Source organism: Bufo gargarizans, chromosome 4, assembly GCF_014858855.1.
Source record: "Bufo gargarizans isolate SCDJY-AF-19 chromosome 4, ASM1485885v1, whole genome shotgun sequence".
In the NCBI taxonomy this organism is placed as follows: domain Eukaryota; kingdom Metazoa; phylum Chordata; class Amphibia; order Anura; family Bufonidae; genus Bufo; species Bufo gargarizans.
This window is the reverse complement of record NC_058083.1, coordinates 344,734,272-345,887,704: the sequence shown is the minus strand read 5'-3', so window position 1 is coordinate 345,887,704 and position 1,153,433 is coordinate 344,734,272. Positions and strand designations below refer to the sequence as shown.

The 1,153,433-nt window shown below is 42.7% G+C and overlaps 2 protein-coding genes and 1 long non-coding RNA gene across 3 annotated transcripts; 2 read left to right on the top strand and 1 right to left on the bottom strand.

Moving 5' to 3' along the window:
* Positions 1 to 234,730: 234,730 nt before the first annotated feature.
* PACRG (parkin coregulated) lies at positions 234,731 to 772,659 on the bottom strand. The gene is made up of 5 exons (XM_044292455.1): positions 772,457 to 772,659; positions 618,895 to 619,029; positions 432,682 to 432,853; positions 414,255 to 414,404; positions 234,731 to 235,215 (listed from the first exon to the last, which is right to left on the bottom strand). Exons 1-5 carry the CDS (start codon positions 772,568 to 772,570, stop codon positions 235,055 to 235,057), a joined length of 732 nt encoding a protein of 243 aa, XP_044148390.1. The 5' UTR covers positions 772,571 to 772,659; the 3' UTR covers positions 234,731 to 235,054.
* LOC122936303 lies at positions 573,915 to 590,260 on the top strand. The gene is made up of 3 exons (XR_006388906.1): positions 573,915 to 574,023; positions 574,793 to 574,943; positions 590,024 to 590,260. It is a non-coding gene; the product is annotated as an uncharacterized LOC122936303 (long non-coding RNA).
* Positions 772,660 to 1,051,163: 278,504 nt separating the features above from the next.
* Positions 1,051,164 to 1,055,058, top strand: LOC122935427. The gene is made up of 2 exons (XM_044291194.1): positions 1,051,164 to 1,052,012; positions 1,055,013 to 1,055,058. The coding sequence occupies exons 1-2, from the start codon at positions 1,051,219 to 1,051,221 to the stop codon at positions 1,055,056 to 1,055,058; spliced, it is 840 nt and encodes a 279-aa protein (XP_044147129.1). The 5' UTR covers positions 1,051,164 to 1,051,218.
* The last annotated feature ends 98,375 nt before the right edge of the window (positions 1,055,059 to 1,153,433 follow it).

The following is a 1,153,433-nucleotide window of genomic DNA, read 5'->3' as shown; positions in this document are numbered from 1 at the left end:
TCTGCCCCCCTTCCACAGCGCTTTGGGGGAGAGCCAACTCAGTGCCGAGGTTTCCTTAACCAGGTGGGCATTTATTTCGAGTTGCTGCCACATGCCTTTCCTACTGAGAGATCAAAGGTGGGCTTCTTGATCTCGCTGCTCTCGGACAAGGCCTTGGCCTGGGCCAGCCCTTTATGGGAGAACAACAATCCGGTGGTTGCCGAGTTTTCCGGTTTTGTTGCTTCTCTTCGGAAGGTATTCGATGTGCCGGCTCGTGCTGCCTCTGCTGCGAAGCTCCTTATGTCCATCAGACAGGGTTCACGATCCGTAGCTGAATACGCCATTGAGTTTCGTACCCTGGCAGCAGAGGTGGGCTGGAATAATGAGGCTCTGGTCGCTGCTTTCTCTCATGGTCTCTCGGATGCCTTGAAGGATGAGGTTGCAGCTAAGGACCTACCAGTGGAGCTCGAGTCCCTTATTTCTTTCCTGATTTTGATTGACACCAGACTCAGGGAGAGACCTTCCTTTAAGGAGAGCCTGCGGAGGTCTTCTAACAGATTGGCGCCTACGTTTGCTGTCCCACCCGTGCCTCCCTCTCCTCCCACGCCTCCTGGGGATGACTTGTCTGGGGGTGAACCCATGCAGCTGGGGTTTGCTCGCCTGTCCGAGGGGGAGAGGGTACTCCGGAGACGCGAGGGCCGATGCATGTACTGTGGTCTCGGTGGGCATTTTCGGTTGGCATGCCCGAACCGTCCGGGAAACGCTCGCACCTGAGATCCTGTCGGGGGCAGATCTTGGGTGGAGTCTCCTCGTCCCCGGTTTCCCGTGTTGACAAACCACTGATTACTGTTGTCCTCTCCTGGGTCGGGGGCTCGGTGACGACCCAGGCGTTGGTGGACTCTGGTGCTGGTGGTTGGTTCATTGATAGTGTGTTCGCTGCCGCCAATTCCATTCCTCTGCAGCCTCGAGGTTCCCCACTGGCTCTTGAGGCGATAGACGGCAGACCCCTTCTGCCGCCACACGTGACTCAGGAGACCCTTCCAGTGGGGATGGCCATTGGTGCCGTTCACAGAGAGTCGGTCTGTCTCCAGGTTATTTCGTCTCCACACTACTCGGTGGTCTTGGGGTACCCCTGGCTCCAGAAGCATAATCCGACTTTCGATTGGAGATCGGCCGAGATCCTCTCGTGGTCACCGCAGTGTGGGGCTAGTTGCATCCATGGGCCTGTCAAGTTCCTGTGTACTTCCTCGGACTCTCTGTTGCCTCCTGAATATGAGGAGTACCGGGATGTATTCGATAAGGTGCGTGCGGTTGCCCTACCTCCGCACCGCCCATACGATTGTGCCATAGAGTTACAATCTGGTGCCGTTCCTCCCCGTGGCAAAGTCTATCCACTGTCGGTAGCGGAGAATGAGGCCATGGAGGAGTACGTGAGGGAGGCGCTTTCACGCGGACACATTCGCAAATCCTCGTCCCCGGCAGGGGCTGGATTTTTCTTTGTGAAAAAGAGGGGCGGTGAGTTGAGGCCTTGCATCGATTACAGGGGTCTCAATCGCATCACGATCAAGAACGCTTACCCGATACCCTTGATTTCCGAGCTGTTCGATCGCCTCAAAGGGGCCACGGTCTTTACCAAACTCGACCTGAGGGCGGCATATAACCTGGTAAGGATCAAGGCGGGCGATGAGTGGAAGACCGCGTTTAACACCAGGACCGGTCATTATGAATCCTTGGTTATGCCCTTTGGGTTGTGCAATGCGCCCGCAGTCTTCCAGGAATTCATCAACGATGTTTTCCGTGACCTGTTGCAGCAGTGTGTGGTGGTCTATTTGGATGACATCTTGGTATATTCTGAATCCATGGAGGCCCACATTCTGGATGTCAGACGAGTGTTGCAACGGTTACGAGAGAACAAGCTGTTCGGTAAGCTTGAGAAATGCGAATTTCACCGATCCCAGGTAACCTTCTTAGGTTACATCATTTCCGCTGAGGGGTTCTCCATGGATCCTGAGAAGGTTTCGGCTGTCTTACAGTGGCCCCAGCCCAGTGGTCTTCGTGCCCTGCAGCGCTTTTTGGGCTTCGCCAATTATTATCGGAAGTTCATCAGGGACTTTTCCATGCTAGCCAAGCCTCTCACGGATCTGACCAGGAAGGGCAGTAATCCCCAGGTCTGGCCGCTCGAGGCCATCCGAGCTTTTGAGGCTCTAAAGTCCGCCTTTGTGTCGGCTCCGATTCTGTCGCATCCCAACCCTGGGTTGCCTTTTGTCCTCGAGGTGGACGCGTCTGAGACGGGAGTAGGCGCCCTTCTGTCTCAGCGTAGAACACCAGAGGGTCCTCTGCTTCCTTGTGGGTTTTACTCCCGGAAACTGTCTTCCGCGGAGTGCAACTATCAGATTGGTGACAGGGAGTTATTGGCCATCGTGCAGGCCCTTAAAGAATGGAGGCACTTGCTCGAGGGCTCGGTGGTTCCGGTTCTCATCCTGACGGACCACAAGAATCTGACCTACCTCTCTGAGGCCAAGAGATTGACACCACGTCAGGCCAGATGGGCTCTGTTCTTGTCACGTTTTAATTACGTGGTCTCCTACCTACCCGGTTCCAAGAACATCAGAGCGGATGCCTTATCACGGCAGTACTCCGAGCTGTCCGGGGAGGAGTCGATTCCGACTTCGGTCATACCTCCGAATCAGATCCTGGCCGCTATTCGCACCAGCCTGACCTCTCCCCTGGGTGAGCAGATTTTGGCGGCTCAATCTGGTGCTCCCTCTGGGAGACCCAACGGCAGATGTTTTGTGCCTGAGGAGTTGCGCACTCGGTTGTTGCGAACCTACCATAACTCCAAGGCCGCGGGGCATCCTGGAAAGAATCAGCTGTCCTGGGCTGTTTCACGTCTGTTCTGGTGGCCTTCTCTACGTTCCGACATCGCCGCATATGTAGCGGCATGCTCCGTTTGTGCCCAGAGTAAGTCCCCTCGGCACCTTCCGTTGGGCCTTTTGCAACCCATAGCCACCGGGGAGCGTCCATGGTCACACCTGGGGATGGATTTCATTGTGGACCTCCCTGCATCCCGAGGCCATACGGTCATTCTCATGATTGTGGATCGGTTTTCCAAAATGTGCCACTGTGTTCCTCTCAAGAAGTTACCCTCTGCACAAGAGTTGGCCTCGATTTTTGCCAGGGAGGTCTTCCGGTTGCACGGTTTGCCCAAGGAGATTGTGTCGGATCGGCGGAGTCAGTTTGTGTCCAGGTTCTGGCGCGCCTTTTGCTCCCAGTTGGGGATTCATCTCTCTTTCTCCTCGGCCTACCACCCTCAGTCCAATGGGGCCGCAGAACGATCCAATCAGGCCTTGGAGCAATTCCTTCGTTGCTATGTCTCCGATCACCAAGACAATTGGGTTGACCTCCTGCCTTGGGCTGAGTTTGCCAGGAACACGGCGGTGAACTCTTCCTCTGGGACGTCTCCCTTCATGGCCAATTATGGGTTCCAACCTGCCGTGTTACCGGAGGTATTCTCTCCCCAGGATATTCCGGCTGTGGAGGATCACCTTTCCGTCCTACGTGCTTCTTGGGTACAGATCCAGAGGTCCCTTGAGGTCTCTGCGCAGCGCCAGAGACTCCAGGCTGATCGCAGACGAGCGCCCGCTCCTTCCTACCAGGTCGGAGACCGCGTATGGTTGTCCACCCGCAACCTCAACCTTCGTGTGCCCACTCCCAAGCTGGCGCCTCGCTTTGTTGGTCCCTTCCGAGTGCTTCGCAGGGTAAACCCGGTAGCCTATGCCCTTGCGCTTCCTCCTGGCATGCAGATCTTCAACGTGTTTCATGTCTCCCTGTTGAAGCCACTGGTGTGTAATCGTTTCACTTCCTCGGTTCCTCGGCCTCGTCCGGTCCATGTGGGCAATCGTGAGGAGTATGAGGTGAGCATCCTGGACTCACGCCTGGTCCGCGGTCGGTTGCAGTTTTTGGTCCATTGGCGTGGTTATGGTCCAGAGGAGCGTTCCTGGGTTCCCTCCGCAGATGTCCATGCTCCTGCCTTGCTCCGAGCCTTCCACGCACGCTTCCCTCAGAAACCGTTCTTTACTCCGCGGAGGAGGGGCCCTTGAGGGGGAGGTACTGTCATGGTCTTACCTTCTTGCTGTTCTCCTTCGTTTGACATGTGCTGGCGGCCATCTTGGTTTCTGGGTTTCTTGTAGCCTCCCACCCTGCGGCTTCTCCTTCCCACTGGGAGGAGCTGGATGCCTAGCTCATATATATAGGAGGTCTGTGGCTTCAGTTCCTTGCTTGGTCCTCCTGTGTTCACATGCTTCTAAGACTGCTGCTGCTTCTGGTTCCTGATCCTGGCTTCGTCTGACTACCCTGCTGGTTCCTGATCCAGGCTTCGTCTGACTACCCTGCTGGTTCCTGATCCTGGCTTCGTCTGACTACCCTTCTGGTTCCTGACCTCTGGCTTCGCAAGACCCTGCTTCGGTTTAGCCATCCGTTTGGACTTTTGCCTTACAGCTTGATTTTCAATAAAGCCTTCTTATTTCCACTTATCTCTTGTTGTACGTCTGGTTCATGGTTCCATGACAGTATCTCCTGGTGGCTTGTTAGTTATTCAGCATGCTGGGGATACAGCAGTATCGTTCACTGTCAGCGCTGGCCATGCTGATCAGTGTGAAAATACCAGGGATATCTACACATATATTTAGTGTACAATGTTCAGGAATATTCTGTAAAATATATGAGGGAGAAGTGAAGGTATCAGCTGGGAGCTCAGTTGTTTTCACGGTCAGTACTGCACTGAACTGCACATTTATGGGCAAGTTTTCTCTTATAAATATACAACCTCACTACTTAAAATATATTAGAAAAATGTTCTCTATCACTGTCCCTACACATTAGAAGACGAAAGAAAATGGCAGTTACACTTTAAGATGTAACATTTGTCTCCAAAATGTCAGTGAAATGTGGTACAGAATTCTATCACATAGAAAGCCAACCAATAGGTACTATAAAGTTAGATAAACATGACTAGTCTGCGCTAGTGCTTTGATAAATCTGAGGAACCTGAGGAAGATGTGATGCCCACATCAAAGCCTTATTATCGTCAATAAATCAGTTTACACAAAACTCAAGCAACGCCATCTTTTTTTCTCCTACTCTGATCCCTGGTACCACGCTTCAGGTTCAGCTGCACACACTGCACATACTACATGTGTGGTGAGCATTGTGCCTGAATTGCACAAAGACCTAAGGTGAGTGTGTTTTGGGCTCTCCCACCCCCTCAGTGTGGTCGCAGTTTATGTGTTATACAGGTGAAACTCGAAAAATTGGAATATCGTGCAAAGTTCATTTATTTCAGTAATGCAACTTAAAAGGTGAAACTAATATACAGTCCTGATCAAAAGTTTAAGACCACTTGAAAAATGGCAAAAAATCATATTTTGCATGGCTGGATCTTAACAAGGTTCCAAGTAGATCTTCAACATGCAACAAGAAGAAATGAGAGTGAAACAAAACATTTTTTGAGCATTCAATTTAATGAAAACGAATAAACGAATATACTGAAACAGGCTGTTTTTCAACTGATCAAAAGTTTAGGACCACATGCCTTTAAAAGGCCAAATCTGTGCAAAGATGTGGATTCTCTGTCAGGTAGTCACATGTTGTGATGGCAAAGGCAAAAAAACTCTCCCTTTTTGAACGTGGTCGGGTTGTTGAACTGCATATGCAGGGTTTCTCACAGAGCGCCATCGCTGCTGAGGTGGGACGCAGTAAGACAGTCATTTGGAATTTCTTAAATGATCCTGAGGGTTACGGAACAAAAAACTCATGTGGAAGACCCAAATTAGCTGGAGGATCCAATTGGCTATCCGCCAAGACACTGGACGATCCTCAACCCAAATTAAGGCCCTCACTGGTACTGACTGCAGCCCCATAGCCATCAGACGGCATCTGAGACTGAAGGGCTTCAAAAACAAAAAACGTCTTCAAAGACCTTGTAGAAGGTGGAAGAAAGTTTTATTCTCTGATGAGAAAAAATTTAACCTTGATGGTCCTGATGGTTTCCAACGTTACTGATCCCACCTGAGATGTTTTCTACAGGACAACACTACAATACACAATGCCCGCAGGACAAGGGACTTCTTCCAGGAGAATAACATCACTCTTTTGGCCCATCCTGCGTGTTCCCCTTTTCTAAATCCAATTGAGAACCTTTGGGGATGGATGGCAAGGTTAGTTTACAAAAATGGACAACAGTTCCAGACAGTAGATGGCCTTCATGCGGCCGTCTTCACCACTTGGAGAAATGTTCCCACTCACCTCATGGAAACGCTTGCATCAAGCATGCCGAAACAAATTTTTGAAGTGATAAACAATAATGGTGGAGCTACTCATTACTGAGTTTGGAAGTTGGATTTCTGTTTGGGAGGGGGATTAGGTTTTTTTTGGAGGTGTGGTCCTAAAACTTTGATCAGCTCAAAAAACAGCCTGTTTCAATTTAATTGTTGTTTTCATTATATTGAATGCTCAAAAAATGTTTTGTCTCACTCCCATTTCTTCTTGTTGCATGTTGAAGCTCTACTTGGAACCTTGTTAAGATCCAGCCATGCTAAATATGATTTTTTTGCCATTTTTCAAGTGGTCTTAAACTTTTGATCAGGACTATATAAGATAGACTCATTACATGCAAAGTGAGATATTTCAAGCCTTTATTTGAAATAATTTGGATGATTATGGCTTACAGCTTATGAAAAACCCAAAGTCACAATCTCAGGTTCCCTTTGCTGAGGGGGGTTTGGATTAATTAGTGTGACACTTTGAGCCTAGAATATTGAAATTTTTGCATGATATAACATTTTTGGGAGTTTCACCTGTATGTTAAATCTGGTGCATCTTTAGACTCCCTGCCTGTGTTTATGACATCTACATTTTAGATATGCCCAACTGTTTTGAATGGAATTCAGCACCCAAAGATACCCATGTGGTGACACTGTCAGACTGACATTCTTTGAATCTACAATAACTGAAGCCTCCATGTACATTTACTTCTGAAAGCTGAAAATGTGGAATGGATAAACTATTAAAACATTTCTCTACTCGTAACCACTTATGAAAATTAATATTAGACCTCTTAGGCATTAAAATAATATTAGCATATTTCCACTTCACCTCCACACTTGCATGATGCCTGTAAGTGTTGGGCAAATCGAAGTATCCTAAGTGGACTTTGATCTGAATTTCAGGAAAAATTTGATTCGCCACAAAGTCGAATTTCCTCGTGGCAACGAATCAATTTTTCCTAAAATTGTGGCTGAAAGTGAAAAAAAATTATACTCACCTCGTCCACTTGTTTATGGAGAGGCCGTCCGCTTCTTGATTGAAGAAAACCTAGCAAAGGACCTGCAGCGAGCACGATTACCATACCACGTGATCACACTGGTAGCATGCAATTACATTTTTACTGACGATATCACCCCTGATTAACTCCTGAGCAGCTAAAGTGAATCACAGATGCGACAATCAGCATTGAACATGGCACCTGAGGCGTTAAATGACAGTGGCGGCATGGTTGTCTCTCCCGCAATTGCACCGCTCCAAACAATGGAAAATGATTCTTGACAAAGTCATTCTTAACTAATCAAATTTTTGTCAAAATTCTAATCAAGTTTTTCAATACTTCGCTCATCTGTAATGCCAGTGCTCACCTTTTAGATGTTCTGAAAATAAAAGGTACAAATATAAATGTTCTAAATATTATAATTGTGTGATAATTCTTATTGATCATCAAAGTTCTCATGACACTGAGTTATTAGCCCTTTCATTTGTAAGTCAATTAGCATCAGAATAAAAATTCCATGTTGTGCAACTATAGCTGGGTAGCCATGAGCTTCTCAGACCTAGTTCAGATCATTTCTTGTCATACAAAATTAAATATGTATGATCTGAGGAGTCACAGTATTGAAGGGAGCAACACAGGCAATTTATGTTTAATGGAAATATATGAACAATAGGAGACTTTAAACATTTCAGCCTTTAGTTGATTACAACTGCTACTCTGCAGTGCAAGGGATAATCTATTGCCACACAGAATATGGAAAATGCCTTGCTTAACGACTGACTGTAACCACCATCCTATAAATCATATTGAATGATTGCTTGAATAATTCAGCTTGCTGAGTGTCTTGTTTGTAATTGATATTGCTATTGCACTTTGCAGACATGGGTCCTTCTAAGAAGATAAGACAAGGCAGGACAAGAAAACTCTTTTTATGCTCCTGGGCAATGTTTCACACAATTCTGTAATTACATTAAATGCTATTTGTAATGAAAAGAAGAGAATCATTTCTGTGGATTCTTTCCATGACCTTGAGATTGCATGTATCTTCAAAGTCCATTTTAAAATTAAATATGGAATTCTATTAGGATCCCAAATAAAAGTGCTGCATATAATTTGAGAGATCTGGATACAAATTTATAGGTTTGTATTGTGAAGAATTATAATCCCATGAACCAATCACCCTTATTTGGCATTTGGTTTCCTGAGAATTAAAAAGAACTGTCTGAGCAAGTGAGCTCTATTGACAAAGTCATTAAAGTGATGGAAAGCATTTTATGAGGGGCATCTCTCCTCTAAGCTTATCGACAAGTCAGATAACAGCCATACAGTGTACGGGGAGGAAAAAGAAAGGGGAACTGAGCATACAACAAGACAGGAAGCTGAGAATCTGCATAGATCTATACATCAAGGTTATGACAAGAGAGAAGATTTAAGGGCGGCAGTAGACGTGACATAACAGGAAGCATCACCTTCAGTTACAAATTCCCTGCCTACAAGATCCCAAGCTACATTGTGTGGCCATCTTATTCTTATCCAGATTATAGCACATATACTAGATGTGCAGCTCTAGTGTTACTTACAAAAATGCCCCAAGTGTTGTGATTCTTGTTTTAACCAAACTCATAGATATAAAATGAAATCCTGTACGATGTTACACATTCAATCCTTGTCTTCAGTATCAGATAGAGTGGGGATCAGCAACTTTGAGCACGGTGAAGCTACAACTCCCAGCAGGACACTTAGCTGGCTTTGTAACTGCCATAGAAGTTGTAGTGGCAGTTGTAGTTTCAGAACAGCTGAAGTGTCGGGGGTTGCTGATCCCTGAGATGGTGAATAGGGTTAGGGCCCTATTACTTGGGAAAATAGAGCAGACAGTATTCGGGAATTAGGGAGTTCATTCACAATTGTTGCCTTCTCGATTGCTGCATACAGTTCCATTGCTGAGAGTACTAGTATATATGGGATGATATACTGCCAGCAAACAATTCCTGGCAGCCACATGAAAGATGCAATCAGCAGGCTAATGCGCGTGCATCCCTTATAATTGGTCAATCCTCAATGTAAAGGGGATAATATTAGTATCTATGAAGTGCATTACCAATCGACTATGAATAGCAATTTCCATCAATGGGCTAATAAATAGAAAGATGGATAAAATATAAAGTTGTGTAGACTGAGCACAGCCATATGAGCATTAGACCCTAGTAAGCGATTTGAGAATTAACCCCAAAAGTCATAGACCCTTTTAGCAATTGATGTGTGTCTGTCAGTGAACAGAAACATTCTTGTTTACATTCAGAGGCTTAATGCCAGACTCTTGCTTAATGCCTAAAGCAGCCTTGGCTTCACTACCCATATACCCATTCTGCAGAGTGATGCACAAATGAGTGTCAATGAGCAACAGTAAGAACTTGACAAGTAACTGAAGATCAACACAATTATTCTGTAAGATCCTGTTTATCTCTTTTGTTGATGGTTTTAACCAATTGTAACTTGGAATTTGGGGCTTAATGAAAGTCACCAGTTTCAGGTTCTGTTTCCTTATTTTTTAATCATGCAAAAATGATAAGTATTGAAAAACATTTATAGTCTTAAAGTCTTCTACACCCCTTTGCAGACATATACAATGTATCCGAATAAAACCTTATTCAATTGTCCATGTCTATTTTCTGTCCCTGAAAAAACATTCCTTTTGTCATCTGTGACGATACCCATTTTGTGTTTGTTTTTGTTTTTGTTATGTGTCTGCTTCAGTTTTTCATGTGTGTGTGGGAAAATAGAAGGTGGCCTATTTTGGCCCATCTTTTTTTGTATACTGTCTTCTAGCAACAGTCCATGATCAATGGATAAAAATTGAGATCAGTGTACTGTCTATGGTTTTCACTGACCCACAGACTTGAATTCTATTTGGTCCTGGAAATAAACCAAAACATTACAGAGAAAAAAGGATCAGCATACCCTGGGTTCATATAATGTCCATGGACAAAACAGACAACACACATCTGTGATTCACTGACAAGGTAATAAAGCCTAATGCCTCATGCACACAACCGTTGTGAGTTTTGTGGTCGTCCGTGTGCGTTCCACAATTTGCGGAAAGGCATGGACAGCCATTGATATAACTGCCTATTTTTGTCCGCAAAACGGACAAGAATAGGACAGGTTATATTTTTGCGGACCACGTAACAGAGCAACGGATGCAGACAGCACATGGAGTGCTATCCACATCTTTTGCGGTCCCATTGACGTGAATGGGTCCGCATCGAAGCCGCAAAGACTGCGGCTTGGATGCGGACCAAAACAACGGTTGTGTGCATGAGGCCTAAATTGGAGTTCTAAGGGCTTACCAGACAAGTATTGTAAAACTTGCCCATGTTTGACTTCTCAAAATTAAACATTTTACTTATGTGTGAAATCAGGATTGTCTACAACTATGTTCAGTTTGATCATTTTTTTCCATCCATATGATATCAGTATATCATTTGTTTAGCATATCATAAAAAGATAAAAAAAAATGAAAGTATGTTCATTTTCTATTAACCAGTCATGAAAAAGGGACTGCACTCGGATAGCGCCGTTGCGCTGTTTTTTTTTTTTTCATGGACCCATTGACTTGAATGGGAGAAAAATAGGACCAAAACAATGTATGCCACAATTGTTTTTCCGGTCTGTGATTAAAATCAGACATGTGGATTGGCCTACAGTGCACTTGGACGGCACGTTAAAATTGCTTGTATGAATGAGCCCTTAATATAGAGTCCAATAGAGCATTGTGAAGTGTCTACAAAGGATCACCCAGACCCCCAGGTCTGTATGTGTTTTGAGCCTGTGGATATGAACTAGAAGATTTCTGTTCAATGACAGAAGTGATCTGGAATTCTAACACAAAGAATGAATATACAACTAGGCCTGAACAGAAGTTAAAGTTGTAAATGTGGCTTTAGATTGATGAATGTAAGAAAAAATAAACTGTACCAGGAGTTTTGGTGGAATAGACAAAAACCTGAAGGAAGCAATGAGGCAAATTTATGAAAACGATCTAAAAGAAAAATTATCTTTGTTGCTGACAGCAACCAATCACAGGATGATATTTATTTTCAAGATCCCTCTGACACATTAACCCCTTAGTGACCATCCTGTTTTGGGGCTTTATGACCAGGAGATTATTTTATTTTTTTATTATTTTTTTAGCATCACATTTCCAAGAACTGATACTTATTTTCTTTTTCTGTCTATGTAGTGATAGGGCTTGATTTTTGCGGGATATGTTGTAGTTTTTAATGGTGCCATTTTGGGGTACACATAACTTACTGATTAACTATTATTAACTCTTTCTGAGAGGGAGATGGGAAAATTTTTATGTTATAAATTTTGCAGCGTAACTATGTTGGTTTAGAAAAACACAATGGGCCAGATTTATAATTATCTCAGGCCAGAATAATGGAGTGAAAAAGTCCCCCAAAAAGTCCCAAAAGCTAAAACTGCACTATGCTCGCCAGTTTTCTGAAAGTGGGGGTGTTTTCTTATGTAAATGAATCTCTAGACAGGTTTACTATTGGGACTATTTCACTCCAGTGAGAACCATGCTTATCTTATGAGACTTTTTAATAGAACATGTGACTTTTTCATAAAAACTTGCAACTTTTGTAAAGCTGCTTACTGACGGATAAACTGCTACCGTCAAACCACATGTATTACAGTCTTAAAGGGCCGATCATAAATCTGACTTGGCTAAAACTGACTTTAGCCATATGTGAAAGTGGAGTGAGCTGTCAGAGTAATGATAAATCTGGCCCAATAACTTTATTCTCTAGGTCAGTACGATTACATTGATGCCAAATACATATAAAGGGGTCATTTACATACAGATATAAGCCACTTTTTGGGGTATATCAGTCGCAAATTGCAGCACAAAGGTTATTTGTAGAGATGAGCAAATTTCTCAAAAATTTTATTTGACCGGTTTGCCGAATTTTTAGAAAAAAATCAGTTCAAACTGAATTTATTTGTGGCGAATTATGTTACAAAATGGCTATTTCCTGACTGCAGAGAGCCTTTATAGTGGTGTAGAACACTGTGCTTTGCAGTAACATGCATAGGGAGTCTGCTGTGGTAGTGAAACAATACTGTGAGTCAGTATGACATGCAGATGACAGTCTTTGCTCTTATAATCACTGCACACTTCAATTATTTGAGCAGTTTCGGGGCCAAAACTGACCAAATAACTCAAGTATGAACTCAGCTGTACAAGTCGTTGTTAGTGTCAAGAAGAAGCGCACTCCTTTTACACCGTCATCAGCTGATTCCACATAGATGTCTACAGAACCTGTTCGATTAAACGATTATACAAGTAGAGCCCCCCCCCCCCGACAGAGTGGAGAGGGTGTCAGCAGTAAGTTTGTGTTAACATCACTGATTATTTTGCCCTTCCTCTGATCCGTCAGAGCAATAACCCCCCCAAAAAACGAATCCTGTCTGTGGAGCATCCACCTTCACTCGGTCAACATTTGCTCAGTAATCCATCAGTATTGCTAAAGCCAAAAAAAACTAGGAGTGGATCCAAAACAGAGATGACACGTGAATGGAATATTTGCAAGTCTTCTGTGTTTTGTGCCCACTCCTGCTTTTGGCTACCAAATCATAAGCCAAATCATAAGCCATGATGCAAAATAAGGACCATGTCATGCAGGCCTTACAGTTGTTCAATGTGGGGTGGCAGGGTACTGTCCAATTATGCCACCACCTTCTGGTTCAGGTCCTGTTCCAGATCTAGCTGCTGCTGCTGCTGGTAAGTAGTTTCTTCACTAGGCATGTGAAGAAAGCTGCTCATCAGTGACTTTAGACTCAAGTTGCTGCTGATGGAGCTGGAACTGCTCCTACCCCCCACACCCTGCCAAAGCAGCTATGGCAAAGGAATGTGAGATCAGTGGGTACCCCGGATGAGACCTGCTAGAGGATGCATGATGGCACAGATAGGCAGCAGCCAACTGACTACATAGGATTCTCTATAGTAGTTCAGTTTGTCCTCCCTCTTAGCAGGTGTAAAAAAAAAAAGGCCCCCATTTTGGACCAGTAGCGAGGGTCCAACAAGGTGGAGAGCCAGAAGTCATTCCTCTGCCAAATGGTAAAAATTTGTCTGTCACTACGCAAGCAAGTGAGCTGGCATTGGGCCATTTGTGCAAGTGACTCGGAGGGACTCCCTGCCTCCATCTCCACTGCATACTGCAACAGTGTGTCTGGGTCCTCTGCCTCGTTTTTCTCATCACCCTGTAGCTCCTCTGGCTTCTCCTGCTCCTCCTCTCCTGTTACTTGTGTAGAAAAAAAATACATTTTGCTACACAGATTGACCAGCATCTGTTCCAGGACATGAAGCAGTGGAAAGACGTTGTTCATCCCGTAGTCCTGGCAACTGACAAATAACGTGGCCTCCTTAAAGGGCCTGAGCAAACAGCAGGTGTCATGCATGAGCTGCCACTGGATGACATTGAAGTTACACAGGGGAGTACTCCTGTCCGCTTGGATCATCAAGAATTAGTTTATGGACTTTCTCTGTTCGCACTGTATAGTCAGTCGAACATATGGAGGGTGGAATTCCAAAGAGTGGAAACGTCACATATCAGCCTATGTTGGGGGTTGCTGTTTTTCTCCTGCAGCTCAAGGAGGATTTGCTTTGCGGTGTACCAGTGGCTGAAGCGCATGCAAAGTTTCCTGGCCATTTTTAGGATGTCTTGCAGATGGGTTGAAAACTTTAGGAACTGCTTGACAACCAGATTGAACATGTGTGCCATGAAGGGCAGCCCTCCTTGATGCAGCACCGACACCCTGTTCTTCCCATTTTCGGTCACCATGTTTCAATTTTGAGTTGTTGTGTAGAAAGCCAGGATTCGATTTCTTGATGAAGGACATGGAGCAGTTCCTCCCCTGTGTGACTCCGTTCGCACAGGCAAACGAGGTGAAGAACAGTGTGACACCGCTGTGCCCTGCACATGTGGTATGCTGGAGGGGCACTGTGAATTGTCCCTGAAGTGGAAGCTGAGGACAAGGTGGAGGATGAGGAGGCAGAGGCGGACATTGTCGCAGTACCAACGGCTTGAGAACGTGGAGGCCGAAGCAGCATCACCTGGCCAAGTAGATGATATGGCTTTGCAGGAACCATATAAACCCAGCGGGCTGTAAAGGACATGTATTGTCCCTCATCATTGTTAAAGCACCATGTTGGCTCTACCGTGCACTTTGGCAGACACCGACAGGCTCAAGGACTGGCCTACCTTCTGTTCTACATATGTGTGCAGGGCTGGTACTGCCTTTTTGGCAAATAAATGATGGCTTGGGATTCTCCACCTTGGCTCGGCACAAGGCATCAGTTCTCTGAAAGGTGCAGAGACCACCACTTGGAAAAGAAGGGACTGCAGCACCAGCAACTTGGCCAGGAGCACATTTAGCTTCTGCGCCGTTGGATGAGTGCACGCATACTGTTGGCTCTTAGCAATCGCTTCAGTGATCGATTGCTGGCAGAATGACTGATGAGGAGTAGGAGGAGGAGCAGGAGCATCAGGACCAGCAGATGATGGGAAGGACAGAGAGCTCCCTTTGGCTGACGTGGTGGAGCCATGACTGCCTGAAATCGGCTGCGTCCCACTAGGTAGTGCAGCGGTTGCTGCAGCAGGCTAGACCACCACATCAGAACCACTGTTCTCCCAGGTCACTTTATGATGATGCGGCATATGTTGATGGGATGTCAACATTGGCACCCTGGCCACGCTTCACCTTCTGCCCACAGATTTTACAAATGGTAATGTTCACCTCCTCAGACGGCTTAACAAAAAACTGACACTCCGCCAAGTAGGTGATTTTACCCCCAACACTCCGCACTGACTGACTGCTACTGCTGCTGCTTCCGTGAACCCGTGCACCATTACTCATTACTTTCCAGGCAGGTAGGCTCCTTTGAAGCGGGTGGTCTACCCCGGGCACTGTTGCCACCCTGCTGACTCCCAGCCACGCTAGTGACTTGCTGGCTCTGCCGCTGCCTCAAGGGCAAGCTACCACACTTTTCTCCCGATGATGAAGCCCCTAATTAACCCGGCACCCAAGTGCGATCAGCTACATTATCATCATTGAGTACTGTCTGCACGTTACTGATGTCCTCATCGGTCACTAGGTCAGGATCACTCACAACACCAGCTCCCACTCCACTTTCCTCATCACTATTTGCCCGCCTACCGGAGGAAGCGACGGGTGTCTCCTCCACATCTTGGCTGGCCAGTAGCTGCTGACTTTCCTCTAGTAGCTCGTCCTCACTGTATAGTGGAGCTGACCCCACAGCATATAATACATCTCTGGCTGAGAGAAAAGAAAAGGACAGAGGCATGTTGAGGACAGGGGAGGGCACACGGCCTGCTTCCGGGCCATGCCAACTAAGCCAATACACGCAAAAAAGTGCTTTAGAACATATCACTGCACCGCTGAAAGGCAAATAGGTCTTTTTTTTTCCACTTATACACGTCACGAAAGGCTTTAGAACATATACAGTGCCTTGCAAAAGTGTTCACCCCCCTAACTTTTCTCATGATTTGGTACCTCACAACCTGGAGTTAACATTCATTGTTTGAGGATTGGCATCATTTCATTTACAGAACATGCCCACAACTTTGAAGATTTTTTTTAATTTTTTTTATTGTGAAGCAAACAACAAATAGAACAAAATAGAAAAATAATTCTCAGTTCTTAACATCAGCTTGAGTGATTATTATTATTATTTATTATTAAAGCGCCATTCATTCCAAAGCGATGTACATATGAGAAGAGGTATACATACATAATACAGGCAATTGCACTAATCATAAACAAGACGAGTTACAAACTGGTACAGAAGGAGAGAGGGCCCTACCCGTGAGGGCTTACAATCTACATGGTATGGGAGAAGGACACAGTAGGTGCGGGTGAAGTTGGTGATGGCAGTATAGAGGCAGCAGGGTCACTGGTTGTAGGCTTGTCTGAAGAGGTGGGTTTTCAGGTTTCTTTTGAGGGATTCCACTGTAGGTGAGAAGTCTGATATGTTGGGGTAGCGAGTTCCAGAGTATGGGGGATATACAGGAGAAATCTTGGAGGCGATTGTGGGAAGAGGTGATAGGAGGAGAGAAGGAGGTCTTGTGAGGATCGGAGAGTGCATGTGGGGATGTATCGGGAAAGTAGCTCAGAGATGTAGGGAAGGGACAGGTTATGGACAGCCTTGTATGTATTTGTTAGTACTTTGAAGTGAATTTGCTTGGCAATGGGGAGTAGTGATGAGCGGCAGGGACAATATTCGAATTCGCGATATTTCGTGAATATTTGGGCGAATATTCGCCATATATTCGAGAATTCGCGAATTCATGATCTCCAGGCATTATTTTCTTGATTGCGAAAATTTGCATAAAATTTGCATACAATTTTTTCTCGCATAAAAATTCGCATGAACTGGTATTTTCACAAACATCGAATATTCGCAATTACGAATATATTTTGCGAAATTTGAAATATTCGCGAATTCTCGAAGTGCCGATATTCGCGATTAAACTTTGCAATTCGAATATTCGTGATCAACACTAATGGGGAGACAGTGAAGGGATTGGCAGAGGGGAGAGGCAGAGGAGTAATAGGGTGAGAGGTGGATTAGTCAGGCAGGAGAGTTGAGGATAGATTGGAGGGTGTGAGAGTGCTAGATAAAAGGCCACAGAGGAGAGTATTGCAGTAGTCTAGGCAGGAGATGATTAGGGCATGTACAAGCATTTTCGCAGATTCAAAGTTAAGGAAAGCACGGATGCGGGAGATGTTTTTGAGTTGGAGGCGGCAGGTGGTGGAAAGGGCTTGGATGTGCGGTTGGAAGGAAAGGGCAGAATCCAAGGTCACTCCAAGGCAGTGGACTTGGTTGACCGGGGATAGTGTGCAGCCATTAATCGTGATAGATAGGTCTGTTGGGGGGGTTGAGCAAGATGGGGGAAAGATGATAAATTCTGTTTTATCCATGTTGAGTTTTAGAAAGCAAAAGGCGAAGAAGGATGACATAGAAGATAGACATTTTGGGATTCTTGATAGTAAGGTGGTGATGTCTGGACCAGAGAGGTAGATTTGTGTGTCATCAGTATAAGAGTGATAATGAAAGCCATGGGACTCTATGAGCTGTCCCAGGCCAAAAGTGTAGATAGAGAAGAGCAGGGATACTAGGACAGAGCCTTGCGGGACACCAACAGAGAGGGAATGAGACGAGGAAGTAGTGCGCAAGTGGGAGATGCTAAACGTACAGTCTGTGAGGTATGATGTGATCCAGGAGAGGGCCAGGTCAGTAATGCCAAGAGATGAGAGAGTTTGCAACAGAAGGGAGTGATCAACAGTGTCGAAGGAAGAGGACAGGTCAAGGAGAACAGAGGACAGAGTATTTTTTCTTCATTTTGGCTGTTAGTAGGTCATTGGTGACTTTGTTAAGGGCAGTCTCAGTCGAGTGGTGGGGTCGGAAGCCAGATTGTAGGCGGTCAAAGAGGGAGCAGGAGGAGAGGTGAGAGGACAGTTCTGAATGGACATGTTGTTCAAGTAGTTTTGAGGCATATGTAAGAAGTGATATGGGGCGATAACTGGACAAAGAAGATGAGTCAAGTGAAGGCTTTTTGAGGATGGGTGTAATGGTAGCATGTTTAAAAGCAGAGGGGAAGACACCAGAGGTTAGTGATGGGTTGAAGAGATGAGTTTGGGCTGGGATAAACATTGTGGTGAGGTTAGGGATGAGGTGGGATGGGATTGGGTCAAGTGCACAGGTGGTCAGATGAGATCTAGAGAGTAGAGTGGAGAGTTTTTCTTCCTTAATGGTGGAGAAGCGGGTTTTGGGAGAAGAGGACCGAGCCGTTGTGTAGGGGGTCAGTGGGGACTGTGTAATGAGGCTTTCTCTGATGTTGACTATCTTTTGTTTGAAGTATTTGGCAAAGTCCTCAGTTGAGATGAGAGGAGAGGATGGGGGCACTGGGGGACGGAGAAGGGAGTTAAAAGTGTTAAAAAGTTGTTTAGGGCTGTGAGCCAGGGAAGATATGAGAGATGAGAAGTAGGCCTGTTTTGCAGTGTGAGTGAGGATTTGAATATGATGAGGGATTGCTTGTATGCGGTGAAATAATCTTTAGAATGGGATTTCTTCCATCGCCGCTCAGCAGCCCTGGAAGCTTGTCTGAGTTTCTTGGTCAGGTTGGTGTGCCAGGGTTGTCTGTTGATTTTTCAGGTTTTGTTGTGTGTGAGGGGGGCAACAGTAACCAGAACTGTATTTATTGTAGTGTTATATAGGGTGGTGGCAGCATCTGGGTCTTGGAGGGAACAGATGGTAGAAAGTGGGAGAAGAGAGTCACTCTTGCATTTGATCGACATACTCTATCACACTTTTATGTGGTGTGGGTTGTTATTCCCACGCCTCTTTGGCTATGTCCAATAACCCATGCGGATGTCGGCCATATAGAAGTTAGAAGGGCGAGAACCCCATAGAGGCCTGGGGCACCTCTTGCACTGCGAACATGAGATAGAGCAGTAGCAGATCCCAATCCCTTCCATCTTTAGACACCACCCGCTTTAACATGTTTTTCAAAGTTTGATTAAACCTTTCTACCAGGCCGTCCATTTGCGGGTGATATACGGACGTCCGCAACTGTTTGATCTGTAGTAGTTTACTGAGTTCCCTCATGACTTTTGACTTAAAAAGGGTTCCCTGGTTTTTCAGAATTTCTTTAAGTAGGCCCACTCGGGAAAACATCTCCACTAACTCTTGGCTATGAGTCTGGCGGAGGTATGTTGCAGCTGTACCGCCTCCGGGTATCGAGTGGCATGGTCCAGGACTACCAAGATGTGTTGGTGCCCTCTAGCAGACTTCGGTACTGGGGAGATCTATGAGATCCATAGCTATCCGCTCAAATAGAACCTCAATATTCGGGAGAGGGACCAAGGGACTATGGAAATATGGCTGGGGGCTGGTTATCTGGCAGGTTGGGCAAGATTTGCAATACTCTTCCACCTCTCTGAACACACTGGGCCAGTAAAACCACTGTAGAATCTGGTTCTGCGTTTTCTGCTGGCCCAGGTGTCCCCCTAAAACATGTTGGTGGGCTAATTCTAACACAAGCTTGCGATATGCCTTGGGCACCAACAACTGTTCAATATGCTCACCCCATAGATTTACCCGATACAGCATCTCCTGTTGAACTACAAAACGGGGCACATAGACTGAGTTGTTGTGGCTCACCTTCAACTACTACCACATTTTCCCAGACTCGAGATAGAGTCAGGTCCTGGTGCTATGCTGTACCAAAATTATCTCCAGAGACGTTGAGGTCTGCCAACTCCGGACCCGGCAGCAAGTCCTCCACGTCTCCCACCATCACACTTAACGGGGTTGTCTCCTCCTCCTCTTTCACCGAATTGGCAGTCACCCCTACCACTGGCCCTTTGGTCTCAGGTTCCCAGGGTTCTGGTCTCCCCCCTGAGCCGGGCCACTCTGCTAGGGTTATTCCTGTCTCATGTGTATTGGTGACTCTCGCTTCAGACCACAGTGATGGGAAAACGGGGAAATTCTCTCCCAATTATTAGTTCATACTGTAATTTTGTGGCAACGGCCACCTCATGAGTCCACCTGTCGGCCACCATTGACAGAGAGACCAGGGAGGTGGGATAGTCCTTTAAGTCTCCATGAATGCACACCAAGCTGACTTTTGTGGCCTGTATACTCGTCGGGCCACACCAGGGCAGCTCTTACCAGGCACACCAGGCTCCCTGAATCCAGCAATGCCACCGCCAGAGTGTCCCCCCACTTTCACCTGGCACAGGTGGCAATTGTCTATAGTCTCGGAGGTAACTGTGGCACACAGCTTCCTGGCATACAGTGAGTGGCGGTAGCTACAGTCGGTATCCATGGGTTTACCCTGATGGGGACAGTCAGTCCTTATGTGTCCAGGCTCCTGACACTGCCAGCAGACCACCGGGGCTGGGTTTGCAGGGGGTACGTCCCGGGCGGATTTTGCTGGCACCAGCTAGCGGGTTTGGGGGGGAGATTTCCGGGGTTTGTCGGGTCCCCTCCCAAAAGAACACCCCTGTAGTTTTCAGGTGGCCTCGTAGCACTCTACCAGGTCGACCATCTCTAAGGCATTACCAGGAGACACCTGGCCGATCCAGTGCTGGAGAGGGAACGGCAAAGCACTCAGACGGTCTAGCATAGCAGTGGGAGTTAAGATGTCAGGCTGCAGCCATTATTGCAACTGGTGTAGCAGGTCATAATATTGTGATCTGGCAGGTACAGCCAGGTTAAATTCCCACTGATCCACCCGCTGGGCCCGGACAAATACATTCACTCCCTGTCACGAGGGTGTCAAGAACCATGCCTGACTCCGTTATACCCGGGGTCAGGAAGTCGCAGCGGTTGGCTGCGCGCTCTATGTAGTAAGATAGGGCTGTTTCTTTATGGTAGCTTTCTCGGTTTGCTTTGCAACCCTTTTTGGCTCATTCAGGGATCCGTAGCTCCTTCTCCTCAGCTGTTCCTTGTCCAGCACTCCCAACCTCCTTATATTCCCCTCTCATACTTCTCTGGTTGCCAGATATAGAGCTTCCTGCCTGGACTTCTATACTGACCCACTGGAGCTGTGTTGCTGCGTTCCCTGGTTGTTGTTCCAGAACGTTACCCTCCGGATCCCTGTTGGGCCTTTGTGGTCTGCTGTTGTCGCCCACCTGGGATTATATGTTTGTCTGTATTGTCTGTCCTCTCCTTGGGGTTTTCTTTTTAGTGTCAGTGGTGCGGACTAGTGATCCCACCGCCCCGTTCACTACCTAGGGCTCATCTTAGGGAAAGCCAGGGTTTAGGCATGTGATCGGCGTACGGGTGAGGAACCCATCTAGGGACGTCAGGGCAGTCAGGTGCCAGCCGCAAGGTGAGTCAGGGGTCACCATCTTTCCCTCTCCCTTGGGCAGGGCCTTCCCTTTTCCCTCCCTTTGCGTGACGCCGGTCATTACACTCCCAGTCTTGACAGGATCTCACCTTTTACGGTCTGTTAGTCCACCCCTTGATCATCGGGTAGATCGAACAACACTTGCTGGGGTCCAGACGCCAGGAACGGAGCGACGAGCCACTGGTCTCGGGGTAACCTCTCCCTCACAGCCACCTTTTCAAATACCGCCAGCCACAGAATCAAAAGTGCTCTGCTGTCAGGTGAATGTCTAATGCCTAATTTATTGGGCCTGTACTGAACAACAGTTACTTAATTATCCTATGACCGTCTAATGTACCTCCAGCCACAGAATTCAAAGTTCTTTGCTGTCAGGTGAACGCCCATTGCCTAATTTTTGGGGCCTGTACTGGCCAACAGTTACGTATTTATCCTTTGACTGTCTAATACAACTCAAGCCACAGAATCCAAAGTTCTTTGCTGTCAGGTGAATGCCTATTGCCTAATTTTGGGGCTTATACTGGCCGACAGTTACATATTTATCCTGTGACCGCCTAATGTACCTCCAGCCACAGAATCCAAAGTTCTTTGATTGTCACGAGAATGCCGATTGCCTAATTTTTTAGGCCTGTACTTGCTGACAGTTACATTTTTAAACTGTGACCGCCTAATGTACCTCCAGCCACAAAATCCAAAGTTCTATACTGTCAGGTGAATGCCTATTGCCTAATTTTTGGAGCTTGTACTGGCTGACAGTTACATACATATCCTGTGACAACCTAATGTACCTCCAGCCACAGAATCAAAAGTTCTTTGCTATCAGGTGAATGCTTATTGCCTAATTTTGGGGCTTATACTGGCCGACAGTTACATTTTATTCTGTGACCTCCTAATGTACCTCCAGCCATAGAATCCAAAGATCTTTGCTATCGGATGAATGCCTGTTGCTTATTTTTGGGGCCTGTACTGACCTACAGTTACATTTTTATCGTGTGACCGCCTAATGTACCTCCAGCAACAGAATCCAAAGTTCTTTGCTGTCAAGTGAATGCCTGCAGCGTCCCACTACACTTGTGGGTACTGCAACGTTGTTGTATTGTACTTTTTATGCCTTATATAGCCTGTCTTAAACTGCAATACATTTTGGTGCATAATCCCTGCTAACAGGTGTATTAGAATGCATTTACATTGAGCTTACCGCTAGGGGGAGATAATACCTTCCATATATACAGTCCCGATCAAAAGTTTAAGACCACTTGAAAAATGGCAAAAAATCACATTTAGCATGGCTGGATCTTAACAAAGTTCCAAGTAGAGCTTCAACATGCAACAGGAAGAAATGGGAGTGAGACAAAACATTTTTTGAGCATTCAATTTAATGAAAACAACGAATAAACTGAAACAAGCTGTTTTTCAACTGATCAAAATTTTAGAACCACATGCCTTTAAAAGGCCAAATCTGTGCAAAGATGTGGATTCATTGTCATTTTCCTTCAGATAGTCACACGTTGTGATGGCAAAAGCAAAAAAACTCTCCCTTTTTGAACGTGGTCGGGTTGTTGAACTGCATAAGCAGGGTCTCTCACAGCGCGCCATCGCTGCTGAGGTGGGACGCAGAATTTAAGAATTTCTTAAATGATCCTGAGGGTTATGGAACAAAAAAGTCAAGTGGAAGACCCCCAAAAAATTCACCAGCACTGAGATCCAATTGGCTGTCCGTCAAGCCACTGGACGATCCTCTACCCAAATTAAGGCCCTTACTGGTGCTGACTGCAGCCCCATAACCATCAGACGGCATCTGAGACTGAAGGGCTTCAAAAACGTCTTCGGAGACCTCATCTCCTTGAACGCCACAGAACTGCTCGTTTGGACTTTGCAAGAGAGCACCAAACATGGGACATTCAAAGGTGGAAGAAGGTTTTATTCTCTGATGAGAAAAAATTTAACCTTGATGGTCCTAATGGTTTCCAACGTTACTGGCATGACAAGCAGATCCCACCTGATATGTTTTCTATGCGCCACAGTGGAGGGGGCGCCATAATGGTCTGGGGTGCTTTTTCCTGAGGGCCCTCGTCTGTGTGGTAATGACTGGGTTTTTCAACACGACAACGCTACAATACACAATGCCCGCAGGACAAGGGACTTCTTCCTGGAGAATAACATTACTCTTTTGGCCCATCCTGTGTGTTCCCCTAAACTAAATCCAATTGAGAACCTTTGGATGGACAACAGTTCCAGACAGTAGATGGCCTTCATGCGGCCATCTTCACCACTTGAAGAAATGTTCCCACTCACCTCATGGAAACGCTTGCATCAAGCATGCCAAAACAAATTTTTGAAGTGATCAACAATAACGGCAGAGCTACTCATTACTGAGTTTATGTTTGGAAGTTGGATTTCTGTTTTGGGGGGGTTTAGGGGTTTAGTGTTTTTTTGGAGGTGTGGTCGTAAACTTTTGATCAGCTGAAAAACAACCTGTTTCAGTTTATTTGTTGTTTTCATTAAATTTAATGCTCAAAAAATATTTAGTCTCACTCCCATTTCTTCTTGTTGCATGTTGAAGCTCTACTTGGAACCTTGTTAAGATCCAGCCATGCTAAATATGATTTTTTGCCATTTTTCAAGTGGTCTTAAACTTTTGATCAGGACTGTATAGTTAAGCTCAGGCCTAGCTAGTGCAGACAACTTCCTGTTGAGTCCAGAGTTGCAGTTGAACACAGCCTAACAGTGTATGCAGTCTGTTATCTTAATCCCTCAGCCATATTTCAGTCAAGAGCTGAAGTGCTTTATCTACTCGGAAAAGAGACCCCCAAAGGGTTATGGACACATCTTATTAGTGCCTTAGGACCTTTGGACTCCACCGTGAAGGATTTACCAGCCTTTGGTAACTTCACCAGCCTGAACCAGGATCACCAGGACCATTCCTGAAGTCCTCTATCAGTGAGGCTAAAATTTCGATTGTTCAAAGTGCCGCCTACCACTCCTGTAACGGTCCGGGGAGGCTGTATGTAAATTGTGGAATTGCCCCTTCAGCTGTGGAATCATGTTGAAGAGACGCCGCGGACTTGTGTGTGACATACTCTCGCGCATCGCGTGATTTGGTGCAGACAGGAGGAAAGGAGAATTGAGATTTGCCAACCAGTCTCTACGGGGAGGCAAAAGCAAGTACAAGCCCCGATTTAAGTTCTCAGCCTGTAAAGAACTTATTATTAATCATGAATTATTTAATCAACTAAAATCTTACTCTGCAATAACCTCCGGCCTGCACCGGGTGATCGCTTCTTAAAGGGCCATACACCCGCAACGGTTTTCCATAGCAACCCTATTTAAAAAGTGTATAAAGTCAAATTTAGCCTGCAGGAGGAATCCGTGCAGGAGGAAGCCGTGCAGCCTGACCTCAGCGGATCCCTTGCAGCAGTTGCAGCTGGCCCCAGTACACTGCCAGCCACTGCAGCACCCAGCATGATGCCACTAACCATGCCCTACTACTTTGGGGCCCCTTTGTTCCCTCGATACTCTGGGGAAACTCACACCTTAAGAGACTTTAAAGAGAAAATGTGTGCCTTGTTCAGATTGTACCCTGTCTCCACAGAGCAGTAAATGGAAATACTTCTAGCCCAATTAGAATTAGCCGCACTCCGGGAGGTGAAGTCCTGGCCTAGCTCTGAAAGAAGAACCCTGGGACAGATCTTTGAGAGACTCTACACCACCTTTGAACCCAAGACCATGTCAGAAGTCAAAATGAGGTTCTTCAGCACTAAACAACAAACCGGTGAGTCACTCAGAGATTTTGCATTGTCATTACAAGAAGCCATTAGAGCTGTGGTTCAGGTAGACCCCCTTGAGGCCGAGAATCAAGACAAAACTTTAAAGGAACAATTCATTGAAGGTGTTAACACTGACAATCTAAAAAGCCAGTTGAGAATGTTATCTGCACAAAACCTAAGTGTCACATTCCTAGACTTTAAAGAGCTAGCCATTAGTATTCTGGGAAGGAGTCTGCAGCCAGAGCCTACAAAAATTGCTGAAGCTCCTGTCCATATGTCTGCTACACCTTCTAAATGTTGTCCGGTAGCCAGTCAGGCAGCTCAAACTCCTGTCCCTGATGCCGTAGCAGCCTTGACAGAAAAAGTTAACTTTTTGACATAAAGCCTGGAGAAGGTATGTCAGAAATTAGAACAGTGGCCTTTACTATTGGAAGATGAGAGACCTGTACGAAAATAACTTTTCCCTCCTGACTAAAAAGATATACGGTATATCCCAGAAGTCCTGGCGGGCGCCCAAATGACGGCTCCCACGCCTGCAGGCGACCAATTTGCATCTACTGTCATAAGATAGGACATACAAAGACAATGTGCTGGTGGTTAAAAGAGAAACCATCGAGGCTGAGGACCGCCCCTCGGGAGGTAAACCAATAGGTCCACAAGATCCCAATTGGATGCCCAGATATGTAGGATCCCATCCAGAAGTAGCAATCCGAATTAACGGAATCCATTTTGTAGCCCTACTGGACACCGGATCTCAGGTCACTACCATCCTACGGCCTGCATTTTATAAATACTGGGACCAGAGCCAACTTACACAACCACCAGAATCCTTACAGCAAGCAACGGGAAACCCGTACCCATACATGGTTATTGGGAACCAACTCTGCAAGTAGGAGAAATCACCCTACCTAGACAAGGTTTTATTGTTGTACAAGATGGAGACAAAGGTGGCTCTGCAGTGATCCTAGGAATGAATGTCCTTAGGAATTGTTACACTGAGATGCTTGAGGCATTACACCAATCTATGCCTACTGCTTCGCCTGCCTCCAAAAGGGGCATACAACAGAACATCCATGTGCTAAGCACACAACAGAAATTCGCCAATGAGAAAGAAGAAATCTGCTGTCTCTGCATGCAAGGTAACCAGCCTGTGATTCTCAAGCCAAATACAGAAACACTCTTATGGTGCCGTGCCACCCTGGGAATTCAAGGTCAAGACTACAAGCCATGGTAGAACCCTTAGCACTAGATGACCATCCTCTAGTCAGAGCTGCATGAAGCTTAGTGACTGTTTCCCAAGGAAAAGTGCCTGTCCGTCTCATAAACTTGAATAATCACAATGTTACCCTCCATAAACATTATCCTGTTGCTCAGTTATTGCAAGTCTCTTTCCAGGATATTATCAGGGTGCCTACAACTAAAATAGAACAATCTGCGCAGAGCTCCAGTACTCCAGAACATGCTTTGCCTGCATCGTGGTGGGAAGACCTTAACATGGGAGACATCTCTACGCCTAAAAACCAAATTGAAGGAGTTTTGAACATCGTGAAGAAACATCATCAAGCCTTCACTAAGCACTCTACAGATTATGGGGAAGTCCGTGGAATCAAACACACTATCCTTACCGGTTCTCACCCCCCAATAAAAGAAAGCTACCGGTCTATACCACCAACAATGTACCAATCTGTAAAACAAATGATCCGAGAGATGACGGATTCCAATATTATCCAAGACAGCCATAGTCCATGGGCTGCACCCTTAGTTCTTGTCCGGAAAAAGGATGGCAACATCAGGTTCTGTGTGGACTGCAGAAAACGTAATCAAATCACCCACAAGGATGCCTATCCTTTACCCAGAATTGGATAATCCCTGACAGCACTGGGATCATCAGCCTATTTATCTACTCTTGATCTGACCAGTGGATACTGACAAGTACCCATGGCTCCTAAAAACCGCGAGAAAACAGCTTTTACCACCCCCATGGGCCTATTCAAATTTAATTTGAATGCCTTTTGGACTTTGTAATGTACCAGGAATGTTTCAACGACTAATGGAAAGCTGTTTAGGCCATAGAAACTTTGAGACTGTCCTACTCTACCTGGACGATGTAATCTCCTACGATGACCACTTGAAACACCTTGCAGAAGTCTTCCAAGTCCTCATTAAACATGTACTTAAGATCAAACCATCTAAGTGCTACCTGCTGAAGCCAGAAGTAAAGTACCTGGGACATGTGGTCAGTGGAGAAGGTGTTAAACCAGATCCGGAAAAGTTAGCTGCAGTCCGGAATTGGCCTACTCCTACCACAGTAAAAGAGGTGAGAAGTTTCCTTTGTTTTGCAGGATACTACAGATTCTTCACTTCGTCCAGATTGCTGAGCCAATTCAGGAACTCCTAAGAGGACACCCAAAGAAGTATCAGAAGATGCAGATACCTGTGGAGTGGAATGAAGACAGGGAAATTGCCTTCCAGATCTTGAAAAATAAGCTGACCGAACCACCTATCTTGGGATATCCAGATTACCAACAGCCCTTCCATCTCTACACTGATGCCAGCCAGAAAGGCCTGGGAGATGTTCTGTCTCAAGTGCAAGAAGGTAAAGAGAGAGTAATTGCTTATGCAAGCAGATCCCTGTAACGAGTTGAAAGGAATGATCGGAATTACAGCTCTTTCAAGTTAGAGTTCCTAACACTTGTGTGGGCTGTCACCAAAAAATTTAAGGACTACCTTGCAGCAACTCCCTTCATAGCTTTCACCGATAAAAACGCACTGGCGCATCTCAATACGGCCAAGCTGGGTGCCTTAGAACAAAGATGGGGAGATGAGTTGATGCCTTGCTAACTACAACTTCACTGTAAAATACAGAACGGGCAAATCCAACGAGAATGCAGATCACTTATCTCGTCTGCCTACCAAAGAAGATCCTACTGCACACGTAGATGTCTGGGAAGAAGTGGAGATGCCTAATTTCCACAAAAATTTCTCCCAACAAAGCATCCTCTCCATAAAAAATAAGATTCTTAAACCCCCATCTACAGAACAATCCAGAATCTCAAATTGAAAAGGAGAGATGGATCAAACTTCAGTCAGAAAGTAGAGTAATCGGAGAACTACATGACTTCCTCACCAGTGGAAGAACACCTCAGGGAATCCGCAGAAGAAATGCAGACCCAGAACTGTTGAAGCTGTGGAGACACTGAAAACAACTCTTTCTGCAGAATGGCCTACTATTGAGAAGAAGCCTGGATCCAGTTACCTATGAGAGGGTATACCAAATCCTAATCCCCCATTGGGATGCAAGCATTATTCTTGAGATGTACCAGGACAAATCAGGACACTTTGGCATGCAGAAGACAGAAGCTACCGTCCGTAGACGATTCTATTGGATAGGAATGCGAGGAGACATTGAGAAGTGGTGTCGAGAGTGTTCCGCCTATGCTATTGGATGAGGTGAAAAGCATGACCAAAAAGTACCTTTACATTCTATTGTAAGCCAAAAACCATTGGAGATCGTTGCAATTCACCATGTGAAGCTGTAACCAAGTCGCTCAGGTTACACATACGCTATGACCATCATTGACCGCTACACCAAATTAGTTGTGGCAGTTCCTGTTAAAGACTTGACCTCTAAAACAACAGCAGATGCTTTTTGGAAACATTTCCTGTTACCATACGGATGTCCAGAGAAAATCCTTACAGATCAAGGATCTGCCTTTGAGTCACAACTAGAGTTGAGTGGACACCTAGATGTTCTGAATCGACGGGTTTTGCCGAACTTCGGAAAAAAGTTCGAGTTCGAGACCCGAACTTGACCCCGAACCCCGAACTTTTGAGCACTAAAATGGCTGTAAAAATGTAATGGAAAGGGCTAGAGGGCTGCAAATTGCTTCAAAATGTGGTTAAGAGCATGGCAAGTGCTCTGTAAACAAATGTGGATAGGGAAATGACTTAAAATAACATAAAATACGTAAAAGTAAAAAATATTAATCTTGATCTAGGAGGACCAGGTCCATATGGAGTAGAAGGTTGAGGAGGCAGTGGATGTTACAGTGTAGGTGGAAGCAGCAGTGGAGGAGTAGGAGGTAGCCTACACTGCTTTTTGGTTTTAAATTTTATTTTTAAAATTAGGGTACACCCAAAAACATTGGGAAACCTGTGATAACCCCCTCAAGTCATGCTAAACACACCAGGCCAGCACCTCCAAGGCATAAAGGGCAAGCTCAGGCCATGTGCCCAATTTGGAGACCCAGAAGTTGCAGGGGCTGACCCCTGTCAGTCAGTTCGTGTAGGCGTGTGCACACTTACTGCCCCACCATGTCGCACGTCCCTGTGATGTTCACTATCCAGTTTGATATCTGCTATCAACTTTCGATGTTCTTTTATGCGCCTACCATGGTGATCACTGGTGGCGGGGGAATCAGCGTTCCAGGCCAGAGAGGGAGCGTGAGAAAGAGAAACCACATCCAAGGGAGGATTCATTTTTTCAAATTTAAAATTATAGAGTTGAAATATGGGAGAAATTATTAAAGTATAAAAGTGTGCCAACTTTTCAAAGTTTAAGCATTGAACTAAAGGATATGGTGCGCATTAATTACTGAATAATTTATAAAATTTTATTCCCTATCACCTATGCATAGCAGGTGTTTATTCACATCTAAAATTGTATAATGTCAACCCAAGAATGTAACAGAAAAATTATTGAAATTTATTAAGCTGTCAACTAGGTAGAGGAGGGGTATATTACACCCAAAAATTGGTAAATTTCACAAAAAAATGTAACTGACAATCTTTTTTTTTCTCCAGTCTACTAGGTATAGGAGTGGTACATCACACCCAAAAATTGGTGAAATTCACCAGAATATATAACTGACAATTTTTTTTTTTTTGACCTGTCTAATATATGGCAGAGGTACTATACACCCCAAAATTTGTTTATTTCGGCAGAAAATGTAATTGACAATTTTTTATTTTTTTTTACCGGTCCACTAGGTATAGCAGTGGTACTATACACACCCAAATTGGTGAATTTCACCCTAAAATGTAAATGACAATTTATTTATTTTTAACCGGCCTACTAGGTATAGCAGTGGTACTATGCACCCAAAAATGGGTTGATTTCACCCAAAAAAGTAAATTACAATTTTTATTTTTTTCTGCTCTACTAGGTATAGCAGTGGTACTATACACCCAAAAATTGGTGAATTTCACCCGAAAATGTAAATGACAATTTATTTATTTTTTGAACCGGTCTACTAGGTATAGCAGTGGTACTATAAACCCAAAAATTGGTGAATTTCACCCGAAAATGTTAATGAGAATAATATTTTTTTTTTTAACGGCCTACTAGGTATAGCAGTGGTACTAAACACCCAAAAATTGGTTAATTTCACCAGAAAATGTAAATGACAAAGTAGTGAAATGATATAAAATAAAACACATACAAAAAAAAAAAAAATGGATTTATGAGGTGGAGTTCCATAGGGAGTAGGAGTTTAAGGAGGCGGTGGACGTAGGGGAGTAGGTGGAAGCGGCGGTGGAGGAGGACGAGATAGCCAACACAGGTTTTTGGTTTTATTTTAATTTTGTAAAATTAAGGTACACTCCAAAAGACTGTGAAATATCCAAAATACAAACATGAGCAATTGCGCTGTCGTATAACAATGGCTGCTTAGTAATAATGTCTATTCTACACAAGGAACGGACAAGTCCTGAGGGATCCATGCCTGGTTCATTTTAATGAACATGAGCTTGTCCACATTGTCTGTGCTGACGCCCCCTGCCGTGCTAAACACACGTTCAGATAATACACTGGCTGCAGGGCAGGCCAGCACCTCCAAGGCTTAAAGGGCAAGCTCAGGCCATGTGCCCAATTTGGAGACCAAGAAGTTGAAGGGGGCATACCTGTCATTCAGTACGTGTAGACGTGTGCACACATACTGCTCCATCATGTTGGTGAAATGCTACCTCCTGCTAAGTCGTTCCATATCAGCTGGTGGTGCTGGTTGTTGTGGCGTTCCGAAAAAAAGTTTTTCCACATTTCTGCCATGCTAACCCTGCCTTCTGAGGTGCTGGCGGTGCCCCAGCTGTGTTGGCGACCTCTTCCTTGTCCTCTGCCTTCGCCTTCTGCTTCCACTGTGCCCCCACTGTCAGGTGGGAATGCCACCAGCAGCGCGTCTACCAGGGAGCGCTTGTACTCACACATCTTACGATCATGCTCCAAAGACGGAATTAAGGACGGTACGTTGTCCTTTTAACTGGGATCCGGCAGCGTGGCCACCCAGTAATCAGCACAAGTTGGAATGTGGGCAACTCGGAGGTCGTTGCGGAGACACTGCAGCATGTAATCGCATATGTGTGCCAGGCTGCCCAGAGGCAACGAAAAGCTGTCCTCTGTGGGAGGTGTATCGTCTGTGTCCTCTGTATCTCCCCATCCACGCACCAGTGATGGCCATGAGCTGGTCTGGGTGCCACCCTGCTGTGAACATGGTTCCTCCTCCTGCATCTCCTCCTCCTCATCCTCTAGAACTGTGCCCTGGCTGGACAATTATGTACCTTGGGTTTGTGGATGCAGGAACCCACCCTCAGAGCCACTTGGGACTGGCCAGAAAGACTATAAAATGATCCCTCTTCCTCCTCCTCCTGTGCCGCATCCTCTTCCATCATCGCCAGGAGCGTTTTTTCAAGGAGGGATAGAAGTGGGATAGTAATGCTGAGAACAGCATTATCGGCACTGGAGATGTTGGTGGAGTACTCAAAACAGCGCAATAAGAAACACAGGTCTCGCATGGAGGCCCAGTCATTGGTGGTGAAGTGGTGCTGTTCCGCAGAGCGACTCACCCGTGCATGCTGCGGCTGAAACTCCACTATTGCCTGCTGCTGCTCGCACATTCTGGCCAGCAGGTGCAAGGTGGAGTTCCACCTTGTGGGCACGTCGCATATGAAGTGGTGAGCGGGAAGACCGAAGTTACGCTGCAGCGCTGACAGGCAAGCAGCAGGGTGAGAACGCCGAAAGCGCGCACAGACGGCCCGCACTTTATACAGCAGCTCTGACATATCGGGGTAATTTTTAAGGAATCTCTGCACCACCAAATTCAGCACACGCGCCAGGCAAGGGATGTGCGTCAAACCGGTTAGTCCCAGAGCTGCTACAAGATTTCGCCCATTATCGCACACCACCAAGCCGGGCTTCAGGCTGACTGGCACAAACCACTCATCAGTCTGTTGTTCAAGGCCCGTCCACAGCTCCTGCGCGGTGTGGGGTTTGTCCCCCAAACAGATTAGTTTTAAAACTGCCTGCTGTCGTTTACCCCTGGCTGTGCTGAAGTTGGTGGTGAAGGTGTTACGCTGACCGGATGAGGAGCTGGTAGAGGATGAGAAAGCAGAGTAGGAGGAGGAAGCAACAGGAGGCAAACTGAAGCACCCTGCAATCCTCGGTGGTGGAAGGACATGCGCCAAACTGCTATCCGCCTCATGCCCAGCCTCTACTGCATTTATCGAGTGTGCTGTTATTGAGATATAATGGCCCTGACTGTGCTTACTGGTCCACGTATCCGTAGACAGGTGGACCTTGCCACAGATGGCGTTGTGCAGTGCACACCTGATTTTGTCCCCTACTTGGTTGTGAAGGGAAGGGATGGCTCGCCTTGAAAAGTAGTGGCAGCTGGGCACGACATACTGTGGGACAGCCACCGCCATAAGACCGCTAAAACTATTCGACTCTACCAGACAGAATGACAGCATTTCAAAGGCTAGTAATTTAGAAATGCTGGCATTCAGGGCTAGGGATCCCAGGTGGGTAGGGGGGTACTTCCTCTTTCTCTCCAGCATTTGGGATATGGAGAGCTGAACGCTTCCATGGGACATTGTGGAGATGCTTGGTGACCCAGGTGTTGGTGTTGCTGACAGATCCTCTGTGGAGTGGCAGGTGGCACTGTCACTCCAGAGGTGGATGAAGAGACCACGACTGCAGCAGAAGAGGAAGCAGGAGGAGCCAGAGACCCTTCTTGGTTTTTGAGGTGTCTACTCCATTGCAGCTCGTGCTTTGCACTTAAATGCCTTGTCATGCAGGTTGTGCTCAGGTTGAGAACGTTTATGCCTCGCTTCAGGCTCTGATTGCACAGCGTGCAAACCACTCGTGTCTTGTCGTCCGCTCATTGTCTTAAGAACTGCCACGCCAGGAAACTCCTTGGAGCTAGCTTTGGTGTGCTCGGTCCCTTTCTGCGGTGGGCAGTAGCAGGCGTACTGTTTAGGGGCCGGCCGCTCCACTTTTGCACCCTGCTCCCTCTTCTGCTGTGCTGGTGGCTCTGTGCGACCACCACCTCTTCCTCTGAGCTACATAGGTCACTCATATGACCTTGATTCCATGTGGTGTCGAGGACCTCATCATCCTCCACATCATCTTCCACCCAGTCTTCACCCCTTCCCTCCTTGTCTGTCTGAACACTGCAGAAAGCCATAGCAGTTGGCCCCTGTGTTTCGTCATCATCCGATACATGCTGCGGTGGTCCTCCCATGTACTCATCTTGAAACATATGTGGTTGGGCATCGGTGCACTCAATCTCTTCCACTTCTGGGGCACAGCTATGTGGATGGCCCTTGGAAACCCTTCTAGCAGAGTCATCAAAAATCAGAAGAGACTGCTGCATGACTTGGGGCTTAGACTGCTAGGCTGATTTGCAAAGGGGTGAGGTGAAAGACTGATGGACATTGTCTGTAGGTGAAGGAACTGGAGGCACTGTCAGCCACCCAATCTACTATTGCCTGTTCTTGTTCTGGCCACACCATTCGTAGAGCCGCATTAGGCCCAACCAAATAACGCTGAAGGTTCTGTCGCCTACTCGCACCTGAGGTAGGTCACTTGTGCTTGTAGCTGGCACAGATCGACCACGTCCTCTCCCTGCAACAGGAGCTCCACCAGCAGCACGACGACCGGGGCCACGTCCCTTATTTGATGCTCTCCTCATATTTTATATTTTTTTTAGGATCTTGCCCTAAATGGGTGTTTAATTAATAGTAGAATAGTATCTACTGTGTATCAACACCACGATCCATTGGCGCTATATTATTATAGCTATACACACCCAAATCGCAGAGCGAAAACCGCCCGGTATGGAGCTGCCCTTACTAACTACAAGTAAATACCCAAAACTAGACTCAGAACAGAATGTAATATAGAATCAATTTTTTTTTATCTGACATACACTTGTATAAAACATACAAATCCATATATATTAGCAGCATTTAATCACACAGGATTGATATCCACAGATCTGTCACATTATAATACATATAACTAGCAGTAAATCTCTCAGGCTGTGAGAAAAAATAGTAAATCACAGCCCACAGTCAGTATATAAAGTGCATAGTGCCACAAAGTACAGATAGCATATAGGAGATAAGTGCAATAAAGATATATACAGACCAAGACAGTCCTGGATCTCAACACGTGAACACTAGCAACCTAACCACCACAGCATGATCCGCCACATGGCATCAAAGCACCCTAATAGGTGGGCCGAACGTCTGGGTCCACAATCAGTATCTGCGGGTCACACCACTGCCTCCTCTTTCCCTGTGTTACGTGCTGACCAATCCCTTGTCCAAGACGCAGGCCCGTATTCCTCCCGCCCTGCACCTGGACTTTCGCAAGCACCATCAGCTAGCACATACACTTCTGTGTACCAGCACAGCATACAGATGTCCATACCCCAGGCCTTTGAATGAAAGCGCAAATACCCAGCCACCCAGCCACATCCATAGCACTAAATGCGTACCTTTTCAAATTGCTGGCCCTGAAAATGTGGGACGCTATATTTCCCTGACGGCACACTGGGTGAACCTTGTGGAGGCCGGGAGAAAGTCGTACCCTGGGAGGGCACAGGTGCTACCGACGCCAAGGATTGCGGGCCCTATTTCCATCAGGATTTTCCACCACCACCTACATTAGTGGCTGCAACCCCCGCTTCTTCTCATCCACCTCCTCCTCCACCTCAGTCAGTAGCTGGAAGCAGTGTAGCACTGCAGTGGGGAAGCGGCAACAGGCCGTTCTGAAACTAATTTGCTTAGGTGACAAACAGCACACCGCTACAGAGCTGTGGCAGCTCACCGACTGTTGTGCGACGTCAGCACGCGCTTGAACTCCACATTCCACATATTGACCATACTTTGTGAGCAGCAGAGGGCAGTAGTTGAATACCAGCTGCAACATGGTCGTCACCTTTCCAGTCAGCTTCCGCTCTTCAAAAGCGATGAGTGGGCATGGATGTCTGACCTCTGTGAGGTTTTAAGCAAGTTTGAGGAATCAACACAGATGGTGTGCGGCAATGCCGCTATTATCAGCGTAACCATTCCACTTCTGTGTCTACTGAAACGCTCGCTGCTCACAATGAAGGCGGATGCTTTGCATGTGGAAGAGGTGGAAATGGGGCAAGGAAGCACACAGGGTTATAGCCAGACCACCCGCAGTTGGTCTTCTCATCGCGAATTGGATGATGAGGAGGAGGAGGAGCAAGATGAGGTTGCCTCCGCTATAGAGGGTAGTTCCCATAGCAGGTTTATTCCATCTGTTCAGAGCGGATGGGCCGAAGAGGAGAAAGAGGATGAGGAGATTGAGAGTCATCCTCCTGATGAGGACAGTGAAGTCTTGTCTGTTGGGACTCTGGCACATATGGCTGACTTTATGTTTTGCTGCCTTTTCCGTGATCCTCTCGTTATATGCATTTTGGCCAACACTGATTACTGGGTGTTCACATTTCTCGACCCCCGCTACAAAGACAACTTCTCATCTCTCATTCCTGTGGTGGAGAGGGCTAGCAAAAGGGTGCAATACCAGAAGGTCCTTGTGGGAAAAATGCTTGAAAAATTTCCAGCTGACAACACTGGCGACAGAGTACATAGTTCCTTGGGTAACCGAGGAGGGGAGATGAGGGGAACACACAGCAGTACCAACAGAGGCAGGGCAACACTCTCCAAGGCCTGGGACAGTTTCATGACACCCCGCCAGCACCCTCCCCCTGATGCGCTGCCTACTGTCACAAGGAGGGAACATTTTTGGAAGATGGTGAAGGAGTACGTAGCAGACTGATCCCTCTATTCCTTACAACTATTAAGTGTCCAAGCTGGACACGTGGCATGAACTGACGCTCTACACCTTAGAGGTGCTGGCCTGCCCTGCTGCCATCGATTTGTCAGAGCGGGTATTTAGTGCTGCTGAGGGCATATGTCACCGCCAGATATCTGAGAAGCTCTGACAGACGTTCTTTTGTTTTGCTTTCGTTTTGTCATCTTGTTTGCCTCTCTCAGCTGTCATCTAGTTGCACTGATTGCATCCCTTTAAATCCCCTCCCATACTTCATCACTTTGCGGTTTATACAACTTCCTGGATTGTGCTCATGCTGGATGCTGCAACTGATGCTTCTACAGATAAGTCTGTTCCTTTATTTTATTTTCCTGTTGGCTTCATCCTAGGTGACCCTGACCCCCTCCGTATTAAGTGTAGGGAGCCAGTGGTCGTGTCCCCTCACTATTATAGGGTGTTCAGGTGTCGAGGCACGAGGGCATGCAATTATCTATCATAGAGATCTTTGCATGGGCTAAGAAGTCAGGGAGAGCGCTAGGGCTTTTACAGGGCTCACCCTTATGTTCCTTAGTTTGGGATCAAGTCAGTCGGATCTTCATTTGTTGTCTTCTAGTTTTCTGCAACACCATCCGTGACAGCATAATAACTGATAAGCGCATATATCTTAAGTGTCCTAATGTTTTAGAAGGTCAGCTCAGCAGCAAGCTCTCAACCATAATTCCATAATTTTTTCGATGGTCAGCTCAGAAGCAGGCCCTCGCCCATAATGTTTTAGATTATCAGCTCAGCAGCAGGCCCTCATCCATAATGTTTTAGATGGTCAGCTCGGCAGCAGGCCCTCTCCCATAATGTTTTAGATGGTCAGATCAGCAGCAGGCCCTCGCCCCTAATGTGTTAGAGGGTCACCAGCAGGGCCTTGCTCCTAATGTTTTTGGGGGTCACCAGCAGGCCATCAATCATCATTTTCAAGGGTGTGTATGATGCCCTTCTTTATGTGTAATAAAGTGTGTATTCGAGTGCCAGTTCCTTGGAATTTTTGCCAGCCCTTTCACTCAGTGCATAAGCTTTATGAGTGTAGGAGTCCCACTACCTGAACTATTGTACCACAATGTTAATGAGGCTCTCCTTTATGTGATATACAGGTTGTATCGGAGTGCCTCTTCCTTGTAATTTTTAGCAGCACTTGCACTTTATATACAAGTAAATATACAGGAAAGAATGTTTCTTAACAATATTTCCTCTAAAATTGTTTTTATCTTCAGTTTTGTGCGTATTATTGTCAGTTTGTAAAATTAGTGTACTACTCGGACAACATCGTTCCCAGCAGCGAGCTGGGAGTCCAAGATGCATCCAGACATCCTCCCCATGCTGAATGCTATTCCCGAACCATTTCAGTGGTGTTTCCATCAATTTATGACCTTTTCATGTCAACTAGACAACCTCCCCTCTTCAGAGCAGGGGGTGCCTGTTTTAATGCTCGGGTTCTCCCATTGACTTCCATTGTGCTCTACGAGGTGCTCTACTGGCATTTCTTCTTTTTGCTTTTTAGGCCCCTAAACAAATAAGGTCCCTTAGTGACTGCCGTAAAAAGGCATATGGGTAGTCATTTAGGGGTTATTGATGTGCGGTGAGCAACAATGCAGCTTTTAGACAGTTTTATAAACCTGCATTTGCTACAGTTTTTGTGGTGTTTTTTTTTTCTCTGTCAGTGACTTTATGAGCTTCCCCCCCCCCCCCCCCGTAGTGAAAGAGATGGAAGAACACCCAAAAATACATCAGCGCTAGAGCATGCTGCTTTTTTTTTTAAAAGGCAGGAAGACAAAACATGGGGCTAGTATTTTCACTGCAAAAATCACAGGTGCAAAAGATGCCACTAAAAAATGCAACCAAACCCCTATGTGTGAAAGCTGCCTTAATTTATAGGAAAATATTTTTGCTTTTTTGACACCCTAATTAACCCGAGAACATTTCCCTCATATAGATACAGTTTCCTCTTTTTATCCTGAAATAGTACTTTGCTGTACAGAGCGCCATCACAGATTAGCTACAAAGACAAAGCAATAGATATTATATGCCTGGGGTATTGATTCTTTGTTTAGTTTATTGAAATATTGGTCCATAATAAATCCTTTTGTAATTGAGGAATTTTCTGAACATGGCTGTTTTCTGCAACATGGTGTGATTCTTCATTTAATACAAAACCTGTGGATCATTTCAATGACTCCAATTTCTCAACACAATTCTAGGCAGTTCAAGACACTAAGTAAAATATCTTATCTCAGAAAAAGAAAATTGGTTGACATTCATCATAGACAAATTTATAGTTGGCAATCTCTCTTGCTCAAGGGCTCATGCACACGACCGCATGTATTTTGTGGTCTGCAAAAAACAGATCCGCAATAAATACGAATGATGTCCGTGTGCATTCCGTATTTTGCGGAATGGAACAGCTGGCCATAATAGAACAGTACTATCCTTGTCCGTAATGCGGACAAAAATAGGAGATGTTCTATTTTTTTTGCAGAACGGTAATATGGGCATACAGAAATGGAATGCATACGGAATAACTTTCGTTTTTGGGCGGACCCATTGAAATTGATGGTTCCTCATACGGTCCTCAAAAAAACAACTAAACGGACACAGAAAGAAAATACGTTTGTTTGCATGAGCCCTAATGAAAGAATGATTCCAACACATATTTCTAAATGTATATTTATTAGAGATACTTCTTTTCATGCCCATTTTTTTTATTATTTAATTTGACTGATTGTATTCTACACAAATCAAATATGCTTTAATTAGCCTGAAAATTAGCAAATTATGCTATCAGATCTCCCAGGACTGTGAATGTTTTATATCTTTTCATTAACTCTTTTTTATTTTTTTTAAAAATTGGTCTCCCCCTTCCCTCCACATTTTAAAATGCATCATGTAGATTTTTACCTATGGAACTGGCTGAACTGTTGCATGTGTGTTTGGCAGCTGAAGCTATCTGTGTTGGTCCCATGTTCCTATGTGCCTGCCTTGCTGAGAAAAATAAGGTTTTACTATATGCAAATGACCCTCTATGAACGGGGGTTTTGCTGTTACTCATAGAGGCTCCACTTTCTCTGCAACTGCCATGCCCTCTGTATACCATTGACCTAAACCCAATCTTACAGGGAAAAGGGAGTAGGAAATTTACAAGAACAGTCAAATTGTAAATACCAAACCCTGCTCCCAGTCCTGTGAAAGATGAGAGAGTATTAAGGGAAAAATGCCCATGTCTGATTTAAATAAACATCAGCTGCATATAACACTAAGACTATGTTAGATCTATTCACTGGCCTCAGACAAAGGTGTGTAAATATCCTGATGGTTCCATGCCTGATTCATTTTGACAAAAGTGATGTTTTGTACACTGGTGGGGGACAACTTTGTCTATTTGGCTGTGACAACACCACCTGCCATGCTAAAAACCCTCTCTGAGATGACACTGGAGGCTGGACAATATAGTACAAAGAGAACAAACTGGGCCAATTCCAGCCATTGTTCTGAAACAGTGAGACAATTTATACAGACAGCTGTCTAGAGGTACTACTACTATTGCATAATGACAAGACCATTTTACAAACATCTACCCTGGTAAAAAGTAAAATTGATGGCATACAAAAGATTTCAATTTTTAAAACGAATTACATTTTGGTGAAACTGCTCTACTATGCACACCTGGCCAAAAGTCCAATGGATAGGATTGGGAAAAAAACAGGGTCTGATGGCATAAAGAAGAATTACTTTTAAGAGAATAATTACATTTCGAGGAAGGCACTCAACTGTCTTATATTTACCGAAACTAAGTGATAGGGCAGCAACTGCTACGCTAGCAACTTGGCCAGGTGGGAGATCAGCTTGCACACAAGCTAATTACTGGTTCCAAATAGCTTTCTCATGGCTACACATTCCATTATGGATGTCTCATGATACAGCGGGGGACAAAAAGGATGAGGAGAAGTCTGAGGAGGAAAAGAAGTAGCTGATCACAAGGGCACTGTACTGCTTGGGGATGCAAATTGGTTGCCACAAAGAAGACAGGGAGAAGGAGGACAGACTTCTTCCATCTTTTTTCCCACAGGATCCAATGATAGAGGCCTGGTACCAATGTTGGTGTTTGCATGACCAAAGTTTATTTTAATCCTGCAGATCTTGGAAATGGCTGTGGTTTTGTGTGCTGGCCTTGTGGAGAAAAAATGCTATATGGGAGATACTCGCACAAAGCTAGACACACCCAAGCTTGGCATAGGACTGGCACATTTTGAGCCTGAGCCCACAGTATCAGTGGCTAGAGATAGCCTTGCGGTTTGCCCGCCGGTCGTTTCGCGGCGAACTTTGCTTGTTCACAGTTTGCCGAACGGGCGAACATATGGCGATGTCCACCGGCGCCATATTCTTTTACATTGTGAAGAACTTTGACCCATGACACATCCATCAGGTGGTACAGGACAGCCAATTGAGACGTTTCAGCACATGGACACACCCCCTACATTATAAATAAACCCGATCTGGCCGCCATTTTACATTCAGTCTTTTGCCGTGTAGGGAGAGGTTGCTGTGTGGAGCAGGGACAGACTGTTAGAGACACCAAACGCTAGCTAATAGGGAAACAAAAGTTCTTTTAAGGACTGGTATAGGTGTGGTATCGATAGGTGTGACTTAATGAGTGTGTGATATACTTATAATATACTTTCGAACATAGAAAGTATATTATAGTGAATTTGTATTGTGCAGCAGTTGTGTGCATTTCTGCAGCGATACTGCCACTATACAGAAGGGCAAACGCTCTTGGAACAAATAATTTTCGCTGGTTGATCTACCAGTTGCTATACCCCCCCCCCCCCCCCCGCCCCCCCAAAAAAAAAAAAAAATGATTGAGGCAGGGATGTGATATACCAATAATATATTTTCTATATAGTACATTTGGGTAGTGCAGCATTTGTTTGCAGTTCTGCTCCGTTACTGGAGCCACACAGAGGGACAAACGCTATTAGAACAAATCATTTCAACTGGTGTGATATACCAGTTGCCCCCCAAAAAAACTTATTGAGGCAGGGGTTTGATATACCTATAATATACTTTCTATATAGTGCATTTAAGTAGTACAGCGTTTGTGTGTGGTTCTGATGCTTTAACGCAGCTACACAGAGCGACAAACGCTATTGGAACAAATCATTTCAACTGGTGTGATATATCAGTTGCCCCCAAAAAAACTGATTGAGGCAGGGGTGTAATATACCAATAATATACTTTCTATATAGTGCATTTAGGTAGTGCAGCATTTGTTTGCGGTTCTGCTGTGTTACTGCAGCTGCACAAAATGACAAACGCTTTTGGAACTAATAATTTCAACTAGTGTGATATACCAGTTGCCCCCCCCCCCCAAAAAAAAAACTGATTGAGGCAGGGGTGTAATATACTTTATATATAGTGCATTTGGGTAGTGCAGCATTTGTGTGCGCTTCTGCTCCGTTACCGCAGCTACACAGAGTGGCAAACGATATTGGGACAATTTAATTCTAATAATGTGATATACCAGTTGCCCCCCAAGAAAGTGATTGAGGCAGGGGTGTGATATGCCTTCTTCCTCAAATTCTGCTCTTCTATAGGGACTTTGTCGCAGGGTCATTTTGAAAATGACAAGCAGAGGAAGAGGCAGGCCATTCCGCAGGGGTGGTAGGGCTCGGGCAGATGCACCAGGCCGGAGCCTAAGTGAGAAGTTGTAGAAGGTGCGTGAGATTACGTCAAAGGACGCACCAGAGTTGGTTGAGTGGCTCACTCAGCCTTCTGCTTCTGCACCCTCCTCATCCTCTCTTTCTGCACCCTCTTCACTCTCTGCTGTGTGCACCCCTAAAGACACCACCACCATATCCCCTCCGCTCAAGTCAGAGGAATTATTTTCCCATCCATTTCAAGACATTACCGATGCGCAGCCATTCTTGGCATCAGTTCAGGAAGAGGAGTTATCAACGGCCGCCACCTAGCAGTCTGACGAGAGTACCCAGATCAGCCCAAGAAGGGTGGTCCCCGCTGTTGCTGCCTACTCCCAGATCTAATGCCAGTGGTGGTGAAGGTGACGATGATGACGTGTCGATGGACGTCACGTGGGTGCCCACAAGAGAGGAAGAGGAGGGAAGTTCAGAGGGAGTGACGGAGCAGCAGATAGGGAGGAGAAGGAGGAGAAGCAGGCCGAACTTACAGTGCACAGAATTCAAAAAGCAGACTGCTAATGTATCTGGAACGAACCATCCACCATGAACGGTCACATTTGGCGCTCCTAGGACGCTGTCACATGGCTCTGCAGTGTGGGCTTTTTTTTAACATGTCTGCTGCTGACAATAGTGTTGCCATCTGCAGCCTGTGCTGTCAGCGCATAAGTCGTGGTAAGCCAAACACTCACCTAGGGACGACTGCCTTAATAAGGCACCTGGCCTCCCATTACCGAGCCCAGTGGGAGCAACACCATCAGAACCCACAAAGCCACACTACCGGCACTCCACATCCTGCCTCTTCTCATCTCTGCTCCCATTTGACCTCCACTCCACCTTACACTGTGCCGTCGTCGGGTTATCTGGCAAAAGGCAGCCTTCCGTAGCCAAAAATGTTCAAGCGTAAAAAGATGATGAGGCCGGATAACCCTCTTGCCCAACGGCTGACTGCCGGCTTCTCAGAACTGCTAACCCCCAAACTACTGCCATATAAACTGGTGGACTCAAAGGCCTTTAGAAAATTTGTGGCCATTGGCACACCGCAATGGAAGGTACCCGGAAATAAATATTTCTCTCGGAAGGGCATCCCGGAGCTATATGGCCACGTTCAGCGGCAAGTGAATGTATTTCTGGCACACAGTGTCTGTGCCAAAATAGATCAGACACAGTTACATGGTCTAGCCAACACGGGCAGGGAAGGTACATAACTTTTACTGTCCAATGGGTGAATCTTCTGACGGCCGTAAAGCATGCAACCCGTGGCACCCGTGTGGATTTGGTGTTACCGCCACGGATTGCATGCAGGCCTGCCTCTTCTCCTCCTTCTACTCCATCCTCCGTCTCTTCCTCGGCTGACTCCTACATTTCCACTGCTACCGCCTCTTCCGCTGCACCCCCCAAGTTCCTCAGAACGTGTTCGAAGTGCAAGTTGAGACGTTGCAATGCTGTGCTGCGACTGTTGTGCCTGGAAGCCAAGAGCCACACCGATCCTGCACTCCTTTCAGCTCTGAGGTCACAGGCTGATCAGTGGCTAACCCCGCTCAATTTGACAGTTGGTAAAGTGATGTGCAACAACGGTGCCAATCTGCTGAGCGCACTGAAACAGGGCAAAATTACACACGTGCATTGCACACTTCCTGAACTTAGTCATGGAGCGATTCGTTGCCAAATACCCCAGGGTCTTGGACGTCTTCCGGCAGGCCAGGAAAATCTCTGTCCATTTTAGAAGATCTTACACGGTCATGGCTTGCCTTGCTGACGTTCAGCAGCGACACCACCTGCCTGTTAGATGTCTGATTTGTGACTGCCCGACGCGCTGGAACTCCACCTTGTATATTCTTGATAATCTGCTCCAGCAGAAACCTGCAGTTAACGACTACATATACAAACTATGCTGCAGGACAGGTTCTGGGGACATTAGTTTTTTTCTCACCGCGCCAGTGGCTGCTCATGTGCGATGCATGCCGACTTCTGCGGCCATTTGATGAGATCACCAAACTGGTTAGTCTCAGCCAGGGTGCTATTAGTGACATTGTACCTCACGCCTTCTTTCTGGAGCGTGCATTGTGTTGTGTCATTGATCAAGCCGTCGAAGAGCAGGAGCAGGAAGATGAGGAAGTCACAATGCTGGATGAATTCCCAGGGGGGGCTACTCCGAGACAAGTCAACAGGAGTCTGAAGAGGAGTCAGAGGAGGATGGTGCCAGGTCAGAGGAAGAGGAGGAGGAGCAAGAAGAGCATGCTTCAAACTTTTCTGGCATCCCTGGTGTTGTCCGTGGCTGGGGGGAGGAGACCGAGGACGACATTATCCTGGACGATGAGCAGGAGCCAGGCCACTCCACCACCTCCAGTTGAGTGCAAATGGGGGCCTTCATGCTCCAGTGTTTTAAAAAAAATTATAGTCATTGACTGTCTAATATACCTCCGGCCACATAATCACTTGATCTTTTATGTACGGTAAATGCATAATTTTTGGGGCCTGTAATCTAACTTGCCAACAGTAAAATTTTTATACAATGACCGCCTAATGTACCTTCAGCCACATTATAAATTGTACTTTTCTGTACGGTGAATGCACAATGCATATTTTTTGGGGCCTGTAGTCTATTGGCCTGCTGTAAAATTGATATCCAATGACTGTGTAATCTACCTCCAACCACATACTTACTTGTTCTTTTCTGTACGGCGAATGATTAATTGTTGCGGCCTCGGAGGACTTCAACACCAGGGACGACCACTTGTTATCGAATTTCAACTATTATCATTAGGGTTTTTTTTCAAGAGGGGGAATTTTGTTAGCCATGTTTTTAATCCAATTTTATATTTTTAGTTCTTTTAACTATACTGGCCTGCAGTAAAATTGATGTCCATTGACCGTGTAATTTACCTCCGGCCATATAATAAATTGATCTTTTCTGTCCTGTGAATGCCTAATGTTTGGGGCCTGTAGTCCAGTGGCCTACAGCAAAATTTTTATCCATTGACCGCATAATGTACATCGAGCGACATAATCAGAATTTCTTTTATGTCAGTTGAATGCCTAATTTTTGGGGACGGTACTCCCGTGGCCCAAAATAAAAGTTTTCTAGGCACCAGCAGGGCACATTTCTGAGAATTTCCCTTTAAGACGAATAAAAATAGCCCATGATTGAAAAACATATTTTTTGGGGGGAATTTTCGCCATTGATCCCCCTCTGGTCACTGTCCATGTTGTGGAACGATTTGTGCATTTCTTGTATTTGGTGGCTGCAAATATGACCTGAAGGTTTTTCAGAATTCACCAATTGCCATTAAATTTAATGGGGCCCGCCGCGAACTAGTGGATCGCAAACATTTGATTGCGTTCACACGATCGCTTTCGCGAACCATCCCGGCCGATGTTCCATCACTATCAGTGGCATCATCAGTTCCCAAGCTGATAACGAAAGAAGAATATCTGGGCTTGCCAGCTATCTAGCAGGTATTGGCTGTACATTGCCTCCCCTCTTTATTGCCACTGCAACGACCAACTTTTTTCTATGATGTCTTCTCTTCCTCCTCAGCACCCTGATCTGCCTCTCAAGTGCTCTCTAATACATAATTATTGTCATAGTAATCACCATACCTGACACTTTTATCAGACTGTGATATGTTATCTTGGCCTCTTTGGCCACATTCCCAATTTCCTACTCTATATTTTCCCCGACTCCCACTGACTCTACCACTGCCCCTACTGCCACCACTAGAGATGAGCGAATTAACAAAAAAAAAATTGATTTGGACGGTTCACAAATTTTGGGGAAATATTTGCTTTGATCCAAATTTATTTGCAGCGAATCGCGTTAAAAAACAGCTACTTCCAGGCTGCAGAGAGCCTTTATAGGGGTGTAGAACACTGCCTTGCAGAAACATGCAAAGGGAGTCTGCTGTGGTAGTGAAACAATACTGTGAGTCAGTTTGTCGCTCTTAGAATCACTGCATACTTCACTTATTTGGGCAGTCACGTGGCCAACACTGACCAAATAACATAAGTATCCACTCAGCCTTACAGGTCGATGTTAGCGTCAAGAAGAAGCACACTCCTTTTACACCATCACCAGCTGATTCCACATAGATGCCTACAGAACCTGTTCTATTAAACACGTATACAAATAGAGCCCCCCCCCCCGGACAGAGGAGTGGAGATGGTGTCAGCAGTAAGTTTGTGTTGACATCACCACTGATTGTTTTGCCCTTCCTCTGATCCGTCAGAACAATAACCCCCAAAAAACGGATCCTGTCTGTGGAGCATACGCCTTTACTCGGTCAGCATTTGCTCAATAATCCATCAGTATTGCTAATGCCAAAATAAAACAGGAGTGGAAGTAAAACAGATGACAAGTGAATGGAATATTTGCATGTCTTCTGTGTTTTGTACCCACTCCTGCTTTTGGCTACCAAATCATAAGCCAATTCTGATGGGACCACACAGGCCATACAGCTACTATACAGACAGGATCCATTGTGCGTCTCATTTTTCCTTCCTTCTGACAGATCAGAAGAAAGGTCAAATAAATCATTATGTCAACCAGGCCAAAAGGCAAAATAGTGGCCCAGTCATGAAGTAGGGAGGGTGGAAACAGCATGAGAAGTCCACAGAGTGGCCCTATGACATAGTGGTAAGGTGAAAGCAGCATAAGGAGGCCACAGAATGGCACAATAACAGAGTCTGAAGGTGGCGGCAGCATCAGGAGGCCACAGAGTGGCACAATGACCGAGTCTGGAGGTGGTGACAGTAACAGCATCAAGAGAATACCACAGAGTGGCAAGGTGACATAGTGTGGAGATGGAAGCAGCATGAAGAGACCACAGAGTGGTAAATTGACATAGTTTGGAGGTGGCGGCAGCATCTGGAGCCGACAGAGTGGCAAGGTGAAATAGTGTGGAGATGGCAGAAGCAGCAGCATGGGGAGACCACAGAGTGGCAAGGTGACATAATGTGGAGATGGCAGTAGCAGCAGCATGAGGAGACCACAGTGTGGCAAGGTGACATAATGTGGCAGCAGCAGCATCCGAAGACCACAGAGTGGCAAGGTGACATAGTGTGGAGATGGCAGTAGAAGCAGCAGCAGCATCAGGATACCACATAGTGGCAAGATGAAATATTGTGTATGCAGCTGGCAGTAGCAACCAGTGGCATAGTTTGGGGGGGCAGTGGGGGCCATTTCCTGGGCCTATGGCTCCCGTCCTCTCCGTTCTGGGGGCTGAAGGGAGGAGGAATGATCCTTGTACTGGAAACTGTATGTTTGAGGGGTCTGAAGAGAAGGGGGTGATATTATTTACATGGGACTGTATGCTGGAGGAGATGAAGGCAGTAGGGGTGATATTATTTTACATGGGACTATATGCTGGAGGGGCTGAAGGCAGGAAGAGTGATGCATTTTACATGGGACCGTTTGCAAGAAGGGCTGGAAGGCAGTGGGAGTGATGTATCTTACATGGGATTGTATGCTGGAGGGGCTGAGTGCAGGAGGCAAAGAGAGGGAGGGTGATATTATTTACATGGAACTGTATGCTGGAGGGGCTGAAGGAAGGGGAGTGATTTATGATTTATCTTACATAGGACTGTATGCTGGAGGGGCTGAAGGCATGCGACGAAGAGAGGGAGGATGATATTTTTTACATGGGACTGTATGCTGGAGGGGATAAAGGCAGGTGGAGTTTTGTATTTTACATGGGACTGTATGTTGGAGGGGCTGAAGGCAGGAAGTAATATATGTTACATGGGACTATATGCTGGAGGAACTGAAGGCAGGGGGAGTGATATATTTTACATGGGACTGTATTCTGGAGGGGCTGAAGATAGGAGAAGGTTGTATCTTACATAGGACTATTTGCTGGAGGGGCTGAAGGCAGGGGGAGTGATGTATTTTACATGGGACTGTATGCTGGAGGGGTTAAAGGGGGCCATAATTATTACTATAATACAGAGGGGGCCATTATATTATTATTATTAATAATAATAATAATACAGAGGGGGCAATTATAATAATAACAATACAGAGGGGCCATTATATATTATAATTATACAGAAGGCATTATACTTATGGGCACTATTGAGGTCTGTTATCTGATGATAGTAAGTGAGGAATCTAAAACCTTTTCTGTGAAACTCTGCAGAGACGAGACACGGCTGAAAGAAGGTATCATGGCGGTCTTATCTCCGAATGAAGACGCTGAGGAAAATTTACATCACGAGATGTCACTGGATATAACAGGTATGGTGCTGTAGTCTCCTGTATATTTCATAACAATGTATGTTATGTCCATCCAAATATCTGTTTGGGGGGGATATAGAATATGGCCCACACTGCCGAAGCCTGGCACCACTGTATGTGTTCTGAACTCTAGGGCCTCACACTCATCTACTACATTATCTGTAACACAACTGTGTCATCTGTTGCTACATCATCTGTTGCTACATTGGGGGAACTCAATACTTGGCTTGACCCAGGTGCTGCCAACCCATGCTACGCCACTGGTAGCAGCAGTAGAAGCATCAGGAAGATACTAAAGAGTGGCAAGGTGACATAGTGTGGAGATGGCAATAGCAGCAGCAGCATCAGGAGACCACATAGTAGCAAGATGACATGATGTGTAGATGGTAGTAGCAGCAGCAGCATCAGGAGGATACCACAGAGTGGCAAGGTGACATAGTGTGAAGATGGCAGCAGCATGAGGAGACCACAGAGCGGCAAGGTGACATAGTGTGGAGATGGCAGTAGCAGCAGCAGCATGAGGAGACCACAGAGTGGCAACGTGACATAATGTGGAGATGGCAGTAGCATGAGGAGATCGCAGAGTGGCAAGGTGACATAGCTTGGAGGTGGCGGCAGCATCAGGAGGCCACAGAGTGGCAAGGTGATATAGTTTGGAGATGGCAGAAGCAGCTGCATCAGGAGACCACAAAGTTACCCGGTAACAGAGTGGGGCGGTGGGTGGCAATACCAGTACTCGCTGACGAAGGTGGGTGAAATAAGGAGCACTTAGCATCAGATGGGTGGCATCAGGTGTTTCAGCATCAGAGTAGTAGCTGAGGCAGGTAGCCAAAAGAAAACGGTCTCTTTTTATCAAAGTATTGGTGTGGCACCATGGATGATTTAGTCTGATGCATCAGGAATTGGTGGTTGGAAATCCTGGCTGATCCACGCCTGATTCATCTTGACAAAGGTCAGTCTCTCCACTTTTGTGGTGGACAGACGAGTTCTCCTTGGGGAAACTATGGCCTCCACCGCACTAAAAACCGGCTCTGATGCCACACTACTGGCTGGGCAGGACAGCTTTTCCAGGGAAAACTCTGCTAGTTGCTGCCACAAATCCAGTTTGGATACCCAGTAGTCCAGTGGATCATCAATGTTAGGTGGCAGGGTGCTGTCCAAGTATGCCATCACCTGCTGGTTCAGGTCCTGCTCCAGGTCTAGCTTCTGCTGGTGAGTAGTTTCTTCACTAGGCGGGTGAAAAAAGCTACTCATCACCGACTGTAGACTCAGGCTGCTGCTGATGGAGCTGGTTCTGCTCCTACCACCCCACCCCTCCCCAGCAGCCATGGTAGTGGAACGTGAGCGCAGAGGCCCCCCCAGGTCAGACCTGCGATAGGATGGACGATGGCACAGATAGGTAGCGGCTAATGATTACATAGGATGTCTCTGTGGTAGTTGAGTTTGTCCCCCCTCTCAGTGGGTGTAAAAAAGGCCCCCATTCTGGATCGGTAGCGAGGGTCCAACAAGGTGGAGAGCCAGAAGTCATCCCTCTGCCGAATGGTGACAATTCAGCTGTCACCACGCAAGCGAGCATGCATCGGGCCATTTATACAAGTGACTCAGGAGGACTCCATGCCTCCATCTCCACTGCACACTGCCACGGTGTGTCCAGGTCCTCTGTCTCATCTTCTTCATCACCCTGTAGCTCCTTTGGCTGCTCCTGCTCCTCCTTTCCTGTCAGCTGAGAAGAAAAACCACCCATTTCGCTAAACATTGCCTGTGCTCCAATGTCCTCCTCCCCTTCCTCCTCCTCTTCCAGTTCATCCCCCACAGGGCTCATGTGGCCGTGAGATCGAGACGCCATGTCTTCTGGCCTCTGACCAGCCATAGTTACCAGCATCTGTTCCAGGACAAGAAGCAGTGGAATGATGTTGTTCATTCTGTAGTCCTGGCGACTGACAAATAAAGTGGCCTCCTCAAAGGGCCTGAGCAAATGTTGGGGATACCATTCTGCAGCTGCAGCTCAATGAGGGTGTGCTTTGCTGTATATGAGTGGCTGAAGTGTATGCAGAGTTTCCTGGCCATTTTTAGGATGTCTTGCACATGGGTGGAAAAATTCAGGAACCGCTTGACAACCAGATTGAACACGCGTGACATGCAGGATGAATGGCTCATCCTTCTTTGACGCAGCCCCGACACCATGTTCTTCCCATTGTCGGTCAGCATGGTTCCTATTTGCAGTTCATCCCCTGTGTGACTCCGTCTGCCAAGGGTAACCAGGTGTAGAACAGCGTAAAACCGCAGAGCCCTGCACATGTGATATGCTGGAGGGGCACTGTGACTTGTCCCTGCAGTGGAGGCTGAGGACATGGTGGAGGATGAGTAGGCAGAGGCAGACATTGTCGCAGGACCAAGGACGTAACAACATGGGGGCGGAAGTGGCGTGACCTGGCCAAGTTGCTGGTGTGGCTCTGCAGGAACCACATTCACCCAGTGGGCCGTAAAGGATATGTACTGGCTCACCTTCTGTTCGACATATTTGTGCAGGGCTGGTACTGCCTTTTTCGCAAAGAAATGACGGCTTGGGGCGCTCTACCTCGACTCGGCACAAGCCATGAGTTCTCTGAAAGATGCAGAGTCCACCACTTGGAAAGGCGGAATGACTAGCAAGGAGTAGAAGCAGGAGCATCTGGACCAGAAGAAGATGGGAATGAGAGACAGCTCCGTTCGGCTGAGGTGGTGAAGCCTTGACTGGCTGAATCCGGGTGTGTGCCACTGGGTGATGTAGCGGTAGCTGCGGCAGGAGAGACCACCACATCGGAGCCACTGTTCTCCCAGGCCACTGCATGGAGACGCTGCATATGTTGACGCAGGGCCATAGTGCCAACATTGGCACCCTGGCCATGCTTCACCTTCTGCCTACATATTCTACACGTGGCCACGTTAACCTCCTCTGGCAGCTTAATAAAAAAAACTGCCAACCAAGAGTCCGCACTGACAAACTGCTACTGCCGCTGCCTCTGTGAACCCCTGCACCACTACTTCCTAAGCAGGTAGGCTGCTGCGAAGCAGGTGATCTACCCCAGGCACGTTTGGCTCCTGACCTGCAACTGCTGCTACCCTGCTGACTCCCAACCATGCTACAATGAAGCTGGCTCAGCCGCTGCCTCACAGGCAAGCTGCCACCCTCTTCTCCTGATGATGATGAAGCCCCTTCTGCACCCGGCTCCCAAGTGCGATCGGCTTCTTAATCATCATCATCAAGTAGTGTCTGCACGTCACTGATGTCCTCCTCAATGGTCTCTGGGTCAGGAGCACTCGCAACACAATCTCCTGTGCCATTCTCCTCACCACTATATGCCCACCTAGCGGAGGAAGCAGCGGATGTCTCCTCCAGATCTTGTCTGAGCAGTTGATGTTGACTGTCCTCTAGCAGCTCATCCTCACTGTATAGTGGAACAGAGCCCACAGCATACAATACTTCTGTGCCTGAGGGAACAGCAAAGGACAGAGGCAGGTTTTGGACAGGTGAGGGCACAGGGCCTGCTCCCGGGCCATTCCAACTAAGGGTTGTGTCTGACAAACCCACCGACTGTTAGCTGGGGGTGTCTGATGTCACTTGGGATGATGTGGATGACTGAGTTAGCCAATCAAGAACTGCTGGGTTGCTGGTCAAGATACGACAGCTAGATGGCAACGGAAGCTAAGGCCTCTCACTGTGAATCCTGCTGCCACGCCCCCTTACTCTGCCGCAACCTCTGCTTGAGCCAGAAACATTCAGGCCTCTGCCACTCCTCTGTGCATGTCCTGGCACTTCTCTGCCTGACATAGTTGTAGCGGAACTACACAAATTAAACGGAAATTACAATATATGTTTCTTTTTGTACTAAAATAGTCCACTAAACGCTTTCACCACAATTAACTGCAGAAATGCACTGAGAATATAATTTTCTTGTTGTACTCAAATACGACCCTATATGCTTTGACCAGAAAAAACTCAAACAGTGAAGTGCCTATATATTTTTCTAGTAGTACTGAAATACCCCCTATATGCTTTAACCAGAAATACAAACCGGATTCCAAAAAAGTTGGGACACTAAACAAATTGTGAATAAAAACTAAATGCAATGATGTGGAGATGGCAAATGTCAATATTTTATTTGTAATAGAACGTAATGACAGATCAAACGTTTAATTTGAGTAAATGTATCATTTTAAAAGAAAAATACATTGATTCAAATTTTCACGGTGTCAACAAATCCCCAAAAAGTTGAGACAAGTAGCAATAAGAGGCTGGTAAAAGTAAATTTGAGCATAACGAAGAGCTGGAAGACCAATTAACACTAATTAGGTCAATTGGCAACATGATTAGGTATAAAAAGAGCTTCTCAGAGTGGCAGTGTCTCTCAGAAGCCAAGATGGGTAGCGGATCACCAATTCCCACAATGTTGCGCAGAAAGATAGTGGCGCAATATCAGAAAGGTGTTACCCAGCGAAAAATTGCAAAGACTTTGCATCTATCATCATCAACTGTGCATAACATCATCCGAAGATTCAGAGAATCTGGAACAATCTCTGTGCGTAAGGGTCAAGGCCGTAAAACCATACTGGATGCCCGTGATCTCCGGGCCCTTAAACGATACTGCACCACAAACAGGAATGCTACTGTAAAGGAAATCACAGAATGGGCTCAGGAATACTTCCAGAAACCGTTGTCAGTGAACACAATCCACCGTGCCATCCGCCGTTGCCAGCTGAAACTCTACAGTGCAAAGAAGAAGCCATTTCTAAGCAAGATCCACAAGCTCAGGCGTTTTCACTGGGCCAGGGATCATTTAAAATGGAGTGTGGCAAAATGGAAGAATGTTCTGTGGTCAGACGAGTCACGATTCGAAGTTCTTTTTGGAAATCTGGGACGCCATGTCATCCGGACCAAAGAGGACAAGGACAACCCAAGTTGTTATCAATGCTCAGTTCAGAAGCCTGCATCTCTGATGATATGGGGTTGCATGAGTGCGTGTGGCATGGGCAGCTTGCATGTCTGGAAAGGCAGCATCAATGCAGAAAAATATATTCAGGTTCTAGAACAACATATGCTCCCATCCAGACGTCATCTCTTTCAGGGAAAACCCTGCATTTTTCAACAAGATAATGCCAAACCACATTCTGCATCAATCACAACATCATGGCTGCGTAGGAGAAGGATCTGGGTACTGAAATGGCCAGTCTGCAGTCCAGATCTTTCACCTATAGAGAACATTTGGCGCATCATAAAGAGGAAGGTGCAACAAAGAAGGCCCAAGATGATTGAACAGTTAGAGGCCTGTATTAGACAAGAATGGGAGAGCATTCCTATTTCTAAACTTGAGAAAGTGGTCTCCTCGGTCCCCAGACGTCTGTTGAGTGTTGTAAGAAGAAGGGGAGATGCCACACAGTGGTGAAAATGGCCTTGTCCAAACTTTTTGGGGATTTGTTGACACCATGAAATTCTGATTCAACATATTTTTCCCTTAAAATGGTACATTTTCTCAGTTTAAACTTTTGTTCCGTGATTTATGTTCTATTCTGAATAAAATATTAGAAGTTGGCACCTCCACATCATTGCATTCAGTTTTTATTCACGATTTGTATAGTGTCCCAACTTTTTTGGAATCCGGTTTGTATTTGTTTAATGAAATACGCCCCTAGACGCTTTCACCAGAAATAACTGCAACAGTGCAGTGCGTATATAATTTTCTTGTTGTGCTGAAATACTTCCCTATACGCTTTCAACAGAAATAACTGCAGAAGTAAACTGAGAATATATTTTTCTTGTTGTACTGAACTACACCCCAAATAATCATTCCCTGCTCTTGTAAATCACTTTCCTATTAATGTCCCTAGCGCCTTCTGAAGTGAATTGAGAGAATATTTTTCTTGTAGTACTGATATAAGATTCTAAAGATAGTAAGATATAAGCCAGTAAAGGCTTTTCAACATAACACTTGTAGCCCAATAACAAAAAGCTGGAATGACAGAGCTGTCTAATGGCTATTTGAATCCCCAAATAATCGTTCCATACACTTGTCAATCGCTTTCCTATCAATGTAACTAGCGCCTCTCCCTGTACTAAGATGCTCTCAAATGATTCCTCCCTATCCTTTCCTTGCACTTATTTTTTTTAAAAATCTGTCTTTTTTTTTTTCCACAATGAGGTTTTTACAATTGCTGTCCCTAGCACCTTCACCCGTCTGTCCCTGCACTCTGAACACTGGAAAATGTCTGACTCTAAGATGGCCGCCATATTTATAGGGCTGAGACATCACAGGGCTGGCTGGCTGCTGATTGGCTGCATGCAGGCATGTCAATCTGGGTGATCCCACCTTTCCAGAGTTCCTTGCCCCATGTCCTCACACGTGCAGCTGCCATTTTAGGAAAATTGTGATTCGTTACCATGAAGCGCAAGGAAATTCGCATTCATTGCGAATCAAATTATTCCTGAAATTCGGATCGAATTCCACTTTGTCATCTCTGATTCGCTCATCTCTAGCCACCACCATGGCTACAAGTGACACTATTACCACCAAAACCAATAAAGCTATGCCTCCACCTGAAACTCCTCCTCATTACAGTCCAAATCCTGATGCTTCTCGCACAAGTCATCAACAAAAAAAACTCTTGAGTATCTTCCATAGCACGTGGAAAAAAAATGTCCCACTAAGAGGGAGCAGTGAAGAAGAGGTGATGCAACTGAAATGCTTCTCTGGATTTGCAAGAAAGAGGAGGAATTCTGGTTCCAAGCTATGGTGTCAGACTCAGAGGTGACATCCACATGGTCCTGCTGTGAGAGGATGAGTGATTCATTTAGTTAAGTGATGAGCGGCATAGGCAATATTTGTTTTTGCGATATTTCGCAAAATTTTCGCATATTTTTCGCAATACATTTTCGAATTCTAGAATTCGTGATCTCCGGTCATTATTTTCGCAATTGCGCAAATTGGCACTAATCATGCGCATATCTTTTGCGCAATACATGCAACTTAAAATTGTATCAGGTCCCAGTAGATATTACTGATTGGTGCACTAAGTATTGCTGTGACATCACAGCACTATGTCTGTAGCATGTATGTGTGGAGAGCAGAGAAACAGTAATTCCTATCACACTACCTAACACCCTGCACTGGAACCTATCAGCTACACTATATCACTATCTAACCTACACCGACTAACTCCCACTGTCTGTATTATATATAAGCTAACTATCTAATGTAATTGGAAAAAGAATAGGATCCGGATGAAAGCACAGAGCACAGCAATGTCACTGCTCTCTCTCTCTCTCTCTCAGAACTGCAAAAATAAAACTGCAGAAAATGGTAAAGGGGGTAGGCAACTTTCCTATTGGCTGCTAGGGATGTTGCTAAGCTCTGACAAAGATATTACAGCCTTCTTATTGGCCCACAAGCTGAGGAGGATGCTGATGGAAAAAAAAATCTAGAATATTTGCGATGGATTTATGGATCTATAGCACTATATTCTACTGTACATCTTTGCCAATTCTTGAAGTGGCGAAATTCGCGATACAAAATTTGCGATTAGAATATTCACGATCAACACTAATCCAGTTTACAGTCTCATACTATTTGTCTTCAATAATAATGTTGAGCCAATCAGAAGCCAGGGAGAACTGTTGCCTACTACTAGCCAAATGGCTGGTGCTGCTACTGCTGTTTGCACTACTACCCACTTTCTGAATCTTGATAACTAGGCATGGGTCTTTCATTTTCCATTCTTCCCTTTACCAGGTATTTAGCAGTAATATAGAATGCATTCAATAACACTAGAATAATAAGTAGTGTTGAGCAACAGGGACAATATTAGATTTTGCGATATTTCGTGAATATATGGTAGAATATTCGTCATATGTTCGCGAAGTCACGAATTCGCTATCTTCGTACACTAAATTTCACTTAATGCGCATGCGCAAGTGGCGTGGCCTAATTCCGAAACTGTTTTCGAACTACCCGAAGATTGAGAAGATTGGAATAGATGGTGGGAAGCAATTTTCACGACAGTGAGGAAGAACTAATTATCACTGTAAGAAATTTGACATTACAGCAGTGTATTTGATAACATTTCAGATGCATGTCAGAACAATCACTTTATATGCAGATAGAGTGTTATAAAATATTAGTGATTGTGAAAATCGCCACTTATGATCCAATTTTTTTTCCGCAATACATATTCTTCACTTTTTAGCAGGTCTAAGTAGATATTACTTATTGGTGCACTAAGTATTGTTCTGACATCACAGCATGTATGTATGGTGTAGCAATGTGAACATTGAAGTGTTTTCCCCAGGCTCCGGTCCGGGACTTAGGGCATGCTCATGTCCAGGGATCCTATTTAATCCTGCTACTTGTTCTTGGGTGTGTCTCACTCTGGAGAGTGTGCAGACAGAGGCCTGGTGAGTCTCTCAGTGTGGTCTCAGATAAGCCAGGCTGAGGGGCCACGAGGCTATGCAATAGCCTGGACTTTGGGGGACTTGCACACAGAAGGCTGGAGTGGCTCTGTGTGGTCTGAGCCAGAAGGGCTGAAAGACCACGATTCCCCAAGAGACACTGGTGTGGGAGCAGCCTGGAGGCTGCTGGAGGTTGGCCTGGGAAAGCCGCATCTCATCACAGGTGTGAACTGTGCTACGCTTTAGGTGAGTCAGGGAAACCTATGTGTTTAGTTAGGGCCCAGACGGGCAAGGTATTTTATTTTGGCTTTGTGTGTTTTTGCTTTATGCCGTGTGCCACAATAAAGCACAGTTTGGCCCCTAAATCCTGGTTTCTGTGAAGAAGTGTGTGTTTGCAACCCCTGGAAAAGAGCTAATCCCCTACAATGGACAGCAGAGAAATATCTCTCACATGCACATTGCACATCCATTTTCCTGCCGCACACTATATACCACACACAAACACAGTCTATAGATTAGAGTTTGTATCCTGTTGGTCAGGACTCAGGACAAGCTTTCTTTGTCTTAACGTCAGTATTTGCTGGCTCATTTAGAGTTACCCAGGATGCACCACAGGGAGGCGAACGAGCTGTACACCCCATACCGTACCGTCCCTTCACTAGACAGGTATACATCTCTGTTCAGTTGGGCAATATCCGATTGCTCAGACCCCACACACATACAATAGCAATACAATCCGATCTTATAAAAGTAACATAAAATCGAATATTTCCTGTACCAAGACTTAAATAATTTTTTATGTTTTGTTGAGGACATTATTTTCAATACTTGTATAAAAATAAAATGTGATTATATGCTTGCATCTTTATCCTGCAGCTCATGTTGGAGCGGGGCTATGACCGCACACGGGTCCACGCAGAGAAGCAGGTCAAAAAATTTAAGGTCAATCACCCTCGGGTGGCCTTATTGAAAAAATTGACCGATTTTAAGCGTCGGTACTTGGATCGGATCAAAGAGATCTGTGACAGAAAATGCCCAGGTACAATGCTTACATTATTTTTGTATCTCTCTCTAACACTCTGTAATGTATATATACAGTTATGAAAATAATTATTTCATCCCTTTACAAATGATTACTTATTAACTGGTTTGGCATGTAGCAAATCAGCCGGTAACATCATACAAATGTACAATGTAACCAGCTGATTTTGTGCATTTTACACACACAGAAATAGATATACAGTGGATGTAAAAAGTCTACACACAGTCAGGTTTCTGGGATGTAAAGAAATAAGACAAAAATAAATCATTTCAGAACTTTTTCCACTTTGAATGTGACCTATAAACGGTACAACTCAATTGAAATACAAACTGAAGTGTGCACACCCTCTTATAACTGGGGTTGTAGCTGTGTTCAGAATTAAGCAATCACATTCAAAATCATGTTAACTAGGAGTCAGCATACACCTGACATCATTTGAAGTTCTGATTAACCCCAAATAAAGTTCAGCTGCTTTAGTTGGTCTTTTCAGAAAAGTTTTTAGTCGCATCCCACAGCAAACGCCATAGTCCACAGAGAGCTTCCAAAGCATCAGTGGCATCTCATTGTTAAAAGGTATCAGTCAGGAGAAGGGTACAAAAGAATTTCCAAGGCATTAGATATGCCATGGAACACAGTAAAGACAGTCATCATCAAGTGGAGAAAATATGGCACAACAGTGACATTACCATGAACTGGACGTCCCTCCAAAATTAATGAAAAGATGAGAAGAAAACTGGTCTGGGAGGCTACCAAGAGGCCTACAGCAACATCAAAGGAGCTGCAGGAATATCTGGCAAGTACTGGCTGTGTGGTACATGTGACAACTAGAGTTGAGCGGACACCTGGATGTTCGGGTTCGAGAAGTTCGACCAAACTTCCCGGAAATGTTCGGCTTCGGGATCCGAACCCGACCCAAACTTCGTCCCGAACCCGAACCCAATTGAAGTCAATGGGGACCCAAACTTTTTGGCACTAAAAAGGCTGTAAAACAGCCCAGGAAAGAGCTAGAAGGCTGCAAAAGGCAGCAACATGTAGGTAAATCCCCTGCAAACAAATGTGGATAGGGAAATGAATAAAAGTAAAAATAAAATAAATAAAAATTAACCAATATCAATTGGAGAGAGGTCCCATAGCAGAGAATCTGGCTTCACGTCACCCACCACTGTAACAGTCCATTGTCAGATATTTAGGACCAGGCACCCAGGCAGAGGAGAGAGGTCCGTAACAGAGAATCTGGCTTCATGTCAGCAGAGAATCAGTCTGCATGTCATAGCAGAGAATCAGGCTTCACGTCACCCACCACTGTAACAGTCCATTGTCATATATTTAGACCCAGGCAGAGGAGAGAGGTCCCGTAACAGAGAATCTGGCTTCATGTCAGCAGAGAATCAGTCTGCATGTCATAGCAGAGAATCAGGCTTTACGTCAGCCACCACTGTAACAGTCCAGTGTCATATATTTAGGCCCGGCACCCAGGCAGAGGAGAGAGGTCCCGTAACAGAGAATCTGGCTTCATGTCAGCAGAGAATCAGTCTGCATGTCATAGCAGAGAATCAGGCTTCACGTCACCCACCACTGTAACAGTCCATTGTGATATATTTTTTTATTTTTGTTCATGGTGATGCGGGCGGATCCGTTCTGAACGGATCTAAGCGTTTGAATTATAGGTGCGGATCCGTCTGTGCAGATACCAGACGGATCCACTCCGAACGCAAGTGTGAAAGTAGCCATCGTGATTTAATTTACCTGTATGTAAGGTTCTTTTCCTTTTTTTTTTTTTTTTTTTTTTTTTTTTTCCTTTTTGCTGGTGTTTGCCCTTGATTAAAAAGGGTTTTCTTCTGTGTCATGTGCATGGGAACGCCCCCTTGGGTCTCCACCTCCCAGGTGATACCTATCAGCCTGGGGTTAGTATGTGCTACTTAAGAGGGAGCTCCCATTTCATAAACACCTTTGTCATGAGGAAGGACCCATATTTCTCTGAGGTCTGAAACGCGTTGACTGCTATTTGTACACCTGTATGGATTTTAAACTTGCTGGATTAAAGTTTTTCATTTTTTCACCGGAGAGAGCTGGATTTTCTTATTTTTCTTATTGTCATATATTTAGGCCCAGGCACCCAGGCAGAGGAGAGAGGTCCCGTAACAGAGAATCTGGCTTCATGTCAGCAGAGAATCAGTCTGCATGTCATAGCAGAGAATCAGGCTTCACGTCACCCAACATTGGAACAGTCCATTGTCATATATTTAGGCCCCGGCACCCAGACAGAGGAGAGGTTCATTCAACTTTGGGTAGCCTCGCAATATAATGGTAAAATGAAAATAAAAATAGGATTGAATGAGGAAGTGCCCTGGAGTACAATAATATATGGTTAAGAGGAGGTAGTTAATGTCTAATCTGCACAAGGGATGGACAGGTCCTGTGGGATCCATGCCTGGTTCATTTTTATGAACGTCAGCTTGTCCACATTGGCTGTAGACAGGCGGCTGCGTTTGTCTGTAATGACGCCCCCTGCCGTGCTGAATACACGTTCAGACAAAACGCTGGCCGCCGGGCAGGCCAGCACCTCCAAGGCATAAAAGGCTAGCTCTGGCCACGTGGACAATTTAGAGACCCAGAAGTTGAATGGGGCCGAACCATCAGTCAGTACGTGGAGGGGTGTGCACACGTACTGTTCCACCATGTTAGTGAAATGTTGCCTCCTGCTAACCCGTTGCGTATCAGGTGGTGGTGCAGTTAGCTGTGGCGTGTTGACAAAACTTTTCCACATCCCTGCCATGCTAACCCTGCCCTCAGAGGAGCTGGCCGTGACACAGCTGCCTTGGTTACCTCTTGCTCCTCCTCTGCCTTGGCCTTGGGCTTCCACTTGTTCCCCTGTGACATTTGGGAATGCTCTCAGTAGCGCGTCTACCAACGTGCGCTTGTACTCGCGCATCTTCCTATCACGCTCCAGTGCAGGAAGTAAGGTGGGCACATTGTCTTTGTACCGTGGATCCAGCAGGGTGGCAACCCAGTAGTCCGCACACGTTAAAATGTGGGCAACTCTGCTGTCGTTGCGCAGGCACTGCAGCATGTAGTCGCTCATGTGTGCCAGGCTGCCCAGGGGTAAGGACGAGCTGTCCTCTGTGGGAGGCGTATCGTCATCGTCCTGCATTTCCCCCCAGCCACGCACCAGTGATGGGCCCGAGCTGCGTTGGGTGCCACCCCGCTGTGACCATGCTTCATCCTCATCCTCCTCCACCTCCTCCTCATCTTCGTCCTCCTCGTCCTTCAGTAGTGGGCCCTGGCTGGCCACATTTGTACCTGGCCTCTGCTGTTGCAAAAAACCTCCCTCTGAGTCACTTCGAAGAGACTGGCCTGAAAGTGCTAAAAATGACCCCTCTTCCTCCTCCTCCTCCTCCTCCTGGGCCACCTCCTCTTCCATCATCGCCCTAAGTGTTTTCTCAAGGAGACATAGAAGTGGTATTGTAACGCTGATATCGGCGTCATCGCCACTGGCCATGTTGGTGGAGTACTCGAAACAGCGCAACAGGGCACACAGGTCTCGCATGGAGGCCAAGTCATTGGTGGTGAAGTGGTGCTGTTCCGCAGTGCGACTGACCCGTGCGTGCTGCAGCTGAAGCTCCACTATGGCATGCTGCTGCTCGCAAAGTCTGTCCAGCATGTGCAAGGTGGAGTTCCACCTGGTGGGCACGTCGCATATGAGGCGGTGAGCGGGAAGGCCGATGTTACGCTGCAGCGCAGACAGGCGAGCAGCGGCAGGATGTGAACGCCGGAAGCGCGAACAGACGGCCCGCCCTTTATGCAGCAGCTCTGACATGTCGGGGTAGTTGTGAATGAACTTCTGCACCACCAAATTCAGCACATGCGCCAAGCAAGGGATGTGCGTCAAACCGGCTAGTCCCAGAGCTGCAACGAGATTTCACCCATTATCGCACACCACCAGGCCGGGCTTGAGGCTCACCGGCAGCAACCACTCGTCGGTCTGTTGTTCTATACCCCGCCACAACTCCTGTGCGGTGTGGGGCCTGTCCCCCAAACATATGAGTTTCAGAATGGCCTGCTGTGCTGAAGTTGGTGGTGAAGGTGTGTGTGGCTGACTGGATGAGCAGGTGGAAGAAGAGGAGGAGGAAGCTGAGTAGGAGGAGGTGGCAACAGGAGGCAAAGAATGTTGCCCTGCGATCCTTGGCGGCGGAAGGACGTGCGCCAAACAGCTCTCCGCCTGGGGCCCAGCTACCACTACATTTACCCAGTGTGCAGTTAGGGAGATATAGCGTCCCTGGCCGTGCTTACTGGTCCACGTATCTGTGGTTAGGTGGACCTTGCCACAGATGGCGTTGCGCAGTGTACACTTGATTTTATCGGATACTTGGTTGTGCAGGGAAGGCACGGCTCTCTTGGAGAAGTAGTGCCGGCTAGGAAGAACATACTGTGGGACAGCAACCGACATGAGCTGTTTGAAGCTGTCTGTGTCCACCAGCCTAAATGACAGCATTTCATAGGCCAGTAGTTTAGAAATGCTGGCATTCAGGGCCAGGGATCGAGGGTGGCTAGGTGGGAATTTACGCTTTCTCTCAAATGTTTGTGAGATGGAGAGCTGCAAACCACTCGGGTCTTGTCGTCAGCACATTGCTTGAAGAAGTGCCATGCCAGGGAACTCCTTGAAGCTGCCTTTGGGGTGCTCGGTCCCAGATGGCGGCGGTCAGTAGCAGGCGGAGTCTCTTGGCGGCGGGTGTTCTGCTTTTGCCCACTGCTCCCTCTTTTGCTACGCTGTTGGCTCGGTCTCACCACTGCCTCTTCCTCCGAACTGTGAAAGTCAGTGGCACGACCTTCATTCCATGTGGGGTCTAGGACCTCATCGTCCCCTGCATCGTCTTCCACCCAGTCTTGATCCCTGACCTCCTGTTCTGTCTGCACACTGCAGAAAGACGCAGCAGTTGGCACCTGTGTTTTGTCATCATCAGAGACATGCTGAGGTGGTATTCCCATGTCCTCATCATCAGGAAACATAAGTGGTTGTGCATCAGTGCATTCTATGTCTTCCACCGCTGGGGAAGGGCTGGGTGGATGCCCTTGGGAAACCCTGCCAGCAGAGTCTTCAAACAGCATAAGAGACTGCTGCATAACTTGAGGCTCAGACAGTTTCCCTGGTATGCATGGGGGTGATGTGACAGACTGATGGGCTTGGTTTTCAGGTGCCATCTGTGCACTTTCTGCAGAAGACTGGGTGGGAGATAATGTGAACGTGCTGGATCCACTGTCGGCCACCCAATTGACTAATGCCTGTACCTGCTCAGGCCTTACCATCCTTAGAACGGCATTGGTCCCCACCAAATATCGCTGTAAATTATGGCGGCTACTGGGACCTGAGGTAGTTGGTACACTAGGACGTGTGGCTGTGGCAGAACGGCCACGTCCTCTCCCAGCACCAGAAGGTCCACTAACACCACCGCGACCATGTCCGCGTGCGCGTCCCTTACTAGATGTTTTCCTCATTGTTACCATTCACCACAATAAGAAAAATATTATTTGGCCCAATGTATTGAATTCAAATTCAGGCCTTTTTTTGCAGACACCTAACACTATCTGGCTATCTATTTAGGTACCGTATTACACTAATACAGGCACAGCAGTAACGACAAATTTGGCTGAATATAAATTTGAGGCCTATTATTTAGGCGCTGGGTGACAGGTATAGGTTTACTGACAGAATGAGACTTGGAAATGCACAGTAGCATGTGAGTGAAGTTATTCAGAATGACCCTATGTGCACCTTGAATCTTATATACCCTTTTAGGGATAGATTTAAAATAGCTCTGATACAGCAGAAACCACTAAATTAGGAAATTGCTAAATTGGGAATTGTATTTCTTTTTTTTTTTTTTTTTTTTTTATTCGTTTATTGGAGAATGTGCTGACATTACATTCTAAGGTAAATAACACATTACAGAAAAAGAAAAAGTTACTTTCTTCACAAATACAATGCGGGTATGACAGTACAATGCTGGTATGACATTATCATCATTGATCCAAAGCAACACTTTTATCATGTTCATTACTTGATGATTCCGTAAGGACCAGGTTTGTAAGAGAAATAAGAGAGAATGTATCAAATCTCCTCTCCCGTTACTTCTTTTTGCAGGAGACATAAGGCATTTACAGAATTAGAAATTCCTAAAAACTGACCAAAGTGACCAAGTGTTTTTAAAATCTCTATTTCTATCGTTTTCCCATGACGCTAATTCCTCAAATCTGTATATTTGGTCAATCTTGGCTATCCACTGAGTTAAGGAGGGAGTTTAGGGGTTAGTAATAGGGGTGTGTATTCCTAACAGGGCTAGGAGTGGCGATGAGGGAACTTTAGAATGGCATATCTTGTTACGTTCCTCGAATATTTTTGACCACCATTCTTTGATTAGAGGGCAAGTCCACCAAATGTGGAGAAAAGAACCTTTATCTTTACAACACCTCCAGCATATATCATTGTTGTCTGCCCTATATCTTCTGGTCACGTCTGGGGTTTTATACCATCTTGTGAGGATTTTGTAAGCGTTTTCCTGTATCCTTATACATCTTGACACTTTATGGGGCCTTATTAAGATTTTGGATATTGTTTCTTTAGGGAAGGCTGAATCTAAATCTTTTTCCCATTGTCTTATGAATGCAGGTTTAGGCATAGTGGTAGGGGTAGATAGTTTTTTATAGATCAATGAGATCAGTTTTGGCCTCGTGTTTGAGTTTGTTAATAAGTCTTCCAACCATTTTAACGGTCTATTTAGAGAGCTCCATGTGATGTTTTTGGATGTAAATGAACGTATGAAAGATACTAAGGGAGGTAGAAATTTACATTCTGGAAATACTTTAGATAAAAGTTTAGGTTCCAATAGGGTCCCACTGTCATCGAATAGGGATATAATTGGGTGTGTTGAGTTCCTCACTGACGGAGGGAGGCTATTGATAAGTGCTGTGGGAGCGAATATGAGTATATCTCTAGTTTGAAGCAATGGGGATGGTAGGGTTAGGGTTTTTGTTCATGTATTTGGGTATAACGTTTCCTACCAAAAGACCTCTAAACATGAGCTCAATTTGCGATTGTTCTAGATTGACCCAAAGTTCCTTTGTTGGTTCTTTAAGCCATCCTACTACTCTGGCAAGTAAAACTGCTTTATTATACAATTCAGGGTTAGGCATTCCTATTCCACCATAGGCTTTTGGCTTGCTCAGAGTCTGTAGAGCTATCCTAGCTTTTTTCCAGCCCAAATAAATGATCTGATCATTTGGTTCAGCTTATTGTAAAACGTGTTAGGTACCAGGATTGGTAGTACCTGTTGAAGATATGTTACCTTTGGAATTATTAGGGACGTAACTAAGTTTTTTCTGCCAAACCAGGATAAGATATGTTTACCAAGGGAGGCTAGCTGTTCTTTCAATGAGTTCAATAATGGGGTGTAGTTTAGATTGAATAACGCACTTGGGTCTGAGCTGATCCTAATACCTAGGTAAGTGATATGTGGGGTATCCCAGTTGAAGGGGGACTCAGCTTTAAGTTTCTGGATGAGTGAATTAGGGAAACCTACATTTAGTATATGGGACTTACTAATGTTAATTTTAAAATGTGAGAAAAGGCCAAATTGTTCTAATATACAGTATACATGTGGTAAGGCTATTTTAGGGTTGGTGATCATAATGAGTAGATCATCGGCGAAAGCCGCGGTTTTGTGTTCGAAACCGCCCAATCGTACTCCTTGGATCTCCCTCTCTCTCCTAATAGCTTGCAACAGAGTTTCCATAACTAAGACGAATAGTAGGGGAGAGAGGGGGCATCCTTGCCTCGTCCCATTACTGATTGCAAGGGGGCTGGAGATGGATTTATTCACAATGACCGATGCCGATGCGTTGGAGTAAAGTGAAAAAACTGCCTTAATGAATGGGTCTGGGATACCAAAGGTGTCTAGAACCTTCTTCATATAATCCCAATTGACTCTGTCAAATGCCTTCTCAGCATCTGTGCTGAGAAGGATCATTGGACGGTTATTCCTTTTTGCGATGTATAAGCAGTTGAGGACTCTAGAAGTGTTTTGTTTGCCCTCTCTGCCCTTTACAAAGCCTATCTGATCTTTTTGGATCAATGCAGGGAGCAACCTCGAAAGACGCGTCGCCATCATTTTTGCCAGAATTTTAAGATCTAAGTTTAGCAGGGATATTGGGCGATAATTTGCACAGTTTGAGCTGTCTTTTCCCTCTTTAGGGATCAAGGATATGTGAGCCCTGGTCATGTCTACAGACATTGGGATACCCAGTAGCAAGCTGTTGCAGATGTTTAGTAAGTGGGGGCCTAGTATGTTTGACAGTGATCTATAATATGGGGCTGAGAAACCATCTGGGCCTGGACATTTGCCCCTGGGGAGTTGTTTAATGGTGTCTTCCAACTCTTTCAGGGTGAAGTTTTTTTTTAATGACGACGCTTGTTCCTCAGAAAGAGTAGGAAGAGATAGTGAGTCTAAGAAAGCAGTCATATTATCAGGTGTAGAGATTCCCATTTGCGTAGCAGGCTCAGATTTTTTCAGGTTATATAACGCGTGGTAGAATTCTCTAAATTTTGTAGCTATAGATGAAGTGGAAAAGGCTATATTTCCATCCGCTGATTTAATTCTGTTAATATAGTTATGTGACTGCTCTTGAAGCTCTATCACCATGAGCATAGTATCTGAATTGGGCTTGTAGATAGTATTTAGCTGAGGTCAAGTTTAGTAAGTTTTTTTAAGGCTTCACGTGTATCAGTTAGATCTTTATAGTGGGTTTTTAACAGGGATTGTTTGTGCAGGGATTCTAAGTGTTGAATCTTTGATAGTAAGTTATCTATCTGAATTTTCCTAGCTTTTTTAATCCTAGCACCCATGGCAATCAAGTGACCTCTCATGTATGCTTTGTGAGCATCCCAGAGCACTTGCTGAGAGGATACTGAGCCTTTGTTCAGAGAAAAAAATTCTTCCAGTGTTTTTTGAGTAAGTGATAAATGATCTCCGGGTGAGACCAACTGTTCATTTAGTCGCCATCTGAAATGTCGAGGTTCAGAGGTGGGTAGCTCAAGAGTAAAGAATACAGGTGCATGGTCTGACAGATGCATCAAGCCAATACTAGCCAGGCTGCTAAATTGAAGGTATTCTTTGGATAAGAATAAATTGTCTATTCTGTGGTAAGATCCATGTACTGGTGAATAGAAGGAAAAGTCCCTGACTTTTGGATTTAAGAGTCTCCATACATCACAAACGAACCAGCTTTGTAGATATTTTTTGAGATATCTGCAAGCCTTGCTCGAAATGGCTGATATTTCAGAGGTGGAATCTATTTCTGGTTCAAGCGCCATATTGAAATCTCCTCCCAGGATCACTATCCCCTCCCTATGTGACTCCAACCTAGCAAGGGATTCTGTAATCTAAGCAACCTCCCAGTATTGGGGGCATACATATTAACAAAAGTATAAAACTGATTAGCAATGGATCCTTTAAGCATAATATATCTTCCGTCAGTATCCTGGATATGGTTTATGTAAGAGAAAGGGAGGTCTTTTCTTATACCTATGCTTACGCCCTTAGAGGCCGAGGATCCCGCTCCACAATGATACCAGTTAGGAAATAGAGAGTGAGTAAGATTAGGGTACTTGTTGAATTTAAAGTGAGTTTCTTGGAGAAATATGATCGAGCATTTCTCCTTTTTCAAATAAGAGAAGATCTGGCTACGCTTAGATGGGGAGTTAAAACCCTTCACATTGAAGGATGCCACGCGGATGCTAGTCATACCTCAATGTAAGGGGTAAGGTTAGATAGTATAGCGTTGACAAAGAGCAGAATGAAATATTGTAACAAGGTACCGTAAAGCGCTCGGCCTCCCCGGGCGAAGCATCAGGGCATCCCTTAGGTCCATATTTGAGTTGTAGATCATGACTATATGTCAAAATACCTGCGAGTATGACATCAATGAGTGAAGAAAGTGAGAACATTAAATAAAACACAACAGGAAAAAGAACGACGTGATCTTTAGTAAGGTATAGCATAAAGGCTCTACAAGTTAGTTAAGGGGGAAAATTCAAAATTCCTAGACCTATCCCTTTGGGGCCTAACTTATACCAGACCTTAATTTGGTCTCAAGCCATTATTAATTGCTCCCATAGCTCCACGACCAAATCTGACAGTATATGCGTACTTATAAAGATACGCGCATAAGTGGTTCTAATAATAATAAGGATATAAGAACAAACAGTGTAAAGCGATTAACAGATTCTTAGCTAAATAATCTGATGCAATACATGATGATCCATGCGGGAGGTTCCCCAGACCCGACATCTCTAAAAGATCGCATTCAGAAGTGTGAGTTAGCTTGAGTCATAATACAGTCGCATGACTATGCCGACACAGCCTGAGGACCTCCCGCATAGACACCGCAAACCCAATGTAATGTATAACATACGAATATCTCCTCTCACTTTGCGAATGACAGGGGGTTGAGTATTATAATAATGTCAAGAGCCTGAGATAAGTCACTTCGTTTGCGATAAGGGAAGTAGCTGCAGATTTCGCGAATCTTTCATTCCAGAGATCTTATGCGCTAATAATGAAGAAAACAAAGAAAACAATATTCCTTCCCATGCGCCATTAGCCAGCTTCCTTCCTCGCAAACAGATGCGTGCCCCCGACCCTTGCGATTATGCATTGTTTCTAATCAGGCAATTAGGGTGGAAATCAAACGTAGGCTATGCATCTATATATCGGGAAGAAGCGAAGTATTATAAGAGATAGATTCAGTGAAAAGTCATATTTATCTGCTATGCCGATACTCCAGCTGGTCAGTCTTCCGATAGTGGGAGTCTTCTTGGGGTAGAAATGTTCCCTCTCCTTGTTCTTTGCGGCTTTGGGGTACGAGGAATCTCCCAGGGCAATATGTTCGGAAGTTCAGGGAGGGCTGTCATCCCCTGAAACGGATCCCAATTTTCAATCGGTAGTGGTTAGATCTCCAATTGTTGGTAAATCTTCTCCAGGTCTTTGAATGAGGAAACGAAGAGGCGTCGTCCCTCATGGGGAAAAAGAGATGCCAAACGGGAACGACCATCTATACAGGATCTTGTGAGCTCGCAGCCAGTCGGTAAGTGGTTTTAAAGCTTTGCGTTTTTTCAGCGTCGATTGTGCTAAGTCCTGAAAGACGGTGATATCGTTGCCTTCCCAGTTTAAGGATGGATTATTCCTGGCACTTAATAGGATTGCTTCTTTGACAGGGAAATAAAGAAACTTGCAAATAATGTCACAAGGAGGCTCATTAGGTTGCGGTTTAGGCCTCAGGGCCCTATGCGCTCTCTCGATGGTAACCTCGTGAGCTGTGTCTGGACCCAGGAGCTGTAGACAGACCTGCATCACTGTTTCTGGTATATCGCTTGGGGCAACCGATTCAGGTATTCCTCAAAATCTGAGGTTATTTCTTCGCCCCCTGTTCTCCTGGTCCTCTATGGCCGTGTGCAGCATATTTATATGCGCATGAAGATCCGCCATATTCGAAGACATTTCCTTTTGATGAGTAGTAAGCTTGAATTGATTTTCCTCAAGCGATTCTACTCTAGCGCCTATGTGCCGTATATCGCTTCTAATCGCTGCCATTTCAGAACTCAGGGGTTCAAGGGCTTCAGCCAGTGTCTCCTTTAGAAAGTTCTGAGATATAGGCCTCGTATCAGGGTTTAGGGGAATCGTCCCTACCTCCCTCGGCACCAGGAGGAGCTTGTTGTTTGTGGCCGGAGGATCTCGGCGTTCCGGGCGCCATCTTAAGTTCTTTAGCCACGTATGCAGCTGCAGCCTTTTTGATGAATTTCTCCATATCTCCTGCTTGTATTGTCGATTTGTTAGGTTCGGTAGAGTCAGTGGGCTTCTGTCCACCGATTTTGACCATTTTGCCGTTCTGGTTAGCTGATAATAAGGTGCTATAAGGGATATCTGGTCACAGAGCAGCGCTTCACACAGCCATCCACATTCAGCGCTGGCCTTGGGAATTGTATTTCAACCCAGAACAAAAACTGTGCTTTGACGGACTCTAAATAACTTGACCAGCCACAGCAGTAACGACAGATTTAGCTGGATATAAATTTGAGGCCTATTATTTAGGCGCTGGATGACAGGTATAGGTTTACTGACAGAATTAGACTTGGAAATGCACAGTAGCGTGTGTGTGAAGTTATTCAGAATGACCCTATGTGCACCTTGAATCTTATATACCCTTTTAGGGATAGATTTAAAATAGCTCTGATACAGCAGAAACCACTAAATTAGGAAATTGCTAAATTGGGAATTGTATTTCAACCCAGAACAAAAACTGTGCTTTGACGGACACTAAATAACTTGACCAGCCACAGCAGTAACGACAGATTTAGCTGGATATAAATTTGAGGCCTATTATTTAGGCGATGGGTGACAGGTATAGGTTTACTGACAGAATTAGACTTGGAAATGCACAGTAGCGTGTGTGTGAAGTTATTCAGAATGACCCTATGTGCACCTTGAATCTTATATACCCTTTTAGGGATAGATTTAAAATAGCTCTGATACAGCAGAAACCACTAAATTAGGAAATTGCTAAATTGGGAATTGTATTTCAACCCAGAACAAAAACTGTGCTTTGACGGACACTAAATAACTTGACCAGCCACAGCAGTAACGACAGATTTAGCTGGATATAAATTTGAGGCCTATTATTTAGGCGCTGGGTGACAGGTATAGGTTTACTGACAGAATTAGACTTGGAAATGCACAGTAGCGTGTGTGTGAAGTTATTCAGAATGACCCTATGTGCACCTTGAATCTTTGAATCTTATATACCCCTTTAGGGATAGATTTAAAATAGCTCTGATACAGCAGAAACCACTAAATTAGGAAATTGCTAAATTGGGAATTGTATTTCAACCCAGAACAAAAACTGTGCTTTGACGGACACTAAATAACTTGACCAGCCACAGCAGTAACGACAGATTTAGCTGAATATAAATTTGAGGCCTATTATTTAGGCGCTGGGTGACAGGTATAGGTTTACTGACAGAATTAGACTGGGATATGGCCAAAAAATAACCACACTATTGATGGTTAAATGCACTTGGTGTGACAGCTTGACCAACCACACTATTGAGGGTTAAATGCACTTGGTGACAGGCTCAGCTTGCCCCTGATGTAGTATATGGCCAAAAAATAACCAGACTATTGATGATTAAATGCAGTTGGTGTGACAGCTTGACCCTGATGTAGGATTTAGCCAAAAAACAACCACACCATTGAGGTTAAATGCACTTGGTGACAGCTTGACCCTGATGTAGTATATGGCCAAAAAATAACCAGACTATTGATGGTTAAATGCACTTGGTGTGACAGCTTTACCCTGATGTAGGATTTAGCCAAAAAAACAACCACACCATTGAGGGTTAAATGCACTTGGTGACAGCTTGCCCCTGATGTAGTATATGGCCAAAAAAATAACCAGACTATTGATAGTTAAATGCACTTGGTGTGACAGCTTGACCCTGATGTAGGATTTAGCCAAAAAACAACCACACCATTGAGGGTTAAATGCACTTGGTGACAGCTTTCCCCTGATGTAGTATATGGCCAAAAAATAACCAGACTATTGATGGTTAAATGCACTTGGTGTGACAGCTTGACCCTGATGTAGGATTTAGCCAAAAAACAACCACAATATTGAGGGTTAAATGCGCTTGGTGGCAGCTTGTGCTAGCGCACCACAAGACACAAAATGGCCGCCGATCACCCCAGAAAAAAGTGACTGAAAAACGCTCTAGGCAGCCTAAAAACAGTGAGCAATTCAATAGCAGCAGTTCAATCATCCACAGCTGCAGATCGATCTCTGAATGAAGTATTTTGGAGGAGTTAATCACTGCCTAATCTCGCCCTAACGTCGCAGCTGCAACCTCTCCCTATGCTGATCAGAGCAGAGTGATGGGCGGCACTATGTGACTCCAGATTAAATAGAGGCTGGGTCACATGCTGCACTGGCCAATCACAGCCACGCCAATAGTAGGCATGGCTGTGACGGCCTCTTGGGGCAAGTAGTATGACGCTTGTTGATTGGCTGCTTTGCAGCCTTTCAAAAAGTGCCAAGAAAGCGACGAACACCGAACCCGAACCCAGACTTTTACGAAAATGTTCGGGTCCGTGTCACGGACACCCCGGAATTCGGTACGAACCCGAACTATACAGTTCAGGTTCGCTCATCCCTAGTGACAACAAACTCCCATATTCTTCATATGTCTGGGCTATGGGGTAGAGTGGCAAGACAAAATCCTTTTCTTACGAAGAAAAACATTCAAGCCAGACTACATTTTGCAAAAACACATCTGAATTCTCCCAAAAGCATATGGGAAAAAGTGTTATGGTCTGATTAAACCAAGGTTAAACTTTTTGGCCATAATTCCAAAAAAAATGTTTGGCGCAAAAACAACACTGCACATCGCCAGAAGACCACCATACCCACAGTGAAACATGGTGGTGGCAGCATCATGCTTTGGGGCCGTTTTTCTTCAGCTGGAACAGGGGCCTTAGTTAAGCTAGAGGGAATTATGAACAGTTCCAAATACCAGTCAATATTGGCACAAAACCTTCAGGCTTCTGCTAGAAAGCTGAACATGAAGAGGAACTTCATCTTTCAGCATGACAACAACCCAAAGCATACATCCAAATCAACAAAGGAATGGCTTCACCAGAAGAAGATTACAGTTTTGGAATGGCCCAGGCAGAGCCCAAACCTGAATCCGATTGAAAATCTGTGGGGTGATCTGAAGAAGGTTGTGCACAGGAGATGCCCTCGCAATCTGACAGATTTGGAGTGTTTTTGCAAAGAAGAGTGGGCAAATCTTACCAAGTTAAAATTTGCCAAGCTGATAGACTCATACCCCAAAAGACTGAGTGCTGTAATAAAATCAAAAGGTGCTTCAACAAAGTATTTATTAGTTTAAGGGTGGGCACACTTATGCAACCATATTATTTTATTTTAATATTTTTTCTTCCCTCTACCTAAAATATTTCAGTTTGTTTTTTAATTGAGTTGTACAGTTTATAGGTCACATTAAAGGTTGAAAAAGTTCTGAAATTATTTATCTTTGTCTCATTTTTTTACATCACAGAAATCTGACATTTTAACAGGGGTGTGTAGACTTTTTATATTACAGGGGTTCCACTTCCCTCATTCCGTCGTAGGTCGTCGACGGATGAGATGGAGGTGGTAGTGGTGTCCAGCGAGGAGGAGGAGGCAGACCAGGCCGGACCCTCCCAGCAAGAGCCTGAGGCACCAACAACACCACCTGATGTGGGTGAGGAGGTGGAGGTTGCAGAGTCTGGTCCCTCCCAGAAGACAGATTCCACATACCCATCTCCTGATGAGGAGGAGAAGGTTGTCACCAGCCCCCTCCAGGAGGGTAAATATGTTCACACAGCAATATCATTCAGTATCCATGGAAAAAAATTGCTGCATGGAAAAAAAAATTGCTGCATGGAAAAAAATTAAGGAAATGGCAGACCTCCATGAAGTGTTGAAAAAGTTGCCTTAGAGGCCTGTTTGTAAATAAATATTGTTCTCCATATGTGGTGTGGTTACGTTTTTTAGTATTGTTAAGTTTTCATGTAATTTAACCCCTTCTACCCCGAGCCAGTTTTCACCTTCCTGTCCAGGCCATTTTTTGCAAATCTGACATGTGTCACTTATATGGTAATAACTTTGGAACGCTTTTATTTATTCAAGCTATTCTGAGATTGTTTTCTCGTGACACATTGTATTTCATGATAGTCATAAATTTGAGTCAATATATTTTGCCTTTATTTATGGAAAAAAATCCCAGATTTACCAAAAATTTTGAAAAATGTGCTTTTAAAACAGAAAGTGATACCTCATAAAATATTTATTACTTAGTATTGCCCATATGTCTACTTTATGTTTGCATCATTTTGTAAATGTCATTTATTTTTTGGGGACATTAGAAGGCTTAGTATTTTAGAAGTGATTCTAAAAATGTTTAAGAAAATTTCCAAAACCCACTTTTTAAGGACCAGTTCAGGTCTGAAGTCACTTTGTGTGGCTTACATAATAGAAACTCCCATAAATAATCCCATTGCAGAAACTACACCCCTTAAGTTACTCAAAACTTATTTTACAAACGTTGTTAACCCTTTAGGTATTCCACAAGAATTAATGGAAATCGGAGAGGAAATTTCTAAATTTAACTTTTTTGCCAGATTGTCTATTTTAATCAATTTTTGTCTTCAGCACATCGAGGGTTAACAGCCAAACAAAACACAACATTTATTACCCTGATTCTTAGGTTTACAGAAACACCCCACATGTGGTCGTAAATTGCTGTAAGAGCGCACGGCAGGGCGCAGAAGGAAAGGACTGCAGCATGGTTTTTGGAAGGCAGATTTTGCTGGACTGGTTTTTAGACACCATGTCCCATTTGAAGCCCCCCTGATGCACCCCTACAAGTGACACCATTTTGGAAATTAGGGGATAAGTGAAGGTTTTATTGCTACTATTTTGGGGGACATATGTTTTTTAATCGCTCTATATTAAGTTTTTTGTGAGACATGTTTTGGCACTGTTTTTATTTTTTATACAACGTTCATCTGACAGGTTACATCATGCGCTATTTTTATTGAGCAGGTTGTTACGAACGCAGGATATCAAATATGTCTATTTTCTTTGTTTCAGTTTTACATAATAAAGCATAACAAAAAAAATGTTTATGTGTCTCCATTTTCTGAACGCCATATTTTTTTATTTTTCTGCCAATCGTCTTGTGCAGGGGCTCATTTTTTTGTTCACGTTTTTTATTGGTACCATTTTTGGGTACATATAATTTTTGATCATTCATTATTACACTTTATAAGGCAAGGTGACCAAAAAATTGTTTTTTTTGGCACAGTTTTTATTTATTTATTTTTATAGCGTTTATCTGAGGGGTTAGGTTACATGCTATTTTAATATCAGCCCACCGGTGCCCACCCGATCACTGCGACGTAATAGTGTGTCAAAATGCAGGAACGCACCTGCCGCCATGACATACTATTACGTCATATGTCGGGAAAGGGTTAAACCAATAAGGTTGCAGTAAGGACCCTTTAGTCCTGGGTAAATCTTATCAGGATCAGTACAGGCAGCAGCAGGTAAATGGTAACGTGGTAGTATAAGGCCTACACATAGCTCGGCCAAACAAATCAGGACAGACACCAGCAGATAAATGGTAATCGTGTAGTATAAGGCCCTACACATAGCTGGGCCAAACTCAGTCAGAACAGACAGAAACCGGTTCTTTGTTTGTAGGATGAATATGTTCCCACGAATGGATGCCCGCCAGACCGGGGCAACCCCAAAAATAAACTTATACACCCCTAACAGCAGCATGTTCTTTGCTGGCAGCAGGAAAATGTTTCCATGCATACAAATTTCAATTTATTCCTTCGACAATTTTTATTTGAAAGCATTTTTCAGATTGTAAAACCACAATTAAAAAAAAAAAATATATATATAATATATATATATATATATATATCCAGTGGATATAAAAAGTCTACACACCCCTGTTAAAATGTCAGGTTTCTGGGATGTAAAAAAATGAGACAAAGATAGTAAAAAAATGAGACAAAGATAAATCATTTCAGAACTTTTTCAACCTTTAATGTGACCTATAAACTGTACAACTCAATTGAAGAAGAAGAAAAAATAAAATAATATGGTTGCATAAGTGTGCACACCCTTAAACTAATAAATACTTTGTTGAAGCACCTTTTGATTTTATTATAGCACTCAGTCTTTTGGGGTATGAGTCTATCAGCATGGCACATTCTGACTTGGCAAGATTTGCCCACTCTTCTTTGCAAAAACACTCCAAATCTGTCAGATTGCGAGGGCATCTCCTGTGCACAACCTTCTTCAGATTACCCCACAGATTTTCAATCAGATTCAGGTCTGGGCTCTGCCTGGGCCATTCCAAAACTGTAATCTTCTTCTGGTGAAGCCATTCCTTTGTTGATTTGGATGTATGCTTTGGGTTGTTGTCATGCTGAAAGATGAAGTTCCTCTTCATGTTCAGCTTTCTAGCAGAAGCCTGAAGTTTTTGTGCCAATATTGTCTGGTATTTGGAACTGTTCATAATTCCCTCTAGCTTAACTAAGGCCCCTGTTCCAGCTGAAGAAAAACAGCCCCAAAGCATGATGCTGCCACCACCATGTTTCACTGTGGGTATGGTGTTGTTTTGGTGATGTACAGTGTTGTTTTTGCACCAAACATATCTTTTGGAATTATGGCCAAAAAGTTAACCTTGGCTTCATAAGACCATAACACCTTTTCCCACATGCTTTTAGGAGAATTACAGATGTGTTTTTGCAAAATGTAGCTTGGCTTGGATGTTTTTCTTCATAAGAAAAGGATTTCGTCTTGCCACTCTACCCCATAGCCCAGACATATGAAGAATACGGGAGATTGTTGTCACATGTACCACACAGCCAGTACTTGCCAGATATTCCTGCAGCTCCTTTAATGTTGCTGTAGGCCTCTTGGTAGCCTCCCAGACCAGTTTTCTTATCGTCTTTTCATCAATTTTGGAGGGACGTCCAGTTCATGGTAATGTCACTGTTGTGCCATATTTTCTCCTCGTGATGATGACTGTCTTCAATGTGCTCCATGGTATATCTAATGCCTTGGAAATTCTTTTGTACCCCTATCCTGACTGATACCTTTTAACAATAAAATCCCTCTGATGTTTTTGAAGCTCTCCGTGGACCATGGCTTTTGCTGTGGGATGTGACTAAGAAAATTTCAGGAAAGACCAACTAGAGCAGCTGAACTTTATCTGGGGTTAATCAGAGGCACTTTAAATGATGGCAGGTGTATGCTGACTCCTATTTAACATGATTTTGAATGTGATTGCTTATTTCTGAACACAGCTACATCCCAATTTATAAGCTACATCCCACTTATGCAACCACATTATTTTAGTTTCTTTTTTGTTTTCTTCTCTCCGCCTAAAAGATTTCAGTTTGTTTTTCAATTGAGTTGTACAGTTTATAGGTCACATTAAAGGTGGAAAAAGTTCTGAAATGATTTATCTTTGTCTCATTTTTTTTACATCACAGAAACCTGACATTTTAACAGGGGTGTGTAGACTTTTTATATCCACTGTACATGCATACATAGTGCTGTGATGTCACAAGCTCACAACATTACTTAATGCACCAATCACTAATCAGACCTGTTAAAATGTGCAGTTGCGCGTATTGCGCCAAAATATTTGCATCATTAGTACTGATTTCGCAATCGCGAATATATTGGAGCACTCTATATGCATATAAAGCTATTTTAATGTTCTGTCATTCCAACCATTTTCTCCAGTCTGAGGAAACTTCCAGCTAATGTAGCTTTAGTGACTTACGCCTGTATTTCATGCGCATTAGGCCTCATGCACACGACAGTTTTTTTTCACGGCCCGCAAAAACGGGGTCCGTGGGTCCGTGATCCGTGACCGTTTTTTCGTCCGTGGGTCTTCCTTGATTTTTGGAGGATCCACGGACATGAAAAAAAAGTCGTTTTGGTGTCCGCCTGGCCGTGCGGAGCCAAACGGATCCGTCCTGAATTACAATGCAAGTCAATGGGGACGGATCCGTTTGATGTTGACACAATATGGTGCCATTTCAAACGGATCCGTCCCCATTGACTTTCAATGTAAAGTCTGGAGTTCTGTTATACCATCGGATTGGAGTTTTCTCCAATCCGATGGTATATTTTAACTTGTAGCGTCCCCATCACCATGGGAACGCCTCTATGTTAGAATATACTGTCGGATATGAGCTACATCGTGAAACTCATTTCCGACAGTATATTCTAACACAGAGGCGTTCCCATGGTGATGGAGACGCTTCAGGTTAGAATATACAAAAAAACTGTGTACATGACTGTCCCCTGCTGCCTGGCAGGTGCTGCCAGGCAGCAGGGGGCAGACCCCCCCCCCCTGTTTTTAACTCATTGGTGGCCAGTGGGCCCCCCCTCCCCTGTTGTTAACTCATTGGTGGCCAGTGTGCGCACCCCCCTCCCTCCCTCCCTCTATTGTAATAATAGCATTGGGGCCAGTGTGCGCGCCCCCCCAACCCCCCCCCTCCCTCCCTCTATTGTAATAATAGCATTGGCGCCAGTGTGCGCGCCCCCCCCAACCCCCCCCCTCCCTCCCTCTATTGTAATAATAGCATTGGGGCCAGTGTGCCCCCCCCCCCCCCCCCGATCATCGGTGGCAGCGGAGTAGAAGATTCATACTTACCTGGCTGCTGGCTGCTGCGATCTCTGTGTCCGGCCGGGAGCTCCTCCTACTGGTAAGTGACAGGTCTGTGCGGCGCATTGCTGTCACTTACCAGTAGGAGGAGCTCCCGGCCGGACGCAGACATCGCAGCAGCCAGCAGCCAGGTAAGTATGAAAATCTTCTACTCCGCTGCCACCGATGATCGGGGGGGGGGGGGGTGTGTGCGCACACTGGCCCCAATGCTATTATTACAATAGAGGGAGGGAGGGGGGGGGTTGGGGGGGTGCGCACACTGGCCCCAATGTATTAAAACAATAGAGGGAGGGAGGGGGGGTTGGGGGGGGCGCGCGCACACTGGCCCCAATGTATTAAAACAATAGAGGGAGGGAGGGAGGGGGGTGCGCACTCTGGCCACCAACGAGTTAACAACAGGGGAGGGGGGGCCGCACAATGATATTCAAACTGGGGAGGGGGGGGGTCTGCCCCCTGCTGCCTGGCAGCCCTGATCTCTTACAGGGGGATATGATAGTACAATTAACCCCTTCAGGTGCCGCACCTGATGGGGTTAATTGTACTATCATATCCCCCTGTAAGAGATCGGGTGCTGCCAGGCAGCAGGGGGCAGTCTTGTACACAGTTTGTAGTGTATTCTAACTAGAAGCGTCCCATCACCATGGGAACGCCTCTGTGTTAGAATATACTGTCGGATCTGAGTTTTCACGAAGTGAAAACTCAGCTCTGAAAAAGCTTTTATGCAGACGGATCTTCGGATCCGTCTGTATGAAACTAAAACCTACGGCCACGGATCACGGACACGGATGCCAATCTTGTGTGCATCCGTGTTCTTTCACGGACCCATTGACTTGAATGGGTCCGTGAACCGTTGGCCGTGAAAAAAATAGGACAGGTCATATTTTTTTCACGGCCAGGAAACACGGCTCACGGATGCGGCTGCCAAACGGTGCATTTTCCGATTTTTCCACGGACCCATTGAAAGTCAATGGGTCCGTGAAAAAAAACGGAAAACGGCACAACGGCCACGGATGCACACAACGGTCGTGTGCATGAGGCCTTATGCAAATATTACATTGCCGATTTTTTGCGATCAAGAAAATAATCTCTAATTCGCAAATTCGCAAATATATGACGAATATTCTACCAAATAGTCATGAAATAGTGCGAATTTGAATATTGCCCCTGCCACTCATCACTAGTGATGTACACTGAGATACACTTTCCCTGCAGGCCGGGAGATAGATGAATTATAAAGCGCTTCATGATAAATTAATTTGAATCGATTCATATTTTGGGGAAAAAATTCGGCAATGCATCCGAATTGAATTTTTAAAAACTTTACTCCTTTTTAATCATGATGTTTAATTACATTTGCCAGGTAACATAGTACCATAGTAACATAGTACATAAGGCCAAAAAAAGACATTTGTCCATCCAGTTCGGCCTGTCATCCTGCAAGTTGAACCAGAGGTAGGCAAAAAAAAACTGTGAGTTAGAAGCCAATTTTCCTCACTTTAGGGGAATACAAAATTCCTTCCCGACTCCAATCAGGCAATCAGAATAACTCCCTGGATCAACAATCCCTCTCTAGTAGCTATAGCTTTCAATATTATTACACTCTAGAAATACATCCAAGCCCCTCTTGAATTCCTTTATTGTACTCACCATCACCACCTCCTCAGGCAGAGAGTTCCATAGTCTCACTGCTCTTACTGTAAAGAATCCTCTTCTATGTTTGTGTACAAACCTTCTTTCCTCCAGACGCAAATGATGTCCCCTCGTCACAGTCACAGTCCTGGGGGATAAATAGATGACGGGATAGATCTCTGTACTGACCCCTGATATATTTATGCATAGTAATTAGATCTCCCCTCAGTCGGGTTATTTATGACTTTTTTTAGGTATTTGTTTGTGTATGGTACTTGATGGTACCTCTATTTGGATGAACTGCATGCTTTCATGGAATTCCACTTATTTTATTTTTTGAGTATTTTTTATTTTTATAGACTGAATTTACAGTTCTATATACTCAGATAAACACATTAGCAACATGCAGTCAAGAAGATTTGAGAACTGTTTCTTCCTAATCTTCTCAGAAATTTCTTTTGATTTTGGTATATCAAAGCAGTGCCCTGATTTTGTAAAATTTCCAATAAACATTCATACACTTCTGTCAACCAGCCATTCTCACAAAATACAGTTACTGACGGCACCATTAAACATTTTACCATATGTCAAGCAATTCTTGAAGAGGAAAGAAAAATGTAATACTGTCATAAGTATTGAAAAGTTTTCATATTTTACTTCTAAAAGTTTTATGATGCATTGCAAAAGCTTAGAAATAAATAAAATGTTCTTCCTAGCATTCTTTAAAGGAACTTTCAAGAAAAAAAATGTAGAAACATTGTTTGTTACCTACCAAATAGCAAATCACATGTTACGTTTTTCGACCGAAAAAAGAAAAAGAAAAAACCTATCCAGGATTATGATTGATGGTACTAGTGCCACTAGGCTGTTATCTCAGCAGGAGGTACAAAGATTGAATAGGCATTGTACACAAAAGTCATTGTATTCTGCCATTTTAAGCTTGAAAACTGAACAAGAGGAAAATCTGATAAACAGCAGACACAATATGAATTGTTGCTTAGACAAAATGTGAGAGCAGCAAATGAGAAACAATGGTTGCTTACTGTTTACTTCAAATGAAACATGAGGACATGAATCACAGAAAATGTATTGTTTCAAAAATGTTTCAGTAATAATAAATGTGTGTTGATAAGATCGACGTAGAAATCAATAAGACACCCATGATCCCGATTCCCCACTCGCCAGTTTCCAATGAGAAAATTAGCCTGTCTTGTGTAAGGCCAGTTTCTGACATTATGCCATCAATGCAAATTATTACAGTTGAGGTTGGGCAGAGATACACATCATCATAAATCATAATAATTCTGTGAGGTCCAGTCAAAAGAGCAGAGTTGACTATGGGAATTCACTCTACCACACAAAGCATTTCACTTGGTGAACACTCTCACCTGAAACTGTCCAAAAAGCAGTCTACTGAGAGATCAAGGCAGTTAGGCTAGGTCTACACAACGACATTTGTCACGCGACATTTTGCTGCACTAATGTCGCGCGACAATTTTTATAATGGCAGCAGTCGCAGAAAATCCATTTGAGGTGCAGTGCTACACCATAGACTGCTAATATAAAAATTGTTGCACTACAAATGTTGCAGTGTAGTTGTGCCCTATGTGTCGTGCGACTTATTGTCGCGTGACAAATGTCATCGTGTAGACCTAGCCTTAGGATACGTCTACACGTCGACATTTGTCGCACGACAAGAAGTCGTGCGACAGATAGGGCACAACTACACTGCAACATTTGTTGCGCAACATTTTGCTGCACTAATGTCGCGCGACAATTTTTCTAATGGCAGTCTATGGTGTCGCACTGCAACATGCAACATGCTGCGACATCTAAAGGACCTGTGGTGACATCAGATCACATGATCCAATCACATGGTCTATCACCGTGGTGATGGACTATGTGATTGGAGCATGTGATTTGACATCACCACATGTCATAGCCGGTAGTTCATCATTAAAGAAGTAAAAAAGAGACCAAGAACTACGCGATCAAGAGAAGGTGAGTTAATAATTATTATTATTTTTTAACCCTCAATTGACCACCTACTATCCATATTGTATTCAGAATGCTATTATTTTCCGTTATAACCATGTTATAAGGGAAAATAATACAATCTACACTACAACTAACCCAAACCTGAACTTCGGGTCTGGGTACCACAGTCGGTTTTTTGTCACACGCGTGCAAAACACATTGCACCGTGGTGATGGACTATGTGATTGGAGCATGTGATTTGACATCACCACAGGTCAAAGCCGGTAGTTCATCATTAAAGAAGTAAAGAAGAGACCGAGAACTATGCGATCAAGAGGAGAAGGTGAGTTAATTTTTTAAATTTTTTTAACCCTCAATTGACCACCTACTATCCATTCTGCATTCAGAATGCTATTATTTTCCCTTATAACCATGTTATAAGGGAAAATAATACAATCTACACTACAACTAACCCAAACCTGAACTTCGGGTCTGGGTACCACAGTCGGTTTTTTATCACGCGCGTGCAAAACATTTTGCACCCGCGCAATAAAAACTGAACATCGGAACGCAATCGCAGTCAAAATTGACTGCAATTGCGTACCTAATCGTGCAGTTTTGCCGCAATACACCGTCACGCATCCGGACCTACTCCTGCTTTTGCCTTCCAAATCATGATCAAATCCTGATGCAAAATACTGACCGAGTTTTAACACGTATATACTTTGTATTAGATATTGCCATACACCAAGAACATACACTTTAGATTATAAACACCAAAAAATGCTTAGTTATAAATAAAAAAATATATCAAAACACAACAAATAAAATATTTTATTAATACATAAAAACTATTTATCATGTACATAATAAAATTACTTTACACAACAATCCAAATGCGCATAATATAAAAAGCGTCCACGGAAAATATTATGCTAATATAATTAGATTATTCTGTTATGATTGTCTAGTATATATAATGTATAATATAATAGTAGGTATATGGCTACCTAAAAATATGAAAAATACAACAAAACGACAAGTGATAATAGTGCAAAAATAAAGTGCTAGTGTTAGAATTAATGCAAAGCAAGTAGTATTAGACAGACACTAAAGGGGAAGCTGTAAAGCACAAATTAAGGCCTCATGCACACGAATGTATATTCTTTAAGTGTCTGTTCTGTTATTTTTGGGGACCGTATACGGAACCATTCATTTCAATGGGTCCACAAAAAAAATGGAAGCTAGGCTACATGCACATGACCGTTGTGTGTTTTGTGGCCCCATTGAAGTGCATGGGTCCGCATCCAAGCCGCAAAAACTGCGGCTCGGATGCAGACCAAAACAATGTTAGTGTGCATGAGGCCTTATTCAGTGTGCTGTTTCCGCATGTCCGTATTTCCGTTCCCTAAAAAAAATAGAACATGTCCTATTATTGTCCGCATTACGGACTAGGATAGTACTGTTCTATCAGAGGCCAGCTGCACTGTTCCGCAAAATACGGAGTGCACACGGACGTCATCAGTATTTTTTGCAGACCGCAAAATACATACGGTCGTGTGCATGAGGCCTAAAGTGCATACAGTCAATAAAATGTTAAATATATCTACAAGGCTGAGACATATCATTTGTTCCTGTAGACGTTAGGACCTCAACACGTTTTTCTCATGCTTCATAAGCAGGTAGTAATTAATAAAATATTTAAATTTATTTGTCTGTAAAATTTAATTTATGAGTTTGCTCATTATCAGATGGTAGTCAGCAGGCTGCTGTGTTGTCATTCTACCAATCAGTGTGTATATGTTACCAGGGATGCTTTGCATGTGCACAGGTGGGTATCATCTATCACAATCACTTTTAAAGATTTTTATGTATATAATTTTCTTACCTTAAATTACTGAAATTGCTTAATATACCGCAGCTGCACTTCCCAAATAATGATGGCTTACAAGTTAATTCATTCAATCAAGGGCTGAGTATATAAATGTCAGTTTTTTATGCTATTCATTTAAGATTAGAGATGTTTGCATTCTTTCTTCATATTCTGTTTATTCCAGTTTGCAATGGTGCTGAATACGACCGGTCAGAACTTAGTACTGTTTTGTTTTACTTTAAATGTGTCAATACAACCATAATCCAATACATGGCATCCTTTTCTGCTAGCCACCATACACAGATTTTTAATTTGTCAAAATGAATTTGGTTTCTCTTTCCAAGGCCAGTAAGCAAACAAAGAGTATATCATAAAATATACCAAAATATTATGTGTAATATATAGAGGTATTAGTACATTATGTGCAAGATATTAATTAATTAAGCTGTAAAAAAAAAGTTATAAGAAAAGTTGAAAATTATTTAGCTTAACCCCTTCCCAACCTTTGACGTACTGTTACGTCATGGGAACCACTGAGTTCCCACAATTTGATGTAATAGTACGTCATAGTGATTGCATGGGCACCGGAGCCTCACCCCTGCTGTATCCGCCGGCATCGCTGTAAAAGCCGATGCCAGCGGATTAACCCCTTCTATGCCGCGGTCCACGCTGACCGCGACATAGAAGAGGTTTGTGCCAGGTGAACGATCGCATCGAGTCCCCGCACTGCTGTGGCAGGGACCCAGTGCGACACAAGGCAGCCCGATGTCGTGCAGAGGCTGCCCAATGCCTTGCACGGCATTGGGAACTGCCTTCTACGGGAGCCGAGGAGATCCTGCCTGCTATTATTGTGCTAAAGTGAAATACATTAAAAAAATATACATATTAGATATCGCCACATCAGTAACAAACAGCTCTATAAAAATATTACATGACCTAACCACTCAGGTGAACACCGTAAAAAAAAAAAAAAGTGTAAAAAATTAATAAATTTTTGTCACATTACATAGTACATAAGACCGAAAAAAGACATTTGTCCATCCAGTTCGGCCTGTCATCCTTCATCACAAAAATTGCAACAGCAAGTGATCAAAAAGGCGTATGATCCGCAAAATAATACCAATCAGACCGTTACCTCATCCCTCAAAAAATTAGACCTTAGCTAAGAGAATTGGTTAAAAAATAAAAAAAAGCTATGGCTCTCAGACTATAGAGACACTAAAATATTTTTTGCTTAAAAACTGCTATTATTATGCTAAAGTGAAAAAAAAAGTATACATATTAGGTATCTCCATGTCCGTAACAAACAGCTCTATAAAAATGTCACATGACCTAACCACTCAGATGAACACTGTAAAAATAAAAAATAAAAAAATGGTGAAAAAAAAAGACATTTTTGTCACATTACATCACAAAAATTGCAACAGTAAGTGATCAAAAAGGCGGATGCCCCCCAAAATAGTACTAATCAGACCGTCACCTCATTCCGCAAAAAATGAGACCCTACCTGAGAGAATCGGTCAAAAAATAAAAAAAGCTATCGGTCTCAGACTATGAGACACTAAAATATCATTATTTTGGTTTTAAAAATGCTATTATTGTGTAAAACTTAAATAAATAAGAAAAAGTAGACATATTAGGCATTGCCACGTGCATAACGATCTGCTCTATAAAAAATTCACATGACCTAATCCCTCTGGTAAATGCTTTAAAAATAAAAACGGTGCCAAAACATCAATTTTTTTGTTAACTTGCCTCACAAAAAATTTAATTATAGAGCAATAAAAAATTATATATATTCTAAAATAATACCAACAAAACTGTCACATTATCCCATAGTTTCCAAAATGTGGTCACTTTTTTTAGTTTCTACTGTAGGGGTGCATCAGGGGGCCTTCAAATGGGACATGGCATCTAAAAACCAGTTCAGCTAAATTTGCCTTCCAAAAACCATATGGCGTTCCTTTCCTTCTGCGCCCTGCCGTGTGCCTGTACAGCACATGTGGGGTGTTTCTGTAAACCACAGAATCAGGGTAATAAATATTAAGTTTTATTTGGCTGTTAACGCTTGCTTTGCTAATGGAAAAAATGGATTAAAATGTAAAATCTGCCAAAAAGGTGAAATTCTGAAATTTCATCTCCATTTTCCATCAATTCTTGTGGAACACCTAAAGGGTTAAATCAGTTTTGTATACCTTGAGGGGTACACACGCAAATCGCAAATCGAGTAAACGCCCGGTATTGTTGCTGTCCAAACTAACTACAAGTAATTACCCAAAACTAGACTCAGAACAGCATAAATTATAGAAATACAAAATCTTTTATTGGACATACACTTGTATAAAACATAGACATCCGTACACATAAGCAGCATTAAATCACACAGGATGATCTCCACAGGTCTGTCACATTATATTACATGTAGCTTTGCAATGAGAATTCCCAAGTTATGAGGAAAGATAACAATCACAGCCCTCAGTCAAAATATATAAAGTGCATAGTGCATCAGCTAAAAAATGACATAGGGGAAAAAATAGGCAGTTAAGGTAAATACAGACCAAACAGTCCTGGATCCAAACACGTGTTTCGCGGTCGCTTTCTCTGGAATGAGACCTATAATTTTCAAACTACTATCAGTTAGGAATAAGGAGGAAATACTACGCAGGTCAAGGAAGAAAGGGAAATTAGAATATTTAGGTGCAATAGTAATGTTATTTCCTGACTACGCAAAAGAAACGGTGAAGGAAAGAAGTAGTTTTATTGATGTGAAAAAAACATTACGCTCAAATAATGTGAAATATTCGATGATGTTCCTGGCTAAATTGAAGATAGAATGGGAAAGTAAGAACTGGGTTTTTGACACAGTGGAGGCGGCTGAAGTATGGATCAAAGAAAACATACGGAGTTGAGGGGTGATTGGGGTTGCGGGTTGGCTGGGAGGAGGAATGCTTAGAGAACCAGGATGGAAATAGCCTGGCTCATGCAGAAGGGAATGGGGTTGGGAAGGGTAGATACTATGTGGTGTTTTTTTTTTTTCTCGCCTTTCTCTCTCACTCCCCTCCGGGCCTCCAGTCTTCAGTAGACCTTGGGAAAAGAATAAAATATAAAATAGGCCTGTATGAGAATTGTCTCTTGGAATATCAGGGGTTTGAGTATGGTGCAAAGAAAGTGGCGGTGTTTGACGCAATACATAGAACCCTACCTGCCATAGTCTGTTTACAAGAAACACATTTGACAGGTGAGGCGACAAATGGGCTGTTTAGACCGTGGATACAGCACTCCTTCCATTCAGTTTATTCATCATATGCTAGAGGAGTGAGTGTACTGTTTCATCGTGATATTGAGATAAAAATAGGGAAAACAGCTAGGAGGGCCGCTATATCTTGATTCACTATCTATTGCAAGGGAGACCATGGATAATAGCTAATGTTTATATACCGCCACCTTTTAAAACAGAGGTCCTACTGAAAATCCACGATTTTGTGCTTAAGGCAGGGGACAAACCACTTTTAGTCACGGGTGATTTTAACAATGTTATGGATAGTAAAATGGATAGATGTAGGGGGGGTAATGTTCAAAACTTCAGCACGGGATCTAAATTAAAAAATATCACGAAGGAAATGGGTTGGATTGATATTTGGAGAGTAATGCACATTAAACTAAAAAATTCATGTTTTTCAAAGACCCATAGGAGTTTATCACGGATTGAGACAATAACCAAGTTATTATAAGCAATTATAAACAACAAAAAGGAAAATAAAAGGGATGCACATAAATTTAGGGTGGATAAATATAATGGGAATACACGATAGGATCTCAAAAGAGATAGTGGAGTTTTTTGTTATGAATGAAGGTTCAGCAGCAACTAATATTGTATGGGAGGCTGCAAAGGCCTATATTAGAGGGATTTTTGTAAAATATACAACAATATATAAGAAAGGGATAAGAAAAAAATAATGGACTTAGAACAAGAGGCGAGAAAATATGAAAAAAAAATATATTGAAAATCCCATAGATAGAAATTATGAAGACTGGATAGAGAAAGTTTCCAAATTGGAAGATGAGCGGCTCCGATTGGCGGAACAAGAAAAATAAAATTATGCAAGGGATAACTATATATATATATATATATATATATGCTCATATACCGTGTAAAAAATTTGTGGCATTGGTAGAGACTCAGGAAAAAAATAAAAATTATATCCATAGTTTACTAGATAAATCAGGACATAAAATTACTGAACAAATTGCTAAAATAGAACTGCTTAAAGAGTACTTTGAAGATATATATATATATATATATTTTTATATATATATATATATATATATATATATATATATATATTTATATATATATATATTTAGGATAAAAAAGAATGCGGGGCAAATACAACAGTTTTTGGAGGAAATAAATATTACTAGGCTAACAATAGACCAACAAGAAAAGTTGGAAGCATCTTTAAAGGTTTTGGAAGTAGAAAAAATACTATCCAGGATTGCAAAGAATAAGACCTCAGGAATAGATGGCATCCCGTTCGAGGTTTACGCTCAATATAAAGAAATATTAATACCGAAACTATTGACAATGTGGGATGATTCGATGAAGACAGGAAAACTGCCAGACTCACTGAGAGAAGCCCTAATCACACTAATTTTAAAACTAGGTAAAGACTCAACCCTGCCGGACTCCTAACGCCCTATTTCATTAATCAACACTTATAATAAAATACTGGCTGTGATTCTGGCAGCTAGACTTAGATTCTGGGCTTGTTCATGAGGATCAGACGGGATTTATGTCAGGCAAAACTACAACTGATAATATTATACGTTATTTTGTGAACACCCAGCTTGAACCCACAAACTGTGGTGAACAATTGATTGTTACTATAGATGCCTCAAAGGCATTTGATACAATATAATGGCCTTTTCTGATTAGAACATTAAAGAAGATGGGTTTTGGTACGGAAATCACAGCAAAAGTGATATTAAATGGGGAATATTCCGATAACATACATATAGGTAGGGGGGTTAGACAGGGATGCCCACTTTCCCCGTTACTCTTTGCTATAGCTATGGAGCCGTTAGCTGATATTATTAGGCAAGATGAAGAAATAGTAGGGTTCAGGTTTGGTGAGCACGATGAAAAAATTGCTTTATGTGCAGATGACATTAGGCTGTTTGTAGGTTCACATAGATCACTTACGAAAAATTTTCAGGTATTTGACCAATATGGCAAACACGCGGGCTAAATATAAATTGGTCTAAATTGGCCTGCTTCCCGATTGATCCTTTGAACAATTTTATACCAGGACCATTGGAAATTAAGAGAATTGACGAACCCGTTAAATATCTGGCATTTAAATAACTCCAAATCCCAATGGATATGTTTAACTGAATGTGATCCCTAAATTACAAGATATTAGGAAAATAATTGAGGTATGGAAAAGACTATATGTCTCGATGGCAGGTCGTATATCTTTGGTAAAAATGTGCCTATTACCTTCCCTGAACTATATTCTATGGAATTCACCAGTAACAATCCCCCCCAAAATATTCAAAATAATAGCCAGCCTCTTAATGGATCTGATATGGCGAGGTAAAAACCAAGGATAAAATCAGAAATATTGTGCATTCATGAGAAGGAGGGTGGATTATCAGTTCCAGACCGGGAACTTTATTTTATGTCGGGGCATATAAAAAACATTATAACGTGGAGTAACACGCAAAGATACAAGGCCATGATCGAAGGGATAAATGATAGGTTAGAGATCTGTACTTCTATCTTTCAATTAATAGAAGCTGGTATTCTGACACAAGGTCGTAAGATATTGTTATTTTACCACCTCAGCCCCCCTAGCTTAAACACCCTTAATGACCAGACCACTTTTTACAATTCTGCACTACACAACTTTCACGGTTTATTGCTCGGTCATGGAACTTACCACCCAAATGAATTTTACCTCCTTTTCTTCTCACTAATAGAGATTTAATTTGGTGGTATTTCATTGCTGCTGCCATTTTAACTTTTTTTGTTATTAATGGAAATTAACCAATTTTTTTTTTAAATGACATTTTTCACTTTCAGTTGTAATTTTTATTTTTTTTTTAAAAACCCTACATTTCCATATAATTTTTTTTCTAAATTTATTGTTCTACATGTCTTTGATAAAAAATATGTTTGTGTAAAAAAAATGGTTTGGGTAAAAGTTACAGCGTTTACAAACTATGGTACAAAAATGTGAATTTTCGCTTTTTGAAGCAGCTCTGACTTTCTGAGCACCTGTCATGTTTCCTGAGGTTCTACAATGCCCAGACAGTAGAAAAACCCCACAAATGACTCCATTTCAAGTAGACACCCTAAGGTATTCGCTGATGGGCATAGTGAGTTCATGGAAGTTTTTATTTTTTGTCACAAGTTAGTGGAAAATTATGATTTATTTTTTTTCCTTACAAAGTCTCATATTCCACTAACTTGTGACAAAAAATAAAAACTTCCATGAACTCACTATGCCCATCACGAAATACCTTGGGGTGTCTTCTTTCCAAAATGGGGCCCTAATGTGTGAGTAGTAGTTTGAAATCAAAATGATTTAAAAAAATGCCCTGTGAAATCCTAAAGGTGCTCTTTGGAATGTGGGCCCGTTTGCCCAACTAGGCTGCAAAAAAGTGTCACACATGTGGTATCGCCATACTCAGGAGAAGTCGGGCAATGTGTTTTGGGGTGTCTTTTTACACATGCCCATGCTGGGTGAGATAAATATCTCTGTCAAATGACAACTTTGTATAAAAAAATGGGTAAAGTTGTCTTTTAGAGAGATATTTCTCTCACCCAGCATGGGTATATGTAAAAAGACACCTCAAAACACATTGCCCAACTTCTCCTGAGTATGGCGATACCACATGTGTGACACTTTTTTGCAGCCTAGGTGGGCAAAGGGGCCCACATTCCAAAGAGCACCTTTAGGATTTCACAGGGCATTTTTTACACATTTTGATTTCAAACTACTTCTCACGCATTAGGGGCCCTAAAATGCCAGGGCAGTATAAATACCCCACAAGTGACACCATTTTGGAAATAAGACACCCCAAGGTATTTCGTGATGGGCATAGTGAGTTCATGGAAGTTTTTATTTTTTGTCACAAGTTAGTGGAATATGGGACTTTGTGAGAAAAAGAAATCATAATTTTCCGCTAACTTGTGACAAAAAAATAAAAAATTCTAGGTACTCGCCATGCTCCTCACGGAATACCTTGGGGTGTCTTCTTTCCAAAATGGGGTCACTTGTGGGGTAGTTATACTGCCCTGGCATTTTAGGGGCCCTAATGCGTGAGAGGTAGTTTGAAATCCAAATGTGTTAAAAATGCCCTGTGAAATCCTAAAGGTGCTCTTCAGAATGTGGGCCCCTTTGCCCACCTAGGCTGCAAAAAAGTGACACACATGTGGTATCGCCATACTCAGGAGAAGTTGGGCAATGTGTTTTGGGGTGTATTTTTACATATACCCATGCTGGGTGAGAGAAATATCTCTCTAAAAGTCAACTTTTCCCATTTTTTTTATACAAAGTTGTCATTATAGAGAGATATTTCTCTCACCCAGCATGGGTATATGTAAAAATACACCCCAAAACACATTGCCCAACTTCTCCTGAGTACAGCGATACCACATGTATGACACTTTTTTGCAGACAAGATGCGCAAAGGGGCCCAAATTCCTTTTAGGAGGGCATTTTTAGACATTAGGATCCCAGACTTCTTCTCAAGCTTTAGGGCCCCTAAAATGCCAGGGCAGTATAAATACCCCACATGTGACCCCATTTTGGAAAGAAGACACCCCAAGGTATTCAATGAGGGGCATGGCGAGTTCATAGACTTTTTTTTTTTTTTGGCACAAGTTAGTGGAATTGGATTTTTTCGTTTTTTTCCCCACAAAGTCTCCCTTTCCGCTAACTTGGGACAAAAAGTTCAATCTTTCATGGACTCAATATGCCCCTCAGCAAATACCTTGGGGTGTCTTATTTCCGAAATGGGGTCACATGTGGATTATTTATACTGTCCTGGCATTTTAGGGGCCCTAAAGTGTGAGAAGTCTGGAATATAAATGTCTAAAACTTTTTACGCATTTGGATTCCGTGAGGGGTATGGTGAGTTCATGTGAGATTTTATTTTTTGTCACAAGTTAGTGGAATATGAGACTTTGTAAGAAAAAAATAAAAAATATCAATTTCCGCTAACTTGTGCCAAAAAAATGTCTGAATGGAGCCTTACAGGGGGGTGATCAATGACAGGGGGGTGATCAGGAAGTCTATATGGGGTGCTCACCATCCTGTCATTGATCACCCCCCCTGTAAGACTCCATTCAGACATCCGTATGTGTTTTGCGGATCCGATCCATGGATCCGTAAAGCATATATGGACGTCTGAATGGAGCATTACAGGGGGGTGATCAATGAAAGTGGGGTGATCAATGACAGGGGGGTGATCAGGGAATCTATATGGGGTGATCACCCCCCTGTCATTGATCACCCTCCTGTAAGGCTCCATTCAGACGTCCGTATGTGTTTTGCGGATCCGATCCATGGATCTGTGGATCCGTAAAACACATACGGACGTCTGAATGGAGCCTTACAGGGGGGTGATCAATGACAGGGGGTGATCAATGACAGGGGGGTGATCAGGGAGTCTATATGGGGTGATCATCACCCTGTCATTGATCACCCCCCCTGTAAGGCTCCATTCAGACGTCTGTATGTGTTTTGAGGATCCGATCCATGGATCCGTGGATCCGTAGAACACATACGAACGTCTGAATGGAGCCTTACAGGGGGGTGATCAGGGAGTCTATATGGGGTTATCACCCCCTGTCATTGATAACCCCCCTGTAAGGCTCCATTCAGACGTCTGTATGTGTTTTGCGGATCTGATCCATGGATCCGTAAAACACATACGGACGTCTGAATGGAGCCTTACAGGGGGGTGATCAATGACAGGGGGTGATCAATGACAGGGGGGGATGATCAAGGAGTCTATATGGTGTGATCATCCCCCTGTAATCGATCACCCCCCTCCAAGGCTCCATTCAGACGTCCGTATGTGTTTTGAGGCTCCGCGGATCCATGGATCGGATCCGCAAAACACATACGGACATCTGAATGGAGCCTTACAGGGGGGTGATCAATGACAGGGTGGTGATCAGGGAGTCTATATGGGGTGATAACCCCCCTGTAAGGCTCCATTCAGATGTCCGTATGTGTTTTGCGGATCCACGGATCCATGGATCCACAAACCACGGACACAGCGGATCCGCAAAACACATACGGACATCTAAATGGAGCCTTCCAGGGGGGTAATCAATGGCAGGGGGGTGATCAGGGAGTCTATATGGGGTGATCACCCCCCTGTCATTGATCACACCCCTGTAAGGCTCCATTCAGACGTCCGTATGTGTTTTGCGGATCCGCGGATCCGCAAACTACGGACACCGCGGATCCGCAAAACACATACGGACATCTGAATGGAGCCTTCCAAGGGGGTAATCAATGACAGGGGGGTGATCAGGGAGTCTATATGGGATGATCAGGGGGTTAATAAGGGGTTAATAAGTGACAGGAGGGGTGTAGTGTAGTGATGTTTGGTGCTACTTTACAGAGCTGCCTGTGTCCTCTGGTGGTCGATCCAAGTAAAAGGGACCACCAGAGGACCAGGTAGCAGGTATATTAGACGCTGTTATCAAAACAGCGTCTAATATACCTTTTAGGGGTAAAAAAAAATCGCATCTACAGCCTGCCAGCGAACGATCGCCGCTGGCAGGCTGTGGATCCACTCGCTTACCTGCAGTTCCTGTGAACGCACGTGCCTGTGTGCGCGCAATCACAGGAAATCTCGCGTCTCGGGAGATGACGCGCAGGCGCGTCCAGGAGGGATTACAGGGCCGCCGCAAAGACGCATCCCTGCGTGCGGCGGTCCTGTAGTGGCTAAGCTGATGGACAGGGTCTGGAGGCAGGTAAGAGCACTTTGGAATCAGACTGGACTCCATGTTGACACCATTTTGTGGGAAAACACCCATAACTTAACTTTATTGAACAGAAAATTTGGTGGAAACATGGAGTCTATAAATTAGGCCAGGTATGGAGACAGGGAGATGTAATACTGTATGAAGATCTTAAAAAGGAGTATGGACTTGGTAATATGGACATGAGGTTTTATTATTTACAATTAAAATATGCACTACGAGCATCGCTAGGAAAAGTTATACAAATCGATACTCTTCCACAGTCGTTAATATTTCTAAATTGACACCAGGGGGAAAATTAGTATCTAAAATATATGAATGCTTATTACAGCAAAAAACTAAGAAGAGAGCAGGTATTAGTTTAATGCATAAATGGCGAGATGTTATAAACCCTCAGCGAGAAGAGTTTTGGGATCTGGCTATACAAGAAAAAAATAGGATTTCAAAGAATTTTTCATATCGGATTGCCCAATTTAATATACTATATTGCCTGTACTATTCCCCTAGGATACTAATGAAGTGTTACAAGCCTAAAATCTTTAGCTGCCTAAGGCTACCTTCACACTTGCGTTCAGAGCGGATCCGTCTGGTGTCTGCACAGACGGATCCGCTCCTATAATGCAGACGATGGGATCCATTCAGAACGGATCCGTATGCATTATAGTTTAGAAAACATTCTAAGTGTGAAAGTTGCTCAGACGGATCCGTCCAGACTTTACATTGAAAGTCAATGGGGGGCGGATCCGTTTGAAAATGGAGCCATATTGTGTCAACTTCAAACGGATCCGTCCCCATTGACTTACATTGTAAGTCTGGACGGATCTGTTTGCCTCCGCACGGTGTCCGTCTGCTGAGCGGAGCGGAGGACAAACGGTGCCAGACTGATGCATTCTGAGTGGATCCGCATCCACTCAGAATGCATTAGGGCAGTATGGATGCGTTCGGAGCCGCTTGTGAGAGCCTTCAAACGGAACTCACAAGCGGAGCCCCGAACGCTAGTGTGAAAGTAGTATAAAATGTGGGGAAGTCGGGGTGGACGATGTCCATATACTCTGGTTATGCATAAAAACTAAAGAGTTCTAGGCAAAGGTACAGTCGTGGCCAAAAGTTTTGAGAATTACATAAATATTGAAAATTGGAAAAGTTGTTGCTTAAGTTTTTATAATCGCAATTTGCATATTTTCCAGAATGTTAAGAAGAGTGATTAGATGAATTGCATTGTCTTTCTTTGCCATGAAAATTAACTTAATCCCTAAAAAAACTTTCCACTGCATTTCATTGCTGTCATTAAAGGACCTGCTGAGATAATTTCAGTAATCGTCTTGTTAACTCAGGTGAGAATGTTGACGAGCACAAGGCTGGAGATCATTATGTCAGGCTGATTGGGTTAAAATGGTAGACTTGACCTGTTAAAAGGAGGGTGATACTTGAAATCATTGTTCTTCCATTGTTAACCATGGTGACCTGCAAAGAAACGTGTGCAGCCATCATTGCGTTGCATAAAAATGGCTTCACAGGCAAGGATATTGTGGCTACTAAAATTGCACCTCAATTAACAATTTATAGGATCATCAAGAACTTCAAGGAAAGAGGTTCAATTCTTGTTAAGAAGGCTTCAGGGCATCCAAGAAAGTCCAGCAAGTGCCAGGACCGTCTCCTAAAGAGGATTCAGCTGCGGGATCGGAGTGCCACCAGTGCAGAGCTTGCTCAGGAATGGCAGCAGGCAGGTGTGAGCACATCTGCACGCACAGTGAGGCGAAGTCCCGAGAAGAAAAGGTGAGCGCTACCATCAGTCCTGTGTCATGCCAACAGTAAAGCATCCTGAGACCATTCATGTGTGGGGTTCCTTCTCATCCAAGGGAGTGGGCTCACTCACAATTTTGCCCAAAAACACAGCCATGAATAAAGAATGGTACCAAAACACCCTCCAACAGCAACTTCTTCCAACAATCCAACAACAGTTTGGTGAAGAACAATGCATTTTCCAGCACGATGGAGCAAGTGATAACTAAGTGGCTCGGGGACCAAAACGTCGACATTTGGGTCCATGGCCTGGAAACTCCCCAGATCTTAATCCCATTGAGAACTTATGGTCAATCCTCAAGAGGCGGGTGGACAAACAAAAACCCACTAATTCTGACAAACTCCAAGAAGTGATTATGAAAGAATAGGTTGCTATCAGTCAGGAATTGGCCCAGAAGTTGATTGAGAGCATGCCCAGTCGAATTGCAGAGGTAATTATATTTCACTACATCACAGAAACAACTGAAACAAAGATCTAAAAGCAGTTTAGCAGCAAACGTTGTGAAAACTAACATCTGTGTCATTCTCAAAACTTTTGGCCACGACTGTAGTATACAAACTTCTGTTTCAAGCAAGGAAATGTATTGTTTGACATTGGGGAGGTAGTACTGTACCCACGGTCAGGGAATGGGAGAGGCTCACCCAGGGGCGTAACTAGAGGTGACTGGGCCCCACAGCAAATTTTTGTATGCCCCCCCCCCCCGCGCCCCGTATAAACCCCGCTCCTTTGGCTAGTCACGATCTAGACCAGACTAGGCTGCCATGCCATCCTTTTCATATTATATATATTATATACATACACACACACCCTATCTGTCATGTAGTGTCATTCTATCATACCATGGGGGCCATGTTAAAGTCTTAGGCCCCTTTCACACGGGCGAGTTTTCCACGAGGGTGCAATGCGTGATGTGAACGCATTGCACCCACACTGAATCCGGACCCATTCACTTCAATGGGGCTGTGTACATGATCAGTGATTTTCACGCATGACTTGTGGTACTTTCCTGGCAGGAAAAGTACCTTTGGTGACGTCACCGCGCTCACAACGTGGTGAGCGTGGTGACGTCGGAGCAGGTCCTGCTGAATGAAGATAGAAATCTTCTATCTTCATTCAGCAGGACCTGCGCCGATGTCACCATGCTCACCACCAGGTTGCTAGGAGATATTGTTTGTAAACTTTTTTAGTTTTTTATCACGTGCATGAAAAACGCATCAAAACGCATTGCACCTGCGCAGAAAAAACTGAACGCAATCTTAGACAAAACTGAACTTGCTTGAAAAATGGTGCGAGTTTCACTGAATGCACCCTGAACGCATCTGGAGCCAACCCGTATCATTTGTGTGAAAGGGGCCAGCCATTCCCGTATTGATGACCGCATATGCGGATCAGCAATAAATGGGCACCCTTCCGTGTGCATTCCGCATCACGGATGCGGACCCATTCACTTCAATGGGTCCGCAAATCCAGAGATGCAGAAGGGTGTGAAACGGATTTACGGAACGGAACACTACGTAAGCACTACGCAGGGCTTCCGTGGGGTTCCATTCCGCACTTCTGTTCCACCAAAAGATAGAACATGTCCTTTTTGCAGAATTGTGCTTTCCTGGGTAATATACCCGGAGAGGTGAACATGACATCACACTACACTGTATGTACAGTATGACCCCTGCTGTAGGATAGGCGCCCATTCTATGTATTGCTGCAGGGCTGACACCGACTGTAGTCTGTCCCCATGGTCTGAGCCCCTGGTAACCAGTGGAGTAGCTAGAAATGACTGGGCCCCACAGCAAATTTTTAAACGGGCAGGCAGGCGTCATACAGTGGCATTTGATTCTTTAACATACATGTGTTTTTACTGGACTATGACGTACACAATACAAAAATGCAGTACTCCACGTTCTTGTATCCTGCACAATCCGGTAAAAAAAAAATGATTTTTTTTTTTTTTCTTTTTTTTTTTTTACAATGAAACTCTATGGTGAACGGATGTCACTGTCATGGCATCAGTATGAGGCATCCGAATATGTTTTTTTGTATACGTTAAACGGATGGGAAAAACGTGATGTGAACCCAGCCTTAAAGGGGTTGTCCAGGTTCAGAGCTGAACCCGGACATGTCTCCATTTTCACCCCGGCAGCCCCCCTGACATGAGCATCGGAGCAGTTCATGCTCCGATGCTCTCCTTTGCCCTGCGCTAAATGGCGCAGGGCAAAGGCATTTTTTGGAGATCTGGTGACGTACCGGGGCTCTCCATGGGGCTGTCAGGAACCCCGGTGACGTCACCGGCGCTGATGGGCAGGACTTAGCTCTGCCCTAGCCAGTAAAACGTCTAGGGCAGAGCGAAAGCCCGCCCCTTCAGAGCCGGTGACGTCACCGAACACACTGCCTGGCGGAAACAAAAGAGCCCGTGCCCTGCGCGATTTAGCGCAGAGCAAAGGAGTGCATCGGAGCATAAGATGCTCCGATGCTAGCCTCAGGGGGGCTGTCTGGGTGAAAATAAGGGTATGTCCGGGTTCAGCTCTGAACCCGGACAACCCCTTTAAATGTTATACAAAAATGTGATGTGAACTAGTGGTGCATTGTACAGTTGTGGAAAAAACCATACTCGCCTGCTCCACGCCGCTCTGTGATCTTCCAGTCCCCATTCTGGCCTCATACTGGTGTCCCCAAGCTGCACATGGGCGCCCAGAGGAGTGTGGCATCAGATGGATAGGGGGCCTAGAGGGCAGGGCATCAGATAAGAGGGGGCCCACAGGACAGGACTGGGGGGGGCTTCTGAAAGGACAGCAGATGATCATAAGCCTGGAATGTATGGGCTCCTGATAGTGACACAGCATCTTCTTTCTGCAGCACTTCCTGTCACTATTCAGTCTCCCCTCTCCCTCCTGTTACTGCCGACTACAGAGCAGTCTCTGTAGCAGAAGCTGGGCTGTACTAATAGTTAGGAGAGGGAGGGGAGACAGGATCTCCCTGTAGCACACTGTACTGAGCCCTGGCTGCACTATTAAGCAGCCAGGCTCCTCTATTAATGGTCCGTGCTGATGGGCGGGGCTTAGCTCCCTGCTCTGCTGGAGGACATTCTAAGCAGCAGTGAAGTGAGTGTAGAGGGGGTGTGGCCAGTCTGTTTACTACTGCTTCGGGCCCCTTGTCAGCCTGGGCCCCGAAGCAGCTGCTTCCCTCCTGGTAGGTACGCCACTGGGCTCACCAGAACTTCACTTGCCATAGAGGAATTTTACCTGGCAAATATTAAGAAAAAACATAGATTTATTAAAACATGGCAGAAATGGTTAATAAAAGCGATTTTCCTTTGAGATGACGGTATGGGGTCTGCTGGAGCTGTGGGGGAGTTGGGGAGAGAGAAAATGATTTTTTTTAATTTTTTTTGGGTGGGGGTATATAAAATGTTATTGAAATTATAATATTATGAAACTAAAAGATTGCTATAATTATTTTTATTATGGAAAAGAAAACAAAGAATTATTTATAAAAAAAAATCAAAAATAAGTTATCACCACATAATAATCATCACAAGTGACGCGTGTCAGATTTGCAAAAAATGGCCTGGGAAGGAAGGTGAAAACAGGCCCGGGGTTGAAGGGGTTAATCCAAGATGCCCAATGCAAGCAGCTTTCATTGTGTCCCAAATTCCTTACCCCAGATGTTATCATTTTATTAAGGGCTGGCTCTACCCCAAAAATTAAATAATGAAATAAATCTCCAATATGACTATGTAGTATACAGGGAGTGCAGAATTATTAGGCAAATGAGTATTTTGACCACATCATCCTCTTTATGCATGTTGTCTTACTCCAAGCTGTATAGGCTCGAAAGCCTACTACCAATTAAGCATATTAGGTGATGTGCATCTCTGTAATGAGAAGGGGTGTGGTCTAATGACATCAACACCCTATATCAGGTGTGCATAATTATTAGGCAACTTCCTTTCCTTTGGCAAAATGGGTCAAAAGAAGGACTTGACAGGCTCAGAAAAGTCAAAAATAGTGAGATATCTTGCAGAGGGATGCAGCACTCTTAAAATTGCAAAGCTTCTGAAGCGTGATCATCGAACAATCAAGCGTTTCAAAATAGTCAACAGGGTCGCAAGAAGCGTGTGGAAAAACCAAGGCGCAAAATAACTGCCCATGAACTGAGAAAAGTCAAGCGTGCAGCTGCCAAGATGCCACTTGCCACCAGTTTGGCCATATTTCAGAGCTGCAACATCACTGGAGTGCCCAAAAGCACAAGGTGTGCAATACTCAGAGACATGGCCAAGGTAAGAAAGGCTGAAAGACGACCACCACTGAACAAGACACACAAGCTGAAACGTCAAGACTGGGCCAAGAAATATCTCAAGACTGATTTTTCAAAGGTTTTATGGACTGATGAAATGAGAGTGAGTCATGATGGGCTAGATGGATGGGCCCGTGGCTGGATTGGTAAAGGGCAGAGAGCTCCAGTCCGACTCAGACGCCAGCAAGGTGGAGGTGGAGTACTGGTTTGGGCTGGTATCATGAAAGATGAGCTTGTGGGGCCTTTTCGGGTTGAGGATGGAGTCAAGCTCAACTCCCAGTCCTACTGCCAGTCCTACTGCCAGTTTCTGGAAGACACCTTCTTCAAGCAGTGGTACAGGAAGAAGTCTGCATCCTTCAAGAAAAACATAATTTTCATGCAGGACAATGCTCCATCACACGCGTCCAAGTACTCCACAGCGTGGACATGGCCTCCTTGTTCACCTGATCTGAACCCCATTGAGAACCTGTGGTCCATCATCAAATGTGAGATTTACAAGGAGGGAAAACAGTACACCTCTCTGAACAGTGTCTGGGAGGCTGTGGTTGCTGCTGCACGCAATGTTGATGGTGAACAGATCAAAACACTGACAGAATCCATGGATGGCAGGCTTTTGAGTGTCCTTGCAAAGAAAGGTGGCTATATTGGTCACTGATTTGTTTTTGTTTTGTTTTTGAATGTCAGAAATGTATATTTGTGAATGTTGAGATGTTATATTGGTTTCACTGGTAAAAATAAATATTTGAAATGGGTATATATTTGTTTTTTGTTAAGTTGCCTAATAATTATGCACAGTAATAGTCACCTGCACACACAGATATCCCCCTAAAATAGCTAAAACTAAAAACAAACTAAAAACTACTTCCAAAAATATTCAGCTTTGATATTAATGAGTTTTTTGGGTTCATTGAGAACATGGTTGTTGTTCAATAATAAAATTAATCCTCAAAAATACAACTTGCCTAATAATTCTGCACTCCCTGTATATCCAGTCAGATGATATCAGCTCTTGTGTAGTGTATGAATTGTGGTTAAAAAAGCGGCTGCATATGACAACTGTCATGTGGCAAGCATTCTATAATACCTACTAATGACCCCCCCTACCATACAACTTGATAGTATAATTTAGTATGTGAGTAAATTTAAATCTCTAAGGGCTGTTTCACACGAGCGAGTCCATTGCGGGGATCACGCTCCGTGTGTGAGTGTGATCCACTGCTCTAAATTTGCAGGAGCGCACAGATTTATCATGATTTAAAATGCTATGTGCCTCTGCTTGACCTTATTTCTACAGAATCATACTGACAGCTTTATGTCACTATGATTCTGTGGGAAAAAAAGGCAATGCAGAGACACATAGCATTATAAATCATGATAATACTGTGCGCTCCTGCAAGTCCAGAGCGGAGGATCACACTCACACACAGGAGCGTGTCATGGAAAGGGCTAGAGGGCTGCAAATGTCATAAAAATGTGGTTAAGAGCATGGCAAGTGCTCTGCAAACAAATGTGGATAAGGAAATGACTTAAAATAACAAAATACATAAAAATAAAAAATAATAATCTTGATATAGAAGGACCAGGTCCATATGGAGTAGGAGGTTGAGGAGGTGGTGGATGTGGCAGTGTAGGTGGAAGCGGTGATGGAGGAGGTAGCCTACACTGCTTTTTGGTTTAAAATGTATTTTAATTTTTTTTAAATTAGGGTACACCCTAAAACATTGGGAAATATAACCTGTGATAACCCCCTCCAGTCGTGCTAAACACACGTTCAGACAATACACTAGCTGCAGGGCAGGCCAGCACCTCCAAGGCGTAAAGGGCAAGCTCAGGCCATGTGCCCATGTCAGTTAGTTCGTGTAGGCGTGTGCATACTTACTGCCCCACCATGTCACACGTCCCCGTGATGTTCACGATCCAATTTGATATCTGCTCTATCAACTTTCGATGTTCTTTTATGCGCCTACCATGGTAATCACGGGTGGCAGGGAATCAGGGTTCCAGGCAGGAAAGGGAGCGTGAGAAAAAGAGACCAAATTTAAGGGAGATACATTTATTTTAAAAAATTGTGATAGAGCAGAAATGTTGGAAAAGTTATTGAGGCGCAAATGTGGGACAAATTACAGGAGCCCAAATGTGGGCCAAAAGAGTCAAGCGGAATTGTGGGAAAAGCTATTGAGGCGCAAATGTTGGCCAAAAGAGTATAGCGGAAATGTGGGACAAAGTATTGAAGCTTAAATGTGGTACAACTTGTTTAAGTTTAAGCATTGAGTCAAAGCAGGTGGCGCTCATCAATTAAAGAAGCATTTCAGAAATTGGTAGAGCAGGGTCACCCAAAAATGTAAAAAAAAAATTATTGAAATTTATTAAGCTGTCAACTGGCTAGAGGAGGGGTATATTACACCCAAAAATTGGTGAATTTGACCATAAAATGTAACTGACAAATGTTATTTTTATTTTTTTACTGGTCTAAGGCTGAGTTCACACGAGCGTGACAGATTTGGTCCGGATGCGTTCAGGGTGCGTTCAGTTAAACTCGCACCATTTTGCAAGCAAGTTCAGTCAGTTTTGGCTGCAATTGCGTTTAGTTGTTCAGTTTTTTCCGCGCGGGTTCAATGCGTTTTGATGCATTTTTCACGCGCGTGATAAAAAACTGAAGGTTTACAAACAACATCTCCTAGCAACCATCAGTGTAAAACGCATTGCATCCGCACTTGCTTGCAGATGCAATGCGTTATTAACGCAGCCCCATTCACTTCTATGGAGCCAGGGCTGCGTGAAAAACGCAGAATATAGAACATGCTGCGATTTTAAAGCATTGCCGAAGTGATGCATGAAAAAAAATGCTCATGTGCACAGCCCCATTGAAATGAATGGGTCAGGATTCAGTGCAGGTGCAATGCGTTCACCTACTGCATTGCACCCGCGCAGAAATCTCGCCCGTGTGAACGCAGCCTAATAGGTATAGCAGTGGTACATCACACCAAAAAATTGCTGAATTTCAGCAGAAAATGTAACTGACATTTTTTTTTTTTTGGGGGGGGGGGGGGGGGGTTAACCAGCCTATAGCAGTTGTACTATACACCCAAAAATTGGTGAATTTCTCCCGAAAATGTAACTGACATATTTCTTTTTTTAACCGGCCTACCAGGTATAGCAATGGTACATCAATCCCAAAAATTGGGGAATTTCACCATAAAATGTAACAATTTTTTGTATTGTTTAACCTGCCCACTATGCCCACTAGGTATAGCAGTGGTACTATACAGCCAAAAATTTGTTATTTTCACCCGAAAATGTAAATGACAATTTTTTTTTAATGGCCTACTAGGTATAGCAGTGGTACTATACACCCAAAAATTGGTTATTTTCACCCGAAAATGTAAATGACATTTTTTTTTTTATAACCAGCCTACTAGGTATAGCAGTGGTACTTTACACCCGAAAATGTGTGCATTTCACCCAAAAATGTAAATGACAAATAAGTGAAATGATATAAAATAAAACATGTACAAAAATAAATATAATAATTGATTTATGAGGTGGAGTTCAAAATGGAGTAGGAGTTTGAGGAGGCGGTGGACGTAGCAGTGTAGGTGGAAGTGGCGGTGGAGGAGGATGAGATAGCCAACACAGGATTTTGGTTTTAATTTAATTTAAGAGTGTGAATATCCAAAATACCAACATGAGAAATTGCGCTGCAGTATAACAATGGCTGGTTAGTGCCGGTATACATGTCTATTCTGGACAAGGTACGGACAAGTCTTGAGGGATCCATGCCTGGTTCATTTTAATGAACGTGAGCTTGTCCACATTGGCTGTGGACAGGCGGCTGTGCTTGTCTGTGATGGTGCCCCCTGTCATGCTAAACACATGTTCAGATAATACACTGGCTGCAGGGCAGGCCAGCACCTCCAAGGCCTAAAGGGCAAGCTCAGGCTATGTGCCCAATTTGGAGACCCAGAAGTTGAAGGGGGCAGACCCGTCATTCAGTACATGTAGGCATGTGCACACATACTGCTCCACAATGTTGGTGAAATGCTGCCTCCTGCTAAGACGTCCCATATCATATCAGCTGGTGGTGCTGGTTGTTGTGGCATGCTGACAAAGCTTTCCACATTTTGGCCATGCTAACCCTGCCTTCTGAGGTGTTGGCGGTGCCCCAGCTGCATTGGCGACCTCTTACTCGTCCTCTGCCTTCGCCTTTTGCTTCCACTGTGCCCCTGCTGTCAGGTGGGAATGCCACCAGCAGCGCGTCTACCAGCGTGCGCTTGTACTCGCGCATCTTACGATCACGCTCCAGTGACGGAATTAAGGACGGTACGTTGTCCTTGTAACGGGGATCCAGCAGCATGGGCACCCAGTAATCAGCACAAGTTGGAATGTGGGCAACTCGGTGGTCGTTGCGGCGACATTGCAGCATGTAATTGCTCATGTGTGCCAGGCTGCCCAGAGGCAGTGACAAGCTGTCCTCTGTGGGAGGTGTATCGTCTGTGTCCTCTGTATCCTCCCATCCACGCACCAGTGATGGTCATGAGCTGGTCTGGGTGCCACCCTGCTGTGAACATGGTTCCTCCTCCTCCATTTCCTCCTTTTCATCCCCTACCTCCTCATCCTCGAGAACTGTGCCCTGGCTGGACAATTGTGTACCTTGGGTTTGTGGGTGCAGGAACCCACCCTCGGAGCCACTTGTGAATGACTGGCCGGAAACCCTATGAAATGATCCCTCTTCCTTCTCCTCCTCCTGTGCCACATCCTCTTCCTTCATCGCCAGGAGCGTTTTTTCAAGGAGGCATAGAAGTGGGATAGTAACGCTGAGAACGGCGTTATCGGCACTGGCCATGTTGGTGGAGTACTCAAAACAGCGCAACAAGGAACACAGGTCTCACATGGAGGCCCAGTCATTGGTGGTGAAGTGGTGCTGTTCGGCCGAGCGACTCACCCGTGCATGCTGCGGCTGAAACTCCACTATAGCCTGCTGCTGCTCGCACAGTCTGGCCAGCATGTACAAGGGGGAGTTCCACCTTGTGGGCACGTCGCATATGAGGCGGTGAGCGGGAAGGCTGAAGTTACGCTGCAGCGCTGACAGGCGAGCTGCAGCAGGGTGATAATGCCAAAAGCACGCACAGACGGCCTGCACTTTATGCAGCAGCTCTGACATATCATGGTAATTTTTAAGAAATCTCTGCACCACCAAATTCAGCACATGCGCCAGGCAAGGGATGTGCGTCAAACCGGCTAGTCCCAGTGCTGCTACAAGATTTCACCCATTATCGCACACCACCAGGCCGGGCTTGAGGCTGACCGGCATAACCACTCATTGGTCTGTTGTTCAAGGCCCGTCCACAGCTCCTGCGTGGTGTGGGGTTTGTCCCCCAAACAGATAAGTTTGAAAACTGCCTACTGTCGTATACCCCTAGCTGGTCTGAAGTTGGTGGTGAAGGTGTTACACTGACCGGATGAGGAGCTGGTAAAGGACGAGAAAGCAGAGTAGGAGGAGGAAGCAACAGGAGGCAATCTGAAGCGCCCTGCAATCCTTGGTGGTGGAAAGACATGCGCCAAACTGCTATCAACCTCAAGCCTAGCTGCCACTGCATTTACCCAGTGTGCTGTTATGGAGGTATAACGTCCCTGACCGGGCTTACTGGTTTACGTATCCATAGTCAGGTGCACCTTGCCACAAATGGCGTTGCGCAGGGCACACCTGATTTTGTCCCCTACTTGGTTGTGCGGGGAAGGGATGACTCGCCTGGAAAAATAGTGGCAGCTGGGCACGACATACTGTGGGACAGCCACCGCCAAAAGGCCTTTAAAACTATCCGTCTACACCAGACGGAATGACAGCATTTCTGATTGTACAACATGCAAAACACTTGTGTCTTGTCGTCAGCACATTGTCTGAAGAACTGCCACACCAGGGAAATCCTTGGAGCTGGCTTTAGTGTGCTCGGTCCCTTACTGTGGTGGGAAGTAGGAAACATACTGTCTAGAGGACGGCTGCTCCACTTTTGCACCCTGCTCCCTCTTCTGCTGTGCTGGTGGCTCTGTGCGACCACCGCCTCTTCCTCCGAACTACATAGGTCACTTGCATGACCTTGATTCCATGTGGGGTCGAGGACCTCATTGTCCTCCACATCGTCTTCCACCCAATCTTCAACCCTGCCTTCCTTGTCGGTCTGCACACTTTCGAAAACCCCAGCAGTTGGCATCTGTGTTTCGTCATCACCCAAGACGTGCTGCAATGGTCCTCCCATGTACTCATCTTGAAAAATAAGTGGTTGGGCATTGGTGCACTCAATCTCTTCCACTTCTGGGGCAGGGCTAGGTGGATGGAACTGGGAAACCCTGCTAACAGAGTCATCAAAAACCAAAAGAGACTGCTGCATGACTTGGGGCTCAGACTGCTTGGCTCATTTGCAAGGGGGTGAAGTGAAAGACTGATGGACATCATCTGCAGGTGCCAACTGAGGTCTTTCAGCAGGAGACTGGGTGGGAGACAATGGGATGGAACTAGATCCACTGTCAGCAACCCAATCTACTCACCATTTGTAGAGCTGCATTAGGCCCGACCAAATTCCGCTGCAGGTTTTGTCGCCTACTCACACCTGAGGAAGGTGTTTCACTTGTGCGTGTAGCTGGCACAGATCGACCACATCCTCTCCCTGCAACAGGAGCTGCACCAGCAGCACTACGACCTGGGCCACATCCTTTATTTGACACTCTCCTTATATTTTTCGAATTTAGGATCTTGCCCTAAATGGGTGTTTAATTAATAGTAGAATAGAACGACAGTATGTAAAGGGTGTATCTCACATGGCCTGAACCAGACTATGCCTCAATTAAAGATTTCTTTGTCCAAAATGGCTGTATTTCAAAGGCCTGAATCAAACCACTGTATGTAGAGGGTGTATCTCACAGGGCCAGTAGCAGTGTAAGCCTAAATTAAATATTTATTTGACTAAAATGTCTGTATTTCAAATTCCTGAATCAAACCCCTGTATGTAGAGGGTGTATATCACAGGGCCTGAACCAGTGTAGGCCTAAATTAAATATTTCTTTGCACAAAATGGTTGTATTTAAAATGGCTGTATTTAAAATGCCTGTATCAAACCCCTGTATGTAGAGGGTGTATCTCTTACGGTCTGAACCAGTGTAGGCCTGAATTAAATATTTATTTGCACAAAATGGCTGTATTTTTTATTTATTTTTTCAAAATTAGAAATCTACAGTATGCCAATTCAATATCAAAAGAAATATGATACAGCATAATTTCACCATGTGTTAAATCTCCTTCTTATCTTTACCCTCCCGTCCCTCCCACTATCCCCATTTCCCCCTTTTTTCCACGGAGCCACTGTCATGGCACTAAATGTTCTCACTTCCAATTGCCCCATATCAGGCTGCTTTTTTCCCCACTGTTTGGGCAAGACTATGTTCATATTCCTTTACCATATTCATATACTCCGTCCATTCCTGGAGATTTGGATATTTCGTGGAACCCTAATGTTTAACTATTATTATTTTGGCCACTCGGTTTTATTTTTATCTATCTCTGGAAGAGTACCCAAGATCACATATTCAATACATGCTTCATATTTCATGAGGGAGCTGTTCTGCAGTTTCCGGAATATTTTGAACCAGTAATCCTTTATGCCCGTGCATTCCCACAGTAGATGTTTATTATCTCCTCTATCTTTATTGCATTTATGGTCAGGGCTAGGACAACGTCGGCGCACGCAGAGACACCTGCCCTGAACATAGTGGCTGAATTGTGCCGGGAGCCACGGCGCGGGTACACCAGTGAAAAAGGGGGCATACCTGAAGGGAGTTTAGAGAAAAAGGGCGGGAGGGAGGGGCGTGAGGCTCGGGCGCCTGGCTGAGCGGCAGGTAGGGGAATAAGTAGCCAGACGCCCCTCCCACAAATGCAGGCTGTTAACAGCCTTATTATTTATGGTCAGGGCTAGGACAACGTCGGCGCACGCAGAGACACCTGCCCTGAACATAGTGGCTGAATTGTGCCGGGAGCCACGGCGCGGGTACACCAGTGAAAAAGGGGGCAAAAACATCAGTTAGGTACAACACTTTTGCAAACTACAAAGCCAGTGATCGAAAGGCACGAGATATCTCTACTCGAGGATTGGGTATATACCTAGAGAAGCAGGAGGGCCGCCACCACCCCATGGACCGGATGACATGAGCTGGCACCCGATGCCGAAAAGCAGCGGAGTCTGCCCCTAGCGACATGAGTGGCCCGAATTTACCTTGGGGTCATAGCCTAGACCCTGGGCGAGGGCACGGACGAAAGATATAAACTGTGGGTGCTGAGAAGCTTGCCTGCGTGTGGCAGGAGCGGGCTATCTGGTGATGAACCTCGGATGAGGGCTAGCAGTTGATGCAGCACCTGAACTGGGCACCAATCGTTCAGCGTGGGATAGAATTTACCTCAGAAGGGGGTCCCGTCTGAATGGTATTGGTGGAAGGTAGCAGGGGAGTGTAACGGCCCTGGTTCCATAACAGATGCTGCTTCAGAGGATGGTTATGGCGATTTGAACCCGCCAGAACCTCACTGGGCCGGAGGAATCCATAAAAGGTGAGATACATGGCCGCTTTCAAAATCAGGTTAGTGAAGGGCCCAAAAAGGATTACCGCTGACCACCTGGGCGATCCGGGAACGCTGACCACCTGGGCGAACCAGGGACGCTGACCACCTGGGCGATCCAGGGACGCTGACCACCTGGGCGATCCAGGGACGCTGACCACCTGGGCGATCCAGGGACGCTGACCACCTGGGCGATCCAGGGACGCTGACCACCTGGGCGATCCACGGACGCTGACCACCTGGGCGAACCAGGGACGCTGACCACCTGGGCGATCCAGGGACGCTGACCACCTGGGCGATCCACGGACGCTGACCACCTGGGCGATCCAGGACGCTGACCACCTGGGCGATCCAGGGACGCTGACCACCTGGGCGATCCACGGACGCTGACCACCTGGGCGATCCACGGACGCTGACCACCTGGGCGATCCAGGGACGCTGACCACCTGGGCGATCCAGGGACGCTGACCACCTGGGCGAACCAGGGACGCTGACCACCTGGGCGATCCAGGGACGCTGACCACCTGGGCGATCCAGGGACGCTGACCACCTGGGCGATCCAGGGACGCTGACCACCTGGGCGATCCAGGGACGCTGACCACCTGGGCGATCCAGGGACGCTGACCACCTGGGCGATCCAGGGACGCTGACCACCTGGGCGATCCAGGGACGCTGACAACCTGGGCGATCCAGGGACACTGACAACCTGGGCGATCCAGGGACACCGACAACCTGGGCGATCCAGGGACACCGACAACCTGGGCGATCCAGAGACACTGACATTTAAACGAAGACAGAACCTGGGCGATCCAGGGACCCTGACAACCTGGGCGATCCGGGGACCCTGACAACCCGGGCGATCCAGGGACGCTGACAACCTGGGCGACCCAGAGAAGCTGACAACCTGGGCGATCCAGGGACCCTGACAACCTGGGCGACACAGAGAAGCTGACAACCTGGGCGATCCAGGGACCCTGACAACCTGGGCGACACAGAGAAGCTGACAACCTGGGCGATCCAGGGACCCTGACAACCTGGGCGATCCAGGGACCCTGACAACCTGGGCGATCCAGGGACCCTGACAACCCGGGCGATCCAGGGACCCTGACAACCCGGGCGATCCAGGGACACTGACAACCCGGGCGATCCAGGGACACTGACAACCCGGGCGATCCAGGGACACCGACAACCTGGGCGATCCAGAGACACTGACATGTAAACAAAGACAGAACCTGGGCGATCCAGGGACGCTGACAACCCGGGCGATCCAGGGACCCTGACAAGCTGAGCGATCCAGGAAAAACTGACAACCTGGGCGATCCAGGGAACCTGACAACCCGGCGAACCAGGGACCCCGACAACCTGGGTGATCCAGGAACATTGACAACCTGGGCGATCCAGGAAAAACTGACAACCTGGGTGATCCGGGAGGGACTGAGATCCCGGGGGGCCAGGGGACCCCGGCCATACGTAAAGACCAGGAGACAGAAGCAGATTTGAACCAGAAAACGATAAACCACTGATTTCTGAGACCGTAAAGTGAAAAACACGTAAATCGCTAATACTGGTATTGTGATGCAAGGCAGATAAACTTGAAATTAAACGTACAGAGCCCCAACTAATTTGGCAGGGGACCCAAAACTGCGCCCCCCCCCTGACAGCGGGAGGGCAACCTGCATCCCCAAAACCAGAATTAATAGATATGCCAAGATAGCATGGTTATAAGTGAAATCAACCTGTGACACCCTTTTTTAATTTTTTTATTTATTTATTTTTTTTTCTTTAACACAATAGGCTCTCACGCCGAGCCGGCATGTGACCGGCAGTTCCCTGACTAGAATGCCGCTCCCCCAACCCCGCCGCCCGCACTCGTGCGAGCGCAACATGCTGGGGGAAGCGGCAATCAAGCGTGCACCAGCCGGGGGCAGGGAACCAGGTCGGGTGCGAGACGCAGCTAGCACGGAGCCAGCTGAGCCCCGATCACCCGTCAGGCTGGCGTGCTGCGATCCGGATGTCGGCGGAGCGCGAGGCCAATAAAGGTGAGTAAAATGCCCATCGGACCAACAACCTACCTGGTAGGACACGAATGGATTTGGAAGCACGGCTCCAAAACCCCAAATGCTAAAGTTGGAGCTAATGAAAGGAAAATGACCCTGAGTAGAACCGAAGTTTGCCGCCCTGCCTTGCTAATCAACTATAAACTGACTTACCTGAGAGCGCCTCGGAATTGCTCGGCCGAAAACGTAGACAACGTACAACTAAAAACCAATCTAAAGGGAAGAACAACACAACGTCAGAATTAAAAGAATATATACAAACCCCCTGAAGAACCGGGAGACACAGACAACCTGGGCGATCCAGGGATATTGACAACCTGGGCGATCCAGGGACATTGACAACCTGGGCGATCCAGGGACATTGACAACCTGGGCGATCCAGGGACATTGACAACCTGGGCGATCCAGGGACATTGACAACCTGGGCGATCCAGGGACATTGACAACCTGGGCGATCCAGGGACATTGACAACCTGGGCGATCCAGGGACATTGACAACCTGGGCGATCCAGGGACATTGACAACCTGGGCGATCCAGGGATATTGACAACCTGGGCGATCCAGGGACATTGACAACCTGGGCGATCCAGGGACACTGACAACCTGGGCGGTCCAGGGACACTGACAACCTGGGCGATCCAGGGACACTGACATTTAAACGAAGACAGAACCTGGGCGGTCCAGGGACGCTGACCACCTGGGCGATCCAGGGGCGCTGACAACCTGGGCGATCCAGGGGCGCTGACAACCTGGGCGATCCAGGAACACTGACAACCTGGGCGATCCAGGAACACTGACAACCTGGGCGATCCAGGAACACTGACAACCTGGGCGATCCAGGAACACTGACAACCTGGGCGATCCAGGAACACTGACAACCTGGGCGATCCAGGAACACTGACAACCTGGGCGATCCAGGAACACTGACAACCTGGGCGATCCAGGAACACTGACAACCTGGGCGATCCAGGAACATTGACAACCTGGGCGAACCAGGAACACTGGCAACCTGGGTGACCCGGGGGCCCTGAGCCCCCGGGAGGGCCAGGGGACCCTGGCCATACAAAACCCGGAGACAGGAGCAGGACTGAACTAGGACACAAGACCCCTGCTTCCTGAAACAGTAAGGTGTAGACCGCAGATTCTAATTTGACGATGCAAGGCAGATAAAATAAAGAAAACTACGCCCCCTCCTGAAAAAGTGGGGAGGGCTGCCTGCATCCCCAAACCAGAACCCAACTATACCTCAAGGCCCTTGAAATAGCCTTCCCCACAGATGACCCCCAAAAGCGGATGTCATAATGACCAGCGGCAGCAGATTGCTGTCCCATGTATGTAGTGTATCATATAGGGAGACATGGTGACCAACTGCAGCGGATTGTCCTGACACTTGTATACAGTGTATTATATTGTGATGTCATGGTGATCAGCTGCAGCTGATTGTCCTGTCCCCCATATACAGTTTGACCTGAGAATCCTGGCGCTGAAATGCCACCTGTGCGCTGGACACTCATGCAGAGCCGGAATGTAACCGGCAGTTTACTAAACCGGGATGCCGCTCCCCCAGCCCTGACGCCCGCACCCGTGCGAGCGCATCACGCTGGGGGAGAGCGGCAACCAAGACAGCACCACCGGGGGCGAGAGACCGGTCGGGAGGGAGACGCAGCTAGGACGGAGCCAGCTGCGCCTCCATTACCTGTGCGTTGCGAAGGACGCCGGCGGCACGTGAGCGCGAACCCGGAAGTGCGTATCGGCCGGAAGAGGAGGGAGCTCGAATCGCAAGTAATGCGTGAGGCTCGGGCGCCTGGCTGAGCGGCAGGTAGGGGAATAAGTAGCCAGACGCCCCTCCCACAAATGCAGGCTGTTAACAGCCTTATTATTTGTAACAATTCTGTTCTCTGTCTTTATATATAGTGTGTAATAGTGCTGGTGTGTAATATAGACGGTGTATAATTTTCAAGAGGATCCATGTATGGGCAGGGGAGACCGTAGACCTTTTTGATGTTTCTATAAACAATGTCCCACGGGATCGGTTCCACATTCTGCAGGTCTTTTTCCCATTTTACCTCACCTCTAAATGTGATCAATTTTATGTAGTCATATTTTAACTTTGCGTAAATATGAGATATAGCGGGAGTGTTGTGTCATAACAGAAATCTAGAAAAGTGTTCCGTGCAATAATTAAGCAATTCTTATTTTCAGTGTAGTGTATGGCGTGTCGTAACTGTTCATATCGAAATTTATCAATGAATCTTAATGTAGTATCTACAAGGATTTCGGTTAATGGCTTAACCTGTCCTCTATCAAAAACCTGTGAAATTAAGTGTATCCCCTGTTTTTCCCAATATTCAATATCCACTAATTGCATAACTGAACGTTCCCCCACAGAGGGGTAAACTGCACCGCTTGAGATATTCCGACCATGAGCCTAACTTGTTTCCAAATGTGCCGAAGCATTCTACTAAACAGGTTTATTATTGTTTTCTTCTCAATGATACCTGTTTCAAGGATATAAAAGAGATCCTCCCAGGGTCTACAGTGCTCCCTAAAACTTAGTCGAATACAATTATTCCTTCGGCTTCTCACACACCATCTCAATTGTGCGGCTACATAGTATCCCTTTAAAAAAGGGACAGAGATTCCTCCCTTTTCTTAGTACAAGTATTGTATTTTGATTCTGACCCGTTTGCACTCCCATATTAATTCATTGAAAAGGGTCTCCAATTTATTGAAAAACATATCTTCAATAGTTATTGGACTTGCGTTTAATACATATAATAACATTGGTAGAAGTGTCATTTTTATAAGGGCTATTCGGTTGATTTGTGACAGGGGAAGTTTTAACCGTGTTCAGATTTTTTCCTTTACTTTATCTATTATTGGAGTATATTCAGTTTCGTATAATAATATTCTAATTTAGTCCCTATGTGGATGCCCAGATATAATAAAGAGTCTGATGGGGCCAGTGTACTAACCCGAGAGTTACAACCCGATGGAACTGGACGTCTTAATGGAAGAAATTTTGATTTTCAACAATTTATTTCGTATCCGGATAGGCGTCCAAAGTCGTCCACGCTTTTCATAACCCTAGGCAGATCCAAATACCCCCTCCCTAGAAAAAGCAGAATATCGTCTGCGTATAGGCTTATTTTGTCAACTTCTCCCTCGCACCCAAAACCCTGTATTTCCTCATCTGCTCTGATTTTACATGCCATTGGCTCCAGGAACAACGAAAAGAACAAAGGGGAGAGGGGGCATCCCTGACGTATTCCCCGATTCAAAGGAAACGGGGAGGAATATTCTCCATTAATCCAGACTCTGGATACTGGATTTTGATACAGAATGCGAACCCATCTGGAGAAGTATTCATCTATTTTCACCCGTGTCAGCACTCTCCAGAGGAAGGACCACTCCACCCTGTTGAAAGCTTTGGCCGCGTCCAAAGACAGGATGGAGCAGTCCTCCCCATCTGTATATTCAAAAACGCCCTCCTTACATTATCCTGTATGTTCCTTTTGGGAACGAACCCGGTTTGGTCCGCGTGGACAACTTTGTAAATGACTGTTTTTAATCAGTTGGCTAACAATTTAGCAACAATTTTATAATCTGTGTTCAACAGAGAGATGGGGCGGTACGAGGTTACCAACGACGGGTCCTTCTCCATTTTGGGGATTAATGTGATGATTGCTCCTCCATGAGGGAGGCAGAGAACCCAGTTACCAGGATTGGTTTAGTACTTCCACATTTGGGGAAGGATAATTCCCTCATGTTTACGGTATATTTCAAATGGAAAACCTTCCAGCCCTGGAGACATATTGCCCTTAATGGATTTTAGCGTGGTTTGTAACTCGATCAGTTGTATCGGTCTATTCAACCATTCAATATCTTGTTTGTCAAACTCCGGGATCTTAATGTTGTCTAGGTATTGATCTATTTTTCCTCCCTGATCTATAGGCCCTGCCTGGTATAGCATGGAAAAATATTGAGTGAATTCCCCTAAGATGTCATCAGGGTCTCATAGAATGTTTCCTGGCCCTGTCCTAATTCCCATAATATTATTACTCCCTCTTTAATTTTTTATTATTGTGGATAACAATTTACTTGGTTTACCAGATTCACTGAAGGTCTTCTGCCCCAGGAAGAACATTTTATTCTGCGCTTTTTTATATAGGTAATATATATCCTGCAATATCTGGTCAAGCGTCCCTTCTATTTCTTTTTGAGTTTTTGAGTTTGGGCAAAGGAATTCTTCTGTTTCCTAATTTGGTATGAATATATACCTCGGAGGTATGCCTTGAGCGAATCCCATACCATGTGAATATGTGTTGAATTAATGTTATCACTCCAAAAGGACTGTATTTCTACATTGATCTTATCCATAGCCTTCATCAAGGTCATCCAGTGGGGGTTAAGTTTAAAAATCCTATTTTTGTTTGTTTTTTTGAAGCTATCGATTAATACCATGACCGGAGCGTGGTCGGAAATACCGTGACTTTCATAATTCATTTTTTTAATCCTGTTGATGAGCCCGGGGCTGGCGAGGGACAGATCAACTCGCGACATGGACCTGTATGTGTTGCTGCAGCAGGAAAATACTTGCTTATTTCCATAGAGAGATCGCCATATATCAACCAGTGCCATTTCGTTGCACATTCTGAATAGTAATGTATTTGAACTGGCGTTTTGTTCATAGTTGGTTATGGTGGATATCCTGTCTATTTTTAAGAGTTAAAATCGCCCATCACCAGCACCAGGCACTCCTCTCGTGTTGAAATATAATCCAGCAGTTTACGTAGCATTGCTGTGAAAGGGGGTTGAATATATATGAAAGCGATAATACTCCTTTGTCCCTGCCAACGACAGTGGAGGAAAATATATCGACCCTCTTGATCAATTAATTGTTCTATTGGGTCACAGTCTACCTGTCTATGCACATAAACGCCAATTCCACGAGAATATGTGGAATAACAAGAGTGGTATTCGTGAGAGGCCCATCTCCGTCCGCCGTGCGCTGCCACTTTTTCACCTGATAGGTGTGTTTCTAACAGGGCAACTATAGCCGGTAGATGTCTAGAGACTAAGTCAAACACAGCACACCTCTTAATTTTATCCGCAAAACTGCGAATATTCCATGTCAATATTCTTGCCATTTTTTTTTTTTTTCATGACAGCACACGGCGGAGGGACAGGGGCACACCCAGCAGTACACCATCAATACCTCGACAGTCCCCCGCGGAAAAAACCCCTCCCTACCACCCCCTCTACCCCTACTCCCATACTGACCTGCGAGTCGCTGAATGTGACTAATAGGTCTCTAACTATAGGGTATCCCCCCCGCCGTCGACCCCCCCAGCTCCCCCCTATAATAGTGCAAATAAATTATTTAATGCACTTAAAGTCCATCCAATCTGCTGCTTCACTTGGGTTGGAGAAGAATTGAACCGTTTCTTTATAGATAACCATTTTCTTTATAGATAACCATTTTTGGATGAAGCTCGTAGGATCGTCTCGTTCTGCTCCTTCCGGAAAGCCCATTAATTTTAGATTATTTCTCCGGGATCTGTCCTCCAAATCCGCCATTTTTTCTTTAAGTGCCTTGTCACTTTCGACTGCTTCAATCCTTTTTTTTTATCTGATTTATTTCTTTTTGCAATTCTGTAGTTAACATTTCGGACTCTTTTATACGTTTCCTCATTTTGTTTAGGTCATCTCGAATTACTGAGATGTCAGTCTGCACTGCTGCCACCGTTATTGTCACAGTGCTTAAAGATTAATTTGTTGTTTTAACTGCCTCCAGTATGCCCGCTAATTTGAGGTCAATATTGCTCATCTGATTGTCTGCCTCTAATGCCCTATTTTCTCCTGCCCTGTTTAACAGATTTTCAGTTTCATCACAGTCCTCCATTTGCGGTAGCTGTTTCTGATTGCTCCTCGTCTTACTTAATGGAGGTGGGGATTTAAGATATTTATCTAACTGCGTCAAGGTGTTCCGTACTGTAGCAACTTTTGGCAAGGATGTTCCCACCGACTTTCTGTTTTGAGGTTTGGGCGCCTTTTTTTTTTTTTTCCTCTCCCACCCCCCCTTTCCTCCTGTTGCGAGGTTACAGTCCAGCTTTATATCACTCAGACCCCAATATTTCTTAACAAACAGTCATTATATCGCAGACAAATATAGCAGGGGTGTCTTACGTATCTTTGGTCTCCTGGTTTCCTGGATTGCGAATATCTTCGGGGTGGAATACTCCCGGTCTCTTCAGCGTTGCTCAGTGGCCGTCGCTTGTTCACCGGGTGCCAGATGGTCACTGGTTACCAAGGTGTAACATTACGCCCTCCTGGAGGAGCGGGTAAGGTCAGTCTTGATACAGTTTTCACAGACTCCTCCTGTCCACACGGACACAGATAGGCAACAAGCTGAGAGAGCCTTTCCACTGCCCCAGTGAAACAGAGCGTTCTCAGCCCGGGAAGCCTGCCACCAGTTTCTTGTTTGATATAAGCCTGGTCCGCTAAAGGTATTATATAGGGTAAGAAACCAACCCGCGGTAGCATATAACTAGGCCGAAACACGGATGTGTGGAATCATGATCGAGATACAAGCCAGCACAAGATTAAATTATATATTTAATTACCTTAAGGGATCACTAAATAACACTATACACTCAAAGAATATATACAATGGTCTGAGGTTACGAATACAGATAGCATGGTACAAATAGGATTAAACAGAGCAAAAGTCAGTTTACCAGGTATAGGAGTCCTTTGGGTGGTGATGAGTTCTTTGCTGTAGTCACATGGAGGGCAGTGATGTCAGCAGGTTGCAGTCTCTCTAAACACATCGCATGATGTGATCCTCCTTCCGGCCTATGGGAGGGGTCCATCACCCCTTTGCTGGGCTGGCACAGCCACAAAACCGATTAGGGCTCATGACTCCAGACCAGAATGTCGCAGGGAGGTGGTTTTGGCACCAATAGATACTCCTGGGTTCTGGCTACCAGTAGAGTCAAAGCATGGTACCGTTATTTGGCCTCCCTGGTATCCCACCACCAAGCTATGAACACGGGCCTGTTCATCGTGACCACAGGGACACAAATATGCATTTGGTTTGTGCCTGTGATGGCTGGGAGATTCATAATTCCATGCTGTCTGCTAAATTTGATTGAACTGGGGAATAGCCTAGACCCCTGCAGATAGGTTTTTCCTGTTCTATTAGCTGGGTTCCTGGTTGGCTGAATGGAGGTGAGAAATTGTAAACAAAGGTGGACTACCAGATCTCTCTGCCATCTGGCTGGCTTTGAAGCAGGTTTATTAATTATACTCACATTTGCAAGTAAAATTTGCACATCAATAAAACAATCACAGCTGAGTATTCCTGCCTGACCTTTGTTTCGCTCCAAAGCTTCATCAGGGGTGTAACCTCAAACTTGATCATAGGACTTTAAATACCCAACCCTACACCTCCCCTTACCTCCCCTACATCCTAAATCACATTTATCAAACCCTAATAATATAACAACATTATTTTCTCTTAGAACACTTTCAAATTCTATATCCAACAGACCCATCACTGATCTTCTTTCTTTTTCCTTACTTCCATCAACCACTTCATACTATACCTATACTATAACAGTGGGCTGGCCTGAGTTTAAAACTCCATCCAGTACTCCGAAGCACCAAACTATTGCACAAAGCAAGGTTTCAGGTCAAATTCCACATTCAAGCCATGCGGTTGGATCGTGCCCAATTCATAGATCCATCTCACTTCACGCCGGTTTATCCTAGCTACACTGACTCCTCCCTGCCAATTCCCCTTCACCAGTTCTATTCCCATACAGACCAGTCCCTTTGGATTTTTTTGGTGTGCGGTTTTAAAATGTAATGACACCCCATGTGTTTCAAGCCCTTTCCTTACATTCCTTATATGTTCCTGCACTCTGACTTTTAACTTTCTAATTGTGCGCCATACATACTGGAGGCTACACGGGCACTCCAGCATGTAGACCACCCCCGAGCAGGACATTTCTCCTACAATTCCAAAATTATTATCCTTCTTGTTGTAGTGCACTGTAGCCACCTGCCTTCTTTTTTCCTATTTTTGCAGGGAAGACAAAACCCACACCATGAAAATTTATTCTTCCCTTTCTTTTCACTAACCATAGGGATGACACAATGTATTAGTTTATTGCGGAGATTGGGGGCTTTTCTAAAAATTACATCTGGACGGTCTGGAATTTTATCGCCCAAGACCGGGTCGTTCTTAAGCACCGCCCAATTTTTTCTAATTGCACCTTTTATAAGACCAGCCGGTGCAGAATATTGTATTATGAAGGTATATCTATAATCCTTATTTTTCTTAACCCCTTCATCTTTTTATCTTCTTCTACACTTTGACTACAATCACGTAGCTCCCCCTTTTGGCACCCTTTTTCAATAAATCTGTCTTGTATAATCCGGCTTTGTTCCCTAAAGACAGTAACAGCCATGCAGTTCCCATATATTCTTTTTATTTGGCCTTTTGGGACTTTCATAAACCATGGCAACTTTTGGTGTCTACAAATCCATTCACATCTGTATCTTTAAAGAATGTTTTAGTTTTAAAGCACCCTTCCTCTATATATATCGTCTCTTTACTAATACTACTTGTAAATTTTGAGTTCCAATCGTTTCCATTCAATTCCCTAATCAACTCTTCCAAACCCTCTTTTTCACCTTCCCACACTAAAAGGCAGTCATCGATATACAGTCAGGTCCTTAAATATTGGGACATCGACACAATTCTAACATTTTTGGCTCTATACACCACCACAATGGACTTGAAATGAAACTAATAAGATGTGCTTTAACTGCAGACTGTCAGCTTTAATTTGAGGGCATTTACATCCAAATCAGGTGAACGGTGTAGGAATTACAACAGTTTGCATATGTGCCTCCCACTTGTTAAGGGACCAAAAGTAATGGGACAAGTGACTTCTCAGCTGTTCCATTGCCAGGTGTGTGTTATTTCTTCATTATCTCAATTACAATGAGCTGATAAAAGGTCCAGAGTTCATTTCAAGTGTGCTATTAGCATTTGGAATCTGTTGCTGTCAACTCTCAAGATGAGATCCAAAGAGCTGTCACTATCAGTGAAGCAAGCCATCATTAGGCTGAAAAAACTAAACAAACCCATCAGAGAGATAGCAAATACATTAGGCGTGGGCAAAACAACAGTGTGGAACATTCTTAAAAAGAAGGAACACACCGGTGAGCTCAGCAACACCAAAAGACCTGGAAGACCACGGAAAACAACTGTGGTGGATGACCAAATAATTATTTCCCTGGTGAAGAAAACACCCTTCACAACAGTTGGCCAGATCAAGAACACTCTCCAGGAGGTAGGTGTATGTGTGTCAAAGTCAACAACCAAGAGAAGACTTCACCAGAGTGAATACAGAGGGTTCACCACAAGATGTAAACCATTGGTGAGCCTCAAAAACAGGAAGGCCAGATTCGAGTCTGCCAAACGACATATAAAAAATCCTTCACAGTTATGGAACAACATCATATGGACAGATGAGACCAAGATCAACTTGTACCAGAGTGATGGGAAGAGAAGAGTATGGAGAAGGAAAGGAACTGCTCATGATCCTAAGCATACCACCTCATCAGTGATGCATGGTGGTGGTAATGTCATGGCGTGGGCATGTATGGCTGCCAATGGAACTGGTTCTCTTGTATTTATTTATTATGTGACTGATAACAAAAGCAGCAGGATGAATTCTGAAGTGTTTCGGGCAATATTATCTGCTCATATTCACCCAAATGCTTTAGAACTCATTGGACGGCGCTTCACAGTGCAGATGGACAATGACCCAAAGCATACTGCAAAAGCAACAAAAGAGATTTTAAGGGAAAGAAGTGGAATGTTATGCAATGGCCAAGTCAATCACCTGACCTGAATCCGATTGAGCGTGCATTTCACTTGATGAAGACAAAACTGAAGGGAAAATGCCACAAGAACAAGCAAGAACTGAAGTTGCATTAGAGGCCTGGCAGAGCATCACCAGGGATGAAACCCAGCGTCTGGTGATGTCTATGTGTTCCAGACTTCAGGCTGCAATTGACTGCAAAGGATTTGCAACCAAGTATTAAAAAGGGAACGTTTTATTTATGATTATTATTCTGTCCCTTTACTTTTGGTCCCTTATAAGTGGGAGGCACATATATGCAAACTGTTGTTATTCCTACACCTGATTTGGATGTAAATACCCTCAAATTAAATCTGACAGTCTGCAGTTAAAGCACATCTTGTTTGTTTCCATTCAAATCCATTGTGGTGGTGTATAGAGCCAAAAATGTTAAAATTGTGTTGGTGTCCCAATATTTATAGACCTGATTGTATCTCCTCCAAGTTTTTAATGTGCCGGACTGAATTTTTTTCAGAAAGGAGTGGGTTGATTTTTTTCTTCTCCCAGGATGACATGAATAGGTTGGCGAAACTGGGGGGCGAATTTCACCCCCATCGCCGTCCCGACTCTCTGGAAAAAGTAATAATTCTTGAACCAAAAGTAATTATGGCTCAAACTAAAATCAACCAATCATCAACCAACCAATCAATCAATCAATAATAAAATATCCTTGTATTTTCGACATATTTAGATCCTCATCTAACTGATTTTTTATTTCCCTTAAACCTAACTTCCTGGGGATAATGGTATATAACAAAGTAACGTCTACAGTCGCCAGCCATATATCTTTTCCACACGTTCTCCACATGATGCAGCGGACCTCTCCTTCAAGTCTGTGCTGGCCTGTAGCTGAATATCGGAGCAGAGCCAGCAACATGCATTACTTCCTGAGCAGAAGGAGCAGCAAAAGAAAGAGGCAATTGCAGGACAGAGGTTGTTCCTTGGCCATGCCAATTAAGTGTGTCAGATGAACCCACCAATTCCTAAGGATGATGAAGAGTGAGTCAACCATTCCAGTACAGCTAGATGGTTGGCCAAAACATGACTACTGGATGACATTGTCAGCTCTGGCCTGTTGCTGCAGCTGCTGCCACTACCATCCGTTCTTCTACTGTTACTTGTGCAAGTCACAACAATAGAAAATCACAGTCTGCTTAAACTAATAACACACACAGAATTAAATGTTACCATGTTGTTATTGAACACACCATGTAAACATTCACAGTGCCGGTGGAAAAAGTATGTGAACCCCTAGACTAATGACATCTCCAAGAGCTAATTGGAGTGAGGTGTCAGCCAACTGGAGTCCAATCAATGAGATGAGATTGGAGGTGTTGGTTACAGCTGTCCTGCCCTATAAAAAAAAATACACACACCAGTTCTGGGTTTGCTTTTCACAAGAAGCATTGCCTGATGTGAATGATGCCTCACAAAAAAGAGCTCTCAGAAGACCTACGATTAAGAATTGTTGACTTGCATAAAGCTGGAAAGGGTTATAAAAGTATCTCCAAAAGCCTTGCTGTTAATCAGTCCACGGTAAGACAAATTGTCTATAAATGGAGAAAGTTCAGCACTGCTGCTACTCTCGCTAGGGGTGGCCATCCTGTAAAGATGACTGCAAGAGAACAGCGCAGACTGCTGAGTGAGGTGAAGAAGAATCCTAGAGTGTCAGCTAAACACTTACAAAAGTCTCTGGCATATGCTAACATCCCTGTTAGCGAATCTACGATACGTAAAACACTAAATAAGAATGGATTTCATGGGAGGATACCACAGAGGAAGCCACTGCTGTCCAAAAAAAACATTGCTGCACGTTTACAGTTTTCACAAGAGCACCTGGATGTTCCACAGCAGTACTGGCAAAATATTCTGTGGACAGATGAAACCAAAGTTGAGTTGTTTGGAAGAAACACACAACACTATGTGTGGCGAAAAAGAGGCACAGCACACCAACATCAAAACCTCATCCCAACCGTGAAGTATGGTGGTGGGGGCAAAATGGTTTGAGGCTGCTTTGCTACGTCAGGGCCTGGACGTATTGCTATCATCGAAGGAAAAATGAATTCCCAAGTTTATGAAGACATTTTGCAGGAAAACAGAAAAGCTCAACAGAAGATGGGTGTTGCAATAGGACAACGACCCAAAGCATAGAAATAAATCTACAACAGAATGGCTTAAACAGAAGAAAATACGCATTCTGGAGTGGCCCAGTCAGAGTCCTGACCTCAACCCGATTGAGATCATGTGGCATGACCTCAAGAAAGCGATTCACACCAGACATCCCAAGAATATTGCAGAACTGAAACAGTTCTGTAAAGAGGAATGGTGAAGAATTACTCCTGACCGTTGTGCACGTCTGATCTGCAACTACAGGAAACGTTTGGTTGAAGTTATTGCTGCCAAAGGAGGTTCAACCAGTTATTAAATCCAAGGGTTCACATACTTTTTCCACCTGCACTGTGAGTGTTTACATAGTGTGTTCAATAAAAACATGGTAACATTTAATTATTTGTGTGTTATTAGTTTAAGCAGACTGTGATTGTCTATTGTAGTGACTTAGATGAAGATCAGATCATATTTTATGACCAATTTGTGCAGAAATCCTTATCATTCCAAAGGGTTCACATACTTTTTCTTGCAACTGTATTATACTGGCGGTTGAGACTAAGTCTGATGCACAGTCATTCTATGTATAACAGAACAGATTAAGTATAAATGGTGCAGTTTATGAACTATATAAACATGCCTACAGTATTATTGCATCACCTTTTGACAATAAGTCTGAAGCACAGTACGCCTATGTGTAGGTGAACAGATTCATTATTAATGGCGCAGCAGATTAACTAGGTACATGCGACTATGTTAGATCGTCTGTTGAGACTAAGTCTGATGCACAGTAAGTCTATGTATAACAGAGCAGAATGAATGGCACCACAGAGGAAAAGGATGCACAGAGCAATTACACAGAGCACTTCTCCCTGCAGTTTTTCTATGCTCTCCCTACAGTTTCGGAAAACTCTCTCTACACAGTCCCTGCACTGTCCTTGCCCTGTCCCTTTTCAGTATTCTATAATTAAAAGATTGCTAAAACACTGTTCCAAGCACTTGCCACATCTTTCCCTATGCTCAGATCACAGTAAAATGACTGGGTTGGATTATACTTTTTATAGGGCTGTGACATCACAGCGGATGGCTAATCTGCTGATTAGCTGGCTGCACAGTATTGTGAATCATATTGTGTTACCGGGCTTCTTACTTCCACTTTTCAACACGTGTAGCCACCATTTTATGGAAAAAAAATATTCTTTACCTTGAAGCGTGAGGAAATTCGGATTTGTGGAGAATCAAAGTTTTCCTGAAATTCATATCAAGTTCAGTTCAATTCACTCCTAGTCACTCAACACTAATTATTACACTCCAGTAATGCATCCAGGCCCCTCGTGAACTCTTTCAGTGAGTTCACCATCACCACCTCCTCAGGCAGAGCGTTCCATAGTCTCACTGCTCACCCGCAGATCTGATATTGATGACCTATCCTAAGGATAGGTCATCAATATCGGAAACTGAACAATCCCTTTAAGGACAAAGAACAGTCATTTGCTGACAACAAGGCTTGCATCTTAGACACAGAGGAAGACTGGTGTAAAATGATACTTATGTGAAATTAGAGAAACCGAGCTTGAATAGAGGTGGAAGAATGCGACATCTATTGGCTGCTGCTTACAATGCTGCTCTAACACCTCTCCAAAGACAGTTAAATCTTACCTTATAGCGTCAGTGATCCATATTGCAATCAACATCTTATCTTTATGAGATCTCATGTTGATTATTATAAACAGGTTATGCTGAATGAAGCATAATTCACTAGTATTTAATGTTGTATATTTCTTGTACAAGTCGTTCTAATTGAGAAAGTCAGGCGAATACCGATATGTTTTAAAGAAAAAATACCAAAGTCCAATTGATCTGAAGTTTTACTACTGATATATACATTGGTTCCTAAGCCAAATAGTAGCATATATTGTAAATGATAAGATATCCTAGAAGGAAAATAGAAAAATATTTTTGGGTGGGCACAGCTGAAACTATCATTTCAGAATGAATCAAATTCTTTCCCAAAAGTTTTAGATTTTGGCGAATATGACTCTTTTGGGATTTGTTTTGCACTAATCACTCAAAATAACAGGCACCATTTTACAGACCTGAAGACAGAGAAGAAGGATTTACATGACCTTGTGGCTTGTGGGTCACTGAGGATTTAGAGCAGGCATTCTCAAACTCCGGCCCTCCAGCTGTTGTAAAACTACAACTCCCATATTGCCCTGCTGTAAGCTGATACCTGTAGGCTGTTCGGGCATGCTGCGAGTTGTAATTTTGCAACAGCTGGAGGGTCGCAGTTTGAGGATGCCTGATTTAGAGGATGGGTGATAGCCAAATCAGCCCAAGCAGGAAATGCTGCTGCTTTGTGAGAATACACAGAGAGATAGGAAATCAACCAGAGAATGAGCGACAGTAAAACACAGAATACAGATAGATTGTGGATTAGGGTCTTACATTAATTTGTAAATCATCAATCTTCATTACATCGTTTAGAAATCTTCTTCAATTATATTAGTTCTTGTGCTCACAGTGTGCCAGTGAATTCTGAAACAGACATCATGCACTTGACATCATTCATTGTTTTGCAAATACCTAATAGCGTCACCAAAATTGACATATTGTTCTATATCAAGCATTTATTCAGCAGCATTATACTTCGGTCTGCATCCCAATTAAACATGTTTTTCAAATACATTGGAACTTAAATTTAAATCCAGGCATTATATCAATAATCACATACATGATTTTATGATAATTTTACATATATCTAATTGTGATAGTGCCATACAATTTATATATTGTTCGACATCAAACTTAGGCAACAATATCAGTAACAAGCAACAATACAGTGTGCTTTTAGTAGATAAACAATATGACTTCTAAATATTTTGCTTCATAATAATAGGCATAAAAGCCAGAACAAGCTCAGTGGTGCCTCGCTTAAAAATAAAATGTCTGATAAAAGACAGAGTGGCAATGGACACAGTATGTGTGTCATCCTAAACACAGTACAAAATGCAGTCATCCATTTATAAATCCACACAAGGAGCTCCACTCAATTCAATCATGCAAACTTCAACAATAAAATAGATACTGCTGTTTAGTAATGAGTGTCATGCTGCTTAGCATGAGTAAAGGCTCGGAGTCTCCCGAAACATTCCATGGCAGGGAGGACGCCAAGAAGATGTTGGGCTCAGCATCCTTCATATGTTGGAATTTACCCATGTAACCAGTGATTTTGTATGACATTTTTGTATGAAAGGACTTAAAGATGTTTATGAGTATGATATAATGACTCACAAAAGAGCAATATCAATTTTATTGCTGAAGTCTGCATGATTAAATTGCTGAAATGTAAGAATGTGGGTGACTGTAATTTTAAAAAGCAGAAAATATCCAAATAGTGCAGTGTGTTTTTAAACAGGAAGTTTGCTACTATTAGCTACAGTGTGTTTACCCACAGTGATACATGTCACTGTCACTTTGACATTACTAATGCTCTCCTGGTATTAAAAACCTTGAAAGGGTTTGGATACAGTCCTAGAAGCCTGACTTTTCAAGACAATCGGGGCACTTTTGATTTAAACTGATTTAAAATTTGCTCATCTCTACTTGTGGTTGAGCAGAAAAAGTTAGAATTGTATTATAGGTATGTAGTCTGAGCTGGAGAATTGTTTGGAAGTGTGAGATATCTATGGGTTTCCATTTTGAGAACATAAAACAATGGCTTGTCAAAAATTACAGTGTTTAAAAGCTATGACTTCCTCATAACATGTTGTTCCTCATTTTCTTGGTACATATCACTAACAATCAAGAAAAACATTTTGAACCATAACATAAGATTGTTTTGACTAGATCCAGATTGCTGAAATAATTCAGAGAATTTTTATGGAAATTGCCCATATTGCACAACTATTTACCAGTACATACTGTATGTAACATTATGAAATATTATTATGTGATATGTCTATTCCATAATAAATGAAAATCTGCATACAAGAAAAGTGATATTTCAGGCCAATTAATGGCTATTCTCGAGCCATACCAATCCACCATTTAAATATCTTCTGGTGTGCTCAAATTTGGTTTCAAACACACCTATTGACAAATCGCTGAATACAGTGGCCTAAATGGGAGGAAATGCTCAGAACCCTAAATACTGTAGCGTATTTATAACCGGGGGAGCAACACCTCCACATGTGATCCTCTGCAAACTGCACTTCCCAGCAAATAATGCTTACAATGAAGGATGCCGACAGCGGAACACATGTGCAACAAAAAAATCCTACACAAGATGGAATAATGTGTGGATTAGACTATGAGAATAAATAAATTACTGCAAAGGTGCACTACAATATATGCAAATGCGAATACAAGCTTCCACAAACCCCCAAAGTAAGATCACAAATACAATGGGAGGAGGGAGGAGGCTGTGAGCCCCACCTATAACAGGTTAGTGTGACACAGGTGCACCAGAATGTTACCAAAGATTAAAAAAAATGACACATTCCATACATATAGAGACAAATCACTGAATATGTATGGAATGTGCCATTTTTTATCTTTGGTAACATTCTGGAGCACCTGAAAAGCCTGTGTCACACTAGCCTGTTACAGGTGGGGCTCACAGCCTCCTCCCTCATCCTATTGTATTTGTTATCTTACTTTGGAGGTTTGTGGAAGCTTGGCTTTGAGTGGGACCTTAGCACCTATCACACAGTGTTCACACACTATAGGTAGGTTTAGCGGTAGGTCCAATGGCAACTGAGATACCTTGACGGGATGTGCGGGCTCCGATATGTTCTTGAATGGAATATATTGGCTAAAGTCTCATTTTAACATCTAGCGTGAGGGTTCAGCCTTTATTTTCATTTGCATATATTGCAGTGCACCTTTGCAGTTATTTATTTTGTTAAACATACATACTTTTAAATATACAACTAGATTTACAATTGAAACAAGGAGAAACACATTATACAAAATAAAGAACATTACTACAGTAATTTGCTGGTATAAGTAATAATCAGACATAGAGTAGGTTCGCAACAGTTTGGATGGCATTCACATAACATGACCAAACCTTTTATTTGCTGGCGTCTTTCCAAGAAATAGAAAGCATAAAATGGAGTTTGTGAAGATGGAGCAAATCACAGTCCCACCAGATATACTGCCTGGGAAAATAGGATAACTATCTAACCTTCTATGTGAATTGTCATGTGATGTGATATTTATGTCACACCCAGAAGTGTATACCATCACCCATGAATGTGTATAGTACAGCACATACATGGCATTAAGCAACCTAAGACGCATAAACTTAAATTTTACGGACAGCATATGCATCCAAGAGGGCCACTGCTAGGCAACAGTCAATTACATATATATTGAAAACTAGTGTAGGCTAAACGGCGCACTACATAATTATTAGTGTTGAGCGTGAATATTCGCAAAGTGAATTTTTATAGTGAATATTGGAACTTCACGATTTCGCAAATATTTAGAATATAGCGCTATATATTCGTAATGACGAATATTTTTATTTTTATTTTTTTTACACAGTACACATTACAATGATGTGTACTGTGTAAATTTTTTTTATCATCCCTCCCTACTTCTAGATTGTGGTCCAAAGTCCTAAGGCTCCAATTTACTTACAGTGACGAGTCAGTGAGAGGAGCTCGAATATTCGTAACGTGAATATTCTTGCGATGTGAATATCGCCACTTCGAGAGGATACTGATTCCTCCTTTCTTTTAGCTTGTGGGCTAATGAGAAGGATGCAAATATAGTTGTCAGAGGTTAGCAACTTCTCTAGCAACCAATAGGAAAGTTGCCCACCTCTTACTGTATAAGATTCTTTCCCTGCAGACATTTTGTGCAGTTTCATGTGCTGTTGGATGTGAGAGGAGCTGAATACTGTGCAGTGCTTTTTTAAAAGCAAATCATATATTTGATTGAGAGTGATAGATATGGTAGGTTAGAGTAGCAGATTCTAATGTAGGGTATAGTGATAGTTAGGTAAAATATATAATCTGTTTAGTTAGTGTGAGTTAGTATAGGTTAGTGACTAGTGAAGCAGTGTTTAGGTGAGGTGTAGTATAGTGTAGGTTTTAGTTGTGTTTTAGTCTAGTGGCGGGCAATAAAAAATAAATAAAAGTGTTCGTTTCTTGTTGTTTAGTTGCTGTAGTGTCTGTGTCAGTGTCTGCGTATTTTGTTAGTTAAAAAAAAAGCCTTTTACTGTTATTGTGTTATTGATTTTATTGTATTTTATTTTATTTTTGCCCCAGAGTCCCCATCCCAATAAAGTTTTTCCCAAATTCCCTTATCCTTTATTTTGTTTTTTCTACATAAAAACAAAGTATTATGAGTACTTCACGTGGGCGTTCAGACATGGGACCGCTCCTCTACCCACAGAGGGGCATGCACAGGTGTCAGGGGCATCCACTTCATTCGTGATTTCTTTGTGGGTGGTAGCCACCCCATTTCTAGTCAGGACACTGAGGCAGTAGTGGCTCTCATGGCACAAGCTAGTGCCACGGAGTCATTTGCCCCGGGTCCAAGCAGCAGCAGCACTCTATCTCCTGTAGGACCAACCCCCAGCCACCAAGAATTGCAGTTCAGTCCTCATGCGCAGAACCTTTTGGAAGGGATGGAGGAGGAGGGGTACTGCCTGTCATTACCCCAGTGACATCCCTTTCAACAGGTGTGGGTGGTATCAGCCACTAACTCCGCACCTAGTCAGATACAGGAGTCAGCGAGGGGACAGCGGATCAAGGTCAGGGGCTCCACATCTGCTTGGTTGGCCCTGGGTCTGACATATTGGGGGACAAAGAGGAAGGTGACCAAGAATGGGTGCCACCTCCCTTGTCAGACATCAGCAGCACTGATCCTTATTAGGAAGGTAGGCACCAGAGGCAAATAGTGCAACAGGTTGCCAGGGAGGCCAGCATCAGTGGCTCCACTGATTATGGCAGCAGGAGGAGGCAGCAGCATCAGCCAGCTCAACCTGTGCACACCGAGTCCAAACATGCGAAAGTCAGCACCACCCCATCTGACAGGAGGTCGGTGTATAAGTAGCCTGTTTGGGCTTACTTTACCCTGACAGCAGACGATGTGACAATTGCCATCTGTCAGCTCTGCCATGCCAGGGTGAGGATGTCTGTGGCTCGGCTGGGTACCAATGCACTTACCCAGCACCTGAAAGTCAACCACTGGCGGGACCAGATGCAGGGTGGTCGTAGCAGCAGCGCCACCAGCAGTGCACAGGGGATAGCAGCTCCTGCCAGTGTACTGCAGCCACCACAACCCCTTCCAATTATGCATTCCCACTCTCCCTCTCCTAGAGGTACTGGTACCGGCAGCCATACCGCTGCCTCCACTGCACTCTGCTCTATGTCCTCCACTGTCGTCCGGCGCCAGCCGTCGGTTGCCGACACTTTTGAACGTACTGCGCCCTATGCCCCCGATGCATGCGTTCACTTAATGGGCTCCTAGCAAGGGTTATAACCCAACATCTGATGCCATTTAATCTTGTGGATAGCAATCCATTCTGGCAGATGTTGGAGCAGGCCCAATCCAGATGGTGTGTCCCCAGACACCATTTTTTTGCCAGGACCGGCGTCCCTGCCCTACACAAGCACAATGTGCACAACGTATCCCTGTCACTGGATCATGGGTGCACCTGACAATTGATGCTTGGACCAGCAGACATGGGCAGGGACGATACATCATTTTTACAGCCCATTGGGTGACTGGCCACACTACAGGCTGAGGTCCAGAAGTGGCTGACACCCTGCAGGCTAGAGGCATGAAAGGAGCAACCTCCTCGCCTCCCTTCATGCTGGCAGTCTTACACATGTGTTCTGCATGGAACATGTCTTCAACCTTGTGGTACAAAAAGTCCTACGCACATTCCCAGGGTTGAGTGACATTGTGCAAAGGGTGCGGAAGATTGCCAGTGACTTCCGACACTCCTAAACTGCCACCAAGTCCCTGTCCAAACTGCAGCATGAAAACAGCCTGCCCCTCACAGGCTGATTGTGGACAGCATGACGTGGTAGAACTCCACCCTCCAGATTCTGGAGAGGTTGTGGCAACAGCGACGGGCGGCGATGGAATACCTGCTTGATCTAGGCAAGCCAGGGCCATCACACCCACTTTCCTACATCACTAATGCGGAGTGAGGGCAGATACAGCAGGTCTGCTACACTTAGGCCCCATTTCAGCAGACAACCAATATGGTCAGCAGGGAGCATGTCGGCCTCAATGACGTGCTTCCTATAGTGTTCCTGCTGGACAGGACACTAGATCGCCTGCTCGAGGCTGTGGAGAGTGCCTTGGTGGAGCAAGAAGAGGCAACAATGCTTCATCAAGACCAGGCCCAGGATGAGGAGGAGGAATTTGTTGCCTAGTTTGAGGAAGTCCAGGAATCTGGGCCTGGTCAGGAGGGAGAGCCAGTGCTGGGGGCACTGTTAGTCCGGGGGTGGGGCAGCTCCCACCAGAAGCAGCAGCCACAGCAGCAGGAGGTCATGGTCCCAGGCAGCCATGAAGAGTCACAGCAGGCTGCCCTCTTCCCCATGGCTGCCCACATGCTGTGATGCTTCAGGAGGGACCCCTGGATCATGAAAACTAAGGAGAGGGATGATTATTGGTTGGCCACCCCTTTAGACCCTTGCTGCAAGGGGAAACTGGAGAAGTTCATCCCAGGCAAACCCTCAGCCTCATGCTCCAGTTCTCCCTGCCCCTCTCACCCAGTAGGTGGCTGGCCGCAGCAGCACCAGCCGAGCAGGTGACCTTATGGGTGAGATGAGGTTGTTCTACCAGTCTGCGTGACCAAGTAGCAGCAGTCACCACCAGCGGCTGGCCCGCATGGTGGCAGACTACATAGGATCAATTGCTGCTTCCGACAGCATGAGCACCGACGACCCCATGGAGTACTCGGTTGCCAGGCTGGACACCTGCCGTGAGCTCGCTCAGTATGCGCTGGAGTTACTGTCTTGCCCCCCCTCCAGCATACTGTCTGAGCGGACATTTAACGCGGCAGGTGGGGTGGTCACCGACAAGCGGACCCGTCTGTCCACTGACTCCATGGACAGACTGACATTTATCAAAATTAACCAGTCCTGGATCGGCAGAGACTTCTTGGCCCCAGCTTTCGGTTCAGCGCGCCTGAAGGGTCTCTTGTCCATCCCTCCCCTAGTCTCTCCCTCCAAAACTGCATTGTTGTTGTTTTTTTTACTTTTTTAATGTATTAATTGATGCATATAATAATTTATTTATTTAATGAAGATTTTTTTATGTATTTATGATTTAATGTATTTATATAATTCTATATTTATTTTGTTTAAACATGTATTTCTAGATTGATTTATTGATTTATAAAAACATTTATATATGTATTTTTTTATTTTAATATTTTTTTAATCATTTATAATGTATTCATTTATTTAAATAGAACATTTGTAATATATTTATTTATTTATTGTCATATTTCTGTATTGATCAATTTATATAATCATGTATATGTAGATTCATTTAATTATTTATTGAATGGTTGTTTTTTAAATGTATTTATTTATGTATTGATTTATATCTACATCGATTAATTTATTTATATCTTGTATTTTGAATTTTCTTGGTATGGTGGGGACCCATTCCTGGGAACACATTCTTGCTGCAAACTTAGAACCTGCTTCTGTCAGAGGTGTCTTAGTTTAATTTCAGTGTTGCCCTGGTATGGTGGGGGTCCATTCCTGGTAACATATTCCTGCTGCAAACTTAGAACCTGCTGCTGTCAGAGGTATCTTAGTTTATTTTCAGTGTTGCCCTGGTATGGTGGGGACCCATTCCTGGGAACACATTCCTGCTGCAAACTTAGAACCTGCTGCTGTCTGTTTGTGCTGAGTTAGGCCGAGCTATTTGTATGCCTTAGACTCGACCATTACCATGTTGCTGATGCTGCTGTTGCCTGTCCTGAATCTGATCATGCTCAGTTATGTGTATGCCTTAAAACTCCAAATTTAACTTTACCTGCTGCTGCTGTTTGTCCTGATCTTGATGAGTTGTGTGTTGGCCTTATCCTACAGCGTTACCATTTCCCTGCTGCTGTCCGTTATGCTGCTGCTCAGTTAGGCTCATCTATGTGTATGCTTTACACTACATAGTGCCCAGTTACATGCTGCTGTCAGTTCTTTTCATTCTCAGTTAGGCCCATCTATGTGTATGACTTACACTACAGCGTTACCATTTACATGATATTGTCAGTTCTTTTCATGCTCAGTTAGGCCCATCTATGTTTATGATTTACACTACAGCTCTATGATTTACATGCTGTTGTCAGTTCTTTTCATGTACAGTTAGGCCCATCTATTTCATGTACAGTTAGGCCCATCTATGTGTATGCCAGCTTTACCATTTACCTCATGCAGTGTGTCCTGCTAATGCTGAATTTAGTTGAGCTAGGTGTAGGCCTTATAATATACCCTTACCCAATTATATGCTACTGCAGTGTGTCCTGAAACTGCTGAGTACAACCAGCATGGACCACTTATTTGCCCTTGGACTTTATCAACCATCGATTATTAGAATTCTCATAAACTGGTGTGCATGCTCCATTTTTGGGAACACATTGTTTATCATATATTGTCAAGCTTTATATACATATAAAGATTAGTTTAAATTAAATAAAATCATGCGGTGTTACGCTTCATTCGCTAAAAAAAGTGTTTTTTTTCCAAGTATTTCTTTTTATGTTATATATATATGTTGAACTGTTGACTTCTCCACATGGTTGGGTGTGACTGGCATTATACTCATCTGTGTGGAAATCCTGTTTTGCGAATGGAGCGCTATTGCCACATGTATATATCTAAATATACATTTTTATTTAATGTTACTTCTTGACAATAATGTATTAATTTACACATGCAATTTTTATAGAATCAATGCTTTTCAATTTACAATAGAAACTGTGGTATACATGATATTAATGTAGCCATGTTACCATTTTTGGAGGTAGTCTACTGATTTCCATGGTTGCTATTATGTGACTGCATAAACAGGATGCGCTTGTGGCTCAGCTTGCATTCAATTTCGGGTGCAAACACGTGATCTGTTATCATGTGAACGCCCTGTCTATAGACACTCGCGGCCTGTGTGTGTTCCTCCGTTGATTCGATCACATGATTGCATCACATTTTTCTTTATGTAATGCTAAAGCAATGCGTCAAGATCCACAGTTAACCAAACAGGACACTATATTGGGTCCATGCTGGTTAGTTCTTGGCCCGCTTCATTATGTTTTTAATCGGTACACCTGATATTTTAATGCCAAAATTACTTTTTGACATATAATTTTAATATGGAATTTTGATGAATTAAGGAGATAATATGAGATCATTTACTTTAATGGAAGTTAATAATCAAATCAGAGTATGGATATATATATATTATTTTTTTTATTATAATTTTTTATGAATCAAACACATGAAATCTAATTCAATGATTAATATTTTAGATAAAATAATCACCTGAGTTTGTATTTGTACTTGGCACCATTAACTTTTGTCACGGCTTGAGAAAGGTCCCATTGTGTAGACTGAAACGTCGCTTTTGGTTTAATAAACACACATTTTCTTGAGGCTGTGCCTTGTCTTGTGTTTATATAAAAAAAAAAAAATATATATATATATATATTTATATATATATTTATATTAAAAGATATGTATGTATATCTATGTATGTATATATATATATATATATATATATATATACACAAACCGGATTCCAAAAAAGTTGGGACACTAAACAAATTGTGAATAAAAACTGAATGCAATGATGTGGAGATGGCAAATGTCAATATTTTATTTGTAATAGAATGTAGATGACAGATCAAACGTTTAATCCGAGTAAATGTATCATTTTAAAGGAAAAATACGTTGATTCAAATTTTCACGGTGTCAACAAATCCCAAAAAAGTTGGGACAAGTAGCAATAAGAGGCTGGAAAAGGTAAATTTGAGCATAACGAAGAGCTGGAAGACCAATTAACACTAATTAGGTCAATTGGCAACATGATTGGGTATGAAAAGAGCTTCTCAGAGTGTCAGTTTCTCTCAGAAGCCAAGATGGGTAGAGGATCACCAATTCCCACAATGTTGCGCAGAAAGATAGTGGCGCAATATCAGAAAGGTGTTACCCAGCGAAAAATTGCAAAGACTTTGCATCTATCATCATCAACTGTGCATAACATCATCCGAAGATTCAGAGAATCTGGAACAATCTCTGTGCGTAAGGGTCAAGGCCGTAAAACCATACTGGATGCCCGTAATCTCCGGGCCCTTAAACGACACTGCACCACAAACAGGAATGCTACTGTTAAGGAAATCACAGAATGGGCTCAGGAATACTTGCAGAAACCAATGTCAGTGAACACAATCCATCGTGCCATCCGCCGTTGTCAGCTGAAACTCTACAGTGCAAAGAAGAAGCCATTTCTAAGCAAGAGCCACAAGCTCAGGCGTTTTCACTGGGCCAGGGATCATTTAAAATGGAGTGTGGCAAAATGGAAGACTGTTCTGTGGTCAGACGAGTCACGATTCAAAGTTATTTTTGGAAATCTGGGACGCCATGTCATCTGGACCAAAGAGGACAAGGACAACCCAAGTTGTTATCAACGCTCAGTTCAGAAGCCTGCATCTCTGATGGTATGGGGTTGCATGAGTGCGTGTGGCATGGGCAGCTTGCATGTCTGGAAAGGCAGCATCAATGCAGAAAAATATATTCAGGTTCTAGAACAACATATGCTCCCATCCAGACGTCATCTCTTTCAGGGAAGACCCTGCATTTTTCAACAAGATAATGCCAGACCACATTCTGCATCAATCACAACATCATGGCTGCGTAGGAGAAGGATCCGGGTACTGAAATGGCCAGTCTGCAGTCCAGATCTTTCACCTATAGAGAACATTTGGCGCATCATAAAGAGGAAGGTGCAACAAAGAAGGCCCAAGGCGATTGAACAGTTAGAGGCCTGTATTAGACAAGAATGAGAGAGCATTCCTATTTCTAAACTTGAGAAACTGGTCTCCTTGGTCCCCAGACGTCTGTTGAGTGTTGTAAGAAGAAGGGGAGGTGCCACACAGTGGCGAAAATGGGCTTGTCCCAACTTTTTGGGGATTTGTTGACACCATGAAATTCTGATTCAACATATTTTTCCCTCCACAGAAGTTGGCACCTCCACATCATTGCATTCAGTTTTAATTCACGATTTGTATAGTGTCCCAACTTTTTGGGAATCCGGTTTGTATATTATTTTTTAATAATTTCTTGTGGGCTTTACAATCCCAAAAATCCTTTAAAGACAAAATTATCAAAGGAATACATTACAATATGTATGCATGGGAACACATTCCTGCTGCCAATAAAGAACATGCTGCTGTCAGAGGTGTATAAGTATATTTTTGGTGTTGCTCCGGTATGTTGGGGGCCCATTCCTGGGAACATATTCCTGCTGCAAACAAAGAACCTCCTGCTGTCTGAGCTGTATAAGTTTATTTTTGGTATTGCACCGGTCTGGTGTGGGCACATTGCTAGGAACACATTCCTGCTGTAAAAAAAGATCCTGCTGCTGTCTGTTCCTGCAGCATTAGGCCGAGCTATGTGTCGTCCTCACACTCGACCATTACCGTGTACCTGCTGCTGCCTGTCCTGATCATGTGCATGTGTAGGCCTTATACTCCACTACCTGAGTTACCATCACTTGCTGGTGTCTGTCTGTCCTGATCCTGATGAGTTTGCCCTGGACAAAAGGAGCCTTACTGTAACCTTATCAATTAAAATTACACAAAAACATAACAATATGATAAAAATTAAATCACACGTTTTAACTTTGAAAACTATGGGCCAGATTTATCATTAGCTCAGGTCAGCATAATGGAGTGAAAAAGTCCCCCAAAAATGCGCAAATGCTAAAACTGCGCACAAATTTGCGACTTTTTTCTGCTCTGCACTATGCTCTCCAGTTTTCTGAAAATGGGCGTGTTTTATTATGTAAATGAATCTCTAGACAGATTTACTATTGGGACTATTTAAAAAGTCACAAAAAAGTCGAAATTTCACTCCAGTGAGGACCATGCTTGTCTTATGAGACTTTTTAATAGAACAGGCGACTTTTTTATTAAAACGTGCAACTTTTTCGTAAAGATGTGCGACTTTTGTAAAGCTGCTTACTGACGGATAAACTGCTACCGTCAAACCACATTTATTACAGTCTTAAAGGGCCGATCATACATCTGACTTGGCTAAAACTGACTTTTGCCATATGTGAAAGTGGAGTGAGCTGTCAGAGTAATGATAACTCTGGCCCTATGTATTTACAAATTAAACAAACTTATATAACTAAGGCATTTGTTTGAGTTGATGATCACGGTCCATCAACTCCTGCATCTCATTTTTGTGATGCTCCTCCAGCTGCTTCAACTTGTGCAAGAAGGTCATCCGCAGCTCCTGCATCTTGTGCTGTTGATGCTCCCTGAAGTCATTCACAGCTTTCTGGTGTTCCTTCTCGAGCTGTGCAATTATTTTTTTTTATTTAATGATTACTGTTTGGATAAAAATAAAAAGTAAATTACTTTCAATTCAGTTGAAGAGCCAATTAGTGCATTGTGCAGAGTATTTTTTAAAGCACTGAAGATTTACATCTCAATTCATTAGTTGATTAATGATATTTATGATGATTATATAGTTTGTTAGTTAATTATAGTTCTGTAGAGTATAATGTTATAAAGTTGGTTAGCTATTACTAGTTCAGTACAGTATAATGTTATGTAGTTGATAAGTTAATGGTTTTTATGTAGATTACAGAGTTAGTGTCCAATGTTCTTGTTTTCTATTACTGTAGTGCGTGTTGACACTTCATTGTTGAACCTTTTAATGTTTATGTACATGTTATGGATGCATAATTATTGTCCAGCTGCTGGGAAGGTCCGGCCAGTTCTGCATCCACCTCCACTACTTTGCCAACTTCAGGTGGGGAACCACAGGCTGGAAGGGTCCGGCCTCCTTTGCCTCCTCCGTGGAGACCTCCACTACCTCCATATCCTCGGTGGAGGTCCTGCGGCAGACCGAGGGAAGGGGAACACCTGTAATCACACAATTTTCAGAATTTAGACAAACAACTCAAAACTCATAACAACTTAAAATATCCTGAAATTACAATATGTAGTGATCTGCATGGGATAAGGATTATCCCAATGGTGGCTTATGCTCGATTTGGTAGTAAATTAACCTCCAAAACCAGTGGAAAATATACAATCCGCGTAAGTTAATTGGTAGGATGAAGTAGCAGAGGATTGGTTAGAAAGTAGTACTATAGTGTACTGTTGCTGGATTATTGAAGCTTAGGGAACCCCAGCAACTATTAAGACATTGGATAAGGGGTTATTGGGTGGTGGTATGGTGGTTATTTAATTGCAGTGGCTGCCAGCTTTATAATTTCTGCCAAGCGGGATTTTGAAGATCTGCTTCCCACCCGCTCTCCCTGTTGATTTTGTTACCACGGTTACTTTATTAATAGGAGGGGTAAAGTCACTTGAGAATATTTTGCAAACTGACTAGATGTTTCTATGGTATTTTTCAAAGCTTAGGGCTGGTTTATTTAGTGGTTAATAATATGTCTTACGGAATGTATTCTTTTGTTAAATTATTCTTTAGTAACGTTGGCTATGGTCTAATTTAACCAAATTTAACTATTTGTATTATGTGTCCAGGTTTCTGATTGTATTATTGGTTTATGAGCTTAAATTACTGGGGTGTGTGCATATCTATATAATCTATAATCCCATGCTAATTAAGTGGGGGATGTATCTAATGTAATGATGGGCAGGGCCTTTTACTGGTATACAGAATGATGATTGCAGTTTATGTATATACGGTATACACACACACACGTATATATATCTATGTGTGTGTGAAACATACTGTGAAAGACTGCCTACTACCCCAACTGGGTACCTCCATCAGAAAACAGCTTAGCCTCTGCTGGAGCCTGAATTCCAGTGTCCTCAGCCCAAACTGGCCTAATAATTTGACGTACCCAATATATGAGGACAGAACGCAGAAAAACTCCTCAATCATCAGGAAACACCAATGTTAAAAAGTAAATCAAGAACTCCCTTTATTTAAGACCAACTCGGTATATATACAGTTTAAGACGTCAAACAACATAACTCAATCAAACATGAAAAGCATGCAAACCGACATCACGTCCCCAGTATCTTGATGAAACAATAGGGAGAGAGTGTACCATAGGGTGATCTAATCCTATACACCAGCTACTTATAGAGTCATCTATCTTTATCCCATCACTAACACAATAAAATAATTGGACAAATAAGCTAACACATTCATTGGGAGTCTCAGTGCAGAGTTAGCACTTGTTGTGCTGCTGCATTTAAACCATGCAACATGAGTACAGACCAAAAGTTTGGACACACCTTCTCATTCAAAGAGTTTTCTTTATTTTCATGATTATGAATATTGTAGATTCACACTGAAGGCATCAAAACTATGAATTAACACATGTGGAATTATATACATAACACAAAATTGTGAAACAACTGAAAATATGTCATATTCTAGGTTCTTCAAAGTAGCCACCTTTTGCTTTGATTACTGCTTTGCACACTCTTGGCATTCTCTTGATGAGCTTCAAGAGGTAGTCACCTGGATTGGTCTTCCAACAGTCTTGAAGGAGTTCCCAGAGATGCTTAGCACTTGTTGGCCCTTTTGCCTTGACTCTGCGGTCCAGCTTACCCCAAACCATCTCGATTGGGCTCAGGTCCGGTGACTGTGGAGGCCAGGTCATCTGGCGCAGCACCCCATCACTCTCCTTCATGGTCAAATAGCCCTTACACAGCCTGGAGGTGTGTTTGGGGTCATTGTCCTGTTGAAAAATAAATGATGGTCCAACTAAACGCAAACCGGATGGAATAGCATGCCGCTGCAAGATGCTGTGGTAGCCATGCTGGTTCAGTATGCCTTTAATTTTGAATAAATCCCCAACAGTGTCACCAGCAAAGCATCCCCACACCATCACACCTCCTCCATGCTTCACGGTGGGAACCAGGTATGTAGAGTCCATCCGTTCAACTTTTTTGCGTCGCACAAAGACACGGTGGTTGGGACCAAAGATCTCAAATTTGGACTCATCAGACCAAAGCACAGATTTCCACTGGTCTAATGTCCATTCCTTGTGTTCTTTAGCCCAAACAAGTCTCTTCTGCTTGTTGCCTGTCCTTAGCAGTGGTTTCCTAGAAGATATTCTACCATGAAGGCCTGATTCACACAGTCTCCTCTTAACAGTTGTTCTAGAGATGTGTCTGCTGCTAGAACTCTGTGTGGCATTGACCTGGTCTCTAACTGAGCTGCTGTTAACCTGCGATTTCTTAGGCTGGTGACTCAGATGAATTTATCCTCCGCAGCAGAGGTGACTCTTGGTCTTCCTTTCCTGGGGTGGTCCGCATGTGAACCAGTTTCTTTGTAGTGCTTGATGGTTTTTGTGATTGCACTTGGGGACACTTTAAAAGTTTTCCCAATTTTTTGGACTGACTGACCTTCATTTTTTAAAGTAATGATGGCCACTCATTTTTCTTTACTTAGCTGCTTTTTTCTTGCCATAATACAAATTCTAACAGTCTATTCAGTAGGACTATCAGCTGTGTATCCACCTGACTTCTCCACAACGCAACTGATGGTCCCAACCCCATTTATAAGGCAAGAAATCCCACTTATTAAACCTGACAGGGCACACCTGTGAAGTGAAAACCATTTCAGGTGACTACCTCTTGAAGCTCATCAAGAGAATGCCAAGAGTGTGCAAAGCAGTAATCAAAGCAAAAGGTGGCTACTTTGAAGAACCTAGAATATGACATATTTTCAGTTGTTTCACACTTTTGTGTTATGTATATAATTCCATATGTGTTAATTCATAGTTTTGATGCCTTCAGTGTGAATCTACAATTTTCATAGTTATGAAAATAAAGAAAACTCTTTGAATGAGAAGGTGTGTCCAAACTTTTGGTCTGTACTGTATATATATATATATATATATATATATATATATATATATATATATACTGTATATATACACTCACAGCGAGGTAGAGATATAAAATGAAATTGGCTAATTTTCTACGTGTCACACCAGGTACTAAGTAATCATTTGTGAAGGAATGAAATACTTATTTGCATAACTGTATATATGAGGCCAGCCAGTAGTGCAGGGGCAACGCATGAGGTGCACAGTGGACCAATGAGGGGCTAAATAACACACAGTTCATCAGTTTACTCACGGCTAGCAGAAAGCCTCCCTGGGCTGGCAGCACAGTGTTGAGGTGGACAGCACAAAATACTCCGGGGCACGCTCTGTGGTAGGGAAGCATCAGCCAAGGTGGTGGTTGAGGTGCCCTTGATGTTAGGGGTGCTTAGGGTGCTTGTTGCAGCTGAGTCCCTTGATGGTATTTGTCGTGACGCCAGTACCGTTAATGGTGGTACAACCAATAGTAGTAATAATGAGGTAGACAGTGGTAAGATACAACTCACAACTTTTACTGATGTTGGTTCCAGTTGCAGTAGGTACATCAATCAAAATGCAGTCTTTTGTTAGCAGTAGAGTTAATCTGTGACTCCACTGTTTATAGGCTTTCTTGGCTGGATTTAGCTTAGCCAGAAATTTCTGTATCAGTTTAATTTGGTGAGGTTGCCAGAGGCTAGGAGGCTATGGTATCCTTTACCTGAATATCCAAAGGTCTTTAATGCCTGGTTGATGGCTTTTATCCTTTGGCTGTTAATCCTTTCCTTCCTTTGTCCCTTTCTGGACTAGACTTTAACTGAGTAGAAGAGCTAGATCTGCTCTCTCTCAAACTCAGCAGAATCACTTGAAATCAATGAACCATTCTGTCTAATCTCCATGGACTAACTAGGCCTGACCTAGGTATTTATACAACCTAATTGCTATCCCCATCTAGTAGTGGGATGTATTTATTACACCAGACCAGCCTATGAACAGGGATTCAACAGGTGTTGCAGTGCAAAATAACATACAATATGAAACGGCAGTTTTAAAGCTATTTTGGAGTTCCCACGTGTTCCTGAGTGGGACGCTGCATATATATATTACATAGTGTTTGCGATAGATACAAAAGTAATGAAGGCATTGTACCTGGGCAGTTTTGGTCCCAGATCTCTTTGAGCCATATTCCTCTTCTTAAGATCTGACCATTTTTTTAGTATGGCCATCTTTGGGTGCCTGATCTCGATTTTTCTTTCAGCTCGGAACGGAGTACTTTCACTATGGCCTGCTTTTCAGCTTGGACCCGGGTGCGGTCATAGCCCCACACCAACATGCGCTGAAGGATAAATATGCAAGCATATAATCCCAATTTTTGGGAATACAAGTATTGTAAATAATGTTCTCAGCAAAACAGTAAAAAGTATTTAAGTTTTTGCAAGAGTAAATATTAGATTTACAGTTACCGTTATAAAACCGGATTGTATTGAGATTGTATGTGTGTGGGGTCTGAGCAATCGGATATTGGCCTTCTGAGCAGAGATGTACCTGTCTAGTGAAGTGACGGTACTGTATGGGGTGTACAGCTGGTTCACCTCCCCCTGGTGCACCCTGGGTAACTATAAATGAACCAGCAAATACTGGCGGTAAGACAAAGAAAGCTTCTCCCGAGTCCTGACCAACAGGATACAAACTATAATGTATGAACTGTGTGTGTGTAAGGGGGGGTATATACTGTGCGGCAGGAAAATGGATGTGTAATGTGCATGTGAGAGACATTTCTCTGCTGTCCATACATACATGCTACTGACAAATTGCTGTGATGTCACAACAATACTTAGCGCACCAATCATTAATATCTGCTTAGACATGATAAAAAGTCAGGTTATATGTATCACGAAAAAAAAATGTGGATAAGTGCCTATTTTCGCAATCACAAATATTTTATAACACTCTATCTGCATATAAAGCGATTGGTCTGACATGCATGTGAAATGTAATCAAATACACTGGTGTAATGTGAAATTACTTACAGTGATCATGAATTCTTCCTCACTGTCTTAAAAGTTGCTTCCAACCAACTTTTCCTATAGCCACAAACTTCATATAGTTGAAACCAGTTGCTAAACCAGACCACGCCGTTTTTGGGCAAGCGCATTATAAGAATTTCAGTTTACGATTTTACTCATTTCAAAAAACAGCGAACGAATATAGCGAATTCGCGAATTCGCGAATATATGACAAATGTTCGAACATGTATATCGCGAAATCGAATATTGCCCCTGCCGCCCATCACTAATAATTATGTGTAATTCACAGAAGTAGTCCCCGTAAATATTATAACAGCACCATACATAATTACATAAATAATAGAACTGCCATCCTAAAAGAAACCCCATAAACTGATCATTCACATATGTTGTCCTCCAAAGAATATAACTATGGTAATTGATTTTTATTCTTTCTCCTCTAATTCAAATAGATATTAAGCCCTTTTTTGTGACTCTCAATGGATGCATCATGCAGTGGTCGATACACAAAATAAGATAGAAAGGGCTTGTGTTGATTAATACATGACTTTTCTGATTGTTTACTTACATACTGTATTCCACACTGATATATTAGCAGATATCCAACAAAGTCTGAATTACAAGTGTAAATTTCTAATCAAATAGCGAATCCCTGACCTGAGTGTACAAATGTTCCAGGGGTTACATTAATAGTCAGCTTTCACTAGGCTACTGAATTTATAATTAGTGATGAGTGTCAGGTTCCATATTGGAATTTGCGATGTTGCACGAATATTCACTAGAATATTCATTTCATATTTGCGAATATTCGTATTCGAGATTATATTTGCAATTGCGATTAATCTAAAATGTAAAAATCAAAGTTGATCAAAAAAGAATATATAACAGTAAATATAGTACTATATATTAGTTTTAAGAATATTCGTCATATTCTAAAACAAGAATATATAGCAATATAGCGAATATTCGAGAAAATGCAAACAGAGCAATTTAGCTAAGCTAATATAGTGCCAAAATGTTTTTTTAATAGTGTACATTTTTTCCAAATCTGAGGTTCAGAAGAGAAAAAAAATAAGACTATAAAAAATATTATAGCACTATATTAGCTAAATTGCTCTATATTTGTATTTAGCAAATATTCTCTATACTGCTATATATTCTTGTTTTAGAATATGACGAATATTCTAAAAAACAAATATATAGTAATATAGCGAATATATTTGTTATTTAGAATATTCACCTTTTTTTCCCCAATCTGTACAGTTGTTAGCATACTCCTCCCCGACAAGCGTTCCTGTCACCATGGGAATGCCTGTGGGTTAGAATATACTATTGGATCTGAGTTTTCCCTGCAATCGTGAAAACTCAGATCTGAAGGTATATTCTAACCCACAGGTGTTCCCATGGTGACGGAGACGCTTGTCGGGGAGGAATATGCGAACAACTGTACAGATTGGGGGGAAAAAAGGTGAATATTCTAAATAACGAATATATATTTTCTATATTGCTATATATTAGTTTTTTGGAATATTCGTAAAAAAAAATTCCACATGAAACATGATTCCTTCCTGCTTAAGTTGCTTATGTTTTCAGATGTAAAAAAATTATGAATATTCGATATAGCGAATATATAGCACTATATTCTAAATATTCGCAATTTCTCGAAGTTGCGATATTCGCAAAAAAATGCATTAGGCCGAATGCACACGGCCGTGTTTCACGGCCGTGAGCGGTCTGTGGAACTACGGGCTGGATACCTGCTGAGAGCAGGCGCGCACAGCGTCATTGGTTGCTATGACGCCGTGCACTTCCTGCTGCCGCCGCAGTACAGTAATACACTGGTATAGATCATACCAGTGCTATACTGTACTGCGGCGGCAGAAGGAAGCGCACGGCGTCATAGCAACCAATGACGCCGTGCGCTCCTGTTCTCAGCAGGAATCCAGCCCGTGGTTCCACAGTTCGCTCACGGCCGTGAAATACGGCCGTGTGCATTCGGCCTTATTCGAATATTCGCGCTCAACACTATCTATAATGTTGCAAAGTGTCCTAAAATCCTAAATGGAGGCAGTTCGAAATCAAGCTTCCCTTATAAAAAAACGCTTAATCCTTATCAAGCATTAGCATAATATACACCCCATCTCATTACTATATATGTTATTTGCTGATGCTACAGGTATTCTCTCACTAGGTTGGTGTCTTTTGCCAAGTATTTTCACTTGAATTGGAGACATAAAACAGGACACTCCAATATGCCATACATAGCCTCTTTTACAGTCCCTGTAGAACACATGAACAGGATTTTTTTTACAAATACTAGCCTCTCCACTAAATGATTTGATCAGATTTTTTGAATTTATACATTCCAATTAAGGAAATATAGCCAAAATGTAGTAACTTTCTTAGATATGTTTTTATACAGATGGATAGAAAGATATGTCAGATATTTTATAACCAAACCATTTTTTTTTTTTCCATAAAGTTAGTTGGAACTGAACTTCTATAATAAGGAAGCTGAATAGACACTGGACAATTCTTGTTGCAGAGTACAATGAAGCTATGAAAGATATTTTAGAGAATAGACTATATTTAATAGAAAATGTTGAACTTACTTTGTGTAACATTGTAAGACATTTGGCCTTTGCCTTACGCAAAGTTGTTAGGCTTTAGAGCATCCAAGTTGAAGGCAGCTTTAAGATGAATAGGAAGCTTCAACCAATTAGCTTAGTTAGATGGAGCAGTTTCAGAAGAATGGGACAAGTATGAAACTTCCAGCAGATGATTTCAAAAATATGTAATTTGACTTTTTGGGGTAACTTTCTTGTAAGTGCAAAGCAGGTAATGCTATTTCATATATATATATATATATATATATATATATATATATGCACCACATGAATATAATAAGTCAAATGTTCATGTAAAAGCATGTGTCCCAGCTAAAGGGAATTGAAGTTAGTTTGAATTATGAAACTCTGCCGGCATCAGGACTTAAAGGGATATTCCCATCACAATGATCACTGTTAAATATGTTAATGTTTTTGTAAATACATTTAATTACCCAATTCCCACCCTTTTTGTGAAAATAAGTCCCCTCTTACCTGATCGTTGTCTTTCGTCTCCCCTGGTTACGGCCACCTCTCCTGTCGAATACCGCCGGGCCGCGCTTGCACAAAAGACCAACTTTTTCTCCGAGCTGGGCTACGCAATGTCCTGAACGCGTGCGCCGCCGCGCATGTGCCATGATTACTTTTTCTGGCCAGTATGGTACAGAACCGCAAAATCGCACGCCGACTCTGTACTATACAGGCCAGGAGTAAGTCACGTGCGTGTTCAGGACATTTCGTGGCCCGGCCGGGAGAAAATCTTCAGTCTTCTGCGCAAGCGAGGCACGGCCGGGAGAAGAATCTAGGAAGTGAAGGTCGCGCTCAACAAGGGTAAGTATAAAAAGTGAAGATGGGAATACCCCTTTAAGTCCATGGAAGTTATTTCTTTAATGCATGTATAACTGAGGTAAAAAAAAATGTAGTACACTGAGTGGAAGCCAGTAGAAATTGAAGTCTTGATGTAGACTGACCAGGCCATGTTAAATTAGACTGTCCACCATAGATAGTACTTCAGTGGTTAGCACTGTTCCTTTGGAGTGCTGAGGTCCAGGGTTTGGGTGGGCAACATCTGCATGGAGTTTATATGCTCTCATGGGTTCTCTGGTTTCCTTCCAAAGATCGTAAAAGGCTTCCTATGACATGTACCATTGACAGTGTGCGTGCAAAATGGAATTTAGGTTATGAGATTCATTGGGGTCAGGGGCTGATGAGAATAGTGGCACTCTATGCTATGTCAGCGCTATATATCTTAACCCCTTCAGGACACAGACATTTTTCACCCTCAGGACCCAGCCTAATTTTTGCAAATCTGACATGTGTCACTTTATGTGGTAGTAACTTTAAACGCTTTTACTTATCCAGGCCATTCTGAGACTGTTTTCTTGTTGTCACGGATCAGCGGATGTGAATCCACTGTGCCACTGACTCTGGAAGGGAGTAACTAAGCAACTACCTGGATTTCGCTAGAGACTCAGATGGCAAGGATAGGCTTGACCGTCCGTAATTGCCAGTGTCTACTCCAGAGAATAAATCAGTCAGTGGCAGCTGGTCCAGGCAGATCATAAGGTACCTGCGAAGGTATTGACGTTACAGACATGGTTAGACAGGCAGGGTCGTTACCAGGAGCAACAAGACAGGAACCGGAGGAAGAGGCAGAGACATAGTCAGAACAAGCAATTGGTCAGGGCAGGAGGCACAGGAGCAAGGCCAGACAATTCGGGTCAGCAACAGGAGAGGCGATGCAAGCAGGCCGGGATCAGACAAAAAACAAAGTCCATGAACAAAGTATGAAGTCAGGAACATGAGTGGTAAGCAAGCTCTTTAGCACAAGATTAGGACCTTGACTCTGAGGTGTCTGGGTAAAGGGTTGAGCCACTTAAATACCTGCAGGAGATCCAGGGTAGGTTAACAAGATCACATGACATGACTCAGCTCCGCCCAGGGAGTGAAGCGTACTGCCACTAGTGTTGAGCGCGAATATTCGAATAACAAATTTTTTATCGAATATCGCAACTTCAAGAATTTGCTAATATTTTGAATATAGTGCTATATATTCACTATATCGAATATTCATGAATTTTAAACATCTAAAAACATGATTCCTCACTGCTTCTTGAAACAAATTAAGCTGGAATGAATCATTTTTTCATATAAAAATGTTTTTTATTAATATTCTAAATAACGAATATATTCACTATATTGCTATAACTTTGTTTTTTAGAATATTTGTCATATTCTAAAACAAGAATATATAGCAATTTAGCGAATATTCGTAAAATACTAACATTGAGCAATTTAGCTAATATAGTGCTATAATCTTTTTTTTAAGAGTCTTAATTTTTTTTAAATCTGAAGTTCAGAAGAGAAAAAAGTTACAATTATTATACAAAGAAGATTATACCACTATATTAGCTAAATTGATCGATTCTACATTATTTTTTCGAATATTCGCTATATTGCAAGATGCAGGGTGGAATCAATCTTGTTATTTGAATTCCCGATTTTTACCCAATAATCAGGAATGTTATGAATGATCGCGTGAGGACGCGATCTTATGAGTGATGTAATCGTGTCATGTGACATGTGCCCTGGTTTCAGTTTTGCATTGCTTCCAGTGGAGTTTGGAGTTATTTCAGAATTAAAATCGGTAAATTCGGGCGAATTCGATTTAAAAAAGAAGAAGAAGTTATTTTCACTGTAAGTAATATTGTATTACAGCACTGTATTTTATTTCATATTGCATGCATGGCAGAACAATATTTAGCAACATTTGATCTACGTCTAAATTATTTACAAACCGGATTCCAAAAAAGTTGGGATACTATACAAATCGTGAATAAAAACTGAATACAATGATGTGGAGGTGCCAACTTCAATTTTTTTATTCAGAATAGAACATAAATCACGGAACAAAAGTTTAAACTGAGAAAATGTACAATTTTAAGGGAAAAATATGTTGAATCAGAATTTCATGGTGTCAACAAAGCCCCAAAAAGTTGGGACAAGGCCATTTTCACCACTGTGTGGCATCTCCCCTTCTTCTTACAACACTCAACAGACGTCTGGGGACCGAGGAGACCATTTTCTCAAGTTTAGAAATAGGAATGCTCTCCCATTCTTGTCTAATACAGGCCTCAACTGTTCAATCGTCTTGGGCCTTCTTTGTTGCACCTTCCTCTTTATGATGCGCCAAATGTTCTCTATAGGTGAAAGATCTGGACTGCAGACTGGCCATTTCAGTACCCGGATCCTTCTCCTACGCAGCCATGATGTTGTGATTGATGCAGAATGCAGGGTCTTCCCTGAAAGAGATGACGTCTGGATGGGAGCATATGTTGTTCTAGAACCTGAATATATTTTTCTGCATTGATGCTGCCTTTCCAGACATGCAAGCTGCCCATGCCACACGCACTCATGCAACCCCATACCATCAGAGATGCAGGCTTCTGAACTGAGTGTTGATAACAACTTGGGTTGTCCTTGTCCTCTTTGGTCCGGATGACATGGCGTCCCAGATTTCCAAAAAGAACTTCGAATCGTGACTCGTCTGACCACAGAACAGTCTTCCATTTTGCCACACTCCATTTTAAATGATCCCTGGCCCAGTGAAAATGCCTGAGCTTGTGGATCTTGCTTAGAAATGGCTTCTTCTTTGCACTGTAGAGTTTCAGCTGACAACGGCGGATGGCACGGTGGATTGTGTTCACTGACAATGGTTTCTGGAAGTATTCCTGAGCCCATTCTGTGATTTCCTTTACAGTAGCATTCCTGTTTGTGGTGCAGTGTCGTTTAAGGGCCCGGAGATCACGGGCATCCAGTATGGTTTTACGGCCTTGACCCTTACGCACAGAGATTGTTCCAGATTCTCTGAATCTTCGGATGATGTTATGCACAGTTGATGATGATAGATGCAAAGTCTTTGCAATTTTTCACTGGGTAACACCTTTCTGATATTGCTCCACTATCTTTCTGCACAACATTGTGGGAATTGGTGATCCTCTACCCATCTTGGCTTCTGAGAGACACTGCCACTCTGATAAGCTCTTTTTATACCCAATCATGTTGCCAACTGACCTAATTAGTGTTAATTGGTCTTCCAGCTCTTCGTTATGCTCAAATTTACTTTTTCCAGCCTCTTATTGCTACTTGTCCCAACTTTTTTGGGGATTTGTTGACACCGTGAAAATTTGAATCAACGTATTTTTCCTTTAAAATGATACATTTACTCGGATTAAACGTTTGATCTGTCATCTACGTTCTATTACAAATAAAATATTGACATTTGCCATCTCCACATCATTGCATTCAGTTTTTATTCACAATTTGTTTAGTGTCCCAACTTTTTGGGAATCCGGTTTGTATATGTAGATTTAGTGTTGCTAAATATTCGTGTATGCGAATAAGAACTTTTTATTTTTTTCCTCCGCCACCCGCCTTACCCCCAATAGTAGATACTACTGATTGGTGTACTGAGTATTCTTAGTATTCTTGTTACTTCACAGCACTATGTCAGTAGCATGTATGTATGGACAACAGATAAATATCTATCACATGAACATAGCATGTCCGTTTTCCTGCCATGCAATATATACCACACACTATATACCATACACATAATATATATAGATTTAAATTTATGTCCATGAGCTTTTTTTGTCAGACCAAAAGTATTTGCTGGTTCATTTAGCGTTACCCAGGGTGCACCACAGGGAGGCGAACCAGCTGTACACCCAATACCGTACCAACACTTAACTAGACAGGTACATCACAGCTTAGCTGGCCAATATCTGATTGCTCAGACCTCACATACATATTATCTCAATACAATCCGATCTTATATCGGTAACTTTAAATATAATATTTCCCCTTTAAAGACGTAACTACTTTTTGCCTTTTTTTGTGGATATTTCTTTGCATTTGGCCATAAAAATCAGACAGGACCCGGGCGTTCTTGGATTTGGGATTGCATGGGATCGCGATCGGATGTCCTTATATGCAGGCGATATTGTGTTCTTTATGCAACAGACTAATACTACCCTGCCAAGAGTTATGGAGATTGTAGATTCGTACTCCAGGTTTTCGGGCAACTGGTCCAAAAACTCTCCTTCCTATAGATAAGTCACAATGGTCAGGGGAGAACCCATCTCTGGACCTTGGGGTCGAGGATTCCATGAAGTACTTGGGGATAACTATCTAGCTAATATTCAGGACTATGTCCAGCTTAACCACCTCAGCTCCCCTAGCTTAAACCCACTTAATTACCAGAGCACTTTTAAAAATTCTGCACTATACTACTTTCACGGTTTATTGCTCGGTCATACAACTTACCACCCAAGATAAAGCATATAAATTGTATTTATAAAGCATATAAATTGCATGTAAATTGTAATCGCACATCCTCATTCCTATGCTTCTGATATGACAACTGTTTGCAATTTGGATCATTTCTTTTGATAAAACATGGCTATACAGCACTAGTATCAATCATTTGCTGTGCACAATTAAGAGGCATTAGTATACAGTTTGATCAAAGAGCATAGGCCCACTTACCGCGACACGGTTGCCTCTTGTTAAGTGGGGAACTACCATTAGCGTGGCGCCGTGCGGCGACCACCGCGCCTCCACACCGCTCCAGCACTAATGGACAAAAAACTAATGGACAAAAAACACCAATAAAGGAAACAAGGAATCAGCTCACAAGTTATAATATTTCATAAAAGGCGTAAAATAAATAATAAATTAATATATAGCAGCGTGATCCTCGTAAAAATAATGAATACCAGGTGTAGCAGCAATATTATCGATAAAAGCAGCAAAACAAATTCAGGTTCGTAACACAGTCCTATTTAGCAGCAGCAGATAAGGCACAAAGTCTGTCTCTCCTGTATATCGCACACTATCTTGGAACAGCAACACTTGATCAGATACTGATAGGCACAGTAAAAGCCGAACTGATGTACAGCGGCGTCCCGCTGTATACCTAACTTAGCGGCGTCCCGCTAAAGGTAAGTATGCAAGTTTGTACTAGTCACACCGACCTCAGTGTCGGAACGGTCTTACCCGAAAAATGCGACCACGGCCGTCCTGCAGACTTCAGTAGAGTGTTCTCTTTGTCTCCAGCAGGCTGTATGTTTGCCGCTTGGTGGATCTCTGCATATGAGCCCGCCGGTTTGGCTCTGGACTCAATATAGTATTGCCTTCCACGCGGATCTTTAAACAAATACTCAGCACCGGTCTTTCTCCTTATTTGTGTAGTGCACTACCTTTCGAGAGATGGGGGTCTGACCAGACGCGTTTCGGGGTTGGAGTGTCCCTTTTTTCAGTGGTAATCTCGGACCCCCCCCATAAGCCTCTTTTATATGGTCATGGTGTTGGAAGCAAAACCCGGCATGAATTCCGAACCGCAAATGATCTCAATGTTTCTATTTTTCGTATATGTGTCACTTTCCACCTTTTAATGTATCAAGTGTCGGACACAGTGTTTCATTGCTTGCAGACTTTTCCACTATGTGTCTATCCATACAGTCTTAGATTCCTGTGCGATATTTCCCTTACTATGTAAAACGCAGCTTGGGTTACTGCGGTATCTGTGCGTTTATGCTGCTAATTACCGACCTGAATCACTAAAATCGAAACAACTATATATTCAAAGTCCAAATATAAAAAATCAACAAATTAAACATTGTCTTATGTTGAAGGCTGCTTGCAGCCTGTAATTGTGGGAGGAGCGTGCTCACCCTTTATAAACCCCCTCCTACAAGCAGGAGGGCGCCCGTTGTTGCATTCTTTGTCGTTTGGCTTCAGCAACTCAGCGCCTGACGTCACTTCCAGTCGCGTCTCCCGTCGGTGTGTTCTCCACGCTGCCCCTAAGTGCTCCCAGCCGTGTTCCCTGTCGTGAGTATTGCCGCTCTGCGGCTGGCCGGACGCGCCGCCACCGGCACCTCGTATTTCTGGGTGGCAGCGCTGCTGCCCTCGAACCCCCACTCTGCCCGGCCGCCGCTGCGCCCCGGTCTGTATCCAGTGCGGGGCCTCCCCTCTCCCGCCCCCGCTCCGGGTTACCAGTGGCGGGGGAGGGGGGTCGGGTTGACGGCTCACAGCTATTCTGAGCGGGGTTCTCCCTGCGGAGGTGTCCCTGGCTGTAGGGGCAGAGGCATTCAGGTGGTGCCTCCTAGCCCCTCCCCCCGCCACTGGTAGAATAAATAAAATTGCTCATCGTGCCACGTTCCCAGTGCGGGGGTCCGGGACGGCCGGCTTCCGGGTGCCGGCCTGCTGCCATTAACCCCCGCACTGCTGTGTAAAAAATAAAAATAAAATTTCAAATGCTTGTCCTGGCTTGGCATGCTTCTGTCAACCCCTGCAGGGAAGGAGAGGTAGAATGGAGCACTTCCATGATCTCCCTGGCAGCTGGCCATCTCCTAGTCAACCCCTGAGAAAAAATAAAATAAAAATGAGTTAAAATTTATAGTAAAGGGGGGGAAATAGGTTGCGATGCCAGGCTGGGCAACCTTCAGCCACGCCGGTGCAGTATGCGGTCTCGCCCCTCGGGTGTTCAGGGGCAGTCGTTCGCTGAGATCAGGGGTTCGGTACCTGGACCTCACCAGTGCGGCTGCCCTTGGGTCGCCCGGGGGGGCAGGAAGTCGACTCCAGGACAGGTCTCCCTGTTCGCTCTGGCATATGCCTCCCTGACATTGACTGTAATTTTTTCTTAGCCACTGTTGACAGCAGCGCCATTTCCTGTGGTACCTCTCCTGTATAACGTTTCTGCATCCCAAATATCAGTGACATTGACTGTAACAGGTAATGGCGTTGCTTTCAACAGCGGCTAAGAAAAAAATAAAGTCAATGTCACTGATATTTGGGATGTGGAAATGTTATACAGGAGATGTAGCGCAGGTAATGTCTCTGCCAGCAGTGTCTATGGAAAAAGTACACTGGATGTCACAAATATTTTTAGGATGCGCAAGCATTATACAGGAGATATGGGGCAGATAATGTCGCTGTCCACAGCGTCTATTGAAAATGTACACTGGATGTCACAGGATATTTTTAGTATGCGCAAACGTTATACAGGAGATGTAGCGCAGGTAATGTAACTGTCTGCAGCGGACACCGTCTACGGAAAAAGTATACTGGATGTCACAGATATTTTTAGGCTACACACACGTTACACAGGCGATGTAGCGCAGATAATGTTGCTGTCTGCAGCGGCCAAACATCTGCAAGCTATTTAGCGCAGGTTGTGCTAAAAAATATTACTGCCAGATACAACAATAGGCCTTAAAAAAACTTTGGGGTCTCTAACAATTGCACGCAATTTAGCGCAGGTTGCGCTAATAATATAAATTGCTACCAGATACAACAATAGTCCTTAATAGGACTTTTGGGTCTCTACAATTGCACCAATTTAGCGCAGGTTGCGCTAAAAATATATATTGCTGCCAGATACAACAATAGACCTTAAAAAAACGTTTGGGTCTCTAACAATTGCACGCAATTTAGCGCAGGTTGCGCTAATAATATAAATTACTGCCAGATACAACAATAGTCCTTAAAAGGACTTTTGGGTCTCTAACACCAACCCTTCCTAACAAAAAAATAAAATTCTATTCACTACACTATCTGTCCCTTCTACAGCACAGCTCTCTCTGACTAACATTGAGCTGAACCGGCCAGCCATGTAATGCCGTAGCCATGTTGGTTTGTGGCATTACAGTGAGTGGCAGTACTTACCGGCACGTTTATTGGCAGCGAAGCAGTGCGGCTAGGAGACTCAAGTATCTCGCTCGAGCACATGCGTATTCAGCCGAACACCGCAATGTGCAGAGCATCGTGAGGCTCAAGCCAAATTTGTGTTCGGCCGAGCAAGCTCACTCCACACTAGCCCACACCAGAACCTGTCTCTTTCTTTTTCTGCTTCTTCTGCTTGGGAAGTATTGTATGCTGTCAGCTCCGCTCCGCTTTTCAGCAAAGATGAGCTTATTCAAGACAATTAGCAGCTAAGTTTGGAGGAGAAATCAGCTACTTCCTCCCGTAGATGGACAAATAGCGACGATATGAGTCAAGTGAGAGCAGGCGAGCGGTCAGGCATGCAGCCATGAGACTGGTGAGGATGATATCAGTGATTTGCAGACAGTAGTGGATGATGATGTAGCCAATCTCACGTGGGAGCAGGGTGAAGAAGGGGCTTCATCATCATTATGGCGTGAGAGTAGCAGCTTGTGTGTGACGTAATAGCTGAGCCATCAGGGTACAAGTGTGGCCGTGAGTCAGCAGGGTGGCAGCAACAGGAGATGTGGAGCCAAACATGCCCAGGGTAAACAGTCTGCTATTCAGGAGCCTAACTGTCCAGAAACAACTATCCGTGCATGGGTTCATAGAGGCAGTGCAGGCAGTGAGCATGGATTGGTGGGAATAAAATGCGATACTCGCCGTGTGGGAATTTATCAATAAGTCACTGGCTGTCTATGTGGCCGTGTGTAGAAACTGTTGGAAGAAGGTGAAGAGTGGCAGAATTAGCTTATGATTTGGTAGCCAAAATCAGGAGGGTACAAAACACAGAAAACATGCAAATATTACCTTCACGTGCCATCTCTGTTTTAGATCCACTCCTGTTTTTTGGGGATGAGCGAATCGACTTCAGATACTTTATCCAAAGTCGATTTGCATAAAACTTCATTAGAATTCTGTACAGAGTGAGCGGAAAATGGACTTTTAAAATTTCCCTTCATGACAAAGTGTGATAAAATGAAAAAAACATAGGCTAGAATAATCGCCGGTAATCAAATGATTATTGTAAATACTCATAACTGTAAAAAAAAAAACATAAGGATCCAGGGAATGATCTGTGACAAAATTAGCTTTGATCCAAATACAGTACAGACCAAAAGTTTGGACACACCTTCTCATTCAAAGAGTTTTCTTTATTTTCAAGACTATGAAAATTGTAGATTCACACTGAAGGCATCAAAACTATTAATTAACACATGTGGAATTATATACATAACAAAAAAGTGTGAAACAACTGAAAATATGTCATATTCTAGGTTCTTCAAAGTAGCCACCTTTTGCTTTAATTACTGCTTTGCACACTCTTGGCATTCTCTTGATGAGCTTCAAGAGGTAGTGACCTGAAATGGTCTTCCAACAGTCTTGAAGGAGTTCCCAGAGATGCTTAGCACTTGTTGGCCCTTTTGCCTTGACTCTGCGGTCCAGCTCACCCCAAACCATCTCGATTGGGTTCAGGTCCGGTGACTGTGGAGGCCAGGTCATCTGGCGCAGCACCCCATCACTCTCCTTCATGGTCAAATAACCCTTACACAGCCTGGAGGTGTGTTTGGGGTCATTGTCCTGTTGAAAAATAAACAATGGTCCAACTAAACGCAAACCGGATGGAATAGCATGCCGCTTCAAGATGCTGTAGTAGCCATGCTGGTTCAGTTTGCCTTCAATTTTGAATAAATCCCCAAGAGTGTCCCCAGCAAAGCACCCCCACACCATCACACCTCCTCCTCCATGCTTCACGGTGGGAACCAGGCATGTAGAGTCCATCCGTTCACCTTTTCTGCGTCACACAAAGACACGGTGGTTGGAACCAAAGATCTCAAATTTGGACTTATCAGACCAAAGCACAGATTTCCACTGGTCTAATGTCCATTCCTTGTGTTCTTTAGCCCAAACAAGTCTCTTCTGCTTGTTGCCTGTCCTTAGCAGTGGTTTCCTAGCAGATATTCTACCATAAAGGCCTGATTCACACAGTCTCCTCTTAACAGTTGTTCTAGAGATGTGTCTGCTGCTAGAACTCTGTGTGGCATTGACCTGGTCTCTAATCTTAGCTGCTGTTAACCTGCGATTTCTGAGTCTGGTGACTCGGATGAACTTATCCTTCGCAGCAGAGGTGACTCTTGGTCTTCCTTTCCTGGGGTGGTCCGCATGTGAGCCAGTTTCTTTGTAGCGCTTGATGGTTTTTGTGACTGCACTTGGGGACACTTTCAAAGTTTTCCCAATTTTTCGGACTGACTGACCTTAATTTCTTAAAGTAATGATGGCCACTAGTTTTTCTTTACTTAGCTGCTTTTTTCTTGCCATAATACAAATTCTAACAGTCTATTCAGTAGGACTATCAGCTGTGTATCCACCTGACTTCTCCACAACGCAACTGATGGTCCCAACCCCATTTATAAGGCAAGAAATCCCACTTATTAAACCTGACAGGGCACACCTGTGAAGTGAAAACCATTTCAGGTGACTACCTCTTGAAGCTTATCAAGAGAATGCCAAGAGTGTGCAAAGCAGTAATCAAAGCAAAAGGTGGCTACTAGAGTTGAGCGAACACCTGGATGTTCGGGTTCGAGAAGTTCGGCCGAACTCCCGGAAATGTTCGTGTTTGGGATCCGAACCCGACCCGAACTTCGTCCCGAACCCGAACCCCATTGAAGTCAATGGGGACCCGAACTTTTCGGCACTAAAAAGGCTGTAAAACAGCCCAAGAAAGGGCTAGAGGGCTGCAAAAGGCAGCAACGTGTAGGTAAATCCCCTGCAAACAAATGTGGATAGGGAAATGAATAAAAATAAAAATAAAATAAATAAAAATTAACCAATATCAATTGGAGAGAGGTCCCATAGCAAAGAATCTGCCTTCACGTCACCCACCACTGGAACAGTCCATTGTCATATATTTAGGCCCCGGCACCCAGGCAGAGGAGAGAGGTCCCATAACAGAGAATCTGGCTTCATGTCAGCAGAGAATCAGTCTTCATGTCATAGCAGAGAATCATGCTTTACGTCACCCAACACTGGAACAGTCCATTGTCAGATATTTAGGCCCAGGCACCCAGGCAGAGGAGAGAGGTCCCATGACAGAGAATCTGGCTTCATGTCAGCAGAGAATCAGTCTTCATGTCATAGCAGAGAATCAGGCTTCACGTCACCCACCACTGTAACAGTCCATTGTCATATATTTAGGCCCTGGCACCCAGGCAGAGGAGAGAGGTCCCATAACAGTGAATCTGGCTTCATGTCAGCAGAGAATCAGTCTTTATTTCATAGCAGAGAATCATGCTTCACGTCACCCACCACTGTAACAGTCCATTGTCATATATTTAGGCCCCGGCACCCAGGCAGAGGAGAGAGGTCCCGTAACAGAGAATATGGCTTCATGTCAGCAGAGAATCAGTCTTCATGTCATAGCAGAGAATCATGCTTCACGTCACCCAACACTGGAACAGTCCATTGTCAGACATTTAGCCCAGGCACCCAGGCAGAGGAGAGAGGTCCCATAACAGAGAATCTGGCTTCATGTCAGCAGAGAATCAGTCTTCATGTCATAGCAGAGAATCAGGCTTCACATCACCCACCACTGTAACAGTCCATTGTCATATATTTAGGCCCCGGCACCCAGGCAGAGGAGAGAGGTCCCATAACAGAGAATCTGGCTTCATGTCAGCAGAGAATCAGTCTTCATGTCATAGCAGAGAATCTGGCTTCACGTCACCCACCACTGGAACAGTCCATTGTCAGATATTTAGGCCCCGGCACCCAGGCAAAGGAGAGAGGTCCCGTAACAGAGAATATGGCTTCATGTCAGCAGAGAATCAGTCTTCATGTCATAGCAGAGAATCATGCTTCACGTCACCCAACACTGGAACAGTCCATTGTCAGACATTTAGCTCAGGCACCCAGGCAGAGGAGAGAGGTCCCATAACAGAGACTCTGGCTTAATGTCAGCAGAGAATCAGTCTTCATGTCATAGCAGAGAATCATGCTTCACGTCACCCAACACTGGAACAGTCCATATTCAGATATTTAGGCCCAGGCACCCAGGCAGAGGAGAGAGATCCCGTAACAGAGAATCTGGCTTCATGTCAGCAGAGAATCAGTCTTCATGTCATAGCAGAGAATCATGCTTCACGTCACCCAACACTGGAACGGTCCATTGTCAGATATTTAGGCCCAGGCACCCAGACAGAGGAGAGGTTCATTCAACTTTGGGTTGCCCCGCAATATAATGGTAAAATGAAAATAAAAATAGGATTGAATGAGGAAGTGCCCTGGAGTACAATAATATATGGTTAAGGGGAGGTAGTTAATGTCTAATCTGCACAAGGGATGGACAGGTCCTGTGGGATCCATGCCTGGTTCATTTTTATGAACGTCAGCTTGTCCACATTGGCTGTAGACAGGCGGCTGCATTTGTCTGTAATGACGCCCCCTGCCGTGCTGAATACACGTTCAGACAAAACGCTGGCCGCCGGGCAGGCCAGCACCTCCAAGTCATAAAAGGCTAGCTCTAGCCACGTGGACAATTTAGAGACCCAGAAGTTGAATGGGGCCAAACCATCAGTCAGTACGTGGAGGGGTGTGCACACGTACTGTTCCACCATGTTAGTGAAATGTTGCCTCCTGCTAACACGTTGCGTATCAGGTGGTGGTGCAGTTAGCTGTGGCGTGCTGACAAAACTTTTCCACATCTCTGCCATGCTAACCCTGCCCTCAGAGGAGCTGGCCGTGACACAGCTGCCTTGGCGACCTCTTGCTCCTCCTCTGCCTTTGCCTTGGGCTTCCACTTGTTCCCCTGTGACATTTGGGAATGCTCTCAATAGCGCGTCTACCAACGTGCGCTTGTACTCGCGCATCTTCCTATCACGCTCCAGCGCAGGAAGTAAGGTGGGCACATTGTCTTTGTACCGTGGATCCAGCAGGGTGGCAACCCAGTAGTCCGCACACGTTAAAATGTGGGCAACTCTGCTGTCATTGCGCAGGCACTGCTGCATGTAGTCGCTCATGTGTGCCAGGCTGCCCAGAGGTAAGAACAAGCTGTCCTCTGTGGGAGGCGTAACGTCATCGTCCTACGTTTCCCCCCAGCCACGCACCAGTGATGGCCCCGAGCTGCATTGGGTGCCACCCCGCTGTGACCATGCTTCATCCTCATCCTCGTCCTCCAGTAGTGGGCCCTGGCTGGCCACATTTGTACCAGGCCTCTGCTGTTGCAAAAAAACTCCCTCTGAGTCACTTCGAAGAGACTGGCCTGAAAGTGCTAAAAATGACCCCTCTTCCTCCTCCTCCTCCTCCTCCTCCTGGGCCACCTCCTCTTCCATCATTGCCCTAAGTGTTTTCTCAAGGAGACATAGAAGTGGTATTGTAACGCTGATATCGGCGTCATTGCCACTGGCCATGTTGGTGGAGTACTCGAAACAGCGCAACAGGGCACACAGGTCTCGCATGGAGGCCCAGTCATTGGTGGTGAAGTGGTGCTGTTCCGCAGTGCAACTGACCCGTGCGTGGTGCAGCTGAAACTCCACTATGGCCTGCTGCTGCTCGCACAGTCTGTCCAGCATGTGCAAGGTGGAGTTCCACCTGGTGGGCACGTCGCATATGAGGCGGTGAGCGAGAAGGCCGAAGTTACGCTGTAGCGCAGACAGGCGAGCAGCGGCAGTATGTGAACGCCGGAAGCGCGAACAGACGGCCCGCACTTTATGCAGCAGCTCTGACATGTCGGGGTAGTTGGGAACTTCTGCACCACCAAATTCAGCACATGCTCCAAGCAAGGGATGTGCGTCAAACCGGCTAGTCCCAGAGCTGCAACGAGATTTCGCCCATTATCGCACACCACCAAGCCGGGCTTGAGGCTCACCGGCAGCAACCACTCGTCGGTCTGTTGTTCTATACCCCGCCACAACTCTTGTGCGGTGTGGGGCCTGTCCCTCAAACATATGAGTTTCAGAATGGCCTTCTGACGTTTACCCTGGGCTGTGCTGAAGTTGGTGGTGAAGGTGTGTGGCTGACTGGATGAGCAGGTGGAAGAAGAGGAGGAGGAAGCCGAATAGGAAGAGGAGGCAACAGGAGGCAAAGAATGTTGCCCTGCGATCCTTGGCGGCGGAAGGACGTGCGCCAAACAGCTCTCTGCCTGGGGCCCAGCCGCCACTACATTTACCCAGCGTGCAGTTAGGGAGATATAGCGTCCCTGGCCGTGCTTACTGGTCCACGTATCTGTGGTTAGGTGGACCTTGCCACAGATGGCGTTGCGCAGTGTACACTTGATTTTATCGGAGACTTGGTTGTGCAGGGAAGGCACGGCTCTCTTGGAGAAGTAGTGGCGGCTGGGAACAACATACTGTGGGACAGCAAGCGACATGAGCTGTTTGAAGCTGTCTGTGTCCACCAGCCTAAATGACAGCATTTCATAGGCCAGTAGTTTAGAAATGCTGGCATTCAGGGCCAGGGATCGAGGGTGGCTAGGTGGGAATTTACGCTTTCTCTCAAATGTTTGTGAGATGGAGAGCTGAACGCTGCCGTGTGACATGGTTGAGATGCTTGGTGACGGAGGTGGTGGTGTTGGTGGTACATCCTCTGTTTGCTGGGCGGCAGGTGCCAACGTTCCTCCAGAGGCAGAGGAAGAGGCCGAGGCGGCAGCAGCAGAAGAGGCTGAGGCGGCAGCAGCAGAAGAGGTAGCAGGGAGAGCCTGAGTGACTTCCTTGTTTTTAAGGTGTTTACTCCACTGCAGTTCATGCTTTGCATGCAGGTGCCTGGTCATGCAGGTTGTGCTAAGGTTCAGAACGTTAATGCCTCGCTTCAGGCTCTGATGGCACAGCGTGCAAACCACTCGGGTCTTGTTGTCAGCACATTGTTTAAAGAAGTGCCATGCCAGGGAACTCCTTGAAGCTGCCTTTGGGGTGCTCGGTCCCAGATGGCGGCGGTCAGTAGCAGGCGGAGTCTCTTGGCGGCGGGTGTTCTGCTTTTGCCCACTGCTCCCTCTTTTGCTACGCTGTTGGCTCGGTCTCACCACTGCCTCTTCCTCCGAACTGTGAAAGTCAGTGGCATGATCTTCATTCCATGTGGGGTCTAGGACCTCATCGTCCCCTGCATCGTCTTCCACCCAGTCTTGATCCCTGACCTCCTGTTCAGTCTGCACACTGCAGAAAGACGCAGCAGTTGGCACCTGTGTTTCGTCGTCATCAGAGACGTGCTGAGGTTTTATTCCCATGTCCTCATCATCAGGAAACATAAGTGGTTGTGCGCCAGTGCATTCTATGTCTTCCACCGCTGGGGAAGGGCTAGGTGGATGCACTTGGGAAACCCTGCCAGCAGAGTCTTCAAACAGCATAAGAGACTGCTGCATAACTTGAGGCTGAGACAGTTTCCCTGGTATGCATGGGGGTGATGTGACAGACTGATGGGCTTGGTTTTCAGGCACCATCTGTGCGCTTTCTGCAGAAGACTGGGTGGGAGATAATGTGAACGTGCTGGATCCACTGTCGGCCACCCAATTGACTAATGCCTGTACCTGCTCAGGCCTTACCATCATTAGAACGGCATTGGGCCCCACCAAATATCGCTGTAAATTCTGGCGGCTACTGGAACCTGAGGTAGTTGGTACACTAGGACGTGTGGCTGTGGCAAAACGGCCACGTCCGCTCCCAGCACCAGAGGGTCCACTAACACCACCACGACCATGTCCGCGTCCCTTACTAGATGTTTTCCTCATTGTTACCGTTCACCACAATAACAAAAATATTATTTGGCCCAATGTATTGAATTCAAATTCAGGCCTTTTTTTACAGACACCTAACACTATCTGGCTGTCTATTTAGGTACCGTATTACACTAATACAGGCACAGCAGTAACGACAGATTTAGCTGAATATAAATTGTAGGCCTAGTATTTAGGCGCTGGATGACAGGTATACGTTTACGGACAGAATTAGACTTGGAAATGCACAGTAGCGTGTGAAGTTATTGTGGATGACCCTATCAGCACCTTGAATCTAATATACCCTTTTATGGATAGATTTAAAGTAGGCCTGATACAGCAGAAACCACTAATTTAGAGAATTGCTAAGTTGGGAATTGTATTTCAACCCAGAACAAAAACTGTGCTTTGACGGACACAAAATAACTTGACCAGCTACAGCAATAACCACAGATTTAGCTGAATATAAATTTGAGGCCTATTATTTAGGCGCTGGGTGACAGGTATACGTTTACGGACAGAATTAGACTTGGAAATGCACGGTAGCGTGTGAAGTTATTGTGGATGACCCTATCAGCACCTTGAATCTAATATACCCTTTTATGGATAGATTTAAAGTAGGCCTGATACAGCAGAAACCACTAATTTAGGGAATTGTTAAGTTGTGAATTGTATTTCAACCCAGAACAAAAATATATCCTTTGCCAGACAGCAGACAGTATTACAATTGGCTGGCCACAGCTGAAACACCAGATTTAGGGTACTTCTATTTTGGCAATTGTATTTCACCCCTCAATAAAATATCAAGCACAGCCAAGCCCCTGATGTAGGATATAGCAAAAAAATAACCACACTATTGATGGTTAAATGGACTTGGTGGCAGCTTGCCCCTGATGTAGGATATAGCCAAAAAATAACCACAATATTGATGGTTAAATGGACTTGGTGGCAGCTTGCCCCTGATGTAGGATATAGCCAAAAAATAACCACACTATTGATGGTTAAATGGACTTGGTGGCAGCTTGCCCCTGATGTAGGATATAGCCAAAAAATAACCACACTATTGATGGTTAAATGGACTAGGTGGCAGCTTGTGCTGGCGCACCACAAGACACAAAATGGCCGCCGATCACCCCAGAAAAAAGTGACTGAAAAATGCTCTAAAAACAGTGAGCAATTGAATAGCAGCAGTTCAATGATCCACAGCTGTAGATCGATCACTGACTTAAGTGTTTTGGAGGAGTAAATCACTGCCTAATCTCGTCCTAACAGTCGCAGCTGCAACCTCTCCCTACACTGATCAGAGCAGAGTGACGTGCGGCGCTACGTGGCTCCAGCTTAAATAGAGGCTGGGTCACATGCTGCACTGGCCAATCACAGCCATGCCAATAGTAGGCATGGCTGTGACGGCCTCTTGGGGCAAATAGTATGACGCTTGTTGATTGGCTGCTTTGCAGCCTTTCAAAAAGCGCCAAGAAAACGACGAACACCGAAAACGGACTTTTACGAAAATGTTCAGGTTCGGGTCCGTGTCACGGACACCCCAAAATTCGGTACGAACCCGAACTATACAGTTCGGGTTCGTTCATCCCTAGTTAAGAGGAGACTGTGTGAATCAGGCCTTCATGGTAGAATATCTGCTAGGAAACCACTGCTAAGGATAGGCAACAAGCAGAAGAGACTTGTTTGGGCTAAAGAACACAAGGAATGGACATTAGACCAGTGGAAATCTGTGCTTTGGTCTGATGAGTCCAAATTTGAGATCTTTGGTTCCAACCACCGTGTCTTTGTGCGATGCAGAAAAGTTGAACGGATGGACTCTACATGCCTGGTTCCCACCGTGAAGCATGGAGGAGGAGGTGTGATGGTGTGGGGTTGATTTGCTGGTGACACTGTTGGGGATTTATTCAAAATTGAAGGCATACTGCAGCGACATGCTGTTCCATCCGGTTTGTGTTTAGTTGGACCATCATTTATTTTTCAACAGGACAGTGACCCCAAACACACCTCCAAGCTGTGTAAGGGCTTTTTGACCATGAAGGAGAGTGATGGGGTGCTGCGCCAGATGACCTGGCCTCCACAGTCACCGGACCTCACCCAATCGAGATGGTTTGGGGTGAGCTGGACCGCAGAGTGAAGGAAAAAGGGCCAACAAGTGCTAAGCATCTCTGGGAACTCCTTCAAGACTGTTGGAAGACCATTTCAGGTCACTACCTCTTGAAGCTCATCAAGAGAATGCCAAGAGTGTGCAAAGCAGTAATCAAAGCAAAAGGTGGCTACTTTGAAGAACCTAGAATATGATATATTTTCATTTGTTTCACACTTTTTTGTTATGTATATAATTCACATGTGTTAATTCATAGTTTTGATGCCTTCAGTGTGAATCTACAATTTTCATACTCATGAAAATAAAGAAAACTCTTTGAATGAGAACGTGTGTCCAAACTTTTGGTCTGTACTGTATGTAGAGCGAGTTCTTTATCGGTGTCACTCATCTTCATGCTGTCTAGTTATTTGCTAGCAGCAGATTGTGATTAGACAGCATGATCTGTTGCCAGCAGATCATGATCTTTCAGCATGCTGAAAGATCATGATTGCCCAATGAACGAGACGTTTGATCGTTCATCGGGTAATCATGGCAGTATTAGACTGCCAGATAAGTGCTAATGAGCATTACGCGCTTATTAGCAATCATCTGGCAGAAAATATGCCAGTGTAATACAGGTACAGGCTTTACTGTATCTTGCAGTGGAACCAGTCCAATTTTCCCTCATGTACTGTTACAGTTAGATTGTACAAGACTCTGTCCAACTATACAATAAATGTACTTTTAGTGGATAGCCCCTATTTCTGAAAAGTTTCTGGCAGGATTTGAACTCACAACCTTCTACGTTACAGCCAAGAATGTTAACTACTACACTATAACCACTACACTGGATCGGCAGTTACAAAAAAAAAAATTAAATATGAGACTTCTGCTGTATGGGAATACTTACTAGTAGTATGTATTTATACAGTGGTATGCGAAAGTTTGGGCAACCTTGTTAATCGTCATGATTTTCCTGTATAAATCGTTGGTTGTTACGATAAAAAATGTCAGTTAAATATATCATATAGGAGACACACACAGTGATATTTGAGAAGTGAAATGAAGTTTATTGGATTTACAGAAAGTGTGCTATAATTGTTTAAACAAAATTAGGCAGGTGCATAAATTTGGGCACCACAAAAAAGAAATGAAATCAATATTTAGTAGATCCTCCTTTTGCAGAAATTACAGCCTCTAAACGCTTCCTGTAGGTTCCAATGAGAGTCTGGATTCTGGTTGAAGGTATTTTGGACCATTCCTCTTTACAAAACATCTTTAGTTCATTCAGGTTTGATGGCTTCCAAGCATGGACAGCTCTCTTTAAGTCACACCACAGATTTTCAATTATATTCAGGTCTGGGGACTGAGATGACCATTCCAGAACGTTGTACTTGTTCCTCTGCATAAATGCCTTTAGTGGATTTTGAGCAGTGTTTAGGGTCGTTATCTTGTTGAAAGATCCAGCCCCGGCGCAGCTTCAGCTTTGTCACTGATTCCTGGACATTGGTCTCCAGAATCTGTTGATACTGAGTGGAATCCATGCGTCCCTCAACTTTGACAAGATTCCTAATCCCTGCACTGGCCACACAGCCCCACAGCATGATGGAACCACCACCATATTTTACTGTAGGTAGCAGGTGTTTTTCTTGGAATGCTGTGTTCTTTTTCCTCCATGCATAACGCCCCTTGTTATGGCCAAATAACTCAATTTTAGTTTCATCAGTCCACAGCACCTTATTCCAAAATGAAGCTGGCTTGTCCAAATGTGCTTTAGCCTACCTCAAGCGGCATTTTTTGTGCTGTGGGCAGAGAAAAGGCTTCCTCTGCATCACTCTCGCATACAGCATCTCCTTGTGTAAAGTGCGCTGAATGGTTGAACGATGCACAGTGACTCCATCTGCAGCAAGATGATGTTGTAGGTCTTTGGTGCTGGTCTGTGGGTTGACTCTGACTGTTCTCACCATTCGTCGCTTCTGTCTAGCCAAGATTTTTCTTGGTCTGCCACTTCGAGCCTTAACTTGAACTGAGCCTGTGGTCTTCCATTTCCTCAATATGTTCCTAACTGTTGAAACAGACAGCGGAAATCTCTGAGACAGCTTTCTGTATCCTTCCCCTAAACCAGGGATGTCAAACTCGTGGCCCTCCAGCTGTTGCAAAACTACAACTCCCATCATGCCTGGGCATACTACAGCTATCTGGGAATGATGGGAGTTGTAGTTTTGCAACATCTGGAGGGCCATGAGTTTGACATCCATGCCCTAAACCATGATGGTGAACAATCTTTGTCTTCAGGTCATTTGAGAGTTGTTTTGAGACCCCCATGTTGCTACTCTTCAGAGAAAATTAAAAGAGGAGGGAAACTTACAATTGACCCCTTAAATACTCTTTCTTATAATTGGATTCACCTGTGTATGTAGGTCAGGGGTCACAGAGCTTACCAAGACAATTTGAGTGCCAATAATTAGTTCTAAAGGTTTTGGAATCAATAAAATGACAACAGTGCCCAAATTTATGCACCTGCCTAATTTTGTTTAAAGAGGACCTTTCACTCGTATACAAACTAAAAAACTAACTCTATCTGTGGGCAGAGCCGTGCCCAGGGGTCCCCCTGCACTTACTAGTATGCCTGGGCGCCGCTCCGTTCGCCCGGTATAGGCTCCGGTGTCTCAGCTCCGTCTGTTGTACTGGACTGATTTTTTTTGTAGGAGGCGTGTCCCAGTCTATGAGCTGTGCGCTGCGATTGGCCAGTGCTGCAGCAAGGGACACGCCTCCTACAAAAAAAATCAGTCCAGTACAACAGACGGAGCTGAGACACCGGAGCCTATACCGGGCGAACGGAGCGGCGCCCAGGCATACTAGTAAGTGCAGGGGGACCCCTGGGCGCCGCTCTGCCCACAGATAGAGTTAGTTTTTAGTTTGTATACGAGTGAAAGGTCCTCTTTAAACAATTATAGCACACTTTCTGTAAATCCAATAAACTTTATTTCACTTCTCAAATATCACTGTGTGTGTCTCCTATATGATATATTTAACTGACATTTTTTATCGTAACAACCAACGATTTATACAGGAAAATCATGACGATTAACAAGGTTGCCCAAACTTTCGCATCCCACTGTATACATATATATATATATATATATATATATATATATGTATAATACAAAAAAGGGCAGCACTCCAAAGTAAAAAAGGGTATTGTTTATTCACCCAAGTGGTAAAGCGACGTTTCAGCTTAACAATAGAGTACATATAGTGTGACCAATCAAACTCATAATTACATATTATTATCACATAATTAATACAAAATTACAAAAAATTACATCAAATGTGAATAAAAGTGCATAAGGGGCAATGAACATGGTCCTTGCATAAAAACTTACAATCACCGGATCAATAATTAAAATGATGTCCAAATACATAAAATTCATATTGTGGATGTATAATAAAGGGCCAGGTGCAAATCATCTAGTAATCATGAATCACATGTGATTAATGAAGTGCCATGTGCAATTAATATGATATGCTAAATCAAAGAGGGGGGAGGATGGGCTAAAGTACACTAACCAGGTATGGAGCGACATCATGCATAATATCTGCTAAGTTCGGCCTATCGAGATCACGACCGCACATGCCCGGGTTGTGTTCAGTGCCTATAATGCGTCATTACGCTAGACTGCAAATAGAGCATGCGCATAGATGCCTGACAGACCCATTGGCCATATTGGAAAAGGCAAATAACTAGCGCATGCCCAAAACATCCTAAGACCAATCAAATTGCCATCTGCTAGTCGGCTACATGTACATAGACTTATAAAGGGGCACTAAGAGTCATACAAAGGCCAAATGACATCGCAGACCAAAAGGATAAGCGGACCTATGCTAACCAGAGCGCATCCACTTATCCACTAAGCCAGGGATCATATAGATGTCCCCACGTCAATGGGGCATCCATAATTATTCCCCCGTAACGTCCTACAGGTCAATATAAGCACTCGAGGGATCTCCTCTCAATATTAAACAAAGGCAATACGTAAAAAAATAATATCACTTGGTCCAGGAGATAGTAACATAACCCAGGTATAAAAAAACTTTAGAACATTGTTGTTGCATAAACATCTGGCAAGTGTCTCCAACATCCGTATTCATCCCATCCATCTCCAGCACATCATCTGTAAAGAGAAATATCAATTAGTAAAGATTACAAAAATATAATCATTTGTCCAAAATAAACTACCTAACAAACAGATACAAAGAGAATAGATCCCCAAGGGACAAAGGGCAAGCTAGCCTCTCACAATAAATTCCCAAATTTGTAATCAACATTAAGGCCAGAAGGTTTCAGTGAATTGAGCTTATGTATCCAGAATAACTCCCTTTTTTTTTAACATATTCACTCTATTGCCTCTTCTTCTGGTCATAGGAACATGATCTATGATGTAACACTTTAGGTCATGTTTTCAGTATGTTTAAAATAAAAAAAAAAAATGCTTGGAAACAGGTATATCAATAAGTTTTTTTAAGTATCAAATAACTATGATTATTAAGGCGTGTTTTCATGTCGGTAGAAGTCTCAACCACATACAATAATTTACATGGGCATGAAAGTACATAATTAACAAGTAGAATCACACGTGAGATGAAAACGTATGTGATAAAGAACCCCCGAAACGGGGTGAGTAAAACATTTTCCTTTCCTTATGTAACGACAATTTATACAGTTTAAGCAAAACATCCTAGGCCAGCTTGTGTCAATGTAGTTTGTTTAATAGTTTTCATAGGCCCAATATCCACCTTGACCAATTGGTCACGCAGACTTTTTGACCTACGATATGAAAGCAAGGGGGGAGATTTGAACTCAGAAACATTCCTGTAACAACCACCTAATATGTTGCAATGACGTCTGATGACTTTGCTGATCTCAGTACTCAATTCGGAAAAAGTGGAGATAAAAGTAATCCTGGACATTTTGGACCTGTTACTGACCAGAGTGCTTTGTCTGTCTAATTTGTAAACCATGTTCTTATGTGATTGTAATAATTTTTCTGGATAGCCACGTTGTGTGAATTTATCCACCATTACATTCAAAGTAGTGTCCTAATATTGAGCCTCTGTGTTGGAGTATACCAATGTGAATTGTAGTGTACTATCAACACTATTCAAAAAACCATGGAAATCCAGTAACTCAGTCTCTGTCCCCGTCCAAAGGAGGAAGATGTCGTCTATGTATCTCCACAACCTCAGAACATGTGTGTAGTGGTGGAATACACAGATGACATCGTCCTCAAAACATTGCATGAAAATATTGGCATAAGTTGGGGCCACATTTGACCCCATGGCCATGCCCCGCTTTCGTATACAATATGTATCCTGAAACAAAACGTAATTATGCATCAAGATATCATCCAGAAGGGATATAACGAAGTTTACAGCCTATGGAGAAAAAGAGGACATTGCCAACATGCGAGACTGATCTGATAGGGAGACAATTATTTTGGCCTCCTTTGGCCTCCATGTGACTTCTTTGTACACCTCTATTTACCATCATAAGGGCATCAACCTGTTTCAATTTGCATAAAAAATCAGAAGTGTCTCGTATGTACGAACTGCCACCAATAGCAAAGCTGCGCAAAAACGTCCTGGGGGGTCAATCAAAGATTTGTGAATTTCAAGTAACACATATATTACCAGAGTAACAGGATGTGTGACCATGAGATGATGAGCAAGATCAGAATCAATAGTTCCAGCCGCTAATGCCTCAGACAAAATGCATGTGATAACCTTAGCAATGTCAAACTTGGGATCAGTTTGTATAGGACAGTAGAAATCAGGATCATTGAGTTGTCTCAATATTTCTGCAACATATTTCTGAGTATCCTTAGCTACTAATGCCCACCCTTATTGGCTGGTTTAACTGTGAGATTACAGTCTTTTTTCACTTGAAAAAGTGCCTCAATTTTTGCCGAGGTGAGATTAGGATATTTGTAACTGGTTTCAGAATATGTGGATTTAAGTACGTCTACTGTATGTCAGATATAACAGCGGCGATAAAAGTACCAATAGCCGGTTGATGCAATACAGGATTAAAGCTACTCTTGACGGACAGGTTAAACATCCCCAGGGAGAATTCACTCAACTGGGGGTGATCAACCCAAGTTTTGTCACTAAACCAGACTTTTAATTTGATTAAATAAAAAAAAGAAGTTAAATCAATATCAACAGCAAACCAATTGGTATTTGGAAACGGACAAAAAGATAAACCTTTACTTAGGACACTCACTTGTTGGTCAGTTAATTCTTTAGATGAAATATTAATAACATCTTTTCTTGGATGTTTGAGCTTTGCCCACCGGTGGTCGGACTTTCCACCTTCTTCGTTGTTTATGGCGGCCCCGTCTGGTTCGGCATCGTCTCATTTCTGTGCAATCTTAATGTCCCGTAAAAAAGAGTTCTCATCAGATGGGAACTTTTGTACATTCCTTTTCTTTCTCCTGGTTTCCTTGATATTCAGATTAGATACATCATCAGATTGCCATGTATAGATAGTACCTTTTTTGTAGTCATCCAAGTCTCTGTTCCACTTGATTAATTTCCCTCCTCAGATTCCAATTGAAACTTGTGTAATTGGGTTGTTTGAACTTGGTACACACCTATAGCGACCGGCTCAAAATAAGTATGTGTGCTACGCCAACATACTAGATTAGCAACACCAATAAACAAGCATAGCACAGCTAATAATGAATATACTTTATTTCAACAATAGACTAGATAAAAATACAAATACATACAATGCAGCAGCGGATAAAAAAACACACAGGATATGTAGAGAATCATAGTCTGGATAACATGATAGAAAATGTAATAAATGGATAGGTCACAAAAGGTACAAAAATCAATGTAGGTGACAGATACCCAAACAGGTATTAAGTTAAAAAAGTCCTGACCCCAGACCCATAAAACAATACACTGTGCCAAGTACATATAAATATATGAAGTGCAACGTGCAAAATATAAAGAAATGGCAGTGTAAATAGACAAAGTAATAAATAAATAATTACATAAATACCAGAGTGATAGTCAGCAGTCGCGATGCACATTTCGCGTATAGCTTCCTCAAGGGGTGTATGTGTAATATGCTAACAGGGTACCTTTTATATATGCCAAAATAAATTAAATAACTAACAGCTGGGGAAAGAGGTATGTTTGGCCACACATAAAGGCGGTGCGCGTGCGTTCCACAGTGGAACGCATTGAGTCACTTCCTCTTCAGATAAAAACAAAAGGAGCCCAATATTATAGATGAAATCGATTATATAAATACATGATGTATTCAATCTAGAAGGAAGAGCGAGCAGGTATAAAAATCGCTACAATGCATACACAACAGAAAGAAAGGCAGTGAGAGTTGAGTGTTGCATTCTGAAGTGGAACGCATGGAGCCGGTCATGTGACCAATGGAACGCACACGCAGGAGACCCGGAAGTCGCAACTCTACAACCTCCGCTCAAGCAATACAGTTACAACGAACCTCACATAAGTCCACTTACAATGAATATAATTGATTAATGAGCTTAAATAGGTAGAAAAGCCCAAAGCTTGAGTAGATAAATAAATAAATAGCAGTCCAAATTCATAACAATGTATATAAATGAAAAATACAAGATAACAATAATAAGATAAAAATAATACGTGACAACAAATAATGTAAAAGAATTGTGTACATCGTCAAAAGGAGGGGGAATAGGTGTTAATAAAAATAAATATGATAATAAATATATATATATATATATACAGTATATACAGTATATATATATATATATATATATATATATATATATAAATGTGAAAATAAGTGAATAAAAAGTGTATGAAAAACTGTAAAAAAGTGTATAAAAAAATATATACATGAATAAATCTATATATATATATATATATATATATACACATAAAAAAATACATGTACATATATGTGTAAAATGAAGGCAATATACATGTGAGAGAAAAAAATATATTTTATTTTTTTCAATTGTTAAACACTTTTTGATCCTTCTATGTGTAGGTTCATCCTAATTCCAATGACAAGGAACTAGCTCTTGAAATTGGGGATCCAATCAAATAAAATGTGTGCCACACCTAACAGATAATGAAAAAACAACATTTAATTCAAACTAAAAATCAAGACGTACATAGAACCATAAATACAGGCAAAATTGCCTGCATATTCATCATACCCCCAGTATGATCAAAACCTGAAAGCAAAAATATACACAAGAACAGCACATCAATATCAACAAGAATAGTATATATAAAAGTTGTAAAGCATATATCAAAATGGTATGGCGGAAAAACAATTATAAAAATGGAGCAAAGCTTAAACCCTCATTTACGCCATAGGGAGTAACAGTATTCAACTCAAAGATCCATTTGGCTTCACGTTGGGCCAGGAGTAGCGTTGAGCGAACCCGAACTGTAAAGTTTGGGTTCTTACCATACTTTAGGATTTTTGGACCCCGGACCCAAACCCGAACATTTCAGTATAAGTTCGGGTTCGGTGTTTGTCGATTTCTTGGTGCTTTTTGAAAGGCAATCAGCAAGCGTTTAACTCTGTACCCTTAGAAGCCATCACAGCCATGCCTACTAATGGCATGGCTGTGATTGGCAAGTGCAGCATGTGACCCAGTCTCTATATAAGCTTGAGTCACGTAGCGCTGCACGTCACTCTGCTGTTAGTAGTGTAGGGAGAGGAGGCTGCTGGTGATTTTAGGGAGAGAATAGGAGAGAATCTTTGTTCAGAACTGGAATCTAACTCAGCGATCTACATACATTTAGTTGTGTTAGGTGCAGGGTACAATCTTTTCACCCTGCCCTGAATTTTTTTTTTTACTTTTATCCGTCTGTTAGGTGGGCGTCGGCGGCCATTTTATGCAAGCTCAGTGCACCAGCAAGCACTGCATCAGAGCTTTTGTGACATTGAAATCCAAGCTTGAAATACTGCACTAATAATCTGGTTTTAAAAAATCAACCTTTTTTGGCAATATACAACATCTGATGCATTTGCAGGATTAGTCAGTGTTCAATTTAAGTTAGAAATACAGCTATAGTTTTCTGGGTTTTTAAAAACACCTTTTTTGGCAAAATCCACTATTTTACACATCTGCACGTGTGAAATTCAAGTTTAATATATACAGTTTTCATATTCTGTTACTAAAAAAACTCACTTTTTTGCCAATATACAACATCTGGATTAGTCAGTGTGCAATTTAAGCTAGAAATACAGCCATCATTTTCTGGGTTTTTAAAAACACCCTTTTTTTTTTTACCAAAATCCACTATTTTACAGATCTGCACGTGTGAAATTCAATTTTAATATATACAGCTTTCATATTCTGTTACAAAAAAACACACTTTTTTGGCAATATACAACATCTGGATTAGCCAGTGTGCAATTTAAGCTACAAATACAGCCATCATTTTCTGGGTTTTTAAAAACACATTTTTTTGGCGCAATCCACTATTTTACAGCCCTTGCAGCAACAGCACCTTGTGAAATTCAAGGGTGATATACAGCTTTCATATTCAGTTAGTAATAAAACTTTTTTTGGGGCAATATCCAACATCTGGATTAGTCAGTGTGCAATTTAAGCTAGAAATACAGCCACACTTTCTGGGTTTTTAAAAACACACTTTTTTTGCCCAAATACCCAATTTTACAGCCCTTGCTGCATCTGTCAGTGTGAAATTCAAGGGTTATATACTGCTGTCATATTTAGTTATTAAACAAACACCCGTTTTGTGCACAAATCTTAAATTGCGACCTAGTCTGGATCAGGGCGTGTGAGATACAGCCTTTACATACTGTGGTTCTATTCAGTTATTTGAAATACAGCCATTTTGGGCACAAATCTTTTATTGCGGCCTAGTGTGGATCAGTGCGTGTGAGATACAGCCTTTACATACTGTGGTTCTATTCAGTTATTTGAAATACAGCCATTTTTGGAGCAAATCTTTTATTGCGACCTAGTGTGGATCAGGATGTGTGAGATACACCCTTTATATACTGTTGCTATATTCTTCCATTAATAAAATACCCTTCTTTAGGCAAAAAAACCTGAATTTTCTGGCCTTGCAGCATCAGCACGTGTGAAATTCAAGGGTTATATACTGCTGTCATATTCAGTTATTAAACAAACACCCTTTTTGGGCACAAATCTTTAATTGCGGCCTAGTCTGGATAAGGGTGTGTGAGATACAGCCTTAACATAGTGTGGCTCTATTCAGTTATTAAATAAAAACCCATTTTGGGCACAAATCTTTAATTGCGGCCTAGTGTGGATCAGGGCGTGTGAGATACACCCTGTATACTGTTGTTATATTCTTCTATTAATAAAACACCCTTTTTTGGGCAAAATACACAATTTTTTTGGCCTTGCAGCAACAGCACGTGTGAAATTCAAGGGTTATATACTGCTGTCATATTCAGTTATTAAATAAACACCCATTTTGGGCACAAATCCTTAATTGCGGCCGAGTCTGGATAAGGGCGTGTGAGATGCAGCCTTTACATAGTGTAGTTCTATTCAGTTATTAAACAAACACCCATTTTGGGCACAAATCATTAATTGCGGCCTAGTCTGGATCAGGGTGTGTAAGATACACACTTCACATACTGTGGTTCTATTTTGCTATTAATTAAACATTTAGGGCAAGATCCTAAATTTGAGAAATATGAGGATAGCATCAAATAAGGGACGTGGCACAGGTCGTAGTGCTGCTGCTGGATCTTGCTCCTGTTGCAGGGAGAGGACGTAGTCGATCTGTGCCAGCTACACGCACAAGTGAAACCCCTTTCTCTGGTGCGAGTAGATGACAGAACCTGCAGCGGTATTTGGTCGGGCCTAAAATCTCTACGAATGGTGAGGCCTGAACAAGTACAGGCAATAGTAGATTATGTTGCTGACAGTGCCTCCAGTTCCTTCACATTGTCTCCCACCCAGTCTTCTTCTGAAAGATCAGAGTTGGCACCTGTAGCCGATGTCCATCAGTCTTTCACCTCACCCCCTTGCAAATCAGCCAAGCAGTCTGAGCCCCAAGTCATGCAGCAGTCTCTTCTGCTTTTTGATGACTCTGTTAGCAGGGTTTCCCAGGGCCATCCACCTATCCCTGCCCCAGAAGTGGAAGAGATTGAGTGCACCGATTCCCAACCACTTATGTTTCAAGATGAGTACATGGGAGGGCCATCGCAGCACATCTCGGATGATGACGAAACACAGGTGTTAACTGCTGGGGCTTTCGAAAGTGTGCAGACCGACAAGGAGGGCAGGGGTGAAGACTGGGTGGCAGATGATGTGGAGGACAATGAGGTCCTCGACCCAAAATGGAATCAAAGTCATGCGAGTGACCTACGTAGTTCGGAGGAAGAGGCGGTGGTCGCACAGAGCCAACAGCACAGCAGAAGAGGGAGCAGGGTGCAAAAGCGGAGTGGCCATCCTCTAGACAGTACACCTGCTACTGCCCACCATAGCAAGGGACCCAGCACACCAAAGCCATCTACAAGGAGATCCCTGGCATGGCAGTTCTTCAGACAATGTGCTGACGACAAGACACGAGTGGTTTGCACGCTATGCAATCAGAGCCTGAAGCGAGGCATAAACGTTCTCAACCCGAGCACAACCTGCATGACCAGGCATTTAAGTACTAAGCACCTCAAAAACCAAGAAAGGTCTCTGGCTCCTCCTGCTTCCTCTTCTGCTGCAGTCTCGGCGTCTTCATCCACCTCTGGAGTGACAGTGGATCTGCCAGCAACACCACCACCTGGGTCACCAAGCATGTCCACAATGTCCCACCGAAGCGTTCAGCTCTCCATCTCCCAAACACTGGAGAGGAAGTACCACCCTACCCACCCGCGATCCCTAGCCCTGAATGCCAGCAATTAAAAATGACTGGCCTTTGAAATGCTGTCATTCCGTCTGGTGGAGATGGATAGTTTTAAAGGCCTTATGGCGGTGGCTGTCCCACAGTACGTCGTGCCAAGCCACCACTACTTTTCCCGGTGAGCCATCCCTTCCCTGCACAACCAAGTAGGGGAAAAAATCAGGTGTGCACTGCGCAACACCATCTGTGGCAAGGTGCACCTCACTACAGATACGTGGGCCAGTAAGCACGGTCAGGGACGTTATATCTCCATAACAGCACACTGGGTAAATGCAGTGGCAGCTGGGTCTGAGGCAGTTAGCAGTTTGGCGCATGTCCTTCCACCACCGAGGATTGCAGGGCGCTTCAGTTTGCCTCCTGTTGCTTCCTCCTCCTACTCCGCTTCCTCATTTTCTACCGGCTCCTAATCCAGTCAGCATAACACCTTCACCACCAACTTCAGCACAGCCAGAGGTACATGACAGCAGGCAGTTTCAAAACTTATCTGTTTGGGGGACAAACCCCACACCGCGCTGGGACTAGCCGGTTTGACACAAATCCCTTTCCTGGTGCATGTGCTGAATTTGGTGGTGCAGAGATTCCTTAAAAATGACCCTGATACATCAGAGCTGCTGCATAAAGTGCGGGCCGTCTGTGCGCGTTTTCGGCGTTCTCACCCTGCTGCTACTTCAGCCTTCCCACTCACCGCTTCATATGTGACATGCACACAAGGTGGAACTCTACCTTGTACATGCTGGCCAGACTGTGCTAGCAGCAGCAGGTGATAGTGGAGTTTCAGCTGCAGCATGCATGGGTGAGTCGCTCTGCGGAACAGCACCACTTCACCACCAATGACTGGGCCTCCATGAGAGACTAGTGCTTCTTGTTGCGCTGTTTCGAGTACTCCACCAACATGGCCAGTGTCGATAACACTGTTCTCAGCATAACTATCCTACTTCTATGCCTCCTTGAAAAAACGCTGCTGGTGATGATGGAAGAGGATGTGGCACAGGAGGAGGAGGAGGAGGAAGAGGGATCATTTCATAGTGTTTCCAGCCAGTCATTCACAAGTGGCTCTGAGGGTGGGTTCCTGCACCCACAAACGCCAGGTACACATTAGTCCAGCCAGGGCATAGTTCTGGAGGATAACGAGGTAGAGGATGAGGAGATTGAGGAGGACAAACCATGTTCACAGCAGTGTGGCACCCAGACCAGCTCATGGCCATCACTGGTGCGTGGCTGGGGGGATACAGAGGACACAGTCAATACACCTCCCACAGAGGACAGCTTTTCGTTGCCTCTGGGCAGCCTGGCACACATTGCCCAAATTCTAACTTGTGCTGATTACTAGGTGGCCACGCTGCTGGATCCCCGGATCCAGCAGCGTGGCCAAGGACAAAGTACCATCCTTAATTCCCTCACTGGAGCGTGATCGTAAGATGCGCGAGTACAAGCGCACGCTGGTAGACGCGCTGCTGGTGGCATTCACACCTGACAGGGGGTGCACAGTGGAAGCACAATGCAAAGGCAGTGGAAGAGGAAGAGGTCGCTAATGCAGCTGGGGCACTGCCAGCACCTCAGAAGGCAGGGTTAGCATGGCCGAAATGTGTAAAAGCTTTGTCAGCACGCCACAACAACCAGTAGCACCAGCTGATATGTAACGTCTTAGCAGGAGGCAGCATTTTACCAACATGGTTGAGCAGTATGTGTGCACAAGCCTACACGTACTGAATGACGGGTCTGCCCCCTTCAACTTCTGGGTCTCCAAATTGGGAACATTGCCTGAGCTTGCCCTTTACGCCTTGGAGGTGCTGGCCTGCCTTGCAGCCAGTGTATTATCTGAACGTGTGTTTAGCACGGCAGGGGGCGTTATCACAGACAAGTGCAGCCGCCTGTCCACAGCCAATGTGGACAAGCTCACGTTCATTAAAATGAACCAGGCATGGATCCCACAGGACTTGTCCATACCTTCTGCAGAATATACATGTATACCAGCCTTAACCAGCCATTGTTATACTGCAGCGCAATTGCTTATTCTTGTATTTTTTATATTTTACACTCTTTTGGAGTGTACCCTAATAAAAAAATAAAAATAAAATATAAACCAAAAACCAGTGTTGGCTACCTCGTCCTCCTCCACGGCCGCTTCCACCTACACCACTACGTCCACCGCCTGCTCATACTCCTACTCCATATGGACCTCCACCTCATAAATCAATTTTTCTTTTTTTTGTACGCATTTTTTTTATTTTATGTCATTTCATTAATTTGTCAGTTACATTTTCGGGTGAAATTCACTAATTTTTGGGTGTGATGTACCACTGCTATACCTAGTAGACAGGTAAAAAAAAAAAATTTAAAAAATTGTCAGTTACATTTTTGGTTCAAATTCAACAATTTTTTCGGTGTGATGTACCACAGCTATACCTAGTAGACAGGTAAAAAATAAAAAATAAATTGTGTTACATTTTTGGGTGAAATTCACAAATTTTGGGGTGTAATATACCCCTCCTCTACTTAGTTGAAAGCTTAATAAATTTGAATCATTTTTCTTTTACATTTTTGGGTGAAAATAAAAAAAATATTCTGTCATAGACTCCTGCTCTAGCAAGTAGACAGGTTAATAAATTTCTGTAATTTTTCTGTTACATTCTTGGGTTGACACTTTACAATTTTGGACGTGAATAAACCCCTGCTCTGCATAGGTGACAGGGAATAACATTTTAGAAATTCTTCTTTAATTGATGTACGCTACCTCCTTTCATTCAATGCTTAAACTTCAACAAGTTGTCCCACATTTGTGCTTCAATAATTTGTCCCACATTTCCGCTTTACTAATTTTTCCCACATTTGCCCATCAGTAATTTGTCCCACATTTGCGCTTCAGTAGTTTGTCCCACATTTGCACCTCAATAACTTTTCCCACATTAGATCTTCAGTAATTTGTCCCACATTTGCGCCTCAATAACTTTTCCCACATTTGCGCTTCGGCAATTTGTCCCACATTTGCACCTCAATAACTTTTCTCACATTTGCGCCTCAGTAATTTGTACAACATTTGCGCCTCAATAACTTTTCCCACACTTGCGCTTCAGTAATTTGTCCCACATTTGCGCCTCGATAACTTTTCCCATATTTCCACTCGATCCCAATTTTTTTTATACATTTATCTGCCTTGGATGTGTTCTCTCTTTCTCACGCTCCCTCTCTGGCATGGAACACTGATTCGCTGATAACCGTGATCAACATGGTAGGCTCAGAAAAGAACATCAAAAGTTGATAGAGAAGATATCCAAATGGATGGTGGATGTCACTGGGGCACCTCTGCATAGGTGACAGGAACATAAATTTTAAAAAATCGTCTGTTACATTGTCAGGTGACATTTATTTAAATTTTGCCGGATAGAAATCCCTACTCTGCATAGTTGACAGGGAAAAAAAATTTAAGAAATTCTTCATTTATTGATGCGCACCACATCCTTTCATTCAATGCTTAAACTTTAAAAAGTTGTCCCACATTTGCGCTTTAATACTTTGTCCCATATTTCCGCTCTATCATTTTTAATTTGAAACAATGAATCCTCCCTTGGATGTGGTCTCTCTATCTCACGCTCCCTCTCTGGCGTGGAACCCTGATTCGCCAATAAACGTGATCAACATAGTAGACTCAGAAAAGAACATCGAAAGTTGATAAAGAAGATATCCAAATGGATGGTGGACGTCATAGGAACGTGCGATCAGGCAGAATTTAGCTAGAGTCGACAAAGCGGCAGCAGGGCCTCTCCTGGCTAACGTTTACAAAACAAAAATAACAGAGTGACATTCCCTATAATTTTTTTTATTAATTATTACAATAACAGGGCATCTTAAGAGTCCTGTATTGTTATTTATCGTCACTACCTCCCTGAGTCGGGAGTGGGTAATTGCCGCGTGCCCCCTCCATAACTTGGAAGCTTATTCTTCAATACTTTGTCCCACATTTCAGCTCGATTACATTTAATTTCATCCATTGACATCCCTTGCATGTGGTATCCTTCTCTCTGGCTCCCTCTCCGGCCTGGAACCCTGATTCCCCGCCACCCATGATCACCATGGTAGGCGCATAAAAGAGCATCGAAAGTTGATAGAGCAGATATCAAATTGGATCGTGAACATCACGGGGACATGCAACATGGTGGTGCAGTAAGTGTGCACACGCCTACACGAACTGACTGACAGGGGTCAGCCCCTGAATCTTCTGGATCTCCAAATTGGGCACATGGCCTGAGCTTGCCCTTTAACCCTTGGAGGTGCTGCCCTGCAGTCAGTGTATTGTCTGAACGTGAGTTTAGCACGACTGGCGGGGGTTATCACAGGTTATATTTCCCAATGTTTTGGGATGTACCCTAATTTAAAAAAATAAAAATAAATTTAAAACCAAAAAGCAGTGTAGGCTACCTCCTCCACCGCCGCTTCCACATCCACCACCACATCCACCGCCACATCCATGGGGGTTCTGTTCAGTTTGATAGGAGTTATGTATTTTTGTGTAGTTTTGCTGTTGTGAATAGAGGTATTTTCTGTTGGCTTGCCACACCCAGTTAAGCTAATTATCTCACACAGCCTATCTCTGTAAACACTGGTTTTGGGCAGAAAAGCCATGCTTCCTTTGTTCACAAAGGACTTTTACTAACTTTTGAACCCTTGGTCTAATTCGTGCCTTTTTTGGATATGTTAAATGTTTATGTTTACTGTAATGGTTGGGACATTGTATATTTGAATAGTGATGTGTCTGTCCTATTGTCTCCACGTGTGTATTGCCGATTTCCCTTTGTCCTGAGAGATAATTGAATTACCCTTTGGTTGTCTCCAGGACAGAAGACATTGTGTATTCTCCTGTCTGTGATAATTACATCAACCCATTGTGTAAGGAAATTGTATCACAGGCAGAGGGGAGTATTTTGTGTGGGAGTATCTTACTGTATTGTACGTGTTTATTGGTCGTTTTTACAAAACCCTGTGGGTGGTACTAATGTGTAACAATGTTATATAAGAACAATAAACACACAGCTCTGGCTGTCCACTGCTTTACCCTCAACATGGAGCTTGGTCTCGTTCTTGGGGGGATTTACTGTATGCTGTTAGAGACTGATTGCTAGGAGTGTAAGCCGCTTGGGTGCGTTTCCTATTCGTCTGCTAGCAGTTATTTGTGAGGTTCCGTTCGGGAGTTTGGTGCATTCCCTTCTATGCCGTTACAGTTATCAATTCCCTCCCCTGATGCCAACAAAAATCCTGTCTATCCCTCTTACCTTTAAAAGGGAACCATCGCATGCATGGTGGACCTTAAAGTGATGTGGAATCGTCTTAAGGCAGGTGTGATCATCTTTATCCAGAGCAGCCTGTATACCCAAGACATGTCCCTTAGTGCAGCGTTTAAGTTCACGTAATGTAAAGCCCACATATTGAAGACCACAGTTCCCTTTTGAAGGTGTGGTACGCATTTTATTAAATTAGATCCCCAATTTCAAGATATTTCCTTGTCATTGCAATTGGGATGAGCCTACACATAGAAGAATCAAAGGGAGAGTCAAGAATCTACTTGAATGTTTAACAATAGAATAATAAAATAACTTTTATATTATTTTTCACAACACTTTTCTCACGTGTATACTGTCTTCATTTTACACATATATGTATATGTATTTTTATATGTATATATACATATATATATATATATATATATATATATTTATTCATGTATGTACAGGTCCTTCTAAAAAAATTAGCATATTGTGATAAAGTTCATTATTTTCTGTAATGTACTGATAAACATTAGACTTTCATATATTTTAGATTCATTACACACCAACTGAAGTAGTTCAAGCCTTTTATTGTTTTAATATTGATGATTTTGGCATACAGCTCATGAAAACCCAAATTTCCTATCTCAAAAAATTAGCATATTTCATCCGACCAATAAAAGAAAAGTGTTTTTAAAACAAAAAAAGTTTCCGAATGACATGCAAAATTTGCTTTCATCCGAAAAAAGCACTTTGGACCACTGAGCAACAGTCCAGTGCTGCTTCTCTGTAGCCCAGGTCAGGCGCTTCTGCCACTGTTTCTGGTTCAAAAGTGGCTTGACCTGGGGAATGCAGCACCTGTAGCCCATTTCCTGCACACGCCTGTACACGGTGGCTCTGGATGTTTCTACTCCAGACTCAGTCCACTGCTTCCGCAGGTCCCCCAAGGTCTGGAATCGGTCCTTCTCCACAATCTTCCTCAGGGTCCGGTCACCTCTTCTTGTTGTGCAGCGTTTTCTGCCACACTTTTTCCTTCCCACAGACTTCCCACTGAGGTGCCTTGATACAGCACTCTGGGAACAGCCTATTCGTTCAGAAATTTCTTTCTGTGTCTTACCCTCTTGCTTGAGGGTCCTAATGATGGCCTTCTGGATACCAGTCAGGTCGGCAGTCTTACTCATGATTGCGGTTTTGAGTAATGAACCAGGCTGGGAGTTTTTAAAAGCCTCAGGAATCTTTTGCAGGTGTTTAGAGTTAATTAGTTGATTCAGATGATTAGGTTAATAGCTCGTTTAGAGAACCTTTTCATGATATGCTAATTTTTTTAGATAGGAATTTTGGGTTTTCATGAGCTGTATGCCAAAATCATCAATATTAAAACAATAAAAGGCTTGAACTACTTCAGTTGGTGTGTAATGAATCTAAAATATATGAAAGTATAATGTTTATCAGTACATTACAGAAAATATTGAACTTTATCACAATATGCTAATTTTTAGAGAAGGACCTGTATATTTTTTATACACTTGCATTTTAACATATATATATATTTTTTTTTTTATTTGCATACACTTTTTATTCACTTATTTTCACTTTTTTATATTTTATTTTATTTTTTAATATTTATTATATTTATTTTTATTAACACCTCCTTTTGACAATGTATACAATGTTTTTGCATTATATGTTGTCACCCTCTTTCTCTTTTTTATTTGGTGTTATCTTGTATTTGTCATTTATATGCATTTTTGTGAATTTGGATTGCTTTTTATTTATTTATCTACTCAAGCTTTGGGCTTTCCTATCTATTTAAGCTCATTAATCAATTATATTCATTGCTGTTAGTTACCCTGCACTTTACACATACACCCCTTGAGGAAGCTATACGCGAAACGAGCGTCGGCGCTGCTGACTATCACTCTGGTATTTATGTAATTATTTATTTATTACTTTGTCTATTTACACTGCCATTTATTTATATTTTGCACGTTGCACTTTATATATTTATATGTACTTGGCACAGTGTATTGTTTTATGGGTCTGAGGTCAGAACTCTTTTTACTTTATACCAGTTTGGGTATTTGTCACCTACATTGAATTTTGTACCTTTTGTGACCCATCCATTTATTACATTTTCTATCATGTTATCCAGACTGTGATTCTCTACATATCCTGTGTGTTTTTTTATCCGCTGCTGCATTGTATGTATTTGTATTTTTATCTAGTCTATTGTTGAAATAAAGTAAATTCATTATTAGTTGTGCTATGCTGTTTATTGGTGTTGCTAATCTAGTATGTTGGCGTAGCACACATAGTTATTTTGATGAGCGGCATGGGTCATATTCGAATTCGCATATTTTGCTAATATTTTGTAGAATATTCGTCGAATATTCACAAATTCGAATATTCGTTATATTCTATGATTTTTTTTACTCGAAAAATCGGCAAGGTAATGATGGTGTAATATGAGAATTTTCGTAAAGCAAATTTTAGTCATGCAAATTTTATTGCATATTTTTCAACTTACAACTATTACACAAAGAAGATTATAGCACTATATCGGCTAAATTGCTCTATATTCGTTTTTTTTCAAATATTCGCTATATTGCTATATATTCTTGTTTTAGAATATTACGAATATTCGAAAAAACAAAGTTATATCAATATAGTGAATATTCGGGGAAAAAAACGAATATAGAGCAATTTAGCTAATATAGAGCTCTAATCTTCTTTGTCTAATAGTTGTAAATTTTTTCAGATTGGAAAAAAATTACAACTATAAAAAAAACAAAGATTATCGCACTATATTAGCTAAATTGCTCTATATTTTTTTTGGGGGGGAATATTCGCTATATTGCTATAACTTTGTTTTTTCGAATATTCATAATATTCTAAAACAAGAATATATAGCAATATAGCGAATATTCGTAAAAAAAATGGATAAAGAGCAATCTAGCTAATATAGTGCTATAATCTTTTTTTTTCTCATTTTTTTGAACTTCAGATGAGAAAAAAATACAACTATTAGGCAAATATTCGATACATTGCTATATATTTGTCATGCCCGTCTCTGACTATGTGCGGAGGTCGGCCAGAATAGCAGCACGTGTTTAATTTTTGTTTTGGAGTCGTGCTGGATCCGCCTCCCATCAGGTGCACTGGGTGGGGTCATTAGTTTAAATGGCTCTCAATACCAGTGCTCTGAGCGGGTTATAGAAATCAGTCTGGCCTAGGAAGCAAGCAAGAAAGGAAGGTTTTCTGTCCCAGCTCTGATAAGATAAGTGTAGTTTCTGTTTTTGTTGTTTGCTGTCTTAGTTGTGTTTGTGTCATCTCTCCCTTCCAGGTTCTGTACGAGCAGGCTGCTCCTATTTCCCCTTTTCACCATCTCAGGGAATTTAGGGTGTATTAGCCCAGGCACGAGGACACAGCATTCCTACCACCAAGGTCTGCCTGTGGGCTGAGCAGTGCAGGGAGATAAGTCAGGGATTAGCTAGGAGGTGACCCTTCCCCTGCTTCTCACTCAGAGCCTGGATGTTGGTTTTTCTGTGTTCTGAGTGCTTGTCCGCCGTGACAATATTCTTGTTTTAGAATATTACAAATATTCGAAAAAATGAAGTAATAGCAATATAGCGAATATTTGAAAAAAAATAAATAATCTTCTTTGTCTAATAGTTATAAGTTTAAAAATTCGCAATAAAAATTTGCATTACGAAAATTCGCAAACAACACTACTCCTAAAGTCAAATATACTGAAGCCTTCTCATTGGCCCACAAACTAGAAGCAGGGAGGGAGCAATTTTTAATTCAGGCAGTGATAACACACAGAATATGGACCAACATGAGAACACACTTGATGCCAAGATGTCATAGACGAGGCGGCAAATCATAATGAGGTGGTTATTATGGGGGACTTCAACTACCCAGATATAGACTGGGAAACTGAAACTTGCATATCTCATAAAGGAAACAGGTTCTTGGCAATAACCAAAGACAATTACCTCTCCCAACTGGTTCAGGACCCGACTAGAGGGACGGCCATACTGGACTTAGTATTAACCAATAGGCCTGACAGAACAACAGACGTGCAGGTTGGGGGACACCTGGGAAATAGTGACCACAAAGTAATAACCTTCCAATTATCATTCAAAAGAGCGTTTCTACAGGGAGGAACAAAAATACCAAACTTCAAAAAAGCTAAATTTAGCCAACTAAGAGAGATAGCCTAACTAAATGGGATAAAGTCCTCACAAATACAAAATACAGCCACAAAATGGGATATCTTTAAAAGCATCCTAAAATCTCATTGTCAGAGGTACATACCGTATGGGAATAAAAGGTTAAGGAACAAAAAGAAACCAATGTGGATAAACAGAACTGTAAAGAAAGCAATAAATGACAAAAAGAAAGCATATAAAACACTAAAACAGGAAGGCAGCACGGAAGCACTGAAAAACTATAAGGAAAAAAATAGAACATGTAAAAAACAAATAAAAGCGGCCAAACTAGAGACCGAGAGATTAATTGCCAAAGAGAGTAAAACTAACCCTAAAATATTCTTCAATTATATAAATGTTAAAAAGTATAAATCTGAAGGTGTCGGCCCGTTAAAGAGTAATGAGGGGGGAGTCGCAGAGAGCAACGAGGAGAAAGCAAAGCTGTTAATTTTTTTTTTCTCCAATGTATTCACTGAGGAAAAGAAACTGTCAGATGACATGCCGAATGTTGAAATAAATCCCCCATTAAAAGTGTCCTGTCTGACCCAGGAAGAAGTGCAACAGCGACTTAAAAAGATTAAAATAGACAAATCGCCAGGACCGGGTGGCATACACCCCCGCATCCTAAGGGAATTAAGTAATGTCATAGCCAGACCTTTATTTCTGATATTTGCAGATTCTATATTGACAGGGAATGTCCCACAGGATTGGCGCATGGCAAATGTGGTGCCAATATTCAAAAAGGGTCCAAAAACAGAGCCTGGAAACTATAGGCCGGTAAGTTTAACATCTGTTGTAGGTAAACTGTTTGAAGGTTTTCTGAGAGATGCTATGTTAGAGCATCTTAATGGAAATAAGCAATTAACGCCATATCAGCATGGCTTCGTTAGGGATCGATCATGTCAAACAAATTGAATCAGTTTCTATGAGGAGGTAAGTTCTAGACTTGACAGCGGCGAATCAATGGATGTCGTGTATCTGGACTTCTCCAAAGCATTTGACACTGTACCACATAAAAGGTTATTATATAAAATGAGAATGCTCAGACTGGGAGAAAACGTCTGTAAGTGTAACTGGCTCAATGATAGAAAACAGAGGGTGGTTATTAATGGTACATACTCAGATTGGGTCACTGTCACTAGTGGAGTACCGGAGGGGTCAGTATTGGGCCCTATTCTCTTCAATATATTTATTAATGATCTTGTAGAAGGCTTGCATAGTAAAATATAAATTTTCGCAGATGACACTAAACTGTGTAAAGTAAATAACACTGATGAGGACAGTATACTACTATAGAGCGATCTGGATAGATTGGAGGCTTGGGCAGATAAGTGGCAGATGAGGTTTAACACTGACAAATGTAAAGTTATGCACATGGGAAGGAATAATGCAAGTCACCCGTACTTATTAAATGGTAAAACACTTGGTAACACTGACATGGAAAAATATCTAGGAATTTTAATAAACAGCAAACTAAGCTGCAAAAACCAGCGTCAGGCAGCTGCTGCCAAGGCCAATAAGATAATGGGTTGCATCAAAAGGGGCATAGATGCCCGTGATGAGAACATAGTCCTACCACTTTACAAATCATTAGTCAGACCACACATGGAGTACTGTGTACAGTTCTGGGCTCCTGTGAACAAAGCAGACATAGCAGAGCTGGAGAGGGTCCAGAGGAGGGCAACTAAAGTAATAACTGGAATGGAGCAACTACAGTACCCTGAAAGATTATCAAAATTAGGGTTATTCACTTTAGAAAAAAGACGACTGAGAGGAGATCTAATTAATATGTATAAATATATCAGGGGTTAGTACAGAGATCTATCCCATCATCTATTCATTCCCAGGACAGTGACTGTGACGAGGGGACATCCTCTGCGTCTGGAGGAAAGAAGGTTTGTACACAAACATAGAAGAGGATTCTTTACGGTAAGAGCAGTGAGACTATGGAACTCTCTGACTGAGGAGGTGGTGATGGTGAGTACAATAAAGGAATTCAAGAGGGGCCTGGATGTATTTCTGGAGTGTAATAATATTACAGGCTATAGCTACTAGAGAGAGATCGTTGATCCAGGGATTTATTCTGATTGCCTGATTGGAGTCGGGAACGAATTTTTATTCCCCTAAAGTGAGGAAAATTGGCTTCTACCTCACAGGGTTTTTTTGCCTTCCTCTGGATCAACTTGCAGGATGACAGGCCGAACTGGATGGACAAATGTCTTTTTTCGGCCTTATGTACTATGTTACTATGTTAAAAACCTTTCACATAAACGGTTGCGTATTTGGTGGAATAAGACCTCTATGGAACAGCACATATCCAAAAATTTGATCCCCCCATGGTCTACGGGTACAAGTCTTTCCCTCTTATGGACTTGATGTTGATCAGCTATATATGAAAGTGGTATAGATAGTACCTTTTTTGTAGTCATATATATATAGTGGATAAAAAATGTGACGTTTCTGTGATGTAAAAAAATTAGACAAAGATAAATCATTTCAGAACTTTTTCCACCTTTAATGTGACCTATAAACTGTACAACTCAATTGAAAAACAAACTGAAATCTTTTAGGTAGAGGAAAGAAAAAATATAAAAAAAATAATAATATGGTTGCATAAGTGTGCACACCTTTAAACTAATACTTTGAGTGCTGTAATAAAATCAAAAGTTGCTTTAATAGTCTTTTTGGGTATGAGTCTATCATGGCACATTTTGACTTGGCAAGATTTTTCCACTCTTCTTTGCAAAAACACTCCAAATCTGTCAGATTGCGAGGGCATCTCCTTTGCACAGCCCTCTTCAGATCAACCCACAGATTTTCAATCAGATTCAGGTATGGGCTCTGGCTGGGCCATTCCAAAACTTAAATCTTCTTCTGGTGAAGCCATTCATTTGTTGATTTGGATGTATGCTTTGGGTCGTTGTCATGCTGAAAAATGAAGTTCCTCTTCATGTTCAGCTTTCTAGCAGAAGCCTGAAGGTTTTGTGCCAATATTGACTGGTATTTGGAACTGTTCATAATTCACTCTAGCTAAACTAAGGCCCCAGTTCCAGCTGAAGAAAAACAGCCCCAAATCATGATGCTGCCACCACCATGCTTCACTGTGGGTATGGTGTTCTTTTGGTGATGTGAAGCATTGTTTTTGCGCCAAACATGTCTTTTCGAATTATGGCCAAAAAGTTCAACCTTGGCTTCATCAGACCATAACACCTTTTCCCACATGCTTTTGGGAGACTTCAGATGTGTTTTTGTAAAATGTAGCCTGGCTTGGATGTTTTTCTTCGTAAGAAAAGGCTTTCGTCTTGCCACTTTACACCATAGCCCAGACATATGAAGAATACGGGCAATTGTTGTCACATGTACCACACAGCCAGAATTTGCCAGATATTCCTGCAGCTTCTTTAATATTGCTGTAGGCCTCTTGGTAGCCTCCCAGACCTGTTTTCTTCTCGTCTTCTCATCAATTTTGGAGGGACGTCCAGTTCTTGGTAATGTCACTGTTGTGCCATATTTTCTCCACTTCATGATGACTGTATTCACTGTGTTCCATGGTATATCTAATGCCTTGGAAATTCTTTTGTACCCTTCTCCTGACTGATACCTTTTAATAATGAGATCCCTTTGATGCTTTGGAAGCTCTCTGTGGACCATGGCTTTTGCTGTGGGATGCAACTAAGAAAATTTCAGGAAAGACCAACTTTATTTTGGGGATTTTGAATGTGATTGCTTAATTCTGAACAAAGCTACATCCCCATTTATAAGAGGGTGTGCACACTTATGCAGCCACATTATTTTAGTTTTCTTCCCTCCGCCAAAAAGATTTCAGATTTGTTTTTAAATTGAGTGGTACAGTTTACAGGTCACATTCAATTTTACTCTTTTTTTTTTTACTTTACAGAAACCTGACATTTTAAGAAACGGGTGTGTAGACTTTTTATATCCACTATATATACAGTACAGTACAATTTGGACACACCTTCTTATTCAAAGAGTTTTCTTTATTTTCATGACTATGAAAATTGTAGATTCACACTGAAGGCATCAAAACTATGAATTAACACATGTGGCATTATATACATAACAAAAAAGTGTGAAACAACTGAAAATATGTCATATTCTAGATTCTTCAAACCTGGCGTGTCTATAGTGTAGTGGATTAGATTCTTGGTTGTAATGTAGAAGGTTGTGAGTTCAAATCCCACCAGAAACTTAAAAATAAATAAAGGCTAAATTAGATTTTAATGCACTCGGTGTCCCCAAGCACTGACTCCATATATGGACATAGATATATATGGAGTCTGAGCAGGGACTCCTAAGCTGAACTAGAGTCTTAACACCCTCCTTTCTTCAGAGCAGGGGGTACCTGGTTTAATGCTCTGGTTCTCCCATTGACTTCCATTGTGCTCGGGTGCTCTGTAGAGCACCCAAGCATCAGGAAGTGTTCTACTTGAGCACACGAGCACTTTAGTGCTGAATCAACACTAACTATGACTAACATGTAATAACAGCAACGTTTCAGCTCACTCCATGGAGCCTTTGTCAAGCCTTAATACATAGTGCAACATCAAGTGCTTATAAAGCATATGTAATTAGCAAAGTGATTACATGATTATACATCAATATCCATAAAAACTGTGTTAAAACAATATACAAAAAAAGTGCATAATTTTATCTCAATAGAAACAGACCATAAGTCATAAAGTGCTATGTGCCAATTCATATGTTTACAGTGCATAGCATACAAAATCTTTCATTAAACAATATCACATCTCAGGTGTGCATGATCGTGTTGATTAAAACCGACCAGTGTTTCCTGACGATGGATAAGACCAGTGTTTCCTGACGATGGATTTGACCTGTGGACTGTTGATGTTATAGTCAGTGATGAATGAAATCCAGGGCATCGCACTCTTGGGCCTCCTTGGATCTCCATTCATCATTCTAGTTTTAGTTTTACAGATACTGTCAGAAATCAAACTCTTGGGTTATCCTCTAGTCTGGAATTTGGTAGCCATCTCTGTTAATCTAAGATCCCTTACAGGGCCTGTATCCACTCTCCTAGCTACCCGCAACATTTGGCTAAGAGGAAGGGACTTAATCATAGGTCATGGGTGGTGACTATCGAACCGTAAAAGGGTATTTTTATCCGTAGGTTTCACGTATAGATCAGTGACCAACTTGTGTCCCCTAATAGAAACTTCTGTGTCAAGAAACTGTATCTTATCTTTTGAGTGCACCAAAGTAAACTTGACGCTAGGATCAATGTCATTCAAGAATGAGTGGAAAGCCATGAGGTCCTCTGTGGCGCCCACCCATACCAAAAAAATGTCATCTATATAGCGCCACCACCCCAGCACATGGCTGAAGTGGCGGCACCCATAGACAAAAGACTCCTCAAGGTGGGTCATGTATATATTTGCATAAGTGGGTGCCACATTGGACCCCACCGCAGTACCCTCAGCTGGACATAGTACTCATCTTGGAATAAAAAATAATTCCTAGATAGAATGAATCTCAGAAATGTGAGCAGAAATTCCTTACACTCCTCTGTATAATCAGTACACGGTAAACATTGTTGGACAGCCAGGAGGCCCAACTCATGCTCAATTGACGTGTATAAACTACACACGTCAAAGGAAGGCAGAGTAACGCCTCCAGGTACCCTCAAGTCCTTGATTTTGGACAAAAAATCACTAGTGTCCCTTATATAGGACCGCAAATGGACGCAAGATCCTATACAAGAAGACAGCTGAATTGCAAAATAAAGAACCCCTGCCAGACACAATAGACTGGCCGGGGGGGGGGGGGGCAACAGGTTTTTATGTATTTTGGGGAGGGCATATAATACAGGCGTTGTTGGTTTATCACAAAATAGATAGGTAAACAATTTCTCATCTATGATGCCGCCTGACCTGGCTTGCATCAACAAGTCTCTGAGTTCTTTCAGCAGTCCAAACTTAGGATCATTTTGTACTCGCTGATAAACATTTACATCTGCCAGCTGCGACTTAATTTCCTGCACGTAGTAATCTATGTCCATGACCACAACTCCACCACCCTTGTCAGCAGACTTGATGGCGAGGCTGTGGTCCGAAGCCAGATCACTAACGGCCCGCATATACTCAGTAGTCATATTAGCATGTTCCATAGGTCTCAATGTCACATCATGTCTCAATTTCTCAATATCTCTTCCTACCGCTAAAGTTAAAGCTTCAATAGCAGGATGATGTATTACAGGGTTAAAATCACTTTTAAGAAATAATCCAGTACCATGCAAGCTTAATTCACTCAATCCCCTTGTCTCAATCAAAGGTCTGTCCTGTTGCCCAGCAGCCCACACTTTCAACTTGATCATACGAAAAAACCTTTGGGGGTCCAATTCTACGTTGAACCAATTTGTTTTAGCGACAGGGCAAAAGGACAAACCTTTATTCAATACATCTATCTGGGTATCAGTGAGTCTAACTGAAGAGATATTTACCACTGTATTTTCTTTTTCTGTAGAGCACCCGAGCATCTGGAAGTGTTCTACTCGAGCACACAAGCACTTTGGTGCTCAATCAACACTATGACTTCTGATTGTTTTTCTTGATAAATAATGTGTTAAAAATAAAATATCTAGTAAAAGATGGAGTTACAATGGACAGGGTAATGTAGATCAAGACACCTATGCCAAGTCATCTGACAGGGACATGTGTGTGGCTGTAGTGCAAGCAGCAGCATCCAGCCAGTAGTAGCAGATCATGGTTGTCCTTCATCTTCGGTAGTCATCGCCTCATTATTTTGGAGGTAGCAGATAACATTTTTGATTAGATTACTTATTAACTCAATCACAGCAGGGTGATGACATTACCTCTGACTCTGACACCATGACTTTGAGCCAGTTTTCATCACATTTCTCCTGCTTCCACTCCATAACGGTAAATTTTATGTGCAATAGAAGCATTTCTATTTTGCCATCTCTGTACTCACTAACACATCCTAGTGAGGCACCTTCTTTTCTCCTAAGGGACAACAACCAGATAGTGTTCCCGTTGATGAGTAGTATGAGAATAGTCAGAGTTTAAAATGTCATGAGGAGGTTCAGGTGGAGGAGCACATGGTAACTGAATATATAGCTGTGTTGGTGGTGATATAATAATTGCATTTACAGTATTTGGTGGTAATAAGGGTACTGGTAGCCACGGTGGAAATATAGAGGTAGAAATCATGAGTGAGAAAAAGCCCATGATCCATCAGTCTGAAAAAAGTTGAAGAGATAATGACAGTAATAATTGTTTGTTGGACAGGATTCTGGTGAAAAGGTGATGATGACATCAGAGGAAGAAGTTGCTGGTGACAATGAAGAAATACGACCTAAACAGCAAAAAAAATAAAAATAAACTGCTAGGGCCAGATGTGCCTTTTCTGTGGCCAGCTTGGGAGCATGTGATACCACTGCTGTTGTTGGAGTAGGGTAAACAAAAAAAAAACAACAATGTTGCAGACTGACAAAACTATCACAGTGTTTTGTCAGTCTGCAGAAAATAAGACATGGTAGTTTACGCACAAATGTAGGAATTACTCTCCTACAGCACATGATGTGGCATCATATGTTCACATGGCATTTTTAATAGTATTATTGTTGTCATCATCACTAGTGTTGAGCGAATAGAAGTATCCAAAGTGGACCGAATTTAGGGAAAAATTTGATTCATGATAAATGATGAAATGGATAAAAAAAAACGAAAAAATACTCACCTCTAGAGGTGGGCAGATCAATTTGTTTCCCAACATCATTTTAATGCTGTCTCCATAGAGCATTAAAATGTTTACGCTGCGCAGAGGCACAATTCATTAAGTCCGAAGTCTCCCAAGACCTCAGACTTAACAAATTTTGCTTATGCACAGCGCATACATTTTAATGCATTATGGAGACGGGTCTCTGTACAGCATTAAAACAAAGTTGGGAATGAATCGTGGATCTATAGCGTGATTCGCTTACCCCTACTCACCTCATCCACTTGCTCGCAGAGAAGCCTCCCGCTCCCATTTTGATGGAAGAAAACCACCAAAGGACACGCAGAAGCATGTCCCCAAATTAGGGATCACTCTAGGGATATGCAGAGGCCCCAACAGTCAGATATATCCCCTATCTTGTGGATAGGGGAACGGTTCTTGTAATAGGAGATTCCCTTTAAGGGAATATTCACATACAACAGATTGATTGCAGAAAAGTCTAACTGCAAATAATTTCCAAACTGAAATGGGCTGTTTCTAGAGTATGTGTATAGATTTCTGCAAGCCCCTTTTAGATGAATGGGAATGGAGCCTGGATCCTCTGTACTCCACAGCTGAGTAGAGATGTCCCGAACTATTTGCCGGCGTACAGTTCCCGGCAAACATCGCTTGTTCGCGTCCACCACGGCGGGTGAACATATGCGATGTTTGGTCCACCCCCTATTTGTCATCATTGAGCAAACTTTGACCCTGTACCTCACAGTCAGCAGACACATTCCAGCCAATCAGCAGCATACCCTCCCACCTCCTAGCGAAAAGCAAGGACAGCATCCATCTTAGATTCATTCGGAAGCTGCAGTGTTAGTGAGAGCAGGGACAGTGCAGCTGCTGCTGATTTAATAGGGAAATCGATAGCTAGGCCAGTGTATTCAGTGTCCACTCCAGTCCTGAAAGACTCAACTGATCTGCTGTAAGGACAGCGTCCTGACAGCAACCCAAAAAAACCTTTTTAGGGCTAGTACATCAGTCTGCTTATTTTTTTTCTTCCTGTTATCTAATTGCAGTTGCCTGCCAGCATGTGTGTCAGGCCTACAGCGTGTACTGTGCCCACTACTGCCAGTGCCCAGTGCCACCACTCATATCTGGTGTCACAGTAGCTTGCATAAAAAAAATAAAAAAAAACGTTTTTCACTATAATATAATTGCAGTTGCCTGCAAGCGTGTGTGTCAGGCCTACAGCGTGTACTATGCCCACTACTGCCAGTGCCCATTTGCACCACTCATATCTGGTATCACAGTAGCTTGCATTTAAAAAAATAAAAACACTTTTTTCACTGTAATATAATTGCAATTGCCTGCAAGCGTGTGTGTCAGGCCCACAGCGTATATTGTGCCCACTACTGCCAGTGCCTAGTGCCACCACTCATATCTGGTGTCACAGTAGCTTGCACGCATTGTACAACTAATCGGAAAAAAAATGACAGACAGAGGCAGGCCACCCTGCAGGGGCCGTCGTGGTCGTGCTATGATTTCCTTTTGCCCTAGAATAATGCCCAGTGTTCAAAGGCCACGTACCCTGAACTCGAAAAGTTCTGAGGACATAGTTGACTGGCTAACACAGGACAGCCAATCTTCTACAGCTTCCACTCGAAACCTTGACGCACCATACTCCTCCAGCTCAGCTTCGGGCACCTCTCAAGTTACCACTCGCCCGCCTGCCGCCACCACCAACACTAGCACCACAGCTGCTTCACTTGATATGTCAGAGGAGTTATTTACACATCAGTTGGAAGAAATGAGTGATGTGCAACCATTATTGCCAGAGAATGTAGATAACAGGCATATGTCTCAGTCAGGCAGCATTACACACATGGACGTACGGTGTGATGACAGCACGCCAATCAACACATGCTGTTGCCACCACCAGAATGCCGTCATTGCAAAGCTCAGTAGTGTGGCATTTTTGGGGCGTGTCTGCCTCTGATAACAGCGATGCCATTTGCAACCTGTGCCAAATGAAACTGAGTCGTGGGAAGTCCAACACCCACCTAGGTACAACTGCTTTGCGAAGTCACATGATCTCACATCACAAACGCCTATGGGATCAACACATGATGACGAGTACAAGCAGCACACAAACTCAAAGCCACCATCCTCCTCCTGGTCCAGCATCTTCAGCCACGTCAACTACTGCTGTCCTCCTTGCCCCCTCTCAACCACACGCCACTCCGCCTCTCGCCTTGAGCAGTTCCTGCTCATCTGCCCACAGTCAGGTGTCTGTCAAGGAAATGTTTGAGCGTAATAAGCTAATGTCACAGAGTCACCCCCTTGCCCGGTTGTCGGAACTCTTAGCCCGCCAGCTTTTACCATACAAGCTGGTGGAGTCTGAGGCCTTCAAAAAATTTGTAGCTATTGGGACACCACAGTGGAAGGTACCCGGCCGAAATCTATTTTCACAAAAGGCAATCCCCAACCTGTACTCCATTGTGGAAAAGGAAGTCATGGTATGTCTGGCACACAATGTTGGGGCAAGGGTCCATCTGACCTCTGATACCTGGTATGCAAAGCATGGTCAGGGCAGGTATATCATGTACACTCCGCATTGGGTAAACCTGCTGACGGCTGCCAAGCATGGAATGCGTGGCTCTGCAGAGGAGTTGGTGACACCGCCACGACTTGCGGGCAGGCCTGCTGTCACCTCCTCTACTCATCCTACTCCATCTTCTTCGCTAAACTCCTCAGCTGACTCCTCTTCTGCTGCTGCGTCTTGCTCCACATCAACTGCACCCCCCAGCTCCCCAGGGGCTATTCCACATCCGGGATACGACAGTGTCACGCTGTCTTTGGGTTGACTTGCCTGAAAGCAGAGAGTCACACCGGACCAGCACTCCTGTCCGCCCTGAACGCACAGGTGGATCAGTGGCTGATTCCGCACCAACTGGAGATTGGCAAAGTGGTGTGTGACAACAGAAGCAATTTGTTGGCGGCATTAAATTAGGGCAAGTTGACACATGTGCCGTGCATGGCACATGTGTTGAATCTAATCGTACAACGCTTCGTGCATAAGTACCCAGGCTTACAGGACGTCCTCAAGCAGGCCAGGAAGGTGTGCGGCCATTTCAGGCTTTCCTACATGGCCATGGCGCACTTTTCAGATATTCAGTGGCGAAACAACATGCTACAACAAGCCGGACACGTTGGAATTCAACACTCCTAATGTTCGACCGCCTGTTCCAACAAGAAAAAGCTGTCAACGAGTATTTGTATGACCGGGCTAGGACAGCCTCTGCAGAGCTAGATATATTTTTGCCACGTTACTGGACGCTCATGCGCAATGCCTGTAGGCTCATGCGTCCTTTTGAGGAGGTGACAAACCTAGTCAGTCGCACCGAAGGCACCATCAGCGACATCATCCCATTTGTTTTCTTCCTGGAGCGTGCCCTGCGAAGAGTGCTGGATCAGGCCGTAGATGAGCGTGAAGAGGAAGAGTTGTGGTCACCATCACCAGCAGAAACAGCCTTATCAGCATCGCTTGCTGGACCTGCGGCAACGCTGGAAGAGGAGTCTGAGGAAGAGGAGTCAGAGGAGGAATGTGGCTTTGAGGAGGAGGAAGACCAATCACAGCAGGCAGCCAGGGTGCTCGTTGTCACCTATCTGGTACCCTTGGTGTTGTACGTGGCTGGGGGGAAGAACAGACCTTCAGTGAGATCAGTGAGGACGAGGAACGGGACATGAGTAGCTCGGCATCCAACCTTGTGCAAATGGGGTCTTTCATGCTGTCTTGCGTGTTGAGGGACCCTCGTATAAAAAGGCTGAAGGAGAACGACCTGTACTGGGTGGCCACGCTATTAGACCCCGGTTATAACCAGAAAGTGGCTGAAATGTTACCGAATTACCGGTTATCGGAAAGGATGCAGCAGTTCCAAAACAAGTTAAAAAGTATGCTTTACACAGCGTATAAGGGTGATGTCACAACGGGAATGTAACAGGGGAAGTGGTGAAAGCAATCATCCTCCTACCACGACCACGCCGGCAAGGACAGGACGCTTTACAGACGTGTTGTTGATGGAGGACATGCAGAGCTTTTTAAGTCCTACGCATCGCCACAGCCCTTCGGGGTCCACCCTCAGAGAACGACTCGACCGACAGGTAGAGACTACCTCACCTTAACTGCAGATATCGACACTCTGAGGAGCGATGAACCCCTTGACTACTGGGTGTGCAGGCTTGACCTGTGGCCTGAGCTATCCCAATTTGCGATAGAACTTCTGGTCTGCCCCGCTTCAAGTGTCCTGTCAAAAAGGACCTTCAGTGCAGCAGGAGGTATTGTCACTGAGAAGAGAAGTCGCCTAGGTCAAAAAAGTCTAGATTACCTCATCTTTATTAAGATGAATGAGGCATGGATCCCGAAGGGACTGACAGTGGGCGATACATTTGACTAAAAAAGGCCTGATGAGATGAGATGCCTTGGGCTAAAAAATGGTCCACACGCTGCTGTATTTTATCTCTGCATGCCGGATGACTTGTGTGACTTCTCCGCCACCAACTAGGGTTCAAGCCGCAATGTTTTAGTGCGCTTTCTGCCTGGAAAACATCAATTTTTCCAGCCGCTGCTACAGTGAAGCTACAATGAAGCAATCACCTCTATGAGTGTGTTGGCAATGCCAATGTTGGCACACCCCAGGTGATAAGGTCGTTGCTTCATTGTGAACAGACCAAAAGCGATTGGCTGGATAATTTTGCATAGAAAAAACATACATTTTCTTTGTAATCATCTAAGGTGACCATTAAAGCCTACTAGGAAAGCAATGGTCACTTCATTGTTTTCTGGGTCACTTAACTGTCACTGAACTACTTCAGCACGACCATAGGCTTTGAAAAACCGCCATCGCCTGCAATCTCCCAAACATGCGCACAAGCACAGTCCTCACTACACCAAGATTGACACATAGAGGAATAAAATGTATGTCATGAGTGTGTCAACTATTGACAACTCTTTGCGGTTGTCTAAAATCTAATCGATACACATCCCCTGATAGGGGACGTAACAGGGATTAAACTGATAAGACTAGTACTACTTAACACACCACTCATATAGGGTGGCACAGTACATTGCACGGCGCTGCGCACGCACAGTGCCCCAAATTGGAAGTAGGAGGACCAACCAAGCATCTTTTTCCATCTCCTGGTTCCTAAAATCTATTCCATAGACCGGCCCCTGATAGGGGACGTAACAGGGATTAAACTGATATGAATAGTACTAATTAACATACTACTCATATAGGGTAGCACAGTACACTGCACAACACACACGCAGTGCCCCAAATTGGAAGTAGGAGGACCAACCAAGCATCTTTTTCCATCTCCCGGTTCCTAAAATCTAATCCATACACCGTCCCCTGATAGGGGACTTAACAGGGATTAGACTGATAGGAATAATTCTACTTAACATACCACTCATATTGGGATTGCACAGTACATTGCACGGCGCACACGCAGTGCCCCAAATTGGAAGTAAGAGGACCGACCAAGCATCTTCTTCCTTCTCCCGGTTCCTAAAATCTATTCCATACATCGGCCCCTGATAGGGGACGTAACAGGGATTAGACTGATAGGAATAGTACTACTTGGGATTGCATATTAGGATTGCACAGTACATTGCACGGCGCACACACAGTGCCCCAAATTGGAAGTAAGAGGACCGACCAAGCATCTTTTTCCATCTCCCGGTTCCTAAATTCTATTCCATACACCGCCCCCTGATAGGGGACAAAACAGAGATTAAACTGGTAAGAACAGATTTTTTTTTATTTTAAAAAAAGAGGACAGCCTCTGCGGAGCTGGGTATTTTTTGGCCGCGTTACTGACTGCTCATGCACATGGCTGAGTGGAGGAAGAGACCTTCAATTACATCAGTGAGGACAAGGAATGGGACATGGCTAGCTTGGTATCCAACCTTGTGCAAATGGGGAGTTTGCGGTTGTGCAAATGGACTGTTTGCGGTTGTTTGCGGTGCGTTAAACGGGGAGTTTGGTCTGTCATAGTTTGGTCTGTCACTGTGAAGTGAGCGTAACCTTTACACTACCTGATCGATACAACATCATGCCTGATGTTTTAAAGCACGTTATTCCAAACAATTTAGGAATGTTAGGTGATTTATGCCCTTTATGGATTAAAACCCGACTCTGTGTCAACTACGTAATTTTCCATGGGAGTTTTGCCATGGATCCCCCTCCGGCATGCTACAGTCCAGGTGTTAGTCCCCTTGAAACAACTTTTACATCACTATTGTGGCCAGAAAGAGTCCCTGTGGGTTTTAAAATTCGCCTGCCTATTGAAGTCTATGGCGGTTCGCCCGGTTCGCCTGTTCGCGAACATTTGTGGAAATTTGCGTTCGCCATTCGCGAATGGAAAATATTATGTTTGCGACATCTCTACAGCTGAGGAGATATATCAAACTGCCTAAAAAATAAAACTGCCTTTGTTGCCCACAGCAACCAATCAGAGCATATTTTTCATTTTTATCAGCTTTTAACAAATTAAATTTGTGCTGTTATAAGTTGCTGTGGGAAACACAGACATTTTATCTTTTAGACAGTTTCACAAATCTGCCCTGGAGTGTCTCCATATAAATAATTTGTGTTGGGCGTGAATATTCAAATTGCGAATATTAATTGCGAATATCGCCACTTTGAGAATTTTTTTAGAAGATTTCGAAAATAGTACTATATATTAGTGTTCTCGAATATTCTAGATTTTCTTTTTTCATCGAAACCCATGATCCCTCCCTGCTTCTTGCTTGTGGGACAATGAGAAGGCTGCAATGTCTTTGTCTGAGATTAGGAATATCCCTTGCAACCAATAGGAAAGTTGCCTACCCCTTACTATATAAGAACCTGTGAGAACCTGAGCGAGCGAGAGCATTGTCATTGCTGTGCTCTGTGCTTCACCGTTTAATTACATTACATAGTTAGTTAGTTAGCTTATATATATAATACAGATAGTTAGTGGAAGGTAGTGTAGGTTAGATCGTGATATAGTGTAGCTGATATGTTCCAGTGCAGGGTGTTGGGTAGTGTGATAGGTTCTGCTTTCCATACATACATAGTGCTGTGATATACATACATTGTGCTGTGATGTCACAAGTTCACAACAATACTTAGTGCACCATTCAGTAATATGTAGTCATACCTGCTAAAATGTGAAGTTGCATGTATTGCACAAAAATAGGCGCATCTTTAATTGCCGATTTGCACAATCGTGAATATATTGGAGCACTCTATCTGTATATAAAGCTATTGTAATGTTCTGCTGTGCCAACCATTTTCTCCAGTCTCAAGAAACTTCTAGCAGCTTGAAAAATGTAGCAACAGTGACCCACGCCTGTATTGCGCGCACATTTGTACAACACATTGTACATTTTCACCTATACAGCACCTCGAGAGATTTTGGCAGGTTCAAATTCAGGTTCAGGATTTAAGTGAATTACGTAATGGATTCCGTTCTCATGGAATCCATAATGCAATCCACTTCCGACTTGCCAAACGGAATGCCTTTAGAGACATTCCGTTTTGCATGCCGTCATAATACAAGTGTATGGCCCTGCAGAAGAGAACCCTCGGGGCTTGCCGTACACTTGTATTTTGCGGCATGATGGCATTAAATTACCTCATGGATTCCTATGAGAATGGAATCCATTACGTAATTCACTTAAACCTCGAACCTGAACTTGCCTTTTGGCAGGTACCATACAATCTAGTACTATCTAGTACCATACAAGTAAAAGCATACTGACATTTTAACTAAACAACATGAACATTCATTTCTAATCCCATTTTGCATACCTGATTGTCATTTTGTATGCCACTATCTAAACCTTTCTTAATAATTGATGTCATTAACTTTACCTTTATGTGTATTATAATTTCACAGTTTGAATTTATGAATACATCATAAGTTTAAACTTAGCAGAAGACAAATATATTCTGTCACCGGAACCTCACAATAGAAGGGTTTACTTTTATGAATGAATAAAACAAATGTTAGGGAAATTTTCAAGAGAAATATTAATGTATGCAGTCTACTCAGTGGAAGATTACACATATTAGTTATTCATCGCAAGAAAGGATATGTGAATGTAAAAAAAATTCTAATATCCTGGAAACATTTAATAAAATAGGATAATGGCATTTTACAACAGAAGAAACCCACTTTTAATAAGTTACCTGTCTATCAAATTAACAGATGAGAGTCGTATTGGCTTTGTGATTAATAATAATGTACAGTATGAATAAATGATAACAAGTATAGCAGTATGATGATGCCGGGATCACGAAAACACTCATCCTCCTTATATCATTAAAATGCTATTTTCCCTGCCTGGCATAATTTGTTGGATTTTATATCATCAAAGAAGAACGTGATGAATCATGGGAGAGAAAATAAGTCAAGAGGCTGTCTGCAATGCAGCTACTTCTGCTGCATTATTTTAGTAGGATTATATTTATTAATAGTATTCCTGGGCATTTAATCTTTGTCATGTGCATTTTATTTCACCATTCACACAAAAATTAATTCACTGGCTCCACTACTTTTTTCCCCCCTTATGTTCTTCCATATTATGAAACTGCTCAATTTCCTACTAATCTGTATCTATGAAAATTGGTAGGGCTAAAATGTTACTTAGAATGCAAATAATGCACAGATCATTTCTGAAATAAAACTGCATAATGGCTTTCTGTATTCTCTGGTATCTGCATAGGGCTTCATGCATACACAGAGCCACATCACGGAGCTATGATTTTAGTGGAGAAACCTTCATTAAAGGATAACTGTCATATTTTAACTAATTCAATTTTCACATATGTAGTTACTACTGAGGTGATAATCCATCATCACTAATTTTTTTCCACACATACCCCATATTTAAGAAGATTCCGTCGATAGCAACCATTCTTAACCAGACTTTATTCTGCCTCTCCTCTCAAGTTGGCCACCGATGCCCTCACCCTGAGGCTAAGCCCGCCTTCCCTCACTATCCAGAATGCATTGTGCTAATCTCGGGAAAGCGCTGCCTCAACTCAACCAATCGGAGTTGTCCACACTTCAACACGCCCTCTTCCTCCTGAGAGCTCGTACATTTTAGCAAGTGGCAGTATTGCTGGGTGTCATTTCAGCCTGGATACATAAAAAGATCTCCCTCCCTCTGTTATGAGGAATCTGGATGCTGCCACAGCAGCACAACGCCGGGAGGGGAAGGGGGACGGGGGAGCTTCCATACAGCGGACCGTCGCAAGGTAGGGGTTAAACGGCAGGCATCCACTGATGTCAGCCGTTACAGTAGATTGTCAGCTGTATGTTACAGCAGACAATCTACTAAACCGCTTGGCCATCCTGTTCAATTGCGGGGCAGAGGAGGGGTGGGGGGATGGACTGCCTCCTTGTCTGAAATAACAATTTTCTCTGGCTCGGCCATCCTGAAGGGGAAATCGGGGCATAGAAACACAGCAGCGCGGCCCGATCTCCTCAACACTCACTGAGGGGATCGGAGTCGCACTGTCGAACGTCAGTGCAGGGGTTTATGTTTCTGTATATTTCCTTTTTTTACACTAGTGGCTGGGTACCTGGTGTAATGCTTAGTAGAATGTGATTTATGGGTAGGTCTGGGTGGGTAGGTCAAGATACTGGTTGTGGATAGTTGATTTATCTTGTGAGATCCTGTCCTTAGCCTTCTGTGTGATCTTACCTAAAGTAAATACCCTAAACCACATGGACATTAACAGTGGGAAGACCACAAAGGATGTGTCACAGGTGAAGTGGTCCTTTATTTCAAACTTCCTCTATGTCTGTGGTAGATAAATCAGCTTCCCGTCTGCACATTATTAAATTGGTAACAAGACAGAGGAGAAACGACCATAGTTTTGTGACCCCTGATAGTGGTTTGGACCAGTGTATGGGAAAGATCTATAGTGTCTGTATAGATGAAGTATTATCTGATTGCATCCCTGTCTGTGAGGAAATGACTAATGGTAGTTTACACTGAAGAAGTGCTAGTGACTGAGAATGGATCTAATGATATTACTCTTTGTCGTGTATGTGGTAATGTGAGGAATGCAAAAGTTTTGTTTGTCCGTCTTGTTCTAGAGTAAGTAGCTCTAAAGGTGGCCATACACATAAAATTAAAGTCATCCGGAATGGCATATTTTGATGACTTCGAAAAACGAGCGCAAACTAGCGTTTAAGATTGCCAACTGCAGAGTCTTGTCTGCAAAAAATACAATCTGCTGTGCTGGAAAACTTCGGGCGTTCATCGACAGAATCTGCATGCTGATGGCATATGTGCTGAATTCAGCAACTCACTTGCCATTGTGCTCAAGCACCAGGGAGTCTGTTTTCATAAAAAAAACAGACTCGCTGGCCAGGCAGTTTAGTTGGTTTGATTGTTGAACAATCCCATGGTCGATAATTATCTAAAATGTATGGCCAGCTTAAGTGAGTCATGAGAAAGATCTTTTGTGCTGATGTAAAATGCAGGTTACATTGAAAAATAGCCAGAACCTTCATAGATACATCCTGGAAATGGATTTCAAGATTAAAGAGAGAATTTAATGGCTGGGACTCCCTTCAAAGGTGTCTGTAGTTCCTCACAAAAATATATCTGGATTGATTTACCATACCTTAATATACACAAAATATTGATTATTGGAACTTGCAATGTATTAGAGTTCCATGCAACCCTTGAATTGTATGGAGCCATGATTTGGATGTATGATTTCTATAGGGCACTACATGTTTGTATGCTTCAATTTCACACAGTGGTATACAGAAGGTCCTGCTGTCAGATGCCTTTGTATATTTAAAGGATAACTGTCGTAATTATTATTATTATTATTTACAGGTCCTTCTAAAAAAATTAGCATATTGTGATAAAGTTCATTATTTTCTGTAATGTACTGATAAACATTAGACTTTCATATATCTTAGATTCATTACACACCAACTGAAGTAGTTCAAGCCTTTTATTGTTTTAATATTGATGATTTTGGCATACAGCTCATGAAAACCCCAAATTCCTATCTAAAAAAATTAGCATATCATGAAAAGGTTCTCTAAACGAGCTATTAACCTAATCATCTGAATCAACTAATTAACTCTAAACACCTGCAAAAGATTCCTGAGGCTTTTAAAAACTCCCAGCCTGGTTCATTACTCAAAACCGCAATCATGGGTAAGACTGCCGACCTGACTGCTGTCCAGAAGGCCATCATTGACACCTTCAAGCAAGAGGGTAAGACACAGAAAGAAATTTCTGAATGAATAGGCTGTTCCCAGAGTGCTGTATCAAGGCACCTCAGTGGGAAGTCTGTGGGAAGGAAAAAGTGTGGCAGAAAACGCTGCACAACGAGAAGAGGTGACCGGACCCTGAGGAAGATTGTGGAGAAGGACCGATTCCAGACCTTGGGGGACCTGCGGAAGCAGTGGACTGAGTCTGGAGTAGAAACATCCAGAGCCACCGTGTACAGGCGTGTGCAGGAAATGGGCTACAGGTGCCGCATTCCCCAGGTCAAGCCACTTTTGAACCAGAAACTGTGGCAGAAGCGCCTGACCTGGGCTACAGAGAAGCAGCACTGGACTGTTGCATGTCATTCGGAAATCAAGGTGCCAGAGTCTGTAGGAAGACTGGGGAGAGGGAAATGCCAAAATGCCTGAAGTCCAGTGTCAAGTACCCACAGTCAGTGATGGTCTGGGGTGCCATGTCAGCTGCTGGTGTTGGTCCACTGTGTTTTATCAAGGGCAGGGTCAATGCAGCTAGCTATCAGGAGATTTTGGAGCACTTTATGCTTCCATCTGCTGAAAACCTTTATGGAGATGAAGATTTAATTTTTCAGCACGACCTGGCACCTGCTCACAGTGCCAAAACCACTGGTAAATGGTTTACTGACCATGGTATTACTGTGCTCAATTGGCCTGCCAACTCTCCTGACCTGAACCCCATAGAGAATCTGTGGGATATTGGGAAGAGAAAGTTGAGAGACGCAAGACCCAACACTCTGGATGAGCTTAAGGCCGCTATCGAAGCATCCTGGGCCTCCATAACACCTCAGCAGTGCCACAGGCTGATTGCCTCCATGCCACGCCGCATTGAAGCAGTCATTTCTGCAAAAGGATTCCCGACCAAGTATTGAGTGCATAACTGAACATAATTATTTGAAGGTTGACTTTTTTTGTATTAAAAACACTTTTATTTTATTGGTCGGATGAAATATGCTAATTTTTTGAGATAGGAAATTTGGGTTTTCATGAGCTGTATGCCAAAATCATCAATATTAAAACAATAAAAGGCTTGAACTACTTCAGTTGGTGTGTAATGAATCTAAAATATATGAAAGTCTAATGTTTATCAGTACATTACAGAAAATAATGAACTTTATCACAATATTCTAATTTTTTGAGAATGACCTGTATAATTTGATTTGTCTCATTACATTTACATTAGTGCCCTAGTTTATACTTTCGGCTAGGTATTAAATTACCATGTGATTCCTGCATGTTCGGTCCTCCCTCTAGCATTTTAGCTTTGCCGCTAAAAGAGCGTTGATTTGAGCAGGCACCTTGTTCCGATCACCGCCCGCCGGTACGTCATGTGTCCTTTAGGACTCGGAAAACATGCCGTAACGGTACGTCATGTGTCCGTAAGGGGTTAACCATCACAATAAATTTGGAAAAACTCTCCCAAAAATGTCACCTTTTTTATTGTAGATTTCTAATGTGTGTCTGCAGTAAATATTGTTGACACACAAGTTAGGGCGGTCACTATTGCATTTTTAACTTAATGACCTAATGAATTTTAGCCTTAAGGACCAATAACATTCCCCATTTGTGTTCTAGCAGTTATAACTGTATAATTTTTTCCTCTATTTTTTATTTTTTTTGCAGGATTAGTTGTAGGTTTTTTTAGGAACCATTTTGAGGTATATCTAGTATTTTAAATAACTTTTATTATTTAATTTTTAGGGGGAAAGATAAAAAAACTGCAATTTTAACATGAATTTGTGGAATTTATTTACGGTGTTCACTGTGTGATAAAAATGACATAATTTTAGGATGTGGGTCAGTACAGTAATGTTAATGCCATATTTCTATACATATTTACTATTTTTTTTTCTCTCCTCCTGCAGCCTGTCAGCTCTGCTCACTCTCCTCCTCCAGACTGATGGGGGGAGAGGGGCGCTGCTTTAGCTGTTCTAATCCCTGGTTTGTATCAGCTAGAGATATTATTATGTTGTTGGAAAGCTGGCATTTCAAGCTTCCAGAAACTACCAGAATGACAGCAATATGTTTAGTATATGGGAATATATCACTGTTAGAAATAGGGATGCAGTATTTTTTACCACACAGTGAACACCGTAAATAAATTCCACAAATTCATGTTAAAATTGCAGTTTTTTTTATCTTTCCCCCTAAAAATTAAATAATAAAAGTTATTTAAAATACTAGATATACCTCAAAATGGTTCCTAAAAAAACCTACAACTAATCCTGCAAAAAAAAAAATAGAAGAAAAAATTATACAGTTATAACTGCTAGAACACAAAGGGGGAATGTTATTGGTCCTTAAGGCTAAAATTCATTAGGTCATTAAGTTAAAAATGCAATAGTGACCGCCCTAACTTGTGTGTCAACAATATTTACTGCAGACACACATTAGAAATCTACAATAAAAAAGGTGACATTTTTGGGAGAGTTTTTCCAAATTTATTGTGATGGTTAACCCCTTACGGACACATGACGTACCGTTACGGCATGTTTTCCGAGTCCTAAAGGACACATGACGTACCGGCGGGCGGTGATCGGAACAAGGTGCCTGCTCAAATCATTGAGCAGGCACCTTGGCTAAATGCGCAGGGGGGTCCTGTCAATTCAGACCTGCGGTTTGCGGCTTTTTATGGTGCGGGCGGTGGCGGCAGCAGTGCCATCGGGTCCCCATGGGGCTGTGGGGTGGACCCAATGGCCGGGGGGGGGTGCTGCTTTAGCTGCTCTAATCCCTGGTTTGTATCAGCTAGAGACATTATTATGTTGTTGGAAAGCTGGCATTTCAAGCTTCCAGAAACTACCAGAATGACAGCAATATGTTTAGTATATGGGAATATATCACTGTTAGAAATAGGGATGCAGTGAATATAGGTGAAAGTTAAAGTAAAGGCAGGTTTTACAAGTGATTATCCCCGACTTGATATCTTACAGTGATATCTCCACTAATGCTGTTATTTTGGTCTTGATTGAAAGCCTGTAATGCCAGCTTTTAAGCAAGACCAGTTGCATGTTGCTTCTACCATTCAGGAGATAGCAGCATCTAAAGCAGCCCTCTCTCCTCCACTTCTGCTGAGCTTAGCTTTTCCCACATCCCGAGCTGAGCTCGGGCGAAACAAGCTTTATGTCTAGAAGAAGAGGTAGATTTACTGTAGTGGAGCCACTGCTGATTAATTCGCAAATGTAAGTAGTTCGGTCAATATACCTTGATTTAAATCCATTACTTAAATAAGTCTGTTTTCCTAGTGATTTAAACACAGCCTCACGGGGTATTTTAACTCACTGATTACTTTGTTCACTGTAAGCCAAGTAAAAATAATTTTCACTGCAATCAAGTCTAAAATTCTATAGATTTCTACTAATTCATGTCCAGTGCAAAACTGCTACTCTAAACTGCATGTGATCCTCACAAAATGTAATCAGATTAGAATTATTTAGAATTTCTATGCTACTTTATAGTGTGAAAGTCTTATGTAGAAAAAAAATTCCACTATAATTTTTGTTATTTTTTTCCCCAAAAAAGTACCATCAGAGATATAAGAAAGACATTTCAGCTGAGTCAAATGTTTGATATCAATGTGGACAGGACTAGAAGTAGATATCTAGAATAATGACACAAAGACACTTGACCCATCATGATGTTTACAGAGTGTAAAATGATATAAACATAAATTGCCATGAGCTTTATGCTTATATTACACAGGCCAATTGAGCAAGCAACTGTCGGGAAGGTAGCGTTCACTCCCGGAAATTGCTTGCTAGCTAGCCGAGGAGAACGCTTTTATTACATGCAGAGATCTCGGCTATGCCATCGCTCATCCCCATACTGTGTAGGTGTCGCTATTAGACAGCATAATCTGGCCCCGGCAAGGGCTGATTATTAAGCATGCTTAAAAATCTGAATTGCCCGAAGAATTAACATTTGATCTTTTATCGGGCAATAGGCGGCTGTATTACACTGCAAGATGATTGCTAACGAAAGTTGATAAAAAAAATTGGCCAGTGTAATATAGCCCTTGGAAGGTAGGAAGTGAAAGAGGATGGGTCCACCAAACAAAGCAAGGTTGAATACATCAATCGGTAGAGATATGTGTGGGGCCCTAAACAGGTGATTGTGTATAGGAAATCCAGTGTGACCAAATGCTTTGGAATTTGTCTTGCTTCTATTCCCTTTCTGAATTTTAGCATGTATCTTTGAAAACGAGTTGTAACTTATTTTTTGCCATTCAAATATGTAAATAAGTTTTGGGCCTTTTTGTGCTATCTAGGATTTTTTATTTTATTTAACTTTTGCATTATTATTTTTTTATACCTAGAAAACTATTTTAAAAAAAGGGGCAAAATAGTATATTTTATCCATTTTTGTTTTCACTTTTTTGGTTAAGAGCACAACATACTAAAATATTTTTAAATGATGTCCCCCATCCATAACAGTCATTTTGATATGGGATGTATGTGTCACTACCAGAGCTTTGAGACGTTCTCACAGCTCTGTTTCTCCACCCCTGTGATGATGTCACTACTAGAGCTTGGAGGAGTTCCCTCTGCCCTGTTTCTCCACCCCTGTGATGAGGTCTTTACTTTCGGTTTCCTTCCTCCCAGCTGCCCCTCCTGTGTTTGATTTCGCTGCCTTTAAATCACCCCTCCTCCTTTGTAGAGGTGCGGATTATACTTTTAATTTGAGCTGTATCTCTCGCTTGAGTATCTTCACCTGTGTGATATCCTTTCACTGGATCTGTGTTCTGCTGAAGCAAGTACTTCGGATATTGTCTGCTGACTTTGGATCTGTTTTCTCTGCAGCTGCAGCTCCATCAGTTAAGTGTTCAGACATTGTGTGTTTCTGTTCTTTGCTGACTGGATCCGAGGCGACCCCGGTTCCGTCCATATACTGAGCAGGGCACCGGTGGCCGTGCCCCTTCCACTATTGTAGGGGTTTCAGTGGTCATCAGCCTTAGGTACGCGGGCATGTCTCGATCCACCATATGGATCCGGACATGTGCTTAGCAGCTTAGGGAGAGCTTTTAGGGTCTGACAGGGGTCACCCTTTATCCTCCCTAGTTTGGGTACGGTCAGTTGCTATTCACTGTGTAGGCTCTTGTTGCTCACTTACAGCCATGACAGTATGGGTTATGGTCACCGCAGCTGAGGTTAGAAGCTGCAGTGTGGTATGTAGTGGAGTTTATAAATATTATATATATATATATATATAAAAATAAATGGTAGAAAAGAAGGCAGCACTCCAGTAGATAACTTCAGGGCGCATGCGTGTACCGAAACACCGCCCATATGATTTTGACAGATACTATCGTAGTATATGAGCGCCGCAGCAAATAGCAGAAAGAGCTGGTCCAAACATCAGGGGCCGGGATGGGATATCTGTATTTGCATGATGATACGGTTACCACACCGTCATCATCAAGCAATCCAGAATCACAGCATATCCGCTCCAGAATCCTCATAGCAGTGTGGCGGAATCTGTATACATAAACCACCACCATCTGCCAGAGGAACATGGAAAAAACTGCATCAGGGCTCAAAATGTATCAATATGATCAATGTAATATACACATATCCTTGTGTGCTGCTTTCCTTTTTTCTATTTTTCTATATTCTTGGACCCAGGGAAGCCAAGCACCTACAACATGAATCCTACTACTGGATGTATTCACTCAGATGTTTTTTCCTATACGCTTGAAGACGAGGAGAGAATATTGCATGATTCGGTGAGAGACATTACCTTTCTGTCTACTTTTACTGCCACTGACATTAAAAGGAAATTTGAAAATGAAACCAAACGTCTAATCAGTTTGGAACTACATCTTGCAACCTTAAGCGAATACCACATCGCACATCGGATCCCCAGAGGGATGCGTTCCCACCTGAGACCTGATCTGTTTATCAATAATGTCGAGTTTTGTGCCAGATTTGTTCAAATTTCAAATAAGTATGCATTTGATATCATTCTACTAAATGTTGAATATTTACAAAAAGAAAAAGCAGCAGTAGAAGTCACTCTTGCTGAATTGACGGATAAATTGAAAAGCGTACTGTCCAGTGAGGAGTTTGATGCCTATGTGTCTAATAATACGGTACATTTTGACAAATTTAAGGCAGATTTACAAAGCAAGAAACGCCGCAAATGGATGCGTGATGTTGATGATTATGCCACAGGCTTCATATACAACTGGCAGGGTGACCAAAGACGAAATCGCAGGACTCCAGGCGAGAAACATGGATCCAGGTCCCCTTCTACCACCAAGAAACCCCAGGGATATAACAGCCGGGATAACACCACTGCTACACAACTGGACTCTAACTCTGCTACGCCATCGACATCTTTTTTAGGGGGCACCCCCGGGCCAGCAGGACCCGCCGAGGGGGGAGGAGACAACACAAACAAAGGAAAAGGGAAAAATGTACAGTCCCATCAGGGCAGGACTTTAAGGCGCAAGATATAGTGGTAAATATCTCCTCAACATCTTTGAATACTACACAGTTATCTGTTTTGAATAAAGGCTTGTCATATTGTCCTGTTAACACAACTAGATGGTTTGATCTAGAAATTGATCTGCAGAGATTTCTGCGCAATATTAAACTAAAAGTGTGGTTTGCAGAACAAGTTGACAGACCCATAACTGAAAATGTAAGTATCAGTGAGCTGACCTTAAAAAATCTTGATCTCTATGTTAAAAGTGATTTCACCCCGGCTGTTGATCATCCTGCTATTGAGGCTTTTGGTCTCGCGGTCAAACGCGACATTGCAAGCCTCAAGCAGGAGTCATCCCAGCAACCATTTAAATTTGCTAATATGACTAAAGCTGAGATTGCGGCACTTAGTGATCTGGCTTCGGACCGCAACCTCACCATCAAGTCCGCTGACAAAGGTGGTGGGGTTGTGGTCATGGACACCAGATCCTATGTAGCTGAAATTAGACAGCAGCTTTCAGATACCAAAGTATATGAAAAGATCTATAATGATCCTAAATTTGCACTCTTGAGAGAGCTCAAGGAAATACTAATTGATGCCAGAGATAATGATATCATTGATGAAAAGATTTTTACCTACCTGTACTGTGACAAACCTGCCACACCGATTTTGTATACCCTACCCAAAATACACAAATCCTTGACTTCACCCCCTGGGCGCCCTATCGTCGCGGGGATGGACTCATTGTTTTGATGGGACTGATGGGACTGCCATTTTTCTTGATAGGATTTTGTGTCCTTTTGCTAAATCTGCCAAATCATATGTCCAAGACACAAGTGATTTTTTAATTAAAATTGACGGTCTGTGTATTCCAAAAGGGGCATTATTGGCGTCTTTTGACGTGGTAAGCCTTTATACCTCTATTGAGCATAAACTGGGCCTACAGGCTATTGAACAGGTTTTACACAAAACCGATTATAGTACCAGTTGCCAACGTTTCTTGATTTCTCTGCTGAGGTTCATCCTGACTAGGAATTATTTCCTATTTCAGGATGACTTCTTTTTACAGTTACGTGGGACCGCGATGGGGTCCAACGTGGCGCCGACTTATGCAAATCTTTACATGTCACATCTTGAGGAGTCTTTCATCTATGTGAGCCACCACTTCAGCCATGTACTGGGGTGGTGGCGTTACATTGATGATATTTTCCTGGTTTGGGTCGGTGCCACGGAGGACCTCATCGCGTTCCACAATTTCTTGAATTCAATTGACCCTAGTGTCAAATTCACATTGGTGCATTCAATGACCTCTTTGCAATTTTTGGACACCCAAGTCAGCATTCACAATGATAAACTAGTGACGGATCTATATGTGAAACCGACAGACAAAAATACGTTATTACGTTACGATAGTCATCATCCTAAACCTATGATTAGGTCCCTTCCTTTTAGTCAGCTTTTGAGGGTCAAAAAAATTGTCCAAGATCCTGCTATAATAGATAAAAGATTGCAGGAAATGGGGTCCAAATTCCAGACACGTGGGTACCCCAAGAAATTGATCCATGATCAGATCAATAGGGTCAAACCACTCACCACAGATGCCATCAGAGGTGGATTAAATAATCACAAATGCTCCCAGGCCCGAATCCCTTTTGTTTCAGAATTCAGTACAAATAGTGGCAAGATTGCCGCTATAATTAAAAAGCATTGGCGAATTCTCACCAGCAATTTTGATAAAGTGCAAGAGTTCAAGCTACCACCCCTATGTTCCTATCGACGCAGTCCCAATTTAGGTGATAGATTAGTCAGATCAGATATTGGTTCCAACAGGGAGACATGTGAAAGTTATTTTGGTTCTACCCGTAAAGGGTGTTATCCTTGCTATAACTGCATCAATTGTAAATTGATGCAGAAAGGTGACTCTTTTGTGCATCCCACTTCAGGGCAGAGGTTCAAGATCAGACAGTACCTAACATGTGATTCTTCTTATGTTGTTTATTTACTGACGTGCCCATGTGGCCTCCTATATGTCGGGGAGACCACATGGGACGTCAAGACTCGTCTCAATCAACACAGATTTTCCATTAGAAAACAAAAAATGGATCTCCCTGTATCCAAACATTTCACCGAAGCCAAACATACACAGAATGATCTGCGTTTTAGGATTTTGGAGCAAATATCTCTCTCCAGGCGAGGTGGTGATCGAGTTAAACTTTTAAAAAAACGTGAGCTCTATTGGATCTACACACTTGGTACCCTCAAGCCACATGGCCTAAATGTAGAGTTTAGGATTGTCTAATCATGTTTCGTGCTGTTTTCTCCATTTGTCGGATAACGTATGGGGAGAATTATATGTGCTATACATTAACTAAAAATATTTTCTTCTTGTTCCTTTTCTTTGTAGGATATGATTCTGAAATACAACATACGAATGTTCACACCTGGCGATGACTGTAGGATTCTTGTTGGCGACCTTTCTCTACTTGTTCATTTCTTTTTACTTTATGGTATCTACAATCGATATTCTGGAGCGGTTGCTGTCAGATATGTGGTGCAGCCCCAGCCCCTTTTGGGACTTGGGCTGCACTGCGCTGACAGTTGCTGCCCTATTATATAAATATTATTATAATATTATGTTTTATACCAATTTGTATTAAATCAATTATTTGCACTATATATAGATGTAATTTGGCACATGTTACTCAGCTGGAAAAAGGCTCCATAGTGAGAGCCGAAACGTCGCTGAGCTGATGAGTGAATAAATCGTCCACTTTTCACTATCTACTGGAGTGCTGCCTTCTTTTCTACCATTTATCTACTTTTGGGATCTTGGTCACAGGTCTCGTTGGTGGATTTTTTGCACCCACACATATCCTTGTGTGCTGCTTTCCTTTTTTCTATTTTTTATATATATATATATATATATATATATATATACAGTCAGGTCCATAAATATTGGGACATCAATACAGTTCTAACATTTTTGGCTCTATGCACCACCACAGTGGATTTGAAATGAAACGGACAAGATGTGCTTTAACTGCAAACTGTCAGCTTTAATTAGTGGGTATTTACTTCCAAATCAGGTGAACGGTGTAGGAATTACAACAGTTTGCATATGTGCCTCTCACTTGTTAAGGGACCAATTAGAGTAGATTAGAGTTTGCCAGACAACATCTAAAAAAGCCTTCACAGTTCTGGAACAACATCCTATGGACGGATGAGACCAAGATCAACTTGCACCAGAGTGATGGGAAGAGAAGAGTATGGAGAAGGAAAGGAACTGCTCATGATCCTAAGCATACCACCTCATCAGTGAAGCATGGTGGTGGTAGTGTCATGGCGTGGGCATATATGGCTGCCAATGGAACTGGTTCTCTTGTATTTATTGATGATGTGACTGCTGACAAAAGCAGCAGGATGAATTCTGAAGTGTTTCGGACAATATTATCTGCTCATATTCAGCAAATGCTTCAGAACTCATATATATACAGTCAGGTCCATAAATATTGGGACATCAATACAGTTCTAACATTTTTGGCTCTATGCACCACCACAGTGGATTTGAAATGAAACGGACAAGATGTGCTTTAACTGCAAATTGTCAGCTTTAATTAGTGGGTATTTACTTCCAAATCAGGTGAACGGTGTAGGAATTACAACAGTTTGCATATGTGCCTCTCACTTGTTAAGGGACCAAAAGTAATGGGAAAATTGGCTTCTCAGCTGTTCCATGGCCAGGTGTGTGTTATTCCCTCATTATCCCAATTGAAATGAGCAGATAAAAGGTCCAGAGTTCATTTCAAGTGTGCTATTTGCATTTGGAATCTGTTGCTGTCAACTCTCAAGATGAGATCCAAAGAGCTGTCACTATCAGTGAAGCAAGCCATCATTAGGCTGAAAAAAACAAAACAAACCCATCATAGAGATAGCAAAAACATTAGGCGTGGCCAAAACAACTGTTTGGAACATTCTTAAAAAGAAGGAACGCATCGGTGAGCTCAACAACACCAAAATAACCGGAAGACCACAGAAAACAACTGTGGTGGGTGACCGAAGAATTATTTCCCTGGTGAAGAAAACACCCTTCACAACAGTTAGCCAGATCAAGAATACTCTCCAGGAGGTAGGTGTATGTGTGTCAAAGTCAACAATCAAGAGAAGACTTTACCAGAGTGAATACAGAGGGTTCACCACAAGATGTAAACCATTGTTGAGCCTCAAAAACAGGAAGGCCAGATTAGAGTTTGCCAGACGACATCTAAAAAAGCCTTCACAGTTCTGGAACAACATCCTATGGACGGATGAGACCAAGATCAACTTGCACCAGAGTGATGGGAAGAGAAGAGTATGGAGAAGGAAAGGAACTGCTCATGATCCTAAGCATACCACCTCATCAGTGAAGCATGGTGGTGGTAGTGTCATGGCATGGGCATATATGGCTGCCAATGGAACTGGTTCTCTTGTATTTATTGATGATGTGACTGCTGACAAAAGCAGCAGGATGAATTCTGAAGTGTTTCGGACAATATTATCTGCTCATATTCAGCAAATGCTTCAGAACTCATTGGATGGCACCTCACAGTGCAGATGGACAATGACCCAAAGAATACTGCAAAAGCAACCAAAGAGTTTTTTAAGGGAAAGAAATGGAATGTTATGCAATGGCCAAGTCAATCACTTGACCTGAATCCAATTGAGCATTTATTTCACTTGCTGAAGACAAAACTGAAGGGAAAATGCCCCAAGAACAAGCAGGAACTGAAGATAGTTGCAGTAGAGGCCTGGCAGAGCATCAACAGGGATGAAACTCAATGTCTGGTCATGTCTATGCGTTCCAGACTTCAGGCTGTAATTGACTGCAAAGGAGTTGCAACCAAGTATTAAAAAGTGAAAGTTTGATTTATGATTATTATTCTGTCCCATTAATTTTGGTTCCTAAACAAGTGGGAGGCACATATGCAAACTGTTGTAATTCCTACACTGTTCACCTGATTTGGATGTAAATACCCTCAACTTAAAGCTGACAGTCTGCAGTTAAAGCACATCTTGTTCGTTTAATTTCAAATCCATTGTGGTGGTGCATAGAGCCAAAAATGTTAGAATTGTGTTGATGTCCCAATATTTATGGACCTGGCTGTATATATATATAAATATATATATATACAGTATAAACAATTTTCACATTTTGTACCCTCCTCACAATAAGGTTATACAAGACCTTGGTGGACATTCAATGCTACATTTCCTTTTATTGCTGATTTCTCCTGCAACTGTAAAGACCCAGCAGCTCGCACCTAGTGACACCTGCTGAGCACATCACCGCTGGATCAAAGCAGGAAGCAGCATTAGTATACAGCTGCAATATCTGCAAGGACATTTAGAGACATCCATGCAGAGATAAGTGCCAACTGCCTGGATGTTTGTAGTTAATGGGCAGTTGGCAAGCGGTTAATGAGGGCGTCACAGAGTTTCTTGGGGATGTTATGCCCCATCAAGGAAAATATAATTTACCATGTCCTAGTCCATAGCCTATTAATTCTCAAATTTTGTATATTTAGGCAACACTTTATATTATTTTGTTTCAAAAAGTTCTGTATCTAAACCTAGACGCAATTACTATTTCTGCTAAGAACTTTTTGGACTTTTTCTGTCTAAAATAATGGATCTCTGATGGAAATGGCTCAAACGGAAGAAAAAATGTGTATAACTGATGCTCACCATCCATTTTTTTTCTTTATTTTTTCTGTTCTTCTGGTGAGGCGAACTCAGCCTTTCTAGTAAAGTTTTTCGTTTCTACCACTGGAAACCGAACAATTAAGCATTATTCACATGTCCATGTTCGTTTTAAATCAATGAAATAAACATTTTGTGTTTTATACATGAATATGGCCATGAAGAGTAAATTTTTGGGCCTGGTGTCCATATTGTGTCCTCTGTGTTGCATCCAACAGTGGTCTGTGAAAACCACTGACAGAACACAGATGCCATTTGTGTTCTGTTAGCAGTGTTTACTGACCCAAAAACTTCAATGGGCGTGTTTGGTCTGTAACACTGACCAAAATAGTGCATGCGTCCTTTGTCTTCACACTGACCCATGGAAAAATATTCATGTGTGAATAAGCACATTAAGATCAATGGATAAGTGTGCTGTCCACTGAGAACACGGACCACACACATCCATGACTCACTGACATGTGAACAGGCCTTTACAGTAGACCCTCTTGTTATTTGAATTTTTCTATAAAACATTTATATGCTTATGTGATGAATACTCCCTCTAAATATCTCTTCTCAAGTTTCAAAGATCACTCAACCACATGGTTCCTACGGGAGGGGGCGACAGCTTGAAGCAAAGTATATGCAATTGCTTAGATTTCCAACAATAAAAAAAAAAATGGAGTTAAGAGTTGCTTCATGAAGGGTTGTACCAACTGATTAGACTAAATGTGAAGAAAAAATATATTATTTATAGCGTTCAACTGGGGTTATAAGTTTTAATTTTTTTGTCGAAATGCTGCCAGTGTTTTGGTGTGTAGAGGAGGTATTTTTATTTGTACCCATGTCATGTAAAGAAATTGCCAGGGCTGCACTTTATATATAGGGAAATATTTTCAGTAGTATTAGAAGCATCATTGCACACAGTAAATAATGTCTAATGGCTGTGAGTAAAAGTAAAAATTAAGGGGAAAAAAAATCCTGCATAAACAGTATGTGGTAGTGACTGTGAGCTTACATGGTTAGGCTGGGTTCACATCATGTTTTTTGGCTTATGTTTAACATATATATTAGGGAAAACAAGGATGCAAAAGTGTAGTACACTAAAAAGTATAAAGTATACTTTTTTTTACAATGGAACTCTACGGCAGCGGATTTCAATGTATGGAATCTGTAGGAAGCATCCATTTAGCATACATGTTTTTTATATGTATTAAATGTAAAACAAAAATGTGATGTGAACTCAGCCTTATCTGGACTTAAGAACAGAAGTGGGTGATGGGTACGATTAGTAATATTCAAAAAAGTGCATTCTACCCTGTGAGAGGAGAAATCTCGTGCGGGTATCCAATTTGTCTTTAAGCTTGCACCTAGCCTGTAGAGTGTTGCGCGAACCAATTGCACATGATAATGTTTGTGGATCTGTTCCAGTTCAGAAATATCCTTCAAAATCTGGGATATTTCTAAAGCCCTCTCCTTCTTACGCCGAGCCCCATGTCTGATGAATTCCCCTCTTATCACATTATCACACACTTGTGAGCGGCCCATACCATGAGGGAGGAGGCATTATCAACCAGGTTTTCCTCAAAATAATGAGAAAGAGCCGAGTTAATATCTTGCACAACTTCCAGATCCTGGAGTAGCGACTCATTAAGACGCCACCGCCAGAACTTGGGCGAGGGAAGAGGGGATTTCAAAGAGACATGCAGCATGGCGTGGTCCGAGAAAGTGATTGGGTCAATTGAGGAAGAGGCAATGAGAGGGACTGCCACGTGTCTAAGCAGAAAATAGTCCAATCTGGAGTAAACTTCCCTAGGGTTGGAATAAAATGTGAAATCCCTAGCTTCCGGATTAATCACTCGCCAAACATCCAACAGCTGATGAGAATGAAGGCTCCTAATGTGACAAATGTAAGAGTAGGGTAGGTGAGAAGAGCCCTTAGAAACATCTACCAGTGGGTCCAGGGCAACATTAAGATCCCCACCGACCAGAAGTGTGCCTTCCGCAAAACTATCCAATTTTGACAAAATTCTAGTTAGGGCTCTCAATTGTTTCGTATTGGGTAAGTACACGTTGGCCAGAGTGTATACCTGGTCCCCTAGCTTGCCCTTAACAAACAAAAATCTGCCAGTATCATCAGAGCTAGAATCCAGAAACTCCCAGAGGGCGGATCTAGCGATGAGGATACTCACACCTCTCGATTTAGAATCACTATAGCAGCTGTGATAGGCGTCAGGATAACGGGGAGATCTAAATTTCGGCATAGTATCTCTGCGGAAGTGAGTCTCCTGAATGAAGGCAATCTGTACCTTTTTACTCCACAAGAGCTGGAGAATGGAGGAACGTTTCTCTGGAGTATTCAACCCATTGGCGTTAATGGACGCAAAAGTGATCTCCGACATGGTCTGGACCTGTTGGAAACAAAAGGCAGAGGAAGGGGAGTAGAGAGGGAGGTGGAGGGAAAGGGAAACAAACACAAGGGTGGGTAGACAACACTAAGGATTAGAAAAACAAGTGCAAATACGCCTGAAGGGCGAAGTATCGGAGCTAGCTAATCCAGTTCAGATGAAAACCAATTTAAACAAACAAACAGTGGAGAAGCAATCCACTATGCGACTCTTGGTAAACCCAAAACGAGCCAACCAAGACTCACGGACCTAGTGGGGATGAAGAAGAGCACTCAATAAGGCTGCCCATTCCCCTGGCCCAGGGATTAAGGCAACAACAATACAAAGTAAGGGAGGAGGTACAGAGGACAGGCCACCGCCCATGAGATACGGGAAAAACTCAGCAGAAGCGCCTAGGCAGCACCCTGTCCCCTACACCGCCCCCCAAACTGGCACAATATCAGGTATTGTGGGTCAAAGAGTAGGAGTTGTGGTCAACTCTTAGAATCTGGAGCTTTTCATACTGAGGACAGTCCCCTATCCAGGAGAGTGTGGAACTGGTGGACGGGCTTGACGAGGATCATTATTCAGACGTGAGGGAGATACCCTGCTGGAGAAGAAAAAACTGGAACTTCCAGCCAGTCCGGTAGGGAGATGAGTGGACAGTCCAGGAACCGACTAAGCTCACCCGCCTGATCCAGAGAGTGTAATGCAAACGTAGATCCGTTCTTACGGATTATTAAGTGAAAAGGGTGGCACCAGGCCTAAGTGGCCCCAGCATTTGTGACAATTTGCAGGAGGGGTTTGAGAGTACGTCTCATAAGCAAGGTTCTCCTGGACACGTCAGGGAGGATTTGGATCTGACATTCGCTGAATGAGATAGGACCTTGTCTCCATGCTCTTTGCAAAAGTTCCTCTTTTTCTCTGAAGAAGTGAACTCTGCATAAGACGTCACGAGGAGCAGAAGTCTCTGAACGTCTAGGGCCAAGAACCCTATGCACCCTATCCAGCTCAATTTCAGAATCTTCAGATCTGTCAAGGAGAGAATTAAATATTGCGGACACCGCCTTCCTTAAATCTGCAGACGGGACCTCCTCAGGGATCCCACGGATTTTAATGTTATTAAGCCTGCCCGTTTTCTTGGTCATCCATCTGTAGTAACAGGTGTCTGTTTAAGATCTGCTGCAATGAGACCATCTTCTCCGTCTGACCATGGTGTTCAGGCCAGTAGCATTCAAATCGTTGCTATTTATCTCAGTTACAAGGGCCAAGGGTCCGGGAGCTCTGAACAGTGCATGTTCACGGCTGCATGCTCAGGCCAAGCCCCCTTACCCAGCCATTGTTATACTACAGCACAATTGCTCATTGTTGTATTTTTTATATTTCCCACTCTTTTGGGGTGTACCCTAATTTAAAAATAATAATAAAAAAATTAAAACCAATAACAAGTGTTGGATACCTCGTTCTCCTCCACCGCCACTTCCACCTACACTGCTACGTCCACCGCCTCCTCAAGCTCCTACTCCATATGGACCTCCTCCTCATACATCAAGATTTTTTATTTTTTTTTACATATTTTATTTTGTCATTTCAATAAAATGTTTGTTACATTTTCAGGTGAAATTCACAAATTTTTGGCTATGATATACCCCTGCTCTACCTAGTAGACAGGTAAACAAATTTCACTAATTTGTCTGTTAAATTTTCAGGTGACATTCATAAATTTTTGGCTGTGATATACCCCTGCTCTATCTAGTAGACAGGTAAACAAATTTCACTAATTTGTCTGTTACATTTTCGGTTGAAATTCACCAATTTTTGGCTGTGATATACCCCTGCTCTACCTAGTAGACAGGTTAATAAATTTCACTAATTTTTCTGTTACATTCTTGGGTGACAATTTTAAATTTTTGACATGAATAAACCCCTGCTCTGCATAGGTGACAGGGACCGAAATTTTTTAAAATCATCTGTTCCATTGGTGGGTGACATTAACCCATTTCTGGCGATGAAAAGCCCCTGCTCTGAATAGGTGACAGTGACTTAAATTTCTAAAATTCATCTTTCATTGACCCTTTCATTCGATCCTTCTGCTTTAATAACTTGTCCTACATTTCCACTCGATCACATTGCAGCCATTGACCTCCCTTGGATGTGGTCTCCCTTTCTCACGCTCCCTCTCCAGCATGGAACCCTGATTCACCACTAACCGTGATCAACATGGTAGGCACAGAAAAGAACATCGAAAGTTGATAGAGAAGATATCCAATTGGATCATGGACGTCACGGGGACGTGCGATCAGGCAGAAGTTATCTAGAGTTAACAAAGCGGCAGCAGGGCCTCTCCTGTCTAACGTTTACAAATCCAAAATACCCCAGTGACATTCCCTATATTTTTTTAATAATCATTCCAATAACAGAGCATCTTAAGAGTCCTGTATTGTTATTTATCATTAATGCCTCCCCGAGTCAGAAGTGGGTAATTGCCGCGCGCCCCCTCCTTAACTTGGAAGCTTCGGCTTCAATAATTTGTCCGACATTTTAGCTTGATCACATTGCAGCCATTGGATGTGGTCCCTTGGATGTGGTCTCCCTTTCTCACGCTCCCACTCCAGCGTGGACCCCTGATTCACCGCAAACTGTGATCAACATGGTAGGCGCAGAAAAAACATTGAAAGTTGAAAGCGCAGATATCCAATTGGATCATGGACATCACGATGACGTGCGACATGGTGGAGCAGTATGTGTGCACACACCTACACGTACTGACTGATGGGTCTGCCCCCTTCAACTTCTGGGTCTACAAATTGGGCACATGGCCTGATCTTGCCCTTTACACCTTGGAGGTGCTGGCCTGCCCTGCAGCCAGTGTATTGTCTGAACATTTGTTTAGCACGGCTGGAGGGGGTTATAACAGATTATATTTCCAAAAGTTTTGGGGTGTACCCTAAAAAAAAAAAAGCAGTGTAGGCTACCTCCTCATCCTCCACCGCTTCTACCTACACTGCCACATCCACCTACACCGCCACATCCACCGCCTCCTCAACCTCCTACTCCATATGGACCTCGTCCTCCAAGATCAAGATTTTTATTTATTTTTTACGTATTTTATGTTTTTTAAATCATTTCCCTTTCCACATTTGTTTGCAGAGCACTTAACATGTTCTTAAACACATTTTGCTGCCATTTGCAGCCCTGTAGCCCTTTCCATGACGTTTTACAGCCATTTTAGTGCTCAAAAGTTCAGGTACCCATTGACTTCAGTGGGGTTCGGGTTCGGTGTCAAGTTCGGGTCCCAAACTCTAACTTTTTTGTGAAGTTCGGCCAAATCCATCGAACCCGAACATCCAGGTGTCCTCTCAACTCTAGTTACAAGGTTATTAACAATTTGAACCAACTGTAAAAGAAAAATTATTGTATATGGTAAAGCAGGATATATAGTGCATAAGATCCTTTAACGTTTGATCATGTGTTCAATGATTCATCATTTCCCCTCTCTTACAGATATAAATTGTGGGACCCTAGTATCACCTGAAGCATCCTGATAGTATCCTTTATATCTCCCAAGCCCAGAGCATTCATAAATATCCCCTCATAATCATTTAATATTGATGATTCTGGTTAATAATCAATGAATAATCATTCAACTTTGGTGATTCTGGTATGTAGTTCTACAGATTTAACAATCATTTAATAATAATCATCTAAAAATCATCTAAATTTGGGGATTGATCCAGTGCTACTCAATATGCCTGTCTTTCTAGTAGTTCTCACCACATCTGGCGCTGCATTTTTGTTAATCGCTTCTTTGCCTCCTTTCCCAGTAACCCTAGTTACTGTTTCCCCGTTGAGAAGCGCTTCAACCCTGGCTCTTACCAGAGAAAGGCTCAACACGCTCTGTAAGCTGTTGCGTACGCGCAACACCCTCTCCTCGCTCCACGTGGTGCATCCCTCATCTGTGATGAGGCACCTTTCTTAGAGCGCATATCTCCTGGAAAATTTACTTATCGCGGCATCAGGTAATCCAACATTCCATCATCTTCTATTTTTATCCTATAGTCTGCATCTATTTATGTTCTTGATAGATTAATTAAGAATTCCACCACCATCCACAAGATTATTGTGTCATGGAACCATGAACCAGACGTACAACAAGAGATAAGTGGAAATAAGAAGGCTTTATTGAAAATCAAGCTGTAAGCAAAAGTCCAAACGGATGGCTAAACCGAAGCAGGGTCTTGCGTAGACAGAGGTCAGGAACCAGAAGGGTAGTCAGACGAAGCCTGGATCAGGAACCAGCAGGGTAGTCAGACGAAGCCAGGATCAGGAACCAACGGGGTAGTCAGACGAGGCCAGGATCAGGAACCAGAAGCAGCAGCAGTCTTAGAAGCATGTGAACACAGGAGGACCAAGCAAGGAACTGAAGCCACAGACCTCCTATATATATGAGCTAGGCATCCAGCTCCTCCCAGTGGAAGGAGAAGCCGCAGGGTGGGAGGCTACAAGAAACCCAGAAACCAAAATGGCCGCCAGCACATGTCAAACGAAGGAGAACAGTAAGAAGGTAAGACCATGACAGTACCTCCCCCTCAAGGGCCCCTCCTCCGCGGAGTAAGGAACGGTTTCTGAGGGAAGCGTGCGTGGAAGGCTCGGAGCAAAGCAGGAGCATGGACATCTGCGGAGGGAACCCAGGAACGCTCCTCTGGACCATAACCACGCCAATGGACCAAAAACTGCAACCGACCGCGGACCAGGCGTGAGTCCAGGATATTGCTCACCTCATATTCCTCACGATTGCCCACTTGGACCGGACGGGGCCGAGGAACCGAGGAAGTGAAACGATCACACACCAATGGCTTCAACAGGGAGACATGAAACACGTTGGAGATCCGCATGCCAGGAGGAAGCGCAAGGGCATAGGCTACCGGGTTTACCCTGCGAAGCACTCGGAAGGGACCAACAAAGCGAGGCGCCAGCTTGGGAGTGGGCACTCGAAGGTTGAGGTTGCGGGTGGACAACCATACACGGTCTCCGACCTGGTAGGAAGGAGCGGGCGCTCGTCTGCGATCAGCCTGGAGTCTCTGGCGCTGCGCAGAGACCTCAAGGGACCTCTGGATCTGTACCCAAGAAGCACGTAGGACGGAAAGGTGATCCTCCACAGCCGGAATATCCTGGGGAGAGAATACCTCCGGTAACACGGCAGGTTGGAACCCATAATTGGCTATGAAGGGAGATGTCCCAGAGGAAGAGTTCACCGCCGTGTTCCTGGCAAACTCAGCCCAAGGCAGGAGGTCAACCCAATTGTCTTGGTGATCGGAGACATAGCAACGAAGGAATTGCTCCAAGGCCTGATTGGATCGTTCTGCGGCCCCATTGGACTGAGGGTGGTAGGCCGAGGAGAAAGAGAGATGAATCCCCAACTGGGAGCAAAAGGCGCGCCAGAACCTGGACACAAACTGACTCCCCCGATCCGACACAATCTCCTTGGGCAAACCGTGCAACCGGAAGACCTCCCTGGCGAAAATCGTGGCCAACTCTTGTGCAGAGGGTAACTTCTTCAGAGGAACACAGTGGCACATTTTGGAAAACCGATCCACAATCATGAGAATGACCGTATGGCCTCGGGATGCAGGGAGGTCCACAATGAAATCCATCCCCAGGTGTGACCATGGGCGCTCCCCGGTGGCTATGGGTTGCAAAAGGCCCAACGGAAGGTGCCGAGGGGACTTACTCTGGGCACAAACGGAGCATGCCGCTACATATGCGGCGATGTCGGAACGTAGAGAATGCCACCAGAACAGACGTTAAACAGCCCAGGACAGCTGATTCTTTCCAGGATGCCCCGCGGCCTTGGAGTTATGGTAGGTTCGCAACAACCGAGTGCGCAACTCCTCAGGCACAAAACACCTGCCGTTGGGTCTCCCAGAGGGAGCACCAGATTGAGCCGCCAAAATCTGCTCACCCAGGGGAGAGGTCAGGCTGGTGCGAATGGCGGCCAGGATCTGATTCGGAGGTATGACCGAAGTCGGAATCGACTCCTCCCCGGACAGCTCGGAGTACTGCCGTGATAAGGCATCCGCTCTGATGTTCTTGGAACCGGGTAGGTAGGAGACCACGTAATTAAAACGTGACAAGAACAGAGCCCATCTGGCCTGACGTGGTGTCAATCTCTTGGCCTCAGAAAGGTAGGTCAGATTCTTGTGGTCCGTCAGGATGAGAACCGGAACCACCGAACCCTCGAGCAAGTGCCTCCATTCTTTAAGGGCCTGCACGATGGCCAATAACTCCCTGTCACCAATCTGATAGTTGCACTCCGCGGAAGACAGTTTCCGGGAGTAAAACCCACAAGGAAGCAGAGGACCCTCTGGTGTTCTACGCTGAGACAGAAGGGCGCCTACTCCCGTCTCAGACGCGTCCACCTCGAGGACAAAGGGCAACCCAGGGTTGGGATGCGACAGAATCGGAGCCGACACAAAGGCGGACTTTAGAGCCTCAAAAGCTCGGATGGCCTCGAGCGGCCAGACCTGGAAATTACTGCCCTTCCTGGTCAGATCCGTGAGAGGCTTGGCTAGCATGGAAAAGTCCCTGATGAACTTCCGATAATAATTGGCGAAGCCCAAAAAGCGCTGCAGGGCACGGAGACCACTGGGCTGGGGCCACTGTAAGACAGCCGAAACCTTCTCAGGATCCATGGAGAACCCCTCAGCGGAAATGATGTAACCTAAGAAGGTTACCTGGGATCGGTGAAATTCGCATTTCTCAAGCTTACCGAACAGCCTGTTCTCTCGTAACCGTTGCAACACTCGTCTGACATCCATAATGTGGGCCTCCATGGATTCAGAATATACCAAGATGTCATCCAAATAGACCACCACACACTGCTGCAACAGGTCACGGAAAACATCGTTGATGAATTCCTGGAAGACTGCGGGCGCATTGCACAACCCAAAGGGCATAACCAAGGATTCATAATGACCGGTCCTGGTGTTAAACGCGGTCTTCCACTCATCGCCCGCCTTGATCCTTACCAGGTTATATGCCGCCCTCAGGTCCAGTTTGGTAAAGACCGTGGCCCCTTTGAGGCGATCGAACAGCTCGGAAATCAAGGGTATCGGGTAAGCGTTCTTGATCGTGATGCGATTGAGACCCCTGTAATCGATGCAAGGCCTCAACTCACCGCCCTTCTTTTTCACAAAGAAAAATCCAGCCCCTGCCGGGGACGAGGATTTGCGAATGTGTCCGCATGAAAGCGCCTCCCTCAGGTACTCCTCCATGGCCTCATTCTCCGCTACCGACAGTGGATAGACTTTGCCACGAGGAGGAACGGCACCAGATTGTAACTCTATGGCACAATCGTATGGGCGGTGCGGAGGTAGGGCAACCGCGCGCACCTTATCGAATACATCCCGGTACTCTTCGTATTCAGGAGGCAACAGAGAGTCCGAGGAAGTACACAGCAACTTGACAGGCCCATGGATGCAACTAGCCCCACACTGCGGTGACCACGAGAGGATCTCGGCCGATCTCAAATCGAAATTCGGATTATGCTTCTGGAGCCAGGGGTACCCCAAGACCACCGAGTAGTGTGGAGACGAAATCACCTGGAGACAGACCGACTCTCTGTGAACGGCACCAATGGCTATCCCCACTGGAAGGGTCTCATGAGTCACGTGTGGCGGCAGAAGGGGTCTGCCGTCTATCGCCTCAAGAGCCAGTGGGGAACCTCGAGGCTGCAGAGGAATGGAATTGGCGGCAGCGAACACACTATCAATGAACAAACCACCAGCACCAGAGTCCACCAACGCCTGGGTCGTCATCGAGCCCCCGACCCAGGAGAGGACAACAGTGATCAGTGGTTTGTCAACACGGGAAACCGGGGACGAGGAGACTCCACCCAAGATCTGCCCCCGACAGGATCTCAGGTGCGAGCGTTTCCCGGACGGTTCGGACATGCCAACCGAAAATGCCCACCGAGACCACAGTACATGCATCGGCCCTCGCGTCTCCGGAGTACCCTCTCCCCCTCGGACAGGCGAGCAAACCCCAGCTGCATGGGTTCACCCCCAGACAAGTCATCCCCAGGAGGCGTGGGAGGAGAGGGAGGCACGGGTGGGACAGCAAACGTAGGCGCCAATCTGTTAGAAGACCTCCGCAGGCTCTCCTTAAAGGAAGGTCTCTCCCTGAGTCTGGTGTCAATCAAAATCAGGAAAGAAATAAGAGACTCGAGCTCCACTGGTAGGTCCTTAGCTGCAACCTCATCCTTCAAGGCATCCGAGAGACCATGAGAGAAAGCAGCGACCAGAGCCTCATTATTCCAGCCCACCTCTGCTGCCAGGGTACGAAACTCAATGGCGTATTCAGCTACGGATCGTGAACCCTGTCTGATGGACATAAGGAGCTTCGCAGCAGAGGCAGCACGAGCCGGCACATCGAATACCTTCCGAAGAGAAGCAACAAAACCGGAAAACTCGGCAACCACCGGATTGTTGTTCTCCCATAAAGGGCTGGCCCAGGCCAAGGCCTTGTCCGAGAGCAGCGAGATCAAGAAGCCCACCTTTGATCTCTCAGTAGGAAAGGCATGTGGCAGCAACTCGAAATAAATGCCCACCTGGTTAAGGAAACCTCGGCACTGAGTTGGCTCTCCCCCAAAGCGCTGTGGAAGGGGGGCAGAACCGATCATACCCCGAGACAACGCAGGCGCAGCAACAGGTGTCGGGGTAGACTCTGGCGCAACAACCGGAGCGGCAGTAGGAGCGGGCCCAGGAGCGACAACCGACCCATCGGCAACGGAAGCGAAATGAGCCGTGCGTTCAAGCAGGGTTTGCAACGCCACAGCGAACCGACCCAACAGGTGATCCTGCTGATCAAGTCTGGCAACCAGCGTAGGTAGCGAGGATGGCCCTGTACCGTCAGAATTCATGGCTTGGTCCTAATGTCATGGAACCATGAACCAGACGTACAACAAGAGATAAGTGGAAATAAGAAGGCTTTATTGAAAATCAAGCTGTAAGCAAAAGTCCAAACGGATGGCTAAACCGAAGCAGGGTCTTGCGTAGACAGAGGTCAGGAACCAGAAGGGTAGTCAGACGAAGCCTGGATCAGGAACCAGCAGGGTAGTCAGACGAAGCCAGGATCAGGAACCAACGGGGTAGTCAGACGAGGCCAGGATCAGGAACCAGAAGCAGCAGCAGCAGTCTTAGAAGCATGTGAACACAGGAGGACCAAGCAAGGAACTGAAGCCACAGACCTCCTATATATATGAGCTAGGCATCCAGCTCCTCCCAGTGGGAAGGAGAAGCCGCAGGGTGGGAGGCTACAAGAAACCCAGAAACCAAGATGGCCGCCAGCACATGTCAAACGAAGGAGAACAGTAAGAAGGTAAGACCATGACATATTGTTACTTATTACTGTATATAATATATATTTTTATGTACTCTGTATTGCCTATTAGACTATAATTCTCAAGGTATGCGTTGTTCCTTATAGAAGATGCGATCTTGAAATTAATACAGGCTATACCATCAATGAGTTTTTTTTCCTTATCACTAGTGTTGATCGAGGACCATAGTGCTCGGGTGCTTGGGGGCTCGGGCCGAACACATTGGGATGTTCGGGTGCTCAACCTAGCACCCGAGTATAATGAAAGTCAATGGGAGAACCCAGATATTAAACCAGGCACCCCCTGCTCTGAAGAGGGGAGGGTGCCTGGTTCATAGAAAAATGTCAGAAATTGATGGAAACACCACCAAAATGGTTTGAGAAAAGCATGGAAAGGATGTCTGGATGCATCTGGACTCCCAGGTTGCTGCTGGGAACAATGTTGTCCGATTAGTACGCCTCTTTTACAGACAATAATACGCACAAAAACATTCTTTCCTATATATTTACTTGTATATGAAATGTAAGTTCAGCCAAAAATGTTGTTGATTTCCAGAACTGATGCCATGATTAAGAGGAACAGCCGGTGGCATCCGTATTGCACCACTAGAGGTGAAATTCGTAGACCGGCGCAAGACGAACCATGGTAAAATCATTTGCCAACAATGTTTACATTAATCAACAACGAAGGTCAGAGGTTCGAAGACGATCTGGCAGGCGATCTGGCGGTGTTATTCCTATGACCTGCCGAGCAGCTTCCAGGAAACCAAAGTCTTTGGGTTCCGGGGGGAGTATGGTTGCAAAGCTGAAACTTAAACAAATTGATGGAAGGGCGCCACCAGGAGTGGAGCCTGTGGCTTAATTTGACTCAAAACGGAAAACCTCACCCGGCCCGGACACGGAAAGGATTGATAGCTCTTTCTCGATTCTGTGGGTGGTGGTGTATGGCCGTTCAGAGTTGGTGGAGCGATTTGTCTGGTTAATTCCGATAACCAACGAGACTCCTCTGTCCTAATTAGTTACGTGACCCCCAGCGGTGAGGATTGTGTTGACCAGACTCTTTTGGGAGAGTGCCTGCTGCTTAGCTGACCATCGAAAAAATTATGATTGAGGGCCTGCAGGTGAGCTGACCATTGCAAACATTATGGGTGAGGGCTTGCTGCCGCTTTGTTGACTCTAGATAACTTCTGCCTGATCGCACGTCCCCGTGATGTCAATGATCCATTTGGATGTCTTCCCTATCAACTTTCGATGTTCTTTTATGCACCTAACATGGTGACCACGGGTAACGGGGAATCAGTGATCGATTCCGGAGAGGGAGCCTGAGAAACAGCTACCACATCCAAGGAAGGCAAGCGGGGGGTGCGCAAATTTCCCACTCCCGCCACTCTCGACTGTCAGAAGCTGACACAGTTTATTGAAAAAATGATATTATGTCACAGAAACATTTTAGAAGTACACACCTTCCACAGCAGATGTGGGCCTGGTCAGTCAGGTCACTGTCAGAAATAAACACCGTCAATTGAAAAATTACATTTTATGTCACAGAAACATTTTAGAAGTACACACCTTCCACAGCAGATGTGGGGCTGGTCAGGGCACTGTCAGAAGCGCACACCGTCTATTGAAAAATGAAATTTTATGTCACAGAATTTCTTTTTGAAGCGCACACATTACAAAGCAGATGTGGGTCTGGTCAGGTCACTGTCAGAGGAGGACACAGGCTATTGAAATATTTTATTCTATGTCACAGTAAAATTTTAGAAGCGCACATGTTACACAGCAGATGTGGCACTGGTAAGGTCACTGTCAGAAGCAGACACCGTCTACGGAAAACGTGCATTGTATGTCACTGATATTTTAGGGATGCTCACACTTTAAACAGGAGATGTGGCGCGGAAAATTTAACTGTCCGCAGCGGACACCATCTACGGAAAAAGTGTACTGGATGTCACTGATATTTTAGGGATACGCACACTTTAAACAGGAGATGTGGCGCAAATAATTTAACTGTCTGCAGCGGCCTAGTACACGGTATTTTGCGCAGGATGTGCTAAAAATATATATTTTATATATATATATATATATATATATATATATATATAAATCTTTCTATTACACTCCCTACACTGTCTGTCCCTTCCTATGCAAAGCTCTCCCTAACACTGAGCAATTTAGTGCAGGTTGCCCTACAAACATATACAGGTGAAACTCGAAAAATATGAATATCGTGCAAAAGTCCATTTATTTCAGTAATGCAAATTAAACGGAATTGCATTAATGCAGCTTAAAATTAGAATTTTGTGAAAAGGTTCAATATTCTAGGCTCAAAGTGTTACACTCCAGTCAGCTAATTAATCCATTCCCCCTGAGCAAACGGTACCTCAAAATTGTGACTTTGGGGTTTCATACGCTGTAAGCCATAATCATCCAAATTATAACAAATAAAGGCTTGAAATATCTCGCTTTGCATGTAATGAGTCTATCTCATATATTAGTTTCACCTTTTAAATTGGATTACTGAAATAAATGAACTTTGCACGATATTCTAATTTTTTCGAGTTTCACCTGTATTGCTGCTGTCACACACAATAGTCCATACAAGGACTTTTGGGTCTCTGAAATGTATTTGTACAGAAATAATATTCAATTACACTCCCTACACTGTCTGTCCCTTTCTATGCTAAGCTCTCCATGACTTCGAATGAGCCAAACACACGTCATCGGGTGCTATATTGTCCAGTGCACATCTTGCATGATGTATGCAGTCCTGGAACAGCCGTTCAAGGGTGTATATCTTTGTTCAAGATGTTAGCAAATTACCCATTTGGAATCGCAAATCGAGTCTCTAAATGGGCAACACTGAGAGGCATTGACAATTTCCAAAAGAGTTTGCTTCTCAAAGAGCAAGCACTCTTTGGGGTAGATAAGGGGGGAGGGTGACAGAGAGGAGGCTGAGGAAAGTGAGGTAGCTAGCTGGGTAACACACTTTCTTTGTAAATCTGGAGTGCTGCTGGCTGTTTTTCCAGTTCATTGGACCTAGGTGCTGGTCCACATTGGCCGGACGTGCATCCCTCGTTCATACAGTGTGCTGCTTCCTCATTTTCTCAAGGCTAGCTGGGTAACAGTTAGAAAGCGGGGTAGAGGGAAGAGTGCCAGGGAGGCTAGCCCTGATCTGACACACCCCAACAAGTTTGCGCGTTTGGCAGATGAGGGGGATGTCAGTCCAGGGACATCACTGCTGCAGCCGGACACTTCATCTGCCAGTCAGGGGAATGTCAGCTCCAGTAAGCAGGGAACCAGGAGAGCAGGGCAGGCCAGGCAGGTCAAAAGCTTAGGGCAACGACCTCAAAGGAAGTATTTTCTGAAATACTGCCTGTAACACGGGCCACACAAGAAAGGCAGCAGGAGATTAGGGAGATTAACAAGTGGCTCAAGAACTGGTTTAGGAAGGAGGGTTTTGGGTTCCTGGAGAACTGGGCCGACTTCTCTATCGGCTACAGGCTCTATCGTAGAGACGGTCTGCAACTCAATGGGGAAGGGGCAGCTGTGTTGGGGAGAAAGATGGCTAGAAGGTTGGAGGAGTGTTTAAACTAGGGACTGGGGGGAAGGGAAATTACATAGGAGGGGGAGAAAGTGCAGATAGAGGCTGGGGGCAAGGTAGTGGGACTGAGGCAGGAATGGAAGGAGGGACAGTTCAGAAGGAAAAGTGAAGGGTAAAAAATATATATAAACCTCTCGAATGTATGTATACTTATGCCAGTAGCCTGGCTAATAAAACTGGGGAGCTGGAATTAGTGATGTGTGAGGAGAACTATGACATAGTGGGAATAACTGAGACATGGCTGGATGATAGCTGACTGGGCAGTTAATGTACAAGGTTACAGTCTGTTTAGAACGGAATGTCAAAACCGGAGAGGGGGAGGGGTTTGCCTTTATGTAAAGTCTTGTCTAAAGCCCACACTCTGTGAAGATATAAGTGAGGGACATGAACTGTGGGTAAAGATACGTGGAGCTAAAAACAATAATAAATTACTAATATAAACCACCTAATATACCACAGAAAATCTACTACTAAACGAGATAGACAAGGCGGCAAGTCATAATGAGGTGGTTATTATGGGGGACTTCAAGTACCGAGATATAGACTGGGAAACTGAAACTTGTATATCTCATAAAGGAAACAGGTTCTTGGCTATAACCAAAGACAATTACCTCTCCCAACTGTTTCAGGATCCAACTAGAGTGATGGCCATACTGGACTTAGTATTAACCAATAGGCCTAACAGAACAACAGATGTGCAGGTTGGGGAACACTTGGGAAATAGTGACTATAAAGTGATAACCTTCCAATTATCTTTCAAAAGAGCATTTCTACAGGGAGGAACAAAAATACCAAACTTCAAAAAGATAAATTTAACCAACTAAAAGAGGCCATAGGCCTAACTAACTGGGACAAAGTCCTCAAAAATAAAAATACAGCCAGAAAATGGGATATCTTTAAAAGCATCCTAAAATCTCATTGTGAGCAGTACATATCGTATGGGAATAAAAGGTTAAGGAACAAAAAGAAACCAATGTGGATAAATAAAACTGTAAAGCCTATTCATTCAGAAATTTCTTTCTGTGTCTTACCCTCTTGCTTGAGGGTGTCAATGATGGCCTTCTGGACAGCAGTCAGGTCGGCAGTCTTACCCATGATTGCGGTTTTGAGTAATGAACCAGGCTGGGAGTTTTTAAAAGCCTCAGGAATCTTTTGCAGGTGTTTAGAGTTAATTAGTTGATTCAGATGATTAGGTTAATAGCTCATTTAGAGAACCTTTTCATGATATGCTAATTTTTTGAGATAGGAATTTTGGGTTTTCATGAGCTGTATGCCAAAATCATCAATATTAAAACAATAAAAGGCTTGAACTACTTCAGTTGGTGTGTAATGAATCTAAGATATATGAAAGTCTAATGTTTATCAGTATATTACAGAAAATAATGAACTTTATCACAATATGCTAATTTTTTGAGAAGGACCTGTATATATATATATATATATATATATATATATAATCAGCCCACTGTGACACCATCTCACCCACCCAAACTCTTGATTAAGACTACTATACAGATGTCTGGTATAGGCATGTCAATTATCTTATGTTGTTAGTTATACACTGTTTAGTATACCACGATCATGGTGTTTTCATATGAACTTATGTTATTTTTATTTGATTATTTGCTGTAGCTTGATAAAGGCCCTGCGAGACCAAAACGTCACACTTGCTTTATACAGCTGCATTTTCCAATAAAGACTCACAAGTTTGCATTGTTTACATTGCTGGGGCTTCTATATGTTTCTACGTTTGTTGTGGGAACCCGACTCCTAGCACAAGAAATCGGAGTGCCACAGAGTTTTTTTCTATATATTTATGGAATATAATAATATTACAGGTTATAGTTGCTAGATTTCTGGAAAGGTTGTTGATCCAGGGAGTTATTCTGATTGATTGGAGTTAGGAAGAGTTTTTCTCCCTATAATGAGGAAAATTGGCTTATGCCTCACAGGGATTTTTTGCCTTCCTCTGGATTAACTTGCAGGATCATAGGCTGAACTGGATTGACGAATGGCTTTTTTCAGCCTTATAAACTCTGTTACTATAAATATGTTAATCATTGGCAACATTTTGAACTTCTAAATCCACACCTATAAGGCCATGTAAGAGCCAGTGCTCAGTGCACAAGCACTTCAATTATTCAATGTTTGCAGAGTGCTGTTGCATTGTGTTTGTTTTTCTTTTTACATTTTTGTTGTGACAGGCACCTGTGCATTTATTTCATGTTACAGGATGTGCTAACTTTTTGTTTTGTTTTTGCAGTAGGCATTGGCTGCCCATATTTTGGTTGTGTACTCCTAACTAACCCATCTTTCCCATGGGATGTTTTTAATTAGTGCAGTTTATAGCTAGTGCATGTGCTCCCTGAATTCATTGGAGACCTGTTGGCACAAGGAAAGGAGTCATTATAGAGTAGGGTCTCATCTAAAGAGGTCACCTTGCCGTGGTAGATGGGTACAAATGATTTTGATCAAAATATATTTGCTAAGTACCTCATATTCATTTATATGGTGAATATAGAATTAGTTCATGTATTCTGTGTTTACTTTAATGCTCCTAATAAACTCCTTGCTGTTTTTTTTCAACATTACATTGTGTGCAATCCCTCTCTCTATGCAGTATATAATGCGATGTGATTGTGTCTCTTGACTGTAAGCATTACAGGGACCTGTACCAAGTCACAGTATGCCATTGAATAGAATTATCATTCTTGGTCCACCAACTAATACAGGTGGCTTTAGAGTTGGTTCACACAGTTTTTGGAGGATGTTTTGATACAGATTTTATTGCAGGATTTTCAGCCAAAGCAAAAAGTGTATTCAAAATGTATCAAAAATATATTTCTCTTTCCTGATGGATCAAGTTCTGGCTTCTGCAGGCAAATCTGCCTCCAAACCTCCAAAAAACTCAGTATGAACCTACTTTTACAATAGCCTGTGGGCTGATAATAAGCAGGTAAGATGTTTGAAAATAAAATCACCCATTACTGTTCTGATGCAAGCCCTTTATTAACCATCCATGATTACTGATAGATTGTCAGGAAATCCATGGGGATTTTGTAAGCAGATATATTATAACAGACACATACATAGGCAGACTGCACATGTAATGCCGATGCAGCTGTTATTTAAATAGAAACCCTTCAATGACCTGCATGAGAATGTTAGTATTTGCTGTCTATAATGCCTAACAATGTATATAATAAATTAAGTGATTTACTATATAACAGGACAGTATATACCGCACAGCTGCAGAGAAGTCACAGCTGAACTGCCAGTTTTTTTCCATGACAAACACCTATTAAGCAGTCAGAGCAAACCCTCATTAAAACCTCTGACATCACCCTTCAGGGCAACAGAACACAGAACAGCAATTTCTGAATTGCATATGAAAATTATAGTTTTATTGTCTGTACAAGTGAAGTCTTAACTCTGACTCTCATTTCAGTCAGCTCGGCCATAAAGAGGGTATTCTTTCATGGTACAAGACTGCACAGTACGCCATTGTAATGTATGAAACAGTCAGTGTTTATGTATTCCATAGCCTGGTACACAATAGTACGAACAGTCAAATGGCCCAGAAGATCTCATTTAAGCAGCTGTGAAGACAGAGAGTCATAAATAACAGCAAAAATTTAACAAATGGGTGTACAGTTTCAGAAGCACAGAGAAGGCATTCCTGACAGCTTACTTATTCCATTTTATTCTAATTTAGCAAACAGGATTCGTAGGTAGGGACCATGTATTTTATATTGATGAAAGCATCTTCTCCTCCGTGACGTTCAAAGGCTTCTAGTGTTTCTTGAATCAAGTCTCCGATGTTTTCCCGTTTTTGCTGGCTGTAGTCAATGCCATCTCCGGAGTTAACTGCATGAAGAAGAGATCACTGTTAGTTCACAGTCTTTTTTTTATTTCACTTGTTTGCGACACTTCTAGTTTTATCCATCAACAGTAAAATATTAAAATACTTCATTACAAGAAATCATTTTTGCATAATAAACAGTAGTCTGCAAAGCTGGTTATAGCAAAGTACAAGAAAATGTATTTGCACTTTTATATAAAGAATATCTAACAGAACATAATTTACCAAATACTTGTCTGTTACAAAATAGGATAGCAGTATAATAAATGGCACATGGAAGCTAAGGACCCGGTACGCATGTGGCATCTGGGCACACAATCTTCTGGCTACAGCTCTGATGGAACGCCATGGTGCCTTCATTTGAGTAGTGGAAGGGTGATCTGGCCCAGAATCTTCCAAGATTAACTTCAAATAATAAATAAATAGTAATATTAAATTCTAACTAACCTTCCAACTAAGGTGCCAGTCATTTCCTTGTTTTGTACCATCTGGAACCAGTTTATTTAATATATTACAGTAATTTAGCTTTATTATGGCAATCAATCCTTTTGGACATAATATCATGTTGGTAGTAACTAACAGGGCTTTAGGAGAATTTGCATTTTCCTTTCTTGTACTAAACACTGATCATTAAATGGCAAGAAGTAATCTCAGGCCCTTGAGTCACCAGTGGTGTAACTATAAATGACTGGGCCGCACAGCATTTTTTTTTTAACGGGCCCCCGACTCTCAAAGTACTTCTTTTCAACCCCCTCCTCCTCTACATCCCCCACTGTTGCATCTAGTCAAGAACGCTCTCTCAGACCAGGCAGGCAGCCGCTCTATCCATTTTTTACAGTTTCACGGTACATCAAATAATTTTATAATACTGTTGAGGGGGGGGGGGGGGGGGGGGGGGCTAGCAATTAAATATTTCATTCCTCATCCTGGGTGAGCCCCTTCTGAGTACGGGCCCCAAAGAAGCCGCTTTGCCTGCTTTCCCTATAGCTATGCCCCTGTAGATCACAATGTAGTATCAATAACATGACATGCATAATTTACAGTACTTGTCTCCTTAAAGGAGCAAAAACAATTGTTAGTTCCCCTTAGGCTTCAGGACTCTGATGATAATGTAAGATCTGCATTCCCTTTAGTGTTGACCCTGCCTGTGAGGTAATGGAAGGGAGGCAGAAATCCCTTGGATTCCTGCTATAGGGGACAATTTCAATAATAACATATTAAAAAACTGATAGTGTAAAGTAGCAATGATTGAGGTAGAACTTTATATTTAGCAGATAAACAGTACATAAAAAATAAAATACATGGTTATTACATAGAACCCCAGTAATTATCTTCTTGAAATAGATTCCCTAATACAGTATCTCCGTGTTCCCAAATGCTATTAAAATCGTATATAAGTTTTAAAAGAAAAATTCATTTTTGTTCATCGAGTAAGTTAACGGGTATTAAAAGGTCTTCCATAAATCTGAGTTATGTAGGGAATTTATAGACTTAATATACAATGGACATTTCTATTCTCTTTAATTTACTTCACATTGTTGAGCAAAAAATTGCAAAGGGAATAGAAGATAAAAGTTGAAGAATAAAAAGTTTATGAGTGTAAACTATTGATTTACTATAACAAGTGACTCTTGTCAGTACTGTCTACAGGACACAGTCTACATAATTTACAAGACCTATTCATTATTTAAAGTGCTTTAGCAAAGTTTTTCAAAGTGACTTACAACGAAAAAGGGCAACCAAAGGATCAATACTAATCATATAGAGAAAGGAACTCATGAGCTATAAAGGCATATTTAATTTGCATTTACAGGATCAAAACAGTTTATTTAGGGCTTGTTCACGCGAATGTAAGGGCTCTGTGCCCGTGCTGTGGACCGCAAATGCATGGGCACCGACCGTAGGCCAGCAGCATGTGGATCGCGGACCCATTCACTTGAATGGAATCCGCGATCAGTCCATTCCACAAAATGATAGAGCAAGTTCTATCTTTTTGCTGTGCGGAGGCACGAAACGGAAACCCACGGACACCTCTGTAGTGATTCCGTGGGGTTCCGTTTAGTTCCGCATCTTTGGTTTTGTGGACCCATTCAAGTTAATGGGTCCGTATCCGTGATGCAGAATGCACACGGTCGGTGGCCTGTGTATTGAGGACCTGCCACATGTGGACCGCAATATGGCAACGGAGGGGCAACGGCCATGTGAATGAGCCCTTATTATATAGCTTAGATATCCAGAGATCATGCTTGCAGATATAGACTAATTACCCATTTGTCATGTATGACTACAAAACTATGTCAAAAGTTACTGTTTTTTAATCTATGCATTGCTTATACAGCATGGCACTAACCACATTTAGTGATTACTTAAACACACAATGTAGTTCAGGGGAAAGAAAAGAATACCGCGATAGGAGCCGCACATCTAAAAAAGTATCAAATTTATTTAAAGCAAAAGACACAACAAAGAATGGGTTAAAAACATTGTATACAATGAATCCGGGCCATGTGAACTAATCATATACACATGCCCCCCCGACTCACCACAAATGCATGAACATTCCCCCACATGTACAAATGAACAACAGATTAAAGTGCATGTAATCCATCAACAATAAAATAATGGAGAGCTATAATACTTATCATTTAGAATAGCATAGTGGGGGGGGGTGGTCAGGAAACAAGTCCAACGCGTATCGCCAGGCTCTGCTGGCTTCCTCAGGGGTGCCTGACGATACATGTTGGGCTTGTTTCCTGAGCACCATGCATACCCCAACTATGCTATTCTAAATGATAAGTATTATAGCCCGGATTCATTGTATACAATGTTTTTAACCCATTCTTTGTTGTGTCTGTTGCTTTAAATAAATTTGATACTTTTTTAGATGTGCGGCTCCTATCTCGGTATTCTTTTCTTTCCCCTGAACTACATTGTGTATTTTATACCGTGTGCCTGCACTCTTGCTTTAATTCTGATGTGCCCCCGCTCTCTGAATTACATACTTAAACACACCACACATGACACATATACACCACATATACTTGTTAACAGTCTTTTCCAAGGAACTTCTACAGCTAGTTTCACATATGCGGTAGATTCTGCAAGCTATTACGGCAGAGAAAAGCATGCTGGAGCTCTCTAGATCCAGCATTTCCGTACAATACTAGAATGCCTGTTGGCTGCATTACCTATAATGGGGTTCGGCGGAGATCTAGACACTACCCAAGCAAATTTGCAGAGAATTGGCCAGACAAAAACCTCGTAGAGTAGCGTTATCCGTCCCGCTGATTCTCAGCATATTTGCCGGGTAGCAGCCGGATCTCTGCTGGACCCCATTACAGTCAATGGGGGCCGACCGGCATTCCAGTACCATCTGGCAATGCTGGATCCAGAGAGTTCCGTCATGCTGTTCTCTGCTGGTACATCCTGCCAGATATCTTACCGCATATGTGAAATTAGACTTAGGCAAAAAAATGTTGTTGGGGTTTAAATATATACACTGGGAAGAATTACAGACTAATCATTTTGTTTTTAATCTCTGGGGGGAAGCCACACAGGCATGTAACACACTGTGAGAAAATGTTGCCTTGTTTAGGATTCAAACTCAGGACCCCAATGCCACAAGACAACAGTACTAATCCTCTTCACTGCCTCCATGAGGGAATTTATGAAGCAGTCTGTATGCCAGATTGCTAGAATAAAAGTAACAGATAGAAAAAAATTGGCAACTTTTGGGGATTTTACACTGCTCTTGTCACAAAAAAAATTGCATAAAACCTGGAGTAACTATTCTATACAAAACTGATATTTATAAAGATGCATCCATTTTATGAAATGCCCCGCAATGTTTGCCAATAGTCGAATTTGGAGAAAGTTACAGCAACAAAAAATCTAAAGCAAAACTGACTTCAACAAATTCTATTGTGATAAATCTCTCCCCATATGTATAGACCTAAGAAGCCATGTACCTTCCTATAATTCATATCTACAGTACACTTTACAAATAAAAAAATCTTTGCAACCCCAATTCCCCAAAAGTTTGAATACTGTGTAAAATGTAAATACATGTAAATAAAAACACAATGCAAAAATTAGCAAATCTCATAGACCCACATTTTATTCACCATAGTACACATAACAGATCTGTAAAGTGAGACATTTTACAATTTCATTAAAAAAATAACTCATTTAGGCTACTTTCACACTAGCATTTTTACTGGATCCGGCAGGTTTCAGTCAAAACGCTTCCGTTACTGATAATACAACCTTCTGCATCCGTTAAGAACGGATCCAATTGTATTATCTTTAACATTGCCAAGAAAGTCAATGGAGAACGGATCCGTTTTCTATTGTGGCAGAGAAAACAGATCCTTCCCCACTGACTTGCATTATGGGGACATGCTGGATCTGTCTTGCTCCGCATCCCAGGACAGAAAGCAAACTACAACATGTTGCAGTTTGCTCTCTGGTATGGGAACACAACTAAACGGAACAGAATGCATTTTGGAGCATTCCGTTCTGTTCAGTTTTGTCCCCATTGACAATGAATAGGGACAAAACTGAAGCATTTTTTTTGGTATTGAGCCCCTACGACGGATCTCAATACCGGAAAACTAAAACACTAGTGTGAAAGTAGACTTAGAGATTAGCAGCAATGCAGCTAAAAAGCTTGGGAGTCGGAACAGGTGCAACAAAAGGCTGGATAAGTAAGTGGTCCAAAAAACTGCTGTAGGATCTACTTGCAACTGCAATGCATTTGGAAAGTCTTCAGATTTCAGATTTATTAAATGGAAAAACTATAATTTCTCATGGACATCTTGATAATCTGAGATATTTCTACACCTTGATTGGAACGCCCTGTGGTAAGTTCAGTTAAATGGACATGAATTTGAGAGACATACCCCTATCTGTATATGGTCTCACAGCTGACAATGCATATCAGAGCAAAAACCAAGTCATGAGAAGATAAGAACTGCCTGTGGAGCTCAGAAACATGATTGTGTGGCGGTACAGATAAAATAAATTGTTCTGCTCTGCACTGAAAGTTCCCGAGAGCACATTGGCATCCATTATTCTTAAGTGGAAAAAGTTTAGAACAACCAGGATTCTTCCTAGAGCTGGCTGCTCCTCCAAATAAAATAACAGAGGGAAAGGAAAAGGGCCTTGGTAAGATAGGTAACTAAGAACCAATGGTCACTCTAGCTAAGCTTCAAAGATCCTGTGTGCAGATGGGAGAAACTTCCAGAAGGACCTAACTATATATACAGATAACTATAAATACGGATATATATACAGCACAGACCAAAAGTTTGGACACACCTTCTCATTCAAAGAGTTTTCTTTATTTTCATGACTATGAAAACTGTAGATTCACACTGAAGGCATCAAAACTATGAATTAACACATGTGGAATTATATACATAACAAAACAGTGTGAAACAACTGAAAATATGTCATATTCTAGGTTCTTCAAAGTAGCCACCTTTTGCTTTGATTACTGCTTTGCACACTCTTGGCATTCTCTTGATGAGCTTCAAGAGGTAGTCACCTGAAATGGTCTTCCAACAGTCTTGAAGGTGTTCCCAGAGATGCTTAGCACTTGTTGGCCCTTTTGCCTTCACTCTGCGGTCCAGCTCACCCCAAACCATCTTGATTGGGTTCAGGTCCGGTGACTGTGGAGGCCAGGTCATCTGGCGCAGCACCCCATCACTCTCCTTCATGGTCAAATAGCACCCCCACACCATCACACCTCCTCCTCCATGCTTCACGGTGGGAACCAGGCATGTAGAGTCCATCCGTTCACTTTTTCAGCGTTTGAACTCATCAGACCAAAGCACAGATTTCCACTGGTCTAATGTCCATTCCTTGTGTTCTTTAGCCCAAACAAGTCTCTTCTGCTTGTTGCCTGTCCTTAGCAGTGGTTTCCTAGCAGATATTCTACCATGAAGGCCTGATTCACACAGTCTCCTCTTAACAGTAGTTCTAGAGATGTGTCTGCTGCTAGAACTCTGTGTGGCATTGACCTGGTCTCTAATCTGAGCTGCTGTTAACCTGCGATTTCTGAGGCTGGTGACTCGGATGAACTTATCCTCTGCAGCAGAGGTGACTCTTGGTCTTCCTTTCCTGGGGCGGTCTGCATGTAAGCCAGTTTCTTTGTAGAGCTTGATGGTTTTTGTGACTGCACTTGGGGACACTTTCAGAGTTTTCCCAATTTTTCGGACTGACTGACCTTCATTTCTTAAAGTAATGATGGCCACTAATTTTTCTTTACTTAGCTGCTTTTTTCTTGCCATAATACAAATTCTAACAGTCTATTCAGTAGGACTATCAGCTGTGTATCCACCGGACTTCTCCACAACACAACTGATGGTCCCAACCCTATTTATAAGGCAAGAAATCCTACTTATTAAACCTGACGGGGCACACCTATGAAGTGAAAACCATTTCAGGTGACTACCTCTTGAAGCTCATCAAGAGAATGCCAAGAGTGTGCAAAGCAGTAATCAAAGCAAAAAGGGGCTACTTTGAAGAACCTAGAATATGACATATTTTCAGTTGTTTCACGCTTTTTTGTTATGTATATAATTCCACATTTGTTAATTCATAGTTTTGATGCCTTCAGTGTGAATCTACAATTTTCATAGTCATGAAAATAAAGAAAACTCTTTGAATAAGAAGATGTGTCCAAACTTTTGGTCTGTACTGTATATATATATATGTATATATTCTGGTAAACAATATACAAGCAACCTTAAAACACTATCGAAGAAAATTTAATTCACACGCAGTAAATTACTATTCTATTTGCCGCAGCAGGTAGTCTGTATTTTTAGCCCTAGCAGTTAGCTTAATGAAGGGTATGTTCAATCTCCCACGCTACTTCTTCTACTTCTTAGCCAAATCTGTCCACTGCCAATGCTAATTTTTATTTCCCTACAATTCCTTATAATCACATTGCTGAGATTTCTTAACAAAGTAGGTTGGATAGCAGCTTTTGTTAGAACATGTTAACACATCACAATGACAGGATAATTCTCCACTGGCAGACACGAATAAAAAGGTTTTCATTAGGAAATGAGTAATATCAGCATTTTACAGTGAAGGTCATCACCCTTAAATATATTCAGCATTCATCAGCCCATTAAAATACTATACTGGCTGAAAGAACACACACATACAATTTTACCGATCAGCCACAACATTGAAACCAACCGGTCAAGCAAATAACACTAATTATCTTGTTACAATGGTGCCTATCAAGAATGGAGTATATTAGGCAGCAAGTGAATAGTCAGTTCCTTGAAGTTGATGTGTTGGGGGTAGGTAAAATGGAAAAGCGTAAGGATCTAAGCTACTTGAACAAAAATATGCTGTCTAGATTGAAATGATGAGAACGCTACAAAAATGTTAGTCTTGTGAAGTGTTCCAACTGTTCTGTGGTTAGTACTTCTCAAAACTGGTCCTGGGAAGAGCTACTGTAGTACAAATTGTGAAAAATGTTTCTTCATGGCTCTGACAAAAACATGTCAGACGATACAGTACATTGCAGCTTAGTATTAGACTGGTCATGCCCATATTGACCTTTTCTACCACTGAAAGCACTACAATATCAGATGAGCATCAAAATTGGACCATAGAGTTATGGAACAAAGTAGCCTTTTACATCATGTGGAGAATGTAGATGGCGACAGGATGCATTATAGAATGAAGGAAAATTGATGCTGGCACTGTGATGCTATGGGCAAATTCCTTCTGGGAAAACTTTAATACTGCTATTCATATAAACATTTATTTTGACTTGCATCACCTATCTAATCTTGCTGCAGACCACGTTCAGCTCGTCATGGCAATGGTATTTTCACCATAATGCAAAAATTGCTCCGGAATGGTTTCAGGAATATGACACATATAGCCTCTGATCATTCTATAGAGGCCCCACCTCACAATTTAACAGGATTTTATGTCTTGGTGCAAATACCACAGGACACTCTCAAAAAGGGGACCTACATAACATTAGGCCGATGGTCTTAATGCCATGATTTATCATATATTCTGAACTGTATAGTAGATCATATATACTATTATTTTGTATAAGTGGCTATTTAGCCTTTACTAAACAATGGTTTACCCTTGAGATAAGCTATATCTATCTGAAAGTTTACACAACCCTTTTAAAAGGAATGTGTCATTAGAAAATGACATTGTAGAAATCAAGTATTTTTTAAATAATTTTTGGTGATGTTTTTTTTATTTGCCATGTCCCTGTATATTTAAAGGGATTCTGTCACCTCCCCTAACCCAAAATCGGATTTTAAAGCAGTCATGCAGCACAGCTTACCTTGAATAGGCTGTGCTCTTCTATCTTGTAATCCGTCCAGTAGTTTATGTGAAAATCTACTTTTATTGTTATGCAAATTAGCCCTGAAGGTGCCCAGAGGGGCGTTTTGTTCCCCTTAGTGAGCCCAGTAACACCCTTCTTACAGTGCCCAGCCCGCCTTCCTTGCGACTGTCTAACCGCCCCCAGCCTCCCACAGCCTCTCATCCCTCTCCTCCTCCTCCCTCACGGCCGAACGAACTCTCGCACAGGAGCAGTACCCACTGAGGGCTGCGCCAGTGCGATCTGCAGGAGACTGAGGGCAGGAGCTTCATCCTCGTCACTGGGCATGCGCCGAGCCCAGTGACGTCCGATGCTCGCTCTTCCCTGCTGACTGAATGATTCCTGTAGGTTCCAATGAGAGTCTGGATTCTGGTTGAAGGTATTTTGGACCATTCCTCTTTACAAAACATCTTTAGTTCATTCAGGTTTGATGTCTTCCAAGCATGGACATCTCTCTTTAAGTCACACCACAGATTTTCAATTATATTCAGGTCTGGGGACTGAGATGGCCAATCCAGAACGTTGTACTTGTTCCTCTACATAAATGCCTTAGTGGATTTTGAGCAGTGTTTACGGTCGTTGTCTTGTTGAAAGATCCAGCCCCGGCGCAGCTTCAGCTTTGTCACTGATTCCTGGACATTGGTCTCCAGAATCTGCTGATACTGAGTGGAATCCATGCGTCCCTCAACTTTGACAAGATTCCCAGTCCCTGCACTGGCCACACAGCCCCACAGCATGATGGAACAACCACCATATTTTACTGTAGGTAGCAGGTGTTTTTCTTGGAATGCTCTGTTCTTTTTCCTCCATGCATAACGCCGCTTGTTATGGCCAAATAACTCAATTTTAGTTTTATCAGTCCACAGCACCTTATTCCAAAATGAAGCTGGCTTGTCCAAATGTGCTTTAGCCCACCTCAAGCGGCACTTTTTGTGCTGTGGGCGGAGAAAAGGCTTCCTCTGCATCACTCTCGCATACAGCATCTCCTTGTGTAAAGTGCACCGAATGGTTGAACGATGCACAGTGACTCCATCTGCAGCAAGATGATGTTGTAGGTCTTTTGTGCTGGTCTGTGGGTTAACTCTGACTGTTCTCACCATTCGTTGCTTCTGTCTATTCAAGATTTTTCTTGGTCTGCCACTTCGAGCCTTAACTTGAACTGAGCCTGTGGTCTTCTATTTCCTCAATATGTTCCTAACTGTGGAAACAGACAGCTGAAATCTCTGAGACAGCTTTCTGTATCCTTCCCCTAAACCATGATGGTGAACAATCTTTGTCTTCTGGTCATTTGAGAGTTGTTTTGAGATCCCCATGTTGCTACTCTTCAGAGAAACTTAAAAGAGGAGGGAAACTTACAAATGATCCCCTTAAATACTCTTTCTCATAATTGGATTCACCTGTGTATGTAGGTCAGGGGTCACTGAGCTTACCAAGCCAATTTGAGTTCTAATAATTAGTTCTAAAGGTTTGGAATCAATAAAATGACAACAGTGCCCAAATTTATGCACCTGCCTAATTTTTTTTAAACAATTATAGCACACTTTCTGTAAATCCAATAAACTTCATTTCACTTCTCCAATATCACTGTGTGTGTCTCCTATATGATATATTTAACTGACATTTTTTATTGTAACAACCAATGATTTATACAGGAAAATCATGACAATTAATAAGGTTGCCCAAACTTTCGCATCCCACTGTGATACACCTACAGCCACTAATATACCTCCAGCCACATAATTACAGCCGCATTTACATAAATGCTTAATGTTTGGGACCTCAGTTGAAATTCAATAACACGTGGTCGTAACAGGTGTTGAATTCCTCCGAGGTCCCAAACATTAGGCATTCACCGGACAGAAAAGAACAAGTCATTATGTGGCTGAAAGTATATTAGAAGGTCATTCGATATCAATTTTACTGCAAGCCAGTGTAGTACAGGTCCCAAACATCAGACATTCACCGTACAGAAAAGAACAATTGATAATGTGGGAGGAGGTATATTAGGCGGTCACCGTATAACAATTTTACTGTTGGCCAGTTAGATTACAGGCCCCAAAAATTATGCATTCACCGTACATAAATGATCAAGTGATTATGTGGCTGGAGGTATATTAGACGGTCAATGGATATCAATTTTACTGCAGGCTAGTGGAGTACTGGCCCCAAACATTAGGAATTCACCGGACAGAAAAGAAAAAGTAATTATGTGGCTCGAGATATATTAGACGGTCATTGGATATCAATTTTACTGCAGGCCATTGCAAATAGATGTCAAATACATATGTTTAAAAGAACAAAAAATATTAAATTAGATTAAAAACATGGCTAACGAAATCCCCCCTCCTGAAAAAAAACTAATGATAATTGTTGAAATTCGATAAAACGTGGTTGCAACAGGTGTTGAATTCCTCCATTATCATTTGAGTTTTTTTCAAGAGGGGTGATTTCATTAGCCATGTCTTTAATCCAATTTCTATATTGTTTTGTTCTTTTAAACGTATTTGACATCTATTTGTACTGGCCACATTTATGTACAGTGAATGCGTAATTTTTGGGGCCTGTAATCTAACTGGCGAACAGTAAAATTGTTATACGGTGACCGCCTAATGTACCTCCAGCCACATTATCAATTGTTCTTTTCTGTACAGTGACTGAATAATTTTTGGGGCCTGTAGTCCACTGGCCTTCTGTAAAATTGATATCCAATGACTGTCTAATATACCACCAGCCACATAATTACTTGTTCTTTTCTGGCCGGGAAATGCCTAATGTTTGGGGCCTGTAATCCAGTGGCCTACATTAAAATTTGTATCTATTGACCGCATAATGTACCTAGAGCCACATAATCACAATTTATTTTATGTCAGGTGAATGCCTATTTTTTAAGGACCGTACTCCCGTGGCCTAAAATAAAATCTTTCTAGGCTCCAGTAGGGCACATTTCTGAGAATTTCCCTTTAAGACGCATAAAAATGGCACCTGAATAAAATACATATTTTGGGGGGAATGTTTGCCATTGATTCCCCATGTCACTGTGCATGTTGTGCGACGATTTGTGCATTTCTTGTAAGTATTTGGTGGCTGCAAATATGACTTGAAGGTTTTTCAGGTTCGCCTTCCAATGTTCGTGAACATTTGATCGCGTTTGCGTTTGTGAATCGTCCCGGCCAGTTTGTTCATCACTGGTGGCCAGTGTGAAAACAGCATGCTTTTAGATATTTTAAAAAAATGATACTGTCATGAAAAATGAACACAAAAACATAAAAATGCAATTTAAACAATAGGTCATTTACAGGTGACACATTCACTTTACAGATTAGACCATTTTTGTTGCACACAACATTGAGATTTTTTGTCTTGCCATTACAGAACTTTTTTTTACTTCTGTCTAGCTATCTTTTAATCATGTCTATACAGTATATAATCATACATGCTGTCAGGAAAAGGTGGTTACTGGGGTATGTACTATACAAAGGGCAGTCCGTACACTAGTCTGCCTAAGCTATGGAGAATACTAAGATGGGGAGAGGTGGTGTAGCAATCAAACTGAGGTAAAATAGAATACTATATGTTGCTTATACTTTTTAGTACTATAATAATTTCTGCCTCCTCTTAGCATTATGCGTCTATATGCTTGTTGAACTAAGACTATTTCTCCTTAACCTGTCATATGCTCCTGCATAAAGATACAGGGGGTCATTTATTATACTGAAATAAGCCCACATTAGTCTAAAATTTTGTGCATTTTCTAGTCCTGTTTTAGGCGTAGAAAATGGTCTAAATGTAAGATAGCAAAGAAGCTGTCCTACATTTTGCACTGGCACTGGATGCGCCAAAGTTTTATGGATGCACCGCCAGCTATAGGCCTTTATTACGACTGGCGTCTAAAACTCCGGTCTTAAAGTATAACTGTCGTATTTATTTATTTATTTTTTGGGAGTATTGGATTGTGGTGATTAATGTCTCCCTGGTGGCCCTATTTCAACTTTTCACTGTGTATTCAATAACCCTTAATTTCACAGTTTTGTTCTCTGTACTGCCTACTTTTACCTGTGCTTAAAATAAGGTTGCTAGGCATGGTCCATCTCTCTGTAGAAGGACGGAGGACGCAGAAGCACGCAGCGTGCAAGGTCAGATTACAGACAGCCAGGGACTGTGTGTAAATGATTAAAGCCAGGTCCTCCCCCGCAGCTGATAACAGTGCCTGGGCTGTGTGGACTTCTCCCTGTCCCTGCGCTTGGCAGATGCTCCCTCACTCAGCAGAGCTGGAGGATGCAGAGTGGAACCAGCGCACACCAGGGAAGGGAGATCTGCCATCTGCTCAGTGTGTAAATGAAAGCAACATGTGGTAAGAGGACCCCTTTGTGCTGCAGAAGATTAACCCTTTAGGGGGGAGGGCTCTGGTTACTGACACTATTAGGGGCTATTGTTACTGGCTAGTGAGGGCAGGTGGGATTAGCCTCAGGGAGAGGGCAGTGGCGGCCATCTTAACTGAATAGTGAAATTGCAGTTTTATGCAGACTGGTTGCTAAGGGCTGAATCTTATTAAATATGGGGTGAGTCAGTCTAATAGTAACGGATTCTGGAATATCATGTTATTAGTAACTACATATATGAAAATTGAAATTAGGGTCTAAGTGTGACAGTTATCCTTTAATAAATGTGTCCCATAATTCTCTAATAAGAATGTGCATGGTCTCGTGTTTTACATTCATTGCTGTATAAAATACTGCCGTGTCCTGGACACACATAATGCTATGGCCAGCTTCATAATGTAACTTAACATTTCTAAATCATCCAATAAATTTGCTTGACAGATAAAAGAATGGAAAACCTAGACTACAATAGAAGGTACATTCTATACAGAAGCAATTTCGTAGGACTATTATTATGGATTTTCTCAAGGCTCTATCAAACATCTATCCACTAAAAATCCACCTTTTCCCTGACTTCAAGTATAAAATGATCTCTCATATGTGATTTGACTAAAATGGTCAGCTTCACACCAAAGTCACCTGCCAAGTACAATAACTGCTTATTCCTGCTCTCTACTGAAATTAGAAAATAGTTCAGCTCAAAGTGAGATAATTAGGGGTGAATGCAGTGAAAGAGAACAATGGCTGTCTCTACAAGAAAGATGAATCACATTGATTTGTTCAGAACACCTAATGTTAAGTATGCAGTCATCATCTGTGCTTTGAAGCAAATTGATACTGATACATAAGGTTTTCCTGAGACATCCCTCTAGCTGTAACTTTATATCGGTGCTCAGTGTGGAGACTGGACTCTCAAATGCAAAAATCTGCCTTCTATGCTATACAGACATTGATCACAAAGGAACATGATTCCAGTGGTGCCTCATTGCAGTGGTATCAATTAATGAAGAGGAAATTGTGAATGCATTCATTTTACATAAGCTATAGAGCAAGCAGATGTAGCAGCCAGTATGTCCCTATCAGGGCTTCATTCCATAAGCTGTATGTTCTGTTACTGACTGAATCATGTTTGATTACATTCCAGATACAGAAAGGTTTCTATGCAATGGACAGATCCGCTTTATAGTATACCTGCCCTCTGAAAGTGGTTACATTACTTATCCAGAAATAATGAGCTGCTTTTGAATGCTGAACACCTTTAATAGTAGAAAAGCAGTGAGATATATTTTTTTAATGTAACAAGACATCTTTCTTGCCTTACATGAAAGGCTTACATTGGGTCTCTATGTTATATTAAGGTGCACGTGTTGCCGCCTGAATCAGAAGCAGCCGTTGTGTTATGTGGGAAATATTTTTAGAATAAAGTGTATGAATTCATGGAAAACCAGGAATGAACTCATAAAGCCATGTACCAAATTAAAGCTGATGTCCAGTTATATACCAGGATATCATTGCAAAGTATAAGATGCAATGTATAGTACATGGTCACGCCAAATTGGTAAAATCACAAACCTTTTACACAGGGATGTGACATTTCTTTTTATGGAGTGCCATAAGGAAGGGTGGTTTCTGTACAGGTTCTTCACACCCAATATAGTAACAGTTTCCGGACAAAATAGGGTCCCTTTTATCTAAGAACCCACAAAGAATAAAGCCTCATTCACACGTTCTTGTCCGTGCTCAAATCCATGAGCAGGTGGTCAGTGAGGCATCCATAAAGCTGTCCGCGAAGGACCCTAGTTGGGTCAGTGTGTCCGTTTTTTGCTGTCCGTGTTGCATCCATGTTTCACGGACACTGAACAGCTGAAAAATAATTTTCAAAGCATCTCTTATTAATGATCCGTGAAAGACGGGCCCATAGACTATAATGGACGTGATGGATCCGTGAACATGGACAAACTAGAGCATGCATCCGTGCTCAAAACACAAATCCACAGACCGTGCTAAAACACAGATGTGTGAATACACATATTAAAATGAATGGGGACGTGTGCTGTTCGTGGAGAACATGTACAGCACACGTCCGTGAAACACTGATGTTTGAATGATGCTTAACTCATGGAAAGTATGTCCTTAGCTATGAGGGCAGTTCATTTTTGACAGCAGTATAAGCATACACCTATTAAGAGTCTACATATTTGTATAGACACCATGATCTGCAAACTATGATTTTTTTTAACCTGTCAAAAGATTTGGACTGCCCGATGAACGAAAGTTTGCACGCTCATCTGGTAATTGGTGGCAGCATTGACTGCCAGATGATAGTAAACAAGTGTTACTATGAACATTCGTTAGTGATCATCTACTGAAAAATCGGCAGCAGTAATACACTTTTAGGGCAAATAGCCTACAATAGGTGGGATCCACGAGTTTCATTTTATTTATGAACATAGAAAACACACTGCACAATTGAAGGTACCGCATTAAAAACTGATGTTAATTTCTTGCATTTAAAAAAAAAAAAAGCATGAATTTTAATAGGGATCAAAGCACAGCCAATAAAAACTTAAAGGCCTCATCAAATACCTTCCCCAAACTACTGTACCCAAGCTGCTGTGTCTAGAATAGAAGAAAATCTTATTTATACAGCAACAGTTTTTATGATATGCAGATGAGATGATTTTAATTATCTAGTGACTCATGATACAGTTCCAATATGAACTGAAGAAACCAAACCAAGTAACCAAAAAAAGTAGCATGCAACTCAACCACAAGAACATACAATGTTTTCTTGATGATTTAATAAATATACTGCCAGTCCTAAGAAATCTTATTTTAGTCTAAAATCTTAGTCTAAAAACACATCTAGTAAAATAAATCAATGTACAGTTCATCCCTTATAAATGAAAAGCATAAGAGCTGCATAAAATGTCTCAACAAGACCTGTACTATTTAGTAAAATGATTCTGGGCCCTTTGAAGACATTAATAATCCCAGACTGAAGGTTTCCATAATGTATGCTACATAAATCTATTTATAATATAACAATAACACGAATAAACAAAGAGGAGAAAAATTTTGTGGAGTGGAGATTTTTTTAGGTCAAAATAAACACATTTATGAGATAGAACTGCTGTCCTGAGAATAACCTATGCTTAAATATTTGGGACCAATAAAAATAACAGATTCCTAACATTTTGTAATAATCAATATTGCTTCTCAAGGGGGTTGCTTTATCACCAACAACCCTTTAACCCAGGCATGTCCAAACTGCGGCCCTCCAGCTGTTGCAAAACTACAACTCCCAGCTTGCAGTAATCAGCTGATCACCATGTCTTTGGCTCTAAAGATCCTCCATTAAACAGATGGTTGTGCCAAGGGATTATGAGATGGGCAGCATATTTTCCCTGCAATGGCTGCTGCAAGAGTAATGTAGTATTACATCCCATCTATTCAGATGGTTGGCTAGGTCAAGTCAGGGAGTCACTGCTAGCTCTGCTCCTTGTCTCATAGAGGAAGTCCCGAGCAAGGGACCCTCAATGAAATAATAATAGGGATGCTGGAATCTGCAGTTCCCATGACTTCCTTCCATGCAAGAAGTACACTAAGGCCCCTTGCAGACCAGCGTGTCCGGATTGGGTCCGGGTGCATCCTGGGTGCATTGCGGCAAACCCCCGCGAGTAGGCACGCAATTGCAGTCAGTTTTGACTGCAATTGCGTTCCGGTGTTCAGTGTTTATCGCTGAAGTTCAGGTTTGGGTTCGGTGATGTGTAGATGTAATTATTTTCTCTTATAACATGGTTATAAGGGAAAATAATAGCATTCTTTAATACATAATGCTTTGTACAAGGTCAATTGAGGGTTAAAAAATAAAAAAAAATTAACTCACCCTCTAATTGATGGCGTAGCTGCCGGTCTCCTGTTCTTTCTTCAGGAACTGTCAAAGGACCTGTGGTGACGTCACTGAGCTCATCACATGGTCCAATTACATTGTCCATCACCACAGTGATGGGCCATGTGATTGGACCATGTGATGTGACGTCACCACAGGTTCTTTAGCCGGCAGCTTATGATTAAAGAAGTAAGAAGAGATCGGCAACTGAGTGATCAAGAGGAGGAGGTGAGTTAGTTTTTTTTTTTTTTAACCCTCAATTGACCTTCTACTAAGCATTCTGTATTAAAGAATGCTATTATTTTCCCTTATAGCCATGTTATAAGGAAAAATAATACAGTGAATAGACTGTCATCTTAGCAACCATGCGTGAAAATACAGAATGCCTGCGGATGCTTGCGATTGTCACGCAGCCCCATTCACTTCTATGGGGCCTGCGTTGCATGGAAAACACACAATATAGAGCATGCTGCGAATTTCAAGCAACGCACAAGTGATGTGTGAAAATCACCAGCTCATGTGCACAGCCTCATAGAAATGAATGGGTCCGGATTCAGTGCGGGTGCAATGCGTTCACCTCACGCATTGCACCCGCACGGAAAACTCACCCGTGTGAAAGGGGCCTAAGTGACATTTCCTCATTTGCCTGGCAACAGCACACTATTTGAATTGCTTACTACTATAAAAATGGTTGTTACATCCCACTCAATGCTCTACGTAAAAGACAGGAGGCTTCAGAGGCTTCACTGAAAAAATTAGCCATCATTATGGTAGACTCCAGCATCACACCTTGAAGCTTCCGGTTACCATACTTAAGATGGCAGGCTGCATTCCTGTGGTTCTGCTTAGAACAGTTTATTTGTTGTATAGTAAACTCAGGGCAATGCAACTAAAACTCTATAGGGAAAGATTTATCAAAACTGGTCAAAAGGAATACTGCCTTAGTTGCCCCTAGCATCCAATCAGATTGATCCTTTTACTTTCCAAAGGGGCTCTTAGAAATTGAAAGTGAAATCTGATTGGTTGTCATGGGCAACTAAGCCAACTTCCTTTGCACCAGTTTTGATAAATCTCCCTCTGTCAAAACTAGTGTAAAGGAAAACTGGCTTAGTTGCCCATAGCATCCAATCAGATTGATCCTTTCACTTTCCAAAGGAGCTCTTAGAAATTGAGAGTGGAATCTGATTGGTTGTCATGGGCAACTAAGCCAACTTCCTTTGCACCAGTTTTGATAAATCTCCCTCTGTCAAAACTGGTGTAAAGGAAAACTGGCTTAGTTGTCTATAGCAACCAATCAGATTCCACCTTTCATTTTGCAGAGCTCCTCTGGTGGAATCTCATTGGTTGTCCTTTACACCAGATACAGTTCAGCTCTTTGAGTACTAGCACAGTCCCATTTCCTGTAGTCAGTACATCAATAGAGAAGAGAGGCTGAGAATGAGACATAAATATATCCACTGGTTAAAAATTACTGTGTCATGTCCCTATAAACTACTGCAAGACACAATGCTATTTGCAGAAACATTTCTGAAAACCCCTGTCAGATGTCACCGTGACGGAGGAACACATGGACAAGTTTTACGAATGATGCAAGTCAAGTACAAATACACTTGTGATTTGCTTCTGAAACAAATACATTGAAATGAAGCCAGTGTGACAGCTGTTATCGCTAGTTTCCATTCCCTGGAAATTCTAGCCAGGATCAAACAGAATCCTTGCCTACTTCACATTTTTTATTGAAGTCCTAATATGAAAACAAAGGCATTGTGTGCGTGTGTTTCTCCCTGACAAAAAACAGCAGATGATATATTAAATTGTTGTAAAAGGGATTGATATTTTTATCTGAGTTGCTGAGCAGTTTTATTGCTGTAATAATAAGGTAAAACTTTCAAAATTGCTTGTGTAGCAAAGAAGGATCAATAATGAAACAAAGTGGGGCTGAATAATGTTACACGCTGAAGCCCTGCTGGTTGTGCCACAAATAAGCGAAGCGTCTGTGCCTTCAGATACATACAATAAAGTGTGTACACCGCCTGGGCATTGTGCATCTAACCATGCACCAGTAATGGAACAGGAAGCACTACATTTCATGTGGAGCAAGTACAAGATTATATTTGGATACATATTATAACCACCTAAATTTATTACATCTTCTAACATATCTTTAAAGATACTGGACCACAGAAGAGGGAAAATGCAGGAGCTACACAGAATAAAAATAGACCACTTCTCAAATTCTCTAGATGGCGCTGGGAAAAACATTTGGATGGTTTCTTCTAGTAATATATAAACTAGGGCTACATACATTTTTTGGAGCAGGTCAAAGTAAAATCATGGCATGACTGCCCACATCCTCAGTGTTTCCATAATAGAAACAAGTTTGCAGTAAATCATAGGCCCAGTCCCCAAAAATCAGACCAGGTATGACTTTTTGTGATGGTTGGAGGGTCACCATGACCATTTTTGCATAGGAAAACATTGAGGGCATAGTAACAGAAACCCATGTGCATTCACCTAGAAGTGTAAAAGATGTGCATGAGTATGTATGGTCATGTGTGTGGTGTGTTTGTGTCTTATGTATAATTTCATCAAATCCTAATTTGATCTGAACACATATACAGCAATATTTATACAATATAGTTATGTGGTAGCTTTATGAAAGTATTATTTACTGCTGATCAGCAGACTAGGGTACATTCATACAACTGTATGTGTTTTGCGGTCCGCAAATTGCAGATACGCAAAACCGTTCCGCATTTTAGGTTTGTATCTGTTCCACAAAATTGTGGACTGGGCGGACCTATAAATACGGTCATGTGACTGTACCCATTTCATCTGAGGACACTTGTTTAACAGTCATAAATGAGTCTAGATGGGTTAATATTGTAAAAGATGTGTAAAAAAAACTTCACACAAAAATGTATATACTCCTAGATGGAGCCGCTTGCCAGACCTGAACAAAAACAATTTATGCATAATCTGCCTTTTTTTCCATGTATAATAAAAATACACAATCATGATTCCCAGAAAAGTCACAAAGGCTTACTAAGCAGCCACAGTATAACATTTCAATACTGGAGGTTTCTAACAGTTTTCTGAAATTAAAATGAAAATATTTTACATTGCCACATTCTATTTTATGTCAGCTGCTATTATAACAAATTATTACAGTTTCACCAAACACATTAATATTAGTATAATGACTAATGAACAGATTTCTAATCATGCTTCTCCCCAGTTTGTAAAGAAGACCATGCCAGCAGAGCAGCACTGACTGTCACAGGGAGTATTTCATATTACAGTATCTAAAAAACCATCATGTGTAACTCCTTGGTTAAGTTGGTTTCAGAGAAGCACAAAAAGTCAAAAGTTATGGTGCACTTATGGCATGCGCCATCATTTGTGAACTTTTAATGCTACTTTTGGGAAGTAAACACCTTAAGGACCCTTTCACACAAGCGAGTATTCCTCACGGGTGCAATGTACGATGCGAATACATTGCGCCCGCACAGAATCCGGACCAATTCATTTGAATGGGGCCGTGTACATGAGCATTGGTTTTCACGCATCACTTGTGAGTTGCGTGAAAATCTCAGCATGTTTTGTGATTTTCATGCAACACTGGCCCTATACAAGTGAATGAGGCTGCGTGAAAACCCCATTGCATCCGCAAGCAAATGCGGATGCAATGTGTTTTTCACGGATAGTTGCTAAGAGATGTTGCTTGTAAACATTCAGTATCACACGAGCGCAAAACGCATTAAATCGCATTGCACCCGCGTGATAAAATCGGAACCATGGTGACCGACAACGGGAAGAACATGATGTCAGCACTGCATCAATCTGGTTGTCAATCGGTTCCTGAAGTCTTCCACCCATTTGCAAGACATCCTAAAAATGGCCAGGAAACTTTGCATGCACTTCAGCCACTCTTCCACTGCAAAGCACACCCTCCTTGAGCTGCAGCGGCAGAATGGCATCCCCCAACATAGGTTGATATGCGACATTTTCACCCGGAATTCCACCCTCCATTTGTTGGACCGACTATACAAATAGAAAAATGCCATAAATGATTTCTTGATGATCCAAGCGGACAGCCAGTGGCAGCTAATGCGTGACACCTGCCGTTTGCTCAGCCCTTTGAGGAGGCCACGTTATTTTTCAGTTGCCAGGACTACGGGATGAACGTCATTCCACTGCTTCATGTCCTGGAACAGTTGTAGTTATATCTGGCTGGTCAGGGGAATGGAGATGTGGTGCCTAGATCTCACAGCCACATGAGCACTGTGAGGGCTGAACTGGAGGAGGAGGAGCACATTGAAGCACAAGCAATGTGTAGCGAAATGGGTGGTTTTTATACACAGGTGACAGGAGAGGCGGAGCATGAGCAGCCAGAACAGCTACAGGGCGATGAGGAAGACGAGGCAGAGGAGCCAGACACACCATGGCAGTATGCAGTGGAGATGGAGGCAGGGAGTTCCTCCGAGTCACTTGCACAAATGGCCCGATGCATGCTCACTTGCTTGCGTAGTGACAGCCGACTTGTCACCATTTGGCAGAGAGATGACTTCTGGCTCTCCACCTTGTTGGACCCTTGCTACCGGTCCAAAATGGGGGCCTGTTTTTTTCAAAACTGTTGAAAGGTAGGACAAACTGAACTGCTATAGGGGCATCCTATGCAGTCAGTTGGCCGCAACCTGTTGGCGCCATCATCCATCCTCTCGCTGGTCTGACCGGGGTGGCCCCTCTGCGCCTCACGTTCCTCTGCCATGGCTGCTATGGCAGGGTGAAGGGATAGGAGCAGTTCCAGCTCCATCAGCAGCAGCTTGAGTCTAGAGTCGCTGATGAGCAGCTTTCTTCACCCGCCTAGTGGAGAAACTACTCACCAGCAGCAGCAGGTTGACCTGGAGCAGGACCTGAACCAGCAGGTGGTGGCATACTTGGACAGCATGTGGCCACCCCACATTGAAGATCTGCTGGACTACTTGGCAGCCAAACTGGATTTGTGGCCGAAACTGGCAGAGTTTGTCCTGGAAAAGCTGTCCTACCCGGCCAGTAGTGTGGCATCAGAGTGGGTGTTTAGTGCAGCGGGGGCCATAGTTACCACAAGAAGAACTCGCCAATCCACCCAAAATGTGGAGAGACTGACCTTTGTCAAGATGAATCAGCGTGGATCAGACAGGATTTCCACCCACCAATGTCTGATGCATCAGACTAGATCATCCACGGCCCCAGACCAACACTTCGACAAAAGAGACCGGTTTCTTCTGGCTACCTGCCTCAGTTAATATTCTGATGCTGCCACCCGCCTGATGTCACACATCTGATGCCAAGTGCTCCTTCTTTCACCCACCATCTTCAGCTGGTACTGGTATTGCCACCCACCTCCACACTCTTTTACGAGGTCACTCTGTGGTCTCCTGATGCTGCTGCCACATCCACACTATGTCACCTTGCCACTCTGTGGTATCCTGATGCTGCTGCCACCTCTACACTATGTCACCTTGCCACTTTGTGGTCTCTTGATACTGCTTCAACATCAACACTATGTCACCTTGACACTCTGTGGCCTCCTGATGCTGCTGCCACCTCCACACTCTAATTGTGCTACTCTGTGGCCTACTCCTGATGCTGAAGCCACCTCCACACTGTCACTGGGCCACTCTGTGGTCTCCTCATGCTGCTTCCACCTGTCATATGGCCACTTTGTGGACTTCTCATGCTGTTCCCACCATCCCCACTTCATGACTGGGCCACTATTTTGCCTTTTGGCCTGGCTGGCATCATAATTTATTTGAGCCTTCTTCTGATTTTTCAGAAGGAAGGAAAAATGAGATGCACACTGGATCCTGTCTATGTAACAGCTGTAAGGTCTGCATGACATGGTCCCTATTTTGCATCAGAATTTGCTTATGATTTGGTAGCCAAAAGCAGGAGTGGATACAAAACACAGAAGAAATGCAAATATTCCATTCACGTGTTATCTCTGTTTTGGAACCACTCCTGTTTTTTTTTAATCTTTAGTAGTGATGAGCAGCATAGGCAATATTAATTTTAACAATATTTTGCGATTTTTTTTTTGCATAACATTCGCAATAAATTTGCGCATTTTAGAATTTATGATCTCCAGTGATTATTTCTGCGATTGCGCGAATCGGCACTAATGATGTGCGTATTTGTTGCGCAATACATGCAACTTCACATTTTATCAGGTCTGAGTAGATATTACTGATTGGTGCACTAAGTATTGTTATGACATCACAGCACTATGTCTGTAGCATGTATGTGTGGAGAGCAGAGAAACAGTAATTCCTATCACACTACCTAACACCCTGCACTGGAACATCAGCTACACTATATCACAATCTAACCTACACGGACTAACTCCCACTAACCATCTGTATTATATTTATATATGAGCTAACTAACTATCTAATGTAATTGGATAAGGAATAGGATCCAGATGAAAGCACAGAGCACAGCAATGACACTGCTCTCTCTCTCATTCTCAGAACTGCAAAAAAACTGCAGAAAATAGCTGCTGGAGAGTTTCTTATATAGTAAATGGGAAGGCAATTTTCCTAGGGGTTGCTAGGGATGTTGCTAAGCTCTGACAAAGATATTGCAGCCTTCTCATTTGCCTACAAGCAAGAATGGAGGTTACTGATGAAAAAAAAATCTAGAATATTCGCGATTAAGAATGTATAGCACTATATTCTACATCTTTGCATACATCTTTGCGAATTGTCGAAGTGCCGATATTCGCGATTCATGATTAAAGGATTTGCGATCAACACTAATCTTTAGCAATACTGATGGATTACTGACTGAGTGAAGGCGGATGCTCAACAGATAGGATCCGTTATTTGTGGGTTACTGTTCTGACAGATCAGAAGAAGGGCAAAATAATCAGTGACGTCAACACAAACTTACTGCTGACACCCTCTCCACTCTGTTGGGGGGGGGGGGCTCTACTTGTATAAGTGTTTAATAGAGCAGGTTCTGGAGACATCTATATGGAAGCAGCTGACGACGGCTAAAAGGAGTGTGCTTCTTTTTTATGCTAACATCGACCTGTAAGGCTGAGTTCATACTTGAGTTAATACTTGGTCAGTTTTGGCCCCGTGACTGCCCAAATAAGTGAAGTGTGTAGTGATTCTACGGACTCACAGTATTATTTCACTACCACAGCAAACTCCCTATGCGTGTTACTGCAAGGCACAGTGTTCTACACCACTATAAAGGCTCTCTGCAGCCAGGAAATAGATGTTTTAATGCGTTTTGGCACAAATAAATTTGGATTGAACCAAATTTTTTCAAAAAATTCTGCAAATCGGCTGAATCGAATTTTTGAGAAATTTGTTCGTCTCTATTTGTCACTGTGTACTGATTTTGGTGAAAGTTTCTGCAGTTCATATGTATGGGATATATCCATAGATCTTAATCCATACATCCAATGCTTATGGAAACATGCCTATAAAAACAATATTCACTCACCAAACTAGCCCCTAATGTCAGCACACAGTACAACTGGGGCAGTCTATATTTACAATGGTTTGTGACATGGTAATCCATTGGATATCAATACCGACAGTGCTGGTTAAATGACATATCAGCTACACTTTTTCAGAGGACAAAAATGTGGAAACATTGTACATTTCTAATGCTATGAGCTTCATGTTTTATAATTCCTGCCTGTTATGCAAGTTTCAAATAGCATCTCACTAAACATACTTGTAAAATGTCCAATATTTGTTCTGTCTTTTTCCCATCAGTACCTTTTGTTAGCCGAAAGAGAAGGGTCACTTCTCCAATCAGAATATTTAATAGGAACATGAAGTTGCATGCGATAGGAATGCTTTCGAAACCACAGATGAAAGAACAGAAATGGCTGATGGCTTGTGTAAGTCTCTAGAGACAGGCTTTGTGAATGCAGAGACCCCAGACTGAACACTTGTGCTCATGAAGGTTAAAGTACTGGCAGCACTGGAAACATAAGTCCTCTATTTATCTAGGAGCCAGGTATAGTGCAGACAGCTGCAATCTGAGCCATGCCTCAAACAAGATATCTCTATAACCTTAGTTCTGACCTCTGATGCGCAGAGATCCCCATTCAGTGTAAATCGTCAATCTAATGATCTGATTAAAGGATATTTTATATATATATATATATATATATATATATATATTAGCAGAAGGACCCGGCTTTGCACGGGTATATTTCATCTATTTTCATTTAATTGCATGTGTTGTTAAAAGATATCAACAGTATCTACTATAACAGTGAAATACAGTGAAATATATAGTACCCCACCCCTTTAACAGTGATCTCCACCGCGGCTGCCCCTTTATTAGTGACTTCCACAGTGCCCTGTCTCATTAACAGTGATTTCCACAATAACCTGCCCCCTTAACAGTGACCTCCACAAAACTTCATTCTCCTAAAATGTGACCTCCACAACACTCTGCCTTAACAGTGACCTCTACAGCACCCTGCGCCTTAACACTGACATCCATAGCAGACCGTCCCCCTAACAGTGACCTCCACCATTCCCTGCCCCCTTAACAGTGACATCTACAGCTCCCGCCCCTTTAACAGTGACCTCCACAGCATCCCACCACTTAACAGTGACCTCCACAGCAGCCTGCCCCTTTAACAGTGACCTCCACAGCAGCCTGCCCCTTTAACAGTGACCTCTACAGCATCCCACCCCTTTAACAGTGACCTCCACAGTGGTTGCCCCTTTATTAGTGACCTCCACAGTACCCCATCTCCTTAACAGTGATTTCCACAACACCCTGTCCCCTTAACAGTGGCCTCTACAGCAATCTTCCCCTTAACACTGACCTCCATAGCAACCGTCCCCTTAACTGTGAACTCCACAGAAGCCTGCCACTAGGGTGCCCAGAGGTCCCATTTTAGGCAGGAAAGTCCGGCTCCAGCTTTTAGACTCCATGTCCTCCGTCTAGCACAGGGCCTGGATGGAAACAGGGATGTCCTTTTGAACAGCTCATTCTCAGATAGCTGCACTGTGCTGTCTGGGCGTGAGCTGCAGGGAGAAAGTCACCGTCCCTCCCACCCCTGCAGCTGACAGAAGTTGATTTTTACCTTCACTTTTTCAATCCCAGTTGGCTGCTAAGTGGGAGGGAGTGTGGCCTAACCGAGTCATGGGCATGGTTTTGCATGACCTGGGGGCGGTGTTTTAAGTCAGTCTTTTGCCCCCTTAACTGTGACCTCCATAGCACTCTGTTCCCTTAACAGTGTCATCCACAGCACCCTGCCCCTTTAAAGCTGACCTACAGCAGTGAAGAAAACTGGCTGGGTTGTTATGGAAACCTGGTGTAAAACTGTGTGTATGTGGAGAATAAGGGCCTGCAAGCTTCTATTGGCTAATGCATTTTTGGGGAATATCTCAGGAACGGTACGTGCTAGAGAGCCGAGACCAGGTCTAAATCCTTCCCGGACACCTCATGTACCTGTGTGCCAAATTCAGTTATTGTAAATGTGACTGTGCTGATTCCTTTAGCAGACCTAAATACACATAGATACACCCAGTTTATATATATACATATATATATATATATATATATTCTGTAGATATATATATATAAAAATAAAATAAAAAAAGCAGCACACATTAAATGCGGGTGCAATTCCTTATGGGGGCCTGTGACCAAGGTCCCAAATGTATAGAGAAGAAAAAAGGCAGCAACGAGAGCTGAAACATTGCTGCTAGATGGGTGAATAAACCATCCACTTTTTTCATCACTAATCTCGAGTGCTGCCTTTTTGCTTCTCTCTCTCTCTCTCTCTCTCTCTCTCTCTCTCTCTCTCTCTATATATATATATATATATATATATACAGTATTTAGGCACAGAGTCTTTTCATACACTTTCTGATACCCAACTTTATTGGGAGTGTACATATACATGTGTGTCTCCATGAGAAGTATGCTGTTTGCATAGTATAGACAGTGATTGCTCAAGTTAAAGGGAATGTGTCATCAGAAAATAACCTATTGTTTAAATCACGTTTTTATGTTTAACATACAAACCGGATTCCCAAAAAGTTGGGACACTATACAAATTGTGAATAAATACTGAATGCAATGATGTGGAGGTGCCAACTTCTAATATTTTATTCAGAATAGAACATAAATCACGGAACAAAAGTTTAAACTGAGAAAATGTACCATTTTAAGGGAAAAATATGTTGAATCAGAATATCATGTTGTCAACAAATCCCCAAAAAGTTGGGACAAGGCCATTTTTACCACTGCGTGGCATCTCCCCTGATTCTTACAACACTCAACAGACGTCTGGGGACCAAGGAGACCAGTTTCTCAAGTTTAGAAATAGGAATGCTCTCCCATTCTTGTCTAATACAGGCCTCTAACTGTTCAATCGTCTTGGGCCTTCTTTGTTGCACCTTCCTCTTTATGATGCGGCAAATGTTCTCTATAGGTGAAAGATCTGGACTGCAGACTGGCCATTTCAGTACCCGGATCCTTCTCCTACGCAGCCATGATGTTGTGATTGATGCAGAATGTGGTCTGGCATTATCTTGTTGAAAAATGCAGGGTCTTCCCTGAAAGAGATGATGTCTGGATGGGAGCATATGTTGTTCTAGAACCTGAATATATTTTTCTGCATTGATGGTGCCTTTCCAGACATGCAAGCTGCCCATGCCACACGCACCCATGCAACCCCATACCATCAGAGATGCAGACTTCTGAACTGAGCGTTGATAACAACTTGGGTTGTCCTTGTCCTCTTTGGTCCGGATGACATGGAGTCCCAGATTTCCAAAAAGAACTTCGAATCGTTACTCGTCTGACCACAGAACAGTCTTCCATTTTGCCACATCCATTTTAAATGATCCCTGGCCCAGTGAAAACGCCTGAGCTTGTGGATCTTGCTTAGAAATGGCTTCTTCTTTGCACTGTAGAGTTTAAGATGGCAACAGCGAATGGCATGGTGGATTGTGTTCACTGACAATGGTTTCTGGAAGTATTCCTGAGCCCATTCTGTGATTTCCTTTACAGTAGCATTCCTGTTTGTGGTGCAGTGTCCTTTAAGGGCCCGGAGATCACAGGCATCCAGTATGGTTTTACGGCCTTGACCCTTATGCACAGAGATTGTTCCAGATTCTCTGAATCTTCGGATGATGTTATGCACAGTTGATGATGATAGATGCAAAGTCTTTGCAATTTTTCGCTGGGTAACACCTTTCTGATATTGCTCCACTATCTTTCTGCGCAACATTGTGGGAATTGGTAATCCTCTACCCATCTCGGCTTCTGAGAGACACTGCCACTCTGAGAAGCTCTTTTTATACCCAATCATGTTGCCAATTGACCTAATTAGTGTTAATTGGTCTTTCAGCTCTTCGTTATGCTCAAATTTACTTTTTACAGCCTCTTATTGCTACTTGTCCCAACTTTTTTGGTATTTGTTGACACAGTGAAATTTTGAATCAATGTATTTTTCCTTTAAAATGATACATTTACTCGGATTAAACGTTTGATCTGTCATCTACGTTCTATTACAAATAAAATATTAGAAGTTGGCACCTCCACATCATTGCATTCAGTTTTTATTCACGATTTGTATAGTGTCCCAACTTTTTTGGAATCCGGTTTGTATTATTTAAGAATTTTTGGTGATTTTATTTTAAATTTTCAATGTCAATATCTATATTTAAACACACCATAAATTCCTGCAGTTTTTGTACTGGTCACTAAGTCTAATAATATGCGCCACTTCATATTTTATTCTAATCCTGCCTGTAATTATATAATCTCTATGTATAGATAAGACAGAATCCACCATTCACAATAGGCAATTTTCAGTGCTTAGCTATTCCTTCCTTCTACAATTACCTCTGCACAAGTCACAGATCATGCCCAGAAAACTCTCCCTTAGAAGTCAATGAGGTCCCCTCCTTAATATTGTGTCTATGGCCATTGGGGCTGTTACGCAATTTTTTAAAATTATTTCTAAATGCTGAAAAATAAGACAAGAAGGCAGCTCCCATAGGCATGTTCAGTGAATAAAATTAAAAAAATCTGTAATCAGCAAATAACAGATTAGAAAACAAACTAGATGTGTTACTATCTGGTTTCAACTGGCAGATAAAAATTTTGGTGACACAAGTACTTTAAAGAGTGAAGGAGATGAACAACTGGTAGATACTTATCTAGGGCAAACAAAGGATTTCACCAGCAAGAATCCAACCAGTCTGAAGCCTGTTTTCCCTGATTAGAGACAGCTTGTCCCACAGCCATTAAAATCTCAGTGGCATTAAATTGCTGAGATCTGCTAGCAAAAATCTTAGAACAGTGTCTAACAAGTAGTAAGGCTGAAGCTCAGCCTGCGTTTGTGGGAGGGGTGGAGGAGGCCTATTTAGTGCCACCTCACGCTCCCATCATGGACGCCGCGCTCTCACCCCTCCCACCCTTCCCCTTTCTTCACCTTTCTCACCATCAGGCATGCCCCTCATTTAGCTCGCACCCGGCCATGGCTTCCCGCACACCCCAGCCATCTGTAGCAGACAGCCTGTCATCCCTTCCCCCCCCCCCCCTGTCCTCAGCCACGGTCTCTCACCGTAGCCAGGACCACAATTACATTTAGAAAACAGTGTCATAGTTTGTTGACAGGTGCAAACTACTGAGATATATATATATATATATATATATATATATACACACACATACACATTGGACATAAAAAGTTTACACACCCCTGTTAAAATGTCAGGTTTCTGTGCTGTAAAAAAAATTGAGACAAAGATAACTTTCTCCACCTTTAATGTGACCTATAAACTGTACCACTCTTTTGAAAAACAAACTGAAATCTTTTAGGTGGAGGGAAAAAAACAAAAAAAATAAACTAAAATAATGTGGTTGCATAAGTGTGCACACTTATAACTGGGGATGTAGCTGTGTTCAAAATTAAGCAATCACATTCAAAATCATGTTAAATAGGAGGCAGCATACACCTGCCATCATTTAAAGTGCCTCTGATTAACCCCAAATAAAGTTCAGCTGCTCTAGTTGGTCTTTCCTGAAATTTTCTTAGTCGCATCCCACAGCAAAAGCCATGGTCCACAGAAAGCTTCCAAAGCATCAGAAGGATCTCATTGTTAAAAGGTATCAGTCAGGAGAAGGGTACAAAAGAATTTCCAAGGCATTAGATATATCATGGAGCACAGTGAGGACAGTCATCAAGTGGAGAAAATATGGCACAACAGTGACATTACCACGAACTGGACGTCCCTCTAAAATTGATGAAGAGACGAGAAGAAAACTGGTCTTGGAGGCTACAAAGAGGCCTACAGCAACATTAAAGGAGCTGCAGGAATATCTGGCAAGTACTGGATGTGTGGTACATGTGACAACAATCTCCGGTATTCTTCATATGTCTGGGCTATGGGGGTAGAGTGGCAAGACGAAAGCCTTTTCTTATGAAGAAAAATATCCAAGCCAAGCTACATAAAAACGTGATTTAAACAATAGGTTATTTTCTGATGACATTCCCTTTAACTTGCAGCATGGTTAATTGAAGACATTATATTAGCATAATGTAACAACTGCCTTTCCCACAAATATAGTTTTCTATTACTTTTGTGCAAGCAATGGAAGTTAAGAATGCAGCGTCTAATAAATCTGATATTTATATATCCATGGTCTTGTGATGTTTTTCTCTATAAAAGCAGAAATATTTTCCTACACTGACTGCTTTTTTTAAAGAGGACCTGTGACCTCTCCTGACATGTCTGACATGTTTTAGTTACTACTTGCATTCCCCATGTAATAACAATTCTGGACCATCTATTCGTATAAGGCCTCATGCACAAATTGCGGATCTGCAAAACACTGATGCCACCCAAAGCGCAAAATGGACAAGAATAGGAAATGTTCTATATTTAAATTTTTTTTGCGGGGCGATGGAATGGAGCAACGGTTGCTGACAGCACATGGAGTGCTGTCCGCATCTTTTGCAGCCCCACTGAAATGAATGGGTCCACAACCGAGCCGCAAGATAGGAGTCTCAGATGTGGACCCAAATAACATTCGTGTGCAATGAGGCCTTCTTTGTGTTGACTTTGTGGACTCCAAGGATGTATGTTGTGAATGAAACATACAGAAAAAGCTTGAAAGGCAAAGAATGAAAAGTTGAACTGGTTCTGATTGCATTCAGAAAAACATTGGCACTTCCATTCCACCAGGTATTCCAACAGAAGTAATTATGAGGACCTATCTTAGACCTTTTAAAGCACTTTTACATATCCACATTCAATTGTAAACTTTATTTTCCTTGCATACACAGGATATACTGTATCAATAAGATCTGATAAAGGTTAATACTGTATTATATTGACTGATATTCTGTCCGATAATCCCTAACGAACATTTGCATGAACACTTATTAACTATCATCTTGCAGTGTAATACTGCCACAATTGCCCGTTGAACGAGCCGGGCAATTCAGATTTTTAAGCATGCTTAAAATTCAGCGCTTGCCGGGGAAGATCATGCTGTCTATTAGTGATTGGCAAACCACTAGACAATATGTGGACAAACGATGGCATCAAGATCATTCTGCCCCATGTTGCAGAGGAGATCACTGCATGTAATAGCAGTGGTCTCCTTCACTAGCTAGCAAGCGATTGCCGGGGGGGGGGGACACTTCTCCCAACAATCGCTTGCTGATCTGCCTGTCTAATACAGGTTTCACTTGTAAAACCCTTAAAAAGACAATTTAGGGGTTAAAGAGACCGGCTTTAAACTTAGCTCATAATGGGGTGTGGTCTGCTAGACCTTTGGGGCCCTGTTGCATTTAGTACCGATTAATTCATCTATTGGGCCCAACAGAGGATTCTGTGATACTCAAGTGTGCAAGTCAGTGAAGGAACACAATTCTCCTAGCCTGGGCAAGCAAGGCTTATCAAGACAAAGATAAGCTTAAATGCTACACACTTGGCGTTAGAAGGTGCGAATGCAATATAAGGGCTAGTCATCACACTGAAATGCCAAACATTTTTTTCCACAAAAGTTGATACTTATAAATCATTAAAGATAGTTATGGAATTCTATCATATTTGCCATAGTTGTGTAATGGTACTTTTGAGAATTGGCAGACAACAGGCCCTTCTCTCATACTTCTGAGTGTTCTCAACATGGAAGTCTTTGGAATTTTAGATTCAAATATGGTTACATAACTTGACAGATTATAAACTGCATTATTGATAATGGTTTAATACTTTTTAGAAAGAACTTGCAGTTTACACACCTAGCAAGTTAACTGTATCACCATTAGAGGAGATTAGCCCAGCCTGTATTACATTTAGCGATCCTAATGGCGATTGTCGTGAAGGAAACGTCCCTTCCCAGCAATTGCCTGCTTGCTAGCAGAGGAGACTGCTGCTATTACATGCAGCAATCTTTTTCACAGTATGGGGAGGAGCGATCGTTATACCATTGCTCGTCCCATGCAGTCTAGTTGTTTGTTGGCAGCAGATCGTGATTAGACGGCACGTTCTGCTGCCAGGAAATGAGTGCTTGCTTGTTTATCAAGTAATCGTGACAGTATTAAGCCTCATGCACATGTCTGAGCGCACTGCGTCATTGGTTGACGCCGTGCGCTTCCTGCTGCAGTACAGTAATACACTGGTATGATCTATACCAGTGCATTACTGTACTGCGATGGCAGCAGGAAGCGCACGGCATCATAGCAACCAATGACGCTGTGCGTTCCTGCACTCAGTAGTAATCCAGGCCAATATCACATAGTCCGTGTTCCACGGACATGTGCATGAGGCTTTAGACGAACACTTGTTAGCAATCATCTGGCAGACAATCTGCCAGTGTAATACAGCACTTAACGTAACGTTAAGCAGCACAGCCATATTTTGATAGTTCAGAAATTGTCAAATAAGACATTTTTTATGATGAATAAATAAATTATCTTTCAGTGCTTTTAAACGCATAGAAGAAAAAGGCAATGAACCGCAAGTGTTTGTCACAGCATTTTTTTCAAGCATTTTTGCAGTCCAATTTTGAATTTTGAAAACAATGCCACAAACAAAATCACTGTGCATGTAGGCTTTTCGATCATCACCTAGACAAAAAAAAGCTGTTAAGATGCCAACAAAATGCCAGGAAAACAATGTTTGCCAATCCTATAATTCAACCTCTTTTCAGAGCATTTTTTTTATAAAATGCTCAACCTCACCTTTAGCAAACAATTGGTTACAAATCCATTTTAACTTTGCAGATTTTAAGAAATCACTAGCAATCTTCTCTAAGCAATCAAATTGATCACTGAGTTAGGCCTCATGCACACGTCCGTTGCCGGCCGTGGCCCATATTGCGGCCCGCAAACAGCGGATCCACAACATGCGGTCATCGGCAGTGTGCTGACCGCAGCACGCATGCGGACCCATTTACTTGAATGGGTCTTAAATCCGGAGCTGCTGTGCAGAACGGAGGCACGGAATCACTATTAGAGTAGTGAGAGTGCTTCCGTGGTGTTTCTGTCCGTGCCTCCGCATTGCAAAAAAAAAATAGAACTTGTTCTAATTTTTTTGCAGTGCAAATGGATCACAGATCCATTCAAGTTGAATGGGTCTGGGTCTGTAAGAGCAGCCGCACAATGCACAGATTGGCCGAAAAACGGCCGTGTGCAAGAGGCCTTAATGGTAGCACTCATCATCTGCATAAGACTAAATGATCCGCACTTTAAATGGTTAATATACAGAATTAGTCAGTGTTTTAACTAATAGAGAGCACAGTATAGCTGTAGTTAAGGTGGTGTGCCTACAATATAGACCCCAAAATCCTGAGTCAAAGCAATACAATTGACATCACAGCACTCCCAAAGGTAGAGTTAAATAAAGTAACTTTTATTCGCTCAGCATGATTTTTTAGACTTTCTACTGGGACTTTTATTTTACCCTACCTCGAGACTGAGGCGAGATTTCTGAAGTATCCAGATCCAACAATACACAATGGAAAACAGAAAGAACAGGGGGGAGGGGGAGCAGATTTTTCCCTTCCTCTTTATGAATTTATATGATACTGATTAAAAGTAAAACAGTGTACATTTTGAATTAAATTTTTTCTTAAAATGTGCTACATTTATTATCGTGGCTGATTGTAGATAATAATTTGGCATATCTTTATACGAACTTTAAACAATATGACTTAGTTTACTTGAAAAAATACCGGGTATCGTCACATTTTTAGCACACAATGTTGCATCTAAGCCATTCCCCTTTTCCCTCAAGGACTTACACCCTTGTCTAACACGGTTAATAAATGTGGTGCAAAGCAGCTACTTTTACACCAGTTATTGGCACATTTTGAATCTTAAATCTACTCAAATATCTCTATAGTTTCCACAACTAGTTCCAATTGACTGTTTATCCATCCCTTAGAAACACACACTTTACATTGGTTGTGTCATGAGAGGGTAGGGATAAATGCACACCCCAATCTCCAACCCACCACTGTCCCTACCTACTTGGATGATCCACCCTAATCAACGGCATCCAACTGGATGGTGGTCCCTAACCAGCCAAGTGCACAGGACCTGGGATAATAGTAAGACACTACCAAGACAGCTTCAGGAAAAATTATGAGAACCAATGCCAAACTAGAAACAATCAAAATACAACACCAAAAGCAAGACAAACACAAAATCAAAGCCAAGCCGTAGTCAGATACCAGGAGGCTAGAATAGGGACAGATTTAAAAGTCAAAAGTGAAGGTACAAGCAAGGGTCAGAGGTGAAAAAGCTTGCAAGTTAGTGAGTGTGGCAAGAGTACCAATCAAAAGCGTCTACAACCAAAAGTCGCACATTTCAATATGCCCCCAGTAGTAACATGAAGGCATGCACAGAATTTGATTGGCCCAGCCTATCACGTGTCCCCTTAGTGATGCCAGAACACACACATGACACCAGTGCCATGCCTAATTGGCCTGGCATCCCTGCACACTGCCACTCCCAACAGTAATGCCTCCAGAACAGGTCTCCCTGACTAAAGCGCAACGCAGTGGACACCATTGAATATACCTGTCGTGGGAAAGGCACAGGACTCTACATAACTTCGGCGGATCCACTGCAGCTTCTAAATGTAAGACAGCTTCCTTTCTGTGTTACATTTAGACCATTTTCTATTCCTCCAACAGGTGTAGAAAATGGCAAATGAGACCCACCCATATAATAAATCACCTCCATAGGTCAGTCCACTATGAAGATATATTAAGAAATGTATCAGTTCAGAAGTTTGGACCTATTTAGATAAAAAAAATATATATACAAAAAACATTGTCCAGGGTAAGTATTCATCTTAGAGTAATGGTTTCAACATTACCCTGATATCATAGAACAATTAGAAGTGAATATACATAATTAAGACATGTTCCAAGAAAAAGACAGGCCTTATGGTTTGACAGACAGCTTCTTACTTTCTAGCATACTGCTATGAGGTGAGTGGGAGAATTGGCAAGTGGATATAGTAAAAATCAGAGAAAGGGGCTCCATTTCATAGAAAATATCTCAGCACAAGCTGTGTAAACTTTCCTTAGTTTAACAAATACTCAGAAGAAGATGAACACTTGCCTTTTTCTGTTTAAAAACTCAAAATTATAATTATTTGCTCTTCAGCTTCTGGGAGATTAAACAAACACTTTCTGGATCTCAGGGACTGTACATAGAACAGTACAGAGCAGCAAACGTTTCTAAGGGTAAAATAGCATCTGCATTCCCAACGATTATATGGAATATGGACAAAAGTCTAGTTTAGTGTAACAAAGCATATTATGTATTCATTACAAGGAGCTCACATAATGGGATGAAACCAATCGTCAACCTGAAAGCATTTACACAAGGTGATGCATTACTAACGCCTGCACCAGACAAATAATCATTCGTTTTCTCAGCACTAACCCTGGTTTATTACAGAGGTGCATGCTGCGACCATTGTGGATTTCACACTACCTTAATCTGTCTATAATCAATTGCTATGAGTATCATAATACATCTGCCATCATTTACTTTGGATTAAGTTGTTCTTTCTGCTAGAAATATCACACTTTGGTCTAAACACGTGAAAGAAATGTTCTTTTTTACAGTTTATGTAGCATGTGTTCTACTTAGCAAAGTAATTAATGTGCAATATTATGGTTTAATATGCAATTTAGCAGCCTATGATGTGACATTTAGCTTCTTCTGCAAGTACTGAAATAATTATAATTGTGGTTATATAAATTAAATAATAGTTACAAATCAGACTTCTTAAGGTTCTCATACTTTGGAAAAGTGCAGAGAAAGGGCTTAGTGGGATGGGACGGGGCCAGTCTCAATCCAGTGCTGTGAGATTACCGTAAGACTGATGTATGGATATGCCAGTATTGATAAATGTCCCTCAATAGTTCTCTGAATGCCACCAGCAACAAAATCTGTGAACATTTCCATTCTTATTTCCATGGTTTACATTCAATGTGCCACCAAGATATTTTTTTATTTATTAAACCAGATATTGACATATTTTTTTCATTGGTTTTTATTTTTTTATTGTATTTTTATTTTATTTAATCAGTATTTTACTTTTGGTAGATAATTAGAACAGACATATTGCCTAAGCTTCTTCTCTGCGATGTGAAATGTGCATTCTAGCAGCCACGTGTAACATAGGAAACTGGTATCTGGAGACAACGCCTTGGTTTATGCGGGAGAGTGTCCTGGACATGCTCTGTGACCTGTGTAGAGGACATCATGCCGAGATGCTGCTATATTTTCCTTTATATCATTTATTTGTACACATACAGCACGTATATACTACACATGTCTCTGGACACAAACATGACACATTTTAAAAGAACTAAATGGAAGTTTTAAATGGGAAAACACTGAAGTATAAGGGACAAATACCAGACTGTACAGGTCTACACAGACAACGGCAGCTCTCTGCAAGTATATGCGGATCCTTGCTCAACAAATGCCCATCATGTAGCACTGCTACCAGTCTCTAACAATTCCCTAGTTGTCAGCAATGACAGTCAGTCGCTCAGTTCACTACAATCTGACAATAGTAAGCCGCCATGAAAATAACAGAGGATCCCTTCATCTATAGGACCCCCTGCATATACTACATGTCCGACCCTGCAAGTCTATGAATGTCTACCAGAGTAGAAGAAACCTAAATATATGAATAAATCCGTTGACATACATAGGTCTTGCTTCTAGACATAATGAAAGCCGTGCTGTGATTGGCTGCAGCTGGCAACAAGGCCATTTTTTCCTGTTTGGTATCTATCTCTTTTGTATTTATCTATCTCAGAATTTTTTTAGCTATCTTTTATTGACCCATGTTTGAATCCACAATATTCTGCCTACATACACAGAACTTTCTCTTTTACTGTATCTTCTTATTTTCATAGAATTCTCGTAAATATTTAGAAGACGTCCTGAGACAGTTTCTAAAGGTTAGTACATAGCTGATAATATTTCACTCTAAAGGATACAGTTTTATGAATGTTAGACACAGAATCATATTTCATGTGGATATTATGGTGAGTGGAAAGCAGTGGGTGTCTAAAGATTACAGTCCACAATACCTCTTTCCATGCACATTTTTAGATTAATGTAAAAAGAAAAATGTCCAGGGTCCTCCTGTGATCTACACTGGCTCTATTCACAGGTGCAACGTGAGGCTCCTGAAATACTGAATAAAATCATTGGCACATGTAGGTACAGTAAGCAATGTGCATGAGGCCCTTATCCCAGCACATATAGTCTAGAAGTAATCCCATTAATATAAAATCATACTTAATACTAAATAATCTCTGTATTATGAATACACAGGAGTCAGGAATGTATGATTTCATTATCATCATTTGCATTCATTGATGATCATATTTTATGCAGTAATTAGCTGTCAGAAATAAGTCACTCAAATTGCCTTATGGGTCAACCACAGTGAAATGTTTCTGTACAAATACTGCAGATTTGCTTATCTAATGATAAACCATCAACAGTATGATGATGCCTGGCTTTGATCTGCAAACTGAAAAAATCTGACAACATGTCCATTAATGGTAATACTATACATATTTATATCATTACATGTAGATCATTTTAATTAAAAAAAATCTGTCAAACATACATAGATATAATTAGATAATTAGAAATCTGACAACGTTCTAATTTCTGTGCTGGGTGATTATAAGATTAGTGGAATATCCAGTCTGGCACATAGCCATATAATGCAAAGAGCCATATGATGGCTGCCATAAAGGTCTGTGGTGTCTCCACTTTCATAAAAACCTGAATGTCCTGCCATTTTCCATCAAACTTTGTAAGTTTTGAGGTATTCTGCTTATAAAATCCTTGTTGGCAAAATTGCCACACGTATCTGCTGTAGTTTTCAGAAAAAATAAAAATCAGTTTGATTACCAAATATGTGTCCTAGGCATATACACTGCTGTGATGAAGTAGCTTCCCATAAGGTATACTGCATTTAAAGGGGTTGTCCCACAAAAAAATATTCTACAGTTTTCAAACCAGTACCTGGATCTGAATACTTGTGTATACAAATAATTGTGTATAGCCACTGAGTTATTCAAGAAAATGTAACTGTATAGCGCCATCTGCTGTTTGCTCTTCTTATTTCTTTGTCCTGCTCACTGAGATGGCCGCACATGCTCAGTTTAATCTTTCAACAGCCTCCTGAGTTGTGATAGAGAGAGTATGCACACGCTCCCTTATCTGCAGCAGAAAAGACACTCCCCTGGAGCTGCTAGCTTGATATAAATCTATCATAGCAATGAATGGGGAGCTCTCTGGACCCATGGGAGCTACAAGGCTGGTTCTAGCTTTGTTAGAAAAAAATTGTCATTTACTATATGATGCCCAATTTTCATGTTTTACATTAATCATGGGATAACCCTTTTAAAAGAGACCGATCAGAAAAAAATCTTTCATGATGAATAGCCATCTAAATGAGCTCTGTCCATAATAATATCCCTCATGCAGCTTTACCACGAGAAATTGCAGAATGTTTGTATATATTTATCACCTCACTTTGTCCCTCTATAAAATTTATCGTAAGTCTATAGACTGACCACTATAGTAAAGCCCAAGTTCAGTGAAGCGATAGTGAAGCCCATCTATGTGGTAATGTTTAAACTGTATCCAAATATGGATGAAGTTATGGCTTAGGCTGGGTTCACATAATGTGTATGCCCTTTGCTTAACATACAGTATATGTAGTGAAAAATTGATGCAAAAGTGTAGTACACCATACGTTTCCATCTTGCAAAACCCAGCAAAAAAAAAAAATGTATACGATAACGTATACTTTAAAAAATATATATATATATATACAATTAAACTCCATGGTCCTGGATGCCACTGTAAGGCTGGAGGCATCTGTTTAAACTGAAACATTTCTTGTTGTACATTAAATGTAAGACAAAAAACATGATGTAAACCTAGACAAAAAGCAAAGGTTCATGTTCTTTTTATGTCTAGATATGTCCTGTGCTGTGTTCACAACTTTTAGGTTGTGGTCAAATTTCCAACATTCCCTGCTTGGACAGGACCCTAAAGGATATATACACCTTCGGACGCAATTTTTGTTTTTATGATTGCATACCATTTCTTAATTGGCCTTTATTAAAAATATTAAGCTGTTTTGTCACAGAGGGTTAGCTGTTTTTCTGTGTGACTTTTAATTTGTGCCGGTCATCTAATAAATCTTATCTCTAAACTACTGAGCGGTCATAAACACTTATTTAATCCACATTCTTATCAGTAAGATGAAAAACTGAGCTATAATATAGTCAGAAAGCAGAGATAAGGACTCCATCTGCTCCTGGTCTGATGGAAAAGAAAATCCAAAGGGTGCTACTAGTGCATCTCAGCCCTATACAAAAAAGGAGGCCTTATTTATTTTATTTTTTATAAAGGCCAATTTATATATTATTCAAAATGAGTACAATGTAATAAAAAAAATGCCCCCAAAGGTCTACATAGCCTTTAAAGACTATATGCATTCTGAAAGCTACTACACATACAATGTCTGTTGGCAGTGATCTGTTGACTACCTTTTACATAGTTCTTTATAATGACCCTTTAACTTACAGTGCAAAAGGGTTCTTCCTGACAAAGAGAATTATAATACAAGCTGTGATGCCACTTTGTGTACAGGTCTTTTAAGGTTATATAGGTTTATAATGCAAATTGTTTCACCAGACTGGAGTTTTCACAAGTTCTGGCAAAAGTTTTAAGATGCACTGGAGATTTGACTTTTGGTAAATATATGAGATCATTAGGTGAACTGATTCTCCAATTGTGTTATACAGTATGGTTAAGCATGTCAATTGGCAAAAAATGCTAATTAATTCTGTAATTTTTTATTCATTGTAATGATGTCCTTTGTCTAAACTTAAAATGATCATTACAGTCACGGAAGGACCATATCAGAGCATCTGTCTCAGCTCAACTATTTAGTATCCAATTGCAATTATATAATCTTCTTTGTAAAAGTTCATCTTATCCAGGAGAATGAGAATATGCCAGGGAGCAATAGATGGAATTAATTTTGCAGATTTTATAGTTGCGTAGTTTAATGAGTGTAATATGAAAATGAGCTTAGAACAAATTTAGAATCACTTTTTTGTGTACAGTCACAGGCCTTGTTTGAGCTCTGGAAATGTAAAAAATGCTTTCTGATGACCAGAATGTGTCTCATAAGCTCAAAGGCATGCCTAAGAAGTTTTATCATTATATTTACATAAGATTAAAAAAAATGGAAATGAAATGCAAAATCCAATTAACAATTTAATGGCATTAGAATGAAAATGTCACTAATTTCTCTGATGGCACTTTTTGTGCTGTCTAGAAGCACGATTTTCCCTTACTAACGTACATTCCAAATACTTAAAAAAGCATAAAAATGCAATATATGACTGTTTATTCTCCAAGTAGCAAATGCACTCCAGCCTTTATATCTGAATGGCTGTTTTTATCTTTTTTATTATGCCTGTCCTTGAGTTATATGCACAACCTCAAGCTGAACATTTTGAGTCAAACAATACAAGACTATATTTCCATCGGCCAATTACAAAAAGAAGCAATAATCATGTTAGCACCTTTCATACTGCTGTAATAAAATTAAACATAATAAAACACAACATGTAATTGCTTGTATAATAAACCTTTCACAACAAATTATTCACACAAATGTCACATTTGACCTTTTTACCTCAATAGATGCATTGCTGAAGAAATTGGAATATTGCAATACAACTGCAGTGCATTTTGCAATATTAATTATTTATGAAATCTGTAGAGATGGTTGCGTAACCCATTTAAATTGCAGAAATAATGCTTGGGTACTGCAGAATATGGTATTATTTCATATTTCTCATTGGACCTGTACAAAGCAATGTACTTAACCAGTGACAACACCCTACTTGGCAAATTTCCTACAAATCATTGATGGCCATAAAATATGTGTTTCCACCCTGAAACACCAGATTCACTTTATTGATACATGTTCTAATATTATGCCCCACTCTGGATTTCCCTGATGGATGCACCGCTGAGACCAATGATTGACTATGGCATTCACATGTAGACATGACAGCATAGCTGCAATCATGTACACAAAGCACAGCATGGGAGAAATGGTCTACTAGATAGTAAAACCAGCATTACCTTTCTCAGCATTTTCCAATTTTCATTTGCTGAAGCCGGACAACCTGGTTAAAGTTTAACAAAATTGTTGAATTATAGGTTTATCTATGACCAGTTTAAGACTGCCGTAACATAAAGCTGTAGATATCCTCTCAAGGAGCACAAGTCTGATTAGGGTAGGAATAGTCCTTCAGAGAAAGCTGTGAAGGGCTCATGATCTGACAAACTTCACAATAAATGAAAAGCATCCAAAATAGGAATCAACTAAATATAAAAGTAGAGGGCAACCGCACACAAAGCTTTTTAAGTGAATATACACACTAAACATTTCTAGGGCCCCAGTAAGGGAGTGGCCACGACCACCAATTCTAATGAGATGAACTGGTCACAACAATAGCTTGTTCATTTTCTAAAACATGATTATACATGATCATAATTTCAGGTTAAAACATGACATTACCACCGTTCAAGGTGATCCTGGTTCTTTTTTTCTTTTTGTGTGACTTTATGGGCTTTTATAATGCTAATGGATTTGTTGAATGCTCTGGCGGACCTTGCAGTGGAAGTCAGATCAGGGGGTTAAGTACACAGGATGTTAAGGTTTATTAAGTTCCAATAGATACACACAGATACAACACATATTTTCACTGGTGGTTTTCATCTTCATGAGAACAATTTAGCGATGCAGCTGCGCTAAACCTCATGTTAAGCAAAGAATGGCAAAAAAGATAACTAATCTTTCAGTGGATTACAATGGCTTTATGTCACGAGATAACCAAGATAACACTGTGCCATGTGTTATCAGAGTCAAGTTTAGCTTGGCTACATCTTTATGTGCACAGGGACCTATAGTGTCGGACTTCATAAACGAGTGTCCCTGCATCTCTTTGGGAGGAAGAGTATGGCTGGAGGGACACTTTAAAAATTACTTAGGACAGCCACATGGTCAGGTTTCCTGATGCAGTTTTGGAAGCCAACATCAGGAGTGGATCATAAAAGGACACGGAGTATAAAGGACAGATATGACTTTTTATTCACTCCTGGTTTTGGCTTCTGAAACTGCATGCAAAAACCGGACATTGTGAAAATATTCTTAGGGAAGAGGTTTTATTCCAATTCTGCTTTTGGAATACAGAACAAATTCATCTGCTTTGTTCTGTAAGAGCAGCTTTTACATCACATTTTATACCGAGTGCTGTTGTCCCACTCAGCATAAGCCTTATTCGTTATCAGAATTATTCCATTAAGTTTGTCTATACACTGGTGCAATGTAGGACGCAGATCACTGTTAAATCAACAATCCTATCTATTTGTTGGAAAGCTGCTAAATACATAAGGGCAAAACATCACTGAAACTTGCCAGATTATATTACGGCATTTCTTTTTTGAATCTGTCCTCTTCCTCTCTGAATTCTGACTCACAGCATGGCTGACTTTATTTCTAGTGATTAACTCGCCCTGCTGTGAGTCTTACTGAAATACAGTTGGCAGCTACTGAAATATATTTCAGAGTCTGATAACTATCCCTTATAAAAGAAAGCTACTGTCAACATGTACTAAAAGATTTCAACTTACAGCATAGCACTGGTGGTCTAGAATTTAGAGGACCTGTTTATTTCCCTGGAAAGGAAGCTGTTCCAATATTAATGCTTAAGAAGCTTGCAGATAAATACCTTGTTGTCTATTTTAACAGTATGTGACATGTCTGTGCGACTTCAGGTCATATGTATTCTAGACCATTGGAAATAAGGTCATTTAGAGTTTTACTACAGCCATGCGCAGGTTGAACGGATAGTTACTTGGAGATGAAATTTTTGAAGGGGGTCAAGGAAACAGTTACCGTCACACAATTCACTGAGAAAAACAATCAGTGTGCAATTCCAAGCATAAAGAAAACATAAAAATCTATTTAACATTTTTCTTTCTTTAAAATATATCATGGCATTCATCTCCTATGGTATGTGCTGCATGCTGTGAAATAACTGCACAGGTCGAGCCAGAGTACAGCTCTTTCTCCATGACTCCCTCACTAAGTACATGCACTTTGATGTAAGGCTTCTATAAGTTTACATTGTACATTTGGATCACATGATTATGTTTGCTGAAAAGATTAAACACTTGCCAACCATGTTGACAATATACATCTGGGCTCTCCGCACATATCGTTTTAAAACAACCTTGCAGAGATCGCAGCTGCGCACTAATTGTGAATCTGCGGGAGCAGGTAGCCCACTGTCGGTCATAGGAGGGCTCACCATAGAGGAGGCAGGGACAGTTTTTCATTGTCCCTGCCTTCCCCATTGCTCTATACATAGCGCTGAATGAGTGCTGTGTATAGGGATCAGGAAGCAGCAATGCCACTTCCTGCCCTGTCCCAGCAGTCATGTGACCGCCAGAAGTCTGCACGAGTTCCTGGCTCTTAGCAGACCCAGGTCAGCACTGCAACAAGGATGTACAGCTCTGTACAACATCTCTGATGACTGTATTCATACTGTCACTGGGGCAAATATATCAGTCACAGTTACAGGAGAAATCAGCAATAATCATGTTTAAAAAAAATATATGTATACATTTACTGCATGACCTTATGTGTGTGTGTGGGGGGGCTGTACATAGGATATAATATTTTTAGAAAAAATAATGTGTTACATTTTAAATGACATGAAAAATGACATGAAAATAAAGCCCCAGGTATCACCGAAGAAGAAAATGAGCAAACATTATTTACATAACCAAATAGACAAAAGGTTATGGCTTGTATGCAAGTTATGCATGTACTAAAAAAAAATGAAAATGTGCCTGGTCAGGTAGGGGATTATACTGGCTAAAGGTGTTGTCTAGTGAATTACAAAGTTTCATCAATGCCTTTGCAATTGAAAGTGAGTGCACTTACTAATAATAGTTTCTGTATCATAAGCGCCCTGATGTCCTATTATACTTCTGGTTTCATTTGTGATTTTAATGATGCACCTGAAAAGGTCTGGCTGTATGGCTCAGTGAAATAAACTAAACAGGCTCCCTTCTCTATCTCCACATCATTGTTAATGGAGAAGAGGAGAAGAGTGATGGCCTAGCTACTGCATCAAGTCAAACATACTGCCGACACAGAGAGAAGGCAAACTCCTTTCCTGTGCCATAACTGAACCAGAAGAACTGTGTGATTGGCATTAGAAGCAGGACATTAGGTCAACTATGGTACAGAAATGTGTGTTCAATTTCAAAGGCATTAAAACCACTCCTTTACCCAATTGTCCATCTTTGCTTCCCTTTTCCAAATATCAGTAACTGGTAAAAAGTAGACAGAAGTAAGATATGTAGCCAAATTTTAAGGGAACCTGTTACCACGGAAATGCTAACTAATCTGCAGGCAGCGTGTTATAGAGCAGGAGGAGCTGAGAAGATTTATATCTAGATTTATGGGAAAATATTCAGTATAACTTGTATTTCATTTAAGTTCCTATTCATTCTGAGCTTTAATTTCAAGGGAGCAGCCCTATCAGTGATTGACAGCTCTCTCTGTAGAGCGGGAAGTCATAGAGGGAAGACTATAACTCACTCATAGGACCGCCTCCTTGACTTCAAAGCCCAGAATGAGAGGCAATTTAAATATATGAAATAAGTTATACTGAATATGCTGCCGTCAGCTAAGACACTATGTTCAACCTGACAGGTTTTCTTTAAATTAATGGGCAAAATCCAAACATAGTGGGGCGACCAGAGTTGTCCTTTTGAGTTACGCCTATTAATATTTTGTTATCTTGGTCTCCATATGTATACAAGATGCTGAATGATCACTAATAACAGTTACTAACATGCTTATAATGAATTTCTCAAGGGTTGTTAAACTGGAAAACCAAAAATAAATGATAAAGATGATTAGTAATAAGTCACAGCGGTGTCACAGCAGTCCTGAGGGTTCTGTTGTATTGCTATTATTTTCATGTATTTTGTTATTTAAAGGAAACGTGTCATGAACTTTATGATTCCCATACTAACGGCAGTATAAAGTAGAGACAGGTAAGTTGATTTCAGCGGTCTGTCATTTATAAGCTAAAAGTAAGTGGTTGCCGAGAACCAACATCACAATCATTGCGCTAGAACCTACTTGAGAAACCTAGGCGCGGTGCTCCTGCTCAGACATGTCCTCCACAGTAGGATATGTTGGCTAATCTCTCAATTTTACATCAGTATGAGGGTTAGTAAGACCAGAGTGCACCTGTCTTTGTTATTCTTATATTATTAATAATCTTAATTAAGTCAGCATAAAGTTGATGACAGGTTTCCTTTAAGTATTAGTACAGTATGTAAAGACGAGTCTGATAATAACAGGTAAAATGGAGGTTATGACTACTGAGGTACATAGGTCTTTCAGTAAAAGGATTAAAGTACAGGGGTGGATGCAGTACTTCCCATAGCTTCCACTTCAGCCAGGGTGCTCTTTCATGGCCATTTGCACAATAGAAATTCTGTAAAATACAGAAATGTTCTATAAAGGTGAACACTTAACCAGATTCCATGTGACTGAATGGCATATAGGAAAGGGAAGTAATGCTGTTTCATTTGAACTGGAACATTTAAAGTGTTTTTGTATTGAACAGCAGCCATGGTTTCCCTCCAAGAGGAACAAAAAGGCTTCTACCTGCCATTACTACCTTCCTTTTTCACTTGAAGTTAGCATGACAAAAGTCCTCATCATTTTCATTTTCTGAAAGATTCTTTTATCTGCGGGATACATTTCTATCAGACAGTAGTCACAGCGATAAGAATAGCTCTTTTTATATGTTGTGGTGCACAAATATTAAAGGGATCATTTTTAGAACATAAAACTATACAGTAATTGTATTATAATTATAAAAGTAATAAAATACAGTACATTTTTGCATGCACAATACAATTGTGGTGCAGCTACTGCAGTCTGAGATTGAATTCAGTACTGAAAAGTATATACACTTGCTTCCTACTTTCTAAGGTCTATGAAAATAAAATAAATCATTTACGGATTTGTCTGGTTTAGAAAACCTACCTGGTCCACCTTAATAATATATGTATGTGACATGAGTGCAATGTGGTATACACTTTTAAGTGTAAAAGTAGACCAGGGGGTCGCCTGGAATGGGTTGCACTTTTTTGTGACTTTTCCAAAAGTTGCGCATAAAAATTGAGCCATAATCCAAGTCTAATCTCACCTTTAAACTCGTAACCCCTTTGCGACCTCCACCATAAATTTTTTGGTGGAATTTGCATCTTTAAACATGACCCCCACTCGTGAATGCAACAGGCACCATAGCCACTGGGTTTCTGCTGTTTCAAACAGCAAAGATCCGTGGCATATGCATGCAAACATTTCAAATGTTACCACGGCATCTGGTTTTCACACTGTTGTCATCAGAATTCATCAGCAGTACAGCCTCAGCCTTTAATTGTATAATTTAAAATATCCTATTCCAGCCTAAAAGTGAGATATTACATTTTTTATGGAGACTTTTGTACACTTCTGTTAGATCTGCATGTTATACTGGCCATGCACAGTAGATCAATGTAGGCCAAACCCAATTATTTTGGTGGGATCAGTTGACCATCTAATGTGTATGCAGGCCTCCTGTCTTTCTTCTGATGGCAGACGGTGGAGATATGGATCATCAGTTAGATATAAACACAACTGTCCAATACTTTTACTCTCAGACAGATAAGCCACTGATAGAGGAGTATGGAAGTGTCTTTGTCCACTCTCTGTTCTAAGGATACGTGCATGCGCAGCCAACAGCTCTAATGTGTATGGGGAGGTCAGGAGAGTTGGCTGTTGGCCAAATGAGCATCCATGTGTGGCCGGACTTAGTGTCAACGCATTCATGGTCAGCCACTCGGTTTTAAAAATATAATTATTTTTTTCTCTCTTTTTGAAGATTAGGATTGATACACTAGTTGGGTGTATATACAGTGGATATAAAATGTCTACACACCGCTGTTAAAATGTCAGGTTTCTGTGATATAAAAAAAAACTCAATTGAAAAACAAACTGAAATCTTTTAGGTAGAGGGAATAAAAAATATAAAAATAAAATAATATGGCTGCATAAAGTATGCACACCCTTAAACGAATACTTTGTTGAAGCACCTTTTGATTTTATTACAGCACTCAGTCTTTTGGGGTATTAGTCTATCAGCATGGCACATTTTCACTTGGCAAGATTTGCCAACTCTTCTTTGCAAAAACACTCCAAATTTGTCAGATTGCGAGAGCATCTCCTGTGCACAGCCCTCTTCAGATCACCCCACAGATTTTCAATCGGATTCTGGTCTGGGCTCTGGCTGGGCCATTCTAAAACTTTAATCTTCTTCTAGTGAAGCCATTCCTTTCTTGATTTGGATGTATGCTTTGGTTCGTTGTCACGCTCAAAGATTAAGTTCCTCTTCATGTTCAATTTTCTAGCAGAAGCTTGAAGGTTTTGTGCCAATATTGACTGGTATTTGGAACGCTTCATAATTCACTTTAGCTTAACAAAGGCCCCAGTTCCAGCTGAAGAAAAACAAAGCTGCCACCACAATGCTTCACTGTGGGTTTGGTGTTCTTTTGGTGATGTGCAGTGTTGTTTTTGCACCAAACATATCTTTTAGAATTATGGCCAAAAAGTTCAACCTTAGTGTCATCAGACCAAAACACCTTTTCCCACATGCTTTTGCGAGACTTCAGATGTGTTTTTGCAAGATGTAGCCTGGCTTGGATGTTTTTCTTCGTAAGAAAAGGCTTTTGTCTTGCCACTCTACCCCATAGCCCAGACATATAAAGAATAAGGGAGATTGTTATCACATGTACCACACAGCCAGTACTTGCCATATATTCCTGCAGCTCCTTTAATGTTGCTGTAGGCCTCTTGGTAGCCTCCCAGACCAGTTTTCTTCTCGTCTTTTCATCAATTTTGGAGAGACTTCACTGTTGTGCCATATTTTCTCCACTTGATGATGCCTGTCTTCACTGTGTTCCATGGTATATCTAATGCCTTGGAAATTATTTTGTACCCTTCTCCTGACTGATACCTTTTAACAATGAGATCCCTCTGATGCTTTGGAAGCTCTCTGTGGACCATGGCTTTTGCTGTAGGATGCAACTAAGAAAATTTCTGGAAAGACCAACTAGAGCAGCTGAACTTTATTCGGGGTTAATCAGAGGCACTTTAAATGGTGGCAGGTGTATACTGACTTCTATAACATGATTTTGAATGTGATTGCCTAATTCTGAACACAGCTACATCCCCAGTTAAGAGGGAGGGCACACTTAAGCGACCACATTATTTATATTTTTTTTAGTTCTCTTCCCTCCGCCTAAAAGATTTCAGTTTGTTTTTCAATTGAGTTGTACAGTTTATAGGTCACATTAAAAGGTGGAAAAAGTTCTGAAATGATTTATCTTTGTCTATTTTTTTTACATCACAGAAACCTGACATTTTACAGGGGTGTGTAGACTTTTTATATCCACTGTACATTCAGTACCTGTGCATGGAGCTTCCCAAGAAAAAACAATTAACCATTTAGAGGAAACATTCACCTTTTTGGCATAGAGTACGAAAACTATTATGTTTCTCTTTTGATGAAGTCTGGTGATTACAAATCCAGGCCTGCAATTATCTGTGTTCCCAATTATCTGCATAAGACAATTACACTCTAATGAATAGAATGGAAAACTACACCGAACAGAACTGTTGGATTCAGCAATTCAGCTGCAAACAGAACTGTAGAACTTAAGTTCTAGGCAAGCACTGATTTATTCAATTGCCATTTACTGACATTAATATTCAAAGATATGTTTATGACCATTCTGACACATTTTTAGGAATACATATAACACTTTTTCTGTAGAAATATCAAGCCTGGAATATGCAAGCTAGAAAAAAGGTCACAGCAGGAAACAATACATTTCAAGGAGTTGTCTGCTTTAGAAAGACCTTGTCTATTACATCATTTATTGGGACAAAAAACACCTCTGACCTCTCACGCATTCACGCATATCCATTGCAGGAAAGGTGATTATTTCTAATTCTTCTCCCATCCTCCCTTTACAACAGCTGACTGTTGAGGGCCCAAAAATAGTTCTCATGGTGTCTGTGACATTTTAAGAAGTTTCCTACTGTGAAATGATGTATAAGTAACCTAATGTGTTTACATCAGTTGTTAGGCCACTCTCACTAATTGATATGAATCATAGGAGTGGTTGTGCTCATAAAACACATACTTTATGTAATCACAATGTTGTCATCTTGGAATATTTGTTAGATGATGTATTACAGAATGTTCAACATGTAAATATATGCTATCATTTAATTTGTCAGTGAAGGTTCTCATTTATCCAGGTGATGGTATATCTGTAAAGAATAAATCAAGGCAACTGGACGTACTGTAGATTTCTTGAAAACGTTTCACTCGTTTTTCCAATGAGCTTTCTCAATTCTGAGTGATTGTACAAGAATTCTCTGGGAATAAATATGTAACTGAATCAACATCTGGTAATTATACCCAGCATAGGGTCAAAGGTGTTGATTCTATTATCCTAATTGGAGTCAGTAGGTGCTAAAGACTTCCCAGAAAAAGGTGTCAAGACAAGCTTGGCTTCTCCATTTTTACGTAGATGGGCTCCTTCACACCTCGTTTGTACCAATCGGCCTCCTTATCCAAAACACGTACTTGACTGTCTTCAAAGGTGTGACCTGTTTCTTTTAGATGTAAGTACACGGCTGAATCTTGACCAGTGGTTTTGGCTCTTCTATGATGAGCCATACTCTGATGTAGTAGTAGTTTTGTTTCGCCGATATACAGTTCTGAGCATTCCTCATTGCACTGGACTGCGGACACAATGTTGTCCATCTTGTGTTTAGGCGTTGGGTCTTTTGGGTGAACCAGTTGTTGCCTCAGTGTGTTGCTGGGTTTAAAGCAGACAGGGATGTGATGTTTATTAAAAATCCTTTTGAGTTTCTCAGACACCCCAGCTACATATGAGATAACCATTTTCTTGCGTCTGTCATGGAATCAACACCTTTGACCTTATGCTGGGTATAATGACCTCTGACCCCATGCTGGGTATAATTATCAGATGTTGATTCAGTTACATATTTATTCCCAGAGAATTCTTGTACAGTCACTCAGAATTGAGAAAGCTTGTTGGAAGAACGAGTGAAACGTTCTCAAGAAATCTACAGTACGTCCAGTTGCCTTGATTTATTCTTTACAGATATATCATTTCATATGCGTGAGTCATTGCTAAATTCTATCTTGTAATGATTTAAAGACCGACATATTAACTTCTTTAGCCTACTCATTAATACAGAATTATATATATTTTAATTTATTTTATTGGGTTTCCATACCTACAGTATCATGCATACAGCCTGTTTTAAGTATCATTTGAATATAAAGCTAATCAAATAGACATCATATTGAGCACACACCCCCTATTACATGACAGCAGTTAAATTGTGAATATTTACTATCATAAAGGAACATACAATACCACAAAATTATACCTGATTAATAGGTAATTTGTTGTTTCCCGACCCGCACTATTGGAAAATGAGGCTAAAGTTTCTCTTAATATTCTCATGCACAATTTGGCCATAAAGGCTATAGACACCTTTGAAGACAATTTCTATTAAATAGCACATTCTGTTCATTTTGGGCTACAAATCATTTTTTCAATTGGTCTTTACTGAAAATGTTCAGCTCTTTTCTTTGTACAGATGTCACTCTGTTCGAAAGTAAACGTGGTTTGAGCAGCTCTCACCTGCCTGGAATTCCAACTCTGAGGCACAGTGCTTTTTGGATTACCACGAAGACAGGCTGGACAACTTCCTCTTTTTTTGCAGATGTCACTCTGTGTATTTACATGGTGGCAGGCTTTCTGTTCACATTGAGTCCCGTCAGAAAAAAGCCCTGATGGCTCATATGCAGCCTTTTTCTCTGAATTCCTAACAGCTCATAAACACTCATTATAACTCAACTTTTAACAAATTGAGGTGTCCATAGCCTTTAAGTAGACATTTCAAAAGTGCATTAAAGAGCAAAAGAAGCGGGTACCAAGTGGGCACAGTATGAACTACATTATGAGAAGCTGCAAAATGCTTCTAAGTGAGTAGGTCCTTATTTATTGCTTGTGGTCGGTCAGCATTAACAAAAGAACCAACGAGAGACATGGCAGAACTCAGTGACACTGCACCAACTATTCCACTACTCTTTTAAATAGGTGGTAGCATTGTGCATGACCCACTTCAAAGTAGTCGAACACACTGGATAGCTGTCTTTCAGCTAACGGCTATCCTTTCCTCACTTTCTGTCACTGACAGATATTTCTAGTATTAATTCAATACTGAGGACCTATCCTCATGATAGGCCATCAGTAACTGATCGGTGGGGGTCTGACAGCTGGGACCTCCACCTATCAGCTAATTGAGAACGCACCAGTGCTCGCATTAGTGTTATGGTCTTTTCTCAGCTTAGGCCAGTGATGACACGTTCATAAGTCATGTGGCCTAGGTTTGGATACTAAGCACAGCTGCTAAACAATGTAGGGCTCTGAGCTTGGTATGCTGCAAGAAGGCCACAGCTCTCACAGGAGCCCCGATGCCTTCTCAAACAGCTGATCAGGTGTCGGACCCCCACGGCCAGATACTGGTGACCTAGCTAGAGGATAGGTCATCAGTATTAAAGTCTTGAAAAACCCTTTTAACTCCCCCTCCCCACTCCAATATCTAACATCAGAGGAAAGTCTTGAGGAACCCACCCACCCATATTAACTAGATAACCGGCTATTCCTGCAAAAATTGACAGATTCAGACAGGTTTAAATGTATATAGCTAGGCTTAAATGAAATCATATTGCACTGCAGTACCAAGCACATCTCTTATACAATGTACAGTGCTGTGGTTGGCATACTATGAAGAGTCTACAGTCCTCGTCCAGTTGTTCTGACAATATTTTTAGGTTATCCTGGACAACCCCCAATGGTTTTCGAAAACATCTATGGTGTCATAGATACAAAGAGGTATTGTGGGCACTCTGCACTTTCAAATAAATTCATGACAAGAAATTATCATATGGATGTTGTCCAGGCATGAATAAATATATTGCTGGCAGAGCTATGTTGTAGGTAGTATACGTTCCTATAAGTCCAGAAGTCATTAGAAACGTGGATAATGAGTCCACAGATCAGCATACAATTAAAAAATCCTTTGGTATGATAGTTATCTGCATACCAAAGAAAATGTAAAGAAATAACCCAGCTACAATAATAGCTTATATCCTATATGCTATAAAAATAATTACTACTCTACAGCAAATTGAAAGATTCGAGAAGTTGGCATCATTTTAGATCTAATTCTGTTTTTTATTGGAGCTGTTTAAAATTATCAATACCCTGCACCTTCCAACTATTACCAGCTCATCATTGAAGGTCCCCATACATATTACTATATATATATTGTCATATGAAGCAGCCAAAAATCTTGGGTTTGGCCAACAATCCGATATGTATTGGGAACTCCTGACTCTCCCCCAACAAACGATACTGCACTTCATGAAGCCAGGCTCTTATAGCTGCTAGAAAGAGTAAGGTAGTGGGGTTCTAAGGAGACAAACAGACACGAGTGCTTGAAATTCTAAACACAATTTCCTCCATGAAGAAAACAAGATTTTTCAGCTTTTTCCAAATTTCTGGTTTCATAGTCTTTTTGTTTTTTTTTACAGTTTTGTTATGTGGCTATATGTTACTTTACAGTCTACAGTTTATTATGAAGTGCACTAAAGACAATCAATACTATGGGTATGCCTGTAAACATTTTACAAAAAGCTAAACAAGTGGCAAAAACATGGATACATTGTAAAAAAAAAAACATCCCCTCAAAAAATTGTGAAGGAAGCCTAAACCTCAATTATTGTGTAATGTATTATTTTCTACTTTGGATAGAAATGTGATCACATTAAATAATCCATCAAGCCCTTCCGACTGGATATCTGCATGGGACTGATTATCCTTGATTTCAGTATTTGCTGTAAGGTCTTGTTTTTCTGCTTTGCTGTGTACAGTTGACCTTGCCTGTTAGACTTTTTTAAACATGTATCAGCATTTGAACTGAACACATGGCCGGTAAAAGAATCAGTAAAAGTACATAAATATACATTTATTTGCCATGACTTTGAAAGCTTTCCCTTCTCAGACTAAATATAAATCAAGTGTGCAGACAATTTTAAAGACATTTGGGGTCATTTATTAAGATCAGCGTTATAGACGCTGGTCTTAATAACCTTGCGCAAGTACTTGATGCGCCTAAATTATGTAGAAGTGCTGGCCTCTACATAACTTAGGTGCATCCACCGCTGGCCCAACTCTATGCCAGCTCCCAAGCTGGCCTAGATTTAGATACATTTCTACGCCTAAAACAGGCAAAGAAAATGTTAAATGAGACGGGCTTTCCGGCCACCCCCTGACCTTTTTTTTTTTATAACTGGCGTACGTGGCCTGGATGGGGAAGAAGTCGCAGATTCGGCCATAAATACCCTTTGTGACTGAATCTGCGACAGATATACGCCAAAAGTTGGACTATATTCATAAATGTCCCCCATTATTTTTTTTAAAAAAAAGCTATTAAAAATACTATTCTGAATTCAGTAGCAATTTGCACTTCACGATTAATTTGAATGTTGGATCTGAATTAATTTCAGCAGAAACTAAAGCTTTCCCCAAATGTTGGCAGGCATCCATACTGTAAGAAGCAATTACAAAAGAAAAAGATTTAAAGTAACTGAAGATTGAATAGGTTACTAAATGCAAATCCAAGACCGCATTTTGCCACTACATTAACAGTCATGAGATACACTGGGTACCATTAAAGCTGTTAATAAATAAAGAAAAAGGGCTAAGTTGCAGTTTCTCATAGGGACATTTGTCATGATTAACTTCCCCATCTTTCAAGAGTCACAACTTTTATACTTTTACATTCAAAAAGACGTATGATGGTTTACCATGGTTACCATATCCTGTACTGTAAAACAGAAAAATATTCTTGTGAATTGAAATATTCTTGTGTTGGTAAGGTTTCCAGTGTCAAGGCATGGGGGAAATTCGGCTTAGACAGGCTGTGTCAGCTATTCAGTGCGACATCCCTTAAAGATTTCTCTACACTACAACAGGAATTCGGTCTGCCCAAGTCCCTCTTCTATGTATATTTGCAAGTAAGACATGCAATACAAGTGCAGGAGCGACGGGAGAAATTGTTGCCTGCTCAGAAGAATCAGATTCTAGACCTCACTGCTACTGGTGGCGGCTCGGGGGGAGTGATATCGCTGCATTACCTTTGCCTAATGGATGCCTTGCATAAAAGGAACCCGCTACAGCTGTTCGAGAAGTGGGAAACGGATGTACCAGGATTGAAGGAGGACCAATGGGAAAAGGTGCTGGCTGACTTTCCTGATATAGCGGTTAGTGAGGCTCATAGAGTTTCGCAGCTATTACTGCTTCACAGGGTATATAGAACCCCGAAAATGCTATGTAGGATCGGGTTTCGTGCTGACGACACATGCCCAAGGTGTGGTGCTACCTCTGCTGACTTGATACACTTGATGTGGAACTGCCCCCGCCTACGTAGGTATTGGGATGAGGTGGTAGACCTCATCATGAAAGTCTATAAGATTAATATTGAACGTTCTCCTGTGTCGTGTATATTAGGCTATGTTGGGGAAGGGTCAGGATCTAGGGAGGTCAAGCTGGCTGTTCAGCGTATATTATATCAGGCTAGGAAAAGGATAGCGGCTCGCTGGATAGATCCGGATCCGCCGGAGTTAAGCGAATTGATAAAATCGACACATACCTTGGTGCAACTAGAGAGTTATGTTTATCAGAAGAGGGGTAATAACAAGAAGTTTAATAAAATTTGGTATACCTGGATTGACCATTTCCATCTTACTGTTTAGGACAGTGGCATGGGGAAGGCAATGAAAGTGAGAGGTGTAACGTATGTGACATGAACATGGGTATAATGCAAGATACAAAGTAGTAAATGTATGTGATGATCTGCTTGTGGTTTTGAATGTACAATGAATCACACTCTACAATATGCTGTGGACTTTTTAGATGCTGGACTGCACCTGGACTTTGGGGTGGGGGAGGGTGGGTGGGGGGGGTGGGGGACGGGTTTATGTGTGTTGTCACTTTTGTTTACATGCAAAAAATGGAAAACTTGATCTTAACTGATCTTCAATAAAAAGATTTGATCAAAAAAAAAGAAATATTCTTGTGAATTCAGCTATGGCGTTTGGAGTATTATTTTTACGGTGTTCACTGTGCACCAAAAATGACATGACAAGTTTATTCTACAGGCCGGAACAATTAGGCTGATAACAAAGGTATACAGATTTTATTATGTATTACTAATCACTAATTACTATATCACCACATCCTAAGAACCTCCAATGTTGTTACATATATGCCTGCAAAGCTATTTGGGGCCTTATTTTTCAGGACAAGCTGTAGCTTTTATTGGTACCATTTTGGGGTATATATGACTTTTGAATCACTTTCTATTAAATTATTTGGGGGTGAGTTTAACAAAAAAAGCCAACATACAGCATTCACCATGTATGATACATACTTTTATGATAGTAGATTGATAATGATAATATACCGTACAATACATGACCAATTAAATAGTCTATTATGGCATATGAATTTCATAGAAGCACATTCATTCCCTACTGAAGTACCCCCTCTCTTAGTCAGAGCAGGGGGCAACTAACAGAGTAGCTCATGTTCTGGCAGATCGGGCCCACTAAAGTACTACAGGGTCAACCATTCATGCACATACTGTATTTTCTGCACTGGTGGTTACTAAACCTGCTTCTCACTTTCTAATATACTACACTGGAAATCCAGTAAACTAGATATTGATGAACATTGAAATCAATCTAATTCCTGAACGTTTGAAAATCCTCCTGAGATTTACATAGGATAAAGCAAGTAACCATAGAGTCCCAAATCTGCAAAAACCACCTGCAGCTGGGAGCTCAGCCAATGAAAATGTGTTGATAGATTCCATAAGACCCGCTAGGCCCGCTACTGGTAATTATGTCCTCGATGCTCAGCTTTCTCAACTTGATAAATTAACACCTTACTGGCACATATAGCAGCATGTATTCTGGCATATTCATTTTATTTATCTGCCCTACTCTGTACATATCCAAAGCTAAGCACAACTATTAGACTCTGCACAATGGGTTTTCTAGGAATTTCACTTGTGGTTGTACCAACATAAGTGAGCCTAGTCATCCCCGTGTGTTATCTTGTATTTGCTTTAATAATTACTTCAAATCACAATTTTCTAGGTAGAAAAAGATGCATTTAAAAAATAAGCATTTGCTATTTAACCATACCATTTAATCTACCTTAATAGGCTGTGTCGTTTCTCTGTTTGGTTTATAACATTTCATTTTTGTATTACTAGCAAGATCATTAAAATATAACACTTTCTATAGCCTCAAAATTTTGGCATTGATGTAGATTGCATGTGAAAGTGACTTTGAAAAATAAAAACTCCAAATGCATACTGTAATTATGGAAGCGCAAATTAATAATCCAAATTATTCATTCCATTGTGTGAAGACACAGTGAAATCTGTTCAGCATAAAACCTAATAACAGAAGATATAAAAATGCCTAAATGCGATATACTCTCAGTTTACCATAGGGTAAAAGCACATCTGACAATATCACCAAGCCTTTGTGACCTGACAAGAAAACATTCCTATCAAATAGCTAATTTTGTTTGGATAGAAAGCAGGTGGCTTTCTGAGATATCTCATTTTATATTTGATATAGATAAGGGAATCAAATGAATGAAAAGCGGTTAAGCAGCGGTCATAGGTGGTTATGGATAAAATGTGTGGAGATTCAGTAAAAAAAGGAAGAAGGTGATGGATTTACAAAACCAAGATCACCGCTCAAGGACAAGGCATAAGCTAATGTACAGTAAATTTACACAGTATTCTTACAGGGCAGGAAGCTTTAGCAGAAAAAAGGTGATGATGGTTTAATGGTTCCAGAAACGTGTAATTCTAATGGTGGATTTTCAATGCCCGATTTTCGGGAAGATCATTGGGAGCAAATGATCATGTGAATGCTCGTCCACGATAAACAGCACATGGAAATGTACTGCACATCACCTGATGAACAAGCAAAACATTAATTCATTCGACCTTTCATGCGGACATCTCAATCATCATTTCTGGATAGCAGATCCTGCTGTGTAAACAGCCATCTTCTGCCCAGAAGCAATACACTTGTATGAGGACCATATGGTGGTGGTGATCACTGCAAGTAAATGCAGCCCTTGACCTCCACTGAGTAACAGTCAGTTTTTGGGAAGGAACATCGGCGATAACTGTCTGCTCGTTGGCGTAGTATAAAAGCGCCTTAACATGTTCTGGTTTGGGTGGCCCTTTACGGTTTCAGTTATGAAAATGGCTGCTATACTGGAAAGCACTTTTTTATCTTTAGGACACCTAAGAAAGAGGATACCCCCTAGGCTACACTTTCTTATCTGTAAAGAAGTCTCTTTTTCTTTCTTACAGCCATAATTTTTGTACTATAGCATGTACCGCTATTCCTGTGCAGATTGCATCATGTACAAAAGTCATTCTGAAACTATAAATTGAATTACTCTAAAGGGTTTATCCGGGAATATATATCAATGATCTTTGCTCAGAATAGGTAATCAATATGAGATCTGTGGAGGTCCGACACCCAGGACCCCTGACAATCATTGTTAGAAATGGCAGGGCCCTCTGTGAGTGCTGCGGCCTCTAAATAAGCCAGTGACATCACTGTACATCTGTTACATGGCCCAATGCAACTCAGCCCCATTTAAGTTGATGGGGATGAGCTGCAACACCAAGCACAGCCGTTATATGATGTACAGCTGTGATGTGCTTGGAAAGCTATTGGGAGCCAGAAGTGCTCACCAGTTCATTGAAACAGCTGATCAGCGAGGGTGCCGGGACTGGGAGCCCTCACAATGTGATAATGATGGCCTATCCGGAAGATTATCATCATCTTTTCCACCATTTGTCATGACATAAGGAGAGGTGGTACCCGTCTGCAGGTGGTGTCAAACTGGAAAAACAGCTGATCACCGAGGGTGCCGGGACTGGTAGCCCTCACAATGTGATAATGATGGCCTATCCGGAGGATTATCATCATCTTTTCCACCATTTGTCATGACATAAGGAGAGGTGGTACCCGTCTGCAGGTGGTATCAAACTGGAAAAACAGCTGATCACCGAGGGTGCCGGGACTGGTAGCCCTCACAATGTGATAATGATGGCCTATCCGGAGGATTATCATCATCTTTTCCACCATTTGTCATGACATATGGAGAGGTGGTACCCGTCTGCAGGTGGTGTCAAAACTGGATGTTTTCAGTGAGTGAGTGCAGCAGAGCATCACAGGCCGCGAGGAGAAGGAACGGGGAGCCAGTGCCAGGAAGTTTCCCATTACAGGTCTGCCAAGTGGGGTGCAAAAACATTCTTGCACAATCCCTTTAAGAAACTTACTATATACTCAATTTTTGGTACAGTGAAAACTATAGGCAGCACAATGACTTTGCTGCCCTGTAGCACCATGATTTAGAGTCTGAATTAGGGTTATTCAGTACAGAGATATAGCCCATCATCTATTTATCCCTAGGATTGTGACTGTGACGAGGGGACATCCTCTGCGTCTAGAGGAAAGAAGGTTTGTACACAAACATAGAAGAGGATTCTTTACGGTAAGAGCAGTGAGACTATGGAACTCTCTGCCTGAGGAGGTGGTGATGGTGAGTACAATAAAGGAATTCAAGAGGGGCCTGGATGTATTTCTGGAGTGTAATAATATTACAGGCTGTAGCTACTAGAGAGAGGTCGTTGATCCAGGGAGTTATTCTGATTGCCTGATTAGGGGAATAAAAAATTCCTTCCAGACTCCAAAGTGAGGAAAATTGGCTTCTACAGGGTTTTTTATTTTTGCCTTCCTCTGGATCAACTTGCAGGATGACAGGCCGAACTGGATGGACAAATGTCTTTTTTCGGCCTTATGTACTATGTTACTATGTATGCATGGTATGTTCTTCCACTGTTTGTGTGGTTTTCCTTCACACATAATTTGTCACCCTATGAAAGTTACCTTGTATGTCTGTCTGTTTGACATAGGGACAATCAATTTAAAGTCTGTTCAGAAAAGTGACTGATGTGAGGGTTGTAATGCTCTGTGGAATATGTTAGGGTTATATTAGCAACTGGAAAGACATAGACATGTTTTAGACACAACCAAACCATTACTGTTCAGTGGAAATGTGGAAAATGTAAAATGTTATGGTCAACATGTTTACATCAGGGGCAGTCTTCTCAAAAAGGAGGTCTGTTTAAGAGGTTTTATTCTATTTAGTCTGTGTAATTTCCACTCTAAGAACTCTCAGCAGGCACCATATGTCTTATATGCGGCATACATATATGGTATGTCCATCTAATTCAGTAAAAAGAATTCAATCAATTTCAATTTGTCTTCATACAGAAATGGAATAAGTGTATGAGAGCATCTCAGATATTTATGACATACAGAAACAATATAAAAAAATGACTAGTGACACAAATTAACAGGGAGTACACCATACACGAGAACATAATTGCTTTCCTTTATAAAGTATTGTAGATTCCTGGGACTCATCTGCAATCATAGATTAACTAGAAAAACTGAACGGACTTTGTTACCAGGGGCTACATTTCATATTTATCAAGGAGCTGCTGGAGTGTGAAGGTCTAATGAATTTATGATTTTGAAATGATATTATAATGTATATTAAATTAGACAGTATACAAAAGGTGTGTACTACATAGATACTTGATGAAAATCCATTTTCTTTTATACAAAGGCAAAAATGTAACTTTCGACTTTTCTTTCTTCACAAACAAAACAGGACGTGCGCAACTGCATTTGCAATTTTAAGATATATTACATTCCCCACACTGGGTACTTTTATCAATATTATATCAAATGAAAATTAAAAAAAGACAATAATCAATAATTAAGGGGAGCACCAGAGGAGGTGGACGCTTGAGTCATTGCCATGATGCAAAAGTGACTGTCAGCTGAAGTTAATAGCCGCAAAGTGCTGTAGGGCATGGATGTCAAACTCATGGCCCTCCAGATGTTGCAAAACTACAACTCCCATCATTCCCTGATAGCTGTAGTATGCCCAGGCATGATGGGAGTTGTAGTTTTGCAACAGCTGGAGGGCCACAAGTTTGACATTCCTGCTGTAGGGTGACCTTTCAACAATAAGCAAGCAACTGACAATCGCTTTGTAATGGCGGCTACTAGCCTGAACACACATTTTTTGGGCCGTGCTGCTGTCACGTGCCAATTTCTCGCTAGCTGCCACAACTAGTACCACTCTAGGTTACAACCTGGTTTTTCTCTGCAGTTGTGGAAGACAAAATCAGGAGTGGTTCATAAAAAGAGAGAAAGTATTAAAGGGATTGTCTGAGTGTTTAAAAATGATGACCTATACTCAGGATAGACCATCAGTATCTGATTGATGGGGATCCAACTCCCAGCACCTCCGTCAATCAGCTGTTTGAAGAGGCCTCTTCCTAGGCCAGTGATGTCACATTCATTGGTTACGTGGCCTAGGCACAGCTTCAAGTGAATGGGTCTGAGCTACAATACCAAGCACAGCTCCGATCCATGGACTGATATGTGCTAGTTAGGGTGCATTCAAGCGACCGTATGGATAGGCCCACATTCATTGCTGTACGCATCCGTTGTTCCATCCTGCAACCCAACAAAAAAATATAGAGCATGTGTTATGCGGACAAGAATAGGCATTTTCCATGTAGTGCTGGCCCTAGACAAGGGAGATCCAGTGTATGCTCGTTTTCCACAAGCGTAATACTCAACTACATCATAATCCACCTCTAATATGGCTGCATGTCTCAACCAGAGTGCAGATTATTTTGGGTGATTAGACCCACTGTTAGTTTGGTGTTTATTGGTGATGAGTTTTCAAAAATGTTATTTGGCTACTTTGCCGAACTTCAACAAGAAATTTGACTCATTACGGATTACGTTGTAACTAATCACATTCCATTGTATGGAGCGGGCCCAATGATTGGGAATGGCGATAACGCCTCCACCTGTCATTTAACTCCTCAGGAGCCGTGTTCAAAACTAATCGACCCATCTGAGACTCACATTCAGCCTATCATGGCGTCAAAACTATACATACTCACCTCATCCATCTGATCGTGGAGAGGCCATGACAGCCATCTTAATTAAAGAAAACACACCAATACTCATGTGCGCTGATGGAATGATGTCAACATGTCATCACAATGGATGGCTCTGTGACGTCACACATCAGCGTATGCAAGAATTGGCGCATTTTCTTCAATTAAGGGTCCATTCACACGTCTGCAATTCTGTTCCGCATTTTGCGGAATGGAATTGCGGACCCATTCATTTCTATGGGGCCGCACAATGTGATGTACGAATCAGGAAATGCAGACCCGCACTTCCGGGTCCGCAATTCCAATCCCCCAAAAAATAGAACATGTCCTATTCTTGTCTGCAATTGCGGACAAGATTAGGCATTTTCTATTAAGTACCGGCGATGTGCGGTCCGCAAAATGCAGAACGCACATTGCCGTTGTCAGTGTTTTGTGGATCCGCAAAACACACACGGATTTGTGAATGGACCCTAAGTTGACCAGTCCGCGATCAAACAGATGAGGGGAGTATTTTTTTTTTAAGGAAAAATTGTTTCGTTCCGATGAAGCTCCATAAAATTCGGGTTTTGTGGAAATTTCTTCGTTAACTTCAATATGCTCAACACTAGTGTTTATGCCTGTAATATTACTGCAAAATGCTTGTGTAAAACTTGCCTGAATATATTTTCTTCGTACAACGATTCAAGAAAACTGAATTTTGTTATTGTCACTGCTCTCTACTATCTATGTGATAAACAAGCTGACTCATGGACCAATGGACTACGGCACATGAACCGGGTAGACCAATAGGGTCAGATGAGAAGATTATTTCAGCAATTTTTCTTTAAATTGATGCATTATAAATTGTAATGCATGCTTGGGTCTATTCGTTATCCAATGGTTTAACTGACAAGAAAAGCTTGTGAAGATTAATCACTTCATCAGAGGAATAGCCTGTCAATATCCCTTGCCGGCATAGCACAAATGCAAAGCGGAAAGCATTCAATGAAGTTATTAATGTAATACAGAAGACACCATTAGTACATCTATATCTGAGTAAAGTAGTGTGGCACAAAGCATACACACATAGCAAAGCCCTCTTTTTTTCTTGATCCTCATTATTTATAATAACTAGAAATTAAATGCAACTGATTTTACTATAACAATGCATACAATGCCTTTATTATACCATGAAAGCAGCCTTCATGTGCCTGCTTGTGTTAATCTAGAATACATTATCCATATTTCAACAATTTGTTATCATATGGAAACATAAAATAATGAGTTTCTATGATATAATATTGTGCCATTTGTAGCTGTATCTCTTCTGTAAGGATGCACACTGACATAATACCAGCTCAACAGCTGGAGGCACAATGAGATAATGCTTAAGGTCATAAGAAGCTATGTTTAGTACACTCTCAAGTAGGCAATTACACCTGATTTAAAGACAATGGCATTATTATTGTACTAATGAATAAATAATAGCAAACAGACACAGATCTACAACCCGGTGGGTGAATTGTATAGGACATACTCATTCCGTATTCTTATTTATATCTCAGTGCTCTTATCTCAACTTAATGTAAATTCTGAAATAGTGTTAAGCGCGAATATTTGAATCGCGAATTTTAATTGTGAATATCGCCACTTCAAGAATTTGCAAATATTTAGAATATAGTGCTATATATTCGTATTCGCAAATAGTGTTGAATATTATACTTGCAAATTTATCTCGAATATATTACATTGCTGATTTTTGCAATAAAAGTAAACAATGACTGGAGATCAGAAATTCATAAATTTGCCAATTTATGGTGAATATTTGGCCAAAAATTAGCAAAATATTGCGCATTTGAATATTGCCTATGCCGCTCATCACTATTCAGGAACACTCCCACAATTAACATCAAGCTTTAGAAGCCAGGTACAGGCGATGCACCCTTGAAACCATCTGAATATACTCACCTAGTTCCGAGGTCCTTCTTTGGGGAGAGCGCCGTTGGATTAGTCCTGTTTTTCGTCACTCTTTTCTGCCTGTACAATGGCCAGCGGTTTCGCGGCAGAGCTGACAAGAGAACCGAGGCTGCTACCCCTGGACAACACTTGCTGTGCGGTGAAGAAAACACAGCCTGCTCAGCCTAACACAACAGTTAGGCCTCTTTCAGACGGGCGAGATTTCCACGCGGGTGCAATGCGTGAGGTGAATGCATTGCACCTGCACTGAATCCAAACCCATTCACTTCTCTGGGGCTGTGGACATGAGCTGTGATTTTCACGCATCACTTGTGCGTTGCGTGAAAATCGCAGCATGCTCTACTTTGTGCGTTTTTCACAAAACGCAGGCCCTATAGAAATGAATGGGGCGGCATGAAAATTGCAAGCATCCGCAAGGAAGTGTGGATGCGGTGCGATTTTCACGCATGGTTGCTAGGAGACGATCGGGATGGGGACCCGATCATTTTATTATTTTCCCTTATAACATGGTTATAAGGGAAAATAATAGCATTCTTAATACAGAATACTTATTAAAATAGGGCTGGAGGGGTTAAAAAATAAAATAAAAATGATTTAACTCACCTTAATCCACTTGTTCGCGCAGCCGGCTTCTCTTCTTTCTTCTTCTTTGCTGTGCAGGAGGAAAATGACCTGTGGTGACATCACTGCACTCATCACATAGTCCGTCACATGATCCATCACCACGGTGATGGATCGTGTGATGGACCATGTGATGAGCGTAGTGATGTCATCAAAGGTCCTTTACCCAGGTCCTGAAGAAAGAAGAGAAGCTGGGCTGCGTGAACAAGTGGATTAAGGTGAGTTAAATTATTTAAATTTTTTTTTTTTTTTTTCGGAATCGGAATTGCAGACCCGGAAGTGCGGGTCTGCAATTCCGGATCCGGGCCGCACATCGTGCAGCCCTATAGAAATGAATGGGTCCATAATTCCGTTACGCAAAATGCGGAACAGAATTGCGGATGTGTGAATGGAGCCTTACACAGGCCAATTTTCGAGAACGAACGTTCATAGGAAGGCCCATTCCAGATAATGTTCAGGCCATGTAAATGTGGAAGGGAATAGCAGTGGCTGAACAAGCATTTGGCTGCCAGCTATCTAATGTACATTGCCGACCTTAGCCAAATCATAGCTACATATGGTTATATAAAAAATTGCTTATCTTTCCCATTTAGTACTGTATTCTAGTGTAACTATGGGAGTAGCACACAAGATGGAGAAACGTGGAGAAAAGGGGAAAGAAGGTCAATCCCTAGATACTGCTATGTAGCTCCTATGACTGGGTGACTAAAAATGTTCACCATAGTTTCCAAAATGGCTGTAACTTCCTGTTACTACAAAATGAAGAGCAGCTCTGAAGCACAAGTTGCTTAACTACTAAAAGAAAAGAAGCATTTTATCAGCATACACTCTCTGGTGGAGATCCTTGAGAATTACTGTAGATATAAAGGGGGTAATTTATTATCCAGAAATACGCCTATATTAGGCATATTAATTGTACAGATTGCATCGCAAATAACCTTTGTGCCGCAATCTGCGACTTTTCCCCGCTCACACTATAGTCTAAAAAGGTGGGCGTGGCCTGGGCAGTGAAGGGGTCGGGCTGGAAGGCCTGTCTCATTCATCATTTTCTATATCTCTTTTAAGCGTTGAAAATAGTCTAAATGCAAGCCGGTAAGTAAGCTTCCTTATATTAAGAAGCGGCAGAGGATACGCCAAAGTTATGGAGAGGCTAGCGTCTCTTCATAACTTCAGCAGATCCAGGGGATATAGGGGTTAATAAAACCAGCGTCTTAAAGGGAACCTGTCACCGGGAATTTATGTATAGCGCTGAGGACATGGGTTGCTAGATGGCCGCTAGCACATTCGCAATACCCATAGCTCTGTGTGCTTTTATTGTGTAAAAAAAAACGATTTGATACATATGCAAATTACCTGAGATGAGTCCAGTACGTGAGATGAGTCAGGGACAGGACTCATCTCAGGATAATCTGCATATGTATAATATTTGTTTTTTTGACACAATAAAAGCACACAGAGCTATGGGGACTGGATATTGCGGATGTGCTAGCGGCCATCTAGCAACCCATGTCCTCAGCTCTATACATCAAATCCCGGTGACAGGTTCCCTTTAAACACCGGTCTTAATAAATGACCCAAAAAGTATCTATAAAATAGCGTTCTTGACGGTCCTATTAATATTTGCATAAATATGAAGGCATCTTTTAGTATTCAGTCTGATTTGCTATTACATGTTTATGGGAGCAGATAGAAAGCTGAAGTCAATGTGCTAAGTAAGAGGGACCATGCCAAAGACCCGAGAAGCACCCATGTTGTGAAGCTCTGGTCTGTGTTACATGCATTTTTCCTATGGCCCACACTCTAATGGTAAGGTACATTGTATCCCAGCTTTGGAATGAAATGCGTGCTGGTTTCTTTTTTTACATGTTGAAATTTTGATCTATATTATTCATTGACATAATCCGTTACCATGACAACATCTGCTGTGTGAATGGCAACAGCAATTTTAATTTTGCTTTAAGTCTGACAAAACAAAGACATAAGGAAGGGTCGCATATAGAGATGAGCGAATTTCAGATTTTGAAATTCATTCACGCTTCGTTTGGTGGTAAAAGCAGAATTGCGTTATGGATTCCGTTACCACGGAGCATAACGCAATTCTATGACGGAATGCACAATAGAATACCTTTAGAGGCATTCCGTTATTCATTCCGTCATAATAGAAGTCTATGGGCTGCAAAATGAATCCGTCCCGTTTCCGTTATGCAGGGGAGTCCTCTCCGTTTGGCAGCCCATAGACTTCTATTATGATGGAATATTTAGTATTTGTACTGAAACTACAGTAAATTGCAATGCTGAAACCCTATCACACACAATGGTAATGCACTGTATATCATTTCTAAAGGAACACTCATATTAAGGTATTATATGCTTGCCATATGACCGCCAGGAGGCAGGCCCTTATACATTTGTATAATTACTTATTATGACTGAATATTCAGGTCAGGGGGAGTCGGGTGCTGCTGTATACATGTATATTGGGCTATGTTCATAGGAATGCTCTTCCCTGTTTTTTGTAAAGGCTTGTCAGGGACACTCATCAGCTGCTATTGACATGCCAACAATAGCCCTCAAAGTGCCATTGGCTGTAGTTGTCACAGAGGGTTATCGGGAAGAATTTCCACTATAGCAGGAGGCCTCCTTATATAGTAAGCTGATCGCAGGCTGGGGCTGATATGGATTATGTGTGACTTCTGGAACTATTTGTAGCTGATAACCGTGTAACTGAAGATCCCAGTAAGAGCTACACAGAATCACAACGAGAGGACTATGCAGTCAGCTCCACATGAGAAATTTTAAGGGAAACTTCTTCGTCTGTTGAGTAATGAATAGATTCCTTTTATGTATAATAAAAAAAAAATCAGTCTCTCTATATAAAATATTTCCATACAAGTGGATCCAATAATATAGAATAATATGCAATTACATTATATCAGCTCTGTAAAAACCTTGGCTTGGGAAGAGAGGTGCAGCAGAAAGGTCCTTGGCCCCTAGCGTATATGCAACTCAGTCTATATGAGAACAGCGCCCCCTAAGGAGTCTACAAACAATATCAGAAATAACTACATTTCTATAGCAAGAAATGTGTAGGTCTCCCTTAAGCAATGATGACATCTCAGATTTGCTATCAATGTATGAGGTGCACTGATACATGCATAGGTTTTCTAAAACTCCTGTATCATAAATCGTATCAGGAATTGCAACAGCGCTCCATTTAACTGACAGCCGCGGGTTGGGAGCAGCACTGTTTCAATAGAAAAGCCAATGCATCATTCTAGGAACTGGTGTGGCCCTGTGGTCCCTTCATTCCAGTTCCATCATGACTAGAGACTTCATCTCTCACACACTGATTGCAAATTTGCCAACCGCAAAAACAGCTATGGCCGTGTACAGGAGCCCTTATCCAAACAATTCTGAGACAGTTTTTTTCATGACACATCGTACTTCTTGTTAGTGGTAAATGGAAGTCGATATGTTTTACCTGTATGTAGAAAAATCCAAACTTTACAAAAAAAAATAAAAAATTTGCTATTTTCTAAATTTGAATTTCTCTGCTTTTAAGATGGGTACGGATACCTCATAAAATAGTTATCAGTCATCATTCCCCATATGTCAACTTCATTTTGACTACACTAAAGATGACCTAGCGGCTCTACAGAACCAATTTGACCAATCATCAGGACTGTTAGAATTACTAAAAGCAGAAATCCTGCATTTTACCATACATCCTAGGCTCCAAACAGACCAGGGATCAGTATATCTCCGGTGAGACTGATTGGAATACTTTAGTTCCGATTACATTAGGTTTGTGTGATGTACACAGAGGCACACACATCTTTCCTATTTGTCATACTGAGGGAACAGTTGGGAAAGAATCATTTATTTCAAGGAAAGCACAAATGTGAGTGAGTGAGTATGTGAGGAGTAAATAATGCCCTTTTTGTTGTAATCCATTTGTTTACGAAATTCTAAATATATTAAAGCCAACCGAGACAGATATGCAGTACATAAAAACCCTGAAATGACTACAATGTATGACTAGATAGATATTTACTTATTTATAGAAGTGCCTCGATCAGAGAGAAGTTGGCTATTGGAATCCTTGAGGTCCCAGCACTAGAACACCCTCATGTAGTTAAAGAGGACCTTTCAACACTCCTGACATGTCTGTTTTAATAGCTTCATGCATTCCCCACATACTAACAATTCTGGAGCATCTATTCTTATGGCTCTATGGTGTGCCATTCCTTTAGTATTTCTACTAGAAGTTATGAATAATTGCTAGCTGTCTGCAGTAAGGGTACAGAGGGGAGGTAACAAGCTGGGGGGGGGGGTGTATCTGCACTGTCTGAAAATGGCAGCACTGATTGGATAGAGTCAGTCTGTGCAGGTACATACCCCAACTAGTTACCTCCCCTCTGTACCCTTACTGCAGGCTAACAGCAATTCATCCATAACTTCTAGTAGAAATAATACAGGAATGGCACAACATACAGACATAATAGATGCTCCAGAATTGTTACTACATGGGAAATGCATGAAGCTATTAAAACAGGCATGTCAGGAGTGATGAAAGGTCCTCTTTAACAATTATGCGGTGCTATACAAAAGCTTCTGTTTTTTGGATAGTTGGTAAAAGCTTTGTGCATGGAACCTGTATGGAGGCACACAGAGCTCTTGTACTTCCGCTTTCCAAAGACATATAGGGGGAGATTTATCAAAAATGGTGCAAAGGAAAACTGGCTTAGTTGTCTATAGCAACCAATCAGATTCCACCTGTTATTTTCCAAAGGAGCTCTGAAAAATAAAAGGTGGAATCTGATTGGTTTCTATGGACAACTAAGCCAGTTCTACTGTACACCAGTTTTCACAAATCTCCCCCTCTGTGTCACAATGAATGGTGCCTCCATCATCAGGAATATTTACCCCTAGAATACTTCTATAAAGTATTTTTATTTTCGTAATGTGTAGCAGCAGTGATACTGACCATTTTTGTAATGTAGCTTAATTACTGAAATCTTTAATTTCTATTAGAAAAATAGTTCTAAAGTGGCCCATTATGTGTTGTTGAGAGAGGCAGTGAGGGCAGCGTGTCTCCACAGTAAAGGGGTTGTGTCACTTCAGCAAATAGCATTTATTATGTGGAGAAAGTTAATACCAGCCACTTTTGTATTGCGATTGTCCATATTTCCTCCATTGCCTGCTTGTTTCCATGGTTACGACTACCCCATATACACACTATAATAAAAAAGGACCGGCCTATGTGCACTACTACTGTCCTGGCCACCAGAGAGGCACTTTTTCTTATAGTGTTCAAGCACGGCCACCACTGATGGGTGGTCGTAACCATGGAAACAGGCTGTGTATAATGTGATGGAAAAATAAATCCAGCCAGCAAAGGAAGTCCCTCAAGTCCCTTGTATTAACTTTGTCTACATAATAAATGCCATTTGCTGAAGTGAGACAACCACTTTAAGTAAACAGAAGACAGGGAGCATTGCTAATGCACAAAATGTGCCACTATTTTTATAATATAAATGTACAATTTTAGTAATTAAAGTATACTACAAAAATGGTCAGTATCACTGCCCCTACATATTACAAAAAAAAGAATGAGGTACACTTTAATACGTCATCTAATGGAACAAAATATGACTCATACAGAATCTCACAGGAAAACCAAAGACAACTCAAAGTATGGTTGAACCCTCTAAGACTGCTATGGTGGCCATATTACATTTCCATGTAATTCAGAGGCTGAATGGAGCCATAGTAAGGTAGCATGCATGAGCCCCGTTATTCCAAATTAAGAAATACTGTTTGGTTCTCATCCCTAGTTTCCTCATTACAGAAGCTGTTGATAATAATGTTTTGTAATCAGGAACAAGGTGAGTTTCACACAAGCGTATTTGGTCTGGAAAATACGGTGCGTGTAACAGACGCATTTTTTAGACTGATGGCAGCTTACCAAAGTGATCTGTGAGTCCACTGTTCTGTACTCATAACACAATTTGGGCTGGAACTCACAGAATGACAGATCACTATGAAGCAGAGAGCTCAGGTCAATTGTAATCGGTTGGAAAATGCAGCCATCACACAGACCGATTTTCCAGACCAAACACGATTGGGTGAAACTGCCCTTATTCTTCACACTGCCAGATTTTCACTGTCCCAGACACACTCCAAATTGATTCAGCAATGTCCAGATAACAGATGCCATAAATCAGAATGTTGTCTAATGTACAGCTACACATTAAAATATCAAGTCCTTTGAATTCATATTTCCGATGCCTGAAGCTAGTATAACTACTCCGCATTACCCCATCATTTTCACTACACACATTTGTCCTTCATGGGTGTCAACCTACTCACGATAAATGCACACACTTATAATGCCACCTATGAGGACAACATCACTGGACCTTATTTTGCCTGTCCATCAGTCTAAACAGAACAGTACAGGATCTTCTACTGATATAAATAGTGAATTCTTCTGTAAGCATGAAGGATAACAGTGGGGATATTTGCTCTCCATTGTCAAAACACATCTCCTGCCTACATATTGATCAGGTTATAACAATAGCTCCCTATTCTTCTATGTATGTCATAACAATCACTAAACTCCTTTTAAATGCTCCACTGTGACCTACATATTACCATGATGTAACAGCAAGGCTCATACTAAGCTGTTCTTACTTCTGGACCACAAATGGTGTCTATCTGGTGTCAAATATCTTAGCTTACAGCATCTTACCTTCAAAAGTGCACATTCTTCTGCTACTTTCCCTGTGTACCAGACCTTGCCTATTAAATGGATTTGACCCTTCGCTGCCTGACCTTACCTCTGCGTGTTCCTTGTAATGACCTTTGGACTGTTTACTGGATTTAAAAAAAAGTCTGATATGCCTGAGCTCGGCTTGTTTCCTGACTACAGCTTTGCCTGGGTTCACAGTGCTCTGCATTAGTGTCTCTCGACCTCTATGGGTTAGCAGCTACCTAACAGAGTCTGCTGGTTCCACTGCTGTGGAGTTAAGGTCCCTGTATCGGGGTGAAAAATGCTATTAGGGGTAGCCCCAAGCCAAATCCATTCAGTAGCACAGTAGATACACATCCAATTCCATTACAGAATCTATTACAATATTTAAATGAATTACCTTTAACACTACAAAAGTAGTAATGCTCCCCAGGTAAGCCCCAACAGTAAAATGTCTCTTTCGTTCCTTCATAGTTACAGTGCTCCTCAAAAAGGCCCCTAAAGAGTTAAAGTGCCCCTGCGGTTCACCTTGAAGACACATAGGTGAACAGTGGCAGGTCGTTAGCTTAAAGAGCCTTGGCCATAATGACACCACAGATAATGTTTGAAAAGATACATAATGCTGCAGTATGTAACGTAAGATGTACAGTATGTCTAAATGACTACAGAATTTCAAACATGCTTTACCATATCAGAACGTTTCAGGAAAAAAGCTAAAACTGTGGAAATGATGTCATTTTACCCTAAGCCTAACTGTTGCAGATAATAAGACATTCATGTTACTTGCAGACCCTTTCTAATGTATCTGAGCACAAAATTGTATTTTCCTGCACATATACTTCTACAGTAGTTGTGCAAGAACAAAATGCTTTTTATAAGAACTGGTTGTGAATCAAAATTTTTATATGCATTTTAAATGAGCAGAAGTCAAGAAAGTTGCTTTATAAACAGCAAAGTTACATTAAAAAACAATGCATTTCATCACAGGCCGAAGTTCATCTCTTACCAATATATCAGGCCATCTAACAAAATAAATTAAATGCCAGAAAGAGAGGTGCATAAATGTGTTATTCCAGAAGAGGGGACATTTTGTGGTGGACATTCAACCATCTGTAATTTGTGGTCCTCAAAAGGTTAAATAAAAACGTAAAGTACAAATACTTTTTCTGCCATTGACTTACTGACTAAGGTAAGTTTCTAAGGTAGACTTTAAATGTAGAGATTGCAATGGAAGTTTGTGGAAAATAAAGAAATGATATTAAAGGATTTTGGAGAAAATGTTCTCAATAGGATTGATAGACAATAAAACCTTATATGTCTTCTATATGGGAGAGCATCAACTGAGAAGTGGGACTCTACGTCAGTTTATTATCTCCCTAACCCTGTCAGGAGAGTAGTATATGTATCATGTAATGGTTTTTCCCAGTCAAGAAATCCTGGGTGGCAGTCATGTATTAAAGCTTGCCTCTGGGTCTTCTCAATTCACTAGACTTCAGATAAGAAATGATGAATGAGGGCAGAATGAGAACAGTAATCAGTAGCTGCTGAAACACACGCTAGCAATAACCAGCTACACCGTGCCCGGTACAACGAAAACAATATCATTTTATGTGGGAAAAGCCGACCACTGTCCTCTCTCTGTCCCTAGTTTACCTAAGGAATAAATATTCACAGTTATACAGCAATGCAGGAGGCATGTGCGATCTATAAAAATACATTGTCCAAGACTCTGCAGAAAACATATTAGAAAAGTCCAAAACATTATAGCATATAATCTAGGTTTTATCATATACACACTATTGCTAATCAGACTGAATGAGAATATAACCTAAATTATACAGTGTTGAATGTGAAAAGGGAAAATGATACACATTAAAGTCCTGCTCTTTACAGTATTTCGAACAGTACCGGAGAGCTGCGCTGAGGCAGAGACACTGCAAAATGTAAGGGTGAGGGTCATACTTAAAATAAGGAAGAGATACTGCTGAGATACTGCTGCAGCTGAATCCCCTATGTTAACCGTCTCTTGTCTCGAATTTACTGTCTCATACAAGAATTGTGTTTTTTTGGCAACTCAAGAAGTGTCAAGATGTTATATGCGTGTAAATGGGATCTACAGACTACTTAAAGGCGAGTAAGATGCCACATTCCCTTCTAAGCTATAATAAAAAGTTATGGTAAATAATACAAGGGCAATTTAGGGCAATTTACTATAGGGACATGTTCCGGATGGGGGCGTCCTTGTCAGGGCGGGTGCTCCATATTTAGGCCTATAGGGCTATTGTAGTCCCCCCTGCAGGGCAAAACAGGGACAGACTAGTTCCCTAATTTCATGCTTTATATTTAAAGGTACCCACACCGGACACCCACTCGCACAAAGACCAAAAGAAAGACTGGACCCACTACTGGAATAATAGCTTAATTTATCTGGATGGAGTAGGACAATTGGGTTCTATACTTTGCAGTTCTGGTTAGGTACCGCCATGCATCCATGTGTACCAATGTGTACCTGGACTGTTTATCTTTATTATCAATTAGGGAATTTATTTAGTGTTTTTTACAATTTCTCTTTATCTTAAATATCTACATTAAAAGTTATGTTTTAAATTTGGTAATGATTCAAATGGGCTGTTACCTGAGAATACCCTGCATTCCAAGACCCAGAACATAAAAAAAATTCAGACAACATAACCATGTGATTAAAATATGATAGATTCCTCTCTAGAGAGATGATATTTTTTTCTCTCCTCCTAACGGCTGTTAGCGCCCTACTGCCCCCTCTCCTCCTCCAGGCTGGCTGTTATCCAGCTAAATGATGGGGGCTGTTTAAGCCTTCATATGGCAGAATATGTAGAAGAGGTAGATAAAGCCCTGATCTTGTTTGAAAGCTGGCAATCTATTATTTAAAAAAAGATGACATCATTATGTCGTCTACATTGGGGGATATAGGGGGTCATTTATTAAGACCAGCGTTTGAGATGTCGGTCTTATTAACCCCTATGGTGGATCCGCCAAAGTTATGAAGAGGTGCAGGCCTCTACATAACTTTGGCGCATGCAGTGCCAGTCTAAATGTAAGGCCGCTTCTGAGCTTCTCTGCTGCCCCGCCAGGGCCATGCAAACTATTTTAGACCTGGTATCAGCGAGGAAAAGTTGTGGAGCAAATATCTGCCTAATATAGGCATATTTCTGGATAATAAATGACCCACTTAGCCTTTAGAAATCGAGGCAGGAGTGAAAACAGCTGAAACATGCTTTCACTTTCAGCTGCTGTCACTCCCAACCCGATTTGTAAAGGCTTTATCTCCCGATGTAGTAGATATGATTCTGGTCATGTTTTAAAGCCTAGTCAAAACTGTGATGATCGTGGGGGTGTAGGATCCCTTGTGATCAGTGTAATAAGTGGTGGACTAATAATAGCAAAGTAAAATGATAGTATAGATAGGCCATCTTTAAATCTGATTTCTATACACACATAATAGTATATGTACAAAAAATTATTAGACGTCATTTAGACCCGTTGTATTTTTGTTAACTCCAGATCTTCAAATGTAAGTCCATCTTTCACAGTAGTAAAATACTCAGGTTTCTTCTTCAAAGTGATTTTGCTGACAATATTTATAGTAACAAAATTTCCCCTTAGAAAATATGATTAACAGTAGGGTTTTTTCTTCCAAAGATATATATCAAGGATTAGTTTCTTAGAATACAAGATTGCAGTTGGCATCATGAGCCCATATTCAGCAGTACTTTCACAGCTTCCTAACAGTTCTTTCTTTATGAAAATAAATCTTCAGGCAATAAATTTCTCTGTGTCACACCATGCTCCTATTGCTATGGAAATACAACGAAGTTGGTAGATTGTCACAGATGAAAGAGCCTTACAGTTCATTGTATGCAGTTTTAAAAAAAAATCACATTAGGTTTTATAATAATATAAAGTGAGAATTATATTTTTCCAATTAGTTTTCAGAGTTTACACTTAAGTATTTGGTTATGTGCTTGCTTGCACATTCCAAATTTCAAAAGAATTTAGCTAACATGAAACCCTACAAAACGTAATTAATTTTAAGGTTACATACATGGAGCTGTATATTTTCTTCCTGTCAATCATCCAGCGTATAATCTTTATCTTATATATTGTTACATGGCCAATGACTAAGGCTAATATTACACAAGCAGATCATGCAGGCGATTGTCAGGAGGGCAGCCTTCCTTCCCGGCAATCACCTGCTCATTAGTGGAGGAGACCAGTGTTACTACATGCAGTGATCTCCTCCTCGTTATGGGAAGGAGCGATCGCTATGCCATCAATCACCCCATACTAACCCACTGTTTGCCAGCAGCAGATCATCATTAGACAGCACAATCTGCCATCAGCAAACAAGTATTTTTTATTAAAATTGCCAGATAAACCAGCTCATGCTCGTTCATCGAGTTAACAGCAGCCAGATGATAGCTAAAGAGCGTTCATGCAAACACTTGTTAGCGATGATCTGAAAAGTTGTAAAATGATAGTACAGATAACAGGATTTGACTGGATTTGGATTGTGGAGACTGTGCTTACAATGCAGTCAATGTTCATTAATAAGATCTTTCTAGTTTGCTGCACATGGCAAGTACAAATACAATATTTCCTCTAACGGTTACATTCAAGGAAACACTAAGGCACAGTCACAGATACGCAGCAATGCTAGAGGAAACGTCAGAGGACTGAAGCAGCTCTAGAGAAGTCCAGTGGCCAAAGATAGTAAATGAGGGCAGATAGATAGGTGAGGTAGACACCTTTTCTAGAAAGACTAAGCTACAATGGAAATGCAGAAACTAGTACCAGATACATGAATACAGTATGCTCCATAAATACACAATGTAAAAAAATAAACCAGGTCACATTTACAGATTTAAGTAGATGTGAGTAGGTATGAAGTAGATAAGCAGGTATGAGGATAATGGGCAGATTTACTATGGCATCACAAATGCACTCAGATTGAGTCAGAATTCTGAAGCATATGTCTTATGCCACATTTGTTAAAAGCTTTATCCACCACTTCTGAAGAGAGATTCAACACTGTGCACCAAAATTGGTGCACCACTGTTCAGAATAAAATTCTGGTGCCAAGTAGGTCAACAAATAAAAAGGTATAAACTTAGGTGCACCACATTTACCAAGCAGTATCAGCCACCGTGATAAACCTGGCGCATTTGGGGTCCTTTTACAGTAGTATTTGTTCATCCCCACACAGAGGAGATGAGAACTGTATGCAGCTTAAGGCTACTTTCACACTGGCGTTTTGATTTCCGTTTGTGAGATCCGTTTTAGGGCTCTCACAAACGGTTCAAAACGGATCAGTTCAGCCACAATGCATTCTGAATGGATAAGAATCCGCTCAGAATGCATCAGTTTGGCTCCGTTCCGCCTCCATTGCGCTCTGGATGCGGATACCAAAACGCTGCTGATCCGTCCTGACTTACAATGTAAGTCAATGGGGCCGGATCCGTTTTCACTGACACAATATGGTGCAGTTGAAAACGGATCCGTCCCCCATTGACTTTCAATGTAAGTCAGGAAGGATCCGTTTTGACTTTGTTCTTCATAATGCAAACAGATTCGTTCTGAACGGATACCATCGTTTGCGTTATAGGTGCAGATCCGTCTGTGCAGATACAAGATGGATCCGCACCTAACACCTTAATGAGTGGGAAATGATCGTGACTGCACAATTTCTTCCCAATCATTTTCTTGGGCAAAGATCCCCATAAAATGAAGTGAAGGGAAACTACAGAACAACCGTTGATTTGCTATTGCAATTATTAAAAATTTAGTTATTTGGGGGAAATGTGGGGTATTTTCAGGCTGCTGGTTGATTGACAGGTGACCATACTGGCAGGGGCAGACTGGGAACTTAAAGTGGCCCTGGAAAAAATACTAAAAGTGGCTCTGTTTTGTAGTTGGGTCCAAATTCATGGAAGGCAGAGCCAGCAATACCATATTGTGGTACATTATACCACCCCAACAGAGCCAAATATCTTAGTCCATCACAAAATACTTCCCCAGCAGCACAAAATACATCCCCAAAAACTTCCACTGGCCGGCCATGAGGAAGGCTCAGGCGGCCCACTGTGCATCAGCCCACCAGGAAATTTCTCTGTAAGGTCTATGGCCAATCCACCCCTGCACACTGGATAACCATGCTCTGTTGGACATTGGAGTCACACACTGTACTCAGCTATCTCACCCCTGCGCTGTGCAGGGATAAATAGCTTCTGGTCTCAATCTGCAATTTTATAATTTAGTCAGGATAGTGTTTTATGAAAATAAAAGGTAATTAAATCAGAGTTACAGAATCCAACAGTATAAAAAAACTAAACAAGAGGCAGAGCCAACGTGGAAAATAGAAGATGTGGACACACTGTCCTACTGAAAGGATTTGACCTGGGTCTACTCTTGAGGGAGTTGTCAAGGTGGTCCCCTGTTTTTCATCCCTTCACCCTCATATGAGGATCTGGACTTCTCAACTTTGCTGAAGGGTCCACCAGGCCACTACCTAAAGCAGAAGTCTACATTCAGAGGTTGTTGACACAGGTGGGTCAAAAGACAACAGTGCATTGCACTAAGGGGACAAGCGAAAGTGAGGTCGGGGAGCAAGCCAAGGTCAAGACAGGCAACATTTGTGGTAAAATAGGCAACAGGTCAGGTTAAGCAGCATAGAACCACTATGAAACTCAGGCAGAGGCACAGGAAGTCAGAACACACAAAAGCAGCACACCTTCGCATGGAATAGGCAAGCTAGGATACTTTTGCTGAGGCACTCAGGTCTTATATGCACCCAAAGGAATGCTGTCATAGGCTGGTGGCAGATTATTTTGTGCACACACTGGCCCTTTAAGATCCAGAAAGAACTTGTGTGCCTTATGGAGTACTCCGATGTCCATCAATGCCAGAAAAAGGGGAAAATAAAGAAAATAAATGAGCCCTCACCAGTGTGAATGGAATCCAGAGCCAATTATATGATACTGTATTTTATTCTGTTCATATTCATTTACTGAAATCTTTCTTTACTATCATTGCAGCTTAAGATTTAGTTGTCGCTGCATTTTCTGGGAATTATAAAACTAATGTCAACATAATGATTAATACACAAGTCCAGTATCTTTCCTCAATGTCAAAAGGAGATTCATTTTATGATTACCACTCCCTCTGTAAGAAGAATGATAGCCTAGGTTTATGGCTATATTTAAATGCGGATAAATGAAAGCTTTTCAACACACAAGTGACTGTGATCTAACATTTCTCATTTTCAGTTACTGCACACAGGCCATATATCTCTCTCCTGGTGTATCTGTAGACCTTACTATATCTCTTACATGACAATATCATAGAAACGCTGCATATTTTCAGCCTGATGAACAGCGAGGCGGTGCGTCATATTGTCAGCTGCATACACAAAATGTGACACTGATGCTTTGTAAAATAATCTATTTTCTTAAGAGCTTTTTTCTCTCTGGCTCAGCACTTTCATGTACACCAGTGCTGGTCTTCACAGGTAATATCATGTGCCATGGTTACCTTTCACAGGCATATTTGATAATGCAATAGAGCAAACAATAATGTATATATCTATCTGTACAAACGTTTTAGGTGTAGAAAAAGGCTGCAAAGTAAGACTGCTTTCAAAAAATAGAAGTGTTAATAGTTTATTTTTTTATCAATTAACAAAATGCAAAATGACCGAACTAAAAATAAAATAAAATCAATATTTGGTGTGACCACCCTTTGTCTTCAAAACAGCATCAGTTCTTCTAGGTACTCGTGTACACTGTTTTTGAAGGTACTCGGCAGGGCGTTTGTTTCAAACATCCTGGAGAACTAACCACAGATCTTCTCTGGATGTAGGCTTTCTCAAATCCTTTTGTTTCTTCATGTAATCTCAGACAGGGTTCTGTGGGGGCCATACCTTCACTTCCAGGGCTCCTTGTTCTGCTTTACACTGACGATAGTTCTTAATGGATGTATGTTTGGGGTCATTGTCCTGCTGCAAAATGAATTTGGAGCCAATCAAATGCCTCCTTCATGATATGGCATGATGGATAAGTATCTGCCTGTATTTCTCAGCCAAATCTTCAACTCTATCTGCAAAAATGCAGCCAAAACCTTGCAAGAAACCTCCACCGTGCTTTATTGTTGCCTGCAGACACTGATTATTTTACCACTCTCCAGGCCTTTGGCGAACAAACTTCTTTCTGTCACAGTCAACTTTGACTCGGTCTAGAGCACCTGCTGCATGCAACTTCCCATGTTTTCATGTATACTTGCATAGTTCAGTGGAAACAAGGTCAAGTGACCCAACGATGCACAAAAACATGTGGCTGGGGCTTTGTACACTTACAGACAGATATGTAATATTGGTTAAGGGAACTTTCTTTATCAAAACTGTCCAATGTAGGCATGCATACGTTTTTTTTTTGTCTCTACAAATCCAACAGCAAAAAAATGTGGAGACGTATTTTTCCCTAGAAGAATAGTTCCATACAAGCTGGAGGCGATGGAGCCTGTACAGCAGGACACAGATGACAATACCAGGTAGTCATCATAGGCTCTGTGTACACAGCTCTGCCATGTGCATGAGTATGGATCATGATATATGACATGCAATTTGGAATCACTTATGCTATGAAATATGATCAGTTCCACTATAAAACGAATACAATATTTTTATTAGCATAAACAGCGTGCTTAAAGAAGTGTGATTTGCGCGAAACGCATCCCCCCGAGGGCACCATGGAGATCTTTTAATCATGCAAATAAAAGTTGTTTTATCCTAAATTCCAAGGCTTTGGATCCATTGAAAATTTGTCACTGAAGTCTTTCATGACCCCAGGTCCGGTGATTCACCCATGCTGCCTTTTTCTTTACACTACGGGAGTGTCTGGATCAAACTTAGGGTGAGCTGTGCAAAACTTATTTTTTTCTTGACAAACTACTATAACTGATATCCTGATTGGAATCAAATCCAAGTCTATGGCAGGGCAAGATGGCATTGCAAAACGCTGTGCCACCATGCCTCACCATAACATTTCCATACTCCTGCCTCCCTTTACAGGATTTCTTAAGAGGCAGCGAGTAAAAAAGAATTGAAAAATGTTTGGAATATTTGATGAATGCTCTAAAAAGTGTATACCAATAGGCAGTGGCAGTGATTTGGTTTTGTACAGTGAAATCTATACATGTATATAATATTACTAAAATTAGACTTCACTGCAACTCTTTCTGTATCTCTAATATTTGTTTGTGAAATGGCGACTTTTCATTAACATACATAAATCACTGTAGCCCGCATGCGGCATATGGAGGGAAAACGGTATCAGGAAAAACAAACTGTTCACATGAAACAAAAGATCTATCGGTTGCTAAGCAACAGGTAAAACGCCTCGATTAAAGAAATTGGTGTGTGGGATGAGCAATCTAACTTTTCGATATATGTGGTGCTAGACTACTGGATTGAAGCCTTTACTTTGTGAACATAGTTATGTAGAGGACCTGAGGCTTTTTTCACAGAACTTTGTTAACTCCAGCATCTCAAGTTGCTTATTTGCTATAAAATAAGATAAGTTGTAAAGGAGAGCCATTCAGATACAGAACCTCTTTCGTCTGTAAGAGGTTAATATCTTGGAATATATCAATCAATCTACAAGTACACTTGGAAACTCCTTGTTGCTGGCCATGATATTTGTAGCGTGCTTGGAAAGCATTCAGGCGCTTATAAAAATGTAACACTTATATGAACAGCCCTGAGCTCATAGGCTTGACATTTGAAGCTCAAGGTTATTCCGTGGCTTGTTTGGTTGTGGCCCAAGAGCTATTAAAACATTTCCTTCCCATGACAATCTATTGCAATACAAAGCTTTAGAAATGCCTTTGTGAGTCACTTGGTAGTAAATAATTAGCATACCTGGGGCCAGGACAGCTTCTTAGGTGGTTTTTAAGATGTTCCAAAATTTTATCTGAACCTCACAAGCAATAACTAACAGATATAATCCTAGGGGTATATCTTCAATCAGGCACTTGTAATATATGCAAATGATATGTGAAACATGCAAATATTGTTAAGCTGTCTTCTTTAACCTTGTGTTCAAAAATCTTGCTGTTTTTGTGACGCTGTTGTAGTCATTTCTGCAGTTTTTTACTAAACAGATAAAATAATGTCAAACAATTTAACTAAATTTGGTAAATGTTTAAATGTGTCGCCTTAAAACAATGTCACAAATATTAAATAAAAGCAGTAAAATATCCGCGTGTGTGGTGTATCAGACGGATGTGCCCTTGGGAACTTTAATGGTTACTAGAATATTCTTAACCTATTTTTCACACAAAGCACTTTGAGTGAAATCACAAAATGCACTTGTTCAATGGATTTTTCATTTCCTTTTCTCATTGAAATGCAGGTTTCAGAAGCTATGTTAAAACAGACAACCTAATGAATTAAGCTGTAGTTTAAATCATACTTCTCATTGCCGGACTGCTTTACAGTTAAAGTGTGTCAACATCACTCGAGTGCTCAGCTAACTATATGATGAGCATGTTGCTTGTAAAGTAATCCTACCGCCTAAATTCTAGAAATATCGCTATTAAAACAAAATGGAGATTATTGCCTTGCTATATTGAAAATTTACTACTGATATGACTTTGTTGTCTAGTAAGAAACCTACCATATGCAAATCAGTTCTGCTCTCTCTCTTTCTGCCATCACTCTATGATCAATGTGAGTTCAACCTCTGGGCCCCACACCAGACCTCAGAATGAAGGGGTCCCAGCACTATTTTAAGGCTGCAGGTGGCCAGGAGTGACTATTCGAGAAAAAACTGTGAAGGAAAGACAACAGCAGACCAGTCACTTTTCAAATGATTGGGGTCACAGACATCAAAACCCCATAGATCATAAATAGATGGTAACCATGGCATATCCTACTGAAGCCATCTCTTTACAAAATGGACATAACCCTATAAAAGAGTAACATTACTTGTATAATTACACTCAATAACACACATCCTCCATAGTGCCACACAGGGGGTGGGCACAATTCAGTGAGAGGTTATTTAGTTGGTGTCATTGTACCCACTAGTATAGATATTAGAGTATCATACTGCTGTCCTTAAATGTATTCACTCTTCCCTATGGCCAGCACCTATGTTCTTAATGCACCATCTTCCTATCTATGGACCACAGTGCACAAAAGAACTACGGGTGACTACACAAGTCTTCTACTGCATACATAGACAGCGGGGTCACTTATACAGAAGTCATTGACAACTGGAGAGGAGTTTAATGATACCTGCACACTAGGTATTTCATTAATTAATGAACCAGCAGGATGATAGCTAAACCTTTGGTGCCATGTAGCAGGATACTCTTAAGTCATTTTTATAGTTCTCAAACATCCTGATCACCTAATATCGGTTTTAAAAAATCACACAATATATTTTGCATGTTGCTGGCGTAATGCATTCTCATTTTATAGATACATAATAAAAAAGAAATACACAAGGTTACGTTCCTCATTTGGTAGAATGCCAGGTATACATATATTTATTTTATAACACGGCCTCTGTGTATCTTTCCAGCAAGACAGTGACAGGAGTGGGTGAAAACAGCAGCACGTTCTCTATTCCCACTCTTTCAACTATGCTCCTCCAGCAAATAAAATCACGACATGAAGCCCTAAAAACAAACAGTGTTTCTGTTTAGCTGCCTCCATGTGGGCTGTGTATGTAAAGATGCAGACAAGAAATGCCATTGTTTCTTCGCTCACCACTTTAGGACACTTTGGATTTTTTGCATTCAAATTAATTCATGTAATGTTTCATGTATTCGGTTTTATTACCATTACTAGATTTATGAATAAGCATATAATAAGCTATTAACAAAGCTGTATGTATGGCAGAAATGGATTCCGCGTAGATGTACTGTGACACAGTAAAGGGAGTTGTGTGGGGAGGCAGGTATTTTCCTCCAGTGTGTTGTCAAAACCTGGAACGGCACATGTGTCCAGTCCGGTGTTTGACCCCACCTGTCCTCTAATCAGTGCAGCAGCACACTGGACTGATTAGAGGACAGGTGGGGTCAAACACCGGACTGGACTCACGTGCCGTTCCAGGTTTTGACAACATCTAGCTGGGTTCAGCAGAAAGGATCTATGTATCGGGATCTGAGGCTTGTGCTGGGCTTGGAGATCTGAGACCAGTGTGAGGGGAAACAGGCCGCTTAAAGTCTGGTCATGGACTCTTTGAGGCAGAACTGCCAGTTGGGTATAAACTAACACCAAAACTAAAAGGGGACTTTTTGTGTTGAATGTGACTTTTTGTTTATGAACTTGCCGAGAGTGTGAATAAACACTGAACTGTTTGATTTAAGAACTGGTTGGTGCCTCTATACTGCGTCCTCTTATCCTGACTACCAGAGCGAATCCCCACAGTACCTATGGTCTGCCGTTGTTCACAGATTACTGTATTCTTATTGTCTAGAAACAGGACACGGTACTGCCTTGCACCTTTATGTATTCACACTGTCCATCAGGACTTCTATCATCTATAGCCACTCTAGTCATTGGCTAATTTTGGTCCCAATGCACAGTTTAGTTGATTTGTTTCTTGCTTTGGTTCATATAACCGTCACAGCAATAGGAGCAATAGAGGCAGATTTTGACATAGAGCTGGATATTGACTGCCAGACCCTTCTTTTCCCAGGGAGATAAGTTGCTGCCATAGCTTTGTCCCCTCTCTTCATTCACAACACAAGCATGTTTGGCCAAGCCTAGTTATCATGTGTATAGGGGGGTTGGGAGAAATCACTGCCTGTCAACAGTTAACTCTTGCGTCTGGCCAGCATAATAGTGCTGTATCTGATTAGAAGGAAGAGTTGATTGAAGCCTTATCAATCTTTAAATAATGAAAGAATGGAATATAAAAAGGTCATAGAACTCATGCACATTGAGGCTTCCAATTTTTGCATCCACAAAATAATGAATCAATGGTAAAGAGATGTGTGTGCATCCCATTTTTATCCATTCCTATGAACAGAAATGGCTATTCTGATCTGCAGAAATGGACCAGTATAGAACAGAAAGAGAATTAAGGATCAGGCACACAGATCTATGAAAAAACAAAAACAAATGTGTGAATAGTCCCATAGACTTATACAGTGGAGCGTGCTATCCATTTAAAAAAAGAATAGCACACTGAAGAAAAATATGCGCTTACATGAAAAACAATTTAGTTGCTATAAACAGATACACGGCCTCCCCCATTGTGGGATAGTAGCCTCATCTCAGTAGATATCACATCTTAACTAAAGATGCAATAAGACCCAAACTAAATGTTTGATCATTTGTTCTTCAGCTATTGTGGGATAGTAGCCTCATCTCAGTAGATATCAAATCTTAACTAAAGATGCAATAAGACCCAAACTAAATGTTTGATCATTTGTTCTTCAGCTATTCAAATCAAATTGTTTCAATGCACAAAATTTTCCATAGTCATTTTGTTATCCCATTCATGATGTCATATGATGGCACCATGGACATCTCTGAAGAGATAACAACGTTACAACGATTGATGCTGATTTGTGGATTATAGGAAGAACACATATCTTACTACAAATGTCTTTAGAAGTCTTTATTGATCTTTATGTTTCCAAATTGGCTCCTGTCAATGCACTTTTATTAAAAGACATGTCCCAATGGCAAAGAAATGCGATAGCATCAACACAACAGAGGGATTACATTATTAAAACAAGATGCACAGAAAATACCTATGGTGATGTTAAAAGATAATATCTCTTCCTCACCCAAACCACTCACATATAGTAATTATCTGTAATGAATGATGTGAATATATAAGGGGAAAATGACCTTGCCACCTTCAATATTGCCTTCCTTTTAATAATGGTTTATATAGGACACTAATAGTTTTTTATCTGGTACATTTGTGGTCCACTTTGGGTGACCTCTTTTTTGGCACATGGCAGTCGGGGCCCTATTACCTATTTTACATTGGATTATAGGATCTTCAAATTATGTCTCTGTCTGTCTAAAAGTCAATTTAAAAAGGACTGTCAAAAAGTGGACCAATACTTTAATATAAATATGAAAACATAAGAAATTGTATTTGTTGATTTTAACCCTTCTAATATCTGCCCTTTTCCTCCTGTCATATAAGGCAACATTTCAAATATGTCCAGACCAACTCATGATTACTGTCAGATCTAACACCCCAGTACGGCAAATCTGAGAATTGCCAGATCGACAGCCCAAATATGAGTATATTTATTTCTGCAATTTTGACCAAATACCAATGGAAAAAGGTCAGCATCAAGAATTTAGTGAATACAATATTTGATAACAGATGTTAATTCAGATGCAAAATGCATTGGTTTCATAAACTACTTAGTTTCTGTTGACCCAATAAAGTTTCTGGTGACCCAACAACCCAGTATCCACCTTCCTAGAGCAGTGGGTGCTGTCCACATACAGGAGACCCAGTGCCCTGTGTGACCACAAAGAGAAGTGACCTGTCTTAGATTTACATTGGTTAATTATCTACAGCACAACTTCAGACATAGCTACTTTGCACCAGTTCATAGCTAGTTTATTCCTGACCCAGGAGAATGAAAACGAGATGGCAGCAGCCGCTTCCTGTTGATTCAGTGCAAGATGTCAAATTACTAGTGGCCCAACAATCAGTATTCACTTCCTCAATACCCAGTCAAGATATGCTTGTCAGAAAATACATTGAGGGATATCCATGTGCCAGTCTGATCTCACTGCACTGGAGAGAGATGTGCCTAATTTCTTAAGAGGCAGATGTCTCTTAGGCCCCATTCACACGACCGTATTCTTGGTCTGCATCCGATACTCATTCTTTGCAGATAGGATGCAGACCCATTCATTTCGATGGGTCGGATAAAAATGCAGACAGCACACCTTGTGCTGTTCGCATCTGTATGTCCGTATATTACAATTGGATAACATTTGTGATTTGGCTGTTTAGTTATATGTGTCAAATCCTAAACTTTGCTATGTCTTCCAGGCTGTGCACTGTGGTTGGCATCTTTGCTAAGAGCACTTGGGGAAAAAGTTCAATAATTATTTGAGACAGATGGGTTCAAGCTAAATACTTGAAGGAGCGAACTGAGCAAAGCACCTGTGATTGCTTAACATATCCGGGGAGAGCTTGAAGTGCAGTACAAGCTTTTAATCAGCTGAGTGTCAGTCCACATTGGCCCAAGCTAACTGTACGAGAACAGGCAGATCTGTCAATGCAGCGCCAGTCAATATCTAATAAAACCTGTAACTATTACAGAGACATACCTACCAAAGGGCTGTAGGGTAATAATGTATCTGATATATACAGACCAAGAGGAGAAAGGGTACAGATATAGTCATACATGTTACAGGAGAAGTTGGAGGTTGTCTCCATCTCTGTTTGGAACACGTTAAAGGGGTTTAGTAAATGCATGATAACAGGCCGAACTGGATGGACAAATGTCTTTTTTCTGCCTTATGTACTATGTTACTATGTTACTATGAGGTAATGGCATAAAATGCTCAAACTGCTGATTCAGCGTCACCGCTCCGGTACTCCCTGCTGACTTTCGCTTACCTGGCTGCAGTAATGATGTGTTCGTTTACCCAAGTGCCAAGCGTGTCATGGCTGCAGCCAGTTAAACAAAGGCAAGCAGGGTGCACTAGAGGCCAGTGCTGGTGGGTATAGGTTCTTTTGTTATACACGCATATACATTTAATGCAGTCAGATTTCTGTATTTTGCATATGCTTAATCCAGACAGCACTACACCAGTGCCACAGTCATCATCATCATGGCACACATTTTTTGATGCACAGCTACCGGACCACACCAGGTTTTAGTGTTGACAGGGCAGTAACATTTTCATTTCCATGAACAGCATGATGCTTTTCACTGTTAACACTGGACTGGAGTGAATGAAGATGTTACAGAAGCCTGATTAAAATCTACAATTAATAGGAAGACACTGAACATTTTGGGTGGAGTTTCAGTATGTTTGGATGTGTAAATTTCATCTTCAGTATAACTTACGGTAATATGCCTTGTGAATTACTGGATCATAAAAAGTGAAATCAATCCAAAGATACAAAAACACATTAAAGATATATATGTTTAACGCATTGGAGGAATATATTTTTCATATTGTGCTAAAGCAAGGCAATGAAGAGTTCATCCTAAATGGTATCCAATCAAAGGCAATGAATACTAACAGTGATTGAATGTTGCAAACTGCGGACCTGACAGTTATCCTGTACAGTGGGAACTGCAATACATTAGCTGGAAAACTTATCAGAAAGAAAAGCTATCCGCCATTGACTGCCAGAGTCGTGATAACAAGGATGTTACCTTTGGGTGCAGTTTGTAGAGCAGGAAGGCAAAGTAAAGTCAGAATAATTTCTTCCTTAATAAAAAAAAAGGTCTATTTTACTAAGATGAAAATGGGCGACCGGAGAGAATAGTTCTATGTGAATTAAAGGTGAACTCTTTACATTAACTGTTGTTTCCCTGGGGTAACAGAAAAACCTTAAAAAGAGCGCTGGAGAAGAAACTCAATTGTCTTTATATGTGATTGGAGTTACTGCTGAAAATGTCAATCCATATTACTGATTTAGTCAGGTTTAGAGCTCTTTATTGCCTCTGCTATGGTGCCATATATTGATAAAAATCATAGCGACAAGCAAAAATGGAATTGTAACACAAAGCATTCTTATATACGATGGGTGGAAACGTGAATATCAGCTCCTGTGATGCATTATTTGGCCAGGGAATAGATCAAAGCAGAAGGAGATACAATGTAGTGGCTTGACTTTCTAGACAGCTTCTTATCAAACTCACCTCTACCTTGTCTGCAGTTAAGACCTCCTGCATTGACTGTAAGTGGGTAGGCTCTGAAGAAAGCAGCTGATAAAGCCGGCCATGGAATGTAAGTGATAAGAAGTAATCTTCTATGTGGCTAATGTACTGCAAGGCTGGCTATACATAAGATAGCAGTACCCAATCCCAATACACATTCATACAACTATTCATTCCAAGAGCAAAACCATTAGCTACATCCTGATGCTTATCCCCATTCACATTAGATGGTTAACCATTTCCACTGAAATTAGCGAGTTCAATATTATGTACATTGAGTTTGTATATTCCCTTCAAGTTTAAGTGGCTTTCCACCAAGTATTCCCCCCCCCCAAAAAAAATTTATTGACGTTGAACGGCTTTATATGACTTAGTAAGAGTGTCTTAGATTTAAAATGTGATTGTGGTCAAGGAGTTATGTCACATGTGACAATCTCTGTACAACACCGCGGAATATGTTGGCACTTTACGCACAACATTAACTAAATAAATTACAATACCATGGGGATTGATTTGTGGCTGGATTGGATAATCCAACTTTATTTAAGGAGTGATGTGGAGAAAAACTATTATAACAAATCGGTGTGACTACATAAACACCCATTTTCTAAAATCAAATTAATTGACCCCTCATTCACTATTGCTATATTCCAACCTCTCTCAATGCACATCATCTTGCATTTTATAACACAGTGCTTTTATGTGTTAAGATCTGACAGTTTCTAAGTTAGTAATAGTGTCATTATGAACTATTATAGTTGTGTGCCGCTCTATGATAACATTTAGAAGAAATCTTGCCTTAGATCTTATAGTCAAGCTGTGCAGAGCTTGGATTTCCTGGTCTCTGCAAATAAAAGTATCTTCCATTAAGATAAGTGACTGGAAATTGTGCAATGTTTCATCAGAGGGTGACACCTAATTAAAGCACAGAAGAGAGACGTCAAACCTAGCATGACACATTTTAGTAAATATCGTCTTAAATCTAGAACACTCCTTAGGGAAGACTAATGTGACATATGTGAGATTTTCACACTATCATATAACAAGCAGAAGAGGATTCTTAATGTAGCTGTAATCTTCCTTTTCAGATAAGCCATGTGATTCCTATAAAACAACTTTATTTTGAACAAAAACTAAAGGTAGGAATAGAAGTCAAGATGGAAGATGGAGACAGATGTATCGCTACTGTTAGCTCTGCAATGTATTTTTGTAACTGAAGTAGCAATGTTTTGTCTCTTGGAAACCTGAACACACTGTACTTTCAGATGTCTATTGAATTTCTGTTTCTCTACTTGCTGTGTATGTATGCTTCTGTAAGTTTTACTTTTTTCCTAGGGTATATACATACTGGCAGATAGCCATGAGTGCCCTAAGCTGTCTTCATGTGGGTTCACAGTGGATCAGTGATTTGTACAGTCAATTTAAGTACTAGTACATACAAACACTTTCCTAAATATCTGATCCAGTAAAAATAACAGGGAGACAATGCTGCCTTAAGCATTTGAAAAAGGTACTGCCATTATGGTATAGGGCAAAGAATGGATTTTTACACAGATCCAGTTGCATTCACAAAACTATGGATGTACCTTGAATAAATATTGTATGTCTACTGCTTAAATAGAAACTAAAGCTAGAAAATAAGAAGTGTTATCAATGCTTCATTTATGTTCTGCCCCCTAACACATACTATAAAGGCTGAAAAACTAAGCCCTATCTTTGTAAAGAACTCAAGAGGCCCCATTTATAGAATGTACAGAGGCAGTATGTCCACCACAATAATCTATAAAGCTCACGCTATACACCTCCATATATACATGTAGAGGTATAGGCATGCTTTTTTGAGGTATCATAGGCAGAGGGCAGAACTATAGACAGCTTTGTGTTTCATACAGGCTCCATGCACATCATTCTGTACATGACTCCTTAAAGGGAAGGGATCTGCTCGACTCTCCGAGTAGAATTGAGTGTACAGACTTTTTTTTAATGTATATGGGTCTGTGCACTAAACACATGGCTCTGAGGACAGCCAAATAGACCAAATAAAAAATCAAAGCTGAAGGAGAACAGTGCTCAGCTTCCTCAGCTTCCTCTTCCCCATCATTTTAGTGACGGTAGGAGACTCACCACCTAGAGCCCCAAAGATCAAAACCTCAGAAATTGCACTCTTTAAAATTTAGCTAAATAATAATCCCCCTTAAGAATGGAAAAAGTGGTAAAATGTTTTATATCATTACATCATCAGTTTCTGAAAAGCCCCAAATGAAGCAGGAGCGAACCCAGGTCGGGCTTTATCATATGTTCTATGTGATGTTCACGATTACGATTTTGTAAGTATAATAAAGAAGCGTGAACTATTTTACATGCGGGTCTGTGCTATGTTGATACTTTCTTTGAAGGTGTGAGAAGCATACCCACTACCGCTTGTTGGTTCAGAGACTAAGAAGCTGCGAAGGAGGAAGGATAAGGAGGAGATTTGAAGAAGCAGCATAAAAAGAACCAGTGGAGTGAGCTGTTCAAAAGGATATCCCTGTGTCCGTCCAGGCCCTGCGCCGGACAGAGGACATGGACTCTGAAAGCCGGACTGTCCAGCCTAAAACCTGACCTCTGGCTACCATAGGGGCAGGCTGCTGTGGAAGTCACAGTTAAGGGGACGGTCCGATAGGGAGGTCAGTGTTAAGGTACAGATTTCTGTAGAAGCCACTGTTAAGGAGGTGGGTGCTGTGGAAATCACTGTTAAGGAGATGGGGTACTGTGGAGGTCACTAATAAAGGGGCGACCGCTGTGTAGGTCACTGTTAAAGGGGCGGTATGCTGTGGAGGTCACTGTTAAAGGGTTGAGCTGTCACGCCCATGTTCATGGTCATGACTCCTTGGGAGCCGCATGCAGTTGCCCGCGGTCTGGGTGTTGTGTCAACCGCAGCTGGGGGCACTTAGTTGTTTGCCTCAAGTGCGGTTGCTGCGGACAACAGATATGTGTGCGGTAGCCTTTGGTTATGTGTGTGTGTTTCTATGCACTTCCTATGTCTGGTGTGCACAGGGTTTATGTATGTGTGCACTGTGACACTTCCCTTCGCCTGTGGCTGACAGTGGCAACGTGTTGTAATGTTTACATGTGTTGGCAGTGTCTCGGCCTTCTGGTCGGCTCCCAGGACACAGTTGCCATGCATGTCGTTGTCGCTGGTAACAGCTGCAGTGTGATAGTTGTTTGTGCACTTCCCCTTTTAGTGGCTTCACTACCCTGTTTGGTTATGGAAGGGTTAACTCCCTTCCCACAGTGTGTCTGTGTGGGTGTGGCCACTTTAGGCTATAAAGCCTCTGTGGAGACCTGTAGCTGAGGGGTTCTTCAGCCATGGTTTGCTGGAGACATCCTCCCTGGTTATTCACCATCTCTCCAGTGAGGGCCACCCTTGTGGTCATAAATGTTGTTATGTGATGTTAAGTTTATGTTTATGTGGTGTCTGTTATTATTGCAGCTATGGTTCTGGCTTCCTGTGTGTTTATGTGCGCTGTGTCCTTTTATGTCTGTTAGTGGACTTCAGCACTTGTGTCCAGGGATCCAGTCAGTGTGTCTGTGGCAGGTAGGTGTGGAAGTCTTTCACTCTCCTGCCATATACATAGTCTGTTTATGTTTATATTTCCTTGCAGCTTAGCCAGTGAGACTCCCGTTCCTCCGTATCCAGGAGGAACAGGTCGTCTTACCCTGCTCCTAGGTAAGGGTCACCCTGAGGGCTAGTAGGGACTTCAAGGTTCCGGAGTATGAGCCCTCCCACCATCTGGGTCGGCTCATACAGCTAGGATTCAGGGTCAGATTAGGGACGTTATAGGAGGTGACCTGCTCCGTGATCCTGTGCTCCTGGCCAAGTGGCGACTAACATCTGCTGGCATCGCACGGCTCAGGGTTTCCCCCATCCTCAGCCGTGACATGAGCGCTGTGGAGGTTTCTGTTAAGGGGACAGGGAATGCTATGGAGATCAGTGTTAAGGGGCGGGTGCTGTAGAGGTCACAGTTAAGGGGGCGGGGTGTTGTGGAGGTCACATTTTAAGGGAATGGAGCTCTGTGGAGGCCATTGTTAAGAGGGTGGGTTATTGTGAAAATCACTGTTAATGAGACGGGGCACTGTGGAGGTCGCTGATAAAGGGGTGGCCACTGTGGAGGTTACTGTAAAAGGGAAGGGCGCTGTGGATGTTACTGTTAAGGGGATAGGCCGCTGTGGTGGTCACTGTTAAAGGGACAGGGTACTGTAGATGTCACTGTTATAGTGGATACTGTCAATATCTTTTAATGATACACACAAACAATAAATTAAATTGATGAAATATACCAGTGCGAAGCCGGGTCCTTCTGCTAATTATTACATAAGCTTGGGTCCCTGTGATAGATATACTAGAAAGCAGGTGTTCACATTTGCCAAACATTTATTCCCTTATTTTTTGTAACTAAAAACTATAAAGAAGTATGTCTGTCACTTTTCAGAGTTACCTTTTATCAATATGTCAGATAGATTAGTGGAAAAAATAATATTGTTTGGTAAAGGGAAAATTCATTGATGAGACCCAACAAAGTTAGGTTTCACATCAAAATGTGTGATGACCTGATAGTAATATACAGTAATAAAAGAAAGTAGCAGTATGGTCAAGAAATCTGACGTAAAATATGTACCTTGAATTCATATGATAAAAAATGCAAACATAGAAATCAAAGGGTTCCATAGAAAGGTCAGAATTGACATGTTACTATAACCTCGAAACAGCAGTCTGCAAATAATTATCTTTTTCCTTATGGAAAAGATTCAGTTTTTGGCTTATGTTCCAAGTCATGTTTAAAGAGTCTAACATTACACTAAAGGGTTGCCAAGAGCCAGCTTTTGTCCACCTAAATAAGAGCTTATTTACATTCAATATAACATACTGGAAAACTTAAAGAGAACTACACTGAAACACAGAAGCAAGCAGTTGCTGCCTAAAGGAGTTTGAAGAAACCAGGAACTTATTTTCATATGACCAGTCATCTGTCACTGGCACTACAGTTCTAGCTCCCTTCTCACCTTCTGGCCCCTTTTTTGTTAGATGCCATCTACATGCACCTTACTATGGCTGGCCAGTCGATGGCCTCAACAGTGGCAGTGGTCATGTGCCTGCACACAGCACTACTGAGGCTACTGATTGGCCAGCAGTGGTGACGTATGTGTGGACAGCACATCACACTCTTGATCTAGTGTGGACTAGAAGCAGAGAATAACTGTGGACAAAGCTGTGTAGTCCTGACACTGTGGACAAAGCTGTGCAGTCCTGGCCCTGTGGACAAAGCTGTGTAGTCCTGGCACAGTGAACAAAGCTGTGCAGTCCCGGCACTGTGAACAAAGCTGTGCAGTCCCAGCACTGTGGACAAAGCTGTGCAGTCCTGGCACTGTGAACAAAGCTGTGCAGTCCTGGCACTGTGGACAAAGCTGTGCAGTCCTGGCACTGTAGACAAAGCTGTGCAGTCCTGGCACTGTAGACAAAGCTGTGCAGTCCTGGCACTGTGGACAAAGCTGTGCATTCCTGGCACTGTAAACAAAGCTGTGCAGTCCTGGCACTGTAAACAAAGCTGTGCAGTCCTAGCACTGTGGACAAAGCTGTGCAGTCCTGGCACTGTGAACAAAGCTGTGCAGTCCTGGCACTGTGGACAAAGCTGTGCAGTCCTAGCACTGTGGACAAAGCTGTGCAGTCCTGGCACTGTGAACAAAGCTGTGCAGTCCTGGCACTGTGGACAAAGCTGTGCAGTCCTAGCACTGTGGACAAAGCTGTGCAGTACTGGCACTGTGAACAAAGCTGTGCAGTCCTGGCACTGTGGACAAAGCTGTGCAGTCCTGGCACTGTGGACAAAGCTGTGCAGTCCTGGCAATGTGGACACAGCAGTGCAGTCCTGGCACAGTGGACATAGCTGTGCAGTCCTGGCACAGTGGACATAGCTGTGCAGTCCTGGCACTGTGGACAAAGCTGTGCAGTCCTGGCACTGTGGACAAAGCTACATCGGAGCTACTTTGACACAGCTGATTGGCACCAGTGTTGGGTGTTGGATCCTTAGGGTGCATTCACATAACTATTTAGCTTTTCGTTCTTCTGATCTGTCAGAAGAAGAGAGAGAAAAAAACGGATCCTGTTGCATCAGTTGTCATCCATTTGAGTAATTTCCGTCTGAGATCAGTTTTTTTTTTTTTACGATCTCAGACGCAAATTGCTCAAACGATTGACAACTGATGCAACAGGATCCGTTTTTTTACTGGATCCTGTTTTTTTTTCTCTCTCTCTCCTTCTAACGGATCAGAAGAACAGAAAGCATGCACCTACTGATAACATATTCATAGACTATCCTGAGGATAGCCCATCGATCTTAAAATACTGGACAAAGCCTTTTAAACAGTAAGACATTTGATTGGATACTACCATAACTATGGCACATTTGGCTTGAGAGTAAAGCACTTCCATTCCAGTCGAGTTTGAATTTTAACACAGAGTAATATCATTTAGCTATAGTATATATTTGTCATGCTCTATAAGCTTGGACTTATGTAGTAGACATTTCACAGTCACTCCAGAGTGTGTGCAAAGTTCTCCAATGTAGCAAGCTGGAGTTCATTTTTTCTATTTTCAATAACTTTTGAATGCTGCATATAATCATACATAATTCGTAGTTTCCCATTACTTTTCGTGCTGTCACCGAACAAAGGGTGGTGGAGTTTAATCTTCCCTCGAACATATCTATAAAATACGATAAACAATTCCCTTCCTTCATAAGTGTGGAGAAAAGTCTTTGAAATGCCTCAGAATAAAAAGGCTCATTGTGATCCATGCCTACTGTTTTGTGAAGTACAAATAAAGGATTTACAGACAATAAAAAACGGAGAGTAGCAAGTGGGTTAATTATGACAACAAAGAAACTGTGCGGGTACACGATATAGAAAGGAACAAATAGGGAGAGTCGACAAGCCCATTAAGTAGTCAGTCATCACTGCGCCGCCGAGGTACATTTTCTGGAAGCTGATATATAAATTTAAAGGGCGCCCACCCACATTTATTGTCCCTTCTTTTCATGTTTTGATTGCAGAATGCAAATTCATATTCCATTTCTCTGCATATGTCACAAAGACACATGAAGCAAAGGAAAGCTGCATTGCTCCAGGCAGCGCAATAACTAAATATACTAAAAGTAGCAATTAAGTTTAATCATTATGACTTTCAAATGGTTATACACTGCAGTACATTAATGTGAAGAATGTCAATTTTAACTAAATGTATAAAAAGGAAACACTTCACATTTTTAGTTTGCAATTTATATAACCAATGCATTCAGACTTTATAGACAAATGCTAGCATATGCTGTAAATAAAAGCAAAAATTAAAGAGATATTATTTATTATATAGCTAGTCATTCACTGATGTCAGGAGGTTGCCTATAGCCAGTTTCATATGACTATAATTTGGCCGCATTTTGGTTCTAGTACTATGCCATACTATGTGTTGACCCTATGTGTAGACTCAATAAAATGTATCTGTATAATGCCACCTGCTGTTTGTTCTTTTCCTTATTTCCAGATCCACCTCAGTACCATCACTGACATGGACGCACATGCTAAATTCCATCCTTTACCGTCCACCCACCATATCTACTCTTAGTAGCTGTGACAGTTACAGGGAGTGAACTGCAGCAGAAGGGACACACACCCTTAGATTTTGTCATGTTCTATATGATGTTTGATTTTCATGTTTCTATAGTAATCTCATTTAACATTTTCTACACCTACTTTAGGCGTAGAAAATGGTCCAAATGTAAGAAAGCTCGGAAGCTGTCTTACATTAGGAACTGGCGCAGGATCCACCGGTTATGTAGAAGCCTGCTTCTCTTCATAACTTCGTTGGAACCACGGATAGCTTAGGGGTTTAGACGCATTTTACACACCGGTCTTAATAAATGTGCCCCAAAGGGCTTGCAGATTCAAATTGAACCAGGACACCAGAAGACTGGTGTCTATATGATTCCCACCAAGGAAATTGTGGGTTTCCATTGGGTATTCTATACTCTTCCGGAATATTTACAACTGTTTCCCAAGTATTTATATACAAACACACACACAACAAAAGCACATGTGCAGCTACCTTCATAGCACAGAGGGTTGACTTGATCTGAATTATACAGTAATGACAACTGAGCACAAAAGTCTAAATATTCTATAATACACAGAATGGGCACATATAGCTCACAGATCTATGGCATGGTTGTCACACAATATGTCAGCCTTCTTTAAACTGAAAACGCAGTGGAGTTATGCTTGTCTAATTATAAGCCATGATCAGCAGCATGGAAATAGTGGATCATTGGATCTGTCAGGACCTAATTATACAGGGAAACTGTCAATCATGGATGAATATTGCTCCAGGAGCTAGAGTGTCCTTCTAGCGAAATTTATGCAAAATTCATCAGTAAGTTGTATAATCAGAGAACCATATGCCATGCTGAGCTCTGCTAGCTATATTTGTCATAAAAATGACTCTGTTTTCAAAGGTGATTTCCCTTATATTTCACAAATATGAGATTATCATTCACAGATGCTTCTGTATATGATCTAGCATGCATTAGATAAATTACCTTGTAAATTACGGCACAATGCAATGCCTTTTCAGAAAACAAAGCAAACACGCATACACATTCAGACACTACTCTTGCCTGTTCTTTTTTCTTCTCCCTAGACATATTTGGGTTCATTATTACCCCTTCATATCAAGCAATTTCCTTGAGTTGTCCTCTTGTATAAAGTATTATAATTATTCAGCCACTTATGAGATCTAGACTTTAGATGGTAACTGATAATAAAGCCATTGCATTAGGCTACATGCACACGACCGTATGTGTTTTGAGGTCCGCAAATTGTGTACCCACAAAAAAAAACGGATAACATCCGTATGACATGCGTTTTTTTTTTTTGCGGATCCGTTGTAACAATGCCTAAGGGTACTTTCACACCAATGTTTTTCTTTTCTGACACTGAGTTCCGTCCTAGGGGCTCAATACCGGAAAAGAACTGATCAGTTATATCCCCATGCATTGTGAATGGAGAGAAATCTGTTTAGGATGCATCAGGATGTCTTCAGTTCAGGCTTTTTGACTTTTCAGGATGGAGATAATACTGCAGCATGCTGCGGTTTTATCTCAGTCCACAATTCCGTAATACTTGATGGAATGCCGGATCCAGCATTAATTTACATTGAAATGTATTAGTGCCAGATCCAGCATTAAAAATACCGCAATGCCGGATCTGTGCTTCCGGTCTGTGCATGCACAGACCTTTAAAAATGTGGAAAAAAAAATAGAAACGGATACGTTTGTCTGTATGACAAATGGACAGACGGATCCGTTCTTGCAATGCATTTGTGAGATGGATCCGCACCCGGATCCGTCTACAAATGCTGTCCGTTTGCAAGCAGATTGCCGGATTGCTGGAGACCAGTGGGAATCATGACAAGTAACCTCTATTCATTTCAAAAACTGATTACAGGTCCTATTTAAGAACCACCCCTTGATAGCTACTAAAATAAATGGAAATAAAAAAAAAAATCATGCGAAAGTCATACAGACAGCCAAGGCAGTTACAATGGGGTCTAGTCTGAAAAAAGACTTAAAGGAGTTCTGTAGTGATGATCGACCATCATAAAAGTATGATCAACGCGATACAAGCTGAAATGGTAGGCACAGCAGCCGATATGGATGATCTGCCGTTCCTGTGTAAACAATAAGGGATTATGGCAGTTGCTGAAGAGGTTTTTCCATTTTTCTAACAGGTACTATTTCAGGAGGTCAGAGCACACCCTTTATAAATTGATGGCCTATCTTAATTAACAACAAGCCATCAATGTTTAAAGGAGTTTCAAGAGTCTTTCATATACTGATGACCTATCTTCTGGACAGGTCATCAATACCTGTCGGTGAGCGTCCGTCACTTAGGACACCCGCCGCTCAGCTGTTTGAGAAGGCAGCTGTAGTGAATGGGGCTGAACTGTGATATCAGGCACAGCTGCTATATAATGGACGTAGAGTTGCACCGGGTATCGAAATATCAATCGATACCCAATCAATACTTTTAGACATGGATTGATACGATACCGGGTTTTACTATTTAACGATACTAGGCTGCGCTGCTGCTGTTAGAGAACATGGCACGTGCCGCTCTCAGAGCACACTATGTTCTCTTCAGCAGCACAGTTGAGAAAAAAATAATAAACGTGATTTGCCATTTTTTTTTTATCACCTTGTCCCCCAAAAAATTAAGATAGGACTGTTCTATTATGGGCCAGACGTTCCATAAAATGTTTAATGTACGCTGCTTTTTTGGTGTTAATTTTTTTTGTGCGGTATTGAATGGTATCTAGTATCACAATGCTTTTTATGGTATTGAAATTGAATCAAAATGGACGAAGCTGTCCTTGGTGAGCTGAAGGAAGGCACCTGTACTACTGCGAAAGCCAGTGCCTTCTCAAACAAATGGCTGGGGTCCCGGGTGTCAAACTCCCACCCATCAGATACTGATGTCCAATCCAGTCTCAGATGACTGATTAAAGTGTTTAAGTTCTGGACAATCCCTTTAAAGTTGCATTACATAGAACCGCCTTTCTGGGGAGGGGGGTGTGAAGCTAGAGGTGTCTCCCTCTTTAATTTTGCTTTGTAGAACCACTTCCTTTAACTTGACTACTAGTCAGTAGATTTGATTCCTAGGATTCAGTGTATTCAACATATTTTTCTCAATACATATATACTGGTGCATATTCATCATTGGTTAAGTATCTGTAAGCCATGGAATGATGCAAATTAAAGTGAAAAGCAAGCTTATCTACATTGGATTCTAGACTCCCTCCTACCATCCAATTAAAAATAAATATGGTTGGTTACACACAAAACAAAGCACAGCAGAGGCATCCATGTTTAATAGGAAAATCAAATTTCACACACTGATGATATTGCTGTTTTAAGCATGAATAGGTCAGATAACTGGGCAGAACAGGCCAGAGAGCTGACATTCTTAGAACCGTCATTTTCAGATTTAATTTCAGGAAAGAAAACAATCTTCTAATGCACTTGAAGGCAATAATTGGGAGTTGTTTGGCAAGTTGCTGTTATGATTAGAGTGATCCTCTGTACTGAACAGCCTGGCAAGGTGGAAACTTGCGGATAATCATTATGGTAAGGCTGACTGAGAGCACATTGTGGAATGGAACCTCGTTTTATCAATGCAAGTGCAAGTTATATTTTGGGCTTTCAAGCATCTAAAAAGTTCATAAACAGAAATAACAAATCATGTCACAGTAAGAGGCCATGCCTGAATATATCCCTTGCAAATCCACATGATCCCACATGAGCCCTCCATCCAAGCCATTAATGTAATTACTTGCCAGCTACTTGGGCAATATAATGTATCATTTTATTAGTAATGCTATAAGCAGCCCAGAACTATCACAAAGCTATATTTTTAGCATAATATAGAAATTATTGTTTCTCTTGACCAAGTTTGAAATTGTAACCAAGGATCTAACATTGCTTTTGTGTGATTGTTATATATTTTATGTAGCTGTAGGACCTATAAGATTATCAACCTTTATAATTCTGATTCACATATGAACTACAAAACTGCCATTTATATAAAAGGAAGCATCGGCAAAGGAAGCAGGAGCCCTGCTCAACAATGCATTCAAAGTCGGTGGTACAGTGAAAACCCTTGTGGGCACCATGATGCTGACATTAGTATTAGTCCTACAGTACATGTTCCATACACAGATAGTTCACAAATGGCAGAAATAAATATTAAAAGGAGAATGGTTCTGAGAGAAATGACCCATATTTACTATTGAGGCTGTGCCTACATTCTGGTGTAATGTGTGCCAAAATGTGACACATTTTTGGTACATCTTATTTTTTGACATATCTGTCAAGCAAGTAAATAAAAAAAGAATAATCCACTGTTTCTTGCCTACCAAGGGGATATGGCTTAATGGGCAAATGTGGCTTCATGGGAAAGGGGCAAAGCTTAGGATGTGATATTTAAGACAAAATGGCACAACGTAAGACATCAAATAGGTGGCATAAAGTTAGAAAAAATGTCTAGCCATTCACCGAATTTATCATCCAATGTAATAAATCTGGTGCATCTTTCTACTGCCTGTCCAAGACGACACGGTCTACATTTTAGAAACGATTACATCTGCCTCAGTCTTTTCTCTCTTTTTTGAGGGTTCATATTGGAGGAAATTCTATTCACATGAGCTGAATGGTGGGATTTTTTTGCTATTCATAAATTGCATGTTTACCAGCTGCAATGTAAAAGGTAGGAAAATAGTCCCTTGAAGGCATGTTCAAGTGATCACATACTGTATATACTAAATCAAGTGTTTTATAACAGCTTCATGTTTCTTGATGTTTGTCAGACTCTTCAGACAGACAATGTGTCAGACTCTTTCAGAAGAGGTAATTAAGGTTAATCGCAAAACTTGACTAAACTATCATACCAGATGGCATAAAATTTATGGAAATCAGTGTTGAAAATGTACGCCAAGCTTTACTTTACTAGGAGAGAGAGTAGAAGGCAAGCTGTAGGTGATATATACCATCTCTAGGGAAATTAGACACATCCTAACTTTGCTTTTTCAGAACTTCTGATCCAAACTGCTGATTTTTTATTTTTTTTATCTGGCAGTTTCTCTGTAGATATGCGACAGTCCTCTGGACTAATGCCAAAATGTTTTAAAAAGAATATTCCTGCAAACGATGGGAGGAAAATTAAATCTGTGGTAAATGATTTAGAGAATGAAACACAGACAATAAACCGTGGTAGAGGAGTAGCTGAATATCCACACATTTTTGTCTGTGTCAGGCTATTCTATATCAAATATTAAACCACTATTGCATGACGCCATAAATAGTAATATACATTTACTGTCATCATTACAATCTGTCAAACCCAAAAGCTACCGAGTATGATCAGACTGCAATATTCATGAAGAAAGGGTAACTGGTATAATAAAAATAAGCCGAATTCTTTGAAGTAAATGCATGCACCAAAGAAGTTTCATTCAACTGTATAGTTCACACATCTACTTGAGCTGGATGTGGATAGCAGCCATAATCAGGCCAGCTCTACTTAGAAATCTCAAAACGACCACAAATTGCTTTTCCTTTCTGCCAAAAAAAACCCTCATCATATAAACTACTTCAGAACTTGGATAACAACTGCAAGATATTTGATACCAAAATATAAAAGGAAAACATCAATGTATGTTTACTTCCTCATTGAGTTTGGGATAAAATGGAATAGGTGTCGTATAAAATGTAGGATAGGGGGATATAGATAACAAATTTTTTACAGCTCTATATATGGGAAAATTATTTCGGGGGTCATTTATTAAGACCTGCATTTTAGATGCAAGTTTTAATAGACCCCTGCGCTGGATACACCAGGCTTCTGAGCTGTCTTACATTTAGACCATTTTCTACACCTAAAACAGGCATTTAGTTAGACCTGGAGTGAGCGGGGAAAAACCTTTGCACTACAATCTGTAAATGACCCCCTTAATTTGTTTCATGTTCTGTATACTCTATATGTTATTGTCTTACGGTGGGATCTGAGTATACGTAAACTGCATTACAATTCTGTAAAATTATATTTTTTTATATTTTAACCTTGAAGCAGAATACAGTATGCTATAACCCACCCTGAAATGTTATACTAATCTAAAAAGCAAAAAAGGAAACAAACTTGGTCTTGTTTATCAAAGGACTAAAATACCGCAATTAGAGTTGATAGTGTTATCTCGCACGAATCCTACTTATTCTATTACAATTGAATATATTGTTCTCATAAAAGTCGTAGCCTAGGAGAAAGGCTAATATTCAGAGTGGTTTACTAGCCCCTTTTATTACAAGAATAGCATATTCTACATTAACTGCATTGATCCACATTTCCTTTCAAACGCTAAAAAAGCAAGAAATTCTGTTAAGTATTGGTCACTAGAGTTCATCTCTCGGGCAGTGCTATTAAAATTCGTACAGTGCACAAATTATTCCAAATTGCCGTAGGCATCCTAAGACTGTTCGAATTGATTTCTTCTTAAAATCAATTAATAAAATGGGTTGTAATATAAGTTATTGCCCGTGGACATTAGGAGACCTTTCACTGAATGCTGTTCAATTTCAGAACCTTTACTGGGAAACTGAATGGCTTTTATTGACACTACACTTAAAATAATGTTGTTAAACTAATTAAAACTACTTTGTATAAAATACTGTACATATAGTACCTGTCTAGACCTCCTTGAATATACACTGAACAAAAATATAAACGCAGCACTTTCAGTTTTTCTCCCATTTTGCATGAGCTGAACTGTACATACACAAAAGAGCCATTACTGTCAAATATTGTTCACAAATCTGTCTAAATCTGTGTTAGTGAGCACTTCTCCTTTGCCGAGATAATCCATCCCACCTCACAGGTGTGGCATATCAAGGTGCTGATTAGACAGCATGAATATTGCACAGGTGTGCCTTAGACTGCCCACAATAAATGGCTACTGTGCACAGTTTTGCCTTACTGGGGGGAGTCACAAAACCAGTCAGTATCTGGTGTGGCCACCATTTGCCTCACGCAGTCCAACACATCAAGTTGTTGATTGTGGCCTGTGGAATGTTGATCCACTCCTCTTCAATAGCTGTGCAAAGTTGCAGAATATTGGCAGGAACTGGAACATGCTGCCATATACGCCGATCCCGATCATCCCAAGCATGCTCAATGGGGGACATGTCCTGTGAGTATGCTGACCATGCAAGAACTGGAATTTTTTCAGCTTCCAGGAATTGTGTACAGATCCTTGCAATATGGCGTTTCGGCGTACCTAAATCTACATAAAAATACAATACAATAATGTGCAAATTTCATAGACTCGTTTCATGAAATAAAATAACTAGAAGTTGGCAGCAGCAACACATCTAAAAAAGTTGAGACAGGTCAACAAAAAGCTGAAAATGTATATGGTACTAATAAAAAGAACAGCTAGAGGAGCAATTTGTTATTAAAGGGGTTCTGTAGTGTGTTTAAACTGATGATCTATCCTCTGGATAGATCATCATCATCTGATCGGCGGGGGCCGACACCCGGGACCCCCGCCGATCAGCTGTTTGAGAAGGCAGCAGCGCTGGCATTAACGTTGCGGCCTTCTCTGGTTACCGCAGGCCCAGTGACGTCATGGCTAGTATCAATGACCTGGGGGGGCTAAGCTCTGTTCACTTGAATGAGCAGCTAGAATCCTATATCACACAAGAATGGAACAACATTGCTCTCCCAAAACTCCAGCAATGGGTCGCCTCATTTCTCAGATTTTTATAGACTGTTGTTAAAAAAAGAGTGGATTCTACACAATAGTAGACATGGCCCTGCCCAAATTATTTTGAGATTCTTTGCTGCCATCAAGTTCTAAATGAGTATTTTTTTTCCCCTGAAATAGTAAATTGTCTCACTTTCAACAAGATACGTGAAATATGGCTACAGCTGAACAAAATTCCGGGTACTTTGTAAAACCATATATTATTGAACTTCACATTCCGTGATAGCTGGCCAGTCACCCATAACTTAATGGGTGAAAGGTCAGCGCCAGGAGTCCTAGAAACTTCTTATTTTACGCCCAGTGCACAATACGTACCCAGCACTATTCTGACATCCTTACAAAACATCACATTAATATTTTCCAGGATATTTCCCAATGCTTTCAGAAACAAAAATGTGTAGGTACTGAACCTCTTTTTTTACGGTCTTGACATTTAACGTTGATATAATACAGAGTTCTAAACTATGTTTAATCATTGAAAGACACTAGAAACTGTAGTAATTATGCTAATTTTCTTTTTATTGCACCTTATCTTAACAAGCTTAGTATGCCAGATGAGTTGTACTGGCATTTTAGACCTTCTGATCTCCAGTCTAATGCCAATCTAATATTCATAGACTCTGCCTTGGTTTATGCTTTTCTGCAGTGTATTATGCAGCTGTTGACTAAATATGATGAACAAATAGTTAGACATGTGTGTAAGCATCTGAATGAGCTGAACAGCTTTCATTAATATTTCATGTTAAAGAGAAAACACTAACTGGATCAGCAAGTTTAGTTTTCTGTAATAAGGGACTGGAAGAGAGCGGCTCCCTTGTGCTTGGAAGATTTAACAAGCTTTAGAATTCATCTTATTAATGACACCATTTAATTTCCTTGAAAAGAATACAAAGTAAGAAAACTGGAACACAAATAAATATATCTGGTTGTAAATGCTAATAAAAAGCAAAGGGGCACACCATGGAACAACCTTTGTATTTTTCAATGGTAAAAAGAGCACCCTTTGAAATATGCTTAAAGAGACTATTCAAAATTAGAGAACCACTGCTGCATTCTTATAAACAAAATGCTCCACCTGCCCACAGGTTATGCGTGGCATTGCATCTCGGCCTGGCTTAATGGAAGCTTACTTTAACCACCTGTGGACCACCCATAGACCCTAAGCAGTAGGCGCTCCGCCTTTAACTCTGTAGCTGTTTCCTTGCATAGATGTTAATCGTGCAGCTGCAAGAATGGGGAGCTCGTTGGCAGTGACTGCTGAGCTCCCCATAGACAAGGCAGGGACTTTTTATTATCATACCTGCCCTTCCCATTAATGTATACACAACAAGGAGTGCTGTGTCTACAGGTCTGGCAGCGGCAATGCCAGTCCCTCCCATCTTAGCAACTGTGTGAATACATGGGGCTGGGCAACTACATAGACTGCTGGATCTTAGCAAACCCAGATGAGTTCAGAAGTGCATGTCATGAGGCTGTATTCCCCTTCAACTGGGGCTAATATGTCAGCCCGATTACATGAGAAATCAGTAATACAAAAAAGTCCAATGCTAATCACCACTTCCATTATGCAAGCGGTCATCAGGATGCGGAAGGCACAAGGAGCCGTGAGGGAAGTACTGCGCAGTACTCACTCTCCCTGGTCTTCTTCCGTGCCCTGCTCTGCACTGTGTCCTGATGGTGTACAGCGCCAGGACATAGTTGACATAGACACGCAGTATGATCCAGGGGTGGATTGGCCATATACTTTACAGGGAATTTTCCCAGTGGGCAAATGCCCAGGGAGTCACCTGAGCCCTCCTCATAGCTGCTATCCAGGTAAGTAATTATCTGTCACTCCCAGAGTTAATTAATACTGGGTGTGTCAAGTAATTATGTACCTGGCAGGTGACCACAGGTGTCCTCTTGATTCCTGATTTCAACTGTATTACCATCCTGAGGCAATTGGAGTATGAGGACAGAACGTAGCAGCTGGCGCTGGCCACCAGATAAGGGCAGCTTCTGAGGAGGTATTTTGTGCTACTGGGACATTATTTTGTGCTGTGCTATGGTTTTTCATGCTGCTGGGTTAGTTTATTGTGTTGCACTGAGGTATTTGGCTGTGCTAGGGCGGTATTTTGAGCCGCAATATGGTATTGCTGGCCTCACCTACTTCTGTCAATTTGGACCTGTCTACAACATGGGGCCACTTTAAGTTTCCAGTCCGCTCCTGCTATGACCTGGTGCTGTGCCACGTCAGAATACAGAGCAGCGCAGGCTCGAAGAAGACCAGGGAGCTGTGAGTCACAGCACTGTCCGGAGCAAGCTAGTTTTATTTTTACATCTGATCTGAGGTCTTATGGGGGGGTCCGATCTCCGGCAGATAGGGTCTGTTCTGAGGCTGATGGGGTCTGTTCTGAAGCTGATGGTGTCTGAAATGAGGCTTATTAAAGTCTGATCTGAGGTTAATGGGGGATGATCTAGGGCTGATGGGCTCTGATCTGAGGTTGATGGAGTTTGGAGGTCTGACTTTTGGGGTCTGATGAGGAATGGGGGCCTTATTGGGGGTCTGATATGAGGTCTGATGAAAAATATTTTTATTATTATTTTCCTCTGCCAGATCCAGGTGCATCTTATAGTACAAAAAATACAGTTATCCATTTTACACTAAAAAAATGCACCATTAGGAGTTGTTTGAATCGAATGAAACTTTCTATGTGCGAATGTAAAGATGGTCTATGTAAATGATTACAATATTAGAGTGAAAGGATAAGTTTATTGGGGAAAACTGTCAATTCAAAGGAAGCGCTAATACCTTGTTGGACTGCCTTTAGCCTGGATAAAAAATAAGATATGGTTGGACATGGCAGTATACAGGTTCTCTATAGTATCCTGCAGCACATTTATCCCCAGATATTGCAGTTGGCGTCCAAGCTGGTCCCATAAATGCCCAATTTACAATAAATCTGGTGACCCAGCAGGCCAAAGAAGTGCTGCAATATAGCAAATACATTCTTGGGAAACTGATGGCTCTGTGAGTGAGCATTATCCTACTGAAAAATGCCACTTGGAAGCCCTACCATGAGAGGCAACACATGTGGCCGCAGGATGTCCTGCACATATGGCTACTAGGAGCTGTTAGTGCTCCTGGTATCGCTACCAGGGGTGACCAACTGTTATATCTGATGGCTCCCCAGATCATCACACCAGCAGTTGGGGCAGTTTATCACTCTACAGGAAAGGCAGGGCTGAAGTGCCGACAATGAAGCCTCCATGCTTGATCATCATTGGATCCCAAACAGAACCTGGATTTGTCGTGGAAGACAATACAGTTCTAGTTCGTAGCATTCCAGGTTACTTTTCCCACAACATCACTGTAAACAAGGGTGACTGTGGCTGGCTGTCAATGGCAGGACACGAAATGGGCTTAATGACAGTAAATTTCCTTCCACTAATCTCCTGAAAATTGTCCCGGTAGAGACTCGTATAATGAAAGTGCTACTTGTGTCTGGATGGTGACCAACAAAACTGTGGGAGTTACTCATACTTTTTGGCAGTTTGATCCACTCTACTGGTGGTCTGTCTGGGTCACCTGGGGGCTTTTCGCTGTGTGTGAATGTCGTCCCTTAACCGTTGCTGAATGAAGCCTCACCCAGACAAGCCTTTAGGCAATAAAGCTATTGTAATGTTTTGCAGTGCCAACCATTTTCTCCAGTCTCAGAAAACTTATACCAGCTTGAAAAATGTAGCCAAAATAACCCACGCCTGTATTTTGCGTTATGAATTAGCATTACTTCTTTTTTACATTGCCGATTTTTCGCATTCAGTAAAATAATATTGAATTCTCGACATTCGCGAATATATGATGAATATTCTACAAAATATTTGTGAAATATCACAAATTCGAATATAGCCCCTGCCGCTCATCACTATTGATCAGAAACAAACGTTCACACAGCCAATAATCAGTCTCGGTTAAACCGCCTTAAAGCATTGGACCTGTAGCTATAGAAACTGCAATTTTTTTATGCTTTCCTCATGACAGAGTTCATTAAAGGGGTTTGCCTATCTTGGACGTTGATGGCACTTCACTTGTAGAAGATCAAGCCGATCATACATTTTCGCTGTGCCAGCAATTCCAAATATCAGCATTAATATATAGTAGAAAAGTTTGTAGCCAGCTCACCTTTCGATCCTGTGTGACGGTGCATGGGGCGGACTCAAGCCAGTCCAAGGTAAGTACACAAGTAGAAAAAGGCTCCGGCACCAAAAGGACGCAGTGAAAATCCCGGTCTTTATTTTTGTCACCACAGTATAGGTACAACCAGCAACAGTGACACTGTAACCCACTTGTCCCCACGAGCTACGCGTTTCGAACAGTGTTGTTCTTAGTCATGATCTCATGATCGAAACGCGTAGATCGTGGGGACAAGTGGGTTACAGTGTTACTGTTGCTGGTTGTACCTATACTGTGGTGACAAAAATAAAGACCGGGATTTTCACTACGTCCTTTTGGTGCCGGAGCCTTTTTCTACTTGTGTATCAGCATTAATAGTACAGTAATTATACCTCTTGAGACATATTCTATATATAGAATACAGTACCATATATATAAGGTACCAAAACTTCTTGGGTCAGAACAGGCTAGATGGCAGGCAATTCATCAAAACAACTATCCTGCTAGTCCAATGATGCACACCTCTCAAAGTATGTAAACTGGGCAAAATGTCTTCGGGTGTATCGTACAGGCATGTCTACCAGTCAGCAATCTCTCTCCAAGAAGTACACTACACCAAAATAGCCTTAAAATAGGGGCAAATGGAGAGCATGACCACCTCTCTGTTCACCACTATGGTACTGCTGGAAATAACCAAGCCAGTGCTCAGCTATTTGGGGAACCTTCATAGCAGAAAATTGAGAATGGATGTGAATGCACAGCTGCTCTCTACTAACTTCAGTGGACACATGCTAGAGATTGGAGTGGGACCCACAACTATCTGACATTGACGGCTTGTCCTAGCGATATACTATCAACGTTCAAGATAGGTAAACCCCTTTAATGAACTCTGTCATGAGGAAAGCATAAAAAAATTGCAGTTTCTATAGCTACAGGTCCAATGCTTTAAGGCGGTTTAACAGAGACTGATGATTGGCTGTGTGAACGTTTGTTTCTGATCAATAGTGATGAGCGGCAGGGGCTATATTCGAATTTGTGATATTTTACAAATATTTTGTAGAATATTCGTCATATATTCGCGAATGTCGAGAATTCAATATTATTTTACTGAATGCAAAAAATCGGCAATGTAAAAAAGAAGTAATGCTAATTCATAATGCAAAATACAGGCGTGGGTCATTTTGGCTACATTTTTCAAGCTGGTATAAGTTTTCTGAGACTGGAGAAAATGGTTCGGCACGGCAGAACATTACAATAGCTTTATTGCCTAAAGGCTTGTCTGGGTGAGGCTTCATTCACACAAGCATATTTTCAGTCCCTGTCCAATCTGCACACGTGTACCCAAATTATAAACATGTCCTATTCTTGTCCGGTGCAGGGTGTACATGTACTGCATCCATATTTTGCCGATTCGCAAATTGTGGACTGCAAGACGGATACAGTCATGTGAATGTACACTGAGACTGCCGGCACAAGAATCGGCCAAACAGCAGCATCTGCATGTGGCTCACTGCTAATTGTGGGACCACACTTGTACTTTCCAGGCTGGGCATTTGTCTTAGGGTCCATTCACATGTCTGTGTGTGTTTTGCGGATCCACAAAACACGGACTTCAGCGATGTGTGTTCCACATTTTGTGGACCGCACATGGCCGGCACTTAATAGAACATGTCTAATCTTGTCCGCAATTGCGGACAAGAAAAGGACATGTTCTATTTTATTCGGGAATGGAATTGTGGACCCGGAAATGCGGATCCGCAATTCCAGATCTGGGCAGCACATCGTGCGGCCCCAAAGAAATGAATGGGTTCGCAATTCCGTTCCGCAAAATGTGGAACAGAATTGTGGACGTGTGAATGGACCCTTAAAAATAGTACATACAGGCGCAGCCTGACAATTTAGCAGTCAGCCACATCATGTACAGACAGCCTACATCAACCCCATGTCAGAATGAAGCCAGCCTTGTTATCAGATGATTGCCCTAGACCAGCTTATATACCTTCTGCTGCTATCACTTGTGGAAGATCAAGCCGATCATACATTTTCGCCGTGCCAGCAATTCCAAATATCAGCATTAATAGTACAGTAATTATACCTCTTGAGATATATTCTATATATAGAATACAGTACCATATATATATACGGTACCAAAATAACACATAATTTACATTGATTATTACTCTTCACACATTCCAGCTGCATCCATTATGTAAGTAGTTTTCTGTCACACATACATACTCATGAATATCGCTCACAATCTGTGTATCAGAAAACAACTCTTAGCTGCAATTGTATCTGTAATTGCTACAATATGGTTTTCGTGGTCCAGAAAGGCAGCTAATGGGATGTTTTGCATTGTTCGGTGGGAGAAATGTTGAGCTCCGTCGGCTCTGGATAATGAGCAGGATATCGGCAGCCTTTAAACGCTATTATTTTTAAAGAACGCTGATCTTTCCATGAGGCAACTTTGAAATATCTTGAACCAACACAGCTAAAAACATATAATACAGTCGTAGGAGGAATAATATAATAAAACATATAATGAATAAAAGCCTAAATGACACATGGAGTAGAGTTTACAATGTAGCAATGATGTTCCTTTTTTCGCATAATTATAAATGGATTTTTTCGACATATGGCTTTCATAAAACATAGTTATCTTTCTGCACGAATACAAGTAAAATAACAAATTTACATCTGGTACATGTACACTAAAGGCACAATTCTTCATTCTCCAGTAATTATTTCTCCAGCCAAGTGCCTTATGCAACAATACTATGATCTAATATTGTATATTATAGTGAAACGAGGATGCATATAGCCTACTGAAATGTAGATCAGTGACCCATGATATCGTTTTCACCAGCCTGGGAGCCAATAGCTAAATGGTGTGTAGAAGATGCAGAAAGATCACAGTCAGTCAATAGGCAATTTCATGCTATAGACTCATCATGTTATAGATTCATTTGCTTTTGGGTGGTTTATAATGCATTTATTTAGGGTTAAAGGGCATTCTCACATCAGGCCATATCAACATAATAGTGGGGGTTCCCATGCTTTGGATCTGCAACTTCCTTCTGGCAACAAAGCAGCCCATACCACCACTGGGGATGGTCCCAGCAAAGTCAGCTCTAACGATAAAAGGGTAGGCTGCATTTAGATATCAGTTCACCAAATAGTTTAGCTTCACTTCTGCATACAAAAAATGAGTATGTCTACATAATCATGACATGAGTAGATCACCCTGCCAGCAAGTCCAAATTATGGGGGTCATTTACTATCTATATTAGGTGTATCTAATCTAGAGCAGATTGTGGCACAAGTGGGCATGGGCGGGTAAGAGGATAAAGAGGTCTTTGTGAACAATTTGCCACATCAAGGAAATCATGAGGCAGGGCTGTATTACACTAACAGATAATCGAACCGATTTCTGACCAATGATTGGTCGCATGGCCATGTACACACACAGATTTTTTGTTTTACACACCAAATGTTGGTTTCATTGGACAGAAATTGGTCAGATTATCTGTAATACAGCAGCTCTGTTCACATCTGGTTTGTTGTTCTTTTCTGTCACAGGACCAGATAAGTAAAAATTAGAGCAATGCCACCACAAAAAGGACATCAATGGCACACAGCAGATATCATGGACTATACGGTGGTCCATCAGGGTTCAAACATGGTGTGTATTATGTTATCGGACAAAATAGTCTTTCACAAGGAACTATTTTATCCGGCATTTCTTACAGAATCTGTAAAGAAGGCTCCTAACGTAGATATAACGGCCAAAATGAAAGGTGGGCTTTGATTGGTTGCTATGGAAAACTAAGCCAGTTCTACTTTACACCAGTTTGATAAATGACCCCCTGAGTGTCTACACATGGCACTGAATTTCTTCTGCCTAATTTTTTATGTTAAAGACAAAATTTCGAAAATTAATTTTAGAGATGCCATTAGTTTTCTGGAACCAAACCATCATTAAGCACAGTTATGACAAAACATTTACTTTAAACCATATTTCTCATGTTAATGTACACTTTAAGCAAATATGAGAGTGGAATACTACAACTCTGGCATAATGGTTTCTATTTAACATACCGGAGATATCCTCTTAGGCTTGTGGTCCACCACAAAATACTCTAATAAATGAAATAGCCAGCCCAAGTCTCAAGAGAAATGCTGAGAAGTATTTCTAGGATTGAAATGTTCTTGATCATTATAAAAGACATTGTGGTGCTGTATGAGAGCAAAGTTGCATCTCATATGCTTGAACTGCATATTCCTCTAACTTGTACAATAAACTGGCATTATCATAAGGCTTCAAGTAAAATACTTGAGTGAGTAGGTATTATAGATGAAACGTGATGTTTTCTGCCCACTGTGTTCCATGTAATTAACCCACACAGCCTGTGACAATGCGCTAAACAGCCATTCTGTAAACATAAATTGTGTCATTGTGAAGGCACAGAACTGACACTGTCTGCACATTTTATACGGCGGGGTTCCTAATCAGAACCCTCTTTTCACAAGAAAATGTATAAATTCCATCTGCATTGTTTCTATCATAATTGAAATGTTTTAGTATAATGTGCCGCAGAAAAGTCTCTTAAGGCCTCATGCACATGTGTCCTATAGACCTTTTTTGTAGACAGCACCCTCAACCTATTCTTTGCTATGGGTCCATAGAAACATCTGTAATTTTTGTAGATCTGTGTGGCTGTTCTGCAAATTATAGACAAGAACAGCCCTTTCTATTAATGGGCATGAGAAAAATACAGCATGCACACAAGGTATTTAGAATTTTGCAGACCGACATGAGCATGAAGCATAAAACCCTAAAACTGATGAAGGAGTATTCTGATTATGTAAAGATATCCCCTAATAATAGATAATCCCCTCCATTAATTTCTGGGGGGGGGGGGGGGCTCTACAGGGTACAAGGTCCCAATTGTCATGATTGATGGGGATCTCAGTGGTATGACCCTCAGCAATATAATAGTTATCCCCTAACCTGTGGATCAAGCTAGCTTTATGTAACCAGAATACTCCTTCAATTCAAATGCAGAGAGCCTCCATAGAATTTCAGCTAAATTCTTTTTGGACCAACTCAGAATTGTGAATGAGCCACAATGTCCAGTGACCATCAAATCACTTACATACATTGGATTACAGATTTCATAGAGGCAAGCAATATATGTAGAGGGATTGCCAATTGCTTAGCACTACAATAATGGGTGACATGATGAGACCTTACAGCCCAGAAATTTCATAATGCTTAAAAATACTTGAAATGTACAGAAAACAGTGAATAACCAAACCAGTAGATGGCTATGCAAGAGCAATAAATGGTCCCCTTGGTTCTATAGGTTACAAGGTTTCCTAGGGTTCCTTGAAACCTTTTCAGAGGTATACCAGGAGATAGCAAGACTTACCACTGTTACCACTTACAATATATTTGATATATAGAATAGAAAAACCCATTGAAATCTGCACAAAAAATCCACACGTAATTAGCAATATGTGCAAATTCTATTATGGTAAGAATGGCAAACTGATTCTAACCTGCTCAAAGATGATTGGCAAAACAGTTAAAACATATGAGCCAGAATATGGTCCTACATAAGAATTATAAGCTGCTTTCCCTACACAAAAACTTCTTAAGGTAGTAATGGCAGAAGGGGTTCATTGGAAGCAGAAACATTTAGCAAAGGTCCGTTATAGTATTAGCTTGATTTGTTGTGAAAGATGCCCTTGTAGAGCTCTCTCTTCCCTTCCTCATAACAAAACTGGAGCACTTTTATTAGCGTTAGTCCTCTAGTCCTGATGTTCAGTAGTAACACAACTTGATCCTTGAAAGTGCCGATTCTGTGTCCTGATGTCCAGTGATCTATTACCTAGTCCACCCCAAGTATTCACTGCTACGTAAACCTTCCCATTTTTACATTATTATCCGAAACTACAAGAACAGGAAAACAGAGGTATGGTCACCATTGGTAGTCAATCCATTTTCTAATACATTTGAGAGTATTTTCTTTAGGAAGTTTATTTTAGTTCACTGAAATGCGGGGCCATAGGAAACATATGCAATGGTAAGTTTGACATTTGACTCCGATAAACATGTAAGTAAGGATGGATACCTTTATTCTCTGGCCCCCTATGAAAATGCAGAAAACTTGCACACATGTTATGTGTATCTCGGAATGCTACTAGCGAGGTTTAATTTATGGTGGTGAACTGGAAATTTGAAATTTCAGCATCATCTGAATGCTGTTAGGTGTAAAGAATGTACAGTATGTAATATGTATATGAAAGAAACAATAGGTCTTTCCATACACGAAGCAGTGTTAGCAGTTGTCTATAACAATTAGGCACTTCAATATTTACCAGACACATAGGAGATATTCCTCTAAGAACCTTGCAATCAACAAACATTCAATTAGACAAAGGTTTGTATTACCATAAGCGCTGTAATTTCAATCAATATAATCACCATGATTATAAAACCAGCCAGTCATAAGCAAATGAAATATCTTCTAAAAGCCGATGGTAGGCGTTTTTTATGCAATTTGAACAATACATCTGTGCTATACTAAATATTGCAGGTACATTTTGTTCTCTTTTTTAAGATCACGATGAGATAATAACAAAACTGGCAGAAATGCTACACACGTCCAATAAATTCTACTGATCATGGATTCATCTATAGAAAAAAAGTTTCATTTGTACATTCATCTATAAAAAGGTTTACAATTGTTCTTTTAGGTATTACAGTATTGTGATATTATTATGCGATATTGTGCCCTGATATCTATTTTTGCAGGATATAATAAAGTGGATTGGAAACTATCACCATTAGGGGTTATTTTATATATTACAGTGGAAAGTATGGCCATCAGAGATTATACAATTGTTTCATTGTGATTGAATCCTGGATTATTGGACGTATATGTCCACTGATCTGTCTCAAACATATTTGTACGTGTGCTATTTTTTTGCTGGGCAAGTTATTGTCACTGGGATTTGCATTGTACAATTACCATATGTTCCCATAGGAATACATGAAAATATAATGCAAGTAGTGTTGCACAGGGTAAATTTGGGGCGAGATGTTATCAGGTATTCAATGGTTAAAAAATGATACATATTCTGGACTAAACATTTATGTGAGCAGGTAATGCCGAGATGCATATTCAGCACGGTACAGCTCACCACCTACGGTACCTCTCTGTTAATGCACTGTTCATTCCCTCTAATAGCCAGTCAGCAATACCATTCACTTCCAGCCTTTTATCTAGCTACCAATGCAGTTTATTTCTAGGAGATTAATAGCAGAAAGAGAGAATGCATCTGGAGTTTATAAGAGGCTGAAATAATAACTCCAGTGAAGAGGTTAGTGAAATATCTTCTTCAGGATGTTATATTGCAATCTTCCAAGTGAATTACATATTGTATGGATAGCAAAAGAATAGTATGTATTTCTATGTAAATGTCTCCCCTTTCAAGAGTGCAATGTGTTGGCAACAATGTTATTACTTGAGTTCAATTTGAAGACAATAATTGGATGCTAAAGCACCAGCCTGCCGAGACCTTTCTGTGAGAGCTAGTGATGAGGGTTTACAATAAATTTCGGAAATGTAGCTCACAATGAGCTGTTATAAAATGTGAAATGACCACAGTAAAATATTAGAAGTGACACATTTAACTCACAAAGAGATGTATTTTTAGATGTTGCAGCTGTGTGACAAATGTATCAAAGGCTTACACTGGGCCAGGTATCTTCAAAGAAAAAGCTGAAGATCAACAGACACTAAAGGAGGGGACTAAACACATCTTCATGCATTGGAATGAAGAAAAACACTACTTTGCTGGACAAATGCTGCCATTCCTAAGCTGCACCTGTTTTCATTCTATCAGGCCATGAAGAATCATTAAAATTAATTCTCCAAGGCTATCCATATAGTCCACCCATTCAAACACTATTATACTATTATCCTGAAAATGATCTGTGACAAATGAATTTAGCAGGAAAAATACTAATGGAAATAAGGAAAGTGCTATTAAAAATAAAGGCTGCATCACTCCTGATAGCATTTCATTCCATACTGCTTCAATGTCACCATTTATCTACTTAAAAAAGCCTAGACAGTAAATGCGGCTCTACATCCTTCTATCCCCTCCTGCATCGTCTCTGCATTTGTGTCATTCTATTGTGGAATTCAACCTCAAAACCAAAATGAATTCCTGCTGTAATGGGGCCAGAAGATAAAATTGCCACAGTGCAGGATTTTAAATTGAGTTATACAATAAGCTAAGAACGATGAATCAATAAGACATTAAATTATTAGAATCTCAAAGGGAATAATGGCAGAAATGCGGTGTGGCTGATTAAATTCTCTAAGCAAACTACTCCAGCTTCGCATTTCAAAAGCACAGCCCCAACGAAATCAGTCCCTGGGCTGTCATACCGATTATCTTTGTTTGTCTTCATTTTACACAGCTATTCATTTACACAAACTCTGCTGTTCTTGCCTATTGAAGCTATGCAGCACCCATCACTGGTCTGTAAAATATTCATATCCTGAAACAATAATGCCACAAATGAGAAAACATACAATTACTGCAGCACATGACACCACTGCCATTAACAGAACAGTGTCTATGTATTGCCAGAGTAAAATAAAGAAAACGCAACACATTTCACTAAGCTTCACCCCCCCCCCCCCCTCTAAGTACATTTCATTATACCGTCATAAAACCAAAGGAGAGGCCATTATAAATACAGACACACACGGTGATGTAACACTTAACAACCAATTCCATTGTAGATGGCATTTTAATGCAGTCTGCAAAATTAAAATGAACAGGAATTGGTATGAATTGCTAGGCTGCCATTGTATGATATAAGCTATGAATTTACCACTAGGTATTTTATGCTACAAAAGAAGGTGTTCCAACCCTCACCAAATGAATGGCAAAGGATTTTTTCCCCCCAAAATTTTTTGTCAGTCTTATAGATGTGAAAAGAGCATAATACCGACATGTACACTACTGCTCAACTCAGAGAGGACTCAAGGACCTCCCAGAGGATAGTACCCCAGTCCTCCAACATTTATCACCTATCCTAAAGCTAGGTGATAAATCAACAGGATAGTGCCCACACCAAAACGTTCAGGTGACTTAGATCAGGGCCGCCATCAGAGTAGTACAGACAGTACTGCAGTCACAGGCCCCAAAGCCTGGAGGACCCAGGTCCAGCTACTTTGCGTCTGTCAGACGTACTAGTCTTCACTTTGGTGCAGTGAACACTAATGAAGCTGTATGGCTCCTCCGTTAAATATGGGTTAGGGTAGGACCCTTGCTCACCACACATACATTTAATAAAGAAATTATTTTAACGGTATCTGTTGAGCATTGATACCTTCTACATTGCGGGTAGCAAGTATAACACTATACTACAGAACCTCACTGTTACAGGATTTTCTGAGCCTTAAAAGTTACTAAACAGTATTACTGTTTTCCTCACAGGCATACTATTAAAGAAATAGTATTACTGTTATGGTTTACGGTAAAAGAAAAGCTGGAATGTAAAAGTTAATAATAATAAAAAAAAATAAGGGAGCAAAAACAATTGCAATAAATGTGTTTTTGTAACATACTTACTATTAAACATGACAACTAACAGTATTGGGTATTCCTGTAATCATAATAGCCTGAATAATATAGAGAACACGTTATTTATGGTGAGTGATAAACAGTGGAAATAAAATGGCACAATTGCTTTCTTCCTTCATTTAAGCCATAATAAAAGTTGATGAGAATGAATGAAAATCATACTTATGTCTTTGGAAAAATGGTCTGACGACCATTCAATGGATCTGAATGTGAGAATGCCTGGTGGGGAAAATAAGGTTTTCCTGTGTGGGGCCCTGAGATTTCTGATGGCAGTTCTGACATAGATATTAATTGGTTCTGATGGATTTGATCCTCGTGAACCATTTATTTGTAGGGAATCCATACTACATTTCCCTTCCAGTGGCCACTACCCAGGGAACAGGCATCCTACAGAGATCTTGACGTTACATAGCTCAGCGGATTTTACTTTTATCTCATTACTAAACAAGTTCATATTGAATTCCAGTGCCATAAATAAGCCAGTCAATTGTTTCTTCAGTCTGAAGTTTTAAATGTACAAACGTCATTTGTTTTACTAAGGAAATAAGTTATTCAAACTTAAGTCATTGATATACTGAGAACAGATGGCATGCAATGTGGGATGTAGGTACATTATATTCTATCAAGTCTGCAAGGTGATTTTTTTCAGTTGATTTGTCCGTGGTTACTCGTCTCTTAATATGTTCATGCCTCATAAGAAGACACTTAGGCTGGGTTCACACTTGAGCGTTGCGCAAACGCGCGTTTTACGTGCGTTTTTGACGCGCATTTTTATGCGCGTTTTTGTAATAGTAAACGCGCGTTTGACGCGCGTTTGTGTGATTCACTACAGTGTCCTATGGCCACAAACGCCCCAAAAGTCGCTCATGTACTTTTTGGAGCGTCGGGCATTTTACAGCGCGATCGTACGCGCTGTAAAACGCCCAAGTGTGAACCATTCCCATAGGGAATCATTGGTTTCTCCTTGTTGAGCGTTTTACAGCGCGTAGGAACGCGCTGTAAAACGCTCAGGTGTGAACCCAGCCTTAAGGATTCGGAGACTGATCAAGTAGCACAATAAATGTGATAAAGCTAAAATGAGCGCGCTGATTCCAAATATGAACTTGGAATTTGCCTGACACGTCTAGATTTTAACTCAATAAGAACTCTGGGATTTTCCATTTTTGCGTTTTCGTTTTTACTCCCCGCCTTCCCATAGTCCTAACTTTTTTAGTTATCCATTAACATAGCCTTTTGAGGGCAATTTAAAGCGTGTGCAACTTTTTGATCACTTTTTATAAAAATTAATTATTGGGTAGTTGAAATGACAAAAAATGGGAAATTGTCAGTTTTTATTTTTTTTCCCGTTACGCCATTTGCCGTATTCCATTGATATTGTTAAATTTTAATAGTATGGGCATTTTTACACGCGGCGATGCCCATGATGTTTATTTTTTCATTGTTTAAGTATTTTTATTTTAAGGAAAGGGGGTTGATTTGAACTTTTATTTTTTTATATTTGCAAAACCATTTTTTTTTTACTTTTTTTAAGTCACCTTGGGTGACAATAACTGGCAATTATTAGATTGCCTATTGTGTTCATTGATCTCTATATAGACACTATTGAACACTTAATTTGCACTATACCAATACCATGTTGCCACCTAGTGGTCTGTATTGGTATATTCATCTAATAGGCACCGAAGCCTGCTTGAGGTTTCAGCCTATTAGATTAATGTAACAGGTACCCTGATGTCAGGCGGGGAACACTGTTAACGGAGCGGAAGTGCACGACTTCCACTTCTGGACTGCGCAGATGCCGTGGTCACATTTGTCCACGGCATCTGAAAGGGAAAAGATATGCGATCAGCCTTATGGCTGATCGCATACATGTGTCGTATATGTAAAAAAAAACCGCAGCACTCGCTTGTCTTCAATTATGCAGGATTTATTCACCAACAAAAATGCAACGTTCCGATCGTCATGGTTGCTTGACCATGACAGTCAAAATGTCGCATTTTTTTGGGTGAATAAATCCTGAATAATTGAAGACAAGCGAGTGCTGCGTTTTTTTTTTTTTTTTTTACATATACGACACATTTAAGGGGAATCTTCAGACAGGCTCCCAACACGGCTGGCGCCACCATAAGAAAGGTTTCATTTTTTTGTTGTGCTGCTATAAACATTTTTTCTGTGATCGCATACATGTGCCGCAGGTCTCTGCTATTTAAAATAGCAGAAACCCAGGGGCTATGGCACCCACTGCACGTACAAGCTAGTAGCAGACAAAAAGGTTTTTGTTGTTGTGTAGTTTTATAATTGTTCTTTACTGGTAAATACGGTATACACTATGTCTTCTCTTCATGAAAAACTTGTCTGATAAATTACATAAACTGTGAAGCCACAGTCCACCTGAAGGTCATTAACCTGCATACAAGATCTGTATGAAGAGACACATTATTAAGAATAATATCAATTTATCATATTACCTACAAGACAAGTCCTAAAATAAATATAGGATTGCATAACATCCACTTAAAAAACATTAAAGAGGGATTCACATGTAGGTTTTTGCTGGTGTTTTTCTGTACTCTTATGCTTTTAGTGACATTTTTAGCATTTGCACTTTTTGGTGGTATAAATGCCAGCTGCAGATGTTAGCTGAAGGTCTATGGGAAATAAGAAATGCAGAATACACAAACATTTCTTGCTACTGGCATTTTTGTTAATTAGGCATTTTTTATGTCTTTCTGTCTTCTTTTCAAATAAGCAGCATGCTGTAGCTCTTGGTGTTCAGTTCAGGCATTTTTACATCACCCTAGGAAAAAAAATGCCATGAAGCGAATGGGCAAATACACTGTGCAAAACATGTTGGGGCAGTGGGACAATGGACCAACCTCCAGTGGTCAGTATTTAATTTTTCCCATTTTTTTTTATAGGTACTGTAATACTGTAATACTGTAATTGTTCAATGACACTCAAAAAAAATATGCACAATAAAGTGCATATTTTTTTTGAGTGTCATTGAACAATTACAGTATTGCGGACTTTTAACCTCTCAGATGCCATAGTTAATTGCAACCAGGGCATCTGAGAGCACTTCACTCCCTGGGGCCAAAAATCTCCCTGCTCTAAGACTCAGGTAGCCATTTAGTTACTGTGGCAGCCTCGGAACTTCTAAATGCCCAGAGGGGCCTGCCATAGTGAAGTTCCAATGGAGCCTAGGGCTCCAAAGGAACACAGTGAATCTCTTCTAAGCTGCAATGTTAAATCATTGCCGTCTATGGGAGAAGCGATCAGACAATGGCATTTTACCATCCCATAGGGGACTTAAAAAAATTACAAAAAAGAAAAAAAAGCTTTCATCCCCCCTTTGCCCACATTAAATGTAAACATTTTAAAATAAACATAACTAACATTGATGCATCCCATTTATCCTGCACAATGAACAGTGTAATGAGAAAAAAAAACTAAATGGCCACCTCTCTAAAATTGAATAAAAATGATCAAAAGTGATACACACTCCAAAATGGTTTCAAACGGAATAACTACATATCGTCCCACAAAAACTAGCCACATAGCTCTGCAGACGTAAATATACAAATGTTATAGGGATCTGAATATTGTGATGCAAATAAAAAAAAATCAAAAGTTTTATTTAAATTTTTTTAAGTATTAAAATGGAAGAAAAGCTATCAAGATTTGGTATTGCTTTAATCGTACCTACCCAGAAAATGAACTTATGTTGGTTTTACTGTATTGAGTATGATGTGAAAACTAAAGCCAAAAACATGTGGTGGAATTGTGCTTTTTTCCCAATTCTACCAAATTTTGAATATTTTTCCAGCTTCCCACTATATCATATCCAACATTGTGTTAAAAGTGCAACTTGTCCTGTACAGTTGACTGAATAAAATTTTAATGTAAAATTACCATTTCATTACAAAGAAGCAATACAAATACTAAAGCTTTATGCACACGTCCGTAGAACACGGACCGTGAGATACCAGTCTGGATTCCTGCTGAGTGCAGGAGTGCACGGCGTCATTGGTTGCTATGACGCCGTGCGCTTCGTGCTGACGCTGCTGTACAGTAATACACTCGTATACATAATACGAGTGTATTACTGTACAACAGCAGGCGCATGGCATCATAGCAACCAATGACACCGTGCGTTCCTGCACTCAGCAGGAATCCAGGCCGGTATCCACGGATGCGTGCATGAGGCTTAAAGGATTTATAGTGTTCAAAATGTATTCACATTTCTTGATACATTGTCTCATCCCTCACCAATAACAAACTATGTCAGCTATTTGGCCCAAAATACCAACCCTGTTCAAGGAGAGCCTAGTTCTGAGACAATGTTTTATTTTCACAATGAAGACCAATGTGTCATGACCTACATAGCTTCCAGTCATTCCTATGGATATGTATATACGTGCCACCTGTGTTTTACTATAACATGATTTAGGCGTTTCGAACAAATGTGGCTGTCACTCAAAATATTCAGTATATAAACAAATCAATAAAGCTGAAAACCACAGATTGCACTGTGATCACCTGCTTCAAACAATACTAATTAAGGTTCTTGTACGTGAATTAATCAATTCTGATGTCAGGTCACCCTTATGAAGAGGGTATTGGCTATGTGAGCTGCCTGTGCACAGAATACAATATTCTTCAGAAATCCAGTTCAATATTATGCTGGATATTGCCTTCACATCTGTAAATATTAAATACGATACAGTTTTTATTCAAAGTATTATGGACTTTTAAATGGTCAGTGAGTTTTAGTAAAACTTTTTATGTCATAGAGCCATATCACAAGTTATGCTACAATGAGGAGAGAGGAGTGTGCAGATTGTGCTTTCTGTCCTCCATGAAAGAGATGAGCTCAACAGAAGTCTATGGGTCCATCTCGATTCCGTCCTCTGCAGAGAGCACAATATGTGTGTGCTTCTTTCTCCTCATTCTAGAGATTGTGGGGGTCTCAACAATCAAATCCCACTGAGCAAAACTTTGACATATCAAAAGGTTTACCAAAAGTAAGTAACCATTTGAGCCTCATGCATGCAAGCTTATGAGCATGGCTCCAACAAGCATCTAAGTAATAAAACACTCATAGACATCTATAATTTCCTACTATACCCTTCAAAGGGGTTATCCCACCTTCTGTTTTGCGCACCATGGCTGCTCTCGTCTTGAAAATACTGCTCATTCATATGTAAGCGTGCGCTCTTGTTTCATTCCATTGTAAACTATAGTGATGCCGGGAGTGACAGAGGCACACGATACAGATAACCTGCGTATGCGCAGACTTTACAGCAGAAGAAATGACAGGACGAACCGGTGAGACTGTGTATGCGTGGATATGTACAATCCAGTACATAGAATCATGGGACATAATTCATAATATTATATACACATATTAGAGACTTTTTATCACAAATATGGTGGCCTACAGCTGCATTAGTCCTAAAGGTGCCTATGTCAACCGAATTGTCTCTCCCATACACATATATTGTTCACTTGGCCGTGTGTGTATGTGTTTTTAAGAAAGCCACGGCCAGACACCTCTGGAATCAGTTTATCTCCTCCAACAGATAATGCGTTGGAGTGTCTGCCAGTCCGGGAGTGTCTGCCAGTCCGGCTGAAAACTTTTTTTTTTCTGGCCGACAATAGTTTTGTGTGTATGAGGTCTTTTAGATTGGCCAGTTGGATGTGATTTGGGCCCTTTGATGTGATGTGGGCTATAGATGCTTAAAGTTGGTTTGGATAAGAAATACATAATATAGTAATCGGATGTCTGTTAAAAAAAACTAACAATCATTTTTTATGATTCATATTGCATGAACTGATCAAAGAGGTAACTTTTTTTACAGTATACTTAAAACATACATTTGTAAAAGGTATACCAAAAAATGGGAGATTGCTTGTATGACTAAGTACAGTTCTCCTCTGTCTTGGCAGAAGGAAAGTCAAAGCTATAAAAAGTTGAAATGCAAGCTGTCTACATCAGGTATCAAGAACTAATATTTTGTCACCATGAAAAATGACCTTTGCAGATACTGTTAAACTGGATGCTAACTTCCTCTGATCTTGAGGGCGTTAAATACGCCCCCTAAGGGTCAAAAGGGATTTCTACAACATCAAGGTCAAAACATACCAAATGAAATAAAACAATAACGAAAATACCAACATTCCCTTTTCATTGTGAGAAACAGTAAGAACTGTGCTAGTTTCTAGCTGCTTTATTTATGAAAGCTACAAATGATTATAAAAATCCAGGCATGTCAAAGGATGTAGAGGAATTATTTTGGACAGTATTCTGCTTGATTGAACTGGAAATACTATAAAATAAAATCACAATAATAAAATAATACAACTGCAATAAATATTTATGGAGTAATTTTGTTTATTCAATTACATGGTCCATGTATTATTCCTTCTACAAAGCATTTACTGTTATTCCAGAGAAGCAAAACCAAAAGATCATTGTTACTGTTACTGAATTGCTTTTCTATAGATGGTATGTGGTATCTATGATATGCTTGGCCTGCAACAGTTATTAAAAGATATGCACTTGTTACACACCACCAATGAGAGCACCCATGAAAATCTACAGAACAGAACATGTATATAACTTCCCTACACGGATTTGAAACAAATCTGACATAAAACAGAAATATGAGAAACTGGTCTATTAATCTTTTATATAATGACAAGAATGATTGTTATGCTAAGGCCTCAGTACAGCTCATAGTTGTCCATGTTTCTTGTCATCCACATACAGATTTTCACCATCAGAAAGGCTCAGAAAATATCTTACGAACGTATTCGTGAAAAAAAACACATGTAAACTGCAACTCAATGATCCAGCCATCTCTTAATATACCATACAGTAAAAGTCCAATAATCTACTGTGTGGGACAAAGGTAATACAACAATTAGTCTTTTCTCATCTAATCACAATTAAGTAATTACTTTTGTGATTCAAAAACTGCACAACATAATCCTCAGTTCATCTCCAGTAGTGATGGACGAAAATTTTTGATTTTAGGCCACGGAAGTAAAGGCCCTAAAAATTAGGCATTCACCTGGCATAAAGAAAATTGTGATTATGTGGCTCGAGGTACATTATGCGGTCAATGGATACAAATTTTACTGTAGCCCACTGGAGTACATGCCCGAAACATTAGGCATTCACCGTACAGAAAAGAACAAGTGATTATGTGGCTGGAGGTACATTAGGCTGTCACCGTATAACAATTTTACCGTTGACCAGTTAGATTACATGCCCAAAAATATATGCATTTACCGTACAGAAAGTTAGTAGTTAACGGCACGTTGCTCCAAGCCTATCAAGCATATAAAAGGTAGAGTTCCAGCGCTTCGGGCTGTCACAAATAAGATGTCTGACGGGCAGGTGGTGTCACCTCTGAATGTCAGCAAGGCATGGCCATGTAAGATCTTCTAAAATGGGCAGAGACTTTCCTGGCCTTCCGCAAGATGTCCTTGACCCCAGGGTATTTGGCAATGAATCACTGCATGACTTAGTTCAGGACGTGTGCCATGCACGGCACATGTGTCATTTTGCCCTGTTTCAGCGCGCTCAGCAGATTGGCACCGTTGTCGCACACCACTTTACGAACTGTCAAATTAAGCGGGGTTAGCCACTGATCAGCCTGTGACCGCAGAGCTAAAATCAGTGCAGGACTGGTGTGGCTCTTGGCTTTCAGGCACAAGAGCCGCAGCATGGCAACATCTCACCTGGCACGTCAAATAGGTTCTGGGGAGCTTGAGGGGGTGCAGCGGAAGAGCGGTAGCAGTGGAAAAGAAGGAATCAGTCGAGGAGGAGACGGAAGTTGGAGTAGGAGGAGAAGAAGAGGCAGGCATGCATGCAATCCGTGGCGGTGCCAGGGGTTGCATGCTTGACAGAAGGTTCACCCAGTGGGCAGTAAAAGTTATGTACCGTCCCTTATGGTGTTTTCTAGACCACGTGTCTGTGGTCAGATGCTTCTTGGCACCGACACTGTGCCAGAGATGCATTCACTTGCCGCTGAACATGGCCATATAGCTCTGAGATGCCCTTCTAGGAGAAATATTTCCTTCTAGGGACCTTCTATTGCAGTGTGCCAATGGCAACAAATTTTCTAAAGACCTACGAGTCCACCAGTTTATATGGCAGTAGTTGGCGGGCTAGCAGTTTCGACAAGCCAGTGGTCAGTCATTGGGCAAGAGGGTTATCCGGCATCATCAACTTTTTACGTTCGAACATTTGGACCATGGAAGCCTGCCTTTTGCCAGATGAACGTGATGACAGCACGGTGGAAGGTGGAGTGGAGGACAAATGGGAAGAGAGAGGAGAAGGATAATAGGCAGGACGTGGAGATCCGGGAGTGTGGCTTTGTGGGTTCTGACGATGTTGCTCCCACTGGGCTCGGTGATGGGAGGCCAGGTGCCTTCTTAAGGCGGTCGTCCCTAGGTGAGTGTTGGGCTTACCGCGACTTATGCGTTGACAGCACAGGCTGCAGATAGCAACACTATTATCAGCAGCTGACACATTTAAAAAAAAAAACACACTGCGGAGCCATCTGTCGGTGTCCTGGGAGCGCCCGATGTGACCGTGCATGTTGGATGGCTCACTCCGGATACATTTGCAGTCTGCTTTTTGCCTCCTGTGCACTGCAAGTTCTGCATGCTTCTCCTCCTTCTCCTCCCTATCTGCTGTTCTGTCTCTCCCTCTGAACTCCCCTCCTCTCCCTCTCTTGTGGGCACCCACGTCACATCATCGTCACCTTCACCACCACTGGCATTAGAGATCTCAGAGTAGGCAGCAACTCAGACCGCTGGGTGGAGGCCATTGCTACCTCCTCATCCTGATCTGATGCCAAGAATGGCTGCACATTGGTAAGGTCTAGGAATAGATGGGAAAATAAGTCCTCTGACTCGAGTGGAAGAGCTATGGTGGTGGTGGTGGTGTCTTTGGGGGTGCACACAGCAGAGAGTGAGAAGGGTACAGAAGCGGGAGCCACTCAACCAACTCTGGTTCGTCCTTTGACGTAATTGCACGCACCTTCTCCAACTTCCCACTTAGGCTCTGGCCTAGTGCACCTGCCTGACCCCTACCACCCCTGTGAAATGGCCTGCTTCTTCCTCTGCCTGTCATTTTCAAAATGACCCTGTGACACAGTCCCTATAGAAGAGAAGTGTTTGTGGAAGCAGGTGTATCGCAGGCCTCAATCAATATTTGTTGTAAGCAAGTATATCAATCCCCTCTATCAGTATTCTGTGGAAACAGATATATAGAACCCCTTAATGAGTATTTGCTGGAAGCCGGTATATCAAACCCCTTAATCAGTATTTGGTGGAAGCCGGTGTATTGCAGGCCTCAATCAATATTTGGTGGAAGCCGGTATATCAATCCCCTATATCAGTATTTTGTGGAAACAGGTATATAAAACTCATTAATGAGTATTTGCTGGAAGCTGGTATAGCAAACCCCTTAATCAATCTTTGGTGGAAGCTGGTGTATCGCAGGCCTCAATCAATATTTGGTGGAAGCTGGTATACCAATCCCCTCTATCAGTATTTTGTGGAAACAGGTATATAGAACTTTTTATTGAGTATTTGCTAGAAGCCAGTATATCAAATGCCTTAATCAATATTTGTGGAAGCCGGTATATCAATCCCCTCTCTCAGTATTTTTCGGAAACAGGTATATAGAACCCCTTAATGACTATTTGCTGGAAGCTGGTATGTCAAACCCCTTAATCAATATTTGGTGGAAGCCGGTGTATCGCAGGCCTAAATCTATATTTGGTGATCAATCCCTTCTATCAGTATTTTGTGGAAACAGGTATAAAGAACTCCTTAATGAGTATTTGTTGGAAGCTGGTATATCAATATACTTTCTATGTAAGAAGATATATTATAGGTATATCACACCCCTCAATCATTTTATTTTTGGGGGGGGGGGGGGGCAACAGGTATATCACACCAGTTACAATTAGTTGTTCCAATAGCGTTTGTCCTTCTATCTAGCTGCGGTATCGCAGCAGAACCGCACACAACTGCTGCACGATACAAATGCACTATAATTGACTTTCTATGTTAGAAAGTATATTATAAGTATATTATATTATATAGTATATTATAAGCATATTAATATAGTATATTATAAGTATATCACACCCTTCGGTATGTCACACCTATGGATAGCACACCTATACGAGTACTTAAAAGGACGTTTAATTGATTAACCTAGCGTTCAGTGTCCCTAACAGTCTGACCCTGCTCCACACAGCAACTTCTCCCTACACTGGCAAAAAAAAACTGAATGTAAAATTGCTGCCAGATCGGGTTTATTCATAGGGTAGGGGGTGTGCTGTCATGGCTGTCCTGTCCCACCTGATGATGTGTCATGGGTCAAAGTTCGATACAATGCAGAAGAATATGGCACCGGCAGACATCGCCATATGTTCACACGAACAAGCAAAGTTTGCCGCAAAACGACTACCAGGCGAACCGCAAGGCCATCTCTAATCTCTAGGCCAAGTCCACATTCCAAAGCCGGAGCTTGACAATTCTAGACAACTTCCTGCACTACAGATGAGTATGGCACTTTTTTGACGGTGGCGAGGCCACCTAGATTTATCTAAAATGTATGTAATTTGTGGTGACAGTATAGTACCAGTTAATGTCTACTAAAGGTTAACTCCAAACAAAATCATCTACAGATCTATTAAAGTTATTTTTTTTAAAGTGTTCATAGTGGGCATGTACCAGTTAATTTTCACAAACATTAAAATAAATATCTATAAATAGATATTAACCCTTTCCTGCTGCAGTCATTTTCTGCTTTCACATTTTAGAATTTTATTCCCTGCCTTCCATGAGTCATATGATGTTTTAGGAAGGTGGAAAACAATTATTAATGGGGTGAATCTGATTGTGCCACTGTCATATGTAATATGTTTTTAGGAAAATTTATTTGCAGTAAAATGACACATTATTATTCTGCAGGTCAGTACGATTACAGTGACACCAAATGTATATATAGTTTATGTGTTATTTGCATTGCCATATTCTGCCACTTATAACTTCTTTATAGTTCTACTTTAGTTTTGTGTATGGAGTTGGGTTAGTGCTTTTTGTGGTGTAAGCTGTAGGTTTTTATTGATGCCATTTTAGGGTATGTATCACTTTTCATTCAAATTTTGTTTTGGAGGCAAGGCAACCAAAAAACTATGAGTTGGCCATTTAAATTTTTCCCCCATTACGGTATTCAATGTACCAAATACATACTTTTATATTATCTATTTTTATATGGGGAAACTAGGGATAATTAGAATTTTTTAGTCATTTGTTTGTTTGTTTTAATAATGTTTTTAATACTTTAAAATGTTTAAATGGGTTCTCCACAATCATTAGATTGCTTATACCATAGACTGAAACAGTTTCCTGTTAAATGAGTTGGCCACTTTCTGGATACCTGTGACAGATGTATATGTAAAATGACTATATGACAATTGTTAATATAGCATTTGTTGATATTTTGTGCAATTTGCTATATTTTAAAAGCTATGCCCCTTTGTTAGGCACTAAACTTCCAACAGTGCAAGTACAGATGGTAGGTGAAGAGGATTTGAGGAGACATCACATGGAGGTAATTTTGCTGATCATATGAGCTTCCATCAGCAGCTACTTTATGGACGAGACCACTGGGTGGACAGCACAAAAGACCTGGTAAACAAAGAAGCATAACTTATGAAATATAGAAGATGGCGCATTTCAAGGCTATATCAGTAAGTGCCATGTATTCATCTCACAAACACATTGGTTAACAGTAACCAGAAAGTAGCCACCCCTTTAAAGGGCTTCTGTAATCAGAAACATCTGTAAAAAAAAACTGACTTTAGACATGTGTTAATGTCCACCGATGCTACCAGTCCTTTTCCCTTCTTTCTATGTGCCTCTGTTTTGAAGTTTTATTTTATGCAAATGTGCCTATAGGAGCAATGGGGGTGTTCCCACTACTTCTAGGTGTTCCATTCTCCCTCCTCAAAGTTTATTTTTCACAAAAACAGAGGCACATGGAAAGAAGGGGCAAAGACTGTTAACTATAACTGACATTAGCATATGTCTAAAGTCAGCCAGTTTAATAACCATGTTCCTGATGACAGTCCTGATGACAAACACTTTAAGCCCTCCTGGCTCCTGTAATCTTGTGGCGGAGAGGCTTTTCCATCACTTGAAGGAGCCTGCTCCCAGTAAATAACCTTTCAGATGCTGAGGTCATAATTGATTGTGGCATCCGAGGGGTTAAATGGCACCCACTCAGGCACGCGTTTAAAGATTCATCATCTGCTGCACATGTATGGCAGATGTAAGGAAGTACTGACAGTAAATAACCAGAAGATGTTATCCAAGACAGTACTGTCCAAAAGTAAATAACCAGAAGATGTTATCCAAGACAGTACTGTCCAATAGTGATGAGCGGCAGGGGCAATATTCGAATTCGCCATATTTTGCGAATATTTGGGCGAATATTCACCATATATTTGAGAATTCGCAAATTCGTGATCTCCAGGCATTATTTTCTTGATTGCGAAAATTTGCATAAAAAAAATTGCATAAAAAAATCGCATAAAAAAATCGCATACACTGTTATTTAGGAAAAAACGAATATTTGCGATTACGAATATATTTTGCGATATTCTAAATAGAATTCTCGAAATGCCAAAATTCGCGATTAAAATTCGCAATTCGAATATTCGTGATCAACACTGTTGTCCAAAAGTAAATAACCAGACTCAGTACTTACTTCCTATTAGTCTACTTGTCCATCTCCAGTTAAACAGAGGGGTTGCTTCAAACAATGGCATAGTGTTCTAAATTTCCAGTTCCACTATATACAGTATACCCAGTCATTTCTGCTGATATTTGATGTGACAGAGGTTCCATTAAGAGCTACCACCCCAGGTCCTGTCAAGATGTGGCTGTCAGTTTCTCCATTTCTGTTCATAGGAACAGTAAAAGAAAATAACTGTGCATGCTGTGCTATTTTTTCTGCCACTAAAGGGGTTCTGCCAAGTGTCTAAGTTATCACCACAGGTCCCATCCACCCATCTTGCCACGCACTGCTGTACCATTCATTCTCTATAGGAGCGCCAGTGATAGCCAAGTAGTGTATTCGGCTATCTCCGGCACTGCCACAACCCCTTTAATGAGGGAATCTGTATGCAGATTTAAACCCCTAGCCTTAAGAGGGCTTACTCCAAAGTGTACTAATTCATCAACTTTACTTTCAAAAGTACTTTTTTCTTTCAGTGTCATAACTAGTGAATAGAGATTCTGAAGAGGTCTACTAGCTGTTATAAAATGCAAGGAATGTGTTAAAGCACTATAGTTACTTTCCATTGAAACTTTCAAGAGGTTGTCACTTCAGCTCGGAAATGCCAGTATTTTACAGCTAAGAAAATATAGGCATTCTTTTGAACAATCTCAGATTGTATTTGAGTGATGGCATGTCAACTGCAATGACAGGTAAAATTACATTCCCTTTGCTACTGTATGAGTAGCGGGGCAAATAGGACAGACAGGTGAAATGCGCTTTTTTCAGGTTTTTTGGTGAGTAATCATACTTTTCCACTTACGATTTTACTTTTAACTTTGCCTTCTTATGACCTGCCAGTGACTTTCCAGCAGAAGTAAGTGTGTGCACACAGCATAAGGACTTTCAGTTCTAGGCAAGCATTGTTCTTTATTTCTTAAGGTTGTTTTTCTAATAGTATATAATTTAAAATGAACAACTGCAATCACTGAGAAGCAGAAACCTAAATCAATGGCAGTAATCACATGTAATAATGTGGAATGTATTTCATTGTCATTACTATGACATTTTATGTGGCAAGGAAATATGTCTCTCCTATACTCGTACAAACTCATATGCAATGTTAATTGTGTTTTTCTACCTGTATAAATAAGTATTTGGCTTGCTGTAAATCTTACACATATAATATAGTCAAGAGAATAGCAAGCATGCCTATTTTACAATAAACTGTCAATGGCAAATGGAGCCTGCAAACCACTGTAAGAGATGATGCAAGTTAATTTACCATTAATGATAGCTACCCATACAAACTGGACTCCTCACTCTGAGTGACTGGGCACCAACTTGGCAAATGAGGTTCAATATGGACAAATGTAAAGTTATGCATCTTGGTAGTAATAATCTCTGTGCTTCATATGTCCTAGGTGATGTAGCACTGGGAGCGTCACTTATGGAGAAGGATTTGGGTGTCCTTGTGGATGGTAGATTCAATTATAGTATACAATGTCAATCAGCTCCTTCTAAGGCCACCAGGCTATTGTCATGCATTAAACGAGGCATGGACTCGTGGGGCAGGGATGTAATACTACCACTTTACGTAGAGCTGGTGCGGCCTCATCTGGAATACGCAGTCCAGTTTGGGGCACCAGCAGGGGCGTAGCGTGGGGGGGGCCGGAGGGGCCGTTGCCCCAGGCGCCAAATTGCAGGGGGCGCCAGGCAGCCGAAATTTCAATGAGGGCTACGGGAGCCTATGGCTCCCGTCCCCTCCGTTATGCCCCATAGGCTTCAGGCCTAGTGGCGTAGAGCGATGCAGGACTCGGTCACGATAACCTCACTGTGACCTCCTGCGTCGGGTCTTGCGAGATGACGCGATGACGCGGCGCAGGAAGGCACAGTGAGGCGTTCGTGACCGCCTGCGGCGGGAACAAGCAGGGATGGAGATGGGTAAGTATTTTTTTTTTATGTTACCTTACCAAATTGCAGTGCAGAGGCTCTGGGGGCAGTATGGGGGGTGGGAGAGGAGAGGACTGGAGCAGAAAGGCTATGGCATTGGCATAGTAATAAGAGGGGGACATTATATTAATAACAAAGAGGGGGCCAGTACATTAATAACAAAGAGGGGGCCATTATATTAGCAAAGAGGGGGCCAGTACATTAATAACAAAGAGGGGGACATTACATTAGCAAAGAGGGGGCCAGTACATTATTAATAAAAAGGGGGGCATTATATTAATAATAAAGAGGGGGCCAGTACATTACTATTAATGTAATGACCCCCTCTTCATTATTAATGTAATGACCCCCTCTTTGTTATTAATGTAATGAGCCCCTCTTCATTATTAATGTAATGACCCCCTCTTTGTTATTAATGTAATGGCCCCCTCTTTGTTATTAATATAATGGCCCCTCTTAATTATTAATATAATGGCCCCTCTTTATTAATAATATAATGGCCCCCCTCTTTATTATTAATGTAATGGCCCCCTCTTTATTATTAATATAATGACCCCCTCTTTGTTATTAATGTAATGACCCCCTCTTTATTATTAATATAATGACCCCCTCTTTGTTATTAATGTAAGGGCCCCTCTTTGCTAATATAATGGCCCCCTCTTTATTATTAATGCAATGGCCCCTCTTTTTATTAATGTAATGGCCCCCTCGTTGTTAGTAATATAATGGCCCCCTCTTTATTATTAATGTAATGGCCCCTCTTTATTATTAATGTAATGGCCCCCTCTTTGCTAATATAATGGCCCCCTCTTTATTATTAATGTAATGGCCCCTCTTTATTATTAATGTAATGGCCCCCTCTTTGCTAATATAATGGCCCCCTCTTTATTAATGTAATGGCCCCTCTTTATTATTAATGTACTGGCCCCCTCTTTGTTATTAAAGAGGGGGCCAGTACATTAATAATAAAGAGGGGGCCATTATAATATACTGGGGGAATAATATTATGGGGAATGAAAGCTATCTGCCTGGCTCTAGCTCAGTATTGGGGGGCAGCAGGATGACAGTGTTGAGACACCAGGAAGGAGAGCATGATAGTAAAGTGAGGAACCTAAATTTTTTTCGGTGAAACTCTGCAGAGACGAGAAGCGGCTGAAAGAAGTTATCATGGCGGTCTTATCTCTGAATGAAGACGTCGAGGAGAGTCTACATCACAGGAGACGTCACTGGATGTAACAGGTATGGTGCAGTATTCTACTGTAATAATAATGTCCATCCACATATCTGTTTCATGGTAGGGTTGAGGGAGAAGATTGAGAATTTGGCCCATACTGCCGCATTCTGGCCCCAGACTTCAGGTCACACTGTGTGTGTTCTGAATTCTGGGGCCTCACACCCATCTACTACATTATCTGTACTCAGAGAGTTATCTCTGTGTTATCTGAGGTGTTACATAGGACTGCTAGTGATCTACTATAGTATCTGTTAAAAGTGGCGTGCCTGGGGTAGGCGCGGGGGGGGGGGGGGCGCAATTTTTGGCTTGCCCCGGGTGCTGGCAACCCACGCTACGCCACTGGGCACCAGTACATAGAAAGGATGCACTGCCACCTTGCCACTCTGTGGTATCCTCCTGCTGCTACTGCTGCTGCCATATACACATTATGTCACCTTGCCACTCTGTGGTATCCTCTTACTGCTACTGCCATATCCACATTATGCCACCTTGCCAATCTGTGGTATCCTCCTGCTGCTGCCATATACACATTATGTCACCTTGCCACTCTGTGGTATCCTCCTGCCGCTACTGCCATATCCACATTATGCCACCTTGCCACTCTGTGGTATCCTCCTGCTGCTACTACTGCTGCCATATTCACATTATGTCACCTTGTCACTCTGTGGTATCCTCCTGCTGCTACTGCCATATCCACATTATGTCACCTTGCCACTCTGTAGTCTGATACTGTAGCTGCCATATCCACATTATGTCACCTTGTCACTCTGTGGTCTGATTATGCAGCTGCCATATCCACATTATGTCACCTTTTCACTCTGTGGTATCCTCCTGCTGCTACTGCAATATCCACATTATGTCACCTTGTCACTCTGTGGGATCCTCCTGCTGCTACTGCAATATCCACATTATGTCATCTTGCCACTCTGTTGTCTGATGATATAGCTGCCATAGCCACATTATGTCACCTTGCCACTCTGTGGTCTGATGATGCTGCTGCCATATCCACATTATGTCACCTTGCCACTATGTGGTCTCCTGATGCTGATGCTGCCGCCATCTCCACATTATGTAATCTTGTCACTCTGTGGTATCCTCCTACTGCTACTGCCATATCCACAGTATGTCACCTTGTCACTCTGTGATATCCTCCTGCTGCTACTGCTGCTGCCATATCCACATTATGTCACCTTGCCACTCTGTGGTATCCTCCTGCTGCTACTGCCATATGCACATTATGTCACCTTGCCACTCTGTGGTATCCTCCTGCTGCTACTGCCATATCCACATTATGCCACCTTGCCACTCTGTGGTATCCTCCTGCTGCTACTGCTGCTGCCATATCCACATTATGTCACCTTGTCACTCTGTGGTATCCTCCTGCTGCTACTGCCATAGCCACATTATGTCACCTTGCCACTCTGTGGTATCCTCCTGCTGCTACTGCCATATCCACATTATGTCACCTTGCCACTCCATAGTCTGATGATACAGCTGCCATATCCACATTATGTCACCTTGCCACTCTGTGGTCTGATGATGCAGCTGCCATATCCACATTATGTCACCTTGCCACTCTGTGGTCTGATGATGCTGCTGCCATATCCACATTATGTCACCTTGCCACTCTGTGGTCTGATGATGCTGCTACCATATCCACATTATGTCACCTTGCCACTCTGTGGTCTCCTGATGCTGATGCTGCTGCTGCCGTCATCTCCACATTATGTCATCTTGCCACTCTGTGGTATCCTCCTACTCCCATATTCACAGTATGTCACCTTGTCACTCTGTGGTATCCTCCTGAAGCTACTGCTGCTGCCATATCCACATTATGTCACCTTGCCACTCTATGGTATCCTCCTGCTGCTACTGATGCTGCTGCCATATCCACATTATGTCATCTTGCCACTCTGTGGTCTCCTGATACTGCTGCTACTGCCATCTCCACACTATGTCACCTTGCCAATCTGTGGTATCTTGCTGCTGCCGCTGTCATCTCCACACTATGTCACCTTTCCACTACTATGACATAGGTCCACTCTGTGGACTTCTCATGTTGTTCCCACCCTCCCCACTTCATGACTGGTCCACTATTTTGGCTTTCGGCCTGGCTGACATCATCATTTATTTGACATTTCTTCTGATCTGTCAGAAGAAAGGAAAAATTAGACGCACAATGGATCCTGTCTGTGTAGCAGCTGTAAGGCCTGTATGGTCCCATCAGAATTGGCTTATGATTTGGTAGCCAAAAGCAGGAGTGGGTACAAAACACAGAAGACATGCAAATATTCCATTCACGTGTCATCTCTGTTTTAGATCCACTGCTGTTTTTTTGGCATTAGCAATACTGATGGATTATTGACCAAATGCTGACCGAGTGAAGGTGGATGCTCCACAGACAGGATGCGTTTTTTGTGGGTTATTGTTCTGACAGATAAGAGGAAGGGCAAATGAATCAGTGACGTCAACACAAACTTAATGCTGACACCCTCTCCACTTTTTCAGGGGGGATCTACTTGTATAAGCATTTAATAGAACAGGTTCTGTAGACATGAGGGTGTAAAAGGACTGCGCTTCTTGACGCTAACATCGAATTGTAAGGCTGTGTTGATTTGGTCATTTTTGGCCCCCTAACTGCCCAAATAAGTGACGTGTGCAGTGATTCTAAGAGTGACGCCTGTCATCTGCATGTCATACTGACTCACAGTATTATTTCACTACCAAAGCAGACTCCCTATGCGTGTTACTGCAAGGCACAGTGTTCTACACCACTATAAAGGCAGTGAATTTATTCGGATTGAAGCAAATTTTTCCCAAAAAATCTGGTGAAGCTGCAAAATTAAATTTTTGAAAAATTTGTACATCTCTAATAATCAGTATCTGATTGTTGGAGATCTGACAACAGGTCAGCTGTTTGAGAAAGCTCCTGTGAGTGCCATGGCCTGCTCTGTGTTTAATAAGCACAGTGCTGTAAATTGCATGGCGGCTGTGCTTGTATCATGCTCCACCCCCTTCATTTTTATGGGGATGAGCTGGGCCTAAGCCACATGACCTATGAATCTGCCCTCACTAGCCTACAGAAAGCTGAGAGAAGGCCGTGGCACTACTACGAGTGCAGCTGTCTTCTCGAACAGGGTGTTGGACCCCCACCGATCAGATACTGATAACCTATCCAGAGGATAGGTCATCAGTATTAAAGTCTCGGAAAAAACATTTAAGTAGTTTCAAGAAGGTGAATATGCTCATAATTACTGTACATTAAGGAATGATAAAGGAGTATAATTTAAATATTCTTTGGTTTTCCATGTTGTCTTGCTTGTGGATTATTTAATTATGGATTCCTGGTGCATTGTCCTCATAGGTCCTGACTTTCTTGAACATTGTGTATTCTTCCAGTTAAAAGTACTGAAATCTGTGATGGATCAATACAATACTAAGATATATAGAACAGCACCAAATCACTGTAAAGAGTATTAATGTATGTACGCCAGAGATGGATGGCCCTCTCTTTGGAACTGATATGGCCTCTGCACTTTGATTGACAAGGCCAGGCAGTGCAAACATGGTCACACCTTGCCCTAACTTCCCCTAAAGGCAATCAAAGTGCAGACAGCACGGCAGTTGCAGAAAATACAGAGCCTCTAGGTGTAACGACAATGCCTCCATTGCTCCTAGAGTCTCATTTGCATACAATAAAACATTTTCCTCAGTAATGTGGACACATATGAACATGTGACCATTACAGATGCCTTCAGCTGCCAAGCACACATGCAACAGATCAGCCAGTTTAATAGGTAAAAATCTACTGACAGAAGCCCTTTTCTTCAAAAAAAACTTTTGTGGAAGTGTATCGTCCAACAAACAAAGGAGTTTTCTGAGGATCTTGCGCAGTTGATTCAAAACCATATCTGAAGAGTATGGATTACCCCAATCCATAGTCAGACAGAATAGTCAGACAGATAGTGTAGAAATAGAGGAAATGTAATACCATTATTACCCTCCCCAGGAGTGGTTGACCAACAAAGCTCACACCAAGAACAAGGTGTGCAATAGCCCATGAGGTCACAAGGGAAGCCTAGGTAACTGGATAAAAATGTTCTGCATGGAAGGATTGCAAGGAAAGAGCTGCTGCTCTCCAAAATGAACATTGCGGTTTATCTTCAGTTTGCTTAAGATCACCTGGACAAGCCAGAAGACTATTAAATCAATGTTTTGTGGATGGAAGAGACCAAAATTGAACTTTTTGGTTTATATGAGAAGTGTTATATTTGAAGAAAGATAAACACTGTATTCCAGTATAAAAATCTCATCTCATCTGTGAAACACTAGTGGTAGTTTTATCATGGTTTAGGCCTGTTATGCTGCGTGATTGATGGAACAGTGAATTCTAAATCATACCAGCAAATTCTAAAGGGAAATGTCAGGACATCTTTCCATGAGCTGAATCTCAAGATAACATGAGATGTGCAGCAAGACAATTACCCTAAACACAAGGCATTGGAGTTGAAATTGTTTATTTTTACGGAGGAATGGGCTAAAATTCATCCAAGTCAGACATGTTTAGTTGCAGTTATTGCCGCACAAGGGAGTCACACCAGATACTGAAAGCTACTTTTATAACTTAAACAAGTAAACAATCTGAAATAGTTGTAAATCAAATTTATGCAGAAATGTAGAAAATTCTAAAGTTTCACAAACTTTCAAGTGCCATGGTATATAAATTACTTAAAAGTAAATATGTGCCTGTGGATAGCTTTGTGATTTTTTTTTGTATGGAGAATGCCCAAAGGGGAGGAATGTGTATGTTTAGTTATATGTTCACATACTGAGAGGCCTGTGCTTTCTGATATCTTCTCTTATGGGTATATATAAATTTGTGCGTGTGTGTACAGCAAAATAAAAATCTAAACTGTACAATAACAAATGCAACTTAAATGTGAAAATCGTGCGCTTCATATGAACTGTTTCTAGAGATCTGCTAATACAATTTGTACCTTATCAATGTGTCACTTTATGTTGAGCAAAATGCAATAGCTGTAAATGAATGTGACTATTCTGATTACAAGTATTTTTACTCTTGAATTTATTTGCTCTTTATTATACATTTTTTACACCAGGAAATAAATATTGAAATTAGTGACAAGAAATAATGTTACAGTGTGAAAATAAACTGTTAATTGTATTGTGTGAAGACCCTCGGATTTGAGATGATATCTGACATAAAGCAAAGACTATAGATGTGTTTTTTTAGTTGTTATAACAAGGTAAAGCTCCATGTGCCCTATAAACAATTTACACCATTTGACAGTTAAGGCTACTTTCACACTAGCGTTTTTTGCGGATCCGTCATGGATCTGCAAAAACACTTCCGTTACAATCATGCAACCGCATGCATCCGTCATGGACGGATCCGGTTGTATTATGTCTTGTATAGCCAGGATGGATCCGTCATGAACACCAATGAAAGTCAATGGGAGACTGATCCGTTTTCTATTGTGTCAATAAAAACGGATCCGTCCCCATTGACTTACATTGTGTGTCAGGACAGATCCGTCTTACTCCACACCACATCGTGGACAGAAGAACGCTGCTTGCAGCGTTATTCTGTCCGAGATGGGAGCACATCCAAACAGAATGGAATGCATTTTGGTGCATTCCGTTTAGTTCAGTTTTGTCCCCATTGACAATGAATGGGGACAAAATTGAAGCGTTTTCATCCGCTATTGAGATCCTACGACGGTTCATATAATTTTGGGGGTTTTCCTAAATTTTAGTCTATAAATTCACGGTTGGTAATTGTCCCTTCTATTTTAAATATACTTTTTCCTCACGTTTATAAATTTTGTTCTCTTCACTTTCTCTATATCTCGTCCGAACCCTTTGAACCTTGAGATCCCCCTACCTTCCCTCCCTTTTTCTTATTTCTTCATTTGATAAATGCTAGGAAATTGGTCTCTGGAATAGGTGCCTTATTCTCTGGGCCTTTGCGGCCCATGGCAAAGTGTCATGCCTTCTTCTTGAATCAGCCAGCTGAGTGCATCGAGGCCCTAAGGGTAAGACTGTGTGTACACAAGACTATACATCATCATCATCATCATTATGAACTCATAATAGGGAGAGACTTCCCAGGCTTCCCGGCACTGTGGCCTGCTATGAGAGTGATTGATACCCATGAGACAGGGGTAACCCTAGCAGAGTGGCCCGGCTCAAGGGGGATACCAGAACCCTGGGAACCTGAGACTGAAGGACCAGCGGTAGGGGTGACCGCCACTTTGGTGGAAGAGGGGGAGACAATCCTGCCAAGTGTGATGGTGGGAGACGTGGAGGACTTGCTGCCGGGTCCTGAATTGGCAGACCTCAATGTCTCTGGGGATAATTTTGGTACCGACCAACGTCGGGACCCAACCTTATCCCGTGCCTGGGAAAATGTGTTAATAGTAGATGGTGAACCGCAACAAACTGGGGCAGAGTCAGTGTTTCCCCATTTTGTGGTTCATCAGGATATGTTGTATTGGGTAAACCAACTAAGGGGTGAGCCTATTGAACAGTTGGTGGTCCCCAAGGCTTATCGCAAGCTTGTGTTAGATCTAGCCCACTAACACGTTCTCGGGGGTCACCTGGGGCTGCAGAAAACTCAGGATCGTATTCTACAGCGGTTTTACTGACCAACCATATTCAAAGAAGTGAAAGAGTTTTGTAAGCCACATTTCCGTAGTCCCCTAGTACCTCTCCCGATAATCGAAGTACCATTTGACCAAATAGCTATGGACCTCATGGGCCCAGTACTGAAGTCCGCCAGAGGGCATCAACACATCTTAGTTATTCTAGACTACTCAGTACCTGGAGGCGGTGCCACTGCAACATTCCTCAGCCAAACTTAGCTAAGGAGTCAATGGAGATGTTTTCCCGAGTGGGACTACCTATAGAGCTTCTGACTGACCAAGGGACCCCTTTTATGTCCAAGGTGATGAGAGAACTCTGTAAGTTGCTGCACATAAAACAACCACGGAAGTCCGTTTACCATCCGCAAACAGTCTGGTAGAACAGTTTAATCAAACATTAAAAAATATGTTGAAAAAGGTAGTGTCTAAAGATGGGAAGGACTGGGACTTCTTCTGCCTTATCTCCTGTTTGCAGTGTGAGAGGTACCCCAGGCCTCTACTGGGTTCTCGTCCTTCAAACTTCTATATGGCAGACACCCTTGCGGTCTCTTGGATGTGGCCAAAGAGGCGTGGGAACAACAATGGACTCCACATAAAAGTGAGTGGGCCAGTCCTATAGTATTGATACCCAAGCCGGACAAGATGTTGCGGTTTTGTAACAACTTTTTTGAAAGCTTAACAAGGTTTCCAAGTTCGATGCGTATCCCATGCCCAGGGTGGATGAGCTCATCGAGAAGTTAGGACAATTCCAGTATTTTTCTATTTTGGACCTCACGAAAGGGTACTGGCAGGTGCCCTTAACAGAGGCTGCCAACGAGAAAACTGCCTTTATCACGCCTGAGGGGCTGTATCAATATAAGGTCTTACCCTTTGGTCTGAATGGTGCCCCCGCCACTTTTCAGTGACTAATGGACATTGTGCTACATCCACATCGTCGGTACGCCTTGGTTTACCTGGGCGATATTGTCATCCACAGTACTGACTGGGAAATTCACCTAGCCAAAGTGCAGGCTGCAGTGGACTCCCTTCGGAAAGCTGGCCTAACCGCTAACCCAAAAAAATTTGCGATAGGGTTAGAAGAGACTAAGTACCTGGGGTAGGTCATTGGGCATGGAGTCATCAAACCCCAAGTGAAAAAAATAGTGGCGATATGGAATTAGCGCCGACCTGTCACCACTAGGCAAATAAAGTAATTCCTGGGAATGGTGGGCTACTACATGAGGTTTGTTCCCCACTTTGCTACTCTAGCCACGCCCTTGACAGGACTCTTGAAGGAACACAAGTCAATGATGGTTCGCTGGGATGATCGGGCAGAAGAGGCTTTCTTCACTTTGAAGTCGGCCCTGTGAGGGTCTCCGGGCACTATAATCTCTACACTATTATTTATTGCGGAGAAAATTTTGCCTGGTGACTGACCACTCCCCACTCAAGTGGATGAGCCAGGCTGAAGACAGAAAAGCCACCCGATTTTTTTTCTCTACCTACAAAACTTTAAGTTTTCAGTGGAACACAGGGCAGGCTGGTTACAGGGAAACATGGATGCTCTGTCCCGGGTACACTGCGTTTCGTGTGTTCACCCCCCCCCCCAGTGTTGAACAAAGGGGGGGTATGTGACACAGTGAGAGGTTTGGTCTGGGAAAACAGGTATTTTCCTCCCAGCATGTGCTGGGCTGATTTACCGGACCGGATTTTAAGTGCCGGTCCGGGTTTTGGCAGCACCTGGCTGTCCTTAAATAGGAAGCTGGGCTCAGAAGCGAGGTCCCTGTGTTGGAATCTGGGAGCCTTGTGTCTGTATGAAGGTTTGCTATCTACCTGTTTGGCGTGAAAACAGGTTGGTGCTACTTATGCTCAAGGACTCTTTGAGGCAGAATTGCCGCATGGTGTGAATTACCACCAACACCGCAAGGTGACTTTTTGCTTGTTTATGACTGCTTGTTTTGTCACTTGCCTAAAGTGTGAATAAAACACTGAACTGTTTGATTCAAAGAACTTTGACCTCTATACTGCGTCTGCTAATCCTGTCTACCAGAGCGAAACCTCACACCCCTCACAGTAGTTATGCCTACACTGTGTCCCTTCACAGTAGTTATGCCTTCATTGCGCCCCTTCACAGTAGTTATTCCCACATTGTGCCCCCTTCAGAGTAGCTATTCCCTCATTTTGCCCCCTCACAGTAAACATGCCCTCTCTGTGCCCCCATAACAGTTGTTATGCCCCTTCACAGTATTTATGTGCTCTGTGCCTCTTCACAGTAGTTATACCCTCATTGTGCGCCCCTCACAGTAGTTATACACTCATTGTGCCCCCTCACAGTAGTTATGCCCTCTCTGTGTCCCCATAACAGATGTTATACCTCTTCACAGTTATAATGCCCTCTCTGTTGTGCCCCCTTTCACAGTACACATTGTGCCCCCTCAGTGTTAATAAAAAAATAAAAAACAGTAAACACTTATCTTGACCTGTTTCTGACAGGCTGATTGCCGGGCCTGCACGTTTATCCTACACAGTCCGGGCTGAATGGGCAAGCAGGGATTAGACATCTCCCTTCTTTACCATTCAGTGCGTCAGTCTGGAGGAGAGAAGGAGAGTGGGGAGCAGAGCAGTCACTAAGTGAAAGGACCATTAGCTCCCTGGCACTCTGCTTTGATGGAAGCGATCATTGCATCCAGCACCCCCTTGACAGCTCGCAATCAGGGCGGAATGTACAGTCTCCCACCCGGCACGCCACTGCATGCTACATAAGCTTTAAGAGATCTCTTTGTATTTTATTAACCCTTAAATGCTGCAACGCTAATATTGGTGTTACTGTATAGCCTAGCCCGAATGGATGGTGGTAAAAGCTACAAGCAGGATCCTACTCATGCATATAATTTAAAGGGAACCTGTTATCAACTTTATGCAGCCTATATGAACAGCAGGACAAAGTAGAGACAGGTGAGTTGATTTCAGCGGTCTGTCATTTATAAGTTAAAAGTAAGTGGTTGCTGAGAACCAACATCACAATCATTGCAGACTGGGCCCGGAAAAGAGTCACGGCCACCTGAGAAGAGTCATGGTTATTCATACATTCTTTCTCTCTCTGACCACCTGCTGATGACTGACAGTCTTCTACCTAGTTTTCTCCCTTTCTCTCTAGGAGAGAACTGCTAATCATCAGCAGATGGGTGACAGTGCAGGAGATTAGGAATAACCATGACTCTTCTCAAGTAGATTTGACTCTTTGCAAGGTCTGTGCTGCAATAATTATGATGCTGGTTCTCAACAACCACTTACTTTTAGCTCATGAGCGACACACCGCTGAAATCAGCATTTCTGTCACTATTTTATGCTGCCCACAGTGAGGTCAGTATAAAGTTGATGACAGGTTCCCTTTAAGGGACTCTTGGGCTGTAATACATGAGCACAATACATAACTGATAAGAGAGAACGTGTTTTATAAAAGTTATATATTAAAGGTGCATTAGTGCTTCATCATACTGCACCTAATCAGGCTCCTCATCAACTCCATGACCCGGATGTTTTGCTGTAAACACCTAGAAAGCACTTATACCACACACCCGTATTTCAATCGTGTTTATATGGTTTACTTTTTATGCGTTTATCTCGCATGTGCACTGATTTTTCAAGCAATACAGGTGAATGGGACAGTTACAGACATTTCTAGTTACCATAAAAAAAGATTAGCACTTGCTAAACATATGTTTCCATATTGTAAGAATTTAGACATTCAAAACAAGCTATAACTAAGAAGCCACATCCCTTTTACAAGCCAAATTTGAGATTTCATTAAAAGGTTCTATCTTTTGGGTAATGGAGGTACAGATGTGGAAAGCACACTGATCACCCGTGTGCTTTCTGCATCCATATGTCTGTTCTGCAAAACGATGTCCTATACCTAATAACATGTCCTATACTTGGCCGCAAAACGCAGACCACAGACCCACTGAAGTCAATGGGTCTGCAAAAAAAACTGATGCAACACCGACGGTATCCGCATTTTTCGGAATCTGCAATTTCTGGACCGCAACATACATACAGTCATGTGTATAAAGCTACATACACACGAACGTTGTTTATTTCAGTGTCCGTTCCGTTTTTTTTTGCGGATAGGATGCAGACCAATTCATTTCAATGGGTCCACAAAAAATGCGGACAGCACACCGCATCAGTATGTCCATTCTGTAGCCCCGCAAAAAAATTGAACATGTCCTATTCTTGTCCGTTTTAGGCATTGTTACACTAGATCCGGAAAAAAAAAAAAAAAAAAAAGATGGCATACAGATGCAATTTGAAGACCGCAAAACACATATGGTCGTGTGTATGTAGCCTAAGCCTCAGCTAAATAAGGTACCCTCTGTTACGATTTTACAGCAGTTTATAAGTTATAGTAACGCAAGTCCTATTAAATCTACTGAATGAAATAAGAAATTTAGAGTGAAGAAAATTTGAACCGAGATCCAAGCCTTTTGATTATAAGGGGAGAGAACAGAATAACAGTATTTGGTGGCTTTTGTTACAGCTCTGAAAGATAGAAAGACATAATAAGACAATTCTGGGTAATACTGAATTTTTCATTTAATTACATTACACTGTTAGGGAGCTGGGAACAGATTGATGCTGGCAGGCGCAGTACTACATACACAGACCAAGATTAACTGCATTTTACTAGCAGAAAGCAGGTAGATTGTTTCTCTCTATATAGATATTTTAAATTGGATCCGTAAAAGCTTCATAATGTAGTACTTTCTCAATGAAGTATTGATTTCTCTATATACAGGCAAAACTATTTGCAATTAAAAGCAACCTCTCTCTTTAGGTCATAAATCAAATTCTTCCTAGAACTATGCTAGACCCCAAATCACCATCTGTATACAAGCTAATTTCTGCTAACAATGCAATATCTGTTTGTGATGCGTAATATTATCAACAACATAGCATAAGGCAAAATAAAAGGAAGAGCTACAGGCAGCTGATCCAGTCCATAAAGCAGCTTGTCTTGAGGATACCAGAGCTCAGGAATTTGGTTGATTGATTTTGGGTGACATTATACAATATCTTTAAGGAGATGCTACTGTAAATTTAACTTGCTTTCTTTGCAGGACACATTGGAGTTGAGAGCACATAGGAGCATCTAAAAGTGCCCATATACCTTCCATAGCTTTAGTATGACAGCTATTCTTGCTGATAGACCCCCCCCCCCTATCAGCTATTCTTGCTGATAGACCCGACCCCCCCCCCCCCAGCCAAATATTGTATGTAGGGAGATGGGAGTAAATAAGAAGTTGCTAGACTCTGACTTATCTTCCTTGAAAACAGAAGGATCAAGATCAGCACTGAAATTCAAAATGTCCGTTCCTTCTATCCTGCAACATTATTTGTTGGCGGAGAGTTGTCAGGTCTTGTCGAGATCAGCCGGTTTGGACAACTTTACTCCTACATTATAACTTCTGTATATGTATTGGCACCTTAATTCCAGACATGAAAACTGACATCCTGCCCCACCCATTATGCAAAAGCAACACAGAGAAAGAGCCTTTTGACATAAAAGTCTTATAATATACCGGTACTGACTGTACCCTATGATTAGACTGCTTAAAGCATCTGAATGTTCTAGAAGATATGATTTAAATAGAATTCTCACGCTGACTTCTTCTGCACAAAAGGCCATGGCCAAAGCCTTATTGGTGACATTTCTAGCACTTGAGCAATCAAGATACCTTTTTCTGAAGGTCAGAAAAGCTTTTCAAACACCTGCACAGTGGGAATTCATCAAACTATCTGTGGCAATTGGGCACATAATCAGGCCCATTACTGTGATTAGTATGCATTTATCAAGGTTCTACTGTGCTTCTCCAATCAGAAGGAGCAAGACTTTCCTGCTGTCCTTGAAAGAATATAACCTTCATGTGCTAGTCCATATGTCTACATGGGAAAATAGCACATTTGAGAGTATTAACGTATTTCTTAAACTACGGTAACTTGTTCTTCAGCTTCTAAATCATGCTCAAACAGCCAAAAAAAGAAATGTTAAATTATATTTTGTCACATAGACAGACATTATGTTTTAAGCCTGGTTATATCAATGGTCAGCAGCAGTAAGCTGGATTTTGATATAAGATGTGATGGTGATTTTTGATAATATCCACCAACTATAATGTCTATGGAGCTTGGAGGACCCTTGCTGAGCTTCCTGCTATCACTCTATACCCCCAGAGACAAGTGGCCAGCAACCACATACAGTATATCCTCTATTGAAATCTATTTATGCTAATGAGGATAGTAGGATCAATAACAAACAGCCTACATTTATTGCTGAGAAATATGGATATGTTCTGACACACAATGTTATGTACTTTATATTGCTCCAAAAAGAATTCAGCTGTGACAGGAATATGACTTCCCAGATTTCACACTCTCATTTATCACGCCTAGTATATTGGCTTTGCTACTAAGTGGTCAGACAGGGACTTTGTACATTGCATGACTTATTGCATAGTCATGTGGAGAAAAACCCAAAAGGTTAAAAGGGAGAAAATGTAGGCATTGAATGGCTCAATGGATTGCGCTGGGATACTGAGCAGCTTTGCTCTAGGCTCAGATCTAGCTCAGGTTAGTAGTAACTGAAAATCAATGCTATTTGAAAGCTTTCAGTTTTACTTTTGCTTCCAATGGCCCCCGTTACAAATCATCATGTAAGGGTTTTACAAAATGTATAGTTCATAGTCGGGCTGAATAAAAGCAGCACAAACATGAATGAACGCTAGATGGCTGGGTTGTGAGGAACAAGCAGAAACTTCTCAACCAGGATAAGATAAAACATTTGAGAACATAACCGATTGTATGTACTACTGATGCTATTTGCTCTGTGCTATGATAAATTCCATCATTTGCCAGTGTGCCTATATTTTAAAGAGCATAGATAATCAAAATATGTTTTTTTAGGTATTTGAACAAGGGCTGGACCATATAACCTGAATAAATGTAAGTGACTTCAAGATTACTAAAAAAATGTATGAAAATATATTGTCTGAATAAAATGATGGACATATATATGTTGAGCACATCCTTATGTAGGCCTTATGTCACCCTGTGGTGTTGCACACTAATCCTAACAGTGGTATTAGGCTGGTTAGTTGCCCTGAAAAGGGCAACCACTGGCCATACCACTCGCAGACCTATCCCTAGTCCTAGTCCTACTATTCATTCCCTCTCATAAAGCTCCTCATGTTTCACCAGCAATCATCAGTCTGAGCAGCAGAGTAACTGGATGGAAGGAGAGACAGCAATGAGCCTACAACCAGCCGTGGCTCTTTTATGCAGCAAGCCATGCCTTGCTCTGTGAGCTGGGCATACATTTCCAATCAGAATGTACAGGGTGGGCACACCCCCCCCCCCCTACTGTGCTGACATCAACATCCAAAACCATCCACAGACAAGTTATAGTGGAGACCTTTCAGCATGCCTCCAGACTGGGGATGAATATGGATATGTTTCATATAATTCAATATGCAAAGCGGCACCTCCAAGACAGAACCATCTCACTAGTACCATCTAAATTTATTAAGAGTTGCAATTCCTACACCAGTATTAATTTAAAAAAATGGTCCCTGTTATGTGTAAAAAATCAAAACGAGGATTGCTAAAAATGTATCTCAGCTTCTGATTCTAAATAAACAGAAAGAACTGCTGATCTATAACTCTCGTCAGCATTAGCATCACAATGCTGTCATGGGTGCAGGGCCAATAGTGTGTGTTTGTGGGGGGCACATCTCTCCTGGCAAGTGAAGCTGACTGAACAATTCTATGGAAAAATATTGATGTGTCCAAATGTCACCTGTCCAGCCCTAGTTCAGACCCAACATTTTACAATGACATAAGACAAATATTCATTACTGTAGATTAGTTCCTTCTAATAACTATGTTTAATTACAATTCTCGTTCATTTCTGCATATCAAGCAAGATTTTCACCCAAAGTGTAAACATGGCAATATGCGAGAAAATCGAAACGTGGGTAATTGTTTCTCACATAGTGTGATTGTCACCTTTGAATTAGCATCGTAGCAACTGAAGATAAACTGTAATTTTTTGCATACTAAAGCTATAATCAAGTGATAATTGATCAAGAAACTAATTTAAAGGTGACAACCAATATGGTGGCACTTACTGTGCTTATCACTCTTGCTGTCACAGCATAACAGAAAAATCTTATTGTATAGTTACAGTGGACAAAAATTTGTCCTGAAACAGAAATTCACAGCTTTGATGATTGTATTGTAACCGGAAAGAGCTGTGCACCTCTGTGCTTACCACAGGACCAGGACAGAAGGCAATGAAGGTTCCTACTGAACTACTACAAGCAGAGAACTGTTAGGAATTGATAAAGCATTGAATATGAAAAGACCGCATAACTTAATTTTATGAGAAGAATACGCATTTACTGGAACTATAATAACCTTTTAAGTCATCTACTTTTAATTTTATTGGATTGTCAGCCTTCTCCATTTATTATCTTCCTCACTAGTGGTGCACAAGCTTGTACTTTAAATTCATTCTCTTCCAGCTGTAACCTAGAACCACCGAAAGCAAAAATCACAATACACTGTCAAACAATATAAAAAATTTAATGAACCGTTATTAATCAAAAAAATACCTATAAAATATAAATCAATATTCAGGGACAGGTACTGATCCATGCAAAAGGGTGCTACCGCATGTATTACAACAAGACTGCATTTCATTTCCTCCTATCAGGGCCAAAGAAGTAACTTCAATAAGAATAGTATAATAAGTTAACCTAAAAAAAAGTATGATATATAGACCAAACTGTGCCACCTTTAGGGGGGGTCAACACTTGCAGGGTTTTTGTTACAAGCCCTGTTTCTATTGGTTGACCAACTATAACCTATCATAGTTTTTAGGATAACATAGTTTATATGACTGAAACAAGACATCCATCCATTCAGTTCATCCCGTCACTCTACAGAGTGAATCCAGAGGAAGACATAGAAACATAGAAACATAGAATGTGTCGGCAGATAAGAACCATTTGGCCCATCTAGTCTGCCCAATATATCTGAATCCTATGAATAGTCCCTGGCCCTATCTTATATGAAGGATTGCCTTATGCCTATCCCATGCATGCTTAAACTCCTTCACTGTATTTGCCGCTACCACTTCTGCAGGAAGGCTATTCCATGCATCCACTACTCTCTCAGTAAAGTAATACTTCCTTATATTACTTTTAAACCTTTGCCCCACTAATTTAAAACTGTGCCCTCTTGTGGTAGTTTTTCTTCTTTTAAATATGCTCTCCTCCTTTACCGAGTTGATTCCCTTTATGTATTTAAAAGTTTCCATCATATCCCCTCGGTCTCTTCTTTCTTCCAAGCTATACATATTAAGGTCTTTTAACCTTTCCTGGTAAGTTTTATCCTGCAATCCATGTACTAGTTTAGTAGCTCTTCTCTGAACTCTCTCTAGAGTATCTATATCCTTCTGGAGATATGGCCTCCAGTACTGCGCACAATACTCCAAGTGAGGTCTCACCAGTGTTCTGTACAGCGGCATAAGCACTTCACTATTTCTACTGCTTATACCTCTCCCTATACATCCAAGCATTCTGCTGGCATTTCGTGCTGCTCTATTGCATTGTCTTCCCACCTTTAAGTCTTCTGAAATAATTACTCCTAAATCCCTTTCTTCAGATACTGAGGTCAGGACTGTGTCAAATATTCTATATTCTGCCCTTGGGTTTTTACGCCCCAGGTGCATTATCTTGCACTTATCCACATTAAATTTCAGTTGCCAGAGTTCTGACCATTCTTCTAGTTTTCCTAAATCCTTTTCCATTTGGTGTATCCCTCCAGGAACATCAACCCTGTTACATATCTTTGTGTCATCAGCAAAAAGACAAACCTTACCATCGAGGCCTTTTGCAATATCACTTATGAAGATATTAAACAAAATTGGTCCCAGTACAGATCCCTGTGGAATCCCACTGGTAACATGACCTTGTTTTGAATGTTCTCCATTGACTACAACCCTCTGTTGTCTGACGAAAAAAAACCTCATGAGGTAGAAGCCAATTTTCTTCCTCTGAGGGAAAAAGTTAATTTCCAACTCTAATCAAGCAATCAATATAACTCCTTGGCACAACAATCCTTCTCCAAAACTCTAATAGCTATAACCTGTAATATTATTATACTCATGAAATACATCCAGACCCATCTGGAACACTTTTAAGTGCATTCACCATAACAACCTAATCTGGCAGAGAGTTTTCTAGACTCACTGCTCTTACAGTAAAGACTCCTGTTCTATGTTGATGCAGAAGCCTAGGCCTAGAAAATGTTATGATCCTAATATAAATACTTTAAATATTTCATGTTATGTTTTACCTAACAAGCAGTCAGTGTAAACCTACAGTATAGTATATGCAGTTCTGCAAGGATAACACCGTAGCTTCTATAATATTTCAGTATCAGTGAAACTTGATCAAAATTGGCTTTGTATTGCAAAACCATATAGAAAACAATGTTTAGATCATTTGGGAGCTATTTATTTTTTAGCAACTACCTTAAATGTCACAAAATCAATTAAAGTCGACAAACATGATGTTTAGCAAAGCATACTTGAAAACATATGTCTTCTAAAATGGAACATCTTTATTTTTGATTGCAAGTATGAAGTGTTGGGAAATAAAAAAAAACGTTCCATTTCAAACAGTGTATTTTACAGTGGCTCCTGTATGTGTCTGCCTGGAATGGTGTGTGTGGTATCACGTCTATGGATACCTGTGATTTATAATGTTTATTTCAGGGACATTTCACACAACGTGTCCTGTAACGGGTTACCGAGGAAGCTGATATCCTTTCATTAACAAGTAAATCTCCTTTACACACAAATACATATCGCTTCCTTATTACATGATAAAATTAAAAGAAGAAAGAAAACGTAGATCATTATCTAAGGCACTGATGCCTAACTAGTGGCCTTCCAGTACTTTTCATCTTTACATGAAAGAGAAATAGCACAAATGTAAAAAGTCAGCTCTGGTATCACAGATAGAAGGAGTAAGCAATGCAGAAGGAATAAAATGGGACTAAGACTTCTAATCTGCATGAGCCGTCATGTGAAAACTAATTATTGCGATGTTGTGATCATTTAGTAAGCCGAATTACTGAAAAGCAATATTTAAACTGCAATTAATACAAGATTATCCTAACCTCCACTGGCTTCTACTTTACGTTCAGTCAAGTTTACCTTCTTTCAATATATTTAACAATGCATTATCAATGTGCATTGCTGTATCGAAAATGTATTGTGTGCAATTGTGTCATATTTATGAATGTACCCATCTTTTTTTCTTCTGGCCTGAGTGCTACTCTTCCATGGACTCTCATGGACTGTTTCTGAGCTGGGGGGTAACCTGAAAGCTTAATGAGCAACAAACACGTTTCTTCTGTCAAAGTTTTTGGGATTTGGTGGAAAATAGGGGTTGAGGCATTCACTCAATATTTCACTCTTCTCTCGTTCTTCACACTTACCGTATATGCAAAAGGCTCAGTGGCAGCGCCATGGTCCTCAACAGACTGGAATCTACTAGTACTTTGGAGCACTCAGGGTACAATAGTACTACAGGGAGTGCAGAATTATTAGGCAAGTTGTATTTTTGAGGATTAATTTTATTATTGAACAACAACCATGTTCTCAATGAACCCAAAAAACTCATTAATATCAAAGCTGAATATTTTTGAAAGTAGTTTTTAGTTTGTTTTTAGTTTTAACTATTTTAGGGGGATATCTGTGTGTGCAGGTGACTATTACTGTACATAATTATTAGGCAACTTAACAAAAAACAAATATATACCCATTTCAATTATTTATTTTTACCAGTGAAACCAATATAACATCTCAACATTCACAAATATACATTTCTGACATTCAAAAACAAAACAAAAACAAATCAGTGACCAATATAGCCACCTTTCTTTGCAAGGACACTCAAAAGCCTGCCATCCATGGATTCTGTCAGTGTTTTGATCTGTTCACCATCAACATTGCGTGCAGCAGCAACCACAGCCTCCCAGACACTGTTCAGAGAGGTGTACTGTTTTCCCTCCTGGTAAATCTCACATTTGATGATGGACCACAGGTTCTCAATGGGGTTCAGATCAGTTGAACAAGGAGGCCATGTCATTAGATTTTCTTCTTTTATACCCTTTCTTGCCAGCCACGCTGTGGAGTACGTGTGATGGAGCATTGTCCTGCATGAAAATCATGTTTTTCTTGAAGGATGCAGACTTCTTCCTGTACCACTGCTTGAAGAAGGTGTCTTCCAGAAACTGGCAGTAGGACTGGGAGTTGAGCTTGACTCCATCCTCAACCCGAAAAGGCCCCACAAGCTCATCTTTGATGATACCAGCCCAAACCAGTACTCCACCTCCACCTTGCTGGCGTCTGAGTCGGACTGGAGCTCTCTGCCCTTTACCAATCCAGCCACGGGCCCATCCATCTGGCCCATCAAGACTCACTCTCATTTCATCAGTCCATAAAACCTTAGAAAAATCAGTCTTGAGATATTTCTTGGCCCAGTCTTGACGTTTCAGCTTGTGTGTCTTGTTCAGTGGTGGTCGTCTTTCAGCCTTTCTTACCTTGGCCATGTCTCTGAGTATTGCACACCTTGTGCTTTTGGGCACTCCAGTGATGTTGCAGCTCTGAAATATGGCCAAACTGGTGGCAAGTGGCATCTTGGCAGCTGCACGCTTGACTTTTCTCAGTTCATGGGCAGTTATTTTGCGCCTTGGTTTTTCCACACGCTTCTTGCGACCCTGTTGACTATTTTGAATGAAACGCTTGATTGTTCGATGATCACGCTTCAGAAGCTTTGCAATTTTAAGAGTGCTGCATCCCTCTGCAAGATATCTCACTATTTTTGCCTTTTCTGAGCCTGTCAAGTCCTTCTTTTGACCCATTTTGCCAAAGGAAAGGAAGTTGCCTAATAATTATGCACACCTGATATAGGGTGTTGATGTCATTAGACCACACCCCTTCTCATTACAGAGATGCACATCACCTAATATGCTTAATTGGTAGTAGGCTTTCGAGCCTATACAGCTTGGAGTAAGACAACATGCATAAAGAGGATGATGAGGTCAAAATACTCATTTGCCTAATAATTCTGCACTCCCTCTAGTAAATGTACCATACTGTATAAACCCATGTAAACAATGAATGCATAGCAATCTTGATAGGCTTTCAAAATCTTCCGAAAAGATAAAAATTGAGAGTGCACTGTAGTTGTTACGTAGTAATTGCTACCTGGAGGATGATGACAAAAGTATGTTGAGGACTCTCAGATATATATCCTCCTCCTACATAATAGTTTAGGTTAGCCATTAAACTACTCTGACTTTCTTGCTCAGCGAGAGTTGTCAACCTTCAACCACACAAACTAAGTTAAGTATCTTTCCTCATGCACCAATATCATACTGTGCCTAGCACAAGTTTATGGGTCTCAGTAGAAAGGAAATGTCTGACCTTCAAATAATTATTAGTGTCCGACCTTCAAATTATTATTAGCGTAGGATCCCGTCTGCACACATAATAATGATATACTATTTTTAATGAACTACTGTATCACTGTGTTTGGCATGCCAGTCAATAACATGTGGAAAAGAGTTCACTTCAGCACTTAGTTATTCCTCTGTGAACACAGAAAAGCAGGTGAGACTATCACAGTAGCGGTGAATAATTAGCATTGTAATTAGAGGCTTGGGAGGGTCATTAAGTACACAGTTTCCTTGAGTCTAAGACTGAAATTCCTATGTGACTTTAATAATCTCACATTTACAAACACTTATATTATCCAAAGGGGATAAGTTAATAGTGTTTAAATACAGGACTTACAAAGGACAGTCCTAACCCCTCAGGCTTGTACAAGTTACTGGTAAGACATAAGTGCAAAAGGATACTAAAAATAATACAGTGCTATCATACAGGATTATACTAACTAAATGATTAAACATCTCACACAAGGCTTGTTTTAGCTACCTCTAAGCTTAATGAGTTGTCTCACCTAGGATATGCCACCAATGTCAGATCAGTGCATGTCCCACCTCTAGGACCAACATCTATCTCTAGAACGGACCACCTAAAGTGAATAAGAGCACACTGCACATGTGTGACCACTCTTCATTTATTTCTATAGGAGTTCCAAAATAGCCGAGCACTGGCTATTTCTGGGACTCCCATAGAAGTGAATGGAGAAGTGACCACACTTGCGTCCATTAATTTCTATGGTATTTCCGAAAACAGCTGAGCATGCTTAGGCTAATTTCACACTGGCATTTTGGTTTCCGTTTGTGAGATCCGTTCAGGTCCAAAACGGCTCAGTTTTGCCCTTAATGCATTCTGAATGGATAAGGATCCGCTCAGAATGCATCAGTTTGGCTCCGTCTGCCTCCATTCCGCTTGTTGCAACGTTTTGGTGTCCATCTGACAAAACTGAGCCAAACGTTTTCACTGACAATATGGCACAATAGAAAACGGATCCGTCCCCCATTGACTTTCAATGGTGTTCAAGACGGATCCGTTTGGCTATGTTAAAGATAATACAAATGGATCCGTTCTGAACGGATGCATGCGGTTGTATTATCTGAACGGATGCGTTTGTGCAGATCCATGACGGATCCGCACCAAACGCGAGTGTGAAAGTAGCCTTACTTGGCTATTTTTTAAAACTGTCACTTTCCAATTATTTAAGGCTACTTTCACACTTGTGTTTGGATCTGCACAAACGCATCCGTTCAGATAATACAACCGCATGCATCAGTTTAGAACGGATACATTTGTATTAACTTTAACATAGCCAAAACGGATCCGTCTTGAACACCACTGAAAGTCAATGGGGGACGGATCCATTTTCTATTATGTCAGTGAAAACAGATCCATCCCCATTGACTTATATTGTGTGTAAGTTTCGTCACTAGTGGCTCAGTTTCAAGCAGCGTTTTGGTGTCTGCCTCCAAAGCGGAATTGAGACGGAACGGAGGCAAATGGAGGCAAACTGATGCATTCTGAGCGGATCCTTTTCCATTCAGAATGCATTAGGGCAAAACTAATTCATTTTGGACCGCTTGTGAGAGCCCTGAACGGATCTTACAAACGGAAACCAAAACGCCAGTGTGAAAGTAGCCTAATGTACTGACATAGCACAGTTTTGCCTAACCTTGTATATATGTGCAACCCTTTATTGTAATATTGCATGTGATGATAATGGGATGACTGTTGAAAAGTGATCTGAGAACAGGAAATCAGTCATCCCACTGTGAGGCTTAAAAGGCCAAAGTCAAACCTGCCATATTTAAGAATTATTATTATTAAATATAGAGTGTCCTGAAATTAGAAAAAAATATCACCAACTTTAAATAAATACGTTTAACATACAGTAAATACTCGATTTAAACAATTTGGTTGCTCTTGTTTTTAATGCTGACTATATATTTTATGCTCCTGGTCACTAAACTCAGTCAGCCTATATTTCTTTTCAACTGAGCACTGCCTTCAATCTAGTGTCAGTGGAAGCGTTTCTGGCTATGAGCAGCGGCTCTCACTTTATTTGTGCCCTTCTAGTCAAAATGCAGAATAATCAGAAACAATTTGAGTTTTGCGGATTTACTGAAGTATTAAGAACAGGTTGTCCAGTATTCAAGAGAACTGGTCAATGGCAACTTTGAATACTTCAGCAAAATTATTTGTATATGCAGCTGCAAAAGAAAAATGTTCAGACAGATCAATCAGAAAGGTTATTCCACTGATCCAGTTTAATGATTATTGTGGTCAAGTAAATAAACACTGTTTATGGCCTTAATAACGGCGAAAGAGAACATTTCATTCTATCTATAGTATTCTGACCTATTTCTCAGTCTCTCAGAAATATTTCACACTTTACACTACTTTTTAGGCCAAGAACACATCTACAGGGAGATTTATCTTAGACCAACGTTTTACACTGGTCTATGATATCCCCGAGCTGGCAGAGGTGGCACCTAATGTATGAGAAGGCACACATCTCATCATAACTTAGGCACATCCTCTGGCAGTCCTTGTGCCTAAAGAGAAATCTACGGTAGATTGGAGCTGGCGTAGATTTCAGTCTTCTTTTATGCCAAAAAACTGGTGTAAAAAGGAGATAAATATGCTATACCTATTCACCCTGTGCCCTCCCCAGGAGAGTGGCAAAGGCAGCATAGAAAGGCCACTTGGACCTAAATTTAGGCACAATGGCATTTAAAAAGTTACAAAATCAAAGTCTGGGATTTTTTTTATGGCAGAAAATAGTTGTGAGGGGAATGATGAATTCCTCCCTAGGCTTTAGTTGCAAATTACGCTGTTTCCATAACTTGGGGAGTCAAACAAACAATGCAGCCCGCTGTGCTATGTGGTTCCTGTAACTCCCATCTGTAGAAATCTTAGCACAGCAAGCTCAGCATTATCAAAATCCTGGTCACCTTTTCAGGGGCCACTTCAACAGGCAGCTCTGGAAATAGGTGTGGGCACCAGAGGTGGGACCCGCATCTATCAAACCATTTATAACCGTATGCCATAAGTGCCTGAGATGAGAATACCCCTTTGATGAAATAGGGGTCTGTAAAATGGAAGGCTTCTCTTGGGAATTTTGCTAAGTATGTTGCAACAGTACTAGTGATGGGCAAGCATGCTCTGCCGAACACTAATTTTACTCGAGCATCACAGTGTTCAGCCGAACACCGCGTGCTTGAGCGCAATGGTCAAGTCTCATCCCTGCACGTTTGCTGGCTGCGTAGCAGCCAATAAATGTGCGCAGAGGTACTGGCACTCACTGTAATGTTGTAGCCATGTTGGCTACTGGCATTACAGTGATTGGCTGGCCGAAACGTCTCATCAGGAGCTATACAGCCCCCGGTGACACGTGTTCGGCTCAGTCTTAGGCCTCATGCACACACATGTTTTTTCACTGTCAGTGATTTGGCTTCAGTGGTCCGTGTCCGATTTTGCTTAAGTTGTGTTTCCTTGTGTCTTCCTTTTTTTTGTCTGACAGGGGAAAAAAAGGAAGATTAATGAAAAGTGTAATTTTATTGTACCAAGGTCTTGTAGAAAAAAACGGACACGGACGCGGATGACATACCAGTTGTGCATCAGTTTTTTTTGACGGAACCATTGACTTGAATGGGTCCGTGCTCCGTTTTCCACTGACAAGAATAGGACAGGTTATATTTGTTTGACAGACTGGAATCACAGATCACGGATGCGGAGAAAAAACTGAAAACTATCAGTTTTTTTTCACAGCTCCATAGAAATTAATGGGACCTCCGCTAAACTGTGAAAAATTACAGAATGGACGCGGATGCAAACAACGGTCGTGTGCATGAGGCCTAAGTCAGGGAGAGCTGTGCTGAAGAAGGGACAGATAGTGTAGGGAGTGAAATAGCAATACCTATTTCAGTGGAAGCCGACCATGTGCCTTCCGCAATTTGCGGAACGGAACGGGCTGCCCATTGTAGAAATGCCTATTCTTGTCCGTAAAATGGACAAGAATAGGACTTGCTATATTTTTTTTGCGGGGCCATGGAACGGAGCAAAGGATGCGAACAGCACACGGAGTGCTGTCCGCATATTTTGCAGCCCTATTGAAGTGAATAGGTCCGCACCCAAGCTGCAAAAACTGCGGCTCAGATGCGGACACGAAAAACGGTTGTGTGCATGAGGCCTAAATATCAGTGACATTAATTCAGTGTCATTTTTTATTAGCCGCTGGTGATAGCGACATTACTTGCGCTATACTTTCTGTATAACGTTTGTGCATCCTAAATATCAAAGACATTCATTCAGTGTAATTTGTTATTAGCCGGTGGTGACAGCGAAATTACTTGCGCTATACCTCCTCTTTAACACATGCGCATCCTAAATGACAGTGACATTCTGAGAACTTCTTTTGCACATACACTTAATACACAAAACCTGCGCTACTGTACGTGTGACAAACTTGCAAGCATACAGTGGATATAAAAAGTCTACACACCCTGTTAAAAAGTCAGGTTTCTGTGATGTAAAAAAATGAGACAAGATAAATCATTTCAGAACTTTTTCCACCTTTAATGTGACCTATAAACTGTACAAGGGAAGAAAAAATGTAAACATACAATAATATGGTTGCATAAGTGTGCACACCCTTAAACTAGTACTTTGTTGAAGCACCTTTTGGTTTAATTACAGCACTCAGTCTTTTTGGGTATGAGTCTATCAGCATGGCATATTTTCACTTGGCAAGATTTGCCCACTCTTCTTTGCAAAAACACTCCAAATCTGTCAGATTGCGAGGGCATCTCCTGTGCACAGCCCTCTTCAGATCACCCCACAGATTTTCAATCGGATTCAGGTTTGGGCTCTGGCTGGGCCATTCCAAAACTTTAATCTTCTTCTGGTGAAGCCATTCCTTTGTTGATTTGGATGTATGCTTTGGGTTGTTGTCATGCTGAAAGATGAAGTTCCTCTTCATGTTCAGCTTTCTAGCAGAAACCTGAATGTTCTGTGCCAATATTGACTGTTATTTGGAATTGTTCATAATTCCCTCTAGCTTAACTAAGGCCCAAGTTCCAGCTGAAGAAAAACAGCCCCAAAGCATGATGCTGCCACCACCATGCTTCACTGTGGGTATGGTGTTCTTTTGCTGATGTGCAGTGTTGTTTTTGCGCCAAACATATCTTTTGGAATTATGGCCAAAATTTTCAACCTTGGTTTCATCAGACCATAACCCCTTTTCCCACATGCTTTTGGGAGACTTCAGATGTGTTTTTGCAAAATGTAGCCTGGCTTGGATGTTTTTCTTCATAAGAAAGGCTTTCGTCTTGCCACTCTACCCCAAAGCCCAGACATATTAAGAATTACGGGCGATTGCTGTCACATGTACCACACAGCCAGTACTTGACAGATATTCCTGCAGCTCCTATAATGTTGCAGTAGGCCTCTTTGTAGCCTCCCAGACCAGTTTTCTTCTCGTCTTTTCATCAATTTTGGAGGGACATCCAGTTCTTGGTAATGTCACTGTTGTGCCATATTTTCTGCACTTGATGATGCCTGTCTTCACTGTGTTCCATGGTATATCTAATGCCCTGGAATTTCTTTTGTACCCTTCTCCTGACTGATACCTTTTAACAATGAGATCTCTCTGATGCTTTGGAAGCTTTCTGTGGACCATGGCTTTTGCTATGGGATGCAACTAAGAAAATTTCAGGAAAGACCAACTAGAGCAGCTGAAATTTATTTGGGGTTAATCAGAGTCACTTTAAATGATGGCAGGTGTATGCTGACTCCTATTTAACATGATTTTGAATGTGATTGCTTAATTCTGAACACAGCTACATCCCCAGTTATAAGTGTGCACACTTATGCAACCACATTATTTTTATTTATTTTTTTCTTCCCTCCACCTAAAAGATTTTAGTTTGTTTTTCAATTGAGTTGTACAGTTTGTAGGTCACATTAAAGGCAGAAAATGTTCTGAGATGATTTATCTTTGTCTCATTTTTTTACAGCATAGAAACCTGACATTTTAAAAGGGTTGTGTAGACTTTTTATACCCACTGTATATACCATTTAATATGCGCAAGGCGAGCAGTAAGGGATGGGATAGTGTTGCAACCTATTGCCTTACTAACAGCAAGAAAACTCCAGATCAACTGGGCACGGTGAAACTGTGTCTGCTGCCAGAGCACAAGAAACACCATCCACGATACCTAGCTTCATGTCCCAGTTTGCAGGGCGGCTTAGGACACCACTCTCAAAGTCAGACCAGTGCGACTAGGTGGTCAGTTGGATTGCAGCAGATAATGCTTACAGTCAGTTAAGCACCAACCTGTCTTCCACAAAGTCCAGTCTCAGTAGCTCAGGAGTCTGGTCAACAGAATCCTCACCCTGATACTCCTTCCTCCCACAATGGAAATATTGTGACCTGATTCCCAAACTCTTGAGCATCAACAGTCACAAGAAGATGATGGTGGGGAACAGCAATTAGTGTTTCACGAGGGAGATGATAATGAGACAGAGTTGTCAATAAGTCGACCGCAATTAGTGTCTCAAGAGGTTCATGATGAGGATTAAACACAGTTGTCAATAACTGAGGTTGTTGCTAGGTCAACAAGTCAGGAGGATAACCAGAGTGAGGAAGTGGAAAAGGAGGTTGTGGACGATTAAGTCACTGACCCAACCTGGAAAGGTGGCAAGCCAAGCGAGGACAGCAGTACAGACGGGGGAGGGATCCACAGCACCGTAACAAGCTGGAAGAGGCAGTGGAGTGGCAAAAGGGAGAAGGCACACCAAACAAGCCAACAACTATTCCCCGAAGCACCCGCTTGTCGCAATCTCCCTTGCCAAGGGGTAGGTGTTCCGCAGTCTGGCGCTTTTTTGAGGACGATAAAATAATTGCCATTTGCAACCTGTGTCGTAGCAAAATGAGCAGCGGCGTGAACACTAGCAACCTCACCACCACGAGCATGATCCGCCATGTGGCATCAAAGCACCCTAATAGGTTGGCCGTACAACTGGGTCCACAATCAGTGTTGCGGGTCACACCACTGCCTCCTCTTCCCCTGCGTTACATGCTGGCCAATCCCCTGTCCAAGACGCATGCCCAGATGCCTCCCGCCATGCACCTGAACCTTCGCTAGCACCATCAGCTAGCATATCCACCTCTGTGTCCCAGCACAGCGTACAGATGTCTATACCCCAGGCCTTTGAACGAAAGCGCAAATACCCATCCACCCAGCCACAAGCCATAACACTAAATGTGTACCTTTCCAAATGGCTGGCCCTGGAAATGTTGCCATTTAGGCTTGTGGACACTAAGGCTTTCCGCAGCCTGATGGCGGTGGCCGTCCCGCGTTACTCTGTCTCCAGCCGCCAATATTTTTCACGGTGTGCAGTTTACACCAGCATGTGTCCCATAACATCACCCGTGCCCTGACCAACACAGTTATTGGGAAGGTCCACTTAACGACTGACAAATGAACAAATGCTTTTGGCCAGGGACGCTACATTTACCTGACAGCACACTGGGTGAACGTTGTGGAGGCTGGGAGCGAGTCATACCCTGGGATGGCACAGGTGCTACCGATGCCAAGGATTGCGGGCCCTACTTCCATCAGGGTTTCCTCCACCACCTATGTTAGTGGCTGCAACTCCTCCTCTGCTTCCACCTCTGAATTATCATCTTGCAGCGCCAGTCAGACATCAGTAAGTAGCTGGAAGCAATGTAGCACTGCAGTGGCGCAACGGCAACAGGCCATGCTTAAACTGATCTGCTTAGGTGACAACCAGCACACCGCCGCAGAGCTATGGCAGGGGATAAGGAACCAGACTGAGTTGTACCTAGAACCAGGCATGGTTGTGTCTGATAATGGTCGTAACTTGGTGGCAGCTTTACACACATACCATGCCTAGCCCACGTGTTCAAACTAGTGAGTCAGCGGTTTCTCAAAACCTACCCCAATTTGCCTGAGCTACTGGTGAAGGTGCGCCGCGTGTGTGCCCATTTCCGTTAGTCTTCAACATCTTTAGCCAGTCTGTCAATGCTGCAGCAGCGCTTGCATTTGCCAGCTCAACGACTGTTGTGCGACGTGAGCATGCGCTGGAACTTGATGTTCCACATGTTGGCCAGGTTTTGTGAGCAGCAGAGAACAGTAGTGAGTGGAATATCAGCTGCAACATGGTGTTCGCCTTTCCAGTCAGCTTCCGCTCTTCACAAGCGACGAGTGCAAGCAGCGATTTGGTGTCCGCCTCGAAAGCGGAATGGAGATGGAACGGAGGCAAACTGATGCATTCTGAGTGGATCCTTTTCCATTCAGAATGCATTAGGGCCAAACTGATCAGTTTTAGACCGCTTGTGAGAGCTCTGAATGGATCTCAAACGGAAAGCCAAAACGCCAGTGTGAAAGTAGCCTTAGAGGGTCACCAGAAGGCCCTCACCCATAATGTTTTAGATGGTCACCAGCAGGCCCTCGCCGATAACGTTTTTGAGGGTCACCAGCAGGCCCTTGCCCATAATGTTTTAGGGGGTCACCAGCAGGCCGTCACCCATAATGTTTTTAAAGGGTCACCAGCATGCCCTAATGTTTTAGATGGTCAGATCAGCAGCAAGGACTCGCCCCTAATGTTTTAGATGGTCAGCTCAGCAGCAGACCCTCACTCCTAATGTTTTAGATGGTCAGATCAGCAGGCCCTTGCTCCAATAGTTTTTGAGGGTCACCAGCAGGCCATCAATCATAATTTTTCAAGGGTGTGTAGGATCCCCTTCTTTATGTGTAATAAAGGGTGTATTGGAGTGCCGATTCCTTGTAATTTTTGACAGCCCTTTCACTTGATGCATAGGCATTATGAGTATAGAAGTCCCACTACCTGAACAATTGTACCACAATGTGAATAAGGTCCTCCTTTATGTGATATACAGGTTGTATCGGAGTGCCTCTTCCTTGTAATTTCTGGCAGCACTTGCACGTTATATACAAGTAAATATACAGGATTTAAATCGATTTTATCTTTGGTTTTGTCTGTATTATTGTCAGTCTGTAAAAGTGGCGTACTACTCGGACAACATCGTTCCCAGCAGCGATCTGTGGTTAGAGAATACTTGCGGTCAACCACATATGGTTACCACATGCATAATCATGCATTTAGGGTACATTTTTTGTCCATGATTGTTGATGGACTGTTTGAACTGTTGTGATTTTTTTTGGTTCTTCAACATCCTGATTAACTTCAAATATTAAGATGCGATAAAATGGGTTTGGCTACGCAACTGTATACCCTATGTGGTCAATAGCCACAAGCAGCAGGACACATTTAAATATGGTCAACCAAACATAAATCAGGTGCAATCATCACAACTTTGAAAATGCCAAGTCTATCTCAGAAAACCTTTCCATTGACTTCTAAGGGTATATTCACACGCAGTTAGTGTTGCAGAGATTTCTGTTACTGTCCCATATCATATAGGGCTTGCAGTAATCCATGTGATCGCCTTCAGAACAAACCCTTTCAGAGGAATGCAACTGATTTGTTGTTTTTTCAGTCGCAGTGATTTCTGTAAGAAATCTGCTGCATGTGAACATACATACTCACATACAGCATCCAACCGAGCATGCCACAATCTTTTTTTCTGTGGTATGAAACTGGAGGCACAAGGTGGGTACACTAGAGCGCCATAGAAGTCTATATGTGCAGTACTGTATACCAACCCATAATCTGGCACCCACAGAGTCTCTGACAAGTCCTTGCATATTTGCTATGCACATATGCATAGAGTGATTGGTTACTAAGGTGAAATCTAAATGTATATTTCTCCATGATTACAGACCGGCAATAAATGTTTGAACAGCTCATTGTGACATTTTTGCTAGCAACAGGAATACCTGTTACTGAATGTCTGACACCCTCACCTTTAAATCTGCTCTGTTTCACCAGGATGCGGCATATTAGCGAGCAATAGATTAGCGGTACTGAGATCTATCATAATGAGGTAAAATTAAACATTCATAGATACATGCAAGGTTACATTTACATTTCTCAGATTTCGGAAAAATATATTATATTTAATCCTCCATAATGACAGTTCTACTAAAATAATGAAAAACATCAGTAAGAACAAATCTTTAGCCACAGGAGATATTCTGATAAGCTTCTGTTAAGAAAGGAAAAAGAAAATCTCCTGGAAACATGGAAAATCTCTGTAGTTGATACTTTCTTTAGTTCTCTTCTAGTTGAAAAACATGTCAGAATCCTTTGCATTTTATCCAATCTTGCTTTGGGTCTCAAGCCTGTGTAATGAACACCACTTAGAAATGCTTTATGCTTTCTACAAGCGAATGTCACTAGATATATGAGCAACACAAGACAATTGCCAAATGTGCTGCTAAAATTAATATGGGTGCCATTTACCATTCCATTTACAATAAAGATGCTCTCATTTGCTTTTCCCTTCCAGAATACAAAGACTAATAGGTTCAGTATTAGCAGGGATTTAGATTTGACAGGTCAAAACAGTCGGTGGCTTCCATCCAAGCCCCAGCACTATCTTGCATAAATAGCACTTTTTGCCATTGTTTCAACGATAAAACCCATTCATTGTCAATACTTAGAACACGCTGATTTCCTTCGAGATAATTATACATGCTGTTCAAATTACACATTACAGCTTAACCCCTTAATCGCTGCCAGCCTTATCACCCAATCTCACTGCGGCACTGTTCACACCAAAATAACTATAATTTTCTTGTAAGAAACCAATACTAAATTACGTGTGCTGCTTTTCTTGGCAGATCTTGCCATATACAAAGAAATCCACTGCTTACAGATATTTAGTGACACATTGCAAAAACGATTTGCAGAGACCAACAAAAAGGAAAAGAAAAAAGAGATGTGATCATCCCAATGGAATCTCAGTCTTTCTCTAGAAATTTCTTTCACACCCCACTGCGGAAACACGGCACCCTTCTCTGAGCAATTAGAGAGGATGTTCAACCTCTTCATACTTAGAAATCTGCAATTCACTTTTAAATTTCCTGCAGCTGTCACTTGATGCCGCAGAGAGACCCTGGGAAGCAACAGACTCATTCTCCTCCAGGGATACTGAAAGCCTGGGACGCTATAGACAAATCACATGATAATGGTTTTCCATTTCTATATATAAATGTGCAGAACAATTTAGAATACATAAAATATAATAATGGTGGTTGACTGCTTATTTTATATATCAGATATGGAGCATTTATTGAATCTGTTTTACTCATTGCCTGGCACACTTGACATTCAAACAGTCGTGTTTTAAGTTGCTAGTTAGGGTGGGTTCACACTAGCGTTAAAGAATCCGTTATGGCTTTCCGTTATAACAGGGTTAAAACGGAACATAACAAAATCCATAGGATGGAATGCAAAACGGTAGCCTTTAAGAGGCATTTCGTTTTGCTCCGTCCAAATAGAAGTCTATGAGAAAACATAACAGATCCATCTGGGTCCCGTTATGCAAGACGGAAAACTAAATCCTGTCGAAAGGACTTCTTTCTTGCATAACGGGAACCAGACAGATCCGTTTTGATTCCCATATACTTCTATTAGGACGGAGAGCAAACAGAATGCCTTTTAAAGGCGTCCGTTTTGCATTCCGTCATAATGCAAGTCCTTCCGTCTTATGGATTCAGTTACATAACAGACTCCATAACGCTAGTGTGAATCCACCCTTATTTGTGTTTTTCTTAAATATAAATAAATCACAGAATAGAAATTTATATAATCTATAAAGTAGTAACACTGCATTACTTGTACCTAGCCTGAGATAAATTAGCCTGTATTATACTCAAAATGTGTGTGCTTCAGTTAAGTAGAAACAGACTACAAGCTTGACAGTTTAGTTGAACTTAAAGGGGTATTCCCATCTTGATACTTCATCCTTACCTGCAGCCAGCTATGCTGTTCACTTCCTGGTTTCTTGCTTCTAAGGCTAGGCGGGCTTAGGCAGTTTGAGTGAAGGCCGGACACGCCTCCTTATGACATCACACTGAGAACTCAGTCCTTGCGTGCTGGTTCATGTGAAGAGTATGAGTCATCAGTCTGGCAGCCTGCAGTGTCTGTGAGGCCCCTCCCCCTGCTGGGGAATCATGCTCAGAGAGCCATGGGAAGGGAGCAAAGACAGTAACATGTGGCTGTCCTGTAGTCTAATACAGTTTTACACACAAACCCCATTCTGAGCAGCAAAACGATAATTCACTACTATACATCAGCCCAAAAGCATGTCAGCTAGTAGCCAAATGATCTGTGCTTTTGCCTACCCTAAAATATTACCATCCCCCACCAACCAGCACTGATGCAGATTTGTTTCCATTACAGCTCTACTACAGTTATGTATACACCTAATACTTTCACACTAAATCAGTTATATCCCCATGCATTTTAAATGGAGAGCAATCCGTTCAGGATGTTTCAGGGTGTCTTCAGTTCAGTCTTTTTGACTGATCAGGACAGAACTGCAGCATGCTACGGTTTTATCTCCGGCCCAAAAAAACTGAAGACTTGCCTGAATGCCGGATTCAGCATTTTTCCCCATAGGAATGTATTAGTGCCGGATACGGCATTCAAAATACAGAAAATAACACTTGCAGCGTTATTCTGTCCGCGATGGGGACACAACTAAACAGAATTGAATGAATTCTGTTCACTTTGTTTCGTTCAGTTTTGTCCCCAGTGACAATGACAATGAATGGGGACAAAACAGAAGTGTTTTCCCCCCGCTATTGAGATCCTATGACGGATCTCAATAGCGGAAAGGGAAAGCGCAGATGTGAAAGTAGCCTTACTTGTGCATCGTGCAGCCAAAGCTGCTGTTTCCTTTGTGCTCAGACTGGATGCATGTTTTTCCACTCAGATGTGTTAGGGTGGGTTCATATCAACGTTACAAATTCAGTTATTGTTTTCCATTATAACATGGTTATAATGAAAAATAACTGAATTTGTAAGATGGAATTCAAAACGGAAACCTCTAAAGGTTTCCGTTTTGAATTCTGTCTTACAAATTCCATTATTTTACGTTCTAACCATGTTACAACAGATAACAATAAACAAATTCGTAACGTTGATGTGAACCCGCCCTTATTGAGTCTTCCTGTTCAGATGCATATGCAATACATGCGGCTGAGCAGGAAGACTCGAGAACACATCCAGTGGCATGACAGATGAGTAAGTACTAATCAAACTATCTTTCCTACACAGCACAGAAGGATTGGATTTTATTTTTACGAAATGCCTAGAGAACCCCTTTCATGATTAATACATTCGATTACGCAGGCATTAAATCAGCAAAGAAATGTGGCAGAAATCAGTAGAGAAACCTGCAGAATTATGACGGCAGCTCTGCACTATAATACATCTATTATGTATCAAGACAAACACTTGTAATACACTTCACTCTCACAAGGGACTCAAAGCGCAGGGATGGCTGAAGAGCGCTATGATCAATTTCATAGGAAGCCAATTTATCACTAAGTATATTTTTGCACTGAAGAAAGAAATTGGAGTACGCAGAGGAAACCCACACACTGGGAAGATGTACAAACTCCATGCCATTGTTGTTACTTGAACCCAAGACCCCAGTGCTAACCACTGAGCCACTGTGCTACCCTAAAGGCCATCCACGCAACTTCTGTGGAGCCATCATGGATCCAGCACAGCCTTCCTTTTTATTACTGTTATGAGGCACACCTTTCTAACAATACTTCAAAAAAATAAATTCAAGTAACATAAATACATCTGTCAATTCTGAGGATAAACAGATTATCTGGTTTTATCAGAGGGATTTTATATGTACTGGGTAAATATTCTTTTAAACTAAATCTGCAAGATTCCTCTACCATAAGACCACCAATTGTGCTCCGAACCTCAGAATGGCCATTTAGCTGCAACCTGAACCCCTGAACATATTGTTTGATGCAGCCCAGTATTGTGCTGTGCATAGAGATCATTCGCAATCGCCTTGTGCCCCCAAACAGCTCATTAAAATATTGTATTTGTGCACGCACAAAAAATCTGAACACACACAAAGACAACACGGGGCAATGGAAGGAAGAGATAATGGATGTCGGCACTAAAAATAGAAAATGTCAATCATCGAATGAGATAGCTGTTGGTTGCTGCTATAGTAGGAAGCTAACTGGAGCATACTTTGCCTCACAATATCCAATACATTATAATGAATGCATTGAATAATAATCACATTGTATTCACATACAATTTCTCAGGCCACTGCTATACACATAAATGGAAACCCAAGGTAATAATGTAGTAATTGAATATAAGCATTGCAATGTGCATTTTCAAATTTATGGTAGAAATACACAAAAATATTTAAGAAATAAACTATTGTGTGGATTTTACATAAAAGTATTGAGTGTGATTGAGACCCTTACCAACCATAAATGTAATGTGCATTACAAATGTTGCCTAATTTAGGATAAAAAATAAAAATATATATATATATATATTTTTTTTTTCTTTCTTCAAGTACTGTACCTATTAGAGCGTGGCTACAAAGAACATTGGGTACACAGTGTCCCCATGCAGTGGGCACAATGTAATACTCCATTTTACCTGATGTAATGCTGTAGGGGAGCAGAACCCTTTCTCCAGGGTTTCTGATTACAATACACGGGGCTTCTTGTAACCAGCTTATTTTACGAGTGGCTTTTATCAAAACTGCTCTGTAACATATTTCTACGATTTGAACTTTCAGCATTTACAGAAAAAGTATATGCTACATGTTTTAATAAAGAAAGTCAATGGCCGACCTTTGCCATTGCATTCTATAAAGTTGCCCTTTTTCTCTGCATACAGTTTAGGGGAGGAAGTGTTTTTCTATATATAACCACAACAAATAGAAACTGTATGATTATAAATGTGAGATTAATAAAGTTTGGCTTCATACTGTATATTCTGGTTGAAGCATGTTGTCTTCCATTATCCACATCATCCTTCCCTATAAATATGGCCGTGTCAGACATTACTAAAAACAAAATGTGTGAGCCTGGCTAACATTGCGCATTGTTTTAATTAGGTTAATTGAGCATGGTTCCCACAGAATTCAACAGATAAAGGCCCATTCCCACTTACATCTGAGGAGCAGCCGGTTACTGGGTTTCATTTGTTCCCGATAATCGGCCAGAATACTGGGCCGTGTAAATCCAGCTTAAGTCTTTACAAAACTCCAGTCATGTAGAAGCATGACTGAGATAAAGAAAACACTAAATAAACTCAAAAACGTAATTGGTTTCATTGAATATAGTTCTATACAGTGTTATTTTTCCTATAAAATAATACATCACATGTCCTTTGTGAATCCTATCTTAGGCTTCCTTCGCATTTTTATTTTTTTGGCCTATAAATAAATAATAAAAAATGCCATGAAGACATAAGCCTGTGATCATTTATCATAATTTACACCAGTTTTCTGCCATAAATGATGATTGAAATCTAAGCCTTGCAAAATGAAAATTGTGCAAGGCACACCATGTGTGAAAAAATTAGAGGCAAAAAACCCTAGGCCCAATGGTAGCTGTTCACCAGATTTCCACTTGATTGTAAGTATATTACTGGAAGCCAAGCAGATGAAAGTAAATAAATGGGACCAACCTATGTTGAAAATGTGGATCCCCAAAAACATTATGAGGGAGTTGCCAGCCACCATGAAGGTAGCAACGGCACCTTTCAGATATTAAGGGTGAATCCCCATTGAGCAGGTTTGTTGTAAGAATTCTGCAACCTATGCATCTGAACAGGGCTTGAAGAATTCCATGCCTCCAAAACATCCCCATTCAAATGAATGTTACAGATTTCTGCAACAAAATCTGTTGTGTATGAATATACCCTTTAAATAATACTTTGTAGACATATAGGGGGCCATTTACTAAGCTGAAATACGCCTAAATTAGGCATATATTTTAGGTGCATATGGTGGCACAACGCTTAGCCAGCTCTAAAATTGTGGGCGTGACGAGGAAGGGGATAGGCCAACAGAAAATGGTCTAAATGTAAAACAGCTCGGAAGCCGTCTTACATTTAGAACTGCCGCTGGAAGCGCCAAAGTTATGGAGAGGCCTGCACCTCTATAACTTCAGTGGATACTTCGCCAGCTATGGGGCTTTATTAAGACTGGTATCTAAAACGCCAGTCCTAATACAGTCATGTGAAAAAATTAGGACACCCTTTGAAAGCATGTGGTTTTTTGTAACATTTTTAATAAAAGGTTATTTCATCTCCGTTTCAACAATACAGAGAGATTAAAGTAATCCAACTAAACAAAGAAAACTGAAGAAAAGTCTTTTCAAGATCTTCTGTAAATGTCATTCTACAAAAATGCCTATTCTAACTGAGGAAAAAGATAGGACACCCTCACATGTATTCCCTCTTAAATTGGCTCAGATCTCACACAGGTATATCACACCAGGTGCACATAATTAGTAGATCGTTACTCTGCATGTTGAATGAGGCTTGCCCTATTTAAACCTCAGACATTTAGTTTGGTGTGCTCCTGACTGTTGAAGTGAGAGTGAGCACCATGGTGAGAGCAAAAGAGCTGTCAGAGGACTTCAGAAAAAAGATTGTAGCAGCCTATGAGTCTGGGAAGGGATTTAAAAAGATCTCAAAAGATTTTGAAATCAGCCATTCCACTGTCCGGAAGATAGTCTACAAGTGGAGGGCTTTCAAAACAACTGCCAACATGCCCAGGACTGGTCGCCCCAGCAAGTTCACCCCAAGAGCAGACCGCAAGATGCTAAAAGAGGTCTCCAAAAACCCTAAAGTGTCATCTCGAGAACTACAGCAGGCTCTGGCTACTGTTGATGTAGAAGTACATGCCTCTACAATCAGAAAGAGACTGTACAAGTTTAACTTGCATGGGAGGTGTGCAAGGAGGAAACCTTTGCTTTCCAAGAGAAACATCGAGGCCAGACTGACATTTGCCAGAGATAAAGTTGACAAAGACCAGGACTTCTGGAATAATGTTCTTTGGACAGATGAGTCCAAAATTGAATTATTTGGACACAACAGCAGAGGACATGTTTGGCGTAAACCAAACACAGCATTCCAAGAAAAGAACCTTATACCAACTGTGAAGCATGGAGGTGGAAGTGTCATGGTTTGGGGCTGCTTTGCTGCAGCAGGACCTGGTCAGCTCACCATCATAGAATCCACGATGAATTCTACTGTGTATCAGAAGGTGCTTGAAGAACATGTGAGACCATCAGTTAGAAAATTAAAGCTGAAGCGGAACTGGACCATGCAACATGACAATGACCCAAAACATACTAGTAAATCAACCAAAGATTGGCTGAAAAAGAAGAAATGGAGAGTCCTGGAATGGCCAAGTCAAAGTCCAGATTTGAATCCCATTGAGATGCTGTGGGGTGACTTGAAAAGGGCTGTACATGCAAGAAACCCCTCAAACATCTCACAGCTGAAAAAGTTCTGCATTGAGGAGTGGGGTAAAATTTCCTCAGACCGATGTCGAAGACTGGTAGATGGCTACAAGAACCGTCTCACTGCAGTTATTTCAGCCAAAGGAGGTAACACTCGCTATTAGGGGCAAGGGTGTCCTATCTTTTTCCTCAGTTAGAATAGGCATTTTTGTAGAATGACATTTACAGAAGATCTTGAAAAGACTTTTCTTCAGTTTTCTTTGTTTAGTTGGATTACTTTAATCTCTCTGTATTGTTGAAACGGAGATGAAATAACATTTTATTAAAAATGTTACAAAAAACCACATGCTTTCAAAGGGTGTCCTAATTTTTTCACATGACTGTAAATGTGCCCAATAGTACATTTCGTAGAAGTAAATAACCTTTTAAAACTGAGTTACCAAATGATCCATAACCACTCACCACAATAATACTGTACAGAAAGTATTATGCATCATGTTCTGTATACATACAACATTGGATTGAATATTGTATACATATACGATTAGAGATCAGTGAAAACATTCTAAACAAATTGGCTTAGTAACAAGTTTCCCAAGAACTTTTTTTCCAGCAAGTCCAAAGTTTGGGGTATTTGGGGCATACAAATTGTGCAAAATAGCATCCACTATTTTACATATCTGAATACAGAGTGGATGATAAGAGGAAGAAGGAGAACCACGTGACCCCATCCCAGTGGGCTTGACCAAAATGCCTTGCAAGCAGGCTCAACCAGTCATAAGGACTATAGCTGTGATATCAGTGGAAGGGTCATTAGCACTATAAAATATCCCATCCAGAGCACACAGGGAACACTGTATGTCAAGATCATTACTAATGATGTCTTGGTGTTAAATAGCTTGAAAGTAGTTGGACACAGCCCTAGGAAACGTCATACACAACTGTTCAGGGCAATTGGGGCACTTTCGATTCAAGTCAAATTTATTTGCACAGAATCGGAGCTAAAACAAAGTTCAGGAAATTTGCTCATCTCTACTTGCTAATATAAAATTATACAATTATCATAGCACAATACAAATACCAAGAACTTTGTCAGCAGCAGGGACATACAAGAGATTTATCTTGTCAAAAGATAGTTTGATATTTGGATGGTGCTTACTGAATCATCATCATTAGATCTGTTTTTTTTTTTTTTTCCTTCATTACCTGCAAGATTAGGCTGCTGGTTGTAATTATGTACACAGGAGATGAATATTGCGGCCTATCTTACACAAACACATCAATAACAACATTATCAAGAAATCTCTAGGCCTTTGTTGATCATTAAAAATGCCAAGATCACAGAATGTACAAGAGCTAGAATTCCAAATCCCTCTTTTTTATCTGTGCTAAAATGAAGTTTAGTAGTTAAGAACACTTAATGAGGCAATTCCATAACTGACAATTTGCTTGCAAGCAAGTACAGAAAGCAGCATTGTAAAATGCTAATTTTAATGAAATAAAATATACAGCATAAAAAGTGTAAAGTGCTACAGAGCCCTCTCGTGAACGGTTCAATGAGCTCATCGTTAGATGGCATTTGCAATCAGAAATGCAGCCAGTGCTATTACCATCGAAACTACTATTACTAACCTTCTTATGCTCACATTCACTCACTCTTCTTTTATCCTAAATCTAAATCAAACATTTATGAAAAGTGGACACGGCTCCGTGGGAAGTTGACGCTAGATATTGAAACACAAAGCATGGATGAAGTGGATAGAAAGTTCCTTCCCATGCAAAGTTTCATAGAAATGAAAGATTATGATTTTCTTATTATACAGCAATGGTCCATGCTTGTTAACCTTTACTCATTAAAGAGGACCTTTCACTAGTATACAAACTAAAAACTAACTCTATCAGTGGGCAGAGCGGCGCCCAGGGGTCCCCCTGCACTTACTAGTATGCCTGGGCGCCGCTCCGTTCGCCCGGTATAGGCTCTGGTTTCTCAGCTCCGTCTGTTGTATTGGACTGATTTTTTGTAGGAGGCGTGTCCCTACGCTATGAGCTGTGCGCTGCGATTGGCCAGTGCTGCAGCAAGGGACACGCCTCCTACAAAAAATCTGTCCAGTACAACAGACGGAGCTGAGACACCGGAGCCTATACCGGGCGAACAGAGCGGCGCCCAGGCATACTGTAAGTGCAGAGGGACCCCTGGGCGCCGCTCTGCCCACTGATAGAGTTAGTTTTTAGTTTGTATACTAGTGAAAGGTCCTCTTTAAGAAGTACTCCCACTCCTTGCAAAGTGGCATCATTCACTTTTAGCTCTTCTAGTTTCTTAGACTTCAATAGAACTGTGCTCTTTGAAGTATGGATTTTTCTATTAAATTGATATTTTTGATCCAGAAGACTGAGGCCTCATTCAATCAGCTATTGTACCTTGACATCTTTGTTGTCAAGATCTGCCATGCTGTACAATATACATATACAAACATAATTATCTAAGGGATATGAAGTAAACATGAGGGTAAGATATGGATGTGTACAAAAGGAAGGCGAGAGGCAGACGTGGTGTGCAAGCAATGGAAATGCAGCATTAAGTAAGCAACAGAGACATAATATTAGCAAAACACGTGCAAGAGGGTGCACGGAGGGGAATAGATAGCAGAATAGAAATGATCCACGACTTGAACATCTGGATACTTGTAAATGATGACACATATTCAGCAATCAAAGCGACTTCCACAGTGCATTACAAATGATGCACTGTGTTACAATCAAAAGGGTTTTAGGTTTTAGAGTGCCTGCATTTCTCCAAGTTTATTTTTTCTTTAATTTTCTCTCTCAGACAAAATAAGGGCAGATAAGAGTCTACACCAGATACAGAGGCGGTGGATCAGCTGTATCCTTTCATCTCTCTGCAATATCCCGCATGCATATATATATATCAATGCAACAGAAAATAGATATTTCACGCTGGTTATATGATGGTAGCAGACAGATTTTAAGGGTGATCTCAATCAGGCAGAAGGAAGCCATTGCCTAGTTTATAGTGCTACAGTTTATCCTATACAAATACTGTTTACAAAGTGACTCAGTTTACTACAGCAAGAAAGTGGTAGACTATTCATTGCTTTGCTGCGTTTTTCAAAAATCTGACCTCAGACTATCAATGAGGCTCATTGGATCCCAGAACATCTGCTGTGTGGACAGGAAGTCAGTTTATTTTATTCCTTTGAGAGCATCAATGCCAATCTCATAGGAACCATTTAGAGAAACTGACTTCCTGTCCACATGGCAGACACTGTAAGATCCACCAAGTCTCATCAGGATTTGCATAATCTATGTGCCGAAAGTAACAGAGGCTGAAAAGACATAAAAATAACTTATGTGTAAGTTTGTAAAAAAAAAACAGTAATATACAATGCTGCACTGACATTTTCTGCATAAATTGGACCTAAAACTACAACTGATTTTTACACAACATAAATAAACCAAATCAAACAAGTGAGTCAAAAATATTAGATGTGGTCATTTTTATTGAGGAAAATGTTCTAATAGCACATGTCTGTGAGTGGCAAAAGTATGCGAACCTTTGCTTTCAATATACACTACGTGTGGAATTATTAGGCAAATGAGTATTTTGACCACATCATCCTCTTTATGCATGTTGTCTTACTCCAAGCTGTATAGGCTCGAAAGCTTACTACCAATTAAGCATATTAGGTGATGTGCATCTCTGTAATGAGAAGGGGTGTGGTCTAATGACATCAACACCCTATATCAGGTGTGCATAATTATTAGGCAACTTCTTTTCCTTTGGCAAAATGGGTCAAAAGAAGGACTTGACAGGCTCAGAAAAGTCAAAAATAGTGAGATATCTTGCAGAGGGATGCAGCACTCTTTAAATTGCAAAGCTTCTGAAGCGTGATCATCGAACAATCAAGCGTTTCATTCAAAATAGTCAACAGGGTCGCAAGAAGCGTGTGGAAAAACCAAGGCGCAAAATAACTGCCCATGAACTGAGAAAAGTCAAGCGTGCAGCTGCCAAGATGCCACTTGCCACCAGTTTGGCCATATTTCAGAGCTGCAACATCACTGGAGTGCCCAAAAGCACAAGGTGTGCAATACTCAGAGACATGGCCAAGGTAAGAAAGGCTGAAAGACGACCACCACTGAACAAGACACACAAGCTGAAACGTCAAGACTGGGCCAAGAAATATCTCAAGACTGATTTTTCTAAGGTTTTATGGACTGATGAAATGAGAGTGAGTCTTGATGGGCCAGATGGCTGGATTGGTAAAGGGCAGAGAGCTCCAGTCCGACTCAGACGCCAGCAAGGTGGAGGTGGAGTACTGGTTTGGGCTGGTATCATCAAAGATGAGCTTGTGGGGCCTTTTTGGGTTGAGGATGGAGACAAGCTCAACTCCCAGTCCTACTGCCAGTTTCTGGAAGACACCTTCTTCAAGCAGTGGTACAGGAAGAAGTCTGCAAGGTAAGAAAAACATGATTTTCATGCAGGACAATGCTCCATCACACGCGTCCAAGTACTCCACAACGTGGCTGGCAAGAAAGGGTATAAAAGAAGAAAATCTAATGACATGGCCTCCTTGTTCACCTGATCTGAACCCCATTGAGAACCTGTGGTCCATCATCAAATGTGAGATTTACAAGGAGGGAAAACAGTACACCTCTCTGAACAGTGTCTGGGAGGCTGTGGTTGCTGCTGCACGCAATGTTGATGGTGAACAGATCAAAACACTGACAGAATCCATGGATGGCAGGCTTTTGAGTGTCCTTGCAAAGAAAGGAGGCTATATTGGTCACTGATTTGTTTTTGTTTTGTTTTTGAATGTCAGAAATGTATATTTGTGAATGTTGAGATGTTATATTGGTTTCACTGGTAAAAATAAATAATTGAAATGGGTATATATTTGTTTTTTGTTAAGTTGCCTAATAATTATGTACAGTAATAGTCACCTGCACACACAGATATCCCCCTAAAATAGCTAAAACTAAAAACAAACTAAAAACTACTTCCAAAAATATTCAGCTTTGATATTAATGAGTTTTTTGGGTTCATTGAGAACATGGTTGTTGTTCAATAATAAAATTAATCCTCAAAAATACAACTTGCCTAATAATTCTGCACTCCCTGTATAGTGTGACCCTCGTGTGCAGCAATAACTGCAAGTAAATGTTTCCTGTAATATATTGATTGGTTCTGCACATCGGATTGGAGGAATTTTAGCCAATTCCTCCATGCAAAACAGCTTCAACTCTGCCTTGTTGGTGGATTTCATCCCATGAAGTGCCCACGTCAGGTCCTTCCACAAAACTTCTAATGGATTAAGGTCAGCGCTTTGACTCTTATATTTACCTTCATTCTTCTTAGGCAGAGTGGCTTGTGTGCTTAGGGTGATTATCTTCATGGCATTCAGAATTCATTATTTCATCAATGATGGCAAGCTGCCCTGGCCCAGATGCATCAAAACATACCCAAACCATGATATTACCCCCATTATTTTTTACAGATGATATTTTTTTATGCTGGGAGGCACAGTTTTTCTTGCTCCAAACATAACGTTTAACATTTTAACCAAAAAGTTCTATTTTGGTTTCATCTGTCCACAAAACATTTTTCCAATAGCAGCTTTCACCTTGCTATCCTGCAACATATACCATTGTTGTTCAGTGTCCTCCTAATGGTGTGCAAAACGTCTTTAGTAGCTTAGAGGTTAGCTTCGGTTCCTTTGTGACCTTACTAATACATACCTTGCTCTTGTCATGATCTTTTTTGGTCGACTACTTCTGAGGAGGACAATAGTGGTCTTGAATTTCCTTTATTTGTACACTATCTGTCTGACTATGGATTGGTGGAGTCCAAACTTTTCAGAGATGGTTTTGTAAGCTTTTCCAGCCTATTCAGCATCAATGACTTTTCTTCTGAGGTCCTCAGAAATCAATCAGACTTTGATTGATCCCTGTTCTTTAAACAAAACAGGTTGCTTAGTCACATCTGATTGTCATCAGAATAAATGCGAACACCTGCCTCTAATTTAACCTTCACCTTATCTGCTAATCCTAAAGGTTCACAAACTTCTGCCACACACAGACATGTGATATTGGATCATGTTTTCGAAAAGAGAAACATCAACGCTGAAGCCAACAGTTGGCTGAAGAGGATCTAGTAACTATGCCTATGCTGAGAAGGAAGAAAACAAACCCTGGACCAGAAGATGGAGATGCCGGAGCCAGCGTGGAGGACAAAAGAAATGCAAAGCAGTTAAGTATGATCCTTTCAGTAGCAGAGACAGGCTGCCGGGACCTGATGGAAAATGATGTATTCCTGGACAAGCCCTTGAAGCCAACAGTCAAGATGCCAATATGCCATTACTTAGAGGAGATTATTAGAGAAGATGCTTGTAGATCCAATGGAGAAAAAGATAAGATTAGCAGCTGTTGCTTTTTACTGCCACTTATGTCAGGGGACACTGGACATTTAGTAAGTGTCTGGCAGCCTCCAAATATTACATTAAATCAGACAAAGGCCATCTTTGATATCTAAATGAAGGAAAACACCAACATTTCTTTCTCAAGACTGAATTAATAGTATTTTACTTGTAAGTAAACATTGAACCCACTTTACAATGGTGTTATTGAATTTTAAACATATAGCGCTGCATTTTTAAAATATCACTACAAATTGTGTCATTTATAATTTCCTATTGGATGTCTTATTTAAGCAAAATGAGTGAAGATGTTACAGAAGGAAACATGTTAATATTTCACATTCAGGCATTAAGCGTACTTTGTATTGAGAACATTTTTATACTTTCAACAGGGAGACAGATCGGTGGAGTATAATATAAGACATTACCTCCCATTATACATGTAGTACATCACAGAGAAGAAAGTGAACAGTTAAATTAGCAGTAATTGATTCTATCAGAAGTTCTGGAGAAAGAATCCATGGTGACTGTGCGCTAAATAGAATGTGGAATACCGAGCTGTTAATACAGTTAAAGTAACAAGTTTTCTTTGTTACAGAAATGAAGAACTGCCATTATCACTTAGGTCTGCCTATGAATCCAGTGAACCAGTAACAATGGCTGTCAATTGGAATTTGGTTGTTTCAAGAGCCCATCCAAATTATAAGCTCATGTTTATAGCACATGAACTGACAACAAAGGGCACTCGTCTCATCAAAAGTTGTCTACGGAACCTAAAATGTAATTATTAACAATGCTTCTGTACTTTGTGTAATAAGCTGTACGTGAGATGTGTCATAAATTAAGAAATACATTTATTACATCCCTGAATGGGAAATTAGATCCCCAAATGGATTTGGAATTAGCTGTGAAAATATATTATCTAGGCACTATATACTCCACGATTCCCTTTAGGCTACTTTCACACTGGTGTTTTGGCTTTCCGTTTGTGAGATCCGTCATGGCCTCTCGCAAGCGGTCCAAAACGGATCAGTTTGGCCCTAATGCATTCTGAATGGGAAAAGATCCGCTCAGGATGCATCAGTTTGCCTCCGTTCCGTCTCCAATCCGCTTTGGAGGCAGACACCAAAACACTGCTTGCAGCGTTTTGGGCTCCGTCTGACGTAACTGAGCCAAACTGATCCATGACGGATCTGCACCAAACACGAGTGTGAAAGTAGCCTTACTCCAAAATAAACTGAATCAATTTGTAAGATTTCTGTGAATAAAATATTGATGACCTATACTCAGGATAGATAATCAAAATGAAATCAATGCTCATCGATTGGTTGTTCGAAGAAGCCGTGGCACTCTCGCGAGCACTGCAGTCTCTTCCTAGGCCAGTGACATCATGTTCATTGGTCACAAGCGATTATGTATAGCTCATTCCCATTCAAGTGACTGGCCACTGCTGCAAAACCACACACAGCCATTACACAATGTACAGTGTTGTGCATGGTATGCTCTGAGGAGGCTACGGCCTCACAAGAGCGCTGCAGCCTCTTCAAACAACTGATTAGCATGGGTATCAGGAGTCCGATCCCCACCCATGAGATATTGATAACCTATCTTAAGGATAGACAAAGTTAGTCAGCACATCTTGTAAGATGGTGCACATCGCCATTGCTGAAACTACAAAAGCAAATGCAACATCAATATTGTACTCCTGGAAAATCCCTTTAAGGTTTTGAAAAAAAAAAACTACTTATGAGAGACGTTTTTGTTCTTTCTTTACTTTATCCCACTTTTCTGGGAGCAGAAAATATGAAATTAAATTCAGACCTACCATTTATATTCTTGAAGATGTTGAGAATTGGGAGAATCTGACGGTAGTAGGGCACAAGAGCTTCACCAACCATTTCAGCAGAGACAACCAAGTGCTGGAGCACTTTAAGGGTGGTGCAGATTACTTGCCGGTTACGAATATTCAAAGCATCTAAAACAAAATGACATGTTTATATTACAAATGTACCTGCTCATATAATACTTACTGTGAATCCATGTGCAAGCAAAATAGATATATTTAATCACCAATATGAGATGCTCACACGTTGAAATATATCTTGTAGAACAGTCAATGGGATACTTCAACGTCAATTATGAAAACAAAAAGCCTCAAAGGGAGTTTTACAGGTTCATTAATAGACCATCAATATCTGTGGGGTCTGACTCCCAGTACCCCCGGCAAGCAGCTGAAGGGACCGCTGAGCTTGTGTGACCACTGTGAACTGTTCAGTGTTTGTCTACATGCATGCCGCACACATGTCCCATTCACTTGTATGAGACGAAGATGCAATACCCTTCACCACCATACTAAGTAGAGGGTGTGCAGGTAGATGGACCAATGTAAGCAATGAATCGGCAGCAGTGCTTGGACAAATGCGGTGGCCTCTTCACACAGCTGATCAGTGGGGATGCACAGTTAGGGCTGTATTACCCTTACATGACGATTGTCAGGAAGGAATAGTTCCTTCCCGAAAATCACCTACTAGTCAGTGAAGGAGACCACTGCATTTACATGCAGCGATCTCCTCCACAGTATGCGAAAGAGAGATCATTAATGCCATCTCTCATCCCCATACAGAATTATTATTTGCCAGCAGCAGAGCGTCATTAGACGGTAAGATCTGCTGCAAACAAATGATTTTTGTAACTATATAATAGATGCAATTACCTGTTTGCTTGTTCAGCGGGTAATCAATGGCATTTTTTCCTACAAATGCTTGTTAACGATGATCTGGACGACCCTCAGCTAGTGCAATACAGATCTTAAACCCCTACATATATTATAGTGATGGCCTTGTCCTGAGGATATGTGATCGATATTCTGATCCCAGAAAACCCCTTCGGTACAAAATGGGGCACAGTTAGAAGATGGACCATGCAACTGGTCACATTTCTAAAATACTCCTGAAATATAATCCATTTAATAATCTAAGATTTTTTTTATTGCCATGTAGTTTTCTGCGAGTTATATACCGTATTTAATGACACATTTTTTTATTTTTCACAAAACCAAGTATATTTATAAAGATAAATCCAAGCATAAGCACCACTAACAATACTCTGTATCTTCTCCCCATTTCATCAGGTCACTTAAACCTGTCTCAGTTATTCAAGGGATCTTCAGCTGTGCTAGACCACCAACTCTGTATAATCTACATTTCTGCTACATCTCCAGATCTTCTATGTCACCTACTGAGCTACACCATTCTTCAGCATCAGCTACCCAGCTCTGCTTAGCAGAACCACCTCACTAGCTCAGAACATAAATCTGTTCCATCCATTATGTGCAACTACTAGGAAGTAGGATATAAGGTGGCAGTGGACTCCTTTATCTACTGGGCCTTGGGACAGCTGCATAGGTTATATAATTGTAACATCACCAGCCCATGTCTTTCGCCGCCCTGCTAATTCTATTAAAACATTATTTATTTTACAACTACTACTCTCATTTGAGCCTCCACTACCACTCCCCTCCTCCCTTTGCTCTGTGTGCAGCTGCACGACCACTTCTAATTACTAAGCAGATTCTGCTACAACACTGAGCTACTGACCTCATTTCCTCGACAGAGCTTTAGGTTCCTTGATGTCTGGTTAACTAGTGAAGGTATGCCATTCTGTCTGTCTGCCTGTGTACAGAACTCCTGCTTGTTTATTGACTCTGATACTCAACTGTCTACCCAAACCTCGGATTCGTTTCTCGGATACGCAGGAACTCTGCCTGCCCAGACCTCGGCCTGTGTTGCAGTAATGATTTTCTTCTAGTCAATGAGAACATTGATAAGGCATTTGAGCTACAACTATGGCTATGGATGCACTTTATACTATTTATTATTGTTATTATTCAATCTAATGTTTGACCCAGTTCACATTAAGCCACACCAGCTAAGAAATTTGTGTTATCTGTACAATTCATTTAAGAAAACATTGGCCCAGATTTACTAATGTATCTTCACCAAAAATCTGTTTAACAGTGGTGCAAAATGGCACAAATTGGCGCATTTAGGGTTTCTACACATTTCCATGACATGCGCAAAAGGGTGGAGCTTAGCAGAAAGTAGGCGGGGCTTTCAAAACTGGACAGAGCCTAATGGGGGCAGTGCAAATCTGGCTTACAAAAACTGTCTGAAAAGTGTCCATCCGTGCACCAGATTCATCATCCAGCCTGAGCCCATGTGATAAATGTGGTGCAGGTCTAGACAGCCGGTCTACGCTTATGCCATCTTTCCAATTAGTAAACCTGCGCCATTCTTTTTTTACAGGATCTTCTAACTCTTTCTAAATACAGCAGAAAGAAGCCAATAAAACCATGTCGATCAGTTCCTGGATGGGCACAGATTAATCCACTGACTTATCAAATATTTTGGACAGCAAAAATGGCACTGCAGACTGTTACAGCAGTCACAATTAACAGAACCCCTAATGGACTGGCCTGGACTGGATTAATGCCAATGAGAAAAGAGTCTTAGTGAAGCTTTAAAAAACTGCATCATTTTCCTTTGAAAGCTTCTACAATGCAGACGACTGCTTTTCCTTCTCTCTGTTCATAAACAGAAGGAAGATAACCAGGCAAAGCACTGCTTCTACAATCCACAATCATAGGATTAGTCATGTCTATACCACTGAAAGAGACAAGAGAACTATACCGTACAGTAATGCCCACAATGTCCATTTTCATAGGATATTTTATTAATACAAATTGTTTTACAAAGAAACACAAAAGAGACAGCAGATTAGATGCTGCAGTAAATGAATGATGCATTATGTTAAGCATCTTGCTTTAAATTGTACAAAGTCATGAATTAATTATAGGTAATACTGTATAATTAAAGAGCTAACTGCACAATGAAGAACATGCACATCCATCATTCATTTCTATCCGTGCGGTCCCCTCAACGCTGTGAAAGTAATTCTGGTCAAGTTTTGTGGTTTCAGCTAACAATGAAGCTTTTCTTGTTAAAAAATTATAAAAAAAAAATAATCTAAAATCCTTTGTGATGTTTAACTTACCCTCTAATATCAGATATCAACATGTAATTGACTACTAGACTATAATAAATTTGGATCTTGGATGCTAAGGGGGTAATTTACTAGCCTGAAATACGCCTAAATTGTATTTTCCGGCGTATAAGACTACTGGGCGTATAATGCGACCCCCAACTTTTCCATTTAAAATATAGGGTTTGGGCTATACTCGCCGTATAAGACTACCCCTGCCTGCCCAGCCCTCCCTATCTCCAAGATGATCTTCTTCAGTCCTGGGAACTGACCATGACAGCCAGGGCTTCAGTAGTGTCCTGGCTGCCATGGTAACCTATCTTTTTCTTTTCACATTCCCAGTTTCCCACATAGTAACTACTAGGGGCTGTGAAAAGATGGTGGATCCATTGCCATGGGGGATCTGTGGATGGCACTGTTATGGAGGGAATATGTGGATGGCACTGTTATGGGGAGGGGGATCAGTTGATGGCACTGTTATGGGGAGGGGGATCTGTGGATGACACTGCTATGGGGGATCTATTGATGACACTATATAGCATCTTATGCTATATGTGTCATTCACAGATCTCCCCCAATACAACAGGCCCCGTCGCTCACAACAGTATAATATCTAAAGACCTATTCCTTAACCAGCAGTAACTTGAACTTTAAATTAGCGGTTTGATCTTTAGTACCTTACAATAAAGCTCCGGTAACAGTCAGAGCAGGCGGCAGCGTAACGTCACTCACTCACGTGACGCGCCTGCTCCGCCTGCTTCATTCATAAAGTGGGCAGAGCAGGCGCGTCACATAAGTGAGTGACGTTACACCGCCACCCGATCTGCCTGTAACCGAAGCTTCATTGTAAGGTAATAAAGATCACAGTGCTAATTTAAAGTTCAAGTTACTGCTGGTTAATGAATATTCTTTAGATATTATACTGCTGTGAGTGGCTGATACATCGCTGCGCTATATTCTAACCCCCAGGCAAGTGCCCCCGTTACCATGGGAACGCCTGGGGGTTAGAATATACCATCAGATATAAGACGACTTTTGAAAATAATTTCTAGTGTTAGAAAGTCGTCTTATACACTTGAAAATATGGTAGGTGTATATCAGGCGCAGATGGTTAGTTGCAACGCTATCTGCGACTTCGCCCCGCTCACGCCAGTTCTAAAATTGTGGACGGGGAAGGGGATGGGCCAGGAGACGTAGAAAATGGTCTAAATGTAAGACAGCTCGGAAGCTGTCTTACATTTAGAACTGGCGCTGGCTGCACCGAAGTTACGAAGAGGCCGGCACTTCTTCATAACTTCAGCGGATCCACCACCAGCGCAGGGCCTTTATTAAGACCGGTGTCTAAAACCTCGGTCTTAATAAACGTGCCCCTAAATATATACTAATCTTTCTATAACTGCATGACAAAGCATATAAAATCTACTCTTTAACATAAAGCATTAAGGGTAAGGTAGCAGGTGTGGTTCCACTGAGTTGCTGAATGTATCTGGCTACTTCAAAGGGCATTATCTAAATGGCCTACTCAGCTTTCACCCTTTCACCTCTGTACAGTGATCTGGTCTTCGCTGCAGGGGAACCACCAGGCCGCCACTGCTCCATGATAGTTGATCCAGGCTGGTAAGAGATACTGGTATGAAACACCATGGGGACAGGCAAAATTGTAGTCAGTAGACAAGCTTAAGTTACAAAGCTTATTCAGTCTTGTAAAAAGACCAAAGGTCAGAGGTGGTGGCACAAAACATCAGACTGCACTTAACACACCCTTGCAGGCACTACGTAAGCTAAGAGCCTTTTACCTCAGGCACTCTCCCATAGGGGAAGGTGTCTTAAACACCCAATGAAGGCTAGCCATTGGCTGGGGACTGTTTAGTATACGTGTGTTGGACCTTTTAGAGCCAAACAGAGTATGCACCCAAAGGGCAAGGAGAAGTACAGGCAGGAAGTGAGAAGGCTGTGTAGTGCAAGTAAGAGACAAACAGTGCTAACAGTGCTCCCACTGCCATGCTTTATGGGCACAGACTGCTGGAAGCACAGGGCGGCAGGACAGGTGAGCATTTAGGCATCCGTGCCTACAGAAAATGGGGAGATACTGGTGGCAGAATTACAGTCAGTATGCTTTATCACAATCCACTGCTTGCCTTGTGTGTGCAATTCAGGGCCTTTGGCAGCCACTAGGGCATGTTGCTAAAAGTCGTTCCTTTAAATCTTAGAAAACCTTTTTAAAATAATGATGACCGGATAGTTCATCAGTATCTGATCGGTGGGGGCTCAACCCCCATGGACCCCCTCCGATTAGCTGTTTGAGAAGGCACTGGCGCTCCTGTGAGCACTGCGGTCTTTACTGTGTATACCAAGCACAGTGCCGTAAAGTGTACAGCGGCTGTGCTTCCTATCGCAGTTCGGCCCCATTCAGTTCTATGGGGCTGAGCTGTGCCTAGGCCATGTGACTGATGAACGCATCTTCACTAGGCCTAAGGAAAACTGCGAGAAGACCAAAGGCGCTACTGTGAGTGTTGCTGCCTTCTCGAACAGCTGATTCTCGGCGTCCTGCATGTTAGACTCCACGATCAGATATCCAGAGGATAGGTCATCTGTATTTAACTCTCAGAAAACCCCTTTAACTGTCAATGAACTCTTGATCCTGTTTAGTTTTTCCCAAATTACAAATTGGGTTAAAATTTGAAAACAAACAAAGAAATACAAGTCTTCTGCAAGGTTCTTGAGCATATGAATAATACTGAAAACAGACTGATGCAGCAGAAATATTGGAAGCTATAGAGTTATCCAGTATACTGTATCAATACTTGACAGTTTAAAGAGCATTCATTGAATGGAAATAAGCTTTAATGGCTGCCACCTTAAGGGTGCGCTCAAATGGTGTGGTACAGCCTCACCATCCGCATGCAGATTACCAGTACCGCTATATGCCAATGTGAACTGATGCTTGTTATTTGAAAGAACAGAAGGTAGAGGTTGTGGCCCGGACATTAGCGGTAATCTGCATGCAGAGCCTACAACTGTTCTGCATTGTAAATGGTCACCCTTATTCTACTTTTAATTGCTTCGTAAAGAATGTTGGAGCAGCATCTTACAGGAACAGGGAAAATAATGTGCCTCACGTATATGCATTTCGTACATAGCTATAGAAGAATAGCTTTCAGGATAATGTTTGAATTGTGATCTATGAAGCACCACCTTTTCTTATATTGTGTGGATGGAACTATGACTGAGATCTGTACTTGTTATTGGAACATTCCAGCACATTTAAATTTAGTATATCTTTGCTATCTCTTGCTCAATGACCATTTTCTCCCAGTAGCAAAGGACTTAAATAAATCTTAGTGGATTTAAGCCAGGGTTAAAATGTCATATGTTGGTACACAGCCCTTAACCCTTACTCATGTGGGTCAGTTATAAAAGCACTGATTATGCTTTTTACGCTTTCATTTTTTCCTTTTTCATTGCTACACAGCAATGTATTTCAGGCCCCTGAGGCACTGTAGGGAATTAAGCTGGACTCTGCTGGGAATTGTAAAAAGGCCTTTATTAGTCAAAGCCTTCAATGTACTAAAAGATGGATTGCAATCCTGATGTTCTAAAACGCCGCCTTGTGTGACTGTTATTTATTCCCACAGTTTCTGCTGACACCTCACTAGCCCCCAAGAAGGCAGGCTATTCTTCCTTCACATTGGCTCTGTTATTAGTGTATTCAATGAAAAAAGTATAAAGAAATCACAGTTACTTATTTTGGACACTGTGACAACAGGAAGTCAACCTGTGAAGGAACGGATAGAGCTTGTCTGTTTTCTAATGGCTAAATTCTGCAAAGTTAACAATTCTTTTTTTTTTTTTTTTTTTTACAGCGTTAGCATTTATTGCACTGACTGACTCGTTCACAATGCACTCCATTACTTGTATTCAACAAGTCATCTTCAAGTGCCAAGTTCAGATCTTAAATCAGAAGACAGAACCTAGAGGCTTAGTGGAGATGATAATGAAGGTGATTAAAATATTCAACATGTACGGTTTATTTTTAGTTGAGTTTAGTTCTGAGTTGTGTGGATGGAATGTCTTCATAATATGTACAAATGAATTTCCTTCCAAAAATGTAAAAAATACTGTTTCTATTCACATGAACATCTACAATTTCAGTGAAACCAAGAGGTGCTAAACGACAATGATTAAATCATCACTGAAATAAATCTGTTTGGTAGGAAGCCATGTTTTCTGGTTGAAGTAGTCTTTACTATGGCAAGGAGAGTTCTTCTTAATAAAAATAAATAAATAAACAAAATTCTTCTGGAAAATGCAGTGGAGAAAAAAAATAAAGGTGGGATTTATGTTCCATATGTGTCAATCTTCTGGTATAAAAAAAAGTTACAAACCCAGGATTTTTTACTTCAAACAGTGTGGATCATGGGCTAGGTCTTCAGCCCTGGCATATTTATTATCACCTTCACTGGTTTTCAGGCATAAATGATGACACAACAGCTATGATCTGGAGTAGAGTTCAATCTAGGCACAAGAACTGCTGGAGAATGTGTTTAATTATCATAAATTAAGTGGATCCACTGGTGGTGCAGGGCATTTCGAGACCCCTGTAGCAAATGTTGGTCTTGATAACTCCCGCCCAAAGAGCTTTGATATAATTGATTTTCATGGCTACTAACACAGGAAATAGACCAAAAGTTACCCATATTGCCCAGGATAAGATTATTACAGCCACCAGCCTCAGATATCACCTATTAACATCTCTTTGGAAAGATTAACATAGCAATCAGGGTTGCCAACCATTCAGTCCATAAAAATAGGTGACTTTTTTCCTGTGTCCATGAAAAAAAAATAGATGCGGCCATGATTTTTGAGGCTGATGTACTATTTTGGTGGTAGTTATCAGCATTTTACAGCTCACAGTAAAAACTGATAATGAGTTCTGATCAGTATACTGAACTATAGACTTGCATTACTCAATCTTTATCATTCATTATGGTTTTCCAATGTGTCCATAAAAAATGTTGTATGTCCATGATTTGGGGATAAGTTGGCCAGAAAAAAAGAAAAATTCTGCTTGGCAACCCTGATACCTAGGCCATTATTTCCATCTCTGGTCATCCAAACATGTTTTCAATGTGCTGTATACTATACGTCAATGTCAACTCTCATTGCGTTCAAGGGGAGACTCATTTTCCACCAATATGTGCCCTCCAAGCGGGCGAGGTATGGCGTGAAGCTATACAAAATTTGTGAGAGTACCTCAGGGTACACTTACAAGTTTCATGTATACGAGGGGCGAGATTCCTGGATTCAACCCCCAGAATGTCCCCCCATTCTGGGTGTTACCGGGAAACTTGTGTGGGACCTTATGTACCCACTGCTAGATAAGGGTTACCACCTTTACGTGGATAACTTTTATACTAGTATCCCCTTGTTCCAGTCCCTTGCCGCCAGATCCACGTCCGCTTGTGGGACCGTGCGGAAAAATCAACGCGGCCTCCCTGCCCTCCCCCTCCATGTACCTATCCCCAGGGGTGAGACCCATGCCCTTACCACTGGAAACCTGTTGCTGGTCAGGTATAAGGACAAGAGGGATGTCCTTGTACTGTCCACAAACCATGGTAACGGCATCACCCCTGTCCCTGTGCGAGGTACCGCGGCAACAGTCCTCAAGCCCGATTGTATTGTCAACTACAATCGGTATATGGGAGGAGTTGATCTCTCTGATCAAGTCCTCAAGCCATATAATGCCATGCGCAAAACCCGGGCATGGTACAAAAAAGTTGCGGTCTACTTGGTGCAAGTTGCCATGTACAACTGTTTTGTGCTGTCCCGGAGTGCTGGCAACACAGGGACATTCCTTCAGTTCTATGAGGCAGTCCTCAAGGCCCTGATCTTTTCAGACCGGGAAAGAGCAGGCCGGAGTACCTCAGGAACTGTAGGCGCCCGGATCGTCCATGGCCAACACTTTCCAGGTGCGGTCCCCTGTACTGGAAAGAAGGGACGAACCCAAAAAAGGTGCAGAGTGTGTCACAGGAGGGGGATACAGAAGGACACCACTACTCAATGTGACGCATGCCCCGATCATCCGGGCCTCTGCATTATTGGTTGCTTCAGGGAGTACCACACTTCCATGGAGTACAAAATTTATATCCCAATTTAGCATTGACATCGGATAAAAAAACCTGGTTCTCAGACTTGAGACACCCAAAAAAACGAAAATAATTTATTAAAAGTATACAAATTAGGTATCTCAGCGTCGGTAAGAATCTCCTCTATAAAAATACCCCATGACCTAACCCCCCAGATGAACACGGTCCCAAAAAAAAAAGGTGGACCTTACATGTACAAATAATAGCAAGCGATCAAAAAGTCATATAGCCCCCCAAAATAGTGCCAATAAAACCATCCTCTCATCCCACAAAAAATGAGCCCCCACATAAGATAATCGGATAAAAAAATAAAAATGACTCTTAGACTTTAGAGATACAAAAAAAAATGTTTTGTATCGAAAAGGATAATATAGTCTAAAACCGAAATAATTGTAGACTTATTAGGTATCGCCGCGTCCGTAAGAATATCCTCTATAAAAATACCCCATGACCCAACCCCCCCAGATTAACACGGTCCAAAAAAAAGGTGCAAAAAAATATTTTTTTGTCACCTTACATAACAATTTTTTTTTTATAGCAAGCGATCAAAAAGTCATATAGCCCCCAAAATAGTGCCAATAAAACTGTCCGCTCATCCCACAAAAAATTAGCCCCCACATAAGATAATCGGATAAAAAAAAAATAATAATGACACTTAGACTTTAGAGATACAAAAAAAAGTTTTGTATCAAAAAGGATAATATACAGGTCCTTCTCAAAAAATTAGCATATTGTGATAAAGTTCATTATTTTCTGTAATGTACTGATAAACATTAGACTTTCATATATTTTAGATTCATTACACACCAACTGAAGTAGTTCAAGCCTTTTACTGTTTTAATATTGATGATTTTGGCATACAGCTCATGAAAACCCAAATTTCCTATCTAAAAAAATTAGCATATTTCATCCGACCAATAAAAGAAAAGTGTTTTTAATACAAAAAAAGTCAACCTTCAAATAATTATGTTCAGTTCTGCACTCAATACTTGGTTGGGAATCCTTTTGCAGAAATGACTGCTTCAATGCGGCGTGGCATGGAGGCAATCAGCCTGTGGCACTGCTGAGGTGTTATGGAGGCCCAGGATGCTTCGATAGCACCCTTAAGCTCATCCAGAGTGTTGGGTCTTGCGTCTCTCAACTTTCTCTTCCCAATATCCCACAGATTCTCTATGGGGTTCAGGTCAGGAGAGTTGGCAGGCCAATTGAGCACAGTAATACCATGGTCAGTAAACCATTTACCAGTGGTTTTGGCACTGTGAGCAGGTGCCAGGTCGTGCTGAAAAATGAAATCTTCATCTCCATATAAAGCTTTTCAGCAGATGGAAGCATGAAGTGCTCCAAAATCTCCTGATAGCTAGCTGCATTGACCCTGCCCTTGATAAAACACAGTGGACCAACACCAGCAGCTGACATGGCACCCCAGACCATCACTGACTGTGGGTACTTGACACTGGACTTCAGGCATTTTGGCATTTCCCTCTCCCCAGTCTTCCTCCAGACTCTGGCACCTTGATTTCCGAATGACATGCAACAGTCCAGTGCTGCTTCTCTGTAGCCCAGGTCAGGCGCTTCTGCCGCTGTTTCTGGTTCAAAAGTGGCTTGACCTGGGGAATGCGGCACCTGTAGCCCATTTCCTGCACACGCCTGTACACGGCGGCTCTGGATGTTTCTACTCCAGACTCAGTCCACTGCTTCCGCAGGTCCCCCAAGGTCTGGAATCGGTCCTTCTCCACAATCTCCTCAGGGTCCGGTCACCTCTTCCCACTGAGGTGCCTTGATACAGCACTCTGGGAACAGCCTATTCCTTCAGAAATTTATTTCTGTGTCTTACCCTCTTGCTTGAGGGTGTCAATGATGGCCTTCTGGACAGCAGTAAGGTCGGCAGTCTTACCCATGATTAAGGTTTCGAGTAATGAACCAGGCTGGGAGTTTTTAAAAGCCTCAGGAATCTTTTGCAGGTGTTTAGAGTTAATTAGTTGATTCAGATGATTAGGTTAATAGCTAGTTTAGAGAACCTTTTCATGATATGCAAATTTTTTGAGATAGGAATTTGGGGTTTTCATGAGCTGTATGCCAAAATCATCAATATTAAAACAATAAAAGGCTTGAACTACTTCAGTTGGTGTGTAATGAATCTAAAATATATGAAAGTCTAATGTTTATCAGTACATTACAGAAAATAATGAACTTTATCACAATATGCTAATTTTTTTAGAAGGACCTGTAGTCTAAAACCGAAATAATTGTAAAAAAAAAAAAAAAAGACTTATTAGGTATCGCCGCGTCCGTAAGAATCTCCTTTATAAAAATATCCCATGACCTAACCCCCCAGATAACACGGTCAAAAAAAAAACTAAAAACTGTGCCAAAACGGCTATTTTTGGTTCTTTTCCATTTCAATCCGTTTTTTCCGGTAACAAAACAAGGGTTAACAACCAAACAAAAGTTAATATTTATTACCCTGATACTGCAGTTTACAGAAATGCCACATTTGTGGTCGTAAACTGCTGTATCAGTAAAAGGGAGGTCGCAAAAGGAAAGGACCAACATGGTTTCTGGAAGGCCGATTTTGATGGCCTTTTTTATTGACACCATGCCCCTTTTGAAGCCCCCCTGATGCCCCCTAGAGTAAAAACTCCTAAAAAAAATACACCCCTAAAGGTATTCAAAACTGATTATACAAACTTTATTAACCCTTTAGGTGTTCCTCAACAGTTAATGGCAAATGGAGATGAAATTTCAGAATTTCATTTTTTGTTAACCTTGCCTCACAAAAATGTAATATAGAGCAACCAAAAATCATATGTACCCTAAAAATAGTCCCCAAAAAAATGCCACCATATCTCGTAGTTTCCAAAATGGGGTCATTTTTAGGGAGTTTCTACTCCAGGGGTGCATCAGGGGGGTTGAAACAGGACATGGTGTAAAAAAAAACGGTCCATAAAAATCAGCCCTCCAAAAACCACACGGCGCTCCGTTCCCTCTACGCCCCGCCGTGTGGCCGTACAGTAGTGTACGACCACATATGGGGTGTTTCTGTAAACGGCAGAGTCAGGGCAATAAAGATACAGTCTTGTTTGGCTGTTAACCCTTGCTTTGTTAGTGGAAAAAATGGGTTAAAAGAAAATTGGGCAAAAAAATTAAATTCTCAAATTTCATCCCCATTTGCCAATAACTCTTTTGCAACACCTAAAGGGTGCAAAAAAATTTACTTTTTGGACCCAATTTTAGCAGTGTCATGAAGTACAATATGTGACGAAAAAACATTCTCAGAACGGCCTGGGTAAGTCGAAGCGTTTTAACGTTTTCAGCACTTAAAGTGACACTGGTCAGATTTGCAAAAAATGGCCTGGTCCTTAAGGTGAAATAAGGCTGTGTCCCTAAGGGGTTAAACCGTCTAAAAAAAACAATGTATCTGAACTACTATGAAGGGGGCACTAAGGGGGCATTATCCTGTGTGGAGAAAACAAGGAAAAATAACTACTGTGTGGAGAGGATGGGGTGGGATTGGAGAGTGTATAGATAAACATTAAGCAGAGTTAGAGGCCCACTTAACGTTAAAAGAAATTGCAGTGGCATGCATAACTGCTGATAATGTCCCTCCTTGGGCTTTTTAAAAGGTGAGAGGTATGACTATCTAAATACTACATTAACTGTACTCAGAGTTATCCCTGTGCTATCTGTGGTGTTACATAGGACTGCATGTACATCTACCACATTATATGTACTCAGAGAGTTATCACTGTGTTATATGTGGTATTATATGGGACTTCAGGTCGCATCTACTACATTATCTGTATTTAAGGAGTTATCACTGTTATCTGTGGAGTTACATAGGACTGCAGGTAACATCTACTACATTTCCTGTACTCAGAGAGTTATCACTGTGTTATCTGTCGTGTTATATAGGACAGCTGGTTAGACTTTTATGGCATATCCACAGGAGTCCGATAAATGCAGGTCCCACCACGGGTTCCATTCATCTACAGAAGTAAATGGAGAGAGACACACGTGTGGAATCACCTCTCCATACACTGAAGTAGGTATATCAAACTTTCTTCTTGAGATAGAGTACACATCTACAGGACATTCATGGTATAGCCACAGAAAGGTGAAAGATGGATTTACCCCTTTAAATGATGGTTGTACAGTATTGTAGGTTTCCCACATGGTTGCTACATGGGAATGTATCCTTATTAACAGACTGTCCACCTGTCACAATGCATCACCAAGCCACTGAACTGCTCAAAAGACTTAGAGGGAACATTGCCTACCAACATAAATTTTTTTGGTGTGGCTTTATTTTTTCAAATTGCAGCAATGTTGTGGATGTGGCATGTTTTCATACATTTTACCATTTACTTCTCTATCAGGGTGCGACCACGTGCTTAGGATTCCTGATGCAGATATGGAAGCAAAAATCAGGAATCATAAAAGGAAAGTACGTATAAAGGACAGATATGACTTCTCTTTTTTGAACTCATTCCTGGTTTTGGCTTCCAAAACTGCATGTACAAATCTGACCATGTGGTGAAACCCTTAGAAAAAGTCTGAAAAAAAAAAAAAACACAATCCCAAAGACTGTTGGGGTCATTTATCAAACTAGTGTAAAGTAGAACTGGCTTAGTTACCCATAGAAACCAATCAGATTCCACCTTTCATTTTCCCAAGGAGTTGTCAAAAATGAAAGGTGGAATCTGGTTGCTATGGGCAACTAAGCCAGTTCTACTTTACACCAGTTTGAAAAATGACCCCATGTGTGCATAAAATGCACGAATTTCAAGTTTTGTACAATCAATAAAAACATCAAGAAAATTATGTCATATGCCTGCCACCTTATTATGCAACGCTGTCGAGATATATCTAACCTGGACTAATAAACAGGTCATTTTATTCTGAGCCCAGCTTGAGACCTTAAAGGGGTTATCCCACCTTCTCTTTTCCATGCCGTGGCTCATCATTCGCTAAACTGCCCAGTCAGGGGGTGTTTAGATTTCTTATGACTGATAGCAGGTTCAGTTGTGTCAAAAACTACACAATTAAGCAGACATCAAAAGATGGGATAACCCCTTTAAGAATGATCCTCATCTTTGAAGGGGTCTCTGCTTTACAGAACAGAATCAATTACAAGCTCTGCATTTCCATTCTTTCCCTTAAGACCCAGCATTACTTACTTGTTACTGTTTCTGTGTTTCCTGCACCACTACTAATGAATTGATTCTACATTACAATTACTTCTACTTGTCTCTTTTTGCATATATTATCTACTGATGTTGATGGACTTCTCTCCTAAGCAGAGCCCTCTCATTGGAATGCCTTCTCATGTGAACGATGTCAATAGTATCTTGTATTTAGCGGTATGTATCATGCACCAATAATTTATCATTAGAACCGATTAATAAATGCTCTAAAGTTAACCCCTTCTCACCTATCCTTTATAAATTAACAGGTTGTTGCATTCATAGTACTGGACACTTTGGCACTGTCCTGATACTGTGTCAATTAACTAAACTAATCAGTTCCCCGCTGCTAAAAGTTTTTTAATACTGCGCTAATATTGAGCGCTAAGTTCACAAATGCAAAAACTACCACTTCTGAACTTAGGAGTTTGCAACATAACTGGGATTTTCTGAGCAATAAGAGAAGGCCTGTAAAGAGGACGATCTGCCCCTCATCTGCACACCTGTCTATACAGATTTCTAGTAATAGTAAAGTATCCATATCTGTATGTAAGGACAGCAGAAAACATATAGATAATGTGTTTCCTGTGTCTGTCCCTAAAGTAAAAAACAGTAAAGTATAAAGTAAATACAGTAAAATGTAAAGCAAATAAAAAAAACATAAAATGAATACTTCCAAAAAATAAATGAAGATAAAAAAATTTAACCACCCTTAAAAAGCGTACACCATGTTAAACCTACATGCCAACATGTGTGGTATGAAGGCATTTAGCATGGATATCAGTTACTCAGACATCAAAGAGGACCTGTCACCTCTCCTCAGGTCCTGAGTCAGTTTTAGTTATTATTGGCATTCCCCATGTAATACTAATTCTGGATCATTTCTTCTAATGAGTCCATGTTATGCCATTCTTGTATTATTCCTGCTAGAAGTTTACAAATAAATTGCCAGCAGTAAAGGTACTGCTGGGTGTTACCAGTGGCGGGTGTTCTGACTCTGTCCAATCAGCCCTGCCAGTGTCAGACTGCACAGGGACACACCGCCAACTGATAATATCCATCTGTACCTTTACTGCAAGCTGCTGACATTCCATTCATAAACTTCTAGTAAAAATAGCAAAGGAATGGCAAAACATAGATCGATAAGAATGGATACTTCAGGTGTGTTATTACATGGGGGATGCAAGTAGTTACCAAAACAGCCATGTGTAGAGAGATGATGGGTCATCTTTAATACATTCAATTTCCTATCATTCACTGCAATAATTACCCCTTGCCACTAATATCTGTCTGTACTACCCAGACCATATCTACTTCTACGCATTTACGGATGATTCCATCTCCCGTCAGAGGCTACATGTCAGTATTAGTAACTACTTGCATTCCCTTGAAGTGGCCGTACACACGAGACAGAAGCTGGTTGATGGCCAAACAGCAGCTGAACAAACGACCATCTGGTGAATGATGTGTTTGCAAACACAGATATGCACATTTAGTCCATGTAGGTAGTGAAGCTGGTGGCCATACACTTTATACTTTTGTCGGCCAAACCCAAACTAATGTGTATGGGGAGCTCCCAACTCTACCCCGACACATGATTTCGGGAGAGACAAGGATCGGTAAAATTAATATTTTTGTTCTCTGGGGATATAAGCCACCACCAGAAATGTCTGGCAGCAGCTTTCTCCCCTCTCCCCATAAGGCTACTTTCACACTTGCGGCAGAGTGATCTGGCAAGCAATTCGGTATTTTAAATGCCGGATCCGGCACTAATACATTTCTATGGAAAAATCCGGAATTGAGGCAAGTCTTCAGTTTTTTTGGCCGGAGATAAAACTGTAGCATGCTGCGGTTTTCTCTTTTGCCTGATCAGTCAAAATGACTGAACTGAAGACATCCTGATGTATCCTGAACGGATTACTCTCCATTCAGAATGCATGGGGATAAAACTGATCAGTTATTTTCCAGCATTGAGCCCTTTTGATGGAACTGTGCTGCAAAAGAAAAACGCTAGTGTGAAAGTATTCTAACATACAGACTTGGCAGAACGTGTATGTGTATGGGGAATCTGGTAGAGAGTCGGACAAGATAGTTGCCGGCAGAACGATCATTTGGCCATCAGCTATTGAATGAGCGTGCCCTGCTTTACAGTTGTTAAACTGGCCGTACATGTTCAATAAAACCGGGCGATGGACAAAAGATCTTTCTGGGAATGTTCTTTCAAAGAAAGATATATCATTTGTGAGCTATCTTTCTTTGAATGATCATGGGTTGCTAAATTTCAACTGACGATCATTCATTTTTATTGAAATCGTCCATTTTCAACAACTTTAGATTAGTGTAAATGGCCGCCATCACTCTGTTATTCTGTTCCTTCATTACTCCCTCTAGATGTGAATGTCTGCAATAGTTCAATTGGGTGCTAGCAGTTAGGGGCATGTCCCTGCACAGTCTGCCACCAGCAGCACTTACTGCATAGTGGTAGACTGTGCAGGGACACATCCTCAACTGGTAACACCTAGTTTGGACCTTTATTCATAACCATCTGGTAGGATTAATAGAGGAATGGCACAACATTGAGTCTTAACAATACCTGCTTGCGAAATGTGATTGCATGAGGAATGCAAGTAGTTACTGAAAAAGACATTGCAGGAGAGGTGACAGGTCCTCTTTAAGGGTGTCTAAGGTTTGTGTCATAGGTTAAACAATATACACATATTTGGTCTAGATCTTCACGACAGAGCTAGAGGATTCATTTTATGGGTAAATATTATTCCTTGACTTAAAATATAATATGAAAAAATTATAATCTTGCTTTTTTGCTTCTGACCAACCATTTTCCCTAAATAAGACCAAAATATTAAGTGGTATCATTGTCAATTTTACATAATAAGAAAGACCTGTTGTCCTGCAATACAAAAGGTGAAATTTTTCTTTGGGCATGAAGTCCTAAAATACCTTCCGCCTTAGGAAATGCATATGCTATAATAGGGTGGACCTATACTACACAAGGCGCACGCAGTGTGTGCTGAAATACCTTTACAGAAAATCTAGTAGAGATTTTCTATCATTTTTAATACAAGTAGATCCTGGAAAAACACATGCCACATAGTGCATACAAACTAACACAAATGTATAGGGATTACTCAAGCTATGGTTTCATTAGGCAAACCCCAGACCTACTTTTTTATCCAAATTTAATTGAATTTAACATTCAACTTAATCCTCCAGAGGCATGAGCCATCTTCTGAGTGTGCAGACAGTATATACTGTAAGTGCAGATCCTTTAATGCCAGGTGCATTTTCTGTAAGATCAGCACCCTTTTATAGAGTCTAATTTTGTTTTCCTGTTTTAAATTGAAGTTTTATGTTTTTTAATAAATCCTTTAGTAAGAAGAGCTCAACTCCATTTCTGATCATTTAGAAAGCCTCGTATCACTCCCAGGTTTATGACTTAATGGAGACCTAGGGAAATCCATTACATTACCAATTGCAATAAAATGAGAAGTTGTTAATAATTGTGGCTGCATTTAGAAACACGAGATATAACACAATATCATTGCACAGTCAAATCTTTATAAAGGATAGTTCCATAGATACAATGCTCAAAACTGAAGGTTTGAAGAAATATCCAGGACATTCAGTGCCAACAATGTCATCACACCACAGTGATGGCCATCAAAAACGTAGCATTTCATTAACCAAAGAGAAGCAGAAGGTTCACAAAGATCCTGCAGTCTTCTTACAGTAAAGTAGAATTTTTTTTTTTTAAGATTATGGTAATCTCCTGTGTCTACTAATGTTCATGACTTTTAGTCATAGCAGAGTAACTATATTTCAGGTACTGAATAAAATTAGAAAATGACACAATATCTATACTCACTTTTTATGGGTATAATGAGCTGTGGAATGACAGGAAGAATCTTCGGTCCTCCATGTTCTAGCATGTCATGGACCCCTTGGCGTGCAAAAAACTCGTAGGGATGTGCCATTTCACAAAGCCCATCAAAGAACAGAGGCAGGTAGTGATGATAATCCAATTTCTCAATCTCCACCTAAAGCAAGTAAAGATAAATCAAAAGTATAAAATGTAAATGACATGACTAACATTCAACAGAGCAGATGGAGAAAACAGTAGCTTAACAAAAGAGTTTCCTCCTCTTAAGGCCTCATGCACACGACCGTAGTTTCTAGCCGCATTTTTGCAAGTCAGAGGAGGATTAATTCATGTTGAGACGCCAGCCTCTACGTAACTTTGTTAGATCCACCGCTGCTTCTCAATCTACATCAGCATCCTGGTTGGCGTAGATTTAGACCATTTTCTATCCCACACACACTTTTTTTAGACCTGGCGTAAGCGAGGAAAAGTCAATTTGTGCAAGAAATACGCCAATATAGACATATTTCTGTTATTAAATAACCCCCTATGAGTCTATGAAGACCACAGACAGAACACTAATGACATTCATGGCCGATCCATATTTTATGGATCACTGCCAGGAGATGCTTGAGAAATACCATTTTCCGCCTAGGTGTACATATGGAAACATATGGAGGGCCAAGAACAGACACAAGGACCATAAAATGGACTGTTCAAGGAGATTATCACAGATGACACACTACTTTTTCAAAGATGTTGTCAGGGATGTGTGAACAAGGCCAACATGGCCCCCATACATGAAATACTGTACATGTGAATGACAATATCTGCTGTGTGCATGAGGCCTAAATAGTACAATCACATTTTGTAGATTACATACGATTACAAACGCTTTGCCATCATGGTGCCCAATGTGCTCATTATACTAAACAGATGTTTAATTTCAAAATGGTACAACCATAACTGGACTCACTATAGAGCCCGTGCATACATGCATCCGTACATGACAAAGAAATGTAAGTGTAGATACAATCAGAGGCTCGTCATACGGGGTATTAACTGAAACAATAAAACCTATCTTATAGTCGTGGCTGTAAAAGCATAGTTCTTGTTTCTTCCCATGGTCGTTTCTGCATTGCGTATTTTGCCACTAGCACATTATTTGTAGGACACCACAAACAGAAATAATGAATAATGTTTGTTTTAATTAGCCATATGTTAATAGTTTACTGTAAGGGCGCAGAACCTGTTTTATGATCTGGAAAAAAAATCATTTCTGCCAAAAAAATATCTGAAATGTACTTCTGGTAAATTGGTGTATTCATAGCATTGGTATGGCAATCAGGCCCACACATCATATATGTAATTGTAGCTCTACTTGAAATGGCTTTTCTTTATCTCAATTAAATAGTGAAATGTAATAAATAGAATCAGACCCATTAATATATTTGTTAGAAAGGTATTGGTACGAGTTACTCTGGCTCTTTTCTTGTAAAATAGCATACACTCTGTGTGTCAGTAGACTTAGTGCCATATGTCTAGAAAGCTTTTCTTTCATCCAGGTCATGGTTTACTAGGGTAGTGGCCAGTTAACTAGACCTTATGCAATTGTCCATTATGAGATCACTCAAATAAAGGGTTTCTCAAATTAAATTTTAATATTGGTGATTGATGGACTGTGCAGTGGTTTAATACTAACCTATCCTCTGGATAGTCCATCTATATCAAACTGGTGGGGGTCCGACTCCCGCTACCCCTACCGATAAGAAGGGGTAGAAAGGGGTAGAAATTATCTGTGTCGTTAGAGTTAACAGAGATAAAGTGACATGCTGACAACTCACCTTAACCTAGTGATTGTATATGGTAACAAAACAGAAAATCACTGTTCATTGTTGGCCAAGTATAATTTGGGCCCACCACAACTTTCCATACCAGCCAAGAACTGTATTTTTTGCTTTATAAGCATATTTTTTCCCTAAAAGTGAGGGGAAAATGGCAGTGCATCTTATAAAACGAACACTAAAGAGCACTTCTATTATGGCTGACTAGAATGCAGAGGGTGCTGGGAGTGGGGAGTGCAGCACTGCCTGTACTCACCACTCCCTGGTCTTCCACTGGGCCCACGCTGAGCTGCACTGCCTGCGTACAGCGTCAGAAGGTAGTACATGCGCTATGATCTGACACTATGTGATGTCAGAACAGTGCAGCCCAGCTCAAGAGAAGAGCGGTGAATGCAGGAGACACCACCAGACCTGCAGAGTGGTGGTGGAGCAGGAGAGGTTAGTTTATTTATTTTCATCTCTGATGGGGGTCTGATCTGAGGTCTAATGAGGGTCTGATAAGGGGATCTGACATGTAGGTCTGATATGAGGGTCTGATCTGAAGTCTGGTAAAGATTTGGGGGCTAATTTGGGGGTCTGGTAAAGATTGGGTCTTATCTGACGTCTGATAAAAGATTTTTAATTTATTTTTTTCCTCCTCTAAAACCTAGGTGCATCTCATCAGGTGCATCTTGTAAAGCCCAAAATATGGTACATGCCCTCTTTTAAACGCAAGTCCACCATTATGACTGCACACATGGCGATACAGTATCAATAACCAGTGCAGCACGCATGACTACAGCTGATGTGTGCTGTGCATTTACATCCGGCTATGCTATTACATATGTTCTTAAATACTCATCACTTCGTGCCTTGGCGCTTTTGATGATAGCGCAAGGTTAGAAAAGTCGGGGACTGACTGTTGACTGAGCATACAGGTGTACTGAGCAGGATGAGAACAGAAAGCCACTTCCAGACACGTCTGGCAGGGACTTATCTCCCTGAGATGGAGTTGGTATTCAACTGCCTGATCCTTATGTCCTGCAACATCTGGAAAAGTGAGGAGAGTCATATCTATAAGATGGTTGTCTAATCCCAGTTCAGCCAACATTTATCTGCTGTGTATGACCAGCTTTATTGTACAAAAACCTGTCATCACCAATGGTCATTGCATACAAATATCATATACTATACTATTTCCTATGTATACAGTATATGCACGTGCTGCCGATAAACCACAGGAGAAAGCAGCCCTACAAGTACAAAAGGAATGTGTTCACTATTTATTGGAAAGGACGGGCACAGAGCGACTCGTTTACTGCCAATTCAATATAAGATGCTAAGTGTGACTTCACCCTCTCAACTCCGTTCATTTTAGCCTGAATTACTCACTTTATATAGGACTTTTTCAATTAAGAAATTGATCATTTGGCTCTGTTTCAAGGTCTTACTTCTCAGCTATTTCAATTTCTGTAATAAGTATTCCTATAACGTGACCTTTCAAGGTTATATAAGCAGCTCATTTAATTAACTACTTTTGTGCTGGAGGGAGGAAGGGATAGATGAGAGCATAATCCATAGCAAAGGGCAAAACATTTCTGTCCTTTAAATGAAATCAAAGCCATGTTTTTCTTATGTGATTTGCTTCCCCGTATATACAGTTTCTAACGTTTATCTCATTTGTGGGGAATGAATTCCCCTCATAATAAGACATACCGTACAATAGCAATCTCATCAGTTTAGCGCTGCCCATCTTCTAATTTTCTTGTGGTGTATAATATCTAAGGTGCAGACATTTGCAACAAAATTTCTCCTGCTTTACAGCTGAAAATGAACCAATTCAAAGCCGAACTGCTAAAGTATGTTCACACAGTGTATTATTGCTTTAGATTTCAAAGCATTATCCATGCCGAAATAGGCAAAAAAAATAAAAAATCCTAACATAACTGATCATTCATATAAATGGGATTTGAAAAACGGGTTGCTGGAAGAAGAATGTACATGCACATGGCGTGTGTGTTTATATGTGGTCAGCCCCTCTGCCTAAATCCTCAGGCAGATCCACAGCATGTAGACTGGAAAACCACGGCTAACCCCAGACTTTAGCAGCAGATTCCACTGACATGTATTTAGTCCACGTGGACATATCCTTAACATGCCCAAGTCAGGATTTTACTAGCCATTTGGCCATTGTATATGCACTTATATAAAAGTTTTTTTCCAGGAATTAAGAAAATGAAAATACGTAAATTTTACTTTATTATAAATACATTACCAAATGCCTTTCATTAGTTATAATGGCTTGTTTGGTCTATTAGTACACACAGAACCTGTCCTAATCCCACAGGAGGACAAGGTACTTCACAACACTAAGCTAATGATCTGCCGCATCCTCATCCACCGCCAGCACAGGGTCTAAAACACCGGTTTTAATGAATTACCCCCAAAGTATGGTATATTTGAAAATGGGCCGGCAAAATGTATTTTTCATCCTGCATAACATGTGATTTTAAGGGTATACGACACAATATTTCATTGCACACGAAACTAGATATTCATTGAATTTGCACAGACACAGTATAATAGTGTTATATGACGGTTTTACACCTTTAAATAGATGTTGGCTGTTCCCAGAAAGGCTTTTACTCAACCACCACTTGAGTTGTAGGCGGTTAGTGATATCATTTGATGGCTTATGTTAATTAAACACTCTTCTGAAAAGAAATCTATTCAGCAGAGCATTGCATTTTATTTTTTGCTAGCAGGCCTGTTTTGTTCAGTAATGGATAGACAGAATGGTCATGGTTTATATTGTTTCAGTGTAGATTTCTTTTTTACTAATTAAGAATCCTTAGAGGGAGAAAATAATAGAGGTTTATGGTAAGGAAATATATGATCTGTAACAAGAAATGGTGGTTACCCATACTAGGCGCTGGTAGAACAATAATCTACTAAGCACTAAAAGCAAATGATCACCTATATGGGATTTTTATTCCACTATAATGAAAAAACATTATAAACATATTTAGCTGTATTCCAACATTACCTGTGATTACACTCAAATAGGATGTTAAGTAAAATCATGCCATTGTGTCCCCTGCAGACATGTATTCCCGTGGATAAGGGCTACTCACACAGACGTATTCCTGCCACTTCATATCCATATTACTCGCATATGTCATGCAGCAACTGCGGGTTTAACTGACCCTAACTCTCAGCATCAAAAATCCCTATGATGCTATGAGTTCGGTTCAGTTAAAGGGGGGCTTACCAGGAGTAAAGGACCCTTTAAACAGGCTGAGAATCCTAAAGATAATCACTAGTTAGCGATTATCTGGCAGTGTAAATGTACCGCTGATTACCCGATAACCAAGCGAAACACTCGTTCATCGGGTAATCTGATCATTTGTGGTCACACAAAAATTGTCATCTGATGGAAGCAGATCGTGCTGTGTAAACATGATCAAATGTTAACAAACAATGAGTCCGTATTGGAAGAGCCATAGCATTAGTGATCGCTCCTCACCATACTCTGGAGGAGATCGGTGCATGTAAATACAGAGGTCTCCTCCACTAGCGAGCAACAGATTGTCGTGAAGAAAAGCTGATGACTAAAGGTCCCTTTACACGGGACGACAGAGGAGCAGATTATGGGGAAGGTATCACTACTTCCCAACATTCTGCTGATCGCTGGTGCTTAATAAAACTTTATCTCAACGACCTACCACATGGCTATTTGGTATTTATTAACATATCTTGGCCAAACCTGTGCCACTAAGACAACCTTGTACCTTATGCTTTCCTATTAAAGTCTAGGGGTTCTTGTGAGTTTGCATTGGTTGATTTACTTAGTGTACTGTATAAATGTGGTACAAATTTAGCCTTGCCTGGTCCCATTGTCAGATCTACCAGGAATCACCTAGCAAGAACTAAAATTGTTTTGTATTGTATCCTAATCAAAACACACTATTCCTTTAAAAAAGTGGACATCTAAAATTTCCTGAATGTCTATTTTTGGTTAGATATTATAAAGAACTGCCATACTACAGCAAACACATAGGAACAGCGTTACAACATGCAATTGCCTGGTAACAATAGGGTGTTTATTTGCTTTGCTGATTGAGGGAATATTAAAACAGAAACATCCCTAATTTAATGGATGGTTAAATAGAGAGCAGTGATAGGAAGCAGCGGCACATGCCAGATCCATACTAATTAAAGTGTCCAGTAGACAAGGCTGATAAATGTGGAATGCACTCAGGAACTGTCTGTACAAGGTAAATAACAGACTCTTATCTCGGCACCAGTCAGATGGTTTCCTCTATGTAGAATCCGTCAGAAATCACTTCTGCAGCTTACAAGGTGTCAGTCACACATTCATGTATGAATAAAGGAAAAGACTGGAGTAAAAGCGCCAAACTTATCAAACAATGTGGTGACACACCTTTACAGAGAACACTGTAGTCTTTACACATTTCTACTGGAGTGAGATTGCGCCATTTATTCTGATGAATCTGGAGTGCACCTACTGGCCTAGCTCAACATGTCCACTTTCCTGGCGAGAGCGGCTTCACGTTGCCAATCAATACGGCTGAATACAGTACATTGGGGGGAAATATTTCTTAGTTATTTTACTTACTTATATAGCGCCATGAAGCCCCTGTTCTGCCATAAAAAGTCAAAGCTAAATATCATCAAATTTCTGGCAGGAAATACAGATCTGCATTCTGTCCTATTTCTTCCTCATAATACTGTAATCAATGGGATAACTAAAAACATTTGAAAATGAATACAGCAGGTACTTAGTCTAAGGAAACTGAATATTAAAGGGTTTTCCCATCTGGATAACCCATTTCCATATGTTCTATCAGGGTACAGGGACGTCTTTAAGGACATCATGTCACATTAATTATATTAATATTATAATATTTATTTTATGGCATCTAAACATTGTAATCTGTGAATGTCATAGCATATCAGTACTGCTTTACTCATCAGATGAGCCCAGCATAGTTAAATGGACATAAATTACATGTAATGTATCAAAATTACTGGAGGGATCCCATACTTGCCAGTCCCATTTATTAGTGTCATCCTAGTGACATATTATTAGGGGGCTGCACTATTGTTTTCCTGATGAAAGATAATGGAGACATTTATCAAACAGAAAGAGTTGACCCAAAGGCAAAAACACTTATGAAAGTTTTACACCCGTATATCACCACAGCAAAATTAAGAAGGGAATGTTTTATTAGCTCCATTTATCTAGAATACACTCTAAATGCAGCGTAAAATTTTAATAAACCCTGTGGCCAAATGCAAAACAATCTTAACTTGAATTCCTGTCTTTATATACTGTACTATTGTATGTATGAATATTGCATGATGCAGCCAATTCCTTAGCATTTTACCTCCATGATAAGGCTCCATAAATGAAACACGTCTTTGCCCTATGTCATCAAACAATGTAGCGTTCTTAGTATTCTGCATGTACAGCACTAGCTTAGCGCAACCCTACTGAATAGCATAAATCAGTTAAGTAGTAACATTGTTTCCAAGTAGATTTAGGACACTAAATGACACATTTAAAAAATGTCTTTGCACTATACGGTATGTTAAATTATATTAATGGTGCAGTAAGCTAACATCCTGCTTCTGACTAAGGCTACTTTCACACTGGTGTTTTGGCTTTCCGTTTGTGAGATCCGTTCAGGGATCTCACAAGCGGTCCAAAACGGATCAGTTTTGCCCTAATGCATTCTGAATGGAAAAGAATCCGCTCAGAATGCATCAGTTTGCCTTCAATTAGTCTCCATTCCGCTCTGGAGGCGAACACCAAAATGGTGCCTGCAGCGTTTTACTGTCCGTTTGACGAAACTGAGCCAAACTGATGTAAGTCAATGGGGATGTTTTGTCTGTCAATGGAGTTCATGATGGATCCATCTTGGCTATGTTACAGATAATACAAACGGATCCATTTATGACAGATGCATGCGGTTGTATTATTGTAACAGATCCGTTTTTGCAGATCCATGACGGATCCACCCAAAATGCGAGTGTGAAAGTAGCCTAATATGATTATTTATAGTTCTCATAAAGAGGTCTACAGAATTTTTAAGTCCCAATGGCATATGGCACCCAATAGAGCATCATGAGGAAAGCAGAGTCCCTCCAACATCATAGTACCCTGACTTTTATGAGAATGAAACATGTTGAACCCTCTGTCTTTGGTGGATGCTGAAATCAGAGAATTCTTCAAAAGGCGTCAAGATGGATTTATACCCTTAGCACACTTTCACACTTGAGGCAGAGTGAGCTGGCAAGCAGTTCCATCGCAATCTGCATGCAAACAGACAGCATTTGTAGACGGATCCGAATGCGGATCCGTCTTACATATACATTGCAAGAATGGATCAGTCTCTCCGTATGTCATCCGGAGAAACGGATCAGTTATATATTTTTTTCACATTTTCACATCCGGAAGGATGGATCCTGCATTGCGGTATTTTTTATGCCAGATCCGGCACTAATACATTCCTTCGTGACAATCAGCTGCTTGTTCAGTGGAGGAGACTGCTGTATATATATGGAGTGATCCCCTCCACAGTATGAGGACGAGCGGCCGCTATTGTCCCCATACAGCTGCATGATTTGCTGTCCAGAAACAATAATTTATGTGCCTTCACAAACAGCAGAATCACCCGATGAACAAGCGTTACGTTTGTATCCGATATATAGTATCCATATAGCACTCAGAAATGTCTTGTGTGAGAGTTGCTTACAAGATCAGGTGTATGTAGTCAAGTGGTCATCAATGAGTTACAGACTGCGGTATATGATGTGATTGGACATCACTCAACAAAGGAGGACTCCCTGCTCCTCGTGCAATAGACAAGATACCACAGCCCTGTGCCGTGGCCCTTGGCTCATTGTTGATTGGCCAGTAGGTGGAACTAAGGGACTAGCTCACTCCACCTGGAGAACAGAAGAGAATGATGCTACAGTCATGCTGATGGCCCACATGGACAGTCATCTCCTTAACTGCCTATTATAACTAGTAAACCTACAGACTTGCACATTAATAAATGTATTTAAGTAATGTAACCCAATTATAAATTCAACTCCTAAAATGAAATGGTATAGAACATTAGAAACCCAGAAAACAGACAATCTATATTACATTTCCAAAATATTAAAACCAATTAAATGGGCAGGTGAAAAACACACAAGAAAGCAAATGTCAAGGACTCAAAAGTACACAATATATATATAGGATCGCTGAAGTACAGAGCATAAGGCATCAGCCAGATTAACATCTACCAGCACACCAGCTTTGTATAAAGCAATCAATGTAACAAGTCTAACAGTTAGGCCTCTTGCACACAAACTTTTTTTTTCCGTTTAGATTCAGTTTTTTGCGTCCTGTATACGGAACTATTCATTTCAATGGATCCGCAATAAAATGGAAGGTACTCTGCATGCCTTCCATTTCCGTATTTCCGTTCAAAGATAGAACATGTCCTATTATTGTCCGCATAACGAACAAGGATAGTACTGTTCTATCAGGGGCCAGCTGTTCCGTTCCGCAAAAAACAGAATGCACACGGATGTCATCCGTATTTTTTGCGGATCCGTTTTTGCAGACTGCAAAATACTGAAAAAGCCATACGGTCATGGGCAGGAGGCCTTAGTATACTTGGTGTTCACATGGGCCAACAAGACATCTGTACCCCTAATTGGTACGGTTTTCTTGCTGCTTGGTATCCATACTCAAGCCTCTTTCACACAGTCAATATTCGGCCAGTGATTTACATCAGTGATTGTGAGCCAAAACCAGGTATGGGTCAAAAGCACAGAACAGAGGCAAATCTTTCCATTATACCTGATCCATTCCTGGATCACAATCACCGATGGAAGACATGTGAATTAGGCCTTAGGCTGCCAGTAAACAATGCGGCTCACCACTAATTGCCAAACCGCACCTATACTTGCCAAATTTGATACAAATAGCATGTACAGGTGTTGGTCAGGTGTGCAGGCAGCTTTAGAAACTCTCATGAAATGGATCTAAAAGCAGCATAAAATCATTAAGAACAAGTCCTACAGTACCCTTCACAGTAACTGAATTATTTACAGTACCCAGTACCAAGTTATAAAAGTAACATTGTGTCTGTGGCATCAGTCAAAGAAAGAAATATGAAACAGATAACTATACACAGATTTACAGAATGACAGGTGGTGAGTGGTGACTAATAAAAGTGCCCTTAAGCTTTCCAAAAATCTATGATCAACTACTGTGTACTGTGTCTGTAAGTCACTTCTAAAATTACTCATGACATCTTACTGATATTTGACCTACAAATCTGAAAAAAGATTTCAAGCCTTGGAGAAATTGCTTCACACAAACAGAAAAACAAAATGCTTTAACTTCTGTCTATCTATCCATCTCTCTATCCATCCATATCTACCAATCTCATATCTATCTATCTTTCCTCAGGCAGCACACACAAAGGGTTAATGTCTTGCTTCTCCCATCTAAGGCCCCATGCACACGGCCGTTGTTCACAGCCGTGTGCGGGCCGTGGAACCGCGGCCTGGATCCCTCCTGAGAGCAGGAGCGCACGGCGTCACTGGTTGCTATGACGCCGTGCGCTCCCTGCTGCCGGCACAGTACAGTAATACACTGGTACGATCTATACCAGTGTATTACTGTACTGTGCCGGCAGCAGGGGGCGCACGGCGTCATAGCAACCAGTGACGCCGTGCGCTCCTGCTCTCAGGAGGGATCCAGGCCGCGGTTCCACGGCCCGCACACGGCTGTGAACAACGGCCGTGTGCATGGGGCCTAAGACAGAAGATAAATCATTAGTAAATCAGAATAATTAACCCCCCTATAAAAGAGTGCACACCCACTAGGTAGATGTGTTTTTCCCCTCTGTCTAGGACAGGCATGTCCAAACTGTGGCCCTCCAGCTGTTGCAAAACTACAACTCCCAGCATGCCATAATCGCTGTAAGCTATCCAGGCATGCTGGGAGTTGTAGTTTTGCAACAGCTGGAGGACCGCAGTTTGGACATGCCTGGTCTAGGACAATGAAGCTCACACATACAGAGGCTCCTGCTGCTGTGAAGGCCAGTATGGTTGCTAAGCCTAATATTATAGAGCTGGAAGTGGTTTCCAGAGTATCATATATCATATGAGGGGCTGGAAGTGGTTTCCAGAGTTATATGCAGGTTATAGAGCTGGAGGTGTGCTCCAGAATTACCGGCATGATATGACTGAACTGGAAGTGGTTTCCAGAGTTATATGCAGGTTATAGAGCTGGAGGTGTGCTCCAGAATTACCGGCATGACATGACTGAACTGGAAATGGTTTCCAGAGTTATATGCATGTTATAGAGCTGGAGGTGTGCTCCAGAATTACCGGCATGACATGACTGAACTGGAAGTGGTTTCCAGAGTTATATGCAGGTTATAGAGTTGGAGATGTGCTCCAGAATTACCGGCATGACATTACTGAACTGGAAGCGGTTTCCAGAGTTTATTTTCCCCATCGGGTGTTCCATGGGATGATTGAGCTAAAATTTATCCTAGCATCACATGTTTCTGGTAAGTTTTTCATATTCAGCAGGTGTTCCCTGCAAACTACTAATGTATGTTTCAGGGCATGTCCCTGTGAGAAGTGCTGGTTCGGCGGTTACAAGCACTATTACACAAGGCACAGAGTTATCTCATGCAATTTTGTGACAGTCATTTTAGCTCAGCTACATCTGTAGCTCTGCACAGGTGCAAGATTTTACTGCAGCAGCGGAATCACAGAAGCTTTAAGGATCCTGTGTCCTGGAATGGCTCCTATGTAGCTTGTATGTATGTGTGAGCGAAATTAATATGTTATAATTTCAGAACTCTGCAAAGAATCCCATAAAGCCATAAATATTAGTATGTGTGGACAATGTAGGAGATGTCTGCACCAACTGTGGACAATGTAGGAGATGTCTGCACCAACTGTGGACAATGTAGGAGATGTCTGCACCAACTGTGGACAATGTAGGAGATGTCTGCACCAACTGTGCAGGGCCGGTGCAAGGATTTTTGCCAAGACAAGCGAAGCTACATTTTGGCGCCCCCCCACGCTTCTCCTCTCTGTGGTCCTGGTATCTTCTCTCTGCTTCAGACAATGGCTGGTTTGAGGACCCTATTTTTCGCCCTCTGAGACACACCTAGGTTTTAGAGGAGGATAATAAGAAAAAAATATTTTCCATTACACCTCAGGTCAGACCAGCAATCGGACCCCCAATGTTAATCAGACCTCAGCTCACTTCCCCAATCAGACCCCCAATGTTAATCAGACCTCAGATCAGAACCCCATGTCAGACATCATCCCCCAGCCATCAGCCCCCAATGTCAGCCATCAGACCCCCATGTCACATTTCTCCCCCTCCATGTCACATTTTTCCGCCCTCCCCCAGGGTGCGCCCTAAGGCGGCCGCTTGGTCTGCCTTATGGTAGCACCGGCCCTGCAACTGTGGACCATGTAGGAGATGTCTGCACCAACTGTGGACCATGTAGGAGATGTCTGCACCAACTGTGGACAATGTAAGGGCTCATGCACACGACCGTATACCCTCCGAGACATATGGTCCGTGTGCAGGCCATATGTCCCGGAGCGGCATCCATCATGGTTACTAATATCATATGAGTGCAGGACAATAGTCTCGCGGGCGGCCCTATGTGTATAGTAACCTATGATGCTGCGTACTCCCGTGCACACGATGTATGCTGCTCAAGGGCATATGGCCCCGCTCATGCCCCGCTCATGGACCATATGTCTCGGAGGGCATACAGTCATGTATATGAACCCTAAGAGATGTCTTCACCAACTGTGGACAATGTAAGAGATGTCTTCACCAACTGTGGACAATGTAAGAGATGTCTGCACTAACTGTGGACAATGTAGGAGATGTCTGCACCAACTATGGAGTTACAGCACATTCAACTCGGTCTACTTAGTCACTTGGGCAGAGAAAAGAGATTAAAAAAAGGCATTGGATCAAATATGCAGGGCCACTACATGGTCTTCTCCATGCATCTTGACAAAACATTACAAGGTGGATGTATCTGGGGCTTGCAATTCAGCCTTTGACAAACAAATGCTCATTAAGGCTGCAATTTCAAACCCACTCCCCCATTGTTAAATACTGCTTTTCAGATCTTTTTGTGTGTGCTGCCTGAAGGACGATAAGGGAAGTCTAAATTTGCTTACCGAAATGTACCTTTCCTGTCCATAGACAGCATATACAGGTCCTTCTCAAAAAATTAGCATATTGTGATAAAGTTCATTATTTTCTGTAATGTACTGATAAACATTAGACTTTCAAATATTTTAGATTCATTACACACCAACTGAAGTAGTTCAAGCCTTTTATTGTTTTAATATTGATGATTTTGGCATACAGCTCATGAAAACCCAAATTTCCTATCTCAAAAAATTAGCATATTTCATCCGACCAATAAAAGAAAAGTGTTTTTAATACAAAAAAAGTCAACCTTCAAATAATTATGTTCAGTTATGCACTCAATACTTGGTCGTGAATCCTTTTGCAGAAATGACTGCTTCAATGCGGCGTGGCATGGAGGCAATCAGCCTGTGGCACTGCTGAGGGGTTATGGAGGCCCAGGATGCTTCGATAGCGGCCTTAAGCTCATCCAGAGTGTTGGGTCTTGCGTCTCTCAACTTTCTCTTCCCAATATCCCACAGATTCTCTATGGGGTTCAGGTCAGGAGAGTTGGCAGGCCAATTGAGCACAGTAATACCATGGTCCGTAAACCATTTACCAGTGGTTTTGGCACTGTGAGCAGGTGCCAGGTCGTGCTGAAAAATGAAATCTTCATCTCCACATTTTCAGCAGATGGAAGCATGAAGTGCTCCAAAATCTCCTGATAGCTAGCTGCATTGACCCTGCCCTTGATAAAACACAGTGGACCAACACCAGCAGTTGACATGGCACCCCAGACCATCACTGACTGTGGGTACTTGACACTGGACTTCAGGCATTTTGGCATTTCCCTCTCCCCAGTCTTCCTCCAGACTCTGGCACCTTGATTTCCGAATGACATGCAACAGTCCAGTGCTGCTTCTCTGTAGCCCAGGTCAGGCGCTTCTGCCGCTGTTTCTGGTTCAAAAGTGGCTTGACCTGGGGAATGCGGCACCTGTAGCCCATTTCCTGCACACGCCTGTACACGGTGGCTCTGGATGTTTCTACTCCAGACTCAGTCCACTGCTTCCGCAGGTCCCCCAAGGTCTGGAATCGGTCCTTCTCCACAATCTTCCTCAGGGTCCGGTCACCTCTTCTCGTTGTGCAGCGTTTTCTGCCACACTTTTTCCTTCCCACAGACTTCCCACTGAGGTGCCTTGATAAAGCACTCTGGGAACAGCCTATTCGTTCAGAAATTTATTTCTGTGTCTTACCCTCTTGCTTGAGGGTGTCAATGATGGCCTTCTGGACAGCAGTCAGGTCGGCAGTCTTACCCATGATTGCGGTTTTGAGTAATGAACCAGGCTGGGAGTTTTTAAAAGCCTCAGGAATCTTTTGCAGGTGTTTAGAGTTAATTAGTTGATTCAGATGATTAGGTTAATAGCTCGTTTAGAGAACCTTTTCATGATATGCTAATTTTTTTAGATAGGAATTTTGGGTTTTCATGAGCTGTATGCCAAAATCATCAATATTAAAACAATAAAAGGCTTGAACTACTTCAGTTGGTGTGTAATGAATCTAAAATATATGAAAGTCTAATGTTTATCAGTACATTACAGAAAATAATGAACTTTATCACAATATGCTAATTTTTTGAGAAGGACCTGTACATGCCTCCCTGAAAAAGGCATTGCTTGGAAAAAACACACCTGCCTAGTGGGTGTGCACTCCTTCATGGGGGGGGGGGGGGTTAATTAGTCTGATTTACTAATAATTTATCTTCTGTCCTAGAAGGGAGGAGCAAGACATTAACCCTATTGTGTGTGCTGCCTTTGGACTCAAGGAAAGAAATTTTGTCTCTCTCATATCTATATATCTATCTCATATCTCGCTACTATCTATCTAATATCTATCTGTCTACTGTCTATCTATATCATATCTATCTATTCACTTACCTATCTATCTACCTATCCATCCCAATGTAAACATGTATACTCACTTTCTAGAACAAAGGATACTCTGACCATAAAGACAAGGTCAACTGAATGCTGACATGGAAGACTGCGATCTTTATGTGCAAGCTGTGTTTATTAACAAAAAGCAGCTTAATTAATCCAGGGAACAGCTGCTCTAAAGGTTTGGCAGGAAACACTTATTGCCTCCGGTTAGCAGCGTTCCCTTGACTGGTGGTAACTGGGAGTATTGCATAATTTGCTGCTCTTCTCTAACCCTTAAGGCAGTAACAGAAGGTAAGTGACCTATGAGCATTCATACACTAATGGGAAAAATGAGAAAACTTTAACTATGTAGTTTAGAAAGACCTTCATCACTGCAATGAACCAGAACTATGCTAGCACAAGGTATAGGAAAACGGTAACTATTGTGTAATTGTATCTGTCCCATGGTACTCACACACAACATATGTTCATGTCCATGAGGATTTCCCTAAAAAATATAAAATGTGTATATATATCATGTCTTCACAAGATCTCCTCTACTGTATTCAGTATCAGGCCTGCATGGCATTTAAACATGTTCCCTGCTTTTCTGTCAGTGAAAGGGTCAATATCATGGGTTACAGTAAGTCATTTGCTGAATGAATGTCTGCCTTATAATGAGAAGCAATTTAAATGAGTGACATTTGGCAGATCTCCAAGGATTATGTTAGCTTAGGCTCAAGTTAGTATTACTCTATTATTATCGCTTATTTATAAGGCAGCGACATATTGGACACAACTGTAAGAAGTATGTCAATTATTAAACAAATTGTTACAATAAGTCCCCGTCCCATTGAGAAAATTGTACAACTACGAATACACTAGTAATGAGGGAGAAAAGACAGTCTGTTTTTAAGATTATATAACAGTTTAATGAAGGGTATTAAAGTACGGAACACAGATGTTAAGTAATTGATAATCTGTTCGGCTGTAAACACCGGATGGGATTAGATACAATCATGTGGCACAAGGATGTCAGCCGTCAAGGAAAAATATCTATGCATAGCCAATTATTTTCTAAGCTATGAAAATGAGCCACTCTTTAATTGGCTGTATTCGAGAGGTTCTGTACAAAAATCCAAACATACAATGACTATATAGTAAAATGGTATGTAAGCACCAGTAGCTCAGTAACACACTGTTTACTAAAGTGTGGATGTAAATTTGGATACACTATGGATATAATGCAATATGTGATCCACTTTGATTGCACGTGGAATGACACATATAATGATAATACAGAGCATACCTTGCAAAGCAGAAACCTATTCACTTATGTGGTTTGCATAGGATAATGCTAGAGCAACATACTTACCCGTTACAGCAGATGCTGGAAGTGGTTTCCGTCAGCGGCTATGCATAGTTGTGTCCATCTTATATTCAGGAACACATTCTGCATCGCCAAATGTTACTTATTCCAGACATGAATTTCAATTTTCTGTTTTACTTTTGCCATTGTCCTGGGTAACCCTTTAGGTAACCCCACAGAAAGAAACTGTTGGACATTGTTAGGTATAGAGGACTAGTGTACATTCTTCTGTGAATGCCAAATTAACTCTGCCCAGGAACGAGTAAGACGTATGGTAAGTTGCCCATGGTTGTGAAAGGTACTCTTGCTTGTGATCAGTTAACTGTGCGCAGAGGTAAAAAAATAACCTTACTAACAGAGAAAGTCTCCTTTTGACCATATGTATTTGTATATATAGTAAAATGAATTATCTGTGTGCCAGTACAAGGGGCAGACTAGGAACTGGAAAAAACTAAAAGTGGCCCTATGTTGTAGACAGATCCAAACTGAAAAGACAAGGCAAGTAATACCATGCTGTGGAACGAAATACCGCCTCAGCAGAGCCAAAATCACAATGCATCACAAAATACCTCCTCGGAAGCTGACCCACTTGAAGTAACCAGCACCAGCTGCCACATTCTGTCTCAGGATGGCAATACAGTTGAATTTAGGAATCAGAAGGGCATTTGAGGCCACCAGCCAGGTACATAAGCATTTGACATTTCCAGTGTTAATTAAAACTGGGAGCGTGAGATCATTTACCTGGCTGACAACCATGACAGCGCCCCTGGGGATAAGCCCATATAGAAGTTTCCCTGTAGGGTCTATGGCCAGTCCTCACCTGGCCAGTACCTATTGTTTCTCAAATTAACACAACAGTTAGATGAAACCAGGCTACATTGGACATGATGTATTGCAAGGGGTCCAAATGTCCATCTACGATCATATCCAGTAGGCAATTACAATATATCACATGCTTCTATTTATCCCACTCCGTTAACTCTTGCACAACCAATACTCAGTATGACTTCAGGTGAAGTAATTTACTCGATCTTCTCATAATCTTCTCCTGGATGTCTACCACAATGACAGCTGCCTAAGCATATGTTTTTATTTATTTTTGGGTATCATCCGGTGTTACACCACTTCTGTATCAAACCATGCAAACTACTTTTTGCTGGAACATGGAGGTCTAAAAACTGACTAGCAAAACAGTTGAGTATTTCTTTAAATGAGGGCTCAAGCACACAGCTTTAGTTTCGGTCCACCTCTGATCCGCAACTTTTGTCAATCAGACGCAGTCCCGTTCATCTCATTGGGACCGCAAAAATGCTGACAGCACACCTGTCTGCGGTAGGCATCTGTAACTCCATTCCATGGCCCTGCAGGAAAATAGAACATGTCCTATTCTTGTTTGTTTTGTGGACAAAGATAGGACATTTGTGCAGGAGTATAAAAGAAAATGTCGGCCTGCACTCGTATGCTGGTATCAGTGTTCTGCAGATCCGCAATTTGAGGACCGCAAAACACTTACGGCCGTGTGCATGAGCCTCCACTATCACTCAATAATAATCACAATATCATGTAGGGCACTACTCTAGTGTCACATGGGAACTAGAGCTGGGGTAATCTGCTCGAAACTGTTTGTAAGAAAACACATATACTAAGATAATGCAAAAACATACTAAAAGTGCTGAGGTTGACAGGTGGAAAGTATGTTACTAGACAATGAATACTCAACTGGCAAATCACAGATGCCAGCTGTCTGGACGAGAGGGCAGTGAGTTCACTTTTAACCAAGGCACATGGTGAACAGTGTAAATTAAACATGCTAAATCAGTCACAAAGTTGCTGTTTCTTCCAATAAAAGTTTGAAAAAGTTAATCAACATTATATGTATTTCAAAATGGCTCTGTTAAAAATATGACTTATCCTTTAAAAAATAAGCCCACGTACAGCTAAACTGATAGAAAAATAAAAAAGTTATAGCTATTAGAATGTAGAAACAAAAAGCACATCTCATGGAAAATTAGATAATATTGTTTATTAAAAGTAGCAAAACAAAAAAAAGTATGCATATTTCATTTTGGATCTTTAGCTTACGTCAGACCTAGGTAAGAGGACCTTTTACAAAAAGTTAGTACACCTGCACTAGACTATGCAATTTGTACTAATTTGTGATTTGTGTGAGCAATGGGGATGCATTTTGCATTTAGGGCTGTGAGGCATGGCTATGGGTTGGGCACCTATCTTTAAAACTAGGCCCACTATAGCATAAGGAAAGGATGGTTACATCTGTATGTGGCTATAACGCCGCTACTCTTTCCTACTGATCCAACACTGGTCATGGTGTGAAAAGTGTTGATCAGAATACCAATTATCAGAGCTATTACATTCTCAATATTTCTTGTTTATTTGGGTAAAACCATTCTGACCATCAAAGTACCAGCATGTATAGTAAGTAAGGCTTCATTTATAACTAAATGAAAAAAGTTTCTATATAGTAAGAGGTCATACTTTAACTTAAAAATCTGATATGAAATAATAAGTGGGGTACACACGTATATTTAAATTTCTGTGTAGAAATAAAATGGACCCTATTTTCAAGCAAATCCGAATTTACGTGATAATGGCCAGAGATTATCTCCTCAGTTTGCAATTAGCTTCCCTGCCGATTCAGTGAATGTGTTTTTGTTCAGCTTTTGCAATGTTCTGCATGTACATGATGAGACAACTAAGGTATAATTGTGTTGGGCATCACAGATCAAAAAAGCCATTAAGCTTCATATTTCATCTATAAAACACCTTAATTTACATTTAAACTTTAATCTCTTATCATTTCCATTCAGCTGAGCGATGAAATGGTCAGCTTTAGTGTAAAAGGTTCAAAGGGAGAATGCAAATGACAAAAACTAAGAAAATGTAAGAAAAAAAAAGAAATGATATGGCTTTTTATAATTTGTATGTATCTATAACCCCTTCCTAACAATGCTAACTTTACCCCAAATATCTAATCCAAAATGATGTATTTTTCAGTCCGCAGAGCTGCATTATGTCCTGCTTTAATCTGGCCACTTGCACTTTTTCTTTGGAGGCATATTGAGATTTCTAGAACTAGTAATCATAGGAGATGGATGGTGTGCATGACTTGTCACTTCCTTGATGGGCCCCACCTCCTTTCATAACTAAAAACATTCACACAAATCCATTCTTTACATAAACTTCTAACTCCGCTGATTATATGCAAAAAGCCTCCGAGGACCTTACTAGAGCTAGGGACCTCAAGTCTTCTCAGGAAACCCTACCGATACAGTTTCTAATTATTATTTCCATTCCCTGCCAGGAAAAGGCACCTGTCAGTGACAGCACATCATATACATCAAACTACAATGTTTCCCATGTTTTCTATACAGTTTTGTAATAAATATATCATGAACTGTAGGAAAATAGCTGCTGTCCGCATACATCATAAAGCATGTATATAAACACTGCACATCTCCATCATAAGTTATGATGACATTTCACAAGATATTATTTTTTGCATGTTTAGTTTTATTTTCACTGTATCTGCAGCAAAAAATATAAAACCATATAAAATTGTAAATTAATTTATCAATGGCTAGCCATATACCTGTGCTTTAGATGTTCTGCCAATTGCTAGCTCTTCTGACCTGTCATGCACATGCCTGCTCCTGTTCAGTCTGAGCATGCTGGTTGGCCGGTCTCCCAGAAATCAGTGGGTTGGCCAACATTAATCTGTTTATGGCTATGATAAAAAAAAATGCAGGAAAATTATTTAAAAAAATGACACATTTCTAAAAATGTGTTGAAGATGTTAAGACCACTGGAATGCTCAATACATGAGATGTAAGTCAGCATCTATTAAAACTACTTACCTGCTATTTCTATTTCTCACTGCCCTTTAGGTGAGCTGCATTTGGACAAAGTTGTGATCTGTGCCCACTGGGAGTCTGAGGTAGTCTGAAGAACACCTTTATTTCATCATTGGTGCAGGATGTTCACTCTCTCCCCCTTCCCAAGCTCAGAAGGAATCAATGTATGGTCAGATGATTTCAATGACAGCAAGGTCAGAATCATCATAAAGCACTTCAAAACCACTAGTGAAAGAAGATGGTCATCAGGTGATTGCTGCACACGTACTAAGTAAGGGGGAATCTGAGGAATCTCATTTATGTGGGGATATTGCCCTGGGTATGGCAAGACATTCGCTTTTGTGACAATAAGCAAAAAAAAAGCAATTCTGCCATAGTTTTTTTTTTTTTTTTTACACTTTTCACCATGTAGGATATATAACATGAGAATTGTATAGGGCAGGTCATTATGGACACGCCAATACCAAATATGCAGAGATGTGGAACTACTTAGACTCTGCGGCTGCTTATTGACTGCAGCATCTAAAGGATTATGGTCCAGATTGGTGTTTGTGCTGATCTGGCTCAATAGAGTAGGAGCTAATTTATCATACGAGAGCCAAGCTCCTGCTCTCATGCACAGGTTTAGGCCTCCGATGCATAGGTTTAGACCGTCATAAAAAGGGCTGGCCTAGAATAAAGCCCATTAATGACTGCCATAGAAACATCTGTGGCCATTATCAGTTTGAGGCACATTTTGTTTTACTATTCTTACAGCTTGTAAAGTTACATTTTATTTCTTCCAACTTTTCATGTTGCTTAGAATTCAGTCATGACAAACTATATTAGGTAACATATTGCTAGATGACAAATGACTTCTACTCAAGATGGGACAGAGTGTAGATTGATCATCCTATTTGAAAAACATGCTTATGTTTCAAGGTGAACAGATCAATGTATGACCTCTTTAATCAATGTAGCCCTACAGAAAATCTACTGTGACCTACTGCTAGCTATTCACATTTATATTTACAGAGCTAGAGATAGATAGATAAATAGATAGATAGATAGATAGATGAGGACACTTAAGAGCACATTTATTTTTCCTTCAAGGAGTGCCATACAGGTAAATACACAATTACAAAGTAATTATTAGACAGATCCAGTGAACCATATACCAAAGAATGGAGTCTTGGCATCAAAACAGAATAATGCCTATTTATATAATCCATATCTAAAACCACTATTTATATAATCCATATCTAAAACCACTATTTATATAATCCATATGTAAAACCACTGGCCCTACCACAATGGGACCACACAGAAACATTACTATTTCAACAGAATAATTAACATTCTGATTTCTTTAAAATATCTTTCATTGCCAATAATTGCCAACATTGTATTTTACTTCTTTATTAGTATTATATGAATATTGTATGATTAGGTTGCACTGGCTATGACATTTCAGACATCACAGTGATCAAATGCAAAATAAAACATGCTTTAAAAATAAAATAAAAATTAAAAGCAGCAATCTTTCACATTTTTATTTTTCACGGCGAACAAGGGTTTGAAAGTTATTTCCTCATGTCAGTACGTAAAAGACAAAGTTTTTTTTAACATAAGTATCGACTTGAAGTAGGCCAGTGGTTGGAATATAGAGAAGTGATCATCAATGAAAAGTTGCTTGCTCTTGACCTCTTCACTTTGATTATGATAGGAAGCTTTGTGAAAAGATTCCGCAAGGCTCAAAACTGCTTAAGATGATCAAGAAACATATAAAAATTTGAAAGAGGCAGGTGGCTTTTTGATATAAAGCCTTGCAGCTGCTGGCATGGCACATAGGTCAACATTATGACTAAGTCCCAGTGAAGTCTCTCTCCTTGGATTTGTATTGAATTACATTATTTCCACCTTTTAAGAATCACATTTTATTAACCATTTTCTATATCAAATGGTCACCTTCAGTCTTACTTATTAATCTTACTGGCCCTGTTTATTGTTTGGTGGAAGCTACACATGAGATACCAGTTACTAGAATTACATTTAGGGCTTGTGATACTTAACATTGTGGATATGACTTTCACATATTTTTATGCATTAATGTAACATTAAAGTAACATATTATAATATTTGTGGACAGCTAAAATGTTTGTGTATCTATATTTTCAAGGGGTTGTCCAAGTTAATTCTGAAAATTCCCCAAACCCTCTAAATGTCAAGGCATGATTAGCCTCTACTCTCTTTACTCTGCTGTTTCCAGCTCCACATTCCTGCTTCAATCATTGACTTCAGCAGTATATTAGTGTTGGGGCCGAATATTAATCGCAAATATCGGCACTTCAAGAATTCGCGAATATTTAGAACATAGTGATATATAATCGTAATTTCGAATATTCTAGATTTTTTTCTTATCAGTAACCTCCCTTCTTGCTTGTGGGCCAATGAGAAGGCTGCAATGTCTTTGTCTGAGCTTAGCAGCATCCCTAGCAACCAATAGGAAAGTTGCCTACCCCTTACTATACAGGGAGTGCAGAATTATTAGGCAAATGAGTATTTTGACCACATCATCCTCTTTATGCATGTTGTCTTACTCCAAGCTGTATAGGCTCGAAAGCCTACTACCAATTAAGTATATTAGGTGATGTGCATCTCTGCAATGAGAAGGGGTGTGGTCTAATGACATCAACACCCTATATCAGGTGTGCATAATTATTAGGCAACTTCCTTTCCTTTGGTAAAATGGGTCAAAAGAAGGACTTGACAGGCTCAGAAAAGTCAAAAATAGTGAGATATCTTGCAGAGGGATGCAGCACTCTTAAAATTGCAAAGCTTCTGAAGCGTGATCATCGAACAATCAAGCGTTTCATTCAAAATAGTCAACAGGGTCGCAAGAAGCGTGTAGAAAAACCAAGGCGCAAAATAACTGCCCATGAACTGAGAAAAGTCAAGCGTGCAGCTGCCAAGATGCCACTTGCCACCAGTTTGGCCATATTTCAGAGCTGCAACATCACTGGAGTGCCCAAAAGCACAAGGTGTGCAATACTCAGAGACATGGCCAAGGTAAGAAAGGCTGAAAGACGACCACCACTGAACAAGACACACAAGCTGAAACGTCAAGACTGGGCCAAGAAATATCTCAAGACTGATTTTTCTAAGGTTTTATGGACTGATGAAATGAGAGTGAGTCTTGATGGGCCCGATGGATGGGCCCGTGGCTGGATTGGTAAAGGGCAGAGAGCTCCAGTCCGATTCAGACACCAGCAAGGTGGAGGTAGAGTACTGGTTTGGGCTGGTATCATCAAAGATGAGCTTGTGGGGCCTTTTTGGGTTGAGGATAGAGTCAAGCTCAACTCCCAGTCCTACTGCCAGTTTCTGGAAGACACCTTCTTCAAGCAGTGGTACAGGAAGAAGTCTGCATCCTTCAAGAAAAACATGATTTTCATGCAGGGCAATGCTCCATCACACGCGTCCAAGTACTCCACAGCGTGGCTGGCAAGAAAGGGTATAAAAGAAAAAAATCTAATGACATGGCCTCCTTGTTCACCTGATCTGAACCCCATTGAGAACCTGTGGTCCATCATCAAATGTGAGATTTACAAGGAGGGAAAACAGTCCACCTCTCTGAACAGTGTCTGGGAGGCTGTGGTTGCTGCTGCACGCAATGTTGATGGTGAACAGATCAAAACACTGACAGAATCCATGGATGGCAGGCTTTTGAGTGTCCTTGCAAAGAAAGGTGGCTATATTGGTCACTGATTTGTTTTTGTTTTGTTTTTGAATGTCAGAAATGTATATTTGTGAATGTTGAGATGTTATATTGGTTTCACTGGCAAAAATAAATAATTGAAATGGGTATATATTTGTTTTTTGTTAAGTTGCCTAATAATTATGCACAGTAATAGTCACCTGCACACACAGATATCCCCCTAAAATAGCTAAAACTAAAAACAAACTAAAAACTACTTCCAAAAATATTCAGCTTTGATATTAATGAGTTTTTTGGGTTCATTGAGAACATGGTTGTTGTTCAATAATAAAATTAATCCTCAAAAATACAACTTGCCTAATAATTCTGCACTTCCCTGTACTAAGAACCTCCCCAGCAGCCATTTTCTACAGTGACTGCCGGAAAACCTCTTCTTCCGCTTCGCAGGGAGACAGCAGTGTCATTGCTGTGCTCTGTGCTTTCCACACTACATTAGATAGATAGTTAGCTTATATATATAATACAGATAGCTAGTGGGAGATAGACAGTGTAGGTTATATCCTGATATAGTGTAGCTGTTGCAGTGCAGTGTGTTAGGTAGTGTGATAGGTTCTGCTGTCCATACATACATGAAGGACCTGCTAAAATGTGAAGTTTCACGTATTGAGCCAAAATATTTACACCATTAGTGCCGATTAGTGCAATTGCGCGAATATATTGGAGCATTCTAACTGCATATAAAGCCATTTTTTATGTTCTGCCATGCCATTTTATCCAGTCTCAGGAAACTTCTAGCAGCTTGGAAAATGTAGCAAAAATGACCCAAGCCTGTATTTCGCTCACATTTCGCAAATATTACATTATTTTCTTGATTGGGAAAAATCGTAATCTCAAATTCACAAATATGATGAATATTCACCCAAATATTCGTGAAATATCGCAAATTCGAATATAGCCCTATATCACTACAGTATATACGGTACAAGACCGCTGAAGCCAACTCTTGCTGTATATTTCTACATAACTGCAGCAGCCTTGTATACAAACACCTGGAAACGTCTGGAAGCAGCAAGGCAGTAACAGGAGAGTACAGGCTAATTATTGCATACTTAGACATGTTTGTGAATGTTTTAATTAACCTGGGAACATACAGTGCAAGCTATATGGACCATATATAGTAGTTACAAATAATTTTATATATTTATTTAACACTCCAAATTATAAAGCCATTTAAAAGACCCCAAATGACTCTTAAGCTGCCAAATCTTGCTTTTCCACAATATACAATCATTGTTTTTCATGACTCAATAGCTTGGTAACACTTTAATTTATCTGCTAAAACCTTGCTAGAAATAGCTTTGCTCTTGGCCTTACTAACATTTGTATCTCCCAAGGTACATTTTGACTTGTAAAAATGCTGCACCAACCTACTAAGACAATCTGTGCTTTAACTACTGAATTACTCTCCTACCCGCTATTTCATGTAGTAAAGCTTTAACAGTAAGAAAGAGAGATAACTAAAAAAAAAACATCAAACAGATTTTTATGTGGTTCTATAATATGTATAAGCTTTGGCTCTTTTAATTCAGGAGATAACCACTCTTAGATCAGAACCAATCTACCTGTATACATATAGGCAAAATGTCCGATTCCACAGATATCCTCCTCCCCCACTGGGTCCTGTAGAATATTAAAAAATCACACCGATAGTGAAGCACTGCCATCATTGCTCACATGCACTACTGATGCTATACTCACAAGCGGCACGTGGAAATGCGTGGAAGTATTGTCACCAATGTGTATATAAAAGTTTTCAATTGCACTCACAAACGCCCGTGGTAATATAGGCAAATACAACAGCCTTGAGCTCCTGTTGCATTTTATCCATTTTGCCTATATCACCACTGGCATTTGTGAGTACAATTAAAAACTTTTTCTGTACACATCGGTGACAGCACTTCACTATTAGCATTTTTTGGGTAGAACTGCCTATGGGAGAGAGAGGACAGGAGGAGTCCGAGGCGATTATATTTGTCTGATGTGCCCGCATTTCCATGTTTGCCTACATCAGTAGTGCATGTGAGCAATGATGGCAGTGCTTCACTATCGGTGTGATTTTTCATATTCTACAGGACCCAGTGGGGGAGGAGGACTCTGTGGAATCCGAAATTTGGCCTATATGTATGGAGGTGGATGGTTCTGATCTAAGAGTGGTTATCTCCTGAATACATATGAATCATATAAAACACATTGAATTGACTGTGAATTAAGCCCATTTCACTCTTGGGATCTGTGGCGGTAAACGATCCAGGCAACATATTGGAGATTTAATTTTTTTATTGTACTTTGGCTTTTTAAGGTGACCCTAAACCATAACTTTAATGAAGAATTTTCTCATTTCATCACAATACACTTTAAATACGTAACCTCATTACTTCCATTATGAAATCAAGAATTTGTGCTAACAAATAGGCCACTCATATAAATTTTCTACAGAAATTATATAACACTGTACAATAATTTATATTATTGTATTTTATATAAAAAGTACTAAACCTGTCCCCTCCTTATATCTCTGACCTGCTTTCTTGATAGACCCCCACATGTCATTTCTGATCCTTACAGGACCTCCTCCTCTGTTCATCATACAATCGACTACAAGATTTCTCATGTGCCTCTCCCCTACTCTGGAACTCACTACCCCAACACATCAGACTCTCCCCCAACATCCAAACTTTCTAAAGTAACCTGAAAACCCACCTTTTCCGGAAAGCCTACCACAGCTAAACAGAATGATTACATCCTATACCATCGTTCAAGTTTGAAACTAATGTAAAGCAAACAATAATATACTCATTAGCTGTAGAATAAAAATGCCAGGCTCCCTGACGGAAACCTGACAGACCACACTGGCTACAACGCAGTCCATTGGGCTTCTAATTCATCATTTGACTTTTCAGGTATTTTTGCTGCATTGCTCCTACAATGGAGCAGAACAACATACATTTTTGTGCAGATATGAACAGAGCCTAAAATGAATAGTGAAAAAAAAAACAGATGGCCATACACATGCTTATCATGGTCAGGATAATAGGACTAAGCAGGTTTTGAAATTTTCTTTTTAGTTAGATTATGAATGAAATTCTATGAAAATGGCCCCAGTGTGTGTTCGTGATAGGGAATTTATACTGTAATCCCGATTGGGAACAGGGATCAATGTAAACGATGACAATATCAGTGCAAATATTGGTGGTATAAAACTGGCCTATATCAATAAATCATTTTGTGAATAACCTTTTTAAGTCTATTAGTTTCAATAAGATACTTTAATATCTGTTGAAGGGTTGATCATTTTAAATCCTGATTTCCCTTCATCCTTAGAAAATATGGTCTTACTCCTCACAGAAGACAGAATAATCATAATTGCATCAATTTAATGGGATGCAGTACCAGATGATTCTGAAAAGTTTCCATTGTTCCAGCGATTAGTCCCGGATAAATGCTTATTACAAGCCATGATATGGAATATTGTCCTTTTGATTTTATATGGTGGTTAATAGTTATGTGTACCATATTCAAATTGTTACATTAAGTAACACTCAGGAAGATGTTAAATTGACAAACAGATCTCAAGGGCCGAATTATGCATAGTTTTCCCCATGATGATTTACTGTTTTCTGATAGCAATCTACTGATGGGAGGGGGGGGGGGGGCACGACAACCTGTTTACACAGAAAATATACACGGACAACCCACTTGGCAACAGACTTTTTTATTTATTAAGCTGCTCAACCATCACATATGGGTGGGGGGTCTCTGCTAAACGCAAAACTTCCTTCTCAGCCTTAGGGCTCATGCACATGACCGTATGTATTTTGCAGTCCGCAAAAAATACAGATGACGTCCATGTGCATTCCGTATTGTTTGCGGAACGGGACAGTTGACCCCTAATAGAACAGTACTATCCTTGTCCGTTATGCAGACACTAATAGGACATATTCTATTTTTTGGGCAGAATGAACATACGGACATTCGGATACGGAATGCACACGGAGTACTTCCTTTTTTATGCAGACCTATTGAAATGGATGGTTCTGCATATAGTCCGCAAAAATAACAGAACGGACACTGGAAAGAAAATACATTTGTGTACATGAGCCCTCAGGGAAAGATCACATGTTCCTGCTGCCGAATATGACTAGGACCACATGATTGTACCATGTGGCCCTTGACCACTGTGGGCAGGTGGGTTTATTGGCTGTGTAGCAAATGGATTGTGTGGTCTTACCCTAATAATAAAATTGCTGTGGATCAGGACATCCCTCTCAGCCGATCGGGCAATTGGAAAGTCCTGTTTAGAATATACCTTATGCAGCACATATTAGATCGTCAGGGGTCCAACACCCAGTACCACTGCCGATCAGTTGTTTGTGGTCCTGTGCGCATTGTGGCTTACCAAGCATAGCGCCATCCATTGGATTGCGGCTGTGCTTGATATTGCAGCTCAACTCCATTCACTTGAATGGTACTGACCCGCGCCTAAGTGATATGACCTATGCCATCAATATAAAAATCTCAGTCACTGTATCCAGCATATATGTGGGCTTTTACTACACGCAGCATTTATTTTTTTGTCCAGCCGATATGCCGGAAAGCAGCCGAATCGCTGCCAGATCCCATTATAGTGAATGAAATAATAATTTCATGTATAACCATTCTTGTATACGACTTATCAAACCTGAAATGCATCACAGTCGAACTGGAAACAAAAACTTTACATCTACCTCCAGCTTTAGACATTTATGTTTGAAGATCACCAGAGCTCATGTCTGTACAAGACAAGTCCCATCTATTCTCACTTAACCTTTAAGATCAATAGCACCTTTACACACTTCTTAAGATCTTCCTCGCAGATTCCAATACCAAGTGGCACTTATAAAAACATTGCTTTCTTATCTGTGCGATGCTTAGAAAATGACATCCCAGATACCAGTTTTAAATTAGGAAACACAGGAAAAAAAACAAGATCACTACAGGTCATTTGACCACTTTGTAGTCCACTGACTCAGGAAGAGAATAAAAGGTAGACTGCCTGGTTTGCAGCAATCAAGAAATTTAACTTGATAATACAATTTAGCTTGAAGAATCCACAGAATCCACATACAGCATATTAGTACAGTCAACAATGGCAACAGAAACATTTTGCAAAAGGTTTTTGCATTCATTGCTTGATGTTCTATAAGTATAATCTTCAATATTTAATATTATCACTATAAATTGGATTCAATCAGAATTCCTGTACTACAGTATAAAAATAACCAGTATCTGACACTACTGCTAGTTCTCATAGACTAGGTGGATCTTCTGTCTAAATGTCACTCTGCTCAGTATGATTAGGACTTTATGAAATATATGTTTAATGAAATACTCTAAGGTTGGCGTCACTTCAGCATTGTTCTTTACATTGTTCCACTTCACCATAGAAGCAGGAAAATCTAAATACTGGAAGTGTTGGACCCAGTACATAACTGAAATCAATGGTGGTCAGACCCCATTGACTAGCATGGGCTCTATCAGGTTTACAACACAAGCACAAAATAGATTATCATTATCCCATATTTTTTTTTTTTATAGAATCTGCAATGGAGGTAATGCAGATGTGAACATGTGAGCTGTAGATGTTTGACTCAATGACGCATGGCAGTTTTCGGCTGGACTCCCACAATGTAAAGGCATGGTGTAGGATGATTTAATATGCTGAAGGTAAAGTCCTAATTACTGTATAGTACCTACTATATGTGTGTCTTTTACTGCAGATTTGCCTTCTTTGTTCAGGAAGATTATCGGGAACAAATATTCCAGCGAACGCTTATTCCCGATTATCCGCCTGTTCAAATGTGCCGCCGATTACCCAATGAACAAGTAAATCTCTCATTCCTCTCATGACCCGGTCTTTCGTGCAGACACACCAATTTTATCTGAGTAGCAGATCGTGTTGTCTAAACAGCCACCTGCTGCCCAGAAACAATAGCGAACCCTCATACTCATATGGTGGAGGAGATCACTGCATGGAAATGCAGTGGTCTCCTTCACTGAACGAGTAGCCGACTGTTGGGAAGGAACGCTTCCTTCCCGACAAATGGCTGTAACATTGTATAGTATGAACTCACGATTACACTGATAATGGTCTTCAGTGGGCATCTTTATCTAGGCTGTCATATTGTTAGCCCAATTCTACAATCTGATAACATTTTCCTCTCACAGCAGCAGTAAACTGACAATTGATTACCTACATATGAGTTTTATCTCTCTGTGCTGACTGCTACAGAAACCAGACACAAATTCCCCAAAAAAAATAATTCTATGAATATTTTATTAATAAATACATCTTTCTGACATCAGTGTCTCTTAGAGAGGTAATGCTGATGTGAAGCAGCGCAAAGAATAGCTTCTTACTTCGACTACAACAATGGGAACACTATACCTGAAATTCTTATTTTGCAACTAAACAGATTGGAATTATTATCTGCAGTAACTAAACTATAAAATGTGTAACAAATAGCTTAGTGGTAAAAAGCGAAAAAGTCAATATTTTAGTATTAGAATTGATTAATGTAGTGAAAAAGGCTATTTTTAGTGAGCATAAAACGATACAAATACATGAAAGCTGGATTAATGCTTATTATGGTAAAGATATGCATCAGTATTCTTTGTCTCTCAACATAAAAACGTCTATTTAACCCCTTAAGGACTGGGCTCATTTTCACCTTAAAGGGAGTCTGTCACCACTATATGACCATATATAGCACTTACATGGCGCTGTAGCACACCTATACAGGATTGTAATGGTACCTTTGTTATTTTCTTTAGACATCCATTCATATGCAAATGAGCACTCACAAGTGCCCAGGTGCGGTGTTCAGTGTGTGGGTGCCAAGGCTGCTCTGCATTTTTAACGGTTACTTAAATTCAACTAGTACGCCGGCGAAGCAGTGCGCAGGTGCGGGATCTCGGCTGGACCTAGGGTTCTCTGGGCAAAGGAAGAGGCTGGGGGAGGAGTAACTGTTTAAAAGGAAGAGCAGCCTGGGTGGGCACCTACACACTGAAGACCGCCCCTGGACACTTGCCAGTGCTAATTTGCATATGAAATAAACGTTGTTTTTCCTGCTTCTGGATGTCTAAAGAAAATAAAGGTACCATTAGAATCCTGTATAGGTGTGCTACAGCGCCATGTAAGCGCTGTATATGGTCATATAGTGGTGACAGACTCCCTTTAAGGACCAGGCCATTTTTTGCAAATCTGACCAGTGTCACTTTATGTGTGAATCACTTTAAAATGCTTTTACTTATCCAGGCCATTCTGAGAACGTGTTTTCGTCACATATTGTACTTCATGACACTGGTAAAATGGAGTAAAAAAAATAAATCATTTTTCTAAAAAAATACCAAATCTACCCAAAATTTTGAAAAATTAGCAAATGTCCAAGTTTCAATTTCTCTACTTCTATAATACATAGTAATACCTAAAAAAAAATAGTTATTAATTTACATTCCCCATATGTCTACTTCAGGTTTGGATCATTTTGTGAATCCCATTTTATTTTTTGGGGGACGTTACAAGGCTTAGAAGTTTAGAAGCAAATCTTGAAACTTTTCAGAAATTTTCAAAAACCCACTTTTTCAGGACCAGTTCAGGTCTGAAGTCACTTTGTCAGGCTTACATTATAGAAACCACCCAAAAATGACCCCATTTTACAAACTACATCCCTCAAGGTATTCAAAACTGATTTTACAAACTAGAATTAATAGAAAATAAAGATAACATTTCAAAATTTAACTTTTTGGGCAGATTTTCCATTTTAATATTTTTTTTCCAGTTACAAAGCAAGGGTTAACAGCCAAACAAAACTCAATATTTATGGCCCTGATTCTGTAGTTTACAGAAACACCCCATATGTGGTCGTAAACTGCTGTATGGGCACGCGGCAGGGCGCAGAAGGAAAGGAATGCCATACGGTTTTTGGAAGGCAGATTTTGCTGGACTGTTTTTTTTTACACCATGTCCCATTTGAAGCCCCCCTGATGCACCTCTAGAGTAGAAACTCCATAAAAGTGACCCCATTTTAGAAACTACAGGATAGGGTGGCAGTTTTGTTGGTATTATTTTAGGGTACATATGATTTTTGGTTGCTCTATATTATACTTTTTGTGAGGCAAGGTAAAGGAAATAGTTAAGAAGAAGTGAATGGGCACTCTTATAAGTGGAATCACATAGACTCAATATGTAGTGGGTCACTAAAATGTATTTATTAAATGGGTGTAAGTATAAAATATAAATAAATAAAATATATATGTATATAAAATGTCTGAACAGATATATTCAAAAAATATATATAGAGCCAAATAGTAGCAGCACTGCGGTTATTCTGTAAAATATGCTATATAGCCACTGAGGAAGAAGACAGCAGAGTCTTCGAAACGCGTCTGGCGTATTCAATATATTTGATCTGGCACCACTATAACCGGCAATTAGACATTCAACATCGCTCTCCTAGTCGATGTTAAAGAAAGCGCTTTCAAGTAAATAAAAGTCCAAAAATTACGGCAGTGATCAGCGTGCTACAGGAAGTAGCAGGAAGCTAGCTCAGCTCCATCACCTGTGCAGTCACCGTCGCAGACATGAGGGATGCCAAAGACACACAGGGAGCCTCACTACAAGCAGACTCTGGGACCGCTAAAGAAGAGCTATGAAATAAAGCAGAGCTCCGTCTACCAGTCATAACAGACTGCATCTGCTATACAGATCATGTATTCATGCTAAATGAGGTACTATCGAAGCCTTCTATTAGAGATCACAAAAGATAAAAGTCAGAGGTAAGCTTACCCTATACTCACTCCCCGTGGGACGCCACAAATAGGACATCATCTACATACATGTGAGTACTGGAATAACTCTCTGCAACCGCACTTTGTATGACTGAACTTTTTGATTATATTGTGAACTCAAGTTCCAGATTGCAACACTATATATGAATATCAATCAGCAACTATAAGTTACATTTTCCAGAGAAACTACTTTGACAGTATACTACTATTGCGGAGTTCCTTCCTACAATTGGCAGTACGTCCACATCGTCACTTTGACTATTATTTTCTCCATTAGCACCTTCGCACTTTAGAGAATATATAATTTTTATAATGGCAGTCTATGGTGTCGCAATGGAACATGCGACATGCTGCGACTGCGACCTGACAGTCGCAGAAAATCCATTCGAGATCGATTTTTCTGCGACTGTCACGTCGCAGTTGCAGCATGTTGCAGTGCGACACCATAGACTGCCATTATAAAAATTGTCGCGCGACATTGGTGCAACAAAATGTTGCGCGACAACTGTTGCGCCCTATCTGTCGCGCGACTTTTTGACGCGCGACAAATGTCGTTGTGTAGACCTAGCCTAAGTGGTTGTTCTACAAGCCTACTAGCTGATACCCATATTTTACTGAATAACCACAGTGCTGCTACCATTTGGCTCTATATATATTTTTGAATATATCTGTTCGGACATTTTATATACATATATATTTTATTTATTTGTATTTCTATTTTATACTTACACCCATTTAATAATTACATTTTAGTGACCCACTACATATTGAGTCTATGTGATTCCACTTATAAGAGTGCCCATTCACTTCTTCTTAACTATTTGATTTGCTGAACAGAGTGCGACATCAGTTTGGAGCACCTTGCCATCGCCAACCAGAGGGAGAGCCGCCCTAGACATCCTTCAAGGTAACGGAAATAGCTGTTTTGACACCGTTTTTATTTTTGTTAGTTACAACATTCATCTGACAGATTAGATCATGTGGTATTTTTATAGAGCAGGTTGTCACAGACGCGAAAATACGAAATATTATATTTTGTGGTGTGCGTATAACTTTTTGATCGCTTGCTATTACACTTTTTGTGATTGTAAGGTGACAAAACTGGCTTTCTTTTACACTGTTTTTATTTTAATTTTTTTATGGTATTCACCTGAGGGGTTAGGTCATGTGATATTTTTATAGAGTAGGCAATTATGGATGCAGCGATACCTAATATGTATAGTTTTTATTTATTAATGTAAGTTTTACACAAAGATTTCATTAGTGTCTCTATAGTCTGAGAGCCATCGTTTTTTCAGTTTTTCGGCAATTATCTTGGGTAGGGTATGATTTTTGCGGGATGAGATGACGGTTTGATTGGCACTATATTGCTATTACACACTTTGTGATGTAAGGTGACAAAAAATTGCTTTTTTTAACATTGTTTTTATTTTTTATGGCATTTACCATGGTATTTACCTGAGGGGTTAGGTCATGTGATATTTTGATAGAGCAGGTTATTACGGACGCGGTGATACCTAATATGTATACTTTTTTATTTATGTAAATTTTACACTAATATATTTTTTAAACAAAAAAAATAAATCATGTTTTAGTGTCTCCATATTCTGAGAGCCATAGTTTTTTCAGTTTTTGGGCGATTATCTTATGTAGGATTTCATTTTTTGCAGGATGAGATGACGGTTTAATTGGTACAATTTTGGGGTGCATATGACTTGTTCATCACTTGCTATTACACTTTTTGTGATGTAAGGTGAAAAAAAAAATAGCTTTTTTAACACAGTTTTTTTTACGGACATAGCGATACCTAATATATATATATATATATACACACACACATTTATTTATTTTTTACATTTAACACAATAAAAGCATTTTTAAAACAAAAAAAAATCATGTTTTAGTGTCTCCATAGTCTGAGAGCCATAGTTTATTTTTTATTTTTTGGGCGATTGTCCTATGTAGGGGCACATTTTTTGCGGGGTGAGGTGACAGTTAGATTGGTACTATTTTTGGGGGCATATGCCTTTTTGATTGCTTGGTGTTGCACTTTTAGTGATGTAAGTTGACAAAAATGGCCTTTTTTAAACAGTTTTTATTTTTTATGGTGTCTATCGGACGGGGTGGATCATGTGATATATTTATAAAGCCGTTCGTTACAAATGCGGCAATACCTAATATGTACATTTTTTTTTTTCTTTTTTGGGGGGGAGAAATCAGGGGAAAGGGCCCTGTTTTTTTTACTTGAAACTTAAAAAAAAGTGTTTTGAATAAAAAAAATATATATTTTTTCTTATTTTTTTTTACTTTATTTCTACACTAACGGGTTGCCTAGGAGACCCAGCCTGAGGCTGGATCTCCTCGGCTCCTGTAGAAGGCAGGTGCAAATGCCGTGCAGGGCATTGGGCAGCCTCTGCACAGCATTTGGCTGCCTTGTCATGCAACGGGTCCCCGCCACAGCAGGGCGCGGACTCGATGCGATCACTCACTCGCTGCAAACCACTTCTATGTCGGGGTCAGTGCGGACCGCGGCATAGAAGGGGTTAATCCGCCGGCATCGCTGTAAACGGCAATGCCGGCAGATACAGCAGGGGCCCGGCTACTAGGGAATGCCGGACCCCTGCAATGATCGGGCGCGCACCACCATTCCGGTGCCCGCCCGATTATCCCGCCATGCATGTACGACAGAATGCATTCTGCCAATGCATCCACTGCCGTACATGTATGGGGTTCTGCATTAAGGGGTTAATTAAAAAATCCAAAAAGACACAAAATAAACCTCAGCAATAGCGTTACGCAAGAGAGGACAGATCTGTTTTGCAGCCCATAGACTTCTATCATGACGGAATGAATAATGGGATGCCTCTAAAGACATTTCGTTATGCTTTCCATCATAGAATTGCGTTATTGTCCGTGGTAACGGAATTAATAATGCAATTCTGCTTTTTACCGCCAAACGAAGCGTGAACGAATTTCAAAATATGAAATTCGATCATCTCTAGTCAATAGCCATCTAATGTATATGGCCAGCCTAAAAGACAATGGAGGACAAGTGCAAACAAGCAAATAACTCCAGGTTGTGACAGATAATACCTATAAGTACCAGAAATTAATATGAGGCTCCAGTAAATAGACATGTCGAAAAATCTTAGTTTGAGACAAATCTCATATTTTCTTCTGAAAATAGGGTACAAAGTGCATTAAAGCTACAGCAGGTTTCAATAGAGTGCTTGACTAGGAAGAGGGACCTAATCATTTTAGGCATAAAATTACCCAACACTGCTACTTCTCCCTACTCTAGTGATACATGCGACCCATCTCATTTTTCCTGACATGGTAAATCATGTTATTTGGATTCTGTCTATCAGTGCTTCTGGGTCTGACACAGGTCCCAGGCCCTCTGCTTGGCTTCATCATGTTAAACCAGATCAGCCATATATCATCCCCATCTCATCACCTGGTGTGTTTAAACAGTATGTGTCCAAAATCAAGTTTTCTTCATTCTAGGCTGATGGACCTGACATTTCCATGTTCCTCAATACACATCTTCTTGAGATAATAAAGGGTAAAAATCTGGACCCCTGCACAAGAGACTTTACAAATAAAGAAACAAACAAAAATGCTAACAAAACCAAGGGACTAGAATACTAGCAATAACTTCAGTTAAGGGCCCTTTACACGGGCCAAGACTCTTAAAGACAATGAACGCTCGTTATCGATTATCTGGCAGTGTAGATGTACCGCCGATTACCCTAATCCTATAGTTTGTGCCGACACAAAAATTGTTTGCCAGCAGCTGATTGTACAGTGTAAACAGGATCTGCAGTCAGCAAACGACGAGTCAGTATGGGGAAGAGCGATGGCATTAGTGATCACTTCTCTCCATCTCTGGAGGAGAACGCTGCTTTTAATTGCAGTAGTCTCCTCCATCAGTGAGGAGCGGATTGTCAGGAAGGAACGATACCTTCCCCATAAGCTGCTATGTCGTCCTGTGTAGAGTGACCTTTACATCTATCTGAATTTCCAAATTTAGCTGTAGGCTATAAAGGGCATTACGGGGGTTTTCCCAAAAACAGAACCACACCTGTCCATGGGTTGTGTTGGTATTGCTGCTTAGCTCCATGAACGTGAATGAGGCTGAGCTGCAATACTCCACACAAGCTGTGCATAGGAGTCACACTGATTGTGGAAGAAAGCAGCCATATTTTTATAATTCCAGACAATCCCTTTAAATCCACTGATATGAGTCATTTGATGTGGCTAGATACAATAATGGAAAGAATGACAACAATAGGACATGTCAGCACTTAAATGGTATTATTCCAGCTTTTCATGCATAAATAATGATGTATTTAAATCTATGTATATATAATGCTGAGAGTCTTTCTAAGAACAAAGAAAAACTCGGAAGTAAAGTAATGGCCTTCATTAGTAAATGAGATGACTGTACTCATGTTTTATTGTTAAGTAATAAGTTAAGTATACTATTTCGTACTGCTGCAGTCAAGAGTAATAAGAAAATCTATCTGCTGCGTGTCTAAATATAATGGAGTTATCAAAGAGAAACCTTTCTTAATTGTCAGAACAGAACAACTTCAAAAGACATCCCGAAGCATCTAGTAATATAATTCCGACAAGCTTCTTATCTATGTCGAGTTGTCGAATTAAACTATCTTGTCAAGAATTCTAGTATCCACCATTATAAATCAAAGAGCTGACATACTTCTGATCATTGAGCTGTTACCGTTAACAACACCATAACAGGTACAAGACGGATCACGCACAGCACCTACCTCTTTATTATCTGTCAGCCGCTGCATGTATATCGGTTAACAGTGGATCCTGTCATTAAAACGTAACCCTTCGACGAATGGAGGATTCTGTGCACGCATCTCAACATAACATCTCAACGTAACTGCTATTATCATGAAAGTATATGAACATGGATATATTACAGAGCTAAATTGTAGAAGTTCTTAATACTGCAATAGGCCCATAATGTACAGTACTTAAAGGGTATGTACACCTTCTGGGGCACTTTTTTAGAACTGTAATTTGGGCTTAAAATCATTTGAATTGGTCTTTAATAAAAAAAAATTGAATTGTACTTTTTACTTTCACTTTGTGCCGCTCATCTAATAAACCTCATCTCTAAACTACTGAGAGGTCAACACTTATTTAAGCCACATTCTAATCAGCAAAATAAGAATTGAGCCATAATGAGTTTTTATAAGGTCAAAGAAAAGGAACCATTAGCTGAGCTGCCTGATTGAACAGGGTGAAAATTCAGATCCTGCTACTAGAGAAACTTAAGCCTGCACAGAGACAGGGGTTCAATATTTTTAATAAAGACCAAATAAAATAAAAATAATATCAAAAGGAGTACAAAGGAATCATATAAAAAAATGCCCCAAAAGTTTACATAGCCTTTAACTGTCCCTCCAATTTCAAGCAGGAGCTCACAAACATAGTCTGAAAAGGAATCCTCAGAAAATAAAGCAGAATAATGATCCAACATATTTTATATTATCAAAGGCAATGCTATAAGGGAAGCATATGAAGCCTCACACAGTCATCATATTGCAGTACTTACAAGCCCATATTATGGATGTGCAGCCCCAGAGTCCGTGCACATGGCTGGTTTCATGAGTCTTAACTGATCATGGACAAATTTGTCTGTTCCGCCATAATATACCCAATATGTAAAGGCTGATCTTTTACATAACTGGTCATGGCAGTACATACATGTAGTAACCTTTATACGAGATTTTACTAGATGAGAAAAAGGGGTTGTTTTGATTCTACGAGAAAGACCTAGTTGATCGAAACGCGTCAGTAGATAATACTATAGGAAATAACCGGATACATACAAACCCTTCACCAAGCAAAAAAATAATAAATAAATGTCTATTTACGGCAAACCTGTCAGATGATTTCCGGTGCCTTGAGAGAAGCACATGAAAGAGCGAGAGTAGCTGAGCTCTGTGATATATAGATTTATATGATCTGGAGAAGGATCTTTGAGTAAAAAGCAGAGTTAGGCTGCCGCCACAGTACTTTTTTTTTTTCTCATAGAGATGTTTATGGAAAAATGCCTGCAAAAAACACTCACGCCCAGAGGATACTGCAATAAAAAAAAACAAGGGGTAAAAAGAAAGTGTTTAAATAATTCAACAAAAAAAGGGCAGTGTTTGTAGGTTGTTTTTTTCTATTGGCCAACATGTAACATCTGGCCACTGTGTTTTTTCCTCCTAAAAAAAAATAAAAATGCAGTGTTTATGAAGAAAAAATAACTAGTGTTAAACCACTCTAAATCCTGATAAGACTCCAGGGTTTATTACAAGGAAATATTTATACGTCTTATTTGCCCTTGTGCGGTGCAGTTACCGTATTTTTCGCCCCATAAGATGCATTCCCCCTCCAAAAGTGGGGGGGAAATGCCCCTGCGTCTTATGGGGCGAATACTAATGAAGAGCTTCCATTATGGAAGCTCTTCATTAGTAACGGAGGACCGGGAAGCAATAAAGGCTCTGTACTCACCCACTGACATATGGGGGCTGACAGATGGCTGAAGGTTGGGAGCTTGATCTGAGGCATTGGGTGGTCTGATCTGAGGTCTGATTGACATTGGGGGTCTGATTGGCGCTGTAAGCTGAGGTATGATAAACTTTGAGGTCTGATTGCTGATCTGACCTGAGGTGCAATGGAAAAAAAAAAATTCTTATTGTTCTCCTCTAAAATCTAGGTGCATCTTATAGGGCGAAAAATACAGTATATGTTTCTAAAGGATTTTTTGGCTTGTATTAGTGGGAAAAAATGGCTTATTAGCCGTTGTGTAGTGAAGTGAGAAAATTACATCCTTTTTTGGCGTGTAATAGTGGCAAAAAAATATATATGATTTTACTTTCAGCAGTGCAGTTATATGTTCTAAAGCCTTTTGAGGCATGTATAAGTGGAAAAGAATAAGGCCCTATTTGCCGTTCAGCGGTGCAGTTATATTTTCTAAAGCCCTTTTTGGCGTGTATTAGTGGTAAAAAATAAATATATTATTTGCTGTTCAGCGGTGCAGTCATATGTTCTAAAGCCCTTTTTGGCGTGTATTAGTGGCAAAAAAATATATATTATTTGCCGTTTAGCGGAGCAGTTATAAGTGGAAAAAAGTAAGGGCCTATTTTCCATTCAGCGGTGCAAGTATATGTTCTAAAGCCCTTTTTTGGTGTGTATTATTGGCAAAACAATATATAATAATATATATTATTTGCCGTTCAGCGGTGCAGTTATATGTTCTAAAGCCCTTTTTGGCGTATATTAGTGGCACAAAAAAAGTATTTGCCGTTGTGTGGTCAAGTGAGAAAATAACAGCCCTTTTTGCCATGTATTAGTGGCAAAAAATATATATATTATTTGCCAATCAGCGGTGCAGTTATATGTTCTAAAGGTATTTTTGGCGTGTATTAGCAGCAAAAAAATATATATTATTTGCCGTTCAGAGGTGCAGTTATATGTTCTAAAGCCCTTTTTGGCATGTATTAGTGGCAAAAGAAAAAACATTATTTGACGTTCTGCGGTGCAGTTATATGTTCTAAAGCCTTTTGTGGCGTGTATAAGTGGAAAAAACAAAGAGCCTATTTGCCATTCAGCAGTTCAGTTATATGTTCTAAATCCTTCTTTGGCGTGTATTAGTGGGGAAAAAAAGGCTTATTAGCCTATTGTGTAGTAAAGTGAGAAACTTACAGACTTTCTTGGGGTGTTTTGATTTCCTTTTTATTTATTTGATCTAAAAGTATGTCAGACAGAGAAGTGCCAGACCCTGCACAGGGAAGTGGCAGAGGCCTAAATGTTTCAGGCGCAGGCACAGGTGGCAGCACAGTAAGAGGGAGTGGCAGCAGGAGTCGCAGAGAGAGGCCTGAGCTACCAGTGTCATCTAGCGGTTGTGTCTTGACCAACAACCCAGCGGTTCTTGAATGGTTGACTCGGTCATCAGACATCAGACATTCCCAGCCAAGAGTCGGTGGGTTTGTCAGACACAATCCTTAGTTGGCATGAACCGGGAGCAGGCCCTGTGCCATCACCTGTTCTCAACCTGCCTCTGTCCTTTTCTGTTCCCTTAGCCAGAGAAGTATTATATGCTGTGGGCTCAGCTCCACTATAAGTAAAGGACGAGCTACTAGAGGAGATTCAGCAGCTACTAGAGAGCCAAAATGTGGAGGAGACATCCACCACTTCCTCTGATAGGCAGGCAAGTAGTAATGAGGAAAGAGGCTCCACCACCTCAGCTGAAGGGCGCTGTCTTTCGTTCCCATTATCTGCTAGTCCTGATGCTCCTGCTTCTCCTCCTACTTCTCGTCAGTCATTCCATCAGCAATTAATCACCGAAGTGATTGCCAAGAGACAACAGTATGTGTGCACTCATCCAACGGCACAGAACCTGAATGTGCTCTTTGCCAAGTTGCTGGTGCTGCAGTCTCTCACTTTCCAAGTGGTGGACTCTGCATCTTTTACAGAACTGATGGCTTGTGCCGAGCTGAGGTGGAGAGTCCCAAGCCGTCATTTATTTGCCAGAAAGACAGTACCAGCAATGCATATGTATGTAGAATAGAAGATGGGCCAGTCCTTGAGCTTGTCGCTGTCTGCCAAAGTGCATGGCAGCGCCAATGTGTGGAGCTGTAACTACGGTCAGGGACAATACATGTCCTTTACAGCCCACTGGATGAATGTGGTTCCTGCACAGCCACACCAGCAACTTAGCCAGGTGAAACCGCCTCTGCCTCCTCATCCTCCATAGTGTCCTCAGCCTTCACTGCAGGCACAATTCACAGTGCCCCTCCAGCATACCACATGTGCAGGGCATGGCGGTGTCACTCTGTTCTACACCTCGTTTGTGCAGGCGAACAGAGTCACACAGGGGAGGAACTGTTCCATGTCCTTCATCAAGAAATTAAATCCTAGCTTTCTCCACGACAACGGGAAAAACATGGTGTCAGCACTGCGTCAAGGAGGGCTGAGCCATGCTCCCTGCATGGCACACATGTTTAATCTGGTTGTCAAGTGGTTCCTGAAGTCTTCCACCCATCTGCAAGACATCCTAAAAATGGCCAGGAAACTTTGCATGCACTTCAGCCACTGGTACACCGCAAAGCACACCCTCCTTGAGCTGCAGCGGCAGAACGGCATCCCCAACATAGGCTTATATGCGACTTTCCACCCGTTGGAATTTCACCCTCCATAAATGAACTAAATGAACAGAGAAAGACTATAAATGATTTATTGATGATCCAAGTGGACAGGAGTACTCCGCTGTGTAACTTCGATGTTGGCCAGTGGCAGCTCATGCGTGACAGATCTCACGGCTACATGAGCCCTATGGGGGCTAAACTGGAGGAGGAGGAGGACATTGGAGCACAAATAATGTGCAGCGAAATGAGTGGTTTTTCTACACACATGACAGGAGGATCAGGATCAACCAGAGGAGCTACAGGGCGATGAGGAAGACGAGGCAGATGACCCATACACACCGTGGCAGTATGCAGTGGAGATGACGACAGGGAGTACCTCCCATTTACTTGCACAAATGGCCCGATGCATGATTACTTGCTTGCGTAGTGACAGCCGAATTGTCACCATTCGGCAGTGGGATGACTTCTGGCTCTCCACCTTGTTGGACCCTTTCTACTGGTCCAAAATGGGTGCCTTTTTTACACCCACTGAGAGGGAGGACAAACTGAACTACTATAGAGACACCCTAGTAAAGAAACTACTCACCAGCAGCAGGTAGACCTGGAGCAGGACCTGAACCAGCAGGTGGTGGCATACTTGGACAACACCCTGCCACCCATCATTGAAGATCCGCTGGACTACTGGGCAGCCAAACTGGATTTGGGGCCACAAATGGCAGAGTTTGTCCTGGAAAAGCTGTCCTGCCTGGCCAGTAGTATGGCACCACAGCGGGTGTTTAGTGCAGTGAGGGCCATAGTTACCCAAAAAAAAAAAAAAATCGCCTGTCCACCCAAAATGTGGAGAGACTGACCTTTGTCAAGATTAATCAGGCATGGATCAGCCAGGATTTCCACCCACTAATGCATCAGATTAGATGGTCCATGTTGCCACTTGCCACACCAACACTTTGACAAGAGACCTGTTTCTTCTGGCTACCTACGTCAGCTACTATTCTGATGCTGCCACCCGCCTGATGCCACACATCTGATGCCAAGTGCTCCTTCTTTCACCCAAAATCTTCATCTGGTACTGGTAGTGCCACCCACCTCCCCACTCTGTCACCTTGCCACTCTGTGGTCTCCTGATCCCGCTGCCACCTACATACTATGTCACCTTACCACTCTATGGTCTCCTGATGCTGCTGCCACCTCCACACTATGTTACCTTGCCACTCTGTGGTCTCCTGATGTGTATTACACCTCCACACAATGTCACCTTGCCACTCTGTGGTCTATTTATGCTGTTGCCACCTCAACACTATGTCACCTTGCCACTCTCTGGTCTCCTGATGCGTATAACACCTCCACATTATGCCGGGGCGAGCTGGGTTGGGGGGCAGGGAGGCAATTGCCCCCCAGGCCGCCCTAAAAAACGGCCTGGGGCCGCACCGCCAATCACCACAGGCGGCACGGCCCTGGATGTAATTGTGGCGGGCAGTAGGAGATGAGCGCTTCCATTGTGGAAGTGTTAATCTCCATATTCATCTGTATCGCCGTCCTCAGGACAGCAATACAGATGCCTGTGCTGTGGCAGGGGAGGGAGAGGCGTGTCCCTCCCCTGTTCTTCTGATAGGCCACAGGCACTGATGCCTGTAGCCTATCAGAGGCCGGCTCAGGCAGCGCGATGATGTCATTATCATTGCGCCGCCTGAGTCGGGCAGCACACAGCAGGGACACAGGCCGGAAGAGGCCTGCATCACTGCTGATGGAGGTAAGTATTAGTGTATGGCTATGGGGGAGCTGGCACTATGGCTATGGGGGAGCTGGCACTTCTTACTGGCACATTATGGGGGGGGGCACCATGGGGGAGAGGAGCACTATGGGGGTATCTGGGGGCTCTAAAGTTCTTTTTTTAATTATTGGCACATTATTGGGGGCACTATAGGGGAAAGCGGCACTATGGGGCATCTGGTGTTACTATATGGGCATTATTTGGGGGCACTATGGGGAAGTGGGGGCTCTAAAGGGGCCTTTTGTATCGGCACATTATGGGGGGCCTATGGCATTTGGTGGCACTAAGGGGGCATTTTTTACTGGCACATTATGGGAAGCACTATAGGGGAGAGCGGCACTATGGGGCATTATTTGGGGGCACTATGGGGGAGTGGAGCACTATTGAGGCATATGGTGGCAATAAGAAGGGGCATTTTTGACTGGCACATTGTGGGGGAGAGGAGCACTATAGGGGCATCTGCTGGGGGTACTAAGAAGGGGCATTTTTTTACTGGCATATTATGGGGGACACTATGGGGAAGGGGGAGAGGAGCACTATGAGGGCATTTACTGGGGCACTATATAGGGGTATTTTATACTGGCATACATTATGGGGACATTAGCTCAACTGCGGCATATACTGTCATATTATAGGGAGAATTAGTACTACTAGGGGGTATTATGGGGCGCTTTACTACTACTGGGGGGCTATGAGGAACATGATTACTAGGGCACAATATAGAGCTTGCTGCGATTTTCACGCAACGCACAAGTGATGCGTGAAAATCACCGCTCACGTGTACAGCCCCATTGGAGTGAATGGGTCCGTATTCAGTGCGGGTGCAATGCGTCCACGCACCTCTCGCCCATGTGAAAGGGGCTCAACTATTCATAAAAACATCCTAGTAGATTTACATTTCTATACTGTAACATTGGCAGAGAGATTTCATTCTTTCTTATGTGAAGGCATGCTTTTTTTCCAATGTCAAACAGACACATGGGACACAGTCAGTTATGGATGGTCATTTTTTCCTCCTTTTCATCAATCCAATTGTGACTGGGATCATTTAATTTGCTTTACCAGATGGGCATCTAAATGTCCTAACATGCTACCATTTCAAACCATATGGTCACATCTGCTAATCACTAGGAATGTTTAGCTACAGATCCTATCACTTACTTTGCAGAAATTTTATTTCTTTCCAAGTTCATTTCAGTTCGAGGAAATTCTACTGCAGAATATTTGCAATAATTTCAATGATCAAAAAAATATAAAATGCTTTACTCTCTGTACTAAAAATGCCATAATCACTAAATGATTATGATAGTAACACACGGTTTTGCAAGTGTTAGACAAGTGTCCTGGCAGACTGCAGGTCTACTAACCTAAACTCACTGCATCATATAGGGCTGGGACACTTATCCCTAAAGTGCCTGTTACTGTACTAAAAGTGAGTATTCTTTAGGCTTGTATATGACTGTTTGGTATACCATAACAGTACTGGCAAAAGACAGAGCTTATCATGCAGAAATCAAGCCCTCACACATAAAATAATAGTTTTATAAGTAGAGATGAGCGAAAGCTTAGAAAATTTTTATTTGCCAGCTTCGCCCAACTTAGACAAGAAATTAAATTTGTAACAAATGAATTTGTCAAGAATCGCTTTCCATTGTATGGAGTTGGTGCAATGACGGGGAACAGTAATCGTGCCACCCCTGTCATTTAACCCCTAAGATGCCGCGTTCAACACTGACCGCAGCATCTGTGACTCACATTCAGCCTTTCAGGGGTTAAAATCTGATTAATCACAAAGTCACATTTCACCGTGCTTCGTGGTAACAAATCAAATTTTTTTTAAATGTTGTCGGATAAAAAAAAATGGTACTCACCTCATCAACTTGCTTGCAGAGAGGCCCTCTGTTCCCATTTTGATTAAATAAACCCGTGGTGATGTCTTTACGCATGCAGCAGGTTCTTTGGCAGGTTTTATTCAATCAAAACAGGAGTGGATGGCCTCTCTGCAAGTAAGTGAATGAGTTGAGTACCATTTTTTTTTTATCAGACACCATTTAAAAAATATAATGGATTCGTTACCACGAATCATGATAAAATTTGGCTTCGTGATGAATCAAATTTTTCCTGACATTTGAATCGAAATCCACTTCGGATATTTTTATTCATTCAACACTAGTTATAAGTCTTAGAATATGGAGACACAGAACAAGCAAATGATTTAAAATTAAAAAAAAATATATGAATTTGATGTAAAATTTGTAAACTATGAAAAACTATATACAGTAAATGTGGTATTGTTATATCAACCTTAACCTTAAAGTTACTATGCTATTTTTTCCGGCACAGTGAACCCCATAAGAAATGCCACCTTGCCTCCAAAAATTAAATAAAAAGTGATCAAAATGTCATATGCACCCCCTAACACCATTGGAAATTACAGCATCCCACATAACAAAAAAAAGCTTTCACACAGCCTCTAGCAACAGAAAACAAAAAAAACAAAGTTATAGCTTCTAGAATATGGTCACAAAAATAAATTTTTTGCAAGATGGTGTAAAAAACAAACAAACAAAAAAATTAATAAAAAGAATATATATATTGTGGGGATTCGCTCTGGTAGGCAGGGTAAGCGGACGCAGTACAGAGGCAAGAACACGGTAGTAAAGCAAAAGTCAGTGTTTATTCACACAACAAGGGAAAAAAATAACACAAACACTTGGCAGAGTCCTGGTGTTAATTCACACCACAGAAATTCCCCATGTTATTTCACATGGCCAAAGTCCACAGAACTCAAAACGAACACGTCACCTGAATATCCACAGCAGGCTTTTAGGGTGCCTGGCTTCCAGCTGGTGGCTCTCATGCAGCTCCCCAAGACACAGAGCCTTCACAGCACCACTTTTACTTGGAGGAACATACCACACCCAGCTGAGCTGCTGGCTGGGTTTTTAAACCCCAGCCCAAAACCTGGCCTGGACGTGGGGAACAGCCACCCACCCTGCTCTTTGGCTGCTCCCAATAAGAACCGGCCCGGATCGGCTTTTCAGCCACACTAAGAATAAACAGTGTCAGCGACCACTAGGCTGCGGCTGACACATAAAATAACCGGTTCTTATCTCACCGAGGCCAGGAACCTCGGTGACACGTACCTTCCGTCAATGACGGACCCTTGCACCTTCCTACATACCTCCCCCCTTTGTTCAACCCTGAGGGGGTGAACACACGCCAGACAGTGTACTCGGGACAGGGCATCCGCGTTTCCCTGTAACCGGCCTGCCCTGTGTTATACTGTGAATTTAAAGTTTTGCAGCGATAAGAACCACCTGGTGACCCGAGCATTCCGCTCCTTGGCCTGGCTCATCCACTTGAGAGGGGAGTGATCGGTCACCAGACGGAATTTCCTCCCCAACAGATAATAGCGGAGAGACTCGAGTGCCCACTTGATGGCCAGGCACTCTCTCTCCACTATACTGTATCCGGGTCTCCGCTGGAGTGAGCTTACGGCTGAGGAAGACAACGGGATGCTCCTCCCCGTTGACTTCCTGAGACAGTACCGCACCGAGGCCTACTTCGGAGGCATCAGTCTGGACCACAAATTCCCTCTTGAAGTCGGGCGTCACCAAAACTGGGGACCCACACAGGGCCGACTTCAAAGCGGAGAAAGCCTCTTCCGCCTGGTCATTCCAGCGGACTATCACGGACTTCCGTCCCTTTAAAAGCCCTGTCAATGGAGCCGCTAAAGTGGCAAAATGGGGAACGAACCTCATGTAATAGCCCACCATTCCCAGGAATGACCTTACTTGTCTAGAGGTGGTAGGTCGGGGCCAATTCCGTATCGCCTCTATTTTGTTCACTTGGGGTTTAATGACTCCACGTCCAATGACATACCCAAGGTATTTAGTCTCCTCTAACCCTATTGCACATTTCTTTGGGTTAGCTGTTAGTCCCGCCTTTCTAAGGGAGTCCACTACAGCCTGTACTTTAGGTAGGTGACTTTCCCAGTCAGTGCTATGGACAACGATATCGTCCAGGTACGCCGAAGCGTATCGACGATGTGGACGGAGTATAATATCCATTAGCCTTTGAAACGTGGCGGGAGCGCCATGTAGACCAAAGGGTAGTACCTTGTACTGATAAAGCCCCTCTGGCGTGACAAAAGCCGTTTTTTCTTTGGCAGCCTCTGTCAAGGGTACCTGCCAGTACCCTTTGGTGAGGTCTAATACAGAAAAATACCGGGCTTGGCCCAACTTTTCAATAAGCTCATCCACTCGGGGCATGGGATACGCGTCAAATTTGGACACCTCATTAAGTTTGCGGAAGTCATTACAGAACCTCAACGTCCCATCTGGCTTGGGTATTAATACTATCGGACTGGCCCACTCACTTTTAGACTCCTCGATGACATCCAGCCGCAACATAAGTTGCACTTCCTCCGAGATGGCTTTTCGCCGAGCCTCGGGTACTCGGTATGCTTTTAACCGGACTTTTGCCTGAGGCTCGGTGACAATGTCATGTTGGATTACGGAAGTGCGTCCAGGGAGGTCTGAGAACACATCCGTGTTCCGACTAACTAACTCCCTGGTTTCCTGAGCCTGTTTAGAGGAGAGGCTGTCAGCAATTTTTATTGTGGCAACCGCTTCCCTTGCATCAGACTTAGGAGCCGGAACCTCTTGTCCAAGAAAGCCCGGTCGCGGGCTGTCTTCCGTACAGGTTTCCCTATCCTTCCAAGGTTTTAGCAAATTAACATGGTAAACCTGCTCCGGCTTTCGCCTCCCCGGCTGGTGTACTTTGTAATTTACCTCTCCTATTTTTTCACGTACCTTTTAGGGCCCCTGCCACCTGGCTAGGAACTTACTGTCCACTGTCGGCACCAGAACCAAAACCCGATCACCCGGGTTAAAGTTCCGGACCCGAGCCTGTCGATTATAGATCCGACTCTGGGCTCGCTGAGCGGCCTCCATATGTTCCCTGACAAGAGACAAAACGGTCTCTATCCGCTGTTGCATCTTGGTAACATATTCCAGGACGCTTTTATGCGGAGTGGGTTGTTCTTCCCATGCCTCTTTGGCTACGTCCAACAAGCCACGAGGATGTCTGCCATATAGCAATTCGAAGGGCGAGAACCCAGTAGAGGCCTGGGGCACCTCTCCCACTGCAAACATGAGATAAGGCAGAAGAAGGTCCCAATCCTTTCCATCTTTGGTCACCACCCTTTTTAACATGGTTTTTAGAGTTTTATTAAACCTTTTCACTAGTCCATCCGTTTGTGGATGGTACACAGACGTCCGTAACTGTTTTATACGCAGCAACTTGCAGAGTTCCCTCATGACCTTGGACATAAAAGGGGTCCCCTGGTCAGTCAGGACCTCTTTAGGTAGCCCCACTCGGGAGAACATCTCCATTAGCTCTTTGGCTATAAGTTTTGCAGAAGTATGTCGCAGTGGCACTGCCTCCGGGTACCGAGTAGCGTAATCAAGGACAACCAAGATGTGTTGGTGTCCCCTGGCGGACTTTGGTACAGGACCTACTAGGTCCATAGCGATTCGCTCAAACGGTACCTCAATGATCGGGAGGGGTACCAAGGGACTGCGAAAAAGGTGCTGGGGGCTAGTTGCCTGGCAGGTCGGGCAAGACTTACAGAACTCATCCACCTCTTTAAACACACTGGGCCAGTAAAACCGTTGTAGTATCCGGTCCTGTGTTTTCTGCATTCCCAGATGACCCCCAAGAACATGCTGGTGTGCTAACTCTAACACGAGTTTGCGATAAGCCTGAGGCACCACCAACTGTTCAATGGACTCACCTCGCAGCTGATTTACCCGATACAACATATCCTGCTGGACCACAAAACGGGGGAACACCGACTCTGCCCCTGGTTGTTGTGGTTCACCATCTATTATTAGCACATTATTAGCACATTTTCCCACATTTTCACATTTTACTAGGGAAGTCTCTCCCTAGTATAAGTTCATAGTGGAGATGGGTTGCAACAGCCACCTCGTGGATCCATCTGCCGGAAACCGTAGACAGAGTCACTATAGCAGTAGGATAGTCTTTTAAGTCCCCATGGATACACATGACTCCAACTTTACGGCCGGTGTACTCAGCGGAGCGTACCAGGGAAGCCCTTACCAGGGTCACCAGACTTCCTGAGTCCAACAGAGCCTCCGCTGGAGTGTCTCCCACCTCAACCTGGCACAGGTGGTTCAGAGACTCCGAAGCACCCACTACACACAGTTTCCCTGCATATAATGAATGACGGAAGCCACAGTTCGTGTCCATGGGTTCCCCCTGACGTGGACAGTCCGCTCGAACATGACCTGGCTCCCGACACCGCCAGCAGATTATTGGAGCGGGGTCCACAGGGGTTATATCCCGGGCAGGTTTGATGGGCATCGGTTGTTGGGTCCGGGGTGGAGAGTTACGGGACCTGACTGCCCCCCTCCCAACAGAACCCCCCTGTAAGTTCCGGGTGGCCTCATAGCGCTCCACCAGGTCAACCATCTCCAGCGCATTCCCTGGGGAGACCTGGCCAATCCATTGCTGGAGAGGGGGTGGCAGAGCCCTCCAGAACCTGTCTGCTAATAACCGGTCCAACATAGCAGTGGGGCTCAACACGTCAGGTTGTAGCCACTTTTGTAACAGGTTAAGCAAGTCATAATACTGGGGTCTCACGGGCTCCGCCGGGTTGAACCCCCACTGATGCACCCGCTGGGCCCGGACCAGTACATTCACCCCCAGTCTTGCCAAGATCTCCCCCTTTACCTTTGGGTAGTCGGCTGCTTGATCGTCAGGCAAGTCAAAAAACACCCGCTGGGACTCTGACGTCAGAAACGGAGCGACGATCTCAGCCCACTGGTCTTGGGGCAGCTTTTCCCTGGTGGCCACTTTTTCATACATCGCCAGGTAGGTCTCGACGTCGTCTGCAGGGGTCATTTTAGGGATCGCTGCACGTATTGCTTTCCGGGCATCATGTAAGCTTGGGGTTGCTCCTGCTGACTGTAATGCCATTACATGTTGTAGCAGCAACTGGTTGGTCTCCTGCTGCTGCTTATTAGCCTCGCGTTGCTGCAGGTTAGCTTCCACGAGGGCCTTCATAACAGCCTCCATTTTGTCTCTTGACACCGGTTTAAATCTAGCCGGTTTGATAAATGACATACAACCGTGAGAGAAAAAAAAAAATCGGCGTTCCCGCCAGCCTCACTGCGCTTGCCCGCATCCTCCACCAATTGTGGGGATTCGCTCTGGTAGGCAGGGTAAGCGGACGCAGTACAGAGGCAAGAACACGGTAGTAAAGCAAAAGTCAGTGTTTATTCACACAACAAGGGAAAAAAATAACACAAACACTTGGCAGAGTCCTGGTGTTAATTCACACCACAGAAATTCCCCATGTTATTTCACATGGCCAAAGTCCACAGAACTCAAAACTAACACGTCACCTGAATATCCACAGCAGGCTTTTAGGGCGCCTGGCTTCCAGCTGGTGGCTCTCATGCAGCTCCCCAAGACACAGAGCCTTCACAGCACCACTTTCACTTGGAGGAACATACCACACCCAGCTGAGCTGCTGGCTGGGTTTTTAAACCCCAGCCCAAAACCTGGCCTGGACGTGGGGAACAGCCACCCACCCTGCTCTTTGGCTGCTCCCAATAAGAACCGGCCCGGATCGGCTTTTCAGCCACACTAAGAATAAACAGTGTCAGCGACCACTGGCTGCGGCTGACACATAAAATACCCGGGTCTTATCTCACCGAGGCCAGGAACCTCGGTGACACGTACCTTCCGTCAATGACGGACCCTTGCACCTTCCTACAATATATATATATATATATATATATATATATATAAACTATATGAATTTGATATAGTTATAATAATTTCAACCTGCAGAATAAAGGTAACAGGTTGAACAGGTGAACCTTATAAAAAAACAAAAACAAAAAAAAAACCCTATCACAGCTCCCTTGATAGAAAAATAAATGTTATGGCGTATAGAATATGGTGACACAAAGAAAAAAAAAAGAGAAAAACGTGATTTTGTGGCGTAAGAGTGGTAAAACATCAAAATATCATTTATGCTGCATTGTAAACCTCAAAAATTAAAATAAAAAATAGACAGAATTACTATTTTTGGCAACCTTGTTTGAAAAGTCTAACAAAGTCATATGTAACCTCAAAATGATACCAACAAAAACTACAGCTTTTAAATAAAAAGCCCCCATACAGCTCAGTCTACAAAACATCTTAAAAAAGAATTTCAGCCAAATTGAACAGAAAAAAACACTGAACATTGAACATAAAAAAATAAAAATTAGCTATGTAAAACAAAATATTTCACAGTTCAATTCAAATACAATCTACATGAATTCCTTGAGGGATCTACATGAATTCCTTGAGGGATGTCATTTCCAAAATTTGGTCTTTTGGGGATGTTTCTTATGCAGAGACTTTGAGTTACCAGAACATAACTAAAATGCCCCATAAAACTGTAGGTGATTGTGACAAAGACATCTGTAATATCAAATATACCACATACCACATACCACATTTCTAAAAACTGGAGAATCAGGGTAATAAATACTTATTTCTCTTAAAACGCCTGCTGCATTAAAAAACTTGAAAATGTCACAATGTATGACAAGGTCTACATTCAATTACATGTAAGACCAATGTCTCAAAGATAAAAAATGATGACAAGTGCTCTATAAATCTGCCCAAAAGTAAGTAGAGACCTTAGAACATACCAACAGAAAAAAGGGGCAAGGTTGACATAGTGAATGAATATAGGAATATAGGGAGTCATTTACTAATCTGAAATACGTCTAAAATACGCAGGTACGGATGGCGGCACAACGGTTAGTTGCGCCACTATCAGACTGTTTCTTATTCTTGCAAGGTCTAAAATTGTGGCTGTCATGTTAGGCGTAGAAAATGGTCTAAATGTAAAACAGCCATAAATTGTCTTACATTTAGAACTGGTGCTGGATGCGCCGAAGTTATGGAGATGCTTGCGCTTCTTCATAACTTTGGTGGATCCTCAACCAGCGTAGGGCCTTAAAGGGGTATTCGCATCTGAGACAAGGGGGGCATATAGCTAGGATATGCCCCATTGTCTGATAGGTGCGGGTCCCACCTTTGGGACCCGCACCTACAACGAGAATGGAGCGGGGAAAGCTGTGGCTGGAGGACCCTGGATTTCCCGGTGTCCATCCACCACCAAGCACTGGTCCCCGCTGCTCCCATAGAAGTGAATGGGAGTGCACCGTGCACAATCTGCCCCTGCTCCAATTAATTTCTATAGGGCAGGCGGAAATAGCTGAGCCAGCGCTCGACTATTTTTGACAGCCCCATAAAAATGAATGGAGGATGGCTGCGCATTTGCAGTGCCCCCTCCGTTCATTCCCCCGCTCTGTTATCATTGTAGGTGCAGGTCCCAGAGGTGGGACCCACACCTATCAGACATTGGGGGCATATCCTAGTGATATGCCCCCAATTGTCTAAGATGGCAAAACCCCTTTAATTATTAATAAATGTGCCCCATAGTTTGATATGCAGTAATTGCAAGCCATTGTAAAGCTAATTTATGCAGTTAATATATATTGTGTGTGTATATATATATATATATATATATATATATATACACAGGTGAAACTCGAAAACTTAAAAGGTGAAACTAATATATGTGATAGACTCATTACATGCAAAGCGAGATATTTCAGGCCTTTGTTATCATTTGGATGATTATGGTTTATATCTTATGAAACCCCAAAGTCACAATTTTGAGGTACCATTTGTTCAGGGGGTATGGGTTAATTAGCTGACTGGAGTGTGACACTTTGAGCCTAGAATATTGAACCTTTTCACAAAATTCTAATTTTAAGCTGCATTAATGCAATTCCTTTTAATTTGCATTACTGAAATAAATGGACTTTTGCACGATATTCAAATTTTTCGAGTTTCACGTGTGTATGTGTGTGTGTATATATATATATATATATATATGTATGTGTATATATATATATATATATATGTGTGTATGTATATATATGTGTATATATATATATATATATATATATATATATATTTGTGTGCGTGTTTGAGTCAGCAGACTCTTTCCTTCCTTAAGACTAAGCTAAATACACCTTTATTCCAGATGAGCAGTCACAGGTAATTTAAGAAATAAAATAAAATGTTTTTTCTTCAGACCTGACATTAGACAGCCACTTGACAATCAACCTTCACCTCAGTATGTGCCTTTGGGTTCAACCCATAGTACCTGATATATTGCTCACATATTTTATCCCTCCAGTGCTGTGATAGTTTGCAGCAAATAAAATTGAAATAAATTCTTGGTTAGATAGTGTTGCTATGTTAAATTATAGCCTGTGCAGTCAATTTACCTTTCCGCAAGATAAAATGGTTGTTGGCAATTTCACCAATGGGCTAGGCAACGAGACGTATCACACTATATACTTTTATTACTGATACAATGACATTATTGAAGCTGTAAACAATGCAGTTGCTTGTGGTATCTTGGACACTAGTAATTTTATTCCATTTAAGAAACTGTAAACTATACTGGAGTGAGAACTGTTAGCTTAGGCTTCATATTTTTTATTAGAAATGTATTTAGCATGTCTCGTAACCGCTACCCGACCGCCTAACGCAGGATTGCGTCCTGCGGGCGGCCGGGTTATTCCTCTTTGACACGCCGGCGCGTCATCTCGCGAGACGTAACATTTCCTGTGAACGCGCGCTCACACGATCCGAAGTTAAATGCTGGCAGGCTGTAGATGCGATTTTTCTTTTTTTAATCCTTGAAAGGAATATCAGACGCTGTTTTGTTAACAGCGTCTGATATATCCTGCTACCTGGTCCTCTGGTGGTCCCTTTTGCTTGGATCGACCACCAGAGGACACAGGCAGCTCTGTAATAAGTAGCACCAAGCACCACACTACATTACACCCCCCTGTCACTTATTAACCCCTTATTAACCTCTGATCACCCCCCTGTCATTGATCACCCCCCTGTAAGGCTCCATTCAGACGTCCGCATGTGTTTTGCGGATCCGATCCATGTATCCGTGGATCCGTAAAAATCATACGGACATCCGAATGGAGCCTTACAGGGGGGTGATCAATGACAGGGGGGCGATCAATGACAGGGGGGCGATCAATGACAGGGGTGATCAGGGAATCTATATGGGTGATCACCCGCCTGTCATTGATCACCCCCCTGTAAGGCTCCATTCAGATGTCCGTATGTGTTTTGCGGATCCAGAACTATATAGAAAATGCCTTTTCTTGTCCGCAATTGCGGACAAGAATAGGACATGTTCTATAGGCTCTACAAAAAACGCTGTATTCGCCCGATCAGGCCTGATCTTGTGCGCACACTTGCGTTCAGTCCGCCCCACTGCAGTGATAGATTATTTTTTTTCTGATCACTGCAAAAACACAGCAAAATTGCTGCGGCGCTATAAAGATCACTTTTGAGGGGCATGGCGAGTTCATAGAAGATTTTTTTTTTGGCACAAGTTAGCGGAATTTTGTTTTTTCTTACAAAGTCTCATATTCCACTAACTTGTGACAAAAAATTAAAATGAACTCACCATACCCCTCACGGAATCCAAATGCGTAAAATTTTTTTGACATTTATATTCCAGACTTCTTCTCACGCTTTAGGGCCCCTAAAATGCCAGGGCAGTATAAATACCCCATAAGTGACCCCATTTTGGAAAGTAGACACCCCAAGGTATTCCGTGGGGGTATGGTGAGTTCATGTAAAAAAAAAAAAATGTTGTCACAAGTTAGTGGAATATGAGACTTTGTAAGAAAAAAATATATATAATTTTCCGCTAACTTGTGACAAAAAATAAAAACTTCCATGAACTCAGTATGCCTATCAGCGAATACCTTAGGTGTCTACTTTCCGAAATGGGGTCATTTGTGAGATGTTTCTACTGTCTGGGCATTGTAGAACCTCAGGAAACATGACAGGTGCTCAGAAAGTCAAAGTGCGTAAATTCACATTTTTGCACCAAAGTTTGTAAACCCTATAACTTATCCAAACCAATAAATATACACTTATTGCATTTCTTTTTTTATCAAAGACATGTAGAACAATAAATTTAGAGAAAATTTATATAGAAATGTAGTTTTAATTGGAAAATTTTACAGAAATTGAAAAATTTTACAGAAATTGAAAAATTTTACAGAAATTGAAAAATTTTGTTTTTTTGCAAACATTTCGGTAAATTTTGATTAATAACAAAAAAAGTAAAAATGTCAGCAGCAATGAAATACCACCAAATGAAAGATCTATTAGTGAGAAGAAAAGGAGGTAAAATTCATTTGGGTGGTAAGTTGTATGACCGAGCAAAAAGACGTGAAAGTAGTGTAGTGCAGAATTGTAAAAAGTGGTCTGGTCATTAAGGGGGTTTAAGCTAGGGGAGCTGAGCTGGTTAAAGCCTGGACCCAGTTGACCACTATGACGAAGTACATTGAATATTTTATGTACAGATAAAACTTAGCAAATATATATATTGAACTACCTGTGATCTTTAGCCATGACTGACAGCATCTTAGTCTTTGGTGGGCCCCTCATTCTCAGTAGGCCCAAGTTGGACAAACCATAGCTCCCTCCCCCCTTTGTAAGTGCAGGCTTTATCTCTAATTGCCAATATTCCCTCAGCTACAGGCAGAAGGCCAGATACTATTCATATCTCCCATACATAGCATACACAGAGAAGAGTTTTTGCTCCCCTATCCCTCTGTAGCACATTTTCAGATGCAGCAGCAGCAGCAGCATGGAGAACATTATACAGCAGTACTGAGAAATGTAGTTCTGAATCCAGCACTGAGTTAAGACTTATATGCTGTAGCAACAGTGTGTCTTTCTGCCTCTGTCCCTCTCCTTGTTGCACTATTGATTTAAAAATTAAGACAGTTACTCATTGAAATAAAAATAAAAAATTTCACCTAAAGCCCTGTCATGATTTAATGGTCAGCCAAACAATGAGCTATTTCTTATGACTTCACCACATATATACAAACGTGGCCTGTGCTCAGTCAATTTCTCTCACATGTACCGTATTTTTCGCCCCTTAAAACAGACTTTTCCCCCCCAAAGTGGGGAAAATGCCCCTGCGTCTTATGGAGTGAAAACTAATGAATCATCTCCATTATGGAAGCGCTTCATTAGTACCCGGAGGACCGGGAAGCGGTGAATGCTCTGTACTCACCGCTTCCCGGTTCTCGGCTCGGCTATCGGCTTTGCAAAGCTGCACACAGCGTGAGGGAGCTCTGCTATACACCGCAGACAGGAGGATGAAGAGGATTGCGATGGTGAGGAGCGGTGGAGTCCAGGAGCAGGAGAGGTAAGTGACTTTTGTTATTTTATTTGGGCTGATAGCTGACATAGGGGTTGATATTTGGGGCTGATGGCTGACATATAGGGGCTGATGGCTGACATATGGGGTCTGATAGATGGCTGACATATGGGGTCTGATAGATGGCTGACATATGGGGTCTGATAGATGACTGAAGGTTGGGGGGGTTGATCTGAGGCATTGGGGGACTGATCTGAGGTCTGATTGACATTTGGGGTCTGATCTGAGGTCTGACTGACATTGGGGATCTGATTGGGACTGTAAGCTGAGGTCTGATTAACTTTGGGGGTCTGATTGCTGGTCTGACCTGAGGTGTAATGTAAAATATTTTTCTCTTCTTGTTTGCCTCTAAAAACTAGGTGCGTCTTATGGGCCAGTGCATCTTATAGGGCGAAAAATACGATATATAGCCAGCTTGGAGTCGAACAGTCTTAATCTTTCTTTAAATGAAAAAAGGGAAGTAAGATTTAAAAGACTGAAACTTAATTGGTAAGCTAAATACAATTTTGGAAATAAAACTGTGTCAAATTAGTTTCACAATGATTCTTTCACAATCCCATGTAATATTGAACTATAGTAATACAGGAAAAAGGTAAGAAAGAATTTTAATGATATTTTTGGAAGGCTAGCCCTCGGATGGGTCATTTCAAGCTGATGGTATGTTAGCCTACCTGTCAGTGAAAACTAAATTTGAAGGTTATCCAAGCCTAAAAGTTCTTTAAAGTCACATAGGTAGTTGAACATGAAAATCATACCTGCTACAATAAAAATGAGTATTTAAATATGAGTGTGATTTCCCCAAGGACTCACTGAAATATATAAAAAAGTGTAATTTTGGAAGCTAATTTGTACAATCCCCCAAAAAAGAAAGAAATATATAATTGCATACCACATGTATTATATATAAGTGCATATATACACACATCCAGAGTGTCTTCCAAAATAAATAAAAAAACAACATGTTTTCCCCCATCAGTCTGCACTAAGTACCACAGAATTGTAGCAATTTTGAATATGTCTTACAAAAAATTATTTTACATGGACATATGTTTTCAAACCCTTTTGGTGTGACACTTAAAACGTATCTCTCTCTTGATCATCATTGAGATGTTTCTATAACCTGATTAGAGTCCACCTGTGGTAAATTCAGTTGATTGGACATGATCTGGAAATATACACCAACGTCAATATAAGGTCTCAGAGCTGACAATACATATTAGAACAAAAGCCAAGCCACAAGGAGGAAAGAACTCCCTGTAGAGTTCATAGACTGGATTATATGGAAGCACAGATCTAGAGAAATGTACAAAAAAATTCTGCTACACTGAAAGCTCCCAAAAACCTATTTAAAGGGCTTCTGTCACTCCACTAAAGTGATTTTTTTTTTTTGGGCTAGTGAAATTAGTTATATTGCGATATATGACAATATAATTGTGTTACTTACTTTGATCCAGCAGTTTCTGCAAAAAACGAAGTTTTATCATATGTAAATTCGGTCTCTAACAGCAAGTAGGACGGCTACTTGCTGCTAGCTGCTGCAGAAATCCGCCCCCTCGTCGTGTTGATTGACAGGGCCAGCCGGGATCTCCTCCTCCGGCCAGCCCTGTCGGCATTTCAAAAATCGCGCGCCTCTGTTGATTCGGCGCAGGCGCTCTGAGATGAGGAGGCTCGTCTCCTCAGAACTCCCTCAGTTCGCCTGCGCCGATGACATCACCGAATAGAAGACGTCATCGGCGCAGGCGCACTGAGGGAGTGCTGAGGAGACGAGCCTCCTCATCTCAGAGCGCCTGCGCCGAATCAACAGAGGCGCGCGATTTTTGAAATGCCGACAGGGCTGGCCGGAGGAGGAGATCCCGGCTGGCCCTGTCAATCAACACGACGAGGGGGCGGATTTCTGCAGCAGCTAGCAGCAAGTAGCCGCCCTACTTGCTGTTAGAGACCGAATTTACATATGATAAAACTTTGTTTTTTGCAGAAACTGCTGGATCAAAGTAAGTAACACAATTATATTGTCATATATCGCAATATAACTAATTTCACTAGCACAAAATAAAATATCACTTTAGTGGGGTGACAGAAGCCCTTTAATTCTTATATTGAATGGTGGGGCTTAGTAAGAGAGGTGACTAATAACCCAATGGGCACTCTGAGCTCCAAAGATCATGTGTGCCATTTTCCAGAAGGTCAACCATCACTACAGAACTCAATCAATCAGGGCTTTATGGCAGAGAGGCAAGAAAGAAGCCTCTTCTCAGTATAAGACACTTGAAAGCTCTTTTGGAGTTTGCAAAACTCTCAGACTGAGGCACGAGAACTTTTAGGCCTCAGTTTTAAGCATCATGTCTGAAGGAAACCAGGCACTACCCATAAACTGCCCAATACCATCCCTACAGTGAAGCATGCTGGTGGCAGCTGTGGGGGTGTTTTTCAGTGGCTGGGACAGGGAAACTGGTCATTGTTGAGGGAAATAATAGAATATAATAAAATTCTGAAATACATTTAATCCAGGATGTTCTGGACCATAGAGTGAGCACCTTTCAACAAGACAATGACCCTAAGGACACAGCCAATCGAACATTTCTGGAGACCTAAAAATGGTTCCCCATCTCACAGATCATTAGAGAATCTGCAAAGAAGAATGGCAGAAAATCCTCAAATCCAGACATGCAAACATTCTGGCATCATACCAAAGTAGACAAGAGGTGATAATCGCTGCCAAAAGTGCTTCAACTGAGTACTAAGTACAGTGTCTGAATACTTTAGTTATCCATGGGATCTTTGAGAAGTCCCAGGTCTTCAAAGAGAAGGGCAGATTTTTTAGAAATCCTTGCCACGGGGGCATCTACCTTAGGAGTTTTATCCCAGGTGGCCGAGTCCTCTTCTCCAAATGGATATTTCCTTCTGAAAATTTTAGAGGCGGATTGCCTCTTTTCAGGGTCTTTCCATTCGTTTTGGATTAAGGTTTTAATATTAGCGTGGACCGGAAAAACACGTTTTTTCATGTCCCCTAGAGCTGCGAACATCTGATCTTGTACAGATAGTGGCTCTTTCGCTTCTTCCAGGTTAATTGTAGCTCTGATATTTTTTAGCAAGACTTCTGTCTCTTCTACCGAACACATGGGTCGACCATAGGTGTCTACCGAAATATCAGAGTCTGGACCCGATGAAATTTCTCCTTCATCCAAGTCGGAAACCTGCTCCACAACGGAGGCGTTAGAGGTAGAGGGTCTGGGCTGTATGGTAGATAGCTTTGCTTCTACTGCTGACCCAACTTCTTCTTTAATGATATTTCTCAGAGTCTCCACCAAGGAAGGGGTTTCTTCTGAGACTACTTTGTCACAGCATTTTTGGCATAAAGATTTTTTATGAGAGCCAGACAGCGTTCTTTTGCACATAACACATTTTCTTCTGATGGATGGCTCCTTTTTAGAAGATTCTCTTCCCTAGGAGACACAATGGCAAGAATAGTTTTATCTATCTCTCTTTCCTTGCTTTTTAGGAACCACCACCAGAAGAAAACCCAGTGCAAATAAATACGGGTGCATGGACACACAAAACACCTCTCAAACATTTGAGTAGGGAGGAGGCTTACCGGGCTAGAAGGCCTGGAGGAATCTGTGGGCTTTATGGGGGGGTTATCTTCGGCTTGCATCGTCGCTGTTCAGGTAGGCAGAGAAGCACTTTAACTGCAGGCCTCTGGTTAGAACGCCGACGATTGCCTCTACTTCCGCCTTAAACATGAAGCTCCGCCCCTCCTCTGCGTCACGCCGGCCCCTTCTGATGACGCGATCCCCACATCATAGAGGCCCGCGTTATAGGAGGAATATGGGGGCGTGCCCCGGCCCAGGCACGCCCCCTCAAGCCGCACAGAGACGCCGGTTCTCACAGAACGCGGAAAGAACAGCCCGGGGTGACCAGCGCAGCTGGCGTTTCACCAAGGGGAGGAAGGACCAAGATACCCGGTCCCGCGACCCTCTCCCCTGCGATGGCCCTCCGGCGGCGCCGGGACAACAAACCTAAAGGCCACGCGGATCTGCTGGTGCTCGAGATCCCGACCTTCTGAGGGACAGGAAACAACTGGCAAGGTAAGAGGGAGGGGGCCCTTTATTGGCTGGGCTCGAAAGCGGTTTCCTGTCCCTGAAGAAGGCGGGGTAATCCTCCACGTAGTGCCGTTGTGGAGGCGTCAGGAAAATGCTGATTTCAGCTAAAAGTAAGTGGTTGCCAATAATCAGCATCATAATCATTGCAGCCCGGGCCTAAAAAAGTCAAATCTACTTTAGAAGAGTCATGGTTATTCCTAATCTCCCGCTCTCCCCGCTCATCTGCTGATGATTGGCAGTTGTCTCCTAGAGAGAAAGGGAGAAAACTAGGTAGAAGACTGTCAGTCATCAGCAGGTGGACAGGAGAGCAGGAATTCATGAATAACCATGACTCTTCTCAGGTGGCCATCACTCTTTTCAAGGCCCAGGCTGCAACGATTATGATGCTGATTCTCGGCAACCACTTACTTTTAGCTGATGTGTGATAAACTGCTGAAATCAGCATTTCTGTCAGTACTTTATACTGCCCTCAGTAAGGTCAGTATAAGGCCTTATGCACACGGACGTTGTTTTGGTCCGCATCCGAGCTGCAGTTTTTGTGGCTCGGATGCGGACCCATTCACTTCAATGGGGCCGCAAAAGATGCGGACAGCACTCCGTGTGCTGTTCGCATCCTTTGCTCCATTCCGTAGCCCCGCAAAAAAATTAATAACATGTCCTATTCTTGTCTGTTTTGCGGACAAGAATTGGTATTTCTACAATGGGCCACCCGTTCCGTTCTGCAAATTGCGGAAGGCACTTGGGCGACTTCTGTCTTTTGCGGATCCGCGGTTTGCGGACCACAAAAAATGGAACAGTTGTGCGCATGAGGCCTAAAATTGATGACATGTTCCCTTTAAGGACAGAACTGAAAGTGAGAAAATGGTTGAATTACATATTGCATGTCACATTAATTACTGACACCCATGCTTAATTATTTTACGGGTAGGTAAGCTGTAACCGAGGCAGTATTGCATTTAGAGAATTACGGCAAAACAGGATTTTTTGTGTGTGTGTCTTTAGAGATAAAATGTGACAATTCAACTAATGTGCTTTGTAGCAAAGCTTTTTCTATCTCAGTAGGAAGCAAGTAAGTACCGAAAAGCTATAATATGAGTTCATCAAGTAATATAACCCTGATCTGCAGGGATCATGTTCTTTAGTGGTGTGATGCAATTTGGTCAGTATGTTAGTTCAGTTTCAGTCTTCTCCTAAACAAAGGCCATCAATCATGTCTAACCGTGGAATTATTCCTCCAGCTCAAACCTGTAGTGCACACTGGAGACCATGCTGATACTATCAAACTCATTTCACTTAGGACTTCAGGCTACCTCCCCAAAGAGAAGACGCGCACGTTATCTCTCATGCCACCCAGTTTTTCTTGTTGCTTGAATGGATAGAAAAAAAATGATAGTTACATTTTTTAACAAGTAGTGGAAAAGACATTGTCTCATTTTGAATTGCAGAGATAACACAGGATACATCAAGTGTGTGGTATTGGATCTTTCAAACTTTCAATATGAGGGAAACCAAATGTCACAGCACTAAATAAGTAGCATAATTGGTCTCTGGAGAATGGAAAAGTGGCCCCTGTAACAATTGATTTGTGTGATGAGGTTGAACATCCCTCTGGGAATTGCAATTCCTTCTCCTATGCAAGGACTGAAGGCACAATATATATGGGTTTCTGCAGAGCACACTACACGGACATATATTCGAAGGCTGGTCAGTACAGCAATACTTTCTCATTCATTTATTATTTCCCATATGGCAAGTTCAATACCTTTATTCTGAGCATTTTAATTAGTAAACTAAAATATATCAAATATATGGACTTAGAGCAGGGATGGGCAAACTGCGGCTCTCTACAACTCCCAGTATGCCCAGTCTGCCTACACAGCTATCAGCCTACAGCAGGGCATGATGGGATTTGTAGTCTTACAACAGCTGGAGAGCCGCAGTTTGCCCTTCACTGACCTAGAGGCAGATATCAGGTTCATCCATCTATGTGACATTCGTAAGGCCGCATTCACATGATCGTATTTTTGCTCTGCATCTGATCTGCTTTTTTTTTTTTTACAGATCGGATACAGACCTATTTATTTCAAAGAGGCCACAAAAAATAAAGAATATGTCCGTTTTGCAGACAAGAATAGGCATCGTTACAATGGGTCTGCAAAATAAACAGATGCCATCCACATTTTTTGCGAATCCGCAAAATACATATGATCGTGCGAGTGCACCCTAATTCTGATGCTCTCTCATGTGGTAAGACCTGTTATACATTTTTATTGTATAGCCGCAGTTATTTCTGTATAGCACGACATGCTCTTTGCCCTTTGCCAATTTCTCTGTACACCTTGCAGAAGTGGACACACATGCTCAGTTCCATCCTTCAACTGGCACAAGCCATATCTTCTGTTAGAAGCTGTCAGGACACGCATCCCCCTGTAAAAGGGCATGCCCCTGAGCTGCCAGGCGGAGAAAAATTTTGCAATGCAATCGGAGCAACTACTATGGAGATGTCTGGTACAGAGTTGGTTCTAGATTTGTCAGAAAGAGATCGTCATGTACTATATGAAGAACCCCTTTCATCTAACAACTAAAGCTTTTTACCTTGATAGTATAATCAATACAAGGCTATTAGACAGTTCCTATTCCACAGACATACATTGTTTCTTAGACACCATCAACAGGTCCATGGACAGAATACAGGCTACTGGAAATTAGATCGGGTGACTTATTTTAGATAAATAGTAAGTTGGATTTCAAATAAAAAACAAACAAAAAACAAAGTAAATATTGTGAGCTTCAACCCATCTCCAAAAGGTTACTCAAAGTGCTGACAGTCCTTGCTATAACATTTTGTGACTGTCTTATTTGAATATTATAAGCACCTCTCAATTTATAATGTTTTCCACCTCATATAGTGTAATAAAATAGACTGGAAAGTTTCCAAGTCTTATGTTAGGGCTACTTGCAGTTTAATTACAACACTGACAGGTTCTCATTAAGCAGAATACATCTAGGGGCACGTTTTAAACCTTCACTCATTTTAATGCATAACAAAACTAGTCACAGGAAGTGAAACTTATCCCCTCATGAAGAAGCACGTTACACATATGGATTCCAAATTTATCAAGGAGGGCAAGAAGGTAAATTCTACCAAATCCAATGCAGAGATAAGGGTCATAAACAACTATATAAAGAATGTGTGCTACTGTATGAAGGCAGCCTACTCATGAGATCCCTCTCAGGCCTAGAGCTAACTCTCCCGATCCCCCATACACATGCATGCTCAGCCCAGCCACCTTTTTTGGGTGGCTTATCTCCCTGAGAACAAGATGTTTGGGCATACTAAAATCCAGTTCCCATACACAATCAATGGTCAGCCAATACTACCAAAATGAACAGGTGTGGCCAACATATATTTAACATGTATGGCCAATTTAATAAGGCTCCTCATGTTACTTGTGTATCGGCCAACAGCTTTCAGCTATACATTTCCAAAGAGCCCATTATATGAGGCAACTAGCCAGTGCTTGTTACGCATTTCTGAAGGCCAATCATTGTTCATGGCGTTCAAATGTGGAATAATAGTAAACTAACAAACAAATGACCAATTATTTAAAAGTTCTCAAAAATAACAGGTACAACTCACATACATTTTCCTTTTATAAATCAGTAATCATTTTACTTAAAAGGAATCGGTCACCACCCAAAACCATCCCAAGCCGCCAGCAGTACCTGCGTTTAGCGAGCAGCATGTTTCTGATGAAGGCAGATGCAGGTAAAGTACTCAAAACGTTGTTTTATCCCCTGCCCGGAACACCTCTCCACACATGCTTGAAGTCAAGGAGGCAGCGGCCTCCTTTCATCAAGTCACGGTAACCCCGCCCCCTTCGCTTCCCCATCGCTGTGACTGACAGCGCTTATGCAGAGAGTTCGGCAAAGCCAGTCAAACTGCCAGCTCTCAGTCACAGCGAAGGGGCAGGAAAGGGGGCCACTGCATGTGTGGAGAGGTGTGCCTGGTAGGGGATAAAACTAAAAGTTTTCACTACTTTTGCTGCATCTGCCTTCAGGAAGAAAGGCATCATCAGAAACACGCTGCTCACTACACGCAGGTACTGCTGGCGGCTTGGGATGGTTTGGGGAGGTGAAAGGTTCCCTTTAAGCAGACAAATGGTATCAAAGTGATGATATTTATCATAGGTATTTGGGCGGTGTATGCTGAATGATTTTCACTTAATACATTCCAATCATAGCTTACTGCAACAGTAACTGATGTTCACACCTATTACTATTTCTAAGAATAGCTGACACATGTATAAAATCATTAACCCCTAAAAGACTGGGCAGTCCGCAATGCACGGGCACGACAGTAGGGCAGCCGCATGTGGATTGCGGACCCATTCACTTGAATAGGGTCCACAATCCGCATCCGACGGTCCGCACTGCAAAAAAGTAGTGCATGCACTACTTTTTTTGCGTAACGGAAGTACAGAACGGAACCCCACAGAAGCACTCCGTAGGGCTTTCGTTCCTTGGTTCCGTACCGCATCTACGGATTTGCGGACCCATTCAAGTGAATGAGTTCGCATCTGTGATGCAGAATACACACGGACGGTGCCCCGTGTATTGCGGACCCGTCGTATGCCACGGTCGTGGGCATCAGCCCTTATTCTGCAGGTCAGTAAGAATACAGCGATACTAAATTTGTATCATTTTGTTTTATTACTTTAAAAAAATAAAAGCTTTGAAAAAATAAAAGCTTTGAAAAAAATCTAAATTATCTTTGAATCACCATATTCTGACTGTCATACATTTTTATATCTCTATCTACAGAGCAAAAATGGCACATCCAGAGGTAGCAAAAGTAACAAAAATATTTATTCACCATACGTAAAACAACATTTTAATCCAATCTTTCTCAAGCAAATGGAATGACAAAATGGTGCTCACATATAGGGGCATATATATACACCCACAAACCAATCAATCAACAAATTCAATAAATGTAAAACAGTGTAAAAAACATAGAAGATCAACAAATGTACATACACAACTTTAGTATAAAAGTCTAATAAATGCAGTGAAGATATACATAAAGTGAATCTATAATAGAAAAATTTTCAAACACCCTAATACGGACAAAATTGCTAAAGTGTCATAATTGTCTAATCACATACATCTGTGGGAACCCATGTGAACATAATTAAAATCAATAACTGGCGAGAGGGGCAAGTTGTAGGTACTAACCAGCATGAGAACATCGCGTCTCTCTGAGCGTCTTCAGTGTGAACTGCGCATGTAAAAAAACAGTGTTGAGTTACCCAATGTGACGTAACCACCCGACGTCAGCTGGCTCCGATCACATGACTCACTAGACACTTTCAAAGCACACCACCAAAGGTCCTTGCAGCAAGAGTTAAAAAACTAACATGCAGCAAAAGATCCTGGAGGTTCACCAATCCATGTGACTCCTTTTCACTTTACTCCTTCCCAGCCTCTTCCTTTGCCCGCCCTCCAAGTCCGGACCTATCGATGAGGCAAGAGACTTGGAGGATGGGCAAAGGCAGAGACTGGGGAGGAGTAAAGTGAAAAGAAGGCAGAGCAGCCTGGGCACCTACACACTGAACTCCTCCCCTGGGCACTTGCGAGCGCTCATTTGCATATGAAAACTAAGTTTTTCCTGCTGGTGCAAGTCCAAAGACAAAGGTACCTGTTACAATCCTGTATCAGGTGTGCTACAGAGCCATGTAAGCACTGTATATGACCATATGGAGGTGACAGACTTCCTTTAATGGTACTGATCCAATTCCAAATGTGAATAGATACCAACATACAGATCTTAAAATGAGATCTAAAAAATACCCGAGACAGGAAATAAGCCGAATAGCAACATTTAAAAAGTATGTGGAGGGAGACTTAAGGAAAATAAAAGACCATAGGATAGCAAACAATCTTACGAGAAAAGAAATAGAAGCTATACAAGAATTACAATCAAAAAATGAAATTACAATACACCCAGCTGACAAGGGAGGTGCAATAGTGATCCTCAATACTGAGGATTATATACAGGAATGTAGGAGACAGTTAAATGATGAACAAACATACGCTCAATTAAAACAAGACCCTACGGAAATGTATTACAAACAACTTATTCAGTATTGCACAAAAGGAACTACATTAGGAATCCTTTGGAGCAAGAGTCAAAATACATTAAAGACACACAAAAAGGATACCAGTGCTATACTGAATTCCTAAAATACAGAAAGACATAAGGAAGCCACCAGGTAGGCCGATAGTAGCTGGGATTAATTCTATAACCTCAAATTTATCGTGCTTAATGGACAAAATATTACAACCAGTGGTAAAAAATATACCCTCATAGATCAATGGTACTGAACAGTGAGGGTCAAAAAGACCAAAGGAAAAGAAAAGTAAAAAGGAATACCGTATTTTTCGCCCTTTAAGATGCACTGGCCCATAAGACGCACCTAGGTTTTTGAGGAGGAAAATAAGAAAAAAAATTATTTTTAACCAAAAGGTGTGCTTTTGGTGGGTTTGAACTATTGGCGGTCTGTGCATGACACTATTATGGGGGATCTGTGGATGATGCCCTGTTATGGGGTGGGGGATTTGTGGATGGCTCTGTTATGTGGGGGATCTGTGGATGGCACTGTTATGGGGGGAGCTGTGGATGGCATTATGATGGGGGGGTCTGTGGATGGCATTATGATGGTGGGGGATCTGTGGATGGCATTATGATGGGGGGGATCTGTGGATGGCACTGTTATGGGGTGGTGGATCTGTGGATGACACTGTTATATGTGTCATCCACAGATCCCCCATAACAGTCCCATCCACAGATCCCCCCATCATAATGCCATCCACAGACCCCCCCCCCCCCATCATTATCCCATTCACAGATTCCTAGGGAGGGGCTTTAGTAGGCGGGGAGAGCGGTGGGGCCGTGCAGGCACTGTACTCTGGCCCCCCAGCTCAGTATGTACTGTATTATACGTAGTGTTAATCATCAGATCTAAACTGAATAATGATGTGCTCCCCCTGCTCCCCATGTACGTACCGGTACACATATGTCATGCTCCTGTAGTAAGCACTAGTAGTTAGCAGGCAGGCGTGAGGTCACGTGCCTGCTCCGCCTCCTTTATTCATAAAGTAGGTGGAGCAGGCACGTGACTTCCGTGAGTTACGGCCCTGCCTGCTAGCTGCTAGTGCTTACTACAGGAGTGTGACATGTGTACCAGTAAGTACATGGGGAGCAGGGGGAGCGCATCATTATTCAGTTTAGATCTGATGATTAACACTACGTATAATACAGTACATACTGAGCTGGGGGGCCAGAGTACAGTGCTGCAGCATCGCAGACTGCGATGTAAATTGCCAGTATTCACCCCATAAGATGCAGGGGCACTTTTCCCCTACTTTTGGGGAGGAAAAAGTGCGTCTTATGGGGCAAAAAATACGGTATACAGCTATAAGGACGATCTGAGAGAACAAGAGTGCAAGATTCCTTATTTCCAGCTGAAACATATACTGTTTGATTCCACATTAAAGACACGCTCCCATTCAGAGTCACGTGATAGTCAGGTGACCGATCACCAGGGATATTGCAGACCACGTGGGACGCCACAGGTCCTGCAACAACATACCCTGGACAGTCTAAGTATCGCGGTGAGAACCTCGCTATATGTGCGATTTCATTTCACACAGGATGACCGAATAAACAGGACATCCATACCCACTGAGTAAACCACAACTGACCACGAGGGGTAAGAGACAATTTATATCACTAGATAATATCGATATCCACCACGATCCGTATGTTTATTGGAACGTTACATAACAAAAGTACCGCGATTCATATGCCAATTGGAACTTTGCATAGCAGAAACACCACCATATCCTAAGGCGATTTTTGCTACTTATGAAATCACAATCCAAATGTGAAAGTTCAAGGATACAACCAAAAAATTAGAAATCTATTTTTTTATTTCTATTGTCGTACTTATGACCTTTTATTGTTTATTATTGTTTTTGTTGATTTTTACACAAATCTGTGACAATAAATCATTTTAATACTATATACATGTGTGGCCAAATTTAGAGTGCCCCCCATCCAGTTTAAACACTTTACCTTCAGTCTCACTCTAGCACAGGGGGTGCTAAGGGGTGCGCAGCTATCCATCAGGAGGACTGGTGAGCCACTAACACTTAGTTTTTTGTATTGTATTATATTTGCAATGAATGTGGCCTGACAACTGGACATTAATTCTGTGTGCGGCCCATATATCCGGCCGAGTTTGAGACCCCTGTAGTAGATGGCCAATCACAGCATGCTGTCCATACAAGTGTCCTATCCATGAAATGCCTATCACCAGAGCTACAGATCCAAATTTTCTTCTGCCTTTTATGTTCAATGTGGTTTCAAGTCACAATGGCCCTACTGTATGCTTAAAATATTGTCTTACAGCCATTTTAACTCAAGTGTCGTCTGTATTTTTGTTCTTAAAATGAATAAGTAATAGAGCAGGTAAAATAAGTAAACCAGGCAAATGCCTTTTCTGCATATATTTCCATAGTGTTAAGAGTAAACTTTTCCCAGCTCTTAGGGATTATTTGATTAATAATTAATTTTGTATTCATTTAACAATATGCATAGTAATAAGCTCATTTGTTATTTATGTGGATGTCATATGAATGTGCAGAGGTGTTAAGATGCAATTTAGTATTTAGAAGTTGATATAAAAAAGTAATCTATTCCATGAAGAATGTCAGAGAGCTACTCTCTAATCCTGGAAGATGATGGCACTGCCCATAATATTAGTGATAACAATTATAATTATGTTTATTATACAAGAAACAAGAAAGCATTATCAGTTTTTTGCTATCACGCTGCATTTTAAAAGAATAATAAACCTATTTCTATACAAACCTATTTTAATATCATTTATAATCTGCTCCTTTTGCACCAATGCAGAGTGCAATGAAGAAAACATTTGTAGCCAGTGATATATAGAAAATTGTTCCGCATGAAATCTCTAATGATACACGCATTATGAACAACAAAGCTCTTGCTTCCCAGGGAAAATTCACTGCATTTTTGTGATCATTGGTTTGCAAATCCTATTAATGCTTGCTGCATTACACAAAAAATATAGATACAAAAAGTAGATTGAACATGTTTGGTTTACTTGACAGCATTTTAGTAAAAGCTCTATCATTAAAACTTATAGAATGATGACATTTATATGCTGCAGTTATAAAATAATATAATGTCACAAATACTAAACCATAAAAGTTTCTATCCATACTAGTGAACACACCACCCTAGGTATCAGGTGAAAACTCACTTAGTAGCTGTGATGGAACTGGGCGTCTCCCACTTTTCAAAAAGTTGGGCTCATTCACATGAGAATAAGGGCTCCGGGTCCGCATTGCGTCCCGCAAACCGCAGGTCCACAATATACGGGCACTAGCTGTGGATGCGGAACCTTTCAATTCAATCCGAAATCAAGGTTTTTCACAAGATATGGCAAAAGATAGGACATGTCCTATGTTTTGTGGAGGAGGCATGGAACGGAAGCCCATGGAAACACTCCACAGCTCTTCCATGGGCTTTTAGGTACATGCTTGTGCACTGCAAAACATACAACATGTCCTATCTTTCACCATATACTGCGGATCACAGACCCATTCAAGTCAATGGGTCCACATCCACAGCATGGAATGCACACAGCCAGTGCTGTTTGCAGTCCGCGGCATGGGCATGGAACCCTTACAGTCGAGTGAATGAGCCCTTATATGGGGTATTCCGGTAATTTAAAGTTATGCCTACAAAAAATGAGATAACTAGCAGATTGTGGGGGTCCCACCATTGGCATCCATGCAGTAGAGAAGGGTTAATTGCTATTTGAGCTCTTCTGACCCAAGAAGGAGCTATAAGTACTGGTTCTGGTTCTGAGAAAGCAGGCTCCTGCTCTACAGCTAGGTGGGAGAAATCTCTGATCCCAGCTTTCAACCCTTTGATTGCCACTGTCTATGACTTTGGCATAATCAAAGGGGACTCCGTCCTTTGATCAGGTAACTAGATTTTCTTCCGGTGACCTTTTTGGACACTAGAGAACTAGCCCTGAAAACAAAGGATGTCAGGGCTGTCTGTTCAGTAATCTTGTTTCGCTGTTAGGGCAGGTGTATGCTAATACAAGTATAACATATTTAAAATAGTAATTCCTTAAAGGAATTTTTAAAAATTTAATAATTTAATAAAAACACCATTATTTAGTATCAAATCCATTTCAATGTGCATATGTGACTTAAGGTTTTAACATGAATAATATAAAAAAAATGGCAAACGGCTGCTAAAAAGCAGAGAGGAAAAAAATGCCGTTCATTAAAGTCGATTCAGGACTGGTTATTAAATTATTAACTTTTCTCATGAACAAAGTTAGCCCTTTAAGTGTCCCCCTCCTGACCTACATATCTATTTTGGCCAAAGGAAATATCATAAAAATCTCTGTATGAAATCGGAGGCATAGTGAGGTTCAGCAGGGCCCCTATATGGTGTGTATGTGTGTCAAATTATACCTCTGTACAACTCTGGTGGTAAGGGGCCACAGTAAAGTCATGTGCATGGGTCCTAAGTCTAATAGGTGTTAGCAACTCAGGTCTGTGGGAACCTATAATAGCAGTAGGTAATGTTAGCTACTTCATGAAGAGTTTGGTTTTAAAGATCAGCTGTACTTCAAATAAAACACATAAAATATAGTTTTACAATTCAGTTGTATAAACTGCACCTGTTGGCAGGATCAACCCTATTTAATCAGGCATACTGGCTGGTAGGGTTGCTCCTGTTGATAAAAATGATAAGTCTTGTGAAAATCAGTTGTGCCGTTTCTGAGAAAGAAGACCTTTATTCTTTATACACCAAATAGAAAAGGATTTAGGAAAACTAGAGGAATGGTCAAAAATCTGGCAACTAAAATTTTATTTTGCTAAGTGCAAGATAATGCACCTGGGGCGTAAAAACCCAAGAGCAGAATAAACAATCAGTGATACAGTCCTAACCTCAGTATCTGAGGAAAGGGATTTAGGGATCATTATTTCAGAAGACTTAGAGGTAGGCAGACAATGTCATAGAGCAGCAGGAAATGCTAGCAGAATGCTTGGGTGTATAGGGAGAGGCATTACCAGTAGAAAGAGGGAGGTGCTCATGCCGCTCTACAGAGCACTAGTGAGACCTCATTTGGAGTATTGTGCTCAGTACTGGAGACCATAGCTCCAGAATGATATTGATACTTTGGAGAGAGTTCAGAGAAGAGCTACTAAACTGGTACATGGATTGCAGGATAAAACTTACCAGGAAAGATTAAAGGACCTTAACATGTATAGCTTGGAAGAAAGACGAGACAGAGGGGATATGATAGAAACTTTTAAAGGTTTAAAAGTAATATCAGGAAGTATTACTTTACTGAGAGAGTAGTGGGTGCATGGAATAGCCTTCCTGCAGAAGTGGTAGCTGCAAATACAGTGAAGGAGTTTAAGCATGCATGGGATAGGCATAAGGCCATCCTTCATATAAGATAGGGCCGGGGGCTATCCATAGTATTCAGTATATTGGGCAGACTAGATGGGCCAAATGGTTCTTATCTGCCGACACATTCTATGTTTCTATGTTTATGCAAATTAGGGCTTCAGTGCACCAAGGGGTGGGGCCTACATCATTTGCATAGATAATTAAAAGGTTTTTTTTTCTTGGTAACACAGCAACTGATTTTCTCAAGACAGGTATTTATTTTAATGAGCAGAATCAACCCTAACAAGCATTATGCCCAGTTTATTAGGAATCCTGCTGACAAATTCTCTTTAACTTAGAAAATACTATAAACTGTATAAAAAGGCTGATTTTTTTAATTGAATGCAACTTAAAGGGGATTTCATGCTCCAATGCTTTCCTTTGCCCTGCGCTAAATTGCGCTAATAGGGACTGCTAAGAGGAGGCTTCCGCCCAGATGCGAGCCCGGTGACATCACTAGCACTGATGGGCAGGCTTTAGCCTGTAAAACGGCTAGGGCAGTGTTAAAGCCGGCCCATCAGAGCCGGTGACATCACCGGGAACACTGATTGGTACACTGCTAGGAGGAGGCTTCCACCAAAGTAAACAAAAAAGCCCTTGCCCTGCGCAAGTGCAGGGCAAGGGAGAGCATTGGAGCATATTCCGATGCTCATATCAGAGGGGCCGGAGGGGTGAACATGAGGATATTTAAAGCACGTTAGGGCCCCCCCTACTTCTGTACTGTTTCCTGTGCACTGTATTAGCCCATTTAAGTTGTGCACCTTTGGAAGGGGGTATTGGCAAAAGAGCAGACCTGTGAAAGGATGGATACTTGCCTGCTTCCTAGCGTTAACTCCTGGCATCTTTGCTCCCAAGCCTTGGCTGCTCTGCTGGGCTTTGCTGCATTATGCGACCATTTGTCATGACACAAGGGGAGCAGGTCACCACTGCGGCCAGCAAATGGTCAAAGCTTACATCCAGGGAGTCAGCCAAGATGCCAGCACCAGGAAGCAGGTAAGTATACGACCCATCTCAGGTCCCTCCCCCCACCCCTAAAATACACAACCCCTTTAATGCGCTTTATTCCAACCTAGAATACATGGACATTTGTAAGGAATTATATGGCCCTATATAAATCAATACACAATAATACAATGCAATTAGTAGAGCATAAGTGGTAGATTTATCAAAACTGGTGTAAAGTAGAACTGGCTTAGTTGCCTGTATCAACCAATCTGATTCCACCTTTCATTTTTCAGAGCTCCTTAAGGAAATGAAAGGTGTAATCTGATTGATTGCTATGAGCAAATAACTCAGTTTTCCTGTACACCAATTTGATAAATCTCCCCTATAGTACCTATAGAGCATAGCCTTAGCGTCCTGAAATAGTAATGACTTGAGGCAATCAAAGAGTTAAACAGTCAAAACGGGAGGCTTCTCCAACTTCAACTGTTATATCCAGAGGCCAGCTGTTAATCACTGCACCAGTCTTGATATCCTCTGCACTGCTGGAGAATGCGCCTCGTCATAAATTACCATCATTACCCTACTGTAGCCAGAAAACTGGCGAAAATGAAGATTAATTGGGCCACACCCTCTTCCCCACCCTTGCTATGCCCCCTTTCAGAAAAGTGGCGACTTTTTAGCGCCACTTTTCAGGAGCAAAGATGATGATAAATCTTAGATAGTAGGAATAGCTCACTCCTATGTGACAGGGACCAGGTACTGTAGTCCAAATAGCTGTATCACCCGTACAGAAAAAAAATATTGAAAATAGAAAAATAATGTGGACTGGCACTCTGTATGTGTGGATATAAAATCAAAAGTATATGCAATATCAAGTGATCACATTCATTTTATATTGAAAACTAAAAATAAAACACAATATAAAATCCCAGTAAAATCACATTGAATCACGTAAAAAACTATATATAACAGATTGTAAAACCTACTAATAACCAATAAGTGGGGGTTTATAATTTGAATCAGTCAAATCACGAAGAAATGCCGGTAAGGTGCTCCCAAGGGCAGTAGAGTCTAGCCCGTATTTATATTGTTCCTCTATTCCAAATAAGGTGCACTTAATTTAGATGGACAAATGTTATTATGTTAATAGCCCTTCTCAGCAGAGAGATCTTCAGTGGGAGTCAGTAGTCCTGTTTTGTTTGGTATTGCTACTGAATGTCCGAACCCGATTGTTGCAGATAACAAATGGAGTGCTGATTTGCAATATATGGAACCCTCTACGGGTCTTCCATTCTCCTTAGTCGGTAATGGTATGGTGTATCCGGAGTTACGGCCTTACACACATGATGATAAATCTCCCCTAAGTTCAATACTGTGGCATAGCTGTATCCCACCCATTAACTTCTCAAATACAAGAAATGCCAATATATTCAGAGCAGAGTACTCACAAGCCATATTTTAATTAAACATTTCCCATTTGTTTCCTTAAAATCCCGTTCAATGATATTATGTGAGAAGTCTGCTACTTCTTATAGCTAGCTGGAGCATTGCGTTTTTGGGGTTTAAGCTATACGAATATGTTATGTGTATCCTATCACTCTCAGCTAATAAAATATTTACTTTTTAATTTTCTACTTCATTTTTTCTGGTACGAGTTGTGTGAGAGCTGTCAAATTTATAGCGGGTCAAAGCAAGGACTGATTTTCTGAAATGTACTACAGGAAATACTGTTTTATTTCCATGCTACTTAGCTTTGGTAATGATGCAGAAAGCCAATCTTATTTGCATGAAAATTCTTGCAATAGAAGAGCAACGTTATCTAGTAAAAAGTTTTTATTTATTTTTTCCTGACAAGAACAAGGCAGCAAAATAGACAGACTCCTCATTAATGTACTGTCATGTGCAGACGAGCCATCACAATAGGTGACAATAACAGCATTGCTTCTAATAACAACCTTGAATGATATGCCACGATATACTCGAGATTTCTGTACTTTTCTAAAATTCATGGTTAGAAAGGTGTTTGCAAATCTTCTCTTGTTTTTGCTAAAAAGTGCAGCGTTGTCAACAGATTCTAACAAGTTAATAATAAAGCCATACACCATACAAACAACACAACGCTCCACAATGGAGCCTCCCTAAAGAATAAAAACTAGCTTATTATCAGATTTGATACTATCATTGTTGAAGAGGTTCTTGATGACTTCTTACAGTAGCCTGGCAGTGTCTTACCACTAACATTTTCTTCATGCTTTTTCCCCCTATAGAGAAGGTGTTGCAAAAATGTCTGAAATAAAACGCCAAATCTGCAGTATGCTGCATTTTTCAAAAAAAGGCCAGAAAGACACCTAATTAACAAAACAACACTAAAATAAAAAAAACCTTGTGTGTCCTGCAGCTAACAAAAAAAAAACAAGGGCAAAAAACACAACAAAAAATGCAAAAGTGCAGAAAAACGTCAGCAAATACCTGCGTGTGAATCTTAAAGGGGATATAAGCTCTCTTTCACTCATTTACCATGTAGGAGTCAAACATGGAAGCATTTCCGTACTCCAATGCTCCCCTTGCTTTGGCTGCACCCTGCAGGGCAAAGTCTGTTGTGAGCCGGTGGCGTACCGGGCTTCACATCAGTATGAGGCCTAGCAGGGAGGCAGGTGACATCATCGGCAAAAAGCGGCAGTGTATAGCGCTGTTCTGGGCAGTTTAGAGGCTGAACCTGGACAACCCCATTTAAAGAATTTTTGGGTTGGACTGGTTACACCAGGTCTTTATGCATTTAACATGTATGACATCCATGGTACATATTAATAAAGAATGGATAGACCATCAAGCCAAAAGCACATTTAAATAGAGGACAGCCCCATTGCAGATAGCCTGTATAATAAACATACGTCTCTATATGTCTTTCTCCAAGAGACATTCCTAGCTTTGGTTTATTAAAAAAAGGTACGGCTAGTTCCTGAATTGCTCCTGCTTGGGAGTGACTCCATTGATACTATTAGATTAGGAAACTGCAATCTATAAATTAATAAAAATAAACCTAATACAAATTTTGGCCACTTTACATCTTTAGTTTGTGTTTTGTTTTTATGAAACAGATCAAGCACAAGGGCAGCAACTTGGCCAATGTATATACAACCTACATTTTGGCAGATAAAGAACATAGTGGGATGCACTTACATGTAATGTAGAGTATGTGATAATGTAATAAAGTAGTATTATTGGTGTCAACATATTCACCATAAGCCACACATAATATCAATGAAATAATATATTTATGGAAATGTTCTATTGTCATATGGTAAAGGAATATATTTCTTATAATAGTCTTAAAGGGAACCTGTCACCGGGATTTGATGTATAGAGCTGAGGACATGGGTTACTAGATGGCCGCTAGCACATCCGCAATAGCCAGTCCCCATAGCTCTATGTGCTTTTATTGTGTAAAAAAACCGATTTTATACATATGCAGATTACCTGAGATGAGTCCTGTATGTGAGATGAGTCAGGGACAGGACTCATCTCAGGATAATCTGCATATGTATAATATTCGTTTTTTTGACACAATAAAAGCACACAGAGCTATGGGGACTGGGTATTGCGGAATCGGATGTGCTAGTGGCCATCTAGCAACCCATGTCCTCAGCTCTATACACAAAATCCCGGTGACAGGTTCCCTTTAAAATGAAAAATGTACAAGCAATAAGCGTTATATACTATAGTGCTTATTCAATAGTCATATTATCTGTAATCTACTAATGCTTGAAAGAATGAACTAAAATAAACGTTTCCATTTCTCCTTGATGATCCAGCACTGTTGAATATTTCTAACAAGTTCTGAATTGTAACAAAGAAAGTGACAATAAAATCCATTTTCTGCAAATGTATATACAGATCAACGAGAGCACTGAACTGAAAATTGCAATAGTCTATGGCATTTACATGAGAAATCTAATAACTTTAGCTGCCTACAAAATGTTATTCTTGATATTGCCAATAGGTTGAGAATGGAATAGGACAGGGCATGGCTGCTACGATTTTCAATGCTTTTGAAAGCTTCTTTGAAGCTAAAAGAAAAAAAACCCTCTCAACATTGTCAAAGAAAAGAAAAAAATCTTAAGAACATTTGAAATACCAAACAAGTCTATTTTTGCCATCTTACATAACAAATGTGAAGCTTTAATAGAAACGGTGCATTTTGAATGCAAATGTTGTACTAACTCTGGTAACATTTATACAAGGAGTTAAAGAAATGTTAATGATTGGCTACTATAGATTAGCACATAGTTGTATGAATTGCTCATAAAGAGGACCTTTCAGATCTCCTGGCATTTTTTTTAGCAAATGCCTGTATTCCCCTTAACATCACAATGTTTTGCCATTTGTTTGTTATTCTTCCTGGAAATGAATAAGTTGACAATTGGGTGTTACCCAACCCCTTGTCAAATCCCTACACGCTTTAACACTGTCCACTCTGCTGAGAATGATGGATACATACGTTTACCCTAGAAGGTATGGCAACATCCAATTGTCAGTTTATTCATACATTTCTTTGAGGAATCGCACAAAGCAGAGTTCTGAGAAAAGATGCACCAGAATTGGTATTTCATGGCAAAATGCAAGTATTTCCTTAAACAGACATCAGAATGGCTTATGGTCACCATTGAAGTACCACAGGGGTCAGAATTGGGCCCATTTATTTTATATGCTTATCAATGACCTTGTAGAGGGCTTATAGGACAGAATTAAAGGGGTTTTCTGGGAGTAAGATATGAATAACCTATCTTCAGGATAGGTCATCAATATCTGATCAGTGGTGGTCAAACTCCAGCATTGAAGTAAATGGGCCCGAGCTGCCATACCCAGCACAAACACAATACAATGTCCAGCCATTCTGAGACTGGAGTGCCACAGCCTCTTCAAAGAACTGATAGGCGGAGGTGGTGGGAGTCAGACCCCCCAACAATCTGATATTGATGACCTATCCTGAGGATATGTCATCAATATTGTGCTCCCAGAAAACCCCTTTAAATATATGCAGATGATACTAAGCTCTGCAAGGCAGTCAACGCAGAGGATAATATAATATTAGAGATAGGTCTATGGAAGCTCACATGGAGAATTCCCAAATGAAGTTTCATGGAATAAATGTAAAGTTATTTACTTGGGCTAAGGAAACTAAATTTACAATTATTCAATATATAGTACAACACTGGAAAAACTAGCACTATCCCTAAGCAGCACAGTACTGCTGGGTTACATGATATTTGGGGAAATATCACTGCAGAGGCCAGTCATTGGCTGCAGTGGCACGTGTGGCCTCATCTATGACGATGCTGACTGGGTCCAAGAGTGCAGTGCAGGCAGCCAAGGCGCATGCAATCTATGTTTCTCTCCACTGGCTGCGGGTGGGATTTAAAAATAAAAATAAAATAATTTAGGACAAGCCCTTACAGCAGCTGGCATATGCAATACTTCTATTAGGCATTTTTAGTTACTTAGATGCTGTTGACTATTGGTGTTTTCAGCTGTAATGTTGTTTTACCCAGGAAAAGCTTTTTGAAATGGATGCTTTAACATTTTACTCTCATTATACCAACCATGAGTTACATCATATTTACAGCCAACTCCCTTTCAGGGATGTATTCAGAACTCTGTTGGGTAATAACTGTAACGACACTGAACTAGAAGGAGTGGTGGAAAACATGAGGCCAATTCTAAGAAGAAGTTATTAAAATTGTGAATTAATTTTTTTATGAGAATAGGCTACAAAACATGCTGTATCTCACGATATGGAGATTTTTTTTTTAGCTATAAGAATTAGCCCCATCACAAAAGAGACAAATAGTAGAATACTACATCACTACGATGTTTGTTTGTTTGTTTTTTTGTGTGGCATCCATCGCTTCATGTACACCATGATAAATATTAGATTTCTTTTCCTTGCAAGAATTTTGCTTATGAAGCATCTTTTTTTTCTCTTTTAGAACTTTTCTATAAGAACCTAAGCTTGTAGTTCTGAACCCCACTATGGAAAATAACCGGCTGCAGACTCTGGAAAATAGTTTTCTTGACTTGTACAATCCTGCTGATTATAGAGAAACTGTTGCAATGCTTCGGCACCTAAGTAAAATACGGTTCTAATACATTAGGCTTCTAATGGACCATTCACTAGAAAGACACTGCTCTCCGTCCCTTTTACAAGGCAAACATTTTTGAGTTTCATGGAAGCAATCAAATGTCAGCTTTTACCAGTTAAATGTTGGCATATAAATAGAAGTGATGCTGATTTATTTTACTGAGGAGATAGAAAAATCCCAAATATAAAGTCTCTAGGTGACTGCGTTACCCTGCTTTTCAGAGGCAATATGGAAGCTGTCGTCTAGTGACAGCTGGCATTACTTGCTGTTTCTGGAGATAGGCGTACCTTATGTAGGGTGATACGTATTATACCAGTATAAGGGTCTTTTTGTCTATTGAATACTATTTTATAAATCTGTTATTGTAAAGTGATCCCATTCCCACTGAAGCTACATTGTGACAGTGGAGACTGTGGACAATAGCCTGCCTCAAGTGATAACAGGACACATAGATATACAATTGTTTGTATACTTCTTATTTGCACAAAACACATGTAGAAGAACAGTAGCTCCAGTTTTACAATTACTTAAAGCAGCATAACTAGGAAAGCACTGGAATGTGTTATCCTGAAAAACATGCTATATATTTCTGTAGAAAGCAAAATACATTTTAATGAAACCATGACTATATGTGGCATTTCCTTATAAAGCCCGCATACAAATCATGCTATAGCCGCTTTACTAACTGGGAGCTTTGAAAATGAATAATTTGTCCAGTTCATCAGAAGCATACTCAAAAGCTAATGGTATACATCACATACATGCCATAAAGCATAATATGCCTCCTTCTCTCTGCATTCTAAAAATAAGGGAAAAGAGGAGATAAACATGCAGAAAATAAGGAAATACTTCAGTTTTCTGAACAACGAATAGGTCAAGGCCCCCATACACAATTACATAATGTCGGCCAAACCTGCTGAGAATGGTGGGTCTGGCCGACAGTTTAATGTGTATGGGAAGCTGCTGACTCTCCCCTGGCAGATAATGTTTTCCTGGGAGATAAGCTGCCACCAGAAGCAGTGTTCCCTCTAAGCCTTGGCAGCTGCTGAGCGGGGTCGGCTCAGAGCTGGGCACAGCGCCATCAAAGGTGGGCGCTAGGAAAACCTAAGATAAGTGTCACATCAAAGAGCATACAGTGTAACCTCTGCACCATGCCGTACAATACAGTGTAACCGCTGCACCATGCCGTACAATATATAGTATAGTTCGTACACAGTGCCGTACAATATACAGTATAGTTCATGCACCATGCTGTACAATATACAATATAACCCCAAAACCATGCAATATGATGTACATTATAATCCCTACACCATGCTGTACGATGTACGTTATAATCCCTACACCATGCTGTACGATGTACGTTATAATCCATACACCATGCCGTACAATATACAGTATAGTTCATGAAGAAAAGAGAGAAAATCCAGCTCTTGATAGCAGGGAATACTTTATTCACAGCGGTATTAAAACTTCCACATATGCAGGGCAGTCAAATCTATGCATTTCGGACATTTACATGCTGGTCCTTAATCATGATAATGAACAGTATAGTTCATACACCGTGCTGCACAATATAATCCATACACCATGACGTATAATATACATTATAATTCATACACCATGCCGTACAATATACACAATAATCCCCCAGTGTAGGTGGTATACTGTATATTGTACGGCATGGTATCTGAACTATACTGTATATTGTACGGCATAGTGTATGAGCTATACTGTATATTGTACGGCATAGTGTATGAACTATACTGTATATTGTACGGCACGGTGTATGAACTATACTGTATATTGTACGGCATGGTACAGGGATTATAATGTACAGTATACTGTACAGCAAATGACAATATAACCCCTGTGCCATGCTGTACAATAAACAGTATAACCCCTACACCAGGGATGTCAAACTCGTGGCCCTCCAGTTGTTGCAAAACTACAACTCCCATCATGCCTGGGCATACTACAGCTATCAGGGAATGATGGGAGTTGTAGTTTTGCAACATCTGGAGGGCCATGAGTTTGACATCCATGCCCTACACGGTGTCCCTACACTGCACCTCTCTGTATATATTTCATTATTTTGCCCCTCTCTCCATCTCTGTATATATTCCATGATAATGAAGGATTTGCTGCCAGTGGGCCTGCCCTCATATGGCCGGCGTGGGCTCCCTTTTCTGAATTCAAGTGCGGCGTGCCCCCCCCCCCCCCCCCCCTCCCTATGAAGCCGGTGTGTGTGCATACATAAATAAAAATACCTACTCTGCTCCACTCATCTGTCAGAACAATCCCGTCATACCCTCTCCGGCGCCGCGCCATTCAGTCATCCCGCCATTCAGTCATCCCGCGTGATCCTGCGAGACCTGTGACCTCAGTGCCGAGTCTCGCACTGTCACAGCTGGTGGCGCAGGCGCAGGCGCAGCACCGGAGAGGGTATGGGTTACTTAATGTGCGCACTGGGCCGGTAGCGCAGCCGGCCAATCGCACTGTAGGCGTTATAAAAATAAATTGCACAGACAGGCCCCGAGCCCCTTACATAAAGTCCGGGCAGCAGCAGTGAGCGGGCCAGCAGAGGTGCTGAGCGGAGGCATAAAGGAAGCTGCGCGGCCGCGCGCCCGCGCAGCTTACAGGGAACACTGACCAGAAGTGTCTACCAGTGGCTTTCTCCCCCCCCCCCCCCCCCCCTTTTTAATCCACATACAAGTTCAGGGGAGCCAAACATGTAGGGGATCCAGGAGGGAGTATGGAGATATAGTTCCAGCTAAATGACCATTAAGCCAACAACTAAGCCTATAATGTGTGGTAGCATTTAATATGAATGACCGATCATTGATTCTTGGCTTGGCCAAGCGTAAATGCATTCTCTATGGAGAGGGCGGTAAGCCAATGTCAGATACCTTTGGGATCAGACATGTTGAAATCCAACAACCAATCGTTCTCCTGTGACAGTTGGGAGACTCCGATACATTAGATGGTCAAATTTGGTAGGTTTGCCTGACATACATCTAATGTGCAGGAGCAGCATTTAGGCTGGGTGTATAGTCTGCTATTCTTCTTGCAATTTGATTTTATGCTTGCATCTAGTAGCTATATGTAGTGACTGTTTAATTCATCATGATAACTGCTATTGTAAGTGACATCATTTGACATGCCATATTGAGGTGATCATAGGGTGGAAACATAGGAAGGAATATCCGATGCAATCATTACAACCAAACTGCAAGCTAAATCTTCACAGAATTGTAGGAAGTAATTCCCTCTACATTTCAATGTGCTGTTGTCAGCAGTGCCTTTAACAAACATGATTGGAGCAGACTGTATGTAAAACATAAAGTGACAACAGTGCATTTGAAATGATGGTACATAGAGTCCATTGTATAGAAATACCAGCATTCTGTGTTATAATGTTGATGTCATATATACCTTAAAGGATAACTGTCATATTTTCATTAACAAAAATAATTATAATTTTTTAGCATATATTATTGCTGCATCAGCATTATGCATAACTTTAGTTTCTTCACATGCCACTGTTTTCATTGAGTTTTCCTCTTAGTTATGGCTGTTTTGAATCCTACATTATGAGGATCTTCTCAAGATGCTCTGCCAGTTCTCTGAGGCCAAAACTGCTTTCCCTCAGGTCACATACACACTTGCTGTAGTCAGCAGCATCCTGCCAGCCAATCAGATTGGATTACTGAGAGACACACCTCTGACTCGGAAGCCCAATGCAGCCATGCAGTGGGAAGGACCTCCCCTCCATCTTCCTGTCCTGTTAGCTGGAGAGGGACAAGCCATAGCAACTGTCCTTTAAGGGAGCAGTGGAAACGGACAGGGGACATTAATGAAAGCTGTTATTATAAGGTAATTACAGATCTTTTGGCAATCATTGACATACATGCCTAGCTCTAATAAACTAGCAAATAAAATACAAATATGACAGTTTTCCTTTAAATCATTACTCTCCTGTAAATTCCACAATGAACATGCTTGGCAGCACATACTGCCAAAGAAAGAGGATTTTATGTCCTGAATAAAAGATGTGATGACCTAACAAATGAGTATTTACTACTTTTGTATGGTGATTGGCTGCACCTTTATATGGGGCAATTGTCAGAAACTAGCATTCATACCATCACTCATCCCCAATAATTGCCCTGATCCTCAGCCCATGTAAATATCCTTAAATGGGCTGTCTAGGCTTCAAACAATTTTGGCCAGCCCTCAATCCTGATGTACCTGTTGAGGAAAGCATACTTACCTGCTCCCTGCTGCTTGGTTCTAGGAGAAACCAGAGTGTGCGCTTGCAGTATAGCCGCATCCTTCTCTCTGCTCACCAAGCACAGCAATGAACATTGTATAGCGGTTGTGCTTGGTATCGCAGTTCAGCCCCATTCACTTCAATGGGGCTGAGCTGCTCCTAGAATATATGACCAATTGACGTGACATCACATCACCTAGGCAAAGCTGTGAGAAGGCCATAGTGCTACTGCGAGGGCCAGTGTCTGGTCAAACAGCTGATCAGCAGCACAATCATAGGTATCAGACCCCCACTAATCAGATACTGATGACCTGTACGGAGGATAGGTCTTCAGTTAAAAATCTAGGAAAACTCTTTCATTGTAATCCCAGGATCTGTGCTGAAAATTATGAAGCTCGTTGGAAGAACGAGTGAAACGTTTTCAAGAAATCTACAGTACGTCCAGTTGCCTTGATTTATTCTTTACAGATATGTGCTGAAAATGCACACAAGAGGGTTCCCTATCTACTGAAGTTGGCTTTGGAGTCATAAGGATTATATACGTCCCTAATATTAATCCATGCAAATACACTGGAAAAACAAAATATTGTACATACGCTTCACAATAGAAAATTATGCACGAATAATGTTTTTGCTTATTCAGAAGTGTCTTCATTTTCAAATGGCAATTGCAAATTAAATGCATCCTTGTGGAGGGGTGATATCTCCATATTATCCGTATTATATGAAAAATGCTCTGGATTGTCTCAAATAAGAGGATTACAGCTTATTTAGTTCAGAAAGAACACAGACCTGTACTTCTACAATGTAAAATAATGCCATACTTGGAATTTTTACAATACATCCTTACAATTCCCTACAGAATGCGACTCAGTGGATAAATTGGCATGTGTTCTATTAAGTGTCGTTCATGTTTTTTGTAAGTCACTATTTGCTGACTAGTTCCCCCGTGGTTCAATATCACTTGTTCCTAAGAATGCCTATAGTCTGTTGTATTGGTGCAGCATCTGCCTTGTCTCTACTCATTATGAGTGCTTTGGGCAGCCGATGGAATGCTAAAATACAACCAACAGATGTACGTGGAGAGCTACAGTAAATTCATAATAAGAGGATAAAAGAAGCTGCCGTGTTCTTAAGCCTGCATGCATCATGCCTGCAAGTACTAAATCACAAAGCTGCAAAGACTTTACCATTTTACTGAGGTTTGGAGGCTCTCTTCCCAGTACTGTCATGTACTAATGAGGGATGGCATCTTAGAATAAAAGTATCAATATCTTGGCACATAAAATATTTCTTCACGGTACACTTTTAAGATATGATAGTCTATTTAAGATTAGTGACTTTAAGAAAGGTTACAGAGCTTTACTAACAAAAAAAGAAAAATGTACATTACAAACAACTTCAGTACCCTGAATTTGTCTAACTTGTGCAGAACTCTAACAATAAAGCTTAGGCATTAAAGCTACCTTCTTCTCTTCCCATAAGAAAACAATGGCAATTAAAAAATAATCATTTAAAGCACCTTCAAGACTTTTCAGATGTTATTCATAAGTAATGTAAGAAATCCAAATCCAGAGGATACAAGCGCGGTACTGTTACATGTTCCTTGAGGCTGCTATTTAATACTTAGGCAAAATGAAAATCTATAGAATGGAAAGACTTACATAACGTTTATCTATGATTAAGCATCATATACTCTCATAAAACATAAAATTATCTTGAAACGTCCAGCTTGACAAGTCTAATTCCATTATCATAATCCAAGTAACATTTTCTATTGAATGTATTATAGAAAGCAGATGGCTGAAAAATAACTTGCAAGTAATATATAACTATTTTTAAATAACATTTCTTATAAGTGACAAGGTAACAAACGTTACAGAACTTCTTTTTTTAACTCCCCCTAGTTGCTTAGCAACTCCTGATGAAAAGTGCTTATTAACCACTGGGATGCTAGAACAGAATTGAGAAATACTGGCTATAACCGGCAAGCCTTTCTGAACTGCTGTCTCTTATATACTCCAAGAAACTTAAAGGGGTTCTGCACTTTGTTTAAACTGATGATCTATCCTCTGGACTAGTATCACTGGCCTTGGCGCGGCTAAGCTCTGTTCACTTGAATGGAGCTTAACCCCGCCCAGGCCAGTTGATACAAGTTGTGACGTCACTCGGCCAGCGGTAAACAGTGAGAAGGCCGCGGCGCTGCTGGAGTGCCGCTGCCTTCTCAAACAGCTGATCGGTGGGGGTCCCGGGTGTCGGGCCCCGTCCGATCAGAAGGTGATGTTCTATCCAGAGGATAGATCATCAGTTTAAACAAAGCGCAAAACCCCTTTAATATGTCTTTCCTTACTCAGGGTGCTTCTTCATATGGTAACAGGGCTTATGATTGGAAGAACTTAAGAACTTCAGGGAAGTGTGAGAACCAACTATGACTCAAGTTTAAAAACTAACTTAAACCTAACTTTTTAGAGAAACCCCCCCCAGAAAACGAGCACTAAACGCTTATGGGAAGTAACAAAGTGTGAGTTTTGGTGCAAAAAAGAAGCCCCAATGCAAAAATATACAAGGGATCTCGCCATTACATTAGTATTAGAGCTACTTTAGTTGCATATTTATAAAACTTACAAATCTTTTTTTCATCTGTTTTCTCCAGGCTTTAGGGAGAATTTATAAAAACTTGAAGTTTTGGCATAAAAAAGTTGAATATTTTGGTGTATGCCATTGTTTGCAAACAACTCTTTTTTACTCACATATCTGCTCATCTGGAGGACTTTCTTCCCTTTCTTGGATGGGCAGCAGCTCACCAAATACCAGCATCTCCTAGGATGCACTGAAATTCACTTTTTTAAAGGGGATTTACAAGATTTCCATGTTGATGACCTATCCTCAGATCCATGGGAATCTGACACCTGGAACCCCAGCCAATCAGCTGTTTGAGGAGGCTGGTGTACTATGGTGAGCACTGCAGCTTCCTTGAAAATTGTCATGCATAACATGATCCCTTGGATAGTGGCCAGGCTCAGTTTTACAACTCAGCCTCATTCATTTGAATGGGATTGAATTGTGCCTAGGCCATGTGACTGATGAACATGATGTCACTGGCCTAGGAAGAGGCAGCTGTGCCCACCAGAGTGCCAAATCTTCTTTAAACAGCTGACTGACAGTGGTTCCGGGTGTCAGAGCCCAGCCAATCACGTCAATAGAAAATAGTCCCTCTCATATGTCTTCAAGATACATATGATATGCAATGCACACCACTGTCTCCACTGTTTAGAGAGATATACAGCTCTACATTTCTATGAATCTAGATGCAGAGATGAAACGTGTCTGGGCCGTTTCACCTACTTCTCTATGAGATCACTATTCCAGAACTGAGCGCAGTGAAATGGAGCAGAGACGCTACTGAGCATGTTAGTCTACCACTAAATGCAGGAGAACCCAAAGGACAGACAGATGCTTCGTGACCAGAGAGGAAAATATAATGTACATAAAAAGCAAACAATATTTGATTTGCTTACTGGAGCTCCCTAAGCCATATGTTGCATTTTTTTTCTTGCAATTTTTTTATTTAGGAAACACAATTACAGAAACATTACATAATTAGTCAATAACATAGTTCATGTCCCCCTTTCTTTTTTCTTTCTTTCTCCCATTCCCAACCATGTACCCAAACCCACCCTCCCTCAGTATGTGATGCGTCTCAAAAATAGGAAGAATTACAAAACGAAGATTGAGAAAAATACCCTCAGATTTTGAACAATAAAATTCTGAATTGATCCCCAATAGATTTTTAAATCTGAGCAGGACCATAGCATATGCAGGAAATCAGCCGAATGTGAATCACATGGTGGACAATTCGAGGTTTCTCTTAAACCACATTTATTTGGCCAACTCGGGATAATATACACTCTGTGTAAAATATTAAATTACACCAAAGTGTGATACTAATCTAAAACAGGCAAATATATTTCCCCATTACTGTGACAAAACCATAGGACAGCCTGATTAAATAGTGCTTTAACTAATTATTTATCAAATTGGGAGATCTTGCCCTTCTGGCCTCAGCTCCCTATCACAGTATTTAGTAGTGAAGTAGTATCAATCTCCAACAATGGAGCGTCTTTTATACTAAAAAGTGCTGAACGTATTTGAAAGCATCTAAACCAACTTAAATTACCTAAGTTCCCCAATTGTGCTAGATCAGAAAAGGAAAGTACCTCTCCATTTCTCACAACTTGTGAAATATACTTATTACTATTCTATATTACTATTATCACCGAGTAGTTGACCAACATCCTGTAAGAAAAAATTGGGCCAGAGAGTGGTGCACAAAAGAGATCCCTTTAACCCCACCCATCTTCTAATAGTGGTCCAAGATCTAGAGAATAACCTTCCAGTCACTCTATATTCTTGTTCAGCCTTAATTAAACACCCAGATGCCAACAAGGTGAAAATATTATCAAATGGGGATCGTTCCACCAGGGTCTTACACAAAGCACTTTTCTCCCATTCACAAAAAAACAATAACTGCCCGGCTATCAAATAGCCCTTGAAATAGGGAAGATTCAGCCCTCCCTGTTCCAACGGCTTATAAAAATAGTCCAATTTTAACCTCACTCGTTTCCTTCCCCCACAAAACGTTAATAAGCCTCTCAATAAGTTAAAAAAACAAAACAAAAAAAGCTTACTCATCTTAACCTGGGGAATTCTATCAGCTGTAGTTAAAGGTAAATGATGTCATATGATAATGTTTTATCTCAGTTTACTTATCACTGGAATTAGAATAAGTTGGGTAAAATCTTCAATCCTAGAGGATATTATCATACCAAGATACTCAAATGAATCAACTACCTTTAACATCGAAAAGGGCCCGTCACTTAAATATTCAAAATTATCCAATAACATAAGGGAGGTCTTTGACCAGTTAACATCACAACCAGAGACTTCACCAAAGGAATTAACTTTACAAATAATTCTTGGCAGGGTTATAGTAGTACGATTTATAAATAAATGAAAAAAGAACATTGTCCGCATATAGAGAAATCTCATCCTCTAGTCAAACCACAAAACCCTCAATCCTAGAATACTGCCTAACACTTAGTGCCAGGGGCTCAATATAGATGCCAAAGAGTAGCGGAGAAAGTGGACAACCTTGACAAGTGCCTCTAGTTAACGTAAAGCTTGGAGCTGCTGAGACTACCATTAAGATTAAGCTTAGCAATAGGGAAGTTGTACAAGAGCCCAACCATACTTACAAACTTACCGAATCCCATCCTTTCCTAGACCCTCCATAGAAATTCCCACTCCACCCTGCCGAACGCCTTAGAGGCATTCAAAGACAGCATGAAACTGGAAACACCTCCAGGTGACTGTATATTCACAAAAGAGTTGATGAAGATTATGTTGAGTGCCTTGGAATAAGCCAGTTATAACTATAGAAAGCCTAGTGGCCAGCATCCTTGCAAAACGTTTAACATCTGTGTTTAAAAGTGAAATCGGTCTATATGACCCCATGTCTAGGGGATCTTTCCCCATTTTCAGTATTAATACAATTATCGCTTCTGTCATTGAGTGAGGTAGAATACCATCATCCAGTGAGTCACCAATTACCTTCAGAAGACATGGGAAAATAGCCTCCCCATTTTTGGGATAAAACTCATATGGAAAGCCTTTTGAACCGGGGGAAAAAGTCTCCTGCACAAACTTTTAATACGACCTCCAACTCCTGAGTTGTAAATTCAGCTTCAAGGGACTCCCTTCGTGCAGGAGTAAGAACCGGAAAAAATGAGTCCAAATACGAGTCCATAATTTCATCCGAGATATTATTATTATTAGCATTATATATTTCCTCAAAATGTTCCCTTTATTTTCTCTTGATTATTATTTATTTTTGGTCCTGATTTGATATCACACTAGACAAAAATATTCCCATTTTCCCGGCCGACCAGCTTCAGAGAATTGTTTTTGTCCCCTGAAAAAGAGTCTCTGCTGGGTCTTATCAAGGAGAAATTCAGACTTGTGTTTTGCATCGTCCTTCTGATTCATCCCACATAGGGCAGCTGTTTTAAGAGCCCTCGCTTTAATCCCATAACTCATTCTTAAATTGGGGATATTACTAATATAAAGTCCCCTAACAAAGGCCTTAAAGGCATCCCAGAGCAGCTGGGTTTTAACAGATTTATAATTAACCTCCCAAAAATGCACCATTTCTTGTTTCAACTGCCCATGGCTGTCTGTTATAGATAGCCAATAGGGATTTAATCTAATTAGCGGAACTACCCCCTGTCTATCCCCAAGCATACAAAGCTCAAGGAATACTGGGACATGATCCGAGAGCGACCTGGCTTCATATTTCATTTGTTTAATATATCTCAAATATTTTCAAATTACTAAAGCCATGTCGATCCTGGACATTGAGTTTCCCGATTTAGACACACATGAGTAGACTCTTTTATCCCCATCCTAAAAAACTCCAAACCTCTACAAAACCAGACTTTTCACAGAATCTTGTCAAATGAGATCCCTGGTTAAGTGTAGAAGAGTTTCTATTCATGGAAGTCTGGTCTATTTTGGGATTGATCACACAATTAAAATCCCCATTGACTAAGTTAAGACAATCTGTTGTTCCATGAATATTAATTAAAAAAAGGGGGGGATATAAATAAATGCTAGAACACATGAGATACCAAAAAGTTTCCCATAAAGAAAAACAAATCTCCCCTGCTTGTGGATAGAGGAAACCTCGCAGACAAAGTCAATCTTTTTATGGATAAGCACCGTCACTCCTCTTGAGTGGCTGGCGAAAGTTGAATGGAATTCCTGCGAGACCCATCCTCTGTCGACCCGCATCACAACCTCTTCAGTAAAAGGGTTCTCCAACAAGCAGACAACCGCTGGTAGATGTCTCTGGGAAGTGTTAAATCAAACACCGCCTGTCTTTTGAGCTTATCCTCAAGTACTCATACATTCCAAGTAAGAATTCTTACAGACATATTATCTACTAAACCCCCCTTAAAGCCCTAACCCCCCCCCCATTATCCTTCCTAAGACACACTGCAACCCTCCAAATATCCCCCAATCCATCCCCCCCTTTCCCCATGATCCACCACTAACAAAGAGCAGACCTCTCTACTCGGACCACCCCCCCCCCCCACTAGGCCCGCCTCCACAAAAAAGAGAAAATATGTTGCTTGGGTTATATAGTGATCATAGCCATAGAGATTGGGGTTCATTACAAAGGAGACTCTGACACAAAATGTAGCAGTAAAGTTCTGTTCACACTATCATTATGGTTTGGCTTGAGTGCCGTCAGGATTTCTGTATATCTTACAGCAGGAGACAGCAGTATTAGGATGCCTTTACATGCGGCATATTTTGATGCAATAATCTCTGCGACTAAAAATCTGTTCTATTCATCTGAATGAGGCATCCAGAAATCCATGTGCTTGCCGCCAAAACAACCCCAAATGTAAACAATTCTCTGTTGCCGAAATTTCTGCAACAAAATCTGCAGCATGTGCTTCCGCCTAGCAGTGTGTTCAGTGACTGTTTTACAGGCTAGGGCAGCGCTAAAGCCCGCCCATCAGAGCCGGTGACGTCCCTGGGCTCACTGCTGGGCAGAAGCCTCCACCTGGCAGTCCAAAGGAGAGCCCAGCTAATCACCGGAACTCCACAAAATGAATTTGCCCTGTGCGATGCAGCCCAGGGCAAAGGAGAGCATCAGAGCATGAACTGCTCCAATGCTCTTGTCAGGGAGGCTGGCTGGGTGAAATTCCAGGTATGTCCGGGTTCAACCCGAACAACCCCTTTAACTCCACACAGCGCGAGTCAGTTTAAGGGGTTGTAGATATAGAATATGTGAGTTTTGAGGCAGAGAGACGAGAAAAATTAATTTTGTCATTTTTACTCTGTTGCATTTCTAGTTAGACCCACAAAAACATCACTTGTCCGGAGGATGCTATAAACTATGCATAGTATGAAGCTCTTCCATATTTTAAAGCCAGGTGGAGACTTTGTACAAATAAATATTACCATAGGTTTGGTACTGTCCTAATATTTGCTTGCTAGTATTTTCAAAACTGAAATACATAAAGTACTTCAGAGTCCACTCTAAATAAAGCAACAGAGTTTCAAACTTAAGTCTACAAAGACTGCATGAGATTAGTTTGAAACTTTACAGCCGTAGCGCTGAAGTGGTTTGTAGATCACTTCACAGTCTCATGTGAAGATGAAAGCAACAAGAAAATCCAAACATGTACTTTGCAATGGACTGAATGGCAGGGACTGAATCTGCTTTCTGCTATGCTTCCAAAATAGTATCTAGGAACACAATCTCTTTGCAGGAACATATCAATTTTTAGTACAATTAAAATATTAACTAGAAAAATATTAATGGGGTTGTTTATTAAGACTGGCGTTTTAGACGCAGGCATTAATACCCCTCGCACTTGCTGGCATAGATTTAGATCATTTTCTATGGCTAAAACAGGCGTAGAAAATGATAAATGAGATGGGCTGGCCTGCCACTTTCACTGTCCACAACACTCCCCCTTTTTTAGACCTGGCGTGAGAGGGGAAAAGTGGCAGATTCAGCCATGAATCCCCTTTGTGACCGAATCTGCGACAGATATACGCAAAAATTGGCATTAATCCGATATTAACTGACCCCCAAAGTTACTAAAATTGCTCATGTACTAAAGCTCCAAAAAAAAAAAAATTAGAACACTTTGACATGAACAATTGGTTTTGTAATTTTGATGGGCACTCCCTTTTTAAAGGAAGAGAAATATATGTAAAAAAAAAAAAAAGTGCAGATTTACTATTTCAAATAAAGAAGACTTCTGGAGCACATGCCATAAAACACCTTAATCAGGGTTTTAGACACTTTCTCTGCCTTGTTCATGAAGGAGGCATACACTACCTTAGTGAAAGATGGGTGTGGCTTAGCATGAAATGAGCCAACATTTTGCCATCATTTTGATATAAAATTCTGATGCAAAGTAAGTCGACTAATATGTGGTAGCTAGCCTGATGAAAGGTCCTCTTTAAGACCACATAAAAACCAAACCAGTACTTACTTTTAAGGCAAGTTACAAAAGATTGTAAAGCAGCTGCAATTTTAACATCTGTATATTAGGTCATTATAAAAACATACAAATTGGTTCAGGTGTACAGTAGAAGGTACAATTCATTCAGACAGCATGCAGTCCATTTTACTATTTTCATATTTTTATTTTTATATTCTGGCCTCGTGCTCAAATGAGAAAAAAAATATATATATCACCATTTTCACCATCACTATGCATTTAATACCCCATAATGAGAAAGTGAAATCAGAACCAAAAACTTCAATCCTGGTTTCATCAGACCAAAGATTCTTGTTTTTCACAGTTTTATAGTCCTTTAGATGCAAACTCCAGGTGGACTTGTATGTGTCTTTTACTGGAGAGGCTTCATTCTAGCCACTTTACCATAAAGCCGAGATTAGAGGAATGTTGCTGTGATTGTTGACCTTCTTGAAGTTTCTCCCATCTGCACACAGGATCTTTGGATCTCAGCCAGAGTGACCATTGGGTTCTTGGTCACCTCTCTTATCGAAGCCTGTCTCCTCTGATTACTTACCGTATTTTTCGCCGTATAAGACGCACTTCCCCCCCCCCCCAAAAGTGGGGGGAAATAGCAGTGCGTCTTATACGGCGAATGCTGCTGATTTTGCCTTGTTTTCAATGATACACCCGCCGGGATGCCGCAAGGCGGGTGTATCAGCTGTGAGGGAGGAGGGGCATCTGCTTTTATAATGACAGCGGTGCCCGTGCAGTGACTATTCTACTACACGGGCCCCGCTCACTGTATAATCGTATCTCTAATAGTTAATGGTTACCGTATGTATATAATCGCATAAGGAGCGCTGTGTATTACCGGTACTTACAACTACAAGCGCTCGCTGAGAGGAGGGAGGAGGCAGGCTGGCAGGACGGGCGCTGGCAGTGTGAGTCATACGTCACGCGCCTGCGCCACTCACTTTATGAATGAAGCAGGCGGCGTGGGCGCATGACGTATGACTCACGCTGCCAGCGCCTGTCCTCCCGGCCTGCCTCCTCCCTCCTCTTGGCGCTTGTTATTGTAAGTACCGGTAATACACCACGCTCCTTATGCGATTATATACATACGGTAACCATTAACTATTAGATACGATTATACAGTGAGCGGCCCCGAGCCCGTGTATTGAGGGTCATTCACTATAGGGACACTTATGGAGGGGATCTGTGGATGACACATAGCATAAGATGCTATATATATGTGTCATCCACAGATCCCCCCCATAACTGTCATACACAGATCCCCTATAAGAGCCACCCACAGATCCCCCATAAGTGTCACCCACAGATCCCCCATAAGTGTCACCCACAGATCCCCCATAAGTGTCACCCACAGATCCCCCATAAGTGTCACCCACAGATCCCCCATAAGTGTCACCCACAGATCCCCCATAACAGTGCGTCACCCACAGATCCCCCATAACAGTGCGTCACCCACAGATCCCCCATAACAGTGCGCCATCCACAGATCACCCATAACAGTGCCATCCACAGACCACAATTAGTTCAAAACCCACCAAAAGCACACCTTTTGGTTCAAAATATTTTTTTTCTTATTTTCCTCCTCAAAAACCTAGGTGCGTCTTATGGGCCGGTGCGTCTTATAGGGCGAAAAATACGGTAGTTTGGTGGGGAAGCCATCTCTAGGAAGAGTCCTTGTATGTTCCAAACTTCTTCCAGTTAAGAATTATGGATGCCATTGTGCTCTTGGAAACTTTCAGTGCAGCATAAATATTTAGCACCCTTCTCCAGATCTGTGCCTCTGCACAATCCAGTCTCTGAGCTCTACAGACAGTTTACTTCTCCCCATGGCTTGTTTATTGCTCTGATGATATGCATTGTCAGCTGTGGGACTTTATGTAGGCAGTGGTGTGTCTTTCAAAATCACGTCCAATGAACTGAATTTACCACAAGTGGACTCCAATCAAGGTATAGAAACAACTCAAAGATGATCCCAGAGAGAAATGGGAGGCTCCTAGAGCTAAATTTCAAGTGACAGAGCAAATGGTCTACATACTTATGTCCATGCAAACTTTTAGTGTTTCACATGTAATACATTTGTAACAATTTTGATTTAATGGAGGTGCTCTGCAGTTACCTTCCAAGCAAGTGGATGGATGTACTGCTGGGTATAGGATCAGAAAGCATTAGAGAGGTCAAACCGCTCCCGACTCAATGATTTGCCAGAACATAAGTTGACAATACCCCTTTAGGATACATACTGTACACAAAGGACATAAAATGCTGCATAATATCTACCGCAAAATCTGCTACAAAATCTAAAATGCAAAGAAATGGGTAGTTTTCGAGATTGTCTTATTATGTAACAAAAATACTTTGGAAAGTGAATAAACCAAAAGTAAACTGAAGCCAGGAGTTTTTGACATGAGTATTTTTAACCCCTTCCCGACCTAAGTGACTTACCGGCCATGCCTTAGTACTACACCGCGCTGATCGGGCGGGTACAGGAGCTGCGCCCGACTGACCAGCTACAGGGGACCAGTTTTTCCCGTTAGCCGGACCCCTCCTGTAAGTGCCGGCATCGAAAAACACAGATGCCGGCGCATTAACCCTCAGCGCTGACCGTGGCATGTGTGGGGTGTGCGGAGGGAGCTCCCTCCCCTTTCTCATCGGGTCCCCGCACTGCTGTGATAGGGACGGGATGGAAGCCCAATGCTTTCCACAGGCATCAAGGCTGTCTTCCATGTAAGCCTGGGAAATCCAGCACCCTGGATCTCACGGGCAGGAAGGCTGTAAGTGTATTACAGTGTGCAATACACTTACAGCCAATGCATTATAATAGAGAAGTATTGTAATGCATTGTACAGGGAATCAGACTCCAAAAAGTTGTGGGGTAAAAAAAAAGTAAAAAAAGGTAAAATAAAGTTTTGCCTAATAAAAAAAATAATCCAAGTAAAAAAAAGTTTTTTCCCCATAATTAAAGTAATAAAAAAAAAGGAAAAGTATACATATTAGGCTACTTTCACACTAGCGTTCGGGTTTCCGTTCGTGAGCTCCGTTTGAAGGGGCTCACGAGCGGACCCGAACGCAGCCGTCCAGCCCTGATGCAGTCTGAATGGAGGCGGATCCGCTCAGACTGCATCAGTCTGGTGGCGTTCAGCCTCCGCTCCGCTCGCCTCCGCACGGACAGGCGGACAGCTGAACGCTGCTTGCAGCGTTCGGGTTTCCGCCTGGCCGTTCGGAGGCGTGCGGATCCGTGCGGATCCGTCCAGACTTTCAATGTAAGTCAATGGGGACGGATCCGTTTGAAGATGCCACAATGTGGCTCAATCTTCAAGCGGATCCGTCCCCCATTGACTTTACATTGAAAGTCTGGACGGATCCGTACTAGGCTATTTTCACACTTAGCTTTTTTTTGCTAAAATAATGCAGACGGATCCGTACTGAACGGAGCCTCCGTCTGCATTATTATGATCGGATCCGTTCAGAACGGATCCGATCGAACGCTAGCCGAACGCTAGTGTGAAAGTAGCCTTAGGTATTGCTGCATCTGTATCGACCAAATCTATAAAAAATATCACATGATCCACCCTGTCAGGTGAATGCAGTAAAAAACAAAACAAAAAAAAAGATGCTAAAAACAGCCATTTTTGGTCACCTTCCCTCACAAAAAGTGCAATACCAAGCGATCAAAAAGGTGTATTGATGCCAAAATGGTGCCAAAGTGTTATCTCATCCCGCAAAAAATGAGATCCTACCTAAGACAATCGCCAGAAAAAATATATATATATGGCTCTCAAAAAATGGCAACACAAAAACCATTTTTTTTTGTTCTAAAATGCATTAACTGTGTAAAACTTAACAAAAATAAAAACATATTAGGTATTGTCCCATCCCTAACAACGTGCTCTATAAAAATATCACATGAGATGCCCCTTTAGGTTAATGCTGTAATTGTTTTTATAAAATACTATGAAAAACAGCCATTTTTTGTCACCTTGTCTCACAAAAAGTGAAATACCAAATGGTACCAATGAAAAGGTCACCTTATCCCGCAAAAATTGAGCCCCCACATAAGACAATCACTCAAAAACTAAAAACCAACGGCGCCCATAAACAAATCCCTCAAAATCTGTTCTGCAAAAGCCATATGGCACTCCTTCCATTCTGAGTCCTGCCATGAGCTTCAACAGCAGTCTACTACCACATATCGGGTGTTGCCGTATTCAGGAGAAAATGGGTAACAAATTATGGGGTTCTTTTTCTCCTGTTATACCATGTGAAAATGAAAAATTGTTTTCAAATTCTGCAAAACGCTTAGGGGGTCAAAGTGCTCAGTACCCACCTTAATTTATTCTTTGAAGGATGTAGTTTCCAAAATCGGGTCACTTTTTGAGGGTTTCCACTGTAGGGGTACGTCAGGGTCTCTTTAAATAAAAAATGGTGCCTAAAAACTAGTCTAGCAAAATATGTCTCCAAAATCAATATGGAGCTTTTTTCCTTCAGACCACTGCCACGTGCCCATAGAGCAGTTTACCACCACATATGGGGTATTTATGTAAACAGCAAAATCAGAGTAATGTATATTGAGGTTTAGTTTGCTGTTGACCCTTGCTGTGTTGCAAGAAAAAATCTGCATAAAAAATGAAATTTTGAAATTTGGACTCCATTTTCCATTAATTCTTGTGGAACACCTAAAGGGTTAACAATGTTTGTTAACATCAGTTTTTAATAATTTAAGAGTTGTAGTTTCTAAGATGGGGTCATTTATGGGTGGTTTCCCATTATATAAGCACCTCAAAATCACTTTATAACTAAATTGATGATTAAAAAATGGTTTGGGAAATTTGGTTGAAAATTTGAAAAATGACTTTCTCTAAGCCTTCTAACGTCCATGAAATGACATTAAAAAAATTATGCCAACAAAAAGCAGATATATGGGAAATGATGACTGAAAACAATTTATTAGGCATTACTGCCTGTCTTAAAAGTAGAGAAATGAAAATTTAGAAAAATGTTAATTTTTCAAAATTTTTGGTAAAGATAAAAATAGATTGACTCAAATTTGCTACTATTATGAAGTACAATGTGTCACAGAACGATCTCAGAATGTCTTAAATAAGTACAAGTGCGCCAAAGTTATTGCCACATAAAATGACACATGTCCGATTTGCAAAAAATGGCCTGGGCAGGAAGGTGAAAAATGGCCCGGGGTAGAAAGAGTTAAGAGTATATGATAAATAATACATGTTCGAGTTTTATTTGTCACATGCTCAGTGTTAGACAATGGCAGTGAAATGTTTCCCTACTTTTTTCCCTGGGTTTGTAAAAAAGTATGCGATAAATTTGTTTATCATCCTCCCTGCTCTTGTTCTGACCTGGCACACCTTTGCAGGTTTCTAGCAGCTAGAACCTATTGCTCAGGCACCTTTCCATTTGGGAGAATTACTTATATAACCTGGGGTGAACAGCCATAGGCTGGGGAAGATGAGGGCGTGCAAGCTGAATCTTTAAGAGCCTGGTAGGGACAGAACAGGTCACTCAGGCCATCAGGAATGAAAAGACACAATCTGGCAGCTGTTCCCACCAGGATAAGGAGGAAGACAGTGGCAGGCATCAGCCATCAAAGACTGGACAAAACATACAAGAGTCAACACAGCAGGGTAAGTAACCAGTAAGGCGCAGGGGCTCAGCCACCAGTACAAAAATGTTTCATTGCAGTAGAAGGCTTCAGATTCATCCAAATATAAATATGTGATATACATAAGCAGAGAATGTATAATTTCTGCTAATCATATTTATAATGTATTACAGACAAAATAACAGACTATTGCAACAGGTACAGAAATATGTATAATCCTCATGAGGGTATGTATTGAAAGCTACAAATACTTAAGACGCTGCAAATTGGCAAGCCATTTTCATTGATTTGCATCCACAATAGTTGTTGCTAAGTGGGTCTACACTTTTTTACAAAGGAAAACGAAGATCTAGGCTTTGGCAAGGGAAGTAAAGCGAGCTCTAATCTTACCATTAGGGAAAAAAATTCAATCGCTTGACAACGGAACAAAATGGATCAGCGTATTAGCAACTGAGTGCTTAAAAACCTTGGAGCTTGGAGGCTGTAATCCCATTTCTTTTAAAATTAAATAAATACCACAGCAGAAAAAAGCAAAGGCATGCAAATCCCCAGCTAAAAGTGATTGGCTGTAAAACATTTCACTTCTGCTTCTGCCGTTTCATTTACTACTTCATTTATTTGATCTTTTCATTGCAGAAAATACAGTTTCATCAGGCAACTTTTAGACATTATCTACTTTTTATTCCCGTGTATTAACCAATGGTTTTGTTTTAATGGAAAACGAAAGATAAATTCAAATCAGGCTGCTCCAAAAAGTACTCTGTGAATATTTTTGACAATGGAGGCCTATGAACAAGGTCAAGGGCCACTATATGTGAAATAGATGAGCTGGCAGTGTAACAGAACAGTTCAGCAGTTTAAAGGGTTGGATAGCTGAAAGGTGACTAGCTGTAGGTTACCATCATGCATCCACATAGAAAGGTTTCAAAGAGCATGGTTTGATTTAGTGTGCCTGCCAAAGGGCCATGATACACATTACTGTGTTTAAGCCAAAAGCACTGAGAATGGCAGATTCGGACGATAGTCTAATGTGTGGGGAGTTACTGACTCTCTCCCTATTGCTCTCCCGGGTAAGGTATCTGGCAGTGGCTTTCTCCGTTCCCCTACTGAATACACATTCATGTTTGGCTAAACTGAACATGGATGTGTATAGGAAAATCAAAAGAGATAGCTGTCAGCCGACCGCTATTGAATGTGTATAGTAGCCTCAAGGAGAACAAGCGCCTTAGGTTATGAAACCTAAGGCGGCCCAAAGTGTGGCCCAAACAAAAAATATATATCCCCAATCCCAATGGTGTCTTCCTCCTCCAGCTCATTTAGCTTCCTTCTCATTATATGCAGCGTGAACCTCCTATGGTCCCTGCTGTATGTGGTCTACAAACCGAAGAACTTGAGAAATAAGTTATGATTAACATAGGCCACACAATCCATGGAAAAATTGCCATGCAGTTCTCTACTGCATGGTCAAAACCAAAGAACAATTGATTCACCTGAATATACTCAAACTGCAGCTAAAACTGCATCAAAATGGCATCTGTGAAGGCACTCATATTTTCTTTTTACTTTTGCATGTGGTATTTTTTTAAACCCTGTCAAATGCTAATTTCCCATTGTATTTAATGAAACCTTTCTTGTGTTGTATTAATATTAATACTTACAACTTTTTGTATACTAGTCATGCTATTTGTGCTTTACAGTATTTTCAGAAGAAAGATTTAAATTCAGCAAAATGTTGCAGTCCAACAGCAAAGTATTTCATTTCCTTTTTCAAAATTGATATGAAAAATAACACATCAGAACCTTTAGGGAAAGGGATGTATTGTTCTTGTGTCATTCTATTATGAGCAGTTCTATATAAAATACATTATGGTTTATGTCAGACCAATAAAAGGAATTACATCCTCCAAGGTGTCCAATTTTGTACGAAAGGATTGCATCAACTTAGAATCTGGGCTATGCGCCTCCAGATTTAATAAATACACTCCTACACTTGCAATTCTTAATAGTAGACTTTATGTTGTTCTCACACTAATGCACAGAAATTCTTTCTATATGATCTTGTATTATTACCTTGTACTTTCATGGCACCACAGTATTTATGGTTTTATTATTTATGGCTATAGTAAGCAGAATATATCTCTTAGTGGTTATTAAAAGGTTACATATTGGTACATAAAGTAACAGTGTTTATCAATATCCAATGGTAATTTTGGAAAAAGCAGGAAAGCATCATCAAAAAAATGTAGAACAAAGATAAGGAGGGGGACAACATTACAAAGAACCTGGCCCAAGTAAAAAGCAAAAAAATGTCAGCAATCCCACAAAGTAAATGAACAATTAGTTGTATTTCATTCACTTAAGTGGCAGCGATGTTTCAGCTTAGCATTAGAGCATTTCTCAAGCAGTGATAATAGTAATTAGAGATGAGCAAATTTTTTACAAATTAAATTCGGACGGTTCGCCGAATTTCTCAGAAAAATTTGCTTCAATCCGAAATTATTTGCGGTGAATCGCATTAAAAAACAGCTATTTCCAGGCTGCTGAGAGCATTTATAGTGGTGTAGAACACTGTGCCTTGTAGTAACATGCATTAGGGAGCCTGTCTTGGTAGTGAAATGGTACTGTGAGTCTGTATGACATGCAGAAATTCACTTATTATTGCAGTCACGGGGGCAAAACCGACCACATAACTAAAGTATAAACTCAGCCTTACAGGTCGATGTTGGTGCAAAGAAGAAGCACACTCCTTTTACATAGAGGTTATCAGAACGTCTTCTATTAAATGCGCATACAAGTAGAGCCCCTGGACAGAGTCCCTGATTAATTTGCCCTTCCTCTGATCTGTCAGAACAATAACCCACAAAAGACGGATTCTATCTGTGGAGCATACACCTTCACTTGGTCAGCATTTGCTCAATAATCCATCAGTATTGCTAATGCCCAAAAAAAAAAACAGGAGTGGATGTAAATCAGATGACACGTGAATGGAATATTTGAATGTCTTCTGTGTTTTCTACCCACTCCTGCTTTTGGCTACCAAATCATAAGCCAATTCTGATGGGACAATATAGGCCTTACAGCTGCTACATAGACAGGATCCATTGTGCGTCTCATTTGTCTTTCCTTCTGACAGATCACAAGAAAGGTCAAATAAATCATTACGTCAGCCAGGCCGAAAGGCAAAATAGTGGCCCAGTCATGAAGTGGGGAGGGTGGGAACAGCATGAGAAGTCCACAGAGTGGACCTATGACATAGTGGTGAGGTGGAAGCAACATGATGAGACCACATAGTGGCCCAATTACAGGGTCTGGATTTGGCAGCAGTATGAGGAGGCCACCGAGTAGCACAATGACAGACACTGGAGTTGGCAGCAGTATGAGAAGGACACAGAGTGGCACAATGAAAGACACTGGAATTGGCAGCAGTATGAGGAGGCCACCGAGTGGCATAATGACAGAGTCTAGAGGTGGCAGCATCAGGAGAAAGCCACTGAGTGGCATATTGACAGAGTCTGGAGGTGGCGGATGCAGCAGCAGCATCATGGGAAGGCCACCGAATGGCAAAATGACAGAGTCTGTAGATGGCAGCAGTATGATGAGGCCACGAGTCTGGAGGTGGTGGCAGCATCAGGAGGTTGTCATTATCTATATGTACTTTTTGTATATTTATTGTTTCATAATATATATTTTCCTCACACTGTCAGACGTCATACAACGTCATTCGGTCCATACAGAAAAAGGAGTTTTTCAGTCACCCATCATTTTTTACGAAAAAAAATAACACTTTGAAATAGTGGCATAATGACAGAGCCTGTAGATGGCAGCAGCAGGAGGAGACCACAGAGTGGAAAGGTGACATAATGTGGATATGGCAGTAGCAGCAGCAGCATCAGGAGACCACTTAGTGGCAAGGTGACATAGTGTGGATGTGGTGGCAGCAGCATGAGGAGGCTACAGAGTGGCAAGGTGACATAATGTGGATATGGCAGTAGCAGAAGCAACAGCATCAGGAGACCACAAAGTGACCCAGTAACAGAGGGGAGCAGTGGGTGGCAATACCAGTTCCCCATTGATGAAGGTAGGTGCAAGAAGGAGCACTTGCATCAGGTGGGTTGCAGCATCAGAGTAGTAGCTGAGGCAGGAAGTCAGAAGAAACTGGTCTCTTTTACCAAAGTGTTGGTGTGGCACCATGGATGATCGAGTCTGATGCATCAAGAATGGGTGGATAAAAATCCTGGCTGATCCACGCCTGATTAATCTTGACAAACGTCAGTCTCTCCACATTTTGGATATGTGGATATACAAGTTCTCCTTAGGGTAACTATGGCCCCCGCTGCACTAAACATCCGCTCTGATGCCACACTATGGGCCTGGCAGGATAGCTTTTCCAGGGCAAAAACTGTGGGTTGCGGCCACAAATCCAGTTTGGCTGCCCAGTAGTCAAGCGGGTCTTCAATGTGGGGTTGCCAGGTGCTGTCCAGGTATGCCAACACCTGCTGGTTCAGGTCCTGCTCCAGGTCTACCTGCTGCTGGTGAGTAGCTTCTTCATTATGTGGGTGAAGAGAGCTACTCATCAGCGACGGTAGAATCAGGCTGCTGCTGATGCAGATCTGACCAGGGGGCCCTCTGCGCTCACGTTCCACTGCCATGGCTGCTGGTACTGCTCCTGCCACCCCACCCCTCCCCGGCAGCCATGGCAGTGGAACGTGAGCGCAGAGGGCCCCCTGGTCAGATCTGCAAGAGGATGGACGATGGCGCAGATAGGCAGCGGACAACTGACTTTTACCACATTTAACTGCAGCGCTGAACGCTGCATGAAATTTGTTTTTCCACCTAAATAATTCACAAAAGATTTTACCACATATAAGTGTAGCGGTTAACGCTGAATACAATTTTTTTTAAGTCACAAAAGATTTTACCGGATATACAGTACAGACCAAAAGTTTGGACACACCTTCTCATTCAAAGAGTTTTCTTTATTTTCATGACTATGAAAATTGTAGATTCACACTGAAGGCATCAAAACTATGAATTAACACGTGGAATTATATACATAACAAAAAAGTGTGAAACAACTGAATATATGTCATATTCTAGGTTCTTCAAAGTAGCCACCTTTTGCTTTGATTACTGCTTTGCACACTCTTGGCATTCTCTTGATGAGCTTCAAGAGGTAGTCACCTGAAATGGTTTTCACTTCACAGGTGTGCCCTGTCAGGTTTAATAAGTGGGATTTCTTGCCTTATAAATGGGGTTGGGACCATCAGTTGCGTTGTGGAGACGTTGGGTGGATACACAGCTGATAGTCCTACTGAATAGAGAGATAATATATAGCTACTAGAGAGGGGTCCGTTGATTCAGGGAGTTATTCTAATTGCCTGATTGGAGTCAGGACGGAATTTTTTATTCCCATAAAGTGGGGAATACCACCTCTTCCGCTGCACCCCAAGCTCCACAGAACCTATTCGACGTGCCAGGTGAGATGTTGCTGCGGCTGTTGTGCCTGGAAGCCAAGAGCCACACCGGTCCTGCACTGCTTTCAGATCTGTGATCACAGGCTGATCAGTGGCTAACCCCGCTCAATTTGACAGTTGGTAAAGTGGTGTGCGACAACGGTGACAATCTGCTAAGCACGCTTAACCAGGGCAAAATTACACATGTGCCGTGCATGGCACACATCCTGAACTTAGTCGTGCAGCAATTCGTTGCCAAATACCTCGGGGTCCAGGACGTCTTGCGGCAGGCCAGGAAAATCTCTGGCCATTTTAGAAGTTCTTCCACAGCCATGGCTTGCCTTGCTGATGTTCAGAAGTCTGATTTGTGACAGCCTGAAGCGCTGGAACTCCACCTTGTATATGCTTGATAGGCTGCTCCAGCAGAAACATGTCGTTAATGACTACCTGTATGAACTTATGAACTCTGCAGCAGGAGAGGTTTTGGGGAGCTTGGTTTCTTTTCACCACGCCAGTGGCGTCGCGCATGCAGACTTCTACGGCCATTTGATGAGATCACCAAACTGGTCAGTTGCAGCCAGGGCACCATCAGTGACATCGTACCTTATGCCTTCTTTCTGGAGCGTTCATTGCGTTGTGTCATTGATCAAGCAGTCGAGGAGCAAGAGCTGGAAGATGAGGAAGTCGCAATGCTGAATGAATTCCCAGGGGGGGGGGGAGGGGGGGGGCTACTCCATCTGAGACAAGTCAGCAGGAGTCTGGAAAGGAGAGGAGAAGGAGGAGGATTGTGGCTGTGGGGAGGAGGAGGAGCAAGAAGAGCAGGCTTTGAAGGGGAATTTAAACTTTTTGGAGACTTTTTGGCTGGGGGAGGAGACCGAGGACGACATTCTCCTGGGCGATTAGCAGGAGCCAGGGCAATCCACTGCTTCCAATTTAGTGCAAATGGGGGACTTCATGCTCCAGTGTTTGAAGAGGGGGCCACCATATAAAAAACATGAAGGGTAAGGACCAGTACTGGCTGGCAACGTACTTAGACTGTCGGTACAAACACAAAATAGCGAACACGTTACCAGCTTCACAGAGGGTTGGTAGAATACAGTATTTCCAGGCCCCGCTGCGAGAGATGCTGCATTCTGCTGTTTCAGGCGCTGGCAGAGGAATTTCCACCCACAGCGAAACACGACAGTGTGGACTACCTCACATTTCTGAAAATGAATGAGGCATGGATCTCAGAGGAATTCAACACCTGTGACAACCACGTGCAATTGAATTTCCTCATGCCAGCCCACACATATTCGCCACCACCCAGAACAAAGAATGGTCCTTGTATTATGTATATACAGTGGCATAAATGGCCTTTTCCATCAGGTGAATGCCTAATTTTTGGGGCCTCTACTCCAGTGGCCTACAGTAAAATTTTTATCCCGTGACCGCATAATGTACCTCCAGACACATAATCACTAGTTCTTTTCTGTCAGTTGAATGCTTAATTTTTGGGGACTGTACTGGCCTACAGTAAAATTTGTATCCAGTGACAGTATAATATATTTCCAGCCACATAATTACTTGTTTTTTTCTGTCCGGTGAATGCCTAATGTTTGTTACCTGTAAAAGTGTTATCCACTGACCGCCTAATATATCTCCAGCCACAAAATGCAGGTGAATGCATAATTTTTGGGGCCCATACTCCCGTGCCCTAAAATAAAATTTTCTAGGCTCCAGCAGGGCACATTTTTGAGAGTTTTTGAGACGCATAAAAATGGCCTCTGATTAAAATACATATTTTTTTGTGGGAATTTTCGCCATTGATCCCTCTCACTGTCACTGTCCATGTTGTGGGACTATTTGTGCACTTCTAGTAAGTATTTGGTGGCTGCAAATATGACCGGAAGGTTTTTCAAGTTCGCCTGCCATTAAAGTGAATGAGGCCCCCCGGTTCACAAAACTTTCCGGCCTATGTTCATCCAGCACTACAAATAAGTTTATCTTGGTCTCATCAGACCACAGGACGTGGTTCCAGTAATCCATGTCCATAGTCAGCTTGTCTTCAGGAAACGATTTGCGGGCTCTCTTGTGCATCTTTTTTTAGAAGAGGCTTCCTTCTGGGACGACAGTCATGCAGACCAATTTGATGTGGTGTGCAGCATAGGGTCTAAGCACTGACAGGCTGACCCCCCCCCCCCCCCCTTTACCTCTGCAGCAATGCTGGCAGCACTCATACGTCTATTATCAACCTCTGGATATGAAGCTGAGCATGTACACTCAGCTTCCTTAGTCGAACATTTTTGTTCATTGGGTAGTGTTTTTGTCTTTGTAGCTTCTTTTCAAAACTGCAGCATGATTTACCATGTAGCGTTTTCACACCATCTCTATAGAGGAAAACGTCCTTAAAAAATGCTAATGGACAAACATATTGTTTGAAAAAAACACCATAAAACACAACAAAGAATGTTGGTAGCCCAGAAAACACGTGTGTTTATGGACCGTAATAGAAAACAAAAATAAGGGTTAAGTATTATTTATATATTTCATTGATATAAAACACATATACAATATGAAAAGGGCACATTATCAGGAAATGTTGTGTATGTTTCTATGTTGTACACACTCCAAAGGAAGACATCTTATGATTTATAACTATTAATATCCTGACTGATGCAGTAATCAATGGAAAGTTAGAAAGCATTAGGCGGGAAAGTGCAAGTAATTCATAAAGGAACTAAATAGGTGCCAAGCAAACGATTTTTGAGAATAAGAGAGGCCTTTGATCTCTCTGTAACACTCCAATTGTGATTGATTTAATTGATAAATAGTCCCACCATCTTCAGTCAGGTCAGAAACGTATTGTTGAACACTTGGAAAAAACTTGATATTAACATTACATGATTGAAATCCCTGACATATTTTCAATTGTAAGCAAAGGGCAGAAAGGGTGTTATTCATTAATTCTGAGTGCTGATAAAAAAATAAATTACATGCAAACTGTCACTGAACAGATCATGGTGCAATAGAAAAGTCATTTAAATATACAGGTAAAAATATAAAGGTTATAGAAAAGTAATTTAATATACAGGTAAAAATATACAGGTAAAAATATAAAGGTTATAGAAAAGTAATTTAATATACAGGTAAAAATATAAAGGTTAAAATTTGATATAAGGGGGGGGGGGGGCGGAGCCGGCGCCGAGTGTGGATGGCTGTGTGAAGCGTCGCTCCGCTAACTAGATATCCTTCAAAGCCTCCTATCATTTGCTAACCAGACCGAAAATGGTCAAGATCGGTGGACAAAAGAACACAGAACAACCCGGTCCTACCAAAGTGCTGACTCAGCCTGGAGAAATGGACAAATTCATCAAGAAAGCTGCCGCCTCATATGTGGCAAGGGAAACTAAGATGGCGCCCGGCACACCAAGAGCGGCTGGCTGCAAACAACAGGCCCCGCCATGCGCTGATGGAGGCAGGGAATCTTCTCCCTGCCCAGACGCCCTCCCAATCTCCAGGAGCTTTCTTAAAGATTCTCTGGCTGAGGCTCTTGAACCTCTTAGCTCCGAACTGGCGGCTATAAGAAGTGATATTCGCCACATTGGATCCAGAGTAGAAACCCTGGAAGAAAACCAGCAGAAGATGGTGGCGCATCAGAACGAGGTGTCTGCGAACCTGGCTGAACATCAAACTCACATTATTTCGCTTTACACAGCGCTGGAGGATCAGGAAAACAGGGGACGAAGGAATAACCTCAGGTTCAGAGGTATCCCTGAATTGGTGGGCTCGAGCGATATATCTGAAGCAGTGATGCAAATCTGCCTTCAATTATTGGGTCCCGATACAGCGCATGAGGTCATAATCGAAAGAGCGCATAGGGCTTTAAGACCCAAGCCGCCTCCGAATGAACCTCCACGAGATATTATATGCAGATTTCTACACTTTCCAGCCAAAGAAGCGATTCTCTCTAGCGCCAGGAACAGTCCGGAGATAATATGGGAAGGCAATGAAATCTCGATCTATCAAGATCTAGCTCAAACTACACTTCGCAAACGCAGAGCGCTTAAGCCACTCACTGACTGGTTGCGATCACAGAAGATATTATACCGATGGTCCTTCCCCTTCGGTCTCTCCTTCTCCCATGACGGCCGTCGCATGTTTGTCTCCTCACCTAAGGACCTGGAAAAGATCTACGCGCAGCTTCAAATTCGGCCGTTACCAATTGAAAACTGGGAAGTGCTCCAAAATACTATCTCTTTGCCGGACCTTCCACCCTTCATCCCTTGGGAACCTCCACGTATCCCAAAACCGCAGAGGGGTAGAAGAATGTCTGCTTCCACTCCAAGAAGACTCCCCCTGAGCGACGACTGAACCCAGTCTTCTCCTGATAAGTATAAGTATATATTCGCAGCACTGTCGTGGCGGTAATCGCAAGTAATCATCATTATACGAAGATGTTGTTATTTGTTTGCTTCTAACATCTTTGGAGATAGCTGCACTGTTAACTCTTTGCGGCTCAAGTTGAGTTAAGTTAGTTCGCATGCCCCAAGGGTTGGATTAAAGTCAATCGTTGCGAGAGGCGCCTTGAGCTAGGGGAATAACGAAGTCCACATTACTCAGGTTATCTACGTTGTGATTCGCTAAGGACAACATTTATAATTGGTATAAATTCGCGGGACTGCACGAGAATCTTTATGCCAGTGACTGTTGCAATATGCGAACGCTCGTATTTGGTTCTTAGATTACGCTTTGTCAGCTGATCGCGTAAATGTGTCTTTGTAACTTAGGGCCACTCCCCCCTGACTCGAAATGTGGAAATTATAAACGCTTCACTGTTTCCTGATATATTTCCAGTTAACTGCTCAGATATACCCTCATAACTTTAACGCAATTCGCATGATGTAAGAGTATCGTAATTTTAGTATACACTACATTTTGCGAATGTTTTTCATCCGAATGTTCAAGTTGAAGATTGTTCTTGTTCGCCTGAATATTCCCTCACATGTTGGGCCCAATTCGCAGACTCCGAGACTTGGGAACTGCGCTTTTGGCTTTTAACTTGCGATCATATCTTGCGATCATAAATTGTTATTTCTCCATATGCGAACCTTGGTCTGGTTCCACTTTGCTCTAGGGAAGGATATAGTGAGATAAATGTTTCTCTCTCCCCCTCAGATGATGAGTGTGTTATTACTCTTTCATAACATGTTTAATGCATCTTACTGTGTTCTCTCCACAGTTGTTTGCTATTTACTTTCTTATTCCTTTGTTGTTTTTGTTTCTCAACCAGGTACCTTTCTTTGTGTACAGGACACACACTTTTTTCCAAGACTCGTGGGCCATACTGATGCTGCACTCCTGGAGGTTGAATGCTCCACATTTCTAACAATACCAGGTCTCATATTCGCCACATTGAGCACGTCTGCAGTACATCCCTTCACTTTGAGGCATGGATGATCTTCGTATCGCATCCTTCAACGTGAAGGGATTCAACTCTCCCTCTAAACTGAGTCAAATCTTCTCACACTTGAAAAAATAAAAATGTTCAGTCTTATTCCTTCAAGAGACCCACTTCAAATTTGACAAATACCCGAACCTTAAGAATTCCTTGTATTCAGACTGGTATCACTGTGGCTCAGGATCTTCATCCTCCAGGGGTGTAAGCATAGGGTTTAGGAAAAACACTCCATTTACTTATATGTACCATACCCAAGACCAGGAAGGTAGATACCTACTGCTCAAGGGTTCCTTAGCTAACCAGATCTACACCTTTATTAATATATATGCCCCCAACGCTGGCCAGGCTGCATGGCTTGTAGGGGTACTATCCTTGTTAGAACCTTTTAGAGAGGGTGTGGTAGTTGTTGGAGGGGACCTCAACCTGACACTTGAACCTCACATTGATTCCACTTCTAAAAATCCGCCGTTAGCTACCAAAATGCTTAGGCGCCTCAAGAAAACCCTACACAATTGGTCTCTCTGTGACGCTTGGAGGCTTTTTAACCCCAATGAAAGAGATTATTCCTTTTTTTCCCATGTTCATGGATCTTATCATAGATTAGACTATTTGTTCATATCAAAGGAACATCTTCAGCATTGCAGCCAGGCCAGCATTGGCACTATGCATTTATCCGATCATGCCCCTATCTTTTTGACACTGTCCACCCCTAACAAAGACCCGCGCCCGTTCAGATGGAGACTCAATGAGCAATTAATTGCCCTGGGTGACCCCTTATCCCAGACGCAGATAGCGTTGAAGGAATACTTTACTCTCAACAATAACTCAGTGAGTTCCTGCCAGGTTCTATGGGATGCCCATAAGGCATTCATAAGAGGTCATTTCATCTCAATGGGAGCAAGAGCCAAAAGAGAAAGACAAGCCCGAGTAGATGCCTTACTTAGTAAAATCCATGAGCTGGAAACGCTCCATAAACAATCACTGCTTGAGTCTCACCTTATTGAACTGACAGCTGCAAGGGAAGCCTTAAAAAAGATTCTAAACTCTATCTCAGCCAAATATTATCTACAGGCACGTTTTAAATATTATGCTCATGGTGATAGAGCTTCTAAGTTCATGATGCAGCGGATCAAACAGAGAAAGGCTCACAATTTTATTCACCAGATTAAAACCACTACTGGTAAACTAGTCTACACAACATCCGAAATAGCTGCTCAATTTAAGGAATTTTACCAATCTCTATATAATCTACTAAAAGTATCCGGATAATGATGTGCAATACCCTTTCCCACCTAACGATTTAATATTATCCTTTTTACAATCTTTGTCATTACCATCATTAGCCAAGGAACAGGCCTAACGGTTACAAACCCCTTTCACTCTCCAAGAAATAAAAGAAACTATCATGCAGCTTCCAGGAGGAAAATGTCCCGGCCCTGACGGACTCCCTGCTTCATACTATAAATCGCTTTCTGACATTTTAAGCCCCTTTCTACTAGATGTATGTAATAGTGCCGTAAATGGATCTAATATGACTACAGACATGACGAAAGCTCACATTTCTTTAATTCACAAGGAAGGGAAAGATAGTTCAGACTGTGCCAGTTATCGCCCCATCTCTTTGCTAAACTTAGACCTAAAAATACTGGCTAAGTTATTGGCCTCCCGTTTATCCTCCCTCCTTCCCTCCCTAATCCAAAAGGATCAAGTAGGCTTCGTAAAGGGTAGGGAGGGTAAGGATAACACGGCTAGAGTCTTAAACTGCATTTTTCAGGCAAAAAGACTTAAACGCCCTCTGATCCTTCTCAGCACTGATGCTGAGAAGGCATTCGATAGGGTGGATTGGGATTTTATGTGTAAAGTCTTATCAACTTTTGGGATTCCTGAAAAGTTCTTGAATGCAATTTTCTCCCTGTACTCGAATGCATCTGCCTCGGTAGTCGTAAACAACTCACTTTCCTCTCCCTTTAACATACATAACGGGACTAGACAGGGTTGCCCCCTTTCCCCTCTCTTATTTGTTCTAGTAATGGAATCACTACTACAGGCCATCAGGAATGAGGAGGGGATTCAAGGGATTAGAGCTGGATGTCACAACCACAAAGTCGCAGCTTTTGCTGACGACCTGCTTATTATGTTCACGAACCCGACCGTAGCTTTCCCACATATTGAACGTATACTTGGACTTTTTGGTAGACTCTCTAATTTTAAAATAAACGCTACAAAATCACATGTCCTTAATGTTGGCTTTGCCTTATCCATGGTTAATAAACTTAGGTTGAAATCTCCATTTAATTGGGACCACCCGCATATCACTTATTTGGGAGTTAAAATAGGCCCTGATCCGGACACATTATTCCGCCTAAACTATGTTCCGCTTTTGAATTCAATACAAGATCAACTGTCCTCCCTTAACAATCTTCTCCTATCCTGGTTTGGCAGGAAAAATTTAGTGACTTCACTCATTATTCCCAGAATGACTTATCTCCAACAAGTCTTACCAATCCCAGTGCCCAAATCATTCTATGTCTCACTCAATCGGATGATTAGGACATTTATTTGGGCTGGCAAGAAAGCTCGAATATCTTTTTCAACTTTGAAGAAGCCCAAACCCTCTGGTGGGATAGCTCTACCTGACCCTGAATTATATAACAACGCAGTCCTCCTTGCTAGGTTTGTAGGATGGATTAAGGGTATTTTGAAGGAACCTTGGGTCGATCTTGAACAGACACAATATGGCACTCCTTTTAGAGGGCTTCTGATAAGTAGGGAAATTCCCCTACAAAGGGCCACAAACAATAACCCTATAGTCAAATCCACATTAAGGGCTTGGGATTGGTTCCAAACATCTACTCATGCGATCCCATTACCGTCCCCTCTGGTTCAATTAAGAGATATAGTGGGATTAGCACCTAAAGCTTTGTTGGATAGTCTCCCAAAATCCATAAGAGACTCTGATCAGTTGGTGTTCTCGTTGCTAGATGATAACAGTAAACTAACGAGCCTAGATTCTATCACTAGACTTTTCCCAGATTGCAAATTTCCCATTCCTTTATTTTCCTTCCTACAATCCTTTATTAACAAGTTCATTAATAAAAGCTCTTTACAGCGCCCACTCACATGGTTTGAGAACCTTTTAAATAAGCCTAATCCACAACCTAAACTGATTTCTCTGATTTATAAAAACCTAAATTCTCCTAAGCCAATAGTAAAGCCGGCATTCATTGGTATGTGGGAAAGAGACCTTGACTCCTCGTTCACCCAGGCAACGATTTCCAGACTACTTATTAGACCTCATAAAGCTTCGAGATGTGTTCGCATCCAGAATGCCTATAAAATTTTAACTAGGTGGTACAAAACACCAGATATTACCTGTAGATTTAACCCTACGCTCTCAGACGGGTGCTGGAGGTGTGGAATAGAAAAAGGCACTTTCTTCCACATATGGTGGTCCTGTCCCAAAATTAAAGTATTTGGTGGGGAGCTATATTTGAACAATGCAACAGGATCTGCAATCTGTCCATCCCCGTTTCCCCAGATCTAGCCCTTCTAGGGACACACATATCAAATAGTAGGACCTCCATTCCTCCCCTGTTCAGTCACTTACTGGATGCGGCCCGTCTTCTGATACCGTGCTATTGGCTTTCAACAGAAACACCACCCATCCCTAGGTGGCTTGCCAAGGTTGATCAAATTTTTAGATTTGAGGAACTGGCATCTTGGGAAAACAGAAGTATACTTGCCTACAAGAAATGTTGGTCACAATGGTTGTCTTTTAGGAAATACGATTAATTATCCCCCCCACATTAGGACTCTGCCTTTATGATACTAGCTGATATATGCTTTTATATGCTTGTCTTGATCTAGTATAGCATTAAGTTAGATATACAAGCTTTGCAATGTTAACCTATTGAATGCTCTAATTTACTGTGTCACGGACTCAAAGACTTTGGCTGAACTTGCATATGTCCCCAACCTTGAGGAAAATCTCAGTTTCCTGTAACACTAATTGTACCTGATTGTACTTGATTTTGATTTGTCCATGTTTTACCTTTGAAAAAGTCTGTACTTTTTGGAAATTCTTTTAATAAAGAGTTCATCAACGAAAAAAAAAAAAAAAAAATTGATATAAGGTAAATATACAGAAGGGAAACTTATTTTTTAATCATTTTTGATTATGTTATTTTACATTTTTCATGACAATATTTATATTTAAACAAAAATAATAAAATCCTGCAGTTTTCACAGTGGCCACTAAGCCTAAGGGCTGTTTCACACGAGCGGATGTCACGCACGGCATCCGCTCGTGCGAAATAGCCCTAATAGTCGCCACTTCTTGGTCTGTACAGATCACTTTATCGCAGTTACCTGCTTATCTATACACAGAGGTGATATCATTACAGGCAGGATTAGAATGGCAGATCAGACAGGATCCACCATTCACAATAGGTGATTGTCAAAGCTTATCTATTCTTTCCTGGTACAATGACCTCTGTACAGGTCACAGATCATGCCCAGAAAACTCTCCCATAGAAGTCAGTTAGGGTCCCTCCTGACCATTTTGTCTGTAGCCCATGGGGCTGCCGTAAAGCAATTATTATTTTTTTATGCTGTGTAAATGCTGTGAACAGCTCAGGCAAGATGGTCATCCCCTTATTCATGTTCAGAAAATAAAATAAAAAAATCTACAATAAGAAAATAAAAAAAACATAAAGCAGATGTGCTACTATCTGATTTTAACTGCAGATACATTTTTGGGTGACACATTTCCTTTAAAGGGACATTTCCACCTGAGACATTGATGGCATATTGCTAGGATATATTTTATTATTAATGTCAGATAGGAGCAGGTCCAAGAGGTGTGACCCGCACCTATCTACAGAACGGTGCCCTCGAAGTAAAGGAGATACTCATGCACGGCCACCATCTGTTCACTGCCGTAGGAGTTCTGAAAATTTCCAACAGTCCCATAACGGTTACTAGAGAGATGGCTGTTAACAGGTGCCATTGTCACAAGATAAATAATTGGCATGCACTTCACTTGTTTTTTATGCTGATCAGGGTAGATAGATACACATAGTGCATACATTAATACTGGGTAGAGTCATACTTTACATACTAGCACCTATATTAAGGTTCCTAAGAAAATGCATAGATATGCACCAAAAAGTATAAGGTATAAATGAGACTAAAAATACATAATGTATGCACTTGACCAGTCATCAGCCACACGGTCTTGTTGCTGCATGATTGAGCTTGCTCTTTAAAATAAGTGTCTATTAAAAAGCCATCCAGCCTTTTTCTGTATGAGACACCTGTTTCAGTCTGCTGCATATGCCAGGTGGAGGTCACACTTGAGCGATTACTAGGAAGAGTGGGCAGCCCGAGGAGTGCAGAATCACAAGTGACACACCGCCGAGCCTGGAAAGCTCTGCCACTAATCCCGCATATCCATGCAAATGCTGTACAAGGGATGAGCTAATGTTATCTGTAAAGACCAGCAAAAGGTTTCAAGCTATAGAAAATTATTGCTTCCTTCAAGTATCGCTAAGACGGTAACAAGGTAGCTTGGCAACTTTGATTTGTAAATCATGTTAAAAGAATGAAACAAACTTCTTAAAGTCTTCACTGCCTTCCAGTGAAAAGGCAAGTCCGGCTTTTTCTAGAACTTCTGGATGCATGGACACAACGGTGGATGCGTGGAGAACATGTTCTGACGGTTCCATAGATACTCTAGGATCATTCTTTAAAACACACAAAGACCCAATATCTGCTGCTGTCTATAGTAAATACTAACTGGCTGCGTCTAAGCCGGAAGATGGGGGAATTTATCAGGGCCTGTACTGCAGAATTCTGGCATCAAAAAGTCGCTCACTCCAGTTTTAAAAAGTGAATGGAAAAGTGGCCTTCCGTGCTAACGGAATTTATAACTGAATTCCTCCACTGCCCGAACGCAAAGACCGAACCAGAACCTGAAACCGTTGGTTCGCTCATCCCTAGGAGAGTCTGTTTTTCTGTGCGCGGAACAAAACTAAACATAACAGACTAAAGCAAAATTGACTACTGCCCTCATGAAAAATCCCCCCTATATATAGTTTATAAAAATATCCATTAAATGACGTGATAAGAATGGTCATTTAGGAAACCAAACAATAAGCTATGTGGGGGTAATTTACCATTCATTTGCAACAGAATTTGGGCATTAAAAAGTCACAAATTTAGGTTTCAGCCATTTCTGTGCAAACATATGATACTTGCTATTTTATGCTGCTGTCGCCACTTTTGATACGTGGGTGGGATGGTGGGCAGGGTTAGCTATGTCACGCAGTTACATTCCAGATTTAGCAAAAAAAGTCACAATCTCACTGCAGGAGAGGCATAAAAAATGGAGCGACAATTCGACACAAAGGTGCAGGTTTAGAGACACGGGAAATGTAACAAATAATGTGTGACATTTGATACATTTGGCAGAAAGTACGTCAGTGCAGACTGAAGAAAAACTGACATCAAACATTCCCTCCTGATAAGTTTCCCCTGTGAGGCCACAGTCACCCAAAAATCCAACGTGTGGATCTCTTCCACCAGGTTCTCCACGTGCTGCCTGGAGAAGTTGTTAACATACAATTACCACTGCAATCAGTGTCACTTTCACACATTAGCAAGTTGTCATACTAACAGGGCGATGACCTTGTAACAGTACCCTCCGAAATCACAGTGTCACTGCGGGGTTATACTGGCTCCAGTGTCTAAAACAGGACCCTGAATCTATCTATGTATTATCTATATCTATCTATGTATATCTAGCTATCTATGTCTATTTATCTATCATCTATATCTATATCTATGTATCTATATATATATTATCTATCTATGTATTATCTATCTATCTATATATATATATATCTAGCTATCTATGTATATAAATATATATATATATATATATATATATCTTATCTATGTCTATTTATCTATCATCTATATATCTATATATATATTATCTATCTATCTATGTATTATCTATCTATCTATCTATGTATATAAATATATATATATATATATATCTTATCTATGTCTATTTATCTATCATCTATATATATATATTATCTATCTATGTATTATCTATCTATCTATATATATCTATCTAGCTATCTATGTATATAAATATATATATATATATCTTATCTATGTCTATTTATCTATCATCTATATATCTATATATATATATATATATATATATATATATGTATCTATATCTATATATCTATTATCTATCAGTATCTATCCATCAGCATCTATCAATCAGCATCTATCAATCTATCTATCTATCGGCGGCCTGGGCATGTGTACAGCTAGTAGAGATCAGGTACAGCAGCCAAAGCTTATCTAATCTGATCCAAACAGCTGCTTTTTTGGGACTGACAAGCAAGAGGGGGGGGGGGGGGGCATATTTCAGACAAGAAGCAAGCTCTGTCCTCACCACAGCTCCGTGTGTATCCATGTGTGTACCATCTACATTGCATAGCCATTTGAGGAAGACTTAAATCCTGCACCTGGACCTCGGAATGCCCACAAAACTGCTAAAGAATGGGCAATTTAACTCCCAACCATCCTATTTTTCTTAGGACTGTCCTGCAAAATAGGTTTGCTACCCAGCAGTAGCAGTACTATACACGTGTGAATGTGCTATACGGTAGTGCTATTTGTTTGTACAATATTATATTTACTGTATCACTATAATATATACTGTGTATAAAGAAAAAAAAAACACAATGCAACAGCACTCTGCAAACCAAATAAAGCACAATAATGCCATAGTAATATTCTGGTGCCAATGCTACACCAATTTTGAAAATGTGAGATTCTTGGCAAATACATTTTGTACAAAATTATTTGGGCCTGTCTGCCACACTTAAAGGCGATCTCTGTAAGACAGGAACACCAAATGCTACCTGTTATGCGCCATAACGGCCACCATAAAATTCAGGGAGTGCAGGTTACACATGCATGCTGGGTCCACTCTGTTTTTTATCATTTTGGTGCCAAAATGGCCTCCATTAAATGTAGGGGATGCAGGTACCAACATGCATGCTGAGCCCACTCTATACCTCTCCTGGTGCCAGTCGGCTTCCAATGAATGCAACAAGAGTCCACTCTATACCTCTCCTGGTGCCAAAAGGCTTCAAATGAGTGCAGGGAGAGCAGGCTACAGCTTTAGGCCTCTTTCACACAAATGTGTGCGCTCCGTGGCCGTATTGCGGACCACATTTGCGGATCCACAATACACGGGTGCCGTTCCATGGGCATTCCGCATCATTAATGCAGACCCGTTAACTTTAATGGGTCCTCAAATCCGGAGATGCGGAATGGTACGGAACGGAACCCTACGGAAGCACTACGGAGTGCTTCCGTGGGGTTTCGTCCCGTACTTTCTTTCTGCAAAAAGATAGAACATGTCCTATCTTTTTGCGGAAAGGGCAGATCACGGACCCATTACAGTGAATGGGTCCGCGATCCGCTGTGGCTGCCCCACGGTGGATGTTCGTGCATTGTGGCCCGCAGCATGGCCACGGGGCGCACACGTTTGTGTGCAAGAGGCCTTATGCTTACACAAATTAAAATCAGCCTATGGGGCAGACAAGTTGGTCAGGAGTGCACGACTGAGGTGTCAGCCACACCTCCAGTACAAACTGCAAAGAAAAAGGGGGTCAGTCAGCACATCCCAATGCGCAGGGGCACGCTGCCATGGCTAGAAACACAAAGGAAAAAAAACACAATGCAACAGCACTCACCAGGAGAGCTATAGAGTGGGCTCAGCATGCATGTTGGTACCTGCATCCCCTAAATTTAATGGAGGCTATTTTGGCACCAAAAAGGATAAATAGCAGAGTGGCCCAGCATGCATGTGGAACCTGTACTTCCTGAAATGTATTTGCCAAAAATCTAAAATTTGCTAAATAGGTAGCATTGGCACCAGAATATTCTGTATTACTATGGCATTATTGTGCTTTATTTGGTTTGCAGAGTGCTGTTGCATTGTGTTTCTAGCATGGCAGCGCGCACCTGTGCATTGGGATGTGCTGACTAACCCCCTGTTTCTTTGCATTTTGTACTGGAGTTGTGGCTGGCTCCCTTTAGTCTTGCACCCCTGACCAGCCTATATATATATATATATATATATATATATATTAATTAGCTTCCAGCTCCAGAGCACGGGTAAGGATTAGGAACACACATTTCTATGAATGCCCATTCCTGATCATTGCCTGCTGGGTACTTATATTTACCGTATATGTTGTCAGCACATCCTTTCTTACACAGCTGCTGGTGCGTCACAATGTGTCACATTAAAGATGTGATCACCTGATAAGGAGTTTGCTCATTCATTGGGTGATTGGCAGCACCATTACATGAACCAATTATCAGGAACAAGCTTTCATACAAATAAGGCTTGAAAAAGGCTCTTGTATGAGCTGAAACGTTGCCATCCACATGGGTGAATAAACACCACTATCTTTTACCTGGAGTGCTGTCCGTTTTCATCGTTATATATATATATATATATATATATATATATATATATATAAAATGCAAAGAAAGGGCAGCAGCACTACTGGCTAATGAAGCCGGGTGCAAAATCCTCTGACCTAAGGCTGTTCGGTCAATATGGTTGTGGGTATCGCCATAACCAGCTTCACCCTTACCTACTGTGTCCTTCTCTTATACCATGTAGATTGTAAGCCCTCACGGGCAGGGCCCTCTTTCCTTCTGTACCAGTTTCTAACTCATCTTGTTCATGCTTAGTGCAATTGTCTGTATTATGCATGTATACCCCTTTTCATATGTACAGCGCTATGGAATGAATGACTGATGATTGCTTGATCCTTGGCCAGACTAAAAGGCCCATACATTTTCACTCATACCCATTACCTATCTATATAATCATAAATTACAATGGAATGTGCCAATTCATTGCAATATCACTATGAACCTCTTTCAGCAGAAGCAACAGAAACAGATCACTTCCATCATTATGAAAAGGACTACTCCTTTACAAGGAAATCGAAGCGGGTGAGCCTCACCCAGGAATGCAATGTTTTGTGAGTCATTTTCATGAGTGGCATTTGTGGATGGACCTGTTTAGGGGCTAGTGATTGTCTTGGAAATGTGATTTGCTCCTTTTGACGACACTAAGGCTTCTTTCACACGGGCGTCGCGTGTGAGGGCCGGATAGGATGCGGGTGCGTCGCTGGAAAATCGTGCGATTTTGCCTGCGAGTGGGGTGAGTTTTGTATGTGATTGTGTTGCGTTCTTCAGTTTTTTTCCGCACGAGTGCAATGCATTTTGCACGCGCGTGAGAAAAAACTGAATGTGGTACTCAGACCCAAACCCGGACTTCTTCAATGAAGTTCGGGTTTGGATTAGGTATTCTGTAGATTTTAATATTTTCCATTATAACATGGTTATAAGGGAAATTAATATCATTCTTAATACAGAATGAAAGTAAATTAGGGATGGAGGGGTAAAAAAAGAAAAATTTAATTAAACTCGCCTCATCCACTTGTTCGCACAGCCTGGCTTGTCTTCTTTCTTCTTCTTTGAGGACCTGGGAGAAAAGGACCTTTGGTGACGTCACTACACTCATCACATGGTCCGTCACATGGCCCATCATATGGTCCATCGCCAGTGACATCACCAAAGGTCCCTTTCCCCCCAGGTCATCAAAGAAGAAGAAAGAAGGTGAGCCGGGCAGCGCGAACAAGTGGATGAGGTGAGTTTAATTTAATTTTTATATTTTTAACCCCTCCATCCCTAATTTACTTAGCAGTATGTATTAAGAATGATATTATTTTCCCTTATAACCACGTTATAAGGGAAAATATTAAAATCTACAGAATACCTAACCCAAACCCAAACTTCAGTGAAGAAGTCCAGGTTTGGGTCTGGGTACCACATTCAGTTTTTTCTCACGCGCGTGTAAAATGCATTGCACTCGCGCAGAAAAAGCTGAAGAATGTAATGCAATCGCATACAAAACTCACCCCACTTGCAGGCTAAAATCGCATGATTTTCAAGCGACGCCCATGTGAAAGAGGCCTAAGGCTGCATTTTTTATGGGCTCATGAGTGGTAGTTACTGTGGTGGCCAATCTGTATTGGAGCATTTTTTGGCTGGTACTGTTACAAGTTGCACATACACTGACAGATGATCCTTTACACGCTTTCATGGGGCAGTAAAGGTTCACTTATGTGAAAGGCCTTTGTAAGCCTCTGAACGATCAGTGTTTTAAAAAGTCATTAGAAAAGAGCAAAGAGTAGTTTCATTGTTACCTAGTGATGGCTCTTTTAAGTCTTTGTAATCTGGGTTTCATTATAGGAGCAATGATGACACTGCACATATTATAGGGGTTGTCTGGGCTTTTTCTATTAATGACCTATTCTCAGTATAGGTCATCAATTTCAGATTGGCGGGGGTCTGAAACCCGACACCTCTGCCGATCAGCTGTATAAGAAGGCAGCGCGCGCACCTCGCTCTTCATGTGCGCTGCTGTATGTCCATGGGACTGCAGCAGCGGACAGGAAGAGAGATGGGAGACAGCACGTGCACACTGATCTCCTCATACAGCTGATCAGCAGGGGTGATAGACCACCACCTATCTGATATTGATGATCTATCCTGAGGATACATCATCAATAGAAAAAGCCCAGACAACCCCTATAATACGAAACCATTTTGACTACAGTCAGAAAAAGTGTCACACTGAGGGACCATAACCCCATGAATGTATATGAGCAGAATACATAAAACTCTTTTCTTTTACGTACATTGTCTCATTTACTTAGTATCACCCATACATTATCCATGAATGTATCTTTCATTTATTCTTATTGCCTGAACTGCAGTAATATTCGTAGTCCACAGTTGGTGGGAAGGTGTGAGATGACGTCATGCTAGATGCAAACTCATGAGATTGTCCATAGCATTTACTGAAATATCAATAAATTCAGAACTAGCTGTTCTACTTCTGGTTCGAGACACAATTATGCGTGGAATATTTTAATGCTGAAGCAGAGATCTTTAGAATGAGAGTAAATGAGAGACACAATTAACACAACAATACCGGGCACTTTGCATCACGGTTGGAAGAACGCTGGCGAGATTTACAGGAATACAGTATAACAATGCTAAGACCTAGCCAGTGTAAATATGATTGAATGGCTGTAACAGGATCATATGTACTGTTTACACTTTCATTACGGAGCCATTATGTAAGAAAATGCCCATAATTAATTGCCTCTTATTCATTGCCATAGATAAATGGTTTGATAGGATAATTGATAAGCCCATAGTATTTTCATTAAGAAAATTGATCGCAACTGGGGAAGATATACTAGAAGCTGTTCATGTATACTTCTTCTTCATTCCTGGCAGTCAAGACAAAAGTAATGAGGGAGACTGTGTATTCTTCCCAACTTGCTTGGAAGGCAGGTAGTTCTGTAGAGCATCTGGTGCAACGTTCAGTCAGAAGGGCAACAGAATAATCAAGAGGGAGACAAGGAAGGGTGGAAACACACATTGCAGAATATTTTGTTTTGTTTTCTTAATTCTTTTCAAAGGTATTGGCTCTTAGGCTGATCAATAGTTATAAAACCAGAAAGCAGAAGTGGGCTATGGGTGGGACCCCCATGACCCAACTAATTTACCAAATATGCACACCGCAGAACTGGCAACCATTATACCATATATTTATCCCAGATCCCTTGCTGTAGCTTTCTTCTGGTGCACAGAACTCGTCACAATGTTTCCGATTTATTAACACTTAATAATTCTGGTGCATAACAGTCTACTATACTATTCAAGTATACTGATGTACAATGAGCATCTGGGAAAGCTACTGAAAAGCTTATGTTGTACCCGATAAATGGATGCATTATATCCTATGGATGACAGAGGCCACTATTAGGCATCTTTCATAGCCTTAATTTAAAGGGTTTCTACCACTTAGGAGTCACATATTTGGCTGTCAGACACTAGCGATCCGCTAGTGTCTGCTCTGGCCAACCATCCTAATATAATTGCTTTTGGGACGGTGGTTTGGCTAAAAAAACTACTTTTATTAATATGCTAATGAGCCTCTAGGTGCTATGGGGGCGTCATTAGCACCTAGAGGCTCCGTCTACCTTCAGAAACTGCCGCCGCCGAGCGCGTCCCTCCAGCCCGCCCATCTCCTCCTGAATGCGATCCTCGTATGTATTCTGCGCATGCGCAGTGAATGTCTGACCGCTTCCTTGCTCAGACATCTCCACTGCGCCTGCGCGATGACGCCATAGTGCTCCGAGGAACAGGCGCAGTGGAGATGTCTGAGCAGGGAAGCTGTCAGACATTTACTGCGCATGCGCAGAATACATACGAGGATCGCATTCAGGAGGAGATGGGCGGGCTGGAGGGACGCGCTGGGGGCGGCAGTTTCTGAAGGTAGACGGAGCCTCTAGGTGCTAATGACGCCCCCATAGCACCTAGAGGCTCATTAGCATATTAATAAAAGTAGTTTTTTTAGCCAAACCACCGTCCCAAAAGCAATTATATTAGGATGGTTGGCCAGAGCAGACACTAGCGGATCGCTAGTGTCTGACAGCCAAATATGTGACGCCTAAGTGGTAGAAACCCTTTAAAGGGATATTCTAGTTTTAGGATATTAATGACCCATCTACAGTATCAGATCGTTGGCCAGACACCGGCACCCCTGCCGATCAGTTGTTTGAAAGGGCAGTTCTGCGAGTGCTGCGTCCTCTGTACTGTTTACCTGCACGACGTCTACTTTGTAGTGTAATTAACACCTTTCATTCCATTCACTTGAATGGGAGAGGAAGATGTAATTACCCTGCACCACAGGATGGCAGAAGGCATAAGGCTAAACACTGAAGAGGATGCGGCAGCCCAGTCCTTTCAAACAGATGATTGGCGGGGTACCATTTGTCAGACCCCAACCAATCTGATACTGATAAATAGTGTTGAGCGAATCGAGCTTCAGATCCAAGATCTGAGAATTCAGTGATAACAAATTTCACTTAGCCAGTGCCCATATATTTGAATGCTGTACGGAGACGGATCTCCATACAGCATTCAAAATAAGTTTTGAACGAATCAACTTCAACTTTTTTATCTGAAGCTCACTTCGTTTAACACTACTGATGACCTATCCAGAGAAAAGACCATCCATGTCATGAAACTGTGCAACCCCTTAAAGCCCTGTCCCTGAATAAGCCCCGCCCACTCGTCTGGTTTCCAGCCAAGATGGCACAGATCAGCAGTAGATGTTGTTACAGTTTATTTCAGGTTTATGCAGAAAATGCTACAGACTGACAAGTAACAGGGGCTATATTATCTACAGTTTACTTATATCATTTATTCATAGGATTAGTGCTCCTTTAAAGAGGACATATCACTATGAAATGCAATGTTATAGAGCAGGAGGAGCAGAGCAGATTGATGTATAGTTTTATGGGGAAAGAATCAGTAAAATGTGTCATTTATAAATTTAACAATTTTTTCTTTCTGATTTCATTGTCTCTGGGAAGTGTTATCATAGTTCAAAGCTTTTAAAATGTTATTTAATTATAAAAAAAAAAAAAAAACATCCCAAATTTGATCCAGATATGTATAATGAAGCTGGAAATACCACAATATCTGTCATTTCCTAGAAGTTTCGGTCCAACAGGTAATATCTGTGGTATAGTACTGCCTGGCTGAAGAATGCTGGATCATACGACTGTTTTCTATAATAAAACATTTTTGAACTATTATAACTGACTGACAAGTCCTTCACTAGCACCAATGTCCACAAAAGCGCAGACCCCATTTTGTGGAAACATTGGGAGGAATATCAGTGATTGACAACTATCTCTACATACACACTAAGGCCTGTACTAGACCAGTAGACGAGAATGACGAATATCGGGAGAGAGGTGTTCCTTCCCAACAATTACCTGTTCATCAATGGAGGAGACAACTGATATTACATGCAGCAATGTCCTCCACAGTATGGGGAGGAGCGATCGTTACTGCCATCGCTCGTCCACTTACAGAATCATTATTTGCCGACAGTAGAGCGTGATTAGACAGCACAATCTGTTGCCAGCAAACAACAATTTTTCAGCCTGCTTAAAAATTGTGATTGCCCAAAGAGCGAATGTTTGCTCGTTCATCGGGTAATCGGCGGCATACTACACTGCCAGATCATCGCTAATGAGCGTTACTATGAACACTCAGTAGGGAGTTAATCTGGAAGACTATCTGACTGTCTAATACAGCCCTTACACAGAGAATGGTATCAATCACTGATAACACCTCCCCTGTGTACAACTATCAGTGCCTGACAGCTATCTATGTATACACACTTACACAGAGAATGCTATCAATCACTGATAACACCTACCCTGGGGAACAACAATCAGTGACTGTCAGCTATCTATGCATACATACTTACACAGAGAATGCTATCAATCACTGATAACACCTCCCCATGTACAGCTATCAGTGCCTGACAGCTATCTATGTATACATACTTACACAGAGAATGCTATCAATCACTGATAACACCTCCCCATGTACAGCTATCAGTGCCTGACAGCTATCTATGTATACACACTGAATGTCATCAATCACTGATAACACCTCCCCATGTACAGCTATCAGCGACTGTCAGCTATCTATGTATACACACTGAATGTCATCAATCACTGATAACACCTCCATGTGTACAACTGAAGTCAGAAAAAGCTGAGATATAAATGTATACATTTCAAATTTCCCATGAAAGAATATATTAATCTGCTCAGCTCTTCCTGCTCTATAACATGCTGCCTGCAGATAGCACTACATTTTGTGGTGACAGGTCCTCTTTAACAACAGACATCTCTCTGCTGAATATGGAAAAAACTGTGCACAGAAAATGCCTTATAAAGAAATCCAGTACTGGCAGAAATTTCAGATTTGCTCCCCGTGATTACAGACACAATTGTCTAGGCAGAGCTTGTGATAAAAGAGCTCGACCAGTAAAATCCGGGGCCAGCTGTTCCAATATTTTGACCAGCGACTGACCAGCCACATTAGAATATAATTCACATCTGACATTTTGTGCTTTGTTGTTTCAGGGCTGAAACATAATCCTCAGAACATGTGTTCATTTCCTGCACAATCTAATAGGACACATTAACTAAAGGTAGCACGTTCGAAGACACTCCATCACACATAGGTCTAAGACTAAGGCAGCTGTGCTTGTGAACAGCTGTTCCTATGACTGGCTGCACCTGCCACATATGTGCTAACAGATAAAGAAAATGATTCAGCAGAGGTTAGCACCTTCCGTCTTAGAGATTCGAGGCTGCATTTGTCACAGTTCAATCATCACTATATCTACTTTCAAAACTGCCACACAGCAGTTGTGCCTCTAATAAAATGGTCTACACATGAAGGGAACTGAAAAGCAACATTTTTTTGATTTCAAGCAAATCCTTATATAAACAAATAAAATGGGAAATGGAGTCCTTCTGGTCCCACGAGATGGATAGATTATGGAACAACTACAAGAGGAGGACTGCCCGCCCAAACCCACAGATCAGTCAAAAGGGCATTAAACAGAGATTCAACAAAAACCACCAACAATAGCACTGAAGAATCCGGAAAGATCCACAGCAAGGATGGAAATATTCATAGGACCACAATAAGCTTTATGGAAGAGTGGCAACAAAAAAGCCATTGCTTAAAGAAATACATAAGAAAACATCAAACTGCATGTGGCAGGCTTCCCAAACACATGGATCAGACTAAGGCCTCTTGCACACGAACGTTGTGTACCTGTGGCCGCATACAGGGGGTTCCGCAATACACAGGCACTGGCCCGTGTGTACTCCACATCACAGATGCGGACCCAATCACTTGAATGGGTCCACAATCACGGAGATGCGGAACGTAAGCACGGATCGGAACCCCATGGAAGCACTACGGAGTGCTTCCGTGATGTTTTCTGTCCGTGCCTCCACACCGCATAAAAAAGAACTTGTTCTATTTTTTTTGCGGTGTGGATGGATCACGGACCCATTCAAGTTGAATGGGTCTCGAGCCGTCCCAGCCACTGCATGGATGTTGCCCGCTGGCACCACCACTGTATTGGCTTAAGGAGCAGACCCGTAAGTGCCGCTACGATCTCTTGTATTGACTGTAGCATCATGCTGTGGGGATGTTTTCATCAGCAGGGACTGCAAACTGGTCAGGATTGAAGGAAAGATGGATGGCAGTAAATACAGGGCAATTCTTAAGGAAAACCTGTTTCCATGTACCAGAGATACATTCCCACAGGACAATGACCCTGAAAATACTGCTAAAGCTACACTGGTCAAAGCCCAGGCCTCAATCCAATTGTGAATCTGTGGCATAATGCAACCCATCTAACTTGGAGGAGTTGGAGCCATGTTGAGTGGAAGCTAATAGAGACATACCCCAGAAGACTTATATCTGTAATTGCAGGAAAAGATGGCTTTCTAAAGTTTTGACTTTCAGGGGGGTGAATATTTATGCACAATGAATTTATAAAATCAATTTTGCAGGTTGCAAAACCAGGTAAAAGACAAAGGGTGAGATTTATCAAACTGCTGTAAAGTAGAGCAGGCGTAGTTGCCCATAGCAACCAATCAGATTCCACCTTTAATTTTCTAATGGAGCTGGATGAAAAATGAAAGGTGGAATCTGGTTGGTTGCTATGGGCAACTAATCCAGTTCTACTTTACAGCAGTTTGATAAATCTCCCCCAAAGTGAATATTTTTGCAAGTCAGGAGAACAGGGAGAATATAGCACATGTACTATACATCCCTGTGATTAGGGTCTCCTAAAAAACTAAACATATTGCAACTATTAAGGTGGATTTATACGTTGCAAAAATTGGGCAGATCATCTGGAATGAACATTCCTGCGAACGCTCATTCCCAACAATCTGCCAGTGTAAAGGTGCAGCAGATCACTGGATGAAGTAGCAAAATGCTCGTTCATTGGATGAATGATCGTTTCTGGGCAGCAGATCGTGCGGTCTAAACAGCGATCTTCTGCCCAGAAACAATGCAGCTGTATGAGGACGAGCAATTGCATTAGCAATCTTGCGTTCTCATACTGTGGAGGAGATCACTGCATGTAAATACAGCGGTCTTCTTTACTGAATGAGCAACCGACTCTTGGGAAGAAACACTGCCTTCCCAACAATCTGCTGCTCATCGGCCTTTACATGTCTCCCCTTGCATCCCTTGGTATGGACGGACCATTCCTGTTTAGGACCTACAACAGTGGGGGAGATTTAATAATGCGGTCTAAAAATAGGCAAGGTGAATGGAATTTATCACAGTGGCTCAGGCTGGAAAAATAATTACACTTGTCTACGGTTGTACCTTATACCACATTTTTTTATATCTTAGACCTCGTCGCTTTTCGGTAAGCCATGCCCCCTCAACAGTGAACTATTCTTTTGTCAATATTTGATGTGACATTCTAGGCAATCACGTAAGTGACGGGCCAGTGGTTTTTTAGCTCCACAGCTGGCACAGTGTTGGATGTGCTATATGTGTATCATAAGTGCACACATCAATGATTAGGTCGGAGAAGTTAAATGATGTGCATATGTCAGTATTCTGCCTTTGGCTGAGCTTATATTTCTGTGTCACTTGATTAGACAAGTTCTGCGCCTGCATTTCTCTCATTCTTCACACACTGGCATGGTGAAATGTAAAGCGGCTGCAATGTGAAATGGTCATGGTATGGAGTGACGCGCCAATCGTAATTAAACATGCCTGATTGTCATCGAGCTGATATATCCTGAGGGTGACCTTTTATGCTAGAAGGAGCTGCCGTGACGCAGGGGTTGATAGACGGGTTTCTTGTCTCCTCACTTCCTACATGCTTTCAGAAATTCCTGGAAAACCAGGACTGGCTGATCTTCATCCCATCCCAGATATTTGCAAGCTATGTCTTTAGGTTGGTATACAGTGATTAATCAGAGCCGTCAGAGAGCTCCATTGTTTGTAGTGACTATAATCACACCTCCATTGGCCGGCCAGCGCTGTTTCATGCTAGAACAACAATCTGATTGAGCGCTGCTGTACGTCTTCCATTCCTCATTGTAATTAGCCATCATCATACCCTTCCTGGGTGCATGAGAATGTTCAGACGGCTGATTCACAACCCCAACCTATTTGAATATGAATCTTCCCAGTAAGTAGCAATAAAATAGGGGAAACAAAGCCGTTTCTCTAGGGAATTTTGTAAAGCATTCTTACTAATTCTTCCTCTTCAAAATGTTCCTCTTTCAGTATCTGGGATTTGTTTGCTAAAACAAGGGTTGCTTAATGAATACAATGGTTTATTATTTCTCTTAAGTGACACAGCAGGGCCCAAGTAATACAGACCCAGCTCTTTCAGAGCGCGCCAAGAACATAAGAAACAAAGGAGCAGCAGTTCCATACAACAAATAGACCTCTCGGCTTGGTCTCCGGTTTGAACAGTCCACAGAGCAAGACCTCGACTCTGCTATTCTAGATTTCCTAGCCCGTATTTTTCCCTCTGTATTCTTCTTCTCAATGACTCATACACAGGGCTGAGACTGGGCTGTCATGGAAAAGCACATAGCAACAGCAGAAAGCCGGCTGGAGGAGGGGAGCTTTGACTTTGTGCATTCATAGTGAGCCACCTAATGGTGACAGCGTTCTCTCCGTCTCGCATGTAACAAGCAATGCTTTTAAGCTCATTTCCTTACAGCACTGCAAAATATACTAATGGCAGTCAAAGTATAGGTAGTAGCCTCTTATTTGGATCGAAGTAACGCATTGCAGAGTAAAAACGCATCAGAATGCGATATATAGTACATTCCTGAGGACATCATTACAATCAGTTTTTTTATATTTTTATGCCATACAGGTTTTACATTAATCTTATGAAATTGAAAGGGAAATGTAAAGAGAAACTGCTTTTTGTAAGTCTGGTCTGATCCTTCCTCTTAAAACTATTGAGGTGAACAGAATAGAAATGTGCGATTGTCCAAAAGGAAAACGAGGAATCGATTCTCCAGATCCCAGAAATGCATTTTACCATTCTGCTACATGTAACATTATTATGATGTATGCTATTTATACAATTAAGGGCTCATGCACACGACCATATGGCTTTTTCAGTGTTTTGCGGGCCTTTTTTAACAGATCCGTTTATCTGCTTTTTTGTTTTAGTTGTGTTTCTGGTTCTGTTCCGTTTTTCTGTTCCATTTTTTCGCATGGCATATACAGTATACAGTAACTACATAGAAAAAAAATGGGCTGGGCATAAAATGTCCAATAGATCATTCCGCAAAAACGGAACGGATATGGAAGACATACAGAGTACATTCTGTCATTCTGTATGTGTTTTTTTTTTTTTTGCGGACCCATTGACTTGAATGGTGCTACAGAACATGATTTGCAGGCAATAGGATATGTTCTATCTTTGAACAGAAATACGGAAACAGAATGCACACAGAGACACCAGTTTTTTTTTTTTTTGACCCATTGGTTCAGTATAAGCAACGCATACTGACCTAAAAAAACGGCCAGTATACTGAACGCAAAAAATGTTTGTGTGCATGAGCCCAAACTCTTTTATAGGGGAATTTTAAAGGAGAATTCTGTGTAAATCTTAGTATCTTCTCATCTGAAATGATATATGTTGTTACCGGCAGGGATTTATGACATTTATTACACTTATATAGTAGACACCACTGACAACCAGAAAGACAAATTCTACAATGCACTTGCTTCTGGGCACAGAAATGACACAGGACATGCTATTATGTGGAGCGGTCATCTCCTGGTAGAGTGGAACAGCAACGTGAATGATGTCTTCATATGGATCTGGGATAACCATTATATGTGCATACGGTGTAGACCATTAAAGATAATTAATATACACATAATGATATAAATGCAGTGTATCATGACGTGTTATGACAAAGTACTATGGCATCTCGATCTCTTTGATTGTGAGGTTCTCAGGGATTCGTGGACTTGTGAGCTCACTCCCCCTCCAGCCCTGAAAAGCGAGTGCTATGTAGGAGATTTGCATGCATCCTGATTATTCGATATGACAAAGGCGCTTTTCTGATATACAGTATGTTATGTTTTATACTTGACAAACCAAGTAACAGAACACAAAGGGAGTGATGATTGAGATGCCAGACCATAGGTAGGAATATGGAGGAATGATGAGCTACATAGGAAACAGTTTGGAGCGTTAAAGGATCACCTACCACTCCCAGGTGGTGAAAGAATACCCGATTATACATATTTTCTCTTTTTTTGCTTTGTGGATACAAAAAAAAAGGAAAGTGAAGTACTCTTAAAAATAACTCTGTACTAGTCTCGGGGAAAAAAGCAAAAAGCAATGATTTCTGTGTATGGAACCTGTATGGCAGCACACCGAGTCTCCATGAGACACCGGTAGGCACTCTGTGTGATGCTGAATAGTGCCTCTATGATCCATAATATGATCATGTGGATAATGCTCATCTTACATCAGGACCGATCCTAGGGTCACAGGCGCCTGGGTGCAGAAATATTTCTGGCGCCCCCACATGGGCATGGTTATCTTACTAACTCCTCCCCTTTACAATGTTTCTATGGCAACAACTTTAGCCCCACGAATCGGCGGCTCGGCTTAAAAAAAAAAAAGGTCAAAAAAAAAAAAAGTCAAAAAAAAAGTCAAAAAAAAAGTCCCGGCGGCTCGCTCGGCCAGGGTCGGACTGGGGATAAAAACCAGCCCTGGAAAAAGTTGCATACCAGCCCCACAGCATTGCGTCATTATTTACTTGTTTATAATAGGAGAAAGCATTCATTTTAAAACACGTGTGTAAACACGAATATGAACTTTGCCCCACGATAGCTCTTTTGTAGAACCCCCATAAAAACTTACAGTTACTTGACTTGGCCCTTGGGGATCTCGGACGCCACTTCAACACTTTGGCCGGGGGCTCGGCGGAGCTGATGTTGTGCTTTAACCTAATGAGAAAGATTTCATAATAAGGATTTGGAGAAGGGGCAGAGGGATAGCAGAGCAGGGAGAGGCTGGTGCTGCTACTAGGGGGTCATACCATGGGGGAGTAATAAAGCCCACCATAATGCCCCCCCAGTAGTAATAATTCTCCTTATAATATTCAAAACATTTGTAATGCCCCCAGTTGAGCTAATGTTCCCATAATGTGCCAATATAAAATACCCCTTCTCAGTGCCCCCGTAGATGACCCCCATAGTGCCCCCCCCTTCCCCATAGTACCCACCATAATGTGTCCCAGTATAAAATGCCCCTATACAGAGCCCCCATATAAAATATCTTCTTTTTTAGCCTCAGTAGATGCCCCTATAGTGCCCCCCAATTATCTGCAGTAAGATGTGCCCCCATAGATGCCCCCAATCATGTGCCAGTAATAAGAGCCCCCCCACCATCATGTGCCAGTAGCCAGAGCCCCCCCATATCATGTCAGTAGCCAGAGCCCCCCCATATCATGTGTCAGTAGCCAGAGCCCCCCATATCATGTGCCAGTAGCCAGAGTGCCCCCAATCATGTGCCAGAAATAAGAGCCCCCCCACCATCATGTGCCAGTAGCCAGAGCCCCCCATATCATATGCCAGTAGCCAGAGCCCCCCCCATATCATGTGCCAGTAGCCCCCCTTATCATGTGCCAGCCCAGTAGTCCCCCCTTATCATGTGCCAGCCCAGTAGTCCCCCCTTATCATGTGCCAGCCCAGTAGCCCCCTTATCATGTGCCAGCCCAGCCCAGTAGTCCCCCCTTATGTGCCAGCCCAGTAGCCCCCCTTATGTGCCAGCTCAGTAGCCCCCCTTATCATGTGCCAGCCCAGTATTGTACCTATATAAAAAAAAAAAATAATAATAATACACTTATACTTACCTCCAGCAATGCGATGCGATGCAGGCCGCCTCTTCCGTCTGTGTCCCTCGCTATACGGCTCAGGCGACGCGATGACATCATCGCGCCGCCTGCACCGGCCTGAGCTCTGATAGGCTGCCAGCACTAAGCCGGCAGCCTATCAGAGGAACAGGAGGGGACACACCTCTCCCTCCTCTGCCGCAGCACAGGCATCTGTATTGCCGTCCTGAGGACGGCAATACAGATGACTATGGAGATGAGCGCTTCCGCAATGGAGGCGCTCATCTCCTGCTCTGCCCTGCCGCCGGCCGCGGCCGCCCCCACTTGTCACCAGGGCCGCGGCCTTGCGGCACTCAGGCTTGCCGGCCCACCGGGAAATTTCCCGCTATCCCGGCAGGCCAGTCCGGCCCTGCGCTCGGCGCCTTTCGGGTGACAGCGCTGGGGTGCGGGGCACCCACTGCACCCCGTGTAGGATCGGCCCTGTCTTACATTTCCTTTTAAGATCTCAATTTACTTATTAAGAAATTCCTTTTAAGGCCACACTACATGGGCGCCGTTCCGTGGGCATTCCGCATCACGGATGTGGACCCATTCACTTGAATGGGTCCGCAAATCCGGAGATGCGGAATGGTGCAGAAGGGAACCACGGAACGGAACCCTACGGAAGCACTACGGAGGGCTTCCGTGGGGTTTCATCCCAAACTTCCGTTCCGCAAAAAGACAGAACATGTCCTATTTTTTTGCGCAACGGCCGGATCGCGGACTCATTCAAGTGAATGGATCCGCGATACGCTGCGGCTGCCCCATGGACTGTGCTCGCGCATTGCGGTCCGCATTTTGCGGCCCGCAGCACGACCCCGGGCCGCACATGCCAGTATGAAAGAGGCCTAAGGGTGCAGCCACATGGTCAGGTTTCCTGATGCGATTTGGGCAGCCAACATCCAGAGTGAATCATAAAAAGAGAAAACAGATAATACTTCTGTTTTTTAATTCACTCTTGGTTTTGGCTTCCAAAACTGCTTTTATGACCATATATAACCCCATTTATGACCTCAGTTTACAACTCATTTGATAAAAGGTTTGCAATATATGTTGGCCCTATATAAGTAACACGAATAATGTTAAGTGAGTAAATAATACAAAAATTTCAACTTTAAAGGTGCTGGATGATAAATGCACAGCTGTCTTAAATTTGGGCAATAAATGTGGAAAAATTAGGCCTTTTTCTTTCTGTTTGCCAAATTTTATATTACAATAAGAGTTGAGGGCTTATACACACACCAGAAGTACAGAACCTGAATGGCAATGCACATTAGTCCCGGCATTGATCGCACGCACGGGAGCACACAGCATCATAGATTACAATGATGCTGCACACGTTGGGCAGCCTGCGGAGCTATTGCCCTGCACACATATGACCTTGTGACTGCAGGACAATAGCCCCGCGGGCGGCCCGACGTCCACAGCATCATTGTAATTTATGATGCTATGTGCTGCACACGATCAATGCCCCTCCGGGACATATGGCCGGCTCACGGAGCGTATGTCTCTGAGGGCATTTCTGTATTTTATTGTACGATCATCTTTCAAAGCGTTTTACAGACATTGTCAATACTAATTGTTCCAATAGGAGCTTACAATCTAGACTCTATCAGTATGTCTTTGAAGTGTGGATGAAACCCACACAAACATGGGGAAAACATACAAACTCCATGCAGATGATGCCCTTGGTTGGATCAGGCGCTAGTGCTCACCATTAGAGCCCAATGGAACGTGCCTTTACCGGTGGATCTGTACAGAATCTGACAAAAATAAAATAAAAATCTCCATATACCTCTGTATAAAGGATCCATGCACTTCCAGGGGAGCCCTAATATAGCTCCATGCAAAACCAAGCCACAATCCAGCCATGAGCCCGGGGTTTTAGGATTATCGAAGTATTGCGCTCATTTAAGAAGCACTAACCAGATGGCGTTGCACCGCTGCATGTCGATGCTGGTGTCTGATACGGGCAGCTATGCCTAGGGTTGGATGCAATTCCGTAACAATTTATCTGTTAAACTAAATGCTGTCACATTTGAGAAATTACCATTTCCGGTCATATCGGCAATAGTAGTGGCGAAATGTTTTCTTTGAAATGATATTTACAATACGTATATATAAAATATGGTGGTGCTCGTTCAGGGAATGTGGGTATATACTGTGCATGTAAATACGTTCTAGTGCACTCTAAAATGACTTCATTATATTAATGGTTCTATTTTATTGCAGTTACGAGAAAGCCAGGATTTTATTTTAATGCATTAGCAAGATGAAGAGCACACATTTGCTTAAAACTTCTAACTATTAAGAAAAGTTATGACAAAGGCACATTGAATATAAACTTTTGTCTTTGTAGCACATGTGAAAAATTTGGAATAACCATTTTCTTTCAAAGCTTTTCAGACACTAGGCTACACAAAGGCCATACCTGCATTTACAGCAAGGTCAGGCCTATTAATGCATTCAGGTTTACTTTAAAGGGACTCTGTCACCACATACCTGGTGATGAATCCTTCTTACATGGCAGCTGCACCCTGGTCAGAAGATTCGTATAGTCTTTGTTTAGTGTTCATTGGTGGCCCTATTGTGTAGAAAACATATTTTTTTACTTTATGCTAATTATCCCCAGGGTGCAACAAGGGTGGTGCCCCTGCACCCGAGGTTCCACTCATCTTCACTGCTGGCCACACCCCCACCACTTTTACACCCAAGACCAGGTAGTGATGACATACTTAAGCCTGGCCCTGAAGTCTCCCAGGAGTGCCTTCAGTGCATGCGCTGATTGGAATCGCCAGTTGCTGCACCCCTGTACAGAGCTTGCACTGAACGCGCTCCCGGAAGACTTCATGGCCAGGAACGAGTATGTCTTTACTGCTTGGTCCTGTCAGTCAAAGTGGGGAGAGCATGACTAACAGCGAAGAGGAGAGGAGCCTCGGGTGCAATGAGGTGCAACGGCACCACCTTCATTGCACCCAAGAGGTAATCAGCATATAATAAAAGGCTCGCTTTCTCCACAATGGGGCCACCGATGGACAAATAACAAAGACCATTAGAATCTTCTGCCCAGCGTTCATCCAATATGTAAAGCCTGTATTACACTGCACAATTTTTCTGTCAGATAATCGCTAACGAACGTTCACATGAACGCTCGTTAGCAATCAAGTGCAGGCCCATATTTTAACTCAATTTTTAATAAAATGAATTTACATTCAGCTGCATGTACAATTCTTCCTCATTCAGAGCTGAAATCCCCCAGCATTCTTGGCTAGTTCAGTTAAACTTGCACCTTTTTTCAATGTATCAAGTTCAACCTTTATACAACATTAATTGTTAATTATCACCCGCCTTGCCATTTATCATTAGATACACATCTAGCCCTTTCTAAGCGCTGACATAATATTTGCCATTACTACCTCTTGATGTCTACATCACCTTAACGCCACGCGTAAAGTATGTCTCCGAGCCTTTGTTTAGTCTTTGGAATAAATAAATCCAGTTCTTTGTATTGAGCACACGCGAATCCATACAGCACATGGAGATACGATTAGCTCTAAGGCATCTCTTTTATAAATGCCTGCAGTGTGTGTTCTAGTGATTAACATTCAAGAAATATTGGGGAGAATTTATCACAATATCTGAAGCCAGTTTTGTTTGAATCTGCATTGACGTGCTTTGCACCAAATTTATCAAATTCTGCACCCTGTTTGTTAAATTTGGCACATCTTAAAACTTTAAACACTTGTCTAGAAATACTACTCGCTGAGCTAGAATGACTATAAAACTCTTTGCAACAAGTGAGTGGTGTAAGAATGTAAAATGTCAGAATTTGTTGTGCAAATGAGCCCAAAAAGTCTGAAAAGCCCAATTGTGCCACCTATTGACGCCAGAAGTGAGTGCAGGGAGTGCCAAGCTCCCCCCATGGTAGTTACACCATGCACTGTACAGCAATTTGACGCATGAAAAAAAAAATACCTGTCCAACCGCACTGAATTTAATTTCTAACTGCAAAGAGTCACATCCCTATCATTAGACTATAGCAACTAGTCATAAATGTCAATGATGTGAAAAACCCCATGACGGTCCAATACTGTAGGTGGCTGGGACATTAAGCAGTTCATTATTCCCTGGTAAACTAAGGTCATGTAGCACCCTCCAGATGAACAAAAATTGGTATTAAATATAATTTCCTCATGTACTAGGATTTGAAGATCATTTATAGAGATATAACTATAAAGACCCCAAAGAGGTAATAAACAGGTAATAAATTACTTGAAAATGCATATATTATAAACATAGAAGACATACATGGATCAGAATGAATGCGACACAAGCAACAGCTCCTCTTGGGTATTTACATGATGGTGAGGCCAAACACCATAGCAGAGAAAATCAATCAGCCACTTCTAATGAAGCCAGCAGGACAAGACAACGAACCGGAACTGAATAGCTGCAGCAGCCAACCAATAATATATCTATCAATCAGCTTTTATGGTGATATTCATAAAGGTCAGCCGTGCAATAAAACTGATCTATAATAGGATGCAAGTAAATGTTACGACTTCTTTCTTCCCACTGACTACCATGTCACCATTGTTGCTATGTTAGTACTCATTCCAAGGACTATACCCTATAGGACACTACAAAGTCACAGGAATTTTCAACCCACTTGGGTCTTGCTTAAGCCTTATATCCTACAGAAACTATGGGGGAATATGCCCCCCACACCTGTTTTTAGCGTTGAAAATCCACGGGGGTTTACGACTTTGACAATCATTTGTATTGCGCTTTTCTCACACGGACTCAAAGGACAGTAGTGTGGCTGGGGAGACCCCCTGGGAGGATCATTCGCATATTTTTAGAGTGTGGGAGCAAATCCGACACCGACACAGGGGAAACATACAAACTCCATGCAGATATCATCCTTGTTTGGATTTGAATCCAGGACACCAGCACTGCGAGGTAGCAGTGCAAGCCACCCTGCGACTTTACTAGCCACAACTGACATTTTATGCCATCATCTCCAATTTTACTAAAAGTCGGGGTGGTGACGGCAAAGTGTGGGGAGGCCATTGGCCTCAGCTCATTTACCATTATTTACACCAGAAAATACCATAAATAATTACTTAAATCTATGATAGCTCCAAGTTGCCGTATATATTTCATTCCGGCACACGGGAACCATGTAAGGCTACGTTCACACTGGCGTTTCTGGGTCCGCTTGTGAGATCCGTTTCAGGGCTCCCACAAGCGGCCCAAAACGGATCAGTTCAGCCCCAATGCATTCTGAATGGATAAGGTTCCGTTCAGAATCCATCAATTTGGCTGCGTTTGGTCTCCGTTGCCCTTTTGAGGCGGACACTAAAACGCAGAAAAAAAAAAAAAAACGTTTTGGTGTCCTCCCTGACGATGCGGAACCAAACGTATCCATCCTGACTTACAATGTATTGCCATATAGGATAAATATTTTTTTATATTTTAATAGTACAGATGTTTTTTTTCTCTCTGATTCAAGTCCTCTTCCATTCAGTCATTCCACAAAACATATCCGTATGGTTTCCGTATGCGATCTGAATTGTACTCACCAAACACATAGCAATATTGAGCTGGGCATAGCATTTCTACAGTATGTGGATGAAATATGGATGCCATACGATTGTGTTTCGTGTGCATTCTGTATTTTTTGCAGACCCATTGACTTGAATGGGGCCTCGGAGTGTGATTTGCGGACAATAATAGGACATGCACTACTTTTTTGTGGAATGGAAATACGGAAACGGAATGCACACAGAGTACATTCCATTGTTTTTGGAGACCCATTGAAGTGAATGTTTCTGCATACGGTCCACAGAAAAAAACAAAGGAACAGAAGCAGAAAGAAAATAAGTTTGTATGCATGAGCCCTAATTCTTTTCTGCTTTCTGCAGGTTATACTTTTTCTTGCTTTTTTAAGGGCTGTGTCCCTTTAAGAGTAGCCCACCAAATTATGATCATGGAAACTCATTTAAGAAAGACAACACACTATCTAAACATCACACAATACAATAGTCTAGTAATATAGTAGCTAAGGCACAAAAAGAATAAAGAAAACAACCTACCATCACACTGCAGTCTGATATCCTACAAATGATATACAGCTCAGCAACAGTAGAATATTATTCTGTTTGAAACATTATTAAAATTAATAATAATGACAGACAGAAAGACTGGTCTTCTAACAGTATGAGATATTCTGATACCAAGGTTCACAAAATAATGAGACCTATTTCAGCATGAACCTTGTACTATCAGAAGAGCAGTAAGTATCCCAGTTATTGGTGCGGTTTTCATAGGCATAGTTTTAGTAAATAATTTCTGAATAAATCAACAGAAGCAAAACAGAGGGAATTATATGAAATACAGACCTCGTTGTCTAATAAATCTCCTCACAGAGAGGATTTTCACATTCCATCTGTAGAGAAGTGTCCACCCTTACCTTTCCTCATGTCCTGATACGTCTCATGAGATACTGAGATGTTTAAAACATAGAGATATTCTGTCACAAGGTATCTACCTGCAACCACCATGGTAGTGATGTGGCTTGTGGCCAGTCAATGGCTTTTCTAGTATGTTGTGATATTTTATTGAATTAATTTCAAGGGAAAGTGCAATCCTTAATAGGATTAGAGGTGAGATAAGCGTGGACATATCTGTATATTACAAAGACAGCCATTTTACTTGAATGCCCACATGTAATACTGCATCTCCCATAGCCGCTACTGGATAAACGAATTGCCGATTTCAACTTCCTTGACAAAATAAGCTATTTACTAGGAGTCTTAGGAGTTGTAAGGTCTTACATTAAGGGCTCATGCCCACGAACGTAAGGGTTCAGTGCCAGTGCAGCAGTCTGCAATGCACGGGCACCGACCGTGGGGCAGCCGCATGCGGATCGCACACCCATTCACTTGAATGATGTCCACGATCCACATCCAACGGTCCACACCGCAAAAATGTAGTGCATGCACTACTTTTTTGCGGTGCAGAGGCACGGCCATTAACACCACGGAAGCACTCGGAGGCACAGACCCGAATGCCCAGGGAAGTGCTTCATAGTGCTTCCGATCTGTGCCTCCGTTCTGTAAAAGATACAATATGTCCTATTTTCGTCCATATCTTGCGGATCTCGGACCCATCCAAGTGAGTGAGTCTACATCCATGATACGTTGTGCATGCGGCTGATGCCCTTTCACTGCAGACCCACCATGGCACTGAGCCCTTCTGTTCATGTGAAAGGGAGGTAAAGGTAACAAAAAAAAAAAAAAAACGGAAAGGACCAGATCAGTGTTGAAATTGCGTCAGCAGGTAATCCGTGCAGGTAAGTAGTTGTCCTTTGTTTACTGAGTTAAATATTGATAGCCTATCCTCAGGAAAGGTCATCAATATCCGATTGGTGGTGACACCTCTTTAAAGGGACACTACCATAAAATATGTTACTACATATTAACAGCCTGTATGTGAATCCTCTACATCAGGTGGATGGTTTCTGGATATGACTTTTTGAAGTCACTATGTATTCTACTTCCTGCCCTGCCTCTTTAACTTCCTCCTTTGCTTGAACTGTTCGCTTGGCAAACAGCCTTGTTTGACTTCCCCCTCAGACCATTCACAGCAGTCAGGGTGGGAAGGGGGTCAATGGTCTATCGGACCATCATGTTTTACACTGATAAGCGCAAGGTTCTTCTGTGGGCACCTGTCTCTACACCTATATACGAGTTTTAGCTCTATGTGATGATTGCTACAAAGAGACAACATTTTATACTTCATTTTTTATGACACAGTACAGCTAAAAGAAAAAAGAAAATCAGCCCAAAACTCTATAAAAAAAAAACCTCTGAAACTTGAGAAGTGTCACTGTTAGATTAAACAATACCAACAATCGATACCTCTTTCAAAATAAATGAAGCATAGAACCTGAACAGTTACAACAATTTCAATTTGATGTAATTTATTATAATGTCTTGTTTCGGCCATTGCACAGTAATGATTCATCTGCAGCTATGTTACACTTCTTCCGGTATTCAGTAACAGCAGCTCAAGAGGATACGGACATGTAAAAAATAAAAATGGAGTCATTTTTAGACCATTAAAGCAGCAAACGACCATTCTAATTCCAGCTTTTGCGCGTAGATGGTGCAGGCTAATAATTGTCCTTGACCTTCATTATGCACCTGTGCTTTTTATGTACAGACATAACTTAAGTCACAGGCAATTATCTACCAATAAAGCCCTCAACCATTGCAGCTATTAAACCCTGTCTGAGCATTAATATGTTCTCTCTCAGTAACTTCTGTGTCACATAAGCTTATTTATAAAACTGGCTTATTGCATTACCTCATAAGCTATTTCTAATCATGGCAGGTTGTTTCTATGCACAGCAATCTTAAAATATTGGAGCAGCAGCTTGTGCTCTGATGTGTTTTAGACTAATGAAACAGATGTCTGCGGTATTCTTTATCCACAAAACAAATAAAGTAGTCTGTGTCGCCCCTCGCAGTTGTCCACTCATAGATAATTCTTTCCAATTCATTGGTGCTGTCTTCAAATGGTTCATTTTACAAGGACAAAGCACTTTGAAGGGTCCAGGTAACTATTTTAACACTTGCAATTTTCAGTTTTTGTTTTTAAGTCCCTGCCTTCCCAGAGCCAAAACTTTTTTATTTTTACGTTCACATAGCGTTATGAGGGCTTATTTTTTGTGGGACAAGTTGTACTTTCTATTGGCACTATTTAATATTACATATGATGTAGTGGGGATCGGGAAACTAATTCCAAATGGGAAAAATCCTGTCACAGTTTTATGGGTTGCTTTAGGAGGTTCCCTATGCAGTAAAATTGACCTTTTACCTTCATCCCTCAGGTTGGTACAATTACAACGATATCGCAATTGTATCGTTTTTCTCGCATTTTAATACTGGGGGGAAAAAATGGAAAAAAAATGCTAAAAAGATTAATGTATAACTTTTTTGCAGCGATGTGTACAGAGCTGTATAAGGGCTCAGTTTTTTATACCATTTTGACTTTTTGATCACCTTTTATTATTATTTTTTTTTGGGGGGGGAGTTGAAGTGACAAAAAGTGGCAAATTGGCAATTTGTTTTCCATTGGGCTATTCGCCGTATGGAATAAATATTATAGTAAGGATGTTTTTGCATGAGGTGAGGCATATGATGTGTATTTTTGTATTGGTTATTAATTTTTATTTTGCAGAAAGGAGGGTGATTTAAACTCTTATAAAATTGTTTTACTTTTTTAAATATATATATATATAGCCATTAGACTTGAGCGTATCGACCTTTGGATCATAGAAGTCTATTCGTTCAAAAACTTTGATGCTAATGCTTTTTCTGTACAGAATTAAAATGTCACGCAAGACTTCGGTGAATTACTACTGTATTCATAGCTGCCTATTTAAAGACAATTTAAAATAGGAATCCATAGTAGGCTTTGGTACTGGCTGCTACCTCGGGACCAAAGCCCATTTCGGAACCCTCAGCAGAGATCAGGTAAGATCTAACACTGCAGGCTCAGTACTTGTATATTACAATTCAGACCAGCAGGTGGCAGCAATGGATTGTTATACAGCTATTTCTGTATGATAGACGGTATTAAGAGTTTCTTTAACAAAGAAATATGGTCTTATTGCCTATAGCAACCAATTCAAGTTAAATAACAAATTATGCCATTGGTATCTGCCTGTTAAACCCTATGCAAACAAGTTTTTTTGGTCCATGTTCCAGATGGTGAACACCAATAAGTTTTCAAATGAACCATACACAAGTGCCATTCGTATGTGATCCGATTTTATCACAGACTTGTTCACTTAAATTAGTGATTCTTCTGGTAAAACTGAAACAGGATAGAACATAAGAAAAGACAAGCAAAGCTTTCAGAAACTCAATTCAGCTGCTTTGTCAAGTTTTATCAAGAAATGTGATTCATTACAAATTACTTTGTAAAAAATTGCATTATATTGTATGGAGTGGAGTCACAATTAGCCTATGGGTAGGTTAATCAGAGGTACAAAAAAACAAAAAAACATATATATATATATATATATATATATATATATATACACACACACACACACACACTCAGCTCATCGATTTGATCGCGGAGAGGTCGTCGTGGACATCTTGATTGAAGAAAACGCATCAATTGTGGCGTGTGCTGACTTCACTGTGTCATTATGCCAGGCAGGTGCGGTGACGTCATCACTGACGACGTGCATGCCCAGTGTGATGATGTAGTGACGTCACACGTTAGCACATGCAAGAACTGGAGCGCTTTCTTAAATCAAAATGAGTGCTCTTCTCACTCAAATGGATGAGACGAGTATGTTTTTTTACCGCCATTTCAGGAAAAATGTATTCGTTACCACGAAGCACCAGGAAATTCAGCTTTGCGGCGAATAAAATTTTTCCTGAAATATGGATCAACTTCCACTTTGATAATGATTAGTTTGCCCATGTGAATATACCCCCAGAATTTAATGGCTCACTGTTCATCTGGCTGATGGCAGTTCTAAACTTGGAAAGCACAAGGACAGAACCATTGCTTTTGTGGAAAAAACTTAAACTAAACTTAAACTTTTGCAATAAAAACAATATTATTTTTTAAAATAGATTGCCAAAAATATATTTTATATTGCTGAATCAGAATGACCATAGAATAAACTTTTTTATACTGTAAAAATGTATACTTTTTCTTCATTTTATTCTCCCCAAAAAGTTATAAAACTGAATCTATAAGTTATCTGTAAATGTATTTATTTTACTCACTTATATAGCGCTGACATATTCCGCAGCGCTTTACAGATATAAGCATCACTCTGTTACCAATGGGGCTCACAATCTAAGATCCCTATCACTAGGTCTTTGGAGTGTGGGGGGAACCCATGCAAACACAGGGAGAACATACAAACTCCATGCATACTGTATGTTGTCTTTGGTCAGATTCAAACACAGGATCCCAGAGCTGCAAGGCAACAGTACTAACCACTGAGCCACCGTGCTGCCCAATACATCAAAATATCACCAATATAAATCATAAACTCTCCTTCTAAAAACAAGGATAAATCAATGGAATAATTAAAAAGGTAAGGCTTTTGGAATGTGGCAACACGTAAATTACTTTTTTGCATAAAATTATCAAGTTCTGCTTCAGTGCTAAAATACTGTACTAAACCATAAAAACCTTGGCATTGCCATATTCATACATCTTGAAAAAAGTTAAACTTTTAACAGCACACGGGGGGGGGGGGGGGGGGAATACATGGTGAAATGTATGTTTCTTTGCATACATGATATTATTCACAAAATGGTGGCAAAAAAGCCATCATAAAGCAACATATTCTGTTGTATGCCAGTAAATGCTCCCCGTGTACTACCTCAGATGCGAACAGCTTCTAATGCATTGATCCAAATTTACCACGCTAAGCAATTCTCATTTTTGAAACTCACCTATGGATAACTCTCCTCTGTTGGACTAGCTTGCTGAACATTACCTACTACCTGGAGTAAATCTGTTATGTATCACCATACCAGTATATAAAGTGGTGTCCAGGATTTTTACATTGATGGCTGATCCTCAGGATCTGTTATTCCCTTGTTTCTCCGCTGTTGGAACCAGTAGAAGAAACTGGCTACTGCAGCGCTACTCACGTCCGCTTCAATGGCAGCATCGCTGCAATCACCTGCTCCCTCCACTACACAATGCATTAAAACATTGTCAAAAATTCTTTACAAATATATTAAACATAAAAAGTGATTTAACCGCAGGCCATTTTCTGATGACACATTCCCTTTAAGAGTTTACCTGTCTGCACTGATCGGGTATTTTCATTTTCCTGGTTATTTTGCTTTAGTATATTGTAATAAACTTTGATTTATCTATGTATTATGCTTAGAATGTTTTCAACATAAGACAGGAACCATATCATGGGAATCACATTGGTTTATTTCTCTTAATGCTACTAGGTACTGCTTTCGAACATGAGTCCCACAAGATTAATGTACTGTATAATCACTGCATGCATCCCCTGTAATAATCCACTGTACTTCATAAGTTTATTATTACTCATTTGCCAAAGTTTTACTGTTTATTTGGTTTTGACAATTAAACACTATCCCAATGGATTTGTCTCTAATTTCTGATAACAGATTAGTAACTACAATATAAATGTAGCCATAAAGTTTGACCAGTTACTTCACAACTATAATAACACAGTGTGTGAGACACATTACAGGGCTAGTTATTCATGGAATCCATCATTCCCAGATTGCCCTGTTACCATGACTCCCAAATTGCATTTTTAACTATGCTTTTATACTATTTTAAAGTTTATTTAATACAAATTATTTTACTAACTTCTATGCTTAAAAGTGCTATAAGTGGAGAGGTAATCAAATGCTACATTAGGATACATCAAGATAGCTAGCAAAATGAGGAAAAAATGCTCATCTTGTGTTCCATAAAAACTATGGGGCACATTTATTAAGACCAGCGTTGGGACTCCTCCTATACTCTCTCTTACCACCACTTTTCCTCTGTATATTGGCCTTTAGCCTCAATATGTATATAATCAATTGTTTATATATATCCATATTGAATACTTCATTTATCACAAAGGGTTCAGATACCTTATTATAGATGTGCTATCATTTTCCTATAGAAACTCCAAGCTGCTGAAGAAGGTCCCTATGGACTGAAACGTCCGTCTCATATATGGATAGTGGTTACGCAGCATTCAATTTCCTATAAACTGAATCATGAACTACTTATTGTGAAAAATCACTAAATAAAATTACCTTTAAATTACTAAGTATATTCCATGTGCCACATATTTATACTATTGTTGGATGACCGTTCTTTGCTGGCACCGGGAAGAGTAAAACAGTGGTTTGGGACTCCATTCTCTAATATACTTTTTTAGACCTGGCGTGAACAGGGAATAAGTAGTAAATGCTGTTACACCATGCTGTGTGACAGAATCCGAGCCAGATATATACGCCACAAAAGTGGGGTATATCTGGTCATAAATGACCCTCTTTATTTTTTTTTATAGAAAACTGTAAGTCAATAACAGCAATGCAATTGCAAATGCAATTTTGTCATGTAGTGGGAAGGTATAAACGGCTTGAGAACACGCACACATAAAGCCATATGTACACACTGCATTCAGAAAGTCTTTGGATCCTTTCCCTTTTTTCACATTTTGCTACATATATTGTGTTCTGATGCTAAACTTTTTAAAAATTCCAGTTTTCCCAAGTCAATCTGCACTCAGTACCCCATAATGAGAAAGCAAAAAACAGTATTTTAGATTTTATTTTTGAAAATTTCTTACTGATAAAAAAACTAAAACATATTCAGACCCTTTGCTATGAAGCTTGAAATTAAGCTATGTGGGCCACCCATGTCTTTTGATCATTGTTGGGATGTTTCTATACCTTGACTGGAGTCCACCTGTGGTAAATCTAGTTGACTGGACATGATTTGGAAAGACTCCCCCTACCCCTGTCTATATAAAGGTCTCACAGCTGATAATGCATATAATCAGAGCAAAAACCATGCAATGAGGAGAAAATAACTGGAAAGGATTGTTGGAGGTACAGATCTGAGGACAGGTGCAAAACAGTTCTGCTAGAGCACAGTGGTCTCCATAATTCTTATGGCTTAAGTAATAGAGGATAAAGTGTCTTGGTAAGAGAGGTGACCAAGAACATTAAATGCCCAGGTTTTTTATTTTTCATGATTTGGTGTGACAGGTTTAGTGTTTATACCCAGTTTAGGCGTTTCCATTTACTAAGCACAGTAAAGCGGCTTCTTTTACAATGTATCTCCCGCTATACATTTGCCATATGCAGCGAGAAAGCTCCTTGTGCAAAAGTTAAATGTACTCAAAGGCTCTCAATACTAGAGGTCTAGTGGCTTTTACGGTATGCCATAGTGCAACAGACTGTGCTATTTCCTGCAGAGATATCCTGTAAAAACATGTAGCACATCGTCTTTTAACATGCGGCCCTATGGGTAATGGATGCCTCTCAGCGGCATCCATTAAACATATTTCCTCGGACGGACACTTCAGAACGTAATAAGGTCACAATTGTGATGAATCGCTATTTCTTAACTTTATTGAAATCTGGCTGCTCTGATATTAAGAACATTATCCCAAATCAGCATTTATTATACTACTTCATAATCAATAATACATTTTAAGCAAGGCTATTCCTGTGGTTTTTACAAATCTCTACAATGAAAGCAACATTATTATTTAAAGTAAGTCTGGACAGAAACTTTTCAATCTGTCACTAAGCAACAAGTAGGCTATATACTAAGAAAAATAGCCAAAAGATGTTCTGTAAATTACATCGGTTATTGTTTGCTTTCATGACTGTGTTTCTAAGTATTGGGCCTTGAGGAGTAGCCCATGGCTTCAAACAGAGCTCAGTGTTTAGAATACAGATTTTTCTGAAAGACCTGAAAATAGTTTTAGAACATACTGTAACTATGATTTGTTCATGTTAAACTGCTTCCTTGCTGTAGAAGTCTGACACAGATTAATATAAGAACATTTACAGATGTCAACAGAAATTTTTCATACTTAAATGGCCCACTTAGAGACCTTCAACTGTGCATTAGCTCTTGGTACACAAAGGCCTTCTACAGCAGCCCTAATACAGCACAAAGGCAATTTATTTTAACTATCTAGAGAATAAAAGAAAAGGCTTCAACTTTCTAAATGTAATTTTTTTGTACAAAAACAAAGCAGAAACACATATTTCACATTATCATAAATATAACATAATTATGCACATTGACAGAACTGTTGAGTGCTGAGCACCCAGGCAACTTGGAGCTTTATGTCATATATTAAGGCTAAAGATTCCTTCTTTAGATTATTTCCTAATCTTACATTTCTTAGATAAATTTAGATTAGTTAGGTGGAAGCATTTTTCTGTACATTATATCAGAATATCACCAATTATAATCGTAAGTATTATGTTATTGTTATGATTGGTGTTGTAAAAACACAGTATAATGGTTTCACCTAGTTTCTTAGGTGAAGCTATAGCAACGCAAACACCCCCAAGCAATGCAGAACGCTAAGCACAACACCCCAGATTTCTGACAAAAATTATTTATTAAATAGAAAAGTTAATCGTAAAAAAAGATTATAATAAAATAATTCACCCTCAGCCCCAACTGGATAGGTGCTTCCTAAAAATACAGATGACGCAAAAAATACAGATGACGCCCATATGCATTCCATATTTTGCGGAACGGAACAGCTGGCCCTTAATAGAACAGTCCTAACCTTGTCCGTGATGAGGACAATAATAGGTAGGACATGTTCTATTGTTTTGTGGAGTGGACACACGGACATAAGGAAACAGAATGCACACGGAGTAACTTTCGTGTTTTCACTTGAAATGGCGACTTTGCAAAAAAAAAAAAAAGAGTCTGGCTTAGTGAAAGAGGGAATGGCCTAAACGATAGTTTGATCCAAAACTATCCAGTCTAAAGTTACGTTGTCTATAATTTAGACAAGATTAGTAAGTCTGCCCAAATATAGGCAACCCTACAGTGATACAAGTACACTTCTACATAGCAATTTATTAGGCCCCTTTCACACGTCCGCAATTTCATTCCGCATTTTGCGGAACGGAATTGCAGACCCATTCATTTCTATGGGGCCGCACGATGTGCGGCCTGGCTCCGGAAATGCGGACCTGCACTTCCAGGTCCACATTTCCGTTCCCGAAAAAAATAGAACATGTCCTATTCTTGCCCGCAATTGCGGACAAGAATAGGCATATTCTATTAGTGCCGGCGATGTGCGGTCCACAAAATGCGAAACGCACATTGCCGTGTCCGTGTTTTTCGGATCCGCAAAACACGTTACGGACGTGTGAATGGAGCCTTAGAGTTCATCTGTTGATACATGGAACCTAAGCCGAGAAGCGTATTTAAATAGTGCATTATAACTAATGTATTTGGTTCTTTTTAACCTTCTATGTTCCTTGGCAAGTACTACATCTATAGAACAGAACATAAATGTGTATTTCATATTAACTTGCAGCTTAAATTTGTAAATATTCTGTATACATTACAAAGAAGTTCATACAGACTCACACTGCAGCTTTCTAGTGCAATTATTCATGGTTTAATTCATTAAAAAAAAAAATTAAATAACCCGCCCTACCACAATTCATAAATTAATTGCCATCCTTAGCGATTAATAACATAATTTACTGATTCATCACTGTAGCAGTTCCTTCATCTGCAAGTCTATTGTATTTATTTAATAAAAAACATCATTTCAAAGGGGTCTGATTTAGGAAACAGACTTTCAAATATCCTGGAAGAACATTAGTCTGCCAAATGGAGTTTGGCTTCAAATAAAGTCTCCAGGTCCTTGCTATAGCAATGTTTCCTAATCATTGCCTCTTAACCCTCTATATACAGCACCCCAGATACTACTGTAAACCACTGGCACCAGGGATGTCATGGCACTACTAAAACTTGTTGCTTATGTACTTAGATTGTCCATAGAAAAAGCAGCACACTTCAATAATGGGTGAAATCTAGTGATGAGCGAGCACCAAAGTATTTGGGTGTTGGGCCAGAACATATTGCTATATTTGTGTGCTCGGCTGAGCACCCGAGTAGAATGTAAGTCAATGTAAGTTAATATACCATCAGATCTGAGTTTTCTCCAATCCGATGGTATATTTTAACTTGACGCGTCCCCATCACCATGGGAACGCCTCTATGTTAGAATATACCATCAGATTTGAGTTAGATCGTGAAAACTCAGATCCGACAGTATATTCTAACACAGAGGCGTTCCCATAGTGATGGGGACGCTTCAAGTTAGAATATACTGAGAACTGTGGACATAACGGCTCTCTGCTGCCTGGCAGCACCTGATCTCTTACAGGGGGCTGTGATCCGCAAAATTAACCCCTCCGGTGCCGAACCTGTGGGGTTAATTGTGCGGATCACAGCCCTCTGTAAGAGATCAGGTGCTGCCAGGCAGCAGGGGGCCAGACCCCCCCTCCCTCCTCAGTATTAAAATCATTGGTGGCCACTGCGGCCCCCCTCCCTCCCTCCCCAGTATTAAAATCATTGGTGGCCAGTGCGCCCCCCCTTATTAAAATCATTGGTGGCTAGTGCGGCCACCCCACCCCCTATTAAAATCATAGGTGGCTAGTGCGGTCCCCCCACCCACCCCCTATTAAAATCATTGGTGTCCAGTGCAGCCTCCCCTCTCCTCCCACCCCTAATTAAAATCATTGGTCGCAGTGGCCACAGGTTAACAAACCCCCTCCCCCCCATCATTGGTGGCAGCAGAGCGGCAGTTCCGATCGGAGTCCCAGTTTAATCGCTGGGGCTCCAATCGGTAAACCATGGCAGCCAGGACGCTACTGCAGTCCTGACTGCCATGGTTACTTAGCACTTTTAGCAGCATTATACTTACATGAGCTGTCTGTGGCCGGCGCTCCTCCTACTGGTAAGTGAAAGGTCTGTGCAGCGCATTGCTTATAGCACAGACCTGTCACTTACCAGTAGGAGGAGCGCCGGCCGGCCACAGACAGCGCATGTAAGTATAATGCTGCTAAAAGTGCTAAGTAACCATGGCAGCTAGGACTGTAGTAGCTTCCTGGCTGCCATAGTAACCATGGTGCGGCACCTGAGGGGTTAATTGTGCGGATCACAGCCCCCTCGGTACTGCCAGGCAGCAGGGGGCAGTTATGTACACAGTTCTCAGTATATTCTAACTTGAAGCGTCCCCATCACTATGATCGTGTAAACTCAGATCTGAAAGAGCTAATACTATTATTTTCCATTATAACCATGGAAAATAATAAAGTGAAGTTCGGGTCCCTATTGACTTCAATGGGGTTCAGATTCGAGTCCAAGTTCAGGTCCCGAACCCAAACTTTTTTTTTAAGTTCGGCCAAACTCCCCAAACATCTAGGTGGTTACTCAACTCTAGTCTTAGACTCCTATTATGCACAACATACAATAGACAACCACACAAAGGCTATATGCCAAAAGCCAGGTATGCACCCAATCTATCCATGAGACAGATGACAGTTAGCCTTGTATACTATGAGATATTTTAAACCAGCTCTCATCTGAGTGAGAACCAGTAAACCTCAAAGTTTTTTGCACCTGTTGGATGGCTTGGGTGGACCTGCACACCTAAATCAATATCATTAGGGCGACATAAAGTTTTCGATTGTCCTAACATTCAATAACCTTTCTATACAGTTTTGTCATGTAAAAACTAATTTGCATACACATGGGCTTATGGGAAAGACATGCAAATTAGCAGAATCTGCCTTGTTTTTCAGCTGTCATAAGACTATGAAAAACAATAGATGGCGCTATGGAACTGTGAACAGCGCCCTCTATTGGTTTTACAGTCTTATGACAAGTTTAATATTCTTGTCAGAAGACTATGAAACCAATAAAGGGTGCTGTTCATAACTCAATAGCGCCCTCTATTGGTTTCATAGTCTTCTGACAAGAATATTAGACTGATTCTTATGACAAGTGGAAAATTTGCGATTAGAATATTCGCGATTAGAATATTCGTGATCTGCACTAGGATGATATCTGACACTGGGAAAGCTGAGTAATAACTCGCGATCTAGACTGAGTTATTACACAGCTTTTCCAGTGTCAGATATTATCAATGACATAATTGTTACATAATATTCACTATATATTAGTTTTTTAGAATATTTGTAATATTAAAAAAAATGAATATATATCAATATAGAGAATATTATGTAATAATTATGTAGTAAGTCAGTGATAATATCTGACACTGGAAAAGCTGGGTAATAACTCAGTGTAGATTGCGAGTTATTACCCAACTTTCCCAGTGTCAGATATCATCCTAGTGTAAATTGAGAATATTTTCCATGCAAAAGGGTACATTAATAAGCTTGTCATAAGAATCAGTCTAATATTCTTGTCAGAAGACTATGAAACCAATAGAGGGCGTTATTGAGTTATGAACAGCGCCCTCTATTGGTTTCATAGTCTTCTGACAAGAATATTAGACTTTTCAAAAGACTGTAAAACCAATAGAGGGCGCTGTTCATTACTCCATAGCGCCATCTATTGGTTTTCATAGTCTTATGACAGCTGAAAAATAAGGCAGATTCTGCTCATTTGCATGTCTTTCCCATAAGCCCATGTTTATGCATGACAAAATTGTATAGAATGGTTATTGAATATTATGTTAGGACAATCAGAAAACTTTTTGTCGCCCTAACGATATTGGATCTAGGTGTGCAGGTCCACCCAAGCCATCCAACAGATGCAAAATAACTGTGGTTTACTGAGTTCTCAGTCAAATGAGAGCTGGTTTGGAATATCTCATAGTGTACAAAGCTGCCATTGTAAGGTATGCTGGCTGTTATCTGTCTCATGGATAGATGGATGACTTGTACATACCTGGCTTTTGGCATATTGCCTTTTTGTGGTTGTCTGTTGTGCATAATAGGAATCTAAGATGCATCCAGCTATCCTCCTAATGCTGTTGCCAAACCATTTTGATGGGGTTTCCATCAATTTCTAATCTTTTTTTATGAACCAAGCACCCTTTTGTCTTCTGAGCAGGGGGTGCCTGGTTGTCTCTTATTGACTTCCATTGTATTAAATTGTATTCAAGCACCCAAATTATTCGGCCGAGCACTCAGATCTGCCAAGCATAGCAATGCTCGAGCCGAACAGGTATTATTCGGCCGAGCATGCTTGCTCATCACTAGTGAAATCCCTCTTCTGGATCCACAACCAAAATCTAAAAATTACAAAAGTTGAGGAAAAAAAGAGACAGCACTCTAGCATGAGTGTATAAAAATACATCCACTTTTTTCTATGTTGAATAGGAGTGCTGCCTCTTTTTTATTATATAAATAAACGAAGTCCAAGGCAGCACCAACCGTAATGCTAATCTGGAGTGCCAGCGGTACAGACGTAACCAGTCGTCCACACATAGCAAAAAAAAGGATAACTGCAGCACATCCAATGTGGTGAAAGAAAAAAGTGGTCTTTTATTTACCCATGTCACGGGTGAATAAAAGACAATTATTTTCCTTTCACCACATCTGATGTGCTGCAGTTTCTTTTTTTGATTATATATATATATATATATATATATATATATACATACATACATACACACACACAAACTTTTTTCTCAATATTCACCAACTAGTTACTTCATGTTAAATGGATCAGAACCTGGGAACAAAGTAGTAGTGGTCTAATCCGGCTGGGTACACACTGTGGGGACACACATACTTTATATACATGTCTAGTGGTAGGTTAATGGCTGAAAAGTAAGTAATCATACTGTAAACAGCAGAGAATAAGCATTTCATATATGCTGTAATTCATAACCCTCAGCCGCTACCCTATCGTTCTCGGAGCTTGCTAATTACTGCTCGTTACTACAGTGGAAGCACATTGTTTTCATCATTATTATGCTAGATGTAAACAAAGTTTCCTGCACAATCTCTTAATGGGCAAAGTGCAAAAAAAAAAGATGCAAAGGAGTGTACAGTTCATGGTCATTACTTGTTCCATTTCCTTGGTGTTGTCTTAATTCGATAATTAGAGAAGAAAACAAAAGCAGGTTCAGTTTATGAGCCATGGTGTTTTGACTCTGATCAATAGCGGATTATAATAGGGGCGTTTGGGTCGGCAGCCCCGGGCTGAACATCAATGAGGGGTCCATTGGCAACCCCAAATGCCCCAGCACCATTATATATTGATATTTTCATTTGTCACTAACAGCAGGCCATGCCTTGAGTGGAAGAAGCAAGGGATAGGAAAGTAAGGAGGGACTCTCATAACTGCAACGCCTCCTCCAATCAGGTAGCAGCTGAGTGCCCGCCCCTCTCTGATGTCCTAATAGAAGTTTGTATCCTAGCGCTAGCTGGGGTTGCCATTCCTTTGGCAGTAAACGGCCTGCCCTGTAATTACTTCTACCGGGAATAATAATTGCCGGTATTTACCCACATGCCTACTCTCCTCCTGGGTCCTCCTATGTTTCCCTTTACTAGTTTGCTCACTGGCAGTGCCAGACACAATCTTTTGCTGCGTTCCTAGGCCGGGTGGGTGAGTGGTCAGAAGGAAGCGGCAGAAGCAGGACAGAGGTGAGAGTTGATGACAGAACGGGCTGTTTGCTGCATCAGGGAAACAGAATTTGCAGCTGACAGGCTCAGAGAAAGATAGTAGCATTGGCTCGGCTCCTCTAGTGAAGATATATTTTTATATGGGACCAGAGGAATGTGAGGTGCTGTTAGATACAGTGCACACTCCAGCTAGCCTTCCTCAAAGGCAAAGGAATGGGGCTTGGTGAAAAAAAAAAAGCTTCTGCTGTGGATCTGGGGGACCACAGGGACCACAAATAACAGTGTTAACAAACCTGCTGCAGTGATAAACCCTATAGGTTCTGATCTGCTTTATATCTATCCAAAAATAAATTTAACTTAAAAGGGCAACTAACCTTTTATTTTACCCACAGACTACCAGTGCCTTAAATGTATAGCGCTGGTTGTCTATTTAAATATGGAACCTGCAAGCGAACACAGCAGGCACCATAGCTTCCGGGTTTCTGCTATTTCAAACAACAGAGGACCGGGGATAAAGTCTGTGATTGGCGTACTATATGTAATGTGGGGTGTTGTAGTATATACTGTAGACTGTGGGGTGTTGTACACTATACACTTTGAGGGGCTCAGGGTGGTATACTATTTGTGTAGTATATATTTAACAGAGAAAAAAAAAGTATGGGGTGAAACGCGAAAGGGGACATGGTTGGGGCAAATTGAGGAAGGGGGCCCAAGATGAGTAAACAACCTCAGGCATATAATACACTTAATCCGCCTCTGACTTTGATGTAACTCTACATTTCTGTCACATCAGCATATGGCAACACTCACACTCACACAAGGTACTTTGCTTTCTCTTGTTGGTCTACCTTCCCTACTGCAAGGCTATGGTAACATCTGCGTTCAGAGCCTCCTTTGAACACATATCATATGGGTATACCATCAATGTTTAACATTGGAATAGCCTTTTAAATCGTGTACGCTGTCAAGTGGGACATCAATGGCTTAAACATGCTTTCCCATGCCCTGGATGACCAGTTGTGCTTCACTGGACCACTTTTGTTAGGTTCTAACCATGCATACCGGGAAAACCGTACAAGGAGGGTTTCCAACCGTTGGTAAATTACTGGACAGTCTAATAGCAGGGCACTTTTTTCCAGTGTTCATTAAAAGATCTGACATGCTCATAATACATTTTGAAGCTGGAGAAGACAGTATGGATTATTGTGAAAGCAACTCTAACTAGAAGATACAAATATTTTGCATGATAACAATTTTAAACGTAGGCACTTCAAAAAGCTTTCTGCGACTTATTAATTTTGAGATTCTGTGCATCATTCAAGTACCCACTTAAAATAAACCTCCAGCGAAGTCTAACCTTTTTGAGTACATCAAAGTATAAAGACATACCGTAAATATTTCAACTGCATTACAAAGATACCACCTTTTAACTCTCTGATGCGTTCCTTTGAGCCTCTTTTGTGGCTTAAACACTTTCTTCTTTAGTGACTAGGGAACTGAAGATACCAAATAACCTGAAGGACAGGTCTGTCAGTAAAAGACCAAATCTAACAACTGTTGACTGGCAGCATATAACATATATGTCACTACAGGAAGAAGTAAGCTAAGTCAGTCATGCACCTTAAGAATCTGCATGTGACAAGCAAAGCCTATAATGGCCAATAGGTGCTATATTCAAACAGGCAGTTTTTATGAGGTGGGGCCCAATTTGTCACAAACATATAAAATTGCTGCTGAATTCTCATACTTCTGTAAGACAGTGCAATGAATATTAGGAAAAACTGCTATGTTGGTTCCACTTGTGAGTGAGAATCTACCACTCAACTGCCATCAATTAATCTGATATGATCTGTTGAAGATGCCAAATCAGCGTTGTAACACATAATGAATACAATTTCACTGGCTTTGACAATTAATGCTCTTCTATTGTTGCTACTGGTTTACAATATTGTGTTGGTGGGCTAGTGCACTGCCTATCCTAAAGCTGCAGCATTTGAGCTCACATTAGCCTTGTGACAGCTCATCCTCCCTATTATATTATGCATTCCCTATTAGATTCCATATCAGTAAAGGGATTACTGCATTATGTGGTGCTGTGCGATTTTCAATACTATGACTGGTGTAAGATGTGCCAAGAGGTGTGTAAAGCCATCATGCATAGTACCAGTAGACCGTACCTGCTAGGGACTGTAGTAGTCATTGCCCTGGTAGACTGCCACAGTAACATCATGAAGCTTCTCCTAAAGTCAACACTTTGAGAAGATCACCCCCTTAACAGATTTCCTGAGACCGATTTTCAGTTCCATCATATATTATAAATACGGGATATCTTCTTTCAGAAAACTGCACTCCTTACAAGTCCACTTTTTAATGCAAATTTCCGGTGGTTGTACTAAAGAGGTTTCAACTTTCAAGTATTTCTATTTCTATTTTTGGATCTTTTTCTAGTGCAGGCATTTTCGTATATGATCATAAAACCATTCTATGTACAGTTTTCATGAAATCAGATTTACCATTTAATTATAGATGTAGTACATGAGAAGATCTAAACATTATATATGCCATATACACAGTAGTCCTGTACATTAAGAAAATGCTTGTTTACCGATGAGCTCCATTTTGCTCCTTGTTTAAATCAGTAGTGGAAGTATAGAAGAAGCTACACTGAAAGGGTTAATCACTTTTTTTTTTTTAAATGAGACAGAAGACATTGAACCTGCAAAGAATAATAACGACCCAGCTCTGCTCTGCAAAGCCCCTGCATAAAGTATATTTGCTCTGCTGATTATTACACTTGCATAAGAATTTCGAATGGAACCGTTAGTTTGCTGCAGAGGAAAGGAACGCTCTAGTCTTACTTTTAGAACTATGTGCCGGTACTTTTTGCATGGATCATACTGTATTCCCTATAAAAAGTAAAAAAATAATAATACTTTTCAATCACCTGTTAGTCAATGAAATGTATACGAAGGTGTACTGTATAAGGAGGTGTACTGTAACTGACATTTCTTATTATTTCTGAAGTTCTGCCATGGAAAATGGGTGTTTTCTGCTGCATTAAAAATGCCATGAATAACCTCCCATGGACTTCACTTAAAAAAACTAAACCATGTGGACTAGGTGGCATTTTTTTTCCACCATTGATTTCAAATCTGCTTGAGAAGTGGCATGTTACTTTTTTCAACCCACACATTTTAGCCACATGAACCTTGCCTAAGAGTTTTAAAGATTGGCAAAAGATGGTAGGATAGTGTCAACTCTCCAATTTTATGTTAATTGTAATATTTTATGGTTTGCAGCTTTATTTATATATATATATATATATATATAAAACATTTTTATCATTAACTATGTTTCACATTAATTTAACATTCTAAAACATGATTTTTACTTTTTTCTTCTCTTTTTACTATACTTCAAAGACATATACAGAAGCACAGAGTATGGTTGATCAGATTGGGCACTTGCAATGTATTTGAAGATCAAACGAGAAGGCAAAACAAGAACAGTACTGGAAGGCAAGAAGAAAATTTTTAGACGCAGGAAACAAAGCAAGGAGTCATACCAGAAGCCAGAAATGACAATATAAAAAATAAGAGGGCACAATGAGTGTTTCTAGAGTTTTTGCTGCATGGGTTGAAAAATAAAATGTTACCCTAGCCCTCATCCTCTCTTTCTGCAAATTGGAGATGGGGAAAGTGCAAGACGAATGGTGTCAGCAACACTTTGGCAGCTTGATAGGACTAGATATTGCTGGAATCAGAATCCTAGGCGGGAAAACAGATGAGGTAGCTTCATGCCCAGATGCAGCAAGTATAAGAGATGTGTGTAGAAGACTATCCTGTGTCCAGGGTCATGCACATCAATGCCTACAGCAGAAGGTGGCAGTGGTATAGTAACACGGAACATCCAGAATTAGATGCAATGCACTATGTGACCATGCTGCAGTCACAAGCAGACTACATGAGAATCAAAACCAAGAAGCAGAAGATGTTGACTGCAAAACCTATGGTAAGTAAACAGCATGATTATGTGATAATCAGTGCTAATGTCATCCTTCTATTTCATTGCCCTTATCAATAGTGACAGTCCTTGATAGTCGCATCAGATTGGATGTTGCTTTGTGCAATTCTTGCAGCTAACATTTTCTTGCTGGGAATATACAGTTGCAAGAAAAAGTATGTGAACCCTTTGGAATGATATGGATTTCTGCACAAATTGGTCATAAAATGTGATCTGATCTTCATCTAAGTCAAAACAATAGACAATCACAGTCTGCTTAAACTAATAACACACAAATAATTAAATGTTACCAGGTCTTTATTGAACACACCATGTAAACATTCACAGTGCAAGAGGAAAAAGTATGTGAACCCTTGGATTTAATAACTGATTGAACCTCCGTTGGCAGCAATAACTTCAACCAAACGTTTCCTATAGTTGCAGATCAGACGTGCACAACGGTCAGGAGTAATTCTTGACCATTCCTCTTTACAGAACTGTTTCAGTTCAGCAATATTCTTGGGATGTCTGGTGTGAATCGCTTTCTTGAGGTCATGCCACAGCATCTCAGTTGTGTTGAGGTCGGGACTCTGACTGGGCTACTCCAGAAGGCGTATTTTCTTTTGTTTAAGCCATTCTTTTGTTGATTTACTTCTATGCTTTGGGTTGTTGTCCTGTTGGCACACCCATCTTCTGTTGAGTTTCAGCAGGTGGACAGATGGCCTTAAGCTCTCCTGCAAAATGTTTTGATAAACTTGGGAATTCATTTTTCCTTCGATGATAGCAATCCGTCCAGGCCCTGACGCAGTAAAGCAGCCCCAAACCATGATGCCCCCACCACCATACTTCACAGTTGGGATGAGGTTTTGATGTTGGTGTGCTGTGCCTCTTTCTCCACACAGTGTTGTGTGTTTCTTCCAAACAACTCAACTTTGGTTTCATCTGTCTACAGGATATTTTGCCAGTACTGCTGTGAAACATCCAGGTGCTCTTGTGCAAACTGTAAACGTGCAGCAATGTTTTTTTTGGACAGCAGTGGCTTCCTCTTTGGTATCCTCCAATGAAATCCATTCTTGTTTAGTGTTTTACGTATCGTAGATTCGCTAACAGGGATGTTAGCATATGCCAGAGACTTTTGTAAGTCTTTAGCTGACACTCTAGGATTCTTCTTCACCTCATTGAGCAGTCTGTGCTGTGTACTTGCAGTCATCTTTACAGAACGGCCACTCCTAGGGAGAGTAGCAGCAGTGCTGAACTTTCTCCATTTATACACTATTTGTTTTACCGTGGACTAATGAACAGCAAGGCTTCTGGAGATACTTTGTAACCCTTTCAAGCTTTATGCAAGTCAACAATTCTTAATCGTAGGTCTTCTGAGAGCTCTTTTGTGCAAGGCATCATTTACATCAGGCAATGCTTCTTTTGAAAAGCAAACCCAGAACTGGTGTGTGTTTTTTATAGGGCAGGGCAGCTGTAACCAACACCTCCAATCTCATCTCATTGATTGGACTCCAGTTGGCTGACACCTCACTCCAAGTAGCGTCATTAGTCTAGGGGTTCACATACTTTTTCCACTTGCACTGTGAATGTTTACATGGTGTGTTCAATAAAAACATGGTGAGATTTAATTATTTGTGTGTTATTAGTTTAAGCAGACTGTGATTGTCTATTGTTGTGACTTAGATGAAGATCAGATCACATTTTATGACCAATTTGTGCAGAAATCCATATCATTCCAAAGGGCTCACATATTTTTTATTTCAACTTTAGGTAGAGGAGAGGGACTGCAGCATTCTGCGCTGACAGTAAGTGTACTGTTACTGTACAATTACTGTCATCTCTAAGTGCAGGCAGTCCCGATCCCCACTATTTTCCCTGAGAAGCGCAGGGAAAGGAAAGGAAGCTAAACTATCAGAACTGCCATCAGTTAGCAACAGTAGCAAGTCAGGGATGGACACAGCATTTAGGGTAGCAAGGACTGGGGTAGTAACACAGGCATCTTCAGTGCCAAGAAGAACCCTAAAGACAGACTCTCCTTAGATTTGCGAATGGCATGCAACATTTTGTGCAACATTTACCAGTTTTGCACATTATAAGTACTTTCTGAAACAAACCAACTTCTCACTCCATTTCTGACAGAGACTTGGGAAGCCAAAAGTAGCAACATTTTGCACACTGTCATGTGCACCAATACATGCAATAATTTAATGTCCCAAAACTGGCATAACAGCCTTCATAAATGTTCCCACAGTATTTAACTAATAAAGTATATTACAAAAATGTTTAACACCAACGTGGCTACACAATATTATAAACAAACTAAAACCACAGTTACACTTTAACATCTACCCCAGGTTTTAAAGCCCGTTCTCCTATTCTGCTACAGTTTATTTTAGTAACTCTAAGTCCTTTTGTGTCAGCTGAGGTCAGATCTTATTGAAGTATTTTTATTTCCCCCTTGCTTCTAAACGTATCTTTTTTTCCCTTTTATGACTCTACAAGGCTTTGTTCAGTTTATATTTTTAGTACAGCATCTGTGTGACTTTCTTTTACCATGCAATATAACTATTACAGTCGCGTTGACTCCTGTTCTTTCTCTGTGGCCATTAATGTGACAGATTTGTTACAACACCTACTGCAGCAATTCATTTCATATCACAATACACAAATCAGTTTAGTGTCTTCACTGGTTTACGTTTGAGAAGTCATTTCCTACTTTTTGTTCTCAGTAGTTGACTCCAATTCACTACTGTACTTTGTAAATAGAAAAATGCCATGCTTGACCTTCATTGCAAAAAATCAGTACTATCTACAAAACTAAATCATCTGCTGCAGCGCTTAGTGAACTATATCATTAACAAACTGTGGAAATTGATTGAAAAGATGCACATAAGATTCTTAAATAGGATACATAAAAATGATGCTGTCTTTGGTGTTGTTATACAGTATGCCAATGATTTTATTTTCTCAAACTAAAGGATTTGTAGTCCACTCTAACAAATATTTTTAGTAATCATGTATCTCTGCAATAAGAAAACATTATTTATATAATTTTGTATGTATGCAAGGGCTTGTCTTATGCTAAGTCCAGGGGAGCAGCTCCACAAACAATTAGTGATCCGTTGCCATTGCTGGGAAAGCTGTTTTGACAATCACTACAAGAGAAATGATGAAGTATTGCATGCTGACTACTCAACTGAATGGCCAACCATTTGACACAGGAACTGACTTGGTCTGCCAGAGCTGCCCCCTCTATGATAACATTCAACATGAATGAACAATTTTACAGGTGAGACAAGCTATGTTGGGTGCTTATCACAAATCTGTTCTTCCACCAATGCAATAACCGGACCTAACTAACAGAGAAGGGTAGGTGCAGGGGCGTGACTACTGAATAGAGAAAAACGTGGCCGGCAGAGCAATCCCTGCCAAACATTAGAGCAAAGAATACTGGGTTTGGTTACCATGACGACGAGAACGTGGGAAGTGCTGACATAATACGTGTTTGGGGTACTCTGGACAGAAAAACAAAAAGGTAAATATAACAAAGGAGCTTGCGCTATCCTGCACAGAAGAGTTTTCTTTACTATAAGAACAGTGAGACTTCTGCAACAGGATGTTGTGATGTCAATTACTAAAAAAATAAATAAATATATATATATATATATATATATATATATATCTGGATGCCTCACATGAAGGAACATTACACTAGATTGCTGAAAAGTTGATGTCCCAGGGATTTATTACTGACATATGTGTTGTAGTCAGAATGTATTTTTCTTTCCCTACGATCACCTAACAAAATCATATGCATCTTATTTTAGAATATCCTATGACACCTAAACAAAAACAGAAACATAACCAATCTGCCAACATGAAATAGTAAATTACTTAGGACAATAAAAAAGAAAATGGTACAATACTGCAAAATATATAAGAGCTTTAAAGACTGGACACCTCTGTAATGGAAAACATTTTTTTTTTTTTAACATTTGTTAGGGGTTACTTGGAGTCAAAACCAAGTTTCAGACTTATCATGGGAATGTCCCTCTCTGTAAGACTGCATTCACATACTGTAGTGTTTTAGTACTGAGCAGGGATTTCCATTGGAGGTATATATCTGAATATTCAAAAATTTTATTCAACCATGTATTGTGGTGGGTATTTTAAATTTAATGGATCAAATGAAGTTCAAATGATTCATCCCAGCATATTTGCCAGCTAGGATAGTGTAGCAGAGATACCAGAAAAAAAAGGAAAAAGCTGGTTGAACAGAGTGCAAAGCATAATCCTTGGAACTCCGTTTGACCCATTAAAGTCCATATATATGTTTCAATAACTTTTTGGGGTATTCAGGCATATACCCCTGACAGAAAACCATGTGGAAGGCTAGAACATTAATTCAGCTTAATATATTATGTAAGCTCTGTAAAACAAGGATTCTGTTGCCTTCACTAGCTCTCACACACAAACATAGCTTTATTCCTTTACAGTCACAGACCCTGATGCTGGAAAGTGTGTAATACTCAATGTAGAGTTTACAGGGAGTGCAGAATTATTAGGCAAGTTGTATTTTTGAGGATTAATTTTATTATTGAACAACAACCATGTTCTCAATGAACCCAAAAAACTCATTAATATCAAAGCTGAATATTTTTGGAAGTAGTTTTTAGTTTGTTTTTAGTTTTAGCTATTTTAGGGGGATATCTGTGTGTGCAGGTGGCTATTACTGTACATAATTATTAGGCAACTTAACAAAAAACAAATATATACCCATTTCAATTATTTATTTTTACCAGTGAAACCAATATAACATCTCAACATTCACAAATATACATTTCTGACATTCAAAAACAAAACAAAAACAAATCAGTGACCAATATAGCCACCTTTCTTTGCAAGGACACTCAAAAGCCTGCCATCCATGGATTCTGTCAGTGTTTTGATCTGTTCACCATCAACATTGCGTGCAGCAGCAACCACAGCCTCCCAGACACTGTTCAGAGAGGTGTACTGTTTTCCCTCCTTGTAAATCTCACATTTGATGATGGACCACAGGTTCTCAATGGGGTTCAGATCAGGTGAACAAGGAGGCCATGTCATTAGATTTTCTTCTTTTATACCCTTTCTTGCCAGCCACGTTGTGGAGTACTTGGACGCGTGTGATGGAGCATTGTCCTGCATGAAAATCATGTTTTTCTTACCTTGCAGACTTCTTCCTGTACCACTGCTTGAAGAAGGTGTCTTCCAGAAACTGGCAGTAGGACTGGGAGTTGAGCTTGACTCCATCCTCAACCCAAAAAGGCCCCACAAGCTCATCTTTGATGATACCAGCCCAAACCAGTACTCCACCTCCACCTTGCTGGCGTCTGAGTCGGACTGGAGCTCTCTGCCCTTTACCAATCCAGCCATCTGGCCCATCAAGACTCACTCTCATTTCATCAGTCCATAAAACCTTAGAAAAATCAGTCTTGAGATATTTCTTGGCCAGTCTTGACATTTCAGCTTGTGTGTCTTGTTCAGTGGTGGTCGTCTTTCAGCCTTTCTTACCTTGGCCATGTCTCTGAGTATTGCACACCTTGTGCTTTTGGGCACTCCAGTGATGTTGCAGCTCTGAAATATGGCCAAACTGGTGGCAAGTGGCATCTTGGCAGCTGCACGCTTGAATTTTCTCAGTTCATGGGCAGTTATTTTGCGCCTTAGTTTTTCCACACGCTTCTTGCGACCCTGTTGACTATTTTGAATGAAACGCTTGATTGTTCGATGATCACGCTTCAGAAGCTTTGCAATTTTAAGAGTGCTGCATCCCTCTGCAAGATATCTCACTATTTTTGACTTTTCTGAGCCTGTCAAGTCCTTCTTTTGACCCATTTTGCCAAAGGAAAGGAAGTTGCCTAATAATTATGTACACCTGATATAGGGTGTTGATGTCATTAGACCACACCCCTTCTCATTACAGAGATGCACATCACCTAATATGCTTAATTGGTAGTAGGCTTTCGAGCCTATACAGCTTGGAGTAGGACAACATGCATAAAGAGGATGATATGGTCAAAATACTCATTTGCCTAATAATTCTGCACGTAGTGTATGTGGGTGCTCTAGTTTCATTTACAATCACACGCAACCTCTGTGATGTTTCCCTCCTCTACCTGCAAACTGGATGCTTTCCAACCTTTCCACACATTGATCTGCCATGTCCAACATCCTGACCGTCTTTGACATTGGCAATGCAGAGAGAGTAATAAAACAAGGGGCAATGTGTAGTTGGATCTATAGTATGTCAGAAGCAACGGTACATCAACCAGATCAGGGATGTTCAACCTGCAGCCATCCAGCTGTTGCAAAACTAAAACTCCCAGCATGTCCTACTAGCTGTAGGCTGTCCACGCATGCTTGGAGTTGTAGTTTTGCAACAGCTGGAAGGCCACAAAATGTGCATCCCTGAACTAAATGAATACATTACAAAGACTGAACAGCAACAAAATGGTACCCCTTTTTTTAATAAAGACTATTTAGTAAGATGTTTAAATTTGTACTTAGGAAGTAAATAACACAAATAACAATTTAGATAATGATGGGTGAGTCAAACAGAAGAATTGTGTAGTAAGTGGTCAAAATTAAAACTTAATGTTTAATTAGAAATTTTAGAAAATAGGTCCCATGATAATAGATAACAATATGCATTAACATAAACAAGAAGCAACGCGGCGGGTTGCCAAACAGAAGGTAATAGTGCACAAAACCAAGTCATACACTAAAAGAGATGCTCGGCGGCACCAGAATAATAACCAGTTGGTCCTACCGCTCAGATGAGATGCTCCTAGATCGACAATTGTCCGGCCGGTGTTGATAGATATGCACAGAGTTTTTTAGATCAGGCTATCCCCTATCCATTGAGAAACGGGTCGAGGACTCGGGACCAGCAGGCCCCCAGGTAATTAATTTGTCTCAGAGAACATTAAACAGCATTGAGATGGCCGTCCTTAGCAAGGGTTTATCTTTTGTTCCAACACGCCGGTTTGACGCCTTTACCTGGACAAAGGATTTACATCTGTTCATAAGGAAACTTAGGTGGCGCAAATTTTTTAGACACAAGGATGAGCGGCAGTGTCAGGAATTGGGGATTCCCTTGAATATTTTATCTGATGTCAGGCTGCTGTACAGTTTGGAGGAATCAGATGGAGGTTCATCTGGTCTGGGTCCTTTTACGACCCTTAAGAATAAAAGTACCAGGATGCCCCCCTCTAGTGATATATCATGCTTGGACATTTTTCTCCAACTTGTGACAGCAGACCTCAAACAAATTACATCTCTCCCCTCTTGCAATAACTGCACTAGGGAAGAATGGGAAGCCATTACCTCACTTAAAAATGATTCCACGATCACCGTTAAACCCTCAGACAAAGGGGGCAATATGGTGATCCTGGACACGGCCGAGTATAGGGTCATGTGTGAATAGATCCTCCGGGACAAAAAAAGCTATGAAGTCTTGTCATATAATCCAACAGACTCATATTTAGTTGAACTTTTGGATATCTTGCAGGATGCTAAAACCAAGAAACTAATTTCCGCGGAAGAACTGGACTTTCTGTATCCCAAACACCCGGTAATCGCCACCTTTTATAGCCTACCAAAGGTGCATAAGGGGACAACCCCCCTCAAAGGTAGGCCAATTGTTTCGGGTGTTGGCTGTATTAGCCAAAATCTGGGCATATACATTGATAAAGTCCTTATGCCTTTCGTGGTGTCCCTGCCATCCTATGTCAGGGACACCATGGACCTGCTTAAGAGACTTGACGGCGTAAGCATCGAACCACAGGCTATTCTGGGTAGCATCGATGTTGAGGCTTTGTACTCTTCTATCCCCCATCCATTCGGTCTCAAGGCAGTCGGATATTATCTGAGTATGAGGGGCTGCCAGTTTTCTCAGCACAACATCTTTGTCCTGAGACTCCTTGAGTATCTGTTGATGCACAACTTTTTCTATTTTGACCCAAGACTCTACCACCAGCTCAGGGGCACGGCGATGGGTTGTTCCTGTGCGCCAGCGTATGCCAACCTGCTCCTGGGCTGATGGGAGTCTACCTACGTGTTCTCTGAGGAGATGTCGTCGACTACCGGGCCCATAGGACTGTGGGCCCGTTACATCAACAACGTCTTCCTCATCTGGAATGATTCAAAATCATCTTTCACCGACTTTGTCGACAAACTGAATTGTAACGACATAGGTCTGAGGTTCACGCACGAATCTGATCCAGTTAGCCTCCCTTTTCTCGATGTTTCTATATGTAGGAAGGGCAGTGATGAACTTTCTACAACTATCTTTAGAAAGCCCACCTCCACCAATTCGGTCCTTCACTGGAGCAGTAGCCACCCTATCCCCCTGAAGAGGGGTATTCCGTGTGGTCAATACCTGCGCCTTAGGCGCAACTGCTCCGAGGGACCTGATTTTAAGAAAAGGGCCAACGATCTAAGGACTAGATTTCTCAACAGGGGGTACCCTGATAATGTACTCAGGCAGGCCTACCACAGGGCGGCCGACACGGTTCGTTCGGACCTCCTGGTGCCTAGGGTAAGATTGCCTCAGGACCAGAAGATCCGATTACTAGGCACCTTTGATGGTTGTGCCGACAGGATACGAGGGATCCTCAATAAGCACTGGCCCATCTTGATGATGGATCCTGATATCAAGGAAGCCGTACATGACTACCCCCAAATAACGTTCAGAAGGGGTAGCAATCTGAAGGATCTTCTCATGCACAGCCACTTTACACCAGTTCCTAGGCAGGGCACTTGGCTCGACCGTAGGCCCATGGGCTGTTTTAGGTGTAGTGGCTGTGTAGCCTGTGGCCTCATCCAACAGGGTAAAACCTTCTTCAGCTCCAATCTGTCAAAAACGTTCCCCATAAGGGATTTTATCAATTGCAAGACGCAGGGCGTTATTTATAAGATCACCTGCGACTGCGGTTTGGAATATGTGGGGAAAACGAAACGTGAGCTGCGCAGGCGCCTTGGCGATATTGCCAATAACAGGAACACAACAGTGTCGAGGCATGTTCATGATCATCATCAGGGGAATCCAAATTGCCTTAAGGCAATGGGAATTGAGAAAGTTGTGCACTCGACCCGTGGTGGAGACTGGGACCCTGTGTTACTCCAGAGAGAATCCCGCTGGATTTACACACTAGGCACAGTCTCACCCACGGGTCTTAATGAACAGCTCAACTATAGCTGCTTTATTTAGCCCATTGGTGGCTTGTTCACTGTTTGTGTCTCTTTTTACATTTATAATTGTATTCATTATTTATGTTTATTACCTCCCCCCCCTGCCTCCCTGCCCTTCCTTTCGTTACCATCCTCCCTTTTGCCCTTCATATGTGTCCATATAATGCCAACATAGTCTTGATTCTTATATTATTTTATCTTTGTGCCATTAAATACCATGCTTATATCGAGCACAGCTACATATCTGGAGCTGCGCGGTCCGACAGTGCCTGGGAATAGCGTCCCGTTTGCTTGGCAACCGTCGCGTGATCTTGCGTGTATCAGCGAGATAGGACGCAATGACGTCATCTTTGTCATTCACGTCCGCTTCCCTGCCTTCCTCCTTCTATGCGATGTACCGCTCTGCGCATGCGCGGGTGTACACCGCTCGCTCCGAATGAGGTAGGTGTGTCCTAGCCAAGCCTCATTCTGAGGCTGGCTCTCTTTTTAAAAGGCAGCGATTTCCATGTGCTACCTAGGCTACATCAGCCCATGCGTCTCAGTCAGTTATTAGGAGAGGGGCTCTATATCTTGACCCCCCTCTTCCCTCATAGATAATCCGCCCACGTTGATCCATATCTGGATCGTGGGGAAATTTTGTCTCTGTGCAGAGCGCACATTTGACATTATTGTCAGTACACCCTGCACAGGTTCAGCCCAAGCACCCGTGTTTCCCCTGATGAGCTTGTTACTCATCTCCTCTAGCGAAACATGCATGTAGGGATCAGGTAAGCGAGGGCTTTCTAGGGCGCACAAATTCCAGGGTGAGGTTCCTGTAGGTGACTGGTGACGGGTCACCGTTATCCGGTCACAGAGGCCATTGTAGGGCTCTAGGGCATTACTAGGGCCAGCCAGTACTACAAACCACCCTGCGTTACGCAATTGCCGCTAGCAACGGTGTGCATATCTATCAACACCGGCCGGACAATTGTCGATCTAGGAGCATCTCATCTGAGCGGTAGGACCAACCGGTTATTATTCTGGTGCCGCCGAGCATCTCTTTTAGTGTATGACTTGGTTTTGTGCACTATTACCTTCTGTTTGGCAACCCGCCGCATTGCTTCTTGTTTATGTTAATGCATTATTGTTATCTATTATCATGGGACCTATTTTCAAAAATTTCTAATTGAACGTTAAGTTTTAATTTTGACCACTTACTACACAATTCTTAGGAAGTAAATAAACAAAAATGAAATCCGTAAAAAGCTTCCATAGCCTTTAAACTATCAATACAAGAATACTACAGAAAAGCTTCTTCAAACTCTTGCTTGATATATTAAAGGGTTATTTGTAATGCACTTAAAACTTCGAGAAAGCTATAATCATAGTAAAGACAAAAGGCTTTATTCAATGAATCATAAACTGAATACGGCTTGAAAAGCTGGAGATAAAGCAACTGTTTTATGTCTTGCTTTTAAAACCAGTGTTCACTAAAGCATATTTCTTCATTTACCACAGGTTTCATTTTTAGCTTCCAGTTGAAGATTTATAATGGACATTTTATATGATTGGTTCAATTAGCTAATTATTATTATTAATACATCTATAATTTATCATTTCATTTTCCAGCATGTCCAAAACCCAAAAGTGCACAGGAATAGCTGAAGATATGGTCACACTGTCATTGAACGCCCCATTAGTTATTACTTCAGATTCAATGAAAGGAATAACAAAGGTATACATGCCAAAAGGGCTTTGCTGGAATCCATGGCAGGAATGATTTGGTACAGATTTGTAACTTCCAGCAGATTTAAACAATGCCTACATAATCATGTATTGGCCAAGAGAGTCTGGACCTCCATCCAATCCAAAACAATGTCTATACCCATAGATTATTGATTGGTTATGGCGGTCACTTACCAAAACCCAGCAAGTTACCACTGAACTTAAAAAAATAAAATAAAAATAGTAGCAGGTGAACAGGACCAGTGCCAATAGAGAAACTAGTGAGAATAACAATTTGTAGGCCATTTTAAGGCTTGCCTGAAATTTTTTATGATCTCAAACAACCCTTTAATGCTGAAGGGACAGTTTTCTGAACATTTTGGTCTTGCATACATGGTTGCCCTATATAAAAGTAATGAGCCATCAGGGTTTCCATAGTGTTGTATAATATTGGAATATACATTACATTTAACTCCTCTCAGGACACAGACAGTTTTCACCTTCAGCACCCAGCCTAATTTTGCAAATCTGAGGTATCACTAACAATGCTTTTACTCATCCAAGTGATTCTGAGAATGTTTTTTCATGACACATTGTACTTCATGTTAATGGTTAATTTGGGTTGATATGTTTTACTGTTGACAATTCTTGGCATCATTTTGTAAATGTCAGTTTATTTTTCTGATGTTAGAAGGCTTAGAATTTTAGAAGCAATTTCCATTCACAGAATGGAAATTGCCTATAAATTACCCCCTTTTAGAAACTAGAGCCCTTATATTATTCAAAACTGAATGTGAATTAAAGAAAAATAGAAGTGAAATATAAAGAATGTATTTTGTTTTGCAGGATTTCCATTTAAATCAGCTTTTCCCTATAACACAGCAAGTCTTAACAGCAAAACAAACTTCAATATTGATTACCTTGATTCTGCAGTTTATAGAAATATCCCATATGTGGTCATACACTGCTGTATGGGCACATGGCAGGGCTTAGAAGGGAAGGAATGCAACATTGCATCTGAAGATACCCTGCGGTACCTATACATTGCAAACCCCCAAAAAGTGACCCCATTTTGGAAACTACACCTCTCAGGGAATTTCTGAGGGGTGTATTGAGCACTTTGACCCAACAGTCATGTCATAAAGTTTAGAAACTGTTGGCTGTGGAAATTAAAAAATATTATTTTTTTTACAATAAAAAGTTGGTTTAGCCCGACATTTAAAATATTTACAAGGAGTAATAGGAGAAATAGCACTCCACAGTTTATTACCTATTTTCTCCTGTGTATAGCAAGATCCCATACGTCGTCATAAATTGCTATATGGGCACATCACAGAACTCAGAAGTGAAGGAGCGCAATTTGGCTTTTGGAGACCAAATTTCGCACTGTGTTATTTTGGTGACTAACATGCCTGACGACAAATTTTTTATGGGAGGAGGTGCAATTTAATTTCTACCATTATAAGATTGCTTAATATGTTTTTGGGGGGGCTGGGTGACAAAAAAAAAGTCTGTTTTGGCATCGTTTCAGGCATTCACCTGATGGAGTAGATTAGGTGATACTTCTATAGAACCATTATGGATGCATCAATACCAATTATTTTACATTTCTTTCAGTGTTACACAATAAAAGCATTTTTTTAAGAAATCAGATTTTTGTCTCTCCATTTTCTGAAAGCCATTTTTTTCTTGTGTGAAGGCTCTTTTTTGGGCGAGTTGATGTTTTTACTGGCAGCATCTCAGAGTATATACAGCTTTCTGATCTAGTGATTATGATTATTATTATTTTTGGCATTCAACTGATGTGTAAATCTTGTATTCGGTATCACTAGATATAGTGCTAGCAAATATGTGTATTTTTTTTTTAGTAAATGGCTAGTAAATAGTAAGCAGATTGATGGGGAGAAAGAGGCATTTTTTGTTCTTGTAAATTTTTATTTTTATAAAGCATTTCCTGCAGCAAAGTGAACATAAGCACTCCAATTCCTTCAAGTCCCATTTGAAAATGTAGAATGAACTGTAGCAGATATTTTATATTTTCAATTTGATTTGGTTTGCTACCTAACATACAGTTTATTACTTTGTAGTTCTCAAGTAATATTGGGGGGGGGGGGGGTGGGAGAGGGTGGAGGGAAGCACTAAAGTAATAGAAACAAGCATCAAACATTCATGAAATTACTAATTGGGCCTGGACAGAGCATTCACCTTCAGGGCAGCCTGAGAAAACTCATCAGTGCCCTGTTTGTGATGTTGAGCAGAACTTTATGTCAAGCAGCAACCGGCACTTTTAAGACTGATGTTTCAGCTTACAGTTAAAAGATTAAAGTGTAACAAGGTCTGACACTTTTAGATGGCAACCTTTGTAGCCCAGCAAAGAAACCTTATTCTGCCTGAAACAAATTGATAACAATATAATTTGAGTTTTGTTGCTCTACATCCCACCCTTAACCCCTGCATTGTAAAAGGAGAAAGCGGTCAACAATAGATTTTTAACTCAATACTGTGTTTTCCTGGTTGTCAATCTAGCAAGTTTTGAAGCTTACAGCATCGCTAGTTTTCCCTCGGGTCCATAGTAATGTGAATTGTCTTTATCCAAGTGCCTAACAAATCACTGTCATATAACGGCAGTCGACCTTTCTTTTCAATCTATGCACTTTTCAGGAGTTATAAATCAGTTGACTTTCAAGCTCGATGAGATGGCATATGCCCTGGTTTGAAGAACAGATGGAAGCTTGGGGGAAAATAGTTTCTGCAGGCCTGCTACAAGCCGCACTTCTCCATAAAAGTGAACCATTCGCACTAATTTCCCACATAAATTATACAGGCATGGTACGTCAGGCCATTCAGCAGAAAATCTTTCATCTAGCTTTCTGAGGTCATTTAACAAATTTAAATTAAAGTTATTTCTAATACATGACTGCATTCTCATTCTGTATGTTACCAAGAGTTTGCAATTTACATCAAATAAAAAAGACGTCTCTAATTGTGTCTGAATCCCCCCCAAAAAGGAAAGCAATAAATTACATGCTACACTATTCAAGATTTCTAAAAATTTGCGATAAGCCCTGGCTATTAATTGATGACAGGGAAATTTGCAATTCTATTGTGTGAGCTCCATAGGGCAGGAGATGGTAAGCTTCTCGCTGTCTTTGTCAGTTTTTTATTACAATAGCATAGAAATATAGCTGTATATACATATGGGCATATTAAGCTGTAAACGCAGAAGGGATTTGCTTAGTTCTGGTTAATACAGGAACATATAAGGCGAATAACGGTTTATATTCTAAATCAGATGTGACAATGCGTCTTGCCAGCTCGACTTTCCAGATGTGAAAGGTAGAAGAATAGTCCGTCTATTACGCACAAGGAGGACTCAGGAGACAGAAGTGCATTTAAACTGACGTCCTGCCAGTTCTATCTCCACAGGTTGCATAAAACCATAAACACAACACCTAGCCTTGTCCAGGCTCTAACTAAACATTTGGTCCCTCTCTAGGACATGGCTAAGCTAACCTCAGTCCAACCAACTAAACACACAGTCTGAACAGCAACCTGTGATACTTGTGGTTTCCTTACACAAGCCCTTCAGTGCCTCTCAGAGAGACGTGGCTTCTCCCTCTCCCAAAGCGGCGAGCAAGTGCACTGCCAGCCTGGTTATCTAGCATCTCGCCAGGTGCACCTCATCAGGACCCAGGCTTAGGTTTTAACCCTTTCCTAAACAGCTTTCCTCAGCATATAGGGCTGAAACAATTACTCGATTGAATCGAGTAATTCGACACAAAAAAATCCTTGATACAGATTCGTTTGTGTCATGTGACCACGATTGCTATTACTTACCGCTCCGTGGTCACCTGCCGACCGGCACCGCGCTGCGCTGGATCCTGACACATCGTCAGGTCATAGTGCACGTAAGTGAACACTATGACCCGATGCTGTGTGACGTCAGGATTCATCTGCACCTGTTCTGTGTTTAGAGCCGCACCTCATTTGCGCTCAAAATCACTGATGGAAATCACTGACCAAACACTGACTGTGTGAACTAGGCCTTGGGTGACAAGCTTGCTGATACAATGGTGACTGTGTTCAGGTTCCATAAGCCCAAAACTCAGATAATCCAGCATTATCTAATATGAAATAACTAAAAGGTACAAAAAAAATTTCAAAACCAGGAGCATCAAATTGGACAGAGCCATTTAGGTGATTTCACACATATAGCATTTTTTTAACTGCACTGTTCATTTGGAACAGTTTTTTTAGCCAAAGCCTAGAGTGAATTAAGCAGAAGGAACATACAGGATATACAGGAGGTCACTTATTATAATGAAATACGCCTTAGTTGTGCTGCTATCTGCAACTTTGCCCCACTCACACCAGGTCTAAAATTGTGGGCGTGGGCGGGTAAGGGGGTCTAAAACGCTGGTTTTAATAAATGTGCCCCACAGTATATATATATATATATATATACATCCTGGCTTTGGATTAAAAATGCATCAAAAACTGCAGTGTAGTTTTTCCAAAAATGGTAGTGCTTTAAACCACCCTTTAGGAATTACTGTCACTTTCTTTTTCAATCAGATGTATCTCCTTAGGCCTCATGCCCACAACCGTTCTGTTTTTTGCGTTACGCAAAACACGGAAGCCGCCCGTGTGCCTTCTGCAATTTGAAGAACAGAATAGGCGGCCCAGAAATGCCTATTCTTGTCCACAAAACGGACAAGAATAGGACATGTTATATTTTTTGGCGGAACTACGTAACGGAGCAATGGATGCGGACAGCACACAGAGTGCTGTCCGCATCTTTTGAGGCCCCATTGAAGTGAATGGCTCTGCACCCGAGCCGCAAAAACTACGTCTCGGATGCGGACCAGAACAACGGTCGTGTGCATGAGGCCTTAGGCCTCTTTTACATGGGCGAGATTTCCGCGCAGGTGCAATGCGTGAGGTGAACGCATTGCACCCGCACTAAATCCAGACCCATTCATTTCTATGGGGCTGTGCACATGAGCAGTGATTTTCACGCATCACTTGTGCGTTGCATAAAAATCGCAGCATGCTCTATTTTGTGCGTTTTTCACGCAACGCAGGCCCCATAGAAGTGAATGGGGCTGCGTGAAAATCACATAGCATCCGCAAGCAAGTGCGGATGCGGTGCGATTTTCACGCATGGTTGCTAGGAGATGATCGGGATGGGGACCCGATCATTATTATTTTCCCTTATAACATGGTTATAAGGGAAAATAATAGCATTCTTAATACAGAATGCTTATTAAAATAGGGCTGGAGGGGTTAAAAAATAAATAAATAATTAACTCACCTTAATCCACTTGTTCGCGCAGCCCGGCTTTTATTCTTTCTTCTTCTTTCCTGTCCAGGAGGAAAAGGACCTGTGGTGACGGCACTGTGCTTATCACATGGTCCGTCACATGATCCATCACCATGGTGATGGACCATGTGACGGACCATGTGATGAGCGCAGTGACGTCACCACAGGTCATTTTCCTCAAAGAAGAAGAAGGAAGAAGAGAAGCCAGGCTGCGCTAACAAGTGGATTAAGGTGAGTTAAAGAGGACCTTTCACCTGAAAATGAAAGTTAAACTAAAGATATAGCCTTACTTACATGCCCCCGGTATTGCTTATTCAGTCATTAATTTTTCAATCACTGCCCCCGTTTATCTGCGCTCCCACCCGGAATATTTGCCGCCTTGTATGCTAATGAGTCATTCAGCTCAACTGGACGGCCTTAAAAAGTTCTCCTGGGTCATTCTTCTCCCTGGCACGGAGCGCATCTAATCAGCGTGCTGCGCTCTTAGCCAGGGAGAAGATGCTCCAGTTCTCGCGGGATTCGCGAGAATTGGAGTGATTTCATCCATGCGGAGCCGGCGCCATCTCGCGAGAACTGGAGCATCTTCTCCCTGGCTAAGAGCGGAGCACGCTGATTGGATGCACTCCGTGCCAGGGAGAAGAATGACACGCCCGGGAGAACTTTTGAAGGCCCGCCCAGTTGAGCCGAATGACTCATTAGCATACAAGGCTGCAAATATTCCGGGTGGGAGCACGGATAAACGGGGGCAGTGATTGAAAAATTAATGACTGAATAAGCAATACCGGGGGCATGTAAGTAAGGCTATATCTTTAGTTTAACTTTCATTTTCAGGTGAAAGGTCCTCTTTAAATTATTATATATTTTTTAATCCCTTCAGCCCTATTGTACTAAGCATTCTGTATTAAGAATATATTATTTTCACTTATAACCATGTTATAAGGGAAAACAATAAAATCTACACAACACCTAACCCAAACCCGAAATTCTGTGAAGAAATTCGGGTTTGGGTACCAAACATGCCGATTTTTCTCACGCAGGTGCAAAACACATTAAAATGTTTTGCGCTCACGCAGAAAAATTGCGCATTTTCCTGCAACGCACCCGCATCTTATCAGGCACAAAATCCATTAATCCCGTGTGAAAGAGGCCTTACAATGAGCATTCCATTAATCCAGAATATCTCATCTCTTGTCCTGTGTACACACTCATGTGGAGACATATTAGATTTATTTTAGGAGCCTCCTTTGCTGCCTAATTCTTCATTTTTGAAGCGTCACACTGTGCTTTCCGTTCCTGTTCAAGCCATTGATATATCAAGGGAAATATGCTTCGAAGCAATTATGGAAAATACAACTTGGTTTGTTATGAGGGGGAAAAAAACTGCTGCATAATCATCGCTTCAACTTTGCTGGAGGGGTTTAGATTACATCCAACGCTTCTGTGTAAAACACTTTTCATTACTCACTGCTATATCCCTCCATGTAGGTTGCTTAATGAACTCCTAGAGCCTTGCTTGAGAGGTTTCTTACAAAATGTAGTACCTTAGGCATGTGTAAAGAATCCATCCTCATTGAAAACCTCACTATCTGCAATATTCTTTAAACGCTTCCCTTCAGCAGAAAGGAGTTCGAGAAGAGCACTAGTGCATCCTATCCGGCCATGCCATACGCCGTATCTTGGTCTACACTCATTTGTGATGCACAGCATACTGGTGTTTTTTCAGTCCTTTATATAAGCAGATGGAAGCTTAAGGAGTCGCTAATTTTGAAACATTTATAAATTTTAGCAATTTTGCAATTGATGAAGGCATTAACAAAACATGTAAAGGATGATAATGATTGAATGCTCAGCCGGTTCTGCGCTTACAGGTTTAATCAGCCTCTCAGCACAGCAAATAGCGTAATTACATGCAATATATGTGCTCACACGAAGATATAAAATTAGATCCACTGTGCTCGGAAGCGTTGCATCCGGAAATTTAATGCCATGCTACTGACGCAAGACTAGAACTTGTAATTCTATCCACCATTCTGTTCTGCATGGCGTCACTGATAACCTGGATAGTGCTGTGAAAATGCTTGGGAAAAATGTTGTATATTTGGTACTGCACAAATAAATAGCGAATTAATAACAGCAATTAGACGGCCAGGCTATAAATTACAGCCCTTTCTTGTGCAGCTGAATATTATAGTCATTTAATGCACTGCAAACAGCAAGTCTGTTATAGCTTAGTACCAAATCAGTAGTTAGTGTACAGGTATAAGTGTTTCTGCTCAGTCTACCGCCTGCATTGTAAGGCCTCCTGCACACGAACACGTGCGTCCCGTGGCAGTGCTGCGGCCCGCAAATTGTGGGCCGCAATGCACGAACACCGACCGTGGGATAGGGCAGCGGATCGCAGGCCCATTCACTTTAATGGGTTCGTGATCCGCCCGTTTCGCAAAAAGATAGGACATGTTCTATATTTTCTTTATGCGGAATGGAAGTATGCGACGAAACCCCATGGAAACACTCTGTAGTGCTTCCGTAGGGTTCCGTTCCATGCTTTCGTTCCGCACCATTCTGCATTTCCGGATTTGCGGACCCATTCAAGTCAATGCATAATGCACACGGAACGGTGCCCGTGTATTGTGTATCCGCATATGCGGCTCCGCAATACGGCAACGGGACACCTATGGTCATGTGCAATAGGCCTATGTCTTATATCAATGAATATCTATAGCAGTGATTTTCAGCCTGTGGCTCCCATGTTGTTGCAATACTACAACTCCCACCATGTCACAGCAGGGTAGATATCGATAGCATTCTGAAACAGCTGGCCACTTGTCTACATAGTATGTCTGGACAGATTGTTATTACAGACTAAATTGTAATTCATTACATTGACAAATTGCAGATACATTTCTTAATAGGCAGAGAAAATAAAATACTCATGTGATGACAATAGTGGCACATGTATATTGGGGAAGATCTCATTATAAGAGATTGCTTAAAGGGGTTGTCTGGTGGTCTCACTTCAGCAAGTGGCATTTGTCATGTAGAGAAAGTTAATACAAGCCACTTACTAATGTATTGTGATTGTCCATATTGCTTCCTTTACTGTCGGGATTCATTTTGCCATCACATGATACACTGCTCGTTTCCATGGTTACAGACCACCCTACAATCCATCAGCGTTGGCCGCGCTTGCACACTCTGGTGGCTGGGACCGTTTGAGCGCACATAGGCTGGGACTATTTCTAATAGTGTGCTAGCCCGCCCACTGCTGCTGGATTGCAGGGTGGTTGTAACCATGGAAACGAGCAGGGTATAATGTGATGAAAAAAATGAATCCAGCCAGCAAAAGAAGCAATAATGCCAATCACAATACATTAGTAGGTGCCTTGTATTAACTTTCCCTACATAATAAATGCCATTTCCTGAAGTGACACAACCCCTTTACATATGATGACTAAGCAAGTATCACAAATACCTAACACTTCTGGTTGACAGACATCTGGCCTCTACAGACATTTATATAGCCATAATAAGGACATTTAAAGACCTTGTCCCATGAAGACAAGTTATCCACAAGGTAGGGGATAAGTGTCTGGTCAATGAGGGTCTAACTGATGTAGCCCCCAACAATCACAAGAACGGGGGGCCCATGCTCCCCAATTGAATTGAGCGGCAGACACGCATGCATGTCTGCCGCTCCATTCTGCTCTCAGGCAACCCAAAGACCTGAAAGAAGCAGCAGCACTCATGTGTGACCACCACTCCATTCAAGCACGGGAAATTCTTGTAAATCTGAGCAGTGGGGGCCCCAGCAGTCAGACTCCTTCCAATCATAAATGTATCTCCTATCCTGTGGGAAGGGGATAAGCTGTAGTCAACATTACACAACACCTTTAACCCTTAGGATACGGCGCTGGAAGCAGGGTCTGAAATCCCAGCGACGTAGAGCTACGGCGTCGTGTACACCCGGTCCCTGAGCGAAATCACTCGGTAACCGGGTATGATGGCTTCTCTGTAAGGCAGGCAGCCATGTTTCCTAGGGGCACAGGGAGGTATTTACGCCCCCCTGCAGCCCTCGCTGCTATTGGCTGGATTCCGCAGACACGCACATCGCAGCTCCGGGGGGGGGGGGGGGGGGGTGGTCATGTGGAGGTGATCGGTGCTGAACAAGTCAGCACCTGTCTCCTCCTAGGTCAGGCAGGGGACACCAGTGTTTTGGGTCTCCTGCCAGCACTGCTATTGGCTGGAACAACGCTCCAGCCGATGGCAGTACTATAGCTGCACAGGAAGACGCAGAACTTCCCTGCATGGCGCCATTCTAGCTGGTGACTGCGTGCAGAGAGGTTCTGTGTCTTCCTGTGCTGATGTTGGCTTGCTGGGAATTGTGGTGCACCACCACTGTGATTTAACCCTTTTCTGCTGAAAGAAGAAGAAAAGAACAAAAGAAGAAGAACATCTGAAATAGCTGCACTGATTTTTTTTTTTTATTGCAGCTGTTCCAGATCCCTCCGCCCCGGTCACTTCCGGACGTGCCCCCACCCACCCCCCTGTCCTTTTTTTACTGACGCCATTTGGTTTGTGCACTTTTCTTGGTCTTTTAATTTTTATTTTTTCTGTGTGTGAGCTGTGACCACCAAGTGCTGCTCAGTGCGTACCTGCCTGATCAGCACCTGAGGATTATTTGTGCAGATTTTTTTGCCAATTTTCACACTAGCGTTTTTCTTGTACGGCACTGAGTTCCGTCAAAAGGGCTCAATGCTGGAAAAGAACTGATCAGGTACATCCCCATGCATTCTGAATGGAGAACAATCCATTCAGGATGCATCAGGTCTTCTGTTCAGTCATGCTACGTTTTTTATAAACTGAAGACTTGCCTGAATGCTGGATCTGGCATTTTTTTCCATAAGAATGTATTAGTGCCAAAATACCGGAATGCCGGATCCGTCCTTCCGGTCTGCGCATGCACAGACCCAAAAAAAGGTGAAAATAATACATGCTGGATCCGTTTTGGCAGATGACACCGGAAAGACGGATCCGGCATTTCAATGCATTTTTCTGACTGATCAGGCATTTTTAAGACTAATCAGGATCCTGATCAGTCTTACAAATGCCATCAGTTGGCATCCGGCGACGGATCCGGCAGGCCTTTCCGGCGACGGAACTGCTTGCCGGATCACTCTGCCGCAAGTGTGAAAGTAGCCTTAGTATGAGTTTAGGTTTTTGCACGAACGCACCATCTGAGTACATGCATTTTGTAACCACTGAGCACCGATCAGTAGTTAATGTCCATTACTGATTGCGTCTGCTCAGTTTGCATTGCAAGTTTCTTTTTTTTTGCAGAAAATATGCTGCATAAGGGCTTAGTTAAAAAGAAAAACTAAGATTACTCCGCATTGCAGTGCGAATGTCTTGTACCACACTCCAATTTACAGTAATACCATGGCCCGTAATTAATTCCAATCAATACTGACGTTTTTTCATTACAACGATAATGCACAGTGCCCACCCCAGAATGACCCCGCATTTGACCGTCTGTTCAAAATTAGGCCCGTCCTTGACCACTTCAACGAAAAGTTTTCAGCAGGGTACACCCCAGAACAAAATGTCTGCGTAGACAAATCCCTATTACTTTTCAAAGGGATGGTAAGATTCCGCCAGTACCTGCCCAGCAAGCGGGCAAGTTATGGCATAAAACTGTATAAATTTTGTGAGAGTAGCTCTGGGTACAATTACAAGTTCTGGGTGCATGAAGGGAGCGACCTGCTGTGTGTCAATACAACAGGCTACAAGTACATATGGGGTGTCTGCTGTGAAAAATGTGGGTGCAAAGCAACTTTTTCTGGAAACACCTGTTGGGTCAAAGTGCTCATTACACACCTTGAAATATTCCTTGAGGGGTGTAGTTTCCAGAATGGGGTACATTTTGGAGGGTTTCCACTGTAGGGCCACCTCAGGGTGTCTTCATATGCAACATAGTTCCCAATTACCATTCCAGATAAATCCGCTCTCCAAAAGCCATATGGTGCTCCTTCCACTCTGAAGCCTGCTGTGCGCCAATACATCAGTTATTGAGCACACATGGGGTGTTTCTGTAAACTCCAGATTCAGGGTAATAGATTTTGGGTTTTGTTTGGCTGTTAACTCTTGATGTGTTGCAGATTTTTTTTATTAACATTTAAAATCGGACATTTTCATTTCATTCTCATGGGGCACCTGTCACCTGGATTTTAGGTATTGAGCTGAGGACATGGGCTAGCACATCCGCAATATCCATTACCCAGAGCTCTCTGTGCTTTTATTGGGTCAAAAAAACTTTTTTATATATATGTAAATGAGGCTACTAACGTTTCCGGTGCCCACCCACGCCCACTGTGATGGAGCACAGCACCTCCCCACATCCTCCGAAACTCCTCCTTGCTCCCAGACGTCACAAAGCTAGAGCGCTGTAATCTTGCCATGCGCAAGCTAGCGCATGCGCAGTGTTGTCATAGTGTTCCTTCCCTGTGCTGGCATCAGCGCATTGCGAGATTACGGCGCTCTAGCTTTGTGACGTTGGGGAGCAAAGAGGAGATTTGGAGAATGCGGGGTGGTGCTGGACTCCATCACAGTGGGCATGGCTGGGCTCAGAATCAGAGAACCCTGGACTCATCTCTCAAGCATGGAGGAGACAGGACTCATCTAAGGTTCATTTACATATCTATAAAATCGTTTTTTTTTTTACACAATAAAAGCACACAGAGCTATGGGGACTGGATATTGAAGATGTGCTAGCGGCAATCTAGCAGCCCATGTCCTCAGCTCTATACCCAAAATCCAGGTGACAGGTTCCCTTTAGGCCTAGTTCACATAAACGTATGTCTTTTATCGTTTTTTGCGGTCTGTTTTTTTACGGATCCGTTGTTCCGTTTTTGAGTTCCGTTGTGTTTTTGTTTCCTTTCTGTTTTTCCGTTCCATTTTTCCATATGCCATGTACAGTATACAGTAATTACATAGATAAAATTGGGCTGGGCATAACATTTTCAATAGATGGTTCAGCAAAAACGGAACGGATACGGAAGACATACGGATGAATTTCCGTATGCGTTCTGTTTTTTTGCGGACCCATTGACTAGAATGGAGCCACAAACATAGGACATGTTCTATCTTTCAACGGAACGGAAAAACTGAAATACGGAAACGGAATGCTTACGGAACACATTCAGCTTTTAATGCGGAACCATTGAAATGAATGGTTCCGTATACGGAACACAAAAATACGGCCCGTACACTCGCAAAGAAAACGTTCGTGTGAACTAGGCCTTAACATCAGTTTTGAATAGCTTGAAGGGTGTAGTTTATAAAATGGGGTGATTGATAGGTGTTTTCTAATATGTAAACACCAGATAGTGACTTCATAACTGAACTGTCATTTTCAAAATGATCCAAACATGAAGTAGACATATGGGAAATGTAAAGTAATAACTATATTTGGACTTATTACTATCTATTATAAACGTAGAGAAATTGAAATTGGTAAATTTGCTAATTTTCAAAAAAGCGTTTTAAAGTTATTACCACATAAAGTGAAACATGTCAGATTTCCCGAAACTTGGGATTTAAGGTGAAAAGTGGCTCGGTAGTGAAGGGGTTAAACCCAGGAATGCTTGCAAAATACAAAGGCCTGCCACAAAACACTAAATTTTGGACAGGGTATGCATAAGCCCTGCCCCTGCTCACAAGATCGGAACTGTTGGCAAGTATGAACATACAGACGTGGACAAAATTGTTGGTACCCTTTGGTCAATGAAAGAAAAAGTCACAATGGTCACAGAAATAACTTTAATCTGACAAAAGTAATAATAAATTAAAATTCTATAAATGTTAACCAATGAAAGTCAGACATTGTTTTTCAACCATGCTTCAACAGAATTATGTAAAAAAATAAACTCATGAAACAGGCATGGACAAAAATGATGGTACCCCTAACTTAATATTTTGTTGCGCAACCTTTTGAGGCAATCACTGCAATCAAACGCTTCCTGTAACTGTCAATGAGACATCTGCACCTCTCAGCAGGTATTTTGGCCCACTCCTCATGAGCAAACTGCTCCAGTTGTGTCCGGTTTGAAGGGTGCCTTTTCCAGACTGCATGTTTCAGCTCCTTCCAAAGATGCTCAATAGGATTGAGGTCAGGGCTCATAGAAGGCCACTTTAGAATAGTCCAATTTTTTCCTCTTAGCCATTCTTGGGTGTTTTTAGCGGTGTGTTTTGGGTCATTGTCCTGTTGCAAGACCCATGACCTGCGACTGAGACCAAGCTTTCTGACACTGGCTAGTACATTTCTCTCTAGAATTCCTTGATAGTCTTGAGATTTCATTGTACCCTGCACAGATTCAAGACACCCTGTGCCAGACGCAGCAAAGCAGCCCCAGAACATAACAGAGCCTCCTCCATGTTTCACAGTAGGGACAGTGTTCTTTTCTTGATATGCTTCATTTTTTCGTCTGTGAACATACAGCTGATGTGCCTTGGCAAAAACTTCGATTTTTGTCTCATCTGTCCACAGGACATTCTCCCAGAAGCTTTGTGGCTTGTCAACATGTAGTTTGGCATATTCCAGTCTTGCTTTTTTATGATTCGTTTTCAACAATGGTGTCCTCCTTGGTCGTCTCCCATGTAGTCCACTTTGGCTCAAACAACGACGGATGGTGCGATCTGACACTGATGTTCCTTGAGCATGAAGTTCACCTTGAATCTCTTTAGAAGTCTTTCTAGGCTCTTTTGTTACCATTCGGATTATCCGTCTCTTAGATTTGTCATCAATTTTCCTCCTGCGGCCACGTCCAGGGAGGTTGGCTACAGTCCCATGGATCTTAAACTTATGAATAATATGTGCAACTGTACTCACAGGAACATCTAGTTGCTTGGAGATGGTCTTATAGCCTTTACCTTTAACATGCTTGTCTATAATTTTCTTTCTGATCTCTTGAGACAGCTCTTTCCTTTGCTTCCTCTGGTCCATGTCGAGTGTGGTACACACCATATCACCAAACAACACAGTGATTACCTGGAGCCATATATATAGGCCCAATGGCTGATTACAAGGTTGTAGACACCTGTGATGCTAATTAGTGGACACACCTTGAATTAACATGTCCCTTTGGTCACATTATGTTCTGTGTTTTCTAGGGGTACCATCATTTTTGTCCATGCCTGTTTCATGAGTTTATTTTTTTACATAATTCTGTTGAAGCATGGTTGAAAAACAATGTCTGACTTTCATTGGTTAACATTTATAGAATTTTAATTTATTATTACTTTTGTCAGATTAAAGTTATTTCTGTGACCATTGTGACTTTTTCTTTCATTGACCAAAGGGTACCAACAATTTTGTCCACGTCTGTATATTACAAAACTAAACAGCACAGAATATTAAACCTAAAATAGGCAAAAAGGTAAAAGGGTAAAAGGTGGAAATCCACTCAGCACTGGTACGAATGTCTATAAAATTGTGATCAGATTAATATCCACTTAAATGAATTGATCTGACTGAAACCTGTCTCATCTGCAGGGATACTCACCCGAGGTGTTGATACAACCTGCCAATCACTTTTATAGGAGTTATAGGGAATAAGGCTAAGGTAAGAAAATGGGGAAACCAACGTTTTACTGTATGTAGGCCCCTCCAGGACCCTCCTTCGTAATTGAGAGCAGAGCGCCACTAACAAACACATATTACATGTACATCCATTCAGGTGAAAGACCCAGTGCTGTCATGTAATACTGTTTTTGCCCACCAAAAGCCACTGCAAGAGCAAGATATAGCTGGATCTGGTGTTTGCTGAAGCTGCTGCACATCCCTGGCATTCAGATAGTTAGGTACAGCTGAATGAAAAAGTGGAACATGGATGGTATATGCCAGTAAATCTGGATTTCGCTGCCTCAATGGTGATCAGACATGGCTCAAAGAAGGTATTAATTGTATGCATTGGGTGTGGAATCACTGTGCCAACTACGCAGTCACCTGGTATTTACCCTTTAACCCCCTATACAGGGATCTAGACTTTAGTGCAGGGAATCACCAAACCAACCTCCTGGAGTAGTCTCTATTTGGTTAATAGCAAACCAACAGGGCTCAAGAGACACCAATGCAGAGCACTAAGGGATCAGGCAAAACCATAGACTGGCTGAGGTCTGGGCAGGCAGAGTACGTGCAAACTGATAAACAGTCTGAGGTCAGGGCTGGCAGCAAAGGGTCAAATGCAGAAAACGTGCATAAGTCAGTACACAGTAACAGAACTATGGTACAGGGAATTAGTAAGTTAGACAACCTATTGTCCAGACACACTCCCATAGGGGAAGGTGCCTTAAATACCCCAAGGCGGCCAGCCATCGTCTGGTGTGTATTATAGTGCAAGAGTGCTGGCCCTTTAAGAGTCAGAGGCTGCACATACTGGTGCTTTATGAGCCGTGGGGGGGCATGTGCATTATGGGCAGAGGAGCAGAGGCCTTGCCATTTATTTAGGCAATACGTTTCCTGAATGGATCATACCCTTTGTCAGGTCAGAAACCCGTTGTATGAATAAATCCAGAGCATTTGTACCTTCTTAGAACTACATCTGCTCAGCACGGAGGTAGCAGAATCCAGACCTTCCATGTCCCATTAGGTTTAAGTGACAGTTCTACTGTGAGGGCTATAGACAGCCATATGAATCATAGCACTGTGTGTTTCAATCATATGTATTCCACAGGCAAGCAGCAATTGCTTCTCAAGTTGCCCAAGCCTCATGTAATAAGAATAGTACGACCAGCAGTTAAATCTAAGAGAACGCCATACTGAGCTGTATTCTGCTGGAGGACACAAGAGCTCCCTGCTCTGCTTGGCTCTCCCATTTGCAAACAATGCTATCATCCATTATCATCGTACAGATACATACTCTGCCTAGGTTACTTGAAACTTTGCAATAAACATAAAATGTATGATAACACTTTTTTTCCACCTGCAGGAGAATAGGCCAAAACTTGGAAACTATGTAATATTAGTTGTCTGTCAAATGCATGCTAGCGTTGAGTCTGACGAATGAAACCCTGATCTGTAACCTTGCTTGTCCCCATATCAGCACACTGTGCAAAAAGTCACCCGCTGTAACTAACATTTTCTTCAATATCCTTAGCTCAATCTGTGTTGCTTTAATGCTGAACTAAAGATTTCTCACTCACTAAATTTATGATTCTGAGAAAAGGAAGAAAAGATTCCGGGAACACACATAATTAAATGGACGGGGCAGAAAAAGATCAGAATTTATTTATTTATTTTTATTTTTTCAAATTAAATTTAAAAGCTTGCCCTGGTGAGTTAAGGAGATTGGCAAGTTTTTACAAATAACATCAGTGGGCCATTTGGAGACAGAAAGCCAGCCGTATTGGAATGGAGTCATTAGGCAATACATTTATTTTGAAGCCAATTAACCTTTTGTCAGAGAAATGTCGGTGCTGTAATGATTTCAGCAGTGGAGGTCAGCCTCTAACAGAGGCATGTATGACAGCGATTACGTTGCTTGACATATGCTGCAGACTAAAAGCACAGTCTCAGAATGAGAATCTGCCTTCGTTTATATTCAGCTCGGCATTTCCTAGGGAGCAGCCAATTCTGACCTATCCATTTAGGTAATTAAAGCTTCCATTTGGAAGTGTCCTGCAGGAAGGTGAAATTTGGGGGAGATAAATGGCTACTGCTAGCAATATGCAATCACTTGATGGACTGTCTGAAACAGCCAGGGTTGCCAGGTCCTCATAAAAATAGAGATGAATTGATGTAGGAGATAATTCTCTCAGGCAAAGAGGCTCTGTCATCTTCCTCTCTTCGAGAAGATAATTTAATTGTAAGCCAAGGAGGATGGCTGGCCCTGGGAGCTGCCTCTTTAACAGCCTCCACCAGAAACTTTCATTTACGGAGAAACATCTCAGGTTTATTTACTTACAGGCCAACTTTGCTTGGCAATAGAACATGTCACTTCAATAGGCACAGCTGGCAGTCACAGCTGTGCTCTTACTTACCTTCCAGGCTATTTTGTTTCCTTTCGTATCGTGCTCAAGGGCAATTGGGAAGTCTCCTCGCTCATAAAACTTGCGAAAGGCTGTGGGCTTTGCAGGTCGTTCTTTGAATGCTCCCGCTGCTGGGGGGCCTCTCACCTACAAAGTAACGCATACATCAGTAAGATCCTACAGCCAAGGCGGACTCGTAAATCATACTTGTGCACATATTCAATTTTACAGTACAGAGCTTTCAAGGGAGAATTATAATTAACTCTATGCAATAATGTTTCTTCTATTGAGATTGTGACAAGCAATTTCCTAATGGATGTCCATAATCTGGAACACAATGTCCTCTATATATTGATCATGATAAACAGCCCATGAAGCTTTCAATTCAATTTAATCAGTGCATACCGAATCATTGCGATTTAACATTTTCTTTCATAACTTAAAATAAAATAAAAATAAAAAATTACAATTGTAATGAATAATGGGCTATTTGGAGATAGGCACATGATGAGGATATATGTGCAGTCAAGTTATGGTATACAGATTACTTATGTCATAAATGTCATTCAATGGCTATGTTCACATACAGCAGTAACATACATAAGAAAGTCGCATCATAGCAAGCCGCAGGTTTACCATTTATTGCAGCTTTCCTCCACATTATTAGTGCACTGTGCTGTCACACTTTTTGTTTAGTTTTTTGTTTGTAAAAAAAGCCAATGAAATATGTTTTATAACACACAGTTTTTAAAGAGCAGTCTTTTTTCACGCAAAAAACTTTTTCCTACAGAAAAGTCTATGGGAAAACGTCTAAAAATAACAACACACAAAGAGCATGCTGAGATTTGAAAAAAAAACACCAAGGGACAAAGGGGCACATTTATTAAGACCGGCGCTTTAGACTCTAGTCTTAATAAAACCCTAAACCGGCGGTGGCTCCACCAAAGTTATGAAGAGGCCTCTAGAGCAGGGATGGCCAACCTGTGGCTCTCCAGCTGTTGTAAAACTACAACTCCCACCATGCCCTGCTGTAGGCTCATAGCTGTAGGCAGTCTGGGCATGCTGGGAGTTGTAGTTTTGCAACAGCTGGAGAGCCTCAGGTTGGCCATCCCTGCTCTAGAGTCTTACATTTAAACCAGCTTCCGAGTCTTACATTTAGACCTTTTTCTACACCTAAAACAGGGGTAAAAAATGGTAAGTGAAACCCCCGTCTCCTTCCCTGCCCACAATTTTACACTTGGAGTGAGCGGGGTGAAGTTGCAGATTGCGGCACAAGTAACCGTTTTAAGGCAAATTGCTGACTGATAAATGACCCCCCAAAACTTTAAAAAACAGTTTTAAAAAGTCACTATAAAAACCCAGTGTTCGTAAGGCGTTCTACAATTTCCTATTGACCAACATGTAACTTCTTAAATAACACACTCTTTTCAGTAGGGGCATATGCCACAATAGGGGCATATTGAGTCGGAATCCTCTAAAGCCATAAATGTGAAGTTTTGGAGGCTTTAAACATGATGCTACCCCCTCTCCTAAGAATAATTCCTAGTTCCCGATTCCCAGCAGAGAGGTAGACACTGATTCACAAGTGCACAATTAGCCATTTCCTTTTTCTGATACATACACTATTGATTAACTCCACTTGACACAATTGATGAGTATGGAAATAGCGGCTTCTTATCCTGGGTAAGCAAAAGGCACATGTTCTATCGTGTCTAACCTGTATGCAGTTATCCTCTGAGCATAGTGGAGGAGATGGACTTATCAGAATGTCTCAAAATTGTGGCATAAATTGTACACGCTTTACACCATATTAAGTGTTTTAGATGCTTTTAGATATTTTTTTAATCTATCAAGAGGCATGGCATCCTGGAATATGGTGTAACTTAAAGGAGTTGTCAGAGTTCAGAGCTGAACACGGACATACCCCCATTTTCACCCCGGCAGCCCCCCTGACTTGAGCATCGGAGCAGTTCATGCTCCGATGCTCTCCTTTGCCCTGCACTAAATCGCGCAGGGGAAAGGTATTTTCTGGAGTTCCGGTGACGAACGGGGCTCTCGATAGGGCAGATATATTAAGATTAAGGTTTATTGTGCGCAAGAATATTGTTCCTGTACTATTTTTATTTAGTGTCAAATTTATGACCAATATGTATTTGGATTGTTACATTTGTCTAAAGCAATTTTGTCTTAAAAAGTAGTGTACATTTTTTGTGTTTCTGTGTAGGGATGAGCGAATCAACTTCGGATGAAACATCTGAAGTAGATTCGCATAAAACTTTGTTCAAATACTGTACAGAGCAGGAGATCCGTACAGTAGTAGGCCTCTTGCACACGAAAATATGATTCGTGAGCGGGCCATATGTCCCAGAGCGGCATTGATCATGTGCACGGGAGTACACAGCATCATAGATTACAATGATGCTGTGCATGTCGGGCCGCCCGCACTCATATGATCTATGATCTTATCGTAGTGGCCAGATGTGAACAGCATCATTGTAATATATGATGCTGTGTGCTCCTGTGCGCACGATCAATGCCGCTCCGGGACATATGGCCCGCTCACGGATTATATATCTTGGGGGGCATACAGTCGTGGACAAGAGGCCTTAGAATGTATTGGCTCTGATGAGCCGATCTAATTGCTTTGCGAAGTCAATAACTTGATAAATTAATTTGTACTGTAAAAAAACATTTTCCTGAACTTGGAACCGAACCCAAGTTTGGGAAATGTTTTTTTACAGTACAAATTAATTTCACGAAGCAATAACTTTGGCTCATCAAAGTTATATATCGGAATACATTCTAGTACTGTACGGAGCTACTGCTCCATACAGTATTAGTGCTCATGCACACGACAGTATTTTGCGTTCAGTATACTGGCCGTTTTTTTAGTTCAGTGCTTCAGCAAAAAAAAATTAAGTGTCTCCGTGTGCATTTCGTTTCAGTATTTCCGTACCGTGAAAAGATAGAACATGTCCTATTCTTGTCCGCAAATCACGGTGCTTGGCTCCATTCAACTCAAAGGGTCCGTAAAAAAAAACAGAACACATACAGAAATGCATCCACATGTCTTCCGTATCTGTTCCGTTCTTGCAGAACCATCTATTCAAAATGTTATGCCCAGTCCAATGTTTTCTATGTAATTACTGTATAATGTATATGGCATATGGAAAAACGGAACGGAACAACAGAGCGGTAAAAAAAACGGACCGCAAAACACTGAAAAAGCCATACGGTCGTGTGCATGAGCCCTTAGAATGAAGTTTTATGCAAATCAACTTTGGATGTTTCATCCAAAGTCGATTCGATCATCCCTATTTCTGTGTGTAAATCAGTCTGAAGGGAAGATGCAACACAGTGCGCCACAAGATGACTATTTGAGACACATTGTGCCACAGGGCTTTCTACTATGGGAACTTGGCACCACTTTTTAGAAATGAAGATGGTATAGATTTGACCACAAGAGGCGCCAAAATCCGTCCAAGATTGTGACAAAAAATACACAAAGCAGGAGGACTAGACAAAGTTGGTGGAATAGTTGGTGGCTAGCATGTCACAAATGGGCACATATTCTGTGCACACACTAAATATATTGTGCAGAATGGTGCTGCCATCATCTGATAACTTGGAAACAGAGCTTGGGCTCAATAAAAGATAAAACTCTCTTTAAGCTGATTATAGACATGAGATAAATAACATCAGATTTTCCAGCCCTGATTATAGCCTCATGGACACGACCGTGCCTTTTTTTGGCGGATCCGCAAAAAAAACTGAAGCCGTCCGTGTGCCTTCCACAATTTGCGGAACGGACGAGCAGCCCATTGTAGAAATGCCTAGTCTTGCTTGCAAAACGGACAAGAATAGGACAGGTTATATTTTTTATGCGGCGCCACCGAACGGTGCAACGGATGCGGACAGCACACAGAGTGCTGTCTGCATCTTTTGCAGGCCCCATTGAAGTGAATGGGTCCGCACCCGGGCCGCAAAAAATGCGGCTTGGATGCAGGACCACAAAAAATGGTCGTGTGCATGAGGCCTATCATGTATGTTCAAGAACAGTATCTTCTAGTTCTCAGGAAACATATCTGAGGAAAACAGAATGGTTGGGAACAAATTATTCATCCCGTTGATCTGTTTATTCCCATACAGCAGGCCATATACATAAGATTATTGGCAGATACCATAAGGCTGAGCTCACACGGGCGTGACGGATTTGTTCAGGATGCGTCCCGGGTGTACTGCGGCAAACCCGCGCGAGTAGGTACCCAATAGCAGTCAGTTTTGACTGCGATTCCGTTCCGTTGTTCAGTTTTTATCAGCGCGGGTGCAATGCATTTTGCACCCGCGTGATAAAAAACTGAATGTGGTACTCAGACCCGAACTTCTTCGCTGAAGTTCAGGTTTGGGTTCAGTGTTGTATAGATTGTAGGTTATAAGGGGAAATAATAGCATTCTTTAATACAGAACGCTTAGTAGGTGGTCAATTGAGGGTTAGATTTTTTTTTTCTTTTTTAACCCTCAATTGACCACCTACTAAGCATTGTGTATTAAAGAATGCTATTTTTTTCTCTTATAACCATGTTATGTTACTACAGTGAATAGACTGTCATCTTAGTAACCATGCGTGAAAATCGCACCGCATCCGCACTTGATTGTGGATGCTTGCGATTTTCACGCAGCCTCATTCACTTGTGTGGAGCCTGCGTTGCGTGGAAAACACAATATAGAGCATGCTGCGATTTTCACGCAACGCATAAGTGATGTATACTGTACATGGCATACGGAAAAAACGGAATGGAAAAACGGAAAGGAAATTGAAACAAAACGGAACTCAAAAACGGAACAACGGATCTGTGAAAAATGGACCGCAAAAAACTATAAAAGCCATACGTTCGTGTGAACTAGGCCTATGAGTCAGTTTTCTATGAACACCCCTCAGATGTGAACGTTTATGTGCATCCTACAGACATCTTCACTCAAAGTACATACAAGTTAAAGATCTCTCAATTGTTAAAGGTGCGGACATATATATGTTTTTTAGCCATCAGAAATCTATTGGTTATAAATCTACAGTACATATGTGAACAAAGTGATGGCAAAAAACTTTTTTTAATAATCTGAAATTCCTCTCATTAATATGCGAGTCGGGAAACTGTCCATCAATTTAGCTGCCACTCTCAATTTAATAGACTTTTAATTTCATTAACAAAACTACAAGTCAAAAGTAATTTTATTGTTTGACCTCTTCAGATTCATTATTGCAGCCATTTCCTAAGATTTAGCCAATGACAAGGAAAATGGCATGTCTAATAATGATGACAATCATATTGGAAAGGAACTTTGGTGAAGCAGAAAGCAATAACATTAATGGAACTTTTTACTGCAGGCCTTCTGAAAAACAAATTTTGTTCATGCGTAAAAGTTTGAAAATTCGGACACTACTGTACTATTCCTATATAAATCTGTGATTTGATATAAAGAATAGATTGCACCAAACAAAACCATGTACACTAATATAATAAACATGTATTCTTGTGTAAAACGTAGGATCGGGGTGACTTTGACTATGCTAGGAATTTAGTTATTACGTGTGCATGTTATACTCTCAGCAGAACCAGACAGCTTCTAGACATTCCTTCATCATCTCCAATAATTTGCTGAGTGATCCCTCTACGATGTCAGGGTCCAACACTGACCCTACCAGGGTGATACAATCTGAGAATATACCATTACATACAGACGTGGACAAAATTGTTGGTACCCTTTGGTCAATGAAAGAAAAAGTCACAATGGTCACAGAAATAACTTTAATCTGACAAAAGTAATAATAAATTAAAATTCTATAAATGTTAACCAATGAAAGTCAGACATTGTTTTTCAACCATGCTTCAACAGAATTATGTAAAAAAATAAACTCATGAAACAGGCATGGACAAAAATGATGGTACCCCTAACTTAATATTTTGTTGCGCAACCTTTTGAGGCAATCACTGCAATCAAACGCTTCCTGTAACTGTCAATGAGACATCTGCACCTCTCAGCAGGTATTTTGGCCCACTCCTCATGAGCAAACTGCTCCAGTTGTGTCCGGTTTGAAGGGTGCCTTTTCCAGACTGCATGTTTCAGCTCCTTCCAAAGATGCTCAATAGGATTGAGGTCAGGGCTCATAGAAGGCCACTTTAGAATAGTCCAATTTTTTCCTCTTAGCCATTCTTGGGTGTTTTTAGCGGTGTGTTTTGGGTCATTGTCCTGTTGCAAGACCCATGACCTGCGACTGAGACCAAGCTTTCTGACACTGGCTAGTACATTTCTCTCTAGAATTCCTTGATAGTCTTGAGATTTCATTGTACCCTGCACAGATTCAAGACACCCTGTGCCAGACGCAGCAAAGCAGCCCCAGAACATAACAGAGCCTCCTCCATGTTTCACAGTAGGGACAGTGTTCTTTTCTTGATATGCTTCATTTTTTCGTCTGTGAACATACAGCTGATGTGCCTTGGCAAAAACTTCGATTTTTGTCTCATCTGTCCACAGGACATTCTCCCAGAAGCTTTGTGGCTTGTCAACATGTAGTTTGGCATATTCCAGTCTTGCTTTTTTATGATTCGTTTTCAACAATGGTGTCCTCCTTGGTCGTCTCCCATGTAGTCCACTTTGGCTCAAACAACGACGGATGGTGCGATCTGACACTGATGTTCCTTGAGCATGAAGTTCACCTTGAATCTCTTTAGAAGTCTTTCTAGGCTCTTTTGTTACCATTCGGATTATCCGTCTCTTAGATTTGTCATCAATTTTCCTCCTGCGGCCACGTCCAGGGAGGTTGGCTACAGTCCCATGGATCTTAAACTTATGAATAATATGTGCAACTGTACTCACAGGAACATCTAGTTGCTTGGAGATGGTCTTATAGCCTTTACCTTTAACATGCTTGTCTATAATTTTCTTTCTGATCTCTTGAGACAGCTCTTTCCTTTGCTTCCTCTGGTCCATGTCGAGTGTGGTACACACCATATCACCAAACAACACAGTGATTACCTGGAGCCATATATATAGGCCCAATGGCTGATTACAAGGTTGTAGACACCTGTGATGCTAATTAGTGGACACACCTTGAATTAACATGTCCCTTTGGTCACATTATGTTCTGTGTTTTCTAGGGGTACCATCATTTTTGTCCAAGCCTGTTTCATGAGTTTATTTTTTTACATAATTCTGTTGAAGCATGGTTGAAAAACAATGTCTGACTTTCATTGGTTAACATTTATAGAATTTTAATTTATTATTACTTTTGTCAGATTAAAGTTATTTCTGTGACCATTGTGACTTTTTCTTTCATTGACCAAAGGGTACCAACAATTTTGTCCACGTCTGTATGATCATTACGGTCAATCATAGTTTGAACATTTTTCATGCTGGATTTGTTTCAGCTACTGTACACACCAAGTGAAACTATGGATGGCGATATGGGCCCATTACGGGCAATCACTCACAACTTTGTACAAACTACTGGTGCCAGACTCCAGTAAATCTCATCAGAGTAGGGTGTTCTGGTCTTTAAATGGCTGGTCTCCAGGTCCACATTCCACGTCTGACACCTATTTATTTTATTTTAACAATTTCTTTGTGATCTTCGAGTTAAATCTGGGACATTAATGTCTAAACATTTATACAAGGGAAGTGACATATGATTGATTAGCTGCAACTTATCTGATCCTAATTACATGTGTATGACCAGTTTAAGACCACACCCAGAGATAATAAATGGGATGGGTTTTCTCAAGATAACATGCCATATCCCTTGTCCGCTTTCACAAAAAGAAGGGCACAAAAATAACACAAGTAGAGTAATTTAGGGCTATGTTGCTCATAATTATAAGGTTACATTTTGGGTCCCTACACATATGAATATGGCTCTGGCATTTTTTTTACCTGTAGAAAAACACTAGATTATGCTCACATCTTTTTTTTTTTGGCATCTGCCTTTATTTGGTGCAGTGTTTGAGGCTTTTTTTTTCACAGTGGCCCAGATTTACTATTGAGTCTGCACCAAAAATCTGTCTAAACAGTTTCTAGGCTTCTAAACTTTTTCCTGACATGCTTGACAAGGGGGTAGGGTTTGATGGAAAGGGGAGGGGCCTAAGACATGCAATTTAGTGGCTAAATGGTGCCACAATTCTGGCGTAAAAATCTATCTCAAAGTAAGCCTACCAGTAGTTGGTACAGAGTCAATAATTGAAGTCTATGGCCTGCAAAACTGATCCGTCCCGTTTCCGTTATGCAGGCCATAGACTTCTATTATGATGGAATGAATAACCATTCCGTTATGCATTCAGTCATAGAATTGCGCATTGGTCCGTGGTAACGGAATCCATAACACAATTTTTATTTTTACCACCAATCAAAGCGTGAACAAATTTTTTAACATGAAATTCGCTCATCTCTAGTTCTGGGCTTTTGACTCACACCTGGTTTTGACTCACAATAAGTGATGGAAATAACTGACCAAATAACTGAAGTGTGAACTTGGTCTAACATTTAGATCTAGCGTTGCTGCTGGAAAAATGGAAAAGTGCAGAAAAACATCCCAAAAAACCTTGGGGGATATTTATTTTGGGCCAATTATAGGCCAGTTTTCTGGCATACAAAAGTTGCATATTTTTTCGCAAGTGCCGTTTTGTGACAAAGTTTGAAACTTTTTAGCAAAAATTACAAGGGACGTGGCTTGGAGGAGTTGTGCTGCAGGCGAGAGCTCCATGGCAAGACTGATTTAACATCATATGTGGCTGAAAACTGGCGCACGTTACACTTAAAATCTGCTCCTGCTCTTGCAAGGTATGCAACAAATTTGTTAAGATGCATGAGCCTCTTCACTTCCTCACGCACAGGGCCAATTAAGACCGGCATATACAACCAGTGATGGCCAGTTCGCATTGTTCGCCCGCGAACATATGCGGGCTGACATATTTTTTCACAAGTCTGGCGAGGCACAGGTAAGCCCTTACCTGTGCCTGTGCGTGAGTCAGTCTGAAAACAAGTGCGGTCAGCAGGAGCATGCAGTTCCGAGAACAGCCACGGGGGCCTTCATCTGGCTGTTCTCTGAACTGCCTGCTCCCGGTGACCGCATTCGTTTTCAGACCGGGTCGTGGCACAGGTAAGGGCTTACCTGTGCCTCGCCGGACTTGTGAAAAAAGATGGCAGCCCGCATATGTTCGCGGGCGAACAATGCGAACTGGCCATCACTGTATACAACGCTGGTCTTAATAGCAAAGAACACTGTCAATGTCTTCAAAAGTCTACCGAGGGTTATTTTAAAGATATTTAATATTTAGTTCCACAACCCTAATCTCTGTTATGATCCATCCACATCTCTGCAGGCAAAGATTAGAAGAAAAATGTTTTTGAATGAAAATATTGATTTCATATTGTAAATGTTGTTACTTTTTAATTTAAGCCATCTGAAAAAAAGCAGCTCTTCTATGATCAGATCATATGTTGCCTCCAGCTCAATAATGACAACACAAATTCAAAGATGCAAAGAGCAGCCTTCTACTGCGCCTGTATACTTAACTGAAGCGAGTACAATTACCGCTTGTAAAACCACTTGGCAGTGTGTAGGAAAGAAATGTCAAATCTCATTTTAATTCTCTCTCTTTTGATAGATTAAGACAAAAGAGGAAGTAAAAGGAATCAGCAATCAATTTAACGGTTTTAACTATTTTTTTAAAGCTGCAGAACTTCTTATTATAGGAGTAATGCTTTGTTAAACATTTATACAATAAGAAAATACTGCTGTAAGTCTAAAGTCCACATAACTAGTTTATTTGAGCAGCAGTTTTGTTACATTAAATGCTTAAAAAACAATACTGCTAGATTAACCGCAAAAACAAAAACTGCACATGTGAATCCAACCCAAACTAACTCATGCCTTAAAGGGGTTTTTTGAGACCCCCAAAATGTAGGTAAAGTCAGGAAATGTTAAAAAATAAAAGAAGCATTGACACCTGTTTAATCCATTGCTGTTCCAGCCCCACCTTGCTGGTGCTCTTAGTGGTCTTTGTTTCCGGCGGTGTAGTGATGACATACCCAAATACCATACATTTTAAATGGTATTGTATAACAGGCAACTCAACCATCCAGAACTGCACCGATACGAGACATAATAGGCAAGATATAATAAAAAAAAATATGTATCACTGTAACCAATTGATTGAGTTACAATCACTTATTGATTATCTCAAATAGTGTGTAAATTCATATATCATTTCAATTACAATTTTAGGATTTTATTAAGATATTGTATTCTAATATAAATATATACAAATGGTGTAAAAAAATATATATATACAGAACATATATGTAAAATACTGTGAATTAATCAGTGGATAGTCCTAGTGTAGTTTTGATTTAGTTCATTGTGTCCATATAAGAAATAGATATATCCAAAACTGTGTTGATCAAAATGGGAAAACAAGAGAAAAAAAAGGAGAAGATTGTTCCAGTGATTGGTGAAAATAAATAAATATATATATATATATATATATATATATATATATATAATGAAAAAAATCGACCGGCAGCACCACCAGTGAAGCAAAAAACGGGTGCAAGGTCCAAGTACGGCAACTGGAGCTTACCCACTGGTAGACAATGGAAAAAATCGGACAGCACTCCAGACGGTTTCTTCGAGAAAGCAAGTAAAGTTTAATCACCCATGTGGTGGCAGCAAAAAAGCAACGTTTCGTCTCTACATGAGCCTTTCTCAAGCCATCGCTTGAGAAAGGCTCATGTAGAGCCGAAACGTTGCTTTTTTGCTGCCACCACATGGGTGATTAAACTTTACTTGCTTTACTCGAAGAAACCATCTGGAGTGCTGTCCGATTTTTTCCATTATATATATATATATCTATGGTAAAAAAAAATACCGGTAGTTCATTGTGGGAATATAATGATAGAGGTTAGAAAAATATATTAACTTGTTCCTAATATGCAGGCATAATTATAGTGAAAGTCACAACAATGATAATAGTGATGCTAGATTGTGCCGATAGGTTTTACATTTAGATGTTATATCCACTGCATTTATAATATTTTGTATCATATATAGAAAGTAAAACGATACTTATGTTAGCTACAATGTAGCTGATTTACTGTACTGCCGGCCTTGGTATAGGTTTCCTGGAGTTGGCGTCCCACGTGTTGGAGCGCTCTTTATTCATGGATTGCAGGCTGCAGGGATCACCAGGTAGTTTGATTTGGGGGTTGTAGGAATCTCACCCCACATGGGAATTGTAGGAATCTCACCCCGATCGATTGCCAGCCAGGCTGTATTTCACAGTCGGCAGTGTGACGAAACCAACCTCGCCACTGGGTGGTGGAGAAGCCTGGCTACCAGCCTCTTGCCTCAGGATTATGGCCCATACTAACTTTGAAGGAGAAGACAGACCGGCCGCACAGCTTAAATCTGTGGAACTGTTTTGGGCAGGAAAGCCATGCTTGCGGCCGGCCAAATGTGACTTCCATGGAATTCGGGAACCCCTGCTTGGATCTGGGTGATTTTTGCATATGTTGTTCGCCCAAATCAAAGCTATCCATGGATGTATACATTATGGGGATATGTGGGGTTTTGAGGTGTTTTCTGTGTTTTGGGAAAAATGTGTGGTTTCTGTCTGTGAGTGATTAAGTTAGCCCATTATGTTGGTAATTGTATTTTTTTGATTGCATCACAGACAATGCCAGTGTGTTTGTTAATTGCGTCATAGACAATGCCATTGTGTTTGTTGAATAGGGTTAGTTTTGTGCTTAAACTGTACAGGATTGGCTGCTATGTCATGTCCTCAGTATGTCATGTGTATATAAGTCAATGCTGCGTGTTCATTAAAGAGTTCCTGTTTTTACCCTTCATCATGTTGAGGCTGGTGTTTGGGTAACTGATCAACACTGGGGATTGCTATATGCTGGAGATTTGCTATATTCCCCTGGTTATAACTACTAGCTCTTGTAAGAGCTTGTTCTAGTTACTTGTTCCTGTATCGCTCTCTGAAGGAAGAGAGGTTCACCCACTGGAGCCTGGAGCCTTGTCGTAGGTCCAGGGTGGGTAGAAGACGGTGAGACCTCAACCAAGCTTCGGTGGTTCGTGGGGTCTGCAGCGCTTACGGTGTCAAGTGGAGTGCTTGGAGTCCTCGGGAAACGCTAGGAGCATCCATCGACGGAGGTACCCGGTCGGAGTGCCAGGAGATCCGTTACAGGCGGCATTTCTTTTCAATAGATGATTTTGGCCTCTTGTGTTCGGGCTGTACAGTGTATTAGAAGCTTCTATATTAACTATCATTGCTGTGACTTTCACTATAATTATACCTGCATATTAGGAACAGGTTTATATATTTTTCTAGCCTCTATCATTATATTCCCACAATCACCGGACTTAAATGTTTTAATATATATATATATATATATATATATATATATATATATACATATATATAAATAATTTATTTATACCAATCACTGGAACAATTTTCTCCTTTTTTTCTCTTTTTTCCCATTTTCATATACGCAGTTTTGGATATATCTATTTCCAATATAGATACAATGAACTAAATGAAAACTACAATAGGACTATCTATTGATTAATTCACAGTATTTTGTATATATCTTTCATATATTTTTTTATACCCTTTATATATTTATATTAGAAGACAATATCTTCATAAAATCCTAAAATTTTAATTGAAATAATATGAATTTACACACTATAGAGATAATCAATAAGTAATTGTAACACAATCAATTGGTTACAGTGATACGTATTTTTTATTTATTATATCTTGCCTATTATGTCTCATATCAATGCAGTTCTGGATAGTTGAGTTCCCTGTTATACAATACCATTTACATTTTATTCTACTGGGTTTTCAGTGAAACCTCTTTTAACAGAGCACCAGAACCATTTGCCACAACAGGTGAGCCACCATATACCCTAAATACTATACATTGCCAATACAATGCTGGAAACAAGTATTTCTGGAATGGTGGGAAATTGAACAGCTTGCTTAATGCTTCTTTTTTTAAATTATAACATTCCCTACTTTGAGCTAAATTTTCAACCCTTTATAACGGGCCATATTGCATTGTTCACACAAGTCTAGCAAGACTACGAGACTTGAGAATGGTTAAGTTAAACCCCAAAAAAATAAGAAAAGTTTACACTAATTTCCATGATGCCCTCACCTCTCCCAGCGGGGAAAGCTTCTGGAGTACTCAAGCTCTCCTCTGCTTTAGGCCTCAAGCACACAGTCCACAATGCACGGAATGGACCCACAATGGCCTGAGGCCTTACACTGTCTTTTGCTGCAGGGCATTCATGCTGCTTATTCCCTTAGGGCACGTATGCTCTCCCTGACTCTTAGGCCTCTTTCACATCGGCGTCCGGGATTTGCTCCGGATGCATCCCGGGTGCATTGCGGGAAACCGACACGAGAAGGCACGCAATTGCAGTCAGTTTTGACTGCGACTGCGTTCCGATATTCAGTTTTTTCTGCGCGAGTGCAATGTGTTTTGCACGAGCAAGAGAATAAACTGTATGTGGTACCCAGACCCAAACCTGGACTTTTTTACTGAAGTTTGAGTTTGAGTTAGGTATTCTATTAATTTTATTATTTTCCCTTATAACATGGTTATAAGGGAAAATAATAGCATTCTTAATACATAATGCTTACTAAAATGTTGCTTGAGGGGGTAAAAAAATGTAATAAAATTAACTCACTTCATCCTCTTGTTCACGCAGCCGCCATCGTCTTCTTTCAGGACCTGCAAAAAGACCTTTGATGACGTAATGACGTCAAAGGTCCTGCTGAATGAAGATTTCTATCTGATTCAGCAGGACCTGCGCTGACGTCACCGGCTCACCACATGGTGAGCGCAATTACGTCATCAAAGGTCCTTTTGCAGGTCCTGAAAGAAAAGAAAAGAAGATGATGCCGACTGCGCGAACAAGAGGATGAGGTGAGTTATTTTATATATTTTTTTTTAACCCCTCGGGCAACATTTTAGTCAGAATTCTGTATTAAGAATGCTATTATTTTCCTTTATAACCATGTTATAAGGGAAAATAATACAGTAAATTGAATTTTATCAATTTACTAACATCATCTCCTAGCAACCATGTGTGAAAATCGCATTGCATCTGCGCTTGCTTGTGGATGCTATGCGATTTTCACGCATTCCATTAATTTCTATGGGGCCTGCGTTGCGTGAAAAACGTAGAATATAGAACATTCTGCAATTTTCAAGTGATGCGTGAAAATCACTGCTCATCTGCAATGCCCCATTAAAGTGAATGGGTCTGAATTCAGTGCGGGTGCAACGCGTTCACCTCACGCATTGCACCTGAACAGAATTCTCGCCCATGTGAAAGGGGCCTTACAGGGCCAGCTCGCATGGGCTAATCTGTCCCCATTCAATGATGTTGTTCTATAGGCAAAGGTATCTGAGATTTAGGTTCCTAGCTTGTCTAGCACTATGTGTTGCACCTGATCTCAGCCTGTTTACAAAACTGACCCTGTGCTGCCTGTACTGAACACTGCCTGATCACAATAACCATCCTGTGCTGCCTGCCATGACCTATTGCCTAACTACCATACTTCGAGATCTCGGCCTGTCCTGATGTTGACTTTTCTATTGACCATGCTCCTGCCTGTCTCCTTAGTGTCATGCATCAGTGTCTCTTGACGCACCTCTGTATGGAGACTACTGTTACAGGTAGCGGATTGGTGGCCACTACAGTGGAGTCCAGATCTGCGTTCATGGGTGAAATGGTAAAACCAGGGATTTACCTTTACAGTGTCCTCAGGGGTAGGCTTCAGCCAAATCTGTTCAGTAGGCAAAATGGGACAGTGCCAGATGCGTTATATTTTCCCTGATAGTTCTGTTTTCTTTTTGCCATGAAGCAAGGTGTCTCAATTCATCAAGAACCTAAAGTATACTTTATTATTTTTCTAAGCATGTAGCTTTCCTCTAAAGGTCACCATGAATCAAATCCCCTGCCAGCATAAGCATAGCGCTAACTGCTGTGTGTGTATGTGTGAAAATCTAAATGTGACTAAATTAAAGTAATATTGAGTGTTATAGGAGTCACAGTTAAAAGGGGCTGCTCACAAAGTCAACCTCATCTTTAAAAGAAGCCATGTCTGGCCTCTCTAGCCCAAGGTGATCAAGAAGAAGCTGTACTGGACTATATAGAGTGGCTCAGAGAGAGAATATGGATAGGGGCTGTAGATATGAAATAAACCCTTTCAGCAAAACAAATTCTACTTGGGTCACCATGATGCCCAGGTCTCTGACTAATGGTTTAGTTCACTGTATCCACACCAATAGGTACAACCTTAAAGGGGTTGTGCAAGAATAACAGGGATTTTGGCAACCCCCCGTGACCCAATATTCCAGACCTGTGAAGGGAAGATTACTTACTTGCTTTCCAATGCTGGTTCCCTGCTCTTTCTCCTCCAGTCCTGTGATACTCCACTTGAATCCTTCGATGCAAACATCTGGTAGGACGTCACTGCAGCTAGGCCGGGAGGAGAAGAAGCAGGTTGCCAGCTCCAGGAATCAGGCAAGTAATCTTTCCTTTAAAGGTTTAGTAAAGTGTGTGAGTGAGCGTGTGTGTGTGTGTGTGGGTGGTGGGAGGGAGGTTCCCAACCCCTGCCCTCCCCCTCACACACATTCTTGCAAACCCCTTTAATCCCGGAAAAATGCATTCATTTTAGAAGATATAAGTTCACATCAGTCCATAATTGCCTGCTTGCCCATGCATTCTTTCCTTGTAGCTTAAGCTGTGCCCTCAGCTGGCCCATTAGAAAAGCAAAATCACATGCGTTCATAGCAGCATACAGCACTCGCTAACCATGATGTTTGGAGGGACATTGTCATAAACATTACCTATATAAGGTTCTCATATCTTCTAAAATTAATGCTTTTTTGTACAATATTATACCACTAAAGGGTGGATTAAGGTTGTACCTATTGGAGTGGATACAGCTATTGAACACATGTGTGACTGACCATGAGTGGAACCTGGTGCTGTATTCCTGGCATGAGCTGTGGATTTTAGTGTTTTGTGATCCATTTTAGTTGACCCGACCCCTGTAGCGGACATTTGTTTCTTATAAATATATAGCGTAAATTTGATTATAAAGATTAAAATATAAATAAAATTCTGAACTCTGTAATCATATTTTAAGAATATGTCTTTGATCATCTAGCACAACCTGCATAGTGCCATCCTTCCATTTAAATCTTACTTTCTGGCTACGGTCTTAAGCACTTCATGTCTTCTATTAAGTGGTTACTGTAATAAATGTTAGATGATGCAATCTGCCATAAATCAACATGTAGATCAGAGTACTTGCTTTAATGCTCTAGGTTGGCATGAAATGTGGAGGAACTTTCACCTAATTAGTGAGAATAGATAGTACAAGGAGATTATTTTAATTAAATAAATGTAGAAAAAAAGCAGAGCAATGAGACAAAAAGCAATATCATGTCTTTCACTGACCATCAAAAACCCTTGCTAGCATTTTACTATTCCAAAATGGCTAACTCTACAATTATTAGATATGAACAGAAATGAAGACTACAAATGTAGCAATTGCTAAAGTGTAACTGTCATGTTAATTTCCTAGTTTATTGGAGCTAGCCATGTTAGTCTGTCAATGATATTCAAAACATCTGTAATTACCTTATTATTTTCAATTGGTCCTAGCGTTGCTAGGACCTGTCTGTCTTCCCTTTAGTGTAAACAGAACAGAAGACAGATGGGTGATCCTGCACACTGCATGCCTGCATTACGCTTCAGAGTGTGGAGGCGTGTCTCTCAGTAATCTAGTTCAATGGTCCTCAACCACCGGTCCGCGGCCCAGGACCGGGCCCTGGATGATTGCTTCCCGGGCCGCAACAATACAGACAAGAATAAATGCAGGAGCCGGCAATCTCCATACCAGTATGACAATTCCTCAGGCAGCTGCTCCCAGCCAATGCCAGTGCTTCTTTTATGTACAACTGATGTGAGAGCAGTTATAACAGGTCCGCTGATTGGCTATAAATCGATTGGGGGCGGGGCTTAGCACAGTCGTAAATGTAGTGTTTTCATGTTAGTGTGGCTTGCTGTACATTACTCGGGCTGGTGACTACCTGCAGTGGATCACCCTGTGTGCTGTGTGGGCCCTAGCTGCTGTCATGGGGTTGTCACTGTTACTGCCTGAGGTAGGTGATGCTTTGTGTTTGCATCATACAATAGGTTATTTAAAGAAGAAACCTATGGTCTTAAGTGCACTACAAAGCCCAGCAAGCCCTCAGCTATTTATCCCATGCAGACACTGAATAGATATTGTATGGGGGGAGGGGGGGATTGTTGCCCCATGCATTATAATGTCACCATTTGGCCCACCCTATGCAGTATAATGTCACCATTTGGCCCACCCCATGCAGTATAATGTCATCATTTGCCCCCCCTAATGCAGTATAATGTCACCATTTGGCCCACCCCATTCAGTATAATGTCACCTTGTCCCCTGCCGCCTCGTACAGTATAATGTCTTTGTGGCCCCATGCAATATAATGTCACCTCGTGGCCTCATACAGTATAATGTCACCTTCACCCCAGCTGCCTCATACATAGGGTTATATATTTTAATATGTACCGTATTTTTCGCCGTATAAGACGCACTTTTTCTTCCCCCAAAATGGGGGGAAAATGCCCCTGCGTCTTATACGGCGAATGCACTCAGTTTTACATCGCTGGCAGCGATGTAAAGCGAGCGGGGACTCTGGGAGGGACTGGGAGGAGGAGCTGGGGCCGGCAATAGCGGCGGGGCGGTGCAGTCACTGTACTAAAGGCCCGCCCCGCCGCTCCGGTGTACTAATAAAATATGTCATATTCAATTAATGGTTAATAAATATGCCCCTTTATGCCTAATAGTACCTTAAATCCTAAGCGCATCTGTACAATGCAGGCCGGGCGGGCGGCAGCGTAACTCCCTGATGTCACGTGCCTGCGCCGCCTACTTTATGAATGAAGCAGGCGGCGCAGGCAAGTGACGTCAGTGAGTGACGCGCCGCGCCGGCTGCCCGGCCTGCCGGCATTGTACTGAAGCGCTTAGGATTTAAGGTACTATTAGGAATAAAGATGCATATTTAATAACCATTAATTAAATCAGACATATTATATTAGTATACTGGAGCGGCGGGGGATCTGTGGATGGCACAGTTATGGGCTGGGAGGGTCTGTGGATGACACATGTATAACAGTGCCATCCACAGATCCCCCCCCTGTAACAGTGCCATCCACAGATCCCCCCCATGTAACAGTGCCAGCCACAGATCCCCCCCATAACAGTGTCTGTCATCCACAGTTCCCCCATAACAGTGTCCGTCATCCACAGTTGCCCCCATAACAGTGTCCGTCATCCACAGATCCCCCCATAACAGTGTCCGTCATCCACAGATCCCCAGTAATAGTGCCATCCACAGACCACCTAGTTCCAAACCCACAGCACACCTTTTGGTTAAAAATATTTTTTTTCTTATTTTCCTCCCCAAAAACCTAGGTGCGTCTTATACGCCGGTGCGTCTTATACGGCGAAAAATACGGTACCTTGTGTTTTGTTATGCGTGTGAATCAGTCAGTCAGTGCCAACCAGTTCCCCCGTAGCAGTCCCCCCCACTGGTCCCTGGGAAAATTGTCTTGCATGAAACCGGTCCTTGGTGCAAAAAAGGTTGGGGACCACTGATCTAGTTGATTGGCTGGCAGGAAGCTGCTGGATAAAGCAAGTGTGTATTGGAAGTGAGGGAAGTCAGTTTTGGCCTCAGAGAACTGGCAGAGGAGCCATCTTGAGTAGATCCTCAAAATGTAGGGTTCAAAACAGCTGTAACTAAGGGAAAAACCCAAGGAAAATAGTGGTATGTGAAGAAACTAAAGATTGTTTTATGCATAATGCCGCAACAGCAGTAACATATGCTAACATTTTGTTTATGAAAACATGACGGGTAACTTGAAACAACACATTAACTACAAGCCTCAGATTCACTGCCTATAGCTAGCCATACACATTATACTTTTGTCAGCCAAACACGCAGAAAATAGCTGGTTCGGTCAACACACTAATGTGTGTGGGAAGTTTTTGACTCTCCCCTAACAGATGAAGTCAAGGAAGACAAGAATTTGGTGAAATTAATATTTTTGCCCAATCCATTTGTTCTCTGGGGAGATAAGCCACCTCCAGAACTGTTTGACCAGGGTTTTCTCAGCTCTGCCCATTGCATAAACAGACACATTTGGGCAAGCCAAACATGTATGAGGTAGACAGGAGGGAGATGGGAGAGATAGCTGTTGTATGTCTGGGCAGCTTTACCCTCTTCTGAAGTGATTCATTTCGGCTCAATAAAAAATGTCAAACATGGTGGATCAGTTTTCCCATTTGATGTAGATCAATATGTTAAATTTATCTTTTCCATTCCTCATCCATGATGCAAAATCACCATAATTCACTGCAGATCTCCAATCTGGTACAACAATTTACCATTTCTTTTAGTTAGCCATGTCTGTTACTATTGACATTACATTTGACAGTTTAAGGTAAAAAAAAAAACAGAGAAAAGTGGATCAGCAGAAATAATATTACAGTTTACTGTATATTCTTCCTCACCCACAACACATTAATGACAGCTTAAATCAAAATAACTCATATTGAAAAAGACATAATTTGCAAGCCGACCTGTAACTTACTGCAGTGAGGTTTTTTAAGGTAAGGTAAGTTTTTTTTTACAGGATTTTAATATTGCATCACGCTGCCTTCCGGTGAAGAGCCTGTGAGATCCAGCCCCCTGGATCTCACAGGCCGGAAGCTGTATGAGTAATACACACAGTATTACTCATACAGCCAATGCATTCCAATACAGAAGTATTGGAATGCATTGTAAAGGATTAGACCCCCAAAAGTTCAAGTCCCAAAGTGGGACAAAAAATAAAGTGAAAAAAAAGTTTAAAAATTAAAGTTTTCCCCCTCAAAAATTAAAAGTAAAAATAAACAAAAACGTTCTTTTCCCAAATAAAGTTTAAAAAATTGGTAAAAAATAGGGGGAAAAAAGTATACATATTAGGTATCGCCGCATCCGTATCGACCGGCTCTATAAACATATCACATGACCTAACCCCTCAGATGAACACCGTAAAAAAAATAATAAAAAAAACTGTGCTAAATAAAATAAAAAAATTGTCACCTTACATCACAAAAAGTACAACAGCAAGCTATTAAAAAGGTGTTTGCCCACCAAAATAGTACCAATATAACCGTCACCTCATTCCACAAAAAATTAGCCCCTACGTAAGATAATCGCCCAAAAACTGAAAAAAACTATGGCTCTCAGAGTATGGAGACACTAAAACATGATTTTTTTTGTTTCAATGATATTATTGTGTAAAACTTACATTAATAAAAAAAAAAGTATACATATTAGGTATCACCGCGTCCGTATCGACCGGCTCTATAAAATATTACATGATCTAACCCTTCAGATGAACACCGTAAAAAATTTCAAATAAAAACTGTGCTAAATAAACCATTTTTTGTCACCTTACATCACTAAAAGTGTAATAGCAAGTGATCAAAAATTCACACGCATCCCAAAATAGTGCCAATAAAACCGTCATCTCATCCCGAAAAAATCCTACCCAAGGTAATCGCCCAAAAACTGAAAAAATTATGGCTCTCAGACTATGGAAACACTAAAACATGATTTTTTTTACTTCAAAAAATAAATCATTGTGTAAAACTTAAATTAAAAAAATGTATACATATTAGGTATCGCCGCATCCGTGACAACCTGGTCTATAAAATATATCACATGATCTAACCTGTCAGATGAATGTTGCAAATAACAAAAAATAAAAACAGTGCCAAAACAGCTATTTCTTGTTATCTTGCCTCACAAAAAGTGTAATATAGAGCAACCAAAAATCATATGTACCCTAAACTAGTACCAACAATACTGCCACCCTATCCCATAGTTTCTAAAATGTAGCCTTTTTTTGGGAGTTTCTACTCTATGGTTGCATTAGGGGGGCTTCAAATGGGACATGGTGTCCAAAAAAACAGTCCAGCAAAATCTCCCTTCCAAAAACCATAGGAAAATTTGCCCAAAAATTGAAATTCTGAAATTTCATCTCCTTTTGCCAATAACTTTTGTGGAACACCAAAAGGGTTAACCACGTTTGTAAAATCTGTTTTGAATACCTTGAGGGGTGTAGTTTCTTAGATGGGGTCACTTTTATGGAGTTTCTACTCTAGGGTTGCATCAGGGGGGCTTCAAATGGGACATAGTGTCAAAAAAAAACAGTCCAGCAAAATCTGCCTTCCAAAAACCGTATGGCATTCCTTTCCTTCTGCGCCCTCCCGTGTGCCAGTACAGCTGTTTACGACCACATATGGGGTGTTTCTGTAAACTACAGAATCAGGGCCATAAATATTGAGTTTTGTTTGGCTGTTAACCCTTGCTTTGTTACTGGGAAAAATGGATTAAAATGGGAAATTTGCCCAAAAATTGAAATTCTGAAATTTCATCTCCATTTGCCAATAACTCTTGTGGAACACCTAAAGGGTTAACGACGTTTGTAAAATCTGTTTTGAATACCTTGAGGGGTGTAGTTTCTTAGTTGGGGTCACTTTTGTGGAGTTTCTACTCTAGGGTTGTATCAGGGGGGCTTCAAATGGGACATGGTATCCAAAAAAACAGTCCAGCAAAACCTGCCTTCCAAAAACCATAGGAAAATTTCCCCAAAAATAGAAATTCTGAAATTTCATCTCCATTTGCCAATAACTTTTGTGGAACAACAAAAGGGTTAACCACGTTTGAAAAATCTGTTTTGAATACCTTGAGGGGTGTAGTTTCTTAGATGGGGTCACTTTTATGGAGTTTCTACTCTAGGGTTGCATCAGGGGGGCTTCAAATGGGACATGGTGTCAAAAAAAACCAGTCCAGCAAAATCTGCCTTCCAAAAACCATATGGCATTCCTTTCCTTTTGCGCCCTGCCGAGTGCCAGTAACTCTTGTGTAAAACCAAAAGGGTTAACGACGTTTGTAAATTCTGTTTTGAATACCTTGAGGGGTTTAGTTTCTTAGATGGGGTCACTCTTGTGGAGTTTCTACTCTAGGGTTGCATCAGGGGGGCTTCAAATGGGACATGGTGTAAAAAAAAACAGTCCAGCAAAATCTGCCTTCCAAAGACCGTATGGCATTCCTTTCCTTCTGCGCCCTGCCGTGTGCCAGTACAGCTGTTTACGACCACATATAGGGTGTTTCTGTAAACTACAGAATCAGGGCCATAAATATTGAGTTTTGTTTGGCTGTTAACCCTTGCTTTGTTACTGGGAAAAATGGATTCAAATGGAAAATTTGCCCAAAAATGGAAATTCTGAAATTTCATCTCCATTTGCCAATAACTCTTGTGGAACACCTAAAGGGTTAACGACGTTTGTAAAATCTGTTTTGAATACCTTGAGGGGTGTAGTTTCTTAGATGGGGTCACTCTTGTGGAGTTTCTACTCTAGGGTTGCATCAGGGGGGGCTTCAAATGGGACATGGTGTAAAGAAAAACAGTCCAGCAAAATCTGCCTTCCAAAAACCGTATGGCATTCCTTTCCTTCTGCTCCCTGCCGTGTGCCCGTCATATGGGGTGTTTCTGCAAACTACAGAATCAGGGCCATAAATATTGAGTTTGGTTTGGCTGTTAACCCTTGCTTTGTAACTGGAAAAAAATTATTAAAATGGAAAATCTGCCAAAAGAGTGAAATTTTTAAATTGTATCTCTATTTTCCATTAATTCTTGTGGAACACCTAAAGGGTTAACAGAGTTTGTAAAATCAGTTTTAAATACCTTCAGGGGTGTAGTTTATAGAATGGGGTCATTTTTGGGTGGTTTCTATTATGTAAGCCTCGCAAAGTGACTCCAGACCTGAACTGGTCCCTAAAAATTGTTTTTTTTTAAAAAATTCCGAAAAATTTCAAGATTTGTTTCTAAACTTCTAAGCCTTGTAACATCCCCAAAAAATGTAATATCATTCCCAAAATGATCCAAACATGAAGTAGACATACGGGGAATGTAAAGTAATAACTATTTTTGCAGGTAGTACTATGTATTATAGAAGTAGAGAAATTGAAACTTGGAAATTTGGTATTTTTATCAAATTTTTGGTAAATTTGGTATTTTTTTTTATAAATAAAAAAGATTTTTTTTTACTTCATTTTACCAGTGTCATGAAGTACAATATGTGAAGAAAAAACAATCTCAGGATGGCCTGGATAAGTCAAAGCGTTTTAAAGTTATCAGCACTTAAAGTGACACTGGTCAGATTAGCAAAAAATGGCCAAGCCCGTAAGGTGAAATAGGGCCGAGTCCTTAAGGGGTTAATGTCCCCAGACCAGGTAGGAGTGAGAGGTGGAGAGTCAATAACAACTACATACTTCCGCTATGGTATGCCAGTAGAGTGGATGGTCAAGATTTCTCATATTACATTAATCAAGCACTGCTCCTCTATTTGTATTTTCATCTAGGACTATTAGGAAAGCAATAGAGCTGAGGCATTAACTGAGATTTTGCTTCTGTAAAACCTCTGTAATAACAGTTATGGAAGGAGAATATTTTGCATTTAATTTTCAGTGGCATAGTGCTGACAAAAAAATAAAAAAATGTTAAAAAAATTCAAAAGAAAATGTAGCGTATAAATACTGATTAATAAAATATACACATGACTGAAGTGCTAGGAAATATGCAGTGCTGTACAGTGCCCGCAAAGTGAACGAGTTTTTGAGCGAACAAGTGAATTGAGCTGTCCACATTTTTCATGTGTGGACATTCAAACGCCTGTATTTTTGGTCTGCATCCGACCCAATTTTTTTTTACGGATTGGATGTAGACCCATTCATCTCAATGGCTCTGTAAAAAATACAGACAACATTCTGTGTGCTGTCTGCATCCATATGTCCATTCCATAGTCCTGCAAAAAAGACAGAACATGGATTTGTGAAAAAAAAAAAACGGATGAAAGAAGGACGTCACATACAATAGTTACGGTTGTATAAATACCTTAGGGTATGTTCACACAGCTAAAATCCACAGCAGAAAAATCAGTACATATCAGTGGCAGAATCAGTCGCTGAAAATAGGTCATTTTAGGTGGCAGATTTGTAATTTGGAGACAGTTTTAGTGTTTTAACAAGAGTTTTTAAGTGAGTTTTTTTTCTGCTTCCCTGTTGACCTCTTTGGAATCAGTGAAATATGCTTCTAAGGCCCCTTTCACACGGGCGAGTTTTCCGTGCGGGTGCGATCCGTGCGGCGAACGTATGGCACCCGCACTAAATCCTGACCCATTCATTTCTATGGGGCTGTGCACATGAGCGATGTTTTTAACGCATCACTTGTGCGTTCAGTTGAAATCGCAGCATGCTCTATATTGTCCGATTTTGACGTGACGCAGGCCCCATAGAAATGAATGGGGTGTGTGAAAATCGGATGGCATCCGCAAGCAAGTACGGATGCCATGCGATTTGCACGCACGGTTGCTAGGAGACGATCGGGATGGAGACCCGATCATTATTATTTTCCCTTATAACATGGTTATAAGGGAAAATAATAGCATTCTGAATACAGAATGCATAGTAAAACAGCGCTAGAGGGGTTAAAAAAATAAATAAAAAATTTAACTCACCTTAGTCCACTTGCTCGCGAAGCCCGGCATCTCCTTGTGCCTCCTCTGCTGATGAACAGGACCTGGGATGAGCTGCTCCATTAAATAGAGCTTAAGGACCTTCGATGACGTCACTCCGGTCATCACATGGTCTTTTACCATGGTGAATCACCATGGTAAAAGATCATGTGACGTACCATGTGATGACCGGAGTGACGTCATCGAAGGTCCTTAACCTGTATTTAATGGAGCAGCTCACCCCAGGTCCTGTTCATCAGCAGAGGAGACACAAGGAGATGCCGGGCTTCGCGAGCAAGTGGACTAAGGTGAGTTAAATTATTTTTTATTTTTTTTAACCCCTCCAGCCCTATTGTACTATGCATTCTGTATTCAGAATGCTATTATTTTCCCTTATAACCATGTTATAAGGGAAAATAATACAATCTTCAGAACATCAATCCCAAGCCCGAACTTCTATGAAGAAGTTCGGGTTTGGGTACCAAACATGCGCGATTTTTCTCACGCGAGTGCAAAACGCATGACAATGTTTTGCACTCGCGCGGGAAAATCGCGCATTTTCCCGCAACGCACCCGGCTCTTATCCGGGCAAAAAAACTCACGCCCGTGTGAAAGGGGCCTAAGAAGTAACATGTCACTTCTCAGGCATTTTTCAAATCAGCTATTGGAAGAAAAAAAAACGCTACCATTTCTACAACATGTGCATGGGAAACTGTGGATGGATTTCTGAATACAGCAGTGGAAATCGTCTATCTCAGGCCTCATGCACACGACCGTAGTTATGGTCCGCATCCGAGGCGCAGTTTTTGCGGCTCGGATGTGGACCCATTCACTTTAATGGGGCCGCAAAAGATGCGGACAGCACTCCATGTGCTGTCCGCATCCGTTGCTCCGTTCCGAGGCCCCGCCCCAAAAATATAACCTGTCCTATTTTTGTCCATTTTGCAGACAAGAATAGGCATGCCTACAATGGGCTGCCAGTTCCTTTCTGCAAATTGCGGAATGCACACGGGTGACTTCCATTTTTAGCGGATCCGCGGTTTGCAGACCGCAAAAAATGGCACAGTCGTGTGCATGAGGTCTCACCCTGCTGCATCAGTAGAAGATTTTAGCCTTGTGAACATACCCTCGAGGAGTATTTCCTATCATTTCCTATCCTAGTATGTCATTAAAGACAGCACAGAATGTTCATAACTAAGAAGTCCTAATAATGTGAATTACTATTTGTATTCTTTCCTATAAACCCTTTTTGTGGTCGGGGCTATGCGTGAAAGAACCTACCCCTTCATTCACCCACAACAGAACTAAGCGGTCTGAGTTGTGCCATAACCGCTCCCGTCGAGAGTACACCTGAAAGAGGCCAAAAACCCAGCATGAAACACAAGACATGTATATTGCCATATTACCACGCCCAACTCTGAAAGGCACATGAAATTTCACTAACAGGGTTTGGAACATATCGGCCGTAACAAGACGAGCGCCACCGGCTCAACTTACGGATAAAGTGTGCCGGGACTTGATTCCTGGAAGCGGCCGATGCTGCCCCTATCCTGAACGAATGTCCTGACACAGTGAGGGGGTCTAAACCCAAATTGACCGCCAGTATCCGCACATGCGCTATGAATTGGGAGGTGGACAAGGCTGCTGCCCCGAAGGGTAACAGAGGGGTGTTAGTGCCGCGATCGGCCAGTGCCCCTGACCATCCCTACACCTGAGAAAACAAAGTAATTCTGCTAAGCTAGGGCGTCAAGCGCTACTATCTGCGCATCATGTACGAGGGAGCCACAGAACAGGAAATTGTGCACGAGCGACAACTGTACCAGACGCCTCATCAAGGACATGGCCAGTTGAGACCTGGATTTGCCACTGACCAGGATAGTCATGGTGGAGGAGCTATCAGAGGTAAAGAACCCGATGCGGCCTGTCCACTGGTCACCCCAAACCTAGGCTGCCGCCACCACGGGATCCAAATCCCTTGCCTTCGTTGACTGGGGAATTCCTGTGGCCTCGAACATCTCCCCTGGCCACGCCCCGTTCAGCCAATGGGAGCCAAAAATGCAGCGAAACCAGTGTCCACCCTGCTGCTGGAGAATATAATGGGGGAGTTGTGCGAGACTGCCGGCACAAACATAGACACGCCATTCCAATGACTCAACAAGTGGTCCCACATGCTTAAATCTGCTTGCGCCTGACTGTCCCGGAACACTGGACTATCCTGACAGGAAGCTTCTGATAGGAGTGGTAACAACCTAGCTACAAAAGACCTACCTTGAGGAATAACGCGCATCGCAAAATTTAGCATGCCTAACAACGATTGCAGTTCCACCTTCATGGTGACCCTACCAGTGACGAAACTGTTTCTTGTTTTATTTTTTAATTTATCTTTTATCTATTTATTTTTTTGCCTTTGTTTTTCTCTGTGAGAGACCCTAATGGCGGAGCCACGCGTGAGAGACTCTAATGGCGGAGCCACGCGTGAGAGACTCTAGTGGCGGAGCCACGCGTGAGAGACTCTAGTGGCGGAGCCACGCGTGAGAGACTCTAGTGGCGGAGCCACGCGTGAGAGACTCTAGTGGCGGAGCCACGCGTGAGAGACTCTAGTGGCGGAGCCACGCGTGAGAGACTCTAGTGGCGGAGCCACGCGTGAGAGACTCTAGTGGCGGAGCCACGCGTGAGAGACTCTAGTGGCGGAGCCACGCGTGAGAGACTCTAGTGGCGGAGCCACGCGTGAGAGACTCTAGTGGCGGAGCCACGCGTGAGAGACTCTAGTGGCGGAGCCACGCGTGAGAGACTCTAGTGGCGGAGCCACGCGTGAGAGACTCTAGTGGCGGAGCCACGCGTGAGAGACTCTAGTGGCGGAGCCACGCGTGAGAGACTCTAGTGGCGGAGCCACGCGTGAGAGACTCTAGTGGCGGAGCCACGCGTGAGAGACTCTAGTGGCGGAGCCACGCGTGAGAGACTCTAGTGGCGGAGCCACGCGTGAGAGACTCTAGTGGCGGAGCTATGCGAGACTCTAAAGTCGGAGTCATATGTGTAAACCTCAAAACGGAGGAGCTATGCGTGAGAGACTCAAATGGCGGGGTCATATGTGTAACACTAAACTGGATACGCCATGCGAGAGAGACTAATGGCGGAGTCCTGTCTGAGACTCTAATGGCGGCGTCATATGTGTAACACTAAACCAGAGAAGCCATGCGAGAGAGACTAACAGCGGAGCCATGTGTGTGACACTGAAAAGGGAGAAGCCATGCGTGAGAGACTAATGGCGGCGTCATATGTGTAACACTAAACCAGAGAAGCCATGCGAGAGAGACTAACAGCGGAGCCATGTGTGTGACACTAAAAAGGGAGAAGCCATACGTGAGAGACTGTAATGGCGGAGCTATGCGAGACTAATGTCGGAGTCATATGTGTAAACCTAAAAACGGAGGAGCTATGCGTGAGAGACTCTAATGGCAGAGCCATATATGTACCACTAAACCAGAGAAGCCATGCGAGAGACTAATGGCGGAGTCCTGTCTGAGAGACTCTAATGGCAGAGCTATGCGAGAGGGACTCTAATGGCGGAGTCATATGTGTAACACTAAAAACGGAGAAGCGATGCGTGAGAGACTAACAGCGGAGCCATGTGTGTAACACTGAAAGGGGAGAAGCCATGCGTGAGAGACTAATGGCGGAGTCATATGTGTAAACCTAAAAACGGAGAAGCAATGCGTGAGAGACTAACAGCGGAGCCATGTGTGTAACACTGAAAGGGGAGAAGCCATGCGTGAGAAACTAATGGCGGAGTCATATGTGTAACACTAAACCAGAGAAGCCATGCGAGAGAGACTAACAGCGGAGCCATGTGTGTGACACTAAAAAGGGAGAAGCCATACGTGAGAGACTGTAATGGCGGAGCTATGCGAGAGACTAATGTCGGAGACATATGTGTAAACCTAAAAACGGAGGAGCTATGCGTGAGAGACTCTAATGGCAGAGCCATATATGTACCACTAAACCAGAGAAGCCATGCGAGAGACTAACGGCGGAGTCATAAGTCTAAAACTAAACCGGATAAGCCATGCGAGAGAGACTGATGGCGGAGTCCTGTCTGAGAGACTCTAATGGCAGAGCTATGCGAGAGGGACTCTAATGGCGGAGTCATATGTGTAAACCTAAAAACGGAGAAGCAATGCGTGAGAGACTAACAGCGGAGCCATGTGTGTAACACTGAAAGGGGAGAAGCCATGCGTGAGAAACTAATGGCGGAGTCATATGTGTAACACTAAACCAGAGAAGCCATGCGAGAGAGACTAACAGCAGAGCCATGTGTGTGACACTGAAAAGGGAGAAGCCATGCGTGAGAGACTAATGGCGGCGTCATATGTGTAAACCTAAAAACGGAGAAGCAATGCGTGAGAGACTCTAACGGCGGAGTCATATGTGTAACACTAAAAAGGGAGAAGCCATACTTAAGAGACTGTAATGGCGGAGCTATGCGAGAGACTAATGTCGGAGTCATATGTGTAAACCTAAAAACGGAGGAGCTATGCGTGAGAGACTCTAATGGCAGAGCCATATATGTACCACTAAACCAGAGAAGCCATGCGAGAGACTAATGGCGGAGTCATAAGTCTAAAACTAAACTGGATAAGCCATGCGAGAGACTGATGGCGGAGTCCTGTCTGAGAGACTCTAATGGCAGAGCTATGCGGGAGGGACTCTAATGGCGGAGTCATATGTGTAAACCTAAAAACGGAGAAGCAATGCGTGAGAGACTCTAAAGTCGGAGCTATGCGTGAGACACTCTAATGGCAGAGCCATATACGTAACACTAAACCAGAAAAGCCATGCGAGAGACTAATGGCGGAGTCATGTCTGAGAGACTCTAATGGCGGAGTCATATGTAACAGTAAAAGGGGAAGCCATGCGTGAGAGACTCTAATGGTGAAGCCATGCGTGAAACTGTAATGGCGGAGTCATAGGTGTAACACTAACCAGAGAAGCCATGCGAGAGAGACTGTAATGGCGGATTTATGTTCCCTTTTTTTTTTTTTTTTTTTTTTTTTTCTTCACCACTCATGCAGCACCAGTATGACTCGGGGACTTGCCTAACCATGACTCTCTTTGACAATAAACCATACCTGGATGACCTTACAGTGACGATAAGCAATTAAAACGAGAGCCAGACCTAAAGGAAAAGCATAGACATTAGTGATCTGAACCACGTGCATAAACATCACCGTGGGGTGTCGCCGCAGTCGGCTGAACGGTTGACGGGCCCATGCAAAAAAAGGCAGCTATCTATGTAGTAACATATGCAAATTGCGACAAGTGCATGAAAACAGGCAAATTAGAAATCCTGCCAAACTGAACCAAAACAATGAAATAAAATGCCATGCAACGTGAAGGGTCTGACGCGCCCCTACTGACGTAAGTCTAGGAGCGCATGTAACTGGGAGCACTACCCCCCCCCCCCCAATAATTTACCACAGACATACTGTATGGTATCAATCCCCCTACCTAACTAACAGCACAGGCGGCCCGTGCCAGACTTTGCCCCCCACATGTAACATTAACCTCTTAAGGACATAGGGCGTACAGGTACGCCCTTGTGCCCTGGTACTTAAGGACACAGGGCGTACATGTACGCCCTGTGCATTTTCGATCACCGCCGCACGGCGGGCGGTGATCGGAACCCCGTGCCTGCTCAAATCATTGAGCAGGCACTTGGAGCAAATGCGCCGGGGGGTCCGGTGACCCCCCCATGTATGCGATCGCAGAAAACCGCAGGTCAATTCAGACCTGCGGTTTTCTGCGTTTCCGGGTTATTCGGGTCTTTGAAGTCCCGATAACCCGGAACAGGATGGTGATGGTGGTGTGATTTCACCCCACCAATCACCATCCAGCGATCCTGAGTGGTGATGGTGACATCACCACTCAGGATCGCTTTCTGATTGGTCTGTGGGCGGTCCGGAGGCAGATTCAAAAGAGGCAGGCGCTCCTCTCCTCCTCCTTTTGTGTTCCGGAGCCGGAGGAGAGAGGAGCTGCCTGCACGTGTCTGCCACCGCTGCCTGCATCCCGATCTGTGCCCCCCAGGACCCGATCTGTGCCCCCCAGGACCCGATCTGTGCCCCCCAGGACCCCATCAGGTACATAGGGACAGCTAGGGAAAGTTTGGTTTAGGCAGGGAAAAAAAAGGGAAAGTTAGTTTTTGAACTTTGATTGCATCACCCTAAGTTAGGGTGTCTGGGGTCCACAGCACAGCTGTGTGACCCTAGACCCCCCAGGGGTGCTGCCACTTGCCCCCCTTCCCCCCCTGCCCCCCCCCCCCCCACCTTTTTTGGGGTGCATTTTTTTTTTTTTCGTGTACGCTGACTGTGGCCGGCACTTAGTGTCCGGCCACTGTTAGCGCATCGCACACCCCACCGCTGATCAACTTCGGACGGTTGATCAGCGGTTTTGAATTTTTTTCCCCACATTTTTTGCCCTTTTTTTTAGTTAGTTTATTTTATTTTTTTTCTGTTAGTTTTAGGGTGAGTTCGTGAACACCCGTGCCCCCACACACACGCACACAAAATAAAGAGTTACACACACGCACATATACACGCAGACACACACTCCCCTATGGCCCGCCGGACGTTCTCGGCCGAGGAGGCATACGCCCAGATTGCCTCTGACTCCGAGAGTCCCAGTGAGGATGAGGATGACCCCACATTCCTGTTGTCATCCGCATCCTCCTCATCATCTAGCGATGATGATGAGCCCCCAAGGCGGCGGAGACGCCGCCAGGCGGAGCAAGGGGACCGCCATGTTAGGGACCCTGTGGCCCACACTAGTACGAGCAGCTCTGGGGCTCGTACTGGTTTCCCGGCCCACCAGTTAAATCCACCGGAGCCCCCTGCCGGTGAACTTGTCTGGTGTAGCCCAGAGCGATACGAGCCTGTGATTCCTGATTTTGTAGGCCAATCAGGAATCCAGATTTCCACAGTGGGCTACACTGAATATGACTTTTTTTGTCATTTTTTCAGTGACCCACTGGTAAATCTGATGGTGGAGCAGACGAATCTGTACGCCCAACAGTTCGTCGCTCAACACCCGGGCTCCTTTTTGGCCAGGCCCGGTGGCTGGACGCCGGTCAGTGCAGCCGAAATGAGGACATTTTGGGGCCTCGTGCTGCATATGGGCCTGGTCAAAAAACCCAGTGTCAGGCTGTACTGGAGTGGGGACGTCCTATACCAGGCCCCACTTTACAGTACAGCCATGACACGCTCCCGGTTTGAGGCCATCCGGAAATGTCTGCATTATTCCGATAATGCAGCATGTCCCCCCCGAGGTGATCCTGCCCATGACCGTCTGTACAAGATACGGCCGGTCATCGATCACTTTGGGGCCAAATTCATGGAGGCCTATGTACCTGGAAGAGAGGTCGCGGTTGATGAGTCTCTCATTGCGTTCAAGGGGAGACTCATTTTCCGCCAGTATGTGCCCTCCAAGCGGGCGAGGTATGGCGTGAAGCTATACAAAATTTGTGAGAGTACCTCAGGGTACACTTACAAATTTCGTGTGTACGAGGGGCGAGATTCCCGGATTCAACCCCCAGAATGTCCCCCCACTCTGGGTGTTACCGGGAAACTTGTGTGGGACCTTATGTACCCACTGCTGGATAAGGGTTACCACCTTTACGTGGATAACTTTTATACCAGTATCCCCTTGTTCCAGTCCCTTGCCGCCAGATCCACGTCCGCTTGTGGGACCGTGCGGAAAAATCAACGCGGCCTCCCTGCCCACCCCCTCCAGGTACCTATCCCCAGGGGTGAGACCCGTGCCCTTACCACTGGAAACCTGTTGCTGGTCAGGTATAAGGACAAGAGGGATGTCCTTATGCTGTCCACAATTCATGGTAACGGCATCACCCCTGTCCCTGTGCGAGGTACCGCGGCAACGGTCCTCAAGCCCGATTGTATCGTCGCTTACAATCGGTATATGGGAGGAGTTGATCTCTCTGATCAAGTCCTCAAGCCATATAACGCCATGCGCAAAACCCGGGCATGGTACAAAAAAGTTGCGGTCTACTTGGTGCAGGTTGCCATGTACAACTCTTTTGTACTATCCCGAAGCGCTGGCAGCACAGGGACATTCCTCCAGTTCTATGAGGCAGTCCTCAAGGCCCTGATCTTTTCGGACCGGGAAAGAGCAGGCCGGAGTACCTCGGGAACTGTAGGTGCCCGGATCGTCCCTGGCCAACACTTTCCAGGTGTGGTCCCCCATACTGGAAAGAAGGGACGAACCCAAAAAAAGTGCAGAGTGTGTCGCAGGAGGGGGATACGGAAGGACACAACTACTCAGTGCGACACTTGCCCCGATCATCCGGGCCTCTGCATTGACGGTTGCTTCAGGGAGTATCACACTTCCATGGAGTACTAAATTTATATCCCAATTTAGCACTGACATCGGATAAAAAAAACTGGTTCTCAGACTTGAGACACCCAAAAAAAACTAAAATAATTTATTAAAAGTAGACATATTAGGTATCGCCGCGTTGGTAATAATCTCCTCTATAAAACTACCCCATGACCTAACCCCCCAGATTAACACGGTCAATGAAAAAAAAAAAAAAAAGGTGCAAAAAAAGGTTTTTTTTGTCACCTTACATAATAAAAAGTTTAATAGCAAGCGATCAAAAAGTCATATAGCCCCCCAAAAAGTGCCAATAAAGCCGTCCACTCATCCCACAAAAAATGAGCCCCCACATGAGATAATTGGATAATTTTTTTTTTTACAAAAATGACCCTTAGACTTTAGAGATACCCCCAAAAAAATTTGAATCAAAAAAGATAATATAGTCTAAAACCAAAATAATTGTAAAAAAAGTTGACTTATCAGGTATTGCCGCGTCCGTAAGAATCTCCTCTATAAAAATACCCCATGACCCAACCCCCCAGATTAACACGGTCAAAAAAAAAAAAAATAGGTGCAAAAAAATAATTTTTTTGTCACCTTACATAACAAAAAGTTTAATAGCAAGCGATAAAAAAGTCATATAGCCCCCAAAATAGTGCCAATAAAACCGTCCGCTCATCCCGCAAAAAATGAGTCCCCACATGAGATAATTGGATAAAAAAAAAAAAAAAAATGACCCTTAGACTTTAGAGATACCCAAAAAAAGATTTGTATCAAAAAAGATAATATAGTCAAAAACCTAAATAATTGTAAAAAAAAAGTAGACTTATTAGGTATTGCCGCGTCCGTAAAAATCTCCTCTATAAAAATATCCCATTACCTAACCCCCCAGATTAACACAGTAAAAAAAAAAAAAAAAAAAACAGTGCCAAAACCGCTATTTTTGGCACTTTTCCATTTCAATCAGTTTTTTCCGGTAATAAAACAAGGGTTAACAACCAAACAAAACTTAATATTTATTACCCTGATACTGCAGTTCACAGAAACACCACATTTGTGGTCGTAAACTGCTGTATCAGTAAAAGGGAGGCCGCAAAAGGAAAGGACCGACATGGTTTCTGGAAGGCCGATTTTGATGGCCTTTTTTATTGACACCATGTCCCTTTTGAAGCCCCCCTGATGTACCCTAGAGTAAAAACTCCCCAAAACTGACCCCATCTAAGAAACTACACCCCTCAAGGTATTCAAAACTGATTATACAAACTTCATTAACCCTTTAGGTGTTCCTCAACAGTTAATGGCAAATGGAGATGAAATTTCAGAATTTCAATTTTTGGTAACCTTGCGTCACAAAAATGTAATATAGAGCAACCAAAAATCATATTTACCCTAAAAATAGTCCCCAAAAAAATGCCACCTTATCCCGTAGTTTCCAAAATGGGGTCACTTTTAGGGAGTTTCTACTCTAGTGGAAGAAATGGGTTAAAATGGAAAATTAGACAAAAAAATGAAATTTGCTAATTTCATCCCCATTTGCCAATAACTCTTGCGCAACACCTAAAGGGTTAACGACGTATGTAAAATCAGTTTTGAATACCTTGAGGGGTGTAGTTTCTTAGATGGGGTCACTTTTAGGGAGTTTCTACTCTAGGGGTGCATCAGGGGTCTTCAAATGGGACATGGTGTAAATAAACCAGTCCATAAAAATCAGCCCGCCAAAAACCAAACGGCGCACCTTTCCCTCTACGCCCCGCTGTGTGGCCGTACAGTAGTTTACGGCCACATATTGGGTGTTTCTGTAAACGGCAGAGTCAGGGCAATAAAGATACAGTCTTGTTTGGCTGTTAACCCTTGATTTGTTAGTGGAAAAAATGGGTTAAAATGGAAAATTAGACAAAAAAATGAAATTTGCAAATTTCATCCCCATTTGCCAATAACTCTTGCGCAACACCTAAAGGGTTAACGACGAATGTAAAATCAGTTTTGAATACCTTGAGGGGTGTAGTTTCTTAGATCGGGTCACTTTTAGGGAGTTTCTACTCTAGGGGTGCATCAGGGGTCTTCAAATGGGACATGGTGTAAATAAACCAGTCCATAAAAATCAGCCCGCCAAAAACCAAACGGCGCACCTTTCCCTCTACGCCCCGCTGTGTGGCCGTACAGTAGTTTACGGCCACATATTGGGTGTTTCTGTAAACGGCAGAGTCAGGGCAATAAAGATACAGTCTTGTTTGGCTGTTAACCCTTGATTTGTTAGTGGAAAAAATGGGTTAAAATGGAAAATTAGACAAAAAAATGAAATTCTCAAATTTCATCCCCATTTGCCAATAACTCTTGCGCAACACCTAAAGGGTTAACGACGAATGTAAAATCAGTTTTGAATACCTTGAGGGGTGTAGTTTCTTAGATGGGGTCACTTTTAGGGAGTTTCTACTCTAGGGGTGCATCAGGGGTCTTCAAATGGGACATGGTGTAAATAAACCAGTCCATAAAAATCAGCCCTCCAAAAACCAAACGGCGCACCTTTCCCTCTACGCCCCGCTGTGTGGCCGTACAGTAGTTTACGGCCACATATTGGGTGTTTCTATAAACGGCAGAGTCAGGGCAATAAAGATACAGTCTTGTTTGGCTGTTAACCCTTGATTTGTTAGTGGAAAAAATGGGTTAAAATGGAAAATTAGACAAAAAAATGAAATTTGCTAATTTCATCCCCATTTGCCAATAACTCTTGTGCAACACCTAAAGGGTTAACGACGTAAGTAAAATCAGTTTTGAATACCTTGAGGGGTGTATTTTCTTAGATGGGGTCACTTTTAGGGAGTTTCTACTCTAGGGGTGCATCAGGGGTCTTCAAATGGGACATGGTGTAAATAAACCAGTCCATAAAAATCAGCCCTCCAAAAACCAAACGGCGCACCTTTCACTCTATGCCCCGCTGTGTGGCCGTACAGTAGTTTACGGCCACATATTGGGTGTTTCTGTAAACGGCAGAGTCAGGGTAATAAAGATACAGTCTTGTTTGGCTGTTAACCCTTGCTTTGTTAGTGGAAAAAATGGGTTAAAATAAAAAATTGACAAAAAAAGAAATTCTCAAATTTCATCCCCATTTGCCAATAACTCTTGTGCAACACCTAAAGGGTTAACAACGTATGTAAAATCAGTTTTGAATACCTTGAGGGGTGTAGTTTCTTAGATGGGGTCATTTTTGAGTGGTTTCTATTATGTAAGCCTCGCAAAGTGACTTCAGACCTGAACTGGTCCCTAAAAATGTTGTTTTTGTAAATTGCTGAAAAATTTCAAGATTTGCTTCTAAACTTCTAAGCCTTATAACATCCCCAAAAAATAAAATATCATTCCCAAAACAATTCAAACATAAAGTAGACATATGGGGAATGTAAAGTCATCACAATTTTGGGGGTATTACTATGTATTACAGAAGTAGAGAAACTGAAACTTTGAAATTTGCTAATTTTTCAAAAAATTTGTTAAATTAGGTATTTTTTGGTGCAAAAAAAAATATTTTTTTAACTTAATTTCACCAGTGTCATGAAGTACAATATGTGACGAAAAAACAATCTCAGAACGGCCTGGATAAGTCAAAGCGTTTTAAAGTTATCAGCACTTAAAGTGACACTGGTCAGATTTGCAAAAAATGGCCTGGTCCTAAGGTGTAAAAAGGCTGTGTCCTTAAGGGGTTAAAGGTGATGTGCAAAACTATGGTCGTCAGATAAGGTTAAAACCCAGCTAGGCTGAATGACACATGCACTTCTTGGATAGCCCAGACTGATGTAACCAGCTAATCAGCCCATCACACAAATATGTGACTGAACCTCTCCTACACGTGCATGTGGAGCATCCAGCCTCATTGATATGTTGCCCATGCCGTCTCAATCTCCCCCCCCCCCTCCTCCTAAGCCCCTTACAATACTCCCCCCTAGCAGACAGATGAAACTCAACCCGAGTTCCTGCGCATATGCCAACGGAGTCTCGCTGCCTCCCGCTACCTGCTGCAAGTCACGTGGGAGCAGGGCGTGCTGCCAGACTGTCGTTCCGGTGTGGGGATGTCCCTTTCATACCTTAAAGGGACCGACCCCACCGACCGGACAACCGAGCTGATGCTGCGCTGAGGCAGCGGCCATTTACCCGCCGCCCGAGGAGGAACAGGACGCCGGACTGCAGGGGGAAGCGCTGACCGGAAGTGACGCACTGTTGCCTAGGAGCTGCTGACGCCGCCGGCTGGAACAGGAACACTGCTGCCGTCCGTCCCCTGTAGTGAGAGGTGAGCAGCAGATATAGGGCAGGGCGCCCCTCCCACAAATTCAGGCCAATAAATCGGCCTTGATACTTATTCTACATCCGTTTTAAGTGTTCCCACAATTATATTTGAATCGGTGTGATACTTACATTTTCTAATTGATTCCCCTTTACTAAACATAATTCAGGTTCTTGGCTCTGAAAAGAATTTTACTTTCGGCAGCACTTCATGCTAAGAATCAACTATAGCTGTGCGACTACAAAGTAACTGACAGGTTGAGTAAGGCAGGAAGCACACAAAACATCAATATTTGCTGTTCTGGAAGAACCTTGCTGTTACCTGAAACAATTTTCTCCTTAGTTGCCTGAAAGAAGACTAAACAGAGCTAGCAGGTGAGACGATTAGTATTTATTTCTAATTTTCTGATGGATTAACGTCTAGCAGATGTAATTGGGAAGTGCAATGCTATACAGTAAGGCCAACGGCACTTCAAATAAAACTCATCATGTGCAATATGCCTCAGCTAGCTAGTTTCAATCTTCCCTACAGTAGCACCAAAATTCAATACTATGTAAATGCAATCATATGCAAATGGGAGGAATTCTGAATTTTAATAAAGTTGCTTGTTGATCTACAGTATATAAAGAGGTTTGCCTGCTAACACGTAACCGGATAAGAGAAAAGTGTCTGATCACTGGGGATCTGACTGCTAGGACACAAAATGATCATCAGAACAAGGGTTAAGGAGTCTTCCATATGACTGGCACAGTAGCCAACCACTTCTATGGGGCTGGTGGAAACAACCAAGGGCTGTAATCAGCAGCCCCATAGAAGCGAATGAAGTGATGGTCACACATGTCCACCACAACTCCATTCATATAGAGGACTCGGGATCGCTGAGGTCCTATGGACGGGGCATATGTTTTTAGTAAGAAAACCTCAGAAACACAATGGTATAACTAATGTTTTTTTTTACTTCTCTACTGAAGAAAAAACATCAAATGGTTGAGAATGCTACAACATAACCAACCCTACCTTACCAATCTCCCACTACTTAGTGCCACCACTTTCTGGGTCTCCATCTGGTCTCTGATCGCTGGTCTCCAGTGATAATATTTCAGCATGTACTTAGGACAATGAATCAGCTCTTCTGCACAGACAAACTCAACCCTGCTTCATCTGGAGTTGTGTTATTTGGCCAAAATTGGTTAAAATGATTGTGGATTCTGATTGTTGTTACTGATTGCTACATCTGTATTTTTAGCCTGAAGAGGTCATTTCATCTTCATCATATTTTCATCACTTCTGTAGGAGTTCAATTTATTGGATTTGAAAAATAATAAAATCAGAGGGCAAACGAATGGTCATTTATCTCCAACATCTCCAATATGAGGATATGCCACCTCAAAAGCAACATAAGTTACAGATCAAAATTTCACTACCAAGCAGGATAACAAAGGGAAAGACAATCACTCTCTATCTATGTATCTGATGACATTTACTGTGGTATTTTAAAGAGAAGTATGTGATAAGGTTGGTCAACAAGGCTAATAGAAAACCAACATCAAACAAGCAGATATACAGTATATATATAAATATATCCTCTAAAGATTCCAACTCATCATACATATTCCTGTCTACTTCATTTTATGCCCTTTGTCCCAAACAAACATGCTAACTGGAATATTACAATAGACTGAGCACGGAAAAAGCTCAGCAAAAGGATGCCATGCTTTACGCAGTGTTTATATTGTTTCACGTGTGCCTTTGTGTAGGAGTTTTTGAGGCTGAAGGAATCAGAATGAACAGGAAAACAGCAGGATGTTGAGCAAATAAAACAGACCTTCACTCAGCGAGATGCAGAGTTCCTGTGGAGATTTAAATGTAGAGTCGTGAAGTGAGAAATTGCTTTATCTGTCCAGCAATGTATCACTCATGACCAAATGCATAGAAATAATACATGCAGCACGGACCTAATTAGGCTTTAATGCACACCTGAACAGTGGGATATTACATGGGGCTAGTAAATCATCTCACAGTGATGTCAGCTACGTCATTTTGACTACTTTATAATGTGCCACGTTTTATTATGCTACTGCTTCATTATTATATAGCTTCAATATGCTTAGTGTTCTGCAAATTATGTGAGAGGGAGTGTGAAATGCTATACATTTTCCACAAAGGATATAACAGTTTCAGAATGACATTTTTGCGAATATATATATATATATATATATATATATATTGGAACTATATGTAAAATGTTGGTATTTACAATATGGCACCATCCATGAAGAATGTGTTTCAATGGGAGTGTCTCATAAAAATACCACCTATCCATGTGCCCTACTAGAGGGCTTCCCACTTGAGCTTTCTTCTATGAGCTTGAAAAAAAGAGCTTCACTGTCACAATTCAAAATGGCCACCATGGACCACTCATTTACATGGGCCACTGCTTTCCCAGGCAAAAGCAGCTTTTTGCCAAAGATGCTGGGTAGAGATGAGCAAAGTTCTTAAAAATTAGAATTGGCTGTGTCGCTAAATTTGACCAAAAATTTTGCTTTGTAGCAAATTACTTCATCACAAAGCTAATTTATTTGCAAATAGCGGGTGCAATGACAGGGTACTGCAATTGCGCCGCCCCGTCATTAAACTCCTCAGATACCACATTCATTGCTGATTGCGGCATCTGAGATGAATATGAAGGCCTTTCAGGGGTTGATAAAAAAAAAATGCAAAAAATTTAATCATACATATCTCATCCATTTGAGCAGAAAGAGGCCACCGCGGCCATCTTGCTTGAAGATCATGCGTGAAATCTCGTGCAGCACGTGATGATGCCAACACGTCGGCCAGAAAGGTGACGTCATAAGTCACCGCGGGCAATATTTTGCATGGGATCTTCAAGCAAGATGGCCATGGCAGCCTCTTTGCGCTGAAATGAATGAGGAAATTCGGCTTTGCAGAGAATCAAATTTTCTGCTGAAATTTGGAAGGAAGTCCATTTCGTGAACTTCGCTTTTCTCAACACTAGTGCTTGGAACTGAAGTACCCACTACTACTCTTTTTCATTTGGCCAGAATACCCCTTTAAGGCTCAAGATGGGTAAATACTGTGTGCTACAATGTTACCTTATTTTGGTGAATTAATAAACAACAAACATTGATCATGTAAAAAAGGGAGATATCATATCTGCCATTTTGGCTCCCAACACTGCATGCAGAAACCTTGACCGTGTGACCGTACCCTGACATGAAAGGGGTGCTATTCTTCATGCCATATTAGAATACTGGTTACTAAACTGAGCGTCCTCTGCCCCTAATATCCGCTACGGTCCTGATCTCATTTGGAAGAAATGTCTTATCGATTGTTTCCAATACAAAGATGAGCTTTATCCAAATTATGTTGACAGTTCTGCAGGTTAATTAGTTCTTTGTGACCTGCTGCAAGGATCACAGAGTTGGAATTGAATTCTCCAGAGCAAATACATTTCACAATTATGTAAAAATTACACATAACCAACAGTGGCTTTCATTATAAGATCCAAACCGTGCTTCAGCTGTTCTATTAGAAAGGCTAATTTCACAAATCTTACTGCTAATGAAAACTAAAAATGAAATGATGAATTTCTTGTTGTTTCTGTAAACATTCACGGTACAAATTAGTTAAAATGAAACAAATGTATTCTATTTCCCACATATGGATGAAAATCATTATAATTGGCCATGGAAGCAAATTTTACTGCGGACTTTGCTGCAATTGTTCTGCTCATGGATAATGCCTATAAACAAATAATGCTTACGATAATGCCGGTGCTAGAAAAATGATTACAACATTTTTTTTCTCTGAATTACTCTAAACGTGCTCCTTCTAAACTAGCGGAATCCTCTAGTTTTTCTACAATGTAAAAGAAAACTTTGGTATGGAGCTATTGTAAATATTACATTAGAGAATTTCATAAGACATTTAACCATTCCCTTTCAAGGATGGGGAGAAGTTGAAATTCCCCACTGTGGTGGTGATGGTGAAGTGCAGTCTATGACCTGTGAAATGACTGAAGTTGCAGATGCTATATGAATCTGCTGTAGGCACCATTGATGACACGTTGGTGTCAGAACTATAGGCTGTTCCCATTCTAGTTTGGAAGTCCTCAGAACAGAGACCTAATACAAAGAGCAACTCTCAGTCTGTGGACAAACAGATGCCTTGTATAGCCTCCATATAGGCCTCAGCAGTAAGGTTCCTGTGTAGGAGCATCTATTAGCAAGGGACTGGTCCTAAAAGGACAAACCTATTAACAATCAAGTTTAAATAAAATCACTGCTCTAAATATTTCCTACCATTATTATTGTTATAAAGTCTGCACAACATCTATACATAGCTGTCTGTGATGTGGCTTCTGATTATAGATTAGACAGCTTACTGCTCCTGGCTTCTAAACTCTACTCTCTCCCTCCCTCCCCTCAGAGTAGCACAGTGTTAGAGATTCTAGCAAGAAGCGGAGGAGGTATTAGCAGTGTGAATCTGAGTGTAGAGTCCTCATGGGAGAAGCAGAGAGATTAAATACTTAGGCAGAATCAGAGTAGAGAGAAAACAAACGACCCATAGCAGATAATGAAGTGGAGCTAGTTCTCGAGAGCTAGTGAAGGCAGCAGCATTATGTACTCACAGAACACATATATATTACAGTATATATTACTCAAGGTACAGGTAACAACAAACATATGTCAACATTTTTACCATGTCAAAGGTGGCAAAGGCTTTTGCCAACTGTTCTTTTTTATATGTCTGGATGAATATATTAACTGACAGAGCTGTGCTATCTATTATATGTCAAGGGTATGGCTATGTGTACCATTACCATGCTATATGCTAATTAAGCAGACTATTAAAATAGCCCTACAAATGACAATACAAACAGCACCCTGATTCTGTAATTTGGTAGGTACTTATGTATTGACAAAGTAGTGCTTCACACTCATTCTCTTAGAAACGGGGCTCTGTTTGGTAATACGATAAAAAGTATCAAAACTGATTGTAACAAAAAATTGTGACAATTGACAATTTACATGGATAATAGATGAAAATATTTTACCCATATATGAATGTATGTCTATTTTACAAAACCAAGAGGTGAGGGTCAATTTCTACAACCACAACCATTATCTGGGGCATTACATTTCTCTTCATGCCACTAGGTTGAAGGGCATTGCTGAAAACCATATGCTAGCAGGATTTGTTGATAAAGGGGCAAAGGTTGGTTTTGCAGCAGCAAAACTGAAATAACTCTTAAAATGTCAGCGCTGACTGCTGTGTACCATTTACTGAAATGTAAAAAGGAACCATAATATGGATAGAAAAATATAGAAACATAACTTCAGGCATGTATACACTGTATATAGCTGAAAATATATGCACTGTATGAAAATTTTTAGCTGTATGAAGAGTTATATTCAACAATATTTGTTTTGACTATACATTAAAGATGATAAATAGCATAAGCCAATAGATAATGACTACATACTGTAGAGGTAGTCTGTGTCTACTTTTACTCTAAAGCCTCATCGTCCGTGGAACACGGTCTGTGAAATATGGGACTGGCATTGCAGGAGCGCACGGCGTCATAACAACCAATGAAGCTGTGCGCTTCTGCAATGCCAGTTCGGTATCTCACGGACCGTGTTCCACGGACGTCTGCATGAGGCTTAAGACAGCATATTGCTGAATTATTCATCCACAATATTGCTATGCCTTTTTGATACTCATCCTATCACTCAAGTTATGGGGTAAACCTTGCCAAAAACCCATAATAAGTTTTGTTTCTTCCCATATGCTCCATCTAATCTTCCTGACTAGGCCACAATGACTATTCACAAACTACATATTAAGAGTGTGATATACTGAGAGAGCAAATTGTAACTTAAAGCAACAATTTTCTCAAATTGATCCTTGAGAAAATGGAGGATATTATAATATATTAAATTGGTACAAAATATCACCATTATCCTTTACTAGTAATAATGGGCTTTACCCCTAGTCAAAAGGCTCTGCAATTAAACATTATACATTTTGTGAAAAACATAATATTATCCTAAAAATGTATTTAAATGGGTTCTCTGAGAATTATTTAAAATGGCTGCCAGCAACCTGTCCTGGAGTGTGAGCAGGTTGGGTTGCCTCCACTTGCATAGCTATCTAGGGGGCAGGGCCTCATTGCACATAAAGCTCTGGACCTTGCATATATCACATATTGGTTAGTATTCCTGTCAGGCTGCTCAGCCATAATGGCATATCGCATCATTACCATGAATTGTAGAGCAGTGCAGTGTGTAGTGAGGCCCCACCCCCTCACCTCTTCTAGGCAGCTCTGCAAGTGGCGGCAACCAGTCCTGCTCACATTCTAAGACAGGTTACTGGCAGCCATTTTATATCATTCCTAGAGAATCTCTTACATATACAGGTGTGTCTTTGCTTACTTTTCCCTCTTCACCAGAGATATCCTAAGATAAGTGCCACAAAATGACCAGCTTCGGGAAAAAAATGTTTTTATTACTTTATAAGGTGTTTTTTTTTTAAACATACTTGGCCATCTTCTGTCACTTATCTAGGAATAGCCTCAGCCAAGAGGAAGGAAGTACACAAAGTATAACTCTAAGGGCTCATGCACACGACAGTATTTTGCGTTCAGTATACTGGCCGTTTTTTGAGCTCAGTATACGGAACATATACTGAACCATTCATTTCAATGGTTCAGCAAAAAATACTGAAGTGTCTCAGTGTGCATTCCGTTTCAGTATTTCAGTATTTCCGTGCCGTGAAAAGATAGAACATGTCCTATTCTTGTCCGCAAATCACGGTGCTTGGCTCCATTCAAGTCAATGGGTCCGCAAAAAAAACGGAACACATACGTATCCGTATGTCTTCCGTATCCGTTCCGTTTTTGCTGAACCATCTATTGAAAATGTTATGCCCAGCCCAATTTTTACTATGTAATTACTGTATACTGTATATGCCAAACGGAAAAACGGAACGGAAAAACGGAAAGGAAACGGAAACACAACGGAAACAAAAAACGGAACAACGGATCCGTAAAAAACGGACCGCAAAACACTGAAAAAGCAATACTGTCGTGTGCATGAGGCCTAAGAGACAGATTGACTAAAGTCATAAGGGATCAATGGCTAAACATATAATGTATATAAAATACTAAGGGGGAGACTTATGAAAACTGTCCACAAGAAAAATGGTCTTTCTTGCTCATAGCAACCAATTACGGCTCGGCTGTAATTACTACAACAACATTGAAAAACTACAACAATTGAATGCCTTGCTGTAATTGGTTGCTATGGGCAACAAAAGATTTTTCTCATCATCCATGGGTATAATGTATTTATACAGTACACATACTGTGCAAACACTGCATCCAGTTATATCAGTGAATGCATTACAATAGGTGTCCCTCACAAATAATTAGCCGCTCTGGCATAGAGGAGTTCCTACATCTCTCATGCCTGCCTATGGATCTTTTCTGCATGTGCCATATTGTTCAGCTGTACATTATTTCAGGACACCATGATGTGAATAGGTCAAGCATAAGCGAGGACTGCATCTCTAATGGCACCAGTATACATCTTGCCAGGAGCCCATTAGCTCCAGATAGTCATCAGAGATTCAATTTAGTTCATGCTATTTTGTCTTAGTTGAGTTGATAAAATGCCTGAAAAGCTAAGACAGCTTGGCTAATGTACTGTCAAGCAATAGTACTAAGTTGAATGAATGTAGCAGGCGGTAAAACAAAATATGTATTCATGACAGAATAACAAAAATATTGGCTAGAAAATGTATGTATGCTGTACTGGAAGGCTATAAGGCGGGAAATATGTAACGCTCGTCCATAATTTGGTTAAATTAGGTAATAGGGATACCAAAAAATATTGTACATCACATTAGCATAAAGCTAAAATATAAAACAAATACTATTATTCTGTTTAAACCTTTTAATGCCCGGGGGTGTTTTGGGCCTTCATTGACACAGCTGGATTTCACATTATGGAATGGTAATTTTTTTTTGTTCGTATCTCAGTGTACCCCTCAACCTCTCCACCCTCAACATTTTCTTCTGCAAGATACATGCTTTCATTTTGTAAAACTGAACAAAAATAAAAACAGCAATTTTTTGGACACATTGCCTCACAAAAAGTGTAATATCAAACAATCAAAAAGTACTATGTATCCCAAAATGGTACAAATTAGAACTTCACCTCGGTGTGCAAAAAATTAACCCACACACAAGATAAATCACCAGAAAAAATATATATGGCTTTCAGAAAATGATGTAGAAAAAACATGATTTAGTTTAAAAAAAGCAAACATTAAAAAGCTACATAAAAATTATATCTCTGTAATTGTACTGACCAGCAAAATAAAGAAAATATGTCATTTTTCTGGCACAGTGCATGTTGCAATAACAAACCCCAAAAAGCAGTTTACTCTGCTTCCCAAAACGTGAAATAAAAAGTAACCAAAAAGTTGTATGTAAGCCACAATAAGCCCACACACAGCTCCGTCAAAAAAAACATAATTGTATGGTTGTCAGAAAATGGTTGTACTGGTCCCCGGAGGACGTTCAATAGCGACATGGTGCAGTAAACCAAACCATCAAAATCTGCTCTGCAAAAGCCCCAAAGTGGTCTCTCCCTTCTGAACCCTGCAGCATATCCAAATGGCAGTTTATGCCCACATTTATTTGCATTTCAGCACCCAGGAGGACCAACCTAAAAACCTGAAATGCCAACTTGAAAATTTGAAAACTTGCAAATGTGATTTCAGGTGTTTCATTTATTATTTCACCACAAGCCTCTATAGTTGTCAGCACAAAATGTGAAAATGTGCACAGTGCATGATGTACTCCAGACCCTGAAGTATGTCTAGGCAAAAGATGGGCCACATGTAGGGTGTTGATAAAACCAGGAAGCATGGCATAATAATAAGTGGGATGACTTATTACACTGGCACACAACGGACACAACATATTGGACACTGAAATGGCATATCTGTAAAAATGGCAATTTTCACTTTGCACCAACTGCTGTTAAAGGGAACCTGTCACCGGGATTTTGTGTATAGAGCTGAGGATATGGGTTGCTAGATGGCCGCTAGCACATCCACAATACCCAGTCCCCATAGCTCTGTGTGCTTTTATTGTGGGGAAAAAACGATTTGATACATATGCAAATTAACCTGAGATGAGTCCTGTCCCTGACTCATCTCACGTACAGGACTCATCTCAGGTTAATTTGCATATGTATCAAATCGGTTTTTTACACAATAAAAGCACACAGAGCTGTGGGGACTGGGTATTGCAGATGTGCTAGCGGCCATCTAGCAACCCATGTCCTCAGCTCTATACACAAAATCCCGGTGACAGGTTCCCTTTGATTGATTTTTGCAAAACATCTATGGGGTCAAAATATTCACTACATCCCTTGGTAAATTCTCTGAGGGGTGTGTTTCTAAAAAGCAGTCACTTATTGGGGTGTCTTTTTATATTTCACCTCAGAGCCTCTGCAGTTATTGGCCACTGCTGTATAAAGCACCAACCCAGGTCCAAGATGTTCTTTCTCTTCAGAGCCCTGCTGTTAACAACCACCTATGGGGCGTTGCCTTATTGAGGAGACAATGGGTAACAAATTAAGGGGTGTATTACATTCTGTTAGCTCTTATGAAAATGAAAAATTTGAAGCAAAAGCAAAATTCTCTTGTAAAATAGCTCATTTTAAATTTTCATAGCCAAGTGTTTCTAAATTCTGTGAAACACCTGTTGGGCCAAAGTGCTCACTGCACCCCTTGAAAAATTCCTTGGAGGGTGTAAGTTCTAAAACAGGGTGACATTTTGGGGGCTTCCACTGCATGGGTACCTCAGGGTGTCCTCAATTGCAACATACAGTAGCATCCAAAAACTATTTGAAGGAGTTTTGTCTCTTCAGCAAATAACATGTATCATGTAAAGAAAGTCAATACAAGGCACTTACTAATGTATTATGGTTCTCAATACTGCCTACTTTGCTGGATAGTTTCATTCTTCCATCACATTACACACTGCTTATTTCCATGGTTATGAGTACACTGCAATCCAGCATCAGTGGCCGTGCTTGCACACTATAGGAGAAAGCACCAGCCTTTGAGCACTCCTGCGGTCTTGGCCACCAGAGAGGCTGGCACTTTTTCCTATAGTGTGCAAGCACAGCCACCACTACTGGATTGCAGGGTGGTTGTAACCATGGAAACGAGCAGGGTATAATGTGATTGAAAAATGAATCCAGACAGCAACGGAAGCAATATGGATAATAACAATACATTAGTAAGTGCCTTTTAATAACTTACTCCAAATGATAAGTGCCAATTGCTGAAGTAACACAACTCCTTTAACTATTTCAGCAAATCTGCCCCTCAAAAAAACAATATGGTGCCCCTTCCCTTTTGAGCCCTGCCATGTGCCCATACAGCAGTTTTCAACCACAAATGGAGTGTTTCTGTAAACTGTAGAAACAGTATAATAAATATTGAGGTTTATTTTGCTGTTAAGCCTTACAGTGCTATAGGAAAAAAATATTAAAATCTGTCTTAAAAAGGCAGAGAAATGTACATTTTCAAAATTGCTAATTTTTCTAAATGTTCTGTAAATTTTTATTTTTTGTATAAATAAAGGTAAGACATATTTGACTAAAATTTACCACTAACATGAAGTACAATGTGTCATAAGAAAACAATTTCAGAATGGCTTGAATAAGTAAATGCATTCCAGAGTTATTAACATATAAAGAGACACATGTCAGATTTGTAAAAACTCTTACCAGTGATCTGTAGACACAAGCATGCAGAGAAGACACAAATTGCAAGTTCTTTGCAAGCTTCCAAGCCCCTTCTGCACAGAAAAGCCCTAGCATGCCATAACTAGGTACTCAACAGCAACCACTTGACTGTGGAAGCTCTGCTGTTACCTCTCCGTAGAAACCCTGCCATTTTATCGGGGAAAGGGGACCGCACATATACAATAGTTGTGGCGGAATGGGGACTATAAACATACGACAGCCGAAGGGGAAAGGGGTCTGTAAATATACGACAGCCATGGGGGAAAGGTGGCTGTAAACATACAACAGCTTTGGGGGAACGGGGTCTGTAAATATACGACAGCCATGGGGGAAAGGTGGCTTTAAACATACGACAGCTGTGGGGGAACGGGGTCTGTAAACATACGACAGCCATGGGGGAAAGGTGGCTGTAAACATACAACATCTTTGGGGGAAAGGAGGCTGTAAACATACGACAGCCATAGGGGAACGGTGGCTTTAAACATACAACAGCTTTGGGGGAAAGTGGGCTGTAAACATACGACAGCCATAGGGGAACGGTGGCTTTAAACATACGACAGCTGTGGGGGAACGGGGAATGTAAACATACGACAGCCATAGGGGAACGGTGGCTTTAAACATACGACAGCTGTGGGGGAACGGGGAATGTAAACATATGGCAGCCGATATGATTCTTGTCAAAGGCTAGAATAGAGAGGCAACGGCTTTGTCTCCAGTTGACTCCACCTGGCTCTTTCTGCATTGGTCTATTAACTAAATCGGCTGTCAATAAAATATTCTTGAAAAAGACAGGTAGAGCTACTGTACCAGGAGACAAACAGGATGGCGCTGTCATTTGGTTCTACCCTGAGACAAATCTCTTTCATACCACTTCATTATATAATAATTCAACACCTAAGTTCTTCGGAAATTATATGCATTTTACAATTTCCTGTATTAATCATATATTGTATATTACTTTAAACAATGCAGTGGTAACTAGGAGATCTATTTCAAGCTAAGTTACAAGATAAGGAATTTTTGAATGTGACTGCACTGCTCAAGTTATTTATACAGTACATTCTAAGTATGATTTCACATCAGATGAGAAAAATCTTCTTACCATGGTGTTAGTGACAAACGTCAGCTAACATCAAGTAATTAACATTGTCAAGATGCCTTTTTTATGGAAACGTACTATTGAGAGACACTGATTTTGTATACTGTGGCTCTGAACAGCACATCAGATTGGAAACAAAAGAGAGCGTTCAAATACGCACACTAGATAGTTTAAGGGTGCTCCAAGTAAAATTACCACTTCACAATCATAAGGAAAAGCCCAGCAGAAAAGTATTAATCAGGTGGAGAATATAAATCCTGACATAAGGAATCAGTACATGCTTTCTACTCATAGTGAGGCTTTTAAACACCTCATAAAACAACAAATATGGATTTAATCTCCAGTCTTCATAAGAGCACTATGAATGGTTTACTTATGTCATATCACCCCTCCCCTTCCCAGCAAGCCTAATGCTTAATAAAAACTGGATATTCCTCAATATACAGTGAAACACATTTGTCACAAAATATGGAGTGTAATGATGACCAGACACTAATAAGTGTCTAATTAGTAGGGTCCGAACCGCTAGGAAAACAAGTTCCCCAGTCTAAATTGAATAGTGGTCACACATGTCTGCTGTCACTTTATTAATATCTATGGGACCGCTGAAGTAAAGCCAAATACAGTGCTAAGCTATCTCTGGCAGTCCCAAAGAACTGAATGGAGCAGCAGCAGATGTGCATGTCCTTCGTACCAGTTGAATCTATCTTTGTGATTGGCAGTGGTCAGACCCTCACTGATCTTTAGTTCTTTCATTGATATATTCCAAGAGCCATGAACCATTTATTTTTTATTTTCCCCTCACAGTGTTTGCTTTATTCAGGAAAAGTTATAGTCATTATTGGCCCCATTTTGGTTTCCTATAATTTGTTGTTTAACCTTTATTCACATATTTGGGGAGGATGGGGAAACCATAATTATTCCATTATTTTTATGTTTTTTAAACATATTTTTAAAGAATTTTTAAATATGCTATTTTTAATTTTCCATGTCAATATCTATATCTAACCCCTTCACACCCGATGACATACATGTACGTCATCGAGCGTGCACCATTGCCGCCGGGTTTCTGCTATTTTAAATATCAAAGACCCGCGGCACAAGTATTTGTAATTTTTTTGTCACTTCAACTACCCAATAATTTTTTTAATAAAAAGTGATTAAAAAGTCAAAAGCACTTCAAATTAGTATCACTGAAAAGAACAGATCGTCCTGCAAAAAAAATGAGCCCTCACAAAGCCCCGTACACATAACTACAAAAAAGTTATAGGTGTCAGAATATGGTTTTAAAATGTATCTTTGTTTTCTTCAAAGGTTTTTAAAAAAAAAATCTGTATTGAAACGCATGAAAAATTATACAAGTGTGACCTAGAGAATGAAGATAACAGGTAAATTTTACTGCATAGTGTACAGCGTAATAAAAACAAAACAAAAAAAAAAACTTCATCAGAATTGCGTTTTTTCCCAATTCTACCCAATTTGGATTTTTTTTCAGCTTCCCACTACATGGTATGCAACCATAAATGGTGCCATTAGAAAGTACAACTTGTCCCTCAAAAAATAAGCCCTCATAAGGCTATGTGAACAGAAAAATAAAAAAGTTAGGACTATGGGAAGGCGGGGAGTGAAAAACGGAAAACACAAAATGAAAAATGGCCAGGGCCTGAAAGGGTTAAACAAAAACCAGAATTGAGAATGGTGGGTCCTGTCTTATCTGTACTCAGAGGTGATATCGCCTTATCATTACAGGCAGGATTAGAATGAGTTAACTGCAGTAAAGTGATCTGTACAAACCAAGAGGTGGTACCAATTACTCCGGGCAAAAATGATTTATACTATTCCAAATATGAACTCAGAATTTGCCTGAGTTTAATGCGCATGTGCTGGCCCGCACATCTAGCAGGCCTTGTGCCTCTGCCCATAATGGGGAATGAAGTGTGCAGGTGCGGCGAATCCTGTGAACGGCGCTGGCGCTGGATTTCTGAAGAAACTAGGGCGGGCCGTAGGGGTTTCATATGAAAAGCGACAAGGGGCCTGGGCACCTTCACAACCTAGTTTAAATATTGAATAAAGGTGTTTTTTAGCAAAAATAAGCTACGGACAGCTATACAGTAAATAGCATTCCAATATGGGGACTATAATGCAGATCATGGTGTTAGTGTTCTATAATGGTCAGTTTAGGTGAAAGACTCCCTTTAAGATGGACTAACGCAAATGTGTTACTGATCCACACAATTTCTGCTACATATGTGGCAAATACACTACGATCAGCGCAAGGATCTGACAAAGTGAGTGCGTCTTGCAGCTTGGGATGCATTTGTGCTAGTAGTGCAGAACTTCCTTGGGAACAGACGAGCTGCAAACTATGCTGAATTAGTGTTGATCACAAATATTCGAATTGCTAATAAGAATACTAATCGGGAATATTGGCACTTCGAGAATTCGCTAATATTTAGAATATAGTGATATATATTCGTAATTTCGAATATTCAAGATTTTTTTTTCATCAGTAACCTCCCTTCTTGCTTGTGGGCCAATGAGAAGGCTGCAATGTCTTTGTCTGAGCTTAGCAGCATCCCTAGCAACCAATAGGAAAGTTGCCTACCCCTTACTATATAAGAACCTCCCCAGCAGCCATTTTCTACAGTGACTCCCGGAAAACCCCTTCTTCCGCTTCGCAGGGAGAATATAATTTGCGAATATATGACGAATATTCGCCCAAATATTCGTGAAACATTGCAAATTCGAATATAGCCCCTGCTGCTCATCACTATGCTGAATTAGTAGACAACATGCTTACAGCATATGAACAACTTGGCTGCCGAATGTGATTGAAAGTGCATTTCTTACATTCCCATCTTACTTTTTCCCACCCAATTTGGGACACGTAAATGACGAACATGGAGAGCGGTTCCATAAAGATATTTCTACAATGGAGAACAGGTATCAAGGCCGCTGGAATCCCAACATGATGGGGGACTGCTGCTGGTCTTTACAACGGGAAAATATGACCGTTCAAAAACACAAAAGCTGATGCCTTAAGCACTTTTAACAGTACTGGCCCTTGCTCAAGTAAGACTTTTAAACTGAAAAACGAGACTTTTTGAAATGTTGTGATTCCATTACATTTTCATACACAGTTTACTATGCAAACTGATGTAGATCAGGTAATTGGAGTAAAACTCGTTCTGTTCAAAATGATTCAATGCTTTCAAAGTGCTTAATTCATTTAGGCATACTTATGCATAGCAAAATTTTGTGACAAGCTACAAAAATTCTGACTTCGGATTTGTAATCCGCACACTCGATATAGTATAGGACAAATGTTTTTTTCCCAGTAGCAGACAAAAGTTGTTTTTTTGTCGCGTGGTGTTATTAGACATAGTGGCCAGTGCAAAAACTGCTGGATTTTTGGTTTATAAAAAATGACATTGAAAATTAAAAATAATATAAAAAATGATTTAAAAATATGTTAAACATAAAAAAGTGATTTAAACAGGAGGTCATATTCTGATGACACATTACCTTTAAGGAGTAGGCAAGCTACCTGTCAATCAACAATGACTCTTGAATTTACATTTTTAACTCCAAGGGAAAAAAATGATATTATAGCATTTTGAAGTCTTCAGCATTTGTTAAATATGGTTGTGAACTCTACATCAATGTACATATGTATCTGTATAAACAGAAAGAGATGTGCATAAGCAATGTAATGACCCAGTAGTGACCAGTCATGAAATAAGAACTCACGCTGCAAAGCAAATCTTAACCTTTTTAATATAAGGAAATACATCAAAATGTAAGTTATCACGGGAGGTTGCAAATGTGGTCATTTATACATTATTTTCTCCATATGTGTAATTTATATCCTCTTTTATTCCAAGAGACATGAAAATGCGAGCTCTTCTCAGTAAGCAGAATTGATGAAAATTGCTTTCAAAAATGTGAATATCAAGTAGTTGCTAGGCAATGAAACCTTCCTGAAAAGTCGATTTAGAAATGTTTTGCAATTGATATCACCGTCGGAAACATTTTGAAAATACAATAGTACAACAGGACGGATAGAAGAGGAAGAAAAGGAAGAAAACTAGCAATTGAGATATGCTACAATTATTTGCTGTAATCTGCTATCGAAAATTTGCAACCATTAAAAAAAAAACACTTTCTGCAAAAGGCATTTAACCCCTTAACGACCAGCGCCGTGCATGTACAGCAAAAACAGCAAAACTGAAAAAAAAGTGTCCAAATGGCCGATTCACCATTTTTGGTTGCTTAATCTTTTACAAAAATAAATAAATAAAAAGTGATCAAAACTCATTGACACCCCAAAATGGTATCAATGAAAAGTTCAGATGGCCCCGCAAAAAATAAACCCCCATACAGCTCCATACACAAAATTACAAAATAGTTATAGGAGTCAAACTATGGCGACAAAAAAATACAGATTTTTTTATCACTATTAAAACGCAAGAAGAACTATACATATAAGGCATCACCGGATTCATAATGACTTGTAGAATAAAAGTAACCGGTCAGTTTTAAAAAAAACATATAACTGTGGTGGAATTGTCTTTTTGATTTTTTTTTTTTACCCCATTTGGAATTTGTTTGCCGCTTCCCACTACATCATATGCAATATTAAATGGTGGCATTGGAAAGTACAACTATTCCCGCAGACATCAAGCCCTCATATGGCTATGTGAACAGATAAATAAAAAAGTTATGGCTCTGGGAAGGCAGGGAGCACAAAACGAAAATGCAGAAAAAAACTAAAAACTCTGGGGTTGAAAGGGTTAATACTGTATGCTCAGGCCTTTAACCACTTCGCTGCCAGGGGTGTTTGAACATTTTGCACCTTTGGTAGCCAGGAGAATTTCCACACTTTTCACATGTACAAATAAAACCTAAATTACAAAATAAAAATCATACTAATCTTGTCATACCAGCACATCTTCAAAATGTCACTCAGTACTCTACACACACAGAAAACTTCATACAATTTTGTGTCAAAATTGCATACGTATGACATAAGTAGGTTATATAGACCATACCTACTAAAAATAAACTGTAAAATGTGTTCATACATGCGACACATGTCTACACTCAATGCTACATGTGTACAAAAAAATTCAAAAACTGCAGGAATGCATCAACCAACTTCTGCATGCAAGTATTGAAATATGTAATATAATATATTTTTTTTATTACCCTATACAAGCTGTAATCCTAATTAAAAGTAATACATCTCTAAACCTGATATAATGCATTAATTAAGGTCTCTTTTGGAAGGGTATAATATGGCTTGCTAGTGTATTATGGATGCAACACGTGAACCTCCTCCAGTTCATCAGAAAATGAATAAGAGCTATAACTCTGGTTCTGATGAACCCACAGGTTTGGGCACTGCACTTATAATATGGACACAGAAAAGTCCTTTCCAGTATTACAATCATCTGAAAAGTGGTTGAATACAGTTTTTTTAAAACTACAGTACAATTATTTATGACAACAGTCAGTGAGTGAAAATGTAAGCTTTAATAATGTTCATGTGTTTGGTGCTACTTATTTGGTGCTATGGTCTAGTCTTGTTTTAAAATTTTGATTCCAAGCTTGAAAACAAGACCTGGCTTGAATCTCTAGCTGCTACACAGCCCGAGATTTTGACATCAGTAGCAAGGATGTATGAGATATCAGAATTTTCCATTTGTCATATAAACTTTAATGCTAATTAAAAATAATAAATGCTATATTGTTCCTTTATTATGGGCACAACTTCTGAACATCCTGCAGTTCATCAGAAAATTTGAGTGCAATATCTGATGAACTGTAGGTGGTCAGGGTCTTGCACCTACACTGTGGGCACAAAAAAGTAGCCTACATTATACTGGTCTGAAAAATGGATGAATACTGTTTTTTTTATTTTTATTAAAGCAATTGGAAATTATTATTTCCAGTGAAAGTAGTGAAAGTAAGTAAATCATTTCCACCTGTCAGAGATTCCTCTCTGGTGATGGCTATTACTGCAGCAGGTAAGGGGTTTCACCATCTGCATATTTTACTCTATAGATCGGGTATGGACAAGATACAGGCAGTGTAAAATGCAAAACTTGTTGATGCATGTTTGTTTGTGGCGTGTTTGGTGAGACTTATTTGGTGCTGTGATCTGGACTCTGGGACACATCTGGGCCTTGGTGTCAATAAACAGCCTAATTTGGTGCAGAGGGGTGATTAGATGAGTAAGCATTCATCTAATTACTCCTTGTCAAAAAAAAAAAAAATCTCCCATATATGACAACTAGAGGACACGTATGCTTTGATGGGGGCAAGGAGAATTATACCATGCACATGAGTCCATGTTATCCATCCTATTGGGGTCATGTATACAGGATCTGTGTCCCGCCTCTTCCCCCTTCTGCATATGCTCTACTGGTCCCTCTCCTCTTCTAAATTGGCTAAGATCACTGCTGCCTGAAGTGGGGGGGGGGGGGTCTGAAAAAAATCTCAGGCTGCTTTAGAACAAGACCAGGATCGTGGTGCTAGCCGCTGTACATCCAGAGATACAGTCTTTAGTTATTGGGTTGACAGTGAGAGCTGCTGATATACTTTATGTATCTCTCACTGGGACAACTTTCTAACACCTGCAACTCAGGATGTATTCTGGCGAGTACTGCGATTGTGGACTTGTTTTAAAGCTTAGATTGTCATCTTTAAAACAAGATCTGGCTCACATCTGGGCTTCAGCCTTCAGAAGCAAGAACATACTGTATCAGAAGAATTACTGACATATAAATATTTTTTACTCCTGAAATAAGGATTCTCCCCTTAGATCGACTAAAAGGGGACTCCTGATGCCAGCTTCCTCACTGTGACTTAGTCGGCGCAGGCGCAGTGAGGAAGCCGGCACCAGGATCGCATCATTCACTCACTGCGCCTGCGCCAAAGACCGAAGTGAACGGCGCAGGCGCAGGATTTCGCCAACGATGCAGGGAACAGTGGCATCAATCAAGAGGAGCTGGGCGGGCACAACACAGGACCTGGGCGGAATACAGGGTGAGTAGACGGAGCCTCTAGGTGCCTATTTTACGCCCACATAGCACCTAGAGGCTCATTAGCATATAATAAAAGTGCTTTTTTAACAAAAACGGCTTCAGGGACTAACGTTAGAAACATACTGTTATGTAGTGCTGACATGGGCGCATCGCTAATGTCAGTCAGCTACATAACAGTATTTATGGTGGTAGAAACCCTTTAAGACTGGCTTTTTAGACGCTGGTCTTAATAATCCCTTGCACTGATGGTGGATCTGCTGAAGTTATGTAGAGGCGCTGGCCTCTATGACCATGACTATGATCTGTTAGATCGAAACGTGTTGGTTGCGTTACTGCTTTCCATGTGGAGATGAATTTTTTACATGAAGCCAAAAAAAGATTAAAGATTGAAGATTTTGTTATCATCTCAGTGCTGGACATCTTTTCCCCTTTTCACTTAAGGTCTCAGCTTCAGGCTGATTAAAGCTTGGATTTTTTTGGTCTGAATGACATTCACCTGAGCTATGTTTACACTGTTCTCTTGGTCTCCTATATAGTGCTTTCGGCAGTTTTAAGAAGTCAAAATTGCTGTTAGATTCCCTTTAAATTGTCAATGTACTTGATGTTAATATGAGTTATCTTCTTATCACCATTACCTAACCATACAGAAACATTCAGAAAAAAATATTGTATTCATGCGCTTTTGTTCAATAAAAAAAACTGTTTTGTAACAAAAGTAAACGTGTTTTGCCTGTTGAATTAATTAGAGCCTAACATTCAAAACAGTACATTGTGTAATATGAAATTGGGAAAATAGCGCTTCCTGAGTATCTTGTCAGCATCAATCCTATCATGAAAGGTGTCAGATCCCATATATTTTTGTTTACTAATCATGCAAAGCCTGTCAGGAGTTGAGATTTTTAAAATGAAAACAATGTGAATTTAATGAATTTCTATGATGAAAAATCACACCGGAGTATGTAGTAAGATGCAAATATGAATTTTAATAGAAACTTAAGACCTCAGCCTCTGTAAGCAGATAAGCAGATCTAAAGGCTTGCTCAGATATCAGTATTGCTGCCTCCAAATGTTAACATGGTGAACAAAGCATATTTAGTTGAAATGGAATCAGGATGATATGTCAAAATATCAAATACTCTTAACACAGTGTTACTGATGAAGCCATTTTATCCTTATAATAATAATTAAATGTAATTTTTATAATAATACAGAAGCAATTGAGACTACTAGTAAGATGACAAAACAACAACAAATACAGGTGCACTCTGCGGTCTCACTAAACCCTCAAACTGATTTTAAAATTGAGAGATTAGTCAACATGTCCTACGGTGTAGAACATGTCTAAGCCTGGCCCATACGGCGCAGGTAGGAGAGCGTTAGGTCCATGGGCTACTTGAGAAACCTTGACGTGGTGCCCGGGCTTAGACATGTTCTACACCGTAGGACATGTTGACTAATCTCTCAATTTTAAAATCAGTTTGAGGGTTTAGTGAGACCGCAGAGTGCACCTGTATTTGTTGTTGTTTTGTTATATTGTTATATTGATTATTACATCCGCACTTGTTACCTTGTGTGAGATGTCTATTGTGGTACTTGTGGTTCGCCGCGGGCATCCTCCACCGTATGCATTTTGCTGGGGATCGCCATTAGCAACGGGCCACAAGTGCAGGATTTGCTCCCCTATATATATATATGCACGACTGCATGTGGGTTTGAGCACCTCCTGCTAATGCCACCTTGTCTTTTTTGGTTTGTATATATAGATTCCTGGAGGTGTATAAACTCCAATTTAAATGTGCCTGTTTTCCACCTACAGGCCACATTTAGGTGCACCTGTGAGGCCTGGGCCATATCAGTCAGTCTTGAGTGGGACTCACAGACTCCTCCCTCCTCCCATTGCAAGCATGGTTACATGCTGGAGGTAACTGGTGAGCTGTTTGTGAGTCGGCCTCATGCTCCTGTAATTTGCCCACTGGCTCCTGGTATCGCCCATACGGCGCAGGTAGGAGAGCGTTAGGTCCCGGGCTACTTGAGAAACCTTGACGTGGTGCCCGGGCTTAGACATGTTCTACACCGTAGGACATGTTGACTAATCTCTCAATTTTAAAATCAGTTTGAGGGTTTAGTGAGACCGCAGAGTGCACCTGTATTTGTTGTTGTTTTGTTATATTGTTATATTGATTATTACATCCGCACTTGTTACCTTGTGTGAGATGTCTATTGTGGTACTTGTGGTTCGCCGCGGGCATCCTCCACCGTATGCATTTTGCTGGGGATCGCCATTAGCAACGGGCCACAAGTGCAGGATTTGCTCCCCTATATATATATGCACGACTGCATGTGGGTTTGAGCACCTCCTGCTAATGCCACCTTGTCTTTTTTGGTTTGTATACTAGTAAGATGAACGTGATTATATATTCTTTATTAGGGGATCTGTCACAAGATTTGTAGCTATGAAACTGGCTGACCTGTTGCATATATGCTTGGCATGTGTGTTGGTCCCATGTTTATATGTGTCCGCATTGCTGAGATCTTTTTTTTAAACATATGCAAATGAGCCTTTAGGAGCAACTGAGGTGTTGCTGCATCGTAGAGGATGTGCTCTCTTCACTACTCCACTTTGACAGGGCCAGGCATAATGATGTTTTCATTGCCGGTCCCTGTCAATTAAAGTGGAGAGAGCGCGCCAGTTGCAAAGAGAGCAGAGCCTCTAGGTGTAACATCAACGTCCCTTTTGCTCCTAGAGGCTATATTAAAACATTATTTTTTCTCAGCAACGCGGGCACATATGAACATGGGACCAACACAGATGCCTTGAGCTGCCAAGCGCACATGCAACAGGTCAGCCAGTTTCATAGATACAAATCTGCTGACAGATGCCCTTTAATATCTGTAGGAAAAAAAAGATGACACTTTGCAAACCTGATGGTCAGGAATATATACATTAGATACTGTGAGGTCTAGCAAAAGAAAATATGCTATTTAAACAAATACCTAGTACTGCTCTGCCCCTTTGTTTATATGCAGGTGCAGAGCTGTGGGAGTGTGTAACAACATTCTGTGATGTTCTTCTCATGAATATTTGGGGGTATCAACTAAGACTGCCTTTCCCTCCCCCCTGTCTTGGTTCTCTTTGCTGACACAGATCGATCTTCTCATGCAGCAGTTCTTTCCAGTAGCCATTGACCTCACACAGACATTCTTACCTCTGTTGCTCTCCTGGCCATTTACATCTTACTGCTTCTTGTATTTAACCGCCTCCGGACCGCCAAACGCAGATCCGCGGTCCGGAGGCGGCAGCTGTGCGCTCAACGACACATATACGCGTCATCTCGCGGTAGCCGAGATTTCCTGTGAATGCGCGCACAAAGGCGTGCGCGTTCACAGGATCGGAAGGTAAGCGAGTGGATCTCCAGCCTGCCAGCGGCGATCGTTCGCTGGCAGGCTGGAGATGCAATTTTTTTAACCCCTAACAGGTATATTAGACGCTGTTTTGATAACAGCGTCTAATATACCTGCTACCTGGTCCTCTGGTGGTCCCTTTTGTTTGGATCGACCACCAGAGGACACAGGTAGCTGTGTAAAGTAGCACCAAACACCACTACACTACACCCCTTATGAACCCCTGATCACTTCATATAGACTCCCTGATCACCCTCCCCCCCCCCCCCATCATTGATCACCCCCCTGTCATTGATCCCCCCCCTGTAAGGCTCCATTCAGACGTCCGTATGATTTTTACGGATCCACGGATACATGGATCGGATCTGCAAAACACATACGGACGTCTGAATGGAGCCTTACAGGGTGGTGATCAATGACAAGGGGGTGATCACGCATATAGACTTCCTGATCATCCCCCTGTCATTGATCACCCCCCTGTAAGGCTCCATTCAAACGTCTGTATGATTTTTACGGATACACGGATCGGATCTGCAAAACACATACGGACGTCTGAATGGAGCATTACAGGGGGGTGATCAATGACAAGGGGGTGATCACGCATATAGACTTCCTGATTACTTCCCTGTCATTGATCATCCCCCTGTAAGGCTCCATTCAGACGTCCGTATGATTTTTACGGATCCACGGATACATGGATCGGATCCGCAAAACACATACAGACGTCTGAATGGAGCCTTACAGGGGGGTGATCAATGACTAGGGGGTGATCACCCATATAGACTTCCTAATCACCCCCCTGTCATTGATCACCCCCCTGTAAGGCTCCATTCAGACGTCCGTATGATTTTTACGGATCCGCGGATACATGGATCGGATCCGCAAAACACATACGGACGTCTGAATGGAGCCTTACAGGGGGGTGATCACCCCATATAGACTCCCTGATCACCCCCCTGTCATTGATCACCCTCTGTAAGGCTCCATTTAGACATTTTTTTGGCCCAAGTTAGCGGACATTTTTTTCTTTTTTTTTTTTTTTCTTACCAAGTCTCATATTCCACTAACTTGTGTCAAAAAATAAAATCTCACATGAACTCACCATACCCCTCACGGAATCCAAATGCGTAAAATTTTTTAGACATTTATATTCCAGACTTCTTCTCACGCTTTAGGGCCCCTAAAATGCCAGGGCAGTATAAATACCCCACATGTGACCCCATTTCGGAAAGAAGACACCCCAAGGTATTCCGTGAGGGGCATATTGAGTCCATGAAAGATTGAAATTTTTGTCCCAAGTTAGCGGAAAGGAAGACTGTGAGAAAATACAAAAAAAAATCAATTTCCGCTAACTTGTGCCAAAAAAAAAATTATATGAACTCGCCATGCCCCTCATTGAATACCTTGGGGTGTCTTATTTCCAAAATGGGGTCACATGTGGGGTATTTATACTGCCCTGGAATTTTAGAGGCCCGAAAGCGTGAGAAGAAGTCTGGGATCAACATGTCTAAAAATGCCCCCCTAAAAGGAATTTGTGCCGCTTTGCGCATCTAGGCTGCAAAAAAGTGTCACACATGTGGTATCGCCGTACTCAGGAGAAGTTGGGGAATGTGTTTTGGGGTGTCATTTTACATATACCCATGCTGGGTGAGATAATATCTTGGTCAAATGCCAACTTTGTATAAGAAAATGGGAAAAGTTGTCTTTTGCCAAGATATTTCTCTCACCCAGCATGGGTATATGTAAAATGACACCCCACAACACATTCCCCAACTTCTCCTGAGTACGGCAATACCAGATGTGTGACACTTTCTTGCCGCCTAGGTGGGCAAAGGGGCACACATTCCAAAGAGCACCTTTCGGATTTCACAGGTCATTTTTTACACATTTTGATTTCAAACTATTTACCACACATTAGGGCCCCTAAATTGCCAGGGCAGTATAACTACCCCACAAGTGACCCCATTTTGGAAAGAAGACACCCCAAGATATTCTGTGAGGGGCATGGTGAGTTCCTAGAATTTTTTATTTTTTGTCACAAGTTAGCGGAAAATGATGATTTTTTTTTTTCTTACAAAGTCTCATATTCCACTAACTTGTGACAAAAAATAAAAAATTCTAGGAACTCGCCATGCCCCTCACGGAATACCTTGGGGTGTCTTGTTTCCAAAATGGGGTCACTTGTGGGGTAGTTATACTGCACTGGCAATTTAGGAGCCCTAATGTGTGCGAAGTAGTTTGAAATCAAAATCTGTAAAAAATGGCCGGTGAAATCCTAAAGGTGCTCTTTGGAATGTGGGCCCATTTGCCCACCTAGGCTGCAAAAAAGTGTCACACATGTGGTATCGCCGTACTCAGGAGAAGTTGGGGAATGTGTTTTGGGGTGTCATTTTACATATACCCATGCTGGGTGAGATAAAAATCTTGGTCAAATGCCAACTTTGTATAAACAAATGGGAAAAGTTGACTTTTGCTGAGATATTTATGTCACCCAGCATGGGTATATGTAAAATGACACCCCAAAACACATTGCCCAACTTCTCCTGAGTACGGCGATACCAGATGTGTGACACTTTTTTGCAGCCTAGGTGGGCAAAGGGGCCCACATTCCAAAGAGCACCTTTCGGATTTCACCGGTCATTTTTTACAGATTTTGATTTCAAACTTCTTCTCACGCATCTGGGCCCCTAAAATGCCAGGGCAGTATAACTACCCCACAAGTGACCCCATTTTGGAAAGAAGACACACCAAGGTATTTTGTGATGGGCATAGTGAGTTCATGGAAGTTTTTATTTTTTGTCACAAGTTAGTGGAATATGAGACTTTGTAAGAAAAAAAAAAAATCATCATTTTCCGCTAACTTGTGACAAAAAATAAAAAGTTCTATGAACTCACTATGCCCATCAGTGAATACCTTAGGGTGTCTACTTTCCGAAATGTGGTCATTTGTGGGGTGTTTGTACTGTCTGGGCATTGTAAAACCTCAGGAAACATGACAGGTGCTCAGAAAGTCAGAGCTGCTTCAAAAAGCGGAAATTCAAATTTTTGTACCCTAGTTTGTAAACGCTATAACTTTTACCTTAACCATTTTTTTGACCCAAACTTTTTTTTTTTTTTCAAAGACAGGTAGAACAATAAATTTAGCGAAAAAGTTATATATGGATGTCGTTTTTTTTGCAAAATTTTACAACTGAAAGTGAAAAATGTCATTTTTTTGCCAAAAAATCATTAAATTTCGATTAATAACAAAAAAGTAAAAATGTCAGCAGCAATGAAATACCACCAAATGAAAGCTCTATTAGTGAGAAGAAAAGGAGGTAAAATTAATTTGGGTGGTAAGTTGCATGACCGAGCAATAAACTGTGAAAGTAGTGTAGTGCAGAAGTATAAAAAGTGGCCTGGTCATTAAGGGGGTTTCAGCTAGGGGGGTTGAAGTGGTTAAACAGGCTGAATATTTCACCTGTTCTAGTGCAGTTAACCATCCCCTCACCTTGTTAGCTTTCACTGTGATTGGAATTCCTCTTCTGCTCATTGGGTTATAAAAGCTAATGCTGAGCTATTGCACATTCTACCACCAGTAACATACAGGAGGTGTGGCTTCACACTGACAAGCTCCACCCACTTTTCAGACCTCTGTCCTGATGTTCCGTGTACATGACTATGGCCCATACACATTGGCAGCTGACAAGCTAGACTCTATGAGGATGCCTTCTGAATGAACTGGATATGCCTGGCAGCTCTGAGTTAAGGATGAGAAAGCTAAGCCTGCAGGCATTAGTAGTGAGGACCCATGGACAGGGGGTGTGGATTGTTCCTCCAGCAAGCACAACCCACAAATCAGACTTCAGCGACGTTTCGTGTACAGAGGCAGGACTGCTCCCTCCTACAGCTCTAGGCTGGGGAACGTCATCAGAGCAGGCAAAGAAACTGATGTCACGGGTTACGTGACACTCGATGAAATATGAGAAAGGGGTAACTGTAGAAGAAGTTAATCAATTAAAAATCCATTACTTTTATTTAGATATAAACATACAAAGAATTAAAGAAGAGCTTGGAAAACTCTTAAAAATTCATACAGAATTTCTGAGGTTCATATATACTCAAAGTCATCCGAGTAATCTATGGCTTGTTCTCTGGTGAAAGGACACGTAGAGTGTACATGTGTTAGGACAGTTTAAGACTGCCACAATATGTGCATATTATGACCGCAAGACCTATTCCTTTACATTTGTGCTGTGCAAAACTTCACCAGGGAACACTTGTTAAAACCTAGTGATTCAGCGATCTGCAATAGTTTACAAGAACTTATACCAATGATTTTGTATGTAATCTGTAAGGATAAAGATAATTATTTGACCAGCCTTTAAAACTTATCGTTTGCAAGGCATTGTATGAATCAAAAATGTACAAAGACCGTGACACTATATTTGCCCACTTCCCCATTTCTATTTTTGCACCTTTGTCATATCTAACTGTTTCAAATCATGAAATAACTTTTTAATTTTCTTTAACCCCTTTTCACCTTCATGGCACAGCCTATGGGCTCATTCACATGATTGTATGGCTGTCATGCCTGTGTTAAGAACCGCAAACATGTCTTATCTTTAGTGGAGCAGAGGCATGGATCGGAAGTCCACGGAAACACTCAGAAGCTCTTCGGTGGGCTTTTGGGTCCAAGCCTACGCACTGCAAAAGATAGGATGTGTCCTATGTTTTGCCGTATTTAGCAGATTGCGGAAACATTTAAGTCAATGGCACACTGGCAGTTCCCATGCATTGCAGACCGCTATTTGTGGATCGCAGCACAGGTTGTGTGAATGAGACCTAACTTTGCAAATCTGATGTGTCACCTTACGTAGCAAGAAGTTTGGAATGCTTTTACTTATCTAAGCAATTTTTAGACAGTCTTTTCGTGATAAATTGTAATTCCTGTTAGAAGCAAATTTTGGTCAATATCTTTTAAATGTATTTATTAAAAAATTCTAAATTTACTGACATTTTGGAAAAATGTATAATTTTCTAAATTTTAATTATCTATACTGTTAAGACAGATAGTGATACCTCACAAAACGGTTATTACCGTATTTTTCGCCGTATAAGACGCACCGGTGTATAAGACGCACCTAGGTTTTTGGGGAGGAAAATAAGAAAAAATTTTTTTTTAACCAAAAGGTGTGCTGTGTGTTTGGAACTAATGGTGGTCTGTGGATGGCACTATTACTGGGGATCTGTGGATGACGGACACTGTTATGGGGTGATCTGTGGATGACGGACACTGTTATGGGGGGATCTGTGGATGACGGACACTGTTATGGGGTGATCTGTGGATGACGGACACTGTTATGGGGTGATCTGTGGATGACGGACACTGTTATGGGGGGATCTGTGGATGACGGACACTGTTATGGGGGGATCTGTGGATGACGGACACTGTTATGGGGGGATCTGTGGATGACGGACACTGTTATGGGGGGATCTGTGGATGACGGACACTGTTATTGGGGGAACTGTGGATGACGGACACTAATGGGGGGATCTGTGGCTTGCACTGTTACAGGGGGGATCTGTGGCTGGCACTGTTACAGGGGGGGGGGGATCTGTGGATGGCACTGTTATACATGTGTCATCCACAGACCCTCCCAGCCCATAACTGTGCCATCCACAGATCCCCCGCCGCTCCAGTATACTAATATAATATGTCTTATTCAATTAATAGTTATTAAATATGCCTCTTTATTCCTAATAGTACCTTAAATCCTAAGCGTTTCAGTACAATGCCGGCAGGCCGGGCGGCCGGCGCGGCGCGTCTCTCACTGTCGTCACTTGCCTGCGCCGCCTGCTTCATTCATAAAGTAGGCGGCGCAGGCACGTGACATCAGGGAGTTACGCTGCCGCCCGCCCGGCCTGCATACTACTGAAGCGCTAAGGATTTAAGGTACTATTAGGCATAAAAGGGCATATTTAATAACCATTAATTGAATATGACATATTATATTAGTATAGCGGCGGGGCGGGGCTGGGCTGGGCTATAGTAAAGTGACTGCACCGCCCCGCCGCTATTGCGGGCCCCAGCTCCTCCTCCCAGTCCCTCCCCGAGTCCCCGCTCACTTTACATCGCAGCTTGCGATGTAAAATTGACAGCATTCGCCGTATAAGACGCAGGGGCATTTTCCCCCCATTTTGGGGGGAGAAAAAGTGCGTCTTATACGGCGAAAAATACGGTAATTACCATTTCCCATATGCCTACTTTATGTTGGCATCATTTTGGCATCATTTTTTTAGAAGGCTTAGAATTTTAGAACCAATTTTTCTAATTACAAGATCATTCTCAAAAATAACTTTTTAACAGACCGATTTAAAGAGATGGGTTTACATAGAAACCACCAATACATCACCCCATTTTGAGAAACTATAACCCTCAAATTATTCTAAACTGATTTAAGAAACATTGTTAACTCTTTAGGTGTTGCTAAGGAATGAAAGCAAAATGGAGGTGAAACTAAAAAAAATATGAATCAGATATGTCAGTTTTGTAGCGTTAAAAAGTCGCAAGCCATATCAATTGTCATTTTTGTGACATTTCGTGATTCTCGACACTTTTCGAACACGGTATTAACGGTACTATGAAGTAAATTAATTAAACAGCACATTCAAGGATATAATGTTATTGATGCCACAGATTTGGAAGTGAAAACTACCAAGCAGTGTTTGTAGTGCCCTTAAAGAATGGTTGCATAATGGCATCCTGTATTCTGCTTTAGGCTCTTGCAGGATGTGGAATTAGAAACTACCGCTCACTTCAAATGTTGGCTATATATATATATATTTATTGTAGGAAGGCGAAAGGGTCAGTCATTGACAGAAGGTATGTGTCACCGAGATTCCTTGCCTCTGTGAGGTAAGAGCCGATAATTTTAAGTGTCAGCAGCAGTTAAGTCTGGTTGACACTGTTTGTTGTTAGTGTGGCTGTAAAGCCGATCCAGGGCCAGCTCTTACTAGGAGCAGCCAAAGTGTAGGGTGGGTGGCTGCTCCCCATGTTTCCAGGCCGGGTTTTGGTTTGAGATGTAAAAACCCAGCCAGCAGTCTCAGCTGTGTGGATTATCCTCCACTTCACAGTGAAGCTGTGGAGATGCTGTGGTTTTGGGATCTGCAAGAGGTGTGCCGTGCTAAAGGGTTGAGAGCTGCATTGCTGGAAAACAGGCCCCCTAAAGCCTGCAGTGGAAGGCTGATGAAAAACTGCTAACCAGGTGAACATTTGTGTTCTGTTGACTTTCCGTGGTGTGAACATACACCAATACTGCAAACTGTTATTTTGTTTTGCATTTTGTGTGAATAAACACTGAACTATTTAAGTTAAATACTTTGTGATTGCCTTTATACTGTGTCCGCTAATCTGCCCAACAGAGCAAATCCCCACATTGGTGTCGGATGCGGGCAAACGCAGTGAGGCTGGCCTGAAGGTCGAAAAGTTTTAGTTTTTTCCCCGGGCACGGGTGTATGTCTTTTATCAAGCCGGCAAGGTTACGACCCGTATCCTCTGACAAAATGGAGGCGGTCGTGAAAGCCCTCATGGAAGCTAACTTGCAGCAGCGGGAGGCAAACAAGCAGCAGCAGGAAACCAACCAGCTGCTATTACAGCATGTGATGGCATTACAAGTGGCAGGAGCATCCCAGATGCCTGGAAAGTTGTTTGTGCGGTGTGGGGGTTTAGCTCTTCTCCGGGGGTCATTCTCACAGGTTACTTCACCAGGCACGTATATAATGTCCAAACATTGCATTTATTGTGCAACATCAGCAACAACAAAATGACAAAATAATAAACACTCGCCCGTCCAGGCTCTAACTAAACACAAAGTTTCCTGACTCACCTAGGTCAGAGTTCACACCTTGTGAACTCATGCGGCTTTGTCAGCCAATGTCCCACTTGAGTCTGGCGCCTTAGACCACTCGGCCATCCTGACAAACTCCAGTTAACTGTTTCTTGTGGGGGATTTGGGCTCAGTAGTCTGCCTGACTATGGCCGTGCGACCCTCCCAGGCGTCGCTACGTCCCCCAACTCCAGGCTACCACCCAGCCTCGTGGCCCCTCAGCCTTGCCGGGCTGAGACCACACTCACAGAGCCTCCAGGCCTCTGTCACAGTCTCTGTCCCAAGACAACACTTCCCCCTTGCTGACACCCTGGGAGGTGCTTTATGCCAGCCCTTATTATCTCCAGCTTGCCTCACCTGTGGTGGAATAGGGGTGTGGACCGCACTATCCACCCCTACCTTTCCTCTAAGCTGCGTGAGACCTGTCACTGTCTCACAGCGGTGAGACATATCTGGCTGTGTTCGAAAAGGTGGCCGTGTGGGAGAAGTTACCCCGAGACCAATGGGCTGAGGTAATCGCTCCGTTCCTGGCGTCTAGACCCCAGCAGGTGTTTTTCGACCTACCAGCTGAGCAAGCGGCCAACTAACTGACCGTAAAAGGTGAGATTCTGGCAAGACTGGGGGTGAATGTATTGGTCTGGGCCCAGCGAGTGTGTCAGTAGAAATTTACCCTGGCTGAACCCGGCTGCTGGACCGCCTGTTGGCGGATGTGTTCTGGAGGGCTTTGCCATACCCTCTCTAGCACTGGATCGGCCAGGTGTCTCCTGGTAATGCACTAGAGATGGTCGACCCGGTGGAGCGCTACAAGGCCACCAGAAATCTGCAGGGGGGTTCTTTTGGGAGGGGGCCAGTCAAACCCTGGAAATCTCCACCCCAGCGGCTAGTGCCAGCTAAACCCGCCCAGGACGTACCCCTTGCAGCCCCAGCCCCGGTGGTCTGCTGGGGTTGTCACAAGCCTAGACACATAAGGGCCGACTGTCCCCATCGGGGTGAACCCATAAACATTAACTTTGGCTACCGCCCCTTAATGTATGTCAGGAGGCTGTGTGCATCCGGTAACCCCGACACAATAGACAATAGTCACCTGTGCCAGGTGCAAGTGGGAGATACCCTGGCAGTGGTGCTGCTGGACTCAGGGAGCCTGGTGTCCCTGGTAAGAGCTGCCCTGGTGCGGCCCACTGAGTATACTGGCATAAAACGTAGGCATAGTGTGCATCCATGGAGACTTAAAGGACTATCCCAATGCCCTGGTGTCACTATCCACGGTGGCCGGCATGTGGACTCATGAGGTGGCTGTCACCACAAAGTTGCACTATGAGCTAATAATTGGGAGAGACTTCTCTGGTTTCCCGGTACTATGGCCGGATATAAAAGTTACCGATACCTAGGAGACAGATGTGACCCTAGCAAAGTGGCCCCGCTCAGGGGGGAGACCAGAACCCTGGCAACCTGAGTCCGAAGAACCAGCGGTAGGGGTGATCGCCACTTCGGTGGAAGAGGGGGAGGCAACCCCACTAAGAGTGATGGTGGGAGATGTGGAGGACTTGCTGCTGGGTCCAGAGTTGGCAGACCTCAACGTCTCCGGAAATAACTTTGGTACAGCACCAGCACCCAAATCTATCTCGAGCCTGGGAAAATGTGGTAGTAGTTGAGGGCGAGCCACAATAACCGGGGGCAGAGTCTATGTTCCCCCGTTTTGTGGTTCAACAGTAGATGCTGTATCGGGTAAATCAACTTCGGGTTGAGCATATTGAACTGTTGGTGGTGCCCAAGGCGTATTGCAAGCTTGTGTTGGAGTTAGCCCACCAACATGTTCTTGCGGGACACCTGGGCCAACAGAAAATGCAGGACCGGATTCTACAGCGATTCTACTGGCCCAATGTGTTCAGAGAGGTGAAAGTGTATTGCAAGTCTTGCCCAACTTCCCAGATAACCAGCCCCCAGCCACATTTCCATAGTCCCCTGGTCCCTCTCCTGAATACTGAAGTTCCATTTGAGCGGATCGCTATGGATCTCATAGGCCCAGTACCGAAGTCCGCTAGAGGGCACCAACACATTATAGTCGTCCTTGACTACGCCACTCTTTACCTGGAGGCGGTGCCACTGCGTCATACATCAGCCAAACTCAAAGCTAAGGAGTTAATGGAGATATTTTCTTGAGTGGGTATGCTTAAGGAGGTTCTGACTGACCAAGAGACCCGTTTATGTCCAAGGTCATGAGGGAACTCTGTAAGTTGCTCCACATAAAACAGCTACGGACGTCCGTGTATCATCCGCAAACGGATGGCCTCATAGAGAGGTTTAATCAAACACTAACAAATATGTTAAAAAGAGTGGTGTCTAAGGATGGGGTGACTGAGACGTTCTTCTTGTCACCCCTAGTCCTCTGAGAAGGTCTTGCAGACGTTCTTCTCTATCTTTTGTATGATGTTATTTGTTTTGGTTTCACTTTCTCATCTCCTTTCCTTCTGCCAGGTGCCACTTATTCAGACTAATCCTTTTCCTTTATATTCCCTCCCACACTGCCTCACTTTGCGGTTTATATTACTTCCTGGATGAAGTGGTCATTGCTGGAGGTTGTGTCTGCTGTTTGTTCAGATAAGTCTTTTACTTTATTGTGTTTCCTTGCTGGCTTGATTCTAGGGAGCCGGTGGTCGTGTCCACTCACTATTATAGGGTTTTCCCCAATTTTGCTACAGTCGCCACACCATTGACAGGCCTTTTGAAGGGACGCAAGTCAGTGACAGTCCAGTAGAATGAGCAGGCGGAAAAGGCTTTCTCCGCTTTGAAGTCTGCCTTGTGTGGGTCTCCAGTATTGGTGACGCCCCGACTTCAAGAGGGAGTTTGTGGTACAGACCGATGCCTCTGAATTAGGCCTCAGAGCTGTACTCTCTCAGGACATCACTGGGGAGGACATCCCGTTGTTTTCCTGAGCTGAAAGCTTACCACAGCCGAGACTAGGTACAGTATAGAGTCCATCCGTTCACCTTTTCTGCGTCGCACAAAGACACGGTGGCTGCAACCAAAGATCTCAAATTTGGACTCATCAGACCAAAGGACAGATTTTTACTGGTCTAATGTCCATTCCTTGTGTTCTTTAGCCCAAACAAGTCTCTTCTGCTTGTTGCCTGTCCTTAGCAGTGGTTTCCTAGCAGATATTCTACCATGAAGGCCTGATTCTTAACAGTTGTTCTAGAGATGTGTCTGCTGCTAGAACTCTGTGTGGCATTGACCTGGTCTCTAATCTGAGCTGCTGTTAACCTGCGATTTCTGAGGCTGGTGACTCGGATGAACTTATCCTCCGCAGCAGAGGTGACTCTTGGTCTTCCTTTTCTGGGGCGGTCCGCATGTGAGCCAGTTTCTTTGTAGCACTTGATGGTTTTTGTGACTGCACTTGAGGACACTTTCAACGTTTTCCCAATTTTTCGGACTGACTGACCTTAATTTCTTAAAGTAATGATGGCCACTCGTTTTTCTTTACTTAGCTGCTTTTTTCTTGCCATAATACAAATTCTAACAGTCTATTCAGTAGGACTATCAACTGTGTGTCCACCTGACTTCTCTAAAACGCAACTGAAGGTCCCAACCCCATTTATAAGGCAAGAAATCCCACTTATTAAACCTGACAGGGCACACCTGTGAAGTGAAAACCATTTCATGTGACTACCTCTTTAAGGTCATCAAGAGAATGCCAAGAGTGTGCAAAGCAGTAATCAAAGCAAAAGGTGGCTACTTTGAAGAACCTAGAATATGACATATTTTCAGTTGTTTCACACTTTTTTGTTATGTATATAATTCCACATGTGTTAATTCATAGTGGTGTGCTGCTGGCTTCTTCCGTCTTATTGAATGGGACCGCGGTGCTGGTTCACATTGGCCTGATTTTGCACCCAATCGAGAAAGTGTGCTGCGTCTTCATTTTCAATTTTTATGTATATATATATATATATATATATATATATACACACATATTTATATACACACAGTATATATTCAGTATATAGGTATCTACCTGTATATATATATATATATATATATATATATATATACACAGAGAGTATATAGGTACCAACCTCCTACATGAATAATGAATACAGCAGCTTATTAAACCACATCCAAGTCTATTTTCTACATTTCCAATCAATATACTGTAATTACTTTAGTTTCACTATACATTTGTTATATACTACGCCGGCTTTCTACAAAAGCAGAGTGAGATGCAGCGGATTTCATCTGTAATAGAAGAATAGTGCTATCCATCACTTGTACCTCTCCAAAGCGTGTCTTCTTCTATTAATCTTTTCATCCTATTTAGTTGTCATAATCCAATAATCTTTCTCACCTCCCACAGCATCCATTGTGTGAGCTCGCTTTTCTCACAGGAAGTGGCTGGCTGTTGACAACACCTTCATAAAGCATATATCACTTTCCATATACTGTCTTGACTTGCAAGCATATTTGTAAAAAAGAAAAAACAACACATTTCTTTTTCTTATTTTCATTTTTTGCTTTACTGACAGATGTTGAACATCCACAAGTGTCATGCTTGTGATCAATGGCCAAGACACTGTCTTCATGTTAAACCAACAAAATCTTAAGCCTAAACAAATGGGAGAAACATGATGTTCCGTGTTTTTGCCAAAATTACACTCTCAAAAAACAGTAGCTATTTTTACTTGAGTATCTTTTTCAAGCTAAAGAGCTTTTTCTTTAATGCATATGTCACCAAACTATATTAGACATGAATAACAAGCTATTTAAAAAACATTTGTTTGGCATAATCTAGTTTGCAGATGAATACAGACTCCCTTCTCTCTTGTCTCTAAAGACATTTACAAAAGCAATGAAATTCCATTTATGCTGTGTTAAAGATACTTAAGCTTTAATGAGGCATTGTCATAAATATGAGAATCAAACTGTTTGATGTAAAATGATTCCAGCAAATGTAATGGAAGTGTTCACAACAAAGGAGCAGCTATCAAATGACAGCTGGTCCTCCCTGATATAGGAAGTGCTAGGGCAGTTAAAAAACATTCATCCAGTTCCTAAAGCTTGTATTAGACAGGTAGATCAGCAAGCGATTGTCGAGAAGGAAGTGTTACCTCCCGGCAATCAGTTGCTAGCTAATGGAGGAGACCGCTGCTATTATATGCAGTGATCTTCTCCACAGCGATTTCTATGCATCGCTCATCCACATACTGTCTAGTGGTTTGCAGATTGCTATTAGACAGCATGACCTGCCACTGGCAAAAGTTTTAAGCATACTTAAAAATCTGAATTGTTCAATGATAGAGCGTTTGTTTGTTCATCGGGCAATCATGTGAATGCTCGTTCGCAATTATCAGACGAAATATCGGCCAGTGTAACACTGCCTTAAGTTTTATAAAAACAAAGACAGGGTCGCAATCCGACCCTGAGTCATTATAGTTTACTGTAGACTTGCATTTTGCAGTTGTTGATGCCAGTTGTTAGTGTAAATCGCATCTTTTCAAGGCAAAATTGCACAATATTTCGCAAATTTTCTCCTCACTTGCCAGAGGTGAAAAATTGTGGTGTCCCAGGAGACACAATTTAAAGCTAAATTATTATGTTAGTAAAGATTAATGTGATACAATTATAGCACAAATAATCAAATGCTCATAGCTGGAATAAAAATATTTAAAGGGACCATCAAAATGTTCAAAAAGGCTCCACTTTTATTAAGTTGTATGTGCCTTTCAATAAATAAAGTGAAAATCCTGCCAACTGTCTTGCAACTTTGGCTAATACCTTTATTAGTCATTGTATGCCAATGTCTTTAGGCTACTTTCACATCTTCATATTCCGGCTTTGAGATCTGGAGGAGGATCCCCAAACCGGACCATGTGTCATCAGAAAATGAAATATTGCTGAATTTTTTTTTATGTTAAACATATTTTTAAATCATTTTTGGTGGTTATTTTTAATGATTGATTACTCCATTTATATTTGTAAAAAAAATCCTACTATCCTACAGTGATCCCTCAAGATACAATGGCCTCAGAATACAATATTTTCAACATACAATGATCTATTCTAACCCATCATAAACTGAAACGTATCTGCTTATTTTTCTTAAAACTTCACTTTCTCTTATCTAGGATGACATTTTGGGGGTTTGGAACCGATTACTCAACTTACAATGGTTTCAACATACAATGGTCATTCTGGAATCAATTAATATTGTAACTTAAGGGACAACTGTAATAGGCACCACTTCTTAGTCTGTACAGATCACTTTATCACATAATAATCGCTGTTAGGATTACAATGAGCGATATCACCCATATATAGATAGCATAGGACCCGCTATTTACAATAAGAAATGGTCACAGCTAATATACTCCCTCCATGAACAATGGTCACAGAAAATGTCTAGAAAAGTCTCCTAGAGAAGTCAATGAGCTACCCCAGTCCATTGTGACTGCATATCTGTAAATGTAGTTAAGAACAGCTCAAGCTAGATGGCTGCCCCATAATCGTGTTCAGGAAAATGAATAAAAAACCTACAATCAGAAATTATAAAAAGATTAGGGAAAAAAGGATATGTGTCACTATATGTTTTTATCTGACATTTTTCTTTTAACACCCGATAGATTTTGCTTCCCCATAGAAATAATTATTTTGTATAAATTAATCCCAATAAAGTAAAGAGCTCCCACAAAATTAATGCACTCCGTGTATAGAACAACAACTATAACACCTATAAAAAGACACAACATAGTGCTACCCAAATATAAAAATGAAAATGTTATTGGTTCAAGTACACAAACACATATATAAAATAGTAAGACACACTGGCGGTCAAGTACAGACAGATAAAAGACACACTGTCAGCATATGTATATTATTGACTACTGGGATAAAAGTAATAATAATAATAATAATAATAATAATAGCTATATCCCGGACCTAATACGTCTCATGCGACTAAATAAAGAGCATAGCGCCAAACATACTATTGCCAATGATGCATAAGATCAGGACAACATAGAGCAATAACAAGGTGATCAAAAAATACCAGTAGTAAGTAACATAAAAATAGTACCGACCAATGATCATAGACCCCGAAGCGCATTTTGCATCTCACTTCTTCAGGGGATAGTGTGCAAGTGACTATACCACATATTTATACCTTAGTCATCAGTGTAATCAAAATCAAGTGTTTCACTCTGTTGGAAGTCAAAAGCATGCACTGAACGTATCAATCAATGTGCGTTCCACCCTGGATCGCTTGAGGTCACTTCCGGCCCGCCCACCTTTGCAAAGCCCTCCTTGGCCCCCATAGCCTAAGTTTAGAAGAACTGTATTATACAGAGTCAATAACACATCCTAACCATCTTCTATATTGAACATATAGGGGCTGGATACATATAACCAGAGGATGAATACATACAAACATTGCATCGCCAAGATACGTTCCACCGTGGACCGCACGCTGGATATCACACTTTCCTGATATCGCAGAGGGGCAGACCTGTAGGCAATTCCTCATCACAGTAGCCACATTTAAAGTGGTCAAGGATTTAAATTTATTTGCATGCAATTAGATTTTTAAGAAATTGTATCACAAGGCTGAAGGGGTGTTGGGCACATACACAGATGATGAATGTACGGCAATAAGACCACTTTGCGATCTACTGGATGAGCAGAAACAGAATACTGAGGTAAGTAGGATACCACGCACACTGATGCCTAAATTACAATTACATCATATCCCAATATTGACATCCTTGTTTAATTAGTAATGGACGATATGAGAAATATCTCTGGAGGAATGGTGAGGGATAATTTAAACAGGAAACAACGGGAGGCCTTAAAAGAATTAAGCCAGCTATCGGGAGTGGTTATCAAACCCTCCGATAAGGGTGGGAATGTTGTCATTTGGCCTACACTATGAAAAGGAGGCCTTCCGGCAATTAAGGGATCAGAGATGCTATAAAAGGCTGACATTCAATCCATTGATGAATTTTCAGAGTGAACTATTAAAAATTTTACAGGATGCAAGGTGTGATTCTCAAAAAAGAATTGAAGTGTTTATGGGTCGAGAACCCAACTGTAACGACCTTTTACATGTTGCCAAAAGTTCATAAAAATGAAAAGAACCCACCTGGATGACCGATAGTATCAGGTACTAATAAGTTTTGCGAGCCAATCTGCAAACTTATTATGTTTTGAGACCGTTTGTTGAGAGCCTCCCCTAGTATTTGAAAGATACAGGTGACGTCTTATGAAAGGTGGAAGGATTACAACTGGAGGATATGGTCATTGTAACCTGTTATGTTGAATCCTTATACACATCAATACGACATGAAGATGGGATACAGGCGGCTACGTACTTCATTAGGACATTGATTATTGACAGTGAGTATGGGACTTTTATACTCAAAATGTTGTATTTTGTGTGACGTGACAACTTCTTTTCCTTTAAGAACTCCTTCTACCTACAGCTCCAGGGAACAGCGATGGGAGCGGCGTGCGCGCCCGCCTATGCCAACCTGTATCTGGGTCTGTGGGAGAGGAGGATCTTTCTCACTGAGCCATGCCCACTTGTGGAGAAGGTACACATGTGGAGCTGGTACATGGACGATGTCCTGATGATTTGGTAGGGAACAATGGAAGAACTCAGGTGTTTTATGGAATCAATAAATGATAATGATATGAATATCAAGCTGACCTACAAAGCAGATAGAAATAATATGGATTTTTGGGGATATCCTTCTACAGGTTGATGAGAAGGGTCCCATATACACCGATATTTTTCGAAAGTCAACAGCGGTAAATAGTCTCCTCCACGCAAGCTCCTCAGACCCCAGGAGACTTATTGAGGGGATTCCAATTGGTCAATTCCTCAGACTACGAAGACTGTGCTCTCATGATGATACCTTTGAATTACTAATAACACACAAAGAATTAAATGTTACGATGTTTTTATTGAACACACCATGTAAACATTCACAGTGCAGGTGGAAAAAGTATGTGAACCCTTGGATTTAATAACTGGTTGAACCTCCTTTGGCAGCAATAACTTCAACCAAATGTTTCCTGTAGTTGCAGATCAGACGTGCACAACGGTCAGGAGTAATTCTTGACCATTCCTCTTTACAGAACTGTTTCAGTTCAGCAATATTCTTGGGATGTCTAGTGTGAATCGCTTTCTTGAGGTCATGCCACAGCGTCTTAATCGGGTTGAGGTCATGACTCTGACTGGGCCACTCCAGAAGGCGTATTTTCTTCTGTTTAAGCCATTCTGTTGTTGATTTACTTCTATGCTTTGGGTTGTTGTCCTGTTGCAACACCCATCTTCTGTTGAGCTTCAGCTGGTAGACAGATGGCCTTAAGTTCTCCTGCAAAATGTCTTGATAAACTTGGGAATTCATTTTTCGATGATAGCAATCCGTCCAGGCCCTGATGCAGCAAAGCAGCCCCAAACCATGATGCCCCCATCATCATACTTCACAGTTAGGGTGAGGTTTTGATGTTGGTGTGCTGTGCCTTTTTCTCCACACATAGTGTTGTGTGTTTCTTCCAAACAACTCAACTTTGGTTTCATCTGTCTACAGAATATTTTGCCAGTACTGCTATGGAACATCCAGGTGCTCTTGTGCAAACTGTAAACGTGCAGCAATGTTTTTTTTGGACAGCAGTGGCTTCCTCTGTGGTATCCTCCCATGAAATCCATTCTTGTTTAGTGTTTTACATATCGTAGATTCACTAACAGGGATGTTAGCATATGCCAGAGACTTTTGTAAGTCTTTAGCTGACACTCTAGGATTCTTCTTCACCTCATTGAGCAGTCTGCGCTGTGCTCTTGCAGTCATCTTTACAGGACGGCCACTCCTAGGGAGAGTAGCAGCAGTGCTGAACTTTCTCCATTTATAGACAATTTGTCTTACCGTGGACCGATGAACAGCAAGGCTTTTAGAGATACTTTTATAACCCTTTCCAGCTTTATGCAAGTCAACAATTCTTGATCGTAGGTCTTCTGAGAGCTCTTTTGTGCGAGGCATCATTCACATCAGGCAATGCTTCTTGTGAAAAGCAAACCCAGAACTGGTGTGTTTTTTTTTATAGGGCAGGGCAGCTGTAACCAACACCTCCAATCTCATCTCATTGATTGGACTCCAGTTGGCTGACACCTCACTCCAATTAGCTCTTGGAGATGTCATTAGTCTAGGGGTTCACATACTTTTTCCACCTGCACATGGTTTGTTCAATAAAAACATGGTAACATTAAAATATTTGTGTGTTATTAGTTTAAGCAAACTGTGATTGTCTATTGTTGTGACTTAGATGAAGATCAGATCAAATTTTATGACCAATCTGTGCAGAAATCCATATCATTCCAAAGGGTTCACATACTTTTTCTTGCAACTGTATATGGGCTAAGGACTCTAAAAGAGATGCCTTGTTGCAACATCATCCATTGAGAAGGGAAACGGAAGAGAATAGGGTGAGATTTATTACCTCCTTGAATCCTTCTCATAAGGAAGTGGTAAGTATCTTACAGAAACATTGGGACATTTTGTTAATTGGGAAGACCCTTAAGAATTACTTACCCTCCCGCCCATCGATCACTTACACCATGCAAGAAAAAAAAAACACTTTTCGTCTGCTACTGGGCAAAAACCATTTGTTCTATACTAAATCGAGTGTGCGGATTACAAATCCGAAGTCCGAATTGTTGTAACACGTCACAAAATTTTGCTATGTATAAGTATGCCTAAATAAATTAAGCACTTGGAAAGCATTGAATAATTTTGAACAGAACGAGTTTTACTCCAACAATTACCTGATCTACATGAAAGTTTGCGTAGTACTTTAGCAAGGCCCAGTACTGTTAAAAGTGCTCCAGGCATCTGCTTTTTCGTTTGTAAACGGTCATATTCCCATTGCAAAAAACAGCAGTAGTCCCCATCATGTTGGGATTCCAGCGGCCTTGATACCTGTTCTCCATTGTAGAAATATCTTTATGGAACCACTCTCCATGTTCGTCACTTACATGTCCCAAATTGGGTGGGAAAAAGTCAAGATAGGAATGTAAGAAATGCACTTTCAATAACATTCGGCAGCCAAGTTGTTCATATGCTGTAAGCATGTTGTCTATTAATTCAGCATAGTTTGCAGCTCATCTGTTCCCAAGCAAGTTCTGCACTACTAGCACAAATGCATCCCAAGCTGCAAGACGCACTCGCTTTGTCAGATTCTTGCGCTAATCATAAGTAGTCTATTTGCCACATATGTAGCAGAAATTGTCTGGATCATTAACATATTTGCGTTTATCCATCTTAAGTTTCAAAACTGATAGCACTATAACAGATCACTTTATCAAAATCTGTCCAGCTTGCCTTATAACACAGTGCCAGGGCCGGACTGGGGATAAAAACCAGCCCTGGAAAAAGTTGCATACCAGCCCCACAGCATTGCGTCATTATTTACTTGTTTATAAAAGGGGAAAGCGTTCATTTTAAAACACGTGTGTAAATACGAATATGAACTTTGCCTCATGATAGCTCTTTTGTAGAACCCCCATTGTTCATATTATCACAGTGTTTTCCCAACCAGGATGCCTCCAACAGTTGCAAAACTACAACTCTCAGCATGCTTAGACAGTGTTTTACCATGCCCTTTGACCCGCCCCATTTTTGTTGGCCTCCTATTTAATGATTGTTGCATGCAACATTTTACTTGACCAGCTATTTTAGATATTCTACGGCAGTCCTGTTACAATCCCCCCTCCCCCAATTAGCCTTTCGACCAAATAATAAAACTATTTATAAAATATGCTGCCAAAAAAAAATCTGCTATGTAAAATCGATAATAAAGATCAACTACAAACAAACATATTTCACATGAAAACTTACAGTTACTTGGCTTGGCCCTTGGGGATCTCGGACACCACTTCACCACTTTGGCCGGGGGCTCGGCGGAGCTGATGTTGTGTTTATTGTAATGAGAAAGTTTTCATAATATGGATTTGGAGAATGGGCAGAGGGATAGCAGAGCAGAGAGAGGCTGGTGCTGCTACTAGGGGGTCATACGGGGAGTAATAAAGCCCACCATAATGCCCCCCCAGTGGTAAAAATTCTCCTTATCATGTGCCAGTAGCCTCCTTATCATGTGCCAATAGCCCCCCATGTGCCAGCAGCCCCCTTATGTGCCAGTTCATGTGCCAGTAGCCCCCCCTTATGTTCCAGTAGCCGCCCCTTATCATGTGCCAATAGCCCCCCCATGTGCCCGTAGCCCCCCTTATCATGTGCCAGTAGCCCCCCTTATCATGTGCTAGTAGCCCCCCTTATCATGTGCTAGTAGCCCCCCTTATGTCCCAGGAGTAGTCCTTATGTGCCAGTAGCCCCCTTATCATGTTCCAGTAGCCCCCCCATCATTATCCAGTATTGTACCTATATATATATATATATATATATATATATATAAAAAATATAAAGTATACTTACCTCCAGCGATGCAATGCAGGCCTCTTCCGGCCTGTGTCCCTTGCTATACGGCTCAGGCGACGTGATGACGTCATCGCGCCGCCTGCACCGGCCTCTGATAGGCTGCCGGCCTAGTGCTGGCAGCCTATCAGAGGAACAGGAGGGGACAGACCTCTCCCTCCCCTACCGTAGCATAGACATCTGTATCGCTGTCCCGAGGACGGCGATACAGATGACTATGGAGATGAGCGCTTCCACAATGGAAGCGCTCATCTCCTGCTGTGCCCTGCCGCCGGCCGCCACCACTTGTCACCAGGCCTGCGACCTTGCGGCACTTAGGCCTGCGGCACTCAGGCCTGCTGCCCATAATTATTCATACCCTGGCAAATTGTGACATAAAGTTACTTTTATTCAACCAGAAAGTAATTTTTTTGACGGGAAATGACATAGGTGTCTCCCAAAACATAATAAGATGATGTACAAGAGGCATTATTGTAGGAAACAAAACATTTCTCAGCTTTTATTTACATTTGAGCAAAAAGTGTCCAGTCCGAAATTATTCATACCCTTCTCAATAATCAATAGAAAAGCCTTTATTGGCTATTACAGCAATCAAACGATTCCTATAATTGCAGACCAGCTTTTTACATGTCTCCACAGGTTTTTTTGCCCATTCATCTTTAGCAATGAGTTCCAAATCTTTCAGGTTAGAGGGTCTTCTTGCCATCACCCTGATCTTTAGCTTCCTCCACAGATTCTCAATTGGATTCAAGTCTGGACTCTGGCTGGGCCACTCCAAAACATTAATGTTGTTGTCTGCTAACCATTTCTTCACCATTTTTGCTGTGTGTTTTGGGTCATTGTCATGCTGAAATGTCCACTGGTGCCCCAGGCCAAGTTTCTCTGCAGACTGCCTGATGTTGTTGTTGAGAATCCTCATGTATTGCTCTTTTTTAATGGTGCTGTTTACTGTGATTAGGTTCCCTGGTCTATTGGCTGAAAAACACCCCCAAAGCACTAGGTTCCCACCACCATGTTTGACAGTGAGGATGGTGTTCTTTGGGTTGAAGGCTTCTCCTTTTTTACGCCAAATGAAGGAAACATCATTGTGACCAAACAATTCAATTTTTGTTTCATCTGACCATAACACAGAAGACCAGAAGTCTTCTTCTTTGTCCAGATAAGCTTTTTCAAAAGCCAAGCAAGCTTTTGTGTGCCTTATCTGGAGAAGTGGCATCCTCCTTGGTCAGCATTGTGCAGTGTCCGTTGCATTGTCTGCCTTGAGACATTGCCACCAGCAGAGCCCAGATTCACCAGGATGGCCTTGGTGGTGATCCTTGGATTCTTTTTCACCTCTCTAACTATCCTCCTGGCCAGCACAGGTGTCACTTTTGGCTTCCAACCATGTCCTCTGAGATTTTCCACAGTGCGGAACATCTTGTAATTTTTGCTCAAATGTAAATAAAAACCGAGAATTATTTTTTTTCCCCACAATAATGCCTCTTGTACATCGTCTTATTATCTTTTGGGAGACACCTATGTCATTTCCCATCAAAAAATTACTTGCTGGTTGAATAAAAGTAACTTTAAGTCAAAATTTGCCAGGAGTATGAATAATTATGGGCAGCACTGTACTTATTGCTGACATCAGCCTGAGTGTGTCCGAACAGGTCTGGACATGTCAATTGGAATATCTCCAATATAATGCATTAATATTATAACTGAATAGGCTTTGCATGTACTCAACCCTTTAAGAACCTCGGCCGTACATGTACGGCGGAAATATGGTCCCCAAACATGGCGCCCGCTCGCACGTGAAGCGGGCGCCATAGCCGCCGTGTTTCTGCCATTTTAAATAGCAGAGACCCGCGGCACATGTATGCAATCAGCCATAAGACTGATCGCATACATTATCCATTTCAGATGCCTTGGTCAAATGTGACCACGGTATCTGCACAGTCCGGAAGCGGAAGTCGCGCACTTCCACTCTGGTAACAGCGTTCCCCGGCTCAGATCGGGGAACCTGTTACATTGATCTAATAAGCTGAAGCCTCAATCAGGCTTCGGTGCCTATTAGATGACTATACCAATACAGGGCAGTTTTTTTATGCATTTGCACTTTTTTTTTGCTAATTTTGGCACTTGCACTTTGCCTGTTCACATGTGTATTTATATTCTATTACACATTTGTTATTGTTATTATCATTCATTGAATCACTATCTGTGTAATTTCTTTAAATTATGATATATATGTGCAGATATATGAATTTTTAGGGTTCCCCGTTATATATGGGCCTCAGCTATTTCCTGTATTTTCTGGGGTGAAGCGCTACTGGATGCCTTTATGGCACAGATTCATGTGGCCTCTGTGATGAGGAATTGCATACAGGTCTGCCCCTCCGCTATATCAGGCGCCATATGACGCGCTCCAGATATCTGGCGTGCGGTCAACGGTGGAATGCATCTTGGCAATGCAATGTTTGTATGTATTCAGCCTCTGGTTATATGTATCCAGTCCCTATATGTTCAATATAGAAGATGGCTATGATGTGTTATTGACTCTGTATAATACAGTTCTACTACACTCAGGCTATGGGGGCCACGAAGGGCATTACAAAGGTGGGCGGGGCCAGAAGTGACCTCAAGCGCTCCAGGGTGGAACGCACATTGTTTGATAGGTTCAGCCCATGCTTTTGACTTGCAACAGAGTGAAACACTTGATTTTGATTACACTGATGACTAGGGTATAAATATGTGGTATTTTCACTTGCACACTATCCCCTGAAAAAGCGAGATGCGAAATGCGCGTCGGGGTCTATGATCACTGGTCGGTACTATTTTTATGCTACTTACTACTGGTATTTTTTGATCACCTTGCTATTGCTCTATGTTGTCCTGATCTTATGCATCATTGGCAATAGTATGTTTTGCACTATGCACTTTATTTAGTCACATGAGACATATTAGGTCCGGGATATAGCTATTATTATTATTATTATTACTTTTATCCCAGTAATCTATAACATACTGTGGCAATGTGAACATTGAGGTGTTGTTCCCCATGCTCCAGTCCGGGACTTAGGGCATGCTCATGTCCAGGGATCCTATTTAATCCTGCTACTGGATCTTGGGTGTGTCTCACTCTGGAGTGTCTTGTGACGCAGAGTCCAGCTGGTGAGGCTCTGTGTGAGTGGTCTCAGCGGGGTGGGCTGAGGGGCCATGAGGCTAGGCGATAGCCTGAACTTTGAGGGACGCGGTGACGCCTGTGAAACAAGGATCACAAGGCCAGAGTCGGGAGGACTACTGGGCCACAATCCCCCAAAAGGTATTTAATTGTCACAGCCTGGAGGTTGCTGGACTGAATGGCTGAGGAAAGCAGCTTTTGTGTTCCATGTGTGAACAGGGCTCTCTAGGTTAGTCAGGGATATGTTTATGTGTTTAGTTAGAGCCTAGCCGGGCAAGGGTTTGTTATTTTGTGTGGATGTCACACGTGATAAGTTGAAGCTGAGACTGCTTAACCTGTGCTTTGCTAAAGTGTCTGAAATAAAGCAAGAGTTTGGACATTATAATCGTGTCTGCGAAGATATCTGTGAGTGTGACCCCCTGAAAAGAGACAATCCCCTACAAAACATATGCTGACAGTGTGTCTTTTATATGTCTATACTTGACCGCCACTGTGTCTTACTATTTTATATATATATGTCTGTATACTTGAACCAATAAAATTTACATTTGTATATTGGGGTAGCACTACGTTGTGTCTTTTTGTATAAATTAGTAGAATAGTTAAGTTTGAAAGAAACGCCCTGATTCTGGAGGCATTCGATGTGCAATCCAATTATTTTGAATATGGAGCCATATTTTAGAAATATACATATCAAATGCATAAGATATTTATCATAAGCAACTATTCTTTACCGGATGCTTAAAAAATAAGAAAACTTTAAAGTTTATGACATAGATGCTTTTAAAATAATGATTGTGATTAATGCCAGCGTTATTTCTTACTCTTAAATTTTGACTATTTTTCTTTGTGCAATGTGTCTCCATTTACTTCTTTCCTCCTTACTATTGCAAATACATTAAATCTAACTTTATTCTTATATTGATCTCACTTTATTGCCAACATTGCTCAGCTCAAAGGAAAACTGCTTTCAGAAGGTAAGGAAAACGGAAGCGATTGACACTGTGATTCAATTTTTATTTAGAGTGTCTATGCTTTAATGTGTGAAATTATTACATGCTTTATACTATCAACTAAAATAATGTATCAAGCAAAATTAAGACAAAAATGTAAAAAGGGGGAGTACTGGTTCTCAATGAAGACAGCCGGTGGTGTATGGAGGCTTACTTACAGACATTGCTCCATGGGAAAAAAGTATGCACTCTACTAGAAAGAGCTATGCTACCTCATAACAGCCAAATCAGAGACCTCTTCAAAAGAATGAGTACATGTTATGTTCAAAAGAGAAGATTTGACTGGTATGAGTTACTTTTCTTAGCATCTTATATAGCTTTACTGCTAAAGTTGTGCCTGCTACCTGCAGTGATGACTAGAAAAAATACCAAGGCAGTATCCATAAGAAATCTAAACCGAGCTGTTCATGGTTTATGGTATACTGGATCCACAGGACGCTTATCCAGGTAATTCATTTTCATCCAATACCTCATTGTCATTTGATGGAAAGTTTTAGTGTATTAACCTCTATAGTCTCCAAGTTGGCATTTAGTGTGATTTAGTAAACATCTTAAAGCTCAGTATGTTTGTTGGTGGCCTCATTTTTATGGCTGCTTGGAAAACAATTAAGCCTGACCGTAATAGCTTTTGATTACATTTTTTGTACCACACCAAGAGGGTTAGGGCAGTGTTACATTTAGTGATGAGGCTGACAATTGTATGGAGGAAAGTGTTCCTTCCCGGCAATGACCTGCCCGCTAAGTGGAGGAAACCGCTGCTATTACATGCAGAGATCTCCTCCACATTATGAGGAGGAGCGATCGTTATGCCATAACTCGTCCCCATACTGACTAGTTGTTTGCCAGCAGCAGATCATGATTACACGGCACGATCTGCAACGGCAAACAATAATTTATACGTTTGTTAGCGATGATTTGACAGACAATCTGCCAGTGTAATACAGCACTTAGGCACATGAAAAAAAAACTAAAAAAACTCTTGCTATTCTGAACCGTGTACTATCCCATAGTAAGAAATAGTTGGTTAAGTTGAGATCTAAGCTATTCCCAAGAAACATGCTAAAAGCTACCTCAGGAAGTCTCTTGACGTCACATCATGAAAAGTCATTATATACTGTAGATGACCTTGCATCACCGGTTTATCTGTTGTATACTCATAGTTCATACAGAGATTTATAAGGCTTTCCCGAATAAGGGTCGTCATTTGCATGCTAACATTTTAATAATTCCAGACCAATGAATTCAAAGCTCTGCTAGGTAGATATCTTATAAATTGGCTATGCACATGCATTTCATCTCACTCCATAAAAATCACCCACATTTAAGCAGTGAATATAAATCATTGTGATCTTTCATGCCATAAGCCTAAATGTATGGATAAGTCTAAATGCAATTTATTAGGTCATGCAGGCAACTGCACATCCCGTTAAACATTACTAAGTAAAGCACCGTATAAAACAAAACATAATTAAGTAGCATATTTATAACATATGAGTGAACTGTTTTTACATTCTGCGGGAAGGAAGAAACAGCAATATATTTCATCTAATGGCTGTTGCTGGATAAATTTGGATGAGCAATTCATTTTCTGTGGTGCTAAGCACTTGTATGAAATATGAAGAAAGAAGAATGTTATTAAGGTTTAACGTAATTTGAATCAGTAATATGCAAAAAAACTTTCCAATATGACACAGTCCTTGACTTTCATAATTCTTAAGCACTTTCTTTTATCATTTTGCTGATGTATGTTCTATTTTAAAATCAGGAGGATAATGGATGTGCTTCTTATACAGTAAATTGGGTTTTATATCAGAGACCTGTCAGAGCCACGACAGGTTGACCTGACAGTGGTCCTGTATTTGCAGCTCTCCTTCATGTCTGCTTTTTCAAGGTGAGAGGGTCAGTTTTAAGAAAAGTGCAGAAGATTGCTTGATCCCTCAGGAAACATCTCCGATCCGTAATAACATTTACTGCAAGCTATAATCATTTTATGTTCTTCTTAACAGCTTAAAAGCAGAGCTGTACTTTGCAACCACATGTATTTTCATTAATCAAGGGCATTTAAGCCTACAATTGATATCACGCTTTCCAAAAAATATTTCTATTCTATCTTCCCTCAATAAAAGGAACAGAAAACAAAAATATCTCACTGCAGAACGTTAAAGGTTTATATATTTGCATTTAATGATGTATTACTATTATAGTTCTATATTGTAGGGTTTTTTATAATGGATACTGAATACAGTGGGATTTACATCAGAGAAATACCAATCTCACTGAAGGACAATGGATGTTAATTAAGCACTTCATTACAAGAAGCCAAATTAATTTGTTCATTAAATTGATTACCAAGTATAGCTCTATGCATGAAAACTTCCTATTGTGGTTTTGGAGCCATGGGGATCATTTATCAAAGGCTAAGAAGGTTTTTGCATTAATGAAGTAAGTTGAGTGATTTTTGTGTAACAAGTGTTGATTAATTCACAAGGTTGGGTCACTGAATAGGTCTGGAATACAAGATTTGTGGTTTTTTTTCAAATTTTACTAAAAACCATAAGTTGGGTCAAGAAAGCTGTTCAATTTATAAAGGGGTTGTCCAGGTTCAGAGCTGAACCCGGACATACCCCCATTTTCACCCCGGCAGCCCCCCTGACTTGAGCATCGGAGCAGTTTATGCTCCGATGCTCTCCTTTGCCCTGCACTAAATCGCGCAGGACAAAGGCATTTTCAGGAGTTCTGGTGACGAACCGGGCTCTCCATGGGGCTACCAGGAAGCCTGGTGACATCACCGGCACTGATGGGCGGGCTTTAGCGCTGCCCTAGCCAGTAAAACGGCTAAGGCAGCGCTAAAGCACACTCATCAGAGCCGGTGACGTCACCGAACACACTGCCAGGCGGAAGCCTCCACCCGGAAGTGTGTTGTAAATAAAAGTGCCCGTGCCATTCACGATCCAGCACAGGGCAAGGGAGCGCATCAGAGCATGAGATGCTCCGATGCTAGCATCAGGGGGGCTGCCTGGGTAAAAATATGGGCTCTGAACCCGGACCACTCCTTTAAAGACTTACCCACTTCTCAACCTGCCATTAGTCTACAGAGTTAGGGCGAAAAAGATCTCTGCATTAATTTTTTCAGTTGTTTCAATTCAATTGAATTTCAATTTCAATGTTTCAGTTTTTCAAGTGTTCCTGTTCAGCTTTAAGGAATTAATTCACAATATTCTACAAGAAAAAGTCACCAAAATATATTTCTAATGTATTTTACATTAAATATTTTTTATTTATTTGAAATTAAACTTCACAATGTGAAACCACTAAAGCAGCAAGATGCGTTTGCTTCTTGTAAGAAATTAATAAAAATCATTGGTCAGAAAAGATCGTTGCATTTAAATGCAGAGCTTTACCTCCACTGACGAATGCTTCCTTCCTGACAATGACCTGCTCTATTGGGCCATGTAAATCTGAGCAAACTGGAGTAGCATTTCTAGACAAAAATGTTAAGTTTAAAGATGCACCAAATTTAACAAATGTGTGGAATTTCATTAATTTGGTGCAAAGAACATCAACACAAAGATATTTTCCCCTATGTGTTTTTAAGGTGGAAATAACCAAAAGACTATAAAATAAAAAAGTTTGGTCAAGGAGAAAAGTGTAATATGAGTTTGATGAGAAAATGTCTCATGATAAAACAGTAACTTTCTAAAGAATTCCAGTGTTTTACTTAAAAGTTTAGAAGAACAAACAGGTCTTTTTGAAGTTATCATCAATAGAATGAGACTAACATTAAGAAAACCCATTGCTTTGCCTCACATGTGATATTGTTGAATGAATCTAATTATATGGAATAATAATTAAAAGACACTGTGGGGGGAAAAAGCAGATTACTTCAGTCCCCGATTACAAAGTTTATTAAAATTTTTACATGGCAATAAAAAATAATAAAAAATCATAATTGGTTAGAAACAATCCATGACAAGTGCTGGTACTTCTTCATACTCCTTATATTGTCAGCAGCCAATATTGTGATGCTCATCTTTCCCTAACACCATATACTGTATATCCCACTATGCAGTATTTGTTTTATAGGGGGGAAAAAAAGTAGTCACGACAGGTTCTCCTTATCAAGCCTAGCCTAAATCTGAACATGACTTCAATAGGAGTAGTGTTATGGTAACAAGCTCTCTCCACTACAAGGTTGATGGATGTGTAGTTCTGGCAACAACTTGCAGCGACGGACCTACACTTAAACAGCTGATCGGCAGGGGTGTAGGGTGTTGGACCTTCATAGATCAGCTAGTGATGGCCTATCCTGAAGATAGGACATCACTTAGTTAAGGCTGAACAACCTATTTAAAAGAAACCTGTCACCATGGAAATACAAAGTATTCTGCAGGTAACATGTTATACAGCAGGAGACACAGAAGATTGAAATATAGTTTTGAAGGAAAATATTAAGTATAACATGTATTTTACTCATTTAAATTCCTGCCCATTCTGGGCTATGAAGTCCGGGAGGTGGTTTATCACTGATAAGCTATCTGTGAATGCATAGTCATAGAGGCTGTCAATTACTGATAGGACAACCTCCTTGACACAAAGCCCAGAATGAGCAGGAATTTAAATGAATAAATTACAAGTGTTATTTAATCTTTCTTATAAAACTATATATCATTTTTCTCAGCATCACCATGTTCAATGTGACAAGTGTCATTTAAGGCTAACATAAGGATATATAGTATTAAGTAAACATTTTAGGCAGGTGTGTAATAATGCTTAAAAGTAAGACAACTTTCAAAAATAGAAGTGTTCAAAGTTTATTTTTATTACTTAAAGGGTTTCTACCACCACTTTTTGACCAAATTAGCTGTCATACACTAGCGTCTGCGCCATGTGCGTCTGTATTCAGCGCAGGCGCAGTGACTGTCGGGCCGCTCACTGCGCCTGCACATCTCCACTGCGCCTGCGCCGATGACGTCAGAGTGCTCCCAGGAACAGACGACGCCCGGCCTCAAGCAGTGGAGATGCGCAGGCACAGTGGAGATGTGCAGGTGCAGTGAGCGGTCTGACAGTCACTGCGCCGAATACAGACGCACACGGCGCAGACGCGAGAATTCGGCCGCGATGGAGGCTGTCAATCTAGAGATGGGCGGGCTGGAGGGACGAGCTGGGAGGCAGACATGGGGAGTAGACGGAGCCTCTAGGTGCTGAAAAGACACCCCCATAGCACCTAGAGGCTTTTCGTTTTTTAGGGTAACCGCTGCAGAGAAAGGGATTACAATAGCATGGTTAGATACAGCAGACACTAGGAGATCGCTAGTGTCTGACAGCTAATTAGGTCAAAATGTGGTGGTAGAAACCCTTTAACTAAATGTAAAGTGAATGGACAAAGGAGAAATATAATTCAAATCAATATTTGGTATGCCTGCCCTTTGCCTTCAAAACAGCATGCATTGTTCTAGGTACATTTGCACACCGTTTTTTTGAAAGAACTTGAACATCTTGAAAAACTAACTACAAATCTTCTATGGGTGTAGATTTGCTCAAATCCTTCTGTTTCTTCATATAATCCCAGACAGACTTGATGTTGAGATCAGGGCTCTGTGGGGGCCATATCACCACTCCCAGGACTCCTTGTTCTTCTTTACCATGAAGTTAGTTCATAAAGACATTTGCTGTATGTTCAGGGCTGTTATCCTGCTACAGAATCATCTAGGAGCCAATCAGATGCCTCCAGGATGGTATGGGATCTGCATGCATTTCTCAGCATTGGGAACAATAACATTAATCCTGACCAAATTCCCAACTGCATTTGTTGAAATGCAGCTCCAACTTTGCACAGAACCACCATCATGCTTCATTGTTGCCTGCAGACACTCATTATTGAACTGCTTTCCAGCCCGTCCAGTGAACAAACTGTCTTCTGTTACAGCCAAATATTTCAAGTTTTGACTCATCAGTCCAAAGCACCTGCTGCCATATTTCTGCACCATAGTTCCTATGTTTTCATGCATAGTTTAGTTGCTTGGTCTTGTTTCCACATCAGAGGTATGGCCTTTTGGCCCACAATTCTTTCGATGAAGACCACTTCTGGCAAGACTACTCTAATCAGTAAATGGATGTACCTGGTTGCCACTGGTTTCTTTCAGTTCTGAGCTGATGGCACAGCTGGGCATCTTCCGATTTTGAATGAATGTAAGCATGATGTGTCTTTCATCTGCAGCACTCATATATCAGCAAATGGATTTATGGATTAATGATTTCCTCAATATTGAGAAATACAGGCAGATATTTATCCACCAAACACAAGAAAGGATGGATCTGATTGGCTCCAAATTTTGTAGCAGGACAATTACCTTAAACATATAGCCAATGTCATTAAGAGCTATCTCTAGCACAAAGAAGAACACAGAGTCCAGGAAGTGATGATATGTCTCACACAGAGCCCTGATCTTAACATCATTGAGTCTGTTTAGGATTAAATGAACAGACTGATGGATCTGAGCAAGTCTACATCCACAGAAGATAAGTGGTTTGCTCTCCAAGTTTAGAAAAAACATCTCTGCCGAGTATCTTAAAAAACTGTTTGCAAGTGTACCTAGAAAAAACTGATGCTGTTTTGAAGGCAAAGAGTGGTAACACTAAGCATTGATTTGATTTAGTTTCTTCTTGCTCATTCAGTTTGCATTTTGCTAATTGATAAAAAAATTAACAATATTTACATTTTTTAAAACATGCTAACTTTGCAGCATTTCTCTCACACCTGCATAAAACGCTTGCCTCATATTGTATATTAAAGGGTTTATCCGGAATTTTGATACTGATTACGTATATCCTCAGGATAGGTCATCAACATCTGATCAGTGGGGGTCGACACCCGGGACTCCTGCCGATCAGTTGTTTGAAAAGGCACTAGTGCTTCTGTAAGTACCACGGATTTCTTCATGCTTACCAAGCACATCACCATACAATGTATAGCGGCTGTGTTTGGTATTGCGCTCAGCCCGATTAAATTGAATGGGGCTGTGCGCAATTTCAAGCACAGACATTATACAAAGTATGGCACTGTTCTTCCTAAGCTGCAAGACGGTCGTGGCACTCACAGGAGTGTCGGTGCCTTTTCAATCAGCTGATCGGTGGGGGTCCTGGGTGTCAGACCCCCATCGATCAGATAATGATGATCTATCCTGAGCATAGGTCATCAGGATCAAAATATCAAAAAAAAAACTTTAAGAAAAAAAACTATCTGCAACCAAATGGAAATCTAATAATTAGGTCATTGTCACGTACCGGGGACACAACCGGCCCACCGCGTCACGTGACAAGGGTTGCCCTAGCCCTTCAGGCCAATTCACCTCAAGCGCTCACACACTGTTACACCCTGCACCAGGCCGTAATTCGAGCATAAATCACCACCTGAAGCCTGCAAGCACACCCACACAATAACACAAAACTTGTGCCGCCTGGACAACTTTCATCCCGGACCCCGCTGGCTCTTCTGCCGTGGAATGACAGGAAAGTTCCTAGTGCACTTTCCTCTCATAGGTCCTACTCTGACTCAATTCTGTAAGTACCAACAAATCTCTACAATCTCCCCAACGCCATCCCGATTGTTTCCTATCCTGGGACACCCTGACTTCCTGGCGAGTAGCTCGGGGGGCCTGTTTGTACAATGGAGATTGAATAGCAAGTGTCGGGCACCCTTCTTTAGAACCTCAGGTAGATGGTTCATGTACTCAGAACTGTTGGGACAGTCTGAACCCTGTATTCTAGGACCGTGGAGAACCAGACAGACAATTACACCATTTCCTTTCCTCCATCCCTTCTTCCCTGGGCTTTGATAGAGCTCTTACTCATTTTGAAAAGACATGCATAGGTTCAGGAATTTACTGCCACTGGCTCTCAGAACTCTACAAGCGTTGGTAACGCCTGTATCAGATTTTCGCCCCTCCTACTCTATCAGGTGGGTTCAGGATTTGCAAAGAGATATCTCCTCCGACCAGTGGCTCAAAATATTCCAACTAGCTCACAAATCCTCCATTGCCAGTAAATATCAGGAGGCCAGTTATAAATTGCTATCGAGATGGTATTACGTCCCAACCCATCTCCAGAGGATGTTCCCGACAGCGTCTTCTTTGTGCTGGCGATGTGACTCTCACCAGGGTTCGCTTCTACATATTTTCTGGCAGTGTGACAAAATCAAGCCTTTTTGGGATTCAATTCATAAGGCCCTGGCATCTATCTTCTCCTTTCCCATACCAAACACACCAGGATTCTTTTTACTTTTTCTTTTGGATTTACCGATGAGCCTATTTCGGTGTTCCTGCCTGCGCCACATGGTTATAGAAGCTAGGTCCTGTATCTTGGCGAAATGCAAATCTCCCTCTCCACCTTCCGCAGGGATGTGGATTCAGAAAGTTAAAGAGATACGGAGAATGGAGGAACTCACAGCATCTCTAAAATGTAGTAACAGAGCTTTTGTTGCTACTTGGACCCCTTGGTTTCAAGATTCTTCGGAGTATCAATCCTTGCTGGCTTGCTAATGTTGTCTGTAGCTCCCTCGTCTGTTTACTTCACTCCCTCTGCACACCTATCATGTTGTCTCCATACTTTCCCTTTGTGGTTTTGTCCTGTCTTCCCTCATAACTGCCATTAGTCTTATTATGATTTCTATGCTGAGGCTGTATTATGCTTGGCCCTCTTGGTTTTGTTTGCTATATGCCATATGCATCGTGTTATTCAAGTACCACTGTGGAATTCATGTCATACATAGGCATAAGGGATCGATGTATAGACGATAGAGTGTATTCCATGTTTACTTGTCGGCTTGGTTCTGACTTTACCTTTCTGCTATATGTGAATCAACATAATATAATTCTGTCACTTTTTTGAAAAGATAAATAAAGAATAAAAAAATAAAAAAAACTTGTGCCGCCACCACCTGCCCGTTATAAGGTCGACAGGACACCCCTGAGTGTTTCACTCGCAAGCAGACACACACGATAGTAAGCCTCGTGGAAACTCAACATACAGCCTCAGACTGCACACACACTCTTCATGGAGCTAACAGGTTCTTAAGGTTACAAGACAAACCATCAAACTTTTAGGTTTAATGTATGAAAATTTGACAGCACTTGGTTACAAAAAATGATTAACAAGAGACATACATAAATGGCAGACAATTGTAAAATAAAAAGGAGAAAACATAGAAAGTTCTAATACTTAGCAGTTGCATGGTAAAAGTCCTTTCCTCCCAGGACATTTGGGCAGAGTAATCAAATCAATTCAATTGGATCTCCCACTTTGTGACACACAAATATCCAAGGGATTACATTTTTATGTCATCCCTCAAGGGGCAAGCCTGAGGGGGATTCTCCCTCACACCTCTGACTCAGCCCCTCTGGGCTGAGCTACATTACACATGCAGCTTGCCCCCCTGTCCATCTAGGGAACAGGTATGAAAATATCCAAAATATATTTTTCCAGTTGCCCTGGTGAAGATAAAGGCCCCAGCCCTTCTTCATAATTCATATCTCACCGTTCCGAGTCCTAGCATTTCAAACGAAACACGTCCAGGACGCTCGGAAGGTGAGATCTTTCTTTTAAGAAGATAAAGGCGAGTTGATATGCCATGTCTGGTGTCCATGCAATGCCCTTATCATACCAGAGGTGATGAGCTTGATTTTGGGGACATCCGCACCCTCCTGAACAATTTATGAAGGATTACAAATCATTGTTCTTCCTCTGGTTAGGAACCCCCCTGCTGACAAAAGGGGCGAGAGAGTATGCAGGTTCCTGTCCTGAGGTGTGACCAGCAAACTGGCCCATCCTTGTTAGCATCTCTGTGCTAACTACCTCCCAGGGAGCAATTTGGCTGTTTCCCAGGTCCGAGGCAGACAGCTCTACTCTCTCTTTATGCACCCTTAAACTAATTCATAAATGGCTGCTGGCCTTGTAATACAAATACATAAATACACACTTTATATATATATATATATATATATATATATATATGTGTGTGTGTGTGTGTGTGAATCACACAGGAATATGTTACACTATGACATATAACTATAAAACATATAATATCACAGCAAACATTATAATAACTAGGGATAGGCGGTCCTTATTCCTAACAGTCACATAATATATTTAATTCTTTGGAATTACAAATGTAATGTAACTAATAAGAAACACAGATCACCCACAATCAAATGCCTTTCATTTGTAAAAAAAAAAAGAAAAGAAAAAATTCTAGTTTTTTTGTGCAGAGGAAATATTTATTCCCACAAGAAGGGAAAGACAATGTATTGAATGCAAGTTCTCTGACTAAGTGGCATTATTCCATTCCTGTTTTGGTGACTTCCTGATATCACCAAGAGATGTCCTGACATGAAGCAGAACTGTGCTTGGCAATCGGAACATTCTTTTGAGCTGTGTAAATGGTTTTCTCTGTTGGCTCCACTTGTTTGAAAGGAAAACATTCCAGATTCTTAGCACAGATTTCAAAAGAGCCATCCAGAGAAAACCAGTGTTAAAGCAGAACCCACAGTGCATAACCGTTAAAATATCAAGGGGACGATATTCAAATGCAGATCTGTATGGCTGTGCCAGTTGGCTTCACCAAGCTACTGAGAATAAAAAACTGAATACAATGGGCTCTGAGTTTTGTGCTCTTTCCCATGAAATCTGTTCATCTTCTAGTTTATACTAATTCTGTTTATTGAGATGTGCAAAGTCTTTTCAATTGAACATGGGCCCATAGCATAATGAACGATTGGTGATCTACAAATGTAAAGGTCAAGGATGACCTACAAATGTTTTGGTTTAGAATGAAAATGCTTTCAGATCATTTCTTGTTATCCAGTTTTTTTTTCTGTTATATGAGTGTCACAAATCATATCATATACAGCTTGCAATTGTAACTTCAGCAAGTCATTCCTTCCTCTAAGTCTATCCAGTCTAAAGTCTATCCAGCAACTCTCCTTCAACCTATCTAGCAACTCAACATTGCTCCAATTCAGTTTTATTGTACACACTATACATACACCATAGTCCATGATGCATGTCCATCTGACATAATAGACATATCTCTGTCAAACATGTACAGAGAAAAACAATATTTTTACAAATATATATATATATATATATATATATATATATATATATGTATATATATATACACACACACTGTGAGGATCAAAACCCAGTTAGATGCCCAGATTCCATCCCCCCTGCAGTCTCATGTGCTCTTGTTGAGCCTATGCAGCCCCAATGTTCCCCTGCAGCGGCCATTACACTATTCAGGGTGGCTGCTGTAGTTGTAACATACAGCTGTCACTCTGCTGCAATGCCCAACATTGGTGCTGGCACCGATCCAGGACATTTAACCCCTTCTATGTGGTGGTCAGTAGATACTGCTCATCCAGATGGTTAAGGGGTTAACAGAAGGAGGAAGCTATCTCCCTTTCCCATCAGGCCGCTGTGCTGCCATGCCCTAAAAATTGTATAAATAGTGATCAAGTAAGTCATATGTACCCCTAAATGTTACCAATAAAAACTGCTGCCCAACTTGCAAAAAACAACCCCTTAGACAGATAGGTTGGTGGAAAAATAAAAATGTTATGGATGTTAGTATGTGGCGATGCAAAATATAACTATAATTTTACTCGTAAACCTAGTATAACATTAAAAAAAACTATATAAATGTGGTATTGCCATAACCGTATCACCCACAGCCCAATGTTATCATATATACCACATGAAGAACCCCATACAAAATAAAATAAAAAACGCTGATAGAATTGCAATTTGGCCACCTCACCTCCAGAAATTGCTATAGAAAGTGATAAAAAGTCATTTGTACAGCTTTTCCTGCCAAAAAACAAGCATAAAAATTGGTAAATTCTATGTTAAAAAATCCATATGTTGTTCCTTACTTAACATTGCAATGTCCCAAAACAGAAGTTTACAATCACAAATGGTGTCCTTCCGTATTCAGGGAAAAATGGATAACAAGATGCGGGGTGCATTTTCTCCTGTTATGCCTTGTGGAAATGAAAAATGTGGGTCTAAAGCATCATTTTATTGGAAAAAAATTAATTTTGCATTTTCATGGCCAAGTGTTTCTATATTCTATGAAACACTTGTTTGGTCAATGCATTGACCACACCACTCAATGAATGCCTTGAGGGGTGTAGTTTCCAAAATTCTTTTTTTGGGGTTTCCTATTAAGGGGTACCTCAGGGTCTCTTCAAAAGTGACATGGCATCCAAAAACTATCCCTGAAAAATCTTCTCTCCAAAAGCCATATGGCTTTTATTTCCCTTCTGAGCCCTGTGGCGTGCCTATATAGCAGTTTATGGCCATATATGGGGTACTGACATATTCAAGGGGAAATGGATTACAAATAGTGGGGTGCACATTTTCTCCTGTTACCTCCTTTGTGGGCCTAAAGTGATATTTTCTTGTAAAATATGTAATTTTTCATTTTCATGGCCAAGTGCTTCTTTTTTCTATGAAGCAAAGTGCTCACTACCCCCTTGAGGTTTATTTAGTTGTAAAACATTGCTGTTTTATAGGATAATTGGTTTAATATAGAAAATTTGCAAAAAATGAGAAATTTTGAAATGTCTCCTCTATTTTCTTTTTGCGGGACGGAAGTACAGGACGAAACCCCAAGGAAGCACTCCGTAGAGCTCCCGTAGGGTTCCGTTCCGTGCTTCCATTCCGCACCATTCTGCATCTCCGGATTTGCGGACCCATTGAAAAGAATGGGTCCGCATCCGTGATGTGGAATGCACACAGAACAGTGCCTGTGTATTGCGGATCGCACATGTTCATGCACAGGAGGCCTAACACAGTTTGTAAAAACAGTTTTGAAAAATTTGAGGGGTGTAGTTTCTAAAATGTAGTAATTTGTGGATGGTTTCTATTATGTAAGCCCCACAAAGTGACTTCAAAACTGAAATGGTCCTTTAAAAAATGGGCTTTAGAAATTTTCTTTAAAACTTTCAAATTTGCTTGTAAACCTCCTATTAACAAATCTCATATGCGGTAAACGCCATAACAGAAAAAAAAAAAAGACAAATCATGCAGTTCTTTTTTGTCACCTCACCTTCCAACCAAAACATAGTATAGGACTGTTCTGTAATGGGCCGGACGTTCCATAAGATATAGATTGCATGTGGCTTTTTTGGTGTTTTATTTTTTTCGCGTGGTATTGAATGGCATGGAGTATTTCAATACTTTTTTATGGTATTGAAATTGAATCAAATTTCTCTAATGGGGAATGCTTGAAGCTTTTAAAACAGGCATGTCAGGAGCGGTGACAGGTCCTCTTTAATAAATAATAATATCCACCTATCCAAAAGTAAATAATGCTCTGTCAGGCCCCATGCACACGGCCGTTGTTCACAGCCGTGTGCAGGCCGTGGAACCGCGGCCTGGATCCCTCCTGAGAGCAGGAGCGCACGGCGTCACTGGTTGCTATGACGCCGTGCGCCCCCTGCTGCCGGCACAGTACAGTAATACACTGGTACGATCTATACCAGTGTATTACTGTACTGTGGCGGCAGCAGGGGGCGCACGGCGTCATAGCAACCAGTGACGCCGTGCGCTCCTGCTCTCAGGAGGGATCCAGGCCGCGGTTCCACGGCCCGCACACGGCTGTGAACAACGGCCGTGTGCATGGGGCCTAATTCATCACGTGGACCTCTAAAAAGTAATTATGTCCCTTAAGTGCCATACACACGTTTGTGTCGTAAGGAAAAAATAAAAAGTATACTCTCCTCACCCCGATCCAGCAAATCAGCACAACAAGGCACCCTCTTGCCTGCACAGTTATGGCTGTGGTGCAATGCAATGACGTCATTGTGCCACCTGCGCCATCTCGTGCGTGGCTCCAATGTTCTGAAGGCAGGAGGTCTGCAAGGCGAAGAGTGGAGGGAGGCTGTGGACGCTGATATAGTTTTTAGCTGCGCTCGACCAAGTCCTTCCCAGATTGGCTCCTGCATGCAAGTGGGCCCAGGGTCCCTTTCACAGGCTGATACTGTCAGCACTGACTGGGCAGTGTCAAACTGTGTAAGGACATCCCTCCCCCCAACTGGTAACAGACAGTTGTCAATTTATTCATACATTTCTAGTAGCAATAACAGAGGAACAGTATAATGCAGAGTTCAAAGAACAACTGCTCCAGCACTGTTAGATTATTGGGAATATACTTATTTGCTATTACATGACATGACAGGATATGTGACAGGTTCACTATAAGTAAATATTTTTTCCTGCTCTGGTCGATTTTTGACCCTATTTCAGAATACAAAGGATTTTTGCTAATAGTATTTTTGAAGCAACAGTTGATTTCTTTAAGAGGTTTTTCCTGAAATAAAAGACGACTCATTTTGTCACTTGGTCACTGACTTGCACCGTAATATAATCCCAATTTGGTAAAAATAATAATCTTGAATTGGATTACTTTGTTGTGTGGCTAATTTTACATTAGTAATTATTTCATCTTCCCCCTTTATTATGTGTGATGAAAGGTACAGCGGTCACAGTATATTAGATCTCCTCCAGCTGTTCCGTGATTGCAGATTTATTACACTTACAACAGAAATGATTTTCTGCATATTGTAGAATGAGAGTGAAAGGGCCATCCACGTGTTTAATACGCTCTATTAATTAGTCCTTTGGGGCTTTATCAGAGAACATTTGTAGGATTTTCTTTATGTTAGTCCAGGAAATGCTTGATCCAACATTTGTGTGACTTCGTAAAACTGCGCAGTCACAAAGAAAACCAATGGGACTAATTATTTTTGACACTTTTTGGAAACAGTTACGGAAGTTCTTCATCTGTCTCAAAACCGAGAACAAAACACGATTTTCGACAGAGAGACATCTGGGAATAGTAAAGGATTTCACTCAACTGGTAAGTTACATCTGTACATTTGTAGTTCTTTCAAAATAATCTGAATGCTTTCTTTAGTCAAATTTTTTTAGATAGTTTATTTTAAATTGACAAAATATGTTTTATTTTTATATATTACATTATTGTCGGAAGAACAACAAATGTTAAGTCATCGTAAAAATAAGCTATTAACGACATGTTATGTTTTGTTTTCTTGTACACCATTAGGTCTAGTCCACATTTCAGTGTTGATCAGTGATTTCTATCACAAAGATAAGGTACAATGGATAAACCTGCACAGGTTCTGTGCTTTGGACTCACATCTGGTTTTGGCTCACAATCACTGATGGAAATCACTGACCAAACATTAACATGTGAACTAGGACTTAGGTCGGGCATGCAAGTTGCTTTTGTGTTGCTTTTTAAAAACGCATAAAAAATGTTTAATCAATGTGTTTCACTTGTAAAAACTTTATAGACAATTATCACATTAATTTAACATGTTTCACCTGTAAAAAATAAAAATAAATAAAACACAATCATTTTAAAAACTCACGTGTTTTTTAAAAAGCAACACAATCAACATGTAAATTGGACCTAAGGGACCATTTATACGTCCGTAGAACGGGTCTGCATCCGTTCTGCAATTCTGCGGAACGGGTGCGGACCAATTCATTCTCAAGGGGGACGAGAACCATGCGGACAGCACAAATTGTGCTGTCCTCATCCGCATTTCTGGTCTGCGGCTCCGTACATCCGGTTTGCGGCTCCCGAAAAAAATAGAACATGTCCTATACTTGTCTGCTGGCCCGGTGTATTGCGGATCCACAATTTTCAGATTCGCAATACACTACGGAGGTGTTAATGACCCTTACACTATGAATTGCCCTGTGTAAAATACCGTTAATATACTATGATCACCTACAGGACCAAAAATGTTTGCTGTAAGGGTCCATTCACACGTCCGTAGTGTATTGCGGATCCGCAAACTGTGGATCCGCAATACACTGGGCCGGCACCCCTATAGAAACGCCTATTCTTGTCCGCTATTGCGTACAAGAATAGGACATGTTCTATCTTTTGAGAATCAATGGGTCCGCACCCGTTCAGCAGAATTCTACGGACATGTGAATGGACCCTTAGGCCTCTTTCACACGGGCGTCAGTTTTTTGGCCCGGATAAGAGCCGGGTGCGTTGCAGGAAAATGCGCGATTTTTCAGTGCGAGTGCAAAACATTGTCATGCGTTGCACTCGCGTGAGAAAAATCGCGCATGTTTGGTACCCAAACCCGAACTTCTTCACAGAAGTTCGGGCTTGGGATTGATGTTCTGAAGATTGTATTATTTTCCCTTATAACATGGTTATAAGGGAAAATAATAGCATTCTGAATACAGAATGCATAGTAAAACAGCGCTAGAGGGGTTAAAAAAATAAAAATAAATTTAACTCACCTTAGTCCACTTGATCGCGAAGCCGGCATCTCCTTGCGTCTCCTCTGCACTGAACAGGACCTGGGGTGAGCTGCTGCATTAAATACCGGTTAAGGACCTTTGATGACGTCACTCCGGTCATCACATGGTCTTTTACCATGGTGAATCACCATGGTAAAAGATCATGTGACGTACCATGTGATGACCGGAGTGACGCGCAGAGGAGACACAAGGAGATGCCCGCTTCGCGATCAAGTGGACTAAGGTGAGTTAAATTTTTTTAATTTATTTCTTTAACCCCTCTAGCGCTGTTTTACTATGCATTCTGTATTCAGAATGCTATTATTTTCCCTTATAACCATGTTATAAGGGAAAATAATAATGATCGGGTCTCCATCCCGATCATCTCCTAGCAACCGTGCGTGCAAATCGCACTGCATCCGTACTTGCTTGCGGATGCTATGCGATTTTCACGCTTCCCATTCACTTCTATGGGGCCTGCGTCGCGTAAAAATCGGACAATATAGAGCAAGCGATTTTCACTCAACACACAAGTGATACGTGAAAATCACCGCTCATGTGCACAGCCCCATAGAAAGGAATGGGTCAGGATTCAGTGCAGGTGCAATATGTTCACCGCACGTATCGCACCTGCACGGAAAACTCGCCCGTGTTAAAGGGGCCTTAGTCTTTCAGCTTGTGATTGTCTAGGTTCCATACTTATTAAAGTATCAACATGCCATCATAGGCATAAATTATGTGCACGGTCAATATTTTAAAGGGTACATCCACAAGGGATGGTAATGCAATAGAAAAGTCCGCTGTGGCTATTGCCGCCAAAAACTGTGGGGCACATTTATTTAAACTGGTGTCTAAAACACCTGTCTTAATAAAGCTGGCGGTACTGGAGACGCAAGCCTCTCAATAATATTGGTGCATCCTGCGCCAGCTCTAAATGTAAGACAGCTTCCAAGCTGTCTTACATTTAGGGATTGTTCACACGACCGTGTGAAGCCCGTGTCCGTGCTGTGGACCGCAAATTGCGGTCCACAATGTACAGGCATCGCCCGTGGCCCAGCCACATGGGGATCGTGGACCCATTCACTTGAATCGGTCCGCCATCCCTTCGTTCCGCAAAAACATAGAGCATGTTCAATCTTTTTGCAGTACGGAGGCATGGAACGGAACCCCAGGAAGCACTCCGTAGTGCTTCCGTAGTATTCCATTCCATGCATCCGTTCCGCATCTCCGGATTTGCCGACCCACTGAAGTGAATGGGTCCGCATCCGCGATGCGGATTGCACACGGAACAGTGCCCGTGAATTGCGGGTCAACAATACGGCAACGGACCCTTAGACCATTTTCTACGCCTAAAACAGGCATAGAAAATGATGAATGAGATGGGCCCGCCGGACCCTCCCCTTCTCCGCTCAGGGTGTGAGTGGGGCGAAGTCGAAGATAGCGGCGCAAGTAACCGTATTACATTCTAGTAAATGACCCCCTGTATGCATTACATTCAATTTTTGCTGTTGAAATAGCTGTGGGTTTCACCGATTCCGTTGCAAAGTCAATTTTCACAGCTAAATATTTTAACAAATTGGCCAACCCCTTTAATGCTCTGAAGTGTATGTGCATAGTAAATTCAAAAGATTTGAGCGGACACCTGGATGTTAGGGTTCGACTGGTTTGGTCGAACTTCACAAAAAAGTTTGAGTTTGGGACCGGAACTTGACCCCGAACCCCAGTGAAGTCAATGGGGACCCGAACTTTTAAACGCTAAAATGGCTGTAAAAATGTCATGGAAAGAGCTAGAGGGCTGCAAATGGCATCAAAATGTGGTTAAGAGCATGGCAAGTGCTCTGCAAACAAATGTGGATAGGGAAATGACTTCACATAACATAAGAAACGTAAAAAAAAAAAAAATCTTAATCTAGGAGGACGAGGTCCATATGGAGTAGGAGGTTGAGGAGGCGGTGGATGTGGCGGTGTAGGTGGAAGCGGCAGTGGAGGAGGAGGTAGCCTACACTGCTTTTTGGTTTTAAATTTATTTTTATTTTTTTAAATTAGGGTACACCTCAAAACATTGGGAAATATAACCTGTGATAACCCCCTCCAGTCGTGCTAAACACATGTTCAGACAATACACTGGCTGCAGGGAAGGCCAGCACCTCCAAGGAGTAAAAGACAAGCTCAGGCCATGTGCCCAATTTGGAGACCCATAAGTTGAAGGGGGCAGACCAGTCATTCAGTATGTGTAGGCGTGTGCACACATACTGCTCCACCATGTTGGTGAAATGCTGCCTCCTGCTAAGACGTTCCATATCAGCTGGTGGTGCTGGTTGTTGTGGCGTGCTGACAAAGCTTTTCAACATTTTGGCCATGCTAACCCTGCCTTCTGAGGTGCTGGCGGTGCCCCAGCTGCGTTGGCGACCTCTTTCTTCCCCTCCTCTGCCTTCGCCTTGTGCTTCCACTGTGCCCATGCTGTCAAGTGGGAATGCCACCAGCAGCGCGTCTACCAGCGTGCGCTTGTACTTGCGCATCTTATGATCACACTCCAGTGAGGGAATTAAGGACGGTACGTTGCCCTTGTAATAGGCATCCAGCAGCGTGGCCACCCAGTAATCAGCAAGTTAGAATGTGGGCAACTCGGCGGTCGTTGCGGAGACACTGCAGCATGTAATCGCTCATGTGTGCCAGGCTGCCCAGAGGTAATAAAAAGCTGTCCTCTGTGGAAGGTGTATCGTCTGTGTCATCTGTATCCCCCAGCCACGTACCAGTGATGGCCATGAGCTGGTCTGAGTCCCTGCTGTGAACACAGTTCCTCCTCCCCCATCTCCTCCTCCTCATCCTCCACCTCGTCATCCTCCAGAACTGTGCCCTGGCTGGACAATTGTGTACCTGGCGTTTGTGGGTGCAGGAACCCACCCTCGGAGCCACTTGTGAATGACTGGCTGGAAACTCTATGAAATGATCCCTCTTCCTCCTCCTCCTCCTGTTCCACATTCTCTTCCATCATCGCCAGCAGCGTTTTTTCAAGGGAGCATAGAAGTGGGATAGTAACTCTGAGAATGGCATTAACGGCACTAGACATGGTGGAGTACTCGAAACTGCGTAACACAGGTCTCACATGGAGGCCCAGTCATTGGTGGTGAAGTGGTGCTGTTCCGCAGAGTGACTCACCCGTGCGTGCTGCAGCTGAAACTTCACTACCGCCTGCTGCTGCTGCTCGCACAGTCTGGCCAGCATGTGCAAGGTGGAGTTCCACCTTGGGGGCACGTCGCATATGTGGCGGTGAGTGGGAAGGTCGAAGTAACGCTGCAACGCAGACAGGCGAGCAGCAGCAGGGTGAGAACAGCTAAATCGCGCTCAGACGCTTAAAGCAGCAGCTCTGACATATCGGGGTAATTTTTAAGAAATCTCTACACCACCAAATTCAGCACATGCGCCAGGCAAGGTATTTGCATCAAACCGGCTAGTCCCAGAGCTGCTATGAGGTTTCGCCCATTATCGCACACCAACAGGCCGGGCTTGAGGCTCACTGGCACCAACCAGTCATGGGTCTGTTGTTCACAGCTCCCGCGTGGTGTGGGGTTTGTCCCCCAAACAGATAAGTTTCAAAACTGCCTGCTGTCGCTTACCCCTGGCTGTGCTGAAGTTGGTGGTGAAGGTGTTACACTGACCGGATGAGGAGCCGGTAGAGGATGAGAAAGCAGAGTAGGAGGAGGAGGCAACAGGAGGCAAACTGAAGCGCCCTGCAATCCTCGGTGGTGGAAAGACAAGCGCCAAACTGCTATATGCCTCAGGCCCAGCCACCATTGCATTTACCCAGTGTGCTGTTATGGTCCACGTATCTGTAGTGAGGTGCACCTTGCCACAAATGGCGTTGCAGTGCACACCTGATTTTGTCACCCACTTGGTTGTGCAGGGATAGGATAGCACGCCTGGAAAAGTAGTGGCGGCTGGGCACGACGTACTGTGGGACAGGCAACGCAATAAGGCTTTTAAAACTCTCTGTCTCCACCAGACGGAATGACAGCATTTTAAAGGACAGTAATTTTGAAATGCTGGCATTCAGGGCCAGGGATCGCGGGTGGGTAGGGGGTACTTCTTCTTCCGCTCCAGTGTTTGGAAGATGGAGAACTGAAAGCTTCCGTGGGACATTGCGGAGATGCTTCGTGACGCAGATGGTGGTGTTGCTGGCAGATCCTCTGTTTGCGGGTTGGCAGGTAGCACTGTCACTCCAGAGGTGGATGAAGAGGCCGAGACTGCAGCAGAAGAGGAAGCAGAAGGAGCCAGAGGGTTTTGAAGTGTCTACTCCACTGCAGCTCGTGCTTTGCACTTAGATGCCTGGTCATGCTGGTTGTGCTCAGGTTGAGAACGTTTATGCCTCACTTCAGGCTCTGATTGCACAGCGAATTGTCTGAAGAACTGACACGTCAGGGAACTCCTTGGAGCTAGCATTGATGTGGTTGGTCCCTTGCACCGTTAGGAGGTAGCAGGCATACTGTCTAGGGGACGACTGCTCCGCTTTTGCACCCTGCCCCATCTTCTGCAGTGTTGGTGGCTCTGTGTGACCACTGCCTCTTCCTCCAAACTACACAGGTCACTCGCATGACCTTGATTCCATGTGGGGTCGAGGACCTCATCGTCCTCCACATCATCTTCCACCCAGTCTTCACCCCTGCCCTCCTTGTCGGTCTGCACACTTTCGAAAGCCCCAGCAGTTGGCACCTGTGTTTCGTCATCATCCGAGACGTGCTGCGATGGTCCGCCCAAGTACTCATCTTGAAACATAAGTGGTTGGGCATCGGTGCACTCAATCTCTTCCACTTCTGGGGCAGGGTTAGGTGGATGGCCCTGGGAAACCCTGCTAACAGAGTCATCAAAAAGCAGAAGAGACTGCTGCATAACTTGGGGCTCAGACTGCTTGGCTGATTTGCAAGGGGGTGAGGTGAAAGACTGATGGACATCGGCTGCAGGTGACAACTCTGATCTTTCAGCAGGAGACTGGGTGGGAGACAATCTGAAGGAACCTAAGGCACTGTCAGCAACCCAATCTACTATCGCCTGTACCTGTTCTGGCCTTACCATTCGTAGAGCCGCATTAGGCCCGACCAAATACCGCTGAAGGTTCTGTCGCCTACTCGCACCTGAGGAAGGTGTTTCACTTGTGCGTGTAGCTGACACAGATCGACCACGTCCTCTCCCTACAACAGGAGCTCCACCAGCAGCACCCCCACGACCGACGCGACGTCCTTTATTTGACGCTCTCCTCATATTTCTCAAATTTAGGATCTTGCCCAAAATGGGTGTTTTTTCAATCACATAATAGAACAACGGTATCTAACGTGTGTATCTGACAATAACAGATGCACCAAAGACTGCAAAATTAAGATTTTTGCCCTAAATGGGCGTTTTTTTAATACCAGAATATGACAGCAGTATATAACGCTTGAATTTAACACGTACAGATGCAGACAAGGCCGCAAATTAAGTATTTTGCCCTAAATGAGTGTTTTTTTCACTAGCAGAATAGAACAACAGTATCTAACGCGTGTATCTCACAATGACAGATGCAGCAAAGGCTGCAAAATTAAGATTTTTGCCCTAAATGGGTGTTTTTTTAAAACCAGACTAGCACTGCAGTATCTAAAGCGTGTATCTCACATGTACAGATGCAGACAAGGCCGCAAATTAAGTATTTTGCCCTAAATGGGTGTTTTTTTAATAGCAGAATAGAACAATAGTATCTAAAGCGTGTATCTCACACGTACAGATGCAGACAAGGCTGCAAAATTAAGATTTTTGCCCAAAATGGGTGTTTTTTTTAATACCAGAATATGACAGCAGTATATAACGCTTGAATTTAACACGTACATATGCAGACAAGGCCGCAAATTAAGTATTTTGCCCTAAATGGGTGTTTTTTTTCAATAGCAGAATAGAACAACAGTATCTAACGCGTGTATCTCACAATGACAGATGCAGCAAAGGCTGAAAAATTTTGTTTTTTGCCCTACATGGGTGTTTTTTTAATAGCAGAATAGAACAATAGTATCTAAAGTGTGTATCTCACACTGACAGATGCAGACAAGGCCGCAAATTAAGTATTTTGCCCTAAATGGGTGTGTTTTTAAATTCTGAAAATTATATCTGTATTTCTAGCTTAAATTGCACACTGACTAATGTGGCATAGGCCCGAGATGGAGGGTATTGCAAAAAAATTGTGTTTTTTAAAACCCAGAAAATTATTGAAGTATTTAAAGCTTGTTTTAACAATAACAGATGCGGCAAGGGCTGCAATATTAAGTACTTTGCCCAAAAAGGGTGTTTTTTTTTAAATAACAGAATATGACAGCAGTATATAACGCTTGAATTTCACACGTACAGATGCAACAAGGGCTGTAAAATTTAGTATTTTGCCCAAAAAGGGTGTTTTTTAAAACCCAGAAAATTATAGCCGTATTTGTAGCTTAAATTGCACACTGACTAATGCGGCATAACAGATGCAGCAAAGGCTGCAATATTAAGTACTTTTCCCAAAATGGGTGTTTTTTTTACTAACAAAATATGACAGCATGTAACAAAAGGAAAATCTGGGCACTCTCAAGATATCAGGCCATATAACATTTGTTACTACACAAATAAATACAGATAGATAATTCATAAAACTCCACTATTCATGCACATCATAATAAAACGCTCATAAGGATAAAATACACAAGCGAACACGGGTCCCTAAAATGTTAGTATAAATAAATAAATAAGTAGCCGTAGGTCACAAGGTATCTCTGTAAAGTAAAAAGCAGCACTGTCAATGAGGTAGATGTATTACACTTTATAATCACATTATAATCGCACTTAATGTATAGTCCCTAAAATATCCTAAGAATTAATAAATGTTCCTGGTGTGGTATCACCAACTGGATCCTGTAAGTCAATAGCAAATAATATATGCACTCAGAGAGATAGCGTCGTCCCACTATAAACTATCACTGGGGAAAGCAAACTTTCTCTTGCTCCTTATGACTGCTTGCCGGAAGAATTAGGGCAATTTTATCATGTAGGTGAGTGTCCCCAAGGGTGCTCGGTTCGGTGGTCCTGTGCTTATCAGACCAATACTCACAACAAGAGAGTCTCCTGTCTCCATTCTCCCGCAATGGTGGTTCATTTAGCCACATGCAGCTAGACTTCAGGTGATATGGTTAGTCTTGCGCTGTGTGATTCACCTTCCCATTCGCGCGGCAGACGGTATTGTAATCGGCGGCAGGCACAGTCACTACGGTCCTGGCTAAGTCACGATCACTGGGGTCCTGGCTAAACGTGTTTCGGGGTATCACCCCTTCCTCAGTAGCTATTGAACCGCTAGAATAGTCCTCTCTTTTATAGTCCATGGATTCTTTCAAAACCTGACATGGATTTGCCCAAAAATGGTGTTTTTTTTAAACCCAGAAAATTATAGCTGTATTTCTAGCTTAAATTGCACACTGACTAAATCTATGTAGATCGCTGAGTTCAATTGCTGTTCTGATTAAAGCTTCTTTCCTATTCTCTCCCTCACAGTAGCAGCATCCTCTCTCTACACTAGTAACAGCAGAGTGACGTGCAGCGCTACGTGACTCCAGCTTATATAGAGGCTGGGTCACATGATGCACTGGCCAATCACAGCCATGCCATGCTGGTAACTGCTTTCCCTGGATATAATGGAGGCCATTTTGGCACCAAAAATGACAGAAATTCAGGCGGATCCAGCATGTAAGTGGAACCTGCACTTTCTGAATTATATGATAGCCGCTATGGCACATAACAGGTATATTTAGTGTTAGGAACCCGTCTAACTAGAGATTGCCTTGACGTTCGGCAGACGGGCTCAAATAATTTTGTACAAAATGATTTGCCAAGTATCTCTAACTTATTAGTTCAGCATTTGATATTATGATGCAATTTTGTACTTTATTTGGTTTGCAGTGAGCTGTTGCATTGCTTGTTTTGTTTAATGGCTTCTAAGGGAACAGAGTTAAACGCTTGTTGATTGGCTGCTCTGCAGCCTTTCAAAAAGCGCCAAGAAATTGCCGAACACTGAACCCGAACTTTTACTGAAATGTTCGGGTTCGGGTCCGGGGTACAAAAATCCAAAAGTTCGGTATGAACCTGAACTTTACAGTATTTTTTAACTGTGTGGCCACTGCACATATGAACATCATTCGTGCTGCTTCATCTACATTGGAGTCACGTCTAAAGTGGCTATTCAAGAGGTGAAAAATCAGCATCGGGTAAATGTTATTAAATCTACATTTCCTAGAATTTTGTTTAAGATTCCAGTTTTCTCATGATACAAATTCAATACATTATCGCTAAATGCTAGCAAACCCACAGACTGAAGAGACTGAATCTCAACCACTGGGTGACCCCACATAACCATATATAGCATAAACACCTTGGGACAGAGTATTACAAAATTATTTTTTTCTCAAATTTGGTCACCTCAAGCCACACATCTCAGGATATGTCAAGGAAAGGTAAGGAAGGACACATTATTAGCCAGCTCTTCTGAGCGGGCAAGGGCACCACCTTACTCAGCTTCACCACCCTCCCTGGCGGTCTGGACACCCTGCTCCTCATCTTCTTCAGCTACAGCAGGTCTGTCCACCCGAATCTTGTTTTTTTTTCTCCTGCAGGCCCCAGCCTGTGCTTCCTGGGCCAGCGCATGCACGCCCTAATTCTTCCAAGCCTATGGCTAACTGTCTCAGGGTATTTAAGACACCTTCCCCTGTGGAAGGGTGCCTGAGCTTTAGGTTGTCTAACTTGTAAGGGAAGGTGTTCTGTTCCTGTTTGCCCATGTACTGACCTCTGCCTGTTTACCAAATCTGATCCTCCGCTGCCTGATCGAACCTGTACCTGTTTACAGCATTAACTCTCCGCCGCTCGCCGTGACCTCAGACTAGTTTCACGGATTTGCATAAACTCTGACTGCTCTGACCTTTGCCTCTTTCCTGATACTTCTCTGACTCCTGTGGGTCTGCAGTCAACAACACCTGGACTATTCCAAGAGGTATCGGCTTGGTGGCTTCCCTGCGGTAAAGTCCAGATCTCTGTATAGAGGTTAAAGGGTGAAAACCAGGGGACTGCCAGGATGACACCCTTAGGACTAGCCCAAGGTCACACTGGTTAGTTGGCACAGTGGTTCTATACATCTGTAGCTCTAGGGCTGAATATTTAATGCTAAATGTGATACCAGTGTAGACAAAACTTCAACCAAATATTTCCAGGGGTGGGGGAATTCCTCACTATTTAATGTAGGTCTGTCAATAGTTTTGAGCTGTTAAAATTGCTGATAGCAGTAGGTGAACAGTAAAGATGTTTCAATTTACGTCAGCAGATACCCATGCTTCTTGCATGACCAAGCAAAATAAGTTTTACTGCCCCTAGAGTTACAATCTCAAGTACCATGGATATCAGCAGTCAGAGCAGAGGGGAAGGAGGCATTGACTGCTGAGAGCCTGGGACTCTGTACATGAAGGGATCACTTCCATGATACTTGTATACAGGGGTCAGAAACCCCTATATTTATTCAGCAATGGTCAGCAGAGCTGAAGATTCAATTATCCCCCTTAGAAGTAAAACATGCACTCACCAACTATTCAAAACTGGATCCTCAAATGCGATCAATTATATCGTCTAGAACAAATCACGCACTGGGATGCTCGCACCCCTATGCAGTTCGAAAATGTTTGGAATCCATGGAAAACATTTAGGAATTTTTCTGGGATTTGAGTTTTTACTGCGAGAGGAATATTTAGCGATGGTGGGCCTCCTCCTTTTGAGCTGCTTTCCTTTGAACGGGTCTCCTTCGGTTGTGAACACTCACACTGATTGCTCCTGGTTGGAGTTAGTACTAGACATTTCACTTTGCACCTGCCTTGGAGTTCTGTGCTTTACAAAGCTACTCCCCCCCCCCCCCTCCCCCAACTTACCTCTTTCTTCCCTTGCTCCCCCCCCCCCCTTCCCCATTACCCATGTCTTCGTTTCTTTTTGTATTATTATATATAAGGTCAGTTCATTTAAATATATAGTGGATACGCAAGTACCTGATAGATTAAGATGAACAGAGGCGTTTTTCTTAGAGGATATCATTTGGAAAACAATGTGCATGTTATTCTTTGGTATGTGCAACTATACGAATATACGTTTATGCTGTATGCTCAGGTTATGTGTATACTTTCAGAAGCTTGAAATAATGCTGACCTTTATGTTGTTGTTTATTTCATGTCGGAAAACAATAAAAACAATTTTAAAACATGATACTTCTATAGTACCAGTAGCATTAAAACTTCTCCTGCAATAAGCATGACAGCTTTACCCCTCATCTATCCATCTCTGTCAGACGTTTTGAGAGGTCCAAACTGCTGCAAAACTTAAAATAACCATATAATGTGTATGTATTAGTCACATATTTCACAGCCTTCCTTTTATAAAATTGTATTTATACCAAATCTCATTGGTAACAGAATGTTGGCAGTACATTTTAGATATTTTATGTTATTCGCTTAGGCCCTGCAATAGTTATCTCATTACAACATTTGCTTATACGAACTCCTGTGGTTTCACAACTTCCCCAGAGTTACCAATCATGCTGGTCTCAAAGAAAACTTCATGGAAAGCTTTGTCTTTCATCTGACAAAGATCTAATTACACATCTATTGTTGTGCAAGTCCCTTAGCTTCATATGCAACAAAAAATCTGGATTTAACAAGGCACCAAGCAGAAATGATGGTGTTTGCCGAAAGTATTTTAGTAATAATATTTAATATAAGCTACTCTTCTTGTTCTGTACAGCACAAGAGTCACGTGCTTACTCTGGAAATTATTCCACTTTCCAAGAACGATCACTCTCTAGAGTAGTGCCAATCTCAAAGCAAAAGAACAAGACTAAATACACAAAAGATTTGTTTCTGTCTATATAAAAATACATTCCAGTGGAATATTTTAATCAGTACATTGTAACATAGTAACAGTTTATAAGGCTAAAAAAGACATCGATCCATCCAGTTCGGCCTGTTTTCTCGCAGATTGATTCAGAGAAAGGCACTAAAAAAACATGTGAGAGGGGGCGTGTCCTGACTATGGCGGAGTGAACACGCATCGCTGTGAGCTCCTGCCCTGAGAGAGCTGTAGCAAGCTTTTCCAGCTCACCAGCAACTGCATTTTTGGCTCCGATGGTTCGGACGAGAAGGGGATCCTCTGCCGGTTCCGTCAATACCCCCACGGATGTGAGGCATAAGAACATTCAGCAGTTTTTCGCCTCGGAAGGCCAGAAGGTAACAGGCCGTGACTTGGGCGCCACGGGGCTCCCGCAAGCTGTTAGTGACCTGAACGTCGCTGCACCCCCATATCAACCCCTGCAGACCCCGAAACAGGTGGAGAATTCAGGGACGATAGCCAGCCCCACTCGCCCGCTGTACACCAGAAAAAGGACTCGCCTCCTCCGGCCGGCGCCATGTTTGGCGGGGACGGCGGGTCAGCGCCATCTTGCCAGGCCCCACGAGACTCTTCGTCGTCTGTACGAGCCACGCAGTCTCCACAAAAACAGGCCTCACCCCAGGCTACCCCTACGGTGGACTCGGAAGAGCCACCATGGGATTGGAGAGCTCATGTCCGGCAATTGCCGACTAAGCAAGAGATGGAACAATTTATTGCACGCCTGGAAGCCTCTTACAAGCAGGAACTACATACCCTGTCCACGAATCTGCAAGTGGTGGAGGAGAGGGTGGACGATGTGTCTTCCCATCAGGTTGAACTGTCCTCTCGCCTAGACACGCTGGAGGATAGAGGGGTGCAGAGAGATCTACACATCAGCCAGCTCTATCGCCTACACGAAGATGTGGAAAACCGCAGTAGGCGCAACAATATAAGGCTGCGGGGTCTCCCTGAAGCTATCCCCTCTGCTGATCTTATTCGTACTCTACAGGAACTGTTTAAGATGATCTTGAATAGGCCGATTTTGGATGACCTAGAGATTGACAGAGCGCACAGGACACTCGGTCCCCCGAATCCAGATCCTGCCAGACCTAGGGATGTGATATGCCGTCTCCATTATTATTCCATTAAAGAGGAGATTATGCGGAAGGCGCGTAACACCGCTACGATCGAGTTTAGAGGAGCTCATGTCTCTCTTTTGCAGGACTTGGCCCGCTCCACACTACAGCAGAGAAGAGCTCTCCGTCCCTTGTTGGAATGCCTCCGGGAAAGGGACATCCCCTACATGTGGGGTTATCCGTTCCAGCTGGTGGTCAGGAGGGGGGGCAAGCGCTATGAACTGCGAGATCCATCTGAATTAGCCGATTTTTTAGCAGCGCTGGGCCTTCCTGATATTGAACTACCTGACTGGTCCATTACCCCTCCGATTCCGTCGAGATTCTCGGTTTGGAAGGCTGCCTCTCCAGGACGGGGCAGAGAGGCGGATGACAGGAGACGGCCTTTCTGATTGTGACTCTTGTTTATGTTTAGGGGTGGGAGATGTGCCCTCTTCATGGTTGCCCTACGTAGCCTTTATTGGCTTAAACTCAGCCTTTAATTACCGGTCTCTTCCAAATGTTCTAGAGTTGAGGTTCTCTACCTTTAGATAGAAGCATCCCATCTCACCAAGTATTCCTTCCCCGCAGTCCTATTTTTGGTTACCTCAGGTTTCATGTGTTTGTGTCGGGGTTATGTGCTCTCTTAAGGGAATGCTTTCCCCCTTCCCTGTCCGCCATCTATCTGAGGAGTGCTGGAGTGCACAGTTAGCCACTTATATTCTCAGGCAGGTCTCAACACCTGCTGTTGGAAGACAGTCCCCAATTTAACGTTTATTCGTTTCTATTCCTCAGTCCCGAGGTTTATTGGCACTCTAGGGTGTCTCCCCTGTCTGGATTTGTCTCTGTCTGTAGTTTTTGTCTTGTGTTCTTTCTGTGGTCTTGTCTTGTCTGATTTCCCTTTCCGTTCCCCTCCGTTGTGTTCCGTTGTGTCTTTGTGGGACTCTCTGTTGTGTGGTTTTACCGGCGTGTATTTTCCCACCCCCGTTCCTGTCCCTCATCCTGTTAGGGCCTCCCTGTAATTTGGACATGGCGCCTCCGACTAACCAGAGAGCAGAGGTCAAATTGGTTTCCCTGAATGTTAGGGGCTTTAATGTTCCGGACAAAAGGGCAATGATCCTGGCTGGGTTACAAAAAGAAAAGGCTCAGATTCTGCTTCTTCAGGAGACACATTTTAGGACGCACCATGTTCCAAATTTCAGATCCAAGACATATACAACTTGGTTCCATAGTACAAACCCAGATGCTAAGGCAAAAGGTGTCTCGATAGCGTTGAACAAGAATTTACCATGTTCTGTTTTGGATTCTAGATCTTGCAGTATCGGACGGTACGTCTTTGTCAAGCTGGTCATACATGGGAGAGTGTACACAGTAGGTAATATTTACCTTCCGAATTCGGGTCAAGGTAAGGCATTTGCCGCTATTATGTCAAAGATGGAACCTTTTTTGGATGGTATTGTACTGCTGGGAGGGGACTTTAACTTACCTCTTGATCCGTTGTTGGACACCTCTGTAGGTAGATCACTGATTCCGCATTCGACCCTTACTAGGGTCCGCTCTGTATTGCGAGCCAATAGGTTGGTGGATGTATGGAGGGTGCTAAACCCGTCAAGCCGCGACTACACATACTACTCTCCAGCTCATGACTCCTACAGTAGGATTGATCTGTTTGTCATCTCCCACCACGCTCTGTCTTATCAGCCGAAGGTGGATATGGGATCGATATTGTGGTCAGATCATGCCCCAGTTTTTCTTACCCTGGCCCTACCTGATTTAGTAGCTAAAGAGTGGACTTGGCGGCTGAATGCACACTTATTGAAGGATATGCTTTGTAGACAAGCCATAGAGAAATCCATTTCAGACTTCATGGTCACTCATGCCAATGACTCCACAGCTCCTCCTCTGCAGTGGGAAGCACTTAAGTGTGTGTTAAGGGGGGTTTTCATCCAGCACGGTTCGAGACTAAAAAAAGAAAGGGAGACACGCATCAGGAGCTTATCGGACGAGCTACTTCGCCTTGAGTCCCGTCATAAGGGTTCTCGCACTCCAGATCTGTTGGCAGAACTGTCCTCAGTGAGGGAAAAATTGAGGGAGGAGATCAGCAGGAGACATGCGCACGCTAAGGAACGATATCAGGGTTTCTTGTTTGAGAATGCCGATAAATGTGGTTCGGCCCTGGCCAAACTTCTCCATCCTAAATCATTGCAATCCTATATCCCTGAGATTAAGGATTCGCATGGTAAGATATTGCATCATCCTCTTCATATTGCTGAAGCTTTCAGAGAATACTATGCATCCCTTTATAATATCAGAGGCCAGTTCACGGACATGCGGCCCTCGGACCTAGATGGTCGTATATCTTCCTATCTAGCTGAGACGGCCCTGCCCGTGATCACGCCTGAACAGCAAGCTGATCTAGATCTACCCTTCTCTGAGGCTGAGGTAAAGCTGGTGATTAAGTCTCTTAAAGGTCATAAGAGCCCGGGGCCGGATGGATTTACTGGGGCTTTCTATAAAAGATTCCTTGATCTACTTAGCCCTCTAATGGCAAAGGCGTTTAATTGTGTCTCTCCTGCTTGTCCCTTCCCTAAACAATCCTTAGAGGCTCATGTTGTTGTCATTCCCAAGCCCAATAAGGATAATACGGTCTGTGGTAACTATAGGCCGATATCTTTGATAAATTGCGACATTAAGGTCTATTCCAAGATTTTGGCTAATAGGTTGCGGCGTATTCTACCGCAATGTATTAGCTTAGATCAGGTGGGCTTTGTCCCGGGCAGAGAAGCCAGGGACAATACCATACGCACTATTACTTTGATCCACCATGTCCAAGAGCACCGGATCCCTGTTGGTTTGATGTCTGTAGATGCCGAAAAGGCATTCGACAGGGTCCATTGGCGATTTATGCTAGCCTCCTTGCGACATCTTGGATTGGGGGACAGATTTGTGGAGTATGTGTCAGCCCTATACACTACTCCCACAGCTAGAGTTAGGGTTAACGGGGTTCTAGCACCTCCTTTCGAGATACACAACGGTACTCGTCAGGGCTGTCCACTCTCCCCTCTCCTATATGTACTGCAAATGGAACACCTTGCTCAAGCTATCCGCCTCAATCCGGACATCCCAGGTGTTACTGTTGGGAACAGGCATCAGAAATTGGCGTTGTATGCGGACGATTTGCTCCTATATGTGTCATCCCCTCATATCTCAATCCCATCTTTGCTTAGGGAGTTTGATAGATTTGGCCACCTGAGCAACTTTAAGGTGAATCTCTCCAAAACTGAGCTACTTAACATTTCTCTGTCTGATGCGGATGTAAGCGCCCTTAGAACTAACTTTTCCTTCAAATGGAAAGAGCAGAGTTTGGTGTATCTGGGTGTCCAGATCCCTGCGCAGTTACATTTGCTTTTTACTCTCAATTACTTGCCTCTGCAGAGGAGAACGCTGGAGGACATGCAGAAATACTCCCTCAAAAAGCTATCATGGTTTGGCCGCATGTCTGCCTTCAAGATGGATATCCTACCGAGGTTTCTTTACCTCTTTCAAACTGTCCCGATTTATGTGCCACGGTCGTATTTCCAAGAGTTGCAGAAGGGTTTGAATAAGTTCATCTGGCAAGCTAGCAAGCCTAGGTTGGGGAAGCAAGTCCTGACTAAACAGAAAACCCTTGGCGGGTTTGGCCTTCCAGACATACTCATTTATCATAGCGCCTCTGTGCTAACCAGACTTAAGGACTGGCTACATAAGGGTTCTCAGAAGTTGTGGATAGGTTTGGAGCAGTCCTTGTCTCCTCTCCCTCTTCAAGCGCTGCCTTGGCTTGCTCTAGATAAACGTCCGCCCCCTGAGGAATGGCCATACCTGGTGAGACACGCTCTTTCCATCTGGGATAAATGGGTCTCCATGGCACAGGTGTCAGCTAGACCAGGCCCCATGACCCCACTGCATGGCAATCCTGCATTCTTACCGGGTCTTCGACCATCGGCTTTTCTCATTAAGACTGTGGGGGATGGGATTTTGAGAGTTAAGGACTTAGTCACCTCGGGGCTCTTATCCTCCATTGATTGCCTTAGACAGAATGCGGTGTTTGCACAAGTTTCATGGTTAGGGTATGCTCAGGTTAGATCTTATATGGCTCAGACGTTCCAGGGCAGAGCAGTAAGTCAGCTGTCTGATTTCGATAAACTTTACCTGGCCTCCATTGACGTTCGCGGTACAATATCATCCATGTATCAGGTTTTGCTGCAATCCCAAAATGGTGACAGAGCCCCCTGCTTCGCAAAATGGGAAAGCGATTTGCAGGTTACTTTCTCGGCGGAAGAGGTGGAGAAGATGTGTACACTCTCCCATGGGTTGTCCATGGCGTCTCAAATTAAGGAGAAGAATTACAAAATTGTATCTAGGTGGTACTATTGCCCAACTACTCTGCACCAGATGTTTCCGTCGGTTCCCGAACACTGCTGGCGGTGTGAAAGGGAGAGAGGGTCCATGTTGCACATCTGGTGGGACTGTCAGTTGATAAAACCGTTCTGGGAGAAAGTTTTGAGTATCTATACCAGCTTTTCGAATCAGTCTGTAGCTAATACACCCCAGATAACATTGCTGTCCTTACTTCCTGGCTCTATCTCGCAGGTTAAGAAAGGCGCTCTACGCCTATTCTTGGCAGCGGCGCGCATGGTGATCCCAAGGCACTGGAAATCCACTGCCCCGCCCACGCTGTCTGAATGGGCCAAGGAACTAAAGCACATTCTTAGGATGGAGGAGTTGATTGCAGATAGGCAGGAGAGAGGTGGGATCTACCAGAAAAGATACAATCCTCTGATTCTCTTTTTAGACTCTCAGAGATTTGATGACTTGGTGCGTCCCTGAGTCGTTCTCAAGTAGGATTTTTGTCTAACGTGCCCCCCTTAGTACCCTTCCCTTTCCCTTTCCTCTTCCCTTCTGTGTCCTTTTTGTTTAATGTGTGGTTGGGTCCCCCATTCAAGATCCAGGCCCCTCTTGAACTCTTTTAGTGTTTACCACTTTACAAAGTGTTGGTTCGGCCTCATCTGGAATATGAAGTCCAGTTCTGGGCACCAGTCCATAGAAAGGACTCACTGCAGCTGGAAAAAGTACAGAGGAGAGCGACTAAACTGATAAGGGGCATGGAGGGTCTTAGTTATGAAGAAAGATTAAAATAATTGAATTTATTTAGTCTTGAGAAGAGACGTCTAAGGGAGAACATGATTATCCTATACAAATATATAAATGGGCCATACCAAAAATACTGTGAAAAACTGTTCCATGTAAAATGCCCTCAAAAGACAAGGGGGCATTGCATCCGACTGAAGAAGAAAAAGTTCAGTCTCCAGAAGCGTCAAAGCTTCTTTACTGTAAGAACTGTGAATCTATGGAATAGACTTCCTCAGGACGTGGTCACAGCAGGAACAGTGGACAGTTTTAAAACGGGTTTAGATGAATTCTTAAAAGTAAACAACATTAATGCTAATGAAAACGTGCAGAAATATGAGTCTCACTTCCTTCTGGGATTCGCATCCCCACCTATCCCTTGGTTGAACTTATGTATTTTTTCAACGTATTAACTATGTAACTTAAAGGGGTCCTTTCATTACTGTTTTAGCATCCAAAATAAGCTATCTAAGCCAGCTGATGGAGCCCAGCTTGATCACTCGCCATCCTCGGCTGCCTCGCTTGGGCCCCTCCACCTTCAACATCTGCTTTGACGCCGCTGCAGCCAATCACTCGCTCGTGTGAAAGGGACCTAAGTGCACTCACACTCACATTAGTAAATGTGGTCCATTATGTGCACCTCTGCCTTTTATTGAGAGAACTGGTGGGTCGGGGAGTGTGACCAGCAACAAGTAGAGTAGAGACAGTTGGGTGTGGCAGAAATTGTTAGACTCTACTTAATAGTGTGTTGGTTTTGTAATGTGGACTCCATCTGTTGACCTCACTTGACTGCTCACCTGGCAAAATTGTAGGAGACCCTGAAACAAAACTGGTTTCCTAACAAGGGTATGCCCACTCTTCATAACCCCATTACATTATGCTATGCAGCCCTTACAGTGTGTTACTCTGCCTGACTGTCATGACCAGGGAGCTGAGCTGATGATACTACTATGCCACTGCTCAATGAAAATCAAACAAGATAGCCATAATTATTAATCAGCTGAGATAGTATGGCAATTTAACAAACACTTCACCCCAGCTCGTGAGATTAGTCTAAGGCCCTAGTCACACGACTGCATTCATTTTGCGGTCTGAAAATCAGAGATCTGCAAAATACAGATGCGATTCGTGTGCCATCCGCATTTTATTTGCGAGTTTATTGTCTTTAGATGTCAATTCTGAAAAAATATAGAACATGTCCTATAGTTGTCTACATAATGGGTCTGCAAAAATGTCGATGCAACACAGGCCACATCTATATTTTGTGGATCCACTTTCTGTGGACCGCAAAACGAATAAGGTTGTGTGTATGGGGCCTAAAACTGGAATTTCAACAGGGTTTAAAGGGACTGTCTCACCTCAAACATTGGTGGCATATCGCTAGGAGGTGGGCATACGCATTAAATAAATGTCAGCAACGCCCAAGTATCTAATAGTTTCCTAGGACATATTGGATTTCAACAAGCCTGCTTCTTTTTTTTGGGAGCAAACTTTGACACTTTAAACAACAAACGCTATTGAAACAGTCAAGTTAGGGCTCAAGCACACGACCATATGCATTTTGCAGTCCGCAAAAAACAAATCTGCAAAAAATATGGATGGCATCCGTATGCATTCTGGTTTTTGCGGAACGGAACAGCTGGCCCTGCATAGAAATGTACTATCCTTGTCCGTAATGCAGACAATAATAGGACATGTTCTATTTTTTTGCAGAACGGAAATACGGACATACGGAAACAGAATGCACACGGAGTAACTTCCGCTTGTTTTGCGGACCCATTGAAGTGAATGGTTCTACATACGGTCTGCAAAAAAAAAAACGGACACGGAAAGAAAATACATTTGTGTGCATGAGCCCTTAACCTCAACTTTACGTTCCCTAATGAGAAAATGTGTGCTTCACTAAAAAGAGTGTGAATGTGTTGGTAGAGGGGTGGGGGGAGTAATGGCTTCAAGAGTAATGCACAATAAGATAAAGTATACTACCAAGCCTTTAAAATGTTCTTACACTTTCATAAAAATTATTTTCCTCTGCATGTACTGTCAACAAAATGTCTTATTTCTTTAATATTTTGCCTTTCTTTTGCATAAAAATATCTGCTGTTTTATTTTCCCAGCATGGGGGCTACAAAACACAATAAAACTCATTTGAATCCATCATTGCACAGAGCGCACCCACAGTATTTACAACACAAGCAAATGGCAGCTGGCTAATATTTATCATTTAGTGGCACATTATGGAGGCAATGCATAGATATTCATCACCATAAATATGTCAAAGTACGTAAGAAAGTGTGAACGAAATACATCTATATGTTCGGTGTTCGGATTTTAGATAATACTGATGCTATGTGCTGTAACCATAAAACCTTGTATAAAATGATGTTAATAATACATGAGAATATTTGGATAGGGTAAACAAGGTAAAAAAAAAAAAAAAAAAAAAGCTCTGTGTGCACGACGCTCCGTTTTAATGCACCTCATAAGGCCAGAGTAAAGGTAAAGTCTCTCAGAGACTTGCAGTGTTTTTATCACAATGGCCTGACAGAAAAGCTCACAAAGGTTCAATAAAGATCATATTATTATAGGCTAATGAATGTTTTTAGCTGCCGGCTTTCATGACCACTTAGCTTCCTTCCTCAGGCAATGGCACCAGCTCACAGATCATTTATTTGAAGGGTGGTGGTGAAATTCAAGGTTGAGTCCAATTATAACACTATAGGTCACTCACAGAATAATTTCAATTCTGTGGTGGCGATTATGAATTCTCTCTAGGCTTTATTATGTTAGGTATAAATCTATGGCGCGAAAAAAACACAATGACTCACAAGCTACAGAAAACCGTTCTAAGACTTTAGTTTATAGCATACTGGAGTAGCAACAGCATCAAGGAAGTTAAGACAAGCATTATAGTGTGCCTCTGGTTATAAACCTTCCATAAATGAATAGAAGAAGCAAAAAGAAACCTTGTAATATATCTCATTAGAGAAAAAGCACCTTCTTCTTCACTTATCAAGCTCTTTCCCCTCTGCCCATTTGTCACTTCCTAAACTGAAGAAAATCTAGTTTATTAGGTGCGCTGAACCAATCAGCATAGGTGATAATATGGCAGGCAATATTGATGAACTAAGAACTGGCACAAGCTCCTCACAAATCTCCTCTTAAATGTCCTTTTCAGCTGGATGCTAGGCACTACACACTAGGCTATATAGTAGAAGACTATTTTTACACTTCACGGGCAGCACTTTCATTTCTGTTTTTTGCTATAGCTAAGATGTCATCATGTAACCCTAGCCAAAACATATAAATGCCCTAGATTTGCTACATGCACCAGGAATTTTTCACCCCACATTTATGTCCATACAATGAGCCTGATGAACACGTCATAAATGGTCTTACAGTTTCACACTCAACCAGTATTGTTTTCTATAATTGGTACAATCTAGAAGGAATAATTATACCGATTCTCAGTATACTTTTAAAGTCTTGGTAGCTTTTACTGTCCGTAACAAGGTACTCTACAAAATAAAATATTTTCAAACATGTCACAGAAATAATCAAAGCATTTCTCAATCAAGTCTACTAACAAAGCTAAAATGAATATTTGTATTCTGAAAAGTTTAAACCTTATGTGTCTTATTTGACTACTCAAGGTAGAATTGTGCTGTTGGGCTCTAGCTCTGCCTGCATCTCATGACAAGTTGATATGTAATCTCATGAGGCACAGAGTGGAAGAGCAGCATTGAACAGAAATGGTCAAATGCTTTCCTGATTGTCTGGTAATAAAAAGAAGTTCAAATGTTTTTTGTAATGTTTCCTTTTTATGTATACTGTAGAAGCAGAATCGCCACTTTATGACATTAAGCCTCTACTTGTTGCTTGTTTGCGGAAACAAAAAAATCTAAGTTAAAGCACATGTGCTTGACTGCAATGGCATAGACACTAGGTCTGCATTCTGAAGACTGAAGGGTCTGTGGACCTTTAACAAGTGCCACGTATTCTTCATTGTTTACTACAATGTGTAGGAAGGTGCAAGTGACCGTCGTTGACGGAAGTTATGTGTCACCGAGGTTCCTGGCCTCGGTGGAGTAAGAGCCAGTTTTCATGTGTCAGCAGCAGGAGCTATTTGACACCTTGCTATTTAGTATAGCTGTAATAGCTGATCCAGGACGGCTCTTACTGGGAGTAGTCAAAGTGCTGGGCGGGTCTTGACTGGCCTATATAAAAAACCCAGCCAGTAGGGTCAGCTGGCGGTAATTACCCCTCTCTCTGACAGAGGAGCTCTGGCAATCGCTGGATTGGGATCTGAGCCATGTGCTATGCTGGAGGCCTGAGTTTGGCAGGTCTGCTCTGTTCTGTGCAATGCCAATCGGGTAAGAACAAATACCCAGGATAACAGGTGACTCTTTTGCTGTATGAACTGTCTAGGTGTGAAAGAACACAAAAACTGCAAATGGACTGCCATACTGTTTTGTTGCCATAAGTGTGAATAAAACACTGAAGTTTTTGAGTTACAAACTGGTCTTTGCCTCTATACTGTGTCCACTTGTCCTGTCTACCAGAGCAAATCCCCACAAATGTCAAAGAGTTGGCAGTGACTGAGTTTGATATTGTAACTTGAATATATCAAAAATCCTCTGGGTTCATTCAACACCATGTGTCCACACAACATTTTGGTTCTATATTATGCTCTCCTCGAGCTTGAGAAAGGCCCATTAAAAAGCCAGATCATTGAGGGGACATGTGAGGGTGAAAGAACCACAATATATATTTTTTTATCAATATTATTTTTATTGAAAAGCAAGAGGTACCAGACGAGAGAGAACCTACCCTTAGTATAGCACCAGTTCCATTTCTCTCCCTTATTAGAATATCAAGTAGTCTGAATAAAAGTATGAAAAAGACTTATTATGACCACATTAATTTACATAATTCCTCAGACTCTGTTTTATCTTTAACCCCATTTAGTGTAGCACTTTGTATTTTGGAGAATAAACCCTTGGGGATCCCCTCCCATTGGTTACCTTTAAATGAAATTCCTGTAGCCTCAGTTCTTAATACTGTTTCTTACTTCAACTACTGTTTCTTCAGACTTACAGGCTTTCTTAGAATTGCTGGACATAGGGCTGATTTCTTCATATCAGAAGTGGGATCTTTCTAGAACATTTACGAAATGGAAACCCAGACTTTCTGAAAAGCATAGGAACCTGAACTGGGTGGAGAATTTCCTCTCTGCCTTCTTTACCCAAAACTTATCTCAAAACTGCATCGGGGTCTTCTATTGGATCATTCTGTGGCTAAACTTTTTGGCATGGCAAAAGGGACTGGATATCTCTCTTACCAGAGAAGATAACAACCATGTATTATCCATTTCAATAGGTTTCAATAGAATTCTGTAGTGAAGCCATGATACATCATGGCCTGCGTGTGCTGCCTTACTGGAATATGGGACTGACATACTAGGGACGGATCCATCCTGGTTGGTAATGTGCATTACAGCCCATTAGTGGGGACTGGGGAGTGCAGTACTTCTTTGTGATTTCTTGGTATTACTCAGACCCATTCACTGCAGTACCAGGCACCGTTACTACAAAATGTACAGTGTACAATGTTTGAATAAATCTACAACTGGGTGTTACCTTCTGCTTGTCAAAGGCACATAGGCTTACACTGTAAGGGTCCATTCACATTATGTATTTCGATACATAAGATGCGGAGAGCATACCGTGTGCTGTCCACATCTGTGGTTCCATTTCGCGGCCCAGTCAAAATATAGAGCATGTCATATTCTTGTCGCCAATCGAGGACAAGAATAGGCATTTCTATCATAGTGCAAAATGTGGAATGCACACAGTTGGTACTTGTGTTTTGTGGATCTGCAATTTGTGGACCGCGAAACACTTACTGTAGTGTAAATGGATCCTTATTATTAATTAGACAGTATCAGACTGAAGAAGAACACACCTCCCCACCTAGTGACACTCGGCTGTCAAGTTGTTTATGAATTTCTAGGAGAAATAACAGAAGAATTTCAAAGAGTTGTGGAATACAATAACTTACTAAAGACTGATGAGTAAGGAAAATAACATGACAACTTCGAAAGGTTTTACTCAACAGGACAACGCATTTTCAAATGACAAAATGGACCAAATTGCATTATAGAAGGGGTTCCCTGCTCAGGACCACCCTCTATTAGTCAGAATGGAAAGCACAGCACAGCATAACATACTTGGAATGCTGCAAATGCACAACTGTACTGTAAGTGGTTCTTGGCATCTCCCTAGAAATCTACAGTCTAGCACTAGGAACTGACTGCCACCTGGAAGCCAGGATCATTTCAATAAGTGACAACCCCAGATATTGTCAGTATAAGGGCTTTTTCACACGACCGTTGCCCCTCCGTTGCTGTATTGTGGGCCACATATGGCGGGTCCGCAATACACGGGGCACCGACCGTCTAAGTGCCGTATAACTGATGCGGTGCGGTGCGGAACGGAACCATGGAACAAAACCCTACAGAAGCACTACGGAGTGCTTCCATGGGTTCCACACCGCAAAAATATAGAGATTGCGGACCGCGATTTGCGGTCCACAGCACAGGCATGGAGGGGCAACGGTTGTGTGAACAAGCCCTAAATCTAATAAATCATTACAACAGGACACTTGAACAGTTTTCTTTCAAATTTTATGGTGTTCAAAACTAAAATCTGACAACGTGGTTCCTACACCAAAAATGTGTAATTCTAGTTTAATAAAAAAGAGTATCATATACTGAAACATCAATAAATTACATTAAAGAGGTTGTCTCATCTTGCAGTTACCACGAGCCGATCGGTGCTCGCTGTTTCAGTAGTTCCCATTGCGGTGCTGACTCAGAAGCAGAATAGCTTGCTGTGCAATACTGTTTCCATAGTTCCCATGCACCGCAATGAGATCTACTGTACCGGCCAGCTTTTGATCTGAACTGTGTTTCATCTTGCCTTAGTAACGGCAAGATGAGACAACCCCTTTAAGGACTTCAATGCACTTATTCTCTTCCGTTAAAGAGTTTAAAAAAAAGGGAGTATAGTTTTCTAAATGATACTGTATATACATCGCCACAGACGTGATTGAAAGCTAAGATAGATATCTGCATCCAGGATCAAATGGTTCACACAGAAACACTTAGGCAAATCCTGTCCCCTTTTGGTTATATGTGCATTATAAAATCTAAATGTCTTATTGATTTTTCATTTTTTACTTTTAGTTTTTTACTATTAGTTTTATTTCAACTTAAAGGTCATGATATGAATTAGAAAAGAATCCTTTCTGATACACAGATAGGCGTGTTGTGTGATATATCCAATCGTTTATTACACATGTAATAAATGATAACTTGTTTATAACTACAGTTTGCTATAGATATAACCTATTACAGACGTGGACAAAATTGTTGGTACCCTTTGGTCAATGAAAGAAAAAGTCACAATGGTCACAGAAATAACTTTAATCTGACAAAAGTAATAATAAATTAAAATTCTATAAATGTTAACCAATGAAAGTCAGACATTGTTTTTCAACCATGCTTCAACAGAATTATGTAAAAAAATAAACTCATGAAACAGGCATGGACAAAAATGATGGTACCCCTAACTTAATATTTTGTTGCGCAACCTTTTGAGGCAATCACTGCAATCAAACGCTTCCTGTAACTGTCAATGAGACATCTGCACCTCTCAGCAGGTATTTTGGCCCACTCCTCATGAGCAAACTGCTCCAGTTGTGTCCGGTTTGAAGGGTGCCTTTTCCAGACTGCATGTTTCAGCTCCTTCCAAAGATGCTCAATAGGATTGAGGTCAGGGCTCATAGAAGGCCACTTTAGAATAGTCCAATTTTTTCCTCTTAGCCATTCTTGGGTGTTTTTAGCGGTGTGTTTTGGGTCATTGTCCTGTTGCAAGACCCATGACCTGCGACTGAGACCAAGCTTTCTGACACTGGCTAGTACATTTCTCTCTAGAATTCCTTGATAGTCTTGAGATTTCATTGTACCCTGCACAGATTCAAGACACCCTGTGCCAGACGCAGCAAAGCAGCCCCAGAACATAACAGAGCCTCCTCCATGTTTCACAGTAGGGACAGTGTTCTTTTCTTGATATGCTTCATTTTTTCGTCTGTGAACATACAGCTGATGTGCCTTGGCAAAAACTTCGATTTTTGTCTCATCTGTCCACAGGACATTCTCCCAGAAGCTTTGTGGCTTGTCAACATGTAGTTTGGCATATTCCAGTCTTGCTTTTTTATGATTCGTTTTCAACAATGGTGTCCTCCTTGGTCGTCTCCCATGTAGTCCACTTTGGCTCAAACAACGACGGATGGTGCGATCTGACACTGATGTTCCTTGAGCATGAAGTTCACCTTGAATCTCTTTAGAAGTCTTTCTAGGCTCTTTTGTTACCATTCGGATTATCCGTCTCTTAGATTTGTCATCAATTTTCCTCCTGCGGCCACGTCCAGGGAGGTTGGCTACAGTCCCATGGATCTTAAACTTATGAATAATATGTGCAACTGTACTCACAGGAACATCTAGTTGCTTGGAGATGGTCTTATAGCCTTTACCTTTAACATGCTTGTCTATAATTTTCTTTCTGATCTCTTGAGACAGCTCTTTCCTTTGCTTCCTCTGGTCCATGTCGAGTGTGGTACACACCATATCACCAAACAACACAGTGATTACCTGGAGCCATATATATAGGCCCAATGGCTGATTACAAGGTTGTAGACACCTGTGATGCTAATTAGTGGACACACCTTGAATTAACATGTCCCTTTGGTCACATTATGTTCTGTGTTTTCTAGGGGTACCATCATTTTTGTCCATGCCTGTTTCATGAGTTTATTTTTTTACATAATTCTGTTGAAGCATGGTTGAAAAACAATGTCTGACTTTCATTGGTTAACATTTATAGAATTTTAATTTATTATTACTTTTGTCAGATTAAAGTTATTTCTGTGACCATTGTGACTTTTTCTTTCATTGACCAAAGGGTACCAACAATTTTGTCCACGTCTGTACTTGTTTACATGATGACATTTCTAGTACATAGTAGTTCCATATCTGAAAAGTTTTAAAGATAACTGGAAATGGTGGTTACAAACAGGGTTAACAGCTAGAATTATTATTTTTTACTGGACAACTTATCCAAAAATCACGGACAGCCAACATTTTTTACGGAGAAACTGGAAAACCATAATGAATGATAAATATTATCAGTAATACATGTGTTTAACTCAATATACTGAGAAGAACTAAAACTGTCAGACGTAAAATGATAATAATTACCACCAAAATAATCTAGTCAGGTACTACCTTAGTTATGCCTGCTTGGCGTCAATTTCATTAGGCATAGCCGTGGACAGACACTTTTCTATTCCTACTAATAACCTGTTCTACTACTTTAAAAGGGTTGTGCAGTGTCCTAATATTAATAGCCTATCCTCAAGATAGGTCATCAATATCAGATTGTCGGGAGTCTGACATCCGGCACCCCGACCAATCAGTTGTTTTGAAGGGGTTGTGGCGCTCTTGCAAGCGATGCTCCCTCTTCAAAGTTTGACTGTCTGTTATCTAATAGTGTAATTATAACTGCTCCATCCAATTCAAGTAAATGGGATGAGCCATGAAGAATTGCAGTGATGACATCCTGTGTACCACTGCAGCCAATCACAGGCCTCACAGGCCTCTCCTGCCATTCACCTACTGTAGCCAAAACTATATTTCATGGCTACAGGGAGGACAATCACAGCCGGATCTGAGAGGGCTCAGCAAGGTGAATTTCCTTTTTTAAATTATTTTACCAGCCTCCCTGCAAAAATGTAACTTTGAAAACTCCTTAAAACCGAAACGACTAGAAATATGGGATGATACAGCTTTCATACACCGTTCCTATGTTCATCAGTAAAATGCTCTCACGTTTTGTTTTCCAGGCTACACAAAGGGTTGAATCAGACTGCCCTTTACTCTGCTAAAAAATAAGGTGCACATTAATATTTGTGTTGGATTGTGCTGGGCTTTGATGCTGACTGTCTCAAAAAATTCAATACATGGCACCAAGTCTGATAGAAGATATCTGTATGCATGCTGCAGAAATTCCAAATCAATTTATTTGAGCTAATGTTTTATTCTGTGATATCCATCAATTTGTGGCTTTGCTCTGAAATGTTAAAATATGTGTCATTCTTGACACTGACAGACAGAAGCATATTGAGATTGATTTATTAGCTTTGTCACTTCAGCTGCTTTCAAAGTGGTACAGTTCTGTCAATTCCCCACAATACTTCTTGCTTGATGCATATGTCAGCAATAAGGACAAAGACAGACTTGTATTGTTTCACAAATCATTGACAACTGCCACTGGCAAATCAGATTTTACTGTAATTGTGTATTATGGAATATTTTATTTTCTAGCATGAGGATTTACAAGGGCAGAGACAACAAAACTAATCCATTGTGGTCTTAGTAGAAATATACAAGATCTACAGAATCTACAAATACACATTCCTTTTCTGTATTATATTTTTTCCAAGACAGATGACAGTAAAAAACTGCTCAAAGTCAAGTTAGTTAGCCGGCTTCCTGCCGGCTGGAGAATTCATGTAGCTATTAGTGTTGATCACGAATATTCAAATTGTGAATTGTTACTGCGAATATCGGCACTTTGAGAATTCACAAATATTTAGAATATAGTGATATATATTCGCAATTTCAAATATTCAAGATTTTTTTAAAATCAGTAACCTCCCTTCTTGCTTGTGGGCCAATGAGAAGGCTGCAATATCTTTGAATTTAGGCGTAGTGTTGATTGCAAATTTTCATAATGCGAATTTTTGTAATGTAATGCAAATTTTTGTCATATAATATATTCGCTATATTGCTATATATTCTTGTTTTAGAATATTATGAATATTCTAAAATAACGAATATATAGCAATATAGCGAATATTCAAAAAAACTAATATAGAGCAATTTAGCTAATATAGTGCTATAATCTTCTTTGTCTAATAGTTGTAACTATAAAAAAAAGATATATTAGCTAAATTGTTCCACATTTGTTTTTGTTTAGTTTTTTGAATATTCACTATATTGCTATATATTCTTGTTTTAGAATATTACAAATATTCTAAAAAAACTATTATATTTTATCTGTACAGTTGTTCCACTTTGGCATGCTCCTCCCCGACAAGCGTCCCCGTCACCATGGGAACGCCTGGGGGTTAGAATATACCATTGGATCTGAGTTTTCACGATCTCATTGACTCTCATTACGAAAATTCGCATTACGAAAATTCTCATTACGAAAATTTGCAATCAACACTAATCCTAACAAATATTCGAATTTGCGACAAGTATTGTACGAAATATTCGCAAAATATTGCGAATTCGAATATGACCCCTGCCGCTCATCACTAGTAGATATACGGTATGACATTGCAAAGACTGACAAGGACCACCAGCACTGGAGTGGTAGGGGATTTAGCAAGTTTCTGGCAGCAGCTTATTTCCCATGAGAACAAAAAGATCAGCACGTTGAAATCCAACCACCCAATTATTCTCTCCCACTTTTGAGGTAGAGTTCGAACATTCTTAGACCTTCTTCACACGTCAGTGTTTTGGTCAGTGATTTCCATCTGTGTTTGTGAGCCAAAAACAGGAGCAGAGCCTCCACAACAATAAGGTATAATGCACCTGTTCTGTGTTTATGACTCTCATCTGGTTTTGGCTAACAATAAGTGATGGAGATAACTGACCAAATAGTGATGTGTGAATAAGGCCTTATACACATTAAGATGGTTAGCCAGTCCCACTGAAATTGGTGGGTTTGGCTAACATTTAATTATAGAAAAGCCAGAGTTAAAAGTCCCAGTAAACTGAGTACAATCAGTAGTGTAGTTATAGGGGTCGCAGCGGTTGCAATTGCAACCAGGCCTCTAAGTCAAGGGGGCCCACAGGGCCAGTGGCGCAGTGCAAATTATGGTATCTTTTACTTTATAAGAAGAGCTCATTATGGAAGAGCTCACTAGTCTGCAGGATGTGGGGGAAGTGAAGCGTTGTGATCGCTGTACTCACCTTCCCTGGTCTTCTCTGGGCACCATGCTGCACTGTCTTGACTGTATACATCTTCAGGACATAGTGTCCAGATGACAGATGGCAGTGCAGCACAAGCCCGGAGTAGACCAAAGAGCGAGGACCGAAGAAGAGGACGCCAGACCTAGAAAGCAGCGGTGGAGCAGAAGAGGTAAGTTTATTGGGTCTCATATGGGGGGTCTGAGGTCTGATATGGGGGTCTGAGGATCAGATATGGGGGTCTGAGTATCAGATATAGGGGTCTGAGGTCTGATATGTGGGTCAGAGGATCTGAGAAGGCTGTCTGAGGACCTGATATGAGGTCTGAGGATGTGATAAGGTGGTCTGAGGATCTGATAAGGTGGTCTGAGGATCTGATATGGGGGTCTGATCTGAGGTCTGAAATTGGGGTCAGATCTGATATGGTGGTCTGATTTGAGATATGATATGGGGTCTGATCTGAGATCTGATATGGGGGTCTGTTCTGAGATCTGATATGGGGGTCTGATCTTGGGTTTTATATGGGGGTCTGATCGGAGGATCTGATATGAAGGTCTGAAAGGTAAGAGGGTATTTTTGGGTGGTATTGTGTGCACTTGCGCACATTGTAAGGGGGTATTTTTCTACTGGCTCCCATTATAAGGAGAATTATTACTACTCAGGGACTACAGGGAACATGATTACTAATAAGGGCACAATGGGGTCATTATTACTATTGTCAGGCACTGTTAACACTGAGTGCACTCTGGCAGAGAATTATTACTATTGGTGGGGCTTTGGGGGACACTATTACTGTGGGGGCACCCTGGCACAGTACTAGCTGAGCTCAATTAGTATTGGGAAAAATGATGTTTACACTATTAGTGTCAGGGACACTATTTACTTGGTGAAGATGTCACTGGATGTAAGAGGTATGTGGCGCTGCATTATCCTGTGTGTAGAGCTGTATGTAATGTTTTCCAAGTATGTCTTCAACAGTAGGGCTAGAAGGAAATGCTTAGGTTGAGAATTGGGTATGGGGGAGACTAGGTGCACCCCTACCCTTTGTCACAAAGCACTGAGGGAAGGGGGGCCCAAGATGAACTCTTGCACTAGAGCCCATGACCCTTGCGTTATGTCCTTGTGTAGAATCTTAATGCCTAAACTACCAAAACATGTACAATAGATGTGAGGAATGTTAATAACTAATAATAACTATGGCTAATGTTATTATCAGTATTTTCTATTATATCTGTTAATACAATTGCACATAATACTTCTGCCTAGAAAACAGAACAATCTTCTTCAATAAAATGTATTCTGCTCCTCATACAGATGACCTTCACAAAGCAAATAACCTCCACATTTTAGAACCACCTCTGTTTGTGCTGTACAGTTAGTGATATTATTGGACCTATTTTATTCACTTCTATCTACAGAGAGTTTGAGGTTGATGCTATTAAATTAAATGAGTAACATAAAAATGAAATTATATATATGAACATGAAATACCACACATGAGTTATCTTAAGGTCAGCTCAATTTTTCCATTAGCTATATAAGAAAACGCAAACGCACTAACTGCATACTAAAATCTTACAGAAAATCAGAGTAAAAATGAGAAATTGAAAGAATCTATGCCTTCTGTAGCAGTTAAATATTTATGTTCCCTCTATTTTCTGGCACAGTATGGGTTCTACAATGTAGCAACTAATTGATATGTTATGCTATGACATTTTGGCCACATTCACAAAACACAACAGACACTTTTTGGAATAAATATCACAGTTCAACACTGGTTTCTAATGGAGACATGATTAACTAATCTTATATTATTTTTGGCTGCTGAACATAAAAATGATGTTGAAAATGTGAGATTCTATTTTGTTTGGAAACTACAGAGGGAAAAAGGAAAGAATACTGAATGGCATTTATCAAGCGATTTATGCCAAGCTCCATAATTCACGACTATTTGAACTTCGTTACACTCTTCTAAAGTAGGAATGAAAGGGGCGGGGTTTAGTAGGATGGTGAAGATCCTACTATGTCCCGCCAAATTTACAATAACTTACACCAGAAATGGGCTCAAGTTATAGCCCAAGTTTGCACCAGCCCCTAACTGGCATAGATTTCAGTTTCCGGCACACAGACTGCCAGAGATCCACCAATTTTTTTAGGAGGCATCTACCCTCTCTATGGGGAGCCCTGCTGTACAGCGGCCTTCCCACTCCGGCAGCTGCACGATTAGCGTCCAGCATTGGTTTATGCAAGGATGTTTTAAAACCCTATTATAATCAATGAGGTCCGGCGGAGAACGGCAGTATGTTGCCATGCCAGAACCGGTGAACTCCATCAGGCTGTTCTCTGCCGAAACAGCCTGCCAGATCCAAGTGTAAACCTACCCTTGGCAAAACAAATAATAAGGCCTCCTTCAGATGTCCATGATGGTGTGTGTGACAAGATGGTCAGCGTTTTTTATCCATAAAGATGCATACAGAAGGGCCATTATTGGTCTGGGTGTCATGCTTTTGCCCTCTTTGTGTCATCTGTATTCCATGTGCACTGTGAGGATGAAAAAGGGGGACTTCCAAAGAATCTCCTACAAATGGTCAGAGAAAACTACTGACAGAAGATGGATGCTATTCATTTTCTCTCAGTGATTTTAATGAACCCACTTCAATGGGTGTGTATGGTCCACTATTAAAACGTAAGATAGGGGGGCACACTATAGTGAAAGGGGAGTGCTCTAGATGTTCAACACATAAACATCCAAAGAAAAAGGCCGCATGGCCCAAGAAAACCTCCAGTGAAGTGCACATCCAATGAATGTAAAACCAGCGAGGACATTTTATTAGACTACAAAGACATACAGACAAAGCAAAAAATTAAATACAATATGTCATGTGCTGATACACAATAAAACCAAGCACCTATACAGATCCCACAAAAGGGCACAAATATAGGCACAATGTATATAGTCCAGGTTAACAAGGTGACAAATATACATGGTGCAGCAAAGATGCAGCTAAAAAAATGAATAATAAATGATGATGTAGCATCAAAGCACCTGATACCTGCATAGCGTGTGCAATAAAAGCTAAGGACTATCCTGGTGGGTCTGGAAAGAGGAGTGATGCCCCACACGTATCACCAGTAACATCCGTCTTCCTCACCCCTGGGGCTTGTTTTTTTGCAGGAAAAGTTGTACTTTCTAATGGCACAATTTTTTATTACATGTGATGTAGTGGGAAGCTGGATTTTTTTTTCCAAATGGTGTGGCAATATATTACATATGGAATAAATACGGTACTTTCATATTTTTATAGTTCAAGCATTTTGGGATGTGGTAATGCCTGTGACCTTTATTTTTTTATTCTTTATTTATTTTTAATATGGGGGAAGGGAGTGATTTGGCTTTTTTTAAACTTTTTTTTTTCACTTATATTCACTTGAAGATGTGATTGATTGCTTCTCCCACAGGGCTCGATAGTAACTACAGTGGCAGGTCACGGAACATTCTAAAGGTCCGGGGTTGCTATAGCAACCAAACAGCTCCCTTTAACTTGGCGCGGGGGTTGCTGTTGGGGCCCTGGAAGTGCAGCACTCCTGGGATTTCACCACTCAGATGCTGTGGTCACAACAGATGCTGTGGTTAAAAGTCTGTGATAGCATCCAGCAACAACGACGTCCCCTCAGAAACCGAGTGTGGACTTCTGCTGTACATGTATGGCAGAGGTCCATAAAGGGATTGTGCCAGAAACTACTTGTCATTGATTACTCTAGCTCCCATTCCTCCTTGGATAGTGTTTTTTTTATTTACTTACCACATTTACATCCTTGAATACTACTTCCTGGTGTTTGCTGTCCCATCATGCCTTAGAGCAGTGAGATGTGACATTACAATGCAGGACGTAACCTACAAACAGATTTGACACGCGGTGCAGTCGTCGGCTAATGACTGTAGAATAAGCCCTTTTTTTAAATAAATGGTGGTATTTGGGGAAAGTGGTATAACAATGGGCAGGATATATTTATATTAGTGGCACAACCCCTTTAAGGGGTTAAAGTAGTAAGACATAAAAACATCCTAGATTTGGTGTTGTAGTAGCATTAATAAGCAGAATTAGGCCATGTCATTTATAGTGCATAGTGAATGTCATGAAAATAAAACACAAAAACTAGTGGAATTTTGTTTTTGTCTTCATTTTATATTTTTTTCACAATTTACAGTACAAGACATATTAAATGAAATGGTGCCATTAAAAAAATGCCACTTGCCCCGCAAAAAATAAGCCCCCATATGTCTATGTAAAAGGAAAATGAAGAGGCAGGGAGGAAAAAAACAAAAACACAAAAATTGGCCAGGTCCTTAAGGGTTTAAAATGAATGGCTATGATTGCTGTACGTGCAGAACTGAGACAGCAGACGTCCACAATTTCCTACAGTGTGAATGAGGCCTTGGGGATTTATACCTTTCCATTTCCAGATTGGAAGCCCTATCATCAATGATAACTAGAGGTTTATGTTTTACAAGCAGAGCAATACCGCTATACCTGTCATATAAAACTGAACACAATCTACACACTGAAACATATGTGTCTCTTAAAAGATTAATCTCGAAACCCACTAATGAGGTTTCAAACGTTTCTGCCCACCAGTGAGGGAAAAAAAAGAATTCAAGGGAATAACCATTCATCAACCAAGGTCAAACGTACCTCACTCAAATTTATTAATGCGAGACAAGGTGTATTGTAGCAGTATTTATAGAAGCACTCTGATAAATTTGACTGTCTGTGGATTTATGGTAGTTTTTGGCAAGCGACATCTTGAAGGGAAAATTCATTGAACAGTTTTAGTGACTTGAGTGCAAAAAAAGCTATTTGCAACAGAAACATTGATATTGTAAAGAGGCTTCTCCTAAAAGACAGCCACATAAATAACCCGCTATACCTATTTCACAAATATGTAAATGACCCATCCCTGAGTCGTGATTCTTTTTTATTTACTCAATGGTATTAATTACTTTTCCGGTATATCGTACAATAGGCCGATTACAGTACAGGCTCATGTCGCTGCAGGTAGGATCCTCCAATGACACTTTACGTAGGATGATATAATTTTACTACATGGGGACAGATTCTATTTCTATTATTTACTAGATCGTTGTACTTTTATTTACAGCGACGCAGAACCAGTGATTAAATGTGTCTCCGTCCTAATTGAACGTCTCATCAATACAGGACATTTATCCTGGAGTCTTGCAATGGAGGAATATGTGCAGTAAATATCACTATGTCTATTTCATCTCCTTGTACAACACCAGCGTTAAATTTACTAATCTATTTCTTATGCAACAATATTTTTGTTATATGATATTTCATGCCAAGCTACATGTGTCTTCCCTATTAATAAACACACCCAATCCCATTTTTCTAACTTAAGGCCCCTACACAGGATTTTGCTCTGGCGTGTTTTGTTCACTAAAAAAGGCCTTAGAAACCAATAGCTTTTTTTTTTTTTCATACCACCACTACTTTTTTTTTTTTTTCTAAACAAGTTTCTGAACATTTTTTTCTGTTGTTTTCATACCCTATAGAACAAAGATAAAACAAGAAAAAACACCCTAGTTTAATGTGCTGCATCTTTAAAGAGACACCATAGACCCCAAAAAGGCACCTAATAAAAAGACCAGTAGAAAAAAAACTCTTAGAAACTGCACTAAAACCGCAAAAATACACAAAATGCCATTAAAATCCTTGAATGATACATTACACAACAGTCATATGCCATGTATCTTAACCCTATTACCGGGAATAAAGGTAATTAAAAGCCTTTAGATATACTGTGATTAAGTGAGATTGCGGCTGTCAAAAACTCACGCTTCTGGGCTTATTACCGGCATTCTCTGTGACCAATGCAGATGCCGGTAATTGATTTAAATGTGCTGAGGCTGATGGCATTCATGCAGCAATTCTTATTTTGGCCACCAGGTGGCAGACCAACATAGGAAATGAGCAATAGTCAGTAATAAATGCATTTTAAAAATCTATGATTGTTCAAAATAAAAAAAAGCATTTTGTACGCTCATATATGAAAAAAAAGGTTAAACTTTTTATTTTTTTTATTTAACGTTTAAATCACTCCCCTTTCCGTATAATGAAAGAATAATGACCTAAATAACCCAAAAATTATATATATTTATATATACTCCAAAACGGTATTAATAAAAACTAAAGATTGCCCTGCAAAATTTTTTTCCCCCACACAGCTCAGTAGAGATAACAATAAAAAAGTTATGGGGGTCAGACTTTTTTTTAACGTTTACATTTATACATAAAAAATCTATACCTATGGGGTATCGTTGTAATCATATTGTCCCAGAGAATGAAGGGCACAGGTCAGTTTTGCTGCAAAGGGAACGCCGTGGGAACAAAACCAGTAAAACTGTGGAGGAAGTGTTTTGTTTTTTTCCAATTTCACCCCATTTGGAATTTCCCACTACATTGTATGCCATAATTAATGGTGGCATTAAAAAGTACAAATTGTCCCGCAAAAAATAAGCCCTCATACAGCTATGTGAACGGAAAAATAAAAAAGCTATGGCTCAAAGAAGATAGGAAAGAAAAATGAAAACGAAAAAACGAAAAAACACCCGGTATCCTAAGGGTTAAAGATGATTTCATTTGCAATCCAGCAGTGGAACCTATAGGAAAAAGCGCAGGCCCATGTGCACTCCAGTGGCACCTTGCCTAGCACAACCACCGCTGATGGATTGCAGGGTGACCGTAACTCTTGGATACAAACAGGATATAATGTGATGAAAAAATGAATCCAGCCAGCAAAGGAAGCAATATGGATAACAATACATTAGTAAGTGCCTTGTATTAACTTTATCTACATGATAAATGCTATTTGCTAAAGTGAGACAACCAGACAACCCCTTTAATACAGTTTACTTGCAGTGCTGGGTAACAGACACAAAGGTTAGACATCTGAGAATCGCAGAATGGGGGCATTCCTAGTATAATCCCCCCCCCCCCCCCCGCTTCAAATCAGCATTGAAGGACATTTGATTTAACAAGGTGATATCCAAAGGTGAAGATCCCTTTCCTGATAATTACTGCATTTCAAACTGTTTTAGCATTAATGCTAATTTTAAGAGGTGGTGAGCCTGCAACTATCAATCAGATGCTGCCATCTAATGCACTAAATGAGTTCCTCTGCATCCAAGTAGCATTAAAGTACACATTTGTGAATGTAAGGAAAGAAAAAAAAAAGGATGTGACTTAGTCTTGTGCCAATGTGTTTTCAACAGTTCATGCAATTTCAATATTAGAGCCCTGAAGGAGAGAACATTACTGTTATAACACTGCTCATATAATGACACATACTGTGCTTAAATAATGCCGCCATAAAGCATCTCACACTATGTCTGCATACAGTTCTTACATAATAGCTCTATTAAATGAAAGCAATAGTTTCATTTCAAATGAATCTAAAAGTGTGTGTGTGTGTGTATATATATATATATATATATATATATGTATATATATATATATATCCATGGAAAAGGTCTGGCAGCACTCCCTTGTAGCTTTAAAAAGGTATAGGGTGACCGCGGTGATCCCTCGATTCGGGATGGAAAACAGACAATGAAAATCCGCAGCTCTCCTTGCTGGGAGATTGTGGAGTGAACCAGGAGGATGGCGTGTTAGCTTGTGGAGATACACGCTGGTTCTGCACATCTGCTCCTCGCCAATGTGCATGTGTCAAATGCGCATTGGCGAGGAACAGACGCGCAGAACCAGCGTGTATCTCCACAAGCTAACACGCCATCCTCCTGGTTCACTCCACAATCTCCCAGCAAGGAGAGCTGCGGATTTTCATTTTATATATATATATATATATATATATACACACACACATATACACATATACACATACATACACACATACACACACACACTATATATACACAGTGGGGGAGATTTATCAAACTGGTATAAAGTAGAACTGGCTTAGTTGCGCATAGCAACCAATCAGATTCCATCTTTCATTTTTCAGAGCTTCCTTGGAAAATGAAATGTGGAATCTGATAGGTTGCTATGGGTAACTAAGCCTGTTCTACTTTACACCAGTTTGATAAATCTCCCCCAGTATTTTTTGGACTGTAAGACACACTTTTTAGCAGGGAAAAATCTTGTTTAAGAGTGCCTGTGGTCAGGGTGCTCCAGCAGCACCAGACCTCCCCGACTGCTTCCTTAATGATTATCTCTCTCCCTGCCGGACACTGAAACATCTGAGGCAGGATAGGCGGGCAAAAGATCATTCAGCTGCAGGAGGGGACTGTAAAAAACACAGCCCTCTCAAAGTGGCAAGGTCCAAAGGCAGCAGGGCAATACAGAACATGAAAGCTCTGCCTTAATGTAGCTAAAGGACCTCTGACTCCAGTGGCAGGAGTCAGACCAGTGAGACTACACAGTGGGTATCGTTTTGTACTGTACATTGTGATACTTCTGTCAATGCTCAAACAATTACACACTAGGATTAACAGGAGCTATATGTAAACTATTAACCTCCTCTACCCTAGACTATTAAACATAGTCACTCTAACGCCCCCTCCCTCAACCCCAATAAATTAAACTACCAGGGAAGTTTAAATCCGTAGAATAGATTTACGCTGGGTTCAGACCTGAACGTTCTGAAACGAGCGCTCTGTATGCGCGATTGTACGGGCGTTTACAATCGCGCATACAGAGACAGGCGTGCACACATTGTCGCGCGTTCCCGAATATCTATGTGCGGGAACGCGCGACAAACGCCCAAAAAAAAGCTCAAGCACTTGTTTGAGCGTCGGGCGTTTTACAGCGCGATCGTACGCGCTGTAAAACGCCCAGGTGAGAACCATTCCCATAGGGAATCATTGGTTCTTGCCTGTTGTGCGTTTTACAGCGCGTAGGAACGCGCTGTAAAACGCTCAGGTGTGAACCCAGCCTTACTGTCTTATGTCCTGTTGTCTAAGCATTGGGGGTGGTCAGGTGCGTCTTATTATAGGGTAGGTAGTGAAGTAGACAGGAAGGCGCTTTCAGGAGATAAAGCCCCTAGTACTTCATGTATGTAGAGTCACAGCACATTTCATATTTAGATGATGCAATTAAGAAATTGTCATACAGAAATGGCACAATGTGTAATTTGGGTTTACTTAATATGCAAATCTTCTTTGTAGCCTTTGTGGCAGGAAAGACGTTTTGGCTCTCCCGAGCCTTGTTGACATTGGAGGCTGAGAAGTGTGGCGGATAGGAGTGCGCATACAGCTCATAAGGGACCTGAAAAGCACACTGGGTGATTGAGTGGCATGGCGCACGGACAGTGATTATACATACATTCAATGGGATCACACATACCACAGTATCAAAATAAGGCGCTAAGTGCAAAAAAACTGCATGCTCCAGATGCATACTGGACCCAAATTGACTGGTTTTCGAGAAATAACTGATCCATGTAACAAAACCTCACAAATACAGCGCACTATACAGTTCCAGAAAATCTCCCGTATAATGAAATGTGCACGTTCATATTCAAACAAACAAGCCATTCCCATCGTAGCAGCGTGCCCGGATTACCGCCAACACGCTCAGACCACCTGCTTTTTAACAGGTGAGGACTTCATGTTGATCACTTTTTGGTTTGAACATGTCCATCAGAAAGCTGCTTTCAATGTAATCTTCGGCTAGGGCTACACAGGTACAACTATATTTCGACATGTGTCGCGCAAGATTCATGTCGCACTAATGTCGCGCAACATTTCTTGCAATGACAGTCTATGGTGTCGCACTGCGTCATGCTGGGACTGCAATGCGACAGTCACATAAAAATCAGACTTGAAAGGATTTTTTGCAACTGCCATGTCACAGTTGCAGCTTGTCGCATATCGCAGTGCGACACCATGGACTGCCATTAGAATAAATATCGCCATGTAGCCTTAACATCAAAGACATATCATTGACATACATCAGCCATATACGTCTCAGAAAATATAAACTCCACCTCTTCCACTACGATTCATTTTTTTCACACTTAGACATCAATGATTTTGCTTTTTCCCTTTGACATTTTAGTGATGTGATCAATATCTCTCCAGTCTCGCTGGCTGCCATCGTGTCTGCAGCAGATATAAATACCTGACGTTTTATTCTGAGCATTGATGATCGATTGCTGCTTTCTTCTTTGGCAATGATCCTGATTGCTGGTGCACCACTAATTAAGTACCCAATACAGTGAGCGATAACAGGGTATTGGTGTATTAATTGTGTCTGGAAGCCTCTGCCTGACTTTGATGTGCTTCTCCTCTGCATGAATGGCAGGTCTGCATTCATCTGTTTAAAGGCAATATGTTTTACCATTTGCATCATACAGGAAAACATGCTGTGACCTCTATTTATCTGCTTTTCATTTATTTTAAATGAGAACAAATCATCCTCAGTGGACAGTCAGATGGGGAGAACTGTTTGCAGTGGTGCAAAAAGATTGAATCGGTTTGATATAAAAAGAGTATAAAAAGATTAAAGGACATCTGGCAGCAGATTTGTACCTATGAAACTGTGTGACTTGGAAAGTGAAGGCATCTGTGCTGGTCCCATGTTCATATGTGTCCGCATTGTTGAGAATAATGAGGTTTTAATATATGCAAATGAGCCTCTAGGAGCAATGGGGGTGTTACTGTTACACTTAGAGACTCTGCTCTCTTTGCAACTGCTGCGCCCTCTGCACTTCGATTGACAGGGACAGGAGTGATGATGTTTTAACTGCCTGGTCCTGTCAATCAAAATGCAGAGGGTGGGACAGCTGCAGAGAGAGCAGAGCCTCTAAGTGTAATGGCAACACCCCCATTGCTCCTAGCGGCTCATTTGCATATAAACATGGAATCAATACAAATACCTTCAACTACCAAGCACACATGTAACAGGTCAGCCAGTTTCATAGCTACAAATCTTCTGACAGGTGCCCATTAAATAACAAAGAACATTCACATGTGTAATACATGGTATGAAGGAGTTATCACTGGGAGCAAGCACACATACGTGATATCCGGCAGAGAGCCTGAATAGGGCAGGGTGGAGAGTTCTAACAAGCGGACAAGCTCTGGCAGACCTGATCATGGATGGTCATTCTGTAGAAGAGGATATGTAATAATATATAATATATATATATATATATATATATATATATATTATTTTATTTTTTTTCTATACAGCTTTCACTTTATATACAGACTAGGCTCTGATGGCTGGATCTCTAGCCATTATCTCTTAGCTCCTGACAACTCATAGACACTCGCCATAATCTTAGCAACTTGATATAAAATTCAGGAGCTTACAAAGAGCGGTTACAAGTTTTAATTTGCACCAGTTTTGATAAATCTCACCCAATGGCATTGGTCATGGTCGTAACTTCCAGGGTAGCAGGCATAGCAGTTGCCATAGGGCCCAACAATGAATGGGGCCCATTTTCACATAAGCTGCAGTTAGTGATAAAATGTAAATAAGATGCCAAGGAAAGTTAATGCCCCCATTTTAAGTTTTACTCTGGCGCCTCATGGTTACTTCTGCTGTTACTTATTCCTGTCCTGTGACATCATACGTGTATTACACTTCCGTGTGACATTTCATATGATGCCAGTGTTGTAAGCGCTACATTATTCCTGTTCTGTGACATCATACGTGTATTACACTTCCGTGTGACATTTCATATGATGCCAGTGTTGTAACATCACTACATTATTCCTGTTCTGTGACATCATACGTGTATTACACTTCCGTGTGACATTTCATATGATGACAGTGTTGTAAGCGCTACATTATTCCTGTTCTGTGACATCATACGTGTATTACACTTCCGTGTGACATTTCATATGATGCCAGTGTTGTAACATCACTACATTATTCCTGTTCTGTGACATCATACGTGTATTACACTTCCGTGTGACATTTCATATGATGACAGTGTTGTAACATCACTACATTATTCCTGTTCTGTGACATCATACGTGTATTACGCTTCCGTGTGACATTTCATATGATGCCAGTGTTGTAACATCACTACATTATTCCTGTCCTGTGACATCATACGTGTATTATACTTCCGTGTGACATTTCATATGATGACAGTGTTATAACATCACTACATTATTGCTGTCCTGTGACATCATACGTGTATTATACTTCCGTGTGACATTTCATATGATGCCAGTGTTGTAACATCACTACATTATTGCTGTTCTGTGACATCATACATGTATTATACTTCCGTGTGACATTTCATATGATGCCACTGTTGTAACATCACTACATTATTGCTGTCCTGTGACATCATACGTGTATTATACTTCCGTGTGACATTTCATATGATGCCAGTGTTATAACATCACTACATTATTGCTGTTCTGTGACATCATACGTGTATTATACTTCCGTGTGACATTTCATATGATGCCAGTGTTGTAACATCACTACATCATTGCTGTCCTGTGACATCATACATGTATTACACTTCCGTGTGACATTTCATATGATGCCAGTGTTGTAACATCACTACATTATTCCTGTCCTGTGACATCATACGTGTATTACACTTCCGTGGGACATTTCATATGATGGCAGTGTTGTAACCACTACATTATTGCTGTCCTGTGACATCATACATGTATTACACTTCCGTGTGACATTTCATATGATTACCACTGAGGAAGGAGTAAAGTAACACTCCGAAACGCGTTTGGTGCTCAACTTATTGACTTGCATAGTGGGAATATCATCATAATCCACACTAACTGGACTTTGCTTATCTATTTGAAGAAAAAAGAGTAAGGAGTACGAACTGTAGTCACCCTATAGACACAGTACCTGGAGAGTAACGCCCACAGGATCGAGGCAGAGGCAAGCACTTACTTTTGCTGTACCCGAAAAAGATCCATTGAATGTGCGGGACTCGATTATCGTAGTGTCTGGGTTGATAACTACCGAATCCGTGTTCGAAGGTAGTGACACGTGAGACGCCGAAAGTTAAGTCTGATACACGTGAGACGCCGAACACAAAATCTTCATACCCTACAGTGTACAGCCTGACCACTGCTACAGCGATTACCAGCAGAAGGCCTCAGACAAGCTCCCATACATACAAGATAAGTAAAGATCTAACTCATCGAATATTGCTGCTGTGCCGATTTTTTTTATCACCATTCGAAAATGTGGGACGCCGCGAAATGGTTTTAACATAGACGGCCTCAGATCATACGATTATTCACCACTATGTTATTAAAAGTCCTCACACCTGCAGGTTTAGGAACCTAATCTGGATGTGGTGTTGACCTGTGTTTTTTTCTGGTATTGGACATTTTTATTGAAACCCCCCCTTTTTTACATCACTATTATATTATCTATATTGCTCTATTGACTACCAATTTATGCTTCTATGACACATCGTATTTTGTTTCACTGTTGCTGATTTTATATTGTCGTCTATTTGAGATTGTTTAATAAATAAGTATTATATTAGAATTTTCCGATTTCGATGTGACTCCATGTGTTGAGTGCCCTTCTATATATTCCAATCCTGCCACATTTCATATGATGCCAGTGTTGTAACATAAATACATTATTCCTGTCCTGTGACATAATACGTGTATTATACTTCCGTGTGACATTTCATATGATGCCAGTCAGGGTGGATTTGATTTAAAGGGAACCTGTCACCAGTTTTATGGTGTCCTAACTAAGGGCAACATAAATAAGTGACTGATTCTCTAAGCAAAATGCTGGGTCACTTTCTTTAATTGACCCAGTCAATCTGCCAACATCTTGTATTGAAAAGCTCCAGCTGATAATGATGAGTCATGAATATTCATGAGCTCCTGACTCTCCCCGCCCACCTGCTGCTGAATGACAGTTTGTTTCCATAGGAACCAGCAGCAGGTGGGCAGGGGAGTGGCTATAGCTCCGAATTAAATATACGCTAGACTCAATGACATCACTCCGGACTCCAATCAACTCATTAGCATGCGGCATCTTTGTGTGTATATTATGAGGTAACCATCTGTCACACCAGTAAGTGAATACATCTAAGGCACTTTTTAGTAGTTAATGATTGTATATAATTAGTTATATTATAATCAAATATCCACATGACAGGTTCCCTTTAAATCACTAGTCAGTAAGGCCTCTTTCACACGGGCGTCATGTTTTTTGCCCGGATAAGAGGCGGGTGCGTTGCGGGAAAATGCACGATTTTTCCGCGCGAGTGCAAAACATTGTCATGCGTTTTGCACTCGCGTGAGAAAAATCGCGCATGTTTGGTACCCAGACCCGAACTTCTTCACAGAAGTTCGGGCTTGGGATTGATGGTCTGAAGATTGTATTATTTTCCCTTATAACATGGTTATAAGGGAAAATAATAGCATTCTGAATACAGAATGCTTAGTATAATAGTGCTGGAAGGGTTAAAAATAATAAAAAAGTTAACTCACCTTCTCCTCTTGTTAGCGTAGATCCCGGTCTGTTCTTTAGCTGTGGACTGAATGACCTGAGGTGACGTCAGATCACATGCTCCAATCACATGGTCCATCACCGTGGTGATGGAGCATGTGATCTGACGTCATCAAAGGTCCTTTAGCCCACAGATAAAGAACAGACCGGCATCTACGCTAACAAGAGGAGAAGGTGAGTTAACTTTTTTATTATTTTTAACCCTTCCAGCACTATTATACTATGCATTCTGTATTCAGAATGCTATTATTTTCCCTTATAACCATGTTATAAGGGAAAATAATACAGTGAATAGACTGTCACCTAGCAACCATGCGTGAAAATCGCACCGCATCCGCACTTGCTTGCGGATGCATGTGATTTTCACGCAACCCCATTCATTTCTATAGGGCCTGCGTTACGTGAAAAACGCACAAAGAGGAGCATGCTGCGATTTTCACGCAACGCACAAGTGATGCGTGAAAATCACCGCTCGTGTGCACAGCCCCATAGAAATGAATGGGTCAGGATTCAGTGCGGGTGCAGTGCGTTCACCGCACGCATCGCACCCGCACGGAAAACTCGCCCGTGTGAAAGGGGCCTAAGGCTTAATTTAAATCATAGTTTTCTACATAAAGACTCATTCTTGCTGGTATAACTTATAATATGCAAGTAGATAGAGATTTTTAGAATAACAACTTTTCATATTAGTTTGATTAGGTTGATTCTGCATTCATAGGTTTGTGGAAGTTAGGATTAAGGTATTTTTCTCAACTCTGTTCATGTTATAACATTTTTGCTGTGAAGAAAAGGCATGTGATCTCTGCTGAGTCAAATTCAGATTTGAGAACTGCAAAAGTAAGGCCTCTTTCACACTTGCGTTGTCCGGATCCGGCGTGTACTCCACTTGCCGGAATTACACGCCGGATCCGGAAAAACGCAAGTGTACTGAAAGCATTTGAAGACGGATCCGTCTTCAAAATGCTTTCAGTGTTACTATGGCAGCCAGGACGCTATTAAAGTCCTGGTTGCCATAGTAGGAGCGGGGAGCGGTATACTTACAGTCCGCGCGGCTCCCGGGGCGCTCCAGAATGACGTCAGAGCGCCCCATGCGCATGGATGACGCGCCATGCAATCACGTGATCCATGCGCTTGGGGCGCCCTGACGTCACTCTGGAGCGCCCTGGAAGCCGCACGGACGGTAAGTATACTGCTCCCCCGCTCCCCGCTACACTTTACCATGGCTGCCAGGACTTTAGTGTCCCGGCAGCCATGGTAACCATTCAGAAAAAGCTAAACGTCGGATCCGGCAATGCGCAGAAACGACGTTTAGCTTAAGGCCGGATCCAGATCAATGCCTTTCAATGGGCATTAATTGTGGATCCGGCCTTGCGGCAAGTCTTCAGGATTTTTGGCCGGAGCAAAAAGCGCAGCATGCTGCGGTATTTTCTCCGGCCAAAAAACTTTCTGTTCCGGAACTGAAGACATCCTGATGCACCCTGAACGGATTTCTCTCCATTCAGACTGCATTAGGATAAAACTGATCAGGATTCTTCCGGCATAGAGCCCCGACGACGGAACTCTATGCCGGAAGACAATAACGCAGGTGTGAAAGAGCCCTAAACCAAGCATCTGTGATAATATCTTGTAGGCAGAGAAACTGCCCAATAATCTTACAAAAACCTCTGGAAGAACATGACATTGTGAATGGATTAATGGAATTTATTTACCCAAAAAATTACACGTATAGAAACATAGAATGTGTCTGCAGATGAGAACCATTGGGCCCATCTAGTCTGCCCAATATACTGAATACTATGGATAGCCCCTGGCTCTATCTTATATGAAGGATGGCCTTATGCCTATCCCATGCATGCTTAAACTCCTTCACTGTATTTGCAGCTACCACTTCTGCAGGAAGGCTATTCCATGCATCCACTACTCTCTCAGTAAAGTAATACTTCCTGATATTACTTTTAAACCTCTGCCCCTCTAATTTAAAACTATGTCCTCTTGTAGCAGTTTTTCTTTTTAAATATTCTTTCCTCTTTTACCTTGTTGATTCCCTTCATGTATTTAAAAGTTTCTATCATATCCCCTCTGTCTCGTCTTTCTTCCAAGCTATACATATTAAGGTCCTTTAATCTTTCCTGGTAAGTTTTATCCTGCAATCCATGTACCAGTTTAGTAGCTCTTCTCTGAACTCTCTCCAAAGTATCAATATCCTTCTGGAGATATGGTCTCCAGTACTGAGCACAATACTCCACATGAGGTCTCACTAGTGCTCTGTAGAGCGGCATGAGCACCTCCCTCTTTCTACTGGTAATTCCTCTCCCTATACACCTAACCATTCTGCTAGCATTTCCTGCTGCTCTATGACATTGTCTGCCTACCTTTAAGTCTTCTGAAATAATGATCCCTAAATCCCTTTCCTCAGTTACTGAGGTTAGGACTGTATCACTGATTTTAAGAGGACATTGTTTTAAATTAGAGGGGCAAAGGTTTAACAGTAATATCAGGAAGTATTACTTTACTGAGAGAGTAGTGGATGCATGGAATAGCCTTCCTGCAGAAGTGGTAGCTGCAAATACAGTGAAGGAGTTTAAGCATGCATGGGATAGGCATAAGGCCATCCTTCATATAAGATAGGGACAGGGGCTATTCATAGTACTTAGTATATTGGGCAGACTAGATGGGCCAAATGGTTCTCATCTGCCGACACATTCTATGTTTCTATATTCTGCTCTTGGGTTTTTACGTCCCAGATGCATTATCTTGCACTTATCAACATTACATTTTAGTTGCCAGATTTTTGACCATTCCTCTAGTTTTCCCAAGTCCTTTTCCATTTGGTGTATCCCTCCAGGAACATAAACCCTGTTACAAATCTTTGTATCATCTGCAAAAAGACACACCTTACCATCGAGGCCTTCTGCAATTTCGCTGATAAAGATATTAAACAATATGGGTCCCAGAACTGATCCCCGAGGTACCCCACTGGTAACAAGACCTTGGTCTGAATATACTCCATTGACTACAACCCTCTGTTGTCTGTCCCTAAGCCACTGACTAATCCAGGGATGGCCAACCTGAGGCTCTCCAGCTGTTGCAAAACTATAACTCCCAGCATGCCCCGGGATACCTACAGCTATTAGCCTACAGCAGGGCATGGTGGGAGTTGTAGTTTTACAACAGCTGGAGAGCCTCAGGTTGGCCATGCTTGGCCTAATCCATTCAACAATATGGGAGTCCATGTACAGCCTTATTCTACATAATTAAAAAACTAATCTTTGTTTCATGATGGAATAACCTTTGGATGGTAATATATTTTCCTCAAAAAGCATTTTATATAAAATAAATCCAATTTAAATAAAAAAAATCTGATTTAAACAAAAAAAAAAAGATTTTCTTGATTATTTTTTTTTTTTTTTTAAATCATTGATTTTTATCCATCCTGATGCCAGTGTTGTAACATCACTACATTATTCCTGTCCTGTGACATTATACATGTATTATACTTCCCTGTGACATTTCATATGATGCCAGTGTTGTAAGCGCTACATTATTCCTGTCCTGTGACATCATACATGTATTACACTTCCGTGTGACATTTCATATGATGCCAGTGTTGTAACATCACTACATTATTCCTGTCCTGTGACATCATACGTGTATTACACTTCCGTGTGACATTTTATATGATGCCAGTGTTGTAACATCACTACATTATTCCTGTCCTGTGACATCATACATGTATTATACTTCCCTGTGACATTTCATATGATGCCAGTGTTGTAACATCACTACATTATTCCTGTCCTGTGACATCATACATGTATTACACTTCCGTGTGACATTTCATATGATGCCAGTGTTGTAACCGCTACATTATTCCTGTCCTGTGACATCATACATGTATTATACTTCCCTGTGACATTTCATATGATGCCAGTGTTATAACATCACTACATTATTGCTGTTCTGTGACATCATACATGTATTATACTTCCCTGTGACATTTTATATGATGCCAGTGTTGTAACATCACTACATTATTGCTGTTCTGTGACATCATACATGTATTATACTTCCGTGTGACATTTCATATGATGCCACTGTTGTAACATCACTACATTATTGCTGTCCTGTGACATCATACGTGTATTATACTTCCGTGTGACATTTCATATGATGCCAGTGTTATAACATCACTACATTATTGCTGTTCTGTGACATCATACGTGTATTATACTTCCGTGTGACATTTCATATGATGCCAGTGTTGTAACATCACTACATCATTGCTGTCCTGTGACATCATACGTGTATTATACTTCCGTGTGACATTTCATATGATGCCAGTGTTGTAACATCACTACATTATTCCTGTCCTGTGACATCATACGTGTATTACACTTCCGTGTGACATTTCATATAATGCCAGTGTTGTAACATCACTACATTATTCCTGTCCTGTGACATCATACATGTATTATACTTCCCTGTGACATTTCATATGATGCCAGTGTTGTAACATCACTACATTATTCCTGTCCTGTGACATCATACATGTATTATACTTCCCTGTGACATTTCATATGATGCCAGTGTTGTAACATCACTACATTATTCCTGTCCTGTGACATCATACGTGTATTACACTTCCGTGTGACATTTCATATGATGCCAGTGTTGTAACATCACTACATTATTCCTGTCCTGTGACATCATACATGTATTACACTTCCGTGTGACATTTCATATGATGCCAGTGTTGTAAGCGCTACATTATTCCTGTTCTGTGACATCATACATGTATTACACTTCCGTGTGACATTTCATATGATGCCAGTGTTGTAACATCACTACATTATTCCTGTCCTGTGACATCATACATGTATTATACTTCCCTGTGACATTTCATATGATGCCAGTGTTGTAACATCACTACATTATTCCTGTCCTGTGACATCATACGTGTATTACACTTCCGTGTGACATTTTATATGATGCCAGTGTTGTAACATCACTACATTATTCCTGTCCTGTGACATCATACGTGTATTACACTTCCGTGTGACATTTCATATGATGCCAGTGTTGTAACATCACTACATTATTCCTGTCCTGTGACATCATACATGTATTACACTTCCGTGTGACATTTCATATGATGCCAGTGTTGTAACCGCTACATTATTCCTGTCCTGTGACATCATACGTGTATTACACTTCCGTGTGACATTTCATATAATGCCAGTGTTATAACATCACTACATTATTCCTGTCCTGTGACATCATACATGTATTATACTTCCGTGTGACATTTCATATAATGCCAGTGTTGTAACATCACTACATTATTCCTGTCCTGTGACATCATACGTGTATTATACTTCCCTGTGACATTTCATATGATGCCAAAAATATACAGTATACAGTAATTACATAGAAAAAATTGGTCTGGGCATAAAAATTTTAATAGATGGTTCCGCAAAAATGGAACTGATACGGAAGACATACGGATGCATTTCGGTATGTGTTCAGTTTTTTTTTGCGGACCCATTGACTTGAATGGAGCCATGGAACGTGATTTGCGGGCAATATTAGGGCATGTACTACCTTTCAACGGAACGTAAATACGGAAAGGGAATGCATATGGAGTACATTCAATTTTTTTTTTGCAGAACCATTGAGATAAATGGTTCCGTATACGGAACGCAAAAAAAACGGGCCGTAAACAACAAAAAAACGGTCGTGTCAAAGAGTCCTAAGCCAACTAATAATTGGTATAAAGCCAGAAAGAAGTGTATATCCCTGCACCCAGGGGCGGCTGGAAACTTAAAGTGGCCCCAATGTTGTAGATGTCCACAATGACACAAGTTGTTGGGGTAAATGCTAGTTGGCAGGTACAGTAATAACATAGTGTAGCACAGAATACAATAGGGTGGCCCTATGGGCATTGGTCCACTGGGAAAGTTCCCTGTAGAGTCTATGACCAGTCCACCCCTGTCTGCTCCACATTCATCATCCATGGCATCACTGTGTGTATTATGCCAATCCAGTGACATCAATGTGTGCACTAACCGTGTACTATGACTTCACTGTGCACAATATTCCACTATTACATCACTGTGTACATTACCTCTGTACTGTGACATGACTATGTGCACTATGACCTCAATGTGTGCCTTTACAAAGGACGACAGAGCAGCAGCTTGTCGGGAAGCGCTCCTTCCCTATAATCAACTGCTTATCAGCAGAGGAGTGTGTGGCATTTACATGCAGCGCTCTCCTCCACAGTATGGGGAGGAGAATGCCTTCGCTCTTCCCCATAAGTGTTTGCCGTTAGCAGATCATTTTTTCGCAGCACAATCTGCTGCCAGCAAACGATCATTTTTGTGTATGCACAAATGATCGAATTATTTGATGAACAAGCGTTTTTCTCGTTAATTGGCGGTACATTTACACCCGTCCAGATAATTGCTAACGAGCGTTTCTATGAACACTTGTTAGCGATTATCTTGCGGGATTTCCAGCCCATGTAAAGGGCCCTTTAGCCTTTTGCATTAAGGAGAGCAACCACAAGCTTTTCTGCTGCTGTGGTCATGGTGAAGCTTCGCTATGCGGCCCCATGGTCACTGCACTTCTCAGTCCTACGTACAGCTCTCGGTGCAACTTTCCTGTAACTGGGTGGTGTTTTCTATTGCACATAATTTAGATTAATGGTAAAGTATTGGTGTGTGCGGTGCCTCAATTTACATAGTACATAACATAGTACATAAGGCCGAAAAAAGACATTTGTCCACCCAGTTCGGCCTGTCATCAGAAAAGTCACACATTCTCGCCCTGCCATGACTGGGATGTGTGTGGAAAAAAAGGAGAGGGGGAAATAAATCCCAAAATAGAGCAATAATCTTAGACTTCCCTTGGACGAGATATCCAGGTGGTGTTTAGAAGAACAACAACCGGGAGCCACCAGGGAGGACAAAGAGGGGGCACTAGTGAGTGAATAGGTAGGTGGTGAGAGGCTGCCAGGAGTGGCTGAATATACAGCAATGGTCGCCGTATATAGCAGAAGTTGGCAAAAGGCGCAACAGGGAACCAGCCACAACGAGGGACGTGTGGTGTAAGAAAAGCCAAATACATATAAATGCTTAGAAAGGAGCCTTAAGACATAGGTGATCCGTGTAAAACGTAATGGCCATAAACTATATAGGAGGAGCAATCTGTATGTTGCAACATAAAGATTATATATTGCGTTCGGACCTCAGTAGGTAACAGCGGATATAAAAAAGGCAGTATATAAAAAAGTAAATAAAATAAATAGACATATCCATATAGGGTATGTAACTCCCTTCACTGGGGGAGACAGTCTAAGGCCTCATGCACACGACCGTATTTTGTTTCCTTGTCCTTTCCGTTTTTTGGGCTGATAGAATGCGGACCCATTCATTTCAATGAGTCTTCAAATAATGCGGACAGCACACCATGTGCTGTCCGCATCAGTATGTCCGTTCCGTAGCCCCGCGCAAAAAAAAAATTGTGCATGTCCTATTTTTGTCTAGTTTGCGGACAAGGATAGGCACTATTACAATGAATCCACAAAAATAATGGATCTGCAAAAAAAAAAAACGGATGCCATACGGACGTCATCTTTTTTTTGCGGATCCACAATTTGCGGACCGCAAAACACATACGATCATGTGCATGTAACCCCCTTCAGCCTAAGGGATAAGCATAAAACACCCATAGGCTAAACTCCCCCGGACAGGATCGCTTGTAGATTCTATAATTGATCCTGGCCGGGGGAGTTTAGCCTATGGGTGTTTTAGGCTGTCTCCCCCAGTGAAGGGAGTTACATATATGGTTATGTCTATTTAATTTATCTACCCTTTTATATACCGCCTTGTGGTTTTTATGGCTCTATCTGCTGTTACCTACTGAGGTCCAAACACAATATATAATCTTTATGTTGCCACATACAGATTGCTCCTCTATATAATTTACGGCCATTAAGTTTTACACGGATCACGTTATAAGCATTTATATTTGGCTTTTCTTACACCACACTTCCCTCATTGTGGCTGGTTCCCTGTTGCTCCTTTTCCTTTTGCCTATGACTGGGATGTGACACCTCTGCAGGTTGCTGTAACTTTGGTGTGAATTTGTAGACTTAGGGTACTTTCACACTAGTGGTTTTCTTTTCTGACGCTGAGTTCCGTCCTAGGGGCTCCGTACCGGAAAAGAACTGATCAGGTATATCCCCATGCATTCTGAATGGAGAGTAATCCGTTCAGGATGCATCAGGATGTCTTCAGTTCAGTCTTTGACTGTTCAGGACAGAGATAATACCGCAGCATGCTACTGTTTTATCTCCGGCCCAAAAAAACGAAGACTTGCCTGAACGCCGGATCCGGCATTTTTCCTCATAGGAATGTATTGGTGCCAGATCCGGCATTCAGAATACCGGAATGCTGGATCCGTCCTTGCGCAGACCGGTAAAAATGTGAAAAAAGATACAAGACGGATCCTTCTGTCCGCATGACAAGCGGAGCGACGGATCCGTCCTTGCAATGCATTTGTGTCTCACAAATGCTTTCAGTCACATCCAAATCGGCGGATCTGGCGACGGAACTGCCCGCCGGATCACACTGCCACAAGTGTGAAAGTAGCCTAAGAGCTCATGCAGACGGCCCTAAGTGTTTTGAGTATATGCCGGCATTTATTTTTAAACCTATCCATGTCCGCGAAGCGGATTAGAATAGGACATGTTTTATTGTGAATTAAATGGGTCCGATATGGACCGGATGTGGACAGAAACTACTGCGTGTGCATGGCCCTACCTCCTTTACACAGTGCCGAACATACACTAAACTCCACACAGCGCAGGGTTTATAAGAACACATACAGAAAAATCCACAGCATGGTCCTTGAGGGACCAGACTGCATTAGATTGGTGATTAGAACTTGAAGGACAATGACACATAGTGAGGTAATGAACGATCCCAGCACGTCTCTCCATGCTCCTGCCATACTTTACATTGCAGTTGCACACACGACGCTATTTAGCCACTTACGATGGAATTCTTCATCAAGGCTTTGACTGTAAACCCTTCGGAGGAAGCAGATGCTTTCTTGCTTTTCCAGCTATCAGCCTGAGCCACCTTGTTGACGCTGCTCTCGATCACCATATTCAAGGTTCTCTGCTGACGACAAGCCGCTAAGCGTGAGGATGAACTGCGTCCGAGCACCGTGGAGGGAAGATGTTTATGGCCGTTACCAAGACAACAACGGCACACGCTGACTCTTGTTGCTAAGCGACGCGTCAACTCAGCTTTGACGTAGCGTGCGACCAGGGAAACATACTATCCCGACATGCCTTGCACCTATGCGCATGCGCTCTGTATTCGGCCTGAGGTGTGCGGGTTTCCATGGCGCGGCTATAGTATTCACTATGTTATGTACTGTTCTCACTGCAGGAAACCGCTGTTTATGAATTCATACCTGAGAGGGAAGAGAGCAAGGTGTAAAGCGGTCAGATAACGGCGGAGCATATCAGAGGAAGGACTTGGTCTTCACGAAACACTTTTTATTCTGCCATTTTGGCTTTAGGGTGTAAAATGTGACTGATCAGTTAAAGGGGTTGTCTGAGCGATCCTAAAATCTGCCCAACTGCCCCGAAATGACTTATAACAACGTCCTATACTAATTTCTTCCCCACCGTGCTGCGGTCATACCACTGTATACAGGAAAGCGCGGCGATGTACCGCGTGTATACAGCTTGTGACCGATGCAGCCAGTCATTGGCCTCAGCCATCTCCTGTGATATCACTAACCCTGGGTTCAGACCTGAGCGTTCTGAAAGGAGCGCTCTGTATGCGCGATTGTACAGGCGTTTACAATCGCGCATACAGAGACAAGCGAACACACATTGTCGCGCGTTTCCGAATATCTATGTACGGGAACACGCGACAAAACGCCCCAAAAAAGCTCAAGAACTTGTTTGAGCGTCGGGCGTTTTACAGCGCGATCGTACGCGCTGTAAAACGCCCAGGTGAGAACCATTCCCATAGGGAATCATTGGTTTCTTGTTGAGCGTTTTACAGCGCGTAGGAACGCGCTGTAAAACGCTCAGGTCTGAACTTAGGGTAAGGGTACATTTACACGAAAACCGCAAATCGCAGTCCACAATGCACTAGGCTTGTGAATCCCGTATTGCTGAGCGGACCTATTCACTTGAATGTGTCCGCAATCTGCAATGTACGGCAAAAGATAGGACATGTCCTTGTCTCCGCGCCGTACCTTGATTGCACACACATTCAAGTTAATGGGTCTGCATCTGTGATATGCCGATGCCTGTGCATTGCGGGACTGCCTTTAGCGGTCTGCAACACAGGCACGGACGGCCTACGGTCCCTGAATGGACCCTAAGGACAGCAATTAGCTGCATCGCTCACGTGCTATGTGGACAGTTGGAACTGCAGCAGAGAAAGCTGAGTTTTTTTTTTTTTTTTTAAGGCGTCATATTGGGGTACATAACACTTTTTGATAGTAATTCTGGCTTTTTATTTCATGGTTTTCACTGCATTGGATAATTGACATTATAATTATGTAGTGCAGGTGGTGATACCAAATATGTGGCGGAGATTTTATTTTTGCACATTTTTCCATTGTAAAGCTCATTTTAGGTATTTTACTTGGATTTATTTTATTTAATAAAACTTTTTTTTTAACCATTTACTTGTCCCACAAGGGGACTTTAATAGGCCGTCTTTTTACCACTTCTATAATACCCTATACTGCTTATTCAGTGAAGAGTATGATACTGTCGGTCGGATACTGATGGGCATACACTGTAGGCAGGCCTGGACCATGCCAAGACATCAGTACCCTTCAATCTCATTTCTGGTGTGCCAAGGGGAGGGAGAGGGAGCTCTAAACCATGCAGACGTTGTGATTGCTATTGGCACTTTTGCTAGTGTGGGCAGGTTGAGCAGGAGCTTGGCTTTCCATTCAGTGCTTAGACTAGGCCCTTGTAAAAAAAAAAAAAGCCTAAAGCCAATTAGTGACCTCTATAAAAAGGCATATGGGTTAAGACTAGGGTTACAGTAACTATACAAAAATTGGAGCTCACAAAGTACCAGTATAAAAATATTTTATTGCGATCACAGTAATACATATATAAAAGATGTTACTTGAAAAGAATGTAGCAGCGTCACATCGTACCTCCCCCACCACGTGACAAGGCCACGCAGTGCGGCGGGCCGACGTAGAGACGCCGGGTGGGAGCTGCCGCGCGCTGACCCTAGCGCCATCCTGGATTGGGTACACTGAGCTTTCCTGTGCAAGTCTCCTTTCATCAGGTTCCTTGGTATCTTTGCCTTTAAGCAGTTTTCACATTCTTGTCCCTGTTTTCATGGGCAGTATATAGCTTGACACTGTGTTTTCTCAGGACTGCTGCGAACAATCTGTAGATTTTAGATTTTTATGTATACACTGATGTAACATACAAGACTTATCCCCATTTAATATACGTCAAACAACAAGTCTTTATATTATAATATGAATATGCAGCCTGTGTCCCACTAGGATGGTGTCTTTTTTTGCTGCTACCTTCTTTTTAAAGGGGTTCTGCACTTTCATTTAACTGATGATCTATCCTCTGGATAGATCATCAGCTTCTGATCGGCGGGGGTCCGACACCCGGGACCCCATCCGATCAGCTGTTTGAGAAGGAAGCGGTGCTCCAGTAGCGCCGCGGCCTTCTGTTTACCACCGCGGCCTTCTCACTGTTTACCGCCGGCCCAGTGACGTCACGACTAGTATCAACTAGCGTGGGCGCGGCTAAGCTGTGTTCACTTGAATGGAGCTTAGCCGCGCCCACGCTAGTTGATGCTAGTCGTGACATCAGTGGGCCGACGGTAAACAGTGAGAAGGCCGCGGCGCTACTTGAGCTCCGCTGCCTTCTCAAACAGCTGATCGGCGGAGGTCCCAGGTGTCGGACCCCCACCGATCAGAAGCTGATGATGTATCCAGAGGATAGAACATCAGTTAAATGAAAGTGCAGAACCCCTTTAAGTAACGTCTTTTATATATGTATTACTGGGATCTCAATAAAATATTTTTGTACTGGTACTTTGTGAGCTCAATTTTTTGTAGGTTTTGGTTCAGGAGCTGGTCCTCTCACCTTTTCAATAGTCGGCCCCCTCATTTTGCTGCAATATGTATTGTATACACTAGTTGTAGTTTTGGCATGTGGGCCCCTTTTGGTCTTGTTTTTGTATCACAGTAACTATAGTTGCACAACTTGAAGATCACAATTATGACATCACATATGATGATTGTCAATGTAGCACATAACTATACAATGTAGTACAACTTGTCAAACCTGCTGGATATTGGATTACAAGTCTCACATGACTTTGCAGTGTGGACAACAGTATAACTTGCTTGAGATTGGACTGTAAACTGTCTGCACTTTACCAAGTTGGAGACAAATCCGCTGTTTTCTGGTCATTCAGCTTGTCTCAGACCTCATCTTGCTCAGTTAAACCTCATTCATATGTCCGTATTCGTGCTTAAATCCAAGAAAAGTTGGTCAGTGATGCCTCTGTGAAGACGTCCGTGAAGGATCCATGTCAGTTTTTTCTGTCCTTGTATCATCCGTGTTTTACGGACACTGTGCAGTGGAAAAATAATGATCTGTGAAACATGGATGGCATCCATGTTGCATCTATGGTTTTCACGGATCAATAAACTATAATGGGCGTGACGGATCCGTGAACACAGAAAAAATAGAGCATGCACGGAACCATGGACTGTGCTAAAACACTCATGTGTGAATACACACATTAAAATGAATGGGGACGTGTGCGGTCCGCGGAGAACACGTACGTGAAACACTGACGTGTGAATGAGGCTTTAGGCTACTTTCACATTTGTTTTCCTTTCCGGTCTTGAGATCCGGCAGCGGATCTCAAAACCGGAGGAAAATGCTTCAGTTTTGTCCCCATTCATTATCAATGGGGACAGGACAACTTGTCAAATCTCCAAAACCTGATTTAAAAAAACGTATCCGGCGCCCATTGACTTGCAGTGATTTTAGTGCAGGATCTGTTGTGTCCATTTTCAATATAATTTCCATATGAACAGATGCAGCCGATTGTATTATTCAAACGTTTTGCTTTGGTTTTGATATCCCATGCCGGATCTTAAAACCGGACAGCAAAAACGCATATGTGAAAGTAGCCTTAAATTGACCTAGTAGCCTTTGCCTACGTTTGATCACTTTTATTTAATAAAAGTAATGTAATAAAGAGAAAAGAGTACAGAAAAAAAATTCAAACCACAAACGATAGAAATATGGTGTTACTGATTGTCCTGAAGTGCAGAATAAGGGCTCATGCACACGACAGTATTGCTTTTTCAGTGTTTTGCAGTCTGATTTTTAAAGATCCGTTGTTCCGTTTTTTGTTTCCGTTTTTCTGGTCCGTTTTTCCGTATGCCATATACAGTATGCAGTAATTACATAGAAAAAAATCGGCTGGGAATAACATTTTCAATAGATGGTTCAGCAAAAACAGAATGGATACGGAAGACATACGGATGCATTTCTTTTCACGGTACGGAAATACTGAAACGGAATGCACACGGAGACACTTCAGGTTTTTTTGCTGAACCATTGAAATGAATGGTTCAGTATATGTACCGCATACTGAACTCAAAAACGCCCAGTATACTGAACTCAAAATACTGTCGTGTGCATGAGCCCTAAAGCTGCCATGTCATTTTTAACACACAGTGAATTCCTTAAAAACAATACCCAAAATAACATTGCAGAATTGCTTTTTTTCCCTTTCATCCTCCATGATGGCATACCATGAGAGATGACCCGCCTCCAACCAGATAGGGACAGGATGTATAAATTAGACCCTCCTTCAGCTCCTCCACAGTGTCTTCCTGTCCCTCCAGGTAGGAGAAGGATCATCCTCATGGCACATGCTATGAGCCCGTTCTGTTTTCTGGCAGGCAGAGCGGTAAGAAGAAAAAATGCCTTATTTGCACATGAGGGAACGACAGCACCCGTGCCCTAGTTGGATATTGAGATGCTGTGAAGATGGCCGAGATTACCGCTCCTTACCTCCCGCTGTGGACGTCAGGCACGGAGGTCCGTGTGCGACCGGACACTCAGTCAGTCCCTCCGGTCTGTTGGGAAGACCAACAGACCTAATCCGGTCTATTGCGAATCTCCTCAGCGCGATCCAATAGTTTCGGCTCTCGCGATTACGCCACATCTCTTCCGCTCTGTGGAACGCACACTGAGGGGCGGAGCTACAATCAGCGCGCTGGATCATGGCGGAAGTCGCCCACTGATCTGAGGTCTGCAGGTGAGAGTATTTAAGAGGGGTTTGTAGAGAGAGGGATGTTGTAAACATGTCTGAGCAACCTGGTCAGATGGAAACCTCTCAGGGACCCTCTATCGTAAGTTAAGGTCCTGGTGGATGGGTGAGTGCTGGTTACATTACCCTTTGCTAGCCCCAGTATGTGCCTCTTCTCTCTCTCTCTCCCTCTATGGCTCTTCCTGTGTGAATGCAGAGTGATAAGGATGTAGCTCAGAAAAAAGCTAGTCCAAAAACTAAAAAATGTGTTCAGCTGGATTGCCCGACACTTATAACAAAAAAACTTTGCAAGAAATGTACCTCTAATATGGTGAAGGACTTAGTCCCGTCAATTAGAGAGGAGCTGCGAGATGTAATACGGGAAGAAATGAGATCTGCCATGGCAGAAAATCCGGTAGTTACTCCTGGGACATCTAGCTCTAAACACAGAGAAAATAACATAACAAAGACAGGTGCACTCTGCGGTCTTACTAACCCTCGTACTGATGGAAAATTGAGAATTAGCCAACATATCCTGCTTGGAGGACATGTCTGAGCCCGAGCACCGCGCCAAGGTTTCTCAAGTAGCTCGGGAACCTAACACTAAACCTACCTGGGCCGTATGGGCAATACCAGGAGCCAGTGGACGAATTACAGGTGCGCAAGGTCCGACTCAAAGCAATCGCCCAGTAACCTCCAGCATGTGACCATGCATACAATTGGAGGAGGCAGAGAGCTCTGAGCCCCACCCAAGACTGGCTGGCTGATATAGCCCGGGCCTCACATTTGCACCAGAATGCTGCCTGTGGGTGGCAATTGAGGCACATTCAGACTAGGAGTTTCTACACCTCCAAAAATACAAACTACAAATTGGCATGGTATTAAAAAGCAGGAAGTGCTCAACCCATATGCAGTGGTGCATCTTTACCGGGGGGAGGGGGGGGGGGTTGGGGGGGCAGATCCTGCACTTGTGGCCCGTTGCTAATGGCAATCCCCAGCAAAAATGCATACAATGGAGGATGCCTGCAGCGGACCACAAGTACCACAATGGAGATCCTACACAGGATAGCAATTGTGTGGATGTGATAAGCAGTCAAAATAACATAACAAAAACAAACACAGGTGCACTCTGCGGTCTTACTAACCCTCGTACTGGTGTAAAATTGAGAATTAGCCAACATATCCTGCTTGGAGGACATGTCTGAGCCCGAGCACCGCGCCAAGGTTTCTCAAGTAGCTCGGGAACCTAACGCTAAACCTACCTAGGCCGAATGGGCAATACCAGGAGCCAGTGGCCGAATTACAGGTGCGCAAGGTCCGACTCAAAGCAATCTCCCAGTAACCTTTAAACACAGAGATTCTAAAATGAGCATCTCCGGGTCATCATCCTCTGACTCAGAACTGGAGTCTGATTCGGAGGATGAAGATTCCGAGATCTCTTCCGGGTCTGATTCAGAGTATAAAAACTTCCTTTTTTCCTCTGAGGACACAAAGGAGTTAGTAAAAGCCATTAGGGCTACTATGGGGCTCTCTGACAAAAAAGTGCAGAGAACTGTCCAGGAACAAATGTATAGTGGTCTAGAACAAAGAAAAAAAAGAGGGTGTTTACGGTCCATAAAAATATGATGGAACTAATTTAAAGTGAATGGAAATCCCCAGACAAAAAACAGTTTATTCCAAAAACTATGAAACGTCGCCTCCCCTTCTGTGAAGAAGGCGAGACCCTATTAACAACTTGCCCCAAAGTTGATATATCTCTATCCAAACTAGTTAAAGGGGCTAATGCTCTCCCATTTGAAGATATGGAGACTTTAAAGGACCCCATGGACATAAAAACTGATCAGGTTCTTAAAAAGGTCTGGGATGCTAGCACAGCGCTATTTAAGCCTAAACTGGTGGCCACATCCGTAACGTATCTTTAAAAAGGTGGCTGTTACAGTTAGAGGTTCTCCTGAAAGAAGGAGCCTCTTATGATACTCTAAAAGACTCCTTTCCTCTACTAGTGAAAGCCGTTGATTTCATGTCAGACTCCACTGCAGAGTCAGTCAGAATGGCTGCTAAGACCTCTGGCCTAGCAGTAGTAGCTAGGAGAGCTCTCTGGTTAAAATCCTGGTCTGGTGATACCAGTTCAAAAACAAGACTTTGTAGTTTACCCTTTCATGGGAACCTACTGTTTGGCCAAGATCTTGAATCGATTTTAGAGAAGGCCTCGGACTAAAAAAAGTCATTCCCTAAAGATACAAACAAACGGAAATTTCCTTTTCGTAGGACTAAAAAAGGGAGTTCTTTCCAGGCCAAGTGAACCTCTAGGGGCCCTCCTTGGTCAAAAGGGAAAAATCTAAAAAGTGGTAACAGAGGTTTCTTATTTACCCCAAGAAATACAGACTCTACTAAACAATGACGCCAGGGAGGTAGGAGGAAAACTAAAGCTTTTCTTAAAGGAATGGAAAGATATCACAGTAAATCCCTGGGTGTTAAACATCATTTCAAAAGGTTACAATATTACCTTTCACCTTCCTCCTCCCCCAGATGTATTCAGAATAAACCCCATCTAAAGATCGGCTGTTCTACAGAAAAAAATGGAAGAGGGGATTCGGGATTTGTTGGCCGTTATTACGGTTCCTCTCTCTCAACAGAGGAAAGGTTATTATTCGACCATTTTTCTGGTAAAAAAAAAACTGACGCAAAATCTCGACTAATAATAAACTTAAAAAGATTAAACAAATTCATAAAACACGTCCAGTTCAAAATGGAAACAATAAGATCTATAATAAACCTGTTAAAAGAAGGAGATTGTTTAGCATCAGTAGAACTAAAAGATGCTTATTTCCATATCCCGGTTTGCGATGAACCTCAAAAGTTTCTCCGCATAGCGGTTTTCCTAGGGAAAGTACTATGTAATTTACAGTTTCAGGTACTCCCATTTGGAATTACCTCCACCCCAAGGGTATTTACCAAGGTAATGTTGGAGGTAGTGGCCCATGTAAGAAGACGAAACATCCTGATATTCCCCTACTTAGACGACCTGTTGATCGTAGGCAATTCAGAGACAGACATCGAAAACAATCTGTTTCTGACTTGCCAAACACTGTACCGAACAGGGTGGCTGATAAATTGAAAAACGTCAAATCCTTGCCCGTCTCAGGATTTAACCTTCCTGGGGGTTCGTCTAGATACGATTCACCAAGAGACAGTTCTTACAGACCAGAAGGTGACGGGATAAGCGAAAAGGTAACAAATTTCCAAAATCAACCCGTATGTACGATCAGAGAAGCAATGAAACTACTGGGGTCTCTGACCTCATGCATCCCGGCTGTAAGATAAGCTCAGTTCCACATCCGGATCCTGCAACAATGGATTTTAGAGTGTTGGAACAGAAGCCCGGATTCTCTAGAGATAAAAATTAAAATCCCCGGACCAGTGTTTTAGTCCCTGCAGTGGTGGAAACAATCAAACCATCTGTCAAAGGGAGTTCCTTGGAACCCCGAACACTTAGTTGTTATCACGATGGACGCAAGTCTTTGGGGATGGGGAGCACATTGCTCTCATCTCTATTCCCAAGGAGAGTGGTCTGTCACTCAAAAATCTCTGTCGTCAAATCAAAGAGAACTCACGGCAGTCTGGGAAGCAATAAAGGTTTTTGCCCATCTTATTCAAAACAAAGACGTTCAGGTAAGAACGGACAATACAACAGTAGTTGCTTACCTAAACCATCAAGGCGGGACAAGAAGTTTATCACTGAGTAAACTAACAGAAAAAATATTCTCCTGGGTGGAGGTTCACTCAAGATCCCTATTATCGATCCATCTAAAAGGATCCCTAAACATAAAAGCAGACTTTTTAAGCAAAACTTCCTTAAAAACAACAGAATGGAGCCTAGAAAGACACGTCTTTCTACAAATCACAGAATAGTGGGGAACTCCACAAGTAGATCTTTTAGCCACAAACACAAAACTAAAAAAGTTTTTTTCTCTGAATCTGTTCGACGGAAACATAGGGGTAGACGCGCTGTCCCAAAAATGGGATTTTCAACTAGCATATGCCTTTCCCCCTTTTCAATTAATTCCCAGAGTTCTAAAAAAGATTTGGTTAGACAGGGCTCATGTGATACTAATAGCCCCTCTATGGCCCAAAAAAACGTGGTTTCCGTTACTGAAAACTCTTTCAGTCCAGAGCCTATGGATCCTTCCTTGGCAACAGGATCTACTGTCCCAGGGCCCGATCTACCATCCCCAAATCGAAAGGTTACACCTTTAGGAACCTGAAAGGATGATTTTGAGATCAAATGGCCTATCAGAAGCCATTATTAACACTATGTCAGCCAGCAGAAAATATGTAATTTCAAAAATGTATCGTAAGGTGTGGAGTAAATTCTGCTGTTGGTATATCCAGGAAAAAACTTCTCAGAAGTTCTCAGTCCAAGCAGTTCTAGGTTTCCTGCAGTCTGGCTTCAAAAAAAGGATTACGCCCAAACACTTTAAGAGTACACATATCAGCCTTAAGTGCAGTGTTTGTAGAAAAAATTGCGGCACATCCTTGGGTTATCCGTTTCCTAAAAGGGGCAGATAGGTTAAGACCATTCCTAAGGCCCTTGGGATCTCAATTTGGTGCTATTAGGCTTGACAAACACCCCGTTTGAACCTTTGTCAGAAACCTCGTTGAGATATTTATCACTAAAGACTTTATTCCTGGTATCAATTGCCTCAGCACGTAGACTGAGTGAAATCCAAGCTCTGGAACCTTTTTGCATCGTATTTCTGGACAGAATTGTATTCAGATTGGACAATTCTTTTCTTCCTAAAGTGGTATCAAACTTCCACAGGCAGGAGGAGATTATTGTCCCATCATTTTGCTCCAATCCAAAAACAGAAGGGGAAAGGAATTTCCACAAGTTAGATGTACGTAGGGCTGTGTTACTCTATCTAGAGATTACAAAAACGTTCAGGAAAACAGACTATGTATGTGTCCAGTTCAGTGGAACACATAAAGGGCAGAAAGCCACAAAAACTCCTTATCCAGATGGATAAAAATCGCGATTTCGGAGTCATATAAAGCGTCAGATATTCCTCCACCAAAGTCCTTTACAGCACATTCCACAAGATCTGTGGCTGCATCCTGGGGAGAGAGGGCGAGTGCCTCATTAGAACAGATATGCAAAGCAGCAACATGGTCAAGTCCTCATACATTTATTAAACATTATCGAGTGGATACTACAGCTAGTCAGGAGCTCTCTCGTCATGGAGGATGAAAGGAAAAAAACAAAGTACTTACCGGTAATTCCCTTTTCATGAATCCTCCATGACGGCACGGATTTCCCACCCTAATTACGTATATGAATAAATATATGTAGGCATATGTACATATAGGCCAAAAATTAGGTGAAGGAGTGTATGGGTGCGAATGCAAAAAAAATAATTTGTAGATATATAATAATCCTTTATATGTGAGGATAAGACTCTCTAGGCTGTCGGTCCAGAAAGACACTGAGGAAGAGCTGAAGGAGGGTCTAATTTATACTTCCTGTCCCTACCTGGTTGGAGGCGGGTCATCTCTCATGGTATGCCGTCATGGAGGATTCATGAAAAGGGAATTACCGGTAAGTAATTTTTTATTTTGTTTGCTATTTCAACTCTCAAAGATTTCTTCCCATTTTAATTCAAGATATGGTAAATTAAACAGTGCCATTATACAATGCAACTTGTCCCCCAAAAAATAGCTATGTGAGCATAGGGGTAAAAAGTTATGGCTCTCGGAAGGTGTCTAGGGAAAAAAAATTATAAACTCCTAACTTAAAAAAATTGGTTCAGTCCTGAATTAGCTAAGAACATTTCCAAACGACAGGTTAACAAACATTCCACCATCCAGAAAAACATCTCCATGCAAACTAGCCAAGGTCAGGCTGTCCCAGCAGCTTGGGAGCTAATGGAAGATGCTAAAACTAGTCCCCAAGAACCTCTGAATTTCATCAGGGGACTCACAAGTATTGTTGCCGTCACCACTATTGATGTCAAAGTGAAACTTTCCCTAGTGTGACCGTGTATCCGGGTTGTATTTTGACTATTGACTCCTATGCTGCTCCCTGTACCCATACCCAACTGAGTTTAACCCCTTCTACCCCGGGCTAGTTTTCGCTCTTCTGCCCAGGCCATTTTTTGCAAATCTGACATGTGTCACTTTATGTGGTAATAGCTTTGGAGCTTTGGAACACTTTTCTATATCCAAGCCATTCTGAGATTGTTTTCTTGTGACACATTGTACTTCAAGATAGTCATAAATTTGAGTCAATATAGTTCACCTTTATTTTTGAAAAAATCCCAAATTGACCAAAAATTAAAAAAAATCCCATTTTTTTTATTTAAATTTCTCTACTTTTATAATAGATAGTGATACCTCGTATAATAGTTATTACTTTACTGTCACGGTCATATTGGTGTTTGACCGTGACGTGGTTGCCGTGCAGACTGGTTGCCAGGGGCAACATGTAGTTTGCGGTTTGCATGTGCACTTCCCCTTTAAGGTGTGCCTCCCTGCTGTTTGGTCAGCAAGGGGTTAATCTTCTGGCTAGTGAGGATTAAGGTGTTTCCTGGGTGTGGCCGCAAGCTTGATATAAACCTGTGGCTTGCTGGCTGGGGGCAGTGGTTTTACTGCCTTTGTTGGACTAGGACCTTGCTCCTAGCTCTTTGTCATCTGAGGGCCGTCCTAGTTGTCATCAGTATATTGCAAGAAAATTTAGACTAGAACCTTCAGAATCACAGGTGCATATCCATAAAGCAAACATAATTCCAAAAAACTAAATGGCTGCACACCGTTATATATACAAACAATAGAGCTAAGAAATGCGGGTCATTCTAGATAAAAGTGGTACAATACCGACTATAAATGAGTAATGGAAGCTCTTAGCGCACATACGTGTCGGGCCCATCTACCAGGCGTCAAGGTGGCATCCGCAGATGGGTCCCTTACAATAAATATACTGCCTCACTTTGGACTTAAGACTACAATATTCAGGGCAGTGTAGGAACCAGCTACAAACGTACTCTGCTCAGAAGTCCCAGGTAGATCGGCGTGTTCAGTCAAAAAGAGGTGCTACCCTTAATATATTGCAAGAAAATTTAGACTAGAACCTTCAGAATCACAGGTGCATATCCATGAAGCAAACATAATTACAAAAAAAAAATGGCTGCACACCGTTATATATGCAAACAATAGAGCTAAGAAATGGGGGTCATTCTAGATAAAAGTAGTACAATACCGACTATAAATGAGTAATGGAAGCTCTTAGCGCACATACGTATTGTACCACTTTTGTCTAGAATGAACCCAATTTCTTAGCTCTATTGTTTGTATATATAACGGTGTGCAGCCATTTTGTTTTTCTAGTTGTCATCTTAGCGCACATGCGTATTGTACCACTTTTATCTAGAATGACCCCCATTTCTTAGCTCTATTGTTTGTATATATAACGGTGTGCAGCCATTTTGTTTTTTTCTAGTTGTCAGATATAGCTTGCTGCTTTTCCAAGGCTGCTATTTCAAGTGCTGCTTGTTATAAGTGCATTGGAGATATTCAGGAGATACTCAGGAGGTAATCTGGAGGTGGATACAATCTAAACAAGTAAGATTTGTTTGTTTAAAATCTTTCCCCTCTTTACAATGGCAGACCTGGTTCTGTGCAGAAATTGTTGTGCTTTTATTTCAGGTTCCACTCTTCTGAGGTTTGGATACTGTCTAATCTGTAGACAGCTCTCCATAATGCAGCAGGAAATTACCTTTTTGAAATATGAGATTTGTAAATTAACCACTAAACAAACTCAGGCTGAGAACATTGCAATGCCACTGCCACAGAGGCCGGATGGGTTACTGTAGGTTCCGGTAGACTGAAAGTTGTGGATAGAAGACATGTCCCACAGACTGTGGCTCTCCATAATTCATTTGTAGCACTTTCAGAGTGCAAGAGCAACATGGAGGATGGCTCAACCAAAGTGGGTGAGAAACAATCATCTCCCATGCCTAAAGTATGTAAGACTGCAGCCAAAGACATAAAGGAGAAGGTGAGGATTGATAGTAAGCAGCTGTTGGTGGGCGATTCCATCATAAGATGTGTGAAGTTTGAGGAGAATGGTGTTGTGAGATGTCTCCCTGGTGCTACCGCTAGCAGGGATAGACGACGGATCCTTAATATTGTTAGGCAAGCAAAGCAGGAAAGGGAAGTGGATGTTATTGTCCATTCTGGGACAAACGATCTGGCTTGCAATGAGGTTTCAAAGAAGCTTTTCACACACTTGGAAAGGATATACGGGAGGTTGCATCAACTGTTTCATTTTCTGCAGTTTTGCCTGTGCATAACCTTCAGCATGACAGGAAGATGCGCATTAAGGAATTCAATGTATGGCTTGGTGAATGGTGTCTGAACCAATGGTTTGGCTTTGTGTCTCATGTTAGCTCTTGTTGGAATGGAAAAGAACTGTACAAGAAAGATGGTTTGCATCTTTCACTCAAGGGAACGAATGTCCTCGGTGAACAGTTCGAAGTATTTGCTAAGGAGCATTTAAACTAGAAAAGGGGGGCAAAATAGTGATAATCCAGCAGTCCGACTGCCCCCCGGAACAATTCCACAAGATGCCAGTAGCACAAAGGTTAAGAAATGACAAGCTCAGAGTCTTGTCTACAAATGCTCACAGTTTAGGGAATAAGATCAATGAACTTGAGGCTATAATGGCATCTGAGAATATAGGTGTAGTGGCTGTTACTGAGACGTGGTTCAAGGGGAGTAATGACTGGGATATATCAATACCAGGGTTCTCTCTATACAGGAAAGGCAGAGAAGGCAAGAAGGGGGAGGGGTGGCCCTGTGTGTGAAAGATAGCATAAAATCTAATTTGATACAAGTTAGCGAGAACAATTTATAGTCAGTTTGGGTTACCTTGCAGCTTGATAATCATAAGGTAACTTGTGTAGGTGTGATATATAGACCACCTAGCCAAGTCGAAGAATTAGATGATCTACTAGTTGAGGAAATAGCTAAAATGACATTGAAGGGGGAAGTTATCATTATGGGAGACTTCAATCTTCCAGATGTAAACTGGAAAACCAAAATAGCTAGTTTTGCCAGGAGTACAGATATTCTAAATTCCCTACTGGGATTATCTCTACACCAAGTAGTGGAGGAGCCAACCCGGATGTAGGCCATTTTAGATTTAGTATTCAGAAATGGGAATTTGGTATCTGATATTACTATAGGGGAAAGCTTGGGATCTAGTGATCACCAGTCAGTGTGGTTTACTATAAGTACAGTGACCGAGTCACACCACACAAAAACTAAAGTTTAAGATTTTTGAAAAACTGACTTTTCTGAAATTAGATTAGTGCTACACGAGTCCCTATCAGATTGGAACAGTTTCATTGGAGTCCAGGAGAAGAGGGACTACTTAAAAGTGGCACTATTGAAGGCAACAGAAAATTGCATTAGGCTTGTCAGTAAAAGCAAAAAAAGGAAGAGACCACTGTGGTACTCAGCAGAAGTGGCCAAAATCATTCAAAACAAAAAGATAGTATTTAGAAATTATAAAAAAAAACAAAAAAAAACGAAGGTGACAGGCAAATTTATAAGATTAGGCAGGGAGAGGCCAAACAAGTTATAAGAGCTTCTAAAGCACAGGCAGAAGAGAAATTTGCTTAGTCAGGGGGGAAAAATGCAATAAGGCATTCTTCAGATACATAAATGAAAAAAGGAAACTAAAACAAGGAATTGCCAGATTAAAAACAAAAGGTAAGATCCTTTGATGCATGTGTCTTTACAGAGGAAGAGGTTCTAAGTCAGCTGTCTAAAATTAATACAAATAAGTCACAGGGGCCTGATGGGATACACCCTAAGCTATTAAAAAAGAGCTCAGCGGTGAACTAGCAAAACCATTAACAGATTTATTTAACCAATCACTGGCAACAGGAGATGTCCCAGAAGATTGGAAATTAGCAAATGTTGTGCCCATTCACAAGAAAGGCAGTAGGGAGGAATCAGGCAACTATAGGCCAGTAAGTCTGACATCAATAGTGGGGAAATTAATGAAAACCATACTTAAGGAGAGGATTGTGGAACATCTAAAATTCCATGGATTGAAAGATTAAAAACAACATGGGTTTACTTCAGGGAGATCATGTCAAACTAATCTTATTGCTTTTTTTGATTGGGTGACTAAAATAATAGATGGAGGAGGTGCAGTAGACATCGCTTATCTAGACTTTAGTCAATGGTAAGCTGTGTATTTTTGCGGATGACATAAAGATTTGTAATAGGGTTGATGTTCCTGGAGGGATACACCAAATGGAAAAGGACTTAGGCAAACTAGAGGAATGGTCAAAAATCTGGCAACTAAAATTTAATGTTGATAAGTGCAAGATAATGCACCTGGGGCGTAAAAACCCAAGAGCAGAATATAAAATCAGTGATACAGTCCTAACCTCAGTATCTGAGGAAAGGGATTTAGGGATCATTATTTCAGAAGACTTAAAGGTAGGCAGACAATGTCATAGAGCAGCAGGAAATGCTAGCAGAATGCTTGGGTGTATAACAAGAGGAATTACCAGTAGAAAGAGGGAGGTGCTCATGCCACTCTACAGAGCACTAGTGAGACCTCATTTGGAGTATTGTGCTCAGTACTGGAGACCATATCTCCAGAAGGATATTGATACTTTGGAGAGAGTTCAGAGAAGAGCTACTAAACTGGTACATGAATTGCAGGATAAAACTTACCAGACAGAGGGGATATGATAGAAACTTTTAAATACATAAAGGGAATCAACAAGGTAAAAGAGGAGAGAATATTTAAAAGAAGAAAAACTGCTACAAGAGGACATAGTTTTAAATTAGAGGGGCAAAGGTTTAAAAGTAATATATGGAAGTATTACTTTACTGAGAGAGTAGTGGATGCATGGAATAGCCTTCCTGCAGAAGTGGTAGCTGCAAACACAGTGGAGGAGTTTAAGCATGCATGGGATAGGCATAAGACCATCCTTCATATAAGATTGGGACAGGGGCTTTCCATAGTATTCAGCATATTGGGCAGACTAGATGGGCCAAATGGTTCTATGTATCAATGTCATCCCGGTGTCTCATTCCTTTCCTATCCTTAATTGTTTGGAGTGGGTTATGTTCTGGGTGTTTGTATGTCTAGTTTGGTGTTACATGTCTGGTGGTGTTTGGTGTCCAGCATGTTTGCTAGACATTCCTCTGTCTTACGTTGTATGCTCAGGAAGGGGGTCTCTAGTTCCCCGCACGGGGGGACCAATTGTCCATATGCGGCTATGTGTGTACTGGATACCTGTGTGGTTGTTGTATGTGCTGTGTCATTAATGTGTGTGGACATCAGCTCTTGTGCACGGGTTCCAGTCGGTGTGCCTGTGGCAGGTAAGTGTGATGCATTCGTCGCTTACCTGCCAATTCCATATGCTGTATACGTTCTCCTTTCTTTGCAGCTTGGCCGGTAAAGACTCCTGTTCATCCGTGTTTTGGAGGAACAGGTTGTCTTTACCCTGCTCCTAGTCCAGGGATTTCCTGAGGGTTAGTAGGGCCCCGAGGTTCTGGAGTATGAGCCCTCCAACCATCTGGGTTGGCTCATACGGTTAGGAGTCAGGGCCAGAATTAGGGACATTGTAGGAGGTGACCTGCTCCCTTATTCCTCCTCCTGGCCTTGTTGCTTCCAAGTTGCCTCCTCCTTGTACGGTGGGGAGTTTCCCCCCACTCCCCACAGTGACATTTACATTTCCAATATGTCTACTTCATGTTTGGATCATTTAGAAAATGACATTTTATTTTTTGGGGAAGTTAGAAGGCTTAGAAGTTTAGAAGCAAATCTTGAAATTTTTGGGAAAATTTCCCAAACCCTCTTTTTAAGGACCAGTTAAGGTCTGAAGTCACTTTGTGAGGCTTACATAATAGAAACCACCCCAAAATGGCCCGATTTTAGAAACTACACCCTCAAGGTATTCAAAACTGATTTTGCTAACTTTGTTAACCCTTTCAGAATTTAACTTTTTTGGCAGATTTTACATTTTAATCCATTTTTTTCAGTAGCAAAGCAAGGGTTATCAGCCAAACAAAACTCAATATTTATTACCCTGATTCTTCAGTTTATTGAAACACCCCACATGTGGTCGTAAACTGCTGTATGGCCACACGGCAGGGCACAGTCGGAAAGGAACGCCATATGGTTTTTGGAAGGCAGATTTAGCTGAACTGTTTTTAAGATGCCATGTCCTATTTGACATGCACCGTCACAGTAGAAACTCAAGAAAATGACCACATTTTGGAAACTACGAGATAAGGTGCCAGTTTTATTGGTACCATTTTGGGATACATATGATTTTTAATTGCTCCATATTACGTTTTTTGTGAGGCAAGGTAACAAAAAATAGATTTTTTGGCACTTTTTTTATTTTTAACAACATTCATCTGACAGGTTAGATCATGTGCTATTTTTATCGTCTTGTGAAGGGGCTCGTTTTTTGCAAGGAAAAGTTGACGTTTTTATTGGTACCATTTTTGGGTACATATTTTTTGATCATTCATTATTGCACTTTATGGGGCAAGGTGACCCAAAAATTGGTTGTTTTGGCACAATTTTATTTATTTTTACAAAGTTTACCTGAGGGATTAGGTCATGTGACATTTTTATAGAGCAGATCGTTATGTACGTGGCAATACCTAATATGTCTACTTTTTCTTATTTATTTAAGTCTTACACAATAATAGTATTTTTTAAATAATGCTATTTTAGTGTATCCATAGTCTAAAAGCCAGAGATTTTTTATTTTTTGATCAATTGTCTTAGGTAAGGTCTCATCTTTTGCGGGATGAGGTGATGGTTTGATGGGTATATGCCTTTTTGATCGCTTGGTGTTTTTTGTGATGTAAGGTGACAAAAATTGCTTTTTTTAACATAGTTTTTATTTTTTTGATGGTGTTCACCTGAGGGGTCATGTGAAATTTTTATAGAGCTGGTTGTTACGGACGTGACGATACCTAATATGTCTGCTTTTTTTATTTATTTCACTTTACCACAATAATAGCAGTTTTGAAGCAAAAATAAACATATTTTAGTGTCTCCATTGTCTGAGAGCAATAGCTTTTTTTTTTTTGACCGATTGTCTTAGGTAGGGGCTCATTTTTTGCGGGATGAGGTGACGGTTTTATTGATACTATTTTGTGAGACATACGCCTTTTTGATCGCTTGGTATTGCACTTTTTGTGATGTAAGGTGACCAAAATGGCTTTTTATTTAACCTGTTTTTTATTTGTTTATCAGACAGGGTGGATCATGTGATACATTTATAGAGCCGGTCATTACGGACGTGGCGATACCTAATATGTGTGGTTTTTGGTTTTTTTTCCATTTTTTCAAATTATAAAATAAGGGGAAAGGGGCTTTTTTTTATTACTTTATTAATTGTATTACTTTATACATTTTATTAAAGACACCTTTATTTTTTTTCGTTACTTTATTTCTGATGTTTACTTTTGGGGGGTCTGATATCTTCTACAATGCATTACAATACATCTGTATTGTAATGCATTGCCTGTTAGTGTATGACACGGAGTAGTACATTAACAGGTTGCTTAGGAGACCTAGCCTGAGGCTGGATCTGCTCGGCACCCATAAAAGGCAGGTCCTGATGCCGTGCAAGGCATTGGGCAGCCTCTGCACAGCATCGGGCTGCCTTCTGACACATCGAGTCTCACGCCACAGCAGTGCGGGGACTCGATGCACTCCCTCACACGACACAAACCCCTTCTATGTCGCGGTCAGCATAGAAGGGGTTAATCCGCTGGCATTGGCTTTTACAGCGATACCGGCGGATACAGCAGGGGCCCGGCTACCAGGGACTGCCAGGCCCCTGCATTGATCAGGCGCGCACCTCTCCGATGCACGTCCGATCACCATGACGTACTATTACGTGAAATTTTGAGAACGCAGTGGCTTCCATAATGTAATAGTGCGTCATGTGTCGGGAAGAGGTTAAACACTGTTACAGAATTGTTGCCATATCATAAACCAAATCTACAGTATGTGACCAAACCAGATTTACAATTCACCCCTGGTATTGCTTTACTGCTATTGCCAACCTCCAAACTGCCTGACTTTGGCTCTGTTCTTGGCTTGTTATAGCTGTTATGGTATCTCCAATTTCTTTCTCATTTCAGCATTTCCCCCTCTATTTAAATGTTATTCAAGAAATAAATTGCCAGACAAGCTACGGCTAGCTGTGGTTTTATTTCAGGTACTTATTTTCTCCCACATGCCAAAACCATATTGATAGGTTAATTGCTGTTGTGTGTGCATTTGAGTCATACAATTTATATCGCAAGTCTCACCCCTTCATCATTATCATCTATCATGCACTTTCATATAGCTGTTTCTTTATCAAGGAATCATGCTTATCCTCAGGCGATATCCTTCTGTATCCTAGAAGGCAGGGGCGTAACTACCATAGCGGCAGGCCATGCGACTGCTTTAGGGCCCATGCCAAGAGAGGTGTGTGCCCTGTTTTGATCCTTGCTATTGGGCCCTTTCTTCTCTATGTACACCACTGCTAGAAGGTGATCTGTTCTGCCTGGATTTCATGGATAAATAATAGGCCAATCTCTTTTGTTACTGAGTACTCCAGTCACCATCTAGACCACAGCCAATGAACCCCAAAAGTGCTAACTGCCCTCCAAAACCACTCCAGGTGCTATAAAACTAAGGCTACCCTTAGGTATTCACTAGATCTGACTGCAAGATAGGATGGGCCTGGCTGCTAAGGACCCAGTATACACTTGCAGAGCTGATAATAAACTGGTGCATGCACACTAATAGCAGACTTCAGAATGACTAGGTATAATCACATTGTACCTTCACCAGTGTAAAACGTAACCTTAACTGATGATCATTAAAACTCACCCAGATTGTGCCCATAAAAAGCAATTGGCAATAAGGCTTGGAGGTACAGTACAGACCAAAAGTTTGGACACACCTTCTCATTCAAAGAGTTTTCTTTATTTTCATGACTATGCTTCACGGTGGGAACCAGGCATGTAGAGTCCATGGTTGGAATCAAAGATCTCAATTTTGGACTCATCAGACCGAAGCACAGATTTCCACTGGTCTAATGTCCATTCCTTGTGTTCTTTAGCCCAAACAAGTCTCTTCTGCTTGTTGCCTGTCCTTAGCAGTGGTTTCCTAGCAGATATTCTACCATGAAGACCTGATTTACACAGTCTCCTCTTAACAGTTGTTCTAGAGATGTGTCTGCTGCTAGAACTCTGTGTGGCATTGACCTGGTCTCTAATCTGAGCTGCTATTAACCTGCGATTTCTGAGGCTGGTGACTCGGATGAACTTATCCTCCGCAGCAGAAGTGATTCTTGGTCTTCCTTTCCTGGGGCGGTCCGCATGTGAGCCAGTTTCTTTCTAGCGCTTGATGGTTTTTGTGACTGCACTTGGGGACACTTTCAAAGTTTTTCAAATTTTTCGGACTGACTGACCTTCATTTCTTAAAGTAACAATGGCCACTTGTTTTTCTTTACTTAGCTGCTTTTTTCTTGCCATAATACTAATTCTAACAGTCTATTCAGTAGGACTATCAGCTGTGTATCCACCTGACTTCTCAACAAGGCAACTGATGGTCCCAACCCCATTTATAAGGCAAGAAATCCCACTTATTAAACTTGACAGGGCACACCTGTGAAGTGAAAACCATTTCAGGTGACTACCTCTTGAAGCTCATCAAGAGAATGCCAAGAGTGTGCAAAGCAGTAATTAAAGCAAAAGGTGGCTACTTTGAAGAACCTAGGATATGACATATTTTCAGTTGTTTCACACTTTTTTTGTTATGTATATAATTACACATGTGTTAATTCATAGTTTTGATGCCTTCAGTGTGAATCTGCAATTTTCATAGTCACGAAAATAAAGAAAACTCTTTGAATGAGAAGGTGTGTCCAAACTTTTGGTCTGTACTGTACAAGGAAAATAAAAATATCTAACCCTCACACTTACCCTATGAAACTACAAGCCCTGCCTAACAAAAACGGAACGGCTGCCCCGATAGAGGCGATCCCGTATCAGGAACCTCCTGATAGGCCCTATATGTCCCGGACAAGGGATAGATACCACCACCTGAGAAGTGACTTATTATGACTACAGTCGAACAGCAATGTCATTGGTCAATGCATGTATCAGAAAATAATAAAGTAACAACATAGATAAATAAGCGCACATAATACATATATGCTCCCAAATAAACCAGTGGCATCCAAATATGATCACCAGTGGAAAAAGGAGCACATACCATATGTCCCAGGAATGCACACTTTGTCAGGGTGTAGAGGATCTTGCCCATTTGATTGAAGAAAATTTTAGAGAGAGAGAGGCAAGGGACCATTCACCACTTTGAGGAATAAAAGTAGGAAGATGCCACCCACAGGGTCAGATCACCACATTGATCTATTTCTAAACTCAGTAATTAGAGATCTGGAACATTTGGATCAATGTGTTGACACTCCACATTATCCTAAAAATTACTCTACTAGTGAAATGACAGGCCTCAAAAATCTTAGTGAGAAAAATAATTTAATTATGAAATCATCAGATAATGGGAGGAATAATGTAATATTAAACTGTAAACAGTACAAACAGATGTGTCTATCACTCTTCTCTGAAATATGACTCAATATGCTGCATTGATAGAATTCTACGTCCCTTTGTTCTACCCCTTACTTTGTATATACGTGATACGATAGACCTGCTTAAGAAACTCAAAGGAATAGTGGTTGAGGCGGATGTGTCTGGCCTTGATTGATGTTGAGGTCATTTATACATCCATCCCACACCAAATGGGACTAAGGGCTTCCAAGCATTTTCTTGAACCAAATAAATATTGAATGCCTCCACACTTAAAGATATTATAGAACCATACTTTATGAAGGATGCTATAAAAAATCTGCAACAGCAGAATATAATACATAAATATGTATGTAGTGGTCATGTGATCGCAGTACTGCACAAAATTTTCAAAGGGGCAGGGTATGCGCTGTATATCGGGGATACTCCAAATGAGGTACAAAGATGAGGGTAAGGTGTATAAAACTTCATAAAACAAGGGTCAGTCTAAAACTTGGTATAATATGATACATAATACAATATGATGAAAAAGAACAAATCCATTTAATAGTGTATAATTCAAAACATTGGTGCCACAAGAAAACAGTGGACCACATAGTAGATTAAAAATCTAAATATTCAATTTAATAGTGACTGAATATGCCAACATAAGATACATAAAAGCAACAAACAGGATATTAAGTGAATGAGGAATACGAGAAGGAACGAAGTGCCCTTCAATGAGAAATGGTGAAGAATAAGGTGAAAAATACATAAGTGAAAACACCAGTGCACAGTGATAAAGTGCAGTGAAAGAAGAATAGAAAGGTGCATAAAAGTGAATAAGTGACTATAAAAAATATAAATAATGACCCCCTAGTAGTAATTTTAATAATAAAGTGAGTTATATATAAAACTATATATAATAAATAATGACCCCCTAATGATAATTTTTGTACTGAAATAAGCTATCTATACCTATATACCCTCACATCTTTAAAGTCCAATATAATGCATAATACTGTACTTTGACTATTTATATCCAGATTTACTTGAACACAAATGGTGCATTCAGAATATGTTGCAGCAACGTAGTGCTTCTCCCAATGTCAATGCATTTAAGATGTCCCATAGGAATTGTCCAAAACAATCTCCACAGTCCCACACCGGAACACAATTACACCATACTAAAAGATAAAAAAAGGACAAAGACAAAATTAAAATTAATACATACACATAGTCGACAGACAGAAGAACAAACCATGTATGTGGACCTAGTGCTTATAGAAAGGGAGCAAACTACATATCCTCGTTTAGACCTCTCGGGGTCATGGAGCCCAAGGTATAGATCCATCCTACCTTCTTTTGGGCTAGTAGCCTCTTCCAATTTCCACCACATGAAGACACATACACCCAATCAAAGCCTCTGACTCGGAAAATGGAACTATCACATCCGTGAAATTCTTTAAAGTGTCTAGGAATGGTTTTTAGTTGGGATAGATCATTCTCCTCTTAGGCCGCCATTATACCAAGCACATGTTCGCGTACTAGCTTCTTCAGTTCCCTCGAGGTTATCCCAACATATACCCGTTGGCAAGGGCATGATGCCAGTTATATAACACCTGTTGTATTACACGTCATATTGTGAGTAATCACGAATTGGCTCCCATCATCTGTCAAATTGGAAAAATGAGAGGCCTTGTCCACATTTATACATGCAACGCATTTTCCACAGGGTGAGCACCACCATTTCGTGCCTAGTGAACCAAACCTCAACGATGGACGTTCCCCAGGGTAGTAACGCTTTACTTGAATATCCCTGAGGTTGTTGGTTGGCCCATCTATATGTAATCGATGGGGTCTCAGGAAGGGCTCGACTTAAAGTGGGATCTAATCGCAAGATTTCCCAAGGCATTTCTCATCTCTTTCCACTCTGGGTTGTATGTAGAGATAAAACGTACCTGCCCTTCTTGGTCTCCCTTCTGTCTCTGGCGATTTAGAAGATCATCCCGTTTCTTTCCCTTGGCTTTCCTATATCCCTGTGAGATGGTCCTCATCGGATATCCCCTCTCTTAAAATCTGCCTCGCAGATCAGCTGATTGAGTTTCAAAGCATTCCTTGGTGGAACAGAGGCGTCTTGCATGTAGAAATTGGCTACAATGGAATGCTGTAGATTAGATTACTTGGGTGGCTAGAATTGGCGTGTAAAAGCGTATTGGTAGATGTTTCTTTCCTGAACATATCTGTATGTATTGTCTCTTCCTTCACCCACCAATATCTTCACATCCAGAAAATCCAGATTGGTCTTATGGATTTTATGGGTGAGTTTGATGTTAAGGTTATTGTCATTTAAGGTCTCAATAAATTGCGCAAATCCAGTCTGTAGGCCCTGCCACACGATGAAGATGTCATCTATGTAGCAGGCACACAGCTGGACCCCACTCACACCCACAACTGAGTCTGCCAGAAACACCTCCCTCTCCCACAGCCCTAGGAACAAATTAGCGAAGGATGGGGCGCAGGCCACCCCCATCGCTGTCCGCTGGAGCTGTAGGTAGAAGGCGTCACCGAACACCAATAAGTTGAAACAAATTCCGAAATAAACTCATCCATGGGTTCATCAACGTCTGACATCGTAAGAAAAAAATCGCACTGCCTCCATCCCGTCTTTATAGCCAATACTCATGTATAGCGACTCAACGTCGTACGACGCAATCCACATATCTTGTTCCAGATGTAAGCCATTCAATCGGTGTAATAAATCTGTGGTATCCTTTAGAAATGAAGGTAACTGTTCAACCAAAGGTTTCAATATAGAATTAATTAGTTTGCATGATGGTTCACAAAGGCTACCGATTCCCGATACAATCAGGCATCCTGGGGGGCATGTTGCGTGTTTGTGGTATTTTGGCAGCATGTATAAGCTAGCTACCCTTGGATATTCTGGTAGCAAGCATTGAGCTTCTTTAGCAGAAATGATCCCTGTATTTGTGTTCCACCATGCGGTCCACCACCGACTTCCGATCACATGACTTCCGTTTTCCGGTGCACTGGTATTTAGAGCGCCGCTGACTGCATGTAGGTATGGACAGAGACCGGACATTTGATCTAGATGGCCACCACTGCATCACCAATGCTCCTGTGCTGACTCAGAATGACCTAATTATCATACCCTCTCCAGGCCTGGCATTTCAGTTGGGATTAAGGGAAGTATAATACCATATCTTGCTCTCTCTGCTACATCAATAGTTACTTTGATTAGCCTTTCCTACTGTTATTCTAATTTTACTTATACTGCCATATTAGTACTATCGGTAGTTAACTGGTCTGCAGTATACTTTAAAAGGGGCTTATTAGTATCAGCATTGTGGACATTGGGTGTGTGATGCAGATGCATCATGTTTGGTCCCAAATTTTGGGGAATTGTTTTTCTTTTTGGCCATGAGAATTTTGATTATCATATGGGCATGATTACAATGGTTTAATCTGATTCGCACACATATTATTGCCTCCATTTTTGTTTTGTTTGATTTGTGGAGTTTTTCTGTTATATGTGGTCCCCTGATGAACTGACCCCAGAGAAACGCGTCGGGACAAAGTTTGCATTCCTGGAACATATGGTATGTGCTCCTTTTTCCACTGGTGATCATATTTGGACACCACTGGTTTAATTGGGAGCATATATGTATTATGTGTGATTATTTATCTATGTTGTGACTTTATTATTTTCTGATACATGCATTGACCAATGACATTGCTGTTCGACTGTAGTCATAATAAGTTCTTTTCAGGTGGCGGTATCTATCCCTTGTCCGGGACATATAGGTCCTATCAGGAGGTTCCTGATACGGGATCGCCCCAATAGGGGCGGCCATTCCGTTTTTGCTAGTCAGGGCTTGTAGTTTCATAGGGCAAGTGTGAGGGTTAGATATTTTTCCTTTCCTTGTCCCTACAAGCCTTATTGCCATTTGTTTTTTATGGGCACAATCTGGGTGAGTTTTAATGATCATCAGTAAAGGTTACGTTTTACACTGGTGAAGGTACTCTGTGATTATATTATAATCAATTACACTGGTGACTGGATCCATCCGCCAGTCTTGATATTTCTCCCCCAATGAATGCAGTACATGAGAGGTTACTCCAGAGTCAAGCTAAGATCAATTACTGGGAGAGTAGATATAAGCAGGAACAGCAACCACAAGTATAATCCAAAAATAAGCCAGAAGTCAGATAAACTGAACAGTCAGTAATAAGTTACACAGTGTAGAGTTCTGAATGCAAACACAATCACAGATGAGTAAAACAGGAAAACTGCAGACTAAAATCCTCTGCCGAGTTCTAGCATTGGACACAGAATTAGAATTGTGAGTAGCTTGCTGTGGTGAACTTCAGTGCCGACAGTACAATACCGAGGACAGTCAGGAAGATACTGTTTAGTTAGTGCTCAGACAAGCAGGATTTGTTTTGTCTTTTGCCTGAAATGTAAAGGCCATTTATTTTTGCTGTTGTCATGAAAGTCAGTGCGTTCCCGCATCTTGACGCAATAGTACGTCATGGTTAACTCCGGCCACCGCCCCGCACAGTAACCGGAATAAGATGGCTGCACTAATCAGCAGGCGGCAATCTTAGCTGAAGGTGAGGAGGATTTTTTCTGCCCTCCTGCAGCCCTGATCGCTGCGATTGGCTGGTTAGTGAAGACCAGCCCATCGCAGTGCAGGCAATGGTATGGTACTGCAGGGGGGCTTGGCTAGAGGTGGCAGGGGCTGATTACATAAGCCGATGTCACCTCCTAGGTCAGGGAGGGGACACCAGACACAGGTGTCCCCTCCCAGCGCTGCGATTGGCTGGAGCAACGCTCTAGCCAATGGTAGTGGTATTATACAGTTATCCAATCTGTGGAGCTGCAGGTGGGCTTGGTTGGAGGTGATTGGGGTTGATAACATCAGCCCATGTCACCTCCGAGGTCAGGGAGCGGACATCAATATCTGATGTCCCCTCCCATCGCTGTGATTGGCTGAAACAACGCTTCAGCCAATGGCAGCGCCATTCAGTTGAAAAGAACAGTTGGTGCCTCTCTGTAGGCAGCCATTCTAGCTTGGTGACTGCTTGCAGAGAGGACCTGTGCCCCTCTGTGCTGCTCGTCGGCTGGGACTTGTGGTACTACCACATAAATCACTGCTTTTCACTGCTCTCAGAAGAAGATGGAGAACAGCATCTGGAACAGCTGCAGTGATTTTCTTTGCTCATATGCAGCAGTCTCAGATCCCCATTCCCTGTCTCTGTCCCTTTCCCTATACCCCCCCCCCCCCCCCCCCTTCCCTGGTGGACACCAGTCTGTCCCTTTTTCTTTTTTTTTTTTTTTGCCTTTAAAAGAAAAATATTGCCTTTTCCAGCTTTGCACCAATTTTTCTGTGTGCGAGCTGTTAATGGTAAGTGCTGATCAGCGCTTGTGTTTTATGTTTAGTTTTTAAGTTAGTGCCAGCTATATATATATACAGTACAGACCAAAAGTTTGGACACACCTTCTCATTCAAAGAGTTTTCTTTATTTTCATGACTATGAAAATTGTAGATTCACACTGAAGGCATCAAAACTATGAATTAACACATGTGGAATTATATACATAACAAAAAAGTGTGAAACAACTGAAAATATGTCATATCCTAGGTTCTTCAAAGTAGCCACCTTTTGCTTTGATTACTGCTTTGCACACTCTTGGCATTCTCTTGTTGAGCTTCAAGAGGTAGTCACCTGAAATGGTTTTCACTTCACAGGTGTGCCCTGTCAAGTTTAATAAGTGGGATTTCTTGCCTTATAAATGGGGTTGGGACCATCAGTTGCCTCGTGGAGAAGTCAGGTGGATACACAGCTGATAGTCCTACTGAATAGACTGTTAGAATTTGTATTATGGCAAGAAAAAAGCAGTAAAGAAAAATGAGTGGCCGTTATTACTTTAAGAAATGAAGGTCAGTCAGTCTGAAAAAATGGGAAAACTTTGAAAGTGTCCCCAACTGCAGTCACAAAAACCATCAAGCACTACAAAGAAACTGGCTCACATGCGGACCGCCCCAGGAAAGGAATACTAAGAGTCGCCTCTGCTGCAAAAGATAAGTTCATCCGAGTCACCAGCCTCAGAAATTGCAGGTTAACAGCAGCTCAGATTAGAGACCATGTCAATGCCACACAGAGTTCTAGCAGCAGACACATCTCTAGAACAACTATTAAGAGGAGACTGTGTGAATCAGGCCTTCATGGTAGAATATCTGCTAGGAAACCACTGCTAAGGACAGGCAACAAGCAGAAGAGACTTGTTTGGGCTAAAAAACACAAGGAATGGACATTAGACCAGTGGAAATCTGTGCTTTGGTCTGATGAGTCCAAATTTGAGATCTTTGGTTCCAACCACCGTGTCTTTGTGCGACGCAGAAAAGGTAAACGGATGGACTCTACATGCCTGGTTCCCACCGTGAAGCATGGAGGAGGAGGTGTGATGGTGTGGGGGTGCTTTGCTGGTGACACTGTTGGGGATTTATTAAAAATGAAAGGCATACTGAACCAGCATGGCTACCATAGCATCTTGCAGCGGCATGCTATTCCATCCGGTTTGCGTTTAGTTGGACCATCATTTATTTTTCAACAGGACAATGACCCCAAACACACCTCCAGGCTGTGTAAGGGCTATTTGACCATGAAGGAGAATGATGGGGTGCTGCGCCAGATGACCTGGCCTCCACAGTCACCGGACCTGAATCCAATTGAGATGGTTTGGGGTGAGCTGGACAGCAGAGTGAAGGCAAAAGGGCCAACAAGTGCTAAGCATCTCTGAGAACTCCTTCAAGACTGTTGGAAGACCATTTCAGGTGACTACCTCTTGAAGCTCATCAAGAGAATGCCAAGAGTGTGCAAAGCAGTAATCAAAGCAAAAGGTGGCTACTTTGAAGAACATAGAATATGACATTGTTTCCGTTTTTTCACACTTTTTTGTTATGTATATGATTCCACGTGTGTTAATTCATAGTTTTGATGCCTTCAGTGTGAATCTTCAATTTTCATAGTCGTGAAAATAAATAAAACTCTTTGAATGAGAAGGTGTGTCCAAACTTTTGGTCTGTACTGTATATATATATATATATATATATATATATATATAGATACACACACATCCATACATATTCCATATACAGTGGATATAAAAACCTACACACCCCTGTTAAAATGTCAGCTATCTGTGCTGTAAAAAAATGACACAAAGATAAATCATTTCAGAACTTTTTCCACCTTTAATGTGATCTATAAACTGTACCACTCAATTGAAAAACAAACTGAAATCTTTTAGGTGGAGGGAAGAAAACAAACAAAAAAAAAATAATAATGTGGTTGCATAAGTGTGCACACCCTGTGGGGATGTAGCTGTGTTCAGAATTAAGCAATCACATACAAAATCATATTACATAGGAGTCAGCATACACCTGCCATCATTTAAAGTGCCTCTGATTAACCCCAAATAAAGTTCAGCTGCTCTAGTTGGTCTTTCCTGAAATTTTCTTAGTCGCATCCGACAGCAAAAGCCATGGTCCACACAGAGCTTCCAAAGCATCAGAGGGATCTAATTGTTAAAAGGTATCAGTCAGGAGAAGGGTACAAAATAATTTCCAAGGCAGTAGATATACCATGGAACACAGTGAAGACAGTCATCATCAAGTGGACAAAATATGGCACAACAGTGACATTACCAAGAACTGGACGTCTCTACAAAATTGATAAAAAGACGAGAAGAAAACTGGTCTGGGAGGCTACCAAGAGGCCTACAGCAACATTAAAAGAGCTGCAGGAATATCTGGCACGTATTGGCTATGTGGTACATGTGACAACAATCTCCCTTATTCTTCATATGTCTGGGCTATGGGGTAGAGTGGCAAGGCGAAACCTTTTCTTACGAAGAAAAACATCCAAGCCAGGCTACATTTTGCAAAAACACATCTGAAGTCTCCCAAAAGCATGTGGGAAAAGGTGTTATGGTCTAATGAAACCAAGGTTGAACTTTTTGGCCATAATTCCAAAAGATATGTTTGGCGCAAAAACAACACTGCACATCACCAAAAGAACACCATGCCCACAGTGAAGCATGGTGGTGGCAGCATCATACTTTTGGGCTGTTTTTCTTCAGCTGGAACTAGGACCTTAGTTAAGATAGGGCCGGGGGCTATCCATAGTATTCAGTATATTGGGCAGACTAGATGGGCCAAATGGTTCTTATCTGGAAAGGTGGAAAAAGTTCTGAAATTATTTATCTTTGTCTCATTTTTTTTACATCACATAAACCTGACATTTTAACAGGAGTGTGTAGACTTTTTATATCCACTGTATATAAGTCAATTTTAGTTAGTGTACATTTTTGAACCCAGTGCAGTATTTCTTCCGTCTGCGTGCGTGGGTCCTGCATCTGCTGGGCGTCGGTCAGTACTGTAAATTACTGACAGTGTCTGCTCAGGTTTCAGTGCAGTTTTTTTTTTTGCAAAAAAATAAATCAGTTAGTGCTAGCTAGTTATAAGTCAATTTTAGTTAGTACTAGTTTACTAGTTTAGATTTTTGAACCCACACATGTGCTGTCTGTGTGCTTGGGTCCTGCACCTGCTGAGTGTCGGTCAGTACTGTAAGGCCCCTTTCACATGGGCAATTTTTCCGCGCGGGTGCAATGCGTGAGGTGAACGCATTGCACTCGCACTGAATCCGGACCCATTCATTTCTATGGGGCTATGCACATGAGCGGTAATTTTCACACATTACTTGTGTGTTGCGTGAAAATCGCAGCATGCTCTACATTTTGTGCGTTTTTCATGCAACGCAGGCCCCATAGAAGTGAATGGGGCTGCGTGAAAATCGCAAGCAAGTGCGGATGCTGTGCGATTTTCATGCATGATTGCTAGGTGACGATCGGGATGGGGACCCAATCTTTATTATTTTTCCTTATAACATGGTTATAAGGGAAAATAATAGCATTCTTAATACAGAATACTAAGTAAATTAGAGATGGAGAAGTTAAAAAAATAAAACTCACCTCATCTACTTGTTCGCTGAGCCCGACTTGTCTTCTTTCTTTTTCTTTGAGGACCTGGGAGAAAAGGACCTTTGGTGACGTCACTGCGCTCATCACATGGTCCATTACCTGATCCATCACCATGGTGATGAGCGTGGAGCTGTCACCAAAGGTCCTTTTCCTCCCAGGTCCTCAAAGAAGAAGAATGAAGACGAGCCAAGTTTCGGGAACAAGTGGATGAGGTGAGTTTTTTTTTTTTTTAACCCCTCCATCCCTAATTTACTTAGCATTCTGTATTAAGAATTATATTATTTTCCCTCATAACCATGCTATAAGGGAAAATAATAAAATTTACAAAACACCGATCCCAAACCCGAACTTCTGTTAAGAATTCTGGGTTTGGGCCTGGGTACCAAACATGTCGATTTATCTCATGCGCGTGCACTCGCACGGAAAAATTGACCATTTTCCTGCGACGCACCCACCTTCTATCCGGCCCTCACATGCGACGCCCGTGTGAAAGAGGCCTAAATTACTGACAGTGTCTTGCCAGATTTCTGCGCATTTTTTTTTTTGTGTGTAAAAAAAGAAATCAGTTAGTGCTAGGTTTTCATTTTTTTAGCCTCTTCCTTCTCTTTTTTTATCATAAATTTTTATTTTGAATTCATTACAAGCCCCCTCACGTGTTAAATCACTACATACACCCCCTCACACTTTTCACTTTACACACACCAATAAAAATAAAAATGTCCCATTAATCCCAGAGAATGTACCCCGCTGAAGAGGCACACGCCATCCTTGCCTCTGAAATGGAGTCTGCAAGTGAGGGAGAAGAGGATGCCACATTCTTCTACTCCTCCACTCCATCATCATCCGGTGATGAGGGACTCTCAAGGAGATGCCCCAGGAGAGATGAAATAGCCCCCCCAGTGATCCCCTATGGACCACACCGCCTGAGAATTATGAGCCCTAAATTCCAGCGTTTGTGGGAAACTGTGGAATCCAGATTGACTGCACAGGCTTCACAGAAATAGATTTTTTCTAAATCTTTTTCTCTGCCGATTTTTTTAATTTGATGGTGACCCAAACAAATTTATACGCACAGCAGTTTATTGCCTAAAACCCGACATCCTTATACGCTAGACCCCTAGGTTGGACCCCAGTAAATGCAGCCGACATCATGACATTTTGGGGGCTCTTGCTTCATATGGGCCTAGTAAAAAATAAAATAAAAGAGACAATATTAGAGTTCGGATATCTTGTACAACACTCCAATTTACAATTTGGCCATATCCCGCTCAAGGCTTGAATCCATTTTAAAATTCCTACATTATAATGATAATGCAAACTGCCCTCTGCAAAATGTCCCATAATTTGACCGTCTATTCAAAATACGACCCCTCCTGAAACATCTCAACTCCAAATTAACAGAGGTGTCAACCCCAGAAAAATAAATTAGCATAGACTTGTCACTTGTACATTTTAAAAGAAGGGTTAAATTCCGCCAGTACCTGCCCAGCAAGTGGGCACGATACAAAATTTAAATGTACAAGCTGTGCAAGAGTTCCTCCGGGTACACCTACAGGTTCTGGATTTATGAAGGGAAAGATTCCTGGATATAACCCGCAGCTTCCCTAGATCCCAGGTAGGGCAATTACTCCGAAAAGGCGATAGTAAGGCTCTCCGCCATTAGAACATCCTGGCTGTTAAGTACAAGGACAAAAGGGATGTCCTTGTACTGACCACCATTCACAGAAACACCAGTTCTCCTTCCCGAGTGCGAGGTACCACTACCACTGTCAACAAGCCAGACTGCATCATTGATTTCAACAGGCACATGGGAGGGGTTGATCTGTCTGATCAAGTTCTGAAGCCCTACAGTGCCATGCGTAAAACTAAGGTGTGGTACAAAAAGATTGCCGTATGCATTGTACAGATGGCAATGTGCAATGTGTACATTTTACATCGAACTGCAGGCCACACAGGAACTTTCCTTCAGTTCCAAGAGGTGGTCATCAAGGCCCTAATGTTCCACAGTCAGGAAGGGGAAGGTCCGAGTACTTTAGGAGGTCATGGTGCCCGTGTCATACCAGGACAACATTTCCCTGGTGAAGTGCCTCAAACAGCGAAGAGGGGAAAGACCCCAAAAAGATGCCGGGTTTGTTACAAAAGGGGATTATGAAAGGACACCATTTATCAGTGTAACACCTGCCCTGATAAACCTGGCCTCTGCATAAAGGATGGTTTCCGAACCTACCACTCATCCATGAATTAATAATATCAATTTCAATATCTCTGATTTAGTCCAACTCGCTTGCATACCCACTTTCCAACAACCACTACATATTCTTTTCTGTGAGACAACTGTTAGGTAAAAGGTGCCGTTTCCACAACTTAAAATGTTCGTACAAGGGTACAATTTCCAAAATGGGGTCACTTCTTGGGGTTTTGTCATTTCTGGGGACCTCAGGAATTTTTTTAATGCGACATGGCAGCTAAAATCCATGTCTGTTTATTCAGGCCTGCAAAATCCATATTTTGCTCCTTGCCTCTAGAGCCCTGCTGTGCGCCCTTACAGAAGGCTACAAGCACCCATAGGTGGCAATAGCCACAATTCCTAATCCACTTGTCATGTTCTTCAACTACTTTTGATAAATAAGGAAGGAAAGGGAATGACTGCTAACGCCAACTATGACATTAGACATTTTTTTAATTGTTAACAATCTCAGTACCTACATAGTCTACCTATAGTGTTCATAGATTTCGGCTAGGTATACCCGACAACATTTCATCAGACAAATCATCAGACCCCCGCCAACAGTCCCCAACAACCTTTGTTCCACCCTGTGAGATCAGCCCAAGTGCATCAGCCCCCCCCCCGGCCCATCGTCTCTGTATCCCCAGTGGCTTCAGCTCTTCCCTTGTGCCATAATCTCTGCTGCCCTGCTCCTCCTTACACCCGTAGTGCACAGTGTCATTGGTTGCACTCCAGAAGCTCGGCCTTAGTTGCGCACCCACCTTTCACCAACTTACCTTTCCAGCAGGGCCACCCACTACACTCTATAGTTTTCCGCTGATCTGCGCCTGACCTCACACAGCACACCAGGGTCACGGCGTGCGTACTTCATGAGGTCAGTGCAGTGCAGGACCATGGATATGCCGTTAAGTGTCTGGAGGCCCCCAGGTGAGTATTGTGGGCCAGCTGGAGACTACGGAGTAGGAGTAATAGCAAACACTTCACTCCCACTCTGTGGTCAGGTGACACAAAATAATCATCAATGCAAAACATTTACAACAAGAAATTGTTTGTTGATGTTTAATTACTTAATATAATCAACTCATGGTTTCAGCCCTAGTCAGGCAACACATAGTGCACAACTACATGACTATATGTGTTGTGCCACATTGATGTCGCACCAATGTGGCACAACACATTTTATAATGAAAGTCTATGGTGTTGCACTCTGAAATGCGACATGCTGCAAATGCGACCAGTCGCAGAAAATTACATCTTGGATGGATTTTTTACTACTGTTGTGTTGCTGTTGCAGCATGTCACATGTTGCAGTGCAACACCATAGACTCTCTGTATAAAATTTGTCACGCCACGTTGGTGGGACAAAATGTCATGCACCAAATGTCGTTGTATACACCTAGCCTTACATGTAGTAGTCAGTGTGTAAAATGTACTTGCGCACAGAGCTCCATGATGTTAGAGAGGAACTTAAATATATAGAGCATTTTCTTGGGTGGGGCAGAACCACTACGTCCATGATGTTTGAGTTATTTTCTAAATTGGTCTTGGCAGCTCCGCCAACGATTTTTGACCTCTTCAACTTGTAATAAAAAGAGAAGAAATGAAAATGTTGGCAAAGCTAAAATTCTACAGAGAATTACATATTAGATGGCCTCTATACTAGGGAAGATAAACGTATGACATGGACTACATACTAGGGAGGATAAACGTATGACATGGACTACATTCTAGGGAGGATAAACGTATGACATGGACTACATACTAGGGAGGATAAACGTATGACATGGACTACATACTAGGGAGGATAAACGTATGACATGGACTACATACTAGGGAGGATAAACGTATGACATGGACTACATACTAGGGAGGATAAATGTATGACATGGACTAGATACTAGGACAGCAAGGATCAAACATGTATACATTGTCTACTTACTCAAATTATTACGACTTTGCCCTTGGGTTTTCTCCCAGATGGTGGCGAATAGATGTTGTGTTACCTCCAACCAGGCCACATCCTTCTTATAGTGGTCCTGGTACTCTGCACAACGCAAATCCCATAGGCAGGGCCTGTCCTGCACAAGGACTATCAGCTTCTCGATGTCCATAGCTCGTGGTGTCTTTGGCATTTTTGCTCTGCAAGGGCTGAGAAATCTTGCTGCAAAACTGCAAGCTCCTGTCTCAAGCCAGACGATGAGAAACTCCTACAGCATATGCTGTGAAGATACGAGATGTGCAGCACCTGAAACTACGGATACTGGAAGCCTGTGCTAGCATTTCTCCTGCGGTGTTCCTATCAGTGTGTGAAGAGTGGGAGAAGAGGGTTGCATTGACAATCCAACACAATGGGCAGCACATTGAACACATTTTATAAGTGGTCAGAAACTTGTAAATAACTCATGAAAGAATAAAGTTACGTTAAAACCAAGCACACCATTGTTTTTCGTGTGAAATTCCCAATAAGTTTGATGTGTCGCATGACCCTCTTCCTATTGAAAAAACAAGTTGGATTCAAAATGGCCGCCATGGTCACCACCCATCTTGAAAAGTTTCCCCCCTCACATATACTAATGTGCCACAAACAGGAAGTTAATATCACCAACCATTCCCATTTTATTAAGGTGTATCCATATAAATGGCCCACCCTGTATTTATACATAGTAAAGTCAAAATAAAGTAAAAAAGAATTGTAAAAAATAGGCAAAAGACATATTAGGTATCGTCGCGTCCGTATCGACCAGCTCTATAAACATATCACATGACCTAACCCCTCAGATGAACACCGTAAAAAATAAAAACTGTGCTAAATAAACAATTTTTTGTCACCTTACATCACAAAAAGTGTAATAGCAAGCAATCAAAAAGTCATATGCACCCCAAAATAGTGCCAATCAAGCAGTCATCTCATCCCGCAAAAAATGAGACCCTACCTAAGATAATCGCCCAAAAACTTAAAAAACTATGGCTCTCAGAATATGGAGACACTAAAACATGATATTTTTTGTTTCAAAAATCATATTATTGTGCAAAACTTACATAAATAAAAAAAGTATACATATTAGGTATCGCCGCGTCCGTATCGACCGGCTCTATAAAAATATCACATGACCTAACCCCTCAGATGAACATTGTTAAAATTTTTAAATAAAAACTGTGCTAAATAAACAATTTTTTGTCACCTTACATCACAAAAAGTGTAATAGCAAGTGATCAAAAAGTCACATGCACCCCAAAATAGTGCCAATCAAACCGTCATCTCTTCCCGCAAAAAATTAGACCCTACCTAAGACAATCGCCCAAAAACTGAAAAAAAATATGTCTCAGACTATGGAGACACTAAACATGATTTATTTTTGTTTAAAAAATAAAATCAGTGTAAAACTTACATAGATAAATAAAAAAGTATACATATTAGGTATTGCCGCGTCTGTGACAACCAGCTCTATAAAAATACCACATGATCTAACCTGTCAGATGAATGTTGTAAATAACAAAAAAAACGGTGCCAAAACAGCTATTTCTTGTTACCTTGCCTCACAAAAAGTGTAATATAGAGCAACTAAAAATCATATGTACCCTAAACTAGTACCAATAAAACTTCCACCCTATCCCGTAGTTTCTAAAATGGGGTCACTTTTTTGGAGTTTCTACTCTAGGGGTGCATCATTCAAGGGCACTTCAAATGGGACATGGTGTCAAAAAAAAACAGCCCAGCAAAATCTGCCTTCCAAAAACCGTATGGCATTCCTTTCCTTCTGCGTCCTGCCATGTGCCCGTACAGCAGTTTACAACCACATATGGGGTGTTTCTGTAAACTACAGAATCAGGGCGATAAATTTTGAGTTTTGTTTGGCTGTTAACCCTTGCTTTGTTACTGGAAAAAATTTATTGAAATGGAAAGTTTGCCCAAAAATTGAAATTCTGAAATTTCATCTCCATTTTCCAAAGGGTTAACGACATTTGTAAAATCAGTTTTGAATACCTTGAGGGGTGTAGGTTCTTAGATGGGGTCATTTTTATGGGGTGCATCAGGAGGGCTTCAAATGGGACATGGTGTAAATAAACCAGTCTAGCAAAATCTGCCTTCCAAAAACCACCATTCCTTCTACGCCCTGCCGTGTGCCCATACAGTAGTTTACAACCACATATGGGGTGTTGCTATAAACTACAGAATCGGGGCAATAAATATTGAAATAATTGATTAAAATGGAAAATTTGCCAAAAAATCAAAATAATTTGCCAATAATTCTTGAGGAATACCTAAAGGGTTAACAAAGTTTGTAAGAAAATCTGAAGTTCAGAAGAGACCCAAAAAATAAGACACTAATTTTTTTTTTAGCACTATATTACTTCAATTGCAGTCTATATGTGTATTTTAAGAATATTCGCTATATTGCTATAACTTTGTTTATTTAGAATATTCGTCATATTCTAAAACAAGAATATATAGCAATATAGCGAATATTCTTAAAATACACATACCATTAGGAAACCAATAGGAAAGTTGCACTATACAGTTGAAAAAAATCACAATACGCGAATAATTAAACCGCATATTAATCGGGATAAATTAAAAGATGGCGAATATTCGATTTCGACGAATATAATATGAATACTCAATCGAATATTCGCAAAATATCGCGAAAACAAATATGGCACCTCCCGCTCATCACTATTTCTTAGATAGGGTCACTTTTATGGAGTTTCTACTCTAGGGGTGCATCAGGGGGGCTTCAAATGGGACATGGTGTTTTATTTTTGGGTGGTTTCTATAATGTAGGCCTCAGAAAGTGACTTCAGTCGTGAACTGGTCCTGAAAAAGTGGGTTTTGGAAAATTCTAAACTTCTAAGCCTTGTAACGTCCCCAAAAAATAAAATGGCATTTCCAAAATGATCCAAAAATGAAGTAGACATATGGGGAATGTAAAGTAATAACTATTTTTTGAGGTATTACTGTGTATTATAGAAGTGGAGAAATAGAAACTTGGAAATTTGCAAATATTTCAAAATTTTCAGTGACTTTTTTTTTTATAAATAAAAATGATATTTTTTTTGCTCCATTTTACCAGTGTCATGAAGTACAATATGTGACGAAAAAATGGAATGGCCTGGATAAGTATAAGCGTTTTAAAGTTATCCACACATAAAGTGACACTTGTCAGATTTGCAAAAAATGACCTGGTCCTTAAGGTGAAAATGAGCCCGGTCCTTAAGGGGTTAACTTGGACCCCTTGTCTCCATTAGCATATTATTTCTATTTCAGCTATTGAAGGGTTTTTGCAGACTTAACATTCAGTAGGTCCTTAGCCTTACGCCTGGGAGCCAAAATCTTAGGGCTCATGCATACGACCGTATATATTTTGTGATTCACAAAAAATATGGAGGACGTTCAGGTGCATTTCTATTTTGCGGAACGGAACAGCTGGCCCCTAATTGAATAGTCCTATTCTTGTCCGTGATGCAGACAATAATAGGACATGTTTTATTTTTGTGTGGAACGGATATACGGACATAAGGAAACGAAATGCACACTGAGTAACTTTCTTTTTTTTTTGTGGACCCATTGAAATAAATGGTTCCACATACGGTCCGCAAAAAAAAAAAAACGGAATGGACACTGAAAGAAAATACGTTCATGTGCATGAGCCCTTAAAGTGAGTTGCTTCTCCAGACAATTTATGTGTGCTTTACATTGAGGAAGTTCAGGCCAAGAGAGAGGACAAGTACTTATCTCTTTACTTTTTAACCCTAGAGGCCCCTTTAATAAATGCCTTATCGGTCTGCCATAAGATAGCTTGAGATATTGAAGGATCCTCATTAGTTCTAAAGTATTCTTCTAATGTACTATTGAGGTCCTGACCATAGGAAGGACTCTCTAATATGGTGTTATTCAGGTGCCATGACCAAGATTTAATCAGCAAACTAGTAATTTTTAATCGCAGAGACATGGGCATGGTCAGAAATGGTAATATGGGCTATTTTAGCTGCCTGAACATAAAAGAGGGAAGTGGTGGGGTTAAAAATATAGTCTAAACAATGGTAGGTGTTATTAGTTCTAGAATTAAAATGTATAATCCTTAGGGTCAACATGCAGTGTGCGCCATGCATTAATTAGTTGCATATCCGAGAGGAGTATTATCAGTCACTTAAGGCGTGAACTTGAAGTTAGTTTAGCAGATGTAATGTCAGGTCTAGTGGGAGATTGAAGTCTCTGCCAACTAAAAGGAGTCCCTCTGAATGAGAACTAATAAAGTTAAGAGCCAAGCAATCTAATGGGTATTGGGTGCATAGATATTAGCTATAGTTATTTTAAGGTTAAGTAAGGTGCCAGTTAGCACAAAGTATCTCCCTTCAGGGTCCACATGTAAGTTAATTTACTGAAATGGAGTAGATTGACGGATTGCTATAGATGCTCCTCTCGAAGCAGAATAATACGTACTGTGGTATCACTGAGAATATACAACTGTAGAGAGCCTAGGGACATGATGATGTCTAAAATGCATTTCCTGCAACAGTTAGGGTTCATGCACATAACCGGATGCAGACCCATTCACTTCAGTAGGGTCGAAAAAGATGTGAACATCGTTGCTCCCTGAAACAGCTGATCGGCACTCAGACCCTCACTGATGTGGTAATTATGACCTATCTTAAAGATGTCATCATTATCTTTTCTAGGATAACAGTATTAATCATAGTACTGACAAACCCCATACCCATAAAAACAGATTAAAATCATAACAAGAGGGACCAAGAGGGAACAGACTCAAGCCTAATGAATTACTTACATGTACAGTGAGGAACAGAAGTATTTGATCACCCTGCAATTTTGCAAGTTCTCCCACTTAGAAATCATGGAGGGCTCTGAAATTCACATTGTAGGTGCATTCCCACTCTGAGAGACAGAATAAAAATATATATATATATATTCAGGAAATCACATTGTATGATTTGTAAAGAATTTATTTGTCTGAACATAAGTATTTGAACACCTGAGAAAATCAGTGTAAATATTTGGTACAGAAGCCTTTGTTTGCAATTACAGAGGTCAAATGTTTCCTGTAGTTCTTGACCAGGTTTGAACACACTGCAACAGGTATTTGGCCCATTCCTCCACACAGATATCCTCTAGATCTGTCAAGTTTCGGGGATGTCGCTGATCAACACAGAGTTTCAGCTCCCTCCAAAGATGTTTTATTGGATTTAGGTCTGGAGACTGACTAGGCCACTCCAGAACCTTTATATGCTTCGTACGGAGCCACTCCTTGGTTATCCTGGCTGTATGCTTTAGGTCGTTGTCATGTTGGAAGACCCAGCCATTACCTATCTTCAATGCTCTGACTGAGGGAAGGATGTTGTTGCTCAAAATCTCACAATAAATTACCCCATTCATCCTCTCCTTAAAAGAAGAAAAGCACCCCCAAAGCATGATGTTACCATCCCCATGCTTCACAGTAGGGATGGTGTTCTTGGGATGCAACTCATCCTCCTTTTTCCTCCAAACATGACAAGTGAAGTTTAGACCAAAATGTTCTACTTTGGTCTCATCTGACCACATGACTTTCTCCCATGCCTCCTCTGGATCATCCAGATAGTCATTGGCAAACTTCAGATGGGCCTGGACATGTGATGACTTGAGCAGGGGAACCTTGAGTGCAATGCATGATTTGAAACTATGATGGCATAGTGCTCTACCAACAGTGACCTTTGAAACTGTGGTCCCAGCTCTCTTCATGTCATTGACCAGCTGCTCCCTTGTAGTCCTGGGCTGATTCCTTACCTTTCTTATCATCAGTGATACCCCACGAGATGAGATCTTGCACGGAGCCCCAGTCCAAGGGAGACTGACAGTCATCTTTAGCCTCTTCCATTTTCTAACAATAGCTCCAACAGTTGATCTATTTTCACCAAGCTGCTTGGCAATTGCCCCGTAGAGCTTTCCAGCCTTGTGGAGGTCCACAGTTTGGCTCTGGTGTCTTTTGACAGCTCTTTGGTCTTGCCCATGGTAGTAGTTGGTGTCTGACTGACTGTGGGGTGGACAGATGTCTTTAAAGAGCTCAGACAGGTGCTACTAAGTTAGATTAATGAGTTGAGGTAACAGGTCTTTGAGAGCAAGAATTATTTCTGTTTCTCAGGTGTTCAAATACAAAACAAATAAATTCTTAAAAAATCATACAATGTGATTTCCTGAATTTATTTTTTTATTCTGTCTCTCAGAGTGGGATTGCACCTACAAGGTGAACTTCAGAGCCCTCTATGATTTCTAAGTAGGAGAACTTGCAAACTTGCAAAACCGCAGGGTGTTCAAATACTTCAAATACTTCTTTCTGTTCCTCACTGTATATACAATATAAACTAAATTCAGCATATAAAATATAAATTGCCTGTGCAAGAATTACTTAATAAACAATGATTTTAACTAAATAATAGCTATCAATTGAGAGGCTAGAGCATATGATATATATCAGTATATATACAGGGAGTGCAGAATTATTAGGCAAATGAGTATTTTGACCACATCATCCTCTTTATGCATGTTGTCTTACTCCAAGCTGTATAGGCTAGAAAGCCTACTACCAATTAAGCATATTAGGTGATGTGCATCTCTGTAATGGGAAGGGGTGTGGTCTAATGACATCAACACCCTATATCAGGTGTGCATAATTATTAGGCAACTTCCTTTCCTTTGGCAAAATGGGTCAAAAGAAGGACTTGACAGGCTCAGAAAAGTCAAAATAGTGAGATATCTTGCAGAGGGATGCAGCACTCTGAAAATTGCAAAGCTTCTGAAACGTGATCATCGAACAATCAAGCGTTTCATTCAAAATAGTCAACAGGGTCGCAAGAAGTGTGTGGAAAAACCAAGGCGCAAAATAACTGCCCATGAACTGAGAAAAGTCAAGCGTGCAGCTGCCAAGATGCCACTTACCACCAGTTTGGCCATATTTCAGAGCTGCAACATCACTGGAGTGCCCAAAAGCACAAGGTGTGCAATATTCAGAGACATGGCCAAGGTAAGAAAGGCTGAAAGATGACCACCACTGAACAAGACACACAAGCTGAAACGTCAAGACTGGGCCAAGAAATATCTCAAGACTGATTTTTCTAAGGTTTTATGGACTGATAAAATGAGAGTGAGTCTTGATGGGCCAGATGGATGGGCCCGTGGCTGGATTGGTAAAGGGCAGAGAGCTCCAGTCCGACTCAGACACCAGCAAGGTGGAGGTGGAGTACTGGTTTGGGCTGGTATCATCAAAGATGAGCTTGTGGGGCCTTTTTAGGTTGAGGATGGAGTCAAGCTCAACTCCCAGTCCTACTGCCAGTTTCTGGAAGACACCTTCTTCAAGCAGTGGTACAGGAAGAAGTCTGCATCCTTCAAGAAAAACATGATTTTCATGCAGGACAATGCTCCATCACACGCGTCCAAGTACTCCACAGCGTGGCTGGCAAGAAAGGGTATAAAAGAAGAAAATCTAATGACATGGCCTCCTTGTTCACCTGATCTGAACCCCATTTACAAGGAGGGAAAACAGTACACCTCTCTGAACAGTGTCTGGGAGGCTGTGGTTGCTGCTGCACGCAATGTTGATGGTGAACAGATCAAAACACTGACAGAATCCATGGATGGCAGGCTTTTGAGTGTTCTTGCAAAGAAAGGTGGCTATATTGGTCACTGATTTGTTTTTGTTTTGTTTTTGAATGTCAGAATTATATATTTGTGAATGTTGAGATGTTATATTGGTTTCACTGGTAAAAATAAATGATTGAAATGGGTATATATTTGTTTTTTGTTAAGTTGCCTAATAATTATGCACAGTAATAGTCACATGCACACACAGATATTCCCCTAAAATAGCTAAAACTAAAAACAAACTAAAAACTACTTCCAAAAATATTCAGCTTTGATAATAATGAGTTTTTTGGGTTCATTGAGAACATGGTTGTTGTTCAATAATAAAATTAATCCTCAAAAATACAACTTGCCTAATAATTCTGCACTCCCTGTATATATACAGTATTTATATATATATATATATATATATATACGCTGAACAAAAATTAGCATGAGCTGAACTCAAAGAGCTGAAACATTTTCTACATACACAAAAGACCCATTACTCTCATAAATATTTTTCACAAATCTGTCTAAATCTGTGTTAGTGAGCACTTCTCCCTTGCCAAGATAATCCATCCTACCTCCCAGGTGTGGCATATGAAGGTGCTGATTAGACAGCATGAATATTGCACAGTTGTGCCTTAGACTGCCCACAATAAAATGCCTCTCTGAAATGTGCAGTTTGATCACACAGCACAATGCCACAGATGTCGCAACGTTTGAGGGAGCGTGCAATTAGCATGCTGATTTAAGGAATGTCTACCAAAGCTGTTGTCCGTGCAACATAAGCCATCTCCAAAGGTGTTTCAGAGAATTTGGCAGTACATCAAACCAGCCTCACAACCGCAGACCATGTGTACCACTAAAGCCCAGGACTTCCACATCCAGCATATTCACCTTCATGATCGTCTGAGACCAGCCACCCGGACAGCTGCAGCAACAATCGATTTGCATAACCAAAGAATTTCTGCACAAACTGTCAGAAACCATCTCAGGGAAGCTTATCTGCATGCTCGTCATCCTCATCGGGGTCTGGACCTGACTGTAGTTCATTGTTGTAACCGACATGAGTGGGCAAATGCTCACATTCGATGGCGTCTGGTACATTGCAGAGGCATTCTGTTCACGGATGAGTCCCGGTTTTCACTGCTCAGGGCAGATGGCAGACATCGTGTGTGTATTTGGTCAGGCCTAATGCGGCTCTGTGAATGGTGAGGCCTGTACAAGTACAGGCAATAGTAGATTGGGTTTCTGACAGTGCCTCCAGTTCCTTCACATTGTCTTCCACTCAGTCTCCTGCTGAAAGATCAGAGTTGGCACCCAATGTCCATCAGTCTTTCACCTCACCCCCTTGCAAATCAGCCAAGCATTCTGAGCCCCAAGTCATGCAGCAGTCTCTTCTGCTTTTTGATGACTCTGTTAGCGGAGTTTCCTATTCACCTAGCCCTGCACCAGAAGTCCAGAGTGGATCGATGCCCAACCACTCATGTTTCAAGATGAGTACATGGGAGGACCATCGCAGCATGTCTCGGATGATGAAACACAGGTGCCAACTGCTGGGGCTTTTGAAAGTGTGCAGACCGACAAGGAGGGCAGGGGTTATGACTGGGTGGAAGATGATGTGGAGGACGATGAGGTCCTCGACCCCACATGGAATAAAGGTCATGCGAGTGACCTGTGTAGTTCAGAGGAAGAGGCGGTGGTCGCACAGAGCCACCAGCACAGCAGAAGAGGGAGCAGGGTGAAAAAAGCGGAGCCGCTGCCCCCTAGACAGTACGCCTGCTGCTGCCCACTGCAGCAAGGGACCAAGCACACCAAAGCCAGCTCCGAGGAGTTCCCTGACGTGGCAGTTCTTCAGACAATGTTCTGACCACAATACATGATTGGTTTGCACGCTGTGCAATCAGAGCCTGAAATGAGGCATAAACGTTCTCAACTTGAGTATAACCTAACCTGCATGACCAGGCATCTAAGTGCGAAGCACGAGCTGCAGTGGAGTAGACACCTCAAAAACAAATAAAGGTCTCTGGCTCCTCCTGCTTCCTCTTCTGCTGCAGTCTCGGCCTCTTCATCCAGCTCTGAAGCGACAGTGGCACCTGCCACCCTGCAAACAGAGGATCTGCCAGCAACACCACCACCTGGATCACCAAGCATCTCCACAATGTCCCACGGAAGCGTTCAGCTCTCTATCTCCCTAACACTGGAGTGGAAGAGGAAGTACCCCCCTACCCACCCGTGATCTCTGGCCCTGAATGCCAGCAATTCAAAATTACTGGCATTAGAAATGCTGTCATTCCGTCTGGTGGAGACGGAGAGCTTTAAAAGCCTTATGGCAGTGACTGTGCTACAGTACGTCGTGCCCAGCCGCCACTACTTTTCCAGGCGTGCCATCCCTTCCCTGCACAACCAAGTGGGGGCCAAAATCAGTTGTGCACTGCGCAACGCCATCTGTGGCAAGGTGCACCTCAATACAGATACGTGCACCAGTAAGCACGGTTAGGGACGTTATATTTCCCTAACAGCACACCGGGTAAATGCAGTGGCGGCTGAGCCTGAGGTGGATAGCAGTTTGGCGCATGTCCTTCCACCACTGAGGATTGCAGGGCGCTTCAGTTTGCCTCCTATTGCTTCCTCCTCCTACTCCACTTCCTCATCCTCTACTGCCTTCTCATCCGATCAGCGTAACACCTTCACCACCAACTTCAGCACAGCCTGGGGTAAACGACAGCAGGCAGTTTTATAACTTATCTGTTTGGGGGACAAACCCCAGACAGCGCAGGAGCTGTGGACGGGCCTTGAACAACAGACCGATGAGTGGTTGGTGCCAGTGAGCCTCAAGCCTGGCCTGGTGGTGTGCGATAATGGGCAAAATCTCGTAGCAGCTCTAGGACTAGCCGGTTTGACACACATCCCTTGCCTGGCACATGTGCTGAATTTGGTGGTGCAGAGATTCCTTAAAAATTACCCCAATATGTCAGAGCTGCTACATAAAGTGCAGGCCGTCTCTGCGCGCTTTTGGCATTCTCACCCTTCTGCTGCTCGCCTGTCAGCGCTGCAGCATAACTTCGCCCTTCCCATTCACTCCCTTATATGCGATGTGCCCACAAGGTGGACCTCCACCTTGCACATGCTGGCCAGACTGTGTGAGCAGCAGCAGGCGATAGTGGAGTTACAGCTGCAGCACGCACGGGTGGGTCTCTCTGCGGAACAGCACCACTTCACCACCAATGATTGGGCCTCTATGCGAGACCTGTGTTCCTTGTTGCACTGTTTCGAGTACTCCACCAGCATGGCCAGTGCCGATAACGCCATTCTCAGCGTTACTATCCCACTTCTATGCCTCCTTGAAAAAACCCTGCTGGCGATGATGGAAGAGGATGTGGCAAGGGAGGAGGAGGAGGAGGAAGAGGGATAATTTCATAGGGTTTCCGGCCAGTCATTCACAAGTGGCTCCGAGGGTGGGTTCCTGCACCCAGGTACACAATTGTCCAGCCAGGGCACAGTTCTGGAGAATGACGAGGTGGAGGAGGAGATGGAGGAGGAGGAACCATGTGCACAGCAGGGTGGCACCCAGACCAGCTCATGGCCATCACTGGTGCATGGCTTGGGGGATACAGAGGACACAGACGATACACCTCCCACAGAGGACAGCTTTTCGTTGCCTCTGGCAGCCTAGCACACATGAGCGAATACATGCTGCAGTGTCTCTGCAACAACCGCCGAGTGTCACCACCAGACATCTGAGAAGCTCTGACAGACGTCCTTCAGAACCTCCTCCTTGAGGTTCCTTTTGTTTTGCTTTCATTTTCTCATCTCGTTAGCCTCTCTCAGCTGTCATGTAGTTGCACTGATTGCATCCCTTTAAATCCCTCCCCATACTGCATCACTTTGCAGTTTATATTCCTTCCTGGAGTGTGTGCATGCTGATCCTACTTCTGAGTCTTCTACAGATAAGTTTTGTTCGTTCACTTGTGTTTTCCTGTTGGCTGGATCCCAGTAGACCCTGACTCCCTCCGTATCAAGTGTAGGGAGCCGGTGGTCGTGTCCCCTCACTATTATAGGGTGTTCAGGTGTTATACAGTCGAGGTACGAGGATATGCGATCATCTACCATTGAGATTTTCGCATAGGCTGAGCAGTTAGGGAGAGAGCCAGGTCTGATGCAGGGCTCTCCCTTTTGTTCCTTAGTTTTGGATCCAGTCAGTCGGATCTTCATTTTGTGTCTTCTAGTTTCCTGTACACCTTCCGTGACACCGAGTTGCCCACATTCTAACTTGTGCTGATTAGTGGCCACGCTGCTGGATACCCGTTACAAGGACAATGTACCGTCCTTAATTTCCTCACTGGAGCTTGATTGTAAGATTACCTCCAAGGCCTAAAGGGCAAGTTTAGGCCATGTGCCAAATTTGGAGACCCATAAGTTGAAGGGGGCAGACCCGTCATTCAGTACGTGTAGGCGTGTGCACAGATACTGCTCCACCATGTTTTTGAAATGCTACCTCCTGCTAAGACGTTCCATATCAGCTGGTGGTGCTGGTTAGCATGGCCGAAATGTGGAAAAGTTTTGTCAGCATGCCATAACAACCAGTACCACCAGCTGATATGGAACGTCTTAGCAGGAGGCAGCATTTCACCAACATGGTGGAGCAGTATGTGTGCACATGCCTCCACGTACTGAATGACGGGTCTGCCCCCTTCAACTTCTGGGTCTCCAAATTTGGCACATGGTCTGAGCTTGCCCTTTACGCCTTGGAGGTGCTGGCCTGCCCTGCAACCAGTGTATTATCTGAACGTGTGTTTAGCATGGCAGGGGGTGTTATCACAGATAAGCGCAGCCGCCTGTCCACAGCCAATGTGGACAAGCTCACGTTCATTAAAATGAACCAGGCATGGATCCCACAGGACTTGTCCGTACCTTGTGCAGAATAGACATGTATACCGGCCTTAACCAGCCATTGTTATACCACAGTGCAATTGCTCATTCTTGTATTTTGGATATTTCATTCTTTTGTAGTGTACCCTAATAAAAATAAAAAAGTTAAAACCAAAAAACTGTGTTGGCTACCTCGTCCTCCTCCACCGCCGCTTCCACCTACACCACTACATCCACCGCTTCCTCAAACTCCTACTCTATATGGACCTCCAGCTCATAAATCAAGTTTTTTTTTTCATTTGTACGTATTTTATTTTATTTTGTCATTTCACTAATTTGTCTGTTGCATTTTCGGGTGAAATTCACCAATTTTTGTGTCTGATATACCACTGCTTTACCTAGTAGACAGGCAAAACAGAATTCACTAACTTTTCTGTTACATTTTCGGGTGAAATTCACCAATTTTTGGGTGTGATATACCACTGCTTTACCTAGTACAGTCGTGGCCAAAAGTTTTGAGAATGACACAAATATTAGTTTTCACAAAGTTTGCTGCTAAACTGCTTTTAGATCTTTGTTTCAGTCTTTTCTGTGATGTAGTGAAATATAATTACACGCACTTCATACATTTCAAAGGCTTTTATCGACAATTACATAACATTTATGCAAAGAGTCAGTATTTGCAGTGTTGGCCCTTCCTTTTCAGGACCTCTGCAATTCGACTGGGCATGCTCTCAATCAACTTCTGGGCCAATTCCTGACTGACTAGCAACCCATTCTTTCATAATCACTTCTTGGAGTTTGTCAGAATTAGTGGGTTTTTGTTTGTCCACCCGCCTCTTGAGGATTGACCACAAGTTCTCAATGGGATTAAGATCTGGGGAGTTTCCAGGCCATGGACCCAAAATGTCAACGTTTTGGTCCCCAAGCCACTTAGTTATCACTTTTGCCTTATGGCACGGTGCTCCATCGTGATGGAAAATGCATTGTTCTTCACCAAACTGTTGTTGGATTGTTGGAAGAAGTTGCTGTTGGAGGGTGTTTTGGTACCATTCTTTATTCATGGCTGTGTTTTGGGGCAAAATTGTGAGTGAGCCCACTTCCTTGGATGAGAAGCAACCCCACACATGAATGGTCTCAGGATGCTTTTTTGTTGGCATGACACAGTACTGATGGTAGCGCTCACCTTTTCTTCTCCGGACAAGCCTTTTTCCTGATGCCCCAAACAATTGGAAAGAGGCTTCATCAGAGAATATGGCTTTGCCCCAGTCCTCAGCAGTCCATTCACCATATTTTCTGCAGAAGATCAATCTGTCCCTGATGTTTTTGGAGAGAAGTGGCTTCTTTGCTGCCCTTCTTGACACCAGGCCATCTTCCAAAAGTCTTCGCCTCACTGTGCGTGCAGATGCGCTCACACCTGCCTGCTGCAAGCTCTGCACTGGTGGCACTCCTAACCCGCAGCTGAATCCTCTTTAGGAGACGATCCTGACGCTTGCTGGACTTTCTTGGAACCCCTGAAGCCTTCTTAACAAGAATTGAACCTCTTTCCTTGAAGTTCTTGATGATCCTATAAATTGTTGATTGAGGTGCAATCTTAGTAGACACAATATCTTTGCCTGTGAAGCCATTTTTTATGCAATGCAATGATGGCTGCACGCGTTTCTTTGCAGGTCACCATGGTTAACAATGGAAGAACAATGATTTCAAGCATCACCCTCCTTTTAACAGGTCAAGTCGGCCATTTTAACCCAATCAGCCTGACATAATGATCTCCAGCCTTGTGCTCGTCAACATTGTCACCTGAGTTAGCAAGACGATTACTGAAATGATCTCAGCAGGTCCTTTAATGACAGCAATGAAATGCAGTGGAAAGGTTTTTTTTGGGATTAAGTTAATTTTCATAACATTCTGGAGTATATGCAAATTGCTATTATAAAAACTTAAGCAGCAACTTTTCCAATTTCCAATATTTATGTAATTCTCAAAACTTTTGGCCACGACTGTAGACAGGCCAAAAAAAATTTCTAATTTGTCTGTTACATTTTCGGGTAAAATTCACCAATTTTTGGGTGTGATATACCACTGCTATACCTAGTAGACAGATAAGAAAATTCCACTAATTTGTCTGTTACATTCTTGGGTGACATTTGACCATTTATGAATAAACCCCTGCTCTGCGAAGGTGATAGGGAAGTACATTTAAAAAAATCATCTGTTACAAGGTGACATTTTACCAATTTTGGCATATACAAAACCCCTGCTCTGAATAGGTGACAAGTAGGGATGAGCGAACTCGAACTGTATAGTTCGGGTTCGTACCGAATTTTGGGGTGTCCGTGACACGGACCCGAACCCGGACATTTTCGTAAAAGTCCGGGTTCGGGTTCGGTGTTCGTCGCTTTCTTGGCGCTTTTGTGACGCTTTCTTGGCGCTTTTTGAAAGGCTGCAAAGCAGCCAATCAACAAGCGTCATACTACTTGCCCCAAGAGGCCATCACAGCCATGCCTACTATTGGCATGGCTGTGATTGGCCAGAGCACCATGTGACCCAGCCTCTATTTAAGCTGGAGTCACATAGCGCCGCCCGTCACTCTGCTCTGATTAGCGTAGGGAGAGGTTGCGGCTGCGACAGTAGGGCGAGATTAGGCAGATTAACTCCTCCAAAGGACTTGATTAACTGATCGATCTGCAGCTGTGGATCATTGAGCTGCTGATCCTCAATTGCTCACTGTTTTTAGGCTGCCCAGACCGTTTGTCAGTCACATTTTTCTGGGGTGATCGGCGGCCATTTTGTGTCTTGTGGTGCGCCAGCACAAGCTGCGACCAAGTGCATTTAACCCTCAATGGTGTGGTTGTTTTTTGGCTAAAGCCTACATCAGGGTGAAGCTGTCACACCAAGTGCATTTAACCAGCAATAGTCTGTTCATTTTTTGGCCATATACAAAATCAGGGGCAAGCTGCGCCTGTCACCAAGTGCATTTAACCCTCAATGGTGTGGTTGTTTTTTGGCTAAAGCCTACATCAGGGTGAAGCTGTCACACCAAGTGCATTTAACCAGCAATAGTCTGTTCATTTTTTGGCCATATACAAAATCAGGGGCAAGCTGCGCCTGTCACCAAGTGCATTTAACCCTCAATGGTGTGGTTGTTTTTTGGCTAAAGCCTACATCAGGGTGAAGCTGTCACACCAAGTGCATTTAACCAGCAATAGTCTGTTCATTTTTTGGCCATATACAAAATCAGGGGCAAGCTGCGCCTGTCACCAAGTGCATTTAACCCTCAATGGTGTGGTTGTTTTTTGGCTAAAGCCTACATCAGGGTGAAGCTGTCACACCAAGTGCATTTAACCAGCAATAGTCTGTTCATTTTTTGGCCATATACAAAATCAGGGGCAAGCTGCGCCTGTCACCAAGTGCATTTAACCCTCAATGGTGTGGTTGTTTTCTGGCTAAAGCCTACATCAGGGTGAAGCTGTCACACCAAGTGCATTTAACCAGCAATAGTCTGTTTATTTTTTGGCCATATACTACATCAGGGGCAAGCTGCGCCCGTCACCAAGTGCATTTAACCCTCAGTAGTGTGGTTGGTCAAGCTGTGACACCAAGTGCATTTAACCAGCAATAGTCTGTTCATTTTTTGGCCATATACTACATCAGGGGCAAGCTGCGCCCGTCACCAAGTGCATTTAACCAGCAATAGTGTGGTTATTTTTTGGCCATATCCCAGTCTAATTCTGTCACTAAATCCATACCGGTCACCCAGCGCCTAAATACTAGGCCTCAAATTTATATCCCGCTAAATCTCTCGTTACCGCTGTCCTGTTGTAGCTGGGAAAGTTATTTAGTGTCCGTCAAAGCACATTTTTTGTTCTGGGTTGAAGTACAATTCCCAATTTAGCAATTTCATAATTTAGTGGTTTCTGCTATATCAGAGCTATTTGAAATCTATCCCTAAAAGGGTATATAATATTCAAGGTGCACATTGGGTCATTCAGAATAACTTCACACACACCCGCTACTGTGTATTTTCAAGTCTAATTCTGTCACTAAACCCATACCTGTCACCCAGCGCCTAAATACTAGGCCTCAAATTTATATCCTGCTAAATCTCTCGTTACCGCTGTCCTGTTGTAGCTGGGAAAGTTATTTAGTGTCCGTCAAAGCACATTTTTTGTTCTGGGTTGAAGTACAATTCCCAATTTAGCAATTTCATAATTTAGTGGTTTCTGCTATATCAGAGCTATTTGAAATCTATCCCTAAAAGGGTATATAATATTCAAGGTGCACATTGGGTCATTCAGAATAACTTCACACACACCCGCTACTGTGTATTTCCAAGTCTAATTCTGTCACTAAACCCATACCTGTCACCCAGCGCCTAAATACTAGGCCTCAAATTTATATCCTGCTAAATCTCTCGTTACCGCTGTCCTGTTGTAGCTGGGAAAGTTATTTAGTGTCCGTCAAAGCACATTTTTTGTTCTGGGTTGAAGTACAATTCCCAATTTAGCAATTTCATAATTTAGTGGTTTCTGCTATATCAGAGCTATTTGAAATCTATCCCTAAAAGGGTATATAATATTCAAGGTGCACATTGGGTCATTCAGAATAACTTCACACACACCCGCTACTGTGTATTTCCAAGTCTAATTCTGTCACTAAACCCATACCTGTCACCCAGCGCCTAAATACTAGGCCTCAAATTTATATCCTGCTAAATCTCTCGTTACCGCTGTCCTGTTGTAGCTGGGAAAGTTATTTAGTGTCCGTCAAAGCACATTTTTTGTTCTGGGTTGAAGTACAATTCCCAATTTAGCAATTTCATAATTTAGTGGTTTCTGCTATATCAGAGCTATTTGAAATCTATCCCTAAAAGGGTATATAATATTCAAGGTGCACATTGGGTCATTCAGAATAACTTCACACACACCCGCTACTGTGTATTTCCAAGTCTAATTCTGTCACTAAACCCATACCTGTCACCCAGCGCCTAAATACTAGGCCTCAAATTTATATCCTGCTAAATCTCTCGTTACCGCTGTCCTGTTGTAGCTGGGAAAGTTATTTAGTGTCCGTCAAAGCACATTTTTTGTTCTGGGTTGAAGTACAATTCCCAATTTAGCAATTTCATAATTTAGTGGTTTCTGCTATATCAGAGCTATTTGAAATCTATCCCTAAAAGGGTATATAATATTCAAGGTGCACATTGGGTCATTCAGAATAACTTCACACACACCCGCTACTGTGTATTTCCAAGTCTAATTCTGTCACTAAACCCATACCTGTCACCCAGCGCCTAAATACTAGGCCTCAAATTTATATCCTGCTAAATCTCTCGTTACCGCTGTCCTGTTGTAGCTGGGAAAGTTATTTAGTGTCCGTCAAAGCACATTTTTTGTTCTGGGTTGAAGTACAATTCCCAATTTAGCAATTTCATAATTTAGTGGTTTCTGCTATATCAGAGCTATTTGAAATCTATCCCTAAAAGGGTATATAATATTCAAGGTGCACATTGGGTCATTCAGAATAACTTCACACACACCCGCTACTGTGTATTTCCAAGTCTAATTCTGTCACTAAACCCATACCTGTCACCCAGCGCCTAAATACTAGGCCTCAAATTTATATCCTGCTAAATCTCTCGTTACCGCTGTCCTGTTGTAGCTGGGAAAGTTATTTAGTGTCCGTCAAAGCACATTTTTTGTTCTGGGTTGAAATACAATTCCCAATTTAGCAATTTCATAATTTAGTGGTTTCTGCTATATCAGAGCTATTTGAAATCTATCCCTAAAAGGGTATATAATATTCAAGGTGCACATTGGGTCATTCAGAATAACTTCACACACACCCGCTACTGTGTATTTCCAAGTCTAATTCTGTCACTAAACCCATACCTGTCACCCAGCGCCTAAATACTAGGCCTCAAATTTATATCCTGCTAAATCTCTCGTTACCGCTGTCCTGTTGTAGCTGGGAAAGTTATTTAGTGTCCGTCAAAGCACATTTTTTGTTCTGGGTTGAAATACAATTCCCAATTTAGCAATTTCATAATTTAGTGGTTTCTGCTATATCAGAGCTATTTGAAATCTATCCCTAAAAGGGTATATAATATTCAAGGTGCACATTGGGTCATTCAGAATAACTTCACACACACCCGCTACTGTGTATTTCCAAGTCTAATTCTGTCACTAAACCCATACCTGTCACCCAGCGCCTAAATACTAGGCCTCAAATTTATATCCTGCTAAATCTCTCGTTACCGCTGTCCTGTTGTAGCTGGGAAAGTTATTTAGTGTCCGTCAAAGCACATTTTTTGTTCTGGGTTGAAATACAATTCCCAATTTAGCAATTTCATAATTTAGTGGTTTCTGCTATATCAGAGCTATTTGAAATCTATCCCTAAAAGGGTAGATCATATTGAAGGTGCACATAGGGTCATTCAGAATAACTTCACACACACCCGCTACTGTGTATTTCCAAGTCTAATTCTGTCACTAAACCCATACCTGTCACCCAGCGCCTAAATACTAGGCCTCAAATTTATATCCCGCTAAATCTCTCGTTACCGCTGTCCTGTTGTAGCTGGGAAAGTTATTTAGTGTCCGTCAAAGCACATTTTTTGTTCTGGGTTGAAGTACAATTCCCAATTTAGCAATTTCATAATTTAGTGGTTTCTGCTATATCAGAGCTATTTGAAATCTATCCCTAAAAGGGTATATAATATTCAAGGTGCACATTGGGTCATTCAGAATAACTTCACACACACCCGCTACTGTGTATTTCCAAGTCTAATTCTGTCACTAAACCCATACCTGTCACCCAGCGCCTAAATACTAGGCCTCAAATTTATATCCTGCTAAATCTCTCGTTACCGCTGTCCTGTTGTAGCTGGGAAAGTTATTTAGTGTCCGTCAAAGCACATTTTTTGTTCTGGGTTGAAGTACAATTCCCAATTTAGCAATTTCATAATTTAGTGGTTTCTGCTATATCAGAGCTATTTGAAATCTATCCCTAAAAGGGTATATAATATTCAAGGTGCACATTGGGTCATTCAGAATAACTTCACACACACCCGCTACTGTGTATTTCCAAGTCTAATTCTGTCACTAAACCCATACCTGTCACCCAGCGCCTAAATACTAGGCCTCAAATTTATATCCTGCTAAATCTCTCGTTACCGCTGTCCTGTTGTAGCTGGGAAAGTTATTTAGTGTCCGTCAAAGCACATTTTTTGTTCTGGGTTGAAGTACAATTCCCAATTTAGCAATTTCATAATTTAGTGGTTTCTGCTATATCAGAGCTATTTGAAATCTATCCCTAAAAGGGTATATAATATTCAAGGTGCACATTGGGTCATTCAGAATAACTTCACACACACCCGCTACTGTGTATTTCCAAGTCTAATTCTGTCACTAAACCCATACCTGTCACCCAGCGCCTAAATACTAGGCCTCAAATTTATATCCTGCTAAATCTCTCGTTACCGCTGTACTGTTGTTGCTGGGCAAGATATTTAGTGTCCGTCAAAGCACATTTTTTGTTCTGGGTTGAAATACAATTCCCAATTTAGCAATTTCATAATTTAGTGGTTCCTGCTATATCAGAGCTATTTGAAATCTATCCCAAAAAGGGTATATAATATTCAAGGTGCACATAGGGTCATTCAGAATAACTTCACACACACGCTTCTGTGCATTTCCAAGTCTAATTCTGTCACTAAATCCATACCGGTCACCCAGCGCCTAAATACTAGGCCTCAAATTTATATCCCGCTGAATTTGAATACAATACATTGGGCCAAATAATATATTTGTTGTTGTGGTGAACCATAACAATGAGAAAAACATCTAGTAAGGGACGCGGACGTGGACATGGTCGTGGTGGTGTTAGTGGACCCTCTGGTGCTGGGAGAGGACGTGGCCGTTCTGCCACATCCACACGTCCTAGTGTACCAACTACCTCAGGTCCCAGTAGCCGCCAGAATTTACAGCGATATATGGTGGGGCCCAATGCCGTTCTAAGGATGGTAAGGCCTGAGCAGGTACAGGCATTAGTCAATTGGGTGGCCGACAGTGGATCCAGCACGTTCACATTATCTCCCACCCAGTCTTCTGCAGAAAGCGCACAGATGGCGCCTGAAAACCAACCCCATCAGTCTGTCACATCACCCCCATGCATACCAGGGAAACTGTCTCAGCCTCAAGTTATGCAGCAGTCTCTTATGCTGTTTGAAGACTCCGCTGGCAGGGTTTCCCAAGGGCATCCACCTAGCCCTTCCCCAGCGGTGAAAGACATAGAATGCACTGACGCACAACCACTTATGTTTCCTGATGATGAGGACATGGGAATACCACCTCAGCATGTCTCTGATGATGACGAAACACAGGTGCCAACTGCTGCGTCTTTCTGCAGTGTGCAGACTGAACAGGAGGTCAGGGATCAAGACTGGGTGGAAGACGATGCAGGGGACGATGAGGTCCTAGACCCCACATGGAATGAAGGTCGTGCCACTGACTTTCACAGTTCGGAGGAAGAGGCAGTGGTGAGACCGAGCCAACAGCGTAGCAAAAGAGGGAGCAGTGGGCAAAAGCAGAACACCCGCCGCCAAGAGACTCCGCCTGCTACTGACCGCCGCCATCTGGGACCGAGCACCCCAAAGGCAGCTTCAAGGAGTTCCCTGGCATGGCACTTCTTCAAACAATGTGCTGACGACAAGACCCGAGTGGTTTGCACGCTGTGCCATCAGAGCCTGAAGCGAGGCATTAACGTTCTGAACCTGAGCACAACCTGCATGACCAGGCACCTGCATGCAAAGCATGAACTGCAGTGGAGTAAACACCTTAAAACCAAGGAAGTCACTCAGGCTCCCCCTGCTACCTCTTCTGCTGCTGCCGCCTCGGCCTATTCTGCTGCTGCCGCCTCGGCCTCTTCCTCCGCCTCTGGAGGAACGTTGGCACCTGCCGCCCAGCAAACAGGGGATGTACCACCAACACCACCACCACCACCTCCGTCACCAAGCGTCTCAACCATGTCACACGCCAGCGTTCAGCTCTCCATCTCACAAACATTTGATAGAAAGCGTAAATTCCCACCTAGCCACCCTCGATCCCTGGCCCTGAATGCCAGCATTTCTAAACTACTGGCCTATGAAATGCTGTCATTTAGGCTGGTGGACACAGACAGCTTCAAACAGCTCATGTCGCTTGCTGTCCCACAGTATGTTGTTCCCAGCCGGCACTACTTCTCCAAGAGAGCCGTGCCTTCCCTGCACAACCAAGTATCCGATAAAATCAAGTGTGCACTGCGCAACGCCATCTGTAGCAAGGTCCACCTAACCACAGATACGTGGACCAGTAAGCACGGCCAGGGACGCTATATCTCCCTAACTGCACACTGGGTAAATGTAGTGGCAGCTGGGCCCCAGGCGGAGAGCTGTTTGGCGCACGTCCTTCCGCCGCCAAGGATCGCAGGGCAACATTCTTTGCCTCCTGTTGCCACCTCCTCCTTCTCGGCTTCCTCCTCCTCTTCTTCCACCTGCTCATCCAGTCAGCCACACACCTTCACCACCAACTTCAGCACAGCCCGGGGTAAACGTCAGCAGGCCATTCTGAAACTCATATGTTTGGGGGACAGGCCCCACACCGCACAGGAGTTGTGGCGGGGTATTGAACAACAGACCGACGAGTGGTTGCTGCCGGTGAGCCTCAAGCCCGGCCTGGTGGTGTGTGATAATGGGCGAAATCTCGTTGCAGCTCTGGGACTAGCCAATTTGACGCACATCCCTTGCTTGGCGCATGTGCTGAATTTGGTGGTGCAGAAGTTCATTCACAACTACCCCGACATGTCAGAGCTGCTGCATAAAGTGCGGGCCGTCTGTTCGCGCTTCCGGCGTTCACATCCTGCCGCTGCTCGCCTGTCTGCGCTACAGCGTAACTTCGGCCTTCCCGCTCACCGCCTCATATGCGACGTGCCCACCAGGTGGAACTCCACCTTGCACATGCTGGACAGACTGTGCGAGCAGCAGCAGGCCATAGTGGAGTTTCAGCTGCAGCACGCACGGGTCAGTCGCACTACAGAACAGCACCACTTCACCACCAATGACTGGGCCTCCATGCGAGACCTGTGTGCCCTGTTGCGCTGTTTCGAGTACTCCACCAACATGGCCAGTGGCGATGACACCGTTATCAGCGTTACAATACCACTTCTATGTCTCCTTGAGAAAACACTTAGGGCGATGATGGAAGAGGAGGTGGCCCAGGAGGAGGAGGAGGAGGAGGAGGAAGAGGGGTCATTTTTAGCACTTTCAGGCCAGTCTCTTCGAAGTGACTCAGAGGGAGGTTTTTGGCAACAGCAGAGGCCAGGTACAAATGTGGCCAGCCAGGGCCCACTACTGGAGGACGAGGAGGACGAGGATGAGGAGGAGGTGGAGGAGGATGAGGATGAAGCATGGTCACAGCGGGGTGGCACCCAACGCAGCTCGGGTCCATCACTGGTGCGTGGCTGGGGGGAAAGGCAGGACGATGACGATACGCCTCCCACAGAGGACAGCTTGTCCTTACCCCTGGGCAGCCTGGCACACATGAGCGACTACATGCTGCAGTGCCTGCGCAACGACAGCAGAGTTGCCCACATTTTAACCTGTGCGGACTACTGGGTTGCCACCCTGCTGGATCCACGCTACAAAGACAATGTGCCCACCTTACTTCCTGCACTGGAGCGTGATAGGAAGATGCGCGAGTACAAGCGCACGTTGGTAGACGCGCTACTGAGAGCATTCCCAAATGTCACAGGGGAACAAGTGGAAGCCCAAGGCCAAGGCAGAGGAGGAGCAAGAGGTCGCCAAGGCAGCTGTGTCACGGCCAGCTCCTCTGAGGGCAGGGTTAGCATGGCAGAGATGTGGAAAACTTTTGTCAACACGCCACAGCTAACTGCACCACCACCTGATACGCAACGTGTTAGCAGGAGGCAACATTTCACTAACATGGTGGAACAGTACGTGTGCACACCCCTCCACGTACTGACTGATGGTTCGGCCCCATTCAACTTCTGGGTCTCTAAATTGTCCACGTGGCCAGAGCTAGCCTTTTATGCCTTGGAGGTGCTGGCCTGCCCGGCAGCCAGCGTTTTGTCTGAACGTGTATTCAGCACGGCAGGGGGCGTCATTACAGACAAACGCAGCCGCCTGTCTACAGCCAATGTGGACAAGCTGACGTTCATAAAAATGAACCAGGCATGGATCCCACAGGACCTGTCCGTCCCTTGTCCAGATTAGACATTAACTACCTCCCCATAACCATATATTATTGGACTCCAGGGCACTTCCTCATTCAATCCTATTTTTATTTTCATTTTACCATTATATTGCAAGGCTACCCAAAGTTGAATGAACCTCTCCTCTGCCTGTGTGCTAGGCCTAAATATATGCCAATGGATTGTTGCAGTGGTGGCTGACGTGAAGCCTCATTCTCTGCTATGACATGCAGACTGATTCTCTGGTGACATGAAGCCAGATTGTCTGTTACGGGACCTCTCTCCTCTGCCTGGGTGCTGGGCCTGAATTTATGACAATGGACTGTTGCAGTGGTGGCTGACGTGAAGCCTGATTCTCTGCTATGACATGCAGACTGATTCTCTGCTGACATGAAGCCAGATCCTCTGTTACGGGACCTCTCTCCTCTGCCTGGGTGCTGGGCCTAAATTTATGAAAATGGACTGTTGCAGTGGTGGGTGACGTGAAGCCTCATTCTCTGCTATGACATGCAGACTGATTCTCTGCTGACATGAAGCCAGATTGTCTGTTACGGGACCTCTCTCCTCTGCCTGGGTGCTGGGCCTAAATATCTGACAATGGACTGTTGCATTGGTGGCTGACGTGAAGCCTGATTCTCTGCTATGATATGAAGACTGATTCTCTGCTGACATGAAGCCAGATTGTCTGTTACGGGACCTCTCTCCTCTGCCTGTGTGCTAGGCCTAAATATATGCCAATGGATTGTTGCAGTGGTGGCTGACGTGAAGCCTGATTCTCTGCTATGACATGCAGACTGATTCTCTGGTGACATGAAGCCAGATCCTCTGTTACGGGACCTCTCTCCTCTGCCTGGGTGCTGGGCCTAAATTTATGAAAATGGACTGTTGCAGTGGTGGGTGACGTGAAGCCTCATTCTCTGCTATGACATGCAGACTGATTCTCTGGTGACATGAAGCCAGATCCTCTGTTACGGGACCTCTCTCCTCTGCCTGGGTGCTGGGCCTAAATTTATGAAAATGGACTGTTGCAGTGGTGGGTGACGTGAAGCCTCATTCTCTGCTATGACATGCAGACTGATTCTCTGCTGACATGAAGCCAGATCGTCTGTTACGGGACCTCTCTCCTCTGCCTGGGTGCTGGGCCTAAATTTATGAAAATGGACTCTTACAGTGGTGGGTGACGTGAAGCCTGATTCTCTGCTATGACATGAAGACTGATTCTCTGCTGACATGAAGCCAGATCCTCTGTTACGGGACCTCTCTCCTCTGCCTGGGTGCTGGGCCTAAATATCTGACAATGGACTGTTGCATTGGTGGCTGACGTGAAGCCTGATTCTCTGCTATGATATGAAGACTGATTCTCTGCTGACATGAAGCCAGATTGTCTGTTACGGGACCTCTCTCCTCTGCCTGTGTGCTAGGCCTAAATATATGCCAATGGATTGTTGCAGTGGTGGCTGACGTGAAGCCTGATTCTCTGCTATGACATGCAGACTGATTCTCTGGTGACATGAAGCCAGATCCTCTGTTACGGGACCTCTCTCCTCTGCCTGGGTGCTGGGCCTAAATTTATGAAAATGGACTGTTGCAGTGGTGGGTGACGTGAAGCCTGATTCTCTGCTATGACATGCAGACTGATTCTCTGGTGACATGAAGCCAGATCCTCTGTTACGGGACCTCTCTCCTCTGCCTGGGTGCTGGGCCTAAATTTATGAAAATGGACTGTTGCAGTGGTGGGTGACGTGAAGCCTCATTCTCTGCTATGACATGCAGACTGATTCTCTGCTGACATGAAGCCAGATTGTCTGTTACGGGACCTCTCTCCTCTGCCTGGGTGCTGGGCCTGAATTTATGACAATGGACTGTTGCAGTGGTGGCTGACGTGAAGCCTGATTCTCTGCTATGATATGAAGACTGATTCTCTGCTGACATGAAGCCAGATTGTCTGTTACGGGACCTCTCTCCTCTGCCTGGGTGCCGGGGCCTAAATATCTGAGAATGGACTGTTCCAGTGGTGGGTAACGGGAAGCCAGATTCTCTGCTATGATATGAAGACTGATTCTCTGCTGACATGAAGCCAGATTGTCTGTTACGGGACCTCTCTCCTCTGCCTGGGTGCTGGGCCTAAATTTATGAAAATGGACTCTTACAGTGGTGGGTGACGTGAAGCCTGATTCTCTGCTATGACATGAAGACTGATTCTCTGCTGACATGAAGCCAGATTGTCTGTTACGGGACCTCTCTCCTCTGCCTGGGTGCCGGGGCCTAAATATCTGAGAATGGACTGTTCCAGTGGTGGGTGACGGGAAGCCAGATTCTCTGCTATGGAACCTCTCTCCAATTGATTTTGGTTAATTTTTATTTATTTAATTTTTATTTTAATTAATTTCCCTATCCACATTTGTTTGCAGGGGATTTACCTACATGTTGCTGCCTTTTGCAGCCCTCTAGCCCTTTCCTGGGCTGTTTTACAGCCGTTTTAGTGCCGAAAAGTTTGGGTCCCCATTGACTTCAATGGGGTTCGGGTTCGGGACGAAGTTCGGATCGGGTTCGGATCCCGAACCCGAACATTTCCGGGATGTTCGGCCGAACTTCTCGAACCCGAACATCCAGGTGTTCGCTCAACTCTAGTGACAAGGAATTAAATTTTGAAAATTCTTCTTTAATTGATGCTCGTCCCCTCCGTTCATTCAATGCTTAAAATTTTATAATTGCGCTTCAATAATTTGTCCCACTTTTCCGCTCGATCATATTTAATTTAAAATGTACCTCTGTTGGATGTGGTCTCTCTTTCTCATACTCCCTCTCCGCCATGGAATCCTTATTCACCGATAACCATGATCAACATGGTAGGCTCAGAAAAGAACATCAAAAGTTGATAGAGAAGATATCCAAATGGATCGTAAACGTCATGGTGACGTGCGATCAGGCAGAAGTTATCTAGAGTCAACAAAGCGGCAGCAGTGCATCTCCTGTCTAACGTTTCCTAAAATACCCCAGTGACATTCCCTATAATTTTTTTTATTAATCATTCCAATAACAGGGCATCTTAAGAGTCCTGTATTGTTATTTATCGTCACTACCTCCCCAAGTCGGGAGTGGGTAATTGCAGCGCGTCCCCTCCTTTCCTTTGATTCTTCTGCTTTAATAACTTTTCCCATATTTCCGTTTGATCACAATTACATTTTATCCATTGATCTCCTTGGAAGGGGTCTCTCTTTCTCATGCTCCCTCTCCGGAGTGGAACCCTGATTCGCCGATAACTGTAATCAACATGGTAGGCTAAGAAAAGAACATCGAAAGTTGATAGAGAAGATATCCAAATGGATCATGGACATCATTGTGACGTGCAACATGGTGGGGCAGTATGTGTACACACGCCTACACAAACTGACTGATGGGTCTCTAAATTGGGCACATGGCCTGAGCTTGCCCTTTACGCCTTGGAGGTGCTGGCCTGCCCTGCAGCTAGTGTATTGTCTGAACGTGTGTTTAGCACGACTGTAGGGGGTTATCGCAGGTTATATTTCCCAATGTTTTGGGGTGTACCCTAATTAAAAAATAAAAAATTAAAACCAAAAAGCAGTGTAGGCTACCTCCTCCTCCCCCACCGCCGCTTCCACCTACACCACCACATCCACCGCCTCCACAACCTCCTACTTCATATGAACCTCGTCCTCCTAGATCAAGATTTTTTTTTTTACGTATTTTATGTTATTTAAAGTAATTTCCCTATTCACATTTGTTTGCAGAACACTTGCCATGCTCTTAACCACAATTTGATGCCATTTGCAGCTCTCTAGCCCTTTCTATTACATTTTTACAGCCATTTTAGTGCTCAAAAGTTTGGGTCCCCATTGACTTCAGTGGGGTTCGGGGTCAAGTTCGAGTCAAGTTCGGGTCCCAAACTCGAACTTTTTTGTGAAGTTCGGCCGAACCTGTTGAACCCGAACATCCAGGTGTCCGCTCAATTCTAGTTACAAGTGTCAACAGTTTTCTTCATGCTACTTCTTCACATTCAAGATATATACAGTACCATTATATCCTGGCGCTGGACACATACCAAAAAGGTAATGAGCGGACCTATTTGAGGTGACTCTCTTCTCTAGCTTTGCTGGTTCTGGGTTATTTTTGCACCTGGTTGTTACTTTACATTCACCCCAGCTTAGGCATTCCCTTGTGCTAGAAAACATCTTAGGCAATATGGTTAGCATTACTGAGACTCATCTCATATATGAATAACTTATTTACCATTGCTTAATTGTGCTGTAATTATATTGTATTGAGATGCTCTCATTACCTTTTTGGTATGTGTGCAGCGCCAGGATAGCATTTTTTCTGTCACTTATCTTCCTCTTTTTAATGGCTTATATATATATTTTTTTAATCATGTTACAATTAAAATGTATATATTTTTATAATGGTACTGTGTGAGCTCCATTTTTCAGTTTTTTGTTGGATATACTTAGGAGCTTGTAACAAGTTATTTGATTAGTTGGCCCGTTACTTTGTTCCAAATTTTTGGGTGGTTACTTACATCCTTTTTGTAATAGTGTCATTCATGGTCTATTTTCCTATTCAAGATATATAGTAAGATCTATACCTATAGGACAATTTATCTGAACTCGGAGAATCTGTGATCAGGATTAGAGATGGCCTTGCAGTTTCGCCCGGTGGTCGTTTCGCAGCGAACTTTGCTCGTTCGCCGAACGGGCGAACATATGGAGATGTCCACTGCCGCCATATTCTTTTACATTGTGAAGAACTTTGACCCATGACACATCCATCAGGTGGTACAGGACAGGCAATTGAGCTTAGCAATAAACCCGATCTGGCCGCCATTTTATATTCAGTCTTTTGCCAGTGTAGGGAGAGGTTGCTGTGTGGCGCAGGGACAGATTGTTAGGGACACCAAACGCTAGCTAATAGGCCCACAAAAGTCCTTTTTAAGGACTGGTATAGGTGTGCTATTGATAGGTGTGACTTACTGAGGGGTGTAACATACTTATAATATACTTTCTAACATAGAAAGTATATTATAGTGCAGGCATGCTCAACCTGCAGCCCTCCAGCTGTTGCAAAACTACAATTCCCAACATGCCCAAACAGCCTACTGGGATCAACCCTCAGCAGGGCATTGTCGGAGTTGTAGTTTTACAACAGCTGGAGGGCCGCATGCCTTTAATAGTGCATTTGTATTGTGTAGAAGTTGTGTGCGGTTTTGCTGCAATACTGCAGCTACGCAGAGTGACAAACGCTATTGGAAAAAATAATTTCTACTGATGTGATATACCAGTTGCCCCCCAAAAAAGTAATTGAAGCAGGGGTGTTATATACCAATAATATACTTTCTATATAATGCATTTGGGTATTGCAGCATTTGTTAGCGGTTTTGCTGCGTTACCTCAGCTACACAGAGTGACAAATGCTATTGCAACAAATAATTTCTACTGGTGTGAAATACCAGTTGCCCCCCCCCCCCCCCAAAAAAAAAGTGATTGAAGCAGGGGTGTTATATACCAATAATATACTTTCTATATAGTGCATTTAGGTAGTGCAGCATTTGTTTGCGGTTTTGCTGCGTTACCTCAGCTACATATAGTGACAAACACTATTGGAACAAATAATTTCTACTGGTGTGATATACCAGTTGCCCCACCCAAAAAATTAATTGAAGCAGGGGTGTTATATACCAATAATATACTTTCTATATAGTGCATTTAGGTAGTGTAGCTTTTGTTTGCAGTTTTGCTGCGTTACCTCAACTACACAAAGTGACAAACGCTATTGGAACAAATCATTTCTACTGGTGTGATATACCAGTTGCCCACCCAAAAAAAGTGATTGAAGCAGGGGTGTTTTATACAAATAATATACTTTCTATATAGTGCATTTGGGTAGTGCAGCATGTGTCTGTGGTTTTGCTGCGTTACTGCAGCTACACAGAGTAACAAACGCCTTTGGAACAAATCATTTCTACTGGTGTGATATACCAGTTGACCCCCCAAAAAGTGATTGAAGCAGGGGTGTTATATACCAATAACATACTTTCTATACAGTCAATTTATCTAGTGTAGCATTTGTTTGCGGTTTTGCTGTATTACCTCAGCTATATAGAGTGATAAATGCTATTGGAACAAATAATTTCTACTTGTGTGATATACCAGTTGCCCCCCAAAAAAGTGATTGAAGCAGGGGTGTTACATACAAATAATATACTTTCTATATAGTGATTTTTGGGTAGTGCAGCATTTGTTTGCGTTTTGCTGCGTTACCTCAGCTATATAGAGTGACAAACGCTATTGGAACAAATAATTTCTACTGGTGTGATATACCAGTTGCCCCCCCCCCCCCCAAAATTTATTGAGGCAGGGGTGTGAAATACCAATGATATTCTTTCTATATAGTGCATTTAGGTAGTGCAGCATTTGTTTGCGGTTTTACTGCTTTACCTCAGCTACATATAGTGACAAACGCTATTGGAACAAATAATTTCTACTGGTGTGATATACCAGTTGCCCCCCAAAAAAAGTTATTGAACCCGGGTGTTATATACCAATAAAATGCTTTCTATATAGTGCATTTTGGTAGTGCAGCATTTGTTTGTGGTTTTGCTGCGTTACTGCAGCTACACAGAGTGACAAATGCTATTGGAACAAATAATTTCTACTGGTGTGATATACCAGTTGCCCCCCAAGAAAACTGATTGAAGCAGGAGTGTGATATACCTTCTTCCACAAATACTGCTTTTCTATAGGGACTTTTGTCATAGGGTCATTCTAAAAATAACATGTAGAGGAAGAGGCAGGCCATTCTGCAGGGATGGTAGGGGTCGGGCAGGTGCACCAGGCCGGAGCCTAAGTGGGAAGTTGCAGAAGGTGCGTGCGATTATGTCAAAGGACGCACCAGACTTGGTATAGTGGCTCACTCAGCCTTCCGCTTCTGCATCCTCCTCATCCTCTCTATCTTCACCCCCTTCACTCTCTGCTGTGTGCACCCCAAAGACACTACCACCACCATATCCCCTCCGCTCGAGTCAGAGGAATTATTTTGCCATCCGTTCCAAGACCTTACCGATACGCAGCCATTCTTGGCATCGGATCAGGAAGAGGAGGTATCAACGGTCACCACCCAGCAGTCTGACAACAATACCCAGATCAGCCCAAGGAGGGTGGTCCCGGCTGGTGCTGCCTACTCCAAGATATCTAATGTTAGTGGTGGTGAAGATGACGCTTATGACGTGTCTGTGGACGTCATGTGGGTGCCCAAAAGAGAGGAAGAGGAGGGGAGTTCAGAGGGAGAGACGGAGGAGCAGATAGGGAGGAGAAGGAGGAGAAGCAGGTAGAACTTACAGTGGACAGGGGACTAAAATCAGACTGCTAATGTATCTGGAGCGAGCCATCCACCATGCACTGTCACATCTGGCACTTCCAGGATGCCGGCACATGGCTCCGCAGTGTGGGCTTTTTTTAACGTGTCCGCTGCTGACAATAGTGTTGCCATCTGCAGCCTGTGCTGTCAAGGCATAAGTCGTGGTAAGCCCAACACACATCTAGGGACGACCACCTTAAGAAGGCACCTGGCTTCCCATCCCCGAGCCCAGTGGGAGCTGCCCTCCAGATCCAGCCTCAGGGAACGCCTAGACCAACAGGTGTCCAACTACATCAACTGATGTGGACGCTCTGAGAAGCGAGGAATCCCTGGACTGCTGGGTGTGCAGGCTTGACTTGTGGCCAGAGCTGGCACATTTTGCCATGGAACTCTTGGCTTGCCCCTCGACCAGTGTCCTGTCCGAAAGGACGTTCAGCTAAGCAGAGGGGATCGTGACTGATAAGCGCACTCGCCTAGCTCACGACAGTGTGGACTACCTTACATTTCAAAAAATTGATGAGGCATGGATCTTGGAGGAATTTAACACATGTGACGAGTCGACCACATTTAATTGAGTTTACTTATGACAACCCACAAATATCCGCTACAAATAATGATCCCTGTCTTAGGTAAATACAGCGGCATAAAAGGCCTTTTCTGTCCATTGAATGCCAATTGTTTTGGGCCTCGGAGGAATTCAACACCTGTGACGGCCACATGTTTCAACTATTATCATTAAGGTTTTTTTCAAGAGGGGGGATTTCGTTAGCCATGTTTTTTATCCAATTTTATATTTTTAGTTCTTTTAAACATATGTATTTGACCTGTATTTGTACTGGCCTTCAGTAAAATTGATATCCAATAATCGTGTAATCTACCTCCAGCCACGTTCTTTTCTGTACGCTGAATGCATCATTTTTGGGGCCTGTAGTCCACTGGCTTGCTGCAAAATTAATATTCAATGACCATGTATTCTACCTCCAGCCACATACAGCCAGGTCCATAAATATTGGGACATCGGCACAATTTTAAAATTTTTGGCTCTACACACCACCACAATTGATTTGAAATGAAACGAACAAGAAGTGCTTTAACTGCAAACTGTCAGCATTAATTTGAGGTTATTTTCATCCAAATCAGGTGAACGGTGTAGGAATTACATCACTTTGCATATGTGCCTCCCACTTGTTAAGGGACCAAAAGTAATGGGACAGAATAATCATAAATCAAACTTTCACATTTAATACTTGGTTGCAAATCCTTTGCAGTCAATTACAGCCTGAAGTCTGGAATGCATAGACATCACCAGACACTGGGTTTCATCCCTGGTGATGCTCTGCCAGGCCTTCTACTGCAACTGTCCTCAGTTCCTGGTTTTTCTTGAGGCATTTTCCCTTCAGTTTTATCTTCAGCAAGTGAAATGCATGCTCAATCGGATTCAGGTCAGGTGATTAACTTGGTCATTGCATATCATTCCACTTCTTTCCCTTAAAAAACTCTTTGGTTACTTTTGCAGAATGCTTTAGTCCATTGTCCATCTGGACTGTGAAGCGCCATCCAATGAGTTCTGAAGCATTTGCTGAATATGAGTAGATAATATTGCTCGAAACACTTCAGAATTCATCCTGCTGCTTTTGTCAGCAGTCACATCATCAATAAATACAAGAGAACCAGTTCCATTGACAGCCATACATGCCCACGCCATGACACTACCACCACCATGCTTCATTGATGAGGTGGTATCCTTAGGATCATGAGCAGTACCTTTCCTTCTCCATACTCGTTTCTTCCCATCACTCTAGTACAAGTTGATATTGGTCTCATCTGCCCATAGGATGTCCCAGAACTGTGAAGGATTTTTTAGATGTCGTTTGGCAAACTTTTATCTGGCCTTCCTGTTTTTGAGGCTCACCAATGGTTTACATCTTGTGGGGAACTCTCTGTATTCACTCTGGTGAAGTCTTCTCTTGATTGTTGAGTTTGACACACATACACCTACCTCCTGGAGAATGTTCTTGATCTGGCCAACTTTTGTGAAGGGTATTTTCTTCACCAGGGAAAGAATTCTTCGGTCATCCACCACAGTTGTTTTCCGTGCTCTTCCGGTGTTGCTGAGCTCCCCGATTCGTTCCTTCTTTTTTAGAAAGTTCCAAACAGTTGTTGTGGCCACGCCAAATGTTTTTGCTATATCTCTGGTGGGTTTATTTAGGTTTTTTTCAGCCTAATGATGGCTTGCTTCACTGATAGTAACAACTCTTTGGATCTCATCTTGAAAGTTGACAGCAACAGATTCCAAATGCAAATAGCACACTTGAAATGAACTCTGGACCTTTTATATGCTAATTGTAATTAGGATAATGAGGGAATAACACACACCTGGCCATGGAACAGCTGAGAAGTAGAGTTGAGCGAACACCTGGATGTTCGGGTTCGAGAAGTTCGGCCGAACTTCCCGGAAATGTTCGGGTTCGGGATCCGAACCCGATTCGAACCCGATCCGAACTTCGTCCCGAACCCGGACCCCATTGAAGTCAATGGGGACCCGAACTTTTCGGTACTAAAAAGGCTGTAAAACAGCCCAGGAAAGGGCTAGAGGGCTGCAAAAGGCAGCAACATGTAGGTAAATCCCCTGCAAACAAATGTGGATAGGGAAATGAATTAAAATAAAAATTAAATAAATAAAAATTAACCAAAATCAATTGGAGAGAGGTCCCATAGCAGAGAATCTGGCTTCACGTCACCCACCACTGGAACAGTCCATTCTCAGATATTTAGGCCCCGGCACCCAGGCAGAGGAGAGAGGTCCCGTAACAGAGAATCTGTCTTCATGTCAGCAGAGAATCAGTCTGCATGTCATAGCAGAGAATCAGGCTTCACGTCAGCCACCACTGCAACAGTCCATTGTCATAAATTTAGGCCCAGCACCCAGGCAGAGGAGAGAGGTCCCGTAACAGACAATCTGGCTTCATGTCAGCAGAGAATCAGTCTTCATATCATAGCAGAGAATCAGGCTTCACGTCACCCACCACTGTAAGAGTCCATTTTCATAAATTTAGGCCCAGCACCCAGGCAGAGGAGAGAGGTCCCGTAACAGACAATCTGGCTTCATGTCAGCAGAGAATCAGTCTGCATGTCATAGCAGAGAATCAGGCTTCACGTCAGCCACCACTGCAACAGTCCATTGTCATAAATTTAGGCCCAGCACCCAGGCAGAGGAGAGAGGTCCCGTAACAGAGGATCTGGCTTCATGTCAGCAGAGAATCAGTCTTCATATCATAGCAGAGAATCAGGCTTCACGTCAGCCACCAATGCAACAGTCCATTGTCAGATATTTAGGCCCAGCACCCAGGCAGAGGAGAGAGATCCCGTAACAGACAATCAGGCTTCACGTCAGCCACCAGTGCAACAGTCCATTGGCATATATTTAGGCCCAGCACCCAGGCAGAGGAGAGAGGTCCCGTAACAGAGAATCTGGCTTCATGTCAGCAGAGAATCAGTCTGCATGTCATAGCAGAGAATCAGGCTTCACGTCAGCCACCACTGCAACAGTCCATTGTCATAAATTTAGGCCAAGCACCCAGGCAGAGGAGAGAGGTCCCGTAACAGACAATCTGGCTTCATGTCAGCAGAGAATCAGTCTTCATATCATAGCAGAGAATCAGGCTTCACGTCACCCACCACTGTAAGAGTCAATTTTCATAAATTTAGGCCCAGCACCCAGGCAGAGGAGAGAGGTCCCGTAACAGACAATCTGGCTTCATGTCAGCAGAGAATCAGTCTTCATGTCATAGCAGAGAATCAGGCTTCACGTCACCCACCACTGTAAGAGTCCATTTTCATAAATTTAGGCCCAGCACCCAGGCAGAGGAGAGAGGTCCCGTAACAGACAATCTGGCTTCATGTCAGCAGAGAATCAGTCTTCATATCATAGCAGAGAATCAGGCTTCACGTCAGCCACCAATGCAACAGTCCATTTTTCAGATATTTAGGCCCAGCACCCAGGCAGAGGAGAGAGGTCCCGTAACAGACAATCAGGCTTCACGTCAGCCACCAGTGCAACAGTCCATTGGCATATATTTAGGCCCAGCACCCAGGCAGAGGAGAGAGGTCCCGTAACAGAGAATCTGGCTTCATGTCAGCAGAGAATTAGTCTGCATGTCATAGCAGAGAATCAGGCTTCACGTCACCCAACATTGGAACAGTCCATTGGCATATATTTAGGCCCCGGCACCCAGACAGAGGAGAGGTTCATTCAAATTTGGGTAGCCTCGCAATATAATGGTAAAATGAAAATAAAAATAGGATTGAATGAGGAAGTGCCCTGGAGTACAATAATATATGGTTAAAGGGAGGTAGTTAATGTCTAATCTGGACAAGGGACGGACAGATCCTGTGGGATCCATGCCTGGTTCATTTCTATGAACGTCAGCTTGTCCACATTGGCTGTAGACAGGCGGCTGCGTTTGTCTGTAATGACACCCCCTGCTGTGCTGAATACACGTTCAGACAAAACGCTGGCCGCCGGGCAGGCCAGCACCTCCAAGGCATAAAAGGCTAGCTCTGGCCACGTGGACAATTTAGAGACCCAGTAGTTGAATGGGGCCGAACCATCAGTCAGTACGTGGAGGGGTGTGCACACGTACTGTTCCACCATGTTAGTGAAATGTTACCTCCTGCTAACATGTTGCGTATCAGGTGGTGGTGCAGTTAGCTGTGGCGTGTTGACAAAACTTTTCCACATCTCTGCCATGCTAACCCTGCCCTCAGAGGAGCTGGCCGTGACACAGCTGCCTTGGCGACCTCTTGCTCCTCCTCTGCCTTGGCCTTGGGCTTCTACTTGTTCCCCTGTGACATTTGGGAATTCTCTCAGTAGCGCGTCTACCAACGTGCGCTTGTACTCGCGCATCTTCCTATCACGCTCCAGTGCAGGAAGTAAGGTGGGCACATTGTCTTTGTAGCGTGGATCCAGCAGGGTGGCAACCCAGTAGTCCGCACACGTTAAAATGTGGGCAACTCTGCTGTCTTTGCGCAGGCACTGCAGCATGTAGTCGCTCATGTGTGCCAGGCTGCCCAGGGGTAAAGACAAGCTGTCCTCTGTGGGAGGCGTATCGTCATCGTCCTGCCTTTCCCCCCAGCCACGCACCAGTGATGGACCCGAGCTGCGTTGGGTGCCACCCCGCTGTGACCATGCTTCATCCTCATCCTCCTCCACCTCCTCCTCATCCTCGTCCTCCTCGTCCTCCAGTAGTGGGCCCTGGCTGGCCACATTTGTACCTGGCCTCTGCTGTTGCCAAAAACCTCCCTCTGAGTCACTTCGAAGAGACTGGCCTGAAAGTGCTAAAAATGACCCCTCTTCCTCCTCCTCCTCCTCCTCCTGGGCCACCTCCTCTTCCATCATCGCCCTAAGTGTTTTCTCAAGGAGAAATAGAAGTGGTATTGTAACGCTGATAACGGCGTCATCGCCACTGGCCATGTTGGTGGAGTACTCAAAACAGCGCAACAGGGCACACAGGTCTCGCATGGAGGCCCAGTCATTGGTGGTGAAGTGGTGCTGTTCTGTAGTGCGACTGACCCGTGCGTGCTGCAGCTGAAACTCCACTATGGCCTGCTGCTGCTCGCACAGTCTGTCCAGCATGTGCAAGGTGGAGTTCCACCTGGTGGGCACGTCGCATATGAGGCGGTGAGCGGGAAGGCCGAAGTTACGCTGTAGCGCAGACAGGCGAGCAGCAGCAGGATGTGAACGCCGGAAGCGCGAACAGACGGCCCGCACTTTATGCAGCAGCTCTGACATGTCGGGGTAGTTGTGAATGAACTTCTGCACCACCAAATTCAGCACATGCGCCAAGCAAGGGCTCGCATCAAACTGGCTAGTCCCAGAGCTGCAACGAGATTTCGCCCATTATCACACACCAGGCCGGGCTTGAGGCTCACCGGCAGCAACCACTCGTCGGTCTGTTTTTCTATACCCTGCCACAACTCCTGTGCGGTGTGGGGCCTGTCCCCCAAACATATGAGTTTCAGAATGGCCTGCTGACGTTTACCCCGGGCTGTGCTGAAGTTGGTGGTGAAGGTGTGTGGCTGACTAGATGAGCAGGTGAAAGAAGAGGAGGAGGAAGTCGAGTAGGAGGAGGTGGCAACAGGAGGCAAAGAATGTTGCCCTGCGATCCTTGACGGCGGAAGGACGTGCGCCAAACAGCTCTCCGCCTGGGGCCCAGCTGCCACTACATTTACCCAGTGTGCAGTTAGGGAGATATAGCGTCCCTGGCCGTGCTTACTGGTCCACGTATCTGTGGTTAGGTGGACCTTGCCACAGATGGCGTTGCGCAGTGCACACTTGATTTTATCGGATACTTGGTTGTGCAGGGAAGGTACGGCTCTCTTGGAGAAGTAGTGTCGGCTGGGAACAACATACTGTGGGACAGCAAGCGACATGAGCTGTTTGAAGCTGTCTGTGTCCACCAGCCTAAATGACAGCATTTCATAGGCCAGTAGTTTAGAAATGCTGGCATTCAGGGCCAGGGATCGAGGGTGGCTAGGTGGGAATTTATGCTTTCTCTCAAATGTTTGTGAGATGGAGAGCTGAACGCTGCCGTGTGACATGGTTGAGATGCTTGGTGACGGAGGTGGTGGTGGTGTTGGTGGTACATCCCCTGTTTGCTGGGCGGCAGGTGCCAACATTCCTCCAGAGGCAGAGGAAGAGGCCGAGGCGGCAGCAGCAGAAGAGGCCGAGGCGGCAGCAGCAGAAGAGGTAGCAGGGGGAGCCTGAGTGACTTCCTTGGTTTTAAGGTGTTTACTCCACTGCAGTTCATGCTTTGCATGCAGGTGCCTGGTCATGCAGGTTGTGCTCAGGTTCAGAACGTTAATGCCTCGCTTCAGGCTCTGATGGCACAGCGTGCAAAGAAGTGCCATGCCAGGGAACTCCTTGAAGCTGCCTTTGGGGTGCTCGGTCCCAGATGGCGGCGGTCAGTAGCAGGCGGAGTCTCTTGGCGGCGGGTGTTCTGCTTTTGCCCACTGCTCCCTCTTTTGCTACGCTGTTGGCTCGGTCTCACCACTGCCTCTTCCTCCGAACTGTGAAAGTCAGTGGCACGACCTTCATTCCATGTGGGGTCTAGGACCTCATCGTCCCCTGCATCGTCTTCCACCCAGTCTTGATCCCTGACCTCCTGTTCAGTCTGCACACTGCAGAAAGACGCAGCAGTTGGCACCTGTGTTTCGTCATCATCAGAGACATGCTGAGGTGGTATTCCCATGTCCTCATCATCAGGAAACATAAGTGGTTGTGCGTCAGTGCATTCTATGTCTTTCAGCGCTGGGGAAGGGCTAGGTGGATGCCCTTGGGAATCCCTGCCAGCGGAGTCTTCAAACAGCATAAGAGACTGCTGCATAACTTGAGGCTGAGACAGTTTCCCTGGTATGCATGGGGGTGATGTGACAGACTGATGGGGTTGGTTTTCAGGCGCCATCTGTGCGCTTTCTGCAGAAGACTGGGTGGGAGATAATGTGAACGTGCTGGATCCACTGTCGGCCACCCAATTGACTAATGCCTGGCCCCTGCTCAGGCCTTACCATCCTTAGAACGGCATTGGGCCCCACCATATATCGCTGTAAATTCTGGCGGCTACTGGGACCTGAGGTAGTTGGTACACTAGGACGTGTGGATGTGGCAGAACGGCCACGTCCTCTCCCAGCACCAGAGGGTCCACTAACACCACCACGACCATGTCCACGACCGCGTCCCTTACTAGATGTTTTCCTCATTGTTATCGTTCACCACAACAACAAAAATATTATTTGGCCCAATGTATTGTATTCAAATTCAGCTGAATATAAATTTGAGGCCTAGTATTTAGGCGCTGGGTGACCGGTATGGATTTACTGACAGAATTAGACTTGGAAATGCACAGTAGCGTGTGTGTGAAGTTATTCTGAATGACCCTATGTGCACCTTGAATATTATATACCCTTTTAGGGATAGATTTCAAATAGCTCTGATATAGCAGAAACCACCAAATTATGAAATTGCTAAATTGGGAATTGTTTTTCAATCCAGAACAAAAAGTGTGCTTTGACGGACACTAAATAACTTGCCCAGCCAGAACAGTACAGCGGTAACGACAGATTTAGCGGGATATAAATTTGAGGCCTAGTATTTAGGCGCTGGGTGACCGGTATGGATTTACTGACAGAATTAGACTTGGAAATGCACAGTAGCGTGTGTGTGAAGTTATTCTGAATGACCCTATGTGCACCTTGAATATTATATACCCTTTTAGGGATAGATTTCAAATAGCTCTGATATAGCAGAAACCACTAAATTATGAAATTGCTAAATTGGGAATTGTTTTTCAACCCAGAACAAAAAATGTGCTTTGACGGACACTTAATAACTTGCCCAGCCAGAACAGTACAGCGGTAACGACAGATTTAGGCCCCATGCACACGGCCGTTGTTCACGGCCGTGTGCGGGCCGTGGAACCGCGGCCTGGATCCCTCCTGAGAGCAGGAGCGCACGGCGTCACTGGTTGCTATGACGCCGTGCGCTCCCTGCTGCCGCCGCAATACAGTAGTACACTGGTATGATCTATACCAGTGTATTACTGTACTGTGTCGGCAGCAGGGAGCGCACGGCGTCATAGCAACCAGTGACGCCGTGCGCTCCTGCTCTCAGGAGGGATCCAGGCCGCGGTTCCACGGCCCGCACACGGCCGTGAACAACGGCCGTGTGCATGGGGCCTTAGCGGGATATAAATTTGAGGCCTAGTATTTAGGCGCTGGGTGACCGGTATGGATTTACTGACAGAATTAGACTTGGAAATGCACAGTAGCGTGTGTGTGAAGTTATTCTGAATGACCCTATGTGCACCTTGAATATTATATACCCTTTTAGGGATAGATTTCAAATAGCTCTGATACAGCAGAAACCACTAAATTATGAAATTGCTAAATTGGGAATTGTATTTCAACCCAGAACAAAAAATGTGCTTTGACGGACACTAAATAACTTGCCCAGCCAGAACAGTACAGCGGTAAAGACAGATTTAGCGGGATATAAATTTGAGGCCTAGTATTTAGGCGCTGGGTGACCGGTATGGATTTACTGACAGAATTAGACTTGGAAATGCACAGTAGTGTGTGTGTGAAGTTATTCTGAATGACCCTATGTGCACCTTGAATATTATATACCCTTTTAGGGATAGATTTCAAATAGCTCTGATACAGCAGAAACCACTAAATTATGAAATTGCTAAATTGGGAATTGTATTTCAACCCAGAACAAAAAATGTGCTTTGACGGACACTAAATAACTTGCCCAGCCAGAACAGTACAGCAGTAAAGACAGATTTAGCGGGATATAAATTTGAGGCCTAGTATTTAGGCGCTGGGTGACCGGTATGGATTTACTGACAGAATTAGACTTGGAAATGCACAGTAGCGTGTGTGTGAAGTTATTCTGAATGACCCTATGTGCACCTTGAATATTATATACCCTTTTAGGGATAGATTTCAAATAGCTCTGATACAGTAGAAACCACTAAATTAGGAAATTGCTAAATTGGGAATTGTTTTTCAACCCAGAACAAAAAATGTGCTTTGACGGACACTAAATAACTTGCCCAGCCAGAACAGTACAGCGGTAACGACAGATTTAGCGGGATATAAATTTGAGGCCTAGTATTTAGGCGCTGGGTGACCGGTATGGATTTACTGACAGAATTAGACTGGGATATGGCCAAAAAATAACCACACTATTGCTGGTTAAATGCACTTGGTGTGACAGCTTGACCAACCACACTACTGAGGGTTAAATGCACTTGGTGACAGGCGCAGCTTGCCCCTGATGTAGTATATGGCCAAAAAATGAACAGACTATTGCTGGTTAAATGCACTTGGTGTGACAGCTTGACCAACCACACTACTGAGGGTTAAATGCACTTGGTGACGGGTGCAGCTTGCCCCTGATGTAGTATATGGCCAAAAAATAAACAGACTATTGCTGGTTAAATGCACTTGGTGTGACAGCTTCACCCTGATGTAGGCTTTAGCCAAAAAACAACCACACCATTGAGGGTTAAATGCACTTGGTGACAGGCGCAGCTTGCCCCTGATGTAGTATATGGCCAAAAAAATGAACAGACTATTGCTGGTTAAATGCACTTGGTGTGACAGCTTGACCAACCACACTACTGAGGGTTAAATGCACTTGGTGACGGGCGCAGCTTGCCCCTGATGTAGTATATGGCCAAAAAATAAACAGACTATTGCTGGTTAAATGCACTTGGTGTGACAGCTTCACCCTGATGTAGGCTTTAGCCAAAAAACAACCACACCATTGAGGGTTAAATGCACTTGGTGACAGGCGCAGCTTGCCCCTGATGTAGTATATGGCCAAAAAATAAACAGACTATTGCTGGTTAAATGCACTTGGTGTGACAGCTTCACCCTGATGTAGGCTTTAGCCAAAAAACAACCACACCATTGAGGGTTAAATGCACTTGGTGACAGGCGCAGCTTGCCCCTGATGTAGTATATGGCCAAAAAATAAACAGACTATTGCTGGTTAAATGCACTTGGTGTGACAGCTTCACCCTGATGTAGGCTTTAGCCAAAAAACAACCACACCATTGAGGGTTAAATGCACTTGGTCGCAGCTTGTGCTGGCAAAATGGCCGCCGATCACCCCAGAAAAAAGTGACTGACAAACGGTCTGGGCAGCCTAAAAACAGTGAGCAATTGAATTTCAGCAGCTCAATGATGCACAGCTGCAGATCGATCGATTAATCAAGTCCTTTGGAGGAGTTAATCTGCCTAATCTCGCCCTACTGTCGCAGCCGCAACCTCTCCCTACGCTAATCAGAGCAGAGTGACGGGCGGCGCTATGTGACTCCAGCTTAAATAGAGGTTGGGTCACATGGTGCTCTGGCCAATCACAGCCATGCCAATAGTAGGCATGGCTGTGACGGCCTCTTGGGGCAAGTAGTATGACGCTTGTTGATTGGCTGCTTTGCAGCCTTTCAAAAAGCGCCAAGAAAGCGTCACAAAAGCGCCAAGAAAGCGACGAACACTGAACCCGAACCCGGACTTCTATGAAAATGTCCGGGTTCGGGTCCGTGTCACGGACACCCCAAAATTCGGTACGAACCCGAACTATACAGTTCGGGTTCGCTCATCCCTACTGAGAAGCCAATTGTCCCATTACTTTTGGTTCCTTAGCAATTGGGAGGCACATATGCAAACTGTTGTAATTCCTACACCGTTCACCTGATTTGGATGTAAATATCCTCAAATTAAAGCTGACAGTCTGCAGTTAAAGCACATATCGTCGTTTCATTTCAAATACATTGTGGTGTTGTTTAGAACCAAAAATGTTAAAATTGTGGCGATATCCCAATATTTATGGACCTGACTGTGCTTACTTGTTCTTTTTTTGTGTGGTGAATGCATAATTTTTGGGGCCTATAGTCCACTGCCCTGCTGTAAAATTGATATCCAATGACCGGGTAATCTACCTCCAGCCACATACTTACTTGTTCTTTTCTGTACACTGAATGCTTAACTTTTGTGGCCTGTAGTCCACTGGCCTGCTGTAAAATTGATATCCAATAACCGTGCAATCTACCTCCAGCCACATACTTGTTCTTTACTGTACGCTGAATGCATAATTTTTAAGGCCTATAGTCCACTGGCCTGCTGTAAAATTGATGTCCAATGACCAGATAATCTACCTACAGCCACATAATCACTTGATCTTTTCTGTCCAGTGAATGCCTAATGTTTGGGGCCTGTAGTCCAGTGGCCTACAGTACATTTTTTATCCATTGATGGCATAATGTACCTCTAGCCACATAATCAGAATTTCTTTTATGTCAGGTGAATGACTAATTTTTAAGGCCTGTTCTCCCGTGGCCTAAAATAAAAAAAATTCTAGGCTCCTACAGGGCACATTTCAGAGAATTTCCCTTTAAAACGCATAAAAATGTCTCCTCGTTAAGACACATTTTTTGTTGGAATTTTTGTCATTAATCACCCTCTAGTATGTCACTGTCCGTGTTGTGGGACTATTTGTGCACTTCTACTAAGTATTTGGTGGCTGAAAATATGAGCTGAAGGTTTTTTAGGTTCGCCTGCCATTAAAGTGAATGGGACCCGCCACGAACTTGCTGTTCACAAACATTTGATCGGGAATCGTCCCGGCCGATGTTCGTCCATCACTAATGGTGAATTATTGTCATTAGTGGGTTAGAGGGATGCAAGGAAGAAAGACAGTAAGAAAGTGAATGAGGCCCGCCGTAAGCTTGCGGTTCGCGAACATTTGATCGCGTTTGCGAACCATCCCAGCCGTAGTTCGTCCATTACTAATCAGGATGATAAATTTGTATCTAAAAATCGTTTGAAGGCCAGGACTTAAAATTAGTGTTTAGCGAATCAAAGCATCCGAAGCAGAATTTGAACCAAAGTTTAGTAAAAGAAATGATACTCACCTCACTCCTGTCTTAATTAAATAAAACCTGCCAAAGTGGATAAGGATCAACCCCCTGAGCACCTGGGGGGGCGCAGCATGAACACCATTTCCTATAATTGCACCAGCTCCATACAATAAAAAGCAATTTGTGACATCACAAATCAAATTTCTTGACTAAGTTTTGAAAACTTTGCTCATTTCTAGTGGTAAAGAAGAGTATATTGAGAAGGGTTATCAAAGTGTCAAGAATTCCCCTCAGTTGATGATACAGGAATAATGTTCTCAACAAAATTATACAGTCAGGTTTATTACACCATACCATACAAGATGGCAGTAGATAATGAGATTAAGATTGTACATTATCTAACTTGTAAAAGTAAATTCATCATTTATTGTGTAGTTTGTCCTTATGGTCTCAAGTACTGTACATAGGGATGATTTCAAGAGAACTCATAGCACTTGAACAGTACAGTACATGATATTAAAAGAGCCATTGCAATTGAACCTACTGATGAGATGGCACTAATGAACTCAAAGTCAATAAGAATAAATTTTAGGGAGAAACATAAAAACTATGAAAGAAAGGCTTGCCCATATCGAATATAAGTGGATTATTACATTAGGGCTGTATTACACCAACAGATTATATGACCAATATCTGGCCAATCACAAAAATCTGATCTGTGTGTGTAAAAGGCTGGCTCATATTTATATATATATATATATATATATATATATATACAGTACAGACCAAAAGTTTGGACACACCTTCTCATTCAAAGAGTTTTCTTTATTTTCATGACTATGAAAATTGTAGATTCACACTGAAGGCATCAAAACTATGAATTAACACATGTGTAATTATATACATAACAGAAAAGTGTGAAACAACTGAAAATATGTCATATTCTAAGTTCTTCAAAGTAGCCACTTTTTGCTTTGATTACTGCTTTGCACACTCTTGGTATTCTCTTGATGAGCTTCAAGTCGTAGTCACCTGAAATGGTTTTCACTTCACAGGTGTGCCCTGTCAGGTTTAATAAGTGGGATTTCTTGCCTTATAACTGTGATTTCGTAGTAAAGAGATCACAGAGAGGCACGGAGCATTATCAGTCATGTTAATGCTACATGCCTCTGCAGTCTGCATCGGGTCTTGGCACTCTTTCACGGAGTGGATGCCACGCACGGCATCCGCTCGTGTGAAACAGCCCTTAGAATTTGTATTATGGCAAAAAAAAGCAGCTAAGTAAAGAAAAACTTGTGGCCATCATTACTTTAAGAAATGAAGGTCAGTCAGTCCGAAAAATTTGGAAAACTTTGAAAGTGTCCCCAAGTGCAGTCACAAAAACCATCAAGCGCTACAAAGAAACTGGCTCACATGCCCTATGAAAGGAAGACCAAGAGTCACCTCTGCTGCGGAGGATAAGTTCATCCGAGTCACCAAGCTCAGAAATCGCAGGTTAACAGCAGCTCAGATTAGAGACCAGGTCAATGCCACACAGAGTTCTAGCAGCAGACACATATCTAGAAAAACTGTTAAGAGGAGACTGTGTGAATCAGGCCTTCATGGTAGAATATCTGCTAGGAAACCACTGCTAAGGACAGGCAACAAGCAGAAGAGACTTGTTTGGGCTAAAGAACACAAGGAATGGACATTAGACCAGTGGAAATCTGTGCTTTGGTCTGATGAGTCCAAATTTGAGATCTTTGGTTCCGACCACTGTGTCTTTGTGCGACGCAGAAAAGGTAAACGGATGGACTCTACATGCCTGGTTCCCACCGTGAAGCATGGAGGAGGAGGTGTGATGGTGTGGGGGTGCTTTGCTGGTGACACTGTTGGGGATTTATTCAAAATTTAAGGCATACTGAACCAGCATGGCTACCACAGCATCTTGCAGTGGCATGCTATTCCATCCGGTTTGCGTTTAGCTGGACCATCATTTATTTTTCAACAGGACAATGACCCCAAACACACCTCCAGGCTGTGTAAGGGCTATTTGACCATGAAGGAGAGTGATGGGGTGCTGCGCCAGATGACTTGGCCTCCACAGTCACCGGACCTGAACCCAATCGAGATGGTTTGGGGTGAGCTGGACCACAGAGTGAAGGCAAAAGGGCCAACAAGTGCTAAGCATCTCTGGGAACTCCTTCAAGACTGTTAGAAGACCATTTCAGGTGACTACCTCTTGAAGCTCATCAAGAGAATGCCAAGAGTGTGCAAAGCAGTAATCAAAGCAAAAGGTGGCTACTTTGAAGAACCTAATATATGACATATTTTCAGTTGTTTCACACTTTTTTGTTATGTATATAATTCCACATGTGTTAATTCATAGTTTTGATGCCTTCAGTGTGAATCTACAATTTTCATAGTCATGAAAATAAAGAAAACTCTTTGAATGAGATGGTGTGTCCAAACTTTTGGTCTGTACTGTAAATATATATATATATGTACACACATATTGTAACATAGTATATAAGGCCGAAAAAAGACATCTGTCCATCCAGTTCGGCCTTTTATCCTGCAAGTTGATCCATAGGAAGGCATAAAAAGCCCCTGTGAGGTAGAAGCCAATTTTTCCCACTTAAGGGGAAAAAAATTCCTTCCCGACTCCAATCAGGCATTCAGAATAACTCCCTGGATCAACAACCCATCTCTAGTAGCTATAACTTTCAATATTATTACACTCCAGAAATACATCCAGGCCTCTCTTGAACTATTTTAGTGAACTCACCTCCTGAGGCAGAGAGTTCTATAGTCTTACTGCTCTTACCATAAAGAATCATCTTCTATGTTTGTGTACAAACCTTCTTTCCTCCAGACGCAGACAATGTCCCCTTGTCACAGTCACAGTCACAGTCCTGGGAATAAATAGATGATGGGAGAAATCTCTGTACTGACCCCTGATATATTTATGCATAATTATTAGATCTCCCCACAGTCATCTTTTTTCTAAAGTGAATAACCCTAATTTTGATAATCTTTCAGGGTACTGTAGTCCCCCCATTCCAGTTATTACTTTAGTTGCCCTCCTCTGAACCCTCTCCAGCTCTGCTACAGTATGTATGCCTTGTTCACAGGAGCCCAGAACTATACACAGTACTCCATGTGTGGTCTGACTAGTGATTTGTAATGTGGTAGGACTACGTTCTTATAATGGGCATCTATGCCCCCTTTTGATGCAACCCATTATCTTATTGGCCTTGGCAGCAGATGCCTGACACTGGTTTCTACAGCTTAGTTTGCTGTTCACTAAAATGTATAGGTCCTTTTCCATGTCAGTGTTACCCAGTGTTTTACCATTTATTATGTATGAGTGACTTGCATTATTCCTTCCCATGTGCATAACCTTACATTTGTCAGTGTTAAACCTCATCTGCCACTTATCTGTCCAAGCCTCTGTAGCAGTATACTGTCTTCTTCCGTGTTAAATACTTTAGACAGCTTAGTGTCATCTACAAAAATTTATATTTTACTGTGCAAGCCTTCTACAAGATCATTAATAAATATATTGAAGAGAATAGGGCCCAATGCTTACCCCTGAGGTACTCCACTAGTGACAGTGACCCAATCTGAGTGTGTACCGTTAATAACCACCCTCTGTTTTCTATCACTGAGCCAGTTACTTACCCACATACAGACGTTTTCTCCCAGTCCAAGCATTCTCATTTTATATACTAACCTTTTTATGCGGTACAGTGTCAAATGCTTTGGAACATTCATTGATTCCCCGCTGTCAAGTCTAGGACTTACTTCCTCATAGAAACTTATTAAATTAGTTTGACATGACCAATCCCTCATGAAGCCATGCTGATATGGCGTTATTTGCTTATTTTTATTGAGGTACTCTTTAAGTTTTGGACGAAGCTGATATTTTTTTTTTAAATAAATAAAAAATGAATCCCCCAAGTGCCAGCAGAGTCCCCAAGTGCCATCAGCCCCCCCCCCCATTGCCTGCAGCACCCCCCCAGTGCCAGCAACAACCCCCAAGTGCCATCAGGTCACCAAGTGCCATCAGTTCCCAAGTCCCAGCAGCCCCCCCAAAAGCCAGCAGCCACCCCCAGCAGCTCCCCCAGTGTCAGCAGCCACCCCCAGTGCCAGCAGCCACCCCAAGAGCCAGCAGTAACCCCCAGAGCTAACAGCACCCCCCAGTGCCAAGTGCAAGCAGCGTTTAGGTGTCCGCCTCCAAAGGGTAACGGAGACCGAACACAGGTAAACTGATGCATTCTGAGCGGATCCTTATCCATTAAGAATGCATTGGGGCTGAACTGATCTGTTTTGGGCCGCTTGTGAGAGCCCTGAAACAGATCTCACAAGCAGACCTAGAAACGCCAGTGAGAAAGTAGCCTTAAATGTACTATATATATTTATATATTTATATGTTAAGGATGAGTGAACAAGTGTGTAACGAACCAGATTAATTACGAACGTTGTAAAATTTAATCCTGCAGCGCCATTTTACTGCACACTAGGAAGGAAGAAGGATGCTCACATGACCCTGAGAGTGAAGGGGAGGGCTTGCCATTATTGGCTCCAAGGCTGACAGACAGCCTGGATGAGCCAATCAGTGCTGCAGCAGGCAGGGAGGTGCCCTTGCAGAACAACTAGAACATAATTCTGTGCTGAGCTGTGAATGAGGGTGGATGGGTCTTGCAGTGTCTGATATAAAAATGGTCTTAAGCTGGATTTACATGGGGAGATTCTGCAGCCGAACGCTTCCTTCCCGACAGTCTGCCACTCGTTCAGTGAAGGAGACTGCAGCATTTACTTGCAGTGATCTCCTTCACTGTATGAGGATAGACTCGTGTTTTTTGAGCAGCAGATCGCTCTTTAGACCACGTGATATGCTGCCCAGAAACTATGATCGGCACATTTACGCGGGCAGATTGTCGTAAATGTCTGTTCATGATAATCTGGAAAATTATTATCTCATGTAAATACAGCTTTAGAGACAGTCAAAAGTCACAATCAAGCTTCTATTCTAGTGTGAGGGACATTAAAATGGAAAAGCTAGAATTACAAAGAAGAAGAAGAAGAAGAATTGTGTGGAATAGGGACAGGTAGAGAAATCTGTCAGCCGGGGAGTTAAAAGTAAGGCCCCATGCACACGGCCGTGTTTCACAGCCGTGTGCGGGCCGTGGAACCGCGGCCTGGATCCCTCCTGAGAGCAGAGCGCACGGCGTCACTGGTTGCTATGACGCCGTGCGCTTCCTGCTGCCGCCGCAATACAGTAATACACTGGTATGATCTATACCAGTGTATTACTGTACTGTGCTGCGCAGCAGGGAGCGCACGGCGTCATAGCAACCAGTGACGCCGTGCGCTCCTGCTCTCAGGAGGGATCCAGGCCGCGGTTCCACGGCCCGCACACGGCTGTGAAACACGGCCGTGTGCATGGGGCATAAGGAGGTGAGGCTGGGGTTGCCTCCTAGCACAACTGCAGCTGCTGCCAACCTCAAAATCAGCTACCTGTAGGGACATTTCTCTTCCATTTTAACAGAGTTCTTTGGGGTGGAATAAGCGCATAAAAGAATTTGAAATCTCAGCAAACACACCTGAAATGCAAGTCCCAACTGTGTGTCAGAGCATCTTCACATAGTTAATTTAATCTTTTTTAAGTGTTGGAAATCAGTATATACATTTCTTACAATATGCGGGGTAGCAGACAAAAATATCTGATAAAGTAAAATATTAGGCATAAAACTGTGGTGTTTCATCTCTACACAGTTTAAAAAAAGAGCTTTTAAATCCAGCATATACAGTTGCAAGCAAAAGTATGTGAAGCCTTTGGAATTATATGGATTTCTGCACAAATTGGTCATAAAATGTGATCTGATCTTAATCTAAATCACAACAATAGACAATCACAGTCTGCATAAACTAATAACACACAAAGAATTAAATGTTACCATGTTTTTATTGAACACACCATGTAAAAATTCTGAGTGCAGGTGGAAAAAGTATGTGAACCCCTAGACTGATGACATCTCCAAGAGCTAATTGGAGTGAGGTGTCAGCCAACTGGAGTCCAATCAATGAGATGAGATTGTAGGTGTTGTTGCCCCGCCCTATAAAAACACACACACCAGTTCTGGGTTTGCGTTTCACAAGAAGCATTGCTTGATGTGAATGATGCCTCGCACACAAGAGCTCTTAGAAGACCTACGATTAAGAATTGTTGACTTGCATAAAGCTGGAAAGGGTTATAAAAGTATTTCCAAAAGCCTTGCTATTCATCAGTCCACGGTAACACAAATTGTCTATAAATCTTGCTTTGTTCACATTGCATTAGTTGTCCTGCTATGCGGTTGTGTGGAAGCTTGGCTGTGAGCTGGATTTCATCACCTTCAGACCGTGTTCACACCATAGTTAGCGTAGTGGTAGGACCCTTGCCATGCTGAGAGACGGTGACGTGGTGCATGATTGGCTCCGATATGTTCCTGACAGGAATATATTGGCAAAAGTCTCAGCTTTTAATATCTGCTTGTATGGCTGGCTAGTATAGTCAGTGGCATATCCGTTTGGTGCATTTTTTCTGTGATTTATATTATATTTTCATCCGCGCAATGCTCCGTTTTGTGTAGGATGCCTTTGTGGTGCATGTGGATCGCGCCGGCATCCTCCATTGTATGCATTTTTTGCTGGGGATGGTAGTTTGCTGCGGTCCACATGCAGTGGGACTGCTCCCCCCAATGAAAAACACCCTACAGTGTTTGGGGTTTGAGCAGTTCCCCCATATTTGCCACTATAGTTCTGTGATTTTGATAAATATGTGTTGATGCATCTTCAAGCTGTTCAAATTAAATTTACAAGTCACAATTAGTGTTGAGCGCGAATATTCGAATTGCTAATTTTTAGTGCGAATATCGCCACTTCAAGGAATTCGCGAATATTTAGAATATAGTGCTATATATTCGTGAATAGTGTTGATCGTGAATATTCTAATCGTGAATTTATTGCGAATATAGGCACCTTGGAACATCCCTAGCAACCAATAGGAAAGTTGCCTACCCCTTAGTGTTGATCGCGAATATTCTAATTGCTAATTTTTTTTTTCATCACTAGTTACAATGCGCAGGGTAGCGGACAAAAATATCTGTGATTAATAACGTGACCTACTAGGCCGAAATCTGTGTTGTTTCTTTCCACACAGTTTGAATAAAAAATTGGGGATTTTAAACACCAGAATAAACATGTCTTACAATATGCAGGGTAGCGAAAAAAATACCTGTGAGTGATTAAGCGACATACTAGGCCGAAATCGGAGTTATTTAATCTCCACATAGTTAAAGTAACATTTTTTGAAGTTGAAGTTTTTCAAACCATTGTATACATATCTTACAATACTCAGGATAGTAAACAAAAATATCTGTGAGTCATAACATTACAAATTAGGCCTAAATCTGTGTTTTTTCATCTCCACACAATTTAAATAATATTTTTTGGGGTTGCCAATTTTTTAAAACCAGCATATATGTATCTTACAATATGCAGGGCAGCGTACGGTTAACATCCTTGAGTAGTAACATGAAAAACTAGGTGAACTCCATCCATGTTGTTGCATCCACAGGCACTTCAGGGATGGAAATAATCAGGGGCGGGGGGGGTCAATAATTGCATAGTAGTTTGTCAACTTGTGTTTTACACTGAAGAAATTTTTTTTTTCTGAATCTGCATACTTTAACAGGCAAAATACATTGGACACAAATCTGTTAGTAGCGCTGATACTGCATTATTTTCAAAGTCAAATGTTGATAGCAGTGTGTTTGTGGAAAGGGAAGGCCAGTGGTAGTAGTCGTAGGCTGCAGTTATCTGGAGAAAGAGCATGAGATTCTGGATTGGATGGCTCTCCTCTCAGTCTCAGCAGGATGATGGGGAGGTGACTTTGAAGTCTGACACTGTGCCATGGAGCCAAGGGTCAATGCATTCTTCCTGCTCTTCCTTGCAGCCCCAGAAAAGGCTTTCAGTGGAGTCCTATCTGCCCCTTCCTAGTGAGGCACCTTCCTTCAAGAGAGACTCTCTGATAATGACAAGTGTGTTAGAAGTCACTGTTTTGGCTGCCCGGAGGAGGAGGTTCAGGAGGAGGCTGCGGAGACCCCATGCATAGCTGTGTTGATGTTGGTGGTAATAGTGGCACCCATAGCCATGGCATTGTCGTTGAGGGCACCAAAAGTGGCTGTCAGGGCAAATGCAGAGAGAGGCAAGGAGCCCACCATGATTTCTCACAGTCTGATAAGTGGCAGGGAGGGTGAGATTGTGTGTTGGACAGGACCTGGGAGCCGGATAGGGGTGCTGATGAGGAAGCAACATTAGAAGAGGAGGGTGGTGGCAGCAATAAAAAACAGAAGCGACATACCTTCAAAAGATGTGCAGTATTAAAATAAGCTGTGGCCGTTCAAACAAAATCATAGGTACCAGAGGTTTATTGCAGCACATGAGGCGCATCACGGAACCTTTGGGAATAATACAACTGGCCAGCATTCCCAATCAGAACAAGTCTGTCCTCCTCCTCCTGATCCTTTTTGTGGCAACCAACCCGTATCCTCATGCAAAACAGTATCTTTATCATCATCACCTTCTTCTCCTGGTCCTTTTTGTGGCAACCAACCCGTATTCCCATGCAAAACAGCATCTTTATCATCATCACCTTCTTCTCCTGCTAAGAACCCCCCTTATCCTCAGCATAGTAAGACATCTATAACGGAATCTTTAGCCATGAAAAAACTTTTCTCCACCAGCAGTTAGCTTGTCTTCAAGCTAAACTCCCACCTAGACATGTTGCTAGCAGTGCAGTCGCTACCATGCCATTGGAGTAGTGCCTTGTACTCTTATGTGGTAGAGAACGCAAGCCCCTCATTGCGATTTTTCACTGTGAAGCAAGGCGCATGCCACATTGGACACCTGGAGCAGCTATTACAGGCAGGGACAGTACTTTTCTTTTAAGGCCCACTGTGTCAATGTTTTTTGCAGCAGTGGAGAGGCAGCACCCCAGCAACATGGCCAGGTTTAACCCCCCTCCCCTAAGATCAAGATTGTACCGGCCTGCTCCCACACCAGGCACATAACTTCCTCCTCTGCCATTGATGCATGTTCTCTGCATAGCCTTTTAAAAAACTGCACTGGCTTGCGCAAGGTTCTGGCAATGTCCAGGAGACTGTCCCTCTTTTGAACTATTCTCACGTGGTGAGGAACACTCTCCTGGACTTGCAGCATCAGAATGGTCTACATCTACACCGTTTAATCTGCGATGTTCTAACTCGCTGGAATTCAACATTGCACATGCTAGAGCATCTGTACCAGCAGTGGTGAAAGATTTTATCTTGCACCAGACCTCCTCAGCATGGAGTATGTGTTGTTTCCAGGGCAGGCAGCTAATGCTATTCATGCTGCAGTTGTCTTTTATCCCTCTCATATGTATCTTTGAAGAGACCCTGACGCCCATGCAAGTGGCAGTCCACCCTGTAGCTGTTGGGGACTCACAATGAGAAACTCCCATGGAGAAGGAGGTGAGGATGAGGTGCTTCCACTGAAGATGCAGTCTGAGGAGCAAGAGGATGATGATGGTGAGATGGGCTACGACACGCAAGCATCTCATTAGGGGCCAGAGTTGGAAAGGACAGGCTCCTCGGGTATGCTGGACAGAATGGTGACCTCTAGGCTCACTTGCTTACACAGTGACAGGCGTATTGTTGACATTAAGCAGTCTGATGATTACTGGGTAGCCATGTTTTTAGACCCTCACTATCAAAACCTTTTTGCTTATCCCCTGTTGCCACCAACCACTATTAACGCACTGCATCTGCCACTACTACTATTACTACTACTTCCCATAGACAGCTGACCTACTGGCCTGTATGTTCCATGCTATGCTGCTTCTGCTGCTGCTAGTATTTTGGCCATGTGCCTCTTATTTCCCTACCCTTTTCACATCTGCACTGCTGCTGCTCCCAATTAAAAAGGAGAATTTTTTTATAGGCGTATTCACAACAAGCCACTTTTTCTTCTGACAGTTAAAACTTGTGCGTGTCGTATAGGCAAGCATTCTGACCCTGTCAAGGCATCATTTTTGGATGCTTTTTTTAAATATTTTTTTTTGCCCCATAAGCAATCTTGTAAGTGCATTACACTTTGTAATACACTTACATCCAAAACAAAAGTAGACATATTGGGTATTGCGGCATCCATATCAACCAGCTTTATAAAAATATCATATGATTCACTCTGTCAGGTAAACGCCGTAAAAAATAAATAAAAACAGTGCCAAAACAGCCATCTTCTAGTCACCTTGCCTCACAAAAATTATAACGCCAAGCAATCAAAAAGTCGTATGTACTTCAAAAGGGTACCAATCAAACCATCATCTCATCCCACAAAAAAATGAGACCCTACCTAAGACAATTGCTAAAATAATAAATTAAAAAACTGTCAGGTTAACTCTCTAAAAATAAAATAAATAAAAACGGACTTTTTGTCACCTCACCTTACAAAATGCATAATATTGAGTGATCAAAAAGTCATATGTACCCCAAAATGGTACCAATGAAAACATCACCTAATCCCACAAAAAAGAACCCCCACTTAAGACAATCACTCAATTAATAAAAAATAAAAACCAATGGCACCCCTAAATGAATCAAAAGCCATATGGTGCTCCTTCCTTTCTGAGTCCTGTCATGTGTCCCCACAGCAGTTTACCACCACATATGGGGTTTTACCGTATTCAAGAAGAAATGGGTAACAAATTATAGGGTGCCTTTTCAGCTCTTACCCCTTGTGAAAATGAAAAATTTGTGGCTAAAGCAACATTTTATTGGAAGAAATTAAACTTTTCATTTTCAGCCAAGTGTTTCCAAATTTCATAAAATGCTTATGGGGTCAAAGTGCTTAGTACACCCCTTAATATATTCTTTTCAGGGTGTAGCTTCCAAAATGGGGTCACTTTTTGACGGATTCCACTAAAGGGGTACGTCATTGTCTCTTCAAATACATAATGTTGCCCAAAAAACATTCTAGCAAAATCTGCCTCCAAAAACCATATGGCACGCCTTTCCTTCTGACCACTGCCATGTGCCCTTACAGCAATTTACCACTACATATGGGGTATTTATGTACACTGCAGAATCAGAGTAATGTATATGGAGGTTTATTTTGCTGTTAACCCTTGCTGTGTTGCAAGAAAAATTGATTAACATAAAAAATCTACCCCAAAAAATGACTTACGGTAAGTGGATCGCATAATTCGCTCCACCGTCTTGGCACTTTCTAGATGCGTTCAACAGCGTTTATTTGATGTCCTATCTGCCTGAATCAGTATGTATAATACAGTGCCTTTTGATTTTCATACCTAGTACCGTTGCTACCTGTATAGTTTTGGATGTGCATAATATAGAATGGGAAATCATGTAGGTATAGAAAATTAGCATTATGTTCGGCTGACCACTTGACCGGAAGTGACGTCAGACTGAGCCTTCAAAAGGAAACATTAGTATGATTGCCAGTTCACTCCTTCTTATCTTGGTGCCCATTTCATATGTGCCTTTTGTATCATTTGCAGCATTTATGTATCAACTAAGCACTGTCCCCTGATGAACCACTTGGATATGTCCTTTTGGGGAAACGTGTCGGGAAGAGTGTTTTAAGCCAGTAGTGACATCTAGGGACTTTGAGGGTCTAGCCACCGAGAAGTTGGGTTGCCCCTATTGGGGCGGGTGCTCTGCTCTTAGGCAGGAATAGCCGACAGGGAGAGGACCTCTTCCCCACCCCATTTCTTCGGCTGCTGGCCCATAGACTACCTGGTGACTAGTAACCATGAGTCCTTTAACATCTAGAGAACATCTGTAACTGTGAGTTTTTACAACAAACTGATTATTTAACTGCATGTTTCAAGGTCTATCAAATATGCAGATGATAGGCTGGTTACTTTTCTCTGCTGCTGTATAATATGATGAATGCACTACACTGACTTTGTATCTTGAGTGTAGGCATCAGATATTAAGCTATCTTGTTTATCTTTCAATATATATATTTATTTTTTTTGGGGGGTGGGGGGGCTTGGTCATTATTTTATCTGAATATCATTAAAAGTCAAATTTTAGGGGCTTATGCTCAGTGATAGTTTCTACTTTCCCCTATGCAAGTGCATCTCACATTTCTGTGAATTATTGGAATAACTAATAGCAACTGGTGTGATATGCCTGTTCCCCCAAAAACTGATTAAGAGGTGTGATATACCTGCTTCCAAAAAAAATACTGATTGAGGGGTTTAATACATCGGCTTCCACAAAATATTGATTGAGGGGTGTGATATACCGGCTTCCACAAAATATTGATTGAGGCCTGCAATACACCGTCTTCCACCAAACATTGATTAAGGGGTTTGATATACCAGCTTCCAGCAAATACTCATTAATGAGTTCTATATACCTGTTTCCACAAAATACTGATAGAAGGGATTGATATACCGGCTTCCACCAAATATTGATTGAGGCCTGCAATATACCTGCTCCCACAAATACTACTCTTCTATAGGGACTTTGTCACAGGGTCATTTTAAAAATGACAGGAAAAGGCAGGCCATTCCACAGGGGTTGAAGGAGTTGTGCAGATGCACCAGGCCGGAGCCTAAGTGGGAAGTTGGAGAAGGTGCATGCAATTACGTCAAAGGACGCACCAGTGTTGGTTGAGTGACTCACTCATCCTTCTGCTTCTGCCCCCTCCTCATCCTCTGTATCTGCACCCTCCTCACTCTCTGCTGTGTGCACTCCCAAAGACACCACCACCACAGCCCCTCCACTCGAGTCAGAGGAATTATTTTACCATCCATTCCCAGACCTTACTGATGCGCAGCCATTCTTGGCATCTGATCAGGAAGAGGAGGCAGTAACAGCCGCCACCCAACGGTCTGACGACAGTACCCAGATCAGCCCAAGGATGAAAGTCCCCGCTGTTGTTCCCTACTCCGAGATCTCTAATGTCAGTGGTGGTGAAGGTGACGATGATGACGTTTCGATGGATGTCAAGTGGGTGCCCACAAGAGGAAGAGGAGGGGAATTCAAAGGGAGAGACAGAGCAGCAGGCAGAACTTGCAGTGCACAGGAGACAAAAAGCAGACTGCAAATGTATCTAGAGCGAGCCATCCACCATGCACGGTCACATCTGGCCCTCCTAGGACGCCAGCACATGGCTGTGCAGTGTGGGCTTTTTTTAACGTGTTTGCTGCTGAAAATAGTGTTGCCGTCTGCAGCCTGTGCTGTAAACGCATAAATCAACACTCACCTAGGGACGAATGCCTTAAGAAGGCATCTGGCCTCCCATCACCAAGCCCAGTGGGAGCAACACCGTCAGAACCCACAAAGCCACACTCCCGGCACTCCACATCCTGCCTCTTCTCTTTCTCCTCTTCCCTCCTATTTGTCCTCCACTTCGTCTTCCACCGTCCTTGCGTTCATCTGGCAAAAAGCAGGCTTCCGTGTCGGACTACATCAGGTTAACGGCCGATGTGGACGCTATGAGAAGTGAGGAACCCCTGTACTACTGGGTGTACACGCTTGACTTGTGGCCAGAGCTGGCACAATTTGCCATGGAACTCTTGGCTTGCCCCTCGTCGAGTGTCCTGTCCGAAAGGACGTTCAGCGCAGCAGGGGGGATCGTGACCGATAAGCGCACTCATCTAGCTCACGACAGTGTGGACTACCTTAAATTTCTAAAAATGAATGAGGAATTCAACGCCTGTGACAACCACGTTTAATTGAATTTACTCATGCTAGCCCACACATCTGCCACCACCCAGAACAAAGAATGGTCCCTGTCTTATGTTGATATAGCGGCATAAAAGGCCTTTTCTGTCCAATGAAGACCTAATGTTTGGGGCCTGTACTCCACTGGCCTGCAGTAAAATTGGTATCCAATGACCGTCTAATATACCTCCATCCACATAATCACTTGATCTTTTCTGTACGATAAATGCATAATTTATGGGGCATATAATCTAACTGGCCAACAATAAAATTGTTATACGGTGACTATCTAATGTACCTACAGCCACATAATCACTTGTTCTTTTCTCTACGGTGAATGCCTAATGTTTGTGGCCTGTACTCCACTGGCCTGCAGTAAAATTGTTATCCAATGACCGCCTAATATACTTTCAGCCACATAATCACTTTATCTTTTCTGTACGATGAATGCGTAATTTTTGGGGCCTGTAATCTAATTGGCCAACAGTAAAATTGTTATACGGTGACTGCCTAATTTACCTCCAGCCACATAATCACTTTATCTTTGTGAATGCCTAATTGTTGGGGCCTCGGAGGAATTTAAAAGCTGTGACGACCACGTGTTATCAAATTTCACCTATTATAATTTGGGGTTTATTCAAGAGGGGTATTTAGTTAGTCATGTTTTTAATCCAATTTTATATTTTTAGTTATTTTAAACTTATGTATTTGACATGTATTTGTACTAGCCTGCAGTAAAATTGATATCCAATGACCATCTAATATACCACCAGCCACATAATCACTTGATCTTTTCTGTACGGTGAATGCCTAATGTTTGGGGCGTGTCCTCCAGTGGGGTACAGTAAAATTGTCATTCAGTGACCGCATAATATACCTCGAGCAGGGCACATTTTTGAGAATTTCCCTTTAAGATGCATAAAAATGGCCCATGATTAAAATATATATTTGTTGTGGGAATTTTTGTCATTGATCCCCCTCTAGTATGTCACTGTCCATGTTGTGGGACTATTTGTGCACTTCTAGTAAGTATTTTGTGGCTGCAAATATGACCTGAAGGTTTTTCAGGTTCACCTGCCATTAAAGTGAATGGGACCCGCCACAAACTTGTGGTTCATGAACATTTGATCGCTATCACGTACAGGAATCGTCCCCGCCAATGTTCGTTCATCACTAATGGTGAATTCTTGTCATTGTGGTCCAGAGGGTTGCAAGGAAAGAAGACATCTTCATTCTGAGAACTTCCAGTCAGTATTGTAGCCTCAATCACATGAGGCATATATTGTTTGACACAGAGTTGGGTTCCATTGCAAAGTTGTGGTGAATCAACATTTCTTAACACTGTTATTGGAGCTCCAGCTTTTAATGCTAGGCGATATGGCGGCATTCCAGTTGGTTCTAAGGAATTCAAAAACTCAGCAGGGTATTCTACTCTGTCCTCAAGATTTATAGTGGTGTCAACAGCAGTGTATAGTATGTGAAAATTTGTACTTGTATGTCTCTCAAAATTAATCGCATTCACTGTATTGTTCCTGGGAGCCAAAATTGCTCGATCACAAAGCCAAGGATAGTAAACCTCCCTCCCTTGTGCATATATCTGAGCAATGCCAGGAAATACATTATTCTTTTGTCAGCAAGTGATGGAACAATGTTGCAGAACTTTGCAGGAAAAGACAGTTTTCCACATGCATCATTGTGTTGGCCGCTTCCAAGCTGTAGCAGCATTTGAGCAAAATATTGTGCAATATAATTTGGTCTTTTAATATGCTTGAACTGCTTCTATGTAATAATATTTCACAGTTGCGGCCACATGATGGCGGCTCTCACAATGACGTGACCCGTCTCCATGGTGCGGTGAAGCTAGTGACCTAGGTTGTAGTGTCACGTGATCGCAAGGCCTGCGACCACGTGACTCGTCACCTAGATACCATGATGCTTATAGGAGTTTGGAATTCTTGATGGATCTAGGTCACGTGATTGCCATGTGTGCAGGTCACGTGCCTACAAAACCCCACCCGCTGTTACTGCAGTACACATATGGGAGTGGTTAGGGGATGGCTGGGATGGTGGGAGGGATCTTGTGAGCTAAGTCATACAGGGGGAGGTGGAACTGCTAATCCTTGTGAGTCACGTGATCGTAAGTCACTTTTCTGGGACGGCCCAAAATTAGTTTTTGGGGTTTATAAACCCATGTATGTGTCACCTACAATATAAATATACCTACCTGAAGAAGGGCACTTGAGTTTCACCGAAACATGTCAAATATTCTACAATAAAGAAAAAAAACTTTATGTACAATCCACCTGTACCGGTGTTTGCATCAAATTCAGGCCAACCCACTTCCATTATATCTCCTTTATGGATTAGGCCTCTCTCCATACAGGACTTGCTCCTGCAGCAGCATACCTGGCATCTGGATTATCTTCACCAAATAAGCCTACAATAGGATTGTGCCTATCTTTAGCACAACCCACTAAGGTGAGCCTCCATTTTTCTCTAGTCACCTATAGAAATTGTCGGGATGTAATACATTGTGCACTTATTTTGCAGCCTAACAGCTTGGACACGCCCATAATATTGAATCTAGATCTTCTGGACGCTCCATATTTGTAAGAACAGCAGCACATAGGGGGACATGAATTACTCGAAAACAACACAATGAACCATGGACTACTTTTCAAATAGATTAGAAGGACTGGAATGCTCAGTGCACCCAAATCCCATCTAAGTCCAACGCTGAACAAAATCATGACGAAACTGCAAGTATCGATGAAAAAACTCTATTTAACATATTTAATAGACTAGAAAAGCTCATGCTAGATGAAATCCAACACCATCTTGATGCTACCTTTCTAGAAATATATCTGCAACGTTTTGAAAACTCATTCAAAAGAGGACATTGATTTTTGTAACTATTGGGACTAAAGAATTAGAATGTGCTAAAGGATGAATTATCAGACTCATAGAAAAAAGAAGGTCGTTCTATTTAGAGCTAGCTAATAAGATACACAGAACTGTGTCAATACAGATTGTGTGCTTCCTTTATGAAATTTGACTGAATGATCACCACTAGAATATTATCCTATGAAAAAGAAGTCTTACATAAGAAAAGCGGCAAATTAGCCAGAGAGAGATTGGATTTTTCTTCCAATAATATTAAATACTGGCTTAAATCAGAACAATCTACCATCAAGGATTTCAACCCTGGCCAAACAACACCAAACAAGAAACTGAAGCCATCACGACCGCTTCAGTACAGCAGTTAAACTATACACCCCCATGCATACCGAAAGGGACACAATGCAGTCCGTGACAGACACATAAAAAAGACAGGCCGCACGTACATCAATAACAATAGGTCCAACAATCAGCATAGACAACAGATAAGACATAAATCCCAACCAAATGTATCACAGCAACAGAAACCTAGAATAAATCCTCCACAACAAATACAGATTCAGGCCACATCAATCGATCATACCAGGAAAATACAGTCACATACATGTACTTTAAATGCAGAGACTCTAGAGCAAGTCCACGCTCCACTGAATCCCAAGAATAGTAAGGCTGATACGTCCATCTCATAATTTTATACTCCTGAAAATAATTCCATTACACAAAATTCTGAATACCATACTTCCACCACCAAATTACCTTTATCCATATTCAGCAAATATATTATGGCTGAATGTGCCCCTTTGAAGTAGCCTACCACTCAGTTTTCTATTTATCCTGTGTCTTCTTCAGATTCCACTTTCACATCTCCAGCACCGTCCGTTTACGATGTAGAAGCTGACCTACATATTACCATACATAGCTACACCACCCCCCCCCCCACATTTCATACAGACCACACCAAAATGGGCACCACCTCCACAACACCTACTGGATCCCTTCATACCAAGCAAACCATCTCAAATTCACTCACGGGTGATCCAGCTCATAACGCTTCTCATCGCAGCAACAATATGCCTGACCACTACCCAACAGCCAGCCCCTCTACATCCATTTCTTTTTTAGTCCTACCTCCCATCATTACTCCCACCTCAATATATCCCATTATGAAGAGTCCCAACACAACAACCATCACCAACTTTTTCACCCATTAGGCCGGAAGCCATCATCAATAAGAAACCACTCAGAAGAGGGTGAAGTACAAAAAGAAAGCAATAATGAATCTATCTTCAGATTCCCACCAAACTTTAGGTATATTCAACTTATCAACATACAAACTCATTAAACATGAAATTTCACTGCTAGCCAAAGGACTTTCCTTTTGCCTGTCAGAATAAATTAATTGATCTGTTTTTAGATCTCAATAATTATATTAGAAAACTGACTATCGAGGCATTTCAAAATCCTCAAAAATACATCCAAAGGGACAAAAGCACCAGCAAACACACTGTCTAAACAAGATGTGCCGACAGCCATTTCATCTGGTCTCAAGCCAGTTTCCAATTTTTATCTGACACATCACAAAGAATTTCCTCAATACCTTCTACTTGTAGTTTCTGATGAATTCTGGTGAATAAGCAGAGAACCGATTTCTAAACAAAACTTAAAACCATATGAAAAAGAAGCTCTAAAAAAACTCCAGTCTAATGAGAATATTATAATCCACCATGCAGATAAAGGGGGGGTCGAAATAGTTATTCAAGACAAGGAGAAATATATCAGAGAAGCAAAAAGAATCCTGTCAGATACAGGATAGCGATGTCGCGAACATAAAACTTTCAGTTCGCAGACAGCGAACGCGAATTTCCTCAAATGTTCACGAACGGGCAAACCGCCATAGACTTCAATAGGCAGGCAAATTTTAAAACCCACAGGGACTCTTTCTAGCCACAGTAGTGATGGAAAAGTTGTTTCAAGGGGACTAACACCTGGACTGTGGCATGCCGGAGGGGATCCATGGCAAAACTCCCATGGAAAATTACATAGTTGACGCAGAGTTGGGTTTTAATCAATAAAGAGCATAAATCGCCTAACAATCCTAAAATCTTTTGAACAACATGGTTTAAAACATCCAGTGTGTGTATACGATCAGGTATGATGTTGTATCGATCAGGTAGTATAAGGGTTACGCCCGCTACAGACATTGACAGACCAAACTCCCCTTTTAATGCACCGCAAACAACCACAAACAGTCCATTTGCCCAACCGCAAACTCCCCATTTGCACAAGGTTGGATACCAAGTTAGCCATGTCCCGTTGATGTCATTGAAGGTTTCTTCCTCCACCCAGCCAAGTACAACACCAAGGGTCCCCGAAAGGTGAATTGAATTGATTTTTCGAACGGGGAGATGGTTAAAAAAAACTGCTGGCTCCCTCACCTTTTGTTTTCATCCACGGTCACTGCGTCTGCGCCGTGCAATTTACTGTCACACCCGATGTGAGTGGTATTTTCTGTAGTACTATTCTCATCAGTTTAATCCCTGTTACGTCCCCTATCAGGACGTGTATTGAATGGATTTTAGACAACTGCAAACGGTTGTCAAAAGTTGACAAACTCCTTGCAGAAATGTGATTTCTGTGAGCGTCCTTCTTGTTACTTCCAATTTGGGGCACTGCGCGTGCGCCGTGCAATATACTCTACCACACGGTATGAGTGGTGTGTTAACAAGTACTATTCTTATCAGTTTAATCCCTGTTATGTCCCCTATCCAGGGACTTGTGTTGAATTGATTTTAGGAACCGGGAGATGGAAAAAGCAGCTTGGTCGGTCCTCTTACTCCCAAGTTGGGGCACTGCGCGTGCACCGAGCAATGTGCTGTGACACCCTATATGAGTGGTGTCTTAGCTAGTACTATTCCTATCAGTTTAATCCCTGTTATGTCCCCTATCCGGGGACGTGTGTCGAATTGATTAACCATTGTCAAATTAACGAACCATTACGACATCCTGAAATAATTTAGTTCTGAGCTCTGTACTTGCTTTGTATTGGAATTGATGGGGATTTTTTAAATTGTCTGCATTATTTCTAATAAACTATTAAGAGACTTTATTATGATTTTTTTATGTTATGTATTAAAAACCCATACAACTTAAAAAAAAAGAAAATTAATGTTTTTTTCTATAAAAAATTATCCAGCTGATCGCTTTTGGTCTGATCATAATAAAGCAACGGCCTTATCATCTGGGGTGTGGCAACATTGCCAACACACTCATAGAGGCGATGATCGCTTCATTGTGATACGCTTCATTGTGACACTTGTATGTGCCTTTTTAATTTTATTTTTTTGCATCCACCGTGCAGCACCAGAGGACAGAAAAATTAGGCATGTACACATGCCTGAAAAATAATGGTATTGTTGCAGCCGCTGTTGTAGCAGCGACCGGAAAAATTGATGTTTTCCAGGCAGAAAGGTGACTAAAACATTGCAGCTTGATTCCTAGTCTAACCCAATTCCGAGCACGATCGACTGTGTCGTGTTTGGCGAATAAAGCTAATTCTGAATTCTGGTGGCGGAGAATTCCCGAAAGTCGTCCTGTATGCAAACATTAAATACAGCAGTGTGGGGACCATTTTGAGGCCAAGGCATGTCATCAGGCCTTTTGTTAGTCAAACGTATAACCCACTGTCAGTCCCTTCAGGATCCATGCCTCATTCATCTTAATGAAGGTGAGGTAATCAACACTTTTTTTGACAATACCTCCTGCTGCACTGAATGTCCTTTCTGACAGGACACTTGAAGAGGGGCAGGCCAGAAGTTCTATTGCAAACTGGGATAGCTCAGGCCACAGGTCAAGCCTGCACACCCAGTAGTCAAGGGGTTCATCGCTCCTCAGAGTGTCGATATCTGCAGTTAAGGCGAGGTAGTCTGCCACCTGTCAGTCGAGTCGTTCTCTAAGGCTGGATCCCGAAGGGCTGTGGCGATGTGTAGGACTGAAAAAGCTCTGCATGTCCTCCATAAACATCACATCTGTAAAGCGTCCTGTTCTTGCCGCTGTAGTCGTGGTAGGAGGATTACTTTCCCCTCTTCCCCAGTTAGATTCCTGTTGTGCTGTGACATCCCCCTTATAAGCTGTGTAAAGCATATTTTTTAGTTTGGTTTTGAACTGCTGCATCCTTTCTGACTCGGTAATTTGGTAACATTTCTGCCACTTTCTGCTTATGCTGGTGGTCTAGTAGCGTGGCCACCCAGTACAGGTTGTTCTCCTTCATCCTTTTTATACGAGGGTCCCTCAACAGACATGACAGCATGAAAGACCCCATTTGCACAAGGTTGGATGCCTAGCTACTCATATCCCGTTCCTCGTCCTCACTGATGTCATTGACGGTCTGTTCTTCCCCCCCCCCCCCCAGCCACGTACAACACCACGGGTCCCAGATAGGTGACAACAACGAGCACCCTGGGATGCCTGCTTTGCTGCTTTGGTTGGTCTTCCTCCTCCTCAAAGCCACATTCCTCCTCTGACTCCTCTTCCTCATACTCCTCTTCTAGCGTTGCCGCAGGTCCGGCAAGCGATGATGACAAGGCTGTTTCTGGTGGTGATGATGGTGACCACAACTCTTCCTCTTCACGCTCATCTACAGCCTGATCCAGCACTCTTCGCAGGGCACACTCCAGGAAGAAAACAAATGGGATGAGGTTGCTGATGGTGCCTTTGGTGCAACTGACTAGGTTTGTCACCTCCTCAAAAGGACGCATGAGACTACAGGCATTGCGCATGAGCGTCCAGTAACGTGGCAAAAAAATCCCAGCTCCGCAGAGGCTGTCCTGGCACCCCGGTCATACAAATACTCGTTGACGGCTTTTTCTTGTTGGAGCAGGCGGTTGAACATTAGGAGTGTTGAATTCCAACGTGTCGGGCTGTCGCAAATCAAGCGCCTCACTGACATGTTTCGCCGCTGAATATCTGAGAAGTGCGCCATGGCCGTGTAGGAACGCCTTAAATGGCCACACACCTTCCTGGTCTGCTTGAGGACGTCCTGTAAGCCTGGGTACATAGACACAAACCGTTGTACGATGAGATTCAACACATGTGCCATGCACGACACATGTGACAACTTGCCCAAATTCAATGCCGCCAACAAATTGCTTCCATTGTCACACACCACTTTGCCGTTCTCCAGATGTTGCAGGGTCAGCCACTGATCCACCTGTGCGTTCAGGGCGGACAGGAGTGCTGGTCCGGTGTGTCTCTCTGCTTTCAGGCAAGTCAACCCAAAGACAGCGTGACACTGTCGTATTCGGGATGTGGAATAGCCCCTGGGGAGCTAGGGGGATACATTTGATGTGCAGCCAGACTCCGCAGCAGAAGAGGACTCAGCTGAGGAGGTTATGGAGTAGGAGGAGTAGAGGAGGTGGCAGTAGGCCTGTCCTGCAAGTCGTGGCGGTGTCACCAACTCCGCTGCAGAGTCACGCATTCCATGCTTGTCAGCAGGTTGACCCAATGTGCAGTGTACGTGATATACCTGCCCTGACTGTGCTTTGCAGACCAGGTATCAGTGGTCAGATGAACCCTTGCCCCAACACTGTATGCCAGAGATGCCACTGACTTCCTTTTCAATAACAACAGAGTAGAGGTTTGGGATTGCCTTTTTTTTTTTTTTTTTTTTTTATTCGGGTACCTTCCACTGTGGTGTCCCAATAGTGACAAATTTTTTGAAGGCCTGAGACTCCACCAGCTGGTATGGTAAAAGCTGGTGGGCTAAGAGTTCCGTCAAGTCAGCTGTCAGACGCAGGGCAAGGGGGTGACTCTGTGACATTGGCTTCTTAAGCTCAAACATTTCCTTTACAGACACCTGACTGTGGGCAGATGAGATGGAACTGCTGAACGTGAGAGGCGGAGTGGCGGGTGGTTGAGAGGGGGCAAGGAGGACAGCAGTGGTTGACGTGGCTGAAGATGCTGGACCAGGAGGAGGATGGTGGCTTTGAGCTTGTGTGCTGCTTGTAATAATGTGTTGATCCCATTGGCGTTTGTGAGGTGAGATCATGTGCCTTCGCAAAGCAGTTGTGCCGAGGTGGATGTTGGACTTCCCACAACTCATTTTCTTTTGGCACAGGTTGCAAATGGCATCGCTGTTGTCAAAGGCAGACACACCAAAAAAATGCCACAGTGCTGATCTTTGCAATGACCGCATTCTGATGGTGGCAACAGCATGCGTTGATTGGCGTGCTGTCTGGCTGACCCCGGGTGCCGATGCATGCTGTCTGACTGTGCCACTAGCTCCTTGTGACGACCTCCCCCTGCTTCCAACTCGTCTCCTCCTCTCTGTCTCCCCTTCTGAACTTTCCCTCTCTTCTTCTTCTCTTCGAGCAGGCACCCACGTGACATCCACGGACACATCGTCATCATCAACCACTTCACTTGTATTTGACACCTCAGCAAAGGAAGCAGCAGCGGGTACAACATCATCTGACTGAGACATATCCCTGTTATCTACATCCCCTGGCAATAATGGTTGTGCATCACTAATTTCATCCAACTGATGTGTAAATAACTCCTCTGAGGGATCAAGTGAAGCGGCTGTGGTGGTAGTGGTGGTGGCGGGCGGGAGTGTTTTTATCTTGAGAGCAGGTGACCAAAGCTGAGCTGGAGGAGGATGGTGCGTCAAGGTTCTTAGCGGAAGCTGTTGAAGATTGGGTGTCCTGTGTAAGCCAGTCAACTATTTTCTCAGAATTTTTTGGGTTCAGGGTACGTGGCCTCTGAACACTGAGCATTATTGCAGGGCCAGTGGACATCATAGCACCACGACCATGAAGGCCCCTGCGGGGTGGCCTGCCTCTGCCTGTCATTTATTTATTTTTTTATGTGAAGTGGTACTATGCGTGCAAGGTACTGTGCCAACCTATATAAGTGGTGGGCAGTGGGCACAGTACAGTCTGTGTGGGCCTGACACACACGGGCTTGCAAATGTTATTATGTCACAGAAAAATTTTAAATATATATTTTTTTATTTGCCAGGTATTTGAGTGAATGACACCCTGTAATGGTATGAGTGGAGGCCTAGCCAGTGGCCACATTACAGTATGTGTGGGCCTGACACACACACGGGCTTGCAAATAAAATATTAAATAGAAAAAAAAAATTATCTGCAAGGTATTTTCTGTCACACCCTGTATGAATGGTGTGCACACAGTGCTGTCTGTGACTGAGCCTGCAACCTCTCACAATCGGGCAGCCAGGCAACTGATATATATATATATATATATATATATTATAAAAACACACTGATGTACCAGCTGTCCTTACAGCAGATGAGTCTGTGGACACAGAACAATGCCCTAGCTAACGCTTTCCCTATTGAATCAGCAGCACTGTCCCTCCTCTCACTGTGAATGCAGCTTCCGAATGAATCTAAAATGGATGCTGTCCAGGAGGTGGGAGGGTCTTCTGCTGATTGGCTGGAATGTGTCTGCTGACTGTGAGGTACAGGGTCAAAGATTACTCAATGATGATGTATAGGGGACGGACCGAATCTCGCATATGTTCGCCCGCAGCGGCGAATGCGAACAAGCAATGTTCGCCGTGAACTATTTGCCGGCAAACTTTTCACTAAAGACAAGATGGAGTTACATTTGCCTTCAGTACATGTCACTAATAATTTGTTTATTATGTCACATAATTGAGGGATAAATAAGAAAAAGAAAGGACCAATGAAGTTGGAGTTAGGCTCTCTAGACAAGGTTGAAAACCAGCATTGACAAAATTGGTTGAAAAAGACATGATAAAGAAAAACTTAGACACTTGTTCTGGGGCATGATTCAAAAGTTATAATTACATGTTACATGATCTCAAACCTGAATCAATCTATATACACAGTTGCAGAGAGTTTGAGAAGCAAAATTAAAATAATAATAGATGGAGACGAGGTTGAGTCAGTGTGGATCTACTGATGAAAATGATAGTATCAAGGTTGTAGTAGTGGGGGTAGGTGGTATGACTAAGGGTACTTTCACACTTGCGGCAGAGGATTCTGGCGGGCAGTTCCGCATACAAACGTATAGTTTTTCATACACTGCATCCGATAGTATGTTGCCGGAAATACCTGACGGATCAGAGAAAACCGTATGTAAACAGAGATTTTTTTTTGTTGCCGGATCCCTATAACGGATCCGTTGAAATAACGGATCCATCTATTCCATTATCATCCATTTTCAAACGGAATGACGGATCCAGTATTTAAATTTTCAAAGATCAAAAAGAAATAATTTAGTATGCAAATTTTAGAGTGGTTATAAAAGACAACCGACGGTCACTTACCCCTCAGAAGCTAGCAAAGATAATGCTGGACCACATTCTCTTTGGATTTCCAGCTCTAATCCTTGTTTCACGCTGGAGAAGACGTCTTAGAGCCAGGCGGTGCCGTCGTTATTGGGTGCATCCGATTACTTCTGAAAGAATAAGAAGGGGAGCTTTTGAAATTCTGTTTCACGAATTGCGGAATTATCCGGACAAGTTTCAAAACTACTACTGATGAGCGTAGAAAGTTTTGACGATCTGTTACGAAGGGTGTCAAGTCACATCGAAAGACAGTACACCACTTTCCGTTACAGTGTTTCCCCGACAGAACGCCTAATGCTTACCATAAGGTAATTTTATAAATTTGTATCTATAGCTATTTTATTTTGGTATAATTATTTAAAGTAGCTTTTCCTGGATCAAAGTTGAAACCAGACATATTTCCCAACCCCAGGTTAGGAAAATTTTATTTTTTTAAACAGTACTCTACTGAGCACAGCTCTTGATTGCGTAGGACAAGGGCTATGTAGGCTCTGCATTAGTATTGTTCACTGCAACTTCAATGGGCACGATATCTCGACCATAAGATATGTTAACAGCACTGTGAGCGATTCTAGTCAGAAGCATATGCCTATCGTTCTCCATTGAGAGCCCATTACATCATTGGATTTCCTAAAAATGTCCTTTGCCCTGTGAAAATGACAACAGAAAAAATTAAAGCATTTAACAAGTCCATCCAATTTAGCTTGTTTTGTTTGTTTTGGTATTGTTTTTTACATATTTGATTATTATTTAACTTTTTTATTTTCTTCTGATAGATTTCTGGCAACAGGAGAAAGTTTTACGTCCCTCAATTACCAGTTTCGCCATTGAAATTTCCAGAGTTTCCATTATTGTTAAGGATACGTGGCGTGTTTTTGGGATCAGTTACATGATTAATTTATTCCACATCCAAATAGGCAAAAGTGGAGCGAAATTGCTGACAAATTTTGGGAGTTGTGCCAGTTTCCAAACATTATTGGGGCAGTAGACGGAAAGCATATAATCAAGCCCCAAGGCACTGGTTTAGAGTTTTTTAATTACAAAAAATATTTTTTTATAAAACTTATGGCCATCGCTGATGCCCAATACTGTTTTGTTGCCATTGATGTTGGGGCTTACGGAAGAACAAACTATTCTTCGTACATAAGGCGAAGGCTATATAATAGACAATTCGATTTCCCACCACCTCAACCACTACTAGGTACAGATGCTCCACCCATGCAGTTTGTGTTGGTAGCTGATGAGGCCTTTCAAATGTGTGGAAATCTTATTCCAGCCGCGGATTAAATTAAACAAAACTCATATTTAACTACCGCCTGACCAGGGCTCGCCGAATGGTTGCCAAATGGCGAATTTTCACAAAACCAAGTTGAAAAGTCAGCTTGTGTGTTACACAACTACCTCCTCATTAAAGAACCCCAAAATGTCGAGCAGATACTGGAAGACTAAGAGATGGACAGTATTCAAAATGTTGTACCTCGGACAGGTGTGGCAGTTTCACGGATGAGAGACTCATTTGCTGGATATTTCTGCTCTAATGCAGGAAGAGTGTTTGTTTATTTCTTTAGTAAAAATGTCTAATTTTTCATGTAGTATTGATGGTGTTAAGTTCTGTGGTTATGTGGGTGGATACAGTTGGGTGATTTGATCTTGAAATTTGTTTGTTTAATAAAGTTTTTATGAAAACATAAATTGAGTCTTGCAGGGGCGTAGCTAAAAGCTCATGGGCCCTAGTGCAAGAGTTCAGCTTGGGCCCCCCTTCCCTCAGTGCTTGTTGGAAAGGGGCAGGGGACCAGCATACACTTTTTATAATGCCAGTGTCTTATGTGGCACAAGGGTCTTTGGCCCCCTCAGGATCCTGGGCCCGGTAGCGACTGCTACCTCTGCACCCCCTATAGCTATGCCCTTGGAGTCTTGTGGCATCTATTGATCTAACTATGCTGGAGGAGCGAAAACAACTTGTGTCGCTCCACCACCGCTGGGAGATTGCAGAAGAGATGCCTGACACACACACACCTTCTCCACAGAATCTCCCCAGGCCGGAGGAGTGACAAATACTTTTTTCGCTCCATCAGCGCTGGGAGATTATGTTAGGCCTCAAATCTACACACTATTCCTTGTCAAAATAATCTCCCCATGCTGGAGGAACGACAAATACTTTTGTTGCTCCGCCAGTGACGGGAAATTTTCAGTCTTCCAAAAAAAGCTTTTTTGGATACACTTGTTTAAAAAAAGACTTAAAAAAGAACATTTATTCAAAATAGATAATATTTCTGAAAAATGTTATTAATAAATAACACCGCACCCTCCTGCAGACGTCGTCGCAAGTTATCCTCCAAAATTATCCACCCTCTGGCAACGCATGAGGGCCTCAAAAAGTGGGGCTAATGTTGCCATCATTGCTTCGCCAGAGGAGAACAGGTAGGGGAACATTGAGGTCCCAAGCAGTTGGTTGAGCAGGACGAGAGGGACCCGCGATGGCCACCTTCTCAGGGAGCGCTTATGGAGGAACTTCAGGCGCCTGAGTACTGCTTGCTGTGCTGTAAAGAAAAGAAAAACACAATTAGCAATTGTATTTCACTGGAGAACCTCTGGATAGAGGTGAACAAAGCAACTTGGGATGCTACATAGGAAGTTGCATTGCAAAAAAAATTAATAAAAATACTGTACATAGATAGAGCCCATACATTCTATTAGCCACATTATTTTGCCCGTTCGCTGACTTCCCTACAGTGAATGTGACTACGGTTCGCACCCTGCTGTCCAAGCTAAATGCGAGAAAAGCCCCCGGTCCCGACTGTGTCACTCCTGCGTGCCTGAAATACTGCTCAGTCCAACTGGCCCTGGCCCTCACCTCAATCTTTGTCAGATCCCTTAAGGAGGGACATGTCCCCACCTGCTTTAAGAACTCAACTATCATCCCTGTGCCTGAAGAAACAGGGCGCTTCCGATCTAAACAACTTCCGGCCCGTGGCTCTGACTTCGGTGGTCATGAAGACCCTAGAGAAGGTGGTCCTCTCCATCCTGAAGCCCGCCACTCTGGACCGGCTGGACCCTCTGCAATTCGCCTACAGGGCAAACAGATTCCACTGACGATGCGATTAACATGTGTCTAGAATACGTCACTGAACACCTCAACAAACCCAACACATACGCAAGAATCCTCCTTCTAGACTTCAGCTCGGCTTTTAATACCATCTCCCCCAGTATCCTGCAGAGGAAACTCACAGCGCTTGATGTCCACCCAACACTACGACATTGGATCATGGACTTTCTCACCAATAGGTCCCAGGTCGTCAGATTAGGCAATCTGACCTCCAAACCGAAGGTCACCAACACGGGCGCCCCTCAGGGATGTGTACTATCGCCGTTCCTTTTCTCTCTGTACACGAACGAGTGCAGATCGGAGGAGGCCTCAGTTAAAGTCATCAAGTTCGCAGGTGACACCACACTCGTGGGCCTGATTAGCGAGAGCGATGAGCAGGCCTACCGTAAGGAAATTGACAGGGTCTGCAACTGGTGTGGCGCGCACAATCTGGTTCTAAACACCACAAAGACGGTCGAGCTGGTCATCGACTTCAGGAAGAGAAGGGTTGTTCCCCTTCCCCAACCTACATTGACGGATCTGAAGTTGCAAGGGTACCCAGTGCCGGCCTCCTAGGCACGACTATCTCTGAGGACCTATCCTGGCCTCCCAACATCTCGTCCATCATAAAGAATGCTCACCAGCGGCTCTACTTCCTTCGACAACTGAGGAAGTTCAGCATGGCACAGGACCTACTGAAGTCCTTCTACTCCTGTACCATCGAGTCGGTACTGTGCTCGTCTGTTCTGGTGTGGTATGCCGGCTCATCAGCCAGTGACAAGCGCAAACTACAAAAGTTCATCATCTTGGCGGAGAGAACTACTCGACTGCCACTACCACCCCTTGACTCTATCTATGAAAATATCCAATGACCACTCCCATCTGGGCCATCATCTCTTCAGACGTCTAAAGTCCGGCCGCAGGTATCAGGCCATCCCTGCAAGGATATCGAGGAGGCTGAACACTTTCTTCCTAACGGCAATCAGACTGCTGAACTCTTCACGCCCCATCTCCCGCCCATAATGCCTCGCCCCCTGATGTGCCCATTGCATAACCCTCCCCCCCTCCCCCTAGTACTATGCTTGTACCTGTGCCTAACCCAATTCCGAGCACGATCGACTGTGTCGTGTTTGGCGAATAAAGCTGATTCTGATTCTGTATAGAGAAGTGTGTATGTACAGTATGATTATTTTGGAAAGCAACTTCAGATGTATAATCTGAAGCATGATTTGCCTTTCTCTACTACACAAAATACTATGTGGATATCCAAGACAGAGTGCCAAATGACAGTCTGCCAGTCTTCCTCATTGAAGTCCTTTTCGTAGCGGTCCCTGATTGACAGCCATCGAACAGGAATTTTCTCCCCTGGAACAAGAAAGAGAGAGAGAAAAAACCAAAGCATAAAAATGGATTAATCTTTATCCGTAAAAAAAAAAATAAAAATTGTATTAAACTATCGGTGGCAGTGACCCATATCAAATAGACGGTAAACCACTTTTGATCAATAACATACGTGTATGCTATTTACAAATGAAATGATGTATGCTTGCGGCACTCATCCTATTGACTGTCTCTAAGGTCGTCCCAATTTGGCACAATGGCTTCACACATCTTGATCCAGAGGAGCCATGTTGCATGATGGTCTGCATGGCGGCAGTTGGTGTGGTCCCACAACGGTGGTCGTTCCTCCACCATCTGGATGAGGAGGTCGTTGTTAATGTAAAACCCACTGACGTCCTCCTCATCCGTTCTGGTGGAGACTCTGGAACCCTAAATAAAAAAATATAAATAATTAACATAATGTTTAAAGTTTAACAATAAAAATAAAAAAATGTCATTGAAAATACTCACACCACAATGACCGCTACGTGCTCCACAACGTTCTCTGTCTGCAGCTTGACGACCTCTCTGAGAGGCAAAGAGACGAGCTGGCAGTAAAAAAAAAAAATAATAATAATAATTTAAGAACATACAATAATGGAGAGAAGAAGAAAAAAAAAGAAAAAAACTGCCGTTCTCCAACCCCAACTTCCTCCTCTCTCGCACTTTCATGGCAGGGATGCATCTCCTCCACAGATGATGCCTGAGAGAAAAAAAAAAAACATTAGAATACTGACACAATGTTTAAGTTGGGAATGCTCCCCAACTTGACATACCGTATCATATCAGGCGACGTAGGTCGAGGAGGAGCGCTCCCGGCCTCACTTGAAGATGTGCCTATAGAACCAAAAATATATTTTTTTATTTGCAATTTAGAGAATACAAAAAATCCACGAAAATCATACTTACTTGACAATCTTTCCAAAATTGGCTGGCAGTCGGGCGGGCTAGCAGGCAAGCGGGCTGGCAGTCATGCACTGGCCACTTTTTATATTATTTGCTATAAAATTAATAAAAGGAGTGGTAGTCATAATCTTGTACGTAAGACTACTACCCCTGGTATCCACTATGTACTTATACAACTTACAGTCCCTATAGAAACATACATAGTAAAGGCAGTTGGTATAAGTACATAGTGGATGCTAGGAGTAGCAGTACCTTGGACTACTACTCCTACCATCCACTATGTACTTATACTGCCTGCAGTCCCTATGTACTTTTGCACAGGGACTGCAGGTAGTATAAGTACATAAGTGATGCCAGGAGTAGTAGTACCTAGGTACTACTACTCCTAGCATCACCTTTGTACTTATAACATACAGCTCCTATGTATAAGTACATAAGAGCTGCTTATATTTCATTTTTCTAATGTTGCACACAAAAAAAAAAACTACTTTATACTCGCCTTCAATGGCGTCCTTTTTTCTCCCTAGCAGGCTGGCCCAAACAGACAAACACGGTGCAGGTGCAGACTGGAAATCCGGATCCGTCAATGCTGCAATTTACGGAACACTTTGCAACAGATCCGGCATTAATACATGTCAATGGAAATTGTTCCAGAATTTTGGACGGAGATAAAACTGCAGCATGCTGCATTTTTTTCTCCATCCTAAAACCGTACAGTGACTAAACTGAAGACATCCTGATGCATTCTGAACGGATTGCTCTCCATTCATAATGCATTAGGATAAAACATATCAGTTCTTTTCCAGTATTGAGAGCCTAGGACGGAACTCAATGCCGGAAAAGAATAACGCTAGTGTGAAAGTACCCTAAAAAGAGTAAAAAAGTAAAGAGTACAGGACTGGTGGCAGAGGAGGACAGAGTAGCCTGAGTAGAGCTAGCACAGGTATATGGGTGGAAGGACGCCAGGGCATGTTGGAAGGAGGGAAGAGACCTGGGACGGCTGAGTAGAGTTACCTGCAGTGTAGTCTGGCCATGTGTAGGCTCATTGTATGTGGTATGGCGGTGAACGCCATCTTCCTTTTAAGTATGGCCCCTAGGAGTGTTTCCCAATCGCGTGTGTGGGTGCGGCCACGATGCGTCATGTGAAGGAGGTTTCTAGTGTTGAGCGCCGGGCTGTGTCACCATCTTGGATACTGGCATGCACGGTTCCTAGTATTCGGTGCCAGGCTGTGTGTGGATGCTGGCATGCACGGGATGTTTGGTATTCAGGTGCCATGTCAGTGTGAGGTGGTGGTAGAGAGCATGCGCAGAAGGGAGCGCAGGGCAAAGGCATCATACTGCCCTCGGTCGGCAGCCCAGAAATCCTGTGTTGTGGATATTAAAGGGCCGTATTAGAAATAGCAACAGTGTTGGTACTATGATATTATGCATGTGTAAAGCCTAAAAGAAAAGGCAAAAATGCCACAAAGAATCTAGGATGTAGGTGGGTCAATTAGTAGATAGGTAGTTACTAGATATCTATAAGGGCAGTAGGAACTGCCTCGGTATCACACAGTAATGGCGTATTAATACATACAGTACAATGTTTGGAGGACTGGAAACAGCGCCATAGGAGTAGTTAGTTTGCTGTTTCGGGGATTGGACATATGTGGGGGTAATTGACCACCTTAAGAATGGGTATCTAAAGGGTGGAGCATCAATGATAGAAAGATAAGAAGGTGTATGTGGTATCAACAGTAGTCTAAGATTAAAGTCCAGTATCCAGACGAAACAAGATGAAGACAGTGTATCAATGGGTTCATCAGACATTTCATACAATACCATGATGTTATTCAAAAGGACCCAGTTTGTGCTTCTCGGGTGTCCCCACCTGATACTAGAATGAGCGAGGTCCTGTGAAAAGAATAGCATATAATCGTTAAAGATAGAAGTAATATCATGCAAATCTGTAATCTTTATTGAGGCCCTCTGGCTAGAGGGTTCCCAAGCGCCGAAACCATTGCATTTCCTTTGTGTGTAAAGTGTCTTCACGATTTTCCCCCCTCTTGGGCAAGGGGACCCAGTCACTCACCTGGAACCAGAGTTGGCTGGGAGTATGTTTGTAATCATGGAAGTGTTCCACTAATGGGGCTTCCCTCTTAACCGTATGGATAGTGGACTTATGTTGGCTTATCCTGTCTTTAATTTTCTGTGTTGTTTCCCCCACATAGCCAAGCCCACATGGGCATTTGATAAGATAAATTACAAAGCTCATTACACGTGACAAATGGCCTCTGATGGTAAATTTCCTCCCAGAAGATGGACCAGTTCATATATATAATTGCGAAAGTTCGTGCCACGTTGAAACCCATTACAGTTCCGGAGATTTGTGAATAGAAATGATCTTCAAATAGGAAATAATTACTTTTTAATACAAAATTTAGTAACTTAAAGGGAAATTAGATTTTGGGTATAGAGCTGAGGACATGGGTTGCTAGATGGCCGCTAGCACATCTGCAATACCCAGTCCCCATAGCTCTGTGTGCTTTTATTGTGTAAAAAAAAACAATTTGATACATATGCAAATTAACCTCAGATGAGTCAGAGCTTGAAAAAATGACTCTTTGGTCACACAAGTGAGATATGACTCTTATGTTAATTTGCATAAAAGGCAGGAAGTACAAAAATGCATAATACTTATTGAATTGGTCTGCAAATAAAATTAAAAGAGTAATTGTATATGTTTAGGGTAACACAATTTAGTAATGCTCAGTGAGGATAGCATAGTAGAGGTGACAGGTTCCCTTTAATAATTAAAACATTTTCTTCCCTAGAGAGATCCTTAAGTTTGTTTAAAATTTCTATGACACAGTTAATTCCTTTGTCAGTTGGGATGTTGGTATAGAAGCTTGATGCATCCATGGTGACAAGGAAACTGTCTTTCCAGTCAACCTGTAAGTCCCGGGTTTTGTTGAAAAAATTAGTTGTTTCCTTAATAAAGGACCTGCCTAACTGGGCATATGGACATAATAGTAGATCGAGCATTGTGGCAGCCTGGATTTGGGTAACCTGCTCCCCAAGGGCCATGAATCATATGCTTGGTGATCGTCTGGAAGAGCGCAGGATTACTTCAGCACAAATTATTGAATCAATCTTGTTTGGCTGAATCTTTTCCGTAAGCCATAATAAAATGTAAGAGTGTTGCAATCCTCGCTTTTGCCATTCTATTCTATGTAACACCAACAATGGGGTTCTCCAAAAACATAACCCTTGGTGAGGAAAAAAGCTTGTTCACTTTAGCTGAAAGACTCGTGCAACCGAGTCATGGCTCACAATGTTGATCTAGCTAGGGAATTGCATGGTCTTAATTTTATAGCCAATCTGGATTGCATGTAAAAGTAATGAAGAGATGTGGCTGGCCAACCATGTTTGTGGACATATGTCATGCAATTTTGGGCATACTCATGCATGTGCCTTGGGCTTCCAATAAAACAAGAAGGCTGAAAAAGATATACAGAATCACTTGTGAAGCATTAATATTAATAAGACATAAATAAACCAATTATTATAACATTAAAAAAAGCACTTTAATAAAAAAAAATGATATTTAACAAACCATTACACCTATATATGTAGACAGAAACACAATTAAATCACAACAACTATTTCACAGATTCCTTGCATAAAGAATCCTGGACATAAATCACAAAAACAAACCAGTTAACAAAACAATATTACGTAACCTAGTAATAATGCATAATACCCATTCCGTAATGCAGAATCAGTTTACAACAATAAGGTTCCGTGTCCACCCTGCTCATAGGCCACCTCCTTCCCAGGATTACTCCCAGGACCTGTCCTCCTCTACCAAATTCTGCCCATGTTTTATACTAATTTTTGGATCTTGGAACTGACTCCCCCCTCCCATCAGCAAATATTACCTGCTTCAAAGGCTAGTTTTGATTTCTGTGTATGTTCCCTCCCAATATGCGCCAGGAGAATAAAAGGTGTTGCATTTTCCCACAACATGCATATTATGACAACTTTATTCTCCCATCATTTGCACACTGTGATGAGATCACAGACTGGAGACATCACAATGTCTCCAGTCTGTGATCTCATGTGACCAGTTGTTATCCAATCTAGTATTCGTATTTCAATGAGAGAGTCCTTCTGTCCTTAGGATGTCTTAGAAATGTAAGTTACTGTAAACACTTCTCTAGACATCCTGATTAGCAATACAGAAGACTTCTCCACAACAATTGACTCCAAGAATATTAATTAGAAACCTTTGCAGCAGCTTTATCAAAAGATCCTACAAATCTGATATAGTTCATAGTACATAAAATTAGTACATAAAATTATAACACAGACCATAAGACATTTTATATGACCATATATTCAAGCAGCAGCCCGCCCCTTTAACAGTAACCTCCACAGTACCCTACCCCATGAACTGTGACCTTCACAGCCCCCCACCCCCATAACAGTGTTCTCCACCGCGGCCTGTCCCCTAACAATGACCTTCCACAGCACCCTGCCCCTTAACATTGACCTCCACAGCAGTCCACCCCCTTAACAATGACCTCCGCAGAGGCCCGTCCCCTTTAACAATGATACACACAGAACTTTGCCCCCTTTACAGTGACCTCCAAAGTATGCTGCCCCCTTAACAGTGACCGCCACAGAACTTTTACCCCTTAACTATGACCCCCACAGTGTTCTGCCCCTTAAAAGAGACCTCCACAGTGGCCCGCCCCCTTAAGTAACCCCACAATGCCTAACCCCCTTAAAAGTAACCTCTACAGTACCCTGCCCCCTTAACAGTGGCCCACTACCTTAACTGTGACCTCCACAGCGCTCTTCCCCTTACAGTGATCTCCACAGCACCCCACTCCCTTAACACTGACCTCCACAGTGGCCCACAGCCTTTACAGTGACCGTCCACAGCGATATACCCCTTATCAGTTACCCCCCATAGCGGCCCGCTCCCTTAACAGGGACCTCTACAGCATTATGCCCCCTTAGCAGTTACCCACCATAGTGCCCTGCGCAGCAGCCCACCCCTTAACATTGATCTGCATAGGGCCCCTCCCGTTTAAGAGTAACCCCCCACTGCACCATGCCCCATTAATATAAGGCTTCCACAGCACCCTGCCCCCTTAAAATATGACATCCATAGCACCTCGCACCTTAAGTGCCCTCCACAGCAGCCCGCCCCATTAACAGTTACCCCCCTCACAGTGCCCTGCACAGTGGCCCACCCCTTAACATTTACCTGCAGTGTCCCTCCCCTTTAACAGTGATCCCCCACTGTGCTATGCCCTCAATATAAGACCTCTGCCGCACCCCATCCTCTTAATATAAGACTTCCACAGCAACCTGCTCCCTTAAAATTTAACTTCCAAAGCACCTCACCCCTTAACAGTGACCTCCACAGCACCATGCCCCCTTAACAGTGACCTCTAACAGTGAAGAAAAATGGCTGAGTTGTTATGGAACAACAACATGGTGTAACTGTGTATGTCAAGACTGAAAGACCTGCGAGTTTATATTCGATACTAGGGGTCATGTGACTGTGTTAATGGTGGTTAGAATGTGAGTGATGCTGAGAGCTCCTATTGGCTGATACATTTTTGGGGAATATCTCAGGAACTGTACATCCTAGAGAGTTTAGCAAATTAAGTAGTGGTGCTGTGAGATCCAAATTTAATATCTTGTATGACTTCCATGAGCTTGAAGGACAGCATCCATGCGGTTTGGCAAGGATTCATACAATTTATTGATGAAGTCATCAGGAATAGCAAAGAAAACAGTCTTGCATGCCTCCCAGAGTTCATCAATATTCTTTGGTTTCGTCCTCCATGCTTCCTCTTTCATCCTACACCACATATGCTCAATGATGTTCATGTCTGGTGACTGGGCTGGCCAATCCTGGAGCATCTTGATCTTCTTCGCCTTAAGGAACTTTGATGTGGAGATGGAAGTATGCAATGGAGCACCATCCTGCTGCAGAATTTTTCCTTTTTTATAGTTGGGCATATACGAGGTAGCTAAGATTTCTTGGTATTTTAGACTATTGATGTTGCCTTCCACCCTGCAGATCCCTCGCACACCCTCATACTGGATGTAACCCCAGACCATGATTTTGCCTCCAGCAAACTTCACTGTTTTCTGGGTAAATCTCGGCTCCATGCGGTTTCCAGTAGGTCTCCTGCAATATTTGCGGCGACTGTAGTGTAATTCAACAGAAGATTCATCGGAAAAATCCACCTTCTACCACTTTTCCAGCGTCCATCCTTTTAGCAGGCTGTGGGCTTTGGCAAATGCCACACTGTTTTTCAATTGTCTTTTGTTTAGTGCTGGCTTATGGGCACTGATTCGACCATGGAGGCTATTTCAAGACAGAATCCGACAAACTGTTCTGGTTGACACAGGGACTTCAGGTGACCAGGTCTCATGGAGCGCTGCTGCAGTGGAAAATGGGCTGGCCTTAGATTTTCGAGCCAGCAAACGGTCCTCTCGAGCAGTTGTCTTGCGGGGTCGGCCTGACCTGGCCTTGTCCAAAACTTCTCCAGTCTCTTCAAATCTTTTTTTTTTTATCCTCCAAACTTGACGCTGTTGACACATTGAAGGTGTCTTCCACATCAGCAGTGGATCTGGTCTTCAGCCTCTTGATAATCAAGACTTTAGTCTCCGTGTGAATCTTAGGCATGTTTGCAGAGGTCTAGTTGCAGTTGATATGAAGGTCTAGTGTACTGGGGTTCTTTTTATACATACCTGAGACCTAATTGATCCATTATTAGTCACCGGGTAAAGCCCATAAGACTAGGCGACAACACTTATGTCTTGGCAAATATTAATTCAATTATTAAATATTAGAATACTTTTTGTCAGTTTAGTTTTGCACGGAAACATTTTTACAAAAGCTGTTAGGATTAAAATGAACCATTTCTTGTAACAAAATCTTGATTAGAAATATATTTTAGCGGCACTTCAGGTCAATTTGTACACAAGCGACAAGATTTTGTCAGGGACTGTGTGTGTGTATATATATATATATATATATATATATATATATATATATACAGTACAGACCAGAAGTTTGGACACACCTTCTCATTCAAAGAGTTTTCTTTATTTTCATGACTATGAAAATTGTAGATTCACACTGAAGGCATCAAAACTATGAATTAACACATATGGAATTATATACATAACAAAAAAGTGTGAAACAACTGAGAATATGTCATATTCTAGGTTCTTCAAAGTAACCAACTTTTGCTTTGATTAATGCTTTGCACACTCTTGGCATTCTCTTGATGAGCTTCAAGAGGTAGTCACCTGAAATGGTTTTCACTTCACAGGTGTGCCCTGTCAGGTTTAACAAGTGGGATTTCTTGCCTTATAAATGGGGTTGGGACCTTCAGTTGCATTGTGGAGGAGTCAGGTGGATACACAGCTGATAGTCCTACTGAATAGACTGTTAGAATTTGTATTATGGCAAAAAAAAGCAGCTAAGTAAAGAAAAACGAGTGGCCATCATTGCTTTAAAAAATGAAGGTCAGTCAGTCCGAAAAATTGGGAAAACTTTAAAAGTGTCCCCAAGTGCAGTTACAAAAACCATCAAGCACTACAACGAAACTGGCTCACATGCGGACCACCCCAGGAAAGGAAGACCTAGAGTCACCTCTGCTGCGGAGGATAAGTTCATCCGAGTCACCAGCCTCAGAAATCACAGGTTAACAGCCGCTCAGATTAGAGACCAGGTCAATGCTACACAGAGTTCTAGCAACAGACACATCTCTAGAACAACTATTAGGGCTGTTTCACACGAGCGGATGCCGAGCGTGACATCCGCTGCGTGAAAGAGTGCCAAGACCCGATGCGGACAGCAGAAGCACGGAGCATTAACATGATTGATAATTCTCCGTGCCTCTCTGTGACCTCTTTACTACGAAATCACAGTGAGATAAAGTTGTCACTGTGATTTCGTAGTAAAGAGGTCACAGAGAGGCACGGAGCATTATCAATCATGTTAATGCTCCATGCTTCTGCTGTCCGCATTGGGTCTTGGCACTCTTTCACGCAGTGGATGTCACGCTCGGCATCTGCTCGTGTGAAACAACCCTTAAGAGGAGACTGTGTGAATCAGGCCTTTATGGTAGAATATCTGCTAAGAAACCACTGCTAAGGACAGGCTAAAGAACACAAGGAATGGACATTAGACCAGTGGAAATCTGTGCTTCTTTGGTTTCAACCACCGTGTCTTTGTGCGACGCAGAAAAGGTGAACGGATGGACTCTACATGCCTGGCTCCCACCGTGAAGCATAGAGGAGGAGGTGTGATGGTGTGGGGGTGCTTTGCTGGTGACACTGTTGGGGATTTATTCAAAATGGAAGGCATACTGAACCATCATGGCTACCACAGCATCTTGCAGCGGCATGCTATTCCATCCGGTTTGCGTTTAGTTGGACCATCATTTATTTTTCAACAGGACAATGACCCCAAACACACCTCCAGGCTGTGTAAGGGCTATTTGACCATGAAGAAGAGTGATGGGGTGCTGCGCCAGATGATCTGGCCTCCACAGTCACCGGACCTGAACCCAATCGAGATGGTTTGTGGTGAGCTGGACCGCAGAGTGAAGGCAAAAGGGCCAACAAGTGCTAAGCATCTCTGGGAACTCCTTCAAGACTGTTGGAAGACCATTTCAGATGACTACCTCTTGAAGCTCATCAAGAGAATGCCAAGAGTGTGCAAAGCAGTAATCAAAGCAAAAGGTGGCTACTTTGAAGAACCTAGAATATGACATATTTTCAGTTGTTTCACACTTTTTTGTTATGTATATAATTCCACATGTGTTAATTCATAGTTTTGATGCCTTCAGTGTGAATCTACAATTTTCATAGTCATGAAAATAAAGAAAACTCTTTGAATGAGAAGGTGTGTCCAAACTTTTGGGTCTGTACTGTATATATGTATATATGTGTGTGTGTGTGTGTGTGTGTGTGTGTATGTATATGTGTATATATATATATATATATATATATATTCATATAACCAAATAAAAGAACAGCACCTCTGGACAGAATCGCAGGTGCAAGCCAGCAAGGAAACAATGTATAAAAACACGAAAAACGTAGCAGCACACTACTAAATGCACTAAGACTGGGTGAACAGGTGTATGTGTGAACAGGGTCAAATACATGATGCCCATACTTACTTTTTATATATATAAATATATATATATATATAGTAAAAAAAAAATGAAGGCAGCACTCCGGTCTTCAGGTGAAAAAGTAGATTTTATTACACCCAACCGCAATGCAGCATTTCAGCTGCGTTGCGGGATTTGCACCTGGCATACCTACAGTTGTGGGATTTGCACCTGGCATACCTACAGAGTGCTGCTGTTATTTTTTCATATATATATATATATATATATATATATGTACACAGGCCTTTTTTTCTGGCGGAACGCCCCTAAACGGTGTTCCTACACCTATTGGGTGCCCGTTGCGGTGCGGTGTAAAAAAAAAAAAAGTTGATTATATAAGTTCGGCCGGCGGCACCCCTCATGCTGCGCCTCCTGAGCGGCTGAAGCGCTTGCCGCTCTAAAGAATCTCCAGCTGCCGGCTCAGTGCTGCGCAGCCTGCCTGCGCCTGCTGTGTCTGCTCTGTACTGTTGTTAATGTTGCGTGGCCGAGCTCTGTTCGGTATGCGGCACAGGAGCTTTTGTTTCCTGTACCCGGCCGGACTGACAGGAAGTGCTCACTTAGTGTGCACTTCCTTTCAGTCCGGCCGGGTACAGGAAACAAATGCTCCTGTACCACGGACCGAAAAGAGCTCGGCCACGCTACACTAGAGGTGACAGGAGGAAGGGGGGGGGGAGGAATGGAAATGAGTGACAAGGGGGGGAATGGAAATGAGTGACAAGGGGGGGAAATGGAAATGAGTGACAAGGGGGGGAATGGAAATGAGTGACAAGGGGAGGAAATGGAAATGAGAGTGACAAGGGGGGGGGAATGGAAATGAGAGTGACAAGGGGGGGGAATGGAAATGAGAGTGACAAGGGGGGGGGGAATGGAAATGTGAGTGACAAGGGGGGGGGAATGGAAATGTGAGTGACAAGGGGGGGGAATGGAAATGAGAGTGACAAGGGAGGGGGTAGAATGAGAGTGACAAGGAAGGGGGGAGAAGAAAGTGACAAGGGAGTCCCCAGAGCCAGACCAAGAGCCAGACTACAGCCAGAGACCAGATCATCTTATTGTCCTGGTGGTAAGTAGACAATGCAATATGTTTATTATGTAATTGTTTAGTTATTAATACTACAGTGGAAACTAATTTACCTCACATTTAGGGTCCATTCACACATCCGTGTGTGTTTTGCGGATGCACAAAACACGGACAGCGGTAATGTGCGTTCCGCATTTTTTTTGACCGCACATTGCCGGCACTAAGAGAATATGCCTATTCTTGTCCGCTATTGTGGACAAGAATGGGACATGCTCATTTTTTTTCAGGATCGGCATTGCGGATCCTGGTCCGCAATTCCGTATCGGGGGCCGCACGTCGTGTGGCCCAATAGAAATGTATGGGTCCGCAATTCCGTTCTGCAAAAAGAGACCGCTACAAGAAGCTTGATTAACCGTAAGGGAAGCATAGCATATCTTGCCTAGGGTGGCAAAAATCCTTGCACCGGCCCTGCTTAGGCTGCTTACTTACAGTTTGCATGATTGCTCAGTCCCTGCAGCCTCCGGCACCTCTGGATCTCCACTGGCTCAGGCCCGCCCACCACTGACAGCGGCGGAGAGAGTGAGAGAGGAGACGCAGATTCTGTGGCCCCAAACCCCGCCCCCAGGCCGACTCCATTGCTGTCTGCGGCCCCAGACCCTGGACCCCTCGCCTCCTGCTCCACTGACAGGCCCACCCAGCAGGCAGGGCGGCTGCTGGAGGCGCGGGTGGCAGTTTAGTGTCGTGGGTGTCAGGAGGCAGAGCGGCACCAGGCAAGGTAATTTTTAATTTATTTCATTTTTAAATTAAAAAAGATTTAAGTGGCCAAATAGGGGAACAGGAACAGGGAAGGAAGGGGCCAGGCTGCGGACACTGGCAGCCTGGCTGTCACGACCGTCACTGGCAATTTTACTAGGGGTAGGTAGGGGAATGGCCAGAGGAGAGGGGGGGGGGGGGTTGAGTTCCACCACCTTTTCTCTGAAAAAAAAGCCCTGTGTATGTGTGTAAAATATATATATATATATATATATATATATATATATATATTGTGAGACAGTGATAGGTAGAGTGATTGATGGCAGGTACTTTTTCCCCAGAATCCTGTGCTATGCAGCATAAGCTCCAGAAAAGACGGTATAGGGCCTGGAGTTTGGGATTTGGGAACAGTTGGGCAGGTTCCCCAATCCACAGTCCAATTCTGGTACAGATTTAGCCTGCTGCCTGATTAGCTGCAGCAGTTGCATGCAGAGAGTCTGGGCCTGAGAGCTGGCTGATATCTGGAAGTGACACTCTGGTGCTTGTGAGTAGCTTTCTGTGGTGAACTTCAGTGCTGACAGTACCGTACCTAGGACAGTTAGTGAAACACTGTTTAATTGGTGCTCAGACAAGCAGGATTTGTTTTGTGTTTTGCCTGAAATGTAAGGGTCATTTATTTTTGCTGTGTACGCCACAATAAAGTGGAACTTTGTTTGCGCCGGCCAATCCTTCCTCTATCAGAGCTAACTCCCACAATATATATACAGTTGTGTTCAAAATAATAGCAGTGTGTTTAAAAAAGCAAATAAAACTCAAAATCCTTCTAATAGCTTTTATTTCCATACACACAAATGCATTGGGAACACTACACATTCTATTCCAAATCAAAACATGAAGAAAAATATATCAAATTTGTGTTGTTCCTCTAAAAAAAATAAAAAAAAGTGAATATTAGACTGTTCAAAAACATAGCAATGTTTGTATTCTTCTTAACAAACTCAAACATTCACTATATAAACTGAAAAAGGTTTTAAGATTTTGCTTTCCTTTGAATCACTTAACTAATATTTAGTTGTATAACCACTGTTTCTGAGAACTGCTGTACATCTGTGTTGCATGGAGTCAACCAACTTCTGCCACCTGTGAACAGGTATTCCAGCCCAGGATTATTGGACTACATTCCACAGTTCTTCTCAATTTTTTTGTTTTGCCTCAGAAACTGCATTTTTGATGTCACCCCACAAGTGTTCTATTGAATTAAGATCCGGGGATTGGGCTGGCCACTCCAAAACATCAATCTTGTTGGTCTGGAACCAAGATGTTGCACGCTTAGTGGTGTGTTTGGGGTCGTTGTCTTGTTGGAACACCCATTTCAAGGGCAGCATGACCTCTTCAGGTATTCTGATGTATCCAAACTGATCCATGATCCCTGGTATGCGATAAATAGGTCCAACACCGTAGTATGAGAAACATCCAGTATCATGATGCTTGCGCCACCATGCTTCACTGTCTTCACATTGTACTGTGGCTTGAATTCAGTGTTTGGGGGTCTTCTGACAAACTGTCTCCGGCCACTAGACCCAAAAAGAACAATCTTACTTTCATCAGTCTACAAAATGTTGCGCCATTTCTCTTTAGGCCAGTCAATGTGCTCATTGGCAAATTGTAACCTCTTCAGCACATGACTTCTTTTCAACAGTGGGACTTTGCGGGGGCTTCTTTCAGATAGCTTGGCTTCACATAGGCGTCTTCTAGTTGTAACAGTTCTCACAGATAACTTTAGACCTTCTTTGACCTTCCTGGAGCTGATTGTTGGCTGAGTCCTTGCCATTTTTGCTATTCTTCTATCCATTCGAATGGTAGTTTTTTGCTTTCTTCAACATCTTTCAGGTTTTGGTTGCCATTTTAAAGCATTTGCGATCATTTTAGCTGAGCAGCCTATCATTTTATGCACTTCTTTATATGTTTTCCCCTCTCTGATCAACTTTTTAATCAAGGTACGCTGTTCTTCTGAACATTGTATGGAACAACCCATTTTCCTCAGAATTTCTGAGAGAAATGCACTGTAACCAGCATGTACAACATTTTCAGTTTTTTGACGGCCACTATTTCATTGGCCGTTAAAAAACCACCATGTGAGAAGCTCCATAGACTTTAACTGGTGGTCATGTGCATGTAGCCTGAGGCTACATTCACATCTGCGTGTTGCTGGATCTGGCAGGGATCAGCAAAAACACTTATGTTATAATACAACCTTCCTGAACAGATGTGGTTCTATTATCTCTAAAATGACCAGGGCAGATCCAGTACTAAATCCATTGTAAGTCAGTGGGCAGCTCAGTTTTCTTTTATGTATTTTGCCGTCTTGATCAGTATCTCATGATACTGAACGCAATGGAACAGAATGCATTCTGGTGCACTCCGTACTGTTCAGTTGACAATGAATGGGGACAAAATGGAAGCGTTTTCCTCTCATTTGAGAACCTATGACAAATCTCAATACTGGAAAACAAAGTGCAGATGTGACAGTAGCCTAAGGAAAGACATACTCACCAAGGTGTTTGAGAAAATGTGTTGATTGTTTTAGTAAATTTCAAGTTTACATTTTGTGGTTTTATTATTTCCTTTTTTCCGTAGACACTGAAGAACACTGTTTTCATTTTTTTTCTTTAGTTGAAAAAATACATTAGTGCATTTAAGGAAATTGATTACTTCACATGATAACAATCGAGAGGAGAACAAAAAGTTAAGAAGAAAACCAGGAGCATACAAAATGTGATCTTATCTAAATGGTAGTTTTTAATGGAGTGTGGAGATTGCTTTTGTCTCCTTGCTGCCCTAGATTGTATGGTTTTTTTTTAAATCTGAAAAGAAATTGAGGAAAATCGACCTTTTGCCCATGTGTCAAGTTTAACAGTTTGCCTGGGATCTTGATGTATTAGATACATAAAAAATGTTTCAAATTACATTATTTGGAACATGCAAGAAGTCCAAAATCTATAAAAAAACAAAACACAAAACAACAAAAGAAAAATAGATATGAACCTTTAAGATACCAGCAGCTGCCTAATTTAAGTCCTAGGGCTATACATGTACGACGCTCTGATTGGGCAGGGGCAGGAGCTGTGCCTGCTTGATCAGCGGTAGGGGACCAGCTGTTACTGACAGCCGAACCCCTGCTGTATACGGCAGCATCAGTGAATACACGATGGCCAGCATATCAACCCCAGCGCTGACCACAGCATGCACAAGGTTTGCGGAGGATATGGGCACCCTCGCTGCGGACCTGATAGCTGGTATGGCAGCCTGATGCCTTCCACAGGAGCCTTCCATACTACGGAAGCTTATTAGACCCAAATGATGCAAACATAATAGATAACTATTTTATGAGGCATCACTATCTGTGTTAAAAGCAGAGAAATTAAAATGTAAAACATATTGACTTAAATTTTTTATTAAAATGAAATACAATGTGTCACTAGAAAACCACTTGGATAAGTAAAAGCATCAAATTATTATCACATAAATTGACACGTCAGAGTTGCAAAAAATTGCCTGGGATTTAAGGTGAATAAATGTAAAATTAATGTTGTATGAACCATGGTTGCATCATTATTGTTATGCAAGAATGTAATATTTTGATTGTTTTCATATAAAACAAATGTGTACATAACTAACAGTATGCAAATTTTAAATGCATGTATAGTGCTCATTTCTATTTTATCTATATGTCTTAGGCCCCTTTCACATGAGCGAGTTTTCCACGCGGGTGCAATGCGTGACGTGAACGCATTGCACCCGTACTGAATCTGGACCCATTTATTTATATGGGGCTGTGCACATGGGCAGTGATTTTCATGCATCACTTGTGCGTTGCGTGAAAATCGCAGCATGTTCTATATTCTGAGTTTTTCACGCAACGCAGGCCCCATAGAAGTGAATGGAGCTGTGTGAAAATCACAAGCATCTGCAAGCAAGTGTGGATGCAGTGCGATTTTCACACATGGTTGCTAAGAGACGATCGGGATGGGGACCCAATCATTATTATTTTCCTTTATAACATGGTTATAAGGGAAAATAATAGCATTCTTAATACAGAATGCATAGTACAATAGGGCTGGAGGGGTTAAAAAAAAAATATATAATAATTTAACTCGCCTTAATCCACTTGATTGCGCAGCCCGGCTTCTCTTCTGTCTTCTTCTTTGAGGAATAGGACCTTTGATGTGATGACATCACTGCGCTCATCACATGATCCATCGCATGATCCATCACCATGGTAAAAATATCATGTGATGGACCATGTGATGAGCGCAGTGATCAAAGGTCCTATTCCTCAAAGAAGACAGAAGAGAAGCCGGGCTGCGCAATAAAGTGGATTAAGGAGTTAAATTATATTTTTTTTTTAACCCCTCCAGCCCTATTGTACTATGCATTCTGTATTAAGAATGCTATTATTTTTCCTTATAACCATGTTATAAGGAAAAATAATAAAATCTACACAACACCTAACCCAAACCATGAAGAAGTTCGGGTACCAAACATGCCGATTTTTCTCACGCACGTGCAAAATGCATTACAATGTTTTGCACCCGCGCGGAAAAGACTCAAACATGGAATGCAACCGCAGTGAAAACTGACTTGTTTTAGGGTCAAAGTGCCCCTGTCCACAATGCCCGTGTCAAAGGGGCATTAATCTACTATTAATTTCATAAATTATTGCTTTTTAAGTCAGTTAGTAGACCTCACTCAACATCAAAAAAGAAATGATGCAGGAAAATATACAAAATAAAACAAAAAGCAGCACCATTCATGTCCACTGGATATTTGTCTACTATTATGACTCATGCTGTTCATATAAGTACAAGACACAGCATATGGATAGGAGTAGCATTTTTCTAGAAGAAATAACCTATTATCATTGTACCACTTTATGAAGCAGTTTCCGTTTGAATTGAGTAGATGCTTCCACTACTAAACATTTACTGAAGAGACTATAGGCTATTAAGGATTGGCTTTTCTCACTGACTCTATCTGGGCATGCTATAGTGCCTTCACATGAGGTAGATTTTGGTGGAGATAGTTCTGCGACTGAAAATCAATTCCATTCACTTGAATGGAGCTGGCAGAAATCTATGTGCTTGCCACCAAAAACAACTCCATTTAGATTTTCAGTTACAGAAACTTCTACAGTACATTTTGCCTGGTTGAAGGCAAACCTACATTTTCAGAAAAGTTTGCAGAATGGCTGTGCTTTTTTGTACAATCATAAGTGTAAACAAACAGTTCTCTTCTAGAGTTGAGCGGACACCCGGATGTTCGGGTTCGGCAGGTTCGGCCGAACTTGAAAAAAACAATTTGGGGTTGGGAACCGAACTTGACCACGAACGCGAACCCCATTGAAGTCAATGACCCCGAACGCGAGCCCCATTGAAGTCAATGGGGACCCAAACTTTTGGGCACTAAAATGGCTCTAAAATAGTCCTGGAAAGGGCTAGAGGGCTGCAAAAGGCATCAAAATGTGCTTAAGAGCATGACAACTGTTCTGCAAACAAATGTGGATAGGGAAATGACTTAAAATAACATAAAATACAGAAAAATTAAAAGTAACAATCTGGATTTAGGAGTAGGAAGTTGAGGAGGCGGTGGATGGGTGGATGTGGCGGTGTAGGTTGACGTGGCAGTGTAGGTGGAAGCGGCGGAGAAGGAGGAATAGGTAGCCAACACTGATTTGTGGTGTTATTATTTTTTTTTTATTGGGGTATCCCCAAAATATTGGGACATATAACAAAATAAAACAAAGAATAAGTGCACTTGAGTACAAGAATGGATGGTTGAGGCTAGTATAAATGTCTATTCTGCACAAGGTACGGACAAGTCCTGTGGGATTCATTCCTGGTTCATTTTAATAAACGTAAGCTTGTCCACATTGGCTGCGGCCTGTGATAATGCTCTCTGCCGTACTAAACACACGTTCACACTATACACTGGCTGCAGGGCAGGTCAGCACCTCCAAGGCTGACAAAGCTTTTCCACAATTTGGCCATGCTAACCCTGCCTTCTCAGGTGCTGGTGGTGCCCCAGCTGCGTTGGCGACCTCTTCCTCCTCCTCTGCCTTTGCCTTGTGCTTCCACTGTGCCCCCACTGTCAGGTGGGAATGCTATCATCAGCGTGCGCTTGTAGTCGCAAATCTTCCAATCAGTAACAGATGTTTTCACTAAATTTTGTTCCCTGTCAGCAATGCAGAGCAGGGGTTCATTCACAGCAAAAGGGGGTTCATGTCACATAGCAATAGAACAGAGGATTTTAAGAGATTTAGGCCCCTGTCAGCAATACAGAGCAGGGGTTCATTCACGGCAAAAGGGGGTTCATGTTACCCAGCAATACAACAGAGGATTTTGAGAGATTTAGGCCCCTGTCACCCAGGCACAGCAGGGGTTCATTCACGGCAAAAGGGGGATCATGTCACCCAGCAATAGAACAGAGGATTTTGAGAGATTTAGGCCCCTGTCAGCAATGCAGAGCAGGGGTTCATTCAAGGCAGCAATAGAACAGAGGATTTTGAGAGATTTAGGCCCCTGTCAGCAATGGAGAGCAGGGGTTCATTTACGGAAAAAGGGGGTTCATGTCACCCAGCAATACAACAGAGGATTTTGAGAGATTTAGGCCCCTTTCAGCAATGCAGAGCAGGGGTTCATTCATGGCAAAAGGGGGTTCATGTTACCCAGCAATGCCACAGAGGATTTTGAGAGATTTAGGCCCCTGTCACCCAGGCATAGCAGGGGTTCATTCACTGCAAAAGGGGGTTCATGTCACCCAGCAATACAACAGAGGATTTTGAGAGATTTAGGCCCCTGTCACCCAGGCCACAGCAGGGGTTCATTCACTGCAAAAGGGGGTTCATGTCACCCAGCAATACAACAGAGGATTTTGAGAGATTTAGGCCCCTGTCACCCAGGCACAGCAGGGGGTTGTAAACGCCAAAAAATGTCACCCGACAATTGAAAATGAGATTTTTTTTCAATTTAGGCACTTTTTATAAAATGGCTCTAAAATAGTCCTTGAAAAGGCTAGAGGGATATAAAAGGTAGTAAAATGTGCTTAAGAGCATGGCAACTGCTCTGCAAACAAATGTGGATAGGGAAATAACTTAAAATGAAATAAAATAACTAAAAATTACAAATTCTTAACCTGCAACTTAGAGAAGGAGGTGGATATGGAGTCGGAGGTTGAGGAGGCGGTGAATGTGGTGTTGTAGGTGGAGGCAGCAATGGAGGAGGAGGAGGAGGTAGCCAACAATGTTTTTTTTATTTTTTATTGGGGTAGGTAGCCCTTAAAAATATTGGGACAAATAAAAAACAAAAAAAACTAAGAATCATTGCACTTGACTTGAGTACAAGAATGTATGTTTGATGGTGGTATAAATGTATATTCTGCACAAGGTACAGACAAGTCTTGTGGGATCCAAGCCTGGTTCATTTTAATGAACGTGAGCTTGTCTACGTTGGCTGTGGACAGGCGACTGTGTCTGTCTGTAATGACGCCTCCTGCCATGCTAAATACACGTTCAGAGCGTACACTGGCTACAGGGCAGGCCAGCACCTCCAAGGCATACAGGGCAAGCTCTGGCCACTTGGACAATTTGGAGACCCAAAAGTTGAATGGGGCAGGACCATCAGTCAGTACGTGTAGTCGTGTTCACAGGTACTGTTCCACCATGCTGTTCAAATGCTGCCTCCTGCTAACACCCTCCATATCAGCAGTTGGGGCTGGTTGTTGCGACGAGGTGACAAAGCTTTTCCACATGTCGGCCATGCTAACCCTGCCTTCTGAGGTGCTGGCGCTGACACAGCTGTGTTGGCGACCTCTTCCTCCTCCCCTGCCTTTGCCTTGTGCTTCCACTTGTCCCCCGGCATCAGTCAGGAATGCTCTCAGGAGCGCGTCTACCAGCGCGCGCCTGTAGTCGCGCATCTTCCGATCATGCTCCAGTGAGGGAATTAAGGACGGGACATTGTCTTTGAAACGGGGATCCAGCAGGGTGGCCACTCAGTGGTCAGCACACATTAAAATGTGGGCAACTCTGCAGTCATTGCGCAGGCACTGCAGCATGTAGTCACTCATGTGTGCCAGACTGCCCAGAGGTAAGGACAAGCTGTCCTCTGTGGGAGGCGTATCGGCTGTGTCCTCCATATACCCCCAGCCACGCACCAGTGATTGTCATGGTCTTACCTTCTTACTGTTCTCCTTCGTTTGACATGTGCTGGCGGCCATCTTGGTTTCTGGGTTTCTTGTAGCCTCCCACCCTGCGGCTTCTCCTTCCCACTGGGAGGAGCTGGATGCCCAGCTCATATATATAGGAGGTCTGTGGCTTCAGTTCCTTGCTTGGTCCTCCTGTGTTCACATGCTTCTAAGACTGCTGCTGCTTCTGGTTCCTGATCCTGGCCTCGTCTGACTACCCCGTTGGTTCCTGATCCTGGCCTCGTCTGACTACCCCATTGGTTCCTGATCCTGGCTTCGTCTGACTACCCCGTTGGTTCCTGATCCTGGCTTCGTCTGACTACCCTGCTGGTTCCTGATCCAGGCTTCGTCTGACTACCCTTCTGGTTCCTGACCTCTGTCTACGCAAGACCCTGCTTCGGTTTAGCCATCCGTTTGGACTTTTGCTTACGGCTTGATTTTCAATAAAGCCTTCTTATTTTCCACTTATCTCTTGTTGTACGTCTGGTTCATGGTTCCATGACATTAGGACCAAGCCATGAATTCTGACGGTACAGGGCCATCCTCGCTACCTACGCTGGTTGCCAGACTTGATCAGCAGGATCACCTGTTGGATCGGTTCGCTGTGGCGTTGCAAACCCTGCTTGAACGCATGGCTCATTTCGCTTCCGTTGCCGATGGGTCGGTTGTCGCTCCTGGGCCCGCTCCTACTGCCGCTCCGGTTGTTGCGCCAGAGTCTACCCCGACACCTGTTGCTGCGCCTGCGGTGTCTCGGGGTATGACCGGTTCTGCCCCCCTTCCACAGCGCTTTGGGGGAGAGCCAACTCAGTGCCGAGGTTTCCTTAACCAGGTGGGCATTTATTTCGAGTTGCTGCCACATGCCTTTCCTACTGAGAGATCAAAGGTGGGCTTCTTGATCTCGCTGCTCTCGGACAAGGCCTTGGCCTGGGCCAGCCCTTTATGGGAGAACAACAATCCGGTGGTTGCCGAGTTTTCCGGTTTTGTTGCTTCTCTTCGGAAGGTATTCGATGTGCCGGCTCGTGCTGCCTCTGCTGCGAAGCTCCTTATGTCCATCAGACAGGGTTCACGATCCGTAGCTGAATACGCCATTGAGTTTCGTACCCTGGCAGCAGAGGTGGGCTGGAATAATGAGGCTCTGGTCGCTGCTTTCTCTCATGGTCTCTCGGATGCCTTGAAGGATGAGGTTGCAGCTAAGGACCTACCAGTGGAGCTCGAGTCTCTTATTTCTTTCCTGATTTTGATTGACACCAGACTCAGGGAGAGACCTTCCTTTAAGGAGAGCCTGCGGAGGTCTTCTAACAGATTGGCGCCTACGTTTGCTGTGTACTTCCTCGGACTCTCTGTTGCCTCCTGAATACGAAGAGTACCGGGATGTATTCGATAAGGTGCGCGCGGTTGCCCTACCTCCGCACCGCCCATACGATTGTGCCATAGAGTTACAATCTGGTGCCGTTCCTCCTCGTGGCAAAGTCTATCCACTGTCGGTAGCGGAGAATGAGGCCATGGAGGAGTACGTGAGGGAGGCGCTTTCACGCGGACACATTCGCAAATCCTCGTCCCCGGCAGGGGCTGGATTTTTCTTTGTGAAAAAGAAGGGCGGTGAGTTGAGGCCTTGCATCGATTACAGGGGTCTCAATCGCATCACGATCAAGAACGCTTACCCGATACCCTTGATTTCCGAGCTGTTCGATCGCCTCAAAGGGGCCACGGTCTTTACCAAACTCGACCTGAGGGCGGCATATAACCTGGTAAGGATCAAGGCGGGCGATGAGTGGATGACCGCGTTTAACACCAGGACCGGTCATTATGAATCCTTGGTTATGCCCTTTGGGTTGTGCAATGCGCCCGCAGTCTTCCAGGAATTCATCAACGATGTTTTCCGTGACCTGTTGCAGCAGTGTGTGGTGGTCTATTTGGATGACATCTTGGTATATTCTGCATCCATGGAGGCCCACATTATGGATGTCAGACGAGTGTTGCAACGGTTACGAGAGAACAGGCTGTTCGGTAAGCTTGAGAAATGCGAATTTCACCGATCCCAGGTAACCTTCTTAGGTTACATCATTTCCGCTGAGGGGTTCTCCATGGATCCTGAGAAGGTTTCGGCTGTCTTACAGTGGCCCCAGCCCAGTGGTCTCCGTGCCCTGCAGCGCTTTTTGGGCTTCGCCAATTATTATCAGAAGTTCATCAGGGACTTTTCTATGCTAGCCAAGCCGCTCACGGATCTGACCAGGAAGGGCAGTAATTTCCAGGTCTGGCCGCTCGAGGCCATCCGAGCGTTTGAGGCTCTAAAGTCCGCCTTTGTGTCGGCTCCGATTCTGTCGCATCCCAACCCTGGGTTGCCCTTTGTCCTCGAGGTGGACGCGTCTGAGACGGGAGTAGGCGCCCTCCTGTCTCAGCGTAGAACACCAGAGGGTCCTCTGCTTCCTTGTGGGTTTTACTCCCGGAAACTGTCTTCCGCGGAGTGCAACTATCAGATTGGTGACAGGGAGTTATTGGCCATCGTGCAGGCCCTTAAAGAATGGAGGCACTTGCTCGAGGGTTCGGTGGTTCCGGTTCTCATCCTGACGGACCACAAGAATCTGACCTACCTTTCTGAGGCCAAGAGATTGACACCACGTCAGGCCAGATGGGCTCTGTTCTTGTCACGTTTTAATTACGTGGTCTCCTACCTACCCGGTTCCAAGAACATCAGAGCGGATGCCTTATCACGGCAGTACTCCGAGCTGTCCGGGGAGGAGTCGATTCCGACTTCGGTCATACCTCCGAATCAGATCCTGGCCGCCATTTGCACCAGCCTGACCTCTCCCCTGGGTGAGCAGATTTTGGCGGCTCAATCTGGTGCTCCCTCTGGGAGACCCAACGGCAGGTGTTTTGTGCCTGAGGAGTTGCGCACTCGGTTGTTGCGAACCTACCATAACTCCAAGGCCGTGGGGCATCCTGGAAAGAATCAGCTGTCCTGGGCTGTTTCACGTCTGTTCTGGTGGCCTTCTCTACGTTCCGACATCGCCGCATATGTAGCGGCATGCTCCGTTTGTGCCCAGAGTAAGTCCCCTCGGCACCTTCCTTTGGGCCTGTTGCAACCCATAGCCACCGGGGAGCGCCCATGGTCACACCTGGGGATGGATTTCATTGTGGACCTCCCTGCATCCCGAGGCCATACGGTCATTCTCATGATTGTGGATCGGTTTTCCAAAATGTGCCACTGTTCCTCTCAAGAAGTTACCCTCTGCACAAGAGTTGGCCACGATTTTCGCCAGGGAGGTCTTCCGGTTGCACGGTTTGCCCAAGGAGATTGTGTCGGATCGGGGGAGTCAGTTTGTGTCCAGGTTCTGGCGCGCCTTTTGCTCCCAGTTGGGGATTCATCTCTCTTTCTCCTCGGCCTACCACCCTCAGTCCAATGGGGCCGCAGAACGATCCAATCAGGCCTTGGAGCAATTCCTTCGTTGCTATGTCTCCGATCACCAAGACAATTGGGTTGACCTCCTGCCTTGGGCTGAGTTTGCCAGGAACACGGCAGTGAACTCTTCCTCTGGGACGTCTCCCTTCATGGCCAATTATGGGTTCCAACCTGCCGTGTTACCGGAGGTATTCTCTCCCCAGGATATTCCGGTTGTGGAGGATCACCTTTCCGTCCTACGTGCTTCTTGGGTACAGATCCAGAGGTCCCTTGAGGTCTCTGCGCAGCGCCAGAGACTCCAGGCTGATCGCAGACGAGCGCCCGCTCCTTCCTACCAGGTCGGAGACCGTGTATGGTTGTCCACCCGCAACCTCAACCTTCGAGTGCCCACTCCCAAGCTGGCGCCTCGCTTTGTTGGTCCCTTCTGAGTGCTTCGCAGGGTAAACCCGGTAGCCTATGCCCTTGCACTTCCTCCTGGCATGCGGATCTCCAACGTGTTTCATGTCTCCCTGTTGAAGCCATTGGTGTGTAATCGTTTCACTTCCTCGGTTCCTCGGCCCCGTCCGGTCCAAGTGGGCAATCGTGAGGAATATGAGGTGAGCAATATCCTGGACTCACGCCTGGTCCGCGGTCGGTTGCAGTTTTTGGTCCATTGGCGTGGTTATGGTCCAGAGGAGCGTTCCTGGGTTCCCTCCGCAGATGTCCATGCTCCTGCTTTGCTCCGAGCCTTCCACGCACGCTTCCCTCAGAAACCGTTCCTTACTCCGCGGAGGAGGGGCCCTTGAGGGGGAGGTACTGTCATGGTCTTACCTTCTTACTGTTCTCCTTCGTTTGACATGTGCTGGCGGCCATCTTGGTTTCTGGGTTTCTTGTAGCCTCCCACCCTGCGGCTTCTCCTTCCCACTGGGAGGAGCTGGATGCCCAGCTCATATATATAGGAGGTCTGTGGCTTCAGTTCCTTGCTTGGTCCTCCTGTGTTCACATGCTTCTAAGACTGCTGCTGCTTCTGGTTCCTGATCCTGGCCTCGTCTGACTACCCCGTTGGTTCCTGATCCTGGCTTCGTCTGACTACCCCGTTGGTTCCTGATCCTGGCTTCGTCTGACTACCCTGCTGGTTCCTGATCCAGGCTTCGTCTGACTACCCTTCTGGTTCCTGACCTCTGTCTACGCAAGACCCTGCTTCGGTTTAGCCATCCGTTTGGACTTTTGCTTACGGCTTGATTTTCAATAAAGCCTTCTTATTTTCCACTTATCTCTTGTTGTACGTCTGGTTCATGGTTCCATGACAGTGATGGGCCCGAGCTGCGTTGGATGCCACCCCGCTGTGAACATGCTTCATCCCCATTCTCCACCTCATCCTCCAGTAGTGGGCCCTGGCTGGCCAAATTTGTACCTGGCCTCTGCTGTTGCAAAAATCCTCTTTCTGAGACACTTCTAAAAGACTGGCCTGAAAGTGTTAGAGATGACTCCTTCCTCCTCCTCGTCCTGGGCCACATCCTCTTCCATCATCGCCCTAAGTGTTTTCTCAAGGAGTCATAGAAGTGGTATTTTAACGCTGAGAGCTGCGTTATCGGCACAGGCCATGTTGGTCCTCCTGGAGAAGTAGTGGCGGCTGTGAACGACGTACTGTGGGACAGCAAGCGACATGAGACGTTTGAAGCTGTCTGTCTCCACCAGCCTGAATGACAGCATTTCAAAGGCCAGTAGTTTAGAAATGCTGGCATTCAGGGCCAGGGATCGAGGGTGGCTAGGTGGGAATTTACGCTTTCTCTCAAAGGTTTGTGAGATGGAGAGCTGAACGCTTCCGTGTGACATGGTGGAGATGCTTGGTGATGGAGGTGGTGTTGGTGGCACATCCTCTGTTTGCTGGGCGGCAGGTGCCAACATTCCTCCAGAGGCGGAGGAAGAGGCAGAGGCAGCAGCAGAAGAGGGAGCAGGAGGAGCCTTAGTCCTTTCTTGGTTTTGAAGGTGCTTACTCCACTGCAGCCCGTGTCTCACACGTAGATACCTGGGTCATGCAAATTGTGCTATGGTTCAGAACGTTAATGCCTCGCTTCAGGCTCTGATGGCACAGAGTGCAAACCACTCGGGTCTTGTCGTCAGCACATTGTGTGAAGAAGTGCCTTGCCAGGGAACTCCTTGAAGCTGCCTTTGGTGTGCTCGGTCCCTGTTGACTGTAGCCAGTAGCAAGCGAACTGTTTTGGCGACTGCTGCTCTGCTTTTGCACCCTGTCCCACTTTTGCTACGCTGTTGACTTCATTCCATGTGGGGTCTAGGACCTCATCGTCCCCTGCATCATCTTCCACCCAGTCTTCCTCCCTGACCTCCTTTTCGGTCTGCACACTGCAGAAAGACACAGCAGTTGGCACCTGTGTTTCATCATCATCAGAGATGTGCTGAGGTGGTATTCTCATGTCCTCATCAGGAAACATAAGTGGTTGTGCGTCACTGCATTCTATGTCTTACACCCCTGGGGAAGGGCTAGGTGCATGCCCTTGGGAAACTCTGCCAGCAGAGTCTTCAAACCGCATAAGAGACTATATGCACGGGGGTGATGTGACAGACTGGTGGGCATGGGTTTCAGGCGCCACCTGTGCTCTTTCTGCAGAAGACTGGGTGGGAGATAATGTGAACGTGCTGGATCCACTGTCGGCCACCCAATTGACTAGCGCCTGTACTTGCTCAGGCCTTACCATCCTTAGAACGGCATTAGGCCCAACCAAATATTGCTGTAGATTCTGGCGGCTACTGGTACCTGAGGTAGTAGGTTCAGTAGGACGTGTAGCTGTGGCAGAACGGCCACGTCCTCTCCCTACACCAGAGGCTCCACGAACACCATCACCACGACCATGACCGCGTCCCTTATTAGATGTTTGCCTCATAGTTAGCGTTCACAAAACAAAGTAAAAAGTGGTTAAGTATATTAAAAATAATTAACTGCCAAAATAAACCCTGATGTAGGGTATTGCACAATTTTTTTTTTTTAACTCTATACCGTATTACAGCGGTATTTTTTGCACTTATGCACGTCTTATCCCAGATGTATATCAGAGGGTTTTTTCACCCCATTAACCAAAAAGCAGATTTCTGACCTAAATGTGACAGTCACTTATGCATGTCTAATCCTAGATGTGCAGTATATCAGAGGCTTTTTTCACCCCAGTATGCCAAAACTGTATTTATGGCCTAAATGTGACAGTCACTTATGCACATGTAATCCCAGATGTGCAGTATATTAGAGGCTTTTTTCACCCTAACCAAGGAGCTGTATTTCTGTCCTAAATGTGACAGTGACTTATGCATGTGTAATCCCAGATGTGCAGTATAGTAGAGTTTTTTTTCACCCTAACCAAAAAGCTGTATTTCTGTCCTAAATGTGACAGTCACTTATGCTTGTCCAATCCCAGATGTGCAGTATATTAGAGGGTTTTTTCACCCTAACCAAAAAGCTGTATTTCTGTTCTAAATGTGACAGTCACTTATGCATGTGTAATCCCACATGTGCAGTATATGATAGGCTTTTTTCACCCCAGTATGCCAAAGCCGTATTTATGGCCTAAATGTGACAGTCAGTTATGCACGTATAATCCCAGATTTGCTGTATATTAGAGGCTTTTTTCACCCTAACCAAAAAGCTGTATTTCTGTCCTAAATGTGACAGTGACTTATGCACATGTAATCCCAGATGTGCAGTATATGAGAGGCTTTTTTCACCCCAGTATGCCACAGCCGTATTTATGGCCTAAATGTGACAGTCACTTATGCACGTGTAATCCCAGATGTGCAGTATATTAGAGGGGTTTTTCACCCTAACCAAAAAGCTGTATTATTGTCCTAAATGTGACAGTGACTTATACATGTGTAATCTCAGATGTGTAGTATATTAGAAGGTTTTATCACCCTAACCAAAAAGCTTTATTTCTTTCCTACATGTGACAGTGATTTATGCACGTGTAATCCCAGATGTGCAGTATATTAGAGGCTTTTTTCACCCCAGTATGCCAAAGTCGTATTTCTGTCCTAAATGTGACAGTGACTTTTACATGTTTAATCCCAGATGTGCAGTATATTAGTATATACATATACATATACATATACATATTATAGTATATTTTTTCACCCTAACCAAAAAGCTGTATTTCTGTCCTAAATGTGACAGTAATTTATGCATGTGTAATCCCAGATGGGGAAATCAGATTTAAAATGTAAAGTTAAAGCCGTATATTGCATTATATTTTATATAATATAAAGTATTTGTGTTGAGCAGAGATTGAGACTGGTATATGGTTTATGCCTGAAAGGTATACACATCATTGGTATGTATCTAGCTCAAAGATAAAGACACTTTCCTCTCCAAGCCATTTTGGGGCAGTGTACTGTCTCTCATTACATTAGCATATCAAGGGGTGAGAAATGCAGATGTAGCCAGCACCTAAATCAGTAGGATAGCTCCCCATCCCAGTAGTGTAACTGAACACCACCTTTAAACTTTTTAAGCTTTGCACATAATTAAAGTAAGTTAGTGAGATAAGCTAGTGGGATGACTCTTTAGGTTTGAATTTAATGCTGGCTGTATCTGTAGTTGTCAGTTTTTCACTAAAACAAAATGCTGTGAAAACTTGTCCAGTAGGCAGTACAATGACCAGGTGGGCAGGAAAATGCTGGAAAATCCGACAGATACAAGATTTCACTGTTTCTATCAATCTGTTAAAAAATAGCCAAAAAATTCTAGAAACAATTTAACAACCAATCAAAATTGGCCAAGCCATATTCTGGATGATTCTAGAAGTGACTTTTATGTCAAAACAGTTTTTTATGATATATGACAAATAACAAACTGATCATATATATCCAGCAGTTGTAACAACAGTTGCTGTCTGCAAGTGTCCCCTTGCTTACCGCCACTGTCCTGTGCTCTGAATTCATTGGTGATTTCGCTCCACAGTTTCCTTCAAGCCCTGGGCACAGCATGCTTTCCAAACTGTTCCCTGTAACAGTTCCTTAAGGGCCAATGCGCTTCACTTCCTGTGATTTATGGGTTTACATATGAATGTGCTGACCAATCCTAGCCCTCCTGCACTTATATAAGTTGTCCAGCCCCTGTCCAGGTGCCTGAGCGTCAAGGTCCTTGTGTCTTGCAAAGTTAGCTGATATCTCTGCTTATTTTCATATTTACCTGACCCGTGCTTGTGTTTCTGGACTCCACTACCTGTGTGATCCCTGCCTGCTTGCCTCAACTCTCCTGTTTCCGACCCGTATTGCCCGACCTGTGCCATATGCCCTGACCTATTGCTTGTTTGACTTCGCCTCTGCCTCATCCTTCGATCCTGCACTGTCACTCCTGGTTATGACTTGGCCTGAAGACTACTTCTGTACCTCTGGTACCCCCTGATTTGCCTGGACCAGCTGGCTCATGTGCCAGTCCTCCTCAAGTGGTAGCGACCTGGTGTTCCCGGTGGGAAAGTCTATCCCCACCATCGGGGATACTGTGAAGAATGTGGGGTTCACTTAGGCAAGGTTGGTCACGTGGCACAATGGGTTCACACCCGCTAGTTCGTGGCATCAGTATAAAAACAATGCAGTTTTAGATGCTTAACCCTTAGGTTTCCAGCGTCGTACATGTACGGCACTGGGAGGGTCTTTAAACATGATGCCTGCTTGAAATTGAAAAGGCCCGTGGCTAATATCTGCAACCGGCTAATTTTACAATTTGTCTCTAAAGTTATAGGCTTCTCACATCCTGAATTTTTTTTTAATCGCTTTTACAAAATGATACAAACATAATAAAAATTTCTTAAAAATGGAGAAGTCCATATTTACCCAAAAAGTTTTTTTCTAATTTTTCTGTAAATTTCTTATATTTTTTTAAATAAAGGTAAACATATCAATCAAAATTTACCTGTATTATAATATGTCACAAAAGAACGCTGTTAGAATCATACTTGTGGTGGCGATCCGGCAGGCTGCCCTGTCAGGGAACAGCTTGCCAGATTGCTCTGCATTACAGCGTTGCCAGAAGCTTAAAGGGGTTGTTCGAGTTATGTACAAAAAAAAATAGCACTGTATATCTGATGGTCAGCAATATATACATAAGCAGGTTTTAGGCAAAAAAACAACAAAAAACAGCTATGTCCTCATTTCCCTAGTTCTCTTCTGGCTCTTGGTTTACTTGCAATAAAAAAATCTAATAAATAAAAACAGGTTTTCCTCATGAATATTTGTGGGCGTCAAAAAAGACTGACCCTCCCTCTGCTCTGCAAAGGGAGTAAATAAAAGTTCTGTCCTGATTGAAATGTCGGACTGCTGGGATACTCAGCAGCATGTTGTATGTGTAGGACGCCATATAATGACACTACTGGTACACACAAGATCTTCCCCTTACCTGTTCTTGTGCAGCGCTCTGAAGAACTCGTCCAGTGTGGCAGCTCTATGTCTGCAGTATGAGGAGAGAAGATCCTGTGCCCAGCATTTGTCTCTTCACTGCCTGCAGCTGGTTAGCAAAGCCTCTAGCCCTGAGTCTGTGCTGCTGATGGTAAAAGGGTGTTCATTGCCTGAGAAAGACATTAAAATAAAAATAAATAGATCTTTATTGGTATAACTGCTGTTAAAAGACAGAGAATATTTACAAACCGGCAGTGATTATTCTCCAAGTCCCAATGAAAAACCAGCAATGGTGTAGCCACTCTGCACATAATAGATAGCTATGCACTGACTACTAGAGGAAACAACAAAAGCGTGAGGGTTTAGTCACCTGTAAAGTATAGGGGTATATTGCCCCAAAAAGATTATCACACACCCCAGTGTATCCAATGCCGGTGTGTGGCGTCAATTCAACTCCACATGCCAGTGGTGGGGAGAGGGATCCCAGTGATTCTGGTATTTAGTTCCCTGTAAGCATACAGGGACAATGTCCCATGCAAGCACCCCTGGTAGAACTGTGGTGATGCTTGCTGTGCGTTCGCACTAAACCCCACCAAATTATAAAGCGCCCCTCATAGTTGGCTACAAGACTACTGTCGGGGTCTCTCCTGAGACAGGGGTCAGAAGATCTAGGAGATTGGCTGCTCGTTATGTGATTTGACAGCCTCTGTGGTTTCACTCTTCTGTGTTGTTGCTGGGTATGACCACACCTCTTATCTGAGGTATAGCTTAAGTGGTCCTTAAAAGGTAGTGGCCCTACCTTTTGGTATTAGGCCTGAGGGAGTCTCCTGTTCCTTCAGCTGGGAAGGAACAGGTCATCTCTTGTCCTGACACTATTTTTAGGGCACTTTAGTGTCAGATAGGACTCTAGGTTCCAGCGTATGAACATTCCTATCATCAAGGTCTGTTCGTACTTATAGTAGTCAGGGCTCAGGTTAGGGATTCATTAGGTGGTGACCTTTCCCCCTTCCCCTAGTTTCCAGGCCTAGTGCCTTTTCCCTTACCTCTTGTGGTCGGTGTGGAGTCATCATTATCAACAGCCGGAAACCGTCATTTTTGTTTGCGTCAGTGAGGCTATGGATTCTATCATTGCACTGGCTAATCAATGGCAGGGTCTGTCTTTTGAGGTAGCCGACCTCTGCATGCAGATCCAGGGATCACAGGATACTGGTGCCAGTAGTAGTTACCAGGCCTGTCCTGAACCTAAGGTCATACTTCCGGACAGATTTTCGGGGGGGGGGGGGGGGGGAACGATAATTTCATTTGGTTCAGAGAGTGGTGTAAATTGTACTTTAAGTCCTCTCTCATCTAGGGATGAGAGTCAAAGAGTCAGTATTATCATTTCGTTACTTAAAGGGGATGCTCAGTCTAAGGCTTTTTCTCTACCGACTGGATCACAGTGCCTCCGGTCGGTAGATAAATTTTTCAGAGCTCTAGGTTTTATCTATGATGATCTGGATCGGATCTGCCTGGCCGAGACTGAGTTACGTGGTTTACGGCAGGTAGAGCGTTCTGTGGAGATCTATTGCTCTGAATTTAGGAGATGGGCTATGGCTACAGAGTAGAATGATCAAGTATTAGCTCAGTGGGCCGTGCTGTCATCGCTGTCCCTAACCGCGGGCACGGGCGCCGGGCTCCCTTTTTTTCCTCCTGCTGCCATGCTGACAAACGCAGGCAGCAGGTAGCTTAACTATGCTATCTGTGTTCCATGCCAGAGTTTCCTTCCTGCTGGAGACTTGCACTGGTGTTTGAGCTTGCGTGGGTGTGTCTCTCTTCACCTATGAGACAACACATACACGCCCTCTTTCTCACCAGCCTATGGCTGGATTGCAGCAGGTATATAAAGGTGCTTCCTACCACAGGAAGATGCCTGAAACCTCATTGTTTTAGCTTGTCTATCGCCAAGTGCTAAGGTGTCTCTCTTGTCTGCTTCGCTGTGTACTGGACCTTGCTTATTGAACTTCTGGACTTTGCCTGCTTGCTGCCTGCCTCTGAGCTCGGACTTTGTTTATGAACTTTGCCTGTTTGCCACCTGCCCCTGATCTCGTATCTCGTTTATGGACTTTGTTTGTTTACCGCCTGCCTCTGACCTCGGACTTCGCTTACTGACCTTGATTAATTGCCACCTATCCAGACCCGGAACCTCCTGGCCATGCAAGTCCCCTTGGTGCTTGCACTGATTACTCTAACCCCCTGGTCAGCGGCCACTGACTCTGGGACTGCTCTTGAGTAGCCCCTGGCAACTACCCTAACAGGCCAAGCCTATCCTCACCATCAGAGGTTCTAGTGAAGAGCAGGTAGTGGCTTAATTATGCCCCTCCAGAGTATACCCAGTTAGTGGCGCAGTGGGTCCACACTTACTTGCATAACATCCATTGGAAGCGGCTATGTCCCTTGCCCTACATATTGATAGATTCCTGAGAAAGAGATCTAAGGTCTCTCCCTCTCAGAACGAATCAAAATATAATGTGGCGGCTTCCTCTGACACTTTGGGTGGAGAGACTCCTGAGTTTATGTCTGGAGATGAACCTATGCAGTTTAGGGGGAGCTACCCCTGGGCCTGCTTGCAAAGGTTTTTGTCATAAGAAGGGAGTATGTTTTTTCTGTGGAAACAGAGGACATTTTGTTAATGTTTGTCCTTACATTCAGCGTCAAGGTATAAACAAAACGGGAAAAAAAATGCTTAGTTCCCATCTTACTCTAGGTGGTGTGGGTGCAGAATCAGAAAACATACTTTTGTCATTTACTGGTAGTACCCATACACAGATGTTGCACAGAGTAGGTAATTTATATCAGGAATCCATTTCTTGTTTTGTGCTGAAGGGTCTGCCTGCTCCGTTGGATCTGGGTTTACCTTGGTTAAGTAAACCTAATCCTACGATTGACTGGCAAGCGAGACAGATTCTCGATTGGAGTGATTATTGCATGGAAAACTATCTTAATACATCTCTTTCTGTCTTAACCACTAAAGCTGTACCCACTTTTATTTCAGATTTTTCTGATGTATTTTCTGAGAGTGGTTGCCAGGATTTACCCCCACATCGGAAATATCATTGTCCCATCAATCTTATTCCCGGAGCGAAGTTGCCCAAATCTAGGTCATATAAACTTTCTGAACCCGAAAGAGCGGCCATGCGAGAGTATATTGCTGAAAGTTTGGCTAAAGGACATATTAGGGTGTAACTAAAGACTGGATTTTGCATATGTATGTGAAAATTTGTTTTACTGCCTGAATATACGCTTAAAGGAAATCTTATTATTCATAGATTAAAATCGTGGCGAGCTTGCCACATGTAGGATTCGTCAGGCTAAGCCTTGATGGGTGGCTCACTGTCATGGTCTTACCTTCTTGCTGTTCTCCTTCGTTTGACATGTGCTGGCGGCCATCTTGGTTTCTGGGTTTCTTGTAGCCTCCCACCCTGCGGCTTCTCCTTCCCACTGGGAGGAGCTGGATGCCTAGCTCATATATATAGGAGGTCTGTGGCTTCAGTTCCTTGCTTGGTCCTCCTGTGTTCACATGCTTCTAAGACTGCTGCTGCTTCTGGTTCCTGATCCAGGCTTCGTCTGACTACCCTGCTGGTTCCTGATCCAGGCTTCGTCTGACTACCCTGCTGGTTCCTGATTCAGGCTTCGTCTGACTACCCTTCTGGTTCCTGACCTCTGGCTTCACAAGACCCTGCTTCGGTTTAGCCATCCGTTTGGACTTTTGCCTTACAGCTTCATTTTCAATAAAGCCTTCTTATTTCCACTTATCTCTTGTTGTACGTCTGGTTCATGGTTCCATGACATTAGGACCAAGCCATGAATTCTGACGGTACAGGGCCATCCTCGCTACCTACGCTGGTTGCCAGACTTGATCAGCAGGATCACCTGTTGGGTCGGTTCGCTGTGGCGTTGCAAACCCTGCTTGAACGCACGGCTCATTTAGCTTCCGTTGCCGATGGGTCGGTTGTCGCTCCTGGGCCCGCTCCTACTGCCGCTCCGGTTGTTGCGCCAGAGTCTACCCCGACACCTGTTGCTGCGCCTGCGGTGTTTCGGGGTATGACCGGTTCTGCCCCCCTTCCACAGCGCTTTGGGGGAGAGCCAACTCAGTGCCGAGGTTTCCTTAACCAGGTGGGCATTTATTTCGAGTTGCTGCCACATGCCTTTCCTACTGAGAGATCAAAGGTGGGCTTCTTGATCTCGCTGCTCTCGGACAAGGCCTTGGCCTGGGCCAGCCCTTTATGGGAGAACAACAATCCGGTGGTTGCCGAGTTTTCCGGTTTTGTTGCTTCTCTTCGGAAGGTATTCGATGTGCCGGCTCGTGCTGCCTCTGCTGCGAAGCTCCTTATGTCCATCAGACAGGGTTCACGATCCGTAGCTGAATACGCCATTGAGTTTCGTACCCTGGCAGCAGAGGTGGGCTGGAATAATGAGGCTCTGGTCGCTGCTTTCTCTCATGGTCTCTTGGATGCCTTGAAGGATGAGGTTGCAGCTAAGGACCTACCAGTGGAGCTCGAGTCCCTTATTTCTTTCCTGATTTTGATTGACACCAGACTCAGGGAGAGACCTTCCTTTAAGTAGAGCCTGCGGAGGTCTTCTAACAGATTGGCGCCTACGTTTGCTGTCCCACCCGTGCCTCCCTCTCCTCCCACGCCTCCTGGGGATGACTTGTCTGGGGGTGAACCCATGCAGCTGGGGTTTGCTCGCCTGTCCGAGGGGGAGAGGGTACTCCGGAGACGCGAGGGCCGATGCATGTACTGTGGTCTCGGTGGGCATTTTCGGTTGGCATGCCCGAACCGTCCGGGAAACGCTCGCACCTGAGATCCTGTCGGGGGCAGATCTTGGGTGGAGTCTCCTCGTCCCCGGTTTCCCGTGTTGACAAACCACTGATTACTGTTGTCCTCTCCTGGGTCGGGAGCTCGGTGACGACCCAGGCGTTGGTGGACTCTGGTGCTGGTGGTTTGTTCATTGATAGTGTGTTCGCTGCCACCAATTCCATTCCTCTGCAGCCTCAAGGTTCCCCACTGGCTCTTGAGGCGATAGACGGCAGACCCCTTCTGCCACCACACGTGACTCAGGAGACCCTTCCAGTGGGGATAGCCATTGGTGCCGTTCACAGAGAGTCGGTCTGTCTCCAGGTTATTTCGTCTCCACACTACTCGGTGGTCTTGGGGTACCCCTGGCTCCAGAAGCATAATCCGACTTTCGATTGGAGATCGGCCGAGATCCTCTCGTGGTCACCGCAGTGTGGGTTTTACTCCCGGAAACTGTCTTCTGCGGAGTGCAACTATCAGATTGGTGACAGGGAGTTATTGGCAATCGTGCAGGCCCTTAAAGAATGGAGGCACTTGCTCGAGGGCTCGGTGGTTCCGGTTCTCATCCTGACGGACCACAAGAATCTGACCTACCTCTCTGAGGCCAAGAGATTGACACCACGTCAGGCCAGATGGGCTCTGTTCTTGTCACGTTTTAATTACGTGGTCTCCTACCTACCCGGTTCCAAGAACATCAGAGCGGATGCCTTATCACGGCAGTACTCCGAGCTGTCTGGGGAGGAGTCGATTCCGACTTCGGTCATACCTCCGAATCAGATCCTGGCCGCTATTCGCACCAGCCTGACCTCTCCCCTGGGTGAGCAGATTTTGGCGGCTCAATCTGGTGCTCCCTCTGGGAGACCCAACGGCAGATGTTTTGTGCCTGAGGAGTTGCGCACTCGGTTGTTGCGAACCTACCATAACTCCAAGGCCGCGGGGCATCCTGGAAAGAATCAGCTGTCCTGGGCTGTTTCACGTCTGTTCTGGTGGCCTTCTCTACGTTCCGACATCGCCGCATATGTAGCGGCATGCTCCGTTTGTGCCCAGAGTAAGTCCCCTCTGCACCTTCCGTTGGGCCTTTTGCAACCCATAGCCACCGGGGAGCGTCCATGGTCACACCTGGGGATGGATTTCATTGTGGACCTCCCTGCATCCCGAGGCCATACGGTCATTCTCATGATTGTGGATCGGTTTTCCAAAATGTGCCACTGTGTTCCTCTCAAGAAGTTACCCTCTGCACAAGAGTTGGCCTTGATTTTTGCCAGGGAGGTCTTCCGGTTGCACGGTTTGCCCAAGGAGATTGTGTCGGATCGGGGGAGTCAGTTTGTGTCCAGGTTCTGGCGCGCCTTTTGCTCCCAGTTGGGGATTCATCTCTCTTTCTCCTCGGCCTACCACCCTCAGTCCAATGGGGCCGCAGAACGATCCAATCAGGCCTTGGAGCAATTCCTTCGTTGCTATGTCTCCGATCACCAAGACAATTGGGTTGACCTCCTGCCTTGGGCTGAGTTTGCCAGGAACACGGCGGTGAACTCTTCCTCTGGGACGTCTCCCTTCATGGCCAATTATGGGTTCCAACCTGCCATGTTACCGGAGGTATTCTCTCCCCAGGATATTCCGGCTGTGGAGGATCACCTTTCCGTCCTACGTGCTTCTTGGGTACAGATCCAGAGGTCCCTTGAGGTCTCTGCGCAGCGCCAGAGACTCCAGGCTGATCGCAGACGAGCGCCCGCTCCTTCCTACCAGGTCGGAGACCGCGTATGGTTGTCCACCCGCAACCTCAACCTTCGTGTGCCCACTCCCAAGCTGGCGCCTCGCTTTGTTGGTCCCTTCCGAGTGCTTCGCAGGGTAAACCCGGTAGCCTATGCCCTTGCGCTTCCTTCTGGCATGCGGATCTCCAACGTGTTTCATGTCTCCCTGTTGAAGCCACTGGTGTGTAATCGTTTCACTTCCTCGGTTCCTCGGCCTCATCCGGTCCAAGTGGGCAATCGTGAGGAGTATGAGGTGAGCAATATCCTGGACTCACGCCTGGTCCGCGGTCGGGTGCAGTTTTTGGTCCATTGGCGTGGTTATGGTCCAGAGGAGCGTTCCTGGGTTCCCTCCGCAGATGTCCATGCTCCTGCCTTGCTCCGAGCCTTCCACGCACGCTTCCCTCAGAAACCGTTCTTTACTCCGCGGAGGAGGGGCCCTTGAGGGGGAGGTACTGTCATGGTCTTACCTTCTTGCTGTTCTCCTTCGTTTGACATGTGCTGGCGGCCATCTTGGTTTCTGGGTTTCTTGTAGCCTCCCACCCTGCGGCTTCTCCTTCCCACTGGGAGGAGCTGGATGCCCAGCTCATATATATAGGAGGTCTGTGGCTTCAGTTCCTTGCTTGGTCCTCCTGTGTTCACATGCTTCTAAGACTGCTGCTGCTTCTGGTTCCTGATCCAGGCTTCGTCTGACTACCCTGCTGGTTCCTGATCCAGGCTTCGTCTGACTACCCTTCTGGTTCCTGACCTCTGGCTTCACAAGACCCTGCTTCGGTTTAGCCATCCGTTTGGACTTTTGCCTTACAGCTTCATTTTCAATAAAGCCTTCTTATTTCCACTTATCTCTTGTTGTACGTCTGGTTCATGGTTCCATGACGCTCACTCCACAATTGTATGGGTATAGCCACTCAGACCAGGCTTGTAAGACGTGCAGAGCTGGAATATCAGTATGGTCCGTTCTGGATGCCTCTTCTGATGATTCACAGATGCACTCCCATACATTCACTAGAGGTGCTTGGATTCCCAATGATGTGTCAGGGGTACCAGCAAAAACATAAGTGGCAGCTTCAATAGCCAGCTGCAATAGTGTATCCACGTAGTGAGTATGGGTAGATAGAGGAAAGGATAGGTGAACTGTGGGTGAGAGCCGTTATGTACGAGCTCTACTTACAACCCAGCTGATTTGCATCCCTATTGTCCGATCACTATCTAATAGAGAACCGTCTCTGCAAGTATAAGCGTCTGCTCGACGCGTTTCTATGTCACTCTATATGTGGTGACATTTCTTCAGGAGCAGAGTAGCAGTGGCATAAATTCAAATTCTTATAGTCTTAGACAATTCTTATAGTCTTAGCTGCTAACATATCGCCGGAGGCTGTATCTCTTGAAGCTGCACGCGCGCAAATAGCAGCGTGCAGCGTTCTTCATCAGTGTGCATAGTTCAAATTGTCTAAGACTATAAGAATTTGAATTTATGCCACTGCTACTCTGCTCCTGAAGAAATGTCACCACATATAGAGTGACATAGAAACGCGTCGAGCAGACGCTTATACTTGCAGAGACGGTTCTCTATTAGATAGTGATCGGACAATAGGGATGCAAATCAGCTGGGTTGTAAGTAGAGCTCGTACATAACGGCTCTCACCCACAGTTCACCTATCCTTTCCTCTATCTACCCATACTCACTACGTGGATACACTATTGCAGCTGGCTATTGAAGCTGCCACTTATGTTTTTGCTGGTACCCCTGACACATCATTGGGAATCCAAGCACCTCTAGTGAATGTATGGGAGTGCATCTGTGAATCATCAGAAGAGGCATCCAGAACGGACCATACTGATATTCCAGCTCTGCACGTCTTACAAGCCTGGTCTGAGTGGCTATACCCATACAATTGTGGAGTGAGCCACCCATCCAGGCTTAGCCTGACGAATCCTACATGTGGCAAGCTCGCCACGATTTTAATCTATGAATAATAAAATTTCCTTTAAGCGTATATTCAGGCAGTAAAACATAAAGGACATATTAGACCTTCCAAATCCCCAGTGGAAGCAGGATTTTTCTTTGTAAAGAAGAAAGACTGAACTCTTAGGCCATGTCTGGACTTCCGTGAGCTCAATCGGATTATGGTAGGTGATCTGTACCCCCTTCCTTTTGATTCCTGGCTTGTTTAATCAGATTGTTGGTGCCAAGGTGTTCTCCAAGTTGGACTTAAGGGGGGCATATAATCTGGTCAGGATCAAGGAAGGTGATGAATGGAAGATGGCATTTAATACCCCAGAGGGTCATTTTGATCATGACGTTTTGGTTAACTAATGCTCCTGTGGTTTTCCAGCATTTTGTTAATGATATCTTTCGTCATCTGGTGGGGAGGTTTTTTGTTGTGTATCTGGATGACATACTAATTTATTCTCATCAGGATAATTTAAGACAGGTGTTACAGATCCTAAGAGAGAATAAATTGTATGCTAAGTTGGAGAAGTGTGTATTTGCAGTTAAGGAAGTGCAATTCCTGGGTTGCTTACTCTCATCTTCAGGTTTTTGTAAGGTCCTTGCTGTGTTGGACTGGTATGGACCTGAAAATCTGAAAGCACTCAAGCATTTTTTGGGGTTCACCAACTACTACCGTAAATTAATTTTGAACTACTCGACTGCAGTTGAGAACGTCAAGGACGATGCTTTGTCAAGTAGCTTTCCTGGGGGGGTGGGGGGTGTAACATAGTATATAAGGCCGAAAAAAGACATTTGTCCATCCAGTTCGGCCTGTTCTCCTGCAAGTTGATCCAGAGGAAGGCAAAAGGAAAAAAATTGTGAGGTAGAAGCTAATTTTCCCCATTTAAGGGGAAAAATTCCATCCTGACTCCAATCAGGCAATCAGAATAACTCCTTGAATTCTTTTATTGTACTCACCATCACCACCTCCTCAGGCAGAGAGTTATATAGTCTCACTGCTCTTACCATAAAGAATCCTTTTCTATGTTTGTGTACAAACCTTCTTTCCTCCAGACGTAGAGGGTGTCCCCTCGTCACAGTCCTGGGGATAAATAGATGATGGGAGAGATCTCTGTACTGTCCCCTGATATATTTATACATAGTAATTAGATCTCGACTCAGTTGGCTTTTTTCTAAAGTGAATAACCTTAATGTTGATAATCTTTCAGGGTACTGTAGTTGCCCCATTCCAGTTATTTCTTTAGCTGCCCTCCTCTGAACCCTCTCCAGCTCTGCTATTTCTGCCTTGTTCACAGGAGCCCACAATTATACACAGTACTCCATGTGTGGTCTGACTAGTGATTTGTAAAGTGTTAGGACTATGTTCTCATTATGCAACCCATTAGCAGCTGCCTGACACTGGTTTTTACTGCTTAGTTTGCTGTTCACTAAAATTCCTAGGTCCTTTTCCATGTCAGTGTTATTGAGTGTTTTACCATTTAGTATGTACAGGTGATTTGCATTATTCCTTCCCATGTGCATAACCCCATTTTTCAGTGTTAAACCTCATCTGCCACTTCTCTGCCCAAGACTCTAATGTATCTAGATACATCTGTAGCTCTATATTGTTCTCTTCAGTGTTAATTACTTTACACAGTAGTGTCATCTGCAAAAATTTATATTTTTCTGTGCAAGCCTTCTACAAGATTATTAATAAATATATTGAAGGGAATAGGGCCCAATACTGACCCCTGAGGTACTCTGCTAGTGACAGTGACCCAATCTGAATGTGTACCATTAATAACCACCCTCTGTTTTCTATGATTGAGCCAGTTACTTACCCACATACAGATGTTTTCTCCCAGTCCGAGCATTCTAATTTTATATACTAACCTTATTATGTGGTATAGTGTCAAATGCTTTGGAGAAGTCCAGATATACAATATCTATCTATTGATTCACCACTGTCAAGTTCTCCAGGAATCCAAACCCCTCCTTCCTACACCAGTTCTTTAGCCACTTGTTAACCTCTCTAATCTCCCGCTGCCTTTCTTGTGTGGCTTGTGCTACAGGCAGTATTTCGGAAAACACTACCTTTGAGGTCCTTGCCCTAAGCTTTTGACCTAAATCTCTAAAATCATTATTATGGACTCTCCACCTTCTTCTAACTTTGTCATTGGTTCTGATATGGACCATGATTCTGAAGATCCTGGTCCGATATTGTCTGAAGAGGTAGTAATATCCGCCCTATATCCCTGAACGTGAGGCAGAGGTGTCGGAGGCCCAGGGAGATGCACCGGATTCTTGCCCTCCGGGGAAGTTGCTTGTTTCTTCTGAATTACATCTCATCTCTCGTAGATTCTGGTGGCTGGGGTTGCGTAAATGTGTTGAGGACTATGTATCAGCTTGTAGCACTTGTGCACATGCTAAGGTGACACATACTCTGCTTTCAGTACCTTTACATCTGTTGCCCAACCCGTCCCGACCTTGGACTCATTTATCCATGGATTTTATCGCAGATTTACCAAATTCTGTAGGTGATTCTGGTGGTTGTTTATTGCTTTAGTAAAATCCCACACTTTATAGCATTGCCAGGTCTGCCTAATGCTAAGATTCTGGCACCAGTGTTTGTGGAAGCATTCAGCTTCATAGCTGAGTGGAAGAGGTCCTTGCCTCTAATATACAACATTGGGAGTTTGAATCCTGGCAGAAACATTTCAGAAATAGAGATTAAATTTATCATAGAAGAGGATTCTTTATGGTAAGAGCAGTGAGACTATGGAACTCTCTGCCTTAGGAGGTGGTGATGGTGAGTATAATAAAGGAATTCAAGAGGGGCCTGGATGTATTTCTGGAGTGTAATAATATTACAGGCTATAGCTACTAGAGAGAGGTCGTTGATCCAGGGAGTTATTCTGATTGGAGTCAGCAAGGTATTTTTTTATTCCCCTAAAGTGGGGAAAATTGGCTTCTACCTCAGTTTTTTTTTTGCCTTCCTCTGGATCAACTTGCAGGATGACAGGCCGAATTGGATGAACAAATGTCTTTTTTTGACCTTATGTACTATGTTACTATGATAACATTGTGAAATTACATAGTATTCCTTCTGATGTGGTGTCTGATAGGGGAACTCAGTTTGTTTCCAAATTCTGGATCGCGCTCTGGGGGTCCAATTGTCTATCTCTTCGGCCTTTCATTTTTCAGTCGAATGGACAGACTGAACAAACTAACCAGAATCTGGAGACTTATTTGAAATGTTTTGTCTTGGAGAACCAGGAGGAATGGTCCTTGTTTTTGTCTTTAGTCGAGTTTGCCATAAATAACCGTAGACAGGAGTCCACTGATAAGTCACAAATTTTTGGAGCATATGTGTCCCACCCTGCAATTTGGCACATTTTAAAGTACGGAGACTTCTGGTATACCTGAAGAGGAACGAATTTCCTCTTTTTTGTCATCTATTTGACGGAATATTCAAAATAATCTGAAAAATATGGGCAACAACTATAAACGTATGGCTGACAAGAGAAGTATGAATGGTCCGGGCCTGAGAGTGGGTGATTCTGTGTTGCTGTCCACAAGAAACATTAAGTTGAAAGTACCTTCTTGGAAGTTGGGTCCAAGGTTTATTGGTCCATATAAGATCACTGCCATTATTAACCTGGTAGCCTTTCATCGTGAACTTCCTCATGCTTTAAAGATTCATAATGTGTTCCATAAGTCATTGTAGAAAAGATGTGTCGAACCTGTTGAACCGTCCTCCTTGCCTCCTGCTCCTGTCATGGTGGACGGTAATCTGGAATTTCAGATCTCCAGGATAATTGACTCCCAAACTCTCCATAGATCCCTCCAGTATCTTGGTCACCAGAGGGGTTACGGACCAAAGGAGAGGATGTGGGTTCCAGCGGCCGACGTTAATGGTAGTCATCTAGTGAAAGCCTTCACAGAGCTCATCCGGATAAAGTCAGTCCTGGGTGTCCGGAGGACACTTGTAGAAGGGGGGGGGGGGTACTGTCATGGTCTCTCCTGTGACAGGGGTCAGAAGATCTAGCAGACCAGCTGCACGTGATGTGATCTGACAGCCTCTCTGGTTTCACTCTTCTGTGATGTTGCTGGGTATTACCACACCTCTGGTCTCAGGTGTAGCTTAAGTGGTCATTCCTACTCTTCTATTTAGTTTGACCTCACCCATCATGCTATGCGGTTGATAGCTCCTTTTGGTTGTGAAGAGCTGGTGTCTGGTTCTCCTCTGAGTTTTTGTTCATCTGCATATTTTGGAGTCAAGTGTCTTTTCCCTATTTCTTGTTTGTGGTTTTCCCCTACCTTTTGGCATTAGGCCCGAGGTAGTCTCATGTTCCTTCAGCTGGGAATGAACAGGTGATCTCTTGTCCTGACACTATTTACAGGGCCTTTTAAGGTCAGATAGGGCGCTAGGTTACAGCATATGAACATTCCTATCATCAAGGTCTGTTCATACTTATAGTAGTCGGGCTCGGGTTAGGGATTCACTAGGTGGTGACCTTTCCCCCTTTCCCTAGTTTCCAGGCCTAGTACCTTTTCCCTTCCCTCTTGTGGTTGGTGTGGAGTTATCCTCGCACACTGCTCCGTGACAGCTACAGCCAAGGAGATGCTAAAAACCTCCTACTCAATTACCCCCAGTAGTGCTCAACGCATTTCCATTGCATATAATTTCATCAGGAGCATAGCCTGTGGGAGGGGCCAGAACCCGGAGAGAGAGATAGCACAGAGGGAGGATGGAGACGAGCCTTCATAGTAACTCCGCCCCCTCTATGCCCCTCGCTCACTGGTATGCGGCAAAGCCTGGCTCCAGGTGGTGCTGGGCACCAAGTGCTGGTGCGAGGGAATGATTAGGTGGCTTGAAACTATCAGAATAGGGAGAGGAGGCAAAAGGGAACAAGGCTGGCCAAAGAGGAAGGAAAAATAAAGTATTAAACTGCTGGAGGAGAGATTAAACAATTCCAACCCGGATCAATAAGCCAGTGGTATTAGATGCTATGAGTGCCGTGTAGAGATACCCGGCGAATATAAACCAGAGATGAGCGCTGATGGCGGCACATAGATTTAATAATGGTTTCAATATAAATTTATTAGACACCCAATCTGGGGGAAAGACCCGTTATCCAAGAAAGAAAAGGAGGTGCTGTATGTTGGGGCATAATGTCCATAGATAGCAGCATGGTGGGGTAGAATAAAATAAAACACATGTAGCCCAACAAATGCTGCAAAAATGGGGTCAAATGAAACACGTGTAACTCATTTGGTCATTTAGACCCTGGGGATGAAATGTGTTTCCTGCTGAAGGATAAATTTATCATGATCTCTTTTGGGTCTGCAGACTAATTCTGTACCCTGGAAGTGCAGGACTTTTGGATTGGCGTCATAATGTAATCTGACATATCTTGCAATCGGGGTATCCCTATCATTACGAATATCCCCCACGTGTTCCCCAATCAGTCATCTTAGCTCCCGTATTGGATACACTGAGGCGTGTGATAATCTGGTTGGGGCAATATACCCCTATACTTTACAGGCGACTCAACCCTCACGCTTTTGTTCTTTCCTCCAGTCCCTCCAGCAGTCAGTGCATAGCTATCTATTATGTGCAGAGTGGCTACATCATTGCTGGTTTTTCATTTGGACTTGGAGAATAATCCGGTCGTAAATATTCTCTGTCTTTTATCAGCAGTTATACCATAGAAGATTTATTTATTATCTTTTTCTTTTAACATCTTTCTCAGGCAGTGAACACTATATATTTGTCCAGAGAAGTACACTTCACCATTTATTTCTGTTAGTCATGATGGTAAAAGGGGTTAAACTTTACTGAAGAATCCAGTGGGAGAGGAGACAGGGCAGACAGCAGCAGACGCCAGTGCAGGGATCTTGGCCAGCACAGTGACGTCACGTGCACAAACACAGACCTGGTCCCTCAGGTTTGTGCACAAAACATCATCAGAGCAGGGAGAGAAGCTGAGATCACAGGTCATGGGACCCACAGTGAAATCTGAGAAAGGAGCCACTGCAGATGAAGCAAATGAATTGTAAGCACCTTACATTTGATTAGTTAGAAACTAGGGATGAGCAAATCGACTTTGGATGAAACATTCAAAGTCGATTTGCATAATACTTTGTTTGAATACTGTATGGAGCGTAATACATTACAGTATTAGAATGTATTGGCTCTTATGAGCCGAAGTTATTACTTCACAAAGTCTCGTGAGACTTCGCATAATAACTTTATAAATCAATTTCTACTGTAAAAAAGTGGTACCTTGGAACTGAACCCGAGTTCGGGTAATGTTTTTTTACAGTAGAAATTGACTTATGAAGTTATGTGAAGTCTCACGAGACTTCGCAAAGTAATAACTTCGGCTAATAGGAGCCAATACATTCTAATACTGTACGGATTGCTCGCTCTGTACAGTATTCAAAGTATTTAGCAAATTGACTTTGGATGTTTCATCCGAAGTCGATTTACTTGTTTATATTAGAAACATACAAAGAACAAAAAAATAACTTGATCAACCCCTTTAAAAGGCTCCTTCTCCGTATAGTTGTCGGAATGCGGCCGGCTCTCATCTTTTGCCGGACGGAGTCTTACAAACTTCTGGCAATGCAGTTAGTGTAAAACTAGTAAACTAATAGTAATCCAAAGTTATTATCGCAACAAGTGATATGTCAGATTTGGAAAATTAGGCTGTGTCATTACGGACTGGTAAAATTTGTCTGTATGGATTAACATAAGAATGTGATTAAGCCAATTGGTCATTTTCAGATGACATATTTCCTTTAGCATTCTTATTGTAATATAATTGAGAATTGTAGGGCATGCATTTCTGGGGAGGGGGGGGGGATACCCCTAACTGGTGATACCCCTAACTGGTAATACCCAGTTGGATCTTTAGCCATAAACTTCTAGAACTAATAATAGTGGAATGACACAACATAGAGTCATAAGCTTGAATGCTCCATAATAGTAGTTTAATGTGAAACACAATTATTTACCAACATATCGGTAGTGGTGGCAGTTTCTATTTAAATACAAGATGTGTAAAGTTTACAACTATTTTAACACATTTGTCATTTGTCTTGCATGGTCTTTATTCAACTGTTCCTACATTAGCCTGGACATACTTGGGTTAATGCAAGAAACAATTAAAGATTTTCCTACATACACCTTTAATATTTACATTGGGTTGCTGTAAATGGATATCTGGTTATCATATATGTTGCTTATTTTTTTGTAGAACAGTAGTCTACTGTAAAAGATAAACCATAGTATATTTCATTACTACACCACCATTATGATATATAGATAGTTATGAAGAAAAACTGTATTTGAAGTAACTGTTACTTCAAACTGAAATTTCTCCTATTGAAGAGAAAAAAATGTAATTCCAAGTTTGCTTACACAGCATAGACTATACAAACAGCACTAAAATAAATATATGGACAGGCTGGTTCAAAATAAATTAAATACCTTAGCTCATTCCACATCTGGTACGCAGGAGATTTCCACTTTTATTGACAAAAGTTGTCTGGTTGGTTGTGATAAGAGAACAAACACAAAATTAATAGACCCAGATAGTCAATACCTTTAAAGAGATGGCTTTGCATTGTCCACATTCTGCTTGCTGCATGAAATTCCAGTGTTTTCTTCTCTTGAGAGATTAGTGTAGATTTCATCAAAAGTCAGCTCTGTACATCACTAGACATAACTCCTTCAAATTTAATATTATGAATGATTCTACAAGGATTCTAAAGTACACTGTATATTTTCTCTCTCTTAAAAGTAGTAAATATAACTTTGAAACTAAATGTAAAGAGTTGTGCATCAAATGAAATGGGGATAATTTCTGGTTAAGTTATACTTAGCAAACTTATGAAACATTTTTTCTCCACTCTGTTCCCAGACAAAAATGTTAGTTAAAATACAGAGGGATAAAATATGCCTGGTTCACCCAGGAAAAAGTGCTGTGCTACCTTAAAGTTTAAACAAGACAAATTGCTAGTTCAAGGTTATATACACATTATAATCACGTTCTAAAGGAGTTACGTACACTGACATTACAATTTCTAAGATTTGTATAATGATTCAGGACTTGCACATAGAAAATGTGATACCAGGGTTCAAAAAAGGATCAAAAAGTGAGTGCCGAAACTATAGTCTTTGTAAGGGTACTTTCACACTAGTGTTAAAATTTTCCGGTATTGAGTTCCGTCCTTCCATTTGGTCCGTATTTATTGTCAATGGGGACAAAACTGAACTGAACAGAACGGAATTCACTAAAATGTTTAGTTTAATTTCCAGATCGGAGCGAAAACAGCAGCATGCTGCCTTTTTCTTTCCGTACCTGGAATGCAGCGCAAAACATGACCCTCAATGCAAGTCAATGAGGACGGATCCGTTTTCTCTGACAGTATAGAAAACGGATCCATCCTCCATTGACTTGCAATGGAGTTCAAAACGGATCCGTTTTGGCAATGTTAAAAAAAAAAAGTTAAACGGATGCAGATAGTTGTATAATCAGTAACAGAAGCGTTTAGGATCCAGCAAAAACGCTAGGGTGAAAGTAGCCTAAGTTTAAGCTTTGTTGTGTGTAAAATGCTTGAACATTTTGAAAGAGATATTATCCTGGAGTATTTAAAGGCACTACACCACAACAAAATATTGTTTATAGTTATATCTAGCCCATTATGATAAACATTTTTTACATTTACACTTATTAGAAATGTACTCACATCCCCAGATATTGCATGAATGTTAGTATAGCGCCACTGCTATACCTGAGGAATTCAGGTACAAAACAATACAGGCGAGGCATTGGGCTGGCTTCTTCAGTCTCCTCCCTGGCAGAAGAAGGGTTTGATGCTGAAGAAAAGCCTGCGCTAGCTGTCCCTCTCTCTCTCGGAAGGCTGACATCCTGGTCAAGGGCCCATGGTCTGTAGCTCACTAGTATGGGTGGCTCATTGGTCCCAGAGCTAGAGACTTATGGTCTGTGGCTCAGCATCCCAATCTTCTAGTCACCCATGATCTTCTAGTCACCCGTGCAGGCTGGCATAAGTCTCCCCCTTCAAGCTCTGGTCCCTAACTGCAGCACAATAGGGGATCTGACTGCTCTCCATATATACAGTTTCTAGGTATACTAGAACCTTCTAGTGGGAGGGGTGGAGTGGAGAAGCTCAGCACAAACAGATACATTGTAAATAGAGTTGAGCGAACACCTGGATGTTCGGGTTCGAGAAGTTCGGCCGAACATCCCGGAAATGTTCGGGTTCGGGATCCGAACCCGATCCGAACTTCGTCCCGAACCCGAACCCCATTGAAGTCAATGGGGACCCGAACTTTTCGGCACTAAAAAGGCTGTAAAACAGCCCAGGAAAGAGCTAGAGGGCTGCAAAAGGCAGCAACATGTAGGTAAATCCCCTGCAAACAAATGTGGATAGGGAAATGAATTAAAATAAAAATTAAATAAATAAAAATTAACCAAAATCAATTGGAGAGAGGTTCCATAGCAGAGAATCTGGCTTCCCGTCACCCACCACTGGAACAGTCCATTCTCAGATATTTAGGCCCCGGCACCCAGGCAGAGGAGAGAGGTCCCGTAACAGAGAATCTGTCTTCATGTCAGCAGAGAATTAGTCTGCATGTCATAGCAGAGAATGAGGCTTCACGTCAGCCACCACTGCAACAGTCCATTGGCATATATTTAGGCCCAGCACCCAGGCAGAGGAGGGAGGTCCCGTAACAGAGAATCTGTCTTCATGTCAGCAGAGAATTAGTCTGCATGTCATAGCAGAGAATGAGGCTTCACGTCAGCCACCACTGCAACAGTCCATTGGCATATATTTAGGCCCAGCACACACACAGGCAGAGGAGAGAGGTCCCGTAACAGAGAATCTGGCTTCATGTCAGCAGAGAATCAGTCTGCATGTCATAGCAGAGAATGAGGCTTCACGTCAGCCACCACTGCAACAGTCCATTGGCATATATTTAGGCCCAGCACACACACAGGCAGAGGAGAGAGGTCCCGTAACAGAGAATCTGGCTTCATGTCAGCAGAGAATCAGTCTGCATGTCATAGCAGAGAATGAGGCTTCACGTCAGCCACCACTGCAACAGTCCATTGGCATATATTTAGGCCCAGCACCCAGGCAGAGGAGGGAGGTCCCGTAACAGAGAATCTGTCTTCATGTCAGCAGAGAATTAGTCTGCATGTCATAGCAGAGAATGAGGCTTCACGTCAGCCACCACTGCAACAGTCCATTGGCATATATTTAGGCCCAGCACACACACAGGCAGAGGAGAGAGGTCCCGTAACAGAGAATCTGGCTTCATGTCAGCAGAGAATCAGTCTGCATGTCATAGCAGAGAATGAGGCTTCACGTCAGCCACCACTGCAACAGTCCATTGGCATATATTTAGGCCCAGCACACACACAGGCAGAGGAGAGAGGTCCCGTAACAGAGAATCTGGCTTCATGTCAGCAGAGAATCAGTCTGCATGTCATAGCAGAGAATGAGGCTTCACGTCAGCCACCACTGCAACAGTCCATTGGCATATATTTAGGCCCAGCACCCAGGCAGAGGAGGGAGGTCCCGTAACAGAGAATCTGTCTTCATGTCAGCAGAGAATTAGTCTGCATGTCATAGCAGAGAATGAGGCTTCACGTCAGCCACCACTGCAACAGTCCATTGGCATATATTTAGGCCCAGCACCCAGGCAGAGGAGGGAGGTCCCGTAACAGAGAATCTGTCTTCATGTCAGCAGAGAATTAGTCTGCATGTCATAGCAGAGAATGAGGCTTCACGTCAGCCACCACTGGAACAGTCCATTCTCAGATATTTAGGCCCCGGCACCCAGGCAGAGGAGAGAGGTCCCGTAACAGAGAATCTGTCTTCATGTCAGCAGAGAATTAGTCTGCATGTCATAGCAGAGAATGAGGCTTCACGTCAGCCACCACTGCAACAGTCCATTGGCATATATTTAGGCCCAGCACCCAGGCAGAGGAGAGAGGTCCCGTAACAGACAATCTGGCTTCATGTCAGCAGAGAATCAGTCTGCATGTCATAGCAGAGAATCAGGCTTCACGTCACCCACCACTGCAACAGTCCATTGTCATAAATTTAGGCCCAGCACTAGTGTTGAGCGGCATGTCCCATATTCGAATTCGCGAAATTTTGTGAATATTCGAAAGAATATTCGTAAAATATTCGCGATTATTCAAATTCGTTATTATTTCGCATATGCGATAATTCGAATTATCGCATAATACATATGCTATGCAAAATTCACATGTGCGCTAATGAAATCGCCTTACGAAGATTCGCAACTCAATTCAATCACTAATGTATGAATGCAATGCCCTTTGCCTCTGTTCTGGGACAAGTGTAGATATTCGCATGTGCGCTAATAAAATCGCCTTACGAAGATTCGCACCTCAATCACTTTCTAGGGAATGTGAGACTTTTGGGAATCAATCGAGATACAGTGGGGGGTGATGACAGTAGTTGACAGAGTACAGATCAATGTAATCTGTAAGGTGGAAAGTAAAATAAAAAATACGAATATTCGTAAATCGACTTTTACGAAGTTCTACGTATTCGCGAATATGGTGCTATACTATATGAATGCACAGGCCTTTGCCTCTCTGTTCTGGGGACAAGTGTAGATATTTGCATTTGCGTTAATAAAATCGCCTTACGAAGATTCGCAGCTCAATTCAATCACTAATGTATGAATGCAAAGCCCTTTGCCTCTGTTCTGGGACAAGTGTAGATATTCGCATGTGCGCTAATAAAATCGCCTTACGAAGATTCGCAACTCAATTCACTAATGTATGAATGCAAAGCCCTTTGCCTCTGTTCTGGGACGTGCCGATATTCGCATGTGCGCTAATAAAATCGCCTTACGAAGATTCGCGCCTCAATCACTTTCTAGGCAATGTGAGTAAGATCTGAGCTGTTGGACCTTTGGGAAACAATCAATTATATGTGTACTGTAATTTTGTGGGGGGGGGGGGGGGAAACAAAAAACGAATATTCGTTTTTACGAATATATAGCACTATATTCGAAATATTCGCGAAATCGCGAAGTTGCGATATTCGCGAAAAAAATTTGCTTTTCGAATATTCGCGCTCAACACTACCCAGCACCCAGGCAGAGGAGAGAGGTCCCGTAACAGAGAATCTGGCTTCATGTCAGCAGAGAATCAGTCTTCATATCATAGCAGAGAATCAGGCTTCACGTCACCCACCACTGCAACAGTCAATTGTCATAAATTTAGGCCCAGCACCCAGGCAGAGGAGAGAGCTCCCGTAACAGAGGATCTGGCTTCATGTCAGCAGAGAATCAGTCTGCATGTCATAGCAGAGAATGAGGCTTCACGTCACCCACCACTGCAACAGTCCATTGGCATATATTTAGGCCTAGCACACAGGCAGAGCAGAGAGGTCCCGTAACAGACAATCTGGCTTCATGTCAGCAGAGAATCAGTCTGCATGTCATAGCAGAGAATGAGGCTTCACGTCACCCACCACTGCAACAGTCCATTGGCATATATTTAGGCCTAGCACACAGGCAGAGCAGAGAGGTCCCGTAACAGACAATCTGGCTTCATGTCAGCAGAGAATCAGTCTGCATGTCATAGCAGAGAATGAGGCTTCACGTCACCCACCACTGCAACAGTCCATTGGCATATATTTAGGCCTAGCACACAGGCAGAGCAGAGAGGTCCCGTAACAGACAATCTGGCTTCATGTCAGCAGAGAATCAGTCTGCATGTCATAGCAGAGAATGAGGCTTCACGTCACCCACCACTGCAACAGTCCATTGGCATATATTTAGGCCTAGCACACAGGCAGAGCAGAGAGGTCCCGTAACAGACAATCTGGCTTCATGTCAGCAGAGAATCAGTCTGCATGTCATAGCAGAGAATGAGGCTTCACGTCACCCACCACTGCAACAGTCCATTGGCATATATTTAGGCCTAGCACACAGGCAGAGCAGAGAGGTCCCGTAACAGACAATCTGGCTTCATGACAGCAGAGAATCAGTCTGCATGTCATAGCAGAGAATGAGGCTTCACGTCAGCCACCACTGCAACAGTCCATTGGCATATATTTAGGCCTAGCACACAGGCAGAGCAGAGAGGTCCCGTAACAGACAATCTGGCTTCATGACAGCAGAGAATCAGTCTGCATGTCATAGCAGAGAATCAGGCTTCACGTCAGCCACCACTGCAACAGTCCATTGTCATAAATTTAGGCCCAGCACCCAGGCAGAGGAGAGAGGTCCCGTAACAGAGAATCTGGCTTCATGTCAGCAGAGAATCAGTCTTCATATCATAGCAGAGAATCAGGCTTCACGTCACCCACCACTGTAAGAGTCAATTTTCATAAATTTAGGCCCAGAACCCAGGCAGAGGAGAAAGGTCCCGTAACAGACAATCTGGCTTCATGTCAGCAGAGAATCAGTCTTCATATCATAGCAGAGAATCAGGCTTCACGTCACCCACCACTGCAACAGTCAATTGTCATAAATTTAGGCCCAGCACCCAGGCAGAGGAGAGAGCTCCCGTAACAGAGGATCTGGCTTCATGTCAGCAGAGAATCAGTCTGCATGTCATAGCAGAGAATGAGGCTTCACGTCACCCACCACTGCAACAGTCCATTGGCATATATTTAGGCCTAGCACACAGGCAGAGCAGAGAGGTCCCGTAACAGACAATCTGGCTTCATGTCAGCAGAGAATCAGTCTGCATGTCATAGCAGAGAATGAGGCTTCACGTCACCCACCACTGCAACAGTCCATTGGCATATATTTAGGCCTAGCACACAGGCAGAGCAGAGAGGTCCCGTAACAGACGATCTGGCTTCATGTCAGCAGAGAATCAGTCTGCATGTCATAGCAGAGAATCAGGCTTCACGTCAGCCACCACTGCAACAGTCCATGGTCATAAATTTAGGCCCAGCACCCAGGCAGAGGAGAGAGGTCCCGTAACAGACAATCTGGCTTCATGTCAGCAGAGAATTAGTCTGCATGTCATAGCAGAGAATCAGGCTTCATGTCAGCCACCACTGCAACAGTCCATTGGCATATATTTAGGCCTAGCACACAGGCAGAGGAGAGGTTCATTCAACTTTGGGTAGCATCGCAATATAATGGTAAAATGAAAATAAAAATAGGATTGAATGAGGAAGTGCCCTGGAGTCCAATAATATATGGTTATGGGGAGGTAGTTAATGTCTAATCTGGACAAGGGACGGACAGGTCCTGTGGGATCCATGCCTGGTTCATTTTTATGAACGTCAGCTTGTCCACATTGGCTGTAGACAGGCGGCTGCGTTTGTCTGTAATGACGCCCCCTGCCGTGCTGAATACACGTTCAGACAAAACGCTGGCTGCCGGGCAGGCCAGCACCTCCAAGGCATAAAAGGCTAGCTCTGGCCACGTGGACAATTTAGAGACCCAGAAGTTGAATGGGGCCGAACCATCAGTCAGTACGTGGAGGGGTGTGCACACGTACTGTTCCACCATGTTAGTGAAATGTTGCCTCCTGCTAACACGTTGCGTATCAGGTGGTGGTGCAGTTAGCTGTGGCGTGTTGACAAAAGTTTTCCACATCTCTGCCATGCTAACCCTGCCCTCAGAGGAGCTGGCCGTGACACAGCTGCCTTGGCGACCTCTTGCTCCTCCTCTGCCTTGGCCTTGGGCTTCCACTTGTTCCCCTGTGACATTTGGGAATGCTCTCAGTAGCGCGTCTACCAACGTGCGCTTGTACTCGCGCATCTTCCTATCACGCTCCAGTGCAGGAAGTAAGGTGGGCACATTGTCTTTGTAGCGTGGATCCAGCAGGGTGGCAACCCAGTAGTCCGCACAGGTTAAAATGTGGGCAACTCTGCTGTCGTTGCGCAGGCACTGCAGCATGTAGTCGCTCATGTGTGCCAGGCTGCCCAGGGGTAAGGACAAGCTGTCCTCTGTGGGAGGCGTATCGTCATCGTCCTGCCTTTCCCCCCAGCCACGCACCAGTGATGGACCCGAGCTGCGTTGGGTGCCACCCCGCTGTGACCATGCTTCATCCTCATCCTCCTCCACCTCCTCCTCATCCTCGTCCTCCTCGTCCTCCAGTAGTGGGCCCTGGCTGGCCACATTTGTACCTGGCCTCTGCTGTTGCAAAAAACCTCCCTCTGAGTCACTTCGAAGAGACTGGCCTGAAAGTGCTAAAAATGACCCCTCTTCCTCATCCTCCTCCTCCTCCTCCTGGGCCACCTCCTGTTCCATCATCGCCCTAAGTGTTTTCTCAAGGAGACATAGAAGTGGTATTGTAACGCTGATAACGGTGTCATCGCCACTGGCCATGTTGGTGGAGTACTCGAAACAGCGCAACAGGGCACACAGGTCTCGCATGGAGGCCCAGTCATTGGTGGTGAAGTGGTGCTGTTCTGTAGTGCGACTGACCCGTGCGTGCTGCAGCTGAAACTCCACTATGGCCTGCTGCTGCTCGCACAGTCTGTCCAGCATGTGCAAGGTGGAGTTCCACCTGGTGGGCACGTCGCATATGAGGCGGTGAGCGGGAAGGCCGAAGTTACGCTGTAGCGCAGACAGGCGAGCAGCGGCAGGATGTGAACGCCGGAAGCGCGAACAGACGGCCCGCACTTTATGCAGCAGCTCTGACATGTCGGGGTAGTTGTGAATGAACTTCTGCACCACCAAATTCAGCACATGCGCCAAGCAAGGGATGTGCGTCAAATTGGCTAGTCCCAGAGCTGCAACGAGATTTCGCCCATTATCACACACCACCAGGCCGGGCTTGAGGCTCACCGGCAGCAACCACTCGTCGGTCTGTTGTTCAATACCCCGCCACAACTCCTGTGCGGTGTGGGGCCTGTCCCCCAAACATATGAGTTTCAGAATGGCCTGCTGACGTTTACCCCGGGCTGTGCTGAAGTTGGTGGTGAAGGTGTGTGGCTGACTGGATGAGCAGGTGGAAGAAGAGGAGGAGGAAGCCGAGAAGGAGGAGGTGGCAACAGGAGGCAAAGAATGTTGCCCTGCGATCCTTGGCGGCGGCAGGACGTGCGCCAAACAGCTCTCCGCCTGGGGCCCAGCTGCCACTACATTTACCCAGTGTGCAGTTAGGGAGATATAGCGTCCCTGGCCGTGCTTACTGGTCCACGTATCTGTGGTTAGGTGGACCTTGCTACAGATGGCGTTGCGCAGTGCACACTTGATTTTATCGGATACTTGGTTGTGCAGGGAAGGCACGGCTCTCTTGGAGAAGTAGTGCCGGCTGGGAACAACATACTGTGGGACAGCAAGCGACATGAGCTGTTTGAAGCTGTCTGTGTCCACCAGCCTAAATGACAGCATTTCATAGGCCAGTAGTTTAGAAATGCTGGCATTCAGGGCCAGGGATCGAGGGTGGCTAGGTGGGAATTTACGCTTTCTATCAAATGTTTGTGAGATGGAGAGCTGAACGCTGGCGTGTGACATGGTTGAGACGCTTGGTGACGGAGGTGGTGGTGGTGGTGTTGGTGGTACATCCCCTGTTTGCTGGGCGGCAGGTGCCAACGTTCCTCCAGAGGCGGAGGAAGAGGCCGAGGCGGCAGCAGCAGAATAGGCCGAGGCGGCAGCAGCAGAAGAGGTAGCAGGGGGAGCCTGAGTGACTTCCTTGGTTTTAAGGTGTTTACTCCACTGCAGTTCATGCTTTGCATGCAGGTGCCTGGTCATGCAGGTTGTGCTCAGGTTCAGAACGTTAATGCCTCGCTTCAGGCTCTGATGGCACAGCGTGCAAACCACTCGGGTCTTGTCGTCAGCACATTGTTTGAAGAAGTGCCATGCCAGGGAACTCCTTGAAGCTGCCTTTGGGGTGCTCGGTCCCAGATGGCGGCGGTCAGTAGCAGGCGGAGTCTCTTGGCGGCGGGTGTTCTGCTTTTGCCCACTGCTCCCTCTTTTGCTACGCTGTTGGCTCGGTCTCACCACTGCCTCTTCCTCCGAACTGTGAAAGTCAGTGGCACGACCTTCATTCCATGTGGGGTCTAGGACCTCATCGTCCCCTGCATCGTCTTCCACCCAGTCTTGATCCCTGACCTCCTGTTCAGTCTGCACACTGCAGAAAGACGCAGCAGTTGGCACCTGTGTTTCGTCATCATCAGAGACATGCTGAGGTGGTATTCCCATGTCCTCATCATCAGGAAACATAAGTGGTTGTGCGTCAGTGCATTCTATGTCTTTCACCGCTGGGGAAGGGCTAGGTGGATGCCCTTGGGAAACCCTGCCAGCGGAGTCTTCAAACAGCATAAGAGACTGCTGCATAACTTGAGGCTGAGACAGTTTCCCTGGTATGCATGGGGGTGATGTGACAGACTGATGGGGTTGGTTTTCAGGCGCCATCTGTGCGCTTTCTGCAGAAGACTGGGTGGGAGATAATGTGAACGTGCTGGATCCACTGTCGGCCACCCAATTGACTAATGCCTGTACCTGCTCAGGCCTTACCATCCTTAGAACGGCATTGGGCCCCACCATATATCGCTGTAAATTCTGGCGGCTACTGGGACCTGAGGTAGTTGGTACACTAGGACGTGTGGATGTGGCAGAACGGCCACGTCCTCTCCCAGCACCAGAGGGTCCACTAACACCACCACGACCATGTCCACGTCCGCGTCCCTTACTAGATGTTTTTCTCATTGTTATGGTTCACCACAACAACAAATATATTATTTGGCCCAATGTATTGTATTCAAATTCAGCGGGATATAAATTTGAGGCCTAGTATTTAGGCGCTGGGTGACCGGTATGGATTTAGTGACAGAATTAGACTTGGAAATGCACAGAAGCGTGTGTGTGAAGTTATTCTGAATGACCCTATGTGCACCTTCAATATTATATACCCTTTTAGGGATAGATTTCAAATAGCTCTGATATAGCAGAAACCACTAAATTATGAAATTGCTAAATTGGGAATTGTACTTCAACCCAGAACAAAAAATGTGCTTTGACGGACACTAAATATCTTGCCCAGCAACAACAGTACAGCGGTGGGTAACGAGAGATTTAGAGGGATTTAAATTTGAGGCCTAGTATTTAGGCGCTGGGTCACCGGTATGGATTTAGTGACAGAATTAGACTTGGAAATGCACAGAAGCGTGTGTGTGAAGTTATTCTGAATGACCCTATGTGCACCTTCAATATTATATACCCTTTTAGGGATAGATTTCAAATAGCTCTGATATAGCAGAAACCACTAAATTATGAAATTGCTAAATTGGGAATTGTACTTCAACCCAGAACAAAAAATGTGCTTTGACGGACACTAAATATCTTGCCCAGCAACAACAGTACAGCGGTGGGTAACGAGAGATTTAGAGGGAATTAAATTTGAGGCCTAGTATTTAGGCGCTGGGTCACCGGTATGGATTTAGTGACAGAATTAGACTTGGAAATGCACAGAAGCGTGTGTGTGAAGTTATTCTGAATGACCCTATGTGCACCTTCAATATTATATACCCTTTTAGGGATAGATTTCAAATAGCTCTGATATAGCAGAAACCACTAAATTATGAAATTGCTAAATTGGGAATTGTACTTCAACCCAGAACAAAAAATGTGCTTTGACGGACACTAAATATCTTGCCCAGCAACAACAGTACAGCGGTGGGTAACGAGAGATTTAGAGGGAATTAAATTTGAGGCCTAGTATTTAGGCGCTGGGTCACCGGTATGGATTTAGTGACAGAATTAGACTTGGAAATACACAGTAGCGGGTGTGTGTGAAGTTATTCTGAATGACCCTATGTGCACCTTCAATATTATATACCCTTTTTGGGATAGATTTCAAATAGCTCTGATATAGCAGGAACCACTAAATTATGAAATTGCTAAATTGGGAATTGTACTTCAACCCAGAACAAAAAATGTGCTTTGACGGGCACTAAATAACTTTCCCAGCTACAACAGGACAACGGTAACGAGAGATTTAGAGGGATTTAAATTTGAGGCCTAGTATTTAGGCGCTGGGTGACAGGTATGGGTTTAGTGACAGAATTAGACTTGGAAATACACAGTAGCGGGTGTGTGTGAAGTTATTCTGAATGACCCTATGTGCACCTTCAATATTATATACCCTTTTTGGGATAGATTTCAAATAGCTCTGATATAGCAGAAACCACTAAATTATGAAATTGCTAAATTGGGAATTGTACTTCAACCCAGAACAAAAAATGTGCTTTGACGGACACTAAATATCTTGCCCAGCAACAACAGTACAGCGGTGGGTAACGAGAGATTTAGAGGGAATTAAATTTGAGGCCTAGTATTTAGGCGCTGGGTCACCGGTATGGATTTAGTGACAGAATTAGACTTGGAAATACACAGTAGCGGGTGTGTGTGAAGTTACTCTGAATGACCCTATGTGCACCTTCAATATTATATACCCTTTTTGGGATAGATTTCAAAGAGCTCTGATATAGCAGGAACCACTAAATTATGAAATTGCTAAATTGAGAATTGTATTTCAACCCAGAACAAGAAATGTGCTTGAACGGACACTAAATAACTCGCCCAGCTACAGCACTAGGGACAGATTTAGCTGGATATAAATTTGAGGCCTAGTATTTAGGCGCTGGGTGACCGGTATGGATTTAGTGACAGAATTAGACTGGGATATGGCCAAAAAATGAACAGACTATTGCTGGTTAAATGCACTTGGTGTGACAGCTTCACCCTGATGTAGGCTTTAGCCAAAAAACAACCACACCATTGAGGGTTAAATGCACTTGGTGACAGGCGCAGCTTGCCCCTGATTTTGTATATGGCCAAAAAATGAACAGACTATTGCTGGTTAAATGCACTTGGTGTGACAGCTTCACCCTGATGTAGGCTTTAGCCAAAAAACAACCACACCATTGAGGGTTAAATGCACTTGGTGACAGGCGCAGCTTGCCCCTGATTTTGTATATGGCCAAAAAATGAACAGACTATTGCTGGTTAAATGCACTTGGTGTGACAGCTTCACCCTGATGTAGGCTTTAGCCAAAAAACAACCACACCATTGAGGGTTAAATGCACTTGGTGACAGGCGCAGCTTGCCCCTGATTTTGTATATGGCCAAAAAATGAACAGACTATTGCTGGTTAAATGCACTTGGTGTGACAGCTTCACCCTGATGTAGGCTTTAGCCAAAAAACAACCACACCATTGAGGGTTAAATGCACTTGGTCGCAGCTTGTGCTGGCGCACCACAAGACACAAAATGGCCGCCGATCACCCCAGAAAAATGAGACTGACAAACGGTCTGTGCAGCCTAAAAACAGTGAGCAATTGAGGATCAGCAGCTCAATGATCCACAGCTGCAGATCGATCAGTTAATCAAGTCCTTTGGAGGAGTTAATCTGCCTAATCTCGCCCTACTGTCGCAGCCGCAACCTCTCCCTACGCTAATCAGAGCAGAGTGACGGGCGGCGCTATGTGACTCCAGCTTAAATAGAGGCTGGGTCACATGGTGCTCTGGCCAATCACAGCCATGCCAATAGTAGGCATGGCTGTGATGGCCTCTTGGGGCAAGTAGTATGACGCTTGTTGATTGGCTGCTTTGCAGCCTTTCAAAAAGCGCCAAGAAAGCGTCACAAAAGCGCGAAGAAAGCGACGAACACCGAACCCGAACCCGGACTTTTACGAAAATGTCCGGGTTCGGGTCCGTGTCACGGACACCCCAAAATTCGGTACGAACCCGAACTATACAGTTCGAGTTCGCTCATCCCTAATTGTAAACCTTTCTGTATCTCATAGACTTACATTAGAGCATCAATGATACTCAATGGCAATAACAACATAGCTAAATCCAGACATTCAATAGGTCAGGGTGTCTGGGTTTTGTGGTAATCAACATCTGTCTTTTTCCCTCCAAAACATGGTCTTCTTTAAACTCTATGGCAGCTGGGGAAAAGTACCAACTTCTCATTCAAAGTCCTAACAGTCTATCAGTATTCATTAACCCTTTCCACATAACCTTGCAAATACAGTGCAAATGAACAGTGTAAATATATCACAACATACATATAGTTTAGTGCTCTCATTAAGAGAAACAAAATAAGAGTATTGCAGGTTTGATACCTTTTAATGGCTAACAAAAATAGAAGTAATGATGTTACATAGCAAGCTTTCGAGACATCACCAGTCTCTTCATCAGGCGTACTACAAGAATATATGAAAAAACAGCAATATATATACAATAAGAACAGAGGCATGGGGGGAATGAATGGACATTTGAAAAAAAAACAGAACAACATATTGAAGATCTTGAGAATGAGTCCTTAATTATCTTACAGATAAGGGGTGTGAAATCTTTATGGTCTCTAAATTGATGTTATCTCAGAGACCTGGTGCCCCGACTATGTCTATAGAAGACTCTTTAGATCTTGTAGTGTGTCATAAATCCCGGGGACAAATTCAGTCCAGTATTCAAAGTGTCAAGCAGTGTTATAAATTTGTATTCCCAAATTCTTCTAGCCTTTTGGGATTTGAAGTTACCTTTTAATATGAGAACTTTCATGTGTTCTACATTGTGTCCTGGGCTACAGAAATGATTAGCCACAGGAAAGTGTAGCTTCTTCTCTTTAATTGTGTGGCGGTGGGACCTCATCCTTGCATTGAGTCTATGTCCCGTTTCTCCAACGTAGAGGCCTCTAATAGGACATTTAGTGCAGAGAATCAGATAAACAACATTAGATGTAGAACATGTGAATGTCCCAGGGATCCCATATTCCTGCTGTGTGTTGGGGATCCGGATCTTATCTGTTGTTATTATATGGGAACAGGTTTTGCATCATATTATATTACAGGGATGGGTTCCTTTTTCTGTGGTACATGGCTTGAACTTGATCTGATCAGAATGTTCCTTATATTTGGAGGTTGTCGGTAAGCTAGTAAGGGGGGGTCTGGGAAGATTCGAAAATTCTTCAAAAACTCAAATTTGGGATGTAGAGTATACTCATAACTTTGGTTTCTCCAATCAGCATCCTTTACCAGGAACCACAGAACCTAATATGCCAAATGTCTTGTAATCTGATTGATTAAGCTGTATGCAATTCGTGGACTAAATGATCATTAAAAAAAAATCTCTAATTACAGACTCACAAGGGCAAGGTGTATGGTTGAATGTGCATTTGTGATACTAACCAACCGATGGAGAATATTCTCCAGACCTATTCAATTGAAAACAGACTGTATAGATGATGTTATTAAAGCCTGTGTGATTTTTTATAACTATTGCCTAACACATGAACTGCTGAGTTTTGAATCTGTGCCCTCAGTCTCAGACACTGCTCAAGAAAACGCCACTGGTCCACGTTCAACCACGGCTGTTAAACGTTTGCGGGACAGCTTTGCCTAATATTTTATGTCCCCTGCCGGTTCTGATCCTTGGTAGGAATAAATGATCTAATATATACAGTATCAAATTTGTTTAATAATTTTTGGGTAATTACAATGCGGGCAATGTACCAAACTGATGTATAGTTGAAATGGCTTTGCTTCTTATAACGACCAATCAGATTCCACCTTTCATTTTCAAAAGCTCTTCAGAAAAATGAATAGTGAAATCTTCTTAGTTATAGCAATATAGCGAATATTCGTAAAATACACAAATAGACTGTAATTTAACTAATATAGTGCTATAGTATTTTATTTTAATAGTGCAATTTTTTTCCCCAAATATGAAGTAAAAAAAAAATACTATTGCACTATATTAGCTAAATTACAGTCTATTTGTGTATTTTACGAATATTCGCTATATTGCTATAACTTTTATATGCTTTTATAAATGCTCGTTATATGCTAAAAAACGAAGTTAAAGCAATATAACAATTATTCGCTATATTGCTATAAATTCGTTATTTAGAATATTCGCTTTGTTTTTAATCGATAGTGCACAGTTTTTCAGAATAATCTTCCCAGACAAGCTTCCCCGTCACCATGGGAACGCCTGTGGGTTAGAATATGCCATTGGATCTGAGTTGCAGGAGAAACTCAGATCCGACAGTACATTCTATCTTGCGAAAAACTGTACTTAACCTTAAAGGATCACTGTCACACTTAGACCCTAATTTCAATTTTCATATATGTAGTTACTAATAACATGATATTCCAGAATCCGTTACTATTAGACTGACTTACCCCATATTTAATAAGATTCAGCCCTTAGCAACCAGTCTGCATAAAACTGCTATTTCACTATTCAGTTAAGATGGCCGCCACTGCCCTCACCCTGATGCTAATCCCGCCTGCCCTCACTAGCCAGTAACAATAGCCCCCCAAAAGTGTCAGTAAGCACAGCCATCCCCCTAAAGGGTTAATCTCCTGCAGCACAAAGGGGTCCTCTTACCATATGTTGCTTTCATTTATACACTGAGCAGATGGCAGATCTTCCTTCCCTGGTGTGCGCTGGTTCCACTCTGCATCCTCCTGAGTGAGGGAGCGTCTGCCAAGCGCAGGGACAGGGAGAAGTGCACACAGCCCAGGTACTGGTATCAGCTGCTGGGGAGGACCTGGCTTTAATCATTTACTTACAGTCCCTGGCTGTCAGTAATGTGACCTTGCTTGCAGCCTGCTTCTGCGTCCCCCGTCCTTCAACAGAGAGATGGACCATGCCTAGCAACCCTATTTTAAGCACAGATAAAAATAGGTAGTAGAGGGAACAAAACTGTGGAATTAAGGGGTAATTGAATACACAATGAAAAGTTGAAATAGGGCCACCAAGGTGATATTAATCACCACAATCCAATACTCCAAAAAATACAAAATGACAGTTATACTTTAAAATTTTAAATAATCGGATATTCGAAATAGCGAATATATGAAAATCATTTCAACTGTGCTTCATATTCTTGTTTCATTCTTTTATTTTTTTTCGCATTACAGTAATTCGGTTTAGAATATATATGGATTCCTCCCTGCCCAGTGCCCATTAGCGCAAGAAGCAGGCTGGAATCGATCTTTAAATTTGAATATCCGTTTATCAACTGAAAATCGGGACGTTATGAAATTATCGCGTTACTTCGTACGTGATCGTACGAAGTTAGTGTCACGTGACCTGGTTTCGTTTTCTATACCGGATTCGAACATAGTGCCCCAAATATCGCCTAGCGAAAAATGGTTACAAAATTCTTTAAAGAGGAAGAGGAAGGATTTCTCCTCACTGTAAGTAATATTGTATCACAGCATTGTATTTTATTATTACATACTGCATGCATGACAAATAATTTATATGTATATTGAGTGTTTCTAAATATTCGTAAATGCTAATATTTTCATTATTGCGCCAAATTTTCCTCTCCCCACCCCCCACTAAAGAGTAAATATTACTGATTGGTGCACTATGTCTGTAGCATGTATGTCTGTATGGAGAACAGATAAATATCTCTCAGATGCAGGCTCGGACTGGTCCACAGGGGTACAGGGGAATCCCCCAGTGAGACCCTGAGCAAGGTGGGCCCCTAGTCTCCCACCACCTGCACAAGTGGCCAGGGGCGTAGCTAAAAGCTCATGGGCCCTGGTGCAAGAGTTCATCTTGGGGCCCCTGTCCATCAGTGCTTGTTGGCAAGGGGCAGGGGAGCACATATCCTTCCTGCTGCCTGAGGCAAACATTGAAAGGGCACCCCCTCATGACAAATTCTTAACCTAACCCCTTCCCTCCAGCCAGAGGTGTAAATTGACTAGTATGCACTTTCTATAATGCCAGTGTCTTATTCGGCACACTGGTCTTTGGGCCCCCTCAAGCTCCTGGGCCTGGTAGCAACTGCTACCTCTGCACCCCCTATAGCTACGCCCCTGCAAGTGGCACATAACACAGTAGACTTACTGCACTACATACATAGGTTCAATGTACAGCACCTCAACCAGCCCAAGTTCATATAAAAAAACGTGTTAGATTATTTATTATACTTGAATGTATCCGTACGGTGGGCCCCCAAAAATAAATTTTACTGGTGAGCCCTAAGTACCCCAGTCCGACACTGCTCAGATGCCCATAGCCCATCCATTTCCTGCCACAAAATACCACACACTAAATACCACACACTATATATCATACCATACACACACATAATAAATATAAATAAATATATATATATATATATATATATAAATATATATATATATTTTTTTCTGTCCATGAGCTTTCTTTGTCTCACTGTAAGTATTTGCTGGTTCATTTAACGTTACCCAGGGTGCACCACGGGGAGGCGAACCTGCTGTACACCCAATACCGTCCCGTCACTTCATTAGACAGGTACAGCGCAGCTCTGCTGGGCAATATCTGATAGCTCAGACCTCACACACATACAATCACAATAGAATCTGATCTTAAATTATCACTGTAACATTAAATATAATATTTCCCCTTCAAATACGTAACTACTATTTGCTGTTTTGTTGAGGACCTTTTTGTTGAAAACTTGTATTTCAAATAATTGGGATTATATGTTCGCATGTTGGAAAAGGGCTACCATCGCACCAGGAAACATGCGGCAAAGGATGCCATTATCACGGAGCTGATAGAGGAGATGGCAGAAAAATTTGATAGGAGGCCCACAAAGGCATCTATTTAAAAAAAAAAAAAAAGGTGCGATTTAAAGCGCCACCATATGGATCACATCCATAAAGAAAGTGAGAGAATATGCCTAGGTACCAGTGCTGCTTACATGACTTTATCTCTCTCTACAACACTCTCTAATGTATATATTCAGCGATGCTGCTATGATGTATCAGGGTTAACACGCAAACTCTTAAGGCAAAATTCATAACTTATTGCGTTATCTTGAAACAAAAGCCATTAAAAAAAAAAGGATTTAGTTTACATTATATGTCTCATAAAGCATGTGTGTTAACTCTACTACATCCGTATTTCATATTTTGACCACTAACGACCTGCGCCGTACACGTAGAGGGATTTGATCGGCCGGGTGCAGGAGTTTCTGCAACTACCCGATAAGCGGCATGGTTCTGTCCATCACTAATGGCCGGACACCTTCTGCTTACGCCCACATCGGTGAAATCACTGATGCCGGTGCATTAACCCCAGCACGGCCTTGATTAGCGCTGACCGTGGTACTTGCGGGATCTGGTCCGGTATCTTCATCGGGTCCCCGTGCTGCTGTACCACGGGGACCCGATTGCTTGGAAGGCAGCCCGGTGCCTTCCTGAGGCATCGGGGCTGCCTTCCGGTGAACTGCCTGTGAGATCCAGCCCCCTGGATTTCGCAGGCAGGAAACTGTATAAGTAATACAACTGTATTACTCCTACAGCCAATGCATTCCAATACAGAAGTATTTGAATGCATTGTAAAGGGGTTCAGACCCCAAAAGTTGAAGTCCCAGAGTGGGACCCAAAATACATTGAAAATACAACTTTTAAAGAATTATTTTTCCAACAAAAAAAAATTTAAGTGTCATTTTTGTCTTCCCAAATAAAGCAAAAAGAAAGAAATAATTAAAAATAAATGAAAAAAATTAAAGTAGACATATTAGGTATTGATACGTCCGTATCAACTAGCACAATAAAGATATCACATGACCTAACGCCTCAGATAAAGATAGGAAAAAATATATTATTTTTTTAGAAAAAATATTTTTTGTCACCATACAGAAGTGCTATCACTAAAAGTGCAACACTAAGCGACTAAGCGATCCAAAAGGTGCATGCCCCAGGGGCATAGCTAAAGGTTCATGACCCCTGGTGCAAGAGTTAAGCTTGGGCCCCCTTCCCTCAGTGCTTAGTGGTCAGGGACAGGGAAGCACATAGCCTTCATGCTGCCTCAGGCAAAAATTAAAACGGCACCTCCTTCCCCCATCCCCATGCCAAATTCTTGACCTAACCCCTTCCCTCCAGCCAGAGGTGTAACTTGACCAGTATACACTTTCTATAATACAAGGGTCTGTGTATGCACCACAAGGGTCATTGGGCCCCCTCAGGCTCCTGTGCCCTGTAGCGACTGCTACCTCTGCATCCCCTATAGCTACGCCCATGGTATGCCCCCATCACGTAAAAAATGAGCCACTACCTAAGACAAATGCCCAAAAATTTAAAAAAAATACGGCTCTCGGATTAAAACATGATTTTTTGGGTTCAATAATCCTTTAATTTTGTCAAATGAAACCAAAATTTTAAAAAGTAGACTAATTAGGGTAATGTATTGTTCAGGCGCGAGGATTATGTTAAACAGCGCAGGAGCAGGATTTAGGGTTGAAGAAATGATGGAAACTGAAGAACCTAGGGCAGCTCAGAGGGGTGAAAGGGAAGTTGTTGCATTGAAAAGCAGCAGCACACGCATCAACGCCGCCTCTGGGCACCTATAAAAGCTAATTAACAATAAAATAAAAGCATGTTTCGGGGAAGGTTAGGGAAATCATGATGCAGATCCCTCCGTATATGATTATTTTTTATATTTAGCTTTGTTATGATTTATTACTTGTTATTACAGGGGATCCTGTTCCAACAATAAAAAACTGAAATCGCAGGAGACGGTGGTCACATCGGATGAGGAGGAAAAATTGGAGAAGCAGGCAGAGGAGGAGCAGCCTGGACCCTCCCATATGTCCTTGGAGTCAGAGGAACCACCTCAACTAGGGGAGTCCTCTCCACCACCATCGGCAGAAGAGGAGGAGGAGCCGGTTTACACCCCCCATCAGGAAGGTAAATTTGTGCACAAAGCTAGCTAATTAAATATCAATACAATGTTTACAAGAAAAAAATACCAGAATTTTTTCTAAAAAAGTTGAGATGGACAGAAAAATTAAAACACAATAACTCTGTAATCTACATAAAAACCATATAATATCCAACTAATTCACATTAAACATTACATAATTATTACAAAGTAATTCTGTGCTGTCATTAAGAAATACAAAATAAGATTTATGGTGGATTGATACATTTTATTGGACAACATTTTTTTATTACTATATCACATGGCGGCGAGCTTCCGAGAACTGACCAGTCCCTTCATCTGTCATATATACTATGAGAAGGGATACATGGCGGAATAAATAGGCATTTGAAATATAATAAAAAAACACATCAAAAACCATCATAATAAGTACATTATTATCTTACAGATAAGGGGCTGAGTACGTATTATTGTCTTTAAATTGATAGCATCTCCGAGACCTGGTGCCACGACTATGTCTATAGAAGACTATTTAGATATTGTAGTATGTCCAAAAGCCCTTTTAAAAAAGTTTTGTTATCTATTTGCATTCATAAAATTGTATAGCTCTTTTGTATTAGAGGTTATATTTTAAGATGAGAACTTTCATGTGTTATTCATATTGACCATGGCCAACAGAAATGCTTTGCAACACGAAAGTGTAGATTCTTCTTTCATCCTAAAGAAACTAACTAAATACTATTATACTCTACTGAACTTGCATTAATTAACCCACTAAATAACATTATACTATCTTGAAATACTAAATAACCAACTATATAATTTTCCAAAATGTAATAAAAAAATGTTTTGTTGTGTAAATGGACAGTACTATAACAAAAGCTACACACAAACCACAACTGCCTTCATCATAATTGAAAGTCTTTGTAATTTTTTATTTTTTTTTCCTAACAGTTATTTGGAAACTGAAAAGAAGGATCATTGAGCATCAGAAGGCAGAAGCCAATGAAGTGCTGGCTATAAAATAAAACCAAACAAAAATACGCAACTTCAAGGCCGGTTGAAGCAGCATCAGCGTAAGATGGATATTCAATTGAGGAAACTGGAGGAGCATAGAAAGCTCCGTAATAAGGAGTTGCTGGACATCCAGAAGGAACTCAAAAATTTGCCTTAGAGGCCTTTTTTTATATTATATAATTTGTTTTTGTTAATAAATATTTTATTACGTTTAAACGTTTGCTTTCGTGTGTTTGATATTGTTATTTTATACATAAACTAGCTGTTGACCGGCGTTGCTCTGGTATTTATTTATTGCAAATTTGTATTAAATAACAGTGACTTTAGCAATGGCCGGCCATTTAACCAGAGGCGTCGTTAGGTCAAAACATTCGGGGCTGGAGCCCCGGATGTTTTGACCAGTTGTCACCACCAGATCTTTGAGAAATTCTGTTAGACGTTCTTCAGTACCTTCTGCATGATCTTCTTTTGTTTTGCTTTTGTTTTGACATCTCTCCTCTCTCTCCCAGCTGTCATCTATTGGCAGTGATTGCCTCCCTATATATCTCCTCCCCATACTGCCTTACCTTGCGGTTTATACAACTTCCTGGAGTGTGCTGATGCTAGAAGCTGTTACCTCTGCATCCACAAGATAAGTCTGTTTCTTTATTTCTGTTTTCCTGTTGGCTTGGTTCTAGGTGACCCTGACTCCCTTTGTATTAAGTGTAGGGAGCCGGTGGTCGTGTCCCCTCACTATAGGGTGTTCAGGTGTCATACAGTCGAGGAACGAGGGTATGCAATTTTCTACCATTGAGATTTTTGCATAGGCTGAGCAGTAAGGGAGAGAGCTAGGGCTGTTACAGGGCTTACACTTTTGTTCCTTAGTTTTGGATCAAGTCAGTCGGATCTTCATTTGTGTCCTCTAGTTTTCTGTAACACCATCCGTGACACCAGTGCCCTGAATGCAGGGCCGGCAGGAGCCCGCGGCGCCGCCTCCTAGCTAATTTATTCACTTCACTTGCCTCTGTGTAATCTCGCACAGGTGCACTGGCAGAGGCATCGTTGAGCGAAGTGTGCATGCGCCGTCTTCCAGCGCACCTTGTTCAACGATGCCTCTGCCTGTGCGAGATTACACAGAGGCAAGTGACGTGAATAAATTAGCTAGGAGGCGGCGCTGGGAGGGGATCTGTGGATGGCACTTATGGGGGGGATCTGTGGGTGCCACTTATGGGGGGGATCTGTGGATGGCACTTATGGGGGATCTGTGGATTGCACTGTTAAGGATGATCTGTGGGGTTTCCCAGACGGCTAGGCCCTTCACTGTAGTTATTAACCCCATTCAGCAGTCCCCCATTCACTAAAGGGGAACTGCTGAAAGGGGTTGATAACTACTGTAAACCCCCCCCCCCCGGTGGTTATGAGGGCGTGGATTCCTGGGGTGGGGGCATGGTTTCACGTGGGCTCATGCCCTGGATCTCTTCAGACTCTAGCAATGCCCCTGCATTTAAGTGTTTCACGGTAACTGGCCCTTTAACTGTGAACTCCACAGCGCTGTCAGTTGCCAGTTCGGATTTAAGTGAAAGGCTGGAGGCAGGCTTGTATTGGCTAATGCATTGGCTAATTTTGGGCATATCTCGGGAATGGTACGTCCTAGAGAGCTGAGCCCCAGACAAGATTTATTTCCAGGTAGCAAAGGATGTGTATACCAAGTTTAATTGAATTTGATGGTTGCGTTTTGAAGTTTTTGCGGAACATACACATATACATACATACACACACACACATACATCCTTTTTTTTATATATATATATATATATATATATATATTTAAAGTTACCAGGTTGCAGAAAGACCCCTTGAGTCCTAGTGCCAAGTCATACAGATCAGGACAGACAGCAGCAGGTTAAGGTAACAGTGGAGGGTTTGGTCTACACTAAACTCAATATGACCAGGACAGGCAGAAATTATGCTAACACAGAACAATATGAAAGAATGCAGTTAGTCAATAGACATTAGAACAGAACCAAAACATTATTTATTAACACAATAACAAACATGCCTCTATGGCAACTTTTTACATTTATTATAAACCATCAACATGTCCCTCTTTGTTTCAGGTGCTGTTCCTTCAGCTTGGTCATCAGCCTGTGCATTTGGCGCATGCCGACATCATGTTCTCGCTGATTAAGTTCAATTTTTTCCCCAAAAAACAGCAGTACTGTTAGGATTAGAAAATAAAATTATATTACCTGCAATTCAGATTATATCAGTATATATAATCTATAATCCCATATGCAAATTATGTGGGGGATGTATTAAAAATGGACGGGGCCTTTCAAATAAATACCGAATGATGCTTGCATTTTATGTATATATATTAATAAAGACATGTTAGAAGGCTGACATGTCAGCCTGGATTTGTGGGAGGGGCATCTGCCCTCTCTTAAGTGCCGGCCCCCGTCTCCTCAGGGCGCTTCCGGATTTCAGTGGTCCGCCTGGAGTGCTTCCGGATCACAGCCTCTTACCTGGAGTCCACAGTGGTCTGCTCGCCGCTACGTCTCCTCCAGCGTCTCCGTCAGGTTGGGTGAGTCTCTTTCCCCCGTTCCTCTGCTTCACCTTGTTGCTTCCAGCCGGCGCCCGCATCTGCTCTCCTAGCAGCGGCACTTCCGGTCACAATTCGGCATGCGTTCCAGCGTGGAACGCACGCCGAGGATCTCCATATTACACTGCATCGGCAGTCTGCCGTATCGTTGTGTGTTGGGTTTTTGTTTTTTCCTTTCTTTTCCCTCCTTCCGCCTGCATGTGAAGGTCCCATAAGGCCTATGGCTAGGATTGTGCTATAATCACTCTGGTTGTCAGCTCCACTCACGATCGCATTAACCCCTACATTACCTTTGTCTCCATAACCTCATGTCTGCAAATTGTCATCTGGGATAATCAGGGTCGCCCTGTTCTCTCCCAGCAGCTTGTGGCCATTTTCCGTCCATCCCATCATCTACTGCTAAACCATACCTTCCGTCACAGCGTGCGCTCTTATTGTACACCATGTGGGTGTTTCATTCACGTCCAAGCATATGATTTTCCTGAGTGATTAATTCAACACACTTGGGATATTGGTTCGCTGCTTGTTCGGCTGCCTGCGGTCCCCATGCGGCGCACTCACGGCCTGTACTGCTCCGGCACGGTCCCACGTTCTGCCTGGTCCTGTTTGTCAATTTGCCAGCTGGTGCAGGGTTACCCCCGTGTTCCAGTGCACAGCTGGGTAGTTGTTCAGATTACAGCCGGTCGACCTGGGGATCATGCCATGGTCGTATTGTGCATCATGCATATACTTTTCCCCCCTCTCCCTGTCTTCTTGGTTTGCATCATTGTAGCTGACAAAAGGTCAGGCCTGGCTTTTCCATGCTTCACTTGCGGTCGGTTCATCATGTGGCAGTCTGTCTGCCGGTTCTTGTAGTGGTTTGGGGGTCATCCTGTCTGTCTATCTCTGTCCGCCTGGATCGCCCAGGCTCGTTCTACCTCTGTCCGCCTGGAATGCCCAGGCTCGTTCTACCTCTGTCCGCCTGGATCGCCCAGGCTCGTTCTACATTTGTCCGCCTGGATCGCCCAGGCTCGTTCTACCTCTGTCCGCCTGGATCGCCCAGGCTCGTTCTATCCTCTGTCCGCCTGGATCGCCCAGGCTCGTTCTACCTCTGTCCGCCTGGATCGCCCAGGCTCGTTCTACCTCTGTCCGCATGGATCGCACAGGCTTGTCCTCTGTTTGTCTCGTCCTTTCCTCCTCATCATGTTCTTGTCCTCCTGTGTTAAGTTCCTCAGTCTCAGTGCCCTGCGATGACACCTCCTTCCAGCGAAGCCTGGTCCGGTCCGCTCCAGTTTGGCTGGTTGCCAGGCCCCGTCTCTCATTTTAGTCTCAGCCTGGTTCGCCCAGCCTCTGTTCACTTGTCAGCCTGGTACATCCAGGCTGCGGTCTGTCTGCATATCTCACCTGTCCTGGTTCTCCCAGGTTCACCATCGCATAGGTTCGTCCAGGTTCTGGCTGTCATCTTCCGGGTTCGCTGAAGCCTCGTCCACTCTTCTTGGCTGTCCGCCTCCTAGGCCACGTGGGTAAGTATTCTGAGTCCACATCGTGTCAATTCCCCTGGTTCACTCAGGCCCCATACGTCGTCACTCCTGCCATTCTCACCTCGGTTCCGCACTTCCGGGTTTCGGCCTGGTCCGTATTTCTCGCCCCTCAGCTAGGCACACCCCTTTCGCTCACGCTGGCCGCGTTCATTCATCTCCCTTCTTCTGATCGTCTGTCCATCCTCACCTCGGGTCACCTGGGCTCCATGGGTCTTCACTCAAATCTCTTTTCAGAGTCCCCCAGTCACAGGCTTCGGTCCCCCAGGGTGCAGGGATCGCTCTGCATTTTCCTGCACTTCGGTCCTGGTTCAATCACTTCGGTCGCCTGAGGGGTAGTTTTCTTAAATTCATGGCCAGTCCGCCCATTCTCTGCCTTCCGCACACCCTAGCTGCCACGCTCACTTGTTCCCGACACACACGGGTTTTTCGTTCATCGATCGGTACCGTCTGGTCCCCGGTCAGTCTGCATGTCCCCCCTTTTTTCTTCCAGGTTATAGCCAGCAACTTAGTCCGACACATTGCCCAGGTTCGGGTTCGTCATACGTCTTTTCAGGCTTTCCAGCAATTTCAGGTTCGTTTACAGGTTTCCCCAGCCCTCTCTCCTCACGGCTCCGATCGTTCCACCTCCCATACAGACGTTGTCATCCAGGGGTGTCTTCTTCCTCTACAGGTCCAAGCATGTCATGGGCCTCGGACATGGATGACGCCATGTCAGTTCCAGAGTCTTCAGTATCAGGCCAGTCCGGCCCAATGTCCTTGAGAAGTTGGACGATCCCGAAGCTGGTGGCGGAACTCAACAGGAGAGGGATTCCACACCCGGCCTCCACCCATAAGGCGGAATTATATAAGCTACTGATGACCAGCCCAAGTCCGTCGAGTGTCCAGTCGGGGTTTACATCTATCCAGCAGTCACTGTCCCAGCTACAGGCTACCATTGACTCCCTGGTCAGCTCGGTAGCGGACGTACAGTCCAGGGTGACGGTGCTGGAATCTCGGACCCCCACGCCCCCCCCAGGCGTTAAACCCTTTGGTGGTTCCCATGGCTTCGCAGGTGTTTTCATCAGGTACGCCCGGGCTCAGCCCACAGGTGGCGCCGTTGCATTTCATTCACGACTGCATCAGAAGAGACATTCTGGCAGGAAAGGACGTGAACTTGGCGTCCATTCTCATCGCCTCTCAAGACTCGCCCGAGAACAGGGTGATCAACTGTGGCGATGTTTCACTCGTGCTTAGGGCCAAGGACGCGCGACTCAATAGGAAGCTCTCAATCCCCGAGTTTGTGCTGGCTTTTAGCCTTTTCAGGGACATCCTTTGTTCAGCCTAGCCCGCTAGAAGGGAAGAATTAGATACCTACCTGTACCTCGTCACCGACCTTTGTCACAAGTATGGCGGCTCGTCGTTCTAAGACCCTTCTTGGCAAAGGCTGCGGCTGCGCTGGTCCAGTTCCAGTTCATCACCAATTGGGCCAACATCGATATGGAGCTATTATGCCGCCAGTTTGCGGGCCTCAGGGCTCCTTTGTGTACCATATGCCAGTCCATATTCCACTCCACCGACTGGTGTCCCAACACTGTCAACCCCATCCAGGCTAGGTCTCTGCCCGGACCCTCGGCCTCCCAACCGGGCACCTCCGGGGTGGACAAGCTTGGTCGCCCTATAGTGTACCTTGGTAGGAGCCAGGTCTGTAATAATTTCAATGCAGGCGGATGCGCCTTCAACAGCTGCAGGGCTCTCCACATCTGCTCCTCGTGTTTCAGGGCTCATCCTCATTCAGCCTGCCCCAAGAGGTCGGTCAAGCAGTCCTGACTAGCCGACATTAATGTTGAGCTACTCGGTGTCCTTTTGCAGGACCATCCCGACAGTTCGTCCAGTTCCTGTTGTCCGGGTTTACGGAAGGCTTCCACACAGGCCTCATTGCCCTTCCTCAGACCTCTTGGGAGGGCGGCAACTAGCGGTCTGCCACTGGAGACCCGGTGGCGGTTGAGGAGTTGCTCCTGTCAGAGGTTGCTAAGGGGTTCCTCATTGGCCCGCTTGATGTCATCCCATTCCCGTCCTGGCGTATCAACCCGATCGGTCTGGTCTCCCAAAAAATCGTCCAATAAAAAGCGCTTGATTTATGATCTTTCCGCTCCTCATGCTTCTGCCACACCCAGACTCAATTCTCTCATTCCATCAGAGGAGTTCTCAATTCAATATTCCTCTATTGATGAGGCAATTTAGTCCATTGTGCTCTCTGGCAGGGGCTTCTTGGTTGGCAAAGGCGGATATCGCTGATGCCTTCAAGCTCCTTCCTGTCCAACCGCAACTATGGGGGTATTATGGATTCAAGTGGGCTGGTCGCTACTACTTTGCGAACAGGCTCACGTTTGGGTCCAAGAGTATGGTTGTTTGACCAATTTGCCAAAGCCTTGCATTGGATCCTCCTTCATCATGGTGGTCTGCCTACCATCATCCATTACCTGGTTGATTTCCTGATCATCGAGGGTCCACGCGGCGAGTCAGGCAATCTGGATACCCTGCTCCAAACTTTCTCCAGTCTGCAGGTTCCGGTGGCCCACGCCAAGACTGAGGGTCCCGCCACCAGGGTCACGTTCCTGGGCAGCATCCTGGATTCCATCCGGATGGAGGCCAGCCTCCCGGAAGAGAAGCTTGCCAGCTGCCGGGCAGTGATTTCTCACGCCACGTCCTCGGGCTTCCTTTCCAGGGTTGAGCTTCAATCATTGTTGGGGTGGCTCAATTTCACCTCCAGGATCATGCCACAGGGCAGGGCGTTCATCTCCAGGCTGCTCCAGTTGCTACCTTTGGCTCCCGAACAGGACAGCATCGTCCATCTGGACGCCCATTCCATGGCGGACTTGGCCATGTGGCCACTGTTCCTGTCCTGGTGGAACGGCGTTTCCCTCTTTGTACCTTCTTGGGGGCTGTCATCCCCCACCGTTTTTACTGATGCAGCTGCATCCCGCGGGTTCGCTGCTATCCTCAGGACCCATTGGATGGCTGGCCAGTGGCCCGATGAGGTCCGGTCGGATCCCAAAGGTCTGAGCTCCTCTTCCCTTCTGGAGCTTTATCCTGTTGTGGCGGCCGCCCAAGCGTGGGGACACCAGTGGGCCAACACGTCCGTCATGTTTGTCACCGATAATCTGGCTCTGGTCGACATTATTTTGAAAGGCAGGACGAAATCCCTCAAGATCATGTCCCTTTTCCGCAAGTTAGTGTGGCTCTCCCTGTCCCATAATTTTCATATATTTTGTAACCACATTCCAGGGGCGGAGATCGTAGCCGCAGATGCTCTGTCCCGCTCTAATTTCCCCCTTTTTTTCCAGGTAATGCCAATCCGACGGGGTCCCCACCGCCAGCCTTCAATTCCCTGGTGATGGATTATAATCTCACACGCCAGGAACCTACTTCTCCCCCAACACCGCCAGGAATTACCAAGCTGGCCTCAAAATGTATAAGTTATTTTGTGGGTCTCACCCGCAAGGTACCCTGGATGATATACCCTACTTATTGGCATTTATCGCCCATTGCCATCTCCACCGCAAGCTTTCATACAATACCATCAAACTGTATTTAGCGGGGATCCAGCACTGCTCCATGCTCCACAGTCCAGGCGGGGCTTCAATTTATTTGATTCAGGCAGTCAAGACTGCACTCCGGGGAATCCAGAACAGTGGGAATGCCTCCCCTGCACGTAAATAACCTGTCTCCGGTGAAATGTTTAGAAGACTTTCTGCTGCTTTGGATGGTCATCCTTTTGGGCCCTCTCGGAGCTTAGTCATCAAGGCAGCAATGTACCTTGCGTCCTACGGTTTCCTCAGGCCAGGCGAATTCACTCGCGCCACTTCCAGGCATGAAGGGCTGCAGTGTCAGCAATTGACCTGGGCCCAGGACCATTTCATTCTCCATCTACTTTCCACCAAAACTAGCCAACATAGCCCTCCCTCGGAGGTCCAGTTTTTCAGGACCTCCAATGACTGGTGTCCGGTCAGGGTCCTTCAACAGTTATTGGCTCTGCTACAAGACGCTCCCCCTGAATTCCTGCTGTTGCCTTTCCATGAAGGTAGTCTTTCGTCTGTTTAATTCAAGTCCCATATTAGGACCTTGGCGGCAGGCCTCTGGTATAACCCCCTCACCATCACGGGTCATTTGTTCCGTATTAGGGTGGCTTCCAAAAATAGGGTCCCAGACCACGTAATTAAAAAGATGAGGCGGTGGCGGTCCTCTTGTTTTGCCAGGTACACTCCTAACCCGAATGTCGAAATATCCCAGGCTTTTTGTAACCTCGTGCTCTGAAGGCATATTAAATGGTTTCACACTTCCAGTCTCCTCACTCTTTTTTTGCCCACTTCTAGGCTAACCCACGCTCCTGGCTCCTGGCTCCTGGCACAACTCAACCAGCTTAGGACAAGGGTTTAAGTGCTCCTCCTCATCAGTTACCTTTAGCCTCTACCATAGATATATATATATATATATATATATATTTATATGTGTGTGTGTCTGTGAAATGTTTGAAATCTTAAAGTAATGATGGCCACATGGCCACTCGTTTTCTTTACTTAGCTGCTTTTTTCTTGCCATAATACAAATTCTAGCAGTCTATTCAGTAGGACTATCAGCTGTGTATCCACCTGACTTCTCCACAATGCAACTGATGGTCCCAACCCCATTTTTAAGGCAAGAAATCCCACTTATTAAACCTGACAAGGCACACCTGTGAAGTGAAAACCATTTCAGGTGATTACCTCTTGAAACTCATCAAGAGAATACCAAGAGTGTGCAAAGCAGTAATTAAAGCAAAAGGTGGCTACTTTGAAGAACCTAGAATATGACATATTTTCAGTTGTTTCACACTTTTTTGTTATGTATATAATTCCACATGTGTTAATTCATAGTTTTGATGCCTTCAGTGTGAATCTAAAATTTTCATAGTCATGAAAATAAAGAAAACTCTAGAAGGCGTGTCCAAACTTTTGGTCTGTACCTTTTTTCTATTTACCACAATCTTCAACTCCAACTCTCACCCATGATGGACGCGATGAATGGAACTCATCAGGAGGGTGCCAAATCAGGATCCCAGGGAGAGCGTCTACCAATTCTTTCTGCTGGTAGTTGCTGTAGGCATAGGCAGTGGTCGGGACTTGGGAACAATTTCCCTAATCAAACCCTAAAACAAGGAGGGGGCTAGTGAGACCCTGCCTACTTACACGGAGTACTTGCCCTGCAAGGAGCGACCCCATCCGGATACCTGTCCCTGGTGGAGGCCGGTATCCCTGATGTACCCTAAAAAATTCCCGACGTGTCACGTTTCATTTACATAAAACTCATCAGGGGAAGTATAGAGTTGAGGGTAACAGGCAAACCAAGTTTGTAGTTAAAGGGGAAAATTAGTAACAATTAAAGCCAAAATGCTAAAAACTTTAAGCTAGGCCATTAAGGCCGATATGGCTCAAAATAGGCACTAAGATGGACCAGTGGGACCATTCAGGCTCAGGAAACGGTGGTCAGGCCAGTGGGACCGGACAACACAATTGCAGACACAGGTGGATCTATAGTGCCGGCGTGCCAGTGGGCCGCATCAGCACAGTGGTATGCAGCAATGAGGCGTAGCGAGGTCCCTGTGGGGCCCAAAATGTTGGGTACGTAGGTATGGGGCTGTCTACGAATAAATACCTTAATAATGCCAGTTGTCCAGGACCGCCTTTTGAGGTCACGTGAGGCCGGGTACGCCAAATCACGTGACCCAGGCCTGCTTGCCGTGGAATGCGGTGCACAACAGCGCCTGCATCCCACGTCCCGCCCAGGGAGCTACATGGATGGAGATGTGCTCAACATGAGGAGCACGTAAAGGGGGCGGGGAAGTTGTGAACGCAGCGCACGAGCCGCTACACCGAGATGACGCGCAGGTCAGAGAGGGGACGGAAGTTTACACCCTGGAGGCAGGTTGGTTGCCAGGCAATCAGGATGCCGGGAGCTATACCACGGAACATTAACGATTGCAGGGGAGACCAACCGTCAAATGGATCTCATATTTCAACAAAGCAAAGTAATGCTTAAATAGCAGAGCTACATCTGTACAGGTTAAGGAGACAACCGACTTATTTTAAGACAATTTGACTGATGTTAGGGCTGGATTAAGAAGTGAATAAAACTGAATGACTATGGTGACCGGACAATAACAGAAAACAGCTATAATTAAGCTGTTCATTGAGGCCCAATGGATCCATGATTTTTAGATAATAGATCCAGCGGGTGCAGGATTGCCCGGTCCCAGATTCCCCCCGACACGGAGGAAGGACCCTGTCAATGCCCATGACAGACACATGGGCAATACCATTATGATGGTTGTGAATGTGGTTGGCCACAGGTGTGTCCTTGGCCTTGGAAATGTCATTCAGGTGTTCGCCCACTCGTCTGCGGAACTCGCGGATGGTCTTATCACCGACATATTCCTTGCTGCATTCGCAGGCAAGGCGGTAGATCACCCCTCGAGTCCTGCAGTTTATAAAGTGATTAATAGTGTATGCTTTCCCAGTGATGTTGCTGCGGAAAGTCTTGTCAGTTTGCATATGGCTACACGCAATGCAGCCACTGCATCTATAGCAACCTTTGATGTTAGACTGTAGCCACATGGAGCCAGAAGGTGCAGGGGGTATAACCTCACTCGAGACCAGTCTATCACGAAGACTGCGTTCTCTGCGGTATGTTAGATGTGGATACTCCCCCACCACCTCTCTTAGATCTGGATCCATGAGTAAAATAGCCCAATTGTCACGTACAATGTCTCGGGCCTCAGGTGCTGCCCGATCGAAGGTACTGACCAGGCGGATGAGGTTCCCAGTCTGTGCCTGGTTGGACTTAGGGACTAGGAAATTCGTTCTGTCTTCTTGTAGGGATGACCTGAAAGCTCCTCTCAACACCTTATCAGGATACCCTCGCTGACGGAATCTAAGCCGCAAGTCATCGGCCTGCTTAATAAATTATTTTTGGGAGGAGCAATTTCTCCTAAGGGGGAGGTACTGCCCCTTAGGTATACCTTTCTTAAGTGGGAGCGGGTGACTGCTCTCCCACTTGAGCAATGTATTGGTTGAAGTGGGTTTCCTATAGACCGTCGTAGTCAGCTCACCCTCCTCTGTTTTGGAGATGAGGACATATAGAAACTGCAGGCAGGCAGTATTGTTCTCACTAGTGAAGCAGAGACCTATGGTGTTGTTGTTCAGTGTCTCCACTAGAGAGCAGAACCATTCCAAATGATGAAGATGTCGTCGATGTATCTCGTCCACAGTCTCACTGGGTCCATGGTGGCGGATCCCGCATCCATGAAGACCAGAGTCTCCTCCCACCAGCCCAGGAACAGATTAGCATACGATGGGGCACATGGGCTCCCCATCGCGGTGCCCCTGAGCTGGTGGTAGACCCTGCCGCTGAAGGAAAACACGTTATGGGTGAGTGTGATTTCCAACAGACGGAAGATGAAGAGACTGTGGGTGCAATACTGACGAAGAATTCCACAGCCTTGAGACCCAAGGAGTGGGGCATACATGAATATAGCGCCTCTACGTCTATACTTGCCCACCAACCGCTTCAGGAGATCTGTGGTGTCGCGGGTATAAGAGGGAAGGGCGGTCACAAATGGGGCCAAGATCTGGTCAACATACAGGTCCTTCTCAAATAATTAGCATATTGTGATAAAGTTCATTATTTTCTGTAATGTACTGATAAACATTAGACTTTCATATATTTTAGATTCATTACACACCAACTGAAGTAGTTCAAGCCTTTTATTGTTTTAATATTGATGATTTTGGCATACAGCTCATGAAAACCCAAATTTCCTATCTCAAAAAATTAGCATATTTCATCCGACCAATAAAAGAAAAGTGTTTTTAATACAAAAAAAGTCAACCTTTAAATAATTATGTTCAGTTATGCACTCAATACTTGGTCGGGAATCCTTTTGCAGAAATGACTGCTTCAATGCCGCGTGGCATGGAGGCAATCAGCCTGTGGCACTGCTAAGGTGTTATGGAGGCCCAGGATGATTCGATAGTGGCCTTAAGCTCATCCAGAGTGTTGGGTCTTGCGTCTCTCAACTTTCTCTTCCCAACATCCCACAGATTCTCTATGGGGTTCAGGTCAGGAGAGTTGGCAGGCCAATTGAGCACAGTGATACAATGGTCAGTAAACCATTTACCAGTGGTTTTGGCACTGTGAGCAGGTGCCAGGTCGTGCTGAAAAATGAAATCTTCATCTCCATAAAGCTTTTCAGCAGATGGAAGCATGAAGTGCTCCAAAATCTCCTGATAGCTAGCTGCATTGACCCTGCCCTTGATAAAACACAGTGGACCAACACCAGCAGCTGACATGGCACCCCAGAACATCACTGACTGTGGGTAATTGACACTGGACTTCAGGCATTTTGGCATTTCCCTCTCCCCAGTCTTCCTCCAGACTCTGGCACCTTGATTTCCGAATGACATGCAAAATTTGCTTTCATCTGAAAAAAGTACTTTGGACCACTGAGCAACAGTCCAGTGCTGCTTCTCTGTAGCCCAGGTCAGGCGCTTCTGCCGCTGTTTCTGGTTCAAAAGTGGCTTGACCTGGGGAATGCGGCACCTGTAGCCCATTTCCTGCACACGCCTGTGGATGTTTCTACTCCAGACTCAGTCCACTATTCCGCAGGTCCCCCAAGGTCTGGAATCGGTCCTTCTCCACAATCTTCCTCAGGGTCCGGTCACCTCTTCTCGTTGTGCAGCGTTTTCTGCCACACTTTTTCCTTCCCACAGACTTCCCACTGAACAGCCTATTCGTTCAGAAATTTCTTTCTGTGTCTTACCCTCTTGCTTGAGGGTGTCAATGATGGCCTTCTGGACAGCGGTCAGGTCGGCAGTCTTACCCATGATTGCGGTTTTGAGTAATGAACCAGGCTGGGAGTTTTTAAAAGCCTCAGGAATCTTTTGCAGATGTTTAGAATTAATTAGATGATTCAGATGATTAGGTTAATAGCTCGTTTAGAGAACCTTTTCATGATATGCTAATTTTTTTAGATAGGAATTTGGGGTTTTCATGAGCTGTATGCCAAAATCATCAATATTAAAACAATAAAAGGCTTGAACTACTTCAGTTGGTGTGTAATGAATCTGAAATATATGAAAGTCTAATGTTTATCAGTACATTACAGAAAATAATGAACTTTATCACAATATGCTAATTATTTGAGAAGGACCTGTATATTCCTACATTTTGACATAGATTACCCACTCCTGATACTACTGGGCGTCCCTTCAATGGATTTGTTCCTTTATGTAGTTTGGGGAGGCAATAAAAGGTGGCCATGTGAGGACAAGAGGGTAATAGAAACTTGAACTCCTCATCAGAAATAATATGTGCCAGCTTTGCCTCCTCAAGGATGGTTTTCAATTCGGACCTAAAATCATTAGTCGGATCCCGAGTTAACACCTCATATGTAGAGGGGTCATGCAAAAGAGATTCACACATTGCTCTGTATTGGCCGTGATCCATGATCACTGTGTTACCCCCCCTTATCCGAGAGTTTAATTGCAACGGAGCGGTCACTCTCAAGGTCAGAAATCACAGTGGCCTGGATCCGGTCAATATTGTAGTAGTGCGATTGTCTAAGCTCTTCAATTTGATGTGAGACCAAGTCCAGAAAAACATCAACACAAGATGGGTCTGCAGACACTGGTAGCATTTTGTTGCTTTTTATTTTCAAATTGGTGAAAGGACCCAGACCCTCTTGTTGTTCGGGTTCCTTATCAAGATCATATAGCAGACGTACGTCCGAGAGGATCTCGAGAGAGATGCCGAGTTCACGGCACTGTTTCCTTTCTTGCAACCTGAAAAATTTATGCCAGCGTAGTTTACGGACAAACAGATTGAGATCTTTTATGATGTCAAATCTGTTGAAGTTGGGAGTGGGTACGAATGAGAGGCCCAGTTGAAAGACCTGGGTCTCAGTAACACTGAGAGGACGTGATGACAGATTGACAACCTGGGGCCCTAGGGGTTTTGAGGAGGTGGTTGAGCACTGTTGCATAATGGGTAACCTTGTGGGGGATTGGGTCGTCCTGGGTAAGGGGTACCCCCTAAAAAACGACGATCCCTCCCGCGTGAACCACCTCTTTGTCGACCACGGCCTATAACCTTTCGGTATGCTATCTGAATTGGAGAATTCCGTTTCGGTTGAAGAGAGGCCCCAGTCTCCCCTCGGTTGGCTATGGAGGAATAGATCCAATTCTCCTTGAAATCTGCCAGTTCCCTTACAAATTGGCGGTCTTTGCGTTCTTTTAGATGGTATTGGTATTTATCAAGATAATTCTGGAGTTGTTTCTCCTTAGTAGCAAAATCCACCTCGTGTGAGAAAGTCTGGGCAGCTTCAATACTTTCAATTAGTTTTTTGTTCAAAACTTCCAGTTCATTCTTCTCTTCAGCTAGAAGGAGATGCATAAAACGTTGAGAGCTATTGGTGGCCTCCTGTTCCCACTTGCTTAGGAAACCAGGGCTCCTGAATATCGCCGCGGGCAGCAGCGAGATACGAAGTCCACGTGGGACGATGTTGTGTTTTAAATAGTTCTCCAGACTGCGTCTCCCACCAAGAGAGAATTTGGTCTTTATACACGTCTGTCAAGTCCTTAAAGGCTGCATTGAAGGAAGGAGTGTATTTTTTTGGGGAGAACTCTTTGTCAGAGAACACTTCTTGAGCCTCCACCAGCCAACTGTCTGCATTAAAGCCTGTAGCCAGAAAACCTGCCATGCTCTGGCACACACAGTAAATTTAAGAAAATCAATGCAAAAGGTCTAGCTCAGTAAAGGCTTATCCAAAATACCCTCATTGGCACGCCGGCACTAAAGGTCCACCTGTGTCTGCAATTGTGTTGTCCGGTCCCACTGGCCTGACCACTGTTTCCTGAGCCTGAATGGTCCCACTGGTCCATCTTAGTGCCTGTTTTGAGCCATATCGGCCTTAATGGCCTAGCTCAAAGTTTTTAGCATTTTGGCTTTAATTGTTGCTAATTTTCCCCTTTAACTACAGGCTTGGTTTGCCTGTTACCCTCAACTCTATACTTCCCCTGATGAGTTTTATGTAAATGAAACGTGACACGTCGGGAATTTTTTAGGGTACATCAGGGATACCGGCCTCCACCAGGGACAGGTATCCGGAGGGGTCACTCCTTGCAGGGCAAGTACTCAGTGTAGGTAGGCAGGGTCTCACTAGCCCCCTCCTTGTTTTAGGGTCTGATTAGGGAAATTGTTCCCGATCACTGCCTATAACTACAGCAACTTCTCTCTTGACATCCTCCTCGCATGGTTTCCAGTAACTACCAGCAGAAAGAATTGGAAGACGCTTTCCCTGGGATCCTGATTTGGCACCCAATACCTTGCTTTTGTCTAGGCCCATATGGGCTTGTCTTATATGTGTTTTTTTTATATTTTCTTTTTGTGCCATTTATTCTAAATATTATCTATTGAATGTTAAGTTTTATTCCCTCTGTCTCCATCCTAGGGGATCAGTTCATTTACCATGGAGAAATGCTTTAACCGATTGCCGTCACGGTAACGCCGATAGGCGTCCAGGCGGCAGCGCTCTCAGGTCTCAGTGACGCCTATTGGCGTCATCTAGTGAGACCTGAGATTTCCTGTGAATGTGCGCTCGCAGGATTGCGCGGTATACATGTTATATGTTCAGGCGTACCCGACCCCATGTCAGTGTTCTGAATACCCCGCGTGATGAGCCTCATTTGCAGCAGAGTGGTGCTAGCGCTGATCTTTTTTATGGTGCGGCATACACCAGCAGCGCAGCACATCCTGGACCTTCTACCAGCACTGCCGTATTCCTTGGTGAAGTGACGAGCACCAGAAGGGCAGTTCAAGCTGGTACGGTGGCACGTGCAGTAACTCCCCTGTCGCAGCCTCCACGTTCACAGGCCCGTAGAGCCCTTAATCTCCCAGAGGTGCTGGCAAACCCAAATTGGCAATCCCCTGCTTCCGCCGCACCAGTATTGCCCCCTTTCACCGCCCAGTCTGCAGTTCGCATGGAGACAGCTCATTTAGGATCAGCCCTTGAGTTTTTTGAGCTGTTCTTCACCGCGGATCTCTATGACTTTGTTGTGGCAGAAACCAACCGCTACGCCACACAGTATATAACCGCCAATTCGGAAATCTTTTATGCCCAGCCTTTCTGGTGGAAACCAGTCACAGTTTGCGAATTTAAAATATTTTTGGGTCTAACAAAAAAAATGTATTGCGGTCCTATTGGTCTAAAGACCCAATACATTCCATGCCCATGTTCTCTGCTGCTATGTCCAGGGCACGTTTTGAGGTCATCATGCGCTTTATGCATTTCACTGACAACAAAACCTGTCACCCAAGAGGCCACCCTGCTTATGACTTGCTCCACAAAATTCGGCTCCCCATAGACAATTTGTCATCCAGGTTTGCAGATGTGTATACCCCCAATCAGAACATCTGTAGACGAGTCCCTTGTACATTTTACTGGGCGCCTTGGCATCAAACAGTACATCCCCAGCAAGCGCGCCCAGTATGGGGTCAAACTGTATAAGCTCTGTGAAAGGGCCACAGGCTATACATATCGTTTTAGGGTCTATGAGAGAAAAGACTCAAAACTGGAGCTGGTCGGATGCCCTGACTACCTGGGGAAGAGTGGCAAGTTTGTCTGGGACTTGGTGTCACCCTTACTCCACAAGGGGTACCACTTATACGTGGACAATTTTTACACAAGTGTGGCCCTCTTTCGGCACTTACATATAGTCGGAATTCAATGCTGTGGCACTGTGCGACCTAGTTGCCGGGGCTTCCCCCAACGGCTTGTTAATACCCGACTTGATCATTTCGGAACTCCTGTATCCAGGAGGGTCCGTGCCCTAAGTCCCTGATGTAGTTAGCCGGCTTCTCGAGTGTCTATCCTGGTACCCCAACTCACCATTCCCCAAGAAAAAGATAGTGTGTCTGTAGCAGGGCTGGAATAAGGTGTGACACCACCATTTTGTGTCCTGACCAGCCTGCCCTATGCATAGAGGAGTATTTCTGCAAGTACCACACACAGGTACACTATTAGTGTAGGGATTGCGTAAAACAGGACAGGCACACAGGGGTCTTAGGGCCCTTTCAGACAGAGCTGCTACAAACCTCTCCTTTCACCTGGGACAAAGTGCATAATGTACTTCGCCACATCTCTGGGCAATTTGCGCTTTGCACATTGTCCCAGGGGGAAGGAGAGATTTGTCCTCTAAAAATACCAAAACAAAACAAAAATCATAGGTAAGAAAAAAAGTTAATGTTCTGTTTCAAATGTTATATAAAGTTTATAAATGTTGATGTTAATAAATTTATTGCGTTGCTGCCATTTTTTAATTTATTTTTTAGCTTCTAGGTGGACCAAGCGATCAACCAGCTGCAGCACTGATGTGCATTCTGACAGAAGCATTGCGCTGCTGTCAGATTACACAAAGTCGGTGTATGCGGCGCTGCAAGACGAGATTTCTCCTCTGCAGTAAAAAAGATACGTTTGCCGAGGCTTATTCGCTGAGGGGCGGTGTTCATATGCTTTGGCAAACACTTTGCATAAAAAAAATAATAATTCTGGCAATGATTTATTCATCCACATCGATTGATGTGAATGGAGAAATCGGGTTTGTCATTGGGTGTATTTTTACATATACCCATACTGTGTGTGAGAAATATCTCTGTAAGGCCTCATGCACACGACCGTTTTTTTTTAAGGTCCGCAAAAATGGGGTCCGTAGGTCCGTGATCCGTGACCGTTTTTTCGTCCGTGGGTCTTCCTTGTTTTTTGGAGGATCCACGGACATGAAAAATGAAAAAAAAATCTAAGTCAAGTTTGCCATTGAAATTATAGGAAAAAACGGACACGGATCACGGACACGGATCACGGACACGGATGACAATCTTGTGTGCATCCGTGATTTTTCACGGACCCATTGACTTGAATGGGTCCGTGAACCGTTGGCCGTGAAAAAAATAGGACAGGTCTTATTTTTTTCACGGCCAGGAAACATGGATCACGGATGCGGCTGCCAAACGGTGCATTTTCCGATTTTTTCCACGGACCCATTGAAAGTCAATGGGTCCCTGAAAAAAAACTGAAAACGGCACAACGGCCACGGATGCACACAACGGTCGTGTGCATGAGGCCTAAATGACAACTTTTTAATTTTTTTTATACAAAGTTGTCAATTTACAGAGATATTTCTCTCACCCAGCATGGGTATATGTAAAAATACACCCCAAAACACATTGCCCTACTTCTTCTGAGTATGGTGATACGACATGTGTGACACTTTTTTGCAGCCTAGGTGCACAAAGGGGCCCAAAGGGGCCCAAATTCCAATGAGTACCTTTAGGATTTCACAGGGCATTTTTACACATTTGGATTCCAAACTACTTCTCACGCTTTAGGGCCCCTAAAATACCAGGGCAGTATAAATACCCCACAAGTGACCTCATTTTGGAAACAAGACACCCCAAGGTATTTCGTGAGGGGCATGGCGAGTTCATGTAAAATTTAATTTGGGTGCCAAGTTGCATGACCGAGCAATAAACCGTTAAAGTTGTGAAGTGCCGATTTGTAAAAAGGGGCCTGGTCACTAGGGGGGTATAAACCTGTGGTCCTTAAATGGTTAAAGATGGCCACTGGGGGGTCAGCTGACGGTCACGTGATCTTTTTTCCATCACTAGAGAACTTTTGCAGACAGAAGACAATTTCATTTGACCATGCTCAGAAAAAAAACCTGGATTGCATAACAGATCACATACAAAGCAATCCGTTACAATCCGTCACTCATTGACTTTAATGCAAAACAAAGCAAATCCGTCACAAATCTGTTATTTGAAGTCCTGCATTTAGGATTATTTTTTTCTCTTCTAAAATAACGGAAAGCTGACGGGAAGGAGCCAAACGGAGTGTAACTGACACTTTATCACCTCCATTGAAGTGAATGGGATTTGAAACTGAACCGTTTATTTGCATTTTATTCATTCTCTGAACGGATGAAAAGAATGGAAATCCAGACGGTGATGTGAATGAGCCCTAAACAGTATAAGTTAACCCTTTCAAGAGAAATAAAGGTAAGAAGTTTTAACTTTGCATAGGGGAAACAGGCAAATGTCTTAACGCCAAAGTACCCACTGGTCCAGGACACTACACCACCTGCTCTTTCAAATGAACAGCCTTTCTGCATCCACCTCAGCAATTTCAGTAATGCTCAATCTTTTCACTTGTTTAGTATTTCTTCTGACACAAAGAAAGAGCTCTGCAGCTTCAGAAGCAGTCACTAAATTTATAATGTAACTACTCAAGTAGCAGTATTGCTGTTTATCCCCATCCCCCTAAAAAATACGTTATGTGTACCTCAAAATGGTTCCATTAAAAACTTGTCCAACAAAAACAAGCCCTCATATGGATCTATTGACAGAAAAATTAAAATGTTATAGCTCTTGGAATGGAACAAAAAAGAAATAAAATGAAAAAATGCTTAGTCATTAAGGCCAAACAAAAAATGGTCATTAATGGGTTAAGATCGTGTTAAATGTATTAGGAATTGGCTACAACTCCAGCATTTGAAGTATAAGCATAGGTAAGCGTTCAAATGCTGCATTATTTTAGATGTTGGGTAGGAAGTTGAGGGATTTGAGAAGAGCAAACCCATCGAGATTCAGTCCCTCTATCTCCTATGACTTTTTCTTTTCCTCCTATATAAGCTCTTGAAGGCAGTGACAGCGAAAGTAAATCATGTCTGAGTGACTTTGATATATACTGATGAGCAAAATGGTAACAATATTTTGAACTTTGGAATTTCAGGCTCCATATCTCACCATCCACTGTAGCTTTGAACGTAAGACTACCATAATTTTATAGACAAACATCTTGGCTATCTCATACATAAAGTGGACTTGCAACTATTTAGCATATGATTAGTAGAGATGTCGCGAACATAGCATTTTCCTTTCGCGAACGGCGAACGGAAATTTCTGCAAATGTTCGCGAACGGGCGAACCGCCATTGACTTCAATAGGCATGCGAATTTTAAAACACACAGGAACTCTTTCTAGCCACAGTAGTGATGGAAAAGTTGTTTCAAGGGGACTAACACCTGGACTGTAGCATGCCGGAGGGGGATCCATGGCAAAATTCCCATGGAAAATTACATAGTTGATGCAGAGTTGGATTTTAATCCATAAAGGGCATAAATCACCTAACAATCCAATTTTTTTTTTGAACAACCTGGTTTAAAACATCCAGTGTGTGTATACGATCAGGTATGATGTTGTATCGATCAGGTAGTGTAAGGGTTACGCCCGCTTCACAGACATTGACAGACCAAACTCCCCTTTTAATGCACCGCAAACAACCGTAAACAGTTCATTTTCCCAAACGCAAACTCCCCATTTGCACAAGGTTGAATACCAAGCTAGCCATGTCCCATTGATGTCATTGAAGGTTTCTTCCTCCACCCAGCCACGTACAACACCAAGGGTCCCCGAAAGGTGAATTAAATAGATTTTTCGAACGGGGAGATGGTTAAAAAAACGCTGGCTCCCTCCCCTCTGTTTGAATCCACACCACGGTCACTGCGTCTGCGCCGTGCAATTTACTGTCACACCCGATATGAGTGGTATTTTCTGTAGTACTATTCTCATCAGTTTAATCCCTGTATGGTCCCCAATCTGGGATCCATTTATTAAATAGATTTTTCGAACGGGGAGATGGTAAAAAAAACGCTGGCTCCCTCCCCTTTGTTTGAATCCACGCCACAGTCACTGCGTCTGCGCCGTGCAATTTACTGTCACACCCGATATGAGTGGTTTTTTCTGTAGTACTATTCTCATCAGTTTAATCCCTGTTACGTCCCATATCAGGGATTGCCTTTTGTGAAAAAAAAATTAGGCCGGGTACCTTCGACTGCCTTCACAGTGACAGACCAAACTCTGATACACCAAACTGAATTGATTCTAGGAACCGGGAGATGGAAAAAGCAGCTTGGTCGGTCCTCTTACTCCCAACTTGGGGCACTGCTCGTGCACGGAGCAATGTGCTGTGACACCCTATATGAGTGGTGTCTTAACTAGTACTATTTCAATGAGTTTAATCCTTGTTACACCCCCTATCCGGTGACGTGTGTCGAATTGATTAACCATTGTCGAATTAACGAACCATTACGAGATCCTGAAATAATTTAGTACGGAGCTCTGTACTTGCTTGGTATTGGAATTGATGGAGATTTTTTTAATTTTCTGCAATATTTCTAATAAACTATTAAGAGACTTTTATTTTATGTATTAAAAACCCATAACACTTAAAAAATAAAAGAAAATTTATGTTTTTTCTATGACAAATTATCCAGCCGATTGCTTTTGGTCTGATCATAATGAAGCAACGGCCTTATCATCTGGGGTGTGGCAAAATTGCCAACACACTCATAGAGGTGATGATCGCTTCATTGTGATACGCAAGCCCCTTCACCACAACAAGGTAACGATCACAAAGGGAAATTGACACATGCCTGAAAAATAATGTTATTGTTGCAGCCGCTGTTGTAGCAGCGGCCGGAAAAATTGATGTTTTCAAGGCAGAAAGGTGACTAAAACATTGCTGCTTGAACCCTAGTTGGTGGCGGAGAATTCACGAAAGTCATCCGGTATGCAGACATTAAATGCAGCAGCGTGGGGACCATTTTGAGGCCAAGGCAAGGCATTGTTAGTCAGACGTATCCCCCACTGTCAGTCCCTTTGGGATCCATGCCTCATTCATCTAAATAAAGGTGAGGTAATCAACACTTTTTTGACCGAGGCGACTTCTCCTGTCAGTGACAATGCCTCCTGCTGCACTGAAGGTCCTTTCTTACAGGACACTTGAAGTGGGGCAGGCCAGAAGTTCTATCGCAAACTGGGATAGCTCAGGCCACAGGTCAAGCCTGCACACCCAGTAGTCAAGGGGTTCATCGCTCCTCAGAGTGTCGATATCTGCAGTTAAGGCGAGTCATTCTCTAAGGCTGGATCCCGAAGGGCTGTGGCGATGTGTAGGACTGAAAAAGCTCTACATGTCCTCCATCAACGACACATCTGTAAAGCGTCCTGTCCTTGCCGCCGTGGTCGTGGTAGGAGGAGGATTACTTTCACCTCTTCCCCTGTTAGATTCCCGTTGTGCTGTGACATCCCCCTTATAAGCCGTGTAAAGCATATTTTTTTGTTTGCTTTTGAACTGCTGCATCCTTTCTGACTTTTGGTAATTTGGTAACATTTCTGCCACTTTCTGCTTATACCGGGGGTCTAGTATCGTGGCCACCCAGTACAGGTCGTTCTCCTTCATCCTTTTTATACGAGGGTCCCTCAACAGACATGACAGCATGAAAGACCCCATTTGCACAAGGTTGGATGCCAAGCTACTCATTTCCCGTTCCTCGTCCTCACTGATGTCATTGACGGTCTGTTCTTCCCCCCAGCCACGTACAACACCACGGGTCCCAGATAGGTGACAACAACGAGCACCCTGGGATGCCTGCTGTGGTTGGTCTTCCTCCTCCTCAAAGCCACATTCCTCCTCTGCCTCCTTTTCCTCATACTCCTCTTGCAGCGTTGCCGCAGGTCCGGCAAGCTATGATGGCAAGGCTGTTTCTGGTGGTGATGGTGACCACAACTCTTCCTCTTCACGCTCATCTACAGCCTGATCCAGCACTCTTCGCAGGGCACGCTCCAGGAAGAAACCAAATGGGATGAGGTCACTGATGGTGCCTTCGGTGCGACTGACTAGGTTTGTAACCTCCTCAAAAGGACGCATAAGCCTACAGGCATTGCACATGAGCGTCCAGTAACGTGGCAAAGAAATTCCCAGCTCCGCAGAGGCTGTCCTAGCACCCCGGTAATACAAATACTCGTTGACGGCTTTTTCTTGTTGGAGCAGGCATTTGAACTATAGGAGTGTTGAATTGCAACGTGTCGGTCTGTCGCAAATCAAGCGCCTCACTGGCATGTCGTTTCGGCGCTGAATGTCTGAAAAGTGCGCCATGGCCGTGTAGGAACGCCTGAAATGGCCACACACCTTCCTGGCCTGCTTGAGGACGTCCTGTAAGCCTGGGTACATAGACACAAAGCGTTGTACGAGGAGATTCAACACGTGCCATGTATGGCACATGTGACAACTTGCCCAAATTCAATGCCGCCAACAAATTGCTTCCATTGTCACACACCACTTTGCCGATCTCTAGTTGGTGCGGGGTCAGCCACTGATCCACCTGTGCGTTCAGGGCGGACAGGAGTGCTGGTCCGGTGTGGCTCTCTGCTTTCAGGCAAGTCAACCCCAAGACAGCGTGACACTGTCATATCCGCATATCCAGGATGTGGAATAGCCCCTGGGGAGCTGGGGGGATTCAGTTGATGTGCAGCCAGATGCCGCGGCAGAAGAGGACTCAGCCGAGGAGGTTATGGAAGAGGATGGAGTAGGAGGAGTAGAGGAGGTAGCAGTAGGCCTGCCTGCAAGTCGTGGCGGTGTCACCAACTCCGCTGCAGAGCCACACATTCCATGCTTGTCAGCCGTCAGCAGGTTGACCCAATGCGCATTGTAGTGTGATATACCTGCCCTGACCGTGCTTTGCAGACCAGGTATCAGTGGTCAGATGGACCCTTGTTCCCAACACTGTATGCCAGAGATGCCATGACTTCCTTTTCAATCACTGAGTAGAGGTTTGGGATTGCCTTTTTTGAAAAAATAAATTTGTCCGGGTACCTTCCACTGTGGTTTCCCAATAGCGACACATTTTTTGAAGGCCTCAGACATCACCAGCTGGTATGGTAAAAGCTGGCGGGCTAAGAGTTCCGTCAAGCCAGCTGTCAGACGCCGGGCAAGGGGGTGACTCTGTGACATTGACTTCTTACGCTCAAACATTTCCTTTACTGACTGTGGGCAGATGAGATGGAACTGCTGAAGGTGAGAGGCGGAGTGGAAAGTGGTTGAGAGGGGGCAAGGAGGACAGCAGTGGTTGACGTGGCTGAAGATGCTGGACCAGGAGGAGAATGGTGGCTTTGAGTTTGTGTGCTGCTTGTACTCATGTGTTGATCCTATTGGCGTTTGTGATGTGAGATCATGTGCCTTCGCAAAGCAGTTGTACCGAGGTGGGTGTTGGACTTCCCACGACTCAGTTTCTTTTGACACAGGTTGCAAATGGCATCGCTGTTAACAGAGGCAGACACACAAAAAAAAGCCACACTGCTGAGCTTTGCAATGACGGCATTCTAGTGGTGGCAACAGCATGCGTTGATTGGCGTGCTGTCTGGCTGACCCCAGGTGCCGATACATGCTGTCTGACTGTGCCACTAGCTCCTTGCGATGACCTCCCCCTACTTCCAACTTGCCTCCTCCTTCTCTCTGTCTGCCCTTCTGAACTTTCGCCCTCTTCTTCTTCTCTTCGAGAAGGCACCCACGTGGCATCCACGGGCGCATCGTCATCATCAACCACTTCACTTGTATCTGACACCTCAGCAAAGGAAGCAGCAGCGGGTACAACATCATCATCATCACACTGTATGTCCATGTGTGTAATGCTGCCTGACTGAGACATATTCCTGTTATCTACATCCTCTGGCAATAATGGTTGCGCATCATAATTTCATCCAAATCATGTGTAAATAACTCCTCTGAGGGATCAAGTGAAGCGGCTGTGGTGGTAGTGGTGGTGGTGGCGGCGGGCGGGAGAGTGGTAACTTGAGAGCAGGTGACCAAAGCTGAGCTGGAGGAGGATGGTGCGTCAAGGTTCTTAGCGGAAGCTGTTGAAGATTGGGTGTCCTGTGTAAGCCAGTCAACTATTTTCTCCGAATTTTTGGGTTCAGGGTATGTGGCCTCTGAACACTGGGCATTTTTCCAGGGCCAGTGGAAATCACAGCACCACGACGACCCCTGTGGGGTGGCCTGCCTCTGCCTGTCATTTTTTTTTTTAGATAAGTGGTACTATGCGTGCAAGGTACTGTGCCACCTTATATAAATGGTGGGCAGTGGGCACAGTACAGTCTGTGTGGGCCTGACACACACTGGCTTGCAACTGTGATTATATTACTGAAAAATATTAAATATTTTATTTATTTTTTGCAAGGTATTTGAGTGAGTGACACCCTGTAACGGTATGAGTGGAGGCCTAGCCACTAGTCAGTGGCCACAATACAGTCTGTGTGGGCCTGCACACACAGGCTTGCAACTGGGATTATATCACAGAAAAAATTAAAAAAAAATTTTTTTTATCTGCAAGGTATTTTCTGTCACACCCTGTATGAATGGTGTGCACACAGTGCTGTCTGTGACTGAGCCTGCAGCCTCTCACACACAGACAGCCAGGCAACTGCAATATATATACAAACCGGATTCCCAAAATGTTGGGACTCTATACAAATCGTGAATAAATACTGAATGCAATGATGTGGAGGTGCCAACTTCTAATATTTTATTCAGAATAGAACATAAATCACGGAACAAAAGTTTAAACTGAGAAAATGTACAATTTTAAGGGAAAAATATGTTGAATCAGAATTTCATGGTGTCAACAAATCCCCAAAATGTTGGGACAAGGCCATTTTCACCACTGTGTGGCATCTCCCCTTCTTCTTACAACACTCAACAGACGTCTGGGGACCGAGGAGACCGGTTTCTCAAGTTTAGAAATAGGAATGCTCTCCCATTCTTGTCTAATACAGGCCTCTAACTGTTCAATCGTCTTGGGCCTTCTTTGTTGCACCTTCCTCTTTATGATGCACCAAATGTTCTCTATAGGTGAAAGATCTGGACTGCAGACTGGCCATTTCAGTACCCGGATCCTTCTCCTACGCAGCCATGATGTTGTGATTGATGCAGAATGTGGTCTGGCATTATCTTGTTGAAAAATGCAGGGTCTTCCCTGAAAGAGATGACGTCTGGATGGAAGCATATGTTGTTCTAGAACCTAAATCTATTTTTCTGCATTGATGGTGCCTTTCCAGACATGCAAGCTGCCCATGCCACACGCACTCATGCAACCCCATACCATCAGAGATGCAGGCTTCTGAACTGAGCGTTGATAACCACCTGGGTTGTCCTTGTCCTCTTTGGTCCGGATGACATGGCGTCCCAGATTTCCAAAAAGAACTTTGAATCGTGACTCGTCTGACCACAGAACAGTCTTCCATTTTGCCACACTCCATTTTAAATGATCCCTGGCCCAGTGAAAACGCCTGAGCTTGTGGATCTTGCTTAGAAATGGCTGCTTATTTGCACTGTAGAGTTTCGACTGGCAACGGCAGATGGCACGGTGGATTGTGTTCACTGACAATGGTATTCCTGAGCCCATTCTGTGATTTCCTTTACAATAGCATTCCTGTTTGTGGTGCAGTGTCGTTTAAGGGCCCGGAGATCACGGGCATCCAGTATGGTTTTACAGCCTTGACCCTTACGCACAGAGATTGTTCCAGATTCTCTGAATCTTCGGATGATGTTATGCACAGTTGATGATGATAGATGCAAAGTCTTTGCAATTTTTCGCTGGGTAACACCTTTCTGAAATTGCTCCACTATCTTTCTGTGCAATATTGTGGGAATTGGTGATCCTCTACCCATCTTGGCTTCTGAGAGACACTGCCACTCTGAGAAGCTCTTTTTATACCTAATCATGTTGCCAATTGACCTAATTAGTGTTAATTGGTTCCAGCTCTACGTTATGCTCAAATTTACTTTTTCCAGCCTCTTATTGCTACTTGTCCCAACTTTTTGGGGATTTGTTGACACCGTGAAATTTTGAATCAACGTATTTTTTCTTTAAAAATGATACATTTACTCGGATTAAACGTTTGATTTGTCATCTACGTTCTATTGCAAATAAAATATTGACATTTGCCATCTCCACATCATTGCATTCAGTTTTTATTCACGATTTGTATAGTGTCCCAACTTTCCCTATTGAATCAGCAGCAGCAGCACTGTCCCTCCTCTCACTAAGAATGCAGCTTCCGAATTAATCTAAAAGGTATGCTGTCTAGGAGGTGGGAGGGTCTGCTGCTGATTGGCTGGAATGTGTCTGCAGACTGTGAGGTACAGGGCAAAGTTTACTCAATGAGGATGTATAGGGGGCGGACATCGCATATGTTCACCCGCCGCGGCGAACGCGAACAAGCTATGTTTGCCGGAAACTGTTCACCGGCGAATAGTTCGGGACATCACTAATGATTAGTTCTGCAGATTTTCGTGATGCAACTGCATTGTTACTGTCTTGCTCCTAAAATTCAAAATTATAATTTTTATTATTTTTTAAATCCACCTTTGGCTTTCAACCCTACCTGAATCCTTCTGGTTATGCTCTCAATCAGATTCAAGCATGTCTCAACCAAAATCTGTTCCAGGTCTCTTCTCCATGTTCCCAATGTTGGCGCATACTGGTTGACCCACTTGGATACAAATACAGCTTTTTCTTCAACTCTACCCACAAGTGTATTGTTCGGTTGAGGTCTAGGGACTGGGGGGGCCAATCCAGCACCTCTACTTCATTGTCATTGAACCACTTCTTTGCCAATTTCGACATATGAGTCGGGTCATTGTCCTGCTGGAACACTATGTCGTCCTTTTCGTACCCATAGTACACGACTGTACAAAGTAACCCATCTTGTAGGATACTCACATCTAGCTCAATATTGAGACCAGCATCGATCCTAGTCAATTGTCTAATGCCTTTGGCTGTGAAACAATCCCATATCATCCGGCTTCCTCCACTGAACTTGACAGTTCCTCCTTTTTTTTTATCAGTTAGCCCCCTTAGCCCCCTTTTCCCTTGTTTCTTCCAGACCCATTTGCACCCATCAAAGCCCAGTCTATTGACTTAAGTCTCATCGCTCCAAATTACCCGTTTCCAGTCTTCTACTGTTCATACTTTTTTGCAAACTTGAGTCAACGCTTCTTATGATGATATTGAAGTTGAGGCTTCCTCACCTTTTTCCAGGCCACCAGTCCAGACTTGAGTAATGCACGTAGCTTAAATGGACATCTGTGATCTCACCATTATGAAGCATATGAGCCACCTCCACTGTGGTGTTTGTCGCGCCAGAACTGATAGACCTTGTGATGAGATGATTTGTTGACTTCGCAATTTTGCCTGGACATCCACCTCTTGGATTTGGAATGGATGGACAGACTTCATTTCATAGTCTTCCAACTGTCATGGCACTTACATGATGCAATTTGGCAATTTTCTTGGCTGATATACCAGTGTCGACGAGCTGGATGATACTTTTTTTCTTTTCTTGGGAAATCTTCTTCATGGCTGCTCTTGGATTCAAACTTGTGACCTTTCACTTGGTAACCAACCTAATAACACACTAATCTATTAAGGAATGTGAGAACAGGTTGTAATTTGTAGAATGGAAGAAGAAAAAGATTGTTCCACCACCAGGAACAAAACAGTAACCATGCAGTTACATGACAAGAATCTGCATAACTAATCATATGCTAAATAGTTGCAAGTCCAATTTATGTATGAGATAGCCAAGATGATTGTCTAAAAAATTATGGTAGTCTCACTTTTGAAATCCCCCCAGCTCCCCAGGGGCTATTCCACATCCTGGATACGACAGTCTCACGCTGTCTTGGGGTTGACTTGCCTGAAAGCAGAGCGCCACACCGGACCAGCACTCCTGTCCGCCCTGAACGCACAGGTGGATCAGTGGCTGACCCCGCACCAACTGGAGATCGGCAAAGTGGTGTGTGACAATGGAAGCAATTTGTTGGCTGCATTGAATTTGGGCATGTTGTCACATGTGCCGTGCATGGCACATGTGTTGAATCTCATCGTACAACGCTTTGTGTCTAAGTACCCAGGCTTACAGGACATCCTCAAGCAGGCCAGGAAGGTGTGTGGCCATTTCAGGCGTTCCTACACGGCCATGGCGCACTTTGCAGACATTCAGCGCCGAAACAACATGCCAGTGAGGCGCTTGATTTGTGACAGCCTGACACGTTGGAATTCAACACTCCTAACGTTCGACCACCTGCTCCAACAAGAAAAATCCATCAACGAGTATTTGTATGACCGGGGTGCTAGGACAGCCTCTGCGGAGATGGGAATTTCTTTGCCACGTTACTGGACGCTCATGCGCAATGCCTGTAGGCTCATGCGTCCTTTTGAGGAGGTGACAAACCTAGTCAGTCGTACCGAAGGCACCATCAGCAACCTCATCCCATTTGTTTTCTTCCTGGAGTGTGCCCTGCGAAGAGTGCTGGATTAGGCTGCAGATGAGCATGAAGAGGAAGAGGAAGAGTTGTGGTCACCATCACCACCAGAAACAGCCTTGCCATCATAGCTTGCCGGACCTGCGGCAACGCTGCAAGAGGAATATGAGGAAGAGGAGTCAGAGGAGGAATGTGGCTTTGAGGAGGAGGAAGACCAACCACAGCAGGCATCCCAGGGTGCTCGTTGTTGTCACCTATCTGGGACCCGTGGTGTTGTACGTGGTTGGGGTGAAGAACAGACCGTCAATGACATCAGTGAGGACGAGGAACGGGAAATGAGTAGTTCGGCATCCGACCTTGTGCAAATGGGGTCTTTCATGCTGTCATGTCTGTTGAGGGACCCTCGTATAAAAAGGATTAAGGAGAACGATCTGTACTGGGTGGCGATGCTACTAGACCCCCGGTATAAGCAGAAAGTGGCGGAAATGTTACCAAATTACTGAAAGTCAGAAAGGATACAGCAGTTCAAAAGCAAACTAAAAAATATGCTTTGCACGGCTTATAAGGGGTATGTCACAGCACAACGGGAATCTATCAGGAGAAGAGGTGAAAGTAATCCTCCTCCTACCACGACCACGGCAGCAAGGACAGGACGCTTTACAGATGTGTTGTTGATGGAGGACATGCAGAGCTTTTTCTGTCCTACACATCGCCACAGGCCTTCGGGATCCAGCCTTAGAGAGAGACTCGACCGACCGGTAGCAGACTACCTCGCCTTAACTGCAGATATAGACACTGTGAGGAGCGATGAACCCCCTGACTACTGGGTGTGCAGACTTGACCTGTGACCTGAACTATCCCAGTTTGCGTTAAAACTTCTGGCCTGCCCTGCTTAAAGTGTCCTGTCAGAAAGGACCTTCAGTGCAGCAGGAGGCATTGTCACTGACAAAAGAAGTGTTGATTACCTCACCTTCATTAAGATAAATGAGGCATGGATCCCAAAGGGACTGACAGTGGGGGATACGTTTGACTAACAAAAGGCCTGATGACATGCCTTGGCCTCAAAATGGTCCCCACGCTGCTGTATTTAATGTCTGCATATCGGCTGACTTTCATGAATTCTCCACCACCAACTAGGGTTCAAGCAGCAATGTTTTAGTCACTTTTCTGCCTTGAAAACATCAATTTTTTCGGCCGCTGCTACAATAACATTATTTTTCAGGCATGTGTACATGCCTAATTTTTCTGGCATCTGGTGCTGCACTGTGGCTGCAAAAAAAAAAAAAAAAAGGCTCATACAAGTGTCAATTCCCCTTCGTGATTGTTACCTTGTTGTAGGTGAACACTTATTTACAAATGCCTATATAGGCAATGGAAACCTATCTTGGCCCGGGTTACTTTAATACTTCACTTTTATTAAACACATTGTTAAAAAGTGTCACTAATCATAGTGAGTCACATTTGAAATGACACAGACAAAACACAAAATAACTGCTAAGGTGTTAAAAACACAGTTGTGGCCCACCACAAAAGATACTATATGTTATCAATAGGAGGTAATACACTGAATTGCTTCACTCCAAAAATGAGGAGAAGAGCAGAATCAATTCCATACACCCACAGGGGGTGATATTGATTATTGCCGGCAAAGCTTATTTGATAATGGCAAATGTCAATAGTGGGAGACTATTGTCATACCACTTATATAGTGATGGACTATTTGCCAATTTGCTGTTTGCCAGCATGTGGAGCTATTATCAGATATGCCCTGGAAGGGTGTATGGTCCTGCTAGTGCCAAGAAAATTGTCTGTAAGCCAGACACAGCCACTATTATTAGTTAACAGAGTGGCTAACCACGTGTCTCTATGCTGTTAACAACACCAATTGTTTGACAACAGTAAGCGATAAATCGCACAAATTGTTGCGCCTTAGATGTATGGGGGGATTTTTTGACACCCACTCTCCATACAACTGGGCATACTCAAAGGACACTAGCACTTAAATGAAGCCATTGGAGCCACTTGTTGTGGTGAAGGGGCTTGCGTATCACAATGAAGCGATCATCACCTCTGAGTGTGTTGGCAATGTTGCCACACCCCAGATGATAAGGCCGTTGCTTCATTATGATCAGACCAAAAGCGACCGGCTGGATAATTTTTCATAGAAAAAAAATAAATTTTCATATTTTTTTTTGTTGTATGGGTTTTTAATACATAAAATAAAAAATCATAATAAAGTCTCTTAATAGTTTATTAGAAAAAATGCAGACAATTAAAAAAAATCCCCATCAATTCGAAAAATCAATTTAATAAATGGATCCCAGATTGGGGACCATACAGGGATTAAACTGATGAGAATAGTACTACAGAAAATACCACTCATATTGGGTGTGACAATAAATTGGACGGCGCAGACGCAGTGACCGTGGCGTAGATTCAAACAAAGGGGAGGGAGCCAGCGTTTTTTTTTAACCATTTCCCCGTTCGAAAAATCTATTTAATCCCTGTAAGGTCCCCAATCTGGGATCCATTTATTAAACTGATGAGAATAGTACTACAGAAAATGCCAATCATATCGGTTGTGACAGTAAATTGCACGGCGCAGACGCATTGACCGTGGCGTGGATTCAAACAAAGGGGAGGTAGCCAGCGTTTTTTAACCATCTCCCCGTTCGAAAAATCAATTCAATTCACCTTTCGGGGACTCTTGGTGTTGTACGTGGCTGGGTGGAGGAAGAAACCTTCAATGACATCAGCGGGACATGGCTAGCTTGGTATCCAACCTTGTGCAAATGGGAAGTTTGCGGTTGGGCAAATGGACTGTTTGCGGTTGTTTGCAGTGCATTAAAAGGGGAGTTTGGTCTGTCAATGTCTGTGAAGCGGGCGTAACCTTTGCACTACCTGATTGATACAACATCATACCTGATCGTATACACACACTGGATGTTTTAAACCACGTTGTTCAAAAAATGTAGGATTGTTAGGTGATTTATGCCCTTTATGGATTAAAATCCAACTCTGCGTCAACTATGCAATTTTCCATGGGAGTTTTGCCATGGATCCCCCTCCAGCATGCCACAATCCAGGTGTTAGTCGCCTTGAAACAACTTTTCCATCACTACTGTGGCTAGAAAGAGTCCCTGTGGGTTTTAAAATTCGCCTGCCTATTGAAGTCAATGGCGGTTCGCCCGTTCGCGAACATTTGCAGAAATTTGCATTATGTTCGCGGCATCTCTATTTGGGTGTTACCATGCTCCCTGCAGCGCTGAACACCTTCTACAAGATGACACTAGAGTCTGGGAAAGAAAGAAGGCAGAGAGCATACTGTGCCAGTTTAAGACACTTTTCCAGTCTGCCTGACTAAAAGTCCAAGGGGTAATGGAACAGGGTACGTGCCAGAGAAAGGCAGTCCTAAACCTGGACATGGAGATGGGATGTCTCTTCTTGCCCAGCCTGTAAGAAAATTTCTGTATTAATATTATATTCGCGTACATATGCCGTCTCATGAAATTTAATCCCCCCATTTTTTTTGTAACATTTCAACCGTGCAAACACCCCCCAAATTTTTTTTACAGTTTCAACTGTGTCAACCCACCTCTGCAAAATAATTTTTAACATTTCAACCATCTGGGAAGTGAGTACTGACCCCAATGCATTTGCGGCAGTGGTGATGCAGGCCCCAGCATGGCCTGAACTTTGAGAAAATGGCGGTATCGATCACGTACATTTATGCTGCACCTTAAAGAAGCTTAACCCCACCACCACCAAATTTCTTTTTTTGAGACAGAGACTGGCCAGAGTTTAGCTAGGCCTAAACCTGAGCATTAAGGGCGGGAGCTGTTGGCTTGCTGACTGTCCTCTGCCTGGTTTTGTGTGCCCGTCTTGTAGAGAAAAAACATCATGCGGGAGTAGCTCGCACAGAGTGATAGACAGCCAAGCTGGGTTTAGCTCTGACACGTTTAGGGCCTAACCCACCCATCGAGTCAACCTCATCACCAGATCCTGAAGCAGATGTGGCTCTGGCTGTTCTTTAGGAGGTATGCGGCCTCTGCTCTTTATTGTTGCCGCCACCCTTCTCCACTGATGTTGCCTCCTCCTCAGCACCCCTATCCGGCTCCCAGATCCTGTCCAGCACACAATCGTCATCGGAGTCCTCAGCCTCCCTGCCGCTTTTATCAGACTGGGGCATATCGTGTTGGGTTCCTGCATCTCTTTTCCCTGCTTTTCGTTTTCCCAAACTGCCATTGTTGCTGCCCCGTCACCAATGCCATGGCTACAGGAGTTACTATTACCACCACCATCAACACAGGTATGCATAGGGCCCACAACCTGCTCCTCTGGGCAGCCCAAACGGTAAAGGGCTCTCTCACAAGTTGTCAACAGGGAGGCACTCTTGATTATGTGCTGTAGGGCATTGTGGGTTTTTCTTGCCACTTCTTAGGAAAAAGGAAGATGCCTTTCTAGGAAGGGGCAGTGAACACCGAGAGGACTCCACTAAAAGCCTTGTTTGGAGCTGCAAGAAGAATTAATGCTGTGACCTATGTCTCCACGGCACTGTGGCAGATTCTGAAGGCACCTCCACATCGTCCAGCTGGGACTGAGAGGAGGATTGAACCATCCAATCCACAATCTCATCCTCTTTCTCCTCAACTATAATGTTGCGCCTTTCCCAAGCCAGCAGGGACAACTGTGGCCTACTGCTACTACCCACATTCTAGCTATGTGTCTTTTGTTTAAAACCCTTCCGTAGCCCAGACATATTTGGGCCTCTCGGATGATGTTGTGTACTAACCTGTGTAGTAATCACGTGTATATATGCTACTAGGTTGGATATAATCAACAACCCCCCAAACAAATAAAAAAAAAAATATTAAAAACATGTGACTATAGGCCTAAATGCATTATCCCTCACTTATACTTTTGTGTGCTGGCCTGTGTATTGATGTTGATCACCTATATGCTGGTTTACTTAAATTAAACAAGTCCCCCCACAAAAAAATTAAAAAATAAAAATCCAATCGTGTGGAAATAGACTTAATGGAAATAGACAATTGAGGCCTGACACTCAATTTCTTGTTACCACAGGTAGATTGCCCTACCTTGTTTCTTGTAGCAATCACATAGGATGGTTTAATTACATTTAACAATACCCCCCAAAAATAATTTCATTCCAACCGTGTGGAAACATAACACACACAGGTAGGTAGATTGCTGCTACACCATGGGTATTGCTACAGTTATCACGTACATATGCTGATTAGTTAAATTGAAAGACCTCCCCCCCAAAAAAATGCAGACCGTGTGGAAACTAAAAATACGTAAATGGAAGATTGGGGCTTGGCTCTCGCCCAGGCTAATCAGCTTCAACGCCACATGGCAGCGCTTGACATAACACATGATAGAAGGGGACATATTGTTATGTGTAAATAAACTTCATGAGCATTGAAGTCACGTCTGCCGGGATTTTCTTTCAACTACACGTGGAACTTATCCTATCCCGTGCGGTGTGCATCTCAGCGTGTGCCGGCCGACTTCTCTCCATGTGAGAGTACAAGGCAGGGATAGCTTTATGGGAGAAATAATGGTGGCTAGGTATCTTCCAGTTAGGCTGAGTGTACAGCATCCTGAAAGGCAGCATACTGTACTAAATAGTATGGCAGCGACTGCCCTGGCAGCAACATGGCTATGTAGGAATTAAGCTTCCTGAACAGCTGATTGCTGGGCATGTGCAGTTTTTTTTCCTGGCCATACATTCCTTTATCGATAGATGATAATGGAGTTTGAGTGGGAGAGGCAGAAATTGAAGACGACGATGTGAAAGACACAGTACCGCCCATGGACCTGGCCTGGCTGCCGCGAGGCATACTGAGAGAAGGATACTTTTGTTGCAGTAGCTGTCTGCCATTTTCCCATAGGATGGGGTTTTGCTGCTTTATGTGCTTCAGTAGAGCTGTGGTGCCTATGTTTGTGTTTAGAATTTAATGGTCACTAGGACCAGGCGTACTTTCGCAACTCCTCTGACTAATAGTAATAAAACTCGATTTTATTTCAATACTTTAAAACCAGTATATTTCTTGGGAACATATTTAGAACTCCAGGAGTCACAAAATCAGGGTCGGATGCCAAGTCAACATGTACACTTCTTATACTTCTTATACCTTAGACCTTCATAGTGTTTAAATGAACTAGTTGTGTAACATCTCTTGAATCAGAAGATTAATTATAGGCACCCTGACAAACTCCTGCCTAAAAATCAGAACCTGTGTCCCTACATGTTTCGCCGAGCCTATCGGCGTCTTCAGGGGCTTTTAAACCCTCGGATTGCTTGGGCTATATTGTTTGTCCAATCCTCCGTTGGTGTGGGTGGGCTCTCAGAAGTGACTGCCAATAGGCGAGAGCTGTGTGTGTACGCTGCGTCCTCATGCGTATTGACATAACCCCACTCCCTCCTGTTACCATATCGGGCATCCCTGGTGATGTCACATCCAGTGCGCCACACTCCCTTCCCGAAGCGGCAGCCGCTCACACGTCATGCGCCTGCGCCCTGCATCCACTCGACACACTTTCTCTGCGCATGCGTCCGGACTTCATGTCCCCTTCGGCCCTCCTGTTAAATTGTGGATGCATGCGGTCTTCAGGACATCTCCATCGGGATAACAGCATCCCTAATATAGATACGGGGATAACCAGAGAGGCATGGTATGCGTTAGTAATTTCTGTAGATACTATTCTAAAACTGGCCTCCCACCAGCTATTGTATGATACTATACTTAGGGTACCATCATATGCATGTGTGTACTCATACTTCTGGATGTTGACCAGACCCTAATTGTACCTTCAGCGCCAGTATTCCTATTCTTTATAATTCTATGATATTATGTTTAGATTTTTCTCCTTTACTGACTACTTTTTTATTTTTTATTTTTTTTAGATCTATGGGGCCACTTCCTTGTCACACCTCACACGTGGCTGGAGAGTATCTCCCTATCCCAGGCAAGTATTCCACCAGGAAAGGATTTCTATTCTTTTTACCATCTTGAATATGCTATATGTGGAGATGTTCTATTGCTCAATGGAATTGTATATTTATTCATGGAATTGGCATTGTCTCTAGTTCTGGACCAGTTCATTAACCATAGTCATATTGCTATTACCAATGTTGGATTACATTTATTTACATCCAGTTTATATCTGTATATCTGTAGCACCGTCCAATGACATCTATATGTATCAAATCAGAACAGATCCGTCCCGATTCCATTTCTTTTTCTGAATGTTTTCTACTATTGGTACATTATATATCTCTACTCTGATCGTCCTAACTACTCACTGTTTTTTTGAATACTTCCAATTCCATATATGCCCTGGAAAATCCCCCATCTGCAGTTAATCCACTTTGCACAAATGTTGACTTCCTAGTGTTGATCTAGACGGATCTAACACCTTTTACCCTATTCATGTAATTCCTCAAACCTAGAGGGGATGTAACTTTATTTCCTATACTGTCTATCGATCTTCTACTTGCCAGTATAGGGACCTTTGATGTATAGGGACCTTTGATGTGCAGAATGGTAGGATATGTAAGATTCTCCAAAAACACTGGCATATCCTGAAGGCGGATAAGGATCTGAGAGAGATACTACCCAAGAATCCGAGTATTACATACAGACGGGGCATGAATTTGAAAGAGATGTTAATCAGGAGCGACTTTCAAAGAACCTCCAGGAGCAAAACTTCATGGCTTAAGACTATAGGATCATACCCATGTGGAGCTTGCAGTTTCTGCAAATTTATGATCCCAAAAAAGGATTTCAAAAATCCCCAAGATGGAAAAACATAAAAAATACGAGAATTTATCAACCGTAAGAGCACTGGGGTGGTTTACTGCATACAGTGCGAGTGCGACAAACTGCATGTTGGTAAAACCATCCAAGAATTAAGGAGGAGGATCTCCAAGCATCTCAGTGTGTTAAATACTAACCAAGAGACACCCCTCTCTAGCATTTACTAACATGCCATGATGGCAAAACAAGTGGTCTTAAGATCTGGGGGATACAGAGGATCGGGGCATCTCCCAGACAGGGCATCATAGACAGTAAGTTACAACAAGAGGAGACTAAATGGATCTATCGCCTCCATTCTCTTGCCCCAAATGGGTTGAATGAAGGATTCACTTTCGCTTCATTCTTATAAGGTAAAATGGACCGGTTAGAGCACTACCTACAGCATAATGATTGTGAATTATATGTAACACATGGAGCAAAAATTTGAATCATCCTCCCCAAAAATTGTTCTCACACTGTGGAGGAATGGGAGGATAACATGTGGGGTATGGGAGTCCTGGGACGGGCAGGAATAAGTCCAATCTTGAGAGGCCCTTGAGACAGCTAGGGAACAAAGGCTGGTATGAGCAATACTTACGGTTGGGGAGGCATTCGACTGGAGGAATCCCAGGCACCTAAGGATAGAAACAGATATCAATAAGGGAATAATTGTTACAGTAACCTGGTTGGTCAATAAGGATTGCTAACAACAAAATTTAACCTGGATTTGACTCTTGATATAATTCTATACTGGCAAGTAGCAGATCCATAGACGGTATAGGAAATAAAGTTACATCCCCTCTAGGTTTGAGGAATGACATGAATAGGGTAAAAGGTATTAGATCTGTCTAGACACTGTGCAAAGTGGATTAACTGCAGATGGGGGATTTTCCAGGACATATATGGAATTGGAAGTATTAAAAAAACAGTGAGTAGTTAGGACGACCAGAGTAGAGATATATAATGTACCAATAGTAGAAAACATTCAGAAAAAGAAATGGAATCGGGACGGATCTGTTCTGATTTGATACATATAGATGTCATTGGACGGTGCTACAGATATACAGATATAAATGCAATCCAACATTGGTAATAGCAATATGACTATGGTTAATGAACTGGTCCAGAACTAGAGACAATGCCGATTCCTTGAATAAATATACAATTCCATTGAGCAATAGAACATCTCCACATATAGCACATTCAAGATGGTAAAAAGAATAGAAATCCTTTCCTGGTGGAATACTTGCCTGGGATAGGGAGATACTCTCCAGCCACGTGTGAGGTGTGACAAGGAAGTGGCCCCATAGATCTAAAAAAAATAAAAAATAAAAAAGTAGTGTAGTCAGTAAAGGAGAAAAATCTAAACATAATATCATAGAATTATAAAGAATAGGAATACTGGCGCTGAAGGTATAATTAGGGTCTGGTCAACATCCAAAAGTATGAGTACACACACGCATATGATGGTACGCCAAGTATAGTATCATACAATAGCTGGTGGGAGGCCAGTATTAGAATAGTATCTACAGAAATTACTAACACATACCATGCCTCTCTGGTTATCCCCGTATCTATATTAGGGATGCTGTTATCCCGATGGAGATGTCCTGAAGACCGCACGCATGCGCAATTCAACAGGAGGGCCGAAGGGAACATGAAGTCCGGACGCATGCGCAGAGGAAGTGTGTTGAGTGGATGCAGGGCGCAGGCGCATGATGTGTGAGCGGCTGCCGCTTCGGGAAGGGAGTGTGGCGCACTGGATGTGACGTCACCAGGGATGCCCGATATGGTAACAGGAGGGAGTGGGGTTACGTCAATATGCATGAGGACACAGCGTACACACACAGCTCTCGCCTATTGGCAGTCACTTCTGAGAGCCCACCCACACCAACGGAGGATTGGACAAACAATATAGCCCAAGCAATCCGAGGGTTTAAAAGCCCCTGAAGACGCCGATAGGCTCGGCGAAGCATGTAGGGACACAGGGTCTGATTTTTAGGCAGGAGTTTGTCAGGGTGCCTATAATTAATCTTCTGAATCAAGAGATGTTACACAACTAGTTAATTTAAACACTATGAAGGTCTAAGGTATAAGAAGTATAAGAAGTGTACATGTTGACTTGGCATCTGATATACTGGTTTTAGAGTATTGAAATAAAATCGAGTTTTATTACTATTAGTCAGAGGAGCTGCGAAAATAAGCCTGGTCCTAGTGACCATTAAATTCTAAATTCAAGTTAGAGGCGTAGCAACTTCCTGAGGGATTTCCTTGTTTGTTATTTTTAATATATTTGTGTTTGGCTCGCCACATCTTATTTTATTATTGAAAAGCTTGCAAAGGAAATGCTTCTTTCTTCTGAAAGCATGGAGAAAAACTGCCAGACAGGAGAGTTACGCAGAGCTAGAGGCAGACGAGTTTGACTTACCACTGGCATATTTTGGGCCTGATGCACTCACAGTGTGAGCAGCGCCACAAGATCCCAAAGCAATTGTGGCCCTGGCAGTTCTTTTGGGCGGTGTGTCATCTTTGCTCTTTATTGCTTCTGCTGCCACCACCCTCTTCCTCTGATGTTGCCTCATCCTCCTCCTCACCAGATCCTGTCCAACACACAATTGTCAGAGTCCTCACCCTCCATGTCATGCTCTGTTACTACTACCAATACATCTGTACATGGGATGCCTAGCCTTCTCCTTAGGAAAACAAAAAAGGAAGGACTCAAACGAAAGCCTTCTTTGGGGCTGCAAAGAGGAGGAGGAGCTGGAAGAATGCTGTGACCCCTGGCTCCAAGGCACGCATTCAGACACATAAGTCACCTCCACATCATCCAGCTATGACTGAGAGGAGGATTGATCCATCTAATCTACAATCTCATCCTCTTTCTCCTAAATGATAAGGTTGCCCTGTTTTGAACCCAGGTAAAACTGCGGCCTACTACTACTACTGACCGAGTAGCTGGTGCTGCTGCTTTCCATTTACTTGATCTGGGAGTACAAAGCCTGACCCTGGGCCTTTCATTTGGATCCCTTCCACATTCCTGAATTTTTTTGGACTAATGTACATAGTCACACAAGTATGGAATTGGTTGCAAATCTTTTTTCTGGAACTTAAAGACAGAGAGGTACAATAAAATGTCCTTCCTTTTCCACAAACACACTAAAATCACTGCTAGTGACAATTGACTTTGGAAATAATACAGTATCAGTGCCTCAAACAGATTTCGGCCTAATGTCTTATATGTATTCAAATTCAGGAAAAAGAAAACTCTCTCTAGTTTAAAACACAAGTTGCCAACCTAAGAGATTATTTCCTCCCCCCCACACACCCACACTTGAACTGTCTGGACATGCCCTGACACAGATTTCGGTGTAGTATTTTACATATTCAGGCCTCATGCACACGACCGTTGTGTGCACCCGTGGCCGTTGTGCCGTTAGCCGTTTTTTTCTGCGGCTCCATTGACTTTCAATGGGGCCGTTGAAAACTCGGCTTGTGCACCGTTTTTACACTGCGCCCGTGACCCGTGTTTCGAGGCCGTGAAAAAAATATAACCTGTCCTATTTTTTTCACGGCTAACGGATCGCGGCCCCATTGAAGTCAATGGGGCCGTTAAAAACACGTTTGCACACCCGTTTGACACCCGCGTCCGCGTCCGCGCCCGTTTTATTTATTTCATTTGCCATGGGCACTCTGTCTGGCAAAAGTTGTGGCAATAAAATTTGAAAAAAAAAATGTACAGGAAGTTTCGGGTCACAGATTATGCTAATTTATAGCCACCTGTGTCTGGAAGCTTCTCTGTGTGGTGAGGCAGCCATTAATTTTTCACTGAGAAGAAAATGCCGAGGTGGAATGTGGAAAAGCTTATCACCCTGGTCCAGGAGAGGCCAGAAATTTGGGACACGCGCAGCAATATATATCTGGATCGGACCAGAAAGGATGCTGCGTGGGAGCAGGTGGCCCGTAGCCTCCGAAAGAATGATTGGGCCAAAGCTGATAGCAGAGGCCGTGCGGACTTAGGTAAGTGAGAGCAATGTAGTTGTGCTGTGCGTGCCCACTGTATAGCAACCAGATTTTGATTTTAACCCTGAGTTTCCAATAGTGTTTTTTGTGCAGTTCAGCTTCATTTGCCATAAAGGGCCGCACATGCTTTGTTAAAGTGACGTCTATTACATTCCATACAACACCATTTCTAAGTGTAAATGGCTGTCACTCCCTTTGCTCCGGCATACAGTTCTCATGTTTCTAATCACATGTTTGTGCCCTTTTTGTCACAGACACATGTCCTTGTATTTGAGCATCTTAGAGTTGTGACCGACACTTTAATTTTTAAAGTTAGGGCCACAAGGCTTACACGACTAGTCTCCTCCATCTTGTCCGTCTGCATTAGTATCCAGACACCTGCTGGACTGTACCATGTGCTGTTTATTTGGTCATTTTTTTTTGGTACCTTGTTATTCCCCATTTGCTCCCTTTTTTAAAAAATGTCATTTTATGCTGGTTTCTTTGGATCCTTTGTGATTTTTATTTTTGTTTTTGGCTTCATTATGAACAGTAAAACAAACCAAGACTCGCTGGGCCAGTTGCCGGGACCAGTTTCGGCGAGAGGTCTCCAGCAAGGGCCGTAGTGGAGAGGGTCCCTCCCGGAAGAGGCCTTACATATATACTGCCCAGTTGCAGTTTCTCCGACCCGTAATGGACTTGAGGCCGTAAGTAAATTATGATTTGTTGATCCATTTCTCATTGTGCTTATTAATCTTTCAATAGTGTATGCCTCAGCTAATGTGTACACGAAAGTAATGGCTTCATTTCTGTTGTACTATTGAAGGCATCTACTTTCTGTGGGGCAGCCATGTACAAAATGTCACAATCCCACATTTTTTGAAGGCACACGCCAAGCATTCCAGAATACCTGTAAGTTAACCAGTCCTGCTTGGAGTTGTCGTTGTGCATCAGATGGTGGGCATCAGTTTGCACATGCCTGGGGTTGGTTGTGTCCATCACTTGATGTGAAAGGTTGCCCCCATTCAAACCCGCTGCTGAGCTGTATGATGAGACGACACGTGTAGTGCGCATATAGCACCCCCCCTCTCTGGTTCCTGCTGCATCAATTTTGGGCAGGTCCCAGAACATAGATGTTTTTAATAATGAAAGGATTTCACAAACGACAAGCCACGTGCGCTCCGCACGCATTATCTCATCATACAGATGTTCTGCGTGTTTGCCTCCTGTTGGTCTTCTACCACAATAATCTTTGGAACTTTGCATAGGGATAGGTCATTTATACCTCCAAAGGTGCATGTCTCCCATTTTAATGCAAGGCCAGATTAGTATATCAGTTTTGACATTAGCGGGTGCTTTTATAGTTCCCAAATAGATTCCTTTTTTTTACTGACATGTCGGAATTTGATCACCATTTGGTATTGGCCACGTCATTCACATTGCTTTCAATGTATGGCACCAGGACCAACATTGATTCCTTGGTTTGTTTGTGTTCAATGAAAAAAAAACCAGAATCCAATGATGTTCCTTCTAGGCTTGACCACCCGTCTCTGAATGACTGCTCTCATCATGCACATTTGTGGCCCAGTACATGTTTTTATTTGGCTGGAAAATAAGTTCGACCAGTTAGACCCTACCTCTTGTATGTTGGTATGGTTGAAGCAGGCCACATACTGGTGAGATGGCGTCAATATCCGCACTGGTTTGGTGCCTGGAATGAATATTCCTCTTCTTTCGCTGGACTGCTTCAACCATCAAACCATGTTTTACCATTACATTACCATTTGCGCTTTACCAGTTGTGACCCATCTTGCCCTATATATTGTAAATACTTTTGGAATTGCACTGTTCACATAGATGCATGTGTTTATTGCATATTCTCTTACATTATGTTGTTTCGAGCCACTCCATATGTATAGTGTCTGTATACAGCTGATCACACCTAATATCACTGTTTTTTTTCTGTTAAATTTAAAAAGAGATATCTAATTGAGTTTTTACATGTCTTTGAAAAACAGTACTGTGGACAGTCTGGAACCCTCTGTGGAGTCGTCGACAGATGGAAGTGAAACCCCAGCTGTTTTCTCCCCTGCAAATAGTCCGGAACCGACGCCAGCAGAGGAGCCGGAGGAGTCGTCACAGGGCCAGCACCAACAGCCCAGTCCACCCCGTGTCAGGCAGCCGCACCGAAGACGCCCCCGCCAAGTCCCTCCCTCCACCTCTGTGCCAGAGAGTCGGGAGGTTATTGACGCACGCGTCATTGATTTTCTGGCACAGAGGCGGAGTGACGGAGTGGAGGAGAAGATGCTTCGCGGATTGGCGCCCCTTATGAAAAAAGTGCCGGAACCGGACCACAACGCATGCGTGGCTTCTATAGCGGTGGTCATGAAGATGTTCGCCATCCCAAATCATGGGGACATCCTGGGCCATTTGAACAGATGGATGGTGGATCTAGAAAAAGAGGGGCAACCCCAAGAGGCCGGCCAATTTGGACGGGAAAGGCAACCAACTCAGGCGCCTTCTTTTGCCCCACAACCCCAGTACGGGCCACCCCATGGCCATTTGCAAGGGGCATCACAGCCCATTTTCCAGGGCAATTTGCCCACTGTCCCACAACAGCAGGCTCAAGGAAGGCCACGGTCCTCCTTTCCGGCAGGGTCTTTCACCCAGGACCTCTTTGAGTTATGATTTTCTTTTTTGGGGGGTGGGTTTTCTGTTTCAATTTGTTTGGTTGTGTTCATTTGTCTAAAATATTGATTCTAACCTGTTTTGGTGCTGAATATTTTTGAAAAAAGTTATTTTGTGCACTAAAAATGTGTCTGGTTTTATTTTCTAACATTCCACAAACCATTAACCTTATCATTTGGTGTATCATGCCCAAAAACACACACACAGTATCTACACATGCAACACTTTATTAAGATGCACCGCACCTTTAAATTTATTATCTTTCAACATGAGGTATTAGAAAATTTTATGGACCAAATACTCGAAGTTTAATGATGAAATAGTCTAAATAAATTTAGACCAAAGCATCATTTAAATTAAATGTGTAGATTAAATAAAATATGCGATGTCCACAAAATCTCAGCCCGCAAGCCCACGTCAAGGGTCCTCATTACCTTGCGAGTCCCTACACTCCACTAATACAATAAATTCAAGTAATCTATCTAGAAAATAACAAAAAACTAACGAGCCCAGAAGATTTCAAAAACTGCCACGAATAGCGTCCCTCTGCCATGGCAAGGACCCCTCTGGGCTGTGAAAGTAGTCTGCAAAGAGTTCACGAACTGCAATGCCTGCAGTCCCTGGTCGTCTATGCAGGGTCCTTTCCAAGCCCAAATCTGAAGACGTTGGAAGATCTTCCAAGTCTACAGAAGAGGAAGCCTCGTGAATCCTGGTGAAGTTGTGCAGAACAACACAAGCTTGAATCACCAGGGTAGCATTCTCCGGATCCATCTGTATGGATGACAAGAACACCCTCCACTTGCTAGAGAGTATCCCGAAAGCGCACTCCACATACCGACGGGCACGAGTCAACCGGTAGTTGAAGATACGCCTCCTGACATCCAAACCACGCTTTGGGAAGGGCCGCATAACATGTGGAGTCAATGCAAACCCTTCATCCGCCACGATGACAAATGGAGCCGGCGGACGGGCATATCCGGGCAGTGTTCTGGACTCGGGCAGGGCAAGCTGGTTGGCAAGAAGCCGCTCACCCATTCTAGAAGCACTAAAGATGCGAGCATCCGCAGTGCTTCCATAGGACCCAATATCTACCATTATAAACCGGTAGTTACTGTCAGCAACAGCCATCAGCACTACCGAGAAAAACTGTTTATAATTGAAGAAACGGCTCCCTGAGTGTGGCGGCTTCTTCACACGGATGTGCTTGCCATCCATTGCCCCGATGCAGTTTGGGAACTGCGCAGAATTTTGAAAGCCCTCAGCGATCCGAAGCCAATCGTCCACCTTGGGTTGCGGCATCACCGTCTCTCGGAGCTGCTGCCAGATGACCTGGCAAGTGTGTCGAACAATTCTCGAGATCGTGGAGGTTCCTAATAGAAACTCGAAATGCAGGGATGCAAACGAGTTCCCAGTGGCAAGGAATCTGTTGTGAGAAAAATAAAAAAAATAAGTAACGGAACAACAGAGTCTGGATTCCTTAGCAACGTTCTATACACTACATTATTTAAAACCACACTATGTCTAGTGGAGTGTAACCTATGGGAAGGGCCTCTCTGTGTGCGGCCACACCCATTGTAAATTCAAGGGAAAACAAATATACACCCTAGACTTTACATAGCATTGCTCTGCCAAAAGCACACAATTCAAGCAACAGGCGGCATGGAATTAATTCATGCATTGTCTAGCAAATGGTTAAAAACCAAAAGGCCCAACCATATTGTACCACAGTATTCCTGCAAAATTGTCTGGTGTGCTTTTGGCAGTAAAGTAGCCAAATGATGGATGACCAGTCGCACCTCTGTCTGAAAACGGCTTGCCAACTCTGCAACATGTCCATGGATCCTTAAACTAAATTATATTGGCAATGGGGAATACAAACCATACCGGAGCATCATTTGGGGTAAGGGCAGTACTAACACGAAATTTTAACATAAACACTGGTTCTACCCTTTGGAAAAAATGCAGATAGTCATGTGCAAGGTAAGAAATCTGCGAGCAATAGCCATTATGGGAACATTAAATCTGAGGGGTTGGCAGCAGCACAATCCCCTATAAAAGTGAACAGACTGGGATATAGACTTCTAATAGGGTGGTACACGCTGCTAGCGAACCTGACAGAGTGACCCAATTCGTTCACACACTCCTAAACACAATCGCATACACCTGTATTTGTGGAAAATTGTCTAGAAGCCAAAAAAGGCATGTAACAGCCTGCAGTAACATGGCTGAGTGACTGACTGAAAACACAATTTGAAACAAACTACAGGCGAATGGCGACGAATCATGGAGTGTCTGGAGCCCTTTATAGATGAACACACGTTTTAAAGCTGCTAAAATAAACCTAACCCCAAAAAAAAGAATCATATGTCGCAGGTTTTCAAGAGGTAAAATCTAAACAAAAACACCCCCCTAGAAAAATAGGATTTAAAAGGAAGGGGACTTCTGGAAACAGTAGCACATGTTTCACAGCAGCCATTTTCTAGCACATGGTCCTCCAGACACAAGCAGTGCACATTACTGGTGAAACTTTACAAGTACTATACTGCTTACCTCAACGTGACGATGAGCCTTTCCTCAGGTGAAATGCTGCGCCTCATATTGGTGTCCATAAAGGTAAGGACAGTACGTAGAGACGACAGCAATCGGTCAAAGGTACCCACTGACATCCGACAGAAGGCAAAGAACTTCTCTGGATGCAGCCGCAGATCTTGGTAAAGGGTATGGAAGTGTCCTTTCCGGTAGCGTTTGGAAACAATCGGATGGACCCAAAAACGTCGCCTTCTAGTCGGTTCATCATTCAACAAAGGAGGGCGCGGACCCCATTGCCGAGAAACGAGCCAATGCACTAAGACCTCTTCCTCTGAATCAGACATGGTGAAACAGCAAAGAGAGCAGCCAAAATAACCTCTGTACTCTGGAAAGACTACAGAAAATGGCCACAAATGCATACTCAGGTGCCCTTGATTTATACCAGTATCCTGGGTGGAGATAGTAAAATGCCATTTTTTTCACCATCCTTGGATTTTTGACGGGACGCAAAAAAAACGGTAACACGGACACACGGAAGCGCAACGGAAGCAAAAACGGCCACGGATCACGGAACAACGGAACAACGTTTTGCGGGACGCAAAAAAATACTGTCGTGTGCATGAGGCCTCACCTAGAGATTTCAAACGCTACCCTCTGTATTGTAATACACACATTGCACACTTAAATTTTTTGGAGAAAAAAAAAGAAAGAAAGATCCTTGAACTGTGTGGAGATGACCAGACACAGATTTTGGTCTAGTATCTTATGTTTTACTCAGAGATTTAAAATGCTTCCCTCTGTATTGTAAGACACATGTTGCACATGTATACTGCATTTTCTTCAACCCAAAAATTATTGAACTGTCTGGACATACCATGAAACTGATTTTGGTCTAGTATTTCTAGTGTTTTGACTGAGATAACAAACATTATCTATCCTCTGGATGGAAAAATATACTGTACAGTTGTATTGAGCTTATTCTCCCCAACAAAAAAAGCAGTATTTCTGTTGAAAATAGGAAAACAATGTTTTTGTAGGTAGCCGATTTTGAGGTTTTGCAGCAGCTGCAGCTTTGTTATAAGGCACTAACTACAACTAGAAGGCACTGCCAGGCACACCCAGCCTCAGCTCCTCACTTATTCCCTGGCTGAAAGCCTTTCACTGTCCCTGACACTAGAATTGAAGTTTGATCGTTACTGTACACTGTCCCCAAGATCGTCTTCTGTCAGGCACTGCACAGTGACAGGCCTCATATATGAGGGAAGATATTGGTCTCCTAGAATGGTGCAGGAAACCTATTAGAGGATGTATGGTATGATTTGCTGTGTTTTCCCTCACGATCATCTGGCCTGAGGTGAGGCCAGGTGTGATAATCGATTGGGGATAAAGCAATCCTCAGTGTGTGAGAGGAGGAGTTATGCCCCAGGGAACAGACCTGCAGAGGGCCTGTGTGGTCCCAGTCAGGAGGGCTGTGGGGCCACAAGGCTGAGGAAGCCTCAGGTTGAGGCAATTGAGAAGGAAGCCTGGAGAGGTTCTGTGTGGTTCCAACCAGGAGGGCTGGGCAGCCACAAGGCACAAGGAAGCATTAGTTTGGGGTGGACCCAGCGACGCCTAAAGAAAAGGTGTCACATGGTCAGAGTCAGGAGGACTGCTGGACCATATCACCCAAGGTATTTCTCTGATTACATCAGGAGTACTGGTGGGTTGCATTGGTCACAGCTAGAAGGCTGTCTGACCAAAGCCGAATACTACAGTGTGAACACTGAGCTAGAGGTGAGTTAGGGAAAACCTCTGTATAGTGAGTGCTCAGCTGGGCAAGGGATTGTTTTGTGTTGATGTAACACGTTGTGATGTAAAGCTATGACTTTATGGTGCCAAGTGAGGCCAAACCTGGAAGTGTGATGTGCTGTGTGACAAATAAAGCACCGTTTGAGCTTGAAAACCCCTTGTTTGATGAAAAGTCTGTCATTGCCGACCTCTGAGAGAGAGTGATCCCTTACAATTTACACATCCACCCTCATTTATAGCCTAAGGCTACATGCACACGACCCTATGTGTTTTGCGGTCCGCAAATCGCGTATCCGCCAAAAAAACAGATGACGTTCCGCATGGCATCCGTTTTTTTTGCGGATCCATTGTAATAATTCCTATCCTTGTCCGCAAACTAGAAAAAAATAGGACATGCACTATTTTTTTTTGTGGAGCAACGGATCGGACATACTGATGCGGACAGCACATGGTGTGCTGTCCTCGTTTTTTGCGGACCCATTGAAATAAATGGGTCCGCATCCTATACGCAAAAAAAACGGATCGGACACGGAAACAAAATACGGTCGTGTGCATGAGGCCTTACACAGAATGACATTCTGGAAAGGCACCTCCTGCTACAGCACTGATTGGCTTATCCACGCTGTCTGTAGGCCTTTGAGGCCCCCCACATACACAACACACTCACTCACACACTTCATCTCAGGGAAATGTAAATATCCTTCTTTTTCCTCTCTTGTGCTTTTTCCCACCGACATATGCAGTAAAATGGTGCTCAATGCTGTTTTACTGGACTCATCAAAGCAAAACTGAAAAGTTTCAGGTTTGGTAGGCGAAATTTGGGAAAGTTCGGAACAAACCCAGTTGATCATGAACTGCTTCGCTCATCTCCACTCTGAATGGTTAATATTTTAGATGGGATGCAGGGGGTTGGATTGAGGAAGTTAAAAGGAGGCTGTTTTGTATTTCGGTACACCCCTGATGGAGCTGTGAGTGGCAAAACGGTCACGTGCCTGTGTTTTTATTTGGTTTTGTCAATCAGTTTGTTTTCAAGAGAGTGTTTTTTTCAGTTAATAAAAAGGGAGAGGAATCCACTTGTTTTGTTGCTATCCATGCATGTTTTTTCCTAGTTTGGTCTCATTTGATACATAACCCTCCAAAGTGCAACCTATTGTGAGCAGTAGAGCGGAAGATAGTCTGATGGAAGTTTTCTAATATGAGAGACCTGCACTCGAGAGTGAAGGAAGAGAGCATCTGTTTATTAGGACTCCAAGGCGGGAGAACAACATGGAGAAGATATAGAGATTTGTGACAGTGGAGTAGTGAGCCTGAAATTAAATAAGGTCACCTCTAGACTAGAGTTGAGCGGACACCTGGATGTCTGGGTTCGGCCAAACTTCACAAAAAAGTTCGAGTTCGGGACCCGAACTTGACCCTGAACCCCATTGAAGTCAATGGGGACACGAACTTTTGAGCACTAAAATGGCTGTAAAAATGTAATGGAAAAGGCTAGAGTGCTGCAAAATGCATCAAAATGTGGTTTAAGAGCATGGCAAGTGCTCTGCAAACAAATGTGGATAGGGAAATGACTTTAAATAACATAAAATTTGCAAAAATCTAAAATAATAATCTTGATCTAGGAGGTCAAGGTCCATATGGAGTAGGAGGTAGAGGAGGCAGTGGATGTGGCGGTATAGGTGGAAGCGGCGGTGGAGGAAGAGGTAGCCTACACAGTTTTTTTGGTTTTAATAATTTTTTTTAAATTAGGGTACATCCCAAAACATTGGAAAATATAACCTGTCATAACCCCCCCAGTCGTGCCAAACACGTTCAGATAATACACTGGCTGCAGGGCAGGCCGGCACTTCCAAGGCGTAAACGGCAAGCTCAGGCAATGTGCCCAATTTGGAGACCCAGAAGTTGCAGGGGGCAGACCCATCAGTCAGTTTGTGTAGGAATGTGCACACTTACTGCCACACCATGTCGCACGTCCCCGTGATGTTCACGATCCAATTTGATATCTGCTCTATCAACTTTCAATGTTCTTTTCTGCACCTACCATGTTGATTACGGTTACCGGTGAATCAGGGTTCAATGCCGGAGAGGGAGCGTGAGAAAGGGATACCACATCCAAGGGAGATCAATGGATGAAATTTAATTGTGATCGAGAGGAAATGTGGGAGAAGCTATTAAAGCAGAAGGATCGAATAAAAGCGCCAATTAAAGACGAATTTTACAAATTTAATTCCCGGTTACCTATGCAGAGCAAGGGTTTATTCAAGGCAAAAATTGTAAAATGTCACCCAAAAATGTAACAGAAAAATTAGTGAAATGTATTAACCTGTCTACTAGGTACAGCCGGGGCATATCACACCCAAAAAGTAGTGAATTTCACCCGAATATGTAACAGACATTTTAGTGAAATGTTACCTGTCTACTAGGTAGAGCAGTGGTATATCACACCAAAAATTGGTGAATTTCACCAGAAAATTTAACAGACAAATTAGTGAAATGACATAAAATAAAATACGTACAAATAAAAATAAAAAATAAACTTGATTTATGAGCTGGAGGTCCACATGGAGCAGGAGTTTGAGAAGGTGGTGGACGTAGCAGTGTAGGTGGAGGAGGACGAGGTAGCCAACACTGGTTTTTGGTTTTAATTTTTAATTTTATTAGGGTACACTCCAAAAGAGTGTGAAATATGCAAGATACTACAATGAGCAATTGCGCTGTAGTATAACAATGGCTGGTTAAGACCAGTATACATGCCTATTCTGCACAAGGTACGGACAAGTCCTGTGGGATTCATGCCTGGTTCATGTTAATGACCGTGAGCTTATGATAACACCCCCTGCCGTGCTAAACACATTCAGACAATACACTGACTGCAGGGCAGGCCAGCACCTCCAAGGTGTTAAGGGCAAGCTCAGGCCATGTGCACAATTTGGAGACCCAGAAGTTGAAGGGGAAGACCCGTCATTCAGTACGTGTAGGCGTGTGCACACATACTGCTCCACCATGTTGCTGAAATGCTGCCTCCTGCTAAAGCGTTCCATATCAGCTGGTGTTGCTGGTTGTTGTGGCGTGCTGACAAAGCTTTTCCACATTTTGGCCATGCTAACACTGCCTTCTGAGCTGCTGGTGGTGCCCCAGCTGCATTTGCGACCTCTTCCTCCTCCTCAGCCTTTGCCTTGTGCTAACACTGTGCCCTTGCTGTCAGGTGGGAATGCCACCAGCAGCACGTCTACCAGCGCGCGCTTGTACTCGCTCATCTTACGATCACGCTCCAGTGAGAGAAATAAGGCAGTACGTTGTCCTTTTAACAGGGATCCAGCAGCGTGGCCACCCAGTAATCATCACAAGTTAGAATGTGGGCAACTCAGCAAATGTTGTGGAGACACTGCAGCATGCAATCGCTCATGTGTGCCAGGCAATGAAAAGCTGTCCTCTGTGGGAGGTGTATCATCTGTGTCCTCTGTATCCCCCCAACCACGCACAAGTGATGGCCATGAGCTGGTTTGGGTGCAACCCTCCAGTGAAAACAGTTCCTCCTCCTCCATCTCCTCCTCAACATCCTCCAGAACTGTGCCCTGGCTGGACAATTGTGTACCTGGCGTTTGTGGGTGCAGGAACCCACACTCGGAGCCACTTGTGAATGACTGGCTGGAAACCCTATGAAATGATCCCTCTTCCTCCTACTCGTCCTGTGCCACATCCTCTTCTATCATTGCCAGCAGCGTTTTTTCAAGGAGTCATAGAAGTGGGATAGTAATGTTGAGAACGATGTCATCGGCACTGGCCATGTTGGTGGAGTACTCGAAACAGCGCAGCAAGAAACACAGGTCTCGCATGGAGCCCCAGTCATTCGTGGTGAAGTCTCACCCGTGTATGCTGCAGCTGAAACTCTACTATCGCCTGCATGTGCAAGGTGGAGTTCCACCTTGTGGGTAATTTTTAAGGAACCTCTGCACCACCAAATTCAGCACATGCATCAGGAGAGGGATGTGCGTCAAACCGGCTAGTCCCAGAGCTGCTACTGGCACCAACCATTCATCGGTCTGTTGTTCAAGGCCCGTCCACAGCTACTGCGCGGTGTGGGGTTTGTCCCCCAAACAGATACGTTTTAAAACTGCCTTCTGTCGTTTACCCCTGGCTGTGCTGAAGTTGGTGGTGAAGGTGTTACGCTGACCGGATGAGGAGGCGGTAGAGGATGAGGAAGCGGAGTAGGAGGAGAAAACAACAGGAGGCAAACTGAAGAGCCCTGCAATCCTCGGTGGTGGAAGGACATGCGCCAAACTGCTATCCGCCTCAAGCCCAGCCGCCACTGCATTTACCCAGTGTGCTGTTATGGAGATATAACATCCCTGACCGTGCTTACTGGTCCACGTATTCGTAGTTAGGTGGACCTTGCCACAGATGGCGTTGCGCAGTGCTTACCTGATTTTGTCCCCCACTTGGTTGTGCAGGGAAGGGATGGCATGCCTGGAAAAGTAGTGGCGGCTGGGAATGACGTACTGTGGGACAGCCACCGCCATAAAGCTTTTAAAACTCACCATCTCCACCAGACGGAATGACAGCATTTCAAAGGACAGTAATTTTGAAATGCTGGCATTCAGGGTCAGGGATTGGGGGTGGGTAGGGGGGTACTTCCTCTTCCGCTACAGTGTTTGGGAGATGGAGAGCTGAATGCTTCCGTGGGACATTGTGGAGATACTTGGTGACCCAGTTGGGGTGTTGCTGGCAATTCATCTGTTTGCGGGGTGGCAGGTGCCACTGTCACTCAAGAGGTGGATGAAGAGGCTGAGACTGCAGCAGAAGAGGAAGCAGGCGGAGTCAGAGACCTTTATTTGTTTTTGAGGTGTCTACTCCACTGCAGCTCATGCTTTGCACTTAGATGCCTGGTCGTGCAGGTTGTGCTCAGGTTGAGAACGTTTATGCCTCGCCTTAGGCTCTGATTGCACAGCATGCAAACCACTCGTGTCTTGTTGTCAGCACATTGTCTGAACAACTGCCACACCAGGGAATTCCTTGGAGCTGGCTTTGGTGTGCTCGGTCCCTTGCTGCGGTGGACAGTAGCAGACGTGATATGGCTCTGATTCTGGATCTGACCCCAATAGCCAGGAAAGAGTTGATGTATTGCTCCGAATGGTATAAAATGATTGGCATACGTACGCCTTGAGAGAGAGATCACACACAGACTGTCACAGAGAAGTCAGTCAATGCTAGATGTCCTGTTTATTAATCAGATTACATGATTTCTTATAGCAGAAAAAGAGGAACTTTATGACTCGGCTAATTTGATGATCTAATTGTCACATTACTAAGTCCCATGACAACGTATCACATTATCACTCCATATTTTAGCAAATGTCAGCACTATGTCAGCAATATGTCAGCAATTTCAATATCATAAAGTGATTAGTAAGGGATTATTAAGGGAGCTGGCTGCTACTTCAGGGGCCATTTTGTTAAGCAAACTGTTAGATATAATACAAGCAAGTATACATTTGATACTAGATATATGATTCCACAACAGTCCCCCCTTGTAGACTTGATTGTAGACTTGATTGTAGACTTTCCCTAAACCTAGCGAATCCCCTGGCATACCATTCGTATCCTCTTCACCCACAGTGGCGACAACTTATCCCTTGTGAATAAGTTCCCGATTGAGCGGACTTCTGGTAATACCCTGGGATTCATTTGTCCCTAATTCTCATAATCTCTTGGATCTTCAGGCCTGGGTAGAGGAGGAGCTTCATCAGCGGGAGTTGGAGAAGGCGGGGGTGTCGGGAATGCAGGAATCACATCCACATCTATTGCGGTGCTAGCCATTTGTTCATAGAGAAGTAGTATGGTTTCCTCAGCAGGTTTCTTTCTGTTGGTGATGCGGTTAATGCAGGAAACAACAACTTTGATAAATATGTAGATTACCATCAATATTAGGGCTATCTGTAATATTCCCTGAATTATTCCCATCGTCCATCCACTAATTCCCTTGAACCAGTTACTGGGATTAAGGAATGAGAAAGTGTCAGACCACCATGTTGACTTATCTGCACTGTGAGCCTCTAGCCATTCATCACGTATCTCACTCATCTTTTCCAAACCAGCTTTTACCTGTAGATTACCTTGTGGATCGATATAATGGCAGCATGCAGTACCTACTACCTGACACATACCTCCATCCTTTGCAGTCAAATAGTCTAATACTAAAGTGTGTTGATTAGTGACTATGATGAGCTGATTCTGGACAACATTAGATGTATTCATCAGTTTCATAATTTCCCAAATCTGATCATCCAAGTAGTCGGTAGCCATTACCAGCTTGTCATATGTTTGTGTAAGCATAGGATAGATTAATAGAGTACTAAAGAACTTGTTGGCACCACTCATTTCTACAAGATGGGGTTTTCCATTTGGTCTAGGAATGTTATCTGCGGCTCTTTTATATAAGGTGTGTTTGGGGATGGCATTGACATTTAATTTTCCATGAGGCAGTGTAAAAGTGGCTGGTGTGAGCCTAGCAATTGTACATAAACCTTTGAAATCCGAAGGGAGCCATTTATATGCCCTGTGTCCACATACTAGGTATATATTTTTTGGGACCGAAACCACTGTACTATTGAACAACCGAGTGATTAAGTGGGCTAATTTGATACCTTCTGCTAGTTTTTGCCCCTTTTCTTGACCCTCTGTGGTTTTACTAGTTATCCCTATTGTCAAGTCCTTTACACTGCGCCGGGCGCAGGCCAGATCACCACTTGCTTCAGCATATATACCAATGCACTGTACTGGACTGTCTGGGTTGGAATCATTGCAGCCTGATCTGTTATGGGAACTGAAAACCATACCATGGGTTTGTACCTGTAGGCAGTAACAGTGGGTCCAATTTGGGAAGCAGGATACATTGCTCCACATATAGTCATTCCAGGGCATATTGCTATTCTGAGCTGAGGGTCCTGTTCTGTTTATCATTAGCCATGGGGACCCATCCCATGCTACTACTATTAGGGAAGCTTTTCTGTTGCCATTTTTGGTATCAACCTCATTTATGCTAGAAAGGAAAACAGCTGATCCTGCCAAATCTTTTATCTCTTGGAAGGTTAGGGGCACAGCTAAATAAGGCATAGCTCTAGCATTTACTGGGCCATGTGTACATATCCAACAATCTTTTAGTGAAGAAGTGGTGGTGTCAGAATCACCTTCCTTCAGGCTTTTATACAACACTTGATGATGTTTGACAAACTTATTGTCCCACCCGTCATCATCCATTTCTGCCGGGGGAGGAATGTATGCACTGGTGAGTGTCACCAGTGCTAGCAGATAAAAGAAAATCATTGCGTTATTTCTGAATCTGGCGGGTTCCTTATCCTTTTGCAGTGAGAGGCGTGGATCCAGGTGGATCTCCCTTCGAGCTTTACAGAAGTTGGAGTGGTCAGTAGTACTTGGTAAGGCCCCTCGAAGCGTGGTTCTAGGGTACTTCTGACGTGTTTCTTGACCACTACCCACTCTCCTGGTTTCAGAGTGTGGCTGCCTTCTAGGGAGTCAGGATCTGGAATGGAAGAAAAGACTTGTACATGGATGTTAGACAGCTGTTTGCTCAAAGCTATCACATACTTTGCAACAGATTCATAATGCATTTGCAACTGTTGAGGGAAGTACAGCCCCATCCGGGGTCCCGACCCAAACAATATCTCATGTGGAGTCAGCTTATGGGGAGGTTTGGGAGTGTGTCTGACTGCAAAGAGTGCTATTGGTAAACACTGAACCCAATTGAGCCCTGTCTCCCTAGTCATTTTCAGCATTTTTGACTTTAATACCCCATTCAGTCTCTCGACTTTGCCGCTACTTTGGGGTCTGTAAGGGGTGTGGAATGCCAGGTGTGACCCTACCATCTTCCAGACCTCTTGGGTTAGGTTAGCAGTGAATGCTGGGCCCTGATCACTCTCAATGACCTCAGGTACCCCGTACCTACAGACAGTTTCCTGTATCAATTTTTTAGCAGTAGTTGTTGCTGTCTGATTCCTGACGGGGTAGGCTTCTGGCCACCCAGAGAACATGTCTACCACTACTAACACGTATTGAAACCCTTGGCACATTGGCATCTGGATATGATCAATCTGGATCCTCTGGAAGGGGTATAAGGCTTTTGGGAGACATTTTTTGGGCGTGGGCTCAGTCCTACCTGGATTGCATTGGGCACAGATTAAACATGACTGGACATATTTCACTAGTACAGGAGTGATTCCTGGGGCTACCCATATTTTATTGATGAGTTCTTTCATTATTGTCTTAGATTGATGAGTGGGCCCATGGGCCACAGAGGCTATTACAGGATAGAGTGCTCTAGGCAAGCACACTTTCTTCCCTTGTGTCCAAAGTCCGGATTCTTCTTCCAGGGCTGACTCTTTTAGCCAGGTTTCCTTTTCTGAGCGGGTGGCTTACTTCTGCATCTGTTTCAGTAGTTCCCATGATACTTCTTGTTGCTTGACATCCGGTTGTGCTAACATGATTTTATCTGGCTGTGCTCTTTCCTCTTCCATTGCTGCCTGTTTGGCTGCTTGGTCAGCCAATGCATTTCCTTTGGCTTCTGGTGTGTCAGCACGGGTATGTGCCTTTACTTTGATTACTGCTACTTTGGTGGGCAGGAGTACTGCAGTCATCAAAGCCTCCACTGCTAAAGCATGTTTAATTGGGATTCCTGCTGCTGTAATGTAATCTCTGGCCTTCCATATTATTCCGAAATCATGAACTACTCCAAAAGCATATCTGGAGTCTGTGTAGATGTTAGCAGTGGAGTCTTTTGCTATGAGGCAGGCCTCAGTAAGGGCTATGAGTTCAGCCTCTTGTGCTGACTGGTCTGGGCACAATTGCCTTGCACACAGTACTTCATACTCACTAGTAACTGCCATGCCTGTATGGAATTTCCCTTTGTCATCGGCATACCTTGAACCGTCTACAAAGAGTGTCCAGTGTGGGTTTTGCAAAGGAGTATCCTGTATTGATGGTGGAGTTCCTACTTCAGCTTCCATCATTGTAATGCAATCATGTTCTTGTTCCTTGTAAAGAGAGTCGGTTGAGGCCCATAGTTCTTCTTCCTGAAGATCTTCTTCAGCACGTAGATCAATAAAATCTTCAGAATCTCCATCTGCAGTATACTCCCCCCTTGGGAGAGGAAGGAGTGCAGCAGGATTGAGGATGTGGCATCTCTGGATGGTGACATTATCTGGTAGAAGCAGACTACACTGGAGCCTGAGGTGGCGTTGTGCAGTGAGGTGTTTAGGTTGTGTTTGTTGCAGGATAGCTGAGATGTCATGGGGAGCCATGATGGTGAGTGGGTGTCCCAGGACGATGTCAGCGGTAGCGTTCAGGAGAGAACTAGCAGCATGAACGGCCCTGACACAGGAAGGGGTGGCTCTGGCTACAGGGTCTAGACGTTTTGAGAAGTAGCCTAGAGGTCTACTACGACCCCCATGGCTCTGGGTGAGAACTCCAGTGGCATGACCCTGACGTTCCATGACATAAAGGCGAAAGGGAAGCTGATAGTTAGGGATGCCAAGAGCTGGGGCAGTGACAATGATTTGTTTGAGAGATTGGAATGCTTTTATGGCTTCTGCAGTCATTTGGAAAGGGACAGTAGCAATACGGGGTATGCAATCAAACAGTGGCTGCATCAGAACGGATGCATCAGGGATCCATGGTCTACAGTATGAAATGAGTCCCAGAAAGGTTTGCAGTTGGTGAGGGGTATCTGGCAGTGGGATGTCTGAGACTGCTTTTTTCCTGGCATCCGTAAGATGTTTACTGCCTTGTGAGATACAGTGACCTAGGAAAACAACTTTTGGAAGACACAATTGTAATTTAGAACGTGAGACTCTGCACCCAGCATCCGCCAGGTAGGCAAGAAGTGAGGCAGATGAGTTCAGGCAGACGGGGTGTGAGTTAGCACAGAGGAGTAAATCATCCACATATTGTAAGAGTTCCACCTCTGGGTGATCTGCTTGCCATGGTTGTAAGATGGATGCCATTGCTTTGCTAAAGCAGGAAGGACTATTATGAGCTCCTTGAGGCAACACCGTCCAGGTGTATTGTTTTCCATCATGTGTAAAAGCAAAGAGAAATTGGGAGTCTTCATGTAATGGGACAGAGAAAAAGGCATTTGCTAGATCAATGACAGTAAAGATAGCAGCCACAGGAGGAATGCTAGCAAGCAAAGTGTGGGGATTTGGTACAATGGGGGTTTCAAAGACCGTAGCCTCATTAATTGCTCTGAGGTCTTGTACCATGCGATATACAGGAGGTTGTCCCTTCACACTCTTCTTTTTAATTGGGTATAAGGGAGTATTACATGGTGAGGTGGTAATTTTAATAGCTCCATTTGCAAGAAGAGCCTGTATCTGGAGGGTGATAGCATCTCTCTGGGAAATGGAGAGAGGGTATTGTGCTTTATAAGGCAGTAAGTTAGGATTCTTCAAGGTTACAGTGACTGGCGGGACTTCGAGACGCCCAATGTCTTGGGGACCTTTGGTCCAAAGGGTATCAGGGATGAGGTGCAAAATGCTTTGCAGCGAAACCCCTTGCTCATGTGATTCAAGTGACTGGGATTTTAATGCCATTAGGAGGCAGGTTTCTTCAGGACTCAATGCCGTACCTAAAACAACTGTACCATTTTCCTTGAACTGGATGTTGGCACGTATTTTCTGAAGAAAATCTGAGCCTAATAGGTTATAAGGACATGTCTGGCTTACAACAAATTGTGACATTACTCCAGTGGGCAGATGTAACTGTGGAGATTGGCTTTGGGACTTAGTGGAGGGAGTAATCAAGAGAGGCTTAGTAACAGGGTTGTGCTGGGTGACCCCTTCTAAACCAGAGCAGGGTAAATGCATATCTGTGAGCCAGGAAGGGAGTATGGCGTTCTCACATAACACACTGCGGGCTGCACCAGTGTCTACAAGGAATGAGAGTTCCTTCCCTGCCACATCGAGGGTGATTCGAGGGGCGGGGCCTGCAGGAGGGGCAGAGACTGCCATACATGGGGTGTCCCCTCCCAGCAACACTGGTTTGCCAACGTCCTAGTGGGATGGAGCTGGCCATGGAGGAGGAGTTCCTCTTTGGCTCTGATCTGCTGGCCACAGATGTTTGGAGCGACAGTTTCTCTTAATGTGCCCTGGTTTGCCGCACCCATAACAGACACGGGGCGGGGGTCTTTCCTCTCCTCCTTCTCCCGTCATGACTGCCATGACTGATATGCGGGATTTCTTTGTACTACTCTCCAGCCCTTTTGCAACTTGTTCTAAAATTTACAATGTTAATGATTTCCATTCTGGGCGACAGGTTACAAGAGCTTTGTTCAGATCTGGCCTAAGGCCATCTACAAATGACCGTGCTAGGAGTCTTAAGTGCACAGGTTCATTTGGACTGAATCCCATATCTTTATAGTTTTGTTTAACTCTTTGTACAAACTTTTCTACTGACTCTGCTTTATCCTGTACCATGTCTTGCAGGGTTGTGGACTGCTCTGCTAGTCTGTCTTTCGCCCACTTATATAATTGCTGAATGAAATCACGGCCAGATTCTGAATCACGAGTGTCATAATTTGCTCCAGGGAGTTCTGGTTGGCGTATGTGATCCATTATAAGTGAAGAAAATTCACCAGTTTTATTTTGTACAATACTTTGCAAGTCTGACCAAGTACACCCGTAGGTTTGATATACTTGTGCCAATTTTCTGTAAAAGGGCATAGGGTGAGTATCAGGGTCAGGCATGAGGTTCACTATGGTGAACAACTGCTGGGGGGTAAAGGACACATACTTTGGTGGCCCGACTGGGCGAGTGTTCAAGTATATTTCCCTTAAGGCTTCAAGATTTCCTTGTCCTATGTTATGGATCTCTCTTTGCAGCTCTGTAATTTGGTTTTGAAAAGACTCATTCATTGCTCTTGCTGCACCCTGCTGGCTACTTAGGGTAATATCAGAAAATTGTCCAAGGTGCGGTGGGGGGCTGCGATATCCTGGGGTTTGTGCTGCAGTACCAGGTGCATAGTCCACTGTCTGCTGTGAGTCTTCCCCTGCATCTTCCTTTTGTTTCTCCCCATCCTCATCTTCCTGATCTACAGCACCACTACCTCCTACCATTATATGAGCTGGAGCTATGGGCTGACTGGGTAGCATGTAGGTGCCGTCAGGATTTACAAGTGGGTATATAGTAGTGACCTGTGGCATGACAGAAAGAGCAGGGTTTGGGGAGATTACAAGTCCAGCCTTGGGCGTTGGCTGAGGACAAGATGGCGTCATTGCTGGGACTGGTGAGACGTGCTGGGGGGCTAAAAGAGCATGATTATGTGGGCGTGGAGCACCACAGGCTAAGCACGTATCACGGGGGGCAGGGTTCTGCTGACCACAATGTGTACAAGTCCAACTTCCCCTTTTTCTTTCAGCTGCGCCATTGTTATAGGGCGGTGGCTGTTCCTGTACTAAGGCTGGGCCAGGCCGATAGTAATGGAGTCCTGATTTTTCATCAAACATTGCTTCTCCTTTTGTCTGTTCAAATTCTTTGCTACAGTCCAGCCATACCCTAACGGTATCTATCAACTTATCATCATTCAATTTGCCTCTCTTCTCAGTCAACAATGTCTGCCATATAGCAGAACACAATACACCTCCTTTTGCAATACCATAACTCTTTTCTAACTTGCTTAATCCTTTAACATAACCTTTTCCTCTCCGGTCCGCCACGTACTGTTCAGGTGAACAATAGCCCTTCGGGACACTATTTCGGTTACCCATTTTTTTCAAAACACCACGTTCTGGAGCCTTCAACACGTTCTGGAGCCTTCAACACGTTCTGGAGCCTTCACTTACTGTCTCTGATAGTTGGATTAGCACAGACACTGACAAACAAACACCTTGAGCTTGAGATTAACACACCACTGGGTTATCAGCAAGCCGTCTCCTTCCCTTCTACTATTTCTTGGGGTCACACACCAGGGTTACCCCTCAATGTAGGCACTTTAGGAGACTTCTATTGTTCTGTCAGTCTATGCCTCTCCTTTCTCCCAGAGAAACCAACCATACACAAAAATAATAAAACACAATACATCAAGCTTATCAATACAATGGGGTTCTTACTTTCATGCCCCTGAGGATGCCTCACTGTCGGTGCACCCCTCCCTAGAACAAATATGGATAGACTAAGCCAAGGGACACAGAATAGGTAAGATGAATATATTTTCTCACCTCTTATTACGGGCTGCGCAGTCCCGGTGTCCGTTGGCTTGTCTCTCCGGATCCAGTCTCTGGGGGTACGCCAGCAGGAGGTCCAATCCTCAGGCCCCACGTCGTTTGGCGCCAACTGATATGGCTCTGATTCTGGATCTGACCCCAATAGCCAGGAAAGAGTTGATGTATTGCTCCGAATGGTATAAAATGATTGGCATACGTACGCCTTGAGAGAGAGATCACACACAGACTGTCACAGAGAAGTCAGTCAATGCTAGATGTCCTGTTTATTAATCAGATTACATGATTTCTTATAGCAGAAAAAGAGGAACTTTATGACTCGGCTAATTTGATGATCTAATTGTCACATTACTAAGTCCCATGACAACGTATCACATTATCACTCCATATTTTAGCAAATGTCAGCACTATGTCAGCAATATGTCAGCAATTTCAATATCATAAAGTGATTAGTAAGGGATTATTAAGGGAGCTGGCTGCTACTTCAGGGGCCATTTTGTTAAGCAAACTGTTAGATATAATACAAGCAAGTATACATTTGATACTAGATATATGATTCCACAACAGACGTAATGTCTAGGGGATGGCCGCTCCGCTTTTGCACCCTGCTCCCTCTTCTGCTGTGCTGGTGGCTCTGTGTGACCACTGCCTCTTCCTCCAAACCACACAGGTCACTCGCATGACCTTGATTCCATGTGGGGTCGAGGACCTCATTGTCCTCCACATCATCTTCCACTCAGTCTTCACCCCTGCCCTCCTTGTCGATCTGCACACTTTCGAAAGCCCCAGCAGTTGGCACCTGTGTTTCGTCATCATCCGAGAAGTGTTGCGATGGTCCTCCCATGTACTCATCTTGAAAAATAAGTGGTTGGGCATCGGTGCACTCAATCTCTTCCACTTCTGGGGCAGGGCTAGGTAGATGGCCCTGGGAAACCATGCTAGCAGAGTTATCAAAAAGCAGAAGAGACTGCTGCATGACTTGGGGTTCAGACTGCTTGGCTGATTTGCAAGGGGGTGAGGTGAAAGACTGATGGACATCGGCTGCAGGTGCCAATTCTGATCTTTCCTCAGGAGACTGAGTGGGAGACAATGTAAAGGAACTGGAGGCACTGTCAGCAACCCAATGCTGGCCTCACCATTCATAGAGCTGCATTAGGCCCGACCAAATACAGCTGAAGGTTCTGTCGCCTACTTGCACCTGAGGAAGGTGCTGGCACAGATCGACCACGTCCTTTCCCTGCAACAGGAGTTCCACCAGCAGCACCACTACCGGGGCCACGTCCCTTATTTGACGCTCTCCTCATATTTCTCAAATTTAGGATCTTGCCCAAAATGGGCAACAGTATCTAACACGTGTATCTCACAATGACAGATGCAGCAAAGGCTGCAAAATTAAGATTTTTGCGCTAAATGTGTGTTTTTTAAAAAGCAGAATAGAACAACAGTATTTAAAGGGTGTATATCACACATACAGATGTAGACAAGGCCGCAAATTAAGATTTTTGCCCAAAATGGGTGTTGTTTTAATACCAGAATAGCACAGCAGTATCTAAAGCGTGTATCTCACACTGACAGATGCAGACAAGGTCGCAAATTAAGATTTTTGCCCAAAATGGGTGTTTATTTAATACCAGAATAGCAAAACAGTATCTAAATGGTGTATATCATAATGACAGATGCAGCAAAGGCTGCGAAATTAAGATTTTTGCCCTAAATGGATGTTTTTTTAATAGCAGAATAGAACAACAGTATCTAAAGGGTGTATCTCACATGTACAGATGCAGACAAGGCCCCAATTTACGATTTTTCCCCAAAAAGGGTGCGATCTTCCGCCTGCCCCCATTTATTTTCAAGATAACGAGTGGTTGAATCAGAGTGTCAGCTCATTGCTGACACTCTGATTCAAACGGCTAACATCTTTCAGGATATCAGCCGTTTTAACCTCTTCCATGCCGCGGTCCGTAGGGACCGCTGTATGGAAGTGGTGATCAGGGAGTGAGCTCCCTCCGTCTCCCATAGGGGGGCTGCTGTGCCTTTGTAGCCCCCCTCCTTCCCCTTCCCCGTCTGCTCAGTTGTGGAAGACGGGAAAGGTTCCCATGGCAACAGGACACCTTTGTCACGGCCATGTTTATGGCCGTGACTCCTTGGGAGCCGCATACGGTTGCCCGCGGTTTGGGTTGTAGTGTCAACTGCATCTGGAGGCATATTGTTGTTAGCCTCAAGTGCGGTTGCCGCGGACAACAGCTATATGTGCGGTCCCCTTGGAGTTGTGTGCGTGTGTGTAAGCACTTTTGTATGTCTGTGTGCACTTTGTTTATGTTTGGTGTGCACTGACATCTTCCCTTCACTGTGGCTGTCCGTGGCAACGTTTGGTTGTATGGTGTACATGTGGTGGCAGTGTTCCGGCCTTCGGGCTGACTCCCAGGACACGGTTGCCACCCATGTCATTGCCTACGGCAACAGCCACAGTGTGTTTGTAAGATCTATTACTGTGATGTGTTGATGGATGTCCTATGTTTTCCTTGTTCTTCTGTGCAGCTATGGATCTGGGTCTCTGTGTATGGATGCGTTGTGATCTTCAGCTTGCCAGCACAGGGATCCATTCAGCAAGGCTTTGGCAGATAGGTGGAACTGGTTCTGTTCACCTGCCATATCCATAGACCTGTTTATGTTCCCCATCTTCATGCTGCTTGGCCAGTGAGACTCCTGCTCCTCCGTGCCTCGGAGGAGTTGGTTGTCTTACTCTGTTCTCTAGTTCAGGGCCGACTTGAGGGCTTGTAGGGACTATAAGGTTCCAGCGTATGAGCCCTCCTACCACCAAGGTCGGCTCATACAGACAGTGTTAGGGATGCAACAGGAGGTGACCTGCTCCCTAATTCTGTGGTCCTGGCCGAGTAGCGACTGGACATCCTCCATCACCGCACGGCTGAGGATTTCCCCCATCCTCAGCCGTGACAACCTTCTCAGGCATCCTGCTGTCCATGGTGCCGAACAGTGTACTGTACTGTATCAGACATCAGACCCACTGGATCTTCAAGAACCAAGTGGGTCTGGGTAAAAAAAATAAAAATATATGAGGAAATTAAAATTTTGCCCACCTTACTTCCCCAAAAAAGTAATAAAAGTGATAAAAAAGTCATATGTACACCAAAATAGTACCATTCAAACCGTCGCCTCATCCCACAAAAAATTTGCCCCTACAAATGAGACAATGGCCCCAAAAATAAAAAAAACTATGGCTCTCAGACTAAAACATGATTTTTTTGTTTCAAAAATGCTTTTTTTATGTTAAACATAAAAAAAATTAAAAAAGTAGACATATTGTTGCGTCTGGAAGACCCTGCTCTTTAAAAATACCACATGACCTAAACCCTGAGGTGAACATCGTAAAAAATAAATAAATAAAAAAAGTGTCAAAAAGCAATGGCTCTCAGACTATGGAGACACTAAAATTATTATTTTTTTTCAAAAATATTATTGTGTAAAACTTAAATAAATACCTGTTCTATAAAAATATCATATTATCTAATCTGTCAGATGAAAGTTGCAAATAATAAAAAAAAAACGGTGCCAAAACAGGTATTTTTGGGCAAATTTTCCATTTTTATCCATTTTTTCCGTAACAAAGCAAGGGTTAACAGCCAAACGAAACTCAATATGTATTGCCCTGATTTCGTTTACAGAAACTTCTGTACGGGCACATGGCAGGGCGCAGAAGGAAAGGAATGCCATATGGATTTTGGAAGGCAGTTTTTGCTGGACTTGTTTTTTGACACCATGTCACATTTGAAGACCCCCTGATGCACCCCTAAAGTAGAAACTCCAAAAAGTGACGCCATTTAAGAAGCTACACCCCTCAAGGTATTCAAAACTGATTTTACAAACTTTGTTAATTTCAAAATTTCTATTTTTTGTTACTTTGCTTCACAAAAAGTGTAATATAGATCAACCAAAAATCATATGTGCCCTAAAAAAACTGCCACCTTATCCTGTGGTTTCCAAAATGGAGTTACTTTTTTGGAGTTTCTACTCTAGGGGTGCATCAGGGGGCTTCAAATGGGACAGCGAAATCTGCCTTCCAAAAACCACACGGCGCTCCTTTCCCTCTACGCCCTGCCGTGTGCGTGTACAGTAGTTTACGGCCACATATGGGGCGTTTCTGCAAACTACAGAATCGGGGCAATAAATATTGAGTTTTCTTTGGCTGTTAACCCTTGCTTTGTTACTGTAAAAAAAAAATGAAAATGGAAAATCTTCAAAAAAAGTGAAATTCTTTCCATGGTGCCGATCTTATGGAACACCTAAAGGGTTAATAAAGCTTGTAAAATCGGTTTTTAATACCTTGAGGGGTGTAGTTTCTTAGATGGTGTCACTTTTAAGGAGTTTCTACTGTAGGGGTGCATCAGTGGGGCTTCAAATAGGACATGGTGTAAATAAACCAGTCCAGCAAAATCTGCCTTCCAAAAACCACATGGCGCTCCTTTCCCTCTACGCCCTGACATGGGGCCGTACAGTGGTGTACGACATTATATCAGGTGATTCTGTAAACCGCAGAGTCAGGGCAATAAATATTGAGTTTTGTTTGGCTGTTAACCCTTGCTTTGTTAGTGGAAAAAATGGATTCAAATGAAAAATTTGGTAAAAAATTTAAATTCTGAAATTTCGTCTCCATTTGCCATCAACTCTTGTGGAACACCCTAAAGGGTTAATGATGTTTGTAAAATCAGTATTGGATACCTTGAGGGGTGTAGTTTCTAGGATGGGGTCTTTTGGGTGGTTTCTATTATGTAAGCCTCTCAAAGTGACTTCAGACCTGAACTGGTCCCTAAAAAGTGGGTTTTTGAAAATTGCATTTGCATCTAAACTTCTAAGTCGTGTAACATCCCCAAAAAATAAAATGGCATTCCCAAAATGATCCTAACATGAAGTAGACATATGGTGAATGTAAACTAATAACTATTTTTGGAGGTATTACTATGTATTATAGAAGTAGAAAAATTGAAACTTGGAAATTTTTCCAAAATTTTACAAAATTTGGTATTTTTTTTATAAATAAAAATGTTTTTTTTTTTAACTTCATTTTACCAGTGTTATGAAGTACAATATGTGACGAAAAAACTGTCTCAGAATGGCCTGGATAAGTCAAAGCGTTTTAAAGTTATCACCACATAAAGTGACACTGGTCAGATTTGCAAAAAAAATGGCCTGGTCCTTAAGGTGAAATAAGGCTGTGTCCTTAAGGGGTTAAAACCCAGAAAACTATAGCTGTAGTTCCAGCTTAAATTGCACACAGACTAATGCGGCAGACGCCCAAGATGGAGGGTATTGCCAAAAAAGGGTGTTTTTTAAACCCAGATTATTATTGCAGTATTTCAAGCTTGGATTTGAATGTCACAAAAGCACATATGCTGTGCTGGTGCACTGAGCTTGCATAAAATGGGTGCCGCCACCCACCTAAGACAGATATAAGTTATTTTTCAGGGTCACTGGACTCAGGGCAGGGTTAAAAGATTGTACACTGTACCCACAAAACTAAATCTAGGTAGATTGCTGAGTTAACAAGCACTTCTGATTAAAGATTCTTCCCTATTCTCTCCTTTACAGCAGCAGCATCCTCTCCCTACACTAATAACAGCAGAGTGACGTGCAGCGCTACGTGACTCCAGCTCATATAGAGGCTGGGTCACATGCTGCACTGGCCAATCACAGCTATGCCATTAGTAGGCATGGCTGTGATGGCTTCTAAGGGCACAGAGTTAAACGCTTGTTGATTGCAGCCTTTCAAAAAGCGCCATAAAATAGCTGAACACCGAACCCGAATGTTTACTGAAATGTTCGGGTTCGGGTCTGGGGTCCAAAAATCCAAAAATTTGTTTCGAACCCGAACTTTACAGTTCGGGTTCGTTCAACCCTATCCATAATCTGTTGTGTTCTGTGACATACTGTCCTGCATCCGAAAACTGTATCTGTATTGCAAATTCCAATAATCTGGGCCAAATATAGTGTCCATGATCTGTGGTGTTCTGTGACATATACTGTCGTGCATCTGAAAACTGTCTGTATTGAAAATTCCAATATTCTGGGCCTAATATAGTGTCCATAATCTGTGGTGGTCTGTGATATATACTGTCCTGCATCCAAAAACTATGTCTGTATTGTAAATTCCAATAATCTGGGCCTAATATAGTTTCCATAATCTGTGGGTATCTGTGACAGAAAGGCCGTAGATACTCCAGTTACATTGTCTGAGTAAAATTACAGCTTTTTTGCCAAAACACTACATTTTGGCATTTATTAGCATATTACAGTATGACAGAAAGTCCGTAGATACTCCAGTTCTATTTTCTTACTAAAATTACATTTTTTTTGGCAAAAACACTCAATTTTGTCATTTATTAGCATATTACAGTGTGACAAAAAGGCGTTAGATACTCTAGTTACATTGTCTGAGTAAAATTGCCAAACTAAAAATTTTGCCAAAATACTCGAATTTGCTATTTTTTTTTAGCATATTACAGTGTGACAGAAAGGCCGTAGATACTCCAGTTCTATTTTCTTAGTAAAATTGAATCTTTTTTTGCCAAAACACTGAATTTTGGCTTTTTTCTGAATTTTTATGGTGAAATAGAAGATTTACGTACCACTCTTATATTCTGTTAGTAACAAAAACTATCCTAAATTTGCTGAGAATGAGGAGAGCGTCAAATAAGGGACGTGGCCCTGATCGTGGTGCTGCTGGTGGAGCTCCTGTTGCAGGGCCTAATGGTCTCTACGAATAGTAAGGCCAGGACAAGTACAGGCGATAGTAGATGGGGTTGCTGACAGTGACTCAAGTTCCTTTACACTGTCTCCCACCCAGTTTCCTAAAGAAAGATCAGATTTGGCACCTGCAGTCGATGTCCATCAGTCTTTCACCTCACCCCCTTGCAAATCAGCCAAGCAGCAGTCTCTTCTGCTTTTTGATTACTCTGTTAGCAGGGTTTCCCAGGGCCGTCCACCTAGCCCTGCCCCAGAAGTGGAAGAGATTAAGGGCACGAATGTCCAACCACTTATGTTTCAAGATGAGTACATGGGAGGACCATCGCAGCACGTCTCGGATGATGACGAAACACAGGTGCCAACTGCTGGGGCTTTCGAAACTGTGCAGACCGACAAGGAGGGCAGGGGTGAAGACTGGGTGGAAGATGATGTGGAGGACGATGGGGTCCTCGACCCCACATGGAATCAAAGTCATGTGAGTGTAGTTTGGAGGAAGAGGCGGTGGTCCCACAGAGCCACCAGGACAGCAAAAGAGGAAGCAGAGTGCAAAAGCAGAGCGGCCGTCCCCTAGACAGTACGCATGCTACTGCCCACCGCAGCAAGGGACTGAGCACACCAAAGCCAGCTCCAAGGAGTTCCCTGGCGTGACAGTTCTTAAGACAATGTGCTGACGACAAGACCCGAGTGGTTTGCACACTGTGCAATCAGAACCTGAAGCGAGACATAAACGTTCTCAATCTGAGCACAACCTGCATGACCAGGCATCAAAGTGCAAAGCATGAGCTGCAGTGAAGTAGACACCTCAAAAACCAAGAAAGGTCTCTGGCTCCTCCTGCTTCCTCTTCTGCTGCAGTCTCGGCTTATTCATCCACCTCTGGAGTGACAATGGCACCTGCCACCCCGCAAACAGAGGATCTGCCAGCAACACCACCACCTGGGTAACCAAGCATCTCCACAATGTCCCACAGAAACTTTCAGCTCTCCATCTCCCAAACACTGTAGCAGAAGAGGAAGTACCCCCCTACCCACCCGCGATCCCTGACCCTGAATGCTAGCATTTCAAAATTACTGTCCTTTGAAATGCTGTCATTCCGTCTGGTGGAGATGGAGAGTTTTAAAAGCCTTATGGCGATGGCTGTCCCACAGTACGTCGTTCCCAGCCGCCACAACTTTTTCAGGCATGTCATCACTTCCCTGCACAACCAAGTGGGAGGCAAAATCAGGAGTGTACTGTGCAACGCCATCTGTGGCAAGGTCCACCTAACTACGGATACGTGGACCAGTAAGCACGGTCAGGGCCGTTATACCTCCATAACAGCACACTGGGTATATGCAATGGCGGCTGGGTCTGAGGCGGATAGCAGTTTGGGGCATGTCCTTCCACCACCGAGTATTTTAGTATGCTTCAGTTTGCCTCCTGTTGCTTCCCCCTCCTTCTCCATTTCCTCATCCTCTACCACCTCATCCGGTCAGCGTAACACCTTCACCACCAACTTCAGCACAGCCAGGTGTAAACGACAGCAGGCAGTTTTAAAATGTATCTGTTTGTGGGACAAACCCCACACCGCACAGGAGCTGTGGACGGGCCTTGAACAACAGACCGATGAGTGGTTAATGCCAGTGAGCCTCAAGCCCTGCTTAAGCGTTCTCACCCTGCTGCTGCTTGCCTGTCAGCGCTGCAGCATAACTTCGACCTTCCCGCTCACCGCCTCATATGCGACGTGCCCACAAGGTGAAAATCCACCTTGCACATGATGGCCAGACTGTGCGAGCAGCAGTAGGCAATAGTGGTGTTTCAGCTGCAGCAAGCACTTGTGAGTTGCTCTGCGGAACAGCACCACTTCACCACCAATGACTGGGCCTCCATGCGAGACCCGTGTTTCTTTGTTGCGCTGTTTCGAGTACTCCACCAACATGGCCAGTGCCAATAATACCGTTCTCAGAGTCAGTATCCCAATTTCTATTCCTCCTTGTAAAAAACGCTGCTGGCGATGATGGAAGAGGATATGGCACAGAAGGAGGAGGAGGAAGAGGGATCATTTCATAGGGTTTACGTCCAGTCATTCACAAAGGGTGGGTTCCGAGGGTGGGTTCCTGCACCCAAAAATGCCAGGTACACAATTGTCCAGCAAGGGCAAAGTTCTGGATGATGACGAGGTGGAGGATGAGGAGGATGAGATGGAGGAGGAGGAACCGTGTTCACTGCAGGGTGGCACCAAAACCGAGTTGTCCACATTCTAACTTGTGCTGATTACTGGATGACCACGCTGCTGGATCCCCGTTACAAGGAGAATGTACCGTCCTTAATTCCATCACTGGAGCGTGATCGTAAGATGTGCGAGTACAAGCGCACGCTGGTAGACGCGCTGCTGGTGGCATTCCCACCTGACAGCGGGGGCACAGTAGAAGCACAAGGCGAAGGCAAAGGAGGAGGAAGAGGTTGTCAACACAGATGGGGCACCACCAGCACCTCAGAAGGCAGGGTTAGCATGGCCGAAATGTGGAAAAGCTTTGTTAGCACTGGAGTTGAGCGGACACCTGGAAGTTCGGGTTCAACGGGTTTGGCCGAACTTCAGAAAAAAGTTTGAGTTCGGGACACGAACTTGACCCGGACTTGAGCGCAGAACCCGAACCCCATTGAAGTCAATGGGGACCGAACTTTTGAGCACTAAAATGGCTATAAAAATGTCATAGACAGGGCTAGAGGGATGCAAATGACCTCAAAATGTGGTTACGAGCATGGCAAGTGCTTTGCAAACAAATGTGGATAGGGAAATTACTTAAAATTAGAGTTGAGCGGACAGCTGGATGTATGGGTTCGGCCAGAACTTGAAAAAATTTATTCGGGTTCAGGACCCTGAACTTGACCCCGAACCCCATTGAAGTTAATCAGACCCGAACTTTTGAGCACTAAAATGGCTGTAAAAATGTCATGGAAAGAGCTAGAGGGCTGCCAAAGGCAGCAAAATGTGCTTAAGAGCATGGCAAATGCTCTTCAAACAAATGTGGATAGGGAAATGAATGAAAAAAAACATAAAAGACCGTAAAAAAAAATTTGGAATGATGTAGGAGGAAGAGGTTGAGTAGGCGGTAAATGGGTGGATGTGGCCTGGTGAGCTCACGTGGCAGTCTAGGTGGAAGCAGCGGCAAAGGAGGAATAGGTAGCCAACACAGCATATAAAAAAAAAGGAATAAGTGCACTTGAGTACAAGGATGGATGGTTGAGGCTGTTAGAACTGTCTATTCTGCACAAGGTACAGACAAGTCCTGAGGGATCCAAACCTGGTTCATTTTAATGAACATGAGCTTGTCCACATTGGCTGTTGACAAGAGGATGCGTCTGTCTGTAATGACGCCTCCTGCTGTGCTAAATACATGTTCAGAGAGTACACTAGATGCAGGGCAGGCCAGCACCTCCAAGGCATACAAGTCAAGCTCTGGCCATGTGGACAATTTTGAGACCCAGAAGTTGAATGGGGCAGAACCATCAGTCAGTATGTGTAGGCGTGTGCACAGGTACTGTTCCACCATGTTGTTCAAATGCTGCCTCCTGCTAACACGCTCCATATCAGCAGTTGGGGCCGGTTGTTGCGGCGAGGTGACAAATTTTTTCCACATGTCGGCTATGCTAACCCTGCTTCTGAGGTGCTGGCGCTGACACAGCTGCGTTGGTGACCTCTTCCTCCTCCCCTGCCTTTGCCTTGTGCTTCCACTTGTCTCCCGTCAGTCGGGAATGCTCTCAGAAGCTCGTCTACCAGCGTGCGCCCGTGGTCGCGCATCTTCCGATCACGCTCCAGTGAGGGAATTAAGGACGGCACATTGTCTTTGTAACGGGGATCCAGCAGGGTGGCCACCCAGTTGTCAGCACACGTTAAAATGTGGGCAACTCTGCTGTCGTTGCGCAGGCACTGCAGCATGTAGTCGCTCATGTCTGCCAGGCCGCCCAGAGGTAAGGACAAGCTGTCCTCTGTTGGAGGCGTATCGTCTGCGTCCTCCGTAATCCCCCAGCCACGCACCAGTGATGGTCCCGAGCTTCATCCCCATCCTCCTCCTTGCTGGCCAAATTTGTACCTGGCCTCTGCTGTTGCGAAAATCCTCTTTCTGAGCCACTTCTAAAAGACTGGCCTGAAAGTGTTAGAGATGATCCCTCTTCCTCATCCTCGTCCTGGGCCACATCCTCTTCCATCATCGCACTAAGTGTTTTCTTAAGGAGACATAGAAGTGGTATTGTAACGCTGATAACGGCGTCATCGCCACTGGCCATTTTGGTGGAGTACTCGAAACAGCGCAACAGGGCACACAGGTCTCGCATGGAGGCCCAGTCATGGTGGTGAAGTGGTGCTGTTCCGCAGTGCGACTCAGCCGTGCGTGCTGCAGCTGAAACTCCGCTATGGACTGCTGCTGCTCGCACAGTCTCTCCAGCATGTTCAAGGTGGAACATATGAGGCGGTGAGCGGGAAGGCCGAAGTTACGCTGTAAAGTAGACTGCCTTTGGTGTGCTCGGTCCCTGGTGACGGTGGCCAGTAGCAGTCAAACTGTTTTGGCGATGGCTGCTCTGCTTTTGCACCATGCTCCCGCTTTTGCTATGCTGTTGGCTCGATCTCACCACTGCCTCTTCCTCCGAACTCTGAAAGTCAGTGGCACGACCTTTATTCCATGTGGGGTCTAAGACCTCATCGTCCCCTGCATCATCTTCCACCCAGTCTTCCTCCCTGACCTCCTTTTTCCGGTCTGCAAACTGCAGAAAGACGCAGCAGTTGGCACCTGTGTTTCGTCATGATCAGAGACGTGCTGAGGTGGTATTCCCATGTCCTCATCAGGAAACATAAGTGGTTGTGCGTCAGTGCATTCTATGTCTTCCACCCCTGGGGAAAAGGCTAGGTGGATGCCCTTGGGAAACACTGCCAGCAGAGTCTTCAAACAGCATAAGAGACTGCTGCATGACTTAAGGCTCAGACAGGTTCCCCTGATATGCACGGGGGTGATGTGACAGACTGATGGGCATGGGTTTCAGGCGCCACCTGTGCGCTTTCTGCAGAAGACTGGGTGGGAGATAATGTGAATGTGCTAGATCCACTGTCGGCCGCCTGTACCTGCTCAGGCCTTACCATCCTTAAAACGACCAAATATCGCTGTAGATTCTGGTGGCTACTGGGACCTGAGGTAGTAGGTTCAGTAGGACGTGTAGCTGTGGCAGAACGGCTATGTCCTTTGCCTGCACCAGATTCTCCACCAACACCACCACCACGATCATGACCACGTCCCTTATTAGATGTTTGTCTCATAGTTAGCGTTCACCAAGCAAAGTAAAAAGTGGTTAAGTCTGTTAAAAATAATTTACCGCCAATAAAAACCTTGATGTAGGGTATTGCACTCAATTATTATTATTTTTTTGCTCTATATGACAGCGGTATCTGTGGCCTAAATTTCACAGTAATTTATGCACATCTAATCCCAGATGTGCAGTATATTGTTTTTTTCACCCCAGTAAGCACAAAGCCGTCTTTGTGGCCTAAATGTGACACTCACTTATGCATGTCTAATCCCAGATATGCAGTATATTAGATGCTTTTTTCACCCCAGTAAGCACAAAGCCGTATTTCTGGCCTAAATGTGACAGTCACTTATGCATGTCTAATACCAGATGTGCAGTATATTAGAGGGTTTTTCACCCTAGTAAGCACAAAGCCGTATTTCTGGCCTAAATGTGACACTCACTTATGCATGTCTAATCCTATATGTGCAGTATATCAGAGGGTTTTTTCACCCCAGTAAGCAAAAAGCTGTATTTCTGGCCTAACTGTGACACTCACTTATGCATGTATATTCCCAGATGTGCATTATATGAAACAAATGTATTTTTTTCACCCGAGTAAGCACAAAGCCGTATTTCTGGCCTAAATGTGACACTCACTTATGCACGCCTAATCCCAGATGTGCGGTATATCATAGTTTTTTTTTACCCCAGTAAGCAAAAAGCCGTATTTCTGGCCTAAATATGACACTCAATTATGCACGCCTAATCCCAGATGTGCACTATATGAAACAGATGTATTTTTTTCACCCCAGAAAGCAAAAAGCTGTATTTCTGGCCAAAATGTGACACTCACTTATGCACATCTATTCCCAGATGTACACTATATGAAACAGATGTATTTTTTTCACCCCAGTAAGCAAAAAGGTGTATTGGCTGCCGATTATGTATTGATTTTGAATAACTGAAGGAAAAAAGTTTGTTTTCAGTAGTAGTTGGCTCAGGGCAGGCTTAAAAAAATTGTGCACTGCACCCACAAAACACATTTGCTGTAGATCGCTGACTAAAGAAGCAATTCTGAATCTTCATAAGATTTCTACCTGATTTCTCCCTCACAGCAGCTGCAGCCTCTCCCTACACTAATCCGAGCAGAGTGACGGGCAGCGCTACGTGACTCCAGCTTAAATAGTCTGGGTTACATGCTGCAGTTGGCCAATCACAGCCATGCAAATAGTAGGCATGGCTGTGATGGCCTTTTGGGGCAAGTAGTATGACGCTTGTTGATTGGCTGCTTTGCAGCCTTTCAAAAAGCACCATAAAAATTGCCGAACACCAAACCTGAACTTTTACGTAACTTTTACGGGTTTGGGTTCGCTCAACTCTACTTAAAGAAACATATGTAAAAATAATAATCTTGATCTAGGAGGACCAGATCCATATGAAGAAGGAGGTTGAGGAGGCGGTGGATGTGGCGGTGTAGGTGGAAGTGGCGGTTGAGGAGGAGGAGGTAGCCTACACTGCTTTTTGGTTTTAAATTTATTTTAATTTTTTTAAATTAGGGTACACCCCAAAACATTGGGAAATATAACCCTGCAGTCGTGCTAAACACACATTCAGACAATACACCGGCTGCAGAGCAGGCCAGCGCCTCCAAGGCGTAAAGGGCAAGCTCAGGCCATGTGCCCAATTTGGAGACCCAGAAGTTGAAGGGGGCAGACCCGTCATTCAGTACGTGTAGGCGTGTGCACAAATACTGCTCCACCATGTTGGTGAAATGCTGCCTCCTGCTAAGACGTTCCTTGTGCTTCCACTGTGCCCCCACCGTCAGGAGGGAATGCCACCAGCAGCGCCTCTACCAATCACACTCAAGTGACGGAATTAAGAACGGTATGTTGTCCTTGTAACGGGGATCCAGCAGTGTGGCCACCCAGTAATCAGCACAAGTTAGAATGTGGGTAAATCGGCGGTTGTTGCGGAGACAGGGGCGTAGCTATAGGGGGTGCAGAGGTAGCAGTCGCTACCGGGCCCAGGAGCCTGAGGGGGCCCAAAAACCCTTGTGCCACATAAGACACTGGCATTATAGAAAGTGCATTCTGGTCAATTTACACCTCTGGCTGGAGGGAAGGGGGTTATGTCAAGAATTTAGATTGAGTGGGTGCCCTTTCAATGTTTGGTTCTGGCAGCAGGAAGGCTATGTGCTTCCCTGCCCCTTGCCAACAAGGGAAGGGGGGCCCAAGCTGAACTCTTACACTAGGGCCCATGAGCCTTTAGCTACGCCCCTGTGCGGAGACACTGCAGCATGTAATCGCTCATGTGTGCCAGGCTGCCCAGAGGCAATAAAAAGCTATCCTCTGTGGGAGGTATATCCTCTGTGTCCTCTGTATTCCCCATCCATGCACCAGTGATGGCCAAGAGCTGGCCTCTGTGCCACCCTGCTGTTAACATGGTTCCTCCTCCTCCATCTCCTCCTCATCCTCCAGAACTGTGCCCTGGCCGGACAATTGTGTACCTTGTGTACCTCGGAGCCACTTGGGAATGACTGGCCAGAAACTCTATGAAATGATCCCTCTTCCTCCTCCTCCTGTGCCACATCCTCTTCCATCATCGCCAGGAGCGTTTTTTTCAAGGAGGCATAGAAGTGGGATAGTAACGCTGAGAACGGCGTTATCGGCACTGGCCATGTTGGTGGAGTACTCAAAACAGCGCAACAAGGAACACAGGTCTTGCATGGAGGCCCAGTAATTGGTGGTGAAATGATGCTGTTCCACCGAGCGAATCACCCATGCGTGCTGCAGCTGAAACTCCACTATCGCCTGCTGCTGCTTGCACAGTCTGGCCAGCATGTGCAAGGTGGAGTTCCCCCTTGTGGGCACGTCGCATATGAGGCAGTGAGCGGGAAGTCCGAAGTTATGCTGCAGCGCTGAAAGGCGAGCAGCAGCAGGGTGAGAACAACTAAAGCGTGCACAGATGGCCCGCACTTTATGCAGCAGCTCTGACATGTCGGGGTAATTTTTAAGGAATCTCTGCACCACCAAATTCAGCACATGCGCCAGGCAATGGATGTGCATCAAACCGGCTAGTCCCAGAGCTGCTACGAGATTTCGCCCATTATCGCACACCACCAAGCCGGGCTTGAGGCTGACTGCCACAAACCACTCATCGGTCTGTTGTTCAAGGCCCGCCCACAGCTCCTGCGCGGTGTGTGGTTTGTCCCCCAAACAGATGTTTTAAAACTGCTGTCATTTACTCCTGGCTGTGCTGAAGTTGGTGGTGAAGGTGTTACGCTGACTGGATAAGGTGGTAGAGGACGACGAAGCAGAGTAGGAGGAGGAAGCAAAATGAGGCAAACTGAAGAGCCCTGCAATCCTCAGTGGTGGAAGGATATGCGCCAAACTGCTATCCGCCTCAGGCCCAGCCGCCACTGCATTTACCCAGTGTGCTGTTATGGAGATATAACGGCCCTGACCGTGCTTACTAGTCCACGTATCCGTAGTCAGGTGCACCTTGCCACAGATGGCGTTGCGCAGTGCACATCTGATTTTGTCCCCTACTTGGTTGTGCAGGGAAGGGATGGCTTGCCTTGAAAAGTAGTGGCAGCTGGGCACGACGTACTGTGGGACAGCCACCGTCATAAGGCATTAAAAACTATCCTGGTAGAATACAGAAAAGGACGGCTCACCCCTGATTCAGGATGGCAAGGTGCACCAGTCAGATGTCGTACCCCGACCACCAGAAAAGACAATTGTAGTATAAAAAGAATGGGCACTCTTATATCTGGACCACACAGTTAGTAAAGTGACACAAATTGATTAATGACAATAATCAACATTCATAGAAGTTAATAGCAGTACATAAGTATTCTATGCCCTATCTAAAATTATAATATAATTGATATAAAATTGCAATTAAAAAGATAAAACAGATTTTTATATATTTATAAGGATTGACAATATAGAGAGACTTCAATCCGCTGAAATAGCTGATAAGGTAAGAAGGTCAGGAGATCTGGTAGACCTGCCAGATGTAAAACCAGGTGTGGAACCTAGATCTGTTCCAACTGCCTGTGTGTAGTGGATCAGCTACAACAGTGGTGAAAACCGAATACCGAGTTAGTCCCCAAAGAAATAAATAAATGTGATGTGAAACTAAAAATAGATAATAAAGAATAAAGAAAAATGTGAATATGAATACCCTAGTCAGGGTATATAGCGCAGTGCAAAAATCAACACTATAAGTTCAGTGTAAAGTGTACATTCATAAAAATATGTAATATATTATAATAGTGATTGGAGACCAGCAAAGTTCGATCCTCACACAGCTTTGTGCATTGCAGCCACTGAGGAAGAAGGAAGAAAACCTTCGAAACGCGTCTGGCGTGGAGGATATTGGAGCTGACTAAAACCGGATAACCACAAACTATAAAATTTGTTATATTGGTCTGGATCAAAGAAGCGCTCACAAAGGAACTGCTGCCTTGAAGCTATTGTGCAGCTACCTAAGGGAGTGATCGAATTGCAGGTGGAACATCTATTCCAATCAAGCCAACACAGCCTACATTCACAGCATAGCACAGTCAGTGCTTGGAGTGAGGACTGAAGATCTAAAGAATATCAGATCGGATCCTGCAAGCTTCCCAAGCGGCAGTAAGACTCCTTTACCCTGCTATCTACATTACGTGGGACGCCACGGTGGACGGCAGGACTCACTGAAAGTAAGTCATTATCAATACTGCTACATTTATACTGACTGTTGCAACGTTATCCTGTTACACTGAGACATACCAGACCTTGGATAGTCTCTGCTGAAACCTGGTGGACTTTAACCCCGTGCTATACCATAAGAACTGTGTGGATTCAATACTAGAAATCTTCTGCCATCTTAAAGCTTCCAGAGACACTTGTTGATTGCACAAAGCTGTGTGAGGATCGAACTTTGCTGGTCTCCAATCACTATTATAATATATTATATATTTTTATTAATGTACACTTTACACTGAACTTATAGTGTTGATTTTTGCACTGCGCTATATACCCTGACTAGGGTATTCATATTCACGTTTTTCTTTATTCTTTATTATCTATTTTTAGTTTCACATCACATTTATTTATTTCTTTGGGGACTAACTCGGTATTCGGTCTTCACCACTGTTGTAGCTGATCCACTACACACAGGCAGTTGGAACAGATCTAGGTTCCACACCTGGTTTTACATCTGGCAGGCCTACCAGATCTCCTGACCTTCTTACCTTATCAGCTATTTCAGCGGATTGAAGTCTCTCTATATTGTCAATCCTTATAAATATATAAAAATCTGTTTTATCTTTTTAATTGCAATTTTATATCAATTATATTATAATTTTAGATAGGGCATAGAATACTTATGTACTGCTATTAACTTCTATGAATGTTGATTATTGTCATTAATAAATTAGTGTCACTTTACTAACTGTGTGGTCCAGATATAAGAGTGCCCATTCTTTTTATATTAAAAACTATCCGTCTTCACCAGACGGAATGACAGAATTTCAAATGCCAGTAATTTTGAAATGCTGGCATGCAGGGCTAGGGATCGGGGGTGGGTAGGGGGGTAATTTCTCTTCCTCTTCTGCATTTGGGATATGGAGAGCTGAACGCTTGCGTGGGACATTGTGGAGATGCTTGGTGACCCAGGTGTTGGTGTTGCTGGCAGATCCTCTGTTTGTGGGGTGCCAGGTGGCACAGTCACTCCAGAGGTGGATGAAGAGGCCGAGACTGCAGCAGAAGAGGAAGCAGGAGGAGCCAGAGACCTTTCTTGGTTTTTGAGGTGTCTACTCCACTGCAGCTCATGCTTTGCACTTAAATGCCTGGTCATACAGGTTGTGCTCTGGTTGAGAACGTTTACGCCTCGCTTCAGGCTCTGTTGCACAGCGTGCAAACCACTCGTGTCTTGTCGTCAGCACATTGTCTGAAGAACTGGAGCTGGCTTTGGTGTGCTCGGTCCCTTGCTGCGGTGGGCAGTAGGAGGCGTACTGTCTATGGACGGCCGCTCCGCTTTTGTACCCTGCTCCCTCCTCTGCTGTGCTGGTGGCTCTGTGTGACCACTGCCTCTTCCTCCGAACTACATAGGTCACTCGCATGACCTTGATTCCATGTGGGGTCGAGGACCTCATCATCCTCCACATCATCTTCCACCCAGTCTTCACCCCTGCCCTCCTTGTCGGTCTGCACACTTTCGAAAGCCCCAGCAGTTAGCACCTGTGTTTCGTCATCATCCGAGACGTGTTTTGCGATGGTCCTCCCATGTACTCCTCTTGAAAGATAAGTGGTTGGGCATCTTCCACTTCTGGGGCAGGGCTAGGTGGATGTCCCTAAGAAACCCTGTTAACAGAGTCATCAAAAAGCAGAAGAGACTGCTGGATGACTTGGGGCTCAGACAACTTGGCTGATTTGCAAGGGGGTGAGGTGAAAGACTGATGGACATGGGCAGCAAACTGTGGTTTTTAGCAGGAGACTGGGTGGGAGACAATGTGAAGGAACTGGATCCATTGTCAGCAACCCAATCTACTATCGCCTGTACTTGTTTAGGCCTCACCATTTGTAGAGCAGCATTAGGCCCGACCAAATACCGCTGTAGGTTTTGTTGCATACTTGCACCTGAGGAAGCGTTTTCACTTGTGCGTGTAGCTGGCACAGATCGACCACGTCCTTTCCCTGCAACAGGAGCTTCACCAGCAGAACCACGACCTGAACCATGTCCCTTATTTGATGCTCTCCTTATATTTTTTTTATTTAGGATCTTGCCCTAAATGGGTGTTTAATTAACCCCTTAAGGACCGGGCTCATTTTCACCTTAAGGACCAGGCCATTTTTTGCAAATCTGACCAGTGTCACTTTAAGTGGTGATAACTTTAAAACGCTTTGACTTATCCAGGCCATTCTGAGATTGTTTTTTCGTCACATATTGTACTTCATGATACTAGTAAAAAAAAGTCAAAAAAATTAATTTTTTTGCATAATAAAATACCTAATTTACCAAAAATTTGGAAAAATTAGCAAATTTCAAAGTTTCAGTTTCTCTACTTCTGTAATACATAGTAATACCCCAAAAAATTGTGATGACTTAACATTCCCCATATGTCTACTTCATGTTTGAATTATTTTGGGAATGATATTTTATTTTTTGGGGATGTTACAAGGCTTAGAAGTTTAGAAGCAAATCTTGAAATTTTTCAGAAATTTACAAAAACCCAATTTTTAGGGACCACTACAGCTCTGAAGTCACTTTGCGAGGCTTACATAATAGAAACCGCCCAAAAATGACCCCATTCTATAAACTACACCCCTCAAGGTATTCAAAACTGATTTTACAAACTCCGTTAACCCTTTAGGTGTTGCACAAGAGTTATTGGCAAATGGGGATGAAATTTGAGAATTTCATTTTTTTGCCTAATTTTCCATTTTAACCCATTTTTTCCACTAACAAAGCAAGGGTTAACAGCCAAACAAGACTGTATCTTTATTGCCCTGACTCTGCTGTTTACAGAAACACCCCATATGTGGCCATAAACTACTGTACGGCCACACAGCGGGGCGTAGAGTGAAAGGTGCGCCGTATGGTTTTTGGAAGCCAGATTTTGCTGGACAGTTTTTTTGACACCATGTCCCATTTGAAGCCCCCTGATGCACCCCTAGAGTAGAAACTCCATAAAAGTGACCCCATCTAAGAAACTACACCCCTCAAGGTATTCAAAACTGATTTTACAAACTCCGTTAACCCTTTAGGTGTTGCACAAGAGTTATTGGCAAATGGGGATGAAATTTGAGAATTTCATTTTTTTGCCTAATTTTCCATTTTAACCCATTTTTTCCACTAACAAAGCAAGGGTTAACAGCCAAACAAGACTGTATCTTTATTGCCCTGACTCTACTGTTTACAGAAACACCCCATATGTGGCCATAAACTACTGTACGGCCACACAGCGGGGCGTAGAGTGAAAGGTGCGCCGTATGGTTTTTGGAAGCCAGATTGTGCTGGACAGTTTTTTTGACACCATGTCCCATTTGAAGCCCCCCTGATGCACCCCTAGAGTAGAAACTCCATAAAAGTGACCCCATCTAAGAAACTACACCCCTCAAGGTATTCAAAACTGATTTTACAAACTTTGTTAACCCTTTAGGTGTTGCACAAGATTCAATGGAAAATAGAGATATAATTTCAAAATTTCACTTTTTTGGCAGATTTTCCATTTTAATATTTTTTTTCCAGTAACAAAGCAAGGGTTAACAGCCAAACAAAACTCATTATTTATGGCCCTGATTCTGTAGTTTACAGAAACACCCCATATGTGGTCGTAAACTACTGTACGGGCACACGGCAGGGCGCAGAAGGAAAGGAATGCCATACGGTTTTTGGAAGGCAGATTTTGCTGGACTGGTTTTTTGACACCATGTCCCATTTGGAGCCCCCCTGATGCCCCCCTAGAGTAGAAACTCCATAAAAGTGACCCCATCTAAGAAACTACACCCCTCAAGGTATTCAAAACTGATTTTACAAACTTTGTTAACCCTTTAGGTGTTGCACAAGATTCAATGGAAAATAGAGATACAATTTCAAAATTTCACTTTTTTGGCAGATTTTCCATTTTAATATTTTTTTTCCTGTAACAAAGCAAGGGTTAACAGCCAAACAAAACTCATTATTTATGGCCCTGATTCTGTAGTTTACAGAAACACCCCATATGTGGTCCTAAACTACTGTACGGGCACACGGCAGGGTGCAGAAGAAAAGGAATGCCATACGGTTTTTGGAAGGCAGATTTTGCTGGACTGGTTTTTTGACACCATGTCCCATTTGAAGCCCCCCTGATGCACCCCTAGAGTAGAAACTCCAAAAAAAGTGACCCCATTTTAGAAAGTACGGAATAGGGTGGCAGTATTGTTGGTACTAGTTTAGGGTACATATGATTTTTGGTTGCTCTATATTACACTTTTTGTGCGGCAAGGTAACAAGAAATAGCTTTTTTGGCATGTTTTTTTTTTTTGTTATTTACAACATTCATCTGACAGGTTAGATCACGTGGTAATTTTATAGAGCAGGTTGTCACGGACGCGGCGATACCTAATATGTATACAATTTTTTTTATTTATGTAAGTTTTATACAATAACTTCATTTTGAAAACCAAAAAATTGTTTAGTGTCTCCATAGTCTAAGAGCCATAGTTTTTTCAGTTTTTGGGTGATTATCTTGAGTAGGGTCTAATTTTTTGCGGGGTGAGATGACAGTTTGATTGGCACTATTTTGGGGTGCATATGACTTTTTGATCGCTTGCTATTACACTTTTTGTGACGTAAGATGGCAAAAAATTGCTTTTTTTACACAGTTTTTTTTTTTTTTTTTTTACGGTGGTCACCTGAGGGGTTAGGTCATGTGATATTTATATAGAGCCGGTCGATACGGACGCGGCGATACCTAATATGTATACTTTATTTTTATTTATGTACATTTTACACAATGATTTTATTTTTGAAACCAAAAAAAATCATGTTTTAGTGTTTCCATAGTCTAAGAGCCATAGTTTTTTCAGTTTTTGGGCGATTATCTTGAGTAGGGTCTCATTTTTTGCGGGATGAGATGACGGTTTGATTGGTACTATTTTGGCGTACATGCGACTTTTTTGATCACTTTTATTACCTTTTTTGGGAAGTAAGGTGGGCAAAATTTCAATTTTCTCATAGTTTTTATTTTTTTATTTTTATGGCGTTCACTGTGCGGGGAAAGTAACATGACCATTTTATAGATCAGGTCGTTACGGACGCGGCGATACCTAATATGTGTAGTGTATTTTATTTTTTTAATTTTTATTCAGTGATAAATGTTTTTTTTTTTTATCTTAACTTTTTTCACTTTTTATTTGATTTTTTTGACCCAGACCCACTTGGTTCTTGAAGATCCAGTGGGTCTGATGTCTGTAAAATACAGAACAGAACCTATATAGGTTTCTGCACTGTATTTTACTTACACTGAACAGGTCTATGCTTTCAGCACAGATCTGTTCAGCACCATGGACAGCAGGACGCCTGATCAGGCGTCCTGTTGCCATGGGAACCTTCCCCGTCTGCTCAGTTATGGTCAGAACTTCGCAGACGGGGAAGGGTAAGGACGGGGTTCTGGGGGGGCTGTCTGGGGGCTCTCTCCTTCTCCCATCGGGGGGCTGCAAAGGCACAGCAGCCCCCCGATCGGAGAGGGAGGGAGCTCCCTCTTACTGTTAACCTTTTCCATACAGCGGTCCGTACGGACCGCTGTATGGAAAGGGTTAAACGGCTGACATCGCATCAACGATGTCAGCCGTTTATACCAGGGTGCCAGCAATGTGCTGGCACCCTGGTATACCCACTGTACACCAACGATTATGCAATGGGAGGCGGGCGGGGGATCGCGATCCCGCCTGCCGCACCGCCCGCCTCCCGCAACGCCCCCACTGCATGCGACACCCCCCCTGCACCACCCGCCGCCATCAAATCGTGCAGGGGTGCAGGGGGGGGTTAACAATATTGATTTCGGGCACTCTGAAGTTTCTGATCCCCGCGGTCAGGGACCGCGGGGATCAGAAACGGCAAAAAGCGCAGCAAACCGCAGGTCTGAATTGACCTGCGGTTTTCTGCGATCGCCGATACGGGGGGGTCAAATGAACCCCCCCTGCGTTGTTACGGGATGCCGGCTGAATGATTTCAGCCGAAATCCCGTTCCGATTAACCCCAGCGGCGCCGGAATTAAGATTTTAAGTTAGGACGTACCGGTACGCCCTTGGTCCTTAAGGACTCGGGAAATAGGGCGTACCGGTACGCCCTATGTCCTTAAGGGGTTAATAGTAGAAGAGAATGACAGTATGTAAAGGGTGTATCTCACATTGCCTGAACCAGACTAGGCCTCAATAAAATATTTCTTTGCCCAAAATTGCTGTATTTCAAATGCCTAATTCAAACCCCTGTATGTAGCGGTAGTAACTCACAGGGCCTGAACCTCTGTAGGCCTAAAGTAAATATATCTTTGCACAAAAAGGCTGTATTTCAAAAGGCTATATATCAAATGCCTAATTCAAACCCCTGTATGTAGAGGTGGTTTCTCAGAGGGCCTGAAGTAAATATATCTTTGCACAAAAAGGCTGTATTTCAAATGCTTAATTCAAACCCCTGTATGTAGACGTGGTATCTCACAGAGCCTAAACATCTGTAGGCCTGAAGTAAATATATCTTTGCACAAAAAGGCTAGATTTCAAATGGCTGTATTTCAAATGCCTAATTCAAACCCCTGTATGTAGAGGTGGTATCTCACAGGGCCTAAACATCTGTAGGCCTGAAGTAAATATATATTTGCACAAAAAGGCTGTATTTCAAATGGCTGTATTTCAAATGCCTAATTCAAACCCCTGTATGTAGAGGTAGTATCTCAGAGGGCCTGAACCTCTGTAGGCCTGAAGTAAATATATCTTTGCACAAAAAAGCTGTATTTCAAATGCCTAATTCAAACCCCTGTATGTAGAGGTAGTATCTCAGAGGGCCTGAACCTCTGTAGGCCTGAAGCAAATATTGCTTTGCACAAAATGGCTGTAATTCAAATGTCTGTATTTCAAATGCCTGATTCAAACCCCTGCATGTAGGGGGGTATCTCATATGGTCTGAACCAGTTTAGACCTGAAGTAAATATATCTTTGCACAAAATGGCTGTATTTCAAATGCCTGTAATTCAAATGCCTAATTCAAACCCCTGTATGTAGAGGTAGTAACTCACAGGGCCTGAACCTCTGTAGGCCTAAAGTAAATATATCTTTGCACAAAAAGGCTGTATTTCAAATGGCTATATTTCAAATGCCTAATTCAAACCCCTGCATGTAGAGGTGGTTTATCAGAGGCTCTGAACCTCTGTAGGCCTGAAGTAACTATATCTTTGCACAAAAAGGCTGTATTTCAAATGGCTGATTCAAACATCTGTATGTAGAGGTGGTATCTCACAGGGCCTAAATATCTGTAGGCCTGAAGTAAATATATCTTTGCACAAAAAGGCTGTATTTCAAATTGGTGCATTTCAAATGCCTAATTCAAACCCCTGTATGTAGAGGTAGTCCCTAAGAGGGCCTGAACCTCTGTAGGCCTGAAGTAAATATATCTTTGCACAAAAAGGCTGTATTTCAAATGGCTGTATTTCAAATGCCTAATTCAAACCCCTGTATGTAGAGGTAGTACCTCAGAGGGCCTGAACCTCTGTAGGCCTGTAGTAAATATATCTTTGCAGAAAAAGGCTGTATTTCAAATGCCTAATTCAAACCCCTGTATGTAAAGGTGGTATCTCAGAGGGCCTGAACCTCTGTAGGCCTGAAGTAAATATGTATATCTTTGCACAAAATGGCTGTATTTCAAATGGCTGTATTTCAAATGCCTAATGCAAACCCCTGTATGTAAAGGTAGTGCCTCAGAGGGCCTGAACCTCTGTAGGCCTGAAGTAAATATATCTTTGCACAAAATGGCTGTATTTCAAATGCCTGATTCAAACCCCTGTATGTAGGGGGTTATCTCATATGGTCTGAACCAGTGTAGGCCTGAAGTAAATATATCTTTGCACAAAATGGCTGTATTTCAAATGGCTGCATTACAAATGCCTAATTCAAACCCCTGTATGTAGAGGTGGTATCTCAGAGGGCCTGAACCTCTGTAGGCCTGAAGTAAATATATCTTTGCACAAAATGGCTGTATTTCAAATGCCTAATTCAAACCCCTGTATGTAGAGGTGGTATCTCACAGTGCCTGAACCACTGAAGGCCTGCAGTAAATATATATTTGCACAAAATGGCTGTATTTCAAATGGCTGTATTTGAAATGCCTAATTTAAACCCCTGTATATAGAGGTAGTATCTCAGAGGGCCTGAACCTCTGTAGGCCTGAAATCAATATTGGTGCACCAAATGGCTGTATTTAAAATCTCTGAATGTAACCCAAATGTATTAAGTGTCTATCTCACAATGACATCTGAATCAAAGCCTGCCAACTAAATTTTTTGTGCCCAAATGAGTGTTTGTTTAAAAACTGAATTTGACAGCAGTATGTAAGCCTGTCATTTTCACACGTGCTGATGCTGCAAGGCCTGAAAATAGTGTTTTTTGTCAAGAGTGTGTTTTTCAATCCCCTGAAAATGATGGGTGTATTTCTACCTTAAATTGCACACTGACTAATACAGATGTTGTAGATTGCCCAAAAAGTCATTTTTTTGCTAACAGAATATAAAAGCTGTATATATTAAACTTGAATTTAACACTTGCAGATCTAAAAAATTCAGTTTTTTGAAAAAAAGTTTTTTTTTCAAGCCCCAGAAAATGATGGGTGTATTTCTACCTTAAATTGCACACTGACTAATCCTGATGTTGTAGTTTGCCCCCCAAAATTGTGATTTTCAATGTCCCAAAAGCTCAGATGCAGTGCTGGTGCACTGAGCATGCATAAAATAGCCGCCACCGCCATTCACCTAGCTAACACAATTCTAAAAGTTAGTATTTTTTGGTCAATGAGCTCAGGGCAGGGTAACACGATAGTGCCCTGCACCCACACAACTATTTGTCTGTAGATCGCTGAGTTAGATTCTCTCCTATTCTTTACCTGAAATCACAAGTCCAGAAGCATCCTCTCCCTACACTTGTAACAGCAAAGTGACATGCAGCGCTATTTGACTCAAGCTTATATAGAGCCTGGGTCACATGCTGCTCTGGCCAATCACAGCCATGCCATTAGTAGGCATGGCTGTGATGGCCTCTTGGGGCAAGTAGTATGACTATTGTTGATTCGCTGCTGTGCAGCCTTTCAAAAAGTGCCAAGAAAGCGGCAAACACCAAACCCAAACCCAAACTTTTACGGAAATGTTTGGGTTCGGGTCTGGGATCCAAAAATCCTAAAGTTTGGTACGAACCAGAGCTTTACAGTTCGAGTTCGCTCAACCCTAGTCAGCACACCACAACAACCTGCACCACCAGCTGATATGGAACGTCTTAGCAGGAGGCAGCATTTCAGTAACATGGTGGAGCAGTTTGTGTGCACACGCCTACACGTACTGAATGACGGGTCTGCCCCCTTCAACTTCTGGGTCTCCAAATTGGGCACATGGCCTGAGCTTGCCCTTTACACCTTGGAAGTGAGGGCCTGCCCTGCAGCCAGTGTATTGTCTGAACGTCTGTTTTGCACGGCAGAGGCCGTTATCACAGACCAGTGCAGCCGCCTGTCCACAGCCAATGTGGACAAGCTCACGTTCATTAAAATGAAACAGGCATGGATCCCACAGGACTTGTCTGTACCTCGTGCAAAATAAACATGTATACCGGCCTTAACCAGCCATTGTTATACTACAGCACAATTGCTCATTGTTGTACTTTGGATATTTTCTCTTTTGGAGTGTACCCTCCTCCACCACCGCTTCTACCTACACCACTACGTCCAGCACCTCCTACTCCATATGGACCTCCACCTCATACATCACGATTATATATTTTTAATTTGTACATATTTTATTTTATGCAATTTTACTAATTTGTCTGTTACATTTTCAGCTGAAATTCACTAATTCTTGGCTGTGATATACCCTGCTCTACCTAGTAGATAGGTTAATAAATTTCACAAATTTTTCTGTTACATTGTCGGTGACATTCACCAATTTTTAGCTTTGATATACCCCTGCTCTACCTAGTTGACAGGTTAATAAATTTCACAAATCTTTCTGTTACATAAGTGGGTGACATTCACCAATTTTTGGCTGTGATACACCCCTGCTCTACATAGTGGACAGGTTAATTAATTTCACAAATATTTCTGTTACATTCTTGGGTGACATTTTACAATTTTTGCCGTGAATAAACCCCTGCTCTTCATAGGTGACAGGGACCGAAATTTTTTAAAATCATCTGTTCCATTGGTGGGTGACAGTAACCCATTTCTGGCGATGAAAAGCCCTGCTTTGCAAATTCGTCTTTAATTGGCCCTTTCATTTGATCCTTCCGCTTTAATAACTTGTTCCACATTTCTCAATCACAATTCAATTTCATCCATTGATCTCCCTTGGATGTGCTATCCCTTTCTCACGCTCCCTCTCTGGTGTGGAACCCTGATTCGCTGCTAACCGTGATCAACATGGTAGGCGCAGAAAAGAACATCGAAAGTTGATAGAGCAGATATCCAATTGGATCGTGAACATCACGGGGACGTGCGACATGGTGGGGCAGTATATGTGCACATGCCTACACGAACTGACTGATGGATCTGCCCCCTACAACTTTTGGGTCTCCAAATTGGGCTCATGGCCTGAGCTTGCCCTTTATGTCTTGGAGGTGCTGGCCTGCCCTGCAGCCAGTGTATTGTCTGAACGTGTGTTTAGCACGACTGGAGAGGGTTATTGCAGGTTATTTCCCAATGTTTTGGGGTCTACCCTAATTTAAAAAAATAAAAATAAATTTAAAACCAAAAAGCAGTGTAGGCTACCTCCTCCTCCTCTACCGCCCCTTCCACCTACACCGCCACATCCAATGCCTCCTCAACCTCCTACTCCATATGGACCTCGTCCTCCTAGATCAAGAAACACAAAAAGGGGGGGTCAGCACATCCCAATGCGCAGGTGCACGTCGCAATGTGGCTGCAAATATAAATCTAACAAACACATCATGGTTCTACAAACCAAAGGTAGAGTACAAAAGTGTATTACATTGTAAATGCTATGCTAATAACTTAGAGATGCTTAGCAAATACATTTTGTACAAAATCATTTGAGCCCGTCTGCATTTCCTGGATTTCATGGTCGCTGTTAGTGTTAGGACCCGTCTTATAGAGATCGCCTTGGCGTGCGTCAGATGGGCTCAAATGATTTTGTACAAAATGTATTTGCTAAGCATCTCTGTTATTAGCATAGCATTTACAATGTAATATACTTTGGTTTGTAGAGTGCCGTTGCACTATGTGTTTGTTAGATGTATATTTGCAGCCACATTGTGACGTGCACCTGCGCATAGGGATGTGCTGACCCCCCCTTTTTGTTTTTCTAGTATTATATATAGGAGTAGTGGCTGACTCCTATATGCTGGGTCGTGCACTCCCTTGGCCTCTTGTGCCTCACAGGCTGATTTTAATTAGCTTGAGTATATAGTCTGCTCAACATGCATGCTGGTATTTATAGTCCCTGGATTCCATGAAGGCCATTTTGGCTCCACACAGATATGGATCAACAGGGGCCCAGCATTCAAGTGGGACCTGCATTTCCTGGATTTCATGGTCGCTGTTATGGCACCCAACAGGTGAGCTTTAGTGTTAGGACCCGTCTTATAGAGATCGCCTTGTGTTTGTCCTCCTAGATCAAGATTTTTTTATTTTCTTTTACGTATTTTATGTTATTTCCCTATCCACATTTGTTTGCAGGGCACTTGCCATGCTCTTAACCACATTTAGCTGGTATTTGCAGCCCTTTATCCCTTGCAATGACATTTTTAGAGCCATTTTAGTGCTCAAAAGTTCGGGTCCCCCTTGACTTTAATGGGGTTCGGGTTCGTGTCAAGTTCGGATCCCGAACTCAAACTTTTCTTTGAAGTTCGGCCGAACCCGTCGAACCCGAACATCCAGGTGTCTGCTCAATTCTACCTGTTTGGTACTCTGGCACACAAGGCTGACTTCATGTTAGGCTGCCTTTCCCACGACCCTCGCGTTATATGCATTTTAGATAACACGGATTACTGGGTGTTCACCCTTCTCGACCCCCGCTGCAAAGAGAACTTCTCATATCTCATTCCTGTGGTGGAGAGGATGAGTAAAGTAATGCAATGCCAGAAGGTACTTGTTGAGAGATTGCGCCAAAAGTTTACATCTGACAACACGTCAGATGTTGTCAGTACTTTCTTAGGCAACCGAGGAAGGGAGATAAGGGGAACACACAGCAGTCCCAACACTCTCCAAGGGACTCTTTCATGACACCCCGATAGCAACCTTACCATGAAGTGCTGCCTAGTGGTACAAGGAGGGAAAAGTTTTGGAAGATGGTGAAGGAATACACAGCAGACCATGTCAGCGTCCTAAATGATCCCTCCGCGCCTTACAACTACTGGGTGTCCAAGCTGGACATGTGGCACAAACTTGCCCTCTACACCTTTTTTTATAGGGTCAGCTCAACTACAGGCCCTCAACTAAAATTTTCTTATAGGATCAGCTCAACTGCAGGCCCTCAACTAATATTTTTTATACGGTCAGCTTAACAGCATGCACTCGCATATAATGTTTTAGAGCGTCAGCTGTACAGCATGCACTCAAATATAATGTTTTAGAGCGTCAGCTTACCTGCAGACACTCACATATAATGTTTTAGAGCATCAGCTGAACAGCATGCACTTGCATATAATGTTTTAGAGCGTCAGCTGAACAGCATGCATTCACATATAATGTTTTTATCAGCTCACCAGTAGGCATCCGGATATAATGTTTTAGAGAGTCAGCTCACCAGCAGGCCCTCACCCAGAATGTTTTAGAGGGTCTGCTCAGCAGCAGGCCCTAGCCCCTTATGTTTTGGATGGTCAGATCAGCAAGCCCTTGCTCCAAATGTTTTTGAAGGTCACCAGCAGGCCACTAATCATAATTTTTCAAGGGTGTGTATGATGTCCTCCTTCATGTGTAATAAAGGGTGTACTGTAGTGCTGGTTCCTTGTAATTTGTGGCAGCCCTTTCACTTAGTGCATAGGCTTTATAAGTGTAGAAGTCCCACTACCTGAACAATTGTACCACAATGTGAATGAGGCCCTCCTTTATGTGATATACAGGCTGTTTCGGAGTGCCTCTTGCTTGTAATTTTTTGCAGCACTTGCACTTTATATACAATTAAATATACAGGAGAGAATTTGTCCTAACATTTTTTTATGCAAAATTGATTATTATTTTTTTGGGGGGGGGGGGGGTTTGTGCGTATTTTTGTCAGTCTGTAAAAGTGGCGTTAAACTCGGACAACATGGTTCCCAGCAGCGACCTGAGAGTCCAAGATGCATCCAGATATCGTCCCAATGCTGTTCCCAATCCATTTCGGTGGTGTTTCTGTCACTTTCTGTCCTTTTCCAATGGACCAAGCACCCTCCCCTCTTCAGAGCAGGGGGTGCCTGGTTGTCTTTCATTGACTTCCATTATACTCGGGTGCTTGGTCGAGCACACTAATACAGCAATGTGCTCGGGCCGAACACCCGAATACTTTGGTGCTCAATTATCACTACTAATGTTTTAGAGGGTCAGCTCAGCAGAAGGCCCTCACCCCTAATGTTTTAGATGGTCAGATCAGCAGGACCTTGCTCCAAATGTTTTTGAGGGTCACCAGCAGGCTATCAATAATAATTTTTAAAGGTTGTGTATGATGCCCACCTTTTATGTGTAATAAAGGGTGTATTGGAGTGCCGATTCCTTGTAATTTTTGGATGCCCTTTCACTTAGTGCATATGCTTTGAGTATAGGAGTCCCACTACCTGAGCAATTGTTTTTACAATGTGAATGAGGCCCTCCTTTATTTGATATACAGGTTGTATCGGAGTGTCTCTTGCTTGTAATTTTTGGCAGCACTTGCACTTTTTATACAAGTAAATATACTGAAAATAATGTTTCCTAACAATTTTTTCACTAAAATACATTTTAATCCTAGGTTTTGTGCGTATTATTATCAGTGTGTAAAATTGGCGTACTACTCAAACATCGTCCAAGATGCATCCAGACATCCACCCCATGCTGTTCCCGAACCGTTTCGGTGGTGTTTCCATCAATTTCTGACCTTTTCATATAAACCAGACACCCTCCCCTCTTCAGAGCAGGGGGTGCCTTCTTTAATGCTCGGGTTCTGCCATTGACTTCCATTGTGCTTGGGTGCTCGGTAGAGCACCCAAGCATCCCGAGGTGTTCGGCCCGAGCACTTTGTTGCTCGATCAACACTAGCTCTGGGTCCTGACTGCACTCTGCCAGCAGCCCAAACAGTAAGTCAGCATTGGGGAGGAGGTGAAGCATGAGCAGGCACAGTCCATGGGGAAAGGATGACACATTATATAAAAAGTAGCAGCAGCGGGCACAATTCATTGGGTAAGGCTAGGTTATCACTTGCTATCAGATTCTAATATTCTGCTCCAGCATACCAGCAGAATATCAGAATTGCCAGATACAGCATATGACAAACACTGCTGGCACCTGCCGGATCCTATTCAAAATAACGGTGTCAGTCGAAATCCGGCATGCAGCAGTATTTTGCTCTTTGTTTTTTCCAGAATATGTTTTTCCAAATATAAAACGCCATCAACAAAATTCTTCAAATATATTCTTGATATAAACACCAATAAAGATATACCAATATTGCACTTAAATCCTGGTCCTAAAGTGTTAAATAGCTGAATAAACAAGAAATGCCCCGTAGGTGCTAACTACAGGGCTATGTAACCTCTAGTCCCCCAAATACACTGTGGATATGCCTAACTAGCTACTATTAAACAGCAGCCAGACAGTGTAACTGATAACCTAAAATCTAATAGTATCAAGTAACACATTCTGGATGAGGAGTGAAGATGGCATACCCCTTCAACACGCGTTTCAAGTGATGCTTTCTTAGGAAGGAGAGATTGTGGGGAATGCTGGGATGTCTTTCAAAGGACCTGCTACCAATAGGAATATGTATAAATCCACCCATGAGCTTAACCTAATGAGGTCATTATTATCGGCCCTTGATATGTGAGAAGGTACCACATGATATCCACTTCCACCCTTCACCCGAGGGCAACGCCGGTGAGGGCAAACCTCCTCCAACATTTTGAAGGGGCTGACGTCACCCTTATTTTGCCTCCTTGGCAACGAGCGAACTGTTATAACTTTAGATAGACTATCCCATAACACCTAATAATTGAAAAGAATACTATTTACTTATTTTCCCTATCTAATCATGTGTGTCTACTCATCTAAGATGAATCAAAAATAAATCATAATTAAATAATTAGCTAAACTAGAGAATCCATCTACAATATATATTTTTTTAAACGTGCAATATTGTGATAAACAAATATATTGCATTATTTTTTCAGTGTTTATATCCCTTTGAATTTCCACCCATAAGGTTTCTACATCCTCACCATCCACACCCACAATTGCCACTTTCACACTCGCCTTCAGATCACTCCTCACATACAGGCACATGCTACTGACTTTTCTATTTACCCTGTCTTTCCTAAATAAGATCTGTAGTGCTTCTGTGCACCTCCACTCTGCACCGCTCTGTATCTTGCAGCTTGGGGACCCGTTGATTTCGGACCCTCTATTTGGATGCCACACCCTTAGGGTGCATTTACACGACTGTATATATTTTGTGGCCCGTAACACACGAATCTGCAAAAACATTTTTTTGGCTGATATATTGAAACAATGCCTATTCTTATTAACAAGACAAACAAGAATAGGACATGTTCTATTTTTTTTTTTTTTTTTTTGCAGGACTACAAAATGGACAAGTCTATACAGACAGCACACATATTTTGCGAATCCACTGAGATGAATGACTCCACATCCGATCTGCAAAAAATGCTGATAAGATGCAGACCAAAATTATGGTCATGTGACTGGGGCCTTAAGCTAGATTCATACATAGATATCTTGTGGCATAGTTCAGCATTTTAAAATTTTTTGTGTTTGAGTTTTTTGCACCTGCATTTCTGTTATTTTTTTGCTGAATAGATGCTGGATCCAGATAAAGGTCTGTTGAAATAGAATTTTTTTGGGGCTAGTGCTGCAATCTTCTAATTGGTAGCATTTGTATGTCTCTAATGTTTTTTTTTTATGTAGCATATTTCAGCAATGGTGTTTTTCCATATATATATATATATATATATATATATATATATATATATAGAGAGAGAGAGAGAGAGAGAGAAAGAGAAAAAGTCTTAAACATGAAGTTGACCTCTAAACAGTATGGAAAAACTAAAAGTGGTTTCCATGACTTTTTTGTAGTAAAAAGCACCTGAGCAAATTTAGGTGGGAAGGAGCTCTTAGGGACCGTAATTATTCAAAGGAAATTATAGAGACAGCACATCAGGAAGTGGAACAGCTATATAAGAATTTGTCATTGTTAAAGAATGATAGAAAGGGAAAAAATGGTTATGTTATCGCACCTTTTGTTTTAAAAAAAACAACTGGAATATTTTAATATTTGATGGGGACACACCTCTGACAGGGCGCTGCCATCCGCGGCACCTGAGGGGTTAATTGTGCGGACGGCAGCGCCCTGTCAGAGGTCAGGTGGCGGGAATGTTTCTACAATGTTTGCATTGGTGGGCAGTGCCCCCCCCCGGTATTAAAATCATTGGTAGGCAGTGCGCTCTCCCCCCGCCCTTCCCATTATTAAAATCACTGGTGGGCAGTGCGCCCTCCCCCCTCCATCATTGGTGGCAGCGGCAGTGTAATGCTGGGGCTACGATTGGTTTCCATGGCAGCCAGGATGCTACTGAAGTCCTGTCTGTCATGGCCAGTTACTCTGCAGCATTATACTTACATGCGCTCTGGCCTCCTGGTGCTCCTTCTTGTAACTCACAGTTCTGTGCAGCGCATTGCTATAAGCAGAAGCAATGCACCGCACAGACCTGTGAGTTACAAGAAGAAGGAGCGCCCGGCGGCCACAGCGCATGTAAGGCTACTTTCACACTTGCGCTTGATCGGATCCGTTCTGAACGGATCCGATCATATTAATGCAGACGGAGGCTCCGTTCAGTACGGATCCGTCTGCATTAATAACTTAGAAAAATTTCAAGTAGCCTGAGCGGATCCGTTCAGACTTTCAATGTAAAGTCAATGGGGGACGGATCCGCTTGAAGATTGAGCCATATGGGCTCATCTTCAAGCGGATCCGTTCCCATTGACTTACATTGTAAGTCTGAACGGATCCGCACGGCCAGGCGGACAGCTGAACGCTGCAAGCAGCGTTCAGCTGTCCGCCTGTCCGTGCGGAGGCGAGCGGAGGCTGAACGCCGCCAGACTGATGCAGTCTGAGCGGATCCGCTCCATTCAGACTGCATCAGGGCTGGACGGAGGCGTTCGCGTCCGCTCGTGAGCTCCTTCAAACGGAGTTCACGAGCGGAATTGCGAACGCAAGTGTGAAAGTAGCCTAAGTATGCTGCTAACTGACCATGGCAGCCAGACAGGACTTCAGTAGCATAATAACTTAATGAGAACTTGCAGCAAGTTTGCAAAAGCAAGTTAATATGGAGACTTGCAAAGCAGACTTGCTGCAAGTTTGCAGCATACTTGTGCAGCTTGGCAAGCACAACATACTTGTGAGCTTGCAGCACAAATACTTGCTATCTGATATGGAAAGACACTGGGGGCTGGTGAGAGGCACTGGGGGCTGATGAAGAAGCACTGGGGGCTGGTGAGAGGCACTGGGGGCTAATGTAGAGGCTACTGGGGGGTTGCTATAAGGCTACTGGGGGCTGCTATAAGGCATGGGGCTCTTATCTGAGGTGTGATTGGGGGTCATTTATATTGGGGTCTGAGCTGAGGTGTGATCTGATGTCATATTGGGGTCTTATTAACATTGGGGAACTTATTGGGGCTGTTAGCTGAGGTCTGATTAACATTGGGGGTCTGATTGGTGGTCTGACCTGAGGTGTAATGAAAAAGTTTTTTTTTTCCAGAGCAGCTTGGAGAAAAAAGGCCTCACAGTCTCCCACACTCCTTCTGCCCGGCCAAGCCTGTCAGAACTCCTGAGGTCAAGCCTGTCAGCACCCCTGAGGCCAAGCCTGCCAGCACCCCTGAGGCTAAGCCTCCCAGCACCCCTGAGTCTTCATAACTATAAGTAAATTATATATAAGGGGAGCTTATAATATGAAAGAGAACAAATTACGCCTGAACAGACATATAGCGCAAATTGCAGTTTTTGTTTACGTTTTATGTTGCACTGAATTTTCAGCAAAAAAAATAAAATAAAAAATAAAATATATATATATACAGAAAAAAATATAACTGACAGCACCACCTTTGAAGCAATAGCTAGTGGGTGCAAAGTCCAAGTACGGCAACTGGATCTTACCCCTTTCAATATGATAAAAAATTGGACTGCACTCCAGACGGTTCCTTGTAGTAAAACGAGTGAAGTTTATTCACACATGTGATGGCAGCAAAAAAGCGACGTTTCGGCTCAACATGAGCCTTTCTCAAGCATGAGAAAGGCTCATGTTGAGCCGAAACGTCGCTTTTTTGCTGCCATCACATGTGCGAATAAACTTCACTCGTTTTACTACAAGGAACCGTCTGGAGTGCAGTCCAATTTTTTATCATATATATATATATGTGAACAGCACTCCTGGAATCCACAGAAAAAGTTTTTCTTTATCCACCCATGTGATGCAACGTTTCTCAAGCAAAGAACAAGTGCATACTGTGAGATATATATACCCAAGAGGAAGTGAAGTCAATTTAATTACAAGATCGTGTGACAATCATGTGATACAGATCATGTGATACATGACATTCGTAGATACAAAAACAAACCCAATAGTGTTACAATATAAAGTAATCAGTGCATAAATTCATGCATATTCATAATGTATTGAAGTACGCCCATAGAGAGCAATGTAGTGTCATCATATCAATACATAAAGTGCAAGTGCAATATAAAATACAGCCTGTTTCAAAGTTTCTGGATCAGGTGTAACACATCATGTGTAATGAGGGAGAAGAGATCAGGGAGGGATGGACAAAACAATACTGATCGGGTATATACATACAAATCCTCATGGATTCTTCTTAGCGTTATCTAAACTCCAGTAGTCTGTCTCATAGTTCCTTTTGATCCAATGTCTGCCTTTAAGTTGGTCTTGCAGATTCCTCGACCCCCTTCCCAGTGGTGTGTGCTTTTCTTTCTTTGCTTGTCTGTAGACAGAAGTTATATAACTATTTGTGCTATATTATACTAATGTTTATTTTCTATTTCTCTATAGTACACTATTGAATGAGAGGAGATCAAGGACTTTGGACCAACATAACTGTCGGGAATAAGTGACACTTTGATATACCCATCGAACCACCGCTTTATCCCTATCCAGATTGCGCTATGTATAATTTTCTCTGCACATGTCTCTGTTTGCCGGATTTTTTCTATATACCCCATAAGCCAGATAGAGAGGAGATCCCTCTTGGGCTGTGTGGTGTGATAACGGACCACTGGTTAGACCTGATGGCTGTCTGTATTATTATGCAGTATTCCACAAGTCATTTTCAGGTGGGGGAGGTGGATAATCCTGTACAAAGGACGATCCCCTCCCACTGTACACACTTTGCCCTAGTTTAGTATAATGGCTGTGTATTTGGGGTTTGTGTCTGAAAAGAGGGCAAGATTTCCATGAATGTAGATGGCGCCTGACTCCCGATGATAATTGCGGGCATGCGCAGACCACCTGTCTGGTCTATACCTGTTTAAAGATGACTATTGCGGTGCGGAGTCCCAGTGCGCGTGCACTGGATATTTAGCGCATGTGCAATGGGTTTTGCAAACACGCAATCAATGGTGGCAACCTGGAGCAGGCGCAATGCGGTTTGGATAACGCTAAGAAGAATCCATGTGGTTTTGTATGTATATACCCGATCGGTATTGTTTTGTCCATCCCTCCCTGATCTCTTCTCCCTCATTACACATGATGTGTTACACCTGATCTAGGAACTTTGTAACAGGTTGTAGTTTATATTGTACTTGCACTTTATGTATTGATATGATGACACTACATTGCTCTCTATGGGCGTACTTCAATACATTATGATATCATCTGTATGAATTTTTGCACTAATTACTTTATATTTGAACACTATTGGGTTTGTTTTTGTATCTAAGAATGTCTTGTATCACATGATTGTCACATGATCTTGTAATTGAATTGACTTCACTTCCTGTTGGGCATATATATTCCCACAGTTTGCACTTGATTTCCTGATAGTTAGGCTTCTGAGTAGCAGATGGTCTACCCTAGGCACATTTGGCTCCAGATCTCCCACTGCTACCACCCTGCTTCCTCATTGGCATGCTGCCACCCTGCTGCTGTCTCATGGACTGCTGCTATGTTATGGACTATTGATACAAAATGGATACTTGCTTGTTGAGCTAAGATGGCGGCCAGGCATTCTGCCAACACCTATAAACTAGAATCTTACTTTGTGTTTTTATCATGTGTTTCTTTGTGGTTTCCGTTCAGCTCAAGCAAGCAGTTACAAAGAAAGAAGTAACAGTTTCACCCAGGAACAAGGTGGGGGAGTGAGGAGGAATTTCCTCTGGCCGTCAAGGTTACAGAAAAGTAGAGAGTTCATAGCCAATAGAAAATATATACTTTATCTTTCACCCCCCCCCCTCACTCCCTCCTTTCGTGAAAACTATGTATTGTCTGTTTTCTTAGAAATAAACCAGAGATCCTTTTTAACTCCATGTAGTGAGTTGTCTGTCTGATCTCTCCGTGCACGTATCTTAATTAATTTGGAGCAGTACATCAAATCAAACTGACAGCTTTGTCAGAACCAGAACAATTTTGGCGCCCAATCGTGGGGCTCGAGGATTGGACCCTCTGTTCCCGTACCCCCAGAGACCAGACGAGAAGAGGCGCACTAACGGACACCGGGATCGTAACCCGTGATATGAGGTAAGAAAATTGAGTCATCTTGCCCATAAAGTGTCCCCTGGTGTAGCCTCTTGGTGTTCGTCTGAGGGAGGGGTGCGGAAGCAGTCTGGGACGTCCTCGAGGGCATGAAAGTAAGAACCCCATATGTTTTCTTAAAGTCTTGATGTACTGTGTTGTGCCTATAAGTTGTGAAGACCCTGTTGACAAGTATCATTGACTGAGACACGGAGTTCTCCTGTTTTCCTGTATCGGAGTTCAGCCCGGTGTCTGACTCAAATCTCCATAAAGGGGACGATCACAGATGGGTGGAGAGCGGTTCGCGGTAGCCCAGAGTGTGCTGACCGGAACTCAAAGGTCTTCACGTCCAGTGATTACTCTATGCAGAGGTCTTTAGGCGGCTTCAGTAGGTACGAGAGATAATGGGAAATGAGGAAAGTGTCCCGAAGGGTTACTGTTCGCCTGAACAGTACGTGGCGGACAGGAGAGGCAAACGCTTCATAAAAGGATTAAGTAAGTTGGAGAAGAGTTATAGTGTCTGTAAAGGAGGCATCCTATGTAGTGCCACCTGGCAAGTGTTGTTAAACGAGAAGAGAGGGAAGTTAGAAGATGATAAATTGACAGACATGGTCCGTGTGTGGTTGGACTGTAGTAAAGAATTTGAACAGACCGGGGGGGAACTAAATTTTGATGAGAAAAGACAGAGATATTTCTGTAAGCCTGGTGTTGCATTGATACATGACTTGCCACCACCCTATAATGGCGCCGGGAAGAAAGCAGGTGGGTGGACCTGCAAAACATGCGGTCAACAGAATCCCTCCTCCCGTGATACGTGCCTTCCCTGTGGGGTTCCCCACCCACAAAACCACACCTTGGTAACTACTCCCCGGCACGTCCCATTACTTCCCGTGTTAGCTACAGCGCCATCTTGTCCCCAGCCAACGCCCATGAACGGACCTTTAATATCATTCGGTCCGGACCCCCCCGTCACTCCTATGTCACCCTTGCCCCTTCCTACTACCTTGTACCCCATGGTTAACCCGGACGGTACATTCATGCTACCCCACTCACCTGCCACCCTTACTCCTATAATGGTAGGGGGGCAACCTGATGAAGCAGAACAGGGGGATGCAGACGGTGCTGCAGAATCCACAATGGGCATACAAAATGCACCGGGTAATATGCAGACTCCTTCGCGGGGTACCCCGACAGACTACGGGGATCCGCCAACTTTATCCCTGGCACCACAGTGGACTGTACCCATGACCGTGCGCCCATCACGACGTTCACAAGATCAAATACTGCAGGGTCAGATTACAGAGTTACAAAAGAACTTACAGAAAATTGAGCAGGGAAACCTTGAGACACTGAAAGAAGCCCTAGCACTTAACCGGCCACAGGGACCACCAAAATATGTGTCTTTCACCCCACAACAGTTATTCACCATAGTGAATTTACTGCCTGACCCTGAGACCCATCCCATGCCCTTTTTCAGGAAACTGTCCCAAGTGCATCAAACCTATGGGTGCACATGGTCGGACCTGCAAAGTATAGTGGAAAACAAGACAGGTGAATACTCCTCACTGATAATGGATCAAATCCACATCCCTGAGCTTAAAGGTGCTAACTTTGACCCCCGGGATCATGAGTCTGGAGAATTCTTTATAGAACAACTACAGAAATGGGCGAAAGCAAGATTAGCAGACCAATCCACGACATTACAAGATATGACACAGGAAAAAGTTGAAACTGTCGAGAAATTTGCTCAGAGGATTAAACAGAATTACAAAGACATGGGTTTTAGTCAGAATGAGCCTGTTCATCTCAGACTCTTGGCCCGCTCATTTGTCGATGGTCTACGACCAGAGATAAACAAAGCCCTTGTGACCTGTCGCCCTGAGTGGAAATCCTTGACACTAGATATGCTGGAGCAGATTGCAAAGGGTCTAGAGAGTAACACAAAGAAAACCCGTGCTGCTGTGATAGCCGTGATGTCAGGAGAAGATGGTGGAGAGCACCCACCCCCTTATGTCTGTTATGGGTGCGGCAAGCCCGGACACGTGAAACGGCACTGCCGTAGCAAACATCTGTGGCCAACCAATCAACGGCGACAGGGGGGCACTCAGCCCCCTTCATCGCAATAGGATGCTGGCAAACCAGTGCAGGGAGGGGACATTCCATATATGACAGTCTCTACCCCTCCTACCGGTCCCGCCCCTCGAGTGACTCTCGAGGTTGCAGGGAAGGAACTTTCATTTCTTGTGGACACTGGTGCAGCCCGCAGTGTATTATGTGAGACTGCCGTACCTCATTCTTGGCTCACTGACATTCAATTACCTTGTTCTGGACTGGAGGGGGTTGTGCAACATAACTCCGTGACCAAGCCACTCACAGTCACTCCCCCTAGATTCTCCCGGACTAAAACCCCCCAACTCCACCTCCCTGCAGGAGTCATGTCGCAGTTTGTTGTCAGCCAAACGTGCCCCTTCAATCTGTTAGGCTCTGATTTTCTTCAGAAAATCCAGGCTAACATACAGTTCAAAGAGGATGGAACAGTCACCCTCGGTACAGCCCTACACCCGGAGGATACTTGCCTCCTTATGGCATTAACCACACTTCAGGACGCTGACTCATATGAACTAGGGGATTCGCTGCAAACCATTTTGCACCTCATCCCCGATACTCTCTGGACCAAAGGACCCCAGGATATCGGACGCCTCAATGTCCCACCGGTCACTGTGACCCTGAAGGATCCCAAGGTTCTGCCATACAAAGCGCAATATCCGCTTTCTATCTCACAACAGGATGCTATTACTCTCCAGGTGCAGGCCCTCCTGCAGAATGGGGCAATCAAGATCACTACTTCTCCCTGTAACTCACCCCTTTACCCAGTACGGAAGAAAAGGGAGAAAGGGCAGCCTCCAACGTACCGCATGGTGCAGGACCTCCGAGTTGTCAATGAGGCTACTGTTCTTGAGACACCTATTGTCCCCAATCCGCACACACTCCTTGCTGGCATTCCACCCACGGCCACTACTTTCACTGTCATTGATCTGGCCAATGCATTCTTTTCTGTTCCCTTACATGAGAAATGTCAGTTTCTTTTTGCTTTCACACATGCAGGCAAACAGTACACCTGGACTGTTATGCCTCAAGGGGCTCAAAACAGCCCTTCCTGCTTCAGCAAGGCTATGTCCTCTGTTCTGCAACCCTGGCAAGCAGATCACCCGGATGTGGAACTCCTCCAGTATGTGGATGACCTTCTCCTCTGTGCGGTCTCTCCCCAAATCTGCATGACAAAATCTGTCTCACTTCTCCAGTTTTTAGCCTCTGCTGGATGTCGGGTCTCACAAGCCAAACTACAACTGTGTCTCCCCAAAGTTGTCTTCCTAGGTCATTGCATCTCTCAAGGTCACAAGCACCTCACTGAGGCGAGGAAGAAGGCTATCTCTGACATCCAACTCCCGGACACTCCTCATCAGCTGCAAACCTTCCTGGGACTCATCTCCTACTGCAGGCCTTGGATATCTGATGCTTCTGTCCTCATGCAGCCCTTATATGACTGTATACCACGTAATGCTGCTACTCCTTTCCAGATGACAATGGAGGCCGGAGAGGCTTTTCAGTCATTAAAGGCCGCCATTGCATCTGCCCCTGCGCTTGGCATCCCCAACTACAACCTTCCTTTCCGGCTGTATGTCATGGAACGCCAAGGTCACGCTACTGGAGTCCTCACTCAAACTCATGGTGGCCGCAATCGACCCTTGGGTTACTATTCTAAGCGTCTTGACCCGGTAGCCAGAGCCGCCCCGTCCTGTGTCAGAGCTATCCATGCTGCCAGCTCTCTTCTAAACGTCACATCTGACGTTGTGCTGGGTCATCCCCTCACTATTCTGGCTCCCCATGACATTTCTGCCATCCTCCAGCAGACTCAACCTAAACACCTCACTGCACAGCGCCACCTCCGGCTTCAGTGTAGTTTGCTTCTGCCAGATAATGTCACCATTCAGAGGTGCCACATCCTCAATCCTGCTGCACTCCTTCCTCTTCCAAGGGGGGAGTATAATGGAGATTCTGAAGATTTTATTGATCTACATGCTGAAGAGGATCTTCAGGAAGAAGAACTATGGGCCTCAACCGACTCTCTTTACAAGGAACAAGAACATGATTGCATCACAATGATGGAAGCTGAAGTAGGGACACCACCATCAGTCCAAGACACTCCTCTGACAAACCCTCATTGGATTCTCTTTGTGGACGGCTCAAGGTATGCCGATGACAAGGGGAAGTTCCATACAGGCATGGCAGTCACAAGTGAGCATGAAGTGCTGTGTGCAAGACAATTGCGCCCAGACCAGTCAGCACAAGAAGCTGAACTCATTGCCCTCACTGAAGCCTGCCTCATGGCAAAAGACTCTACCGCCAATATCTACACAGATTCTAGATATGCCTTTGGAGTGGTTCATGACTTTGGACTAATATGGAGGGCCCGGGATTACATCACAGCTGCAGGAACCCCGATTAAGAATGCTGCAGCAGTAGCAGCCCTGATGGCAGCAGTACTCCTGCCCAACCAAGTGGCAGTGATCAAAGTAAAGGCCCATACTCGAGCTGACACCCCTGAGGCCAGAGGGAACGCCCTAGCTGACCAAGCGGCCAAGGAAGCAGCAGTGAAAGAGGAAAGAGTCCAGTCAGACCAGATTATGATAACACAAGAAGAAATCACATGGGACCTCCTGAAACAAATGCAGAAACAGGCCACTCTCAGGGAAAAGGAAATCTGGCTGAAAGAATCAGCCCTCGAAGAAGAATCTGGACTCTGGACACAAGGAAAGAGAGTCTGCCTACCCAGAGCTCTTTATCCCCTAATAGCCTCAGTGGCCCATGGGCCCACCCACCAATCCAAAACCATCATGAAAGAACTAATTGACAAAATATGGGTGGCCCCAGGGATAACCCCTGTCCTGGTGAGACATACTCAAGCGTGTCTCATCTGTGCAGAGTGTAACCCCGGCAGAACCGAGCCCACTCCCAGAAAATGTCTCCCGAAAGCCTTATATCCCTTTCAGAGGATACAAATCGATCATATCCAGATGCCAATGTGCCAAGGGTTTCAATATGTGCTAGTAGTGATAGACTTGTTCTCTGGGTGGCCAGAAGCCTACCCCGTCCGAAACCAGACAGCAACCACTACTGCAAAAAAACTGATGCAGGAGCTTGTCTGTAGGTTCGGAGTACCTGAGGTCATTGAGAGTGATCAGGGCCCAGCATTCACTGCTAGTCTAACCCAAGAGGTCTGGAAGATGGTAGGGTCACACCTGGCGTATCATACCCCATACAGGCCCCAAAGCAGCGGCAAAGTCGAAAGATTGAACGGGGTGTTAAAATCTAAAATGCTGAAGATGACCAGGGAGACTGGGCTTAATTGGGTTCAGTGTTTGCCTATAACCCTCTTTTCCGTTAGGCATACACCAAGGCCCCCACACAAACTAACCCCATATGAGATCTTATTTGGGACAGGGCCAAGAATGGGACAGTATTTCCCACAACAGTTACAAATGCATTATGAATCTGTTGCAAAATATGTGATAGCCTTGAGCAAGCAATTGTCTAATATACATGCACAAGTTTTCTCTTCCATTCCAGATCCTAACTCCCTAGAGGGAAGCCACACTCTCAAACCTGGAGAGTGGGTGGTGGTCAAGAAACACGTCAGAAGCACCCTCGAACCACGATACGAGGGACCTTACCAGGTGTTGCTGACTACTCCAACCTCTGTGAAACTCGAAGGGAGACCCACCTGGATCCACGCTTCTCATTGTAAAAGAGTGAAGGCTGTCCCACCGTCCCAGGAACCATAAGCCATGAGGATTCACATACTGATCATGACTTTGACAGTGGGCATATCTGCAGTATTCACGCCACTGGGTGATGAATGGGACAATTCACTGATACGGCACCATCAAATTTTAGTCCAGGGGTTGAAGGAGACTGAAACTCTGAGAGATTGTTGGATCTGTACCCACAGTCCCGTGAGTTCAACCAGTATGCCTTATTTTGCAATACCCCTGGACCTTTCTGAACTGATTGACCTGTCTAATTCTACCATCTTTCTCACTAGTATACACCAAGTTAAATCCAATACAAACAAGGACAGGGAAGTAGCCTTACCTGTTGCAGGGTGGGCAGATGCCCCATGGCTCATGATAAACAGATCAGGCCCCTCGGTAGATTATAGCTCTACTCCTTGGCAAGAGGGACACTGGGCTAATGTCACATGTTTTCCTAGCTGGACACACTGTTATTGTCTCCAAGTACAAACCAAAGGTATGACATTTAGTCCACACATACACTCAGGTTGCAATGATTCAACAACAGACAGCCACGTGCAGTGTATTGGTGTAGATGCTGTGAATGGAAAGGATCTGCCCTGTAACAACCGTACTGTACAGGATCTCCTGACAGGTATATTAGCTAACGACACCGAAAGTCAGTCAAAAGGATATGAGTTGGCGAAAGGGACACAATTAGCCAAACTAATTACCCGATTATTCAATGGCACAGCAGTAGCAGTTCCAGACGACATATACTTAGTTTGTGGACACAAAGCATACAAATGGTTATCCGAGAATGTCACAGGACTGTGCACCATCGCCAGGCTTACTCCTGCCACCTTTATAGTACCACACTCTGAAATTGACATAAATGCAGTACCTAAACACACCTTGTATCGTAGGGCCAAAGATAACACACCCAGACCAAATGGCAAGCCACATGTAGTAGAGATGAGCATTACCAACAAAATTGTTAGTTCCATCTTCATATATCCCATGATAGCGCAGATGTGGGATCATCTGGTAGTAGCAACAGACTACCTGGATGACCAAATATGGGAAGTGATGAGACTTATGAATACCTCAAACATTGTGCAAAACCAGTTAATTATTGTCACCAACCAACACACATTAGTTCTAGATTATGTTACAGCTAAAGACGGAGGTATGTGCCAGATCGTGGGACCCTCTTGTTGCCATTACATAGACCCGCAGGGTAATTTGCAAGTTAAGGTGGATATAGAGAAGATGGCGGATTTAAGAGATAAATGGCTGGATGCACATAAAGCTGATAAAGATACATGGTGGTCTGATACCTTCTCTTCCCTTAACCCCAATAACTGGTTCAAAGGTATTGGGGGTTGGCTCATGGGAATTGTCCAAGTAATATTGCAGGTAGCCCTAATAATATTGGTGATATATGTAGTGATTAAGCTCGTTCTTATTTGTGTGACCCGCTTTTCAAAAAGAATGAAGAAAACTGATGAACGACCTATTATGCTCCTCTACGATGAGGAAGGACAGAAGGAAACATCGTTCAACACAGCTCCCCCTCCTCACAATGATGCCTGGCTGAGATAGGGTGAGATGAATCCCAGGGTATTACCACAAGTCCGAGCAACCGGGAGCCTACCTATAAGGGGTAGGTTGTCGCCACTGCGGGTGAAGAGGATACGAATGGTATGCCCAGGGGATTCGCTAGGAGAAGGGAAAGTCTACAATCAAGTCTCCAAGGGGGGACTGTTATGGACTATTGATACAAAATGGATACTTGCTTGTTGAGCTAAGATGGCGGCCAGGCATTCTGCCAACACCTATAAACTAGAATCTTACTTTGTGTTTTTATCATGTGTTTCTTTGTGGTTTCCGTTCAGCTCAAGCAAGCAGTTACAAAGAAAGAAGTAACAGTTTCACCCAGGAACAAGGTGGGGGAGTGAGGAGGAATTTCCTCTGGCCGTCAAGGTTACAGAAAAGTAGAGAGTTCATAGCCAATAGAAAATATATACTTTATCTTTCACCCCCCCCTCACTCCCTCCTTTCGTGAAAACTATGTATTGTCTGTTTTCTTAGAAATAAACCAGAGATCCTTTTTAACTCCATGTAGTGAGTTGTCTGTCTGATCTCTCCGTGCACGTATCTTAATTAATTTGGAGCAGTACATCAAATCAAACTGACAGCTTTGTCAGAACCAGAACAGCTATCCTCACCTCTGATGATGATGATGCCCTCTCTTCACCTGGCTCCTATGTGCGATCGGTAACATTATCATCCACTACTGTCTGTTTGTTACTTATGTCTCCCAAAACAATCTCATGGCCACATCCCTGACAGCTCGCAACACGTGTTCCTGTTCTCATCGCTAGTTGCACGCCTAAGGGAGGACGCAGCAGACTTCTTCTCCAAGTCTGAAATTTGGAGCACAGCTGGCAGCATGCATTACTTCTCGAAGCAAAAGAACGAGGCAGCTGCAGGACAGGTGAGGGTGTTCCTGGGCCATGCCAACTAAGTGTGGTGTCAGAGGAACTGACGGATTTCTGGCTGTGTGTATCTGTTGTCACCTGAGATGATGTTGAAGATCGAGTCAGCCATTCCAGTACAGCAGGATTGTTGGTCAAAACACGACCCCTGGATGACAGCGACAGGTCTGGCCTATTGCTGCGACCACCACCCGTTCTTCTGTTGCTATTTTTGCTGGCTGTAGCAACATTTTTGCCACTACCCATTCCTTTTGAGAGCCCAGGCAATTGTCTGAACATGGTGTACAGTAACTGAATCAGAATTGTAGCAGATGTAGTATGCATGATGCAGCATATAGACTAGAAAAACACACCTATATATTACACCGCCTGTTGACAATAATTCTGATGCACAGTAAGTCTATGCACACTACTCAAAAAAAGTTAGGGATATTTGACCTTTAAGTAGAAACATGCAATGGTGATTTCCTCATCGCAAACATTTTATTGAAACAAAAGCCCACAACAGTGGTGGGTATACCACCACAAAAATGTCAATGTCTCAAATACTTGTCATGTGGACTTGAGCATCAATTACAGATTGAAAATGATGTCTCATGATGTTCACAAGTCAACTTATTTGTTTGCTGAGGCATGGCATCCCACTCTTCTTGAAGGGCGACCCTCAGGTCTTTGAGGTTCTGGGGTACAGAGTTACGAGCCTCTAAACGGCGACTAAGCTGATCCCATAGGTTTTCTATGGGATTCAGGTCTGGAGAAAGTGAAGACCACTCCATCTGAGGTACTTGGTAACAGGTTGGGTGACACTCCGACTGGGTAGATACGTAGGCATCAGGAGACGGTTCCCAGGCCGAGTTACAATAGAAAAATTACAACTCCTGTACTCCACTAAATTTCTTCAAGTGTTGTATTTTATTTAAAAAGCGGATTTCCAGTTCAAATGAAATGTACTGAGTACATTTCTTTTGAACTGGAAATCCACTTGTTAAATAAAATACAACACTTGAAGCAATCTAGTGGAGTACAGGAGTTTTAATTTTTCCATTTTCCATTTGAGGTTCCCCAGTCTCCAACAGCCCTTTCCTAATGATGCGACCTTGATGAGCTGGCGCATTGTCATCCATGAAAATGAAATTAGGTCTGTGTTGTTCAGGCAGAGGCACAATGAATGGATTAATGATGTTATTAAAGTAGTATGGACTTGTCACTGTACCATTCATAAATTGTTGGGCAGTTGCATATTGACTAGACACACTACCACTACCACCACCACCACCAAAGGCTCGTCTTGTGACAACAGTTAGTGCTCTCCTTGAAGTCTCCAACATCGCTGGTGGCCATAATTTCTGCTCAGTGTGAATCGACTTTCATCAGTGAACAGCACTGAGCTCAGTGGCCACTTCTGTCTGAGAAGATCCTGCTTGAAGCCTCGCAATGGCAAGGTACTGTTGATCAATTGCTAGGTGTTGTTTGATCTCATGATGTCAAAATGTGAACAGCATGATGTGGAGGACTGTTTAAATACCAATTCTTATTGGACATTTATTGGGCGATTCATGGATCAAACACCTGTTGGGAATTTTTCTGTCAAGCTCTTTCTTAGAGAACAGCAAGCTGCGCAAAAAATATTGAAACAATGAACAATTTGACATGTGCATTCAAGTTTAGAGAAGGTCACATTAATTTCAGAAGAAGTTTCACATTAACATTACAGAAGACAGAGATCCGCAACTACGCGATCAAGTGGACTCCGTGAATTAAATATATTTTTTTAACCCCTCCATCACTATTTTACTTTGCATTCTGTATTCATGGTTATAAGGGAAAATAATACAGATCTGGTCCCCAGCTCGATCATCACCTAGCAACCATGCGTGAAAACGGTACCGCATTCACACTTGCTTGCGGATGCTTGCGATTTTCACGCGGCCCCATTCACTTCTATGGGGCCTGCGTTGCGTGAAAAACGCTGAATATAGAGCATGCTATGGGGCCTGCGATGCGTGAAAATCACAGCTCATGTGCACAGCCCCATAGAAATGAATGGGTCAGGATTCAGTGCGGGTGCAATGCGTTCAACTCACGCATTGCACCCGTGCGGAATACTCGCCCGTGTGAAAAGGGCCTAAGTATTAATGGCGCACCATATAAACTACATGTAGATATACGCCTGTATATTAGACCACCTGTTGACACTGAATCTGAAGCACATTAACCGCCTCCGGACGGCCTAACGCAGGATCGCGGTCCGGAGGCGGCAGCTCCAGGCAAGAGTCATGCAGCGGTGCGTCATCTCGCAAGACGCGAGATGACGCACTTAGCCGGCCCGCGCATGCGCATCGCGGGCCGGCATTTGTTTGAGGGGGGTCACGTCATCAGCTTGCCAGCCAATGATCGTGGCTGGCAAGCTGATGATTTTTAAAAAATCCAATCACAAGCCATCTAACACATTATATTTGTAAATATAATGTGTTAAATGGCTTCCCTGCTCCTCTGCTGGTCCTTTTGGTCGGTTGGTCTCAGCAGAGGAGCAGGAATCACAGTGAGTAGCACTAAACACCACACACTTAGCCCCAGATCACCCCCTGCACCGCAATTAACCCCTTGATCACCCCTGTCAATCACCTAGTGAAAGGAAAAAAGTGTAAACTGTCACTTTTTTTTTTTTCACTGGTATTGACTGTTAGGTTTTAAGGATAGTTTAGGCCCCTTGGTTAGGTAGTTAGCGATCGTTTAGCGCCCAGCCCACCGCACCGCAGTCACTTATTCACTGATTAGCGTATCGCTAATCAACATTTGTACTTTTATAGTATCTGTAAGTGATCAGAACTGATCAGTCAGATCTATAATAGTATTAGTGTCACCTTAGTTCGCCCTCCACCCAAAACGCTGTGTTTGCCCGATCAGGCCTGATCGGTCGCCCACATGTGCGTTCACCCACGCCCGCCCCGCCGCAGTGACAAAAAATATATATTTTTTTGATCACTGCACAATCACTTTACAAGCGCTGCGGCGATTAAAAAAATCAGTTTTGATATTTTTTATCAACCGCAGCGGCCTCCGGTACTTCGCTAGCCTCCCATTTGTAAGACTGGCTTGCTTTTTTTCTTGGGTAGTCTCAGGGAATACCCCTAAATTTAGTAGCTAAAATGTCAAACAGGGGGTATTCTTCTGAAGAGGCCTACAGGCTTCTGACCCAGTCAGATGAGGAATGGGAACCCTCATCTGTTGAATCTAGCGGGTCAGAATATGAACCTGTAGAAAGCAGTGGCAGTCTGACACAAAGTTCGGACGAGGAGGTTGAGGTCCCTGATACCACCAGGCGTACCCGGCCCCATGTCGCTAGACCACAGGTTGTGCAGGATCCGCTTCAAGGGCAGCAGAGTGGGGCTGGCGCTGTCGGATTACGTGGTGAGGCATACACCAGCAGCGCAGCCCTCCCTGGACCTAGTACCAGCACTGCCGTAGAACCTGGTGAAGTGGCGAGCACCAGAAGGGCAGTTGAAGCTGGTACGTTGGCACGTGCAGTAATTACCCCGTCGCAGCCACCGCACAGACAGGCCCGTAGAGCCCCTAGAATCCCTGAGGTGCTGAAAAATCCTGATTGGCAGTCCCCAACTTCAGCCGCACCATTAGTTCCCCCTTTCACCGCCCAGTCTGGAGTTCGGGTTGAGACAGCTCAGATCGGTTCGGCCCTGGGATTTTTTGAGCTGTTCTTGACTGCGAAGCTCTTGGACATAGTCGTGGTAGAAACAAACCGATATGCCACACAATTTATAACCGCCAACCCGGGAAGCTATTATGCCCAGCCTTTCCGGTGGAAACCAGTCCAAGTTTCCGAAAATTAAAACTTTTCTGGGCCTTCTCCTTAACATGGGTCTAACCAAAAAGCATGAATTGCGGTCATATTGGTCCACGAACCCAATTCATCACATGCCTATGTTCTCTGCTGCCATGTCCAGGGCACAATTTGAGGCCATCCTGCGTTTCCTGCACTTTAGCGACAACATCTCCCGTCCCAGAGGCCACCCAGCTTTTGACCGGCTCCACAAAATTCGGCCCCTCATAGACCACTTCAACCAGAAATTTGCAGATTTTTATACCCCTGAGCAAAACATCTGCGTAGACGAGTCCCTAATACATTTTACCGGGCGCCTTGGCTTCAAATAATACATCCCAAGCAAGCGCGCCCGGTATGGGGTCAAATTGTATAAGCTCTGTGAAAGGGCCACAGGCTATACCCACACATTTTGGATCTATGAGGGAAAAGATCAGACCCTGGAGCCAGTCAGTTGCCCTGACTACCTGGGGAGCAGTGGGAAGACTGGGTCTGGGACTTGGTGTCACCCTTATTTGGCAAGGGGTACCATCTTTATGTGGACAATTTCTACACAAGTGTGGCCCTCTTCAGACATTTGTTTCTAGAACAGATTGGCTGCTGTGGCACCGCGCAAACTAGTCACGCGGGCTTCCCCCAACGGCTTGTTACCACCCGTCTTGCAAGGGGGGAGAGGGCTGCCTTGTGTAACGAAGAACTGCTCGCGGTGAAATGGAGAGACAAGCGTGACGTTTACATGCTCTCCTCCATTCACGCAGACACGACAATCCAAATTGAGCGAGCAACCAGAATCATTGAAAAGCCCCTCTCAGTCCACGACCATAACCTTCACATCGGAGGGGTGGACTTTAATGACCAGATGTTGTCTCCGTATTTTGTTTCCCGACGCACCAGACGCTGGTATAAGAAGGTGTCTGTATATTTAATTCAATTGGCTCTGTATAATAGTTTTGTTCTCTACAGTAAGGCTGGGAGAACAGGATCCTTCCTCAAATTTCAGGAAGAGATCATCGAGAACCTCCTGTATCCAGGAGGTTCCTTGGCCCCATCCACCAGTGTAGTTAGCTGTCTACACGAGCGACATTTCCCCAATGTCGTTGCTGGTACCTCAACCCAACCGTCACCCCGAAAAAGATGTCGTGTCTGTAGCAGGAGTGGAATAAGGCGTGGCACCCGCTATTTCTGTCCTGACTGCCCTGACCACCCTGCCCTATGCTTAGGGGAGTGTTTCCGGAAGTACTACACACAGGTACACCTAGCATAGGGATCACATCTCACCAGGACAGGCACACAGGGCTATTAGGGCCCATTCACACACAGCTGCTGCAAACCTCTCCTTTCACCTGGGACAAAGTGCATAACGCACTTCGCCACATCTTTGGGCGATTTGCGCTTTGCACATTGTCCCATGGGGAAGGAGAGGTTTGTCCTATAAAGGTAAAAAAAAACAAAAAAAAAAAACACCAGTAAGCAAAAAAGTTAACGTTCAGTTCCAAAAGTTAAATAAAGTTTATATGTTCTGTTCAAAGGTTATTATAAAGTTAATAAAATGATTGTGTTGCGGCCTGGTTTTTTCTTTTTTGTTTAGTTTTTTTTATCTTCCAGGTGGACCAACCGATCGACTAGCTGCAACACTGATGTGCATTCTGACAGAAGCATTGCGCTGCTGTCAGATTACACACAAGTCGGTGTATGCGGCGCTGCAAGACGAGATTTCTCCTCTGCAGTAAAAGATACGTTTGCCAAGGCATATGAGCTGAGGAGGTGGCGGTGTTCATATGCTTTGGCAAACAGTTTGTATATAAAAAAAAAATTAAAAATCCCGGCAATGATTTATTCATCCACATCAATTGATGTGAATGGAGAAATCGGGTTTGCCAGGGCATACAAGCTAAGTGGGTATGGATGTTGGGCGGAGCTCCTATGTCCTGGCAGACGCCTTTCCCCTCCTTTTTTTTTTTGGCAGAGATTTTTTCATCCACATTGATCGATGCGAATGAAGAAATCTGTGCCGTTCATTTTTTTTCTTTCAGCCCAGAGGCTGAACGGAAAAAAAATCTCATTACCTGTATGCTCAATATAAGGAGAATAGCAGAAACTCCTAATGCTGGCCATACATGTAATTATTGCGGAGACCCTCAAATACCAGGGCAGCACAAACACCCCACAAATGACCCCAATTTGGAAAGAAGACACCCCAAGGTATTCGCTGAGGGGCATATTGAGTCCATGAAAGATTGAAATTTTTGTCCCAAGTTAGCGGAAAGTGAGACTTTGTGAGGAAAAAAAAATATATCAATTTCCGCTAACTTATGCCCCCAAAAAATAAAAAATTCTATGAACTCGCCAGGCCCCTCATTGAATACCTTGGGGTGTCTTCTTTCCAAAATGGGGTCACATGTGGGGTATTTATATTGCCCTGGCTTTTTAGGGGCCCTAAAGCGTGAGAAGAAGTCTGGGATCCAAATGTCTAAAAATGCCCTCCTAAACGGAATTTGGGCACCTTTGCGCATCTAGGCTGCAAAAGAGTGTCACACATGTGGTATCGCCGTACTCAGGAGAAGTTGGGGAATGTGTTTTGGGGTGTCATTTTACATATACCCATGCTGGGTGAGATAAATATCTTGGTCAAATGCCACCTTTGTATAAAAAAATGGGAAAAGTTGTCTTTTGCCGAGATATTTATCTCACCCAGCATGGGTATATGTAAAATGACACCCCAAAACACATTCCCCAACTTCTCCTGAGTACGGTGATACCACATGTGTAGCAATTTTTTGCCGCCTAAGTGGGCAAATGGGCTCACATTCCAAAGAGCACCTTTCGGATTTCACAGGCCATTTTTTACACATTTTGATTGCAAACTACTTCTCACGCATATGGGCCCCTAAAATGCCAGCGTAGTATAACTACCCCACAAGTGACCCCATTTTGGAAAGAAGACACCCCAAGGTATTCTGTGAGGGGCATGGCGAGTTCCTAGAATTTTTTATTTTTTGTCACATGTTAGCGGAAAATGATGATTTTTTTTTTCCTTACAAAGTCTCATATTCCACTAACTTGCGACAAAAAATAAAAAAATTCTAGGAACTCGCCATGCCCCTCACGGAATACCTTGGGGTGTCTTCTTTCCAAAATGGGGTCACTTGTGGGGTAGTTATACTGCCCTGGCATTTTAGGGGCCCATATGCGTGAGAAGTAGTTTGCAATCAAAATGTGTAAAAAATGGCCGGTGAAATCCGAAAGGTGCTCTTTGGAATGTGGGCACTTTTGCCCACCTAAGCTGCAAAAAAGGGTCACAGATGTGGTATCGCCGTACTCAGGAGAAGTTGGGGAATGTGTTTTAGGGTGTCTTTTTACATATACCCATGCTGGGTGAGATAAATATCTTGGTCAAATGCCAACTTTGTTTTAAAAAAAAATGGGAAAAGTTGTCTTTTGCCGAAATATTTCTCTCACCCAGCATGGGTATATGTAAAAAGAAACCCCAAAACACATTGCCCTACTTCTTCTGAGTATGGCGATACCAGATGTGTGACACTTTTTTGCAGCCTAGGTGGGCAAAGGGGCCCACATTCCAAGAGCACCTTTTGGATTTCACAGGCCATTTTTTACAGATTTTGATTTCAAACTACTTCCCACACATTTGGGCCCCTAAAATGCCAGGGCAGTATAACTACCCCACAAGTGACCCCATTTTAGAAAGAAGACACCCCAAGGTATTTCGTGATGGGCATAGTGAGTTCATGGAAGTTTTTATTTTTTGTCACAAGTTAGTGGAATATGAGACTTTGTAAGGAAATAAAAAAAATCCTAATTTTCCGCTAACTTGTGACAAAAAATAAAAAGTTCTATGAACTCACTATGCCCATCAGCGAATACCTTAGGGTGTCTTCTTTCCGAAACAGGGTCATTTGTGGAGGTTTTCTACTGTCTGGGCATTGTAGAACCTCAGGAAACATGACAGGTGCTCAGAAAGTCAGAGCTGCTTCAAAAAGCCGAAATTCACATTTTTGTACCATAGTTTGTAAATGCTATAACTTTTACCCAAAGCATTTTTTTTACCCAAACATTTTTTTTAATCAAAGACATGTAGAACAATAAATTTTGTGAAAAATTTATATATAGATGTCGTTTAAAAAAAAAATAATTACAATTGAAAGTGAAAAATGTAATTTTTTTGCAAAAATTTCGTTACATTTCAATTAATAACAAGAAAAGTAAAAATGTCAGCAGCAATGAAATACCACCAAATGAAAGCTCTATTAGTGAGAAGAAAAGGAGGTAAAATTCATTTGGGTGGTAAGTTGCATGACCGTGCAATATATGGTGAAAGTAGTGTAGTGCAGAAGTGTAAAAAGTGGCCTGGTCATTAAGGGTGTTTCAGCTAGGGGGGTTGAAGTGGTTAAGTCTACGCATAACAGAGAAGATTAAGTATTAATGCCACAGCAACTGTACTAGATAAACACTCCTACATATTAGACCACCTGCTGACACTGAATCTGATGCACAGTAAGTCTACACTGACCTAAACAATTATTAGGAACACCATACTAATACGGTGTTGGACCCCCTTTTGCCTTAAGAACTGCCTTAATTCTACGTGGCATTGAACAAGGTGCTGATAGCATTCTTTAGAAATGTTGGCCCTTATTGATAGGATAGCATCTTGCAGTTGATGGAGATTTGAGGGATGCACATCCAGGGTACGAAGCTCCCGTTCCACCACATCCCAAAGATGCTCTATTGGTGACTGTGGGGGCCATTTTAGTACAGTAAATTCATTGTCATTTTCAAGAAACCAAGTTGAAATGATTCGAGCTTTGTGACATGGTGCATTATCCTGCTGGAAGTAGCCATCAGAGGATGGGTACATGGTGGTCATGAAGGGATGGACATGGTCAAAAACAATGCTCAGGTAGCCCGTGGCATTTAGACGATGGCTAATTGGCACTAAGGGGCCTAAAGTGTGCCCAGAAAGCATCCCCCACACTATTACACCACCACCACCACCACCACCAGCCTGCACAGTGGTAACAAGTCATGATGGATACATGTTCTTATTCTGTTTACGCCAAATTCGGACTCTACCATTTGAATGTCTCAACAGAAATCGGGACTCAGACCAGGCAACATTTTTCCAGTCTTCAACAGTCCAATTTTGGTGAGCTCATGCAAATTGTAGCCTCTTTTTCCTATTTGTAGTGGAGATGAGTGGTACCTCGTGGGGTCTTCTGCTGCTGTAGCTCACCTTTCTTTCCCATTCTGACATTCAGTTTGGAGTTCAGGAGATTGTCTTGACCAGGACCACAACCCTACATGCATTGAAGCAACTGCCATATGATTGGTTGACTAGATAATCGCATTAATGAGAAATAGAACAGGTGTTCCTAATAATTCTTTAGGTGAGTGTATATATAACAGAAAAGATTAAGTATTAATGGTGCAGCAAACAAACTAGATAAACATGCCCATATAGTAGAGAAAGTCTATATATAACAGAGCAGATTAGTATTAGTGGTGCAGCAAGTGGACTAAATAAATGTGCCTACATAGAGTATTAGACCGCCTGTTGATGCACAGTAAGTCTATGTATAACAGAACAGATTAAGTCTTAATGACTCAGCAAGTGAACTAGATAAATGCACCTGTATATTAGACCACTTGTTGACACTGAATCTGATGCACAGTAATTGTATGTACAACAAAACTGATTAAGTCTTAATGACACAGCAAGTGAACTACATAAACCTATATATTAGACTGCCTGTTCACAATGAGTCTGATGCACAGTAAGTCTATGTATAACAGAATAGATTAAGTATTAATATTGCAGCAAGTAAACTAGATAAACATGCCATATATTAGACCACAGTAAGTCTATGTATAACGGATTAGATTAAGGCCTCATGCACACGACCGTTGTGTGCATCTGTGGCCGTTGTGCAGTTTTCCGTTTTTTTTTTCACGGACCCATTGACTTTCAATGGGTCCGTGGAAAAATCGGAAAATGCACCGTTTGGCAGCCGCATCCGTGATCCGTGTTTCCTGGCCGTGAATAAATAGGACCTGTCCTATTTTTTTCACGGCCAACGGTTCACGGACCCATTCAAGTCAATGGGTCCGTGAAAAATCACGGATGCACACAAGATGCACACAAGATTGTCATCCGTGTCCGTGATCCGTGTCCGTTTTTTCCTATCATTTCAATGGCAAACTTGACTTTCATTTTTCATGTCCGTGGATCCTCCAAAAAACAAGGAAGACCCACAGACGAAAAAAAACGGTCACGGACCTACGGACCCCGTTTTTGCGGAATGTGAAAAAATACTGTCGTGTGCATGAGGCCTAAGTATGAATGGTGCAGCAGATGAACTAGATAAATATGCCTGTTGACAATGAGTCTGATGAAGGGTAAATCTATGTATAACAGAACAGATTAAAAATGAATGGCGCAGCAGTTGAACAAGATTCACAGGGAGATTACACTGTGTTTGCAATGTCCCTGCGCTCTCCCTATGCTCTCCCTACAGTGTCTAAAACTCCCCCTTTTGATCTCCCTGCACTCTCCCTGTCCATTCTACAATTAAAAGCTTTCTAAAACACTGTCCCTAGTGCTTGCCACGTCTCTCCCTATGCTCAATTCATAGTGAAATGACAGCGAGCAAGATGATTTTTTTTTTTTAGGGCTGTAATATCACTGGGGATGACTGTCTGCTGATTGACTGGCAGCACAGCATTTTAAGTCATATGGCATTCCCAGGCTTTTTACTTTCACTTTGTTACACATGTAGTCCCCATTTTAGGTGGAAAAAAAATTTGTTACCACAAAGAGCGAGGAAGTTAGTTCTTGTGCGAATCAAATTTTTCCATAAATTTTTATTGAAGTAAAAAAAAACTGCAGTGAAATGCATTGAGAGCACTCCCATGCTCAAATTCATATTGGAGAGGACTCACGTACTCGTACACATAATGGAGAGAACTTAAAGAGGAGTCCTCTCAATGTATTTTACAATCTGACAGAGCTTGAGATATTTTGCAAAGAAGAATGGGCAAAACTTTCAGCCTCTAGATGTGCAAAGCAGGTAGAGACTACCTCCAAAGACTTGCAGACACACTCTGCTGTCAGGCAGGCAGAGACTAATACATTTTTATTGTAAATGAGACTCAGAGACAGACAGTTCCTGATGAAGATTCAATGGCAGCACTAATTGGGCAGTATCTGAGATATTGATATGATTTCAGAGTTCACATTTCTTGCAAGTAGAATAGAACAGTGGGGTTTCCCTCTTCTAATCTTAATTCATACAGTGTCTTCTCTCTCAATAATTCCATTAGTTGTAGCAAAGCAGAAACAGCCCAAAGTAGCTGCAACTTGAAGGAGTGTTGAGTGCTGGAGGCATCTGCAAGTTGGAGGAAAGAATTTGTCTTATACTGGTGCCAAAATGGCATTGAGTGGTTGACTATGAGACAGAGACAGAGTGGTGAGAGACTCTGTGGCAGAAAAGGAATCTACTGTTACAACAGTAGAACAGTGAATGAGTACAGAGACCAAAACTGAGCTTTAGGTAAGCTTTTAGGCCTTGTGGTACTACCAAGAAGGCAATAGAGATTGGAAACTGTTATGAGACATGTTGGAGATATTTATTGTTTATAACATAAATTGAGAGTGTAAGAGCATCTGGAGCTTGAAGTTCCACAGATAATGTTATAGTAAATCAAATTTATTGGTGTACTAGTGTCAATCTCTGATGGTTGGTGGAAACATACTTGCTATTGATATGCTCTAAGATTGAGAATTGTTTTATGGGAGATCCCGACTACTTCTGTCAGGAAAGAGAAGGATAGGGCACATTGAATTTCAATGACACATCTATTTGTTGTCCCAGAAGAAAAGCCTCTACCAGAGGTATCTGTCAGTGGCTTTCTCCTCTCTCCCACTGAAAATGCATACATGCTTGTCCGAATGTGTATGTGTATAGAGGTGTTGGGAGAGATGGCTGTCAGTTGGATAAGTGTTCATTCAATAGCTTGTGAAGGTGTATGGATACCTTAAGGCTGTATTCAAATGCAGAGCTTCTATAAAGATATAGATCTATAATGTAACGTATACGTGGGATTTAATTGTGCCACGATATACCGACAGTATGCGATTTTTACAGGTTTGCCTCTAGATACCACAGTATACTACAGTACCACAGTACTGAAAACTGTAGGTGACTGTGCTGCTTTGCAAGAATAAATATTCTTTATGCATTTATTTTTATAATGAAAATCAGTGGCAGATAAACCCAAATATATGGGTATCTGGACAGTATAATTTTCAGTCTGTCTGAAGAAACAATTGTGAAACAATAACATTCTTCTTCCCAGATTTTTTTTTAGCATATACCATCTGTATTCTATAGATACAACAAAGTTGGTACTGTTAGTTTATAGTTGCATCATTTTCTTTTCAGCATTTCTTTTTAATCTATTCTCTACAAGTATGTCAAAATTATACAGTTGCATCCTTTGTTTAACCTGTTGGGGACATATGATGTACCGGTACGGCATGATGTCCCGGTACTTAGGGACACATGACGTCCCGATCACCGCGCGGCCGGCGGTGATCAGAACCCGGTGCCTGCTGAAATCAATCAGCAGGCACCGTGGGACAATGCCCAGGGGGGTCCTGTGACCCCCCCTATGTCGGCGATCACAGCAAACTGCAGGTCAATTCAGACCTACGGCTTGCTGCATTTCCGGGTTATTTGGGTCTCTGATGACCAGATAACCCGGAAAGGACGGTGATCGATGGTGCAATAATACACCACCAATCACTGTCCTGGGATCCTGAGAGGTGACGGTTACGCCACCTCTCAGGATCGCATTTGATTGGCTGGCAGGGAGGCTGGGCAGAGCAGCAAATTTGAATTGCCGGAGCTCCTCTCCCTGCTCATACTGGTCCGTGGAGCGGGAGAGAGCGGAGCTCCGGCTGTGTTGCCCAGAAAAAGTTAGTTTTTTGTGCCATCAGTCTGTAGGGACGGGTAGGGATAGGCTATTTTGGCAGGGATAGTGAGGGATAGATAGGGGGAAAAAGTTTTTTTTTTCTAAAGAACTTTTACCACCTTGATCGGGTTTCTGGGGTCCACAGCACTTAGCTGTGTGACCCTAGACCCTCCCAGGGGTGCTGCAACTTGCCCCCCTCCCCCCACCCTTTTTTGGGGGAGAGACAGTTTTTGGGAGACAGTTTTTTTATTTATTTTTTTGCATGCGCTGACTGTGGCCGGAACTCTTTGCGTCCGGCCACTGTTAGCGCATCGCCCACCCCACCTGACAGTGCGTTTGTAACTTTATTTTTTCTTTTTTTACACTTTTTTCATTTTGTTTAGTTAGTTTTCCTTTTTTTTTTTTCTTTTTTTAGCTGTAGGGCAAAGGTCACGAACACGCGTGTCCCCACGCACACTGAATAAAGATTTACACGCACACACAAACACACACTTCCCTATGGCCCGCCGGATGTTCTCGGCCGAGGAGGCATACGCCCTGCTTGCCTCCAAGTCCGAGAGCCCCAGTGAGGACGAGGATGACACCACTTTCCTGTTGTCATCTGCGTCCTCCTCATCATCTAGTGATGATGATGAGCCTCCAAGGCGGCAGATCAAGGGGACCACCATGCCAGGGACACTCTGGGGCTTGTACTAGTTTTCCGGCCCACCAGATCAGTCCACCTGAGTGAACTTGTCTGGTGTACCCCAGAGAATTTTGAGCCCGAGATTCCTGATTTTGTAGGCCAGGAATCCAGATTTCCACAGTGGGCTTCACTGAATACAACTAAATCTGATGATGGAGCAAACGAACCTGTACGCTCAACATTTCTTTGCTCAACACCCGGGCTCCCTTTTGGCTAGGGCCGGTGGCTGGACTCCGGTCAGTGCAGCCAAAATGAGGCCTTTTTGGGGCCTCGTGCTGCACATGAGCCTAGTTAAAAAACCTAGTGTAAGGCAGTACTGGAGTGGGGACCTCCTCTACCTAACTCCACTCAGCAGTATGGCCATGACACGTACTCGGTTTGAGGCCATCCGGAAATGCCTGCATTATATAGATAATGCACCATGTCCCCCCCCAAGGTGATCCTGCCTATGACCACCTGTACAAAATCAGGCCGGTCATTGATCATTTTTGGGCCAAATTTGTGGAGGCCTATGTACATGGAATGGAGATTGCGGTTGATGAGTCTTTCATTGCTTTTAAGGGGAGACTCATTTTCCGCCAGTATGTTCCCTCTAAGCGGGCGAGGTATGGCGAGAAGCTGTACAAACTTTGTGAGAGTACCTCCCGTATTCAACACCCAGAATGTCCCCTCACTCTGGGTGTTAGTGGGAAACTTGTGTGTGACCTTATGCACCCACTGCTAGATAAGGGTGGATAACTTTTATACTAGTATCCCCTTGTTCCAGTCCCTCGCCGCCAGATCCACGTCTGCTTGTCAGACCGTGCGGAAAAATCAGCGCGGCCTCCCTACCTACCCCCTCCAGGTACCTATCCCCAGGGGTGAGACCCGTGCCCTTAACAGTGGAAACCTGCTGCTGGTCAGATATAAGGACAAGAGGGAGACAGTCCTTGTACTGTCCACAATTCACGGTAACGGCATCAGCCCTGTCCCTGTGCGAAGTCCTTAAGCCCAATTGTATCGTTGACTACAATCTGTATATGGGAGGAGTTGATCTCTCTGACCATGCGCAAAACCCGGGCATGGTACAAAAAAGTTGTGGTCTATTTAGTGCAGATTGCCTTGTACAATTCTTTTGTACTGTACCAGAGTGCTGGCAACACAGGGAAATTCCTTCAGTTCTATGAGGCAGTCCTCAAGGCCCTGATCTATTCTCACCGGGAATGAGCAGGCGGGAGTACCTCGGGAACTGGAGGCTCCCCGATCGTCCCTGGCCAACAATTTCCAGGTGTGGTCCCCCATACTGGAAAGAAGGGACGGACCCAAAAAAGGTGCAGAGTGTGTAACAGGATGGGGATATGAAAGGACACCACCACTCAGTGTGACACGTGCCCCGATCATCCGGCACTCTGCATTATTGGTTGCTTCAGGGAGTACCACACTTCCATGGAGTGCTAAATTTATAATCCCCTTCCCCAATTTAGCCACTATCAAAAAAAAACTATGGTTCTTAGCCTTGAGACACCCAAAAAAAGTTTTTTTTACAAAAATTATATTTAGTAAAACTAAGATAAATTAAAAAAGTAAACATATAAGGTATCGCCGCGTCCGTAAGAATCTCCTCTATAAAAATGCCCCATGACCTAACCCCCCAGATTAACACAGTAAAAAAGAAGGTTCAAAATAAGATTTTTTTTGTTACCTTACATAACAAAAAGTGTAATAGCAAGCGATCAAAAAGTCATATAGCCCCCAAAATATTGCCAATTAAACCGTCCCCTCATCCCACAAAAAATGAGCCCCTACCTAAGATAATCGGCAACAAAAATAATAATAAATGACTCTTAGACTATGCAGATACTAAAATGTTTTTTTGTTTATAGAAGGATAATATAGGGTAAAACCTAAATAAATGTAAAAAAGTAGACATATCAGGTATCACCGAGTCTGTAAAAATCTCCTCTATAAAAATACCCCATGACCTAACCCCCAGATTAACACGGTCCAAAAAAAAAAGCTCTGTCATTTTCCATTTTAATCCATTTTTTCCATAACAAAGCAATGGCCAAACAAAACTTAATATTTTTTACCCTGATTCTGCAGTTTGCAGAAATGCCCCATATGTGGTCGTAAACTGCTCTATGACCAAACGGCAGGGCGCAGAAGGAAAGGAATGCCGTATGGTTTCTGGAAGGCAGATTTTGATGACCTTTTCTTTGACACTGTGTCCCATTTGAAGAACCCCTGATGCACCCCTAGAGTAGAAACTCCAAAAAAGGTATGCAAGGTATGCAAAACAAAATTTTACAAACTTTATTAACCCTTTAGGTGTTTATGGCATATGGAGATGAAATTTCAGAATTTCTATTTTTGGTAGCCTTACCTCACAAAAATGTATAGAGCAACCAAAAATCATATGTACCCTTAAAATAGTCCCAACAAAACCGCCACCTTATCCCGTAGTTTCCAAAATGGGGTCACTTTTAGGGAGTTTCTACTGTAGGTGTGCATCAGGGGGGCTTCAAATGGGACATGGTGTAAATAAACCAGTCCATAAAAATCTGCCTTCCAAAAACCACACGGTGCTCCATTCCCTCTACGTCCTGCCGTGTGGCCGTACAGTAGTGTACGACCACATATGGGGGGTTTCTGTAAACCGCAGAGTCAGGGCATTAAATATAGAGTTTAGTTTGGCTGTTAACCCTTGCTTTGTTAGGGGAAGAAATTGATTAAAATTTAAAATTTGGCCACAAATTTTAATTCTGAAATTTCATCTTTATTTGCCAAAATAACTGCCAACTCTTGTAGAGCACCTACAGGGTTAATGAATATTATGTAAGCCTCGCAAAGTGACTTCAGACCTGAACTGGTCCCTAAAAATTGGGTTTTTGAAATTTTCGGAAAATGTTGAAGATTTGCTTGTAAACTTCTAAGCCTTGTAACGTCCCCAAAAACTAAAATGGCATTCCCAAAATGATCCAAACATGAAGTAGAAATATGGGGAATGTAAAGTAATAACTATTTTTGGAGGTATTACTATGTATTATAGAAGTAGAGAAATTGAAACTTGGAAATGAATAACAATGAATTTTTTTTTACTTCATTTTACCAGTGTCATGAAGTACAATATGTGTTGAAAAAACAATCTCAGAATGGCCTGGATAAGTAAAAGCATTTTAAAGTTATCACCACATAAAGTAACACTGGTCAGATTTGCAAAAAATGGTCTGGTCCTTAAGGTGAAATATGGCCGTGTCCTTAAAAGGGGTTATGGAATTTTAGGTGAAATATCAGAGGGTATAATGTTGAAGAAATGTATCTGTCTACTCGTTTGTTCCTAACTTCGTACAATTTGACTCGTTAAATTATTTATACATATGAATATTGTGAACTTCAATATAAAATACCACTCTGTGCATTTTTATTTTTGTTTCATGTAACATCTTATAAAATGTAAATTTAATAAAGCCTTGAACATATACACTCAGTATATTGGTTTTATACTTGCAGCTTATATTGGGTAAAAGACAATTAACTACTTTAAATTTAAAGTAGATTCCTACATTATCCTCTTTAATCACTGGATTATAAAATAGCTCAGATATTTAATAGAGTTCTTAATCTTGATTTGCAAAAGAGACAGATTCTGGAACAAGAATAAATTGTCTCCGCTTGTTGTGATGTTAGGTCATTTTTATCTTAAACATTTTTTAAAGCTGGATTACAGCTGTGCAATTCATACTTACCGTAAATATCCTATTTGCATTCAATCTGCTTTTGGATTACAGCTTTAATGCAATTGGTTAAATCATTGGTTCTCTTTCATAAAACTGTTGTAATATTGCACTGATTTACCATTCTCTAAGATTATAGTTACAAAATATAACTGCTGTCTTTTCGCATATTGCATTCAAGTCGAAATTGCAGTTAATGGATTTGGTACAAATAAAGGGGGTAATTTACTAACTGATATACGCCACTTTTGTGGCATATATCTAGCTCAGATTCTACCACACACCATGCTGTGGCAGATTCTGCGACTTCTTCTCCGCTCTTGCCAGGTCTAAAAAAGGATGCGCTGTGTGAGCCTGGAAGGGGATGAGCTGGCCGTGACATGTCATTCATAATTTTCTACGCCTGTTTTAGACCTAGAAAATGGTCTAAATGTAAGGCAGCAAGGAAGCTGTCTTACATTTAGAATCAGCAGTGGATATGCTGAAATTATGAAGAGAGTGGTTCCTCTACATAACTTTGGTGATCCACCGCCAGCACAGCGGCTTATTAAGGCCGGCATCTGGGAGAGAAGATCTGGTATTTATGGTAGCTTCCAAAAATTGCTCTTTGAGAGCGCTACAGAACCACACTTTGAGTCCAGAAGGGCAGAATCACAGTGATCTCTGCCTGATCCTGCATAACTTTCATTAGCACTTTTGGAATTAGAGGGAGAGGTGGGAACACGTAAATCAAGCCCTTGTTCCAAAGGTAGGACAGGCCGTCAATGGCGATCGCTTGGCTGGGCTGATAGATTAAGCTAAAACAATTTACTTTCTTGTTGAAGACAGAAGTGGCAGGTCCATCTTTCCACTATCTATTGGAAAATATAAGCTCTTAAGGCTCTTTCACACAAGCTAGTTTCCCATCCGGATGCGATGCATGAAGCATTGGGACTGAATCTTCACCTATTCAATTTAATGGGTTTATGTACATGAGTGTAGTTTTTCAAGCATCATTTCTGCTTTCAGGAAAAATGACAGCATGTTCTGTATTCTGTGTTCTTCATCTTCACACAGTTCTGGTTCTATAGAATTGAATGGGGCTTGCATGGGAAAACGGATTGCATCTGGATGCAATGCGTTTTTCACTGATGCTTGCTAGGAAATTTAGATTGTAATTCTTGAGTTTTTTTTTTTTTTTTTTTTTCACTGGCGTGAAAAAAATCATCAAAAACTGATTGCACCTGTGCGGCAACTGAAACACTGAATGTAATTGCAGACAAAACTAACTGAACTTATAATAATTTTTTTTTCCTGAACAGATCCTGACACAATCCATATTGTTCTTGTAAAAGAAGCCTTAGGTCTCTTTCAGACTGGCGTTGCGGGAAAATGTGCGGGTGCGTTGCGGGAACACGCACAATTTTTCAGCGCGAGTGCAAAACATTGTAATGCGTTTTGCACTTGCGTGAGAAGTTCAGGCTTGGGATCGGTGCTCTGTAGATTGTATTATTTTCCTTTATAACATGGTTATAAGGGAAAATAATAGCGTTCTGAATACAGAATGCATAGTAAAATAGCGCTGGAGGGTTTTAAAAATAAAATAAAAATTTAACTCACCTTAGTCTACTTGATCGCGAAGCCGGCATCTCCTTCTGTCTTCATCTTAGCTGTGTGGAGGAACAGGACCTGTGGTGACATCACTCTGGTCATCACATGATCCATCACCACAGTAAAAGATCATGTGACGGACCATGTGATGATCGGAGTGACGTCACCACAGGTCCTTTGACTGCAATCAGCAAAGAAAGAGACAGGAGAGATGCCGGCTACGCGAGCAAGTGGATTAAGGTGAGTTAAATAATTTTTAAAACATTTTTTAACCCCTCCAGCCCTATTGTACTATGCATTCTGTATTCAGAATGCTATTATTTTCCCTTATAACCATGTTATAAGGGAAAATAATAATAATCGGGTCTCCATCCTTCTCTCCTAGCAACCATGCGTGAAAATCGAGCATGCTGCGATTTTCACGCAACGCATAAGTGATGCGTGAAAATCACCGCTCATGTGAACAGCCCTATAGAAATGAATGGGTCGGGATTCAGTGTGAGTGCAATGCGTTCAACTCACGCATCGCATCCGCGCTGAATACTCGCCCGTGTGAATGGGGCCTTAGGCCTCTTTCACACGAGCGTGACAGATTAGGTCCGAATGCGTTCAGGATGCGTTCAGTGAAACTCGCACCATTTTGCAAGCAAATTCAGTCAGTTTTGTCTGCGATTGCGTTCAGTTGTTCAGTTTTTTCTGAGCGGGTGCAATGCGCTTTGATGTGTTTTTCACGCGCGTGATAAAAAACTGAAAGTTTACAAACAACATCTCCTAGCAACCATCAGTGAAAAACGCATTGCATCTGCACTTGCTTACGTTTTTCACTGAAGACCCATTCACTTCTATGGGGCCAGGGCTGCGTGAAAAACACAGAATATAGAACATGCTGCGTTTTTCACGCAACGCAGAACTGATGCGTGAAAAAAAAAATTCATGTACACAGACCCTTTGAAATGAATGGGTCAGGATTCAGTGCAGGTGCTGTGTTTACGTCACACATTGCACCCGTGCAGAAAACTCGCTTGTGTGAAAGGGGCCTTAGGCTTTACTTTCCCGGGTGTAATGAGGATCTGTTCAGATAATCAGCTGACTGGTTCAAAGATCCACTGATGTGCACTGCAGAGAAGCCCCACACTTTTCGCTCTGCCCATTCCAACAGAAGCCTGCACTTCCTGAAGAGAAGAGGATTTCTCATTACTTCTTGTTTGTTCAGGTAGAATACTGTGGGAAGATTGTTTGATTGGATCAGCAATCTGTAGCCTTTGAGATAATCCTGAAAATGTAGAAGTGCTGATTTTACTGCTTTTCGTTTTCTTAGATTGGAGGACTTGTGGGCTTTGTTCTGGGACCTCTTGCTCTGGACCTTCAGGGAGTCTACACAGGCATCCTAGCCCCAGGAGAAGGCATCTATGATGAGGAGCTTCTGGGACTGGGGGATCATAGCGTTGCCCATATGGAGGTAATTGGAAGTGATCCACTACTCTGAGACATTGTAACTGGAAAGCCGCATTGTCATACATTTTTACAGGTTCCTGAAATTGCGGTCCCAGGCCAACAGAATATTGTTACATAAAGCACTGATGTGCATTCTTACCCAGGGTAATTCATCAATTAGATAGGCTTGCGGATGCAATGCGTTTTTCACTGAAGCCCCAATCACTTCTATGCGGCCAGTGTTGCATGAAAAACGCAGAATATAGAACATGCTGCATTTTTCATACAACGCAAAAGTGATGCGTGAAAAAAAATGCTCATGTACACACACCTATTGAAATTAATGGGTCAGGATTCAGTGCTGGTGCTATGCGTTCAAGTCACGCATTGCACCCGTGTGGAAAACTCGCTTGTGTGAAAGGGGCCATACAGTATAATGCTTTCACCTCAGTGATAATGGTGTGAATCCTCTCTGGTGACAATTTGCTAACATTTACCAAGAATTCAAGGAACCCTGTACATTTCAAACTCTGAAGTGGAAGAAGATGAGATTTTTATTTATTCATCAGGAAACCATTCTGATGGGGTATCACCAACCAGTCATCCAGGTAAGGTATGACAGTTATTCCTTTTAACCTCAGGGGTGCTGATATTATGATCAATATTTTGGTGAACATCCTGGATGAAGAGGATATCACTAGGGATGAGCGAACCCGAACTGTATAGTTCGGGTTCGTACCGAATTTTGGGGTGTCCGTGACACGGACCCGAACATTTTCGTAAAAGTCCGGGTTCGGTGTTCGTCGCTTTCTTGGCGCTTTTTGAAAGGCTGCAAAGCAGCCAATCAACAAGCATCATACTACTTGCCCCAAGAGGCCGTCACAGTCATGCCTACTATTGGCATGGCTGTGATTGGCCAGAGCACCATGTGACCCAGCCTCTATTTAAGCTGGAGTCACATAGAGCTGCCCGTCACTCTGCTCTGATTAGCGTAGGGAGAGGATGCAGCTGCGACAGTAGGGCGAGATTAGGCTGATTAACTCCTCCAAAAGACTTCATTCAGAGATCGATCTGCAGCTGTGGATGATTGAACTGCTGCTATTGAATTGCTCACTGTTTTTAGGCTGCCCAGAGCGTTTTTCAGTAACTTTTTTCTGGGGTGATCGGCGGCCATTTTGTGTCTTGTGTAGCGCCAGCACAAGCTGCCACCAAGTGCATTTAACCCTCAATGGTGTGGTTGTTTTTTGGCTAAAGCCTACATCAGGGTCAAGCTGTCACACCAAGTGCATTTAACCAGCAATAGTCTGTTAATTTTTTGGCCATATACTACATCAGGGGCAAGCTGTCACCAAGTGCATTTAACCCTCAATGGTGTGGTTGTTTCTTGGCTAAATCCTACATCAGGGTGAAGCTGTCACACCAAGTGCATTTAACCAGCAATAGTCTGTTTATTTTTTGGCCATATACTACATCAGGGGCAAGCTGCGCCTGTCACCAAGTGCATTTAACCCTCAGTAGTGTGGTTGGTCAAGCTGTCACACCAAGTGCATTTAACCAGCAATAGTCTGTTTATTTTTTGGCCATATACTACATCAGGGGCAAGCTGCGCCTGTCACCAAGTGCATTTAACCCTCAGTAGTGTGGTTGGTCAAGCTGTCACACCAAGTGCATTTAACCATCAATAGTGTAGTTATTTTTTGGCCATATCCCAGTCTAATTCTGTCAGTAAACGTATACCTGTCACCCAGCGCCTAAATACTAGGCCTCAAGTTTATATCCAGCTAAATCTGTCGTTACTGGTGTGGCTGGTCAAGTTATTTAGTGTCCGTCAAAGCACAGTTTTTGTTCTGGGTTGAAATACAATTCCCAATTTAGCAATTTCCTAATTTAGTGGTTTCTGCTGTATCAGAGCTATTTGAAATCTATCCCTAAAAGGGTATATCATATTCAAGGTGCACATAGGGTCATTCTGAATAACTTCACACACACGCTACTGTGCATTTCCAAGTCTAATTCTGTCAGTAAATCTATACCTGTCACCCAGCGCCTAAATACTAGGCCTCAAATTCATAGTCAGCTAAATCTGTGGTTACTGCTGTGCCTGTATTAGTGTAATACGGTACCTAAATAGATAGCCAGATAGTGTTAGGTGTCTGTATAAAAAGGCCTGAATTTGAATTCAATACATTGGGCCAAATAATATTTTTGCTGTTGTGGTGAACGATAACAATGAGGAAAACATCTAGTAAGGGACGCGGACGTGGACATGGTCGTGGTGGTGTTAGTGGACCCTCTGGTGCTGGGAGAGGACGTGGCCGTTCTGCCACATCCACACGTCCTAGTGTACCAACTACCTCAGGTCCCAGTAGCCGCCAGAATTTACAGCGATATATGGTGGGGCCCAATGTTGTTCTAAGGATGGTAAGGCCTGAGCAGGTACAGGCATTAGTCAATTGGGTGGCCGACAGTGGATCCAGCACGTTCACATTATCTCCCACCCAGTCTTCTGCAGAAAGCGCACAGATGGCGCCTGAAAACCAACCCCATCAGTCTGTCACATCACCCCCATGCATATCAGGGAAACTGTCTGAGCCTCAAGTTATGCAGCAGTCTCTTATGCTGTTTGAAGACTCTGCTGGCAGGGTTTCCCAAGGGCATCCACCTAGCCCTTCCCCAGCGGTGGAAGACCTAGAATGCACTGACGCACAACCACTTATGTTTCCTGATGATGAGGACATGGGAATACCACCTCAGCAAGTCTCTGATGATGACGAAACACAGGTGCCAACTGCTGCGTCTTTCTGCAGTGTGCAGACTGAACAGGAGGTCAGGGATCAAGACTGGGTGGAAGACGATGCAGGGGACGATGAGGTCCTAGACCCCACATGGAATGAAGGTCGTGCCACTGACTTTCACAGTTCGGAGGAAGAGGCAGTGGTGAGACCGAGCCAACAGCGTATCAAAAGAGGGAGCAGTGGGCAAAAGCAGAACACCCGCCGCCAAGAGACTCCGCCTGCTACTGACTGCCGCCATCTGGGACCGAGCACCCCAAAGGCAGCTTCAAGGAGTTCCCTGGCATGGCACTTCTTCAAACAATGTGCTGACGACAAGACCCGAGTGGTTTGCACGCTATGCCATCAGAGCCTGAAGCGAGGCATTAACGTTCTGAACCGTAGCACAACCTGCATGACCAGGCACCTGCATGCAAAGCATGAACTGCAGTGGAGTAAACACCTTAAAAACAAGGAAGTCACTCAGGCTCCCCCTGCTACCTCTTCTGCTGCTGCCGCCTCGGCCTCTTCTGCTGCTGCCGCCTCGGCCTCTTCTGCTGCTGCCGCCTCCGCCTCTTCCTCCGCCTCTGGAGGAACGTTGGCACCTGCCGCCCAGCAAACAGGGGATGTACCACCAACACCATCACCACCTCCGTCACCAAGCATCTCAACCATGTCACATGGCAGCGTTCAGCTCTCCATCTCACAAACATTTGGGAGAAAGCGTAAATTCCCACCTAGCCACCCTCGATCCCTGGCCCTGAATGCCAGCATTTCTAAACTACTGGCCTATGAAATGCTGTCATTTAGGCTGGTGGACACAGACAGCTTCAAACAGCTCATGTCGCTTGCTGTCCCACAGTATGTTGTTCCCAGCCGCCACTACTTCTCCAAGAGAGCCGTGCCTTCCCTGCACAACCAAGTATCCGATAAAATCAAGTGTGCACTGCGCAACGCCATCTGTGGCGAGGTCCACCTAACCACAGATACGTGGACAAGTAAGCATGGCCAGGGACGCTATATCTCCCTAACTGCACACTGGGTAAATGTAGTGGCAGCTGGGCCCCAGGCGGAGAGCTGTTTGGCGCATGTCCTTCCACCGCCAAGGATCGCAGGGCAACATTCTTTGCCTCCTGTTGCCACCTCCTCCTTCTCGGCTTCATCCTCCTCTTCTTCCACCTGCTCATCCAGTCAACCACACACCTTCACCACCAACTTCAGCACAGCCCGGGGTAAACGTCAGCAGGCCATTCTGAAACTCATATGTTTGGGGGGACAGGCCCCACACCGCACAGGAGTTGTGGCGTGGAATAGAACAACAGACCGACGAGTGGTTGCTGCCGGTGAGCCTCAAGCCCGGCCTGGTGGTGTGCGATAATGGGCGAAATCTCGTTGCAGCTCTGGGACTAGCCGGTTTGACGCACATCCCTTGCCTGGCGCATGTGCTGAATTTGGTGGTGCAGAAGTTCATTCACAACTACCCCGACATGTCAGAGCTGCTGCATAAAGTGCAGGCCGTCTGTTCGCGCTTCCGGCGTTCACATCCTGCCGCTGCTCGCCTGTCTGCGCTACAGCGTAACTTCCCGCTCACCGCCTCATATGCGACGTGCCCACCAGGTGGAACTCCACCTTGCACATGCTGGACAGACTGTGCGAGCAGCAGCAGGCCATAGTGGAGTTTCAACTGCAGCACGCACGGGTCAGTCGCACTGCGGAACAGCACCACTTCACCACCAATGACTGGGCCTCCATGCGAGACCTGTGTGCCCTGTTGCACTGTTTCGAGTACTCCACCAACATGGCCAGTGGCGATGACGCCGTTATCAGCGTTACAATACCACTTCTATGTCTCCTTGAGAAAACACTTAGGGCGATGATGTAAGAGGAGGTGTCCCAGGAGGAGGAGGAAGAGGGGTCATTTTTAGCACTTTCAGGCCAGTCTCTTCGAAGTGACTCAGAGGGAGGTTTTTTGCAACAGCAGAGGCCAGGTACAAATGTGGCCAGCCAGGGCCCACTACTGGAGGACGAGGAGGACGAGGATGAGGTGGAGGAGGATGAGGATGAAGCATGGTCACAGCGGGGTGGCACCCAACGCAGCTCGGGCCCATCATTGGTGCGTGGCTGGGGGGAAAGGCAGGACGATGACGATACGCCTCCCACAGAGGACAGCTTGTCCTTACCCCTGGGCAGCCTGGCACACATGAGCGACTACATGCTGCAGTGCCTGCGCAAGACAGCAGAGTTGCCCACATTTTAATGTGTGCGGACTACTGGGTTGCCACCCTGCTGGATCCACGCTACAAAGACAATGTGCCCACCTTACTTCCTGCACTGGAGCGTGATAGGAAGATGCTCGAGTACAAGCGCACGTTGGTAGACGCGCTACTGAGAGCATTCCCAAATGTCACAGGGGAACAAGTGGAAGCCCAAGGCCAAGGCAGAGGAGGAGCAAGAGGTCGCCAAGGCAGCTGTGTCACGGCCAGCTCCTCTGAGGGCAGGGTTAGCATGGCAGAGATGTGGAAAAGTTTTGTCAACACGCCACAGCTAACTGCACCACCACCTGATACGCAACGTGTTAGCAGGAGGCAACATTTCACTAACATGGTGGAACAGTACGTGTGCACACCCCTCCACGTACTGACTGATGGTTTGGTCCCATTCAACTTCTGGGTCTCTAAATTGTCCACATGGTCAGAGCTAGCCTTTTATGCCTTGGAGGTGCTGGCCTGCCCGGCGGCCAGCGTTTTGTCTGAACATGTATTCAGCACGGCAGGGGGCGTCATTACAGACAAACGCAGCCGCCTGTCTACAGCCAATGTGGACAAGCTGACGTTCATAAAAATGAACCAGGCATGGATCCCACAGGACCTGTCCATCCCTTGTGCAGATTAGACATTAACTATCTCCCCTTAACCATATATTATTGTACTCCAGGGCACTTCCTCATTCAATCCTATTATTATTTTCATTTTACCATTAAATTGCGAGGCTACCCAAAGTTGAATGAACCTCTCCTCTGTCTGGGTGCCGGGGCCTAAATATATGCCAATGGACTGTTCCAATGTTGGGTGACGTGAAGCCTGATTCTCTGCTATGACATGCAGACTAATTCTCTGCTGACATGAAGCCAGATTCTCTGTTACGGGACCTCTCTCCTCTGCCTGGGTGCTGGGCCTAAATATATGACAATGGACTGTTGCAGTGGTGGCTGACGTGAAGCCTGATTCTCTGCTATGACATGCAGACTAATTCTCTGCTGACATATGAAGACAGATTCTCTGTTACGGGACCTCTCTCCTCTGCCTGGGTGCTGGGCCTAAATATATGACAATGGACTGTTGCAGTGGTGGCTGACGTGAAGCCTGATTCTCTGCTATGACATGCAGACTGATTCTCTGCTGATATGAAGACAGATTCTCTGTTACGGGACCTCTCTCCTCTGCCTGTGTGCTGGGCCTAAATATATGACAATGGACTGTTGCAGTGGTGGCTGACGTGAAGCCTGATTCTCTGCTATGACGTGCAGACTGATTCTCTGCTGACATGAAGACAGATTCTCTGTTGCGGGACCTCTCTCCTCTGCCTGGGTGCTGGGCCTAAATATATGACAATGGACTGTTGCAGTGGTGGCTGACGTGAAGCCTGATTCTCTACTATGACATGCAGACTGATTCTCTGCTGACATGAAGACAGATTCTCTGTTACGGGACCTCTCTCCTCTGCCTGGGTGCTGGGCCTAAATATCTGAGAATGGACTGTTCCAGTGGTGGGTGACGTGAAGCCAGATTCTCTGCTATGGGACCTCTCTCCAATTGATATTGGTTAATTTTAATTTATTTTATTTTTATTTTAATTCATTTCCCTATCCACATTTGTTTGCATGGGATTTACCTACATGTTGCTGCCTTTTGCAGCCCTCTAGCCCTTTCCTGGGCTGTTTTACAGCCTTTTTAGTGCCGAAAAATTTGTGTCCCCATTGACTTCAATGGGGTTCGGGACGAAGTTCGGATCGGGTTCGGATCCCGAACCCGAACATTTCCGGGAAGTTCGGCCGAACTTTTCGAACTCGAACATCCAGGTGTCCGCTCAACTCTAGATATCACAAATGGAAGACGTGAACTTCTGATGATGTCTGGATTGCTGTCTGAAGAAATTTCTTGTGACTTGGAAGAATCAGAATGTGCAGATTTGCATTGAATAGGTCTATAGAAGCCAACAAGTTGTTCATCTTCAACAAAGACATGATAGAGTGAATGAACTCCATTATGAACATTTTCTTCAACAATATTTTTTTAGGTAAGTTGATGATCATCCTCCCCCTGTTGCCTGGTTTCAATATAGGAAACATTTTGGAATAAATACATGTTCCTATCTGTGAAGAGGGAACTACCTCCAGGCTTTCTTTGCAGAGGAATTCTTGTAGAAACTGCAGAACCATTGGATTTTGGCCATGATTCAGGAAAAACAAACTCTGTGATTTTCTTTGAATTCTAGGGCATATCTTCTTTGGACCATAGACAACACACAGACTTCTGAATAAGAGGTGGACCATACAGATTTAAATGCCTTATTCTGCTACACACCTCTGGGCTCTGGCCTCATTAGTCAGAAGTTTTTTTTGCCTATTTTCTTGATAAAATATTTTGGATTCTCCTGGAGCCTATGCCTTAATTCAAAATTTCTAAAATTTTGTAGACAAGACGACTGAAGAGGATATGAAGGCTGAAATGGGAAATTAGGGCTCATGCATGCAAAAATATGTGTGGGAAACCGCCATTTGTGGACGTAAACCCATTCACTTGATGGGTCCTCGATCCGCAAGATTTAAAAAAAAATTGAATTTTTTTTTGTAGTGCGGAGGAATGGACCAAAATTCCACGGAAGTGATCCATAGTGCCTCTGCTCTCTACCACTCCTTAGTTTGCAGATTAGGGACACATTTAAGTGAATGGGTCCGCATTCAGGATATGGAGCGCACATGGCCGCTGCCCATATATTGTGGACACGCTGTTTGATTTTTAGATGGTAAGTCTCCTGGCCATTTTTTTATCCACAGGGCTCTGCATGCAGTATCGTTGAAAGCTTAGACAAGGTCCTTGCCAACGGAAAAGAAGTAAGAGCAGAAACAACAGCAGTAGAATAGGCACGTAGGCTTTCTTGAACATAGAATATGCTTTTTATCCATAGGTTTCTTCAGTAACTATGACTGCTCAGAAGGAAAAATAGCTTTTCTGGAAAGTTTCACCACCAGCATGGCTACGGCCAGCTTGTAAGTTGATTTAGGCCTACTACTCATTTATTTTCTTCTTTCTGGTTTTCCCAGTCTTGCTTATCCAGTCGTCCACGAGAGGGTGCCCCGGAAACACTCTGGGGATCATTTATTCAGATCAGAATTTTAGACGGCGATCTTAATAACCTCTGCTCTGGCGGTGGATCTGCCGAATTTATGTAGAGGCGTCGGCCTCTACATAACTTCGGCGAATCCACCGCAAGTCTAAACCTACGCCAGTTTCCTTGCTGGCATAGATTAAAACAGGCGTAGAAAATGATAAATGAGGGCGTGGCCTGATGCTGGAGGAGAGCCGACACAAGTCAGAAGAGCTCTGCAGAATATTACAGATTTGTACTCATTTTAGAGAATTACTACATACAAACTGATCCTAGCCACTCACTACAACATTGAGGAGGCCTCCCGAACTGTACGGCACCACTGGAGCTGCAGAGATCCACCTGTGCCAGCTGAGGCCGGCTCCCAAGCCGAGCATAGACAAAGCCGCAGACTAAAGTGCCTGCCATAATAAACAAAAGTGCGATGCCCTACGGAGTCCCAGTGAGTCGGTCATGTACTTGCCCACCATCCTGGCCATCGGCTCTATGAGGGCTTGAAGAGAAGAGCGGACCCACTTTGTCTATCTGCCACATTGAATTAGCGGTAAGGAGAGACGCCATTTTAGCTGTTGTGGCCAACCAGGTCAAGAATCCCCACAGCTGTTGCACAGAACAACAAAGAGCAGTATGCTTACCTCTGCTAGGAATCAAGGGACCTCCAATTTTTATGGACTGGGCCTAGGCCTGGTCTACTATAACTCTCATCCTTTTACACAACCTTATTAAGAGGACATTGCATACAGAGTCTAAGGCCTCTTTCACACGAGGGCTGGAGGGGTTAAAAAATAAAATAAAAATTAACTCACCTTAATCCACTTGTTCACGCAGCCGGCATCTCTTCTGTCTTCTTATTTGAGGAATAGGACCTTTGATGACGTCACTACGCTCATCACATGGCCCATCACATGATCTTTTACCATGGTGATGGATCATGTGATGGACCATGTGATGAGCGTAGTGACGTCATCAAAGGTCCTTTTCCTCACAGATAAAGACAGAAGAGATGCCGGCTGCGCGAACAAGTGGATTAAGGTGAGTTAAATTATTTTTTCTTTTTTCTAAATCCTTTCAGCCCTATTGTACTATGCATTCTGTATTCAGTTATAAGGGAAAATAATAATGATCGGGTTCCCATCCCGATTGTCTCCTAGCAACCGTGCGTGAATATCGTACAGCATCCGCACTTGCTTGCGGATGCTTGTGATTTTCACGCAGCCCCATTCACTTCTATGGGGCCTGCGTTGCATGAAAAACACACAAAATAGAGCTTGCTTTGAATTTCACGCAATGCACAAGTGATGCGTGAAAATCACCGCTCATGTGCACAGCCCCATAGAATTGAATGGGTCCGGATTCAATCCAGGTTCACTTCACGCATTGCACCTGAGCGGAAAACTCGCCGTGTGATTCATTTCATGTAATCTCAACGAAGTGTGAGAGAACAGAGTACCCCCTTCATTTCTATACAATACACTGGGTACATATTTCAATATGGTCAAGGTTGGGAGACCAGAGATTGTCACCACACCGAAGAAAAAGAAAACACAACACGATATGGATACATTTTTTGCACAAACGCTCTCTGCATACTAAATCTAGTATGCAACTCAGGACCATTTAGAATCCTCAGACGCTGAAAGTGTAAGTAGAGAAAGACCATCAGCCAAAGAAATGAAATTGGTCACTACTCAGAAAGCCTTACAGAAAATAATAGAAACAGCCCTACAACTGGTTCTATCCGACCTCTCGGACATTAAACAAGATATACGTGACAAAGGAGGTAGAGGAGAAAATCTAGAAGAATCTCAAGCCTCCCTAATAACTTTTGGAGACGCCACAACAGAAGCTTTCCAAATATGCCAAGTGAGAATGAATAACCTGCTGGCTTATGTAGAAGATCATGACAATGGGCGAGGCGAAACAATTTGAGGATCAAAGGAGTACTGGAAGCTTCATCAGCGATGGACATCACGTATTCACTTTTAAGGCCCCTGCTCAACACGGGGTTGGCTGCGGATCTAGTATTAGAAAGAGCACATAGGGCATTCAGAGCCAAACCAAAGGAGGGAGAGACTCCTAGAGACATTATATGCAGAGTTATGCACTCCAAACACAGAGACGCCATCTTAAAAGCTGCCAGGGAAGCAAAAGAAATTACATTTGAGGGATCTTGGCTCTCCTTTTATCAAGATCTCTCCCCAGTTATGCTCAACAAGCGTAGGCAAATGAAACCAGTCACAGATGCCTTGAGAACGAAAGGGATCGCTTCCAGATGGCTATTTCCTTACAGCATCTCATTCTCTCTACAGGTCTCCACCAGATTCATAAGAAGACCTGATGATCTACTCACCATTTGTGAAGCCATAGGTCTAACACCCTCAGAGATCCCGTCCTGGCTTCAGATTACGGATTTGACAGATCTGCTGAAATTTCCAGAAGCAATGCAATGGAAAACAGTTAAAAGTGGTCAATCCCGAAAATGCCTGAGGGTCTCAGGGGACTGATATTCCCCAAAAGTTAGATTTATGAGGCAGAATGTCTACCTGTTATGTGTTCTTTCTTCTATCTATTTAGTGTCCTACACTACTTGCGATGAATACCACACCTCGTGCCCTCTTGACGTCGCCTACGTTGAGCTTACGACTCAGTCGTGGCATGGTCACGGGTTACCAAAAACATGACGTTACGCCCTCCAGAGGAGCAGATAAGGTCAGCTTGGTACAGTTTACTCATACACCTGTCCACGCTGGCACAGAGAGGCAACAAGCTGAGAGAGCCTTTTCATGGCCGCAGTAAAAACAGCACTGTCTCAGAGCTCGGATAATCTGCCACCAGCTTCTCGTTTGATATAAGCCCGGTCCGGTAACGGCATTATATAGGGTGAGAAACCAACCCGCGGTAGCTTATAACTAGGCCAAAACACGGATATGGGGATTCATAATACAGATACAAGACAGCACAAAATGCAATTATATATTTAATCACCGTAAGGGCACACTAGCTATAACACAATATACACAGAGAATATATACATTTGCACGATGTGACCCCCTTTCAGAGAAAGACACCGCCCTCTGGCTTGCATCGGCTTATTACCTGTAGCTGGCCGCTCCCCTCTCCGCCTATGGGTAGGGTCTACTCTTCCTTCTCTGGTGCTGGGAGCAAATGACCCATAAAACCCCTTAGGGCTTATAGCCCCAGATCAGAAAGTAGCAGAAAGATGGTTCCAGGCCCAATTGATCCGCCTGGGTTCCGGCTACAACTAGAGTCCAAACATGGTACCGTTATTTGGTTTCTGTGGGGAGATATGGATATTTCCTTTTCCTGGCATCCCCCCATCAAGCAAAGACCATGGGCACGTACATCGTGGCCACCGGGACACAAATATGTATCCGGTTTGCGCCTGTGGTGGGGGGTTTTCCTGCAGGATTTAGCTTGCCTCGAAACTGGCTCATTGAGGTGTGACGTTCTCCACCTGGGGCCCCCTTGAAGCCTGGACCCCTGGGGCTTTCTTCCTTGCTAGCTGACAATCAGATGGCTGGGGGATGGGAACGTATTTTGCATGTACACTGATGTACATGCCAAAAGGTAAATCAAATGACAATCAGGGCTGCCAGTAAATAATAATCCATTTTCCTTATATACTCTATTCGGGTATCCATAGATCTAGGATGACCAAAAAGCATAGGCATGAATCCAATTTTGGAGCGGGAACACGAGTGAACTTCCAGCTTCAAAGTTAATGCCCATCTTAAGGAGAGCTTTAGAGACATTTTGTCTCTTATGTAGCAATCCCCAGTAAGAGCAAGCGAGCTCTGCTTTACAAATAAGGGGGGGGGGGGGGGGGAGGAATGCCTCTTACCTCTGTAGATTATTTTCTAATTGCTGCCAGTGCTATTACGAAATTGACTTTATTTACTGTAATTGATTTACTTGTGTTTTTCTTCTGTTTTAGTTTTATATGGCTAATATCACACAACATAATATGGAATGTGTGGGGAATGAACTCTCCACAAAAAAGATCCCGAGTGCTACAACACTTATGCTCAATGCACACCGATGTGACTATACTACAGAAAACCCACTTCAAATTGGGTAAGATCCCTACATTATCTAAGAAAGATTTCTTACAATGGTTATACTCCTGCTATGGCAAGTCCAAGTCCAGACCCAGATGGTAGATTTCTCTTTCTAAAAGGCACTATTGCACACACTCTAGTTACTATCGCTCCCAACTCTGATCAGATTTCTTGGCTAGCTGCGACACTTCAAAGGCTCAGATCCTTCAGTGAAGGTATGTGCATAGTTGGCGGCGATCTGAACTTAGTGATGGAACCCTGCTTAGATTCCACATCTGGGAAATTCCATTTCTCCCATTAAAAAATCTGAGCCCTGAGACTGTCACTAACCTCACTACATCTGGGCGATGTTTGGCGTATGACACATCCCTCTGAGAAGGATTTTACCTTCTATTCTGAAGTACATAAATGATACCAGAGGCTAGACTACCTATTTTATCTAACAGACATATTTCCGTTTTAGTAAAGTCCACAATTGGCAACATAGGGATTTCGGACCACGCTCCGGTCAATATGACTTTGGTTGTTGATTCTATATCCAGGAGATCATTCACTTGGCGACTTAATGACTTAATGATTGTCTGCTGAATTCTGATCTCAACAGAGATAAAATACTTTGTACCATTCAGAACTATTTTGCCGAAAATAGCACCCCTCAGATATAATATACAACAATACGGGAGGCTCATAAAACAGTCATACGGGGAGAGCTGATTGCTATGGGGATGTATGTCAATAAACAGAGACAAAAAGATATAGATGAGGTCCTGAAAACTTTTTTCAAAACTGGAGCTAATACATAAATATTCTTTAGCACAACAAGTTTTTGCTGAACTTACGACACCGAGAGAAAAACTCTATCAATTAATGAACCATAAACGAGCCTGTCAGGACTGGAATAGTGGATCAGGTATGGAATCCATTGGCAGGGACGAAATAATCCCAAAAATTAGCGTAGTACAAAAAAGGTCAATCCAACCGAGTAGTCGGTTCCAGTTCCGGGTCGTGGCGGGCAGCAGAAATCGTAATCGAGGAAACAGGCAAGGAGTCGGTAGCTGGGAAGTCAGATTAAACAACAGGTTCACAGGAGGGAGCTGGGTGTTCATCATAAGGTTGAATAACTCAGCAATGAGTCAAGGCTCTGACTGGCTTTAAGTACACAGTGAACTCAGGACCGCCCCCTGGTTGCCGGGCAACCAGGAGGCTTCCTTAGTCAGAGGCCAATCATAAGGCTGAGGGCGGTGACGGAGCCTGAAGCTCTCCCCCAGCCTGAATAGCACCTGTGGTCTGGAATGGAGCATGTTGATGCGAAACGGCCCCCTGGTTCCCTGACAGAGCCCCCCCAACAAGGAGTGGCTGCCGGACGCGAACCTGGGATGGCCGATCAGGATGAGCCCTGTGGAATGCGCGGACCTTGGCTTCTGCATGAAGGTTACCTGCTGGTTCCCAGGAACGCTCCTGTGGCCCATATCCCTTCCAGTGGACAAGGTATTCCAAGACTCCACGGCGTCTGCGGGAGTCCAAGATCTCCCCTGGACTTCATATTCATCATTGTTATCCACCTGAATGGGAGCGGGTGTCACCGGCACTCTGCCCACAAGGGTGTTGGCTTGGTAGGGTTTCAGTAGTGATACATGAAACACCGGATGGATGTTAAATGAAGTGGGCAGGTTTAGTCTCGCTGCAATGTCGTTGACCATTGATGCGATGGTGAATGGTCCCAAATAGCGGGGGGCCCAATTTCTTGGACGGGCAGGTCAGTTTAAGGTGCTGAGAGGATAACTATACCCTATCCCCACTTCTGTACTTGGGGCTCTCGGTGCGTCTCCGATCGGCCTGAGTCTTTTGCTGTTGCTGGGTAGTGCAGAGCTTCCGCACTAGGGTACGTAGCAAACCCCGGAGACGACGGAGGCGCTGGGCCACTTCAGGTACGGGAATGTCCACCGGAAGGTCTGGAAGCGTCAAGGGATGGTACCCGTAATTTGCATAAAAGGGCGAGAGTCCCATAGAGGTATGCTGCTGTTGATTGTATGCATATTCTGCCAGAGTGAGAAGGTCCACCCAGTCGTCTTGTAGGTCTGACGAATAGCAGCGGAGATACTTCTCCAAGGTTTGGTTCGTCCTCCCCGTCTGGCCATTGGACTGGGGATGATAAGCAGAGGACAGGTTGCGGGTGATGTGGAGGCAGCGGCAAAATTGGCTGCAGAAACGGGAGGTGAACTGTGAACCCCGATCAGATACAATAGAGGAGGGGAGTCCATGTAGGCGGAACACGTGCTGTAGAAACAATTTTGAGGTATGTTGGGCTGTTGGAAGGCCGGTAGTTGGAATAAAGTGAGCCATCTTGGTGCATCTATCTACTATAACCAAGATCGTAGTGTGGCCCCGTGAAGGAGGTAAGTCCACCACAAAATCCATGGCGAGGTCCCTCCAGGGCACCGTTGCCGCGGGTAGAGGTTGTAGTGGGCCGACTGGCCGGGTATGGGGTCTCTTGCGCATGGCACAGATAGTGCATGAGCCCACAAAGGACCGTACATCCGCCACTAGGGAAGGCCACCATAACTGCCTCTGCACGTACTCTAAGGTATTGCGTCTTCCCCTGTGACCTACGGTTGGGTGGTCGTGATGATGTTGCAGGATTGGCACCCGATGGGAAGTAGGCACGTAGATCTTTCCCTGATGGTAACGTAGACCATGCCTTTGTGGCAGGTGTGCTGCTTCTGACTTTACGGTCACGCTGGCTTGTCGGATCTCTTCGAGTAATGAATGTTGTGTGGCCAAAAAGTAGGTGCTTGGAAGGATGGTTTCTGGAGGTGAAAACACGGCATCGGTGTCGTGAAGATGGGAGAGGGTATCGGCATTCCCGTTCTTTGATTCAGGATGATATGTTATCTGGAGGGTAAAGCGGGAAAAGAAGAGGGCCCATCTGGCTTGCCGGGGCCGTAACCTCTTAGCAGTACGAAGGTATTCTAGGTTACGGGGATCAGTATAGACAGTTACCGGGTGCTTGGCTCCCTCCAGCAGATGCCGCCACTCCTCCGGCGCATTTTTTATGGCCAGTAGTTCCCTCTCGCCCACATCGTAGTTTCGTTCCGCCTTGGTTAACTTGCGGGAGTAGAACGCCACTGGGTGTAGGAGTTGTTTCTCCCCTTGTCTTTGGGAGAGAACTGCCCCGACTGCTTTCTCTGAGGCATCTGTGTCCAGGTAGAAGGGGAGAGCAGTGTCAGGCTGCGCCAGTACCGGAGCTTGTGTGACGAGCCTTTGGAGGGTTTGGAAGGCCTTATGAGCGGCAGGGGTCCATACAAATGGAACGTTGTTCCCGGTTAGGACCGTAATAGGAGCGCATATGGCCGAGAAATTCCGGATGACGCGACGGTAGAAATTCTGAAGCCTGAACCTTCTTGGGGTCCATCTCCACTTTTCCGGGGGACAATATGTATACCAAGAATTCAACAGAAAGAACCTCAAAGATGCTCTTCTCCAGCTTCCCATAGAGTCGGTGTGTCCGAAGGCGCTGGAGGACTACCTTCACATGTCTCTCATGCTGCTGGAGTGTGTGGGAAAAAATAAGGATGTCATCCAGATACACTACCACATATGTGTCCAGAAGATCGCGGAAGACATCGTTGATAAAGCTTTGGAAGGTAGCTGGGGCGTTGCAAAGCCCGAAGGGCATCACCAAATACTCATAATGGCCGAATCAGGAACGAAAAGCCGTCTTCCATTCATCGCCCTCACGGATCCGCACAAGATTATAGGCCCCCCGGAGGTCGATCTTGGAGAACACTTTGGCATCCTTCACTCGGTCCAGGAGATCAGGGATGAGAGGGAGAGGGTATTTATTTTTCCTGGTGATGTTGTTAAGGCCCCGGTAGTCCACACAGGGCCGAAGACCCCCGTCCTTCTTCCCCACAAAAAAGATACCTGCACCGACTGGGGAGGTGGACGGGCGGATGAAGCCTTTTGCCAGGCTTTCCTCAATGTAATCCCTCAGCGCCTGGGTCTCCGGCTCAGACAAGTTGTATAACCGTCCGTACGGCAGCGGGGTGAGTAGATCAATGAGGCAGTCATAAGGTCTGTGGGGAGGTAAGGTGTCTGCCCCTGCTTTCTCAAAGACATCCGCATATTCTTCGTATTTAGCAGGTAATACCCGAGGAGATGAGGCTAGGACCAGCAGAGAGCCAGGAACGGAGGAGATGCAGTGGGAGATGCAATAAGGGGGCTGAAATGTGACACGTCCCAGGGCCCAGTCTATTTGGGGATTGTGCTTTCTAAGCCATGGGATGCCCAAGATAACAGGAAATAAAGGAGAGGGTACGATGTCCCACACGATCTCTTCACGGTGGTGGTGACCAATGGAAAGGGTAAGAGGGTGTGATTCCAAAGAGACAGGTCCGGTTTTTAATGCACTGCCGTCCACCATGTGGAGTCGGGATGGGTGTTCCTTGGGACGCAAGGATATTCCTAGCTGCGTGGCAAGTTTGGAATAAAAAAAACAGCTGCTTACGCCCGAATCGATTAAGGCCGTGAGTTCATGGCCAGTTCCGTTCAGCTGCAGAAAAACACATAGAGTTAGATGTGAAGAACCGTGGTATACAGGTATGTTCAAGAACACAGTGGAACTGACAGTCCTACCTGTAGGTGGTTTGACAGGACAGTCTCTCAACATATGCCCGGATTTAGCACAGTAGAGGCAGAGATTGAGAGTCCGCCTTCTGGACCTCTCAACTGCTGAGAGTGGACCCCTGACTACTCCGACCTGCATTGGTTCGTCCGGGGTGAGGTCTCCCACTGTGGAGGATTGCCAAAAGGACTGAAACGGGAAGAGGATTGGATCGCCGTGCAGGAGGAGGCAAAGCGTGCTGTCTCTACGTCCTTCGTTCCCGGAAACGGCGGTCCAGTTGGGTAACCGTGCTCATCAGCCCTTCCAGGACCTACGGGCGAGTTCGTCTTTTAATTGGTTGGACAGTCCGATCCGGAACTGGTCGATAAGGGCCATTTCATTTAGTCCGGTATCTTGTGCGATCTCCCGGAACTCCGTAATGTAGTCCTCCACTTGACGCCTTCCTTGTCGCAGGGAAGGAGTCGGTAGCTGGGAAGTCAGATTAAACAACAGGTTCACAGGAGGGAGCTGGGTGTTCACCATAAGGTTGAATAACTCAGCAATGAGTCAAGGCTCTGACTGGCTTTAAGTACACAGTGAACCCAGGACCGCCTCCCTGGTTGCCGGGCAACCAGGAAGCTTCCTCAGTCAGAAGCCAATCATAAGGCTGAGGGCGGTGACGGATGCTGTAGCCCTCCCCAGCCTGAATAGCACCTGTGGTCTGGAATGGAGCATGTGCACTACGCTCGTATCCCCGCGCACACGCGGCTTGTGTACCGCGCACCCGGCGTCCGACTCGCGCAGGCGCACTGGCCACATCGACGTCAGGTGTCCTGTCAGGAGGAAGAGGAGGAGCTATCTGCGCCCGCCGCCCGCGCCTGCGAACCTTATACGATACGGCCCCCCTCGTTCCCTGACAGAGCCAAAGCATATCTCTATGCACGGCACAAGATATATATATACAAGGTAACAGGGGCTCTAGACTAATGGGTCTAATGGCAAAATGCAGACAAGCCCAAATGTATATACAAGAGATTAGTTGTTCTCCAAGCAAAACAGTCCACAAATCAAAAGAAATAGCAGCCCAATTTGAAAAGTTCTACTCTGCACTTTACTACTTGAGAGCTGCAGACACGCCCCAATATACTCTGACCCGACAGGGAAAGATGGAGAAATTTTTTAACTTTCTACAACTACCCTGTTTGACAGAATCACAGAAAAATCATCTGTTGGCCTCTCCCTCCCTGTAGGAACTTCAGCTAGCGTTAAAGGAAACTCCAGTGGATAAGAGTTCTGGCCCAGATGGACTACCTGCAAACTATTACAAAACATTCTCAGATGTACTACTTCCATAACTCCTAAAAAGCTTTTACCTCAGAAGCTAGTAGGAATGATTTCCCTATACAGTCCATGAAGGCACACATCTCTGTATTGTCCAAGGAGGGAAAGGATACTAAACTATGCAGCAGCTACCAACCAATCTCTCTACTTAATGTAGATGTCAAGATGTGTGCTAAGATCCTTGCCAATAGGCTTAAACATCTACTTCCCCTCCTGGTCATTCAGGAACACGTTGGGTTTGTAAAGGGCAGAGAAGGGAAGGATAATACGCTAATGATTCAACAGCTCATTCAATATGCAAATACCAAGCGGGTACCCATTGCATTACTTTCCACCGATGCTGAAAAGGCATTTGATAGGATTGATTGGTTATACATGCGGAAAGCTCTGGAGAAATTCTGGATGCCAATGACCTTTATAAGGGCAATATTCGCACTTTACACCTTAATTAAAATCACCTTGTCTCATAGGTTTCAAATTTTTAATAGTACAAGAAAGGGTTGCCTACTTTCTCCCTTATTATTTGTTCTCATTATTTGTACTCACTCATACAAACCATCAGACAACATGCAGATATCAAAGGCGTGACAGTGGGGGACCAATGCCATAAATCAGCGGCGTATGCAGATGATCTGCTCATAATAACCTCAAATCCCGATATATTTCTTCCTTTGCTATCTAAACTGTTTGAGTTCCACTACTTATCGAACTTCAAGATTAACCTAACTAAATTCGACAGCCATGAATGTGTCCTGCTCTCCAAACATGATCCGTAGGGCTAAAAATCTCACCAACTTTCAGTGGTCACACAACTACTTAAAATATTTGGGCTTGCCGTTATCACCCGATCCGGAACTGGTTTCCCCTAAACTATGCTCGAATGGTTAAACAGATAGAGAATATAATAGACTCTTGGAAGATCCCATATGTCTCCTGGTTAGGTAGGGTAAACTTACTGAAAATGATAATACCGAAAATATTGTACTTACTTCAGACTCTTCCTATTTTTGTCCCAAGTTCCTTCTTTGCACAAATTTGGAAAATCTTTCGGAAATACATTTGGGCAAAAGGAATGTGCAGGGTAGCTTTATCCACTTTAAACAAACCTAAACACAGGTGGCATAGGCTTCCCAGACATAGTAAACATCTATAAAGCAGTGCAACTGACTAGGATACTAGATTAGTACAAAACCCCCTTAAATTGTATGTCCGGATAGAACAATAAATAGTGGGGTACTCACTTACACCGGCACATATATGGGCGAGTCTGGGGAAACACCCACCTAATGGAACCCCTCTTTTGACGAAGGCCCCACTCTCAATATGGATAGGCACTGAACTCCCATCCAACCTTTGGGTCCACCCCTCCTTACTTCTTAGCTTGGGGGATTTTTTGGGTCTAAATAGACCGTTTTCTATCTCTGGGACTGGTAACCAAGGGATTCTGAATAGATACATCTTGGTCGAAGGTACGTTTCCTGAATTAGCTACCTTACAATCCAAAATCCCACAGATTAAGATAGATCCACTGACTTATTCTCAACTTCTATTCAACTTCAAAAATATACCAGTAGCAGATATGTCAAATATGCTAAAAAGAGAATACCACGAGTTTGAGAAATTAGCTGCACACAGATCTCCCACCCCAAAACTGATATCTACAATCTACAAAATGATAACTAACCACCTGGATTGTCAGGCTCCCACATATATAACCGCTTGGGAACATGAACTAGACATCACACTTTCCAAATAAGATACTTTAAATATATGCAAAAATCTAGATGTATCACTATGCAAGAGACCTCATACAAGGTAGTTAGTAGATGGTATAAAACACCAACAGTATTACACGCCATGAACCACCTCCTTCCTGCTGGAGGTGCCAGGCTGAGACAGGAGCATACCTACATCTATGGTGGGACTGCACCTTGATAACACCCTTTTGGTGTAGGGTAAAAACGGTACTGGACAAGGTATGCCCGGGATACCCAACCTTAACACCAAAGCTTTTATTTCTAAACCTGTTGCCGTCCTCCTCAACTACCTTCAATAACATGTTATGGAAACTGATGGTTCTAGCTGCCAAAAGCATGATACCACTCTACTGGAAACAAACACAGATGCCCCCCATATCTCATTGGCTACGGTAGGTTAGCCAGATAGTCAGGCTGGAGGAACTGGGAGTACACAGAGGCGTTTCTGCGGCCAAATTCACCAGGATTTGCCAGAAGCCCTGATATGCACCAATTTCTGATGGAGTGAAATTGGAGAAATAACCGCACTCTATATACTGGGAGAAATTACTCGGGCATCCCCCTTCTTGTCTACAAGTTTGCCACTGAAGCACTGGTATGTGTTATTCATGTTTCTTTGTCAAGTGATGTATGCTTGAGTTTGACTTTCTACAGCTAGCTAAACTTAGCTAATAACATGGCTTAACACATGTGAACCTCACTTTCTCTGTATGAATCTGTGTATTGGTTATTACTTTGTCAATAAAGAAAAATAAATAAAGAATTACAAAAAAAATGTAAAATGATAAATCAAAGCCCCTTCCTCTCTCACACCCTGCCACCTTTTTAAGATGTGTCGTGAGCAGGTAAAAATTGCAGATTGCTGCGCAAATAACCTTTGCTCTGCAATCTGAGACGGATACCAGACAGAAAACTGGCGTATATCAGTAAGACTTTGTTAACCCTTTAGGTGTTCCACAGGAATTAAAGCCAAGTAGATGTGAAATTAAAATAAATTAATAGAAAATGGAGGTAGCCCCATTCCCTCTATTAAAGTCATAGCTGCTGCGGGCGGCTAGTGCCCACGGAATCTAATAGATTAAGTGTCAGAGATCAGTGCCGGCACAATCTCAGCCATTGCAACAGAGTATCAGCTATATAGTACAGCTGACACTCGCTGCTGATGGAGGCTTCCTTACTGAGCCGCTGCCATCAGAGCTGCAAAGTGGTGCCACAAGTAGGGGTGATTGGGGGCACAGTGGGGGAACACTGTATAGTATCACAGCCCTGGTAAGCAGGTTGGACGTTACTGTATGTCCAAATGTGCTAAGTTACATGCAGTTTGGATGCACAGTTATATTCAAATGCGTGACGGGGTTAACTTAATATCTGTGGAGATTCAGCACATGCTCTTTTAGTTCCTTTGTGCGTTTTAGCCACTTCATCAAATACAGGGGACAGTTTTTCTTCAAATCAAGACAAAAACATGTTGGTCTCAGACTGAAGAGGTGCAGACTCAGATGCAGCATAGGTGTCAAACGGAAATTTATCTGGCAATATTTGCCATTATGTTCACATCTCCGTTTTGAAGATCTGACTGCCTGATGGGGTGCAAATGCCGGCGGTCACATAGACAAAATACTGCCGAAACCTGGCATTGCTGCTGGAAAGCGGCCAGCTCACCGCTGGACCTCATTTACAATCAGTGGAGATCCAGCGGTGAAGTAGAAGACCAGGCAACACCGGATAGCATCAGATATGGCAGGCTGCACTGTGCCGGAACAGCTTGCTGGATCTCCTAATGGAGATGTGAAGTCTATGGGGTTCATTTATTAAGACCGGCATTTTAGACGCAGGCTTCTACATAACTTTGGCACATCCAGCGCCAGTCTAAATGTAAGCCAGCTTCCTAGCTGGTTTACATTTAGACCATTTTCTACGCCCAACACAGGGGTAGAAAATGATGAATGAGATGGGCCTGCTGACCCTTCCCCCACCCATACTACAGCCACTTTTTTAGACCTTGGCGTATTTCAGGATAATAAATGACCCCCTATGTATAGATTTTCTTGAGCTTTTCCTAATCTCTCTTCTCGATCAGCAGGCATCTAGGAGCAGAAAAAGCATTAAATATGGCTCCCACTAAAAACACAGCTCATAGTGAACTGTATAAACATTCAACTGCACTACTACTATACCTTAGAAAAAGCCTTAGGTCATGTCATCACATATGTGCGACACAGAGCCTCACAGGATAGGAGCTAAAGCCCTGAGTGATGGACACCAGTGAACACCATGAAGGGAGAAATGGTTTATAGCAGTAGAAAATTATTCAGCTCTCCTGTCTGGTGCACGAGAAAAAGTCATGTTTAATTGTACAAAAGCGAAGATCTCAGCACCTAGTCAGTGGTTAAAAACATCCTTTTTATTCAAAAACGTGCATAAAATAAAAATGCAGCATAGTCCAGTGGCAGTAATTTAGCAGTTTAGCATGAAGAGCTGGTTGACACGTTTCGGAAAACATGCCATGTTCCTTACTCATAACCGGGTCCATGTATGGTATCAATTGCAATGGTATTGGAAATGTTTGCATGTCCATACCAATGGGACATCCTCACCCTAATTTAAAATGTCAGACGCCAGGTGATTGCACCCCAGCCTCCACCATTGTCTACCCATGCTCTACCACCTCATCCTCACCATCATTCTTATGGGCAGCAGCTCCGTTATGGAATGGGGCCCGAAGTTTGCAATCCCTATCCACAGGAGTAGTTTACTGCTCCAGTTATGTCTGCCGGCCAAGAATCTGGCAATGTTTGGCCTTGTCCCTCCTATATCCATTTGTTTTTTATGTTCTGAGTATGTGTATCTGTAATTTATTTACTAAATTATTGTATTTATGACAAACATATGACCAAGTCGTTTGCTATCATTCTATGTTGTAAACACATCAAGACAGTTTTTTAAAGGACACATGGCCATGAATCTGTTGATCAATGCTAACAAGCATTTGTTAAAAGATTACTGGCAATTTTTAAAATGCAAAATTGGTTAGGGAACCCATATATATAAGAGGCTCTATTTCACAGCTGAATGTAGTAGCCAATTGTAAGGAGGGACGGGTTCCTTCTGGCAATGGTATGCTCGATAGAGGAGATCGCTAACGAGCTTGCAGCCAAACACTTCTTAGCCATCACCAGAGCAAATATCTGCCCGTGTTATAGGGCGTTTATCAAATTAGGAAATTGTAAACCATAGCTGATCAAGACTCTAATTACATGATGAACAACCTAAAGCTCCTTCACTGTGTATTTTACAAATTGGGAAGGCTGTATTACACCTGCTGTTTTTATTCCATATAATCTCTAAGGAGTATAGATAGTATCATTTATTAGAGACCATCTGGCACTGTAATACTGGCGCAAATTGCCCCACAAACAATTGTGGTCAGATCAGCTATCAGAAACGTGCCTGACCTACCTCACCCTAGCTATGCCTAAAAGTTGAGTTATGTAGTAGGGCAACCTAAAGGAGGCTACCCTAAGGGTGGGTGGGTAAAAAGGTGGCATGCTGACGTCACGCTAGGGCCCGAGGAAGTCCATAAATAGGGCCGTTAACAAGCCTCCCCTCCCACAAACACAACAAATAAATTTGCCTATAACTTGTGGTTGGATCGGCTCTCAGAAACGTTCCTGATCTACCTCACCCTAGCTATGCCTAGCAGTTGAGTTATGCCATAACTGCTGTAGTAGGGAAACCTAAATGGAGGAAAAAGATCAGACCGTAGGTTCAGAAATATTTATTTAAACAATTATTACATGACCAGTTTCTGAAAAGCAAGAGACATTTCATGATGAGGGTCTGAAATATACCGTACATAAAAGGATGATTTCCACCTACCCAACCTCTTAATGATATGCACCGGGATGTTTTTTGAAGCAGTGGACACTGCTCCAATTCTGAAAGAGTAGCCATATATCGATATAGGATTCACCCCCATATTGACTAACAAAATGTGAATGTACTTCATGGTGTACTCTAACCACTCATGAAAGACCCTGACCGGGCACCAATTGTTACCTGTGGCAAAATATTTTACCTCTACTAGTTCCCTAGGCTGAGATGTTTTTAACGAATCTAAGGTTAAAATATAACATTATTTCCGCCACACAAGCTGACCTTTTTGTAAGAAAGCGTTCTGCAATGCTGAACGGGTAAATTCACTCGGCCTAAGGAAACCAAAGAAACTTAAATACATAGCTGTTTTAATCAATAAACTAAAAGTACGGCTGAAGGGTTAGTTTTGCAACAAGTCAGATAATGACCTAAACATCTGCCCTGACACTGACTGACGAGTAGGCTGACTTTTGGTCGTCACTTTCTGAATTCTCCTTAACACTGCTTTAATGGGATGAGCTAAAAAGAGACGGCTGATCAGGGTGTTGAACATAGTAGTAATGCTGTATGCCAGCAAGGTATACTTTAATACTACTATACGCTAGTTTAAGGTCAGAGTGGCAAAAAGCTACAAAAGCCATTAAATAGGATATGTGCCCCGTGCCACCCGGTGGGTACGTTCCCTTTCACCTTTTTTTGGTCTAACCAAAAGGACGGATCCGGCATTCCGGTATTTTGAATGCCAGATCCGTCACTGATACATTCCTATGGGAAAATGTGCCGGATCCGGCTTTCAGGCAAGTTTTTTTCGCCGGAGAGAAAACCGTCCTTTAGGAAATTTGGACTCGGGTACCAAGTTGATAACACAGTAATAAGACCTATTGGGAGGGAGAGTATCTGGAGAGTATCTGTCTCAGTGGTGGAAAAAACATCTGAATAATCATAAATAAAATAAGGAATAATATCTGATGAAACCCCAGCTTTAACTACGGTTCAATAAGAACTACAGTTAGGCCCCCATCTCTCTAACTCACCCGAACTCCAGTTAATGACCGGATTGTGTTGCTGAAGCCAGGGCATACCAAGGACTACCTGAACAGGAAGATTCTCTAAAACAAAGAAAGAGCATTTCTCAGAGTGGCAGACCCCCACAGACAGGGTAACCTCCAGAGTACAGAGTTTTACCGTGCCCCCTAAAAGTGGGGTAGAATCGATGGCGACGACCTGGATCGGGGTGGACAATTCTAGTATAGGAATTCCCATTTGTTCAACAAATTTGTAATCAATAAAATAAAATAAAATCTGACCCTGAATCCACAAAGGCATTTCCTGACCCCTTTAAGACTCCAAAGGCAATAGAAACCGGCAACAATAATTTACTTCTTACCACCCCGGGAGTACCTTGTCCTTGGATACTTCAGACTTGGATGACTTTCCAGAAGGCGGAGCTTTAGGAAAGTGACGGATCCAGTGGTTGGAATCCCCACAATAAAAAAAAGAGCCCCGATGATGGTGTAGCTCTCTTCGCGTCATCCCGAGTTGCATGGGCTCATCCAAGTGGGCCTCCATCTTGGGTTCAATGGGGGAAACCTCAGGTTGAAGAAGAGTATGAGGAGAAAACAAATGCTCTCACTGTCTCTCTCTGATCCGTCTATCTAGTCTGATGGCTAGCGTCATGGTCTCCTCTAAAGAGTCAGGACAGGGATAACAAACCAACATGTCTTTTAACTTCTTAGTCAAGCCTGCCCTAAATTGACATTTGAGCGCTGGTTCATTCCAACCCGAGGGAACGCACCACTTGCAGAACTGCATACAATAATCCTCCATGGGACGATTCCCCTGAGTGAGAGCCTTTAAGGTTGGAATCTGCCACAGAGGCTTGTGCTGGTTCATCATAAAGAACCCCTAACACCTGGAAAAAGAGGTCCACAGAATTAAGACAAGGGGAATCTGGAGGCAAAGAAAAGGCCCATTACTGGGGATCCCCTTGAAGCAGGGAGATGATAATACCAACCCTCTGTGGATCAGGACCAGAGAAGTGAGGACGTAGTCGAAAATAATGTTTACAGCTTTCCTTGAAAGCTAAAAAACTTTGGCGGTCATCCGAAAACCGATCGGGTAATTTAATGTGTGGTTCTACCTGAACGGTGGTGGGAGAAAGAATGGGGGGAGTTCGGACGGTCTCCTGAACCTGTAGTCTCTCCCCAAGTTCCTGTACTATTTGAGCAAGACCCTGCACATGTTCGGTGAGGCTCTATAGAGGGTCCGTGCTAAATTAAGTAGAGTCACGGGTATAAAGATCGAGCGGAGGTGCACCCCGTGAGCTGCCACCCTGTCCCTGCCTACTTTTACCACCAGCCCTAGGTGATGGGGTGAAACTGGGCGACAGTCACGGACCTGAGTAAGTGCAAGTAGAGAGATGCAGACAGCCAATGAGAGGTAGCACTAAAGCGGATAGAGAGGTGGAACAAGCAAGGTACCACCAAAAACAGAAGGGCGAGGTGGGTCAACTAGCCGGGGTCAGTCCAGGAGGCCACGTCAGTACAAGGGAAGAGGCAAAGACAAAATCCAAAAGCAAGCCGAGGTCAAAATCCGAGAGGTAGCATCAAGGTTCAGGGAGCAGGCAGAAGAGGTGTCAGGAAGCAGATCAAGGGTCAAATCCAAAGGTAAGCTAAATAACAATAATAATACACAGCCTAAGGGACCAAAATCACAGTAGCCAGCAGGTTGCCTGTATTTATAGTGGGGAGTGAGGGTCATGTTGCAACACGCCAGACCTGCAGGGTATGACGAAGTGAGGTCACGGTTATGGGCAATCGAGGGTACTCACTATATTTGAAGAACCCTGGGCAGGCGCGTGGCAGTGAAGGAGAGGTAGACACGGTTCCTCTGGGGCACGCTCTGTAGATAGGGACCAGGCCTGATGGTGGATGAGGTGCCCTGGATGTTACAGGTATTTCGTGTGCCTGGGGCAAGGTCCCTGTGGTATTCGTGACGCCAGTGCCTTTGGACGGTGGCACGCCGGTTGGTGGTTGGAATGATGGAGGTACACAAGTATACAGTGAACCAAACGTAAACTTTACTGGACAATCCAACTTTGTACAGCAGGTGTAGTACAGTCTTTATATTACAGTTCCACAAGGGGGCTTATTCACAACATGGCAGGCAATAGTCATGCAAGATACGCAGAGGGTAAACTTTACAAGCACTCAGCAGCAGGTTGTACCTTTCCTCAGAATCAATGTACAGTGTCCTTTCTAGAACTCCTGCTCTGGCTTTATATCTCCCAAGGCCAGGATGCCTAAAAGGGTGGCTTAAATCCTTGGTTACTTTCCTCCTCAGGTATTATATTCTTGCTATACTTTCTAAGGTCCTCTGCCCATCAGGGTCACTTAGCTTACCCTGGGTCGCCTTCTCCTATAAGGTGGATAACTGTAGGTTTCTCCCAGGAGGTTGGATCCTGCAACTGGGGTATCTACAGAGCTAACTTAGGCTCTCTTGTTCTCAGGCAGGCTGGAGCTTCTCAACAGCCTCCTGGACATCACTAGCAGCCAGGGCTATCCAGCTGCATGTCAGGAGCAGGCTTTTTAACCTCTGTCTTCTCAGACTCCTGACTCTGCACTAACTCTCCCTGTCTGGGCCTGGACATTTATACTAGGGGCTCCCTTTCTCCCTCTAGTGTCTGGGATGTCTAACTACACCCAACTAGGCCTGCTGTTGCATCATACAGGGGTACATTGCATATAACAACACATTAAAACATACATTGAATGCAGAATTAAATATGACATTTCTGTTCCTTGTGAGTAGGAGTAACGCGCACACCAATTGACACTTGTGTAGTGCCCACCCCTACCTAGTGGGACACTACAATGTGACGTGGCCAGCGTCACATGACCGACAGACAAACAAGTCGAGCACCGAGTGATCAGCTCGGCGCTCAAGGCAGACCTAGGTGCAGGGAGCCTCCCAGCTAGCAAAAGCCGCCCTGGGAACGAGGCTGAACACAGATCCTCCCTCCCGAAGCTAAGCAGCAGGTCTGCGGCTGATGGAAGACCGAGTGCGCCTTCAGCGCCCCGTTACAGTTCGGTTAGCAAAAAATCATCCAAGTAATGAATTACATGATTGGCATGGAAACTATTAGCCAAAATCCAGGGCAGGGCCGTAGCAAATTGGTCAAATAACCATGGACTGGATTTTGAACCTAAGGTCAACTTATTTGAAAAATAATATCGACCTTTCCACCTAATACCGTGCCACTGCAATAACTTGTAACGGGAGTAACTTAAACGCGTCTGTAACGTCCGCTTTTGACAACCATGCATCTTTACCTAAACAGAAGAGTATTTCATAGAGAACTCCTCTGATGGTATCAAGGAGTTCAGACTAGGGATAAGTAAAGAATGTGGTACTGACAAATCGTATATTAATCTTTTTTTATTAGAAAATTTTCCAGTTACCACCCCCACAGGGTTTACCCTCCAACAGTCAAAAGGAGGCTGACTCAATGGTCCTATCAGATACCCCTTATCTAACACTGTCTGAATCAGCTCAGAGACTGACCCTAAATCTTTGAGGGCCGACAGAAGGTTCCTACACTCATATGATGACTGAGGTAACCAAACCCCTATGGAATCCATTTTCTAAGCCGTCAACTACATACTCAACCCAGCAGGGCTCAGGATGGTCTCTTAAATGAGTTTTAGCAGTTCAGTGTCTACCACGCTTAGTCATGCTGTGTGGTTGTTCTTCCATGGACAAGGGACACGGGGATGGGCCCTGAAACATATGGAACACAAGTGTAATAACCTACACTAACTGTAGTGACATGCTGTATAATTAAAATTATTACAAACTGGTGACCTACCATAATACTTAATCGGTCGGCCCAATTTATCAACCACTGAAGCAACCCTGCTATTGCTAGGCGATGGACCTGGAATGATCCTAGTCTGTGCCGTTTCTGTCAATAAATTAAGACTGGAACACCATTCAGCTGTATGCAAGAAAGAATCACACTTAGCACACGCCGGGGCTTTAAGACCAGCGAAGTGGTGGCAAAATAACTCTGTGTTGATATTAGACCAATCAGTGATGTGCCGGAACTGTGCAAGAGCAGCTGCTGCTTTAGCTGAAAATTAACGGTGGTAGTCATAAAAAGACATACCCCCGTATTTATGACCTAAATCCACCACCTTATATAAGTAAAGGTCCAACTCTTCCCTCCTATGTGGGCTAACTGAACAGATAACATCACGAAATAGACTAAATGCTAGTACGAATTCAGAAACATTTAATATAGTTTAATTTAATTTAATATTTTATAGTGTTTATGGACACTATCTCCTGACTGAGACCTACAGTCTCTGAGGAGAGGAGGCAGAAAAGTTCTGCTTTCCTAGCTGTTGCTGGGAAAGGTATTCCCCTCTTAAACAACTCAGCCGTCAACTTAGGAATAGTCCGAGACCTCATTGAAGGAACAGCGCCCTGTTCAGATTGGAGATCAACACTTCCATGTAACGAAGATGTTCCCTCGATGTCAGAGGCTTGTGACATCGTGTAACTAAAATTAAGATGAACTACATAAATGAAAAAGTAACTGACCTTAAACAGACCCCTACTTGTGACAGCTCTAACAGACCTGTGCAACCTAGTGCCTGTAACGTGACCAGCTTCCGTAACCGTGCCAGTAGACGTGATGTGGATATCGAAAATATTGTGCATATACCTACCACCAATCAATCACCTAATAATCATGGCTATAGTCCTGACAGGATTTATATCACTCTTGTGCTGTACGTTGTAGTCGTGACCGGACCGTCATTACCATAATGCCTGTAGACATGACAGGCTTATGTAAACCTCGTACCTGTCGTCGTGACAGGCTTCGTAACATCATGCCTGTAGTCATGGCAGACTTCATAATATCGTGCCTGTAGTCGGGACAGGATTTGTAACATTGTGCCTGTAGTCGTGAGAGGACTGGTAACCTTGTGTCTGTAGTCATGACAGACATCGTAATATTGTGCCTATAGTCGTGACAGGACTCATAACCTTGTGTCTGTAGTCGTGACAGACTTCATAATATCGTTCCTGTAGTAGTGACAGGCAGGGGCGTAGCTATAGGGGGTGCAGAGGTAGCAGTCGCTACCGGGCCCAGGAGCCTGAGGGGGCCCAAAGACCCTTGTGCCACATAAGAAGACACCGGCATTATAGAAAGTGCATGCTGGTCAAGTTACACCTCGGCTAGTGGGAAGGGGTAAGGTCAAGGTGCCGTTTCAATTTTTTCCTCAGGCAGCACGAAGTCTATGTGCTTCCCTGGCCACAAAGCACTGAGGAAAGGGGGGCCCGAGCAGAACCCTTGCACCAGGGCCCATGAGCCTTTAGCTACGCCCCTGGTGACAGGTCTTGTGTACACTGCCTGAATTGTGACAGAACTACATATATCCACCACGCCAACAAGTAAGATCTACTATGTGGGATCTACCTGAAACAACCACTGCGAAGAACCTAAGTGAAACCTAGTGCACCCCTACAGTTACTCGACCATCCAGACCATACCTACCCACTGAAATGACACGAATTTGACCCAAGACGACACCCACGGACCTAGTAAAAATGTATTCATAATGGTCAGAAAAGCGCCCTGAATGTGCCCCCTAAATACGTGCAACCATACACACCTAATTTGCTGAATTCTGAATGCAGCTCCTTTGTGCTGATAGATAGACTAAACCATACTGTGAAGAGAAAAACAAAAACCCACAAACAATATATATATTTTATCCAGATATAGAAAATATACTGGTGCCAATGCTACCCCCATTTGCAACCGGAGATTCTCGGCAAATACACTCGCATCTAACCCTCTGGGACAGTCTACCAAAAGCCCCGGCGATCCCCACAAGACGAGAACCCCACACCAAACACCACCAATGATGTGCCACAACGGCCACCAAAGCACCCCGGGAGTGCACTACCACATGCATGCTGGGTCCACTCGCCTCAACCCAGGGAATGCAGGGCCAAACATGCATGCTGAGCTGACTCTTCACCTCCACTGGGGTCACAATACCACAGCATTTGAAGGGTTAAGTGTATGAGATTCGAAACTGTCTTTGATCACAGATACTGCTGACAGGTATCTATTTTGAAAAACAGCAGAGCAGAGCTTCTATGTGCAGCAGATGTCATGGAGGGATTTTGATGACCCCATACTGTATTGTCACAGAAGAGGTCCACAAAAATTACAGTACCTACTATTCAAAAGAACCCAATATTCAATATTACTCAAACATTGAATGGCCTCAGGATTCATGAATTGCTGTGCATGATACCAAAGTTGACCAATTAATAAGCTAAAAATTAACAGAAAAAAATAAAAACTTTTATTTTTTTTATACAGTACAGACCAAAAGTTTGGACACACCTTCTCATTCAAAGAGTTTTCTTTATTTTCATGACTATGAAAATTATAGATTCACACTGAAGGCATCAAAACTATGAATTAACACATGTGGAATTATATACATAACAAAAAGTGTGAAACAACTGAAAATATATCATATTCTAGGTTCTTCAAAGTAGCCACCTTTTGCTTTGATTACTGCTTTGCACACTCTTGGGATTCTCTTGATGAGCTTCAAGAGGTAGTCACCTGAAATGGTTTTCACTTCACAGGTGTGCCCTGTCAGGTTTAATAAGTGGGATCTATTGCCTTATAAATGGGGTTGGGACCATCAGTTGCGTTGTGGAGAGGTCAGGTGGATACACAGCTGATAGTCCTACCGAATAGACTGTTAGAATTTGTATTATGGCAAGAAAAAAGCAGCTAAGTAAAGAAAAACGAGTGGCCATCATTACTTTAAGAAATGAAGGTCAGTCAGTCCGAAAAATTGGGAAAACTTTGAAAGTGTCCCCAAGTGCAGTCACAAAAACCATCAAGCACTACAAAGAAACTGACTCACATGTGGACTGCCCCAGGAAAGGAAGACCAAGAGTCACCTCTGCTGCGGAGGATAAGTTCATCTGAGTCACCAGCCTCAGAAATCGCAGGTTAACAGCAGCTCAGATTAGAGACCAGGTCAATGCCACACAGAGTTCTAGCAGCAGACACATCTCTAGAACAACTGTTAAGAGGAGACTGTGTGAATCAAGCCTTCATGGTAGAATATCTGCTAGGAAACCACTGCTAAGGACAGGCAACAAGCAGAAGAGACTTGTTTGGGCTAAAGAACACAAGGAATGGACATTAGACCAGTGGAAATCTGTGCTTTGGTCTGATGAGTCCAAATTTGAGATCTTTGGTTCCAACCACCGTGTCTTTGTGCGACGCAGAAAAGATGAACGGATGGACTCTACATGCCTGGTTCCCACCGTGAAGCATGGAGGAGGAGGTGTGATGGTGTGGGGGTGCTTTGCTGGTGACGCTGTTGGGGATTTATTCAAAATTGAAGGCATACTGAACCAGCATGGCTACCACAGCATCTTGCAGCGGCATGCTATTCCATCCGGTTTGCGTTTAGTTGGACTATCATTTATTTTTCAACAATGACCCCAAACACACCTCCAGGCTGTGTAAGGGCTATTTGACCATGAAGGAGAGTGATGGGGTGCTGCGCCAGATGACCTGGCCTCCACAGTCACTGGACCTGAACCCAATCGAGATGGTTTGGGATGAGCTGGACTGCAGAGTGAAGGCAAAAGGGCCAACAAGTGCTAAGCATTTCTGGGAACTCCTTCAAGACTGTTGGAAGACCATTTGAGGTGACTACCTCTTGAAGCTCATCAAGAGAATGCCAAGAGTGTGCAAAGCAGTAATCAAAGCAAAAGGTGGCTACTTTGAAGAACATAGAATATGACATATTTTCAGTTGTTTCACACATTTTTGTTATGTATATAATTCCACATGTGTTAATTCATAGTGTTGATGCCTTCAGTGTGAATCTACAATTTTCATAGTCATGCAAATAAAGAAAACTCTTTGAATGAGAAGGTGTGTCCAAACTTTTGGTCTGTACTGTATATTGTATGAACACTAACTAAGTACATGACTGCTTCCAACCATGAGCGTGGCCCCTCAATATATCGCATACACGCCGAACAACATTCCCTTAGCATAGGACCTGACACCCCCACCCACCGCAGTACTCCAGCATCGAATTGGGACGCAAGCCACCACTCCCACTGTGACCACAGTCAATTCTGGTTTGCAGGCGCGGCGGTGGAAAGTGAAAGCCTTGGCCAGGACTAGGAGGAACCAGACCAGTCTACCAGAGTACACAGGAGAGCAGTGCGATACCTGCGCTGAGGTAATCAGATAATTTAAGTTGAGGACTGAGGAGTATCTCCTCTATCAAGCTTTTAGACATTCTATTAAAGTGGGATAGATGGGGTTTGATCCCCTGGGAATAAATATGGGCGTCGCTACAGGGGGGGCATAGGCGTCGCTACAGGGGGGCAATTATATATACTATAATTTCCTCAGGAGTATATGATTATAATTTATATAGTATGATATAGTATATATAATTACCGTATTTTTCACCCTATAAGACACACGTAGGTTTTTGAGGAGGAAAATAAGATTTTTTTTTTTTTTAACTAAACAGTGTGCTTTTGGTGGGTTTTGAATTAATAGTGGTCTGTGCATGACACTATTATGGGGGATCTGTGTATGGCGCACTGTACATGTGGGGGATCTGTGGATGGCACTGTTATGGGGGATCTGTGGATGGCACTGTTATGGGGGATCTGTGGACGGCACTGTTATGGGGGTCTGTGGATGGCGCTGTTATGGGGGATCTGTGGATGGCGCTGTTTTGGGGATCTGTGGATGGCGCTGTTATGGGGGGATCTGTGGATGGCACTGTTATGGAGGATCTGTGGATGGTACTGCTATGGGGTGGGAGATCTGTGGATGGCATTGTTATGGGGTGGGGGGATCTGTGGATGGCATTGTTATGGGGTGGGGGATCTGTGGATGGAACTGTTATGGGGGGGATCTGTGGATGACACTGCTATATGTGATCCACAGATCCCTCTCATAACAGTGTAGCCCAAAATACACTGGCCCTCTGCTCACCGAATTATTTATAAACATGATTCCTTATCCTGTTATTAAGTTTAACTAACGTTGCACTCTCCCATGTTCCCCTGTTCCCCTGTATCCCCACAGCACTTACGAACAAGCTTCAATAGCAGGCAGAGCGGACGGCAGCAGTAACGTCACTCACTGACGTTGTGTGCCTGCTCCGCCTGCTTCATTCATAAAGTGGGCGGAGCAGGTTCTCGAAGTCAGTGAGTGACGTTACAGCTGCCGTCCGCTCTGCCTGCTCTTGAAGCTTGTTTGTAAGTGCTGTGGGGATACAGGGGAACATGGGAACATGGGAGAGTGCAGTGTTAGTTAAACTTAATAACAGGATAAGGATTCATGTTTTTAAATACTGCGGTGAGCGGCGGGGCCCGGTGTAAGAGTACAGTGACTGCACTGGGCCCCGGCCCTAGTTCCGGACTCCAGACCCTCCTCTCTCCCCACTCATACATCGCAGTCTGCGATGCAAAATGGAAGCATTCACCCGATAAGATGCAGGGACATTTCCCCCCCCCACTTTTTTTTTGGGGGGGGGGGGTGCATCTTTTGGGGCAAAAAATACGGTTTATAATTTATCTATATGACAGCAGACAGCCTGATTGTAGCTTGCACTGCCTGGTGTGGTGGCGTTCTGCTGACTGAGTAGAGTGCTGTGCATTTAACATTGTGAGGGGGTTGGGGTGCTGCTATTAATTGCATTGTGTCTTGAGTTGTCTGGCAGGATTGGGGGGGGGGGGCAGTTAGCAGATTGCTTTGCACCTGTCACAACAGGTGCTTGTCTAGTGAACACAGGGCCATGCTCCATCACTTATTGTTATTAACCCCTCCCTTGCCAGCCCACCCAGCATCATTTTGCTGTGTGTTCTGCTTTTTTATTCCATCAATGGGTTAATTAAGTGTTGGAGGGGTGGGGGGTGTTATTGTGCATATTGTGTTTGGAAACCATTTAACAAGTTTCACCACTTGGGTTTCAGCATTGTTGCGGTTGTGTGTCATCCACAGATCCCTATAACAGTGTGTCATCCACAGATGCCCCATAACAGTTTTGTTACTTGCCATTCTCATTCATAAAAGATCCCTCAAAAACATTCAGGTCTTTTCAGTAGAAGGTAAATTGCTGGAGAATTTCCAAATCTAGAATAATAAAGACAATTTGGAAAGTGAGTTGAATGGGAGAATTTTTCTGGTTTGGCTATTTTGACCTAGATTATTCAATTCTCCTACCAGCAATCCTAGCTGAATTTCAGTTGGATTAGTAGCAGAATAAAAAAATCTAGGTAAAAATAGCCGAAATAGAAAATCTCTCCCATTCAGCTCACTTAACAAATTGTATATATTGATCTAGATTTCAAAATTCTCTTGCTATTCACCTTTTAAGGTGGGTTCACACTAGAGTTAGGGCTTCCATTGCGGCTTTCCGTTATAACATGGTTATAATGGAAAATAATGGAATCCATAAAACGGAGGATGGATCCATTCTGCAGCCCATAGACTTGTATTATGACAGAATGCAAAACTGAAAGCTTTAAAAGGCATTCCGTTTGCTTTCCGTCATAATAGAAGTCTATGGGAATCAAAACAGATGTCTGGTTCCCTTTATGCAAGACGGAAAACAAAGTCCTGTTGACAGGACTTTGTTTTCTGTCTTGCATAAAGTGACCCAGACGGATCGATTATGCTTTCCCATAGATTTCTATTAGGACAGAGCAAAACAGAATGCCTCTTAAAGGCTTACGTTTTGCATTCCATCTGGCCATTCCGTTATATTCCTTTTGAAACGGAACCTATAACGGAATGGCATAACGCAGATGTGAACCCACCCATAGGAATAGATTGTTTCTGAATACTCAAGCGTACAGAGGAAGAAAGGAAAACTCTTGAAAGCATGTCTTTTAAGTATTAGGTTAGTACAATAAAAAGGTATCCCTGCATACTGCAATACTCTTGTATTTTGTTATCTTATTTATATATACTTATTTAGTTTTTTCAGTAGTATTATTAAGTGGTGAAAATTATACCCCAAAAAATGAGGATATCCTATGAGGAGGAGCATGTGTGCAGACGCACGCAGGTGATGTGTGCACCCCCCTCCGGGCGTCGTGTTTCCGGCTCAATGTGTTCCTGCCTGCTCTCACCCAAGGCACTGACAAACTGATGCCTCCCCGAGTGTGGCTCAGTCGCCGCTTCTGATAACATCCACAGGCCGCTTCATCTGCCTATATGACGCCTGACCTGTACGTGAACACAGCCCTGTTTTGAAGCTGCCTCCATCGCCCCGCTTCCCTGGCCGTCTTCACTACCGCAGCAAGTCCTCTTGAAGTTCCAGCTGACTACCGTCTTCTCACCTGCTGATGTTGTCTGGTGCCGACTTTATCCTTTTGCCGACTCCTGTTTGCTTTCTCTCTTTACATGTGTGACAAGCAGGCTTGGTTCCTTTTGCTTCTGGAGAGGTCAGTATGGAGTTTGGTGTGAGACCTGGAAGAGTCAGCAGGGGGCTTGTAACTATGGGCGAATGTGTCCTATATTTCTCCTCCATTCGGTGCATGCGTGGTGAGACAATCTGTTATTTTTTTGGGGTGAAATTGTGTGTTTTAACAGCCTGATACAGCAGGAGAAGGTGCGGACTGGGGGTGTCTGAGGGGACCATGAAAGCAGGTCTTAAAGTATATATATGAGAGACTTGAGTCTCTCAGTATACTGCATTAGGCTTGTCAGTAAAAGCAAAAAAAGGAAGAGACCACTGTGATACTCAGCTGAAGTGACATCACAGAGAAAAATGACTTTTCATATAAAACATAACTTTTACTGTTATTGGTTAAAATAATACCCCTTCTTAGTATATATATTAGGCTACATCAAATAATTAGACAAGGCCTTACTTGGACGTATCAGGATAATGAAGTCCGATGTATAGAAAAATTTGCGGCAACTTACAGTTAGATGACTGTAGACCTGGCCAAACGGTAGAAAGAGAGGTGGTGGATAAGGGGAAGGGAACAATATCCCTAATACAACCCTCAATGTACCCCTGCCTACAGGCGGAGCACCCGCCCCGAAAGGGGCGACCCCACCTCTCGGTGGCTAAACCCTCACTGTCGCCTATTGATACCCTGCCTAAACGGATCAATGATGTTCGTCCCTTCTTTGGCAATATGTCCCGACGCGTTTCCCCAGACGTAATCAAGGCTGGTTCATCAGGGGACTCAGGATAGTTGGTAAATTCTTGCAGGTTTCAATAGCTAGATGCCCAACTGATAATAGTGGGCAAAGCTCTGATAATTGCATAGCAGACCTCCTGGTGTAGTAAGGTGCATAGGTATTGCTCGATAGGTGATTCAAATACCTGGTTTTGGCGCCTAGATTTAAGCCCCGCCTCCTGGATAACCCTATTAGTGCCTGGGATCGAAAAAAAACTCCACTTCCTGTCTTTGGAACGACATGTGCCTCTGAAACCGGAAGTGAGCCAGCATTCACTCACAACATCATATCCTGCCTGTGAACCGCATGCAGGGAGTGGGAGGAGATAGGAACGGCAGCTAGATGCTGTCACTATGATTGAAAAAGGGGGGAGGGGAGTAATAGTAGATATATAGTTCTTGGGCCACATGTCAATGAACTGTGCATCTTAAAACGATCATCCCATATGTATTTATAAAAAGGGAGTGTATAGAGAGGCTGGATATAAAATGTAATAACATAAAATTATGTCAAAGGAACAGGCCCCCCATAATGAGATATATATATATATATATATATATATATATGTATAGCTGGACCAATTGCGGTCCGATATAAGGCTGATTTACATTTATAAAGGATAACCATAGCGCTGGCTACTGCATGAATAAAGGGAAGGAGACTAAATAAAACACCCATCTGCTCATTTAGTCCCATTGGAAACACTGTTTTAAGGCCGTATATCCACTGGGCTTCCTTACGGAGTATCCTATTATCCCAGTCGCCACCCCATGGTGACTGCCGTATAACTTCAATGACCTGGAATTTGAGTGTACTCACATCGCCACCATGTACCTCAAGCACATGACGCGCGATCGGTTTGTCTCTACGGTTCCTGACGTCACCTAGGTGTTCCCCAACTCGTCTCCTAAGTTCAGCAGAAGTGGCCAAAATAATTAAAAACTAAAAGATAGCATTTAGGAATTATAAAAAATAAAAAAAACGAGGATGACAGACAAATTTATAAGATTAGGCAGAGAGAGGCCAAACAAGTTATAAGAGCTTCTAAAGCACAAGGCAGAAGAGAGATTAGCTCAGTCAGGGAAAAAAGGCGATAAGGCATTCTTCAGATACATAAATTAAAAAAGGAAACTAAAACAAGGAATTACCAAATTAAAAACAAAAGAAGGAAGGTATATGGAAGAAGATAAAGAACTAGCTGACTGCCTCAATGAATACTTCTGTTCAGTTTTTACAAAGGAAAATGAAGGAGAAGGACCTCAGTTAGGAAAGAAGACTAATGAATATTTTGCTGCATGTGTCTTTACAGAGGAAGAGGTTCTAAGTCAACTGTCTAAAATTAATACAAATAAGTCACAGGGGCCTGATGGGACACACCCAAATTTAAAAATATCACTGAGGAAATTGGGTGGATTGATATTTGGAGGGGAATGCACCCAAGAGTAAGGAAATATTCAGGTTTTTAAAGACCCATAGGAGTCTATCACGTATTGATTTAGTTTTTACAAATAATAAAGGTTCACTAGATATAGAAGCTGTTAAATATGCACAATGAGGGATATCAGATCATAATCCAATTTAATATAAATATAAAAAAAAAAAAGGGATGAATATAAATATAGGATGGATAAACTTATTGGATGTACATAAAAAGATCTTGGAAGAGATAATGGAATTTTTTTGACATAAATGATGGTTCTGCTGCAATCAATACGGTATGGGAAACTGTAAAGGCTTTCATCAGAAGGATCTTTAAACAATATACAATAAGGTATAAGAAAGGGATAAGGGAAAGGATAAAAGAAATGGAAAAAGAAGTGGAAAATTATGAAAAAAAAAGCATATTAAGAACCCTACAGAGGTAAGTTATAAGGATTGGATAGAGAAAGCCTCTAAATTACAAGACAAATTATTTAAAGTGGCAGAACAGCATAAAGAAAATTTTGTAAGCGATAATTACATCCAGGCACACATACTCAGTAAAAAGCTAGAAGCCCTGGTAACGGCCCAAGAAAAAAGGAATAGCTATATTCACTGTTTAAGGCCTCATGCACACGACCGTATTTTGTTTCCGTGTCCGAGCAGTTTTTTTTGCGGATAGGATGCGGACCCATGCTGTCCGCATCAGTATGTCTGTTCCGTTGCTCCGCAAAAAAAATAGTGCATGTCCTATTTTTTTCTAGTTTGCGGACAAGGATAGGCATTATTACAATGGATCCGCAAAAAAAAAAATGGATCCGCAAAAAACGTATGCCATACGGAACGTCAGCCTTTTTTGGCGGATCTGCAATTTGCAAACCGCAAAACACATACAGTCGTGTGCATGTAGCCTAATAGATGAACTGGGATATAAAACTACTGAGCATACGGAAAAAATACAACTGTTTAAAAAATATTTTGAAGATATTTATAGTAGTAAGGTTAATAAGAATGCAGAGGAGATGCAACAGTTTATGGATAAAATCTCTATATCCGGATTGACAGTAGATCAACGTGAGTGTTTGGAAACTCCTCTAACTTATTTTGAAGTTGATGATGCACTATCTAGGATCACTAAAAATAAGGCCCCAGGACTAGACGGCATTTCGTTCGAGGTATATGTACAATATAAAGAAATATTAATACCAAAATTGCTTATTATGTGGGTGGAGTCGAGGAAGGTGGGGAAACTGCCAGATTCTCTACGAGAAGCCCTAATTGCACTCATTCTAAAACCTGGAAAAGATCCAGCCTCCCTGGACTCATATCGCTCTATTTCGTTGATTAATACTGATAACAAAATATTGGCATGGGTATTGGCAGCTAGGAGTGTGGTCCCGGGGCTTATTTATGAGGATCAGACTGGATTCATGGCAGGAAAGACCACAACTGATAATTTTATGCGTTATTTCGTGAACAACCAACTTGAACCTACGAATTGTGGGGAACGAATGATTGTGACCATAGACACTTCAAAAGCTTTTGATACTGTAGAATGGCCCTTTTTAATTAATACGCTAAAAAAGATGGGATTCGGTGAAAATTTTATCTCTTGGGTAAAATTATTGTATACCGATATCTCAGCAAGGGAGTTGGTAAATGGAGAACATTCTGATAATATACAGATTGGCAGGGGAGTTAGGCAGGATTGTCTCCTTTTTCCCCTGATTTTTGCTATAGCCATGGAACCACTAGCAGATATGATCAGGCAGGATAAAGAAATTGTTGGGTTTACATTTGGTAGATATGAGGAAAAAATTGCCCTTTATGCAGATGATATTATGCTGTTTGTGGGTTCACACGGTTCATTAACTAGGATCTTTCAAGTTTTTGATCAGTACAGTAAATATGCTAGACTTAGAATAAATTGCTCTAAATCTGCCTATGTCCCGATTGATCCCCTGTATGATTTCAGACTGGGACCACTTGAAATTAAGACAATCAACGATTCGGTTAAGTATTTAGGTATTAATATCACTTCAAACCTCAGAGATTACGTCCAGATGAATGTGGTTCCAAAAATAAAGGAAATTAGAAAAAAAATAGGGATATGGATAAAATTATACGTTTCAATGGCAGGTCTGATGTCATTGGTGAAGATGTGCTTACTACCAGGTTTAAACTATATTATGTGGAATACGCCGATAATCCCAAAAAGATTTTTCTAAATAATAACTAGTCCAATATCGGATCTAATATGCCGAGGGAAAAAAACGAGGATAAAGGCACAAATATTGTGTATCCACGAGAAAGAGGGTGGACTATCAGTACCAGACCTAGAACTATACTTTAGCTCCGACCATTTAGAAAATATGTTAACATGGAGTAGTATGCAAAGATACAAGATGATAGTGGAGATTAATAAAAGATTGGAAAAATGTAACATCTTCCAAATATTGGAGGCAAGGTACTTTGATGCAACAGCACGATGTGAAGCCACCAAAATTTGAGTTGATGTTTAAAATATGGAAGGAAGCTAGAGACTTGTGGTTGCAGAGTGGGCCTCATATTGGTACTATATTGTGGGATAATATTTATCTCACAGAATTAAAGTGCATTAAACAGAAAATCCCCCTGGAAGGAGGGGGATATAATTCCCTATGAAGATCTTACAGATAGGCTCCAACTAAGTAATATAGATTTGAGGTTTTACTATGTACAGCTAAAACAAGCACTGAGGGAAATGTTAGGAAAAAGGCACACCAATTACCACTCTTTCGATACCACTAGTAAAAATGATGGAGCTGACACCAGGAAAAAAATGAATTTCCAAAATATATGAAATCTTGTTAAATAAAAAACTAAGAGTAGAGCAGTAGGTAGCTTAATGCATAAATGGAAAGGGGCTATAAATCCCCAACGGGAAGAGTTCTGGGAACTGGCTATACAAGAGAAAAGTAGGGTCTCAAAGAATTTTTCGCATAGAATTATCCAATTCAATATATTGTATCGGCTCTACTACTCTCCCAAGATTTTAATAAAGTGTTATAAATCTAAAGTGTTTGCCTGTCAAAAATGTGGAGACATAGCAGTTAACGATATACATATACTTTGGACATATGTTAGATCTCGAGAGTTTTGGCTAAAGGTAAATGAAAAAATAGAGGAATATCCTCGGTTTAAAGTACCCAGTCAATTTGAAAACTGTATCTTCGGGGTGATGGAAGGAGTGTACTCTCCTCAACACCGGGAGATAGCATCTAAACTTTTATTCTATGCTAGGAGATGTATTATTCGTCACGGGGGGGGATGCTGCTCCCACGGTTGACGAATGGGAAAGGGCCACTAGATAATCGTTGGCTAGTGTGCGTTCATGGAAAAAATGCAGCCACACACAGGATCAAGGTGGTTTCACTTGCCGCACATGCACGGCCATTGCATTCGGCCCGCGAAAGGTGGCCGTAACTAAGGGAGGACACAGTACAACAATTATGTAAAAGGGGGAGGTTTTTAGCGAGAAGGGTAGGAATTGGCTTAAACATTATATTTAGTAAAATGATCATTGTCGCAGCGTGGACAAATTAAACTATGATTCTTTTGATGGGATAACCCCTTTAAAATAACTAAATTAAAAGTAAAGTGAAATTATGTTTTAAATGAGGTATTAGAAGGTATTTAGGATCATAGTCAAATTTTGCCTCTTATGCTTTAACAATTCGCCAGGAAAAAAACAAAAAACAATAAATAAGCTATTTGAAATTTGATTGTGATGAAACCCAAAATGCCCCAGCCCACAAGCACACGTCAAGAGTCTTCATTCTCTTGTGAGTCCCTACACTAATTACCATATCAAGTCAAATAAAGTGGCTGGAAAATAAAAAAAAACTATGAGTTCAGAAGAAATCAAACACTGCCTCGTATAGCATCCATCTTCCACGGCAATGCCCCATCTGGCCTGCTAAAGATGTCTATATAAAGTTCCCGAACTGCAATGCCTGCAGTACCAGGTCATCTATGCAGCCTCAGATCCGGGCGAGAATTCCGCGCGGATGCGATGCGTGAGTTGAACGCATTGCACCCGCACTGAATACCGACCCATTCATTTGTATGGGGCTGTTCACATGAGCGGTGATTTTCACGCATCACTTATGAGTTGCGTGAAAATCGCAGCATGCTCTATTTTGTGCGTTTTTCACGTAACGCAGGCCCAATAGAAATGAATGGGGTTGCGTGAAAATCGCAAGCATCCGCAAGCAAGTGTGGATGCGGTGCGATTTTCACGCACGGTTGCTAGGAGACGATCGGGATGGAGACCCAATCATTATTATTTTCCCTTATAACATGGTTATAAGGGAAAATAATAGCATTCTGAATACAGAATGCATAGTAAAATAGCACTGGAGGGGTTAAAAAAAAATAAAAAATATTTAACTCACCTTAGTCCACTTGATTGCGCGGCCCGGCATCTCGTCTGTCTCCTTTGCTGAACAGGACGTTACTCCAGTCATCACATGTTCCATCACATGATCTTTTACCATGGTGATGGATCATGTGATGGGTCATATGATGACCGGAGTGACGTCACCACAGGTCCTGTTACTGAAATGAATGCTCACCACAGGTCCTGTTCAGCAAAGGAGACAGAAGAGAAGCCAGGCTACGCGATCAAGTGGACTAGGGTGAGTTAAATTATGATTTTTTTTTTACCCCTCCAACGCTATTTTACTATGCATTCTGTATTCAGAATGCTATTATTTTCCCTTATAACCATGTTATAAGGGAAAATAATGCAATCTACCAAACACCGATCCCAGACCCGAACTTCTGTGAAGAAGTTCAGGTTTGGGTACCAAACATGCACGATTTTTCTCACACAAGGGCAAAACGCATTAAGATGTTTTGCACTCGCGCGGAAATATCGCGGGTGTTCCCACAACGCACCCGCACATGTTTCCGCAACGGCCGTGTGAAAGAGGCCTAACAGACTGGTACAGAGGAACGTAAGGACCCTGCCCACAAAAGCTTACAATCTACAAGGTCCAGATCCATCTGTATGGATGTCAAAAACACCCTTCACTTGCTAGAGGGTATTCCAGAAGAGCACTCAACATACTGACGGCCATGAGTCAATCGGAAGTTGAAAATACACCTCCGGACATCCAAATCATGTCTTGGGAAAGGCCACATAACATGGTGAGACAATGCAAACCCCACGATCACAAACGGAGATCCAGGCAGTCTTCTGGGCTCTGGCAGGGCAGGCTGGTTGGCACAAACCTGCTCACCTATTCTAGATGCGCAAAAGATAGGAGCATCCGTTGTACTCCCATAGGCCCCAATATAAACCATTACAAACTTTTAGTTTTTGTCAGGCAAGGCTAAAAGCACTACAGATGTTACTGCTTATAATTAAAGAATTGGGTCCTTGACTGAGGAAGCTTCTTAACATGAATGTATTTGCCTTCTATTGCCCTGACGCAGTTTAGGAACTGCAAAGGAAGATTGAAGCCCACTTTTGAAAAAAACTCTAGTATCTAACCAAGGATGGTGTGATTTTGTATCATATTTAAAGAACAATGAGGGGAGATTTATCAAACTGGTATAAATTAGAACTGGCTTAGTTGCCCATAGCAACCAATCAGATTTCACCTTTCATTTTCCAAAGGAGCTGTGAAAAATAAAGGTGGAATATGATTGATTGCTATAGGCAGCTGAGCCAGTTCTACTTTACACCAGTTTGATAATTCTCGCCCAATAAGTTTAATTTATGTTTTACCTCCCATTTTGAATGTAATAGTGTTCCTTTCCTCGATTTGTGGTTTTCAGGCAAGAGAGAAAAATGATCACCTCTAAGGCCCCTTTAACGCGAACTATACAGATTGTGTCCAGATCTGCTCAGGATCCAGGTCTACTGGATCTTCAAGATCCAAGTGGGAATTAATAAAAAAAAAGTGCAAAACAAACAAAATAAAAGGTAAAAAAAATATTAAAAGATTTAAAAAAAAGTAAATAAAATTAAAATAAGTTGCCCTTTCCCATATTCGCTCATTTATAATCCATAGAAAAATGAAAAAATAAAATAAACTACACATAATTGGTATTGTCACATCTGTAATCACTGGATGTATAAAAGGATTATGTTACTAATCCTACATGAAGAACACCATAAAAAAATTAAATAAAAAACAATGATGGAATAAAAAAATTTAATAAAGAGTGATCAAAAAGCCATATATATGCAAAAATTATACCAATAAACACTACAGCCCATCCTATAAAAAACAAGCCCCTACACAGCTACATTGGTGAAAAAAATTAAATGGTATGGATAGTAAGTGATTGTATGCTAAAAAAAGTTGTAAAACATAAAAAAAACTATATAAATTTTCTATCACCATAACCATATCAACCCAGAGAATACAATTATGATATCATATATACCGCAGGAGGAATCACATAAAAAAATATAATACTGACAGAATTGCAATTTTTGTCCACCTCACCACCTAAAAATGGTATAAAAACTGATTAAAAACACATGTACCCCTAAAGAATACCAATAAAAACAACTGCCCATCCTGTAAAAATCAAGCCATCACACAGATACATTGTTGAAAATTTTAAAATGTTATGGATGTTAGTATATAGCGTTTAGTATATACGAAAGTGATTTTTTGGGCTGAAAAAGTTGTAAAAATAAATAAATTTGGTATTGCCATAATTAGAGATGAGCGAATCGAAGTTGACAAAGTGGAATTCGATCCGAATTTCAGGAGAAATTCGATTTGCACCGATTCCAAATTTCCTTGCGTTTTGTGGTAACAAATCAAAATTTTTTCCTAAAATGGCTTCTGTGTGAGGACATGGAGCAAGGAACTCTGGGAAGGCGGGATCACCCATAATGCCATGCATGCAGCTAATCAGCAGTGATGTCACAGCCCTATAAATAGCCTCAGCCATCTTGGATTCTGCCATTTTCCAGTGTGCAGGGAGAGACATCAGCAAGTGCTAGGGACAGTGCTAGGAAAAATTTAATTGTGCAAAAAAATTATTTACAAGTGCAGGGAAAGATTATTCAAGGTGTATGGGAAGGATAGGGAGGAATCATTCTACAGCATTTATGTACAAGGATCAGTAGGGGCGGTTACAGCCTTGGTAATAGAACAATCCTATTTCACCTTGCTAAACTGACTGGAGATCCACATTGCCATTATGCAGCTCTGTAATTCCAGCAAACCGTTCTTGTTATTGGGGTGTTACAGTCCTTAACAGGATTTATTACAAGGAAATATTTATATGTCTTATTAGCCCTTGTGCGGTGCAGTTATATGTTCTAGAGCATTTTTTGGGCTTGTATTAGTGGGAAAAGGGCTTATTAGCCATTATGTGGTGAAGTGCTAAAATTACAGCACTTTTTGTTGTGTATTAGTGGCAAACGAAAAATATATTTGCCGTCCAGCAGTACAGTTATATGTTCTAAAGCCTTTTGTGGCGTGTATAAGTGGAAAAAGAAAAATATATTTGCCGTTCAGCGGTGCAGTTATATGTTCTAAAGTATTGAGAGGTTTCTTGCCTCGGGTTCTAAGCGCATGCACCATGCTCCATCTTCCTGTGGAGAGCACACAGATGGAGCGGCTGAGACACTGCCGACACCCTCTCCAGCCATCCCGGTATTCCCTGGAGTAAACCTCCGGCCACAAATACCATGGCCACACAGGCTGACACGGAGACCTCAGCCCTCACTGAACTGAGGGATCTAAATGCACGCATTGCCTCCATCCCAACCAAGGATGACATGAAGACATATATATATATCTAGATTAGAAATGGCATATAGAGCAGATATAAAAAATATTAAGAACGAGGTGCATTCCTTGGGGGCAAAGGTGACATCTATGGAAAAATCTGTAGCAGCAGTGGCTGCTAAACAAGACACTCAAGAGGCTTGTATAACATCACATGATTTCCAAATACAGTATCTTGCAGACATGCTGAACGATGCTGAGAACAGAGGGAGGAACAATAATATCAAAGTGCGCCGCCTCCCTGAAGAAGTGGCTTAGAAAGCCTACTAAGCTCTATCTTCAATAACCTCTTATGGGTTCCACTAGATACACCCCTGGAGCTAGATAGAACCCATCACACTCTGGGACCCAAATCTACTTCTCCAGATAGGGTTAGAGATGTGATCTGCCGAGTGCACCATTATCAACAGAAGGAAGCCATAATGAAGAAGGCGAGAGGCTGGTTAGGTGCAATTTAAAGATTCCAACATACAACTTCTGTCAGTCCTTTTACAACTTTACTCTACAAACACGGAAAGCCTTGCTCCCTTTGCTTTCCCTCCTACAACAACAAAAATCGTGTACACTTGGGGATTTCCTTTCTGCTTGCAAGTCCGCGTAAACGAACAGACTGTGGTCCTTTGACACCCCAGAGATTTACCAACTTTCTCTGCAATGTTAGATATTGCATTAGTGGAGATCTCGGAATGGCCCTCTCTTCCCAACGGAATCCCGAGGGATACAGCTCAGAGGAAAGCAAAACACCTTGCCAGAAAGCTCATCATACTACCAGCAACCAGGCTGGGCTGGCTGGGGCCCTCATGGAGGGAGGTTGTCAGGAAACATAGACGTCCGGGCCTGATGAAACACCGGCAATTTGCTCAATATGCTTACTTTAGAAGCTGACTTAGAGTTCTAAAAATAATACTTAATGTTGATGCTTGGTTTAGCCAGGCAAGGCCCTGTTACAGGGCTACAATTCCTAACTGGTTTATCTGCCCCTCCCATGCTGGTCTGCCCTCTGGGTCCTGGCTCTCCTTGGAAGAGGGGGGTGTCCGGTTGGTATACCCCATTGAACATGGCATCATGTCTAGTACCAGTGATCCCCAATTTAGTGATATATATGACCTAACTTGATACCTGAAGGGGGGGTTCCGAAGGCGGCCGGTTCATATATAAACATTCTAGACATGTGTATATATATATATATATATATATATATATAATATATATGTGTTGTTGATGCCATATTTCCATATTCATATGCCTTAGTTTTGAAGTTGTCAATGAGTTTGACGGTAAGATATGGTGTAAGGCCTTAGTTCGGATCTGTTATATGTTCGCAAATGTTGAGATATTTGCCTGGCCCTCCTGTGTTGGTTGGCCCCGGGGAACGTGGATTCCTTTATTGGGGGGGTCAGGTTCCCTGGGGGGGGGGGCTAATCCTCATGGGCATGGTCAAATATCACATGGATGTTGCTAATCCTTGAGACATGTTTACCTAAGCAGATCAACTTTATGACTAAGAGCTCATGGCTCACTAGATGTTAATGGTTATTTAATGGTGATGCTTTCTATTTTATTGTTATTTTTCGGATTATCATACAGGGTCCCTCCCATTCAGAGGAGCTAGCTCCTCTGTTGAAAGCACGCTTCCACATAGGGACTCATGTCTCTCTTGATGTGAGATATACTTTTTCCCGTCCTTCTACTTCCTCAGCATTTTCCAATATATGTAAAATTTCCAATATATGTATTGGGCTTGACTTGCCAATCCTACCTACTACTTTCTTTCCAATTCAACATCTTTCAAGTCTTACTCTTCATCTTTAACTGTCCTAACATTTCCGTTTTCCTTCTCCCTTTTCACCGCTTCCCATCCAACCCCCCCACCCCCCAATTTTTTATATTTATTTTATTTCATTTGTACCCAATAGAGATGACCTCCTTAAAAATAGGATCCCTGAATGTTCGGGGATTTAGCACAACTCAAAGGTCCCAGATCCTCTACCATATGCACAAACAGACAGTACAATTGTGCTTCTACAGAAAACACATTTAAAAAAAGGGCATGTGGCAGTTCTATGTGATAGTTATTTTACACACTGGCATCATAACCCGAGCTCTGACTCGCAATTGAGGGGAGTCTCTGGGGGCTTGCACAAATCTCTACACAGGACTGTGGTGGACATGGTGATGGATGGAGAGGGGCGCTAAATTTTCCTTAAGCTGAAGATTTGCTTGACTTTAGTCACTGTGGTCAATTGGTACCTGCCTAACCAGAGACAGCTTTCTACTTGCAGATCTTTCCTACGTCAACTATCCAATTTTGCTGAGTGACAAGGGATAGTTGGTGGAGACTTTAACTTTTACACAAGATCCACTTGTGGATTCTTCTACAGGTCAGAGTGCGGCTCCTCACCAGCAACTGAGATCCTTACTTTCGCATCACCACTCTCTCCAGCTTGTAGACGTTTGGCGGATACTCCATCCACAAGGTAAAAACGACAGATTATTTTCCCCTCCACACCAATCCTATAGCCGCATAGACCTCTGTCACCACACCCTAGCATAGAAACCGCAGGCCTCTATTGGGGACATGCTGTTCTCTGACCATGCACCGATCTATCTGGTGGTAGAACTGCCCGATGCAGCCCATAAGCCATGGAATTGGAGGTTAAATGTGTAGTTTGTGCAGCAGACATAAAAAAAAAAAAAACAATCAAAGACTTCTGGCAGATTCACTCCACTGATACCACCTCTTTACCCATGCAGTGGGAATAACTGAAGTGCATCCTTAGGGGAATCTTTATAAAACATGGAACCCGGATGAAAAAAGAAAGAGGTCATAAACTCACTAATCTCCTTACCTAGGCTCACAGTCTAGAAACACGGCATAAACAAACACTCTCACCTGCGACACATGTGGAGTTACTTAAAGGGTTTCTGTCACCTGAAAAATGGGTATTAAGCTGGCTGACATTAGTGATGTGCTAATGTCAGCTGAACATACCTATACTAGTGCCATTTCACTGCCTAAAGCTTTTATTGAGATGAACAAACTTTTATAATATACTAAATAGCCTCTAGAAGCAGGGGGGTGTTGAACCTGCTCCTAGAGGCTCCTTTTGCCCACCTCTTTTCACGCCCTTCTTCTCTTGATTGACAGGGCCAGACTCCTTCCGCTGGCCGTGTTTGCTGTGTAAATCTCGCGCCATTCAGTATTCGGCGCAGTGATGAAGCCAGCAGCCGAGTGTCCTTCCCTCACTGCACCTGCACCGAATACTGAATGGCGCGAGATTTACACTGCAAACACGGCCGGCGGGAGGAGAGCAGCACTGCCTCCCCTGTCAATCAAGAGAAGAAGGGCGTGAAGAGAGGTGGGCAAACGGAACCTCTAGGAGCAGATTCGACACCCCTTCCCTGCTCCTAGAGGCTAATTAGCATATTATAAAAGTTAATTTTTCTCAATAAAGGCTTTAGGCAATGAGATGGCACTAATTTAGTTATGCTACGCTAACATTAGCACATTGCTAATGTCAGCCAGCTCGATGCCCATTTTTCAGGTGACAGAAACCCTTTAAAATCACAGATTCTATTAAAGCATTCGGAATCAGGGGAAATGTTTCTTTTACGAATAATAACAAATGTGGCAGACCGCAAGCCCGCCTTCTACATCCTCGATCATTAACTAACTTTTATTCCTCATATCAAGAAATCTAATGGCAAAGCCACACACAACCCCAAAGAGATATTAGAGGTATTTCGATCTTATTATTACTCCCATCTTTATAACATCAAAGGCCAATTCTCAGACATGTCACATTCTGCTCTTTCTACACGCATAGATGAATATATCTCCCAAAAAGCATTACCCACAATACCTTACAGGACATAGAAGGGTTAGATACTGGCTTCTCTGAAAAAGATGTGATGACCACTATCAAGAACACAGTCAGGGAAGAGCCCAGGGCCTGATGGATTTACAATCGCTTTCTATTATTAATATTATTATTATTATTTATTATTAAAGCACCATTCATTCCATAGCGCTGTACATATGATAAGGTGTGCACATACATAATACAGACAATTGCAGTAATCATAAACAAAGCGAGTTACAGAAGGAGAGAGGGCCCTGCTTGTGAGTGCTTACAATCTACATGGTATGGGAGAGGGACACATTAGGTGCGGGTGAAGTTGGTCATGGCGGTATAGAGGCAGCAGGGTCACTGGATGTAGGCTTGTCTGAATAGATGGGTTTTCAGGTTTCTTTTGAAGGATTCCACTGTAGGTGAGAGTCTGATATGTTGGGTTAGCGAGTTCCAGAGTATGGGGGATGCACGGGAGAAATCTTGGAGGCAATTGTGGGAAGAGGTGATAAGAGGAAAGGAGAGAAGGAGGTCTTGTGAGGAGCGAAGAGTGCATGTGGGGATGTATCGGGAAAGTAGCTCAGAGATGTAGGGAGGGGACAGGTTATGGATGGCCTTGTATGTATTTGTTAGTACTTTGAAGTGAATTTGCTGGGCAATGGGGAGCCAGTGAAGGGATTGGCAGAGGGGAGAGGCAGAGGAGTAATAGGGTGAGAGGTGAATTAGTCAGGCAGCAGAGTTGAGGATAGATTGGAGGGGTGCGAGAGTGCTAGATAGAAAGCCACAGAGGAGAGTGTTGCAGTAGTCTAGGCGGGAGATGATAAGGGCAGGTACAAGCATTTTCATAGATTCAAAGTTAAGGAAAGCGCAGATGCGGGAGATGTTTTGGAGTTGGAGGCGGCAGGTGGTGGAAAGGGCTTGGATGTGCGGTCGGAAGGAAAGGGCAGAATCCAAGGTCACTCCAAAGCAGTTGACTGGGGATAGTGTGCAGCCATTGATCGTGATAGATAGGTCTGTTGGGGGGGTTAAGCAAGATGGGGGAAAGAGGATGAATTCTGTTTTATCCATATTAAGTTTTAGAAAGAGAATGGCGAAGAAGGATGATATATAAGATAGACATTGTGGGATTCTTGAGAGCAAGGTGGTGATGTCTGGACCAGACAGGTAGATTTGTGTGTCGTTAGCATAAGAGTGATACTAAAAGCCATGGGAATCTCTGAACTGTCCAAGGCCAAAAGTGTAGATAGAGAAGAGCAGGCGTCCTAGGACAGAGCCTTGCGGGACACCAACAGAGAGGGAATGAGACGAGGAGGTGGTATGGAAGTGGGAAACATTCTGTGAGGTATGATGTGATCCAGGAGAGGGCAAGGTCAGAGATGCCAAGATATGAGAGAGTTTGCAACAGAAAGGAGTGGTCAACAGTGTCGAAGGCAGAGGACAGGTCAAGGAGAACAGAGAATTGTTTCTTGGTTTTGGCTGTTAGTAGGTCATTGGTGACTTTGATAAGGGCAGTCTCAGTCGAGTGGTGGGGTCGGAAGCCAGATTGTAGGCAGTCAAAGAGGGAGAAGGAGGAGAGGTGAGAGGACAGGTCAGAATGCACATGTTGCTCAAGTAGCTTTGAGGCATACAGAAGAAGTGATATGGGGCGATAACTGGACAAAGCAGATGGGCCAAGTGAAGGCTTTTTGAGGATGGGTGTAATGGTAGCATGTTTAAAAGCAGAGGGGAAGACACCAGAGGTTAGTTGAAGAGATGAGTTAGGGCTGGGATAAACACTGTGGTGAGGTTAGGGATGAGGTGGGATGGGATTGGGTCAAGTCCGCCAGTGGTCAGATGAGATCTGCAGAGTAGAGTGGAGAGTTTTTCTTCTGTAATGGTGGAGAAGCGGGTTTTGGGAGAAGAGGACCAAGCAGTTGTGTAGAGGGTCCGTGGGGACTGTGTACTGAAGCTTTCTCTGATGTTGACTATCTTTTGTTTGAAGTATTTGGCAAAGTCTTCAGCTGAGAGGAGAGGGTGGGAGCGCTGGGGGACGGAGTAGGGAGTCAAAAGTGTTAAAAAGTTGTTTAGGGCTGTGAGCCAGGGAAGATATGAGAGATGAGAAGTAGGCCTGTTTTGCATCATCCAATGAGGATTTGAATATGAGGGATGGCATGTATGCAGTGAAATGATCTTTAGAATGGGATTTCTTCCATCGCCGCTCAGCAGCCCTGGAAGCTTGTCTGAGTTTTTTTGTCAGGTTGGTGTGCCAGGGTTGTCTGTTAATATTTCGGGTTTTGTTGTGTGTGAGGGGGGCAACAGTGTCAGGTGGTGGCAGCATCTGGGTCTTGGAGGGAACAAATGAAAGAGAGTGGGAGAAGAGAGTCAGAAAGCAAGCGAGATGTTTAAGGTTCCTGCGGGGGTGTGCTAGTGTGTGGAACGGGGGAGCAGCAGAAGAGACCAGTGAAGAGAAGGTGAGTAGGTTGTGGTCGGATAGGGGGAAAGGCGAATTAGAAAGGTTTAGATAGGGAGCAGAGGCGGGTAAAGATAAGATCCAGGGTGTGACCATCTCTGTGCGTGGGAGCTGAAGACCACTGTGATAGACCGAAGGAGACAGAGAGTGACAGGAGTTTAGAGGCTGCCGAGTGGCAGGTGTCAATAGGGATGTTAAAGTCACCAATGGGTGTCAGCCATGTTTTTGTGAGACCCCGAAAGGAAAGTTTTTAAAGATAAAAAATTCATGAATGTAGGACAGTTTGTTACAGACAGAGCGTCTGTACTGCATTTCTACAAACGTTTTAATGACCTAATTTCCCCCTTTTTGACAAAGGTCTTCAATAGCATCGGTCCTGAGTCCCAGTTTACTACTCAATCGCTGGAGGCAAATACTGGAGTGTAATACCTAAATCAGGAAAATACCCCATTATATCATCTAACTATAGGCCAATCTCATTGATTAACATTGACATTAAACTGTATTCTAAGATTTTTGCAGATAGGTTTGCTCCTATAATTCCGAAGATTATACACATGGACCAGGTAGGCTTTGTACGTGGAAGGGAGGCACCAGATAACACGATCAAAACCCTAATCCTCACCAGCATTGCAAAATCTGATGCTTCTCCTCTATGCCTGCTGTCAGTAGATGGCAAAAAGGTATTTGACCGTGTCCACTGGGCTTTCCTGGATTCCACTTAACAACAAAATGGATCTAACACCACAGCCAAAGCGAGAGTAAATAGGCTTTTATCCTCTTCTATGCCAATCAGAAACGGAACTCGACAAGGATGCCCGTTATCCCCATTGTTGTATGTTTTAGTGATGGAACACCCAATACATGGCTTCACAATCAGGGGGTCCCAATACAAAACAGCATTATATGCCGATGACCTCTTGTTATACGTTACTCAGCCCTACATATCCCTTCCCTCGATATTAAGTGAATTTGAACGATTTAGCCATTTAAGCAGCTTAAAGGTTAATTACACCAAATCTGAAATTCTCAACATATCTATCCCCCAGAGTGAGTATGCCAGACTCTTCACCTAATTCCCGTTTAGACATCAACCATCCTCGCTTAAATATTTGGGAATTCGTATTCTAGTAAATATGGATCATCTTTTTACACTGAACTACCTTCCCTTATTGGAACGAACGCTGAGGGATCTCGCTACATTTAACAAAAAAAGCTTGTCATGGTTCGGTAGAATAAACGTCCTTAAAACTGACATCTTAGCAAAATTCCTGTACATCTTCCAGACCATCCCACTAACACCGCCCTCATCCTTCTTTCGGAAATTGAGAACAGCCATTACCTGATTTCTTTGGGGATACCTTAGCCCTTGGATAGGATTCTCTACTTTAATTAGACCTAAGTCTCAAGGGGGAGTAGGTCTTCCTGACCTTAAGTTATAACACATGGCGGCATCCCTTACAAGATTACTTGATTGGCAGTACAATAGGAAAATGAAACAATGGGTAGGATTAGAGCAATCCTTATATCCTCTTCCTCTTAAATATACCCCTTGGATTGCTCCTGAAGCTCACCCACAACTGATTAAAGAGAACGCCCTACTATGACAAACTCTTAAACTGTGGTATTTCCTGACCCAGAAAGGCATTTGTGCCAGAAGACTCAGCCCACTTACTCTGATCTTTCATAACCCAGCCTTCCCCGCTAGTGCAGGCAGGGACTTTTTCCTTGGTATGTGTGCTATAGAAGATTCTCATATCCACCACCTTAGGGAACCCTCTGCCAAAACTGCGTAATGTGCGGATCTCATGGCTAGAATATAAACAACTGAAGTCATATGTTTCCTCTGGTGGAGAGCAGTGCACTTTTGGGAGATCTCTGACAGAGACTGAAAATTTATTTCCGTCGACACACTTGATCTCTCAGCTCTACCGGAATCTTTTGGCAGCTTTGTCTCGGGGTAGGAACAAGAATTAGGATCCGACATTTATCATGCCGACCAGCAAAAAGCTTTCTTATTTTCTCATAAGCTCTCTATGGCATGCTCTGCACAGGAGAAAAACTACAAGATCATGTCACGTTGTTACAGGTACACAGTTAGAGTACATAGGATCTTTCCTGAGGTCTCTGATCTTTGCTGGAGATGTGGTAAAGAGAAAGGCACAATGTTACATGTATGGTGGAGGTGTGAACTTGTTAAATCATTTTGGAATAAGGTTTTGAAATATTCCACAGCATCACACAGAAAACTACTCAATACTCCCCTCAGGTGGCGCTACTTTCCATCTTGCCAGGATTAATCGCATCTCAGAAAAAGAGCTTGCTGTGATTCTGTATCATGGCAGCTAGATCAGTAATTCCTAGACACTGGCACACAACAAATGTACCTAACCTGAGAGAATGGTACCAAGAAATGCTATACATTGCTAGAATAGAGGAGATTTCTACTGAAACAAATGATCAGTCATCCAAATACATAAAGATCTGGTCAACTTGGATAGATTTTCAGAATTCCCCAAACTTCCTTTCCTTACTCTCCACTTGAGAGAATTCCTGAAGGAACCTTCAGTGTTGTGGAGTAATTTCCCCCAAGATTATTAAATACTTACAAAAACCACCACACCCTTACCCCCCCCCCATTTTTTTTTCTCTTTCTTCTTCTCTCCCTCTCTTTCTCTCTTTTTCTCCTCCCTCCTCCATTCACCTTTTCCATTTTACTTTCTTTAACCTAAAGAAAGTCTCTATTAGTCTTTACTGTTGTCTTTACTAGTTCACATCTGATAGCAACCAATGACAGTCATTTTTATTGTTATGCTTGATTTTGTAAAACTAAACTATACTGAAACGGTCTTGGTGATTTATAAATATCTTTATTGTGGCTTGCATTTAATAATGTTATATTACATAAAAACTCAATAAAATCGTTTAAACATAAACATTTTCTTGATGACTCCTCTGTGTAACTTTGATGTCAGACAGTGGCAGCTCATGCGTGACATCTGCCATTTGCTCAGGCCCTTTGAGGAAGCCATGTTATTTGTTAGTCGCCAGGACTATGGGATGAACAATGCCATTCCACTTCTTCATGTCCTGGAACAGATGCTGGAAAATCTGGCTGGTCAGGGGACTGGAGAGACGTGGCACCTACATCTCACGGCCACATGAGCCCTGTGGGGGCTGAACTGGAGAAGGAGGAGGACATTGGAGCACAAGCAATGTTTAGAAAAATGGGTGGTTTTTATACACAGGTGACAGGAGAGAAGGAGCAGCAGGAGCCAGAGGAGCTACAGGGCGAGGAGGAAGACGAGTCACAGGACCCAAACACTTCGTGGCAGTATGCAGTGGAGATGGAGGCAGGGAGTCCCTCTGAGTCACTTGCACAAATGGCCCGATGCATGCTTACTTGTGTAGTGACAGACAAATTGTCAGCATTCAGCAGAGGGATGACTTCTGGCTCTCCACCTTGTTGTACCCTCGCTACTGGTCCAAAATGGGGGACTTTTTTACACCCGCTGAGAGGAAGGACTACTATAGAGACATCCTATGTAGCCAGTTGGTCGCTGCCTATCTGCGCCATCGTCCATCCTCTCGCAGGTCTGACCGGAGGGGGCCCTCTGCACTCACGTTCCACTGCCATGGCTGCTGGGGAGGAGTGGGGTGGCAGGAGCAGTACCAGCTCCATCAGCAGAAGCCTGAGTCTAGCGTTGCTGATGAGCAGCTTCCTTCACCCGCATAGTGAAGAACCTACTCACCATCAGCTAGACATAGAGCAAGACCTGAACCAGCAAGTGGTGGCATACTTGGACAGCACCCTGCCACCCCACATTGAAGATCCGCTGGACTACTGGACAGCCAAACTGGATTTGTGGCCGCAACTGGCAGAGTTTGCCCTGGAAAAGCTGTCCTGCTCAGCCAGTAGTGTGGCATCAGAGCAGGTGTTTAGTGCGGCGGTGGCCAGAGTTACCCCAGGAAGAACTCGCCTGTCCACCCAAAATGTGGAGAGATGAATCAGGCATGGATCAGTCAGGATTTCCCCCCATCAATGCCTGATGCATCAGACTAGATCATCCATAGTGCCACACCAACACTTTGACAAAAGAGACTGGTTTCTTCTGGCTACCTGCCTAAGCTACTATTCTAATGCTCCCACCCACCTGATGCCACACATCTGATGCCGAGTGCTCCTTCTTACACCCACCATCATCAGCGGGTACTGTTATTGCTACCCACCTCCCCACTCTGTCACTGGGTCACTCTGTGGTCTCCTCATGTGGCTTCCAACTCCAAACTATATCACCTTGCCACTCTGTGGTCTCCTCATGCCGCTGCCACCTCCACACTATGTCACCTTGCCACTCTGTGGTCTTCTGATGCTGCTCCCACCTACACACTATGTCACCTTGCCACTCTATGGTCTCCTCATGTTGCTGCCACCTCCACACTATGTCAACTTGCCACTCTGTGGTCTTCTGATGCTGCTGCCACCACCTACACACTATGTCACCTTGCCACTCTATGGTCTCCTCATGCTGCTGCCATCTCCACACTATGTCACCTTGCCACTCTGTGGTCTTCTGATGCTGCTGCCACCACCTACACACTATGTCACCTTGCCACTCTATGGTCTCCTTATGCTGCTGCCATCTCCACACTATGTCACCTTGCCACTTTGTTGCCTCCTAGGGCTGCCACCACCTCCACACTCTGTCATTGCGCCACTCTGTGGCCTCCGGATTCTGCCGCCACCTCCATGCTGTCATTGGGCCACTCTGTGGTCTCCTCATGCTGCTTTAACCTCCCAACTATGTCATAGGGCCACACTGTGAACTTCTCATGCTGTTCCCACCCTCCCCACTTCATGACTGGGCCACTATTTTTCCTTTCGGCCTGGCTGACATAATCATTTATTTGACTCTTCTTCTGTTCTGTCAGAAGGAAGGAAAAATTAGATGCACAATGGATCCTGTCTGTGTAGCAGCTGCAAGGCCTGTATGGTCCCATCAGAATTGGCTTGTGATTTGGTAGCCAAAAGCAGGAGTGGGTACAAAACACAGAAGACGTGCAAATATTCCATTCATGTGTTATATCTGTTTTGGATCCACTCCTGTTTTTTGGGGGCATTAGCAATACTGATAGATTACTGACCAAATGCAGACCGAGTGAAGGCAGATGCTCAACAGACAGGATCAATTTTTTGGGGGTTATTGTTCTGACGGATAAGAGGAAGGGCAAAATAATTAGCGGCGTCAACACAAACTTACTGCTGACACCCTCTCCACACTACTTGTATAAGCGTTAAATAGAACAGGTTCTGTAGACATCTATGTGGAATCAGCTGATGACGGTATAAAAGGAGTGCACTTCTTCTTGGCGCTAACATCAACCTGCAAGGCTGTGTTCATACTTGAGTTATTTGTTCAGTTTTGGCCCCGTGACTGCACAAATAAGTGAAGTGTACAGTTATTCTAAGAGCGACGCCTGTCATCGGCATGTCATACTGACTCACAGTATTATTTCACTACAACAGCAGACTCCCTATGCATGTTACTGCAAGGCTCAGTGTTCTACACCACTATAAACGCTCTCTTCAGCCAGGAAATAGACTTTTTTTTATACGATTCGCCGCTAATAAATTGGGATTGAACCAAATTTTTTCCATAAATTCGACGAACCGGCCAAATTGATTATTTTTTTCATCTCTAGCCATAATGTATCAACTCACAGCATCAAATTGTAATATTTTACGCATGAGCAACACCATAAAAAATTAAAATAAACACTGACAGAATTGCAAATTTTGCCTAACTCTCCTTGGAATGCTAAACTCTATTTCAATTTGTACCTGTATTTAGTAATAATCCTCAGAATCTTTATTCATTATAAGATCCTACAGAGACGTTTTATTGACCTAAAATGATTATGAGAGGGCAATTGTTTTCATAATTCCTTGTTATTGAGATGCATGCTGCACCTGAATGTAAACTTTTGCAAATCTTAGAAATGCACTTTTCGTATATTAAATGAAGAGATATGTTAGGTTTAGTGGTCATTTAAGCCAAGCACACTTTATTGTGTCTTTAAAATGAGATTTAGTAGACACAGTTAACTTTTATCACCAATTAGCTTCCCTATCAATTGAAACATATACATCTAATGATGCACATTATTCCACTTAGTATTCTAGCTTGATATTTGCATTGTTAATCACCTAAGAAGCTAGAATATGTCTGCTAATTTATATGTAAAATTATAGCAAGCAAGAACCCTTGCAGAAAGGTTATACACTGGTTTGTATTGTTGGGAATGTGAAAATTGTCTATTTTAGAAAGGTCTATTGAGAATCAGAGATAATTCTGTTGCAGATTGTCATCTTCATTGGATATATTTGCCTACATATAAAATGAATATATATACAGTGGCTTGCAAAAGTTTGAGCACCCCATGACAAAATTTCACAGGTAAAAGGAAGAATAGAGTCAATGAAATTCCAGCAAATTCTGGAAGCAAACATAACACCAACTGTAAAAAGAAAAGCTGAAGTTTGAAAGAGGATGACTTCTACGAATGGATAAATGATCCTAAACATACGTCAAAATCCAGAATAGAGTACCTCAATAGAGGTAAGCTGAAGGTTTTTCCATGGTCCTCACAGTCCCCTGATCTTCATGTCATTGAAAATCTGTGGATAGTCCTTAAAAGAGCTGTGCATGCAAGATGGACCAGGAATCTCACAGAACTGTAGGGACTTTTGCAAGAAAGAATGGATGAAAATCCCTCAAGCAATAATTTAAATACTCTTGGCTGTCTACAAAAAGAGATTACAAGCTGTGCTACTAGGTACTAACCATGCAGGGTGACCAAAGTCTTGCTTTAGACTTTTAGCCTTTTTTGAAAATGTAAAAGATGAAAATAATAAATAGTTTTTGCTTAAACTAGAAAGAGAAAGTGTCATCTTTAACGTTATAACTTTTGTAGATAATTTAATCTTCAATTTGCTTACGTAACTGTTCACAGTAGCAATAATTTTGACCAGGGCTGCCCAAACTTCTGCATGCTACTGTATATGTTTTTTTTTATTTATTTTTTATTACCTTTTCAATATGCATATTTATAAAGGTTTAAAAGTTAATAATTCTTAACTAAGTTTTGGAACAGGGCCAATTCAAGCTTTTCTGCTGCCTAAGGCAAAAATGAAATGGCACCCCCCCCCCCCTTCCCTCTCCCTCAGTGCTTTGTGGCCAGGGGCAGGGGAGCACCTAGCCTTTCTGCTGCCTGAGGTAAAAATTGAAAGGTCACCCACATGCCAAATTCTCAACCTAACCCATTCCCTCCAGATTGGCGGGGGAACGACACCTGACACTCCTGCCGATCAGCTGTTTGAAGAGAGGGCAGCGCTCATATGAGAGCTGTTTTCTTTGCTCTGTTCACCTGCTCGCCCCAGCATTTGCCGTGATGAGCAGGTAAAAAGAGCAAAGAAGGCAGCGCTGGTACAAAAAAATAAAATAAAAAACTTTTAAAGACATACTTGGAAAACATTACATGCAGCGCTACAGAACATACAGGTTAATACAGTGCACATACCTCTTACATTCAGTGATGTCTCGTCTCTGATGTAGACTTTTTCTTTCTTTATCTTCTCCTTTCAGAGCAGACCACCATGATGAATTCTTTCAGCCATCCCTTCTCTCTGCAGAGTTTGACAAACCGATATCTTAGTTTCCTACTTTTTCATCCCCCTCCTCACTTTCTGAACACCCCATCCTGCCACCTCTTAAACTGTGCGCACTGTGCTCCCCAATATTATACTGCAGAAACAGTCCCCCTGAAAATATTAGTATTACACAGTGTTCCATTGGACCTCAGACCCCACATATCAGACCTCCAGACCCCAATCAGACCTCCAGACCCCCCATATCATACCTTTAGACCCTTCATATCAGACCTCAGATCCTCAATCAGACCTCCAGACCCTCAACCCCCCATACTAGACCTCCAGACCCCCCATGTTAGACCTCCAGACCCCCAATCAGACCCCCAGACTCCCCATATCAGACCTAAGACACCCATATCAGACCTTAGAGCCCCCATATGAGACCGCACACCCCCAATCAGACTTTCAGACCCCTAATTAGACCTCTCCAGTCCCCCAGTCAGACCTCTCCAGACCCCCCATTATATCTCTCCAGGACCCCAGTCAGACCTCCAGACCCCCCCATTAGACTGTAAAATAAAGTAACTTACCTCTCCTGATGCCACTCTCCCTGTCCTGGCTCTCTTCTCTCAAGAAGAGCAAGCAGGAGGAGGGGTAAGTACATTGCATCACTCCCCCACCTTCCATTATGGTAGCACTCCTTAGTATTACCTTTATAAGATACAATGCATCTTATAAAGGGAAAAATACATTGCCACTGGCAAGGGGGCATCGGCCACAGGTTGTGCCAATGCCGCCCCTTCAAAGCCATTCCAAGATGCCGCCTAAGGCGAGATTCTCGGATTATATATAGAGACCACAGCACTCGATATATCGTTTTTCAAAATTAATTCATTTATTTGTTGTCCATCCAAAATAGGATCTTTTTATGTTGCAAGTGGCCAACGTTTCGGTCCTACTAGGACCTTGATCACGGCCTGATGCAGGAGATCAGTAGGACCGAAACGTTGGCCACTTGCAACATAAAAAGATCCTATTTGGGATGGACAACAAATAAATGAATTAATTTTGAAAAACGATATATCGAGTGCCGTGGTCTCTATATATATTCTGACTGACCCTTTCCACTGAGCACCGACAACCACACACCAAGAGTGCCATCCACTATAACTACCAAATAAGGCGAGATTCTCATCTCGCCTAATGGCAAAGCGGGCCTGTTTTGGAAAAGTATTTGAAAGGGGCTTCATAGCATTAATTGCAGAGATTGGAATATGTCTGTATGCAGCAATCAGGATTTGTAAAATGCCCAGCTGGGTAAGCTATTTTATCTGCTGCATTCACAGTCAGGGCGGTGGTGTAGTGACACAGATGTGAGACCCAGAGGTGAGACCAGCATCAGACATATATGACATATAATGTAGATATGCCATAAAATTTTCTTATAGGATTTTTTTTTATGAATCATTTTATTCAATATTAATATTCTATATGTTTAAAACAATGGGGTTCATTTACCAATCTGAAATACACCTAAAGGTCAGGGTAGGCAGTGAAGAATGTTCAATGCAGAGATCAAGCACAGGTCAGGAAAGGCAGAAGCGGGTCAATATCCAGAAAACAGGCAGCCAAAGAATACAGAAGAAGCTGCTTTAAGTGCCCCAATGTTCCCAGCTAGTGTTGAGGGAAAATTTGATTCACCGTAAAGCCAAATTTCCTTGTGCTTGGTGGTAGTGAATCGATTTCCCCTAAAATGGCGGTTAAAAAAAACGAACAAAAAAAAAATCTCATCTGTTTGAGCGTGAAGAGCCAGCCATCACCATCTTGTATGAAGAATCCTGGCTCTGCATGATAAAATGGATTAAGTAAGTATGATTTATTTTTTTCATTTTACACTTTGAGGTGTACATTGACGGGGAGCGGCACAATTACCACTCCCTGTCATTGCACCCAGTACATACTAAGAAATGCGCTTCATGACGCAAATTGTCACAAAGTGAATTATTTCTTTTTATTCAGTGAAGCAGCCAAATCAAATTTTTGCTCTTCTCTATTGCCAGCCACTGTTGGCGAAGATTAATGTGGACATAAATTGGCCCTTTAAGAGCTGTAAGGAGAGTGTGTCCTACCGTCAGACAGAGAGAGGCTGAGCTGGAAGCAGGCCATAGCCTTCTTGGAGGGATAAGGCCCTCTGAGAAGAAAAGGGGAAGGAATTGAGGTCTATGCCACCAGGACAGAGGCAGGTAGAGTGGCAGCTGCGGGCTGCCATTATAACAATATATTATTTTCAGAAATCTTTCTATCTAATCTTTACAAAAAAATCTAAGTTTACTAACTTTACTAAGCATTAGAGTTGAGCGGACACCTGGATGTTCGGGTTCGAGAAGTTCATCCGAACTTCCCGAAAATGTTCGGGTTCGGGATCCGAACTTTGTCCCGAACCCGAACCCCATTGAAGTCAATGGGGACCCGAACTTTTCGGCACTAAAAAGGCTGTAAAACAGCCCAGGAAAGGGCTAGAGGGCTGCAAAAGGCAGCAACATGTAGGTAAATCCCCTGCAAACAAATGTGGATAGGGAAATGAATTAAAATAAAAATTAAATAAATAAAAATTAACCAAAATCAATTGGAGAGAGGTCCCATAGCAGAGAATCTGGCTTCACGTCACCCACCACTGGAACAGTCCATTCTCAGATATTTAGGCCCCGGCACCCAGGCAGAGGAGAGAGGTCCCGTAACAGAGAATCTGGCTTCATGTCAGCAGAGAATCAGTCTTCATATCATAGCAGAGAATCAAGCTTCACGTCAGCCACCAATGCAACAGTCCATTTTCATAAATTTAGGCCCAGCACCCAGGCAGAGGAGAGAGGTCCCGTAACAGAGGATCTGGCTTCATGTCAGCAGAGAATTAGTCTGCATGTCATAGCAGAAAATCAGGCTTCACGTCAGCCACCACTGCAACAGTCCATTGTCAGATATTTAGGCCCAGCACCCAGGCAGAGGAGAGAGGTCCCGTAACAGAGGATCTGGCTTCATGTCAGCAGAGAATTAGTCTGCATGTCATAGCAGAGAATCAGGCTTCACGTCACCCAACATTGGAACAGTCCATTGGCATATATTTAGGCCCCGGCACCCAGACAGAGGAGAGGTTCATTCAACTTTGGGTAGCCTCGCAATATAATGGTAAAATGAAAATAAAAATAGGATTGAATGAGGAAGTGCCCTGGAGTCCAATAATATATGGTTAAGGGGAGGTAGTTAATGTCTAATCTGGATAAGGGACGGACAGGTCCTGTGGGATCCATGCCTGGTTCATTTTTATGAACGTCAGCTTGTCCACATTGGCGGTAGACAGGCGGCTGCATTTGTCTGTAATGACACCCCCTGCCGTGCTGAATACATGTTCAGACAAAACGCTGGCCGCCGGGCAGGCCAGCACCTCCAAGGCATAAAAGGCTAGCTCTGGCCACGTGGACAATTTAGAGACCCAGAAGTTGAATGGGGCCGAACCATCAGTCAGTAGGTGGAGGGGTGTGCACACGTACTGTTCCACCATGTTAGTGAAATGTTGCCTCCTGCTAACACGTTGCGTATCAGGTGGTGGTGCAGTTAGCTGTGGCGTGTTGACAAAAGTTTTCCACATCTCTGCCATGCTAACCCTGCCCTCAGAGGAGCTGGCCGTGACACAGCTGCCTTGGCGACCTCCTGCTCCTCCTCTGCCTTGGCCTTGGGCTTCCACTTGTTCCCCTGTGACATTTGGGAATGCTCTAAGTAGCGCGTCTACCAACGTGCGCTTGTGCTCGCGCATCTTCCTATCACGCTCCAGTGCAGGAAGTAAGGTGGGCACATTGTCTTTGTAGCGTGGATCCAGCAGGGTGGCAACCCAGTAGTCCGCACACGTTAAAATGTGGGCAACTCTGCTGTCATTGCGCAGGCACTGCAGCATGTAGTCGCTCATGTGTGCCAGGCTGCCCAGGGGTAAGGACAAGCTGTCCTCTGTGGGAGGCGTATCATCATCGTCCTGCCTTTCCCCCCAGCCACGCACCAGTGATGGGCCCGAGCTGCGTTGGGTGCCACCCCACTGTGACCATGCTTCATCCTCATCCTCCTCCACCTCCTCCTCATCCTCGTCCTCCTCGTCCTCCAGTAGTGGGCCCTGGCTGGCCACATTTGTACCTGGCCTCTGCTGTTGCAAAAAACCTCCCTCTGAGTCACTTCGAAGAGACTGGCCTGAAAGTGCTAAAAATGACCCCTCTTCCTCCTCCTCCTCCTCCTCCTGGGCCACCTCCTCTTCCATCATCGCCCTAAGTGTTTTCTCAAGGAGACATAGAAGTGGTATTGTAACGCTGATAACGGCGTCATCGCCACTGGCCATGTTGGTGGAGTACTCGAAACAGCGCAACAGGGCACACAGGTCTCGCATGGAGGCCCAGTCATTGGTGGTGAAGTGGTGCTGTTCCGCAGTGCGACTGACCCGTGCGTGCTGCAGCTGAAACTCTACTATGGCCTGCTGCTGCTCGCACAGTCTGTCCAGCATGTGCACGGTGGAGTTCCACCTGGTGGGCACGTCGCATATGAGGCGGTGAGCGGGAAGGCCGAAGTTACACTGTAGCGCAGACAGGCGAGCAGCGGCAGGATGTGAACGCCGGAAGCGCGAACAGACGGCCCGCACTTTATGCAGCAGCTCTGACATGTCGGGGTAGTTGTGAATGAACTTCTGCACCACCAAATTCAGCACATGCGCCAGGCAAGGGATGTGCGTCAAACCGGCTAGTCCCAGAGCTGCAACGAGATTTCGCCCATTATCGCACACCACCAGGCCGGGCTTGAGGCTCACCGGCAGCAACCACTCGTCGGTCTGTTGTTCTATACCCCGCCACAACTCCTGTGCGGTGTGGGGCCTGTCCCCCAAACATATGAGTTTCAGAATGGCCTGCTGACGTTTACCCCGGGCTGTGCTGAAGTTGGTGGTGAAGGTGTGTGGCTGACTGGATGAGCAGGTGGAAGAAGAGGAGGAGGAAGCCGAGAAGGAGGAGGTGGCAACAGGAGGCAAAGAATGTTGCCCTGCGATCCTTGGCGGCGGAAGGACGTGCGCCAAACAGCTCTCCGCCTGGGGCCCAGCTGCCACTACATTTACCCAGTGTGCAGTTAGGGAGATATAGCGTCCCTGGCCGTGCTTACTGGTCCACGTATCTGTGGTTAGGTGGACCTTGCTACAGATGGCGTTGCGCAGTGCACACTTGATTTTATCGGATACTTGGTTGTGCAGGGAAGGCACGGCTCTCTTGGAGAAGTAGTGGCGGCTGGGAACAACATACTGTGGGACAGCAAGCGACATGAGCTGTTTGAAGCTGTCTGTATCCACCAGCCTAAATGACAGCATTTCATAGGCCAGTAGTTTAGAAATGCTGGCATTCAGGGCCAGGGATCGAGGGTGGCTAGGTGGGAATTTACGCTTTCTCTCAAATGTTTGTGAGATGGAGAGCTGAACGCTGCCGTGTGACATGGTTGAGACGCTTGGTGACGGAGGTGGTGGTGGTGTTGGTGGTACATCCCCTGTTTGCTGGGCGGCAGGTGCCCACGTTCCTCCAGAGGCGGAGGAAGAGGCCGAGGCGGCAGCAGCAGAAGAGGCCGAGGCGGCAGCAGCAGAAAAGGCCGAGGCGGCAGCAGCAGAAGAGGCAGCAGGGGGAGCCTGAGCGACTTCCTTGTTTTTAAGGTGTTTACTCCACTGCAGTTCATGCTTTGCATGCAGGTGCCTGGTCATGCAGGTTGTGCTAAGGTTCAGAACGTTAATGCCTCGCTTCAGGCTCTGATGGCACAGCGTGCAAACCACTCGGGTCTTGTCGTCAGCACATTGTTTGAAGAAGTGCCATGCCAGGGAACTCCTTGAAGCTGCCTTTGGGGTGCTCGGTCCAAGATGGCGGCGGTCAGTAGCAGGCGGAAGTCTCTTGGCGGCGGGTGTTCTGCTTTTGCCCACTGCGCCCTCTTTTGCTACGCTGTTGGCTCGGTCTCACCACTGCCTCTTCCTCCGAACTGTGAAAGTCAGTGGCACGACCTTCATTCCATGTGGGGTCTAGGACCTCATCGTCCCCTGCATCGTCTTCCACCCAGTCTTGATCCCTGACCTCCTGCAGAAAGACGCAGCAGTTGGCACCTGTGTTTTGTCATCATCAGAGACTTGCTGAGGTGGTATTCCCATGTCCTCATCATCAGGAAACATAAGTGGTTGTGCGTCAGTGCATTCTATGTCTTCCACCGCTGGGGAAAGGCTAGGTGGATGCCCTTGGGAAACCCTGCCAGCAGAGTCTTCAAACAGCATAAGAGACTGCTGCATAACTTGAGGCTCAGACAGTTTCCCTGATATGCATGGGGGTGATGTGACAGACTGATGGGGTTGGTTTTCAGGCGCCATCTGTGCGCTTTCTGCAGAAGACTGGGTGGGAGATAATGTGAACGTGCTGGATCCACTGTCGGCCACCCAATTGACTAATGCCTGTACCTGCTCAGGCCTTACCATCCTTAGAATGGCATTGGGCCCCACCATATATCGCTGTAAATTCTGGCGGCTACTGGGACCTGAGGTAGTTGGTACACTAGGACGTGTGGATGTGGCAGAACGGCCACGTCCTCTCCCAGCACCAGAGGGTCCACTAACACCACCACGACCATGTCCACGTCCGCGTCCCTTACTAGATGTTTTCCTCATTGTTATCGTTCACCACAACAACAAAAATATTATTTGGCCCAATGTATTGTATTCAAATTCAGCTGAATATAAATTTGAGGCCTAGTATTTAGGCGCTGGGTGACAGGTATAGATTTACTGACAGAATTAGACTTGGAAATGCACAGTAGCGTATGTGTGAAGTTATTCTGAATGACCCTATGTGCACCTTGAATATTATATACCCTTTTAGGGATAGATTTCAAATAGCTCTGATACAGCAGAAACCACTAAATTAGGAAATTGCTAAATTGGGAATTGTATTTCAACTCAGAACAAAAAATGTGCTTTGACGGACACTAAATAACTTGCCCAGCCAGAACAGTACAGCAGTAACGACAGATTTAGCTGGACATAAATTTGAGGCCTAGTATTTAGGCGCTGGGTGACAGGTATAGATTTACTGACGGAATTAGACTTGGAAATGCACAGTACCGTGTGTGTGAAGTTATTCTGAATGACCCTATGTGCACCTTGAATATTATATACCCTTTTAGGGATAGATTTAAAATAGCTCTGATACAGCAGAAACCACTAAATTAGGAAATTGCTAAATTGGGAATTGTATTTCAACCCAGAACAAAAAATGTGCTTTGACAGACAGTAAATAACTTGCCCAGCCAGAACAGTACAGCAGTAACGACAGATTTAGCGGGATATAAATTTGAGGCCTAGTATTTAGGCGCTGGGTGACAGGTATAGATTTACTGACAGAATTAGACTTGGAAATGCACAGTAGCGTGTGTGTGAAGTTATTCTGAATGACCCTATGTGCACCTTGAATATTATATACCCTTTTAGGGATAGATTTAAAATAGCTCTGATACAGCAGAAACCACTAAATTAGGAAATTGCTAAATTGGGAATTGTATTTCAAATCAGAACAAAAAATGTGCTTTGACGGACACTAAATAACTTGCCCAGCCAGAACAGTACAGCAGTAACGACAGATTTAGCGGGATATAAATTTGAGGCCTAGTATTTAGGCGCTGGGTGACAGGTATAGATTTACTGACAGAATTAGACTGGGATATGGCCAAAAAATAACCACACTATTGCTGGTTAAATGCACTTGGTGTGACAGCTTGACCAACCACACTACTGAGGGTTAAATGCACTTGGTGACAGGCGCAGCTTGCCCCTGATGTAGTATATGGCCAAAAAATGAACAGACTATTGCTGGTTAAATGCACTTGGTGTGACAGCTTCACCCTGATGTAGGCTTTAGCCAAAAAACAACCACACCATTGAGGGTTAAATGCACTTGGTGACAGGCGCAGCTTGCCCCTGATGTAGTATATGGCCAAAAAATAACCACACTATTGCTGGTTAAATGCACTTGGTGTGACAGCTTGACCAACCACACTACTGAGGGTTTAATGCACTTGGTGACAGGCGCAGCTTGCCCCTGATGTAGTATATGGCCAAAAAATGAACAGACTATATCTGGTTAAATGCACTTGGTGTGACAGCTTGACCAACCACACTACTGAGGGTTAAATGCACTTGGTGACGGGCGCAGCTTGCCCCTGATGTAGTATATGGCCAAAAAATAAACAGACTAATGCTGGTTAAATGCACTTGGTGTGACAGCTTCACCCTGATGTAGGCTTTAGCCAAAAAACAACCACACCATTGAGGGTTAAATGCACTTGGTGACAGGCGCAGCTTGCCCCTGATGTAGTATATGGCCAAAAAATAAACAGACTATTGCTGGTTAAATGCACTTGGTGTGACAGCTTCACCCTGATGTAGGCTTTAGCCAAAAAACAACCACACCATTGAGGGTTAAATGCACTTGGTGACAGGGCAGCTTGCCCCTAATGTAGTATATGGCCCAAAAATGAACAGACTATTGCTGGTTAAATGCACTTGGTGTGACAGCTTCACCCTGATGTAGGCTTTAGCCAAAAAACAACCACACCATTGAGGGTTAAATGCACTTGGTGACAGGGCAGCTTGCCCCTGATGTAGTATATGGCCAAAAAATGAACAGACTATTGCTGGCTAAATGCACTTGGTGTGACAGCTTCACCCTGATGTAGGCTTTAGCCAAAAAACAACCACACCATTGAGGGTTAAATGCACTTGGTGACAGGCGCAGCTTGCCCCTGATGTAGTATATGGCCAAAAAATAAACAGACTATTGCTGGTTAAATGCACTTGGTGTGACAGCTTCACCCTGATGTAGGCTTTAGCCAAAAAACAACCACACCATTGAGGGTTAAATGCACTTGGTGACAGGCGCAGCTTGCCCCTGATGTAGTATATGGCCAAAAAATAAATAGACTATTGCTGGTTAAATGCACTTGGTGTGACAGCTTCACCCTGATGTAGGCTTTAGCCAAAAAACAACCACACCATTGAGGGTTAAATGCACTTGGTCGCAGCTTGTGCTAGCGCACCACAAGACACAAAATGGCCGCCGTTCACCCCAGAAAAAGTGACTGACAAACGGTCTGGGCAGCCTAAAAACTGTGAGCAATTGAGTATCAGCAGCTCAATGACCCACAGCTGCAGATCGATCAATAATCAAGTCCTTTGGAGGAGTTAATCTGCCTAATCTCGCCCTACTGTCGCAGCCGCAACCTCTCCCTACGCTAATCAGAGCAGAGTGACGGGCGGCGCTATGTGACTCCAGCTTAAATAGAGGCTGGGTCACATGGTGCTCTGGCCAATCACAGCCATGCCAATAGTAGGCATGGCTGTGATGGCCTCTTGGGGCAAGTAGTATGACGCTTTTTGATTGGCTGCTTTGCAGCCTTTCAAAAAGCGCCAAGAAAGCGTCACAAAAGCGCCAAGAAAGCGACGAACACCGAACCCGAACTCAGACTTTTACGAAAATGTCCGGGTTTGGGTCCGTGTCACGGACACCCCAAAATTCGGTATTAACCCGAACTATACAGTTCGAGTTCGCTCATCCCTACTAAGCATCTATTTGCAGTCTTGTAGATAACTCTGAAAATTATTTTATTATTTAATACAATGTTTCCAGTGTTCTTTTGTCATATCCAGTGGTTGCCTTCCATAGAGCAACTCAAAGGGAAAGAAATCTGTGGATGACCGTGGAACCTCTCTGTATGCAAATATTACATATAGGAGCAGCAGATCCCTTGGATACTGCTTTTTTATGTACTGTTAGACAAACTAATCATTTTCTTAACCCTTTGAGGAAATGTTGATTTTCCCTTTTTGTATTTTATTATTTACCCGCTACCTTCTCAGAGCCACAACTTTTTTTTACCATTCACATAGATGTATGAGGGATTGATTTTTGAGAGACAACTTACACTGCACTTAATATTGCATATGATGTACTGGGATGCTGTAACAAAAATTCCAAATGGTGTGGAATTTAATAAACAATTGCGTCACAGTTTCCCTGTGCGGTAAAACAAACCTGTTCCCTTCATTCTCCGGATATGATTACACTAATCCCATATTTATTAGTTTTTTTGTGTGTTTTAATACTGAAAAAAAAATAGGGGAGAATTTTTAAGTTTATCTTTGTTTTAAATCGAACAAAATCAAAATATCTCAAAGGTAGTATGAACAGCTAAACGTCAAGTGACTACCTCCCTTTAATTAAAATATAACCTTTATTTCGATATCTAAAAGAAATAGAATACCCCTAATATAATATACACAAATAATCATAATATACCTTCTGTAGAGGGAAGGGATATATATGTAATATACATATATATATATATATATATATATATATATATATATATATTAGGCCTGCATGACCAGTGGGGAGAGATTTTCTAGGCAAAATGTTTTTTATTAATCAACTTTGAACGATGCAATCCCTTCTTTTGTTAGCTTGGTGACGACTTTTCTGTGATGCTCGATAGTGATGAGCAGGAGGTGCCATATTCGATTTTGCTATATTTTGCGAATATTCGATTGAATATTCGTATTATATTCGTTGAAATCGAATATTCATAATTATTTCATTTATCGCAAATAATGTGCGATTAAATTAATCGTGCAATTTTTTTCCTGTATAAGGCAACGTTCGTATGAACATGGCTAGGCTAATATGTGTATTTTACGAATATTCTTAATATTGCTCTAACTTCGTCTTTTAGAATATTCGTAATATTCTAAAAGACGACGTTAGAGCAATATTAAGAATATTCGTAAAATACACATATAGACTGTAATTTAGCTAATATAGTGCTATAATTTATTTATTTTTTAGTCTAATTTTTTTTGCCTCTTCTGAACTTCAGTTTTGGAAAATATATACACTATTAAAAAAATTACTATAGCAGTATATTAGCTAAATTACAATCTATATGTGTATTTTACGAATTTTCGTAATATTGCTCTAACTTCGTCTTTTAGAATATTACGAATATTCTAAAAGACGAAGTTAGAGCAATATTTCGAATATTTCATAAAATACACATATAGACTGTAATTTATGTGTACTGTTATTCCACTTTGGCATACTGCTCCCTGACAAGCGCCCCGTAACCATGGGAACGCATGTGCGTTAGAATATACCATCGGATCTGAGCTTTCACGATCTCAGGGAAAACTCAGATCCGATGGTATTTTCTAACCTACAAGCGTTCCCATGGTGATGGGGAGGAGTATGCGAACAACTGTACAGATAGGAAAAAAAATATGCCAAAATTCTAAATAACGAATATATTCACTATATTGCTATGTATTCGTTTTTTAGAATATTGGTCATTTTATTTTCCATATGAAAACATGATTCCCCCTGCTTAAGTTGCTTGTGGGTCAATGGCTTATTGACCCGCAAACAACAAACAAACAAAAAAACACGAATATTCGATTTCACAAATATATAGAACTATATTCTAAATATTCGAGAGAAAAATTAGCAATTTGAATATTCGCGCTCAACACTAATGCTCGACTACCCTCAACAAGAATTGTTTTTGTTGTTCGTCCCTGACCGATTCGTTAAACTTTTTTATAAGAGCAATTCCTCTTTTCGGTATCATTGACCACCTTAAGAGCGTTCACATGGCTTCTTAGAGAATCACTGCAGTATTCTGTCACGTCATGGATCCCAAACAAATCAAAGAATGTCTTTATTAGTAATGAAATGGCTCAGGTCTTTTCCTTCAAAAACTAGGTTTTTACCCTCTAATCATTTCATTTCCTTTTTCTTTGGCGGTTTGGTTTCAAAAATTTTTGTCATATTTTACTTAACAGCCTGAGTAATACATTTGTCCAAAAAAGCCAATCCTACTTTGTTTCTGACAGATAGCAAAGGTGTCTCTTAGCAACTGTGAGAGCACTTTTTTGATGTCTGTATCTGGGTAAGTGCTCAGAAGCTGTAGCATATCCAAATAATTCTTTGGAGCCCATCAAACATATATGAGGCTGAAAAAATGTGCAACCCATTTCATTCCTTTCAATTCTCGTTGAAGAATTCAACTGTTTGGTGAAGAGGACAATTTTAGGTGCATATATTGCCTTTGCCATCCACTTTGCTTGATGCAGAGCCCCTGGGATCCTGAAACTGAAGTTGTTTTTAGACCAAACTCCTAGGTACAGGTTTAGAGTAGCAATAAAAGTGATCATTGTGTGCAACCCCTAGATTTCAATCTTCTTGAAATTTGGCAAATATATATTTTACATCACTGAGACTCGGAGCGTAAGCAAAGTCACGAAAATCACATCTTTGCAAAAATGAAACACCCTAATGTATACAGTACATATGCAGCCACTTCAAAAGACAGAGGATCAATAGAGATCCTCTGACTTTTGATAACATCTCCGGCAGGTCCGGAGATGTTTAGCATTACAAAGACAGGGAAACAAAGGGCTCCCCTGCCTTTGTATGCCGCGAACCTCCGACGCTCCGTAATTACAGCGTCGGAAATTCACAGTCACTTTACAGGCTGGATTATCAAAACTTCCCCCTGCCCGGAAGCACGCGCCAGGACGTGCGGGCTGGTACGTGATGTCATATCACCGCGCCAGCCCACTAGTGATGAGCAGCAGGGAGAATATTCGAATTTGCGATATTTCGTGAATATTTGGGCGAATATTCGCTATATATTTGAGAATTCGCGAATTCGTGATCTCCAGGCATTATTTTCTTGATTGCGAAAATTGGCATAAATTGGTATTTTTAAAAAAATCGAATATTCGCGATTACGAATATATTTAGCGATATTCTAAATATTCTCGAATTCTCGAAGTGCCGATATTCGTGATTTAAATTCGCAATTCGAATATTCGTGATCAACACTACAGCCCACGTGGATTTGCCTTCAGGCGTGCACCGCTCGGGAACAAGCGCTGCTGGACTTAAATAGTCAGGCTGCACTGCACTTTGCAGTTGAGCCGACCAGGCACCCTGAGAAGCCAGAATCTACCCAGGATAGCGAGCAAGCGGGAATTAACCCCTGGAGGACGAGCATAGAAGCGAGGATCATTCCCTGGAAATGAGCATTAACCCCTGGATATGAGCAGCCTGAGTAACCCTTCCCCTATACCACCACTGATCATTAACCCCTACATTTCCCTGATATTAACCCCTGAACCACCAATAACCTCTTACACCCTGCCATGTAATATTAACCACCAATATATTAACCCCTTCACTGCTTCCATACCCAGCCCAATAGCACACATTAACCCCTGATAATCCCTGCAATATTCCCTGCATTGCCCTGTAATACCTGCTGCCCTGATCATTAACCTCTGCAATCCCTGGCGACCCTACTATATTTACCCCCTGCTATCCCTGCACATTCCTTGATCTCTTGCATGCATTAACCCTTGCAGTTCCATCATCACCCTGGATTGTGTTTAAACCCTTGTTTTCCCCATAGGGACAGTGTGTAGCCAGGTGGGTGAGCGCTGATATTTACATGTGTGTGTAAGTGTATATTTAGATAATTTGTGGGGTGGAATTGTAATTGTGGATTGTGTCGTGTTAGCGTAGTTTAGGTGTATTTTAGTGTTGTTACTGTATAGTGGTGTATGTCTATATGTATATATATTTATAACTATTAATATAAATATATATAGATATAGTAGTGTTAATAGACTGTATACTTGAGATTGTTAATAAATTCCTTTATTGTTCAAAACACAGGTTATGGAAGAACATCAGCCGGGCCGCAGGTGTGAACAGGTATTCTATCCCAGGATGATTTGACTACATTCCACAGTCCTTATTTTTTTTGGTTTTGCCTCAAAAACTGCATTTTTGATGTCACCCCACAAGTTTTCTATTGGATTAAGATCCGGGATTGGGCTGGCCACTCCATAACGTCAATCTTGTTGGTCTGGAACCAAGATGTTGCACGTTTAGTGGTATGTTTGGGGTTGTTGTCTTGTTGGAACACCCATTTTAAGGGTATTTACTCTTCAGCATAAGGCAGCATGACCTCTTCAGGGATTCGGATGTATTCAAACTGATCCATGATCCCTGGTATGCGATAAATAGGCCCAACACCTTAGTATGAGAAACATCCCCATATCATGATTCACTGTCTTCACCATAGGCGTGCTCAGCCTATTGCATTAGGGTGTGCACCCTAAAGCACAAACACACGCCGTGCGCGTGTGTATATATATATATATATATATATATATATCTGTGGATGAATCACTGTTATGGGCATCTGTGGATGACACTATTATGGGGGCATCTATGCATGACACACTGTTATGGGGGCATCTGTGGAAAATAGAACATGTCAGATTGTTGTCCTCAATTGCAGCCAAGAATAGTCATATTCTATTATTGCCGGCGATGTGCGGTCTTTAAAATGAAGAACGCACATTGCCGCTGTCCGTGTTTTTTGTATCCATGGATTTGAAAAACACATTATGGATGTTTAAATAGAGCCTAAATTGGAACGTTGTGTGATTACAGGGCTTCCTGTGCCAACCGTCTGCCGCAGTATCACCACGGCCGATTTGGATGTGGTGAAGGTCTCTGCAGAGGAGGAGGAGGAGGATGATTAACAGGCGGGCCCCTCACACAGTATAATTGGGAGTGCCACCAATCCACCTGATGTGGGCAATGATGTGGAGATGGCAGCGGAAGATCACGGACTCTCCGAAGGGCAGAATACCTGCGCCCCAGCTCCTGCTGAGGAGGATATCCCCACCCCAGCTCCTGCTGAGGAGGATATCCCCACCCCAGCTCCTGCTGAAGAGGAGGACATAATTACCACCCCACACCAGGAGGGTAAATATGTGCACACATCATTCAAATTTTGTATACATAACATATTTAGAAACATTAACCCTCTGTACCCCATGCCCGTTTTTACCTTAATGCTCATTTAATTTTTTCTTAAATATGAAAGGTATCTATTTTTGTGCTAATAACTTTAAAACGCATTTTAATTTTCACGGGCATAGTTGTATTTTATCGTCACACATTGTACTTCATGAAAGTGGTAAAATTTAGTCCAATTTTTAATGGCTTATTCTTACAAAAATTAACCAATTCTAAAAAATATGAATAAAAAAAATATTCAAAATTTAAATTTCTCTTTGTGTTACAAAAGAGATTAATAGAGATAAAGTAAATTTATTACTTTACATTCGCCATATGCATAAATCATGTTTAGATAATTTATTAAAGGAAATATCAATTTATTGTGATGTTAGAAGGCTTAGAAATTGAGAAAAAATGTAATCATTAAATAGTGTTTTAAACATTTTTTTTCAATAACCGTTCAGTTATGCAGTCACTTTTTGTGCCTTACATAGTGTAAACGACATTTCAGAAACTACACACCCTCTAGCTAATCAAAATTGATTCTATAAACTCTGTTAACAATGTAATTGTCCAACGCTAATCTAATAAAAAGTTAAAAAATCAAAATAATTTGAGCAAATTATAAATTTTAATATATTTTATTTGAAAACATTCAAGTGTTAAGATCATAAAAAATCTTAAACGTATTATCAACTTGATCAGGACAACAGCAGCAGGTAGAGCAAATGTATTCTGAGGCCTACAGGTCAGCTTGATATAGACAGCGGCAGCAGATAAAGGTAGTGTTGTATTATGAGGCATATACATAACAAATCAACTTGATCAGGACAGCAGCAGCAGGTAGAGCTAATGGTGTATTCTGAGGCCTGCAAGTCAGCTTGATATGGACAGCAGCAGGTAAAGGTAGTGTTGTATTATGAGGCATATACTTAACAAATCAACTTTATCAGGACAGCAGCAGCAGGTAGAGCTAACGGTGTATTCTGAAGCCTACAAGTCAGCTTGATATAGACAGCAGCAGTAGGTGAAGTTAACATTGTAGTTTAACTAAATTAATAAATCACCTTTATCAGGACAGCTGATGGTGTTGTATAAGGACTTCACATAGCTACAAAGGACAGACAACTAGCTTGACCTAACTCAGCATGATCATGACAGACAACAGCAGCAGCATCTGCAGCAGGTAGATATTAACAGTCGAGTATAAGACCTAAACATATCTCGTCCTACCTCAGCAGGACAGGCAGCAAGCAGGTAATGTAGATTGTCAAAAGGCTGAATGATAACTCGCAAAGATCAGGACAGACAGCAGCAAAATCAGCATCAGGTAGATATTAACAGTGGATTATATGGCCTACACTTAACTCTGAATGATCAGGATAATAACAGCAGTCATTGGAAATGGTGGAGTATAATCACTACACAGAACTCTGAAGTATCAGGACAAGATCAGCATGCAGTTGTTAAGTTAACATTGTATTCTAAGGCCTGAACAATGTTTGGCATAACTAAGCAGTAATAGAGAGCGGCATGTTATTATTTTGCAGCTGACAAATTTTGTCACGAATGGGGCCGTGGAAGACTGATTAAACAACTATAAAAAAATTATACAACCCCCAACTACAGCATGTTTATTCATCACTTAAATAAACACTGTTGTACCATTAAAATAAACCATTTATATTTCAATTTTTTTTTAAAAGTTCATACATTTTTTTAAAATTTAAAAGGCCAATATAACATTGAATAATATATAATTTATCTTAAAACAATGACCCGTACGTTATATTAGAAAATAATTGTTTAACGCACATTAATTAACCTTTTTGTGAACACACTATTACCTTTGTAATGTATTATTGACCAAACCTTTATATTACGAACTACAAATCTAAATTCCAAATGTGTTAAAAACAAAAAATATATAGTTTATCAACCATATTTTAACATCCAATAAAACTGGTGGTCCCTTCTGTTTGGATCGACCACCAGAGGACACAGGTAGCTGTGTAAAGGAGCACCAATCACCACTACACTACACCCCCGTCACTTATTAACCCCTTATGAACCCCTGATCACCCCTTATAGACTCCCTGATCACCCCCCTGTCATTGATCACCCCCTCTGTCATTGATCACCCCCCTGTCATTGATCACCCCCCTGTAAGGCTCCGTTCAGACGCCCGTATGTGTTTTACGGATCCACGCATCCATGGATCGGATCCGCGAAACACATACGGATGTCTGAATGGAGCCTTACAGGGGGGTGATCAATGACAGGGGGTGATCACCCCATATAGACTCCCTGATCACCCCCCCGTCATTGATCACCCCCCTGTAAGGCTCCATTCAGACGTCCATATGTTTTTTACGGATCCACGGATGCATGGATCGGATCCGCAAAACACATACGGACGTCTAAATGGAGCCTTACAGAGGGGTGATCAATGACAGGGGGGTGATCACCCCATATAGACTCCCTGATCACCCCCCTGTCATTGATTACCCCCCTGTAAGGCTCCATTCAGACGTCCGTATGTGTTTTGCAGATCCGATCCATGTATCCGTGGATCCGTAAAAAACATATGGACGTCTGAATGGAGTCTTTCAGGGGGTGATCAATGACAGAGGGGTGATCAATGACAGAGGGGTGATCACCCCATATACACTCCCTGATCACCCCCCTGTCATTGATCACCCCCTTGTAAGGCTCCATTCAGACATTTTTTTTAATTTATTTTTTTACAAAGTCTCATATTCCACTTACTTGTTTAAAAAAATAAAATCTCACATGAACTCACCATACCCCT

What these genes read in the sequence shown, in the direction of transcription:
- PACRG (XM_044292455.1), bottom strand. Translation starts at nt 772,570, where the DNA reads ATGGTGATCGAGAGCAGCGTCAACAAGGTGGCTCAGGCTGATAGCTGG. An exon ending in CCTTGATGAAGAATTCCATC is followed by an intron (nt 619,030 to 772,456) that starts GTAAGTGGCTAA and finishes GTTACTTTGTAG; the next exon opens with GTGAGAGGCCCCCCAGCAGC. An exon ending in GAAACAAAATAGCCTGGAAG is followed by an intron (nt 432,854 to 618,894) that starts GTAAGTAAGAGC and finishes TACTTGCTTTAG; the next exon opens with GTGGAGATTGAGAAATTGGA.
- LOC122935427 (XM_044291194.1), top strand. Translation starts at nt 1,051,219, where the DNA reads ATGGCAAAAGACTCTACCGCCAATATCTACACAGATTCTAGATATGCC. An exon ending in CAGACAGCAACCACTACTGC is followed by an intron (nt 1,052,013 to 1,055,012) that starts AAAAAAACTGAT and finishes TCTCATCGCTAG; the next exon opens with TTGCACGCCTAAGGGAGGAC.